General features: G+C 41.4%; 9 protein-coding genes, 2 long non-coding RNA genes, 4 other non-coding genes and 6 pseudogenes across 61 annotated transcripts; 6 read left to right on the top strand and 15 right to left on the bottom strand.

Annotated features, from left to right (window-relative positions):
• Positions 1-7,128: 7,128 nt before the first annotated feature.
• Positions 7,129-115,079, top strand: MARCHF10 (membrane associated ring-CH-type finger 10). Of its 13 annotated transcripts, XM_054458932.2 has the most exons (13): positions 7,129-7,453; positions 9,050-9,137; positions 13,825-13,931; positions 27,933-28,052; positions 55,892-56,063; positions 68,916-69,029; positions 71,362-71,514; positions 78,513-79,914; positions 90,704-90,870; positions 93,217-93,326; positions 104,466-104,579; positions 110,804-110,846; positions 114,617-115,078. In XM_054458932.2, exons 3-13 carry the CDS (start codon positions 13,842-13,844, stop codon positions 114,670-114,672), a joined length of 2,541 nt encoding a protein of 846 aa, XP_054314907.2. In that variant the 5' UTR covers positions 7,129-7,453; positions 9,050-9,137; positions 13,825-13,841; the 3' UTR covers positions 114,673-115,078. The 13 variants fall into 13 exon arrangements, with proteins under 13 accessions (XP_054314907.2, XP_054314897.2, XP_054314895.2 ...); XM_054458922.2 differs by lacking the exon at positions 68,916-69,029 and having other exon boundaries at positions 7,130-7,453; positions 9,045-9,137; positions 114,617-115,079; XM_054458920.2 differs by lacking the exon at positions 68,916-69,029 and having other exon boundaries at positions 7,173-7,453; positions 114,617-115,079.
• On the bottom strand, positions 19,031-24,283 carry LOC134738698 (basic proline-rich protein-like; the record flags this gene model as incomplete). Its single annotated transcript, XM_063656033.1, is given in 5 exon segments — positions 19,031-19,079; positions 21,567-21,635; positions 22,156-22,303; positions 22,354-22,590; positions 22,969-24,283. Coding segments are annotated over 5 exon segments (1,818 nt in total), but the record flags the coding sequence as incomplete, so codon positions are not given.
• LOC129017929 (uncharacterized) lies at positions 25,806-110,339 on the bottom strand. 4 transcript variants are annotated; one of them, XR_008495164.1, is made up of 5 exons: positions 109,917-110,199; positions 89,647-89,770; positions 89,198-89,542; positions 49,070-49,261; positions 25,806-26,002 (listed from the first exon to the last, which is right to left on the bottom strand). It is a non-coding gene; the product is annotated as an uncharacterized LOC129017929 (long non-coding RNA). The 4 variants fall into 4 exon arrangements; XR_008495166.2 differs by lacking the exons at positions 25,806-26,002; positions 49,070-49,261 and adding an exon at positions 77,927-80,455; XR_008495165.2 differs by lacking the exons at positions 25,806-26,002; positions 49,070-49,261 and adding an exon at positions 77,928-80,719.
• LOC134738777 (uncharacterized) lies at positions 111,034-112,340 on the bottom strand. The gene is made up of 2 exons (XR_010124786.1): positions 111,663-112,340; positions 111,034-111,412 (listed from the first exon to the last, which is right to left on the bottom strand). It is a non-coding gene; the product is annotated as an uncharacterized LOC134738777 (long non-coding RNA).
• Positions 115,080-122,494: 7,415 nt separating the features above from the next.
• Positions 122,495-187,151, bottom strand: MRC2 (mannose receptor C type 2). The gene is made up of 30 exons (XM_063655880.1): positions 186,644-187,151; positions 151,079-151,480; positions 149,774-149,947; positions 149,417-149,581; positions 149,166-149,279; positions 148,504-148,647; positions 144,207-144,395; positions 143,892-144,046; positions 141,929-142,036; positions 140,197-140,312; positions 139,570-139,718; positions 138,616-138,833; positions 137,458-137,600; positions 136,202-136,304; positions 135,796-135,934; positions 135,651-135,686; positions 135,144-135,304; positions 134,975-135,042; positions 134,173-134,273; positions 133,732-133,874; positions 127,697-127,811; positions 127,436-127,599; positions 127,137-127,245; positions 126,336-126,574; positions 126,033-126,201; positions 125,790-125,939; positions 125,327-125,446; positions 124,960-125,139; positions 123,959-123,985; positions 122,495-123,866 (listed from the first exon to the last, which is right to left on the bottom strand). Exons 1-30 carry the CDS (start codon positions 186,759-186,761, stop codon positions 123,646-123,648), a joined length of 4,440 nt encoding a protein of 1,479 aa, XP_063511950.1. The 5' UTR covers positions 186,762-187,151; the 3' UTR covers positions 122,495-123,645.
• Positions 132,105-132,209, bottom strand: LOC129018456 (U6 spliceosomal RNA). The gene has a single exon (XR_008495284.2). It is a non-coding gene; the product is annotated as a U6 spliceosomal RNA (small nuclear RNA).
• Positions 187,152-200,602: 13,451 nt separating the features above from the next.
• TLK2 (tousled like kinase 2) lies at positions 200,603-336,333 on the bottom strand. 6 transcript variants are annotated; one of them, XM_054458909.2, is made up of 22 exons: positions 335,829-336,333; positions 333,909-333,994; positions 293,141-293,212; positions 291,710-291,776; positions 290,811-290,854; positions 289,647-289,742; positions 277,748-277,915; positions 261,749-261,844; positions 260,377-260,469; positions 253,978-254,088; positions 248,996-249,132; positions 240,766-240,918; positions 237,326-237,392; positions 235,501-235,598; positions 233,888-233,969; positions 227,883-227,974; positions 217,637-217,726; positions 213,485-213,654; positions 212,127-212,265; positions 208,050-208,161; positions 206,116-206,223; positions 200,603-201,878 (listed from the first exon to the last, which is right to left on the bottom strand). In XM_054458909.2, exons 2-22 carry the CDS (start codon positions 333,987-333,989, stop codon positions 201,705-201,707), a joined length of 2,250 nt encoding a protein of 749 aa, XP_054314884.2. In that variant the 5' UTR covers positions 333,990-333,994; positions 335,829-336,333; the 3' UTR covers positions 200,603-201,704. The 6 variants fall into 6 exon arrangements, with proteins under 6 accessions (XP_054314884.2, XP_054314885.2, XP_054314890.2 ...); XM_054458910.2 differs by having other exon boundaries at positions 333,909-333,991; XM_054458915.2 differs by lacking the exon at positions 289,647-289,742.
• Positions 296,778-297,270, top strand: LOC129017925 (small ribosomal subunit protein eS10-like; annotated as a pseudogene).
• A 29,108-nt stretch (positions 336,334-365,441) lies between the features above and the next one.
• On the bottom strand, positions 365,442-390,742 carry METTL2A (methyltransferase 2A, tRNA N3-cytidine). The gene is made up of 9 exons (XM_054458905.2): positions 390,592-390,742; positions 390,294-390,385; positions 387,934-388,292; positions 386,753-386,802; positions 379,278-379,338; positions 373,825-373,964; positions 369,637-369,743; positions 366,883-366,948; positions 365,442-366,084 (listed from the first exon to the last, which is right to left on the bottom strand). Exons 1-9 carry the CDS (start codon positions 390,699-390,701, stop codon positions 365,930-365,932), a joined length of 1,140 nt encoding a protein of 379 aa, XP_054314880.1. The 5' UTR covers positions 390,702-390,742; the 3' UTR covers positions 365,442-365,929.
• Positions 390,743-398,260: 7,518 nt separating this feature from the next.
• Positions 398,261-933,644, bottom strand: LOC129017919 (EF-hand calcium-binding domain-containing protein 3). Of its 3 annotated transcripts, XM_054458898.1 has the most exons (121): positions 933,452-933,644; positions 931,049-931,210; positions 929,055-929,169; positions 922,084-922,244; positions 915,429-915,540; positions 911,747-911,877; positions 910,940-911,022; positions 908,085-908,228; positions 906,255-906,329; positions 896,112-896,255; positions 887,171-887,242; positions 882,728-883,222; positions 879,780-879,917; positions 878,430-878,501; positions 866,147-866,290; positions 863,523-863,597; positions 861,646-861,789; positions 857,320-857,391; positions 855,492-855,635; positions 854,875-854,946; positions 851,814-851,963; positions 849,860-849,904; positions 846,624-846,767; positions 844,600-844,671; positions 832,037-832,180; positions 815,403-815,474; positions 811,084-811,221; positions 810,745-810,813; positions 806,205-806,345; positions 786,393-786,464; positions 785,380-785,523; positions 783,696-783,767; positions 776,050-776,193; positions 771,115-771,186; positions 750,973-751,116; positions 749,943-750,014; positions 748,142-748,285; positions 747,684-747,755; positions 727,525-727,578; positions 726,662-726,766; positions 711,014-711,067; positions 705,744-705,845; positions 692,542-692,595; positions 691,533-691,637; positions 677,216-677,314; positions 675,817-675,870; positions 669,005-669,109; positions 665,956-666,009; positions 642,834-642,938; positions 642,116-642,169; positions 641,414-641,518; positions 630,684-630,788; positions 615,464-615,565; positions 614,924-614,977; positions 611,672-611,776; positions 611,016-611,069; positions 607,570-607,623; positions 605,013-605,117; positions 604,403-604,453; positions 597,211-597,315; positions 587,964-588,017; positions 586,648-586,752; positions 585,132-585,185; positions 584,401-584,505; positions 581,150-581,203; positions 571,887-571,991; positions 570,967-571,020; positions 570,478-570,582; positions 568,677-568,730; positions 567,190-567,294; positions 565,977-566,030; positions 563,022-563,126; positions 562,184-562,237; positions 555,512-555,616; positions 554,530-554,583; positions 553,884-553,988; positions 551,109-551,162; positions 550,313-550,417; positions 549,122-549,175; positions 548,465-548,569; positions 538,015-538,068; positions 536,916-537,020; positions 536,277-536,330; positions 534,630-534,734; positions 533,409-533,462; positions 532,825-532,929; positions 532,235-532,288; positions 531,639-531,743; positions 526,485-526,538; positions 525,727-525,831; positions 521,693-521,746; positions 521,124-521,228; positions 515,322-515,375; positions 509,037-509,141; positions 508,216-508,269; positions 500,461-500,565; positions 497,201-497,254; positions 488,400-488,504; positions 487,685-487,738; positions 484,378-484,482; positions 470,215-470,268; positions 469,054-469,158; positions 466,178-466,228; positions 464,688-464,792; positions 462,504-462,557; positions 461,437-461,541; positions 460,570-460,623; positions 459,476-459,580; positions 446,281-446,334; positions 445,256-445,360; positions 441,706-441,759; positions 437,557-437,607; positions 432,483-432,573; positions 428,145-428,221; positions 423,608-423,751; positions 421,939-422,010; positions 420,382-420,502; positions 408,970-409,163; positions 408,431-408,615; positions 400,850-400,972; positions 398,267-398,734 (listed from the first exon to the last, which is right to left on the bottom strand). In XM_054458898.1, exons 3-121 carry the CDS (start codon positions 929,082-929,084, stop codon positions 398,408-398,410), a joined length of 11,415 nt encoding a protein of 3,804 aa, XP_054314873.1. In that variant the 5' UTR covers positions 929,085-929,169; positions 931,049-931,210; positions 933,452-933,644; the 3' UTR covers positions 398,267-398,407. The 3 variants fall into 3 exon arrangements, with proteins under 3 accessions (XP_054314874.1, XP_054314873.1, XP_054314876.1); XM_054458899.2 differs by lacking the exons at positions 437,557-437,607; positions 441,706-441,759; positions 445,256-445,360; ... (107 more) ...; positions 931,049-931,210; positions 933,452-933,644 and adding an exon at positions 433,409-434,983 and having other exon boundaries at positions 398,261-398,734; positions 432,483-432,569; XM_054458901.1 differs by lacking the exons at positions 437,557-437,607; positions 441,706-441,759; positions 445,256-445,360; ... (107 more) ...; positions 931,049-931,210; positions 933,452-933,644 and adding an exon at positions 434,779-434,804 and having other exon boundaries at positions 398,277-398,734.
• LOC129016819 (small ribosomal subunit protein uS12-like) lies at positions 417,427-420,336 on the bottom strand (annotated as a pseudogene).
• LOC129018475 (U7 small nuclear RNA) lies at positions 432,369-432,431 on the bottom strand. Its single transcript, XR_008495297.1, has one exon. It is a non-coding gene; the product is annotated as a U7 small nuclear RNA (small nuclear RNA).
• LOC129016817 (large ribosomal subunit protein P2-like) lies at positions 433,551-434,079 on the bottom strand (annotated as a pseudogene).
• LOC129018476 (U7 small nuclear RNA) lies at positions 750,860-750,921 on the top strand. The gene has a single exon (XR_008495298.1). It is a non-coding gene; the product is annotated as a U7 small nuclear RNA (small nuclear RNA).
• Positions 835,729-837,974, bottom strand: LOC129016810 (nuclear factor erythroid 2-related factor 3-like; annotated as a pseudogene).
• LOC129017921 (UDP-N-acetylhexosamine pyrophosphorylase-like) lies at positions 888,558-890,054 on the bottom strand (annotated as a pseudogene).
• A 576-nt stretch (positions 933,645-934,220) lies between the features above and the next one.
• Positions 934,221-1,003,469, bottom strand: ITGB3 (integrin subunit beta 3). 4 transcript variants are annotated; one of them, XM_054458904.2, is made up of 15 exons: positions 1,003,343-1,003,453; positions 982,886-982,971; positions 973,833-974,028; positions 972,686-972,938; positions 970,964-971,126; positions 970,155-970,316; positions 967,618-967,713; positions 967,120-967,209; positions 966,295-966,429; positions 964,652-965,081; positions 957,685-957,907; positions 956,646-956,746; positions 954,387-954,506; positions 949,615-949,781; positions 934,221-934,848 (listed from the first exon to the last, which is right to left on the bottom strand). In XM_054458904.2, exons 1-15 carry the CDS (start codon positions 1,003,419-1,003,421, stop codon positions 934,825-934,827), a joined length of 2,325 nt encoding a protein of 774 aa, XP_054314879.1. In that variant the 5' UTR covers positions 1,003,422-1,003,453; the 3' UTR covers positions 934,221-934,824. The 4 variants fall into 4 exon arrangements, with proteins under 4 accessions (XP_054314879.1, XP_054314878.1, XP_054314877.1 ...); XM_054458903.2 differs by lacking the exon at positions 934,221-934,848 and adding an exon at positions 943,524-947,135 and having other exon boundaries at positions 1,003,343-1,003,469; XM_054458902.2 differs by lacking the exon at positions 934,221-934,848 and having other exon boundaries at positions 949,045-949,781; positions 1,003,343-1,003,469.
• LOC129018485 (U7 small nuclear RNA) lies at positions 997,895-997,957 on the top strand. The gene has a single exon (XR_008495307.1). It is a non-coding gene; the product is annotated as a U7 small nuclear RNA (small nuclear RNA).
• A 30,102-nt stretch (positions 1,003,470-1,033,571) lies between the features above and the next one.
• MYL4 (myosin light chain 4) lies at positions 1,033,572-1,067,992 on the bottom strand. 7 transcript variants are annotated; one of them, XM_054458888.2, is made up of 9 exons: positions 1,067,394-1,067,682; positions 1,049,263-1,049,333; positions 1,047,680-1,047,824; positions 1,043,305-1,043,428; positions 1,037,200-1,037,349; positions 1,035,375-1,035,548; positions 1,034,773-1,034,850; positions 1,034,195-1,034,238; positions 1,033,572-1,033,742 (listed from the first exon to the last, which is right to left on the bottom strand). In XM_054458888.2, exons 3-8 carry the CDS (start codon positions 1,047,806-1,047,808, stop codon positions 1,034,210-1,034,212), a joined length of 684 nt encoding a protein of 227 aa, XP_054314863.1. In that variant the 5' UTR covers positions 1,047,809-1,047,824; positions 1,049,263-1,049,333; positions 1,067,394-1,067,682; the 3' UTR covers positions 1,033,572-1,033,742; positions 1,034,195-1,034,209. The 7 variants fall into 7 exon arrangements, with proteins under 7 accessions (XP_054314863.1, XP_054314865.1, XP_054314864.1 ...); XM_054458890.2 differs by having other exon boundaries at positions 1,043,401-1,043,428; positions 1,067,394-1,067,673; XM_054458889.2 differs by lacking the exons at positions 1,049,263-1,049,333; positions 1,067,394-1,067,682 and adding an exon at positions 1,067,711-1,067,836.
• On the top strand, positions 1,067,880-1,139,299 carry CDC27 (cell division cycle 27). 16 transcript variants are annotated; one of them, XM_054458877.2, is made up of 19 exons: positions 1,067,880-1,068,036; positions 1,075,529-1,075,604; positions 1,085,092-1,085,239; positions 1,087,114-1,087,239; positions 1,098,793-1,098,890; positions 1,099,722-1,099,876; positions 1,099,982-1,100,193; positions 1,102,321-1,102,435; positions 1,105,182-1,105,294; positions 1,112,763-1,112,862; positions 1,114,305-1,114,512; positions 1,114,719-1,114,888; positions 1,117,863-1,118,015; positions 1,119,392-1,119,600; positions 1,124,271-1,124,388; positions 1,127,968-1,128,096; positions 1,133,507-1,133,581; positions 1,134,861-1,135,017; positions 1,136,477-1,139,299. In XM_054458877.2, exons 1-19 carry the CDS (start codon positions 1,068,010-1,068,012, stop codon positions 1,136,557-1,136,559), a joined length of 2,472 nt encoding a protein of 823 aa, XP_054314852.1. In that variant the 5' UTR covers positions 1,067,880-1,068,009; the 3' UTR covers positions 1,136,560-1,139,299. The 16 variants fall into 16 exon arrangements, with proteins under 16 accessions (XP_054314852.1, XP_054314851.1, XP_054314849.1 ...); XM_054458876.2 differs by having other exon boundaries at positions 1,114,716-1,114,888; XM_054458874.2 differs by having other exon boundaries at positions 1,067,896-1,068,036; positions 1,105,164-1,105,294; positions 1,114,716-1,114,888.
• On the top strand, positions 1,087,248-1,098,784 carry LOC129017918 (small ribosomal subunit protein uS5-like; annotated as a pseudogene).
• Positions 1,139,300-1,140,546: the final 1,247 nt, after the last annotated feature.

The following is a 1,140,546-nucleotide window of genomic DNA, read 5'->3' as shown; positions in this document are numbered from 1 at the left end:
CCACCCGCCTCGGCCTCCCAAAGCGCTGGGATTATAGGCATAAGCCACCACGCCCAGCCCTCTTTTAGTTATTTTTAAATGTACAATTAAGTTATTATTGACTATAGTCACCTTGTTGTGCTATCAGATGGTAGGTCTTATTCTTTCTATTTTTTGTACCCATTAACATGATCCTCCTTCCTTCCCCCCCCTCCCCACTATCCTTCCCAGCCTCTGGTAACCATCCTTCTACTCTTAATGTCCATGAGTTCAATTGTTTTGATTTTTAGATCCCACAAATATGTGAGAACATGCAATGTTTGTCTTTCTGTGCCTGGCTTATTTCACTTAACATGATCTCCAGTTCCATCCATGTTGCTGAAAATGACAGAACCTTATTCTTTTTTTATGGCTGAATAGCACTCCATTGTGTATATGTACCACATTTTCTTTATTTATTCATCTGTTGATAGACACTTAGATTGCTCCCAAATCTTAGCTATTGTCAGAGGCCTGGCACAGTGGCTCACACCTGTAATCCCAACACTTTGGGAGGCCGAGGCAGGTGGATCCCTAAAGGCCAGGAGTTCGAGACCAGCCTAGCCAACATGGTGAAACCCCGTGTCTACTAAAAATACAAAAATTAGCCAAGTGTGGTGGTGCGTGCCTGTAGTCCTAGGTACTCAGGAGGCTAGGGCACGAGAATTGCTTGAACCCAGGAGGCAGAGGTTGCAGTGAGCCGAGATTGTGCCACTGCACTCCAGCCTGGCTGACGGAGTAAGGCTCTCTCACAAAACAAAACGAAAAAAATCCTAGCTATTGTGAACAGTGGTGCAATAAACATGGGAGTGCACATATCTCTTCAATTTACTGATTTCCTTTCTTTTGGATATATACCCAGCAGTGGGATTGCTGGATCATATGTCCTATTTTTAGTTTTTTGAGGAATCTCCAAACTGTTCTCCACAGTGGTTATACTAATTTACATTCCCACCAAAGTGTATAGGGGTCCCCTTTTCTCTACTAAAAATACAAAATTAGGGGGGCATAGTGGGGCATGCCTGTAATCCCACCTACTTGGGAGGCTAAGGCAGAAGAATTGCTTGAACCCAGGAGGCAGAGTTTGCAGTGAGCTGAGATTGCACCATTGCACTCCAGCCTGGGCAACAGAGTGAGACTGTCTCAAAAAAAACAAACAAACAAAAACAAAAACAAAATGTCATGGAGTAGCGTCCACTTCCTGAAGGTTCAGAAGTTGCTCAGTGCTTACGTTCCTTTGCCCTCTTGATGAGATGGATTTTTTTTTTTTTTTGACTCGAGTGTTTATCTGTCCAGAAGCATATTTAATGCTCATGTGGGATTCTTGACACTGACATCGCTTTCTGAAGCCTGAGTCTTGCCCACAGCTCGATGATCAGTCCACAAATCAAACTCTTGGCCAAATATGCATAGCTCGAGTTTATCCAGAGTCCAAACAAATCAGATACTCCTTCTGGACAGAAGTCAAATTCTTCCTTTTGGTAAGAATTTTTCAGAAATGCAAAAAAGCAGTATGTTTTATGTTCTCAAAGTTCCTATAATCACATCCAATCTTGCATCAGATGCATCAACGGCCATAATGAAGGGTTTGAAAAGTCTGAAGCTTCCAAAACAGATAAATAAATCAAAGCCCATTTGAACTTTTGAGAAATATGTCAGTACTATAGGATCCAAAAACTTTAATGAGTTTTCCTCCTCTTTGTAAAACAGCACAATAGATCAGCTACAGTTACAAGTGAGGAAAACTCTAAGGGATCTCCCAGAGGACATGCTTTTTTAAAAAAATTGTATTAATTATAGGGAATTTGCCAGTCTCTAATGGAGTCTACTTTATTCTACCAAAGAATTGGATCTCAAATATCTGCCCTATGAAAGCCCAACAGACATTACTAAATTTCACACAGTTCATGGATGGCTGCAAGCCCTAAACTGGATACGCTCTCAGTTTCATGAAATTAGATGATCTCTAACAAAAATCAGAGATGAGATAATAAAATGTCACTTTCTGAAATTCAGCATAAAAAATAATCAATATAAAATTAACCACAAAGCTATCAGTAGCATTTTAAAGAAGTAACAGCTTTTATTTATTTATTATTATTATTTTTTGAGACAGAGTCTCACTCTGTCACCCAGGCTGGAGTGCAATGGCACAATCTCGGCTCACTGCCACCCCCACCTCCCGAATTCAAGCAATTCTCCCTGCCTCAGCCTCCCGAGTAGCTGAGACTATAGGCGCCCGCCACCACACCCAGCTAATTTTTGTATTTTTAGTAGAAACAGGGTTTCACCATGTTGGCCAGGCTGGCCTTGAACTCCCAAACTCAAATGATCCGCCCGCCTCAGCCTCCCAAAGTGCTGGGATTACAGGTGTGAGCCACTGTGCCCGGCCAAAGTAACAGCTTTTAGAGATGCTTTATAAATGCATGGGTGATGTACTTTAGGGTGTCTCATCTCAGCAAGGAGAATGAAATCTATGTACATGATGTAAGCAATAATGATAGCTACCATTTGTTGAGCAGCTACTGTGTCAAGCACAATGCCAGAAACTTTACATACACTATTTCATTAATCCTCATGACAATCCATTGAGAAGGCTCTGATTATTCCCATTTTTAACTACAGGGATCTCGAAATTCAAAGGGTGATGAGAATTGTTCGCTATGATACAATAAATCCCACTGCTAGGATTTTAACCCAGGTCTTCTCAACTCCAATCTATGCTGTTAATGGCATAAGAGAAATGGTCCCTTGAAGTTCAGCAAAACGGCAGTTACCTGAGAGAAAGATGTGGTAAAAGTCTCCAAAAACTTTGAGGTAAATAATCCAAATCAGTCATCCAGACTGAAATGTCCTTTGAGGGGAGGAAGGTCATTCCTTAAGGCCTCCTCAATCTGCTAGATGTATCCCTTAAGAACAGGCCGAGCGCAGTGGCTGACGCCTGTAATCCTAGCACTTTGGGAGGCGGAGGCGGGTGGATCACCTGAGGTCAGGAGTTCGAGACCAGCCTGGCCAACATGGTGAAACCCCATCTCTACTAAAAATACAAAAATTAGCCAGGCATGGTGGCAGGCACCTGTAATCCCAGCTACTCAGGAAGCTGAGGCAGGAGAATGGCTTGAACCTGGGGTTGGAGGTTGCAGTGAGCCGAGATGGCGCCATCGTACTCCAGCCTGGGCTAAAGAGCAAGAGGCTGTTTCGAAAAAAAAAAAAAAAAAAAAGGGACATTCAATTCCCTTTAATGTAATTTAATATTCACCAAACCTTTAGATCTTTAATTTGATCTCCTAGGAATGCCTTTCCACCAGGAGGAAGTACCTCAAGCACATGACCAGGGTCAGCCTGCCAGCTTTATTCTCTGAGATAAAATAATAACTTGGTCAGGTGGATAACAAATGGTCTCTTCTGAGTGGGGTTATTAAGAATCAATTTCTAAAGAGGTCAGTTCTGAATTAAATAAAGTGAGTTTTCTGATCCTACAAATCAAGGACCAAATCCTGGGTCTTCAATAACCTCCATCGGAATATGTACATATTTGTGTGTGTGTGTGTGTGTGTGTGTGTGTGTGTGTATGTGTACTAATTCTCCCAGTCTGTGAACATGGGATGTCTTTGGACATCTCACAGGACATCCCATGTTTATAGACTAGAAGAGTTAATATTGTGAAAATGATCATATTACCAAAAGTGATCTATAGAATCAATGCAATTGCTATCAAAACACCAATGACATTCTCACAGAAATAGAAAAAACAATACTAAAATTCATACGGAACTACAAAAGACCCCAATAGCCAAAGCAATCCTGTGCAAAAAGAACAAAGCTGGAGGCATCACACTACCTGACTTCAAAATATACTTCAAGGCTATAGTAACCAAAGCACATGGTACTGGCATAAAAAGAGACACATAGACCAACAGAATAGAACAGAAAACCCAGAAATAAATCTACGTATTTACAGCCAACTGATTTTCAACAAAGGTACCAAGAATATACATTGTGGAAAGGACAGTCTCTTCAATAAATGGTGCTAGAAAAACTGGTTACTTACATGCAGAAGAATGAAACTAGAGCCCTATCTCACACCATATACAAAAATAAACTCAAGATGGATTAAAGACTTAAGTCTAAGACCTGAAGCTGTGAAACTACTAGAAGAAAACATAGAGGAAACACTTGAAGCCATTGGTCTTGGCAAAGATTTTATGAATATACCTCAAAAGCACAGGCAACAAAAATAAGAATAGACAAATGGGATTATATCAAACTAAAAACGTTCTGTGCAGCAAAGGAAACAATCAGCAGGGTGAAGATACAACCTGAAGAATGAGAGAACCTGGGATGCGGCAGTTGGCAGTGAGCCAAGATCGCGCCATAACACTCCAGCCTGGGTGACAGACTCTGGCTCAAAAATAAATAAATAAATAAAAATAAATAAAAATATTTAAATATTTATGGTTAACACTCGCATGCAATAAAATCTTAAGATACGCCTTATAAAGCAAAGCTACCAATTATTGAGTGCTATGTGCCAAGCAGATGTGAAATGCTTTGCTTGTCCTCTCTCATTTAATTCGCACAGCAATCTTTTGAGATAGATAGTATTATTTTAATAGATCTTGAAGTGGAAGGAGACAAATCTGGGTACAGGAAGTACCAAGGTGCTTTTCTTAGTAGTGGGCAACATCAAGTTACTGGAGATGGAAAGCCCTGTTTTTGAGCCCTGGTTCTGGTACTTACCGTATGTTCTGGTCATGTCCCTTACCTTCAACAAGGTGAGAACCTGGGCTTCAACTTCCTCCTCTGTTATTTTTATTTGAGGTGGGTCCTCATGCCCACAGAACAAGCTCCCTACCTATCATTTCACTAACAGAGGAGGAAGTTGAACCTGGGCTTCAACTTCCTCCTCTGTTATTTTTATTTGAGGTGGGTCCTCATGCCAACAGAACAAGCTCCCTACCTATCATTTCACTATTATAGTTTCAACCCAGTGTGCGCATCCAACCTTATTTTTTTTTATTTTTATTCTTTGAGATGGAGTTTCTTGTCGCCCAGGCTGGAGTGCAACCTCCGCCTCCTGGGTTCAAGCAATTCTCCTGCCTCAGCTTCCTGAGTAGCTGGGATTACAGGTGCCCACCACCATGCCTGGCTAATTTTTATATTTTTAGTTGAGATGGGGTTTCACCATGTTGGCGAGGCTGGTCTCGAACTCCTGACCTCAGGTGATCCCCCGCCTCGGCCTCCCAAAGTGCTGGGATTACAAGCGTGAGCCACCATGCCTGGCCCAAAGCATATCCTTTTGAAAGGCAAAAACCATGAGGCAAGTTCTTAGGTTACATCCTTATCAGTTAATACTTCAATTATCAGTTAATGCTTTACTAAGGAATACTTGACAATCAGCTGAGAACAAGAACAGAATATGGATTGAGCCACTAGGGATGAAAAGATCCTAGGGGCTGCTGGAGGACCAGTGAAGCTCAGATGGGAAAGTGCCCAGTGGAAAGACTTCAGCTAAGTACATTTGTCTAGACTCTGCCCAGCTCAGGATATGTCTTTGAAGCTGGTGTGAAGGCAAGGAAAAATGTTCAGTGTGTAACACATAGTCCCATCTGGCTGAAATATGAGTGAAGAAGTGATGAAGGAGAAAAACCAAGAAAGGAAACGGTGGGGGAGGGCACAGGGAAAGTCATAGTGACGAGTTTGGACTTCATTCCACAGGCAGTGAGGAACCTTTCAGGGCTTTTTAAGCAGGGCCAGCAACATTAGACATAGGCTGCTTATAGGATGGGGGAAATGGTGGAGATTGGGTGTGGAGGACAGGGACCCAGGGTGTGGCCAGAAGGCCCTCAGAATAATCCATGGAGCCCAAAACTAGGTCATGGAGCCCAAAACTAGAGTGATGGTGATAAGAATAGAAAGAAGAAGAATGTGACGCTGCCAAGGACTTGGCACCAACTGAATGGGGGGAAGGGGAGGTGTTGAGAAGATGGTCAAACCACAGACACCTAGGGATTCCGGGCACTGATGAATGTTCCAAGAATTTCTATTCTTCCTTTACCTTACTCTCCACCCAATCAAAAATACCCTAACTTGACATCAGTTGACAAGTTGAGAGCCTAAATATGCAAAGTAAATAGGGGAGTCATCTTTGCCCATGAGAACCACAGACAGAAATCAACCTGGCAAGGCTGGGCAAGGTGGCTCACGCCTGTAATCCCAGCACTTTCGGAGGCCCAGGCGGGCGGATCACTTGAGGTCAGGAGTTCGAGACCAGCCTGGCCAACATGGAGAAACCCCGTCTCTACCAAAAAAAAAAATACAAAATCTAGCCGGGTGTGGTGGCGCATGCCTGTAATCCCAGCTACTCGGAAGGCTGAAGCACGAAAATCGCTTGAACCCGGGAGGCAGAGGTTGCAGTGAGCCAAGATCGCGCCACTGCACTGTTCCAGCCTGGGCTACAGAGCGAGACTCTGTCTAAAAAAAAAAAAGAAGAAAAGAAAAGAAAAAGAAAAAAAGAAAGAAAGAAATCAACCTGGCAGAGAGAAGGTGAGGGTAGTAGCGGTTCTGGTGCCCTTGCTCCAAAGCTGTGGGGCCTGGTCTAGGCCTCTAAGCACCTCTCTCCTTGGAAAGGGGGTGAAGACGACTGATTACGAAGAGGCCTGGGCTCTAGTCTCGGTTCTGCCACTGACTGGGTGCCTCGCTTCATCGCTTATTTCTTCTTTTTCATGTTGGACCAGAGCATTCCAGATGTCCTCTGCAGAGGTCGAACTCCAGGACTGCAGTATCTTTCCCTCTTCGCATGTACCGCTTTTCATATTCCCTGATTCCATTAAAAATATTTTCCTCTCTCATTTTCTAATTTCATTTTTTATGAAGCACAGCACCCTTTCAGGGAAGGGAGCGGAGGCCTGGATATCTGGGTCTGGGCTTGGGCATCCAGACAAAGCCAACCGCCTCCTCCTTGGGCATCTCTTCTCTGCCCACCAGCGTGGCTCTGCCTCCCCGACTGCAGCCCGCCTCGTTCCCACGGCAACCGGCGGGCGCCCACGCCTGGCTTGGGACCCTGGGGCCACAGCCCCGCCCCGCCCCGCCCCCCGCCCCCCGCCCCCCGCCCCCCGCCCCGCGCTCTCCGCAGCCGCACCTGGTCGCGCGGGGGCGGGGAGGCGCGGTTGCTAGGGAAACCGGAGGACGCTCGGTAGCCGCCCCCACCGCCTCCGCCCCAGGCAAGGCCGGCCGGCGCCGCGGAAAGCAGCCTCGGGGAAGGAGGAGAAAGAGGGGCAGGTGTAGGGAGCGAAGAAGCAAAAGGAGGAGGAGGAAGAGGAGCTCAGGGCCGTCGCCGCGCGATTAATGGGCGGCTCCTGCGCCCTGGACCTGCCCGTCCGCCCAGCCCCTCGACCCCTTTAGCCCCGGCAGGGGAGGAAGGGCAGACCCCCAGGTAACGGCCCCCTCGCCCCCGCCGCTCCGCTCCAGTTCTCCCAGGATGAGGGACAACCTTCCCTTTCGACTTCCAAGATTCTGGAGGGAAACCGGGCCTGACATCCGGTGGCCTGGCCGTCCCCTCCCCTCGGCTGACCCCAGCCCCAGCTATTTTCTGTCTCAAAGGGACAGGTTTGAGGGAGACCGTGAACCTTTGCTCACTGGCAGCCGCCCGCACCCACATTCTTTCCTGCAGACGCCCCTGGTCAGAAAAGGTATACACAGACCATGGCCCATTGGGCTTCTGAGTGCGAAATGGTGGATATTGGTTTTATTTTTGAGAAGGAGTCTCGCTCTGTCTCCCAGGTTGGAGTGCAGTGGTGCAGTCACGGCTCACTGCAGCCTCGACCTCCCAGGCTCAAGCGATCCTCCCGCCTCAGCCTCCCGGTGGTAGCTGGGACCACAGGCCAACACCATGGCTGGCTAATGTTTTAAATTATTTGTAAAGAAGGGGTCTCGTTATGTTTCCCTGGCTGGATATTGTTATTAATGATGGCACTGAATTGCTTGTCAAACCTGTGACGTTTCCTCCCCCAAAGTTTCCCAATTACACGTTGAGTTTCTCCTCTCTTCCGGGCTTGGTGGTCTAAATGTGACCACCTATCTCTCCTAGTTTCACAGTAAAATGAAGAGTCACCGCCAAAAACATAAGAAGGGGGTCCAAAAACATGGAGGGGATCTGTTCCCCACCCTCCACCCCGCCCCCAACTCTTAAGCCAAATTGGCTGGAAGAGTTGAAAGATCTCCTTACCTTTCCCAACCAATTCCCCCTTTTTCTCTGCAGTCACAGTATTCTTAAATTGGGCCCAAGTCGTAAACTTTGTTGCTTATACTCAAGACATGTTTATAAGCTAAGACTTCAAAATGCAAAGTTTTTTTTTAGAGCTAAGATTTAAACAAATCCTATAATGTTTGACGTTACAAATTAATCAATTGGGGAAAAGGTTGAATAAGGTCTCCTGAAATCCTTCCCCAATCACCTAATTGTGGAAAGGGAGTAATTTTTGAGCCTGATTGTCCGGCATTAACAATAGCCATTTAGATTTTGTTTCAAAGCAACCTTCCGTCTAAGAAGGAGGTTAAATTGTTTACATTTTCCTTTATTGCTTAAAGGAATATTAACTTTAGTGATGTCTTTCTCCTATGAGAACATGGTAAGAAACCAATAAGATTTTGATTGTTAATAAGAATAGGCTCCTTCAAATCAGTTCTTTTGACAAATGTGGTCATAAAACAGAAGGGTGGTATGTATGCATGACTTTTTAGAGCACTGAAAAACATTCTGCAATCAGATTCTGTTCCCCTCAGTCAGGAACACTTGGTTGGAATTCACTGGAAAGTTACACTACAGAAGAATGTGTATGTTACAAAATTCTTAGAATATTCCCCATTAAAATTTCACAGATATGTAGAATTTTGAGGCCAAGAAGAATTAACTTGCCCTTGCTTTCAGCAAGGCAGGACCCCCTCCTTCCTTCTCCACCTGCCTCCAACTCCCTCCTCCTTTCTCTCTCCCTACTTAATATGGCTTCTTATGTTGATTTCTAAAGCACAGATTTGGCACAAGACATTATCACCAGAAAGACTTAAAACAGAAGTGTGCGTAACCATGAGTGGATTTTAAATTAAGAAGCAGTTCAAAGGTGAGCGATAGAAGAGAATACAGAGTGCTATTTTAGAAACATGCGCCTTGCTCACATTTTATTATCACCCCCACCCCAACCCTCTGTGTTTGCTGGGGAAAAATTCTTGGCTTCAAGTGGCCATCTGGTTGAGTAGGCCCACAAAGCTGAGATCCATGAATTAAGCATTATCTCATGTACTTTTATTTCCATACTGTTATTTCTGTTTCTTGTTCATCCTGGTCAGTTTTTCAAACTGACTGAGTGTGGTATGAAGTTCAAGCAAACACAGAGAATGTTTGCTTAAACTGAGGTAACCCACCATCTTCTTGGTCTAACACTAATACCCTGTTTTCTTGGTTTCCGTAATATTTGTTTAATCTCATAAAGATTTGATGTATTTAAATAAAAAATTACATATGGCACCACGATGTTTCTAAATATTGTAAAATACAATGTAATAGAGAGTTTATGGGAAGGAAGAGAGACTTTTGTAGGCAATTTTATCTTTATTATTTTATTATTTATATTTTTTTATTTTTGAGGGGATGGAGTCTCTCTCTGTCGCCCAGGCTGGAGTGCAGTGGTGCGATCTTGGCTCACTGCAACCTCCGCCTTCCAGGTTCGAGTGATTCTCCTGTCTCAGCCTCCCAAGTAGCTGGGACTACAGGAGCGCACCACCACGCCCGGCAAATTTTTGTGTTTTTAGTAGAGATGGGGTTTGGCCATGTTGGCCAGGCCGATCTCGAACTCCTGACCTCAAGTGATCCACCCACCTCGGCCTCTGTAAGTGCTGGGATTACAGGCATTTTAAAGTCCTTTATTTGGTAGGTGATTGTGAAGTCAGAGGTAACTTAGCAAGTAATTCAAAGGGTGCTACTTCCTACCTATTTAGACAAAGTTATTTCATGCCTCTTGACTTAGAAGCCTCCTTAAATTAACTCTGCTCTAAAGCCGTGATAGATTAACCGGCTTTCTATATTAACTTTGGCAACCAAAATGTATCATCCAAGTGGACTCTGGGATGCTCCCCTTTAGTGACCATTAACATATTTTTATTATGAGTCTTTATGGACTCTGCCTGATTAAGACTCAGACAGACTTCTCTTTCCCACAGTAGCAGCAGGAGCTTATCCTTCTGCCTGTTTTAACACCATCGTTTTCTGAAAAGAGTGCAAAGGTAACTTCATTCCATGCAGGTTCACATTCAGATGAAAAGCTAAAAGTGATCTTTTAAAACATAGTCCCATAAGTAATAATTAAAATGCTCAAGACAAAATGTAGGTTTTGTGTGTAGACTGGAAATACACATTGGATTGTAGTTTCAGATTCTGACTGTCAAAAGATCAACTTTCCATGCTCCAGAGAAAATAGCCCCCAAGAGACAAGCACAAGTTTTCCCCATTGTTCAAGGCCAGATGATAAACCGTGTGAGATTTCATAACTACCAGACCAGACGCTGGGTCACCATGAGTCAGGGGCAGCCTGACTCTGCCAATATCTACACAACTGAATAAACAGGAGAAGGGAGGGAATGCTGCAGAACGTATACACCTGAAGGTAGAGATGTCGCCTGTCCCATCCTGATGTATCCCCAGAGCCTAGCAGCCCTTGTCACACAGCAGTTGTAAAAAATGTGTATATGTGTGTGTGTAGAAATAAATGAAAGAGCTTCAGTAGAAAACAAGCAGGAATAGTGTAGGGGCTTTGATGACCCCATAGATGAGGGGTCGTTATTAACAGTGCTATTTTATCCCTTTGTGAGCTTAGATATCTTGGCCATAAATTTGGGCCATGCCAGTCAAAGCCAAACTTCTTGAAAGCATGATCTCCACGCCTTTGCCTCCCATTTACGCAACCTTCTGCAGCCCTCCCAGCCCCGTCACTCCACTGAATGCTCTCACCAAGGTTATTAATAGCCTTCTTTTTGAAACCCTCTCTTCTGGGCATCTCTGAAATGGCACCCACCTGGTTTCTTCCTGCCTTTCTGGCTTTTTCTTTTTTTTTTTTTTTGCGTTTCTCTTCAGCGGCTTGTTCTCTAAATATTCGTGTTCTTCACGAGGTTTTGTCCTGTGTCCTCTTTCTCTTTTCGTTTCCATTCTTCCTTCAACTTCAGTTATCACAGAATCCCAGCAATGCCCAAATCTGTACCTCTCCGGTGAGCTGCAGAGCCCCGCGTCTGACAGCGCACTTGACATCTCCATTTGCCGCACCCCAGACACTTCCGACGCCATGCTGTCTCCTCACAAAGCAGCTCCTCCTGTGTTTTCTGAAGGGAATGCTGGCACCAACCCACTGGCTGCTCAAGCCAGTAACCTAGGCATCCCTGAGACTTCCACCCCTGGTCCATTCATATAATCGCAAGCCCTGATGACTTTCTGTCCTGAGCGTCTCTTTAATCCCTTGGTTAACAGTGTGTGCACTGGAGTGGGACTCTCTGGGTTCATATCCCAACTCTTCCACTCACTAGCTCTGTAACTTTAGGCAAGCTACTTCATCCCTTCGGCCCTCAGTTTCTTCACCTGCAAAATAGAGATCTAGTGCTGGCCTCACCGCGTTGTTGAGAAGATTGAATGAATTAATTGATGTAACTGCTTAGAACAAGGCCTATCCCTTCCAGAGGGTCGGTAAAGAGTAACTGTGGGCCCGGCGCAGTGGCTTATGCCTGTAATCCCAGCACTTTGGGAGGCCAAGGTGGGCAGATCACCTGAGGTCAGGAGCTCAAGATCAGTCTGGCCAATATGGTAAAACCCCGTCTCTACTAATAAAAAATTAGCCAGGTGTGGTGGCACGTGCCTGTAATCCCAGCTACTTGGGAGGCTGAAGCAGAATTGCTGGAACCTGGGAGGCGGAGGTTGTGGTGAGCTGAGATAGCCCCACTCCACTCCAGCCTGGGCAACAGAGCAGGACTCCATCTCAAAAAAAAAAAAAAAAGGGTAGCTATGATCCCCTCTCCCTCCCCATTGTCCTCCTCCTCCTCCTCCTTTTTCTCTTCACTGTTGCTACCCAATGCTGGTTGCCATCTTATCACATCTAGATTACTATGAAATATTCCCAATGGTCTTCCCACTTCTGTTTTTTACTCTACCACCATCACCCCCACCCCATCCATTCTCATACTGCAACTGGAGGGATCTTTTTAAAATACAATTTTTTTTTATATATATACAGACAGGGTCTTGCTCTGTTGCCCAGGTTAGAGTGCAGTGGCATGACCATGGCTCATTGCAGCTTCTAACTCCTGGGCTCAAGCAATCCTCCCACCTCAGCCTCCTGAGTAGGTAGGACTATAGGCATGCATCACAATACCTGGCTAATTTTCAATTTTTTTAAATAGAAAAGGTCTTGCTATATTGCCAAGGCCGGTCTCAAACTCCTGGGCTCAAGTGATTCACCTCGGGAGGCATGAGCCACTGTACCCAGTGAGTTACAATCAAACCACTACACTCCAGCCTGGATGGCAGAGCAAGATCCTGTCTCTAAGAAAAAGAATTAACAAATAAATAAAAACACAAATTTAATCATTTACTCCCCAGATTGGAACCTTTCAGTAGTTTCCTATGACTCTTTGAATCCTGACCTTCAAGGCCCCATGGGAGCTGGCCCCTGCCTCCCCTGCAGCCCTTCCGGGGCTGTTCCTTCCTCATCTCTGCTCCAGCTGCACTGCTCCCCTCCTGTCTGCCTCATCTGCACCTGCCCCTTCATGCCTGAAGCCTCTGCACCTGCTGTCCTCTCTGTCCCACTTCTCAGCTAGCTCACTCTCAAACCCAGTGTCATTGCCTAAGGAAAACCTTGCCTGACCCCTCCAGACCAGGTTATGCCCTCCCGTAATAACATTCTCAAAGAGCCCCATAGTTCTGCTCCAAAGGGCCTATCATAGTTAGGATTCACTTGCTCAAAGTCAGTCTCGCACCCTGGATTATAAGCAACACAGGCCAGGCGCGGTGGCTCACATCTGTAATGCCAGCACTTCGGGAGGCTGAGGTGAGTGAATCACCTGAGGTCAGGAACTCGAGACCAGCCCGGCCGACATGATGAAACCCTGTCTCTACTAAAAATACAAAAATTAGCCAGGCATGGTGGCAGGTGCCTGTAATCCCAGCTACTAGGGAGGCTGAGGCAAGAGAATCGCTTGAACCCGGGAGGCAGAGGTTGCAGTGAGCTGAGACTGGCAATTGCACTCCAGCCTGAGCAATAAACACAAAACTCCGTCTCAAAAAAAAAGAAGAAAAAAAAAAAAAAGCAAAGGTGAGGGTCGTGTCTGCTTTGCTGCTTGCTATACTCCAGTGCCCAGCACAGTGCGTGGATGGGAATAAGGGTGCAATCATTGTTGCATAAATGAATTTAAGTAACCAGGGGCCTGTAACCTTGGTCACTGCTATTTAGCTAGGCTCTCAGGTTTTCCTTTTTGTCATGCTCTAGAACCGAATCAGGTGTCTGTCAATCTAACTCCCTCTGAGTAACCAGGACAGGATCACTGAAGTGCCTGATGAAGGTGGCTGCATTATTTATGCCTGGAACAGGAGGACTGTAAGGGCATTAACAGCAACACAAGAAGTCCCTTCAGCTTGAAAGGAGCATCTGTGCCTTTCAAATAAGGGAAATTAGATGAATACACAAATAAAAGCCATTAGATGAAAATAAATCCAAATACGGCATCACGACAAAGAACTCTATCACAGCACATTTGTTTATCTTTTCTGTGCAGGTCAGGGATTAGGAATCATGTTGCGTGACGCAAAGGACAGGCAGAAGTTCTTCAGCGATGTTCAGTATCTGCGGGACATGCAGCATAAGGTGGACTCTGAGTATCAGGTAACTACAGAAAGCAAGAATGGTCTTCTGCCTTCTCTTCCAGTATTTAGAGAGAATTCAGAATGCAGCATCAACGTATGATAAGCAGTAAAAGTTTTCTAAAATCCCAAACCCACCGATTAGGTATGTAACTAGCGAAAGCCACTTCACCTCTCTGTTTCCTCGTCTGTAAAAAAAAAACGGGGATAGCTGGGCACGGTGGCTCACGCCTGTAATCCCAGCACTTTGGGAGGCCGAGGCGGGCGGATCTTGAGGTCAGGAGAGCGAGACCATCCTGGCTAACATAGTGAAACCGTGTCTCTACCAAAAATACAAAAAATTAGCCAGGCATGGTGGCACCGTAGTCCCAGCTACTCAGGAGGCTGAGGCAGGAGAATCGCTTGAACCTGGGAGGCAGAGGTTGCAGTAAGCAGAGATTGTGCCACTGCACTTTAGCCTGGGCAACACAGCGAGACTCTTCCGTCTCAAAAACAAACAAAAAAACAAGGATAATGGTCTTATCCACTTCTAGTATTATCATGAAAATGAAATGAAATAAACACTGTAAAAGTACTTCCCTCAGTGTTCGGCCTGGAGCCCTCGTCCACCAAGGGCTTAAATTTGACAAACCAACTGAGAAGGAAAGAAAACATGAAAGAGTTAACTGGGTCGCCCTACCATTCGTAAAATAACACGCCCTTCTGTTGTCATCCCCACCAGAAGAAAGGTGGTTTGCACATTTTACAATGAGCTAACTGCTGGTCCCCCTAGTTACAGTGTTTACATGCAAAACCAAAACACACAGGGAGCCTGAGGAATCCTGAGGTTGCAGTCACCCGGAGCTGGCATAGGACAAACTTGCCAGACTAGGTTGTGGGATCCTGGGAGCAGGTAGAAAGTGTCAGTCATCCCACCGGAGGTGGGACCTCAGCCCTCGCCAATCAGGAAGGCATGTCCTCAGCCTGGGCTGAGGATTGAAAAGCGCTCTTTCCCTGAGGAAAACACAGAACTGCTGTTATCAGGTTTTTCCCCTTCTTAGCAATTTCAAATATAACTAAAGCTCCCAGGTCACCAAGGAAACCAGACCTATCTCAGTAACCTGATTTCACCTGTATAATACAGCTTAGCTTTGGGGCTGGAAACAGAGTCAGCAATTTCCTCCCACAACGTGCCAACCCACGTATAAGAAGACTAGAAAATCGAGGGCATTTCTGCAAAATAAATAAGAACGTAAACATCCACACTGGTCGCCCTGGGAGTCTAACTGCTTTTCACAAAGATGCCTCTGCCACCCAGCTCCTGTTTGAAATTGTCTCCAGAACAGGCACATAGGAAAAAATCAGTCTTATAGTTTTATGGTCCGTGTTGAAGAAAATCACACAACTGTGTGGCTTTGAGCCATTGCCGTTTTATTTTCTAATCTCCATTGGGCTTTTAACACTGGCTTTTCATTCATTCATTCAGCCAATATCTATTTGGTGCCTACTATGTGCTGAACAAAGCCTCTGTTCTCCTGGAGTTCTTATTCTAGGATTAAGGGGGGAAAGGACTTACACAAGTAGAAATGTGTAAGGGAGTTTCAGTTACTGATAAATACAATGAGGAAAATAAAACAGGTTAAGGGGTTGGAGGCGGTGCTCCGTTAGAAGCAGGGGAGGTCTCTTTGAGGAAGTGACACTTGACCGTTGAGGTGAATTATGGGAAAGATCCCACCAGAGCTTCCCAATTGGAAGGAAAGCCAGTGCAAAGGCCCTGAGGCAGGAACCAGCCTGGATGAAACCAAAGGTAGCCAAAGGGACTGGAACACATGAACCCAGGGAAAGTGCCGAAGTGTCACACTGGGTCTCACAGAACATAGCTTGGCATTTAGGTTTTATTCTTTTTCTTTTCTTTTTTTTTTTTTTTTTTTGAGACAGAGTTTTGCTTTTGTTGCCCAGGCTGGAGTGCAGTGGCACGATCTCGGCTCACCGCAACCTCTGCCTCCCGGGTTCAAGCGATTCTCCTGCTTCCACATCCCAAGTAGCTGGGATTCAGGCATGTGCCAACACACCTGGCTAATTTTGTATTTTTAGTAGAGACGGGGTTTCTCCATGTTGGTCAGGCTGGTCTCAAACTCCCGACCTCAGGTGATCCGCCCGCCTCGGCCTCCCAAAGTGCTGGGATCACATGCATAAGCCACCGTGCCTGGCCCAATTTTATTCTTATCACTGTGAGAATTATTGGATGGTTTAAGTGGGGGAATAGTATGATCTGATTTATGTTGTATTAAGGGTCGCTCTGGCTGCGGTTTGGGGAAAGGACTAGAAGGGGCAAGAGAAGAAGCAGGAAAACTTGTAAGGAAACTATGATAGAAATTCGGAGAGAGATTCTGGTGACTTGGCCCGGGGTGGTAGGAGTGGAGGTGGTGAGAAGTGGCCCGGCCCAGGAAATAGAAGCAGAATAGACATCTTGCTGATAGATGGAGAGGCGGAGTGAGGGAAAGAAAAGAATGAAGGATGACTCACGTCAACACATTTACTTGTCCATCAGCTCCCTCTGTTATCATCACGATTTTAAACCTTTTCACTCTTTTCAAACCTCCAACCTCCATAGTTTCAACAAAGAACCCCCTGCCCGGTTTCACACACTCACATGAAACAAAATGAAGACCCCAAGGCCGGCAGGTGAGAACCCACTCAGCCTCCTCCCATTCGCTCCAGGCTACACACCATCTAGTCCTCACATCTTGGAGGATGAAGTGACCCTCTTCCTGCTGGTACGCAGCCTGAGATCCTGATTTGAGGCCCTCTGCTCTCCAGCCCCTGCCATCCACAGGCCTCTCATTGGTAGCTTTGACATTTCCTTTCTTGTTGGTTCAGTCCAACGAACGTGCTTAAGTCTCTCCCATCTTAAGAACAAAAGAGCAAAGCTTTCTGTAGACATCGTGTCCTTCTCTAGCTGCAGCGCTGGCTTCTTCCTGCCTCATCCCAGATGTCCCCAAACAGCCAGCTCCATTTCTGTCTCTGCTTCCTGCCCTCCCATGGATTCCCTGGCCTGCTTCAGCCCGACCATCACCTGCCCTCCCCTCCCCTCCCCTCCCCTCCCTCCCCTCCCCTCCTCTCCCCTCCCCTGAAACTCTTCTGCTAATGTCAGTAACCAAATTCACCGGGCTCCTTCTCAGTCTTTATTTTCTGCAGTCTTAACTACCTTTGACGTTATTACTCCTTTCTTCTCGAACATGACTCTTTGGCTTTCTTTCTTTTTTTTTTTTTTTTAATGTTTCCCAGGCTGGTCTCGAACTCCTGGCCTCAGGTGATCCTCCTGTCTCAGCCTCCCAAAGTGCTGGGATTATAGGCATGAGCCTCCACGCCCAGCCTCCTCTGGCTCTCTGACATCACACTGTCTTGATTTTCTTCCTGTTTCTCTCACATTTTTCTCCATTTTCTTTTCTATGTACTCTTCATCTCCCTGGATCTCGAATGTTAATTTCCCTAGGGTTCCGTTCTCAGCCCAATTTTTTTCTAGTTCACAAGGTCACTGTGACTCATCTCATCCTCTGCTATGGTTCAACCACACTTTATACTAAGACTTGTAATCCTGGGTCTCCCCAGAGCATCAGAGTCATATGTGTATTTCCCAGTTGCCTGTGTCTACCTGGATGTCACACAGACATCTGAAATCAAATGTGTCCATGGTTGTACCCCCATGTCCATCCCCCTGCTGCCCCTCCTATGGTCTAAGCCTTCCCTGTCTCTTCCTCTCCCTCCTCATCCCCATCCCACCAGTTATCAAGTCCTGCCAAGTGTACCTAAGAACTCACACACTTGTGCCTTCCTTATTACCCTGTTGCCACCCCATGGTTCCAACTTCCCTAATTTCTGTCCAAGACCATTATAATATCCTTATAACTGGCCTTCTAGCCTCCAGTCCTGCCATCTGTCAGACCGTTTCCTTGAAACCTATCTAAAATGTAAATGTGGCGATACCATTGGAATATAGGATACTCCTCTGTGCTTTCCCTCACTTAAAGGCAGGCCCAAGACTCAGAACCTAAGCAAAACCAACCTACACTTCACCACTTTGCCAACGTCTTCTTCCCCCTTCTTCACCTTGCTCCCCTGGGCAAAGGTGGTGAGGATCATAGTTTTAATTCAGAACTAAAGGGAATCTCTGTGCTCATACACATAGTAGCCGTTTTTAAAAACAACTTTACTGGCCAGGTGCGATGGCTCACGCCTGTAATCCCAGCACTTTGGGAGGCCAAGGCAGGCAGATCACAAGGTCAGGAGTTCGAGACCAGCCTGGCCAACATGGTGAAACCCCATCTCTACTAAAAATACAATTAGCTGGGCGTGGTGTCAGGTGCCTATAATCCTAGCTACTCAGGAGGCTGAGGTAGGAGAATCGCTTGAACCCGGGAGGCAGAGGTTACAGTGAGCCGAGATAGTGCCACTGCACTCCAGCCTGGGCAACAAGAGTGAAACTCGGTGTCAAAAAAAAAAAAAAATTATGTATCATAAAATTCAACCTGTTTTAAGTGTACAATTTAAAGACTTTTAGTAAATTTACCAAGTTTGCAGTCATAACTATCATAACTTTAGAATATTTCCACCACTCTAGTACTGCAGCACTCTTTTCATGCTTCCTGCACAGAGCTTATGAAACTGCATTGCAAATTGTCTTTTTTTCTCTCTCTTTTTTTTGAGACATGGTCTTGCTCTGTTGTCCAGGTGGGGGTGCAGTGGTTGCCCAGGTCGGGGTGCAGTGGTACAATCACAACTGACTGCAGCCTCAACCTCCCAGCCTCAAGTTATCCTCCCACCTCAGCCTCCTGAGTAGCTGGAACCACAAGCATGTGCTACCACACCCAGCTAAATTTTTTGTATTTTTATAGAGACACGGGGGTCTCACCATGTTGGCCAGGCTGGTATCGAACTCCTGGGCTCAAGTGATCCACCCACCTTGGCCTCTCAAAGTGCTGGGATTACAGGCGTGAGCCACCGCACCCGGCTGCACGTTGCCTTTTGTGTGACATCCTCTCAACCTGGACCACGACTTCTTAAGGGCAGGGGCTGAGTCTCCCTCTTCAATGTTGAACCAATTGCCTTGACATTCGTGAAAGCCTGTGTTGCCTAACTTGGCTACCAACTAAGCTTGTCAGACTTAGAGCCAGCTGACTTGTGACTATTCCTAAAAGTCAAATCCACTCTCATTGAGCATTTTCAAAACCACTTACCACAAGGTCTGCAAAAAATAAATTTGGTTGTCTTTAAGATGTTCTAAATATCATTGAAGTAAGTAAATGGCAACCCACAGTAACTACTTTGCAGGGAGCAGCAAATTTTTTTTGTTATATTATTAATCTACCCCTTGCCTTGTTCCAGAAAGAATTTAAAGTAGTGGTTTAAGAATCAATTGCATGATGTAGGCCGGGCGCAGTGGCTCATGCCTGTAATCCCAGCACTTTGGGAGGCAGAGGCGGGTAGATCATTTGAGGCCTGGAGTTTGAGATCAGCCTGGCTAAATGTCTCTACTAAAAATACAGAAATTAGCCGGGTGTGGTGGTGCTCACCCCTAATCCAGCTACTCGGGAGGGTGAGACAGGAGAATAGCTTGAACTCAGGAGGCGGAGGTTGCATGATGTTAGTGACCCCTCAGTAACTCAGCTCATAGACAGCCCATGTGTATTTAGATAATTTGCTATGGTTAACTTTGTGGTGGGTGGGTATTGGCACTCTGGATCATCAATGAGTTTGGCCAGTTACTTCCTATGGAAATCCCAGCTTTCACTCCAGGTCCAGTGTGACCAGGGATTCCCCATTTCAGGGCATACAAATAGTGTAAGACGTAATAACTAGACACGAATCCCAAATCATATGCATTTGGCACGTGTCCCTTCCTGTACTCGACTCACCTTTAATGAACTGGCTCCAATTGAAGGCTTTAGAAACCTCTTGCGTAAACCATTCCTGCTACAGCCTAAAATATGCTAAGTGTTGGTACGCACCAAATTCTCAGTGCCTTTCCAGGTCTGTGTGCTAGCAGCAAGAGAGGAGGGCTAACCTCACCCTGAGTTATTTTGATACTACTCCTTTCAGTGGTTGGGTGGGACCCTTTTGAGAAAACAAGAGGAAATAAACATCTATTTGGCATATTGCATGCTATTTCAGAATCTGGTAACTAGTATATAATTACATGCCATCTCAGAATTTGGCTCTATTGCTTCAAGGATTTTCATGCTGCCTAGCTTTTTTTTTTTTTTTTTTTTTTTTTTGATCAAATGTGTTTATGTAACTGGAGGCAGAATTTAGCCATTAATGTCCACTGGAAAGCTGAAGGCAAAGATTACACTTGGCATTTCAGAGTGATTTTCTATAATCTGTTAAATGTGTTCAAATTGGTTTCATTTCATGTCACTTATTCATCTTGATTCTTTCAAGTGCAAATCAACTAAATATCTCAATATACATGTGTTCAAGGACACGATAGGTGACTTTATAGCGGGTGGTGAGGGCTTGGAGTTGTCCACTCAGGGAGCCGGAATGGGGATAAATCAACTTTTCTTCCCTTAGGGACGTAGGTGAGGGATTCTCCTCCTGGCTCGCCTTTGAGGTATGTGTTGCTCTACTCTTCACAGCCAAAACAGGAAAAAAAAACTAGCTGGAGGGGAATACCATCTCAAACTGTTTTTATGCCTTTGATTTCTTGACCTCTTAAAATTAATGAACTTTAATAATGTCACCGAGGACAATTAAAACACCAAACTCTGGGGTATGCAAGTCAGATCACAAGAACAACAACAAAAAGGAAGCAACTGAAGGAAGTGGCAACTCCCACTTCTCAAAGTTCGTCCTGAGATAGAGGAACAGATGCCATTCTGGCTGGAGATGTAAAGTCGGGTCGTGGTTCTGATGGCTTTATACCGGAATTATGCGGCTGGGACGTGTTCCTGGGGCACATGGCTTCTGAAGTCACATAATGACTGGAGGGATCAGATTGATAATGAAAAAAACAAAAGGAACTTTGAGCACAACTGTGGACTCAGAGAGCTGTAATGTCGAAGAGAAGCGGCTTCATTGTGACCCTGAATGACTGAGAGCAGGAGCTGCTCAGTTGGCTGGCTGGGGTTTAGGAAACAGACCTCTACTTACAGGGCAGAAAAACAAGGATGAACCTCAGGACTAGACAGAAAGATTCTCTCTTCTTCTGCGACCAGCATCAGAGTCATATGCTTTGGCAAAGGCTGACTTTAGAAATAGTTATAGAAGCAAACCAGGAAATGGGATTGAGAACAGCAATTAAAAGGCTGTGACAGCTGCTGATGGTGATGGAAGTGGCAGTGGTGGTGGAGGTGGCAGTGGTAATGGTGGGGAGGTGAGATGGGTGGTGGGGGTTTGGTGGTGATGTGGTGGTGGTGGTGGAGGTGGTGGTGGTGGTGGTGGTTGTGGTGATGGTGGTGATGTTTGTGGTGGTGGTGATGGTGGAGGTGGTGGTGGTGGTGGTGGTGATGGTTGTGGTGATGGTGATGTTTGTGGTGGTGGTGGTGATGGAGGTGGTGGTGGTGATTGTTTTGGTGGTGGTGATGGAGGTGGTGGTGGTGGTTGATGGAGGTGGTGGTGGTGGCGATGGTTGTGGTGGTGGTGGTGGTGGAGGTGGTGGTGGTTATGGAGATGTGACGGAGGTGGTAGTGATGGTGGTGGTGGTGGCGATGATGGAGGTGGTGGTGGTGGTGATGGAGGTGGTGGTGTTGGTTGGTGGATGTAGTGGTGGTTGTGGTTGATAGAGGTGGTGGTGGTGGTGATGATGGAGGTGGTGGTTGATGGATGTGGTGGTGGTGGTTGATGGACGTGGTGGTGGTGATGGAGGTGGTTGTGGTGCTAGTGATGGAGGTGGTGGTGGTGATGGAGGTGTTGGTGGTGGTTGATGGAGGTGGTGGTGATGGTTGTGGTGGTTGTGATGGAGGTGCTGGTGGTGATGGTGGTCGTGGTTGATGGAGGTGGTGGTGGTGATGGAGGTGATGGTGGTGGTGGTAATGGTTGTGGTGGTGGTGATGGAGGTGGTGGTGGTTGATGGAGGTGATGGCGGTGGTGATGGTTGTGGTGATGGAGGTGGTGGTGGCAGTGGAGGTGGTGGTGGTGATGGTGGTGGAGGTGGTGGTGGTGCTGGTGATGGAGGTGGTGGTGGTGGTTGATGGAGGTGGTGGTGGGTGGTGGTGATGGTGGTGGTGGTGATGGAGGTGGTGGTTGATGAAGGTGGTGGTGGTGATGGTTGTGGTGGTGGTGATGGAAGTAGTGGTGGTGGTGGTGGTAATGGAGGTGGTGGTGGTGATGGAGGTAGTGGTGGTGGTGGTAATGATGGAGGTGGTGGTGGTGATGGAGGTGGTGGTGGTGGTGGTGATGGTTGTGGTGGTGGTGATGGTTGTGGTGGTAGTTCATGGAGGTGGTGGTGGTGGGTGGTGATGGTTGTGGTGGTGATGGAGGTGGTGGTGGCGGTGGAGGTGGTGGTGACAGTTGTGGTGGTGGTGATGGTTGTGGTGGTGGTGATGGAGGTGATGGAGGTGGTGTTGATGGTTGTGGTGGTGATGGAGGTGGTGGTGGTGCTGGTGGTGGTAATGGTTGTGGTGGTGATGGTTGTGGTGGTGATGGAGGTGATGGAGGTGGTGGTGATGGAGGTGGTGGTGGTGGTGGTGGAGGTGGTGGTGATGGTTGTGGTGGTGGTGATGGTTGTGGTGGTAGTTGATGGAGGTGGTGGTGGTGGGTGGTGATGGTTGTGGTGGTGATCGAGGTGGTGGTGGTGATGGAGGTGGTGGTGGTGGTGGTTGATGAAGGTGGTGGTGGTGATGGTTGTAGTGGTAGTGATGGAGGTGGTGGTGGTAGTGATGGAGGTGATGGTGGTGATGGTTGTGGTGGTAGTGATGGAGGTGATGGTGGTGGTGATGGAGGTAGTGGTGGTGATGATTGTGGTGGTGGTGGTGAGGGAGGTGGTGGTGGTGGTTGATGGTTGTGGTGGTGATGGTTGTGGTGGTGGTGATGGAGGCGGTGGTGGTTGATGGAGGCGGTGGTGGTGGGTGGTGATGGTTGTGGTGGTGATGGAGGTGGTGGTGGTGGTGGTGATGGAGGTGGTGGTGATGATGGAGGTGGTGGTGGTGGTGGAGATGGAGGTGGTGGTGGTGATGGAGGTGGTGGAGATGGAGGTGGTGGTGATGATGGAGGTGGTGGTGGTGGTGTTGGTGGAGGTGGTGGTGATGGTGATGGAGGTGGTGGTGGTGATGGAGGTGGTGGTGGTGGTGGTGATGGAGGTGGTGGTGGTGGTGGAGGTGGTGGTGATGATGGAGGTGGTGGTGGTGATGGTGATGGAGGTGGTGGTGATGATGGAGGTAGTGGTGGTGGTGGTGATGGAGGTGGTGGTGATGATGGAGGTGGTGGTGGTGGTGGTGGAGATGGAGATGGTGGTGGTGATGGTGATGGAGGTGGTGGTGATGATGGAGGTGGTGGTGGTGGTGGAGATGGAGGTGGTGGTGGTGGTGATGGAGGTGGTGGTGATGATGGTGGCGGTGGTGGTGGTGATGATGGAAATGGTAGTCGTGGTGGTGGTGGTGATGGTGATGGAGGTGGTGGTGATGGAGGTGGTGGTGGTGGTGATGGTGATGATGGTGGTGGTGATGATGGTGGTAGTGGTGGTGATGATGGAAATGGTAGTCATGGTGTTGGTGGTGATGGTGATGGAGGTGGTGGTGATGATGGTGGTGGTGGTGGAGATGGAGGTGGTGGTGGTGGTGATGGAGATGGTGATGGAAATGGTAGTCATGGAGGTGGTGGTGGTGATGATGGTGGTGGTGATGGAGATGGTGGTGGTGGTGGTGATGGAGATGGTGGTGGTGATGGTGATGGAGGTGGTGGTGATGGAGGTGGTGGTGGTGGAGATGGAGGTGGTGGTGATGATGGAGGTGGTGGAGGTGGTGGTGGAGATGGAGGTGGTGGTGGTGGTGGTGATGGAGATGGTGATGGAAATGGTAGTCGTGGTGGTGGTGGTGATGGTGATGGTGGTGGTGGTGATGGTGATGGAGGTGGTGGTGGTGATGGTGATGGAGGTGGTGGTGATGGTGGTGGTGGTGGTGGTGGTGATGATGGAAATGGTAGTCGTGCTGGTGGTGGTGATGGTGATGGAGGTGGTGGTGATGATGGTGGTGGTGATGATGGTGGTGGTGGTGATGGAGATGGAGGTGGTGGTGGTGATGGAGATGATGGTGGTGGTGGTGATGGAGATGGTGATGGAAATGGTAGTCGTGGTGGTGGTGGTGATGGTGATGGAGGTGGTGGTGATGGTGGTGGTGGTGGTGGTGGTGATGATGGAAATGGTAGTCGTGGTGGTGGTGGTGATGGTGATGGAGGTGGTGGTGATGATGGTGGTGGTGATGATGGTGGTGGTGGTGGTGGTGATGATGGAAATGGTAGTCATGGTGGTGGTGGTGATGGTGATGGTGGTGGTAGGCACCTTTGATTGAACACTCCCCAAGGGCCAGCCATTATTAACATATCACCAACTGTATGCCTCATTGATGTTAACATATCAACAATCTGCAACCTCCTCTTACAGATGAGGAAAGCAAGAATCAATGGCATTATTCAGCTCGCCCAAGGTCACTATGTTAGAAAGTGGCAGAGCTGGGGATTGTCATGTTTACCAGGATTGAGTTACAGTGAGTCACAAAACCCACGTCATCCCCACAGACATTGATGCACATTCTGCATTTTGCCCCCACAGTGGTACCTTCTGTACAGAAGGCAGCCCAACTACGTATGCTGTAGTCAGGGGGATGCACTAGGAGGGTGGGGGTCAACACCAATAGAGGAGGGAAGGAAAAAGCCCTGATCTCCCCAGAAGGAAGAAATAAAAAGTTACCCAAAGCCTTCAATTTCAAGACTGCCCTCGGCCAGTTTTGCCACATGATCAGAGACTTATTTATAGCCATCCGAATCCTGACACGTGCAATTGAAAGGGGAGAATGTTCTTAAAGTCCAGGATAAGGGAAGCCGCTGGTGGTTATGAATTACAAATCCATTCCTCTCCTGACCCATGGATTCCGTCCTCCCCTGCCCAGTCACCTTAGGCTCCCCCCGCCCACCCCGCACAAAACAACATCAACAGCTGACAAAAAATCATTTACAATTACAAATACAAAGAAAACCAGCCCTTGCAGGGAATAAGGCAAAGGTTCTTTCTGCTTCTACGACTGTAAGTCTGGATATTTGCTCTGCCCCTGTGTTCCTTCTCAGCAAAGCTATAACTTTGAGAGGATTAATGTTTGATTTACACAGAAAGATTGCTTGGCTCTGTCAAGATAAGAGTTTAAGTACCTGCCTTGCCACTGGTTTGTTCTGCTCCTCTGTAAGAAGAGGAACAAGGAACTAGAGGGAAAAAATTTTTTTTTCAACTTTGCAAACCAATCTATTCTTCCTCCCCTTTTGGTAAAGAAATATTTAAGTCGTATGCATTCTTGGAGAGAATTTTCAAAAAACACTCAGCCCACAAGAATTCTGTTCATCCCACAAAATCTGCCTTGGTCCTGGTGCATTTGCTAACACTGCCTCCTCCACTTTCAGCCCATCAGCATTTTCTTCTTTTGCCTTTAATACCAGTAGGTCAGGATGGCACAGACATCTGCCCCTTTCGGAAACAACACTCCACGCCAGTGCTCTTTCCAAACACAAGCTCCCATTTGAAGTCCTTGTAAAAGGATTGGAACAACAAAGGCACACGTTTAGCTGAACTTCGTTACACTCTCCAGCCAACTCCCTTTAGGGATTACCTGGGTTTCTCTATGATTGGGTGTTTTTTGTTTGTTTTGTTTAACTTATTTATTATGGTTACTGCCTAGTGTTCTTTGGTTTTTCTTGCTTAAATTATTAAACCAAACAGCGTCCAGTGTTTATTATGACGACTTACTATCTATGTGACATAGTTTTTGAAAAGAAGATTAACTGTGGGACAGGACGTTGTCCCTTCCCAAGCAAGTTGGAGTGAAGCTGCATCTTTCTCCCCAGAATCTAGGATTCTGCTTCCTGCAGGTGACCACTTGGCTGCTGTGATGAGCCCGGAGGCTAGGGTGTCACCTGCAATTCAGACATAAAGCACGGTGTGAATAACTGTCCCAATTCCAAGGAGTAAATGTTTTGTTAGTATCGGGTCATTTCTATTCTTAACCTTACAGCATAATGTTAGGCTTACTCATGGCGTGAAATTCTGGTAAGTCCTACTGCATCACGGAAGGAGATGCCTTTTCTAACAGAGGGCGTGAAACGTGCTGAAGAAATCTTTCCTTTCTCAACCCAGCCAGGAAGGGCAGTTGTCAGGCCTACTTTAGAAACAATATTGTTGGTCTTTACTTCAAATTCATTTTCTATGACAGTGGATAATTTGGCCCTGGCAAGGCAAAGTTGAATTGGGCTACTGGATCTGCAAGTATAGAAACATTCCAAAAAAGTTTTACTGGGCCGGGTGCGGTGGCTCATGCCTGTAATCTCAGCACTTTGGGAGGCTGAAGCAGGCCGATCACCTGAGGTCAGGAGTTCAAGACCAGCCTGGCCAACATGGCAAAACCCTGTCTCTACTGAAAATACAAAAATTGGCCGGGCATGGTGGCACGCTCCTGTAACCCCGGCTACTTGGGAGGCTGAGGCAGGAGAATCGCTTGAACCGGGGGGTGGAGGTTGCAGTGAGCCAAGATCGTGCCACTGCACTGCAGCCTGGGTGACAGAGCGAGACTCCATCTTGGGGGGAAAAAAACTGTTTTACTATTTTGAGGTATTTAAAATCAGTTGAAACTTCCCATAGTACATGACATCGTCGGGTTTGTTCAGTCCTAGTACTGCAGGAGAAATATTTTGGTACCAGATTTTATTTTAATTTTGTTAAGAAACATGGGGAATTATTTTCATTGGTAATTTTATTTTTCTTATTTTGCACTTAGGGATTGATATTTTCCTCCAAAGCAAAAATGCGATTCAACTAAAATTATTATTATTAATTTTTTGAGACAGAATCTTGCTCTGTCACCCAGGCTGGAATGCAGTGGCACTATCTTGGCTCACTGCAACCTCTGCCTCCCAGGTTTAAGCAATTCTCGTGCCTCAGCCTCCTGTGTAGCTGGGATTACAGGCATGTGCCACCACAACTAATTTTTATATTTTTAGTAGAAACAGGGTTTCACTATGTTGGCCAGGCTGGTCTTGAACTCCTGGCCTCAAGTGATCAACCCGCCTCGGCCTCCCAAAGTGCTGGGATTACAGGCATGAGCCACTGGGCACCTGGCCGGCTGCAATTCAGCTAAAATTAAATGCTGGATGCTGGGGGATTCAAAGATAAGAAGTTGTCCTTACTATCAGGGTTCTCAATGATCAGCAGGAGAAACAGGCTCAAAACCACAAACAACTACCTACAATAGGAAAAAAATATCTATAATTCAAGCTTAAATTAATATACATTGCAACTCTGACAATTAATTTGGCCTGGAGAAGAGAAGGCAGAGGAAACTAAAGAGAAGGCCACAGCAGCAGGCTCTTTAGTAGATCAGCTGGTTTTGCCAAGAGAGCTTCTAACAGAGGAGATTCCAAGTGCAGGAAACAGCACGTGCTCTGACGTTAACAATTCTCATCCCGCAACTAGAGTGTCATCTCCAGGGTCACCGTATAGTGAAGTTAGGAAGAGGGAGGGGCCGTGAAGAGAATGACCAGAAAGAGAAATTCACAAGGTGTAACAGGTGCTGCCCTCCTTGAGAAGGCAACAGTTGGGTACATTCTTGACAAAATGCCTCTCAGTATGTTTATTGTTTGAATTTATTAAAGCAATGGCTATTACATCTGACCTAGCGTTTTAAGCAAAGGGAAGAGTGATACCTGGTCTTTATACTTGGTGAGAGGTATTTGATGAACACCTGGAGATGCATATCATTTATTTCATGCTCCTCACCATTGGAGTTAAGCATAAAGTTACACAAGCTTGCCATGGTCCTAAGACAAACATTTTGTTGTTGTTGTTCTTCAGGCTTGTCTGAGACGACAGGAATATAGAAGAGACCCAAATGAGAAGAAACGCGATCAGTTTTGGGGGCAAGAGACAAGTTTTGAGAGATCCCGGTTTTCTAGCAGGTCATCTTCCAAACAGGTATGAAGAATTCTGGGAGACAGTCTCCTGGGGCTGCTGGTGGTGGTGGTGGTGGTGGTGGTGTGTGTGTGTGTGTGCACGCATGTGTGTGTGTGTGATGTAGGAAAAAGCCAACTCAAAAAGGAGATGTTGCAGATTCCCAAAGGTCAGGGCAGGGAGAGCCAGGGGTAGGAAGGAGCCCAGGGCTGGGAACTCCCTTCCTGGGGACACCATCCCTGTGGCTCCCAGCTCTGCAGTCTTCACGCCTCACTATGGTTGGGCCTCACTCTTCTTTCCTGTAGGTAAAGGTCCTGACACAGATGGTCTATGAGACACCATCCAGATAAGAAACGCTGCAACTCTATAAGAGTTGGAGGCACTGGGCCTTCTCAAGCACAGCATCATCTCTGTGGCATATGGTCTAACTTGATGCAAGGTTGGGCCTAGTTTTTATTTCTGATGAAGGAGGAGAGTAAAATATGGTAATAACTGTATCATTTAATAATTGGCAATTGTTTAAATTTTTTGCCTAGATTGATATAGCAATATGATGATAAAATATTTTTGCTTAAAAATGATATAACAATATGATGATAATAATATGATTAATAATAGTATCATGATAATAATAATTAAGCAGTTACCATTATTTCAGTGCTTGCAACATTCCAGGCACTATGCAAAGCACTTTATACATATTAGTTTATTTAATTCTCATAAATGTATATATCTATCTCCTCTCCTTGTCTATCTATCTATCTATCTATCTATCTATTTATCTATGTATCTATCCATCTTTGCCCCACTTTACAGATGAGAAAACTGGGCCTTAGAGAAGTTACAAAACTTTACCTAAGAGTTCACAGCCAGTGTGTGGTAGAGATTCCATTCTAGGCAGTCTGACCCCAGAGAAGGTGCTCTGAATTGCTGAGCTCTATGATCATATTTCATGTTTAAGATCTTATCTAATTTTACTTACCCTATGTAAGAGCTCAATACCACAAGCTGTATTCAACACTGATCGTTAGCATGGTGAATTGATTTAAGATGAGTAATATGCGTTTTATGAATTCCTATTTAATATTTTATGCCTGAAATATACTCTAGAGGAGAGACTCCTTCTTTCCTATCAATGGCATGGATCCTGAGATAGATCCTGAATACGTGATATCAATCAAGTTCTTGTTGAGATTTCTTTTTTAATCTAGGATGTTCACACTGTGGTTATTTAATGTTCAAAGGACACCTTAAAAACATCAGTGATTGATGTTTATAGATGTAGATGTATCCCTGGGAGAGAGATATGCTCTCTATTAAGGAATATAAAATCATACAATAAAATATTTCACTTAGAGTCTGAAGGTGAAAGAGACTATCTCACAATATTGGCAGCACCAAGAACACATTGCCTGGATCTTTTCCTGTTAGTCAAAGACTAAATATAATGCCTGCTGCTGATTAAACTTAAGGAGTGAGATTAATCCAAAAATTAAATCTAGTTTGACTAGAACAACATATTTTTAGCATTAAGATAAATTCTCACATTTTTACACTCAGAAATAAGATCAAGGACAGATAAGAAAATATAATTTAAGTCCAACAGTAGCATGTAGCAGTCTTCCCAGATGGAATTGCTAAACAAGTGGGCAGCTGGGTTCCTCTGCAGGGAACTTTAATGCAGAGGCTCATGTGCATAGTCACGGCCATTTTATGTGCAATACTCATGCATTTGGGATATGCAGGATTTGAAGTTTTATGTTCCTTTTCACACTTAAGCTTATGGAACAAGCTGGTGTCAGATTCCTATAGTTTTCTTCTTCCTGCTATACAAATTATGCATTCTTTAAACCATCATTGCAAAACACTCAGACCACTTCTGAAAAAGGCCATGGTTGTATACATAAAAGTAATTATGTGAAATAACTTCTATAATACAGTTTATATGGATCTTATTTCCCAATAATTTTATTATTCACCCCACCCAACACAGCATTTTTTAAAATTATACTTTAAGTTCTAGGGTACATGTGCACAACTTGCAGGTTTGTTACATAGGTATACATGTGCCACGTTGGTTTGCTGCACCCATTAACTTGTCATCTACATTAGGTATTTCTCCCGATGCTATCCCTCCCCCAGCCCCCCACCCCATGACATGCCCCAGTGTGTGATGTTCCCCACCCTGGGTCCATGTGTTCTCATTGTTCAATTCCCACCTATGAGTGAGAACATGTGGTGTTCGGTTTTCTGTCCTTGTGATAGTTTGCTGAGAATGATGGTTTCCAGCTTCATCCATGTCCCTGCAAAGGACATGAACTCATCCTTATTTATGGCTGCATAGTATTCCATGGTATATATGTGCCACATTTTCTTAATCCAGTCTATCATTGATGGACATTTGGGTTGGTTCCAAGTCTTTGCTATTGTGGATAGTGCCACAATAAACATACGTGTGTATGTGTCTTTATAGTAGCATGATTTATAATCCTTTGGGTATATACCCAGTAATGGGATCACTGGGTCAAATGGTATTTCTAGTTCTAGATCCTTGAGGAATTGCCACACTATCTTCAGTTCAACAATGGTTGAACTAATTTACACTCTCACCAACAGTGTAAAATTGTTCCTATTTCTCCACTTCCTCTCTAGCATCTGTTGTTTCCTGACATTTTAATGATTGCCATTCTAACTGGTGTGAGATGGTATCTCATTGTGGTTTTGATTTGCATTTCTCTGATGACCAGTGATGATGAGCATTTTTTCATGTGTCTGTTGGCTGCATCGATGTCTTCTTTTGAAAAGTGTCTGTTCATATCCTTTGTCCACTTTTTGATGGCGTTGTTTGTTTTTTTCTGGTAGATTTGTTTAAGTTCTTTGTAGATTCTGGATATTAGCCGTTTGTCAGATGGATAGATGCAAAAATTTTCTCCCATTCTGTAGGTTGCCTGTTCACTCTAATGGTAGTTTCTTTTGCTGTGCAGAAGCTCTTTAGTTTAATTAGATCCCATTTATCAATTTTGGCTTTAGTTGCCATTGCTTTTGGTGTTTTAGTCATGAAGTCCTCGCCCATGCCTATGTCCTGAATGGTATTGCCTAGATTTTCTTCTAGGATTTTTATGGTTTTAGGTCTAACATTTAAGTCTTTAATCCATCTTGAATTAATTTTTATATAAGGTGTAAGGAAGGGATTCAGTTTCAGCTTTCTACATATGGCTAGTCAGTTTCCCCAGCACCATTTATTAAATAGGGAATCGTTTCCCCATTTCTTGTTTTTGTCAAGTTTGTCAAAGATCAGATGGTTGTAGATGTGTGGTGTTATTTCTGAGGCCTCTTTTCTGTTCCATTGGTCTATATATCTGTTTTGGTACCAGTACCATGCTGTTTTGGTTACTGTAGCCTTGTAGTATAGTTTGAAGTCAGGTAGCGTGATGCCTCCAGCTTTGTTCTTTTTGCTTAGGATTGTCTTGGCAATGAGGGCTCCTTTTTGGTTCCATATGAACTTTAAAGGAGTTTTTTCCAATTCTGTGAAGAAAATCATTGGTAGCTTGATGGCGATGGCATTGAATCTATAAATTACCTTGGGCAGTATGGCCAATTTTCATGACATTGATTCTTCCTATCCATGAGTATGGAATGTTCTTCCATTTGTTTTTGTCCTCTTTTATTTCGTTGAGCAGTGGTTTGTAGTTCTCCTTGAAGATGTCCTTCACATCCCTTGTAAGTTGGATTCCTAGGTATTTTGTTCTCTTTGTAGCAATTGTGAATGGGAGTTCACTCATGATTTGGCTCTCTGTTTGTCTGTTATTGGTGCATAGGAATGCTTGTGATTTTTGCACATCGATTTTGTATCCTGAGACTTTGCTGAAGTTGCTTATCAGCTCAAGGAGATTTTGGGCTGAGATGATGGGGTTTTCTAAATATACAATCATGTCATCTGCAAACAGGGACAGTTTGACTTCCTCTTTTCCTAACTGAATACCCTTTATTTCTTTCTCTTCCCTGATTGCCCTGGCCAGAACTTCCAACACTATGTTCAATAAGAGTGGTGAGAGAGGGCATCCCTGTCTTGTGCCAGTTTTCAAAGGGAATGCTTCCAGTTTTTGCCCATTCAGTATGATATTGGCTGTGGGTTTGTCACAGATAGCTCTTATGATTTTGAGAGATGTTCCATCAATACCTAGTTTATTGAGAGTTTTTAGCATGAAAGGCTGTTGAATTTTGTCAAAGGCCTTTTTTGCATCTATTGAGATAATCATGTGGTTTTTGTCGTTGGTTCTGTTTATGTGATGGATTATGTTTATTGATTTGCGTATGTTGAACCAGCCTTGCATCCCAGGGATAAAGCCCACTTGATCGTGGTGGATAAGCTTTTTGATGTGCTGCTGGATTCGGTTTGCCAGTATTTTATTGAGGATTTTCACATCGATGTTCATCAGGGATACTGGTATAAAATTCTCTTTTTTTGTCGTGTCTCTGCCAGGCTTTGGTATCAGGATGATGTTGGCCTCATAAAATGAGTTAGGGAGGATTCCCTCTTTTTCTATTGATTGGAATAGTTTCAGAAGGAATGGTACCAGCTCCTCTTTGTACCTCCGGTAGAATTTGGCTGTGAATCCATCTGGTCCTGGACTTTTTTTACTTGGTAGGCTATTAATTATTGCCTCAATTTCAGAGCCTGTTGGTCTATTCAGAGATTCAACTTATTCCTGGTTTAATCTTGGGAGGGTATATGTGTCAAGGAATTTATCCATTTCTTCTGGATTTTCTAGTTTATTTGCATAGAGGTGTTTATAGTATTCTCTGATGGTAGTTTGTATTTCTGTGGGATCGGTGGTGATATCCCCTTTATCATTTTTTATTGCATCTATTTGATTCTTCTCTCTTTTCCTCTTTATTAGTCTTGTTAGCAGTCTACCAATTTTGTTGATCTTTTCTGAAAAACAGCTCCCGGATTCATTGATTTTTTGAAGGGTTTTTTGTATGTCTATCTCCTTCAGTTCTGCTCTGATTTTAGTTATTTCTTGCCTTCTGCTAGCTTTTCAATTTGTTTGCTCTTCCTTCTCTAGTTCTTTTAATTGTGATGTTAGGGTGTTGATTTTAGATCTTTCCTGCTTTCTCTTGTGGGCATTTAGTGCTATAAATTTCCCTCTACACACTGCTTTAAATGTGTCCCAGAGATTCTGGTATGGTGTGTCTTTGTTCTCATTGGTTTCAAAGAGCATCTTTATTTCTGCCTTCATTTCGTTATTTACCCAGTAGTCATTCAGGAGCAGCCAATACAACATTTTTTTAAGAAAAACATAGTAAAATGCAAAAAAAAAAAAACTGGCAATTTTTCCTCTAAAATACGAGGACAGGATATTTTATGTTTGCACTATGACACTGTCCCTCCGTGTGTCAGAGAACAAGAAACATTGCTTACGTAATCTCAGTTTTCTCCAGATAATGATATCCCAAGTGTTTGAGCCCTGATTGTACAAGTGTCATCAAGGCCTCATCTTCTCTACCAAGAAAAGTGACACAATCAAAATTTTCCACAGTGAAATTCACCTCTGCTTTGCTCTCTGCATTACAGATATTCTTTGGGGGATACTGGAGGATTTGCCCCTGGACACAAAAGCAGAGGAAGGGCGGGGTGAGAGGAAGTGTCACTGAATGCATCATTCTTAACAGCCATTCAACTTGTGCTCTCATAACATCCATCCTGCCTGGCTCAATCCTTTGGGTTTTTCTTGATATGAATGAAGCCAGAGATCTTTTATGAGACTCAAACCAGATCCAGGAAATCTTCAACCCCCAAAATCATGGATTGGTTTGGAGATTCCCCTCCCAGATTTGAACCCCTACCCCAATTTTTATTGAAATACAGTTGTTTGGCCGGGTGCGGTGGCTCACACCTGTAATCCCAGCACTTTGGGAGGCCAAGGCCGGCTATCACAAGGTCAGGAGTTTGAGACCAGCCTGGCCAATATGGTGAAACCCCATCTCTACTAAAAATACAAAAATTAACTGGGCGTGGTGGCATGCGCCTCTAGTCCCAGCTACTTGGGAGGCTAAGGCAGAAGAATAGCTTGAACCTGGGAGGCGGAGGTTGCAGTGAGCCGAGATCACACCACTGTACTCCACTCTGGGCAACAGAGCGAGACTCTGTCTCCAAAAAAAAAAAAAAAAAAATACAGTTGTTTGCAAACCTTCAGAGTATAGGCTGGCCGTCCTGAGGGAATGCAGAACTTATTCAACCTCTTCCCACAGGGTCCACAACTCCAGGGAGGTCCCGGAGCTAGTCTCTCAGGGGAAGCTGTGAATAAGAAGGCTGTCATGTCTCAAAAGAGAACCAAGGCCAAACAGATCCAGTGTCCAGAGCTCAGTGTATTGAATGTTGCATCAGGCACTAGAGTTGCAAAAGATTCTCGGTCAATCAGAAAGGGGCAGGAGAATGATATATAGCTCGGTGAGATGATGTAAACCCGAACAAAGCCTTCCTCCCTAGGTGGAAATATCCCAAGTCATTTCCTCCTAGAGACTGCAGCATCTGAAAACTCAAAATAGCGTTTGCCTCTGATTTGTAAAGGCAGGTTCCTTCTCTGATTGAGTGGCTATTATGAAAGTGAATTGCTTAATCCATGGAAATTTTTCCACCGTTCAGTCACTATGTGCTTCTTACCACTACCAAATTTTGACACTTATATTGCAATTTTCATCACTTGTTCATTCCTTAACCCAGACTCCAATTGTCACAATTCTGATGAGCCTGGAACGAACAAGGCATTTAACATCAAATAATGGCTTCAGTGTCAAGGTATCCTTCCAGACAACTGCCTTGAGATGGGCAGATCCCCAGACACACAGTTAACCTGCTGGCTGCTTCATCCTGGCATAACCTCCTCACCACAACCAGTGGTTCTAACTGCTGGTTATGCAGCAGTTGGATTTCATCTAAGTCCAAGATGAAGCAACACCTATCAAGCCTGTGCTGAGAGGTTCTTTAGAGTGGTACTTCCTAAATACATTTACGTTCGTGGCTTGGCATAGTAGAAAGCATTTATGAAGGGCCAGCTCTGCCTCTCATTACAGTGTGAATTCAGGCAAACCACTTGCAAGCACTTCAGTTTCCTATCAAGGAGATACTTATTATGCATATCTGGTGGGATCATTGTGAAAACGAGGGAGACTCCTAAGTGGCACACTGACATTACAGTACGTTATAAACTGCCTTGGTGTCCAAATATACTTGCAAGTGATGCTCCAACAGGTATTGGTGGAGGAGAAGGTTCTGAGGCTTCTAGGATCCCTCAGCCCAGTCCCAGGCCACATTTTGAAAAGCCAACCTAATACGACAACTTAATTTTAGACCCTTTTCATAGTTACATACAACCCTGTGAACTGTTTCATCAGATTGGAATTTAACAGGGAAATAAATAGTGGCTCTGCATAACCCACTAGAAAGTGGGTAATTTAGTAGACTAAAAAGCAAAGAGACTTCTGGGTATAAAGAGAAAGCAACGCCCCTCCTTCCCGGGCACCCGCGAGGCAGCTGCTGGCCCAGAGGAGCTTGCTGTGATTGACGGAGGCACGGAAAGAATTTTGTCCCCGCGAACCTTCACAGAGAGGGGACAGGAGCCCCGATTTCCCCATAGAAGATGATGAAAATGATTAATTGGCCCAGGACATGGTGAGCCGCAAGCTTCTAGAATGCAACACCTCACGGGCCCTTCTCATCTTTCCAAGATCCTGTATCCTCACTGGAAAGGACGTCGTTCCAAATGCACAAGCCTCAAGGACTGAGGACACGTTCTCACTGCATTTACTTCATTGGGAAGGAAGGCAGAGATCACTGTCAGTTTTTTAAGTGCACCATTTGCTCTGCTAATAAAAATAAAATTCTAGTCCTTTCACTGTTGGCAAACGAGCAGCTAAATATTTAGATTCCAGGTCACCAGGACTCAAGGTTACATCGGAAGGAGGCGTACGCAGTGAACCTGATACCGAGAAGCAGCTGGCGGTGCCCCAGGCCTGGCCCAGTGTGCTGTTCACATCAATGAAGTCACTTGACTGTACCAGCAAGCAAGGTGCGCCTCCAGAGGAAGGCTGTTACCCAACGTAAACACTGTAATTGTTTTGTTCATGAGAATCCACACGAATTTTAGAGATTAACATAAAAAATAAAGTCTTTTCAAGTAGCCTGCAATGGCTTAAAAAGTCAGAATGTCCAGCCATGCGTGAGAGCAGCAAAGGTCTAAAACTGTGCCTTTCAATACAGTGGCCACTAGGCACGTGTGGCAATTAAACTTTAAGTTTAAATTAATTAAAATTAAATGTACTGTGTAGATCCCTAGTGACACTAGCCACATGTTACACACTCAAGAGCACATCTGGTCAGTGGCTGCCATATTATTTTTTGTTTTTTGGTTTTTTTTTTTTTTTTAGACCGAGTCTCGCTCTGTCACCCAGGCTGGAGTGCAGTGGTGAGATCTCAGCTCACTGCCACCTCCACCTCCCAGGTTCAAACAATTCTCCTGCCTCAGCCTCCCGCATAGCTGGGATTGCAGGCACCTGCCACCACGCCCGGCTAGTTTTTGTATTTTTAGTAGAGACAGGGTCTCGCCATGTTGGCCAGGCTGGTTTTGAACTACTGACCTCAGGTGATCCACCCGCCTCGGCCTCCCAAAGTGCTGGGATTACGGGTATAAGCCGCTGCACTCGGCCACCCAGCTGCCATATTGGACCATGCAGACCTAGGACACTTCCGTCACTGCAGAAAGTTCTATGGCTCAGCACATCTCCAGATTATGGTCAAGCTCAAAAGCAAAACAAGACCCCATGAGCCAGGGAGGGGTTTTGTTTCCCAGAATCCAGCCCTGCATAATCCATAGCACAATGCTTTGCATACTGCGGCTCCTAGCAAATATTAGCTCTCGGGTGACTCAGCTGTCCGTGGAGGCTGGCTCGATTTGCATTTTTTGTTTTTCTATGACCTGGGTATATCTGCATGACTCCTTTCATTCCCTATTGATTCATCCTATCGTGTCCATGAAACCTTCAGCTTCTCCACTTTCAAACGGCTCTTGGGGAGACGTCCTCCCATTAGTCTGTCAATGTCAACCCACTGACACCCTTCACGGTGTCATGAAAGCAGCCACGGCTTAGGATGTGGCATATGCGTTCCATGAGTCATGCTTTTAATTTTCTCTAATTTCTGCTTGCCCACTGTCAGATTCCTTGTGGGTCGGGCCTCTCTTCTTTCTGGCCCCAGGCCTGTGTGCTGATGAGGCAGGTCGCGCATGCACACGCTGGTTCTAGCTGCCAGGGGGCCCCACCCTGGGAGGCTGTGAGTCACCCTTAACACCTGGCGTGGTGTTCTTCACAGCCGCCCTCTTGACTCTAGCTCAGATTCTGCGCCCTCGAGGTGCACTGGGTAAGAACGCAGCCTTGCACACAGCATCTGGAGCCTGAAATGCACGTCACGGAGAGAGAGAATGTGCAGCCCACGGTTTGACAAGTGCGGATCTGTGGGAATTTTCCTTTGAGTTTGTTTTCCATTTTAGCTGTTGCTCTGTTCACCGTGGCAGGTCCCACAAGCCCCTCAGGCTCACGGTGCTGAATACATCATCATCTCCCCTCAAATTGCTTCCTCTTCCTGAAGTTCTTATTTCTGCCTAAGCCAGAATCCTGGAAATTATCTTAGACTCTGCCTCCTCTTTCTTCTGCTCCTCCTCCTACTTCCAGCAATCAAACACTGAAGCCTGACTGTCTCCTCTCCTCTCCCTCGAATCTGTCCACTTTTACCTGCCTTTGTAGGGCCCTCTCTTTTCTTGTCTGGATTTTTTTTTTTTTTTTTTTGCGACAGAGTCCTGTTCTCTCACCCAGGCTGGAGTGCAGTGGCGTGATCCTCACCCTCACGAGTAGCTGGGACTACAGGCGTGCGCCATGATGCCCGGCTAATTTTGTATTTTTAGTAAAGACAGAGTTTCACCATATTAGCCAGGCTGGTCTTGAACTCCTGACCTCAGGTGATCCACCCGCCTCAGCCTCCCAAAGTGCTGGGATTTGTCTGGATTATTGTCATTTCCCTAATGATTTTGTCTTTACCTTTCCCCTTACAGGCAGTCTTCCAGGCTGCTATAAGAGAGAGAGATAGATCCCCTCTAGGATCAAATTGGATCATAACATTCCTTTATTAAACATTCTTCAGTGGTTTCCCATTGTCTTTGGGATCAAATTCAGACACCTTTGCAAGGTACCCAAGGCCCTTGTGTGCCTGACCCCTGCCTACCTCCCGAGTTCATCTGACCAGCCTCTGTGCACCCTCAACTCTGAGGGCACCTCCTCTGAAAAAAGTTTCTGGAGCTTCTCCTGGGGGTCAAGTGGTTTTGCTCATCCTTTCTTTGTATTCTTAGAACACCCTCTGGGCTCATGCCCACCATGGGGTACATCTTTCTGTCTGCCTCCTTCCTTAGGCTGGGAGCTAGTCAAAAGAGGAGGCACTGTTTGTGGTTATATTTCCAATGCCTAGCACATAATAAGAGCCCCATGCATATTTGATGACTGACAGTTGTGATGCAGGGCAGGTGAGCCCCAACCTTGGGACTTAGCCCAGGAGGGTTGTTGGCTTTGCCCAGGAAAGTATTCAAGGGGGAGCCGGTGGTGTTAGGCAGCAATTTTTATTGAAGTGGTGGTGCACAGCAGCAGCAGACGGACTGCTCCTTGTGGAGTAGGACTACCCTATAGGCATTGTGCCCAAAGTGGCAGCTCAGGGTCATTCTCAAGTCATATTTATACCTACTTTTTTTTTTTTTTTGAGATGGAGTCTCACTTTGTTACCCAGGCTGGAGTGCAGTGGCAGGATCTCGGCTCACTGCAAGTGATTCAGGTTTGAGTGATTCTCGTGCCTCAGCCTCCCAAATATCTGGGATTACAGGCACCCACCAACATGCCTGGCTAATTTTTTGTATTTTTAGTAGAGATGGGGTTTCACCATGTTGCTCAGGCTGGCCTCAAACTCCTGAGCTCAGGTGATCTGCCCACCTTGGCCTCCCAAAGTGCTAGGATTACAGGCATGAGCCACTTCGCCCAGGCTATACCTACTTTTAATAGCATGCGGATTATGCAGAAATTTCTAGGAAAAGGGTGGTAACTTCTGGGTCGTTAGGTCATTGCCATGTAAAGGAGTGGTAACTCCCAGGTGTTGCCATGGCAATGGTAAACTGACATGGCACATTGGTGGGCAAGTCTTATGGAAAGCTGCTTCCAGCCCATCTCCGTTTTATCTAGTCCTCAGTTTGGTCCATTGTCTGAGCTCCACCTCTTACCTTGATTGCAAGAATGTTTTAGGAGTGTGCACCTATCAAAAGTTGTAACCATATCGCCGTAATAGCCAGAATAGGGATCCTTACCCTGGGCAAGAGAAGAAAGGGGATAATGTGACTTGGAGTGGAGAATGCTCCGTGACCTGGCTGGAAATGATTGACGGGAGAATGGTTTGGTAAGGCTGCCAATCTGCAGTGGCCATTTGGGCTAGAAGATTAGTCCGTTATGATCGGACCCTCTTGAAACCCCGGAACAAGTGGTGACCAGAGTAGCCAGCTAAATAAAGCATTCTTTTCCTGGCATACCACTCTACAGAGGGACAGATGGCTTCTTTAAAACACCAGGTTCCTTTGGTCACGGGTAGGCACGGATGCAAAGGCATAAGAATGGCAGGATTGCAGCTCTGAGTAGACGGAGGAAACTCAGAACAGCCTGAAGTTGACCCAGGACTCACTTGTACATTATAAGGGAGGTCATCTTGTTGTGGTTGAAGATTCCGCCAGATAACTCACCAGACTGAACTGGCTATTTCTTTTATGATTAGGTTATAGAGTAATTGGAATACTGGTGTGCAAACCCCTCTGTAGGCAGACCAGGGTGCTGGAGATCTTCAGCAGCATTAATGGAGCAAACAAGTACTAGCTATCTTGGGCAAAGCCAGCAGCGCTTAATTTCTCCTTCGTTTCTGTGCCTCGTCTGAGTTCCTCTAGGTAATTTTAAAATAGGGCATGACATTAAAATGGGAGAACTGTCCGTTTGAATTGCGAATGCTTCCAGAAAGTTGTCCTGCCTTTTTCGACACATAAGTAAGACAGCCTCGTCCTTGCACCAGGGTGATCCTGCCATGTGGCCGGGTTGATAGAAGCACCAATTGTTATCCCAGCTCAGTGAATTGTTGGTGCAGAGGATTGGTGACCTCTGACCCAAAGGGTTCCCTGTGTTGATTGGTCTTAGCAGCTCAGACATTGTGTGAGAGGAGATTATAATAAAATGTCTTTTTTTCCTTTGTAAGTAGCGCTATGTGTTTGTTTACTACATTTTCTTTAAATTCTCTATTTTGAAAAATGTTTCCAGTTTTTAAAACCAAAGTACTTATTAAAAACCATTTAAAGGCCAGCGCAGTGACTCATGCCTATAATCCCAGCACTTTGGGAGGCTAAGTTGGGAAGATCACTTGAGCCCAGGAGTTCAAGACCAGTCTGGGCAACATAGCAAGACCTCATCACTACAAAAAATTTAAAAATTAGCCTGTAATTCCAGCTACTTGGAAGGCTGAGGTGGGAGGATCACTTGAGCCCAGGAGTTCAAGGCTGCAGTGAGCTATGATCACACCACTGCACTCAGCTATGATCACACCAGTGCACTCAGCTATGATCATACCACTGCACTCAGCTATGATCACACCACTGCACTCTAGCCTGGGAGACAGAATGAGATCCTGTCTCTAAATAAATAAATAAATAATTGAAAAGACGTTTAAAATTCAAATATCAAAATTTAAAAAATTTTAAATTGCGAGATAAAATTAGTCAGGTTCATACCTGCATTCCATATATTTTATAGCATACAGCATTTCATCCTAAAACTCTTTTATTTTGTTTTTATATTGCTTTATTCATTCAGAAATTATAATACAATTATTGTCAATTAAAAATAAAATAAAATTTTAAAAATTTAAAAATAAAAAATAAGGAAACTAAAGTCACTTGTGTACAAGACACCGTGTTGGGTAATGAATAAGCCACGCCCCCCCCTCGGATGGCTGACAGTGTTGGTAAACTAAGGCATATACAAATGTCTGTAGTTCAAAACAGTGTCTGATGAGCATAATAAAAAGGCTATGGGGGCCGGGCTTCTGCCTGTAATCCCAGGACTTTGGGAGACCCAGGTGGGCTGATCACCTGAGGTCGGGAGTTCAAGACCAGCCTGGGCAACACGGTGAAACCCCGTCTCTACTAAAAATACAAAAATAAGCTGGGCATGGTGGTGGGTGCCTGTAATCCCAGCTACTCGGGAGGCTAAAGCAGGAGAATTGCCTGAACCCAAGAGGCAGAGGTTGCAGTGAGTGGAGATCACACCATTGCACTCCAGCCTGGGCGAGAGAGCGAGACTTCATCTCAAAAAAAAAAAAGACCAGGGGGAGACCTGGGAAAGCTTCATAGAGGATGCAGTTTTTTTGTTTGTTTTTGTTTTTTCTTTTTTGTGGAGATGGGAGTCTTGCTCTGTTGCCCAGGTAGAGTGCAGTGGCAAGATCTCAGCTCACTGCAACCTCCGCCTCCCAGGTTCAAGTGATTCTCTTGCCTCAGGCTCCCGAGTAGCTGGGATTACAGGCACAAGCTACCACACCCGGCTAATTTTTGTATTTTTAGTAGAGGCAGGATTTCACCATCTTGGCCAGGCTGGTCTTGAACTCCTGACCTCGTGACCCATCCACCTCAGCCTCCCAAAGTGCTGAGATTACAGGCGTGAGCCACCACGCCCAGCCTTTGAGGATGCAGATTTTTAAGCTGGATCTTAAGTCACCGACAAGATTTGGGAATCTGGAGGTGGGGCTGGGGAGCTGTGGTAGAGAGGACGTTACAGGAGGAAGGAAGACCCTGAGTCAAGGAGGGGCAGGTCTGGGAAATGGTGAGCGGTGCATCCTCCCTTCAGCGCAGGAAATGCACCTCAGACTCCTTCTCAGAGCTCCCTCCCCTCCCTGCCGCAGTGAAGCTGGCTTTTCCTTGAGGCTGTCCTACTCCCGCTGCTGCTCCAGACCACTGCCCACCAGGCTCTGGTGGAAACACCGTCCACCGAGGCTTGTGCTGTTTCATTCTACCATCCTCTCCCCTTTGTCATTCCTGCCACTGTTAGTCCCCTGGCAGTGCAGACTTTGGCAGGCAGTTCAGTCTCTGTTCCCACAACATCTCCTGATCTCCCGCCACAATCCTTGACTCCAGCATCCTCCAGGCTAAGCCAGCCACATCCTGGCATCTCAGATCTCGAGTTCCTCAAGTGCCCTCCTCCGTCCCACTCTGCCACCCCCATCCCCAATAGCACATCCCAGGTGGCGTCATCACCCAAAATAATTTCATCTCCAAAATCGCTGGATCATCACAGGTCTCCAGACCTTCCGGCTCTGCTGTTTAACCATTTCCGCAGTGACACTTCCTCCACCTCTGGGGAACCTCTCGCCTGTGGATTCCTCTTTCTTTGCCCTGTGATTGTCCCCTCCACACTGTCGTGTCCTCCCTACACAGCCTAGGTCGTGTGCTTGATAATTCTTAATAATTCTCTTGTCCTTTTGTCTTCTTTTACACTTGTCTGGTGAAATCCCACCCATCCATCATCTTCTACCTCATATCCAGGCCACCAGCCACTGCTGGAGAAAAGTCACTCAACTTTCAAAAGTGATGCCGCTGAAAGTCCACAGCCTCTGGAATTCCTCAGTGCTGCCCCTCTTCTCTGCTCGACGCTGTCTTCCTCCTCAAACCGTCTTCCTTCTCCCTAATCTTCACACCCTCCTCTTTTCCACCTCACGCCATAGTGTCCCTCAGCTGGAAACTTCCTGAGCTTACTGTTACTCCAGCCCCTGTCTCCCACCATCACCGCCCTCTCCACCTGTGCCTGGGATCCCGTGAGCCTGGGGCTCATCCCTTTCCCATCTGGATCCCCTGCTCTGTGCCAGAGCCTTCCCATCCACATTTAATCGTGATCTGAGATCTCTCGGCAAAAAAGAACAGAACAGCCCTTCCTTATCCCACATCCCCCTCCACTTATTTCTTCCCCTTCACAGCCAAAGTTCTAAAAAGAATTATTTACACTGACTGACTCCATTTCCCCACCTCCTACTCACTCCTCAGCCCACTCCAATCTGGCTTCCATGCTCATCATTCCACAGAAATGGCTCTTCAGCAAATGACTTCCCCGTCTCTGCACGCAGCGGGTCTCTTTCTGTCCTCACTGTGCTTGACCTCACCGCGGCTGTCCATTTGCTTGGCCACCAGCCCCTCCTGGACACACTGTCCTTCTGAGCTTCTGCAAAGCCACCTGCTCCTCCTAGTTTCCCCTTGTCTCCAGGGGCGGTTTCTCATTCTCCACTTCTCATCCTCCTCCACCCAGGCTCTGAACCCTGGGATTCCTCGAGGCTGGGCTCTCTTCTCATCTCTTCCTTGATGTTCTATCTCATTTTTGTGCTGCAAACCTCTTTGGCCACATGGTGAACTCCCTAGATCTCCTTCTCAGAATAATATTTTCAAAAACATAAAATGAGATACATGGGCTTTCAAAGGAACCCACTTTTATTGAAATAGTCATCAAAATATTTTTAGAAAGTTGTGATTGAGTAATATACATGCTTCTTTATTAGCACATTAAATAACAAGCAATGGGTGTAAAGGGTATTTTGAGACATCTGTAACCAATTTAATGAGATGTGAAAATATCTGTGATTTCTAATGGTGACAAAGATCACAGGTCCTGCTAATGCTGCTGTGGCTTGTTGCCTGCATTCATAGATGAAAAATATGCTTAGATTTCATTAGAGGTTGGAGAAAATAAAGATGTAATTTTTTTCCCATGCAAGCGAATGCCCTGCCCCCAAGAAACTCTGCTTCTTGAACATTTTAGCAGCCAAAGTCAAGATGTCAACTGCCAATGACTCCCAGGCCTGCATTTCCCACCCAGACCTCACCTTGATCCCCAAATCAGAATATTCAGCTGTTTACTCACTGTCTCACTCAGGCGTTTCAAAAGACACCTCAAGCCCAACAGGCCCATGCTAGAGGTCCCAGTGTGGCCCTTCCTTCTTCTTTTTGTGCATTGTAATTAGTCCATTTTCACATTGCCAATAAAGACATACCCAAGACTGGGTAATTCATAAAGAAAAAGAGGTTTAATGGACTCACAGTTCCACATGGCTGGGGAGGCCTCACAATCATGGCAGAAGGCGAAAGGCACATCTTACATGACGACAGACAAAGAGAGAACTTGTGCAGGGAAACTCCCCTTTATAAAACCATCAGATCTCATGAGACTTATTCACTATCACAAGAACAACACAGGAAAGACCCACCCCCATGATTTAATTACCTCCCACCGGGTCCCTCCCATGACACATGGGAATTGTGGGAGCTACAATTCAAGATGAGATTTGGGTGGGGACAGAGCCAAACCATATTATGCATCAGAATCAGACATTTGCTCTCCATCTCCCCCTGCACTGAATTTGTCACCAAGTCGAATTTTCCATTTCACTTCCTCAATACCTTTGAATCCATCTGGATCATCTTGTCTGCCATCATCTCATTGAGTTACTGCAGTGGCCTCCTAACCTGTCTTCACACTCACACTCCTGCTCCCAGATCCCATTTTCTATAACACAGATAGAGAGATATTGACAAGCAGGCTGGGGGTGGTGGCTTGTGCCTGTAATCCCAGCACTTTGGGAGGCTGAGGCGGGTGGATCACGAGGTCAGGAGATCGAGACCATCCTGGCTAACACGATGAAACCTCGTCTCTACTAAAAATACAAAAAATTAGCCAGGCATGGTGGCGGGCGCCTGTAGTCCCAGCTACTAGGCAGGCTGAGGCAGGAGAATCACTTGAACCTGGGAGGCAGAGGTTGCAGTGAGCCAAGATCATGCCATTGCACTCTAGCCTGGTAGACAGAGTAAGACTCTGTCTCAAAAAAAAAAAAAAAAAAAAAAAGTCAAAATACAGACCAGGTGCAGTGGCTCACACCTGTAATCCCAGCACTTTGGGAGGCCAAGGCAGGTGGATGACCTGAGGTCAGGAGTTTGAGACCAGCCTGACCAACATAGTGAAACCCCGTCTCTACTAAAAATACAAAAATTAGCTAGGTGTGGTGGTGCACGCCTGTAATCCCAGCTACTCAGGAGGCTGAGGCATGAGAATCGTTTGAATCCAGCAGGCCAAGGTTTCAGTGAGTCGAGATCGTGCACTGCACTCCAGCCTGAGCGACAGAGCAGGACTCTGTCTCAAAAAAAAAAAAAAGTCAAAATACAATAGATGTTGGCAAGGCTATGGAGAATAGGGAACACTTACATACTGTTGCTGGGAATGTAAATTAGTTTGGCCACTGTGGAAAGCAGTTTAGAGATTTCTCTAATTACTTAAAACAAAGCTTCCATTCAACCCAACAATTCCATTACTGGGTATATACCCAGAGGAAAATAGATCATTATACCAAAAAGACACATGCATATGTATGTTTATTGCCATGCTGTTCACAATAGCAAAGACATGGAATCAATGTAGGTGCCTATCAATGGTGGATTGGATAAAGAAGATGTAGTACATATACACTATGGAATACTACACAGTCATAAAAAAGAAAGAAACCATGTTCTTTGGAGCAATATGGATGGAGCTGGAGGCCATAGTCCTAAGGGAATTAACGCAGGAACAAAAACCCAAATACTACACGTTCTCACTTATAAGTGGGAGCTAAATATTGAGCACACATGGATATAAACAAGGGAACAACAGATACTGTGGACTACTAAGTGCACTAAGGAGGGGAATGTGGATTGAAAAACTATCTATTGGGTACTATGCTCACGACCTGGTGCAATATACCCATGTAACAAACCTGCATATGTACCCCCTGTATCTAAAACAAACGTTGAAAAAATTTTTTAAAAGCCAACTTGAATGAACTGCCACTCACCATTTTTGGCACAATTTGAGGAACAAAAAAAATTGAATAAAACATATTCTTGAGAATGCAATGATAATAAAAAGAAAAAAGAGAAAGGAGAAGGGGAAGAAAATACTTCTTTAGAGAAGAATGCTAGCTAATAATTGTAAAAGGAATGTGGAATTAGGCTGGGCGCGGTGGCTGACGCCTACAATCCCAGCACTTTGGGAGGCCGAGGTGGGGAGATCACTTGAGCTCAGGAGTTCGAGACCAGCCTGCCTAACATGGTGAAACCCTGTCTCTACTAAAAATACAAAAATTAGCCAGGCATGGAGGCATGCACTTGTAGTACCTGCTACTCAGAAGATTGAGGCACAAGAATTGAACCTGCGGGGCGGAGGTTACAGTAAGCCGAAATCACACCACTGTACTTCAGCCTAGGTGACAGAGCGAGACTGTCTCAAACAAACAAACAAACAAAGAAATGTAGGATTAGAAAATCATCAATTTTGCTACCCCAACGTAATTATCAATATAGGCAAAGCACATTGAAACATGCTAAAATCACTGGGTAAAATACTACTTAGGGACAGGCTATTCAATCAGTGCCAAAGAATCATCCCACAGATTACCTGCTAGTTACAAAGGGAAAAAATGTACCTTTACATTGGAGAAATCTGGTGGTCACCACCTTATCCTATAGATCAAACACAGCATTTACCAATGTTGGGACAACCTAACAAGGCACCTGCTGATAGGATATTATAAAGAAGGACACCACACCACCTATAAAATAATCACACCCAAAACAATTGAACTGAATTTTATTATGAGGAGCAATCAAATTTAGAACGTAAGACATTCTATGAGACAGCTGGCTGGATTGCTTCAAAATGGGAAAAATCATTAAAAAGCCAAAAAGACCAGAGAATTGTTCTAGATTAAAAGACTAAAGAGACATTGTGCCTTGACTGAATCATTGATCAAATGTATACCCAAAAAGACATCTTGGGGACAATTGGGTTGGAATCTGCTCTGCGTATTAGAAAATATGATGGAATGATCAAATTTTCTTAGGTAAAATAATGGTATTGTGGCATTGCAGGAGAATGTCTGTTTTGATAGGAGGTGCCCGTTGAAGTATTTAGGGGTAAAGTATCTTGAAGTGTGGTCACTTTGAAAATGTTCAGAAAAAGACTATATATAAAAAGAGAAAGCAAATTGCCAAGGTAAAGAATAAAGGGTGTGATTTGTACTATTCTTTCAATTTCTCCGTAGATTTGAAACTTTTCAAAATAAAGTTGAAAACAGTTCTAGAAAGGTATCTATTGCTGCAATGTATTGTTAAGTAAAACAGTATACATGGTACAATTCTTTTTTTTTTTTTTTTTGAGACGGAGTTTTGCCCTGTCGCCCAGACTGGAGTGCAATGGCATGATCTTGGCTCACTGCAACCTCTGCCTCCCAGGTTCAAGCGACCTCTGCCTCCCAGGTTCAAGCGATTCTCCTGCCTCAGCCTCCCAAGTAGCTGGGACTACAGGTGCCCATGCCACCATGCTCGGCTAATTTTTGGTATCTTTAGTAAAGACAGGCTTTCACCATGTTGGCCAGGCTGGTCTCGAACTCCTGACCTCATGAGCCACCCACCTCTGCTTCCCAAAGTGCTGGGATTACAGGCATGAGCCACCGCACCTGGCCCATATGAATGGTACAATTCTAGGTTAGGGTAATGTTAGCTGCTGTAAAAAAGGGACCAAGAATGCAGTGGCTCAGTCAACAAGATAAAAGTGTATCTTTTGCACATGTGACAGTCCTGGTGAGATGTGCAGGTCAGCAGGCAGCACTTCTCAGACTTTCAGGGACTCAGGCTGATGCTGGTTCTGCCGTCTTCAACATGTGACTTTCAAAGTTGTTGCTCTCCGGCTCACAGGAAGGTGATAGGCAGAGGTGCAGGGCCAGAGATTTTCTCTGTGGAGGCTGCACACATTGCTTCTGCTCATACTCCCCTGGGTGAGACCTTTCTCCTGAGTTGCAGTGGGGCAAGTAGGTGCAGGGGCTGAACGATTCAGTTCAAGATGGGCAACCACACATCCCGACTTCAACTCTTAGCAATTTAGAAAGGATTTTGGTAGAAAGGTAGTAGTCTCCATCAGTCATTAAAAAGTGTCTAAAAGAATACAGGGCCAGGCATTACAGGTGGCTCACACCTGTAATCCCAGCACTTTGGGAGGCAGAGGCAGGCAGATCACTTGAGGTCAGGAGTTCAAGACGAGTCTGGCCAACATGGCGATACTCCATCTCTACTAAAAATACAAAAATTAGCCAGGCGTGGTGGTGCATGCCTCTAATCCCAGCTACTTGGGAGGCTGAGGCAGGAGAATCACTTGAACCTGGGAGATGGAGGTTGCAGTGAGCCGAGATCATGCCACTGCACTCCAGCCTGGGCGACAGAGCAAGACTCCATCTCAAAAAAAAAAAAAAAAAAAAAAATACAGACCAACCAATTCAAAGCTTTTATTTCAAGGTTAATTGGTTTTTGAATGTTTTAAATACCTTTATGCTTGTCTTTGTTTTTCCATTCTGAGCATGCATTTCTTTTGTAATAAAGAAAAGAATTATGCTTTACAAAAATAAACCATTGAAACCACAAAGAGATTATTTCACTGGCAAATTTGCAGGATGTTTTATTTTCTCTCTCTAAAAGAAACATATAGCTAAATCGTAAATACTACTTTAAGCATTCTTCTACTCAGAAACCTTCAGTGGGACCCCACTCTCTATCACATTTGCTTGAATCTCAGGGCTCCCCACAATCTGGCCCACACCCTCCTCCTCACCCCATGCTCAAGCCACCTGCCTGGCTGTCCTAGAATCACGCCTGCTCTTTTCACTCCATCCATCCTGCAGCTCATGTGCTGCCTCCAGCCTAGCCAGACCCCACCCATTCTTCAAGTCCCCGCACACACCACCACCTTCCCTTGACCTTTCACCTTTTCCCAGGGGTTTTCCATGACATTTAGAATGGGTGCAACACAACGTATCCCTTGATTAAACATTGTTTTCCATTTTGCTGGTAAGGCATTAATCTTACCTCTCTCATTGTCAGCTTATTTCTGTATCCTTCACAGAGCCTAGCACGGTGTTAAAGACATAATAGGTGCACATGATACATCTCAATTGACTTCCATGTTTAATGACCTGTTATTCTGAGTAGGAAGCATTTTCATCGATGATCTCCATTTGATGGCCAAGCGCCCTGGTGTTGCTCAGATGCTCCTCTCAGCTAAAAGAATATGAATTCAAATAAAGGATGAAGGGGAAACACATTGTAGCAAAACCATATCTGAAAGACACCTACATCAAGGGCAATCTCAGTGTGCTATTAAACACCGCATTTTAGCGTTCTTTTTTTCTTTTTTTTTGAGACGGAGTTTTGCTCTTGTTGCCCAGGCTGGAATGCAATGGTGCTATCTCAGCTCACTGCAACCTCCACCTCCCAGGTACAAGTGATTCTCCTGCCTCAGCCTCCGGAGTAGCTGGGATTACAGGCATGCACCACCATGCTCGGCTAATTTTGTATTTTTAGTAGAGACAGGGTTTCTCCATGTTGGTCGGGCTGGTCTTGAACTCCCGACCTCAGGTGATCTGCCTGCCTCAGTCTCCCAAAGTGCTGGGATTACAGGCGTGAGCCACTGTGCCCGGCCCCAATTATTTATTTATTTATTTATTTTGAGACAGGGTCTTGCTCTGTCCCCCAGGCTGGAGTGCAGTGGCACAATCACAGCTCACTGCAGCCTCAACCTCCCAGGCTTGGGCAATCCTCCCGCCTCAGCCTCCTGAGTAGCTGGGAATACAAGTGCACACCACCACGCCTGGCTAATTTTTTTTATTTTTTGCAGAGACAAGGTCTCACTATGTTGCCCAGGCTGGTCTCAAACTCCTGGGCTCAAGTGCCTCAGCCTCCCACCGTGCTGGGATTACAGGCATGAGCTGCCATGCCCGGCTGCATTCCAGTTTTTTAAATCTATCAATTTCCTGGCCACATACTGCTTCCTTTTCATCTTCACACCACACAGAACCCTGCTCCTGCTACAGCCAGATAATGCTATACACAGGTGTCACTAGTATTTGGAAGCGGGGGAAAATGTGTGGTCACCAACCATGTAAACTGAATGGTGATTTCTGCAGCACACAAAGGATTGCCTGGCATCATAAGAAGTACCTAGCACATCCTGCTTGCCACGTCAGTAACTTGCAGTGCGAAGTTTCACTCTGGCCATTCCATAGTGGGCTGAATAGTAATCGCAAAGCAAGTAGACCCACATGCGTCTCCTTCAGAGGGCACCCCCGTAGTGATGGAATGTTATGAAGACTTAAATCACCGAGGCCACTCTCCAGCCAGGGCCGCAGGCTGGGTCATTTCAACTTGTTGGACTGAAAATCCGAGAGAAGACTGTAGACAGGAGGGTGTTCTCTGTGGAACTCGATGGTAGACAGGTGCCTGTGATATTTAGGCAATCTGGCAGCCCAGCTGACTCCAAAAGGCATCTTTTTTTTTTTTTTTTTGAGACAGAGTCCTGCTCTGTTGCCCAGGCTGGAGTGCAGTGGCACAATCTCAGCTCACTACAACCTCCGCTTCCCAGGTTCAAGCAATTCTCGTGCCTCAGCTTCCCAAGTAGCTGGAATTACAGGCGCACGCCATTAAGCCTGGCTAATTTTTTTTGTATTTTCAGTGGAGATTGGGCTTCACCATGTTGGCCAGGCTGGTCTCGAACTCCTGGCCTCAAGTGATCCGCCTGCCTTGGCCTCCCAAAGTGCTGGGACTACAAGCGTGAACCACAGCGCCCGGCCTCCAAAAAGCATCTTCAGGCAAAATGGAGACCGAGGGCATGTAGTGCCTAGTCTTACCCAGCTCCACCTGGCAGCCACGTCTTCAGATGGGGAGACAGATGAGAGTTAGCAGCAGTTTGATTCAGGTGGGTGGTGCCTGAGTCCAGAAAGACCCAAAAGCCTACTGATCCTCATTCTTTATTGTCCGAAGCTTTATTGTCAGAAGTACAATTCTGGCACACTCAAAATTGTCCTGAACACACGGGAGGGATTTTGCTGCTGTAAGAGTTTTTTTCTAGACAAGAGAAAGTTTTGCCTGCTTTGTGCTACCACAGCACTTTGTGCAGAACATATTTTATATGTCATGACTACGTAAAGGTAACCGTCCTATCTAGAATGCTATTTATACAAGCTGCCCTCAGTTCCCTTTTGTGTTTGAGGCACAATTTGAGTGTGGGCTTTGGGGACAGTGCTCTGAAGGTGGCACACACAGTCCCTTGATCGACCTTCCCACGTTGTCACTGTTTAAAGGTTGAGGTTCACTGCCTTGATCATACTCTTTTATAATCTCACGAGACCAAGTTCATTTCAAATGTACTCAACACAGTTTGGCGCCAGCTTGACACTACTCTTTGCCTTTTCCCTCCCATCCACAGCAAGCTGTGCCCTGCACTATATCATAGATCCACTCAGCTCAGCCTCCATCACGTGACTCACAGCAAAGATGGGTTCGGTACACATCAATCAGAATTCAGTAGCACCTCTCAGGGAGGGAAGGAAGTGGCATATCAGTTAAGAACCATTTTCCCGGTTCTTGGAAAGGAGCCATCAGGCAATAGTTGGAAAATAACTTGAAGTCTTTTCTGTCCCCAACTGCCTTAGTCTCCTTCCTCTTCGGGTCATCTCTGTTCACTGTCGCCTTATCATTTCAGACACCATATTGTTAGGTCCTAGTTGTTAAGAATCGAATCATTCTCACATTTCCGAGGAGATTCATCCCCCTTCCCAACCCATGCGTTTTCACCTTCCAGGACGTCTACTTGAACCATGATGTCATTACCTCACTGCCCAATGCTACTTACCCAGTTAAGTTCCTTCTCTCCTCAGTGTGGGCCTTTCTGTGAACTTTTGAAAGCGCCTAGCCCTGGGCAGAGTGATAACTCTACTTTATTAGGCATGAGGCCAGTAGAGCAAGTTCGGGATCTTTGGAAAACCTTAAGTACAAAAATGATGATTCTCAAGAAAATACTGATTTCGTCAACTTATTTTAGTTAACACGGCTTTGTTAGAACTTTCATCAAATTCTCAGTAGAGAATGTGAAGTATACTTAAGTGTCACATAGGTTGGGTTTTGTTTTTTTTGTTTGTTTGTTTGTTTTTAATGTCGTGGGCTTTGATTTTTAAAGATAGAGCTGGCTTTCGTCCCCCAAAGGAATAGCAGTGTGCTGTTGCCTCCACCTCCAAGTGACATTTCAACTTGGGGACACATGAGGAAGGAATGAAAATTGTAATTATTTTTCAAAATTACAAGAGGAAAAGATGCAATTTAAAAATCAACTTTAAAATTAAAATTTTAATTATTATTGTTTGATTATCTCTAATGTTGTCAAATATTTGCCATTAGAGCTTTACTGTCTGAAAAACCATTGCACGATATTTTCTTAAAACTAGATAAATTTCAACTGGCCATTTATAAGATTGTCATACTATCATAGATTATATTCCCTGGAGAAGAAATCAAGAGTCCGGTGTGGAACTAACCCACGACTCCATTCATACCACCCTTTTGGAATAGGCGAAATCCAATAGGATTTTTCATTGGGGACTTTGACTTTAGTTTCAGCCACAGGTAGTAAATGTTCAGTAGTTAGCTAGTTAATTTTATAAATGGCTGAACATGAATTAATGGCTAATTATAAAAGCCAATACTTGCATGGCACTTACTGGGTTACAGGTATATGGTGCTGTTCTAAGTGCTATGCGTACATATATATATTATGTAATCCTCACAAAACCACCAAAAGGTGGATACTATTGTTCACAAATGAAATCTGAGATCCAGAGAAATGAACTAACCCAATATCACACAATTACTATGTGCAAGAGCTGGGATTCACTCCCGTGGAGCTGGGCTCCAGGGCCTTAAATACCACACTTTAGTGCCAGGATGATTTACTACAACTTCTCCCACTCAAGGACGATCCTCCCTGCGTGATACGATGGGTTTTCATGAAAGAGGATAGGCCGGGCGCGGTGGCTCACGCCTGTAATCCCAGCACTTTAGGAGGCCAAGGCGGGCGGCTTGCCTGAGCTCAGGTGTTCGAGACCAGCCTGGGCAACACGGTGAAACCCCGTCTCTACTAAAATACAAAAAAATTAGCCAGGCATGGTGGCATGCGCCTGTAGTCCCAGCTACTCAGGAGGCTGAGGCCGGAGAATTGCTTGAACCGGGGAGGTCGAGGTTGCAGTGAACCGAGATCACGCTACTGCACTCCAGCCTGGGTGACAGAGCAAGACTCTGTCTCCAAAAAAAGAAAGAAAGAAAGAGGATAGATGGAAATAGCTGAGAACATAAGAGGACAGAATGAAGACCAAAAGGTGGACGTGATTTATTTAAGATTTCTCAATGAGGCAAGCAGGAAAAAAGTCCATTAACACATTTGTAAGTATTAGACTTCTTGCCATTGTACCTTCAGTTTATAGCTGATAAAACACCAACTTCTAGCTGCAGTTTCTAGACTCTTAATGATTACTACCTAGAAATAAGGTTGATTGAACCAGAGAAGGATGTATTCACAATGTAGGCTCACAATCCCGCAGGTAACAGGATGGTTTAATTGGCCAAGCTTTCACCTCTTCAGTGCACTAAAGGCTTGAGGTTTAATGAATGGATGGAGGAAGGATAAACATGGCTTAACAGCTCAACCAATAAAGGTCTCCTCCCTATTCACCACAGCCTGGGGCAAGCCAAGAATTCCGGCCCTGGCTGGGGGTAATGGAAATGGATCTGCTAAGATGAGCTGAGCGGACACCTGCTGCTGCTGCTGACACAGGTGTTTGTCGTCCTCGCCTGGGGCATTTTTCCTGCCTTTCTGCTGGCTGGAAAGAAAGGGCTGATTTGCAGGGCCCTGTGGGAGTTGACTTAACCCACTGCAGTGAGCTGATTGTGTTGGGCAGTTTGTGGAAGAAATTCTCTCCGCTATTCATTGATGCCCTTCTTGGGACCCAATTCCAGGACTGTGACTTCCAGGACCCAATTACAGTGACATTCTTAGGTGTCATACTTAAAATGAGCCCACATTTTCTTTTCTGAGAATAGAGAACCTATCTCATGTTCAGAAATGACCTAATGTTCCAGCCAGGCACGGTGGCTCACGCCTATAATCCCAGAACTTTGGGAGGCTGAGACGGGTTGATCACCTAAGGTTAGGAGTTCGAGACCAGCCTGGCCAACATAATGAAACCCCGTCTCTACTAAAAATACAAAAATTAGCCGGGCATGATGGTGGGTGCCTGTAATCCCAGCTACTCGGGAGGCTGAGGCAGGAGAATTGCTTGAACCCGAGAGGCGGAGGTTGCAGTGAGCCAAGATGGCACCATTGCACTCCAGCCTGGGCAATAAGAGTGAAACTTTGTCTCAAAAAAAAAAAAAAAAAAAAAAAGAAAAGGAAAAAAGAAATGACCTAATGTTTCATCTTTGACATTTCAGAGTTATTTGCAAGGATTTCAATTAAATAGCAAAATGGAAAAGGAAAGGGGAGAACAGTCAGTTTGTTGTGTCTTGTGCTTTTCTGGTCCCTTTATCTGAGGGTGGTCTGTTTTCTGAAATTGTGCGGAGAAACAAGAATTATTTGTTTGAAGGCTGTATCCAAACTCTAAATTTAAAAGTGTGATTCATCATCTTGGAGCATAATGATCTGTCCACCTGTAGATTTATGTAGACTTCTTTACAGAAGACTGACAAGTAGATAACTTTTTTAGAATTTAGTTTGTCTTACATCACACCCAATAATTCAAAGCTACTCAGAGTATTTTCCTGAGTCAGGAGCCTGTGAAATGAAAATGCCACAACTGACAGGGAGAACGGTGAGCAAGATCAATACAAATCGCAACAGTTGGGGAGGTACCAGGGATGTTAATTTAGCATTCTATGTCTGCAAAAGACCACATTTTCACAGGACTTTCCAACACTGGACTAATGTGCAATGGAGGAGAGAGCTTAGTGCCCCCCCACCCCCACCCCGACGACCCCCCAGGGTCAGGGAAGGGGGAACCTAGTGATTTATTTGTCGCGGAATGGATAGCCTAGCAAGTCATACCAACACCAGGACCTAAAGCCATCAGGCTGTACTTAAATCACCTTTAAGACCAGGTTTCTGATATTTATATTGTTTTCATCCCTTCTTTCGTGTGTGTAAGTGTGGCCAAGTATAAAGCTGTTCCATGCCTGGATAATTTTTATTGCGTCTGCATGGCTGTGTTGAGATATTCTGACACAGCAGGAATCATGATTTGTCCATGCATAGATTTATACTGACTTCTTTATAGAAGAGTGACAAGGAGGGGACTTTTTAAAAGATTAGTCTGTCTCGTGTTGCACCCAGTAACGCAGAGTATTGAAACTGAGGTCTAATTTAATCTGCCGCCGTCACACTATCTACATTTCCTTTTCATTGTCAAGTATATGATTAACATAAGGAACATTTTTTCTTCTAGCCTATCTCCAAAGTAGTTCAAATAACAAACAATAAGAAGTTTAAAAGCACATGCGCTATTTATCGGTCATCAAATTACTTAAGGGTCAGAAATGCATTCTTTTCATAACATTCTACAAAACACACTCACAGAAAAATGCATTCTTTCATAATGTTCTACAAAACAGACTCATTAACTCTGCCATTATTTCTAAGTTGCTCCGCCCAGTCCATCTGAATCTCTCTGGTGAACGGGCGTGTTGACCTGGCAGAAGACTCTAGGATTATTGCTGGAGAGGGTCACTGCATTTGCCTCGTTTCTGTTTTCTCTGCCTAACAAAGTTGACCTACTTGGCCACTGATACTCGGACGTATTTCATTTTTGGTAGAGTTCTAGTGAGGAGGATGCTCTAACTGAACCAAGATCATCTACCAAGATATCTGCATTTAAGTGTGACTCCAAACTTCCAGCAATTGACCAAACATCAGTCAAGCAGAAACATAAAAGTACCATGACTGTAAGGAAAGCAGAGACAGCGGACCCCAGTGAACCCTCTCCAGGTGAGTGGCTGGCTTATTGAAATTCGTCAGATCTAAAATCCCGGTATTAAAAATAACAACAACAAGCCGAGCGCGGTGGCTCACGCCTGTATTCCCAGCACTTTGAGAGGCTGAGGCCGGTGGATCACTTGAGGTCAGGAGTTTGAGACCAGCCTGGCCAACATGGCGAAACCCTGTCTCTACTAAAAATACAAAAATTAACCAGGTGTGGTGACACACGCCTGTAATCCCAGCTATTTGGGAGGCTGAGGCAGGAGAATCGCTTGAACCCGGGAGGCGGAGGTTGCAGTGAGCCAAGATGGCACCACTGCACTCCAGCCTGGGCAACAGAGCAAGACTCCGCCTCAAAAATAAATAAATAAATAAGTATAACAACAACAATCAAATTGATGGTATTGGTTAAACCTAGTGTTTTCTGAATGGCTACTTCAGGTTTTGAAAGGCCAGTGATCCCATGCAAACAGTAACATTAATTTCAGAGTAGAATATAAGGTCAAGGAGGCATGAATTGTGCAATGTAACTTTCTCCATCGCCCGCATTTTCTGCCCAGTCATTTGTGTGGCTTCCGCCTAGAGCTGCTGCCTTTTCATCTTCTTCACCCTTCTTGGCGATAAAGGCATTTGGCTCCAGGTATCAAGTTTTATGGCTCAAGCAAGAGCATAAAGAGAAGCTTTCAAATACATCTGAATAGCATAATTTATAGCCAAGAGAGAAAGTAATAAAGTTTTCCTGTTCTGGGTTTGTCCTCTCTGAGAGAAAAGGTGCTTGACAAATCCTCCCTTTTGTGCAATTTGGAAAAATAGTCACTCTTTAGCTGCCTTAGAGCAAAGACCGGTCTTCTGCCTGGGGCAGAAGTGATTTAATAGTATCCAGAAAGGGGCTAAAATTCACTGAAAATTTAATGTCTCTCGGGGTCATCTCCATCAAAGACAACAGCTATAAGACAAACTTGATTCCTCCAGGAACTGAGGTTTAAGTTGGAGTAACTAGGCAGAAAGGTCTAAGTTGAGTGGAAAGGATCCAGGCTAACTGCTGAAGAATTCGTCAATAGTGTGCAATTCATTAAAATCCAAATCACAGCTACTTTCCAATCCTAAATAGCTTCTGCGGTGCAACCACCCATCCAGTTAAGTCTTCATGCATTTTTGGAACATGGCAGCTTTCACTCAGATTAACCACCCACATTTTATTGCTTTAACGAAGTCAAAACCAAATTGACTTCTGAAATGATGTCCTCTCAGGCAAAGCCCCAACTCTTGCTTCTTATTTAATCAGGGGAAAGTATCATCACAGTTAATTTCTCATTTTAAAGACTTTTGACAGGAATTAGGCTGTTAATTCAGCTGTTTAAGGTTGAAATAGAGCAGGTAAGGTCATTCCACCAATATTTCAAAGTACAAGTTGTAATTTATTGAATTGAGGATGTTTTTAATGGCAAAAGTTTGAATTTCAGGGTTTTTTTGTTTTTTGTTGTTGTTGTTTTTGTTTGTTTGTTTCTGTTGAGACGGAGTCTCGCTCTGTTGCCCAGGCTGGAGTGCAGTGGCACGATCTCAGCTCACTGCAACCTCCGCCTCCCCGGTTCAAGCGATTTCCGGGTAATTTTTGTATTTTTAGTAGAGACAGGGTTTCACCATGTTGGCCAGGCTGGTCTCGAACTCCTGATCTCAAGGATCCGCCTGCCTCTGCCTCCCAAAGTGCTAGGATTACAGGCGTGAGCCACCGCGCCTGGCCTGAATTTAAGTTTAAATAATGCAACTCCATTTATGCAATATAATTTTTAGCCCTCTTGCTAAAATCAGGTGGTGGTTTGTATAGTGTGCTTTGTCATCGTGGAGAAAAATCATTAAAAGGAACCATTTAGATCCACCCAATGCTTTAGTTTGTCTAATTAATACAGATGTACTTCAGACTGAGCAAACCCTGTATGGAACTTACAGCACTGACAAAAAGGAGGAATTAATTCACTTAACATTCTTTAAAACATCAAATTTGAAGAATTACCAGACAAAAACACCAGGTTTCAGTGACAGAGCCAAGTTGGCAGAAAGATATCTATTTCATCAAATGAGGGATATTACTTGTAGTAAAAGCCTCTACAAACCGCCAGCTTCATCACTGCGTTCTGGCCCTAGACCACATCCAAGACCCATGCAGCCATGACCAGGGCTGTGGCCTGGCTGTCCCCAGGCAGAGCAGTCCTGGTGATGGATGGCAGTTGCTGCAGAAGTGGGATCAGTTGTGCAGCAATCTGGCTAAAAACAAAGCATCGATGTGTTAAGATCCATCCATTTTACATGTGTAGACTCACCCTCTGGGCTCCCTAATTAGCATAGCGAAATGAGAAGTGAGACATGGCAAGGATTTTAGCTGAGTCTGTTCAGGAAAAGTTGAGCTCGGTGGCAGTCATGACAGTTTTCTGCTGTTACAGAAAAATAGGATTTGGTACCTGAATTAGCTGGACACGTTGATCCAATTCACTAGTTAAATTCACAGTTCCTTGCTTTTCTCTGTAGAGAGATATTTCTCTAAAGCATTTTGGGGGTGATACAAAGTTGGCAGTAGGTCATCAAAACTTCTTCCATGTCAGACCTGAGATTCCGTACGAAATTGAAGCATCAAACACAGTGAAATTCCTTTGCAACATCTGCCTAATAGGCTACAGAAGTAGAATCTGGTATAACTTCCTGTGTTATACCCGACTTTTACTGAAAAAAATAATATAGCTGGGGAACATGGCTCGACTCACTGCAAATCTATGTACTGATAATCCATGTCATCAAAAAAGGGTTTTTCTTTGTATGTAATCTGCCATCTAGAACCTCCAAAACAACTATTTAAAATATAAGAACTATCAATGCCCTCTACAAACAGATTTGTAACTGAGAAGGCATCAGATTGCTCTTCATCCTGTTAGAAGGAATTCACGCATTTAAATTAAGTTTGTATAGTCCATGAAACTGCTTCTGGATGAGTGACTTGTGGTGGTCCTTGCTCTCTCCATGCAGTGGCGCGTGCAGTTTATGGGCAAGTGTTTTGAAGTCAAAATGTTTGCATTTGCATCTGGGCCCCATTTATTTGCTGTCTACCTTTGGTCAAGTAAAGCATCTCTGTGCCTCAGTTTCCTCATCTGTGCAATGCGGAGAAACAGATCCTGCCTGCTGGGATTGCTGTGAGAACTCAATGATAAAACATACGTCCAGCCTTTAGGACAGTCCCCGCCGCTGTGGCCACTCAATTAATTATCGCATTATCATTCCTAGTACATGAGAGCAGCAGATAATGAGATGGGACTAGGAAACTTTGTTTTCTTTGTCTTAAGGTTGTCCTCCCAAAACATCTTTTTTTCTTTACAAAAATCAGAGTTATATTTTATTGATTGACTGATTGATTGATTATCGAGATGGGGTCTTACTGTGTTGCCTAGGCTGAAGTGTACTGGTGCAATCATAGGTCACTGCAACCTCAAACTCCTGGGCTCAAGTGATCCTCTGACCCCAGCCTCCCAAGTAGCTGTGACTACAGGCACACACCACTATGCCTGGCTAATTTTTTACTTTTTTTGTTTTTGTTTTGTTTTGTTGTTGTTGTTGTTGTTGTTGTTGTTTTGAGACAGAGTGTCGCTCTTGTTGCCCAGGCCGGAGTGCAATGGCACGACCTCGGCTCACGGCAACCTCCGCCTCCCGGGTTCAGGCAATTCTCCTGCCTCAGCCTCCCGAGTAGCTGGGACTACAGACATGCGCCACCATGCCCAGCTAATTTTGTATTTTTAGTAGAGACAGGGTTTCTCCATGTTGGTCAGGCTGGTCTTGAACTCCCGACCTCAGGTGATCCACCCGCCTTGGCCTCCCAAAGTACTGGGGTTACAGGCATGAGCCACCGCACCTGGCCATTTTTTTACTTTTTATGGAGACGAGGTCTTGCTTTGTTGCCCAGGCTGGTCTTGAACTCCTGGGCTCAAGTGATCCTCCCGCCTTGGCCTCCCAAAGTGCTAGGATTACAGACATGAGCCACAGCACCCAGCCCAGAGTTGTATTTTTTAGACTGTCTAACATAAATGCAAGTACAAATACTTTTACAACACTCTGAGTTTCAAAGCAAAATGCCAAATGGAAAAAGATGAAGAGTGAGACAGCATTCACCAAGCCAGAGATAGGCTTTATCTCCAGAAAGACGTGGAAAATTCAGACAGTGAGTCAAGACCTGGAGAAATCCCACATCATGAACGCTGGTGTAGGGTGAGGTATGAGCCTAGTGGAGTTACATGTTCTTAGTTACATGTTCAGAATTGTATATATACCCTTGAGACCCAGTACAGCTAGCAGGCCCAGCGAGTGCAGAGGTACAGGGACATTTGGGGAGCTGCAGTGGCCTCCAAGGCCTGCCTGCTCTCAAGACCTCTCCCAGCCCCACCCTGAGTTGGAGAGGAGCCGCCTCTCCTTTCCAGGACACGAAGGGGCATCCAGAGGCCACTGTGCTGTGGGATTCTGGCACCTGGAGTCCTAACGAGCTCCCTACCCTAGGGCCAGATGTGTGGGAAGCAAGCGTCCCCTCTTCTGCCCTCTGCTCTCACCTGGAGCTTGGGCATGGTCCTCTGAGTTATGTGCCAGGAAGATAGATCTGGATGGAGTCCTGTGAACCTGCTTCCAAAATCTTGCCCTTTAAAGCAAAGCCAAGTGTTCTGAAATTCTCCTCACTTATTACTGGGTGCAGTGGTAGTCATTACTGGGTTCAGATTTGCAGGAGTAACAAGACTTTTCAGCCATAGAGTGGATTATTGTGAGGACAGGTTCTTGTAAAACTAAGAAAAAGCAGTGCATTCAGATGTTAAGAGACAAACATCGAAAATAACTGTGGTCTCTTTTGGATTGGGAAATATTTATTTGAAGAGCAGCCTGAAAGAGAAATTTGAGGGCAAATCCTAAATCCTCATAATTCACCTTGCAAATAAATTCTTCTGAAGATTTTCTCTGAAAGGCCAAGATTAATGGTTTTCGCGGCAAGTCCAACTGGTGTCCAGGAACTTTCCAAGCTATCTGCCAAGTTAGAAAAAAACTAAACAATTTAAGTGGATACTCCCACTTTTTAATAGAGAATCATAATTATCAGCCCAGTTATGATACATGCTCTCAAGACGGGGGCTCAGGGTTGTCGCAGAGCCCAGAATGAAGTCTTGGCTCCAGATCCTGGTGCTATCACTTTATAACCCCATAAATGTGAGCGGGCAACTTCTCTGAACTCAGTTTCCTCATCAGTAAAGTGGAATCCTTGCCAGTCTCACCAGGTGGATAGGTGGGTGGAAACCCTGGATGTAGACCAGGCTTTAGGCAAAGGTTAATCCCCAGGCCTTCCTCTGCTTATGAACCCTGCTCCCAGCACCGCCAACTACTCCAGGGCTAGTGTCTCCATAAGAACACTGCTTGACCAAAGACACTTGTATTTGAGATGTAAGAGTGGTTAGAATTTGGCCAGGCGCAGTGGCTCATGCCTGTAATCCCAGCACTTTGGGAGGCCGAGGCAAGCGGATCACTTGAGGTTGGGAGTTTGAAACCAGCCTGGCCAACGTGGCAAAACCCCTGTCTCTATTAAAAATACAAAAATTAGCTGGGTGTGGTGGCATATGCCTGTAATCCCAGCTACTCGGGAAGCTGAGGTACGAGAATCGCTTGAACCCGGGAGGAGGAGGTTGCAGTGAGCCGAGATTGTGCCACTGCACTCCAGCCTGGGCGACAGAGTGAAACCATGTCTCGACAACAACAACAACAAAAGTGGTTATAATTTGATTATTAAAAATTTTAATGATTGGATCATCAGTGAAGTCATCCATTTATCCAGTACGTATGGGGATGTTAGCAAATACATTCAACTGTCCCCCACGTCCCAGGGTGTATGATACCAGGGCGAATTGGTGTACTCATCCATCGCTCATTCATTCAGCACTTCATTTATGCGTGTTTACCTGCCGGGTAATGGGGAACCAGAATACAAAACACACGGGGCCTGCCTTCCAGGGCTCCCAGCCTGGTGGGTGAGCAGGATTCCAACAAGGGCAGATAGTACAATGCACACCCTGAGCAAGGTAAGTTCTAAGAGCTTGTGGGCAGGGCCAGGTGGAGTGAAAATCCTGAAGAACAGGGGTTTAACCAGGTGAAGAGGGCAAGAAAGATGTGCCTGGCAGCAGCTACTGAGCGTGCAAAGGAACGGAGGAGAGGGAGCAAGGAAGACAGGGAGAGACAGACAGACATCGAGGAGCTACTAATAATCTAGGGCTTTTGCTCCAAGTGTCCCCAGGCAAGTAGCAGAAACCATCATCTGAGAGCTTCTTAGAAATGCAGAACCTCAGGCCCCAATCCAGACTGACTGGCTCAGAACCTGCATTGAAGAAGATCTCAGGGATATTCCTATGTACATTTGAGTTTCAGAAGTTCTGGTTTAGGGCCAGGCGTGGTGGCTCACGCCTGTAATCCCAGCGCTTTGGGAGGCCAAGGTGGGTGGATCACTTGAGGTCAGGAGTTCGAGACCAGCCTGGTCAACATGGTGAAACCCCATCTCTACTAAAAATACAAAAATTAGCCAGATGTGGTGGTGCGCACCTGTCATCCCATCTACTCGGGAGGCTGAGGCAGGAGAATCGCTTGAACCCAGAAGGCAGAGGTTGCAGTGAGCTGAGATCACACGACTGCACTCCACACTCCAGCCTGGGCGACAGAGCAAAACTCCATCTCAAAAAAGAGAGAGAGAGAGAGAAGCTCTGGTTTCTGGTTTAGGGTCAGGCTACAAATTAGGAAATATAAAGTTGAGGCCCCACAGGTAGGCAAGGATCAGGCCTCCAAGGGCCTTAAATGACATGCTGGAGGCGATGGGGCATCAGTCCTGGAAGGGCTCTACATAGGAAAGTGATGCAATCAGATTGGATTTTTAAAAGCTGACTCTGGCTGCAGCATGGAGAAGGGCCAGCTGAGAGTGTGACGGTGGCCAGACACAGCCAAGAGACCAGACAAGCAGCAGTTGCAGGGGACTGGGGGAGAAATGAGAAGGGCTTGAGCGGGAGCAAAAGCAGAGGGAAGAGGGCCAGATGCAGTGGTTCACACCTGTAAGGAATCCTAGCACTTTGGGAGGCTGAGATGGGAGGATTGTTTGAGGCCAGGAGTTCAAGACCAGCCTGGTCAACATAGCAAGACCCCATCTCTATTTAAAAAAAAAAAAAGAAAAAGCAGAGGGAATAGGAAGAGGGAGTGAGCTTGAGGGCCATTTAAGAAGTAAAGCTGGCAGAACTTGATGACTTGGATGTAGGGATAAGGAAGAAAGAGGAATCAAAGAGAACTCAGGAATCTGGCCCAGGAAACTAGGCCAGTGGAGGTTGCCTCTGCCAAGGCTGAGGAAGCAAGGAGACTGTGGGTCCCCTTTTGTGGTGTTGTCTTTGAGGTGCAGGCAGGGCAGCCAGGTGGCAATGCCAGGAAGCACCTGGGGACCCAGGTCTCCTGCCCAACAGGGTACTCCCCTTCCTACCAGAGCACTTGCTGGTAGGACCCAAGGGCCTGCAGTGAGTAAGAGGTGGCTGAAATGGCAAGAATGTCGCTCCTGAAAGAGTGGATGGAGTAAGAAGAGAGATGCTGGGGGAACTTTGGGAGGTAACAATGGTAAAGAGAAGAATGAGTGAAGACAGCTAGAGAGAGAAAAATTATCCCGAGAAATAGGAGCCATTCCAGAGGCCATTTAGGAAGAAAGAAGTGGATAATATTTACTCGAATCCTCTGTAGCATGGCACTAAGGACTGAGACCCCTCCACGATAGGTAATGGTTTTCTTTTCTTCTTCTTCTTTTTTTTTTTTTTTTTTTGAGATGGAGTCTTGCTCTGTCACCCAGGCTGGAGTGCAATAGCCCAATCTCAGCTCACTGCAACCTCCGCCTCCCGGGTTCAAGCGATTCTCCTGCCTCAGCCTCCCGAATAGCTGAGACTACAGGCATGTGCCACCAGGCCCAGCTAGTTTTGTATTTTTAGTAGAGATGGGGTTTCTCCCTGTTGGCCAGGCTGGTATCGAACTCCTGACCTCAAGTAATCCACCCACTTCGGTCTCCCAAAGTGCTGGGATTACAGGCGTGAGCCACCGTGCCCAGCCTTAGGTGATAGTTTTCAACTGGATGGCTACAACTGTGGATTTTAGACTTGGAACTGATTTTAGCTGCAGCATCTCCCAAGCTTTTCTGACAATAAAAATCACCAGGGAGGTTATTCATAAAAATAAAAATTCCTGCTTCCTGTCCCTGACCCACAGCATCAGAATCTCCAGTAAAGGGGCCTGCGAAACTATTTTTGAACAAGAACAACAGGTGATTCTCGTCACCAGGGTTTGGGCAGCTGTCTCGGAGCCTTGCTTTTCCAAACATTAACATTCATGAGAAACACCTGGGGCTCTTGAGCAACTACAGATTCTGATTCAGAAGGTCTGGGTGGGCTGAGATCCTGCATTGCTAAGAAGTCCCAGGTGACATCGATGTGGCTGGTCTGTGAACCACTTTTGAAGGAGCAAGGCTAGGAAAAACACCCGTCTCATTTTGCAGGTGAGGAAACAGGTTCTGGTCAGGCAAGCCGTTGATTCAAGGTGACCCAGCTGGTTAGTGGCAAAGCTGTGATTTGTCAGGCATGAGGGGGTAGCTCTGACTCATGACTCCATCGGGCACCTGTATTCTGCCTCCAGTGAGGTTAGCAGTTTGAGCGTGAGGTTAGTGAACAGACCACCAGCTTCAACGAGACATCTCTCTTGTTTACCTGCTTTTCATCCAGCTTGATTTTTCTCCCTTCCCATGATCCCGCCGGGATCGCTCTCCTTTCTTTCTCTTTTCCCAAGCTTCCCCTCCACAGCAGAAAGGCCAGATCAGGGCATGACTACAGCCTGCTAGCGGTGGCAGCTGGAGGATCGAGGGAGAGAGCCTTACCCAAGTGAGACCCTGCGGGGCGCCATCTGTTGCTACCAGCACAGCTCATTAGGCTGGCAGTGGGAGACGAGAAAGGCCCCAGAGCTTCCACAAGGCAGCCTCAGGACATTCTCCGGGATCTTACGGGGAAAAGAACTTCCCGACATCTGTCAGGGACGCTGGAGACTGTTGGCTGGAACAGGGTGTGATGCTGGTGCCACTTGCCTTGGTTAACTCCTCAGTGATGCTGAGATCTAGGCCAGGTGCCTCCTGGGCAGGAGCCAGGCCTGCTGCTTCTATGATATTGGAGAACAATTTTTGAGTTTGGATTCATTTGCAGACGTCTGTATGTCCTTCCCCCCACCACCAGTGCTGCTTCCTGACTGCTCTTTTTCTTTTGTGCAGGTGGCAGCAGCAAGCACCCCCTGTTCTGTGTTGAATACACCCCTTACTGCTCCGTCTTCGCTTTCTCCCCTGTCCTGCAGCCCGATACCAATTACTGCTGCCTCCTCCTGCCACTAGTGCCACCTGCCTCCCCAGTGGCCCAGGAACCTCCCCACTGTCCTCTCCCTCTGGTTACCGTTCCCTCCTTCACAAGCACCGCTTCCGCCTCCCCGGACCCCGTGCCCGAGTCCCCGGCCGCGCTGTGCTACTTCCCCATCTCCTGCCCCACTCCGGCTGAGACCCCTGTGCTGTGCCTTCAGGGCCCCAGAAGGCCCAGTAGGATTTACCTCTTGTGGTAAGTCACCCTTGCAAGGCACACAGCACAGCGGAGTCAGGGAGACGGGACTTCGGGCTTCCGGAAGGCAGGTGGACAGGAGAGGGGCCAGAGGCAACGTCAAGAACAATACCAGGTGGTGTGTTCGGGGGAGCAGGAAGACGAGACAGTGTGGCCACTGCACTGGGGCTCCACCTTCTAGCGCCAAAGGAGCGAGCGACCAATAAAATCCCATCCTCTCCAGAGACTCATTTGATTTCTTACCTCCTGTAGCTGGCACGCTGTGCAATGTCACCCCCAGAAACCAAACAGGCTCTCCTAATGCGTCTGATCATACCCTTGGCTATGTGAACGTGCACACGCCGAGGCCGCCCTGAGCGGTGGCACCGGGGGCAGGCCGTTCTGAAGGCACACACTGGAACCGAAACCCATTCAGAACCACTCGGAGGAGAGACAAATGAAAGGGCTCAGCCGATGTTTACATTCCCTTTCCTGCCTACTTATTAGGCATCACATTTCCTAAAATCAAAAATCCCACCCCTGAGTTCCAAAATAAAACATATTTATGGTACATAATTAAGCTTTAATTAAGATCTCCTCTGGGTATGTGAGACAACACACATTTCTCACACACTCAATAGGCAAATAGACTCGACCTATTATTTGTGACTGCACAGAAAGCTGCCTATTACCCCAAGGCAACATTGGCTCCTGCGATTAAGCTGTAATTCTTCCCAGGATCCAAAGAAAGCACTTTTTTTTTTTCAAAGAGTTGTCTCTCCAGTGGGATCTTGGCACCTCCTAGGCACCAGGGATCCCAGTCAAGGTAACGTGGGGCGGGATAAGGGTTCCGGAACTGTATTTCCCTTTTATGCTTCCTTTTCGACTTTGTCTATCAAGAACTACCTGTGGATGACAAGTGATGGGAGGAGCCAAATGTGAACAGTTGAATGGACTTGGTTCTCAGTTGTCAGGGTCTTGTACAAATATGAGATTTCTACCTTTTTTCCCCCTTTCCTGGTCAAATTAAGAACTATTCAGTCGACAATCACAGTTTCCCAGCATTGTCAAGAGAACACAGGCAGATGCCTTTCATCTAAACAGCTGTTTGGTTTCTTTAAAACTGGAGGCATCACCTTGCTCAGATCCTGGAAGTAGGGGGGTCCGTATGTTGTCCAAAGCAAACCAAAGTCTTCCCAAAATTCACTGATAAACAGGATATTGAGTTACCTGGCGGTGAAACTCCTGAACATAAACCCCTTCCTTTTCTGTAAGGCAAAGGGCTTGTTCTGCTACCTGAAAAGGAAGGTAATTTCATCGCCCAGTGTAAATAGGACTTGGTCTTCCTGCAGATTATGAATCCATGACATGGTGAAGACCCATCCTAGCCCCCAAAGATCTGAAATTTGATTCACTTTTCATGTGAGTGAAGTGATGGGAACTTGGTATACAAATTGAGGGTTTGAAACTCTTTTTCTAGACAATGTCATGCTCTTGCCCAGGCTGGAGTGCAGTGGTGCAAACACAGCTCACTGTAGTCTCGACCTCCTGGGGCTCAAATGGTCCTCTTGCCTCAGCCTCCCATGTAGCCGGGACCATAGGGATGTGCCAGCACACCCAGCTAATTTTTTTTATTTCTTTTTTTGTAGAGACAGGAGTCTCACTTTGTTGCCCAGGCTGGTCTCAAACTCCTGGGCTCAAGTGATATTCCTGCCTCGGCCTCCCAAAGTGTTGGGGTTACAGACATGAGCCACCATGCCAGGCTGAATGTTAGAATCTCTTTTTGTTTGTTTGTTTTTGAGATGGAGCCTCGCACTGTCGCGTGGCCTGGAAGCTGGAGTGCAGTGGTGTGATCTCGGCTCACTGCAACCTCAGCCTCCCAGGTACAAGCAATTGTCCTGCCTCAGCCTCCGTAGTAGCTGGGATTACAGGCGCATGCCACCATGCCCAACTAATATTTTGTATTTTTAGTAGAGACAGGGTTTCACTATTTTGTCCAGGCTGGTCTCGAACTCCTGACCTCATGATCCACCCACCTTGGCCTCCCAAAGTGCTGGGATTACAGGCATGAGCCACCGTGCCTGGACCTAGAAACTGTTAAACCCATGTACACACGAACTGTGCAATCTAGGTCACCTCATGTGTGACTGCACTTACAGAGAAGAGAAAATATTTTGGAGAGTTTTGTTTTCCATGGAACCAAAAGGGTATCACAGGGAAGAAGTCAGCAGTGCAGCCAAATTAGATTATAATAATCTTTAAGGTCATGAGGCAACATCTTGCTCATCTTTGTGAACCCTCAAATCATAGCATAGCAAAGGCACACAGGTATTTGTTGAACAAATCATAATATAAAGAGTTGCTATTTGCCTTTTGGATTTTATAAAAGAAGGATTGAGGGAGAGAATCAACAAGAACTACACCGGAATGAAGGCTACTGAATAAGTTATTCCCAGCCTGTGAAGTCTGCATAACAATGAGTTTCTGGTCAAATTCAGTTGTCTCATGGGAATGACTTCAGATTTCCCATTATTATTCTCAGTAGTAGTGGTGGTAGTCTTTATGGTAGAAGCAGCAGCTACCATTATTAGCACCTAATGTGCACCAGTTAGGCCATTTATGTACATTTTTGCTAAACTTCACAGTAACAAGATGGACCATTTTGCAGTTGCAGAAACTGAGGTTAAAGTTGCCAAAGGTCAGAGGATCCTGCCTGCACTAATAGCGGCGATTTCTTCACTGCCAGGCCTAGTAAAACAATCTCCAGTTGTTCAGCTTTATTATTTTAGTTTGCTGAGAACTTGATTAGAGGACACATGGTAATGGTTTTAGCAATCATTTAAGAGATCTGATGCTTTGAAGAAAGCAGTTTTTTTGAACAAGAAAACAAATTAAATAACCTTTTATCTTAAGCCATCTTGGGCGTTCTGCACAACAAAAAAATGTGTTCTAGTTTTGAAGTTCCCCTGTAGTTTGGGCTGAATGCATCTTCTCAAGCCTCACAAATCATACTAATATTTGTCCTGCACGACAAGGCAATTAATACTTGTCCTGCACAGCAGTATGAGGCAACGTGTAGACTGGCTGAGAGACAATCCTCATTCTTAAGGAGCGTGCAGGCTAGTTGGAGAGAAAAGACATACTCATTAAGCAATTTTAGAATATTTAAACGCTAAAGGCCTTTTTTAAAAAACCCTGAAAGTAAGGGTTTTTTCCAAAGCAGAGTCAGAGCCGACTTGGTGGAATAAACTGGAAACAGACATCGGAGGACCTTCTGGCTCGTGCAGTCTGGGGAAGAAAGGTCCCATGAGCAGAAGCATCCCTCCCTGTGAAGGTGAATGCAGTGGCGGGGCTCGGTGGCCTCTGGGCAGTGTAAAGTTCTGCTGCCTGGGGTGTGTGGGAAATTTGAATATTCTGCTGGGATTCCTGCTGGAAAGCAAAGTGAAATTCTTATCCTCAGGACCTTGGGGCCAGGTCCTGACCTTCTAGACTTGGCCTGAGCCCCACGCCTACACCTTCCCTGGCCCTTCTTCTGTTTCTTCCTCTTCTCTCCATGAGGTGGAAAACAGGAGGCAGGACTTCTGAGAACTGAGGGGGCTGAGGTCTCAGGTGATAAGGGAGAAGCCTCTGTGTTTGAGGAATGCAATTTTGGCAGTGGGAAAATGCTTCCCTCCTTCCCTCAGTGATGGATCCCTTAGTGTAAAACACCTGATCCCTCTCTCTCTCTCTTTCTGTCTCTCACTCTCTCACCTTCCTCCTCTCACCCCCTTTTTGATCAGTGAAATCATGTCTAATCACCATCCTACATCATCCCAAGACTATCTTCTCATTTTCCAGAGAACTTTCACTCTCTCCTTTCACACCTACAACTTCTCTGGGCTCCACCAACTTGCCCCAAGTTGCTCCGACACCACCAGCAGCTTCCCTCTTCTAGTAAGTTCCCTGTGGGGCATGATCCTCTCTGTCTTGGCATACAGGACCCACTGCCATGCCCTCCTGGGGCCCGTCAGAAGTAAAGTAGACCTAGTCATTGTATTAAATTAGGTTTCATGGGCTCCCAGAAAGAACTTTAATTCCCTTCCTGAATCTGGAGGAAAACTATTCACACGACTACAACTTACACTCTGGAACATGAATCCAGTTGCCTCATGTGCCAAAAAAGGCTGTGCTTTCTCACACACAAGTCGGGGGCCTTCCCTGGCTTTATCCCTATGTTACCAGCTGGCTACATCTATTTGTGAAATTTCTAAAGTGTCTAAAGAAGATGAGCCAGACAAATGATCTTGGGGAATTTCATCCAGATATTCACGATATAACTGTGCCTTGTAAACCCAAGAACTTGTAGAGATGCATGGAATATACTAGAACTTTTCCTCCACATTAACGTGCACTGACGCTAAATACATGTGAAGAGGAAACTCAAAACTGTATCAATTAGCAACCCAATTCAAAATGTGGATTAAAAAGAAAATGTTCATTGGAAACTAGGTCCACAATAGCACCCCAGCTATTGTCTTCCTGTGAATATCATCCCAACACAGTGGAGGGTAGGGGACAGGAAAGAGAAAGGCATACAGTTCTCAGATGCTTGCAACGTTTCTGTACAGGCGTGTTTGCTAATCAACCTGAGGATATAAATATGCAGGTATTATACAAAATATGTTGTGATTCAAACCTGGATGAGCACTTGGGAGGCAGGGCCATTGCGTGGCCCAACTGTAGAAGGCTCTTGACAGTGTTACCAACAGGCACATCCTGACACCTATGGATTGGAACCTAGAAACTTCTTAGCAAGGCCAGGCGCAGTGGCTCATGCCTGTAATCCCAGCACTTTGGGAGGCCGAGGTGAGTGGATCACTTGAGGTCAGGACTTTGAGACCAGCATGGCCAACATGGTGAAACCCTGTCTCTACTAAAAATATGAAAATTACCTGGGCATGGTGACAGGCACCTATAATCCCAGCTACTCAGGAGGCTGAGGCAGGAGAATCGCTTGCACCTAGGAGGCAGAGATTGCAGTGATCCAAGATCATGCCACTGCACTCCACTCTAGGCAACAAGAGCAAGACTCCACCTTAAAAAAAAAAAAAAAAAGACAAAACTTATTAGCGAAAGGAAAGATCCCACCCTTTGGCCTCTGCATCGCAGGTGTCATGGGTGCTTATGAAGGAGGCTTTTTTTTTTTTTTTTTGAGATGGAGTCTCACTCTGTTGCACAGGCTGGAGTGCAGTGGCACCATCTCGGCTCACTGCAAGCTCTGCCTCCCAGGTTCAAGCAATTCTCCTGCCTCAGCCTCTGGGACTACAGGCATGCGCCACCATGCCCAGCTAATTTTTATATTTTTGTAGAGATGGGGTTTCACCACGTTGGCCAGGCTGGTCTCAAACTCCTGACCTCAGGTGATCCTATGAAGGAGGCATTATTATTTCCATATAGCAGGTAGGGAAACTGAGGCTTGGAGAAGTGAAGTGATTTTCCCAAGCTCACATGGTTACATGAAACCAGATTTCAAATCCAGCTCTTCTATGACCTCCTGGGTCCTTTCTCTTGACTGCCCTTCCACCTAACCCCACCCCCAAACATTGCTGGGCCCTTTGAACATTCTTTATATGGAAGACATTTTCCTGTAAACAAAATAATTATTGAAAAGATTTTGCATCTTTCAGCAGACCAAGCACCAATGGTTTTATTAAGAAAGAGGAAGCCAAACCTGAGGAGATTTACAGTCAGCCCAGAATCGCACAGCCCAAGAGTGTCTGGGGACAGAAGCAGACAGAAACCGCAGTGGCCCGAAAAGGTGCCGATTCCCAGGGGAGCAGGTAAAGACCCGGGGCTCCCGCACCTTTGTCCTTGGAGAGGAGGACTGATTTTTGCTGTTACCCGGTGAATTCTTTATGGTTTTTAGATACTTGTACTTTTAAGTAAATGAGGTGCATGTACCTTAAAATGAAACAGCTTTAAAAGCAAATTGTATGGTCCTAGGGCTTTTGGGGATTTTTTTCCTCCAAGAGAGGCTGGTGGGAAAGGGAGAAGGTGGGGTGGGGGGGTATCTTTTTCTCTCCCATAACTCCATGAGTGTGACTGGTTTTGAGTGGACACCAGCTGTACAGCTGCTCCAGAGGGCATTTGGGTGGTGGATGGCAGGGGTTGGGGAAGGCAGAGAAGCGGATCTGCGGCTCTGGGGCATGTCCCACCTGGCAGTTGTTCCCACTTAGTTCCTGGGATGGGCAGGGTGTGTGTCTGTGGGTGACAGGCTACTCACCTCCCACAGAGATCTTCTCCCCTCTGACCCAGGGCACTCAACTCAGCGAGATCACAATGTGTGAGAAAAACACAATATTGGAACGAATCTATGCTTTATTCCCAAACACTGGTTTGGTGTATCACCCCCTTGGAACTCATGGAAAGCAACACCTCACAGTCAACCTGGCCATGGACCCATTCTTTCTCTTAGGAAACCACTGAGCATCACATTGTGTCATGATCAATGAACACAGTTGCCTTTGTTTTATTTTTTTATTGTGTTTATTTATTTTGAGGTAGTCTCCCTCTGTTGCCCAGGCTGGAATGCAGTGGCACCATCTCGACTCCCTGCAACCTCCACCTCCCAGATTCAAGCAATTCACATGCCTCAGCCTCCCAAGTAGCTGGGACCACAGGCGCGCACCACCATGCCTGGCTAATTTTTTGTATTTTGGTAGAGATGGGGTTTCACCATGTTGGCCAGGCTGGTCTCAGACTCCTGGCCTCAAGTGATCTGCTTGCCTTGGCCTCCCAAATTGCTGGGATTACAGGCGTGAGCCACGGCACCCGGCCTGCCTTTGTTTTTAAATGTGATATAGATGGTGGTGGACATATATAAATATTGAAGAACGTGTTAATATTTTGATGGCTTGGAATCTGCATATATGAATCTGCAGCAAGGAGATGTCCACAGGGGTCCCAGTGATCAATGCCTTCTACCAGGAAGGGCATGAGCTTTAAGGCAGCCTTCAGCTCTAATGCCAGCTCTTCCTCCTAGCAATGGCATCTTGGGTGCTAAAGTAGCCACTCTGGGCAACAGTTCCTTTATCTTAAAATAAGGATAATGAAATCTACGTCATTGCATTGTTATAATAACTAAGAAAAATAATACACTGACCAGCACCCAGCACAGAATAAGTCCACACAGTGGGCACTGAACTCTCTATAGTTTCTCTCCTGCCAACAACCCTTAATGAACTGTTGAATATTATTTGAAAGGTGAGGTTCACCAGGCAGGATGGCTCACCCCTGTAATCCCAGCACTATAGGAGGCGGAGGTGGGAGGCTCACTTGAGTCCAGGAGTTTGAGACCAGCCTGGCCAACATGGTGAAACCCCATATCTCAAAAAAAAAAAACAAAAAACAAAAAAAAACACCTCAGGACATCGAGGCTGCAGTGCACTGTGAACATGCCACTGCACTCCAACCTGGGCAATGGAGTGAGACACTTTCTCAAAAGAAAGAAAGAACAAAGAAAGAAAAAAGGAAGGAAGGAAGGAGAAAGGTGACCGTCTCCATGTGTGAAATGTTCCTGGACCCATGGATGGGACTCATACAATTCTGTCTGCACCCAGGAGTCATCGCCCATCATCCTGTGATCTGATGAGAATTCATCCTAAAGTTCCATTATACCCATGACTCCTTATCTCCCCAAATTATTTCCTCACGAGTCTCCGTTTAGCTTCTTTTCTCACATTCTAAAGTGGTTTGCACAAAATGGAGTAGGAGCCAGGTATTTGAATTGTATCAGTGAAAGAGTTGAAGCAAATGTGACAGAGATAATATGCAGAAAGCTCTCACAAATCAATAAGAAAAACACAAATACCTAATAGAAAAATAGAGAAGGAGGCTGGGCATGGTGGCTCACACCTGTAATCCCAGCACTTTGGGAGGCTGAGGTAGGCAGATCATTTGAGGTCAGGAGTTCAAGACCAGCCTGGCCAACACGGTGAAACCCTATCTCTACAGAAAATACAAAAATTAGCTGGGCGTGGTGGCGCATGCCTGTAATCCTAGCTACTCGGGAGGCTGAGGCAAGAGAATCGCTTGAACCTGGGAGGTGGAGGTTGCAGTGAGCCAAGACTGGGCCCACTGCATTCCAGCCTGAGTGACACAGTGAGACTCCATCTCAAAAAAAAAGAGAAAAAAAAAAAACAGTTTCCAGGCCGGGTGCGGTGGCTCATGCCTGTAATCCCAGCACTCTGGGAGGCCGAGGCAGGTGGATCACGAGGTCAGGAGATCGAGACCATCCTGGCTAACATGGTGAAACCCCACCTCTACTAAAAATACAAAAAAAAAAAAATTAGCCGGGCGCGGTGGCGGACGCCTGTAGTCCCAGCTACTCAGGAGGCTGAGGCAGGAGAATGGCATGAACCCAGGAGGTGGAGCTTGCAGTGAGCCGAGATAGCACCACTGTAGTCCAACCTGGGTGACAGAGTGAGACTCTGTCTCAAAAAAAAAAAAAAAAAAAATGAAATACAGGTGGCTAATAAACATTTTTTAAAATTCATCTGAAGACAGTATAGGTCATATTTTTTAAAAAGTTCAACCTCAGAAGGTAATAAATGTAAATCTACATGACGTAAATTTGGCCTACCAATTTGACTAAGGTTTTAAAAATGATACGTAATACTAGTAGTGAAACTAACAATGAACATTCCTGGGCACTGTTGTGTCTATGCTACTGACATGGATTGCCGGTGACAGTTATGAGAGAGACGCTTTCATAGCCTACCTGTTGGGTCATTTGGTAGAAACTCTCTGGAAAGGAATTTGGTAACGTGTCAAAGCCTCTTAGAAAGTTCATACCTTTTGACCTAGCAATTTCACTCCCATGGATCTAGTCTAAGAAAATATATAGTCAAAAATGTATGAGCAAGGATATTTATCACATTGTAATCACTGACAGTCAAACCTCAAAACAACCTATATACCCAACAATAGGGGAAGAGTTAACAAATTATAATATATACCTTTATACTATAATTAATATCATGTTCTTAAAGAATAACTAATGGCATGGCATAATGCTCATAATAAGATATTTAATTTCTTCACTTCAGTTTTGTTTGTTAAAAAATATCTCTTGATAAGAGAGCCCTGGGTTATAAATTCAAATGCTTTCAGGGAGCAGGTGGTTATAGCAGGACAGATGCATAATGGGTTATGGAGCCTGTGGTAAGCTACAATATACATGTTCCACCTAAAGGTAATAAATTCATTGTTAAAATACTGAGCCATGGCCAGGCACGGTGGGTCATGCCTGTAATCCCAACACTTTGGGAGGCCAAGGCAGGAGGATTGCTTGAAGTCAGAGGTTCGAGACCAGACTGGGCAACAAAGTGAGACCCCATCTCTAGAAAAAAAATTTAAAATTAGCCAGGTGTGGTGGCATGCACCTGTAGTCCCAGCTACTCAGGAGGCTGAGGCAGGAGGATTGTTTGAGCCTACAACTGTACTCCAGCCTGGGTGACAGAGCAAGACCCTGTTTCTAAAATTAAAAAAAAAAAGAAAGAAGAAAAGAAGCTGAGCCAAAGCACAACTGCAGGATGAAAACAGCCCTGGGGTCTTGAGTATGCAACCCACTCTGAATTCCAGAACAATAGCAATGATCAGCCAAGTTTTGGATTATGGGGGATTTTTATTTTATTCTTCATCCTCTTCTATAGTTTCCAAATTTTCTCCAATGATGATAAACCACTTTTATAACCAGAGGGAAAAAAGTTAAAAGTGTGTGGCTGTTGGAATGTAGGAAACTATTGGTCAAGCACACCAAGAAGTCGAGACCAAAGGCATAGTCTTAGGGCAGACAGATGCTTGTTCTGGTTTCATTCTGTTGCCCTAGAACTCCTGGAGATGGCAGGCACTTCACTCACAGCTGGAGCCCAGGGCCTCAGAGAAGCATTTGCAGCATCTGCAGGGCCTGGTCTATGAATAGCACATCCCTGGCATACCAATGTGCCTGTCTATTCCCAGCCCTAGAGCTCCTGAAATCTGCTCTCTATTTGATAGACATAAAAAAAATAGGGTTAAAATAGCATAAATCGAGAATGGCACAGTCTGCCACCTTTAGGGGAAACACACACACACACACACACACACACACACATGCTGCAGAGAAGCTCTGATTGAATTTTTAAAGAGGAAGACCATTGTGACAAGGCAGGGATGAAGATGCATGTTTCTGGAATCTGCAGGAGCCGCAACACCGCGCATACCCTGGGACTTCTCCTGTCCCCCAGGCCAGCATCACCCCGTGGCAACTCAGTGGCCTCTATGAGATGAGATAATGGCTCCCGTTGAGCTTCCAGTTTCTGTTTTTCAAAAGCGGCCCTTGCTGATTCTTTTGCCCATTGGGTGTTTCTCCTCATGGGGATGGGTCATGTGCGTCTAGGGAATGACCGGAAGGTTCCAGTTCCAGAGCTGTGAACTCACCTGAGGCCCTCCAACAAATTCAAAACAAAAAGTCATCAGCCAGCCGGGCACAGTGGCTCACACTTGTAATCCCAGCACTTTGGGAGGCTGAGGCAGGCAGATCACTTGAGGTCGGGAGTTGGAGACCAGCCTGACCAACATGAAGAAACCGTGTCTCTACTAAAAATACAAAATTAGCTGGGCGTGGTGGTGCATGCCTGTAATCCCAGCTACTCGGGAGGCTGAGGCAGGAGAATTGCTTTAACCCAGGAGGCGGAAGTTTCTGTGAGCTGAGATCGCACCATTGCACTCCAGCCTGGGCAAAAAGAGTGAAACTCTGTCTCAAAAATAAATAAATAAATAAAAAGTCATCAGCCAGAGCCTGCACTGCCAACTCCTCTAGATCCCTTTTCTATTTTATGTATTTATGTAATTTATTTTTAAGACAGAGTCTCACTCTGTTGCCCAGGCTGGAGTGCAATGGTACGATCTGGGCTCTCTGCAACCTCTGCCTCCCAGGTTCAAGCGATTCTCCTGCCTCAGTCTCCCAAATAGCTGGGATTACAGGTACACACCACAGCGCCTGGCTAATTTTTGTATTTTTAGTAGAGATGGGGTTTCACCATGTTGTCCAGGCTGGTCTTGAACTCCTGACCTTAAGTGATCTGCCCACCTCGGCCTTTCAAAGTGCTGGGATTACAGGCATGAGCCACTGCCCCCAGCTCCCTTTTCTATTTTAAAAAATTATCAGGAGAATTCAGTTGCTTACGTAGAAGCATTTGTTCCCAAAATGGGGGTCGGCCCAGTATGAAGTGGCCTCGCCACCAGCTCCAGCGCTGTAGTTCCACAGCCAGATGCTCAAAGCATCCTTGAATTGCTGCTGCATCTCTAACTGGGGTTTATAAAACCCAGGAGGGGCCTGAGAGGAGAACTTAACTGATTTCTAGAAGAGCTGATGAGTCAAGATTCATACTGCGTTGCTGAGTGTCCCATGCAGTTAACAATAACAGAAGCTGCCCGAGTGTTAGGACATTAGAGACTCACACTGGTGCCCCCCTGTGAGGAGCCTCAATTAAAGTGAGCCAGCATTGACTTGGCCCTTGGCGGTGCCCGATGCTCTGAGGATTTGCATTTCACCAGCCCGAGCTGTTATCAACACAGACCTTCCAGGGCCCGTGGAGTCCCGTCCACTCTACAGGGTGAACCGCTTTAGAAATGGAATGATAAAAAGAGCAGCATCTCATCAGATCCCACACAATAGCAGAGAAGAGAACAAAGCGGGGGGAGGCCGATGTCAGGAGGGAATAAAGGTAAGTGGCATCAGAGAAGTACTGTCAGTTTCCTTCTCACATCGAGAGGGTAAAAGACCCTCAACAGCACATACACACCACAACGAATTCAATGGATTCTCATTTTCACAAGGAAATTGGAAGGCCAGCCAGTTTCTTAAGGGCTAACACAGGGTGGTGGTTAAGAACACAAACCCTAGTATCGAGCAGGCGTGGGTTCAAATGTTCATTCTGTCACTTACTGGAAATAGGATCTTGGGCTAGTTATGTGACTGCCCTAAGCCTTGGTACCCTCAAGTTATAATGTCGTATGATTGTGTTACCTATTTCACAGGGTTGTGAGGCTTAAGTGTGTGTGTGTGTGTGTGTGTGAGAGAGAGAGAGAGTGTTAGCATGCTTCTGGCCAGTTCAGTGATTCTGTGTAGGAATTCATAGTAGGGACTCTAGGGCAGCCAGAAGTTACAGAATTGACCTGGGGCTAGTGAAAAAGAGAAAATAACGATGTCATGAGAGATTTATAATTTTTATTTTCACTAAATAGTAAACATGACCAAAATCCCTAGTGTGCCCGGGTGCCAGCTCCTATAGCTTTCCTCCTGATCTGCCAAGACATGTTGTACTTCTCTTAAGTTCTTGTAAAGCTGTGTGGGAGGCAGGGTGTCATAAATGTACGTTGAATGAATGTGGATGAGAAAGGGCTGGTGGTTTGTGTAGAAGTCATTCCCAGAGTGGTGGTTTTCCCTTTCAGTATGTATGGAACCAAAGCCAGTATTTAGTGCGAGGTTTGCCCATCATCAACCCTGACTGGCTGGGGCTGGGCCAGTCTTCCGGGAGCTTCTGCAGAAAGAATCTGTATCCTCAGGGTCACCCTGTTTCCCTAGGACCACAGGGGTACAAAGGAGAATACGGGGCAGTAAAATGAAGCCTGCTGGGCTCTGCTCCTCTTGTACCTCGAGCCATTTTGACCGTGCCTATTTTCTTCTCTAGGTCTTGTCTGTTGCATTTAAAGGGCAATTTTGCGCTTGGTGCTAGAGGCCTTTCATCCATGGGCCCTTTTACTGGAATGATAAATGTGTCTTTTCTCAATGCAGATCAAGTAGTTCAACAAGAAGGCCTAATGTGTAACACTAAGCTGAAGAGGGCAAATCGAGAGAGAAGAAACTTGGTCCCATCATCACAGCCAATGACTGAGAACCCTCCTGATAGAGCCAAAAAAGGAGACCCAAGTGCTCCTTCCCAGAGTGGGCTGCATCCAGCCCTGTCCCAGGCCTTCCAAGGAACAAATAGTCCTCAAGTATTGAGTGAGTTCTCGGGGCCACCACTCACACCCACCACCGTAGGAGGGCCAAGAAGGGCATCATTTAGGTTCCGAGATAAAGACTTCTGTTCCATTTTGTCATTGAACAGCAGAAGAGAAAGCGATGACACTGAAGAGGAAACCCAGGTTGAAGAATGTCTGTGGGTTGGTATGCACTCACCCCGTTCTCCTTCCCATCACAAAAGAAGTAGATTTGGGGGGACATCGACCCCTCAGGCCAAAAATAAAAATTTTGAAGAAAATGCTGAAAATTGTAGAGGTCATTCTTCAAGAAGAAGTGAGCCCAGTCATGGCTCATTGAGAATAAGCAATGCAATGGAGCCAGCAACAGAGCGGCCTTCTGCTGGGCAAAGGTTGTCCCAAGACCCCGGGCTGCCTGATAGGGAATCTGCTATAGAGAAGGACAGAGGTGGCAGTGAAAATGCGAAAAAGAGCCCCCTTTCGTGGGACACCAAATCCGAGCCCAGACAAGAGGATGGTGTCAATGCGGAAAATGCATGGAGTGATTGTATTTCTATGGAACATAGGCCTGGCACCCATGATTCTGAAGGATACTGGCAAGACTATTTAAGCAGTTCTCAAAATTCTCTTGACTACTTTCTTTCTGGCAGACCAACATCTCCAAGATCATCAGTGAATTCATCCTATAACCCTCCTGCATCATTCATGCATTCTCCTCTGAGCGATGATATTCCAGTAGACTTGTCAATGTCATCGACTTCAGTTCACAGCTCAGACTCAGAGGGAAACTCAAGGTTTCATGTTTGCCAACCACTGTCTCCCATTAGAAATAGGAATCCATTTGCCAGTGCCGAAAACCATAATTATTTCCCGGTAAACAGTGCACATGAATTTGCTGTCAGGGAAGCAGAAGATACTACTTTAACAAGCCAGCCTCAGGGGGCTCCATTATATACAGATCTCTTACTAAATCCACAGGGCAATTTGTCCTTAGTGGATTCTTCCAGCTCCTCTCCATCAAGAATGAACTCAGAAGGCCATTTGCATGTGTCTGGGTCTCTGCAAGAAAATATACCATTTACTTTCTTTGCAGTGTCTCATTTCCCACATCAAAATGATAATGGGAGCAGGATGGCAGCCTCTGGTTTCACAGATGAAAAGGAAACCAGTAAGATAAAGGCAGACCCTGAGAAACTCAAGAAGTTGCAAGAAAGGTGAGGACTTTTCATAATTATATATTTTTTCCACTTCCCCATGGCCGAAATTAGCATTGCTTTCATTAGAGAGCCATGGAAATTTTAAGTCATAAATGGGTCCTTCCTTGACAATTTAGTGGTTGCTTATTTTGAGAAAATTGTCTCTGTTTTGTTGCTCTTAAAACATACATATTTATAAAGAAAAGTCTGGTGTTCCTGATCCATTTCTTCTGTATTTCCCGAAGTGTTTTTTTCCTTGAATACCACACCCTCAAGGTAAGTCTGCTGGGTATAAGGATCTCTGACTGCTTCACAGGGCTTGTTCTTCTCTCCAGCAACGAAGAACCAAGATTTTTTAGGAAAAGGTTGCTATCTCCCTAGAGAATGAACCATTCCGCACTTGAAGTTCGCAGCTCTCCCTTACGGGACTTACCCCAAATCCAACCAACAGTTCTAGAATTCGAAACTTGCGAACTAAAAGACCGTTCTTAGTTACCATAGTTACCTCGGTTCTCTGAAGGGCCACGCTGGGGTAACCACTGCTTCTATTTTATGTGCTCTTTTTCATGCAAGAGAGAGAGAGAAATAAGATCTTTTCTGAATTGCCCTTTTCTTTGATCTTTCCTTTTTTGTGAGATGATTTGGGGATATTTCACAGCTATGAAATGTGATACGTTGTAAAGCCATCATTAAACACCATGTCAGGATTCTACCATTTCATTTATGAGAGGTGTTTACCATGCACTGATCTTGGCTTACTGATCTGGAAATTGATTCTTGGAATCTGAGCCCTCTTTGTGTATAGTAGCATGACTCATGTGGGCTGTGAATTAGAAATGTAAAAACGAGAGGAAAATGGAACATAGAATGCATACATGTTCCTATTAATAAATATCGTTTATCCAACTCCAGTAATGAAGTAACTTTCTAGTTACTTTTCTTTTCTTTTCCACATTAAGCTACCAGAAGACTGACCCACGGTTAAGGGGCAAGAGACCTTACACCCACCAATCCTCACCTCCCCAGAAATACAGCTTCAGACCTACTTGTCAGAAGTCTGAATTTCTACCATCCCAAAGTGATGCCCTTGAGCTAAAAATAATTTCTTTGAAAATGCATTCACTTCCAGGCACGGTCTTGCATTAAACAGCTATTATTCATGTACCTATTAATAGTTTATCCAGACACTCTCTTTTTTCTGTATATAATAAACTTTATGCTTTTCTTATTATTTCAAATTTGTTCCTTTTGGGAAATATTAAAAATACAGACTTAAAAGAAAAATCACCTGTAACCCTATCATCCAAAGATAAACAGTTAAAAACATTGTTTCTACTCTTTTATCTTTGCATATAAATGCAATTTTTAGTGAGTATCTGTTGATATTATTTTATAATATGCCTTAATTTAATATCTAATCCTATGTCTCAATCACACTTTTTAAAAATTTCACCTCAGTTATCTTAATACATATAAATTTTTAAAGCGCACACATCACACACAAACCCAGACATCCCTGTGCCCACTGTCCAGCTAACAGAACATTCCTTACACACTGGAGCCCTCCTGAGCCCCTCACCCACCCTATCTTATCATCCCACCATCAGCTCCCCACACCCACCCTGGCCACTCCTGTATTGTGTTTATCATCCTTTTGCATTTCGTTGTGTTGTGTTTTGGGGTTTTTTGCTTTGAGCTTTTGCCATATGTTTATATGTTTTTTGTTTTTTTCTCGAGACAGAGTCTTACTCTGTCTCCCAGGCTGGAGCACAGTGGCGTGATCATGACTTACTGCAACCTCCACCTCTAGGGTTCAAGCAATTCTTGTGCCTCAGCCTCCCATGTAGCTGGGATTACAGGCCCGCACCACCAGGCCCAGCGAATTTTTGTATTTTTAAGTAGAGGCAGGGTTTCGCCATGTTGGCCAGGCTGGTCTCGAACTCTTGATCTCAAGCAATCCACCTGCCTTGGCCTCCCAAAATCCTGGGTTACAGGCATGAGCCACCGACCCAGCCAGTTTTTCTAAACAATATGTTGTGTATATTTATGAACTCTGAGGAAGTGTTTGACTCTGTAGAAATAGAATCTCTATTCTTCTGTGACTTGCTTTTTCCTCTTACATCCTTAGTGAGATGCATCCTTATTGATATATTTGGCTTTAGTTTATTCTTTTCACACTACAAAGTATTCTCTCATATGGATATACCACAGTTTAGCCATTCTGTCAGTGGACATTCGGGTCCTTTATTGTTTTCTGCAAATGGCGCTGCATGAACATTCTTGTAAATGTCTCCTGGCTCATGTGGAAGAGTTTTCTGGGATCTTGTCTAGGAGTGGAAGAGCTGGGCTGGTGGGCTGGTGGGCTGGTGGGCTGGTGGGCTGGTGGTGAACACATTTTCTACTGTACTAAATAATGCCAATTTAGTGTCAAACCAATCATGTCTAATGTTATACATCCTTGACAACATTCGTATTGATTGGCTTTTTAAATTTGCCAGTTTGATGGGAATAAAATGATGTTGTAGCTTGAGTTTGCATTTTCATGACTTAATGAAGTTAGGCATTTTATATGCGCTTTTAAATATTAAATGACCATTTGTGTTTTCCATTCTGTGAAATATTGATGTCTTTATTTTTTTGTAGAGATGGGGTCTCACTACATTGCCCAGGCTGGTCTCAAACTTTTGGCCTCAAGCAGTCCTCCCACCTCAGCATCCCAAAGTGCTAGGATTACAAGCATGAGCCACTTTGCCTAGCCAAATATCTATGTCTTTTGCTCATTTTTCTTTTAGAGTATTTGTATTTTATTTTAAAATACCTTTATATCTCTGGCCTATTAATTTAATCTTTCAACAGTTGTGTGTTGGAAATATCTTTTCCCAATTTGTAGTTTGTCTAGTTTGTCTTTATGATGTCTTTTTTTTTTTTTTTTTTTGAGACTGAGTCTCACTCTATTGCCCAGGCTGAAGTGCAGTGGCGTGATCTTAGCTCACTGCAACTTCTGCCTCCCGGGTTCAAGTGATTCTCCTGCCTCATCCTCCCCAGTAGCTGGGATTACAAGTGTGCACCACCACGCCCAGCTAATTTTTGTATTTTTATTAGAGACTGGGTTTCACCAGTTTGGCCAGGCTTGTCTCGAACTCCTGACCTCAAGCGATCAGCCCGCCTCGTACCCTCAAAGTGCTGGAATTACAGGCGTGAACCACCGTGCCCGGCCCCATCTTCTTTTTTGGATTGCAATTTGTATCTTGTCTTGCTTAAGAAATTCTTCTCTTAACCTGATATCATTATGCTATTCTTCCTATTTTCTTGTAAAATCTCTAGCTTTATATTTAGGATTTAATGTGAAATGGATTTGGACTTAAATGTGAAGTGGTTCTTAATATGTGATGTGAAGTAGGCTTTATTTTTTCTCACTTATGAATATGAAATATCCGAGTGTTTGGGATAGTTCCCTGTTGATCTGCACAGCCACCTCTCCTTTGGAACATGCCTCAACAGGCCCCAGTTTCAGGGCTCTCTATTCTGTTCCACTGGTCTTTTGTTGTCCTTCCCTAATCTAATACCATTCCGTCTTAATGCCTGCAGCTTTCATAACTTTTGATATGTGATGATGTAAGCCTCCTTCCCTACTTTTTTAAAGAGTCTTTGACTGTATACTTAAGAATCCACTTGTTGGGATTTTTACTGGAATTGCATTTAATCTATAGAATATTCTGGGAGAATTGACATCTTTGCGATATTGACATTTTCTTTGATAAACATGCTATATCTCTCCTTTTGTTTGTGTCTTCTTTAATGTCTTTCAGTATAGTTTTGTGGTTTTCTTCATAAAAGTCATTTAATTTATCACTTGGTTATTTGTTGTTATTTGCTATTGAAACAATATTTTAAATTCTAATTTTAACTCTTTGTTGCTAAGATATAGAAATCCAAATGACTATATGTTTTCTCTGTATTTTTGCCAACATACAAAATAATTTCAACTGTGAAAAATATTAGTAGTTTGATTTCTTTCTTTCCAAACCCTATGCTTTTTAATCCTTTTCTGATCTTACAGTGTTACGTCAATTTTTTTGAGGGCTGCTTATATTAAATGTGTCTATTATGATTTGATCAGTCTCCTTTTTTAGCACATCCATAACTAATTACTTAGAAAAACTTCCTAAATGTGTAACTGCTGATGAAAGGAATGCAAAGTCTTAAGGTTCTTAATGTATATTGTCAAATTGTGCTTCAGGAAAGTTCTACACGTTAGCGATCTCACCACCACCTTATGAGGGTCCTCTTTCTCCACACCCTTTCCAGTTCCAGGAATTTCTATGCTTTTTAATGTTTGTCATTAGTAATTCTTGGCTGGGCACAGTGGCTCACTCCTGTAATCCCAGCACTTTGGGAGGCCAAAGTGGGTGAATCACTTGAGGTCAGGAGTTTGAGACTAGCGCCTGGCCACCGTGATGAAACCCCATCTCTACTAAAAATACAAAAATTAGCAGGGCATGGTGGTGCACACCAGTAGTCACAGCTATTTGGGAGGCTGAAGTGGGAGAATCTCTTGAACCCAGGAGGCAGAGGTTGCAGTGAGCTGAGATGGCCCTACTGGACTCCAACCTGGGCAACAGAGCATGACTCTATCTCAAAAAAAAAAAAAAAACAAAAAGTAATTCTTTGTCAAATATTTTACAGATACTTTTTTACTTTTCCCATTTTATTTACTTTACATTTTATGTATATATTTTTGATGTAGTGGAATTTTAACATTACTTACAATCAAATCTGTCAGTATTTTCCTGTGTCGCTTTCGCATTTGGTGCCATGCTTAGAAACTCCAGTGCTCACTCAAGCATCCATAATTATTTTTGTCTAGTATCATTATATTCTCCTTTCATATATCATAGTGGTTAGAAACATGGGCTTTGCTGTCTTATGGTTCTAGATTTCATTCCTGATTCTACCAACTATGACCTCTATGATTCTGGCAGGTTCCTTCACTGCTTTTTGTTGTTGTTGTTGTTGTTGTTGTTTTGAGATGGAGTCTCGCTCTGTTGCCCAGGCTGGAGTCAGTGGCACGATCCTGGCTCACTGCAAGCTCCACCTCCCAGGTTCAAGTGATTCTCCTGCCTCAGCCTCCCGAGTAGCTGGGATTACAGCTGCCCACCACCATGCACGGCTAATTTTTGTATTCTTAGTAGAAACAGGGTTTCCCCATATTGGGCAGGCTGGTCTCGAACTCCTGACCCTGTGATCTGCCTGCCTCAGCCTCCCAAAGTGCTGGGATTATAGGCATGAGTCACCACACCCAGCCAAGTTCCTTCATTTCTAAAAACCTGTTTCTCAATCCAGAAAATAGAAATAACAATATATACTCCTCAAAGAACAGTGAAAACTAAATGAGGTTTTAAACATTTGTGTGTGTCATAGACTATCTAGCATACAGTAAGCGCTTAATACATGGTAGCTATACCTAAATTCATATGGAATATATTTTGGTGTATGGTACTAGATGAGGTTTTAAGGTCTTTTTAAAAATGTTTTTTCCGTTAATGCACAATCACTCTATCCTTTCCTTACTAATTTGAAATGCTTTCTTTGGCATACACTATCCTTATCAGTCTGTTTTCGGACTTTCACTTCTGTTCTAGTAATCTGCCTGAAATGCTCCATCAATTATACACATTTATTGTTGATTTATGGTTTTGCTTTTGTTTTTTGGTATTTTTTGTTTGTTTGTTTTTGAGACGAAGTCTCACTCTGTTGCCCAGGCTGGAGTGCAGTGGTGCGATCTCGGCTCACTGCAACCTCCACCACTCAGGTTCAAGCGATTCTCCCGCCTCAGCCTCCTGGGTAGCTGGGATTACAGGCAGGCGCCATCTCACCCGGCTAATTTTTGCATTTTTAGTAGAGACGGGGTTTCACCATGTTGGTCAGGCTGGTCTCGAACCCCTGACTTCATGATCTGCCCGCCTTGGCCTCCCAAAGTGCTGGGATTACAGGCGTGAGCCACTGCACCCGGCTGATTTATGGTTTTTTAAAAATATTTGAGGGCTGAGCATGATGGCTCATGCCATTAACCCCAGTGCTTTGAGAGGCCAAGGTGGGAGGATCACCTGGGGCCAGGAGTTCAAGACCAGTCTGGACAACATGGCAATACCCTGTCTCTACAAAAAATATATATATTCTCTGGGTGTAATGACACATGTCTATAGTCCCAGCTACTCTAGAGGCTGAGGCAGGAGTATCCCTTGAGCCCAGAGGGTCGAGTCTACAGTGAGCTGTGATCACTGCACTCCAGCCTGGGTGACAAAGTGAGACCCTGTCTCTAAAAATATATATATATTTATACATTTATATTTGTATATTTATACATATATATACACACATAGATTAAATATATTTTTATTATACTTATATATAATAAATATATATCATCTATATGAAAATATATATATAATCTCTCTTTGTTACCCTCTTTTCAAAATTTTTGATTGCCCATCCTAATTTAATTACATTGTGATCTCAGAAAATATGAACAGTATTTTTTGTGCCCTAATACATATTCAATACTTATAAATATGCTATGGCATTAGAAAAGGTTGTACATTCTCTCTTCTCTCTTTGTTGGCATACATATATAAAATACATATGTTAAAATCCTTCAGGCCAGGCACAGTGGCTCACACCTATAATCCCAGCACTTTGAGAGGCCACGGTGGGCAGATTCCTTGAGCTCAGGAATTCAAGACCGGCCTGGGCAACATGGCAAAAACCCATCTCTACAAAAAAAAAAAAAAAAATAGCCGGGGGTGGTGGCATGTGCCTGTGGTCCCAGCTACTTGAGAGGCTGAGGTGGGAGGATCACTTGAGCCCAGGAGGGGGCAGAGGCTGCAGTGAGCCAAGATCTTGCCACTGCACTCCGGCCTGGACAACAAAGTGAGACCCTGTCTCAAAAACAAACAAAAAACCCTTCATACTTTATTCTTTTCCACTGAGTTTGTCAATTTCTGAAAGACATTGATTAAAATCCCTCACTATGATTTGGATTTGCCCATTCTCCTTTGCATGTATAAGAATTTTGCTTTCATTTAGTGCATTAAAGCTCATGGCTGATCGCTTCTTGGTGGATCAATCAATATCTAGCTTTAGACTTTTAGCCTGTATTATATTTTGTCTATTACTATTGTTTCACCTGGAATTTTTTATTTCGTTAATCACATTTTTTTAAAACCCCAGAAATCCTCCTTATCTCTTGTTGTTCCTTTTACATAGCAGCTGCCAATATTCTCTGAATCCTCCTGAGAATTACCTCCTCCCTTCGTTAAACAATTCATTTCCTCTAGAGTCAGCTGACTTATTTTCCTTGTCCCCTCTCATTCATGCTGGTGGTTTCCACATGTGACAGGTGGCCCCCAGTTGTTTTATGAAGGAAGGAATGGGTGGTTTAGTAGAGAGAGGTGGCCAGCACGCTGTCCCCGGCAATTGTGTGCTTTTTCTCCTCTGAGATCAAGTTTCCTGAATGGGAGGTTTTGTGTAATTGAATGTCATTCATGAACTTTTTGAAAAACTTTGACCTGTGGCCAGGCACAGTGGCTTACTCCCCACAGTCCCAGTACTTTGGGAGGCTGAGGCAGGATTGCTTGAGGCCGAAACTTTGAAACCAGTCCTGGCAACAAAGGAGACCCTGTTTCTAAGAAAAAAAGAAAATTAAAATTAGCTGGGCGTGGTGGCATGCACCTGTGGTCACAGCTACTTGGGAGGCTGGGGTGGGAGGATCAACTGAGCACAGGAGCTCGAGGTTGCAGTGAGCTATGATTGCCACTGGGCGACAGAGTGAGACCTGTCTCTAACAAGACAAAAAACTTTGACCTTTATGGAGAGTTCCCTTTCTTTGGAATACAATGACAGAATGTTCCCCTGGGAGAGGCACTATGCCACCTGCTGCCTGCATCACAGGGTATCTGAAAGCGGGCAGCAGCTGGTCGCCTCGTGCTGAAGCAGTTCTTGAGCTCGTACCCTCATAATTGCCCCATCCCCTGCACTGGTGCAGCCCAAGCCTGGAATTTCCCTGGGTCTGCCCTTCCCTTCTCGATGCTTCTGTGAGAATGCCTTGGGTTGCCATTTCCTTTCCTCTCATCAATATCATCATATCTTCATCGACTTTCCAAGAATTCCTCATTATTTCTGGCCTGCTTGTTTTCCAGCACTATTGTGGATTCATTCTATTTAATTTTCTTTTTTTGTCTTTTAAGAGATTTTTGTGGGAAAGGAGACTGATGGGGGTGCTTAGCCTGCTATCTTGAGCTAATCCTAAAAGCAGTCTCAATTCTATAAAACAGTATGTACACAAGAGTAATACCAGAGGCTAGTACACCAAGCTATATATTTTTTTCTTTTTTTTTGAGACAAGGTCTCGCTGTGTTGCCCAGGCTGGGCTTGAACTCCTGAGCTCAAGCCATCCTCCTGCCTCGGCTTCCCAAAGTGCTAGGATTACAGGTGTGAGCCACTGCACCCGGCCAGACTCAACTATTAACAAGGAGTTACGTTGGGGTAATGATTTTATGCTTGGTTCTCCTTTTTTTTTTTTCTGTGCTTTTCTATCTCTTCTTCACTTTTATTTGTTAAAAAAAAATTTTTTGCAAAGTAAGGTAGCCAGTGGATCCCCACCTATACCTTTGAGAAGATGGAGGACCTTAAGTTAAGAGTCAGATATTTATCAACCATAACAAATTCACCATAAAGCACTTCGTCCTCCTGTTGAGATCAGTGATCTTCAGACCTGCATGAGCATCTTAACGTTCAGGTTCCTGGGCCCCAGAGACTGAACCAGAACCTCTAAGGGTGGAGCCCAGGAATCTGTTTGTAAAATCTCTACCGGTGAACCCTATGGTCATTTATTTTCTACTGGAAACCACTGATTTACAGCACTTGTTTCCAAATGCAAATCCCATGTAGTTGCCTAAATTAAAAATCTTCTAGGCCAGGTGTGGTGGCTTACGCCTGTAATCCCAGAACTTTTGAGAGACCAAGGCAGGCGGATCACCTGAGGTCAAGGGTTCGAGACCAGCCTGGCCAACATGGTGAAACCCTATCTCTACTAAAAATACAAAAATTAGCCAGGTGTGGTGGTGCACGCCTATAATCCCAGCTACTCGGGAGGCTGAGGCAGGAGAATCGCTTGAATCCGGCAGAGGTTGCAGTGAGCTGAGATCGAGCCACTGCACTCCAGCCTGGGTGACAGAGCGAGACTCCATCTCAAAACAAACAACAACAACAAAAAATAATCTTCCACCACTTTTCTGCCTACCTTCTCAAACTTGCGAGATCTCCCTCTAGTTTATCTTCACCAGTTGGAGCACTCACTCCCATGTACACGTGTTCTTCCTGATTACTTACGAAAATATGGAAATTATGTTGAAAAGTATTGAAGTTTGAATGTTGAAAATGTCTTTAAGTTATTGAGAATGTCCATAATGGAAAACTGTAATTCTGCTTCTTTACACTGAGCCACCCTTTCATGGCGGAAAAAGCCTTTCAAGAAATTGAGCATATATTTCTCCATCCAGAGCAATGTCCATTTCTTCCTCTTTCGATTTTAGTCTCTAGCCAGTTTCCTTTCCTTGACCAGATGACCCCCAGTCCCGTGAGGACTCTAAAGAAAAGAAAATAGCCTTAGGCTTCTTAAAACCTCCCACCATGAACATCAACCAGCTATTCTTCACTTACCATTTATTAGACACAAATATCTTTACTTACATTTTCATTAGTTCTTATCTTCATCAGATTCCAGACGCTTACATTCTGGGATGCTGACATCATTTGTTGGCATGTGTGGTGTTATTCGGGAGCTTGTGTCCAGGTTTATTGGTTCATCATCCACCTAAACCAACATCTATTAAGTGAACTCTGTGCGCAACACCTTGCCAGACACTAGATGTACTTTACAGTTTGCAGAACAGGTTCCTCATTGTCACGCGTAGCCAGCCTGGCCACAGCCCTAGGAAGTAGGTGGCAGTGGTGTTATCACCATGACCCTCATGGTACAGATGAGGAAACAAGGTCTTGGGAAGATTAAGGAACTTATCCAAGGTCACACAACTCACAAGTTTCAGAGGCTGGCCTCAAACCCAGGCCCCCTGACCACGAATCCTATGCACTCACCAGTATGCCACCCCCTATGCCACCCCCACCAACTTCCTGGCAGGGAGAGGGGCTCCTGGCCTTGACTGCAGTTTGGAAATGATTCTGTAGCCATTTCCCTTTACCTCTTGATTTATGTTGGCAGTGCTGGTCCTCCATGGCAGCTCACACATACCGACAATTGCAAAGAAGCCTGTTACAAGAATTTGTGCCTCAGCCAGGCCCAGTGGCTCACACCTGTAATCCCAGCACTTTGGGAGGCCAAGGCATGTGGATCACTTCAGCCCAGGAGTTCAAGACCAGTCTGGGCAACATAGTGAGACTCCATCTCTACAAAATAATTTTTAAAATAGCCAGGTGTGGTGGCATGCACCTGTAATCCCAGCTACTTGGGAGGCTGAAGTGGGAGGATCACCAGAGCCTGAGGAGGTTGAGGCTGCAGTGGGCCAAGATTGTACCACTGCACTCTGGCCTGGGCAACGGAGTGAGACTCTGTTTCAAAAAAAAAGAGAATTTGTGCCTGTGTTATCAAAAATCATCTCAGTAGGGTCAGAGGGGGCAGTGGATGAGTGCCAGGAGCCCTATTCCTTCTCTGTCAATGCTCTGGGAACTGATATTTGTAGAAACTGCAAATGTGTAGCCTCCTGGTCACGAGGGCTTGTTTTCCATTTAGTCTCCTGGAGGAGGACTCTGAGGAGGAGGGAGACTTGTGTCGCATCTGTCAGATAGCTGGGGGTTCCCCAAGCAACCCCCTCCTGGAGCCTTGCGGCTGTGTGGGAAGCCTGCAGTTTGTTCATCAAGAGTGCCTGAAAAAGTGGCTGAAAGTGAAAATAACATCAGGTAGGTGGGGAAGGAAGTGCAGTGAACGTGCCACGACATGTAATTAACATGAGGCACCACGGTGTGGGCCCCGGAGCCTTGTCATCAGCTCACTCTCCTCCGCAGAACAGCGACTCAGGGACACGTTGGCTGAGCTCCGGATCCTTGCTCATAAAAGCTGTCTTTAAACTATGGGAGGGAGTTGGGGTTTTTTTGTTTGTTTTTGTTTTGGTTTGTTTTTTGTTTTTTGTTTTTTGTTTTTATCTGAGAGAAGACTCCTGGGAACAAATGCTATTGAATTCTACCTCTGCTTGAGGCCTGAGCAGAGATACTAAGATCGCCTCTCAGGAGGAAGGAAATAGAAGTGGGTCAGCGGTGGAAGCTCAGCAGACACACAGTAGCTGTGCCCAGCTAGCAGACACCCAGCAAAATACTTCAGAAGGTCCCTCATGAGAGACCCCCAGCACACACATCCTACTTCCTTTTATTTGGGGGTCACCTAAGAGACTAAACAAAGCTGCCTTTTAGCAATAGGGATAAGAGCGCTGATGTGATTGTCTAGAACCATATTAGATAAAGAAATTTCCATGTGCTGATTTTGTCAGCTCCCTAGCATCTTATAACTGGGTGTGCAGCGCCTTCTCAACTCCCTGAGCAGGTTATAACCTAAATACAACCACATCGGTAGGTCAGCTGTAGTTTTCTGGGCAGAGAACAGAAGGTTTCTTTAAAGCATGAACAGGAATGAGATCAACTTTAACAAAAAAACAAACAAAGAAACGCATGGAACATCAGTGCAAAGAGCAACTTGATCAGAAAATAGCTGCGACTTCTTTCAGACACACCTCTCTGAAAACATATCACCCCATAGCCAGATCCTATTTCTCCCCTCTTCCATATCCTTCTCCTTAGCCGTCACTATCCAGGCTGCAGGGAGACTTAGAGCTTTACCCTGTCCCCATGAGATGTTGCCACGCCCCCTCACCAAGGACAGCACACCATGGAATCAGAGAATGAACACGTGGGGTAATCATATTACTGTGTCATCCATGGAGCCCGTTTTATGCAACTTCCCTAGCATAAGAAATGTAAGTCCACTGATCAAGATGCTTAAATGCATATCCGTATAATGAGCAAAGTATTCAGTCCTTCAGAGAGGGAAGAAACAAGTGGATTTTGGTTGCTAACAACTCTGCCATGCAATCCTTTATCTTCCTAGAAATTTGGGCCCATTAAACATCTAACACAGAAAAAGTTACCCATGAAACATGTCATGAAAATGCTGCTATGCTCATAAATGTCAGTGCTTGTATGGGTGTGTTCAGTAGGATTCGATCGGAAGACTGATGGGACATTCGGTAGGCTAAAGCGTTACTGAATGATGCTAAAAAAAAAAAAAAAAAAGTCAAGCGAACAAAATGCAGATAAGGGATTACTTCCTGTTCATCCTTGCCCTTTGAAAGTCTCTATTATTTACTGTTTCTTTATATCCCCAGTGGGGAAATAGAATGGGGGTATGAAACTGCACAAGCCCTATTTTTACCGAATACATGCAGGTAACTAATAGGTCTTTTATTTTCTAATGCATAAAATAAACACCAGTACATCATTAGTCAAAAGCCGCAACTAAGGGGGAAAAACTGTCTGGCAGAATGTTTGCTTAGACATAACAGCCCAGTTCTGCATCCTCCACTTTTGCACTGGGGAATAGGATAAAAATGTTGATCTAGAATGCCTGTTTTTGTAAAAACAGCAACAAAGGAAGCCTTCTCATATTTCTTTTCCCAGATGAGTCTGAGCTCAGGCTGATGAGCTGGCCCTGGGTACTACTGTAACTAGTACCCACACCTGGCCCCTCCCTCCCTCACTGTTCTCAGGTGGGAATGTTACCTGGGCAGGAGTAAAGGCAGATTTTTAAGCCATTGGTCGAGAATAGCTTCTGCCATCTATTTTGGTCCTCACTAATTTATTTACTTGGACCTGTGTTGGGTCTACAAGAAAAAAAAGAAAAAGCTGAATATTCACTCTTTTTACAAACACCTGTGTTGCAGACTCTTAGCCTCTGTGCGGCAATTCCAAGTTTATGAACCATCGTGTTTATATTTAAATAGAAAGCAAGATCTGCTATTTAAAAGTCATGGGAATTTCACTTCTATGAAGCTTGCATAATAGATGACTACAAAGGAAATTTTTCAGCTCTCAGATTCAAGGTCATTTTCTACAGAAGATGGCTGGCTTTAAAGGAAGGTCACTGAAGCTCAGAATTCATAACACACACAGGTTCACTCCCCAAATATCACCTGTCCAAAGTGCTAACACAAACAGATCCATGGTTATACGTACATATAATTCTTTATCCAATTTAAGGAGCAGATCTTGGTGCCGTGAAGACCTGTGAGATGTGTAAGCAAGGCCTGCTGGTTGACCTGGGTGACTTTAACATGATTGAGTTCTACCAGAAGCACCAGCAATCTCAGGTAAGAAATGTGGCCACTCTGCCTCCCCAGGTTAAAGTATGTTAGAGGGGCAGGGCGAGAAGACATTCTCTTTCCCTGATCTAAGAAATGTAGAAGGTCTCTGCTGGCAGGAGTCTGACAATATCCATTTAGCTTACTTCTCTGAGAAGACCTGCCACTAAATTAGGGTGTTAGAGAGTGGAAAAGCCTCTTTTTTTTTTTTTTTTTTTTTTTTTTTTTTGAGACAGAGTCTCACTCTGTCGCCCAGGAGGGAATGCAGTGGCACAATCTCACTGCAAACTCTGCCTCCCAGGTTCAAGCAATCCTCCCCCCTCAGTCTCCTGAGTAGCTGGGATTACAGGCGTGTGCCACCACGCCCGGCTAATTTTTGTATTTTTAGTAGAGATGGGGTGTCTCCATGTTGGCCAGCCTGGTCTCGAACTCCTGACCTCAAGTAATCTGTCTGCCTCCACCTCCCAGAGTGCTACGATTACAGGCGTGAGCCACTGCACCTGGCCGAGAGTTGGAAGTCTTATTTGTCCTGGGTTGAGTTTGCCCTGCTGTTGGGGACAAAAGTAAGAAGCTTCAGTGGGCAACTGGACACAGAAAAATACCAAAAAATTCTGGCAAGCTCCACACCCACGCTTGCAGAAGTAATTTAATAACAAGAGAAAAAAAAAATCAGGGTCTTGGAGGAAATGGTCCCTAATTTAAATATCAAGTAACCCTGGGATAAGAAGAAACTGCTTTACCTACGGCTAATAAACATGAGGTAAATGCCTACTGGCTGATCTTTAACACTTAGTGAATTAACTCTCCTAGGGTATTTGGACTGCATTTCTAATATTGTAAAAAAGTTAGTTACCCTCAGGTGGGAAGTTGATTTGTGCCTGAGATAACAGTTAATCACCCAATTCTCAGGCAAACAGTCTTCCATTTAGAACTATTAGGTTGGTGCAAAAGTAATTGCAGTTTTGCCACTTTCATTGGCAATATCCACAATTACTTTTGCACCAACCTAATACTATTTTGTTCAATATAGAAGTCACAAGCCACTTGTGGCTAATGAACAGGTGGCTTGTTCTAATCAACATATCCTGTAAGTGTCACATACACACCAAATTTCAAAGACACAGCACCAAAAAAAAAAAAAAGAAAGGGTAATATATCACCTGATTTTAAACACCAAGTTTCAAAGACTTAGTACACTTTCCATTTCAGTATGTAAAGAGTTTGAAGTTGTCACTTCGTTTTAACAACAAGTAAAAAGCTTTAAAAAGTGCAAAATCAACAACCCTTCTTAGATCCATAAGAGAAGTGAAGTCACAGAGCAAATCACTGCCCCTAAAATTGGAAAGACAGGCAGATAGAATCACTAATCCCAGCACTTTGGGAGACCAAGGTGGGCGGATCACTTGAGGTCAGGAGTTTGAGACCAGCGTGGCCAACACAGCAAAACCCCATCTCTACTAAAAATACAAAAATTAGCCGGGCGTGGTGGCACATGCCTGTAATCTCAGCTACTCAGGAGGGTGAGGCTTGAGAATCGCTTGAACCTGGGAGGCGGAGGTTGCAGTGAGCCGAGATCTCACCACTGCACTCCAGCCTGGGCGACGGTGAGACTCCATCTCAAAAAAAAAAAAAAAAAAAAAGAATCACAACTTAACGGAGCAGAGACTCCTGAGCAGAAAGCTCTGTGGAAACCAGTGCTGGACAAGTAACCTTAAGCTGTAATTAATGAACTGCTGGAGGCTCAGTGTAGACAAGTCTGAGAGTCAAAAATTCCAGGGGGACCCTGTCATAAGGGTATCTATCCCCACACTTTGGTGAGTTTTCTATCCAGGAGTGCAACCAGGTGCTTACAGTGAATAGCAGAGAAAAATTCCTTCATGCTTTCAGCAGGGGGAGGGGGAAAGTAACCATTTTGGTATAAGCCAGAGCTTTCTGTTCTTCCTAACAAAGTTTGCCCTCAGGAGAAACTATTTAACCAGAGCCTAACCTTTGGAGGTTTTATCAGAGTGCCATACCTAACTGGAAGAAGGGAAATACTCAACTCCAGCCCTCTCTAGCGATGTTGTCCCACCTAAGGTGGGAGGGGGAGGATAGAGAAACTGAGAAGCACTTGTGAAGTTCACAGTCCAGAGGCACAAGCTCACTCAGACTGGGACCTAGAGTCTCAAAGGACTGTAGAATACTTCCCCTCTCCCCACACCTCACCACCACATGGCTAACAACCCATTTATAGCAGTTCCTTTTACCCAGTACAACATGTCTGGCTACCAAGAAAAAATTACAAGACATACTCAAAGGTGAAAAGCACAGTTTGAAGAGACAGAAAAAACACCAGAACTAGACTCAGATATGGCAGGGATGTTGGAATTACCAGACCAGGAATGTAAAACACTATGATTAATACGCTAAGGACTCTAACAGGTAAAGTAGACAGCACTTAAGAACAGATGGGCAGTGTACACAGAGGAATGGAAATTCTAAGAAACAAAAAGAAATGATAGAGATGAAAAACACTAACAAATGAAGAATGCCTTTGATGGGCTTATTAGTAGACTGGATACAGCTGAGGAAAGAATCTTTGAGTTGAGCATATCCCAATAGAAACTGCCCAAAATGGAAAAACAAAGAGAACAAAGATTGGAAAAAAAGAAAAGAAAACAGAGCAGGATAACCAAGAACTTGTGAGACAACTATCCAGAAGGTGTAATAGACACATCATGGGAATACCCAGAAGGAGAATAAAGAGAGAAAGGAACAGAGAAATATTTGAAGCAATAATGACTGAGAATTTCCCCCAAATTAATGTCAAACACCAAGTCACATATCCGGAAAGTTCAGAGAACACCAAACAAGATAAATGCCAAAAGCAAAACAAAACAAAACAAAACAAAACAAACAAAAAAACCCACCACCATGACACATCATATTTAAAATGGAAAAAAAAAAATCAAAGATAAAGAAAAAATCCTGTAAGAGGCCAAAGGGGAAGAACACCTTCCCTAAAGAGGAGTAAAGATAAGAATGACATCTGACTTCCCAGAAAGCATGCAAGCAAGAAGACAGAGAAACAAAATATTTAAAGTGTTAAGAGAAAAAACTGGCCAACCTAGATTTCTGCACCCTGCAAAATTATCCTTCAAGAGCAAAGGAGAAATAAAGATTTTCTCAGGCAAATATTTAATGCCAAAAAAAGTAAAATATCAAAAAAAAGTAAAAATTACATACAGAAATAATCATTTGAAAATATTAGGTTAATAAATTATATTGTTTAATGACACCAGTTTCTTTTTACTTCTTTAATGTGGCTACTAGAAATTTTAAAATTACATCTGTGATTTGTGTTTGTACCTCTGAGTGTCTTCTATCGGATGGGGCTGATCTAGAAGGTGATTTCCACTTTATAAGCAGTCAATAAATATTTACCAGACCTTTTTTTGGCCAACATTTTGACAGCTAAGTCAAAATGATTTGTGTGAGTCTAGGCAATTCTGCAGTTTCCTTGTTTAAAATTTTAAGGGTGTAGACCAAAGAACAAAATATTGACAAGAATGAAGGATATTTGAAGAGTTCAGTGAATAAGGGCATAATGCCACAGCAGCATTACAGAGGTTAGGCATCAGGAGGTTAGAGAAAGAAAAGGAAAAAAGAGAAGGGAGAGCAGGGGAGGGGAGAGGAGAAGGACTTCCTGAGAAATAGTGTTTTGAGGCCTGAAGGTCTCACATCACTGCATCATAACCACCAGGCACTAAGATCTGAGACGATAAACAAAGCGACTCACATTCCTGGACGCTGAGCATGTGGGAGGCGAAATATTGAAAGAAACCAGAACCTCTCAGTGCCTGAGGTCAGGTGCCAGCCAGGGCGCCGACAGGTTCATCTCAAGAAATAGATCATTTTGGGCAATGGAGCCTGCCAAATCTCCTAAGGAGGATGTGTTCACATGAGGACGGGTTGCCCAGAATACTATCTATCAGAGCAATCTACTCACACCACAAACACCGTGCAGCCCAGGGGAATGCCTTGTCTAGAAGAGACCCCTTTTGGCCCTAAGCCTTTCCACATGGTTCTCCCCTTGCCAAGCTGCTGCCACCATCTAATGTCCTTTATCAATGGTATTTATAGAACTGACCCAACAGCAGCACATTTTTCCATTTGTACTAAGATGTTTGCACTCATGTAGTCTGAGGCCGCATGTCCCACTGAAAAGCCTACCAGCTTTGATTAAGATCTCAATCTAAACCCTACTCTCTTCCCCAGAGTGGCCCCGTGACCTTGAGGAGACTATGGCAATTCTCTGCACCTCAGTTCTCTTATCTGTAGAAGGTGAGAGATGTTAACTCACACCTCACAGGTCTGGATGTAGGAAAAGACTCGAGTATATCACCTCATAGACAGAGTGTGTGCAGAGGAGGCTCCTGCATGAGAATTGTCAGATTACAGCCGCAGAGACGCTCAGCTAACTTGGCACTCGGGAGAGAAAGCTAAGTGCACCAATGACTGGCCTAGAGTCCATCAGTGAACTAACAAAACAAACCAGCCCCACTGGGTCACATCCATATCCTTGGCCCCACCGCACCCTCCGCGTTGAGATAACTGGCTACAAGCACCTTCTAGAAAGAACTATGACAGTAATTGTATCAGCCGGGATCTGGGTGGGAAGAGATGGTGGCACACTCAACGGGGGCAAGTGAAGAACGCAGAAGCGGGGAGGGAAATGTGGGCAGCAAAAGAAAGCAGCAAGGAACCAGGAGGCATCCTGGGACCAGCAGTGTGGCCAAGGTCATGAGCGCTGTAGCTAAGGATCAGCCACCAGCAGCCTGTGGCCTTCAGCAGAAGACAGCAACCACTGTCACACCACACCCAGCAGAGAGGGATTGGGGAAGAGACACCCAGCTTCTCCCTCCTCCGCCCTCGGGTCTCCTGCCAGGGCCTCCCATGGGCCAAACCCAACAGGAAGCCAGAGGGCAAGGGAGCCCGGCTGGGGAAAGCCATGAGGCCGGCCCCTGGGCCGCAGAGCAGGAGGGGCGTGGATCTGCAGGGGAGACAGAAAGCATCCAGCACCGTCACTGCTCCACGTGGACGCAGGAATGATTTTAAATTCATTTCAGTGAGAACTTCACAAGCCATCAGAGCCTTTTGGAAATGCCCGCATTATCATCCCAGGTGGCAACTAGGCCACCAGGCCCGCCCTGTGCGGAGAGCCGGGTCATAGCATGGGCAGCTGCTGTCTGGCGGCGGCTGAGGGCTCACACCTCACTGCAGTCCCGACTGTCCCCATGACCTGCTGGGAATTCATAGTGCCTGTCTGCTCACTGCCTTAGCGAAACCCTAGGCCCTAGGGAGCCTGACTTGGGCGAATTCTGAAGCTCGCCATAGATAAAGACTGAAGCAACTGTTGTTGAACACAAAGATATCTACGATGTCACTGAACCTCAGCTCGTCCCCGAGGCGCGGTGAGCCCACTGAGGGGACAAGCCCTGCTGAGGAGGCTGCCAGCCTGGCCGTGGAGGTGACGTGGACACCTGTGCCTTGTGGGCCTGGTCCCTTCCCCTCGCTCCCAAACCTGGCTCACCCAGGCCTCCTGGCCACCCTCCTGCTGCTTGTCCTTGGCAAATGGGTTCCTTTCTGGAGAAGTGGCACCACTTCTAGACGTGTACAAATCTACACATGTACCAAAAAAGGGGCAAAACCAAAAGAAACCTAGAACTGGCTTCAGCTCAGCCTGGTTCTCACTTGACCTCAAACTAACTGACTGGTGAACTGTTTTTCTTATATATTTTCCCACTTAGAATTTTTTTTTTTTTTTTTTTGCTTTTGTTTAATTACAAAAACCATACAAAAATTCCTTATAATTTACCACCCAAAATGATAACTTATAACATTTAGCTGCAGGTCTTCTTTTTTTCTATTAAAATGGTGATACACAGGCCCAACCCAGGTCTAACCCCAGCTCTGGGATAGGGCCAGGGTCCCTCTTGGGTTCAAGGGATCCTCCTGCCTCAGCCTCCTAAGTAGCTGGGTCCACAGGTGTGTGCCACCACACCCTGCTTTTTTTTTTTTTGAGAGATGGGGTCTGTCTCACTTTGTTGCCCAGGCTGGTCTCAAAATCTTGGGCTCAAGTGATCTTCCCACCTTGGCCTCCCAAAGTGCTAGGATTACAGGTGCGAGCCACCACACCCAGCCAGTTTAACTAACTTTTCAAATACTTATTGAGCACCTGCTGCCTGTGAGATACTGTGCTGAAAATGCTGCCGTACCCAAGACCCGCAAGGGGCTACCAACCAGCAGCGAAGACTGCAGCCAGCAATTCCTGCAGGTGGAAGTCAAAACGAGGACCGTGCAGGCCGCTGCGGGAACAGCTGCGGGACTCCGACTTGCTCTCTGAACCAGAGAAGGCCTTTCTGAAGAAGAGATGTTGAACAGCGGAAGGAAAGAGAGGAGCGGGGCCTTCTGTCCACTGGGCCTTGGGAGTAAAGTCTGTGGCATCTGGGATGGACGCCTCCCCTGGGACCTGAGCACAGATCAGGGCGTGTCCTCTACATGCCCGGTCAGCACTGTCGGTGGCCTTTGAGGGTGTGGAGGGGCTCCCGTCAGAGCACGTTTTCCTACCTTAGTTCTGTACTTCTGGTGGGAGCAGGGCAGATGCTGCTCACAGGCGCTAACAGGGCACTGAACTCGGATTATTCTAGTATGAGCCCCAAGGTCAAGGTCTGTTACCAGGCCTCAAGCAGCTAGATTAGGAACTCCTACAAGCATCTGGAGAGGGGATCATTAGACAAGAGCAGCTGTGGGGTCCCAGGGACCTGGCGGTTTCATCTTAGGTCTGTCAGGGCCTGTGGCAGTACAGCCCTCCTTTCCCCTGACTCTTTTGGTAGTGCTGTGTGTGAGGCAAGCCTACATTTGCTCCTGTCAGTGTTGGCTGTCGCCTGGAAGCAGGTTGCTGGTTGGGCACTTGGTTTTGGGGTGGAGGGCAGAACTCCTGGATAGCAGCATGCAGCGAGCCAAACAACATTCCAGCTTCCAAAATGGATGAGGTGAAAACAGGTTTAAGGAAAGCTTAGGTCACAGGTTACACACTCAAATACCACAGACGCCAGGCAGACAACAAATGATGGTAATCTTCTACGTATCCTGCCATTGGGCATGGTGGCATTTGTGGCAAAATGGAAAGTGCTCTCCCCAACTAAAGATGGTCATGCTCTTCTTTTCTGCCTTCCTTCTTGCTTCCTTCCATCCAACCGGAGCACATCCATAGGCCAGATTCAGCTTAGCAGCCACCAAGTGCTCATCCTTAGTTTAGATCAGTGGTTCTCAAAAATGGGTGGTCCCCAAACCAGTAGCGTTAGCTAGCATCATCTGGGAACTTGTTAGAAGTACACATTCTTGGGCCCACTCCAATCCAGCTGAATCAGAAATGCAGGGAGGAAAGGAGGAGCAGTGAGGCCGGGTGCGGTGGCTCACACCTGTAATTGCAACACTTTGAAAGGCCAAGGTGGGTGGATCACTTGAGGTCAGGAGTTCAAGACCAGCCTGGCCAAATGTGGTGAAACCCTGTTTCTACTAAAAATACAAAAATTAGCTGGGAGTGGTGGCACACACCTGTAATCCCAGCTACTCGGGAGGTTGAGGCAGGAGAATTGCTTACACCTGGGAGGCGGAGGTTGCAGTGAGCCGAGATCACACCATTGCACTCCAGCCTGGGCAACAGAGTGAGACTCTGTCTCAAAAAAAGAGGAGAAGGGGGAGGGGAGGGGAGGGGACTGCTTAGCAACTGTGTTTGAAAAGGCCTGCTCAGTATTTCTGATGCCTGTTAAACCTGGAGCCACTAGATTCAAAAGTTGTGACTGAATGGGTCAGTGTCTGATCCATTACAATTAATGCATTTTTTTCTCGTTGCTTCATCTGGGTATATATTTATAAAGCATGCACAGTACATCAAGCACTGGGCCAGGCACTAGGAGTCAGGAGCAAACAAGACAGATGCAGGCCTTGCCTTCACAGATCTTAACGCCCAGACAATTTATCTGGAATCCTGTCTTTAAATCTTGCCTCTTGTAGGATGCATTTGTTTTGTGAGATCCCATATATTAGCTCAGTTTACTATCACACTTTGAGGAAACAGGCAGAACAGAGGTTACTTCTCCTCCATCACAAATTGAGTCCCTTTGGCCCTGCACAGTTAAAACTCTGCCTAAAGTCACAGTGTCTGGTGGCCCTACACTGCCCACCTTAGCCGGCAGTGCTTTCCAGGTAAGGTGCACTCCAGGGGCCCCTGCTCACTGCATTGGAACACACCCCTGCCATCCTTGCTGTGCCACACAGGAGAGTCTCAGTGGGCCTCGGGCTGTCATTGCTCCGAAGCACAGGCCTGGCCTGGCTCCATCTCAGCCAAGGAGACATGTCCTCAGACACACGCAGCCACCTAATCACCCTTATACCTAGGAGCACTCTTGAATATATTTGAAGACTTGATAGAATGTTCAGCCAGGCTGTCAGCTTCTTTAAGTGGAATATATTGAGAATTTCCATCAGTAGCAGGTCTCTTGGCCTAAATGAATATTAGCAAAATGGAGAAAACAGCTGGCAGGTGGGCTGAGATCTCCGGAGCCCTTTTGCGCTGTTTCACATGCCTTCTCTTTTTTAATGTCCCCGCCCCCTCCTATTAATGCCACCCTCATTCCCTTCAGTCTGGCACACAAAGGGAACTCCATGTGGGAGTCAAAGTGTGATGTGATTGGGACAAGGAAGGAGTGGATGGGCGGTAGCTCCAGTAAGCCCTGCTCCAAAACCTCGTTCATTTGGCCCTGGCCAGCCAAGTGCGGTGGAACTCTTTGAGTTAACAAATCCCTCCCACTTGTAGCTCAGGAGTATAAAAGCTGATTTGGAGTTGACTATCACACGCCTGCTCTGATTGGTGGGCTGAGCCCCTTTGTCGAGCATCACCAGCTCTGCAAAGGGCGCACATAAAGGAACCGAGCTGGCGAGATTGATGGCGCCGTGTGACAGGTTCCCTCCCACAGACCAGAGAAGAGACACAATCTGCTAGAAGTGACTTTTCAAATTATCTGCAGAAAACATTAGTGGATATTCTCCCATCTGCATGCCTCTGGGCCTTATTGAGTCATATAAAGTAAATGATTTCCCTGAATGCTTTGACAAACCTGATAGTTCCAAGCCATTTTCTAGCTGATTGATTTGTCATTATGCATCCCGGTGTCTCGAGCATAAAAGCTGGCTGGCAAAGAGCACTGGTGAGAGAACCACTGGCAGCTTTTGCAGGAGGAAGCCGGGGACGAGGTAAACAAATAAGGGCCAAGGCTTTGTTGGTGAGGAGGAGCTAAAAGCCAGGTGAGGAAGGCTTCTCAGAAAAGGTGGTTGGCGAGACAGTCGGAGGCAGGCACAGACTCATGGGGAGGGCAGGAGGGGGCAATTAAAACAGAAAAAGTGGCTAGGCAGGGCTCATGCCTGTAATCCCAGCAATTTGGGAGGCCAAGGCAGGTGGATTACCTGAGGTCAGGAGTTCAAGACCAGCCTGGCCAACATGATGAAACCCATCTCTACTAAAAATACAAAAATTAGCTGGGCATGGTGGTGCACACCTGTAATCCCAGCTACTCGGGAGGCTGAGGCAGGAGAATTGCTTGAACCTGGGAGGCAGAGGTTGCAGTGAGCTGAGATCACGCCATTGCACTCCAGCCTGGGCAAGACTGTGTCTGTCTCAAAAATAAAATAAAATAAATAAAACAGAAATAGTGAAAACAAGCAACTTGTTCTCTACTTACTCTAGGCCAAGGTCAGCAGAGCACAAAAAACATGACCAAAGGCTAAAAATAGGAGGCTAACTGCCAAGGACAGAGGACTGGGGCCTTCGAAGATGGATCTGTAGAATGGTGGAGAGGCCTGCAGCAGTGATCTCAGGGCCAGCTGTCACCAAGATCCAGAGTTGGCCCCGATTCAGAAGGAAGAGCATATCAATCCTTGCTCAACTTCTGTGCCTTTTCTGGCAGCTGCTTGGTCCTGGGAGAGGTGGGTTCTGTGCCAACCTCCTGAGCTGCCCTGGATCTAATGAGAACGGGAAGATGTGGCACCCGCGCTGCTGCAGGAAGAAGGCAGATGAGACACTGAGTGCTCACGGTGTCATTCATGCCCACGCTTCGTTATCCTGGGCTGAAAGAGTCACAGTTGCAACCTTTCCCAAGGGTGACAGAAGGGGCTATGTCCTCTGCTGGGGACTCTAGACCCCGGGGGCTGGGTGGCTTCGTGAGCACTGCCTGGCCCATCCCAAGACCCCCACTCAAGGGAAAGATGGGGACTGAAAGGGCCTTCCCCTCCTTCCCCTATAGAGGGATAGGAGTAGTTGTTACTAATACCACTGATTTATGGAGGGTCTGTGAAAGGTCTAGAGTGAGCACAGCCACTCTTGGCAGCAAAGCCCAAGTGCTGAGGACAGAGAAGCCCAAGTGCCACGGCCAGCCAGACCATCACATCCTCCCTGTGTAGTGCCTGTTCTGAGCACCAGCGAGAAAAAAAACACAGCTCACTCCTCAAGAAAAAGCGGAAACGTTAACAAGTGCAAACGGTGGTATGCAAGATCAAGACGAATGCTTAGGGACTGGGGAGTGAAGGAATGATGGGGGCAAATGAGGCTCCTCAGGAAGCCTTTCACGAGGGGACATCTGTGACTGCTGAGAGCGTTATGGACAAGGCCTGGTGCATCTCTGTTGTAGCACTCGACACATCCAGCTTGTACTGGAGCTGTTTACGGATGAAGTTCTCTCCCCCACACCAGGTGATGGGTTCCCAGCAGGCAGTTCTGAGGCTTTTTGCCCTGTGTTCCCCACAACATCCAGCTCAAGGCTTTGCATATGTAACTGCTCAATAAATGTGGAATGGGATCGAGCCTGGAAAATGGAACTTTCTCAGAGCATCCTCCACTAGATAGTAAAAAATCCCAGCGGAGTGGCTGCCCTGGCCTCTACCCGGGACCTCCTCCTGCTCTGTCTTCTGGTCCCCAAGAGCAGGCCTTGCCTTGGAGCTTGGGCTCTTGTCCCAGTGCTTGTCACCTCTTAGCCTTGTTACTCTGCATCCCACAATTTAGACCATGACTATTTTACAGACGAGCTGAAGAGCTTTCTTTTCCATTTGTAGGCACAAAATGAGCTGATGAATTCAGGCTTGTACCTGGTGCTGCTGCTTCACCTCTATGAGCAGAGGTTTGCAGAACTCATGAGGCTCAACCACAACCGGGTGGAAAGAGACAGGGTAAGTCTGGCTGTGACCCAGAACTTTCCGGTGGCAGCCCTGAAAACCTTGCAGTGCTGTTTATTAGATGTTGCAAGCTGTTGAGGTCCTCATGGTTGCTTGGGAGGATATGAGACTGTCATTGTTAGGACTAAGATTTAGCAGCTGCTAAGTGTATACACGGTGACCCTCTGGCTGAAAAGTAAATGACGATCATATAATTGCTTATTATTAAACAGGAGTAGTAATTAAATGGTCATCAATGGTCATATAAGTGAGTGAGCCTCTAGGGATATTTGCCCCCCAAAAATAGAGGATAGCAAGGATGCAGGGGCTGGTTGTGTATTATGTGTGGGCACCCAAACATGGAGGACCTGCGAAAAAGAGGAACCTGGCTGGGTGTGATGGCTCATGCCTATAATCCCAGCGCTTTGGGAGGCCGAGGCTAGAGGATCACTTGAGGCCAGGAATTTGAGACCAGCCTGGGCAACACAGCGAGACCCCATCTCTACAAAAATGAAGATTTAAAAAAAAAAGAAAGAAAGAAAAAGAGGAAGCATATCTACCTGTTGAAAGAGACAGGCTGCCAAGAAACCAAGATGATGATGGTGGCACCATTTGTCATTAGAGAAGACAATATGTTTACCAGGAGTGATCATCTGTGGCTGCCCTTCCTTCAGCAGAAGTGGGGCTCTCTAGGAGGCCCCATGGTGTGGAGGGAGAAGCCTAGTCCTCCTCCTAACTGGAGCCTGGCCTTAACAAAGTCAACACAAATGAGGGAGTTGGACAGGTCCACCTCTGCGGTGTCTTAGTACACGTGGTCATTGTCAAATCAGCACCTTGTGCCCCTAGGGACTTCCTTCTTTGTCAAATGCCTCTCTGCGCCTGGCCAGGCAGGGACACTATGAGGACAGGTTACCGCCCTTACCCCTAAGGTCATGCCAGGGGCTGGTCTGCTGGCAGTGTTTTGGATCCCAGGATACCTCTTGAGCCTTGGCTCTTGACCTCTGGCTTGGCTCTTGACCTCTGCTTGTGTCAGAAGGTCATGACTGGAAAGTGAGCCAGTGTGGCAGTAGACAAGCCACAGATGGTGCCACGAGGCAGTTTTAATGACACTGCCACCCCATCCTGTACACCCTTCCTTCTCTTTATTTTCTTCTCTCCTCTCTTCCTCTCTCTCTCACTTTCTCCCCAGTCACTTCACATGGGCAAGAGACACCTGCCATATGTAATTCCACATGTAATTCCTTACATGGCTGCAGACCCTGTAAGACCATGGGCTGTTTCCATCCATTTAGAACCATCCCTATTTAAAATGCCAGGGCTGGGAGTGGTGGCTCACGCCTGTAATCCTAGCACTTTGGGAGGTCGAGCTGGGCGGATCACTTGAGGTCAGGAATTTGAGACCAACCTGGCCAACAGGGTGAAACCCTGTCTCTACTAAAATTACAAAAAAATTAGCTGGGTGTGGTGGCACACGCCTGTAATTCCAGCAGGAATCGGGAGGTTGAGGCAGGAGAATCGCTTGAACCCAGAAGACAGAGGTTGCAGTGAGCTGACATTGTGCCACTGCACTCCAGCCTGGGTGACAGAATGAGACTCCGTCTCAAAAAAAAGCTGGGTTCAAACTGTTAGTCATAAGAAACCTAGATTTTTTTTTTTCTGACTTACATTCTCTCCTTAGACCCTGAGCTCTCAATTAAGAAAACAGGCTGGGGCTCTGCCAAGATATCTCCTCAAGAATCTCACCCTCCTTTTGACCCAGGCCTGTCCTTCCTAAACTCTTCCATGGTTTTAATGCTGACATAAATTTCTCAGAGAAATACATTTTTAAAAAAAGAAAAGTACTAGAAGCAGGAAATGATCCTTTGTTAACATTTCTGTAACCTTATTTTCATGATTCCACATCTTTTTAATGAACTTTTTATTGCACATTGAACTTCAAAGCATCTGGGGTTGATATAGGTTACAGATGGCCCCAAGAGCAGTGAGCCAATGCAAGCAACATTAGCCACCAGGCTTGCAAAGCAAACATGACAAATGACAAACAGTACAACCCAATGGATGAAGACCAAAGCCCTAAAGCACTGCCTCTAAAGAAACTTCCAGTAAATCTGTCCTGGACTAGGAAGAAGTTGCAAGGAGCAAGCTGGGAACCAGAGCAAAAAGCAGCAGGAGGGACCAGGGACACTCTTCTCTTACCACAAGCTCACATTGAATTGGAGAAACCCTGAAATTGATCTCACCCACTTAGACCACCGAGCAATAACAGGTACAGATAACCAGTTAAGAGGCACCCAGGCCAGGTGCCATTGATGCTGCAGGGAGGCTGACACTGCAGTGAGCCATGATTGTGCCACCGCACTCCAGCCTGGGTGACAGAGTGAGACCCTGTTTAAAAAAAAAAAACAAAAAAAAGGCACCCAAATGAAAGTAGGAAACCAACTGGCTCTTGTTAAATTCACACTTCTTGATTTGCATCTCAGTAATTTCTTGTAGAAAACACTCAGAATCTGATGGTAACATTTAGCAAAAGAGAGGCACTAAGTTAGGAGAGAAGCCCTCCTTCCCTCTCCTTTATCTACCAGAACTGGAGAACTCACTCACATTGTGTTTCTTGGTTGTGTCTCATGAGGAGACCCAGTGACGGATGCCTGGTTTTTTTTGTTTTGTTTTTTTGTTTTATTTTTTTGAGACAAGAGTCTTGCTCTGTCACCCAGGCTGGAGTGCAGTGGCGCAGTCTCAGCTCACTGCAACCTCTGCCTCCCGGGTTCCAGTGATTCTCCTGCCTCAGCCTCCTGAGTAGCTGGGATTATCGATGTATTGTGCCCAGCTAATTTGTGTATTTTTAGTAGAGACGGGGTTTCGCCGTGTTGGTCAGGCTGGTCTCAAACTCCTGACCTCAGGTGATCCAAAGTGCTGGGATTACAGGTGTGAGCCCCCACGCCCAGCTGACAAATGCCTGTTAATGGTGGTGATCATTTCTTATCCATTCATGCACTGCCCTGTACCACGTGCGGAGAGAAAGGATCAGGGAAAGAAGCTACTAGACACTAGACATGACGCCCTGATGTCCCTTTCCGTAAAGAGCTTGTGAAGGAGTTGAAAGAGGAGACACATATTTATAAAACCAGGAAATAACTGGAAAGTAGCACCTGTGCAAGAGAACTAGTGGACCCAGTGAATTCCTAGAGGCTGTGAAATTGACAATATAAGCTCTTCCCTGGCTAGGGCTTCCTGGGGTTTCCTGCAATCCCATAAACAATTGGTCTCCTTAGTGAAGTTGTGAGCTATTTGAATGCAAAGCCAGGCCTTCTATGCCTGTCTCTTATGATGCTGGGCACACAGTGGGTCACATCTGACTGCTGACCATGTCCCTGGCACTATGGATGCCAGGAACACTGAGTGTTTACTGACGTCCCAAATGATTTTGCCAGATAAGGAAGTGGCCCGCATGGGTTGGGGGCACTTATTAACAACTTGGGCACAGGAACCTTTATCTCTTTTATATCTCACAGGCCTCCGGTGCCTAGAAAATGCCTAGTACCTAATAGGTGCTTAGTAACGTTCTGATGCACAGTCAACCACTGAATCAGAACCTACTTTTTCCAGGAGGCGAGTCCTGAGTTATGTTTTAGAGAAAGTTGATAGTACAAAATTTGCAGAGAGAACAATATTCTAGGTAAAGGAATACTTCCAAGTTCAACATATATTTATTTACTCAAAGATTTTCTGTCTCTTTTTCAGACAGGGTCTCACTGTTGCCCAGGCTGGAGTGCACTGGCGGGATGACAGCTCATTGCAGCCTTGAATGCCTGGGCTGGAGTGATCCTCCCGCCTCAGCCTCCTGGGGAGCTGGGATGCGTCCACCACTACGCCTGGCTAATTTTTTATTTTTTGTAGAGATGGGGTCTTGCTAGTTTACCCAGGCTGGTCTTGAATTCCTGGTCTCAGGAAATCCTCCCACCTCAGCCGCTATTCAAAGACTTTTTGCGAACCTACTACGTACTAGCCTCTAAACTAGATTCTAGGAATACAAAGATGATTAAGACACTCCTTTCCCAGAAGAGACTCAGAGTCTAAGGAGAGAACACACATGTAACCAAGAGTATCCACAAATGTGCCTGTGTTGTAACAGAAGGTTGGGTCAGACGTGGGGAACACAGAGCAGTCGGATGAAATGGGCGCTGGCATTCTCGCCCCTCCTTCCACTCCTCCTCTAGGACAGACCTCTAGCTGGGCTCTTTGCGGACACGTGCCAATGCTTCTGAGGCCTTGCTTTTCATCCAATCAGATTGTCCCTTTTGCAGTCAGTGTTCCCACTTCTTTGGGAGCCTGGTGGCAAACCGGCTTCATTATTGCTCTCACCAATGGATCCACTGTGGGGATGATGTTGACCCAGAATCCTGAAGGGTTTGGGCAAGGGTAGGTGCGATGGGAGAGAGTATTCCATGCAGAGGGAAATGGAAACGCAGAGAGGCATGGAAAGACCTGCATGTTTGGGGAAAGTCAGGGAGGTGTGTGGCCAGGGAGGGTAGAGAATGAGCCTAAGGTGCAGGCAGGGAGCGGGGCGGGAAGGGTTTGTGAGCGGCTCTGGAGGCCATGGAACGGTTTCCAGCCTGGGATTGGCAGGCCAGGAGATGTGGGTTTCGGGAGGAGAACTTGGGCAGCCACATTGGAGGGGAAAGAAACCAGCCGGGAGGCTGCTGCAATGGCACGGGGTAATAAGGGGGCCCGCGTGGGAGCATCAGACATGGGAAGGACAGGGGTGGGTCCGGGGTGAGGGACAGGCTGGCGGAAGCACTGAATGCTCGCCTCTGCAAGTGGCCTGCAGGAAGCTGGCCTTTCCGGCCGTCGGGGAGCATCTCCAGAGAAGACAGGACTCACCAGCCTCACTTTACCCCACCTTCGAGGTGAAGCTAAACGGCCTTGCCTTCCCTTTCCTTCCGCTTCAGCCCCCACACGGAGCACTCCATTTGTCAGGGCCTGGTCCCCCATCCCCCGTGTCCTGGCTTCCTCCCATCCCAGGTCTTGTCTCTATCTGATTATTACAGCGATCTCCTGGAGGGAGGACCCTCCTCTGTCTTCTGCCCCAGGTGTGCCGTTAATGGTGGAAAACTTCAGGCTAGGTGCAGGGGAAGGCAGCCCAGGGCCTGGCCAGAGGGGCAGGTAGGATCTAGAAGCCATTCTCAAATCCCCGTTGGTTCATTCACGTGTGAGACTGGATGGACTGTGGCTACCCCCGTCCCCATCCACATCATTTCTACAAAACCGAAAGCTCTTCCCTCCAAGGACCAGATCAACCCAAAATATGGTAAGCCCAGGTTTGGTTCACAGTTACAAAAACTTCCCACTCACCAAGATGCAGTTTCCTGATGGAACAAGAGTTGATGAGATAGATACGATCAGCTGGCACAAAATCTAGAGGCAGGTGGAGGTTATCTCGGGAACCCAGAGAAAACAGAGGCAGTGGCTAGCCCAGTCCTGATGCATAATTTACCAGGTAACCAGGACCTGCTACTCTAGATGAAATTCCATCCTTCCCCTGTCCTCCCTCTCCTTGGGCACAGAAACGGTCCCAGGGACTAAAGCTGCCTCCACACTGGCCAGGCAGTTGCCTCAGTAACAGTGTCCAGCACCCCTTGTTTTGTCCCCCAGTCTGTCACAAAGCCCCTCTTCTTCCTGGGGAAGAGCACCAGGCCCTCTGCACCGGAGCCCACATCCTTGCAGCCTGGCACAATGGGCTCCCACGGAGTACACAGTGTTTCTTATTGTGGCACAAAATGCCATAAAGTCAGAACAAAGAGCGAGCCCAGGGCCTTGATGGGTCTGCTGCTTCCTGCCGGGCAGAGAATACAAGCGATTGTTTCAAAGCCAGTGGTGAGGCAAGTGGCCAATTAGCACGGCCTTCACCCCCACAGCCTGTAAATGTGATTCGGACCATTAGAATGGGATTCTGCTATTCAGATCAATTGCTCAAAGGAAGCGAGTCTGTTCTCACTGCCAGATTTAGAAGCCCGAGACAGCAAAGGTGACCCAGGTTATGGCTGCAGCTCTCGTTAGGATGAGGCTGAGCCCTGCCAATGCTTAGCACTCACCCAGCCCTCAGCACCTCTGCCCATTTTCCTGCCCCTTTAAGGTGGTGTAAGGGATTCCTAGAACGTTCCTGCAACTAGGAGGTTATACATCTGTTCACAATTGTATTGGAAAAAACAATTGATTTCTCGTTGTCTTCTTTCTTGTAGTTGTTAAGAAATTACCCACAACCCAGAACAGAGGAAAATGAAAGTAGGTTTTGGGGGCCAGTCCTGCCATTTTGAGGGTGTTTGCTAAATTCCTCTTTTTCTGTAACTGTGTGGAACCTAATGCCATGGAAGGAAGGAATGACCACCACCCAGAGGCAAAAATAACCCCACAAAGCTTGGGAAAGTCAGCCGCAGCAAACAATCAGGAAGGCGAGGCCAAGTCCACTGGATGCAGAGCAGATAAGAATTTTAATTCATCCTGAACGCAAGGAAAAGCGCCAACAAAGGGAAGAGGTTATCTTCCGGCATGAGATAAGATTTGTTCCTTTTCCTTGCTGGGATTCTCCAGCGTCCAGCACTTGGAGAGTTTGGGGGTTGGTTTTTTTACTGCCAGGATTCCTCTAGGAAAACCCTCCCCAAGCCCTGGCAGGGGCTGTCTGGCCCTTACCTGAAGGGACCACATTCACTCATAAGCTAGTGGCCTTGGTGGATTTTGGGTCTGCTGAATTCAGAGGTTGAACAAAGCAAACAGGTCTCCCGAGAAAGGGCCCTCAAAGCGGGCAACACGGCTCTCTGCAAACAGGTTCGAGGAAAGTCTTCTCCCTGTTCCTTTTTCCATTTTAAAAAAAAAAAAACCGACTGGAGAAAAACGTGCTTAATAAAGCAGGCGGGCTCGAAGTCAGACTCGGGAAGAACTTCATTAGGAGGCAGAATCAACACCGCAGTGAATCCAGGGGTGTGTGACAACTGGGTCCCCACAGATTCTTCTAAGGGAAAATTTCACAACTGCCTGTCCCAAAAGCCGTTAGAACAGTGGCTCCCACATGGGCTTTGCCATCAGAATCACCCGGGAACTCACCAAAAACTCGGATTCCTGGGCCCCGCCCAGAGATTCCGCTTCAGGCGATGGGGTGGGGCCCTGGAATCGTGTTCACACGGGACCCAGGTGATCCTGACACAGCCGACCGCGGGGGTGCTTTTGAGGACCCCCAGTAGTCCTGCCTGGAAGGCGCGAACCAGCTCAAAGCTGCTCGGGGTGGGGCCCAGATTACGACCCTAGAGAAGCCAATTTATTATTCCGGGCACGCAGCCCTGCGAAGCCGAACTGACCATATTCAGAGACCCGGGGAGGGCCCTGCCTTCCGCTCACAAAAGGAGCCCGGGAGTCCCAGCCCGGGCGCAACCGCGGGATCCGGCCGATCCCAGCGCCCCCTCGCGCGGCCACCCTCGACCCCGGCCTCGCCCCCCCGGGCCTCCAGCCTCCGCAGCCGGGAAGGACGCTGCGAGGTCTTTAAAAGACCTTTGTGTCGCAGGCGCACGCCGCACCTCCGGGGAAAACGCCCTGCGTCTCGGCCCCGCGGCTGCCCGCCGCCCCCCGCCCCGCGCGTCCCAGGCTCGGCCTCGGCAAGGGCCTCCCGCTCCGGAAGGGGCGCGACGGGGAGCCCGGCCTGGTTGCTGCGGCCCCGCGCTCCGTCCAGCCGCGGCCGGGAGGACAGGGCAGCAGGGTCCCGGCGCCGCGCCCAGGCGCCCCCTCCCCAGCCCCGCCCCGGAGACGCCTCGCTCTTCCCGGTCTGGGGAAACCTGCGGCGACCGGGCGCGCCCGCGTCGCTTCCGCTGGGCAGGGGCGACCCCTAGTGCCCAGGGCGGGCCGCGCCGAGCAGGACCGAGCCTTTCCCCGCACACCCTGGAGCCTGGGCTTGGGGCACCCTGGCCTTGAGCCCAGGCCCCAGGGAAGACCGACGTCTCCGGAGGGCAGAAGAACATCCCTAGGGTGGTGCTCCAAAAAGAGTCTCCACGGGAGGCAGGGAACCTGCCGCCCTTCCCTGCTGCTCCGAGGCAAATGGTCCCACAGAGGGAGCGACCCCTACTCATTTGTCATCCTTCCTCCGGGAACTGGGACCCGCTCGAGGATCCACCCCATCACCAACCCTCCCCCGCCTCTCTCGGCCCCAAGGTGGAGACAGCCTGTTCTCCCCTGGAGGCCCAGGCCGTCTCCACCTGCCCCCAGCTCTGCACACACCCCAGACACGGGTGGGTACGGCCGAGGCCAAGAAGAACCCAGCACAGAGGGACCATCCTGGGGTGCTGACCAGTTGCAGCCTTGGCCTGGCTTCCCGCCAGAGCCATTCTCAAGACAAGAGCCAGGGTAGCCAGTGGCAGAGCCATGGGCACCCAGCCTCCCCCATAGGCCACACTCCCTTGGTCCCCTGGCATCCTGGCATGACTCGCCTCTTTGGCAGCACTTTGTTAAAATGAGTTGCCAGAGGTGAGTCACAGCTGTGACCTGCTGCCCTAGCTCGGTTCAGGTACACAGGAGGAAAAGAGGCAAAACATCAGGGCACACAAGGTAGCACAGAGAGGTGCCAGCCTCTTAGTGGCTGTGTGGTGCCCATGCCAGCCTGCTGACCAGGCCCCCCTCCCTTGCACGTGAGAACCAAAGCCTCACACAAATGCCACAAGTGAAACCGAGGTTAGGGCAGCTGGGGAGAGTCCCTGGGTGTGCGCAGGAGCCAGCACCAGGACAGCTGTTTCCCAGTGGCACAAATAACTTCCCAGTGTCACCAAGACAAGGGGTGGGGGGGTCGGTGGTGGGGGCAATACCTCCTGCAGATATGCAAACAGATGAGGACGGGGCAGGAACAGGGGCAAGAACGGGGGCGGGCATGAGTGCCCTTGGCCAAAGGCTGGGCCAGAGCACCTCCCCACACACCCAGTCAAGGCTACTGCCTTTTGGAGAAAGCGCAGGATGGACGAGGGGATGGGGGCAACTCAGGGGCTTGGGCTTCCTTGGGTAGAACTGAGAGGGTGAGAGGGTCCAGGTAGGATTGAGGGGATGTCAGTTGCTCCTGCTCCGTGCAACAGTTTCTTCCACAACAGGCAGAAACTTTCTTTTCTTTTTTCTTTTTCTTTTTTAATTTTTGTTTTTGAGATGGAGTCTTGCTCTGTCACCCAGGCTAAAGTACAGTGGCACAATCTCGGCTCACTGCAACCTCTGCCTCCCAAGTTCAAGCAATTCTCCTGCCTCAACCTCCTAAGCAGCTGGGATTACAGACACCCGCCACCACCCCTGGCTAATTTTTTGTATTTTAAGTAGAGATGGGGTTTTACTATGTTGGCCAGGCTGGTCTTGAACTCCTGACTTCAAGTGATTCGCTCGCCTCGGCCTTCCAAAGCGCTGGGATTACAGGCGTGAGCCACCACGCCTGGCTTAAACTGTTTCTAAATTGTCAGAGAGCATTCGCTCAAGCCAAGGGGGAAAGAAACATATTGAGACAAGAGTTTCCCCGAGGAATAAAGGAGACCACCCACCCCCACCAACTCCACCTCCTCCACTGGGACTGCACTGCGTCCCAGTGCCTCTTGCTCTCCCTCCCCCCTTCCTATCACTTGTCCCTCTACGTGCAGCCATTGATTTCTGAAAGACTCCTGAAACACCTGGGTCCGTTCCCCTTCCCTGCCAAATTAGGAAGCGGGGGTTCAAGTGGGGCCTTACCCTGAGAGGAAGCAATGGTCCCCGCAGCTATTCAGCCTGAAAACAAGTGCTACACCAGGCTATGTGGGGACGTGGAGATGACCAAGATGCTGTCTTTGGGGGAAGCTGGTGTGGCTGAAACCCCAATGGGTCAGTCTGTGGATTCCCTGGCCCCAGACTGCAGGTCTCTTTTCCCCACACTGTTCCAGGCACTGTGGCCATATGGGTGGCTGGGCCTCAGGGCTGGAGTGGGAGAAGATGAAGCAGCAGTGCCATGCCCCCTGTAACAGACCCACAGTCTGCTGCGGCCCTCCAGCCTGAAACATCTTCTTGCCTTCCAGATTCGGAGTTGGGAGATGGAAATGAAGGCAGCATTTCTCAAAGCCGGGTCGTCTAGCAAGGAAGCCAACCGTGGAGCTCGGTGGAGACCTCTCCCGCCAGCCTTTCTTTCTACGTCCCCAAGTGCCTCCCTCCCTCCTCCTCTTTACTGAAACTGAAACCAAAGCGTTCACAGTTAGATTTTCACCTTGTGCCACTCTCTTTTGGGATCTGGCTTGAGCATCTATGGGCAGCCACAGCGACCAGTCTAGTCCCAGACAGCACAGGTCAAGCAGCCTGGGACTGTGGAGCCCCTGGCAGCCTGGCCTGGTACTGCCCCCTTAGCCCAGAAGCCCAAGAGGACCCAGAAGCCCTGCCAGGTCCAGTGGCCTGGGGTCCCACCGCTGAGAGCGCCTGCCAAGCCTCACTCCACCTTGAATGGACTCGAGCCATGTATTCATTCAGTAAACTGACTTTATTCTCCCAGCTTCGTTCATGTTTATTTCACTTGCCTTGGTTGAGGCCGAGGGTCTCAAGCTGGAGGGAGAGGGAAGCACATCTCACAGCCCCCACCTCACCTCTACTCCCTTGCTCCCACCATCACTGTGGATGCTACATCCTGGGCCCCCATGGGCTGGGGCAGGCTGGATGGTGGCTGCCCCTGTAGGTACCCACTTAGGACCCAATTGGGGTGTGGACTCCACACTTTTTTTCCTGATTGCGTCTTAGGGCCCAAAGACCAAGTCAGGACTTGGGGTGGAAGGTCAGAGGGTTAGTGAGAAAATTGTGTGTGCATGAGTGTGTTTGAGTACGTGTGTGTGTGTGTGTGTGAGAGAGAGAGAGAGAGAGAGAAACAAAGTTAAGCCAAAAAATAATAAAAGGGCTGGACATGGTGACTCACACCTGTAATCCCAGCACTTTGGGAAGCCGAGGAGGATGGATCACTTGAGGTCAGGAATTGGAGGCCACCCTGGCCAACATGGCAAAACCCTGTTTCTACTAAAAATACCAAAAAAAAATTAGCTGGTCGTGGTGGTGAACACCTGTAGTCCCAGCTACTTGGGAGGCTGAGGCATGAGAATCGCTGTAACCCGTGCAGTGAGCTGAGATCGCGCCACTGCACTCCAGCCTGGGCAACAAAGCGAGACTCTATCTCAAAAATAAATAAATAAAAATAAAAGGGCCAGGTATGGTGGCTCATGCCTATAATCTCAGCACTTTGGAAGGCCAAGGCAGGTAGACCGCTTGAGCCCAGAAGTTTGAAATCAGCCTGGGCCATAGCGAGACCCTGTCTCTACAAAAAAATTAAAAAATTAGCCACATGTAGTGGCATACCCTCGTGGGCCCAGCTACTCGGGAGGCTGAGGTAGGAGGATCACACGAGCCTAGCGGGTCAAAGTTGCAGTGAGCCATGATCGCACCACTGCACTGCAGCCTTGTAGACAGGGCTGCAAGACCCTGTCACAAATAATAATAATAATAAAAGATGGAGGGGACAAACTATGGTACCTGCAAAAACGTTATGCTAAGTGAGAAAAGCCAGACACCAAACACTACATAGTATATGATTCATTTTATACAATTTCTAGAAAAGGCAAAACTGGAGAGACAGCAAGCAGATCAGTAGTTGCTGGGAGCTGGGAAAGGAGCAGGGATTGACTGCAAATAGGGTCCAGGGGACTTTTGGGGGTGAGTGAGGTGTTATAAAGCTGCTTTGTGGCAATATTTACACAACTGGATAAATTTGCTAAAGCTCATTGCCTCTGTAGATTTTCTAAAAAATGGAGGGAGGGACAGAAAAAGGGCGGAGAGAGGAGGACGGGAGAGAAAAATGAAATGAGGAGGCGGCACTTCTCCCCCCTGCCTTTAAGACTTCTCAGACCAGGAGAGGCCCCTGCTTCCCCAACCCACCCTCTCCTGGGGGGTCTCAAAGGATGAGATTTTGTGGCAAAGGGGTGCCCTGAGCTGAATTAAGGAGTCAATAGGGTTTTAGGAAGGCCAGGCTTGACTCACCTGAAAATCTGGTCCCACTCTTCTGATATGTTCCAGTTAAAGTGATGCAACTCTTGAAAACCAGTAGGTTCGCCGGGCACAGTGGCTCACGCCTGTAATCCCAGTACTGGGAGGCGGAGGCGGGTGGATCACCTGAGGTCGGGAGTTCAAGACCAGCCTGACCAACATGGCGAAAACCTAACTCTACTAAATACAAAAAGAATTAGCCAGGCATGGTGGCACATGCCTATAAACCTAGCTACTTGGGAGGCTGAGGCAAGAGAATTGCTTGAACCCAGGAGGCGGAGGTTGCAGTGAGCCGAGATTGCGCCACTGCACTCCAGCTTGGGCAACACAGGGAAACTCCGTCTCAAAAAAAAAAAAAAAGAAAGAAAACCAGTAGTAGGTTCAACCAGGCAGCCTAGACTCAAGATCAAAGTTAAGAGCCATTCGAGTTGAAAATATCTCCATGATCTAAATAAAATTTCTAAAACCTCAGGTTCCTCCACTCACAAACATGGCCTCAAGCTCTATGAGAAAATGAGCCTTTTGAACTGAACTTTAAGGTTGACTAAAGATTTGTCCAGGATCCAGTACTGAGGAATGTATAAGAAGGGACAGTGCACATCTAAAAATAAGTTTTGTAGAGAGCAGAATGGAATTTGAGGTGGAGTGTAAACATCCTGACAGCTCGAATCCACAGTAGGATGTGACAGTGTTTGAGGCAGCTGAGGAGACCATCACAGGTTTACATCAGAAAATCAGGTTTTTGAAAACTGTACTCTTTTTTTTTTTTTTTGAGATGGAGTCTCGCTCTGTCACCAGGCTGGAGTGCAGTGGCATGATCTCAGCTCACTACAACCTCTGTCTCCTGGGTTCAAGCAATTCTCATGCCTCAGCCACTCGAGTAGCTGGGATTACAGGCATTCGCCACCATACCCAGCTAATTTTTGTGTTTTTAGTAGAGACAGGGTTTCACCATGTTGGCCAGGATGGTCTTGATCTCCTGACCTCATGATCCGCCCGCCTCAGCCTCCCAAAGTGCTGGGATTACAGGCGTGAGCCACAGCGCCCGGCCAAAACTGTACTCTCTCTACAGAAAACTGTTTCAGGGATTTACCCAACCAGGAATGCTTCCCATGAGGTCCAGGGTGGGGTAGACATTGAGGAGCTGGTGACTACCCACACTATCAATCTGATTTCCTGGCAGGAGTCTGCCTGCCATATGGGGCTTTTCATGGCTTGAGATTCCAAGAGGACAGCCTCATTTATTAAAAGGCAGTGATGAGGCCAGGTGCGGTGGCTCACACCTATAATCCTAGCACTTTGGGAGGCCGAGGTGGGCGGATCACTTGAGGTTAGGAGTTCATGACCAGCCTGGCCAACATGGTCAAACCTGGTCTCTACTAAAATTAAAAAAATAATTAGCCAAGCCTGGTGGAGGCTGCCTGTAATCTCAGCTACTCAGGAGGCTGACGCAGGAGAATCGCTGAAGCCCGGGAGGCAGTGAGCGGAGATCGCGCCACTGCACTCCAGCCTGGGTGACAGAGCAAGACTCCGTCTCAGAAAAATAAAAAATAAAAATAAATAATGCTAAAATATAAAATAAAGCATCCCCAATAGTATAAATGTCAAATATGTCAACCGAGCCCCACTTTATTTCTATGCATTGTACCCCACAGCCCAGGAGACCCGGGTGTCCCTCCGCCACTGCTTTGGGAAGGGAGGCCATGGAGGCTCAGAAGGAAAGAGGTCATTCTTAGCCCTCAAGTCTCAAAATAGCCCTAAAACTCTCCAGAGATGAGAGGTTGGGACAAAGTTCTTTAGTCCCCAGGCCTCACTACAAGATCTCGAGGGGGCTCTGTGCAGCCCTGTTGCCCACCCCACAACACGTTTTCCAGTGCAGGGAGGAGAGGTGGCATGGCAAGTTCTTCACCTTTGTGCCTTAGATTTCTCATCTGTAAAAGGGGGACAGCAGCACCTACCTTATGTTGTATTGGGAAGATTGAGTTAATACGTCTTAAGCAGTTAGAACAGGGTGTGTACATAGTAAATAATACATATTTTGTTATTATCATTGTCACGGAGGAATAGTGGGTCAGAGGCAGTGTTCTGAGCCCCCTGCAGCCCCAGTATGAGGAAAGACACCATCCAAGGTTCCCCAAGTCCCTGAGGGAGATGCAGAAGGGCAGGACACCCCTGCATAAGCCAGCGGGGACATAAATGACCGGGAACCAGAAGTCCCTCCCCCAGCTGTGGAACCTGGACGGTCCATAGGACCTCAGAGGCACCTGGAAATATAGGCGAAAATCCCAACTGCACTAGAAAACATTAACTGACCAGGATTTCCCTGAAATGGCTATAACTAAAGCTCTGCCATCAGCCGACGCAAGGAGACAGTTAAGGTTTTGCACTCCTCACTGTGTGGCCTTGAACCTCAGCATCCCCAGCGTGTCCACCTCCAGCAGGAAAGGCCTGCCCACCGCTCCTCCTCCTCCCCTTCCTCTGGGCCCTCCCTCAAGACACAATTATTTGCCTTGTGCCTGCAATGGACTCAAGCCCTGGTGCTCGAGGCGGCTTGGCCGGGCTCAGGCGGCTCCATTCCAGGAGAGCCATGTGGTGTGGCTGGCGGCTCCTCGCCCCTGCAGCCTCCCAGGGCTGCCCACTGGGCCAGGCCAGCTCTGCCAGCACACCTTCGAGGAGGCCATCTCTGGTGCGACAAGAAGAGGTTGAGAGAATGATATTCTCTGGAGAGCGGCAGCATTCTCCCGTTCATTTACGGATCCAGGTGGCCAGAGCGGGGCGGGTTAACCCTGCAAGTGAAGGCTGGGCCTAGCCTCTGGCATACAGTGCTTATTGCCCAGGCCCTCCAGGATAGGCTTGGGGGCATCTGCCACCCAGCAAAGAGCCTGGTATGTAGAGGAGGTGCTTGATGTATTGAAATGAAATGAGCAGAAAGGAAGGAGACTGCCACCAGGGCTATCCTGAGCCAGAGGGCGAGTGGCCGGCGCCCAGAGCCTGCCTCCTGCCCCTTCAGAGAGGTACAGGAGCGTCCCTTAGTCATCTCTGGGCAGGCTTAGAACGAGGTCTAGGGGTAGCCTCCAGGCACCCGTGACGCTGTCTGAAATGCTTGCAGGTGGGTGCAGGGCCCTGGGGAGACTCGTCACCTGAGCAAGGCAGAGAGACGTGAGGACAGCAGGCACCAGCCACTGACGAAGGCAGCTCTGGCCACTTGGGTCCTCCGTCCCTCCGCTGCTCCCTCCTACCCCTCAAGCTAGTGACCCTGACCTCACCCCTTGACCTTTCTTCTCTCCCAAGGTTAGAGTCACTAGCGTCTGGTGGGGGCCTTTCCACCAATGTTTCTTGTGGTGTTGTGTCTGGAGTTGGTTCCTTCCAGTGGGTTCGTGGTCTCACTGACCTCAAGAATGAAGCCGCGGACCTTCATGGTGAGTGTTACAGCTCTTTTTGCTTTTTTTTTTTTTTGAGACGGAGTCTCGCTCTGTCGCCCAGGTGCAGTGGCGCGATCTTGGCTCACCACAAGCTCTGCCTCCTGGGTTCATGCCATTCTTCTGCCTCAGCCTCCTGAGTAGCTGGGACTACAGGTGCCTGCCACCATGCCTGGCTAATTTTTTGTATTTTTAGTAGAGACAGGGTTTCACCATGTTAGCCAGGATGGTCTTGATCTCCTAACCTCATGATCTGCCCGTCTCAGCCTCCCAAAGTGCTGGGATTACAGGCGTGAGCCACTGCGCCCGGCCTAGTGTTACAGCTCTTAAAGGTGGCACAGACCCGAAGAGTGAGGAGCAGCAGTAAGATTTATTGTGAAGAGTGAAAGAACAAAGCTTCCACAGTATGGAAGAGGACCCGAGTGGGTTGCTGCTGGGGGTGGGGTGGGTGGGGAGGACACAGCTTTTATTCCCTTATTTGTCCCCGCCCATGTCCTGCTGATTGGTCCATTTTACAGAGTGCTGATTGGTCCATTTTACAAACCTCTAGCCAGCTACAGAGTGCTGATTAGTGCATTTTTACAGAGCACTGATTGGTGCATTTTACAAACCTCTAGCTAGCTACAGAGCACCGATTGGTGCATTTTTACAGAGCACTGATTGGTGCGTTTTACAAACCTCTTGTAAGACAGAAAAGTTCTCCAAGTCCCCACTCAACCCAGGAAGTCCAGCTGGCTTCACCTCTCACTGTGGCCAGTGGCAGGGCACTTAACTCACAAAGGGAGCTGTTTGGGCTGCAGGGCCAGACAACAACTCACTCCAGGGAGAACCTCCCACGAGACTGGGACTCCCTCCCCTGAGTGATTAGGCGCCTTCCACGGGTCCTGCTGTTGCTGGGGCTGCACAGAGAGGATTGCTGGAGGGGGTCCCCCTGGGCTCCGCCGTAGTCCTGGACTCAGGCCAGCAGCTCATGGGCTCTCCCTAGGGCTCCTGTCTCAGGAAATGGCACCCCATTCACCCTGCAGTCCAGGCGGGAAGCTTGGAGTGCTTCCTGACTCCCACTGCCTTTCCCCAGGCAGATCCCATCCCCAGCAAGGGCATCCGCCATTCCTTCAATCCAATCTGGCGTTCATTTGCTTTCACAAAGAAACACTGGAAAGACAGGAAACTGACAGGGCAGGAGGGTATAGGCTGGAGGGCGACGGGCAGGGGCAGGACTTGCGCAACATCTGTCTTGGGATATCATTTAGGTTTGAACTGCGTGACTGCATTGTCTATTCACAAAAGTGGAAACTTATTTTAAATATCATGAACAGGGCAAAACACACGCGCACACACACGCACGCACACACACGCACACACGCGCGCGCACACACACACACACACACACAGAATCTGACCACTGCTGCAGTCCTGATCCCAACAAACCACCGTCTTGTTGTGCCTGAATTATTACAAGAGCTTCCGCACCAGCCTTTCTGCTTTCACTCCCCCGTTTCCCATCCATTGTCTATTTCTCATCTCCTAGCCAGAATGATCTTGTTAAAAGGTCAGCCCGATTAGCCATTCCCACTGACTTCCCCTATCCTGAAAATAATGCTACATTCTACCTCGCCTGACTGCTGGTTCCCTAAAGCACCACGGACGCCCCCCTAGCCCTGGCCCAGATATTTGCATTACTCACTCCCCCACCTCCTTCAGGCTGCAGTCGATCTCACTCCCTCTAGTGAGACCCTCCCCAGACACACAGGCCACATTAGCAGCTTCCCCCTGCCTCGCCCGATTGGCGTTGGTTAACCTTTCTTTGCTGGCATCTCCAGCTCAAATACCGGCTGAATGAACAAGCAGGTGAGTAAAGGTCCTGCCGTCCATTCTGCCTTCTGTGGTTTCAGAGCCCAGGCTCCCTAAGGACACATGTGAACTTTCAGGCTGTTAGAGGGCAGGTATGATGGCTGCCTCGGAAGGACGGTGATGTGGAGCCCCCACCCAGGGCCGGCCTGGACACATCAACAGCTCCCCTGGAGCCGCAGCCCAGAAACGGCAGTAACGCCTAGCGCTTGCAGAGCCCAGAGACACTGTTCTAAGTGCTCTGCGCAGATGAGCTCCCTTGATCCTCACATATCCTTAAAACAACCCTAGGAGGTGGGTCCGGTTCTCCCCACTGTGCATGTTGAGAGGTGTGCTAAGTTGCCCAAGCTTGCACGGCTGGCTGCTCAGCAGCAGATGGCCTGGCTCCTGACTTCTCACCCACATTCAAGCCCCCAGGAACAGAGAGAGGGAGGCGCAGGCCCAGAGGGGTGAGCTCCTAAAGAAGATCGGGGGTGAGAGTGTCCCCTAGAGGCCCAGAGACAGACGCAAAATCGCCAGCTGCAGAAAACATCTGTGGTGCAAGCTCCAAAACAACAGTTATCTCCGAAGGGACAGATGTGAAGAAGCAGGCTCACCACAGGACAAGGCAGAACCTTCTCTTTCAAGCCTCTTAAAGGTGTTTTATTTGTTTGCTTTTCTTTTTTCCTTTTTTTTAAAAAACAATAATGGCACATTTTAAAAATCAACTACAGAGAAAAGGCCATGTCTTCGAGTCCATGTTCACATTGTCCCACGCTGTCACACCAGGATGGGCCGCATACTTCGTCCTGGCTGGGACTGTGGCCTCTTAGAAGGGTACTGGGCCACTCCAGGGATCAGGTGCTGCTCCTCCTGGAGCCACTAGAGGGTGGGAACTCCGGGCCCTCCCAGACTCCTGCTCCTCTGGGGCCCCCAGGACTCTGGCAACCCCTCCCCTTGCTCCAAACCGGAGCCAGGAGCTGGAGATGTTAGGGAACTTATTTTGGTCCCCACAGGGGACTCTTCCAGGGGCAGAGCCCTCCCCCGCCCGGCAGGAGATGACACCCCAGCCCAGCCCAGCTCCCACCCTGGGAGGTTGGGGTGTCTCTCCCCAGTCTTGTCTCCAGCCCAGCAGACACCACACCTGTGCCCTGGTTTTCAGGCCCAACCCGCCTAGGCCCCTCCTGCCAGGCCCCACAGCCACCCCAGCAGCAGGCACAGGAGTGATGGATGCTCAGCCCCCTCAGCTGACCCTCACCAGGAACAAGAGGGCTCCCCAATCCCCAGGGCCCGGCTCAGAAGGAAGGGGTGGGAGAGAAGGGGCGAGAGGGAGCAGGGTGAGGGGCACAGAGCTGAGGCTGCCAGGTGGGAAAAGAGACGCAACAGATCTGCCCAAGGGGACAGGGGAGGCTCCTCAGGCTCTGCAAAGAAGGGGGTCCTGGGGCGCGGATCAACAGGCCTGGGCCGAGGGCTCTGGGGAGAAAGAGGCTCTCGTTCCCCCTCCCATCCTACCTCTGGTTACTGTGGGGGCACAGGCCCAGGTGACAAGACCTCAGGCCCCCCCAGAAAGGGAAACGCCACGCTGCACTCAGCTGGGTCTCAGCCCAGCCCTTGTGGGAGGGTGGCACCCCACCAGCCCAGGCCCTGCCCAGCTCCGGCTCCCAACAGCGACTCCCAAGGGCACCCTTCCATAGGCCAACTGGACAGGCAGCTGGTGGGGGGCCAGACTGACCCAGGGCCCCAGCTCCCCAGCTCCTCCCGCCCTGGCCCTGCCCACGCGCCTGGCTCTATTCTTGCTGCTCATTCATTTCCATGTCTGACACCAAGATGTTCTTCTCAGTGGCCTCAGTGGGGCTGGAGCTGCTGCGGCTGTAGCGGGCACCCTCAAAGGCCCCGCGCTCGATGCTCTGGCGCCTCCGGTAAAGGATGAGGGCCGCGGTCAGCAAGGCCAGGAGCAGCAGCACCGCCATCAGCACCACCACCAGGGCCGCCGGGTTCTCTGGAAGCGCTGCCAAGGCGAGTGGGTGTGAAAGGCCAAGTGGGTGTTAGGCTCAGCAGTGCTTCCTGCCTGCCCACCTGTGGGCATTGCCTTTCACTCACCTGATGGGGAGAAGCTGCTCTGCTCAGCTGTGGGCAAGAGGAGGGGGCCAGTTAATAATAGCAGCGATCATCGTAATAATCACTTAAGTAAACATACAAAGCACACAGACCTGGGCCGGGAGGTCTGGGGAGAAAGAGGCTCTAGTTCCCCCTCCCATCCTACCTCTGGTTACTGTGGGGGCACAGGCCCAAGTGACAAGACTTCAGGTTCCCCCAGAAAAGGAAAACGCCATGCTGCACTCAGCTAGGTCTCAGCCCAGCCCTCGTGGGAGGCCTGGGTGTCAGCCCCTTCCCTAACTCACCTCATCTTCACTAGCTTCACTAGCACTCTAGGAGGTCGGGACTTTTTTTTTTTTTTTGGAGACAGGGTCTTGCTCTGTTACCCAGGCTGGAATGCAGTGGTGCGATCTCGGCTCACTGCAGCCTCCACCTCCACGATTCAAGCAATTCACATGTCTCAGCCTCCCAAGTAGCTGGGACTACAGGCATGTGCTACCACGCCCTGCTAATTTTTGTACTTTTTGGTAGAGACGGGATTTCACCATGTTGGCCAGGCTGGTCTTGAACCCCTGACCTCAAGTGATCCGCCCACCTCAGCCTCCCAAAGTGCTGAGATTACAGGCATGAGCCACCACATCAGTCTGGGACTACTATTATTCCCATTTTACATATGAGGAAACTGAGGCCACAGACTCTGCCCAAGGTCACACCATTGATAAGTGACATGGCCAGGACTTGAACTCTGTCCATGCCCTTGACTACTACAAAGTGACAGGGGTTGCTGATCCCCGAGCCTTGTGGTCTAGTTTGGATGATAAGTTTCAGGTCCGGTCCATCCCACAGACTAATTTATCCCGGGGGTCCCAGCTGCCCACAGTCCGGTCTGTTCAGGCCTTCCCATCGGCTGTGCCCCCTGCAGTTGTGTAGCAGCCCCCAGCCCCAGCCCAGGACCAGTGGCACGGGATGGAAGGAGGCTGAGCGTGGGCCTGCCTGGCACTCACCACGAGGAAGCTTGCAGACGACACCCATGGTGATGTTGGTGCAAGCGCCGGGGCGCCATAGCCCGCTGTTGCTCTGAATCCAGTAGCAGCTGTTGTGGCTCAGCATGCTGGGGCCCAAGCCCGGGGGCCCCCAGTTAGAGTAGTTCACAGCTGTGTTGTCCTGCCAGACCAGGGTGCCTCCTGCGGGAAAGAAGGCGCTGAGGGGGCAGGGACAAGGTGGGGCAGGAATAGGTGGAGGAGAGCAGGCGTGTTCTAGAATCGACTCCCCGTCCCCCGACAAGCCCCAGGGCAAGGCTCAGGGCAGAGCGGAGGGCAGCCCCTTACAGCCTGAGGCCTGATCTCCCCACCCCACACACAGGGCACCCACCTTTGGGGTTGAAGTTCATGCCCAGCCAGGCGCCCCGACTCTGGCCCTCATAGCTCTGCAGGTGCTCCCAGACAAACACATTCTCCATCTCATCCAGAATAGATAGGACTGCCCCGCCCGCTGGACGCAAAGAAGGCCCACGTCAGGGCGGATGGGTCTCTGGAGGGGAAGAGCCCCCCAGAGCTGCCCCAGCCCTCTTCTCTGCAGCCTGAGTAGAGGATGGTGTGGAGTCTGTGGATTCACGTGTGTGTGTGTGTGTGTGTGCACGTGTGCAAGTGCGTGGGGGGGCAGCATATGCACATATAGTGTCATGTATGGTCTCTGCATGTCAGAACATGAGGGCATCTTGGGTAAGTGCTGCCTATGGGTAGAGAGCAGTGTGGGGATGTACTCATGGATCTGAGTGCCCACGGGAGGAGGTGCCACCTGCCCGCCATGTGTGGGCTCTGGCCTGGTCACCCACCTCTCTGGCAGCGCTGTCGCGCCTCCTTGTGGCCCAGCAGCAGCTCCATGTGGAAAGAATAGCAGTGCTCCCGGAAGGGGATCCACGCGGAGTCTGCCAGTCCCTGAGGACAGCTGCCATGGTAGCTTATTCTTCGGGGAGGAGGGGGCCCTGTGGGGGTACAGGATTAAGAAGTGGCTCAGCACCCTCCCCGGGGCCACCGACACCTTGCCTACGCCCCCGCCCTGGCAGGTGGGCACTCACCACTGCTAACCCCGCACACAGCCCCCTGCAGCTTGGTGTCACAGCTGGTGGTGCGCCAGGCCCCGTCCACATCCACGTAGGTACAGCCCCCCGGCTGCTGCGGCTCCCCGTCCTGCCAGCCCACGTAGTTCAGCGGCTCCTCTGAGACCCAGGAGTACCGCCGAGAGCCCTGGGCATGGGCGGGCATGGCGTGGGAGGAAGGGAATAGTCAGGATAGGGTGCAGATAAGGCGGGGGTCAGGGAGGGGCAGGGAGGGGAACCTGGGCAAGGCTGGGGCCCAGGGCAAAAGCGTCGGGAGCCCACCTCCTCGCCAGCCAGCCCGATCCAGAGCGGCGTGCGCAGCCCTCGGGCAGCCTGCGTGAGGAAGGCCTGGGTGTAGGGGTCGGGCACGTAGGCCAGGCTGGCATTGCGGCTCTCACACAGCAGGAGGGCATCGTGCCAGCGCAGCGGCTTCTGAAGCAGCCGGAAGGTGCCGTTGAGGTAGGAGAGCTCAGTGCCCGGGGCGGGGGGCAGCGCTGCTGGGGACGGGCTCAGGGAGGCGTCTACAGGGAAGGGGTCAGGGTTCAGGCTGGGCTCTGCTTCCCTCACCCCGTTCCCAGGCACAAGGCCAGGAGAAGGCCGGACACCAGGCAAAGACCAGGTCTCCACCAGGCTCGGCGCTTGGCCCAGACCAAGGCTTGGTAGGTGTCAGCCCTGTTGTTATTAATAATATGTGTTTGCTAACAAATGGACAGGGAGGCGAGGGCCTTGACCTCCTCCTACCCGAGGAACCTGGGGCAGAGGCCACCTACGCATGGAGCTGGAGGTGTCTTGGACCTGGAACCTCAGGGTCCTTGACACCACACGTGCCAGCACTTCATGCAGCCCAGCGTCTAGCTCTCCGCGCCGATCCAATGAGCCCTCCATACCCCCAAATCTTCCTCCTGAGACCCGTGGGTGCTACGGCTTTTCCATCTTATTGGCACCTTGCCGTTCTGCCCATCTGCTTCCCAAGCAGAGCCCCGCTCTGCCAGGGACCATGATCCCTTCCTCCTGGCATGGTCCCAGCATCCAGCCCGGTGCCAGGGCCCTGCTGGGGTTTCCCAGGTGACTGGTGACACATACCCGTGCCCTTCTGGCAGATGAAGCCATGGGTCTCCTCCGTGCAGCTCCGATCGTCCCAGCGGCCAGTGAATTGGGCTGAGGGGCTGTGCAGGACCACCGCACAGCTGGTCTGCGGGGAGGGAGCTGCTCAGGGGAGCCCCAGCAGCTGCCTCCCTGTGCTACTGTCCCCAAAAGGCTGCAATGTGAGCAAAGAGGCTGGAAGAAGGGAGACCCCGGGGCAAGGAGAGATGCTGGGGCAAAGGCAGCCCCACAGGCTTAGGGCAGCGGGGTGTGGAGGGGAACAGGGAGGGCATCCTCACCGGTTTGTTGCCACTGGGAGCAGGGCTAGGGCCAGAGGGCTCCCCAGGTGCCCAGTTGGCATACATCAGAGGCTCCTGCTCCACCCACTGGAAGTCCCTCTGTGAGGCATGGAGGCCAATCCAAAGGTCAAAGGTCACATTGGGCAGGCTGGCTGTGATGAATGCTATGGTCCCCAGAAGACAGTTGTGAGTGACTCTGCTATAGCTATTTGGGGGGACAGTGTCAGAGGATACTGGGGGCTCCCCATAGGCTGGCCCTACCTTGCTCTAAGGGGTTTGTGATGGTGACCAGCTGGGCCTCTTGCTGTTCACAGGAGAACTGTGCCTCTGACCACTTCACCCGGCTCTGGGGGTCCTGGCCCTGGACCTGAAAACACTGTGGGGCAGAGGTGGGAATGTAATGGCCAGCCCCACCTCCCCATCCACAAACCCAGAAAGGCCGCTGTGTGCCCCTCAGCAACAGGTCCTGGGGGGCCTTTGAGGGCTGGGAGAGAACAGTATCTGAGAACCAGGACAGCTGGGTCTCCTTGGCGCAGCCTCCAGCACCTCCCAGCTTGGCACTGCAGATTCACACACACCTGCCCACACTCCAGGGGATCTTTAAATGGGAGGATTTCTTTGGGCCATCAAAGGCTATGACAACAGTGCTTAGGCCAAGCACTAGGAAGATGGGGACAAGGATCTATCTTGCTTTCTGCTAAACACCCTTCCGAGTGTTGTCTGACATCCATTATCTTGCCCTTTGAACTTACATGATCATCTCTAGGACACTTTTTTTTTTTTTTTTTTTTGAGACGGAGTCTCGCTCTGTCTCCCAGGCTGGAGTGCAGTGGCGCCATCTCCGCTCACTGCAAGCTCCACCTCCTGGGTTCACACCATTCTCCTGCCTCAGCCTCCTGAGTAGCTGGGACTGCAGGCGCCCACCACCACACCTGGCTAATTTTTTGCATTTTTAGTAGAGTCGGGGTTTCATCGCGCCCAGCCCTAGGACACTTTTATCTCTATTGTTGAATGATCTATTAGCAGCAGCTTCTAACTCTGTAATTTTACATTTCTCTTTTCCCACTTTCATTAGCTCCATAAGGTTTCCAAACAAACAAACAAACAAAACCCCTGGGTAGGAAATCTCTCATCAAGTGAAGACTCTTTCATAGGAAAATGAATATCTAATGATTTTCTGCTCAGAGGCAGTGTGATGGAAAAATAAAGGGTGTTGGCCAGGCACGGTGGCTCACACCTGTAATCCCAGCACTTTGGGAGGCCAAGGCGGGGTGGATCACCTGAGGTCGGGAGTTCGAGACCAGCCTGACCAACATGGAGAAACCCCGTCTCTACTAAAAACATAAAATTAGCCAGGCATGGTGGCACATGCCTGTAATCCCAGCTACTTGGGAGGCTGAAGCAGGAGAATCACTTGAACCTAGGAGGCGGAGGTTGCAGTGAGCTGAGATCACACCATTGCACTCCAGCCTGGGCAACAAGAGCGAAACTCTGTCTCAAAAAAAAAAAAAAAAAAAAAAGAAAAGAAAAAAAAGAGAAAAGAAAGGGTGTAGGGAAGCTTTGGAGTCATAAAGACAGGGGTGGGATTCAGGTAAGGGGGAGGTGTCAGATTCCAGCTCTGACAACCTTATGGCCTCAACTTACTCTTCTGTAAAGTGGTAATACAAAGCCTGTCTTTGGTGATCATTTTAAGGATTAAAGATAACAGTATATGACACAGTAGGCACTTAACCAGTGAGAGCTGTGACTATTAATAATTAGCTCCAGCACCATCCTTACTGATGCAGATGGCAGATTTGGGGTAAAAAATTGTAAGCCCAGAAATAATGCAGATTTTTGGAGGTCTGTCACAAAGTTCAAGGATTTGGTTTCACAGAAGTAGTTTCAGAGCCATGCTGAGGCCCAACTTAAATAACGAGTAGAATTCATCATAAATTTGGAAGCAGCAAAGTCACACCAGTACCAGCAAGAAGTGACAGCTAAAGGGAGAGGGTATTCAGCTCAGTCCAGCCGACATTCAGGGCATCCCTGCCACGTGCAAGTGTATTAAGGGGTATGGCAGGTGCTAGTGGCTCTGCCCTCCAGGAGCTTAAAGCTAGTGGAAGAGGCTGTCCCACAAACCAGGGGTCCCCAGCCTCTTAGGAGGTGAGTAGCGGGGCGACGGGGCATTACAGCCCGAGCTCCACCTCCTGTCGGATCAGCAGGGGCATTAGATTCTTTTTTGTTGTTGTTGTTGTTGAGATGGAGTCTTGCTTTGTTGCCCAGGCTGGAGTGCAATGGCGCAATCTCGGCTCACTGCAACCTCCGCCTCCCAGGTTCAAGTTATTCTCCTGCCTCAGCCTCCCGAGTAGCTGGGATTACAGGTGCCCACCACCACACCTGGCTAGTTTTTGTATTTTTAGTAGAGACAGGGTTTCACCATGTTGGCCAGGCTGGTTTCAAACTCCTGACCTCAGGTAATCTGCCCAGCTAGGCCTCCCAAAGTGCTGGGATTATAGGCGTGAGCCACCGTGCCCAGCCAAGATTCTCATAGGAGTGCGAACCCTACCGTGAACTACACATGCGAGGGATCTAGGTTGCATGCTCCTTATGAGAATCTAATGCCTGATGATCTGAGGTGGAACAGTTTCATCCCAAAACCATGCCTCCCCTCCCCCAGTACGTGGAAAAGCTGTCTTCCAAGAAACCAGTCCCTGGTGCCAAAAAGGTTGGGGACAGCTGCCATAAATGCTTTACCTACATCCAAATGCTATACAGACACAAAGAAGGGCACAGAACTAGTAAAGCAAGATGTGTGAGGGCAGGCAGTGAAGGAGTGAACACCCTAGCATACTTCCAGAGCTTTCCACAGGCCAGGCACAGTGGCGCACACCTGTAATCCTTGCCCTTTGGAAGGCCAAGGCAGGAGGATCGCTTGAGCCCAGAAGTTCAAAACCAGCCTGGACAACATGGCAAAACCCCATCTCTACAAAAAAAATAGAAAAATTAGCTGGGCATGGTGGCATGAGCCTGGAGTGCCAGCTACTCAGGAGGCTGAGGCAGGAGGATCACTTAAGCCCAGGAGGTCGAGGCTGCAGTAAGTAAGCCATGATGGTACCACCATACTCCAGCAGTTTTTGAGACAGAGCAAGACCCTGTCTCAAAAACAAAAACAAACAGAACTTTCCACAGGGCAGGAGAGTAACTGGTATCTTGACAATGATGATTAAGAATGGGACCTATTACATATATAAAATATATTCTGTTTAAAAAGTGGGTGGAAAAAGAACAAGTTTTTGGAAAAACTTTATAACATGAGAGATGCTCAAAATATGATACAGAGAAAGAAGAGTTGGGTAGGAAATTATATTATTTAGTATGAGCTCAATTCCATGGAAAAAGGCAGGAAGGAGAATAACAGATATTGATAGCTGTGATCTCTGGAGAGTGTTGGATGAGTTTTGGTTTCTCTTCTGTATTTTCCAAAGTTTTAATAATATACATGCCTTAATTTTTTAAGGTAGAAGAGGTGTAATTTGTTTTTTTGTGGTTTTTGTTTTGTTTTGAGAGAGAGTCTGAATCTCTCACCCAGGCTGGAGTGCAGTGGTGCGATCTCGGCTCACTGCAACCTCTGCCTCCCAGGTTCAAGCGATTCTGCTGCCTCAGCCTCCCGAGTAGGTGAGATTACAGGCATCCACCACCATGCCCAGATAATTTTTTGTATTTTTAGTAGAGACAGGGTTTTGCGATGTTGCCCTGGTTGGTCTTGAACTCCTGACCTCAGGTGATCCACCTGCCTCGGCCTCCCCAAGTGCTGGGATTACAGGCATGAGCCACTGTGCCTGGCCGTGTAATGTTCTTTTGAATATTCTGAGGAGGGCAGGAGATCCATGACACTAAGAGGCTGGCTGCCTTCCTGTGTATGACAAGGATTTGTGGATTATATTATTCAGTGTTAACTAATCTAATCTTCACAACAGGTCTAAGTGTTCTTAAAATGTCCTTCAAAGAAGCCATGGCTTGAGATTAATACCAATGACCCTGGCACATAACAAGGAAAATGACAACCTTCTCTTTCTGGTATGAACTCTTTGTCAATCGCTAGGTAAAAACAATGAAGGACTAATCAGGTCTAATAAATCAGCCTGTGCATGGAAAAATAACGACTGTGGGGAAGAAACTCACACTATGGAGGGGGTGTTGTAAAAACGTGTTGAGAAATGCATCCGTAGTGATTAATGTCAGTGCCCCAAGCTTTCCTACCTGCACACTCAAAACACTTGGAAAAAGAATTTTCTAGAAGGGTCTTGCTACATTGCCCAGGCTGGTCTCGAACTCCTGGCTTCAAGTGATCCTCCCAGTGCTCAGCCTCCCAGCCTACTAGCCAATTTTTAAACAAAAATGTTTGTTTAATTGGTAGAAGGACTAAAAATGGGGAGCATTATTTAGAAATGACGGATGAACTTTTTTCACTTCAATCTGTCTTCGTGAGGCATATTTAATCTATAGCCACCATGAAATGCATGTTTTGAAATAACTTGGATTTTCAACATGTTAGACCTGTGAGTCATGAGTCATAAAGTGTCAGACTAAGATTTTTTAAAAACATGAAGTACATGTAATCACATTGCTCTTATTAAAATTATTTAGACAAATTTTGTTGAACAACCTTCAACTTTCATGAACTACGCAAAATATGGAACCCTTCAGGAATTTGCATAGCACCTTATGCAGGGCCACGCTAATCTTCTCTGTATTGTTTCACTTTTCGTACATGTGCTGCCGAAGTGAGCATATTAAACAATAATTATTATAGTTGATCTTTTTTTTTTTTTTTTTTTGGAGAAAGGGTCTCACTCCATTGCCCAGGCTGGTATACAGTGGCATGACCACAGCTCACTGAAGCCTCTACCTCCTGGGTTCAGGGGATCCTCCCACTTCCTACCTCCTGGGTAGCTGGGACTACAGGTGTGCACCATCACACCTGGTTAATTTTTCTATTTTTTGTAGACAAGGGGTCTCTCCATGTTGCCCAGACTGGTCTCGAACTCCTGGGCTCAAGTCATCCTCCTGCCTCAGCCTCCCAAAGTGCTGGGATTATAGGTGTGAGCCACCTCTCCCAGACAATTAATCACTTTTGAGTGAGCACAAAAAAATGTTTTCATATCACCAGTTAAAAAAAAAAAAAAAAGTTTTTTTTTGTTGTTGTTTTTTTTGTTTGTTTGTTTATTTTTTTGAGACGGAGTTTTGCTTTTGTTGCCCAGGCTGGAGTGTAATGGCACAATCTTGACTCACCGCAACTTCCGCCTCCAGGGTTCAAGCAATTCTCCTGCCTCATCCTCCCGAGTAGCTGGGATTACAGGCATGTGCCACCACACTCGGCTAATTTTGTATTTTTAGTAGAGATGGGGTTTCTCCATGTTGGCCAGGCTGGTCTCGAACTCCTGATCTCAGGTGATTCACCCACCTCAGCCTCCCAAAGTGCTGGGATTACAGGCGTGACCCACCACGCCCAGCCAAAAAAAATGTTTTAAACTTAAAAGTATTTAAAAATCTTTAGCTAATGGTTTATACACTTTTGGTTTTATACATATTTTACTATATATAATATTAGTCATATTAGTACAGAAGTAGGTTTTATTTACACACACATGTTATACATATATAAGTTAAATGTACACACGCATAGTTTGGTTATGTAAGCTCAATATTTTGTTTTACTAATAGGAGTTCATTATCAAAATCTTTGGCAATCAGGCCGGGCGCAGTGGCTCACATCTGTAATCCCAGCACTTTAGGAGGCCAAGGCAGGTGATCACCTGCATTCAGGTGTTCGAGACTAGCCTGGCCAACATGGTGAAACCCCATCTCTACTAAAAATACAAAAATTAGCCAGGCGTGGTGGCAGGTGCCTGTAATCCCAGCTACTCGGGAGGCTGAGGCAGGAGAATTGGTTGAATCCGGGAGGCAGAGGTTGCAGTGAGCCGAGATCGCGCCACTGCACTCCAGCCTGGGTGACAAGAGTGAAACTCCTTCTCAAAAAGAAAAAAAAAATCTTTGGCAATCACTGATCTAGAAAACTCACCAAATTATTTGGACAACCTTGCTTCCCGGAGGACTGGAAGGTGCTACTACACTGAGTCATTTTCCAAGGAGTCTGGCCCTGGTACTGGGGCCAGGTGAAAGAGAAGTTGGTGGGTACAGGCAAGAGGCCATGAGTTTGGTGCTGCCAAAAGGCCAGGACTCCTGAGGCTCAGCCTTTTCCTGTTCACGTCCTGTCCCCTGACTCCCTTGGGTGCCCCCTTGCCACCTCCTACCTTGTTGAGGAACTGGATCCAGCCAGAGGGGCAGCCCCCCAGGGCTGTAGTTGGCAGGTCTGGGGGCTGCGTTTCTTTGGTGATGTTGCTGCGCTTGCAGATGTAGGGCAAGGCTGTCAGGCACCTCTGGTCCCCCCAGTCCTCTGCGGAAAGGGGAGGGGAGGGCAGTCACCCTCAGGGCAGAGCAGGGCAGGACATGGCTGGCAGCACACTCAGCCTCATGCCCTGAGAGGAGGCTGGGCAGAGGCTCAGGGCCTGTGTCCAGCTCCGAACTCAAGTCTTCTGGACCATGGAGACAGGCCCACCCCTCGCTGAGTCTAGCCTTTATTGGGTTGTGGGAACAAAGAGAATGAGAAGAGACTGATGACATCTGCCCAGGCTCGCCCAACATCAACCCCTCTGCACAGCTGACTGCGCACTCTGCCCCCAGCTTGCCCTCACCTCGGCTGGCTGTCATGTACACGCACTTCTTGTCCTTGCCGACAGGCCGAGGTTTGCCTGGTGCCCAGGAGATGAAGTTTATAATGGAACCATCTGTCCATCTGCAATGGCATGGAGCAGAGGTAACTCCAGCACCAGCCTCGGGCTGGGCCTCCACTGGATGCAGCAATGAAGGCTGCAAGAATGGGGGCAGGGAAGGGCCCAGGTTCTGGGGTTTAGTGGCTGTAGGCTGAGGAGTGGGGCTACTAAGCTCAGGGCAGTCAGAGACTCAAGGACCTGGTGCCTCTAGATAAGGCCCCAGCTGTCCCTGGACACTTGCTGCTCCAGAAAAGAAGCCTGAGGACTCCAGGGCAGGAAGCCCAAGGGCAAAGACAAGCTCAAATTCTGATTCCCAGGTGCTCCTGGTCCTCCCTGCCTCAAGCCCCCCCAGTGCATGGTAAGTAGGCACCAAATACAAAGAGGCCCCCGGATCATCATATGTTCTGCCCACTTCCCAAGAGGGTCTTAGTCCTGATGAATGACACCAGACATAACAGGAGCTGCCATTATTTAGTAACTGATGGGCTGGATGCTGCGTAAGAACTTCACATATGTTATTTCTAATCTTCACAAAAATCTTACCAGGCAGGCCTCATATTCCCATTTTCAGATGAGAAAACCAAGGCCCAGAAAGGTGAAGTCGCTTGCTCAAGGCCACACAGCCAGCAAGGGGCAGGGCTGGATTTAAATGCAAGTCTGTCTCTGTGCTCCGTGTGTGGACAGCCAGCCCCCTTCCACATCTGCTGCCTGCCTGGGTTCCTACCTGAAGCGCCCATCGCTCTCAGACGTGTGCAGGCCGATCCACCAGTGCTGCTCCTGGGCCCGGGAGAACTGGAGAAGCCAGGCGGGCAGGTGTGGGTAGGCAGCCCCCTGCCCTCATCCCGGGCCTGCCCTCCCCCAGCCTGCAGCCCCCTGCTCCATCCAATGCCCACCTTCTGCAGGTTGTGGCCCAGGAAGTCTAGCTCCTCCTGGCTGTGCACGGAGGTCAGCTCGGCCTGGAACCACGTGCAGATGCGCTGCGCCTGCGCCCACGTGGAGTGGTGCTCAAAGAACTTGTACTCGGCCTCCTGGAAGCGCAGCCATTCCCGTCGGCCTGCAGGAGCAGCGCGGGCGTGGGAGCGGCGGCCAGGCCGAGGTTGCACGCCAGGCCCCGGAGGCGGGCGCGGCAGGGCCGGGGCAGAGCCAGGCGGCAGGAGGCGAGCCTGCAGGCACACCGGACCCAAGCAGGCACCGCGCCAGGCCCCAGGCCCCAGGCTTGCCTCGCCTCCCAGACGGAAGCAAACGGGGCTGCGGCTGCCTCCATCCGAGCCAACCCCGTCCCCCTTCTCTCGACCGGAACTCCTCATCCCCTCCGTTTCATTCAGGCCTCTCGGGCCTTACCGCAGAGTTGACGCCCCCTCCCACGCGATGGGTAGCGGGATGGGCTGGGGGGGCCTCACCTTGAGGGCTGTCGTCGGGCTCCCGCACATCCGTACCTAGAGGGACAAGGACAAAGACGTTGTGGGGAAAGGAGACCCTCCCTGGAATTCCTGGCCCCGCCACCCTTCGCTCCATCCCGCGTCCCCCAGCGCCACTCCAGCCAACCTCTGGGGATCTTGCAGATCCAGTCCAGCTGTGTGTCGCACTGCATGGCCACCCACTGCAGGGAGGCCAGGTCCAGCACCGCACAGCCCCGGATGTCGTCGTCGTCGTGCCGGCTCCGGTCGAAATTGTGGTAAGAGAACTGGAGGAGGCGGGTGGAGGGAAGAGAAACGTGAGGCGCAAGGTGCAGGCCGCCCCCATGCCCAGAATAGGTGAACAAGAGGCCTGGCCTGAGCTGGGAATTCTCACCCGGGGCCGGGTGACCCCTCTCGGACCTGCTTTCCGGAAGCCGGCTCCGACCAGGGACCCGGCCCCCAAGAAAACCCGCCCACCTCCAGGCCCCGCCTCAAACAGGCCCCGCCCACCAAGCTCCCCTCCTCACTGTCCCAAGTACCCCAGGCCCGCTCACCCCTACGCCGTCGCTCCAGCGCCAACTCTGACCCCCTCTGGGATCCCGACGGTTCAGGCCGATCCAGAACCAGTGCTGCTCGTGAATCTCGGGTTCTGATTCACTTCAGCACAACCCAGGAGTGGGGACGGAAGAGATGGGAAGTGAGAGGGGCAGGGACCCAAACGTGCCCCCCCGTCCCTTGCAGCTGCGACCGGGGCAGCCCCCAAGGCCTGGGGCCTCTCCATCTGGGGTTCACATTGACCCATCGATACACCGTTGAGGTCACTTCGGTAAAGTTCTCCCCCCAGACAGAGCTGGAGAGAGCTGGACTAAGCTGTCCACTCAAGGGGCAGTGGCCCCTCCCCTTCGTTTGGGTTCCTTTTGGGTGGGGGTGCCCTGACCAGCAAGTTTGTGTAGGCTTTTACTTTACGGAGTTTAGGAAGTTCAGATGAGGAGGTGGCAGGGATCTACAGCTCTGGAGTTAAATAAACCTGGATTCAAGTATCCGTTCACCCATGAACTTGGGCAAATAACCTCTCTATCAACCCACAAGGGTCAGGGGTTAACAGCTACTCCATAGGGTTGTCGGGAGGCTTGAGTGAGGACTATATGTTTAGTACAGTGCCTGGTACGTGGTGAGAAGTGATGACCATGAGCTATTGTAATTATGAGTCAAATAATGTAATCTCAATGTTTGCTGAGAGGAGAGATCCCTTCAATTAAGCTATCAGGAAGCCTGGATCCGTCTGGATTTTCCCAGTGCTAGGGGATTCCAGGTGCTGATGCTCAGAGCCCAGGACAGAGGTGGTGGTTCAGAGGGATACCCATGGGCAAATCCTCACAGCTGTGGCCTTTCTCCTCCTATCTCTCAGGAAAAACTGTTGATTGAGGAGTGTGGGTCATTGTGGGATGGTGTAAGGTGAGGGGAAACACTTGCCAGGACCAGCGTGTGGGAGATTTTGCAATGGGGTGGGGGGTACATATGTAAGTTTGTGGGTCTGTTGGAACATTGCTGGGGGGATGATGGTGAGCAATACACAGTCTCCTATGAGTGCATGGATCACACCAGCGTGTTCTTCCAAGACGCCAGGGCACCATGGCTACTTGAGTGAGGACAAGATGGTCCTGGCACCAGCAGCAGGTGCAGGCCTCCCTGGGGTCACCCACATTCTGCCATCCCCGCCCTCACCCAACAAAACCAAGGGTCTGTCGGCCATGCCTGCTCCTACATGTGTGCAGGTGCCCTCCTACCACGCCTCAGCCCAGCTCAGTACCCGAAGATCTTGTTGAGCATGTTGGCCACAAAGTGCTCCTCCTCGTAGCTGGCCAGGCTCAGCAGCTGGGCCCCCAGCTCCTGGCAGGCCCCCTGGGCCTGGACCCAGCTCTTCTTGTCCTGCAGCCGCTCTGAGCTGAACACCTGCAGGGGCAGAGTCCAGCTGTCTAAGCTGTCCCCACTGGCCTACCCCTCAGGGGGCACCTACTGCCTTTCCTACCATGGCAGAGGAGGGGGCTGGAGCCTTACTGGACAGGGGGCTCAGGCTAGCTAAGGACAATCCTGTTCATCTGCAGATGATGTCCGGGGAGGGGAGCTGGCACAGTCACCTCCTGGAGAGTGCCCCTGAGCCCCATCCCCTGACCAGCAGGGAGATCTGGGCTCTAATCCCAGCAGAGCCACAGCTTAACGTGGGTAAGTCCCTTCTTCTCCCTAGACTTCAGTTTCTGTGCATAATAAAAGACTTTGGACTCTGCCAGTGGCTCCCAAACCTAGCGTGGTTAAAAATACAGATTACCAGGCCCAATCCAGACCTAATGAATCTAAATCTCCATTGTGACAGCCTAGATTTTTATTTTTATTTATTTATTTATTTTTGAGGCAGAGTCTTGCTCTGTCACCCAGGCTGGAGTGCAGTGGCGCGATCTCGGCTCACTGCAAGCTCCGCCTCCTGGGTTCATGCCATTCTCCTGCCTCAGCCTCCTGAGTAGCTGGGACAACAGGTGCCCACCACCACGCCTGGCTAATTTTTTGTATTTTAGTAGAGACGGGGTTTCACCATGTTAGCCAGGATGGTCTCAATCTCCTGACCTCGTGATCCACCCGCCTCAGCCTCCCAAAGTGCTGGGATTACAGGTGTGAGGCACCGCGCCCGGCCAAGATTTTATTTTTATCAGGTTCCCCAAGCAACTCTGAAGAACATCTAGGCTGGCCCCAACATTTGGGAACCTCTGAAATCAATGATCTGTGGTTCCCTCAATTCCTCAAATGATTATTGAGCACCAGGCCTCCAGATTCCATGGACAAGTCTCACCAGAAATCACCCGTCTGCAGCCTGGTGTGTCTCTGGATTGTGGCTGGTCCCACTGGGACCTCCACCCAAACTGTCTCTTTGCTCCTGTCCTCCCCCTGCCCCCAACCTGCCCACAGGCTGCCCTACCTTATAGCAATACCGGAGTTTGGGGTCCGAGGCCCAGCCCTGGGGACAGGAGCCAGTGAGGCTGGGCGTGGGATCTGGCCCAGGTAGCTCCGGCGTCACTGGAGTGCCCAGGCTCTGCCGGCAGATGTAGCGGGCCCGGAACGAGGTACAGTTCTTCACCTCCCACAGCCCCATGGCACTGCCAGTGGCCAGGGCCACGCAGCCCCCACGGCTGTACCCTGAAGGAGAGGGAAGGGAGACCCAGGCTCTGAGAAGGATTCATAGTCCAGTCCTCTCTCACATCCCAGCAGGGAACCAGCATGGCCCTCACACTGGGAACCAGCTTGGCCACCTCTTCAGAGACATGCTCTCTGGGGCTGGAGCCAGGAGGAAGAAGGGAATAGAGGCAGAGCCCTGGCTCTAGGTTCACCCACTGTAAGGGCTCAGGCGAGCTGCTTAACCTCACTGAGCCTGCTTCATCATCTACCTCATCAGGTTATTGAAAGGGTTAGAAAGATAGTGAATGTGAAATGGTAATAATAGTAATAACAAGCACTTGTATTGCGCTCAGTATTCTAAACACATTTTTTAAATGAGTCCAGATAGAGAAGAGATTATTTGTTTCTTTTTTGTGAGCTCAGATAGAGAAGTCATCTAGACACTTTACACACATTAACTCTTTACACATATTAGCACTTTACACATATTTAAGACTCATGTCATCCCTGTGAGGAAAGGATCATTATTCCCATTGGACAGATGAGAAAACTGAGACTCAGAGGATGCACAGCTAATAGATGGCAGAGTCAGGATCGGAGCCAGGCAGTTTGGTTTCAGAGCTTGTGCTCATAGCCACTACACCACAGTGCACCAATGATCTGTTTATGGGGAAGCCCTGGGGCTCGGTGCCGGCAGGGCCAGTCCACCCCCGCCTCCCTCCTCGCTTCACCAAGGCAAGTCAAAGAAGGGGCTCACCAGGCTGGTCCCGGTTCCAGTGGGTGTACATGACTTCATCCCCACTGAGCCAGCGGAAGGAGCCGGTGCTGTTGAGGTCCTGCAGGGCCGTCCAGAAGTACTCGCCCTCCCAGTTGTAGATGAGGCTGCTAACGAAGGCCTGCTCGAACCTTCAGGAGACGGACTGGTCAGGGCAGGGATCTTCCCGCTTCCCAATCCCCCAGCCACAGGCCAGACGCCCTACCGCGGGAGCTCAGGTGCTGCCCCCGACCGATAACTTGCTCAAGAAAGCAGGGACCCCTGGGAGCCCTGCAGCTGATTTATGGAACCCTCAGCTGCCCCTTCTACTCTCTGCACCCCTTGCCTTGCTGAGAAGAAAGTAGAGAAAATCAGACACAACCAAGGCCTCTCTTTCTCAAGTATCCAGCCTGCACCTGTGCCTGCCCGGGCCCTGCCCTACACTGGGGTCACTTAACAAGTGAGAGTCATTCTTCTGACAAGATTTTAAAATGCCCTGGAGCCTACTGAGGTTCAAAGGACTCCAGGTCCCTCTGGGCATGATGGCAGGATGCTACCGCATTTGCTGGAGGGACCACATTAGGCCCAGACATGGGCAAGGGCTAGTCAGGGCACCCGCCCCTGCTGTACCTGTTGGTGATGGTGACCAGCTGAGAGCCATGGTCGGTGCACAGGCGCCGGGCCTCACTGTAGGTCACTTGGTCCTCTCCCAGCCAGTAGCAGGATGGGCTGTGCCATGTCCAACCCTGGCTCAAGAGTGGACAGAAGAGGGGTGTCTGTAGGGAGGATGACTCTCCACCCTCACCCATAAATCCTGCGGTGGGAGATGCCATCAGGGACATCACTGAATGTGCTCAGGACGGAGGGGACTGGTTTGAGTCCTGGGCTGTGTTCTGCACCTCGTTTCTCCACACTCCCCCTCCACCATCACCCACAGCTGTGGAAGCTGGGGTGGAGGCCCAGCCCCAGCGTGGCTGATCGGCAGGCTGCCAGCAACCGGCCAGTGACCTGGCTCAGGAAGATGAATGGCCCTTCAGGCTCCTCTCTTGGGCATTTAAACCAAGAGACACAGTGGGGAAATTACTGTTGGCTGGGAAACCACAGCTAAAAGCTGGGGAGAGCTGCCAGGACGGAGAGGGGATGGGCAGTCCTCAGGGGCCTGGCAAAGCTGGAGTTGGCGCAGGATGCTCCTGGCCCAGGGATGGCAGGAGGGGCTCAGAGACAAGACCCTGGCAGGCGAGGCTGGCAGGAGCCAAGGCAGAAGAGAAGCAGATGTGGTATGTGTGGTGGGGGCCTCATCTGCTGGCAGGGGCTGTGCTAAGACCCCTGGTGATCCTGGGCTGTTAACCATGGACCCTCAACACTCCCCACAAAAATTCCAGGCTGGCCTTGGTGCCAGAGAAGTTGGTAAATTCTCTCTACTCCTCCCTTCACCTCTTCGCAGCCATGACACAGCCCCTGGGCCAGGCACTGTCCTTGCCAGTCCACAGACTCCGCGGCTGGGCTCTGCTCTCCCCGCTGCTTCCTCCCCCATGGGGCCATGCCTGTTAGTGTTTCCTGCTCATTTTCTGGGGGAGGCTTTGGGGTCCAGGTGGGTGTGGTAGGGGCTTAATCCAAAGGAAAACAGAGTGAGGAGCCAGCCTGGCTGCAAGGGGCTGCTGGGAGGGGCCAAGGGCCAAGCAGTGTCTTTTAGAAGCAAGCTCCCTGCACCCATCACAGCATTTGCACCCCTGCTCCACTTCCTGGAGGAGGGAGAGGGTCTGTCACCTCCTCACACCCTCAGTCACTCACCCCCTACTCACTTATACAGCTTTCATTCCTTGACCCCCCCCCACCAACCTCCCTGAACATCCTCTAGAAGCCCACTGGGGCTGGGAACACGAGGGGGAAGGTGCAGCCCCACCCTGAGTGGCCTCACTCCTCCAGGGGAGACAGACCAGCACACGCCCTGTGTCAGACGGCAGAGGAGGGGGAAGGCAGGACTGGGGGTGCACAGGGGCCACACTTCACTTCGGCAGCCACTGCTCGACATGACTAGGCTGGACTCTGAGGGGGCACTCGGGGGTAGACCAGCCCCCACCTCCCTGTTCTCTGCTGTCTCGAGGAAGTGGCTTCCCCCATGGGGAGGGACTCAGGACTGGGCTGGGGGTGGGGAGCTCTGCTTCCTCCCAACAGCGCCCACCCGTCCCATCCCATCCAGTATCACTCCTTCAAGAAAGGAGCAGTTTAGAGAGGTCAGGGAAGGGGCTGCCAGCGAGAGGGCAATGCCATGCGAGGCAGCAGGAGTTCATCCACTCCTCCCTCCCCTGGTAGCCCCTCTGACTGGTGGCCCCACTCAGGGCAGCTCCAGAAACACCCTCACCTTCCGGCAGCCATGGTCCTCCTCGGCGGCCCCCTGGCTCAGCTGGCCTGCCTTCTTGCAGATGGATGGCAAGGACTGGTTACAGGGACTGTCATTCCAGCGGCCTTCCTAGGGACACAGGGTGAGGAAGAATCTCAACCCCCACCTCTCCATAAATTTCCCAAATCCTTCTTGGAATCTGGTTCCTAGAGCTGGCCCTGTCTCTGACTTGCTGTGTGATTCTGACATCTCTGTGTCCCAGCTGTGCAATGGGGAAAGCAGGATGAACCCATAAGCCTCACAGGGTGGATGAGAGCACAAATAGTTCACGTGCAAACGCCTTGAAACTTAACAAGCATTGTCTAAATGGGAAAGGCGTCCTGGCCCGGCGCAGTGGCTCACACCTGTAATCCCAGCATTTTGGGAGGCCGAGGTGGGTGGATCACTTGAGGTCAGGAGTTCAAGACCAGCCTGGCCAACATGGTGAAACCCCAACTCTACTGAAAATACAAAAAGTTAGCCAGTCGTGGTGGCGCATGCCTGTAATCCCAGCTACTTGGGAGGCTCAGGCAGGAGAATCGCTTGAACCTAGGAGGCAGAGGTTCCAGTGAGCCAAGATCGTGCCATTGCACTCCAGCCTGGGCGACAGAGTGAAACTCCGTCTCAAAGAAAAAAAAAAAAAGGAAAGGCATCCTTTTACATTATTGTAACTGATGGCAGGATAGACAGCTTGGATTCCCGAGGCATCTAGCTAGTGCCTGCAGGGCCAGAGTGAGCAGAGGCCAGTGTGCCCAGACCAGAATTTCAGCTGATGAAGCTGAGGAGCAATTTAGGCCTCGGCCCCTGCTTCTGTCTTCGCCCTCCCCAGTATCCACAGGCCCCCAGCCAGCAGTATATCTGCCTCTAAGCTCCATCCTGAGGGCAGGCATGTCTGTGTATCCTAGCACCCAGAAAAATGCCTGGCACATGGTAGATACTCAATACATAATTGTTTTAAAATTCTTAAATAGCATCCCCTAAGGCAAATGACTGCCACTACAGTCCCCAGCATTGTTTGCAGTATGTGACAGCAGAACATCCTGTCTGTCCCTAGGAAGGGTGGTCTGTGTCCCTATGGCTTTCTCCTTTTTATTTTATTTTATTTTTTTGAGACAGGGTCTTGCTCTGTCACCCAGGCTAGAGTGCAGTGGTGCAATCTCAGCTCACTGCAGCCTCCGCCTTCCAGGTTCAAGCGATTCTCTTGCCTCAGCCTCTCGAGTAGCTGGGATTACAGGCATCTGCCACCATGCCTGGCTAATTTTTGTATTTTTAGTAGAGATGGGGTTTCACCATGTTGGCCAGGCTGGTCTCGAACTCCTGACCTCAAGTGATCCGCCTGCCTCAGCCTCCCAACGTGCTGGGATTATAGGCATGAGCCACCACACTCAGCTGGCTTTGTCCCTTTTTAAAGGGTCTTTCATCTCTGCTTGAAGCCCTCCATCAATTCCTTCACTTACACCACATCTAAGCCCAAACCATGGCAAATTGTCATAAAACCCAACAATCTCTTGAGATGACAGGACCCTGGACTGGGTAGAGCACTGGAGGCGAGGACTGGCAGAGTGCAGCCCTGCTTGCAAAGTATCTGCACATAATGTGGGTTCTGATGCCACCTTCTGGCAGGGAAGGGCAGCTGGGAGGGGACCAAGAATGCACCAAGAATGCCTAAGGTTTCACGAGAATTAACTCCTCTCATCTCCCCAGTGACCCTCTAGTAACTTGCCCAAGGTGACTTGGCTAGTTGGAGGTGGAGGTGGAGGTGGAATTCAAGCCCCGGCAGTCTCTCATGTGGAAGGGAAGGCATTGGTGGGGAAGAGGGGGACTGCTGAGAGGTAAGAGGTTCCAGGCAGGTTCTGATAGTAACTAGGATGTCCTTCAGCTGGGGTGGCACCTGGAGGTTGGGGGTGTATTTTGTGGCCCTGTGATAGGGAGAGGGAGATCTCACCGGGCCCCAGATGGTGACACAGTCCTCCAGACTGTCCCGGAAGTTGTTGGGCTCAAAGGGGTGCCAGTGGGTGAAGCTCACAAGGCTCCCGTCAGACCACTCAAAATTCATCTGCAGTTTCAAATCGTTGAGGCCGATCCACAGCTCCTCCACCTCTGGGGGTGCAGCAGGAGAGGAGGGGAGAGAAAACATTGACAGGTCAGCCTCAGCCACCAGTAGGGAGGAAAGAACATTCTCTGAGGCTTCTGGACAGGATGGGTGGGGCAGTGGGAGGCCCTGCCCTCCACCCAGACACGTGGGCGGGCAGCTCCTCACCTTGCTTGATCTGCTTGGTGATGAATTCCAGCTCTGCCATGCTGTGGATGCTGACCAGGTCGCCACCGCCCCGTAGACATGCCTTCTTGGACTCCTGCCAGCTGCGCTTCTCCGCCTGCAGGCGGTAGCAGTGGCCCTGGAAGGGCTGCCAGCTCGGCTCGCACTCCACCTTCACATTGGCCCACCTGTCTGCAGAGACCCATGAGGCTGCTGCTCAGGGACTGAGCCGCCCAGTCTGGGCACCAACCCACTGGGCTGACGTCAACACAGGCGAGGCCTCCAAGTCACCTTCTCTCCAAACTCTCCCAGATCAATCCCGGTCCCCACCACAGCTCTTGGAAATGCTAAAAAAAAAATAAAACTTTACAGGGCTGCTGGAGCCCCGGGGCACAGACCTAAGTTGTGGTGGCAGATTCCACCCAGGACAGAACAGTTCCTCTGGCTGTGGCTCTCAGAATACGATGGGTGGGCCAGGCATGGTGGCTCAGGCCTGTAATCCCAGCACTTTGGAAGGCTAAGGCTGGAGGATTGCTTGAGCCCAGTAGTTCAAGAACAGACTGGGCAACAAAGGGAAGATCCCATCTCTATAAAAAATAAAAAATTAGCCAGGCATGGTGATGTGCGCCTGTGGTCCCGCTACTCAGGAGGCTGAGGTGGGAGGATCACTTGACCCGGGGAGGTCAAGGCTGCAGTGAGCCATGATTGCACCACTGCACTCCAGCCTGGGCGACACAGCAAGACCTTATCTCAATCAATGCATCAATCAATCAATCAATAAACAATGGGTAGAAAGTCAGGACAAACCAGCCCCATAAGCCTCAGTTTCTCCCTCTGTAAATGGGGTTTCCTGCTATGAGATTCAAGCTTGGCTTATGGCCACCCTGCCTAGTAAATGGAACCACTGTTATTCTCTCAAATAACATTTATGGAGCACCCACTCTGTGCAGGTCTGGGCAGCCCAGGAGTGAGAAAATTGGGAAACGGGACCTTGAGCCACTAATGGGGCCCAGGCAGGCCCACCAGGAATCCGAGGTCTTGGTGGGTGGGCAGCCGAGAACATTAGGAGGTGCTCAAAGTCACTACAGATCGGCCCCATCCCCCAGCTAGGACTCCTTCTCCCCTCCTAACCCTGAACCCCAGGGCTGAGAAATCCACCCGTCCCAGGCCCTCCCTTGCCCCGACTTCCGTGCCTTTCAGGTTCACCTTCTAGGGGTTGGGGTCCGAGGGCAGCTGAGGCAAACAAGCCCTTACTTGGTCTTGGCAAGAGAAAACAGGACTTCACCAAACCACCCACAGTGTCAGGCTCGGGCAGGATTCTGCCTAGCCGGGCAGGAAAGCGCCCTCCCACTAGAACACGGCCTCAGACTGGGATTCCAGTGGTCCAGCCACACCTGCTCCTGGAGACCCGGCAAAGCTGGGCGGGCTGAGAGCCCGATTGGGCTCGCTCTCTGGCTCAGGACCTGTCAATCATCTCTTGTTAGCCAATGAGCTAAGACCTGAAGCTGCCGCCCCAGACAAGCGGATTTTAGTGGCTGCTGAGACCCGAGGGGCCTCAAGGACCGGAAGGGAGCTTGGGAAATGTGGATGCTTTGGGGACACGACGGCACCTGCCTTCGAAATGACAGGACTTAAGTGATGAGACCGGGAAAGCAGAGCCCGCCTAGAATATGCCTCGTGCAGAGAGATATGGGCTGGGCAGAGGGGCAGAAATCCGAGGCCTTAGATCTGTCTGCAGGTCTGGGAAGACCCAGAGGACAGAGGACTTGGTGAGGGGCCACAGATAAGCTAGGCATGCCCACACCCGGGCCTCCCAGCGGGCCCCTTCCTTCAGAAAGCTGTTTCTGGGAGGGCTAGACTAGGGCCCAAGGCTCTCTCCAGCTAGAGGTGGGGGTGCCCTAGATCGGGCTGCTGACGTTTCAAGCTTCTGCTCCTGGCCCCTTAGGGAATGGGAGATAAAGCAGTGGTCAACAGTTCTGAATCAGGCCGGAGCCGTGGCTCACGCCTGTAATTCCAGAACTTTGAGAGGCCGAGGCGGGTGAATCACTTGAACACAGGAGTTCGAGACCAGCCTGGGCAACATGGTGAAACCCCATCTCTAAAAATAAAAAAAATTAGGCAGGCGTGGTGGCACACTCATGCCTATAATCCCAGCTACTCGGGAGGCTGGGGCATGAGAATCGCTTGAACCTGGGGATGAGAATTGCTTGAACCCGGGAGGCGGAGGTTGCAGTGAGCAGAGATTGTGCCACTGCACTCCAGCCTGGGCGACAGAGCGAGACTCTGTTTCAAAAAATAAATAAACAAAAATAAAAAGGCCAGGTGCGGTGGCTCACGCCTGTAATCCCAGCACTTTGGGAGGCCGAGGTGGGCAGATCACCTGAGGTCAGGAGTTCAAGACCAGCCTGGCCAACATGGTGAAACCCCATCTCTACTAAAAATACAAAAGTTAGCCGGGAAGTAGTGATGCCTGCCTGTAATCCCAGCTACTCAGGAGGCTGAGGCATGAGAATCGCTTGAGCCTAGGAGGCGGAGGTTGTGGTGAACCGAGATCGCACCACTACACTCCAGCCTGGGTGACAGAGTGAGACCCTGTCTCAAAAAAAAAAAAACAAACAAACAAACAACAACAACAAAAAACAGTCCTGAGTCGATCATTGGCAAGACTTCCATGATCAGGAGCAGAAGTTTTGCTCTGTAAGCTCTTTACTGTCTGTGGTTAGTGTTTTGTGTGTGTGTGTGTGTGTGTTGCCATGTTTTCTTTGTAAAAGTCTCCTCACCACCCCACAGCTTCCCAGGCAACTGCACAGCCCCTCTAACCTACACCATAGTAAACATCCACAGCCAACTACAGAAAAACTCCTTTGTGCCAGGCCAGATCTCCAGCCTTCCTCACAACAACCTTGCAAGGGGGGTGGTTTTATTCTCCATTTGCAATGAGGACTCTGCACCCCAGAGACTAAGCTGCTTGCCCACGGCCACACAGCAGTAAGGGGCAGAATCCCTAAAGCAGGCCCTGTCCATTGCCCCAACTCCTCCACGAGGCCCCTACAGCTGTCTCTATGATCACAAACGAGAAGCAGACACTCCCTGGCTTAAACACCTACAAAGGCTCCCCACAGCCTACCTGGCCCCACCCAAACTTGGCCCAGCAGCCAAGACCCTGCAGAGACTGGCTGCAACCTGCCTTTTCTTCACCATGCCCTTTAAGCCAGGGCTTCCCAAACTGTACCTGCACATGAATCATCTGAGGATCTTGTTAAATGCAGGTTCTGATTCAATTACTCTGGGGCGGGCCTGACTGTGCATTTCTAACAAGCCCTCCGGGGATGCTGTGCTGCTGGTTGGAGGACCATACTTGAAGTGGTTAGAATCTATACTCCACCCTAACTGCAACAGGCACCATCCATTTTTTTCTTTTTCTTTCTTTTTTCTTTTTTTTTAAATTTTATTTATTATTAATTTTTTATTTTTTTGAGGCAGGGTCTCGTCTCACTCTGTTGCCCAGGTTGGAGTGCAGTGGTGCAAGCAAGGCTCACTGCAGCCTCAACCTTGCAGGCTCAAGCAATCCTCCCACCTCGACCTCCCTAGTAGACAGGCGTGCATCACCACACTCAGCTAATTTTAAAAAAATATTTTGCAGAGACAGGGTCTCACTATGTTGCCCAGGCTGGTCTCGAACTACTGAGCTCAAGCAATCCTCCTGCCTTGGCCTCCCAAAGTGCTAGGATTATAGATGTGAGCCACGGTGCCCGGCCATCACTCACCACCCCTTAAAGCTGCAGTGTATTTCTAGGCCTCCACACCTTTGCATATGCTGTTCCCTCTGCCAGGAACGCCCTTCCCCCACACCTCTTTATATCTTTTAAACTTACACTCAATTTGAAAGGCCCAAATCAAATGTTATTTCCATAAACCCCTCCTTAACTCTCAGAAGCTGAATCAGTTTCTTCTCTATGCTCCTCTAACACTGATCCGTATTTCTATAATCACTCATGCCCTGGGATAGTCTAATTGTGCATTGAGATGTCTTTCACCTCCAGCAGACTGTGGTCTCTACGAGGGAACAGTGGGTATTGCCAGCATTTAACACAGATCTCAGCACATGTTCCCCAAATGAATTAATGACATATTCCAATTTGCTCAGACTTTAACTGAACAATGAAATAAGAGTCAGAGGATCAGAGTCCCCTTGTGCTGTGGTGGTAACCGGAGGAGAGGCTGGGCCTGCCACGGCTCTGTGGCTGTGTCCCTGGCCCTGGGAGCCCCGTCCCACCCTGCGGCACAGTCCCTGGCTCACCTGGAGGGGTGGGCTCGGCCGTGGCGTTGGGCTTCTTCTTGCACACGTAGGGCAGCGCGATGCTGCAGTCGCGGTTCTGCCAGCCGCCCGAGGACTCAGTGCGGATCACTCCACAGTTCTCCTCACTGGGGTTGTCCGGCTGGTCTGTGGGGAGGGCAGGGCGCCAGCACCCCGGGAGAGAGAAGCTCACACCGTGGCTCCCGGGGCCCTGCTCAGAACCTCCTACCTCCCTCTGCTCCCTCGGAAGCCTGAGGCAGTTCGGGAAACCTGGTGCTCAGCTCCAGCTCCGCTCCAGACCACGGGGTCCTCCGCGCTTTCTAACCTGGGTGCACATCGCCTTGAACCTTCTACCCAGTAACCAGTACCAGCCCCGCCCCGGCCTCCCCGGCTAGGCTTTTGGGTGCGCTGGTGCCCGCTGCCCACAGGGTGGCTGAAGAGGTGAGTGGAGGCTGGCACCCAGTCCATATGCACCAAGACCTGCGACCTGGGGCAGCGCCACCCTACATGGGCTAGGGGGGCGCAGTCTGGGGAGGGGGGTGGAGGTCTGTGCTTCCCCTACCCACACTGCCCCTCTGCAGGAGGACATGAGGAGAGGAGTCCATGGGAGGCCAAGAGCCCGCGGGGCCCCTAGGCTGCCCTGCGCCCCCAAACTTGTGCCTCACCACTCTCCCAGTTGAGATACTTGAGGGGCGAGTTGTCCGACCACTGCCAGCCTCCGCTCGTGTCCAAGTCATTCAAGCCGATCCACAGGGTGGAGCTGTACCCAGTGAGGAGGCCTGACAGCAAGGAGGGACACTGAACAGGGGACCCCCAGCCCCAGCCTCCCGCCCTCCCCATCGCCTTCTCCCCAACCCACAAGTTGAAAGGGCCCGGGCCCTCCAGAGGCACGAGCAGGCGTCAGGCCCCGGCTCACCGTTGATGTAGGTCTGCTCGTGGATCTCCGTGATGCTCAGCAGATCCGCACCCTGCTGCTCGCAGCTGGCCCAGGCCTCCCTCCACGACAGCGTGGACTGGAAGTTAAACTGGTAGCAGCTGTCAGTCAGCTGGTCCTTGTCCCAGAAGGTCTCGCAGTCGTTACCTGCCACCACGACAGCCCTCTCCTTCAGGCCCCCTCCGGGGTCCCTCGGGAGGGGAGTGCAGACCCTCCCCGACCAAAAGGCTGCACCAGGTAGGGGAGGGGGCAGTATCTCACCCTGGGCCCCAGGGCCCCTCAGCACCAGCCTCCCTCCAGGAACACTGCCCCCGCCCCTACAGCTCCAACCGCTCTCACTCTTGATGGGGCAGAAGCCCCAACGCTCGTCTTTGCCGTAGTCCTGGGTGGTGGCACACCACAGGTGACCGTCCTCGCGGCCCGTGCTGGTACAGCCGTGGAACCACTGGTTGTCATATTTGAAGGGGATGGTGCACGGCTTTCCGTGAGAGTTCCCCTGGATGGTGTAGACCTCTGCAGGGGGTGGACAGGGGCCAGGCGCTTGGCATCTGGACACCAGAGGCTGCCATGCCCCTCGACCCTCAGGAGAAATCCCCTAAAACCCAGGGTGCTGGGTGTTTGCAGGGATCAGCAGAAGGTGGGAGAGGCAATGGCACCCCATACTGGCTTTAAGGCTCCTTCTGCTGTTGAGTCAGCCCAGGAACCAGAGAGAGGTCTTGCTGCACACCTCATAGGGCTGGGAAGGGGCTCCCTAGTACCCCTAATCCCATCCAAACTCCAGCTGGGCGAAGGGGCCTCCAAGTCATCCACAGAGGGCTGAGCCCGATGGAATCTCTGCTCAGCTACCCAGCCCATGGGCTCTGTGTCCCCACAAAGTTCTATCTTGGAACTCCGGAGGTCTCCCAGGAAAGGCCCCCCCAGGAAGGGGCTGTCCACCACAGGAGGCCAGCCCCTCACATGGCGACTCTGGTCCCTGTTCACCACATGCAAGACAGGCATTAAGACAACATGGGGGCTACAGTGGGGTTTCACCTGGAGAGTGGGCCTGGGGGAAGGGCATTTTCATTTAATTTTATGTTATATACTTGTATACTATTTGAAGACTTTATAAGCATGTATTTTGCAATTTTTACAAAAGTAAATGCTTTGAAGTTAATTTTTCTTTTTTCTTTTTTTTTTTTTTTCTTTTTTGAGACAGAGTCTTGCTCTGTCACCCAGGCTGCAGTGCAGTGGCGCAATCTCAGCTCACTGCAACCTCTGCCTCCTGGGTTCAAGTGATTCTCCTTCCTCAGCCTCCCAAGTAGCTGGGACTATGATGGGCATGCTCCACCACACCTGGCTAATTTTTGTATTTTTAGTAGAGATGGGGTTTTTCCATGTTGGCCAGGCTGGTCTTGAACTCCTGACCTCAAGTGATCCACCCACCTTGGCCTCCCAAAGTGCTGAGATTACAGGCGTGAGCCACCACATCTGGCCGGAAGTTAATTTTCTTAATTATTAAAAAATGCTTCCTATTATAATTAAACATGTGACTGCCAAGGGTCCACAGAGGCCAAAGGCCTTGTCACCGGGAATCTGTCCCTCATGGCTCCAGTCCCCTGGACATCAGGGACCCTACCCTCCCGCCTGCAAGCCACCCCTCACCATGGTAGGGCAGAGCACATAGGTCCTCCTCGCTGCCATAGATGCGCCACTGGCCACTGCGGGTCTGGTCACCACGCTCAAGGGTGCCAGGCTTGGATATGTTGCTGGTGCGGGCTCCCAGGAGCAAGGACAGCTGGTCACCCAGTGTACGACAATGCCAGCGAAGATTCAGTGCCTCCCGGTCACACTCGTACATGCCCAGGGAGGCCGTGGTGTTGGTGCCTGGCCAGCCTGTGCCCAGGCACTGCATGGTACCCAGGTTGAAGAGCCGGTTTCGGGAGACCCACTTCCAGCGCTGGGCAGGGAGACTGGTATTGCAAGCCGGGGTGACTCTGACCTGCCCACCCTGGGCCTCCAGGCAGCCCTGCAGTCCATGACTGAAGATGAGGAAGACGTTGGGTTCTGGAAGGGAAGGCAGGACACGAAGGCATCACAGGGGCTCTCCTGGTTGGCCCTTGATGACCAGTGTGGCTGACAGGCACCTACCATGTGCCCAGTGCAGGATGGTGAGCCTTCCCTCATACGTTAAATCACTCGGTCCTCACTACCAACCCTCTGAGGTGGAAATGAGTGGCAGTGCTAAGCCCTTGTGCCCAGATGAGGCAGAGGCCTGCAGGACCACCTCTGTTCTAGCCTCTGCTCACCAGGAGGGAGGACTCAGTCCTCTGTACCACCCTCAAAAGCAAACCCAACTCCACCTGGCACGTCACCTGTATACTTTTCTGAAGATTTTATGAGGAGCAGTGGAGGCATTTACACCACACACCACGTTGCAACCTCAATCTCAATCTCTATTACATGGCATGGTTTTTCTGCCAAAATTCTTCTTTGATCCGGAGGCATTGTGTCTCACCCTTCCCCCTGCCCCTTGCACTGGTTCCATCCTTTCCTTCTTCTAGGATCTTCCCAGACCACTCATTCCACCCCTGAACTATTTCACGCCTTAATTTTTACGCAGCAATTTAATTCTTTGGTTTCCGCAACCTTTCCTCTTTCCACCTATCTCCTCGCTGAGCAGGCACCCTCTGTAGAAGTCATTGGGGAAATCCATCCTGCCCCCCCCACCACAGTACACCCACTTTACAGAGTAAGAAATGAAGCATCAATGCATAGAGACAGAAAGCAAATTAATGGTTGCCTGTGGGTGACGAGAAAGGGGAGTGGCTGCTAAAGGGCATGGTGCTTCTTTTGGGGATATGATGAAAATGTTCTAAAATTAGAGTGTCACGATAGTTGCACAACTCTGAATAAACTAAATTCCAATTAAATATATGTTTTAAATGGGTAAATTCTATATGTGAGTTATGTTTCAGTGAAGAAAAAGAAAGGAAGGAGCAAGGGAGGGTAGGAAGGAGGAAAGAGAAAGAAAGGAAGAAACTAAGGAGGAAGGAGGGAGGGAGGGATGGATGGTAGGAAGGAGGGAATGAGGGAGGGAGGGAGGGAAGGAAGGTAAGAAAAGACAGAATCTTAGAGACATGAAGTGACCTACTCCCAGTGTCACATGCCCAGTAAGCAAACTCAGATCTCTGTGACATCCATCACCTTCCTCTTGTTCCCTGACTGCCACTTATGTACACAACACACATACAGAGTGCATCCAATCTCCAAAGAACTTTTGCATCCACTAGCCACTAGCTCCCCAGGATACTTTTCATGTCTTGAAATGATAAATCCGACTGCTGGTGTTTATTTTCTTTTCTTTTTTTTCTTTCTTTTTTTTTTTTTTTTTTTTTGGAGACAGATTATTGCTCTTGTTGCCCAGGCTGGAGTGCAATGGCGCGATCTCAGCTCACTGCAACCTCTGCCTCCTGGGTTCAAGCAATTCTGCCTCAGCCTCCTGAGTAGCTGGGGTTACAGGCATGCACCACCACACCTGGCTAATTTTTTTGTATTTTTAGTAGAGACGAGATTTCTCCATGTTGGTCAGGGTGGTCTCAAACTCTCAACCTCGGGTGATCCGCCCACCTCAGTCTCCCAAAGTGCTGGGATTACAGGCATGAGCCACTGAGCCCGGCAGCTAGTGTTTCAATTCTAGCTCTGCCACTGAATATGGGACTTGGGTAAAGTGCTTCACCTCTCTATGCCGTTTCCTCATGTTAAGACTCTGGTAACGATGAAATGAGATAATACATGTAAAGCATTTGGAACAGGGTCTGGCACAGTAAGAAGACTATAAATCAGCATTATGCTACGTTATTGGTAAAGAAATTGGCTGAGGGTGGTGAAGCAATTTGATGACAAGAGTCATAAGATTGTTAAGGGAAGGAGCTGAAATGTGGACCTTGTCTCCTGGGTCCAAATCTCAAGTTCTCTCTCTTCCCCCATGCTGATCTCATCATCCTTCTACAGTCCATTCTCCAAAGACAGTCAGAATAATCTTTTTTTTTTTTTTTTTTTTTTTTTTTTTTTGAGACAGAGTCCTGCTGTGTCGCCCAGGCTAGAGTGCAGTGGCACAGTCTCGGCTCACTGCAACCTCTGCCTCCCAGGTTCAAGCAATTCTCCTGTCTCAGGTTCCCGAGCAGCTGGGACTACAGGCACACGCCACCATGCCCAGCTAATTTTTTTGTATTTTCAGTACAGACAGTGTTTCTCCATGTTGCCCAGTCTTGTCTCGAACTCCTGAGCTCAGGGAATCTGCCCTCCTCAGACTCCCAAAGTGCTAGGATTATAGGCATGAGCCACTGCACCTGGCCTAGATTAATCTTTTAAAGATATAAATCAGTCCTAGAAAAAATTTAAAAATATTATTGGAGTGTTGAAGGTCATAGACAACAGTGATGAATTCAATGGCATAAGAACTTTTTTCCCAAAAAAAGATTTTTTTCATGGCAACATATAATGCCATCAGCAAGGTCAAAATTCAAATAAATGACAAAAATATATGTACCTTATTAGAGGCAAACAGTTAAGTCCACAATATTAAAAGAGCTTCTGGCTGGTCCAAAGGTGGTGAGTTATCTCAACTGACTGTTCATAGTCAGTTACAGACCAAACTGTTTGTTCTCCTCTTTCCTCCTTTCTGACTTTACTAGGAAAGAAAGAAAGGAAGGAAGGAAGGAAGGAAAGAAAAAGAAAGAAAGAGAGAAAAGAAAAGAATCAAGAGCTTCTACCAAAAAAATAGATACATGAAATTTAAGGAAAGTATCAACAATGCAGTAGAAAATGAAGAAGAGATATGCATAGAAAGCAAAAGAAGAAAATGCAATTGCCTCTTAAATATTTGAAATGACAGCCTCACTCATAGTAAAAGGGAAAAAAAAAAAAAACAACAACAGAAGGCAGGTAAGTCTTCCTCCTGCTTGAATTGCTTCAAAGATGATTCATCATTCTTCAAATAAGATTCAGCCTCTTACTATGAGCCACAATTTAACATGATCTGGTCCTGTCTAACGGCCTGATCTCAAATCTTGTTACTCCACCTTGCTCAAGTCCCTTTGACCTCCTTGTTCTTCCTTGAACAAGCCTGGCTGTTTCCTGCCTCTGGGCCTATGCATTATTTCCTCTACCTGGCATTTCACATTTCAAACAACAAAAAAGGGTAACATCTTTAGAGAGATCCTCCTGGCCTCCCAATCTTAAAGTGACCACAGTTACTCTCTATCATATCACTTGATTATAATGCTCTTCAGGGCATTTATTATCTGATGTTTTTTACCATCTGGGTTGTCTGTGCATCTGCATCTATTGACTGTTTTTTCTTTTGATTATGGGTCATCTCCTGCTGCCTACTATCTGCTAATTTTTATTATATGCTGGACATTGTGGATAATGTCATAAGGAGTCTGGACTTTTTTGTTGTATACTGAATGTCAGGGGTGATATCTTAAAGGGAATCTGGATTTAAAAAAAATCTTCTTCTAAAGAATGCTGGATTTTGTTATGGCAGGCAGTTAAATTACCAGTGGATTACCTTCCTCCTGTGGAGGTTTGGTTTTAAGCTTTGCTAGGGTGGGGTTGTTTGAGTTTTGCCTTTAGTCTTCAGATGTGGCTCTTAACTTTGGATTTAATCATAAGGTGAGGCCCTTCTGGGATTTCAAAAGAAAACCTTAGGTGATTACTAAGCCCCTCAAACTTGGTGGAACTTAAATTTTAAACTCTGTTTCCTCAGCACCAGGTAGCAACTGAAACCTCTGCCTCCCAGCTGCTGTTTCTTGCTGGGCTGCTTAGAGCCCTACCCTGCAAATGCACAGTTTAGGAGTCACCAAGGATTTAAGGAGAATCTGTAGAAGGAATTTCTATGGCTCCTTCCTTTCCAGGATTTTCCCTCTCAATGTTAGCCTTTCTAGTGGCCCCAAGCTCTAAGCAGTAAAACTTTCTGTGTGAGCTCCTCAAACCAGGTAGTGTGCTCAGGGAAAAGCTGGTTAAATGTGCCAGGTTTACTTTTTACTTTCAAGGATTTTTTCGTCTCTACCTCTGTCTGGTTTTAATTGCTGTCCAGTGCCTTCAAATCACCATAATCACCATATTTTATATTTTTCCCTTAGTCTATAAGCATTCTTGGTCAGAGAGTTAGACTGACACAAGCTACTCTGCCACTTCCAGAACCAGAACTTGCTATCTGACACGCTCTTGTTTTCTGTCTTCTCCACCACTGTATCTCCAGCACCTACAGTTCTGCCTGACACACAGTAATGCTTAAATACTGAAGGAACAAATGAACGTATGCATGAATGAACAAATTTCATGCCTAGATAATAATCACAAACAACCAGCCTATCTTTCTGCTCCTTGTTCCAACAGCCAGATTACTTTTCCTAAAACATAGTGCCCACAGCTCCTGTCACTGATGCTCAAAACACCACCATGGGAGTGTAGGTTGGGGCAGGGACCCTGTCCCTCTGTCCTCTAACAGCACTTTGATGGGGTTCCTCTCTGGGCAGGACAAAGTGAGCTTCCTAAAGTACCCCTAGGACAACTGCCACAGCTAATCTCTGGGTCCCCTGCCTTGAACCTGCTCCTTCCCTCCTGCCAGGAACTGAATGTGTCAACCTCCAAAAATTCATGTGCTGAAATCTTTTTTTTTTTTTTTTGATACAGAGTCTCGCTCTGTTGCCCCAGCTGGAGTGCAGTGGCGCGATCTCTGCTCACTGCTGCAACCTCCGCCTCCCGGGTTCAAGCGATTCTTCTGCCTCAGCAGCCTCCCAAGTAGCTGGAACTACAGGCCTGCGTCACCATACTCAGCTAATTTTTGTATTTTTCGTACAGACGCAGTTTCACCATGTTGGCCAGGCTGGTCTCAAACTCCTGACCTCAGGTGAGCCTCCCACCTTGGCCTCCCAGAGTACTGGGATTACAAGAGTGAGCCACCACGCCCGGCCTGTGTTGAAATCTTAACCCCCCAGGGTGATGGCATTAGGATGTGAGGCCTTTGGGAGGTGCTTAGGTCATTAGGGAAGAGCCTTCATGAATAGGATGACTGTCCTAATAAAGGACACCCCAGAGAGACCCTCCCCTATTCCACCATGTGAGGGTACAGTGAGAAGATAGCTGTCCACGAGGAAGTGGCCCTCACCAGACATTGAATCGGCAGGGACCTTGATCTTAGACTTCTCAGCCCCCAAAGCCATGAGAAATACATTTCTATTGTTTACAAGCCATCTGTTTATGGTATTGTGTTATAACAGCCCAAACAGACTAGGTCATCTTTCAGCCACCCACCAGAAACCATAAACCAGCTCCAGGACTTGATCCATGCCTGCCCAAGCTTCCTTTAAGGAGTAGGTATCTGGTTCTCAGAAACTCTACTCCAGGCAGTAGTAACAGAAAATGGCCTTGGCAGGAGGTAGTCAAAGGGGCCTGGGGCCAGAAAAGGAAAAAAATTATTGCTTGTTTTGTAGATGTTTCTCAGAGATAGGACTGGAAAACGAAGCCCAAAACTTCACATGAGCCCACAACAGCCCAAGAGGACGTTATCTTCCTCTCCTCCCCAGCCAGAAAATCCACAAGTGTGCTAAATCAATGCCAGGTGGGCTGTAGCAGTTGTAGCAAACGGTGAATGAAGGGTCCGAAAGAGGTCCAGGTTAGTCGGGAGGGGCTACTCCCAGGGTCAGGCCAACCTCCCCTCACTTGACAGAGGACACTGAAGCCCAGAAAGGGGACGGGATTAGAATGTCCAACAGAAGTACCTTTCAGGCCTCAGTTTCCTCCTTTGTCACATGAGGTACAGCTTTGAGGCCCCCTCCTCCCGCTGACATCCTAGGCTCTGGGTTCAAATCCACCCAACTTTCTGCTAGGTACATGGCATGTTCCAGGCAATGCTGGGACCACGAGGAAACTCGCAGCACCGTCCCTCCCCTTGCAGGATTTGTAATCCAGTTAGAGGAGAAATGCCGGGCATAAGAGCAAACAAGCCTTTAAAATCCCAGGTGTCTGGGGGCGTTGCAAGGAGCTCTGTGCCTCCCAAGGGCCGAGCGACTCCGCTGGGCAGAGATCTGAAGACTGCAATGTGGAGGAGGCACTGAAGAACGCAGGTCACATTTTCTCATTTGGCAGCAAAAGAGGACAAAGGCAACCTCTTGCATTTTCTCATTTGGCAGCAAATGAGAAAAGGCTGAGGAATCAGAAAGCCAAGGAGAGGCGTGCAGGAGCTCTGCAAAGCAAAGGAGAGGCTGAGGGGGTATTCCTGTAGGTGGATCTGGGGGGACTCTGCCAAGCCGGGGTCAGGGGGTTCTTGAGAGCATTTTCCACCCGAAGTGGTCGGTGGGCCTGGGCCCTCACTGAAAAGAGGCTCTTTCTCCAAGGCCTAGTGGAGGGGGAGTGCACGCTCAGGCTGGGCTGGAACTGCTGGGGAAAGAGAAAAGGCATCCTGAGAGCTGGCTCTGTGTTCTTTGTACCCGTGCTTCATCAAGCACATACAAAGCGGGTAGAGGGAGCTCAGACTGCAGAGGCCTGATGCCCCCCACCCCCATCCAGAGAGCGCCCCTCCAGCTTCACCCACCCCCCCAGCCTCATCCATATGCATGGGAGCATCAGGTGTCAGTGCAGGGAGCAAAAGTGCCCCCCACAGAAGGTGCAGGGCCCCTCACAAGGATCTTGGGATTCTCCTCCCCAAGGACAAAGACCACTTTCCTGCATTTTGTAGGCAATCAACCCATGCCTAGCACAGTGCTATGCATCAAGCTGTGGCTCAATATGTTCTTATTGAGTAAATGAAGAAATGAATGAAGCTAGGCAGGGAGCTGTGCACTGAGCACTGGCTGGGTGTGATTCATTCATTTATTCATTCATTCATCCAACAATGATGTATTGAGAATTTCATAGATGCCAGCAGGGCATTAGGCACTGAGGGTATTGTGAACAATATAGACATGATCCCAGCCCTTATCACCATATGGTCTGGCAGGGCGCTGGGCTCTACAATGAAGACATGGCAACGACAACAATCTGTGACCTCACTGAGCTGCCTTTATCTGCCCAGGAAACTTCCCATCCCCTTCTTGTTCTCCTTGTATCATGTACCTCTGGCTATGTGGATGTGTGGGTGGGCACAAGGCTCACTCTTGAGCTGATGACAGTGTCTATCCCCTTGGCCACAGTGATGGGGCACATAACTCAAACAGGGCTGATCAGAGAACTCCCCTGGAACACATAAAGCTTTCTCTTTTTATTAAGATTGCTAGGCTGGGGCTGCCAATGGCCATGCTTCCTATGATGAGGGGATAATATATAAAGAAAAGCAGAGTGAAACGGGACAAAGAGATGGAAAGAGAAGAAGTGAGTCCTAGAGAGGCTGGACGTCCTGTCCCTGAATCCCTGAGGCTCTTTCCTCCATTCTGTGAAACACTCAGGATCATCTGCAGCCAGCTGGGCTCCTGCATTCCCTTTTTTAATGAGCTTGTCTGCATTGGGTTTCTGTCCCATTCTCCTTATTTCCTGGCAGGCTACTGCTCTAGGACCTCCTCTGACCTGTCAGACCAGCCTCTTGGGTCGGCTGCAGCACCAAGGTCATGTCAGAGGAGGTGCCTGGAGGCTGGACCCTCAGCCCATTCTCCTAATCATCCTTCTGGCTGCTCCCTCAGGGGCTTTCTTATCCCATACAGATGATAATCATTTATGAAGCACTGTTAGGGAAATTAAAAATGAACCAGATGCTGGGCACAGTGGCTTACGCCTGTAATCCCTGCACTTTGAAAGGCTAAGGTGGGAAGATCGTTTGAGCCCAGGAGTTCAAGAAAAGCCTAGGCAACATGGCGAGATCCCGTCTCTACAAAAAAAATTTAAAAATTAACCAGGTTGTAGGCTGGGCATGGTGGCTCACACCTGTAATCCCAGCACTTTGGGAGGCCGAGGCAGGTGAATCACGAGGTCAGGAGTTTGAGACCAGCCTGGCCAACATGGTGAAATTCCATCTCTACTAAAAGTACAAAAATTAGCGGGGCATGGTGGCGCGCACCTGTAGTCCCAACCACTCAGGAGGCTGAGGCAGGAGAATCGCTTGAACCCAGGAGGCGGGGGTTGCAGTGAGCTGAGATTGCACCACTGTACCCCAACCTGGCAACAGAGTGATGCTCCGTCTCAAAAAAAAAATTAGCCAGGTGTGGTGGCATGTGACTGTGGTCCCAGCTACTCGGGAGGCTGAGGCAGGAGGACTAACTGAGCCCGGGAGTCTGAGGCAGTAGTGAGCTATAATCACGCCACTGCATTCAGCCTAGGAATCAAAAGAAGATATGGCCTCTGCCCTCATGCGTTTATAATGAAGCTGGAGAGGCTGAACTCATGAAGCAATCCATGGAAAAGTTTAAGCCTGCACGGTTGGGGGTGAAGGTGATAGATAGAAATGAACTTTCCAGATAAATGAAGTGTGATAGAAATATTTCTTTCTTTTTTTTTCTTTTTTTTTTTTTTTTTTTAAAGAGACAGAGTTTCACTCTGTTGTCCAGGCTGGAGTGCAGTGGCATGATCATAGCTCACTGCAGCCTTGAATTCCTGGGCTCAAGTGATCCTCCCACCTAAGCCCCCAGAGTAGCTGGGACTATAAGCATGCACCCCACCATGCCCAGCTAATTGCTTTTTGTTTGTTTGTTTGTTTTGAGACGGAGTCTCGCTCTGTTGCTCGTGCTAGAGTGCAGTGGCGCAATCTCGGCTCACTGCAAGCTCCTCCTCCCAGGTTCACGCCATTCTCCTGCCTCAGCCTCTCGAGTAGCTGGGACTACAGGCGCCCGTCACCACGCCCGGCTAATTTTTTGTATTTTTAGTAGAGACGGGGTTTCACCGTGTTAGCCAGGATGGTCTCGATCTCCTGATCTCGTGATCCGCCCACCTCGGCCTCCCAAAGTGTGTGTTTGTTTTTGAGACGGAGTCTGCTCTGTCGCCCAGCCTGGAGCGCAGTGGCGCGATCTCCGCTCACTGCAGGCTCCACCCCCTGCAGGCTCCGCCCCCTGGGTTCACGCCATTCTCCTGCCTCAGCCTCTCGAGTAGCTGGGACTACAGGCGCCCGCCACCACGCCCGGCTAATTTTTTTGTATTTATAGTAGAGACGGGGTTTCACCGTGTTAGCCAGGATGGTCTCAATCTCCTGACCTTGTGATCCGCCCACCTCGGCCTCCCAAAGTGCTGGGATTACAGGCGAGAGCCACCGCACCCAGCCGCAGCTAATTGTTTTTACTTTTTGTAGAGAGGGGGTCTTGCTTTGTTGCCCAGGCTGATCTTGAACTCCTGGCCCCAACCTCCTGATCCTCCTACCTTGGCCTTCCAAAGTGCAGGGTTTCTAGGTGTGAGCCACCGTGTCTAGTTTGATAGGAATATTTCTGATGTAGTCCACACTTCTTGCTTCTCAGACATCCAGGTCATCACCTGGGAAACATGCCTGTGCTCATGGGCAACTGGGTTTTAAAGCAATTTGCCCTGCATTGAGTAACCCATTTCCTCCCTCCTTGTTGATGGTCACTGAGGCCTCGTCTCCCGTCCTGTCTGCTTCAAGGCACACAATGCTTTGGTGAAGTCGCGAGGCTGAGTGCAAAGGCTTGACAACAGTTTGTGTCTCTGGAGCAAAACCCTCAGCTGTTTCTGCAGTTTCCCCGGACTCAGCCCATCCACAGAGGCAGCCAGAGGTCTGACCTCAGATAAGACGGCTGCTCCCCACAAGACATCACAGATGAAGGAGGCAGATGAGAAGTTAATTCTAGCATGGTGCCTGGCATGCAGCGGACTCTCAACAAATATGTGTTGAATGAGAGGCATGTCACATAAAACCCTGAAAGGCACAAGCAGAGACAAGGACAAGGAAGGCATTCCAAGGACAAGGAAGGCGGTCCAAGCTGCGGAACCGCAGAAGCAAAGGCTGCAGGCAAGAACGCAGGGCCCAGCGACCACCTGGCTTAGCTCCTGGAAAGCTGGGGGCTGGAGGACAGCTGGCCAGCCCTGGAGGGGACTCAGTTCCATCCCTGAGGGCATGCCAGGGTGGCCTCCAGCCTCTGAGCCTCTCTCCCTTCACTGCCCCTCCCCAGGCCACGCAGAAGCGAGGGGTCATACCAGGGAGAGCCAGAGGCCGCCTGAAAGGGCCGCCAGCCAAGAGGAGCAGCTGTTTTCAATGAGCTGCTTAACCTCGAGGCCAGGCCTGGAAATGTCCCTGAGTCAGCAGAAGCTGCCAGCCCCACCCTGCTAAGAGGCCAACCCTGGGGACCCAGCACCCCACCCTGCACCACCCCTGGCTAGAGACTGTGTCCACGTACATGCATGCACATTAGATCCTGGGCTGGACGAGGCGGGCATCGCTTCCATGGAGGACGGGGCGTTACATGATATCGAAGCCCAATACCTTGCCCAGCTGTGCAACATCCCCACCGATATCCTGAACTATGGCGGGTTTCCCTCTACCGGCCACCTTCCCCTTTTCACATCCTCCTCCCTCCTCCCCAACAGCCCCTCCATCCCAGCCAGGCCAAACTGCTTTCCTCCCACAGCTTAAAGCGCTTGTGCCTAAAACCTACACACACAGTCCCAGTGTTGCGCTGTTGCTGTCACAGGCCACCCTTTGTAGAGCAGTGGCGGGCTTCCCCCACCAGTCATTTCCAGAGATGCTTTTCTCCCCACTTCAAATCTCTGTGTTGCAGACTGTGATATCCTGTGTTCTAGGATGACATTAAATCACACTCTGGCAGGGAATGGGTGGAGAGGTGGGACTGTCCCTCCACCTACTAAACACAGGCGGTGGTGGGGAAGGCGACTGTCACCTTTCCCGCGGTTTTGCTGATCACCCCAGACCCCGCCCCGGGGGTGGGGGCGGGGGTGGGGGTAATGCGGGCTGGGTGGAAGCTAGCCCCGCCGCTGGGGTTCTCTGGGAAGGCAAATCCTCACCCGCGCTGGCCTTCTCCTTCGCAGTGTCATGGTGTTTGATCTCATCCCCTGCTGGCTTTTGTCTTAGACCAAAGCATCACAGTATTTTCGGCCAGTCCTCCCCCAGGCCCCCCTTGCCGGAGGAACTGGAGAGCGGCCGCGCTACAGCAAGCAGCAATCGCTCTCGCCTCCAACCTCTGCTCCGGGCAGGGCCCGGCCCTTTCCTCCCACTGGCTCTTCCTCACCGGGGGTCACCAGGCCTGGATCCCCAGAGTCGGAGCATCCCTGGGGCGGGCACACCTTGACCCCTTTCTCCTCCAACCCAGTGCCCGGGATCTGGGGCTCCCAGATCCACCTGCTCTTGGAGTTCCGAGTCTTCTCTGCCTCTGCTCCCCGAGGGGCACCCCTGCCCCCGCCACCGTGTGCCCCTCCCTCCACGGAGCACCCCTCCCCCTGCCACCGTGCACCCCCCCAAGCGGCGCCACTTCTTCCGTCACCGTGCGCCCCCTCTCCACTGGGCGCCCCTCCCTCCACCGCCGTGCGCCCCTCCCTCCACCGCCGTGCGCCCCTCAATCTGTGGCGCTTCCCGCTCCTCCGCCTCCCGCCCAGCTAGACAAATGCCCTGTCTGCGTGGCCGCTGCCCCCGGCGCCGTCTGCGAGCCCGCAGCCAAAATAAACAGCCCAAGAGCCACTTCCTTCCCCCTGGGGGGAACTTTCACAACGACGGCTGGCTCCAGTCGCGGCAGGAAGTGGCTTTCTGGGCCAACGATCCAACCTCATTGACCAGGCCGCTGAGGGCAGAATTCGGGAATGAGACCCGGAGCGCGGGGCGGAGGCAGAGCCTCGCCGTGGCCACGCGATCCCTTGTGCCCTCGCGGGGACCCCATCGCCGACAGCGGCCACCACTCCATAACGCAGGTCCGGAAGGCCTCTGCCGAGCCACACCTGTTCATTTCTCCGTGCGGGGGTGTCGTGCGCCTGTCCCTTCTTAAAATCATGGACAGGTTAGGACTCCACGCCTGGTTGATTGAGGACGAACCAGTGAGTGACTGAGTGACTGTATTAGGAGACATCCACACGAATTTGGGGGAAAGCATTTTTTTAAAATGTAGTTTTGACCAAGTGTCTACAAGGTGTGTGGGGTGGGGAGTAACCGAAAGCAGAAATATTACAGGTGCCCCTCTGGTTCATTGAAGAGTCAACAGAAATGAAGAAAATCTTTGGGCCTTTCTGTAATTTACAATTTTCCATAGTGAAAATTTATGTTTTCTGACTTAAAAAAAAAAATTAGATACTCCCCCACAAACAAAAGAAATGTGTAGAGAAATGTATTCAACCAGAATGATTAGTTCATGAGAAACTGAGGTTTAAAATATTAACAGTCAGGCAGGGCACGGTGGCTCACGCCTTTAATTCCAGCATTTTGGGAGGCCTAGGCAGGTGGATCACTTAAGGCCAGGAGTTTGAGACCAGCCTGGCCAACATGGTGAAACTCCATCTCTAAGAAAAATACAAAAATTAGCCGGGTATGGTGGCGGGTGTGGTGGTGTATGCCTGAGGAGACTGAGGCAGGAGAATTGCTTGAACCCGGGAGGAGGAGGTTACAGTGAGCCCAGATCGCACCACTGCACTCTAGCCTGGAGGACAGAGTGAAACTCGTCTCCATAAAAAAGGAAAAAAAAATTAACATTCAATTCAATTTCTTGGTAATGGTCTTTCAAGTGACACTTGACAAAAAAGGTAGAGATTCCCAACAACCTGCACTGGAGGTTTTCACTGGCCAAGCGCCCACTGAGGACCCAGGCTCTGCCCTTGGCTTCTCCATGCCCTGGACCTTTGCCTGGCATGAGTCCGAGCTTGTGAAAGATGTTTGTCAGCCAGGCGCGGTGGCTCACGCCTGTAATCCCAGCACTTTGGGAGGCCGAGGTGGGCGGATCACAAGGTCAAGAGATAGAGACCATTCTGGTCAACACGGTGAAACCCTGTCTCTACTAAAAGCACAAAAATTAGCTGGGCGTGGTGGCGCTCGCCTGTAATCCCAGCTACTTGGGAGGCTGAGGCAGAAGAATTGCTTGAACCCAGGAGGCACAGGTTGCAATGAGCCGAGATCGCGCTACTGCACTCTAGCCTGGCGACAGAGCGAGGCCGTGTCTCAAAAAAAAAAAAAAAAAAAAAAAAAAGATGTTTGTCAAATGACAGAATGACTGTGAACGGAGGGATCTTAGAATTCATCTTGCCCGTCCTTTAGAATGGGAAAACTGAACACAGAAAGGTTAAGTGACTTGTCCAGGGATGTCCAAGGAACCCGGACCGTGGCCTTTGTATTAGGTCTAAACCTCATAAGAGTCCTAAACAGCACTGTGCCAGTATTTGCTTCTCTAGGCAAACCATATCATTTACGTCAATACCGACAGTGAAATGGCAAGTTAGTGATCATTACACCAGCACCACAAGCATGAACCAGGCCTGCCCCCGGCAAACTGGGACCTGTGGTCACCCTGCGCTTGTAAAAAGAGACACAAAGAATACCAGGCATTAACCATGCGCGTCCAGGCACCAGACAGTGGGTTCCAAGGCTTTTCGTTAATCCTTATGACAACCCTCAGATGTAGGTAAAATTCTGATCTGCACTCGACAGATAAGGAAACTGAGGTATTAAATAACTGAGAGATTAACATCTTGATAACACAGTTAATAAGGGGAAGAGCTGGGAAGCATGCCAGGCAGACTTATTCCAGAGCGGACTCCAGCTAGCCTCCATATTTTAGGTGATAGCCCACAGGCAAGTTGTGTTTGGCTTCAGGGTGTGTGAGAGAGATTACACATAAAAATGTGGATTTCCAGTCGAGGCAGCATGCCTGCAGGGTGCCAGCCACAAGAGCTGGTGCAGCTGCCCACCTGGGAGGGGTGTGGGCTTGCCAGTTTGCCACAGTCTCCACCCATCCCTTTTGTACCCCCACCATACACACACACTGAAGTGGAATGAGAGTGGCCATATAGTATCATGCTTGTACCCTTGTTTTTCTGAGTGGCAAAGCATTTTTCAGTATCCTGGTGTCTATTAAGAATGATGGCCAAGCATGGTGGCTCATGCCTGTGATCCCAGCATTTTGGGAGGCTGAGGCAGGCACATCACTTGAGGCCAAGAGTTCAAGGCCAGCCTGGCCAACATGGTGAGACACTGTCTCTACTAAAAATACAAAACTTAGCCGGGTGTGGTGGCGGGTGCCTGTAGTCCCAGATACTCAGGAGGCTGAGGCAGGAGAATCGCTTGAACCCCAGAGGCGGAGATTGCAGTGAGCAGAGATAGTGCCACTCCAACCTCGGCGACAGAGCGACACTCTTGTCTAAAAAAAAAAAAAAAAAAGAATGACAAGACGGCTGCATCTATTTCGGTGGGGTGGGGTCTGCTGCCCTGCAGACATGATTGATGTCAAATGACACTGTGACACGCTGCATAGTAGACATGAGACACATTTGAAACACAGCACAATATGACTGAGAAATCAAGGCACGTTTCCTAATGAGCTGTTGCTCCACACATTGGCAATTCCCTGCCCTCCTGACGTGGCAACATTCAAGGATCACTTGTTTGGTTCTAAAAGCAAGGCACGGCACTCTTTTTGAGACAGAGTCTCTCTCTGTCACCCAGGCTGGAATGCAATGATGAAATCTCGGCTCAGTGCAGCCTCCACCTCCCGGGTTCAAGGGATTCTCCTGCCTCAGCCACCCAGGTAGCTGGGATTACAGGCGCCCACCACCATGCCTGGCTAATTTTTGTATTTTTAGTAGAGACGGGGTTTCGCCATGTTGGCCAGGTTGGTCTTGAACTGCTGACCTCAGGTGATCCATCCGCCTCAGCCTCCCAAGGTGCTGGGATTATAGGCACGAGCCACCGCACCCAAATGGCACTCTTTAAAGTCAAGTGAATTTAGAATCGTTCTTGCCTGGGAACCTTCAAGATCTCCCTTTAAAATTCTAGACAAAGATTAAACACTTGCCAACTTCTGTGATGACAGATCAGCCGGGCCTTGCCCCCACCTCCAGGAGGCACTATGGTGGAGGGCTTGGGAGGGCAGCTCTAGAATGTGGACCTACCCAGGTTCACACCTCTGCTTGGACCCTTGGGCCCTGGGATTGGCTGCCTCACTTCCGTGAGCCTCGATTTGGGAAGGACATGAATAAGACCTATCTCCTGGGTTTCTGGGAGGACAAAGGGAGAGAAGTCTTCCTGTCCCTCTGTACCTGGGGAGCACGGAGTAATGGAAGACCATTACTGCTTTTGATATTTAAGCAAGAGCCTCTGCCCAGTTTTGGGCAGCGAGCTCAAGAATCTGTTTGTGTTTCACAGCGGAGGGCCTGGGAACCAGGCTTAGCAGACACTGCAATCTGGATAAGAAGAAACGATAAGAGGAAATACGGCCAAGGACTCCAGTGTGTAAGCTGCTCTTCAGAAGAATTAAAAGAAAAATAAACCCACGGTCCAGATGCAAAGTCCTCCCCCGACCCCAATTCCCATGGGTGCCCAGTCCCATGCAACCACCATTTGTTTCTGTCTTTGAACTCTGGACCCCTCCTCAGGTCTCCCAGGAGGGAGAGGCAAGGAGAAGAGGAGGATGTGTCAGGGAAAAGTAGGGGGCTCTCTGGAAGGGCCAGGGCAGGGCAGATAGGGTGTGCACTCTTTCAGCCACATTCCGGTTCTGCAGAAATAAACTCCAAGGGCAGCTGTAAAGGGAAAATGAGGTCACTCACAACGCAGCTGGAAGGGAAAGTGTGGAAAGAGGTGGGGCAGCGCCCACACCCCTTGGCCTGGCAGACACTGGGACAGGAGGAGTTGGCCTGGGACCCTCGCCGGGACCCTTGCGCAGTCACGCAACCTCCGCCTCCCGGGTTCAAGTGATTCTCCTGTCTCAGCCTCCTGAGTAGCTGGGATTATAGGCGTGTGCCATCACACTCAGCTTATTTTTGTATTTTTAGTAGAGATGGGGTTTCGCCGTGTTGGCCAGGCTGGTCTTGAACTCCTGACCTCAAGTGATCCGCCCGCCTGGGCCTCTCAAAGTGCTGGGATAGCAGGCGTGAGCCACTACGCCCGGCCTGTTCGTCCCTCTCTAATATCAATTAAAAATTAATGGGGTGGTGAAGAGAACTCAGGCTCTAGATTCAAAGCTGGGTTTGAGTCCTGGTTCCTGAGCGAGTCACTTGACCCCTCCACTCTCAGTGTCCTCCTCTGGTCAGTGGAGAAAACACTCCTCCTGTCCACTGCGTAGACCAACCCCTGAGCACTTAGCAGGTACCACTGAGCAGGTACCTTGTGCTGCCTACTGGGTAGCTGGCAGGGCTGGCTGAGATCATGGATGGGAAGGTCTCACCTCACGGCTCCTCACAAAAGGAGCTCATGGGAGTAGTAGCCCCAGTGGGGCAAACTTTTTGCTGGAAAAATTGGCAGCATCTATCAAAAACCTTCAAAAGAACGAACACTTTGACCCCAGAATTCATTTCCTAGGAATTTAACTTAAGGAAAGAATTAAGAATGTATACAAAGATTTAGCTACACAGCATTATTTACAATAGCAATGATGGGGGAACAACTAATGTCCAACAATATAGTGTTGACTAAGTAAATGGAAATATATTCATCTAATGGAATACTGTGCACACAACAGAAAAGTATAAAGGGTATTTAGGCACAGAAGTTCACATTCTATTGCTGATTTTGTTTCTAAAGCAAAAATGGTGGGGCGTGGCAGCTCACGCTTGTAATCTCAGCACTTCGGGAGGCCGAGGCGGGTGGATCACCTGAGGTCAGGAATTCGAGACCAGCCTGACCAACATAGTGAAACCCCTTCTCAACTAAAATCACAAAAAATTAACCAGGCATGGTGGCATGCCCCTGTAATCCCAGCTACTCAGGAGGCTGAGGCAGGAGAATCACTTGAACCCAGGAGGCAGAGGTTGCAGTGAGCCGACATCACGCCACTGCACTCCAGCATGGGCGAACGAGCAAGACTCTGTCTCAAAAAAAAAAAAAGCAAAAATGAATATACAGTATAACTTCATTTTTATTTTCTTTTATATCAAGAAATGTCTAGAAAGACGCTTTTGCATTCTTGTTCTTAAAGTTGGGTGTCCAAATCGCCTGGTGAGCTTATTTACAATGCCGTTGTGCGGGCCCTAGAGCAGGTCTACTGAATTAGAATCTTGGAGTGATGGAATATCTAGATTGTAAACAAGAGTCCCAAGCAATTCTGGGGTACACCAGGGTTCCAGAACAACTGTACATACCCAGGTGTTAATAGTGGTTATGACTGACTTATGAGATAGCTGTTGATTTTTATTTTCTTCTCTTTGTATTTTCTACAATTAATGTATTTGGTAATTAAAAAGAGACAGAATATATGTGTGCATCTGTCCTTTGTTTCAAACTTAACCCTGTGGGACTTGAACTCATATATGCAGAGTTCGACACTAAACCCAGCACATTTGGAGAGGGTGAGTAAACCAAACAAGATCCTCCTGGGAGAGGGTCCAGATGGATGAGACCAACCACCCAATCCTGGTGCCAAGGAGCAGACACTGCTGACAACAAAGAAGTGGGTAGGTACCTTCAGAGGCATCAAGTTGACATAGGTCAAGCCACCTTTTCACCCTGACTGGGATCCACATAAGACTTCAGGTCTGAGCAAGGAGTCCAGCGTGCTACAATGCACACAGTGACACTTCTATCAGTGACAATGAGAACTGACCTGCCCAGCATGGTGGCATCACACCTATAAACCCAGCACTTTGGGGCTGAGGTGGGAAGACTGCTTGAGCCCAGGAGTTCAAGACCAGCCTGGGCAACATAATGAGACCCTGCCTCTTAAAAAAAGAGAGAGAGGGACAGAGAAATCACCTAAATGTCCAATAGGGGATAAGTTATGGTCCACTCACACAACAGAACCCTATGTAGCCAACAGAAGTGTTGGGCAGAAATACATTGATGACATATTGCTGAATGAAAGAAGAACATTATGAAACAACATGAAAACATCTCTATAAAGTTTTATACAGGGAAAGCTGGGTGCGGTGGCTCAAGCCTATAATCCCAGCACTTTGGGAAGCTGAGGCAGGTGGATTGCTTGAGCTCAGGAGTTTGAGATCAGCCTGGGCAACATGGCAAAACCCCATCTCTACATAAAATACAGAAAAAAAAAATTAGCTGCGGTTGGTGGTGCACACCTGTGGTCCTGCTTACTCAGGAGTCTGAGATGGGAGGATTGCTTGAGCCCAGAAGATTGAGGCTGCAGTGAGCCAAGATCATGCCACTGCACTCCAGCCTGGGCAACAGAGCAAGACTCCATCTCAAAAAAAAAATGTATATAATATATATATACACACACACACACATATAATATATATATAATGTGTCTATATATATACAGACACACAATATGTATATTATATATATATAATATGTGTGTGTATATATATAACATATACATATATATATTTGAGATGAATGTATATAATGTTTCTAGAGGACCATGCAAAGGAACCAGACCTGGATCGTGTTCCTTGCTCCTGTGATCCTGTCTCTTAGCCTCTCAGGCTCAATTTCTTTATTTGTGAAATGGAGGAATGAGAAGGTTTAAAATATGGGCTATACGGAAATATCTGATGCTGACCCTGGCTTACTTTATGTAAATGTAAATTTACTTATTTTATGTAAATTTACTATTAGTAAATGATAATGGGGTCTCCCATTTCTCATTTGTTGCACAAAAAACATTATATGGAAACATTATAGTTTTTTAAAAGAAGGAAGCCTTCCAAAGGCCAATTCCCTAACTTACTGGCACCCTTCTGAGTTGCATTCGAGTCACGTACCAGGTACTGTCATTTCATGTTTATAAAATTTTGTGTCCTGTTGTTTTTCGAAAAGCAAACATGTATGACAGCGTTTGAGCCCTCCACCCCCGCCCCTTCCGTGAACACTCGGCTAAGTCACAAAGATAAAGAGGAGAAAACTCGCGGTAGCGGGCTATTAATGGAGAGAGCACCAGGTGGTTCCCTGCAGACACAGAACCAGCTCCAGCTGGTGCCCCTTGAGAGACTCTCCTGCAGAATCTCGGAAGCTGACCCTCGCCCACCAGCGGGAAGGAACCCTATGCCCTCACCTAAGTCCCAAATGAGGATCTGCCTGCTGCGCTGAAAAACACCACCTCGCAGGGAGGCTCTGACTGGCTGTGAGGAGTCACATGCTCATCCTCTGACCAATTACAGGACAGTACTGAGAACAGGACGCCAGTGGAGCTGGGGTCACGTGACTGATCACAGGCAAAGAATGCCCGTTGCCACTCCATGGCCCAAGATACCAACATGTTTATTTTTTATTTTTATTTTTTGTAAAGATGGGGTCTTGCTATGTTGCCCAAGGTGGTCTTCAACTCCTGGCCTCCCAAAGTGCTGGGATTACAGGCGTGAGCCACGGCATCCAGCATCCAGACATGTTTTTTTTATTTTTCCAGATGGAGTCTTTCTCTGTTGCCCAGGGTGGAGTGCAATGGCGTGATCTCGGCCCACTGCAACCTCCATCTTCTGGGTTCAAGCAATTCTCCTGCCTCAGCCTCTTAAGTAGCCGGGATTACAGGTGCCCATCACCACACCTGGCTAATTTTTGTATTTTTAGTAAAGACAGGGTTTCACAACGTTGGCCAGGCTGGTCTCAAACTCCTGACCTCAAGTGATCCACTTACCTCAGCCTCCCAAAGTGCTGTGATTACAGAGAGGAGTCACCACACCCAGCCTCCAGACATGTTTAAAACAGAAAAATTTCATCTACAATCACCCCTGTTAAATAATATATTATGTAGTAGATAGCATAGTACAGTCTTTTAATTTTGCTATGATTTTTCTACCAATTTTATCTATACATCCAAAATATTTCTATTCATATATATACACACACGTAATACACGTATATATACATAAATATACATGCACATATCCAAACGCAAACATTTTTGGATCTTTTTTCACTTAACATTTTGGCAAAGGGATTTTTCTGTGTCCTTAAAAATATTCGTAAAAATCATCTTAATGGCTGTATATTATTCCATGATATAATAATATCACGTTTCATTTCATCATTTCCTAGCTATTACTTTAACTTACAAATAGAATTTCCTAATTATAATATTATGTTGAATATATTATTATATCAATCTTTCCTGGCACTGTTGCGAGAGGTGAAATTGTTTTGCTAGTGATTTTAAACATTTTCCATTGGCTTATTAGACACTGGCATTTCCTCTTGTTGAACTCCGTTCAGATCTTTTATAGTCTTATCTATTTTGATCTTAGTTGCCTTAAAACTATTGCACATTCCTGCGTTTTTCTCGTGGTTTTATATGAGCTAGCTGCCATGTTTGTTACAGATCCCTTCCCTGTTTGTTGTTCTTTTTAAATTTTATTTGAAACCCTCCCTGGTTGCTAAGTACCCTTCTCCTACACTAAAGGTAACCACTCTCCTGACTGCAAACAGCACAGATGAGTTGTGTCTTTTATTTTGGTTGTTTTTTTTTTTTTTTTGACAGAGTTTCACTCTTTGTCACCCAGGCTGGAGTGCAATGGTGTAATCTCAGCTCACTGCAACCTCCACCTCCCGGTTTCAAGTGATTCTCTTGCCTCAGCTTCCTGAGTAGCTGAGATTACAGGCACCTGCCACCATGCCCAGCTAATTTTTGTATTTTTAGTAGAGACGGGGTTTCATCATGCTGGCCAGGCTGGTCTCGAACTCCTGACCTCAGGTGATCCACCTGCCTTGGCCTCCCAAAGTGCTGGGATTACAGGCGAGAGCAACCACACCCAGCTATTTTGGTGTTTTCTATACATTGGGTCACATGGTATGAAGTAGCGTCTGGCTCAGTTTGTGAACTCCATCCATGCTGTGGCATGCAACTGGAGCTTGTTCATTCTCATCACTGTCTAATATTCAATTTTGTGAAGCTGCCACAGTTCATCCATTCTATCGTTGATGGGCATTTGGGTGGTTTTCAGTTTGGCACTAGTTTTTAGTTTTTGGCTATTATGAATAATGCTACTATGAACAACTTTGCTTTTTTAAGACTATGGTTAAAATTCCTTAGGTTATCTACTAAATACAAAGGGGAGGCCAGGCATGGTGGTTCATGCATGTAATCTCAGCACTTTGGGAGGCTGAGGCATGTGGATCACTTGAGCTCAGGGGTTCACAACCAGCCTGGCCAACATGGTGAAACTCCATCTCTACTAAAAATACAAAAATTAGCCGGGCATGGTGTCAGGCACCTGTAATCCCAGCTACTTGGGAGGATGAGGCAGAATAATTGCTTGAACCTGGGAGGTGGAGGTTGCAGTGAGCCGGGATCATGCTGCTGCACTCCAGCCTGGGTGACAGAGTGAGACTTCATCTCAGAAAAAGGGAAAAGGGACCTTTTTAGTGGAGAGATCTGGTAGACACCAGCTGAAACATGGTCAAAGTTAGCGTAAGAGAAAAAATTGACACTGGTGTGACAAAATGGAAGGACACAACATCACCCATGAGTTCCCGTTCCAAAAACGTTTAATATGAATCCAGGAACGAGTAAACAATCAGACAAATTTAGACTGTGGGATGTTTTACAAAACAACTGGCCTGGGACCCTCAAAAATGCAATGCTGATAAAAGACAACAAGGCCAAGCAACTATTCTAGATTAAAGGAGATTAAAAAGACATGACACCTAATTGAATTCTGAATTTTAAAACAGCTATAAAGGACATTATTGGGACAAATGGAGAAATCCTAACATGGACTGCATATGAGAAAAAAAATTGCATCCGCTCTATTTCTTGGGTGTGATTAGATATTATGGTTACATAGTAGCATGTCTTTGTTTTTAATTGTTACATGTTGAAGTATTTAGGTGTGAAATATCATGTCTACAACTAACTTTCAAAGTTTCACCAAACAGACCCACCACACACACACACACACACAGAGATAAGCAAATGTGGCAAAATGTTAACAACTGGTGCTTCTGGGTGAAGAGTATATGGGTGCCCACTGTATTATTTTTTCAGTTTTTCCAGTGGTTTGAGAAAGAGTATTGTACCATATGCAGTCCTCTGGGATCTTTTCCCCCATTCAACATTATGTCTCTAATATTCACCCATGTTGTTGCAAATAGCTGGGGTCCATTCATTCACCTCTGTGTTACATTTCATTGTGTCTACTCTATAATTTATCCGTATCTCTTTCCAAGTACATTTTTGTTTTCGCTAATATAAACAGTGCTTCCAAGCTCTTTGCAAACCATCAATGCCCTTACAGACTTAGATCCTTCAGGAATGAGGTTAAGTTTTTATGGGGTAATACCAGAATCCCCTTTTCTTGGGGACCAATATGCCTGCAAAGCTGCTTCCTGTTGAGTCCTTCCTATTCAGCCAGGCTAGTTTGTCTGCGAGTCATTCTCTCCACTGTCAGACAGGTTCCTGTTCCTAGGTCTAAGGTTTTAGAGCAGTTGATTGCCTCCATCTTTCTTTCTTTTTTCTTTTCTTTTTTTTTTTTTTTTTTTTTTTTGAGACAGAGTTTCGGTCTGTTGCCCAGGCTGCAGTGCAATGGCGCCATCTCAGCTCACTGCAACCTCCACCTTCCGGATCCACCCACCTCGGCCTCCCAAAGTGCTGGGATTACAGGCATGAGCCATCGCACCCAGCCCATCTTTCTCTTAATGAACTTAAAAATTGCACCCACAGGCCAGGCATGGTGACTTATGCCTGTAACTTCAGCACTTTGAGAGGCTGAGGTGGATCACTTGAGGCCAGGAATTTGAGACCAGCCTGGGCAACAGAGCAAGACCTTGTTTCTATTAAAAAAAAAAAAAAAAAAAAAAAAAAAAAATTAGGCCGGGCGTGGTGGCTCACGCCTGTAATCCCAGCACTTTGGGAGGCTGAGGCTGAGGCTGAGGCGGGCAGATCACGAGGTCAGGAGATCGAGACCATCCTGGCTAACACGGTGAAACCCTGTCTCTACTAAAAAAAAAAAAAAAAAAAAAAAATTAGCCGGGCGTGGTGGCGGGCGCCTGTAGTCCCAGCTACTCGGGAGGCTGAGGCAGGAGAATGGCGTGAACCTGGGAGGTGGAGCTTGCAGTGAGCCGAGATCGTGCCACTGCACTCCAGCCTGGGCGACAGAGCGAGACTCCATCTAAAAAAAAAAAAAAAAAATTAAATATTAGCCAGTGGTGGTGGTGTGCTTGCATTCTCACCTACTGGGGAGGCTGAGGGGGAAAGATCACTTCAACCCAGGAGGTCGAGGCTGCAGTGAATCCCACCATTGCACTCCAGCTTGTGCAACAGAGCGAGACAGTGTCTGAAAAAAAAAAATATATAAAACCAAAAGTGCACCTGCAAATGAAATCAGTGTACGTTTGAGATTATTTATGGCACTCTGTATTGGGAAGGGACTGCTTTCAAAATGCAAGCCTCAGGAAAGGAGGAATCATGCCTAGCCTGCTCACCACGGTGTTGGCAGCACCAAATACCATGCGTGGAACGTTTTCAATGTTCAGGAAAGAAAACAAAAACAAAGACACCAGTTAACTGAATGAATGAACAAAGACACCAGTTAACTGAATGAATAAATGGACAGGTGAATGTCAGGTATGCATCTTGTTTCCAGTATGTGCATATTAAATGTTGTAAGATTGTCTCACGGTCCTCAGAACTTTCCTTGTAAGAATCAGCTGGCCAGGCGTGGTGGCTCACACCTATAATCCCAGCACTTTGGGAGGCCAAGGCAGGCAGATCACCTGAGGTCAGGAGTTCGAGACCAGCCTGACCAACATGAAGAAACCCCCGTCTCTACTAAAAATACAAAAAAAAAAAAAAAAAAAAATAGCTGGGCATGGTGGCAGGTGCCTGTAATCCCAGCTACTCGGGAGGCTGAGGCAGAAGAATTGCTTGAACCCAGGAGGCAGAGGTTGCAGTGAGCCAAGATCAAGCCATTGTACTCCAGCCTGGGCAACAAGTGCAAAACTCTGTCTCAAAAAAAAAGAATCATTAGCCATATATTTGTCACTTAAAGTTACGTAAATCATCCATCATGTGGTTTCCAATTTGTTTTGCTACTAAAGGCTGTGGCTCAAGCCTGTAGTCCCAACAACTCAGGAGGCTTAGGCGGGAGCATTGCTTAAGCCCAGGAGTTTGAGGCTGTAGTGAACTATGATTGTGCCACTGCACTCCAGCCCGGGTGACAGAGTGAGACCCAGTCTCTTAAAAACAATTCTAAGAACATTTTTTTATCTTTGAGATTAATATCTTATAAATTACCAAAAGTAAAATTATGACATCAAAGGATAGGAAGTCTTACATATCCAGTTTCTTACATATTGTCCGAAAGACTGAATCCTGAAAAACAGAACCAATTTACAGTCCCCCAGTCAGATATATTGGCTTCTTCACAGCTCCGCCAATACTAGCTTTTCTGTTTTTGCTAGTTTAAGTAGTTAAAGAAAGCTAATTTCCTTCATTTCCAGTGATCCTTGCACTTTGTTTGTTTATTTATTTAAGACAAAGTCTCACTCTGTTGCCTAGGCTGGAGTGCAGTGGCACAATCTCGGCTCACCACAACCTCTGCCTCCTGGGTTCAAGTGATTCTCCTGCCTCAGCCCCCTCCCCCACCCGAGTAGCTGGGATTACAGGAGTGTGCCACCATTTTTGTATTTTTAGTAGAGATGAGGTTTCACCATGTTGGCCAGGATGGTCTCAAAACTCCTGACCTCAGGTGATCCGCCCGCCTCGGCCTCCCAAAGTGCTGGGATTACAGGCGTGAGCCACTGCGCCTGGCCATCCTCATAACATTTAAAAGTAAAAATTCCTTTTCCTATTAGTGTGTTTTTTCTGGTGTGTCTCACATTAATTTCTTATAACAGTTTAAATGCACTTCTGGAATTTTTTTCTAGTACATTGGACTTTTTTCTGTTTATTTTAATTTAAAACCATATGTTTTTCATGCCTGTGGCATCATGTAAAATTCTAGAAAGGTAACTCTCATTGCCCTTCTATTTAAAAAAAAAAAAAAAAATTCTTTGGAACACTTGTCTTTTTTCATTTTCAACAAATATTTACTAAATAATACCAAATGCCAGCCTCATAGTTGCTCACGCCTGTAATCCCAACACCTTGGGAGGCTGGGGCAGGAGGAGCCCTTGAGCCCAGGAGTTCGAGACCAGCTTAGGCAACATAGGAAGACCCCCCCCCCCCACTACTAAAAATAGAAGCAACAAAATAGAGTGGTGGCGCCGCCTGTCGTCCCAGCTACTTGGGAAGCTAAGGCAGAAGAATCGCTTGAGCCCAGGAGGTCAAGGCTCCCGTGAGTGCCACTGCACTCCAGCCTGGGCGACACAGCAAGACCCTGTTTCAAACAAACAAACGAACAAAAACAAATGCCACCGTGGCCAAGGTACTGTGCTGGAACCTGTGCAGTGACAAAAAGGCCCTGCTCTGGAGGTGTTTGAGGGACGACAGCAGTAAAATGCTAGAGCAGCCATGGAGAGAAAGGCTTCTTCCAGCTGAGGGCAATCAGAAGGTCACAGGTGTGAGTTGGGACTCAGAGACAGCCCCCTGGGAAGCTGGTACTCGTGGCAGGGAAAAAAGCCTGAGCAGAGTCTGGGTTGGGCAGTACTGGGAGCTATGGGAACGGTAAGAAGCTCAGCTTGACCTGCACAAGTGCTGAGGCCGGGAATTCTTTTTCTTTTTCTTTTTCTTTTTTTTTTTTTTTGAGACAGAGTCTTGCTCTTTTACCCAGGCTGGAGTGCAATGGCATCATCTCAGCTCACTGCAACCTCCACCTCCAGGGTTCAAGTGATTCTCCTGCCTCAGCCTCCCGAGCTGCTGGGATTACAAGCATGTGCCACCACGCCCAGCTAATTTTTGTATTTTCAGGAGAGACAGGGTTTCACCATGTTGGCCAGACTAGTCTCGAACCCCTGACCTCAAGTGATCCACCCGCCTCAGCCTCCCAAAGTGCTGGGATTACAGGCATGCACTACCATACCTGGCTGATTTTTGTATTTTTAGTAGAGGCAGGGTTTCACCATTTTGTATTTTTGTATTTTTAGTAGAGACGGGGGTTTTACCTGGCCAGGCTGGTCTTGAACTCCTGACTTCAGGTGATCTGCCTGCCTTGGCCTCCCAAAGTGCTGGGATTACAGGCATGAGTCACCGCGCCTGGCGGAAATTCTAAATTCAGAAAGTTTACATTGATTCAAGCTGCCCCTTAGCAGCGCTAACCTGGCAGCAATGCCAGCTCTGGACTGAGGGTGGAGGGGAAGACCCTAACGGAGGAAATTGTGGATGTAAATTATACCACAAAGGCGGGGGGAAGAGAGTTTTCAAAAGTGTCCATCGGTCCAGGTGCAGTGGTTTGTGTCTGTAATCCCAGCACTTTGGGAGGCCAAGGCAGAAGAATCGCATGAGCCCAGAAGTTCAAGGCCAGGCGTGGGCAACATAGTGAGACTGTGTCTTTAATTAAAAAACAACAACAGGCCGGGTGCGGTGGCTCACGCCTATAATCCCAGCACTTTGGGAGGCCGAGGCGGGCAGATCATGAGGTCAGGAGGTTGGGACCATCCTGGCTAACACGGTGAAACCCCGTCTCTACTAAAAATACAAAAACAAAATTAGCCAGGCGTGGTGGCGGGCGCCTGTAATCCCAGCTACTCAGGAGGCTGAGGTAGGAGAATGGTGTGAACCCGGGAGGTGGAGTTTGCAGTGAGCCGAGATCACGCCGCTGCACTCCAGCCTGGACGACAGAGCAAGACTCCGTCTAACAAAACAAACAAACAAACAAACAAAACAACAAAAAACCCCAGAAAACAGTCCATCGTGCGGAAGCAATTTTGTTTTGTTTGAACCAAGTACATCGTAACAATGAAATATTGAGCACCGTTAATAAGAATGAGGCAGCTTTGTAGACGATTGTGGCAAGATCTCTAAGAATACATAAAATAAAAATTATTTTGCAGAAGAGTTTAAAATATGGGCCTATTTGGGTAAAAGGAGTATTTATGTGTATGCCTATGCATTAAAAAAATCAGAAGATTACCCAGTGAACTACTACTAATCTTCACTGGGGAATCTTGGTTGGGAAGATTACCCATAGAATCTACTAGTGGTAGACTGCGGACTGTGCTAGTGTGTGATCAATGGAGGGGAGTGGACTTCACATTTTTTTGCACTTACTTGTGTATGGTTTGAATGTTTTCCACTGAGCATGCATTTTTACTTTTTTTGTTTGAGACAGGGTCTCACTCTGTTGCCCAGGATGTGCAGTGGTGCAATCATAGCTCACTGCAGCCTCCAACTCCTGGGCTCAAGTAATCCTCCTGCCTCAGCCTCCTGAGTAGCTGAGACTACAGGCACGCACCACTGTGCCCAGCTAATTAAAAAAAAAAAAATTGTAGACATGGGGTCTTGTTAAGTTGCCCCAGCTGGTCTCAAACTCCTGGTCTCAAGCAGTCTCTCCTCCCGTGGCCTCCAAACGCACTGGGATAATAGGCATGAGCCACCATGCCTGGCCCATTCTTACAATTGAGGCTAATGAACAGCATGCATGCTGCAAGGTGAGGCCTAAGAAAGGTCACTTAATTTAGTAATTAGGGAGCCTCATTAGTATGACCCTTGGGAGGCAGTCCCTTAGACAGTAGGCTAAAGGCAACTAGAGGCAAAAAGGGGAGAGGTATGCCCAACCATCCCAGTGTTCCCTCGTCTATCTTGGTTTTATTCCAGAGTCCCAGGAAGCTCCTTATCCTTCCCTAAGTGAAGGTTAAATAGAGAAGTGTAAGGATGATGAGGAAGGTGATAAAGAGGATGGTGATAAATTGAGGGGCTTTAGGGGGTAGGACCATTGAGGGTGGGATTTTTTTTCTTTGGTATTTCAATTTACTTTCAGAAAAACTATGATTACTTTTTGGCACTTACAGTAGTTAGCAAAGTGTCACGAAGCAGTAATGCCTCTGATTGAGGCTATTTCTGAAAAAAAAAAAAAAAAAAGAAAAAAGAAAAATAATAGTGAAGTAACGGGTTTAGACCTGCTTCAATTAAAAAAAAACAAAACAATGGGGCTGGGCATGGTGGTGCAGTTCTGTAATCCCAGCACTTGGGAGGCCAAGGCGGGTGGATCGCCTGTGGTCAGGAGTTCAAGACCATTCTGGCCAACATGGTAAAACCCCGTCTCCACTAAAAATACAAAAATTAGCTGGGCGTGGTGGCACATGCCTGTAGTTCCAGCTACTCAGGAAGCTGAGGCAAGAGAATTGCCTGAACTTGGAAGGTGGAAGTTGTGGTGAGCCAAGATTGTGCCATTGCACTCCAGCCTGGGTGACAGAGGGAGACTCCGTCTTTTAAAAAAAAAAAAAGTGTCAGAGGGGTTCGAACCAGAGCAACTCCATCTTTAATAGGGGCTGGGTAAAACGAGGCTGGGAACTCCTGGGCTGCATTCCCAAGAGGTTAGGCATTCTAAGCCACAGGATGACATAAGAGGTCAGCACAAGACACAGGTCACAAAGACCTTGCCGAAAAAACAGCACGCAGTATAGAAGCCACCCAAATCCCACCAAAACTAAGAGGTGACAAAAGTGATCTCTGGGCCAGGCGTGGTGGCTCACGCCTGTAATCCCAGCACTTTGGGAGGCTGAGGCAGGCAGATCATGAAGTCAGGAGTTCAAGGCCAGCCTGGTCAACATGGTAAAATCCCATCTCTACTAAAAGTACAAACATTAGCCACGTTTGGTGCCACGTGCCTATAGTCCCAGCTACTTGGGAGGCTGAGGCAGGAGAATTGCTTGAACCTGGGAGGCAGAGGTTGCAGTGAGCCAAGACCACGCCATTGCACTCCAGCCTGGGCAACAGAGTGAGACTCCATCTCAAAAAAAAAAAAAGTGACTTGTGGTCATTCTCACTGCCCATTTTTTATACACTAATTATAATGCATTGGCATGCTAAAAGATACTCCTATCAGCGCCATGACCCTTTACAAATGTCATGGCAACGTCAAGAAGTTACCTTATAGGGTCTAAAAAAGGGAAGACTCCCTCAGTTCCGAGAATTGCCTACCCCTTTCCCGGAAAACTCATGAATAATCCACCCCTTGTTTAGCATATCATCAACAAGTAACAATTGTACAAGCAGCTGAGCCGTCCGTGCTACTCCTCTGCCTATGGAGTAGCCATTCTTTATTCCTTTACTTTCCTATTAAGCCTGCTTTCACTTTTCCCTATGGATTCGCCTCAAATTCTTTCTTGCGTGAGCACCCTCTCTTGGGGTCTGGATTGGACCCCCTTTCTGGTGACAGTTGTAGTTAGGATTTTTTTTGTTTGTTTTGAGACAGGGTCTCACTCTGTCACCCAAGATGGAATGCAATGATGCAATCGTGGCTCACTATAGCCTCAACCTCCTGTGCTCAAGTAATCCTCCCATCTCAGCCTCCCCAGTAGGTGGGACTACAGGCATGAGCCAGGACACCTGGCTAATTTTTTTTTTTTTTTCTGTAGTGACTGGGTTTCGTCATGTTGCCCAAGCTGGTCTTGAACTCCCGGGCTCAAGCAATCTTCCCTCCTGGGCCCCCAAAAGTGCTGGGATTACAGGCATGGGCCACTGTGTCCAGCAGGATTTTGTATATTGAAGACTGTGTTTTATATTTGGGAACCTTGATAGTCATATTTTCTCTTTTTTTTTTTTGAGACAGAGTCCCGCTCTGTTGCCCAGGCTGCAGTGCAGTGGCGTGATCTTGGCTCACTGCAACCTCCGCCTCCTGGGTTCAAGCAATTCTCCTACCTCAGCCTCCTGAGTAGCTGGGATTACAGGCGCCCCCACATCATACCTGGCTAAGTTTTTGTATTTTTAGTAGAGATGGGGTTTCACCGTGTTAGCCAGGATGGTCTCGATCTCCTGACTTCATGATCCACCCGCCTCGGCCTCCCAAAGTGCTGGGATTACAGGCGTGAGCCAACTCACCCAGCCTTTCTCTTAATAATAAAAATAGCAATAATTTAGTATTGTTTGCTAAGAAATTATTCTGTGCCCAGTAGTGTACCAGGCACATATCTCATACGTTCATGATCTCATTTGTATGTAATTCTTATAATACCTCCACAAGAGGTATTGATTTTTCCCATGTTATAAATGAAGACACTTGAGCCTGCCTGAGGTCACATAGCTGGTGAGTGGCATCAATCCTGGTCCCACCGATTCTGTCCCTATTTACATTTCCAGAGGACTGAGGTGGGGAAACACTGCCAGCCATGCCCACAATCCTGCCTCATCTACAGGAAGGAGGGGCCACTGCTCAGCCTTGCACCCAGCTGCCTTCAGGGAAGGCTGGGGAAGGCTGAGGAAGGCTGGCTATAGTGTTCCCTACATGTGCCCTCCTTAGGTGATCCCTGGGAAGGAGATAAACAGAGAGGCCACCCATCCAATCTGGGATTTGTCACTGTGGGCCATGTCTGTGTGCTTGTCTCTCGTCACCCCAGGTCAGCCCAAGAGGCAGGGACCAGGCTCCCTCAGTGTCCTCCCCAGGATCCTTGAGTCTCGAAGGAAGGGTCACTGGAAGGTGGAAGAGGGGAGGGGAGGCACACCAGGCAAAGGGATCCAGCGTGGGCACAGGCCTGGAGGTGGAGAAGGCTGGGGCAGGACAAGAGACCAGAGGCATGGGGGGCTGGGGAAACTAGGAAGAAGTTGGTCCTTCTTCTAAAACAAAAACCAGAGCTGCGGAGGGCAGAAGGCACAGTCAGAGAAAGAGAAATCAGGAGGAGGGGGAGGCTGAGGGGAGCAGAGTGCAGGTGGAAGGGTCTGCGCTGTGAGAGTGCAGAGCCAAGAGGCTGGTGCGGGGGCGGGAGCGGGGAGGGAAGGGGGGACGAGGGGCCAGGGGGAACTGCAAGAAGGGAATCAACTGGTGGAACTCCACAAGTGGCCACAGTGTGCAGCTGAGGGGTCAACCCAATCTGTTTCCTAAAGGGCTGCAGCTGGCGGACCCCAGCAGTCCCCCAGTGTCACAGGTGCCACTGGACAGCCCTCATCCAGCTGCCGTTTACTGGTACAACCCCTAGCTGAGTAGCGACGGATCTGCAGGGCCCAGAGTGAGCTCCAGGAGCGCGTCACCACCCCACTGGCCCACCCCACCCAGATTCACAGGACCCAGGCGTGGGAAAGCGGCCCCCTCCCATCTCACGTAGGCCTAAACAGGAAGACACGCTTCCTATCAGCAGTGCTCAGGCCTTCCAAGTCCAGGGACCCCCACTGGAGACATGGTGGCGAGGTCTCAAATAAAGAACAGGCCATGGCCATCTCTGCTTCGGCTCTGCAGGGACTCAGTAGACACCCACTGAAGGAATGAATGAATGAATGAATGAACAACCATGTGAATCCTTGACCTCAGGGAAGCTGGAGTGCCAGGCTGGGGCACCTTGAGTCACTCACTTATCAATGCCTTCTTGGAGGGGGTCCCTCAGAGATCCTGAGGACACTGCAGGCAGCTCGGTCCAGGCCTCCTGGACCCACAAGGAAGTGGGCGACCCAAGCGCCCAGACCGCTGAGATGTGACAGAGGGCTGCTCGCTCCACCCACCTCCTCAGGAGTCCTCCCGGTGGGACACATTGAGAGGTGTCCTAGAGGGCTTGGAGTTATGGGGGCAGGGAGAACACATAAGGCAGAATTTCCCAGGCTTTCCTAACACACACACACTGACAATGCTTCATGCGATGGAAACGCTGTATGGTACTGGAGCGTTCAGGCTCCGTAACCACTCCTGGGTTCGAATCTCACTGGTACCACCTTCTAGTGGTGTGGTGGCACAGCCTTGAGTGACTCCCTTAACATCTTTAACATTTTCACGCCAGGTGTGTGCAAGGGTGACACCTGCTCAGAGATGGGAGGTGCCGAAGAGCTACTGCCAGCACAGGACCCAGCACGGCGCCCATCACATGCACAGCACAGCTGTGGGTGCCATCGCTCCATCCCTCCGGGGGTATGGACGGTGCAACAGGACTCCTCCTCGATGCTTAAACTGATGAGGAACTCAAATCAATATCTGCCTGAGAACTGCATGGCACTTCTGAAATCATCTCATTGAGCCAAGTCACGGTGCCCTACGTGCATCAGAAAGCCAGGATTTCTCCGGTGTGAAAAATGGGGGCCAAAACCCGGGGTTCTTCCTCCCCTCCACGTACCCTCACCTTGCCCAGGTGAACCCAGAAGAGAGCCAGGATCCCAGCACTAGCCACAGCTCGGCTGGGCACCTCCTGGGCCCTGATGGCTCACGGAGAGACAGAGGGTTGGAACAAGGAAAACTGAGTTTTGCGTAGGGGAACAGTAAGAAGTTTCTGAACCCCACGACTCAGCAGAAGCTGGGCCGGAAGTGTAGGGAGCTGGTCTGGCTGACTCTGGTCAGAGCCCCAAGTACCCCATGCCTCCCTCCCTGTCCTTTAGGCAGCACCGACCTTCCCCACAGGAAGATTTCCTGAGATCTCTTCATCCCATGACCTTGAGACTTGATCCCTGGAGCTCCCAGAAGCCCCTTTCCCAGCAACTATCCCCTCATTTCTCTGCTCGGAAACCTCCAAGAGTCCCCTGGGCTTCCCCACAGCCAGCGTGCAGGTCCCTTCCCCATTCTGGCCTCCCAGGCACCTCTTTCACTCAACCTTCTCCCCGGCCCAGCCAGCAAGCTTCCACATCATCCCCAGAAGAGCCCAGCCCGGCGGCCCCTTCCTGCCTCTCTCCAGAAGCCTAGGCCACCCTTTGGCCCACATGGTCTCTCCTGCCTCCAATCTCCAGACGGGAAGCATCCACACTCCAGCCTTTCACTTACTAAGTGTGTGACCAATGCAAATGATCAGACCCCTCTTAGCCTTCATTTCCTCAACTGCAAAAATGGTCCAACAATAACCATCTCCTTGGGTTGTTATCAGAATGAAACGGGAACTTGCACATGAAGCGTTTAGCGTGGCTCTGGGCAGGCAGGCAACCCACCAACGGCATCCCGCCCCCTATGCAGTTCACTGTTCCACGTTTCATTCTCCCACAAGATTTTCTTTTTCCAGAGGATGCATCTTATACTCTTCTCTACCTTCCCTCCTCCCCAAGAACTTGGCTCAAGGCTGAGCAAACTGCATGCTCCAGAAATGCAGTAATATGGCAACCAACAAAGAGGACTCCTTCCAGTGACAGGCTCCGTGGGCCACTCCACCAAGGTGGAGAAAAGATGGATTCCACCATCACGCACCAAGAAGGCACTGCCGCCTCGCTGCCCCCGCCCCGTGCTCTGGGCACACAGGGCTCCCCCCATGGTGGTCAGGAAACTGCCCACATGCAGCCCCTGCCCTGCCTGGCATAAGCCTCGCCCCCAGCAGCACTGACCTGCCACACCCTACCTCCCACACGCATTTCCTGGGGCTATTTGGTCCCTGGTGCTGGTGAATTCCTCCCAACGACAACGTAATTCACCAGGTACTAGGGGCTGCCAGCTCTTCGGGCAAGGAATTTGGCCCAGAGGCTCTGAACAGGCTTCCCAGGGGAGAGACCAGTGGAATTTGGCAGGGCAGGGGCAAGCGCACTCTGGGCAGAGGGCACAGTTCCGAGGGAAGGAACCTGCAGCAGCTCCATCCTCCTCCTGCTCAGCTGCTGCTGGAAGACCTCACATTGCCTGCCACCCAGATCCAAGCCTCCTCAGGGTGTGGTCAACGCAGTGCCAACGGCAAGGGGACCCTCTGAGGCTACTCATCCCTGGACACAGCCCCAGGGAGGGCCAGGCACAGAGACCAAGAAGAGAAGGGACACTCCAGGTGTCCTTGTCCTCCCTGACCGGGCCTCTCACCAGGCACTTCCAGCCCCCTCTATGAAAAGCTCCAGGGGGAAAGGCCGAGTCAGCACTCTGGCCACAACTCTCTCCCAGGGCCTGGCTTTAAAGTGTGCTCTGGAGCTCTGGGAATGGCTATCCTCCCCACCCCTCCCCACTGCCTGCCTCCTGAGGCCCTGCGCAGAGAGGGCCTGTGAGGCCGCCCTGCAGTGGGTTAGGGGGTTACCCGGCCTGGTTTGTGTCTGTCCCACATTCAATGCCAGGTGGGCCCAGAATTGCCCCGGGGGGCTCTGGTTGCTGTGAATGTGGGTCACCGTGGCCCCCACCTTTCCCATCTGGCAGATACGTGTCTTGGGCCTGCGTCATGCCAGGCCAACCCAGCAAGCACGGGCCAGGCTGGAGGCCCTAGACTCTCCAGGGGGCTGTCTGGTCCTTGCACAAAACTGCAGACACTACACGGACTGTCCCCATCCCCCAATTAAACAGCCAGCAGGACCAAGCTGGGCCGGGCGATTCCCGCGTTCACTCCAGACACCCCCACCCCCACTCCCCCAGGAAGTGGATCTTTCCTTTCAACTCTCAGATTCTTGGCGAGGGATCTGTCTGTCCCCACACTTCACTGTTACCCCTGAATAAGGAGCAGGAAGAGAATGGCACAGTTTTGGGGTTTTCTGATTTTTGTTTTGTTTTCTGTTGGTTGGGTTTTAAAACCTTTAGCAGCTCTTTTGCCGCTCAAGATCTGCCCCCTCTGGAGGGCCACGAGTGTGCCCAGAGCTGCCCACGCTACGCAACATCACAGCACGGCGGCGCCCAGCCTGTCGCTGCGTCCCGGTGGCAGGAGCCTCCTCACAGGGCTGCTGAGCTCACGCGTGGCGGATGCCGCGCGCCACAAGCCTCCTTGAAGACTAAGTGTGGAAAAGAAAATATCAACGCCCACGAGATGCAGGGGGCGGGGGGAAGGTGGGGGAAACGAACCCTCGCGGATATTTGGAAAGCCGTTCTAACGCATCAGTCCTGGGGCAGAGCGAGGAGACCGGGCCCGGGAACTCCCGGACAGAGAGCCCTGGCTCCCCAGGCGCGCCCTGCAGGTCCCCTGCCGAGGACGGGCCGGCGCCGGGTGGTCCGGGAGCGCCGTGCGCGGGGGTCCTCAAGAGCCCACCCGCTTCCTCCTAGGCTGCTGGAGTCCCCCGGGCTCCCCTCCCCCGCCGCCCGCCACATCTGGTTCCACTCAGGTCCTCCCCCACCTCTAGGCGCGCTCCTCCTCCCCTCTCCTCCCCCGCTTTCAGAAAAGCGGAGACGAGTTTTAAAAACCCAGTCACACACACACGCACACACGCTTCTGGAGAAAAGAGGGGGGGAAAGGAGGGAAAAGTCGAGAGCGGCCCGCGCCCCGGCGCTCCCCCCGCCCGGGCCCTGAAGTTGGCCAAGTTGGCAGCGCCTTACCCGGGAGGGCGGCGTCCCCAGGGGCGCCGGGACGGCCGAGGTGCAGGCCCCCGAGGAGCAGGACGCAGCACAGCAGGTGACGAGGCCAGGGCGCGGGGGCCGGCCGGCCGGGCCCCATCCCCGAGCGCGGCGTTCAGTGGACGCGGGGACCGAGGGTGCACGGGCGCAACGCGCGGTGGCAGCCCCGAGGCTGGGCTGTGATGACCGCCCGCAAGGGGCTCGCGTCCTCCTCCGGGTCGGGACGAAGTGATGCCTCCCGGGGAGGAGGAGGGAGGAGGCAGCCCGGGCGGAGGGAGGGCGGAGGGAGGAGCGCAGAACCGGGGAGGAGGGTTCGAGGGGTAGAGGGGAAGGGAAGTGGGCAGCGTGGGAGGGGAAGGGGAGGAGGCGCGGGGCTGGGGCGAGAGCGTCGGGAGGGAGAGAAAGGGGTGGCGGAGAGGAGGACACGCCGGGTCCAGGAGGACCCCAGCGTGCGCCCTTTCTCTTGCTGCTCTGTTTCCCAGTCTCTCCCCGCCTTCCCTCTCTTCTGTCCCGGCCAGGAGCCCCAGACGCTGCGTCACAACTCCCCCGCTGGCGCGGGCGGGGAAGCAACTGCAAAACTTTCCGCAAACTTCACGGCGTGGTGGGACCTGGGCTACGAGGTCCGGCCAGCCCGGGGCGGGGGCGTGCGACTGACCCAGGTGGCCAGACCCGGGCCGTCAGCATCCGCCCCGCCATACCGCCTCTTTCTGCGGACGTCTCCAGCAGCCCAGCATCCCCTACCTCCATGCCGAGGAGGACCCCTCCCCCGGTCTGGTGGGGAAGGGGCGGAGCCCAGGGCCTGGCCACCACGGCGAAGATTGGGGGAGGGGGAGGCAGAGCCCTTGTTACGTGTGCGGAGCGCAACAATTCTTGCACGTCTTGTTTTAGCATTTTCGTGACCCCTGTGTCAGTGTCCCCGGTGCAGGAGTGTAGCACTTTTGCTAGTTGGGGCTGCATCCAGAAACCTGGGGAAAATCTGTCCACTGGACGTCCCAGAAGACCAGCATCCTCACTCCCACCAACTGGACTGCTGGCCGGTAGCAAAAGACCAACTGGAAATTTCATAAAAGGTTAGACAATCCACAGTTACTCAGTGTTACGCAACAGGTCTCTGCAGCACAGAGCACAAACTGGGGAGTCAGGATGCTGGAGTCCAGCCCTGCCTCTCTGCGGATTCCCTGCCTGACCTTGGGAAAGCCTCTTGGGGTCTCGGGACATAGGGCAGGACTGAGACGTTGAGACCCCAAGTGCAAAGAAGACATTTCTCCTACCACGAGTAATCAAAAACACTATGAAACTGTAATATGGGCCGGGAGCGGTGGCTCACGCCTGTAATCGCACTTTGGGAGGCCGAGGAGATTGAGCCCAGAAGTTGAAGACCAGCCTGGGCAACGTAGGCAGATCCCATCTCATTTTGTTAATATAAATTTTTTAAATAATAATAAAACTGTAATATAAATTTTATTGTTTCCTATCTTGTCCACCTTGGTATGTTTTTTGGAAATAAATTCAATTTTTTTCCTTTTTATTCCTCCTATCTTGGGTAAATGTTTCCCCAACTCTGCAATGGGGGTGTTGGGCCAGAAATGCTCACTCGTCTCTTCCCATCTCTGCCAGGCTGAGGCTCTTGGTAAACAGTCCAGTGGTAACAGAGCCTCGAAGCCAGCCCCCGCTGAAATCCCCTAGAGGCCCCCGGAAAGGGTCCCATTAGCCATCCTTTGGTTAGCAGCCAGACCAACAAAGCCCCTGCACTCCACGGCTAGCTTCAGCAGGTCCGACAGGGCCAGGTCCCTTCTGGTGGCTGTGGCTCCACTGCCCCTTGGGACATGTCTTCTTGGTGTGGCATGTTCTGGGATCTCAGTCCTCTGCACACAACAGGCCATGCTGGAGCTGCCTCTTGGCCTTCTCTCTTGCACAATCCTGTAATCTCCGAAAGATTTGAGGATTTGCCGGCTAAGCTGCTCTCTTGCTCTCAGAACACAGGATACTCTTTCTTCTGAAGCAGGGTTGGATTCCCCCTTCTCCAGCAGCTTGAGTAGGTTTCGGCGTTTCCTGCTGCCGGTCTTCCCCACCCTCCTACTATCAGTGGCAGGACAGAAGCCCACTCCTTGACATCACCACTGCAGAGCATGGGGCCAGAGGGTCCACCACTTGCCGGCACCAGGTCCCGCCATGCCCGGCACACAGGAAGTGTGCTCTCATCTCTTCACCCACCGGTTCAACAAGCACCGACTGCTAGCCCTGTGCTAGCTGCTAGGGAGAGATGGGCAAACACAGTTGCAGCCCTAGAGGAGCCTCATTTAGTGGGGAAAATAAACGTTTTGCCATATTCCAGGCAAAGAAGACGCAAGGGCTGAGGAGCACGAAAGTGTGCTGCTCTCACAGGGACAGAGGTTGGTTCAAGCCTCTAAGGCCCGGTTCTAGTCTCTGTCAAGGGTGAGACTTCCTCCTCCAGCGTGACGTGGTTCCACACCGTGTTCTGCTGACTGTCTGAGACTTCCTCCTCCAGCGCGACATGGTTCCACACTGTGTTCCACTGACTTCTGCTGATGTCTGCAGCTACCAACTGCTTTTGATCTTGACTTTGGGGCAGAAAGCAGGGACACATCTGGGAGATTCTCCCTGTGGAGAATCCAGGCCAGTTCCCTACTGCATAAAGATCCTGTGCAGGCTCAGTTGTCAACAGAACATGGTCACAGTCTGTAGGAGTGTTGGGTGTTGTGAGCAGCATGGGGCTTTCGAGGAACCCCTCATCAACACCCAGACTTTCATCTGCTTCCAAAGAAGGGCCAGCGTCCTCTGTGCCCACAGCCTCCTCACCATTCCTGTGCCACAGTTGAACAGCCGTTTATTGAGGGCCAGTATGTGCCAGGCATCAGGCTAGATGCTGGAGACTTAGTGAGGTCTCTGACTTGTCCAGGGGATTTTTCCCAAGATGGTATTCGCTATCGTGGAACTGAAACTGAGAATGGTTCTCGCCTAGACACTAACCGGCAGCCAGCAACAGGTACTGAGGGTGATATGGTTTGGATCTGTGTCCCCGCCCAAATCTCATGTCAAATTGTAATCCCCAGTGTTGGAGGTGGGCCCTGGTGGGAGGTGATTGGATTGTGGGGGTGGATTTCTCATGAATGGTTTAGCACCGTCGTCTTGATGCTGTTCTCATGACAGTGAGTGAGTTCTCACGAGAACTGGTCATTTAAAAGTGTGCAGCACCTCTCCACTCTCTGTCTCTCGCTCCTGCTCCAGCCATGTGAACTGCTGCATCCCTTCCGCCATGATTGTAAGTTTCCTGAGGCCTCCCTAGAAGCTGAACAGATGCCAGCATCATGCTTCCTGTACAACCTGTGGAACCATGAGCAAATTAAACCTCTTTTCTCTATAATTACCCAGTCTCAGATATTTCTTTTTTTTTTTTTTGAGACCAAGTCTCACTCTGTTGCCCAGGCTGGAGTGCAGTGGTGCAATCTCGGCTCACTGCAACCTCCACCTCCTAGGTCCAAGCGATTCTCCTCCCTCAGCCTCCTGAGTAGCTGGGATTATAGGCACGTGCCACCACGCCCGGCTAATTTTTTTATTTTTAGTAGAGAGGGGTTTCACCATGTTAGCCAGGCTGGTCTCGAACTCCTGACCTCAGGTGATCCACCCGCTTCAGCCTCCTAAAGTGCTGGGATTACAGGCGTGAGCCACCGTGCCCGGCCGGGTCTCAGGTATTTCTTTATAGCAATGAGAGAATGGTCTAATCCTGTATTAGCATTACCCATTAGTAGACCCCCTGTGGGTCTGCTAATTTCATCAAAACCAGTTTACACCAGGTGTGGCGGTTCAGGTCTTGTAATCCTAGCTCTTTGGGAGGCCAAGGTGGGAGGATCACTTGAGGCCAGGAGTTAACACTCAGCCTGGGCAACGTAGCAAGACCACATTTCTACAAAAATTGTTTAAATTAGCTGGGCGTGGTCATGGTGATATGCACCTGTAGTCCTAGCTACTTGGGAGGCTAAGACAGGGGAAGTACTTGAGCCCAGGGATTTGAGACTGGAGTGAGCTATAATCACCACTGGACTCCAGCCTGAGCAACAGAGCGAGATCTTGTCTTTAATCAATCAGTCAATCAAACAGTTTAGTGGAAGGAGTATAGACTTTGGAGCCAGAGAAACCTGAGTTCAAATCCTGGCTTTGCCATTTCCCAGCTTTGTGACCTGCAGCAAGTTATTAATGCTTTAACTCTGAGCTCACAATAATTCTTACTTGTAAATGGGGCAACTTGAGATGTTTCCTACCTTGGGAGTTAAACGTTAAGTGTAAAGCAATGGCATGGCCCCTGGATGAATGGGGATGTTCAGGGAATGTGGTCTCCTCCATTTCCCATCTTCCTTTGCCATTTGGACATCAGGGTCCTTACCCTTCACCCTGCCTGTCTCTCCCCTACCCTCCCACCCTACCCTCCCACCCTACCCTGCCTATGAAATCTGCACAGATCAGTTTTATCGGATTGTAACATTGAGTTTTACTTTGCCTGGGAAAACAATACAACATCCCTGCATTTTCTGAACATCTCCATATTTAATTGTGTACAAAAATGGTACCCTAAAGTGTAAAGTAATCTAATTAGAAGCATGCTCACTTTGGCTAATAAATGTGTGTCCATAAACAGCTCAGCATGGGGCAGTGGGGTGAGTCCAGGCCTGAGGAGTGGAGGTGAGTGGGAGTTCCAGCTCTGCCATTCACTAGCCACATGTCCTCGAGCAAGTCACTTCCCTTCCCTGAGTCTCAGGTGCCCTGTGAGGTGTAAGTTTTGGTGTCATTACTCACTGTGCTTAGGGATCCTCTGGCATTACTCTCCTCTTCTCTGGTTCTGTGGCTCAGCAGCTTCTCCAGCCAGAGGGTTCCCAGGGGAGCAGAGCACCCCAGCAGGCCAGGTCTACAACAGAAGCTTAGGAAAGGAGAACTCAAGACAGGGAGGGAAAATGCAACTGGATGGCTAGGTAGGGTAGGAGGCTATAAAGAAAGACTTGGGCCGGGCGCGGTGGCTCACGCCTGTCATCCCAGCACTTTGGGAGGCTGAGACGGGCGGATCACGAGGTCAGGAGTTTGAGACCAGCCTGGCCAATATGGTGGAACCCCTTCTCTACTAAAAATACAAAAATTAGCCGGGTGTGGTGGCGGGCACCTGTAGTCCCAACTACTCAGGAGGCTGAGGCAGAAGAATCACTTGAACCTGGGAGGCAGAAGTTGCAGTGAGCTGAGATTGAGCCACTGTATTCTAGCCTGGGTGACAGAGCGAGACTCCATCTCAAAAAAAAAAAAAAAAAGACTTGGCCAGTCCTTGCCTGAGGCAACTAGAAAAGAGGCAGTGACCCCAAAGGGTTCTGTATGACCTGCCCCACCCTGCACCTTCTCCAAGCCAGGGAAGAGGACTGGCCAAATGTGGGGCTGGCCCAAGTGGGTCTCACCCTCTCTTCTCCCTGGCTCCTGCATCTCAAATCCCTGGGGCTCCACTCAGGCAATCCACTCCAAGTCCATCTGGCTACACCCTCGTCTACACCATCAAGGATCCTAGAGGGGACTGGGCTAAAGAGGGAAGGAAGACGGCAGGCTCAGGATTCAGAAAGACCCACAGTTCAAGATCTAGTTCAACCTCTTCCAAGGGTAACTTAAAGGAACTATTTTTTTCCCACACCCACATGACTGGGGAACTTTATGGCTGGTCTGTCTTCTCTTGACTGGTCCACCCCAGCCCTCCTCACCATTCATCCAGCCACAGTTACAACCTGACAAATATTCTGCCCACTTTCTCTAGGTTCTTTCCCATCTCCCTTCTGTGGAGAACACCTAGAAGGGCTCCCCGATCCCAGGAAAGCCTCTGAGTTTATATCCACTCACTTCCAACCCAAGGCCTGTATTAGAAGAGGAATCCTTAGGCCAGGCACGGTGTCTCACGCCTGTAATCCCAGTACTTTGGGAGGCTGAAGCAGGTAGATCACATGAGGTCAGGAGTTTGAGACCAGCCTGGCCAACATGGTGAAACACCATCTGTACTAAAAATACAAAAAATTAGCCAGATGTGGTGGCGGATGCCTATAATCTCAGCTACTCAAGAGACTGAGGCAGGAGGATCGCTTGAACCCAGGAGGCGGAGGTTGCAGTGAGCCGAGATGGTGCCATTGCACTCCAGCCTGGGCAACAAGAGCGAAACCCTGTCTAAAAAAGAAGAGGGATCCTTTAAAGGACCCCAAATTCCAGCCTTTTCTCTACCAAGGGCTAAGAGATAGTTACCTCACAGTGTCTTCCAGGAAGCAGGAAGTACAGATTTCCTCTCCATGAGCCTAGGAATCTGGACATCGACTCTCACTTGGAGGAGCCACCGTGAAAACACTGTGAGCTGCCAGCGGGGCCCTGGAGTAAGCTCAAAGCGGGAGGGCTCAGGACTGCGAACCCCAGCTGCAGCAAGGGTCACAAAGCCAATGCCTCTCAGATCCTCGCTGGCTCCTGTCTCCACTGGGGAGGCTTGAGCGGGTCAGGAGCAAGCTGACTAAGGGGAGCTCAGAGAGGGACAGAGGTTGCCCTGAGGCACTGGAGTAAGGAAAAGAGGGCACCACAGAGCTGAGCTGAAGAACCAGTTGTGCATGAGTGAGATGGTCTCCAGAACTTTCTACTGCCCTCCCCAGCTGGGGAGGCGAGGAGGAAAGGGAGTCACTGAGATGGAGCAGGATGCCACTTAGGGCTCTGCTGGGCCTCCTAAGCATGGAAATAAAGGAAAAGTCTTGAGTCCCTTTTGAATGACATCCCAGGCACTTAGCTAGCCTTAAAAAGTCAATGAAGCCGGACACAGTGGCTCACACCTGTAATCCCAATACTTTGGAAGGCTGAGGTGGGGTGATTACTTGAGGCCAGGAGTTGGAGACCAGCCTGAGCAACCTAGTGAGACCTGGTCTCTACAAAAATAAAATAGCAATCTGATAAATGTGAAGCTAAGTAACTATCGTTTCACAAGCAAGTCACTCACAAGGTGTTTTGATTCCCCACAGAAACTAAAAGATAACATCTTAACATATCTTCTTATGATGTTTCCACAAACCTCCACCAGATGGAAAATGCCTCTATTACTATACAGACCTTAGATAAGGGGGAGCTGGGGACTGAACTCTGACCACTGTTCTTTGCCACGAGCCAGACCAGTGTATACCCTCCATGTATTTCTTGGTTTAAAATGTTGCCTGCAGCTTCTGCTATCCTGAAATGTAATCCCATCTTTAAAAACTCTTGCTTGTAAGCCACCAGGGAGTTCTGGTCTTTATTTTATTATTATTATTTTTTTGAGACAGAGTCTTGCACTGTTGCCCAGGCTGGAGTGCAATGGGGCAATCTGGGCTCACTGCAACCTCCACCTCCCAGGTTCAGGCAATTCTCCTGCCTCAGCCTCCCAAGTAGCTGGGATTACAGGCATGTGCCACCACACCCAGCTAATTTTTGTATTAGTAGAGACGGGGTTTCATCATGTTGGCCAGGCTGGTCTTGAACTCTTGACCTCAGGTGATCCACCTGCCTCAGCCTCCCAAAGTGCTGGGATTCCAGGCATGAGCCACTACGCCCGGCCTTAGGGAGTTCGGGTCTTAAGCGCTAGCTGCCTGTTCTCCTTGCTAGGCACCAAACAATAAATATGCTTTTTCCCACTGCAAATCTCAGCATCAGTGCCTGATTTTACTGCGATGGGCAAGCAGACCCCAGTTCAATTCGGTAACAGTATCACCCTGACTACTCTACAAGGGCCTCCCCTGACCTGGAACCGCAATGCCTCTGAGCCTGTCCCTGCACTGAGGACGAGGCCGAGCCAGGAGTCCAGGCCTCCTCTGAGCCACAGCTGTGGTTGGGCTGGCAGCTCTGCATCTTCACGATGTCACCCGAGATCCTCCGTGACCTTTCCCTCTGTCTCCCCAACTCAAGAAGGACAGGCAGGGGGAGGTTTCCTCTAGTCTCAGTACTTGAGCCTTCTAAGCAAGGCCCGGTCCCTGCCAACAGCCTTCTGTGGCTCTCACTGATCCTGGCCCAGCGGAAGGCCAGGCTTTGCAGATGCAGAGCCTCCCCTGATCCATCCCTTCCAGCTGAGGCCTCCGGCGGAATAGAGCCTGGACCAGAACAGGAGCCAGGAGGCTTCATCCAGCTGGCCCACCACCTCCACCCTGTCCCAGGAGGCTGGCCCCACCTCCCTCAGCGGAGCAGCAAGTAGGAGACAGGGGCACCTGGGAGGCACTGCAATGTTTTCCAGCTGTTTAGTGGGTGGTGACCAGCATTTTCAAAGTGCAGTAAAACACTAAATGTCACAGCGCATGGCACATGAGTTAAGCCCTATGCTGGGGGATATGTTCTGGTTGAGATGTTAAGATGTTAGTCTGCTCACCTGACTGAGGAACTGCATCTGACACACTGCCCGGAGCTCCTCTTGGGTCTCACACCTAAGTTCCCTCACCCCACCTGTCTGGCTCTACTTCCCCTTCAGAGGCACCGGCGTTCAGCCGGCTTCCCGGCTTCCCGAGGGGCAGCTCATGCTGCAACAACACGATACGGCGTTTGGAGCAAGGGAGAGATGCACGAGGCGCTGTAAGAGCCCAGAGGAAGGCCGGAGGTGATGCCTAAGCTGAGTTCTCCAAGATGCTCAGGCGGCCAAAGCGATGGAACGGCACTGGCAGAGGGCGGGATGTGTGAGATCATAGGGGCCCTTCAGCGACACACATTGTTTGTGAAGCTTCTAAGGACCCTTTGCTGCTATGTTCCCCTCCTCACCCTAGTGAACTCTGCTCCTCTGTCAAGGCCCAGTGCCCTCTCTCCATCCCCAGGGTCTCATCTCACTCTTACGCAACTCCCCACCTCCCAGCTCCCACTCAGCTTCTCAGCTGTAAGCTTCCTTAAGGCAGGAGCCAAGCTGAGGGGCCTTTTCATCACCCACAAATCCTGGCCCAGTGCATGAACAGAAGGGCCCAACAGGTGTCCAAGTGGATGCAGGAAGTTCATAGATGCAGCAGTTGTAGCTCAGAGTGGGAGTGCCTGGCTCAAGGCCACACAGCAAGTTGTGGAGTTGTGGTGTGAGTGCAGTCCTCACTCAGGGCTGTACTATGACCTTGTTCTACGATGCCAAAGCTGGGCACTTTTGTCCAGCTGATGTGGCAGAGAACGCCGGAGGAGGGGTATTGGTGTGAAGGTTGTGGGGAGGGTTGAGAGGGTCGCAGATGCAAAGGAGCAAGGCCTTCCTGGATGTGCTGCCCTGCTCTTAGGGCATGTGAGCCAGGCTGAAGGGCTCATGTCTGACACTATGACAAGCCAAGGCCCCCACTAGGGGGACATCTATGTCTTCTGGACATCTCTCCTGGGGCCACTGTGACATGGAAGTGGCCACCAGCCTCACCCTCTGTTTTATCCCACAACCCCTTTATGCCTTACAGCAACCTCAAGGAAGCCAAGGCAGAGGGTCCCATTCTCACTTACCCAATTAGGGCACTCCAGAGCAGGAAGATGCAGTTTCTAGGGGCAGGATAGGCTTATGGCTTCCTAATCTATGAGCGTGACAGGAGCAGAGAGGGCTTAGGGAATAGGCAGCACTGACATTCTGCGAAGCTATGCCTCCATTTTCCCATCTAAGTTCACTTCCAGCCCAGGACTGCAGAGCCAGTCTGCTGCCCACACTGGCTGGGTCTCCAAGTAGATTTCTTCTGAGGGCCATAAGCCATGAGGCAGGGGAGGGACAAAGTGAAGGGAGTCTGGGGGAGGGGAGCCGAAGTGCAGCCCTTACCCACAGCAGCCTCTGCCCAAAAGATGGCACTCATAGAATCCACCTTACCCAATGTTCAAGCCTGTAGGCCCTTCCTCCCCAGTCACTCCTGCTCCACCCACTGCTCGTACCAAACCTCTCTAGGCCTAAGTTTCCACTCGTAAAATCAGAGAGTGGCTGGGCGTAGTGCCACAATGCCTGTAATCCCAGCAATTCAGAAGGCTGAGGTGGAAGGATCACTTGAGTCCAGGAGTTCAACACCAGCCTGGGCAACATAACAAGAGCCTGCCTCCACAACAACAACAACAGAAAAAAAAAAAGGAAAAGAAGAAAAAAACCCATCAAGTTGCCCCTACCTTGCATATGCCTAGGTTGTGAAGCAACACAGCCGAGAAACTTCTTTGCAAAGCACAAGTGCTAGAGCCCCTTCTCTCTGCTATTGACCTCTGCTCCCTCTCCAAGCAGCTTTCAGGGTGAAAAGCCTTGGATAGCACATGGGGAAGCCACCACAGCTGCAGGCTGCTTGCAAGGCTGAGGATAGCACAGCTCTCTAGCTGGGCACTTCCCTCCACACCCAGGAGTCAGTCAGTCAGTCAGCCAGCTGCTCTCTGACCCCCTCACCACGGGGTCTCCTGCCCAGCGCCTCACACATGTACACACACACCCCTTTGCTGACTCCAGCCTGTCTCACACCCCTGCTGGGCTCCCCCAGCACAATAGCCCTCTTGTATTCCCTGCCCCCACCAGGTCCCAGACCTGCTCCCAGGCCTGCCTGTTTTCCCAGCCTCTGGCAGGTTCCCCCTACCCAACCACAGAACTCAACAGCAACCTGAGTCCCTAGCCACTCCCCGCCCCTTTAACCCTCCTCCTCTTCCTGCGACCTCTTCTCTCCCAGCTTTCCAAAGAGCTGCAGTCCAGCCCTGGCCCTCCTCACCCCTCCCTCATCCAGTGGGCCAGGGTGGAGTCATAAGCAGACCCAGGTCTTGGCCAGCTCCTCCTGCAGCCCTGGACCCCTCAGGTGAAAGGAAAATGTTATAAATAGTTGTTTTATATTTTAAGAGAAGGCCAAGGGTGAGAAGCTTTGCCCGAAGGAGTGAATGTATTCAGTGTATTGTTAGGTACTTGTGCAAGGGGTATGTTGTAGGGGCCCTCCAGGTGCTCCCCATAAAGGCAACTATGTATGACATCATATGCTGTCAGACAGCCGACAGTGTTGGAGTTTTTTCCCAATGTAGAAAATAATAGTCCTGTCTTCCAAGTGGGTGAGTTCAGAAGAGACCTGATAGCCACCCTCTCTAATGACCCCACCCTTATTGCAGTAGTTGGCTGGCAGGAAGGGTGGCAGGACTGGTACCCTTCAGTGTTCATCCTGCCTGGGAGTCAGGTAGCCTACAGCGGTGTTCTCAAACTGGAGCCTGCATCAGCAACACCTGGAGGATGAAACAGCCTGTTAGGCCCCTCCCCTTCTGTTTCGGACGCAGTGGGAATGGGTGGGACCTGAGAGTATGCATTTCTATAAGCTCCCGGGTGATGCTGACGCTGCTGGACACCTTTGTCCATAGAGATGCTTCTCCCAGGTTCAGCCAAAAGCAGTTTTGGAGCCAGGGGAAGAGGAGATTGCTGACCTTGTAAGATAGAGGTTGATACTGAACCTCAAGCCAAAGGGGCAGTCTCTTCAAAGGTGTGCATGTGGTGAGGAGAAGGCTCTGAACCTCACACTAGTGAACTTGGGGTTCCACTACTAGATCTTGTGATCTTTTTTTAAGCTGCATTTTTTGATTCCCCTCTTATGAGCAAGCCAGGCACTTTACATATCTTATCTCTACTCCTTACTCCCACAGTGCAAAGAGATATCCCTGAAGCTTGCAGAGGTGGGGTCTAAACCCAAACCTAATTTTAAAGGCTAGGCTCTTAACCTTTCTGTGATTCTGCCTTAAGAAATGAGGCAGATAGCTTCGGCAATGAGAATGATGGAGGCAAGGAAATAGAACCCTTTTTTAGATAGCTGACATGTTCAGGTCTGCCACAGAAGTGGGGACATACAGCTCTTCCTGGTGAGTCTCCATCTAAAGCTGCCCATCTCACACTGCACGAGCCCAGTTCCTTCCCTCCTGGGCCCTTACTCCCGGATTGCTGACTCCTGGATTGCCAGGCCTTCCCTGTCCTGTTCACTGCTGTATTCCCACCAACAAGCATCATTCCTGGCACACTTGAAGATACTAAAGGTGTTGCATGAATCAACACATTCCCATGCCTGCAATGCCCCGAGACTCAGCCTGTTGCCAGGATTCTCCCCATCTACACCCTAGGTGGTCAGGTCCCTGTGTGAAGCTGGAGAACTAGAGTCAAATCAAGAGGCTGGGAAATTTACTTCTTAAAACTTATTTTAATATCCTTCTTCCCTCCCCTACCCCATTGGGAAAAGGCTAAAACAATCTGGATGGGTTTAATTACAAATTAATACATACTGTCATTGTGTAAAGTAAATCAACATTGTGGCAACAAGGGACTATTCTTGGAAAAAGTGAAACCCATATTAACAAAATATGTCATGGAAGAACCCCACTTAGTGATTTCACTGGCTGCTTGAAAGACAGTCAATGGAAAGGTCAATGTTCTGCATGTTCTCTGGGGCTTGTCCATGCCTCGGAAGAAGGTCTTGCCCAGACTCAGCCAAGCCTAGTTAGCTCCAAACAGGCCCTAGACCAAAAAAGCAAGGGAAGAGGGCATCCTTTCAATAGGATAAGGGTAGAAAGGGCAGACTGACAGATAAAATCCTGCAGCTTCACTTAAAAGCCCACGGGGAAAAAGAAGGCAGGAAGTTACTGGGAAGGCTTAAAGAAAGACGCAGCATTTTTTCAACGTTAAAAAAAAGTTAAAAACTTAAAAAACAAACAAATCAACTGCAAGATCATTGGAGAAGAAGAAAAAAGGAATAGAACTTCATTGTTTTCAGTGAGTTTGAACACGGTCTCGGCTTCATCCATGTCTTCATTATGCAGACACCATCCTCTCAGCACTGTGCTCAACCTGTGAGACCCTTTGCTTAGCAGCTTGAAGGAAATGTTTTTTTAAAAAAGGTACTATACACACATACATAAATGCACACGTTTATATGTGCATGTGTATATACATATAAATTGCAATAAAGTAGTTTTAGAAAGCTGGGGGTACCAAGGCCTCTGGGGTTGACTTCCTTGCATTCAGAATTCCACAGGACGATACCTACCCATGAACTTCTCTCCAATTTGAAACACTCCATCTTCCCTTAAGATCGCCTGATACTGAGGAGACTGAGGCAGGTCCACAAAACAAACGAAGGTCCTAGAAAATGTGTCATCAGTGACACTGTTCACATGTGAAAGGAACACTAGAGTCATGAGTTATTTGAGAGCTCTCTACTCTTTCTGACTCCCCCTCCCTGCCCAGACAACTCGCAGGCCGGAATACTACATCTTTAAATATTTCTGGCTAAGCCCTCGCCACATATGTCAGTAACATTCCAAGCTGGCGACCACATGTTCAGGCTCTGGCTCCCTCCCTCTCTACTGAGGAGTGCTCTGCTGTTTCAAGGGCACGGTGGGGCCACCCATCTCCCATTTCAGCTCCATCTTCAGTTGATCATACATCTCAGAAACAACCAAATTAAAAAAGAAAATTGGTGCCAAAAGAATGTTCATATTTGAAACACCTATTTCTCCTTGTTTTTTTTTTTTTTTCTGAGACAGAGTCTCGTTCTGTCGCCTAGGCTGGAGTGCAGTGGTGCCATCTCGGCTCACTGCAACCTCTGCCTCCTGGGTTCCAGAAATTCTCCTGCCTCAGCCTCCCGGGTAGCTGGGACTAGAGGCACACGCCACCACGCCAGGCTAATTTTTGTATTTTTAGTAGAGATGGGGTTTCACCATGTTGACCAGACTGATCTCGAACTCCCGACCTCGTGATCCACCCACCTTGGCCTCCCAAAGTGCTGGGATTACAGGCGTGAGCCACCAGGCTCAGCCTGAAATATCTATTTCTTTTCAGATTATTTTTAAAATTCCATTTGACGAATCTTTTAAAGTGAGCTAGACAAAGTGTGTGTGTACATGCACACACAGACACACACCACCACACACCCACAAAATTCAGAGGCTTGGGGGGAAGGTTGTTTGCTGCCAAAAGATCTAACAGGAGAAAGCTTATGTGCTGATCAAGTTTTAATAACGTGGTTAACAAGAAATGTACACCATTTAGCAAGCACACAAAGACTATGGGTAGGAACTACTGATCCCTGGAGTGTCTGGCTCCCAAGCCCATTTTCTGCCTACCTTTGGCATAGCTTCATAGTTACTACATTCAGAGAATCCAAGAGGACTGCATGGACAGATGAACCTTTATTTAAAAAAATAGCACTTCAAATAAATTAAAAGGGACAACCGTCAAGTGTTCAAATTGTGAAGAAATAGTTGAAAACCTAGAGAGACTCCAAGCTGCAGTCTTCTAACCTCATTCTTTGTCCAATGGCAAAAACCCACACATCTCAGTACTCCCACTCAATTTTTTCCCTACTGAGATGAGGGAAGCAATTGCAAACAGGAGACCAGACGGAGGAGAAAGCTGCGTCTGATTGGAATGAACATTGCCACGTACTTGCTAATACGGGTTTCACTTTATGACCAAATGTATTCTTTCAAAAATAAAAAAGGGGAGAGGGAAGCTGCATGTTTTTAAAAATTGAAATTATTTAGGGATAAAACACTAACTCTAGTGCCTTTAACGGGCAATAGCAACTTTTTTCCTCCGAAGTCAAACACCATCCCCAGCTGAGCCTTTGTGCTACAAGCTTTTCAGGAGATGTTACCTAAACTTTATTAAAAGAAAAGAACAAGTTTAAATATAGACACTGGACTAGCCCAGTCTGTATTTTCAAGTCCACATTCTTCATCTGAAGCACTGCATCAGGGACCCCCCTGAGTCTGCATGTTTTCAAGTTCACAGTACATGGAACCAGTTTTTCTTTTTAATTTTTTCCTCACTTAGAGCAGCCACACACAGTGGCCGTTGACGCTGGAACCTCGGGTGGGGCCTTTTCCTACGAGGCCTGGCCGGAGCTGCCCAAGGTTTCTCCTCAATGAGAATTGATGCTGTCATGCTCTATGGATGGGAAAAAAAGCAAGAAAATAAAAGCACCTGGTACAGGTTTCATCAGATCCATTCGGATTCGCTATGTTCCAAACCCGCTGCTGAATGCCATTTGTCCACTTTGTGTGTGTTGAACAGTTTGTGGCCTTGGAGTCGGTCTCAATTAGAAGAACTGTTATTGGACGCCCCAGAGGTTGATGCAATAGCAGCTCCAGCAGGGCTACTCGTAGAGACTGACTTTCGGATGTGAGGCAACAAGTAGGGATCACAGGCCAGCTGCTGGACATCAATGCGGTCCTCCTTTCGGTAGGCCAAGCATCGTCGAATAAACGCCTGCAAAGGAGAGTTTCTTGAAGACAGAGGCAGATAGTCTTAGCACCCCCGGACGGAACCCTAAGGCTCTCTATCGGCTGCCAGGGCCCAGAGCAAATATCAACTAAAGAGAAGGGGCCTTCCCCAGAAATTACCAGGCAAACCCAAAGAACACAAGGGAAGGAGAAGCACCAACAGCAGTACCTCTCTGCTGCCACCGACCCCTTCTCAGACAGAAAAGGCCGAGCCATTACTGAAGGGAGGAAAAAGGAAGCACGACTTCTAAATACTCCTGCCCCCAAAGCGCTAAGACCAACAGAAAAAAAAAAAAAATCTCTTTTTGTCTTCGCTGGTTTGGATGGGAACGATCTAACTTCATGGTCCTCCATCTACAAACCATGGCCTCATGTGAACTTCCTGAGGAAGCGAAAATTCTGTCACCATATGAAGTGTCAGGAGACACACAACGACTAACACTATGATGTGTCACAGGTTATAAAATTATTTCCCTATGTCGTAAAGGGAAACCTGAAAAGGACTTGCATCTGCAATTAACACTGTAGACCCAAAAATGCAGTGAGTGGGGTTGCACACGAATTCCAGTTGACTACCAATATGGAGGATATGCAGTTTTAGTTTCTGTAAGTCTTAGCATAAAGGCCTTTATATAGATTATCTGTCTTTTCCTGCTTGCTTTCTTCCTATTTTTTAGCTAGTTCTGTTTAATCAGTTTCAATGTAACTATTTTAAATAAATTAATTTTAAAAAACCTAAAACGTCATTATTACAGAAACTCGGTATTTTACATGAGGGTGACAATGATGTGATGTTTCGGTACAGATAGGTTCACTGGCTCTCTCAAATGGACTGCTCTGGCGGGGGATGTCGATGCGGAGGCTGTGCATGGGTACAGCAGGCGGTATAAGGGAACTGTATTCTTTCATTTTGCTATGAGCCTAAAACTGCTCTAAAAAGCAAAGTTGATTTGAAACAAAATCTACAACATGAATCAAGCTACTGATTTTTTGGTTTTCCCCCATGTTTGATAAACAAATTAATAATACAATGCCGATCTTGGTTTTTCAAAATTAAAGACTTACAGGTACTGGCTTGGTTAAAGCATTTGGAAGATAAAAACAATTCATAGAAATGAACATAATGATCATTGGCCTTTAAAAATGAGCCTTTCTAGGTGAAAGACAAGGAGTTGGGGTTAAACAGGTTATCTTGGCTTAAATACTGGTCATACTGTTTTTTAAAACTTTTTTTAGAGACAAGATCTTGTTCTGTCACCCAGGCTGGAGTGCACAGGCATGATCATAGCTCACTGTAGCCTCAAATTCCTGGGCTCAAGTGATCCTCTACCTCAGCCTCCTAAGTAGCTAGGACCAAAGGCGTGCCCCACCACATCCAGCTACTTTTAAAATATTTTGTAGAAATGGGTCTCACTATGTTTCCCAAGCTGGTCTCAAACTTGTGGTCTCAAGCAATCCTGCCACCTCATCTTCCCATAGGATTACAGGTGTGAGCCATGGCACTCAGCCAAGTAAACTTCATTTACCTTGAATTTTCTCTGTAGCTGCCAGTGTCAGCTCTTAAAACAGCAATCAACTCACATAGTTGCCCTGATTAAAACCTGCAACTGCCTTCCCTCACACTTACCCTCACCCTCCTGCCTCTCTTACCACCTTCCCATCTGCTCTGTGGACCTGCAAAAAGCTCATTCTCACATCTGAGCTTCTCTCTGCTAAAACGCTTTCCCCCGCAGATCTACGGCTCCTGCAAATCATGGCTCCCACCTTCATACCATTCAATATACTGCTCAAACTGTCACTTCATCTTTGAGGCCTTCCCTAACCATGCCATCAAAAAAGAGGTTTCCACCTCCTCATCCCCCTACTCTGATTTACTTCTTCATAACATGTGTCACCATCTGAAATGTATCCACTTTTTGTTTTATTGTTTTTCTTGTAAGTGCAATATAAACTCCTTAAGGGTAGAGAACTGGTCTGCAGAGTTCACTGCTACATATTCGGTTCCATCTCCACTATCCGGAACAGTGTCTTAGTGTTTCATAGGCATTCAATAAATATTTGTTGTGGGAGGACAGGAAGAGAAGAGGGTAGGATTTGGAGAAACAGGGACACAGGAGATAATGCATGGAAACATTTGGAGATACTTCTGTATTCTTCATAACAAGTTCATCTAACAGACTCTAAAGTTTTGGAGACATTTGTTCACCTATTTATTGAATAAACACGAAAATTTGACAAAAGTTATATAAAGAAATAGTCTTGAAAAACCTGACAGATTAGGAGAATGAAACATCTACCAGACAACGTATTCAAGTCCCTCAGTATCGACTCTGGGTGGCAGCTGTGGCATGGTTAGTGAGAGCAGCTAGCTAGAGAATCTGCCAAGGGTTAGGTGCTACCAGTCCTCTTAAACCTCACAACCACCCTTCTCTTTTTCTTTTTTTGAGACAGGGTCTCACTGTGTTGCTGAGGCTGGAGTGCAGTGGCTATTCATAGGTATGATCATAGCACATTACAGGTGCCCAGCACTGCACCTAGCTACAAACACCTTTTAAGGAAGATGTTTTTGTCTCTGTTTTTATGGATAACGAAAAGCAGCTTAAAAGGTTTAACTTGCCTAAAGTTACACAGCTACTACTGAGTGCAGAGCTGACACCAAAATTAGGTTAACCAGGCTTCAAAGCTGAGCCTCTCTCCAGCTCTCCCAGGACAGTCAGGAAATCAGCATTTGCCTTAGGGATGTGTTATAGGACTTCTCCCTTGCAGATTTGATTTCCTGGTTATGCAGTACTTAAAACTTTTGAACAATGGGGACAGGGAGCCATCAGTCAGGAATTATAAACAACTGCTAAAGATGTTAATTCTTACCCTGTGACATGGCAGCTAAACCACTTGGAAAAGAGGCTCTCTCCTAACCTATGTCACATAAGTGCACTGTGAGGGAACAGCAGAGATCAAACACCGAAAAAAGAGATTAGACTTGTAACTGGCTGGGCACAGTGGCTCACACCTGTAATTCTAGCACTTTGGAGGCCGAGGCAGGTGGATGGCTTGAGCCTAGGAGTTCGAGATCAGCCTGGGCAACATGGCGAAACCCCTTGTCTACAAAAAATACAAAAAAATTGCCAGGAATGGTGGTGCACACCTGTAGTCCCAGATTCTTGGGAGGCAGAGGTGGGAGGATCACCTGAGCCTGGGGAGGTTGAGGCTGTGGTGAGCCGTGATAGTGCCACTGCACTCCAGACAGGGTGACAGAGTGAGACTCTGTCTCAAACCAACAACAACAAAAGACTTATAACTGCTCACTTTGACTTTAAAAATGCTAAATGACCACAGCACCCAGTGGGGCTGGCTACCACTCATCTAAGTAGAACTGGTTAATAAATAGAGATAAATAAAATAGCAAGGAAAAAGTAGGCTGGCTACTAGAATCTTGGTTTACAGATGTGGCAAGGATGAGTGATTATTTATAGCTTCCTTTTCACCACTTCCCATTCCATGTTTCCTTTGCCCCGCTGAGTTTTTTACGCCCTCACCAACTGCAACAGAATTTACTGCTTACCATTCACTTGACATTTAACCCTATAATGTTGATATGGTTTGGCTGTGTCCCCACTCAAATCTCATCTTGAATCGTAGTTCCCATAATCCCATGTCATGGGAGGGACCTGGTGGGAGGTAACTGAATCATGGGGGTGGTTACCTAAGTTTCCTAAGGTCTCCCCAGCCATGCTGAGCTGAGTCAATTAAACCTCTTTCCTTTATAAATTACCCAGTCTTGGGTATATCTTTATTAGCAGCATGAGAACAGACTAATACAAATGCCTTAGTAATCTTATATAATTTCTCCTACATGGGCATTAGCTCCCCAAATTAATCATAATCCCTGAATACAGATGAAGCTGGGTATCTTTCATGACATCCACACACCTGTTCTCCCTCAACTGGAGTCTGCTCTCCCTCCCCTTCTGACTCTAGGGAGCCTTTCCAGATTAAAACACCCACCTATCAACATTCCTTCTACTGGAACTGGGGATGGGATGGTCAGGGTGTCAGCAATGTTCTTCTGTCAAGTGTTCTTAGGAACATTAATTCATGCCTATCCTAATATTTTTATTAACTGCTGAATTTCACACTGAAGAATCCATCCACTATTACCCAAAAAAGTAATACAGAAAGCAAAGCAGTCGTTTCTGTTGGCCAATGGGTCAAACAAAACTTACCTTTGCTTCAGGTGTTACTACTGGCTTTGGCGGGAACTGCACTTCAGTAGCTTTAAGAATCGTATTCTCTTGTAGGATGTCTTGCTGAGACTGGTTATGGCCAAAAGGCTGTCACATAAAAACAAACAAATAAGGTGGGCCTCTGATGAAAATTAAAGAGAAAACAATTCAATACCACAGGGAAGGAAAAGGATAAGACATCTTCTAATTTGAATTGCTGCAAGGAACTCTGGAGACAATCCCCTCTAGTTCTCTCACTTTATAGATAAAGGGGGTGAGAGCTCAGAGTGTATGTAACTTGCTCACAGTTCAACTACCAGGTCAAAGCAGAGTGGGGACCAGAAGCAGCATCTCCTATATCCTAATGCTCTGCTAAGCTTTGATCACACCAGAGAAAAGGGAGATCTAGAGCAGGACCCAGCAACCTCACCTGCTCTGAGGGATACATGCGGCCCTAAGAAATACACACCTGTGCCTCACGCCAACTCAAGAAACAGAAAAAGAGAAGGAAAGGAAGTCAAAACCAAGAGGGGGAAGGACAGAGTGGGAAAAAGAAAGAGTTGGAGTTACTTAATGGCTTCATCTATGCCGAGCTGCCATTTCCTTTGTCTTTTTTTTTTCTTTTTTTTTGAGACGGAGTCTCGCTCTGTCGCCCAGACTAGAGTACAGTGGCACGATCTCAGCTCAGTGAAAGCTCCACCTCCCAGGTTCATGCCATTCTCCTGCCTCAGCCTCCCGAGTAGCTGGGACTACAGGCACCCGTCACCATGCCTGGCTAATTTTGTTGTTGTTGTTGTTGTTTTGGTAATTTTGGTAGAGACGGGGTTTCACCATGTTACTCAGGATGGTCTCGATCTCCTGACCTCGTGATCCACCTGCCTCGGCCTCCCAAAGTGCTGGGATTACAGGTGTGAGCCACCATGCCCGGCCACCGAGCTGCCATTTTCTAATAAACTCTTAAAAACAAGTTCAACTCAAGTCTCTCTATACTGGTTCTACTGAGATCTCTCTCAAACAGTTATTTCTAGATAATTTCTACTACTGTTACCAGCAGCAATTCAACATTGTCAGGGAATGTAAATAATAATTAAGCCTACTACCTCTGAATAGTTTCCCTGTTTTAGAGAAGTGAGATAGAAAAAAAAAAAAAAAAAAAAGAAAGAAAGACCAAGGAGAAGCTAAAGAAGAAGGTATAATCTGAATTAAGAGCCTGGTCTGGGGAATGTAATCAAAATATTAAGAATTCAAAGGAGACACAGAACTCCCATCTGGCTTATACCCACAGCCTACTGGGAAACACTGAAACATACAAACACACAAAAACAGCAACAGGAACATAAATACACAAATGGATCCTAATATATACATTTATAAGGCATGTTCACAAGGAAAAACAAATATGACAGTTCATTAGGTGTAGTTTACCACTTGTTGAAATATGTCACCTTGATCAGAGGTAACAATGAATACGTCCTGACACCATCTCCCCAGTATAGAAATATAAAGCACGCTTTCATTAATAATAGGTTCAACTACTGGGATGGCTGGCGATAAAGATTCTGGGGATATTTTGAGTTTTGGTTCTTGGGGCCCCCAGGTTCTTGGGAAGATTGTATACTTTAATAAATAAACGATTTTTGTAAATCCCTATACATACTATCAGAATAAATACATGTTCCAGATCTAATTGAGAACAGCAAAAGTGCATGTTTTTAACAGCCCAGCAGAACTCATTAGGTGCCCTAGGGTTGAGGATTTCTGCTTACGAATAAGCTTGTATTAAGTCTGTATTTTCTTTAAACCACTCCTTTCAGGATTCTATTTTGTATAACCCAACAATTAACTCCAAGAGACTAATCCATACCAAGGCACTGTGTGTGTGTGTGTGCCACCCAAGAAAGAGATTAAGCTTCTCCATCAACCTTCTAACTTACCTTCCTTCCATAAAGACACTGATAGAAGATCACACCCACTGACCACACATCAACTTTATTTGAGATCTTTGGTGGTTCTTTCCCAACCACAAAACACTCTGGTGGTAAATACCTGGGACAAAAAAGAAATATAAATTATTAGAATAATGATCATATAAGTTTAAGACATGTACAAAAAGACAAAATAAAATATCTTGTTGAAAATAGAAATATCTTTTTTTTTTTTTTTTTTTTTTTGAGACAGGGTCTTGCTCTGTCACCCAGGCTGAGTACAGTGGCGTGATCACGGCTTGCTACAGCCTCAACCTCCCGAGCTCAGGTGGTTCCCCCACCTCAGCCGCCTAAGTAGCTGGGATTAAAGGCAGGCACCACCATGCCTGGGTAGTTTTTTAAAAAAATTTGTAGCGGTGGGGTCTCACTGTGTTGCCCAGGCTGGTCTCAAACTCCTGGACTCAAGTGATCCTCCCACCTCGACCTCCTAAAGTGCTGGGATTATAGGTGTGACCCACCACACCTGGCCAAAATATATGAATTTTAACAGTCAACTTAGATCTATATGGAGAGTCAATGAAAAGACACTCTAGGCAGGGTGTGGTAATCCCAGCACTTTGGGAGGACAAGGCCAGCAGATCGCTTGAACTCAAGAATTCGAGACCAGCCTGGGCAGCATGGCGAAACCCTATCTCTACTAAAAATACAAAAATTAGCTGGGCCTGGTAGCACAGCCCTGTAGCTCCAGCTACTTGGGAAGCTGAGGTGGGAGGATCACCTGAGCCTGGGGGAGGTTGACTGCAGTGAGCCAAGATCATGTCACTGCACTCCAGCAACAGAGTGAGACCCCCATCTCAAAGTAAGAAAAGACACTCTAACTTAGGGAGGCAGTAATGTCCCTATAGGGCATCAAAATACAGTTCTCAATTTCCTAAGAGTGGTAAATATTCTCACTAGTCCCACTTCACTCATGATCTCGGCTCACTGCAACCTCTGCCTCCCAGGTTCAAGCGATTCTCCTGCCTCAGCCACCCAAGTAGCTGGGAATACAGGCATGTGCCACCACGCTGGGCTAATTTTTTGTATTTTTAGTAGAGATAGAGTTTCACCGTGTTAGCCAGGATGGTCTCGATTTCCTGACCTCGTGATCCACCCACCTCAGCCTCCCAAAGTGCTGGGATTACAGGCGTGAGCCACTGTACCCGGCCAGTTCTTGATTTTTTAATATACATAACTTAAATATGATCTTGGATAAGTATAACCTTAATTCTAAAATGACAATTTAAATGTATTTATAACTTTTTTATGGCAGTGGCAGGGAAGAATAGGAGTTGTTGAACTCATCCAAATGCAGAAAAATAAGTTAGCAAGTTTTTTTTTTTTTTGAGACAGAGTGTCGCTCCATTGCCAGGCTGGAGTGTAGTGGTGCGACCTCAGCTCACTGCAACCTCCGAATAAATGGGATTACAGGCGTGCATCACCACGCCCAGCTAATTTTTTTATTTTTAGTATACACGGGGTTTCACCATGTTGGCCAGGACGGTCTCGATCTCTTGACCTCATGATCCGCCCGCCTTGGCCTCCCAAAGTGCTGGGATTACAGGCATGAGCCACCACACCTGGCTAGCAAGATTTTTAGAATATAAAAAGCCCTGTCACTTGATTGTACATGTCTGGCAAATCCCTTTCTAGGTCTCAGTTTCTCCACCTGTAAGTGAATGAAATTAATTCTTCATCCAAATAATACTGAAAATAATAAGCATTCTAACTTACTATCAAGGATTTTGAGAGGAGAGTAAAAGACAGCTCTATGATACTAAACTGTGCTAAAAATATATATATATAGTTGCATATTCCATCACAATCAAAATCCCCATACAAAAAAACAATTATTCTCAAGGCATAGTCTATGGGTCACTTCTTTAAAATAAGTATTCAGCCAGGCGTGGTGGCTCACGCCTATATTCCCAGCACTTTGGGAGGCCGAGGCGGGTGGATCACCTGACATCAGGAGTTCAAGACTAGCCTGGCCAACATGGTGAAACCCCGTCTCTACTAAAAATACAAAAAAATTAGCTGGGCATGGTGGCGGGTGCCTGCAAACCCAGCTACTTGGGAGACTGAGGCAGAAGAATCGCTTGAACTCAGGAGGCGGAGGCTGCAGTGAGTTGAGATCACACCATTGCACTCCAGCCCGGGCAACAAGAGTGAAACTCTGTCTCAAATAAATAAATAAATAAATAAATAAATAAATAAATAAATAAAAGAAGTATTCCACGTAGAAGAATTCTGTAACCAGTAAATACTGCAAATAGTTACTTATAATTTGTTATACCCTTCAGGATTATTTTTATCTGACATACTGAGGATAGTGATTACGACAGTATTTCTACCAATTTGGAGACTCTTCAAACCTTCATAGAAACCTGTAACACTTAATCTTCTCAGAAGCCCTGTCTTAAATTATTAAAAATCTCAACTATAATCTAAAGTAGAAAGAACAGTAAAATGACCCCCTAAGTAAGCACCATCCAGCTTCAAGAATTATCAACATGTGGCCAATCTCCACCATTTCTCCCAACAGACTACTTTGAAGCAAAATCCCTAGCATCGCATAATTTTTATTTAAATTCTAATCACTGAATTTTTGTAGGTAAGCAACTACAGCAGTAACTATTTTAAATGCGAAAAAACTGTGCCTTAAAAAAAAAAAAGATCAAACACAAAGCTCAAATCCAAATTCCAATGAATTTATATAGCAGAGGTATAGACCTGTTTCCAGAATTTTCAGCAGCAGATATTTTTGTATCACTTAGTGACAGGAACACTAGCCCACAATAACCACCACAGTGAATAAACATTGTAAATGTAGCTTCTATTTTAAATCTATAATTTCAAAGTTTTAATTTAGGGACTGACTTTTTACTACAGGTACCATTTCCACAAGCAGAAGGAGCAACAGAAACCGGGGCATTGTGTCCATGGTGTTACTGGCAGGCTTCACGATGAGCACAGGGCTGATGCTGTGTTGTGAACGCCATGCCCCTCTGCTTCCTCCTCTACCTCTGATTCCCAGACAGTCAGTACTCTCTGCTAAGGCCTAGGACCCTCCAGTTCCAAAGATAAAGTGATTTGACCACCTTCCCTAGGGTACAAATAACATGTGTTGCCCCTCCGTTGGTGCTATAGAGCCTTCTCTTGCAACTCTAGAAGCAAATCCCTCATCCCATTAAGCCATGAAGAGAGACTTGTATTTCGACTAAAAAAAAAATTGGGGGCCATTCTTTATATACACCAATATGTGGCTTATGTGACCACCTCAAAACGGAAGAGGAAGCTTTATTAACACACTTTTACAACCACAGAGTTAAAGGCCTGAGTTTCAGGTATCTTTTATGGTTCTAATGGCCAAAGGTAATAGTAGGCAGAAATAGAAGCATAAAACTGGCAGGCAGAGCTAGCTTGGGTGGGGGTGGCTAGGGGAAGACAGGTGACAAGAGATGTGAAGAAATGTGCCTCAAAAACTTTTAGATCATGGCTAACAGACATGGATAAACTTCTGGTAAATTGTAGTCACTTTTTCCTGTATAGATTTCATATGCGCTATAGTTATGTTTCATCCTGATCTTCGTAACTCCCTACAGTCCAACATCCTCAGGCAACTCTTGAGACAAATCCCTTATCCCATTAACCCATGAAGAGAGACCCCATTAACCCATAAAGAGAGACCTGTATTTGGACGGAAAGATTTTGGGGCCATTCTTTATATACACCACATGAGCAACCTTGTTCTCTACTGACTTGCAAGGCCAACTCTGTACAAAAACATACATTTCAAATACCTGGACATATGTAAGCTCTCCTTCTTAAGGGTTTTCAAGAAAGGAAAGAAAAATTAAGACAAATTAATGTAAATACCAAGAGTCAAACTGCTGAAAAGACAGTAATGATTTGGGGAGAAAGTCTGCTTTGGTTTATAGCATTTTTGCCTAGCAGATAGCATACAGCAATTAATTCATTATCAACACTTCAGCATAGCAGAGCCACATCTCTATAGCCAACCTGGCAGAGCTCCTGGATACCTACCAATAAGTACCAGCACCTTGTGATGTTAGCTCCATGCCATCCACTGAATTGTAGCTATCATCATCCATGATCTTCGAAAGACCAAAATCTGTAATTTTTATCTCTCCACACGCTGTACCATTTACTAAAAGAATATTACCTAAAAAATAAAAACCTTCATGAATAAGCAGAGACTTACTGATTAAGAGAAAAACCCAAAGTAATAGCAGATAAGAAGGCGACAACTGAACTCAAACTCTTGCAAAATCAAACATCCAAATCCTGGGAATCAAGCAATCTGGACTCTGGATAGTCAGGGAGAGTCCTCAGCATCTGCTGAAACTTCTATTTTCCAAGAATCACCTGCTTAATGTGCCAAAACCACCACTATGATGAGCTCTGGAAATAAAAATAACTGGCCAAAGTAAAATATCCTTGTTCACTTGGTCAAAACTGACGGGAAACTTTCATCTGAACTTTCAGTGAGGATCTCTAAACTACCCTGTTTAGAACAGCACTTGGGGTGTGGGGGAGGAATCAAAGAAAACATGTAAGGAAACCAAAGCTAGCACCACAGCACCACCTACAGCTCCCATTGCAGGAAAGTGTTGAATTCAGTTATGGAAAATTCATTCACAAAATAGCCATCTTTTAAAAAATTTCTTCATCATAATTAATGTTTTAGTCATCTGAATTGTATTAGAACATTAGAGAATAGTCAATGAGATGCAATATGCATCTACCAGAAGAGTAAAGCAAAGTTTACAATTTTGCAACACCAGAAGGTAAATGTGGACCATCTTCCTAATGCCCAAGCTAAGCTGTTAGAGTTGTCTATAGAACTATGCAGATTTCTAAAACACAGCTGAAGATAACAATAAAAAATAGAGGTAAGGACTCTAGCTGCCCTGTACTCTTTGCTGATGAACATCAAAGCTAGATAATAACCATACAAAAAGATGAAAAATTCTGCTTGAAATTTATTGAAATGGGAGGCATATAAGTAAAAATAAGTTATTAATTTGGGGGCTCTTATCAAAGAGACCTGAAGCAGAGGGACTGTTATGTAGTAGGAGTCATGGGAAAAAAACAAAACTGAACTTGCTGGAACAGTTCTTTCTTAATGAGACTTACATCATGAACTGCCCTGGCTCCAAAGATAAAGGTATTGTTTCTCCAGAGTATTTAATCCAACACACCCTCCTAACCCAGTGCTGCTTGGCCAGGACTCTTTTTTCCCACACCTACCCAGGCAATCAAAAGTCAGATGTTATTAGCCTTTCTTGGCTGCTGTGAAATTCTCTAACTTTATCAAATTAAAAGTCACTTATAAGACCAAAGAAAACCCACTAACACTGTCTCCTAAAAGTTAGACATACCTGGTTTGAGGTCATAGTGTATGATGGGAGGTTTTATTTCATTTAAGTACTTTAAAGCATTCACAATCTGCATGATAATGGACCGGGCCTCTTTCTCCGACATTAATTTGTGCTGTTTCAGGTAGAAGTCCAGATCATTTCCCTCACAGTATTCTAATACTGTACAAAACCTAAAGACAAATAAACCAACATTTAACCATGGAATAAGAGCAAGCAGATTAAGACTACCTAAATCAGTCCCACGTGAAAACTTCACGTCATCAGCTTCTCACTCCTTTCTTCTTTGTTCCTTAAAATACTCTTCAATTGTTTATTCAGTATTAGCTGAGGGGTTTCTAGTAAGAAACTGCTTATTCTCTTGAAGAGTTTCCACACCTTCAATGTTGGAATCTGTTGTGCTCAAGTTCACCCATGGCAGACCTCTTCTTGAGTCTAGACTATAAGAATACTGATAAGAACTATAATGTATTTAAGCTAGGTATCTTCTTGGAAGGGGCTCCTTTACACACCCATGCCACACATCCACGTCTAAACAACCAGAATGTGATCAAGTACACAATTCTCTCTTCTTTTTTTTGAGACTCCGTCTCACTCTGCTGCCTAGGTTGGAGTGCAGTGGCACAATTTCAGCTAGGTACACAATTCGTACTGCAAACATTTTACATAGCCCTGAGTGCTGGCAATGAGGAAGAATCTAGAGTCTGCCCACGTCCCAAAAACTGACTGCATACTACATCTTCTGACAGCTTGGCACAATACTGCACTATAATTTCTCTTAAACACAAGGTGTAAAAGAGCTTGTAAAGTATAGTATCTATGGTTCTAACAAATGTATGTGGGTTCTCTTCCTTCCCTTATGTCAATATGTCATACAGACCCAAACATAAAACCATATGCCATTGGTGGCATCACAGGTCATGTGTCTATCTTCCAAGGCATTATACTCTGAAGTAAGGTGTCCTGAACTGTTTGAATATCCCTGAGGGATGAATACGTTTTGAAGTTTTCTAACTTGTGACAATGTGGGTGTATCAGTCAGGGTTTAGCCTGGAAAAAAAAACCACCTGAACATTTAAAACAGAGAGACTTTAATTCAGGGAAGTGATCATACAGATGATGGAAGAGCTGAGAAGACAAACTGGTCAGTGAGGCACCCTAGAGATCATCTACAGCAGGAAGCCATTAGCACCCTCAGGCAAGCAGGCCAGAAGGGAGGAGATAGTGAAACCAGAACCCAGGGTCACCAGGGGAAACTAGAATTGCGGGGAGGGAGGGGAGGTGGAGACCCCCTCCCATTTCTGCCTTCCCATTGGCTGAAACCAGCAGAACACCAATGGACACATGGGCCTGATAAACACAGCCTACAAGGGCTAACCCCCCGAAGATACAGAGCAGCAAAAGGGCGAGGAACAGAACTGAGAGCAAACAGGCTCAGGACTAGCACTATGGGCCACTGAGCAATTTGAGGCCTTCATAAAGCACTGCAATTGAATATGGACACACATGGTCCTGTGGACTCCACAAACTTGAACAATATCTTATGTATCTTACGAAACATAGCAGGGCATGCTAGCACCCTATGTGAAAACAAATGTCTGCTGTAATCCCAGCAATTTGGGAGGCAGAGATGGGTGGATCACTTGAGGCCAGGAGTTTGAGACCAGCCTGGCCAACATAGTGAAACTGTCTCTACTAAAAATACAAAAAATTGGCCAGGTATGGTGGTGCATGCCTGTAATCCCAGCTACTTGGGAGGCTGAGGCAGGAGAATTGCTTGAACCCATGAGGTGGAGGTTGCAGTGAGCCAAGATCATGCCACTGCACTACTGCCTGGGCAACAGAGCAAGACTCCATCTCAAATAAAATAAAATTAAAAAAAGAAATGTCTGAAATTTATAGATTCCTCTGATCTGAGATTCTGAAATCTGAAATATAGACTCATGCTCAATGGAATGATTCTTTGACCCAAATGCAAGTTGAAAATAAAGCTTCACTTTCAGCTGGGCGCGGTGGCTCAAGCCTGTAATGCCAGGACTTTGGGAGGCCCAGGCGGGCGGATCACAAGGTCAGGAGTTCAAGACCAGCCTGCCCAGCATGGTGAAACCCTGTCTCTACTAAAAATACAAAAATTAGCCAGGCATGGTGGCGTGCATCTGTAATCCTAGCTACGTGGGAGGTAGAAGAATCGCTTGAACCTGGGAGGTGGAGGTTGCAGTGAGCCAAGATTGCACCACTGCACTCCAGCCTGGGCAACAGAGTAAGACTCCATCTCAAAAAAAAAAAGGAAAACAACCCAAAAAAAAGAAAGAAAAGAAAAGAAAGCCTCACTTTTAATACACAAACAATTCTCAGAAGATGTTCTAAAAATCATGGTCTGACTTATTTTTGGTGAAAATTCATCATACATACAATAGGAAGAACAAAGTAATCAACTCAAGAATAGTATAGAACCAATTCAATTTCTCACATTAGTTAAAAGTGTGTATACAATTCAAAACAGCAGATAATTTGAGCCTGATATTTATCTTTGAAATAGTTGTTGAACTTAATAGTTCAGAGAGGGGGGGCTCTACCTAGTATTCAAGAAATTTACTCAAAGCAAAACAGTAATGTCATGCCCTGCCCCTTGTTTCCCAATCCTGCCCTCTAACTAGATCTTTTTAAAAAAATTCCACTCCACGTGAAACACACATGGCTAAGCTCAGTGCCAGGGCTACCCAAATGAGAAGAAGAAATCCCTGAGAGAATGGCCCAGGTCATGTTTCCAAAGGGAATTATAATCCTCTTTGGGGTTATTTCTAAATGTCAGGCAGCTGTCTGCACAGCCATCTCTGAGACTGTTGGCTAGAACAGACCAAAACTCCTAGAATTACCCTGGGAGGCTGAGGGAACCTGAAGTCTAGACCTAGGGTATATTCTGATTCAGTTCAGACTTCTACAGAGAAACATTTCCAAATGCTGAGATATATCCAGCTAAACTGCTGGATAAACCCAGAGGCACAGGAGCTTACCTATACCAAGTAACAAAATATAGCAATGCCCACAATTATTAACTATCTCAGACAAGTTATTTAAACTTCTCTGGTCCTCAAAATCCACCTATAAAATGAAAAGGCTGGACTCTGAGATCCCTTCCTATTCTAATATCCTATAAGCCTATGAGCCTGTATTTCAACATGTAGCACTGAGCCTTATCTTCATTAGTGCCACATTTCTTATCTCAGTCTAGGATAAAATCACACGGCTAGTACTTTTTAAAAAGGTCTGTCAATGTTCATAAGAGTCTCTGGGGTGAGCAGAAACTCTTGAACAGTCTACACTCACTAGTGCATGTCAGTGGCATGCTGGCACCAACTCATGCCAGTTTCCAAGAGCTGACTTAAATTTTCAAGAATTTTGTGAGCTGGTTATCAAACCGTTATAAACAAAATGTGGTATATCCACACAATGAAATATTATTTTGCCATAAAAAGGAATGAAGTACTGACACATGCTACAAGGATGAAACTTGACAACACCATGCTAAGTGAAAGAAGCCGGTAATAAAAGTCCACATACTATATGATTCCATGCATATGAGAGTCCAGAATAGGAAATCTATAGAGATAAAACAGACAGATTAGGGCTAGGGCAGAGGGATGGAATGGTGGAATAGATGAATAGTAGTAAAAGGTATGATGGGGTTTCTTTTGAGGTGGTGAAAAAATTCTAAAATTGGCTCTGGTGGTTGCATGTATCTATGAATATGCTACAAACCACTAAACTGTATATTTTACATGTGTGAATCATACAGTATGTGAATTATAATTAAGATGTTTAAAAAAAACAAAAATAAACAGGTGGTACATCAAAATTAGACACAGGAGGAATATCTACACCACAGAAACTGGCAAACACTATAAATTAGCCCTGTCTCTCTTCATACCAAGCTGGCTGTTAAACATTTATTGGCACACAAGTGCACATGTCCTTTGGCCTAGAGGTTTCTTGCTGATCCAAATCTGAATTTATGTTTGATCATTTGTCCACAAATTAATATATTTGGTTCCCTCAGAGGGTATGTCCTGGACCCAGAGTTCAGCTCTATTCCATGAACAATCAGCATTGCAAGAAAATAATATAACTGTTAAGGTAAAACGGCACAGCACTTACGAGTCAGTATCCAGTGAAAAGTAATCATACAGCTTAACTATTCTGGGATGATCCAGTTCTTTATGAATCCGGTATTCCCTACATGCATGCCTGTAAACAAAAGGGAAAATTAACAAGAAGGTATATTGGCCTGCCTTTTAGAACTCTTCAAAGATCCTCCTAAATATTCAATCATTCTCTATTGTCTCCACATGTTAATTCCATTCAGGTCCATCTGGTCCCTCATCTGACTTTTCTCTTTGCTTATCCTATTTTCTCCACTGGAATCTACCAAGCCATTGAGAAAATAATAGGTGCTCTGGTTGGGCGCAGTGGCTCACGCCTGTAATCCCAGCACTTTGGGAGGCCGCGGCGGGTGGATCACGAGGTCAAGAGATGGAGACCATCCTGGTCAACATGGAGAAACCCTGTCTCTACTAAAAATACAAAACTTAGCTGGGCGTAGTGGTGCGCCACTGTGGTCCCAGCTACTCGGGAGGCTGAGGCAGGAGTCACTTGAACCCAGGAGTTGGAGGTTGCAGTGAGCTGAGTTCACGCCACTGCACTCCAGCCTGGCAACAGAGCGAGACTCCATCTCCAAAAATAAAATAAAATAAAATAAAATAAAATAAAATAAAATAAAATAACAGGTGCTCAAATATTTGTTAAGTGAATGGATGTCAACCCTTTTCATCCCTTTCAAGTTCATTCTATGATAATCACACCTCTTTTCCACTTATACTCAAGTATCATAGATTTTAAAATAACAAGGACGGTTATTCTCCCCCCTCCTCTAAAGCTGATACATCATATCTGTAAATGTATATATGCTGGGGTAACATCAAAGGGGTCATTTTTAGCATATAAACCCCTTAGGTTAAAGGATTATCTGTTATATAAATCAATTAGCAGTACTTTGTATTTTTTGTTTTTAAATCCTTCTTCTTACAAAAACAATTTAAGTGCTATTAGCTTTACTTTATTCTAATAAAATATGAAATGTCAAATTATGGAACCCCAGTTTTCTTAGAATGGCAAATCTGATACAGTCATCCACTGCATAACAACCCTTTGGTCAATGATGCTAAGCCACACATATGACAGGGGTCCCATAAGAGTATAACAGAGCTTCCCATGAACTGAGGAAGAAAAAAAAAAAAGTACAACAGAGCTGAAAAATTCCCATCACCTGGTGACCCAGCAGTCATGATGTCACCACACAATGCATTACTCGTGCTTGTGGTGATGCTGGTGTAAACAAACCTACTGTGCTGCCAGCCATATTAAAGTCTAGCACATACAATTATCTACAGTTATAACACCTGATAATGACAACAAACGAATACATTATTGGTTTATGTGTTTACTATACAGCAGGCCCTTAAATAACATCATTTTGTTATAATACTGATTAAAAAAAAAAAAAAAGGCCAGGTACGGTAGCTCACGCCTGTAATCCCAGGACTTTGGGAGGCCAAGACGGGTGGATCACCTGAGATCGGTGGATCACCTGAGGTCAGGAGTTCGAGACCAGCTTGACCCAACATGGTGAAACCCCATCTCTACTAAAAATACAAAAATTAGCTGACCGTGGTGGTGGCCACCTGTAATCCCCACTACTCAAGAGGCTGAAGCAGGAGAATCACTTGAACCTGGAAGGCGGAGGTTGCAGTGAGGCGAGACTGCGCCATGGCACCCTAGCCTGGGTGATAAAGTTAGACTCCGTCTCAAAAAAAAAAATCAATTCCAGGTCGGCACCACTGTCCATGTGGAGTCTGTGTGTTCTTCCCCTATCTGTGTGGGTTTTCTCAGGTTATTCTGCTTTCCTCCCACATCCCAAAGGCACATGTTTTGGGTTCACTGGCATACTCACATGGTGTGTGTGTGTGTGTGTGTGTGCATACAACCGCCCTGCAATGGAATGGCATCCTGTCTAAGGTGGCTCCCACCTTGCCCCTGAGCTGCTGATACAGGCTCTGGCCAACCTCAACCCTGAGTGGGGAATGAGTGGGTAAATGTTACCTTGTTTCTATTAATCTTTCTTAAATGTATATAAAGCTCACATATATTTCAACGTTTAGTATTAGAAGTGTTTTAGTCTTTATTTAGAAGCTGGGTAATGTTTTTGTGACCAGGAATATGCCACAGGAACTTAACTCTTGTTTATGTCAATTAGCCTATGGTAAAATTGGTTTTGTTACAGCTTGTTTCCCTTAAAGTTGCAGTTTCCAAGAACCTATCACTGCTATTAAGTGAGGGCTTACTGTACTGCACTTTTTTTGTTTGTTTCTGAGATGGAGTCTCACTCTGTTGCCAAGGCTGGAGTGCAGTGGCGTGATCACTGTGGCCTTTGCCTTCCGGGTTCAAGCGATTCTCCTGCCTCAGCCTCCAAACTAGCTGGGATTACAGGCACATCCCAGCACGCCCAGCTAATTTCTGTATGTTTAGTAGAGACGGGGTTTCACCATGTGGCCAGGTTGATCTTGAACTCCTGACTTCAAGTGATCCGCCTGCCATGGCCTCCCAAAGTGCTGGGATTACAGGCATGAGCCACGACACCTGGCCTGCACTGTACTTTTTAATTATTTAAATTTTAGAGACCAGGGGCGGTGGCTAACGGCTGTAATCCCAGCACTTTGGGAGGCTGAGGCAGGCGGATCACTTGAGGTCAGGAGTTTGAGGCCAGCCTGGCCACCATGGAGAAACTGCGTCTCTACTAAATATACAAAAAGCAGCAGGGAGCGGTGGTGTGCACCCGTAATCCCAGCTACTTGGGAGGCTGGGGGCAGGAGAGACGCTTGAACCCAGGAGGCAGAGGCTGAAGTAAGCTGAGATAACACCACTGCACTCCAGCCTGAGCGACAGAGCGAGACTCCATCTCAAAAAAATAAAAAAAATTTTAGAGTGTACCACTTCCACTTATTTAAAAAAAAAAAAATTAACTATAAAACGGCCTCAGGCGGGTCCTTCAGGGGGTATCCCAGGAGAAGGCATTGTTATCATGGGGGTGAAAGCTTCATGCATGTTATTGTCCCTGAAGAGCTTCCAGTGGGACAAGATGGAGATGGAATAAAGTGATATTGATGGTCCTGACCCTGTGCAAGCCTAGGCTAATGCCTTAGTTCTTAACAAAAAATGTTTAAAAATAAAAAAAAATTTTAACAGAAAAAAGCTTATAGAATAAGGATACAAGGAAAGAAAATATTTTCATACAACTGTACAATGTGATTTTTTTAAGCTAAGTGTTATTATGAGAGTCGAAAAGTTTTTAAAAAAAGGCAGTTTCTACAGCAAAAAGGTTACAGTAAGTGAAGGTTAATTTATACTTGAAGAAAAATTTTTTAATAAACGTAGTATAGCCTCTGTGTACAGTGTTTATAAAGTCTACAGCAGTGTACAACAGTATCCTAGACTCTGACTCACCCAGAGCAACTTCCAGTTTTGCAAATTCTATTAATGGTACAGGTGTACCATTTTTATACTGTATATTTACTGTACCTTTTCTTTGCTTAGATATGCTTAGATACACAATTAGTAACACAACTGCCTATAGCAGGGGTCCCCAACACAGTACAGGTCCGTGCCTTGTTAGGAACTGGGCCACACAGCAGGAGTTGAGCAGTGGGTGAGTGAGCGAAGCTTCATCTGTGTTTACAGCTGCTCCCCATAGCTTGCACGACCGCCTGAGCTCCACGTCCTGTCAGATCAGCAGTGGCATAGATTCTCATAGGAGTGCAAACCCTACTGTGAACTACGCACACCAGGGATCTAGATTGTGTGCTCCTTACGAGAACCTAATGCCTGATGATCTATCACTGTCTCCCATGACCACCAGATGGGACCGTTCAACTGCAGGAAAGCAAGCTCAGGGCTCCCACTGATGCTACATTATGGTAAGCTGTGTAATTAATTCAGTATATACTACAATGTAATACTAATAGAAATAAAGTACACCAGAAATGTAATGTGCTTGAATCATCCTGAAACCATCTCCCCCTGACCCCGGTCCATGGAAAAACTGTCTTCCACAAAACCGGTCACTGGTGCCAAAAAGGTTGGAAACCACTGGCCTACAGTATTCAGTACAGTAACATGCTATACAGGTGTGTAGCCTAGGAGCAATGGGCTATACCATACAGCCTAGGTATGTAGTAGGCTATACCATCTAAGCTTACATTAAGTACACTCTGTGATGTTTGCACAACAACAAAATCACCTAATGATAAATTTCGCAAAATGTAGCCCCATTGTTAAGCAACATATGACTAATATGATTAGCATTTTTAAGGTACTTTTCTAGTTTAAAATCATTTCATAAGGAACAAAAGTATACTGTATAGTCTGACATATTCATATTCTGAATTTTAGAAGAACAGAATATGCTTACACAATATAATTACCAATACTATTTTAAGAATGTAGCTCTGGCCGGGCGCAGTGGCTCATGCCTGTAATCCCAGCACTTTGGGAGGCTGAGGTGGGCAGATCACCTGAAGTCGGGAGTTCAAGACCAGCCTGACCAACATGGAGAAACCCTGTCTCTACTAAAAAAAAATACAAAATTAGCCGGGGTGGTGGTGCATGCCTGTAATCCCAGCTACTCAAGAGGCTGAGGCAGAGGAATCACTTGAACCCAGGAGGCGGAGGCTATGGTGAGCTGAGATTGCGCCATTGCACTCCAGCCTGGGCAACAAGAGCGAAACTCCGTCTTGGAAAAAAAAAAAAGAAAATGTAGTTCTTATTTACAAAGACAGTAACTGATATTTTAAGTAATTCAGCACTATTTGGCTTAGGACATTTTGTTATAAGGCTAGTTGGAAAAGACACACTTTCCGTAGTACGGTAAAATGAAACTAAAAAACAGTGATGTTTCAGAAACTGGTAAACTCCAGTATACCAAACATACAAAGAAAGCACTCAACTAAAGAAAAGCTGAGGAAAAAATTAAGGGAAGTGGGGAAGGGGAGAAATAGGAATCTAAAAGTAATTACATATATTTTTCCCCAATGGAAACTATTGGGGCTTAGTTTTCAAGCTGCCACTTTTGGCCATTTTGCCTCCCCTGATACTTCATTTCATCATCTTTACGTTTTTCCAAAAAACGACTTGCCAGCACTGAGGCAGAGTGGTGTTAGAACACACACTGCCCTGGGAACACAGAGGCCTGGCTCCTTGCTGTGGCTCTGTGGCTCCACCTCTCTGAGCTTCAGTTTCGGCATCACAGGACTGGATGTTTTGAAGTGAGCTTGCTGCAGACACTCAGCAAATGTAGCTTTGGCCTCCCCAACCCTCAATTCCAAAGTAGCTCCACACTTTTTTTTTTTTTTTAATTACATATATTTAACAGTACAGTTTTACACAGAGTGCTAAGAGCACTTTTCTTCATATTTTACAGAAGGGCTAGAAACATACAGATTTTCTTTTTCTTTTCTTTTTTTAAGACAGTCTTGCTCTGTCACCCAGGCTGGGGTGCAGTGGTGCCATCTTGGCTCACTGCAACCTCCGCCTCCTGGGTTCAAGCGATTCTTCTGCCTCAGCCTCCCAAGTAGGTGGGATTACAGGTGCATGCCACCATGCCCAGCTAATTTTGTATTTTTAGTAGAGACCGGGTTTCACCATATTGGCCAGGCTGGTCTCAAACTCCTGACCTCATGATCCACCCACCTCGGCCTCCCAAAGTGCTGGGATCACAGGTATGGACCACTATGCCCTGCCCAGATTTTCTATTAGTAATCATACAATAGCACATCACCAAATCTAGCTCCTAAATAGGATGCATTACAATTTGTTTAGAATTTAAAGGCTTAAGGGCAATAAGCAGGAGAGGAAAAAGTATGTACATTTTTATTTTACAAAACTGACTAAAAAATACATTCAAGAAACAGTAAAGAGAATTTAATACCATCTTGTTGGGTGTGGTGGCTCATGCCTGTAATCCCAGCACTTTGGCGGGCTGAAGTAGGAAGACTGCTTGAGCCCAGGAGTTAAAGACCAGCCTGGGCAACACAGTGAGACCCTATCTCAAAAAGAATTTAATATGATCTCATGTGCCCTGAAGGAGGTGGCACCTGATTAAGAGGGGTAATCGCTATGTCCAAATAATCTCCTACACGGAGCTTCTGCAACTGCAGAGTCACAGAATCATCAGTCCCCTTTCTGCCAGCACACTTGCATTTTTAAATACATCAAGATTCCTTGTAATATTGCATTTGATAAAATAAGGGTGCTGCTGTTTTTGTTTTTGAGACGGAGTCTCGCTCTGTCGCCCAGGCTGGAGTACATACAGTGGTGTGATCTTGGCTCACCACAACCTCTGCCTCCTGGGTTCAAGCAATTCTCCTTCCTCGGCTTCCCGAGTAGCTGGGACTACATGTGCCTGCCACCACGCCTGGCTAACTTTTTTTGTATTTTTAGTAGAGACGGGGTTTCACCATGTTGGTCAGGCTGGTCTTGAACTCCTGACCTCAGGCAATCCACCCACCTCCGCCTCCCAAAGTGCTGGGATTACAGGCGTGAGCCACCGTGCCCAGCCGGTGCTGCTGTTTTTTGTTTTTTTGTTTTTTTTTTTAAAAAAAAAAAAAAAGGTTAAAGGCCAGGCACGGTGGCTCACGCCTGTAATCCCAGCACTTTGGGAGGCTGAGGCGGGTGGATCACGAGGTCAGGAGATAGAGACCATCCTGGCTAACACGGTGAAACCCTGTCTCTACTAAAAATACAAAAAAGTTAGCCAGGCTTGGTGGCAGGCACATGTAGTCCCAGCTACTCGGGAGGCTGAGGCAGGAGAATGGCGTGAACCCGGGAGGTGGAGCTTGCAGTGAGTGGAGATCGCGCCACTGCACTCCAGTCTGGGCGACAAAGTGAGACTCTGTCTCAAAAAATCAAAAAACAAACAAAAAAAAAGTTTAAAAATCTAAGGACTAAACAGATCACTGTTCTAAGTTATTTTTCACTCTAGCATGCTATAAATGTATAGCGCTCTACCCTTTTGTTTTAACTTCTTGATTTTGTGCATTTTACAGCAGAAACCAATTTCTCTTGTTGAGGTACAGAAAACACAGGAAACAAAAGGCGGCAAAAATTTCAGAATCAAAATGTCATTCGAAGTCCTCGCCAATTAAGGAATTTGTAGAGTGTTGCCGAACCTGTGCCCAGCTCTAAAACTGCATCTCTTACTTCATCAGCAAGGCAATGACTGAGCCATGTTCAACTTTCAACTTACAATCCAAGAGATCCAGGCACTACAGAGACTTTAATGAGAAACTGGAAGAAACTCATCTACCAAAATGTCTTTTACTCTAAGTTAATATATATTTAGATTTTTCAAAATGCTTACTTTTATCTTTAAAAAATTAGAACAGAGTATCATACAAAAGCATACTAACTCCGATACAAATTACTTCTGCAAATAATTTTATGTGAAATTTTTCCTACTGTAGAATTTTTAATATGTAATAACATATTGAGGGAGTTAAAGCAGTCAGTCGTAATACTAAATTTTTAAAATAAAATTTTTTAATAAAATTTGTTTTTATAATATAAAAGTAAAATACAATCAGTTTACTTTTTGTTTGCTTATGGTAGCAGGAGGAGAGGAATGAAGTGACAGAACAAAATTCAAAATACAACAAAACAAACACCTTTTATTTTCTTTTGAAATCTGCCTTCTTTTTTACCAGAATAAATGTCTTGATTCCAGATGGGACTGGGAAGTCATCCCCATGAAAGGAAAAGCAATTAACAGACCTTACTAGCAGGGTTATAGCACTTTCATATTTTATATGTCACAACACTGAAGTGTACTACTTTTTAGTTTAATACTGAATTTTTAAAGCACTCATCAATGTCCGTTGTGTGCTTGATGTAAGTCTCCTTTTAGTTCAAAGCAGTTAATGACATTTTGTCAATTTGCCATTTTCTATAGCCTGAAATGCATGAGTATGATTTCATATCACTTAGAAAGCCAATTCTTTCAAAAGAAAGGTGGAGGTACTTAAGAATTGTCTCCTCAGTGCTGCTTCCTGATTGGAAAACGAAACAAAACAACAAAAAAGAACTCCCCCCAGCTGTCCAAGCAAGAATGGAGGTCACAAGAACTCACACACCCTCTCCCCAAGGTGTCTGCCAAATGGGAAATGCCCCCTCCTCAGATGAGCTCAGGCACTATGATCCCCCCTCTGATGAGGAAACAGAGTAGAAAGGCACCAATGCCAGCCTGGAACTTGAATGGAAAGAACTTAGACAAATAGGACCATCCCCTTCACATGCTCTCTGATTCTGTCTGGTAGAGACATATGTGAGAAAACACCCAATCCATACCCACCATGCCTCAGAGTGCTTGCCAACTGTTTGAAGGAGGGACAAGGCCCGGCTTCCACTCCTCACTGTTTCAAAAGGCTAGATGAGCAGAACGCCCACCTGCAGTTGCTGTGGTATCCAACACTAGAGCTCTCTGCAAGGTCAGCCAGAAACCTGGATACTGAGACTAGGCAAAATACATACACGTCTCAGCACAGGAACTATGTTCTCGAGGTTAACCAAGGTTGGTCCCTACAGGGCATTTTTACAGAGAAGCATGTACTGGTCCAACACCCTTAGGCATTCTTAGGGTCTCAATACAGTAGGGGCATTGCTCATTTATAACTGGTCAGAACAACATGTGCTTTCCTTCTCTGAAGTGCTCCTGGCACTCACTACTGTGTGCCACTCATCCCTACATATCAAGTGACTGGAATGTTCTTATAATAATGTAACTGCTCCTCAGGAGCATCTGGACTGCAGCTGCCTGTCACCTAAGAAACACACGCAGGGTGCCACAGGTCATCCCTTCTCCCTCTGCTAAGCCCTGTTGCTCTTAATGTAGCAGGAACCTTCCCTTCTCCAGTGCTGAGCACCACTGCCCATCTGTCTAGAACAGGAAGAACTTCTGGGTCCCTGATGAACAAGAGGTATAGAGCAAGAGTTGCCTTGGACCAAGCTAGAAGCCAACTAAAGAGCTACTTCAAAGACCACTGTTTTTCCCCTTCCAAATTATTATTTATAAAACAAACAAACAAACAAAAAACACCAAAAAAAACCAAGACTGCTTTTATAGAAAGGAGGTGTTTGTTTTGTCAAAAAAGCCTGTCCCCTCCTTTCAAGGGCAGGACTTGTCTGATTCAATACTTGTACCAACAACAAGGAAACAAAACTAAGCCCAGTGGGGAACCTAATAGCAAATTAAGTCTGCATAGCCTCTAAAGCAAATGAGCCACGAACTCCAATGTTCAGAAGCTTGGGGGGATATAGGCAAAACTTGACATTAGTGGAACAAAGCAATTCACAGCTGTGCATATAATAACAATTCATTTTAAAGAAGCCCTCCCTCTCTACCCCACACCCCAAGTACAGATGAAGGCTGCCACTAGTACTATTCTATAGAAAAGCAAGCACAGAAAGCAGGACCCTGAAGACCAAGAACTTTGAGATGGGCAAACTGTGACAGGGAGGAGAACATAGCACAGAGAGGCTGAACAAGTCAAACAGGTGCCACCAAGACACACCAGGTGCCCCCAGTCTCTTCTAGAAGGAAATGACTGAAGTAGCAGAAACAGCCCACCAGCAGCTCCCTAGGGTCTAGCTTCTATAGACAAGCAACGATGATTTTTTTTTTTTTTTTTTTTTTTTTTTTAAGATGGAGTCTCACACTCGCACCGTCACCCAGGCTGCAGTGCAGTGACGTGATCTCGGCTCACTGCAAGATCTGCCTCCCAGGTTCATGCCATTCTGCTACCTCAGCCTCCCGAGTAGCGGGGACTACAGGTGCCTGCCACCACGCCCAACTAATTTTTTGTATTTTTAGTAGAGACAGGGTTTCACCGCGTTAGCCAGGATGGTCTTGATCTCCTGACTTCGTGATCTGCCTGCCTCAGCCTCCCAAAGTGCTGGGATTACAGGCGTGAGCCACCATGCCCGGCCAGCAACAATGATTTCTAAGGCTTTATTTACTACAGCTATTTCTAGCCACAAAGGAAGGGAAGGTTAAGAGTACCTAGGGCTTTGGATTAAGGAAAGTCTGGATTTAAATACCAGCTCAGCCACTTCCTGTTACTCCAATTCTGTAAGCATCAGTTTCCTCGTCATAACACTGAGAATGTATTTATTCTCTTAGGGCAGTTATGAAGATTACATAAAACAAAACCAACAACAATGCATGTAAAGCTTGTAGCATAATGCTCAAACTACAGGTATTATCTAATTTTAAAAAGTCAGACACTCAAGTATCACTTACTTGTGGTAATTCTCCTTTTTCTCATCTCTCCAGTTTTTATTTAACTGGTGAATTTTCACAGCTACGTATCTTTGCTCTGTTAGATCAAATGCCTATAAAGAGAATAAATTATATACTGGGTAAATGTTAAGAAAAGTTACAGGTAACTGATGTGAAGCTTTAATTTAACATATAACACAATCAAAGTCCAAAATACATTATTAAATACATCACATATTTATATCAGTGTTGCAACCATCTTCTTGAAACTTGTGATTAGATAATTTAGAAGTCTCCAGACACACTGGCACCAAGGGGTTTAGAACATAACACCAGGCCAACACCACAAACAGAAAGATAGCCCCTGCCTTCAGAATCATTTCCCAACCATTCTCTTTCTGGACACCATCTATTCCCGTCTGGGACCCGTCTCCCTTAGGTTGTCTCTTGTCCTTCAGTTGACACTGGGACTTTACAAGCTTCAAACATCCTGCCACTTCTGAAATTCCAGGGACACACACTGCCTGCCTCTTGGAGAAAATAACCCCTCACAATATACTTCTTTGGTATGATTGTTTACAAAATAACCCTGTAATTTGGCATACTGTTTATTAAAATAAAAAGAGAAACAAGAACAAAAAACAGCCCTGCCTTTAGTCCCATCTCTGTATGCTGGGTAAATAAAAAGTGGTTTTGTTGTTGTTGTTGTTGTTGTTTTTGAGACGGAGTCTTGCTCTGTCGCCCAGGCTGGAGTGCGATCTCGGCTCACTGCAACCTCTGTCTCTCGGGTTCAAGTGATTCTCCTGCCTCAGCTTCCTGAGTAGCTGGGATTACAGGCATGCACCATCACGCCCGGCTAATTTTTGTATTTTTAGTAGAGATGGGGTTTCACCATGTTGGTCAGATTGGTCTCCTGACCTCAGGTGATCCGCCCGCCTCGGTCTCCCAAAGTGCTGGGATTACAGGCGTGAACCACTGCGCCTGGCCGAAAAGCGGTTTCTAATCCCAAAAATGGCTGAAGTTAGTCACACCAAGTCACTTCTCCAGCACTGTCCAGAGGCAGGAACCGGCTTTCCCCAATGGCCACCACTGCCAGCAAGTCCTGCATCAGCTAGGTAGTCCTTGCTATAGCACAGTGAAAAAGGTAACATGGATTTTTGAGGAAGCTGGGTGTAAATCATAATTTGATAAAGTAATCTTTCAATTCAATTGAAGATTTCCCTCCACACAAAAGAATTTATTGCACAGCTCCTTTAGAATAGTTTTTCTTAGTTTGTAAAGTTTAGATTAAAAGCTTACTACTTCAGTTTCAACACTGTTATCACCCATCTGCTAATTTCCACAAACATACAAATAGATGAAGGCAACAAGTGCAGAAAACAGTCCATAAATAGGGTGATCACTACTTTACAGATCTATCTAAACCTAAGTTTCTCTGGGTAAGCACTGCATGTAGAGAGAGCTGCTTATAAAATAGAGAAACTTCCATCATTTATACCAAATTAAAACCAGTATGTTTAAAGTATAAAAACCACTCACTTCAGACGTAATATCTTATTTCACAAAAATTGCAATATTTTTTATTTTTATTTTTTTATCTAGACAGGGCCTCAATGTGTTTGCCAGGCTGTTTTTGAACTCCTGGCCTCAAGTAATCTTCCCACCTTGGCCTCTCAAAGTATTGGGTTAGAGGCAGTAGAGGCCATGCCCTGCCAAAAATGGAAACTTTTGAACTTCTTTTTTTAAAGAATCTTCAGTCCATCCACAATCATGAATACCATTATGGCTTCACAGTAGAAAACCATTTCAAATAATTTTTAAAAACATTAAATAAGCCGGGTGCGGTGGCTCGCACCTGTAATCCCAGCACTTTGGGAGGCCGAGGCAGGTGGATCATGAGGTTGGGAGATCGAGACCATCCTGACTAACATGGTGAAACCCTGTCTCTACTAAAAAATATACAAAAAATTAGCCGGGCATGGTGGCGGGCACCTGTAGTCCCAGCTACTCGGGAGGCTGAGGCAGGAGAATGGCGTAAACCCAGGAGGTGGAGGTTGCAGTGAGCCGAGATAGCGCCACTGCGCTCTCCAGCCTGGGTGACAGAGCGAGATTCCATATCAAAAAAAAAAAAAAAAAAAAGAAAAAAACATTAAATACCACCCAATTTATAAGAGCACCAATGCTATTTTCAAGCATAATTTTCTCTAACTACTACAGTGTACTTCTAAATCCAAGACACTGACTTAAGAAAGGATTTTGGAGAGTAGAGAACAGCAAAAGAAAAACTACATTAAATGCACACATCACTGTAAGAAATATTTAGATTTCAGAAATAAAATGTGTGGGGCTGAGCGTGGTGGCTCACACCTGTAATCCCAGCACTTTGGGAGGCCGAGGCGGGCAGATCACGAGGTCAGGAATTTGAGACCAGCCTGGCCAACGTAGTAAAACCCCATCTCTACTAAAAAAATACAAAAATTATCCGGGTGTGGGGGCGGGCGCCTGTAATCCCAGCTACTCGGGAGGCTGAGCCAGGAGAATCACTTGAACCTGGGAGGCAGAGGTTGCAGCAGTGAGCCGAGATCATGCCATTACACTACAGCCTGGACGACACAGTGAGACTCCGTCTCAAGAGAAAAAGAAATAAAATGTTTGAAGAAACACATTAGGAAAAAATAGGATGATCAAATTACTAAAAGTAACTGGGAGGCACCAAGAACCAATTTTGATGATTTAAAATTATATACACTTCTAGGTATATATCCAAAAGAATTGAAAGCAGAGTCTCACAGAGATAACTGGACACCCAAATTCAAAACAGCACTATAGGCTGGGTGCGGTGGCACGTGCCTATAATCCCAGCACTTTGGGAGGCAGAGGTGGGCGGATCATTTGAGGTCAGGAGTTCGAGACTAGCCTGGCCGACACAGTGAAATCCCGTCTCTACTAAAAATACAAAAAAATTAGCTGGGCGTGGTGGTGCACACCTGTAATCCTAGCTACTGGAAGAGGCTGAGGCAGGAGAATCACTTGAACTGGGGAGATGGAGGTTGCAGTGAGCCGACATTGCACCACTGCACTCCAGCCTGGGCAACGGAGTGAGACTCTATCTCAAAACAAACAAACAAACAAAACAAAAACAAAAACAACAGCACTACACACAGTAGGCGAGAGATGGAAGCAACCCAAGAGTCCATCGACAGAGGAGGATAAACAAAATGTGGTACATACAATAAAATATTAAGTGACCTTAAAAAGGAAGGCAATCCTGTCACATGCTATAGCATAGATGAACCTTGAGGACATTATGCTAAGTAAAATAAGCTGATTATAAAAAGACGTAGTATGATTCCACTTCTGTAAGAAATCTAAAAATAGTCAAATTCGGAGTAACAGAAAGTAAAATGGATCCAAGGACGAGGAAGAGGGGGAAACGAAAGTTGGTTAATGGCTACAGAGTTTCAGTTTTGGAAGATGAGAAAAAGTTTGAGATCTATTTCACAAAAGTGTGAATGTACTTTACTGAACTACACACTTAAAAATGGTTAAGATGGTAAATTTTATATCTATCTTTTTACAATAAAAAATTACAAAGAAAATAAACTAAGCATTGACTTAAGAATGAACATAAATAAAAATGAAGAAAGCAGAAAGAAGGAATGAAAGCAGACATTAATGAAATAGAAAACTAACCAAATAGTTTTGATCAACAAAAAAGTTGATTCTTAGGAAAAAAAATTAATAACAACACTGACTAATCTCTAGCCTATCAATCAAGAAACACAAAAATAAAAATTTTACAAGAACAGAGAAGTAACTAAGATGTGGAAAATATTTTTTAAAAATCTAGGCCAAGCATGGTGGCTGTAATCCTAGCACTTTGGAAGACTGAGGGGTGAAGATCACTTCAGGCTAGGAGTTTGAGACCAGCTTAGGCAGCACAGTGAAACCTTGTCTCTATTAAAAAAGAAAAAAAATCTAAATGAAATAGATTTCCTAGAAAAATTAAATTACCAAAACTGACTTAAGAAGGGAGAGAAAATCTGAATATATCAATAGTTGTAGAAGAAATTGAAAACACAGCCAAATGTTTTCCACTAACTCAACATCTCCCAGGCGATTTTTCTTTTCTTTCTTTGTAGAGGCATGGTCTTGCTATGTTGCCCAGGTTGGTTTCAAACTCCTGGGCTCAAGTGATCCTCCTGCCTCGGCTCCCAGAGTGCTGGGATTATACACATGAGCCACAGAGTCTGTCCTGCCCAAGAAATTTTTATGAGTCAACTCTAACAAACTTTCAAGGAGCCACAATTCCCAAGTGATGAAAAGGGTTCCAGAGCATGGAAAAAAAGAGACTTCACAACTCTATCTAAGGAGCTAGGATAATTATGACATCAAATTTTGACAAAGCTCCTTGCATATAAAAGGTGACTATGGGCCAATCCTATTTATAAACACAGATTAAAAAATACAAATAAGATACTAGAAGCCAGGTGCAGTGGCTCATGCCTGTAACTCCAACATTTTGGGAAGCCAAGGTGTGATTACTTGAGCCCAAGAGTTCGAGACCAGCCTGGGCAACGTGATGAAACCCTGTCACTATAAAAAAAAATACAAAAATTAGCCAGGTATGGTGGTACACACCTGTAATCCCAGCACTTTGGGAGTACACTTGAGCTCTGGAGTGGGAGGTTGCAGTGAGCCGAGACTGCACTGCTGCACTCTAGCCTGGGTGTCAGAGTGAGACAATGTCTCCAAAAAAAAAAAAAAAAAAAAAAAAAGATACTAGAATATCAAAACCAGTACAGTAGTGCACTAATCGTAATATAGTTCTGGAGATGAACAGTGATGTAGTGATGTCAGTTGCACAACACTGTGAAAGTACTTAATGCCACTGAAACATATACTTAATAAAATCACAGCTGGGTGCAGTGGCTCACACCTGTAATCTCAGCACCCGGGAGGCCAAGGCAGGAGGATTGCTTGAGCCCATAAGTTTCAGATCTGCCTGGGCAATGTAGCAAGACCCCGTCTCTACAAAAAATTTAAAAATTAGTGCACTGGGCCTGTAGTCCCAGCTACTCAAGAGGTTGAGGCAGGAGGCTTGCTTGTGCCCAGCAGTTTGAGGCTGCAATGAACTATGATGGTGCTACCTCACTCCAGCCTGGGCAATAGAGCAAGACCCTATCTCTAAAATAAATAAATAAATAAAACCACAATTTAAAAAAAATTAAAATAAGAAAACAGCAGAACTAGTTTTACCATTTTTATTTGCAATGAAAACTATTTTACTAAAAAGATTTCTCATATATAAATTCATATGAGCATAACATAAATCCTAACAGTGAAAGCTGTACTTCTGAAAAGGACAGCTTTGCAACAAAGACTACTTAATAAACAATTCTGTACTTTACAGACAGGTGCCAGAAACATGTAGAAAAATTAAACCCACGTGTAATGGATCTGTAGCTATATTTAAAACGTACTGAATCCCTCATTTGGTAAAAATCAACCTGGAAGCTCAGCAGCCTGTACTTCGCTAGCCCAACTGAAGCACTCTAAGCCAAGACACTCTTTCAGACTGCCAGTGCTAGTAAATGATTATTAGAACACTTCCAAAACAAAAAGCAGGTTTTCCAATTAAAAAAAACCTATTCTTATTGGAAATAGGTCTGACACATCTATTCTATAAAAGAAAGATAGCACATACTTTTTTCTAACAAATATGTGTGAGGCAGAAAGTACAGAACCAGAATAAAAATCATCATAATTCCACGATCCAGTATATTTCCTTCTTGCTTTTTAAATCTATAATTATTTATTTTTCAAACTTGAAAATGGCAATACTGTATTCTGCTTGGTCACTTAGGTTTACTGAAAGCTGTTTTCCCAAAGATACAGGTTTTTAAAGTTTTTGAATTTCAACCAATGGATATCAACCTACAATTATCAGTATTCTTAATGTTCTCCAAGTTGGTAAGAGCCGATAATTTAACCCCCAGTCTTTGTATCCAGTTCCTTATACTTACCTTGTAAACTTCACTGAAACCTCCTCTACCCAAAAGATGTAACAACAAATATCTGTCATTTAGCGTTGGATGATCTTTAAATCTGTGGAAACAGGGAACATGTAACACCCTGAGATCATGGACTACAGTCTTCCATGCTTGAAAAATTCCCAGAATATCTAACACATTATACATATAATTATAGCTGCTGTTGGTAGTTTAACAATCAACATCAACATGGCAAATACTGAGTATAAAGTTACATAGTTCAAAGAGGCAGCGTAATTACAATGAACAGCACTAGCTATAGAGCCACAGGACTTGGGTGCTGGTCTCAGTGTAGCTACACTAGACCTTTCTTGCTTCTCTTCCTTTTTTCTGCCCTGCTATACAACGAGGGAGGGTAGATTAGAGATTTTTAGATTGTGCTATTTGGCTCCTCCAAACTATTCAAGGGCCACATGTTCCCACCATTTCAAAACTACATACAGTAAAATTCCAAGACACTTGCTATTTCCTTAAAAACAGATTTGATTTTAAAGTGAGTCACATGTTCTATGTGCATTCATTATTCTCTCTTTAAGACAGATATAACTGTGTTCCCCATATTAGACTCTACCTTGGGTAGTTTCTTAATAATATGATAAAGAAATGACAAGTTCTGGCAAAAACAAATTTAAAAATATTTTTACCTAGTTCCTGATCTTAAACAATCTCACTATTAATTCTGAAATTACTTTACATGGATTTTAAGAAAGTAGGATGCCTATCTGGAGAGACATTACTGCATGGTGGTTTACATGAAAAAGATCCAAGTTGAACTCTTTGGTCACATTATTTATGGGTCCCTGGGCAAGTTAATTTAATTTCTCTAAGCTTGTTTTCTGATTAATGTATTAAAGATGACTGGGTTATCCTGCGGATTAAATGAGAGCACTAAGGGCACTTAGGACCAAGCCTGATACACAGAGAGCTCTCAGGAAGTGGTATCTGCTGTTGTCTGCCACTTTAACAGAAAGACAGGTCCAAAGCTCATATAAGCCAAACAAAAATATACAAGCTATGGCTTTATGAAAAAATGTTTCAGGGTCCAAAAAATATGGGGAAAAAACAGATTACTTATAAAAACCCCTTTCTACTTTCAACCTACTTTTCCCAGTTTCAATTCATCTACAATTAATGTACTGAACTTAAGAGTCTTACTTAAAATCTCAACACCTGAATAGCCCTTAAAGGTCATTCAGAAACCGAGTGTCATCTCAACCCAATACTCTCCACAACACCACACTGTGACCCATCTTCCCTTTCTTAAGGCTCTGTAGGGAAATATGAATATGCAACATATCTCAACCATTTACAATTACAAAGCCATATCGTTTTAGTAATCTTTACTCATGTAAAAATGCTATATGTATACACATATATACTTAATATATAAATTTAATACAATTGCATATTTAAACCAAGGCAAATCATAATTCTGTTCACAAAATTGTATTAGATGCTACAAAAGAGCTAAATACACTATGGAATCATTTATCTAACTTATATTAAGCAAACACATTATTCTAGACCATTCAATTCATATCATAAAATGCTTAGCAATCTCCAACCCAATATGCCAAGTAGCTTACTGTGAATTATCTTCATTATGTATCCTTTTTAGTTCCCTGATATGTAGATTTCTAACCCTTTCTAGTCTCTCCAGCTCTGCCTGGATCTCTGCTTCCTCCTAAAGCGAAAAGGAAAGAAATAGCACAAAATAGGGGGAACTTTACCTTTTCGGGATCTTATTTCAAAAACAACAGCAGACATTTATCTTATGAAAGGCTAAAGGAAGGTGCTTTGCACTGAAAGATTTCTTTTTAAGGGATAAGAATTTTAATCATAAAAATGAGCCCATAGAAAATAATAAAATTCAAACCATACAGAGGAGTTCAGTGAGAAAAGTGAAAGTTCTCTACCCTCCTCCTCCCTCCTCTCCATGCCCACTCCTGAGATGTAACCACTATTAAGTTTCTTACATAAGTTTTCAGGAATGTTTTGTGCATATACATTTAGACATGGAAACATTTTTTACAAAAATCAGGTTATCTATCTGGTTCTCATCTTTAAGTATGGATTACACTTGGTGACTTAAGTTCTACTTATTTTTATTTCTTATTTTTTGAGACGGAGTTTCACTGTTGTCACCCAGGCTGGAGTGCAATGGCACAATCTCGGTTCACTGCAACTTCTGCCTGCCAGGTCCAAGTGATTCTCCTGCCTCAGCCTCCCGAGTAGCTGGGATTACAGGTACATGCCACCACGCCCAGCTAATTTTTTATATTTTTAGTAGAGTCAGGGTTTCACCATGCTGGGCAGGCTGGTCTTGAATTCCTGACCTCAGGTGATCCACCCACCTCAGCCTCCCAAAGTGCTGGCATTACAGGTGTAAGCCACCATCCCCAGCAAGTTCTACTTATTTAACAAGCTCTGAGAACCCAGTGGGAAAACAGCATGAAAACTAATACGTGAAATAAAAAACAAAAGCACACATACCAAAAGCAGTTCAGTAAATCTTTACTGACCATTATCACCCATAAACAGCGTCGACCAATGTACGAGCAATGCATGGGCTTCTGAATTTTAAGAGCTGAGCAATCTACATCTAAGATATCTCAGTGAACATCATCAATAACAAATTCTATGTTATGTGCCTTTGTGTTTGAATAAGGTTCACGTAAGACTTTCTCTTTTTAGCTAGTTTAGGCAAGGAATAAGAGCTGCTATGTGATTTAAAATATGACAGGAGTCTTCACATCAATTTCAAAACCATCTGCTCTTGTTATATATCGAAATTTTACTCCAAGGAAAACCACTTGGGAAGCCTTGTGATGTGTACAGAATTATCTGCTGATAGATCACTAGGGGGAAAAACACTTTCATTGGGTTCCTGGAATTGACTTGAAAATGCAAAGATAGGCCAGGCATGGTGGCTCACACCTGTAAACTGTAATCCCAGCACTTTGGGAGGCCGAGGCAGGCAGATCACTTGAGGTCAGGAGTTCGAGACCAGCCTAGCCAACATGGTGAGACTCCCGTCTCTACTAAAAATACAAAAATTAGCTGGGTGTGGTGGCATATGCCTGTAATCCCAGCTAGTCAGGAGGCTGAGACACGAGAATCGCTTGAGCCCGGGAGGTGGAGGTTGCAGTGAGCCAAGATCGTGCCACTGCACTCCAGCCTGGGAGACAGAGTGAGACTCCATCTAAAAAAAAAAAAAAAAAAGAAGAAACAAAATGGAAAAATATGAGTTCTACCATTAGGCTACAAGACATGACAGTGAAAGCAGTCACTGAAGCTTTCTGCTGCTATGTGCAGCTACTATTACATTCACCCAAATGACCAAATAGCTTCAACCCCAAATTTAAACTAGGTATCACATTTTTTCCAGGGAGATTTTCTCATTATACTTACCTTTTTAAGATGACCTAATCTGAGTTTGAAGATTTCTTCTTGTTCATGGTATTCTGCTAACGTTAACCTGAAAAACAGTGGTAAAAGTTTCAGTAAACTACTAGAAATCATAGTTTGCCTATCTAAAGAGAAATGCTCAAATATACTATAAGACATATTCAGTTTCAGTCTCAGTTAAAATGACTGAAAGATGGGTTATCTTGTAGTCCTCTGACAAGAGAAAACTTCTGTGATTTACCAGATGTGATGTGAGGGAAGAACTTCAAAGCCAGAAGTCTAATTTGCAAAACATAAAAAAAAAAAAAAAGTGAGCCATATTTTTATATTATTTTTGAAATGAGTTTTGTGCCATATATTACTAAGATAAAAACTCATTCAGAGACAGCCAGAAATTCTCTAAAAATTTTTTAGAGGGCAAAACAATAAGCCAATGGATTTGATTATTCTTGTTAACACTTAAACCTTGATACTGTAATAACAAAGAGAAAGATATAGCAGCAAATTAGAGTCTAGGATTTAGAGTCTGAGGACTAGGGTTCAAAGCACTACTAAGCTACTGGCCATGTGACCTTGGGCAAGCAACTTTAACCTTTTTAACTCAGTTTCCTGAAATGCAGCAAGTGATAATACCTATCTGAGAAAGCGTGACTATTAAATGACAACGTATAAAGAATATTGAAAATGCTATTTAAATCAACTCTCAAAGGGCTGACTTGATGGGTAGTCATGTGTTTCATGTTCCAACTACTCCAACAGCATCCTTATATCTTAAGAATGAACAAGTGGCCGGGCTTGGTGGCTCACTGTAATCCCAGTACTCTGGGAAGCTGAGCAGGAAGGACTTGGAGCCAGGAGTTTGAGACCAGCCTGGGCAACAAAGCAACACTCTGTCTCTGTGAAAAAAAGAAGAAAGAAGCTGGGCATGGTGGCACATGCCTGTAGTCCCAGCTACTCAGGAGGCTGAGATGGAAGGATTGCTTGAGCCCAGGAGGTTGAGGCTATAGTGAGCTATAATCATGTCACTGCACTCCAGCCCAAGCAACAGAGCAAGGCTCTGTCTCTTAAAAAAAAGAAAGGAAGGAAGGGAGGGAGGGAGGGAGGGAGGAAAGAAAGAAAAAGAAAGAAAGAAAGAAAGAAAGAAAGAAAGAAAGAAAATAAAAGAAAAAAAGATTAACAAGTGAGAATTATTTTTTCTTCCATCTCTACCTTCTTCGCATTCTAGAAGCATATACAGATATTTAATATTTTTAGATATCACTGTTTAGATATATTCTAAATAGCAGAAGAAAGGGGAAATATCTATCCTATCAACCAGAACAGAGCCTTTGAGGTCTAACTCAAGAAAAAATAGAAAGAAGAAGAAACTCACCCACTAGGGCTATCTCTTTACAGATGCAGAAATACCTGTGTCTATTACTCCATTCCACACCAGCAAAAAACAGAAAAATAAAAAATGATGGCTAAGAATTCTCTGTCTGAAACAGGTTCAGGGCCAAGAAAGGATAATATGGCTCACTCCAAGACCCCAGAGGCCTACTTCTGGCTTCTGGTCAAAGTAAGAGCCAAGTCACAGATACTCTAATTAAAAACTGGACTGAAAGCCTTCCAGATCGGATTTTACACAGGACTCCAGATGGCAACTGCTTACACACTACTAGCCTAGATTGCATTCTAATTATTGTTCTGTGGCAAAGAAACAACCTATGCCTTCTTTATCACTCCTAAGCCAATGGTTTTGTGCATTAGCATTAAATAATTTTCAAATAATACTACAGGGAAAGTCCCTTCACAAAATAAACACAGGCGTCATGAAAGAAAACACTGGTCTGACTAATTAGCCTGGACAATCTTTCAAATTTGAGCCCCTACTTGGACTTGCTGAAAGGAAAATACTTTATATTTAAGACTCAATACTCTTCCCCTCTTCTCATTCTCATTATTGCACTTGACTAGTCTTTAAAATCAAGGGAAAAAAAGACTCTAGTTTTGTAACATTTGGGCTGGGTGCGGTAGCTCGCACGTGTAATCCCAGCACTTTGGGAGGCCGAGGAGGGTGGATCGTTTGAGGTCAGGAGTTCAAGACCAGCCTGGCCAACATGGAGAAACTCCATCTCTACTAAAAATACAAAAACTAGCTGGGCATGGTAGTGCACGCCTGTAGTCCTGGCTACTCAGGAGGCTGAGGCAGGAGAAACGCTTGAACCTGGAAGACAGGTTTCAGTGAGCTGAGATAGCACCACTGCACTCTGGCCTGGGCGACGGAGTGAGACTTCGTCTCAAAAAAAAAAAAACAAAAAAAAAATTTGGAGTTATACGAATGAAGATGTTTTCCAAGTTCATTATGCACATTTTTATCGCTATACTTAATGTAATTATTAGTTTATTCGTCTGTTCATCTCACCTAAGTAAACTGTGGGCTCCTAAGGCTGGGGCTGTATCCTTTAGCTCTGTATTCCCAGAAGAGGGCCTAGCATAAAATAAGCATTTAACATAGACTTACTAAACAAATATCAAGGAAAAGACTTCCCAAAACATCAGATATGTATGGGGTGAGGATTGGTATTAAGCCATCTTTCTCACTGGAATGAAAGAAGATGCATTTCTAGGATGCCACAGACTTTTAACAATAATGTAATACAAGTATTATTATACCTGAAGTGGATTATGTGTTGTTTTTGTGAATATGAAAACATAAAACAAATGACATATTAGTTGATAAGTTATATATCTTTTATCTGCAGCTATCTTTGGACATGAAACTTACTTTCAGTTAAACAGAAAGGAAGAAAAGAATGGAGAAGGCAGGCATTTGTGCTTAGAATTTTCTACTCCTTCTACACATGGTAGCTATGTAAATATTGTTGAATGACAGAGAAAAAGATGACTGTACTGCAGTTTAAGATACTGGTGTTTTCCTTAGATTCCCAGAACAGGAAACAATTCTGATGAGATCAAGTTGTGGCTTATTGGGACAATGTCCTTTTCTAACATAACAGCTTTCTGGGGGCCTTATCTTAAGTTTGTGACTATTAACTAAGTGCTCTTTTGACCAGTAAAGAGCATTCTTCAGTCTGAAATAACAGCCAGGTAACTCCCATAAGATGATACTAGTGTACCACAACCTGGAGCCACATGTAAGTAATAATATCATTTCAGTACAATGACGTCTTATTTGTTAACCAGGAGTGGCCAAAAGTCATGATGTCAAGTGACATTACTTTTCCTTCTCATTCAAAATGCCCTAAAGAAAGAGCAGGTTTAAGAAAATCAATTAATTTTATATGGCATTTATATGAGTTGAGCAAATCCATTAATGTAACTGAAAAGAAGGTTTAAACCTGAGTGACCTCAAGAATTTAAAACTATTGCCGGTGGCAATCAACATTTGTATTTGGGGGCAGGGTGTGGTGTCTCAGCGTTCACGTCAATAAAGAACATACGTTTCATTTTCAGCTCCATTGGTCTTGCTTTTCCGCTGTTTCTGCTCATTGGTTGCAGGAGGGGCCTGACCCATGGCAGGAGGTTTCCGCTTGGCTAACATTTTCCGTTGTCTTTCTATCTCTTCCCTCTGTGAATTTATCCTTTCCTGTTGCCTAGAGATATAAAAGACATTGTACAAAGAAAGAAAGTCAAAAGTTTTACCACAGCTATGGAACACACACAATTTGTCACTTGTGTATCCAATTTCAGAAAAAATAAGCCCCTTTAAGTCAAGTAGAGATTTGATTTTAACTTCAGATTGGAAGGGCCAAATAATTGCTGATAGATGTTTTCTGGGAATTAGTCTGTGCTTTAAGACACTAGTTATTACTATTTTCAGAGTGGACAGGAAGGAACATATCAAATTTCTATTGTGACCTTATTTTCTGACTTAGAAGGAACAATTTTCTGATTCCTTTTTAACAGCTAAGGAAACAATTCTCTGATCTGAACCCATTAAAAGTAAAAATCGTATTTTAAAAGTTGTAAAATGTTCCAAGTTCTTTTTTATTTTTCTTTGGATGAAAGCTTCTCCGTTTTATGTAAAAAGATACCAAGTTTGTAGGATGCTAAAGAAATTAAACAAGATTTTATTTTTAGACCTATCCTTTATTCTAGTCTAAGGGAGCCATTACTACTCTACACGTCAACCCCGCCCACTGATACAGTGACACCTAGATTAAGTTTTTAAAAGAAAAATACATTCAGAGAAAGCACAATGAAGTCTTCCAACTAGTAAGAACTCCTTAGGGAATAGTATACAAAATGAATTAGTATAAAATATATTTTACAACTGCAGTTAATCTAACACCATTATCATTAGAGTATTTCCTAATAAGATGTCACATTTTTCTATGATTAACTAGTTTACAAATTAGGGACCAATAAAAACTCCATTGTAAAAAAAACAAACACTTTCTCTCATGTATCCTATCACCTAACAGATATTAAAGTTTACAAACTTGGCATATAAAAACATACAAAACTGGAGATTAACCATCTAACAGGCTAGTCTTTAAGTCACCCATTATAATTGACAATCAAATGATAGCTCCCTTCTCCTTCTCCCTTTACTGTGCTTTTCCGCTCATTCTCTTTTGTGGAACCAACCTTCATTTTTGTGGAATAATAAATCTTTTTTTTTTTTTGAGACAGAGCCTCACTCTGTTGCCTAGGCTGGGATGCAGTGGCACGATCTCAGCTCACTGCAAGCTCCACCTCCCAAGTTTAAGTGATTCTTGTGCCTCGGCCTCCCTAATAGCTGGGATTACAGGTGTGCGCCACCATGACCAGTTAATTTTTGTATTGTTTTAGTAGAGACAGGGTTTCATCATGTTGGCTAGGCTGGTGTCAAACTCTTGACTTCAAGTGATCCACCCGCCTCAGCCTCCCAAAGTGCTGGGATTACAGGCATGAGCCACCGCGCCCGGCAAAATCTAATTTTTTAAAACCTACACTCAAATGGAAGCTGCTCTACCCTCTTCCCTGAACATTGCTGTCAGATCTTTTCCAGATTCAGTACAGTATCTTTCGTGGAAGAACGACAAGCAGAAAACCAAGATTACTCTAAGGTAGATACCCACAATACAGTTCATTGGAACGTATCTAGAAGGGCAATGCTGTATGCAAAATTAACCTAATCAGAGTAGTACAAAGAAACAGCCAGTCACTTGATAATACTATGCCCTTGGCTTCAAGATGAGCCAGGTCACTGATTAGACATCAATCGAACAGCAAAATGAAAATGATAATTCAAGAGTTTTCTGTTTGCCTGAAAATTCTTTTTGATTATCATTAGCTAGACCTCCTCATCCCTACTCACAGAACATATATAAGGTTGGCTTTCCATATCCATGGATTCAACCAACTGCAGATTGAAAATACACGGAAAAAAAAAGATGGCTGCATCGATACTGAATATGTACAAACTTTTTTCCTTATTATTCCATAAACAATATAGTATGACAATTATTTACATAGCATTTACATTTATTAGGTATTATAGGTAATCCAGAGGTGATTTAAAGTATATGGGAGGATATGCATAGGCTATATGCAAATACTACAGATTTTATATCAGGGACTTGAGCATCCATGGATTTTGGTATCTGAGGAAGGTCCTGGAACCAATTCCCCACAAGCGACAACTATATATATAATTCATGGCTTGAAAGAAATCTGGGTTGAGACACAGAATCCTTAAGTAAAATCACAATTTTTCTTCTGGAGAAAACATTTACCTTAACTGAACATGAATTTCCCAATTAAAAAACTATTAAACATCTTTAGCTCATTTCTACCCTTTTCAGGGGCCATGAATGTAAGACACTCTGAACTCCCTACAGATAAACATACAATATACAGTTTAAACTATAAACTACAGGAGCTTAGTGGAGTGCCACAACATTTTGTCTTTGAAGATTAACAATGTTTTGCAAAATTGAGATTTTAGCAATCATCTTTATCAAACATAAAAATAATCTATTATTTTCAAGGACAATTCATATGTTTAATCTCTTCAGATTCACCAAGAAGTGATCCCCACAGCCATCATATATATAAACCATAACACAAGGGACACAGATTCCAAAACACCTTTAGGGAAATCCTAAACTGCACATTCTGAGAACGAAAGTTTGAACATGAAAGCTGATGCACCAAAGATCAATGTTATGTATTTTAAGGATTCCCATATCGATTCTTGATGTTCTTGAAACTGTTTAGCTATTTACATCGAAGAAGAAAAGAATAAAGAGGGTCTATCAGTGGTACTTCATTTAGATTTATTTTGGGAGCACAAAGACTGGATTATGTCAAACTGTAACTTCTCACAGAACAGGAATCATGTCTTAGCAATCCGTATATCCCCCAGCATGCATTAACAGTGCCTTTCACAGAGTTGATCCTTAAATATTTCTTGTATAGCATCAATTTTAGAGAGTGCTCGCCCTTCATCACCCATAGCAAGAGGCTATTTCTTCTATATTTTACAGAAGTATTGAGGACCCAATAAATCCATCTCACTCAAATCTAAATAACTGTATTTACCAAGCCACTGCCTGCAAAAGAGAAACAAGACAATCAACCTTCTGCACCATTATGGGTTGTGTCCCCCAAAAGATATGTTAAAGTCGTTAGTACCTCAGGATATGACCTTATTTGGAAATAGGATGAATAAAGATATTACTAGTGAAGATGAGGTCATACTGGACACGATAGGACCTTAATCCAATATGACCCGTATCCTTATGAGAAGAGGAGACACAGAGACGCACAGGGAGAACACCATGTGAAGAGGAGAGAGAATGGAGTTATACTGCCGAAGCCCAACACCTGGGGCTGCCACACTGCTGAAGAGGCAAAGAAAAGATGTTCCCTAGAGGTTTGAGGAAGTATGGTCCTGCCCCACCTTGATTTCAGACTTTCAGACTCCTGAAGTGTGAGAGAATACATTTCTGTTACTTTAAACCACCCAGTTTATGGTATTTGTTACAGCATCCCAGGAACTGAATGCGGGCACCTTCAGCAGCAAAACTACATTTTACACTTCACCCATACAAGTAACTAGTAGTAAAGGTATTTTAAAAAATGTGGCCGGGCGCGGTGGCTCACACCTGTAATCCCGGCACTTTGGGAGGCCAAGGCGGGCGGATCACTTAGTTTGAGACCAGCCTGGCCAATATGGTGAAACCTCGTCTCTACTAAAAATACAAAAATTAGCCGGGAGTGGTGGTGTGTGCCTATAGTCCCAGCTACTCAGGAGGTTGAGGCAGGAGAATTGCTTGAACCCAGGAGGCAGAGGTTGCAGTGAGCCAAGATCGCGCCACTGCACTCTAGCCTGGGCAACAGAGCAATACTCCATCTCAAAAAAAAAAAAAAAAAAGGCACGTATTTCCAGTCATTATTTTAACAAAATTATTTTAAATAATCTGTTATCTATTTCACCTCTGAGAGGTCTGAAACTTCAAAACTTCAAACAACATGTCAATATCCCAGATGGGTTGTTTTTTTTTTTTTTGGAGACGAAGTCTCACTCTGTCATCCAGGCTGGAGTGCAGTGGCGTGATCTCAGCTCACTGCAACTTCCACCTCCCGGGTTCAAGCAATTCCCCTGTCTCAGTCTCCCGGGTAGCTGGGACTATGGGTGCACACCACCATGCCTGGCTAATTTTTGTATTTTTAGTAGAGAAGGGGTTTCACCATGTTGGCCAGGCTGGTCTCAAACTCCTGACCTCAGGATATGCACCCACCTCGACCTCCCATACTGCTGGGATTACAGGCATGAGCCACCACAACCAGCCCAGATGAGATTTTTAAAGATTCCCAGGATTGAATATATTCTGTATAAACTGGGAGCTGTGAAATGGTATACGATACCTAAAGAAGATCTAATGTTTATAAAATCAACAAAATGAGTGAATTTGTTATGGATCATATGACTGAGAATCAGATGGTTTGATGTAAATTGCTTTAAAACGAATACTGGTTGGGAGGACGAGGTGGGTGGATCACTTGAGGTCAGGAGTTCAAGACCAGCCTGGCCAACATGGCAAAACCCCGTCTCTACTAAAAATACAAAAATTCATCAGGCATAGTGGTGGGCACCTGTAATCCCAGCTACTGAGGAGGCTGAGGCAGGAGAATCACTTGAACTCGGGAGGCAGAGGTTGCAGTGAGCCGAGATCGTGCCATTGCACTGCAGCCTGGGCAACAGAGTGAGGCTCCATCTCAAAATAAAATAAATGAAATGGACACTGGAACTTGTTACACTTCAGAATAAATACCTGGACTAGCATTACAATGTTGTAAACTTTAATTTCTTCCTCTAGTTATATGCATCTTAAATGATCACAATTCTGTACACAGGTCAAATCCCATTACCTTTTTTTTTTTTTTTTTGAGACAGGGTCTCGCTCTGTCACCCAGCTTGGAGTGCAGTGGCACAATCTTGGCTCACTGCAACCTCTGCCTCCCATGTTCAAGCAATTCTCCTGCCTCAGCCTCCTGAGTAGCTGGGATTACAGGCATGTGTCACCATGCCCAACTAATTTTTGTATTTTTGGTAAAGACAGGGTTTCATCATTTTGGCCAGGCTGGTCTCAAACTCCTGGCCTCAAGTGATCCGCCCATCTCAGCCTCCCAAAGTGCTGGGATTACAGGTGTGAGCCACCACATCTGGCCAAATCCCATTACTTTAATTTTGTTTACTTCAACATAAACAAAGTCTTAGTAAAGAATTTTTATTGCCTTGCCATGGACTGTTTGAGACTTCTTTAAACAAAAAGTGGTATACTGAATAACATTAACATTTAGTATTTAACATTACTTTCTCAGAACTATAAAATAAGCTACTTTTTCAAAAGATTCAAACATACTGTGGAAAGCAAAAATTACTAAACTGGTCAAAAAATATTACAAATCTGATATAATTTTCCTATTAGACAATGAATCTTCTGTTTTAGGAAATTAAAGATCACTCAAAAAACGAACCAGTGAACAAAAATAACAACAACAACAAAAAAAAAACAGTGCTAAGGGTCTTATTGAGGCTATACTTGATTATCTGATTCATTTTTTAAATGCCTTTAGGTTTGTCTCTTCCCATAAAACCTAGTAATATTGTTAGTGTTCAGCTACTTCACCCACCAAATTACTTCACATGTCTTGGAGTTTCTCATGTGCAGAATTGTGACCTCTGAGGTTATTAGATATAGCCTTTTACAACTAAAGAATTTCAATTTCTAAACTGATGGAAATTAATTTATTAAAGCAAAATTTCAGGAACTAAAATACCTATAATTAATAGACATCAGCCAGAAACAGCTTCCCAAGAGGAGACATAGATTTCTGGCCATTTATATGACTTAAAACGGTAAAACAGTGCTATCTACCTACAGTGAAGAGTCCTACTTAGGGATTTCATTACATAGTCTCATTTCCTCTGATCTGATGGCTCTATAGCAAAGTCATCATTTTGTACTGTACCATACAGATTTCCAGACCCTCGTGGGCATCAAGCTGCTTTTAGAGTAAGAGATAAAATATTGCTACTATAAGCAGTAAGTTTAACCACTTCTTTTTGTTTTGTTTTGTTATGAGACAGGATCTGGCTCTGTCGCCCAGGCTGGAGGACAGTGGTACAATTCTAGGCTCACTGCATCACTCACCTCTGCCTCCTGGGCTCAAGTCATCCTCCCACCTCAATCTCCCAAGTAGCTGGGACCACAGGTGTGTGCCACCACACCCAGCTAATTTTTGTATATTTTGTAGAGACAGGGTTTCATCATGTTGCCCAGGCTGGTCTCGAACTCCTGGGCTCAACTGATCCACCCGCTTCGGCCTCCCAAAGTGCTGGGATTACAGGCAAGAGCCACTGTGCCCAGCCAAAAGCACTTCTTAAAACTAATTACATCTCTATACAAACTCACCATCTTTCCTGAATCAAAGTCTAAAAAGACTGGTATCTAAATAGTAGCCACTGACAGGGCTGCTCAGAGTGACTACCACTACTAGAAGTCAGTGTAGGCATTAGGTGGCTTTGGCCACTATGTGGACCTTAAGTTTTATCTTCTTCTGATTCCATTTTAACAAATCTGGAAACTGGATGGTATGTCACTTCCAGGACAACTTGCATGTCTTGGCCAGGATGTTATAAACAGGTATCATACCTCCATGTAACTGCTGTTTACACTGCCCTGATACCTCTGCTATCACCAGCCACCTATGCTTAAGAGCGCAGAGTGAATGCTGCTCTGAATGTCTGGTGCCAGCCTAAGAAAAGTCTGTGCTTTCCTTCAAAGGTATTCTTTGACTTGAAAGCCTCTTCACACACCAAAATATACATACATGAGGAATAATCATGAAGCAAAAACATGCTTAATCTAAGTTGGAGGTTAATGTTTCACACATAAAACAAGGACTACTAATGTCTAATTCAGAGGTTAGTTTTAACAAATATTATAAATAGCATCAATATTTGTATTTTCTTTCAGGCATAAGTTTCTTATTTGTTTCATTATTACTCAAAAGTAGTCACATGCTTTCCAATTCACACTCAACAAGCTATTTCAGCAAAAAAACACAGGAAGGAAAGGCAGTCTATAGAACCTTCCAACTCATCATGACCTAGAGATTAAAAAAAAAAAAGAAGATACACCAAAAGGTACTGCAATCTGAAGCTATCTATATACATTTAAAGATCTAAGCTATGGTAGCTAGTCACACAGTTGGAATTTGAGGATTTTAAATGTTAATTCCCTCGTTGGAATAAATACCTGAATGTTTCAAATCAAAAGTTATGACAAAGACAATAAATGTTCAAGATTCCAAGCTGCAGACAGGCACACACAGTGGGGCTGGTCACCACTGCCTTCCAGGAAGTGACTCTCTGATGACTGGACACTGTCTCCTTAAATAATCCCAGGAACATGTCCTATAAAGTTCTTCAGTGGTTTTATTCTGCTTTATACCTAAACTTATCTCAGGAAATTCTTTCTCAGGTCTTTTCACATTTCATTTTTCTGTGGATCCAGAATAAATGCTCAATAGACTCTTAATGAAAATTCATTATATAATTAGAAAGATAGAAAGTCAAACCCTAGGTTTTTCTTCCTTAGCTTCAGCAATTCTGATTCTTTTAAGTTTTAATGCAGAACTCATTCTTTTTTTTTTTTTTTGAGATGGAGTCTTGCTCTGTCACCCAGGCTGGAGTTCAGTGGTACGATCTCGGCTCACTGTAACCTCCACCTCCCGGGTTCAATCAGTTCTCTGCCTCAGCCTCCCAAGTAGCTGGGATTACAGGCGCATGCCACCACGCCTGGCTAATTTTTGTATTTCTAGTAGAGACAGGGTCTCACCATGTTGGCCAGGCTGGTCTTGAACTCCTGACCTCATGATCCACCCGCCTCAGCCTCCCAAAGTGCTGGGATTACAGGTGTGAGCCACCGCACCTGGCCTGAACTCATTCTTTATTTATTTTCTGGAACTTATTTTGTATTCCTGATTTTACTTGTGTCGTTTTTTTTCAGGACTTCACCTCATTCGATACATTTCTTTCCACATGTGGTGACTAAAAAACTAACTAAAAAGATGACTACCAATACTAGGATTATTAATGACTACAATTACAGAAAACCTAAAAAATCCAAACAAACTTTTCAATTCTCCATTTAATCGTAACAATTCACTTACTTGATAAGATTCTGAAAAGCATAACCATCTGTCCACTGTTCAGTAAATGAGGCTCCGTGTCGGACAGTAGTAAAGTGGCCCAGTCTCAAGCGGTCTTGCATGCTCTTATCTCTACATGCCATCTTCTCTTGTTTTGACTTAGGGGAAACAGACAAAAAAAGGAATTCAATACCAATTAGCATGGATAAAGACACTTCTTAGAAACTAAAACATTTAACATTATCAGGAAACATACTGTTGAAAATCATACACCTTCTCAGAACAGTCAGTAATGACTCCTTGGATGACTAACTATTCCTATTCAAACAAAGTAGACAAGATAGAATAATGAAACAACCACAGGTTCTTCATAGGTAAAGCTTTCCCAATCTGCCTATGGGTGTGTGGGGTTTTTTTGTTTGTTTGGTTGGTTTTTTGTTTGTTTGTTTTTTTAAGACAGAGTCTTGCTCTATCGCCCAGACTGGAGTGCAGAGTCATGATCTCGGCTCACTACAACCTCTTCTTCCCGGGTTCAAGCGATTCTCCTGCCTCAGTCTCCTGAATATCTGGGACTACAGGTGCGCGCCACCACGCCTGGATAATTTTTTTTTTTTTTTTTTTTGAAACGAAGTCTCACTCTGTTGCCCAAGCTGGAGTGCAGTGGTGGGATCTTGGCTCACTGCAACCTCCACCTCCCGGCTTCAAGCGATTCTCCTGCCTCAGCCTCCCAAGTAGCTGGGACTACAGGCACGTGTCACCATGCCCAGCTAATTTTTGTATTTTTAGTAGAGATGGGGTTTCACTGTGTTGACCAGGCTGGTCTTGAACTCCTGACCTCCTGATTTGCCCGCCTCGGCCTCCCAAAGTGCTAAGATTACAGGCGTGAGCCACCACACCCGGCCAATTTTTGTATTTTTTAGTAGAGACTGGTTTTGCCATGTTGGCCACACTGGTCTTGAATTCCTGGCCTCAAGTGATCAGCCCACCTCTGCCTCCCAAAGTGCTGAGATTACAGGCCTAAGCTACTGCACCCAGCCTGCCTACGTGTTTTTAATCTTAGAGTTCAGCATCTCACATTTGGGCCACATAATACCTAGCTCTTAAGCTGTTTCCCTATTTTCTGTTTCTTCTCTATCTAATATTTTCTAGAGAACTGCTGCCAATTCATCTTCTCAGAACACCACTTTGCACACTTCCAGTTTAATGTTCCAAATCTTCCATGGCTCTTTGCTACCAAACTTTGGATCCAGACAAGAAAAACTCCTCAATGCACTAGAAGATTATTATCTGCCTCCCTGCAGAATTCTTACTCCAGAATACCTTATATACTCCTGATTCTTGAGAACATCATTCATTGAACCCAAGTTTATTTAAAACCAATTATACGTCATGAACTGTAAGAATGTTCAGTATAGGACATAGAAAAAAACTGGTGTTCACAGCCTAGAGAGAGGGGGAGTTATAACCACTAAATATATTAATTGGTAATTCTAAGTACAAACTGCCGTAAAGAATTCAAAGGAAAAGAATAAAGTACTGTGAGAGATGATACCATGGGATAAATGTCCTTGAGATGTCCTGTCTATTTCAACCAACAGGCAATTTATAGCTGCAGTTTTCCATGCCCAGAACACATTTTTCCTCTTCTTTATAGCTTTCTCCAATTAGTCCCCTGCCATTGATTTATTTTAGTGAATTTCTTTTCTTTTCTTTTAAGAGACAGGGTCTCACTCTGTTGCCCAGGCTGGAGTGCAGCAGTGCAATCACAGCTTACTACAGCCTCCAACTCCTGGCTCCAGTGATCCTCCCACCTCAGCCTCCTGAGTAGCTAGGACTACAGGTGTGTGCCACCACACCCAGCTAATTCTAGTGAATTCTTAATACGTGCACTGCTTATCTGAATAGGTTTCCTTATATATGTGAATGTGTCTTATTTGCCCACCCTCATGTAGACTGTTACCCCTCTGATGGCAGGAACTGTGTCTTTTGTTTCTTAGATTCAAGCAAGCTGTTCTATTATGAGAAATTCATTCTTTTTCTATTACTGAGTAGTATTCCACTGTATGACAATATAATAATTTGCATCTACATTCACTTGTTAACAGACACCTAGGATGTTTCCACTTTTTGGCTATGAATAAAATTCCCATGAATATTCTCATACAAGTACTTTTATGGACATTTGCTTTCTTCTGTTTTTAAAAATAAAGATGGTCTCGCTGTGCTGCCCAGGCTAGTCTCAAACTTCTGGGTTCAAGTGACCCTCCTCCCTGAGCCTCTCAAAGTACTGGGATTACAGGCGTGAGTCACCATGCCCGGCCAACATTTGCTTTGGGTAAACGCCAGGAGAGGAACTGCTGGATCACAGGATTTAGTATGTATTTATCTCAAATAGAAAAACTGTCCAAAAACCTTCTGAAGTAGCCATAATATTTTACATTTCTATTGGTGTAAGAAATCAGGCTGCCCCTCATCTTCACCAACCCTTGGATCTGTCAGGTTTTTTTTATTTCTAGTCATTCTACTGGGTATGTAGTACTATCTCACAGTGGTTTTACCTTGAGTTTTCCTGATGGATAATGACATTGAACATCTTTTCATGCTTGCCATTTGCGTATTTTTATACACTTTTTTTGTAAACTATCTGTTCAAGTCTCTTGCTCATTTTTAATGAGCTGTCTTTTTATGATTAAGTTATAAGAGTTTTAAAATTTTTAAAGTATTCAAACTCTATGAAAGATAACATTGCACTCTATGATTGCATTTTCATTTGTGTGTTTTTTTGCTTGTTTTTGTTTTGAGACAGTCTCATTCTACTACCTAGGCTGGAGTGAAATGGCATGATCTCAGGCTCACTGCAATCTCCGCCTCCCGGATTCAAGTGATTCTCGTGCCTCAGCCTCCAGAGTAGCTAAGATTACAGGCGCACACCCCGACACTCAGCCAATTTTTGTATTTTTAGTAGAGATGGGGTTTCACCATGTTGGCCAGGCTGATCTCGAACTCTTGACCTCAAGTGATCCACCCTCGTTGGCCTCCCAAAGTGCTGGGATTACAGGCGTGAGCCACCACACCCAGTCCATTTATGCTTCTTTATACTGCATCACGGTGTAGCAGATACTCAATGAATACTCCCTATTTAGAAAGTCAATAAGTAGATACTATAATTTCAGTTATTTTGGAAACAAATTTAAATTTTGTTATGTACTACTCCTAGCAAATAGAAAGTTGTTTTCCTGTGAGAACTCAGAGACAGCATTATGTTTACTTTTTGTAGTATGCTATTTAGGGTTTAGTACAACTGGCTGAATCTATGCTGATTTCAGGAAGTATTCTAAACTTCAAAGAAATTATCTGGATTAGCATATATTTTATTTTTTCTCACTCTCAGAAAAAATTTTAAAAAGTGGTTTCTTTTCTATAAAGTTGATTAATGAGTCAAAGAATGAAACAAAATTTCCCCCAGTATCTTCGGCCTCAATAAAATAATCCATTTCACTTTTACTGAAAGACAGTGTTCCCTGTCTTTTTAACAACATTCCAAAGATTTCAGGAAAATAAATCCCCAGTATATCTCAAACCTCCAGTTTGTTCTTGTAATATTGTCATTAGGAAGTACTGCCTTCTTAAAACTTCTAAGAAATAGGCCGGGCACAGTGGTGAGCGCCTGTAATCCCAGCACTTTGGGAGGCCGAGACGGGTGGATCACTTGAGGTCAGAAGTTCAAGACCAGCCTGGCCAACATGGCAAAACCCCGCAATTCCTCAGGGATCTTGAACTAGAAATACCATTTGACCTAGCAATCCCATTACTGGGTATATACCCAAAGGATTATAAATCATGCTGCTATAAAGACACATGCACATGTATGTTTATTATGGCACTATTCACAATAGCAAAGACTTGGAACCAATCCAAATGTCCAACAATGATAGACTGGATTAAGAAAATGTGGCACATATATACCATGGAATACTATGCAGCCATAAAAAATGATGAGTTCATGTCCTTTGTAGGGACATGAATGAAGCTGGAAACCATCATTTTCAGCAAACTATTGCAAGGACAAAAAAACCAAACACCGCATGTTCTCACTCATAGGTGGGAATTGAACAATGAGAACACATGGACACAGGAAGGGGAACATCACCGGGGCCTGTTGTGGGGTGGGGGGAGTGGGGAGGCATAGCACCCAACGTTAAATGACGAGTTGAGCACACCAACATGGCACATGTATACATATGTAACTAACCTGCATGTTGTGCACATGTACCCTAAAACTTAAAGCATAATTAAAAAAAAAAAAAAAAAAAATTGGCTGGGCATGGTGGCGCATGCCTGTGAACCCAGCTACTCAGGAGGCTGAGGCAGGAGAATCGCTTGAATCTGGGAGGCGAAGGCTACAGTGCGCTGAGATCATGCCACTGCACTCCAGCCTGGACGAGACTCAGCCTCAAAAAAAACAAACTTCTAATAGTTACTAATACCTATTAACAGAGATAAGTGATAATTAACCAATGAATATAATAAAGAGGACATCAGCCAATTAAGTAATCATATACAGGTATATGACAACTTTAATTTTTTAATGCACAAAGCATTAATTATCACATTATTATATACATAAGTTATTCTAAATGCCATCTCTGAAACAAAAATGCAACTATTGTTAATGATTCTAATAGTAATTGGATACTCACTTCAATTGATAGAATGAATATAAGAATTTAGGAGAGCAATACCCCAAATAAACTCAACTAGGACAAGCTGTCTCTGTTCAATATCACATTCAAAGCAATGCACAGCAACAAAGCATATCCCAAATTAACACTCTGGATGCTTGGTCTGGTGTCCATGCAAGGAAAAAATTCTAATTGTCAAATCATGTTCCTAAAAAGCTCTACTTTTAAATATTTTCATCTCAAGTAAGGAATAAGAAGCCACACAATGACACACATTGAGTATCTTGGGATACAGAGTTTAGACCAACATTATTCACTGACCTTTTCTATAAGGAGTTTCTTGCTCATTGTCACACATCTATTTAATCGTTCCTTGTATTTCTCTAGCATCTTTTGCTGTTCATCAATCTGCCGTCTCAAATCACAGTTGGCCTTCAATGAGAAAAAAATTTTTAATTAGCTCCAAGGAAGAAGATTAATGGAAAAGCAGTTTCTAGGGAGAGAGAAAAAAATCATTTCTATATGTTGTTTTATCAAAAGCAAAATTAAAGTTCAAACAGGTAACAAGTAACTATGTCTTAGAAAAAGTAAATAATTCATTCCTTTATTCTCTCATAACATACCATCTATTTGTAAATGATAAATTGAATTACTAACTTGGGCATGTTTTTCTACTGATCATATCTTGCTCCTGCCAATAACCAGTTACAGCTACTCTTGTAATCACAAACACCTAAGCTATCACAAAATAATAATTTTAAAAATGTTAAAGCTGGGAATCGTGGCTCATGCATGCAATCCTAGCACTTTGGGAGGCCGAGGCGGGCAGATGACTTGAGGTCAGGAGTTCAAGACCAGCCTGGCCTGCGTGGCCAAACCCCATCTCTACTAAATATAAAAAAATTGGCCACGCGTGGTGGCGGGAGCCTGTAATTCCAGCTACTCGGGAGGCTGAGGCGGGAGAATCGCTTGAACCCAAAGGCGAGGGTTGCAATGAGCCAAGATCAAGCCACTGCACTCCAGCCTAGGTGACAGAGTGAGACTTCATCTAAAAAAAAAAATAATAAAAAATAAAAAATAAACAATGAATGTTTAAAATACAGAGTGATTAAGCACATACAAAAAAATTACTGAATTTTATGTTTGCTTTGTTATTTTTCTAGTCGTATTTAAGAAAGATAAATTTGCATAAATGTTCCTCACCAGAGAAGCCAGGCACGCCCATGCCCACAAAAGACAGAACAAACAAACAAGGTCCTGATTCAAGAATGCCAGAATGTAAACATACAGCTAATTTAGCTGTGGTCAGAAGCCTACAGTGTGGACTAAAAACTTAAAGCCTCCTGCAATAACAGAGAAGGAAAGAACCACTAACCCAAGGACGAATTTGACTTGCAAGTCCTGAATTTATTCCTTTTGTGTTAAAAAAAAAAAAAAAAAAAAAGATCTCAGCTCTTCTAGCAAATAATGTTACCTCATAAAAGCTCACTTAAATTATGAAAAAGAAAAACCTGTTATGTGTTTCTAAAATACTAAAAAGCACAAACAGAAGATATCACATGATACTCAATTTTTGAGACTTTGTAGCTTCATTAAAAATTTTTATCATTTTTTCTTTTGTATAATATAGTATCATTTTTAAAGTAACCCATGAGAAACAGCTTCTGTCTCCAAATGTTTCTCCTCTCCCCATCAGCATAATTTCTTCCTGTTAGTTTTTGTACAGAACCATATTATCAAAGGCAGAGTGTAACTACATTTGGGTAAGCGTGACTACCAAATTCATACTAAAGAATCTACGAAGCAAAGATCATTTAATGTTTATGGAAAACCCAGCCTACCCATAAGGTGAGTGTTCCCTTGAAATCTATAATCAAATGTATGAAATCAATCAACCTCTTGGCAGTTATTTAAAATTTTAAGAATTCTAAGTTTTTGTGGCTTCTGACACTAATGTCTTTGAGGAGTTCATGTTTTAAAGTAACAGCTGGTGGCTGGTGCGCGTGGCTCATGCCTATAATCCCAGCACTCTGGGAGGCCGACACAGGAGCATTGCTTGAGCCCAGGAGTTCAAGACCAGCCTTGGCAACATGGCAAAACCTTGTCTCTATAAAATTTTGAAAATTAGCCATGTGTGGCAGCATGCGCCTCTGATGCCAGCTGTTCGGGAGGCTGAAGATTGCTTGAGCCTGGGAGGTCGAGGCTGCAGTGAGCTGTGATTGCACCACAGCACTCCAGCCTGGGAGACAGAGCAAGACACTGTGTCCTTTTTTTTAAATTAAAAAAAAGGAAAAAAAAAGCAGCTGGCTAGTAGCCCCCAATGCAGCCATACCCAACATCTTACTAAAATAGCAAAATTCAATGAATGACATCTGAAAGAATATACAAGGCATGTAGTCTTTCCCTCACTGTCAATCCTCTAGATCTTCCAGAAGCACAAGTTCTAATCAACCTAAAAACAAGGCAGCTGCCCTCTGTGTCTTCCTTTTTTATTTATCTACTCCTTTAGTACTGCTCTACATACAAATAAAGACTGCAACAGTCCGAAGACGACGGAGTAGAAGGGGCAATGGTGAGTGAAGGAAACATATTGCTTCTTAGAAAACATAAGCAAACATTTTTAAAAAACTCCTAAAGCAGTACCAAGTTAGGATTCAAGTTTTTCTCATACTCTGCCATCTCAATCTTAAAGAGTCAAATGATGGAGAAAGGCACGCCCACAATTCTTTCTCAGTACAGCAGAGTTTCTCTGTACAAAACCCTGACAGATACTGGAATTTGGCAAGGAGCTTTTTACACCCACAAACCATTTCATTATAAATCTTCGATGGCAATTCAACCAGCACCCAAATGAATAAAAACAGGAATAAAAGCAACTCCATCCAAGTATACATATCCGAACAATGAAAAATACAACACAGTGCTGAGACTACATATGGGTCTCCTCATTCAAAGATGGAGAAAAGGAAATAAAAATAACAATAGTAAATAAAAACAAGAACAAAAAAAATAGGCCCAAGGAATACAGAAAATCAGCTTCAAAACAATAAATGATCACCCATAGAAATCAAAAGAACATTTTAGAATACTTCTTGTCATATTTCATAAAATGCAAAAAGACATGATATCTAGGCAATAGGAACCAAAAACCCTAGAGAATATACAGGATGGGGTAAGAAAGCATATTAGATGAGGGAAAAAAGCAGGGAAATTTAAAATGTAAATAATAGGCCTGGCACGGTGGCTCACATTTGTTATCCCAGCACTTTGGGAAGCCAAGGTAGGAGGACTGCTTGAGCCCAAGAGTTCAAGACCAGCCTGGGCAACATAGTGAGACCCTGTTCCTACAAAATATAAAAAAATTAGCCAAGCACAGTGGCACATGCCTGTAGTCCCAGCTATTCAGGAGGCTGAAGTGAGAGGACTGCTTGAGCCTGGGAGATGAAGGCTGCAGTGAGCCATGACGGTGCCACTGCACCCAGCCTGGGCGACAGCAGGACACTGTCTCAAAAAATAAAAATGTAAACAATAAAATCAAAATTCACATGAGCTGCAGTAAATGCCAGAAATATATGGAAGACAGTGTTTAATGAGATTCAGAAGAAAGGGGCAATCATATTAAAATGAGACATAACATGTTAGAAATAAAGGAGAGAAATCAGAGATTCAAGCTAAGAATCAAGAAGAAACCAATATAAAGAGGGATAAAAGCATAGTTAGACATAAGCACACATTTTCCAAATAAAAATATATAAACCCACATATAGCTACACCCTGGGGTAATATTTAACAAATTATGGTGTTTGCTGCTTTGGTCATGAACCTCTTTGAAATACTAAATGCTTGAAAAACTGAAGGAGAAACAGAGAGAGAGAATGTGTGTTATATTTGAGAGGCAGAACGAACAGAACAAGGGGTTATGACACAAAAAACCTACACACAGTGTTGTCTTTTCATGGGAGGGCAAAAGAGAGAATTCTCAGGTCTGCAAGGCAGAGAAAATTTAACACCGACAAATCCTTGCTGAAAAATCATCACTTAAAAATGTACCACCATCAACAGATAAAACAAAAACTATAAACAAAAAAAATACTGTTGATAAGCTTTGAAATCAGTTGAATAAACAAGTCTAACAATGACTACAAATTTGGTCATAAAGCTGCCTCTGCCTATACTCTATAGATAAGAACTTAGTATCATATATAGCAGTAAAAACGGTAATTTAATAATAATAATATAGGCCGAGCGCAGTGACTCACGCCTGTAATCCCAGCACTTTGGCAGACCAAGGTAGGCTGATCACTGCAGGTCAGGAGTTCGAGACCAGCATGGCCAATATGGCAAAAACCCATCTCTATTAAAAATACAAAAATTAGCCAGGCATTTTGGTGCATGCCTGTAATCCCAGCTACTTGGGAGGCAGAGGCAGGAGAATCACTTGAACCTGGGTGACAAAGTGAGACTCTTGTCTCAAAAAATTAATTAATTAATTAATTAATAATATAAACAGCCAAATGTAGTGGCACATGCCTATAGTACCAGCTACTTGGGAGACCGAGGTGGGAGGATTACATCAGGCGGGGATTGGGGAGGGCACAGCTTGCAAGACTGCGCCACCACACTCCAGCCTGGGTGACAGAGTGAGATCCTGTCTCAAAATAAATATATAAAATTAATAATAATAGCCGGGTGCGGTGGCTCACGCCTGTAATCCCAGCACTTTGGGAGGCCGAGGTGGGTGAATCACGAGGTCAGGGGTTCGAGACCAGCCTGACCAACATGGTGAAACCCCGCCTCTACTAAAAATACAAAAATTAGCTGGGCGTGGTGGCGGGCGCCTGTAATCCCAGCTACTCAGGAGGCTGAGGCAGGAGAATTGCTTGACCCTGGGAGGCGGAGGTTGCAGTGAGCCGAGATCACACCACTGCACTTCAGCCTGGGCAACAGAGCAAGACTCTGTCTCAAAAAAAAAAAAAAAATTAATAATAATATAAACACACCAGACTTTACTAATAAAGGCCAGACTTAGTTTAGCTATGTGCTGAATTCCAGGTTTTATGTCAAAAGGAGTCAAAATACACTATTTTACCCTATGTTTTTATTAAGTACAGAAATATAATACAAGTAAAAAAATTTTGGAGGTCAGATCATCATGAGTAAAGTGACTTTTATAATCTGTATTATTAAACATATATTCAAACAAAATTGTACCCAAAGCCTAATAAGAAAGACTGACAAAGGCAAGGCTGCCGATCCCCACCTTGCTGTGTCACAGTAGCCCTGGAGGTTTCAGGACCCTAAAGAGTCAGATTAACTACCACATTAGCACAAATAAGGATCAAACCTATACCTTCTAAATCACTAGAGAAGAGAAAAATGCTAGCCAATGTTATTCATAAATTAGTAACATTTATGTATATATCCATTTGTGTGTGTGTGTGTATATATATACATATATACACACACATATCTACTTCAAACAGCTCAAAATTACTGAAAAAAAAAATGAGCCAAATGTTTAATCCCAATTAATGGAATTATGAGTGACACATTTTTCTGTATTTTGTAAAGAGCATGTATAATTTTTTTTTTTTTTTTTTGAGGCAGGGTCTTGCTCTGTTGTCCAGGCTGGAGCGCAGCAGCGTGAACTTGGCTCACTGCAGCCTAGAGGTCCTGGGCTCAAGCATCTTCCCACCTCAGGCTCCCAGTAGCTGGGACCACAGACACACCACCATGCCTGGCAAATTTTGTATTCTTTTATAGAAATGGGGTCTTGCTGTGTCATGCATGCTGGTCTCGAACCCCTGATCTCAAGCAATCCTCCGGCCTCAGCCTCCCAAAGTGGCAGGTATGGGCCACCATGCCCGGTCCTTTTTACTTTCTTATTTTTTTCTTGAGATGAAGTATCACTCTGTTGCCCAGGCTGGAATGCAGTGGCACAATCTCGGCTCACTGCAACCTCCACCTCCCAGGCTCAAGCGATTCTCCTGTCTCAGCCTCCCAAGTAGCTGGGACTACAGCCGCTTGCCACCACACCAGGATAATGTTTTATATTTTTTTAGTAGAGACAGGGTTTCTTTTCACCATGTTGGCCAGGGTGGTCTCAAACTCCTGACCTCAAGTCATCCACCTGCCTTGGCCTCCCAAAGTGCTGGGATTACAGGTGTGAACCACCATGTCCGGCCCTTTTTACTCTTCAAAAATTATGAGTCAGTCATGCCAAATTGCATATTCAAAATATACTGATAAAGTATTTTCTAGTGGTATCTATTTAATTCCAGATGAAGCATTTTAAAGGTTTCCTTTGTAAGCACAAAAAAGTTTGGGTGAGTAGGTTATAAAAGGTACAAAAAGCAAAATGGGCTAAAAAGTCCTTTGAAATAGCTTATAAAATTCAACAATATTAAAATAACTTCTCTGGAATGGGAAAACAACACTTTATACTTATTCCCACAGTTCTAGATGAAATGTAACACTCCACATATCTATTTCTCCAATATAAATTCAATCACTAAAATACTACAGTATAAGATTTCCAATTTAAAGGTAGTGTTTAAGATGCAGGAACCTGGTTCCTACTCAGATTCCCTCAATTAAAGAAAAATACCCAAATGTTTATTATTTCATTGTTATTTGGCTATAGCAATTACTTCTATGATATGTACATAATATAACATATGGTGCTTGCTATAAAATCTCTTACCACATTTTAATACTTACTCTTAATAAATCATCTATTCTTCCCTCCTTCTTCTCTAAGTCAGAATTCTTACTGTTTTCTAGTGCAGATATTTTTTCTATCGTGAGGTCGGACTACAGAGACAAAGGTAAAACAAATTTAGGATTAGTCTCAACATGTTATATGTCATCACACTCTTCTCATTACCTTTCTCGGGGGAAAAAAAAAGCACTTGCTCACACAAATGGTCTAGAATCACATGGCTTAAGAAATGAAATCTGCTTGTCTCATCTAATTCTTCAAGTCCTCTGCTGGGTTCCTTATGTCCCACTACACCTACGCTTCAAACACATGTTAATTCTGGAATGAAATGTATGACTTCTCACTACTGTGCACTGAACAATGTAGAAACACGTTACCCCAGAAATGAAACTAACTTTGAATAGAAAAGGATCTCACAGGAGACTTGACACAACTCTCTAAGGAACAAATGCGCCATCTGGTGGAAACACAGAGCAATTAGAAGGGAAGAGAAGAAGCTACCTGAGTGCTCAACTATCTAACTGAACCGTACAAGAGCTGGTGATTTAGATAAAATTCAAATGTGCTCCAGGGAGTTGTATACCTCTTGAGATTTAAGAAACTCTCCTAGATTGCCAATGATCCTGTCTTGAAGGTAATATATATAGTATCAAAAGAGGCTTTAAGAAAACCCAGTATACTCAAAACTACAAAATGGAAGCTATAGCCACCATCCTTTGCAGATACAATCCTCAAATGTTCAGAAGACTCCCTAAATTAAAGAGTTTCTGAACACAATTTAAGGAGTAAACCATGCTGGTATCTCACATCTGAGAGAAGTTTAGCCAGGTATAAATAAGTAAGCACGAAAAGGAATACATTAACTACTTTCATAAATTAGGGAATTAACATTTATTGAAAGCCTACTACAAGTACACTACTAATAAACATTTTGTATACACTGTCTGAGATCATGAGAATCAACCACATTTTCACAGATGATTTGTACTAAGAAAAACTGAGGCCCAGGCCAGAATCTGAACTTAGGCCACAATGCCAGAATCTGAACTTAGAGGCCTTCAAAGTGTAGGTACTTTTCTTCTGTGGAATACTATAGGAAAAAAAAAAGAAAGTGTGCACTTTCCTTAACATCATGCTTTAGCATAAGCATTTCTGCTACAATACACCAGAAGAGTAAAGAAAAGCCTCAAAAAGTTAAAGCACCTTCCAAAGGACTTTACCCATAATGCAAGTTGTGAATATAATACACACAAATAACGAGGTGGTCAGAGAAATACAGAGAAGTCAGAGAAGAATGACAGACTACACAGATTAGCCCTTATTCCTACACAGCAGGTATGCCCCTCAATTGATTATCGATCACCAACCTACCTGGGTCTGTCTGTGCTGGATGGAGATCTGTTTTTGGGAGCTGCAGGAATGCTCTGTGTTGCCAGATCCCGTAGATGAGGGACTGTTTTGCTGAGCCTACAATAAAGGTGCATTACCAATCACAGGAAAGTTTGGCATCTTTTTCCACAAACACTTGTATTAATGCAAACAACTCCATAATTTGTATCTCCACAATACAAACCCCTTCTTATGAAAGTGAGAAGTCAGGGCCCACGTGGCCAAGAAGAAAATAAAACAATTCAAATATGAGACAAACGGCTGGACACGGTGGTTTATACCAAGTTCCTGTAAACAGGTTTAAAGTATCAAATGCTTACAAATGAATTTTCAAAATATGAAAATTAGAGAAAACGAAGTTATTCCTGTAATAACTTGCCTTTTTCACTTGTATTTTCATATGCTTTAGTCAGAAAAGGCTAGTGAAGCATCCAATGCACAGGGGATGCACGTAAAGGACTGTGAACCACTATTCAGAATAGTCTCCTAAACACACAAACATTATCCATGAACACACAGTGGTCTAAAATCCAGGTTGATTTCTAATACTGTCACTTGCTGACTGGGCATTCTAAGGCATTTTAAATTTATATGGTTTAGGTTCCATAATATAATTAACCTATTCAGGTTAATTATATTATATTCTCAATAGTACTTTTTTTTTTTTTTTTTTTTGAGACGGAGTCTCGCTCTGTCACCCAGGCTGGAATGCAGTGGCGCGATCTGGGCTCACTGCAAGCTCTGCCTCCCGGGTTCATGCTATTCTCCTGCCTCAGCCTCCCGAGTAGCTGGGACTACAGACGCCCACCACTATGCCTGGCTAATTTTTTGTATGTTTAGCGGAGACGCGGTTTCACTGTGTTAGCCAGGATGGTCTTGATCTCCTGACCTCGTGATCCGCCCACCTCGGCCTCCCAAAGTGCTGGGATTACAGGCGTGAGCCACCACGCCTAGCCTAATAGTACTTTTTAAAACAAGGTAAAACTGCAGCTAACAAAGTATGACCCATCACAGACATAAGTAGAAAATATTCAATATTCTGAGAATCATGGAATAGTAAAAATACAGTACTACTATCTCATCAGAGAATACAGCATTTCCACATGTGAATTTCTTCTGATACTTTCTACATATTCTTTTGACTACTGTTCTTACTCATTAACATATTAACAATGGTATAACCACCATCTACTGAACAAGTTACTGTAACCTAAATGTTTCACTGTCATTGTCACAGGTTAATTCTTACAAAATCCTATAAGGAGGCTGGGTCAGGTGGCTCACCTGTAATTCTAGCACTTTGGGAGGCTGAATCAGGTGGATCACTTGAGGCCAGAATTCTGCTTGAGATCAGCCTGGCCAACATGGCAAAACCCCATCTTACTAAAAATACAAAAATTAGCTAGGCATGGTGGTGCACACCTGTAATCCCAGCTACTAAGGAGGCTGAGGCAGGAGAATTGCTTGAGCCTGGGAGGCGGAGGTTGCAGTGAGACGAGATCACACCACTGCACTCCAGCCTGGGTGACAGAGCAAGACTCCGTCCTATAAGGTGGTTGTAATTATTAGTTCCATTTTACAGATAAATAAAATAAAAATCAGAGATATTAACTACCTATATGGGTTCACAGAGCTAGTAGGTGTGGTGACCAGAATAACTGCTCTCAATGACCACAGCAGACTGTTACCACCAGCCTATGAGCAAACTAGCACTTCCTACACACGATTTCATTGAAGGCTCATAGCAGCCTTATCAGATAGGCAGCATTATTAATGCCATTTTAATGTATCTATTCAATGACTACTTATTAAGTACTCCCTATGTCTAAGCACTGTGCTAGGTGCTAGGTGCACATGGCCAAGAGAAACCACAGACCCAGTCCTTACTCTGCCTTAATGAAGCTTACAATCCAAAAGAAGATTTACTAAACACTTGGTAAATATTTGTTGAAAGAAACTGTTGAATAAACAATCATATAATAAATACACAATTACAATTAGGATAAGTGCTAAAAGAGCATATAACAAGGCACATAACCTAATTTAGAGGGTCAGGGATAAATCTTTAAAAAGTTTATGATTTGAGGCTGAGCACAGTGGCTCATGCCTGTAATCCTAGCACTTTGGAAGGCCAAGGCGGGTGGATGACCTGAGGTCAGGAATTCAAGACCAGCCTGGCCAACATGGTGAAACCCCATCTCTACTGGAAATACAAAAAATTAGCCGGGCGCAGTGGTGCACGCCTGTAATCCCAGCTACTCGGGAGGCTGAGGCAGGAGAATCGCTTGAACCTGGGAGGCGGAGGTTGCAGTCAGCCAAGATTGTGCCACTTCACTCCAGCCTGGGCAACAGAGCGAGACTTCGTCTCAAAAAAAAAAAAAAAAAAAAAAGTTTATGATTTGAGGCTGGGTGTGGTGGCTCAGGCGTATAATCCCAGCACTTTGGGAGGCTGAGGCAGATGGATCAGCTAAGGTCAGAAGTTGAAGACCAGCCTGGCCAACATGGTGAAATCTCATCTCTACTAAAAAAAAAAAACAATATAAAACAAAAAAAATGAGCCGGGCATGGTGGTGGGCGCCTGTAATCCCAGCTACTCAGGAGGCTGGGGCAGGAGAATCACTTGAGCCCAGGAGGTGGAGGTTGCGATGAGCTGAGATCACACCACTGCACTCCAGCCTGGGTGACAGAGCAAGACTCCGTCTTGCGGTGGGGGTCTCGGGGGGAGCGCCAAGTCTATACAATTCCAAATAACTAAAAATGTTCTCTACTCTAGGATGCAGCAAATCTAATCTTTCCTTACTAATTAAGGGTCATCATTATGAACCTCAAGTATTATAATGCACTAGGATACAAGCATTCTTTCCTTCAGTTATCATTTGATTGCTTTTACAATCCTCTCCTTTTACAATGTGTTTCTATTTTTTTATTTTATTTTTTTACTTTTTTTTTTTTTTTGAGATGGAGTCTTGCTCAGGCTGGAGTGCAGTGGCACGATCTCAGCTCACTGCAAGCTCTGCCTCCCAGGTTCACGCCATTCTCCTGACTCAGCCTCCCGAGTAGCTGGGATTACAGGCACCCGCCACCACTCCCGGCTAATTTTTTGTATTTTTTTTTTTAGTAGAGACGGTGTTTTCACCGTGTTAGCCAGGATGGTCTTGATCTCGTGACCTCATGATCCGCCCACCTCAGCCTCCCAAAGTGCTGGGATTACAGGCGTGAGCCACTGCGCCCGGCCCTACAATGTGTTTCTATACAAATGACTGTCTGAACTATATTTATAATAAGAGCCAATAAGAATCAAATGATTAGACTGGGCGCAGTGGCTCACGCCTGTAATCCCAGCACTTTGGGAGGCCGAGGTGGGCGGATCATGAGGTCAGGAGTTCAAGACCAGCCTGGCCAACATGGTGAAACCCCGCCTCTACTAAACATACAAAAAAAAAAAATCTGGGCGTGGGGGCGGGTACCTATAATCCCAGCTACTCGGGAGGCTGAGGCAGGAGAATTGCTTTAACCCAGGAGGCGGAGGTTGCAGTGAGCCGAGATCATGCCACCGCACTCCAGCCTGGGCGACAGAGCAAGAGTCCATCTCAAAAATAAAAAATAAAAAAAATAATCAAATGATTAAAAGACACTTCTACAGATTTCTAGATATATGGTATATTGGTTTAAATATGCTTATATCTGATTCTAAGTTTTCTTCCAGCAAACTGAGGGTGTTAGAAAGTGATTTAGTGAGATATTTCTAAATTAAAGCTCACATAGGGCCGGGTGCAGTGGCTCATGCCTGTAATCCTGTCACTTTGGGAGGCCAGGGCAGGCAGATCACGAGGTCAGGAGTTCACGACCAGCCTGGCCAATATGGTGAAACCTCGTCTCTACTAAAAATATAAAAAATTAGCCAGGTGTGGTGGTGTGTGCCTGTAGTCCCAGCTACTTGGGAGGCTGAGGCAGAAGAATCGCTTGAACCTGGGAGGCAGAGGATGCAGTGAGTCGAGATCGTACCACTGCACTCCAGCCTGGGTGACAGAGTGAGACTCCAACTCAAAAAAAAATAAAAATAAAAAAGACACACATATATATATATGGCCCAATGATAAGTAAAATGCAAAAGTAAACCGAGGAAGTAGGCAGTTAGGAAGTTCAAAGTGTGTGCACTTAACTTCCGTGGAATACCATAAATAAAAAAACAGTGTGCGCACTTTCCTTAACACCATGCTGCAGTGTAAGCATTTCTGCTCCAATACACTAGAAGGGTAAAGAAAAGCCTCAAAAACTTAAAGCACGTTCCAAAGGACTTTAAATACTCATAATGCAAGTTCTGAATATAATACAAACAATGAGATACCAACAGAGAAATAGGGAAGACAAAGGGGAATCATAGACTATCTAAGGTTAGCATTTATTCCTATGCAGCAAATATGCCCCTCCACTGGTTATTGATCATCAGCCTACCCGGGTCTCTCTGTGCTGGATAGAGATCTGCTTTTGGGAGTTGTAGGAATGGCTCTGTGTTGCCAGATCCCATAGAAGAGGGATCTAAAAGGCCCTTTACAGATTTCTTGATACATGGTATATGGGTTTAAATATGCTTATTTCTGATTCTAAGTTGTCTTCCAGCAAACTAAGGGTGTTAGAAAGTGATTCGGTGTGATGTTTCCAAATTAAAGCTTTCTGTAAAAATACACATATAAATAGCTCATTGATAAGTAAAAATGCAAAAGTTAACTGAGGACGTAGGCAGTTAGGAAATTCCTCAGTTGGGAAGCAGAAAATCCTCATGAAAATGAAAACAATGCTTTCAAAAGGCAAAAGGTACTACACAATATAGGACTCTCATGTGACAATGCTCAGATCCGTTAGAGAAAAAAATGCTGTAACTGATCATTCATTCAACATTAAATGTGACCCTCTGTGCCTGGTCCTGTGTTAAAATCTAGAAATACAAAACTGGAAAACAAAGAGAATATGTTACCAAAAAGAAAAAAAAAAAAAAAAATCCATGCCAACAACCTATATTAATCACTCTAATCCCTCATTCCACTAAGCTAAATACATTTTCAAGACAACCCCAACAGCACAAAAGGAAAAATCCAAGATGAAAAAACAATACCTAATCATAAGAGTTAACAGATAATTCAATAAACAACTTTAAAAGTAAAGTATCAGTTTAGCACTTGATTTTCAATATTTTATAGTATGAAATGACAAACCGCTTTGGTTCATTTCATAAACTGAAACTCTGCATTTAGATAATTGTATTAAAGGTTCTTAAGATGAAAAAAATAAAACAGGTTCAGAGAGGATCAAAAGGATACTTACTGTAGCTACAAAAATTAAAAAAGTAAAGAACATGAATAATCAAATTGACAAAATAAGATTATCAAAGTTTAAAAATTTAATAGGTGGGTTAAATATCAAAATGGACACAGCTGAATACACAGCCAGTAACCTAAAAGACAATGTCAAGAAAATCTTCCAGAAGAGGCCGGGTGTGGTGTCTCATGCGTGTAATCCCAGCACTTTGGGAGGCCGAGGCAGGTGGATCACCTGAGGTCAGGAGTTCGAGACCAGCCTGGCCAACATGGTGAAACCCCGTCTCTACTAAAAATATTTTAAAAAATTAGCTGGGTGTGGTGGTATGTGCCTATAGTCCCAGCTACTCGGGAGGCTGAGGCAGAAGAATCGCTTGAACCTGGGTGGTAGAGGTTGCAGTGAGCCAAGATCATGCCACTGCACTCCAGCCTGGATGACAGGGCGAGACTCAGTCTCAAAAAAAAAAAAAAAAAAAGAAAACAAAAGAAAATAAGAAAATCTCCCAGAAGATAAAACAAAAGGTTAAATGGAGCACAAAAGAAAAGAAACATGAATAGCACAGAGACCCTGAAACTATCTAATGGCTTTCTAGAGAAAAGAACAGAGGAAATGAAATAATCAAAGAAACAGTAAAACAAAATTTCTCTGAAATAAAAAACCCTTTTCATTATTTAAAAAAAAAAAAAAAAAACAATCAACAAACTCAGAATAGGGAACTTTCTTAGCCGGGTGCAGTGGCTCACGCCTATAACTGCAGTACTTTGGGAGGCCAAGGCGAGCTGATAGCTTGAGCTCAGGAGTTCCAGACCAGCCTGGCCAACATGGCAAAACCCTATCTCTACAAAAGAAATCAGGGCATGGTGTGGTGGCTCATGCCTGTCATCTCAGCATTCTGGGAGGCCAAGGCGGGCAGATCACTTGAGGTCAGGAGTTCAAGACCAGCCTGGCCAACATGGTGAAACTCCGTCTCTACTAAAGATACAAAAATTAGCCAGGCACAGTGGTGTGCGCCTGTAATCCCAGCTACTCAGAAGGCTGAGGCAGGAGAATTGCTTGAATCTGGGAAGCAGAGGTTGCACTGAACAGAGATCCATGCCACTGCACTCCAGCCTCAGTGACAAAGGAAGACTTTGCTCAACAAACAAACAAAAAATCAGCCGGGCGTGGTGGCACACACCTGTAGTCCCAGCTATTTGGGGAGGCTGAGGTGGGAGGATGGCTTGAGCCCAAGCAGTTGAGACTGTAGTGAGCCACAATCAGGCCACTGCACTCCAACAGCCTGGGTGACAAAATGAGACCCTGTCTTTAAAAAACAACAACAACAACAAAAAAAGAGAGGAACTTTCTTAATCTAAAAAATGACCACCTCTGAAAACATACAGTAAACATGATACTTTTTCTCTTTTTTTTTGAGACAGTCTCTCGCTCTGTCACCCAGGCTGGAGTGCAGTGGCACAATCTCAGCTCACTGCAATCTCCGTCTCCTGGGTTCAAGCAATTCTCCTGCCTCAGCCTCCCAAATAAGTGGGATTACAGGTGCACACCACCACGCCTGGCTAATGTAATATTTATTTTTAAAGACCTCATATTTTCCCTTAAAAATCATGAACAAGAAAGACAAGGGTGTCCCAGAAAAACTGGATGATACCTTTTTAACTTTAGCTAATATGTTTACACACAGAATTTTCTTTACAATTAACGTTTTAAAACTTGCTTAAACCTTTAAAACAATCCCAGCACTTTGGGAAGCTGAGGTGAGTGAATCACAAGATCAGGAGTTCGAGACCAGCCTGGTCAACATGGTGAAACCCCATCTCTACTAAAAATACAAAAAATTAGCTGGGCGTAGTGGCAGGCACCTATAATCCCAGCTACTCGGGAGGCTGAGGCAGGAGAATCGTTTGAACCTGGGAGGCGGAGGTTGCAGTGAGCTGAGATCGCACCACTGCACTCCAGCCTAGGTGAAAGAGCAAGACTCCATTATGATAGATCAACATACAAAAATCAATTGTATTTCTATACTCTAGCAATGAGCAATCTGAAAATAAAACTAAGAAAACTATTTCATTTGCAATAGCGTAAAAAGAATAAATACTTAGGAATAATTTTAACAAAAGAAATATAGGACTATATACTGCCAGTTGCAAAACATTGTTGAAAGAAATCAAAGGGTCCTAAATAGATATTTTGTGTTTGTGGTTTGAAAGACTTAATACTGTTAAAAAGGCAATACTTCTCAAATTGATCTACGGATTCAACACAATTGCTATCAAATCCTATCTGGTTTATTTATAGAAACTGAAAGGATGATCTTAAAAATCACATGGAAATGCAACAGATCCCAAACAGCCAATACAATCTTGAAACCCAACAAAGTTGGAAGGCTCGCACTTCCCAATTTCAAGACTTATTACAAAGCTACAGTTATTCAGACAGTGTAGTCCTGGCATAAAGACAGGTGATATGGTTTTTTCTGTGTCCCCACCCAAATCTCATGTCGAATTGTACTCCTCATATGTCAGGGGAAGGGTCTGGTGGGAGCTGATTGGATCACGAGGGCATACTTCCCCCTTGCTGTTCTCATGATAGTGAGTGAGTTCTCACAAGATCTGATGGTTTAAAAGTGCATGGCACTTTCCCCTTCACTCTCTCACTCTCTTTCCTGAGAAGGTGCTTGCTTCTCCTTCACCTTCTCCCATGATTGTAAGTTTCCTGAGGCCTCCCAGTCATGCTTCCTGTTAAGCCTGCAGAACTATGAGTTAATTAAACCTCTTTCCTTCATAAATTACCCAGTCTCAGGTAGTTCTTTGTAGCAGTGTGAGAATGGGCTAATACAACAAACATATAGATGGAGCAGGATTTAGAGTCCATAAATAAACCTCTTGCTGTAAGTCAGTTCATTTTTTAAAATGGTGCCGACAGTTCAATGGTAAAAGCACAGTATTTTCAACAAATGGTGCTGGGACAATAGGATATACACATGCAAAAAAAGTGAAGTTGGAACTCCTTCCTCATACCACACACAAAAATTAACACAAGATGGAAAAAAGACCTAAATATAAGAGCTAAAAGTATAAAACACATAGAAGAAAATATAAGAGTAAATTTTCTTGACTTTAGGTTAGGTGAAGCCTTGGTTACAACACTAAAAGCATAAGCAACAAAAGAAAAAAACCAGATAAATTGAACTTTTCTCAAAATTAAAAACTTCTGTGCTTCACAGGACACTGTCAAGAAGTAAAGTGACCACCCACAGAATAGAAAACCTTCGCCAATCATATAGTTGACAAAGATCTAATATTCAGAATATATAAAGAATGCTTAGAACTTAACAATAAAGGCAACACTATTTAGAAATGGGTAAAGGATTTGAATAGTGATCTCTCCAAAGAAGATGCACAAAAGCCCAATTAGCAAATGAAAAAATGCTCAACATCACCAGTTTTTTGGGGAATGCAAATCAAAACCACAATGAGATGCCACTTTACACCCACTAGGATGGCTATAATGAAAAAGAGAGACAATAGCAAGTACTGGCAAGGACATGGAGAAATTGGAATGTACTGCTGCGGGGAATGTAAAATGGTGCAGCTGCTGTGGAAGAGTCTGGCAGTTCCTCAAAAACAGTTACCATATGACCTGGCAATTTCACTCCCCAGCATATATCCAAAAGAAACGAAAACGTATGTCTACACAAAGTCTTATACATGAATGTTCATACCAACATCATTCATAATAGCCAAGAAGTGGAAACAACCTAAATGTCCATCGACTGGTAAAAGGATAAAGCTGTGACCAACTGGCACCAAAAAAGAATGATTCTATTTACTGATGTACACCCATGAAAATCCATGAAGCCATGATAATCAAAGAAGAGAAAGCTATTTGTCACCATTTGGCACAGCTATCGAACAACTCCCTACTTTAAAAGTTAAAAAAAAATTTTAAAGCCTCATTAGTAATTAAAAGGAAAGAACTAAGCATTTAGCCTGTCTTTCTAGTAGAACTGTATGTCAGTGTAGAGCAACAGGCACACATGATGAGAAGAAAGTTCTGTTTTACAGATGCTAATAGGTATGTTATAATGCTAATTTCGCTATCTAGCAAAATGTTAACATGTTTTTTAAAAATGCCTATTTAACTATTTAGAGATAGGAGGTCAAGATTTCTGAATTGTATTTTAAAATACTTTGGCATAAAAAAAGCAAACTACCTTTTCAAAAAATCAAGTTTTGAAGAACATCTGCATAATGTTAAAAGACACAAGTTTTAAGGAAACAACAGACTTGCCATTAAGGGAAAAAAAGATCCAGTAGACCTTGACGACTAGAACTGTTTCAATCTAAACTAATTCTATGTCTCTCTTCTTTTCAGTGAGTCCAATAAAATCATTTCGTTTTGCAATGCCCAACAATGAAACAATCATAATATTGTAAATGTTCCTTGTTTTCAAGTCTTAGAATAATTTACAAAGCAGAAAAGACTCAATTGTAGTTAAAATAACAAACTAAATATCAAACACTCATAATGTAACAATAACTAAACAACTGAAAAAGAAAGAAAGACTGGATGAAAGTTATGTTAAATTTGTCTTTCATAATGAGGAGTAAATAGATCTTACTTAAAGTTGATTAAATAAGGCCAGGTACAGTGGCTCAAGACTGTAATCCCCGCACTTTGAGAGGCCAAGGCAGGAGGATGGTTCAAGACCAGCCTAGGCAACACAGTGGGACCCTGTCTCCACCAATAAATAAATAAATAAATAAATAAATAAATAAGATTAAATAAGGAACACATTATTTGACATTAAAATGGTAATCCTTAGAAAATCCAAAACACAAAGTGTTAACAGTAGTTATCTCTCTGAGAAATCCAAGGGAAGAATTTTACTCTTCTCCATCTCCTCAATTTCTTGCGGGTCATGTGCATGTTCTATTTTCATAATTTAGGAAACTATTTGCTTATGATTTTCCCTGACAACATTCTCATCAATAGAAGAGGAAATGACCTTTTTCTAATCCCTCTACATCTCCCTTCTTCCTGGATCTTTATGTATGTTGTAATGTCATAAAGTTAAAAGTGAGAGGTCAGCTCAGATATCTTATTCTCTAGCCTGATATATATAGTCTTTGTACAAACAGATAGTCTTCATACTGGGAGCTAGTGTGGTGGTATAGAACGAGCACTAGACTGTAAGTCCAAATACTAATTTTTTTTTTCTTTGAGACTGAGTCTCACTTTGTCACCCAGGCTGGAGTGCAGTGGTGCAATCTCTAGTTGCAGCTACTGTGGTGCAATCTCTAGTTGCAGCTACTCTGGAAACTGAGGCAAGAGAATTGCTTGAACCCAGAAGTTCCAAGGCTATAGTACGCTATAATGCTATGATTGCGCCTGTGAATAGCCACCGTACCCCAGCCTGGGCAACATAGCGAGACCTCTCTCTTAAAAATAAAACTTCAAATTTCCTATGTTAAAACATAGAATTATGTAATAATTTTAAACATTTAAAAGATCAAATTCTTAATATTCTGCCACCTGCTATTTTTATCAACACATATTTAGAAATCTTTCATTGGTGTATATACAGCTACCTCACTTCTTTTGTCAGCTGTATATAGCATTCCACTGTACAAATGTATTACAATTCATTTAACCAGTCCCTCTATAAAGAATGCTTTTACTAACTCATGCAACATATAATTACACTGAGTGCCTATTAGAGCAGGTCCCGTTCTGGGCACTGGAGATACACAAGTGAACAAAGCAAAGTCCTTGACCTGATGGAGCTTACATTCCAGTGGGGGGAAGTCAGACAAAAGTCCATCATAGTATATCAGCTGGTGTAGACTAAGGAGAAAAACAACGCAGGGCCTAGGAGCTCAATAACAGGTGGGGTGGGTGGGGAGAAGTTGCTATTTTATAGTGTGGCCAGGGTAGGCCTCTCTAATAGGGTAAATATAAGCAGAAACCAGAGGGAACTGAGAGAGCGGGGCATGATGATATATGGGTGAAGAATGTTAGGGCAAAGGCAACAGCCAACGCAAAGGCCCCGAGGTGAGAGCATCACTGAGAGAGAGTATTTGAGAAAACAAGGTGGCTAGCGTGCATGGAATCTGATGAGAAAGGGAGATAGTAGTAAAACATGTCAGGGTGGAGGAAAACAAACCATGCAGGGCCACTTTAAGGACTTTTCGACAGGGGAGTGGCAGGACTGGACTTATGTTTCAACACAATCACTCTTCTTTGTTAAGAACAGATTAAAAGAAAACAAAGGTCAAAGCAATGGGTCCAGTTATCTCAGTGGGAGACAATGGTTTAAGTTGGAGTGGCAGTAGTGAAGAGAATTAGAAGTGGTAAAATTCTGAACATAGGCCAGATGCAGTGGCTCATGCCTGTAATCCCAGCACTTTGGGAGGCCAAGGCGGGTGGATCACCTGAGGTTAGGAGTTCAAGACCAGCCTGGCCAACATGGTGAAACCCTATCTCTACTAAAAATACAAAAATCAGCTGGGTATGGTGGTATGCGCCTGTAATCCCAGTTACTTGGGAGGCTGAGGCAGGAGAACCTGCTTGAACCTGGGAGGTGGAAGTTGCAGTGAGCCCAGATTGCACCACTGCACTCCAGCCTGGGTAACAAAGCAAGACTCTGTCTCAAAAAAAAAAAAATCTGAACATATTTTGAAGGTAAAATCAATAAGCTTTACTGATAGATTTGGATTTGGCATATAATATAAAAAGAAGAGAAAGACAAGAATGACTCCAAGGATTTTAGCTGTAACAATTAGAAGGAGAAACGTTGACAGTTATTGAGATATAGGAGGCTGTGGAGGTCAGGCACAGTGGCCCACACCTAAAATCCCAGCACTTTGGGAGGCCAAACACACTAATACTCTGTCTCTATTAAAAAAAAAAAAAAAAAAAAAAAAGAAAGAAAGAAAGAAGAAAGGAGAAAGAAGAAAGAAGAGGAAGAGGAGGAGAAGGAGGAGGAGGAGGAGGAGAAAGGTGGCTGTAGGAGAAATGGGTTTCGGGTGGGGAACAGAAGGAAGAGTTCAGTTTTGAACATTACATTTGATATGTTTGTTAGACATAAAAAGGAAATGACTGGAGGCAACTGACACAGGCCTGAAATTCAGGGCAGAGCTCTGGGGTAGACGCATAAACTTGGAAGTCCTCTGCACACAGGAGTTAAGTTTTAGTAACAAAGGAACTAGATGAGATTAAGAAGGCTGAGTGTGGTGGCTCCCGTCTGTAATCCCATAACTTTGGGGAGGCCGAGGCGGGAGGATCACTTGACGTCAGGAGTTTGAGACCAGCCTGGCCAACATGGCAATACTCTGTCTCTACTAAAAACAAAAATCAGCCAGGCATGGTAGCAGACGCCTGTACTCCAGGCTACTTGGGAGGCTGAGGTGGGGAAATCACTTGAGCCCAGGAGATGGAGGTTGGAGTGAGCTGAGATTGCATCACTGCACTCCAGCCTGGGCAACAGAGTGAGACCCTGTCTCAATCGAAAAAAAAAAAAAGAGGGAGATTAAGAAGAAAATGAAGGTAGATAAATGAGTCTGAAGACAGAGCCCTGCAACACTCTAATGTTCACAGATAGAGGATGTGAGGAAAACTCAAGAGTGGAAGCCAAGTGAAGACCGTATGCTTAGAGAAGAAAGAAGTGATCAACAGTCACTAATGAATTACATCAGATGAGTTCTGATGCGAAGGTCATATCCTCTGAAATACTGGACGGGAAACTGCTTCCAGATTTTTTGCAACGATAAACAATACCTCAATAAATATCTCTGTGTAATTTTATGGGAATGGAATTTCTGGACCCAAGGATATGTAAACTTAACATTGAGATACATTACCAAGTTGTCCACATGACTTCAACAATTTATAGACAGAATAAAACTGAATGTATCTCTAAACTATCACCTACACCAAGAACTATCAAACTTATTAATCCTTGCCAATTTGCTAGATCAAAAATGTTATCTTGTTTTATTTTGCACTTCTCTATGGCCAAAATTGAGCGTTATTTCATGTTATTAGCCACTTGCCTTCTTTTCAAAAACAGTCTTTGCCTACTTTTCTAGGAATCTGCTTTCCTTTGCTGATTTACACTTGTATATTAATACTAACCCTTTTACTATTTTCTTTCCTTATACTGCTAAGCTTATATGCTGGCTGGTACTGCTGAGAAGCAAAGAGAAACAAAACTGTACCAGAGCATTTAGACTTTTGGTTTTCATACCGTTTCCATGTTCCTTCTTCATACATGATCATTTTGCTACTGGTCTCTGCCATCTCTTTCCACATGAGAACAGCGTGGCTACAGCATCTGCTACTCCTCTGATAATGGAGTGCGTCAGCTGATAGGACTGAGTAGGTGGTCCTTCACGTGCATCCACCACAAGCCTACATAACCATACTTTTTACAGAAGATGGAAAGGGGAACAAGTTCTTGCTGACCAAATCTTGTGTATTTAACTATGTGCTCATTACACGGTGGGCACTCAGTACGTATTTGTGGAGTAAACAAAGGGAACTCCTCTCAAGTGAAAAAGAGGTCATTTTAATGCCTTAAAAATGACCAAAAGACAAATAACTCCCTAATTATCCAAGGTTTTTCCTGGAAAAGTAAGATCCAAGATAAAGATTTAACAAAGGCCAGGCGCGGTGGCTCACGCCTGTAATCCCAGCACTTTGGGAGGCTGAGGCGGGCGGATCACGAGGTCAGGAGATCGAGACCATCCTGGCTAACATGGTGAAACTCCATCTCTAATAAAAATACAAAAAATTAGCCAGGCGTGGTGGCGGGTGCCTGTAGTCCCAGCTACTCGGGAGGCTGAGGCAGGAGAATGGCGTGAACCCAGGAGGCAGAGCTTGCAGTGAGCCGAGATCACGTCACTGCACTCCAGCCTGGGTGACAGAACCAGACTCCGTCTCAAAAAAAAAAAGAAAACAAAGATTTAACAAACGTAAGTGTATGATAAACATTAACAATCTCGAAATGTGTGAATGACACACATACATTCTTTAGAACAATACTATAGCATACTGCATTCTCAAAGGAACTATTCCATACTGCTGTCAGTCCCTCTCACAATATTATATAGGTCAATTCTCCCATTTTTAAAGTATGTATATTTCCTTTGTTACCTGGGGATAGGACTGACTATTCTGTCTTCACACAAGAAGTTTCCCCATTCCTTTGATGATTAAAGATCAAAACACTTCTAACATTAAACACTGAAATAAAAGTGAGCTCTACATACATTTAAGTAAGATTAATAAAACAAGTAAGATAATGATTTATCTGTTTATTCCAGTACAGAGTGGTGAATAGCCAGAGCCTATCCCAGGCAGCTCAGGGTGCAAGCAGAAACCAGACCTGGACAGGAAGCCATTGTGTTGCACACACACACCCACACTCACTCAGACTGGGACTCGGTAGACACACCAATGAACCTAATGCACACATCTCTGGGACACAGGAGGAAACCAGAGTGCCCTAAGAAAACCCACACAGACATGGAGAAAACATGCAAACTCCACACAGACGGTGGCGTCAGCTCACAGTATCTAATTAACACTACCAGGAAACCATGTTGAATGAAATGACGTTATTCAAGGAGCGTTGTATCTCTTTCTTAAGGTAAAGCTATCCTAACTATAAGAAAACATTCCATATCATGCACAATAGTTTCCTGTCTGGTTAACTGTTTTATTATTTCTATTTTCTTTCCTTAAGACACCCACCATTTTCAGCACCTTTTTGAATACAGTTGGTGGAGTGTGGATTGAAGACTTATAGATACCATAGGGCAAATAAACACGAAACTTAGATTATAACTGGACAAAATGAACCAGTAAGAGGGACAAAATTTGGATGAGTGGTGACTTAGTTCTGAAAGATGCGCCTGAAAGCGGAATAGGAATAGGAATAGGGCGACGGGGCTTTCTGTTACTTTGGCACCCTTGGCAACAAACAGGTGACCCAGTAGGGCCCAGAAACCGGGAAAAGTAACATTTGGTTCAAATTGTACTCATAGCGCCTTATGAAATGAGGTCAAACTTTCATAATACTCAAATTCTTGTTCTTCAAAGATAGAGAAAGAAGTAAGCTGAAAGGAGCGAACAGGTAGCCAAATATTCCTGAGAAAGGTTAAGTGTACCAACACTCTGAAGGGGGGAGAAAGCAAGTGTGTACATAGCCCAAATTTACGCAGGGTAAATGACCAGTAACTTGCTGTGAGAATGCCTGCCTACGTACCAAAACTGTACTGACTTTAGTATTAACTTACACAGATGATGGCTGGAACTTGGAGAGTCTATTTTTAATTATATCCTGGTTACTAATGGAATTTGATCTGTATTTTCTTCTTTGTCAATCTAAGATTATGCTTTCCTTCCTTCCCATTGTGGGTTCAGGCTTTGACAAAGCAGTCTCCCTCAGGAGCCTGAACCAAGGGAGACTGGGAAAAACACAATATATTTAGAAGTGAAGTAGAATTAGACATGTTTGGGAATGATGATAAGAGGAGATCACATTTTGAAAAAAAAGTATTAGAAATGTCCTTATCTCTCTATCAAAATAATTAATCCAACTTCATCAAGGAGCACTAGGGCAATAGAAAGGATCTGAATTAACTTAGGTTTTGTACTCACCGAAACAAAAGTGAAGCAGAGGCCAGCTCCCCTTTGCGCCAGCTGCTCTGTGTCAAGCCGAGGTTTTGCTAGCATCACTGACATGAGGGTTGGCAGAGCAGACTGCTCCTCCGTTGCCTCCTTTGCAGCACTGCCATCTAAACCATAGAGGGGCTGTTCTACTCGTCGCTGGAAAACAGTAAAGAAACACACAAATGACATGAGAAAGATAATCTGATACTGCCCAAACATGCAACGGGTTAAAAACAGTTATCAGATATAAGACGAATGGTTTCTTTTAAAAGGCCTCTCTAAAAATAATTATGGAGAGCACACCAACATTATCATTGTATTATAACCTATCTAAAAATGTGACTATCTTACTCAAATTCTTTGACATTATATTTTAATGGTTCTATATTTATGAGAGTCTGAATTTACATGTTACTTTGTAGAATTCTACAAATCAACTTCATAATGCCCTCAATCCTACACAGGAAATATTATTTCTATCCTGTAGGTAAATGAAAATTAAGACATTGTCCCACGACTTTTTTTTCTTTTTTCTTTTCTTTTTTTTTTTTTTGAGATGGAGTTTCATTCTTGTTGCCCAGGCTGGAGTGCAGTGGAGAGTCTCTGCTCTCACTGCATGCAACCTCTGCCTCCTGGGTTCAAGCGATTCTCCTGTCTCAGCCTCCCAAGTAGCTGGGATTACAGGTGCCTGCCACCATGCCTGGCTAATTTTTTTGTATTTTTAGTAGAGACGGGGTTTCACCATGTTGGCCAGGCTGGTCTCGAACTCCTGACCTCAGGTGATCTGCCCGCCTCAGCCTCCCAAAGTGCTGGGATTACAGGCATGAGCCACCGTGCCTGGCCTGTCACGTGACTTTTTAGGTGAAGCTTATTTCACTCTCAATTCTATTCTCACTGTACTATATTTAGATGCAAAAATCTAAAATAAATGCAAGCAAAACAAGTTCCACAGTATACTAAAAGGATAATGCACCACAGTTGCGCATAACTTACTCCAGAAACCTAAAAATGATTCAACATTAGCAAATCTACTAATGTAATTCATTACATTAAATTTAGGGAGGGATAAATTAAGATTCTTCCTGTTGGATACCAAAAAGGATACGCACACTGTTAGGCAACTCTTAAAAGACTGGAATTGGCAAGGCACGATGGCTCATGCCTGTAATCCCAGTACTTTGGGAGGCCAAGGCAGGCGGATCACTTGAGGTCAGGAGTTCAAGACCAGCCTGGCCAACGTGGTGAAACTCATCTCTACTAAAAATACAAAAATTATCCAGGCGTGGTGGTGGGCACCTGTAATCCAAGATACTCGGGAGGCTAAGGCAGGAGAATCACTTAAACCCAGGAGGCGTAAGTTGTAGTGAGCCCAGATGGCGCCACTGCACTCCAGCCTGGGTAACAGAGCGTGACTCTCTCTCAAAAAAAAAAAAAAAAAAAAAAAGACTGGAATTATCCACTTTTAATGCAATGAAGAGTATGTTTTTCAAAAATTAAAATATCATAATTAATGGCGCTAAGACTGGAGACCCTTTCATTAAAGCTAGAAAACAAGACAAAAGTAACACATTCTCATGTTAAACGTTATTATGAAAGTTTTAGCCAATGTAAAAAAGAAAAAAAGACGTAAAAATATTAGAAATTAAAGATTTTTAGTGTCATTTTTGGATGATATAACCATTCACAAAGGAAACTAAGCAAATCAATGGAAAAATTACTATAACAATTAAAAGGAGTTCAATAAGATGGCCAAATACAAAATAAATACACTAAAATTGATAGCTTCCCCAACTGATTTTAATCAGAGCATGTAACAGAAGGAAAAGCAGATTCAAATTAGCAAACAAAAATCTGTAAAATACTTGAAAGCAAACTTAAGAAACATGCAGAACACCTATGAAGAAAAACTATACAGCTTCACAGATGAATATAAAAGATGATCTAAGTTAAACTGTAATATCATGTTCCTGGGTTCAGATTCTACAAACATCAAATTTCTCTAAAACCGAAGTTTAATGTTTTTAATTTTGTGTTTGGCCTTTTTCTCTTCCAAGGGATAGTCTTATGGTGGTATAGTGGTCATCTAGGTTCTCTCTCATGCTTTCTTTGGCAGTTGTTTTTGTAGAATTTCACAATAAATTCTAAGGTTCACTTAAAAAAATAATCATAATCAGCCACATAATTTTTCAGAAAAAGTATCAGGGAAACTTGACCAGATATTGAAACACACTACAATGTTACATTAACTAAAACAGTATCATACAGATACAGAAGCAGACAGATTGACCAGTGGCACAGAATACAGAATTCAGAAACAGATCTATATAATATAGATATATAAGTTGTGATTAATGTGCATTTCATATTAGTGGGAACTTATTAAAAAGATGGTAGGACGTTTGTGCAGATATTAGAAAAAAGGGAAAAGTAGATTCCTACCTTTTATCACATATAAAAAATTCCAAGAAGAAAAAATAAACAAATGCTTTTAGAATTTTCCAGTGGTAAAGGACTTTTTAAACATGACATTAAAAATATAAACCATGGGCGGGGCACAGTGGCTCATGCCTGTAATCCCAGCACTTTGGGAGGCCGCAATGGGCAAATCACTTGAAGTCAGGAGTTTGAGACCAGCCTGGTCAATGTGGCAAAACCCTGTCTCACTAAAAATACAAAAATTAGCTGGATATGGTGGCACATGCCTGTAGTCCCAGCTACTCGGGAAGCTGAGGCATGAGAATCACTTGAACCCGGGAGGCAGAGGCTGCAGTGAGCCAAGATCACAACACTGCACTCCAGCCTGGGCTACACAGCAAGACCCTGTCTCAAAAAAAAAAAATTACACACACACACACCCCTCCATGTAGGAATACACCATATGGGAACATCTAAGAATAAGACAAATCCCATAAGTCATAAAGGAAAAACACTGATAAATTTAACTACTTCAACTTTTTTACATCTGAATGGTAAAGGTCAACAAAAAGTTGAAAGACAAGATTACGAACAAGCAAAAATATTTACAATATAACAAATTAATAATATAAATAATTTATTAAATCTTAATAAATAATGCTTTACCTATAAGTAAAACAAAAACCAAAACACACAAGTATTTCAAAAGAGACATATGCAAAGGACCTGAACAAGCATTAAAAGAGAAATCCAAAAGGCCATTAAACATATGATGTTTAATATATATAACTAATGAACAAATGCAAGTTAAAACAAGGTATTTTTCTTTATGCCAAAGGTTACAATGACAAAATTCAGTATTAGCAGGGTGTGAAAAAACTGGTACTCTCAAATTGCTAATAACCTTCTAGCAATTTATGTGATGACATTTTTAAATGACCATATTCTGACCTGGGAATTACAATTAGGGGATTTATCTGGGAAAAATGCATAAGTTAATAAGTATGTATAAGGATGTTCATTACAGCACTGTTTATAGAATACAAATGCTTACAAGATACTGGTTAAATAAACTAATACAATGGAAATAAGAAAACCTATTATATAAACATACATGTATATCTCAAAAAGTCTAGAAATATTTGCCCATCATACTCTCTAATAACAGTTCTTTTGGAGGGAACTTTCTATTTCACCATTTCTGAATTGTTGAACTTTCATAATCCACATGAATAAAGGAAATAGTTTTCCTTAATCAGGAATAGTTATTTAACGTTTTCATGTCAAAAAAATAACAGTAAAATGATCCTGACAAAGAAATTAGTTTTTGAATCTATGAGTAGAGTCCTACCCCAGCAAATGTAACAGTTTAAACCCAGGCTCCAGAACACCTGTGATACCCACTGATGACAACATTCTCACTGCAAGGGAGAATGAGCTGCAACAGTAAAATTAAACCTTCTGCCATATATTCAATAAATACCTGCCAAGGATTGAAAGATTTAAAAACATTTCTGTAAATATCCTATGTAGGCTATAGCCTTTCCTGTTTGAACCAACCTCTCCCTTGGAGGGGGGAGGAGGGGAAACTATACAGATAGGATAAAATATGGGCGAACAACAACAACAACAAAAACATTAAAAGCACTGAAGAGTTGATAAAGAATTAGGGATCTGCCAGGGCAAAATCTAAGGGAAATTAGGAACATAAGACAGGTAAAAGAAGCACCAAAGCCACATATGGCCTAAGGGCACCTGCAGATCTTGAATTTCCATTTTCAGGGCAACATGGTATCAAGCAGATAGTCACAGACCAAAGCCCACCCAAGGGAGAGGGTTCAATAGGAAACCCTTCCCACTTCAAGCTGGTACCCCAAAGAGCTACCTACATTCTCAAGGAAAGGGTAAACCAGAAGAAAAATTACCCCCACCCTCAGATGGCTGCCAGGAAGTTGCCTTGGCAGTGTAAGAGTTGGGGGTCCTCTTGAGAAATGTTGACACAATCCAAATCAATATTTCCTAATAGTTGAAATAAGCAAACAAAATAAACTAAACAAAATATAAGCCATAAATTCACTGAAGTGGTATATAAAAGAGGTAAAATCTCTAGGTACTCAGAGGAAGCAAATAAAAATTGTCCCTGGAGTAACACATCTTCATTCATCCTAGATCTTGAAGAAACCCCCCCAAAAAATTCTTCAACAACAATGAGGAGTACACAGTTACAAAAAACAAAGCATAAAAGAAAGCCATGAACAACAACTAAGAAAAACAAGAGACACCAGAAACAGATTCATAAAAGCTTCAGATGCTAGAATTATCAAACGGATTATAAAATAATTGTGTCTACCATATTTTAAAAAATAAAAGACAGGCTTGAAAATATCTGCAGGAAATGTAATTCTTTTTCTTCAAAAGGCAGTAACCAATTCAATAGGGCTAATAGCAAATTAGAAACAATAAAACAGGATCTGGGAACTGAAAGGCAAGAAGAAATTATCCATGATGGAGTATATAAAGGCAAGAAGAACAAAAATACAAAAAAAGAAGTCAAAAGCCATGGTAATAAAATTAGAAAGTATAATGTATGGTTAATTAGAATTTCATAAGAGAAGGAAAAAAAAGAACAAGTCAGAGATAATATTCAAAGAGACAATGGCTAATTATTCAGAACTGATTAAAGACACCAACCCACAAATTCCAGAAGTCCAAGAAATCACAAGCAAGAGAAATGAAATGACACATCATCATAAAACTACAGAACACCATAGCTAAAGACTTTTAAAGCAGCCAGGGGAAAAAAAGCAGATACCTTCAAAGAAACAACAGGCAAATGACATCTGATTTCTTAATAGTAACAATGGAGGGTTAGAACATGGTAATGAATTACTGCTCAATTGTGTTAAAAGAAAAAAAAAAGAAAGTGAACCTAAAAATATACACAGCCGAAAATATCTTTCAGGAATAAGAGCAAAATAAAGTTATTTCAGTAAACAAAAACCTAGAGAGTTAATCCCTAGCAGATATATTCTAGAAGAATACTAAAGGAATACTTAGGCAGAAGGAAAGTGACCCCAGGTGGAAGGTGTAGGATGCAAAAAGGAAAGAAGTACAAAGAGGTAAATATACAGATAAACCTAAACGAGTACTGATAGCACTGAACAATAATATTTTATAGACCAAAAAAAGGCAAAATAAAAACATACACCACTACCACCAAATCAGTAGCAGAGTAAACAGTGTTCTGGGGACATGATTTTATTTGGTAGAGGATGAAGATACAACTGACTTCAAATTTTGGTATGTGGTAATTTATTTTTAGTTTTTCTTTTCTGGCGGTTTTGAGACAGGGTCTCACTCTATGCTACAGGATGGAGCGCAGTGGTGTGATCATGGCTCGCTCCAGCCTCGACCTCCTAGGCTCAAGGAATCCTCTCGCCTCAGCCACCTGAGTAGCTGGGACTACAAGGTGCATGCCACCATGCCTGGCTAATTTTTAAATGTTGTTTTTTGTTTGTTTGTTTGTTTCTGAGACGGAGTCTCACACTGTCACCCAGGCTAGAGTGCAGTGGTGCGATCTCGGTTCACTGCAACCTCTGCCTCCCGGGTTCAAGAGATTCTCCTGCCTCAGCCTCCTGAGTGGCAGGGATTACAGGCACCTGCCACCAAGCCCAGCTAAGTTTTTGTATTTTTAGTAGAGACAGGGTTTCACCACGTTGGCCAGGCTGGTCTCGAACTCCTGACCTCATGATTTACCTGCCTCGTACAGACAGGGATCTCACTATATTGCTTAGGCTGGTCTCGAACTCCTGAGCTCGAGTAATCCTCCTACATGGGTCCCCAGGTCTCCCAAAGAGCTAGGATTACAGGCGTGAGCCACCACGCCCGGCCATATGTGGTACTTTCTAAGAGAAACACCAAAGACAGCCTAGCTACTAGCAGAGGAGGAAAATAGAAAATGACTTAAAAAAAAAATTCAATCTAAACGAAAGCAAGAAATTAAAGAAAAAGGAACACAGAACAGGCAGGATAAATAAAAAACACATTAAACGATGATATATCTAAACTGAATGTAGTGGTAATTATATTGAATGTAAATAGGATAATAAAAAATTGTAGACTTAAGAGAAAAAAATCTAATTATATGGTATTTGCCAAAGATAGAAAACATAATAATGCAAAGTTGACAGTATTAAGAATGGAAATAGTTATACCTCACAATGGTTTGCATATATTAAATATCAGATAAACCACTTTTAAAGCAAGGGGCTTCAGCCAGGCTCGGGAGCTCACATCTGTAATCCTAATACTTTGGGAGGCCAAGGCAGGCAGATCACTTGAGGCCAGGAGTTCCAGACCAGCCTGGCCAACATGGAGAAAACCCAACTAAAAATACAAAAAGATTATCTAGGCATGGTGATGCATGCCTGTAATCCCAGGTATTTGGGAGGCTGAGGCACAAGAATCACTTGAACCAGGAGGCGGAGGTTGTAGTGAGCCGAGATCGTGCACTGAACTCCAGCCTGGGCAACAGAGTGAGAACCTGTCTCAAAAATTAAAATTAAAATTAAAAAATTAAGAAAGAGCTTTAAAGAGACGAAGAGAGTCATAATACATAAAACAAAATTTAATATAAATATAAGAAGAAACAGACAACTTCCACAATCACAACATGAGATATGAATATACACACCGCTCTTAATAATCGATAGAACAGCCAAAAATAAAAATACCTAAGATTTAAACACTGAGTTTAGCTACTGGCAAAACTAAACTATTTTGTTTATGGATTCATACATGGATAGCTTAAACTACATGAAAACGAAAATGATTACCACAAAAACTAGCCAAGTGATCACTTCTAGGGTAGTGGGAGTTGTGATCAGGGAACAGCATGTAGGTTTCCAGCTGCTGGAAATAGTTTACCTCCCTATGTAACAATTATACAGAGTTAACTTTATAGTGATTTTCTGGGAGCTTTTTTGTGAAGGACCAGATAGAAATATTTTAGGTTTTGCAGGCCACATCAGTCTCTGTCATATATTGTTCGTTTCTAAAACCTTTTAAAAATCTAAAAATCATTCCAAGCTTGCCAGGCGTGGTGGCTCACGCCTGTAATTCCAGCACTTTGGGAGGCTGAGGCGGGTGGATTACTTGAAGTCAGGAGTTAGAGGCCAGCCTGGCCAACATGGCGAAACCTTGTCTCTACTAAAAACACAAAAATTAGCCAGGCGTGGTGGTGCACACCTGTAATCCCAGCTACTCAGGAGGCTGAGGCAGGAGAATCGCTTGAACCCGGGAGGCTGAGGTTGCAGTGAGCCAAGATTGCGCCACTGCACTCCAGCCTGGGGGATAGAGTGAGACTTTGTCTCCAAAAATAAAATAAATTAAAATGAAATAAATTTAAAAAAATAAAAATCATTCCTAGCTTGCCAGCTGTGACCTGTCTTTTGCCAACTCCTGCATGAAAACTTTCATGTTTTACATACTTTATGTTTTATATTTAACACAAGTTCAAAATAATCTTTTATAGGAAAAAAGGTGAAAATAATTTTTTATCCATCTATTCTTCCCTATCAGCACAATTTTGAACACCTATTGTGTCCCAAGCACTGTTTTGGATGCTGGAAACTGAAAATGAAATAAGACATTATTGCTTACATGTCAAGTGGGGGATATTGGTTTAAAAATTACACCTTTATGTAACAAGAGACAGCAGTAAACAAAGCAAAGCAAAATCCCCATTCTTATGAGATTAACATTCTAGGCTGGGCGCGGTGACTCATGCCTGTAATCCCAACACTTTGGGAGGCCGAGAAGGGCGGATCACGAGGTCAACAGATCGATACCATCCTGGCCAACATGGTGAAACCCCGTCTCTACTAAAAATACAAAAACTAGCTGGGCGTGGTGGCATGTGTCTGTAGTCCCAGCTACTCGGGAGGCTGAGGCAGGAGAATCGCTTGAAACTGGAAGGCAGAGGTTGCGGTGAACCAAGATCGCACCACTGCACTCCAGCCTGGGCAACAAAGGCGAAACTCTGTCTCAAAAAAAAAAAAAAAAAATCTAGTCGGAAGATGGGCAATTAACTAATTATATAGTTCAAAATTAAAATATATAAATTATTAAATGAAAATTAAACTTACACCAGTGAAAATAAACGACCTACAAAATACACAATGAAATGGATAAACCTCACAAAAGTAACGTGCAACAAAAGGAGCTAGACGTAAGAGTATACACTGAATGTCTTTTACACAAGATACAAAAAAAAATTCATCTATGTTGTTAGAGGTCAGGCTAGTGGCTATCCACAGCGGCAGGGAGGGGGTTAGTAACTGAAAGGGAACTCAGGGGGACTTCTGCAGCACTGGTAATATTTCTTGTGCTTGTAGAGTTTGTGAAAATTCATGTGAACTGTAGACTTACAATGTGTACTCTTCTGTACGTATAAATATGAATCAACAAAAAAATTTAAATATATATTAAAATGTATGTACATGGGTGTGTCAGGTGCCAATAACTTAGAATTAAAATAAAGTACAGTTAGGAACAAACTGACAAGGTATGAGGGACTGTTATTTTAGAGAAGTTGGCTAAGGGAGACCGCTTGGCTAAGGTCATTTTTGAGCAACAACCTGATGAAGAGATTGCTGATATCTGAGAAAAGAATGTTCCTGGAAGAGGGAATAACAAGCACAAAGACCCTATGGCAAAAGCGTTTTTCACAGAGCTCAAGGAGGCCAGTGTGGCTGCAGTGGCATGAAGGAGAGGGAGAGTGGCTGCAGATGTCAGAATCAGGTGGACGATGGGGAGCACAGATCACGCAGGAGCTTTTAGGTCACATAAAGACTTCAGTCTAGAAGTGTTGAGCAGAGGAGTGCCGGGATGTATCTGAACATTTTAACAATGACTCGGGCTATTACATTAAGACTAGGTGAAACAACGGCAAAAACAAGGAGACTACTTTGAAAGCTAATGCAGTAAACTGGAAAAATAGAATAGTGGTCATATTCTAACACATTTTAAAGGAAAAACAGGATTTTCTGACGGATTACATTTCGGGCATGAGGCTGTGACCTGAAAAACCAGATGGTGTAACCTCTCATTTACCAGGACAACGCAGATTACAGGAAGAGCAGTTCAATGTTATTGTTATGGTAGGGAAGGGAAAGCAAGAGTTCCTTTTTGGACATACTCAAGCAGTACAAGTGGAAATGTCAAGTAGACAGCTGGATACATAATTATTGGGGAAACCAGACCTATGTGAAGGGCTAGCAAGTTCATTCATCTCAACGGCAGATGGATGTGGGTACTGATGCAAGGAGCTTGGCAAATCTGCAGTAGGAGCATGTGGAAATGCTCTTCTGATTGTTTCTATTTTCTCAGTAACATAAAAAAGGAAGGCCATCAGTTAGCAGAAGAATTGCTGGAGGTTTGCAGGAGATGACAAAAATAGGACATATTCATGGAGGAAAGGGAACTAAGTAGAAATACAGTAGGACCGGCAGGCAGTGAGAGGTACACATGAGGCCAGTGCTCATGACCAGATCAGTCAGTCACCTTGGTGTTTGTGTTTTCCTCCAACCATGCTGAGTTGCCTAGAGGCAGGCAAGGAAAAGGTGGAGGATTAAGCTTTGGTTCCTATTTTAACACCTCATCTATACTCAGATTTGCATGATGATGAGGCTCAGCCACATTCATATAGCTGGCAAAAATGTCTACAGATCATTGAGTTCATCTCTTTGGTCTTCAGGTAAGATTCAACCTAAACTGACACATGAGAGATGGGTGGTCACACCATTAAAAACCAAATGAAAAAGGCATTTCAGGAAGAAAAGAGTGATAGACAACACCGAGAAATTCTACAAAACGTATCTGTCCCAAATAGATAATCTGCAATCTCATTTAATATCTTTTAGACTTTAATTGGTTTGAAACTTAAGAAAAACAGAGACACAGGCCTCTTCAACAGTTAACTAACAAACCTCAACCTGCCCAAATTGGATCTATCATCAAACATTTCTAACATTTTAAACTATGGCCAAGGATGGTCTGACACAATGGCTAATGCCTGTAATCTCAACACTTTGGGAGGTGGAGGCAGGCAGACCACATGATCTCAGGAGTTTGAGACCAGCCTGGGCAATATGGTGAAACCACGCCTCTACAAAAAAATACAAAAATTAGCCGGGCGTAGTGGTACATGCCTGTAGTACGAGCTACTCAGGAAGCTGATTTGGGAGAATCACTTGAGCCTAGGAGGCAGAGGTTGCAGTGAGCCATGATCGTACCACTGCACTCTAGCCTGAGTGACAGAGCGAGACTGTCTCAAAAAAAAAAAAATTTTATATATATATATATATGGCAAGGATGACACAGTAATAGCCAAAACTTCTTAGTTGTTTTCATAAATTTAACTTGTTTTCATAAGTGCTTTAATAATTACAATAATCCTAATGAAGGTTTTTATGAGACAGTAGAGGGGGAGAAAGTACATTTTAAAATACTTTAACAATACAGAAGCCTAAATCGCTTAGGAAATGAGTACTATTACACAACTCTACCAAGGCAAAGAAAAACAACTTTCCTAAAAATCAGTGATCTAAAATAAAAACTTCTGTCCCAGAGACCCTGTCTCCCAAGATCCCAGAGGGAATACCTAAGGCATTAAGGGATAGAGCACACTCTTGAGTAAGAGGTCTTACACAGTATCAACAAATAATGAGAAGACACTGGAGCAAATAAACATAATCCTACGTTAGCTTATTCAGGAATTCTCAACCTCGGCACCACTGATATTTTGGACCAGGTAATTCTTTTTTGCAGGGAGGCTGTCCTAATATTACAGAATGTTTACCAGCATCCCTGACTTCTACCCAGTAGATGCCTATAGTGTCATCCCCATACCTCCAAGCAGTAACAACCAATAATGACTCCAGTTACTGATAAATGTCCCTGAGGGGCAAAACTGTCACCAACTGAGAACCATTAACTTAGGTATAATGTTTTTAAGACCTTCAGATCTCTCTTACAGGCTGGAAACATACCTATCACAAATCTGTATAGCATTAGTTTTTCTAGTACATTACTGAGTAAGCTCTGGAGATAACTCAATTATGCCAGAAGTTGGTCAAATTTTAAAATACAAATAAACCCTAAAGGAACATACAAATTTGGCAAGGGAAAAAACCTAATGTTTCAATTGGAATCAATTCTTTGATAGACTACTGAACTGTAGGATTAGAGGTAATTTATTATATAGAGATAATAGGATTGGCTCTTCTGAAAAAAGCTAATTTACTGATAACAGATTTGAATCAAAGTAAGGGATTCATAGGTAAAACTATGAACTTTTCTCCCTAATGCTTCATTCCCTGTGGGTAATTAATGAAAGAGAAACTTTGCTTGAGTGTTTCTGGGCATCTTGTCTCCTACAACAGGTGTCAAATTTCTCCAGGTGAATGCTTACCGGTAAGGGATTGGATAAGGAATGTTGCGGTGAGGATCGTGCAACTGGTGGAACACTTCTGCCAGGGCTGGTTCCTGGCCCGCTTCCCCCAGCAAACTGGCCAACAGGGAAAAACGGATATGAATAATTCAAAACAGTACTATGCTTCAGATAAGGAGAGTAAAAGATTAATACACAAACAGATCTTAATTATATGGCCCCTTTAAGTTAATACATCTTACTCTAGAGAGAAAATGCCACACAAGTCAAATTCTGCTAATTTTTAATGAGATTTTTAAGAAGGAGCTCCAGCAGAAATATACCAAGATATAAAGAAAACATGGCTAGAAAGCTGAAGATATACATGATTTTGAAAGGACATGAGAGAAGAATGTTTTCCCTTCTTGTCTCAAAATACACAAAGCAGAAATGCAGTGGTGCAGTGAATGTTAGTGTTTTTAGTAACCACTAACGATGGGTCAGGGAACTCACTACACGTTCCACTGGACTAAAGGGAGGAGGACAAAAGAAGAGTCCAAGTCATTCCACCTCAATCTTTGTAAGACACAAAACCTCGTCTGGCCAAGAGAAAAATCACCTCATTTGTGAATTCTTATATCATCACAGACAAGACACATAATAAATTTAAATTTAGGAAGGCAGCAGCAATTTTCTCTTATTGAGAGATGGGGCAGCATTAACTGATGAAGATGGGGAGAAAGGGAAGAAGAGTACAGTAAAGGCAAAACATTACTTTCTTTCTTTCTTTTTTTTTTTTTTTTTTGGAGACAGGGTCTCACTGTCACCCAGGCTGGAGTGCAGTAGATCATGGCTCACTGCAGCCTCGACTTCTCAGGCTCAAGTGATCCTCCCACCTCAGCCTCCCAAGTAGCCAGGACTGTAAGTGTGTGCCACCACACCTGGCTAATTTTTTCTGTTTTTTGTAGAGACGGGGTTTCCCCATGTTGCCCAGGTTGGTCTCGAAATCCTGGGTTCAAGCGATCCTCCCATCTCGGCCTCCCAAAGTGCTGGGATTACAAGCATAAGCCACCTCGCCTGGCCAAAATATTACTTTCTAAAGCCTCAAATGAACACAAAGATTTAGGTTTTTTTTTAAAAAATCACTATAGAGTTTTTTTGTTTTGTTTTGTTTTTTTGTTTGTTTTTTCAAAAAATGTAACTTACCTCAAAGTAATCACTAATTTTATGTCCCCTAGGAGTGCCTTTCCCTGAAAATGAAACCAAAGTAAATACAGTTTTTCCAATACACATATAAACCATCATTCACTAAAATGTACTATACATTCAGTAACTACATACATTGCTATAAACCCAAGTGTCAGCTTTACTTGTAACAAATGAGCCAAAATACCTTAGCCTAAGAGCAGACTATTTCCTCCATAAAATAAAGGACTGAACAAGCGGTGAAAGGAAGAATTTTTCACAGCTTTAAGATTCTGTAATTTTTCTTGTCACTTTAGGAGAATTTTGCTCCCAAAGACAAAATGAATTATCTGTAGATTTTAAAAGATAAGAAGGATGCAACAAGACTGGGCTTTCTATTCCTTAGAATGGGAGAAAAAAAAGCCAAGCCATTTTTTCTTTCTTTGATTATATAAAGATATTTGGCATTATAACCACCATGTTTACAGATTTATCCCAGTGGGTTCCAATATTCAACTAAACAACTGCCATGGAAGAGCAGTAGGCAGAAAGGACAGTAATGTAAATGAAGCACTTTCAGCTGGCTGTCATTAACAAATCACTGATCTAACAAAAGACAGAGTTAAAACTCTGACATAACCTCTTTTTTGTACAATATATGCTTGGTGTAAAGAAAAACCTGTGGTTAAGATTGTTAGCTTACAACAGGGAAAACAAAGAGTCCCCGAAGAACTAACACTGTTTTGTCAGGTGTATATCAAATGGCAAGTCTGTAATAAACAGTCTGATATTCCCTTAAGATACACAAACGTCCTTTATCAGGAATCCCTGTGTACAAACTAATTATTTAGTATGAGTTAGAAAATTCTATCTAAGTACATTAGAATTGAGTACTTTTGTTGATAAGAAATTATTACTACCTTGGCTAGTTTCATATGGTTCAGCTTTTCTTTTCCGATTTCGCTGGTCATTCTTTTTCTCAGGAGTCTGTTAAATACCATATAAGTCACAATTAGCATTTTGGTAAATTTTTCACGTTAGGAAAAACAGCGAGTATACACAAAATATTGAATATATAAACAGATATAACTGGCCCAGACAAGTCCTGAATCACTGTCTTCCTCTTAAAACTGAGTATAACAAAGACTATTAGGGTCTAGAACCAAACCACCCACACAATTTTTGGCAAACTGTTTAAAATATCAGAGCTTGAGTTTATTCATCTGTAAATCAGAGGTGCTACAAAACTTTCATAAGATATTTAATAAAGCGCAAATGTAGGACAAATGTCTACCATATATTAAGTTCTCAGAAAACTGCTGTTACACTACTTCTACTTTAAATCCAATCTTTCTTCCAGAAAGGAGAGATCTGCAAAGTACAAAGTAGGTAGCTACAGACTTACACTTAGACCCATCTATAGGCAGCTAGGTTATATGCCAAATTAAAAAAAAAAAAATCTCATGCATGAGGGCTGTGAATAGTTAAGCAAATGAACAAAAAATCTTCGCCAGGCACTGCGGCTCATGTCTGTAATCCCAGCACTTTGGAGGCTGAGGTGGGAGGATGGCTTGAGTTCCAGACCAGCCTGGGCAACACAGCGAGGCCCGGCCTCTAAAAATATTTTTAAAAATTAGCCAGGCATGGTGGCACCTAGCTACTCAGGAGGCTGAGACAGGAGGACTGCTTGAGTTCAGGAGTGTCAGGTTACAACGAGCTATGATTGCACCACTGCACTCAGGCCTGCATGACAGAGCGAGGAGGCCATGTCTCGAAAAAAGTTGTAAAAATAAAATCAGTAAATCAATTTTATCTTCCATCTAAACAGGAACAATATTGCAAATTTCTATCCTTTACTGATGGCAACTATGCAAAAATTTTAAAACATGTAAGATCCATACATAATTATAATAAAAACCCGTGAGGGCCACATCATAACTGTACATATGCAAAGAGCACACAACTCAAAGGGGAGCAATTTACACAGAGTCTAACAGCACCCAGGGAGTTAATTAAGCAGTGCTATCTTTTCTGTGAGATGGGGGTCTCACTCTGTCACCCAGGATGGAGTGCAGTGGTGCCATCACAGCTCACTGCAGCCTCATTCTCCCGGGTGCAAACGATCCTCCCACCTCCAAGTAGCTGGGGCCACAGGTGTGCACCACCACGCCCTGCTAAGTTTTTCTGTAGAAACGAGTTCTCACTATGTTGCCCAGGCTGGTCTCCAACTCCCAGCCTCAAGCAATCTGCCCGCCTCAGCCTCCCAAAGTGCTGGGATTATAGCCTTGAGCCACCAAACCTGGCTCAAAAGTACAAGTATGAAAAGTCCTGCCATGAACATAGCTTCTTACCTCTACTTCTTTATCACTCAAGGATCCGACGCTGCACAAGCTCTGGTTGGAAGACTCACTATTAAGTGGTCCCTGAAAGAAAAAAAAAGCCATAAATAAATTTTAATTTAAAAGGATAGCAAAACTGAAGAAGCAGCCTGATGATTTTTTTTTTTTTTTTTAGACAGAGTTTCACTGTTGTCATCCCGGCTGGAATGCAATGGCATGATCTCGGCTCACTGCAACCTCTGCCCCCTGGGTTCAAGTGATTCTCCCACCTCAGCCTCCCGAGTAGCTGGGATTACAGGTGCCCACCACCACGCCCGGCTGATTTTTGTATTTTTAGTAGAGATGGGGTTTCACCATGTTGGCCAGGCTGGTCTCGATCTCCTGACCTCAGGTGATCCGCCTGTCTCGACCTCCCAAAGTGCTGGGATTACAGTTGTGAGCCACCGCGCCCATCCCTGAGGGCTCTCTTTATTCCTGGGAAGAATGCGACTTTAGCGTTTCTCATCCTGCCCTGACTTCTGTTGCTGAGGCTGTCTCAGGCAAGTACTCTCAGAGGCAGGGGCTCCCTTCTTCTGCTCAATCCCTGCTTGTGGAAAAGGGGCTCTTTCACAGGCATGACACACTGAGAATACTGGGAATCCAATGACCCTTTCTCCCAGCTCATCGGACAGTGGTTCCACAACAGGAGAAACAAGCCAAGAGGACCCCAGGCTGCTGACCTGACCCATACCCTCCTAGAGCTGGGGTAGCATTCACAGAAAAGCTTGCCATTTTCCCCACCTAGTCTAGCACTAGAACCCTGGCTCAGATACTTTGCCTAAGGGAAGAAGCAGGAACACAGAGTATCTCAAAGGACCTAACTTCACTTGCAAGAGTGTGACAAGTTTCAGTCTAAGGGTGTTCCCAAAAACAATAGGGGTTGTGGTACTAGGCAAGTGGAAAGAGGCTCCTGGATGTAATGAAGATACAGCCTAGACTGTAGACTGGCTAGTTTGTAGGAGAGACTCAGGGCATAAAACAGCCACAAGGAGCCTTCCTTTTATAACTAATGACTAGTTCAGCAAGGTTGTAGAACACAAGATTGATAGACAAAAATCCATTTTTTTATACTTGCAATGAACAATCTGAAAATGAAGAAAATAATTCCATACACAGTAGCATGAAGAGGAAGAAATAATTTTATATTATAAACAATAATAATTTATTATTGTTTCACCATGTTGGCCAGGCTGGTCTCGAACTCCTGACCTCAGGTGATCCACCCACCTCCGCCTCCCAAAGTGCTGGGATTAAAGATGTGAGCCACCACACCCGGCCCCAGCTGACTTCTTTGTAGAAACTGGTAGGCAAATTCTAACATGCATATGGAATTGCTAGGAACCAATCCTGAAAAAGTCAGAAGGCTCATACTTCATCACCTAAAAACAAAGCCACAGTAATCAAGACAGTATAGTACTACCATAAGGTTAGATCAATGGAATAGAATTGAGAGTCCAGGAATAAATCCATAATTGTGGTCAAATGATTTTTGACAAGGGTGCCAACACAATTCAACGAGGGAAAGAATAGTCTTTTCAGCAAATGGTGCCAGCAGTAGATAGCCACAGGCAAAACAATGAAGTTGGACCCTTCCTTCACATCAACATAAAAATTAACTCAAAACAGGCTGGGAGCAGTGGCTCACTCCTATAATCCCAGCACTCTGGGAGGCCAAGGTAGGTGGATCCCTTGAGCTCAGGAGTTAGAGACCAGCCTGGCCAACATGGTGAAACCCCATCTCTACCAAAAATACAAAAAATTAGCGAGGCATGGTGGTGTGCACCTGTGGTCCCAGCTACTTGGAGGCTGAGGTGGGCAGATCGCCTGAGCCCGAGAAGCAGAGGTTGCAGTCAGCCAAGATAGCGCCACTGCACATTGCACTCCAGCCTGGGTGACAGAGCCAAGACCTTGTCTCAAAACAAAACAGTTATGAGTAAAATAAAAACATGTTTATTACTTAATTTTAAAAGCAATTTTTCCTATTTTTATGTTACTGCTGATATACAGAAATTATTAATTTTCATGGTTTTTATTTAGCCAGTCATTTTACTGAATTGTTCTTCTTAATCATTTTCAGTCTTTTCCTTTCTTTCTTTTTTTTTTTTTTTTTTTTTTTTGGAGATAGAGTCTCGCTCTGTAGCCCAGACGTGATATCAGCTCACTGCAACCCCTGCCTCCCAGATTCAAGCAATTCTCCCGCCTCAGCCTCCCATGTAGCTGGGATTACAAGCACACACCACCACGCCTGGCTAATTTTTTTGTATTTTTAGTAGAGAAGGGGTTTCACCATGTTGGCCATGCTGGTCTGGAACTCCTGCCTTCAAGTGATCCGCCCACCTCAGCCTCCCAAAGTGCTGGGATTATAGCCATGAGCCACTGCGCCCGGCCCAGTTTGTTCCTTTCCATTTAGTTGTCTAGGTATAAAATCACAGCATTTGTAAATAACAAGGTTTTATATGGTATTTTCATGGTAATATCTCTAAAGCTTTACCATTAAAAACTATATTAACCCATTTATGCCCAAGGTTGCAAATTTTTTCTGTGAAAAATCAGACCTTGGTGATGACCTTGAGCAGCAGGATATCAATAACTCCCACAAGCTTAGCAACCCAATAATGAAACACTAAGCATAAATGGGCTAAGACCCCAAACGGACAAAACAATCTTGAAAAACAACTAAGTTGGAGGTCCCACACTTCCTGATTTCAAAACTTACTACATGCCAGGCGCAATGGCTCACGCCTGTAATCCCAGCACTTTGGAAGGTCGAGACAGGCGGATCACCTGAGGTCAGGAGTTCAAGACCAGCCTGGCCAACATGGTGAAACCCCATCTATACTAAAATTACAAAACATAGTTGGGCGAGGTGGTCCACACCAATAGTCCCAGCTAGTCGGGAGACTGAGGCAGGACAATTGCTTGAACCTGGGAGGTGAAGGTTGCAGTGAGCCGAGATTGCACCACTGCATTCCGGCCTGGGCAACAAAGTGAGACTCCGTCTCGAAAAATAATAATAATAATTAATTTTTAAAAATTACAAAGCTATAGTAATCAGAACATCGTGGTATTGGCATTAAAGACAGACATATATCAATGGAAAAGAATGGACAGCCAGAAGGAAATCCTCACATACATGGTCAAATGATTTTTGATAAGGTGCCAAGGCTATTCAATGGTGAAAGTCAATTTTTTCAAAACCTGGTGCTGGAGGCTGGCGCAGTGGCTCACGCCTGTAATCCCAGCAATTTGGGAGGATGCGGGCGGATCACTTGAGGTCAGGAGTTCGAGCCCAGTCTGGCCAATATGGTGAACCCAACCTCTACTAAAAACACAAAAATTAGCTGGGCATGGTGACACACGCCTGTAATCCCAGCTACTCGGGTGGCTGAGGCACGAGAATCACTTGAACCTGCAAGGTGGAGGTTGCAGTGAGCTGAGATTACTGCCAGTGCACTCCAGCCTGGACGACAGAGTGAGACTGTCTCAAAAAATGGTGCTGGAGAAACTGGATATGTAATGCAAATGAAATGAAAGTTCGACCATTACCACATGCAAAAATTAACTCAAAACACATCAAAGACCTAAACATAAGAACTAAAACTAGCTTTCCAGCCCCGGCCCCGGACCCTGCAGCCACAGAGATGTTGATGCCTAAGAAGAACCGGATTGCCATTTATGAACTCCTTTTTAAGGAGGGTGTCATGGTGGCCAAGAAGGATGGCCACATGCCTAAGCACCCGGAGCTGGCAGACAAGAATGTGCCCAACCTTCATGTCATGAAGGCCATGCAGTCTCTCAAGTCCCGAGGCTACGTGAAGGAACACTTTGCCTGGAGACATTTCTACTGGTACCTTACCAATGAGGGTATCCAGTATCTCCATGATTACCTTCATGTGCCCCCGGAGATTGTGCCTGCCACCCTACGCCGTAGCCGTCCAGAGACTGGCAGTCCTCAGCCTAAAGGTCTGTAGGTAAGGAGTGCTGTGCTACCTGGTGCCGACAAGAAAGCCGAGGCTGGGGCTGGGTCAGCAACCGAATTCTAGTTTAGAGGCGGATTTGGTCGTGGACGTGGTCAGCCACCTCAGTAAAACTGGAGAGGATTCTTCTGCATTGAATAAACTTACAGCCAAAAAAAAAAAAAAAAAAAAAGAACTAAAACTATAATCAACTCTTAGAAGAAAACAGGGAGAGCCGGGCGCGGTGACTCACGCCTGTAATCCCAGCACTTTGGGAGGCCGAGGTGAGCGGATCACCTGAGTTCAGGAGTTTGAGACCAGCCTGGCCAACATGATGAAACCCCATTTCTACTAAAACTATAAAAATTAGCTGGGCGTGGTGGTGGGCGCCTGTAATTCCAGCTACTCAGGAGGCTGAGGCAGAAGAATCACTTGAACCTGGGAGGAGGAGTTTGCAGTGAGCTGGAATCGTGCCACTGCACTCCAGCCTGGGCTACAGAGACTCCATCTCAAAAAAGAGAAAAAAAAAAAAAAAGAAGAAGAAGAAGAAAACAGGGAGAAAGTGTTACAGCGTTGAATTTAACAATGATTTCTCGAATGTGACACCAAAAGCAGAGATAAAAACAGTAAAAATACATAAAATAGACATCAAAATTTAAAATCTGTGCATTAAACGACACAATCAACAGAATAAAAAGGAAACCCATGGAATGGGAGAAAATACTTGCAATTTATATATATGGTAAGGCATTAATAACCCAAATATATGAATAACTGCTACAACTCAACAACAACAAACAACCCAATGAAAACATGGGCAAAGGACTTGAACAGATATTTCTCCAAAGATATAAAAATGGCCAACGACCACATGAAAAGGTGCTCAAAATCACTAATTTTAGGAAACTGCAACTCACAAAAAGACACCGCCTCACATCCATTGAGGTGACCACTACCAAGAAAACAAAAAACCAACCAACCCTACAAAATAACAAGTATTGGTGAGGATCTGGAGTAACTGGAATACTTGTACACTGTTGATGGGAATGTAAAATGGTGTAGCCACTATGGAAAACTATGGCAGTTCCTCAAAAACAGAATTATCATGATACAACAATTCCATTTCTGGGAATATACCCAAAAGAGTTGAGAGCAGGGCGTCAAAGAGATAGCTGTGCAACCATGTTCATGGCAGTATTATTCACAATAGCCAAAAGGTGGAAGCAACTCAAATATCCACCAACAAATGAATGGATAAACAAAATGTGGTGTATACATGAAATTCTACATTCTACAACATGGATAAACCCTGAGAGCATTATGCTAAGTGAATAAGCCAGTCACAAGAAGACAAATACTTTGTGATTCCACTTAGATGAGGCACCTATAATAGTCAAATTCATAGAGTCAGAAAGTAGAATGGTAGCTGCCAGGGGTTGGGGAGGAAAGTGGATATGAGGAGTTGTTGAATGGGCATTTCAGTTTTCATTTTCCTAGGTAAAAAAAGTTCTGGAGATTGGATGCAAACAATATGAATGTATTTACTACTGAACTGTACACTTAAAAATGGTTAAGATGGTGGGCCAGGCACGGTGGCTCAGGGCTGGGCGCGGTGGCTCACACCTGTAATCCCAGCACTTTGGGAGGCTGAGGCAGGTGGATCACGTGAGGCCGGGAGTTTGAGAGAAGCCTGACCAACATGGCGAAACCCCATCTCTACTAAAAATACAAAAATTAGCCGGGTGTGGTGGCAGGCGCTTGTAATCCCAGCTTCTCAGGAGGCTGAGGCAGGAGAATGGTTTGAACCCAGGAGGCAGAGGTTGCATTGAGCCAAGATTGCGCCACTGCACTCCAGCCTGGGCAACAAGAGCAAAACTCCATCTCAAAAAAAAAAAAAAAAAAAGGTTAAGATGGTAAATTTTATGTTATGTGTATTTTACCACAATTAAAAAGTTTTTGAAACTGTATTGTTTTTAAAATTACAAAGGAGGAATGACTATTGAGTTTATCCAATTTTTTTTTTTTTTTTTTAAATTATTATTGACTGGGCATGGTGGCTCATACTTGCAAGCCCAGAACTGCGGGCGGCTGAGGTGGTGGATCATTTGAGGTCAGGAGTTCCAGACCAGCCTGGCCAACATGGTGATACCCCCATATCTACTAAAAATACAAAAATTAGCCAGGCGTGGTAGCATACACCTGTAGTCCCAGCTACTTGGGAGGCTGAGAGGTGGAGGTTGCAATGAGCTGAGATCGCACCACTGCACACCAGCCTGGGCAACAGAGCGAGACTCCATCTCAAAAAAAAAAATTATTATTTATTTGCCGTGTTGTAAAGTAATAACAATAATAACTAACACTTACGTAGCACTTTTTTTAAACGCAATCCTCAAAAGCTCACATAATGTAGCACTTTACAGGCAAGACATTCTATATTAGCACATTTAATCATCACAGCTTATAAAAACAGACCCTTGGCCGGGCGCGGTAGGCTTACGCCTGTAATCCCAACACTTTGGGTGACTGAGGCGGGTGGATCACAAGGCCAGGAGTTCAAGACCAGCCTGGCCGAGATGGTGAAACTCTGTCTCTACTAAAAATACAAAAAATTAGCTGGACGTGGTGGCGGGTGCCTGTAATCCCAGCTACTCAGGAAGCTGAGGCAGAGAACTTCTTGAACCCGGGAGGCAGAGGTTGCAGTGAGCCAAGATCACACCACTGTACTCTAGCCTGGGTGACAGAGCGAGACTCCGTCCCAAAAACAAAACAAAACAAAAAAACAGACCCACATAAATATATCCAACTGATTTTTTACAAAAGTATAAAAGCAATTTAATAGGGTTCACCCCTGTGATCCCAACACTTTCAGAGCATGAGGTGGGAGGATCGCTTGAGGATCACTTGAGCCCAGGAGTTTGAGACCAGCCTGGGCAACAAAGCGAGATCCCATCTGTACAAAAAAATGAAAAAGTTAGCCAGCCATAGTGGCACTGTCTGTAGTCCTAGCTCCTAGCTAATTAGAAGGCTCGGGGGGAGCTCAGGAGTGCGAGTGCAAGGTTACAGTGAATTATGATCACACCACTGCACTCCAGCCTGGGCAACAGAGTAAAACCCTGTCTCTTTTTTTAAAAAAAAAAAAAAAAAAAAAAAAGGCAATTTAATAAATTACATAAACTGAAAAAAGAGACTTTTACATAAATGCTACTGGAACAACTAGATGCATAGGCAAAACAAACAAACAAAACAAAAAAAACACCTTGCTTACACCTTATAAAACATTAACTCGGCCGGGTGCGGTGGCTCACGCCTGTAATCCCAGCACTTTGGGAGGCCGACGCAGGTGGATCACTTGAGGTCTGGTGTTCAAGACCAGCCTAGCCAACATTGTGAAACCCCGTCTCTACTAAAAATACAAAAAGTTAGCTGGGCATGGTAGCAGGTGCCTGTAATCCCAGCTACTTGGGAGGCTGAGGCAGGAGAATTGCTTGAACCTGGGAGGCAGAGGTTGCAGTGAGCTGAGATCGCACCATTGCACTCCAGCCCAGGCAACAAGAGCGAAACTTCGTCTCAAATAATAATAATAATAATAATAATAAATAAATAAATTTTTAAAAAAGAAAAAATAGATCAAGAACTTAAATGTAAAACATGAAACTGTTAGGAAAAAAGGGGAGAAAAATCTCTACAACTTAGAACTAAGCCAACAGTTCCTAGATTTGACACCAAAAGCTCTAATCTACAAAAGGAAACATTGATAAATGGAAACTCATCAAAAGTACAGAGTAAGACCCTATAAACAGGATGAGGAAACAAATTACTGACTGGAAGAAAATATTTTCAAGTCACACATCTACCAAAGAACTTGAGATTAGACTATCTAAAGAATTCCAATTAGAAAATTGGCAAAAAAATATGAACAGACATTTTACTAAAGAGGATGTAGGCCGGGGGCGGTGGCTCACCAGCACTTTGGGAGGCTGAGGCGGGCGGATTACCTGAGGTCGGGAGTTCGAGACCAACCTGACGGGACCCAACATGGAGAAACCCTGTCTGTACTGAAAAACACAAAATTAGCCGGGCGTGGTGGTGCATGCCTGTAATCCCAGCTACTCGGGAGGCTGAGGCAGGAGAATTGCTTGAACCCAGGAGGCAGAGGTTGCAGTAAGCCGAGACCATGCCACTTGTACTCCAGCCTGGGCAATAAGAGCGAAACTCCAACTCAAAAAAAAAAAAAAAAAAAAAGGAGGGGTGATGTAAAGATGGCTAATGAGCACAAGAAAAGATGTTCAACACATTAGCCTTTAGGGAAATAAAAGTTTAAACCACAATGAGATTTCATTACACACCTTTAAGAATGGTTAAAATAAAAAATAGCAACAACACTAAACGCTGTCAAGGATATAGAGAAACTGAATCACTTACATATATTGCTGGTGAGAATGTAAAAAGGTAAAGCCTTTTTTGACGGTTTCTTTTAAAACTAAAAATGCACTTAAAACTTATCATTTGACCTAGCAATTGTACTCTTGAACATTTATTCCAGAGAAAGAAAAACATGTTGGTGTAAAAACCTCTATAAGAATGTTCAGAGTAGCTTTGTTCATAATAGCCAAAAACTGGAAACAAACCAAATGTCCTCATGCAGGCAATGGTTAAGCAAAGTGTACTATATCCACACCATGGAACACTGCACAGCAATAAAAAGGAATGGCCTATTTATATATGCAAAATCTTGGAACTTCAAGGAAATTATGCCGAGTGAAAAAAAGCCAATCTCAAAAAGCTGTAGGCTGGGTGCGGTGGCTCACACCTGTAATCCTAGCACTTTGGGAGACCAAGGCAGGAAGATTGCTTGAACCCAGGAATTCAAGACCAGCCTGGCCAATATAGTGAGACCCTGTCTCTACAAAAAATTTAAAAATTAGCTAGCATGGTGGGGTGCACCTGTAGTCCCAGCTACTCTGGAGGCTGAGATGGGAGGATCACTTGAACCCAGGAGGCAGACGCTGCAGTGAGCTAAGATCGCACCACTGCATTCCAGCCTGAGTGACAGGGTGAGACTCTGTCTCAAAACAAAAGGTTGTGTACTTTGTGACTCCATTTATATATATTACATTCTTGAAATAATGAAATTATAGAGGAAAATAGATCTGTAGTTGTCAAGAATTAAGTTTTCAAGGGAGAGTGGGTGGGTGTGGCTACAAACGCGTAGCAGGAAAGAGCTTTGTGATGAAGCAGTTCTGCATCTTGACTGTAGTGGTTACAAGCTACACATGTGATAAAATTGCCTAGACATGTAATACACACACACAAATGATTCATGTATAACTTGAAATCTGAATTAGTCCTATGGATTGTACCAATGTCAATTTTTTGGTTTTAATAATGTACTAGAATTATACATGAGGAGAGATGCACGGTGCATGAACAGAACCTTCCCATACATTTTGTGCAACTTCCTGCCAATCTCTAATTACTCTGAAATAAAAAAGATTTTTCTAAAGTTTTTGGGGTTTTATGTATTACTTATTATTGTAAAGTAATAATAATGATAACCAACACTTAGGTAGCATTTGCTAGGGCCAGGTATATCAGGGCATTTAACCCTCATAACAACCTGTTATGAGCTGAACTGTGTCCTCCCAAAATTCCTATGTTGAAGCCCTAATCTCCAGTACTTTAGTGTATTTGGAGATAGAAGCGTAAATCCAATAAAACTGGTATTCTTATGAAAGGACATCAGGACAAAGAGTGAGAGAGAGCAAGTGAGCACGCACAGACATGTATGCACACAGAGGGACTACAATATGAGGCCACGGGAAGGAGGCAGACACCTGCAAGCCAAGGAGAAAGGCCTCAGAAGAAACCAAACCTGTTGACACCTTGCTATTGCACTTCTAGTCTTCAGAACTATAAGAAAATAAATTTCTGTTGTTTAAGCCACGCAGTCTGTGGTATCTGTCATGGTTGCCCTACCTTGCGAGGCAGCTGCTCTTATTACTCACTTATAGATGAGGAAAGCATAAGAGAAGATCAATAAACTCATTCAAGGTCACACAGTCATTAGGAAGCAAAGCCAAGATCTGAACCAAGGCTATCTGGTTCAAAAAAAAGTACTTCTCACCATTAAGCCATACGTAGTCTGTAGGTGCTGTTATGACAGAATGCCTGAGACTGGGTAATTTTTTTTTGAGACAGCGTCTCACTCTGTCACCCAGGCTGGAGTGCAGTGTTCCAATCCTGGCTCACTGCAGTCTTGACCTCTGTGCTCAAGCAATCCTCCTGCCTCAGCCTCCCAAGTAGCTGGGATTACAGGCACATGCCACCACGTCTGGCTAATTTTTGTGTTTTTGTAGAGACGGGGTTTCACCACTTTGCCCAGGCTGGTCTCAAACGGCTCAAGCAGTACACTCGCCTCCACCTCCCAAAGTGCTGGGATTACAGGCATGAGCCACTGCACCCAGCAGACTGAGTAATTTATGAAAAACAGAAATTTAATTTCTGACAGTTCTGGAGGCTGGGAAGTACAATACCAAGGCACCAGCAGGTTAGGTGTCTGGTGAGGGTCCAGGCTCTGCTTCCAAGATGGTGCCTTCAACACTGTGTCCTCCAGAGGGAAGGAATCCTACATCCTCACAAAGTAGAAGGCAGAAGGGCAAGAGGGGACGGACACTGTCCTCACATGGCAAGGTGTAAAAACAGACAAGGTTACGCCATCAAGCCTTTAAAAGGATACCTAGTCCCATTCATGAGAGGAGGAGCTCTCTTTACCTAATCACCTCTTAATACACTGGCGACACCTGAATTTTGGAAGGGACACATTCAAACCACAGCACTGACTCTAGATATATTACTGAGTTTTTAAACACTGAACTTGTTTGACATTCCTAGGATAAACTACTTGAAACAAAACAAAAGAATAATCTGCTGTGGCCATTTACTAGTATTTTTATTTTATTTTAAACATCTATACATTCACTTTTACTTTTTCACGTTTGTCATTTTGCTGTCAGAGTTGTTTACTTCTATCATATTATTCAACATGAGAAGTATCTGCTTCTTAAAAGGTTAGGAGAGACCAGGAGTGGTGGCTCACACCTATAATCTCAACAATTTGGGAGGCTGAGGAGGGAAGATTACTGGACCCCAAAGGTTCCAGACCAGCTTGGGCAGCATAGCAAGATCCCATCTCTACAAAAAATTTGAAAATTACCCGGGTGTGGTGGCCCATGCCTGTGATCCCAGCTACTTGGGAGGCTGAGGTAGGGGAACTGCCTGAGCCCAGGAGGTTGAGGCTGCAGTGAGCTATGTTTGTACCATTGCACTCTAGCCTGGGTGACAGAGCAAGACCCTGTCTCGAAAAATAAATAAATAAATAAAATAAAAGGTTAGGAGAAATCACCAACACCTAGAGAGGAGGAAGCAGTTTTATAATTGCCACAATTTTTTTCTTGGTTACAGGAGTCTATTCTGGTTTTGTTGTTGTTGTTGTTGAGATGGAGTTTCACTCTATTGCCCAGGCAGGAGTGCAGTGGTGCGATCTCGGCTCACTACAACCTCCACCTCCCGGGTTCAAGCGATTCTTGTGCCTCAGCCTCCCAAGTAGCTGGGATTACAAGCGCACACCACCACGACTGGCTAATTTTTTTATTTTCAGTAAAGACAAGGTTTTACCATGTTGCCCAGTCTGTTCTCAAACTCCTGACTTCAGGTGATCCGACTGCCCTTGGCCTCCCAAAGTGCTGTGATTACAGGCGTGAATCACCGCGCCCGGCCCCTATTCTGATTTTTATGTCTTATTTCGTCAGTATTAATTCCTAGTATCTTTGAAATTATTTATTCATTGAGACTTTCATATAACTAACAACATTCACTTCCAGTATTTTCTTTTTGTAAGTCCTCAGTACCTTTTGTTATATCCGATGTACTCTCCTTCATTTTGCCTTTTGTTTCCTAATTTTCCAACTCTTGATTATTTCCCATTCTTCTGTTTTGCAATGTATTTATTTCTTCTTGCATATTTATTGTTTTTTCCTCCTCTTTTCTAGTTTTCCTAAAACCATAAATTGAATGGTAAATTCATACTCTTGTACATTAAATGCTTCTTTGTCCACATTATTTAAGTTTAACTATGTGGCATTTTATCTTATTAGTAAAATAGTCGGTTACTCGTCATTTGCTATATAATAGCTATCTGGGAGAATGCTTACTAATATCCATATCACTTGGGAGGGAAAATTATCCTTTAAAAGAGCCACCCACAGACTCAAAAAAAAAAAAAAAAACGAGGAAATTTTTTTAATTTACTAGTTTAAATTTGTTAATTTCACAAATTTAAACAAATTTAACTAGTCTGATTTGTTAAATCAAAACTAATTTTGATGAGATCTCTCCATAAAAGCTCTATTGTCTATGACAACATTTAAACTACCTCCCCTGTCTCCTGCTGATAATAATTTTCTAAGTAAAAAAATCAAATGGACAGATTAGAAGATGAACAAGAGTCAAGTTTCTTGTTTTTAAAAGAGTACAGTTTGCAAAAATAAAACATGTTTCTAATATACTTAAAATGTACTTTTTTTCCTAGGGGGATCTTAAAAAATACTTTAGTTACAAGCCTAGAGAAAATTCTGTGGATAAATTATAAATCCATGAACACTGAGGTTAAGATGCAAATGTTGACTACCAGCCCTTTAGCACCACGAAGGAGGCTCATATAAACTAAGAAAAACTTGCAGAATAGAGGCCAAAGGTTAATCTTTCACTCCTGTAAAAGTTTAAATGTCAACATTTACTGAGTTTCTAAAGTTTTCATTTCCTCCTTAGACCAAATTGGCTGCTTAAAAGGGACTGAGAACAGAAGACAAAAGTTAAGCCTGCCTAGGTATAAAGAAGCATAGCTGCCAACAAAGTCAAACTACCCCATACTCCAGTAAAGAAGATAACACCATTTAAAAAAACTAAGGGTCTCTATGCTTTTTATTTTAGTCACTAGTAGTACTACCTTTTCACACCATACCAGAGTCAAAATAGCAATCAAAATAGTTTGACTCCCAGAGACCTTACAACATTCCTAGAAGTGAAACAGATGTGAAATCTGTTAAGTTCTTACTTGATGTGTATAAACAGAAGAGTTTCTAGGTCAAGTGAAAAAAAGTTTACCTTTTTTTTTTTTTGAGACAGAGTTTTGCTCTTTTGCCCAGGCTGGAGTACAATGGCACGATCTTGGCTCACTGCAACCTCCGCCTCCTGGGTTCAAGCGATTCTCCTGCCTCAGCCTCCCTAAGTGCTAGGATTACAGATGTGACTCACCGCGCCCCGCCCAAAAAAAACCCCACTTTCAATAAGTGACAAAACACTGTAAATAAATGTGTTTACAGAATGATTATTTAAAGAACAATGACCCAAACTAGGTCTGTATGTATCAACATCTACCTGGTAGATCTCCAAAATCATCTGCTGAGTGGAAAATGAGCTATTACAGTTCTCATTATTATAAAAGTATGCAAACATTCTTTATATAACTGAAAATTAATCATTAAAGAAAAAACAAATCCTAAGAGAAAACAGTACAATTCCAATACACATAGAAGCACTAGCCATATGCAACTACTATATATTTCATTATGGGGCCTATAATCTATGTTTTTAGCTTTTTCTTTATGCTAAACAGTTCTCTTTTATTGAGAACAAATTCAATATTTAAATTACAGACAGAAACTAGAAGCTCTGTACAAAATCCTGGAGCACATTCACAGTAAAGATAACAAAGAAATAGAAAAATGAGAACAAAAATATAACAATCAACATAATCTAGATTTAAAATACCCAAGAGGTATGTAACCTTGAAGAAAATTCAGTGACCAATAAGTTTAGTTTTGTGGCTGCTTCTGTTGTGAAGAGACTATTACTTCACATATGAGGAAAAAAAAGAAAAAAAATCCCACTGCCATCTCCAGTAGAAACTGTGTAACAAAACTCCTACTGGAACTGGCGTAAGATGATGCAGGAGTCAACATTCCAGTTCTAGTTCTTGACTGTGGCACAAGCGTTAACAAGTTTACTATAAAGAACTAAGTAGACGTCACTAATATGGCCTTCCTTCAAGGCCCAGAAGTTAAAATAGCAACTTTAAGTTCATATAACCAATGACTACCTCCTACATACACACACATCCTAGCACTGGTTCCAGGTTCTACCTATCTGTCTGGAGAAGACAGTTGGGAGAGCTTTCCATCAAGCCATGGCAATCTCATCTGTGACGTGCAAATTCCAAAAATTACACTACTAACCTATAATCACACGATGGCAGTACATTTGGTATAACCCACATATGACTCTCAGCTAGATAACTGTTACTTATGACTCTAAATTACATATTTCCAAGGTACAGGCTCATGGCTCAGAGTTAAACTAACTTACAATTTAAATAGACACTGACTTGGATTAAAGTGTATTGACTGGGTGCGGAGGCTTACACCTGTAATCCCAGCACTTCGGGAGGCTGAGGAAGGAGGATCACTTGAGCCCAGGAGTTTGAGACCAGCCTGAGCAGCATGGCAAAACTCCATCTCTACAAAAAAAATAATTAGCCAGGCATGATGGCATGCACCCGTAGTCCCGGCTACTAAGGAGGCTGAGGTAGGAAGATCAATTGAGCCCAAGAGATAGAGGTTGCGGTGAGCCTTGATCGCACCACTGCGCTCCAGCCTGGAATTGGTATAATAATAAGATGCAGGAGTCAACATTCCACCCAACATTCTGGGTGACATAGCAAGAATATGTCTCAAAAAAATTTGAAAACAAAGTGTATTAAAAGCATTTTTAAAATGGTGTCTCAAAAATAAAAACAAATAGAAAAAAAGAAGAAGAAAAAAACAACTGGTGTCTTGAGCTGCATGTGGCAGCTCATGCCTGTCTGTAATCCCAACACTTTGGGAGTCTAAGGTGGGAGGACCACTCAAGGCCAGGACTTCAAGACAGCTTGAGCAATGTGGTTAAGACCCGGTCTCTACTTAAAAAAAAAAAAAAAAAGCTGGGTATGGTAGTGCATGACTGTAGTCTTCACTTCTTGGAAGGCTGAGTTGTGAGGATCACTTAAGTCCAGGAGTTTGAGGCAGCAGTGAGCTATGACTGCACTACTGCACTTTAGTCTGGGCAAGAGAGCAAGATCCTGCCTCTAAAACAAAATTTTAAAATAAGAAATAAAACTGGCATTTTGACATATCAGCTGTGAGGTGCATCACAAGAAATCCTGACAGTGTTTTTTCTTGTGAGTGACGTACTTTTAAAATAAAATCACAGCCAGGCAGAGTGGCTCACACCTGTAATTCCAACACTCTGGGAGGCTGAGTCAAGTGGATCACTTGAGGTCAGGAGCTCGAGACCTGGGCAACACAGCAACACCCTGTCTCTACTAAGACTTCCAAAATTAGCCAGGCATGGTGGCGCACGCCTGTAGTCCCAGCTATTCAGGTGGCTAAGGAAGGAGAATCACTTGAACCTGCGAGGCGGAGGCTGCAGTAAGCCAAGATCACGCCACTATACTCCAGCCTGGGCGACAGAGTGAGACTCAGTCTCAAAATAATAAATAAATAAATAATAAAATAGACTCAAAATTAGCACTCTCTCTATATATATTTTTTTAAAGATAAGGTCTCACTCTGTTGCCCAGGCTCAGTGCAGTGGTGCCATCACAGCTCACTGGCAGCCTCAACCTCCCAGGCTCAAGCAATCCTCCCACCTCAGCCTCCCAAGTAGCTGAGACTACAAGTTCATGACGCCATGTCCGGCTTTTTTTAATTTAATTTTTTGGTAGAGGTGGGGTCCTACTATGTTGCCCTAGCTGGTCTCAAACTCCTGGGCTCTACAGATCCACCCACCTTGGCCTCCCAAAGTGCAGAGATTATAGGCATAAGCCACCATGCCCTGCCTAAAAAATTAATCTCATTTACTTGCATTTCCTCCTGACTAGGAACACATGGGATGGTCCAAGGGTATGATCAACAGAGAACAGCTGGTCCTGACAGTTTAAAGTCAAATGGGTGTGGGACTAAATCTCTGAACCACTGTATGAAACTGGGCAAATCACTGAAGTGCTATTAGCTCTTCTTGAAATCTGTGGATTTCAAGAGGAAAAACCACCTACCTTATGGATGTTTCAAGGATTAAATAAAACAGTACTATATGTTGGGGATGAGGGTAATACAGTGCCTGAAATATAGCTGGTGCTCAATGAAGATTATTAGTTACTTCTTTTCCCCTATATGGGAGTCCTGCATGGACCATCCTTAACATGAAATTTTAACCAACCAACCAGTTTCAACCACCCTATGAACTACCAAGCATGTATTACAACAAAATAACTTGCCACCCATAGGGGCCAAATTATTCAACAAGTCACAATATTTAAGATATAACTGGCCGAGCGTGGTGGCTCAAGCCTGTAATCCCAGCACTTTGGGAGGTCGAGGTGGGTGGATCACCTGAGGTCGGGAGTTCCAGACCAGCCTGACCAATATGGAGAAACCCCGTCTCTACTAAAAATACAAAAAAAAAATTAGCTGGGGTGGTGGCACATGCCTGTAATCCCAGCTACTCGGGAGGCTGAGGCAGGAGAATCGCTTGAACCTGGGAGGGCGAGGCTGCAGTGAGCTGAGATCACGCCATTACACTCCAGCCTGGGCAACAAGTGGGAAACTCTGTCTCAAAAAAAAAAAAAAAAAAAAGCTATAACTAGGCCAGGTGCTGTGGCTCATGCCTGTAATCCCAGCACTTTGGGAGACTGGAGTGGGAGATCACATGAGACCAGGAGTTTAAGAGCAGCCTGGCCAACATGGCAAAACCCCATCTCTCCTAATAACACAAAAATTAGCCAGGCATGGTGGCACACGTCCATAATCCCAGCAACTAGGGTGGCTGAGGCATGAGAATCACCTGAACCCAGGAGGCAGAGGTTGCAGTGGGCTGAGATCGTGCAACAGCACTCCAGCCTAAGTGACAGAGTGAGACCCTGTCTCAAAAAACAAAAACAAAAAAATTATAACTAAAAAGTAAAAGCTTTGAACCACTCATCTAAATAAAAAATGTTAAGCCAGGCCCGGTGTGGTGGCTCACACCTGTAATCCCAGCACTTTGGGAGGCCAAGGCGGACGGATCACAAAGTCAGGAGATCAAGACTAACATGGCTAACACAGTGAAACCCCGTCTCTACTAAAAATACAAAAATTAGCCAGGCGTGGCGGCGTGTGCCTGTAGTCCCAGCTGCTGGGGAGGCTGAGGCAGGAGAATGGCGTGAACCTGGGAGGCGGAGCTTGCCGTGAGCCAAGATTGCGCCACTACACTCCAGCCTGAGCGACAGAGCGAGACTCTGTCTCAAAAAAAAAAAAAAAAAAAAAAAAAAAAATTATGCCAAAGCCAGAAACTGAGGCCCTACATTTATTTCTCCCTTCAATTTCCATTAGATTATAAATTTTATGAGGGCACGGGTCAATGTTTTTATTCACTACTATATCCCTAGCACAGTATCTACTACATAGATGTTTATAAAGACATGCTTATGAACAAATTAGTGTTCTTTAATCCTTTGCACCTGAATGCCTTCATCCATGAAACAAGAATATAAAATAATTTCTTCTGTTCTTGGGGAATGTTTTAACATTGCACATTATTTGATGCTATTATAAATGATTTGCCTTTTTTTTTTTTTTGCTTTTACTTCAACTGCCAATTGTTCATTGCTAGTATAAGAAATACAACTAAATCTTGCAAATTGATTTATATTCTAGCTAAACTTCAATTCTAGTAGCTTTTTTATAGCTTACTTAGGGCTTTCTATGTGTACAATCATGACATCTAAAGAATAAATAGTTTTACTTTGTAATCTGTAAGATTATTCCTTTTACTTGCCTTATTTCATTGGCTAGGACCTTTGGAACATGTTTAATAGAGGTTGCGAAAACAATTATCATTGACTTGTTTGGAGTATTATATAGAAAGCATTCACTCTTTTACCATAAGTATGATGTTACTTATATATTTTTCATAAATGCCTTTTATCAGATTAAAGAAGTTCCCTTCTATTCCTAGTTAGCTGAGAGCTTTTATCACAAATAGTGTTAAAAGTTTGTCAAATGCTTATTAGGTAACTATTACAAAGCCACTTAGCTTTTCTCCTTTATTCTATTAATATGGTGAATTACAATGAATTCTAATGCTAAATCCACTTTGCAACTGGGATAATCCAATTAGTTATGTTTTTATTCACTGCTAGATTCGATTTTCTAATATTTTGTTAATTATTTCTGTATATATATTGAGGGATACTGAGCTACAGTTTTCTTTTTTCCTAATGTGGTCTGGTTTGGTATCAAGGTAATGCTGGTCTCATAAATGTCTTGTGAAATTTGTTTAAAAAAAAAAAATTGGTATTTTTTTCCTTAAATGTCTGATAGAATTTAACAACAAAGTCATGTAGGTCTGGATTCTTCTTTTGAGGAAGACTTTGTTTGATTATGACAGTGATTGTGCCACTGCATTCCAGCCTCAACCTCCTGGGTTCAGGCAATCCTCTCACCTCAGTCTCTCAAGTAGCTGGGACTACAGGCGTGCACCACCACACCTGGTTAATTTTTATTTATTTATATTTTTTGTAGAGATGAGTCTCGCTATATTGCCCAGGCTGGTCTCAAACTCCTGGGCTCAAGTGATCCTCCTGCCTTAGCCTCCCAAAGTGCTGGGACTAGAGCCATGAGTCACTGTGCCTGGCCTTGTGGGAAGATTTTTAATCCAATTTCTGTAATAAATATGGGGTTATTCAGATTCTCATTCTTTCTTTTTTTTTTATTATTTGTTTTTTCTTCCAGTATTTTTGTATTTTAGTATTTTTGTATTTTGCTATATTAACCAGGCTGGTCTCAAACTCCTAGACTCAAGCAATCCGCCCACCTTGGCCAACCAGAGTGCTGGGATTACAGGAGTGAGCCACCTCACCCGGCCTTGTTTTCCACCTCATTTACTTTAGCTCTTCATTATTTCTCTTCTATTTAGATTTCTCTTTCTATTAGGGCAGAATGTTAGGTCACTGATTTTAGACCTTTCTTTTAAAGCTGAAGTTTCCTTCTAAAGCACTGTATTAGCTGTATCCCACAAATTTTGATATACTGTGTTTTCATTTTCATTTAATTACAAATATTTTCTTTTTTTTCTTTTGAGACAGCGTCTTGCTCTGTCACCCAGGCTGGAGTGCAGTGGCACGATCTTGGCTCACTGCAAGCTCCGCCTCCCAGGTTCACACCATTCTCCTGCCTCAGCCTCCCAAGTAGCTGGGACTACAGGCACCCGCCACCACGCCTGGCTAATTTTTTGTATATTTAGTAGAGATGGGGTTTCACCGTGTTAGCCAGGATGGTCTCGATCTCCTGACCTCGTGATCCGCCCACCTCAGCCTCCCAAAGTGCTGGGATTACAGGCGTGAGCCACCGTGCCCGGCCCACAAATATTTTCTAGTATCTCACAAATTTTGATATATTGTGTTTTCATTTTCATTTAGTTATGAATATTTTCTAATTTCCTTTGTGAATTCTTTGACCCAAAGGTTATTTTGAAGTATGTTATTTCACTTTCAAATATTTGGAGATTTTCCAGATATCTTTTTCATTTCTAATTTAATTCCATTGTAGTCAGAGTAGACACTACATGTCAATCCTTTTAAATTTGTTGAAATGTGTTTTGTAGCCCAGCACATGGTCTCTTTTGGTAAATGTTCCATGTGCACTTGAAAAGAATGTGGGCAGAGTGTTCTATAAATGTCAATTAAGTATAGTCCATTGAGGGTATTGTCCAAATCTTCTATAACCTTACTGATTTTTTGCCTGCTTGTTCTATCAGTTATTGAGGAAGAATGTTGCAATTTCCAAATGTAATTGTGGATTTGTCTATTTCTCCTTTCAACTGTCAGTTTTTGCTTCCACTCTGTTACTGGATGCATATACATTTAGGACCGCTGTGTCTTCTCAAAAAATTGATCCTTCTTTCGTGATGAATCATGCTTCATTACTCCTAGCAATATTTTTCTTGTTCTGAGGTCTCCTTTGTCTAATAAAAATCACTCCAGCTTTTTTATACTTAGTGTTTATACTTAGCTTTTTTATACTTAGTGATACTGTTTATACAGTATCTTTTTCCATTCTTTTAAATATAAAGACACAATTAGCCAGGTGTGGTAGTACACACTTGTAGTCTTCCCTACTTGGCAGGCTGAGGCGGGAGGATCACTTGAGCCCAGGAGTTTAAGGCTGCAGTGAACTATGATCATACCACTGCACTCCAGCTTGGGCAACATAGGGAGACCCTCATCTCTTTAAAAAATAAAATAATAATAACAAAGACCCGATCTAGAAAATTCATTGTAATAAAAGGTTTGCTAGTAAAAGCAGGATCCCATTATAGCAAATGGCATTCTAAAAAGTTCTGTAAGAATGGCCCATAATAAGAATTTTGTTCTAATCTTTTATTTTAGAAATAAATAAAACTTTGGAGAACTTGTTAAAATAAGTTTTTCACAACAAATAATTCTTTTTTTCTTTTTTTTTTTTTAGACTGAGTCTCGCTCTGTCGCCCAGGCTAGAGTGCAGTTGCACACGATCTCGGCTCAATGCAACCTCTGCCTCCCAGGTTCAAGCAATTCTCGTGCCTCAGCCTCCCAAGTAGCTGGGATTACAGGCACACGCCACCATGCCCGGCTAATTTTTTGTATTTTTAGTAGAGACAGGGTTTTACCATGTTGCCCAGGCTGGTCTCAAACTCCTGAGCTCAGGCAATCCGCCCACCTCGGCCTCCCAAAGTGCTAGGATTACAGGTGTGAGCCACCTTGCCTGGCAAAAAAATAATACTATACAACAAATGGCTCCTTGAGTTCTGGTCCAGAGTATGTAACAATTTTCTTTGTTTTCCTTACTGAGCACTATTAGTAAGTAAAAAATAGGCTGGGCACGGTGCCTAACACCTGTAATCCCAACACTCTGGGAGGCTGAGGCAGGCAAATCACTTGAACCCAGGGGTTCGAGACCAGGCTGGGCAATGTGGCAAAACACTGTCCTTTTTTTTTTTTTTTTTTTTTTTTTGTGAGACGGAGTCTTACTTTGGTCGCCCAGGCTGGAATGTAGAAGCTCAATCTCAGTGCACCTCCTGGGTTCAGGCGATTCTCCTGTCTCAGCCTCCCGATTAGCTGGGACTACAAGCGCACACCAACAAGCCCGGCTAATTTTTATGTTTTTAGTAGAGACAGGGTTTTGCCGTGGTCGCCAGGCTGGTCTCGAACTCCTGACCTCAGGTGATCCACCCGCCTCAGCCTCCCAAAGTGCTGGGATTACAGGCATGAGTCACCGCGCCTGGCCAACCTCGTCTTTACAAAAAATACAAAAATTAGCTGGGGACAGTGGCGCATGCCTGCGGTCCCAGCTACTCAGGGAGGCTGAGTTGGGAGGGTCTTGTTAGCCCTGGAGGTTGAGGCTGCAGAGAGCCATGACTGCGCCACTGCACTCCAGCCTGGGTGACAGAGAGAGACTGTGTCTCAAACAAACAAATAAACCAAAGAAATAGCTGAGCAAGAGCTGAGACCTTTTAACTTTTGCTCCAGTATCAAGCAAGACATACAGGTCTAACTCACTTTTCCCCACATAAAATATTCTAATCATCTCTAGAAAAATCCTCTTTCAAAATGAGCTACCAAATAATAATACAGTAAAAAAAGACAGGGCCTGGCTAGGCCTGGTGGCTCATGCCTGTAATCCCAGCACTTTGGGAGGCCAAGGCGGGTGGATAACCTGAGGTCAGGAGTTCGAGACCAGCCTGGCCAAAATGGTGAAACCCCACCTCTACTAAAAATACAAAAAATTAGCTGGGTGTGGTGGCGCACACCTGTAATCCCAGCTACTTGGGAGGCTGAGAAAGGAGAATCGCTTGAGCCCAGGAGGCAGAGGTTGCAGTGACCCGAGATTGTGCCACTGCGCTCCAGCCTGGGCGACAGAGCAAGACTTTGTCTCAAAAAAAAAAAAAAAAAAAAAAAGACAGGGCTTTATACGACACTATCAACTATGTTTAAGTTAACTAAATCTTTTAACTTTCTTATTCATTACATGGTGCTACTGTTTTCTCTCCAAGACCTAAAAACTAGGAATTGTAACTATTGATAATATGTATATTACAAATTAATTCCAATATCCCCAAACCTGAAAGCCCTAAGGAATCTGTCATGGTGAATGAAATTTTCCTTGCAATAGTACTTGCAGAATTTAATGTAAGCCCTCATTTAAACCTATTTTACACACACAGAATTCAAAAGAAATATGGACATTATCAGGTATAAAGGTTTGTTCTTCATATCTTCAGTAAGTCCAAGAGGTAATAATGAGGATCTCTGAATTATTTTTCACCGACACAGTCTAGTTAAAATGTCAAATTGGGCTGGGCACGGTGGCTCACACCTGTAATCCCAGCATTTTGGGAGGCCAAGGTGGGTGGATCACCTGAGGTCAGGAGTTCGAGACCAGCCTGGCCAACATGGTAAAACCCCGTATCTACTAAAAATACAAAATATTAGCTGGGCATGGTGGCACGGGACTGTAACCCCAGCTACTTAGGAGGCTGAGGTAGGAGAATCACTTGATCCTGGGAGGTGAAGGTTGCAGTAAGCCTAGATCGTGCCACTGCACTCCAGCCTGGGCAACAAGGGCAAAACTCTGTCTCAGAAGAATATGATACAATACAAATGTCAGATTGGCTTGACTTTAGCTCAACTTTTATCAACTCCTAATAGATGAAAGGATTTCAACTCCCTGTAGTAAAACTTACCACAAACTATCTAAAGCTCTCATTAATAAAATTGGAGAAATAAAGTACTGCTTAATAAATTCAGTCTAATAATGGGGGAAAAAGCCTTTTAAAACATGGTCTCAAGAGTGGGAGGAATAACAGTAAAAGGTTGGGAATTAGATTTAGTCCAGTCTCTTCCACAATGACTCTCCACACAACATCTCTAATAATTATGTACATAGCTTCTGCTCAAATACTTTCTGTAAGAGAAAAATACTGTGTAGAGAAAAACAAAGCAGTGTGCTTAATTCAGGTCAACTAACTACAAGTCAGTGGTTTCTTTAACCTATTTTGAGTCACAGAATTTTTTTTTTTTTTTTTTCTGAGACAGGGTCTCACTCTGTCACCCAGGCTGAAGTGTAGAAGTGCAAATACAACTCACTCTAGCCTTGACCTCGACCTCCAAGGCTCAGGTGATCCTCCCACTTCAGCCTCCCGGACAGATGCAGATGGGACTATAGGCACATGCCACCATGCCCGGCTAATTGTTTGTATTTTTTATAGAGATGGGGTTTCACCACTTTGCCCAGGCTGGTCTCAAACTCCTAGGCTCAATGGTCCTCTTGCCTCGGCCACCCAAAGTGCTGGGCCTCGCCACTGTGCCTGGCCAAAGAACTTTTTTTTTTTTTTTTTTTGAGATGGAGTCTCGCTCTGTTGCCCAGGCTGGAGTGCAGTGGCGCGATCTTGGCTTACTGCAAGTTCTGCCTCCCGGGTTCACACCATTCTCCTGCCTCAGCCTCCCGAGCAGCTGGGACTCCAGGCGCCTGCCACCATGCCCAGCTAATTTTTTTTGTACTTTTAGTAGAGACGGGGTTTCACCATGTTAGCCAGGATGGTCTCAATCTCCTGACCTCGTGATCCACCTGCCTCGGCCTCCCAAAGTGCTGGGATTACAGGTATGAGCCACTGTGCCCAGCCCCAAAGAACTTTTTAAGAATGTAATAAAACCATGGACTCTTTCTAAAGAAAAATATACATCCATGTATATATACACACACACAAATATTTACCTATCATTTCACAGAGTTCAAGGACCCTGATGCCTGTCCACCCCTTGCCATACTTGACTATGGGAGACAAATTCCTCCTCTCCATGGAGAAGAATGTGGCCATATCTACTAAAATCACAAATGCATATATCCTTGAAAAAAGCAATTCCACTTCTAGGGATTTATCCTGTGAACGTATCTGAATGTGTGTTAAATGACATTATGTACAAGATTATTCACTATAGCACTATTTATATCAACAAAACACTGCTGTCCATCTAAGTGTCCATCAACAGGAAACGGTTCAGCCATACAATGAAATACAAAGCAGCCTTGAAAAAAAGAACAAAGAAGCTCTATATGTATGAATGTAAAACAATTCCTGAAATATCTTAAGCACAAGAAGCAAAATGCACAATAGTTTATATAATATAGTTGCATTTTTTTTAAATGGAAGGGTTGAATATACATAAGTATTTGCAGATATGTCTCTCAAATATAAGAAACTTTGTAACAGTTGTCTCTAGGAAGGAAACCAGGTGGATAAGGGAGAAATGTAGAAGAGATGTTTCACTGTGTATCTGTGAAAGATTCTGAATTGTGTACTATATATTAACTAGTAAAAAATTTTAATTTTGGGGCCAGGCATGGTGGCTCACGCCTGTAATCATAGCACTTTTGAGAGGCAGAGGTGGGTGGATTGCCTGACCTCAGGAGTTCGAGACCAAAGCCTAGACAACACGGTGAAACCCCGTCTCTACTAAAAAACAAAAAAAAAATTAGCTGGGCATGGCGGCATGCGCCCATAATCCCAGCTACTCGGGAGGCTGAGACAGCAGACTCGCTTGAACCTGGGAGGCGGAGGTTGCAGTGAGCCGAGATCATGACATTGCACTCCAGCCTGGGTGACAGAGTAAGACTCCGTCTCCAAAAAATATATATATATATATATAATTTTTAAAATTTTTTACCACATACCTAGACTTAAAGGAAACTAATCAAGATTAATTATTTAAAAACACGCCTCGGCCAGGCGTGGTGGCTCACGCATGTAATCCCATCATTTTGGGAAGCTGAGGCGGGAGGATCACTTGAGCCTGGGAGGCGGAGGTTGCAGTGAACCAAGACTGCGCCACTGCACTCCAGCCTGGGTGACATAGTGAGACCCTATCTAAAAATAAAAATAAAAAATAAAAAATAAAAAAGGCCTCTGCCCTGGACTCTAAGCTCTTTTGCTAAGCTTCAAAACCAAGCTATCCTGTACTAATCATTCTTTAATTTATTCCTAATAATATTGTATCAAAATTGTTCTGAGTTTTTTGTTTTTTGTTTTTTGAGATGGAGTTTCCCTCCTGTTGCCCGGGCTAGACTGCAATGGTGTGATCGTGGCTCACCACCACCTCATGCCCGGCCATGAGGTTGTTTATCTACAGTAATTGTTTCCTTTTTTTTTTGGAGATAGGGTCTCGCTCTGTCACCCAGGCTGGAGCGCAGTGGTGCAATCTTGGCTCACAGCAACCTCCGCCTCCCAGGTTCAAGTGATCCTCCTGCCTCAGCCTCCCAAGTAGTTGAGGTTACAAGTGCCCACCACCATGCCCAGCTAATTTTTGTATTTTTTAGTAAAGACGGGGTTTCACCATGTTGGCCAGGCTGGTCTTAAACTCCTCACCTCCAGTGATTCACCTGCCTCAGTCTCCCAAAGTGCTAGGATGATAGGCATGAGCCACCATACCCAGCCAATCTACAGTAATCTTAATTCTGCTTTCTGAGCAATACACAATGAACAAGTTAATTATACTCCCTTATTCTGGGATCATAACACCTTCCCATCAGCATATCCATCCTCAGCTATGTGCCATAGGCATCTGAGTACCTGTTTGTCTGATTATAAATGCCTCAAGACTACACAACGTATCTGGGCCAGGCACGGTGGCTCACGCCTGTAATCTCAGCACTTTGGGAGGCCGAGGCAGGTGAATCACTTGAGACAGGTGGATAACCTGAAGTCAGGAGTTCGAGACCAGCCTGGGCAACATGGTGAAACCCCTTCTCTATCGAAAATATTGGCCAGGCACAGTGGCTCATGCCTGTAATCCCAACACTTTGAAAGGCCAAGGCAGGCAGATCCCTTGAGGTCAGGAGTTCGAGATCAGTCCAGCCAACAAGGTGAAACCCCATCTCTATTGAAAATACAAAAATCAGCCAGGTACAGTGATGCACGCCTGTAGCCCCAGCTACTCAGAAGGCTGAGGCACGAGAATCACTTGAACCTGGGAAGTGGTGGTTGCAGTGCGTCAAGATCATGCCACTGCACTCCAGCCTGGACAACAGAGCAAGACTCTGTCTCAAACAAACAAAAAAATTAGCTTGGGGTGGTAGTGCCGTGTCCCTGTAGTCCCATGTACCAGGAGGCTGAAGTGGGAGGATCACTTGAGCCTGGGAGGTCGAGACTGCAGTGAGCCATGATCGTGCCACTGCACTCCAGTCTAGGCAACAAAGACCTTGTCGCAAAAAAAAGAAAGTATACAGTACGTCTGGTTGATTTTTTAAAATTCCCCTAACAACCTAAATACAGTATAGATGTGATCAAGGTTGGCTGAACTCAACTGCTGCAAAATTTGGACACTAAGCTTTTGACACAGGCCAGGCACAGTGGCTCATGACTGTAATTCCAGTGCTTTGGGAGGCCGAGGCGGGCAGATCACCTGAGGTCAGGAGTTCAAGACCAGCCTGGCCAACATGGTGAAACCTTGTTTCTACTAAAAATACAAAAAGTAAGCCAGGCGCGGTGGCTTACGTCTACAATGTCAACACTTTGGGAGGCCAAGGCAGGCAGATCACTTGCAGTCAGAAGTTGTAGACCAGCCCAGCCAACATGGCAAAACCCTGTCTCTACTAAAATACAAAAAAATAGCCGGGCATGGTGGCGAGCATCTGTAGTCCCAGCTACTTGGGAGGCTGAGGCATGTGAATTGCTTGAACCCAGGAGGCGGAGGTTGCAATGACCTGAAATCAAGCCATTAGACTCCAGCCTGGGCGAAAGAGCGAGACTCCATCTCAAAAAAAAAAAAAAAAAAAAATCGATACAGCTATTATGTCTCTTTTCCTTCATCTTATCCAGACACAAGCAGGTCAAACGGCTTTTCAAAAGAAATTAACTGAGTATTTTGTGTTTTGTTCTAGCTGGTCAACTGTTACTATAATGGAGACTGGATAAGTTAGTTTGATGCTAGTAACTACTGCTAAATTTGAACATTAAATGTGGTTGCTCAAGTTAGTAACAGAAGACATCCTGAATTGGAGGATCCTGAGATCAGCTGTACCTTCAGATTATATTTTAATTCCACAATTAATCCTTAGTAGTCTTCTAGAGTCAGGTAGAACAGGAACTAAGTGATCAACAACTCTGGCAGCAGTTTATGTAATAAAAGTCACATATATACCTTTTGTAGAAGCAAAGTTATCAGTCATACAGATCACATCCATTACAAGGGATACCAGCACCTTGTTATCTTTATGTAGGCAACATTACCACTCTTCAAAGGACTGATTATAATACTATTTGGGGCCATACTCATTTTTGTTTTTTCTGAGATGGTCTCGTTCAGTCACCTAGGCTGGAGCGCAATGGCCATCTCGACTCACTGCTCCCTCCGTTCCACGGGCTGAAGCAATCCAGTAATAAGCATCATCTTTTATTATGAAGACAATAAAATCTTGAGGTTGTGTTCACTTAATCTGGTTGCAGTTGGTCTTCTGGGAGGGAATAAACTAGGGCCATCAATAAAATTCCCTTTGCAGAAAAAATTTTCTTAAATTAAATAAAATTCAATACTCAATTTTAAAATAAAATTCTGGCTGGGCGTGGTGGCTCATGCTTGTAATCCCAGCACCTTGGGAGGCCAAGGCGGGTGGATCACTTGAGGTCAAGAGTTCAAGACCAGTCTGGCCAGCATGGTGAAACCCCGTCTCTACTAAAAATACAAAAATTAGCCGCGCATGGTGGTGGGCACCTGTAATCCCAGCTACTTGGAAGGCTGAGGCAGAAGAATCGCTTGAACCCAGGAGGCGGAGGTTGCAGTGGGCCGAGGTTGTGCCATTGCACTCCAGCCTGGGTGACAGAACAAGACTCCATGTCAAAAAAAAAAAAAAAGGCTATCCTATGTAGCTTGCCAAATTACATGGTAGCTTAGTTCTTACTTACTGGGCCAATAATACTATTTGTAATAGTTGCAATTTGACTGTCATTACTAGTTCATCTGCATATGTTAACAGGATTTCTAAGACTTCTAAAGCTTTTGTAGAATGTGAATTAAAAGAACCACTATTTTCTAGCTGTCCCTTATTAATAAGGCCTGAGAGGAGGTCAACAAAAGAGTACAGTTTAATATGATCCAACAATTTAACTTCTGGGTCTGCAGCCACAAGAATTTAAAGCAGGGACTGCAAGACTACAGCCATTTTCATAGCAGCAGCATTTGTTTTTTCATAGCACTATTCACAATAGCCAAATGGTAAAAGTAACCCGAGGGTCCATCAACAGATGAATGAATAAACAAGATGTGGTATATGCATACAATGAAATATTACTTAGCCTTAAAAAGGAAGGAAATGAAATTTTGACATATACTACAACACAGATAAACCTTGAAGATACTATGCTAAGTGAAACAAGCCAGTCAAAAGGACAAATACTGCTATGATTTCATTCACATTAGTACCTACAGTAGTCAAATTCACAGAGATGGAAAAACAGAATGATAGTTACCAGGGGCTGGGGAGTTATTGGGAGGTTTTTTTGTTGTCGTTGTTTTGTTTTTTGAGACGGAGTCTTGCTCTGTCGACTAGACTGGAGTGCAGTGGCATGATCTCGGCTCACTGCAACCTCTGCCTCCCGGTTCAAGTGATTCTCTTGCATCAGCCTCCTAAGTAGCTGGAATTACAGGTGCCCACCAACACGCCCAGCTAATTTTTTTGTATTTTTAGTAGAGTTGGGGTTTCACTATGTTGGCCAGGCTGGTCTCGAACTCCTGATTTCGTGATCTGCCCACCTCGGCCTTCCAAAATAGTGAAATTATGGGCTTGAACCACTGCGCCTGGCCTGGGAGTTATTATTTAATGGGCATGGAGTTACGATTTGGGAAGATGAAAAAGTTCTGGGCCAGGCGCAGTGGCTCACGCCTGTAATCCCAGCATTTTGGGAGGCCAAGGTGGGTGGATCACCTGAGAGGTCAGGAGTTCAAGACCAGCCTGGCCAACATGGTGAAACCCCATCTCTACTAAAAGTACAAAAATTAGCCGGGCGAGGTGGCAGGTCCCTCTAATCCCAGCTACTCGGGAAGCTGAGGCAGGAGAATCGCTTGAACCTGGGAGGCGGAGATCGCAGTGAGCCAAGATCGTGCCACTGCACTCCAGCCTGGGCGACAGAGTAAGACTGAGTCTCAAAAAACAAAAAAAACTGTTTAATAATAAATCTCTTATCTCCCTCTTCTAGTTAGGACTAGAAAACAGACACCAGCCTTATTCTGAGAATATTTTTAGAAAAATGTTTCGCCTTTATTTTCCTCACTGCTGTCTTCAGAGTATACTTAATGGGCAAAACAAGGTACTTTTCTTGCTCCTATGGTATTTTTCTAATATCGTTATTTTATTGTATGCAACCCATGTTCCCAGAAGGCTATATATATACAAAATGAAGGAAAGAATTTTGGCAGATTTTATCCTATAGAACCTTTGTTCCTGAAGGTTTATATTTTAATACCACCACTCATTCTTTCACACTATTAATACTTAACTGGAATTTTTGGAATTTATTATCCTGTATCTCAAATCTGGCTTCCTCTTTTTGTGTAGTTCATCAAACATAAAATTCTTAAATTGGAAGTGCCCAGAGAATTGAAATGACTCCTAAGTTAACTAGAGCTAGCTAACTTCTTAGCAGATTCTAGTATCAAAGCTGTATTATTCCTACTCCAATACTTTGCAATATATGCAGTTTTTTAGAAAAAAGATATGTTAAGAGTAAGATGTGGGGGCCGGGTGTGGGGGCTCACGCCTGTAATCCCAGTGCTTTGGGAGGCCAAGACGGGTGGATCATGAGGTCAGGAGATCGAGACCATCCTGGCCAACATGGTGAAACCCCATCTCTACTAAAAATACAAAAATTAGCAGGGCATGGTGGTGGGCACCTATAGTCGCAGCTACTAGGGAGGCTGAGGCAGAATTGCTTGAACCTGGGAAGCGGAGCTTGCAGTGAGCCGAGATCACGCTACTGCACTCGTGCCTGGGGACAGAGCGAGACTCCGTCTCAAAAATAAATAAATAAATATATGAAGTACTTAGCTAACCATGGCCAACATACTAGGAAGTAGATTCCAAACTAATCCCATCACATCTAGTAGTAGCCAGGATCAAGTGAAACATACCACCAGGAGGAACCTAACCATTTAAGACCCAGACAAGGTAGAGAGGAAGAATAGAACTAAGTCAAATTAACCCTAGACCCAGGTATGAAATAAGAAACCACTGATAATATACCTTATTTGTTTTCCCTCTCATGGCCTTTCTTAAAAATAAAATTTTAAGATATCTTTCCATTTAATCTGAATTTAACTAAAAGTAAACAGAGAACAGGAAATAAATGACGTTAAAGGCCAAGAGTGATGACAACGCCAATGCCAACCACTTATAGACAGGAAGGAAGAAGGAAGCAGATGAGAAGTGAAAGTCACAAGGAGGTAAACTTTACAGTGACACAGGAGTTCACACACACTAAGTGTTAGTTTTATATTATTGACTGCAAAGCAATGAATTAAAGAATTACTTCTGTAAGAAGTCAAGAATCCAGAGACACAAGACCAGAACTCAAAAAAATCACTTCTGCTGGGTGCAATGGCACATGCCTGTTGTCTCAGCTACTTGGGAGGCTGAGGTGGGAGAATCACTTAGCCCAAGAGTTCGAGGCCAGCCTGGGGATGAAGTCCTGTCTCTAAAAGTTAAAATTTAAAAATAAAAAATGATTTCAATTTGAAGTCATTTGCAGATTAAATTCTAAAGAAAAATTTTTGAAATTAGGCCAGGCGTGGTGGATCACCTGAGGTCAGGAGTTTGAGACCAGCCCGGCCAACATGGTGAAATCCTGTCTATACTAAAAATACAAAAATTAGCTGGGTGCGGTGGCGCGTGCCTATAGTTCCAGCTACTTGGGAGGCTGAGGCAGGAGAATCGCTTGAACCCGGGAGGTGGAGGTTGCAGTGAGCCGAGATCATGCCATTGCACTCCAGCCTGGCGACAGAGCAAGACTCCATCTCAAAAAAAAAAAGAAAAAGAAAAAGAAAAATCTATGAAATTAACCTATAATTTAAGAGGCCTGGGAGTATAGGGAGAGAAGAAAGTCAAAGCCCAGGCCCTGCCCAATGAGGGGAGTGTGGGAAAGCCACCCCATACATTAGAAGACCCATGGGCTACACCCTCAGGATAAGAGTGACTCACCTCTTACAAAATTTCAACGTATAGGTTTATGTAGATTAGGCAAATCTAAAGAGAAAATTAATCAAGTGGAAGATAGGTCACAAGAAACTACCAAGTATTTAGATAAGAAAACAAAAAGACAAGCAATACAAGAGACAGGGTAAGAGGCAGAGAAAACACAATGAGAAGGTCTAGTATATGTTTAGCATGCCAGAGAAGACAGAATAAGACAGAAGCAATATATGACAAGATAACGGCTGAGAATATTCTATAACTGGCCGGGTGTGATGCCCACGCCTGTAATCCCAACACTTTTGGAGGCCAAGGCAGGTGGATCACTTGAGGTCAGGAGTTAAAGACCAGCCTGGCCAACATGGTGAAACCCATCTCTACTAAAAATACAAAAATTAGCCGGGTGTGGTGGTGGGCGCCTGTAATTCCAGCTACCCAGGAGGCTGACACAGGGAGAATTGCTTGAACCTTGAAGGCAGAGGTTGCAGTGAGATGAGATCGCGCCACCACACTCCAGCCTGGGCAAGTTGACTCCATCTCAAAAAAATAAAAATAAAAATAAATAAAGAGCCTAATGGAAGCCAGTAGACAACTGTGAACAATGGACTTTAGTTAATAACGTATCATCAATTGTAACAAAGACACTAATAATGCAAAATGTGAATAATGAGAAAGTAGGGTAAGGAAGTATATGGGAACTCTGTATTAGCTGCTCAATTTTCTATAAACCTAAAAGTGCTCTAGAAAATATACAGGCTGGGCATGGTAGCTCACACCTGTAATAATGCAAAATGTGAATAATGAGAAAGTAGGGTGAGGAAGTATATGGGAACTCTGTATTAGCTGCTCAATTTTCTATAAACCTAAAAGTGCTCTAGAAAATATACAGGCTGGGCATGGTAGCTCACACCTGTAATAATGCAAAATGTGAATAATGAGAAAGTAGGGTGAAGAAGTATATGGGAACTCTGTATTAGCTGCTCAATTTTCTATAAACCTAAAAGTGCTCTAGAAAATATACAGACTGGGCACGGTAGCTCACACCTGTAATCCCAGCACTTTGGGAGGCCAAGGCTGGCGGATCGCCTGAGGTTAGGAGTTCGAGATCAGCCTGGCCAACATGGTGAAACCCCATCTCTACTAAAAATACAAAAAAAGAAAAATTAGCCGGGCATGGTGGCATGTGCCTTTAGTCCCAGATACTCAGGAGGTTGAGGCAGGAGAATCACTTGAGCCCAGAAGGCAGAGGTTTCAGTGAGCCAAGATCGCACCACTGCACTCAAGCCTGGGTGACACAGTGAGACCATGTCTCAAAAAAAAAAAAAAAAAAATTTACATACACACACACACACACACACACACACACACACACACACGTACAATTAAATACAGAACAGCAATAGCATGTGAATTGTGAGGGGAATAAATGGAGTTAAATCTTCAAGGTCACCAGTCTGGGCAACATGGCAAAACCAAGTTTCTACAAAAAATATAAAAATTTGCAAGATGCTGATGAGAGGCATTTTTTTTTTTAATTTATAAAAAGAAAAATTACAAAAATTATTCAAGTGTGGTGGTGTGTGCCTGTAGGCCCAGCTACTCAGGAGGCTGAGGCGGGAGGAGCACCTGAGCCCAGGAGGTCAAGGCTGCAGTGAGCCATCATCATGCCACTTCACTCCAGCCTGGGTGACAGAGTGACACCCCATCTCAAAAAAAATTTTAAAATCTTCAAAAAAAAAAAATCTTCAAAAAAAAAAATCTTCAAGGCCCTTGTACTGACCAAGAGGAAGACAAAGGTATTAACATTAACCTTGATAAGTTAAAACTATGTGTTGTAATTTCTGTGGTAATAAAAGAACAGAAAGGGTGCAAGACTTCCAAACTAGAATTTCGAGTTATGAATAAAAACAGTCTGGATTAAGGCAGTAGCAATGGGGGCAGAAAAACACTTCAGAAATTTCAGAGAAAGAGGCACGTGTTGGTACTAGACTACATGTGAAATAAGGAGGGAATCAAATAAATACTAAAGTAAATTAATCCACAGTTTCTTAAAATGCATCAGTTTAAGTATAGGCCATTTCTCAGCATTCATACTTATTGAGCATTGTCAGGCATGTAATTAAATGTAAGACATACAAACATTTTTAAAAAATGAAAGTGACTTTGGTATGTGAAAAAACTGACACTAGATATTCATAACTGAAAGCTTCTAATTGCTGCAATGAACTACATGAAAAGAAAGGTATCAGTTGGTTAAATACCTTTTCATAAGTCAATTTGATTATATAATGTGATGTATCAGACTTAAAAATTTATAAAAGATAGAAAAAGAGCTCCTTGGCCCGGGCACGGTGGCTCACGCCTGTAATCCCAGCACTTTGGGAGGCCAAGGCGGGTGGATCACCTGAGGTCAGGAGTTCGAGACCAGCCTTGCCAACATGGTAAAACCTCGTCTCTATTAAAAATACAAAAATTAGCTGGGCATGGTGGCGGGCACCTCCCAGCTACTTGGGAGGCTGAGGCAGGAGAATCGCTTGAACCTGGGAGGTGGAGATTGCTGTGAGCTGAGATCATGCCACTGCACTCCAGCCTGGGCGACAAGAGTGAAACTCTGTCTCCAAAAAAAAAAAAAAAAAAAAGTGAGAACTTAAAAGATACTTGCCGCCGGGAGCAGTGGCTCACACCTGTAATCCCAGCACTTTGGGAGGCCAAGGTAGGCGGATCACTTGAGGTCGGAAGTTCAAGAACAGCCTGACCAACATGAAGAAACCCCATCTCTAACAAAAATACAAAATTAGCCGGGCATGTTGGCACATGCCTGTAATCCCAGCTACTTAGGAGGCTGGGGCAGGAGAATCACTTGAACCTGGGAGGCGGAGGTTGCGGTGAGCCGAGATCACGCCACTGCACTCCAGCCTGGGCAACAAGAGTGAAACTCCGTCTCAAAAAAAAAAAAAAAATACTTGCCAAGGATTTAAGTAAAGAATTCCTGCACATTAAAACAATATCATAAATTTTTACAGATATCTCCTTGCTGACTTACTTTTTTTTCTTTTTTTTTTTTGAGACAGAGTCTCACTCTGTTGCCCATGCTGGAGTGCAGTGGCGCAATCTCAGCTCACTGCAACCTCTGCCTCCCAGGTTCAAGCAATTCTCCTGCCTCAGCCTCCTGAGCAGCTGGGACTACAGGCGCGTGCTGACTTATCTAGTCTTTCTAGGGCGGTTAACTTAGTTCTCTTGGAAACAATTCTTTCATTTCACAATCATATTTCTTTCTTTTTTTTTTTTTTTTTTTGAGACAGAGTCTCGCTCTGTCGCCCAGGCTGGAGTGCAGTGGCACGATCTTGGCTAACTGCAACCTCCGACTCCCTGGTTCAAGTGATTCTCCTGCCTTAGCCTCCTGAGTAGCTGGGATTACAGGCACATGCCACCACGCCCAGCTTATTTTTTGTATTTTTAGTAGATACGGGTTTCGTCATGTTGGCCAGGACAGTCTCGATCTCCTGCCCTCGTGATCTGCCCGCCTCGGCCTCTCAAAGTGCTGGGATTACAGGCGTAAGCCACTGCGCCCGGCCTGCAATCATATTTCATTGCTTTATACAATTGTGTATTAAATTGAATAATTACAACACAAGTGTAAGTTATTGTAAAATGATCATTGACATGGCTATAATTCAACTGGTGGGAGCAATGTGATAAGCATCAGTCAGTATGGCTTATAAAGAGAGAATGGAGAATGCCTATTAATCCAGTGAGTTGATTACGTACAGATTTGTTAACCATTATCGCTGTTATAAAAGATCTAAATTCACTTCTTATTGCTTTTGTTGTACTGTTGGAACAGTACCTGGCACATAGTATTATAAGTATTTGCTACTGTATTAGCATTGATATTCAACTAGGTACAAGAAACAATGCATGCAAGGGTGAAATTCTGCCTACTTTACATGGTCTCCAGAACCGCTGAGACTATCTGTACTTAAACTGTCAAAAAGGAAGCAGGGTGTGAAATATAAACTGCAACAGGTTGATTGAAAACATATGAATTCAAGATATAGTCAGTTTCACATTCCTAGAAGTAGATTATCCAGTGCTTACAGGAAGAGGTCTTAAAAAAGAGGTAGGACAGGCCAGGCGCAGTGGCTCATGCCTGTCATCACAGCAATTTGGGAGGCCGAGGCAGGCGGATCACGAGGTCAAGAGAGAGAGACCATCCTGGCCAACTAACATGGGGAAACCCTGTCTCTACTAAAAATATACAAATTAGCTGAGAATAGTGACACACGCCTGTAGTGCTAGCTACTTGGGGAGGCTGAGGCAAGAGAATCGCTTGAACCTGGGAGGCAGAGGCTGCAGTGAGCCGAGATCGCGCCACTGCACACCAGCCCGGGTGACAGAGCGAGACCCCATCTCAAAAAAAAAAAAAAAAAAGAAAAAGAGGTAGGACAGCTCACGTCAGGTCAACAAGACATAAAGAACTAGCAGCCAGGTGCAGTGGCTCGTACCTGTAATCCCAGCACTTTGGGAGGCCAAGGCAGGCAGATCACGAGGTCAGGAGATCGAGACCATCCTGGCTAACACGGTGAAACCCCGTCTCTACTAAAAACACAAAAAATTAGCTGGGCGTGGTGGTGGGCACCTGTAGTCCCAGCTACTCGGGAGGCTGAGGCAGGAGAATGGTGTGAACCCGGGAGGTGGAGCTTGCAGTGAGTAGAGATTGCGCCACTGCACTCCAGCCTGGGCGACAGAGTGAGATTCCGTATCAAAAAAAAAAAACAGAAAACTACTAGGTTCACAACCCAGTTTAACCTTATCACCTCAAAACTGCTAAGACAATGGCTCCAGGTCCTCCTAAAAAGGGGCAGCTAGACTAGGGAGCCTAATATAGACTTTTGGGTGCACATTACACTACTTTCCCCTCATCAATTCATGACAGAAAACGTCAATCTTTTAAACAAAAACCAAATAGTGCATCCCAAAGCCCAAAATAAATGACTTTTGTTTTACCATTATTATGAAGTAAATATGCTGAGAAACTGAGTACCTACCTATAAACACACTATGCAAGAAAATTAAAAATTTGCACTATGCAAGAAAATTAGAAATAAAAAATTAAAAACCTAAATACAGGTAATGAGCAACTTAAATATAAGTAATAGATGTGGAGATTTGGCCACTTTGTTTTAGTCTAAGTAATGGAGTGTATATCTAATTTGCAGGTGGAAAAAACTCGAAAGTTATACAACAGAAGATTTACAACAACCAGAAAGTTCAAAGACTGTAGCTACTTGTAACACTCTTGTCCACTAGGAAAGAATCCACAGTGGCACTGACTTTCTTCCTTCTATGGACATCAAAAAGTACTGAAAAATGTTATGAATAGTTAGGAGAAATTCAAGAGACAGCACAAGAGGCTGAACCAGTCCCACTAGATGGCACCATCACAGGGAAGTCACTCTGCTCTCTCATTTGGAGCTGCAGGGGCTGAAATCTTTTTTGATCTTTGAAAAACAAAGCTGTCATCAACACAGTGATATTCTTTTTTTGTTCTGTTTTGTTTTTTGAGACAGAGCCTTGCTCTGTCGCCCAGGCTGGAGTGCAGTGGCGCGATCTCGGCTCACTGCAAGCCCTGCCTCCCGGGCTCAGCCATTCTCCTGCCTCAGCCTCCCGGGTAGCTGGGACTACAGGCACCCGCCACCAAGCCCAGCTAATTTTTTGTATTTTTTAGTAGAGATAGGGTTTCACCATGTTAGCCAGGATGGTCTCGATCTCCTGACCTCATGATCTGCCTGCCTTAGCCTCCCAAAGTGCTGGGATTACAGGCGTGAGCCACCGTGCCTGGCCCTAACACGGTGATATTCTCATTGGGAAATAATGATCCAAAATGAGAATTCAAAGCCAGGGAGAGGAGGTTTTCCAAAAGCACCCTTTTCTCCCAGTATCATCATCTCCTCCACACCCCCATTTCAAATCAATAGTCTGAGAGGTATGATGTCTTACTGGTAAAAGAAGTAATACAAAGGCTGGGCGCGATGGCTCACACCTATAATCCCAGCACTTTGGGAGGCCGAGGCGGGTGGATCACCTGAGGTCAGGATTTCGAGACCAGCCTGGCCAACATGGTGAAACTCCATCTCTACTAAAAATACAAAAACTTAGCCGGGTGTGGTGGCACGTGCCTGTAATCCCAGCTACTTGGGAGGCTGAGGCACGAGAATTGCTTGAACCCAGGAGGCGAAGGTTGCAGTGAGCTGAGGTCGTGCCATTGCACTCCAGCCTGGGCAACAAGAGTGAAACTCTGTCTCAAAAAAAAAAAAAAAAAAAAGAAGTCATACAAAATGGAGATTTTCTTTTCCCAGCTCTGCAAACTACAGAATTAATTTTTTTCTTCAAGTTTCTTTGTTATGGAAAAAAAAAATACTCTCCTGCTAGTCCTCAAATAACAAATTCATTGTAATCAATATACTTACCATGACCGGAAATAGCAAAATAACATACGACTACTTAAGCCAGGCACAGTGGCTCACGCCTATAATCCCAGCACTTTGGGAGGCCGAGGCAGGCACATCACAAGGTCGGGAGTTCAAGATCAGCCTGGCCAATATGGTGAAACCCCATCTACTAAAAATACAAAAATTAGCTGGGCATGGTAGCAGGCGCCTGTAGTCCCAGCTACTCAGGAGGCTGAGGCAGGAGAATCGCTTGAACCCGGGAGGCAGAGATTGCAGTGGGCTGAGACTGTGCTACTGCACTCCAGCCTGGTCGACAGAGCAAAACTCTGTCTCAAAAAAAAAAAAAAAAAAACACTAATGGAATAAAAACAACTGGAAATAAAGCTGGGTGCAGTGGCTCATGCCTGTAATCCTAACACTCTGGGAGGCAGAGGCAGGTGGATCATTTGAGGTCAGGAGTTCAAGACCAGCCTGGCCAACATGGTAAAACTCCATCTCTACTAAAAATACAAAAATTAACAGGGTGGTAGTGGAGCACGCCTGTAATCCCAGCTATCTATAGGCTGAGGCAGGAGAATCGCTTGAGACTGGGAGGTAGATGTTGAGGTGAGCCAAGATCATGCCACTGCACTCCAGCCTAGGCTAGAGAGTGAGACCCTCTCAAAAACAAACAAAAAAACTGGAAATACGTAAATTTCTTTTTCTGTACAGAGAACTTATTTCTATGTTAAAGGTAGAATTTCCTATTAAACAGATAGGTTACTGTATTAAAGTTTTCTGATACCTTAGTTACATGACTTTAAGTTGGGTCTAGACAGCAACATGTTGAATGTCACTCATTCTTATCACTTACGCCCTACTCCATCAAAAGTATACTTGGATACAGCCATCACGAACCTAAAAACAGAACAACAACCCTAATCCAAAGATCAGTGAGCTTAAACTATGTAAAATTTGAATATAAACTTACTGACTTATGGGAGGCGGGGGTGGGGGGACCATTTAAACAGACAGATCTGGATATTAGCCTTATGCTCAATCTTCAAGTTAAAAAGACACATCAGAGGTCATTTAGAGATCAATTTAGTATTCAAATATATTGCTCACTTCTACTTGAAGCTACTTCACCTAGATCAGAGAGTTTACATTTGTAAATGTAACTTCAATATACAACGTCCAGGAGCACAGCCACTCTAAAGTGCCACAAAAGTAAACTGTTTAAGTGGCCAAAGAAATTAAGAATATGTAACAAATCCTGTGTTCCCACAGCACCTTGTCACAGCTCTAATACAGATCTCATCACAGTATCATCTCTCTCTCCCCATACTGCAGATGTGGAGGTACTGTGCTCAAGCATCAGCCCTAACACCTTGCACAATGCCTAGCATACAGCAGGTGCTCAATATTTGTTGAATAAACAAAAACTATCAAGCTGGTTGGGCGTGGTGGCTCATGCCTGTAATCCTAGCACTTTGGAAGGCCAAGACCGGCAGATCACTTGAGGTCAGGAGTTCGAGACCCAGCCTGGCCAACATGGAGAAACCCTGTCTCCACTAAAAATAAAAAAAATTAGCCAGGCATGGTGGTGCATGCCTGTAATCCCAGCTACTCAGGATGCTGAGGCAAGAGAATCGCTTGAACCCAGGAGGCAGAGGTTGCAGTGAGCCGAGATCGTGCCACTGCACTCCAGCCTGGGCAACAGAGCAAGGCTCTATCTCAAAAAAAAAAAAAAAAAAAAAAAAAAAACCCCTATCAAGCTATCCCAGCTCACCAAAACTGTGAGACCCATCAAAGAAGCCCATTTTTCCAACTAAACCTCAACACACCTTCTCCTTGGAGAAGCTACTAACTAAAGCACGAGATCAACACCCAGGTTACCATGAGACAGGATTTCTTGAAAAGCACAGAAAGAAATGTTGTATCACACTGGTTAAAGATCAAAAGCTCGGCCAGGCACAGTGGCTCCTGCCTGTGATCCCAGCACTTTGGGAGGCCGAGGCAGGTGGATCACCTGAGGTCAGGAGTTCGAGACCAGCCTGGCCAACATGGTGAAACCCCATCTCTACTAAAAATACAAAAATTAGCTGGGCGTGGTGGCGGGCACCTGTAATCCCAGCTACTCAGGAGGCTGAGGCAGGAGAATCATCACCTGAACCCAGGAGGTGGAGGCTGCAGTGAGCCGAGATCACACCATTGCACTCCAGCCTGGGCGACAAGAGGAAAACTCTGTCTCAAAAAAAAGGATTCAATAGCTCATACGTTCACACATCTCAAGCCCAAGTAATATGATCTTGGACCAATGAAGCTTTTAAATAAAATATCGTAAATATACTTTGCGTACTGTATTAAAATCAAACATTTTACACATCGTAAAATCATCCTATGAGAGCAGAGGGGTGGACCAGTGGGTATATAAACATGCATAGGAAACTATAACATTGCTTAACTTCATACGTGCCCGTTAATGGGGGCCTAATCTAATATTATGCTCCTGCAACAAAAATAAAAACTAAGAAGGAAGAACGAGAAGAGCAACAAACCAGTCTGGGGGTGCAACCAGTAAAGAGTCTGCAGACTTCACAGAGGCCAATTTTTCAATACTCTACCATGTAACTACCTCCAAAGTCCAATGTAACAAAGCTATGTTATGCCTTGTAATTTTCTTTCTGAATGGCTGACAAGTTTTAACAAAATATGGCATAGAATCTATACACACATCCTGTTAGTTTCCTTGTAACAAGAACCATGAGAAACCTCTTCTATACCAGAAAGGAAGAAGAAACATCTATTCCCATATAGAACATTTTCTAATCTACTATGTTAAATGACTACTGGAATGACTAGTAGGATCTAAAAGTTCACTGAAATTAAGACCCAAATCTTCTCCCCTGCAAACTATCAGAAGGGCCTACCCAAATTGCTCTTAATCATTTAAAAAATGTGTTTAAATTAGAATATGTATAGTGTTCATTATCATCATCTTACTCACCTTACTAACACCTACTCCAGTAAACCTGGCCTCCAATAATTCCTGCCGTCGTGGGTCCAGGCTATGCAATTCTTCCATCATTTCTACTGAAAAAGAAAAAGTAGGCTGTGAAACCATAAACACTAAAATGTGATGAGGCAATTTTTTGTAGAACAAAACTCACAGTAATTATTTCACTGAAAGATCAAATGCAGGTAAATCTCAAGTAAATATAGCACACAAGTGGTAGACTACTATGTGCCTCATCAAACAGTAATATATTTAAAAGTTGTAAAGCAGCTCAGAAGTCCTCTTCTATGACAGCCACTTATTCTTCCCTAGTTCTGATTTGATTTTAACAGCAAAAATAAACCCCTCAAACCCTTCATATAATCTCTGTAAAAGTTGAGCACAGGGAAAAGAACAAAACAAGAACTAGCCTGCAAAAAGAAAATTCCTTCTATCAGCCTTCGAATCTAGCTAAGTATCTTCAGATATTTATTTCCCACTCAGGAAGTAGTCCTTAAACTAAAAATATGAATCATTGACAATAATTTCAAAAGAATATAGGATGAATCAGAAGCTACAAATAACTGCAAAAACACTATTATACAGCTCCTTTCTCCGAAGAGCTCACAGTAGCTCATGAGAAAAGGAATTAATTATTTTAAATTTAATAGAGTCCATGGTAAAACCATCCACCTCCAGTCACTCAGTAAATCAATATAGCTCCATAACAATCCCTTTAAAAATCTTTTTCTGACCACTCCCTGCAGTAGTTTTCTCTTGATTCTGGACATCTGCTTTTAGCCCTTCTTCCAAGCAGGGAGGGGCAGGAGGACACCATTTTTAAACTTCCATAACCAATTAATGCACAGGCTACTTTCAGCAAATATGTCCATCCTTTGCAACAGACCAACTCCTACACGACCCATTGAAAACCTCTCTTTAATATTAACAGTGGAAAAGAAACATATATCATTACATAGAACCCCTTCGAACACATTAAATAGTTGGAATGGCTGGTGTGATTTTAAAGTTACTGAAAAGATGAATCGAACATTCTCCTCTGCAATCCAACAACTCTACAATCTCCAGTAACAACCCCCTTACAAGTCCTTCAGTTTCATTTCCCTTCCTGGATTGAGAGCCTGGGGCAAAGGGGAATGAAAAGGTGACAAATTAAAGTTTCACCCACACATGCAAGTGCAGGTTAGAGAGAGAATTAGGAAATTCTCAGAAAGGTTGAAATGCATCCTTATAAAAAGAAAAAGAAGGAAAAAAAGAGACTGGGAGAATGAGTTTCCCCCGTGGCCTTCCTCGCGTCTTGCCCTGCCCTAATCGAGGTCGGAATGGCAGAGGTTGCAGTCTCTCCCAAACCCCAAGGTCTCTCTCAACACTTCCCAAACCTCCATCCCCAGGCCCGGCCCGGAAAATGACGCCCCGGCGGTTATTCCGTTTAATGTCAACTCATGTTAAGGAAATAGCCACTCCGTCTAATTCCAGCGGGGCCTTAGACTGGGATCCTCCCTGCAGCCCACAGCCGGGAAGCAGGAGCGATGGGGCCTGGTCCCGGCGCCCCTCGCCGGCTCCAAACTTTCCCCAACTCCAGGCCCACCTGTCACGGAGGAAGGGAGGGCCGGCTCTCGGGGGCACCCGGGAGGCTGCCGAGGCCTCCAGCTACCGTGGGGCCCCCGTCTCTCCTCCGGCCGCCGACCCCAATCCCAGGCCGGAGCCGCCTGGGCCTCCCCCATCTTCTGCCCAGCCCCTCAGCGACCCGCAGCCCTCAGGGAGCCCCTCCCGCCTCAGCACCCAGGAGCTGCAGTCCGGAGCCGGCCCCGAGCTGGGCCCAGGTCGCAGGCTCCTCAGGCCAAAGGGGTCCCCGGGACGGTTAATGCCCCAGGCCTGGCGCCCTCCCCCGCCCAGGGCTCAGCCTCTCACCTGCCGCCGCCGCCGCCGCCGCTCCACGCTCCTCCCGGGAGGGGCCCCGACCCGACCCGGCTGCGGGCCGCTCCGCTCTCCCCCTGGGCAGGCCCGGGGCGGAGCCGGGGCCTCTCCTGAGTGCCGCAACCCCCCGCCCGGGCAGCCGCCGCCGGCGCCGGGCTCCACGAGAGGGCGGGCGGGGGAGGGGGGGGCACGAAGGCCGCAGATCCCCGGGCTCGCGTACAGAGCCAGGCGCCCGACGCGGGCCCGGGCCCGGGCGGCCGCGGGGGGCGCGGGACCGGCCTCCTGGCGCCGGACAAAGGCCAAGGGAGGCGCAGGAGGGCCCAGGCCGGGCCAGGAGGTGGGGGGCCCGCTCGGCTGGGGGCCACTCGGGTGCTGCGCGGAGGGCGGGGGGGTCGGAACCGCTGGTGCCCAGGACCCGCCTCCGGCCCCCTAATCCGGATCGGTTCGGTCCGGATTAGTAGTGATCGGTGTAAACACACTAGTGAAACCGCGTGTTTCCTCGCGAGATTTGCACGGCTGGGAGGCAGGGGGGGGTCCTAGGGGGGTGGGGGAAGCGCCGACAGTGGGGGAGGAGGGGGAGGGGACGAGGAAGGTGGGGGGGGTCCCCGCTGCCCCGGCGCCCCGCCTCCTCCAATCAGCGGCCGCGCTGCCGGGCAGGGGTTAACCAGGGGACCCCGCGCGGGCGGAGGAGGCCGCGCCTCGCCGGACCGCTGAGGGCGGGCGACGGGCGGCGCCGGCTGACGGGCCGCGACGCGAGGGGAGATCGGGCGGCCCGGGGCGCCCTGCGACTGCCCGAGGCCAGAGGCCCGAAGGACCCGCCGCCGCCTTTGTGTCACTGGCCCCCGCCCCGCTGGACTGACTGGCCCGGGCCGGGGCGGTTGGGCCGGCGCTGAAGGGGCTTGGCCGCCCGGGTCCACCCGTTCCCGGATCCGCCTCGCCGGCCCCCGCGCCCGCCCAACCCCTGCCCAACCCCTCGGCTGCGCGAGTTTGGGTGAGAAGTGCGGCGGCTTTTCCCAGGGATGGAGTTTAGAAGACGCTAATCCTATGTGCGAGCGGCGGACCCCGCCCGGACTTCCCGGAGGCGCCCGGTTAGTGAGGCGACGGCGCCCACCCGCGTTCGCGGGCTCCCGGCCGCCACTCCCCGGAGCCGCCGGCCCGCCCTAGCCCCGCGCGTCGCCCCGGAGGGCGGGCTGCACTCCCTCCACGTACCTGGCTGGCAGAGCATCTCCAGGGACAAAAGGTGCCCTGGGATCAAAGCCGAGCCCCCGACCCCGCCGGGATGCTGCCCTCCGGCAGGAAGGGTGCTGCCCCCAAGGTACTCTCCCCGGGCACCCAGGGGGAGGTTCCATTTCAACCTCCGATGAAAAACACGGCCCTCCCGTGTACTTAGGAGGGTCTGGGGTAAGTGCCAAGATGGAGAAAACACGCCGGCCCCTCAGAGTATCTCCTGAAGAATGAGAACTATCTAGTGGGCAAGGAGGGCTTCCTGCATAGCAGAGGGCACCCCCTCTGATCCCCCAACGCCAAAGGAAAAAAATCACTCTTCACCGGCTCGCCTGAGCCAGGACAGGCTCCAGTGCAGCCACCCACCTTACAATTTTCCGCGGATGCTGCCTTGATCAGATATCTGAAGATGACTTTAAGGACTACAAGCAAATCTCAAGGGAAAAATTCAGACCTTGAACAAGAGCCTTGAACTTTTTCAGGGTTAAGACAAGTATTCCCCAGTGGAGTTTCTGCCCTTATTTCTTCGTTCTTCTCTTAATTCTTCCATATTTTAACAGAACACAGACCTGCCGAAACGACACAGGATGGCGCTTTGCTTTTTGTTAGTTCTCCAACCTTCCAAACCCTTGGGGCACATGCAAGCATTGTGGAAAAACTCCATTAAACCAAGAGTCATCTTACTCCAGATCCCAGACTGCTTGGGAAGTTGGACATGCGTATTCCCAAAGAGAAAAGTGTTGGAAGGAGACAGGAGAGCAGCTCGGGGGTTGGGCGTAGAGGGCAGGAAAAGAGGGCAAGATGGAGGACTACCACTCGAGGCCAGCCTCCACTGCCTGTTAGGGCGGTAGAACCTAAGAGCCGGTCCAAGGCAACACAAAAGATAGTGAGGCTAGGTCTTTAATTGCAGCCAACGATCAAGAAAGCAACTCCATCAAATGACACTGTCTTTTTAAAAATTTATTTTTTTTTGAGGCAGAGTCTCGCTCTGTCGCCCAGGCTGGAGTGCAGTGGTGCGATCTTGGCTCACTGCAACCTCTGCCACCCGGGTTCAAGCAGTTCTCCCTGCCTCAGCCTCCTGAGTAGCTGGGATTACAGGCACGCGCTACCAGGCCCTGCTAATTTTTTTTTTTTTTTTTGGTAGAGTCGAGGTTTTGCCGTGTTGGCCAGGTTGGTCTCGAATTCCTGACCTCAGGTGATCCGCCCACCTCAGCCTCCCAAAGTGCTGGGATTTCAAGCGTGAGCCACCGCGCCCGACCAAATGACACTGTCTTAAATGATTTAATGTCTTAAATCGGGAAAGGAGAGTAAGAGAAAGCACTCAACGGAGTCAGAGGTGTCTTGCAGCCTAGCTCTTTCCACAGACAAGCCACATGGGCCTATCATCTAACCTTTTCAAGCTTCTCCAACTGCTTCTGTGATGGAGAGATTTGGGCTAGAGGATCTTTTTATTTTATTTTATTTTATTTTATTTTGGTGACGGAGTCTCGCATTGTCACCCAGGCTGAAGTGCAGTGGCGCAATCTCAGCTCACTGCAACCTCTTTCTCCTGGGTTCACGCGATTCTCCTGCCTCAGCCTCCCAACTAGATGGGATTACAGGCGCACACCACCACACCCGGCTTATTTTTTGTGTTTTTAGTAAAGACGGGGTTTCACTATGTTGGCCAGACTGGTCTCGAACTCCTGACCTCGTGATCCGCCTACCTCGGCCTCCCAAAGTGCTGTGATTACAGGCATGAGCCACCGCGCCTGGCCTATGATCCCATTCTTTAAAGTAATTAGGCTGGGTGCGGTAGCTCACGCCTGTAATCCCAGCACTCTGGGAGGCCAAGGCGGGTGGATCACTTGAGGCCAGCAGTTCGAGACCAGCCTGGCCAACGCTGAAACCCTGTGTCTACTAAAAATACAAAAATTAGCTCGGCATAGTGGCACGTACCTGTACTTTCAGCTACTTGGGAGGTTGAGGCAGGAGAACTCGCTTGAACCCGGGAGGCGGAGGTTGCAGTGAGCCAAGATGGCACCACTGCACTCCATTCTGGGTGACAGAGTGAGACCCTGTCTCAAAAATAATAATAATAAAAGTAATTATTTAAGGCTGGGAGTGGTGGCTTACGCCTGTAATCACAGCACTTTGGGAGAGTGAGGCGGGTGGATCATGAGGTCAGGAGATGGAGACCATCCTGTCTCACGGTGAAACCCTGTCTCTACTGAAAATACAAAAAAATTTTCCAGGTGTGGTGGCGGGCGCCTGTAGTCCCAGCTAGTCGGGAGGCTGAGGCAGGAGAATCGCTTGAACCCAGGAGGCGGAGGTTGCAGTGAGCCGATATCACACCACTGCACTCCAGTCTGGGTTTCAGAGCGAGACTCCGTCTCAAAACAAATAATAATTATTATTTAAAATAATCACTGGGCCTGGCGCAGTGGCTCACACCTGTAATCCTAGCACTTTGGGAGGCCAAGGCGGGCGGATCACGAGGTCAGGAGATTGAGATCCAGCCTGGCCAACATGGTGAAACCCCATCTCTACTAAAAATATTTTTTAAATTAGCTGGGCATGGTGGCGGGCACCTGTAATCCCCAGCTCCCTGGGAGACTGAGGCAGGAGAATCGCTTGAACCTGGGAGTCGAAGGTTGCAGTGAGCCGAGGTCGTGCCACTGCAATCCACCTGGCCAACAGAGCAAGACTCTGTCTCTAAAATAATAATAATTATTATTCTTGACAGGCCAGTGTAGAACAGGTGGGGCATCTGTGGTATGACAGAACTGGGTTCCAGTTCTGTCCCTTCACCTGTCCCAGGTTCCTCATCTGAAAACTGTGACCCAGTAAACCTAATTTCATGAGCAGCTTTCATTAAAATTGAAATAATGTTGGAAAATGCCTTGTAACCATGCTTGATATAGAGTAGTTACTTAGCCAGTTATTTCCTGTCTTCTTCCCATTCCTAACAAAATGGAAAAACGTTTGGTTGCTAGGAAAGAGCCCTAAGGGGATTTTGTTGTTGTTTGAGACAAAGTTTGGCTCTATCGCCCAGGATGGAGTGCAATGGCACAATCTCTGCTCACTGCAACCTCCGCCATAGACAGGAGCCAAGCATAGTGGTGTGCACCTGTCTGTAGTTCCAGCCTCTTAGGAGGCTGAGGCAGGAGGATTGCTTGAGGCCAGGAGTTTGAGTCTAGCTTGGGCAATATATTGAAACCTTGTCTCTTAAAAAAAAAGAAAAAAAAAAAGAGGCCAGGTGTAGTGGCTCACTCCTGTAATCCCAGCACATTGGGAGGCCGAGGCGGTGCATCACTTGACCCCAGGAGTTCGAGACCAGCCTGGGCAACATGCAAACTTCCGTCTTTTAGGCCGGGCGCGGTGGCTCACACTTGTAATACCACCACTTTGGTAGGCCGAGGCGGGCAGATCATGAGGTCAGGTGATCGAGACCATCCTGGCTAAGGTGAAACCCAGTCTCTACTAAAAATAAAAAATTAGCAGGGTGTCGTGGCTGGTGCCTGTAGTCCCGGCTACTTGGGAGGCTGAGGCAGGAGAAGGGCATGAACCCAGGAGGTGAAGCTTGCAGTAAGCCGAGATCGCACCACTGCACTCCAGCCCAGGCAACAGAGCTAGACACCCTCTCAAAAAAAAAAAAAAAAAAATTACGTCTTAAAAAAAAATACAGGTCCGGGCACGGTGGCTCATGCCTGTAATCCCATCACTTTGGGAGGCCGAGGCGGGCGAATCACGAGGTCAGGAGATCAAGAGCATCCTGGCTAACACAGTGAAACCCCGTCTCTACTAAAAATACAAAAAATTAGCCAGGCGTGGCAGGGTGCGCCTGTAGTCCCAGCTGCTGGGGAGGCTGAGGCAGGAGAATGGTGTGAACCCAGGAGGCAGAGCTTGCAGTGAGCCAATATCCCGCTACTGCACTCCAGCCTGGGTGACAGAGCGAGACTCAGTCTCAAAAAATAATAATTAACAACAACAAAAAATACAAAAGTTAGTTGCGCGTGTTGCCATATGCCTGTGGTCCCAGCCACTCTGCAGGCTGAGGTTGGGAGATCACTTGAGCCCAGAAGGTGGAGGTTGCAGTGAGCTGAGAACCCACCGTTGTACTCCAGCCTGCGTGTCAGTGAGATTCTGTCTCAAAAAAAAAAAAAAGAAAAGAAAAAAAATCTAGCCTATGCTCCCTAGTATGGGAAATCTAGTCTAGTCATTTGGCAGAAACAGGCTTTGCAGGCCATATTGTCTCTGTCGTAACTACCAACTCTGCTAGTTAAAAGGGAAGTAGCCACAAACAATATCTGAATGATGGATTATGGCTGTGTTCCAATAAAACTTTATTTGCAAAAACAGGTTGCTGGTTGCAAGGTAGTTTTCCAACCTCTACGTGATTCTCAGACTTTAGATTGCATCATAATCACCTGGAGGGCTTGTTCAAACACAGATTGCTGGGCCCCACCCCCAAAATTTTTGATTCAGCAGCTCTGGGGTGGGGCTGATATTTGTATTTCTAACAACTTTCCAGGTGAGGCTGGCTGATGATGGTCTGTAAACCACTTTGAAAACCTCTGAAGCTTTTCTCAACTCCCTTCTTTGTGTACCTAAAACACTTTATCCCTACTGTAGATGTAGCATTTAGCGTGTTATATTAGTTTAGTGATTGGTGTGTGGGTCTCTGGGAGCCTTTCTGAATTACCTTCCTAGCCTAGTGCCTGACAATAGCAATTTGCTCCCCATTCATTGACTGAACTGAAACCGGAGGGTCATAGTTATCATCATTGTTCCAAGCCATAGATAGAAGATGAAGTCACCACCCCTGATCTCAGAGCTCATCAGAGTAGAGCTTGGGCTGGACCCTGCCCTTCTCTGCAGTGAGCAGTTTTCTCTGTGGAGCTCTGTGCAACCTGGAGCCAGCCCTGCCTGGGGTAAGAGGAAAAAGGACTCCTTCCCCCCAGCCCCACAGCCTGTACGCAAACACACCAGGAGACATGACCTGCTCAGAGGAGACCTGGAACCAAGGGAATAAAATGAGAGTGGGTTGGGGGCTTGGCTGTTTACGTTTGTTATTTTTTGCTTGTAAGTGGACAATTTGTGGTGTGGTGTGTGAATTTGGGGTCTTAAATCCAGATAGCTGTCTGCTGTGGACAGCCACTGTTTCTGAATTACAGGGCATTTCAAGTGACCTGTGGTCAGGATGTTTTCTCTCAGATCAGGCAAAATCAATTGGTCCTGATAACCAGGGGAGTTGTACTTTCCCTGTCTTGAGTAGAAGAAGCCACAGCTCCCGGGTCCACCTGCCTCTCCTGACTGCCCACCTCCTGGCTTTTTTTTTTCTTTTTTTTTTTTTTTGAGACGGGGTCTTGCTCCGTCGCCTAGGCTGGAGTGCAGTGGTGTGATCTCAGCTCACTGCAACCTGGGCCTCCCGGGTTCAAGAGATTCTCCTGCTTCAGCCTAGCGAGGAGCTGGGATTACAGACGCGCGCCACCTCGCCCAGCTAATTTTTTCATATTTTTAGTAGAGACAGGGTTTCACCGTGTTAGCCAGGATGCTCTGGATCTCCTGACCTCGTGATCCGCCCGCCTCGGCCTCCCAAAGTGCTGGGATTACAGGTGTGAGCCACCGCGCCCGGCCGGCCTCCTGGCTTTTATCCTGGGGGCACTGCAAGTAGAGCCAGGCGTGTGGCCCGTGCATCCTTCCCAGCCTCTTTCCTGCTGGGCGTGGAGGAGGAGGCACTGCCAGGAGCTCCCCACAGACAGGCGCTGCTTACTGATGGGTTGGCTGCAAACTGTAGGCATAACAGTTACCTTCCTCTTCACGACCCCCAGGCCTGACGAGGCTTACACAGGAATTTCTTTGATTTGTGAAGTCTTAAGACTATACCGCTGGGCACGGTGGCTCACGCCTGTAATCCCAGCACTTTGGGAGGCTGAGGCGCGCAGATCACGAGGTCAGGAGATCAAGACCATCCTGGCTAACACGGTGAAACCCCATCTCTACTAAAAACACAAAAAATTAGCCGGGCATGGTGGGGGGGCGCCTGTAGTCCCAGCTACTTGGGAGGCTGAGGCAGGAGAATGGCACGAACCCAGGAGGCAGAACTTGCAGTAAGCCAAAATCACACCACTGCACTCCAGCCTGGGCGACAGAGCGAGACTCTGTCTAAAAAAAAAAAAAAAAAAAAAAGACTATACTAGCTAATCTTCCATGCCTCGCTCTTTCCACATTAATAGACAAAACCAGGAAAAAGGACTGCTCCCCCTCCCGCTCTTGATTGGGCTCCATAAGAACCGCCAAAAGGCCAGGCAGCATTTGCTACTCTTCTGGGGTTCACTTCTGCAAGGTGCGACCCTGCAACCTAGAGCACAGGGAAGTTAGGACAGCAAAGGAGCCGGGCTGAGCCGATGCTGGCTTAGAACTCTTTCTGTTACTCCCTGTTCCCGCCAGCTCGTTAGCCCAGCCTGCCAATCAGTTTTGCATCAATAAACTTTATGTTCTGAGCTTGGCCAGATGAATGAGAGGAGAGCAGCTAAAGACTGATCTCTGACCTTGGCACGTAAACAGCCTCCAGATTGGACTTGACAGTTAATAAAGGAAAGGCCCTGCAATTCTCTGATGCCTTTTTGCCTTAATTAGATTGAGCATTCAAAGGCTATGGGGAAATCTTCCATTTGAAGGGAAAGACCTCACAAGACAGGAAGTCACTTCACTCATTCATTCATTCAGACTGTCGATCATTCGGTCTACAGTCACTGGCATTTGTCAAATGCCCTATTACCTGTGCTCAGCACTATGCTAACTGCTTTTGAGTCGAGTGGCTGCAAGAATTCCAGAAGTCCATGCCGTGCTCTTCTGGAAGACTGCACAGCCAGGCAGTCAAGAGCACAAGCTTCAGTTTAACATATCTGAGCTCAAATCCTGATTCTGCCATGTGACTTTTGGCAAGTTATTTAAACTCTCTGCCTTTAGTTTCCTCTTGGAGTAAATAATACCAACCTCCACAGGTTGTCATCAAGGCCAAGTGAGACCATCTGTGTGAAGTGGGCAGCACAGAGCCTGGTGCTTGGCAGGTGCCTGGTGGCCATGAACATGACAGTGCCTGCACTTGGCTGAACTGTCAGGCCAAGAAGCCTCCCTTCCTTCCCTCTCTCTCCTCTCCCATTCCTGGCATGCTGCCAGTCATTGGGGAGCTGATGATGACTCACAATCCCTGCCCTCAGTGATATTATAAATCTATTGTTGGCCGAGCACTGTGGCACAACGCTTGTAATCCCAGCACTTTGGGAGGCTGAGGCAGAAGGATCACTTGAGGCCAGAAGTTTGAGACCAGCCTGGGCAACATACCAAGATCCCGTCTCTACCAAAAATTTAAAAATTAGCCAGGCATGGTGGTGTGCACCTGTAGTCCTAGCTACTTGGGAGTTGGGAGGCTAAGGCAGAAGGATTGTTTGAGCCTCACAGTTCAGGGTTACGGCCTGGGTGAAAGAGGGAGACCCTGTCCCTTTAAAAATAAAAATAAAAATAAACTATTGGCCAGGCACGGTGGCTCACACCTGTAATACCAGGACTTTAGGAGGCTGAGGCAGGTGGATCACTTGAGGCCTGGAGTTCAAGACCAGCCTGGCCAACAGGGTGAAACCCTGTCTCTACTAATAATACAAAAAATTAGCCAGGCGTGGTGGCACATGCCTATAACCCCAGCTACTCAGGAGGCTGAGGCAGGAGAATTGCTTGAACCTGGGAGGCAGAGGTTGCAGTGAGCCGAGATCGCACTGCTGTACTCTAGCATGGACGACAGTGGGAGACTCCCTCTCAAACATGCGCGCGCGTGCACACCCACACACACCCACCAAAAAACAGGACAGCCGGGCACAGTGGCTCATGCCTGTAATCCCAGCACTTTGGGAGGCCGAGATGGGCGGATCATGAGGTCAGGAGTTTGAGACCAGCCTGGCCAATATGGTGAAACCCCAACTCTACTAAAAATACAAAAATTAGCTGGGCATCATGGCACGTGCCAATAGTCCTAGCTACTTGGGAGGCTGAGGCAGAAAAATCGCTTGAACCTGGGAGGTGGGAGGTTGCAGTGAGTGGAGATCGTGCCACTGAACTCCAGCCTGGGCAACAGAGTGAGACTCAGTCTCAAAAAAAAAAAAAAAAAAGAAATCCCTGAACCCTTTCACGCTGTATTTGCTCGCACATACAGGTTTCTTCAGTGTTAACCGTGTTCATCACATTGATGTGCTGTTTCACTTCATGCTGTGTGATGTGAACTTCAGCCAGAGCAAGGAGAAAACAGTATATACTCTGAAAAGGACCCTGCACCGTGTTCACCCAAACAGCACCTTGTCATGCATCTCAGAGCCCTCAGCCTCTGGGCCACCTTCTCACTCCCCCAGGGGTGCTCTGAAGCCTTAAGCAGTCTGCTTTTCTTTTTCTTTTCTTTCTTTCTTTTTTTTTTAACAGAGTCTCGCTCTTGTTGCCCAGGCTGGAGTGCAGTGGTGCGATCTTGGCTCACTGCAACTTCTGCCTCCCGGGTTCAAGCGATTCTCCTGCCCCAGCCTCCTGAGTAGCTGGGATTACAAGCATGCACCACCACACCTGGCTAATTTTGTATTTTTAGTAGAGATGGGGTTTCTCCATGTTGGTCAGGCTGGTCTCCAACTCCCGACCTCAGGTGATCCACCTGCCTCAGCCTCCCAAAGTGCTGGGATTACAGGTGTGAGCCACCACACCTGTCTCTCTTTTTTTTCTTTTTTCTTTTTCTTTTTTCTTTTTCTTTTTTTTTTTTTTTTTTTTTGAGGATTCTTGCTCTGTCACCCAGACTGGAGTGCAGTGGCGAGATCTGGGCTCACTGCAACCTCCACCTCCCGGGTTCAAGCGATTGTCCTGCCTCAGCCCTCTATGAGTAGCTGAGACTACAGGTGCCCACCACCACACCCACCTAATTTTTTGTATTTTTAGTAAAGACGGGGTTTCACCGTGTTAGCCAGGATGGTCTCACTCTCCTAACCTCATGATGTGCCCGCCTTGGCCTCCCAAAGTGCTGGGATTATAGGCGTGAGCCACCATGCCTGGCCAGTAGCCTGCCTTTCACGTGCCCCTTTGTATTTATTGGTTTTTTTGTTTTTGTTTCTTGTTTTTTTTTTTGGAGACAGAGTCTCACTCTGTCGCTCAGGATGCTGGAGTGCAGTGGCACAATCTTGGCTCACTGCAGTCTCTGCCTCCCGGGTTCAAGCAATTCTCCTGCCTCGGCCTCCTGAGTAGCTGGGACTACAGGCACATGCCACCACACCCGGCTAATTTTTGTATTTTTATTAGATACAGGGTTTCGCCATATTGATCATGCTGGTCTCGAACTCCTAACCTCAGGTGATCTGCCCACCTCAACCTCCCCAAGTGCTGGGATTACAGGCATGAGCCACCATGCCTGGCCTTCTTGTATTTATTGGTTTTAATCCTCAATTAGAAACCTCTTAGGCAATTGTCTAGTTTTTACTAGCTATCCTTAATTCTTTTAAGTGAAATCAAGTTTATTAAGTAAGTAAAGGAATAAAAGAATGGCTACTCCACCAGGTGCACTGGCTCACACCGGTAATCCCAGCACTTTGGGAGGCCGAGGTGGGTAGATCACAAGGTCAGGAGTTCAAGACCAGCCTGGCCAAGATGGTGAAACCTCGTCTCTACTAAAAATACAAAAGTTAGCCAGACGTAGTGGTGGTGCATGCCTGTAATCCCAGCTACATGGGAGGCTGAGGCAGAGAATTGCTTGAACCTGGGAGGCGGAGGTTGCAGTGAGCCGAGATCATGCTATTGTACTCCAGCCTGGGTGACAAGTGCAAAACTCTGTCTCAAAAAAAAAAAAAAAAAAAAAAAGAAAAAGGAATGGCTACTCCATAGGCAGAGCAGCCGCTATCCTTAATTCTTAAATAACCCAGGCTCGTGCTGTTCAGTATATGCTTCCCATCACTTCCTAAAGGGACCATGAGTGTACAGGAGTTCAGAGCCCTTTGAGATCTCCTAGTTCAATCTCCTCATGTTACAGATGGAGAAACTGAGTCTCAGAGGTGTGGGGACTTAATCTTTCCTCTTGCCTCCCTCCCTAAACCAATAAACAATCTTCACCCAGATCATCAACACAAATCCACAAATCCCACCAGTTTTTCCCTGCGGGAACCTCCCCATTGCCCTCCTGGCCCTTCTTAGCAGACAGCCTCATATCCTACGTAGAGGAGAGAGGGGAAGTCATCAGACAGGAACGCCCCCCACTAAGTTGCCCGTCTGACGTGTGGCCGCCCACACTGGGCAAAGGCCACCCTCCAGGCCCTCACTCTGGGCCATCTACCTGCTCCTCCAGGATTCTGCCCTGTACCTCTCACCCCTGGCTGACATCATTGCCTTCTCCTCCTCCCTTCCATGAGCATTGCTTTCAACACACACTCATGCTCCCATTCTTCAAAAAATTTATCAATTGTATGAAACTTTCTCTTGACCCTGCTAGTCACCCTTCCTTTTTGTAATTAAAATTAAAACAAATTTTTTTTGAGGCGGAGTCTCACTGTCGCCCAGGCTGGAGTGCAGTGGTGCGATCTTGGCTCACTACACGCTCTGCCTCCTGGGTTCACGCCATTCTCCTGCCTCAGCCTCCCAAGTAGCTGGGACTACAGGCGCCCGCCACCATGCCCAGCTAATTTTTTGTATTTTTAGTAGAGACAGGGTTTCACTGTGTTAGGATGGTCTCAATCTCCTGACCTCGTGATCTGCCTGCCTAGGCCTCTCAAACTGCTGGGATTACAGGTGTGAGCCAGTGCGCCTGGCCTCTTTTTTTTTTTTTTTTTTTTTTTTTTTAGACAGATTCTCGCTCTCTTGCCGAGGCTAGAGTGCAATGGTGCGATCCTGGCTCACTGCAACATCCACCTCCCGGGTTCAAGCTATTCTCCTGCCTCAGCCTCCCGAGTAGCTGGGATTACAGGCGCCTGCCACTACGCCCGGCTAATTTTTGTATTTTTATTAGAGACAGGGTTTTACCATGCTGGCCAGGCTGGTCTTAAACTCCCAACCTCAGGCGATCCGCCCGCCTCGGCCTCCCAAAGTGCTGGGATTATAGGCGTGAGCCACCGTGCCCGGCAAGCCCGGCTAATTTTTGTATTTTTAGTAGAGATGGGGTTTCACCATTTTGGCCAGGCTGGTCTTGAACTCTTGACCTCAAGTGATCTGCCGGCCTTGACCTTCCAAAGTGCTGGGATGACAGGCATGAGCCACCGCACCCAACTTAGTTTTTTTTTGGAGACAGGGTCTCACTCTATCATCTAGGCTGGAGTGCAATGACAAGATCCAGCTCACTGCAACCTCCGCCTCCTGTGTTCAAGCTACTCTCCTGCCTCAGCCTCCGGAGTAGCTGGGATTACAGGCAGGCACCCGCCACCACACCCAGCTAATTTATTTATTTATTTTATTTTTTTTTAATTTTTTGAGACGGAGTTTTGCTCTTGTTGCCCAGGCTGGAGTGCAATGGCGCAATCTCAGCTCACTGCAACCTCCGCCTCCTAGGTTTCAAGTGATTCTCCTGCCTCAGCCTCCCACGTAGATGGGATTACAGGCATCAACCACCACACCCGGCTAATTTTTTGTATTTTTAGTAGAGACGAGGTTTCACCATATCAGCCAGGCTGGTCTTGAACTCCTGACCTCAGGTGATCCACCCGCCTCAGCCTCCCAAAGCGCTGGGATTACAAGAGTGAGCCACTGCACCTGGCTGCACCCAACTTTGTAAGGAAATAATTAAGCTGAAAGAGGAGTTGAAAAAATATTAAAATATTCTTCACCTAGATTTTTCCAATTAGCATTTTGCCATCTGTGCTTTCTCTGTGTATGGGGTATGTGTTTAATTTTTTGTTATTGTTAGAGCACTGGAAAGTTTCAAGTATCTACTCTTTCTGCCCTAAACACTACAATGTGTGTCTCCTACAGAGTTTCTCCCTTACCACACACCATTATCACACACAACAAATTCAGAGCTGCTATATTATCTAATACAGGCCAGGCATGGTGGCTCATACCTGTAATCCCAGCACTTTAGGAGGCTGAGGCTGGAGAATCACTTGAGCCCAGGAAGTTGAGGCTGCAGTGAGCTCCCTGCACTCCATCCTGCATGCCAGAGTGAGACCTTGTCTCAACAAAAAAACAAAAAAAAGTATTATCTAATATGGAGTGCATTTTCCAATTTCCCCATTTGCCCCCAAAATGTCCTATATAGCTATTTTTTTTAAGTATAAATATTTTTTATTTCAGAGATGGGGTCTTGCTCTGTCACCCAGGCTGGAATGCAGTGGTGCAACTGTAGCTCACCCACAGCCTCAACGTCCTGGGCTCAAGCCATCCTCCTGCCTCGGCCTCCGAGTAGCTGAGACTATACCCGGCTCGTAGCTGTTTTTTAATCCAGAGCCCAGGCAGGGATGAGGCCAGGCACTTCCTTCCCATCCCAATTTGACTTCCAGATCCCTCCCTCCACCCAGACGGCTCTGGCCAAGGTCAGGAGCCACTTGCATTACCAGATCTAAAGGATCCTTCTCGCTGGGCACGGTGGCTCATGCCTGTAATGCCAGCATTTTGGGAGGGCGGATCACCTGAGGTCAGGAGTTAGAGACCAGCCTGGCCAACATGGCGAAACCCCATCTCTACTAAAAATGCAAAAATTAACGGGGCATGGTGGGTGCCTGTAATCCCAGCTATTCAGGAGGCTGAAGTAGGAGAATTGCTTGAATCTGGGAGGTGGTGGTTGCAGTGGACTGAGATGACACCATTGCACTCCAGCCTGGGCCAACAACAGCGAAACTCTGTCTCAAAAAAAAAAAAAAAAAAAGGATCCTTCTGTCTTGTCTTCATTCTCTGTCTTCAGCAGGGACTCAACAAGGGCCGTTTCCTCTGAGTTTCTCGGTCACAACACATTCCCATTTCCTCCCTAACTCAGAGATTTGTGGCTTCAAACACCAGTTGTGCACTGATGCCACCCACACTTCCAGCATCCAGGGGCGTCCAGCCCTGACCTGTCCCCCACTCCAGACTGATATGTTCCACTGCCTTCTCCACACTTCCATGTGGATGTGCCATGGGTACCTCAATGGGTCTGAACAGAAGTCTTCATGTCTTCCCTTGTTCCCCAGCTCAGGAGCAGAACAGCACGACCATCACCACCATTTATCCTTGATAACAGCCTTTCCTTTCCCCCTCCAGCCCCTCCACCCACAGGTCCTCTTGGACCCACCTGTCTCCATCCTCACCTACGTTGCTGAAGCCTGGTCCCCCATTCAGAGTCCGGAAGTATCCAGGGCCCTCCATGCGGCTCTCAGCTCTTGCCCCACCCCCACAGTATACTTTCCACAGTGCTGATCTCTTTAAAATGTGAATCAGATCTGGTCACTCCCTCCCTTAAAACCCTTTAATAACTGCTCATTGGAGTGAAAAAAAAATCTCAGCTCCCTCTGGCTTATAAGGCCCAGGCGGTCCAACCCTGCCTCTATCTCATCTCCAGCCTCCTCCACCATTCTTGCCGGGGACCCTCCGGGGCCTGCCTTTAGCTGCTTGAACGCGGATATTTTCCTGCCTGGGGGCTTTTATACTTGCTTTCACCCTGGCCTGCCATGCTGTCACCCTGGAATCTCCCGTGGCTGCCTCCCCTCCGCCTTCCTGACCTTCCAGAGCTCCCCAGTGCTCACTGTCCAGATCCTGCTGCCTGGAGCGGGCTGTCCTCTCCATCTGGGGTCCGGGGCAGGGGCTCTGACTGGCTCAGCTCAGGACACATGCATGGCCTTCTCCATTCACCTGGACAAGGGCGGGGGTAAGGGATCATCATTTGGTCTAGATTCATTCTCATAATATTCCTCATTATTATATGCATATTTTCTTCTGATTTTAAAATTAATTAAAACAATTTCCAGGGCCCCTAACGGTGTCATAGGCCTGATGGAGCAGCAGAACCTGCCTGAGGGTAAGGCTGAAGTTCCTGGGAAACCAGACGGCCTTACAGCCTCTTCACTGCTCTTTGAGATGGAAGAGAAGAAATGCAGATGAGTGCTTTCTGCTACAGATCTCATCTCTCCAGGCTAAAGTTGCCAAGGAACATGCCATCACTGTAACTGCTAAAAACACAACGTATAATGAAATGCATCTTCTACAAATGAATCTGTGAATACAGAATAGCCTACAGAGGTTGACAATTTGATTCTGTTCTCTGCAAGGCATTAGAATTTCACTATGGGGGCCACTAGGACTGCTGTATTAATTAATTATGTGTATTCTATTGTTTTTTGTTGTTTTTTTTTCAGATGGAGTCTCACTTTGTCGCCCAGGCTGGAGTGCAGTGGCTCTATCTCAGCTCACTGCAGCCTCCCAGGTTCAAGCGATTCTCCACCTTCAGCATCCCGAATAGTTGAGACTGTAGGCGCTCACCAGCACACCCAGCTAATTTTTGTGTGTGTGTGTTTTTTTTTTGTTTTTGATAGATGGAGTCTTGCTCTGCCGCCCAGGCTGGAGAGCAGTGGCATGATCTCGGCTCACTGCAAGCTCCGCCTCCCGGGTTCACGCCATTCTCCTGCCTCAGCCTCCCAAGTAGCTGGGACTACAGGCGCCTGCCACCATGCCTGGCTAATTTTGTGTATTTTTAGTAGAGACGGGGTTTCACCATGTTAGCCAGGATGGTCCCAATCTCCTGACCTCATGATCCACCTGCCTCAGCCTCCCAAAGTGCTGGGATTACAGACATGAGCCACCATCGCGCCCGGCCAATTTTTGTAATTTTTTAGTAGAGACGGGGTTTCACTGTATGTTGGCCAGGGTGGTCTCAAACTCCTGACCTCAGATGATCTGCCCGCCTCGGCCTCCCAAAGTGCTGGGATTACAGGTGTGAGCCACTGTGCCTGGCCTATTCTATTGTTTGTTTTGTTTGTTTTTGAGAGGGAGTCTTGCTGTGTTGCCAGGCTGGAGTGCAGTGGTACAATCTCGGCTCACTGCAACCTCCGCCTCCTGGGTTCAAGCGATTCTCCTGCCTCAGCCTCCCTAGTAGCTGGGATTACAGATGCGTACCACCATGCCCAGTTAATTTTTTGTATTTTTGGTAGAGATGGGGTTTCACCATGTTGGCCAGGCTGGTCTCGAACTCTTGACCTCAAGTGATCCACCCACCTCAGCCTCCCAAAGTGCTGGGATTGCAGGCGTGAGCCACCGTGCCTGGCCCTATTCTATTGTTTATACTCAATTTTCAGTTGAGGAAAACAGCATGAGAGAACTTTAACTTGGCCAAGATGGCAGAGAGAACAAATGGTGACTCCAGGGTTTCAACCCCAGCCCCTGCTCTTAGGGGTTGCTTTGGAGAGATTGGGTTTGAGGTGCCTGGGGCCCTGCTAGGGGAGAGATATGTCTAGGAGTTATTTAGATAAACTAGTTCAAGTCTCAAGAGAGATCCTTAGCTCGTGACATAGATTTGGGAATTATTCTTGTATTGGTAGCACTTAGAGATTCAAAGTGGATCAGCTCATTCACTCTTGCCATCTTGGGGGCCTAGAATTGTTTCCACATGTCTAAACCATCCTGATGCAGCCTCCTCCTCATGACAGGCTTGCTCCCCGGCTGGCTCTTTTGTCCTGCTCTTTCCCAGGAATGCGTGGCTTAGAAGGAACACTTAGGGAGCCCCTCCTTTCTGCAGGTTTTGAGGTCCATCTCCAGCCCTGCTGTTTCCTGCTGGATCAGGTGGCAAAACTTGTCTTTCCTCCCTTTGGTGCCTGACACTCTCAGGGACATGGCTTGTAGGTGACATTCTAAGCACTTGCCCACCCAATAAATATTTACTGAGCACCTTCATGTGCCAGGCAAATCTAGGTACTGAGGTTACAACTGTGAGCAAAATCGACCAGGTCCCCGGACCCAAGAGGCAAGCCCATAGTCTAGAGGCAGGAGGCAGAAGTGAGCAGGAACAAGGATGCTGCTAAGGAGTCATAAGAAATGCAACGCCGGGCACAGTGGCTCACGCCTGTAATCCCAGCACTTTCGGAGGCTGAGGCGGGTGGATCACCTGAGGTCAGGAGTTCAAGACCGGCCTGACCAACATGGTGAAACCCCATCTCTACTAAAAATACAAAAATTAGTCGGGCGTGGTGGCAGGCGCCTGTGATCCCGACTACTTGGGAGGCTAAGGCAGGAGAATCTTGAACCTGGGAGGCGGTTGCAGTGAGTTGAGATTGTGCCATTGCACTCCAGCCTGGGCAACAAAAGTGAAACTCCATCTTAAGGAAGAAAGGAAGGCAGGAAGGAAGGAAGGAAGGGAAGGAGGGAGGGAGGAGAGGAAGAAAGGGAAAAGAGGAAGGAAGGAAAAGAAAGAGAGAGGAGAAAGAAAAAGAAAGAAAGAGAGAGGGAGAGAGACAATCAAGACAGACAGACAAACCCTGGGACGGCGTGGGACCGAGGGGTCGTGGGAGGTCAGGGAAGGACTGTTAGATGGGCAAGGCCTGAGGGTATAGGATTGGCATGTCTAGAAGGCCTGCTTGAAGGTGCCCAGGGGTCGAGGAGAGTGGAGAGGGGCTTAGAAAGGGAGGAGGATCAGAAGGGAGGGGAATGTCCCCCCGGCATACTAAAAATGCAAACATTAGCCAAACATGGTGGCAGGTGCCTGTAATCCCAGCTACTCAGGAGGCTTAAGTAGGAGAATCGCTTGAACCCAGGAGGAGGAGGTTGCAGTGAACCAAGATTGTGCAGTGATCTCCGTCTAAAAAAAAAAAAAGTCAAGAGAGCTGGGCACAGTGGCTCACGGCTCACGCCTATAATCCCAGCACTTTGGGAGGTCGAGGCGGGAGGATCACTAGAGCCCAGGACTCTGAGACCAGCCTGAGCAACATGGTGAGACTGCAGTCTCTTGTCTCTTAAAAAAATTAGACAGGCATGGTGGCACACACCTGTAATTCCAGTTACTTGGGAGGCTTAGGTGGGGAGGATTGCTTGAGCCCAGAAGTTCAAAATTAAAATTGCAGTGACCTATGACTGTGCCACTGCACCTCCAGTCTGGGTAACAGAGCCAGACTCTGTCAAAAGAAAGAAAGAAAAGAAAAGAAAGAAGGAAAGAAGGAAGGAAGGAAGAAAAAAAAAGGCAAGAGCAGACAGCTCTTTGTGAAGGAGAGGAAAAAGGAGAAAGAAGGAGCAAGAAAGAGGCAGCAGCAGGACTGGCTGGGTTCTTTGCGAGACCCAATGTAAAATGAAAACGCTGGGCCCCTCGTTAAAAATAATTATTAATAATTCTTGGCTGGGTGTGGTGGCTCACACCTGTAATCCCAGCATTTTGGGAGGCCAAGGTGGGTGGAATCACTTGAGGTCAGGAGTTCAAGACCAGCCTGGCCAACATGGTGAAACCCCATCTCTACTAAAAATACAGAAATTAGGCTGGGTGTGGTGGCTCATGCCTGTAATCCCAGCACTTTGGGAGGCCAAGGCGGGTGGATCATGAGGTCAGGAGTCCGAGACCAGCCTGACCAACATGGTGAAACCCCATCTCTACTAAAAATACAAAACTTAGCCAGGCTTGGTGGCGGGCACCTGTAATCCCAGCTATTCTGGAGGCTGAGGCAGGAGAACAACTTGAACCCAGGAAGCAGAGGTTGCAGTGAGCCAAGATTCTGCCACTGCACTCCAGCCTGGGTGACAAAACAAGACTCTGTCTCAAAACAAAACAAAACAACAAAACAAAAATACAAAAATTAGCCAGGCGTGGTGGCAGGCACCTGTAGTCTCAGCTACTCGGGAGGCTGAGGCAGGAGAATTGCTTGAACCCAGGAGGCAGAGGTTGCAGTGAGCCCAGATCGCACTACTGCACTCCAGTCTGGGTGACAGAGCAACACTCTGTCTCAAAAAAAAAAAAAAAAAAAAAAATTTCCCAGCTCCCCCTTCACCCCAGGAGGACCTGGCCCATAGGGTAAAGATGGGGGATTTCAGTTTTCTATTTTGATGAAAATGTTGCAATTTGGACAGTGTTGCAACACAAACACAAATTATGTAGCCGATTGCATGGATTGTTGATAGTTCTTTTACTAAAATTTCTGATAGCTGCGGGGTTTTCTTCTCCTGGGGAGGTTTGGGGTGAGGGTGCCTTCTCCTCCAGCCGGCAGCAGGGTTAACATCTGAGCAGGTGTAACATTTTCCTGGACTGGCATCATTGGTTGGAGCCAAAAATGTCTAAACCCATATATTATGTCAGATATCATTTATATCAAACTACCTCTCCCTAATCTAAGGCTAATTACCTCACGATTAACACTGGTCATCTGACCTTGGTAAACCATTTACCCTTCCTGAACTTCGGATCTCCTCATGTGTAAAATGGAGATAATTACACTTATATTCACAGAGGCAATGTGAGGATTAAATATATGAAAAGCTATTTAAAGAGTCTTAAGGTCTAGACAAATGCCAGCTCGTGTTAGTGCAAACCTGCTCAGCAGTTGCTTCACTGGTGCGATGGGGCATCTCGGAACGGGACGGCTTGACAGAAACCTCCCTTGGTGCCATCCAATCTCTGGGCTCAGTTGTATTCTGAACAATCAACTTCTGATCTAAATTCAGTTTCTCAAGTAGCTGCCCTTCCTGGGGAGATCCCCTCAGCTTATCAGTTACGTTTCAGATTACAGATCAATAATCTTGCTTTAGGGGCACAATTAGTGGGGTGGGGAAAAATAAAGAAAAGCAAAATAATCTTGCTGTATAATCCAGACCCTTGTGGGCGGGGCTGACCTCATAGCTTTAACAGTTCCTAGATGAACTGAGAAGAATCCAGACCCTGCACATGAGGGTTGACTGGAAGCCGGCAATCATTCTGACTCATTTCTCAGTACCTAATGCACTTGGGTAGTACCCATTAAAATGTGCTAGGGCTGGGTGTGGTGGCTCAGGCCTGTAATCCAAGCACTTTGGGAGGCCAAGGCAGAAGGATCACTTGAGGCCAGGGGTTTGAGGCCAGCATGGCCAGCATGGCCAAACCCTGTCTCTACTAAAAGTACAAAAAAATTAGCCAAGTGTGATAGCGCATGCCTGTAATCCCAGCAACTAGGGAGGCTGAGGCACGAGAATTGCTTGAACCCAGGAGGTTGAGGCTGCAGTGAGCCGAGATTGCACCACTGCACTCCAGCCTGGGTGACAGAGTGAGACTCCGCCTGAAAAAAAAAAAAAAAATCTGCTTGAGGCAGATACATTCATTACAAGAGTGAGCAATGGTACCAAGCTTAAGATTCATGATGCAGCGTTCCCCACACTGGGTGGGTGGAGAATCCACCATGAGCCTCAGGCCTTTGCACTGGCTGTTCTTTCCACAGAGAAGATGTTCCATGAGAGATGTGACCTTCTCCAGGAGGCCTTCCTTGTCCCCACTCCCGACCTCAGAGTGTGCCTTTTCCCGGATCCCTGCCACCTCTCTATTTTCCCTAGCTTGCTTGGTTCTTCCTGGCACATGCCCACGTGTTAGAGGATTTATGGGTTTATTGTTGGAATCTCCCCATCCAAATTTGACAGCTCCAGGAAAGGTGTGACTGATGTGTTCACTCCTGTTTCCAGACCTAGTGCTCCAAGTCTTTGGCCCCAAAGGCATCCAGCTGGAACTTAAGATATTGTTTTGTTTTCATTGAATTTATCTTTAAAATACATTTTTATCTTTATTTATTTATTTTTAAATAGAGATAGGGCCTCACTATGTTGCCCAGGCTTGCTTCAAACTCGTCAAAGGGTTTAAGCCATCATGGGTTCAAGTGATCCTCACACCTCGGCCCCCCAAAGTGTTAGGATTACAGGGGTTAGCCACTGCACATGGCCCAAAAATACTTTCAATTCATGGCAACTAACACTTATTTTACCTTTATAGCAGTGATTTTTAAAAAATCCCTTAAAAATAAATTTAAGGCCGGGCGCAGTGGCTCATGCTTGTAATCCCAGCACTTTGGGAGGCTGAGGTGGGCAGATCACGAGATCAAGAGATTGAGACCATCCTGGCTAACATGGTGAAACCCCGTCTCTACTAAAAATACAAAAAATTAGCCAGGCGTGGTGGCACGCACCTGTAGTCCCAGGTACTCAAGAGGCTGAGGCAGGAGAATCACTTGAACTGGGAGGCGGAGGTTGCAGTGAGCCGAGATCGTGCTACTGCACTCCAGCCTGGGTGACAGAGCAAGACTCCATCTCAAAAAATAATAATAAAAACAAATAAATAAACACATTTAAGTAAAAATATAAATTTTTAAAAAAATTTTTTGTTTTTTGAGATAGAGTTTCACTGTCACTCAGGCTGGAGTGCAGTGGCACAATCTCACTGCAACCTCCGCCTCCTGGGTTCAAGTGATTCTCCTGCCTCAGCCTCCTGAGTAGCTGGAACTACAGGCAAGCACCACCACCCCCAGCTGATTTTTGTATTTTTTTTTTTTTTTTTTTTTTTAGTAGAGATGGGGTTTCACTATGTTGGCCAGGCTGGTCTGGCCTCAGGTGATATGCTTGCTTTGGCCTCCAAAGTGCTGGGATTACAGGTGTGAGCCACTGCACCTGGCCAAAAATATACATAATGTAAAAGGATTCAATAATGGTCTACTCGGATATCAATATTTGGGAAGATGAAATAAACTAGCTGAAGTCTAGGAAATCATGCTCTTACAGATGTCTTTTTGGGGATTCTGCCTGCCATTGTGGGAACTGCCTGCCTAGACACACACACACACGCACATGCTGCACACCCATTTTACAGAGACATCAAACCTGCGGAGCTTGGTTACAGCTGCCTCCCACAAGTGCACTAAGGAGCAGAGAAGTGGTCCTTAAAGAGGCTGCAGGAGTGAGGGTGACCACACACCTCCCAGGGTGGGGTCCAGGAGGCACCCTGTGCCCTTCTACTGTTGTTTTTTGTTTAAGCCACCTTGAGCTGTTGATATTTGCAACCTTGTATGATTTTTTTTTAAGTTAAATACAAACTGTGTATCTGGGGTGTCTGTGCAGTGGTGGGGGGCAGGGGGCAGGGCAGGAAGAAGCTATTCAGGCATTCAGTCCCCACTTACTGGGCACTGACCATGGGCCAGGGGCTTTGGTAGTCTGCTGTGTTTAGAATACAACGGTCCCCCAAGAAACTCATAATTTATGTATGTATGTATGTATGTATGTATGTATGTATTTGAGATGGAGTCTCACTCTTGTCACTCAGGCTGGAATGCAATGGCTTGATCTCGGCTCACTGTAACCTCCACCTTCCAGGTTGAAGCTATTCTCCTGCCTCAGTCTCCCGAATAGCTGGGATTACAGATGCGCACCACTATGCCCAGCTAATTTTTGTATTTTCGGTAGAGACGGGGTTTCACCGTGTTGTCCAGGCTGGTCTTGAACTCCTGACCTCAGGTGATCTGCCCACTTTGGACCCCCAAAGTACTGGGATTACAGGCGTGACCCACTGCGCCTGGCCTTTTTTATTTTTTATGTTTTGAGGCAGAGTTTTGCTCTTGTCACTCAGGCTGGAGTGCAATGGCAGGATCTCAGCTCATTGCAACCTCCACCTCCCGGGTTCAAGTGATTCTCTTGCCCCAGCTTCCCAAGTAGCTGGGATTACAGGCACTTACCACCACGCCTGGCTAATTTTCAGTAGAGACAGGGTTTCACCATGTTGGCCAGGCTGGTCTCGAATTCCTGACCTCAAGGGATCCACCTGTCTTGGCCTCCAAAGGGATTACAGGCATGAGCCACCGCACCCCATCAGAAACTCATAATTTAATGAGCTCGATTGAATGTCGGCCTTAATTGCCCACAAAATATTGAAGGGTAATGAGAAGCAAGGCTGAAGAAGGTGACGGGGGCTTGTCAGTAGCAGGGCTCTTCAGGGCCCTTGCCATTCTGCTCACCCTTGGAGGGTTTCTCAAGCGTGCCACTGCTGATAAATGTTCCTCCCTCCCTCCCTTCTTTCCTTCTTTTTTTTCTTTCCTTCTTCCCTTTCTCTCTCTTTTTTTTTTTTTTTGAAGGAGTCTCACTCTGTCACCCAGGCTGAAGTGCAGTGGCGTGATCTCGGCTCACTGAAACCTCAGCCTCCTGGGTTCAAGCGATTCTCCTGCCTCGCCTCCCCCAATAGCTGGGATTACAGGCATGGGTCACCACACCTGACTACTTTTCTTTTTCTTTCTTACCTTTCCTTCGTTCTCTCTCCCTCTCTCCTTCCTTCTTTCCTTTCTTTCTCTCTCTCTTTTCTTTTTTGAGACAGAGTCTTGCTGTGTCGCCCAGCAGTGGTGTGATCACAGCTCACTGAAGCCTTGAACTTCTGGGCTCAAGCGATCCTCTCACCTCAGCCACCTGAGTAGCTAGGACTACACGCAGGCACCACCACGCCTGGCTAACTTTTTATTTTTTTGTATGAACAGGATGCTGCTATGTTACCCAGGCTGGTCTTGAACTCCTGGGCTCAAGCGATCCTCCCATCTTGGCCTCCCAAAGTGCTGGGATTACAGGTGTGAGCCATCACACCTGGCTATAACATTAAATTTTAATGGCAAAATCCAAATTCAGAGAATGGAAGTAGAGAATGAATGAATGAAGGCAATGTGAGGCTCATCTGTGGGTAAAGATGCCAAGCTTGAGGCTGGAGTCAAGGCTACGGTGTCTCAGGGTCCCCAATGGGGTATTAAATCGGACTGTGGTGATTTGTCCTGAAACCTGATCATGGAGTGTGTTTCACTGGCTACAGAGACAATGTCTAACCTTGAGCCAAGACACTTATTTAAATAAAATGAGGCAGTCATGATGCAGTGTTTCAGTGTTTTCACCTGGGAAATTCACCATGAGCACTTCTTCTACCTCTTAACCAGGGTTCCCAAATCACAACCTGTAGACCAAATTAGGAAGCACACACAAATCTGCAACGCATCAACGCAGCCAGGCTCTGAAAATAGCAGCTGCAGCCACAAACCAAAGAACAGGCCTTTGTGAACAGACTGAAAGAAACTGCTTGTCCTGAGCTCATCTTTTAAGCCACAGAGAGAACTCCTTACTCCTACTAAAGTATGTCTTTAAGCAAAGATAGGAATCAATTACATCCAAGTAGGATGTCTTAGCACGTTAGATTCTTCCCTTTCTCACTAAGTTTCCAAGGCCTAATTTTCCAACCAGAGCCCAAGAGAATATGAACTTATATGAAAAGAGGTGGCCGACCCATTGTACATAGGTTTGATAGCATTAACAGAAGCCAGGCTCTACATGAATCCTGCAAGACCAGGAGATGAATCCCTTTCACAGTGCAAAACCCACTTTCAGGGTGATCGCTGCCTTCAGGAACATGGTTTCACTCCAATAGCTCCAGTGCATCTGTCTCAAACTGTCTCTCATTTTTCAAACAACATTGAATTTATCTCCTCACCCTAATTAACACTACTTAGGAAGGTAAATCAGTTTCAGAAACACTTCTCCGTTAGATTCACATTGAAACCACACAACTTCCTGAGCAGCTTCACACCTGGAGCCACCTTCCAGCCCCACATAGCACCTTTCTTTTTTTTTTGAGATGGAGTCTTGCTCTGTCACCCAGGCTGGTGTGCAATCTCTGCTCACTGCAACCGCTGCCTCCCGGGTTCAAGCAATTCTCCTGCCTCAGCCTCCCCAGTAGCTGGGATTACAGGCTCCCGCCACCATGCCTGGCTAAATTTTTTTTATTTTTTATTTTTTAGTAGAGATGGGTTCTGCCATGTTGGCCAGGCTGGTCTCAAACTCCTGACCTCAGGTGATCCACCCGCCACGGCCTCCCAAAGTGCTGGGATTACAAGCGTGAGCCACCATGCCTGACCCACCATTCTTGCATTAAGCATATTAAGAGATACCATTCAGAGCCAGACTGATAGTTGAGACAGTATTTATTTTTTAAGTGGCACTGAGGTCATATACTTTAATCCCTCCCAACACATGTAACAGTCCTCTGCCCATCATTGGCGATTCTGAGGATGAAACGTCATGCAAAGTCGCTTACAGGAGTCAAATTTGGCCCGAGAGATAAAAAGTCGCACTTAGCAGATGGCAGGGAATAAAAGGGAGCAGGGGCAGGAGAAGGCTCGTCTTTTTAATCTAAGCCCAAAGCCCAAACCAGGTGCCAGAAAGATAAAATAAAAACTGTGCCTATAGTTTTGAAATGCTCTAGGGATGCTGAAGGACAGTCTTTAGAGAATTATTTAAATTAATGTATCTATTCTTCATTTCAAAAGATGAATGAAATATCATCCCAGTGATTCAGTTTTTTCCAGTTTTAAGTAAATACGGTAATGGAAAAGATGGGAGCTCTCTTCCTCCCTTCATTCTTTGCTCCCACCTCTGAAAACCCATTAAGTGGGGCCAGTAGCGGTGGCTCATCCCAGCACTTTGGGAGGCCAAGGTGGGAGGATTGCTTGAGCTCAGGAGTTCAAGACCAGCCTGGGACACATGGTGAAACCCTGTCTCTACAAAAAATACAAAAATTAGGCTTGGTGGCACATGCCTGTAGTCCCATCTACTTGGGAGGCTGGGGTGGGAGAATCACCTGAGCCTGGGAGGTCGAGGCTGCAGTGAGCAGTGATCGTGCCACTGCACTCCAGCCTGGGTGAGCCTGTCTCAAAAACAACAACAAATAACCCCAAAAGAAACTCAAATACCCATGGGTCCATATTGAGACAAGTAAATCAGATATGAGAAAGCTTTTCTGTACAAAATACCAACCAATCAGTGTAGAAGGAATGGAAGGATCAGAAACCACTATTTGGCAACTATCATAGTTATTCAGCCAAAAAACAGCAATAGATACTGAAACTAGGGGGTAGAAGTTTGATGAGGAACAGGATATTTAGTCTCAAAGCACTTCCCTACAAAATACTTATTAACTTTACAGTGGCAGAACCCGACAGACAACACAGCTAAGTGACATCACCAATAATGGCGAAATTCATAATCATGTGTCGCCTGATACGATCCTACGGGAGGAACACAGCATCACCTCTGAATATTCCTGCCCAAAATGCAGAGCCTGAACCAAATCATGAAGAAACACCAACAAACCCAATTCGAGTTTACACAGTAGCCTCTTACCTTAAAATGCAAAGGTGCAAAAGCAAGCCTAAACTGCAGACTGAAGGAGACGGAGACACAACTAATAAATTCAACACAATTTTTTTTTTTTTTTTGAGATGGAGTCTCACTCTGTTGCCCAGGCTGGAGTGCAATGGCTTGATCTTGGCTCACTGCAACCCCGGCCTCCGGGGTTCAAGCAATTCTCCTGCCTCAGCCTCCCAAGTAGCTGGGACTACAGGCGCATGCCACCACGCCCGGCTAATTTTTTGTATTTTTAGTAGAGATGGGGTTTCACCGCGTTATCCAGGATGGTCTCGATCTCCTGACCTTGTGATCCACCCACCTCGGCCTCCCAAAGTGCTGGAATTACAGGCATGAGCCACCGTGCCTGGCAATTCAATACAATTATTTATTTTTTACATTGTTTTAGTTTTTTATTTTGAGCCGGAGTCTCACTGTTGCCCAGGCTGGAGTGCAATGGCACGATCTCGGCTCACTGCAACCTCCGCCTCCCAGGTTCAAATGATTCTCTAGACTCAGCCTCCCAAATAGCTGGGATTACAGGCGCCCACCACCACGCCCAGCTAATATTTGTTTTTTTTTTTTTTTTTTTTTTTTGAGACGGAGTTTCACTCTTGTTGCCCAGGCTGGAGTGCAATGGCGCCATCTCGGCTCACTGCAACCTCCGCCTCCTAGACTCAAGTGATTCTCCTGCCGCAGCCTTCCAAGTAGATGGGGTTACAGGCATGCGCCATCACACCTGGCTATTTTGTATTTTTAGTAGAAACGAGGTTTCTCCATGTTGGTCAGGCTGGTCTCGAACTCCCGACCTCAGGTGATCCACCTGCCCCGGTCTCTCAAAGTGCTGGGATTACAGGCGTGAGCCACCGTGCCTGGTCTGTATTGTTAGCAGAAATGGGGTTTCACTAAGTTGGCCAGGCTGGTCTCGAACTCCTAACCTCAAATGATCCGCCCACCTTGGCCTCCCAAAGTGCTGGGATTACAGGCGTGAGCCACCGCACCCGGCCTATTTTTAACATTTTTTAAAAAGTCAGGGTCTTGGCCAGGCGTGGTGGCTCACGCCTGTAATCCCAGCACTTTGGGAGGCCGAGGCAGGCAGATCACTTGAGGTTGGGAGTTCGAGATCAGCCTGACCAACATGGAGAAACCCTGTCTCTACTAAAAATACAAAAAATTAGCTGGGAATGGTGGTGCATGCCTGTAATTCCAGCTACTTGGGAGGCTGAGGCAGGAGAATCACTTAAACTTGGGAGGTGGAGGTTGTGGTGAGCCGAGATCGTGCCATTGTACTCCAGCCTGGGCAACAAGAGCTAAACTCTGTCTCAAAAAAAAAAAAAAAAAAAAAAAAAAAAAGTCAGGGTCTTGCTACATTACCCAGCCTGGTCTTGAGCTCCTGGCCTTAAGTCATCCTCCTGCCTTGGGCTCCCAAAATGCTAGGATTACAGGAGCCACTGTGCCCAGTCAACATAATCATGTTTTTATGTGACAAAGCTATTATTGGGACTACTGGGTAAACATGAATGGTTAGTGGCTGGCATTAATGTTTCCATGTATTCCTACTTGTGATGGATATATTTGGTAATATATTTGGTGATGTTGGGACATCAGAAAAAAATGGACTATTCTTGCAGTATTCCTATATAAATTTATTATTCCAAAATTTAGAAAAATATCAACAAGGTGAAAGCTAGGCATCTTTGTTTTTGAGATGCAGTTTCGCTCTTGTCGCCCAGGCTGGAGTGCAATGGCACCACCTCGGCTCACTGCAACCTCCACCTCCCAGGTTCAAGCAATTCTCCTACCTCAGCCTCCTGAGTAGCTGGGATTACAGGCGCCCACAACCATGCCGGGCTGATTTTTTATTTTTTAGTGGAAATAAGGTTTCACTATGTTAGCCAGGCTGGACTGGAAATCCTGACCTCAAGTGATCTGCCCACCTTGGCCTCCGAAAGTGCTGGGATTATAGGCGTGAGCTGCCACACCTTGTCGAAAAGTCCTTACTTTCTAAAATTAAGGATATATCCTATAACTGCATGGATCAAGAGAGAAATATGTAAAAATAATTGAAAAAATGCAGAACATAAAAAAAAAAGGATCTAACAATTAGCTAGGCATGATGGTGCCCACCTGCAGTCCTAGCTACTCAGGAGGCTGAGGCGGAGGGATGGCTTGAGCCAGAAGTTTGAGGTGATAATGAGCTATCACTGCACCACTGAACTCCAGCCTGGGCAACAAAGTGAGAGCCCTGTCTCCTAAAAAAAAGAAAAAAAAAAGCATCTAACACTGACAATGATCACATTCAGAAGTGAAGTGATGATGTGGTTAAAATTAAGAAGTTCTCTCAATTCCTTTTGTGTCAAACACTTAACGGTGCAGTAAAAAAAGATAATTTTGCAAAAAGTGAAAATTCTTTTCTTTTTTTTTTTTTTTTGAGATGGAGTCTTCCTCTGTTGCCCAGGCTGGAATGCAGTGACATGATCTCGGCTCACTGCAACCTCCGCCTCCCAGGTTCAAACGATTCTCCTGCCTCAGCCTCCCGAGTAGCTGGGACTACAGGTGACTACAGGCGCATGCCACCATGCCCAGCTAATTTTTTTGGTATTTTTAGTGGAGACGAGGTTTCACCGTGTTAGCCAGGATGGTCTCGATCTCCTGACCCCGTGATCCGCCTGCCTCAGCCTCCCAAAGTGTTGGGATTACAGGCACGAGCTACCACACCCGGCCAAATTCTTTTAATTCTTTAGACACAGGTTAGAGGGGGAACAGTGCTTAAAATTCCATGGAACTAAGACTTTTTTTATTTTTATTTTTTTGAGACAGAGTCTTGCTTTGTTGCCCAGGCTGGAGTGCAGTGGCACAATCTCAGCTCACTGCAACCTCTGCCTCCTGGGTTCAAGCGATTCTCCTGCCTCAGCCTCCCAAGTAGCTGGATTACAGGCACCCACCAACACACCCAGCTAATTTTTGTATCTTTAGTAGAGACGGGGTTTCACCATGTTGGCCACGCTGGTCTTGAACTCCTGACCTCAGGTGATCCGCCTGCCTAGGCCTCCCAAAGTGCTGGGATTCCAGGCGTGAGCCACCGCGCCCGGCGGAACTAAGATTAAAGCGAAGACCACGATCAATTACTTAACAAGAACACCACATTTTGATGCTCTCTGTAGGGTCATTTTTTTTGTCAGGAAAATATCTAATCTGATTCTTCCCAGCTTGCTTCCCCTACAACTTAATAAACCCTTCACTAACTTCTGTATGTATTAACTGCAATTGCCTAGCCCGGCATTTACACTCTCAAAAGATTTAACGCAATTACAGTCAAAAAACACTTGTCATATATAACACTTTTTCACATGGAAATAAATTGGTGGTTTAAGGTTTACAATTCCTTTGAATAAAATTTCAGTTATTAGTTACAAAATGCTAAAACAGATTGAGATCTCAAAGAAAGAACTTGAGAAAATTATGTTTTAAAGGACTTCACAAATATGAGGCATAATTGTTAGAATCCTGATACAAAGTAACTTTTCCTAGGTTTAAGGTTCAAGTCTGAATTCTTGAATTGTCCAACATCAACGAGACCTCATTTATATTCTTTTTATTTTTATTATTACTTTCAGATACAGGGTCTCTCACTATTTTGCCCAGGCTGGACTCCTGGGCTCAATGGATCCTCCCTGCCTCAGCCTCCTGAGTGGCTGGGATTACAGGCATGTACCACCATGCCTGGTGCTACAAATTTTTTTTTAAAAAAGCTCTGAAACACAACGGGCTTGCATCGTGTTGGCAGCAGGTGCCTCTCAGCTGGTGCTGGACAGAAGGGGCTTGCAGTATTTGCACTGAATCCAAACCCGGTACATTGTCAGTTGCTTCCCTCGGTTCACCTGCAGTCGGCGGTCCACCAGGTTCTGAACTTTTTCCAGTCCAGCAGTGGTGAAAAGCGTGTCCAGTTCCTCTAGTGTGGAAAATAAAAGATGTTTATGCATTTTCCCCTCAAGAAAAGGCATTTTTATTTACTAAGTCCTTGTTAAATGGGGCTCTGGGAAGTTGCTGTCGTGTTTTTTACATGGCCATTTGGTTATAAATGCAGTGGTGGCTTGGTAACAGCAAGTTCATGTTTAGGTAGGGGAAGCCACTGCGTATGGGCCGTGGTTTTTTCTTTTTTAAAAACCTTTGGTTTATATTTGGCCTTTAGGCTCTATGAACACCTTAAAACTTATGCAAAAATATCTACGTATGTCAAAGCAATTGTTTTAGGAAAGAGGTTTCATCATCTTAACCAAAGGCTCAAACAAGGTGACCCTAAAAAGGGCCCAGGAACGGAAGGCCCAAGTGAAGGATGAAGGCTGTGGATGGGCCAGTTGCAGAGGAGAGCAGTTCCCGGCACCCCTAGAACCCAGGGTTCACCCTGACCTGGGCACACCAAAGCACAACCCCGTGTAGAGGGTGAGACAGGCTGGACTGGAGGTGAGCCTTGCAGAGTGGGCAGGCTTACCATTTTGGACAGTGGCAGACAGGGAGAGCAGAGCAGGACTGAAGGCATGGACAAGCCAGGGCTGCCTGGGGGCCCGAGTGGCTGGCTGCCGTGGGTAGCCTAGCCCAGGGTGGAGGAGGGTGTGAGCAGCGGGGAACCGCAGGAAACGGCCTGCCTAACAGGCAGGAGGGGTCAGATAGTTTTCCTTCTGAACGTGCCTTGAAGACCATCTCATCTGGTACTGGGGACTTTTAGCGTAAAAAGATGAGTGTTTCATACCTTGTGTGAAGAAGTAAACTCTGGTTCCATCACCTCTCACGTAGAAATTTCCAGATAGACACTGACCTGCAGAGTGATGTGTTAAAAATCAGAGACACTTTAAAGTGTCTCTTTGACTTGCATTGCTAAGGAATGTTAACTGAGAGGTCAGTTTGTTGGGTGGAGAGCACTCCTGCCTCAGTGCTTCGGGAAGAGCAGCTCAACGGGAGTAAGTCACAATGTCAGAAAACATGAGGTTCCTAAGCACCCCACTCCAAAACTCTAGAATTATTTGATGAAAACAACTTGTTCACTCTCCCAACCCTATTAAATTAACAGCACAAACTTTTTATTTATTTTTTTTGAGACGGAGTTTCGCTCTTGTTTCCTAGGCTGGGTGCAATGGCGTGACCTCAGATCACTGCAACCTCTGCCTCCCAGGTTCAAGTGATTCTCCTGCCTCAGCCTCCCAAGTAGCTGGGATTACAGGTTCCCACCACCACGCCCAGCTAATTTTTTGTATTTTTAGTAGAGACAGAGTTTCACCATGTTGGCTAGGCTGGTCTCAAACTCCTGACCTCAGGTGATCCACCCACCTTGGCCTCCCAAAGTGCTGGCATTAAAGGCGTGAGCCACCGTGCCTGGCCTATTTTTTTTTTTTTAATTAAGCAATATAGCTGAGTTTAAGGAAACTTGAGACAACCATTACCATTTTGGTGGTGACTGTCCTTTGCATGTCTCTTCACGTGTCTACAGAATCATAAATACAATTCAGATACTGTTTTGATCATGAACACACTTTCCCTTCTGCTGCTAACCTCCCTGACCTTACCTCAGTTTACCAGCCTGGCACATACTTCTAGGCCTTCCCAAATGCCCAAATCATCACACGTGTATACTTATTTCCCTGCAGATACTGGTATACAGGGATGGAGTTTAAAATACTCCCTTGCACATTGCTCTCCTCTCACTAAATACAGAACAGAAATCCCTCCAAGTTCAGTGGTATGGGGTCCATCTCAGGTGACAAGCATGACATCTCCCTATCCAGAGGCATTCACTTTGTTTACAAAGTCTTGCTCCTGCATGTATTATGTGCTAGTTCTTGACTATATTCAAAAAAATGACTGGATTGAACAATAATTGGGTGCTTAAAAAAAGGCTGTAAGCCGGGAGCAGCGGCTCACACCTGTAATCCCAGGACTTTGGGAGGCCGAGGTGGGTGGATCACCTGAGGTCAGGAGTTCAAGACCAGCCTGACCAACATGGTGAAACCCTGTCTCTACTAAAAATTAGCCAGGCGTGGTGGCACATGCCTGTAGACTCGGCTACTCGGCAGGCTGAGGCAGGAGAATTGCTTGAACCCAAGAGACAGACATTGCAGTGAGCCGAGATCGTGCCATTGCACTCCAGCCTGGGAGACAGAGCGAGACTCCATCTCAAAAAAAAAAAAAAAAAAAAAAAAGGCTGTAACACTGGGCGCAGTGGCTCACACCTTAATCCCAGCATTTTGGGAGGCCAAGGCGGGTGGACCCAGGAGGCAGAGGTTGCAGTGAGCCAAGATCGCGCCATTGCACTCCAGCCTGGGCAACAAGGGCAAAACTCCATGTGAAAAAAAAAAGGCTGTAACAATTTCTTTTTCTATTTTATTTCCTTGAAGTGTTGTTTACTGGCCATTTAGATATGTTCTTCTGTGAACTGACTAAATACTCCTCGCCTGTTTTTTGGGTGGGTCACTGATCTTTTCCTTATCAGTTTCATGACAGCTCCTTGAAGAGCAAAGATATTAAGTCTTTATCTATTATATGCACTGAAAATATTCCTTCTTACTCCATCATTTGCCTTTTACATTTTTAATGGCATCTTTTGTCATGCCACATTTAAAATTATTTATGTCTTTCAAATGTCTTTTTTTTTTTTGAGACAGAGTTTCACTCTTGTTGCCCAGGCTGGAGTGCAATGGTGCGATCTCGGCTCACTGCAACCTCTGCCTCCTGGGTTCAAGAGATTCTCCTGCCTCAGCCTCCCGAGTAGCTGGGATTACAGGCATGTGCGACCATGCCCGGCTAATTTGTATTTTTAGTAGAGACAGGGTTTCTCCATGTTGGTTGGGCTGGTCTTGAACTCTTGACCTCAGGTGATCTGCCCGCCTCGGCCTCCCAAAGTGCTGGAATTACAGGCATGAGCCACTGCGCCCGGCTGTCTTTCAAATGTCTTTCTAATAAAAGCTCTTCTAAAGGTAGCTGTCTTGCTTAAAAAGACCTCAATATTTAGATTATACAAGCCTCTTCAGTTTTCTTAAAAAATATACTACTCTGTCACATATTAAATGGCTTTATATATGGAGTTCTAATTCTAGAGTTTCTATTCTGATGGCAGCACCATTTTTTGATTATAGTGGCCAAATACCTTTTTTTTTTTTAAAATTATACTTTAAGTTCTGGGGTACATGTGCAGAACATGCAGGTTTGTTACATATGTATACATGTGCCATGGAGATTCGCTGCACCTATCTACCCGTCATCTACATTAGGTATTTCTGCTAATGCTATCCCTCTCCCAGCACCCCGACCCCCAGACAGGCCCCAGTGTGTGATGCCCCCCGCCCCGTGTCCATATGTTCTCATTGTTCAACTCCCACTTATGAGTGAGAAAATGCGGTGTTTAGTTTTCTGTTCTTGTGTTAGTTTGCTGAGAATGATGATTTCCAGCTTCATCCATGTCCCCGCAAAGGACATGATCTCTAGTGGTTAGGATTCAGCACTCTCAAAATACCTTTTTTAAACCGAAGCTGAGCCATGTCATAGCGGCCGTAATCTCGCAGAAGCATCATCCCCCCAGGTTTCAGAAGCCTGCTCAGCCTGTTGATAGCCTTCTGCATCCTGTGGAGCAGCAGGGAATGACAGTCAATCAGGTCTCCTTAAAGACAGGGTTCTCTTTCCCTGTAGCATATCCCAAAAAGCCAGTGGACTTCCTTAACTGACACACCAAGTCTGAGATCTAAGTTCCTCTACTCTTCAGTTAGAACTGAAGGACGTTAGCTGCCTGCTCACAGCTGTGGCCTCGATCCACTGCCTTCAGCCTGAAGAGGCCCGAGGATAGCCCGCTTCTGCCATAAGAAAGTTCCCTGCTCCCGACCAGGTGTGGTGGCTCATGCTTGTAATACCACCACTTTGGGAGGCTGATGCAGGCAGATCACATGAGGTCAGGAGTTTGAGACCAGCCTGGCCAAAATGGTGAAACCCCATCTCTACTAAAAATACAAAAAGTAGCCAGCCATGGTGGCGTGCGCCTATAAACCCAGACACTCAGGAGGCTGAGGCAGGAGAACTTCTGGAACCTGGGAGGTGGAGGTTGCAGTGAGCCAAGATTGCACCACTGCCCTCTGGCCTGGGCGGCAGAGTAACTGAGACTCCGTCTCCAAAGAACAAACAAACAAACAGAAGTTCTCTGCTCTCCATCTGGCTCACTTCCCCACTGTCCTAGACAGCCATCTTTGCCCTGTGCTCCTGTGGCTGAGCCGAATCCTGAGCATCCAGTGGGTTCTGCTAGGTGACTTATCTGCCTGCACCATTAGACCTGAGCTCTTTCAATGTAGGGGCTGTATCTTTCTGTTTGTTAAATGAAGACTTGTCCTCAAGAACTTACAAGTTACATGGCAATACAATCAGTATGCAAATGAGTATAACAGACAGAGGGTTTTACACTTAGGTCTGCGCTTTCCATATGCAGTGTTCTTCAAAAGTCTTGGTGCAGGTTGAAGCTTTCATAACTTCAGAAGTCTAAATGCTACAAACTTCACCAAAAAAATTTCAAAGTCTATTTAAATTTTGCATAATGAATGTTTCCCACTTAAAAAAAAAACACAAAAAAACGGCTGAGGCAGGCAGATCACCTGAGATCAGGAGTTCGAGACCAGCCTGGCCAACATGGTGAAACCCTGTCTCCACTAAAAGTACAAAAAAATTAGCCAGGGATGGTGGCAGGCACCTGTAATCCCAGCTACTTGGGATGCTGAGGCAGGAGAATCGCTTGAACCCAGGAGGCGGAGATTGCAGTGAGCCAAGACCACAGCATGCACTTCAGCCTGGGCAACAAGAGCGAAACTCCGTCTCAGAAAACAAACAAACAAACAAAGAAAAAACAGCTGGGGTCCTGCTATGCTATGTTGCCCAGGCTGGACTCTTGGGCTCAAGTGATCCTCCTGCCTCAGTCTCCTAGGTAGCTGGGACTAAAAGTGTGTGCCACTGTGGCTGGCTTGAATTTTAAATTTTAATAATTTGTTTTAGTCCATGTCAATTTTTAAAAAGTCTGTAGCATTGAAACTTCTAAGGTCATAGGTTTTTTTTGAGACAGGGTCTCACTCTGTCACCCAGGCTGCAGGGCAGTGGTGTGATCATAGCTCACTTCACTGCAGCCTCAAACTCCTGGGCTTAAGCCATACTCCTGCCTCAGCCTTCTGAGTAGCTGGGACTACAGATATGCACCTGGATAATTTTTTTATTTTTATTTTTAGTAGAGATGGGGGTCTTGCTTTGTTGCCCAAGCTGGTCTTGAGCTCCTGGCTTCAAGCACTCCTCCCACCTCAGCCTCCCAAAGTGGTGGGATTATAGGCGTGAGCCACTGTGCCTGGTTAACCTCTGCAATTATTAAAGTTTAAAACCATGGTAGGCCTTTTGGGTTATCCTGCATATGCCTTTATTTCACACTCATCCTCTCAGGTTGGATGACTTCAGTACCCTTCTAGAGGAAATGTGGCCTTCTAGAGGAAGGTCAATCACTCAAAACTCCTATCCTGTGCAGCCAGCAAGGGGTCCTTGGACTCTGGGAGATAAACCAGGATCTCAATCACTGGTCCCTGCAGTCTCTAGTCATGTAATCTGGCTTCCTAACACCAGCTTACCTTGACCTTTAACACTAATTTACTTAATCATCTTTGCAGGACTCTGATGACACAGAACGAGGAGATGTTTGAAGTCTCTAATCTCATGATTTCATGGGTATAGTTTACCCTAACATGTGCCAACCCCCAGCCTGTCCAGACTCACTGCACTCTGGCAGTGACAAGGGTTTCCATGGAATTAGTCAATGGTGTCTGAATCTCTTAGCCACCATCTGACTCTGCTTCCTTGAGAAGGTAGTTTTGGTCAGGTGACCAAAACTCCTGACCTGGCTCATGCCTGTAATCCCAGCACTTTGGGATGCTGAGGTGGGTGGATAACTTGAGGTCAGGAGTTCAAGACCAGCCTGACCAACTGGTGAAACCCCGTCTCTACTAAAAATACAAAAAATATTAGCCAGGTGTGGTGGTGCTTGTCTGTAATCCCAGCTGCTCAGGAGGCCGAGGCAGGAGAACCGCTTTAACCTGGGAGGCAGAGGTTGCAGTGAGCCGAGATCTCACCACTGCACTCCAGCCTGGGCAACAGAGTGAGACTCCATCTCAGAAAAAAAAAAAAAAAAAAAAAAAAAGAAGGTAGTTTCATAGGACCACTGGTTACCTATGCATATGAAGTTTTAATGGTGTATTTTAGGATATAGCATTTGACTTTCCTTTAATCTGAATCTGATTTTATAGAATTCTGTATCACACTTTTCTAAAACACTGTAAGCATCAGAGAACACCTTAGTTAAGGTTCAATGTAAATTTCGTGTTGCTAATAAGGTTGTTTTATTTAAAGCATTTAAAAGGCCAATAGGCTGGGTGTGGTGGCTCACGCCTGTAATCCCAGCACTTTGGGAGGCCGTGGCAGGCGGATCATGAGGTCAGGAGTTCGAGACCAGCCTGGCCAACATGGTGAAACACCATCTCTACTAAAAAAAACATACAAAAATTAGCCAGGCATGGTGGCGTACACCTGTAATCCCAGCTGCTCGGGAGGCTGAGGCAGGAGAATTGGTTGAACCCGGGAGGTGGAGGTTGCAGTGAGCCAAGATCTCATCACTGCACCCCAGCCTGGGCAACAGAGCAAGACTCCGTCTTCAAAAAAAAGGCCAGCATGGTGGCTCACGCCTGTAATCTCAGCATTTTGCAAGGTTGAGGCAAGCAGATCACAAAGTCAGGAGTTTAAGACCAGCCTGGCCAACATGGTGAAACCCCGTATCTACTAAAAATACAAAAATTAGCTGGGCATGGTGGTGGGTGCCTGTAATCCCAGCTACTCGGGAGGTTGAGGCAGGAGAATTGTGTGAACTGGGGAGGCGGAGGTTGCAGTGAGCCTAGATCACGCCATTGCATTCCAGCCCGGGCAACAGGGCGAGACTCCGTCTCAAAAAAAATAAAATAAAATAAAAAGCCAATAATGAGACATTACCTAAAAGCTGTGACAGTTCACAGTTCTAAAACGGCATGTGATGAGATTATCAATAGGAATTTCCCCACATACTCATTAGAGACTGATTTCCCATTCTTTCTCAATGTTAAGCCACAACAAGGAAATGAAGAACCAACTACTGCAGAAGATTCGAGGCCAGAACAGAAGTTGGACATCAAGACAAATTTAGGAAAATGGTTGAGATGCTCACATCACTACAAATGGTGTGGCTTCTTTGTGTCTATCAGAACATAAACAAAACTCTTTTTACTTCAAGCCCAACTCTAATGTCAAGGTCCCTTGCCAGGCTGGGCGTGGTGGCTCACACCTATAATCCCAGCACTTTGGGAGGCCAAGGTGGGAGGATCGCTTGAGCCCAGGAATTCAAGACCAGTCTGGGCAACATGGCAAAACCCCATCTCTGCTAAAAACACAAAAATTAGCCAGGACTGGTGGCATGTGCCTGTGGTCCCACCTACTTGGGAAGCTGAGGAGGGAGGATCATTTAAGCCCAAGAGATTAAGGCTGCAGTAAGCCATGATCGTGCCACTGCACTCCAGCCTGGGCTGACAGAGCAAGACCCTATCTTAAAAAAAAAAGGTCCCTCACCAAAGCTTTCTGTGACACTACTAGCCAAGGGACCCAAACTTACTTGTCTGGAACAATTGCTGAAAGAACAAATATGAGAATGATAATATCAAGACTGCCCTTGGGCACTGGGTAACTCTTCTCTTCATCACACAGGTCGTGAACGAAGGCCAAACACCGAGAAGGATCATATTCTGAATTTGTCTGCAGACAGGTGGAAGAGACAAGTAAGTTAGAAAATATTAACATAGCCTAAAGAAAAGATTATCTTGTTTTAAATTTTAAATGTAACTGCTGCTACTTCACAAAGAGGGATATATTTCTTTTTTCTTTTTTTTCTTGAGGCAAAATCTCCCCATGTTGCTCAGGCTGGACTCAAACTCTTGGGTTCATGCAATAGGATCACTTGCCTCACCCTCCTGAGTAGGGAATATATTTCTAATCATTATATAGATTGATGAAAAAGTAATTGCAGTTTTTGCTATTGAAAGTAATGGCAAGGATGTGGTGGCTCATGCCTGTAATCCCAGAACTTTGGGAGGCCAAGGCGGGAGGATCACCTGAGGTCAGGAGTTCGAGACCAGCCTGACCAACATGGAGAAACCTCATCTCTACTAAAAATACAAAATTAGCTGGGTGTGGTGGCGCATGCCTATAATCCCAGCTACTCGGGAGGCTGAGGCAGGAGAATCGCTTGAACCCAGGAGGCAGAGGTTGCAGTGAGCCGAGATTGCACCATTGCACTCTAGCCTGGGCAATAAGAGTGAAACTCCGTCTAAAAAAAGAAAAAAAAAAAAAAAAGTATGGCAAAAACGACAATTACTTTTGCATCAATCTAATAGCATGTTATTTCAGGGAGGACTCAAAGAGTAAAGATCAGGAATACCTGAAGGGAGACAGTGAGGAATCTAATAGTTGCTTTTAAAATAGAACATTCCTGACTCCCCTACTTTTATTCTTTATTCTTGTGTACTTTCTGTACTTCTCATGCATGAAGTCAGATCTAAGAATTGGAAAATGATCATGAAAATGAGTGACCAACAGGGAAAAAAAAAAAAACATTTGTAAGGAGAGAGACAGCACATACTTTAAATAAGCACGCGGTGGCTCACGCCTGTAATCCCAGCACTTTGGGAGGCCGAAGCAGGCAGATCATGAGGTCAGGAGATCGAGACCATCCTGGCTAACGTGGTGAAACCCTGTCTCCACTAAAAATACAAAAAATTAGCCGGGCATTGTGGCGGGCGCCTGTAGTCCCAGCTACTCGGGAGGCTGAGGCAGGAGAATGGCGTGAACCCGGGAGGTGGAGCTTGCAGTGAGCCGAGATCACACCACTGCACTCCAGCCTGGGCAACAGAGCGAGACTCCGTCTCAAAAACAAAAACAAACAAACAAACAAACCAAAAGCACGATCTGCTAGGCACAGTGGCTCATGCCTAGAATCCCAGCACCCTGGGAGGCTGAGGCAGGAGCATCACTTGAGCCCAGGAGTTTGAGACCAGCTAGGCAACGTAGTGAGACTTCATCTCTACAAAAAATAAAAAAAATGCCGGGTGCATGCCTGTAATCCTAGCACTTTGGGAGGTCGAGGTGGGTGGATTACCTGAGGTCAGGAGTTCAAAACCAGCCTGGCCAACATGGTGAAACCCCGTCTCTACTAAAAATACAAAAAATTAGCTGGGTGCAGTGGCACCCGCATGTAATCCCAGCTACTCTGGAGGCTGAGGCAGGAGAATCGCTTGAACCTGGGAGGCGGAGGTTGCAGCGAGCCGAGATCACGCCACTGCACTCTAGCCTGGGCGACAGAGCTAGACTCCGTCTCAAAAAAAAAAAAAAAATTAGCCAGGTGTGGTGGCATGTGCCTGTAGCCCCAGTTACACAGGAGGTGGGAGAATCACTTGAGCCCAGGAGATCAAGGCTGTAGTGAGCTTGATTGTACCACTGCACTCCAGCCTGAGTGACTGACACCCTGTCTCAAAACAAACAACAAAGCACACAGTCTAAAACAACTCCCAACTAGAAAATATTATACAAACCACAGAATTCTTCAGGAAAATCTATTTCTGTAGATGTAGAAAATTTACTTTGTTATCAAAAACTGAAGTAAAGATAGGCTTCAATATTCATTTGGTCTTTAACTGCATGAATAATTCTAAAAGCATGGCACTACCAATTCCTAATCTGCCCTAACAGCATTATACATAATTGTGACAGACACCCTTTTTTTTTTTTTTAAGACAGAGTCTTGTTCTGTTGCCCAGGCTGGAGTGGCGCGATCTCGGCTCACTGCAATCTCTGCTTCCCAGGTTCAAGCAATTCTCCTGCCTCAGCCTCCCCAGTAGCTGGGATTACAGGTGCACACCACCACGTCCTGCTAGTTCTTGTATTTTTTTTTTTTGAGATGGAGTTTTGCTCTTGTAGCCCAGGCTGGAGTGCAATGGCGTGATCTTGGCTCACTGCAACCTCTGCCTCCCAGGTTAAAGTGATTCTCCTGCCTCAGCCTCCCCAGTAGCTGGGACTACAGGCACCTACCACCATGCCTGGCTAATTTTTGTATTTTTAGTAGAGATGGGGTTTCACCATATTGGCCAGGTTGGTCTGGAACTCTTGACCTCAGATGATCTGCCCGTCTTAGCCTCCCAAAGTGCTGGGATTACAGGCATGAACCACTGTACCCAGCCTAGTTTTTGTGTTTTTTAAAGTAGAGACAGGGTTTCACCATGTTGGCCAGGCTGGTCTTGAACTCCTGACCTCAAGTGATCTGCCCACCACAGCCTCCCAAAGTGCTGGCTACCACGCCTGGCCAATTGTAACAGACACGTTTTTTTTTTTTTTTTCGAGATGGAGTCTTGCTCTGTCACCCAGGCTGGAGTGCAGTGACGCGATCTCAGCTCACTGCAACCTCCGCCTCCTGGGTTCAAGCAATTCTTCTGCTTCAGCCTCCCAAGTAGCTGGGACTACAGGTGCGTGCCACCACACCCAGCTAAATTTCATATTTTTAGTAGAGACGGGGTTTCACCATATTGGTCAGGCTGGTATTGAACTCCTGACCTCGTGATCCGCTGGCCTCGGCTTCCCAAAGTGCTGGGATGACAGGTGTGAGCCACTGTGCCCAGCCATAATAGATACATTTTAAGGCATCTACCCTCAATGTCTGTCTTCTCCAAATATGTGAGTTTGTTTCTCATTGGCCAAAGCTGATTCAAACAGGGCTGCTCTATTTAACAGCTAGGTTGTGTTAACTAGACTTTCCAGGGACTTCACAACTGGGACACAATCATTTTAGTGAGGCACCATGAACCCCTCAACAGGGTGAGCTTGTAACGGACTGGGAGGAGCAAGCACGTTGGGGCCACGTGCAAAACTAGGAAATACTGACTAGAGAAAGCTGGTATGCAAACAGGGAAAAAACAAACGGGCCCCGGACAATGAGAGGTAAGATACCAGGAACTTGGGGCTGTACTTTGTGCCCTTAGGTTCTATGACATTCTACTTTATTGCTTTGAGTTTGTCTAGATGTTTCTGTTACTTGTAACTCAAAGAACCCCAATAGAATCATCTCATTGGGTTTGCCTGAGCCCAAAAGTTCAAGGCTACAGTGGGCTATGATTGTGTCACTCTACTTCAGCCTGGACAACAAAGTGAGACCCTGTCTCCAAAAAAAAAAAAAAAAAAAGAAGCCTGAAGATGTGACTGAATTGCTGCAATCTTGTTGCTGCTTCTTTTTTAGTCTTATTCTTTCTTTCTTTCAACCAGCATCCTTACCTATAAGGAGTTGCTTCTTAAGGTTGGGCAAAGAAAGTGGTTTATTGAGATCAAATCTACTCTGGTAAAGATGCTATGAACATTGTTTTGAAATGGCAAGAAAGGTTTTTTGTTTTGAAATGGCATCAAACTTAGTTGATAAAGCAGCAGCAGGGTTTGAGAGAATGGACTTCAATTTGAAAGAAGCTCTGCTGTGGGCAAAATCCTATCAGCATCACATGCTACAGAGAAATCTTTCATGAAAGGAAGAGCCAATTGATATGGTAAACTTCATTGTTACCTTATTTTAAGAAATTGCCAGTCACCTCAGCCCTTAGCAACCACCACCCCAGCCCTTGGCAATCACCACCCTGATCAGTCAGCAGCCATCAATATCAAGGCAAGACCCTCCACTAGCAAAGATTACAACTTGCTGAAGGTTTAGATGATTATTAACATGTTTTAGCAATAAACTATTTTTTTTTCTTTCTCTCTCTTTTTTTTTTTTTGAGATGGAGACTCACTCTGTTGCCCAGACTGGAGTGCAGTGGCACAATCTTGGCTCACTGCAACCTTTGCCTCCCCAGTTCAAGCGATTCTCCTGCTTCAGCCTTTTGAGTAGCTGGGACTACAGGTGCCCACCACCATGCCTGGATAATTTATTGTATTTTTCTTTAGCAGAGATGGGGTTTCATCATGTTGCCTAGGCCAGTCTTGAACTCCTGATCTCAAGTGATCTGTCTGCCTCGGCCTCCCAAAGTGTTGGGATGACAGGCGTTAAGCCATTGTGGCTGATGACCAATAACGTATTTTTATTTTTATTTTTTTGAGATGGAGTCTCGCTCTGTCTAGCTGGAGTGCAGTGGTGCGATCTCAGCTCACTGCAACCTCCGCCTCCTGAGTTCAAGTGTTTCTCTTGCCTCAGCCTTCTGAGTAGCTGAAATTACGGGTATGTGCCATTTTTTGTATTTTTAGCCCGGCTAATTTTTTTGTATTTTTAGTAGAGACGGGGTTTTACTTGGTCAGGCTGGTCTTGAACTCCTGACCTCGTGATTTGCCCGCCCCGGCCTACCAAAGTGCTGGGATTACAGGCATGAGTCACCGCACCGGCCTGCAATCGTATTTCATTAGTTTATGCAATTGTGTTTTAAATTTAATAATTACAACCCAAGTATAAGCTATCATTCGAGACCAGCCTGGGCAATGTGGTGAAACTCTTCCTTTCACTTGAACACACAGAGGACACTGCAGAGTATGAAGTGGCTTAATTGCAATATTGTGTCTTAGAGAACAAGGAGACCTGAGGAGAGGGAGAGAAATGGGGGAATGGCACGTTGGTGGAGCAGTCACAACACATGCATTTATTAAGTTGACCGTCTTACACAGATGTGATTTGTGGAACCCCAAACCAAGTACAACAGTAACATCACACACTATAACACACATAATAGTAAAAAAGTCTGAAATATTCTGAGAATCACCAAAGCATGACACACACTAAGTGAGCATATGGTGGTGGAGAAATGGCACTGGTAGGCTTGCTTGATGCAGGGTTGCCACAAACTTTCAATATATGAACAGATACGACATTTGTACAGTGTGATAAAGTGAACTGCAGTAAAACAAGGTATGCTTGTTATTAGTAAATCTTTTACTTTTAGACCATAAGAACACAGACCATATAAGAACACAGCCAGAGACCTTGATTTTTAGGAGAACCTTTTCCCTTTAATCAGTGGAAATTACCGATAGGTAATTTCCCATTGTACTCACCTGGACCAGTTCTATAGCTGTGGAAGAAAAATCACAGCAGTAAACAAAGAGTCCTGGGTCACTGAAATGGGCAGAAAAGACAGAACAATGAGACTACAAATCGAGCTATGTCTACTCTCATTCTTGTGTAGCAGAGTTAAAATATCAAATGGGAAAAACTATCATTCATTCAAATAAACTGTATCTATTAGTCACAACATATTTCATTTCAGTTAAAATCCTTTTTGAATTATATCCTTTTGGAGGCTCTGTGGACATAGCTAATATGAAGTTTATAAAACAACCAGTGAGTTTCAGATCAATGTCTTCTCTTTTTTCATCTACAGAAATCCTACTTTTCCCTCAAATGAAGCCTTGCTTGATAGCACCACAAGAATTCTTTTTTCTTCGCTGAGCTACCTTGGCACTTTCTCCACACCAGGAACACATCTGTACCTGTCTGTTGGCCCCCACCACATAGTGAGTGAGTGCTTTGACAGCGGCTATTACATCTTTCGCTTATTAGTTCACCAAACACTACTGAGAGCCCACTATGCATTGTGTATTATCTTAGATACTGAGGAGATAAAGATGAACAACACAAAATCCCTGTGCTTATTTTTCTTGGTATCCTCACTATCTAGCACAAGTCTCAGCACAAGGTAGCAACACAAAAAATGCTGATTTTAAAACCATCAAAATTGCTTCCAATTATGAAGCACATTATATATTTATTCTGAAGACATCAAAATACAAAACAATTTGTAATGCCAGAATTCTTTTTGTTACTACAGGTCTAAATAAAAATGGGAGAGGAAGAAGGCTGTATCCTTGTGTTTTAGAAACAACAGCCCAGAGCTCTTCTGCACTGTTGTGCTAATTATTTGAGTGAGACCCTGGGATTTTTGGGAGTATGCAATACCTCCAGCCTCTCAAAGGCATGGGCTCTGCTTCCTGCTGAACTATTGACCTTTGGAGCAGACAACTTCTGGGAGGTATAATCAAGACTAAAAACCTGGGGAACTGCAGCATTTGCTATGGTAATCACTAGCTACCTGTGGCTACTTAAATTAAAAATTCAGTTTCTCAATCCCATTAGATACATTTCACACGTGGCTAGTGACCACCATAAGGGAAAGTGAAGATGCAGAACATTTCCATCACTGCACAAAGTTCTATTCCCCAGCACTGCTCCGAAAGCAGGGTCCATGCCTGTCCTGTTCTCGAATCAGCCAGGCAGCTGTATCTGCCGAGTACCCATTAAGGTCATGGGCTAAGTTCTATCAGACTCAGCTTCTGCTTTCTAAAAGACTCATTGCAGTCTTCGCCTCCTGGGTTCAAGTGATCCTCCCACCTCAGCCCCCCAAGTAGCTCGGATTACAGGTGCGCACCACCATGCCCAGCTAATTTTTGTATTTTTAGTAGAGACGGGGTCTCACCATGTTGGCCAGGCTAGTCTCAAACTCCTGACCTCAGGTGATCCACCTGTCTCAGCCTCCCAAGGTGCTGGAATTTCAGGGGTGAGCCACCGCGCCTGGCAAGCGTTGTTTTCTTCTTTATGCTTTTTTTTTTTTTTTTTTTGAGACACGAGGTCTCGGCTCTGTCACCCAGGCTGGTGTACAGTGGGGCAATCTCAGCTCACTGCAGCCTCTGCCTCCCAGGTTCAAGTGATTCTCCGGCCTCAGCCTCCTGAGTAGCTGGGACTACAGGTGCCCACCACCATGCCCTGTTAATTTTTGTATTTTTAGGAGAGACGGGGTTTCACCATGTTGGCCAGGTTGGTCTTGAACTCCTGACCTTAAGTAATCTGCCCACCTTGGCTTCCCAAAGTGTTCAAATTACAGGCATGAGCCACCGTGCCTGGTCTCTTTGTGCCTTTCTTTTTTTTTTGAGACGGAGTTTTGCTTTTGTCACCCAGGCTGGAGTGCAATGGCGTGGTCTCGGCTCACTGCAACTTCCACTTCCTGGGTCCAAGCCATTCTCCTGCCTTAGCTTCCTGAGTAGCTAGGATTACAGGTGCCCGCCACCATGCCTGGCTAATTTTTGTATTTTTAGTAGAGATGGGGTTTTGCCATGTTGGCCAGGCTGGGCTCGAACTCCTGACCTCAGGTGACCCGCCCACCTTGGCCTCTCAAAGTGCTGGGATTACAAGAGTGAGCCACCACGCCTGGCCTGTGCTTTTCTTTAAGTTTTCTACAGGTCATATAGTTATCCCTTGGTATCCAGCTCAAGTCTCTTACACAATGGTGTCGGGTGTAGCATTTGCATACAACCCACACACATCCTCCTGCATACATTAAATCATCTATAATGCCTAATATAAATGCTATGTAAACAGTTATATTTTTAAAAATTGTTGTATTATTTATTGATTTTTGAGACAGGGTCTTGCTCTGTCACCTGGAGTACAGTGGTGTGATCATGGCTTACTGCAGCCCCAACCAATCCTCTGGCCTCAGCCTCCAAAGTAGCTGAGACTACAGGTGCATGCCAGCATGCTTGGCTATTTTTTTTTTTTTTTTTTGAGATGGAGTCTCGCTCTGTTGCCCAGGCTGAAGTGCAGTGGCACGATCTCCGCTCACTGCAAGCTGCCTCCTGGGTTCACGCCATTCTCTTGCCTCAGCCTCCCAAGTAGCTGGGACTACAGGCGCCTGCCACCACACCCGGCTAATTTTTTTTTTTGTATTTTGAGTGGAGACGGGGTTTCACTGTGTTAGCCAGGATGGTCTCCATCTCCTGACCTCGTGATCTGCCCGTCTCGGCCTCCCAAAGTGCTGGGATTACAGGCATGAGCCACAGCGCCTGGCGGCTAATTTTTTTGTAGAGACAGGGTCTCACTATGTTGCTTAGGCTCGTCTTGAACTCCTGGGCTCAGGTGATCCTATCTCCTTGGCCTTCCAAAGTGCTGGGATTATAGGCATGGGCCACTGCGCCTGGCCTATACTATTTATTTTCAATCCATGGTTGCTTGAATCCTCGGATGCAGAAAAGGTGAATATGAAAGGCTAAGAGTATTATTTCTAAAATCAGAGTCCTTAATTGGGCTCTGAGGATAGAACTGTATTTCAAAATAATCAGTTTTCTCTATTTTACTTCATATACTTAAAATTAGCCCAAGATAAATCTATATAGAGATTTGTGCATTTGTAGAGTAATGGTTGCTTAGGGCTAGAGATTGGGGGAAATTGGGAAATGGGGAGTGACTGCTAATGGGTATAGGGCTTCTTTTTGGGGTGATGAAAATGTCCTGAAGTTGACTGCAGTGATGGCTGCACAACTCTGTGAATTAACTTAAAACCACTGTATTACGGCCGGGTGTGGTGGCTCACACCTGTAATCCCAGCACTTTGGCAGGCCGAGGCAGGCAGATCACGAGGTCAGGAGTTCGAGACCAGCCTGGCCAACACAGTGAATCCCCGTTTCTTCTAAAAATACAAAAATTAGCTGGGCCTGGTGGTGGGCGCCTGTAATCCCAGCTACTTGGGAGGCTGAGGCAGGAGAATCGCTTGACACTGGGAGGCAGAGGTTGCAGTGAGCCAAGATCATGCCACTGCGCTCCAGCCCGGGCGACAGGGCAAGACGCCATCTCAAAAACAAAACAAAACAAAACACAACACCAACCAAACAGAAAAACCACTGTATTACACACTTTATATCTCAATAAAGCTGTTATATATAAAAAGAAAACAAATGAAAAATACAGTAGCCTGAGAAATGATCCAAAGGCTTTATCAGATACATTAAAAAAATATTAAGAACCCTGGCCTGGGCAACATGGCAAAACCCCGTTTCTACAAAAAACAAAAATTAGCAGGGGTGGTGGCACATGACTGTTGTCCCAGCTACTTGGGAGGCTGAGGTGGGAGGATCACCTGAACCCTGGAAGGTTGAAGCTACAGTGTGCTGTGATGGCACCACTGCATTCCAGCTTGGGTGACAGAAATCCTGTCTCAAAAAAAAAAAGGATCCAGGTAATAGGGTAACTCAAGAAACATAAAAAGGCTATAAAGACTGCAGAGTGGGCTGGGCATGGTGGCTCATGCCTGTAATCCCAGCACTTTGGGAGGCCGAGGTGGGTGGATCACCTGAGGTCAGGAGTTCGAGACCGGCCTGGCCAACATGGTGAAAGCTCATCTCTACTAAAAAGTACAAAAATTAGCCAGGTGCAGTGGCTCACACCTATAATCCCAGCACTTTGGGAGGCTGAGGCGGGTGGATCACCTGAAGTCGGGAGTTCGAGACCAGCCTGACCAACATGGAGAAACCCCGTCTCTACTAAAAATACAAAATTAGCTGGGTGTGGTGGTGCATGCCTGTAATCCCAACTACTTGGGAGACTGAGGCAGGAGAATCGCTTGATCCCAGGAGGCGGAGGTTGCAGTGAGCCGAGATTGCACCACTGAACTCCAGCCTGGGCAACAAGAGCAAAACTCCGTCTCAATCAACCAATCAATCAATCAATAATACAAAAATTAGCTGGGTGTGGTGGTGGGCACCTGTAATCCCAACTACTCGGGAGGCTGAGGCAGGATAATTGCTTGAACCCGGGAGGCAGAGGTTGCGGGGAGGCGGAGGTTGCGGCGAGCCGAGATCGAGTCACTGCACTCCAGCCTGGGCGACAGAGTGAGACTCTGTCTCAAAAAAGACTGCAGAGTGAGGCAGCTGGACGATAACAACTAGGGAAGTTTTCTAGATGCTTCTGATCTAGAATGTGAGGAAGGAAGGAAATAGTGTAGTAGAAACAAAGGATATTTTGGAAAGGTACGGAGTCAGGGGAAGACATGCAAGGTGTGACCAGTGCACTGAGAGATAAGAGGACTTACTTTATAGGGCACACTCTTGTAGAGGACTTTGAAAACTATGCCCGACAATTTAAACCTGATTCACAGGCAGTAGAAAACATGTCAATTCTAAGCCAATGAATTACATGAACAAGTGGGTTCTAGCAAGATATTGAACACAGCAATCTTATTTAAATGGCATAAAGAGGCTGTGGCAAAGATGTCATCTACATTCAGTTTTACATTCATTGATGATATTGATGATTAATGGCCATAACTTGAAGCTAAGTCAATCTCCCATTTGAGGTGGGTTCCTCAGACTGTAACTTCAAGAGCAGAACAATCTCTTTTCTTCAGTGTTAGCTACCAGGACTTGCCATTTTCTTAGAAATTTCTGAGAACAAATTGTAGAAATATTTAAATGTATATTAGTAATGAGGCTAATGTTTTACTCAATCCTGTTAATGAATACTGTGGGCTAAATTGGCAAAGTATATATTATATGAAACCTTTGAGAAACAGTGGATTCCAGTAATGAATACAGAACTGGAATGTCATTTCCACAAGGGGTTTAAAAACAGCTATAGGGCCGGGAGCCATGGCTCACGCCTGTAATCCCAGCACTTTGGGAGGCTGAGGTGGGTGGATCACTTGAGGTCAGGAGTTCAAGACCAGCCTAGCCGACATGGCGAAACCCCATCTCTACTAAAAATGCAAAAATTAGCTGGGCATTGTGGCGCATGCCTGTAATCCCAGGTATTTGGGAGGCTGAGGCAGGAGAATCGCTTGAACCCAGGAGGCAGAGGTTGCAGTGAGCCAAGATTATGCCACTGCACTCCAGCCTGGGCAACAGAGCAAGACTCCGTCTCAAACAAAACAAAACAGGTATGGTATAATAAATATATCTGGTGTTGGTCTTTGTGGTTCTAGGCACAGAGTTCCAAAAACCTTAAGAATTTCCTCAGCAGGCTGGGCACGGTGACTCACACGTATAATCCCAGCACTTTGGGAGGCCGAGGCAAGTGCATCACCTGAGGTCAGGAGTCTGACACCAGCCTGGCCAATGTGGTGAAACCGCGTCTCTACTAAAAATATAAAAATTAGCTGTGTGTGGTGGCATGCACCCTTAATCCCAGCTACTAGGGAGGCTGAGGCAGAATCACTTGAACTCGGAAGGTGGAGGTTGCAATAAGTCAAGATCGTGCCACTGCACTCCAGCCTGGGTGATGAAGCAAGACTCTGTATCTTTTGTTATTCATAATGAACTCCCTCAGGACCACACTGAATTTATGTTAATGAGATGACCTGGGGTGGGGCCAACACTAGTAAGGGCAAACTGATTGGAACTTTCACTTCACCCACCAATGTCCTGAATAGAAACGCAGATTATGTTGTATGAAAACTATTTTCTTCTTCTCCTTTTAAAATTAATTTTCCCATGAGTTTGTGTCCTAGCTGTATAAAAACTCTTGAGGCTGGGAATGGTGACTTATGCATGTAATTCTAGCACTTTGGGAGGCTGAGGCAAGAGGATCACTTGAGCCCAGGAGTTTGAGACCAGTCTGGGCAACAAAGTGAGACCCTGTCTCTACAAAAAATAAACAAAAATTAGCTGGGTATGGTGGCATGTGTCTGTAGTCCCAGCTACTTGGGAGGCTGAGGTGAGAAGATTGCTTGAGCCTAGGAGTTTGAGCCTGCAGTGTGCTATGGGCACACAACTGTGCTCTAGTCGGGATGACAGAACAAGAGCTTGTCTCAAAACTAAAAAAAACCCCTTGATGAGCTTCCAGGCTGGTGAACACATCTGTGCGCTAGGAGGACACTGCACTGAGCTCCTCAGGGTCAAAGCTCCTGAGCGTGAGATCCTCTGAACCCCACTCTAATTACTTCTTCAGCTGGCTGTTAATCTGTATCCTTCATAACAAACACATAAATGTAAGTAAAGTGTTTCCCTGAGTTCTGTGAGCCATTCTAGGAAATTATTGAACTGGAGATAGGGCTCCCCTGATTTACAGCCTGTAGGGCAGAAACACGGAAGGCCAGATTCACAACTGGCATCTGAAGTAGGGGGCAGTCTTCTGGGACCGAACCCTTAACTTGTGGGATCTGATACCAACTCCAAGTAGACAGTGTCAGAACTGAATTGTAGGACACCCAGCTGTTGTTGAATTGGTCAGTGTTGGCAAAAACCCCGCACATTTGGTGTCAGAAGCATTCTGTTTAAGTACACAAAACCAGTGTGTTTTCATCAGAACAGGAGACATCTTCATGTATGTTAGCTTTCTCAACTCTGCCATGGGGGTGATGACAACTCAGCCACTGACTGTTCTTCAGAGATCATAAGAATGGAAAAGTTGAACACATTTGTTCCTTAGACGAAGGCACTAAACGTTAACACTAGCAAGTTTTAAGTCTAATTTTCCAAATGACAAAGATAATCAAATTAAAACAATCCATAAATGAACAATGTAGAAATCTGAATCTGACATAATCCATATTTTCCAATAACCATTATTGATAGTTTGATGCAGCAAGTTTTGAAAAAACCTTTACTTTTTTTTCTTGCTACATTGCCCTGGTTGGTCTCACACTCCTGGCCTCAAGCAATCCTGCTTTGGCCTCCCAAAGTGCTGGGATTACTGTCGTGAAGCAATGCGCCCAGCCAACCTTCACTTTTATCTTCTTTGCTATTATAAACTTTTACAACATACTTACTTGTTCGTTTGTAAAATTGGAAAGACTGTGTTTCCCACACCACAGCCAACCTGCAGACAGAAATGAACTATTAATCACAGAACTTTCCAGAGTTAATTCCCTAAAGCTAGAAAAGCTAGAAAAATAATCATCAACAAGAATCTGGCCTAATTGTATTAGGGAAGGTGTAGTGACCAGAGCTAAACAGTACCCATGACATTTGTTGATTTTGATGTTGACTTCAGGAACCCTTAAAAGACAAGAGCATGGGTTTTTATTAGCAGAAACGAGGTGGTCTAGAAAAAAAGGCAAGGATTGCTTTTATCTTTTGAGTTCTAGCAAATGGTCCTGTAGATGAAGTATTTTCTTACTGAGCTTATATTATTATTGTGAAAATATTTGTAATAGACTGTGCTGAAAAATGTATGAAAAGGGGACCTTGACAACCTTGTCCTAAACACAGTGCTGCGTGGTAATGAAGACAGCAACTATTTATTAAGGGCTTAACTATGTGCCAGATACTGTTCTTAGCCCTTTTACATACATTATCTCCATCCTCATAACTACAAGGTGCAGAGGCAGCAGTCTCACTGCTCAGAGAGGGTAAGGGAATTGTCTAAGGTCACACCATAGGACTCAATCCCAAGGCTAACCAGTTCCAGAACCAGCTTCCAGTAACGTGCGCAGTCCCCATTTATGAATTTACATTATACCAATCTAGACATTTTTCCAGGTCTAGACTCTGCAACACCACCCAAATGCAGAGGAAGAGAATTATCCCAGGCCTAAGAAACAGGCACCATCCTAACTACCCTCTCCATTCCTGTAACTGTATTAGAAGAGAAGCAACAATTTCTTCTGATCTGGGACTTTTTTCCAGTTATAGCATGATCATGTTGAGCTCTTTCACCTGTATGATGCAGTGGCACGTGACAGGTACAGCATGATGCTATTAATACAATTTTTGGAAGTGACATGCTATTCCCGTGTGATCTTTGTCCGTCATGACCACCAGATATCTGGCCTGCATTGAGGGCATTTTATCAGTCCAAAAATGGAGGTGATTCCAGGCTAATATAAGGGTCAAGTCTAGTCAGAATCATCCAATAGAAGTTACTTTTGTTGTCAGCCTCTCTATGCTACCTCATGTGCACAAATATAATAGCTTCACATATCCCACTACCAAGACAATAAAAGGTTACCTCCAGTATTCGGTAGGTGGCTGAAGATCCAGGAAACTCATCAGCACAAATTTCCAGGTCACTAATTTTCTGAGTTACATTCTCCTCCACAGGAAATGTCTGTGTTTTATGTTCAAGGCTCTTCTTCAAAGAACACTTGTGCTGTTCTTCCATTATTAAACCAGGTCCATCCTCATTGTTTCTACATTCAGGTACTTCACTCTTGTTCTCCAAGAACCAAGCCTTCAAATGATTTTGATTTTGGCTAGGTGCCAGCTCAGGGAATTCGGTAAAAAGCCAATGTCTATCCTTGAAAAACCCATTTTCGTGGATTTTGTAGAAGTCATTCCAGTATTTGTGGGCATTGATCTCATAATCAACTGTAAATATTTAAGAAAAAATTTTAAGAACCAGCTCTCAAATATTTTATTTATATCTAATGTCAATTATCCTGCTTTACCAAATGTCACTTTAATACTAAAAGTATCCTCAGGTAGAGCCACAGTCCCAGAACTGAAGGCATTTCTGTGGTCATTTAGTCCTGCCATCTGGCATTATACCTGAATGCCCCTATCCATCATTATAGGAGAGTCTAAGTTCTGTTTGAACAATCAACCAGAGAACTTACTATCTATCAAGTGTCCTCCTACATCTTTGGATGACTTTTTTTTTTTTTTTTTTTGAGACAGAGTCTCGTTCTGTCACCCAGGCTGGAGTGCAGGGGCGCAATCTTGGATCACTGCAAGCTCCACCTCCCGGGTTCATGCCATTCTCCTGTCTCATCCTACTGAGTAGCTGGGACTACAGGCGCCCGCCACCATGCCCAGCTAATTTTTTGTATTTTTTAGTAGAGACAGGGTTTCACCGTTGTTAGCCAGGATGATCTCGATCTCCTGACCTCGTGATCCACCCGCCTCGGCCTCCCAAAGTGCTGGTATTACAGGCATAAGTCATCGCGCCCAGCCAGATGACTTTTAACTATTAAAAAATCCCAGAAGTAGCCAGGTGCAGTGGCTCATGCCTGTAATCCCAGCACTTTGGGAGGCTGAGGTGGGCGGATCACGAGGTCAGGAGATTGAGACCATCTTGGCCAGCATGGTGAAACCCCGTCTGTACTAAAATACAAAAAATTAGCCAGGCGTGGTGGTGCACACCTGTAGTCCCAGCTACCCGGGAGGCTGAGGCAGGGGAATCGCTTGAACCAGGGAGGAGGAGATTGCAGTGAGCTGAGATCGTGCCACTGCGCTCTAGCCTGGTGACAGAGTGAGACTCCGTCTCCAAAAACAAAAACAAACAAACAAAAAAAGTATGGACAGTTTAAATGAAGACTGTTTTTAAGGTGATCATGACAGTCCCAGATTTCAGTTTACTGCTCTTGCCAATTCAGGGGGCCTTGACTAGTGTAGCAGAAAGAATAAAAACCTAACAAATTGAGCAGGACAGTGAGAATGGAAGTTGGAATCCACTAAGAAGTGTGTTAACAACTCACAACTCACCTGCTAAATCAACCAAGACTCCCTAAGAAACAGGATTTTAGTTCCACTACTGCTACTACTGACTGCTTACCTCTGGGAAAAGCACTTAATGTTCTGTGGTCCAAGTGTCTTTAACTATAAAAAGAGAATATTGAACCACATGGTTTTCAAAATCCCTTTCAACTATTAACTTGCTTTGATCTAGTTGCTGTCAAACTATGCACGGTGAATGTTTTGTAACTGGAATCTTTTTGTTGTACAGAACTCTTTCAGCGGGTACTAAATTTGTAGTCCTATCTTCAATTGTCTGGAACAATCAGTCCTAGTTTTACTATCTAGGGATATTTTGCAGTGAAATCATCCACCTCTCAAGCAGGGGCCTCCTTTTCTTTGGCCAGACTTATCTCCACTCTGCTGCATCCACCTTTCCTTGACTGAAGCCCTAAATTCTCATAACCATCATACAAGTAATAGACACACAGTCACCAGTCATTAGCCCCCCTCCCAACAATATTTAGAATCTAATCACTTAAATGAAGCTTCAATGGAAACATCTCATGGAAAATGCAAATCATGTAAAAAGTACAGGTTTTAAGATGATCGCGTGACCACACAGTTGTCATTGGCTAGCCATATCAACGTGGATCTACTCAACACAATTAAAGACAAAATTACCCTCCTCCAAAGTAAAACTATATATAAAAAAACCCTCTACGACTTAAGATTTTGTTACAATGCAGCCCTTTTCCGTCCTTGCTCATCCCCTCCCTGTCCCGCTCTACTCCTGACATCGGCATCAGGCCAGGAATAAAGGATCTGGGCGGCTGCGGTTCCCTGGCCTCTCCGGGAGGGCACGTTCGGCAGTACGCTGGCTGTTGATACCAATGAGAGCCCATTTAAGCGCACCTTGTTTCTCCTGGCACACCCGCTGGATACTGTTCTCCTGGACTTTTCTCTCCGCCGCCGCGGCTTGCTCTTCCGACCACTCCACATTGTCCCTGAGAAAATCAAACGGGCAGCTTAGGGGCCTCACGTCCTGGCTGCAGGCAGGGTGAGTCGCTGGCCTAGGAGTTTCTCTCCCCTTGGAGAGTGCCTCGGGTAGGGCAGCTGGACTAGTGGCCGGCGGTCAAGGGCTTTTCGGAGTGCTCCGAGGCGGCGGGACAGAGGGCGAGCGACAGGCCGGGCGAGGGGGCAGGGTGATTACCAGGCATTGTGGTGGAAGACGCGCGCCGGATCCCTCAGGAACCGGCTTCCGAACTGCTGCCTCTTATCGGCGAGGACTGCAGGTGCACCTTCAGGGTAGGAGCCGGCCATGACACCGGAGCCGGAAACACTTTACTTTCCGTAACGCGAGAACTTCCTGCGGGCCACGCCCTCTTTCAGAAGACGCGGAGTCTGGGCGGGAAAAAGGGTGGCGGGACAGGGAGGCCATGGAGTCTGGTCCGGGTGGAGCTCGGGAGCTGTCGTTTGGGGCTGCCCCAGGGTTGGCGAAGGGCTCTTTAGGGAAGGGGACCAGGCAGGGGGAAATTCTCCCCGGAGGAGTCGTTTCTCATTGATGAGGTGCTGATGGACGTGCAGGTTAGGCAGAAAGTGGGGGACATTCCACTTGAGCCCCAGTTCAATGCTGGGATCCTCTTAACAGGTTCCCCAGCTTCCCTCAAGTTGTAAAACAGGAAAAATCTTGAATCATTATAAGAGTTGAGGCTACCTAGTTCCACTGTGGAGCCGATGTCCAGAACTGAAGAAGGTAGCAAGCAGCGGGAAGAAACAGGGCAATTTCCAGCTTCTATAGTCAGCTCTTCATAGTGTGGGTGTATATGTATACACAGTGTGTATATATATTTTGGTTGGGGTAGGGGGAGATGGAGATATGAAATTAGAGAACACGAGGCTTAGCAAATCAAATGGAATATCCAAGGACAAGTTTTTTTTTTTTTTTTTATAACCATCTAACCTTTTTGAATCATCCATATTATATTTATTATAATTATCCTTATTAGCACAATTAAGATTGTAATACACACAGTTTGTCATAGTAATACATTTCAGCCTTACATTTCTATTTCTAGATCTAATACAAATAGACTCTCAAAAGAATCTAGAAGAAAGTATGTTATAGACATAAGGTTATTTGAGAAGACTTCCAAGAGAAGCATGATGAATACCACTTGTAAAAAAAGGAAAGGGCAGAGACCAAACAAGGACCAGCCCAATACCTCTTGGACTTTATTTAATGTCATAATGTCAGAATAAAGGGAAAGATGAATTTTTTTAAAAAAGGAAAGGGTTAGTGCAGTGCTGGACATAGCACATTGGTAAATAGTACTTTTTTTTTTTTTTTTTTGAGATGGAGTCTTGCTCTGTTTCCCAGGCTGGAGTGCAGTGGCCGGATCTCAGCTCGTTATAACCTCCATGTCCTGGGCTCAGGTGATTCTCCTGCCTCAGCCTCCTGAGTAGCCAGGATTACAGGTGCGCGCTACCACACTCAGCTAATTTTTGTATTTTTAGTAGAGATGGGGTTTCACCATGTTGCCTGGGCTGGTCCTGAACTCCTGACCTGAAATGATCTGCCCGCCTTGGTCTCCCAAAGTGTTGGGATTACAGGCGTGAGCCACCACGCCCAGCCAGTAATTGTTTATTCCATTGTAAATTCTTTCTGTAGGTAAAACTATGGGGAGCAATGAATGATTCTGTACTTTTTCCTCCAAAGAAATGGGAACAAGCTCTAAGCCTCTCTAATCAGGAAAAAAAATACACAAGTTAATCAAAAAGATAGCTTCATTTGAAGACAATATGCTTTTGCCATTCTTGTGGTCTTTGGAAACATTTTGAACACAAGTTCCATACCCAGAAACAAGTACAAGGAATTTTTATCTTTTCTCAAGGCCAGCTGTTTGCAGATGTGGTGGTTGATTTACATTTATTTCTGGCATCTTGTTTTCTCATCTATGGGCTTTTATTGTCCCCTCACTAAAAGCTGTTAGTGTTCCCAATCAACAGTCCCACTGCATATTTTCTTGCAGACAGCTCATTGTCTTCACTTGAATTTACTATATTAGTTCCAATGGAGACATTTTAAATGTCAAACAGCTTTGGCCTTTTTTCTGTGAAATGTGCTAAAGTATCCTAAACTTAATTTTATTTTTTATTTTATTTATTTATTTTTGAGATGGAGTCTTGCACTGTCTCCCAGGCTGGAGTGTAGTGGCGTGATCTCGGCTCACTGCAAGCTCCCTACTTCCCAGGTTCATGCCATTCTCCTGCCTCAGCCTCTCGAGTAGCTGGGACTACAGGCGCCCACCACCACGCCTGGCTAATTTTTTGTATTTTTAGTAGAGACGGGGTTTCACCGTGTTAGCCAGGATGGTCTCGATCTCCTGACCTCATGATCCGCCCACCTCGGCCTCCCAAAGTGCTGAGATTACAGGAGTGAGCCACCGCACCCGGCCTAAACTTAATTTTATACAATTATATTTGATTGGCCTGTAAAACCTATTTTTCGAAGCACCTAAAATAATTTTTCAGAAGTTTGACATGACTTCTCTGGTGTCAGACTTTATACTGGATTGTAGCTTCAGAAACGCCACGTTTCAGAGGAACTAAGGGTCCCTCTGGTGGTAAGTAAGGGGAACTCTTCTAGCTCAGTGGGTGGCATGGGTTTAACGCTTGTAAAGGTTAAAAACTCTCATTCTGGATTATTAGGTTGTTAGCCAAGGACAAGGGTAGTTAATTGTTTTGTTTGTTTGTTTGTTTGTTTGTTTTTTGAGACGAAGTCTTGCTCTGTCGCCCAGGCTGGAGTGCAGTGGCATGATCTCAGTTCACTGCAAGCTCCACCTCCCGGGCTCAAGCCAGTCTCCTGCTTCAGCCTTCTCAGTAGCTGAGATTACAGGCCACCGCCACCACACCCGGCTAATTTTTGTATTTTAGTAGAGATGGGTTTCACAATGTTGGCCAGGCTGGTCTTGAACTCCTGACCTCAAATGATCTGCCTGCCTCAGCCTCCCAAAGTGCTGGGATTACAGGCATGAGCCACCGCACCCGGCCTTTCTTCTCCTTTTTTTCTTTGAGATAGGGCATCACTCTGTCACGCAGGCTGGAGTACAGTGGCACGATCACAGCTCATTGCAACCTCTGCCTCCCAGGCTCAAGTGATTCTCCCACATCAGCCAACAGAGAAGCTGGGACTAGAGGTTTGTGCCACCATACCCAGATAATTTTTGCATTTTTTGTGGAGACAGCGTTTTGCCATGTTGCCCAGGTTGGCCTCGAACTCCTGGTCTTGAGCAATCCGTCTGCCTCGGCCTCCCCAAGTGCTGGGATTACAGACATGAGCCACTGCACCTGGCCTGTGTTTTCTTATTGCAAAATAAATTTTTTATTATAGAACATTTAGAAGATATCGATAAAACAAAAGAAAATACTTCTTCCCACCATTAATTTGACTCATTAACGCTTTGGCTTACATCATCCCAGTCCTTTCTTTCTAATTTAGTTATATAAGTGACTTTACATTAAAATAGTTTCAGAACAAAAGGCTTTGTGCTTTTTTTTTTTTTAAACAATTACATTCATCTGGCCGGGCGCGGTGGCTCACACCTGTAATCCCAGCACTTTGGGAGACCAAGGCGGGTGGATCACGAGGTCAGGAGTTCGAGACCAGCCAGATCAAGATGGTGAAACCCCCATCTCTACTAAAAATACAAAAATTAGGCCGGGTGTGGTGGCTCACGCCTGTAATCCCAGCACTTTGGGAGGCCGAGGTGGGCGGATCACGAGGTCAGGAGATTGAGACCATCCTGGCCAACATGGTGAAACCCCATCTCTACTAAAATACAAAAAATTAGCCAGGCGTGGTGGCATGCGCCTGTAGTCCCAGCTACTTAGGAGGCTGAGGCAGGAGAATCACTTGAACCTGGATGTTGGAGGTTGTAGTGAGCCGAGATTGTGTCACTGCACTTCAGCTTGGGTGACAGAGCGAGACTACTACTCACACACAAAAAAATAAAAATAAAAAATAAATAAATAATAAATAAATAAAATTAGCTGGGCACGGTGGTGGGTGCCTGTAATCCCAGCTACTTGGGAGGCTGAGGCAGGAGAATCGCTTGAACCCAGGAGGCGGAGGTTGCAGTGGGCTGAGATCGTGCCACTGCAGGCCAGCCTGGTGACAAAGCAAGACTCCGTCTCAAACAACAACAACAAGAACAAGAAAACCCAATTACATTAATCCATTTTAAGTGTACAGTTCAATACATTTTCATAAAAATCTGTATTTGTGTAATCAGTGTCACAATCTAGTTTTAGAACAATGCCTTGAAGTTCTCCCATGCCACTTAGCAGTTGTAGTCTGCTTTTTAACTTAATAATAACTTGGGGACATTATTCTTTTGTTCGAAATATTCTTTTACAACATCACTTAATGTCCTTCTGGTATTGTTTCGTATAGCTATATCATGCTTTATTGGACATTTAGGCCACTTTAAGTTTCATACTATTAAAAATTTAACGGCTGGGTGCAGTGGCTCACACCTGTAATCCCAGCACTTTGGGAGGCCAAGGCAGGTGGATCACGACATCAGGAGTTCAAGACCATCCTGGCCAGCATAATAAACCCCGTCTCTACTAAAAATACAAAAATTAGCCAGGTATGGTGATACACACCTGTAGTCCCAGGTACTCGGGAGGGTGAGGCAGAAGAATCGCTTGAACCCTAGAGGCGGAGGTTGCAGTGAGCCGAGATCACGCCACTGCACTCCAGCCTGGGCGACAGAGTAAGACTCTGTCTCAAAAAAAAAAAAAAAAGAAAAAAATTCAACATGGTGTACATCTTTGTAATGAAATAATTTTGTACATTCATGATTATTTCTTTATGATTAATTTCTAGAAGACGAATTGCTGAGTCAATGGTTACAATTAGCTCCATCACTAAGCTCTGTGTGGTTAAGTCATTTTACTTGTTTGTCAACTGTTATATGTCCAGGTCCTAGAACTAGGTCTGGCACACAGTATGCAACTCAGTAGATAATTGATGAATGAATGGATGGGTGAGTACCCTCTTGCCATACCATATTTCAGCACAGAGATGCCAATTTACACTGTCATCAACAGTGTGTGACAATTTAATAGAAAGAATGTATTGCTGTACATTTTAGATTTTCCAGGACAGATCCTACTAAAAATATTCTGCCCTGTTATCTCACTGATGCAAGGAAATATTCCAGGAATTGTAACATTTTGGCATCCAAATTATATCTCCTAGATTCCCTGTTATACCCACAGCCATATGAAAAGTCTCTTGTCAAGTCATAAATCTTGTTTTTAGCTAGAAAATATGGCTGCTTATCTATCTATAAGGTTAGTTCTTCTCTCCAACATTGTGTCTTTATAAATAATAACAGGTATATTTAGACTCCTTTGACTATTCGTGGTAACACTCACAAAATTACCTCAAGGCCATCTCAATAAACAGTTTTGGGGGCACTATCTTCATTGCTTTTTCCTGGCATTTTATAATTTTACAGCGGGGAGCAGTGACTCATGCCTGTTATCCCAGCACTTTGGGAGGCTGAGGTTGGCAGATCACCTGAGTTCAGGAGTTTGAGACTAGCCTGGGCAACATGGCGAAACCCCATCTCTACTAAAAATACAAAAATTAGCTAGGTGTGGTGGCACGCACCTGTAATCCCAGCTACTTGGGAGGCTGAGGCAGGTGAAATGCTTGAGCCTGGGGAGGTGGAGGTTGCAGCGAGCTGAGATCACGTTGCTGCACTGCAGCCTGGGCAAGAGAGTGAGACTCTTGTCTCAATTTTTTTTTTTCTTTTTACATTATGAGGCATTGTCCCCATCAATATTGGACATATCTTTTCCTTTTTCTGGGTCAAAATTTTTCTAGAATAGTGATTTAAAAAGCATTTGTTCTACATGTTGAATGTGATGTACTGGTTTGCACCCACACACCTGCAAACCAGCTTCTCGGACAACATTTACAAATAGTTGATCTCATCCCTTACATTTTTTTTCATCCCTTACATTTTTAGATCAGAATTGGCACAAGAAATAAAACACTTTGCCATCCTGACAGTAGATCAGAAGGTTAATATAGATTTAGTCTTGGTACATCCAGATTTCCTGAGTCCAAAAGTGGTCTGTCTCTCTGTGGGCAACCCTTGAGAACCACAGAAAAATACCCCAATGGGACTGGGCACAGTAGCTCATACTTGTAATAATAACACTTTGGGAGGCTGAGGTGGGATGATCACTTCAGCCCAGGAGTTTGAGACCAGCCAGAGCAACATAGGGAGTCCGTGTCTCTACAAAAATAAAAAATAATTAGCTGGGCATGGTGGCGCGCCCCTGTAGTTCCAGCTACGTGAGAGGCTGAGGTGGGAGGATTGCTTGAGCCCAGGAGGTTAAGGCTGCAGCGAGCCATGATTGTGTCACTGCATACCAGCCTGGGTGACAGAGTGAAACCCTGTCTCTAAACAAACACACACACACACACACACACAAAACAAACCAAAACAAAAAACCCAGTAATGGATGTACACACTTAAACATGATTGAAAGGGCAAATTTTATGTAATGTATATTTTACCATAATAAAAAATTATAATCCCCCAAACTTGTAATATAGTTATATATGTGCTTCTTTATTAAACGCATTAAAGAACAGCAACAATAAATACAATGGATGTGATCAGCTATTCATTTTGTTTGTTTTGTTTTGAGACAGAATCTTCCTCTGTCACCCAGGATGGAGTGCAGTGGCATAATCGCAATTTACACTCACCATAAACCCACTGCAACCTCCACCTCCCAGGTTCAAGCGATTCTCCCGCTTCAGCCTCCAGAGTAGCTGGGATTATAGGCGTGTGCCACCATGCCCGACTAATTTTTGTATTTTTAGTAGAGACAGGGTTTCACCATGTTGACCAGGCTGGTCTTGAACTCCTGACCTCAGGTGATCCGCCCGCCTCAGCCTCCCGAAGTGCTGGGATTACAGGCATGAGCCATTGCACCTGGCCGTGTTCAGCTATTTGTAAGAGCAATCTAAGTGTGCAGATGTGTAGCTAAGGAGCCTTGAGAATACCCAAATTTAATCAAGGTTCTTTAGGGCTTGCTGATCTTATTCCCTGAAACTGAAAGGTCATCCTCATCTGCTGTCTCTAGTCTCTTTCACAAACAATTTTTTTTTTTAAGAAAAGTTTTGTATATTTAAATGATAATCTTTCTTTTTTTTTATTATACTTTAAGTTTTAGGGTACATGTGCACAATGTGCAGGTTAGTTACATATGTATACATGTGCCATGCTGGTGTGCTGCACCCATTAACTTGTCATTTAGCAATTGAAAACCTAACCCAGTTTACACTCACCATAAACTCAGAGGTTTATTGCTTGGAGGGCCCTTAGCTCAGGACAACTTTTCTCCTTCCTGATGAGGCTTAGGCAGTCTTAAGCCAGGTAGGGGCAGCAGATTGCAGCTGGTTGCTAGGGAACTAACAGCCCAGCATCTATTTACTAGTAAAGATTTAGGAAAGGGGGCCGGGCACAGTGGCTCACGCCTGTAATCCCAGCACTTTGGGAGGCCGAGGCGGGTGGATCATGAAGTCAGGAGATCGAGACCATCCTGGCCAACATGGTGATAACCCCATCTCTATTAAAAATACAAAAATTAGCTGGGTGTGGTGTGGTGGTGGGCGCCTGTAATCCCAGCTACTCGGGAGGCTGAGCCAGGAAAATGGCTTGAACCCAGGAGGTGGAGTTTACAGTAAGCCAAGATCATGCCACTGCACTCCAGCCTGGTGACAGAGGAAGACTCTGTCTCAAAAAAAAAAAAAAAAAAAAAAAGATTTAGGAAAGGGAAACCATTTTATGACTTAAACTTTTTTACTGGTCAGAATCCAAAAGATGTCAAAATTTCCAGCTTCTAAGAATGTACTTAGACAAAAGCAAGAAACAATAATTTTGACAACTGTGAAAAAGTAGTTTGTGATGAGCTGTTTAGAAAATGTAGAAATTTCATTGTTGAAATCCCTTTAAACCTTTCCGTTTTCTTTTTCTTCCTGGATCTGTGTCACATTCACTGGTATCTGATGAGGAAGAGGATCTGGAGTTATGGGAGGAATTTCTATTCACATAGGCATCATATAACCTTAAGTCCTTAGGAGAAAGTAATTCTTGGCAAACATTCCAGGACCATGTATAAGTAGAAAAGGTGTCATAAAAGGACTCATTTCCAGAGTCTATCCCAATCAAATCCCCTCGGATCTTCTGCCAGAGGTTTAGCATTTCTTTTCGGTGTTCAAGGGCAATTCCTAAATTATAGGTATCAGTAGCTCTCTTCACCTGCAGTGAGAGACCAGAAGTTTATTGTAGTTACCTTAAAGTAGCTTTGATTTGTGGACCACAATGATAGATACCCCAAGAGTTATGTCCCTGGGCTACTCGAAAGTCACTGAATCTATACATTGGGTGGTGCCTCGTGAGGACGTGAGCTAGGAGGTGATGGACAATCAAAATGTACTGCTTGGGAATAATGAGGTAATAAGAAATTTTATAAGGGTATGAAAAATACAATGGACTAAAATAGGCTGAAGTATGGTATGGAGATAGGCTATGGATATAACAGGAGTGCCAATTCAGCCACTCAGTTCAGCCTAGGATAGGGAGAACTGACTGGGAGAAGATGATGAGCTGAGTAGGTCCTCAAGGATGTGATCAAATTGAGGGAGTAAGTGGTGAGGGGAAGGTGTTCCAGGGAGAGGGGACAGCATAAACAGCATAAACAGAGACCCCAAGGCAGTAAATATCCTGGAGGTGTGGTAGGAGGGTTCAGACACTTGGTATTGCTGGAGCGTCAGCTTTAAAGTGGGAGGAATAAATAATGACAAAGGACAGGCAGGCCCTTACACACTTAATCTTATAAGTCAGTAATCTCTGTGAGGCTAGCAAAAGCCTGTTCCTCAGTGAAAATCATGCTGTAGTGACCCACTGTTTCTAATGAAAGTGAAATAAATCCCTTAAGCAGAAAATAGAGTTGAAATTGCCATCATTGAGAGGGACGTCTTCACTTTTAAGCAGGACAGTGCCATGGTTGGCTCTTCATGTTGGATCATTAGCAGCTGTGTGGAGAATGGTTGGAGGATACCAGGTTGGAGACTGCCTCATCTAAGGCAGTGGTAATGGGGATGGAGTGAAGGGGACAGATTTGAAAAATGTGGGTTTTTTTTGTTTTTTTTTTTTGAGACGGAGTCTTGCCTTGTTGCCTAACCTGGACTGCAGTAGTGCGATCTTGGCTCATCGCAACCTCTGCCTCCTAGGTTCAAGGGATTCTCCTGCCTCAGCCTCCCGAGTAGCTGGGACTACAGGCGCCCACCACCATGCCCGGCTAATTTTTATATTTTTAGTAGAGACAGGGTTTCACCATGTTGGCCAGGCTGGTCTCAAACTCCTGACCTCAGGTGATTTGCCTGCCTTAGCTTCCCAAAGTGCTAGGATTACAGGTGTGAGCCACCATGCCCAGCCCTGAAAAATCTTTCAGAGAATGACAATCGGCCAGACTTGGGGATTAGCAGATGTGAGGAATGAGGAAAAAACCCGAGTTAAGGATAGCTCCTGGCCTTCTAGCTTCAGTGACTGAGTAGATGCTATCAACTGAGACACATACAATATACTCTCATAACAAACCTGCACATGTACCCCGTGGATCTAAAATAAAAGTTGACCTTATTTAAACACACACACACACAAAACAAACAAACAAACAAACAAACAAACAAAAAACACCTGAGATACAGAATTCCCAGGGGAGAACCAGTTGGATGCACAAGATGATGAGTTTTGTTTTGGACATGTTGAGTTTGTTATGTTATGTCAGTGAGATAGGACAGAAATAGAGGAAAGAAGTTAGGTTAGTGACAACTTTAACAGTAATCAGTACATAGGTGGCAGCTGAACCAAGGAGGATAGATTGAGATAACCCAAAGAATACTTGCCCTAGCTGTTCTTTACCTAATGCCAAGATTTCCAATGTATTAACACCAAACTATTGATCTTCTCAAGCTTCTTAGCCCTGGTGCAGCTGGTGCCCCAGGGCTAGAGGCCTCATGATGTAAGATTCTTTCACCATGAATCTCTGAGTACGCTACTCACTGTGACTGTTGGTTAACTACCTTAATTAGTTTGATATTTCTGGAATAACACAAATGAATGTCCCAGAAATAACAGTGAGTATAGCTGCACAGGTGAATAGCAGGATGAATCATAACACTTAACATTTGAATCCATTTGATTATAGAGAAAGAAATGGTGTTATTACAATGGGTAAACATGAGAAACAACCTTGTCTCATTTTAAAGACATAGAGCAGATAAAAATTCTCTTGGTTTTATGGTGTAGTATTGAAGTGGACAATATTTTTGTCAGTGATTTCTGGGAAGGAACTCAACAAGGAATACTCACATGTTGTTTAATAGCAGTTGCATCGGCCACTGTACAAGTCTGCTTTTTCTTGAGCATTTGATCAATGGTGAGGATGTTATTTGAATAACCTGAGGCAGGGTCCATACATTTTATATTTGCTGCCTTTATGCATATTTAAAAAAGAAGGTTAGTAATACATTTTAATTAGACATAATAAATAAGTATATTTTATTATAGAAGGATTTGTATATAATTTATAAGGTTATTGCCAAACCATTTGTTTGTTTGTTTAGACTTTTTTCTGGGTCCCTCAGGAGTGGCATTTGGCATACGTGCAAAAATATCTGTATATCCTAGATGGTGCCCTAGGACTGGAATTGCTAGGTCAAAAGGTGTGAGGTCTGTCCTTTTGGTAATTATTGCCAAATTTCCTCTGTAGAGGGTGAACCAATTTACAAACCTATCTGTAACTTAGGAGTATACCTATGTTTTTTCATCTTGGTCAACATAATATGAAAAGATAAATATCTGAGGAGAGTTTTAACTTGGATCTTTTATGAGGAATGAGGTTGAATATTTTTTCATGTTTCTGAGAACTGTTCATACCCTTTGCCAATTTTTATATAGGTTATTTTTTTCTGATGAATTTGAAGTTCTTTGAAGTTAGCCTTTTGTGTTATGAGTGGCAACTGTGATTTTTTTTGGCCATATGGAGATGTTTGATCTTGAAGCAGTGGAATTAATATCTTTTTATTTAAAAATGCATTTGACTTTTGTATCACCGTTAGGGAGGCCTTCCCAGAGTTTATTTCAGTATGTTTAAGGTTTCTTTTCTTTTTCTTTGTCTCTGACCCTCCATTTATTCCTTTTGCATTTCATCCATTTGCAATTTGTATATGAAGTGTGAATCTCATTTTTTTCCTCAGATGCCTACTCAGTGCACTATTTGTTGAATAATTTATCATTTTCCTGTTGTGTTGAAATGCCACGTTTTCCTTAAGTTAAAATTCTCCACATAGCTCTATTTATTTTGGGACTTTCTATTTTCTTCCTTGGGTCTGTCTGTTAATATCTTAATATCATACTGTTTTAATGATTGAGACTTTTTTTTTTTTTTTTTTGAGACAGAGTCATGAAAGTGGCTCATGCCTGTGATTCCAGCACTTTGGGAGGCTGAGGTGGGTGGATTGCTTGAGCCCAGGAGTTCAAGACCAGCCAACATGGTGAAACCCCATCTCTACTAAAAATACAAAAACTAGCTGGGCATGGTGGCACGTGTCTGTAGTCCCAGCTACTAGAGAGGCTGAAGTGGGAGGATTGCTTGAGCCTGGGAGGCAGAGGTTGCAGTGAGCTGATATCACATCACTGCACTCCAGCCTGGGTGACAAAGTTGAGACCCTGTCTCAATAACAACAACAACAAAAACCCTTGGGGAAAATTTGAAAAATCACATTAAAGGTATAGACAAGCAAGAAAGAACAACACCCTTATAATGTCAAACATTCTTTTTTTTTTTTTTTTTTTTTTTGAGACAGAGTCTCGCTGGAGTGCAGTGGTGGGATCTTGGCTCACTGCAACCTTCGCCTCCTGGGTTCAAGTGATTCTCCTGCCTCAGCCTCCCTAGTAGCTGGGATTACAGACACGTGCCACCATGCCTGGCTACATTTTGTATTTTTAGTAGAGACAGGGTTTCACCATGTTGACCAGGCTGGTCTCGAACTCCTGATCTCAGGTGATCCGCCTGCCTTGGCCTCCCAAAGTGCTGAGATTACAGGTGTGAGCCACCATGCCCGGCCTTGAAAGTATTTTTATTTACTCTCCCTCTTGAATGATAGCTTAGCTGGAAATACTTTTCTCTCCTCAATCTATAGATATTATTTGATTGTCTTCTGGCCTTTATTTTTGCGTGCATGAAGTCTCCTGTTAGTCTACTTTTTGTTCCTTTGTAAGTTATTTATTTTTTCTGTCTGGTTTCCTTCCTTTCTTTCTTCCTTCCTTCCTTCCTTCCTCTCTTTCTCTTTCTCTTTCTTTCTTTCATTCGAGACAGAATGTTGCTTGGTGGCCCAGGCTGGAGTGCAGTGGTGCAGTCTCAGCTCACTGGAACCTCTGCCTTCTGGGTTCAAGAGATTCTCTTGCCTCAGCCTCCCAAGTAGCTGGGATTACAGGCATGTGCCATCATGCCCGACTAATTTTTGTATTTAGTACAGATGGGGTTTCATCATGTTGGCCAGGCTGGTCTTGAACTCCTGACCTCAGGTGATCCACTTGCCTTGGCCTCCCAAAGTGCTGGGATTACAGATGTGAGCCACTGTGCTTGGCCTCTGGTTGCTTTTGAAGTGTTTTCTTTGTCTTCATTTTCTACTGCAATGTTTCAAGTTGTATTTTCTTTTATATATGCTGCTCCAGGGTGTTTTCTTCAATTTAAGAATTCATATCTTTTATCAATTTAGAAAAATTCTCAGTCACTCCTAAAAATACTCAGTCATTACTAAACACTTTAATAATTTAAAACATGTTTTACAGTCTTTTAAAGATCTGCTATATCAAATTATGATACTCCTCTTGTTTACCTACTCACTTTTTTTGAGAGTAGATTATTTCCTTGTATGGCTTGTAATTTTTGTGAACCTATCTTTAAAAGAGATTTTAAAAGATTTTTGATATAAGCTGTGCAAACCTAGGATATGGATGTGTTTATATTTGTGTCTGGCAGACCTCCCAAGGTAATACCAATCTAAAACCAGTTTTTAGGGTAATTTTACTGCTTGGAGATTTCATCCAATGTGGAAACTATAAATTCAGATTCTGAATCCATGCATCCTACAATCTTGAGTTTCAAATTCTTCACAGAATACTTTCTTCTTATTCAGAGCTTTGAGCAGACCAAGCTTGGCTATGGACTGAGTTTCTTACCCCTCCTTTTACTGAGAGGGCAACCCTTACAGATTCTGGTTTCAATTCCAGTTGCTTACTTCCAGGGATCCACATCTCCTGACCCTGAATGGGCATCTAAACCCCAATCCCAACCCATCAGGGCCGAGATCTATAGGATCTACCTACCACTTACTAACTTGTGAACTTGTTATTCTGGCTTTAGGTGCTCTCTCTCTCTCTCTTGCTTTCTGAAACATGGGGTTTTCCTTTCTTTTGAATACATTTTTGAATGTTTGTTATTTTATTTCGTCCAGTATTCATATATATATATGACTATATATGTGACTATATATGTGACTATATATATATGACTATATATATGACTATATATGTGAATATATATGAATATATGTGAATATATATGAATATATATGTGAATATATATATGAATATATATATGAATATATGTGAATATATATATGAACATATATGAATATATATGTGAATATATATATGAACATATATGAATATATATGTGAATATATATATGAACATATATGAATATATATGTGAATATATATATGAACATATATGAATATATATGTGAATATATATATGAACATATATGAATATATATGTGAATATATATGAACATATATGAATATATATGTGAATATATATGAATATATATGTGAATATATATGTGAATATATGTGAATATATATGTGAATATATATGTGAATATATATGAATATATGTGAATATATGTGAATATATATATGAATATATGTGAATATATATGTGAATATATGTGAATATATATGAATATATATGTGAATATATATGTGAATATATGTGTATATATGAATATGTATGTGAATATATATATGAATATGTATGTGAATATATATATGAATATATATGTGAATATATATATGAATATATATGTGAATATATATGTGAATATATATGTGAATATATATGTGAATATATATGTGAATATATGTGTATATATGAATATATATGTGAATATATGTGAAAATATATGTGAATATATATGTGAATATATATGTGAATATATATGAATATATGTGACTATATATGTGAATATGTGACTATATATGTGAATATATGTGAATATATATGTGACTATATATGTGACTATATATGTGAATATATATGTGAATATATGTGAATATATATGTGAATATATGTGAATATATATGTGAATATATGTATATGTGAATATATATGTGAATATATATGTGAATATATATGTGAATATATATATGAATATATATGTGACTATATGTGAATATATGTGAATATATATATATATTTTGTAGAGACATAATTTTACCATGCTGCCCAGGCTGGTCTCGAACTCCTCGTCTCAAGGAATCCACCTTCCTTGGCCTCCTAAAGTGTTGGGGTTACAGGCATGAGCTACCATACCCAGCCCTATCCAATATTTTAACGTGGTCTAGGGAGTCTATGTGTGGGGTCAAGTAGTGTTCATGTAACTCAGTTACTTTCTGAAACTTGAAAGTACCATTTCTTTCTTTTCTTTTTTGTAGAGACGGGGTTTCACCATGTTGCCCAGGTTGTTCTCAAACTCCTGAGCTCAAGTGATCCAGCCACCTCAGCCTCCCAAAGTGCTGGGATTATAGGCATGAGGCACTGTGCCCAGCCTATTTCTTGGTTCTAGTGAACATTTATTTTATTTTATTTTGAGTTGGAGTTTTGCTCTTATTGCCCAGGCTGGAGTGCAATGGTGCGATCTTGGCTCACCACAACCTCTGCCTCCCGGGTTCAAGCGATTCTCCTGCCTCAGCCTCCTGAGTAGCTGGGATTACAGGCATGTGCCACCACGCCCAGCTAATTTTGTATTTTTATTAGTAGAGATGGAGTTTCTCCATGTTGGTCAGGCTGGTCTCGAACTCTCGACCTCAGGTGATCCACCCGCTTTGGCCTCCCAAAGTGCTGGGATTACAGGCGTGAGCCACTGCGCCCAGCCTCTAATGAACGTTTAAAAATATACAATTATATTAGATTAGATGTAATATACTACATAGTATATTAGATATACTATATATGTATATAACTATAAACATATAGTTTAATAGAAATAGCATTAAATGTAGTATATTATAATATTTGTAAATATAGTACATATACAGTAGGTATAGATGTAAATATACATATATATGCATGTAGTATAATAAATATAAATATGTAGTGTATTAGAGGTAATATAGTAGTAAATATGTAATAGATGGTAACGTGTTATGAAAAAAAATCAGGAAAGGGGGTAAGGTATTGGGGGTTGTGATTTTATTTGAATACATATATATATTTATTTGTTCAAAAATTTTTATTTTAAATTTATTTTTAATTAAAAAATTTATTTTTAGAGCTGGAGCCTCACTATGTTGCCCAGGCTAGAGTGCAGTGCATTCACAGGCATGATCATAGCACATTACATAGCCTTGAATTCCTGGGCTCAAGTGATCCTCTTCCCTCAGCCTCCTAATCAGCTGGGATTAGGGGTATGTACCATTGCACCCAGCTATTTAAATATTTATTTAAAAAATAATTTATTGGCCAAGTGTGGTGGCTCATGCCTGTAATTCCAGCACTTTGGGAGGCTGAGGTGGGCGGATCACCTGAGGTCAGGAGTTCGAGACCAGCCTGACCAACATGGTGAAACCCCGTCTTTACTAAGAATACAAAAATTAGCCGGGTGTGGTGGCGCATGCTTGTGGTCCAGCTATTTGGGAGGCTGAGGCAGGAGAATTGCTTGAAACTGGGAGGTGGAGGTTGTAGTGAGCCAAGATCACGCCACTGTATTCCAGCCTGGGCAACAGAGCAAGACTCTGACTCAAAAAAAAAAAATTATTAAAGTGAAAATTCATGTAACATAAAATGAACCATGTGAAGTGAACAATTCAGTGGCATTTAGTACAATGACAATGTGGGGATTGTTATTTTAATGGGGTTGTTAGAGAGGCCTCCTGAAGTGACATTTGAGACAAGACCTGAAAGAGGTAAGGGGAGAGCTATGATGCAGCTCTCTGAGGAACAACATTAGAGCAGAAGAAATAGCAAAGCCATAGACCATGAGGTGAGAGCACGTCTAGTCTGTAAGAGGAAGAGTAAAGAGGCCTTGAGGATGGATTGGAATGCACTGGACGGTGAGCAGTGGAAGATGAGATTGTTGGATAGGCAATGAGAGCCTAGATCAGTGATGGCCAATAATATTTTCCTCAATAATGGAAATTTTCTATATTTCTGTGTCATCCAGTATAGTAGCCATTAGCCACATATGGCTATTGAGCATTTGCAATGTGACTGGTGTGACTGAGGAACTGAATTTGTAATTTTATTTAATCTTAATTAATTGAAACTTAAACAGCTACTAGTGGCTACAATTATTGGAAGGCTCAGGTTTTGATTGTGTGGGACATTGTAAGTTATAAAAATTTTGGTTTTCATTCTGCGTGATATGAAAAGCCATTGGAGGGTTTCAATCTGATTTTAACAGAACCACTTTGGCTGCTGGGTTTAGAATCAATTGAAGGGGACAATAGTAGAAGCAAGGGGACCATTTAGGAAGCTATTGACATTATTTCTGCTGAGATTATTAGAGACAATCTAGCATATATTATGTTCTCAGGAAATAAAGTATTTGTATCACAGTATTCTTTCTTCCAAAAAATACTGAGTTACCTGTGGGCCAAATTCTATTTTAGATGATAGGGATACCTTAGTGAAAGAAATACAACCCTTGTGTACATGAATGTTATATTCTAGTTGGAGAGATTGACAATAAACAGATAAGCATCTGGGGTGGAGGAGTAGTTGAATGTTGGGACATAAGTTTAAAAGAGGATAAATGTCCTCTTATTTCCATCTTCTCAGTGATATTTGCCTGTGGGTGTTACTTCATTTGGAGAAAGACAAAGTCTGAACTTGAGGTCATTTGTGACAGTGATACCCCTCTAGGCCTCTTAAACTCTATGTGTGGAGGGGCCTTCTAGGAATTGTATAGTGATGTGAACAACACATGGACCTCTGGAACCCAGAGCTCCACAGGGTGGGCTGGCCTCCAGTTAAGTTTCCATTCTGTTTCTTAGGCCTAGAGGCCTTACCTGGGGTGAGGCCAGAGCCTCTTGAGAGTTTATCTAGAAACTTGGGCATAGTTGCTGGAGACCTTAAAACTTATGATGACAAAAGTATATCCTGGGAGGGGGGGCAAAAAGACTAGAGTCAACAGAACTTGAAGCAAGGCCAGAAGGTGCAGCTGGGACCATAAATGGGGATCTAGTCGAGGGCAGTATGGCCCCTCCATCACAGCACTGCCCCTTTGGGTTGCGGGCCTGGTCTTCTCATCTCATGGTGTTTGCCCAACCACAATCTAGAGTGGATGGAGGGTGTCCAGAGTGCAGCTTCTGGTCCCTGAGTGGTTGGGGGAGCAGTCAGAGATAGGATTGCAGAAACTTCTATTGTTATTATTCCTATATTCCCCATCCCCAACCCCAAAGCTGTATTTTTTAGTAAGTTTAACTATTTGTTGAAATTAAATGAAATGTTAATACCTGGACTTAAATTTAGGAACATGGTTATGGCATCTGGTTTGAAAATAATGACTAAAACTATTTGTTGTAAAAAGCATGTTATTAGTTCTGTTAAGTTAGTGCTTAAAAATCCAAGTATTTAACTAATGTGACATAATCTAAATCTCACCTGTGTTTTCCAGTCTCTTTTATGGAAAAAATAATCCTCAAAGAAATTCAAAGGCTCCTTTCTTCTTAGCATCTCTAATTTCTGCATGTCTTTGAATGGCTTTCCCATCACCACCCCATCCACATTAGGGAACAATGGAAAGATGGGTATTTTTGAATATGGGCTATCTGAACCGGAATTGCATCCTAAAAAGATAAAAACAAAAATGGTATCACAAACAATGTAAGAAGAAGTTCACATAAAAGACCAGCATGTGGTGCCTGTTTTGCTTTGTCTATTCTTCTCAGTGGCCATGGCCCTCATTCTTCACTCTCCTGCTCCCACCCGCCACCCATCCACAGACTCTAGGCTTCATCAGGTGTCTGAGGATTCAGTTACATCTACATTTGCTTTCAAATGACATCTATGTGACAGAGAGTGGTCACTCAGAATAGGCTGTGGTCCTGTTCTTACGGCATTTGGGCTCTAGTACTTCTTTCTGACCAGTCATATACAAATAAATCCTTTACAACAGTAGAGAGAGAACAAATGGCTCTTACTCTTGAGCTCTTCAAGAAATTTAAATAAATCCTTTTCTTTCATTATTGCAATCCGGGCAGCATTAGCAAAGGCAGCCATGCTTGAGCTCGGAGGTGTGCATATGTCTGGCTTAAGTGTCCTTTTTCCATAGCCCATAGTGTAGGGACTCCACAACATTCCTGGGCCAGTATGCTGGAATTTTCTTTGGAAATAGCTTTAAAAAAAAAAAGGTAATTCAGAAATGGATACAAAGAGATATAGGACAAAATTTTTTAAAAGTCAAGTTGCTAGTTACATATGCTGAAGAAACTTATTTTAAATCTAATTTGCATATTCATTCAATAATATTTGAGTGCCTGTTTCTGTGATATTTATAGAATATTTACTGACACCTTCCACAGGCCATTTGACTATTTATATCTGTATTCCTTGGCTTTTGGTCTCCTTTTTTTCCCCAAGGCTTCCCAGAGTTTTTGTTTTTGTTTTTTTTTAGAGAGAGATGAGGTCTTGTTATGTTGCCAGGCTGGACTGGAACTCCTGGGCTCAAATTCTCCTCCCTCCTCAGCCTCCTGAGTAGCTGGGACTATAGGTACCTGCTATCATGTCCAGCTCTGACCTCCCTGTTTGGTTTAGAAAAATACTTATGAATTATGATCCTTGACAAACACTTAAGTGGTACCTGCCTGAATGCAAACATTAATTATTATTACTTTGTGTTAGGTTTAAAAATGCAACTTTTGTTTTAAATTAAAATAACTTCTCACTGCAGAGAATTTGGAAAACATAGAAAAGTATAAAAAAGAAAAGAAAATACTACCAGTAAGCTTATGATCTGGAGTAAATCACTATTGATTGCATTTCTTTCCTTTTTTTTTTTGGAGTGTATGTGTATGAACAGACTTAGAAGATGTGTTACTGGGTGTTTTAGGTTATACATTCTTTAAGAATAAGTACAGCTGGCAGGCTGTATATGATAAAGGACTCTGATCCATAGTATAAACATCTGACTACAAACATGCATGCCTCGAATATCAGTGACTGTGGTGGTAAGTGATCAGCTTCCTCCTTGCTGCCAGAACAGTGGACTTCTCTCTGCAGCTATGCTAGGAATCTGCTTACTGCTGCTGAGGTGGAAGGACTTGCTTCTCACTGCTTTGGTAGTGGAACCTCTCACATCTCAGTGTTCTGAGAAGAAGAGCATCACTCCGTGCTGTCTCAGAGGACAAAGTGTAGGACCTTGCTTCTCACTAATACATAGGCTGATTTCTTCCTGTTACAGCAATGGGAGGCTTCACTACTCTCTGGGATGGTGACAGGCAACCTTTCCTTTCCTCTCAGGAAGAGGGAAAGGACTCATTCTAAATGTTGGGGCTGAAGCAGTGGTTGGTAGGAAATGTGCCTATGGTGCTCTGATTAGAGTCTGACTTATAATCAGATACTTTCTTCCCTAGCCTTGAGCTCAACCATCCACAATGTCATCACTTGCCTATGAAAATGGCATAATGTAATTTGATTCCCACCAGGTCCTTCAAGCCTCAGTTTTTCTTTCCCTCAGAGTATTCTCTATATACCCTATGGCTCCGAGTGTGGTCTTCAGCACCACTGGGAAAATACAAATTGTGGGAAATACAAATTCTTGGCCCTGACTACACACCTATTAACTTAGCAATCCTGTAGCCTAGCAATGTGTTTTAACAATCACTCCAGCTGATTCTGACACAGTGCAAGTTTCAGAACTTTTGCTCTAGTCTATAGTTTCCTTTCTTCCTTGAAATTCTAATCTTTGCTTAACAATTTATGTCACATTATATTTTATAACTAATTGTTTCATGTATATTACATACCAAAACTAGTGGCTTGTGCTTGTATTTGCTGTCTTTATTATTATTATTATTATTTTTTGAGACGGAATTTTGTTCTTGTTGCCCAGGCTGGAGTGCAATGGCACGATCTTGGCTCACTGCAACCTCCACCTCCCGGGTTCAAGCAATTCTCCTGCCTCAGCTTCCCGAATAGCTGGGATTAAAGGCATGCGCCACCATGCCTGGCTAATTTTGTACTTTTAGTAGAGATGGAGTTTCTCCATGTTGGTCAGGCTGGTCTTGAACTCCCAACCTCAAGTGATCCATCCGCCTCGGCCTCCCAAAGTGCGGGATTACAGGCGTGAGCCACCGTGCCCAGCCTGCTATTTATTATTATTACTATTATTTTAGAGACAGAGTCTCACAGTCTCCCAGGCTGGAGTACAGGGGTGCAAGGCTCACTACAGCCTTGAACTCCTGGCCTCAAGCAGTCCTTCTGCCTCCACCTCCTGAGTAGCTGGGACCACAGGTGCAAGCCACCCTGCCTGGCTAATTTTTAAATTTTTTGTAGAGAGTTTCCCTACATTGCCCAGGCAGGTCTTGAACTTCTGGGCTCAAGTGATCCTCCTGCTTTGGGCTCCCAAAGCTTTGGGATTACAAGTATTTAACTAATGTGACATAATCTAAATCTCACCTGATTGGCATAGTGCACTATAGCCCAGAGCCCTTGGGGCTGAAGGGATCCTCCTGCCTCAGCCTCCCAAGTAGCTGGAACTACAGGCCTGCACCACCATTCCTGGCTGTGGTAATTTTTTATGACAGCCCTAGGAAACTGACTCACAAAGGGGGAAACTGTTTTAGGCAAATACCAGGAGGTGAGAGAGCATGGAGTATTTGAGGACCCGAGTTAAATGTAATCTAGGGTGTGAGAGAGGAAGTTACAAGAGATGAGGGCTGGGCACAGCTGCTCTCGCCTATAATCCCAGCACTTTGGGAGGCTGATGGGGGTGGATAACTTGAGGTCAGGAGCTCAAGACCAGCTCGAGCAACGTGGTGACACCCTGTCTTTACAAAAAAATACAAAGATTAGACAGGCATGGTAGTGCACGCTTGTAGTCCCAGCTACTCCAGGAAGCTGAAATGAGAGGATTGCTTGAGTCTGGGAGGTAGAGGCTGCAATGAGCCTTGATCGCACCACTGCACTCCAGCACTCTAGCCTGGGAGATAAGAGAGCAAGACTCTGTGGAGAGACAGAGAGAGATATATGAGACTGGAGGTTAAGCAAAGGATATATTATAAAGGACCTTTAAAATGTCACATTAAGTTATAACTTTTTCATAGGAAACATGAGAGATCACTGTAGGCTTTTTAGAAGGTAAGTGATGTGATGATATGATTAGATTTGTGCTTGGCATTGTAGGCCACTTAAATATTTTCTAATATATTCAGTTATGATCTGGCTGCAGTGTGGAAAGTGGATGGAGATGGCAAAAATGGAAACAGAGTGACAAGGCAGGATACTACAGTTAAGTCCAAGAAGATAGTGACTTACTTACACAAGGGTAGTTTCTGTGGGGATAGAGAGAAGTTCATGGCTTTCATGTTGAGGAGGTAAGATAGACAGGGCTTAGTGATTGGTTGGATGTAGGGAATGAGAGAGCAGTGACAACTGGGGATTATGCTGCGCCTTTGGCTCAGACAGTTGGGTAAATACACTGAGATGGCAAAACCATGCACTGAGATCTGAAACTCAAGTGGAAGAACTATAGAAGTATGTGTGGACACAGATATACAAACTACCATCAGAGAATACTATAAACACCTCTATGCAAATAAACTAGAAAATCTAGAAGAAATGGATAAATTCCTGGACACATACACCCTCCCAAGATGAAACTAGGAAGAAGTTGAATCCCTGACTAGACCAATAACAGGCTCTGAAATTGAGGCAATAATTAATAGCCTACCAACCAAAAAAAGTCCAGGACCAGATGGATTCACAGCCGAATTCTACCAGAGGTACAAAGAGGAGCTGGTACCATTCCTTCTGAAACTATTCCAATCAATAGAAAAAGAGGAAATCCTCCCTAACTCATCTTATGAGGCCAGCATCATCCTGATACCAAAGCCTGGCAGAGACACAACAAAAATAGAGAATTTTAGACCAATATCCCTGATGAACATTGATGCGAAAATCCTCAATAAAATACTGGCAAACCGAATCCAGCAGCACATCAAAAAGCTTATCCACCATGATCAAGTCAGCTTCATCCCTGGGATGCAAGGCTGGTTCAACATATGCAAATCAATAAACGTAACCCATCATATAAACAGAAACAAAGACAAAAACCACATGATGATCTCAACAGATGCAGAAAAGGCCTTCAACAAAATTCAACAGCCCTTCATGCTAAAAACTCTCAGTAAATTAGGTATTGATGGGACGTATTTCAAAATAATAAGAGCTATTTATGACAAACCCACAGCCAATATCATACTGAATGGGCAAAAACTGGAAGCATTCTCTTTGAAAACTGGCACAAGACAGGGATGCCCTCTCTCACCACTCCTATTCAACACAGTGTTGTAAGTTCTGGCCAGGGCAATCAGGCAGGAGAAAGAAATAAAGGGTATTCAATTAGGAAAAGAGACAGTCAAATTGTCCCTGTTTGGAGATGACATGATTGTATATTTAGAAAACCCCATCATCTCAGCCCAAAATCTCCTTAAGCTGATAAGCAACTTCAGCAAAGTCTCAGGATACAAAATCAATATGCAAAAATCACAAGCATTCCTATACACGAATAACAGACAAACACAGAGCCAAATCATGAGTGAACTCCCATTCACAATTGCTTCAAAGAGAATAAAATACCGAGGAATACAACTTGCAAGGGATGTGAAGGACATCTTCAAGGAGAATTACAAACCACTGCTCAACGAAATAAAAGAAGCCACAAACAAATGGAAGAACATTCCATACTCATGGATAGGAGGAATCAATATCATGAAAATGGCCATATTGCCCAAAGTAATTTATAGATTCAATGCCATCCCCATCAAGCTTCCAATGACTTTCTTTACAGAATTGGAAAAAACTACTTTAAAGTTCATGTGGGACCAAAAAAGAGCCCACATTGCCAAGACAATCCTAAGTAAAAAGAAAAAAGCTAGAGGCATCACGCTACCTGACTTCAAACTATATTACAAGGCTACAGTAACCAAAACAGAGATATAGACAAATGGAACAGAACAGAGCCCTCAGAAATAATACCACACATCTACAACCATCTGATCTTTGACAAACCTGACAAAAACAAGAAATGGGGAAAGGATTCCCTATTTAATAAATGGTGCTGGGAAAACTGGATAGCCATATGTAGAAAGCTGAAACTGGATTCCTTCCTTACACCTATACAAAAATTAATTCAAGATGGATTAAAGACTTAAATGTCAGACCTAAAACCATAAAAGCCCTAGAAGAAAACCTAGGCAATACCATTCAGGACATAGGCATGGGCAAGGACTTCATGTCTAAAACACCAAAAGCAATGGCAACAAAATCCAAAATTGACAAATGGGATCTAATTAAACTGAAGAGCTTCTGCACAGCAAAAGAAACTACCACCAGAGTGAACAGGCAACCTACAGTATGGGAGAAAATTTTTGCAATCTACCCGTCTGACAAAGGGCTAATATTCAGAATCTACAAAGAACTTAAACAAATTTACAAGAAAAAAATCAAACAACCTAATCAAAAAGTGAGTGAAGGATTATGAACAGACACTTCTCAAAAGAAGACATTTATGCAGCCAACAGACACATGAAAAAATGCTCATCATCACTGGTCATCAGAGAAATGCAAATCAAAACCACAATGAGATACCATCTCACACCAGTTAGAATGGCAATCATTAAAAAGTCAGGAAACAACAGGTGCTGGAGAGGATGTGGAGAAATAGGAACACTTTTACACTGTTGGTAGGACTGTAAACTGGTTCAACCATTGTGGAAGACAGTGTGGCAATTCCTCAAGGATCTAGAACTAGAAATACCATTTGACCCAGCAATCCCATTACTGGGTATATACCCAAAGGACTATAAATTATGCTGCTATAAAGACACATGCACATGTATGTTTATTGTGGCACTATTCACAATAGCAAAGACTTGGAACCAACCCAAATGTCCATCAATGATAGACTGGATTAAGAAAATGTGGCACATATACACCATAGAATACTATGCAGCCATGAAAAAGGATGAGTTCATGTCCTTTGTAGGGACATGGATAAAGCTGGAAACCATCATTCTGAGCAAACTATCGCAAGGACAGAAAACCAAACACCGCATGTTCTCACTCATACGTAGGAATTGAACAATGAGAACACTTGGACACAGGGTGGGGAACATCACACACTGGGGCCTGTCGTAGGGTCAGTGGAGGAGGGAGGGATAGATAGCATTAGGAGATATACCTAATGTAAATGACGAGTTAATGGGTGCAGCACACCAACATGGCACATATATACATATGTAACAAACCTGCACGTTGTGCACATGTACCCTAGAACTTAAAGTATAATAAAAAAAAAGAAAAAAAAAGAAGTATGTGTGGACAAAGAGATAAATTAAGTTTTTACCTTTGGTTTGAGGTGGCTGTGGGGCTTACAAATGGAGATGCCCAGTAGGCAGATGGAAACCCTAGAAGGAAGATCTGGGCTGGAGATCCCAGTGTGATCTTCTCTGTGCCTCATTCTCCTTGCCTGTATACAAATGGAGGTAATAGGACCTACCTCACAGGTTTGATTTGGGGATTAAATGGAGGTCATTCAGCAAATAATTACTGAGCTCCTGGTGTATATCAAGCATTTTCCTATAATAGATACTGGGAAGATAGCAGTGAATAAAACACACAAAAAATAATTCCTGTTCTCATGGAACTTACATTCTAGCATGAGAATACAGATGATAAAATAAATAAGTAAATTTTATTGCATATTAAAAGGTGATGAATAGTATGAAGAAAAATAAAGCAGAGAAGTGGGGACAGGGAGTGGTAGGAGGGTTGCAGTTTTAAACAGGGTGGTTCGAGAAGGCTTTGCTGAGATGACATCTGAACAAAGACCCAAAGGTAGTGAGAGTGAGTTGAGTGAGTCATGGTCTATCCAGGGGAAAAGTATCCAGATAAAGGGAAAAGCAAGTGCAAAGGCCTTAAGGTGGGAGTGTGTTTGATGTACATGAGGAAGAGTAAGGAGGCCAGCATGGCTACAGCAGAGTAACAGAGACAAAGTCAAAGAGGTCAAAGGAGAATGCAGCACACATAGAGGACCAATATGTCATTGTAAAGGCTTTGGCTTGGTGCCAGGCAGTGGCTCACGCCTGTAATCCTAGCACTTTGGGAGGCTGAGGTGAGCAGATCTCTTGAGCCCAGGAGTTTGAGACCAGCCTGGGCAACATAGTGAATACCTATCACCACAAAAAATAGAAAAATTAGCCAGGTGTGATGGTGCACACCTGTAATCCCAGCTATTTGGGAGGCTGAGATGGGAGGATCACTTAAGCCTGGGAGGTTGAGGCTTCAGTGAACCATCATGGTGCCACTGCAAGACCCTGCCTCAAAAAAGAAAAAAAAAAGACTTTGGCTTTTACTCTGAGGGAAATGGGAGGGTTTTGAAGGTTTTGAGCAGAGGAGTGATATGATCTGCAGCATTTGGAAGACTCATTTGGTACTGTAGGAGTCAAGGAGTCAGCTAGGCACAGGGAGTGTTGTGAGTAGGCTGTTCAGCAGGCAGAGCTGGGGAGCAGCAGTCAAAGGTGCAAGCAGGAAGACCAATTATTAGCCAGGGAAAAACTAATGTATGTAAAGTGCTTGCTCAGAGCTTTGCATTTAATACATATTCAATAAATGGTATCAACTATGTGAATACCTATCAAATTCTACCATTAACCAAATCAAGACCTGCTTTCTCAGGAAATTAAATAATTATCTTTGCCACTTATTTGACATTTATTTAACATATTTTGAATTATGTTACTTCTGTATATTTATTTAAATATCCACATATTTCTGACTTTTCTCTCCATTTATATATATATATGTGTGTGTGTGTGTGTGTGTATACATATATAATTATTATTTTTTCTTTCTTTCTTTTGAGACAGGGTCTCACTTTGTTACCCACGCTGGAGTGCAGTGGGGTGAACATGGCTCACTGTAGCCTTGACCCCCAGGCTCAAGCAATCCTCCTGCTTTAGCCCTTTAAGTAGCTGAGACAACAGGCATGTGCCACCATGGTGGCTAATTTTTTGTTTTTTTTGCATATAAAAATTTATCACTACAGTTTTTTTTTCTTTTTTTTTTGAGACTAAGTCTCACTCTGTTGTCCAGGCTGGAGTGCAGTGGTGCGATCTCAGCTCACTGCAACCTCTACCTCTCAGATTCAAGCGATTCTTGTGCCTTGGCCTCTTGAGTAGCTGGGATTACAGGTGCGCAGCACCCCACCCAGTTAATTTTTAAATTTTTAGTAGAGACGGGGTTTCACCATGTTGGCCAGGCTGGTCTCGAACTCCTGGCTTCAAGGAATCCACCTGCCTTGGCCTCCCAAAGTGCTGGAATTACAGACGTGAGCCACCACGCCTGACCCATCACTACAGTGTTTTCACCATTAAAGTTTATGATCTTGGTCTTTCCTTTGTGCCTTTGTATAGGGCCAAAAGAGAGACACTGGGCACTTTGACAACCTTGAAGCAGACTCCAGGAATATCACCTTTTTTTTTGAGATGGAGTCTCGCTCTCATTGCCCAGGCTGGAGTGCAGTGGCATGATCTCGGCTCACTGCAACCTCTGCCTCCCAGGTTCAAGCGATTCTCCTGCCTCAGCCTCCTGAGTAGCTGGGATTACAGGCACCCGCCACCATGCCTCGCTAATTTTTTTAAATTTTTAGTAGAGACGGGATTTCACCATGTTGGCCAGGCTGGTCTCGAACTCCTGACCTCATGATCCACCTGCCTTGGCCTCCCAAAGTGCTGGGATTACAACCATGAGCCACTGTGCTCGGCCCAGAATGACCTTTTTAACCAAATCCAGCAACAAGAACTTTATCGTTTTTCTCAATAAAGTTCAAGCAACCACCATTGGGTACAAAGGCTGTGATTTTCTTGCTATTCTTGATCAGCTGGATGCTGGCACACTTCCTGATGGCAGAATTTGGCTGTTTGGTTTCAACCCCTCCTTTTTCCAGCACAATTCCTTTTGCATGAGAAGCACCTCTCATGCAACCCTCAAAAGGGTTGGCCTTCAGGGCTGTGCCCAAATGGGCTTTCTTGTACTGTTTTTCATGCCACTTCTGGTCTCATCAGTGAGCGTGGAGCTTCATAGCAGCACGAAGTCCATGACACTTGCCTATCCTGCTGTCACCACGGGCCTGAGTGAAAGAGGTAATTTTTGTAGAGATGGGGTTTCACCAGGTTGCCCAGGCTGGTCTCAAACTCATGGACTCAAGTGATCCATGCACCTCAGCCTCTCAAAGTGTCTCCATTTATACGTTAAATACTATGTCTTAAACATTTTTAATCTCCTTAGGTATCAGGCACTAGCAAGATGACCAGATAAATAATAACCAGATAAGATAACCAGATAAATAACAGCCACACCACAATAACAATAAAAATGCCAACATCAGCTAACATTTCCTAAGCACTTACTGGGTATGAGAGGCAGTACAGGGAGACAGATAAGAGCATGAGTTCTGGAATCAGACTGTGCTAAAATATAGGTACCATTCCCTCTTGGGCAAGTTATTTAACTGACCTGTGCTGCAGTTTTTTCATCTGTAAAGTGGGAGTGATGATAGTATATACTCATTAGGGAGGTGAGGATTAAATTAGATAATATGTATGTTCTTTTTTAAAAAAAAATATTTTTATTTTATTTTTTTAGAGGAAGGTCTTACTCTGTTGCCCAGGTTGGAGTGTAGTGGCACAATCACAACTCACTGTAACCTCAAATGCCTGGGTTCAAATGAGCTTCTTGAATAGCTTGGACTACAGGTATTCGCCACCATGCCTAGTTAACATTTTTAATTTTGTAGAGATGAGGGTCTTGCTATATTGCCCAGCTGGTATGGAGCTTCTGGCCTTAAGTCATCCTCCCATCTCAGCCCCCTGAGTAGCTGAGATTACAGGTGCGAGCCATGGTGCCTGGCTATAATTTTTTTTTAAACAAAGCTTCAATTTTATTTATTTTTATTTTTTATTTTTTTTTGAGATGAAGTCTCACCCTGTTGCCCAGGCTGGAGTGCAGTAGAGTGATCTCAGCTCACTGCAACCCTCCACATCCCAGGTTCAAGCTATTCTCCTGCCTCAGCCTCACGAGTAGCTGAGATTACAGGCACCTGCCACTACGCCCAGCTAATTTTTGTATTTTTAGTAGAGACGGGGTTTCACCATGTTGGCCAGGCTGGTCTCGAATTCCTGACCTTGTGATTCACCTGCCTCAGCCTCCCAAAGTGCTGGGATTACAGGCGTGGGCCACCGCGCCCAGCTGAAGCTTCAATTTTCAAGATAATATGTGTATGCTTAGTCTAGTTACTTCCACATGATAATAATAGCTAACATTTATTGAGCTCTTATAATGCGCCAAGCACTTCACATGTATTGTCACACATCAGCCCCACAATTGTCCTATAAGGTAGGTATTATTATTATCATTCCCTTTTTATAGATGAGGAAACTGAGATTGAGAAGTTAAACAATGTGTTGAATTTGTGTACCAACAGCAGGCTTTACTAAGTGTCTTTGAGTTGGAATGAAAAGTAGAATTTTGTGCATCCTCTATTCTACATCTGACAGAGATAGGAGAGTATAAAGAGACTACTTATTGAGGGGCAGAAGAATATTTTTACATTGTTCGTGGAATTCTATACTCTTAAGTCTCTCTAGGTGGGAGACTGGAATGCTTTGAAGGAGTATGAATTGAAAAGACTGATAATAGCAACATTTGTTTAAGATAATGATAAAAATAGATTGAGGTGATTTACTCTCAGCGCTACTTGCTGGAATAAATAATGCAGTTGGTGTGTGTTATTTATTTAAAGGATGAGAATTAAAGGTTTAAAGGATGAGAATGTTTCCTCATCCTTTATTCTCAAGTCTAATTCTGGCTCCGCTCTAGTCCAAAGGCTACTTTCGGAGGTCTGAATTTGCTGTACCTCATCTCTTGAGTCAGAGATTTTTGAGAGCCCCTGGTAGTTTTAGCATGAACAAGAGTGTCTTATATTCCAAACTGGATTTCTAAGCCCACCCAAAATTATTCCTGGAAAAGTCTTGTTCTGCTGGAATTCTTTGGCCTGAGATAGAGGAGGCTAAAATTTCTTGGTTGTCTTAGGTCCTCAGTGGGGCCCTTAGGTGGTCTGAGGTTAGCCTTGCAGTTTTAGAGCTGGGCAGGACTGTGGAGATGAGGGAATAAGGTCTCATGTTGTAGCACAAGGGCATTTGCCCAGATACCTTCTTCTCCTTAGTTTTGGACCAGACCCTGTGGAGTTGGATGTTAGTGAGAGCTGACTGCCATGTTAATATCTTCATAATGCTTCTGAGAAGGCTGTTTTTGCTCCTTTCCTTCTCACTTACCTTACTATTTCTATTATAGACTTTCTGGGTAGGGCTGAAGTCTCTACAAGCCTTGATAGGATTTCAAACAACAGGATTCCTGGGTTGCCAGCTAAATCTAAACAGGTCTCCTTTTCTGGAACTATGGAGGGAAAACAAAAGATAGATTTTTAAATACCTTCTGAAATAAGAAATTGACCACCTCTTTACTGATTATTTACAATAATAATATCAAGTCAGGAACTAGAGGTACAGTAAAACATTAAAAGTCTGTTCTATTTTGTAGAAAGGCCATTTTGGTTACTGAGCAGACAGAATAAAATGGAATGTTAAAAAATACTTTTAGTTCAATAACTTCTAAGAAAACGTAGTAATATTTTTAACACAAACATGAATTTTGTGTTAATGATTATTATCTGGTTCTAGGCAAAGATTCTACGCAAACTCCCATTACTATAATACTACTTGTAAGAAATAACTTCTCTTTATCCTAAGAACAGTTCATAGCTTATGAATGAATATATTTTCAAAACTGTATACAGTATTTGGAATTTGGAATGTTTATCCTAGAAAACATGAATAATGGTTAGCTTTTCCAAGGCAGCCTGTTAAACTTATAAACAAACCATGAGGGGATTAATGACAATATTTCAAGTACAACTACACATCATTTATAACCTTGGGGGAGAAATAATAGAAAAATTATTTTCTATTAGTTAGTGGAAGCACATGACACCTTAATGCTCTCTAACCTCCAGCAGACTCTCCAGCCCTAGCACTGAGGGTAGAGGCTTCATCAGTGTGGGGAAGGTATTTTTTCAAGAACAGTAAATTATCGACACCCTAGATTTACATGAGAGAGTGCATTTTTCTTTTTCTGAAACATAATTTTTTTTTAAATAAAAGGAATGCCTCCCAAAGTAGTGCATACACTTGGTAAAGAATTCAGACATTATAGGCTGGGCGTGGTGGCTCACGCCTGTAATCCCAGCACTTTGGGAGGCCGAGGTGGGTGGATCACGAGCTCAGGAGATCAAGACCATCCTGGCTAATACTGTGAAACCCCATCTCTACTAAAAATACAAAAAATTAGCCGGGCGTGGTGGCGGGTGCCTATAGTCCCAGCTACCGGGAGGCTGAGGCAGGAGAATGGCATGAACCTGGGGGGCGGAGCTTGCAGTGAGCTGAGATCGCGCCACTGCACTCCAGCCTGGGTGACAGAGCAAGACTCCGTCTCAAAAAAAAAAAAAAAAAAAAAAAAAAAGACAAAATAATTCAGACATTATAGAAGGCAGCCAAATTTTTCTACACCAGTCATTCTTTCAGTGTTCTCATTGGAGACCAAAGGGCAGTGTCTCTTGCAGCAGGCGTTTGGACAGTGCAAGTGCCTGCTTGATGTAGTTAACACTGTACCAACTTGTTTAGCAAATACTGTTCTGGAGAAGCAGTACAAAAGTAACTCACATCCCAGACTACACCTTCCTGACCTGTCTCCCAACTGGAAGCCTGTGAATGATGTTTGCTGTGCAGTGAGTTGTAGCTGCCCAACTGCCTTCTGTTCATAACGTCTCTACTCACCCACTGCCTTGAGGAAGAGATTCTTATCTGTTAGCACCTTGATAAAGTCTGAGAAGTTCACCTTCCCATCTCCTGCAACAAAAATCTGAGACTCAGGACAAGGATAAGATGTATTTTAATTATCAGAGTATATATTAAATATAAAAATTAAAACACTCTGGATGATTTAATATTAAAAACAGAGAATTTGAGGGCTGGAAATATGCTCAGGTGAGCCCTAGTCTTCTTGAAGTTGTCTTAGCACCATTACATGAGTCCTCCACAGCCCACAGAAGCAACGGTGGTTGTAAACATCCAGCCAGGAGCACCCAGCCATTGCAGTCTGTCCACCTGCTCCTTTCTCAGAGACTGGCCATGTTTGCAAGGAATCTGTCCCGTCTTCCCATGTTATAACCGCCCCTATTATTCCTATTATAACATCCCCAAGCTGTATTCCATTTCCTCTAAAACTGAAGGATGATGAGTATTATTAGAGGGGTATGTGTATGTTTCCATGAAATAATAGAAAATTTTGACACAGTTAGTAGAAGCAAGTGACACCTTAAGTGACATTGCATGACAGGTGGAACTGATGTTGATTGAATAGGGCACTAGCAGTTGGGTGGAGAGAGGGGAGAGGGGATAATATGCTGAATATGTTTTTCACACAGCATATCAGTTTGGCCTACTAATAATTCGGTCAGTATATTCACTAAAAACATTATCTGTGGCTGGGCGTGGTGGCTCATGCCTGTAATCCCAGCACTTTGGGAGGCCGAGGCGGGCGGATCACGAGGTCAGGAGATTGAGACCATCCTGGCTAACACGGTGAAACCCTGTCTCTACTAAAAATACAAAAAATTAGCCAGGCGTGGTGGTGGGCGCCTGTAGTCCCAGCTACTCAGGAGGCTGAGGCAGGAGAATGGCATGAACCCAGGAGGCGGAGGTTGCAGTGAGCCGAGATTGCGCCACTGAACTCCAGCCTGGGCAACAGAGCAAGACTGTCTCAAAAAAAAACAACAACAACATTATCTGTATGCTTTAAAAATACCAACAAAAGTGCTGTGGCATTTAAAATTCAATATAGGTGGGACTTGATGGAAAAAGAAAGATTTGCTCTATTTTGATTCAAATAGAAACAAAAGGCTTGAATTCTCTTGGTAACATGTCATTATTAACATGGTTACTGCTTTTGTACATCAGGACAGATAACCTGAATTTGATACTGAAATCAGACAATCACTCTTAGCTTCCACACAGCGTTTTTCAAATAGTCCATTTTCTAGGATTAATTTGATTTCACAACTTGTACACATACCTCACTGATCTCCTTAAAGGGACATACATACATACACACACAGACACACACATGTATGTGTGTGTCCCTTTAAGGCTATATATATGTGTGTGTGTGTATACATAGATATATGGATATATACATATATGTATATTTGTATATAGTATTCAAATATATAGTCTACAAACATATAATATACAAATATATATATATTTGTACTATATATATTTATATATTTAACATATACAAATATATATATATACACAAATATATATATATTTGGGGGGGCAAGTAAATAAGGTTTGTTTCTCATGTTTACACAGTCATTAAAAGAAAACTATATATTCACAAAAATCTTTTATGAGAAAAACAATGAGAAGCCAAAAGACTCACCATCAATATCAGCACATTTCAATTCATTATAGACATCATGCTTGGTTAGATTCATTCCCAGCTTAGCTACAGTGCACATCAGTCCATGGAAATCAATACAGCCAGTTTTGTCCTTGTAGAAGAAGTTGTAGGCATCTTGGAAAGCTGGGGAAATAGGATTAAGTTATTCAGGACAGTTGTTCAAGAAGAAGTACATACACTAATAGGACTAGGACAGACAATATAGTTGACTGGAGATCATGTTCTAAAAAAAGGATTGTGAAAAAAATGAGTGCTTAATAGACATTTCTTATAAAGGACAGTATCCTTCCATGGAACTTGAACTGGAATGAACTAACTGTTGCAAAACCAAGTGTTGGTAGGTAAGATGGCTTTCCAAAGATATCCCTTAACCTGTTAATATGCTATCTTACGTGGCAAAAGGGACTTTGCACATATAATTAAGATAGATTATTCTGGGCTCAATCTAATTACATGATCCCTTATATAGCTAGAAGCTGGAGAGACGTGGCAGAAATCAGAGAGGTTTAGAGCATGAGAAAGACCTGACCCACCATTGCTGATTTATCAGCCAGGAACTTCTCTGCTTGCTAAAGAGGCTGAGAAGCTCCTGGCTGATAAACAGCAAAGAAACTGGAATGTCAACCCTACAAGAGAAAAGAACAGAATTCTGCCAAAAATCTGAATGAGACTGGGAGCAGATTCTCCTCCAGGAGATCCTAGTGGATCACGAGGTCAGGAGATTGAGACCATCCTGGCTAAGGCCAGGCTGGCCAACACCTTAATTTCAGTCCTATAAGACACAGAGAAGAGAAACCAGCTGTACCCACCTGGACTTATGACTTATAGAACTGTGAGATAATAAATTTGTGTTGTTTTAAGCTGTTATGTTTGTGGCAATTTGTTACAGCAGCAATAGAAAACTAATTTGTCAAATTGGACCCAAATTACATATGTGTGTGTGTATGTTTTGTATGGATCCAAAGTTTTTCAAAGAAATAGTCAAGGCACTAACTGGAGCCAAAATTAGATATGTATTTTCTGAAATTAGTGAATGAGGAAATAAACCTGGAACAAATATATCCCAAATGACACCTGAATAAAACTTACTTCATATCACATTCAAGTCTCAGCATCTCTATGTATAAGAGTGATTAATCTCCTACAGAGATAATGATACCTGCTCTGTAAGTGTGTAATGTAAAAAGGTAACATCTTTCTCCTTGATAAAAGGTAGGCTTCTCTAGGGCTGGAACCAAACTATCTCTGACTTGTTTCTGTTTCTCCCACTATCTCTTGCATGTTAGTAGGCAGTCAACAAATATTGATTGCATGCTTTCCATGGACCAGGTATTGCTCCAAGTGCTTTGGATGTATTAGTGCACTAAATAGACAAAGATCTGTGCCTTCATATAAATGTAGTAAATAGGTAAACTAGATGCCATTTTAGAAGGTGGTATGTACCATGCAAAAAAGAAAAAGTAATTCTGGGTGGATGATTAGAAAGAAGAGAAATAGAATTCCTAGGCACTCCCACCTCCATGTCCACTTCCTGACCAGCACCTGTACCTGCATGATCGTCCTTTCTCTCTGCGCTGCAAATAAACTGTATGCTCTTACCCAGAGCCAATCCCTCCCTTGTGGATTGGAACTCATCCCCTCTCTCATATTCAAAGAATTTACTGAAGAAAGGGTCTCTTCTTAGGTAAGGGAAATACCATTTTTTCATTTTCTACTATATCAATCCTATTGTTGTATAAACTTTTGCTATTTCTCCCTTAAAAAGTACATTGTGACCCCATTTCCCCCTCCGGGTATTGCCACCTCTGCCATTTGTCTCTTCTTCCTATTGAAAATTTAGTCATTTATGGCCGGGCGTGGTGGCTCATGCCTGTAATCCCAGCACTTTGGGAGGCTGAGGTTGGTGGATCACGAGGTCAGGAGATCGAGATCATCCTGGCTAACACGGTGAAAACCTGTCTCTACTAAAAATACAAAAAATTAGCCGGGCGTGGTGGCGGGCGCCTGTAGTCCCAGCTACTCAGGAGGCTGAGGCAGGAGAATGGCGTGAACCTGGGAGGCGGAGCTTGCAGTGAGCGGAGATCGCAACACTGCACAGAAAAAAATAAAAATAAATAAAAATAAAAATAAAAAAATTAGTCATTTATTTCTATCAGTGTGGTTTCATGGATGTTTATTTTATACTTTGGGTTATAATCAATTCTATATTATTAATTTTTATTGCTCAAATAGAAAAAGTTGGTGGAAGGCAGAGTATATGGATACAGATGCTGGTAAGGAGGTAGACATGGAGGTGAGAGTCTACGGAAATTCTACTCTGATTGCTTCAGTTTTCTTCGGGAAAGTAAGGAGATCAATTGACAGTAAGGATGGGAGATGCTGGGGATCTTGAAGTATTCAATAAATATTTGTAGAATGAACAAATTAACCTCTCATAGGAAAGTTGTGAGGATTAAGCACTGTAACGAACACATTTTCTAGTTTCCACATTTGATGTTTTGATATCTGGGGCCTTGCTGGCCCTGGAGGGACTGCCCCTCTCAGGGCTGGTCAATTCCTAGAAATAGTAACTACTAGATTGTGAGTGTGTCTTTCCTCTGCAAACCATCCAATTCCATAGACCATATTCCAGAGACCATATCCTCAACCACCTGCCTTCTCCACCTCTTACAGTCAGAGCCACTACTTCCCTGCCCTAGTCATCCCAGGGCTAGGTACCAGACAACTGGGGACAGCCCTTACATGCCAGAGCCCACTGAAGTTGTTTAAACTAGCTAATCCCATACCTGCTTACCCTGCCTTGTCCATTCCTTTTTGCAGAAACCACAATAGAGTTTCTTGTCCACATGCTGCCCCTGCCCACTTCCTGACTGACCCTGGTGCTTCCTCTTGTGGCCCCACATGCTTGGCATGCTGTGCCCTGTTTCTAGGGATCTGTGAGTATGAAAAACTTCCTTTGTGGCCATCATTTCTGTGTCTGCATGTCTCACCATATCTGACTAAAATAGACCCCTTAAATTGAGCACCAAAGTATCTTAAGGCACTTTAGAAACCTTAAAGGTCTATAAAACCATAAGCTGTTATTATTAAGGCATTTAGCTCAGTTTTACAATGAAAAATGCCAATCTGATCATGACAATCCTTTGCGTTTTCCAAACCGAAATTCCCAGCAATAAAGGCTGATTGATTATAGAATGAACAAATTATCCTCTCATAGGAAAGTTGAGGATTAAGCACTGTAAAGAACACATTTTCTAGTTTCCATATTTGATGTTTTGCCATCTGGGGCCTTGCTGGCCCCTCTCAGGGCTGGTCAAGGTCGATTGATTCTTTGATTCATTTCTGTCTCCTGGGTCAATTTCTAAATTGGTTCTAAATTCAGTGGGGTAAAGCATCAGCCTCTCCAGAAACCAGACGCAACCCAAACACAGCCACACTTGACTTCTTTGAATTTTTCTAGTGCATCATGCTTTCCCTTTTCTCTGGCCTTTATAGATTCTGTTCTTTCTGCCTAGAACACTCCTCTCAGCGCTATTTGCCTGATTTACTCCTATGCGTCATTCAGCCTTTCTGAGACTCCCTTTCTTCCCTCACAAGACCATATTAGGAGGCTTTCCTTTAAGCTCCTATAACACTCCATACTTTTCCTATCATAACTTGTGTTATATCGTAATTTAAATGATTTATTCAGCAAGTTCATGGCTTTTTTTTTTTTTTTCGAGACGGAGTCTCGCTTTGTCGCCCAGGCTGGTGTGCAGTGGCGCGATTTCGGCTTACTGCAACCTCCGCTTCCCGGGTTCAAGCAATTCTCCCTGCCTCAGCCTCCCAAATAGCTGGGATTACAGGTGCCCGCCACCACGCTCAGCTAATTTTTGTATTTTTAGTAGAGACAAGCTTTCACCATATTGGCCAAGCTGGTCTCGGACTCCTGACCTCAGGTGATCGGCCCAGCCTGCCTCAGCCTCCCAAAGTGCTGAGATTACAGGCGTGAGCCACTGTGCCTGGCAAGTTCATGGTTTAACAGCCTGTCTTCCCTATTAGACTTCCTATCAGGGCAGGGACCACGTCTGACTTGTTTTGTTGTTTCCCACGCCTAGTACATTTTTGGCATTAAATAAATATTTGTTGTTTGGATGAATAAACTTTAGCCAGTGTAGCTCATTTTATATTTTTTTCTTTGAGAAATCCTAGGACTGTAGCTGTGTTTGTGTTCTTTATTACTTGATTTATATTTGTTCTTTTGTTATTTTTGTTTTTTTTGTGTTTGTTCTTTTCCATACCCACAAGTTCTTCTTTGAATACAGTTATTTGACCAGCACTGCCTAAATTCTAGGGAGATGTCCCTTTAAAAGCAATTTCCCTCCTGTCCCACAAAAATGTAAGGTTTTTTTCCTTTCTCTCAAATGATGGTGGTGTAGACAACCCTTGAAATCTCAGATCTTTCTTAGAGAAGAAAGGATCAGACATATTAAGGAGCTGTTGTTTATGCTTCAATTTTGAGGATGATTCTCATTACCTGCCATTTGTGAAGCACTTAGCTTCTTTTCTTTGTGTTGTAATTGGCATTGAAGAGATCCTGGTAAGTCTCTATCCCTGAGGAAAGATATGAAAATATTTAGATTTACTACATATGTGAAACCAGCAGATATTAGTCCTATTCATCAGTTTCTGCTTACTGGAATGACTGTAGCATCTAAATGTATCCAGTCTACTATCCTAAGGGATCTTCTATTTAGGATAGCCAATAGCTACAGGATGAACAGTGAGAAAATGTTGGCCACTGAGATCCACCTCTGCCCTAAACTTGCCCATCACCCCTCCCTTAAAAAATTATAATTTCAGGCCAGCCATGGTGGCTCATACCTGTACTCCTAGCCCTTTGGGAGGTCAAGGCAAGAGGATCGCTTGAGCCCAGGAGTTCAAGACCAGCTTGGGCAAGGTAGCAAGACCCTGTCTCCACAAAACATAAAAAAGAATTAGCCAGGTGTGGTGGCACAGGCCTGTAGTCCTAGCCACTCAGGAGGCTGAGGTGGGAGGATTGCTTGTGCCTGGGAGGTCAAGACTGCAGTGAGTCATGATTGCACCACTATGCTTCAGCTTGGGTGACAGAGTGAGAACCTATCTCAAAAAAAAACAAACCCCAAAAAACCAGTTACGATTTCCCCCATTTTACAAAATAAGAAACAGAAGCTCAGAGCAATTAAATAATTTGTCTCAGGTTATACAGATAGTAAATGGAAGACCTGAGATTCAAACCCAGATTTGTCTGACTCCAAAAATCAAGGCCATAATGCTTTACACTATTCCTGTTGTTAGAAAGAGAAGTTGTTTCAATTTTCTTTTTTGCTGGCTCCAACTCTCAGCCTTGAGTTTCAAATTTTAAAACAGTATAAACATTGTTGTGGTGAATACCCTTACAGAGAAATCTTTGCATCTATGACTATTTTACAACTTTTTTTTTTTTTACAACTTTTACAACTATTTTACAATAGTCAAATTGTATTTTTGCCAGCATATGTATGGGTATATAAGACAGAGAAATAAAGATAGAGAACACCTCTGAAAACTTGAAACCCTGGGTGACCTTTCATTTATTGAGGAAAGTAAAATCTGGAAAAGGCAGGAACGTATTAATACTTTCAAGATACTTTGTACAGATCTGAAGTAATTTATTAGTTTAAGAACACAAAAATATATCATGTAAAACTGAGTTTGCTTATAATATGATAAATAAAATTTAATTACATTTAAGTAAATGTGATTTAACTCCAAAATTTAATTATAATCAATTTTATAAATTTATTTAAAGTGCATTTAGTTTTGATACTTGTAAAACTAAAAGTTTTAAAAATATGAAATCTCATAGTTTTGTGGCTTTATAAGAAGCAGTTTAAAAAGTAAAACTAGGCCGGGCGCGGTGGCTCATGCCTGTAATCCCTGCACTTAGGGAGGCCAAGGTGGATGGATCACGAGGTCAGGAGATCGAGACCATCCTGGCTAACACGGTGAAACCCCGCCTCTACTAAAAATTAAAAAAAAAAAAAATTAGCCAGGGATGGTGGCGGGCGCCTGTAGTCCCAGCTACTTGGGAGGCTGAGGCAGAAGAATGACATGAACCCAGGAGGTGGAGCTTGCAGTGAGCAGAGATCACGTCACTGCACTCCAGTCTGGGTGACAGAGCAAGACTCTGTCTCAAAAGAAAAAAGTAAAACTAGAAGAAATAGTAAACATTGTAGTTAAACAAAAAATTATTATGGTTTATTAATTTAGTATCCCCTAAAGTACTTATTAGATTCAACTCATTTTCAAAGAGGGGCCTGGGAGAAAAGGAGGTGATAGTCTCAAAACTGTTCTTAACTTTTGAAAGTGGAATTTTATCTAACTTGTCTTATTTTCTCAGTTTTTACTAACATTGATTTCTTCTTCTGGTGCTTCCTCTTTATTATCTACTTGAATTTCTTCTCTTTCTCTTATTCTTTCAAGACAGAGTCTCCCTCTGCGGTCCAGGCTGGAGTGCAGTGGTGTGATCGTGGCTCACTGCAGCCTTGACCGCCCAGGCTCAAGGATCCTTCCACCTCAGTTTCCTGAGTAATTGGAACTATAGGTGCATGCCACCATACCCAGCTAATTTTTTATTTTTTGTAGAGACAAGATCTCCTTACGTTGCTCAGGCTGGTCTTGAACTCCTGGGCTCAAGTGTTCCTCCCCCCTCTACCTCCCAAAGTGTTGGGATTACAAGTGTGTGCCACTGTGCCCAACCTGTAATTTCTGAAGCTCAGGTTTGTCCTTATTCAGATAGGTTATTTTATATTTATTGTACAGATGTTCTTTGATTCACGATGGGGTTACACCCTTATAAACCCATCATAAGTTGAAAATATTGTAAATTGAAAATGCATTTAATTTGCCTAACCTACATAGCTTAGCCGAGCCTACCTTAAATGTGCTCAGAACAGTTACATTAGCCTACATGTGGGCAAAATCATCTAGCACAAAGCCTATTTTGTAATAAAGTGTTGAATGCCTCATGTAATTTATTGACTCCTGTACTGAAAGTGAAAAACAGAACGGTTGTATGAGTATTTGAAGTAGAGTTTCTACTAGATGCATATTGCTTTTGTACCACTATAAAGTCAAAAAATGGTAAGTTGAACCATTGTTAAGTTGGGGACCATCTGTATTTCTAAGTATAAACAAATTTCTTTTGCATGATGTAGAAGATGCAGTACATGGAGAAATACTATGTTCTCAAGAAGCAGGAGGAAAGGCAGTGTAAATATCTTTTATTTTTCTTTCGAGACAGGGTCTTGCTCTGTTGCCCAGGCTGAAGCACAGTGGTGCGATCTCAGCTCAACCTAACCTCTGCCTCCTAGGCTCGAGCAATCCTCCCACCTCAGCCCCCTGAGTAGCTGGGACTACAGGTGTGCACCACCACACCCAGCTAATTTTTGTATCTTTTTTGGTAGAGGCTGGTCTCAAATTCCTAGGCTCAAGTGATCCAGCCACCTCAGCCTCTCCAAGTGCTGGGATTACAGATGTGAGCCACCGTGCCAGGCCAGGCAATGTAAAGTTCTTATTACCTGTCTTTAAAAAGACACTCTTGGCACAATTTCAAACCTTATCTTGGATCAAACATTGGAGAAAGACTTTATTTTTCAAAGTTTCAAATGACTGAAGAACCTTACATTTGGAATGAACCCAATCCAGCCTCCCATCTAATGTAGAAATTCCCTTTACATGTAGTATTGTCTAGTCTTTGCTTAATTACTTTCAGTGACAAGGAACTCACTACCTCAAAAGATAGCTTGCATAGTCAAGGACACTAGAAAAGATACACTCAAAATAGAAAGTAAATGGATAATTGTGAAAGAGAAAAAAATGTTCTTCTTATGATCTGATAAAATATAAATCAGGCTCTCATTTTTGGTCATTAGTGGCTGTTTATTGAAATTTGTTGTTAGGTGACTGAGAAAAAGCCATTGTTAATGTCACAGGTAAATCTCTCTTCCCAATTTTAGCCCAGGGTCAGTCATGGCTAATTTACCAGCTTTCGTTTACCAGCTATATTTGAAATACAGACCTTCTTTCTACACTTTGACTTGGTTATGGGTTTAGGTCTTCTTTATGATCTTCTAAATTTTTTCTTCTTTAAACTGGCACTCAAAATACCTCCAGGTATAACTGATAACTCCTTGAGCCCCCTAGGGTATTTTGTATCCTAACATAAAAACAGCTTCTCCTTTGGGAGGACAGGAGAGAGAATTCTGCTCTTCCTATCAAAAAAGATGTATATCTTTTTCTTTTCATAAAAAATATTTCTCATCAATTCTGATGTTTTGTTTTATAACTAAACTTATATAATAAATATTTGAAGAGTATTTTAATTGTTTCATCAAAATCTTTATGAGCATTTAATATATTAATATTTTTTTTTGAGATGCAGTCTTGCTCTGTCACCAGGCTGGAGTGCAGTGGCATGATCTCAGCTCCCTGCAACCCCTGTGCCCCAAGTTCAAGCAATTCTCCTGCCTCAGCCTCTCGAGTAGCTGGGACCACAGGCGCACACCACCACGCCTGGCTAATTTTTGTATTTTTAGTAGAGACGGAGTTTCACCATGTTGGCCAGGATGGTCTCGACCTCTTGACCTCATGATCCGCCCACCTCGGCCTCCCAAAGTGCTGAGATTACAGGTGTGAGCCACTGCGTCCGGCCAATAATCTTAATAATTTTCTTTTTTTAAGGGGCTTCCCGGTAAAGACCGGAAAACCTGCTAGACAAAATTCTAAAAGAGCTGTAACACTAATAATTCTTTATCATAATACATTTATCATCCTTAATACATTCATTACCTACCTTTTACTGTGGGAGATGGGTACTTTTGTTAGAGGATTCAGCTTAAGTTTTGGTTTAATTTCTGAAACTGCCATGTGGCCAGTGACTCTGTCTGGAATTCAGAATATACAATTAAGAAATCAGTTTACAGATTAATTCTTTATATTCTTTTGCAACTTTTTCAGCTCAAAGCCTGGAGTTTGAAAAGTCTAGGGCCTCAAGGAATGGTAATAGATGCAAACTCAAGTTAGAGGTATGCATAAAGTTGGAATGCCATGTGGAAAGGCCCCTTCGTTGTTCCCAGATTTCTAAGCAAAGTTGCTTGTCACTGCTCCCCCTTCAATTAGTGTCACTCTGATCCTATGTAAACATAAATGCTAAGTGAAATAAGCCAGACACAGAAAGACCAACGCTATATGATCTAACTAATATGTATAATCTAAAATAGTTAAACTCATAGAAGCAGAGAGTAGAATGGTGGTTGAGGAAGGAGATATGGGGAGATGTTGGTGATACAAAGTTTGAAGATGAATAATTCTGAAGATCTAATGAACAGCATGGTGACTACAGGTAATACTACCGTACTGTATACCTGAAATTTGCTAAGAGATTAGATCCTAAGTGTTCTCACTACACACACACACACACACACACACACACATGCACACACAAATAGTAACTAAGTGAAGTGATGAATATATTAATTAGATTGATTGTGGTGATTATTTAACAATGTATACATATATCAAATTATCAATGTATACATATATCAAATTATCACCTTAAATAATAAAAATGGTGCCATGTGACACAGATAATGAGCTTTCTGGAAATATATGGAAAAAGTTATTTAAAGATGCTATTTTATTATGAAATCAGTAGAGCATTTCAAGTCATAATTGACAAAGAATAAAATGTATTTGCCTACTTGTTTACATCTTAGATACCTGCCTAGTAGTAAGTAGATTTTCCCAGGGTTTCTTTTTGGGAGACTCATCCCTGCCCTGTCACTTCCTGGGAACCAACTGTTGTTTGTTTGTTTTTGTTTTTAGATGTGTAAAAAGGCTTTATTTGCAGGGGAGCAGGAATTTAATAAAAGAGACCAAATCCCATGTCATCGTCTGACTCTTTGGACACCTCCTCCTCCTCCTCATCTTCTCCTCTGCTGCAGCGGGGGTGGAACCAGCAGCAGGAGCTGCACAGCCTGGGGCAGCAGAGACAGCCACAGCCCCACTGGCAGGTACACTGGCAACCTTGCCAATACCCTGGGCAACGACGTCTTCAATGCTTTTTCCATTCAGCTCACTGATAACCTTGTTGAGCCGGTTGTCGTCTGCCTCGATGCCTATGCTGTCCAGGATCCTCTTGATATCTTTGGCTCTGACGGAGGTGTTGCCCCCAAGGGCAGCCAGCAGCAGGGAGGTGACTGAGTGCCCTGGGGGCGGGTGTCTACAGAGGCGGCGGCAAAGCCTCCATGCATGCGATCTTGGTGGAGTCAGGGAGGAAAAGCTCAGGTGGTCTTGGTTAACAGTAGGAATGGGGGTGGGATACAATGCAGTTCGGCTACCCTAGACCCTGGAAGGAACTCGTGAATTACCGTCGCCTTTCCACTTGGCATAGTTTGAGAAACAGGGCTTATGGACCAGAAGCTGGGTTGGTGGGGCTTCCCCCTCTGTTGTTCTTTGAACCAAGCCAAATGTCCAACAATGATAGACTGGATTAAGAAAATGTGGCACATATACACCATGGAATACTATGCAGCCATAAAAAATGATGAGTTCATGTCCTTTGTAGGCACATGGATGAAGCTGGAAACCATCATTCTCAGCAAACTATCGCAAGGACAAAAAACCAAACACTGCATGTTCTCACTCACAGGTGGGAATTGAACAATGAGAACGCATGGACAGAGGAAGGGGAACATCACACACTGGGGCCTGTTGTGGGGTGGGGGGAGGGGGGAGGGATAGCATTAGGAGATATACCTGATGTTAAATGATGAGTTGATGGGTGCAGCACACCAACATGGCACATGTGTACATATGTAACTAACCTGCACGTTGTGCACATGTACCCTAAAACTTAAAGTATAATAATAATAAAAAAATGTAGAGTGTATTTGATAGTTCACTGACAAGAAAACTAGGTTGCTGACTTAGGAATAATGGATAATTTAATACTATTCAACCATGAGGAAAAAAAGTCTCTGAATGTTTGGTTAGAATTTGATCCATTTTCCCAGGTCTTCACCTCAGAGCCCAGAAAGCAGTTGTTTCTAAACAACTCAATTACAAGTCCTCAAAATCTGAAAACCTACCACAGAGCTGGGAACTCCGGAATGGCTCAACAATTCAGGCACTTGAAAAGTGCTGTGAAATCATCCCCATACCTCAAAATAATCATTTCTTTAAAAAAATACCTTCAATTCTCATAGATAATAGATTTTTAAAAAAGGACTTAGCATAGAATCCTACAAAATCATGATATTTACCTACTTTTAAGCCGAGCTACCTACCACTTCTGAGCTTCAATCAGATCAGGAATCCAATAAAGGGTTTGTTCCATCACACAACTGTGACCTCATTCACTGCTCAGGCTCAAGCCCAGGGAGAGAATGACCCAGGAGCTCCTTCCAACCTTACAGCAAGTGTGTTTTCAGTGTGGTTCATTCAGCACCCTTGGTGTATATGAGGGTGCGATTTATAAAATCTGAACATTTTGACACTGTTGGGACTTCAGGGAAGGGGGAGAATTTTTGTTTCAAGTTCTATATTAATATATTTTCATGTTAATGTCTTCATCAGGCTGGGCGTGGTGGCTCATGTCTGTGATCCCAGCACTTTGGGGGGCCGAGGCGGGCAGATCACCTGAGGTCAGGAGTTTGAAACCAGCCTGTCCAAATGATGAAACCCTCATCTCTATTAAAAATACAAAAATTAGCTGGGTGTGGTGGCGCACACCTGTAATCCCAGCTACTCAGGAGGCTGAGGCAGGAGAATTGCTTGAACTCGGGAGGCAGAGGTTGCAGTGAACTGAGATCACGCCCCTGCACTCCAGCCTGGGCGACAGAGCGAGACTTTTGTCTCAAAAAAAAAAAAAAGAGAAAGTCTTCATCAGTCAGTTGAAAGTTGTTCAATTAAAACATTTTACTCAGCTGCCTTCACTGAATGGTGATTAAGAATCATTTCATTAATTGTTTAAGCCTAGAAAGAGAGGCAAAAAAAAAAAAAAACTCTCATAGGCTGTGTTTAGTATTATCGGGAAAAGTGCTCTCAAAAGAACAATTACAGAAAAGATTGTTTTAAGCAGAAACCAAGGTATTCATGATCTGACATGTCTCATGGCATTGTAAATACTCTAGCGCAGGAGTTAGGAGTGTCTTTAGTCTATCATGGCTAAGTACAGATATCTCTGGCACCCAAGGCTTAGCTAGTTATATAGTTGGGCCCCTAAAAGTGCTTCAGGTTTCACTTGCAGCAGTTCTAGAGGTTTCCTATTCCTGCTCAGGGGGATTTGTTCATTATGAGCATAATTTGACTTTAACCTAATCTTTTTAAGCTTGGTACACTGCCTCCCATTCTGGACAGGAACATACAAGGAAAGAAAGGGAAGGCTTAATTTATAAATTAATTCAACAATTATTTAGTAAGAGCCTACTATATTAAAGGCTACTTACTTATACTTTTTTTTTTTTTTTTGGTGAGGTCTCACTATGTTGCCCAGGGTTGAGTGCAGTAGCAGGATCATGGTTCACTGCAGTCTCGACCTCCTGGGCTCAAGTGAGTCTTCCACTTCAGCCTCCCCAGTAGCCGGGACTACAAGGTGCAGGCCACCATGCCCAGCTAATTTTTTGTATTTTTGGTAGAGATGGGGTTTCACTATGTTGCCAAGGCTGGTCTCGAAATCCTGGCCCCCAGCAATCTCCTTGGCCTCCCAAAGTGCTGGGATTACAGGCGTGAGCTACCATGCCCAGCCTTATTGTTGTGTTACAGCATTCTTTATATATTTTGGAGACTAGATCGTTATCAATTACATAATTCACAAATACTTTTCCCTGTTCTGTGGGTTGTCTTTTTACTTTATTGATAATGTCCTTTCAGCCACAGAAGTTAGTCCTGGAATTTTAAAGCTGAAAGATAACTAATAGATCACCAACCTAATTCTGCCCCCAACCCACCACATTTTTTTTTATTATACTTTAAGTTCTGGGACACATGTGCAGAATGTGCAGATTTGTTACATAGGTATACACGTGCCATGGGGGTTTGCTGCACCCATCAACCTGTAATCTACATGAGGTATTTCTCCTAATGCTATCTCTCCCCTAGCCCCCCACCCCCCTATCCCCCAACAGGCCCCGGTGTGTGATGTTCCCCTCCCTGTGTCCATGCCCATTTCATTTTTTTAAAAAAGAGACAAGTTCCTTCTTTGTTAGCTGAGGCTGAAGTGCGGTGGTGCAGTGATGGCTCAATGCAGCCTCCAATTCCTGGGCTCAAGTGATCCTTCCACTCAGCCTCCCGAGTAGCTAGGACTACAGTAGGCAAGTGCCACTACATCTGATTAATTTCAAAATTTTTTATAGCGAGGGGGCCTCGCTGAATTTCCCAGGCTGGACTCATACTCCTGGCTTCAAGTGATCTTCCTGCCTCCGCCTCCCAAGGCTCTAGGATTACAGGTGTGAGCCAGTGCTCCAGGTCCTCACCCATTTTATTTTACTGCTAAGGACACTAAAGCCCAATGAACTGAATTAATTTCCTTAATGGCAGAGTCAGGAACACCTGCTTTGTAAATTGTACTGTGATACCAAATAGGCTACAGTGTTCTTAGAGGTTAAAAAAAATCACAAATGGAGCATTAGAAAAGAATATAAAATACCTGATAATCACATGTGATTCAGTGTGGTGTGGACTATAAATGTACAAGGAACTTAGAAAGACAGTTGGAGAGATAACGGTGTTCATTCACTTTATGGACAAGTAGATGGAGGATAGAAACTGACAAGACAATTAGGGAAAGTAACTAAGGTATTAAAAAATGTAAGTCAAAGTATTAAGCCCCATCTTTACAATGGCTTCACATCAGCTTTCACACTCACCTTTAATATCATTTGCAGTTTTCAACTTATGCAGAGTCACCATTCCTTTTGCTTAAAGACAAGATTAAGAATCAAAATTACATGAATTTCTGAAGTTATGGAAAGTAGACTAGGAGGGCATAATTTATCTTATTTTTTTCCCCAGATGAGTGAAAAAATTAAGAAAATGTCAAGGTTATATGGGATATCCATCTTCTTTCATATTGTTTCTTTTGGTGCCTTAATGTATTGCACTCCAAAAGCAAAAATTGAAAAGCACTATAGTGTCAGCATTGAAATCAAGACTATTCACTTATCATCTTTTAGGATGTAAAGAAGTGGAATGACTTTGAAAATCTGTTGATTCAGGAGGAAGACGATCTCTTACCCACTTCATTTTCACGAATGCTTTGTTTAGGAAGGTATTGACTAATTAGATACCCTTTAATGAGATAGATATTTCTTTCTAGTGAATTATCCTATCAAATATGTGGGTATAATTAACTAACTGCAAAATCTTCCTTCACCCCACCCTTTTCTATGGCCAGAACAACAATCAACCAAAACCTTAATAGTACAGATTTAACTCTTTTTCTTTTCTTTCCTCTAAAAATGTGGGGGTAGTTTTGTTTTCTAAGCATGAGGAGATTAATACTCAGGAAAAAAGTGTGGCTATAATAACTCAGTTTCCTATATTTGGTTTGGTTTGGCCTGGCCAGATAAACCAATCATGTATTATTTTAATATCAAAAAAGGTCCATGGCAGATGATGAAACATAGAAACATGGAAAATGTTTGGTGATCCCTTTAGGTTATAGAGGCTATATAAGGTAATATATAATGCAGAAAGCAATACATATAAAGAAGAAATATCTTTCCTATGGGGAAAGGATTAATTCTAATATAAAACACATAATCTATAGAATTCAGAAAAACCTACACCTATGAAGCACCTTTTCTTTCCCTGCCTCTGATCTGTCACTCTCTCTCTCTCTATTGCTTGGCTCTTCTCCCTTCCTGGATATTAGTTTGCTAGAGGCACCCTATGCCATTCTTAGATGCTGCACGTGGCAACATTCTGGTTGAGAATGTGACTTAGAAGATGACAAGAAGCAGACTTTATTTTTATATGGCGACTTTTTTTCTAAATGTATGTTAGACTTTCTCTGTGTCTCTAGTAAGTACAGTTTTAGAAATTCTCATGTGGAACCTTACAACCCCAGTGCCTCTGAAGGCCAGAGTGAAGTTCTGAATGTTCACCATCAAATAACAGAAATTTTAGCAGGTCTTGAAGTTGTTCATATATGAATGTTATTTCCACGTTGTCATGCTTAGGTAGCTGAAATTCACCTTTATTCTTTAGAAAGTAGAAGTGGTGAAATGGAAATGGGAGAAAAAGATATTTAAGTGTGAAAAATGCCATTGCCATTATGCCTATGTCTGTCATCTGAAATTTGAGTGTGAAGACTTAAATCACAGTAGTATATTTGAAGGCAAATGTGTCAATATGGCATTAAGAAATAAAATTTGTCCCTTAATACTTACATAAAGAAAACTTTCTTTAAGTTTTTTTAGGCAGAGTCTCGCTCTGTCACCCAGGCTGGAGTGCAGTGGTGCGATCTCGGCTCACTGGAACCTCTGCCTCCCAGGTTCAAGCGATTCTCCTGTCTCAGCCTCCCAAGTAGCTGGGAGTGTGCCACCAAGCCTGGCTAATTTTTGTATTTTTGTAGAGACGGGGTTTCACTACGTTGGCCAGGCTGGTCTCTAACCCCTGACCTCAAGTGATCCACATGCCTCGGCCTCCCAAAGTGCTGAGATTACAGGCGTGAGCCACCGTGCCCAGCCAAAGAAAACTTTATAAGTGAAAATGTAGTATTATTGAGTGAATCTTTGAAATAGAAACCAGTATTTGAAATTTCTAAAAATATGAAACATACTTTAAAACATCTAAATTTTCTTTAAGGCACTGTAGACTTCACAGAATAAAATATATTTCAGTGGCAGCAGGTGGATTGGGGCTTATGAAGTGAAGAAAATATGTGGGCGAGCTGGGTAGCCATGTGAAATGTATATGTTTGATAAAGAGACTGGAAGAAAAAGAAAGAATAGCACTAGAAAAACAAGGGGAAGCTGGAGCAAAAGAAAAAATATATTTTTAGAGATATGGAGAAGATAATAAAAGAGGAAAAAAGAAGAAGTGGAAGAGGAGAAAGAAGAATGATAGAAAAGTAAGCAAAGAGATCTGAAGTGTTGTGCCTTCCTGGCTTTATAAATGGTTAAGAGACAATTCTGATATGGGTGACTCGCCTATGTTACCTGGGGTTGTTAGTTTTACAGAACTGTTTGTTCTGAGTTGCCCAGATAGGAGGGATTATCTTAAGAATGACCTTGATACAGCCGCTTCGGTTAGTGAATCTTCAATTATCTGAAAGCAGGAGACTAGAACCTCTATCAGGTGTCAACAAGTATTTATTGAGCATATATTGTGTACTCAAAAACTAAGCTTTTGTGAGAGTGGGAACCTTGCTTTATCTTTTGTTCATTGCTAAACTTTCTTGAACAGTGTCTGGGTGCTCAAAAAATACTTATTGGTGAACATAGAACTTATACATGGCCATGGGAGATGGTTTCCAGTATCTCCAATTGGCAGCATGATTTTAAATGCTGGGGATAAAAACTACCAAGTGAACATTCCTGAAAGTTTTCTGGCACCAACAACAAAAGTAGCAATAGATGGGATAGATTGGACTTGTTAAAAGGTAGATTTTTTTCTTTTACAAATAAAATACAACAGGACTAACTTGGAAATATTAGGCATGGGTACCCAGAATTTAAATTTATTTTCTATTAAAATTCATTTTGTGGATACTTGCATAATATACCTTAAATTATTCTTATATCTTCCTTTTTTATTTCTTTTTACAGACAAGGTCTCACTCTATCATCGAGGCTGGAGTGCACTGGTGCAATCACAGTTCACTGCAGCTTCAACCTCCTGGGCTCAAGCAATTCTCCGACCTCAGCCTCCTGAGTAGCTGGAACTACAGGTGTATGCCACCACACATGGCTAATTTTTGTAATTTTGTGTAGAGATGGGGTTTTGTCATATTGCCCAGGCTGCTCTCCAACTCCTGGCCTCAAGCAATCTGCCTGTCTTGGCCTCCCAAATTGTTGGGATTACAGAAGTGAGCCACCATGCCCTGCAACATCCTCCTTTTTGAAACACAGTCAGGCTTGCAGAGACACAGCAAATTTCTTTTTTGTCGCACTTGTTAGGAATGCAGATGCAGAGAATAAATCAAGATTACTTAAAAATGAACTCAAGATTGAGGTTGTACGTGTGTGGGAAGAGGGCAGAGACAAGTTTTACCTTGCCTCTGTTGATCAATTTCACAGCATAATGTTCAAATCTCCCATTCATTTGGAACATGGCATTTTGGCAATAAGAAACTTATTTTAGAAATAATTAAATATAAGGTCGGCCTACAAGCAAAAAGTACTGAGATTATGTATTAAATTTCAGAGGCATCCAGAAAGGAACTTTAGATTATTAGCTATATTTATTTATTTATTTTTTGAGATGGAGTCTCTCTATGTTGCCTAGGCTGGAGTGTAATGGCACAATCTCGGCTCACTGCAACCTCCGCCTTCCAGGTTCAAGCGATTCTCCTGCCTCAGCCTCCTGAGTAGCTGGGACTACAGGCGCGCACCATGACGCCCAGTTAATTTTTGTATTTTTAGTAGAGATGAGGTTTCACCATGTTGGTCAGGCTGGTCTCAAACTCCTGACCTCAGGTGATCCACCCGCCTCGGCCTCCCAAAGTGCTGGGATTACAGGCATGAGCCACCGTGCCCAGCCTAGCTATATTTATAAAAAAGTAAGATTTTAATATGAGTAAGAAAAGGGAATGTAAATACATTGGACATGGATAAAAATGCACAGAAATTACGTACGCATAAGGAAAAAATTTGTGGTGATAAAATTATGGATTATCATTGGAGGACAGAATTAAGAATTATTAAAATTTCCTTTTTTCGTCTTTTCATTTGCTAAATATAGAAATTTTCTATAATGAACATATATTACTTTTATAACCAAGAAAACAAAGATAAAAATACACATATAGCATCAGATTACAATTTTATATTGTATAATAAATTTTCACTTACGTTTAAACTTCTTCAGGCCCTCCATTATTGAATTAACATTAATCTTTCCATTTCCTGTAAAACATTTTGGTTTAGATACAGAGGCAGTCACATAAAAATTCATAACAGTTGTGAAATTATTAAAAACAGTATAATAGGCTGAAATTCTTCCATGAGTTAGAAGAACTAGAAACATTGGTTTGCTTTGGAATTTGGATTCATTTTTCTGTCAGGTGAATATGATGGAAAAAAAAGATGAACTTTTGTTTTGGCTCTGTCTGGCTCTGTCCTTCAGGCTGGAGTGCACGGCGTGATTATGGCTCATTGCAACCTTGACCTCCCTGGCTCGAGCGATACTCTCACCTCAGCCTCCTGAGCAGCTGGGACTGCAGGTGTGTGCCACCACACCCAGCTCATTAAACAACTTTTTTTTTTTTTTTTTTGGTAGAGATGGGGGTCTCCCTATGTTGCCCAGGCTGGTCTTGAACTCCTGGCCTCAAGTGATCCTCATGCCTTGGCCTCCCAAAGTGTTGGGATTACAAGTGTGAGCCACTGTGCCTGGCAAGGATGAGTCTTTGAAAGAGATACTTATTTCTACTTTTTTTTTTTTTTTTTTTTTTGAGGCAGGTTCTCACTCTGTCACCCAGGCTGGAGTGCAGTGGCGCGATCTCAGCTCAGTGCAACCTCTGCCTCCTGGGTTCAAGTGATTCTCATGCCTCAGACTCCCAAGTAGCTGGGATCACAGGCATGTGCCATCATGCCCAGCTAATTTTTTTATTTTTAGTGAGATGGGGTTTCGCCAGGTTGGCCAGGCTGGTCTCGAACTCCTGGTCTCAAGCAATCCACCCACTTCAGCCTCCCAAAGTTCTGGGATTACAGGCTTAAGCCACTGTGCCCGGCCCTATCTCTGCTTTTTAAAAAGCAGTTCATCTTTTCTGTGCTTTAGGAAATTGTATTAATCAAAGGGACAAAAATAAGAAGGAACAAGGTATTTTGAGGGAACTGTGGGTAGTTCAGTTGGTTTGGAGCATGACATGTTGGAAGTAGTGGAGGAGAAAGCTGAGAAGTACATGGGGGCTATGTTGCAGTGGGTTTTGTTTGGACTTTTTTGGGAACATAGGAAAGAGTCATGAAGGCTTCTGACCATCGCTATGTAAAGATTGATCTGAAGGCAATCTGCCTTTTTAGAGGCAGGATAGAGAGAGATAAATGAAACTGAATATGTTGGAAAGGAATTATTAAAGGAGTAATTTTTGAAAAGAGAGTAGATGAGATCAAGAGTAGTGGATTAAGAAGGGTTGTAAAGAATCTCTTCAACTGGCTGGGTGCAGTAGCTCATGCCTGTAATTCCAGCACTTTGGGAGGCTGAGGCAGGTGTATCACTTGAACCCAGGAGTTGGAGACCAGCCTGGGCAACACGGTGGTACCCCGTCTCTACAAAAAATACAAAAATTAGCTGGGCATGGTGGTGTGTGCCTGTAGTCTCAGCTTCTTGGGAGGCTGAGGTAGGAGGACAGCTTGAACCCAGGAGATGGAGGTTGCAAGGTTGAGCCCAGGAGCTGATAACATGCCACTGCACTCCAGCCTGGGTGACAGAGCCAGACCCTGTCCCCAAAACAAAAAACAAAACCTCTTCAACTGAAGAGAGAAGAGGAAGAAAATATAGGCAAAAAGGAAGAAATGAAAAACTACAGAGAACAGAACATGGAGATATGTTTGCAATGGATTGGTTCAAATTTATTGCTATAAAACCATGATTTGAGAAACCTAATGGTTCAGTGTCTCATCTCCTACTTTCAGTTGAGCTTCATAGAGAAAGCGAAGTATGTCTCCTTTCTTCATCCTCGTATTCCTAATACCTAGTATAGGGCCTGACATATTCAGTGACCAATAAATATTTGTTGGTTGAATAAATCAATATACTCTTTTAAATTCAAGGCCAGGCCGAATAGAAACTCTCTGACAACATCACTGAAGCATTATAGTAAGAAACGCTATCCTCCGATGCACTTAGAACATCTTTTTTTGGGATATCAGAACAGAAAAGAAAGTGGTAGAAATAAAAAAGTATTTATATAGCACAAGGGCCAGTGAGTAAGCCATGTAAATAGACTCAATAAACAATAAAAAAATTTCAATAAACAAACAAACAACCCCAAATTCCCCCTCCTTCCCTTGTATCTCTTCCTAATACTTATTTTATTTTCTAGTTTCACTTGCTGTAATATTTTTCCTTATTTTTCAGGCTGGAATCATACCCTCAGGCACAACTTAGCATATTGGTTGTATTTGTGATTTAAAAAATGAAAGTCATGCACAATCTTTTTTTTTTTTTGAGACGGAGTATCACTCTGTCACCATGCTGGAGTGCAGTGGCGCAATCTTGGCTCACTGCAACCTCCCCCTCCCGGGTTCAAGTGATTCTCCTGCCTCAGCCTCCTGAGTAGCTGGGATTACAGACGTGCGCCACCAAGCCCGGCTAATTTTTTTTTATTTTTAGTAGAGACGGGGTTTCACCATGTTGGTCAGACTGGTCTCGACCTCCTGACCTCAGGTGATCCACCCGCCTCGGCCTCCCAAAGTGTTGGGATTATGGGTGTGAGCCACCGCGCCCAGCAAGTCAGGCACAATCTTAACATATCATGTCTTTTTTTCATCTTTTAGGTCTTTGATAGGCAAAAGGTGGCTCGTGCACCAGCATCATTGGCATCACCTGAGAGCTTGTTAGGAGGGCAGAATCTCAGGCTCTATCCTATTCTTGAACCAAAATCTGCTTTTTTCTTTCTTCTTATTTTAAGGAGACAGGGTCTTGCCCTGTTGCCCAGGCTGGAATGCAGCGGTGCAATCATAGCTCATTGCAATCTCGAATTCCTGGGCTCAAGTGATTGTCCTGCCTCAGCCTCCCAATTAGCTAAGGACTATAGGCATGTGCCATCACACCTGGATAATTAAAATTTTTTTTTTTTTTGTAGAGACAGGGTTTCAGTCTATTGTTCAGACTGATCTTGAGCTTTTGGCCTCAAGAGATCCTCTTGCCTCAGCCTTCCAAAGCACTGGAATTATAGGTGTGAGCCACCATGTCTGGCCCTCAAATCTGCATTTTAACAAGATGACCAAGTGATTCATATGCACATTTAAGTTTGGGAAGCTATGTTCTAGGTGTTACAAAGATAAGGATCATTTCTGAGGATGTTATGTACAGGATGACAAAAATACACTTCTTTTTTTTTTTTTTTTGAGACGGAGTTTTGCTCTTGTTGCCCAGGCTGGAGTGCAATGGCACAATCTCAGCTCAATGCAACCTCCCCGTCCTGGGTTCAAGTGATTCTCTTGCCTCAGCCTCCTGAGTAGCTGGGATTACAGGTGCCTGCCACCATGCCCAGTTAATTTTTTGTATTTTTAGTAAAGACAAGGTTCCACTGTGTTGATCAGGCTGGTCTCGAATTCCTGACCTCAGGTGATCCACCCGCCTTGGCATCTCAAAGTGCTGGGATTACAGGCGTGAGTCACCATGCCCAGCCCAAAAATACACTTCTAAGAAGGTAACATAATTATAAAACATACATCTCACCGTTAAATGTCAAATGAGGCATCAACTCCTTCATTTCTTCTTCTGTGAGCTCAATCCCTTCACTTGCTAGAAAGTTGTCTAAGTTCTGGACATCAATCACCTCTCCTTAGAAACGGTGAGAAATGAATTGCAGAAATATTACAGAATTATTTGCAAAGGACAAAGAACACTATCTGTGCTTATATACATTATCATCCAGAACAGGAGAATCAGAAACAAAAATCTTTAATTCTGATTGAAAGAACCAGAAAGTGGCTACAAAGAAGAAAGTAACCAGGGGTTAGGAATTGACTGGTGAGTTGTTGCAATCCACAGCACATTAAAATACATATAGGGACTTAGTTTTATGTAACAACATTACAGATGAATGTAACAGGGGAAAGATAGAATTCCATCACTCTAACACAGGAACCATTTTTAGTTTTTGATATTCCATTTTGGTCTTGGCAATAAGACTTTACTTTTACAATGTGGAAATCTAATATATGCACAATTCCATATTTTGCTTTTCCAACCTAAAATCATTCCTTCATAAACATGTTTCCAAGTTGCCATATAATCTTTACAGTTAGCATTTTAACATGTTATCCCATTAAACTGACATACCATGGTTTATGTAGTAATTCCTGTATGGTTAGATATTTCTAATCAGTTTCAATTTTCTCATGTTATGAGAATGAAAGTTCTTAGACAGAAAATTTTTCATTTTATTCAATAAAACTATTTTTAAAGGATAAATTTCTAAGACTGGGGTTAGTGGGGAAAAGGGCATGAATAGTTCTGTGGCTCTTGATATCTATTACTACTTTGAAGAACTGTTTTGCAGAAAATTTTGGAGACTAGTATGGGCACTAATATATAAATACAGATTATTGTTTACTCAACTTCAGCAGCATCCACAAAAATGGAACATACGTTATATGAAAAATCTGAACACTTACGAATAGAAAATATTCTTCTCCAACATTAATTGCAAATATTAAGATGTTACTTACAACATCTTTCCATTATAGCTTGCAACTCACCCTTGATGTAACTGACAGCATCCATTAAGTCATTCAGGTCAACTGCTGTCTCAACTGTAAGGCAAGGGAAGTATACCTTAGAGTCAGATGAACTGATGTTACTGAGACCCTCAACATTAATGCTGTATGAAGTTCTGAAGTTATGAAGATCATAAGAATTCAGTAATCTTTTTCTTTTTTTAATTTTTTTGAGGTGGAGTCTCACTCTGTTGCGTAGGCTAGAGTGCAGTGGTATGATCCCAGCTCACTGCAACCTCTGCCTCCCGGGTTCAAGTGATTCTCCTGCCCTAGCCTCCCGAGTAGCTGGGATTATAGGTGCACGTCAAGACGCCCAACTAATTTTTTGTATTTTTAGTAGAGATGGGGTTTCACCATGTTGGCAGGCTGGTCTTGAACTCCTGACCTCAAGTGATCCACCCACCTTGGCCTCCCAAAGTGCTGGGATTACAGGTGTGAGCCACCATGCCCAGCCAGAATTTACTAATCTTTAAATTTTTCCTTAGAATTTTATGGACTTATCCTCAGAGATAACAGTGTTATCTTAGAAACAAAGAAAGCTTTAATTGTGACAAATCTATCAAATTTTTTGTTTTTCTTTGCATTAGAGACCACCAGAGTGGTCTAAATTAAGAAGTGATTGATTACAGTTAAGCATAGGGAGAGGATAAACGACTCTGACCCTATGTACTTTTATTTAGTGAATTAATCGACAGCTATTTATGTATCACCTTCTAGGTGCCAGGCACTTGGATAGGCTTTGGGGATACAAAAGTAGGCAAGGTGACAGAGTTCTGGCTCTTAAGGAGTGTACAATGTAGTGAGAGAGACAGATAATAAACATATAAATAAAAAGGATAATTTGATGTACTGTTAAGATGCTATCAAAAATAAAATAGGGCAACATAATAAAGAGTAATAGAGGATGGGATTGATTTAGACAGGGAGGTCAGGAAAGGCCTCTCAGAGCAGGGTCTATTTGGGTTGAAGGCTGAATGATGAGAAATGAGTAGCCATGTGAAGAATTGGGGGAAGAGCATTCCTAGCAGAAGAACTGCATGTGCAATAGTCCTAAGGTGGGAATGAATTTGCCATGATCGAGAGTCAGAAGGTCAGTGTGACAGGGGCCAAATCATGCAGGGCTTGTAGGGCATGATGATAAAGTCTGAATTTTACTTTGATTGCAATGGAATGTCATTGGAGGCCTCAGAAAACTGGAGTAACTTGACCCGATTGCGGCTTTCAAAAGATCACTCTGGCTGGTGTGGATAGGATAAGGAAACTGGAGGAATGGAGACCAGACAGGAGCCTGTTTCACTGGCCCAGTAAAGAGATGACAGTGGCTCGGGCTGTGGTTGCAATAGTGGAGATGGTGACAAGTGATGGATTCAGGACGTATTTTTCAGTTTGAACCTAGATTTCTTTTTCAAAATTTTGTTTTCCCTTCTTTTCGCAGGTGTTGATGAACCTAGATTTAAATGTGGGATATGAAGGAAGGAGAAATCAGAGATGAAACCTAGTCTACCACCCCCAATCAACAGGGTGGATGGGATGCCTTTACTGACTTGGGGAGGACTTGAGATATTTTAGGAGAATTAACCAATAATTCCATTAAATTGGTGATGACTTTTAGAAATCCAAGTGGAGATACCAAATAACTAGTTTGATAATGCTATTGCTGACTTAGAAAAATTGAGCTAGAGATATAAATTTACTCTACCAGCTTAGAGAAGGTATCTGACCCAATGAGACTGAATGCAGTCTCCTAAGAGGAGAGTGTAGATAAAAAGACAGCCAAGGGTCTAACCCTGGGTCACTTCATTATTTAGAGATCTTGCAGGGGAGGAACAGTCAGAAAGAAAACCGAGAAGAAAATGTCAGTGAGGGAAGAAGAAAACCAGGTGAGTATGGGGCTTTAAAAGTCTAGAGAAAAACACATTTCTTTTTCTTTTTTTTGAGACAGGGTCTTGCTCTGTCACCCAGGCTGTAGTGAAGTGGCACACAATCACAGCTCATTGCAGCCTCCACCTCCCAGGCTCAGGTGATCCCCCTGCCTCAGCCTCCCGAGTAGCTGGGACTACAGGCACATGCCACCACAGCCGGATAGTTATTTTATTTTTTGTAGAGACAGGGTTTCACCATGTTGCTTAGGCTGGTCTCAAACTCCTGGGCTCAAGTGATCCACCTGCCTTGGCCTCCCGAAGTGCTGGGATTACAGGCATGGGCCACCGTGCCTGGCTGATAAATGTATTTTAATAAAAAGGGGGTGGCCACTTATGTCAAATGCTGCTAATATGTCAAGTAAAATAAGAACAAGGAATTGACTGTGAGCCTTGGCAAGAAGTAGATTATTGACAGTCTTGTTGAGAGCTCATTTGGTGCCATTGTGGAGATAAATACCTAATTGGAGAATGCTGAAGGGTGAATGGGAGGTGAGGATATGGAAACGATGAGTAATGACAACTTTTTGAGGCAACTCTGCTGTGCAGAGGAACCAAGAGATGATGTGGTAGCTAGGAGGGAGCAAATGTGAGAGAAAAGCATAGCTGCATGTCAAGGGAAATATAGATAGAGATACTTCAGAGAGGGAGAAATTGATGATGCAGGAAAGGGGAAATATTGCAGGAGTTAAGTTTTTGAGAAGGCAAGAGGAAATCGGATCCAGGGTGCAAGTGGAAAGGCTGGCCTATGAAAGGAGCATTCTTTCCCCTTTATAGCAAGACAAAAGGCAGGGCATGTGGGCATAGGTATATGTAGGTTCATAGAAACGGAGGTAGGAAAATGAGGTCTTTCTTCTCTAACTGCATCTATTGTCTCTATGAAGTTTGAGGTGAGATCATCAGTCGAGAGTTGAGGTGAGGAGACACTGGAAATTTGGACAGAGAAGGTGTGAAATTGTCTCTGAGAGTAAGAAAGTAAAGTTACTTGGAAAACATAGCAGGGACTTTTTTGGCAGTGTTAAGGGCTAACTTGAAGTTTCTGCTCATTATGTGAAGTGAGTTCTATTAGCATGGCTTTGTGATCTTCTCCAGCAATGTTAAGCTGTTCAGGGGTAAGCATGGAGTAAAAAGATGGCCAAGTTTTTGCCAAGGAAATTTGAAGTTCAGAGAGTTTGTGAGCTTATATGATGTTGAGGCAGTGAATCTAATTTAAGGAAGGGAGAAAATTAAGAGAGGTGGTGGTGGGGTTGTTGAATAATAAAATAATAGTAGGGTCAAAGGCATGAAGGTCTCCACATGGCTGGACTAGCTGGAGATGGAGTTCTATACTCTGTTCTGGTACAACATATGATTCAGTAGCACTGTTTCATCATATTCAATTGGTAAATGGAATAATGTCACAGTAATGTGAATGGTGTGTTGGTTCATACGTAATTTTTCCTAAATAAGAAGGGAATTCTTTTCTTCAGCAAGCAAGAAAAAAAATCTTAAGTTGGGGCTACAGCTGGAGCCCTTTCTGTTCCATATTTTAATAAAATTAAAAAATTAGTGCTTGTGATGCAGGAGGGGGAACCAGCTTCACTGGCTCAGAGCTTTACTTCCATCTACACTATTTCAGAATGGCAAGCCAGCTCTTTAACTCCTTTTTTGGTGTGTGTGTGTGTGTGTGTGTGTGTGTGTGTGTCTATACGCATTTTTGATTTTTTTTTTTTTTTTTTTGAGATGGAGTCTCACTCTGTCGCCCAGGCTGGAGTACAGTGGCGTGATCTTGGCTCATTGCAACCTCCGCCTCCTGGGTTCAAGTGATTCTCCTGCCTCAGCCTCCCGAGTAGCTAAGATTATAGGCACCCGCCACCACTAATTTGTTGTATTTTTAGTAAAGACAGGGTTTCACCATCTTGGCCAGGCTGGTCTTGAACTCCTGATCTTGTGATCCACCCACCTTGGCCTCCCAAAGTGCTGGGATTACAGGCATAAGCCACCGTGCCTGGCCCATTTTTAAATATCTTACAGCTGCTCTGTGCTATTTGCCTGGGCTGTACAAGTTTCCTTGTGCTTTTGGTACTGTTCTGGTTACAAGCTGGCATAGATTTTGAGTGTGCTTCCAGAATTTTCTCCATAAGCTCCGTTACTTTAGTGGGTAATTTTACAGAACAGGAGGTTTTTCAGGAATTCCTATGTGGTATTATGGCAAAAATGTCTGCATAGTAAATGAACTGGAAGGAAAAAGGTCAGAGAGTGAGTCTATGCAACAGAAATTTTGGAGGTGATGAAGTATTAGGGAAAGACAAATTCTAGGTCATTACTATGTGAGTGGTAATCAAGATGGAAGGGAGGAAAAAAATGACTGAAGTTAAAGATATCAAGGAACAAGAGGTCAGACTATTGGATGGGTGACCTGTATCAGGAGTTTTTAATCTGGGTCTATTGACCCTGTATTGCCAGAATTCAGGGAGGTCTTGAGCTGGAATGGGAGAAAAAGACTTTCTTTTTTCTTTTATGTTTTGAGACGGAGTCTTGCTCTGTCACCCAGGCTGGAGTGCAGTGGCGCCATCTCAGCTCACTGCAAGCTCCGCCTCCCGGGTTCACACCATTCCCCTGCCTCAGCCTCCTGAGTAGCTGGGACTACAGGCGCCCGCCACCACACCCGGCTGATTTTTTGTATATTTTTTAGTAGAGACGGGGTTTCACTGTGTTATCCAGGATGGTCTTGATCTCCTGACCTCGTGATCTGCCCACCTCAGCCTACCAAAGTGCTGGGATTACAGGCATGAGCCACCGTGCCTGGCATTTTTTTTTTTTTTAAATAGAGATAGGGTCTTGCTATGTTGCCTGGGCTGATCTTGAACTCTTGGCCTCAAGTGATCCTCCCATCTTGGCCTCCCAAAGTGTTGGGATTACAGGTGTGAGCCGCAATGCTTGGCCAAAAGTGTGTCTTTCTTTTCACTAACCATTAACTTAAATTTATTGTTTTCTTCAATTATTAATGTAAGCAATAAACCTTAGAATAGTGGCAGAAGTTGTGACTTTGTCACTAATAGAAATCACTGACATTTTCAAATCATAATATAGTTGTTCCAAATATGTTGAAATGTTGCTCATGCTCATTATTACTTTATTTTTTATTTTATTTTTTTGAGATGGAGTGCAGTGGCGCGATCTTGGCTCACTGCAACCTCTGTCTCCTGGGTTCAAACAATTCTCCTGCTTCAGCCTCCCTAGTAGCTGGGATTACAGGTATGCACCACCATGTCCAGCTAATTTTTTTTGTATTTTTGGTAGAGACAGGGTTTCACCATGTTGGCCAGGCTGGTCTCAAACTCCTGTCCTCAAATGATCTGCCCTCCTTGGCCTCCCAAAGTGCTGGGATTACAGATGTGAGCCACCGCACCTGGCCCTCATCATTACTTTAAAATTATAAAAATAATTTTAACTCACTGTAATCCCAGCACTTTGGGAGGCTGAGGCAGGTGGATCACCTGAGGTCAGGAGTTCAAGACCAGTCTGGAGTTCAAGACCAGTCTGGACAACATGGTGAAACCCCATCTCTACTAAAAATACAAAATTAGCTGGGCATGGTGGTGTGCACCTGGAATCCCAGCTACCGGGGAGGCTGAGGCAGGAGAATCATTTGAACCCAGGAGGCGGTGGTTGCACTGAGCCAAGATTGTGCCATTGCACTCCAGCCTGGGTGACAGGGCAAGACTCTGTCTCAAAAAAAAAAAAAAAATTGACCTGCTACTAGAAAGTGTTAAATGTTTTAATAAATACTAATAATTTATATTTTAATGTTTTGATAAATTATATTTTAATATAATTAGCTTCTTTGTAATCCTATTATTTTATTTTATACATTTTAAAACATTATACTCGGAAGTGGTCCATTCAGCAGATTTTCAAAGGGGTCATGGCACAAAGTCAAAAGCCCTTGATCTATATGAAAGATTTTGAAGAACAAGGACAGGAGTAGGAGAGAAGGAAGACAGTGATACCAATGCTATTTCTTATAGGATGTTTTAAATTGCATATTGTCTTATTTATTTATATAAAAGTAATAATAAATATGTATTGTTAGGAAATATTTTCATAACAGGAAAAATTGATTAATAGATTATAGAATTTCCTTTCTTTTTCATTCTGTTCTTTTTTATTATTATTATACTTTAAGTTCTAGGGTACCTGTGCACAACATGCAGGTTTGATATATAGGCATACATGTGCCATGTTGGTTTGCTGCACCCATCAACTCGTCATTTACATTAGGTATTTCTCCTAATGCTATCCCTCCCCCAGCCCTCCACCCCCCGACAGGCACTGGTGTGTGATGTTCCCCGCCCTGTGTCCAAGTGTTCTCATTGTTCAATTCCCACCTATGAGTAAGAACATGCAGTGTTTGGTTTTCTGTCCTTGTGACAGTTTGCTGAGAATGATGGTTTCCAGCTTCATCCGTGTCCCTGCAAAGGACATGAACTCATCCTTTTTTATGGCTGCATAGTATTCTATGGTGTATATGTGCCACATTTTCTTAATCCTGTCTATCATTGATGGACATTTGGGTTGGCTCCAAGTCTTTGCTATTGTGAATAGTGCCACAATAAACATACGTGTGCATGTGTCTTCATAGTAGCATGATTTATAATACTTTGGGTATATACCCAGTAATGGGATTACTGGGTCAAATGGTATTTCTAGTTCTAGATCCTTGAGGAATCGCCACACTGTCTTCCACAATGGCTGAACTAATTTACACTCCCACCAACAGTGTAAAAGCGTTCCTATTTCTCCATATCCTCTTCAGCATCTGTTGTTTCTTGACTTTTTAATGACTGCCATTCTAACTGGCGTGAGATGGCATCTCATTGTGGTTTTGATTTGCATTTCTCTGATGACCAGTGATGATGAGCATTTTTTCATGCGTCTGTCGGCTGCATAGATGTCTTCTTTTGAGAAGTGTCTGTTCATATCCTTTGTCCACTTTTTGATGGGGTTATTTTTTTCTTGTAAATTTGTTTGAATTCTTTGTAGATTCTTATTAGCCCTTTGTCAGATGGGTAGATTGCAAAAATTTTCTCCCATTCTGTAGGTTGCCTGTTCACTCTGATGGTAGTTTCTTTTGCCATACAGAAGCTCTTTAGTTTAATTAGATCCCATTTGTCAATTTTTGGCTTTTGTTGCCATTGCTTTTGGTGTTTTAGTTATGAAGTCCTTGCCCATGCCTATGTCCTGAATGGTATTGCCTAGGTTTTCTTCTAGGGTTTTTATGGTTTTAGGTCTGACATTTAAGTCTTTAATCCATCTTGAATTAATTTTTGTATAAGGTATAAGGAAGGGATCCAGTTTCAGCTTTCTACATATGGCTATCCAGTTTTCCCAGCACCATTTATTACATAGGGAATCCTTTCCCCATTTCTTTTGTCAGATTTGTCAAAGATCAGATGGTTGTAGATATGTGGTGTTATTTCTGAGGCCTCTGTTCTGTTCCATTGGTCTATATATTCTGTTTTGGTACCAGTACTATGCTGTTTTGGTTACTGTAGCCTTGTAGTATAGTTTGAAGTCAGGTAGCGTGATGCCTCCAGCTTTGTCCTTTTTGCTTAGGATTGTCTTGGCAATGCGGGCTCTTTTTTGGTTCCATGTGAACTTTAAAGTCGTTTTTTCCAGTTCTGTGAAGAAAGTCATTGGAAGCTTGATTGGGATGGCATTGAGTCTATAAATTACTTTGGGCAGTATGGCCATTTTCATGATATTGATTCTTCCTATCAATGAGCATGGAATATTCTTCCATTTGTTTGTGTCCTCTTTTATCTTGAGGAGCAGTGGTTTGTAGTTCTCCTTGAAGAGGTCCTTCACATCCCTTTTAAATTGGATTCCTAGGTATTTTATTCCCTTTGTAGCAATTGTGAATGGGAGTTCACTCATGATTTGGCTCTGTGTTTGTCTGTTATTGGTGTATAGGAATGCTTGTGATTTTTGCACATTGATTTTGTATCCTGACACTGCTGAAGTTGCTTATCAGCTTAAGGAGATTTTGGGCTGAGATGATGGGGTGTTCTAAATATACAATCATGTCATCTGCAAACAGGGACAATTTGACTGCCTTATTTCCTAACTGAATACCCTTTATTTCTTTCTGTTGCCTGATTGCCCTGGCCAGAACTTCCAACACTATGTTGAATAGGAGTGGTGAGAGAGGGCATCCTTGTCTTCTGCCAGTTTTCAAAGGAATGCTTCCAGTTTTTGCCCATTCAGTATGATATTGGCTGTGGGTTTGTCATAAATATCTCATTATTTTGAGATACATTCCATTGATACCTAGTTTATTGAGAGTTTTTAGCATGATGGGCTGTTGAATTTTGTCGAAGGCCTTTTCTTAATCTATTGAGATAATCATGTGGTTTTTGTCATTGGTTCTGTTTATGTGATGGATTACGTTTATTGATTTGTGTATGTTGAACCAGCTTTGCATCCCAGGGATGAAGCTGACTTGATCGTGTTGGATAAGCTTTTTGATGTGCTGCTGGATTCGGTTTGCCAGTATTTTATTGAGGATTTTCGCATCGATGTTCATCAGGGATATTGGTCTAAAATTCTCTTTTTTTGTTATGTGTCTGCCAGGCTTTGGTATCAAGATGATGTTGGCCTCATAAAATGAGTTAGGGAGGATTCCCTCTTTTTCTATTGATTGGAATAGTTTCAGAAGAATGGTACCAGCTCCTCTTTGTACCTCTGGTAGAATTCAGCTGTGCATCTGTCTGGTCCTGGACTTTTTTTGTTTGGTAGGCTATTAATTATTGCCTCAATTTCAGAGCCTGTTATTGGTCTATTCAGAGATTCAACTTCTTCCTGGTTTAGTCTTGGGAGGGTGTATGTGTCAAGGAATTTATCCATTTCTTCTAGATTTTCTAGTTCATTTGCATAGAGGTGTTTATAGTATTCTCTGATGGTAGTTTGTATTTCCGTGGAATTGGTGGTGATATCCCCTTTATCATTTTTTATTGCATCAATTTGATCCTTCTCTCTTTTCTTCTTTATTAGTCTTGCTAGCGGTCCATCAATTTTTTGATCAAAAAATCAGCTCCTGGATTCATTGATTTTTTGAAGGGTTTTTTTGTGTCTCTATCTCTTTCAATTCTGCTCTGATCTTAGTTATTTCTTGCCTTCTGCTAGCTTTTGAATTGTTCGCTGTTGCTTCTCTAGTTCTTTTAATTGTGATGTTAGGGTGTCAATTTTAGACCTTTCCTGCTTTCTCTTGTGGGCATTTAGTACTATAAATTTCCCTCTACACACTGCTTTAAATGTGTCCCAGAGATTCTGGTATGTTGTGTCTTTGGTTTCATTGGTTTCAAAGAACATCTTTATTTCTGCCTTCATTTCGTTATTTATCCAGTAGTCATTCAGGAGCAAGTTGTTCAGTTTCCATGTAGTTGGGTGGTTTTGAGTGAGTTTCTCAATCCTGAGTTCTAATTTGCTTGCATTATCGTGTGAGAGACAGTTTGTTGTGATTTCTGTTCTTTTACATTTGCTGAGGAGTGGTTTACTTCCAATTATGTGGTCAATTTTAGAATAAGTGCGATGAGGTGCTGAGAAGAATCTATATTCTGTTGATTTGGGGTGGAGAGTTCTGTAGATGTCTATTAGGTCTGCTTGGTGCAGAGCTGAGTTCAAGTCCTGGATATCCTTGTTAACCTTCTGTCTCATTGATCTGTCTAATGTTGACAGTGATGTGTTACAGTCTCCCATTATTATTGTGTGGGAGTCTAAGTCTCTTTGTAGGTCTCTAAGGACTTGCTTTATGAATCTGGGTGCTCCTGTATTGGGTGCATATATATTTAGGAAAGTTAGCTCTTCTTGTTGAATTGATCTCTTTACCATTATGTAATGGCCTTGTCTCTTTTGATCTTTGTTGGTTTAAAGTCTGTTTTATCAGAGACTAGGATTGCAACCCCTGATTTTTTTTTTTTTTTTGCTTTCCATTTGCTTGGTAGATCTTCCTCCATCCCTTTATTTTGAGCCTATATGTATCTCTGCACCTGAGATGGGTCTCCTGAATACAAGACACTGATGGGTCTTGACTCTTTATTCAATTTGCCAGTCTGTGTCTTTTAATTGGGGTATTTAGCCCATTTACATTTAAGGTTAGTATTGTTACATGTGAATTTGATCCTGTCATTATGATGTTAGCTGGTTATTTTGCCTGTTAATTGATGCAGTTTCTTCCTATCATCGATGGTCTTTACAATTTGGCATGTTTTTGCAGTGGCTGGTACCGGTTGTTTCTTTCCATGTTTAGTGCTTCCTTCAGGAGCTCTTGTAAGGCAGGCCTGGTGGTGACAAAATCTCTCCACATTTGCTTGTCTGTAAAGGATTTTATTTCTCCTTCACTTATGAAGCTTAGTTTGGCTGGATATGAAATTCTGGGTTGAAAATTCTTTTCTTTAAGAATGTTGAATATTGGCCCCCACTCTCTTCTGGCTTGTAGGGTTTCCGCAGAGAGATCCGCTGTTAGTGTGATGGGCTTCCCTTTGTGGGTAACTCGACCTTTCTCTCTGGCTGTCCTTAACATTTTTTCCTTGATTTCCACCTTGGTGAGTCTGACAATTATGTGTCTTAGGGTTGCTCTTCTCGAGGAGTATCTTTGTGGTGTTCTCTGTATTTCCTGAATTTGAACGTTGGCCTGCCTTGCTAGGTTGGGGAAGTTCTCTTGGATAATATTCTCAAGGGTGCTTTCCAACTTGGTTCCATTCTCCCCGTCACTTTCAGGTACACCAATCAAACGTAGATTTGGTCTATTCATATAGTCCCATATTTCTTGGAGGCTTTGTTTGTTTCTTTTTACTCTTTGTTCTCTAACCTTGTCTTCTTACTTTATTTCATTAATTTCATCTTCAATCAGTGATACCTTTTCTTCCACTTGATCGAATCGGCTATTGAAGCTTGTGCATGCATCACAAAGTTCTTGTGCCATGGTTTTCAGCTCCATCAGGTCATTTATGGTCTTCTCTACACAGTTTATTCTAGTTAGCCATTTGTCTAACCTTTTTTCAAGGCTTTTAGCTTCCTTGAGATGGGTTTGAACATGCTCCTTTAGCTTGGAGAAGTTTGTTATTACTGACCTTCTGAAGCCTACTTCTGTCAATTTGTCAAAGTCATTCTCTGTCCAGCTTTGTTCTGTTGCTGGTGAGGAGCTGCGATCCTTTGGAGGAGAAGAGGTGCTCTGGTTTTTAGAATTTTCAGCTTTTCTGCTCTGGTTTCTCCCCATCTTTGTGGTTTTATCTACCTTTGGTCTTTGATGTTGGTGACCTACAGATGGGGTTTTGGTGTAGATCACCTTTTTGTTGATGTTGATGCTATTCCTCTCTGTTTGTTAGTTTTCCTTCTATCATTCAGGTCCCTCAGCTGCAGGTCTGTTGGAGCTTGCTGGAGGTCCACTCCAGACCCTGTTTGCCAGGGTATCACCAGCAGAGGCTGCAGAACAGCAAATATTGCAGAAAGCAAATATTGCTCCCTGATCCTTCCTCTGGAATCTTCATCCCAGAGGGGCACCCGCCCATATGTGGTGTCTATTGGTCCCTACTGGGAGGTGTCTCCCAGTTAGGCTACACAGGGGTCAGGGACCCACTTGAGGAGGCAGTCTGTCCATTCTCAGAGCTCAAACACCATGCTGGGAGAGCCACTGCTCTCTTCAGAGCTGTCAGACGTAGACGTTTAAGTCTGCAGAAGTTGTCTGCTGCCTTTTGTTCAGCTATGCCCTGCCCACAGAGGTGGAGTCTAGAAGCAGTAGGCCTTGTTGACCTGTGGTGGGCTCTGCCCAGTTTGAGCTTCCTGGCCTACTCAAGCCTCAGCAATGGTGGACGCCCCTCCCCCAGCCAGGCTGCCACCTTGCAGTTCGATCTCAGACTGCTGCGCTAGCAGTGAGCAAGGCTTCGTAGGCATGGGACCTGCTGAGCCAGGCATGGGTGAGAATCTCCTTGTCTGCCAGTTGCTAAGACCTTGGGAAAAGTGCAGTATTTGGGCAGGAGTGTCCCATTTTTCCAGGTAGTCTGTCAAGGCTTCCTTTGGCTAGGAAAGGGAAATCCCCTGACCCCTTGCACTTCCCAGGTGAGGTGATGCCCTGCCCTGCTTCAGCTCACCCACTGTGGGCTGCACCCACTGTCCAACCAGTCCCAATGAGATGAACCAGGTACCTCAGGTGGAAATGCAGAAATCACCCATCTTCTGCATCGATCACACTGGGAGCTGCAGACTGGAGCTTTTCCTATTTGGCCATCTTGGAGCGCCTCTCCTTTCGTTCTGCTCTTTAACAACTTTTCTATCTTCTCCATCATCATCACCACCACACCACCATCCATCATCACTAACATTTACTGACTATCCTAGACTGCATTACATGCATTACATGTATTAATTTCAGAGCAAAAGTAATCATAGAGCATCATTTAGTTCAACTTGAAGATATTTTACATATGAGGAAACTAAGATTAAGTAGGGTTAAATTATTTGTCAGCAAGTCTGTGGCAAAACAGGGACCAGGACCCAGCACAAAGAAATAATGTATACTGCATGAGGAATGTAGGCTGGATTCACCAGGGAAAAGAGAAGACTTTTCCCCTTAGACACTGTCAGGTGACTTTTCAAAAAGTATATATAGCAGTGGCAACTCTCACCCCAAATTTATCAGTTAGTCCCTTTCCTCATATTTTCATAAGAACTAAATATTATCAATCTTGTTAAGTTTTGCCAGTCCAATGAATGAAGATAGTATTGTGTTTTATTTTGCATTTTCATGATTATTGGTGAGGTTAAACATCTTTTCATATGTTATTTGGGGATGTACATTGTATTTCCTCTTGTATGAATTACCTATTTGTATATCTGCCTATTTTTCTATTATCAGTATGTTTCTTATCAATGTACAAAGGCATTTGCTACCTTAGGGATATTAGGTCTTTGGCTTGCAACTATTCATTTCTAATTTATCATTTGACTTTCAGGTTTATTAATTTTTCTCTTAAATGTTCTCTTCAATTCATTTTTCTTTCAGCTCCTTTAGTGTGTGGCATTCCCAGGCATGACTGAGGCTTCAAGTGGCATACCTGACATATCTTTTCAAAAGCATTTTTGAAGATGGTATTTCATCAAGAGTCAGAATTAAGTTTTTACATTTACTTCATTATGATGCTAAAAAGGCTAATTTCAGCAGTTCTAATGGAAGGGCTTAATGTTTCTCTGAAGAGCATAGAGATATTTGTAATACTCACCCTCAGTTGGTAGTTGGGTCATGAGTTCCTCAAGCTCCTCATCCTTGATTTTAGTACCCATGTTTTCCAAAAAAGTCTCCACTTTTTTTATTTTGACCCTTGGCCCTTAAGAAAGAAGGGCATGGAATAAGAATATGAGTGTTATTGTTTAAGAGTGAAAAATGTTAATCATGGTCATGCATCAGAAACCCCAACTGGAGGGTAAAGTACAAGAATACAAAGAAACTATTAATATATGTGTGTGTGTGTATATATCTCCTCAGAGTATGTGTGTATCTCCTTAGATTTAGATATGTCAGTTAAAAGTTGGAAAGAATTGAGAAAGATAACTGCTGAATTGTTAACAGTATTTACCTTTATGGGGAGGGGATTTGTGGAAGATAGGAGAACTTACATTTCTCTTTTTCTTTTAAAAACAGGGTTTTGCTTTGTAGCCCAGGATGGAACTGCAGCCTTGAACTCCTGGGCTCAAGCAATCCTTCTGCCTCAGCCTCCTAAGTAGGTAGTACTATAGGTATGTGTCACCATGCCCAGCTAATTTTAAAATGTTTTGTAGAGATGGGGTCCCACTATGTTGTCCAGTCTGGTCTTAAAATCCTGGCCTCAAGCAATCTGCCTGCCTTGGTCTCCCAAAGTGCTGAGATTACAGGCATGAGCCACTGCGCCAGACTGTATCAGTTTTTTTTTTAAGTGGTTAGAGTTGCATAGTTTTCTTGTATTATTTTAGTGTTCTAAAACATCTTTTTCTAATTAACAATTGAAATAATAATTACTTACACAGAGTTAGTATGGAAAGATAGGGTATTTCTCTTAATATTGATCCAGGGGGTTCTGCTTTGGTTTTCCCTGAGAGGTCAATAGAGAGGAGCAGGCAAGTCTAATGACTTATGGTTGAAACAACAACTAATTTACTTCCTATAGTGATATGATTCTTTAACTTATATCCCAAAAGGCCAATGCATCCAAAGAAGAATGGTAAGTTATGTCCTAGCAATGAATCAGTAAATTGGCAGGAAGCGAAGTTGGAACATTTAAAAGAAAATACCAAACATAGGAATTTTTTTACTTGCTCTTCCACCATGCTTCCTACTCACCGTTGAGGGCCTTCACACCTTTGAGCAATCTATTCTTATATACCTTTCCACTAGCTGTAAGATAAGACACAATTCAGAATACGGGTTAAATGACAGGAAGACTAACAAAATCAGCACAAAGACAACACAACATCCATAATTTCAGGGAAAAAAACCCCTTCCAATTTGCTTGGAAGTTTCTTCTCTGTTACTTTTAAGAATGAAACCAAAGATAAAGAGCACTTTCCCTGTTATAAATCTATCCATTGGTTGAATAAAATACAGTATTTCCCTGTTTCTGTCTTTTTCCTTCCTTTTCTTTCTTCCCTGGTTTCCTTCTCATTGGTCATGATGAGATTAGGCAGTGCTCCCAGGGGGACAGGATAATACAGCCTGGATGGTGGGACACCCCCAGTGAAAGATGTTGCTAGCTTTCAGTATTAAAATGTAAGCAACAAAAACTTGCAACAAGACTTTTTTTTTTTTTTTTGAGAGATGGAGTCTTGCTCTGTTGCCCAGGCTGAAGTGCAGTGGCATGATCTTGGCTCACTGCGACCTCCATCTCCCAGGTTCAAGCAATTCTTCTGCCTCAGCCTCCCGTGTAGCTGGGATTACAGGCATATGCCACCATGCCCGGATAATTTTTGTATTTTTAGCAGAGACGGAGTTTCACCATGTTGGCCAGGCTGTTCTCGAACTCCTGACCTCTTGATCCGCCCACCTTGGCCTCCCAAAGGGCTGGGAGCCACCTCGTCTGGCCAAGATGTCTTTTAGTGTGATAATTGTGTTTTCTAAAGGAGGTTTACTGGGCATATACACGTATAACTTAAGAAGTTTTCACACACAAGCCCCTAAATCCAAGTTTCAAAGGATGTGGTAAATACTCACTGTGAATTGGCAGAGTTTTCAGCAGCTTCTTGTGCTCCTCATCAGTGAGTACGAGCCCCATTTTCCTCAGCTCATTCCCCAGATTACTGACATTAACTTTTTCTCCTTTGGAAAGATGGGAATTGTTAACATATAAGAATTTTAGGAAGATAATAATGATTTCAAATTATGAAAAAAATTACCGGCCAGGAGCAGTGGCTCACGCCTGTAATCCCAGCACTCTGGGAAGCCGAAGTAGGTGGATCACCTGTGGTCAGGAGTTCAAGACCAGCCTGGCCAACATGGTGAAACCCCATCTCTACTAAAAATACAAAAATTAGCCTGGTGTGGTGGCAGGCACCTGTAATCCCAGCTACTCGGGAGGCTGAGGCAGGAGAATCGCTTGAACCCGGGAGGTGGAGGTTGCAGTGAGCCAAGATCGCACCATTGCACTCTAGCCTGGGCAACAAGAGTGAGACTCTGTTTCAGAAAAAAACAAACAAAAAACAAACAAACAAACAAACAAACAAACAAAAAAAAACAAACCTCTACATAATATAAGTCTCTACAGGAAAAATCTCAAATCAAAGAGTAAGATTATGAAACAAACATTTAACCGTTACATTTGTAGGGGTATCAATTTAGCATGTTAGTAATAGTCTGAAGAGAAAACTACTATTTAAATATATTTTTTATGAGACAGGTTTTTGCTCTGTCTCCCAGGCAGGAGTGCAGTGGTAATCATAGCTCACTGCAGCCTAAAACTCCTGGGCTCAGCTGCCTCAGCCTCCCAAGTAGCTGGGACTACAGGCACATGCCACCATGTCCACCTTTTTTTTTTTTTTTTTTTTTTTTTTTTTTTTTTTTTTTGTAGAGACATGGTATTGCTTTGTTGCCCCAGGCTGGTCTTGAACTCCTGGCCTCAAGTGATCCTCCTGCCTCAGCCTCTCAAAGTGCTGGGTTTACAGCCATAAGCCCACATGCCCAGCCAAAATCTTCTGTTTAAAAACATTTAAATTTTTTTCTCCATAGAGCATTAAGGTCTTAGTTAAAAATGAATGCCCTTCTCACCATGACTTCTGACTCACCTGTAAAAACTTTTGCTTCATCCATCACCACATTCACATCAACCATTTCATTTTCTGTAAGACAAGACAAGTCAGACATAGAGACCAAATCTTAGAAAACTGACATGAAAATTTAAGTTGTAATATAAAGGTTGGAATTCAGCTATTTCTCCTAATTTTCTCTAGTAACTCTTTTAACTCAAAGTGAAGAAGAAACAGAGGATAGAAAAAGATCAAGCTGTAAGTTTAAAGTGAACACCTACTTAATTAATACCACTTTCTATAAAGTATCAAATGACTCAACATTGAGATGAAGCAAGTTTAATAGTAATCTCTTCTGTAGGCTTTTCTCTTCCTTCAGACCCATAAGGGGAGCATATTTTAATAGACATGATTGAATTTGAAACCTAGAAGTCACTTATGTACATAAACAGTGAACCTTTAAACCTTGAAGGAATGCTATCTTCTTAATCTCCAAATTTTGCTTATGTTCCCACCTCTACCCCTCAAGACTGTAATCTACTTGAGTGCAGAAATTATGCCTTAATTTTATTATACTACTGCGTTTAAATTTTCCACTCTCTAGTTCATTGTTTTGCATATAGTATGTGCTAGCTAAACAAATGAAAAAATTCAGTGGTATGGAAATAGTCACACTGTTGGATGAGAAAAAAAATTGTCATTAAGAAAATAAAGAATTCTAAAAAATACCTCATCAGTAACAATATTTTCCAGCAGGAAGCATTTTTGAGGACCCCTAGCCAAACATGTAGGGACAACATTACAATTAAAAAGTAATTTATGGTGACTTTTTTCATGATAGGAGGAAGGGCCAGACAAAATTATGGATAATTATCAATGTTGTTAAGCCCAGGGAGCGTGAGGTTTTAAACTACAAATTACGGCTGGGCAGGGTGGCTCATGCCTATAATCCCAGCACTTTGGGAGGGCAAGGCATGCAGATCACTTGAGGTCAGGAGTTTGAGACTAGCCTGGCCAACATGGGGAAACCTTGCTTCTATTAAAAATACAAAAATTAGGCCGGGTGAGGTGGCTCATGCCTATAATCCCAGCATTTTGGGAGGCCGAAGTGGGTGGATCACTTGAGGTCAGGAGTTGGAGACCAGCCTGGCCAACAAGGTGAAACAACACAATATTATATTGTATTCTAATTATTATAAACAATACAAATAATTATTTGTATTTTTAAATACAAAAAATTAGCCGTGCGTGGTGGCGGGTGCCTGTAATCCCAGCTACTTGGGAGGCTGAGGCAGAAGAATTGCTTGAAGCTGGGAGGCGGAGGTTGCAGTGAGCTGAGATTGCACCACTGCACTCCAGCCTAGGCAACAGAGGGAGACTTCATGTCAAAAACAAAAGAAAAAACAAAAAAAAAAACGAACCCACAAAAATTAGCTGGGTGTGGTAGTGCATGCCTGTAATCCCAGCTATTTGGGAAACTGAGGCATGAGACTCGCTTGAACCCGGGATGTGGAGGTTGCAGTGAGCCGAGACTACGCCACTGCACTCCAGCCTGGGTGACAGAGCAAGACTCAGTCTCAACAAAACAAAACAAAAAACTACAAATTAGGCCAAAACTGTTTTCTACGTTAGGGCCAGCTACAGGTGAAGGTAGCATGGAAGATGTCTGCTGATAGCAGTGGCCTACTTTAGTTACACCTGCCCATCGCTAGTTGAGAACAGAAACCCTGAATTAGGGGAGAAAAATTATTTATTTTGGGTTGGCGTGTGCTGGCTCTGCTGAAAGATGTGCTGTCTGGCTCTCTGATGGAAGCTTGTTTTTCAAGGGGAAGAGCCATCTAATAAGGAAATCTTAGCCAGGGGCTCATTCCTTAGCAATTTCTTCCTAATGAATTATTCTAGCTTTGCCTCCGACAGTTTTGTCTAGTTAAAACGGTCTTACTGAGTTATTAATAAAACTTTGTCTTATTATAAAAAGGTTTACTTGGGAAGGAAGTAAGGGAGGGAGGTAGGAGAATGTATGAAGCAAGTATGGCAAAATAGTAGCATTTGTTAACTCTGGCCAGTGGGCACACAATGTTTGTTATATTATTCTCTGTTTTTAGGTATGTTTGAAATATTTCATAAGCTTTTCAAAGAGGTTAAAAAATAGGTTTACTTTCAGAAGCCTTCCTACAGAAGCCCTGCATTTCTCCTAGGTACAGTGGTATCTGAAACACTTACCATCAACTGGCAGATGGTTCAGTAGGTCCTCATATTCCTCTTTCCCAACTTCGATTTCCATATTATTTAGAAGAGTTTCCAGATTACTGACATTGACTTTTTTTCCTTAGGAATTAAGAGGATGGAATAAGAAAAACAAGTAATTTGAAGAAGTGGAAGATGCCAGCTTTTTTATTATTATTATTATTACTATTTTTGAGATGGAGTTTCACTCTTGTTGCCCAGGTTGGAATGGCGTGATCTCAGCTCACTGCAACCTCTGCCTCCCAGGTTCAAGTGATTCTCCTGCCTCAGCCTCCCAAGTAGCTGGGATTACAGGTGCATGCCACCACGCTCAGCTAATTTTTGTATTTTTAGTAGAGATGGGGTTTCACCATGTTGGCCAGGCTGGTCTCAAACTCTTGATCTCAGGTGATCTGCCCGCCTCAGCCTCCCAAAGTTTTGGGATTACAGGTGTGAGCCACTGCGCCCGGCCCAGAAGATGCTAGCTTTAAATATGGATTTATATTAAGTGGAGAGTGGAATAATATATTGGCCACTCAGTGTCAGAGTTGAGAAGAGAAAATGCTCCCTCAACATTGAGCTATAATTTTCAATTGAAGTAATATGGATGAAAAAGAATTAGACAAATTTGATAAATTGTGATAAAGATAACAAACCTAAATGAAAGCAGAATTTCTTTTCTTTCTTTTTTTTTTTTTTGAGATGGAGTTTCACTCTTGTTGCCCAGGCTGGAGTGCAATGGCGCGATCTTGGCTCACCGCAACCTCTGCCTCCCGGGTTCAAATGATTCTCCTGCCTCAGCCTCCCGAGTAGCTGGGATTACAGGCATGTGCCACCACGCCCGGCTAATTTCTGTGTTTTTAGTAGAGATGGGGTTGCTCCATGTTGGTCAGGCTGGCCTTGAACTCCCGACCTCAGATGATCCGCCCACCTTGGCCTCCCAAAGTGCTGGGATTACAGGCATGAGCCATGGCACCTGGCCCAGAATTTCTTTTTCTTTTTAAGATAGGATTTTTTTCTGTTGCCCATGCTGGAGTGCAGTGGCATGATCCTGGCTCCCTGCAGCCTCGACCTCCTGGGCTCAAGTGATCCTCCCACCTCAGTCTCCCAAGTAGCTGGGGCCACAAATGCATGCCAGCAGGCCAGCTAATTTTCTTATTTTTTGAAGAGATGGGGTCTCCCTAAGTTGCCCAGGCTGCTCTTGAACTCCTGGGTTCAAGTGATCCTCCTGCCTTGACCTCTTAAAGTGCTTAGATTACAGGTGTGAGCCATCATACATGCTGAAAGCAGAATTTCAAACTTGCTACAGTGACATATTACTAACAGTCACTTGCTCAAATATAATTATACCAAAGGAAGAATGGTAGGTTATGAGGCATACATTCAGAATCAGTAAACAGTGGAATAGCGAGATTCCAATCTGTGAGAAATTCAAAAAAGCAAATGTAAAGCCCAGTATATTTTAGCTGCTGTTTTCATATTCTTACCTTTGAGAGGCTTCACACTATCCAGTAATTTTTTCTTATACACCTTTCCATCTGTAAGATATGGTAAAATTCAAGTCAAAAAGAGGATAAGAAACTCTTTTTATAAGACATGATTCACTTAGAAATTTATTCTATTTCACCCTCAAATAATAACAAAAGATAAGAACTGCTCTCAGTGTGGTCTATCTGTCCCCTAGTTGAAACACATGCCAGTAGTTGATGTGCCCTACACACACACACACACACACACACACACACGTGCTGCTTCTGCTGCTTTTTTTTTGAGACAGAGTCTTGCTCTGTCACCCAGGCTGGAGTGCAGTGGTGCTATCTCAGCTCACGGTAACCTCCATCTCCCGATTCAAGTGATTCTCCTGCCTCAGCCTCCCAAGCAGCTGGGATTACAGGCATGGACCACCATGCCTGGCTAATTTTTGTATTTTTAGTAGAGACAGAGTTTCATCATGTTGGCCAGGCTGGTCTCGAACTTTTGGCCTCAAGTGATCCACCTGCCTTGGCCTCCCAAAGTGTTGGGATTACAGGCGTGAGCCACTGCGGCCAGCTGGTGCTGCTGCTTTTTTTTTTTTTTTTTTTTTTTTTTAACTTTCTTCTTTTCTTGCACTTTGTCTTTCTCTCCTTTCCCTGACTATGCTCTAGGCCCATGAAGTGTTCCTATCTTTATCCCTAACGGAGGATCCTAAAGGGATGATATGAAAAATAGGTATCAACTTGAACAGTAATAAAAAACAATATTTAAATAAAATATTAAAAACTGTTTTTGTTTTCTGAACAAACTCCATAAACGGAGGTGAAATTCAATTAGAATAGAGAACAGAGGGCTTATGCACCACCCCACCTCAGGATCCATCCTATGGCAGGAGAATCTGTAGTACTGAAAAACCCCTCAGTGCCTAGCATTGTCTGTATAGTATACTACAGTGTCTGTAGTAGTGTAGTCCCTGATACAGTCCATCTGCATTCTCCTTCCTGCTCTCTCAGAACCAAACTCCTAAGTAGGCTGCAATTCTCATAACTGGCCCTTTGAGAGAACAATCTGGAGGAAATGCTAGACAAAATGAGTAACCACAGCTTTAAGAATATGTGGCATGGGCCAGGCATGGTGGCTCACGCCTGCAATCCCAGCACTTTGGGAGGCCGAGGCAGGTGGGTCACTTGAGGTCGGGAGTTCAAGACCAGCCTGGCCAACATGGTGAAACCCCGTCTCTACTAAAAATACAAAAATTAGCCATGTGTGGTGGTGGGCGCCTGTAATCCCAGTTACTCGGGAGGCTGAGGCAGGACAATCGCTTGAACCCGGGAGATGGAGGTTGCAGTGCGTGGAAATCGTGTCACTGCACTCCAGCCTGGGCGACAGAGTGAGATTCTGTCACACACACACACACACACACACACACACAAACACACACAAAGAATATGAGGGATGAATTCAAATGGGTACTGAGCGTTTGCTGCCCAGGGTGCTATTTCTGCCTCAAGGGCACTATCCCCCTTGGCAATGTGCAGCCTTACTCTTGCCTGGGGAAAACTGGGGCAAAGAGCCATGGTAGGAAAGGATATCTACATGGGGTCTCTAGAACCTGGCAGGAGGCACAGTTCTGAAGCGCAGGCTGACCTCTAGGGTCTTTATGGGTAGTTCTGTGCAAGTGCCCTGCAGGTGGAACTTTTGAGGGGCTGTTTGTGCTACTGACCAGGTGGGATACTGACAGTATAAGCACACAGTCCTGGAGGCCCCTGCTCTCAGGTGGTTTTCCCTTTTAATTGATGGATTGTGGGGAGATAGGAGGGCTAAAAGGGGAGGGACTGAGAATGTTGGGTGCATCAGGGGGCTACAGAAGAATTTAGCTGTGTAGCTATTACAATATTTAGCAGAGGCCTACTCACTGAATGCGAAAGAGAGAATTTTCTCATTTCCAAATTAAAACACAAGTGACAAGAATAGGGTTTCTTTCCTTTTTTTTTTTTTTTTTTGAGATGGCATCTCACTGTTGCCCAGTATCTTGGCTCACTGCAACCTCTGCCTCCCGAGTTGAAGTGATTCTCATGCCTCAGCGTCCCGAGTAGGGGACTATAGGCACCTGTCACCACACCCCGCTTATTTTTTTGTATTTTTAGTAGAGACAGGGTTTGACCATTTTGGCCAGGCTGGTCTCAAACTCCTGACCTCAGCTGATCCACTCACCTCGGCCTCCCAAAGTGTTGGGATTACAGGTGTGAGCCAACATGCCCGGCCAAGAATAGGGTTTCTTACGTCAGAATTTCATTTTTTAGGGGGTGTAATGGTTAATACTGAGTGTCAACTTGATTGGATTGAAGGATGCAAAGTATTGATCCTGGGTGTGTCTGTGGGGGTATTGACAAAGGAGATTAACATTTGAGTCAGTGGGCTGGGAAAGGCAGACCCACCCTTAATCTGGGTGGGCACAAGCTAATCAGCTGCCAGCGTGGCTAGAATATAAAACAGGCAGAAAAATATGAAAAGACAAGACTGGCCTAGCCTCCTAGCCTACGTCTTTCTCTTGTGCTGGATGCTTCCTGCCCTTGTACATTGGACTTCAAGTTCTTCAGTTTGGGGACTTGGACTGGCTTTCCTTGCTCCTCAGCTTGCACATGGCCTATTGTGGGTCCTTGTGATCGTGTGAGTTAATACTCCTTAATAAATTTATCTATCTATCTATCTATCTATCTATCTATCTATCTATCTATCTATCTATTGTTCTATCTATTTATCTCTCCCACTAGTTCTGTCCCTCTAGAGAACCCTGACTAACACAGGGGGTTTCTCACAGTTCTTGTCCAGAAGCCTATGATACCACAGCTCCATGCACAAGCACCATGATGGTATGCTAAATACTCACCACAGACTGGCAGAGTTTTTAACAGCATTGAGTGTTCTTTTTCTGTTAGTTCGATCCCCATGTTTCTCAGCACATTTTTAAGGTTATCAGCTTCAGCCTTTTCTCCTTTGAATAGATGAGAATTGTTTCAGAAGACAATATTAAGAGATTTAATTATTCCAAGTTATAAAACAATATAATCCAGTACAGTACTATTTCTAACTGCACAGTGAGGTATAAATACATGAGTTGACTTCACTTACATAAAGTTATTTTGAGGTTCAGTACCTGAAAGCATTATTTAATCCAAATAAACAGATGACACTTCTATTCTGGGTATGAGCCAGGATAGCATGGAGTGGCATAACTGCTCAGTGACTTGTGACTTATGATGTGCTATGGCTTGAATGTTTGTGTCCCTTCCAAAATTCATGTTGAAACTTAACCCACAATGCAACAGTATTAACAGGTAGGGCCTTTAGGGGTGGTTAGGTCATACGGGTTCCTCGCTTGTGAACTGGATTAAGGCCCCTATAACAGAGGTCTCATACAACAATCAGCCCTTTTTTTTTTGCCTGTCTGCTCTTCCCCATGTGAGGACACAGTGTTTAAGGCATCATCTTGAAGCATAGAGCAACCCTCACCAGACATCAAATGTGTCTTGATCTTGGACTTCTCAGCCCATAGATCTTTGAGAAAGAAATTTCTATCATTTTTGAATCACCCAGTTTGTGATATTTTGTTATAGCAGCATGAATGGACTAAGACAGATGGTATATAGAATCTACGTAATTCTACCTGCAAGTAATATTTCTGTTTCTGCTTCATGGCCTGAATTATGGGACTAATTGTTCATAGTGATCACATTTCCTTTGTGAAAACTTCACACTGAAACTCATTGTGTTCACCAATATTTTGGTTCTTTAAACACTAGTGAAATGAATACATTATTGGCCTACACATTAGACAAGTTAATACCTCTTTTTGAGAGTACCCACACTTTTCCTAAATTTTTAATATTCCAAAATGTTGTCAACAAGACAAAATTATCAATAAATGGTAAAAGAGCAGAATAAATTTATCAATGATTCCCGGAAGGGGTAAACTACTGCTTTAAAAGGTAGTTATCTACAAAGCATTAAGATCTCAATTTTATTATGTCTTATACAAATTCCCACTGACCTGTGAAAGCTTTTGCTGCATCCATCAAGACATCCAGGTCAACCTTTTCATTTACTGTAAGAAAACTCAGAATTTAGATTCAGAGTTGAAGCTACTGAAAATTAAAAAATTGTATAAAATTCTTAAATTGAAATATAGTGAACAGAATTACAGTATTTTTTAATGCATTATTCTAGAATTTTTATTATTTTTTCAATCCAAAGGAGCACATACCAGAGGAAAAAAGATTCAAGCTTTAAGTATATATTCATTCAACTTAAATGAATGCTTGTTTTTATTTTACAAACTGTTAGCTGTTAAAAATATTCAGAGCATTATGGTGAATGAAGTTTGTTTGTTTGAAGTTAGCACCATCCTATAGGTTAGCCCTCCTCCTTTCAGATCTAGTTCTCTTGCATTGAGTGCAAGGCTGAGATGTGTTAGAGCAAGTGTTCTCAGCATGTGGGCCATGGACCTCTATATTCACCCAATACCCTTTGCCATTTTCACTGTGTTGACATTTGTACTGATGGTGCAAAAGCAATGTTGGACAAAACTGCTGCATCTTTGCATGAATGAAGGCAGTGACAACTAAGAGTACTAGCAGTCACTGTGTCCTTCACTGTACATACTTGTAGTAAGTATGTACTACTTGTAAGTAGTAAGTAAGTAAGTAAGTAAGTATGTACTGTATGTCCTTGGCAAAGCAGCAAAAGTTATTAATTTTTATTAGATATTAACCCTTGAGTACATGAAACACTTTAGCTGCAATCTGAACTATGATGATTTCTTGAGGAAAAGAACTTGTATGATTGTCTGAGTTGCAAGAAAACTAGCTGCTTTTTCATGGGATACCTTTTTCACCACAGAAAATGACTAATGGACAAAATATAGTTTTTCAGAGTTGGATATCTGCCAGACACCTTCTTGAAAATGAACAAAGTAATCCCGTCATTTTAAGAAAAAAAAACCTAACAACAGATGCTTTAATGGTTGAGTTCAAGCTTTCAAAGAGCAATTTGAATTTTGGAAACCTTATTATCTGTACTGTGACTTGATAGTTTCCCAATACTTAAATATTATTTTAATAAGAATGATGGTGATATTAATAAATGTAGTTTTTCAAACAAGCCAGCATAATAACTAGCTAACACAATGACAGTATCAAATCCACACATATCAGTAATAATCTTGAATGTAAATGGGGTAAATGGCCCACTTAAAAGGCACGGAGTGGCAAGATGGACAAAAAAGCAAGATCCAATTGTATGCTGTCTTCAAGAGACCCATCTCACATGTAATGACACCCATAGGCTCAAAATAAAGGGATGGAGGAAAATCTTCCAAGCAAATGGAAATCAGGAAAAAGCAGGGGTTGCAATCCTAATTTCAGACAAAATGGACTTTAAATCAACAAAGATCAAAAAAGACAAAGAAGGGCATTACATAATGGTAAAGGGTTCAATTCAACAAGAAGACGTAACTATTCTAAATATATATGTACCCAACACAGGACTGTTCAGATTCATAAAGCAAATTCTTAGAGACCTACAAAGAGATTTAGATTCCCACACAATAATAGTGGGAGACTTCAACACTCCCCTGACAGTATTTGATCACTGAGGCAGAAAATTACCAAAGATATTCAGGACCTGAACTCAACATTGGACCAAATTGATCTGACAGACCTCTACAGAACTCTCTACCCCAAAACAACAGAATATACATTCTTCTCATTGCCACATGGCACATACTCTAAAATTGACCACATAATTGGACATAAAACAATCTTCAGGAAATAAAAAAAGAACTGAAATACCAAACACACTTTCAGACCACAGTGCAATAAAAATGGAGGTCAAGAATAAGAAAATCACTCAAGCCATGCAATTACACGGAAATTAAACAACATACTCCTGAATTACTTTTGCGTAAATAAAGAAATTAAGGCAGAAATCATAAGTTCTTTGAAACTAATGAGAACAAAGATACAACATACCAGAATCTCTACAATACAGCTAAGGCAGTATTAAGAGGGAAATTCATAGCACTAAACACCCACATCAGAAAGTTAGGATGATCTTAAATTAACAACTTAACATGACAACTGAAAGAATTAGAGAAGCAAGAGCAAATCAACCCCAAACCTAGCAGAAGACAAGAAATAACAAAAATCAGAGCTGTACTGAAGGAAATTGAGACTCTGAAAACCATTCAAAAGATCAGCAAAGCCAGAAGTTGGTTTTTTGAAAAAATTAAAAAGGCCACTAGCTAGACTAATAAAGAAGAGAAAAAAGATCCAAATAAACACAATAAGAAATGACAAAGGGGGTATTACTACTGACCCCACAGAAATAAAAATAAGCATCAGAAACTACAAACATGTCTACACACACAAACTAGAAAACCTAGAAGAGATGGATAAATTCCTGGACACATATACCTCCCAAAACTGAACCAGGAAGAAATTGATTCCCTGAACAGACAAATAATGAGCTCTGAAATTGAATCAGTAAATAGCCTACCAACCAAAAAAGCCCAGGACCAGATGAATTCACAGCTGAATTCTACCAGATGTACAAAGAAGAGCTGGTACAATTCCTACTGAAACTATTCCAAAAAATTGAGGCTGCATCTAGTCATCCATCTTGGAGGAGGAATTGATTCTGACTTTTTGATTATTTTAGGTTAATGGTCCTTAGTCCCCATTAGCCCATCTCCTAACTTCTGAGTGTCCTGGCATCCTCCCTATGGATCTCCCAATTCCTGCAGGTCACAGAAAACAGGGGCTGTGGCACAGTCACCTGGGCCTCCCTGAGTGGAGGGCATGGAGCAGTGAAGAGTGGAACTAAGCACAGTTTGTGGGTGCAAGGAGACAAAGGCCCTGCCAGATCCCTGAAGCCATATTGTTATTTTAAAATGAATTAATATATAAGTATTATTAAATGTGTTTTAGTTTCTAATATAATAAATATTAATATATACCCACATGAACAGCATGAAGAAGTTTAAAAAAAATTATTGATTGATTGATTGATTAATTTTTAACAGTGGTGTCTCTCTATGTTGCCCAGACTGGTCTCAAACTCCTGGGCTCAAGAAATCCTCCCATCTTGGCCTCCCAAAGTGGGAGGATTACAGACATGAGCCACTGTGCCCAGCCACATAAAGAATTTTTGAGACCAAAATGTTTGAGAACCCCTAGGTTAGAGAGTACATGCAATAATAGACAATACTCAGTTTGCTTGTTGTTTCCTCATCCAACTTCAGTGCATATTTATCATTTAGTCTAGAAGATCCTGATACCCTATGTTTCCTAGTTCTCTTGTATTTTCCCAAGACTGTAAGCTCCTCTGAGGGCAGACACCATATCTCTGCTGCCCCTGTAGCCCTAACCATTCTTAGTTTCTAGGAAATACATTACCCAGATATAGTATAAACATTTGCCAAGTAAATACAGCAGTATTATTACAATGCTGACATATTATTGGCATTCAATGAATATTTGTGGAATGAATCAATAAAAGAAAAAAATGTATTCAAAAATCAGGACCTTGATCCTTGAATAATGAAGTCTGCCTTAGTAAAAGATAATCTTTCTAGTCTATGGTGTTCCATGCTGTTATAAACTTGAAGCCAGCCCTTCATGCCAATCAAGATTCTTGGTGATCTGCTTCCTTACTAATGTTAGCTATCAAGCTCAGTTGAAGAAAGAATAGACTCCTCCCCTCCTTCTCCTCAGAGTCTTTTCAACTCAGCCCCAATACTATCACAGTCACGTTGTTTTTTTTTTTAAAAAAAAAGATTGGTCTAAGCTGAAAAACTGTGAGTTCCCAAAGTGTGAGAGTGGGTAAAGTCTGCCTCCGAACACATGTCCCCTCTGGGGAACCTGAAAATCCAGATCACAGGAGAAAGATTTAACCTTACCTAGAGCTGAAATGGATTTAGGGAGCCAGGCAAAATATAAAAATAGAAGAAGCCGCAGGAAGAGCCCTGTAGGCACTTCTGGTCCCCAGCTTCAGCCCAAGGAAGCCATTCCTGGCCTTATCTCATAGGGGTTCTTGGGCAAGGCAGCCCAGTGGAACTGGGGAGGGGCCACAGGGTGAAGGAAGCTCCTAATTGAACTTTGCAGTAATTTCAACTGAGCATAAATTTTCCTGAGCAGAATCCAAAGGGGAGCAAATGGGAAGTATAGATAGGAGTGCAGAAACCACAGCTGATGGTGTGGGCAGGTGGGGAATGGCAAGGTCTGAGAGCCCTGCTTGCTTTCTCAGTGGGGAGGCTTATAGCCTAGGGCAAGATCTCAGCCCTGTTGCCACTGAGATCTAAAAGTTTGGAAAACATATTTGAGGGAATAATTGAGGAAAACTTCCCTGAACTTGCTAGAGATCCAGACATTCAAATACAAGAAGCTCAAAGAACACCTGGGAAATTTATTGCAAAAAGGTCATCACCTAGGCACAGTCATCAGGTTATCCAAAGTTAGGATGAAGGAAAGAATCTTAAGAGCTGTGAGGCAAAAACACCAGGTGATCTATAAAGGAAAACCTATCAGATTAACAGCAGATTTCTCAGCAGAAACCTATGAGCTAGAAGGAATTGAGGCCCTAGCTTTAGCCTCCTTAAAATATACTATCAGCCAAGAATTTTGTATGCAATGAAATTAAGCTCCAGAAATAAAGGAAAGATACAGTCTTTTTCAGACAAACAAATGCTTTGAGAATTCATCACTACCCAGCCAGCACTACAAGAACTGCTAAAAGGAGCTCTAAATCTTGAAACAAATCCTCAAAATACACCAAAATACACACCAAAATAGAACCTCCTTAAAGCATAAATCTCACAGGACCTATAAAACAATGACACAATAAAAACAAACAAACAAACAAAACCACACCTGGTATTCAGGCAAAAAAACAGCATGATGAACAGAATAGTACCACACATCTCAATACTAATGTTGCAAGTAAATGACCTAAATGCTCCGCTTAAAAGATACAGAATGGCTAAGAATTCATCAAACAAGTATCTGCTGCCTTCAGGAGACTCACTTAATACAAAAGGACTCACATAAACTTAAGGTAAGGGGTGGAAAAAGATATTCCATGCAAATGGATGCCAAAACAGAGCAGGAGTAGGTATGCTTGTATCACACTAAACAAACTTTAAAGCAACAGCAGTTAAAAAAGGCAAAGAGGGGCATTATATAATGATAAAAGGACTTGTCCAGGAAAATATCACAATCCTAAATATATATGCACCTAACACTGGAGTTCCCAAATTTATAAAACAATTACTAATAGACCTAAGAAATGAGACAGACAGCAGCACAGTAATAATGGGGGACTTCAATACTCCACTGACAGCAGTAGACAGGTCATCAAGACAGAAAGTCAACAAAGAAACAATGGGTTTAAACTGTATCCTAGAACAAATGGACTTAACAGATATTTACAGAACATTCTACCCAACAACTGCAGAATATACATTCTATTCATCAGCATGTGGAACATTCTCCAAGTTGAACATATGATAGGGCATAAAACAAGTCTCAACAAATTTAAGGAAATTGAAATAATAGCCAAGTACTCTCTCACACCACAGTGGAATAAAATTGGAAATAAACTCTAAAAGGGGTTTGACGCAAATACATGGAAATTAAATAGCTTGTTCCTGAATGATTGTTGGGTTAACAATGAAATCAAGATGGAAATTAAAAAATTCTTTGAACTGAATGATAATAGTGATACAACCTATCAAAAGCTCTGGGATACAGAAAAGGCGGTGCTAACAGGAAAGTTCACAGCCTTAAGTGCCAACATCAAAAAGTCTGAAGGAGCGCAAATAGACAATCTAAGGACACACTTCAAGGAACTAGAGAAACAAGAACAAACCAAACCCAAACCCAGCAGAAGAAAAGAAATAACCAAGATCAGAGCAGAACTAAATGAAATTGAAACCAAAAAAATACAAAAGAATTATGAAACAAAAAGCTGGTTCTTTGAAAAGATAAATAAAATCGATAGACCATTAGTAAGATTAACCAAGAAAAGAAGAGAGAAGATCCAAATAAGCTCTATTAGAAACAAAATGGAGATATTACAACTGATACTACAGAAATACAAAAGATCATTCAAGGCTATTATGAACACCTTTACATGAATAAACTAGAAAACCTAGAGGAGATGGATAAATTTCTAGAAATACACAACCCTCTTAAATTAAGCCAGAGAGAAACAGAAACTCTAAACAGACCAATAACAAGCAGCAAGATTGAAATGATAATAAAAAATTGCCAAGAAAATAAAAGTCCAGGACCAGATGGATTCACAGCTGAATTCTATCAGAAATTCAAAGAAGAACTGGTACCAATCCTATTGACACCATTCCACAAGATAAAGAGGAATTCCTCCCTAAATCATTCTATGAAGCCAGTATCACCCTAATACAAAAACCAGGAAAAGACATAACCAAAAAAGAAAACTACAGGCCAGTATCCCTGATGAACACAGATGCAAAAATCTTTAACAAAATACTATATTAGCTAACCGAATCCAACAACATATCAAAAAGATAATCCACCATGATCAGGTGAATTTCATACCAGGGATGCAGTGATGGTTTAACATATGCAAGTCAGTAAATGTGGTACACCACATAAACAGAATTAAAAACAAAAATCACATCCTCATCTTAATAGATGCAGAAAAAGCATTTGACAAAATCCAGCATCCCTTTATGGTTAAAACTCTCAGCAAAATTGGCATACAAGGGACATACCTCAATGTAATAAAAGCCATCTATGACAAACCCACAGCCAACATAATACTAAATGGGGAAAAGTTGAAAGCATTCCCTCTGATAACTGAAACAAGATAAGGATGCCCATTTGCACCACTTCTGTTCAACATAGTACTGCAAGTCCTAGCCAGAGCAATCAGACAAGAGAAAGAAATAAAGGGCATCCAAATCAATAAGAAGGAAGTTAAACTGTTGCTGTTTGCTGATGACATGATTGTCTACCTAGAAAACCCTGAAGATTCCTCCAGAAAGCTCCTAGAACTGATAAAATAATTTAGCAGTTTCCAGATACAAAATTAATGTACATAAATCAGTAGCTCTCCTGTATACCAACAGTAACCAAGCTGAGAATCAAATCAAGAACTCAACCTCTTTTACAATAGCTGCAAAAAAAAAAAAATACTTAGGAATATACCTAACCAAGGAGGTGAAAGAACTCTACAAGGAAAACTACAAAACACTGCTGAAAGAAATTATAGACAACACAAACAAATGGAAACACATCCCATGCTCATGGATGGGTACATTCAATATTGTGAAAATGACCACATTGCCAAAAGCAATCTACAAATTCAATGCAATTCCGATCAAAATACCACCATCATTCTTCACAGAACTAGAAAAAACAATTCTAAAATTCATATGGAACAAAAAATGAGTCCACATAGCCAAAGCAAGAGTAAGCAAAAATAACAAATCTGGAGGCATCACATTACCTGATTTCAAACTATACTATAAGGCCATAGTCACCAAAACAGCATGGTACTGGTATAAAAATAGGCACGGAACAGAATAGAGAACCCAGAAAAAAGCCAAATACTTACAGCCAACAGATCTTCAATAAAACAAACAAAAACATAAAGAGGTCAGGCATGGTGGCTCACGCCTATAATCCCAGCACTTTGGGAGGCCAAGGTGGGCAGATCACTTGAGGCCAGGAGCCTGGCCAACATGGTGAAACCCCCTATCTACAAAAAAAAAATAAAACAAAAAAACAAAAAACATGAAGTGTGGAAAGGACACCCTATTCAACAAATGGTGCTGTGAAAATTGGCAAGCTACACGTGGGAGAATGAAACTGGGCCCTTATCTCTCACCTTTTCAAAAATCAACTCAAGATGAATCAAAGATTTAAATCTAAGACCCAAATCATAAAAATTCTAGAAGATGACATCAGAAAAACTCTTCTAGACATTGGCTTAGGGAAAGATGTTATGGCCAAGAACTCGAAAACAAATGCAATGAAAATAAAGATAAATAGATGTGACTTAATTAAAAAGCCTCTGCACAGCAAGAGAAATAATCAGCAGAGTAAACAGACAACTCACAGAGTGGGAGAAAATCTCTGCAAACTATGCATCCAACAAAGGACAAATATCCACAATCTACAGGGAACTCAAACAAATCAGCAAGAAAAAACAAATAATCCCATCAACAAGTGGGCAAAGGACATGCATAGACAATTTTCAAAAGAAGATATACAAGCAGCCAACAAATGTATGAAAAATGCTCAACATCACTAATGATCAGGGAAATGCAAATCAAAACCCCAATATGATACCACCTTACTCCTGCAAGAATGGCCATAATTAAAAAATCAAAAAATAATAGATGTTGGTGTGGATGTGGTAAAAAGGGAACACTTTTACACTGCTGGTGGGAATGTAAACTAGTATAACCACTATGGAAAACAGTATGGAAACTCCTTAAAGAACTAAAAGTAGATCTACCATTTGATCTAGCAATCCCACTACTGGGTATCTACTCAGAGGAAAAGAAGTCATTATATGAAAAAGACACATGAACATGCATGTTTATAGCAGCACAATTTGCAATTGCAAAAATATGGAACCAGCTTAAATGTCCATCAACCAATGAGTGGATAAAGACAATGTGGTATATATATAATTTCTATATATATACATATATATGTATATATATATATACAGTGTTCCATGGTGTGTGTATATATATATATATACCACATTGGCTTTATATATATATATATATGCACACCATGGAACATTACTCTGCCATAAAAAGGATGAAATAATGGCATTCACAGCAACTTGGATGGGGTTGGAGACCATTATTCTAAGTGAAGTAACTCAGGAATGGAAAAATGAACATTGTATGTTCTCATTTATAAGTGGGAGCTAAGCTATAAGGATGCAAAGGCATAAGAATGACATAATGGACTCTGGGGACTCAAGGGGAAGGTTAGAAGTGGGGTGAGGGCCCCAAATCAACAGAATATACATTTTTTTCAGCACCACACCGCACCTATTCCAAAATTGACCACATACTTGGAAGTAAACCTCTCCTCAGAAAATGTAAAAGAACAGAAATGATAACAAACTGTCTCTCAGACCACAGTGCAATCAAACTAGAACTCAGGATTAAGAAACTCACTCAAAACCACTCAACTACATGGAAACTGAACAACCTGCTCCTGAATGACTACTGGGTACATAACGAAATGAAGGCAGAAATAAAGACGTTCTTTGAAACCAATGAGAACAAAGACACAACATACCAGAATCTCTGGGACACATTCAAAGCAGTGTGTAGAGGGAAATTTATAGCACTAAATGCCCACAAGAGAAAGCAGGAAAGATCCAAAATTGACACTCTAACATCACAATTAAACGAACTAGAAAAGCAAGAGCAAACACATTCAAAAGCTAGCAGAAGGCAAGAAATAACTAAAATCAGAGCAGAACTGAAGGAAATACAGACACAAAAAACCCTTCAAAAAATTAATGAATCCAGGAGCTGGTTTTTTGAAAGGATCAACAAAATTGATAGATCGCTAGCAAGACTAATAAAGAAGAAAAGAGAGAAGAATCAAATAGATGCAATAAAAAATGATAAAGGGGATATCACCACCGATCCCACAGAAATACAAACCACCATCAGAGAATACTATAAACCTCTACACAAATAAACTAGAAAATCTAGAAGAAATGGATAAATTCCTTGACACATACATACACCCTCCCAAGACTAAACCAGGAAGAAGTTGAATCTCTGAATAGACCAATAACAGGCTCTAAAATTGTGGCAATAATCAATAGCTTACCAACCAAAAAGAGTCCAGGACCAGATGGATTCACAGCCGAATTCTACCAGAGGTGCAAGGAGGAGCTGGTACCATTCCTTCTGAAACTATTCCAATCAATAGAAAAAGAGGGAATCCTCCTTAACTCATTTTATGAGGCCAGCATCATCCTGATACCAAAGCCGGGCAGAGACACAACTAAAAAAGAGAATTTTAGACCAATATCCTTGATGAACATTGATGCAAAAATCCTCAATAAAATACTGGCAAACCGAATCCAGCAGCACATCAAAAAGCTTATCAAGTGGGCTTCATCTCTGGGATGCAAGGCTGGTTCAATATACACAAATGAATAAATGTAATCCAGCATATAAACAGAACCAAAGACAAAAACCACATGATTATCTCAATAGATGCAGAAAAGGCCTTTGACAAAATTCAGCAAACTTCATGCTAAAAACTCTCAATAAATTAGGTATTGATGGGACGTATCTCAAAATAATAAGAGCTATCTATGACAGACCCACAGCCAATATCATACTGAATGGGCAAAAACTGGAAGCATTCCCTTTGAAAACTGGCACAAGACAGGGATGCCCTCTCTCACCACTCCTATTCAACATAGTGTTGGAAGTTCTGGCCAGGGCAATCAGGCAGGAGAAGGAAATAAAGGGTATTCAATTAGGAAAAGAGGAAGTCAAATTGTCCCTGTTTGCAGACGACATGATTGTATATCTAGAAAACCCCATCGTCTCAGTCCAAAATCTCCTTAAGCTGATAAGCAACTTCAGCAAAGTCTCAGGATACAAAATCAATGTACAAAAATCACAAGCATTCTTATACACCAATAACAGACAAACAGAGAGCCAAATCATGAGTGAACTCCCATTCACAATTGCTTCAAAGAGAATAAAATACCTAGGAATCCAACTTACAAGGGATGTGAAGGACCTCTTCAAGGAGAACTACAAACCACTGCTCAAGGAAATAAAAGAGGATACAAATAAATGGAAGAACATTTCATGCTCATGGGTAGGAAGAATCAATATCGTGAAAATGGCCATACTGCCCAAGGTAATTTATAGATTCAATGCCATCCCCATCAAGCTACCAATGACTTTCTTCACAGAATTGGAAAAAACTACTTTAAAGTTCATGTGGAACCAAAAAAGAGCCCACATCGCCAAGTCAATCCTAAGCCAAAAGAACAAAGCTGGAGGCATCACGCTACCTGACTTCAAACTATACTACAAGGCTACAGTAACCAAAACAGCATGGTACTGGTACCAAAACAGAGATATAGATCAATGGAACAGAACAGAGCCCTCAGAAATAACGCCACATATCTACAACTATCTGATCTTTGACAAACCTGAGAAAAACAAGCAATGGGGAAAGGATTCCCTATTTAATAAATGGTGCTGGGAAAACTGGATAGCCATATGTAGAAAGCTGAAATTGGATCCCTTCCTTACACCTTATACAAAAATTAATTCAAGATGGATTAAAGACTTAAATGTTAGACCTAAAACCATAAAAACCCTAGAAGAAAACCTAGGCATTACCATCCAGGACATAGGCATGGGCAAGGACTTCATGTCTAAAACACCAAAAGCAATGGCAACAAAAGCCAAAATTTACAAATGGGATCTAATTAAACTAAAGAGCTTCTGCACAGCAAAAGAAACTACCATCAGAGTGAACAGGCAACCTACAGAATGGGAGAAAATTTTCACAACCTACTCATCTGACAAAGAGCTATTATCCAGAATCTACAATGAACTCCACCAAATTTACAAGAAAAAAACAAACAACCCCATCAAAAAGTGGGCGAAGGACATGAACAGACACTTCTCAAAAGAAGACATTTATGCAGCCAAAAAACACACGAAAAAATGCTCATCATCACTGGCCATCAGAGAAATGCAAATCAAAACCACAATGAGATACCATCTCACACCAGTTAGAATGGCAATCATTAAAAAGTCAGGAAACAACAGGTGCTGGAGAGGATGTGGAGAAATAGGAACACTTTTACACTATTGGTAGGACTGTAAACTAGTTCAACCATTGTGGAAGTCAGTGTGGCGATTCCTCAGGGATCTAGAACTAGAAATACCATTTGACCCAGCCATCCCATTACTGGGTATAAACCGAAAGGACTATAAATCATGCTGCTATAAAGACACATGCACACGTATGTTTATTGCAGCACTATTCATAATAGCAAAGACTTGGAACCAACCCAAATGTCCAACAATGATAGACTGAATTAAGAAAATGTGGCACATATACACCATGGAATACTATGCAGCCATAAAAAATGATGAGTTCATGTCCTTTGTAGGGACATGGATGAAACTGGAAATCATCATTCTCAGTAAACTATTGCAAGGACAAAAAACCAAACACTGCATGTTCTCACTCATAGGTGGGAATTGAACAATGAGAACACATGGACACAGGAACGGGAACATCACACTCTGGGGATTGTTATGGGGTGGTGCGGGGAGGATAGCATTAGGAGATATACTTAATGCTAAATGACGAGTTAATGGGTGCAGCACACCAGCATGGCACATGTATACACATGTAACTAACCTGCACATTGTGCACATGTACCCTAAAACTTAAAGTATAATAATAATAAAATAAAAAATAAATAAAAAAAGTAAAATGTTTAAGAAAATTAACAAAGACAGAAATCTGTTTTTTGAAAATATACAATTTGTAAAAATCTTAGTAAGAGTTATCAAACAAAAATAAACTAAGGATTTGAGAGAAAAAAACCCAAAAAAACAAAAAACGACTAAACCCTAGAGACCAGAGATAAACTAAAGGAGAAAAAAGAAATATAATTACATTGGACAGTAATGTTATGAAGAGTTAATTAGGATTCAATGAGTCATAACTTATTTTGAAGATGTGGCATTTTAGAAAACTACCTAGCTTCATTCATAGTACCCTCAGACATTAAAGGTGTAATTGTCATTATCATTTTAATTGGTACTGTAATTTAATGGTTATACACGTGGTTGTTGTAAGGTCTTTTAAGCTGTTGGGATTTTAATATTTGACATGTAGCTTGAAAAATAATTATGACATTTCCCAGATTTGAGGTTGGCCTTTGCAGTTAATGAAAACACTGTGTTTTCAAAATGGTTATTATTGATAGTACAAATAATACAGCCTACAGAGCTGCCTTCATCTGTACCATAGTTCTTTTTCTTGGAGATCACTGGGATTATCTAATCAGACCAACACTGCCACCATATTTATGCAGTATGTAATGTATGGTAGATATATTGCAAAATACCAAAAGAAAAGCACTTGTAGTAGTTTCTACTTGGAAAACAGTATTGTTACTAAAAGTTATGGCAGAAATAATATTTGATTAACTGTAGGCCTTGATTGTCTTGATTGTAAATGCTAGGTACTATATTATGCACACAGCTTGAAATGTATGTGGCACAATGAATAAAAGCTTACTTTCCTAAAATAAAACAAATAAAAAAAAGAAGTGGGGTGAGGGATAAGGCTACACATTGGGTGCAGTGTACATTGCTCGGGTAATGGGTGCACTAAAATCTCAGAAATTACCACTAAATAACTTATCCATGTAACCAAATACCACCTGTTCCCCCCAAACTATTGAAGTAATAAAAAAAATACAAAAATTCAAAAAAGGAGATTGGTCTATATCCTGATGGATATATCTTTTCATCTCTTCTTATCCTTTTTATTTTCTCTTACCCTCCCCTCATCTGTTATCTCTTTCTTCCTTATCCTACCCTTTTATTCCATTCTTTATCTCTCAAATATTCCTTTATTCTATCTTTCCATTCTTTTGGTGTTCTTGTCCTCATAGAGACACTCTGAGACACTGTTTTGACCTTGGTGATGATTCTCATGGTTTGATGTACCTTGTTTAAAGATGAATAACACTAATAACTAGGGAATGCATTTTCAATTGTCTGATACTGAGTGTCCTATAAGTACCTCAATTCAACTATATTTCAAAGATTTTTCTTCATTCTGCTTTCTCTGCTATCCTTCTCCCTGTTCTTAAAAATTATTTTTTGGCAGTCATAAAAACTTCTGGTGCACACTTTAGTATCTCCCTCCCTTTCACCCACCACATCAAATCAGTCTTCCCCATATATGTGTGGTTCCCAGGTAAGGCCCTTATCACCTGTACCTTATTAACAGTCTCTTAAATTGTATCTCTGTCCCCAGTTTTTCTCTCTCCAACATGTCTTTACTCTTTGCTTTCACAGTAGACTAGTCATTATCTACAGGATAAAGGTGTCTTAAATGCTCACCAGTCACTGGCAGGTGAGTCTTCAGGTCCTTGATTTCTTTTGCTTCGAGTCTGAACCCAGTGTTTTGTAGAACACTCGTTAGGTCATTGACATTAACCTGCCCTCCTTCATAGAAACAAGAAAAAGTAGATAAGGATGTCATAAAATGAAAAATGCATACTCTCAACCCCTACTCAGAAATGAAAGCAGAAAGAAGCTATTTACAGCAAGTCATGTGGGCGTCAGGAACAGAATATGCTTCCAAAATTAAACTTCTGGAAGAAGTTTATACTGGGGAGGAGAAGTAAAGAGTTTGGCATTTCTGATGAATTAGACAGAGATAACAACCAAATCATGTTATTCTGTCAAAAAGTAAGATCTGAAACTTGCTACAGTAATAATAAATTATTTCCCAAGTGTAACTGTACACAAAGGAGGACTCCAGTTAATGGGGAAAATTACTGAAAACTATTGGTGTAGTTTTGATCAAATCATTCTGAAATATAGGGATTTAAAAAGAGTTAATAAAGAGTCAATATATATTTCAGATAAGTTAAATAATTAAATGTAAAAAGTGAAATAATAGAAAAACAAAGAAAACTAAATATATGTGATTCTTCACACACTGGCTAGCTTGTAAAGGACTTAAAAGTCAATCACAGAAAAAATGACTGATAAAATTAAATACATAAACATGAAAAATGGCCATATATCAAAATACAACATAATGGATAAAAAGTAGATTTGTAGTTGCCTAGGTCTGAGAGAGTTGGGGGGTATAAGTAGTGACTGCTAATGGGTACTGAGTTTCCTTTTGCAGTGCTGAAATATTTTAAAGCTGATTGTGGTGATACTGCACAATTCTGTTAGTATACTAAATCCCATTGAATTATACACTTTAAGTAGGTTAATTGTTTGGTATATGAACTACATCCCAATAAAGCTGTTGTAAAAATACAATAAAATAAAATGCAGATAACGAATTCGGAAAATATTTATAATAGCTATGACAATGTGCTAATATTTAATCTATAAAGAGGTCATTCATATTAATGGAAACAACGTTTGGACTCCAATAGATTAAAAGATATAATGATATAAAAATATTTTCTTTTTGAAAAATTTTTTCCTTTTTCATCTATGTTTTTTAAATTTTTAAAAGTTTTTAAATTTTTTTTTTTTGAGACGAAGTCTCGCTTTGTCACCCAAGCTGGAGTGCAGTGCTATGATCTCGGCTCACTGCAACCTCCTGGGTTCAAACGATTCTCCTGCCTCAGTCTCCCAAATAGCTGGGACTACAGGTGGGCACCACCATGCCTGGCTAATTTTTGTATTTTTAGTAGAGATGGGATTTCACCTTGTTGGCCAGGCTGCTCTCAAACTCCTGAACTTGTGATCCACCCACAGTGGCCTCCCAAAGTGCTGGGATTACAGGTGTGAGCCACCATGCCCAGCTTAAATTTTTTTCTTGCCCTGTCTTATGGTGCTGATCAAAATTTTCTATGAGTGATTTTATGTATATATTTTGTTCTCTATATATTATTTGTATATATTTTGTTCTCTATATATTATTTGTATATATTATTTGTTCTCTATATATTATGTATATATTTTGTTCTCTAAGTAGATTATAAACTCTTTGAAAGTAAGAACTACCAGCCGGGCATGGTGGCTCACATCTGTAATCCCAGCACTTTGGGAGGCTGAGGCGGATGGATCACCTGAGGTCGGGAGTTCAAGACCAGCCTGACCACCATGGAGAAACCCCGTCTCTACTAAAAATACAAAATTAGCCGGGTGTGGTGGCGCATGCCTGTAATCCCAGCTACTTGGGAGGCTGAGGCAGGAGAATCGCTTGAACCCAGGAGATGGAGGTTGCAGTGAGCTGAGATTGTGCCGTTGTACTCCAGCCTGGGCAACAAGAGTGAAACTCCATCTCAAAAAAAAAAAAAAAAAAAAGAAATTAAGAACTATCTTCTGCTTTTTGTAGCCCCTCCCCCACCACACTCCCAACACTATGCCAGTCAAATGTTTGATGAATGAAAAAATCCTCAAAATAAGCTTTCTTTTCCATTAAAGAGAAAACAACCGCTATCCTTGTGAGAATTCTCTGATTTAAATATAAAACAATTGATATGGTTTGGCTGTATCCCCACTCAAATCTCATCTTGAATTCCCACGTGTTGTGGGAGGTAATGAATCATGCGGGCAGGTCTTTCTCATGCTGTTCTTGTGATAGTGAATAAGACTCACAAGATCTGATGGTTTTATAACAGGGAGTTTCCTTGCACAAGCTCTCTCTCTTTGCCTGCCACCATCCACGTAAGGTGTGACTTGCTCCTCCTTGCCTTCCACCATGATTGTGAGGCCTCCCCAGCCATATGGAACTGTAAATCCATTAAACCTCTTTCTTTTCTAAATTGCCCAGTCTCAGATATGTCTTTATCAGCAGCATGAAAATGGACTAATACAACAATATAAAGCCCATTTAAAAATTGTTTTTATTTTAATATATTTTTTGAGACAGGGTCTGGCTCTGCCATCCAGTCTCACTGCAGCCTCAAACTCCTGGGCTCAAGTGATCCCCCTGTCTCAGCCTCCTGAGTAGCTGGGACCACAACTACATGTCACCAATATAAAAACATTTTCAACTTTATTGATAACAAAAAAATCAGAACAATAATTAGATTCAATTTTTTCATCAAATTAATTCAATTTTTTCATCCATCAAATGAACAAGAATAAAAAATATAAAAATAATATACTGTATTTAGGGCATGATGGTAATACTATGTATGGAGGTGCAAATTTCTGCTGGAAGAATATATCCAAAGAAAATGACTTTAAAGTTGGATCAAGATTTATGTATGAAGATCAGAGACATATAAGAGAAAAACACTAAATAAATGTTCAACAAGAGAACAATGATTAAGTAAATTATAATACAACTAGATGATATAGTTATTAAAATGATGTTTACAAAGAAATTTTAAATAACATGGTGAATTATTACACTAAAATTTTAGGATTAAATGCAGGATGCGTAACATTTCTAGTAAGAGTTTAATTAATAATACACATATATGCACAGGAAAAAGGTCAAAGATATCTGTAATAGAAAAGGTAATATTACTTGAAATTGTGGGTAATTACATTTTTTTCTGTATGCTACTATATATATTCCAGATTATTCTCAAATACCCAGCATCTAGTAGACACTTGAATGTTTGTTGAATAAAATGCATAATTTTCTGCTTATTTGTGTAATCAGAAAAAACCAATTAGAACAATCTCAAATATTATTTTCCTTATCCTTTTTCTCACTTACCTCTGAAGGATTTCACACCATCCAATAATTCTTTCTTAAACACCTTTTTATCTGCTGTAGGATAAAACATGATTAATAATGCTTTCAGAGATTCATAAAAATTAAAATATATACTTACAGGAAGGGAAAATTTAGAAATTTATTACAATTTAATCTCAATGAAATGAAAGATATTTGGAAAACTCAGTGTAGTGAACCTATCCACTGGATAGAATACAAACTATTGTTAGTGGTGCCCTATCGTGCTGAATTACACACAGCCTTTCCTTTCTTGTTTTCTCCTCTCTAATTTACCTTCATCTTTTCTTTCTTTACCTTTTCTACCCCTTCTGCTCTTACTTTTTTTCAGTTTATACCTTAAGTCTTATCTTTTTCCTAGGGGGACAAAAGAAATTGTCTTATGATAGGACTTCTGACTGAAGAGGTTCATGTTTCCTAAACCAATATAATAATAACAGGATTTTTAGAAATGCTAGGACTGGGCCTTTTAAAAAATATTTTTAATTGACACAATTGTTTCAAACATTAGAATTTCTAATACAAAACCTTAAAACCAACCTCTTTGAAATTTTCAAGAGTGTAAGGACTTGGGGAATCAGACATGGTCCCTGCTCTCTCAGGTTTTAGATAGTGCCACGCAGACGATGATCTTCAGTAAGTGTTGAATGAATATATTTTTAGACATCAGTGAAGCAGAACACATGTAAATGCTTACCAGAAACTGGCAGAGTTTTCAGCAGCTTTTTGTGCTCCTTATTTGTGATCTCTATTCCCATGTTTTCCAGAACATTTTTCACATCCCCAGCATGAATCTGCTCTCCTTTAGAGGAAGGGAAATAGTCGTAGGTAAGAATATAAGAATTATGTCATATTTTATATTATGACATTATAATTATGTATTAGTCCATTTTCATGCTGCTGATAGACATACCTGAGACTGGGAAGAAAAAGAGGTTTAATTGGACTTAACAGTTCCACATGGCTGGGGAGGCCTCAGAATCATGGCGGGAGGCGAAAGGCACTTTTTACATGGTGGCGGCAAGAGAAAATGAGGAAGAAGCAAAAGCAGAAACCCCCTGATAAACCCATCAGATCTCATGAGACTTACTCACTATCATGAGAATAGCATGGGAAAGACTGGCCCCCATGATTCAATTACCACCCTGTAATTCCCTCCCACAACATGTGGGAATTCTGAGAGACACAATTCAGGTTGAGATTTGGGTGGGGACACAGCCAAACTATATCAAATTATATACAACATTATATGTAATTATAATTAACATATTTTATGTAATTATGATTAACATATAACATTATAACTACATGTAACATTATATATCATATATATGTACCTGTGCTTGTATATATATAATTATATATAATGTGTGTGTGTGCATATATACATATATATATATATATATATATATGTGTAATCCTGAGCTGCTGGGGGAAGAGCAAAGCACAGTAAAAGCTTGTTTAGCTATTTATTTATTTATTTATTTACTATTTTGAGACAAGGTCTCACTCTGCCATCCTGGCTGGAGTGCAGTGGCATGATCATGGCTCACTGCAGCCTTGACCTCCTGGGCTTAAGCAAACCTCCCACCCCAGACCCTCGGAGTAGCTGGGACTACAGGCATGCAACAGCACATGGGGCTAATTTTTTGTACTTTTTGTAGAGATAGGGTCTCCCTGTGTTACCCAGGCTAGTCTTGAACTCCTGGCCTCAAGTGATCCGTCTGGCTCGGCCTCCCAAAGTGCTAGGGTTACAGGCATGAGCCACTGTACCAGGCCTTGTTTAGCTATCTAGAGTCAAGGAGGGGAGTCAGAAATTTTTCTTTTAACCTAAGTAAAATAAAATCTCTTACAATGATAACACAATATCATATAATAAGTAAAACAGAAATTGTATAATTTCTCAATAATTTGGGAGCTGTTTCATGGTTAATATAAATAATACCACAAGAATACCTCTACTTTTAATTTTCTTCTTCTTCTTTCTTCTTCTTTTTGGTCCTCCCTATCCCCTTCCCTCTTGTTCTTTTGCCTTAATTATGGGGTAAGTTAAAAATGACAATAAAATCTGACTCCTTGTAATATATTTCACCTTGAGTGAATTTACATTTATATAATTACATTGTAAACTTGGGAAGTCAGGGATCATGTCTTTCTCTCAAAATCTAGCATAATACCTGGCACATAGCCAGTGATCAACTAAATGTAGAATGAGTTAATTAATTGTTTGAACATCAACAAAGCAAAATACATTACTGATTGAAACTTCAGAGAGTTCATTCACTTGATCATTACTATTTACTATGTGAAGAAAACAAAATTTTTGAAGGGGTAAAACTGACATTGAAACTGCTCAATGTATAAACCATAATTAGGCCAGGTGTGGTGGCTCACGCCTGTAATCCCAGCACTTTGGGAAGCTGAGGTGGGAAGATCAATTGAGGTCAGGAGTTCAAGACCAGCCTGGCCAACATGGTGAAACCCTGGCTCTACAAAAATAGAAAAATTAGCTAGGTGTGGTGGCATGTGCCTGTAATTCCAGCTACTCAGGAGGCTGAGGCAGGAGAGTCACTTGAACCCTGGAAGTGGAGGTTGCAGTGAGCAGAGATCAGGCCTCTGCACTCCAGCCTGCGTGATGGAGTGACACTCTGTCTCAAAAAAAAAAAAAAAATCATAATTAACAAGCAGGACTATGACTTTTTTGGCAAATATTATTGCAACATTTACTAAAATTGATCATGTTTTAAGACAAAAATTTAAATCTCAATAAATTACTCAAAGGCAAAAAGTATATTAGTCATATTCTAATTATAATTTAAAGTCAGCTAGGTGCAGTGACTCACACCTGTAATCCCAGCATTTTGGGAGGCCAAGGTGGGTGGATCACGAGGTCAAGAGATGAAGACCATCCTGGCCAACATGGTGAAACTCTGTCTGTATTAAAAATACAAAAATTAGCTGGGTGTGGTGGTGTGCTCCTGTAGTCCCAGCTACTTGGGAGGCTGAGGCAGGAGAATTGCTTGAACCTGGGAGATGGAGGTTGCAGTGAGCCGAGATTGCTCTGCAGTCCAGCCTGGTGACAGAGTGAGACTCTGTCTCAAAAAAAAAAAAAAAAACAAATAAATAAATAAATAAATAAAATAAAATAAAAATAAAAGAAGAAAAAATGTGAAATCAACCACAGAAAGAGATTTAAGAAATCCTCTCTACTTGGAAATTATAAATAAAATATTTTAAATAACTGCTGAGTTAAATAAGTTGAAACTGAGATCATAAACTACTTAGAAATTATGAACACAACTTCTGTTTCCAGCAAAACAATAGAGTAGGACATCCTACTTGCTACAAATATCTAAAATGGATTAAAAAATGACAAAATAATTGTAGATGGATGGCTGAGTTTGTCGGAAAGGAAGAAAAATTTTTGGTTTCAGGAAATAGAGAGGGTTTTAAGAGTCAAGTTGATATGTACTCAATTTTTTTTCTTTCTTTTTTTATTAACCTTTCCTATGGTGCCGAGAAAAATACTCAATTTGATGTGGAGATAACCCTAGTGGGTTATCTGACCAGATCTGGCAACAGCTTTGTTTTAATGCCCAAGCAGGAGCAGGGAGATAAGTTCTTGAGCACATGATAGGGACACAGATTTGAAACACTGCATATTTAAAGTCCATTAAAGAGACTGGGCACAGTGGCTCACATCTGTAATCCTCAGCACATTGGGAGGCTGAGGAAGGTGGATCACTTGAGGCCAGGAGTTCGAGACCAGCCTGGCCAACACTGAAACCCTGTCTCTACTAAAAATACAAAAAAAAAAAAAAATTATTTGGGTGTGGTGGCACATGCCTGTAATCCCAGCTACTTGGGTGGCTGAGACACAAGAGTCGCTTGAACTCAGGAGGTGGAGGCTGCAGTGAGCTGAGATCATGCCACTGCACTCCAGCCTGGGTGACACAATGAGACTCTGACTCAAATAAATAAATAAATTAAATTAAACCTATTAAAGAGAAAGAAAGGACATAGATAGAAGCATAAGAATAAAAAATTGAGGAAAAGAACAGGCTAGTGTGCAAAAGATGTAAAATGATATCTAGAAATAAAAAATTGTTATTGGCATTTTCAATAAACAGTGTGAGATAGAGTTGTAGAGAGAATTAGTGAACTGGAAGAGAGATTTGAGAAATTCTATAAAAAAGGAGAATGATATAAAAAGTGGAAAATATGGAAAAAAGATAGGAAAGACAGAATAAGAAAGTCCATCATATACATAATGGGAGTTTCCAAAAGTAAAAGAAAAAGAGAAGAGGCAATATTTGAAACATAAAGGCTAAGAATTTTCAAGAATTGATGAAAGGCATGAATTTTTAGTTTCAGGAATCACAAGTCTTGGGCAGAAAAAATGAAAAGAAGTGTATACTTGGAGATACTATAATGAAAACTTCAAAGATAGACATAATCTTAAAAGTTACAAGAGAAAAAGTAGCTATTAATAAATAATTAAGGCTGGGTGTGGTGGCTCACACCCGTAATCCTAGCACTTTGGGAGGTCAAGGTGGGTGGATCACTTGAGGTCAGGAGTTTGAGACCAGCCTGGCCATCATGGTGAAACTCCATCTATACTAAAAATACAAAAATTAGCCGGGCATGTGGCTCATGCCTGGACTCCCAGCTACTCAGGAGGCTGAGAAAGGAGAATTGCTTGAACCTAGGAGGCGGAGGTTGCAGTCAACTGGGATTGCGCCACTGCACTCCAGCCTGGGTGACAGAGCAAGACTCTGTCCCCCTCCAAAACAAACAAACAAACAAACAAACAAAAAACCCAATTAAGACAGCTTATTTTTTTAACAGCAGAGTCCAGAAAACAATCAATATATGAATACATATATATAGTGTGTGTATATATGTGTGTCTATGTGTATGTGTGTGTGTGTGTGTGTGTGTGCACGCATGCACATGGTATATATTTTCTTTTCCCTCTTTCCATTTTTAATTTAAATATTAGTTTTGTTATATGTTAACTTTACAATTTAGGCTTTAGGTAACAGAATATTCAGATAGCACTGTAACTAAATTTGATAAGTAATTAACACAGCTCAGAGATAGTATGACTGTCTACCGGAGATGGACTGTTGGAACTTTGTTTCTCCTCATTCTGTGGAGAGGGTGAGAAAGAATATCTTCATTTATAGGAAGAATAGTTGCATCTTATTAGGTGGAAACAGAGTTTTTTTTTTTTGATAAATAGAAGTTCAAATATATGCAGAAGGATTGTAGCTGAGTAGCCAAAAGGGTACTCTTTCAGCTATTTAGTTATTCTCTCTCAGCTCCAATCCTACCGTTCTATACTTAGCTTTATGATGCTGAGCCTGAGACTTTGTAAACTATGTTTCTGGCTCCATGTTAAATTCTGCCAACGGAGAGTGCTAGAGGGAGTCTGAAAGGCTGGAAGATGCAGTTCCTTCCTGCAGTAGTGGCTGAATCCAGTTTTCAGTTTTTCAACCTTGTGGAACCAGCTTTATTATACTCTCTTCAGGGACAGACACCAGCATTAGTTTCTAGAGTTCTAAGATAAAATGACAATCTATAAGTCTAGATTCAGCCAAACTATGATTCAAAGATGAATCATGGCCAGGCGTGGTGGCTCACACCTGTAATCCCAGCACTTTGGGAGGCCGAGGTAGGTGGATCATGAGGTCAGGAGATCAAGACCATCTTGGCTAACACGGTGAAACACCGTCTCTACTAAAAATACAAAAAAATTAGCCAGGCGTGGTGGCGGGTGCCTGTAGTCCCAGCTACTTTGGAGGTTGAGGCAGGAGAATGGCATGAACCTGGGAGTCAGAGCTTGCAGTGAGCCGAGATGGCGCCACTGCACTCCAGCCTAGGTGACAGAGTGAGACTCTGTCTCAAAAAAAAAAAAAAAAAAAAGAATCATTAGTTTCCGGAGTTCTAAGATAAAAATGACAATCTACAAGTCTAGATTCAGCCAAACTATGATTCAAAGATGATTGTAAAATAAACATACTTTTAGACAAAGACTGGCTTTTGTTGATATCACTAAGAAGGATGAACCCCCAAAGGACTAGGAAGTTAAAAGCATCAGTAAGGAAAGCTTTACCTGTATTTACATCTTGCAGAAGATTGGCTTTAAGTTGCTCTGTTCTTGCTTTTAATATACTCACTTGACAAAATCCCACTGCTGGTTAAATGCAAGTCTCTACTACTCTGTGCCTACAGCCATGTAGCTAACTAGAACTAAAGTGAACTATGCTGACTGCCCTCACTTTACATTGATGATCATGAACCTCAAGTGGGTCTTTAATGCCCTGGGGCAATCATACTATACTTTGCTGGCTCCTTAATTTTCCTACTCTTCTTTATGACTACTTCACACTTTCCTTCCTCTTTTCAAACCACTGTTTCCTCTTCTTTCATTTGATCACTATTTCTTTCCTCTCTTTAATTAAAAAAAGAAGCCGCCTCTTACCACCATTTTCACCACTTTACTTATGCCCTTATTCCACTTTGTTCTCTTTTGCAGTGAAACACCTTAGATATTCACAGTTTCTAAATCCTATTTCCCATTATTTCGGACTCATTCCACTTAGGCTTCTTCTCATCCTCACTACCTGAAGTTTCTCTTTGGATATCACCAGTGACCTCCATGTGGCTATATGCAATTGTCAATTCTCAGTTCTCATGTTAGTTGGCCTATCAGCAGCATTTGACTATTGATTTTCCCTCTTGTCTGGTAACTGTGGCAGATGCTATAGATGCCCTGCTCATATCCCCTCATATCAATGCATGCTTGTCCACTTTCAGTTACTAGTATCTCTTTATTTGAGGGATTTCTTCAGCTGCCAGAGTTCACTCTGCCTATGCTCAGATGGCTAGAAATGCCAGCAGAGTAATACTGCTTTCCCCTCCCTTAAGCAGTTTTTAACCAATGACTGATATGAGTTGGTGTGAAAATAACCTAGCTCTATTACCCCTCTCTTGAGGCCATGTCATTTACCAGATATTCCCCAGTGCGATTAAGCTCCAGTTACCTGCAATGGTAACTTGTTTGATAAACACTTTATTGGCTGCTTTTATCTATGTCTCACTTCTCTGCTCCCCTGAGCTCACTTCCCAAGCAAACTACCTGTATATGTAATCCTCGTTTCAAGGTTTGTTTTCTGGGGGCACCCAACTTAATTTAATATTCCTTATCTGGTTTTCAGGGCGCCTTATTATCTTGGTTTTCCACCTACATCACTAGCTACTCCTCACCTTCTTTGCTTTAGAACTTCTTAATATTGAAGTACTCCAGGTTTCATTCTTTAGTCCTCTTCTCTTCTTCACTTATACACACTCCTTGAGTGAATTCATTCAATCTCATGGCTTTAAATACCATCTATATGCCTATGATTTTCAATTTTATATTTTTACCCAAGATATATTTCTTGAATTTGAGTCTGTTTAGTAAGTTTGTACTTGACATCTGCATTTGGAGGTCTATTAGTTATCTCAAAATGTCCCAAATTGGATTCCTAATTTTCTTCCACCCAAACTTGTACTACTGGTAACTTTTCTCATCTCAGTTAATGGCAAGACTACCCTTTTAGTTAGTTGTTCAAGACAAAAATTTTAGAATCATTCTTGACTTCTCCTTTTATCTAGTACTTTGTATCTAATCCTCCAGAAAATTCTTTTGACTCTTTAAAATATATGTCCAGAATCCAGCCAATGCCTTCCACCCTGGTTGTGTCACCAGCATCCCTAACATTGATTACTCTAGAGGCTCTCAAAATGGTTTCCCTGTTTCCTCCCCTCCCCTCCCCTCTCCTCTTCTTTTTTTTTTTTTGAGATGGAGTCTTGCTCTGTCACCCAGGCTGGAGTGCAGTGGCACTATCTCGGCTCACTGCAAGCTCCGCCTCCCGGGTTCATGCCATTCTCCTGCCTCAGCCTCCCGAGTAGCTGGGACTACAGGCACCCACCACCACACCCAGCTAATTTTTTTGTATTTTTAGTAGAGACGGGGTTTCACCATGTTAGCCAGGATGGTCTCGATCTCCTGACCTCGTGAGCCACCCGCCTGGGCCTCCCAAAGTGCTAGGATTACAGGTGTGAGCCACTGCGCCCAGTCTCCTCTTCTTTTCTTTTGAGACAGAGTCTGCTCTGGAGTGCAGTGGTATGATCTTGGCTTACTGCAACCTCCACCTCCCAGGTTCAAGTGATTCTTGTGTAATCCCCTCTCATGTAGCTGGGATTACAGGCATGCACCACCACCCCCAGCTAACTTTTGCATTTTTAGTAGAGACAGGGTTTTACCATGTTGGCCAGGCTCGTCTTGAACTCCTGGCCTCAGGTGATCCACCCATCCCAGCCTTCCAAAGTGCTGGGATTTCAGGCATGAGCCACCGTGCCCGGCCAAATGGTTTCCCTATTTCTACTGTTGATTCCTTCCTCCCAGCCCACCCCCAGTCTATGCTCAAAACAAATCCGGAAAGATCTGATTAAAACATAGGTCAGATAATATTACACCTTGGTTTTAAACCCTACAATAGCTTTCTGTTTATCTCAGAAAATAAGCCCAAGTCCTTGCAGGGCTTTCAAAAATAAGTAATGCACCCATTACTTTTCTCTTCTCATCCCCCATTACTTTTTTTTGAGATTGGGTCTGGCTTTATCACCCAGGCTGGAGTGCAGTGGCCTGATCTCAGCTCACTGCAACCTCTGCTTCCCTGTTCAAGTGATTTTCCTGCGTCAGCCTCCTGAGTAGCTGGGACCACAGGCATGCACCACCACGCCTGGCTAATTTTTGTATTTTTAGTAGAGATGGGGTTTCACCACGTTGGCCAGGCTGGTCTCGAACTCCTGACCTCAGGTGATCTGCCCACCTTGGCCTCCCAAAATGCTGGGATTGCAGGTGTGAGCCACTGTGTCCAGTCTCCCTATTACTTTTTTACTTAGATACTCAGCTTCAGCTATACCGACCTTCTTGCTGTTCTTTGAAGATACCAGGCATGCTCCTGCCTTTGTCCTTGTCCCCTTTGCCTGCAACACTTTTTGTCTAGAAATCCCCACATGGTCAAAACCCTCACCTCTTTCAAGTGTTTGCTCAAATGTCACCTTCTCAAGAAGGCTTGATTATCTGTTTAAAAACACACCTGCCTCTTTCCCCAACACTCCCTACTCTCCCAATCTCCTTTATCTACTTTTCACTTATTTCCATAGCATAAATAACTTTCTAACATATTATATAATGTAATTATGTTTAATGTTTATTGTTTATTGCTTATTTCCCCTGCTAGAATCTAAGCTCCATGAGGCAGTGACCTTTGTACTATTTACTGATGTAGCCTATATGCCCAGAACAATGCCTGGCATGTGGTAAATACTCTATAAATAATTGTTAAATAAATGAGTGGAGGAAACATTATTGTGTTAAAAATATAGTTCCATATAAAACTTTAAGATCACACAATGTAGTATTTACCGTAACATCTCACTCACCTGTAACATTTTTAACTTCATCCATCATCACATTCAAATCAATCTTCCCATTATCTTTAAGATAAAAAAGCATCAAAAAGATTTATGGAAAAATGATATAAGGTCCTTAAATTTTGAAATAGAAACTCAAAAGTAAATTATTCAAAAACATTTCCCTAGAAGTTTATTTTTCCAAGTCCAATGCTCATGAATTTAATTAATATAGCTACCACTATTTATCCTATAAACAAACAAAATCTACATTTCACAATGCAAGAGTAAAGTTTAAAGCATTCTTCTTTCCTTCAGGACAATCAATATATTATCTAGTAAGTTAGTCTATTCAGGGGTTGGAAATTTGAGAATTAAAAAATTTTGTTTAAAAATGGTATTTCCATTTTTGTCAAAGCTGACTTTACCTTTAGGCTTAGGATGACTTTGGGACTAAGTTATCCACTAAAAGATGAGAGTGTTGGTATCCACGTCTGGTTGCTTTTAGGTTGCCAACGTAAGTATCATGTAGATATATCCAGTTAAAGTCCATTTGTGATGACAAAACTTTTATTTTGCCATGACCATTCTCAATTAAAATATATTTTCATAGACCATGTACTTAGTTTCTTTGATCAGTATTTCTCAAATTAAAGTCTGAAGTCACTGGAAGTCAGCGGATAAATTTTAAGCAGTTTGTAAGATTGCAAGTTTGAGAGACACTGGATTAGGAGGTTAAGCTAGTAGTTAAGAGATGTTATTACTCTTATAGGCAAGATTCAGTTTGGAACCTTACAGCTGCTGAAGGACACACTCATTTTCTATTTATGACTTGGTCAAGGGTGTCAATTCATCACTGCTCAAATATGTTCACACTGTTGTATTATTTGTAATATTCCTAAGACTATAAGTTTATCTGAGGACAAGATACCAAGAATCACTGCGTTCTTACTATCACCTAGGCATTAGTGTAATGGTTTGCACAAGATTGATGCTCCATAAATATTTAGTAAATTATAGTTACAGCAAAATGCAAACATATTATAAATAATGAATTAGTTTTAAAATTATTACATTCCAGATTCTTAGATACGGAATTTATCTTTGTTTGTTCTTTTAAAATACTTTTTTGATTATGACAATCTTTTTTTTTTTTTTTTTTTTTTTCGCACTGTTGCCCAGGCTGGAGTGCAATGGCATGATCTCGGCTCACTGCAACCTCTGCCTCCCAGGTTCAAGTGATTCTCCTACTTCAGCCTCCCGAGTAGCTGGGATTACAGGTGCCCGCCACCACGCCTGGCTAGTTTTTTGCATTTTTAGTAGAGACGGGGTTTCACTATGTTGGCCAGGCTGGTCTTGAACTCCTGACCTCATGATCCACCCACCTTGGCCTCCCAAAGTGCTGGGATTACAGGTGTGAGCTACTGCACCCAGCGATTATGACAATCTTTTACCGGTATTTTTTTTTCTTTTTTTTGAGACAGGGACTCATTCTGTCGCCTAGGCTGGACAATCCACCTGCCTCACTCTTCCAAGTAGCTAGGACTATAGGCACATACCACCATCCCTGGAAAATTTTTTTATTTTTGAGATAGAGTCTCGCTCTGTTGTCCAGGCTGGAGTGAAGTGGCATGATCTTGGCTCACTGCAACCTCCACTTCCTGGGTTCAAGCAATTCTCCTGCCTCAGGCTCCTGAGTAGCTGGGATTATGGGTGTGTACCACCATATCCAGTTAATTTTTGTAATTTTAGTAGAGTTGGGGTTTCACTGTGTTGCCCGGGTTGATCTCGAACTCCTGGCCTCATGAGATCCACCTGCCTCAGCCTCCCAAAGTGCTAGGATTACAGGTGTGAGCCACTGCACCTGGCTGTTCCCGGATAATTAAAAGAAATAATTTTTAAAGGTGAGGTTTTGCTATGTTGCCCAGGCTGGTTTTGAACTTCTAGTCTCAAGAAATCCTCTCGCCTCAGCCTCCCAAAGTGCTGGGATTACAGAGGTGAGCCACTGTGCCTGGACTGGTATTATTTTATAGTTTTATAATACCTTATTATTAGTAGTAATATGGTTACCATTATAACTTTTAAATAGGACAAGGAAGATCCTTTTTTTGGATAAAAGTCTGCCTGTAAATAACATGCCACCATACTCTTCCCTTTCTCTGTCTCCAATTAGCTCTGCTGAGGCCCATTAGGTTCTGAAACAATATTCTATCCTATCTCAGATGATTAAACAGAGGTACAAGGTATTCTACAAGGATTATGTTAAGGGCCTCACACTTTAAATCACTGTGCTGGTGATGTTCCAAGATACTAGGACAACAGGGCAACCACAAGTATCTATGTTTATTGCACTGGTAGATTGAAAGAGCTATAGAAGGGATTTAAAAACAAAAGAAAAAGTCATGTTTTGAAAATTGCTTACTTATTAAGGCAAAGGTACCAAGGGCCTAGAACAGTGCCTGATGCATCACAGTTTTTAAAGTTGATGGACTGGAAGAATGAAAGGTACCACTGATTTAGAAAAGCACATACAGTATTCACCGACTTGGATTAATTATATATTTTTACAATTTCCTCCAGGGAACAGTAGTCCCCCAAAATTTCCTGATGAATTTTTCTCAGTTCCACTAGCATGAGACCATCTAAAATACACCAAGTTTAATTAATTTCATCTGTAACATTACTATATCCCTTTTAAAATTCGTTAATTCTATTAGCTCATGGAAGTATAACATCATGGTTAAGAGACAGTTTCTGGAGCCAGATTGCCTAGGTTCTTTTCCTGGTTCCATCATTTACTAGCTCTCTGCCTTTGGGCAAGTGACTTGACTTTTCTGTGCCCTAGTTTCCTTATATGTAGAATGGGGATAAAAGCAGAACCTACCTTTTAGGGTTGTTTGCAAGATTAAATAAGTTGATATGTGAAAGTACTTAGAATAGTGCCTTGCATGTGTCAGGACCACACAGTGTTGGTCATTGCCATTAACGATGGATTACCAGCAGGGATTAAAAGATTAATGTCCTGTGTATTCTTGTTAATTCTTGGCATTTCCTGTGGTGTTACATAGTGAGTTGACACTTGCCATTTATGTTGGCAGTATTCTTGGTGATTCGTCCCAAGCGGTAGCCATTGGGTTCAGTTTGGTAGCTATGGTGAAGGTCTTACTCTCTCATTTATTTTATATATATCCTATCTTCAATCATTCTAGCCCCTTCAATCATTCCAGCCCCACTACTAGCCTCATGTTCAAAGGTTTACTAAGGGGTATACTGATATTCAAAACTCTCACCATCAACTGGTAGGTGGTCGTTCAGTGTCCGGATTTCTTTCTCCTTGAGATCAATTCTTATGCTTTTCAAGAAAATTTCCTTCTTATCTGAAGACACTTTTGTTCCTTAAGAAATAAGGGGATGGATACAAGAAAATTTGTAATGATATAAAGAGTGGGTAATTCTAGCTCACACCTAGGCATCAATTCTATAAGCAGAAAGGGCAAAGAACAATTAAACTAGTCAAGTAAACATGGTTTTTGGTATGCAAGTAAGGAATTTCTAAATCCTGAGCTGTGGGATTCTGTTATTGCTTTTAGGAGAACTAAGACCAAAATCAACCTTTATAAGTGTGTCTGCACAATAGGATCTGAAACTTGCTAAAATAATGGAGAAAAATAAATAACTAAATAAAGTCTGTGGGTTTACTCCATCATAATCCCCTGGAAATATTTTTAAAATTTTTATATTTTTAATCGACAAATAATAATTGTGTATTTTAAAGGGTATGATGTGATGTTTTGATACATGTAAGCATTGTGGAATAATAAAATCAGTGTAATTAGCATATCTATCACCTCAAATATTAATCATTTCTTTGTGGTGAGAACATTCAAAATCCTTTCTTGTAGCTTGAAACACACAATACACTATTATTAATTATAGCAATCTTGTTCTACAATAGAACACCAGAACCTATTCCTCCTAACTATGACTTTATATCTGTTGACCAATATCTTCTGGGACACTTTTTTTCCACTTTTTCTGTTCATTTTATTCTTTATTTTATTTTTAAATATTATTATATTATTATTATTATACTTTAAGTTTTAGGGTGCATGTGCACAACGTGCAGGTTTGTTACATATGTATACATGTGCCATGCTGGTGTGCTGCACCAGTAACTCGTCATTTAGCATTAGGTATATCTCCTAATGCTATCCCTCCCCCTTCCCCCAACCCCACAACAGTCCCCGGTGTGTGATGTTCCCCTTCCTGGGTCCATGTGTTCTCATTGTTCAATTCCCACCTATGAGTGAGAACATGTGGTGTTTGGTTTTTTGTCCTTGTGATAGTTTGCTGAGAATGATGGTTTCCAGATTCATCCATGTCCCTACAAAGGACATGAACTCATCATTTGTTACGGCTGCATAGTATTCCATGATGTATATGTGCATATTTTCTTAATCCAGTCTATCGTTGTTGGACATTTAGGTTGGTTCCAAGTCTTTGCTATTGTGAATAGTGCCACAATAAACATACGTGTGCATGTGTCTTTATAGCAGCATGATTTATAGTCCTTTGGGTATATACCCAGTAATGGGATGGCTGGGTCAAATGGTATTTCTAGTTCTAGATCCCCGAGGAATCGCCACACTGACTTCCACAATGGTTGAACTAGTTTACAGTCCTACCAACAGTGTAAAAGTGTTCCTATTTCTCCACATCCTCTCCAGCACCTGCTGTTTCCTGACTTTTTAATGATTGCCATTCTAACTGGTGTGAAATGGTATCTCATTGTGGTTTTGATTTGCATTTCTCTGATGGCCAGTGATGGTGAGCACTTTTTCATGTGTTTTTTGGCTGCATAAATGTCTTCTTTTGAGAAGTGTCTGTTCATGTCCTTCACCCACTTTTTGATGGGGTTGTTTGTTTTTTTCTTGTAAAAAAAAATTTTTTTTTCTTGTAAATTTTCTTGTAAATTTCTTGGAGTTCATTGTAGATTCTGGATATTAGCCCTTTGTCAGATGACTAGGTTGCAAAAATTTTCTCCCATTCTGTAGGTTGCCTGTTCACTCTGATGGTAGTTTCCTTTGCTGTGCAGAAGCTCTTTAGTTTAATTAGATCCCATTTGTCAATTTTGGCTTTTGTTGCCATTGCTTTTGGTGTTTTAGACATGAAGTCCTTGCCCATGCCTATGTCCTGAATGGTATTGCCTAGGTTTTCTTCTAGGGTTTTTATGGTTTTAGGTCTAACGTTTAAGTCTTTAATCCATCTTGAATTAATTTTTGTATAAGGTGTAAGGAAGGGATCCAGTTTCAGCTTTCTACATATGGCTATCCAGTTTTCCCAGCACCATTTATTAAATAGGGAATCCTTTCCCCATTGCTTGTTTTTCTCAGGTTTGTCAAAGATCAGATAGTTGTAGATATGCGGCGTTATTTCTGAGGGCTCTGTTCTGTTCCATTGATCTATATCTCTGTTTTGGTACCAGTACCATGCTGTTTTGGTTACTGTAGCCTTGTAGTATAGTGTGAAGTCAGGTAGTGTGATGCCTCCAGCTTTGTTCTTTTGGCTTAGGATTGACTTGGCGATGCGGGCTCTTTTTTGGTTCCACGTGAACTTTAAAGTAGTTTTTTCCAATTCTGTGAAGAAAGTCATTGGTAGCTTGATAGGGATGGCATTGAATCTATAAATTACCTTGGGCAGTATGGCCATTTTCATGATATTGATTCTTCCTACCCATGAGCATGGAATGTTCTTCCATTTATTTGCATCCTCTTTTATTTCCTTGAGCAGTGGTTTGTAGTTCTCCTTGAAGAGGTCCTTCACATCCCTTGTAAGTTGCATTCCTAGGTATTTTATTTTCTTTGAAGCAATTGTGAATGGGAGTTCACTCATGATTTGGCTCTCTGTTTGTCTGTTATTGGTGTATAAGAATGCCTGTGATTTTTGTACATTGATTTTGTATCCTGAGACTTTGCTGAAGTTGCTTATCAGCTTAAGGAGATTTTGGACTGAGACAATGGGGTTTTCTAGATATACAATCATGTCGTCTGCAAACAGGGACAATTTGACTTCCTCTTTTCCTAATTGAATACCCTTTATTTCCTTCTCCTGCCTGATTGCCCTGGCCAGAACTTCCAACACTATGTTGAATAGGAGTGGTGAGACAGGGCATCCCTGTCTTGTGCCCGTTTTCAAAGGAATGCTTCCAGTTTTTGCCCATTCAGTATGATATTGGCTGTGGGTTTGTCACAGATAGCTCTTATTATTTTGAGATACGTCCCATCAATACCTAATTTATTGAGAGTTTTTAGCATGAAGGTTGTTGAATTTTGTCAAAGGCCTTTTCTGCATCTATTGAGATAATCATGTGGTTTTTGTCTTTGGTTCTGTTTATATGCTGGATTACATTTATTGATTTGTGTATGTTGAACCAGCCTTGCATCCCAGGGATGAAGCCCACTTGATCATGGTGGATAAGCTTTTAGATGTGCTGCTGGATTCGGTTTGCCAGTATTTTATTAAGGATTTTTGCATCGATGTTCATCAAGGATATTGGTCTAAAATTCTCTTTTTTGGTTGTGTCTCCGCCAGGCTTTGGTATCAGGATGATGCTGGCCTCATAAAATGAGTTAGGGAGGATTCTCTCTTTTTCTATTGATTGGAATAGTTTCAGAAGGAATGGTACCAGCTCCTCTTTGTACTTCTAGTAGAATTCGGCTGTGAATCCATCTGGTCCTGGACTTTTTTTGGTTGGTAAGCTATTGATTATTGCCTCAATTTCAGATCCTGTTATGGGTCTATTCAGAGATTCAACTTCTTCCTGGTTTAGTCTTGGGAGGGTGTATGTGTCGAGGAATTTATCCATTTCTTCTAGATTTTCTAGTTTATTTGCGTAGAGGTGTTTATAGTATTCTCTGATGGTAGTTTGTATTTCTGTGGGATCGGTGGTGATATCCCCTTTATCATTTTTTTATTGCGTCTATTTGATTCTTCTCTCTTTTCTTCTTTATTAGTCTTGCTAGCGGTCTATCAATTTTGTTGATCTTTATTTTTTATTTTAAGTCCTGGGATACATGTGCAGAATGTGCAGGTTTGTTACATAGGTATACATGTGCCATGGTGGTTTGCTGCACCTGTTAACCCGTCATCTAGTTTTAAGCCCTGCATGCATTAGGTATTTGTCCTAACGCTCTCTCTCTCCTTGCCCCCAACCCCTTGACAGGCCCTGGTGTGTGATGTTCCCCTCCCTGTGTCTATGTATTCTCATTGTTCAACTCCCACTTATGAGGGAGAACATGGGGTGTTTGGTTTTCTGTTCCTCTGTTAGTTTGCTGAGCATGATGGTTTCCAGCTTCATCCATGTCCCTGCAAAGGACAAGAACTCATTTGTTTTTATGGCTGCATAGTATTCCATGGTGCCACATTTTCTTTATCCAGTCTATGACTGGTGGGTATTTGGGTAAATAATTTTGTTATTTACCCAGTAGTCATTCAGGAGCAGGCTGTTCAATTTCCATGTAGTTTTGCGGTTTTGAGTGAGTTTTTAAATCCTGAGTTCTAATTTGATTGTACTGTGGTCTGAGAGACTATTTGTTATGATTTCTGTTCATTTGCATTTGCTGAGGAGTGCTTCAGTTCCAATTATGTGGTCGATGTTAGAATAAGTGCTATGTGGCACTGAGAAGAATGTATATTCTGTTGATTTGGGGTGGAGTATTCTGTAGATGGCTATTAGGTCTGCTTGGTCTAGAGCTGAGTTCAAGTCCTGAATACCCTTGTTAATTTTCTGTCTCATTGATCTATCTAATATTGACACTGGGGTGTTAAAGTCTCCCACTATTATTGTGTGAGAGTCTAAGTCTCTTTGCACATCTCTAAGAACTTGTTTTATGAATCTGGGTGCTCCTGTATTGGGTGCATATATATTGAGGATAGTTAGCTCTTCTTGTTGCACTGATCCCTTTATCATTATGTAATGGCTTTCTTTGTCTTTTTTGATCTTTGTTGGTTTAAAGTCTGTTTTATCAGAGACTAGGATTGCAACCCCTGCTTTTTTTTTTTTTTTTGCTTTCCATTTGCTTGGTAAATATTCCTCCATCCCTTTATTTTGAGCCTATGTGTGTCTTTGCACATGAGATGGGTCTATTGAATACAGCACACTGATGGGTCTTGATGCTTTATCCAATTTGCCAATCTGTGTCTTTTCACTGGGGCATTTAGCCCATTTACATTTAAGGTTAATATTGTTATGTTTGAATTTGATCCTGTCATCATGATGCTACCTGTTCAATTTGCACATTAGTTGATGCAGTTTCTTCATAGTGTCATTGGTCTTTATATTTTGGTATGTTTTTGCAGTGGCTGATACCAGTTTTTCCCTTCCATATTTAGTGCTTTCTTCAGGAGCTCTTGTAAGACAGGCCTGGTGAGGAAGCAGAGCCCTCAGCATTTGCTTGTCTGGAAAGGATTTTATTTCTCCTTCACTTTATGAAGCTTTATGAAGCTTTGGCTGGATATGAAATTCTGGGTTGAAAATTCTTTTCTTTAAGAATGTTGAATATTGGCCCCCACTCTCTTCTGGCTTGTAGGATTTCTGCAGAGAGATCCACTGTTAGTCTGATGGGCTTCCCTTTGTAGGTAACCTGACCATTTTCTCTGGCTGTCCTTAACATTTTTTCCTTCATTTCAACCTTGGAGAATCTGATGATTATGTGTCTTGGGGTTGCTCTTCTTGAGGAGTATCTTAGTGGTGTTCTCTGTATTTCCTGAATTTGAATGTTGGCCTGTCTTGCTAGGTTGGGGAAGTTCTCCTGGATAATTTCCTGAAGTGTGTTTTCCAGTTTGTTTCCATTCTCCCCATCACTTTCAGGTACACCAATCAATCATAGGTTTGGTCTTTTCATATAGTCCCATGTTTCTTGGAGGCTGTGTTCATTCCTTTTCATTCTTTTTTTTTCTCTAATCTTGTCTTCACACCTTATTTCAGTAAGTTGATCTTCAATCTCTGATACCCTTTCTTCCACTTGATTGATTCGGCTATTGATACTTGTGTATGCTTCACGAAGTTCTTGTGCTGTGTTTTCCAGCTCCATCAGGTCATTTATGTTCCTCTCTAAACTGGTTATTCTAGTTACCAGTTCCTGTAACCTTCTTTCAAGGTTCTTTGCTTCCTTGCATTGGGTTAGAACATGCTCCTTTAGCTCAGAGGAGTTTGTTATTATCCACCTCCTGAAGCCTACTTCTGTCAATTTGTCAATATCGTTCTCCGTCCAGTTTTGTGCCCTTGCTGGAGAGCAGTTGTGATCATTTGGAGGAGAAGAGGCATTCTGGTTTTTGGAATGTTCAGCGCTTTTGTGCTGGTTTTTCCTCATCTTTGTGGATTTATCTACCTTTGATCTTTGAGGCTGATGACCTTTGGATAGGGTTTTTGTGTGCGGGTCCTTTATGCTGATGTTGATGTTGTTGCTTTCTGTTTGTTAGTTTTTCTTCTAACAGTCAGGCCCCTCTTCTGCAGGTCTGCTGAAGTTTGTTGGAGGTCCACTCCAGACCCTGTTTGCCTGGGTGTCACCAGTGAAGGCTGCAGAACAGCAAAGATTGCTCTCTGCTCCTTCCTCTGGAAGCTTCGTCCCAGAGGGGCACCGGCCTGATGCCAAATGGAGCTCTCTTGTATGAGGTGTCTGTCGACCCTTGTTGGGCGATTTCTCCCAGTCAGGAGGCACAGGGGTGAGGGACCCACTTGAGGAGGCAGTCTGTCCCTTACCAGAGTTGGTGCGCTGTGCTGGAAGAATCCCTCTTGTCGGGATCAGCTGCTCTCTTTAGAGCAAGCAGGCAGGAATGATTAAATCTGCTGAAGCTGTGGCCCACAGCTACCCCTTCCCCCAGGTGCTCTGTCCCAGGGAGATGGGAATTTTGTTTGTAGGCCCCTCACTGGGGCTGTTACCTTTCCTTCAGAGATGCCCTCCCAGTGAGGAGGTATCTAGAGAACCAGTCTGGCCACAGCTGCTTTGCCATGTCCAGCCTAGACCTCTCAGCCTTCTTAGCACTGTCAGGGAAAACCACCTACTAAAGCCTCAGTAATGGCAGATGCCCCTCCTGCTACCAAGCTCAATTGTCCCAGGTTGACTTCAGACTGCTGTGCTGGCAGTGGGAATTTCAAGCCAGTGGTTCTTAGCTTGCTGGGCTTCATGGGAGTGGGACACGCTGAGCAAGACCACTTGGCTCCCTGCCTTCACCCCCCTTTCCAGGGGAGTGAATGGTTCTGTCTCACAGGGTTCCAGGTGCTACTGGGGTACAAAAAAATACTCCTGCAGCTAGCTCAGTGTCTGCTCAAACAGTTGCCCAGTTTTGTGCTTGAAACCCAGGGCCCTGGTGGTGTAGGCACATGAGAGAATCTCCTGATCTGCAGATTGCAAAAACCGTGGGAAAAGTGTAGTAACCCAGTGGGGTAGCACGGTCCCTCACAGTTTCCCTTGGATGGGCGGAGGGAGGTCCCCAGCTCCTTGCACTTCCCAGGTGAAGCAATGCCCTACCCTGCTTCTGCTTACCCTCTGTGGGTTGGACCCACTGCCCAACCAGTTCCAATGAGATGAACTAGGTACCTCAATTGGAAATGCAGAAATCACCCACCTTCTGCGATGGTCTCGCTGGGAGCTACAGACCAGAGCTTTTCCTATTGGGCCATCTTGGCCCCTCCTCCTCAAAACTTTTTAATAACATGTTTCTAGGTACTAGCTCTAGAAATCCAAGATCAATATGACAGAAAAAGGGCCTAGTGATCTGAATGCTAAGACAGTGTTTTTTTTTTTTCCTGGTGATTCTGATGCACAACTTTATTTGGGAACCACTGTTTTTGAGTCTACTGTAGTTAAACCATTTTAGTGATTGCAGTGTGCCTAAAGCATATAAGGATAAACAATGAATTAATAAACAGTTGGGACAGCAGGATTAATAATCTGAAAATTGTGAAATAGGAAGGGTTTTTGAAAACAACAGTAAAGCTTGAGGAACTCAGTTTTACCTGCCTTTTTATCTTACTTCTCACTCACCTTCAAGACCTCTCAATTCTTTCATCAATCTGTTCACAAATACCTTTCCTTTGGCTGTAAGACAGAGAAAAATCCAAGTCTCAGGCAGCAATGTAGATATTTAAAAAATAGTACAAAACATACATAATTTCAGAATATACATTTTAAAATATTTTATTACAGAAATTTATACTTTTTCATTTTCAAGAATAAAACTCAGGAATGGAAACAGTTCTCAATATGATGAAATCATTTTGTTGGTGGGACATGGAACATTCCTTACATAGAGAGTATTAGTCACAAAAGGTCATATGCTCGGTCTTCTTCAAAGAATCCTGTGATTTTGTTGTTGTTGTTGAGACAGCGTTTTGCTCTGTCTCCCAGGCTGGAGTGCAGTGATGGGATCTCAGCTCACTATAGACTCCACCTCCTGGGCTCAAGTGATTCTCCCACATCAGCCTTCCAAGTAGCTGGGACTACAGGTATGTGGAGTCATGCCTAGCTACTTTTTAAACTTTTTTTTTATAAAGACGGGGTCTCACTATGTTGCCCAGGTTGGTCTCAAACTCTTGAACTCAAGCGATCCTCTCACCTCAGCCTCCTAAAGTGCTGAGATTACAGGTGTGAGCCACCGCACCTGGCTTTACTATGATTTTTTAAATTTAAACTTTTTGAGACAGGGTCTTGCCCTGTCATCCAGGCTGGAATGCAGTGGTGTGATTACTGCTCAAAGCAGCCTTGACCTCCTGGGCCCCAGCAATCCTCCCACCTCAGCTTCCTGAGTAGCTGGGACCATGAGCATGTGCCACCACGCCTGGTTGTGTGATATTTTTAATGCTTACCATCAACTGGAAGATTATTCAGCAGTTGCATGCCTTTATCTTCTGTGAGCTTTATCCCCATATTTTCCAGAAAATTTTCCAGGTTCCTAGTATCAACCTTCTCACCTTTAAAAAGTAAAAAGTGAAAGTGGTTTAAAGTTTGAAAGTGGTATAAATGATTCTATATTAAGAAAAATGTTCATGTAGCATCATTTGCTGATTAAACATTAATGAAATAAATCGGCAAGAATGCCAGCTATTGCTCAGACATAATCTTCGAGCTGTTTTCTAAAACAATGATGGTGAAAATTAGGCTGTAAGCCATTAGATGCAAACGTTCACCAGTAAATAGGTAGAGTGAGAGAATGTATCAAAAACGGAAGCATTGCATTTAAAATAGAATTTTGTGCAAACATTGGAATCTTGATTTTGCAAAATTTTCTTAATTGCATGTTTTGCCACCATACAGGGCCTATCTCTAGGGGCTTCTGTCTTAACCTGGTCTGGCTCTCTATCATGCCTCAGGGATTTGGTGAATCTGCTTTCCTCTTCTTGGTAGCTACAACACACAGTGCATTTCTTGTGCTTCCTTCCTTAAGGGTGGCTAGGAAGTCAGATGCAACCTCTCAAGCTCACCTTTTTTGTATGCCTCAGGAACACCAGCATGTAGAGATTTTTTATTCTTAGAACTTTAATGTAAAGTGCTAGAGGGAAACAGACAGGTGATAACCAAGCTATCATAAACATGAATAAGACACAAAGCTAAGAAGTTTCTTTGGTAACGAACTTAGTTTTACTTCCTGGTTATGAGAGTGGAAATCACCAGTTATCCTTGCCCCCTGCAACCATCTCCCAGTCTGCTCTTAGGATGACTGTGTACAATTTTCCTTCACCATGGCTCTTTTCTCTGCCTGAAGATGCAATTTCTTTCTTTATTGTTTGAGCATAACCTCAAGATTTTATTGTTTTCTTAATAAAACAAAAGATGAAGCTCAGAACTGAATCACTTGGCCCTTTTTTGTTTTAGCTCCTTCCAGTTCTCTTAACAGCCAGCATTCGCTGAGATCTGCAGTTGGACTCAATACACTCTTGTCTCAGCACAATCTTCTTTGTGGTTTTAGCCTTTTCTGGAAAATCAGCTTAGTTTGCCCATCATAGCCACTCTGCTTCCTGTCATAACACTGCTTTCCCTGGGCATACAGAGAATCCTTGCCCTTCTTGCACTGTGTCACTTTGTGGGATTGGTGCTTGCCATACTTCCTACAGAAAGTCCAGTGGGTTTTATGAATGTTCATCATGTTTACAGTAGCTCTCTTGGCAGGGAACAAAAGCTAAAGATGCAGTTAGGGCAGACAAATCAGATGTCCTAATCCTTTCCAATTCCAGCAAAAGAAAATTCTTGCTTTTAGTCCTCTGGAACAACAATGCAGTGTTTCCATTGAGAGGGGAATGTCTGGAGAGTTAGCCAGTCATCTGCACAAGTGCCTAGGAGGAAATGTGCACAAGGGTTGTTTTCCCCAAGATGCTTTGGAACTCTCTTCACCACTGGGGCTTCTAATATCCCCCTGTCACCAGCCAAAGGAATGACTCTTCAGACACAAAAGAGCAAGCTCCCAGTCTGCTAACTTGATCAGGCTTTTGACAAGACATGGGAGCTTCTGCCTCAAGGGCATTGGTCTAACCATACCTTTTATCCACATTGCTCTCATTTTTCAGAATGAAAACCCCTCCCAATTTTCTGCCCTCTCTAGTGTATTCTGTTTTATTACTTGATATTTTTCTTTCTATTGCTAGCTTCTTTTCAACCCTTCTCATAGAGTTGAAATAGAATATGAATTTCTCTGTATTTTTAGTCTCTTTACAGACTTTTAACCTTCCTTCTTAATTGAACTTTGCCTCTTCCTAATATAATTTTCTATTACTTGCTTTTATTTTTGAGATAAGACTGCTCATTTTTCTTTTTCTTTTCTTTTCTTTTTTTTTTTTTTTGAGATGGAGTCTCGCTCTGTTGCCAAGACTGCTCATTTTTCTATGTCCTAATTGTCTCAGGGCTTGGCATTCTTCTAGATTGCAACTGCTGCTTTTCAACCAAATCCAAACCTCTTCTCTTTTGAGATTTATGGAATTTGGCTTTCTTTTTATTGCCACCCACTGGCTTCTTGGTCACTTCAGGAGCTTGTCCTATGACCCACAGTCTTCTCCTGCATCCAAAACTCCTGGCATTATTATAAGGAATTCCAGCCTTTATATGGATAACTCATTCAATGACTTCGCCTCCAAATCTCTTGACCTTATCCTCAATGACTATCTCTTATTTTTATTGCCACCCACTGGCTTCTTGGTCACTTTAGGAGCTGTCCCATGACCCATAGTCTTCTTCCTCCAAAACTCCTGGCATCATTATAAGGAATTCCAGCCTTTATTCAGATAACTCATTCAATGACTGGCCTCCAAATTTCTTGACCTTCTTATCCTCAATGACTATCTCTTAAATTCGACACTAGTTAACTCTCAAGGACACATTCTGGACTTTGTCATCACCTAGAAATGCTTTACCTCTAAAACCTTAAATTCTAACATGCTGACTTTTGGCCAATACCTTGTAATTCTTCCCTTTATTTTACTTCCTTACTTATACCACACGTGTTACATCTTTATAGAGAATTTCATTCCTCGTCTCTCGCTTTTCTATAAGTTCACAACCTCACTTCTTTCTGCATCCACACTAGAACACTTAATCATTTTCTTGGACTACACGGTTAAGTCTCTGTGCTTTCACTGTTTTGGTACATGAGCCTTAGAATCTCCTAATTTGGTCCAACTGAAGAATATCATATAATCATATGAAAGGTTGCCATTATGTTTTAATGGTATTTAACTATGGTTACCTCTTGGCACTTCTCAGCAATGCCTTCATGTATTCCTTATTAACTTTAGTTCATATTTTCTATCGAAGTCATACAAAATTAAATTAGTATAGCTTTTATGGAAAACAGCATGGAGATTTCTCAGGGAACTAAAACATGGAGCTGCCATTTGATCCAGCAGTTCCACTACTGGGTATATATCCAATGGGAAAAAAATCATTATATTAAAAGTATATCTTCACTCTTATGCTTATTGCAGCACTATAGCAGAGATGTGGAATCAATCTAAGTGTCCATCAATGGAGGACTGGATAGAAAGGATGGAGTATGTATATACCAAGGAATACTACTCAGACACCAAAACAATGATATGATGTCTTTTGCAGCAACATGGATGGAACTGGAGGCCATTATCCTCAGCAAAATAACTCAGAAACAGAGGGTTAAGTACTGCACGCTCTCACTTATAACTGGGAGCTAAACAATGAGTACACATGGACATACAGAGTGGAATAATGGACATTAAAGACTACAAAAGGTGGGAGGCTGTGGGAGCAAGGGTTGAAAAATTACCTATTGGGTACAATATTCACTGTTTGAGTGACGGGTATACTAAAAGCCCAGACTTCACAACGATGCAATATATACATGTAAGAAATCTGCACTTGTATCCCCTACATATATAAAACTAAAAACAAAAACAAGAAACAAAGTTATGTAAAATCACTGATACTCTTCTTGAAATTCCCTACCCCATCATTGTGTCCTTCCTGTTAGTAGATGATCCTGTTTTCTACTTTACAAAGAAAATGGAAACTTTTAGGTAAACTCCTTTGAATTTTACTCCCACATCTTACATAGATTCTCTATATCTGTGTCCTTCCTGACTTTAAGTCCGCTTGTCTTGGAAAAAGAGGTGGCTTCAGAATCTTTTTTTTTTTTGAGACAGAGTTTTGCTGTTGTTGCCCAGGCTGGAGTGCAATGGCACGATCTCGGCTCACTGCAACCTCTGCCTCATGGGTTCAAGCGATTCTCCCACCTCAGCCTCCCTAGGAGGTGGGATTACAGGCGCCCACCACCATGCCCAGCTAATTTTTTTTTGTATTTTTAGTAGAGATGGGGTTTCACTATGTTGGCCAGGCTGGTCTTGAACTCCTGACCTCAGGCGATCCACCCACCTTGGCCTCCCAAAGTGCTGGGATTACAGGCGTGAGCCACTGCGCCCGGCCCAGATTCTTATATATTCAATTGCGTACGGTTCAATTCTCTTTAGATGTCTCACAGGAACCCCAAATTCAATATGACCCAAAATGGTAACTCTACTTCTAAATCTTTTACTGAATTTCTTATTTTGGTGACTGTCACTATCACTCACCCAACTACCCAACTCAGAAACAAAGCAGTCATCCTTTACTCTTTCTTTTCTTCCAAACTCCATACCTGATCAGGAATCAAATCCTGTAATACTGTATCTGTAATATCTCTTATATATATCCCTTCCTCTCAAGTCTCATTGATAATGATTACCTCTGTCTTTTATTGTCTTTTGCCTGGACAGTGACAATTTGCTTCCTAACTGCTCTCCCTGACTCCTCTCTTGCACACACACCTTCATCCATTGATCCATTCTCTATATTGCTGAAGCAATCTTTCTTTCTTTTCTTTTCTTTTTTTTTTGGAGACAGGGTGTTGCTTTGTCACCCAGGCTGGATTACATGGTACAATTGTAGCTCACTGCAGCCTCAGCCTCCTGGGCTCAAGTGATCCTCCCACCTCAGTCCCCCAAGTAGCTGAGACTACAGGTATGTGCCACCACACCTGGTTAACTTTTTTTTTTTTTTGTAGAGATGCAGTTTCACCATTTTGCCCAGGCTGGTCTCAAACTCTCGAGCTCAGGCAATCCACCTGCCTCTGCCTCCCAAAGTGATGGATTACAGTCATGATCCATTGCACCTGGCAAATCTTTCTCATTTGCACATCTAATAACATAGTCTGTAGCTTAGAATCCTGGAATGACTCCACACTCCACAGAATAAAATTCACACTCCTTTATTTGGTAGTCAAGGCCCTCTATGATTTGTCCCCTGTGTTAGTTCCTGTTGTTGCTGTAACACTTTACCAAAAACTTGGTAGTTTAAAACAATACAGCTTTTTTCTCTTAATGGTTCTGGAGAGTGAAAGTCTGAAATCAGTTTTACTGGGCTAAAGTCAAGGTGTCAGCAGGGCTGGTTTCTTCAGGAGGCTCTGGCAGAGAATCTGTTCCCTTGCCTTCCACTTCTAGAGGCCACTTATATTCTTTGGCTCATATCCCTTCTTCCATCCTCAAAGCCCTCATTGCAGCATCTTGCGTCCATTGTCACACTGCCTTCTACTTTTTCTGTCATCAAGTCTCCCTCGTAAGGACAGTTGTAATTACATTTAAGGTATACTTAGATAAGGATAATCTCCCCATCTCAGGGTTCCTAATCATATCTCCAAAGTCACTTTTCCCATATAAGTTAACATTCACAGGTTCTGAGGATTACGACCTGAGTATTTTTGGGAGTCTACCACATCTCCTTCCCTGCTCTTTAAGTTTATTTCTTGCCAAACTCCTGATAGCATTTTATGATCCAGCTTATGCCAAATTATTTCTAGTTCCTTAAAGTTCCATACTGTTTCGTTTCTCATCTTGGTGCTGTTTATGCATTTTTTTTATTTTTACCAGTTGAGTCAATTGTCTTACATGGTTGCTGTTCATGGTACCCCATAACAATTACAGTAGTAACATCAAATATCATTGATCACAGATTACCATAATAGATATAACAAAAAAGTTTGCAAGACATGACACATGAGACATGAAATGAGGACATGCAATTGGAAAAATGACATTGATAGGCTTGCTCAATGCAGGGTTTTGCAAACCTTCAATTTGTAAAAATCACAGTATCTGTAAAATGCAATAAAGCAGAGCATAATAACATGAGGTATGTCTGTAACTGAATTTCTTATTATAGGTGTATTTAGACTTTTTTTCTTGGTTGGGCACAGTGGCCCACACCTGCAATCCCATCATTTTGGGAGGCTGAGGTCGGTGGATCACCGAGGTCAGGAGTTTCAAACCAGCCTGGCCAACACGGTGAAAGCCCATCTCTATTGAAAATACAAAAATTATGCTTTTTTCCCTCTATCAGAAACACTGTCTCCCTGACAAACATGGTTTCATTTTTTAAGGATCAGCTCATGTGTTGCCCACTCTACAAAACTATTTCTCAATTTCTTCTCCTGAGGTGCAAGTGACCATCTTGCCCCTTCTTTACCTTGCATAGGTTCTTTGCAATCCATAAAATTTTATTGCATTTACTTGTATGTATTTTTCCTGCCTCAACTACACAAGCTCCTGGAAGGTTGGGATATGATAGATGCTCAATAATGAGTTAATAAAAATCTAACCTACCTGTAAAAAGATATCCTTCATCCATCACCACATTCACATTAACTCTCCCCTCATCTATAAGACAAGACAGAATCATAATCATAAAGACAATAATAGAATAGAAGAAAGATGTAACAGTCATACATTGGCCAGGTGCACCTGTAATTCCAGCACTATGAGAGGCCAAGGTGGACGAATCATTTGAGGTCAGGAGTTTGAGACCAGCCTGGTCAACATGGTGAAACCACATCTCTACTAAAAATACAAAAATTTTTATATTTGTATAAAATATACGGGAGGCTGAGCAGGAGAATCGCTTGAACCCAGGAGGTGGAGGCTACAGTGAGCCAAGAACATGCACTGCACTCCAGCTTGGGAGGCAGAGTAAGACTCTGTCTCAAAAAAAAAAAAAAAAGTCATACCTCCAAGGAAAACACAAAATTCAGCAAATTTGTATGATTTAGTCTAGAATTTCATCCTTTTATTTTGATATTTATTTATTTATTTTGTGTCAGGGTCTCACTCTGTTGCCCAGGCTGGAGTGCAGTGGTGTGATCTTGGCTCACTGCAACCTCTGCCTCCTGGGTTCAAGTGATTCTCTTGCCTCAGCCTCACAGGTAGCTGGGATTACAGGTGCATGCCATCACGCCCAGCTAATTTTTATATTTTTGGTAGAGATGGGGTTTCACCATGTTGGCCAGGCTGGTCTCCAGCTCCTCACCTCAAGTGATCCACCTGCCTCAGCCTCCCAAAGTGCTGGGATTACAGGTATGAGCCACTGCGCCCGGCCTAGAATTTTATCCTTTTAAAACTCCAAATGGAAAATGTGGAAAGAAAAAGCTCTGATTATAAAAACAATACTTATTTCACACTTCTAATATCACTTTTTATTTTATTAAGATAGTTAACCTCATGTAGTAGAATGCTGGGCTGACACACTGAAGAAGTAGCCCTCTCTACTTTGATATCTGGAATAACTCTATTTTATTGATTATAATACTGTCAAGCAACTTAAAAAGGGAAAATGCTCCAATAGGGAAGATTTGACTTGGAGCATTACCAGTCCATATATCTGCAAAAAATCCCTCCCCTAAACCAAAAAACAACGCATTTTGTTTGTTTTTGTTTTGAGATGGAGTCTTGCTCTGTTATCCAGGCTAGAGTGCAGTGGCGCGGTATTAGCTCACTGCAACCTCCGCCTCCTGGGTTCAAGAGATTCTCCTGCCTCAGCCTCCCGAGTAGCTAGGATTACAGGCACCTGCCACTGTGCAATTTTTGTGTTTTTAGTAGAGACAGGGTTTCAACATCTTGGCCAGGCTGGTCTCGAATTCCTGACCTCATGATACACCTGCCTCAGTCTCCCAAAGTGCTGGGATTACAGGCGTGAGCCACCGTGCCCGGCCACCAATGTCTATTTCTTTTGTTTCTATCTCTTTTTTTTTTGGAGACGGAGTCTCGCTCTGTCGCCCAGGCTGGAGTGCAGTGGTGAGATCTCAGCTCACTGCAAGCTCCGCCTCCCAGGTTCATGCCATTTTCCTGCCTCAGCCTCCCAAGTAGCTGGGACTACAGGCACCCGCCACCATGCCTGGCTAATTTTTTGTATTTTTAGTAGAGACGGGGTTTCACCGTGTTAGCCAGGATGGTCTTGATCTCCTGACCTCGTGATCCGCCCGCCTCAGCCTCCCAAAGTGCTGGGATTACAGGCATGAGCCACCACGCCCAGCCACACCAATGCCTATTTCTACACTCAATCCACACTTAGCTCAGGCTGTCTGTCCTTCTTCTACTACCCACTTCAATATCAAGAATTTTTTTATCAATCTAACTGAACTTTAACAATATCTTTTAAATTTTGTTTTTAAACTTTATTTTGTATTTTTCTTTCTAAAACTTGTATAAATTTAAGGGGTACAATATTGTTATATGGATATATTGCCTTTTAAAGTGGGTCTTTAAAGACCCTTATAGGCCAGGCCCAATGGCTCATGCCTATAATGCCAGCACTTTTGGAGGCCAAGGCGGGTGGATCACCTGAGGTCAGGAGTTTGAGACCAGCCTGGTCAACATGGCGAAACCCTGTCTTTACTAAAAATATTAAAATTAGCCAGGTGAGGTGGTGGGCGCTGGTAGTCCCAGCTACTTGGGAGGCCCAGGCAGGAGAATCGCTTGAACCTGGGAGGAAGAGGTTGTGGTGAGCCAGTATCAGGCCATTGCACTCCAGCCTGGGCAACATGAGCAAAACTCCATCTAAAAAAAAAAAAAGAGTCTTATAGATGGTCAGTGCCTTGGAGGAAGATGTCTTATCCATTCTCATGTATTTTATTTTATTTATTTATTTTTGAGACAGAATCTGGCTCTGTCACCCAGGCTGGAGTTCAGTGGCACAATCTCGGTTCACCACAACCTCCGCCTCTTGGGGTTCAAGTGATTCTCCTGCCTCAGTTTCCTTAGTGGCTGGGACTACAGGCATGCACCACCATGCCTGGCTAATTTTCCATCCTAATGTATTTTAATTATTCCCACAGAAGACTTATGAATAGCCTGAGTGCTATTTATATGAATATTTCTAATGCTATTTCCTAAGAGCTCATTGACTTGAAAAGTAGTACTCAAAGAGATAGTTGACACTTCTACAACCAAAATCATCACGGCATTCCAGTAAAGTTTCAAGATACCTGGATAATGAATAAGAAAAAGTATTCACATCATTTTATAAGTAGATAAAAAATACTGGGAAATGATATATTTCCAATAATAAAAAAAATCCAATGGAAAATTCACTTTCTTCTGACCAGAGCAGAGCATAAATAGGTGGCATTGTGTTGAGATGAATGTATACTGATTTTTATTATCGCTACTAATAAAGCTAATTTTAAATGTTTACTATGTGCTAAGGCCTATATTAAGAAATTACAACAATTATGAAAGTAGATATTATTTTCTTTTTGACAGAAGGGAACTAAGATTCAGAGTGGTTAATTTGACCAATCTTGCACAGCCAAGAGTTGTCAGAGCTGAGATTCAAATCCCTGTCTGGCTAATTCCAATTCCAACTTCATTCCACAATGCCATATAATCAGTGGAACCAGTGGGATGAATCCCAGGTTTTTGTTATTTTTTCCCTAGAGGGTTATTATTTTGGAAAATTTTCTTTTTGGATACTTGTAGGTCTCATTATGATGAGGCCATGCTAACGTATGGTAGATGTGATTCATGTTAAGGGGAATTATTACTATTCCCCATCTTAAACTTGTCATTTTTCGTAGGTCAGAATTCACTGTAGATAAATTCTTCTTTTCTGTCTTTCTCTTACTACTATTTTCCTCCTTATTTTATTTGTTTACTTTCAAACTTTCCCTATCAGACATTTTCGCCCTTTATTTATTTGTTGTATTTTCCTTTTGGTCTACTAATAATCTCATCAGTGCTCTGACACATTGCTAAAGTTTTGCTAAATTTGTGGACTGCTAACTTCCTAGTTAAAGATAAATAAGATGAATTATTAGAGTATTCATTTCCAACCATCTCTTAATTCATATTTCTAAGTCAATGTCTTACAAGTATCTCAAACTCTACCTGTCCAAAACTGAAACTACTCTCCTGACATTTTAAACTGAACCTCTTCCTGAATTGGCTTATGACTGATGACTTACTCATTAAGATATCCCTTCCTAAAATTCTTTGACTTTTTCATACCTCTTGTGTAATCAGTCACCATGCTCTATTCGCTTTAAATTTTTATTTATTAGTTTTAATAAATAAATTTAAATTTTAAAATCTTTCCCAAATCACTCTGTTATCCATCACTAAGTTCACTTCCCTTGCCTAGGCTCTCACTGTCTCTTGTTGGATCATGGAAGTATCTCTCAAGTTCCAGTCTTTACTTCCAATAATGCTGTCTACATTGCCATCAGCACTGATTTTGCAAGAGAGAAATACTCTAGATATACCACTACCTACAGTATGAAGGCTAAAATTGAAGGGAGAAATAGACAATTGAAGTATAATAGTTGGAAACTTCAGTACCCCACTCTAAGTAACGGATAGAACAACCAAACAGGAAAATAAGTAGGATAAAGAAGACTTGAAGAATATTATCAACCATGGAACATTCACCAGGCTAGACCATATGCTAGGCCATAAAACAAGTCTCATTCAGTTTAAAATAACTGAAATCATGAAAGTATGTTTTCTGACCACAAAGGAATTAATTCTAAATCAACAGCAGAAGGAAATTTGGGAAATCCATAAACATTTAGAAATCAAACAACACATTTCTAAATAACCCATGGATCTAGAATAAATTACCTGGGAAATTAGAAAGTATTTTAAACTGAATGCAAATGAAAACACAAATATGGAAAATTTCAAAATGCAGCTAAAGCAGTGCTTAGAGGAAAATTTATACCTGCAAACACCTGTATTAGAAATGAAGAAAGGGTTGGGCATGGTAGCTCATATCTGTAATCCCAGTACTTTAGGAGGCTGAGGTGGGTGGATCACCTGAGGTCAGGAGTTCGAAACCAGCCTGACCAACATGGTGAAACCCCTTCTCTACTAAAAATACAAAAATTAGCCAGGCATGGTGGTGCACGCCTGAAGTCCCAGCTACTCAGGAGGCTGAGGCATGAGAATCGCTTGTACCCAGGAGGCGGAGGTTGCAGTGAGCCAAGGTGCCATTGCACTCTAGCCTGGGCAACAAGAGCAAAACTCTGTCAAAGAAAAAAAGAAGAAAAAGAAGGAGAAAGAAGGAGGAGGAGGAGGAGGAGAGGACGAGAGGAGGAGAGGAGGAGGACGGGAAGGAGGAGGAGGAGGAGGAAGGATTTTAAGTTAAGAATTTAAGTTTTCACCATAAGAAGAACAAACTAAACCTAAGGTAAGCTGAGAGAAGAAAATAATGAGGATTAGAGCTGAAATCAATAAAATGGAAAACAGAAAATTGATAGGAAAAATTGATGTTGGCTTTTTGAAAAGATCAACAAAATTGGCAAATCTTTAGCTAGTCTGACTAAATAAAAAAGATACAGATCAAAATCATGAGAAAGGAAATCATTAAAAAGGAATATAAAGAAATACCATGAACAACTTCATGCCAACAAATAAGACAACTTAGATGAAATGGACAAATTTCTAGAAAGGCACACATTACTGAAAGGCTCAAAAGAATGATGAAAGCTAAACTACACAGCTTTCCAGTCTTGGCAATCTGCCTTTCCAGCCTTTTTTTTTTTCTTGCCGTGTCGTAACATGAAGAGTACATTCTACCCACAAGGAAATTCTTGCTGCTCTCCTAACAATTTTGTGACTTTGCATGCATTTATGCTTTTGTATGCATTATTTTCCTATCTGGAATGCCTTCATCTGGGAGAACTTCCACACATCTTCTGACAAGCCTTTCTCTGACTCCCTTCCTGGCAAACTTAGCTCTTTCCTCCTTTAGGATCTCACTGAATATATTTTTATATATTCACAACCACATAGCATTATGATGACTTGTCTGCATATAAGCTGTATTACTAGCCTATGAACTCCTAGAGGTCAGAGATCCTGTCATCTTCATTTTTGTATTCCTAATAGTTTATATATATTAGATGCTCAATAAAGTCTACTGCATGAATTGATTAATTCTTGAGGACTGGACTCTTACCTTTTTATATATTATTTATTTATGCATTTATTTATTTATTTTGGAGACAGGGTCTCACTCTGTTGCTCAGGCTGGAGTGCAGTTCTTTTTATTTTTTAATGCTTCTGCACAACTCTAAATATACTATCAGAAGTTCTCATATATGAATCCAAAGTTTTGCTTAAAGAGCAGCTCACCATCAATGGGCAGGTTGTTTTTCAGATCTTGGTATTCTTCTTCCTCAAGCTCAAAGCCCATATATTCTATGAAGGGTTCTAGCTTATCAACACTAAGCTTCACTCCTTAGAAAAAAGAGGACAGGAATGAGAAATGCAAACAATAATGATAAAGTGAAAAATACTAGGCATGTCCATGAGTTAACAGAGGGTGAACAATCAAAGAAACAATAAAGTTGTTTAGATGAAAAGAATTGCCATGTGAATCGGGAGCAGAACGTGCTCTCCCATTTTTGTCTAGAGGATCTGACTATAGCTTTCATGGGACATTTGTAAGGAAAAAACTGAAGAACTAGGGCAAGTCTGATGAAATGTGGCAAGAAACTGCCCTTATAATTCTATTTGTAAAATAGATTTTAAATGTAGTGATAGAATAAAAAATCATTTCCCCAAAGGCACTATGTTCAAAGTAGTAAATTACAAGACAAAAACACTTAGTAAACAGGTTAATTGTCAAACTTGTCATCACCCCAAATATATGTGGTTTTAAAAAAGTAAACGCAATCAGTTTTACCTGATTTCTCACTTACCTTTGAGAGACCTTATTCCATCCAGCAACTTATGCTTATACAACTTTCCAGCAGCTGTAAGATATTAAAGCACAGTACAGAAACTGATAGGGAGCCCTGATAAAATATTTTAAAAACCAGCAATTTCAGAAGAACAACTCTTATAATTTTACTTAAATCTTTTCGTGTTTGTGTTTATACCTGCAATAAGAATTAGACCAACAGGAGAAAGCTCTTAAGATAATAAATCTACCTACTTTTTCTTTTTTGACAATCAAAACAATTAGTGGTACCTTGCCATGACTTTCTTATATCTCTCTTTCTTTTCTTCTGATTTCTCCTTTTCTTCTGATTTCTCCTTTTCTACTCCGCTGCTTAAGATAATGCATATTGGTGTTCCCAAGTATAATGTTAGATATAGTTAGATTTAGCTCAGGTGATTCTTGAGCAAAAAACCTGATGATTATGACAAGATTTCTTTGAATGTTAGCATTGAGCCTTTCCATATATTTTTCACATGACATCAAATGGATGTTTTGCTTTGTGTTTTCATTGACAAGCCCATGACAATAAATTCTCCTTCAAGGTAATCAGTGAGACGTTGTCTGCTGCCGTGACAGGTTTTATATTTACATAAATTCATCTGTTCCCACATAGATGGTGAAGTAGCATGGATTTCTGGCTTCCTCTCCACAAATCAACCCTGGAGTAACTGAAGTTTGAGCAGAAATTTGGATTGTAGGAACCAAGAGAAAAGCCATAACAAAATTCTTGGGAAATGAAAAGCTGTATATGTGTGTGTGTGTGTGTGTGTGTGTGTGTGTGTGTGTGTGTGTGTGTGTGTGTGTTTACAGCCTGGGGTAGAGGGCTAGCAGTGGCAGTTGAAGCAGCAATTAGGGAAACTTTTCTTTTTAAAAGATTTTTGCCTTTGCCTTTATGTACCATGAATCTAAGATTATCATTGCCTACTCCTTCACTATAGAAAGCAGCAACAAAAGGCTAGACCAATGGTCAGGTGTCTGGAAGGTAACATCAGGGCAGCACATAAACCCTTCATAAGTGAAGGACTAATGTAAAGAAGAGAAGACTGATAAGCTGCCCTCTGGTATTTTATCTTCCTGTAACTTTTATGGTTGGTGGATTGCCTTCTTTCAGTTCTACGTTTCTCTGTGGTTAAAGGTGAAATTGACTGTCACTGTTTGCTGATAATATGATCGTTTATCTTGAAAACCCTAAAGACTCTTCTAGAAAGCTCCAGAACTGATAAAAGAATTCAGCAAAGTTTCTGGATACAAGATTAATGTACACAAATCAGTAGCTCTTCTATACACCAACAGCAACCAAGCGGAGAATCAAATCAAGAACTCAACCCCTTTCACAACAGCTGCAAAATAAATAAATAAATAAAATACTTAGGAGTATACCTAACCAAGGAGATGAAAGATCTCTACAAGGAAAATTACAAAACACTGCTGAAAGAAATCATAGATGACACAAACAAATGGAAACACATCCCATGCTCATGGATTGGTAGAATCAATATTGTGAAAATGACCATACTGCCAAAAGCAATATAAAAATTCAATGCAATTCCCATCAAGATACCACCATCATTTGTCACAGAATTAGAAAAAACAATCCTAAAATTCATATGGAACCAAAAAAGAGCCCATATAGCCAAAGCAAGACTAAGCAAAAATAACAAATCTGGAGCCATCCACACTGCCTGATTTCAAACTATACTGTAAGTCCATACTCACCAAAACAGCATGGTACTGGTATAAAAATAGGCACATAGACCAATGGAACAGAATAGAGAACCCAGAAATAAACCCAAATACTTACAGCCAACTAATCTTCCACAAAGTAAACAAAAACATAAAGTGGGGAAAAACTCCCTTTTCTTTCTTTCTTTTTTTTTAAGATTCTATCCAGTTTATTCTCTCTCAATTTTAGAAAAACAGCTTTCACACTTTCCCTCAAATATTGAGCAATATAAAATCATTGTTCAATTTAACTTTAAATTAACTTTAACAATGACAACTTAAGGTACTGTGTTAGATGCAGTAAACCAAATCGAGTCTTAAAATATAAAAATTCTTGACAATCGAGTAGGAATGACACACTTTTTTTTTTCATTTAACATTTCAACCTAACCACCGAGATGTGGCGGATTTATGTTCCTTCCCTTTTGATTTTGTGTGTGTTCTGCAATTGCTTTAATCAACAGAAAACTACAGAATTGACTCTGTACCTGTTTCTGTGCCTAGGCCTTATGAAACTGACAGCTTCCACTATCTGTCTCGTGGAACAATTGCTCTTGAAAACCAGCCACTGTGCTATGAGGAAGACGAAGCAATCCTGAGGAGAAGCCCACATAGAGAAGAACTGGAGGTCCCAGACTGAAGCCCTGCTGAGTTCCCAGACAACATTCAGTACCAACTTGCCTTTTAAGAAAGTGAGCTATCATGTAAATGACTTCTCTGGATCCAGAAAAGCCTAGTTCTTGACCTACAAAATCATGAGCAAAATAAAATTGCTCTTTTAAGACAACCCACAGAGTGGGAGAAAATCTTCACAATCTACACATCTGATAAAGGGCTAATATCCAGAATCTACAACAAACTCAAACAAATCAGTAAGAAGAAAAACAATCCCATCAAAAAGTGGGCTAAGGACATGAATAGACAATTGTCAAAAGAAGATACACAGATGGCCAACAAACATATGAAAAATGCTCAGCATCACTAATGATTAGGGAAATGCAAATCAAAACCACAATATGATGCCACTTTACTCGTGCAAGAATGGCCATAAGAAAAAAATCCAAAAACAGTAGCTGTTGGCGTGGATGTGGTAAACAGAGAACACGTCTACACTGCTGGCGGGAATGTAAACTATTACAACCACTATGGAAAATGGTGTGGAGATTCCTTAAAGAACTAAAAGTAGAACTACTATTTGATCTAGCAGTCCCACTACTGGTATCAACCCAGAGGAAAAGAAGTCATTATATGAAAAAGATACCTGCACACACGTTTATGGCAGCACAGCTCGCAATTGCAAAAAAGTGGAACCAACCCAAATGCCCATCAATCAACAAGTGGTTACAGAAACTGTGGTATATCTATATGATGGAATACTATTCAGCCATAAAAAGGAATGAATTAATGGCATTTGCAGCAACCTGGATGAGACTGGAGACTATTATCCTAAGCCAAGTACCTCAGGAATGGAAAACCAAACATCGTTATGTTCTCATTGACATGTGGGAACTAAGCTATGAGGACACAAAGCCATAAAAATGATACAATGCACTTTAAGGACTTGGGGGAAGGGTGGAAAGGGGATGAGGGATAACAGACTATAAATAGGGTGCAGTGTATACTGCCCGGGTGATGGGTGCACCAAAATCTCACAAATCACCACTAATGATCTTACGCATGTAACCAAATACCACCTGTACCCCAATAACTTATGGGGAAAAAAAGGTGAAATTGACCAGAGGAGAGTGTCAGCTCAAGAAAATGATTAAAAATTCCTGGGTCTCTCTGCCCTGGGACTCATCTTCTTCTTTGATTAAATTGAGTCAAATTAATAAATTTCTTCACATATTGTGAATATCAATGTGTACTCTATACTATCTCAACATGAAATTATACATGGTTTCTCAACCATGCCTTGGTTGAGTATGCCTCTGTGCCTTTGTTAAGTTTTTCTTTTTAGTTCTTGCCATTTCCTACTGTTAAACTGTTCAGGCTCATTTGAAATAATATTCACTCTGTGAAGCCTAGAGTTTCCAGTCCTAGCTGGTCAATCTTCCCCATTTACTTACATGGCAGTATGTATTTATTAATATTATAGCACTTACCATAGTGCATGGAATTTTTTTGGCATGTGCTGTCTATCCATATATTGAATTCTTTTAGGACCTGGACATTGTCTTTTTTATTCTTTAAGACTCAGAGCCAAATATAATGTCTAGTACCTAATGGCAGCACATTAACTTTTAGTAAATGGATAGATAAATACCTCGTCATGAATTAAATGCTTACCATCAAGTGGCAAACTTTTCATCAACACCGAGTTTTCCTTCAGTTGCAGTCTTAACCCTATGCTTTTCAGAATATTTTCCAGGTCTTCATAGTTAATTTCTTCCCCTTAAAAAAGAAAATAATCAAAAAAGATCACATTTCAATAGTAATTATAAAATCAATTATGTCTGTGTAGCATCATCCTCAAATATAGGATAAAAAGCAACAGAAACATCAGTGTTGTCTAATTACACAGAATGAGAAGGGAGACTTCAGAAATGAAACTTCTTTCTGGTAGAAGAAAGCTCTTCAATGTTGGGAACAAGAAACAAACACAGCACACAGAGTTCACTAAATGATGTGGTATGAATAATTCTGCCAGCATGTAATATTTGCTCAATTGTTTCATTTGTGTCTGAATCATGAATTTATTCTTGGTAGCCATATTACCTGTATGTGTAATTTGCATTGCTATTTTGCTATCAAAGAATGAAATTATATTATTGAAAAACTCCAAAGAATATAGGACATGTTATTTAGGCATTACATTGTGGCCTTTTAAGTAAGATGTAGATAACAACTGATTATATTATAATAATTAATAACATTTAGTTTATAAAGCATGTCTCTTTAATTGTATATAAATTGCCAATAAAAACAGACACAATGTCAGGATTAATATGTTATGGACAAGATAACATAAAATACTTTCAAAATAATTTCTTTTGTTAAACATTTAGATGATTTTTATTGTCTTATCATCATTTCTTCTGACTCACCTAAAACTTCATCTACTTCATTCAGAAGTAAATCCAGTTTAACTCTTCTCTCATCTATAAGACAAGATACAATTTTGATATGGTCCTGCTATGGACTGACTGAATTATGTCCCCCATACAATGAATGATTCATATAATGAAGCCCTAACCCCTAATGTGACTGTGTTTAGAGATAGGGTCTTTAGAAGGTAACTAAGATTAAATAAAGTTATAAGGGTGAGTCTACGATCCAATATGATGGTGGCCTTATAAGATGAGGAAGAAAGAGATCTCTTTCATCCTCTCCATCATGTAAGGACATAGCAAGAAGGCAGCCATTTATAAGCCAGAAAGGGAGCCCTCCCAGAAACCAAATTGGCCAGCCCCTTGATCTTGGACTTCCTATCTCCAGAACTGTGAGAAAATAAATTTCTGTTGCTTAAGCCACTCAGTCTATAGTATTTTGTTATAGAAGCCCAAGCATACTAATATAGGTCCCAATTACATAAAATTCTTAAACTGTGAAGTAAAGTGCTAAGGATTTGGCAGTTGCCTAGAATTTTTTCTAATTGTACATATATTTAGAAAAAAGTGTATGTGTGTATATATATAGATATAATACATAAGTATATATATACACACTTTTTATGTATAAAAAGAATATATATACATATACTTTCATACATATAAAACTACATATATACACATATATATACTCTTTGTGTGTGTGTATATATATATATATATATATATATACACACTTCCTTTTTAGAAACAAGGTCTTGCTCTCTTGTCCAGGCTGGAGTATAGTGGCATGATCATGCCTCACTGCAGCCTCAACCTTCAGGGTTCAAGTGATCTTCCCATCTCAGTCTCCTGAGTGACTTGGACTACAGGCATGTACTATCATGCCTGGCTAATGTTTTACAAGTTTTTTTTTTTTTTTTTTTTACAGATAGGGTCTCCCTATGCTGCCCAGGCTGGTTTTGAACTCCTGGGCTCGAGTGATCCTCCTGCCTTGGCCTCCCAAAGTGCTGAGGTTACAGGTACAAGTCACCCCATTTAGCTCTAATTAGTTTATTTTTACTTTATATAAGTACAAATTGAGAAAGGAAAAAGTAATCTAAATATGATAAACACATTTATTCTGTTCAGTCAATTTGTCCTGTTTTTGTTACTTCCTCACTAGTGTGAAAGAGGAAAAAAAAGAAAAATTATTTTCATTGTTAAATTCATCAAATATTTGATGGTCTAGAAAAAAAAATTCTAAAATTCACATGGAACCAAAAAGGAGTCAAAGCAATCCTAAGCAAAATAAAACAAAAAATCAAGAAACAAAGAAAAACCCAAACTGGAGGCATTGTATTACCTGACTTCATATACTACAAGGCTACAGTAACTAAAACTGCACGGTACTGGTACAAAAACAGACACATAGACCAATGGGACAGAATAGAGAATCCAGAAATAAAGCCACACACCTGCAACCATTTGATCTTCAACAAAATTGACAAAAATAAGCAATGGGAAAAAAAACTCCCTATTCAAAAAATGGTGCTGGGATAACTGGCTATCCATATGCAGAAGAATGAAACAGGACCCCCTACCTATCACCATATACAAAAGTTAACTCAAAAGATGGATGAGAGACTTAAATGTAAGACCTCAAACTATAAAAATCTTACAGGAAAACTTAGGAATACCATTTCCGATATTGGCATTGGCAGGGAATTTATGGTTAAGTTCTTAAAAGCAATTGCAACAAAAACAAAAATTGACAAGTGGGACCTCATTAAACTAAAGAGCACACAGAAGCACCGCAAGAGAAACTATCAAGAGAGTAAACAGATAACCTACAGAATGGAAGAAAATATTCACAAACTTTATATCTGACAAAGGTCTAATATCTAGAATCTATTAAGGAACTTAAAGAGCAAAAAATTATTACTCCACTTAAAAGTGGGCAAAGGACATGAACAGACACTTCTCAAAAGAAGACCTACAAGTGGCCAACAGACATGAAAAAAATGCTCATCATCACTAATCATTAGAGAACTGCTAATCAAAACCACAATAAGATACCATCTCACACCAGTCAGAATGGCTTTTCTTTTCTTTTTCTTTCTTTTTTTCTTTTTTTGAGACGGAGTCTCACTCTGTCGCCAAGGCTGGAGTGCAGTGGCGTGATCTGGGCTCACTGCGAGCTTTGCCTCCTGGGTTCACGCCATTCTCCTGCCTCAGCCTCCTGAGTAGCTGGGGACTACAGGTGCCTGCCACCATGCTCAGCTAATTTTTTGTATTTTTAGTAGAGATGGGGTTTCACTATGTTAGCCAGGATGGTCTTGATCTCCTGACCTCGTGATCTGCCCTCCTCAGCCTCCCAAAGTGCTGGGATTACAGGCATGAGCCACCGCGCCCGGCCCAGAATGGCTTTTCTTAAAAAGACAAAATATAACAGATGGTGGTGAGGCTGGGGAGAAAAGGGAACACTTACATGCTGCTGCTACTGCTGGTGAGAATGTAAATTGGTTCAGCCACTGTGGAGAGCAGTTTAGAGATTTCTCAGAGAACTGAGAGTTGAACTACCATCTGACCCAGCAATCCCACTACTGGGCATATACCCAAAGGAAAATAAGTCATTCTGCCAAAACGACACATGCAATTGTATGTTCATCGCAGCACTATTCACAACAGCAAAGACATGGAATCAACCTAGATGCCCATCAATTGTGGACTTGATAAAGAAAATATGGTACATATACACAATGGAATACTATGCAGCCATGTAAAAGAACAAAATCACATCCTTTGCAGCAACACAGATGCAGCTGGAAAGCATTATCCTAAGCAAACTAATACAGAAACAGAAAACCAAATACCATATGTTCTCACTTATAAGCGGAAGCTAAACCTTGGGTACTCATGGTCATAAAAATGGTAACAATAGACACTGAGGAATACAAGAGTGGGGAGGGTGGAAGTAGGGTAAGGATTGAAAAAAACCCTACCTATTGGGTACTATGATCACCACCTGGGGGACAGATTCATTCATACTCCAAACCTCAGTATCATACAATATACCTGTGTAATAAGCCTGCACATGTACCCTCTGATTCTAAAATGAAAGTTGGGGAAAAAAAGAGAAATCCAACAGGTAATATTTTGTAAGCACTGTAAAATGACAGTAAAAATGTCAGTGAAAGTGAAATCAACAAGGAATATCTAGCCACATACAAATTTTATTTAAAATCAATTTGAATAACAGTTCAAACTAAGAATATTTTACAAAAATCAGTGAAGTACTTAAGAGAAAGCCTTGTGATTGGAGTCAAAGGATTTGAATTTATCGAACTGCTACCAATACTAACTTAAGGTTATAGAAAAACATCAAATCTGGCCTTGTCCACTACTATTCACTAAAGTAAAAGGTTATTTCAAAAATATGTTCAAAACATAAAAATGCTTTTAAATATTAATAAAATAATTACATTCTAAAAAAAATATTTGTTGGGTGCATACTACATGCCAGGCTCTGTTTCAGTACTGGAGATACAATAGCAAACAACAGGAAGTCTCTGCTTCTGTGACAGCAATCACTAAGGTCAAAGCAACCACTGTGTTATGAACTATTTCAGATCCAGCAATAGAGCACTACATTAAAACATTGACACTTACTTGCTCCTACTTATTTCAAATATTTTAAATGGCTCTCTAGCTGTTTTTTATATCCCTTTGGTTTATTGCTGTACTTTTGTTTCTTTGGTTGTGTTTTTGAAACCCAGCCTTCATAGAACAGAGGCAAACTCTAGTAATATTTATTTCAAGACATCAGCTGGTCTCTCTGGAAATTTAGAGTGGGGCCATATCCCCATTTTAACAGGAGCTTTACACACTCTTGTTTGGCTCATGTGTTACACAGTTTTATGAAAAAAGGATTAGAGGTTGGGCAAGAAATAGAAGACCATGTTTTTGGCAAGTAGAAAGTCTTATGGTTTCAAGCATGATCAGATCATGTTAGATAAGCTTTGGTAAATCAGTACTTCTGGGATGCTTATCAAACTATTACATTATCGCAAGATGCTAAAGATGTTAAGATGCTCAAGATGCTAAGAGTTAAACAGAGTGCTTTGACGAGATCGTGTTGCTAAAGATCATGCAAAAAGGTAATAATTCCAAATAAATATATCAACATATATTTTCTTTTATTGTAAAGGCTATTTCAACAAAATTAACTGTAGTGGGATTGCTTATATAAAATGAAGATTCATGGGCTCCATCCTAGACCTACTTAATCACAATCTCAAGGGAGTGGGTGATTTCTATGCAATCTAAAGTTTAAGACCTATGAATTTATTAAATGTGATTGTTAGAAATGTTTTATACATTTTACAATAGTATACATAACTTTTAACAATTTCCACCACTTTTTTTTCTTTTTTCTGTTTATTTCTCTCTGAATTACTTCATAATTTTCTCCACCTTCTCCTCAAATATGCTTTTTCTGTTTACTTATACACTTGATCCCAACACTGGCCATGATCTTATTTTGTTTTTTTTTGGTATAGAAACTCTGGTAGCAGCAATATAAGGAAATATATATATATATACACACACACACACACACACACACACACACATACAATTGTGTGTATATATATAAATATACATATTTATATTTGAGAGAGGGTCTCACTCTGTCTCAAACAGTCATCCAGCAGGCTGGAACGCAGTGGCACCATCATGGCTCACTGCAGCCTTGACCTCCCCAGGCTCAGGTGATCCTCCCACCTCAGCTCCCCTAGTAGCTGAGACTACAGGCATCCACCACCACACCCGGCTCTTATTATTTTTTTTTTTCGTAGTATATTTTTTGGTAGAGATGGTGTTTCACCATGTTGCCCAGGCTGGTCTTGAGCTCCTGGGCTCAAGAAATCTGCCCATCTCCACCTCCCAAAGTGCTGGGATAACAGGTGTGAGGCACTGTACTGGGCCCAATTATTGATATTTTATCTCAGGTTAATAATAAGGGACACTATTTCTTCACTCTTTAGGATTGGGTCTCTATATGCTCTATATGCTTCTGGCTTTTTGCATGAAATTAATAAATATACTTGAGATGTTCTCATAGAAAAACAAAATTTTTCTCACAGGGCCCTGTATTTTTGAAATGCTCACCATCAATTGGTAAGTGTTCACACAGTTTCTCAATTTCTTCTTCCTCAAGTGGGATTCTCATGTTTTCAAGAGCATCATCTATTTTATTGACATTAACCTTTCCTCCTTAAAAAAGAGGGGGATAAGAATAAGAGAAATTTGTATTTATGCTAAAGAGAGAAAAATGCTTGCTTATTTCAGTCAATCAACACAGACAGGAAGCATCATAAAACCCTTGAAGCGAACAAAAGAATCAGTTGTGGAGTAGGAACAGAAAAATTTTCCCTCATCAGTGTTCCAGAAAACACTGTTACAGCAATTTCTAGGAGGAATTTACCCAGAAGAAAACGAGCAAGCAAGACTGATGAATTATAGCAAAGAGACAACAATCCAAAGATTTCTTAGCAGTAAGATTTGAAATTTGCTACAGTGACAAAATAGTGTAGGCTATTACCCCAAATGTGATTGTGTACAAGTAACAATGCCAGCTCATAATTTGAAGAATATATTAACATAATTAGTAATCTAATCATTGGGAAATAAGATAGGTTTTAGGAAAGTAAATGCAAAAGCTTGAAGAACTCAGTTTTATCTTTCCTAGCATGATTTTTACTCACCTCTGTAAGTCTTCACTCCATCCATCAACCTATTTTTATATACCCTTTTATAATCTGTAAAATAAGGGTCAATTTAATTCACAAGGAAGTGGAAATTCAGAAAGACATTAATGCTTAATTATTAGTAAATTTTAATAAATTTATCTTAATAATAATCCAAAGAAGGAAGTAAAGAAATTAATAAGTTTCTCAAGGTTAACTATATTCTGGTATTTGGTGTACTATTAGTGGAACTCTAACATGTTGATATAGATTTTTTTCTTTTCTTTTTTTTCGAGGTGCATCTTCCTTCCTTTCCACAATTCTTTTATCATCTTTTCCTATATTTAGCTTTAGTCTTGTTATAGCTGCTGAGTCTCACATTTAAAATTGTTTATCCCATAACAACAATACCCCAAAGAAGACATTACCTCCCAAATTAAGATATAAATGGTAAAGACGTATATTTTATACTAGAATTGGCTCTTCCTATGCTTAATTTTCTCTTAATTTTTAATAGGACTTTAAACAGTTATACTTCTAGAATTTTATGTGTACAACTCATAAATTCAAGATTCTTTGAAATTGACTGCAAGGTCTGAAATGCTTACCATCCAATGGCAGTATGTTCAGTAGATCCTGGTTTTCTTTATTTGTAAATTCAATACCTACATTTCCTAGATAAAGTTGTGTGTCACTGGCATTAATCTTACCACCTTAGAAAAAGATGGGAAACATGATAAGTGAATATTTTCACATACAATGATTCCAAATTTAGAAAATTATAATAAAACAGTAATATCTCAACTTGCAAGAGATGTAATTGCAGAAGAACAAGAACCCAGTGAGGATTATCTGACTGCAGAGCATCATAAGAAGGAGCTAAAAATAGAATATTTCCTTTAAGTCTGGTCAAAAGAATGCTTTTATTCATGCTCTAAAAACAATGGAAACAAGCTAGATACCTATAATAAAACAGACTTCTTTAAAAAAAAATGATACTCCTAAAAAAGTAGGCAATAAAAAAACTCATCAGTATTCTTAAAAAGAAGCATATCATCAATACTTTGGTGAAATAAGGCTTGTGTATCATTTATATAATACTGAGGCATTCCAAAAATAAATATATTAAAATAGTTTTACATTTAATAAGGGATCTTGATTTTATATCTTTTTGTTAGCATTTCTCACTCACCAGAAAATAAATTGGCTGCATTGATCACAGAATTCAATGAAATCTTTCCATTCTCTGAAATACAAAGCATAAATCAGGTATAAATAATTTTTTTATAGCTATTAGGAATGAGATAACTTTTTTCCTTAAAATTTTCTAAGTTATCATTGCTTTCAGAGAGAACATTTGTTGATTTTTCAGTGTTTTTCTTGTACTCAACTACCTTATAGAATTCGAAGACCATGTTTTAAATGCTAAATTGGATCTTAAATTCTTCTCCTAAATTGTCATTCTGACCTAAAAGATATCTGTCCAACTGCAGATGAATGGTCTCAAGTCAGAAATTGCTCACCCTCTATTTCAACTCCACTCTGACATTCATCTCATATTTGTTAAATAAAAACATGATCACCTCTATTTGTACATTACTTTTTTTCTGAACAATTCCAAACCTTTTTTACCTTCTCACTTGGTTTTGTCAGTCTCTGACCTTTTGTAACATCTATTTCAATATCTTACATTACTTTCTTCTGAAGTGTTTGTTTTTCTAATTAAATCTAAATCTACCAGTGTCCTTATTGGTTCTCTGAAAATATTGATATTAATAATCAGAAGTCATATTTTTATCCTTGAGGACTGTAACTCCACAAGTACTTCTTACTATTTATTTTCTTCTTCTTTTTTTAAGAGACAGACTCTTGCTGTTACCCAGTCTGGAGTGCAATGGTGCAGTCATAGCTCACTGCAACCTCGAACTTCTGGGCTCAAGCAATCCTCCTGCCTTGGCTTCCCAAAGTGTTGGGATTATAGGTGTGAGCTACTGCACCTGGCCTTCTTACTTTCTTTTATTTGAGATGGAGTCTCACTCTATCGCCCAGGCTGGAGTGCAGTGGCACAATCTGGGCTCACTGTGACCTCTGCCTTCCGGGTTGAAGTGATTCTCCTGCCTCAGCCTCCCAAGTAGCTGGGATTACAGGCCTGTGCCACTACATCTGGCTAATTTTTGTATTTTTAGTAGAGATGGGGTTTCACCATGTTGGCTAGGTTGGTCTCGAACTTCTGACCTCAGGTGATCTGCCTGCCTTGGCCTTTCAAAGTGCTGGGATCACAGGCGTGAGCCACCACGCCCAGCCCCAGCCTTCTTACTTTCTAAGTGAAATTGAATAAGCAAACTCTCAGAGGTTCTACAAGAGGATTTTAAAGATTCTTCAGAAAGAAAGTGATAAATGGTAAATGAAATACCATCAGTTTTCAAATGGTTCTGTAGATCTTTCATTTCTTCGTTTTCAAGTTTGTAGTTCATGTTTTCCAGAATGGTTTCTAGTTTATTTTCAAAGACCTTCCCTCCTTAAGAAAAAATATGTGCAATAAGAAAAATGTGAAATAATACATTAACCTTAAAAATTCTACTTAGGTATATGCCCTAAACTCCAGTGAGAGGGAGAAAAGCAAAGTCACAATGCAGATGTTCAGAGAGAACACAAAACCAAGGTGGCAGGGGATTGGGTACCGACATGAGGAAAAGAACAGCTCCTTATATGTGTTGCATGATACCCTGCTAACATTTTAAGTAGACATTTGAAACAAAGAGAACAAATATGGCTTATTATTCATTCTTCAACTATTATTCATTGTGGAGAAATATGTTAGAAACAACAGCCATAATAGCAGCCACTGAATTTGAAACCTACCATTATAACAGTAAATTGTCTGTACAAATTTAGTATTTATCTGAGCTTAAGCTATAAGTCATAAAAGGAAAGAAAAACATCAGTAAACTAACTGTTAAATATAACACAGTGAATCAACACCTCTCATCTGTGAAATGGTGATGATAAAAGTACCTACCTCATAGTATTTCTGTGAGAATTAAATAAATTAATATATGTAAAGTATTTGGAATAGTGCCTGGTACTCCACTCATTAGAAATTAGCTATTGCTATCATTAAGTAATTAAAAGGACTTTCAATTACAAATTTTTTTTCAACTTTTATTTTAGGTTCAGGGGTACATGTGCTGGTTTTTTACACAGGTAAATTGTGTGTTGCTGAGGTTTGTTGTACAAATGATCCCATCACCTAGGTATTTTTTACAGTACCTGACAGGCAGCTTTTCAACCCTTGACCCCTCCCAGCCTACCTCCTCTACCCCTCCTAATAGTCCCCAGTGCTGAGTGTCTATTATTCCCATCTTTATGTCCAGGTATAGTCAATGGTTAGCTCCTACTTATAAGCGATAACATGCAGTATTTTGTTTTCTGTCCCTGTGTTAATTTGCTTAGAACAATGGCTTCCAGCTACACCCATGTTGCTGCAAAGGGCATGGTTTTGTTCTTTTTTATGGATGCATAGTATTTTATGGTGTATATACACCATATTTTCTTTATCTAGTCCACCACTGATGAGGATTTAGGTTGATTCCATGTGTTTGGTATTGCAAATATGCTGTGATGAACATACAAGTGTATGTGTCTTTTTGGCAGAATGACTTGTTTTCCTTTGAGTATATACCCAGTAGTGGGATTGCTGGGTCAGATGGTAGTTTAACTCTCAGTTCTCTGAGAAATCTCCAAACTGCTCTCCACAGTGGCTGAACTAATTACATTTGTTCCCTTTTCTCCACAGCCTCATCAACATCTGTTTTTTTTTTTTTGGTCTTTTTAAGAAAAGCCATTCTGACTGGTGTGAGATGGTATCTTATTATGGTTTTGACTTACACTTCTCTAATGATTAGTGATGTTGAGCATTTTTTCATATGTTTGCCAGCTAAATTTATGTCTTCTTTTGAGAAGTATCTGTTTTTATCCTTTGCAAAGGGACTTTTGAAAAGGAAATACAAAGCTTAAGGATTTCAGTTTTACTTGACTTCTTATTACATGTATTACTCACCTTGGAAAGTCTTTAAGCGATCTAGTAACAGATTGCGATACACCTTTCCATCAGCTATAAGACAAGGCATAATTGATGTCATAGAGAAAGTGATACAGCAATTCATAACAAGAATACATAGACTATTATTTCATAAAGACAACAATCTTACATGATTTGCCTTATAGATTTAACCAGTTTCGCATCCTCACATCCTTCTCTTCCTTGGCTTTAAGAATAGAGTGAAGGAGTAAAGTTCTAAATTTATCCATCCTACTATGCTGAAACTATCTCTCTGCCTTGACCCTTTTTATCCTGTTATTATTACATGACTTCTCGTTTTTCTCCTTTTTCTTTATGCTTTAGGACTTCCAGACATTCCCAAGGTAATATATTAAATTAAAAATGTTTAATAAATTAAAAAATCTTTATTCATTTACAAAGTTTTCAAGCTCAGCCCCAATAAGTAAGCTCCATTACCATAATAGTCTTCATGAGAGCAAGGACTTTTGTCTTTAATCTCATTACCTAAAAAGTACTCAGTAAATATGTTGAATATAAATATAGGTGGAAAAAATGTTTAATGATTCCCACATCCCCCAACAATACTGTCACATAAACTAAGTTCCCCCAAGGCCAAACTGTATCAGAAATGCTCACAAGTAACTGGCAGAGTTTTTAGCAGCTTCCAGCGTTCTTTAGGTGTGAGTTCTATCCCTATGTTTTTCAAAATATCATCTACTTCATTAGCATTAATCTTGGTTCCTTTGAAAAGATGGAAAAGATGATGAAAAATCTGAGAGTGAGTGACAAATGATTTTAAACTATGAATGTCATCTAAGTTTAATTGCAGGCTTAAATAGTCAAAATGCTGAGTCAAAATTCTAAGGGGATGTCAGAAATAGAACTCAATCTCATAATTCTAGAGAGGAAAATACCTTTTGAATGCTTTAATAACAATGGGATAAATCAACACTCTGAAATGGGGCTTGTATAAAGGTCTATATCTATGACTACTGTATAAATGATTATGTAAATAATTATTTGAAGATAGGTAGCATCCATATTTGCCTATGTGGTAAGATGAAGTATTCCTAAAAAGAATTCTGACAATGTTTTGTTTCACCAATTATATGGTAATCTAGATTTCTGTCTGTTTAAACAATGGAAAAGTGATGTTCATTATTGAAAAAAATCCAGAAGATATAAGGTATTTTACCAAGACTTTATAATTTAGTAGTTTTGCTCAAAAAGTATATAACCAAAAACTATCCTGGGTTATTGGATAAAAGATACCATTAATATACTAAAAGGACTAACAAGTCAATGTCAGTATGATGGAAATAGAATATTTAAAAGTATAACAGAAAAAGTATTAGAATATAGCTATTTACAACAATTTTCCCTATAACTTTTTTCTTTTTTCTTTTCTTTTCTTTTTTTTTTTTTTTTTTTGAGATGGAGTCTAGCTCTGTCACCCAGGCTGGAGTGCAGTGGTGAGATCTCGGCTCACTGTAACCTCTGTCTCCCAGGTTCCAGCGATTCTCCCACCTCACCCTCCCAAGTAGCTGGCATTACAGGCACACACCACCAGTCCTAGCTAATTTTTTGTATTTTTAGTAGAGTCGGGGTTTCACCATGTTGGCCAGGCTGTTCTGGAACTCTTGAGCTCAAGTGATCCATCTGCCTCGGTCTCCCCAAGTGCTGGAATTCCAGGTGTGAGCCACTGTGCCCGGCCTACCTATAGTTTTTCACTCACCTGTAAATGACTCTACATTTTCCATGACCTTATTCAGTTTAACCTTCTTTTCATCTGTAAGATAAGGTACAAGTGAGACGCAGCTATAATGACTCAGACCCAGAAAATATGCTATAAAGATCTTGCATTGTAAAATACAACACTAACATTCAGAAGTTTACCCTGATTTGTTCTATAAATGTGTTCATTTTCATGCCCAGATGATCATGGTAGTAAAGAATGAAGTTCCAAATATGATAACTATATAGCACAGAAGAAGAAATTAAAGTATATAAAATTCTATTCACAATGGTTCTAGGAAATTTTGAAAGCATTGCTTTGACTTCCTTTCCACTTGGCCTGTCCCACTTTAGAATCCAGGAATAACCCTATGTTTGACCACTTTATTATTACAGGATTTAAAATAAATATATTCTATAATATTGGTGTATTTACCTACCTAAAAGATCACAGCTGGCTACTTCTACATGCAACTGTTACTCAGCCCTTTCTCCATGCTTCCGACTCCCTGGCCACAAAGATTTCCAATCTTTGCTGACTCTCGTTTAATTTGTGTACTTACTGGTTGATAATTCTCATCTCAAGGGCCACATCACACAACTTCCTTAAAGAATCATTCCTATCATAGTCTGTGTGGCTCTGCTTACCTCTCTTATGTGAGACAGTACGATTTGGTAGAAAGGGCAAACCTTTGAAGTTATATAGATCTGAGTTCCCATCTTTACTCTTCCATTTAGCGGCCACATGGCCTCGGGCAAATCAATTAACCTTTGTGACTGATCTTCAATTTCCACATCAGATAAATTAGGACGATAATCTACTTTGCAGAGTTATTTTAAGGACTATTAACATATGTCAGGTACCAATTATTATTTTTGGTATATAGTAGGCAGTTAATACTTGATAATTATTGTCTGTGGCTATTTCAATCGAGGTGATTAGTTTATATTACCAGGAATATGACAGCATGAGAACAAGAGAAAGAGGATTGGCCAGTTTCCTATATTACCTACATAATTAGTATACAATTCTGTGTTCTTATTAATTAAATTAATATTATTTTGTGCAAATAGTCTTGCAAAATATGTGTTCAAGTGGGTAAGACTGACCTGATTTATATTAGCAAATATTTCTAGTAAAAAGACATATTAAATAAAGCAAGACTATTCATAAAATTCTGAATCTCTGTGCTTTGGATCAGAAAGAAGAGAGATAGCTGTGATACATTTTTATAGTGCAGTAAGGATCTTAGATAATTGGCTTTTAATTCAACATATCATTCACAATCTCAGACCCACACAATACACTATAATACTAAGGAAAGTCACTGTGTTGCTATCAGAGAGAAGGATGCATTTTCTATTTCTTTTTCATAGGATTTTAAAAACTAGGCTTTTTATATGATCAAAACAACATGCTTTAAAATGTTTGCTCACATTATTATCCCTTAGCTGGGGATAAGAGTTGGGGATCCCACAATTAAAAAGGTTCTCCCTGCTACAATTGGCAAACTAGCATCTATTCCTGCTTCATTTGGTAACAGTACTTTCCCTTTTTGGAAGGGTATACTGTCTTACCCTCTGGGAGCAATCTGTGGGCAATTAAAGTCCCTCCCTTATCCTGGCCACCAAATGGTAAGGCCTAAAAAGATCCAATCAAAAGAGAAAACCAAAGGTGGCTGTTGGTATTCTGGTCACCCACCAAATGGCCAGGATAAGGTAGGGACTTTCATTGCCATGCCCACAAATTGCTCAGAGAGTAAGATGGTATAGCCTCTCTCTTGAGACTCTGAATCTTGAAAAGCATGATGCAAGGGTGATTCATTTCTGCTTCACTGCCCTGACAAAACTGTTGATTAGTTCCTGCTACCTAGGATCTTTGATGCTGCCTTGATTTTGCCCTTTCTGATCCTGGTTTTTCATCTATTTCTTTGATTCTGTGAACCACTCCATGGCCTTGCAAAAATTTTCTTTTGTGCTTAAATTGGCCAGACTTAGTTTCTTTTGCCTGCAATCACAGGACCAGAATACTAAGAACCACCTTTGGTTTTCTCTTTTGATTGGGTCTTTTTAGGCCAAGCTGGCAAAACATTATTTTTCTTAGTGTCAGGGATAGGTTGAGGCTTCATGGAATCTGCATACTGATACCAGCAGGTTACTTAACTATACCAGCTGATCACCAATCTATACAGAATAGGACTCATCAATAGGGAACTGTTTGCTCTAGATTCACTTGCAGTGGCTTGTGAATGCTGGCAATTTATCTCCTCCATTATCAGGTATGAAATGGAGAAGACTATGATTTAAAGTATTTTAAAGGGTGTGCTGGGTGCAGTGGGTCATGCGTGTAATCCCAGCACTTTAGGAGGCTGAGGCAGGCAGATCCCTTGAGCCCATGAGTTTTGAGACCAGCCTGGGCAAAATGACAGAAACCCATGTCTACAAAAAATACAAAAATTAGCTGGGCGTGGTGGTGCATGTCTGTAGCCCCAGCTACTCGGGAGGCTGAGGTGGGAGGACTGCTTGAGCCCAGGAGGTGAAGGCTGCAGTGAGCTGTGATTGTGCCACTGCACTCCAGCCTGGGCAACAGAGGCTGCCTAAATAAATAAATAAATAAAGTGTGGCTTTTTAATTGTGATGTTAGGGTGTCAATTTTAGATCTTTCCTGCTTTCTCTTGTAGGCATTTAGTGCTATAAATTTCCCTCTACACACTGCTTTAAATGTGTCCCAGAGATCCTGGTACATTGTATCCTTGTTCTCATTGGTTTCAAGGAACATCTTTATTTCTGCCTTCATTTCGTTACTTACTCAGTAGTCATTCAGGAGCAGGTTGTTCAGTTTCCATGTAGTTGTGCAGTTTTGAATGAGTTTCTTAATCCTGAGTTCTAATTTGATTGCACTGTGGTCTGAGAGACAGTTTGTTGTGATTTCTGTTCTTTTACATTTGCTGAGGAGTGCTTTACTTCAAATTATGCGGTCAATTTTAGAATAAGTGTGATGTAGTGCTGAGAAGAATGTATATTCTGTTGATTTGGGGTGGAGAGTTCTGTAGATGTCTATTAGGTCTGCTTGGTGCAGAGCTGAGTTTAAGTCCTGGATATCCTTGTTAACCTTCTGTCTCATTGATCTGTCTAATGTTGACAGTGAGGTGTTAAAGTCTCCCATTATTATTGTGTGGGAGTCTAAATCTCTTTTTAGGTCTCTCAGGACTTGCTTTATGAATCTGGGTGCTCCTGTATTGGGTGCATATATATTCAGGATAGTTAGCTCTTCTTGTTGAATTGATCCCTTTACCATTATGTAATGGCTTTCTTTGTCTCTTTTGATCTTTGTTGGTTTAAGGTCTGTTTTATCAGAGACTAAGACTGCAACCCCTGCTTTTTTTTTTGGCTTCCATTTGCTTGGTAGATCTTCCTCCATCCCTTTATTTTGAGCCTATGTGTGTCTCTGCATGTGAGATGGGTCACCTGAATACAGCACACCAGTGGGTCTTGACTCTTTATCCAATTTGCCAGTCTGTGTCTTTTAATTGGGGTATTTAGCCCATTTACATTTAAGGTTAATATTGCTATGTGTGAATTTGATCCTGTCAGTATGATGTTCGCTGGTTATTTTTCCCGTTAATTGATGCAGTTTCTTCATAGCATTGATGGTCTTTATAATTTGGCATGTTTTTGCAGTGGCTGGTACTGGTTGTTCCTCTCCATGTTTAGTGCTTCCTTCAGGAGCTCTTGTAAGGCAGGCCTGGTGGTGACAAAATCTCTCAGCATTTGCCTGTCTGTAAAGGATTTTATTTCTCCTTTGCTTATGAAGCTTAGTTTGGCTGGATATGAAATTCTGGGTTGAAAATTCTTTTAAGAATGTTGAATATTGGCCCCCACTCTCTTCTGGCTTGTAAGGTTTCTGCCAAGAGATCCGCTGTTAGTGTGATGGGGTTCCCTTTGTGGGTAACCTGACCTTTCTCTCTGGCTGCCCTTAACATTTTTTCCTTCATTTCCACCTTGGTGATCTGATAATTATGTGTCTTGGGGTTGCTCTTCTCGAGGAGTATCTTTGTGGTGTTCTCTGTATTTCCTGAATTTGAATGTTGGCCTGCCTTGCTAGGTTGGGGGAGTTCTCCTAGATAATACTCTGAAGAGTGTTTTCCAACTTGGTTCCATTCTCCTCGTCACTTTCAGGTACACCAATCAAAAACATAGATTTGGTCTTTTCACATAGTCCAATATTTCTTGGAGACTTTGTTTCTTTTCACTCTTTTTTTCTCTAAAGTTGTCTTCTCACTTTATTTCATTAATTTGATCTTCAATCACTGATCTCTGTTCTTCCACTTGATTGAATTGGCTATTGAAGCTTGTGCATGCATCACGAAGTTCTCGTGCCATGGTTTTCAGCTCCATCAGGTCATTTAAGGTCTTCTTACACTGTTTATTCTAGTTAGCGATTTGTCTAACCTTTTTTCAAAGTTTTTAGCTTCTTTGCCATGGGTTAGAACATGCTCCTTTAGCTTGGAGAAGTTTGTTATTACCGACTTTCTGAAGCCAACTTCTGTCAACTCGTCAAAGTCATTCTCCATCCTGCTTTCTTCCATTGCTGGCAAGGAGCTGCAAGCCTTTGGAGGAGAAGAGGCACTCTGGTTTTTGGAATTTTCAGCTTTTCTGCTCTGGTTTCTCCCCATCTTTGTGGTTTTATCTGCCTTTGGTCTTTGATGTTGGTGACCTACAGATGGGGTTTTGGTGAGGATGTCCTTTTTGTTGATGTTGATGCTATTCCTTTCTGTTTGTTAGTTCTCCTTCTAACAGTCAGGCCCTCAGCTGCAGGTCTGTTGGAGTTTGCTGGCGGTCCACTCCAGATCTTGTTTGCCTGGGTATCACCAGCGGAGGCTGCAGAACAGCAAATATTGCAGAACAGCAAATATTGCTGCCTGATCCTTCCTTTGGAAGCTTTATCCCAGAGGGGCACCTGCCTGTATGAGGTGTCTGTCGGGGCCCCTACTGGGAGGTGTCTCCAAGTTAGGCTACACAGGGGTCAGGGACCCTCTTGAGGAGGCAGTCTGTCTGTTCTCAGATCTCAAATGCCTTGCTAGGAGAACCACCGCTCTCTTCAGAGCTGTCAGACAGGGACATTTAGGTCTGCAGAAGTTTCTGCTGCCTTTTGTTTAGCTATGCCTTGCCCACAGAGATGGAGTCTATAGAGGCAGTAGGCTTGCTGAGCTGTGGTGGGTGGGCTCCACCCAGTTCAAGGTTCCTTGCCGCTTTGTTTACGTACTCAAGCCTCAGCAATGGTGGGTGCCCCTCCCCTGGCCAGGTTGCAGCCTCGCAGGTTGATTTCAGACTGCTGCGCTAGCAGTGAGCAAGGCTCTGTGGGCATGGGACCCGCAGAGCCAGGCATGGGAGAGAATCTCCCGGTCTGCCAGTTGCTAAGACCGTGGGAAAAAGCACAGTATTTGGGTGGGAGTATCCCATTTTTCCAGGTACAGTCTGTCACAGCTTCCCTTGGCTAGGAAAGGGCAATGCCCTGACCCCTTGGGCTTCCCAGGTGAGGCGACGCCCTGCCCTGCTTTGGCTCACCCTCTGTGGGCTGCACCCACTGTCCAGCCAGTCCAATGAGATGAACCAGATACCTCAGTTGGAAATGCAGAAATCACCCGTCTTCTGTGTCGATCACGTTGGGAGCTGCAGACCAGAGCTGTTCCTATTTGGCCATCTTGGAATGGACTCCAAGTGTGGTCTTTCCTCGGGTCTGTCTCAAGTCTATGATCCTATCCCTCAGGAAGTAGTTCAACTTTGTCTTAATTGCTTATGGCATCAGCAAATAGCTTTAAGTAGTTTAAACCAGAGAAAGGAGTGTTCTTGGCCTTTTATTAAGCAATGTCTGTCATACATATATTTAAAAACAAATCTTTATTTATTTATTTTATTATTATTATACTTTAAGTTTTAGGGTACATGTGCACAATGTGCAGGTTAGTTACATATGTATACATGTGCCATGCTGGTGCGCTGCACCCACTAACTCGTCATCTAGCATTAGGTATATCCCCCAATGCTATCCCTCCCCCCTCCCCCCACCCCACAACAGTCCCCAGAGTGTGATGTTCCCCTTCCTGTGTCCATGTGTTCTCATTGTTCAATTCCCATCTATGAGTGAGAATATGTGGTGTTTGGTTTTTTGTTCTTGCGATAGTTTACTGAGAATGATGAGTTCCAATTTCATTCATGTCCCTACAAAGGACATGAACTCATCATTTTTTATGGCTGCATAGTATTCCATGGTGTATATGTGCCACATTTTCTTAATCCAGTCTATTGTTGTTGGACATTTGGGTTGGTTCCAAGTCTTTGCTATTGTGAATAGTGCCACAATAAACATACGTGTGCATGTGTCTTTATAGCAGCATGATTTATAGTCCTTTGGGTACATAACCAGTAATGGGATGGCTGGGTCAAATGGTATTTCTAGTTCTAGATCCCCAAGGAATCGCCAAACTGACTTCCACAATGGTTGAACTAGTTTACAGTCCCACCAACAGTGTAAAAGTGTTCCTACTTCTCTACATCCTCTCCAGCACCTGTTGTTTCCTGATTTTTTAATGATTGCCATTCTAACTGGTGTGAGATGGTATCTCATTGTGGTTTTGATTTGCATTTCTCTGATGGCCAGTGATGGTGAGCATTTTTTCATGTGTCTGTTGGCTGCATAAATGTCTTCTTTTGAGAAGTGTCTGCTCATGTCCTTCGCCCACTTTTTGATGGGGTTGTTTGTTTTTTTCTTGCAAATTTGTTTGAGTTCATTGTAGATTCTGGATATTAGCCCTTTGTCAGATGACTAGGTTGTGAAAATTTTCTCCCATTTTGTAGGTTGCCTGTTCACTCTGATGGTAGTTTCTTTTGCTGTGCAGAAGCTCTTTAGTTTAATTAGATCCCATTTGTCAATTTTGGCTTTTGTTGCCATTGCTTTTGGTGTTTTAGACATGAAGTCCTTGCCCATGCCTATGTCCTGAATGGTAATGCCTAGGTTTTCTTCTAGGGTTTTTATGGTTTTAGGTCTAACATTTAAGTCTTTAATCCATCTTGAATTGATTTTTGTATAAGGTGTAAGGAAGGGATCCAGTTTCAGCTTTCTACATATGGCTATCCAGTTTTCCCAGCACCATTTATTAAATAGGGAATCCTTTTCCCATTGCTTGTTTTTCTCAGGTTTGTCAAAGATCAGATAGTTGTAGATATGCGGCATTATTTCTGAGGCCTCTGTTCTGTTCCATTGACCTACATCTCTGTTTGGTACCAGTACCATGCTGTTTTGGTTACTGTAGCCTTGTAGTATAGTTTGAAGTCAGGTAGTGTGATGCCTCCAGCTTTGTTCTTTCGGCTTAGGATTGACTTGAAAAAAAGAGAATTTTAGACCAATATCCTTGACGAACATTGATGCAAAAATCCTCAATAAAATACTGGCAAACCGAATCCAGCAGCACATCAAAAAGCTCATCCACCATGATCAAGTGGGCTTCATCCCTGGGATGCAAGGCTGGTTCAATATACACAAATCAATAAATGTAATCCAGCATATAAACAGAACCAAAGACAAAAACCACATGATTATCTCAATAGATGCAGAAAAGAAAGGCCTTTGACAAAATTCAACAACCCTTCATGCTAAAAACTCTCAATAAATTAGGTATTGATGGGACGTATCTCAAAATAATAAGAGCTATCTGTGACAAACCCACAGCCAATATCATACTGAATGGGCAAAAATTGGAAGCATTCCCTTTGAAAACTGGCACAAGACAGGGATGCCCTCCCGTACCACTCCTATTCAACATAATGTTGGAAGTTCTGGCCAGAGCAATTAGGCAGGAGAAGGAAATAAAGGGTATTTAATTAGGAAAAGAGGAAGTCAAATTGTCCCTGTTTGCAGACGACATGATTGTATATCTAGAAAACCCCATTGTCTCAGCCCAAAATCTCCTTAAGCTGATAAGCAACTTCAGCAAAGTCTCAGGATACAAAATCAATGTACAAAAATCACAAGCATTCTTATACACCAATAACAGACAAACAGAGAGCCAAATCATGAGTGAACTCCCATTCACAATTGCTTCAAAGAAAATAAAATACCTAGGAATCCAACTTACAAGGGATGTGAAGGACCTCTTCAAGGAGAACTACAAACCACTGCTCAATGAAATAAAAGAGGATACAAACAAATGGAAGAACATTCCATGCTCATGGGTAGGAAGAATCAATATCGTGAAAATGGCCAAACTGCCCAAGGTCATTTATAGATTCAATGCCATCCCCATCAAGCTACCAATGACTTTCTTCACAGAATTGGAAAAAACTACTTTAAAGTTCATATGGAACCAAAAAAGAGCCTGCATCGCCAAGTCAATCCTAAGCCAAAATCTTTATTTTTTCTCTTTAAAAATTATTTATTGCTTTAAAAGATATCAATTTAAGAGACATCCTGGTGGATGGTCAAAAGGCTAGATTCTTCTTCTTGAATTCATTCTTCTGCTCCATAGATTTAAGAATTTCCATAGTTTTAAGAATCTCTATAGATTTAATAATTCTTCCTGAATTCATTCTTCTGCTCTGAAGATTTAAGAAGTCTTGGCTGGTCAGGATGCCTCATGCCTGTAATACTAGCACTTTGGGAGGCAGAGGTGGGAGGATTGCCTGAGCTCAGGAGTTCGAGCCCAGCCTGAGCAACACGGCATAACCTCGTCTCTACTAAAGATACAAAAAATTATCCAGGCATGGTGGTGCATGCCTGTAATCCCAGCTACCTGGGAGGCTGAGGTAGGCAATTGCATGAACCAGGAGGTGGAGGTTGCAGTGAGCCAAGATCGTGCCACTGCCCTCTAGACTGGGCAACAGAACAGACTCTTGTCTCAAAAAAAAAAAAAAGAAATCCTGGTCCAGGTTTATGTTTTCCTCTCTTGTTGGCGTTTAATTCTATTCTACAAGGGGAGAATATACCAGCCATGCTGTCTGAGATTCCTAATAACACTCACTCTGTTGTTGGCTTCAGGGCTCAATTAGGAGACTACAGTAAAAGGTTAAACACCTACTTCCTGCTCTCTTTTATTTCCAGTAAGTCATATTTTCTTTCAGCCTTGCCTTGACTATATGTAGGAATAGATAGTTTTAGTTTTTACTTTTTATGTTTTTTTGAGACAGAGTTTTCACTCTTGTTGCCCAGGCTGGAGTGCAATGGCACGATCTTGGCTCACCACAACCTCAGCCTTCCAGGTTCAAGTGATTCTCCTGCCTCAGCCTCCAGAGTAGCTGAGATTACAGGCATGCACCACCATGCCTGGTTAATTTTGTATTCTTAGTAGAGGCGGGGTTTCACCATGTTAGGCTGGTCTCGAACTCCTGACCTCAGGTGATTCACCCACCTCGGCCTCCCAGAGTGCTGGGATTACAGGCATAAGCCACTGCTCCTGGCCAGAATAGATATTTTTATACTAAACTTCTAGAAAACTAGATAGGAATATGTAGCAATTATACACAGTCAGGTTTTCTTAATGTATTTAATTTATAAACTCTCTTTAGAACCTAATCTTAAAAATGAAACTCCATTAGCTCAAATAATCCTCATAACTATAAACAAATCTATTGCTTATATTGATATTGAGGCTTAATATTAGGACAGAATGGTATAAACTCTGTAGGAAAGCAGGAACACTTTTGAAATCTCTACCCAGCACTTCTTTTCTTTTCTTTTTTTTTTTTAAACTTTTATTTTAGTTTCAAGGGTACCTGTGCAGGTTGATTCTACAGTTAAGTTTTGTGTTGTGGGGGTCTGGTGTACATATTATTTTGTCATCCAGATAATAAGCATAGTACCGGATAGGCAGTTTCTTTTACCTTCACCCTCCTCCCCACCTCCACCCTCAGGTAGGCCCTAGTGTCTGTTGTTCTCTTCTTTGTGTCCACGTGCACTCAGTGTTTAGCTCCCACTTATAAATGAGAACATGTGGTGTTTGGTTTTCTGTTCCTGCATTAATTTGCTTAGGATAATGGCCTCCAGCTCCATACATGTCTGGCACTAATTTTCTGTTAGGGATTTATTAGTTATCTTAAAGCCAGGATGGTTAGGCATGTTGTCTTTTCTGTCACAATATGTTCCTTCCTTTAGTCTAGTTAGCCTTTATGGTGACTTAAGGGATTCCCTTTTTTCCTGATTGATTTGTAAATATCTTCCCTGACTTTGTCTTCCTTTGAAGTGTTCCTTTGTTTCATTCCTTTGTCTATTCTTAGGTCTGTCAATTTCCTCAATGGCATCAGAGTTTAGCCTTGAAGGCAGGACTCACTGTTTAGCAGATTACTGATATCCGATTTAAACATTCTAATCTGAGATAATAGATTTTTTTATACGAATACATTTTGAAATTTTATTAGAGGATCTCAGAGTTTCCTTGAAGGTACAATGACATGCTCACCAGTAGTTGGCAGGTGGTTCTGCAGGTATTGAATTTCCTCATCTTCCAGCTCATAACCCATGTTTTCCAGGATAGTACCAATTTTAGAGACACTGCACTTCCCACCTTAGGAAAGAAGGAAGTGATAAAAAATAGGAACTGATAGCTAAGAAAAATACTGGTTATATTCACTCACCAATAACAATCAAATAGAACAAATCCATTGCACAGTAATAATTTTTTTAAAAAACTGTTCAGGGCTACATAAAGCCTTACTATGGAAGCCAGGAATATATGTTTTGCCACTCTTGTTTCAGGGGATGCTTTCTATACTTTGCAAAAAAGGTGTATTTAGAAGAAAATTATATATTACATAATATATAATTTTATTATATACTAATTATATGTACTACTTTTATATATTATAAATTACATATGTATTTTTTTAAAATGAACTTGATGAATTATGTTAGATAAGAATTAGAGCTCTGGATAGCAAACAGAATTGAAAACTTTTTCAAAGTATAAATTATCACATTAAAAGTTGTATCTAAGACCTATAGGCTAATGTGACAATAAAATAGATAATTAATTATTATCTAATGATAAGGTCTTTTAATAGTTAAGGTAAAGCTTACAAGTCATAGTTTTACTTGCCTTATTGGGTTTTTTACTTACCAGGAAATGATTTTATATTATCAAGCAATATATTTTTATATATCTTTCCATCATCTGTAAAATAAGGCACAGTTAAGATTAAAGAAAAAATTACAGAGACAGTCAAAAAAAGAGTAGAAAGAACATAATTTTTGTTTTTGAGATGGAATCTCACTCTGTTGCCCAGGCTAGAGTGCAGTGGCGCAATCTCAGCTCACTACAACCTCTGCCTCCCAGGTTCAAGCGATTCTCCCACCTCAGCCTCCTGAGTAGCTGGGATTATAGGCATGCGTCACCATGCCCAGCTAATTTTTGTATTTTTAGTAGAGATAGGGTTTCGCCATGTTGGCCAGGCTGGTCTCGAACTCCTGACCTCAGGTGATCCGCCCACCTTGGCCTCCCAAAGTGCTGAGATTACAGGTGTGAGCCACCATACCCAGCCCCAATTTTTAAATGCAGAATTAAAAATGCTTAATTTGCATTCCTACATTTCCTACAGCCACACCTCTTCATAACTAAGTCCAAAAATAAGATGAGGATAAAATTCTTAATGTGGACAGTCCATTAATTCTTCTACACTGAAACAGATGTACCTTTTCCCCACTCTGAGTTTTCCCTTTTCCTTCTCTCTGCTATTAGCTAATTCAGCCTTCTTTTCTCTTTGGCCTCCTTAAGCTTTATTTAATCTCAGGGTAATGTTACTCTTAATGGCAGGACTCAGGTTTGAAGATATGACAGCCCCTCAAAACTAAACATTTAAATGTCAAATGCATAATATATTTACAACCAGAGGTTCATCTTTTTGTCTTTTTGTCTTTTTTTTTTTTTTGAGATGGAGTCTCACTGCATCATGCAGGCTGGAGTGCAGTGGTGCGATCTCGGCTCACTGCAACCTCCGCCTCTGTGGTTCAAGCAATTCTCCTGCCTCAGCCTCCTGAGTAGCTGGGATTACAGAAGTGCGCCACCATGCCTGGCTAATTTTTGTATTTTTTAGTAGGGATGGGGTTTCACCATGTTGGCCAGGCTGGTCTCAAACTCCCGGCCTCAGGTGATCTGCCCGCCTTGGCCTCCCAAAGTGCTGGGATTACCACCACACCCGGCATCTTTTTGTCTTTTTATAGGAAATCAGAGGGGCCCATTTTAATGATATTCTCACATTTAAGTCCATACTAGCACAGAAATATATATCATAGTAGTGCATAAAATACCTACCAGTAATTGGCAACATTTCCATCAGGTTCCAGAGTTCTCTTTTTGTGAGAACTATCCCCATGTCTCCCAGTACTTTTTGTATGTCCTTGGCTTGAATTTTTCCTCCTTGTAAAAGATGGGAATGGAGGGACGGGTGAGAATTGCCTACTGACTCAAAATGATGAAAAGTGTTTATGCTTGTATAGTATTATCTACAGCTTTCAGATGAAGAGCACTGGAAATGGAAATTATTTCTTAAAATCTAAATAAGATCCTTATTTATAATTCTCTTAATGACTTAGAGAACTTAACCCAGCTCATAGTAAGGGGATGTACAAGATGCTCAGTGATCTAAATATGTATAAGCTTTTATGTAATCTGAATCATATTACCATCAGGTGAAATCTGTGTTACATTTGCTTTGCCTGAATTATGAGATAGATGAGTCTCACTGACTACATTATTTGTATACCTGTCAAAGTTTTACCTTAACATTTACTGGGTTACAGTAGGTGCTTAGTAAGCATTTTGAATGCATGAATGAACACATGTGTTGCCTATTTAATCACAGTGAAATGCATCACAAAACCGAGGTTTCAGAGTATAAGACTGGTTATAGACGTGCAGCACCAAAAAGTTGTAGCTAAAACATAAATAATTCAGTGAAATCTTCATTATTAAACCCAAAATTTAATCATTAAAAAAGCAGAAGTTAATAAATCAATGATAGAATAAGAAAATACAATTTTAAATACATATGCGAAAGTGAAGTATTTGCATTTTGGTTTTATATCTTTTCACAAAATGTTTTGCTCACCTGTTAATTTATTTACTTCTTTTAGTAGTTTATGTAGATCAGTCATCCCAGAAGCTAAAAAACAATCCAAAAATGCAGACAGACATAATTGTGTGCTGATTCAAAAAGATTGTCAGAGCAAAGGAATCATTTTCTTTATGATTTGTTTTGAATTATAGCCTAATAACATACATAGATAAACATAAAATAGGGAAAATTACTCTACAAAAATGTTAACTATTAATTTCATCAATTATTCTCTCCTTCTCTCTTTTAAGATCTCAAACTTTATACACCGTGGAACATCTACCCCCTTGGGCATGGTCTCTTTACACTGTCTACTATCAAGTCCTAGGAACAATATGAAAACATTTCCATTTGGAACCTTAAACTATTTCCCCACTGAACACTGCCCCATACCAACATCCCCCTGTTGTACTTATTTTCTAGTAAATATGTTCATTATATACTCAAAGATATGTTCATTACATACTCAAAATAAAAATAAATAAAATAAAAGTGCTTTTAAATAAAGAGAATGTATCTACTTATTCTGTATCCCATCCAGACATCCTAACCCAGCAACTAGCATAAGACTTTACACATAGCAGTATTAAATACTTTAAATTAAATGGTGGATTGGAACATATTACAATGGCACAAGTAGTTCTCAAATCATCGTATTTTTTCAAAGTTGCAGATGCAGTATATTTTGGGGTGAGAAGAAAACTAGAAACTAGGCACATTATTGGTATTTTGGTATTTTCTTGCCATTAAAGGTTATTTTTATTTTTTATTTTTTTCCAGACAGAGTCTCACTCTGTTACGCAGGCTGGAGTGCAGTGGTGCGATCTTGGCTCACTGCAACCTCCGCCTCCCTGGCTCAAGCAATTCTTGTGCCTTAACCACCTAAGTAGCTGGGATTATAAGCTTGTACCACAACACCTGGCTAATTTTTATATTTTTAGCAGAAATGGGGTTTTGCCATGTTGGCCAGGCTGGTCTCGATCTCCTGGCCTCAGGTGATCTGCCTGCCTTGACCTCCCAAAGTGGTGGGATTACAGGCATGAGCCACTGTGCCTGGCCAAAAGGTTATGTTATTTATTATTATGCAATCCCATTCTTCTTTTGGGGTAGTTTCCATAACACATTTTCCATTCATTTAGTTAGCAGATTTGCACTTTGGGGACTCTAATTATATATAGAACAATGTATTACATAAAACTCCCATGGAGCACAGAAAGAAAACAATATGGAAAATAGTGAAGAGATGTTAAGGGCCACGGAGGACACAGCTATAAGGTTTACCTTACATTTAATCAGAGTTACAGAAGAAACAAACCCATGGAATAAAGACAATAATGGAAGAGATGATGGCTAATAATTTTTCAGATCTGATGAAAGACAACAATTGTCAGACTCAAAAAGCCCAGTGAATCCCAAGGAGGATAAATAAAAACAAATACTATCTTCCATAGTGAAACTTCAAAACCAAAGACAAATATCTTAAAAGCAGCAGCAGCAGCAGCAACAACAACAACAACAAAAAGATTACTCTCTCAGGAAAAATAAATAGATTCACAGTTGACTTTTCATCACTTCTCATCAGCAATATGAGAAAGCAGAAGATAGGGGAATGATATCTAAAATGTGCTAAAAGAAAATAACTGTCTACCTAGACTGCTAGGTCCAGAGAAAATATCTGTCAAAAACAAGAGCAAAACAAATATATTTTTAGACCAGAAAGAAAAAAGGAGTATTTGTCACTAGCAGATCCTAAATAAAGGAAATTATTTTAGGCAGAAGAAAAGTGACCCCAAAGGGAAGGCCTGAAGTACAAGAAAAAATGAAGGGCAAAAAACAGGTAAACATTTGGGTAAATCTGAATAAATGGTGACTTTATAAAACATTACTACTGATACAGGTTTGCTGAATTAAAACAAAACAAGATAGCATGAATGACATAAAGAAAACTAATATGGGGAAGGGGAAGGCGAAAAATAGAGTTAAAATGTTCTTAGGTCTTTCTATTATCTAGCAGAAAATGAATTTGGGGATGCAGTAACCTGCAAATTTATATTATTTTCTTTATCAAGGTCCACAATAGAAGTGGAGATCTGAATGACTGGGTTGATCAAAATTTGGGGGTTTTATACAGCAGGAATGACAGAGAGAGTAGTTTGACAATGAAAGAAGTTAGAAAACAGTTTGTATATTGAAAGGAGATGGAGAAACCCAGGAACTGGTATTTTTGATGAAGATGAGGTACATTTCTTGGGAATAAGAGAACTGGAAGGTTAAAAAAGAAGGTAAAATATTGCTGGTTACGATTTCTAAAGTAGAGGAGATGAGACCAAGGAAGGAATAATGTGAGCCAGTGCCAAAACACAGGAAGAAGGGATCAAGAAGTTGGTACATCACAAGGGTATAGAGAAATGTATAGCTGGATGAAAGGACCTTCAAATGCTATTATACTATGTACTCACAAAAATAAAAAATAAAAAAGTTACTAAAATTATGTAATTAATGTGAAATTAATGACCCTTCTCTGTGGTTAATAAGCTGTCTAGCTTCTCTCAACTATAGACTTATTTATAACTCACTCTAAGACATATACCATGTACCCTGAAATTAGTGAAAATACACTAAATTAAAATGTGTTCTTATGTTAGGACTGAGTTCTTCTCTAAGTTATAAAAGTCATATTAGCACCCAAACAGATCTAGCCTCAGGAATTCTCATTAAGCCTATAAATAAAATTTCCTCAAAAGGTCTAATACTGTCTGTGTTGCTCACCATCAACTGGTAGGTTTTGTGACAAATCTTTAAGTTCCTTATCTGGAAGTATGATTTTCATGTTTTCCAAAACGTTTTCCAGGTTACTAACATCAACCCTTCCACCTAAGGAAAGAATCAAGAATATGAGGGACATTTAATGACCTTTTGAACAAGAAAATTTTAATTAATCCCCATGCACTATAGCTATCAGCAAAAATATCAATGACCCAAATGTTCAAGTGCATAAAGGTGGACAAGATGGGATTAGAATTGTAACCTCTTGCCTGATCTTGAAAACCCTACAAATTACAGATTGATTCTCCGATGAATTACTATTGTGGAGACAAAGTGAAAACATCTTTCTGGTAGGAAGGGCCTAAATGCCCAGTTTAGTTCTTTTAGTTACTGAAATGCCCTGAACAACTGCCAATACTTCACTTCACATTTTCTATGTAGAACCAGATTTAAATCTGCTTTTCAGCTAAACTGGGCAAAAGCCAAACTTGGCAGCAAAATGAAAGACTATTTGGAAAATGCAGCTATATTTAAAAACAGCAGAGTAAATACAGAATTAATTATTATGAGAGATGGTAAGACCTATAAGAGAACAACCAGGCACAGTAATACAAATTTGAGGCAGGTGGATTCTCCTCATGCTTCTTACCGTTGAATGATTTCACACCATCTAGCAATCTATTTTCAGATATAGTTCCATCATCTGCAGGAAAAGGCAAAATTCACGGCACAGATAAAGTGATACAGAGACTTAGAAAACTGGTAAAAAGGTATCATTTCATAAAAATATTTCTAAATGATTTGCTTTAGGAATAATTTTGATTTTTGCTGTCCCATGAGTTTGAAACCACAGAATGGAGAAAACTCTCAGAGTGCTATGTCTGACTTAAAGTAATTATTTAATCATTTAATAGTGGCAAACAGCTTTAAAGGAATATGAACATGTCTTTTACTTTTCTACTATGACTATTCCTTCTTTCTTCTACTTTCCTATTCCTTCCATTTTCATATTTTTTCTTACATTTCTCAGCTCAACTTTTAGTTGTCAAGATGGAACCAAAAATAATAACAAAAATTTTTATATCCAATGGCAAGATTTCAAGAAAATAGAGTTGCTGACTCTCAAAGACAGAACTTAATTATATTTTCCAAAGAACAAGGTCATGCTAAAATTTCTTACACAGCCATTTTTTAAATTTATTTTTTATTTTATTATTATTATTCTTTTGAGACGGAGTCTTGCTCTGTTGCCCCGGCTGGAGTGCAGTGGCACAATCTCTGCTCACTGCAAGCTCCTCCTCTCAGGTTCATGCCATTCTCCTGCCTCAGCCTCCCGAGTAGCTGGGACTACAGGCGCGTGCCACCACGCCTGGCTAATTTTTTGTATTTTTAGTAGAGATAGGGGGTTTCACCGTGTTAGCCAGGATGGTCTCGATTTCCCGACCTTGTGATCTGCTCACCTCGGCCTCCCAAAGTGCTGGGAGTAAAGGCGTGAGCCACCGAGCCTGGCCGCCATTTTTATTTTTTAAACTAGAATATCTAATAGGTATCTTTTTTTGTTTTTGTTAGGTTGTCTTAAGTACATGGGGCTAAACTTCTTCAAAAGATCCAGTAGTATTTAAAGTGCTCACCATCAATTTGCAGATTTTGTACCAGTTCCAAGTATTCTTTAGGCGTGAATTCTATTCCAAGGCCTTCGAGAATATTTTTTAGATTTTTCACACTAAGTTTTTCTCCTTCAAAAAACAGAAATGACAAATATAGTTGACAATATTAAGAACTATCTAAGTATTCAACAATATGAAAGAAAATTGTCTTTGTTTATACATTACCATCCCTAACAGCTGATAAAAAACAAAGGCATACCAAGACCTAATGAGTGGAGTAACTGTTAAAACTCATAAATGGGCCAGGAGCGTTGGCTCATGCCTGTAATCCCAGCACTTTGGGAGGCTGAGGTGGGTGGATCACCTGAGATCGGGAGTTTGAGACCAGCTTGACCAACATGGAGAAACCCCATCTCTACTAAAAATACAAAATTAGCTGGGCATGGTGGCACATGCCTGTAATCCTGGCTACTCAGGAGGCTGAGGCAGGAGAATCGCTTGAATCTGGGAGGCAGAGGTTGCAGTGAGCTGAGATTGTGCCATTGCACTCCAGCTTGGGCAACAAGAGTGAAACTCCATCTCAAAAAACAAAACAAAGCAAAACGAACAAACAAAAAACTTCATAAATCAACCTATAAAAATTAGTAGGTGGTTGGGTGTGGTGGGTCACGCCTGTAATCCTAGCACTTTGGAAGGCTGAGGCAGGAGGATTCCCTGAGCCCAGGAGTTTGAGATCAGCCTGGGCAACACAGGGAGACTCTGTCTCTACACAAAATTTTTTTAAAAAAACCAAAAACTAGCTGAGCATGGTGGTGTGCATCTGTAGTCCCAGCTACTTGGGAGGCTGAGGTGGGAGGATCGCTTGAGGCTGGGAGGTAGGATGCAGTGAGCTGTGAATGCACCACTATTCTCCAGCCTGGGTGACAGAGTGAGACCCTGTCTCAAAAAAGAAAAAATTAGTAGTGTTTCTATACCCCAGCTTTGAACTATCTAAAAAAGAAATGAAGAAAATAATCCCATTTACAATAACAATAACATCAAAAATTTTTAAAATGGGAATAAATTTAACCAAGGATTTGAAAGATCTGTACACTGGAAGCTATAAAACATTGATGAAAGAAACTGAAGACACAAATACACGCAAAGATATCCTATGTTCATGAATTGGAAGAATCAATATTGTTAAAATGTTCATCCTATTCAAAGTGATCCATATATTCAATGCAATCCTTATAAAAATTTCAATGTCATTTTTCACAGAAATAGAAAAAACAATCCTAAATTTTACATGGAACCACAAAAAACCCCAAATAGCCAAAGCAATCTTGAACAAAAGAGAACAAGGCTAGAGGCATGACACTTGCTGATTTCAAAATACATTACAAAGCTATAGCAATGAATCTAGCATGGTACTGGCATAAAAAGACATACTGGACAGTGAAACAGGATAGAAAGTCCAGAAATAAACCCATGTATTTACAGTCAATTGATTTTCATCCAAGACACCATACAGTCTCTTCAATAAATGGTGCTGGGGAAACTGGATATCTCCGTGCAGAAGAAATAAATTAGATCCTTATCTCACCTACATACAAAAATCAACTCAAAATGGACTAAAGACTTAAACACAAGACCTGAAACTCTATAACTACTAGAAGAAAACATAGGAGAAAACTCCATGACTTTGGTCTGAGCAATGATTTTTTAGATATGATCCCAAAAGTATAGGCAACAAAAGCAAAAACAGACAAATGGGATTACATCAAATTTAAAAGCTTCTGCACAGCAAAGGCTTCCTTTGATGGGAGATTTTTTTATTACATATTCAATCTCCTTACTCTTTGTTGGTCTGTCAGATTTTCTATTTCTTCATGATTCAGTCTTAGTAGGTGTATGTTTCTAGAAATTTATCCATTTATTCTAGGTTGTCCAAATTGTTAGCATATAATTGTTCACAGTAGTATCATCCTATTATCCTTTGTATTTCTGGGTATCAGTTGTACCGTCTCCTCTTTTATTTCTGATTTTGTTTATTTGAGCCATCTCTCTTTTTTTCTTAGTCTAGCTAAAGGTTTGCCAATTTTGTTTATCTTTTCAAAAGAACAACTTTCAATTTTGTTTCTCTAGTCTCTATTTCATTTATTTCTGTTCTTATCTTTGTTATTTCCTTCCTCCCTCTGCTAAGCTTGGGCTTAATTTTCCCTCCTTCTGTAAGTAACCTATCATTCATTTACTGAATCTTGGCAATTATACATATCTTACCTCTAAATGTTTTATTTTTGAGAAATCAAGTGAAAAGCACAATAAGGCATCAAACCATACACCTGATAAGGAGCTAATATCTAAAATATATATGGAACTCAACTCAATAGCAAGAAAACAAATAACCCAATTAAAAAAATGATAAAAGGGCCTGAAAAGATATTCAAAAGAAGATATATGAATGGCCAGCAGATACATGAAAAAATACTCAACATTTCTAATAATCAGGAAAATGCAAATTAAAACCCCAGTGAGATATCTCCTTAAACCTCTTAGAATGGCTATTATCAAAAAGACAAAAGATACTGAGAATGTGAAGAATGGGGAATACTTGCACACTGTTGGTGGGAACATAGATTTAAAAAAGAAAACAGCATGGAGGTTCCTCGAAAAGATAAAAACTGAATTACCATATGATCCAGCGATCCCACTTCTGAGTATATATACAAAGGAAATGAAATAAAAATGTTGAAGAGATATCCACACTCCTATATTTATTGCAGCATTATGCATAATAACCAAGACACGGAATTAACTTAAGTGTGCATCAATGGATGAAGGGATAAAGACACTGTGGCATATATGCACGATGGAATACTGGACCACCTTTAAAAAGAAGGAAATCCTGCCATTTGCAATAACATGGATGAACCTGGAGGACATAATGTTAAGTGAAATAAGCCAGGCACAGAAAAACAAGTGCTATATGGTCTCACTTATATGTGGAATCTAAAAAAGTAGAACTCATAGAAGCAGTTACCAGAGGCTGGAGTCAGGGGTATGTTGGTCAAAAGGTACAAGTTTCATTTAGACAAGAGGAATACGTTTTAGTGAACTATTGTACAGCACAGTGAAAACAGTTAACAAAAATGTATATTTCAAAATTGCTAGGGGTAAAAGAAACTATCAACAGAGTAAACAGACAACTTACAAAATGGGAGAAAATTTTTGCAAACTATGCATCTGACAAAGGTCTAATATCCAGCATCTATCAGGAATTTAAACACATTTACAACATAAAAACAACTCCATTAAAAAGTGGGCAAAGGTCATGAACAGATACGTCTCAAAAGAAGACATACATGTGGCCAACAAGCATGTGAAAAAAAGCTCAACATCTGATCATTAGAGAAATGCAAATCAAAACCACAATGAGATACCATCTCACACCAGTCAGAATGGCTATTACTAAAAAGTCAAAAAAAATACATGCTGGTGAAGTTGTGGAGAAAAAGGAACGCTTATACACTGTTGGTGGGAAAGTAAATTAGTTCAACCATTGTGAAAGACAGTGTGGTGGTTCCTCAAGGATCTAGAACCAGAAATACCATTTGACCCAGCAACCCCATTACTGGGCATATACCCAAAGGAATATAAATCATTTTACTATAAAGATACATGCACATGTAGGTTCGTTGCAGCACTATTCACAATAGCAAAGACATAGAATCAACCTAAATGCCCATCAATGATAGACTAAATAAAGAAAATGTGGTACATATACAACATGGAATACTATGCAGCCATAAAAAAGAACAAGATCATGTCCTTTGCAGGGACATGGATGGAGCTGGAGGCCATTATCCTTAGCAAACTAATGCAGGAACAGAAAACCAAAAGCCGCATATTCTCACTTATAAGTGGGAGCTAAATGATAAGAACACATGGACACACTGAGGGGAACAACACACACTGGGGCCTGGCAGTGGAGGGAGAGGATCAAGAAAAATAACTAATGGATACTAGGCTTAATACCTGAGTGATGAAAAATTGGTACAACACATCTCTATGACACACATTTACCTATGTAACAAACCTGCACATCCTGCACATGTACCCCTGAACTTAAAGTTAAAAAAATTACTAAGGGTAGATTTTAAATATTCTCACCATAAAAAATGATAAGTAGGTGAGGTAATGACAATGTTAATTAGCTTGATAAAATAATTCCACAATGTATACATATATTAAAACATCACATTGTACCCTATAACTATATAATTATTATTTGTCATATAAAACACCAACTTAAGAAATTAGAAAAAGGACAATAGAACAAATCCAAAAGCTGTAGAAAATGAAAATAATACAAAGAAAGTAATAAATATGAAAATGAAGATACAATAGTGATAGAGAGGATTAAGAAAGTCAAAAGTAGGTTTTTAGTAAGGAGTAATAAAGCAGATAAATATTTGTCCAGGTTGAGTAAGGAAATAGAAGAGAGAAGATAGAAATAAATATTTTTATAAATGGAAAAAGGGGACTTATATCTAGCAGAAATTAAGAGAATACTATAATTTATGAATAAATTTGAAAACTTATACCAAAGTAACAAACATATAGAAGATATAACTTACCAAAACTAGCTCAAGAAAAACAAAAAATCTCCCAGAGGATCCTATTATCATTTAAGAAAAATAAATTGATAGTTAAAATCTTTCTACCTAAAAAACATAAGACCCAGATGGTTTTTCAGGTAAGTTCTATCAAACTTTTTCTTTTCTGAGACAGGGTTTTGCCCTGTCACTCAAGCTGGAATGCAGTGGTTGATCTTGGCTCACTACAACCTTGAACTGCTGGGCTCAAGTGATCCTCCTGCCTTGGCCTCCCAAGTAGCTGGGATTATAGGTCTGGGCTATGCCTGGCTAACTTTTAAATTTGTGGTAGAGTCAAGGTCTTGCCATGTTGCCTAGGCTAGTCTTGAACTCCTGGGCTCAAGTGATCCTTCCTTCTTGGTCTCCCGAAGTGCTGGGATTATAGGCATGAGCCACTGGTACCTGGCCCAAATCTTCAAGAAACAGATTATTCCAATCTATTTTTTTTTTTCGAGACAGGGTCTCACACTGTTGCCCAGACTGGAGTGCAGTGGTGCTCATTGTGGCTCACTCAAAATCCTGAGCTTAAACGATCCTCCTGCTTCAACCTCCTGAGTAGCAGGGACTACAGGTGTGGACCACCACCTCCAGCAAATTTTTAAAATATGTATATTTTTTGTAGAGATGGGGTCTCACTATATTGCCCATGCTGGTCATGGACTCCTTGAGCAATCCTCCTGCATTGGCCTCCCAAAGCACTAGAGTTACAGGTGTGAGCCACCATACCTGGCCAATTCTAATCTCATACAAACTCTTTCAGAAACTAATAAAGAGGAAATATTTCCCCAAGATGGATTATATATGGCCAATATAACCTTGATACCAAAGTACATGAAAATTATAGACCATGATAGTATACGAAAGAAAATTATAGAACTTTAGTCATGAAAATAGATTTAAAAATCTGAAACAAAACATTAGTAAGCCTAATCCAAAATTGATGCCTAAATTCAATATATCTTAGTAATGTAAGAGTGGTTTAAGTGAAAAAAATGTATGCATGCCATTTTCCACATCAAAAATTAAAGGAAAAACCATACAATCATCTCAACAAACAAATTATTTCAACAAATATTATTGATCAAGTACGCATTGTTCCAAATACTGGGGGTTACAGTAGTGAAAACAACAACAACAAAAAACAGGCAAAAACCTTGCCTTCATCTTCCAGCCAAAAGAGAACAGGAGAATTCCTTAACCTAATAAAAGGTGTCATCCAGAAACTTCAACAAACATTCTCAAAGATGAAATGTTAAGACATTTCCTTTAAAATCAGGAATGAAACAAGAATGCCTATGAACACTGTATTTAGCAGTATATATTGGAAGTCCTAGCTGTTGCAGTAAGGCAAAGAAAAACATATAAGTTAGAACAGTTGAAAAAGAAGAAATAGAAAGTCCCCATTTTTAGTAATCATTTACATAAAGAATCTATATGACATTATATAATCTATATAAATAATTTATGTATCCATATGACACATAAAAATTTATGTATCTACATATAACACACAAAATTTATGTATCTACATATGATACATAATAATTTATGTTTCTAAAAGAATCCATCAGCACCTATGGGCAGATTGTTGAAATTAATGAGAGTTTTGCAAGGAGCTAGGTTTAAGATCAGTATAGAAAAATCAGTTGCATTTCCATACTTTAACCAAAAAAAGAAAACATAATTTTAAAAAACAGCATTTTTACTAGCAGAACATTAAGATACTTAGAAATGAAGCTAATAAGATTTTTTTTTTTTGAGACAGAGTTTCGCATTATTGCCCAGAACTAGAGTGCACTAGCACAGCCATAACTCTCTGCAACCTCAAACTCCTGGACTCAAGTGATCCTTCTGACTCAGCCTCCCAAAGTGCAGGGAAATGGGGAGGGGAGTAACCACGGGTTGATGCAATGATATTGGAAATATTCTAGTTATTTTGTTGATTATTGGATGCAGGGATATTAGCATGATGCTTATAAATATATATATATTGACTGAAAAGATGAGAAAAATAATTAAAGAATTAGAATTTAAATATTTACAATACGTTTTAACTTGCCTATAACTGCTTTCACATCATCCATCACCTTTTTCAGAGGAACATTTCCATTAGCTGTAATACAAAGCATAAAAAATTTGGACAATGACACAGAACTTAGAAAAATTATAAGCTACAGCCCAATGAAAGACTGTGTATTTTAATAAATTGTATTCATCTTAAACTTATATTTCCTGGTTTGAGTGCTTGATTCTTTATTAGTAAGAAGGACCAAGGTAGAGAGCCCATGTTCCTTAAACACAGGGTTTGACTATGGCAAATGTACTAAGCCCTTGGTTCTTGGGTTTTCAGATACTTTCTAATAAGCATAGTAAAAGATATCATTCATAAAAGATTTTTGTGTGTATGTGAACCTGACATCTAACACAGATACTGAGCTTCTATCTATTCTCAATATGCTTTCCTCTAATGTTTTCAGCTTCTGTATACATCTCAAAATTGTGGTGACATGTGGTTGTTAGATACTTGATGAAATATTAATGATGTTCTGCTGCTTCCTCTTGTAGATATTTTTCTCTCAATTGTTTCTGGCTCTCTTTGTTGTTTATATATTCATTTCCCCCCTTGCTCTCATGTCTGTTTCTCCCTACTATTCTCTGGCCTGATAACAGTTGTGAATATCCTCTCAGCATTGCTCATAGTTGAGCAGGATGATAATACATATGAATAAAAATGACAAAAGACAGGATTTCTTCTTATTTTCATACCAAGTTCTTCTCCATGATTCTTAGAAATATCTTAAGTGCCTCAAATCAATCTAGTTTTAGAAATTAATGTACATGATCCCAAGGTTTTAAGCTCTCCCCTAAAGGGCAAAATAGTTATTTACAATGCTCACCATCAACAGGTTGATTTTGTATCACACTTTGAAGTTCCTTATTTTTAAGCTTGATCCCCATGTTCCCCAGAATTGTTTTCAGGTTACTGATATCAACCTTTCCTCCTTAAGAAAGAGACAGAAATGTGATTAAAAAAAAAAACCTAATAAAGACAATATGAAAAATATTTTTCATGCCGATGAATTAGTTAAATTAACATTCAACAGGCCTGACTATTGCTGAGAGTTAATTGCAATGACCTAATTGGAAAATAGGTTGGCAATAACTATCACGATCCATTAAAATATTCAAAATATGGCCAGGTGTGGTAGCTCATGTGTATAATCCCAGCACTTTTGGAGGCTGAGGCGGGAGGATTGCTTGATCCCAGGAGTTCGAGACCAGCCTGGGCAACATAGTGAGGCCCCACCTCTATTACTTAAAAAGTTCATAAATCTTAGCCCAATAATTCCACTTTTGGGAATACAGATAAAGCTTGTGCCAAAAGAGGGGACAAGTGTTCATTATAGTCTTTGTTACAATAAGTTAAACAACAAATTCAAACTCCCAGAATTTAAATATCTAACAACAGGTATTGTTAAGTAAACCAATGTATTTTCAATGCACAGAAAATTATTTAGCTATAGCCATTAAGAAAGATGTTTGCCACAGGAAAAGAAATACTTTTTGAAAATAAGGTGGAGTTACATGATTATTTAACATATTTACTAAAGTCTTTATGCCCAGTAAAATAAACATAAAACAATGTAAATAATGCCTGCGATTCTTCCTGCCATTCCACAGACAGCAAGCACATAAGTAGAGTAAACCTCACATAGACAATATCAGTTTATTACTCTATCAGATGGACTAATTTCTCCTGTGCCTGTCATACTGTGAGCATCTTAACTCAGTGTGATTCCAGTATTAGACAAATTTTTGTATATCATGGCTCTTGACCAACTGCTTCCTCTAATTGCTCAACTATAGAAATCTATTCCATCATTGGATGAAAAAGTGACTATGTTGGAACTTATCAAGGCTAGTATATTGATAACTTTTATGTGATCTTCCAATAGGATTTCAGAGTAATTTTGACTATGTGGGATTTTTAATATTTTAACTACATAGGCTTCAAAATATTAAGAGTGGTTATGATTAGATAGTAGGACTATGAGTGTTATCAAAAAAAATTAGATATGGCTGGGCGTGGTGGCTCACATCTGTAATCCCAGCACTTTGGGAGGCAGAGGCAGGTGAATGACTCAAGGTCAGGAGTTTGAGACCAGCCTGGCCAACATGGTGAAACCCTGTCTCTACTAAAATTACAAATATTAGCCAAGCATGGTGGTGGGTGCCTGTAATCTTAGCTACGCAGGAGGCTGAGGCAGGAGAGTCGCTTGAACCTGGCAGGCGGAGGTTGTGGTGAGCTGAGACCATGCCATTGCACTCCAGCTTGGGCGACAAGAGTAAAGCTTTGTCTCAAAATAAATAAATAAATAAATAAGATTATTTACTGGGCATGTGACACTTTTTATATTGAATAATATCAGGGGAAATTCAGCCAGATATCGGGTGAAATTCACTCCTGATATTTCATGTAGGTTCTTTTCTATTTTCCCTAAGTGTCGGCCGGTCTGAAAAATAAAGAGACAGAGTACAAAAGAGAGAAATGTTAAAGCTGGGCGTCCGGGGGAGACATCACATGTCGGCAGGTTCCGTGATGCCCCGAGCCTTAAAACCAGCAAGTTTTTATTAGTGATTTTCAAAAGGGGAGGGAGTGTACAAATAGGGTGTGGGTCACAGAGATCACATGCTTCACGAGGTGATAAGATATCACAATGCAAATGGAGGCAGGGCGAGATCACAGGACCACCGGACTGGGGCGAAATTAAAATTGCTAATGAAGTTTAGGGCACGCATTGTCATTGATAACATCTTATCAGGAGACAGGGTTTGAGAGCAGACAACTGGTCTGACCAAAATTTATTAGGCGGGAATTTCCTCGTCCTAATAAGCCTGGGAGCGCTACAGGAGACTGGGGCTTATTTCATCCCTACAGCTTTAACCATAAAAGATGGCCGCCCCCACTCTGAAGTGGCCATTTTAGAGGCCTACCCTCAGGGACACATTCTCTTTCTCAGTGATGTTCCTTGCTGAGAAAACGAATTCAGCGATATTTCTCCCATTTGCTTTCGAAAGAAGAGAAATATGGCTCTGGTCCACCTGGCTCACCGGCGGTCAGAGTTTAAGGTTATCTCTCGTTCTCTGAACATTGCTGTTATCCTGTTCTTTTTTCAAGGTGCCCAGATTTCATATTGTTCAAACACACATGCTCTACAAACAATCTGTGCAGTTAACGCAATCATCACGGGGTCCTGAGGCGACATACATCCTCCTCAGCTTATGAAGATGATGGGATCAAGAGAGTAAAGTAAAGACAGGCATAGGAAATCACAAGGGTATTGACTGGGGAAGTGATAAGTGTCCATGAAATCTTCACATTTATGTTCAGAGATTGCAGTAAAGACAGGCGTAAGAAATTATAAAAGTAGTAATTTGGGGAACTAATAAATGTCCATGAAATCTTCACAATCCACGTTCTTCTGCCATGGCTTCAGCCGGTCCCTCCATTTGGGGTCCCTGACTTCCCACAACAGAATAAAATAAAAGAACACTAGCAATTCACAACTGAACATTATGATGGTTATTTTCAGCACTGTGAAGGCCACAACTTTAATTAGACCTATCTAAAATTAAACAGAAAGACGAAAGTGGAGATACTTAGGACTGTTTCCCTTGAATCTGATCCGGGGATCAAGCTTACGCAGCATACACACATAAAAGACTACAAGATCAATATACAATCGATAAATAGAAGAGGTGGCAGAAGAATCATGCCCTCATAACTAGGAATAAAGACAAAGATTGAGAATCTCAATCTTATATGCTTTCTCATCACATTTATTACCCACCTTTGAAAGACTTCAAACCCGTTAGCAATCTATTCCGAAAAACTTTCTTGTCACCTGTAAAAAAGGCACAGTTCAGGACAGAGAATGGCTCACTAAGAGACTAAAAGGGGCAGACTTTTCGTTGTGAAACTGATCTTAGAAACTGACCCTCTTTCACCTTCAAATCATGATGAAGTTAAGCAACAAACAAAGCTTTCATTATGATATGGAGTGGTAATCTGGTGTAGAGGTCAAGAGCCTGCAATTAAATTCTTGCTCTGCAGACTGGCTTTGTGGCCTCAACCAAGTTACTTACTCTTTCTATGCCTCTGTTTCCACCACTGTAAGATGGAGATAATGTGTCATCATTGTGTGTGGTGAGGATAGTACATCACCACATCATTAGGACTTAATAAGTCTAGATGTTATTATTAATAAATCTACTTACTCTTTGACACTGAAGGTAACTGTTGGTTTATACATTACAGAACTGAAACTCCTCTCATCCTTTATTTCTATCACATTTTCATTCTGTTTACTTCCTCCTACACCTAAAGTTTGACATGTCAATGGCCTAATGGGTAGCAGCAGGGATTTGCTTAGTCCTTGGTGGCAAAGCTCTTGCTTGAAGGTTTTTATGACTTCCAAACTGGTATGACATATGGAAAATTTTAATTTTCCAGCAGCTGGTTTAAGAATTGTTTGCAGGGATACATAAGCAAAAGCTTATGTTGGGAAGATGTGGGGCCTTTGTGTTTAAGGGAAGAAAGAAACAACACTCCTAATAGAGAGGAGAGATAAATTTGGTATCCTCCCAGAAATTGGTAACAGAGGAAAGAATTTTTAGGGGTTTAGCTCTGTGAGAGATAAGGGTCGGGAAAAGGGAATCTCCATTGGCAATAGTTAGAAAAGTGATTCTGCGAAAGAACAGGAATTCTCATGAGGACTTTGGCAATGTTTACTGAGAGACAGCAGATATAAATCCTTTTCCTCCTTGCAAAATCATCAGTAACATCTTTCCTCCTCAACAATGGTTTTGTGGAAAAGGATTCTTTTGGGGGTTGAATTCTGTACCTGAGTTAGCACATAGTAACAGAAAGACTGTTCATATGGAAACAGCCGCAGGATGTGTGCAGGTAACATATGAACATGCATCACTTTCACATATAAATTTCAAGAGTAGAACCATAAAACTAAACTGCCTGGAGTTCACAGTAACATACAGTCAGCTCACCATCAACTGGTAGTAATTTTAGCAGTTCCACACATTCCTTATCATTTACTTCTATCCCCATGTCTCCAAGAACATTTTTCAGATCTCTGGCATCAACCTTTTCTCCTTTGAAAAGATGGTGTGTTAATAGGTGAAAAGTTTACAAATTAATAACTTTAAAAATAATTTTAAGTTCATACTAACCTATTTGAGTGATTTTTAAAATACTTATAATATTTTATATAGCATCGCTCTTAATTTCGAGTTAAAGAGCAAAGGCAAAATGGAACATGCAGATACAGTGTGACAACAGAAGTCAAGGTAAACCTGTTCCTATAATCTCAATATAATGAAGGCTCTCTTAATGTTGAGGATAATATACAAAATTAAATCTAGTTAACAAATTGGATTATCAATTGCCAACAGAATTCTGGCAAGAGATATTATATTGAATGATATAGCTGATCATTCATGAAACTACATGTATCTTGAGCTTTGCAAACTTTATCCTATTTATTATTGTGCTTGCCTGAAATTTAGCTATATACATTGAGCGAAAAACATATATAGGTGAAAAAATCTCTCCTCAGAACATTGGACTTTTTATCAAGACGATGTTATGTGGTTTATTTTTAAAAGTTTATCCAAGATCAGATTGATTTTATCAGGCAGAAATATTTTACAATAACTGGGTAAAATGACAAAATTAATATAACGACAGACTATTGGGGAAATAGCATCTAAAATATTAGGGTTTCAGTGTTATGGAAACTCACCTGCAGCAGCCCCCGACCCTCCTGATGGAACAGGAGTCAAGAGGCAAAGCCACTCTGGCTAATATTCTAGGGTTGTAGAATGTTATCCTGCCTTTCATAATCCATTTAACAAAGTAGAGGAAGGGGGGTTGGGGGAAGGAAGGGAGGAAAAGATGAATAAGTGAAACACAGGGGATGTTAAGGGCAGTGAAACTATTCTGTATGAAGCTGTAATGGTAGATACATATCTATATGCATTTGTCAAACCCCACAGAACTATGCAACACAAAGAGTGAAACTTAATGTAAACTATAGATTATAGTTAATAGTAATGTATGAATGTTGGTTTATTAATGGTAACATATGTACCACACTAATGCAAGATGTTAATAGCAGGGAGACTGTGTGTTTGGAATAAAGGGGAGTGGAAGGATGGGTATATGGAATTCTGTATACAATATGCTCAATTCTGTAAATCTAAAAGTGTGCTAAAATACAGTCTATTATCATAAAATATGATAATAATAATAATGCCACCCACTGAGAACCTGCCCTTCTTTAGTGCCTTGGAGTGCATTTTGCTGTCTCCCATTGGAGATACAGGATGCATTGTGACTGGGTCTACTTAGCTGATATGTGCATGCCAAATATTGGGGAAGACCCCATGCTAAAGAGTTCTGCTACAGCTGAGTGTCACAAAATACTAAGACCTCAATGGAAGAGAGAGTAAACCTCCTGGAAAAAAAAACTTACCTGTAAAATCTTTTATTCTCAGCATCACATTATTCAGATCAACCTTTTCATCAACTGTAAGACATGGAGAAGTCACAGAGCAACAGTAAGGCTATTCTTTCGGCTTTTGCCACCCATGACACCTGCCCCCAACTAGAATGTTGATATCATCTTGAGTTTTAGTTCCAGACTATGATATTACATTTTTGCATATGCAATACTTACTTAGATTTCAGAATAAGTTCTTTCCTTCACTACTTCCCCTGTATTCATTTTATTTTTATTAGAATACATCTTTTAGTAATTTGTTTAGAGAAAGTCCATGGCTAGTAAACTTCTGTGTTCTTGTTTGCCTGAAAATGTCTATTTTACTATAATCCTTGAATATTTGGTGTTCAAAGTTATTTTTCTCCATCACTTTGAAGATATTTTTCTATTTCTTTCCGAATCCAATGTTGGTAATATAAGATTCTTTATCATTTTGTGTGTAGTTTGTTTTTTCTCCTGTTAATGATTTATAAATTTCTCTTTGCCCCTGATATTGTGAAATTTTAGAGTATCTTTAGGAGTAGGTGGAAAAAAATTTTATCCTGCTCAACATTCAGTATTCCCTTTGATCTAGAATAAAAGGAAAGGATGAGGAGATGAATGATTTATATTGTTCATTTCCCCTTCTTTACTAATTTATCCCTAACAGTTGTTTCTACTTTCCTAGTAAGTTGAGAAGGAAAAAAGTTATTTATTCAATTTGCTTTACCCCAGGTCTGGGCACTTTAGTGTGAATTCTCTGGATTTTGCAGCTTACCAGTTTAGTTTCTGAAGAATGAGAAAGGTTTTGAGGAGGCTGCTCTGCTGTACTATTGTTTCCAGTGTAGAGTCTTTATTTCCTTGTCTGTCTCCATTTAACATTTATGGCATTAAATTGGTTCCCTTTTATTATTTGATTCATGTTGAATTTCCTTTGCTTATTTTTTTACTTTTAAAAATTCTGTTGTTCATTTTGTTAGGTATTAGAGGAAAAGAAAACTAGCCAGATTTTGCTTTTTTCATCAACTCAAGCTGGAGTCCTCTGGACCAGTTTACATAACATTAAAATGAAAATTCTCTGAAAATTTGATAGAACTTACTTTGAAAACCATTCGAGGCTATCACCTTTTGTTGGAGGGATGGGTAGTAGTGGATGAGTTTACAGGTAAAATTATTTGATAGTATTTTTCAACTATTATTGGTCTATCCATATTTTCATATCTTCTTGAACCAATATTGGCACTTTTTTTCCTCTGAAAAAATTTTCATTTTACTAACATATTTAAAATCTAACCTCATATTACATGTAGTATCCTATTATAATAGTAATATTAGGCTGACTATTCATAGTTACATCTCTTAACATTTCTAATGTCATTCCTATTCCAGATCTCTCTATTTCATGTTAATCTTTCTATTTCATAACAGCTGAATCATACATACTGGAAATCACCATTAATCAATATTAATCATGCCTCATCACAGACAGTTTTCCTTTTCTCTCACATATTATGTAATGTTTCTTTTAAATCTTTCACATTCTATTTTTCTTCTTTTCTTCATTCTTTGACCTGAGAGTGGTCTGTTAGTATCCTCACCAATTTTCATTATCCATAATGGAATACATTTGCTGGACTTGAATTAAAGAGAGGAGATATGTTTTCATCTGACCTGAATTCTGCTCTAAGCTTTTAAAAATGCCCTATTGATGTCAATTAACCATTCTCATTGGTCTATGTATGCTCTCAAACCCAAGCTGTCTTAAATGTAATACATTTTTATCTATAATGCTTACCATCAACTGGTAGGTCTTTTGAAAAATCTTCAAGTTCTTTTTCTGAGAGCTCAATCCCCATATTTTCCAGAAATTTATCCAGGTTATTTATATCAACCTTTCCTCCTTAGAAGAGACAAAATATCATTAAAAAGAATACTAAGATATGAAAAAAAATCCTTCTTAATTCACATGTGTTATGGTTATCACTTTAATCATCAAGACATAAAGTTTAATCAGATCTAGTTAAGGGTACAAATAGGGTCACCACTAAAACTAGATGTAGAATCTCATCCTCTGACTATATCTTTTATTTATATTAACATAGTGCAAGTTTTATAGGATGCTGGATAATTTTCCAAAGAACTATGGCATAATATATCTAACACAGCCACAAATACTGGGAGGATGCATATATGGGATTTTAAATTTCATACAAATAAATTTGTATAAATTAAAACAGGAGAATATCTCAGATTTATCTGCTTTCTCACCATACTTTGCACTTACTTTTAATAGTCTTTATACCATCTAGCAACCTTTTTTGATACACCTTTCCTTCAGCTGCAAGAAAAGACACAATTCAGGTCAGAGAACAATAAAGGGAGACTTGCTAAACAATAAAAATGTGACAATTCTTTCCCTAATCCCATAATTTCAGAAAGAGGGAGTTTTAAATATTTTTCTCTGAAATTTACCTACTTTTCTCTCAATTAGTAATGAAGATTATTTGGAGACACTTTAATGAGGTAGATCTATTCACACTTACACAAAAGCAATAATTATTGGCTTAAACATTTTGAAACTTATATCCCATTTGATTTACCTTTATCTCTAACTTCTTTCCTTATACCTCTCTTACTTTTCCATTTTACATTCTCCCCCGTACTATCAGACTCATTAATGCAATCAGTGACAATAATACACGTCTTATTGGCATGAAGGAGTACAATAGCTACTGTTTATCATAATAAAAAGCAAATGAACCAGATTTATTTTCTGGCAAAAATCTAGTAATTCTAAAAGCTTTTAAAACTAGAAGTAGAATCTCAACCTCTGACTATATCTTTTGTTTGTATCAACATAGTGTGAGTTTAATAGGATGCTGGGTAATTTTTCAAAGAACTATGGCATAATATATCTAACATATTTATCATAACATATCTAACAATATTTATCATAACATAATATATCTAACATATTTATCATAACATAAATAGTGGGAAGATACATATATGGAATTTTAAACTGAATACAAATAAATTTGTGTAAATGAAAAATAGGAGAATATCTCAGATTTATCTGCTTTGTTACCATACTTTGAACTTAGAAAAAACTGGTAACAATTCTGTATCATTTTAGAAGAAAATCTCACAATCTCACAAGCACTCTGAAGCCCTTTGAAGGATACATACGTTTTAAATTCTTACCATCAAGCGGCAAAGTTTTTACTAAAGGCAAGTAGTCCTCATATGTGACCTCTATTTCCATGTCTTTTAGCGCATCTTCTAGGTCACTGACATCTACCTGTTCTCCTAGAAAACAGACAGAAATTGTGACAAAAACAAATTTGAGAAGAACACAAATACTGTTAACTAACAATATTTTCACTCATATACCATTATAATAATTTCAAAGGTACTTAAAGTCATGTATTGCACAACAAGCAAAAAGTTCAAATTTATAATCATCTTAATTATGTAAATAGGTAAAAATAAAACAAATAATAATTTGGTTCTTTTCTTACAGTATAGAAGTTTAACTATTTCTCTTGATATTTTAAAAATAATCATTATGTTAGAAGCAATAAAATGTGAGGCACATATATTTCATATTGAAAAGTACATAGATTACATAAATTATATTAATTATTAAGTAGTACAATGTCCATAAAATGCACATAATAAATGCTTGGTAGAGAATATATTGCAAAAATGGGGCCTCAGCCAGCATTACCTTTATAGCAAAGCCAGCCCAGGGCACTAGAGGAAAAGAAAATTATAGGCCAATATCTCTGATGAACATACATGTAAAAATCATAAACAAAATAGTAGTAAACCTAATTCAACATCACATTAAAAGGACCATTCACTATGATCAAGTGGGATTTATCCCTGGAGGCAAGGATGGTTCAACATATACAAATCAATAAATGTGATACACCACATTAACAGAATGAAGGAAAAAAAACATGTGATCATCTCAATAGATGCAGAAAAGGATTCAACAATATTCAACATCCTTTTATGATAAAAACTCAACAAATTGTATATAGAATAAATGTTCTTCAACACAATAAACTCCATATATGACAAACTCACAATTAACATCATGCTCAATGGTGAAAAAGTGAAACTTTCCCTCTAGGATCAGGAACAAGACCAGGAAGCCCACTTTTTTTTTTTAATTTTACTTTAAGTTCTGGGAAACGTGCAGAACATGCAGGTTTGTTACATAGGTATATATGTGCCATGGTGGTTTGCTGCACCTATCAACCCATCATCTAGGTTTTAAGCCCCAGATGCATTAGTTATTTGTCCTAATGCTCTCCCTCCCCTTGTCCCTCACCCCCTGACAGGCCCTGGTGTGTGATGTTCTCCTCCCTATGTCTATGTGTTCTCATTGGTCAACTCCCACTTATGACTGAGAACATGTGGTGTTTGGTTTTCTGTTCCTATGTTAGTTTGCTGAGAATTATGGTTTCCAGGGAAGCCCACTTTTAAGAGAAAGAAATAGAAGGCATTCACGTTGACAATAAAAAGTTGATTGTTTGAAGATGACATGATCTTATGTAATGAAAACCCTAAAGACTCCAACAAAACACTTAGAACCAATAAACCAATTCAGTATGGCTGTAGGATACAATATCAACATAGAAAAATCAGTGGTGTTTCGCCCCACTGTCAACATTAGACAGATCAACAAGACAGAAAGTTAACAAGGATACCCAGGAATTGAACTCAGCTCTGCACCAAGCAGACCTGATAGACATCTACAGAACTCTCCACCCCAAATCAACAGAATATACATTTTTTTCAGCACCACACCACACCTATTCCAAAATTGACCACATACTTGGAAGTAAAGCTCTCCTTAGCAAGTGTAAAAGAACAGAAATGATACCAAACTGTCTCTCAGACCACAGTGCAATCACACTAGAACTCAGGATTAAGAAACTCACTCAAAACCGCTCAACTACATGGAAACTGAACAACCTGCTCCTGAATGACTACTGGGTACATAACGAAATGAAGGCAGAAATAAAGATGTTCTTTGAAACCAACGAGAACAAAGACACAACATACCAGAATCTCTGGGACACATTCAAAGCAGTGTGTAGAGGGAAATTTATAGCACTAAACGCCCACAAGAGAAAGCAGGAAAGATCCAAAACTGACACTCTAACATCACAATTAAACAAACTAGAAAAGCAAGAGCAAACACATTCAAAAGCTAGCAGAAGGCAAGAAATAACTAAAATCAGAGCAGAACTGAAGGAAATAGAGACACAAAAAACCCTTCAAAAAATTAATGAATCCAGGAGCTGGTTTTTTGAAAGGATCAACAAAATTGATCGACCGCTAGCAAGACTAATAAAGAAGAAAAGAGAGAAGAATCAAATAGACGCAATAAAAAATGATAAAGGGGATATCACCACCGATCCCACAGAAATACAAACCACCATCAGAGAATATTATAAACCTCTACACAAATAAACTAGAAAATCTAGAAGAAATGGATAAATTCCTTGACACATACACCCTCCCAAGACTAAACCAGGAAGAAGTTGAATCTCTGAATAGACCAATAACAGGCTCTGAAATTGTGGCAATAATCAATAGCTTACCAACCAAAAAGAGTCCAGGACCAGATGGATTCACAGCCGAATTCTACCAGAGGTGCAAGGAGGAACTGGTACCATTCCTTCTGAAACTATTCCAATCAATAGAAAAAGAGGGAATCCTCCCTAACTCACTTTATGAGGCCAGCATCATCCTGATACCAAAGCCTGGCAGAGACACAACCAAAAAAGAGAATTTTAGACCAATATCCTTGATGAACATTGATGCAAAAATCCTCAATAAAATACTGGCAAACCGAATCCAGCAGCACATCAAAAAGCTTATCAAGTGGGCTTCATCCCTGGGATGCAAGGCTGGTTCAATATACACAAATGAATAAATGTAATCCAGCATATAAACAGAACCAAAGACAAAAACCACATGATTATCTCAATAGATGCAGAAAAGGCCTTTGACAAAATTCAACAACCTTCATGCTAAAAACTCTCAATAAATTAGGTATTGATGGGACGTATCTCAAAATAATAAGAGCTATCTACGACAAACCCACAGCCAATATCATACTGAATGGGCAAAAACTGGAAGCATTCCCTTTGAAAACTGGCACAAGACAGGGATGCCCTCCCGCACCACTCTATTCAACATAGTGTTGGAAGTTCTGGCCAGGGCAATCAGGCAGGAGAAGGAAATAAAGGGTATTCAATTAGGAAAAGAGGAAGTCAAATTGTCCCTGTTTGTAGATGACATGATTGTATATCTAGAAAACCCCATTGTCTCAGCCCGAAATCTCCTTAAGCTGATAAGCAACTTCAGCAAAGTCTCAGGATACAAAATCAATGTACAAAAATCACAAGCATTCTTATACACCAATAACAGACACACAGAGAGCCAAATCATGAGTGAACTCCCATTCACAATTGCTTCAAAGAGAATAAAATACCTAGGAATCCAACTTACAAGGGATGTGAAGGACCTCTTCAAGGAGGACTACAAACCACTGCTCAAGAAAATCAAAGAGGATACAAACAAATGGAAGAACATTCCATGCTCATGGGTAGGAAGAATCAATATCGTGAAAATGGCCATACTGCCCAAGGTAATTTACAGATTCAATGCCATCCCCATCAAGCTACCAATGACTTTCTTCACAGAATTGGAAAAAACTACTTTAAAGTTCATATGGAACCAAAAAAGAGCCCACATCGCCAAGTCAATGCTAAGCCAAAAGAACAAAGCTGGAGGCATCACGCTACCTGACTTCACACTATACTACAAGGCTACAGTAACCAAAACAGCATGGTACTGGTACCAAAACAGAGATATAGATCAATGGAACAGAACAGAGGCCTCAGAAATAATGCCGCATATCTACAACTATCTGATCTTTGACAAACCTGAGAAAAACAAGTAATGGGGAAAGGATTCCCTATTTAATAAATGATGCTGGGAAAACTGGATAGCCATATGAAACTGGATCCCTTCATTACACCTTATATAAAAATTAATTCAAGATGGATTAAAGACTTAAACGTTAGACCTAAAACCATAAAAACCCTAGAAGAAAACCTAGGCATTACCATTCAGGACATAGGCATGGGCAAGGACTTCATGTCTAAAACACCAAAAGCAATGGCAACAAAAGCCAAAATTGACAAATGGGAGCTAATTAAACTCAAGAGCTTCTGCACAGCAAAAGAAACTACCATCAGCATGAACAGGCAACCTACAAAATAGGAGAAAATTTTCACAACCTACTCATCTGACAAAGGGCTAATATCCAGAATCTACAATGAACTCTAACAAATTTACAAGAAAAAAACAAACAACCCCATCAAAAAGTGGGCAAAGGATATGAACAGACACTTCTCAAAAGAAGACATTTATGCAGCCAAAAGACACAGGAAAAAATGTCATCATCACTGGTCATCAGAGAAATGCAGATCAAAACCACAATGAGATACCATCTCACACCACTTAGAATGGCGATCATTAAAAAGTCAGGAAACAACAGGTGCTGGAGAGGATGTGGAGAAATAGGAACACTTTTACACTGTTGGTGGGTCTGTAAACTAGTTCAACCATTGTGGAAGTCAGTGTGGCGATTCCTCAGGGATCTAGAACTAGAAATACCATTTGACCCAGCCATCCCATTACTGGATATATACCCAAAGGACTATAAATCATGCTGCTATAAAGACACATGCACACGTATGTTTATTGTGGCACTATTCACAATGGCAAAGACTTGGAACCAACCCAAATGTCCAACAACCATAGACTGGATTAAGAAAATGTGGCACATATACGCCATGGAATACTATGCAGCCATAAAAAATGATGAGTTCATGTCCTTTGTAGGGACATGGATGAAATTGGAAATCATCATTCTCAGCAAACTATCACAAGGACAAAAAATCAAACACCGCATGTTCTCACTCATGGATGGGGATTGAACAATGAGAACACATGGACACCGGAAGGGGAACATCACACTCTGGGGACTGTTGTGGGGTGGGGGGAGGGGGGAGGGATAGCATTAGGAGATATAACTAATGCTAAATGACGAGTTAATGGGTGCAGCACACCAGCATGGCACATGTATACATATGTAACTAACCTGCACATTGTGCACATGTACCCTAAAACTTAAAGTATAATAATAATAAAAAATAAAAAAAATAAAATAAAAAAAGACATAATGCTATTGCACACTTAGAAAAAAAAAGAAAAATCAGTGGTGTTTCTAATACAGTAACAATGAACTATCTGAAAAAGAAATCAAGAAAACAATCACATTTACAATTGCTACAAAAAAGCTTAGGAATAAATTTAATTAAAGAGGTGAAATATCTGTATCCTGAAAACTATAAAACATTGATGAAACAAATAAATGGAAAGATATCTTGTGTCCACAGATTAGAAGAATTAATATTGCTAATATGTTCATACTACTCAAAGTGATCTATAAATTCACAGGAAAAATAACTGATGAGTACTAGGCTTAATACCTGGGTGATGAAATAATCTGTACAACAAACTCCCATGACACAAGTTTACCTGCGTAACAAACTTGCACTTGTACCCCTGAACTTAAAAAAAGAAAAGTTTTAAAATGAGAATACATGCAATATCCAAAATAAATTAATTTTGACCATCAAAAAAAGTGATCTATAAATTCAATGCAATCCCTACCAAAATTCCAATGACATTTTTCACAAAAATAGAAAAAACAATTCTAAAATTAATATGGAAACACAAAAGATCCCAACTAGCCAAAGCAATCTTGAGCAAAAAGAACAAAGCCGAAGGCATCATACTACTGAATTTGGAAACCTACTACAAATCTATAGTAATCAAAACAGCATAGTACTGGCATAAAAACAGACACATCAAACAATGGAACAGAATAGAGGTCCAGAAATACATCCACACATTTATGGTCAATTTTGATGTTTAGACAAAGGTACTAAGAACACACAATGGGTAAAGGACAGTCTCTTCAATAAATGGTGTTAGGAAGACTGGATATCCACATGAAGAAGAATGACATTAGACCCTTATCTCACTCATTTATAAAAATCAACTCAAAATGGATGAAAGTTACAGTTTCAGAGAAAGAAATAGAAGGCATTCAAATTGGAAAGAAAAAGTTAAGTTGTCTGTTTGCAAATGACATGATCTTATATAAAGAAAACCCTAAAGACTCCAACAAAACACTATTAGAACCAATAAACCAATTCAGTATGGTTGCAGGATACAATATCAACATTAAAAAATCAGTGGTGTAAAACTACTAGAAACTGCAAAACTACTAGAAGAAGACATAGGGGAAACTCTCCATGACTTTGGTCTGGACAATGATATTCTTGGATAGGATCACAAAATCATAGGTAACCAAACCAAAAACAGATGAGTGGTATTGCATCAAACTAAAAAGCTTCTACACAGCAAAGGACACAATTAATAGAGTGAAGAGACAACCAACAGATTGGGAGAAAATATTTGCAAACCACACATCTGATAAAAGTTTAATATCCAAAATATATAAGGTACTCAAAGAACTTAATAGTAAGAAAAAACAACCTGATCAAAAAATGGGCAAGGGACCTGAATTGTTACTACTGGGTCTTCTTTTTCTGCTTTGTTAATGAATTGGATAGGGGACCTTCTTCCATCATATCCACAGAACCAGATCATAGGACAGCCTAAATAGAGTGGAGGGCAACGGCGCCCTAGCCTATGGAGGAGGCATGGCAGAGGAACTTGATATAACTTTAGTTGTGGATATTGTGATGACTTTCATCCTGTGCACTCAGATCCAGCTGTGTACGTATCAGGAGAAACAGTGGGTTCATTTCTCCTCCATTGTCTACTATGAGAATCTGTATAGCTACTGAAAATTAAAAAGTACTCGTATTTTTGTATTCCAAAAATAAAAGACTAATTGTTCCACAGTAATGGCAACAAGGAACCACCAGACTGGTTTTAAATCTGTTTAATCACTCAGTGACAAATTACCAAAAATAACACACTTCTGCAAGCCAACTGATCAGTCACAGCTTCTTGCTTCTGAAAGTCAGCCACATGGGAGCAGTCATACTTCAATGAACACTTTTGTGAATACCAACCAATCAGTAACAGTTTTACCAGAGAAATCATGTTTCTACAGATGATGTCAACCTACCCATGCCTCTGAGTTTGCCCACCACTCAAATCTATACTTTCCCCAGATCTTATATAAGCATTCTGTTCTGCACAGTTGTGACTGTGTCTGACCAGCTTTGCTTTTTATTTCAGATAATAAAATAAATTAGTTGTGTCGGCCTTTAAAAATCCTGAAGGGTCCACTTATTTTGAAGATCTCCATCTGGCAGCATTCCATGGGGCTTGTTGGACCAACTGGGGTACTCACCAGGACTCTTATGTATAATTTCTATTTGTCCTTCACATTTGCTGTCATGTAAGTCAACAATTTGAGCTCTTACTGTGTTGTATTCAGTTCTTGTGGGCAAATTAATTTCGTTATCCCAGGATTTGTCTTTGTCCTTAGTGCTAGTTCTTTGTGTAATATAATTAGGCTTTTTGATTTGTAGTATATTTGGTAAATATTTTTGCTGTTAATCTGCCTATTCTTCCACTACTTGCTTTGCTTTTACTTTTGCTTCTCTACTGCAATAAAGTCATGCCTCAATTATTTTTGTTTTGTTCTTGTTGTCTTATTCCGTTGAGTGTGTAAGTGAAAATTTCACAATGGATGAAAATCACAGGCCCAATCCAAACTAGTCTTAAGGACTAATGGTTGTAGGTTTGTGGGACTAGCCATAAATTTTTGCAAAGGCAACTAGTCAAACTTAAACAAAAATTGAGAAAGCACCCACTATCTTTTTATCTGTGAAAGAAAATCAGTTGTAAAATTTTGTATTCCAGGGTTGAAGATTTTCAGGTTACTGATATACAGCTCTTCATAACATTTGCTTGGCTGATGAACTCAGTTGCCATGTATAAGCATACATATACTTTTGTGACTCTTTTGTGAATTTTCTTTTGGTAAACAGGGGGAGAATTGCCACATTGCTAATTCTTTATATTGTACTTGCATTCACACTTCCTCTTCTTCTCTCTCTCTTTTTTTTTTTTTTTTGAGATAGGGTCTTGCTCTGTCACCCAGGCTGGAGTGCGGTGGTGCTATCTCAGCTCACTGCAACCTCCGCCTTCCTGGCTGAAGAGATCCTCCCACCTCAGTGCCCTGCCCCGTGCCAGTAGCTGGGACCATAGGCATGTGCCACCATGCCCAGCTAATTTTTGTATATTTTGTAGAGGCGGTGTTTTGCCATGTTGCCCAGGATTCACACTTAGACATTTATATCTAAGCTAAAAGAAAACTTGAGTTTTAAAGGTAGACTTAAAGGATTGGTTAGACTAGTTTTCATTCATGCCTGACAAATGTTTGGCCATGATTCCAGAGTAACTTCCAGTCCCTTCTTATAATATTTTCAGTTTTGTTTGCCTCACAGCTGTTTGAGTTCTGCTTTTCAGAGTCTCAAATGCTTCTGTGCAGCCACTGTATCAACAGATAATTTAACAAATGATTCAGAGACAAAAACAGGATGAAATCATCCTGATTTGATACTGAGATGTCAGCTCATCTCAAGCAGAATCAGCAATAGTGGAGAAGGTCTGGACAATTCCTGATGGTTTCCCCTGTGGCTCTCATTGAGGGAGGACCAAAAGGTGGAATTAGGACTAAAAACATTCTCACATTATTAAGAAAAGTCTGCTATCATGGTTACATAGCAATATCAAATACTATTGATGCAGCTGCTTCCTCCCCTTCTTCTTTCTTTTCTCTCTCTCTCTCTTTTTTTTTTTTTTTTTTTCATAGGGTCTTGCTCTGTCACCAAGCCATCCTCCCACCTTGGCCTCCCAAAGTACTGGGATTACAGGCGTGAGTCACCGTGCCTGGATGGCAGCAGCATCTTCTATTGCTAGATGAACAACAAAGACATGAGCACACTTGCTGTATTATGCAGAGTAAATGCCAGACTCAGAAATATAACTTATTTCTCTTATTTATAATAAAAGTCATTTCATCATAATGTAGGAGAAAATTACTACACATAATATGATGGTAATATAATTTCCCTGAAAATTATTATATTGATGATCCATATAAATGATTTTGTTTGCAGAAATGTCTCAGTTATTACCTCAATTCTGAAGTATCCTATATCTTGTGCCATGATCTAGTACCTCTATTGGTTGTAAAAGTGTAAGTGATCCAAAGCAGGTAAATAAAAACATTTAATTAATGAAAGGTTAAAATGCTGAAATTAATAAGAGAATGAAGGGATGGTAGGAAAGATCATGTAAAAAATTAATTTCTCACTTACCTAAAACAGCACTCAATTCTTTAATCAATTTATTTAGTTTGACTTTCTTTTCAGCTGTAAGACAAGGCAACATTTAGACACTGATAAAGCCAATCTCGGAAGAAAAGCCTAAAGCATTAAGTATTTAAATTATGAAGTAAAACCTAGATGAAGGCTATTCACCATATGTTGTCACTTTAACATTTATAATTCTTGGGCTTTAATAAATAGCTCTATTATCTGCAATAAGAACTAAGATTTCTTGGACCATAAAGTCTACCTTAGGTAAAATGTTTTCTCTAGTCTTTTGAATGCATTCTGGTTTTAATTCCCTATTTCTCTTGGAATGGATGATAACACATACTGGTATATATTGAAGGCCATTGTTTATGACATTACGTTATTTTCTATTACTGGACGACAATGAAAGAATCCCAGGAAAAGGAGCAATGAACAGCACAGTGTGTGGTGAACTAATGCTTTTAAATCTTGCTCAAGGGAAAAATGCCCCATAAGGAGGGAAAAGATGAGTCAAAAGAGGTTGAATGGAGTCAGAGTAACAGTTAACAGTTGGTTTCTGAGTTTAGACTGTCTGGATCTGGGAATAAGCAGTGAAAAAAGATAATCCTAGCTCTACGAAGTTTACATAAATGTGTTTTGTTCATGGCTGTATCCCTAAGACTGAAACAGGCTGAGACATGGGTGTTCAACAGATATCATGAATAAATAAATTAATTAAATGAGCCAATTGATAAAATGCTTAGCACTGTGCCTGGCATACTGTAAGACTCAATGTATATAAGCTATGAAGGATCATTGAAGAGTTTTAATTTGAGGAATAACAATGTCAGATTTTCACCTTAGCAAAATCATCCTGGCTAGTTTATACAGAGCAACTTGAAGGCAACAATATGATTATTAGACCAGTCAGGAGGCTTTTCTAGTAGTTTAAGCCAGAGATCATGAAGATCTGAATTAAGGTGAGAGTAGTCAAGATAGCCAAGAGATTTTTAAGAGGAAAAAAATGAGAGAGCATGAGATGCCAAAGATAAGTTGTGGATTATTGCATGGTAACTGTGGGTAAATAATGGTAACAGAATTTTTAAAAATTATGAGTTAGAGAGGTAATTCATGATTTTTGTTTTACCTTTTATTTGCTGAGTTAGGATTATCAGTGAAAAAGCTATGTCTGAATAGGGACGTGTTACTATAGGAGAATATTTCTTAATTTACCTCAATTTAACCAACCTGATGGTCTAAACTTGATTTTCCCTTTCTACTATGAATTCTCACATTCAGACTGATGCTGATGGCATGCCAAATTTTCACAGCTAGTAAGCTTCCATTTTAGTAATCCAGTGCATCTGTGTTATGGGTTAAGTTGTTGAGTTTGTTTCTAGACTTGTTTATAAATAGTTCTACTTTTTATTAAATTGATGATAATTCAATCATTATATAAACTGATGAACTATAAATGGAAAAGGGAGTTTTTCTCATAGAAAACACATTTGAATAATTTGGAATATTCTGGTGAAGGCAAATTGCTAAAAAAGTTCTGCTGAATTTGGTGTGAGTAAGATAACTGTAAAAAGATTGGAGAAATAACTAAAACCTAGATAGAGTCTGACTGAAATTTCTGGTCAACTTTTTTATTTTATTTTATTATTATTATTATTTTTTTAGACATGGTCTTGTTCTGTCACCTGAGCTGGAGTGGTGCAGTGCACAATCATGGCTCGCTGCAGCCTTGACTTACCAGGCTCAAGCGATTCTCCCTCCTGAGCCTCCTGAGTAGCTGGGACTACAGGTGCACGCCACCACGCTTGGCTAACTTTTGTATTTTTTTGTAGAGATGGGGTTTTGTCATGTTTCCCAGGCTGGCCTAGAACTACTGGGTTCAAGTGATCCACCCGCCTTGGCCTCCCTCTCAATGGTGGAGTTACAGGCGTAAGGCATGGCACCCTGCCTTCTGGTCAACTTAAAAGAAAAATACTTTATTGTTAAAAGAAACAGAAATTAGGAGTGTAGACAAATAAATACGTTTATGTAAGAAAATCCCCAAAGAGAATGCCTACATTAAATAAAAATGGCCTTGGGCCTATTTTTTTCTTTCAAGTAAAATGTTTAAGGTATGTATATATCATTTTATGATCCTTTATTTTAACTAGATTTTAAGATGATCTGACCAACTGCTTGTCTCAGTCATTCGAGATAAAAGGATTTTACTATCTTAGACTGAATCACATGGGATAAGTCTAGGTTTGAGATCAAAGATTTGAAATCTTAAACATACACAGGTAAGCGAAATCATCTAGAAGTGTGGTTGTGGAAAGAACAACAGACTGAGAATAGAACTGTTATATCACTATCATTTAAGCCAGTATTTTTCAAAAATTTTTATCCTAAGCTTCACTAAGAACTCTGAACACCCACCATGTCTCTTTCTCTCTCTCTCTCTCACACACACACACACACACACGTCATAAAATTTCATGAAATAATATGTAGCCTGTGTGACATATGCTCTGATATTTTCTTTTCTCTTCTATACTATATCATTAAAAAATGCTCACTTAACCCACTAATTTGAGGGGAGGAATAGAAGGCCATAAACAATGAGCCTTAGGAAAGGCAGAGAAGAAAATTATGGAGAGCATGAATTAATAGCAGCAGAGAATGTAGAGAGTTGTAATAAAAGAAAAAAGTTTAATATTATTAAAGGCATCAGAGAACTCAAGTTAGAAAAAGGTGAGTGGTGCACATTGGATTTGCCTACTAGGATGTTGCAGTCAGCTAAGTAAGAGTATTTTTTAATAGAATGGTGAATGTGGGAACCAGATACTTTGAGAGAAGAAAATATGAGGTGATCTCCTTTCCTTCTATTAATAAACCCTTCCCTTCCATTTTGAATGCTACCTCCTGATCATTTTCTGGCTTAAAAAAATCTTGGCTTCATTTTATGCAATGCTTAGTATCCATAGGGGGAAAACTGGATTTTAGATTAATTGAAGTGATTAAGAGAATCATTAGATTCTCTTAGATTAATTGAATTAATTTAGATAATTATTTCTCTTAGATTAATTAATTTAGATTACTTGAAATTATGAAGAGATTAAGAGAAATGATTTTTTTCCCTGACTTTAAGACTGAGCTCTTCTCTAAGCTTTTGAAAAGTCTTTGATATTTTGATGATCTGCTTTGAGAAATTCTCATTTTCAAGTTTAAAAGAATAAGTACCCCTTAAAAAGTACAGGGGTGATTACAGTGCTCACAGTCATCTGGTAGTCTTTCTGTTAGATCCATGAATTCCTCTTCCGTGATCTTTATCCCCATGCTTTCTAAAAGAGTGTCCAGCTTATTGACATCAACATTGCCTTCTAAGTAAGGAATAGAAAAGGAATATGGTAAAGCAGAATGATTCTAAAATTGGACTATGTATTCATGCTGCTGTATTATTTTTCTTCTTTATTGAGCATGTGTTTTATCACAATGAAAAAATATCATTTATTTCCTAGTATTATTGTTAAGATTTTAAGATAAACACCAAAAACTTGTTTTTTACAGCTAATGGAAGGATAAAAATTAGAACTGAATTCTTCAAATCTTATTGTGGGAACAAGCCTACAAAGCAAAAACATTCTTAAAGAAAGTTGAAAAGCTAGAGCTAATGATGACCATAATATTCCACAGAACAGGAGTTATTTTTGTTGCCTGTATTTGCAAACTATATGTCCTGCTTTTGACTGAAATCCTTATCTGACAGCCTTTACTCTTCACCTTTTGCTGTGTATTAAAAAATTTTTTCCTTTGGGGCTGAGTGAGGAAAAATCCAAGAAAGTTTGACACTTTCTGCCAGATCATAGTAAAATAAACACTTGGTAACTTGCAGATCTACTGAAGGAACCATAAATAATGACTCAGTTATATAGGAAAGGAAAATTTATATTTTAACAGTACAAATAAGGGTTTAAGACTAAGCCTTTTTATTGTGCTGCTTACTCACGCTCAAGAGACTTTATGCCTTTCATCAACCTTTTCTGATACACTTTTCCATCACCTATAAAAAACGGGACATTTTGGAAATAGAGTTACAAGATAGCACACATCTCTTAATTTCAGAAAGAACTTAAAATCTTTGCCCAAGGAACATTTCAAATGCAAGTAGATAATACACAGGAACAAAATGTTCACTCTCAGTAGTACCTGAGTAAAATGCAAATCATAACAATTATATGTACCTGCCCACTTTTCTGTATTGGGAATGTAGGGAAAATAACATTCCCTACTGCTGTTTGTGGGAATTCAAATTACGATAACTTTTCCAGAAAGAAATTTGACAGAATAAAATATCTTCCATTTTGCAACTTTACTTAAAGAAATCTAATCTTGACAAATTTTAGGATGTTTGCAAAGTTTTCTCCACAAGGCTGCCAAAGAAAATAAGGACATATATTCATAGACAGGAAACTGGAAATATACATCTCCAATTTTTTATATTTATTTATTTAATTTTGAGATGGAGTCTCACTCTGTCGCCCAGACTGCAATGCAGTGACACGATCTTGGCTCACTGCAACCTCCTCCTCCTGGGTTCAAGCAATTCTCCTGCCTCAGCCTCCTGAGTAGCTGGGACTACAGGCGCATGCCACCATGCCCGGCTAATTTTTTGTATTTTTAGTAGAGACAGGGTTTCACCATGTAAGCCAGGATGGTCTCAATCTCCTGATCTCGTGATCTGCCCACCTCGGCCTCCCAAAGTGCTGGGATTACAAGCGTGAGCCACCACACCAGGCCACACATCTCAAATTTTTGAGAGTAGTTATTATTTTGAGGTAGGAAATAGAAATGTTTTGATATTTTCTTATCTGCATTACCAAGGTTTTCTATGATGAATCACATTAATAGTTTGAAGACATAAGAATGATAAATTAATATATACATAAATTTTATCTATCTATTTATCTTTATCATCTATTCATCATCTAAAAAGTGCTGAAGGAAAATGCTCTAAAATATTAACTTTGATTATCTTTGGGTTATGAAATTAAAAACATTTTTTATTTTTCTGAATTTTTTGGTTTTATTTCACCTAATAATAAGTTAAGAAATGTAGCCTTTTCTCAATGTACAAAATTATCCACTTGTTGGTAAACTACATATTCTATTTTTCAGAAACACATGCAGCTACTTTATTTAGTTTCTTTCTATTGTCTCTCTACTCCTGTTTCTTTCCCCTCCTCTCTCTCTATTTTCTTGTCCCTTTTATTTTTCTTTTAATCTGTTTCTACAAATCTAGCTAATCAATAACCTGAAGATGTGAATAATGAATTTGAACTTTGATAGCAACTTACAGCTGAAAGGTTTGATGATTTTCAATTAAAATCTAAGTGATGAAATTTTTCTTTGTATTAGCATTAGCTTTTAACAATTTTTAAGGATTTTTAGTTTATTTTGGAATGTTTTTATATATCCACAAAACCAGGCTACCTAAAAAACCCAGTGGCATCCATAAGACTTACCATTAACTGGCAATGTTTTCAGCAAGTTCAAGTGTTCATTGGGCATGAGCTCAATCCCCAAGTTTCCTAAAACACTTTTAAGTTTATTTGTATCAACTTTGTCTCCTTTGAAAGAAAAAAAAGTTGTTCACACATGGCAATTTTAGGATATTATAATTACCAGGAATAATGAAAAAGCTGGACCATATAATGACATCTTTACTTATGCATTCTCACATATTCCTTTTTTTTAAAAATTTTACTTTAAGTTTCGGGATACAAGTGCAGAACACGTAAGTTTGTTACATAGGTATACGTGTGCCATGGTGGTTTGCTGCACCTATCAACCCATCATCTAGCCATTAAACCCTGCACGCATTAGCTATTTGTCCTAATGCTATCCCTCCCCTTGCCCCCCACCTCCTGACTGGCCCTGGTGTGTGTTGTTCCCCTCCCTGTGTTCCTGTGTTCTCATTGTTCAACTCCCACTTATAAGTGAGAACATAGGGTGTTTGGTTTTCTGGTCCTGTGTTAGTTTGCGGAGGATGATGGCTCCCAGCTTCATCCATGTCCCTGCAAAGGACATGGTCTCATTCATTTTTATGGCTGCATAGTATTCCATATTCTCACGTATTCTAATAGCGTTTAAGGATGAGTGAGATAGAACTTCCTTGATTCTTCATGAGAAGAGACAGCAGTCTCCTAAGCCTAATGTAAAGACATGCTAGCACTGAAGAAAATCCGATTGTACAGTCAGCCTATAATTTAGGGATATCTAGTCTTTTTTTGTTTTTAATGCTGAATCATGTGATTATTATTTAAAACAACCCAATCTACTGAATCCTTTAAAAATATTTATGTACTTATTTTCTGTGCCTATCTAGATGTTGACTGCTTAAACCGGAAGTTATTAACTCAAAAGCTCACAAGGGTCTGGAGGTAAAGGAAAGGAGTGAAATTGGCTTTGGTGAAGCAAAGAGCACATGCTTTATCCAAAGAGAAAAAACATCAGCAATTTTGTGAGTAAATGCAGATTCAGTGTTTCCAGACCTTACGAAAGTGGATAGCAGTTTGGATTCAACCATGGGTGGCCAATTTGTGACTGCTGATTAAAATACTGGTTCAGATCAGCATATTATTGTTAGAAATCACAGAAAATACAATTTATTACTCAAATATACCATTCATTTTCATGTCCAAGTCCTAAATAACCAAAGGGAGAACAGTTCTATATAAATATGTAAAATATCAGCACAAATACATTTAATATTGGGAAAGCACCATGCAAAATACAAATGAGTTAGAATTCAAGTAAAAATATTTTAGTAATGTCTTACCCGTAAAATATTTCATTTCATTCATCAACTTTTCCAGATCAACCTTACCATTAACTGTAAGACAAGGAATAAATTGCTCAGAAACATGACAATGAGATTATGAAAATGATGTTGCACAGAGGAGAATTTAGTATTTGTTTGCTTTAGAACATGTAACTTTTGCTACACCCTTCATAAGAAAGCTCAAATGATAATAAACACAATTATTTCCTAAATACAATTAATATTTCAGCAGCACTGAAGTTTTATGTTTTGGGGGAGAAAAGTGACTAATTCCTAGTTTCTGAAAAAAAGTAGTTTTTCTTCTAGCAGCAAAGTAATACTTACTTCATGTTGATGAAAAAAATCCAGCTATAACCCAGGAATCACAGAAGATTAAAAATGTAGTTATTTCATGAATTCAATAAACTTTTAACACAAAATACCAGTAGAGTGGCCAGAAAAGTATATCAATTTTTAATAGTCTTGCTAAGTCTATGGTGAGAAGAATTTTTTGATCCTTAATCTACATCTATTCAAGTATTCCTGGACACAAATAATTTCTGTGTCAACACCAGCTACATGTCAGGACAGCATGAAAATGTGTTTTTGTTCAACTGGACTATTATAGGTAATCAAGCCCATCACGGAAAAAGATAAGATCTTTGAAGGGGATTATTGCTCTTTCGGCTTTGTGTATGGTTTGCTATGGTGGGGAGTCAACTAAATCCTTTTGTCTTTTGATTGCCCAACTGGTTTTTAATGAAAAATTAAAAAAATTAATGGAAGGGCTCTCTGCCATAGGCTATTTAATTGGGGGATTTCCATTGAGAACTAGGCCCTCAAGGAGTTTTATTTCATTAAAATATTCTAAATGTATCTCAAATCATAAGGAATCTATTAGCAGGAGTAAAAACATTCTGTGTATCAAGGAAAATTACATTTACCTGTAATTTTTTTTAACTTTTTTTAAAGTTCAGGGATACAGGTGCAGGTTTGTTATGTAGGTAAACGTGTCATGGGGGTTTGTTGTACAGATTATTTCATCACCCACGTATTAAGCCGAGGACCTGATAGTTATTTTTTCTGCTCCTCTCCCTCCTTCCAACTTCTACCCTCAGGTAGATCCCAGTGTCTGTTGTTCCCCTGTATATGCCCATGTGCTCTCATCATTTAGCTCCTACTTATAAATGAGAAGGTGCGGTATTTAGTTTTCTGTTCCCGTGTTAGTTTGCCAAGGATAGTGGCCTCCTGCTCCATCCATGTCCCTGCAAAGGACGTGATCACTTTTTTTTTAAATGGCTGCATCGTATTTCATGGTGTAGATGTACTACACGTAATATTCTTCTTTTGTGTTTACCGTAACCAACCGTAATCAAAGTTCTGAAAGGGATCTGCAAATATGGAGACCTGAATAGGAATCATTGTCTCTTTTACTACCACCTCCAAGCTGTTTGCCTTTTGGGAATCAAATGCTACTGTCTCTAGAGGCTGCTAGGCATATATCAAGCCTTAGGCTCTGATAGTGTCCTGGAAGAAAGAATGGGCATGGGACTCTTTCCCCCATGGACTAGGAAAGCATCAGGAAAGTGTCAGAGCATGGGAATAGAACTAAGAAGCAGTAGACTTGGGGAAACACTTGGCACATAAAATCCTAAAGACCCTGATGAAGGCCAATAAAGGCCAGCATGAGGTGTTCCCGGTTCCTATGACTCCTAAAAAGCCAAGGAGTAAAATAGGTGGGCAGAAACGTTCATTCTCCTGAGGTGGTGAAAGTACAAAGATGTCAGAACAGAAGCTTCTTTCCACTCTTTAAGTTCAAAAATAGTCTGCCATGAAACGTGTAATATGAAATTTTACTTAAAGACTCTTGAAATATAAGAGAGATGATATAGGCCGGGGGCCATGGCTCACGCCTGTAATCCCAGCACTTTGAGAGACCGAGGCAGACAGATCACGAGGTCAGGAGATCAAGACCATCCTGGCTAACACGGTGAAACCCCGTCTCTACTAAAAATACAAAAAATGAGCCAGGCATGGTGGTGGGCGCCTGTACTCCCAGCTACTTGGGAGGCTGAGGCAGGAGAATGCCATGAACCTGGGGGGCGGAGCTTGCAGTGAGCCAAGATCGTGCCACTGCACTCCAGCCTGGGCGACAAAAAAAAAAAAAAAAAAAAAAAAAAAGAGATGATATAAGATAAATTCTAATAAAAGTAGTAAATTACCTCAGTAAAACTTGGGAGCTGATTGTTTGTTGGAGTTGGGAATGTATAGTTGGGGAAGTGAAGACATTCTAAAGCTCTCATGGTTGGAGGTAGAGGAAGTGGTAGGAGGAGTAAGAGTATTCTAGATATTAGTCTATTGAGATTGTGTGTGTGTGTGTATGTGGTGGGGTATGAGACAGAGAAAAAGTAAAATATCTGATGGGAAAGAGTATCTTGATGGAGAATAAAGCAGTATTTTTTTTGCCAGTATAGTAAAGTTACATGTAAGTATGACAGTGAATGAGAGGAAAGGGAATGTAAGAATTAAAGAAATGAGAACCTCTTCTGGAACTTTAAAAATTATGAAGAAAACAAATATAATTAATGACAACTTGAATAAAGCAGTAATAATAAGCAGAAGAAAGAAAGAAAACAACAGTGGAAAATAAATAGTAAACATAAATTAAGTTGAAAGAAATAAAATTAAATATAGTCAGTATTATACCATGTCTGAACAAACAGGAATTTCTCCTTAAAAGGAAAAAATTGTCAGTTGGGTTTTTAATAACTCAGCTTTTTGAAGTCTCCAGGAAATACACTCCAACCAAATAATAAAGAAGATTGAAAACAAAAGCGTAGGCAAAAATATTCAAGGCAAATTCAAGCGAAAGGAAACCACTCTGGGCAATAGTAATGTCAAATGAAGTGGAATTTAAAGCATCAAATGAATGTAGATAAGAGGGACATCAAAGGTTAAAATTTATTAAGAATGATATAACAGTCACGAACCTGTAAATATCAAGTAAACATAAAGCAAAGAAAATTAGTAATGCAAGAAGAATTTTATAAAAACACAATTAAAGTAGGAGACCTCACCTCTCTTAAAATGGGAAGATTCAGTAGATAAAATATAAGTAAGGACATAAAGGAACTGAATAATACAATCAATATCCTTTATTTAATAATACATATATATGTATATATATATATATATATATAAAACTCTGAGTACATCCTCTAGAGGCTATATATTCTTTCTCATATGCCTACAGATTTATAAAAATTGATAAAGTACATGGTCATAATAAAAACGGTAAAAAACTAGAGATGTTTTTTAATACCTTATTGGATATGTTACCTGATCATAACTTCACAATTTATATGTAAAAAAATGAAAAAAAAGGAAATTAAGAAACATATTGCTAGATAATGTTTGCACTGATTACAAGCTACCTAGTAAAAAGTAATGACTAAGGTAACTCTTCATAATGAAACCAAAAGGACTGAGTGAAGCTGCATTCAGAAGAAAATGTATGGTTTAAACTTCATTATTAAAGCAGAAAGACAAAAAGGAACTAAGCATGCCACCCAAGGTAGGGGGTGGCAACCATAGAGGAAGAAACAAAAACCTATGAGATTGGAATTAATACAGGTAAAAATATAAATTAATAAAATAAAAAACAGTGAAAGACAGTGAAAATACAAATGAATACAAAAGCTAGTTATTTGAAAAACCAATAAAATATATTTTGTTCTGATGGGCTGATTAAGAGAAAAAGGAATCAAAGACATTTAAGAATAGGAAAAGAAAGAGAGCCATATCATTCAGGCTCTGGCAGGTAAATATATCTTTGAACGGAGCACTCAAGAATGAACTTATTTACAAAGGTATGGCCTGGATAAAGGGGAACCAAGAGATGATGAAAATCCAGATGGGGTTGGGGTACTGGGACAGAGGGAAGCCATTAGCCTTGTTCCTGGGTTTAAAAGTGAAAAGATTTAATGTGGCACATATACACCATGGAATACTATGCAGCCATAAAAAAGGATGAGTTCATGTCCTTTGCAGGGACATGGATGCAGCTGGAAACCATCATTCTCAGCAAACTAACACAAGAACAGAAAACCAAACACTGCATGCTCTCACTCATAAGTGGGAGTTGAACGATGAGAACACAGGGAGGGGAACATCACATATCAGGGCCTGTCTGGGGATAGGGGGCTGGAGGAGGGACAGCATTAGGAGAAATACCTAATGTAGGTGATGGGTTGATGGGTGCAGCAAATCACCATGTCACATATATACCTATGTAACAAAACTGCACATTCTGCACATGTACCCCAGAACTTAAAGTATGAAAAAAAAAGTGAAAAGATTTAGAAGGGAGAAGTAAAACTTTCTCTATTTACAGATGACATGATAGTTTATGTAAAAAATCCTAAGGAGTTTACAAAACAACTATTAGAATTAATAATTTAGCAAGATCACAGAATATAAAGTTAATATACCAAAATCAGCTATTCTTTTTTTATATACTACCTGCCGGGTGAGGTATCAGAGCCCTGGTAATGAAAAGTGATTGGCTTGTGGGTAGTAAGAATAATTTATGGACCACAGTATAGCTTTGAAAAGGCAAGCGCTGCAGAAAAGTGCAGTGGGGCACGTCGGCAAGAGAGGAATGAGTGTGTCACGGTGGATTTTCCTTAGGGGTATTTATGGACCTTAAAGCGGGAGCTTAAGGGTAATTTGGATCATCTTAGCCACATACGTCATGATAAATAATTACATTTGTAGACATTTTGGTGCCTTGATGCCAGCAAGGTTTGCACAATGAGTTTCGACATGCACGCATTCCGGAGATGTATAGAAATTCTAGTTTCTTATACATTTTTGGAAAAAAAACCTGTTACCAGATGGTGGCTTTAGATAATAGGGAAGTCTAACTACTTCTAAATTCCTCTGATAAGGACTTTTGCCCCTGGAGGTCTGCTTGATGGCTATCAGGTGATCTCTGCTCTCCTCACTACCAAGAAATAATTTGAAAACAAAATTTCAAAAACTCCACTTCCAATAGCATTGGAAAACATTACATATTAGAAATAAATTTAACCAAAGATGTAAAAAGACTTTTACACTGAAAACTATAAAACATTGCTAAGAGAAATTAAATACCTAAATAAAGATAGCCCATTATTTATCAATTGGAAGACTCAATATCATCAAGATGTCAGTTCTTGCAAAATCAATCTATAGATTCACTGCAATCCCAGTATGCTTTTTTTTTGTGTGTAGAAATTGACAAATTGATTCTAAAATTATATGGAAAAAAAGAACGTAGAATATCTAAAGCAATCATGGGAAAAAGACAAGACTGGGCATATTCAGGGTGGCATGGCTGGAAAAAAAGAAGAGAAAGAAGAAAGAACAATGTTGGAGGATAAGAAGAATATTGAACTTACAAAGTCATTTGATTTTTCAAGGGAGATACCAAAACATTTTGATGGGGAAAGGAAATTCTTTTCAACAAATGATGTTGGAATAACTAGAAATCCATATAGAAAAGAGTGAACCTCAACTCATACATCACACCACACACAAATATTAAAGATAGATCAACTGACTTAATTGTAAAAGTTAAAAACTTAAAGCTTTTAGATGAAAACGTAGGAGAATATCTTTGTAACTTGGATTTCCTAGATAAGATACGGAAAGCAATAATTATAAAGAAAGAGAAACATCTAAGTAAGGTTTCATCAAAATTAACAACTTTTGCTTACCAAATAACACCATTAAGATAACGAAAAGGCAAACCATAGACTGAGAGAAAACATATCTGAGAAATGGCTAGTATCCAAGATAAATAAAGAATTCCTAGAACTCAATAAACAACCCTAAGTGGGCAAAAAAATTTGAACAGAAACATTACAAAGGAAGGTATATAACTTGCTATCAAACAGTTGAAAAAGTATCCAATATCATTAGTCATCAGGGAAATGTAAATTAACGCAATATTGAAATACCACCACACACTGACCTGAAGGACTAAAATCAAAAATATTGATAACACCAAATGTTGGTAAAGAGTGAAGCGAATAGAACTCTTAGACATTGTTGGTGGTAGTATAAAATGGTGCATCCACTTTGGAAAAATCTCTGGCAATTTCTTATAAAGCTAAAAATGCATCTACTTTATGATGCAGCATTTCCATACCTAGATATTTACCCAATAGAAAGAAAACACAAGTCCACATATAACTTGTGTAAGAATGTTCATAGCAGCTTTATTCATTATAGTAAAATACTAGTAAAAACATGCATCCAACAATAGAAGAGATAAACATGTTATAATATATTTGTACAATAGATTACTGCTCAGCAGTGAAAACAAATGAATTACTGATACAAGCAACAACATGGATGAATCTAAAAACAGTTATGCTTAGTAAAAGAAGTTTTGGCAGACCATATTTTCAAAAAATGGCTGAGATAGCCCATTCCACATCCTCTTCTTAAAACGCGACTGATGCGGCAGGGCACGGTGGCTCATACCTGTGCACTGTGGGAGGCTGAGGCCTGTGGATCTCTAGCGGTCAGGAGTTCGAGACTAGCCTGGCCAACATGGCGAAAACCCATCTCTACTAAAAATACAGAAAAGACTAGCTGGGTGTGGTGGTGTGTGCCTGTAGTCCCAGCTACTTGGGATGCTGAGGCATGAGAATTGCTGGAACCCGGGAGGAGGAGGCTGCAGTGAGCCAAGATCGCACACTGCACTCCAGCCTGGGTGACACAGCGAGACTGTCTAAAAAAAAAAAAAAAAGAAAAAGAAAAAGAAAACATTAACTGATACATCTCCCACCAAGAGCTTAGACTGAGTCGAGGCAGGGTTTTGCCATGGCTTTGACAATAACATTGGTGAAAATGATGCTATGTGACTTTTGAGGCTATATCACACAAAGGATCGTTTTCATCTGGCATTCTCTCTCTCTCTCTGTCAGAATGTTTCAATTTGGTACCCAACAACTGTGCTATACAGGGGCCCAAAATAGCTCATGCAGTGAGACCATATGGAGAACACACTTGGAGAGAAGCAGAGACTGCCTCCAGCCCCAATCCAATAACTATCATCAACTGCCAGACTTGGGTGAATGAGCTCATAGATGATTCCAAACCCTAACTTCTGAGTTTTCTAGCTGAGGTCCCAGACATCACTAATCAGAGATAACCCATTCTCACTATGTCCTGTCTGAATTCCTGACCTACAGAATCTGTAAGCATAACAAGTAGTTGCTTTATGCCACCAACTTTTGGAGTAATTATGTTGCAGCATTAGAAAACTGGAATACAGGCTTTATACAAAAGAGTACTTACTATATGAGCCATTTATATGTTTTGGGGTAGGTAAAATTAATTTACGGTAGAAAAAATTGGCGTATTGGTTGCTTCTAGGGTGGGGTGAGAACTGGGATGGAGCATGAAGGAAATTTCCGGAGTGACAGGAATGTTCTATATCTTGATGTTTGGGTTACACAGGTATACTCATATGTCAAAACTCAGCAATCATGCACTGTAGATGTATATCAGTAATTACATTAACTGTACTAAAAACTAACCAAAAGAGAAAAAAGAGAAAGATTGTCAGACTCAAAAAACGGAATCTAATTATATGCTGTGTACAAGACATACCCTTTAACAATGTGGGCACAGATAGACTGAAAATCAAAGGAGGGAAAAGATATACTATGAAAACAGAAAAAAGCTAGTAACACTGGTAATATGGACAAAGTAGTATTTAAGGCAAGAAGAATTACAAGAAGTAAAAAGGGACATTTTATAATGACAAATGCACCAACTTGAAAAAGAAAATATAATACTAAAATAGCTCAACCACACCTAAAGTAAAAGTACATGTGTACATTTAACTCATTATCTTTACAAAGTTCCCTATTTCATTTTTAACTTTTATTTGGAATGGCTGAATGATAACAATCACTACCTTTCTCAGATAATTGTTGGGGGTATTCCAGTTATAATCCATCACTGGCATTTCTCTTTTTTTCTCTCCCATTTATTTGTCTTTCTCTGTTAACTTTCTTTCATTATATTCTAGCACCGTCCACCAAATCCACAATTTTGCCAACTTAATTTTCCTCTTTCTGTGTATTTTCTGGCCTATTGGTGGCCCTGTTAACACTTTCATTTATTTTTAGTAATAGTTCAACAAATTCCTTACTTAAGGTTATAAAATAACATTACAAACCCAGGGCAGGATTAGGAATTAATAATAAGGTGGAGATTTTATTTTGGCCGGGGGTTTCAGAAATTCTGAAATTCTGCCTATAATAAATTACTACTTACCTGTAGGTCCCCAAGATAAATACAGTCCCAGGAAATGACTGATAATTTTTAGAGTCCAAATCTCTTGAGGTACATCTTCGCATAATATGAGCCAGTAGTGCTTTAAAAGATTCAGGCAGATGTGGACTATGGGTATAGTCTATTTCATTACTCTCAAACCTAAAACTGGGTCTCAAATTTTACCACTGTTACTTGGAAAAAGGTTAATACAACGTATACATGCCAGCATCAGGGGAAATGGAAACGGAGAGGAGCTGGTTTAAATTGTCCACCATAAACCTTTCTCCATAGGACCCATATGAAAGTGAGAGACAGATAGACAAACACTGATTCAGATGGGTGTCATGTACAGCAGGTCTACCTAGCCACAGTAAAAGGGAAAAAACCATAAAAGATTAAGTGCCCTTAAAAAAATAAATACTGATGTCACCTATTAGCAAATGTGGCCAAACGTGTGGATTGGAATTTGAGCAATACCTATCAATTCTCCCTACCTTACAGGGAATACAAAGAAAAGCTGAATATAAAAACAGAGAGAGAGAATGAATAATGATCATGAAATCTTTCTCCAAATACACATGCAACCAGCAAGAGATAGCATGTGTTCTTCCTTTGGACCCGAGTTTTTCCTCTAAGGTTTTCAGAATGCCTTCTTGATGCCAAATAAACACTTTTTTTTTTTTAAAGAGACAGAGTCTTGCTATGTTGCCCAGGCTGAAGTGCAGTGGCTATTCACAGGCACAAGCATAGCGCACTGCAGCCTTGAACTCCTGGCCTCAAGTGATCCTCCTGCCTCAGCCTCCAGTGTAGCTGGGACTACAGGTAAGCACCACTGAATCCAGGTCCAAATAACATTTTTAATGATTGTTATAAATAGGCTTATAAGACTAGTTCTTCTGTAGGGTTCAGTAATATCTAAAATTCTCACCATCAACTGGTAGGTTTTGTGTTAGATCTTCAAGTTCTTTTTCAGTGAGGTTTATGCCCATGTTTCCCAAAACCATGTCCACTTTGCTGGAGTCAATCTTCCTTCCTTATTAAAAGAGAGAGATATAAGCAAAAGTTAATGTCTCTAAAATGTGGGGAAAACTATCAATTTCTGAGGATTATGGTTAATATTTTCATACAAAAGACCAAATACTAATAAGACATTTACAGGTGTACAGAGTCAGTAACAGACTTAGAATTAGAGCTTGTTGTTTTAATAGCCATGATAAGCATACCCAGTATAAAGTTTTAAAGGTGACTGAATTACTTCTCGTAGAATTTCAGCAAGGTGACAATCCAATGTTTCTAATTCATTTTCTCTGGTTTTCATTGTATTTATTTTTACAATTAACTTCTAGTTATGTTAAGGGATGCTGGATTTTCCATTCCCATTTTCTTTTTTTCTAAAAAAATTTTAAAAATTTATTCTAAAAAAAAAAAAACAGGATACATATGCAGAAAGTGCAGGTTTGTTACATAGGTATACATGTGCCATGTTGCTTTGCTGCACCTATTGACCCATCCTCTAAGTTCCCTCCCCTGACCCCCATCCCCAATAAGCCCTGGTGTGTGTTGTTCCTCTCTCTGTGTCTATGTGTTCGCATGTTCAACTCCCACTTATAAGTGAGAACATGTGGTGTTTGGTTCTCTGTTCCTGTGTTAGTTTGCTGAGGATGATGGCTTCCAGCTTCATCTATGTCCCTGCAAAGGACATGATCTCATTCCTTTTTATGGCTGCATAGTATTCCATGGTGTATAAGTACTCCATTTTCTTTATCCAGTCTATCATTGATGGGCATTTAAGTTGGTTCCATGTCTTTGCTATTGCAAATAGTGCTGCAGTAAACATACGTGTGCATGTGTCTTTATGGTAGAATAACATATTCTTTTGGGTATATACTCAGTAATAGGGTTGCTGGGTCAAATGGTATTTCTGGTTCTAGATCCTTGAGGAATCGCCACACTGTCTTCCACAATGGTTGAACTAATGTACATTCCCACCAACAGTGTAAAAGCATTCCTATTTCTCCACAGCCTTGCCAGCATCTATTGTTTCCTGACTTTTTAATAATTGCCATTCTGACTGGCATGAGATGGTATCTCATTGTGGTTTTGATTTGCATTTCTCTGATGATCAGTGATGTTGAGCTTTTTTCATATGTTTGTTGGCTGCATAAATGTCTTCTTTTGAGAAGTGTCTGTTCACATACTTTGTCCACTTTTTGATGGGGTTGTTTTGTTCTTGTAAATTTGTTTAAGTTCCTTGTAAATTCTGGATATTAGACCTTTGTCAGAGGGTAGATTGCAAAAATTTTCTCCCATACTCTAGGTTGCCTGTTCACTTTGATGATAGTTTATTTTGCTGTGCAGAAGCTCTTTAGTTTAATTAGATCCCATTTGTCAATTTTGGCTTTTGTTCCAATTGCTTCTAATGTTTTTGTCATGAAGTCTTTGCCCATGCCTATGTCCTGATGGTATTGCCTAGGTTTTCTTCTAGGGTTTTTATGGTTTTGGGTTTTACATTTAAATCTTTAATCTATCTTGAGTTAATTTTTGTATACGGTGTAAGGAAGGGGTCCAGTTTCAGTTTTCTGCATATGGCTAGCCAGTTTCCCCAGCACCATTTATTGAATAGGGAATCCTTTCCCCATTGCTTTCTTTTGTCAGGTTTGTCGAAGATCATTTGGTTGTAGATGTGTGGTGTTATTTCTGAGGTCTCTGTTCTACTCCATTGGTCTATATGTCTGTTTTGGTACCAGTACCATGCTGTTTTGGTTACTGTAGCCTTGTAGCATAGTTTGAAGTCAGGTAGCGTGATGCCTCCGGCTTTGTTCTTTTTGCTTATGATTATCTTGGCTATACAGATTCTTCTTTTATCTAAATGAAGTTTAAAATAGTTTTTTCTAATTCTGTGAAGAATGTCAATGGTAGTTTGATGGGAATAGCATTGAATCTGTAAACTACTTTGGGCAGTATGGCCATTTTCACAATATTGATTCTTCCTATCCATGAGGATGGAATGTTTTTCCATTTGTTTGTGTCCTCTCTTATTTTCTTGAGCAGTGGTTTGTAGTTCTCCTTGAAGAGGTCCTTCACGTCCCTTGTAAGTTGTATTCCTAGGTATTTTATTCTCTTTGTAGCGATTGTGAATGAGAGTCCATTCAAGATTTAGCTCTCTGCTTGTATATTGTTAGTGTAAAGGAATGCTTGTGATTTTTGCACATCGATTTTTATCCTGAAACTTTGCTGTAGTTGCTTATCAGTTCAAAAAGTTTTTGGGTTGGGCTGATGGGGTTTTCTAAATATAAAATCATGTCATCTCCAAACAGAGACAGGTTGACTTCCTCTCTTCCTATTTGACTACTCTTTATTTTTTCCTCTTGCTTGACTGCCCTGGCCAGAACTTCCAATACTATGTTGACTAGGAGTGGTGAGAGAGGGCATCCTTGTGTTGTGCTGGTTTTCAAAGGGAATGCTTCCAGCTTTTGCCCATTCAATATGATATTGGCTGTGGGTTTGTCATAAATAGCTCTTATTATTTTGAGATATGTTCCATCAATACATAGTTTATTGAGAATTTTTAACATGAAGGGATGATGAATTTTTTTTTTTTTTTTTTTGAGACGGAGTCTCACTCTGTTGCCCAGGCTGGAGTGCAGTGGTGCGATCTCAGCTCACTGCAAGCCCCACCTCCTGGGTTCACGCCATTCTCCTGCCTCAGCCTCTCGAGTAGCTGGGACTACAGGCACCCACCACCACGCCTGGCTAATTTTTTGTATTTTTAGTAGAGACGAGGTTTCACCATGTTAGCCAGGATGGTCTCGATCTCCTGACCTCGTGATCCACCCGCCTCGGCCTCCCAAAGTGCTGGTAATACAGGCGTGAGCCACTGCGCCCAGCCGCAGGGATGTTGAATTTTATCAAAGGCCTTTTCTGCATCTATTGAGATAATCATGTGGTTTTTGTCTTTGGTTCTGTTTATGTGATGGATTATGTCAATTGATTTCTGTATGTTGAACTAGCCTTGCATCCCAGGGATGAAGCTGACTTGATCATGGTGCATAAGTTTTTTGATGTGCTGTGCTGCTGGATTTGGTTTGCCAGTTTTTTATTGAGGATTTTCGCATTGATGTTCATCAGGGATATTGGCCTGAAGTTTTCTTTTTTTGTTCTGTCTCTTCCCAGTTTTGGTATCTGGATGTTGCTGGCTTCATAAAATGAGTTAGGGAGGAGTTCCTCCTTTTCAATTGTTTGGAATAGTTTCAGAGGGAATGGTACCACCTCCTCTTTGTATTTCTGATAGAATTCAGCTGTGAATCCGTCTAGTCCTTGTTTTGGTTGGTAGGCTATTAATTACTTCCTCAATTTCAGAGCTTGTTATTGGTCTATGCAGAGATTCAACTTCTTCCTGGTTTAGTCTTGGGAGGGTGTATGCATCTAGGAATTTATCCATTTCTTCTATATTTTCTAGTTTATTTGTATAGAGGTGTTTATAGTATTCTCTGATGGCAGTTTGCATTTCTGTGGGGTCAGTGGTGATATTCTCTGCTAGCTAGCAGTCTATTTTGTTAATTTTTTCAAAAAACCAGCTCCTGGATTCGTTGATTTTTGGATGGTTTTTTGTGTGTCTATCTCCTTCAGTTCTTCTCTGGTCTTAGTTATTTCTTGTCTTCTGCTAGCTTTTGGATTACTTTGCTCTTGTCTCTCTAGCTCTTTTAATTGTTCTAGCTTTCTGATGTGGGCATTTAGTGCTATAAATTTCCCTCTTAACACTGCTTTAGCTGTGTCCTAGAGATTCTGGTACATTGTCTCTTTGTTCTCATTAGTTTCAAAGAACATCTTGATTTCTGCCTTAATTTAATTATTTACTCAGGAGTCATTCAGGAGTAGGTTGTTCAATTTCCAGGAAATTGTGTGGTTTTGAGTGAGTTTCTTAATTCTAAGTTCTAATTTGATTGCACTGTTGTCTGAGAGACTGTTATGATTTCCGTTCTTCTGCATTTGGTGAGGAGTGTTTTACCTGAAATTATGTGATCGATTTTAGAATAATTGCCATGTGGCACTGAGAAGAATGTATATTCTGTTGATTTGTGGTGGAGAGTTCTGTAGATGTCTATTAAGTCTGTTTGGTGCAGAGCTGAGTTCAAGTCCTGGATATCCTTGTTAATTTTCTGCCTCATTGATCTGTCTAATATTGACAGTGGGGTGTTAAATTCTCTCACTATTATTGTGTGGAAGTCTAAGTCTCTTTGTAGGTCTCTAAGAACTTGTTTAATGAATCTGGGTGCTCCTGTATTGGGTGCATATATATTTAGGAGAGTTAGCTCTTCTTTTTGCATTGATCCCTTTACCCTTATGTAATGCCCTTCTTTGTCTTTTTTATTTCTCCTTTGTCTTCTTTGTCTTTTTTATTTCTCCTCCACTTATGAAGGAGAAATTTTATATACAGAATTTTTATATACAGAATTTTATATACAGAATTTTTATATAGAGCTTAGTTTGGCTGTATATAAAATTCTGGGTTGAAAATTCTTTAAGAATTTTGAATATTGGCCCCCACTCTCTTCTGGCTTGTAGGGTTTCTGCACAGAGATCTGCTGTGAGTCTGATGGGCTTCCCTTTGTAGGTAACCTGACCTTTTTGTCTGGCTGCCCTTAACATTTTTTCCTCTGTTTTAACCTTGGAGAATCTGATGATTATGCATCTTGTGGTTGCTTTTCTCGAGGAATATGTTAGGGGTGTTCTTTGTATTTCCTGAATTTGAATGTTGGCCTGTCTTGCTAGGTTGGGGAAGTTCTCCTGGATAATATCCTGAAGTGTGTTTTCCAGCTTGTTTCCATTGTCCCTGTCTCCTTCTGGTATTCCAATCAATTGTAGGTTCAGTCTTTTTATGAAGTCCCCTATTACTTGGAGGCTTGGTTCATTCCTTTTCATTACTTTTTCTCTATTCTTTTCTGCATGTCTATTTCAGTGAGGTGGTCTTCAAACTCTGATATCCTTTCTTCTGCTTGGTTGATTCAGCTGTTGGTATTTGTGTATGCTTCAGGAAGTTCTTGTGCTGTGTTTTTCAGCTCCATCAGGTTGTTTATGTTCCTCTCTGAACTGATTATTCTAGTTAGCAATTCCTCTAACCATTTATCAAGGTTCTTAGCTTCTTTGCATTGGGTTAGAACATGCTCCTGTAACTCATTGTAGTTGTATTACCCATCTTCCAAAACTTACATCTGTCAGTTCATCCATCTGATCCTCCATCCAGTTCTGCACCCTTGATGGAGAGACACTGCAATCATTTGGAGGAGCAGAGGCACTCTGGCTTTTTGGGTTTTCAGCATTTTTTTTTGTTGATTCCTTCTCATCTTTGTTAGTTTTTCTTGTTTCAGTCTTTAAGATTGCTGATCCCTGGATGAGGTTTTTGTGAGAGCCTTTTTTGTTGTTGTTGATGCTGTTGTTGTCACTTTCTGCTTGATTTTCTTTCAGTAGTCACGTCCCTCTTCTGTAGGGCTGCTGGAGTTTGCTGGGGGTTCACTTCAGGCTCTATTAATCTGATTTACTCCTGTGCCTGGAGATATAACTCAAAGAGGCTGGAGAACAGCAAAGATGAGTGCCTGCTCCTTCTTCTGGGACTTCTGATCTTAAGGGGCACCAACCTGATGCCAGTAGGATCGCTCCTGTATAGAGTGTCTGACAACTCCTGTTGGAGGGTCTCACCCAGTTGGGTAGCAAAGGCTGCAGGACTCATTTAATGAAGCACTTTGTCCTTTGGTGGAGAGGATGTGCTTCACTGGGGGGAAATCCACTCGTTTGTGCTGCCTGGATTCCTCAGAATTGCCAGGAGGACAGGCTAAGTCTGCTGGCCTGCAGAGACTGCGACTACCTCTCCCCCTAGGAGCTCAGGCCCAGGGAGATCCGAGTTCTGTCCCTGAGCCTCTCGCTGGAGTTATTGTAGATCCTGCAGGGAAGCCCCGCCCAATGAGGAAGGATGGGTCAGGATTTGGCCTGAAAAGGCACTCTGGCCACAGGCTGCCACAGCCGGTGTGTTGGGCTGTTGGGACAAGTCTTAGGACCAAGCCTTCCAGCCTCCCTGGTGCCAGAAGGGGAAAAGTACAGCCTGGAGCTATAGAAATGGGTGCCACCCTTCCCCCGCCCAGGGAGCTTAGCATGCTAGGCAGTTGCAAGTCCTTTGCTGCCCCTCCCACAAGGAATTCAAATGACTTAGACAATAGGCAGCCTCAGCTAATGCTGGTCATCCTCCCCACTGGGATTTCAGTAGGCGTAAGCAGATTCCAGTTGAGAGGCTGTAAGAAACTGTGCGTCCCAGGGGTTGGGACGCTAGGCCCCGGTGGCATGGGTTCACGAGTGGGATCTTCCAATCTGTGGGTTGCACAGTTCCGTGGAAACAGCAGAGTTCCATGGAAAAAGCTGGGTAGCAAGCTCACTCACTGCCTCCCTTGGCTGGGGGCAGGAGGTTCTCCTTCCCCATGTGGCTTGCAGGTGGACCACTGCACCACACTGTTCTTCCTTCTCTCCATTAGTCAAACTAGCCTTCTAGCCATTTTGATGAGAATCTGGATACCTTGGTTGCCGGTGAAGGATTTATATGTTTATTATGTTTTCTTTGGATGGGAGCCTCTGAACGCCGCTGCTTCTAATTGGCCATCTTGGCCCCGCCCCATAAATTTTTTTAATTTTAATTTTTGTGAGTACTTAGTAGGTGTGTATATTTATAGGGTACATGAGATGTTTTGATGCAGGCATGCAATGTATAATAATCACATTACGTAAAATGGGATATCCATCCCCTCAAACATTTATTCTTTGTCTTATAAGCAATCCAATTAACATTTTATTTAAGTTAAAAAAGTAATTTCCCTTTACTTTTTGCTGTGCAACCTTGGCTGTAATGATTTCTTCTGTCAAAATTTGGAAAATCCCAAGACAGCATGGGAATTCTGTCCGAGTTACATTATAAGAAGTGATCCCTTAAAGTAGAGGCTAATGTATAAAAGAAACAAAAGTATGTAATAATATACATGTTATGTGGTAGGATTCACAATTTAATCACAAGGAAATTATGTAAATGCCAAACATTATAATCTCAGATTAATCGGCATTTTATTAAGCATCTCCCTCACCTCTAAGAAACTTTATACCATCCAGCAATCTTTTCTGATAGACCTTTCCATCTGTAAGAAGAAGCACTGCTCAGATCATACAAGAGAAATGTGGGGCTTTACAGAAAATACAAAAACAATAATTTCAGAAGACATACTTTATGAACTGCCTTAGAAATTTTCTGACTTACTGAAAAACAATGAAATTACATAGGGTGTGGAGAACGTTATAACTTTATTAATATAGGCAGTTAATACTGACACTCTACCATGTTGAAACATATCCTTTCTTCTTATTATTTTGTGATATTTCCATTTTCCCCTATTAAATCACTCCCTTCTCTTTCTTTTTCTCATTTATTCTGGCTTAAATTTTAGATCTTTCAGTAGAATCAAAAGTAATAAAAGATATAACTGAACCCTGATGACAGAAAACATGATGACACAATTGTTGATTCTCAAACTAAAAGTTGAATGGCACAAATAATCTTTTAAAATATAATGGGGTCATTTAAAATTATGTAACATGGGTCATAGATTATTTTTAAAGTAAAGTTAGATAATTTTAGAAGTTTTCACAGTTTAACAGTAAGCCTCCCTGGAAGATTACATTTTTATTTGAAATACTCACCATCAACTGACAGATTATTTACCAGTTCTGTGAGTTCTTTATCCGTAAGCTCTATCCCCATGTTTCCTAGAATTGTTTTCATGTCATCAACATCAACTTCCTCTCCTTCAAACAGATAGAAATGGTAACACATGAGATTTTAAAGAACTACCTAATTATTCTAAATAATAATTACATTTTCTATTAATGCTAAATAAACATCTTTGATTAATCTGGAAAAAGTGAGATTACAGGCTTATTAATGAAATGTGGCATCATGTTTTGTTGCTGAAACATTGATAAGCCATAGTTAAGGTCTAGGAAACTGGACACAATCATTTCACTAAAAAATAGCTTAATTAATTAAAAAAAAAGCAAAACTGGAGGCATCACATTACCTGACTTCAAACTATGCTATAAGACTACAGTAACCAAAACAGCATGGTACACATAGGAGAACAGACACATAGACCAATGGAACAGAATAGAGAACCCAGAAATAAAGCCACAGATCAACAGCCATCTGATCTTCAACAAAGCTGACAAAAACAAGCAATGGGGAAAGAAGGCCCTAGTCAATAAATGGTGCTTGGATAATTGGCTAGCCATTTATCAGAATGGTAGTTCTCAGAACAGGCTAGCCACATGCAGAAGAATGAAACTGCACCTTTACCTTTCACCATATATAAAAAGCAATTAGAAATGAATGAAATATTTAAATGTAAGACATCAGACTATAAGAATCCTACTTTGGGAGGCCAAGGCAGGAGGATCCTTTGAGCTCAGGAGGTCAAGACCATCCTGGGCAACATAGTGAAACCCTGTGGTGGTGTATGTTTGTAGTCTCAGCTCCTTGGGAGGCTAAAGGGGAGGACTGCTTGAGCCCAGAAGATTGAGGCTGTGGTGGGCTGTGACAGTGCCACTGCACTCCAGCTGCACTACAGCCTGGGCAACAGAGTAAGACTGTTTCAAGAAAAAAATCCCAAGCAGCAACAAAAAAAACCCTGTAAGCATTCTGGAAGAAGATCTAGGAAATGCCATTCCAGACATTGGTCTTGGAATATAATTTATGTCTCAAAAAGCAATTGTGACAAAAACAAAAATTGACAAATGGGACCTTATTAAACTAAAGAGCTTTTGCACTGTGAGAAAAACCATCAACAGAGTAAACAGCCTATAGAATGGGAGAAAATATTCACAAACTATGCATATGGCAAAGGTCTAATATCCAGAATCTATAAGTAACTTAAATCAACAGGCAAAAACAAATAATTCTATTCAAAAGTGGGCAAAAGACATTAACAGACACTTTTCAAAACAAGACATACATGCAGCCAACAAGCATATGAAAAAAATGCTCAGCATCACTAGTCATCAGAGAAATGCAAATCAAAGCCACAATGAGATATCATCTCACACCAGTCAGAATGGCCTTTATTAAAAAGTCAAAAACAACAGATGCTGGCGAGGTTGAGGAGAAAGGGGAATACTTATACACTTTTGGTCAGAATGTAAATTAGTTTGGCCACTGTGGAAAGCAGTTTGGAGATTTCTCAAAGAACTTAAAACAGAATTACCATGCAACCCAGCAATCCCATTACTGGGTATATATCCAGAAGAAAATAAATTGTTCTACCAAAAAGATACAGACACTCTTAGGTTCACCACAGAAAATACATGGAATCAACCTAGGTGCCCATCAGTGGTGGACTGATAAAGAAAATGTGTTACATACACACCACAGAATACTACGCAGCCATAAAAAGAATAAGATTGTGTCCTTTGCAGAAACATAGATAGAGTCAGAGGCCATTATCCTAAGCAAATTAATACAGGAACAGAAAACCAAATACTGTGTGTTCTCACTTATAAGTGAGGTAAACACTGGGTACACATGGACATAAAAATGTCAAAAATAGAACTAGGGACTACTAGAGGGGGTAATGGGGAGGGGGACATGGGTTGAAAAACTACCTATTGGGTACTATGCTCACCACAGGTGATGGGATCATTTGTGCCCCAAACCTCAGCATCTCACAATATGCCCATGTAACAAACCTGCACATACACCCCTTGAATCTAAAATAAAAGTTGAAATTATTTTAAAAAACAACTTAATTTTAAAAGACATTAAAATTAACAGGAACATATATCAAATATGTGTAAAGTATTGGAATCATATACATTTAGTATTTATATTTATTTTATAAATAACATTTATTTTTTATGTGATCAGCTAACAGTTGGTTAAATGTATGAAAAATATACTCTCAAGTGTTAGGGTTTCTATTGCTAATTTTCTGAGTATTCATGTCTGAAGATAATCATAAGGATGAATAAGAATGGACTTGGACCTCTAGTTTAATCAAAAGGCCTAACAAAACAAGTTAAAGGAACTGTCTGATATTCTTAGCCATAAATATATAATTCTTTTTTGTCCTTAAATGAAGTGTGTTTTCATTTGCTTTGAGCAGCCTTTTAAAACTAAGTATCACTCTTTTAAAATGTTTAATTTAAGAAAAGTAAAATCAGTTGACTGAAAAAAATCAGAATAATATATATTTGGTCACTTTCTCACTTGTAACAGCTTCTACTTTATTCATCAGTTTTTTCAGATCAACTTTCTTGTAGGCTGTAAGACAAAGTTTAATCAGAGAGAAGCAATAACATGAACTCTGAAAAAAAGACATATAGTACAGGAGGTTCTTTTCATTGACAATTTATTGTTGAATAGATAACCAATGAAAATAAATCCAGTTAAAATGAAGACCAAGATTTAATAGTAAATAATAAATAAAAATGATCTAAAAGGTTTGATTGGAGAATAAAAATGGAAATGATCAAAATAAGTTTATATGATCTTATATTTAAGGAAATTCAAATCATATTTATAACTATTCCATAATTTTTAGGATAAGCAATGAATAAATGCTAACTTCTAAAAGTGTGTTGTGGTACGATTTTCTGGCAAAATTATATCACTACCTACTACAACATCTTTGTTTTTTTTGAGACAGAGGCTGAGCTTGCAGGAGTAATTATGACTGTTTCAAAATTTTAAATGAGTTGCTGCCCAAGAGACATTTGAATAGCTGTCAGAGTCTTGCTCTGTTGCCCTCTGTTGCCCAGGCTGGAGTGCAGTGGCGTAATCTTGGCTCACTGCAACCTCTGCCTCCCCGGTTGAAGCAATTCTCCTGCCTCAGCCTCCTGAGCAGCTGGGATTACAGGCACGTGCCACCATACCAGGCTAATTTTTGTATTTTTAGTAGAGACGGGGTTTCTCCATGTTGGCCAAGCTGGTCTGGAACTCCTGACTCAAGTGATCCACCTGCCTCGGCCTCCTGAAGTGCTGGGATTACAGGCATGAGCCACCATGCCTGGCCAGCATCATTTTAAACTTTGAAACAAAACATATAGAAAGTAATTTTTGCAAAAGTGATTGACTTTTTTTTCTTGAGGATTCTTCTAACTCCTTTGAAGTCCAAATCATGCTACTTTAAATGGCCTTTCAAATCACTATTCATGTGGAATTTTCCTTCAATTATTAAATGGTCTAATTCTGTCAGGTCCATACTTTTAGTGGCCTTTGTGTCTGATTTGAGCAGTCTTCCAACTTTACTTTCACTTACTTAATGAAATTATGCATATTTTTCAATACATGTAAAGATTATTATCTTGTATTGTCATATGTTGATGCAACAGGCAGTGAATAGTGTTAAACAGTAAGGAATGTTTGATAGGGACTAATTATTTATGTGGTCAGTTTAGTAATCTCCTGAACCAAATGGTGGCTAAGAGCTCAGCTAAAATCCAATAGTTTTACATCATTGGTATCAATCTTAAATTAAGAAAACAAAATAAATCAAGATTAAAAAATTATAATATAAGATATACTTTGTATAATAAATTAAAAAATACAAAAGCATGCAGGGAAAAAGTAAATAATTCCTCTTTTTACCTCTTCTCATTTTTATTGCCACATTCCACCATTACTAATGGTTTGGCATATATCCTTCCAGACTTTTCTTATGCTTATAAACGTTTTATATATATATATATATACACACACACACACACACACACACACAAACACACACATATGAATATATATAAATATATGTAATACTTTATATATAATACTAATATAACATAAATGGTTATATATAAACATATATAGTATACGCTCACCCTGTCTCCCAGGCTGGAGTGCAGTGGTGTGATCACAGCTTACTGCAGCCTCAACCACCCTGGGCTCAGATGATTCTCCCACCTCAGCCTCCCAAGTAGCAGGAGTTATAGGTGTGCACCCACCATGCCTGGCAATTTTTAAAATATTTTCTGTAGAGATGGGCTTTCATTATGTTGCCCAGGCAGGTCTCAAACTCCTAGGCTCAAGCGACCCACCTGCCTTGGCTTCCCAAATTGCTGGGACTACAGGTGTGAGTCACCATTCCTGGCCAAAAAGTATATATATTTTTAAAAATCAATAATATAGTATATACTTCTCTGTATCTTGTTTATTACAGTAACAAAAAGTAAAAAGAAAGCACCTCAATATCTATTAGTAGAGGAATGAGTTCTGGCTGAACAAATTGGGTTATACCCTGGATTGGCATCATCAATATTATATGGATCAGCGACTAAAAACAGGTTGTAGATCCTACTTTTATAAAACAATAATTCCTCCCCTCCTTACTAGCAACTGTCCCCTATGATGCATAAAGCAAGTGATTACAGGTTTTAAAGGAATAAAAATGAAGAGCTTTGTTTGTTTTTTTGTGAGTTCTTCTGACAGCTATTCAAATGTCTCTCGGGTAGCAACTCATTTAAAATTTTGAAACAGTCATAATTAATCCTGCAAGCTCAGGTTTAAAATCACAGCATTTTCCAGGCTGGGGGTGGTGGCTCACCCCTGTAATCCCAGCACTTTGGGAGGCTGAGGTGGGTGGATCGTTTGAGGTTAGGAGTTCAAGACCAGCCTGGCCAATATGGTAAAACCCCATCTCTACAAAAACACAAAAATTAGCCGGGTGGTAGTGGCGCGTGCCTGTAATCTCAGCTCCTCGGGGGGCTGAGGAAGGAGAATCTCTTGATCCTGGGAGGCAGAGGTTGCAGTGAGCGGAGATCATGCCACTGCTCTCCAGTCTGGGTGACACAGTGAGACCTCATCTCAAAAAAATCAATCAATAAAAATAAATAAATAAATAAAAATAAAATCACAGTGTTTCCCATAATGCCCACCATTACTCAGGAGATCCTTTATCATATCAAGTTCCTTTTCTCTAAGCTTGACCTACATGACTTCCAAAACAGCATCCAGATTACTTACATTAACCTTCCCTTGTTGTGAACGTAAAAGAAAAGGGAGAAAAATGGAGTAACTCTAAAATATTAAGTATTTTTCTAAAATATTAAAAATACATTAATACATGTATGTTATTACCTTCAACCAACAGGTGTTACTTTTAAATGACTATTGCTAATATTTTCATGAAAAGAACAAAAGTGTAGTAGATTTGTTGATTTGCTCTGCTCTCCAGAGGTTAAAAGCAGAGTTAAAATTAGAACTTGTTTCCTCAAACCTTAAACATACCTACCCATAGAAAGGTTATATGGTGCAGGGGTTAAGCAACCATAACTGGAGAACATTAATCTATCATTTCCACAAATAAGAGATTGTATATGTTTCCTAAACTCTCACTCTCAGATTTTCACCATTTCTGGTCAAATTTTGGAATAAATGCCAAACATTTTCCCTCATTCCCTTCTTCCCTCCCTTCCTATCTTCCTGGTTTTCCTTCTTTCTGTCTGTCTGCATGTCTTTCTTTTATTTATGTTTATAGGAATGTTTTTTCAAAGAAAGTTTGAAAATCATAAAGCAGTAGAGAATTTACTTCTAAGATGAAGTAAAGGCTATTACCAGGACAAATACAGATGTGTTACAATGAGCAAAATAAATATTATATTCTATTAATATAAATTTAACACTTGATTTTCATATACGTTCTCGTTGAGCTTACTCACTTTTATTATGCTTCACATCTTTCAGCAACGTGTTTAGAGACACCTTTCCATTAGCTGTAAGAAAAGGTGCAATTCAGATCTCTAGGAAATTAATAAGGGAGACTGACTAAAACATTACAAATTATAGGACTGCAGAAAGATACATTTTAATGATTTGGTTTTAAAATTAATCTATTTTATGGTCACACAATATTGACATTTAAGAATGGAAATATTCACCACAGTGACAAACCTATTCATTCTTTGGTATTAGAGACATTTATTAATCTATCTCTATTAGAGATATTTATTAATCTATCTATATATATCTAGATCTATTAATCTATCCAACATGGAACACTAAAACATGTATCAAAATACTTCTTTCTTCTTTTCTACTTTTGTTCTATTCCTCTCTTTTTCATTGCTCATATTGTAAACCTAATACTAATCTGAGGGAGTAATATTTGTCACCTAGACAACTATATGGCAACATAGAGATGACTCAAATTGTATTAGAAGAGGTAATGACAGAACTTCTTTTCAAGTCAAAAGTGCCTTTCTATTAACTTATGGCATTTTTTAGGTGAAATTATCCTATTAAAAGATTGGGAACTGCTTATACAGGCCCATTAAATCAAGTTCCCTGGAAGGCATGTGGCATTTACATGGCTTACCATCAATGGGCAATGTTTTTAGCAGTTGATTGTGCTCCTTATCTGTAAGCTCAATCCCCATGTTTTTTAGAATATTCTGTAGATCACCAGTATCAATCTTTTCTCCTTTTAAAAAGAGGAAACATTCATAAGTAAAATATTAAGGAACAATCTAATTATTTCAAGTTATCTAAAAGTATACTTGTGCTGCTATAGTCTTTAATACAAGAATGAAGAGGAGTGAGAATGTGAGATTTCTTGATAAAAATAGAGAAATGGTAAACTGAAAATAGAATTTTTCCCTTAATATTAGTAAAAGGGATATATTCTTAATACTAGGAATGACACCAGATAGCACAGAAGAAAATTTGGTCATATAATTATTAAGATTAGGATGATTGGTATAATAAGGTACACAAGAAAAGTATGAGTGGGGTCTGTTCCAAGATGGCCAAATAGGAACGGCTCCAGTCTGCAGCTCCCAGTGTGATCGATGCAGAAGATGGGTGATTTATGCATTTCCAACCTAGGTACCTGGTTCATCTCATTGGGACAGATTGGACACTGGGTGCAGCCCATGGAGGGTGAGCCAAAGCAGAGCTGGGCATCGCCTCACCTGGGAAGCACAAGGGGTTGAGGGATTTCCCTTTCCTAGCCAACGGAAGCCGTGACAGACTGTATCGGGAAAATTGGGACACTGCCACCTAAACACTGCGCTTTTCCAATGGTCTTAGCAAACGGCATGATAGGAGATTATATCCCATGCCTGGCTCAGTGGGACCCATGCCCAAGGAGCCTTGTTCATTGCTAGTCCGAGATTGAACTGCAAGGCAGCAAGCCTGGCTTGGGGAGGGGCGTTCGCCATTGCTGAGGCTTGAGTGGGTAAACAAAGCAGCCGGGAAGCTCAAACTAGGTGGAGCCCACTGAGGCTCAACTAGGCCCACCTACCTCTGTAGACTCCACCTCTGGGGGCAGGGCATGGCTGAACAAAAGGCAGCAGAAACTTCCAGACTTAAATGTCCCTGTCTGACAGCTCTGAAGAGAGCAGTTGTTCTCCCAGCACAATGTTTGAGCTCTGAGAATAGACAGACTGCCTCCTCAAGTGGGTCCCTGTCCCTCGTGTAGCCTAACTGGGAGACACCTCCCAGTAGGGACCAACAGACACCTCATACAGCTGGGTGCCCCTCTGAGACGAAGCTTCCAGAGGAAGGATCAAGCAGCAATATTTGGACACAAACAAATGGAAGAACATTCCATGCTCATGGACAGGAAGAATCAATGTCGTGAAAATGGCCATGCTGCCCAAGGTAATTTATAGATTCAATGCCACCCCATCAAGCTACCAAAGACTTTCTTCACGGAATTGGAAAAACCTACTTTAAAGTTCACAAGGAACCAAAAAAGAGCCTGCATTGCCAAGAAAATCCTAAGCAAAAGGAACAAAGCTGGAGGCATCATGCTACCTGACTTCAAGCTATACTACAAGGCCACAGTAACCAAGACAGCATGGTACTGGTACCAAAACAGAGACACAGACCAATGGAACAGAACAGAGGCCTCAGAAATAACACCACACCTCTACAACCATCTGATCTTTGACAAACCTGACAAAAGCAAGAAATGGGGAAAGGATTCCCTATTTAATAAATGGTGCTGGGAAAACTGGCTAGCCATATGTAGAAAGCTGAAACTGGATCCCTTCCTTACACCTTATGCAAAAATTAATTCGAGATGGATTAAAGACTTAAATGTTAGACCTAAAACCATAAAAACCCTAGAAGAAAAGCTAGGCAATACCATTCAGGACATAGGCATGGGCAAGGACTTCATGACTAAAACACCAAAAGCAATGGCAACAAAAGCCAAAATAGACAAATGGGGTCTAATTCAACTAAAGAGTTTCTGCACAGCAAAAGAAACCACCGTCAGAGTGAACGGGCAACCTACAGAATGGGAGAAAATTTTTGCAATCTACCCATCTGACAAAGGGCTAATATCTAGAACCTCCAAAGAGCTTAAACAAATTTACAAGGAAAAATCAACCCCATCAAAAAGTGGGCAAAGGATATGAACAGACGCTTTTCAAAAGAAGACATTTATGCAGCCAACAGACATGTGAAAAAAATGCTCATCATCACTGGTCATCACAGAAATGCAAATCAAAACCACAATGAGATAACATCTCACACCAGTTAGAATGGCGATCATTAAAAAGTCAGGAAACAACAGGTGCTGGAGAGGATATGGAGAAATAAGAACGCTTTTACACTGTTGGTGGGAGTGTAAACTAGTTCCACCATTGTGGAAGACAGTGTGGAGATTCCTCAAGGATCTAGAACTAGAAATACCATTTGACCCAGCAATCCCATTACTGGGTATGTACCCAAAGGATTATATATCATGCCACTATAAAGACACACGCACACGTGTTTATGTTCATTGCAGCACTATTCACAATAGCAAGGACTTGGAACCAACCCAAATGTCCATCAGTGATAGACTGGATTAAGAAAATGTGGCACATGCACACCATGGAGTACTATCCAGCCATAAAAAAAGATGAGTTCGTGTCCTTTGTAGCGACACAGATGAAGCTGGAAACCGTCATTCTAAGCAAACTATCGCAAGGACAGAAAACCAAACACCGCATGTTCTCACTCATAGGTGGGAAATGAACAATGAGAACACTTGGACACAGGGCGGGGAACATCACACCCCGGAGCCTGTCGTGATGCGGGGGGATGGGGGAGGGACAGCTTTAGGAGAAATACCTAATGTAAATGACGAGTTAATGGGTGCAGCAAACCAACACGGCACATGTATACATATGTAACAAATCTGCACGTTGTGCACATGTACCCTAGAACTTAAAGTATAATTTAAAAAAAGTCAAAAAAAAGAAAAGTATGACATATTTTATTTTTGTAAAACTATGTGGTTAGATGCTTGCAATGAACTGATTACTTTGATCCTTTTAATGCTTCACCCTGTTTTTACTGTGTCCATCTAGTTTTTTGGGTCTATAATTACTGGTGAAATCATTTGATTGGAAAAAAGTACTAAAGAATATAAGATGTTATCAAGAAATAGTTCTTTTCTTTTTACTGATAAAACACAGATAATGTTAATCTGTTAGTCAGTAAGTGCTGATATTTTATCAACATATTGAAAATATGTGAATTTATAAGCCACAAATAGGATATTAGAAAAATACTGTTAAAAATTTTAGTGTAAATCATTATTTATTGCAAATCATTTATAACAAATTCTTACCAGTTAAAGCTTTCACTTCATCCTCCAATGCTTTCAGAGTCACTTTATTATCAGCTATAACACAAATGCATAATTTGAAGCTCATAACACGTTATATCACAAGAACACTCTTCTGCCTCCTATGATTATAACACCTAGTAGCAGCACTTATGAAGTATACTGGGCATTGTGTTAAGCACTTTAGTCATTTGATAAATATTTACTCAGAATATGTTATGAAGATGAAGAAACAATTATAAATACTGAAAATAAACTTCTTTAGAAAATGTAAATTTGACTTTCTAACCCATAAAATAGCAAATCTTATACTTGATAATGGAAAGATGGAATTCAAAAGTGGCTTTTTCCTAGGGGTCAGCTTTCTTGTCCTCAGAATTTGGAAGGCTCTTGTATTGACCATGCCACTAGTACTCAGAATACTACATTCCCTACTTTGTTACTCCATTTGCATTATGAAAAGTTCTTTTTTTCCCTTTCCTTCTAATGCTAAAGGTACATAAAACACAAAACTCAAAAATCAGTGGTATCTAGCATGCTCACCACCGACTGGCAGGCTTTGTGTCAGATCTTCAAGTTCTTTATCTGTGAGCTTGATTCCTATGTTGTCTAGAATGGTTTTCAGGTTTTTTATATCAACCTTCCCTAATCAGAAAGACACAGGCTGTGAGGAAAATGTAGAGACTCTAAAAAAAATAATTTCTAAGTTTTTCTTTTTTTGAGACACATACTCACTGAGAATCTGAGAAAAGCTATGGATCTTATATTTCCACAAAGTACACATTTGCATTTTTATAAACTGGCCATTAGGATTTAGGGGGATGTGCTAAAGCCCGTCCATGGACCTCATAAGTGTTCATGAAACCTAGCTTTAAAATATCTGTTCCACACTGAAGAAAGTTAATTCCTATGAATCATGAATCATGATTTTTTCAACACAAAGAGAAAAAATTCATTGAATCAATACACAGATGAAATTGACAATGGAATTAAAATTAGGATCCTTTTCTTTAAACCAATTAACTGATCAGTGGATGTAAACTTGGGGACAGTAATTAACATATTTTGACCAATACATAGGATTAAAAAGTAATCTCTCAATACTACTCCCAATAACGATGATGATAGCTAATATTTATTGGGAGCTTTTATTTTGGCACCAGGCATCATACCAAACATTTCATTTATATTTTGTCATTAATCTCAGACAGATATCAGATAACAGTTAACTAAATTCCTTATATAAACAGCTCATCTTTTCCCTGACTTTTCTGGCATGTAATTACATCTTCCTCACTAAGTTTACAAACTCTAAGAGAGTACGGGATACATTTCTAAACAATATGGTTGATTATCTGGTTAAAGAAAGATAAATCTGTTTTTAAAAAATCAAATGGAATCTATGTATTAGAGGGGTTGCAGGATTCACAATGAAATTATTAGTGAATGATGTAAAGGCCAAATGAGTACCTTATATTCATCTATCTTCTTATTACTTTCACTCACATTTAAGGTATTTCATACCACTCAGCACTATGTTTTTTTCCCAACATTTTATAATGAAAAGTGCCAAACATTCCGAAACATTGAAAGAATAGTACAACGAACCATCGCCACTTACATGAAATAACAGTTAACATTTTGCCATAGTTTACTTTTTCTCTCTCATACTGTCTTTCCATATGTACGTGTGAGTGTATACATAAATACGTTTTTCTTCCCTCAACCATTTGACTGTAAATGGTGGACATCGTAATTTATTATCCCTGAACACTGCAGCACACAATCACTCTTCTAAGAATAAGGATATTCTCTTATGCGACACTGTTGATAAATACATAGCATGGTCACACCTAAGAGAATTAACGATAATCCCTTAGTATCATCTTACATCTAGTTCATATTTTAAAATATTTTTCTTAATTGTCCCCCAAACATCTATGACAGCTGTTTCTGTCAAAGGTTCACATTGCATTTAGTTATTCTCTTTATCTCTTCAAATCTAAAAGTTGGCTGGGCGCAGTGGCTCACTCCTGTAATTCCAGCAGTTTGGTAGGCCGATGTGGGCGGATCACTTGAGGTCAGGAGTTCGAGACCAGCCTGGCCAACATAGTGGAACCCCCTCTCTACTAAAAATACAAAAATTAGCTAGTCATGGTGGTGCACACCTGTAATCTCAGCTACTTGGGAGGCTGAGGCAGAACAATCACTTGAACCCGGGAGGCAGAGGTTGCAGTGAGCCGAGATAGCACCACTGCACTGTAGCCTGGGCAATAGAGCGAGACTGTGTCGAAAAAAAAAAAAAAAGTCTCCCCACTTTTCTTTTTTTTTATTTTAACATTGAACACCAACTTTTTTAAAAGACTAGGCCAGTTTTCTTGTAGAATGCCTCACATTCGGCATTTGTGTGATTTGTTTCTTTGTGGTATTATTTAACCTGCTTTTTATTCCTTATATTTCAAATAAACTAGAATCATTATGGAATTTTTTCCAATGATTGATAGTAAATTGGAGGAATTTATTTCTCTCTCTCTCCCTCCCTCCTTTCTTCTTTTCTTTTTTTTTTTTTTTTTTTCTGAGACGGAGTCTCATTCTGTCACCCAGGCTGGAGTGCAGTGGTGTGAACCTGTGCCTCCTGGGTTCAAATGATTCTCCTGCCTCAGCCTCCCAAGTAGGTGGGACTACAGGCACCCACCACCGTGCCCGGCTAAATGTTTTCTTGTATTTTTAGTAGAGACGGGGTTTCACCGTGTTAGCCAGGATGGTCTTGATCTCCTGACCTCGTGATCTGCCCGCCTCGGCCTCCCAAAGTGCTGGGATTACAGGCGTGAGCCACCACGCCCGGCCTGAAATATTATAGTTTTTAAAAAGAAGGAAGCCTTCCAAAGGCCAGTTCCCTAACTTACTGGCACCCTTCTGAGTTGCATTCGGGTCACGTACCAGGTACCGTCATTTCGTGTTTATAGAATTTCGTATCCTGCTGTTTTTTGGAAAGCAAACGTGTATGACAGCGTTTGAGCCCTCCACCCCCGCCCCTTCTGTGAACCCTCAGCTAAGTCACAAAGAGAAAGAGGAGAAAACTCGCGGTAGGGGGCTATTAATGGAGAGAGCACCAGATGGTTGGTTCCCTGCAGACACAGAACCAGCTCCAGCTGGTGACCCTTGAGAGTCTCTCCCGCAGAATCTGCGAGGCTGACCCTCGCCCGCAAGCGGGGAGGAGTCCTATGCCCTCGCTTAAGTCCGAAACGAGGATCTGCGGGCTGTGCTGAAAAACTCCACTAGAGGGCCCCCTTACCCTCCCAGGGAGGCTCTGACTGGCTGTGAGGAGTCAAATGCTCATCCTGGGACCAATTACAGGACGGTACTGGGAACAGGACACAAGTGCTGCTGGGATCACGTGACTGATCACAGGCAAAAGATGCCCGCTGCCACTCCATGGCCCAAGATGTTTACTTTTTACTTTTATGTTTTGTAAAGATGGGGTCTTGTTATGTTGCCCAAAGTGGTCTTCAACTCCTGGCCTCCCAAAGTGCTGGAATTACAGGCGTGAGCCACGGCATCCAGCCTCCAGACATGCTTTTTTATTCCAGTCGGAGTCTGGCTCTGTTGCCTAGGGTGGCAACAGATCACGGAGTGCAGTGGCGTGATCTCAGCCCACTGCAACCTCCATCTTCTGGGTTCAAGCAATTCTCCTGCCTCAGCCTCTCGAGTAGCTGGGATTACAGGTGCCCATCACCACGCCTGGCTAATTTTTGTATTTTTAGTAGAGACGGGGTTTCACCATGTTGGCCAGGCTGGTCTCAAACTCCTGACCTCAAGTGATCCACTTACCTCGGTCTCCCAAAGTGCTGGGATTATAGACAGGAGTCACCACACCCAGCCTCCAGACATGTTTAAAACAGAAAAATTTCATCTACAGTCACCCCTGTTAAATAATATATTATGTAGTATATATAGTAGTATATGTAGACAGAAGGTTAACAAGGACTTCCAGGACTTGAACTCAGCTCTGCACCAAGCAGACCTAATAGACATCTACAGAACTCTCCACCCCTAATCAACAGAACTAACATTCTTCTCAGCACCACATTGCACTTATTCCAAAACTGACCACATTGTTGGAAGTAAAGCAGTCCTCAGAAAATGTAAAAGAACAGAAATCACAACAAACTGTCTCTCAGACCACAGTGCAATCAAATTAGAACTCGAGACTAAGAAACTCACTCAAAACCGCACAACTACATGGAAACTGAACAACCTGCTCCTGAATGACTACTGGGTAAATAACGAAATGAAGGCAGAAATAAAGATGTTCTTTGAAACCAATGAGAACAAAGACACAAAGTACCAGAATCTCTGGGACACGTTTAAAGCAGTGTGTAGAGGGAAATTTATAGCACTAAATGCCCACAGGAGAAAGCAGGAAAGATCTAAAATCGACACCCTAACATCACAGTGAAAAGAACTAGAGAAGCAAGGGCAAACACGTTCAAAAGCTAGCAGAAGGCAAGAAATAACTAAGATGAGAGCAGAACTGAAGGAGACAGAGACACAAAAAAACCCTTCAAGAAATCAATGCATCCAGGAGCTGGTTTTTTGAAAAGATCAACAAAGTTAATAGATCGCTAGCAAGACTAATAAAGAAGAAAAGAGAGAAGAATCAAATAGACGCAATAAAAGATGATAAAGGGGATATCACCACCGATCCCACAGAAATACAAACTACCATCAGAGAACACTATAAACACCTCTACGCAAATAAACTAGAAAATCTAGGAGAAATGGATAAATTCCTGGACACATACACCCTCCCAAGACTAAATCAGGAAGAAGTTGAATCACTGCATAGACCAATAACAGGCTCTGAAATTGAGGCAATAATTAATAGCCTACCAACCAAAAAAAGTCCAGGACCAGACGGATTCACAGCCGAATTCTGCCAGAGGTACGAAGAGGAGCTGGTACCATTCCTTCTGAAACTCTTCCAATCAATAGAAAAAGAGGGAATCCTCCCTAACTCATTTTATGCGGCCAGCATCATCCTGATAGCAAAGCCTGGCGGAGACACAACAAAAAAGAGAATTTTAGACTAATATCCCTGATGAACACCGATGCGAAAATCCTCAATAAAATACTGGCAAACCGAATCCAGCAGCACATCAAAAAGCTTATCCACCAAGATCAAGTTGGCTTCATCCCTGGGAGGCAAGCCTGGTTCAACATACGCAAATCAATAAATGTAATCCATTACATAAACAGAACCAAAGGCAAAAACCACATGATTATCTAAATAGAGGGAGAAAAGGCCTTCAACAAAATTCGACAGCCCTTTGTGCTAAAAACTCTCAATAAACTAGGTATTGATAGAACGTATCTCAAAATAATACGAGCTATTTATGACAAACCCACAGCCGGTATCATATTGAATGGGCAAAAACTGGAAACATTCCCTTTGAAAAACTGGCACAAGACAGGGATGCCCTCTCTCACCACTCCTATTCAACGTAGTGTTGGAAGTTCTGGCCAGGACACTCAGGCAAGAGAAAGAAATAAAGGGTATTCGATTAGGAAAAGAGGCAGTCAAACTGTCCCTGTTTGCAGATGACATGACTGTATATTTAGAAAATCCCATCGTCTCAGCCCCAAATCTCCTTAAGCTGATAAGCAACTTTGGCCAAGTCTTAGGATACAAAATCAAAGTGCAAAAATCACAAGCATTCTTATACACCAATAACAGACAAACAGAGAGCCAAATCATGAGTGAACTCCCATTCACAATTGCTTCAAAGAGAATAAAATATCTGGGAATCCAACTTACAAGGGATGTGAAGGACATCTTCAAGGAGAACTACAAACCACTGCTCAACAAAATAAAAGAGGACACAAACAAATGGAAGAACATTCCATGCTCATGGATAGGAAGAATCAATGTCATGAAAATGGCCATGCTGCCCAAGGTAATTTATAGATTCAATGCCATCCCATCAAGTTACCAATGACTTTCTTCACGGAATTAGAAAAAACTACTTTAATGTTCATATGGAACCAAAAAAGAGCCCGCATTGCCAGGACAATGAAGCAAAAGGAACAAAGCTGGAGGCATCATGCTACCTGACTTCAAGCTATACTACAAGGCTACAGTAACCGAAACAGCATGGTACTGGTACCAAAACAGAGACATAGACCAATGGAACAGAACAGAGGCCTCAGAAATAACACCACACCTCTACAACCATCTGATCTTTGACAAACCTGACAAAAGCAAGAAATGGGGAAAGGATTCCCTATTTAATAAATGGTGCCGGGAAAACTGGCTAGCCATATGTAGAAAGCTGAAACTGGATCCCTTCCTTACACCTTATACAAAAACTAATTCAAGATGGATTAAAGACTTAAATGTTAGACCTAAAACCATAAAAACCCTAGAAGAAAACCTAGGCAATATCATTCAGGACACAGTCATGGGTAAGGACTTCATGACTAAAACACCAAAAGCAATGGCAAGAAAAGCCAAAATAGACAAATGGGGTCTAATTCAACTAATGAGTTTCTCCACAGCAAAAGAAACCACCGTCAGAGTGAACGGGCAACCTACAGAATGGGAGAAAATTTTTGCAATCTACCCATCTGACAAAGGGCTAATATCTAGAACCCAGAAAGAGCTTAAACAAATTTACAAGGAAAAATCAAACAACCCCGTGAAAAAGTGGGCAAAGGATATGAACAGACACTTTTAAAAAGAAGACACTTATGCAGCCAACAGACACATGAAAAAATGCTTGTCATCACTGGTCATCAGAGAAATTCAATCAAAACCACAATGAGATACCATCTCACACCAGTTAGAATGGGGATCATTAAAAAGTCAGGAAACAACAGGTGCTGGAGAGGATATGGAGAAATAGGAATGCTTTTACACTGTTGGTGGGAGTGTAAACTAGTTCCACCATTGTGGAAGACAGTGTGGAGATTCCTCAAGGATCTAGAACTAGAAATACCATTTGACCCAGCAATCTCATTACTGAGTATCTACCCAAAGGATTATATATCATGCTACTATAAAGACACATGCACATGTGTTTATTGTGGCACTATTCACAATAGCAAAGACTTGGAACCAACCCAAATGTCCATCAGTGATAGACTGGATTAAGAAAATGTGGCACATGTACACCATGGAATACTATCTAGCCATAAAATAAAGATGTGTTCACATCCTTTGTAGCGACATGGATGAAGCTGGAAACTGTCATTCTGAGCAAACTATTGCAAGGACAGAAAATCAAACACCGCATGTTCTCACTCATAGGTGGGAATTGAACAATGAGAACACTTCGATACAGGGCAGGGAACATCACATCCTGGAGCCTGTCATGATCTTGGGGGATGGGGGAGGGATAGCATTAGGAGAAATATGTAATGTAAATGAGGAGCTGATTTATTTTTATTTGATTAGATTTAGTTCTAGCCACTTAAGCTTTCTAGAGGTGTACTGATTGGCTTGAAATCCCAGGGCATGCCTTTTTATGAGGCAATTGCTAATGTTCTATAACTTGCAATCAGAAACAGTTACTTAATTTATCTTTCACATCGTTGGGACAGTCTCTCTATTCATTCACTCATCAGATATTTAAGACTTGTAAAATAAGAGAAAGGTACTCTGCTAGACAACAGGAGTACAATGTTAAAAATAATCAGTATGGTCTCTGCTACCAAGAAATCTTAAACTTGTAATGGGGAGTAATATAAATGCTCATATGTATAATTCAATATGGTAAGTACAATGATGCAGACATATTTAGTATAGAACAAAAGATGAGGGAAGAAAGGATAGAATAGGCTTTCTGAAGAAAGTCAACTCTGAGTTGAAGCTGAGTTTTTAAAAAATAATATGAATTTTCAAATTACATGTGTGTAACTATGTTTGTGGCAATGTATCAGCTGAGGTGAGAGAAGATACACAATAAGATGCTATGCCATATGTGTTAGGTAACAAAGAATATTTATTCATTTGTGAAAGAAACTTTTAGAAGACTCTGCTAAATATCAGGCATCATACTAGATATTAAGAAGATATACAATGGATGCTAAAAATGGCATAGTCTGACATTAACTCTCATGGAAGGACAGACACGGCATAGATATTTGTTATGAAAGAAATGAAGGGAGAAATTTTTCTACCAGTTGAGTAAGGTGACATTCCTGCTACCAGTCTAGAGTGCTATTCATAACCAACATGGGGGTTCAGATGTTTCAGTGTGACTGCAGAGCAATGTGAGAGACAGGAGGTAATAAGAAAGGCTGGAAGTCAAGACCAAATGTAAGAGAGGCTTCTAGATTCCATGGTTGGACTAGAGAACTTGGATTTTTTTGATAGTCAATAGCAAATCACCAAAGGGATTCAAGCAGGAATATAAAGCATTTATATTTTAGATAAAGCATTCTGATAGCTCTAGAAAACACAGACTTAAAAGGAAATAACCTGTAGTTAGAGATGACTTCATTTGGCAATTCATGGAATACGGGCAGGGACGGGGTGTGAGGAGTAAAGGCTAATACAAAACATTCTAGCTTATGTGAATGGAAAACGATGGTTTAACCTACTAAGAGAGAAACCAGTATATGGCAGAAAATTATAAAATTAAATTTTAAAATATGGTGAAAGTAAGAAAGTATAATAGGATTTTTAAATGAATGTGTTTACATATACTTTTCATAAGAGAAGCCTAGAAAACTAACTATAGTAATACTCTGCATTTTAACTCCCAGTATTCCTTGTCAGCTGGAAAACCTAGGCAAATTTGGCACAGGGGCTGAACATGGGGTACTTTTTTTCTTTTTTGGAGACAGAGTCACTCTGTTGCCCAGGCTGGAGTGCAGTGGCGTGATCTGGGCTCACTGCAACCTCCGCCTCCCGGTTTCAAGCAATTCTCCTGCCTCAGCCTCCTGAGTAGCTGGGATTACAGGCGCCCGCCACACCACTCGGCTGATTTTTGTATTTTTAGTAGAGACGGGGCTTCGCCATGTTGGCCAGGCTGGTCTCCTGACCTTGTGATCCACCCGCCTCGCCTCCCAAAGTGCTGGGATTACAGGCATGAGCCACCATGCCCGGCCTGAAAATGGGGTACTTTAAAAATAGATGAATAGTGGCTGCCTGAGTAGTTGACGAGAGGGTCTTCTGGATACCTTTTCCAATACTCTCCTGCCCTCAGGAAGCTCCAGCTCAGTATGTTCTTAGTTCTGGTAAAATAGTAGCAGTGTCAGAATATCAAATTAACATTAGGCACATCTCATCACAGTGACTCCCATATATTGAGGCTATGCCAAAGCCTCATGTTCAAGACCTTTGGAAACCATCTGTAATTTGACTCTGCAAATACAAAGTAGCTAAATTGATCTTGCCACCCGGCTAGCCCTTTTGGCCTAGAGAATGCGCTGATCTGTTCATAGTGGTCCTTTTGAAAAGGCAGAACATGAGCAGTGAGAGAGGTAAGAGGATTCATGTTGACCTTAGAAACTTCACCCAGAAGGTGAAGCTCATTTAAACTGGTATATTTTCCAGCAAAAGAAAGGAGAACAAGTAATTACATGGTTTCATTAAGCTACTTAATTTAGGCCCAATCAGATCTGCAGTTCTCTGGTCTGGGGTTAAGACTAGCAGCGTTGGATTATTTGTCTTTCCTGGCTAAGAAACAGTGTGCTTTCCCCCTGCCCCCAAGTTCTTGATATGCACCTTTTCTTTGACCAAAAAGACAGCTATCAGGTATTTACCCCACCCTCTAACACACCTTCAAATGAAGGTTCCTGATTGAGTCAATTTGCTGTGGAGGAAGTTAGCTGTTTAATATGAAAGCAGTCTAACTTCTAGTAGCCTAGAAAATTCTTGGAACTCAACGTGGAACTTTAAACATTTTGCAAAATTACATTTAGAGAAACCCAATTTTTCAAACTTTAAGAAATATACAAAGTATGACAAAATTATCTTCATAAGAACATGCTGCGTACTTGGCTAAGAAGCAAAACAATACAGGGAATAGTCAAAAGGGCTTCTCCAACTGTAGAGGTAACACAGTTTGTCTTAACCTGTTCTTTTCTGTACAGACTTAAAATTTCTAGTGGCTTTTATTTTTGTTTGTATTTTAATTTTCCTACAAAGTCCTTTCTGGAAGTTGCAGAATTATTAGCTTTGATGAGAACAACTTTTGTCATGGATTTGATTTATTAAACCAAAATTATACATATTAAAATTATATCACAAATTAAAAAAAAGAAAGTATAATAGGAGTTTTGTATAGATTGATCTTATACTAAGGGGAGAAACAAGCTGGGAATCTGGAAGTCTTCAGCATAGACATAATATTGAAAATATTTCCCTTGGAAAATGTATAAAAATGAAATGAGTAATGGTAATTTAATACAACTGGCTGAGGAATGACTATTTAGTGAAGGTATCGCCTATTTTAAAATTTTCATTCTGCTCCACGTACATTTCCTAATTGTAGATTGGTCTTGACTATTTTCTAAGCAATGCAAAGAACACAGAAGGAAAGAAGCTAATGACTATGGATTTCTGAATCAAAGAGACATGCCCTATTCTTATTATGCTTTATTCTTTCATTTTTGAAAATGTAGATAGTTTCTATGGCAAATAAGCAGCTAGCTATCCACCAATATTCCTACTTCCTCCCACAATGTGGAACTGTAGATGGAAGAGAACATCCAGCCAGATACTACATTCTAACACTCTGCTGCTAAAGTGGAGCTCTCTGAACCTTTTCCAGGTCTGAGTGATGCCTGACTCATGAATCCTTTAATGCTCAAATGAATTCTGTTAACATCATTTTGTCTAAAGATTTTTTTCTTTTAACACCTTAAAAAATACATGCTTTGTCCATTAGGACAGGCTTCTAACTTATCTTAGCAAAATGCATGTTTTTGTATATGAAATATCACTAGTTCATATGTATTCCCTTATACAAGCCCACAGTGTCAATTCCTTTCTAAGCTCCATTGCTCTCTACAATTCTTACCACTAAGTGAAACATTTTCTGTCAGATCTTTAAGTTCCTTTTCTTTGAGTACAATCCCCAGGTTTCCCAGAATAGTGTCTAGGTTATTGACTTTAACCCTTCCTGCTTAGAAAAGAAACAAAGACTCATGATGACAAAAATTAATGATTTCAAAATATTGATATATTCAGGCATTGATTTTTACCTGATATGCCCTTTATTATAATAAAAATAAAGATAGATGTACTACTTATTTGTATTAGTGAATAGGCATGTGAGATAAGCTCAGCAAATCACCTATCATCATATTAAGAACAACTTAACAAAAATAATTCTGAAGTTGAAGCATTATTTGGGGAACTGTGACTATGTATTTAAAGTTTTTATCTGCATTATTAAGTAATAATTATCTACAAAAAGAGGGCCCAAAAGAATACCAATGGTACAGTTGTCCCCATGGGGCTTCTGGGGATAATACTAGGCAGGTCTGTCTCCTGAGTAAAATCAAAACAATAGCTGAAAGTGATCATTTGAATTTCCGACTATCAAGGTTATACTTTATTGCCACATCTAAAAAGTAGATTTAAAATGGTAACAAATTGCTCTGTGAGAGTATTATGGACAACACATTCACCACAAATGTTAACTGCCATTATTCTATGGGTCTGGAAGGAGGCCAAATGCCACCAGCAAGAGATTTCTCTCACCATGTACTAAAAAGCAGAACTTGTAACCATCCCTTTTTCCTCTTCTACTCCCTTCTCTTATTCTAAGGACTGATAGGTGAAAGAAGCAGCAAAAAAGCAGCTTGGCTACAATTCTACGTTTTTTCTACTTTTTAAACTTGTTAACTTGCATTTGGGAAAGTACATATTATAGAACATAACTGGAAGAATCTTTATTCATGGAATAAAATTATAATAAAGAGCACTCTAAAATCCTTCATATAATAGGTCGCTATTGGGCAAATTTCCAGAAAACTGCCCTATCTTCTCTACACTATATTCTGTATGTAATTAGATTTCAAATGATTCTTTGAGGGTGCCATTTAGAAATATTCAAAAGAGAACAGACTCCTTGCAATAATATAACATGGGTAATTATATCAAAGTACCATGTAATGAATGTAATAAAATGACAGATCTAAATATAGACACATACACACCATTAAAACCTAGTGGTATAGACACATGTGTTGTTTTTTAGAAGACATTTATGTGAATCATGCTTCTTAGATACCTTTCATAGACTTCACACCATCCAACAATCTGTTCTGACATACCTTTCCAGCAGCTATAAGAAAAGGCACAATTTGCCTCACAAGGAAAAGAAAGTGGGTGGTCACACAGTTATTGTGCAAATGGATAATTCAAAGAGTTTAATGCTTGACCATTTTGGGGACCATCTAATAATTCCAAATAATAAAAAAATCATCATCTGTGCTGTACCATCTTCAATTTGAGGTAGTGAACAGATAGGAAGAGACCCATACAACTACACTGAATTATGGGAGAAATGCAAACAGAACATACTTCCATAATTTCATAAATAAGAAAATCCTCTCTTAGTGATGAATTTGTGGGCATCTCATGCAGCAGAGCAGTAATCTTGCTATTAAGATTGGCCACCAAATTAGAATGGAAATCATAGAAATTTATAATTGTGGCAGGAGAAATTGATATTGTGGGGTATATTTTCAATTACATGTTTTTTCTCTTCACAATGTCACTAATATTTTGTTCCCTATTAAAGCTTCAGCTTGCTATTTGTTATGCCAGTCAAGATATGGGTTATCCGAATATTGGTAAAATAAATCATATTATTGATTTATTAAAAATATTTCCTCTATATTGCTTACTAAAATACAGAATTTTAATTGTATTGTTAAATTTAGATAGGGTAAAGTCCAACAGAATACTATAAGAAGCTGTATTTAATGAAAAAGTAATACAAGACAAAATATGACAATTTGAGTAAATCGGGAAAGCATCTAAAACATTAACACAGTTTTATAGTAACTTGTCACTCATCAGTGAAAGCTTTTAAAGCATCCATTAACTTTTTCATTTCAACCTTCTGATTAACTGTTAAGAAAACATGCAAATCATATGGACATGCCACTGACACTCATTAAAATACAAAATAAAAAGAAATCATATACTCTATAATTTTATCCTATTTATCCCTTTCATGAGTTAGAAGTTCCAGATTATGATTTCTAGGGTGTTGACTCATTGTCTTAAAGGAAATAAAATCTCTAACAGTCAAGGATGTTATATAATAAAGTCACTTTTTTTCATGGGGTCTGCTTTATGACTCCTATGCCTTGGAAAACTTTCTACTGTTTACATCAAACACAAAGAATAGGACTTACAACTTGTGTGTATTGCATACTAATGTTTCAGTTTGGATTTTAGAAATAATCTCCTTATGTAATGAGTTGATATTCAGTAGTTTCTAACTTTTCCCTGAGGCAGAGTTTCTTACTCCGTTGTTACATCAGTAAAATAATAATCACTCCAGTGATTAATACGAGATATTTTGTAAAGTGAAAGCTTAATATTTATTTATAAAACCAAATTTTAAAAAACATTAAAATGAGGCTGGGTGCAGTGGCTCATGCCTGTAATCTCAGCACTCTGGGAGGCCGAGGCGGGTGGCTCACTTGAGGTGAGGAGTTTGAGACCAGCCTGGCCAACATGATGAAATCCTGACTATGCTAAAAAAATACAAAAATTAGCTGGGTGTGGTGGTGCATGCCTGTAGTCCCAGCTACTTGGGAGGCTGAGGCAGGAGAATTGCTTGAATCTGGGAGGCGGAGGTTGCAGTGAGCCGAGATTGCGCCACTGCACTCCAGCCTGGTCAACAGAGTGAAACTCCATCTCAAAATAAAAACAAAAATAAAAATAAAAATACATTAAAATGAAAGTATGTTACGCAGATAAAATTAACTCAGAAATTGAGGTTGTGTTAGAATCTCAGATACATTTTCTTTTATTGGATGAAAAACAACTAAGAAATGTTCTCTCTGTTCTTCATTTGCAAAACATATTCTTGATTGTTTGCCTAATTGTAAATGACAAATATTTAAACAGAAGTTCCATGTAATTGAGAAACTCTGTTAGTAAGACTATAATTGAAAAACATTTCCAATAACTGAAGTTTGTATTGATTATCTTATAAGTTACAGAAAGTGGCCAGAAGCAAGCATCAATTGGCCATGTTATAAAATCTAGGCTGAGAGGAATTTTTGTTCCTCATTTTCTTTTTTATTTAAAAAAATCAAGTAGGCCATTATTCATTTTTTTAGATTTGCTGAACTGTTGTGAATACACAGCAGCCTCCTCTTATGTGTGCTTTCACATTTTGTAGTTTCAGTTACCTGCGGTCAGTAGTGGTCTGAAAATATTAAATGAAAAATTCCAGAAATAAACAATTCATAAGTTTTAAATTGTACACCATTCTGAGTAGCACGGATGAAATCTTGCACCACCCTGCTCTGTCCTGCCTGGGATGTGAATAATCTCTTTGCTGAACATATTCAATGCTGTATATACTACCCACCCATCAGTCACTTAGTAATCACCTTGATTATCAGATCAACTGTCTCAGTATTACAGTGCTTGTATTCAAGTAACCCTTATTTTACTTAATGGCTCCAAAGTGCAAGATTAGTGATCTTGGGTATTTGGATATGCCAAAGTGAAGCTGTAAAATGTTTCCTTTAAGTGAAAAGGTAAAGTTCCAAACTTAATAAGGAAAGACAAAAATTTGTATGCTGAGGTTGCTCAGATCTGTAATACTGATGCATCTTCTATCTGTGAAATTGTAAAGGAAGAAAAAGAAATTTATGCTAGTTTTGTTGTCACACACCAAACTACAGAAGTATACATATGATTCTGTACTATCCATAGTTTGAGGCATCCACTGGGGTTTTTGGAACATATGTTGCATCATGGATAAGGGGAAACTACAGTAATTCACAAACCACATAATCTACCATTTTTTTCCCCCAGACAACCTCGCTCTGTCGCTCTGTCATTTAGGCTGGAGTGCAGTGGTGAAATCACAGCTCACTGCAGCCTCAACCTCTCAGGCTCAAGCAATCTTCCTTCCTCAGCTTCCAGAGTAGCTGGGACGACAGATGCATGCCACCATGCCTAGATAAGTTTTAAAAAAATTTTTAGTACAGATAATTTTTTTAATGTTTAGTAGAGGTCTCACTATGTTGCCCAGGCTGGTCTCAAATTCTTCTCCAGCCTCAGCCTCCCAAAATGTTGGGATTACAAGCAAGAGCCACTGTGCTTGGACACCCATTTAAAGTGTACAATTGCATGTGGTGGTGTTTTTTTAAGCATATGCATAGAGCTAGGCGACTATCACCACAATCTAATTTAAGAACATTTCTATTACCTCAAACTTCATCTCCATTAGCCTATAGTAACCAGCCCCTAGTAGGGAATCTAATCCACTCTCTGTCTCAATTGATTTACCAATCCTGGATATTTCATATAAGCTGAATTGTACAATATGTGGTCAGTCCTGTCCACGTGTTCAGCTTTCCTTTGAATCCAAATTTAAAGGAGTTGCTGACATATGTTCATAAAATCACAAGAATATCACCTTATTTTCTTTCTGAGTTCATTTCTAAGTTTTTATAAATGTCTTCTTAATAGCAAACTTTTTCAGAGGTGATTATACAGATGTTGATATTCTCAGGTTATCTTCATCAGTTGAAAAATTTAAATGCTCACCATCAACAGGTAAGTTCTCTATCAAAGCTTTACTTTCCATTCCTATGAGTTTCATCCCCATGTTTTTCAAGACAGTGTCCGGTTTAGTGACATCAATAATCCCTCCTGGGGAAAAAAGAGAGGAATATAAGCAAATTTGAATAACTATAAAATGTGACAAAGGCTATGAATTACTATGTATTATGGATATAAGTTTCACCAAGAAGACTAAGGTCCAATGAGGTATGTTCAGTTGTACAAAGACTGTCAGTAATAAAAGTAGAATTAAAATGTCTACTCTTGAGCTTTTTAGGGAAGAGGAGAATAAGTTTATATAATTCACTTTCAAAGGTTGCGGCATACCTACTAGACCATTTATATAAATGGCGAAGAAAAAAGTCACATACTGCCAAGAGTAGGGAAGTATTATTCTCGTTTCCTGAACTAAACAGTTTTCTCTTCTCTGAATAAATTTATCAAATAATTTTGAATAATTCCTCTCATTTTTTGTTAAATTACAAACTATTACAGGGATGAAACATTTTATGAAGATACCACTGACACCTTTGTATTCCATCCAGCTTCAGGAATAAACACTACTGATGTAGCAAAAATGTCCTGTGAAATCCTCTTCATCCTCAGCCCTATTATTCTCTCACATTTTTCTCATGTGAACCACTGTCTTAAATACAGTGTTTATAATTCCCATGCACATTGTACATGTATATGTGAAGTAGTTTTGCGTAACTTTAAAATTTATATATGTCATATAATAATGTGAATTTCCTTTGCCACTGGCATTTTTAATTCAATTTTCTTTGCTTTTTAAAAAAGATTTGCCCATGTTGAAACGTGAAGGTCTTCTTCATTCATTTGAACTACTGTTTATTATTCTACTATAATGTTATTCCAACATGAATTGATCCATTCTCCTGTAGATGAATATTTAGGTTGTTTCTGATTTTTTGCTATTACAAGAAAAGAAAAGGATGTTAATGAGCAATAAGAAATCATCTGAAGGTAGAAAACTCACTGGTAACAGTAAGTACACAGAAAAAGAGACTATTATAACAGTGTGACTGTGGTGTGTAAACTGCTCTTTTCTTAAGTAGAAAAACTAAACAATGACGAATCAAAAATGATAACTACAACTTTTCAAGACATAGTACAAAAAGATATAAATAGAAACAACAAAAGTTTAAAAGCAGGGGGATGAAGTTAAGGTGTAGAGTCTTTATTTGTTTTATTTTTGCTTGTTTGCTTATGTAAAAGTGTTAAGTAGTTATCAGGTTAAAATAATGGCTTATAAGATAGTATTTGCAAGCCTCATGGTAACCTCAAACAAAAAAAATCATACAATGAATACACAAAAAATAAAAAAACAAACTAAATCATATGACCACAAAAAATCACCTTTACTAAAAGGAAGATAAAAAGGAAAAAAAGAACAAAGAGAAGACCACAATACAGCCAGAAAACAACAAAATGGCAGGAGTAAGTCTTTACTTATCAATAATAACATTGAATATAAATGAACTAAACTCTCCAATCAAAACACCTACTGTCACTGAATGGACCCCCCTGCCGCCAAAAAAAGACTAATTGATTCTGTTGTCTACAAGAAATACACTTCACCTATAAAGACACACACAGACTGAAAATAAGGGATAGAAAAAGATATTCCATGCCAATAAGAAACCAAAATGAGCAGGAATGGCTATACTTATATCAGATAAAATAGATTTTAAGACTAAACTATAAGAAGAGACAAAGAAGGTCACTATATGATGATAAAGGGGTCAATTCAGCAGGAGGATATAATAATTTTAAATATATATGCACCCAACACTGGAGCACCCAGATGTACAAAGCAAATATTATTAGAGCTAAACAGAGGGATGGACTCCAATACAACAGTCGCTGGAGACTTCAACATCCCACTTTTAGCATTGGACAGATCTTTTAGACAGAAAATCAACAAAGAAACATCGGATTTAGTCTACATTATAAACCAAATGGATCTAATAGATATTTACAGAAAATTTCATCCAATAGCTGCAGAATATATTCTTTCCTCAGCACATGGATTATTCTCAAGGATAGACCATATGTTAGGTCACAAAAGAAGCCTTACAACATTCAAAAAATGGAAATAATAGCAAAGATCTGACAACAATGGAATAAAATTAGAAATTCGTAACAAGAAGAATTTTGGAAAATGTACAAATACATTGAAATTGAACAATATCCTTCTGAGTGACCATGGGTCAATGAAGAGATTAAGAAGAAAATTAAAAAATTTCCTGGCTGGGCGTGGTGGCTCATGCCTGTAATCCCAGCACTCTGGGAGGCCAAGGTGGGCAGATCAGCTGAGGTCGGGAGTTCGAGACCACCCTGACCAATGTGGAGAAACTCCATCTCTACTAAAATTACAAAAATCAGCTGGGCGTGATGGTGCATGTCTGTAATCCCAGCTACTTGGGAGGCTGAGGCAGGAGAATCCCTTGAGCCCAGGAGGCAGAGGTTGCGGTGAGCAGGGATCACGCCATTGCATTCCAGCCTGGGCAATGAGAAAAACTCCGTCTCAAAAAAAAAAAAAAATCTTGAAAAAAAATGATAATGGAAACACAACATACCACAACCTATGGGGTATAGCAAAAGCAGTACTAAGAGTGAAGCTTATCACTATAAGTGCCACACCAAAAAAAGAAAAACTTCAAATAAATAACCTAACAACGCATCTTAAAGAGTTAGAAAAGCAAGAGCAAATCAAACCCAAAATTGGTAGAAAAAAAGAAAAAATAAATATTAGGGCAGAAATAAATGAAATTGAAATGAAGAAAATACAAAAGATCAATGAAACAAAAAGTTGGTTTTTTGAAAAGTTAAACATAATCAACAAACCTTTAGCAAGAGTAACTAAGAATAAAAGAGAAGAGAGCCAAATAAATAAAATCAGAGATGAAAAAGAAGACATGACAACTGATACCAAAGAGATCCAAAGGATCATTAGTGGCTACTATGAGCAACAATATCGTAATACATTGGAAAATCTAGAAGGAATAGACAAACTTCTAGACACATACAACCTACCAAGGTTGAACCACGAAGAAATCCAAAACCTGAACACATCAATAACAAGAAATGAGATCAAGCCATAATAAAAATTCTCCCAGCAAGGAAAATCCCAGGATCTGATGTCTTCACTGCTAAATTCTACCAAACATTTAAAGAACTAATACCAACCCTACTCAAACTATTCTGAAAAATAGAGAAGAAAATACATCCAAATTCATTCTACAAGGCCATCCAAATTCATTTTCCCTTCCTTCTCTCTTCCCTTCCTTCTTTCTTTCCCTTGTTCCCTCTCTCCTTCCTTTCCTCCTCCAAATTCATTCTACAAGGCCAGTATTACCCTGATATCAAAATCAGACAAAGACACATAAAAAAAGAAAACTACAGGCCAATATGGCTGATTAATACTGATGCAAAAATCCTCAACAACAACAAATATATATAACAAAATATTAGCAAACTGAATTCAACAATACACTAAAAAGATCATTTATCATGACCATGTGGGACTTTTCCCTGGGATGCAAGGATGGTTCAACATATGCAAATCAATTAATGTGATACATCCTAACAGCAGACTAAAGGACAAAAACCATAAGATCATTTCAGCTGATGCTGAAAAAACATTTGATAAAGTTCAAATCCCTTCATGATGAAAACCCTCAAAAAACTTGAGATAGAAGAAACATATCTTAACATAATAAAAGCCATATATGACAGATCCATAGCTAGTATAATGCTGAATGAGGAAAAACTGAAAGCCTTTCCTCTAAGATTCAGCCATGACGACATACACGCCCACTTTCACCACTGTTATTCAGCACAGTACTAAAAGTCCTAGCTAGAGCAATTAGACAAGACAAATAAATAAAGGACATCCAAACTGGAAAGGAGAAAGTCAAATTATCTTGCTTGTGGATAATATGATCTTAGATTTGCAAAAACCTAAAGACTCCACCCAAAACTACTAGAAGTGATAAATTCAATAAAGCTGCAGGATACAAAATCAGTGTACAAAAGTCTGTAACATTTCTATATGCCAGCAATGAACAAGCTGAAAAAGAAATCCAAAAAGTAATCCCATTTACATCAGCCACACATAAAATTAAACACCTAGGAATTAATCAAATAAGTGAAAGATCTCTATAATGAAAACTATGAGACAATGATGAAGGGAATTGAACAGGACAACAACAACAACAACAAAATGGAAAATTATTCCATGTTCATGAATTGAAAGAATCAATAACAGTTAAAATGTCCATACTCCCCAAAGCCATCCACAGATTCAATTCAACAGAATTCCTGTTCAAATACCAATGATATTCTTCACAGAAATAGAAAAAACAATCCTAAAATTTATATGGAACCACAAAAGACCCAGAATAGCCAAAGCTATCCTAAGCAAAAAGAACAAAACGAGGAATCACATTACATGACTTCAAATTATACAGTAAGCAAAATGGCATGGTACCAGCATAGAAACAGACACAGAGACACATGGACTTTTTTTTTTTATTATTACTGATTCAATCTCCACATATCATAGGCCTGTTGATATTTCTTCTTGAGTGATTTTAGGTAATTCGTGTTTCTAGGAATTTCATCTAGGTTATTATACTGTCACCATACAATTGACATAATATACTCTCATAAACCTTTTTATTTTTGTAAGCTTGGTGGTAATGACCCCACTTGCATTTCTGATTTTAGTTATTTGTATCTTTTCTCTTTTTTTCTTTGTCAGTCTGGTTAAAGGTTTGTCAATTTTGTTGATCTTTTCGAAGAATTCAGTTTTGGTTTCATTAATCTTGCTATTGTTTTTCTACAAAATGTCTAAGTGTTATCTATCTTCGCTTTAATCTTTATTTCCTTCCTTGTACCAGCATTGCTTTTAGTTTGGTATTCCTTTTCTAGTTTCTCAAAGTGCAATATTAGGTTATTGATTTGAGTTCTTTCGTCTTTTTTAATGTAGGCATTTACATCTATAAATTTCCCTCCGAGCACTGCCTTCACTGCATCCCACAGTTTAGTATGTTGTGTTTTCATTTTCATTCATCTCTAAGTATTTTTTAATTTTTTGTGCCTTGGTGGCAGTATATGGGGCCAACTCTGCAGGTGTGCAAAATGCAAGAACTGTGGGGGTGTGGCTACCTCCACCTAGATTTAAAGGATGTTCTGCAGAGCCTTGGGGAACAAGCAGAAAACTTCCATGGGGTGAAGCCACTGCAGAGAGCCCCCACTAAGGAAATGAATGCCCAGTGGAGCCATGGGGGCAGGACTGCCCTCCAAGACCACAGACCAGTGGAGCCACCAGTGTGTAACTCCAGCCTGGGAGAGGCACAAGTATGTGACTCCAACATGGGAGAGATGCTGTGTGGGCTGCGCCCAGCAAAGCCACGAACACAGGGCCACCTGGAAACTTTGGGGTCAAACCTCTGCCGCAGTATGTCTGGAAGGTGAGACACTGAATCAAATAAGATCATTCTCAAGCCTTAAGACTTAATGTTCTTTGACCTGTTGGGTTTTGAATTTACTTGGGACTAATTTCCCTCCTTCTCTACTTCCCTCTTTTCCATCTTTCTTTCCCTCCCTCCCTTCCTTCTCCCTTCCCTTCCTTCTTTCTTTCCCTCATTCCCTCTCTCCTTCCTTTCCTCCTTCCCTTCCTCTTTACCTCCTTCCTTTCCTCCTTCCCTTCCTCTTTCCCTCCTTCCCTCCCTCCTTCCCTCCTTCCCTCCCTCCTTCTCTCCCTCCCTTCTTCCTTCTTTACCTCCCTCCATCCCTCCCTCGCTCGCTCCTTCCTTCCTTCCTTCCTTCCTTCCTTATTTCTCCTCTTTAGAAGGGGAATATATATCCTATGCCTATTATATTTTGGAAGCACATAATTTGTTTGATTTCATAGGTTCATAGCCAGAGGAAAATTTTCCTAAGGATAAACTATACCTTGAGTCTCACCCATACCACCATACTTAGATGATATTTAGATGTGACTCTGTACTTTAGAGTTGGTGCTGGAACAAGTTAAGACTTTGGGGGCTATTGGGATGGGATGAATGTATTTTTGGGAGATCAGGAGTAGAATGCTATTGTCTGAATATTGGTGTCCCCTCAAAATTCATATGTTGAAACTTAACTCCGAAAGGGATGTTATTAAGATGTAGAATCTCTGGCAGGTGATTACATCATGAGGGCTCTGTCCCCCATGGGACAGGGATTAGTGCCCTTATGAAACATCTTGAAGGAGCAAGTTTGCCTCTTCTGCCCCTTCCACCATGCAAGGATACAGCCAGAATGTTCTATCTTTGAAGCAGAGAGCGAGCCCTCTCCAAACACCAAACCTGTCAACGCCTTGATCTTGGATTTCCTAGCCTCTGAAACTGTGAGAAATGAATTTCTATTGTTTATAAATCAGCCAGTTTTAGGTATTTTTGTTATAGCAACATGAATGGATTAACACACATACAGAGCATCGATCCCAATCTGAAGAAGGTCAAGGCAAAAGTTGTTCATGCCCCATCCATGATGATAACTTCTTACAAGTACCTGTAATTCTCTAGTTGTTTTCTCTAGCTATATAAGTATGCTTAGCCAGTTTGGGGCATATTAGAGGTGCCAGGGATTAAATTTACTCAGGAGCATCACTCAACCATTGATTAGTGGGAAGTGGTCCTCCTTTATTTTTCTTTAAGTCCTTGGTCATAATTGTAATAGCTGCTTGAAAATCTTTGCGAAGTCCGACATCTGAGCTATATCTAACTATGTATCTGTTGATTCTTCTTTTTTCTTTATTTGACTATAATACTTTTCTGTTTCATATCTATCTAGTAATATTTATTGTATTTTGGATGTTGTGATTAATATCTCATAAGACTCTGGATTCTGTTCCATTCCTCTAAGGCATCTTGAATTTTATTCCAACAGGCAGTTCCATACAGGTAACCCTGAACTAGTGTAGGTTTGATTTTGCACATTGTAATAATTGATCTAAAGCAGTGCTGTCAAATAGACCTTTCTGTGATGATGGAAATGTCTACCTCTGCACTAATACAATAGGACTAGTCAGGTATGACTATTAAGCACTTGAAATACGGCTAGTGTGACTACAGAACTAATTTTCTAGTATTATTTAATTTAAATTCATTTAAATTTAAATGACTGCATATTGCTAATGGCTACCATATTGGACAGTGCAGATCTAGAATAATCCTTACTCCAGGATGTGGTATTTACTTCGGAGGTGTAGCCTTTCTGGTTTCTCAGCTACTTGTCCAAGGTGTTAATAAGGTTTCTTCACTCTAGCTGGACTGATGCGTCAACTAGCATTGCTTTACCTCTAGTGTCTTTGTTCCGCTCTCAGTCCTGTAGCAGCTACTTTCTAGTGTAGCATCACTTTGAGCATGTGCAGTCTAAACCTTGGCTCAGAAGTCAGAGCATCCCCCGCCTGACCCCATAGACTTCTGCCTCACTTCCTACACAGCCTTCTTCTCACTGGCACTATGCCCATCAGATTCCAGCCATTTCAACAGCCCTGAACTCTAATCTATAACTGCCTCGGCTCAGTGTGACCACTGTGTTCTGCTTGGGCTTTAGCTTCCTAAACTATAACTGGAAAATTGTCCTTAGGCTTACTTCATAATTTTTTCTTCTCTCACGGATCAGAGTCTCGCACTTTCTGTTGTGTCCAATCCTTGAAAACAGTAGCCTTGTATGTATTGTCCAGTTTAATAATTGTTTATGGCAGGAGAGCTAGTTATTTCATAATGATCCACAGGGAAGATCCTGGTAATGTTTTTTTTCAAAAGTTTTAATTTTGCTGAAACACACATCAATGCTCTATATATGTAAATTAAGTCTGTTAATTATATTCAATATTCAAATATTCTTGATAAATTTTGATTGCTTATTCTAGCAATTTCTGAAGGATATATGTTGTAATCTCTATGGTGAGGATTTATTTCTCCATTAAGTTTTGTCATTCTGTGCTTTATATATTTTGAAATTATATTATTACGAACATAAAAATTTAGAACTGGATTATCTTCCTCATGAATTAACTCCTTTATCATGCTGCAATATGCTGGCTTATCTTGCTATAATCTCTACCTAGCTTGGTATTAATTTAATTATACCAGCTTTATTTTCATTTGTGTTTGTATTATGTATCCATCCTTTTGCTTGCAACTTTTCTCTGTATTTATATTTAAGATGTGTCTCATGTAAGTAGCATATATTATTTTAAATCTAGACTCACAATCTTTTTGTTTTAATTTGAATATTTATCCCATTTACATTTAATATAATTAATATTATATTTTAGTTAAATCAATATTTATTATTACTTTATTTGCCAACTTGTTATGCTTTCATTCTCTCTTTTTTAATTTACTTCTTCCTTTCTCTTGACTTATTTTTATTTTTCCATTATTCCCTCTATTACAGGGAAAATGGTGGCTCACGCCTGTAATCCCAGCACTTTGAGAGGCTAAGGTGGGCAGATTGCTGGAACCCAGGAGTTCAAGACCAGCCTGGGCAACATGGTGAAACTCTGTCTTTACAAAAAAATACAAAAATATTAGCCAAGTGTGGTGGTGTGCACTTGTAGTCCCAGCTACTTCAGAGGCTGAGGTGGGAGGATTGCTTTGAGTCCAGGAGGGCTCTTGGTTGCAGTGAGCTGAGCTCACACCACTGAACTCCAGCCTGGGCAACAGTAAAGAAAAAGACTCTATACTTTTACTTCCTCCCCATTACATTTTAGATTATTGATATTATGGTTTATACATTTTTGTATTGTGTGCCCATTAACAAATTATTATAGTTATAGTAATTTTTAATATGCTTATCTTTTAACTTTTATACTACTGTTGAAAGTGATTTATCTACCACCATTAGAATATTAGAAAATTCCAGATTTGTCTAAATATATTTACCTTTATTAGTGAGTTTTATACATTCATATGTTTTTATGTTGTTAATTAGCATTCTTACATTTTAGCTCGAAGAACTCCCTTAAGTATTTCTTGTAGGGAAATAAACTAGTAATAATAAGCTCCCTCAGCTTTTGTTTATACGGGAATGTGTTTCTGTCTCCTTCATTCCTGAAGGACAGCTTTGCCAGATACAGTATTCTTGGTTAGCATATTTTTTTCTCTCCATATTTTGAATATATAATCCCATTATTTTCTTGCCTACAAGATTTCTGCTGAGAAATCCATTGTCAGTCTTATAGAGGGTCCCTTGTATGTGATAATTCACTTTTCCTTTGATGCTTTCAAAATTCTTTTTCTTTGGCTTTTGACAATTTAATTATAATGTCTTGATGTAGGCCTCTTCAAATTCAACCTATTTGCTGACCATTAGGCTTCAGGAAGCCACTGGCTGGGCTCTCCGGTTGGGCATGGCCACCAGCAGAATGCAGTGCCATCACCAAGGTCAGCACACTGGTTACTGTGAACCATGTCCCCCTTTTTCTGTTCCTATGTGATCCCAGGTTGTCTAGCCCTGCCAATTCCCCCACTGTTCCCCATGAGGAAAGACAAAAATAGGCCCAACTAAAATTGCCCAGAACACTGGGGAAGCTTGATGTTCTCCTTAGGTCTCTTTTCTCACTAGAGAAACCACTGGCTTGGGGATCCCTTTTGGTGTGGTGCTGTACTACAACAAAATGAAACCTCTCCTCTCACCCTTCTGATATAGCTTTCCTCCATTTTTTATGTGCCAAGGGGGTGCTTTTTAGCCTCAGTCTCAGGTTCTGAGATTTTAACAAGGCATTCTTATCTGTGGATAGTTGATAATCAGTGTTTCTGTGAGGTGAACTAGAGCAGGGACCTCCTATTCTGCCATCTTGCTGATGTCACTCTCCCATATATTTAACATCTAACTACACGTTAGATGTTAATTGGTACATCAATAATACTGAAAAATGAAGCAATGATTTGATAAAGATATATTTTGGGGAATGAGCTTACCATAGGGCAATGGTGAAACAGTATGCAACCCATGGCAAAGTTATAACTAAATGGCATGCAAGTCATATGAACAAACATTTTTATACATAAGAGACAGTGTTCAGTAAAATGTTCCTATGGAATGCTGTTTTGTCTTATTGGACTGTGTCTAGCTTAATATATTCTATTTTAGTTCCTTTAAATTAGAGATTACTTTGTGATTTACCACACTTCAATTCTAATTCAATTTTTTCTTTAAGACAGGCAATTCTGTCCTCGATTCCAGAAATCTGATTCAAGAATTTGAAAATCTATGCATATAAATAAGTAGGGAAAATGTACATATCGGCTGAAACTCTGGTAGCTCTAGTTCCTCTGAAAACTGTTGATTTGACTAAGGCCCTAGCAACTTTCTCAGCTACTCTTGGTACACTAAGAATTGTTTACATTCGGCCCCATAAAGCCAAAGACTATGTCTATTTTTGCTTACCACTGTATCTCTGGCACTTAGCATAGCACCTGATATACAGTGCTTAGTAAAAAATTGTTAAATGAATGAGTGAATGAATGAAAAATTTAAAAGTACCAACTTTAGATTAATATATTAAGAGAAAAAAAATCATTCCCATAAAATAAGTACTACCAAAAATATCAGCCAAAATTCTCTTGAGGGTGGCAAAGCTATTAAGAATCCAAATTCTCCTGAGGATGCAAAGCTGTTAAGTTTCTCACCATTCACTGGTAGATTTGGGGTTAGATCATTAAGTTCCTCAGCTGTGAGTTTGAATGCCATGTTTCCGAGTATACTGTCAATGTCATGAACATTGACTTGCAACTCTATAAAAGAGGAAGACATGAAGAAATTGAAACAAAAGTCAAAATGTAATAAATACCAATTCTTATGTATCATGATTATCAATTTCATTACAAAGAAGAGCCCAGGGACAGTTAAGTATTTAAAGAGGGCCATTAATGAACTAAAATTAATCTATTCATTTACATCCAATATCCAAAATGAGCCCACATAAGTAGCATGTTGAAAGTTGATAAACCACTCAGGTTATTTATAGCAGAAGAATAGCAAAATTTTAAACAGTTTTTAACAAAGTATCCATACAAATAAGGTTCCGTTTGCTCACTGTCTTATTGGACTGCACTCTGTATCTCAAGATATATTAGCTTCTCTAAAATTTTGAGACCTAGGACTAAATTTTATTATTTCCGCAGGCAAAATTGAGCAAAATCTAAGATAGGTAGAATAACTTTAAAAATAAAACACAGGAAATTATTAAATCAATGTGAACGTGTGTATGTATTAAAATTAATTATGGAGATATATATGAGATTGATAGCAAAATGTCGTGGTGAGGATAAAACAAAAGCATAACACAAGTACCTCAATTAATCTGCTTTCTCAATTTGCATATCACTTACCTTTTATACCTTTCACACAATTCAGCAACCTATTCTTATATATTTTTCCATTAGCTGTAAGAAAATATGTAATTTATGTCATATGGAAAACAACTATATATGCAAAAGTAATACAAAAATCTCTAAGTTCAGAAATATAGACCATAAAATAATTTGCTCTTAAAATTTACTTAATATCTTCTAAAATAATAAAATTAAAATGTAGACAAAATTCTTAATATGGTAAATCTGTCAATTCTTTAGCATCTGAGAAAATTATTAATATCAACTAGGATAAAGCAAAAAAAAGTACACCTTTTCTGACTTTACTCTTTTTTTCTCCACAGCTCCTATACATCTATACATTTCTCCTCCTCCTCCTCCTCTCCCATATCCTCCTCCTATTTCCTATGGGTCTTAACTCAACACATCTCAATAGAATGAAAGATAACCATCAATATTAATTCCTTAGCCCTGATGACAAGATTTATGGTTATGTATATTTTATTAGACAATTTTTATATTCCTAAATATTAAAAATAGTTACCTATGAAATTATGAATGTTTTAAAATCCCTAATTTATAAACAATGTACAACAAACATAGGTTGTTGGATAATATAAATTTTGAGGATATATTCCTAACTATTTCAAGACTCTATTTATATGTGTAATGTGGGATAACTCCCTTGATGACTACACTAACTCGCCTGAAGACTACTACTATTTGAAATGCCCACCATCAATTGGAAGTAATTTCTCTAGCTCCAAGTGTTCTCTAGATGTGAGCTCTATCCCCATATTTTGCAGGACATTTTCCAGGTCATTGAAGTCAACTTCTCCTCCTTCAAAACAAAAAACATAGAGAAAAATAAAATTTAAAAAAATATTGTAATTCAGAATTATGAAAGCAGAATTAAGGCAAATAATGGTATTTGTTAAACAATAAGCAGTCAATTGCAGATACAGAGAATGAATAGCATTCCTTTGACCCTAGTAAAAGAAGTGTTCCCACAGTGATGGCTATAAAATAATATTGCACACAGTTATATAAAGCTTATACCATTTAAAATTAGCATAATGGCAAAGACAATTGGTACAAATAAATGTGTTATCTAGGGTAGGCAATTAAACTAGAAATCAATAGTGAAGGATTACTAAGAAAACTCCCATATATTTGGAAATCAATAAGTGCATTTTTAAATAATTCATGTGTCAAAAAACAAATCAAAGTTAAAATATATCTTGACAATGATAATATTACATATTAACAATATGTAATATGTTAATATGGTAAAGATGTGCTGACAGGGGTATTTAGTCTTAAATGCATATGCTAAAAAAGATAAAAAGACCAATAATCTAAGATTCTATCTCAAAAAGTTAGAGAAAAAGGCCGGGTGTGGTAGCTCAACGCCTGTAATCCCAGCACTTTGGGAGGCTGAGGCGGGCGGATCACGAGGTCAGGAGATTGAGACCATCCTGGCTAACACGGTGAAACCCCGTCTCTACTAAAAATACAAAAAAAATTAGCCAGGCGTAGTGACAGGCGCCTATAGTCCTAGCTACTCAGGAGGCTGAGGCAGGAGAATGGCGTGAACCCAGGAGGCAGAGCTTGCAGGGAGCCGAGATCGCGCCAGTGCACTCCAGCCTGGGTGACAGAGTGAGACTCCCTCTCAAAAAAAAAAAAAAAAAAAAAAAAAAGTTAGAGAAAAATAGCAAATTAAACCTCCCAAAAGTAGAAGAAAATAAATAACAAAGACAAAAGCAGGAATTACGGAAACAAAAAACAAACCTTACATAGAGAGAATGAACACAGAAAAAAGTTGTGTTTTAGAAAGACTAACAAAGTTGATAGATACCTGTACTAAGATTGACAAAAGAAAAAAATGGAGAAAACATAACCAATGACAAATGAGACCACTACAGTTCCTACAGATACCTAAAGGATAATAGGAGGATATTATAAACATTATGTAATTAGTTTGAATATTTAAAAAAGGTATAAAGTCCTAGAAAAACATAACTCAGCAATAATGCCATATATATAGATATAGATATATACCATTCACGATTACATACAAAATAAAAAAGACTTAGGAGTAAATCTAACAAAAAAGAAAAATCGAGTTGACCAAAATAAACTTAGTGATGAACGATTTTTAATGATGTGCCACCAACTTGAATTGGCTCATGACAACTGATTGTTAAATATTCAGGAGTTTTGTGAACTTGATTTTAAATTGTTTACTACCAGAAGTCAGCCATGGTGAGATAATTTACATCATGGAAGTTGAAAAATGCTACAAATCAAATGGTGGTGTTTTATAGCATACCATTTTACCAGCATACCATTTACTGAAAAACTCAAGATTATAAATATATCCATTCTCTATAAATTGATCTAGATTCATAGGCTGCGGCAAGATGGCTGAATAGGAAAAGCTCCAGCCTGCAGCTCCCAGCAAGACCAATGTAGAAGGCAGGTGATTTCTGCATTTCCAACTGAGGTACCTGGTTTATCTCACTGAGACTGGCTACACAGTGAGTGCAGCCTACGGAGGGCGAGCAGAAGCAGGGTGGGGCATCGAATCACCTGGGAAGTGCAAGGAGCTGGGGAACTCCCTCCCCTAGCCAAGGGACTGTGCCATGAGGGACTGTGCTACCCAGCCCAGATACTACACTTTTCCCATGGTTTTTGCAATCCATAGACCAGGAGGTTCCCTTGTGTGCCTACACCACCAGGGCCCTGGGTTTCAAGCACAGAACTGGGCGGCTGTTCAGGCAGACACTGAGCTAGCTGCAGGGGTTTTTTTCGTACTCCAGTGGTGCCTGGAACCCCAGCGAGACAGAACCATTCACCCCCCTGGAACAGGGGCTGAAGCCAGGGAGCCAAGTGGTCTTGTTCAGTGGGTACCACTCCCATGGAGCCCAGCAAGCTAAGAACCACTGGCTTGAAATTCTCACTGCCAGCACAGCAGTTTGAAGTCAGCCTGGGATGATCAAGCTTCGTGGGGGAAGGGGCGTCTGCCATTACTGAGGCTTGAGTAGGCAGTTTTCCCCTAACAGTGTTAACTCTGACTGTGCAGAACTCACTTTAGCACAGCAAAGCCCCTGGGGCCAGACTGCCTCTCTAGATTCCTCCTCACTTGGCAGGGCATATCTGAAAGAAAGGGAGCAGCCCTAGTTAGGGGCTTATAGATAAAACTCCCATCTCCCTGGGACAGAGCACCTGGGGGAAGGGGCAACTGTGGGCACAGCTTCAGCAGACTTAAATGTGCCTGCCTGTCGGCTCTAAAAAGAGCAGTGGATCTCCCAGGACAGCACTCGAGCTTGGCTAAGGGACAGACTGCCTTCTCAAATGGGCCCCTGACTCCTATGCCTCCTGACCGCGAGACACCTCCCAGCAGGGGTCGACAGACATCTCATACAGGAGAGCTCTGGCCAGCATCAGGCTGGCCCAGCCTCTCTGGGACGAAGCTTCCAGAGGAAGTAGCAGGCAGCAATGTCTGCACTGGTGATACCTAGCCAAACAGGGTCTGGAGTGGACCTCCAGCAAACTCCAGTAGACATGCAGAAGAGGAGCCTGACTCTTGGAAGCAAAACTAACAAACAGAAAGCAATGACATAAACATCAACAAAAAGGACACCCACAGGAAAACCCCATCCAAAAATCATCAGCATCAAAAATCAAAGGTAAATAAATCCACAAAGATGAGGAAAAACTAGCACAAAAATGCTGAAAATTCCAAAAACCAGAATGCCTCTTCTCCTCCAAATGATTGCAACTACTCTCAAGCAAGGGCACAAAACTGGACGGAGAATGAACTTGACGAATTGACAGAAGTAGGCTTCAGGAGGTAGGTAATAACAAACTCCTCCAAGCTAAAGGAGCATGTTCTAACCCAATGCAAGGAAACTAAGAACCTTGATAAAAGGTTACAGGAACTGCTGACTAGAATAACCAGTTTAGAGAAGAACATAAATAAACTGATGGAGCTGAAAAACACAGCATGAGAACTTCATGACGCATACACAAGTATCAATAGCCAAATCGATCAAACAGAAGAAACGATACTAGAGATTGAAGATCAACTTAATGAACTAAAGCAGAAGACAATACTAGAGAAAAAAGAATGAAAAGGGATGAACAAAGCCTCCAAGAAATATGGGACTATGTGAAAAGACCAAACCCACAATTGATTGGTGTACCTGAAAGTGAGTGATGGGAGAATGGAACCAAGTTGGAAAACACACTTCAGGATATTATCCAGGAAAACTTCCCCAACCTAGCAAGACAGGCCAAAATTCAAATTCAGGAAATACAAAGAACACCACTAAGATACTCTTTGAGAAGAGCAACCACAAGTCACATAATCGTCAGATTCTCCAAGGTTGAAATGAAGGAAAAAACGCTAAGGGCAGCCAGAGAGAAAGATCAGGTTACCTACAAAGGGAAGCCCATCAGACTAACAGTGGATCTCTCTGCAGAAACCCTACAAGCCAGAGGAGAGTGGGAACCAATATTCAACATTCTTAAAGAAAAGAATTTTCAACCCAGAATTTCATATCCAGTCAAACTAAGCTTCATAAGTGAAGGAGAAATAAAATCCTTTACAGACATGCAAATGCAGAAGGAATTTGTCATCACCAGGCCTGCCTTACAAGAGCTCCTGAAGGAAGCACTAAATATGGAAAAAAACCAGTACTGATGGGAGGTTCCAAGATGGCCAAATACGAAGAGCTCCAGTCTGCAGCTCCCAGCGTGCGTGGCGCAAAAGACGGGTGATTTCTGCATTTCCAACCTAGGTACCAGGTTCATCTCACTGGGGCTTGTCAGACAGTGGGTGCAGCCCATGGAGCAGGGCGGGGCATCGCCTCACCCAGGAAGTGCAAGGGGTCGGAGAATTCCCTTTCCTAGCAAAGAGATGCCATGACAGATGGTACGTGGAAAATTGGGGCACTCCCACCCTAATACTGCGCTTTTCCAATGGCCTTAGCAAACGGCACACAAGAAGATTATATCCCGCGCCTGGCTGGGAGGGTCCCCCGCCCACAGAGCCTTGCGCACTGCTAGCACAGCAGTCTGAGATCAAACTGCAAGGTAGCAGCAAGGCTCGGGGAGGGGCGTCCACCATTGCTGAGGCTTGAGTAGATAAACAAAGCAGCTGGGAAGCTCGAACTGGGTGAATCCCACCGCAGCTCAAGGAGGCCTGCCTGCCTCTGTAGACTCCACCTCTGGGGGCAGGGCATAGCTGAACAAAAGGCAGCAGAAACTTCTGCAGACTTAAACATACCTGTCTGACAGCTCTGAAGAGAGTAGTGGTTCTCCCAGCATGGAGTTTGAGATCTGAGAATGGACAGACTGCCTCCTCAAGTGGGTCCCTGACCCTCGAGTAGCCTAACTGGGAGACACCTCCCAGTAGGGGCCGACTGACACCTCATACAGTCTGGTGCCCCTCTGAGATGAAGCTTCCAGAGGAAGGATCAGGCAGCAACATCTGCTGTTCTGCAATATTTGCTGTTCTGCGGCCTCTGCTGGTGATACCCAGGCAAACAGGGTCTGGAGTGGACCTCCAGCAAACACCAACAGACCTGCAGCTGAGGGTCCTTACTGTCAGAAGGAAAACTAACAAACAGAAAGGACATCCACACCAAAGCCCCATCTGTACGTCACCATCATTAAAGAGCAAAGGCAGATAAAACCACAAAGATGGGGAGAAACCAGAGCAGAAAAGCTGAAAATTCTAAAATTCAGAGCACCTCTTCTCCTCCAAAGGAACGCAGCTCCTCGCCAGCAATGGAACAAAGCTGGACAGAGAATGACTTTGACAAGTTGAGAGAAGAAGGCTTCAGACGATTGGTAATAACAAACTTCTCTGAGCTAAAGGAGGATATTCGAACCCATCGCAAAGAAGCTAAAAACCTTGAAAAAAGAGTAGATGAATGGCTAACTAGAATAAACAGTGCAGAGAAGTCCTTAAATGACCTGATGGAGCTGAAAACCATAGCACAAGAACTACGTGACACATGCACAAGCTTCAGTAGCCGATTTGATCAAGTGGAAGAAAGAGTATCAGTGATTGAAGATCAAATGAATGAAAAGAAGCGAGAACAGAAGTTTAGAGAAAAAAGAGTAAAAAATGAAAAAAGCCTCCAAGAAATATGGGACTATGTGAAAAGACCAAATCTACATCTGATTAGTGTACCTGAAAGTGATGGGGACAATGGAACCAAGCTGGAAAACACTCTTCAGGATATTATCCAGGAGAACTTCCCCAACCTAGCCAGGCAGGCCAACATTCAAATTCAGGAAATACAGAGAATACCACAAAGATACTCCTCGAGAAGAGCAATCCCAATACACATAATTATCAGATTCACCAAAACTGAAATGAAGGAAAGAATGTTAAGGGCAGCCAGAGAGAAAGGTCGGGTTACCCACAAAGGGAAACCCATCAGACTAACAGCGGATCTCTTGGCAGAAACTCTACAAGCCAGAAGAGAGTGGGGGCCAATATTCAACATTGTTAAAGAATTTTCAACCCACAATTTCATATCCAGCCAAACTAAGCTTCATAAGTGAAAGAGAAATAAAATTCTCTACAAGCAAACAAATGCTGAGAGATTTTGTCACCATAGGGCCTGCCTTACAAGAGCTCCTGAAGGAAGCTCTAAACATGGAAAGGAACAACTGGTACCAGCCACTGCAAAAACATGCCAAATTGTAAAGACCATCAATGCTAGGAAGAAACTGCATCAACTAATGAGCAAAATAACCAGCTAACATCATAATGACAGGATCAAATGCACACATAACAATATTAACCTTAAATGTAAATGGGCTAAATGCTCCAATTAAAAGACAGAGACTGGCAAATTGGATAAAGAGTCAAGACTCAACAGTGTGCTCTATTCAGGAGACACATCTCATGTGCAGAGACACACATAGGCTCAAAATAAAGGGATGGAGGAAGATCTACCAAGCAAATCGAAAACAAAAAAAAGCAGGGGTTACAATCCTACTCTCTGCTAAAACAGACTTCAAATCAACAAAGATCAAAAGAGACAAATAAGGCCATTACACAGGGTAAAGGGATCAATACAACAAGAAGAGCTAACTATTCTAAATATATATGCACCCAATACAGGAGCACACAGATTCATAAAGCAAGTCCTGAGGGACTTAAAAAGAGACTTAGACTCCCACATAATAACAATGGGAGACTTTAACACCCCACTGTCAACCTTAGACAGATCAATAAGACAGAAAGTTAACAAGGATATCCAGGAATTGAACTCAGCTCTGCACCAACTGGACCTAATAGACATCTACAGAAGTCTCCACACCAAATCAACAGAATATACATTCTTCTCAGGACAACATCACAATTATTCCAAAATTGATCACATAGTTGGAAGTAAAGCACTCCTCAGAAAATGTAAAAGAACAGAAATCACAACAAACTGTCTCTCAGACCACAGTGCAATCAAACTAGAACTCAGGATTAAGAAACTCACTCAAAACTGCTCAACTATATGGAAACTGAACAGCCTGCTCCTGAATGACTACTGGGTATAAAACGAAGTGAAGGCAGAAATAAAGATGTTCTTTGAAACCAATGAGAACAAAGACACAACATACCAGAATCTCTGGGACACATTTAAAGCAGTGTGTAGAGGGAAATTTATAGCGCTAAAACCCACAAGAGAAAGCAGGAAAGATCTAAAATTGACACCCTAACATCGCAATTAAAAGAACTAGAGAAGCAAGAGCAAACACATTCAAAAGCTAGCAGAAGGGAAGAAATAACTAAGATCAGAGCAGAACTGAAGGAGATAAAAATCCCTTCAAAAAATCAATGAATCCAGCAGCTGGTTTTTTGAAAAGATCAACAAAACTGATAGACCAGTAATAAAGAAGAAAAGAGAGAAGAATCTAATAGATGCAATAAAAAATGATAAAGGCGATATCACCAATGACCCCACAGAAATACAAACTACGATCAGAGAATACTATAAACACCTCTACGCAAATAAACTAGAAAATCTAGAAGAAATGGATAAATTCCTCAACACATACACCCTTCCAAGACTAAACTAGGAAGAAGTTGAATTGCTGAATAGACCAATAACAGGTTCTGAAACTGAGGCAATAATTAAAAGCCTACCAACCAAAAAAAGTCCAGGACCAGAAGGATTCACAGCCTAATTCTACCAGAGGTACAAAGAGGAGCTGGTACCATTCCTTCTGAAATTCTTTCAATCAATAGAAAAAGAGGGAATTCTCCCTAATTCATTTTATGAGGCCAACATCATCCTGATACCAAAGCCTGGCAGAGACACAACAAATAAAGAGAATTTTAGACCAATATCCCTAACGAACATCAATGAGAAAATCCTCAATAAAATACTGGCAAACCGAATCCAGCAGCACGTCAAAAAGCTTATCCACCATGATCAAGTCAGCTTCATCCCTGGGATGCAAGGCTGGTTCAACATATGCAAATCAATCAACATAATCCATCATATAAACAGAACCAAAGACAAAAACCACATGATTATCTCAACAGATGCAGAAAAGGCCTTTGACCAAATTCAACAGCCCTTCAGGCTAAAAACTCTCAATAAATTAGGTATTGATGGAACATATCTCAAAATAATAAGAGCTATTCATCACAAACCCACAGCCAATATCATACTGAATGGGCAAAAACTGGAAGCACTCCCTTTGAAAACTGGCACAAGACAGGGATGCCCTCTCTCACCACTCCTATTCAACATAGTGTTGGAAGTTCTGGCCAGGGCAATCAGGCAAGAGAAAGAAATAAAGGGTGTTCAATTAGGAAATGACGAAGTCAAACTGTCCCTCTTTGCAGATGACATGATTGTATATTTAGAAAACCCCATCGTCTCAGCCCCAAATCTCCTTAAGCTGATAAGCAACTTTGGCCAAGTCTCAGGATACAAAATCAAAGTGCAAAAATCACAAGCATTCTTTATACACCAATAACAGACAAACAGAGAGCCAAATCATGAGTGAACTCCCATTCACAATTGCTTCAAAGAGAATAAAATACCTAGGAATACAACCTACAAGGGACGTGAAGGACCTCTTCAAGGAGAACTACAAACCACTGCTCAACAAAATAAAAGAGGACACAAACAAATGGAAGAAAATTCCATGCTCATGGATAGGAAGAATCAATATCGTGAAAATGGCCATACTGCCCAAGGTAATTTACAGATTCAATGCCATCCCCATCAAACCACCAATGACTTTCTTCACAGAATTGGAAAAAACTACTTTAAAGTTCATATGGAACAAAAAAAGAGCCCGCATTGCCAAGACAATTCTAAGCCAAAAGAACAAAGCTGGAGGCATCCTGCTATGTGACTTCGAACTATACTACAAGGCTACAGTAACCAAAACAGCATGGTCCTGGTACCAAAACAGAGATATAGACCAATGGAACAGAATAGAGCCCTCGGAAATAATACCACACATCTACAACCATCTGATCTTTGACCAACCTGACAAAAACAAGAAATGAGGAAAGGATTCCCTATTTAATAAATGGTGCTGGGAAAACTGGCTAGCCATATGTAGAAAGCTGAACTGGATCTCTTCCTTACACCTTATACAAAAATTAATTCAAGATGGATTAAAGACTTAAATATTAGACCTAAAACCATAAAAATCCTATAAGAAAACCTAGGCAATAACTTTCAGGACATAGGCATGGGCAAGGACTTCATGACTGAAACACCAAAACCAACGGCAACAAAAGCCAAAATAGACAAATGGGATCTAATTAAACTAAAGAGCTTCTGCACAGCAAAAGAAACCACCACTAGAGTGAACAGGCAACCTACAGAAAGGGAGAAAATTTTTACAATCTACCCATCTGACAAATGGCTAATATCCAGAATCTACAAGGAACTTAAACAAATTTACAAGAAAAAATCAAACAACACCATCAAAAAGTGGGCAAAGAATATGAACAGACGCTTTTCAAAAGAAGACATTTATGCAGCCAACAGACACGTGAAAAAATGCTCATCATCACTGGTCATCAGAGAAATGCAAATCAAAACCACAATGAGATACCATCTCACACCAGCTAGAATGGCAATCATTAAAAAGTCAGGAAACAACAGGTGCTGGAGAGGATATGGAGAAATAGGAATGCTTTTACACTGTTGGTGGGAGTGTAAACTAGTTCCACCATTGTGGAAGACAGTGTGGCGATTCCTCAAGGATCTAGAACTAGAAATACATTTGACCCAGCAATCCCATTACTGGGTATATACCCAAAGGATTATATATCATGCTAGTATGAAGACACATGCACACATATGTGTATTGCGGCACTATTCACAATAGCAAAGACTTGGAACCAACCCAAATGTCCAACAATCATAGACTGGATTAAGAAAATGTGGCACATATACACCATGGAATACTATGCAGCCATAAAAAAAGATGAGTTCATGTCCTTTGTAGCAACATGGATGAAGCTGGAAACCATCATTCTGAGCAAACTATCTCAAGGACAGAAAACCAAACGCCACTATGTTCTCACTCATGGGTGAGAATTGAACAATGAGAACACTTGGACACGGGGCGGGGAAGATCACACACCAGGGCCTGTCATGGGGTAGGGAGAGGGGAGATGGATAGCATTAGGAGATACATCTAATGTAAATGATGAGTTAATGGGTGCAGCACACCAACATGGCACATGTATACATACATAACAAACCTGCACATTGTGCACATGTACCCTAGAACTTAAAGTATAATAATAATAATAATAATAATAATAATAATAATAATAAAAGAAAAACCAGTACCGCCTACTGCAAAAACATACCAAAATATAAAGACCCATGACACGATAAAGAAACTGTATCAACTAATCTGCAAATTGAACAGCTAGCATCATGATGACAGTATCAAATCCACCCATAACAATATTAACCTTAAATGTAAGTGGGCTAAATACCCCAATTAAAAGACACAGACTGGCATTTTAGATAAAAAGTCAAGACCCGTCAGTGTGCCATATTCAGGGGACTCATCTCACATGCAAAGACACACATAAGCTCAACATAAAGGGATGGAGGAGTTTACCAAGCAAATGGAAACATACTTTATACCAACAAAGTATAAACATACTTTATACCAACAAAGATCAAAAAACCACAAAGAAGGGCATTATATAATGGGAAAGGGATCAATGCAACAAGAAGAGCTAACTATCCTAAATATATATGCACCCAATACAGGAGCACCCAGATTCATAAAGCAAGTTCTTTGAGACCTACAAAGAGACTTAGACTCCCACACAATAACAGTAGGAGACTTTAACACCCCACTGTAGATATTAGACAGATCAAAAAGACAGAAAATTAAGAAGGATATATAGGACTTCAACTCATCTCTGGACCAAGTGGACCTAAAAGACATCTACAGAACTCTCCACCCCAAATAAACAGAATATGCATTCTTCTCAGCACCACATCACACTTATTCTAAAATTGATCATATAATTGGAAGTAAAACACTCCTCAGCAAATGCAAAAGAATGGAAATCATAACAAACAAGTCTCTCAGACCACAGTGCAATCAAATTATAACTCAAGATTAAGAAACTCACTCAAAATCAAACAACTACATGGAAACTGAACAACCTGCTCCTAAATGACTACTGAGTGAATAACAAAATGAAGGCAGAAATAAATAAGTTCACTGAAACCAATGAGAACAAAGACACAAAGTACCAGAATCTCTGGGACACAGCTAAAGCAGTGTGTAGAGGGAAATTTATAGCACTAAATGCCCACAACAGAAATTGGGAAAGATCTAAAATTGACACCCTAACATCACAATTAAAAGAATTAGAGAACCAAGAGCAAACAAATTCAAAAGCTAGCAGAAGATAAGAAATAACTAAGATCAGAGCAGAACTGAAGGAGATAGAGACATGAAAACCCCTTCAAAAAAATCAATGAATCCAGGAGCTGGTTTTTTGAAAAGATTAACAAAATAGATAGACCACTAGCCAGACTAATAAAGAAGAAAAGAGAGAAGAATCAAATAGACACAATAAAAAATGATAAAGGGGATATCACCAATGACCCCACAGAAATACAAACTACCATCAGAGAATACTATAAACACTGCTATGCAAATAAACTAGAAAGGAATGGCAATCATTAAAAAGTCAGGAAACAACAGGTGCTGGAGAGGATGTGGAGAAATAGGAACACTTTTACACTGTTGGCGGGAGTGTAAACTAGTTCCACCATTGTGGAAGACAGTGTGGAGATTCCTCAGGGATCTAGAACTAGAAATACCATTTGACCCAGCCATCCCATTACTGGGTATATACCCAAAAGACTATAAATCATGCTGCTATAAAGACACATGCACACGTATGTTTATTGTGGCACTATTCACAATAGCAAAGACTTGGAACCAACCCGAATGTCCAACAATGATAGACTGGATTAAGAAAATGTGGCACATATACACCATGGAATACTATGCAGCCATAAAAAATGATGAGTTCATGTCCTTTGTAGGGACATGGATGAAATTGGAAATCATCATTCTCAGGAAACTATCGCAAGGACAAAAAACCAAATACTGCATATTCTCACTCATGGGTGGGAATTGAACAATGAGAACACATGGACACAGGAAGGGGAACATCACACTCTGGGGACTGTTGTGGGGTGGGGGGAGTGGGGAGGGATAGCATTAGGAGATATACCTAATGCTAAATGGTGAGTTAATGGGTGCAGCACAGCAGCATGGCACATGAATACATATGTAACTAACCTGCACATGGTGCACACGTACCCTAAAACTTAAAGTATAATAATAATAAAAAAATAAAAATAAAACAAAGAAAATGTAGAAGAAATGGATAAATTCCTGGACACATACACCCTCCCAAGACTAAATCAAGAAGAAGTCAAATCCCTGAATAGACCAATAACAAGTTCTGAAATTGAGGCAGTAATTAATAGCCTACCAACAAAAAAAAGCCCAGGACCAGATAAATTTGCAACCAAATTCTACCAGAGGTATGAAGAGGAGCTGGTACCATTCCTACTGAAACTATTCCAAACAATTGAAAAACACGGATTCCTCCCTAACTCACTTTATGAGGCCAGCATCATCCTGATACCAAAACCTGGCAGAGATACAACAAAAAAGGGAAATTTCAGGCCAATCTATGCGAAAATCCTCAATAAAATACTGGCAAACCGAATTCATCAGAACATCAAAAAGCTTATCCACCATGATCAAGTCAGCTTCATTCCTGGGATTCAAAGCTGGTTTAACATACACAAATCGATAAACGTAATCCATCACATAAACAGAACCAATGACAAAAAAAACACGTGATTATCTCAACAGATTCAGAAAAGGCCTTTGATAAAATTCAACACACCTTCTTGCTAAAAACACTCAATAAGCTAGGTATTGATGGAACATATCTCAAAATAATAAGAGCTATTTATGACAAACTCATAGCCAGTATCATAGTGAATGGGCAGACGCTGGAAGCATTCCCTTTTAAAACCGGCACAAGACAAGAATGCCCTCTCACCACTCCTATTCAACATAGTATTGGAAGTTCTGGCCAGGGCAATCAGGCAAGAGAAAGAAATAAAGGGTATTCAAATACCAAGAGAGGAAGTCAAATTGTCTCTGTTTGCTGATGACATGACTGTATATTTAGAAAACCCCATCGTCTCAGCCCCAAAACTCATTAAGCTGATAAGTAAATTTAGCAAAGTCTCAGGATTCAAAATCAATGTGCAAAAATCATAAGCATTCTTTTTTTTTTCGCTTATTTGCAGATTTTAATATCCTAACTACCAAAAAAAATGAAATGACAGGATTTTTAAAGAACCCAAATTAAGCATCTGTGCAATAAACTTAAAAATGTCACAAGTCCTCCACCAATGTATGTTGCATTTAAGCTGTAACCAAGCAGCCCAGTTAGAAACATTTTTATTGTCATAGGGAAAATGTGAATTGTGTTTTTATTTATTTATTTATTTATTTATTTATGATTATTATACTTTAGGTTTTAGGGTACATGTGCACAATGTGCAGGTCAGTTACATCTGTATACATTTGCCATGCTGCTGTGCTACACCCACTAACTCGTCATCTAGCATTAGGTATATCTCCCAATGCTATTCCTCCCCCCTCCCCCCACCCCACAACAGTCCCCAGAGTGTGATGTTCCCCTTCCTGTGTCCATGTGTTCTCATTGTTCAATTCCCACCTATGAGTGAGAATATGGGGTGTTTGGGTTTTTTGTTCTTGTGATAGTTTACTGAGAATGATGATTTCCAATTTCATCCATGTCCCTACAAAGGACATGAACTCATCATTTTTTATGGCTGCATAGTATTCCATGGTGTATATGTGCCACATTTTCTTAATCCAGTCTACCATTGTTGGACATTTGGGTTGGTTCCAAGTCTTTGCTATTGTGAATAGTGCCACAATAAACATACCTGTGCATGTGTCTTCATAGCAGCATGATTTATAGTCCTTTGGGTATATACCCAGTAATGGGATGGCTGGGTCAAATGGAATTTCTAGTTCTAGATCCCTGAGGAATCGCCACACTGACTTCCACAAGGGTTGAACTAGTTTACAGTCCCACCAACAGTGTAAAAGTGTTCCTATTTCTCCACATCCTCTCCAGCACCTGTTGTTTCCTGACTTCTTAATGATCGCCATTCTAACTGGTGTGAGATGGTATCTCATTGTGGTTTTGATTTGCATTTCTCTGATGGCCAGTGATGGTGAGCATTTTTTCCTGTGTTTTTTGGCTGCATAAATGTCTTCTTTTGAGAAGTGTCTGCTCATGTCCTTCGCCCACTTTTTGATGGGGTTGTTTGTTTTTTTCTTGTAAATTTGTTGGAGTTCATTGTAGATTCTGGATATTAGCCCTTTGTCAGATGAGTAGGTTGCGAAAATTTTCTCCCATTTTGTAGGTTGCCTGTTCACTCTGATGGTAGTTTCTTTTGCTGTGCAGAAGCTCTTGAGTTTAATTAGATCCCATTTGTCAATTTTGGCTTTTGTGGCCATTGCTTTTGGTGTTTTAGACATGAAGTCCTTGCCCATGCCTATGTCCTGAATGGTAATGCCTAGGTTTTCTTCTAGGGTTTTTATGGTTTTAGGTCTAACGTTTAAGTCTTTAATCCATCTTGAATTGATTTTTGCATAAGGTGTAAGGAAGGGATCCAGTTTCAGCTTTCTACATATGGCTAGCCAGTTTTCCCAGCACCATTTATTAAATAGGGAATCCTTTCCCCATTGCTTGTTTTTCTCAGGTTGGTCAAAGATCAGATAGTTGTAGATATGTGGCGTTATTTCTGAGGCCTCTGTTCTGTTCCATTGATCTATATCTCTGTTTTGGTACCAGTACCATGCTGTTTTGGTTACTGTAGCCTTGTAGTATAATTTGAAGTCAGGTAGTGTGATGCCTCCAGCTTTGTTCTTTTGGCTTAGGATTGACTTGGTGATGCGGGCTCTTTTTTTGTTCCATATGAACTTTAAAGTAGTTTTTTCCAATTCTGTGAAGAAAGTCATTGGTAGCTTGATGGGGATGGCATTGAATCTGTAAATTACCTTGGGCAGTATGGCCATTTTCATGATATTGATTCTTCCTACCCATGAGCATGGAATGTTCTTCCATTTGTTTGTATCCTCTTTTATTTCCTTGAGCAGTGGTTTGTAGTTCTCCTTGAAGAGGTCCTTCACATCCCTTGTAAGTTGGATTCCTAGGTATTTTATTCTCTTTGAAGCAATTGTGAATGGGAGTTCACTCATGATTTGGCTCTCTGTTTGTCTGTTATTGGTGTATAAGAATACTTGTCATTTTTGTACATTGATTTTGTATCCTGAGACTTTGCTGAAGTTGCTTATCAGGTTAAGGAGATTTTGGGCTGAGACAATGGGGTTTTCTAGATATACAATCATGTCGTCTGCAAACAGGGACAATTTGACTTCCTCTTTTCCTAATTCAATACCCTTTATTTCCTTCTCCTGTCTAATTGCCCTGGCCAGAACTTCCAACACTATGTTGAATAGGAGTGGTGAGAGAGGGCATCCCTGTCTTGTGCCAGTTTTCAAAGGGAATGCTTCCAGTTTTTGCCCATTCAGTATGATATTGGCTGTGGGTTTGTCATAGATAGCTCTTATTATTTTGAGATACGTCCCATCAATACCTAATTTATTGAGAGTTTTTAGCATGAAGGTTGCTGAATTTTGTCAAAGGCCTTTTCTGCATCTATTGAGATAATCATGTGGTTTTTGTCTTTGTTTCTGTTTATATGCTGGATTACATTTATTGATTTGCGTATACTGAACCAGCCTTGCATCCCAGGGATGAAGCCCACTTGATCATGGTGGATAAGCTTTTTGATGTGCTGCTGGATTCAGTTTGCCAGTATTTTATTGAGGTTTTGTGCATCAATGTTCATCAAGGATATTGGTCTAAAATTCTCTTTTTTGGTTGTGTCTCTGCCAGGCTTTGGTATCAGGATGATGCTGGCCTCATAAAATGAGTTAGGTAGAATTCCCTCTTTTTCTATTGATTGGAATAGTTTCAGAAGGAATGGTACCAGTTCCTCCTTGTACCTCTGGTAGAATTAGGCTGTGAATCCATCTGGTCCTGGACTTTTTTTGGTTGGTAAACTATTGATTATTGCCACAATTTCAGCTCCTGTTATTGATCTATTCAGAGATTCAACTTCTTCCTGGTTTAGTCTTGGGAAAGTGTATGTGTCGAGGAATTTATCCATTTCTTCTAGATTTTCTAGTTTATTTGCATAGAGGTGTTTGTAGTATTCTCTGATGGTAGTTTGTATTTCTGTGGGATCAGTGGTGATATCCTCTTTATCATTTTTTATTGCATCTATTTGATTCTTCTCTCTTTTTTTCTTTATTCATCTTGCTAGCGGTCTGTAAATTTTGTTGATCCTTTCATAAAACCAGCTCCTGGATTCATTAATTTTTTGAAGGGTTTTTTGTATCTCTATTTCCTTCAGTTCTGCTCTGATTTTAGTTATTTCTTGCCTTCTGCTAGCTTTTGTATGTGTTTGCTCTCGCTTTTCTAGTTCTTTTAATTGTTATGTTAGGGTGTCAATTTTGGATCTTTCCTGCTTTCTCTTGTGGGCATTTAGTGCTATAAATTTCCCTCTACACACTGCTTTGAATCCATCTCAGAGATTCTGGTATGTTGTGTCTTTGTTCTCGTTGGTTTCAAAGAACATCTTTATTTCTGCCTTCATTTTGTTATGTACCCAGTAGTCATGCAGGAGCAGGTTGTTCAGTTGCCATGTAGTTGAGCGGTTTTGAGTGAGATTCTTAATCCTGAGTTCTAGTTTGATTGCACTGTGATCTGAGAGATAGTTTGTTATAATTTCTGTTCTTTTACATTTTCTGAGGAGAGGTTTACTTCCAAGTATGTGGTCAATTTTGGAATAGGTGTGGCGTGGTGCTGAAAAAAATGTATATTCTGTTGATTTGGGGTGAAGAGTTCTGTAGATGTCTATTAGGTCCACTTGGTGCAGAGCTGAGTTCAATTCCTGGGTATCCTTGTTGACTCTGTCTTGTTGATCTGTCTAATGTTGACAGTGGGGTGTGAAAGTCTCCCATTATTAATGTGTGGGAGTCGAAGTCTCTTTGTAGGTCACTCAGGACTTGCTTCATGAATCTGGGTGCTCCTGTATTGGGTGCATATATATGTAGGATAGTTAGCTCTTCTTGTTGAATTGATCCCTTTACCATTATGTAATGTCCTTGTCTCTTTTGATCTTTGTTGGTTTAAAGTCTGTTTTATCAGAGACTAGGATTGCAACCCCTGCCTTTTTTTGTTTTCCATTTGCTTGGTAGATCTTCCTCCATCCTTTTATTTTGAGCCTATGTGTGTCTCTGCATGTGAGATGGGTTTCCTGAATACAGCACACTGATGGGTCTTGAGTCTTTATCCAATTTGCCAGTCTGCGTCTTTTAATTGGAGCATTTAGTCCATTTACATTTAAAGTTAATATTGTTATGTGTGAATTTGATCCTGTCATTATGATGTTAGCTGGCTATTTTGTTCGTTAGTTGATGCAGTCTCTTCCTAGTCTCGATGGTCTTTACATTTTGGCATGATTTTGCAGCGGCTGGTACTGGTTGTGCCTTTCCATGTTTAGCGCTTCCTTCAGGAGCTCTTTTAGGGCAGGCCTGGTAGTGACAAAATCTCTCAGCATTTGCTTGTCTGTAAAGTATTTTATTTCTCCTTCACTTATGAAGCTTAGTTTGGCTGGATATGAAATTCTGGGTTGAAAATTCTTTTCTTTAAGAATGTTGAATATTGGCCCCCACTCTCTTCTGGCTTGTAGGGTTTCTGCCGAGAGATCCGCTGTTAGTCTGGTGGGCTTCCCTTTGAGGGTAACCCGACCTTTCTCTCTGGCTGCCTTTAACATTTTTTCCTTCATTTCAACTTTGGTGAATCTGACAATTATGTGTCTTGGAGGTGCTCTTCTCGAGGAGTATCTTTGTGGCGTTCTCTGTATTTCCTGAATCTGAATGTTGGCCTGCCTTGCTAGATTGGGGAAGTTCTCCTGGATAATATCCTGCAGAGTGTTTTCCAACTTGGTTCCATTCTCCCCGTCACTTTCAGGTACACCAATCAGACGTAGATTTGGTCTTTTCACATAGTCCCACATTTCTTGGAGGCTTTGCTCATTTCTTTTTATTCTTTTTTCTCTAAACTTCCCTTCTTGCTTCATTTCATTCATTTCATCTTCCATTGCTGATACCCTTTCTTCCATTTGATTGCATTGGCTTCTGAGGCTTCTGCATTCTTCACATAGTTCTCGAGCCTTGGTTTTCAGCTCCATCAGCTCCTTTAAGCACTTCTCTGTATTGGTTATTCTAGTTATACATTCTTCTAAATTTTCTTCAAAGTTTTCAACTTCTTTGCCTTTGGTTTGAATATCCTCCCGTAGCTCAGAGTAATTTGATCGTCTGAAGCCTTCTTCTCTCAGCTCGTCAAAGTCATTCTCCATCCAGCTTTGTTCCGTTGCAGGTGAGGAACTGCGTTCCTTTGGAGAAGGAGAGGTGCTCTGCTTTTTAGAGTTTCCAGTTTTTCTGCTCTGTTTTTTCCCCATCTTTGTGGTTTTATCTACTTTTGGTCTTTGATGATGGTGATGTACAGATGGGTTTTTGGTGTGGATGTCCTTTCTGTTAGTTTTCCTTCTAACAGACAGGACCCTCAGCTGCAGGTCTGTTCGAGTATGCTGCCGGCCGTGTGAGGTGTCAGTCTGCCCCTGCTGGGGGGTGCCTCCCAGTTAGGCTGCTCGGGGGTCAGGGGTCAGGGACGCACTTGAGGAGGCAGTCTGCCCGTTCTCAGATCTCCAGCTGCGTGCTGAGAGAACCACTGCTCTCTTCAAAGCTGTCAGACAGGGACATTTAAGTCTGCAGAGGTTACTGCTGTCTTTTTGTCTGTGCCCTGCCCCCAGAGGTGGAGCCTACAGAGGCAGGCAGGCCTCCTTGAGCTGTGGTGGGCTCCACCCAGTTCGAGCTTCCTGGCTGCTTTGTTTACCTAAGCACGCCTGGGCAATGGCAGGCGCCCCTCCCCCAGCCTCGCTGCCACCTTGCAGTTTGATCTCAGACTGCTGTGCTAGCAATCAGCGAGACTCCGTGGGCGTAGGACCCTTTGAGCCAGGTGCAGGATATTAATCTCCTGGTGTGTCATTTTTTAAGCCCGTCGGAAAAGCGCAGTATTTGGGTGGGAGTGACCCGATTTTCCAGGTGCCGTCTGTCACCCCTTTCTTTGACTAGGAAAGGGAACTGCCTGACCCCTTGCGCTTCCCGAGTGAGGCAATGCCTCACCTTTCTTTGGCTCGCGCACGGTGTGCGCACCCACTGACCTGCGCCCACTGTCTGGCACTCCCTAGTGAGATGAACCTGGTACCTCAGATGGAAATGCAGAAATCACCCGTCTTCTGCGTCGCTCACGCTGGGAGCTGTAGACCGGAGCTGTTCCTATTCGGCCATCTTGGCTCCTCCCCCCATAAGCATTCTTATACACCAATAATGGAGAGCCAAATCATGAGTGAACCCCCATTCACAATTGCTACAAAGAAAATAAAATACCTAGGAATACAACTTACAAGGGACGTGAAGGACCTTTTCAAGGAGAACTACCAATCACTGCTCAAGGAAATAAGAATGGACATAAATAAATGGAAAAACATTCCATGCTCATGGATAGGAAGAACCAATATTGTGAAAATGACCATATTGCCCAAAGTAATTTATAGATTCAATGCTATTCCCAACAAGCTACTGTTGCTTTTCTTCACAGAACTACAGAAAACTATTTTAAATTTCATATGGAACTGAAAAAGAGCCCATATAGCCAAGACAATCCTAAGCAAAAAGAACAAAGCTAAAGGCATCATGCTACCTGACTTCAAACTATACTACAAGCCTACAGTAACCAAAACAGCATGGTACTTGTACCGAAACAGATATATAGACCAATGGAACAGAACAGAGGCCTCAGAAATAACACCACACATCTACAACCAAATGATCTTTGACAAACCTGATGAAAACAAGCAATAGGAAAAGGATTCCCTGTTTAATAAGTTGTGCTGTGAAAACTGGCTAGTCATGTGGAGAAAACTGAAACTGGACCCCTTCCTTACACTTTATAGAAAAATTAACTCAAGATGGATTAAAGAATTAAATGTAAATCCAAAAACCATAAAACCCTTGAAGAAAACATAGGCAATACCACTCAGGACATAGGCATGGGCAAAGACCTCATGACTAAAACACAAAAAGCAATTGCAACAAAAGCCAAAATTGACAAATGGGATCTAATTAAACTAAAGAGCTTCTGTACAGCTAAAGAAACTATCATCAGAGTGAACAGGCAACCTACAGAATGGGAGAAAATTTTTGCAATCTATCCATCTGACAAAAGTCTAATATACAGAATCTACAAGGAACTTAAACAAATTTACAATAAAAAAAATAAACAACTCCATCAAAATTTGGGCAAGGGTAGCCGGGTGCACTGGCAGGCACCTGTAATCTCAGCTACCTGGGAGGCTGAGGCAGGAGAATCACTCGAACCCGAGAGACGGAGGTTGCAGTGAGCCGAGATTGCGCCACTGCACTCTAGCCTGGTTGACAGAGCAAGACCCCATCTCAAAAAAAAAAGAAAAAATTTGACAAAGGACATGAACAAATACTTCTCAAAAGAAGACATTTATGCAGCCAACAAACATGAAAAAAAAGCTCATCATCACTGATCATTAGAGAAATGCAAATCAAAATCCCAGTGAGATACCATCTCATGCCAGCTAGAATGGTGATCATTCAAAAGTCAGCAAACAACAGATTCTGGAGAGGATGTAGAGAAACAGGAATGCTTTTACACTGTTGGTTGGAGTGTAAATTAGTTCAGCTATTGTGGAAGACAGGGTGGTGTTTCCTCAACAATCTAGAACCAGAAATACCATTTGACCCAGCAATCCCATTACTGGGTATATACCCAGAGGATTATAAATCATTCTACTATGAAGACACGTCCACATGTATGTTTATTACAGTGCCATTCACAATAGCAAAGACTTGGAACCAACCCATACGCCCATCAATGATAGACTCGATCAAGAAAATGTGGCACATATACACTATGGAATACTATGCAGCTATAAAAAAGAATGAGTTCATGTCCTTTGCAGGGACACGGATGAAGCTGGAAACCAGCATTCTCAGCAAACTAACACAGAAACAAAGGCCAAACACCGCATGTTCTCACTCCTAAGTGGGAGTTGAACAGTGAGAACACATGGACACAGGGAGGGGAACATCATACACTGGGGCCTGTTGTGGGGTGGGGGTAAGGGGAAAGAGAGCATTAGGACAAATACCTAATGCATGCGGGGCTTAAAACCTAGATGATGGGTTGATGGGCGCAGGGCACATGTATACCTAAGTAACAAACCTGCACATGTATCCCAGAACTTAAAGTTTAATAAATTGAAAAAAAAAAATGACCTAGATTCAACAAAAACCCCAGCCGTAGGGGTGGATTAAAGTTTGATTGAAATGTATATGAAAATACAAAAGGCCAAGAATAGCCAGGGCAATCATAAAAAAGTAAAACAAATGTGAAGGATTTGCACTTCAGATATAAGATACATTGAATATATTAAGAGAGTGGTAGACTGGTGCAAAGACACACAAACAACAACAATAAAGTAACAGATTAAATAGTCCAGATATACAAACACATTTATGGTCTTTGATTTATGAATAAGATAGCCTTACACTGCAGTGAGAAAACTATATTCTTTTCAATAAATGGTGCTGAATATCCACTTAGAAAAAAACCAAATTGTCACCCTTATCCTACATCACGGATTGTAGATCTAAATGTGAAAGTAAAATAACAAAGGTCCTAAAAAGTGAAATAAGAAAATATTTCCATGGGCTTGGTGTATGCAAGGATTTCTCTTCTTTTATTTTAAGTTCAGGGGTACATGTGCCAGTTTGTTACTCAGGCAAACATGTGCCATGGTGGTTTGCTGCACAGATTATCCCTTCCCGAATATTCTACCATAAAAGAGAAGACTGATTAGACTACATGTAAAAATAGGAACTTTTTTTCTGTAAAAAGTATAATTCAAGTGAAAAATCTAATACATATAGTGAGATATTTGCAATTTATAACCTACAATGGACTTGTATCTAGAATATATTAAAAAAATAAGTAAAAGACAGTAAGTTTAAAAAATCAAAAGTAAAAGACAGACATCCAAACAGACAAATAGGTAACAGACATTAAGAGGAACTTTACAAAAGAGATTATCCAAATAACTAAGATATGTAAAAAAGGTGCTCAACATCATTCATCATTAGGGAAATGCAAATTATAAACACAGTGGGATAGTAATACATGCTAACATGGAAAAGACAGTATCAAGTATCAGGCAAGGATATAAAGCAAAACTCTCATACACTGTTGGTTGAATTGTAAAATGGTACTACTACTTTGGAAAATTGAATGACAATATCTAATAAAGTATACATAATTCTATAACAAAGCAATCCAATTTCTATGTATGGCCACATAATCATGCACATATGTTCACCAAAAGGCATGTATAAAAATATCATTTGTAATTGGCCAAACTGGAAATGTCCTTCAGTAATAGAATTGACAAATATATTATAGTATACTTACACAATGGAATATTACACAGCAATGTATTCAAGCACAACAAACTAATTAAAATCATTCCCCATACCAAAATAGGTTCCCTACAGATTTCTACTTGATTACAGTTTATTAGTCTTTGTACTATATAGCAGTGAAAATGAGCAAACTACTGCTGCATGCAACAATATGAATCTGAGAATAGCATGTGACATAATGTTGAGTGAAAGAAATTAGACATAGAAGAATACAGATTGTATAGTTTCATTTATGTAAAGTTCAAAAACAGACAAAACTAGTAAATCTGTGGTCCTAGAATTCAGGATAGTAATTGCCTCCAAAAAGTAAGGAGGAAAAGTCTATGTAGTGGTATCAGGAGTCTTCTGGGTTATGGGTAATCTTTTATTTCACAATCCAGGTTATAGTTAAATGGGTATGTGTAGATGTTCATTTTGTGATAATTCTGAAGTTGGACACATATGATTATATAATATAATTATATATGTCAAACTTTAGTAAAATAATTATCATAGAAAATATGGCTTAAAATATTAGGATCTTAAATTCATAGTAACTTCTTACTAACCTGTAATAACTTGCACTGTATCCATCAATGATTTCAAATCAGTCTCCCCTTTAGCTGTAAGATAAAGTGAATTCAGGAAAAAATTATTTCTAAATAATAATCCAGAAACCAGCTAAAGTTTGTTATTATACATCATTACTTAGCTTCACTTTAATTGAATAACTCTTTTTTGTCATTTTTTTAACTTTTTAAATTCTGAGAAACAAAATAGTATGGTGCAGCACAATAGACAACCCCATATGTTCTCAAAGAAAAAAGTGAATAATAGATTTACATGTAGCAAGACAAGAACTTCCATTCCAAGAAGGCTAAAACATAATTGCTAATTGTATTATACTGTTTAAGCACAGTATTTAAAACTATTTCCCCACAATTTCATATATGCTCTTTTCCTATCCAATTTAAACACATAAATCAAAGTTGAAATTAACTCTTTCTACATGCCTATTTCAGATGTATAATTATATTTGAGGACTATGCTTATTACTAATATCGGCATTTAAGCTTCCATTTCCTCTTTATTTTTATATAGTAAAAGCAAAATTTAAGTATGTATGCATGCAGATGTATATGCACAATCATATATTAAAATAATAAGAGAAATATTGCTGTCCAGAAAAAGATGGCAACTACCAAATTGAAATGCCAGCTGCCAGACCATGTTACCATACAGTCATTTCAGCCAAGGTCCCAAGTTTGAATTCACAATACAAAGGACAATTTGAGGATGTTAATGTATGAATGTATAGGTTGTATGAGAGATAAACATATAAAAATTGATGACTATAATAAACTGCTATGGTTGAAGCCAAGGTCGAGGAACTAGAGCCCACCCTACGTGTCACTACTTGTTTATCTTCTTCCTGCATAGCAACACTTGAAACAATTCAATAAAACATAGTCTTCAAGAGTTAATTCCATATTAGTAAGCTGGCCCTTGACCACTGGACCATAAAGTCTGGCTCGGTAAAGAATATGTTCTTACTGGGCTATTATGCTTTCTTATAAACGTGGTGAAAAATACCATCCATGCAAGTTAATTCTCTGAAGACCCTCAATTCTGATAATGCCACAGGTCTCTGGTGACAAAGACCATATGTTCATCTCTGGTCTATTCCTAACAGACTTTGATACAGCATGTCACTCAGAATTGCTGCAAATGATTACATTATACCAGGTGTAAATATTAGTGTCCTGACCAAAAGCAGTTCTTCATTTTCTTTAGGAATTATCTTGTCAATATCTATTCATTCACTTATTAATTATGTCATTCTCTCATTTACTCAGTAATTTGTCCATCTCTAATTTAACATTTGTGGAGTGCCTACTTATATGCCAAGTACTCTTCTAGGTATTGGAAGATAAATAATATACCCATCCCTACTTTAAGGCTCACATTAAACTGACAAGATAGGCAAATAAACATAAATACACAATTACAGTACAATGTGGCAAATATAATGAAAAATGTATGCACAGTTATTGTGGAAATACAGAAAAGAGGTATCTAATATAGTCTGGGTAGTTAAGAGACAACTTTCTGAAAAAAACAAAACAAAACGTGGCTTTCAATTCTGATAAGCAATGAGAAAGAGTTAGTCATATGAAGGGAAAGGAGAGGCCCTCTGAGTAATGGAGACATCATAAACAAAGCAAGGAAATGATAAAAAGCATGACGTAAAATACAAGTGATATAAAGTTATTTTATTCTATGATATAAAATGGAATAAAAGTGCAATATTATTGGAGGGTAAAATACTAGATTAGGTAAACAGGATCCAAATCATGAAGGAACTTGTTTTCCATATCAATGGACTTAAGACATTTTTTAGCACATGATTGTAAGCCACTAAACACTTTTAAATTGAGTCATGATGTGGTCAGATTTGCATCTCATATAGATCACTATGATGGCTATTTTGTAGAAGCCACTGTAATAGCTGAAACCAGGAAGGAAAGAACCTGAAATATGACAATGATAGAAGGAACAAAGAGATGTTAACAGATTTATATATGGAATTTTTTCAATGTTTTATTATGTAAATTTGCAAACATACAGCAAAGTTGAAAAAACTGTACAATGAACAGGCCTATCATCTAGATTCTACTATTAACATTTTAGTATACTTGCTTTGTCATATATCCAATCATCTATGTATGGTAGTTTGAGGTAAAACTGGCATGATAAAGTGATAGTCCAGATAGGAGGTGATAGGAAACAAGTGGTTATAAAAAATGAATCCCATGTATCTAGCTTATGTGACTAAATAGACAGTGATAGAACAAATGGGGCAGAGAATATAGGACTAGAAGGTAGCTTGGACAGGGAACAAATGAATTCAGTTTCAAATAGGTTAAAGGATGTCTCCTACGGAATATCTGAGTAGAAATGTCTAGCAGGCATTTAGATATACCAGTCTGCAGTGCAGGGGAGAGGTCTGTGTAAAAATACAGATTTGAAAGTCATCAGCATGTAGGTGATATGTAAAACCGTAGATATGAGTGAGATTTTCCAAAGAGAGGATGTAAAATGAAAATCAGAATGAGAAAATCCAGATTGTGGTAACGACACAGAAACTAGGGGAACAAAATTTCAAGGTCAGATTTATCATCAATATCAAAGACAGCAGAGAGCTCCAATAAGAAACAGAATGAATAATGTCTAATGCAATCGACAAATGGCAACTTATGGTGTCCTTAGAGAAGTTTCAGCAATGTTAGGGAGCTGAGTCAGAATACAAAAATGAATGGGAAATATGGAAAGAATACACATTAACCTTCTTTCAGTCCTTTCTTTTTCCACTCTTTTCTTTGGCTTTCTGAACATTCCCAGATGTGAAAAACAATCTTAGAATCAATCTAGTCAAATGCTTTGTATTCTATGTGGATTTAGAAAATGAAGACAGGCTTTGTTCTTGCTCTGAAACTGAATCTTTCTGAGATGTTGCAAGATTTTTTATGATCACAAAATTAAACTGGTTTTAGAAATACTCATATATAAACCCTCGACCCACTTCTGAAGAATTTTTTTATATCTAAAATGAGTCACCATCAACTGGAAGGTTTCTTGTCAGCTCTCCAAGTTCTTCTTTGGTAAGTTCAATCCCCATGTTTCCTAGTACGTTGTCCAAGTCTCTGATATCTACTGTCTCTCCTTAGTAAAGAGAAAGAAATATGAAAATTCCCACTAATGCTGAAATGTTCCACCTTATATTTGCTTATGCATTAAAGATTTTGTTTTGCAGGTAGACTTAAGATCACTGGAACCTGTTTAAGTTTACACAGAGATTCAATATGGTTAGAATTAAGCTCAGTTCCCTTAAATCTTTTTAGAAGAATAAACATACTCACCATAAATTTTCAAAGGGAACAAAATTAGCTTCCAGTGTATTATTCTTATAATGAAAATAAGAATTTCTAGTGAAATGAGAAAATTACTATGGTTGGAATAAGAATACATGGGTTTGAATACTGTTTTCTACTATTTATTATCTACAGGAACTTATTCAAATAACCTAACTTCTTTGGTTTCCAGTTTTCTGTTGTATGAAATGAAGATGTTCCTACCTGTTTCACAGAGTTTCTGTGGGGATAAAGTTACATGTGAAAAAACCTAGAACTCTGTCAGCATAGAAAGTGCTTGATACACTTTAATAACTACTTCTGAGCCAAAGGTAGGCTCATTTACCTTTTTAACCCAAACTAGATTCATTGTCCACGCTAACCACAATCACTGAATGGCAATTCTCTTGCATTTTACAATTAACCTTTAAAAATAAACTCAGTCTCTTCTCTAGGAAAGTGTATCAAAATGTGTATAAATATGATCAATATAAATAAAACAAAAATAGACATTCTGCCAAGATAAGAAATAGTGTAAATTATGTTGGATCCATATGTTGGAGAGTAGCAGGATTCCTTATCAAGTGATTAGGAACTACGACAACAAAGAGGTAAATTGAGAGTGATTTGTTAACTCATCATCCATCTTACCATTGAAAGCTTTCAAACCAGATAAGATTTCATTCTGATACACCTTCTCAGACTTAGTTTATGTCTCTACTGTGAAATATACCTGATACACCTTCTCAGACTTAGTTTATGTCTCTACTGTGAAATATATCTGATCATCTACTTATGGTCATTACTGAGAAAAAACTTATTGTAAAAGACTAATATTTAGCTCAGAAGACAAATATTTCGCAAAGCAATATAACCGAATATATGTCCATCATTGTGATGATTCATGTCTTTCTTTTTTTTTAATTTTATTATTATTATACTTTAAGTTTTAGGGTACATGTGCACAACGTGCAGGTTTGTTACATATGTCTGTGTGTGCCATGTTGGTGTGCTGCACCCATTAACTCATCATTTAGCATTATGTATATCTCCTAATGCTATCCCTCCCCCATCCCCCCGCCCCACAACAGTCCCCGGTGTGTGATGTTCCCCTTCCTGTGTCCATGTGTTCTCATTGTTCAGTTCCCATCTATGAGTGAGAACATGCAGTGTTTGGTTTTTTGTCCTTGCGACAGTTTGCTGAGAATGATGGTTTCCAGTTTCATCCATGCCCCTGCAAAGGACATGAACTCATCATTTTTTATGGCTGCATAGTATTCCATGGTGTATATGTAAACTAGTTCAACCATTGTGGAAGTCAGTGTGGCAATTCCTCAGGGATCTAGAACTAGAAATACCATTTGACCCAGCCATCCCATTACTGGGTATATACCCAAAGGATTATAAATCAGGCTGCTATAAAGACATATGCACATGTATGTTTATTGCAGCACTATTCACAATAGCAAAGACTTGGAACCAACCCAAATGTCCAACAACGACAGACTGATTCATGTCTTTCTTTGGGATGGAGGGTAATGCTCAAACAGTGTGCATCGCAAAAGACATTCTTCAATTTCCTACAATGGTAATAGTTCTTCACTAATAATGAGTAATGTCATTCATAGTAGTAACAATAGATTTCAGACCATGCTCTCCTATGCTACAGCTAAGTCAATACAAATGTTTCATAGCCTTTCCCCAAAGTTTGAAATTGACCAGTAATTCACACCTTTGACACTGAACTTATTTCCATAATGCTAGAGTTTTGCCTTTTTTTGACTTTTTTTTTTTCTCACGCACCTGTTCCAGGAATCCAATCTAATGGGTGTGGATCTGTGAGCAGGTGCATACATACACACTCTTAAACTGATAATTCCCAAACCCTAATTGTTTGCAACCACTATGAGCCCACAAATAATGGAGATGGAAGTTTTGGGAAGGTAGAGGAGTGATAGAATGATCAATCTTTCCCTTTTCCCATCTCTTCTCAATTCAAGTCTGCTTGATTTGTTCTGGCATGTTATAATTACTTAATAACCTTGATTCCTGGCTTCTCCTGAATAAAAAAAAAATTTAAGGATCTAGAAGTAGTTTGAAACTTCAGAATAAAGGCTGAAGCTCCCTCTTCTTATTTCTCAAAGGTCCGCACTAGGGAAAATAGGAGACAAGTGTAGAGTTGGTCAGTAACAGTCCACCACATTCCAGTAAGAAGACCCAACAGAAGGATAAACCACCACATCAGGCTTTTCTCCTGGAGTCAGTCACCAACACAAGCAACAGCACCAGAGAGACTGCATAACACCTGATCTGTGAAGTCTGTTGTAAGCTATCTATGATAGTGGCAAGACATCTTAAAAGAAAACAATTGCAGAAACCAGGCAGGCAGGGTACACTCAGTATATGCAGAAATAGAAACAGAGGATAAAGGTATCACATCTTTCAGGACAGATAATATTTACAAAGACAGAAGAGGGAAGAGGGCATCCCAGGTGGCACATATAGACTTTAAATCCTATACTTAATATGAAGATGAAGCTATTTGATGACAGTGATGGTGGGAGGAGAAAATCAATCCAATGTGGTGACAGGCTGTCATGTTATCAGCATATCAGGCCTTGGCAGGGTCCCAGGGGACAATTCTTTTATCCAGAGATTGCACACATGTGGACTCCACAAGTAGCATCTCCCCTTATTAGCCTTCAAACTGGAAGCAGATGGGCAACAGGTATACCAGCCCTGCTGGAATTCATAATAAAAACTGGCAATCACAGAACCACAAAAGGCCAGAGCAACACCTACAGGCTGGCTGGGGCTCAGCTGGAAGAACTGGAATGGAACACTTGGGGGACTATCGAGCTTAAACACCAGGAAGGCTTGAGAGGAGGAGTACACAGGGACATCTGGAAGCAGGAAGTAAATATTTGACTTTAGAACTATTTCCCTATAGACTGGGATACCAAAAAAAGGGAACCAAGGTACAAATTCAGACCATAAGAAGCCTGGAAGAAGAAACAAGACAGGGACCAGTCAGTAGCAGCTGGGCATAAGCAAGAGGTACATCACATGGTAAGAAGTAAGAAACAGCTGCTGGTCCTGTGGTTGGGTGGGCAGCCAGGATGACAGGATAGAGAAGCACTCTCAGTTATGAATATCAGAAGGATGGTGAAGACAAGATATCATTACAATCTGGAATCTTAAACCATTATTTCCACCAACCAAAACAATGTGGTTATGGCACAATGTCTCCTTAACCTGTGAGTTCTGCACCAGCTTCATGGAATCCAAGAAACAGGTAAAATGCACCTAAGATGGTTTCATAAATTTTCATACTCTATTTTTCCATTTCTATAACATTCTTAGAGATGAAACTATAGTGGAGAACAGATCACTGGTTGACAGCCTAAATAGAAAAGTTTTAAATTAAAAAAAATAAGGCAAAATACAACTCACAGAGAAGAGAAATAAAATCCATAAAATAGTTTAAGTTTCATAAAGGAGCACTTTTCTGATTTGCCTTAAAAATTAGGAATATCTTATGAGGACGATGAAGAAAAAAAAAGAAAAAAATAGGAATATCTTCACTGGCTGGCCGTGGTGGCTCACATCTGTAATCCCAGCACTTTGGGAGGCCAAGGCAGGATGATAGCTTGGGCCCAGCAGTTCAAGACCTGCATGGGCAACATAGTAAGACCTTGTGTCTAAACAAAAAAACAAAAAACAAAAAACAAAACAAAACAAAACAAAAAAAAGAGAAAACAAAAAAGAAAAAAAAGAAAGAAAGAAAAGAAATATCTTCACTAAAATATGGAAGCTAGGCCAAAATCTTGTCACTCTTGAAGCAGTTGTTAGTGACACCCTGCTTGCTGAATATATGTACAGGTATAACATTTTAAATTATATCAATGTACTTTTCGTTCTCACATTTCCTTTCTTCCATGCAACCTTTCCCAAATCAGCCATAGAATTTACACCACTTCAAAAGAAAAAACTTGTTTTTAATGTTTAAAGGCTACTTTTACAAAGCAAAACTCCAAGGTCTGACACTTAGTGTTACTGTAAACTAGAGGACTGAGAGGCCAAAAATTACATAAGGGAAACTCCTTTCCTCCTTCTTTCTACCCCCTACTTGATAAGAAGAGAAAAGAAAAAGTCCACTTTACGGTTTAAGAAAGTGCAACTGGGAAGAGCAATGGTTACAGTAATATAGTTTTATCTAGTTATCATCTATCTATCTACCTACCTACTTATCACCTTTCATCTATTTCTCTTTTATCTATTTATCTCCATTTACTGAGAGGTTTAAGTGTTCTTGCAGCCTACTGCCCACCTTCCATCTCCACCCGAACTCCCCTCTCCAAGAGAAGGTAAGATAGAAGAAAAACTCCAGATATGCCAGTGGGATGAGGGTGGGGTATGAAAAAAGCAACAAGGACTTGTGTCATACTTCCTATTTGGAACTTTGTGAAGTTACCACCTCACTAAGTGTGCAGGCACTAGCATTCCATTGTCATGAAGGATAGATATTGTGGCATGGTATATGTAGGCAGACAAAGGGCTGAAAATATGCCACCCCTTAGTCTCCTTTGGTTTTTGTGTGATACGTGAGAAATTCAGATACTTCCATGTACTTCCAGTGAGGAATGTGAAAGGTATTTCAGAGATGAAAGCCAGTGGGTTTGCCATGGGATATCAAGTCAAAGGGCAAGATGATTCCTAACACAAGCTATTGGGGTCGACGGTCCAGTCTGGGTGCAGACAGAATACTTAACTGGGACTCAAAGGCCCCTATCACCAGTGAGTGCTGAGCCAAGTTAGTGAAGGAAGGATCACAGAATCTTGGCTTTGCTGGGAAAACAGATCGTGAATTTTTCAAGCAGTAGAATTCTGCAGGAGAGGTCAACAGGATCTATGGAATCCCATGAAATATGGGACATTGCTAAAGAGAGTATCAAGAACCCAGACAATAAGACAAGGTCTGGCTGCCCTCTTCTACCACCAGGAAGACATTCAAGCTTTCCCTTATACTGGGGTGCCTTTCTGAGGGGAAGTAAGGGAAATACTTGAAAACTGATAATTTCCCAAAATGAGCTGGGTCAGCCAAAAGAGACTAATTTTTTGCTTAAACCAGAAGAAACTGGATTACTGGTCAATTTGAATCCTACCTTCTCACCTTTCAACATCCCACCCACAGCCAGAATAGGATGGGGGACTGAGAGAGAAATGAGGTTAGAAAAAATAAAGAACACACCACATTTATTGTGTATCTCAGTTTGTTGTATGTCAAATTTGAATTTGCTACACACACATACCCATTCCTTTAATATTTTTTTTCTTTATGACTACTTCCCTATTTTCTTCCTCTGTACCTCTCAGACTTGTTTCCCTCTTTGTTTATACTTAGACTTTAGGCCTATAGGTAATTCTGGTATACCATTCGAAATTGTTTAATACTGATGGAAGAACCTGTAAGTGAATGGTTTGCTGCTATAAATATACTAAAAATTCAATCACAAAAGTTTTATTTTTCATTATAGTTATATTGAGCTAATGTTTTCCTCAACATATTTTATAAAATGTTAGTATGATGATATAGATATTTTATAAAATGTTAGTATGATGATATAGATCTGGAAATTTTCACACACAAGCCTCAAAACAAAGCTCCCTTGAAGGGAAATTCATCAGCTGAACATTTCCTTATCTGTGAGTTTAACAGACATACTCCCAGGAATATTTTGAAAGTCACTGGGATCAATTTTCTTTCCTGTGAAAGATTAGAAAAAGAGCCCAGAAAAACATTTAAGAATTATTTAATAATTGCAAAGATAAGCAAAATACCTAGCATGCTTGTATCACTCTAATTCAGTTATAGATGAAAATAGAGATATGAGCTATTTCCAATTAATTGCTATTAAAATAGTCATATTTTGGTAATCCTCTTATAATTCCAGGTCAGAAATATTATATATCAACAACCTAAAATTATTTACTAACAGGGAGTATCATTATTATTTTCTCTTGTATTATGAAGCTGGTTGTCTATATATAGATACAATCTGAAGAAAAATTACATACATTTTATCCTGATATTTACCCTCTAAGCCTCTCGTCCTTCATTTATAAAATGAAGAATATAACAGTACCTATCTAACAGATATAACAGTAACAAATGAATTAATGCATGCAAAGCACTTGACACAGTGCCTGGTATATAGAAAGTGTCCACAACATAGTAGTCATTATTATTTTTATTATGCTGATTTAGGTTTCATATTTCTAAAGTATAACAAGCAAAGCATGCTATTGGTAATACCTCTAGAGAATGGAGGACTTCTGTCAAGAAACAGCACTATAATTTGATTTTGAGACACTGAAATTCAAAGTAGTTCATTAGAAAACATTTGTATAAGTTAATAAAGTGGCAGAAGTTACAAAGAAATGGTTACATATTCAAAATACCGTTGCAAAAAAAATTTTGTAAAGCATTAGTATCTCAGTTTTACATCAACTTCTTACCTGTAACAGGTATAGCTGCATGCACTAGTTTAATACGTTTCACTTTCCCATCGGCTATAAAACAAAACAAATCACAGAGGCCACAGTGAGATTCAAAAACACAATGTGAAATTTTTTTTTTTTTTTTTTAGACGGAGTCTGGCCCTGTCTCCCAGGCTGGAGAGCAATGGTGTGATCTTGGCTCACTGCAACCTCTGGCTTCTGGGTTCAAGTGATTCTCCTGCCTCAGCCTCCCAAGTAGCTGGGACTATAGGCACGCGCCACCACGCCCAGCTAAGTTTTGTATTTTTAGTAGAGACGGGGTTTCATCATTTTGGCCAGGATGGTTTTGATCTCTTAACCTCGTGATCCGCCTGCCTCGGCCTTCCAAAGTGCTGGGATTACAGGCGTGAGCCACCGTGCCCGGCCTGTGAAATTCTTAACCGTGAGACAGAGCATAAGAAATCAACAATTTCCCACTATTTTCAGTATAACTGTATTTTTACGATCCCTCCCCACACCATAAGAACATGGAAAAAAATGAGCATTTGAAAAATGATACACATGCTTTTTTTTCGTTAAAGTACTTTAGTGTTAAACTCTATTTATAGCATTAGAGCAAAAATTTTAAAATATTTTCCTCCATATCAAGCAGGTTCATTTGATCTCCTAACCTCTCTAATTTGTTCTCTTTCACTCAAGGAAGGAAAGAAAATGAAATCTAATGCATGTCTACCAAGCCACATATTGTGATAGATGCTTTCATACAATGCATCTATCTCATACTTCTATGAAGTTACTATGACTCCTTTTTTAAAAAACATACAAAGAAGTTGAGTCTCAGAAAAGTTAAGAACCTTGCCTAAATCACAAAGTTAGTAAGAGATTGAAAACTGTATCTGTCAGATTCCTAAATCAACATTTGTTCCATTCCAAGTCAAGTAGGCTGCTGGGGCAGGATTTAAAAGGAGCACAATCACTTGCACCAACATTCTTAAAACTGACCATGGTCACACTTAGTCCTCAGTGAGCGCCTTTGATAAGCTGATATTTCTAACCCCTAAATTACTTTCACTTATACTTTTTTGCCTATATATTTCTCTTCTCCCTTAATCTAATGCACCTTTAGAAACAAACACTAAGTTTTACATTTTTATAAATCTCATCTCCAGAGCCTAGCATGGGGTTTTGCTTCTTTGAATTTACTTCAAGCAACATAGAATATTCTAAAATATCATGAAGCACTGTAGTGCTCAGTTCAGCAAAATGAAATGCTTACTTTTGGACTGAGTTCCCTTAACATGTGTCAGTGGTATTTGAAGAACTAAAAAAATAGAATTTTAAAAATGTGAAATCATAAGCCCACAATCCCAAATTATCCTTTAAGGGGGATAAGGGTGTCTATAATACTCATAATTACCTGGCCAATTGTATGACAGTTCTTCAAATTCCTTATCAGAGAAATTCATTTCCATTTTCTCTAGAATGGTGTCAAGGTTATCAATATCAACCTTTCCCTCTTGGAAAAGAGAAAGAACTATGAAAAAGGTATCATGACTCTACAACACCAAAACAATGTCCATATATTATCAATACTATGTCCAAAATCTATCCAAGTGGCAATGAGGTTTAATATCAGAATTAGAAATAAAATGTATTTCATTAGGCTTATGTTAAAGAAAATCCTATTCAGCAAGATTTCTAAAAGGAAGCTGACTCCAAACGTCAGCTCAAGTGTTACCCTCCTCTATCAGGCAGTCCCTAACTATCCCATCTAAAGTAACCCCGCCATCTTCCACTCTTGATCATGTTACTTTCTTTTTCTTTCATAGCACTAATAATTGCTTTATAAAATAATTATCTCATTTTTATTTATTAATTTCTCCCTCACTTTAGTGGGAATATGAGTTTCACGAAGGCAGGAACATTGCCTGATTCACCACTGTATTTCCTACACCTATAATACTAGAGAAGTACCTAGAATATAAGAGCACAGTAAATGTTAATTAACTGAATGAATTATAGCATCGAAGGCAAGGAATCTAATATTAAAACATTAGACAAATAAATGTTGCCCAGACTATCTAAAAAGGTAGTCTCCATTGCTGATAAAATCCTGAAGTCTCTATTTCACATTTTTGTTGCATAGACACAGAGGTTGTTTTTTTCCTTGCCTATCAAGATTGGAACTTCTTTCCAAAATACGAAACAGATTATCATGTGATATTAACTGATAAATATGTAAAATAATAACAAACCAATTAATATATGGTGGCAAGACTGACACTCTAATGACTAGGAAATGGTATAAGAATCAAAGCAAAAGGATCACAGTTACTGCCTTTTCATCTTACTTTTTTTTTTTTTTCCCCCAGAGACGGAGTCTTGCTCCGTCACCCAGGCTGGAGTGCAGTAGGCGCGATCTTGGCTCATTGCAACCTCCGCCTCTCAGGTTCAAGCAAGTCTCTTACCTCGGCCTTCCAAATAGCTGGGATTACAGGTGCCTGCCACCAAGCCTGGCTAATTTTTGTATTTTAGTAGAGACGGGGTTTCACCATGTTGGCCAGGCTGGTTTCAAACTCCTGACCTCAAGTGATCCACCTGCCTAGGCCTCCCAAAGTGCTTGGATTACAGGTGTGAGCCACCGCGCCCGGCCTCTTCTTACTTTTAAGAGCCTCCATTACATCTATTTGCTTCATCTAACTTATTATTATTATATTTTTCTGCTGCAATAAAAGGCAAATATATAATGATTTATAAACACTGTGAAAGACTCCAACATTTCGTAAATAAATTTAGAAAGTTAAAATTTCTTTTAGAATTCTGCATGACAGTCTTTCCAAATGAAATGAAAGTAGGACATTTAGAATACTTTCCATTTGGTAATATGACAATTAATAACTCATATCCATTCTTAATCTTTCTCTACTCCTACCTACTCCTGCCATCCTATCCTAATTATTTAGGAGAAAATCATAGACATCATATCAAATCATCTGTAAATATTTCAATATGTATGAATAAAATATAAGAGCACTGTAAAAATATTACTAAATCATTATCATGCTAAAATTGTTAACAAGTATTCCTTAAATTATCAAGTATCTAGTTTGTGTTCATATTTCTCTGTCTTAATTTTATATGAGTTTGTTCAAATAATGATCCTAATAAAGTCTGTTATCTGTAATTGCAAATGCTATTACATCTTTTAGGTCTCTCTAAAAATTTTTTTTTAGCTTTTACACTGATATAAAGATGTTTGTTCAATTCATACAAATAATTTTTCAGATCTATACAGTAAGCCTGAGCTGAGGGGAAAAAGAAATCCTTACACTGATAGCAAAATACCTTTGCTATCATAAGTCATCTGCAATCACTTACTAGGGAAAAAATTCCATAATCACATATCATGCAAACACTTTTTTATGCTATTGGTATTCACTTTTCTAAACTGAGCAAAACAATGAAACCTTTTACTTTTTTATGGATTTCAATTTTCACATATATTAATTTTTCTTCCAACCTGGATCCAGCTCATTACCTACAGGAATGACATAAGGAGTGAGAAAAAGATCCTTGAATTTTCTCATTTTCCTCCTTTTTCCTTGAAGTAAACCAAGAATTCATTAAAAATTTTTATGCTGCATTTTCTTTTTCTTTATTTTTAAATTTTATTCCAACTTTTATTTCAGATACGGGGGTACATGTGCAGATTTGTTACATGGGAATATTGTATGATGCTGAGGTTTGGGGTATGGATCCCATCATTTAAATTTTTATAAATCAGAACCATAACAAAAGACTCAATGGAGTAAATAAACAAATAGGTATTCAAATGTCAGTAATTTAATAGGCCCTAATACAGCTTTAAGATAATTTCACTTTAACATGGAAGTGTTAGAACAGAAAAGAAGTTTCCCAAGAGGCACTCATTTTTAAAATAAATTGTGGCTTAAATTATTACTGTATAGGGGGAGGAGCCAAGATGGCCGAATAGGAACAGCTCCGGTCTACAGCTCCCAGCACGAGCGACGCAGAAGACGGGTGATTTCTGCATTTCCATCTGAGCTTTGAGGAGAGCAGTGGTTCTCCCAGCACGCAACTGGAGATCTGAGAACGGGCTGACTGCCTCCTCAAGTGGGTCCCTGACCCCTGACCCCCGAGCAGCCTAACTGGGAGGCACCCCCCAGCAGGGGCAGACTGATACCTCACACGGCCGGCCAGGTACTCCAACAGACCTGCAGCTGAGGGTCCTGTCTGTTAGAAGGAAAACTAACAGAAAGGACATCCACACCAAAAGCCCATCTGTACATCACCATCATCAAAGACCAAAAGTAGATAAAACCACAAAGATGGGGAAAAAACAGAGCAGAAAAACTGGAAACTCTAAAAAGCAGAGTACCTCTCCTTCTCCAAAGGAACACAGTTCCTCACCAGCAATGGAACAAAGCTGGATGGAGAATGACTTTGACGAGCTGAGAGAAGAAGGCTTCAGACGATCAAATTACTCCGAGCTACGGGAGGATATTCAAACCAAAGGCAAAGAAGTTGAAAACTTTGAAAAAAATTTAGAAGAATGAATAACCAATACAGAGAAGTGCTTAAAGGAGCTGATGGAGCTGAAAACCAAGGCTCGAGAACTACATGAAGAATGCAGAAGCCTCAGGAGCCGATGCGATCAAATGGAAGAAAGGGTATCAGCCCTGGAAGATGAAATGAATGAAATGAAGTGAGAAGGGAAGTTTAGAGAAAAAAGAATAAAAAGAAATGAGCAAAGCCTCCAAGAAATGTGGGACTATGTGAAAAGACCAAATCTACGTCTGATTGGTGTACCTGAAAGTGACGGGGAGAATGGAAACAAGTTGGAAAACACTCTGCAGGATATTATCCAGGAGAACTTCCCCAATCTAGCAAGGCAGGCCAACATTCAGATTCAGGAAATACAGAGAACACCACAAAGATACTCCTCGAGAAGAGCAACTCCAAGACACATAAATTGTCAGATTCACCAAAGTTGAAATGAAGGAAAAAATGTTAAGGGCAGCCAGAGAGAAAGGTCGGGTTACCATCAAAGGGAAGCCCACCAGACTAACAGCGGATCTCTCAGCAGAAACCCTACCAGCCAGAAGAGAGTGGGGGCCAATATTCAACATTCTTAAAGAAAAGAATTTTCAACCCAGAATTTCATATCCTGCCAAACTAAGCTTCATAAGTGAAGGAGAAATAAAATACTTTACAGACAAGCAAATGCTGAGAGATTTTGTCACCACCAGGCCTACCCTAAAAGATCTCCTGAAGGAAGTGCTAAACATGGAAAGGCACAACCGGTACCAGCCACTGCAAAATCATACCGAAATGTAAAGACCATCGAGACTAGGAAGAGACTGCATCAACTAATGAGCAAAATAACCAGCTAACATCATAATGACAGGATCAGATTCACACATAACAATATTAACTTTAAATGTAAATGGACTAAATGCTCCAATTAAAAGACACAGACTGGCAAACTGGATAAAGACTCAAGACCCATCAGTGTGCTGTATTCAGGAAACCCATCTCACGGGCAGAGACACACATAGGCTCAAAATAAAAGGATGGAGGAAGATCTACCAAGCAAATGGAAAACAAAAAAAGGCAGGGGTTGCAATCCTAGTCTCTGATAAAACAGACTTTAAACCAACAAAGATCAAAAGAGACAAAGAAGGCCATTACATAATGGTAAAGGGATTAATTCAACAAGAAGAGCTAACTATCCTAAATATATATGCACCCAATACAGGAGCACCCAGATTCATAAAGCAAGTCCTGATTGACCTACAAAGAGACTTAGACTCCCACACATTAATAATGGGAGACTTTAACACCCCACTGTCAACATTAGACAGATCAACGAAACAGAAAATCAACAAGGATACCCAGGAATTGAACTCAGCTCTGCACCAAGCAGACCTAATAGACATCTACAGAACTCTCCACCCCAAATCAACAGAATATACATTTTTTTCAGCACCACACCACACCTATTCCAAAATTGACCATATACTTGGAAGTAAAGCTCTCCTTAATAAATGTAAAAGAACAGAAATTATAACAAACTGTCTCTCAGATCACAGTGCAATCAAGCTAGAACTCAGGATTAAGAATCTCACTCAAAACCGCTCAACTACATGGAAACTGAACAACCTGCTCCTGAATGACTACTGGGTACATAACGAAATGAAGGCAGAAATAAAGATGTTCTTTGAAACCAACGAGAACCAAGACACAACATACCAGAATCTCTAGGATGCATTCAAAGCAGTGTGTAGAGGGAAATTTATAGCACTAAATGCCCACAAGAGAAAGCAGGAAAGATCCAAAATTGACACCCTAACATCACAATTAAAAGAACTAGAAAAGCAAGAGCAAACACATTCAAAAGCTAGCAGAAGGCAAGAAATAACTAAAATCAGAGCAGAACTGAAGGAAATAGAGACACAAAAAACCCTTCAAAAAATAAATGAATCCAGGAGCTGGTTTTTTGAAAGGAGCAGCAAAATTGATAGACTGCTAGCAAGATTAATAAAGAAAAAAAGAGAGAAGAATCAAATAGATGCAATAAAAAATGATAAAGGGGATATCACCACCGATCCCACAGAAATACAAACCACCATCAGAGAATATTACAAACACCTCTACGCAAATAAACTAGAAAATCTAGAAGAAATGGATAAATTCCTCAACACATACACCCTCCCAAGACTAAACCAGGAAGAAGTTGAATCTCTGAATAGACCAATAACAGGAGCTGAAATTGTGGCAATAATCAATAGCTTACCAACCAAAAAAAGTCCAGGACCAGATGGGTTCACAGCCGAATTCTACCAGAGGTACAAGGAGGAGCTGGTACCATTCCTTCTGAAACTATTCCAATCAATAGAAAAAGAGGGAATCCTCCCTAACTCATTTTATGAGGCCAGCATCATCCTGATACCAAAGCCTGGCAGAGACACAACAAAAAAAGAGAATTTTAGACCAATATCCTTGATGAACATTGATGCAAAAATCCTCAATAAAATACTGGCAAACAGAATCCAGCAGCACATCAAAAAGCTTATCCACCATGATCAAGTGGGCTTCATCCCTGGGATGCAAGGCTGGTTTCAATATATGCAAATCAATAAATGTAATCCAGCATATAAACAGAACCAAAGTCAAAAACCACATGATTATCTCAATAGATGCAGAAAAGGCCTTTGACAAAATTCAACAACCCTTCATGCTAAAAACTCTCAATAAATTAGGTATTGATGGGTCGTATCTCAAAATAATAAGAGGTATTTATGACAAACCCACAGCCAATATCATACTGAATGGGCAAAAACTGGAAGCATTCCCTTTGAAAACTGGCACAAGACAGGGATGCCCTCTCTCACCACTCCTATTCAACATAGTGTTGGAAGTTCTGGCCAGGGCAATTAGGCAAGAGAAGGAAATAAAGGGTATTCAATTAGGAAAAGAGGAAGTCAAATTGTCCCTGTTTGCAGATGACATGATAGTATATCTAGAAAACCCCATTGTCTCAGCCCAAAATCTCCTTAAGCTGATAAGCAACTTCAGCAAAGTCTCAGGATACAAAATCAATGTACAAAAATCACAAGCATTCTTATACACCAATAACAGACAAACAGAGAGCCAAATCATGAGTGAACTCCCATTCACAATTGCTTCAAAGAGAATAAAATACCTAGGAATCCAACTTACAAGGGATGTGAAGGACCTCTTCAAGGAGAACTACAAACCACTGCTCAAGGAAATAAAAGAGGATACAAACAAATGGAAGAACATTCCATGCTCATGGGTAGGAAGAATCAATATCATGAAAATGGCCATCCTTCCCAAGGTAATTTACAGATTCAATGCCATCCCCATCAAGTTACCAATGACTTTCTTCACAGAATTGGAAAAAACTACTTTAAAGTTCATATGGAACCAAAAAAGAGCCCGCATCGCCAAGTCAATCCTAAGCCAAAAGAACAAAGCTGGAGGCATCACGCTACCTGACTTCAAACTATACTACAAGGCTACAGTAACCAAAACAGCATGGTACTGGTACCAAAACAGAGATATAGATCAATGGAACAGAACAGAGCCGTCAGAAATAATGCCACATATCTACAACTACCTGATCTTTGACAAACCTGAGAAAAACAAGAAATGGGGAAAGGATTCCCTATTTAATAAATGGTGCTGGGAAAACTGGCTAGCCATATGTAGAAAGCTGAAACTGGATCCCTTCCTTACACCTTATACAAAAATCAATTCAAGATGGATTAAAGACTTAAATGTTAGACCTAAAACGATAAAAACCCTAGAAGAAAACCTAGGCAATACCATTCAGAACATAGGCATGGGCAAGGACTTCATGTCTAAAACACCAAAAGCAACGGCAACAAAAGCCAAAATTGACAAATGGGATCTAATTAAACTCAAGAGCTTCTGCACAGCAAAGGAAACTACCATCAGAGTGAACAGGCAGCCTACAAAATGGGAGAAAATTTTCGCAACCTACTCATCTGACAAAGGGCTAATATCCAGAATCTACAATGAACTCCAACAAATTTACAAGAAAAAAACAAACAACCCCGTGAAAAAGTGGGCGAAGGACATGAACAGACACTTCTCAAAAGAAGACATTTATGCAGCCAAAAAACACAGGAAAAAATGCTCACCATCACTGGCCATCAGAGAAATGCAAATCAAAACCACAATGACATACCATCTCACACCAGTTAGAATGGCAATCATTAAAAAGTCAGGAAACAACAGGTGCTGGAGAGGATGTGGAGAAATAGGAACACTTTTACACTGTTGGTGGGACTGTAAACTAGTTCAACCCTTGTGGAAGTCAGTGTGGCGATTCCTCGGGGATCTAGAACTAGAAATTCCATTTGACCCAGCCATCCCATTACTGGGTATATACCCAAAGGACTATAAATCATGCTGCTATAAAGACACATGCACACGTATGTTTATTGCGGCATTATTCACAATAGCAAAGACTTGGAACCAACCCAAATGTCCAACAATGATAGACTGGATTAAGAAAATGTGGCAGATATACACCATGGAATACTATGCAGCCATAAAAAATGATGAGTTCACATCCTTTGTAGGGACATGGATGAAATTGGAACTCATCATTCTCAGTAAACTATCGCAAGAACAAAAAACCAAACACCGCATATTCTCACTCATAGGTGGGAATTGAACAATGAGAACACATGGACACAGGAAGGGGAACATCACACTTCGGGGACTGTTGTGGGGTGGGGGGAGGGGGGAGAAAAAATAAACAAACAAATAAATAAATAAATAAATAAATTATTACTGTATAGATTATATCAGGCAAAGGCAGAAAGAATTTTTCCTCCTTTCATGAAGCACTGCAAATCATCTACCATCTTGATCAACTGTGTTTATTGAAAGTTTTCTTAACATTAGACATTTTTATGGGAGTAAAATAATTAGCAAATAATCATTTAATTTCTTCTCTCCTCCTAGTCTAGCCACATAAACCAGCCGTAAAGGATGATACAGATTTCAGCTCTAATTTGTAAAATATTCCAAGAGCTGCCACACTCCCCAAAACTAGAGAAAACTGCCACCCACAAATAAACTATCAAGGTAAATGTAAATACAGTGTGGCTCTAATTTTCTTTCATACAATCCCAGACAACCCCAAATAACTATAAATGCCTTATTTTAAAAAAAAGTAATTTTAAAACCTTCAAAAGTACTTAAAATATTTAAATGTAGAGCTCTCAAATTTCCTTCAATCAGGCCAGAAATCATCACAAAAATGATGATCACAGTTATAAATGGAATGAGTGAAATGTTCAAGTTTAGGACAACCAAAAAGCCCTATGTAACTTTTTAAATATAATCATTTACTCAAATATACTGTAAATGGGAATGGTGATAACACAGGGAGCATAGCTTGCAGGTGAAGTTTCTAGAAATTCATGAAAACAATGCCATTCCATATTACAGATACAAAAGGAAAAACAGTTCTAATAGAGTTAAGAGTACTCTGGTCATCTTTGTTCATTTAGTCATGCAAAGTGTTAACTATTTTCATTTCCCATGACACAAGATAGTCCATAGGAGGAGCTAGTGGATATTGTCCATTATGAAGGGATGATGGAAACTGGACCAAGGCTTAACAGCAGAAAGACCACGTGGAGCTTCCAGAACCGTGTGGCTACTTGAGATGCCACTCAGGTCCCTTTTAATTTATAGGTCCTGACTCTATCTCATTTTTCTCTGCACTTTTTTTTTGTTGAAAACACTATGTTGTTAGCTCCTTAGAGTTTCCCATAACCTGGATTTTGATTATTACACCCCCATGGTGTGGTTTAACATATTCCTCTGTGCTCTATTTTTTTCTGTGAATCGATGGGAAGATATAGAGGCTTGACCAGATACAGGGTTGATTGTCTGGAAAAAAATACCTCATAGCTGGTATTTTGTATTTTCATCAGAAAACAATGTCTAGTTTTCTTTATTTTTGGGTGATAGTAGTGATCACTGATAATTATAGACTAGACCCATTAAATTATTAGGTGTTGCAAAATCCCCATATTCAATTTCAATCATTCCTTTTTTTGTTAAGCTGCAATACATTTATAAGATAAACTTCCTCTTCGGTTATTTGGTTACTATACATTACAGTTTGTATAGAAAGTGCTCATTTCCCTCTATTCACCAGTCTCAAAATAATTTGTTTCCTAGAATCTTCCAGTGATGATTTGTGATGATTTTGTTAGTTGTGTGTTTTGTTGTTTCACTTGAGTATCATTAAAAAACTCATGGATTTAAAGATTTGTTTCAAATTACCACAATTATTCTTACTGATTATCAAATTGTGCTATCTTTGGCCAGAGGGAACCCATTCAAGTCAGAGTTTGAGTCCTTTTAGTAGTACTGGATAGGTTCATTGCTTTCTGGCATTATAAAATATTCCAGGCTCTTCTTGTACATTTTCTTTGGCATACCTGGGATCAGCCATTTCTCCAAAAAGCCATTCTTACAGAAGGTAGCTAGTCAGACATGAGCAGAGCAGGAGACACTCTGGCTCTGCCCACCCCTATACACCAGGAATGTCAGATGACCATCAGGTGCTGGTCAGGTGGTTGTTAACTCTCTCTCTGAAAATATAATCTGTCACAGCCAGCACCAGGAAAAGGTAGTCTCTCAATAAACAGAAACACCTAAAACTGGTGATCAGAAGCTTCCCAATAAGATCTCAGGAGTTGGGTGAGTGGGCTCAAGCATGTGCATTAAGAAGCAAAATGACAGAGTTTAACTGGTATATGACCTTCTAGGGACATTCAGCTGGTAAGGGAAGAACACCTCAAGTGAACAAGGCATACAACTCCAGTAAACACACTGTGCATGCTCTCCTTGCAAGCGCTAGTAGGCCATTGTGCATGTGGACAGCCCACCCCCAGGGAAAAATCAGGGTAGAAGGGATGCAAGACTCTGGAATTATGTCAACATATAAAACCCCATGTCAAAAGGTCAAACTGTGCACTTGTCTTTCAAGTCGCCCGCTTTGCCCTCTTCCAAGTGTACGTTCCTTTCTTTTGTTCCTGTGGTAAAGCTTTTTAATAAACTTTCACTCCTACTCTAAAACTTGCCTCAGTCTCTCTTTCTGCCTTATGCCCCTCAGTCAAATTCTTTCTTCTGAGGAGGCAAGAACTGAGGTTGCTGCAGGCCTGTACTGATTCACTGTTGCTAACATACTTTGATGCCACGTCTTGGATACGTTCTGCCGATAACACCATGCTTCCTTTTAAAGAAGGGACATTTGGGTTGGTTCCAAGTCATCATAGATGGGAACTGAACGATGAAAACACATGGACACAGGAAGGGGAACATCACACTCTGGGGACTGTTGTGGGGTGGGGGGAGGGGGGAGGGATAGCATTAGGAGATACACCTAATGCTAAATGATGAGTTAATGGGTGCAGCACACCAGCATGGCACATGTATACATATGTAACTAACCTGCACATTGTGCACATGTACCCTAAAACTTAAAGTATGATAAAAAATAAAAAATAAAAAAATTAAAAAATTAAAAAATTAAAAAATAAAGAAGGGAGATACAGAATTTGGAGACTGCAATCTGGGTTTTAGGGGCTGTGTTGTAATAAAAATGTATTTTGTCTTGGTCCTCAGTTCCTGTCACAGAGTGATGAGAGTGTCTTTGTTATTTATAAGGAACCCCTTTAGATCATACTTGAGTTATGCTAATGAAGTAACTCATGGCATGGATCCCTGGATAGCTTGGGCAAGAGGAGGTTGGTTACAAGAAAACCAACCATGTGATTAGAGAGTTTAAATTTTCAGCCCCACCCCCATGCCCTGACCTCTGGAGAAGAGAAAGGGACTAGAGATTGAGTTCAATCATATGACCAATGATTTAATGAGTCATGCCTATATAATGAAACCCGAGATAAAAACTCTGAAACAAGAAGGCTTGGAGAACTGCTGGGTTGGTAAATAATATTAATGTGCTAGGAGGATGGCATGCTTAAAGAAGGCACAGAAGCTCTGTCCACACCCACCTTGCCACTCTATGTATCTCTTCATCTAGCTGTTCATGTGTATCCTTTATAATAAACCAGTAATCTTAAGTATAGTGTTTTCCTGAGTTCTGTGACTTGTTCTAGTAAATTTGTGAACCCAAGCAGGGGTTGGATGTAGGAATCCCTGAATTTTTAAACTGGTTGGTCAGCAGTGTGGATGGCCCACTGACTTATGGCTGGCATCTAAAGTAAAAGTAGTCTCGTGGTATTAAGCATTTTAAACTGTGGGGCCCATGCTAACTCTAGGTAGTCAGTGTCAGAACTCAATTGAATTGTAGGACACTCAGTGTCAGAGAGTTGGTCATTGGAATGACACAGGGGTGCTCTTCAATAAAAGGCTAGTTAGTAATTGGTTCCAGGCCTTTTCCATGGACATAATTAGGAAATATGCATTTTTAAGATAAATTACATCATGAATTCATAGTAATATATTCACAATCCAGGGTGTTTTAAAGGAAATCTCATTTCTCTAAATTAATATTTCCTTTCTCCTATGCCAAAAGTCACCATTCTCAACAATACCAACATAATGACTCATTTGCTTTATCCCACAGAATACACACAAGAGTCTCAGAATAATGCCACAAAAGCTAACAATAATAAGCTCATTGTTGAAAATATTTTCAGGGTTATTGTCATCATTCTTTGCAGATATTTTTGTCCTTTGATATTCTATTCAGGGGTGCACAGTCAAATTCGTATTTTTTATAAAATTGTTTGAAGTAGTTCCTTTCTATGTTTTAAGCTACCAAATCAATATAAAGTTAGGTTCATCTGATTTTGCTTTCAATTTTTAGAAACTGCTTTTTAAAAAATTGCTAAATAATTATGTAAAATATTTACAAAAATCCAAAGTTAAATATTTATTCAAAATAGGAGGCTGGGCACGGTGGCTCACGCCTGTAACCCCAACACTTTGGGAGGCCAAGGCGAGCAGATCACTTGAGGTCAGGAGTTCGTGGACAGCATGGGCAACATGGTGAGACCCCGTCCTCGCTAAAAATACAAAAATTAGCTGGACATGGTGGCAGGCGCCTGTAATCCCAGCTACTCAGGAGGCTGAGGCAGGGGAATTGCTTGAACCCAGGAGGTGGAGGTTGCAGTGAGCCAAGATTGTGCCACTGCATTCCAGCCTGGGCGACAAGAGGGAGACTCTGTCTCAAAAAAAAAAAAAAAAAAAAAAAAAAAAGATACATTTTTTAAGTGTATCCTCTTTTCCAGTTTTATTCACCTTGTTCACCTTGTTCCTTCCCATCCCTGAGAGTAACTATTTAAAAACTGTATATCTGATACTTCCATTTCTCTTTTTAAATAAACTTTGTTGAGGCATAATTTACATACGATAAACCACAATTTTAAGTGTTCGGTGTGGTAAGTTTTGACAAATACATAAACTCATGTAAACAACACTAAAATTATGATATAAAACATTTCCATCACCCCCCAAAAGTTCCCTTTCTATGCTGTCGGTCCCTCTAAAACATAAATCTAAACAATCACTGATGTATTTTCTGGTATTATGTTTGCTTGTCCTTGAATTTCATAAAAAGTATCATGTAGTCAGTATTATTTTGTGTCTGTCTTCTTTTACTCAGCATAATGTTTTTGAAATTCATCCAGAATGTTGCCTGTTATCAGTAAATCATTCATTTATATTGCTGAGTAATATTCTGTTGTATGAATACTATACTTTGTTGATCCCTTTGCAGGTAGATGGACATTAGGATTATTTCTAATTTTTAACTCTTACGAATAAAGCTATGAGCATTCATGGACAAATATTTTTGAGAACATTTATATTTCTTTCTTTTGGAAAAATATATAGGAGTGAGAATGCTGAGTTTTACGGTAAGTTTATGTTCGGTTTCTTAAGAAATTACCATGCTAATCTCCACAGTGATTAGAAGACCCTCTAGCAATTATATGAGTTTCAATTGCTCCACATCACTACCAACACTGGGTACTGTTGATCTTTTTACTTTTAGCTTTTCTAGTGGATGAATAGTGATATCTATTTATGTTTTAAATTGCATTTCCCTGAGAGAAATAGGAATGCTTTTCTACTGTTGGTGAGAATGTAAATTAGTTCAACCATTGTGAAAATGGTGTGGTGATTCCTCAAAGATCTAGAACCAGAAATACCATTTGACCCAGCAATCTGGTTACTGGGTATGTACCCAAAGGAATAGAAATAATTCTGTTACAAAGACACATGCATGAGTATGTCCATTGCAGCACTATTCACAATAGCAAAGACATGGAATCAACCCAAATGCCCATCAATGATAGAGTGGATAAAGAAGATGTGGTACATATACACCATAGAATATTATGCAGCCATAAAAAGGAATTAGATCATGTCCTTTTCAGGGACATGGATGGAGCTGGAAGCCATTATCCTTAGCAAACTAATGCAGGAACAGAAAATCAAACACCGCATGTTCTCACTTATAAGTGGTAGCTGAACGATGAGACACATGGACACATTGGGGGAACAACATACACTGGGACCTGCCACTGGGGGTAAGGGGAAGAGCATCAGGAAGAATAGCTAATGGATGCTGGCCTTAATACCTAGGTGATATGTTGAGCTGTGCAGCAAACCACCATGGCACACGTTACTTATGTAACAAACCTGCACATCCTGCACGTGAACCCCGCAATTTAAAATAAAAGTTGAAGAAAAAAAAAGAATCAGAACACACCTATGAGTGATCTTCAGCCTGCCCCATTTCTGGTCCAAGAACTGTTGAAACTCTGATTGCCTAACCTCCTCCTGGCCTTCTTCTCCATTTCTTAGTATCTTACTTTCAGGCCTTCTCTTTCCTTCTATGTCTACTCATTTACCTTCTTATTTTCCTTTATCTGTTTTTCTTTTCCTAAGTTAAGTCACTTATAGTAGAGTCACTCTCAGATATTGTGTAAGCCTGCCAATAACACCAAAGAATTGTAAGAGAAGACAATATTTTAACATATTTAAGAGTTAACCTTTCTGAATACATTTCAAAGCTGCAATATGGCAAAATGGGTATTGTTTAACTAATTCTCATAGATAAGATATGCTCCTCTAAAAATATCAGCAATGCCAGAAATGTTTACCATCAACTGGTAAGTGTTCTTGTAGATTCCAACATTCCTTATTTGTGAGCTCCACTCCCAACGTCTCCTGAATATTGTTAGGCTTTTTAGCATTAACCTTGTCTCCTTAAGAAAGATGAGACAAATTAGAGGGAAAAAAATCTGTTTATCTATGTGCACACATATACATAACATAATATCTGAGATAAAAGTACTCTGTGCATGTTGTGCTTTTAAGCAAACTTGCATGATTAAGTTTGTTTTAAAATACATATAAATAAATAGCAAAATTAGCAACAGAACCTGATACCATTAGTCCTTGTTCAAGGATCAAAATTATACCTCTGACAACCAGTGTAAGCCAAATTTTTTTAATGTGAAGTTGGTAATTGTCTACCACTAAATTTCACCAGTAGATAACAATTCAATTATTTTGGCCACTACTTACTATCTACACCAGAAGTAGTATTTGTTCCTTTCTACTTCCTCCAATCCTTCTAGATTTCTACTTATGTATTTAGTTACTAAAGTAACTTAAATACTGCCAATTTATAACAGCAATACTTCCGTGCAGGTCAAAAACATGACCACTTTAAGAAAGCCAGAGTAAATTACATTATTTAGAAAAAATATATAAAGAGATCATAGAAGTTGTTCAGCGTTACAGTAGTACAGTGATTCTTTGTTCATGAAACAAACTCAGTATCAGTGGATACAAATTATCAATCAATAAAATGATTACCATTTTTTTACTCATTAAATAATATAAACCCTAAAAATCAAAACCAAGAATTTCAGTGCAAAATATAAAAAAGAATGAAAAGAAAGGTACCAAAATATAGATGTTGGTAATCTTTGTCTTTCGTTGTAAACTAGGGGCGATTTTTTGCCTTCTTTATGCTTCCTTTGTTTTCTACAAGCTTTGTGTATTATGAACATGTATTCTCGTAATCAAGGACAAACATTTAATAGCTTTATTAAAATACTATTGTGAAGGCTAAAGATTTTAATTTTATGTCTTATTACTCACCTTTAAGAGTCTTTATAATATCCATCAATTTAAGTTGAGTTATCTTCCCATCAGCTATGAGAACAGATACAAGGTTTTAAACAAAAGCAATAATAATATGGGAAGTCAAAAAGCACTATAACTCAAAATTATGAAAATTAGTATAAATAGCAAATCTTTTAAAATTTATTTTTTAGTCGACAAAAATTATATATATTTATGGTGTGTAACATGTTTGATATAAGCATACATTGTGGAATGGCTAAATCAAACTATTTAACTTATGCATTGCCTCACATACTTATCATTTTTTTGGAGTGTGAACACAAAGTCTACTCTTTTAGTAGTTTTCAAGCATATAATACATGGTTATTAACTACAGTCACCATGATGAACAATAGATGTCTTGAACTTATTCCTCATGTCTAACTGAAATCTCGCATCTTTGGACCAATAACCTTCTATTTCCTGCACCCACCAGCCTCTGATAATCACTGTTTTACTCTGTTTCTATGAGTCTGACTTTTTAAAATTCCACATATAAGTGCAATCAAGTGGTATCTGTCTTCCTGTGACTAGCTTATTTCACTAATATAATGTCCTCCAGGATCATCTACATTATAGCAAATAACAGAATTTCCTTCTTTTAAAAGTCTGAATAGCATTCCACTGTGCATATATATCACTGATTTCTATATATATATATATATCCAGGAGTGGAATTTTTTGATCATATGATAGTTCTATTTTTAGTGTTTTGGGCAATCTCCACACTGATTGCCTTAATGCCTATATTATTTTACATTCCCACCAACAGTGTGCAAGAGTTCCCCTTTATCCACATCCTTGCCAATACTTACCTTTTGCCTTTCTAGTAATAGCCATTCTAACAGGTGTGAGGTGACATCGCATTGTGATTTTAATTTTAATTTCCCTGATGATTAGTGATGTTGAGCATTTTTTCATATATCTGTTCCCCATTTGTATGTCTTCTTTTGAGAAATCTATCCATCAGGTCCTTAGCTCCTTTGCCCATTTTTAATTTTTTTTGTATTCTTATTATTGTGTTGTTTGAGTTCCTTTTTATTTTGGATATTAACCCCTTATCAGATGTATGGTTTATAAGTATACTTGTCAATTCCAAAGTTTGTCTCTTCACTCTGTTCCTTATTTTCTTTGCTGTGTAGAAGCTTTTCACTTTGATGTAATATTATTTATCTATTTTCACTTTTGTTGCCTGTACTTTTGGGTTCATATATGAAAAATCATTGCCCAAATAAATATCATGGAGCTGTTCTCTGTGTTTCTTCTGGTAGTTCTACAGTTTCAGGCCTTATGTTTAAGTCTTTAACCCATTTTGTATTGACTTTTTTATGTTGTGTCAATTAGGGCTGCTATAGTTTGAATGTCCTCTCCGAAACTCATGCTGAAATGTAAGTACCAATTTCACAGTATTGGGAGGTGGAGCCTTTAAGCAGTTATTAGGTTATGAGGGCTCTAACTTCCTGAACAGATTAATGCCCTTATTAAGGGAGTGGATAATTATCATAGGAGAGGGCTCCTGATAAAAAGATGAGTTCGGCCCAATTTCCTCTCTCTGTCTTGAGTGCTCACTTCTGCTTTCTGCCTTCCAACATGGGATGACCCTCTCCAGATGCCAGTGCCATGCTCTTGAACCTTCCAGCCACCATACCATGAAACAAATAAATATCTTCTCTTTATAAACTACCCAGTCTGTGGTATTCTGTTATAGCAGCAGAAAACAGACTACATTAAAGGTCTAATTTCATTTCAGCTTTTCCAACACCATTTATTGAAGAAACTGTCTTTTCCCTATTATATGTTCTTAGCCTCTGTCTAAAATTAAATAACCATAAATCCATGAATTTATTTCTTGTCTCTCTATTCTGTTCCATTAGTCTATGTGTCTGTTTTGGGGTCAATACCATGCTGTTTTGATTATTATAGCTTTGTAGTAGATTTTCAAATTTGGTACTGTGATGCCTCCAGCTTTGTTCTTTTTGTTCAGGATTGCATGACTATTCAGTCTTATAGTTCCATATAAAATTTAGGATTGTTTTTTCCATTTATGTAAAAAGGTAACTGGAATTTGAATAGTAACTCCATTGAACACATTGCTTAGAACACATTGATTAGAATACATTGCATAGAACACATTGCTTTGAGTAGAATGGGCATTTTATCATTTTGTCATTATCAATTCTTCTAATCCATGAACAAGGAATATCCATGAATGTGATATCACTCCACTTATTTGTGTCTTTAGTTTCTTTCATCAATGTTTTATACTTTTCAGTACACGGATCTTATACTTCCTTGGCTAAATCGATTCCTAAATATTTTCTTGACTGTTTTTTTGCAGATAATTCATTGTTAGTGTATATGTTGAGTGTGACTTTACTGAATTCATTTTTTATTTCTAACAGTTTTTTTGGTAGAAAGTTTGGAATTTTCTATATGTAAGATCATGCCATCTGCAAACAGACTATTTAACTTCTTTCTTTCCAATTTGGATGCTTTTTCTGTCTTTCTCTTGCCTGACTGATTTGGCTAGGACTTCCAGTACTATGCTGACTAGAAGTGGCAAGAGTCAGCATTCTTCTCTGGTTGCTGCTGTTAAGAGGAAAAGCTTTCAACTTTTCAGGTAAATATGTTGTTAGCTATGGGTTTGTCATATATGGTCTTTATTGTGTTGATGTACAATCCTTTTGTACCTAATTTGTTGAGAGTTTTATCATAAAAGAATGTTGAATTTTGTTGAATGCCTTTCCTGCTGCTATTGCGATTATAATATGGTTTCTGTCCTTCATTCTGTTAATGTGATATATCACATTTATGGATTTGCATATTTGGAACCATCCTTGAATCCCTGAGATAAACCCTAATTGATCATGGTGAATGATCCCTTTAATGTTCTGTTGAATTCAGTTCACTAACATTTTGTTGAGGACTTTTGTATCTGTACTTATCAGGGATATTGAACTGTAATTTTCTTTTCTTATAAAGTTCTAACCGGATTTGGTATCAAGGTAATCCTGGCCTCATTAAATATGTTTGGAAGTATTCCCTTCACCGTAATTTTTTGGAAGAGTTCGAAAAGGACCTGTGTTAATTCTTTCTTAATTGTCTGGCAGAATTCAGGAGTGAAATCATCAGATCCTGGGCTTTCCCTTGATGGAGGCTTTTCTTTACTGATTGAACCTTCTTACCCATTATTGATCCTTTCAGATTTTCTGTATCTTTGTGATTCAGTCCTTATAGGCTCTATCTGTCTATAGCTTTATCCATTTCTTCTACATCATCCAATTTGTTGATGTATAAATGTTTGTAGCAGTCTCATGATCCTTTGTATTTCTGTGCTGTCAGTTGTGATGTCTCCTTTTTCATTTCTGATTTTATTTATTGGGTCTTCTCTTTTTTCTTAGTTTAGCTAAAGAGGTTTTCAATTTTGTCTATGTTTTTACAAATCAAATTATTAGATTCTTTGACTCTTTTTACTGTTTTCTAGTCCTATTTCATTTATTTCTACTCTTATCTTTATTATTTTCTTCCTTCTACAGGATGCCTCATTTTATTGTGCTCATCTTACTGCACTTTGCAGATACTGTGTTTTTTACAAATTGAAGGTTTGTAGCAACCCTGTGTCAGGCAAGTCTACCAGTGCCACTTTTCCAAAGCCATGCTCTCATTTCACATTTCTGTGTCACCATTTTGATAATTCTCACAATATTTCAAACATTTTCATTATTATTATATTTGTTGTAATTTGTGATCAGTGATCTTTGATATTACTAGTGTAATTGTTTTGGGGTGCCATCGAGCATGCACATACAAGATGCAGAATTTAATCAATATATGTTTTTGTGGCTTCTGACTGCTCCACGTACAGGCCATTCCCCCATCTCTCTCCCTCTCCTTGGGACACTCTGTTCTCTGATATGCAACAATATTGATGATACCCCTATAAATGGCCTCTAAATGTTCAAGTGAAAGGAAGAGTTTCACATTTCTTACTTTAAATCAAAAGCTAGAAATGATTAAGCTTAATGAAGAAAGCATATCAAAAGCCAAAATAAACTGACAGCTATGACCCGTGTGCTAAACAGCCAATTTGTAAATGCAAAGGAAAAATTCTTCAAGGAATTAAAAAGTGCTACTCTAGTGAACACACAAAGAAAGAGAAACAGCCTTATTACTGATATGGAGAAAGTTTTAGTGGTCTGGATAGAAGATCAAAGCAACACAACATGTCCTGAACCCAAAACCTGAAGCCATCTCCATAACATAAAAGTGCAAGGTGAAGCAGCAAGTGTGCTAAAGAAGCTGTAGCAAGTTATCTAGAAAATCTGGCTGAGATAATTGATGAAAGTGGCTCCACTAAACAACAGATTTTCAATGGAGATGAAACAGCCTATTGAAAGAAGGTGCCATCTAGGACTTTCATAGCTAGAGAGGTGAAGTTAATGCCTGGGATCAAATCGTCAAAAACAAGCTGACTCTCTTGTTAGGGGCTAATGCAACTAGTAACTTTAAGTTGAAGTCATTCATTAATTTAATTAAACATTCTGAAAATCCTAGGGCCCTTAAGATACTACTAGCACAGGATAAATCTACTCTGCCTGTGCTCAATAAATGGAACAACAAAGCCTGGATGACAACATACTGTTTGCAGCATGATTTACTAAAAATTTTAAGCCCACTATTGTGACCTACTGCTCAAAAAAAAATACTTTTTGCAAAATATTACTGATCACTGACAATGCAGATAGTAACCCAAGAACTCTGAAGGAGAAGTACAAGGAGATGAATCTTGTTTCCATGCCTGCTAACACAATATCCATTCTGCAGCCCATGGACCAAGGAATAATTTTGACTTTCAAGTCTTATTATTTAACAAATACATTTTGTAAGGCTGTAGCTGCCATAGATGGATCCTCTGATGGATCTGGACAATGTAAATTGAAAGCCTTCTGGAAAGGATTCACCACTCCAGATGCCATTACGAACATTTGTGACTCATGGGTAGAGGTCAAAATGTCAACATTCACAGGAATTTGGAAAATGTTGACTCCAACCTTCATGATAACTTTAAGAAATCATTTGGAGGAAGTACCTGTGGATATGGTAGAAATAGCAAGAGAACTAGAATTAGAAGTGGAGCCTGAAAATGTGACTGAATTGCTGCAATTTCATGATATAACTTCAATGGATGAGAAATTGCTTCTTATGGGTGTGCAAAGAAAGTGGTTTCCTGAGATGGAATCTACTCATGATGAAGACACTGTGATGCTTATTTGGTTTTTACTCCCAATGTCTTGTCACAGATGACAACCTCAGTAGATGTCTGTCTGTGTAAATGAATATTTATCTTATAAGAATAAAGGGAGGATTCAGGGGATCATGGTAGATGGGAAGCAGTTTTAGATTGCAGCTCCGGACAGAGCAGCATGCAGAGACTTGCACTATGAATTTTAGTTCCAGATCAACTGCAAGAACAAACCAGCAATCCCAAGAGAAAGTGGACTCCTCCTGCAGGACGCAGGAGACACCCCTAATACTGTGAGTGCCCCAACCGCGGAAGTGGGAAAGGGAGACCCTCTTCTCCCAAACACACTCCCCCACCGGAGAAACTGAAGGTCTGTTTGTGGGAGAAGTTTCTGACTTTACCTGGAGCTAAGTCAAGCTGGAGAGCTGAGTGAAATACGGGGGTAGAGGAAGCAGCAGAAAGGCCCTGGGAGCTTGGTGGGTCCCCAAGCAGCCCATTCCTGCCTGACATCACAGGGATCCATTGGAAAGGTGGCCAGAGGACCACGGGGTAAAACTACACGGAGAGAAGGAATTATCTAGCTGAATTTTGTAACAATTTGAGGGGGCAAGAAGCCTCCTGGCCAGAACTCGGGAGAAGGCACGAATCAGGTGTGCAGACTTCACAGGTAGGGGAAGAACTAAAACCCTTTTCTCTTGCAGCTGGGAGGCAGATAGCCTTGGGCAAATTTTCAAACCTGTCTCGCCCTCCACTTGGAGACAGGCAGGGCTATTGTGCGGGAGGGTGGGCACAGTGGGAGTGAGATCAGCCCTTTAGTTTGCATGGGAGCTGGGTGAGGCCTGCGACTGCCAGCTTTCTCCCACTTCCCTGACAACCTGCATGACTCAGCAGAGGCAGCCATAATCCCCCTAGGTACACAACCCCAGGGACCTGGGAATCTCCACCCACATCTCCTACAGCAGCCGCAGCAAGACCTGCCCAAGGAGAGTCTGAGCTCAGACATGCCTAGCCCCATCCCTACTAATGGCCCCTCCCTATCCACCCTAGCAGTGGAAGACAAAGGGCATATAATCTTGGGATTTCGAGGGCCCCCGCCCACCGCCGGTACCTCTCCACACTATGACAGCTTATGCTCTCTTGAAAGCACCACTTCCTGGCAGGAGGGCAACCAGCACAAAAATAGAACATTAAATGACCAAAGCTAAGGACCCTCATGGAGTCCACTGCACCCTCCACTACATCTACTGGAACAGGCACTGGTATCCATAGCTGAGAGACCCATAGACAGTTCACATCACAAGACTCTGTGCAGACAACCCCCATTACCAGCCTGGAGCTGGGTAGACTGGCTGGGTGGCTAGACCCAGAAGAGAGACAACAATCACTGCAGCTCAGCTCACAGGAAGCCACATCCATAGTAAGGGAGGAGACCACCCCTCATATTGTCTTATGTCCAATTTCTGCCTCCAAAGAAAGAAGAAGTAAAAACTAAAAGGCAGAAATGAAATCCACAGGCAGACAGCCCAGCGCCACACCTTGGGCCTGGTAGTTAAAGATCAACCCCTGACCTAACCGGTTATGTTATCTATTGATTCCAGACATTGTATGGAAAAGCACTGTAAAAATCCCTGTCCTGTTCTGTTCTGTTCTGATTACCAGTTCATGCAGCCCCCAGTCACATACCCCCTGCTTGCTCAATTGATCATGACCCTCTCACGCGGACCCCCTTAGAGTTGTGAGCCCTTAAAAAGGACAGGAATTGCTCACTCGGGGAGCTCGGCTCTTGAGACAGGAGTCTTACTGATGCTCCCGGCAGAATAAACCCCTTCCTTCTTTAACTCAGTGTCTAAGGGGTTTTGTCTGTGGCTCTTCCTGCTACGTTTCTTGGTTCCCTGACTGGGAAGTGAGGTGATTGGCAGATGGTTGAGGCAGCTCCTTAGGTGGCTTAAGCCTGCCCTGTGGAACATCCCTGTGGGGGACTTCAACCAGCCCGAGCAACGCAGATCCTGAGAGCGCTCCCGGGTAGGCAGTTGCCCCGGTGGGATGCCTCATCAGAGCAGTGTGTGGCAGGCCCCCGTGGAGGATCAACGCAGTGGCTGAACATTGGGAAGGAAGTGGCACTTGGAGTCTGGGCATCTAAAACTTGGTAAGACTGGTCTTTGGAACTTGCTCACTCCGTCTGAGTGGACGCGTGTCCTGATTACCCACGGCATGCCTTTATCAGCACTTTGGTTTTGGTTTTGGTTTTGACTTGGTTTGAATTGCTTGACAGGACCGGTGTTGGGAACTTGCCCACTGCATTTGAGTGGAAGCGTGGCCTGATCACCCATGGCATGCCTTTATCGGCACTTTGGTTTTGGTTTTGTTTTTGACTTGGTTTGAATTGCTTGACAGGCACATGTGCCTGCACAAGTGTGGCATGGATTTGACCCCGAGGCCATGTTTGAAAATGGTTCCCAGTGCTGGGAGGATTTAAAATTCTTATAATAAAAATTAGAGTAATAACAGGAACCTGCTTACTGATCCCTTATTTACTACCTGTACTCATTCAAATGGTAAAAGGTTTCATCGATACTCTAGTTCACCAGAATGCCTCAGCACCAGTGTACTACATGAATCACTATCGATCTGTCATGCAGGAAGGCATAGGTAGTAAGGATGAAGGTGAGAATTCCCACTAATAAAATGAGTGAGAGCCTCAAAGGTGGGGAATAAGGGAGGAGACCACCCCTCATATTGTCTTATGTCCAATTTCTGCCTCCAAAGAAAGAAGAAGTAAAAACTAAAAGGCAGAAATGAAATCCACAGGCAGACAGCCCGGTGCCAGGCCCTGGGCCTGGTAGTTAAGGATCAACCCCTGACCTAACTGGTTATGTTATCTATAGATTACAGACATTGTATGGAAAAGCATTGTAAAAATCCCTGTCCTGTTCTGTTCTGTTCTGATTACCAGTGCATGCAGCCCCCAGTCACAGACCCACTGCTTGGCAGCCAATCACAACCCTCTCACACGGACCCCCTTAGAGTTGTGAGCCCTTAAAAAGGACAGGAATTGCTCACTCGGGGAGCTTAGCTCTTGAGACAGGAGTCTTGCCAATGCTCCTGGACGAATAAACCCCTTTCTTCTTTAACTCGGTGTCTGAGGGGTTTTGTCGGTGGCTCTTCCTGCTACAATAGAAAAACGGGGAGAGTACTACATCAAGGGAACACCTCATGGGACAAAAGAATCTGAACAACAGCCTTGAGCCCTAGACCTTCCCTCTGACAGAGCCTACCCAAATGAGAAGGAACCAGAACAACAACCCTGGTAATATGACAAAAGAAGGCTCTTCAACACCCCTAAAAAAATCACACTAGTTCACCAGCAATGGATCCAAACCAAGAAGAAATCCCTGATTTACCTGAAAAATAATTCAAGAGGTTAGTTATTAAGCTAATCAGGGAGGGACCAGAGAAAGGTGAAGCCCAATGCAAGGAAATCCAAAATATGATACAAGAAATGAAGGGAGAAATATTCAAGGAAATAGATAGCTTAAAGAAAAAAACAGTAAAAAATTCAGGAAATTTTGGACATGCTTTTAGAAATGCAAAATGCTCTGGAAAGTCTCAGCAAGTCTCAGCAATAGAATTGAACAAGTAGAAGAAAGAAATTCAGAGCTCGAAGATGAGGTCTTCGAATTAACCCAATCCAACAAAGACAAAGAAAAAAGAATAAGAAAATATGAACAAAGCCTCCAAGAAGTCTGAGATTATGTTAAACAACCAAATGTAAGAATAATCAGTGTATCTGAGGAAGAAGAGAATTCTAAAAGCCTGGAAAACATATTTGGGGGAATAATCGAGGAAAACTTCCCCAGCCTTGCAAGAGACCTAGACAGCCAAATATAAGAAGCATAAAGAACACCTGGGAAAATCATCACAAAAAGATCTTTGCCTAGGCACATTGTCATCAGGTTATCCAAAGTTAAGACAAAGGATAGATTCTTAAGAGCTATGAGACAAAAGCACCAGGTAACCTATAAAGGAAAATTTATCAGATTAACAGCAGATTTCTCAGCAGAAACCCTACAAACTAGAAGGGATTGGGGACCCATCTTCAGCCTCCTCAAACAAAACAATTATCAGCCAAGAATTCTGTATCCAGTGAAACTAAGCATCATATATGAAGGAAAGATACAATCATTTTCAGACAAACAAATGCTGAGAGAATTCGCCATTACCAAACCACCACTACAAGAACTGCTAAAAGGAGCTGTAAATCTTAAAACAAATCTTGAAAAAAGCATCATCAAAACAGAACCTCTTTAAAGCACAAATCACACAGGACCTATAACACAAAAATACAAGTTAAAAAGCAAAAACAAAAAACAAAAAACACAAAGTACACAAGCAACAAGGAGCATGATGAAAGCAATGGTACCTCATATTTCAATATTAACATTGAATGTAAATGGCCTAAATGCTCCACTTAAAAGATACAGAACCACAGAATGGATAAGAACTCACCAACCAAATATCTGCTGCCTTCAGAAGACTCACTAACACGTAATGACTCACATAAAAGCAAAGGGGTGGAAAAAGACATTTCATGCAAATGGACACCAAAAGCGAGCAGGGGTAGCTATTTTTATATCAGACAAAACAAACTTGAAAGCAACAGTGGTTAAAAGAGATAAAGAGGGACAGTATACAATGGTAAAAGGTCTTGTCCAACAAGAAAATATCACAATCCTAAACATATATGCACCTAACACTGGAGCTCCCAAATTTATAAAACAATTACTAATAGACCTAAGAAATGAGATAGACAGCAACACAATAATAGTGGAGGACTTCAGTACTCCACTGACAGCACTAGAGAAGTCATCAAGATAGAAAATCAATAAAGAAACAATAAATTGACACTATATCTTGGAAAAAATGGACTTAACAGATATATAAAGAACACTTCATAAAGAACAACCGTGGAATACACATTCTATTCAACAGTGCATGGAACTTTCTCCAAGATGGATCATATAATAGGCCATAACATGAGCCTCAATAAATTTAAGAAAATTGAAATTATATCAAGCACTCTCTCAGACCACAGTGGAATAAAACTGGAAATCAACTCCAAAAGGGACCTTCAAAATCATGAAAATACATGGAAATTAAATAACCTGCTCCTAAATGACCACTGGGTCAAAAACAAAATTGAGATGAAAATTTAAAAATTCTTAGAACTGAATGACAGTAATGACCCAAGCTATCAAAACCTCTGGGATACAGCAAAGGTGGTGCTAAGAGGAAAGCTCACAGCCCTAAACGCCTACATCAAAAGACTGAAAGAGCACAAACTGGCACTCTAAGGTCACACCTCAAGGAACTAGAGAAGCAAGAACAAACCAAACCCAAACCCAGCAGAAGAAAGGAAATAACCAAAATCAGACCAGAACTAAATGAAATTGAAACAAAAAAAAATAAAAGATAAATGAAACACAAGGCCGGTTCTTTGAAAAGATAAATAAAATTGACAGACCATTGGCAAGATTAACCAAGAAAAGGAGAGAGAAAATCCAAATAACCTCACTAAGAAATGAAACAGGAGATATTAAAATTGACACCACTGAAATACAAAAGATCATTCAAGGCTACTATGAACACCTTTATGCACATAAACTAGAAAACCTAGAAGAGGCAATGGATAAATTCCTGGAAAAATACAACCCTCCTAGCTTAAATCAGGAAGAATTAAATACCCTGAACACACCAATAACAAGCTGCAAGATTGAAACGGTAATTTAAAAATTAACAACAAAAAAAAGTCCAGGACCAGACGATTCACAGCAGAATTCTACCAACATTGAAAGAATTGGTACCAATACTTTTGACACTATTCCACAAGATAAAGAAAGAAGGAAACCTCACTAATTCATTCTACAAAGCCAGCATCACCCTAATACCAAAACCAGGAAAGAATATAACCAAAAAAGAAAACTACAGACCGATATCCTCGATCAACATAGATGCTAAAATCCTTAACAAAATACTAGCTAAGTGAATCCAACAACATATCAAAAGATAATCCACCATGATCAGGTGAGTTTCATACCGGGGATGCAGGGATAGCTTAACATATGCAAGTCAATAAATGTGATACACCACATAAACAAAATTTAAAACAAAAATCACACGATCATCTCAAGTGCACGTGTGTGTGTGTGTGTGTGTGTGTGTGTGTGTTTCTACGTTTAAATTTTTTTTTAACAAGCTGCCCAGTTCATTTTGATCACTGACTTGGAAGTGTATGGTAGGAGAGAGAGAGAAATGAGGTGGACATACAGTTAAGAGAAGATCGATAAGAGTCTTCCTTGTTCCTTTTCTGAGCAAAAGTGTATGAAATTTACCCTGAAGACTTTTTAAAGTCTAAAGGACAAAAGATGATGTCACTCTCAAACAAGAAAATCTTCAATGGCTCCCTCAACACTATTATTTGTAGGATAGAATTCCTGTATAATACTGCCTTGCCCACTTTTGTAGAAGCAGCTCTTTTTTTTTAAACCACCTCATCAGATTTAACCACTTACAGTTACCTGAGAGTAACCATTATTTCCTTCCTTCTACTTTCCCCCCTTCCATCATTCCTCAAATATTTATTGTTTATTTACTCTCAATAATTGTGGCACTTTTAACACTTTACTTTCCAATTGTCTTTATATATTTCCCCCTCACCACAAATGAACTATACAATTCCTTGATGGCAGGAACAGGTTTGATTCATCAGGTCCTCGATAAGTATTTGTTAAATGAATAAATGAGCAAATGAGCAAGAATTAGACCTATTTCTTTCTCATTAAAAACTGATATAGCTGAGATATGTGGCCCCACTCAAATCTCATGTCGAATTGTAATCCCCAGTGTTGGAGGTGGGGCCTGGTGGGAAGTGATTGGATCATGGGGTTCGATTTTCATGCATGGCTTACCACCATCCCCTTCATGCTCTTCTTGTGATAGTGAGTTCGTTTTCGGCAGATCTGGTTGTTTAAAAGTGCGTAGCACCTCCCCAACCCCTTGCTCCTGCTTCAGCCATGTGACATGCCTGCTTCCCCTTCACCTTCTGCCATAATTATAAGTTTCCTGAGACCTCCCCAGACATTGAGCAGGTTATGCTTTCTGTACGTCCTATGGAACTGTAAACCAATTAAACCTCTTTTATTTATAAATCACCCACTCTCAGGTATTTCTTTATAACAATGCAAGAACGGACTAATACAAAGACTAGTGCATAGCTATAATCTTCCACCACTCTATTGAAGCAATAACTCATCAACTTTTTTTACGTCTATATTCTGACACTGATAATTCAATATATAGGAAGAAAAATAATATTTATTTTAGACATTATATATACTATTTCATGTATTCTTGGAATAATATTGTGAAGTAAACATAGTCTCTACTAGATAGTAAGCATTGTGTCAATGAAAGCTACCTTTATTACTATGACAGTTTAACCTAAGTAAATTAGAATTTCATGACACTGCTTTAGGTTGTTCTTAAAAACTTGTAAAATGGAACTTAAACTTATTGTTTCTCTTTTCATTCCTCATCTTCGCCTCCCTCACCTCCATTCCCCAAATTTCTTCTTTTGCCTGCCTATGTTTCGGCCTTCCAATGACCTTAATGATGTTTCTGAGACTATATAGTTTAGTCAGTGTCATTTAGGGTCCCAATACTTTCTGTATGACAATCTTAATATTCATTTAAAATCTGAATGTCCATTTCAAAAAAAATCATAACAGTAATAATAAACATACATACACAAACATATCCCCTTCTTTAGTACTGGATATTTCTGTTTACTTTTATAGTAATTCAAAGTGCAGTATCAGTATTTCTTATAATTAAACCCAAAGCCCTCTTTGAAAGGCACCAAAATAATTGAAATACTCACCACTGGTTGGGAGATGATTTACTAGCTCTGTATATTCCTCATATGTAACCTCAATCCCCATATCTTTCAGGAAATTGTCCAGGTTACAGATCTCAATTTTTTCTTTGAAGATACAGAAAATTACATAACAAGAAATTACGATTTTTCTAATGATTTTGAAGTATGAAAACATGGTGCTTTACTATCATTAAGAACAACAAACAGTGAGAATTGTTTATTAGAATAAGAAGAATTAGAAATCATTCCCTTCATTATGCTTCAGTATGTGAGGATAAATGAATGGCTGAAGACACAGTAAAAATTGTTGGGCATTATATGATAACATAGACAATCGATCCATACAAATTTTACTTGAAAGCAGTGGCTTAATTTGAGACTAACTTCATATATTAGTTACCGTTGTTGACTATATTCACCTGATCACAATAACTATTTCACATGTTGATTTTTCCATAGATATTTAGGTTGTAACCAAGTTTGCATTAGCAATATAAAAAAATTTTCATTGTCAGTATCTTCAAATTCTATCGTCTTAGCAAAAACAAACAAACAAAAAAGATTTCTGCCAAAACACAGATGAACACATAAAAGAACAGGAGTTTTTCTTCCCATGAAAAATGTTCTCATAAGTAACCCTAAAGGCTGGCAATGAAGACACGTTTTTCTCCTTTTCTTGCCAAGACCCCTTTAAAACAATTGAAATGATTAAAATAAGGGGAAAAGGTAATAAACTCATAATAAATTCAAAGAGAATAAATATGGAAGGGGAGATGTGAGCATAAGTAGAAGAGAAGTTTGTATTTATGAAAGCACAGTATGTTCATTTATTTATTCATTCATTAAACATTTGATTGTTTAATGTCTTCTGTGTACCAGGCACTATCCTACGTGCTATGGATAGGGCAGTGAACAAAACAGAAATTCTCTGTCTCAAGTAGTTTATATAATACTTTGGGGAGACATATAACAAAGAAGTAAACAAGTAGATACAAATTGATAAAACAGAGTGGAGGAAACCACAGTCTAGACTATTCCAAGGAGGAGGATCTAGGTAGATAGAAGTAAAGATGGGAAGAAAGCCAATTTGCCCAGAAAAAAAAAAAAAGAAAAGCTCAATGCTCAGTTTTGGCAGGTACTAAGTTTAAAATTAAGAAGGCAGGAAGAAGGGAAAATTTGAAAATAAAGAGATTAAATGAAAGTCTGCCTATGGAACATTTGTACCAGCCAGTCTCAACCTCCCCTTCTCCAAAATCCCTGAGTCACAGAAGAACAGGCAGTTTAGCATTTACTCCTTGACCAAACTACTGGAGAACTCTCCAGCAACAGAATGAAAACCACTGCCGTTAAGGTGGATTTTTGTGACTGAGAATAAAGCCCAACTAATCCTGCCATTTAAAGGGCCTCTGAGCTAATTGTTGCCTCTTTACCTGCTCTCTCTGAAGCAAAGCTTGCCAGACAACACATTTCATTCATACACAGGGCTTTTACTCATGCTGGAGACCTAAGAGCTCAACCAATTCACAAATACAAAAAGAAGACAAACTCTTATTGGCCACCAGGTACGATCTATTCAGTCTCTCATTCTTAACTATATAAATAGATGATTAAGGAAAGGAAAGATAATTTAAACCAACAAAGATCTCTAATATGCTAAAAGAGATTCTGGAATATAGTATACTCATAATGCATGAATGTGAGACTATGTGAAGTGAATAAAAAGGAGGCACCCTTACAAGTTAAAAACTATTAGTAAGAACTTCAAGATTCTGGAAAAAAATTAAAAGATTGCCAAACTTAAAAAAAAACAGGTCTTCAGAGAGACACAAGCACCTTCAAGTTTAGAAAGCCCACAGAGTTCTAAGCAAAATCTATGAAAAAGATCTACAACTGAACTCATCATTGTAAAATTTCAGATTTCCAAGATAAGGAGAAAAGTCTTGCCTCAAAGAGAAAAGAAATAACAATCAGGCCAGGCGTGGCAGCTCACGCCTGTAATCCCAGCACTTTGGGAGGCCGAGGTGGGCAGATTACCTGAGGTCAGTAGTTCGAGACCAGCCTGGCCAACATGGTGAAACCCCATCTCTATTAAAAATACAAAAATTAGCCTGGCGTGGTGGCAGGTACCTGTAATCCCAGCTACTTGGGAGGCCGAGGCAGGAGAATCGCTTGACCCTGTGAGGCAGATGTTGCAGTGAGCCGAGATCCCGCCACTGCACTCCAGCATGGGCAACAAGAGCGAAACTCCGTTTCAAAAAAAAAAAAAAAAGAAAAAGAAAATGAACAGATCTTAGGTTGTTATTAAACTTCTCATCAGCTACAAGGGATTCTTATAAATAATGATTCACGTTTTTTAAAATTCTGAAGGAAAATAATTTTGAACCTAGAATTATATTAATTATATTCCCAAATAAACTATCATTATAGACAATATAATGGAATAGAATCCATTATACGGAATGAGTAAGAAGCTGGAAGATGTTACTAATGTGGCCAAGAGCTCATTGGTTCCATCATTTGACAAGAAAAAAAGAAAAAGAAACCCCAGTAGAAATTCCAGGAAAAAAATTTATAGTCTACATATGAACAAAACTTAAACTAAAATATGACATAACACTGAGGTATTGATACTGATAAAAAGGAAGAACCCAGGACATCAGGACATTCTCCTTTGGGTAGCACAGATTTCATAACCCTAAAAGAAGTGACTACATTACTAGCCCACTAATAAACTTGAAAACTTTAAGAGTATACATATACACACATCTTAGATATATACATATAATTACATATACATATATATATATATCTGTAGATATATACATATAATTACATATACATACACACATTATCTGTAGATATAGACATAATTTTATGTATACATATACTTTAAAATTATACATATACATTTAAAAATTATATATGTTTTACATATCTGTAGATATATACATATAATTATATAACCTTAACAATGAAAGAGTAAAACCAACAGGTTTATGGAAATTGAAGTTAAAGAGGATTAAAGGTATTAATATCCTTTGATTCTATAGTAGAGAGTCAAGAGATACTGTCAAAAGGATATGGAAGAAGAAAGAGAGGCTAGTGTTTATTATTTAAAGTTACAAATTCAATGAACAGAAGAAGTGAAACTAATCTTTTAAGTATAACAACTTGAGAAAGGGAAGGGATGTGGAAGCTATGTCAGGAGTGAAATCATCATCATCAGTAGCAGGGAGTCAATAGCTAACATCTAGAGCTGCAGATCTTAGAGTGTTGTCTGCAGACCCTCAGGAATCACCAAGATCCTTTCAGGGGACCCACAAAGTCAAAGCTATTTTCATAATAGTAATTAGACATTATTTGCCTTTTCCATTGTGTTGACATTTGTACTGACAATACAAAAGCAAAAGTGTATAAAACTGATGGCATCTGATAACAAATCAAGGCAGAAGCACCAAAGCAGTACTGGTAGTCATTATATTCTTCACTGCCATTCATTTGTGGTAAAATAATAAATAATAAAAACCAATTTTACTTAAGAATACCTTGATAATTATATGTCTTTTGAGTATTTTGTATGATAAAATAAAGAGAGTACTTCTACATACAGAACAAAAAGAGCGTTCTTGGGCAAAAGCATGCTGTGATTAAGTTGTGAGCTGAACTAGCTGCTTTCTTCATGGACAACATTTTTACCTGAAAGAATGACAGGGAAACTATACTTATTCAGACATTGATATGTCTTGAAAATGAGTAAAGGAAGTAATGGAAGACATCTTGAAAATGAGTAAAGCAAACCCATCAGACTTCAAGGAAAACAACTGAAAATGTTTGTTGTCGATGACAAAATTCAAGTTTTTAAATGAAAATAATTTTGGAGAACTCACATTTGCCATCATGAGCCTGAGAACTTCTCAAAGGTTAAAGACCTTTCTTAAAAGACTAGTGGTTATACAGATGAATGTGATCTCCTTAAATACATAGTGAAATGTGTGAGCATTTGGAAGCTCTATAAAACTCAATGATCCAGTATAATTATGCACCACACGATGATGTCTGGATCAATGATGAACTGCATATTCTATAGTAGTCCCATACAATTATAATACTGTATTTTTACTATACCTTTTTTATGTTTAGATACACAAATACCCATGTGTGTTACAATCGCCTATAGTATTCAGTACAGTGGCAAGCTGTACGGGTTTGTAGCCTGTGAGCAGATAGTCTCCAAGTAAAAGGTTACATCATACTAGATTTATCTGTGTAAGTAAATTCGTGATGTTCTCATGATGACAAAATTGCACAATAACAAAATTACATAACAGTGAATTTTTCAGAATGTAGCCCCATCATTAAGCGATTCATGACTATATTTCCAAATAAAATAATTATAAAAAATAATTCTACAAGTATTTTTAAAAATCTGGTTAATGAGCAAAATAGCCAAGTCGATTTTAACATAAAGTATAAAAAGTTCACTAATAGGTTTTTGGAGTCTACATTGCAATTAACCTTTAAGAAATTGCCACTAGTTGAGTTTCGGTGTAATCTCAAAGAAGAATATTCACCATTATCTGAAAAGGCAATTCTCTCTTTTTCAACTATATACTTGTGTGAGGCCAGATTTTCATGATATACTAACCAAAACAACCTATCACAACAGCTTAAACAGAAGCAGATGTGAGACTCCAATTAGACATTAAAGTGATTGACAAAAATGCAAAATAATGCTCCTTTTCTCACTAAATTTTTTGAAAAAATTATTTTTAATGAAAGTATGAAATTTATGTAAACATGTAATTGGTTTACTCATATTATTTTAAACAAACTATTAAATAAATGTTTTAAAATTTTCTGAGTTCTAATATGGTAAATATCAACAGATATTACTCACATAAACTAAAGCTCTTTGGGATCCTCAATAATTTTTAAGAATGAAAGAGTCTGAACACCAAAAGGTCTGAAAGTCACTACTGTAAATAAATCAATATATAATACTATAAGCATATTATTTAAATCTATAGAAGTGAGTAAAAGAACCAAAACCAGAAGCATTCAGAAGTGGTTTTATCAAGGGAAGTGTGACTGGAGGTGGGAAAAGATAGAATAAGGATTTGTTTCATTTTATTTTTAGCCTTTCTGTTTTAATCATTTTTAGTAAATGGTAAAAATAACCTATTAATAAAATACAATGATAAACAAAAATGGAGAAAAATATAGAAAGGTGCATACTGCTTTTATCAATCTTCACGTGGCAATTTTTTGCTCACCTTTAAGCGTCTTCACAACCCCTGTCAACGTATTCATATCCATATCTTCATCAGCTATAAGGTAAAATAAATTCACATATATAAGCATTGATACTAAAAAAAAACTCATATTTGGTAATTTTTACCATTTCCTCTAGAATTTCCTCACCTGTTGTTTTTACTTCCTCATCTCTATAACAGAGAAAATAACACTACCTACCTCACAGGCTTTGAGTAAGCATTAAAAGAGACAGAAGAAGTACTTAGACTTATGCCTGGCACATTGTATATGCAAAAAAAATAGCCATTAGTGTTTTTATTTTTAAAAGTAATACAAGCAGAGTCTATATCTATTCTTCTGATATAAAAAAGAGTCATATCATATATCTTTTTTCATTTGAATATAACACTGATATATTTATAACATCTTTTTAAAATATAAAATCTATTTTATTAAATTTCCTATCTAATCTCTACATGTAATATATAACCTGGGGGCTTGTTACAGTGGCCTGGAGAAAAGTTTTTCATGGAGAGTAGCCAAACAAATATTCCTAAATATATGGAGAGAAGAAACTCTATAATCAATGTTTCTGCTTTCACATTTGGTAAGGTCCATAAAAAGAAGTTAGGGGAGATATGATTTTAATTAGCAAACAGTTACAAGTAATGGCAGCATGACCTGATGCAACCCTCTGGCCCCCATATGTATGTCAGATAATTATCTGTGTGGAAGAAAACAATAAATACCAATTGTACAGTAAAAGAATATGCAAATACAATTTACATGCACATACATATAATCTTTGAAACTATAATTATTCTCATAAGACCAAGAGAGTAAGAATCAATGATAAGATTCTTTGGCAACATGCTGTCAAACAGACTCTACCTTAGGTAATGTGACTGCTGCAAATAAGTCATGCAATTTCTGATTATTTGCTAGAAGACTAGGAGGTTTTTTTGAAGTTTCTTAGCCGACTGTGATTTAATTCAAGATGGATTAAAGACTTAAATGTTACACCTAAAACCATAAAAACCCTAGAAGAAAACCTAGGCATTACCATTCAGGACATAGGCATGGGCAAGGACTTCATGTCTAAAACACCAAAAGCAATGGCAACAAAAGCCAAAATTGACAAATGGGAGCTAATTAAACTAAAGAGCTTCTGCACAGCAAAAGAAACTACCATCAGAGTGAACAGGCAACCTACAGGTTGGGAGAAAATTTTTGCAATCTACTTATCTGACAAAGGGCTAATATCCAGAATCTACAATGAACTCCAACTAATTTACAAGAAAAAAACAAAAAACCCCATCAAAAAGTGGATGGATATGAACAGACACTTCTCAAAAGAAGACATTTATGCAGCCAACAGACACATGAAAAAATGCTTATCATCACTGGTCATCAGAGAAATGCAAATCAAAACTACAATGAGATACCATCTCACACCAGTTAGAATGGCGATCATTAAAAAGTCAGGAAACAACAGGTGCTGGAGAGGATGTGGAGAAATAGGAACACTTTTAAACTGTTGGTGGGACTGTAAACTAGTTCAACCATTGTGGAAGACAGTGTGGTGATTCCTCAAGGATCTAGAACTAGAAATACCATTTGACCCAGCCATCCCATTACTGGGATATACCCAGAGGATTATAAATCATGCTGCTATAAAGACACATTCACATGTATGTTTATTGCGGCACTATTCACAATAGCAAAGACTTGGAACCAACCCAAATGTCCATCAATGATAGACTGGATTAAGAAAATGTGGCATATATACATCATGGAATACTATGAAGCCATAAAAAAGGATGAGTTCATATCCTTTGTGGGGACATGGATGAAGCTGGAAACCATCATTCTCAGCAAACCATCACAAGGACAAAAAACCAAACACCGCATGTTCTCACTCATAGGTGGGAATTGATCATTGAGAACACTTGGTCACAGGAAGGCGAACATCACACACCGGGGCCTGTCATGGGGTGGGAGGATGGGGGAGGGATAGCATTAGGAGAGATACCTAATGTAAATGAAGAGTTAATGGGTGCAGCACACCAACATGGCACATGTATACATATGTAACAAGCCTGCACGTTGTGCACATGTACCCTAGAACTTGAAGTATAATAATAAAATAAGTAAATAAATAAAAGAATAGAAAAAAAATTTTTGTTCTGTGAATTAAGGAAAGTTAATAATTTTTAAAACTTTTTATTTAAATTTTTGTGGGTAAATAGTAGGTATATATGAGTTACATGATACATTTTGATACAGGTATGCAATGTATAACAATCATATCATGTAAAATGGGGTATCCATCCCCTCAAACTTTTATCTTTTGTGTTACAAACAATCCAATCATACTCTTTTAATTATTTTAAAATGTACAATTAAATTATTGTTGACTGTAGTCACCCTGTTGTACTATCAAATACAAGGTCTTATTCATTCTTTCTAACTACTTTTTTTTAAACCATTAACCATTCCCATCTCCTGAACACCCTCCCATTACCCTTTCCAGCCTCTGGTAACCATCCTTCTACCCTCTATCTCCATGAGTTCAATTATTTTGATTTTTAGATCCCACAAATAAGTGAGAACATGCAACGTTTGTCTTCCTCTGCCTGGCCTATTTCACTTAGCATAATGACCTCCAGTTCCATTCATATTGTTGTAAATGACAGGATCTCATACTTTTTTATGACTGAACAGTACTCCATTGTGTATAAGTACCACATTTCCGTTACCCATTCACCTGCTGATGAGCACTTAGGTTGCTTTAAGGAAAGTTAATACTTTTTTAATATAAAATAATACCTACCCATAATACTTGATTATCTTTAAAGCATGTACACATATCACACATAGTTGGGTTTAGAATGATAATCCCCAAACCAATTGGCAGTACTTTTCCAGACTGGTCATAGATTGACAATTTCTGTTGAGACCACAACAAAGGGGATGCTGACTACTAAGCTAAAGACTTAAATATAAGCAGTGGATATATAATAAGAGAATTGTGGTTATAAGAGAAGTGTCTTTGTTTAGGAACACCTTTCTTTAGTATTTAGCACAACCAATTTGCAAGTGATCAGTGAAAATAAACCAAAACATAAAACAAAAGTAAAAATATTTCTGTAACAATTTCTACTGGAATTCTGTACATCAGGAATTACAGGGCTCACTGGAGATGGCCTGTCTCTACTCTGTAGGGTTGGCTGGACTTGCTCAGATGGATGTAATTGGGTTTGAGGGCTTTATCTTTTTTTTCTTTTTATTATGATTATGATTATGATTATGATTATTATACTTTAGGCTCTATGGTACATGTGCGCAACGTGCAGGTAAGTTACATATGTATACATGTGCCATGCTGGTGCGCTGCACCCACCAACTTGTCATCTAGCATTAGGTATATCTCCCAATGCTATCCCTCCCCCCTCCCTCCACCCCACAACAGTCCCTGAAGTGTGATGTTCCCCTTCCTGTGTCCATGTGTTCTCATTGTTCAATTCCCACCTATGAGTGAGAATATGCAGTGTTCGGTTTTTTGTTCTTGTGATAGTTTACTGAGAATGATGATTTCCAATTTCATCCATGTCCCTACAAAGGACATGAACTCATCATTTTTTATGGCTGCATAGTATTCCATGGTGTATATGTGCCACATTTTCTTCATCCAGTCTATCATTGCTGGACATTTGGGTTGGTTCCAAGTCTTTGCTATTGTGAATAATGCCGCAATAAACATACGTGTGCATGTGTCTTTATAGCAGCATGATTTATAGTCCTTTGGGTATATATCCAGTAATGGGATGGCTGGGTCCAATGGAATTTCTAGTTCTAGATCCCTGAGGAATCGCCACACTGACTTCCACAAGGGTTGAACTAGTTTACAGTCCCACCAACAGTGTAAAACTGTTCCTATTTCTCCACATCCTCTCCAGCACCTGTTGTTTCCTGACTTTTTAATGATTGCCATTCTAACTGGTGTGAGATGGTATCTCATTGTGGTTTTGATTTGCATTTCTCTGATGGCCAGTGATGGTGAGCATTTTTTCATGTGTTTTTTGGCTGCATAAATGTCTTCTTTTGAGAAGTGTCTGTTCATGTCCTTCGCCCACTTTTTGATGGGGTTGTTTTTTCTTGTAAATTTGTTGGAGTTCATTGTAGATTCTGGATATTAGCCCTTTGTCAGATGAGTAGGTTGCGAAAATTTTCTCCCATTTTGTAGGTTGCCTGTTCACTCTGATGGTAGTTTCCTTTGCTGTGCAGAAGCTCTTTAGTTTAATTAGATCTCATTTGTCAATTTTGGCTTTTGTTGCCATTGCTTTTGGTGTTTCAGACATGAAGTCCTTGCCCATGCCTATGTCCTGAATGGTAATGCCTAGGTTTTCTTCTAGGGTTTTTATGGTTTTAGGTCTAACATTTAAGGCTTTAATCCATCTTGAATTGATTTTTGTATAAGGTGTAAGGAAGGGATCCAGTTTCAGCTTTCTACATATGGCTAGCCAGTTTTCCCAGCACCATTTATTAAATAGGGAATCCTTTCCCCATTTCTTGTTTTTCTCAGGTTTGTCAAAGATCAGATAGTTGTAGATACGTGGCATTATTTCTGACGGCTCTGTTCTGTTCCATTGATCTATATCTCTGTTTTGGTACCAGTACCATGCTGTTTTGGTTACTGTAGCCTTGTAGTATAGTTTGAAGTCAGGTAGTGTGATGCCTCCAGCTTTGTTCTTTTGGCTTAGGATTGACTTGGCGATGCGGGCTCTTTTTTGGTTCCATATGAACTTTAAAGTAGTTTTTTCCAATTCTGTGAAGAAAGTCATTGGTAACTTGATGGGGATGGCATTGAATCTGTAAATTACCTTGGGAAGGATGGCCATTTTCATGATATTGATTCTTCCTACACATGAGCATGGAATGTTCTTCCATTTGTTTGTATCCTCTTTTATTTCCTTGAGCAGTGGTTTGTAGTTCTCCTTGAAGAGGTCCTTCACATCCCTTGTAAGTTGGATTCCTAGGTATTTTATTCTCTTTGAAGCAATTGTGAATGGGAGTTCACTCATGATTTGGCTCTCTGTGTGTCTGTTATTGATGTATAAGAATGCTTGTGATTTTTGTACATTGATTTTGTATCCTGAGACTTTGCTGAAGTTGCTTATCAGCTTAAGGAGATTTTGGGCTGAGACAATGGGGTTTTCTAGATATACTATCATGTCATCTGCAAAGAGGGACAATTTGACTTCCTCTTTTCCTAATTGAATACCCTTGATTTCCTTCTCTTGCCTAATTGCCCTGGCCAGAACTTCCAACACTATGTTGAATAGAAGTGGTGAGAGAGGGCATCCCTGTCTTGTGCCAGTTTTCAAAGGGAATGCTTCCAGTTTTTGCCCATTCAGTATGATATTGGCTGTGGGTTTGTCATAAATAGCTCTTATTATTTTGAGATACATCCCATCAATACCTAATTTATTGAGAGTTTTTAGCATGAAGGGTTGTTGAATTTTGTCAAAGGCCTTTTCTGCATCTATTGAGATAGTCATGTGGTTTTTGTCTTTGGTTCTGTTTATATGCTGGATTACATTTATTGATTTGCGTATATTGAACCAGCCTTGCATCCCAGGGATGAAGCCCACTTGATCATGGTGGATAAGCTTTTTGATGTGCTGCTGGATTCTGTTTGCCAGTATTTTATTGAGGATTTTTGCATCAATGTTCATCAAGGATATTGGTCTAAAATTCTCTTTTTTTGTTGTGTCTCTGCCAGGCTTTGGTATCAGGATGATGCTGGCCGCATAAAATGAGTTAGGGAGGATTCCCTCTTTTTCTATTGATTGGAATAGTTTCAGAAGGAATGGTACCAGCTCCTCCTTGTACCTCTGGTAGAATTCGGCTGTGAACCCATCTGGTCCTGGACTTTTTTTGGTTGGTAAGCTATTGATTATTGCCACAATTTCAGCTCCTGTTATTGGTCTATTCAGAGATTCAACTTCTTCTTGGTTTAGTCTTGGGAAGGTGTATGTGTTGAGGAATTTATCCATTTCTTCTAGATTTTCTAGTTTATTTGCATAGAGGTGTTTGTAATATTCTCTGATGGTAGTTTGTATTTCTGTGGGATCAGTGGTGATATCCGCTTTATTATTTTTTATTGCATCTATTTGATTCTTCTCTCTTTTTTTCTTTATTAATCTTGCTAGCAGTCTATCAATTTTGTTGATCCTTTCAAAAAACCAGCTCCTGGATTCATTTATTTTTTGAAGGGTTTTTTGTGTCTCTATTTCCTTCAGTTCTGCTCTGATTTTAGTTATTTCTTGCCTTCTGCTAGCTTTTGAATGTGTTTGCTCTTGCTTTTCTAGTTCTTTTAATTGTGATGTTAGGGTGTCAATTTTGGATCTTTCCTGCTTTCTCTTGTGGGCATTTAGTGCTATAAATTTCCCTCTACACACTGCTTTGAATGCATCCCAGAGATTCTGGTATGTTGTGTCTTGGTTCTCGTTGGTTTCAAAGAACATCTTTATTTCTGCCTTCATTTTGTTATGTACCCAGTAGTCATTCAGGAGCAGGTTGTTCAGTTTCCACGTAGTTGAGCGGTTTTGAGTGATATTCTTAATCCTGAGTTCTAGCTTGATTGCACTGTGATCTGAGAGATAGTTTGTTATAATTTGTGTTCTTTTACATTTATTGAGGAGAGCTTTACTTCCAAGTACATGGTCAATTTTGGAATAGGTGTGGTGTTGGTGCTGAAAAAAATGTATATTCTGTTGATTTGGGGTGGAGAGTTCTGTAGATGTCTATTAGGTCCACTTGGTGCAGAGCTGAGTTCAATTCCTGGGTATCCTTGTTGACTTTCTGTCTCGTTGATCTGTCTAATGTTGACAGTGGGGTGTTAAAGTCTCCCATTATTAATGTGTGGGAGTCTAAGTCGCTTTGTAGGTCACTCAGGACTTGCTTTATGAATCTGGGTGCTCCTGTATTGGGTGCATATATATTTAGGATAGTTAGCTCTTCTTGTTGAATTAATCCCTTTACCATTACGTAATGGCCTTCTTTGTCTCTTTTGATCTTTGTTGGTTTAAAGCCTGTTTTATCAGAGACTAGGATTGCAACCCCTGCCTTTTTTTGTTTTCCATTTGCTTGGTAGATCTTCCTCCATCCTTTTATTTTGAGCCTATGTGTGTCTCTGCATGTGAGATGGGTTTCCTGAATACAGCACACTGATGTGTCTTGAGTCTTTATCCAATTTGCCAGTCTGTGTCTTTTAATTGGAGCATTTAGTCCACTTACATTTAAAGTTAATATTGTTATGTGTGAATCTGATCCTGTCATTATGATGTTAGCTGGTTATTTTGCTCGTTAGTTGATGCAGTCTCTTCCTAGTCTCAATGGTCTTTACATTTCGGTATGATTTTGCAGTGGCTGGTACCGATTGTGCCTTTCTATGTTTAGCGCTTCCTTCAGGAGCTCTTTTAGGGTAGGCCTGGTGGTGACAAAATCTCTCAGCATTTGCTTGTCTGTAAAGTATTTTATTTCTCCTTCACTTATGAAGCTTAGTTTGGCAGGATATGAAATTCTGGGTTGAAAATTCTTTTCTTTAAGAATGTTGAATATTGGCCCCCACTCTCTTCTGGCTTGTAGGGTTTCTGCCGAGAGATCCGCTGTTAGTCTGATGGGCTTCCCTTTGATGGTAAACCGACCTTTCTCTCTGGCTGCCCTTAACATTTTTTTCCTTCATTTCAACTTTGGTGAATCTGACAATTATGTGTCTTGGAGTTGCTCTTCTCGAGGAGTATCTTTGTGGCATTCTCTGTATTTCCTGAATCTGAATGTTGGCCTGCCTTGCTAGATTGGGGAAGTTCTCTTGGATAATATCCTGCAGAGTGTTTTCCAAGTTGGTTCCATTCTCCCCGTCACTTTCAGGTACACCAATCAGACGTAGATTTGGTCTTTTCACATAGTCCCACATTTCTTGGAGGCTTTGCTCGTTTCTTTTTATTCTTTTTTCTCTAAACTTCCCTTCTCGCTTCATTTCATTCACTTCATCTTCCAGGGCTGATACCCTTTCTTCCATTTGATCGCATCGGCTCCTGAGGCTTCTGCATTCTTCACGTAGTTCTCGAGCCTTGGTTTTCAGCTCCATCAGCTCCTTTAAGCACTTCTCTGTATTGGTTATTCTAGTTATACATTCTTCTAAATTTTTTTCAAAGTTTTCAGCTTCTTCGCCTTTGGTTTGAATATCCTCCCATAGCTCGGAGTAATTTGATCGTCTGCAGCCTTCTTCTCTCAGCTCGTCAAAGTCATTCTCCATCCAGCTTTGTTCCATTGCTGGTGAGGAACTGCGTTCCTTTGGAGGAGGAGAGGTACTCTGCTTTTTAGAGTTTCCAGTTTTTCTGCTCTGTTTTTTCCCCATCTTTGTGGTTTTATCTACTTTTGGTCTTTGATTATGGTGATGTACAGATGGGTTTTTGGTGTGGATGTCCTTTCTGTTAGTTTTCCTTCTAACAGACAGGACCCTCAGCTGCAGGTCTGTTGGAGTACCTGGCCGGCCGTGTGAGGTATCAGTCTGCCCCTGCTGGGGGGTGCCTCCCAGTTAGGCTGCTCGGGGGTCAGGGGTCAGGGACCCACTTGAGGAGGCAGTCAGCCCGTTCTCAGATCTCCAGCTGCGTGCTGGGGGAACCACTGCTCTCCTCACAGCTGTCAGACAGGGACATTTAAGTCTGCAGAGGTTACTGCTGTCTTTTTGTTTGTCTTTGCCCTGCCCCCAGAGGTGGAGCCTACAGTGGCAGGCAGGCCTCCTTGAGCTGTGGTGGGCTCCACCCAGTTCAAGCTTCCAGGCTGCTTTGTTTACCTAAGCGAGCCTGGGCAATGGAGGGCGCCCCTCCCCCAGCCTCGCTGCTGACTTGCTGTTTGATCTCAGACTGCTGTGCTAGCAATCAGTGAGACTCCGTGGGCGTAGGACCCTCTGAGCCAGGTGCGGGCTATACTCTCCTGGGGCACCGTTTCCTAAGCCCGTCGGAAAAGCACAGAATTCAGGTGGGAGTGGCCCGATTTTCCAGGTGCCGTCTGTCGCCCCTGGAAAGGGAACTCCCTGACCCCTTGCGCTTCCCGAGTGAGGCAATGCCTCGCCCCTGCTTCGGCTGGCGCTCGGTGCACTCACCCACTGACCTGCGCCCAGTGTCTGGCACTCCCTAGTGAGATGAACACGGTACCTCAGATGGAAATGCAGAAATCACTCGTCTTCTGCGTCGCTCGCGCTGGGAGCTGTAGATCGGAGCTGTTCCTATTCGGCCATTTTGGCTCCTCCCCTCTTTGAGGGCTTTAATTCACCCTCCCTCACACATCTAGCTTTTCATCTAGGATAACCAGAATACTGGGGCCTCTATTCTTGTGATCTTTTATCCTTTAAGGCTTCTGTCCCCTTGTGGTTGTAAAATCCTACAAGGTTTCTCCTTCTCCATGTGGCCTTTCTATCACAATAGTTGGAATTATTTAATGCAGCTCAGGAATCCAATAATGAAAGCAGAAGTTTACAGGCCTGTTAAGGTCTAGACTTAGAAGACCTAGGATGTGTATAAGTACCACATTTCCATTACCCATTCACCTGTTGATGAGCACTTAGGTTGCTTTAAGGAAAGTTGATACTTTTTTAATGTAAAAACCCAGATTCAAAGGATAGGGAGATATTCTACCTCTTAATGAGTAGAATGGTAAAATAAAATTATAAAGAATTGGGAAGAATCATTATAGTCAGTCATGAAAATAATCTATCATGTATAGATATATAGACAGCAAAAAAGAAAATGTGGCCAAATTGGGAAAAATTATTATAGTCAGTCTTGAAAATAATCTATCACGTACAGATATATAGACAGCAATAAAGAAAATGTGGCCAAATACTAACATTTGTGAATATGGATGTTGGGTAAACAGACGTTTATTGTATTATTTCCGCAAATTTTCTGCAGGTTTAAAATATTTGAAAATAAAATCTGAGAGGACACTGCAGATTTTTCTCCATGCATCACCTCCAGGTTCTCATGACAGAAAGATTGGGGCATGGCACAGGATCAGAAAGTGCCTTCCGCAGTGAAGCCAGACTGGAGGAGAGGAGTAACTGCCATCATGTGAAAGACACAAGGCCTGCATGGGCCCTTCTTTCATAAGGCTCAAAAACTGTATGCTGCTGGGGAGGCGCAACAAATTCTGTCACTCTCAGGGCACAAATCACTAAACAAACTGGGGGTTGGTTGGGGGGAAATAGTTAATTTAAAAACTTTCCCCCTGAGAGGGAAGTAGGATACCATCTTGGGATAGGATCCTACACCAATACCAAGTAAAGATTTCCAACTGGGACAAGAAGCTGCCTCCCACACAAGGCCCACTACAATGCAATGCAGGGTTTGGCTGCCACAGAGAGGAGGCATACAATAAAAAGAAACATTAAAGGCAGCTAAAGAAAAAGAACATATTACATATAGAGGAAAAATATTGCAGCACACTTCTCAATAAAGGCTGTGCAAGATAGAATATTTTGAAGTTATATCTTTAAAATATTAGAATACTAGGAAAATGGAGATGTTGTTGACCCAGAATTCTATACGAAGTGAAAACACCTTCCAAAATGAAGGAAAAATATCTTTTAACCCTATGGAGAGACCCACATGGCAAGGATCCCCAGGGGGACTTAAGTTGCTAATAGCAACAAGTATGTAAGTGAGTAATCTTGGAAGTGAATCCTCCAACCTCAGTGAAACCTTCAGATGACTGCAACCCTAGCCTACACCTTAACTGCAGCCTCATTAGAGATCCTAAGCCAGAACCACCCCTTATTGCCACTCCCATATTCTTGATCCACTGAAGCTGTGGGCAAATAAGTGGTTCTCATTTTAAGCCATTAAGTTTTGGGGGTGATTTGTTATACATAAATAAGTAATTAATACTTATTAAATAGGTAACATAGGCCATAAAATAAACTTCAACAAATTCAAAAGAATACAAATTATACAGAGTATGATCTCTGACCAGAACAAAATTAAATCAGAAATCAATAACAGAAAAATATCTCAAAACTACACAAATGTTTGGAAATTCAATAACACACTAAATAACCCATAAGTCAAAGTGGAAATCATAAGAATAATTAGAAAATATTTTGAATTGAATGATAACAAAAATACAATAAAATTGTAGGACACATTTAAGTAGTGCTGAAAGAAAAAGCGGGTGGTATTTATGGTTATACTAGAAAGAAAGATATCAAGACAGTGACCTAATCTACTTGACAAAACTAGAAAAAGAACAATATTAACCTAAAGCAAGAACAAAGAAGGAAATAAAGAACAGAAGTTGGTAAAATTGAAAATACAAGACTGACAGAATAAATCAAGGAAACTAAAAGCTGGTTTTAAAAAATAAATAAAATTGGTAACATGATCAAAAAATAACAGAGAACACATAAATAACCAATAATCAGGAATAAAAGAGGGGAAAATAACTACGGATTCTGCAGGCAATAAATAGGTAATAAGCAAGTATTATGAGCAACTTTATATCCATAAAGGTCCTACCTAAAAAAAAAAACAAATTTCTTGAAACACAAATTATCAAGGATCTCTAAAAAAGAAATGGGCCAAATATTCATGTATCTATTAAAGCAATTCAATGAATACTTAAAACCTTCCAATCAAGAAAATTCCAGGAGAGGAAGGCTTCAATGACAAATTCAATCAAACATTTAAGGAAAAAATAACACCAACCCTACACAAGCTCTTCCAGAAAACAGGAAAGGAAGGGACATTTTCCAATTCTTTCTATAAGAGCAATATTACCCTAACACTATAACCACACAAAGATAGTATAAGAAAAAAAGGTACAATCTGACCAAATTCAACGGCTTATGCCTGTAGTCCCAGCTACTCATGAGGCTGAGGCAGGAAGATAACTTGAGTCTAGGAGGTTGAGCCTGCAGTGAGTCACGATTATGCCACTGCACTCCAGCCTCGGCAACTGTCTCAAAAACAGAAAACAAACAAGCAAACAAAAACAAAATAAAAACCCTATAATCTAAAATTCTTCATGAACTTAGGTATAAATATCCTCAAAAATATTTGCAAATTGAATCAAGCAATATATTTAAGAGATAATACATTATGACCAAATGAGAGTTATCCTAGGAGTGCAAAATAGGTTTAATATTAGAAAGTCAATTAATGTAATTTACTATATTAACTAAATAAGGAAAAAAAACTGATGGATGCAGATAAAGCATTTCACAGAATTGAGTATCCATACATGATAACTCTCAGGAAACTAGGAATTAAATAAAATTCTTTCAACCTTCAATAAAGGGCATTGACAAACACATAACATCATACTGAATGGTGAAAAACTGATTTCTTTCCCCCTAAAAGTGGGAACAAGGGAAGGATATCCAGTTTCATCACTCCTATTCAACACTGTGCTGGAGGTCCTAGACAGTACAATAAGGCAAGGAAAACAAAGGGCATGTGGATGTGGATTAGGGAAAAAAAAGAAATAAACCAGTCTCTATTCATAGAGACATACATATTTTCAAAGAAAATTCTAAAAATTCTTCCAAAAAAGGTAAAACTAACAGGTGAATTTACAGGCCAATCTATAAAAATCTATGATGTTTTTATATACTAGCAATAAATAATTTGAAATTGAAAGATTTTTGAATTGTCATTTACAATAGTACCAACAATCAGGAAATACTTAAGTATAAATCAAGCAAAACATGTATGAGATCTGTGTGCTATCAGCACCATAGGAAATGTAAGAAAACCATACACATACATAAAAATCTGTGTGCTAAAGCCGGGCACAATGGCTCATGCCTGTAATCCCAGCACTTTGGGAGGCCAAGGCGGGTGGATCACGAGGTCAGGAGTTCAAGACCATCCTGGCCAATCTGATGAAGCCCTGTCTCTACTAAAAATACAAAAATTAGCAGGGAGTGGTGGCGCATGCCTGAGGTCCCAGCTATTCAGGAGGCTGAGGCAGAAGAATCGCTTGAACCTGTGAGGTGGATGTTGCAGTGAGCCGAGATCAGGCCACTGCACTCCAGCCTGGTGACAGAGTGAGACACCGTCTCAAAAAAATAAAAAAAAATAAAATAAAATCTGTGTGCTAAATACTATAAAACACTGATGAGATAAATCAAAGATAAATAAATGAAGACATATACCTTGTCACAGATTAGAAGATTCAATATTGTTAAACTGTCAATTTTCCCAAATTGATTGATTACACGCAATGCTAATAAAAATCTTAGCAGAAATTTCTGGTAGAAATTGACAAGCTGATTCTAAAATTTATATGGAAAAGCAAAAAAATAAAAAATACAATAGTCAAAACAATTTTGCAAAAAAAAGAACAAAGTTGGTAGACTGGCAGTACATAACTTCAAGACTCATGATAAAAATACATTAAAGGAACACACAAAAATCAATGGAACTGAATAGATCATCCAGAAATAAAGCCACATACATATAAGTCAACTGGTTTTCTACAGAAGGGCAAAGGCAATTCAATGGTAAAGAATAATCCATTCGACAAATGGTGCTGGTTCAATTGAATATCCATTATGTTTTATAAAAAGAACTTCAACCCATGTATTATAACATATGTAAAAACTAGGTCAAAATGATCACAGATCTAAATGTAAAATTTTAAACTATAAAACTTCTAGAACTGTGCTGCCCTATAGGGTAACTGCTAGCTACATGCAGCTGTTGAACATTTGAAATGTGTATTGTCTGAAGTGAGGTGTGTCATAACAGTAAAATATCCAACAGACTTCAAAAACTTAGTATGAAAAAAGGAAAGTAAGATATTTCATTAATAAGTTTTTATACTGATTGCAAGTTTAAATGATAATCTTTAGGATATTTTTATTTAAAATCTATTTTTAAATAACTTTTTACCTCTTTCAAGTTTTATTAATGTAGCTATTAGAAAACCTAAAATTACATATGAGGATTGCATTATATATCTATTGGACAGCACTGGTCTAGAAGAAAACATAGTAGAAAATTTTTGCAACTTTGGGTTAGGTAAAGATTTCTTAGATACAGCACAAAAGCACTATCTACAAAAAAAAGTTTCCAAAAACACTGGTAAGAAAACGAAAAGATAAGTAACAGACTGAGAAGAAATGTTTACAAAGTGCCTATCAAATAAAAAACTTGTATTTACAATACATAAAGTGTTCTCAAGAGTCAATAATCAGAAAACAATAAAAAAGTAGGCAAAATATTTGAGTTGACGCTTCAGAAAACACAATATGCTTATGGCAATTAAGAACCTGTTGTTCAACATTACTTTCCCATAGGGAAATACAAGTTAAAGCCACAATGAAATACCAATACATACATACAATGATAGTTAAAAAAAAAAAAAAATAGCTGACACTACCTAGTGCTAGAAAGTCTGCACAGCAACTGAAACGCTTATATTGGAGATGGTACAGCCACTTTGAAATAAAACAATGGCAGTTTTTTCTAGTCACTACAAACATTCAAACTATAAGTTATAGTTTGAATGTATGAATGTTTGTAGGGACTATAATCACCAAAAACTCGAGCAATCTAAATGTTTAATATCAGGAGAAAGGATAAACAAATGTTGATAAACTCATACAATGGAATACTATTTAGCAAAAAGGGCAGGGAACTGATACATTCAACGCCACTGATGAATCTCAAACCTTATTGAGTAAAGGAGCCATACACAAAAGATTACATATGTAAGATTATACTGTATAATTCCATTTACAGAAAGTTCTATAACAGGCAAAACTAATCAATGGTGATAAGAATGTGGTAGAAATGTGTGGTTTGTCTCAGGGGAGGAATAAGTAACTAATTGGCAAGGAGCATAAGGGAATTCTCTGGGAAGGGGTGTGTGTGTGTGTGTGTGTATATATATGTATCCCAATTGCAGTGTGGGTTTTTGATGATTGTCAAAACTCATCACTCGTATCTATGAATATTGTTTTCCTTTGTTCTGTAGCTGTGATTTACTTTCAAATGATAGAAAAGCAAAGAAACTTGGAGACTCCATTCCTGACTAGATATATTATTCAATTCTGTTATTTACTCTTATTCACAACACTTCTCCACAATCCCCTTGGAAAATAAAGACTGGTTAATTTCAAAGTGTCTCAGGGGTGTGTTATGCTGTATTTAGAATTATCTTTCTCCCAGTTGTTGCAAATAATATTCCTTAAATATTTATTGAATGAAAAAAAAGCTCATCATATTATAACCATAATCTGTGGTTTTATTGCATGTACCTCAATTTTAAAAATTGAAAACAGTTGGGGCAAAAATATAGGTGTCTATAGTCATTAAAGGTTTTTGAACAGCAGGGTAGCACATTAAAAGCTGTGCTTTAGGGAGAATAATCTGGCAGCAGGGTGAATCAGGTACTAATGCCTAAGAAGTTTACTATTGCTTAGCCTGTCAAATAATAAGTAGCAGGACTTTTGTAATGGTATAAAAATAATTTTTAAAAATATTTAGCCTAGACAATTCAAATAAGTATAGAATCAGAAACTTCCACAGAAAAGTCTCCAAAATCATAAGCTTAATAGTATCTGACACCCATAATGAGCTATTTTAAAGACTCACCAGTAGCTGACAGGTGGTCTAGTAGATATTGTTGTTCTTCTTCTGTAAGTTTTATATCCATGTTTTTCAAAATAGCATCCACATTACTGACATCAATCTTCCCTCCTTTAGGAAACAAGTGTATTGATGGGAATAAGGAAAATATCAAATCTACAATAGCATGAAGTTTACATGTTATAAGTCCTACTTACTGTTTGAAATAATGAAAGAAAATTATCCCTTGGTCTTCATTGTACTTTAGAACACAAATCCTTAACTTTATAAAAATGAATAAAACATCACCATCAAGTAATTAATTAATATGGCAATGCAGAAACCAAACTGAGTAATTATAATCAATAAAGGCCTTGAAAAGTTGAGTTGGAAGGCTTGATTTTACTTGAATTACCAACTTTAAAATCTCTATTTATTAAATTAAAACAATTATTCAAGGTATGACTTTTCATGAATACCTAAAATTTTGTGATTTTTATACTTGTCAAGATTATTACAAAATCTAAAAATAATAAAATGGCATGTTGTCTCAAAAGCATAGTATTACTAAATATTTTTTCAGATGTAGATGTAGCCAGAAGAAATCTCAGGTAATAAGAAATAGGCATATAATAACAACATAACATGGAAGGGAAACTATTAAACTAGTTGTCTAAGAAATAAAATGGATATTTTAAAATAAATGTATTGTCTCTATGTTTACCGAATGAACTATATTTTAAAAAATATACAAAAAGAATGTTGCCACAGATAGTACTATAAGTATTAGAAGTTCATTTTACTTATTCATATGTTTAGCTCATAGTGTCTAGCACTGCCTAGTTATTCAGTAAATATTTGTTTAATTAATTAACAAACTTTTAACTCACCTATGGGTATGCTATCTTTTATTCCTTTCTTCTTCTTCTTCACTTTATTATCAGCTGCAAAATAAAGAACTAATTATATCAAAATTATAGTAAGTTTTATCAAACCATTAATGTTAAACATAGCAATTCTGGGATGTTGTATATAACAACCTATAACCTCATTTAATTAAAAATAAGTATAAGGCATAGGAAAAAAGAAGGCTTTCAAGAATCATTAATGAAGATTCTTGTTTCTGAGATTTAATGAATCAATCACAAAATAAGGCACCTTTGAAATATGTAACAGACCAAAAAACAGTATTCAAGTTTCGTAATGTCTTTCAGAACTCAACATGAGTTCCTTTTTAGATGATGGAGGGAAAACACTTCATCTCATCTATTCATTCTGCTAATGTAAGGAGATAGGGATATGGTACTTTTTCCTCTTATTATCTAACAAAAATAAACTTTTGAGTAATCCATTTTAGTGAGCTTTCTCTTCTAATTTGTGTGTACCAACCAAGAAAAATGTGCTTTTAGTCCATTAGGAACCCTAGAAGTCAGCAAGACTCATAGACTTTTTTGAGAAACCATAGCAAGGAGAAAGTAGAGGAGAAATGCAAGCACTGATATCTAAGAAGAAAGGTCTCTGACAGCCACCAAATTTTCCACAGCCCCAGCATGGCATGCAAGAATAGCAAAATATTTTCCATGACACAGTGAAGGGAACAGAGGCTGTTGAGAGTCAAAAGCCCCAAAGCAGCCTGGCAGTCAAGCTAAGAGTGCAAAGTAACCAGTGCAAGTGCATGAAAGATATAATGCCAGATTAAAATTCAGGTTATTCAGTTAATGCCAATATGAAAGGATAATGATAAATGAGGATCAGAACAGATGTATTATCATAAAAATATCTGAACAGTGGGCACCTCCTTTTCCCCATGCACCTCCATGTAAGTCTCCCAAAACATAAATGCAAACCTCTGGAGAAGGGAAAAATGAGAACTTCTTAATTTAACTTATAAAAATGCTGATTAGAACATAATTTATACCAGTAGTTAAGATCACTCAAAACACAAACTCACATGTGCAAAAACTTTAATATTCTTAATTCAACCAAGATAAGATAGAAAAATAAAAAGTCAAGATTTTGTACTCATGAGTTTATGAACTAAGAAAATTGCATGCTGTAAAATTTATATAATTGTTATACCCACTATACTGTAGGATCTATTACATCAGGAACTGTCTTATTTATCTTTGTATTCCCAATGCCTAGTACAGTGACCGCCCACAATAAACACACAGTAAATTTTTATTGATTGACTGAAAGAACGAATAAACTGATTAATTTACATAGCACATATTTAATAAATATGTATTCATAAGCATTATCAATTCCCTGATCACTATATAGAGAATACATTTTCATAAACAACATTAAATACAGTGTAAATGCCAACTCAAATGTTTACATCAGTGGTTCTTAACTGGGCAATTTTGCCTCCTAGGAAACATTTGGCAATTTCTGGAGACATTTTTGGTTGTCACAATTATGGAGCGCTACTGGAATCTAATGGATAGAGGACAGAGATGCTGCTAAACATGCTGCAATGCACAGTACAGCTCCCCACAACAAAGAATTATCTAATCCAAAATATCAATGGTGCCAAGGTTGAGAAACCTTGATCTAAATTTCTTTTGTCTTTGTATAATCTAACAAGTCAGGCACATAGTGTTTTTGTTTCATAGCTAGGCACAAAATACAACAGTGCTTCTGATGAACTACCACAACTATAAATTGAGTAAAAAAAATCCTCTTGAATTGCCTGGAGATATCTCATTTAATCCATGGCTTAACTAAATTCCAGCTCTACCACTTAGCAGCTAATAAATCAATACTCATATAGCTACAAATCATCTAACTGTATGATTACTGATTTATTTATTGGTAAATGGACATAACAAAATCTAGTTCAAATGATTATTGTGAGAAATGGATAAGACAGTATATGTAAAATGCTTTGCACAGTGATTGGAAGTAGTAAACATTCTATATGATGGCTACCATCATAATGTTAAATATTTGTAAATCTAAATCTCAGGTCAGACAACTCTTCTAAGCTACAGATCTATCTATCCAATGAACTACTGGACATTGTTTGAAGGGAAACATCATTGCCTTATCTTCAAATCCCCACAGAGGGAAATAATTTTAATTGAATAATAATAGCAAGATTCCGTTCCAAGATGGCTGAATAGGAACAGCTCCGGTCTGCAGCTCCCAGCATGATTGATGCAGAAGACGGGTGATTTCTACATTTCCAACCGAGGTACCTGGTTCATCTCACTGGGACTGGTTGGACAGTGGGTGCAGCCCACAGAGGGTGAGCCAGAGCAGGGCGGGGCATCGCCTCACCCGGGAAGTGCAAGGCGTCGGGGGATTTCCCTTTCCTAGCCAAAGGAAGCCATCACAGATGGTACCTGGAAAAACGGGACACTCCTACCCAAATACTGCGCTTTTCCAACGGTCTTAGATTATATCCTGTGTCTGGCTCAGCAGCTCCCACACCCACCAAGCCTTGCTTACTGCTAGTGCAGCAGCCTGGCAGGGGGAGGGGCATCCACCATTGCTAAGGCTTGAGTAGGTAAACAAAGCAGCTGGGGAAGCTGGAACTGGGCAGAGCCCACTGCAGCTCAGCAAGGCTGGCTGCCTCTGTAGTCTCCACCTCTCGGGGCAGGGCATAGCTGAACAAAACGCAGCAGAAACTTCTGCAGACTTAAAAGTCCCTGTCTGACAGCTCTGAAGACAGTGGTGGTTCTCCCAGCCCAGTGTTTGAGCTCGGAGAATGGACAGACTGCCTCCTCAAGTGGGTCCCTGACCCCTGTGTAGCCTAATTGGGAGACACCTCCCAGTAGGGGCCGACTGACACCCCAAACAGCCTGGTGTCCCTCTGAGACAAAGCTTTCAGAGGAAGGATCAGGCAGCAATATTTGTTGTTCTGCAATATTTGCTGTTCTGCAGCCTCCGCTGGTGATACCGAAGCAAACAGGGTCTGGAGTAGACCTCCGGCAAACTCCAACAAACCCTGCAGCTGAGGGACCTGACTATTAGAAGGAAAACTAACAAACAGAAAGGAATAGAATCAACATCAACAAAAAGATATCCACACCAAAACCCCATCTGTAGGTCATCAACATCAAAGACCAAAGGTAGACAAAACCACAAAGATGGGGAGAAACCAGAGCAGAAAAGCTGAAAATTCTAAAAACCAGAGCACCTCTTCTCCTCCAAAGGATTGCAGCTCCTCACCAGCAATGGAACAAAGCTGGATGGAGAATGACTTTGATGACCTGACACAAGTAGGCTTCAGAAGATCAGTAATAACAACCTTCTCTGAGTTAAAGGAGGATGTTCAAACCCATTGCAAGAAAGCTACAAACCTTGAAAAAGATTAGACGAATGGCTAACCAGAATAAACAGTGTAGAGAAGACCTTAAATGACCTGATGGAGCTGAAAACCATGGCACGAGAACTACGTGACACATGCAAAAGCTTCAATAGCCAATTCGATCAAGTGGAAGAAAAGGCATCAGTGATTGAAGAACAAGTTAATGAAATAAAGCAAGAAGAGAAGTTTAGAGAAAAAAGTAAAAAAAAAAAAAAAAAAAAAAAACCAAAACGAATAGAGCCTCCAAGAAATATGGGACTATGTGAAAAGACCAAATCTACGTTTGATTGGTGTACCTGTAAGTGATGGGGAGAATGGAACCAAGTTGCAAAACACCCTTCAGGATATTATCTAGGAGAACTTCCCCAACCTAGCAAGGCAGGCCAACATTCAAATTCAGGAAACACAGAGAACACCACAAAGATACTCCTTGATAAGAGCAACCCCAAGACACATAATTATCAGATTCACCAAGGTTAAAATGAAGGAAAAAATGTTAAGGGCAGCCAGGGAGAAAGGTCAGGTTACCCACAAAGGGAAGTCCTTCAGAATAACAGCGGATCTCTCGACAGAAATTCTACAAGCCAGAAGAGAGTGGGGGCCAATATTCAACATTCTTAAAGAAAAGAATTTTCAACCCAGAATTTCATATCCAGCCACACAAAGCTTCATAAGTGAAGGAGAAATAAAATACTTTACAGACAAGCAAATGCTGAGAGATTCTGTCACCACCAGGCCTGCCTTACAAGAGCTCCTGAAGGAAACACTAAACATGGAAAGGAACAACCAGTACCAGCCACTGAAAAAACATGCCAAATTGTAAAGACCATTGATGCTAGGAAGAAACTGCATCAACTAATGGGCAAATTAACCAGCTAACATCATAAGGACAGGATCAAATTCACACATAACAATATTAACCTTAAATGTAAATGGGTTAAATGCCCCAATTAAAAGACACAGACTGGCAAATTGGATAAGAGTCAAGACCCATCAGTGTGCTATATTCAGAAGACCCATCTCATGTGCAGAGACACATATAGGCTTAAAATAAAGGGATCGAGGAAGATCTACCAAGCAAATGGAAAGAAAAAAAAAGGAGGGGTTGCAATCCTAATCTCTGATAAAACAGACTTTAAACCAACAAAGATCAAAAGAGACAAAGAAGGTCATTACATAATGGTAAAGGGATCAATTCAGCAAGAAGAGCTAACTATCCTAAATATATATGCAACCAATACAGGAGCACACAGATTCATAGAGCAAGTCCTGAGAGACCTACCAAAAGACTTAGACCCCACACCATAATAATGGGAGACTTTAACACCCCACTGTCAACATTAGGCAGATCAATGAGACACAAAGTTAACAAAGATATCCAGGATTTGAACTCAGCTCTGCACCAAGAGACCTAATAGACATCTACAGAACTCTCCACCCCAAATCAACAGAATATACATTCTTCTAAGCACCAAATCACACTTACTCCAAAATTGACCACATAGTTGGAAGTAAAGCACTCCTCAGCAAATGTAAAAGAACGGAAATCACAAAAAACTGTCTCTCAGACCACAGTGCAATCACATTAGAACTCAGAATTAAGAAACTCACTCAAAACTGCACAACTACATGGAAACTCAACAACCTGCTCCTAAATGACTACTGAGTAAATAACGAAATGAAGGCAGAAATAAAGATGTTCTTTGAAACCAATGAGAACAAAGACACAACGTACCAGAATCTCTGGGACACATTTAAAGCAGTGTGTAGAGGGAAATTTCTAGCACTAAATGCCCACATGAGAAAGCAGGAAAGATCTAAAATCGACACCCTGATATAACAATTAAAAGAACTAGAGAAGCAAGAGCAAACACATTCAAAAGCTAGAAGAAGGCAAGAAACAACTAAGATCAGAGCAGAACTGAAGGAGATAGAGACACAAAAAAAAACCCCTTCAAAAAATCAATGAATCCAGGAGCTGGTTTTTTGAAAAGATCAACAAAATTGATAGACCACTAGGAAGACTAATAAAGAAGAAGAGAGAGAAGAACAAATAGATGCAATAAAAAATGATAAAGGGGATATCACCACTGATCACACAGAAATACAAGCTACAATCAGAGAATACTGTAAACACCGCTACACAAATAAACTAGAAAATCTAGAAGAAATGGATAAATTCCTGGACACATACACCCTCCCAAGACTAAACCAGGAAGAAGTTGAACCCCTGAATAGACCAATAACAGGCTCTGAAATTGAGGCAATAATTGATAGCCTACCAACAAAAAAAGACCAGGACCAGACGGATTCACAGCCGAATTCTACCAGAGGTACAAAGAGAAGCTGTTACCATCCCTTCTGAAACTATTTCAATCAATAGAAAAAGAGGGAATCCTCCCTAACTCATTTTATGAGGCCAACATCATCCTGATACCAAAGCCTGGCGGAGACAGAACAAATAAAGAGAATTTTAGACCAATATCCCTGATGAACATCGATGCAAAAATCCTCAATAAAATATTGGCAAACCGAATCCAGCAGCACATCAAAAAGCTTATCCACCACGATCAAGTTGGCTTCATCCCTGGGATGCAAGGCTGGTTCAACATAGGCAAATCAATAAACGTAATCCATCACATAAACAGAACCAAAGGCAAAAACCACATGATTATCTCAATAGATGCAGAAAAGGCCTTTGACAAAATTCAACAGCTCTTCATGCTAAAAACTCTCAATAAACTAGGTATTGATGGAACATAGCTCAAAATAATAAGTGCTATTTACGACAAACCCACAGCTAATATCATACTCAATGGGTGAAAACTGGAAGTATTCCCTTTGAAAACTGGCACAAGACAGGGATGCCCTCTCTCACCACTCCTATTCAACATAGTGTTGGAAGTTCTGGCCAGGGCAATCAGGCCAGAGAAAGAAATAAAGGGTATTCAATTAGGAAAAGAAGAAGTCAAATTATCCCTGTTTGCAGATGACATGGTTGTATACTTAGAAAACTCCATCGTCTCAGCCCAAAATCTCCTTAAGCTGATAAGCAACTTCAGCAAAGTCTCAGGATGCAAAATCAATGTGCAAAAATCACAAGCACTCCTAAACACTAATAACAGACAGACAGAGAGCCAAATCATGAGTGAACTCCCATTCACAATTACTACAAAGAGAATAAAATACCTAGGAATACAACTTACAAGGGATGAGAAGGACCTCTTCAAGGAGAACTACAAACCACTGCTCAACAAAATAAAAGAGGACACAAACAAATGGAAGAACATTCCATGCTCATGGATAGGAAGGATCAATGTCATGAAAATGGCCATACTGCCCAAGGTAATTTATAGATTCAATGCCATCTCCATCAAGCTACCAATGACTTTCTTCACAGAATTGGAAAAAACTACTTTAAAGTCCATATGGAACCAAAAAAAAGCCCACATTGCCAAGACAATCATAAGCAAAAAGAACAAAGCTGGAGGCATCACACTACCTGACTTCAAACTATACTATAAGGCTGCAGTAACCAAAACAGCATGGCACTCATACTAAAACATATATGTAGAACAATGGAACAGAAGAGAGGGCTCAGAAATAACGCCACACATCTACAACCATCTGATCTTTGACAAACCTGACAAAAACAAGAAATGGGGAAAGGATTCCCTGTTTAACAAATGGTGCTGGGAAAACTGGCTAGCCATATGTAGAAAGCTGAAACTCGATCCCTTCCTTACACCTTATACAAAAATTAATTCAAGATGGACTAAAGACTTAAATGTTAGATGTAAAACCATAAAAACCCTAGAAGAAAACCTAGGCAATACCATTCAGGACATTGGCATGGGCAAGGACTTCATGACTAAAACACCAAAAGCAATGGCAACAAAAGCCAAAATTTGCAAATGGGATCTAATTAAACTAAAGAGCTTCTGCACAGCAAAAGAAACTACCATCAGAGTGAACAGGCAACCTAAAGAATGGGAGAAAATTTTTGCAATCTACCCATCTGACAAAGAGCTAATATCCAGAATCTAGAAAGAACTTGAACAAAATTACAAGAAAAAAATCAAACAACCCCATCAAAAATTGGGCAAAGGATATGAACAGACACTTTTCAAAAGAAGACATTTATGCAGCCAACAGACACATGAAAAAATGCTCATCACTGGTCACCAGAGAAATGCAAATCAAAACCGTAATGAGATACCATCTCACACCAGTTAGAATGGCGATCATTAAAAAGTCAGGAAACAACAGGTGCTGGAGGTTATGTGGAAAAATAGGAATGCTTTTACACTGTTGGTGGGAGTGTAAACTCATTCAACCATGGAAGACAGTGTGGCGATTCCTCAAGGATCTAGAACTAGAAATACTATTTGACCCAGTGATCCCATTACTGGGTATACACCCAAAGGATTATAAATCATGCTACTATAAAGACACATTCACATGTATATTTATTGTGGCACTATTCACAATAGCAAAGACTTGGAACCAACCCAAATGTCCATCAACGATAGACTGGATTAAGAAAATGTGGCACATATACACCATGGAATACTATGAAGCCATAAAAAAGGATGAGTTCACGTCCTTTGCAGGGACATGGATGCAGCTAGAAACCATCATTGTGAGCAAACTATCACAAGGACAGAAAACCAAACACTGCATGTTCTCACTCATAGGTGAGAATTGAACAATGAGAACACTTGGACACAGGGTGGGGAACATCACACCCCAGGGCCTGTCATGCGGTGGGGGGCAGGGGGTGGGATAGCATTAGGAGAAATACCTAATGTAAATGACAAGTTAATGGGTGCAGCAAACCAACATGGCACATGTATACCTATGTAACAAACCTGCACGTTTTGCATATGTACCCTAGAACTTAAAGTATAATAAAAAAATGTTTTAATTATTTTACCCAGTGGTAAAGAAAAGGGGACTACTTCTTCTAATCTCTGTCCTCACCTCCCCAACCCTCACTCAACACTGTCTTTGGTCTAATTTTTTCCAATTCATTTCCCACATGGCTACCAGAGTGAGTGATTACACTAAAGCACAAATTTGATTACCTCGGGATCCTTAAAAATTATTCAGTAATCTTTGTATACTGACATGGAAGCATGTTCATGATATAATGATGAATATAAAAAGCATTTTATATTAAAATTAGAGAACAAAGCACTTAAGCATGAAAATAAACAATGAGAGTAATGAATTATAGCTCACTGAATTCAATCCATGAGTCTATACTGATGTAAACAAATGCATAAATGAGGAACAGAAAGTCTTTCCTTGCATTATACTGATATAGGTGAGAAGGAAAAAGCTTTCTCTTAAAGTAGAATGTCAATTAATAACTATAAAAGAAATAATGGAGTTAGAAAATCAGCCTTTCAATAAAACACCTAGGAATACAGCTAACCAGCGACATGAAAGATCTTTATGAAGAGAACTACAAAACACTGCTCAAAGAAATCAGAGATAACACAAACAAATGAAAAAAACATTCCATGCTCATAAATGGGAAGAATCAATAGTGTTAAAATGGCCAAACTGCCCAAAGCAATTTACAGATTCAATGCTATTCCTATCAAACTACCAATGACATTCTTCACAGAATTAGAAAAAAAATTCTAAAATTCGTATGGAGCCAAAAATGGCCTGAGTAGTCAATGCAATACTAAGCAAAAAAAGAACGAAGCAGGAGGCATCATACTACCTGACTTCAAACTAAACTACAGAGCTAAAGTAACCAAAACAGGATGATATGGGTTCAAAAACAGACACATAGACCAACAGAATGGTATAGAGAGCTCAGAAATAAGGCCCCAAACCTACAACCATCTGATCTTTGACAAAGCTCACAAAAACAAGCAATGGAAAATGACTCCCTATTCAATAAATGGTGCTCGGATAACTGGCTAGCCATATGCAAAAGATTGAAACTGGACCCCTTCCTTATACCATTTACAAAAATCAACTCAAAATGGATTAAAAACTTACATTAAATTTAAAACCCAAAACTATAAGCAACCCTGGAAGACAATCTCGGAAACCATTCTGGACATAGGAATGGGCAAAGATTTAATGATGAAGACTCCAAAAGCAATTGCAACAAAAGTAAACATTGACAAATGGGATCTAATTAAACTAAACAGCTTCTGAACAGCAAAAGAAACTGTAAACAGAGTAAACAGGCAACCTAAAGAATGGAAAAAAAATTTTGCAAACCATGCATCTGAAAAAGTTCCAATATCCAGCATCTATAAGGAACTTAAGCAAATTGACAAGGGAAAAAACCCATTAAAAAGTGGGCAAAGGACATGAACAGCCATATTTAAAAAGAAGATACATATGGTCAGCAATAATATTAATAAAATCTCAATATTACTGATATGGTTTTGCTATGTCCCCACCCATCATCTTGAATTTCCACATGTTGAGGGAGGGACCCAGTGGGAGGTAACTGAACCATGGAGGCAGGTCTTTCCCATGCTGTTCTTATGATAGTAAGTCTCATACGATCTGATAGTTTTATAAGGGAGAGTTTCCCTGCACAAGCTCTTTGCCTGCCGCCATTCACGTAAGATGTGACTTGCTCCTCCTTGCCTTCCGCCATGATTGTGAGGCCTCTCCAGCCATGTGGAACTGTAAGTCCATTAAACCGGTTTCTTTTGTAAATTGCTCAGTCTTGGGTATGTCTTTTATTTATTTTTGTTTTCTATTTTTTTTTTTTTTGAGACAGAGTCTTGCTCTGTCACCCAGGCTGGAGTGCAGTGGCACAATCTCAGCTCACTGCAACCTCTACCTCCTGAGTTCAAGCGATTGTTCTGCCTCAGCTTCCTGAGTAGCTGGGACTATAGATGCACGCCACCACGTCTGGTTAATTTTTGTATTTTCAATAAAGACAGTGTTTCACTATATTGGCCCGGCTGGTCTCAAACTCCTGACCTTGTGATCTTCCCACCTCGCCCTCCCAAAGTGCTAGGATTACAGGTGTGAGCCACCACGCCTGGCCAGTCTTGAGTATGTCTTTGTCAACAGCATGAAATCAAACTAATACAGTAAATTGGTACCAGTAGAGTGGGGCACTGCTGAAAAGATGCCTGAAAATGTGGAAGGCACTTTGGAACTGGGTAACAGGCAGAGGTTGGAACAGTTTGGAGGGCTCAGAAGACTGTAAAATGTGGGAAAGTTTGGAACTTCCTAGAGACTTGTTGAATGGCTTTGACCAAAATGGTGATAATGATATGGACAATGAAATCCAGGCTGAGGTGGTCTCAGATGGAAATGAGGAACTTGTTGAGAACTGGAGTAAAGGTGACTCTTGCTACGTTTTAGCAAAGAGATTGGTGGCATTTTGCCCCTACCTTAGAGATTTGTGGAACTTTGAACTTGAGGGAGATGATTTAGGGTATCCAGCATAAGAAATTTCTAAGCAGCAAAGCATTCAAGAGGTAACTTGGGTGCTGTTAAAAGCATTCAGTTTTAAAAGGAAAGCAGAGCATAAAAGTTTGGAAAATTTGCAGCTTGACAATGTGATAGAAAAGAAAATCCACTTTCTGGGGAGAAATTCAAGCTGGCTGCAGAAATCTGCATATGTAACAAGGAGATGAATGTCAAACCCCAAGACAATGGGGAATATGTCTCCAGGGCATGTCATAGGTCTTCATGGCAAGCCACTCCCATCACGGGGCCAAGAGGCATAGGAGAAAAAAATGATTTCATAGGCCAGGCCCAGAGCCCCCCTGCTGTGTGCAGCCTAGGACTTGGTGCCCTGCATCCCAGCCACTCAGGATAGAAAATCAATGTACAAAAGCCAGTAGCATTCCTACACACCAACAACATCCAAGCTGAGAGCCAAATCAAGAATGCAATCCAATTTACAATAGGCACAAAAAAAATAAAATACCTAGGACTACAGCTAACAAAGGAGGTGAAAGACCTCCACAATGAGAACTACAAAACACTGCTCAAATAACAATTTAGTTAAATTAGAGCAATTTGCAAATAGCCTAATTCTAAGTGCTGGTTCAGTCATTTTTTAACTATTATTATTTTTACCTTCATAAGATCCTTTAGTGAAAGAAAATTGCAATCAAGATTCTAGGGCTCACATACTCTAAAATTAACCACACAATTAGGCATAAAACAACCCTGAGCAAATACAAAAAAAAGAAATCATAACAACCACACTCTCAGACCACAGTGCAATACAAATAGAAATCAACACTAAGAAAATCACTCACAACCATAAAATAAATGGAAATTAAACAACCTTCTTTTGAATGATTTGTGGGTAAATAATGAAATTAAGGCAGAAATCAAGAAATTCTTTGAAATTAATAAAAAACATACAACATACCAGAATCTCTGGGACAAGGGCACAGCAGTGTTAAAAGGGAAGCTGACAGCACTAAACGCCCAAATCAAAAAGTTAGAAAGATCTCAAATTAATAAACTGACATCACATCCAAAGGAACTAGAGAAACAAGAGCAAACAAATCCCAAAACTAGAAGAAAAGAAATAACCAAAATCAGAGCTGAACTGAAGAAAATTGAGATGTGACAAACCATACAAAATATCAATAAATGCAGGAGATGATTCTTTGAAATAATTAATAAGATAGATAGAACACTAGCTGGACTAATAAAGAAAAAGAGAAGATTCAAATAAACACAATCAGAAATGACAAAGGGGATGTTACCATTAATGCCGTGGAAATACAAAGAACCCTCAGAGACTATTATAAACACCTAGAAAACCTAGAATAAATGGATAAATACCTGGAAACATACAACCTCCAAAGATTGAACCAGGAAGAGACTGAGTCCCTGAACACACAAATAATGAGTTCCTAGATTGAATTAGTAATTAAAAAAAACCCTACCAGTTAGAAAAAGTCCAGGACCAGATAGGTTCACAGTAGAATTTTATCAGATACATAAGGAAGAGCTGGTACTAATCCTACTGAAACTACTCCAAAAAATTGAGGAGGACAAACTACTTCCTAACTTATTCTATGGAGCAAGCAACATCCTGATACCAAAACCTGGCAGAGACAACAACAACAACAACAAAAGCTCAAGCCAATATCCTTGCTATTCCTATCAAACTACCAACGACGTTCCTCACAGAAGTAGAAAACACTGTTTTAAAAGTCATATGGAACCAAAATAGAGCTCGAATAGTCAAGACAATCCTAAGTAAAAAGAACAAAGCTGGAAGCATCACATTACCTGGCTTCAAACTATACAGAACAAAGAGAGAGACTCTGTTTGTTTGGGAGAAAGTAAGAGAACAGAATAAGAGTCTATCTGGTAAACCAAAGAATTGTCCCAAATCTTATCTAAGACCATCAGGGCTCTACAAGTCTGCAAGAATCACAACATTACTGGGCTTGTGATGCTCCCTAAAGCAGATACAGCTTAAATCACAACAATCAAGTCCTTTTAAATATCCGGAAGGCCTTCCCAAGAAGGACAGGTACAAACAAGCCCAGACAGTGAATACTACAGTAAATACCTAACTCTTCAATGCCCAGACACTGGACAACATCTACTAGCATCAACAACATTCAGAATAACATGACCTCACCAAATGAATAAGCCACCAAGGACCAATGCTGGAGAAACAGAGATATGTGACATTTCAGACACAGAATTCAAAATAGCTGTGTTGAGGAAACTAAAAGAAATTTAATATAATGCAGAGAAGGAATTCTGAATTCTAATAGATAAATTTAACAAAGACACTGAAATAGTTAAAAACAATTGGGCAGAAATTCTGCAGCTGAAAAATGCAATTGGCATACAGAAGAATACATCAGTCTTTTTCATAGCTGAATCAATCAAGCAGAAAAAGAATTAGTGAGCTTGAAGATGGTCTATTTGAAAGCATACAGTCAGAGGAGACAAAAGAAAAAAGAATAAAAAACAATGAAACATGCCTACAAGATCTAGATAATAGCTTCAAAAGGACAAATCTATGAGTAATTGGCCTTAAAGAGACAATAGAGAAAAAGATAGGGGTAGAAAGTCTATTCAAAGGGATAATAACAGAGAACTTTCCAAACATAAAGAAAGATATCAATATCCAAGTACAAGAATGTTCTAGAACACCAAGCAGATTTAACCCTTGTGGCTATTACTTCACTACTTCAAGTCATTTAATCAAACTTCCAAAGGTCAAGGATAAAGAAAGAATCCTTAAAGCCACAAGAAAAAAAGAAACAACATGCAATGGAGCCCCAATATGTTTGGCAGTAGACTTTTCAGTAGAAACCTTACAGGCCAGGAGAGAGTGGCATGACATATTTACAGTGCTAAAAGAAAAAAAGTTTTACCCTAGAATAGTATATCAAGTAAAAATATTCTTCAAACACAAAGAAAAAATAAAGACCTTCCTAGACAAACAAAGCTGAGAGATTTTGTCAATACCAGACCTGTCCTACATGAAAAGCTAAAGGGAGTACTTCAATCAGAAAGAAAAGGACATTACTGAGCAATAAGTAATCACACGAAGGTACAAAACCTCACTGGTAATAGTAAATACACAGAGAAACACAGAATATTATAACATTGCAACTGTGGTGTGTAAACTACCCTTACCCTAAGGAGAAAGACAAAACAATGATTCAATCAAAAATAATAACAGCAGTAACTTTTCAAGACATAAACAGCACAATAAGATATAAATAGAAAAAAACAACACATTAAAAAGGGGGATGAAGTGAAGGCATACTTTCTAAAATTAGTTTTCTTTTTCTTTATTTGTTTATTTAGGCAAACAGTGTTGTTATCAGTTTAAAACACTGTGCTATAAGATAGTATTTGCAAGCCTCATGGTAACCTCAAACCAAAAAACAAACAATGCATACACAAAAAATTAAAAGCAAGAAACTAAATCATATCACCAGAGAAAACCACCTTCACTAAAAGAAGACAGGAAGAAAAGAAAGAAGATAAAAAACACAAAACAACCAGGAAACAAGTAACAAAATGGCAGGAGTAAGTCCTTACTTATCAATAATAACATTGAATGTAAATAGACTAAACTCTTCAATCAAGACACAGAATGGCTGAATTGATGAAGAAACAAGACCTACTGATCTGCTACCTACAAGAAACACATTTCACCTATAAAGATACACATAGACTAAAAATAAAGGGGTGGAAAAAAGATATTCCATGTCAATGGAAACCCAAAAAGAGCAGGACTTGCCAGACTTACACCAGAATAAGTAGATTTCAAGACAAAAGCTATAAGAACAGGCAAAGTAGGTCACTATATAATTATAAATGGGTCAAGTCAGTAAGAAGATATAACAATTTTAAATACATATGCACCCAGCACTGGAGCACCCAGATGTATAAAGCAAATGTTATTAGAGCTAAACAGAGAAATGGACTCCAATACGATAGTAGTTGGAGACTTCAACACCCTACTTTCAGCACTGGACAAATCTTTCAGACAGAAAATTAACAAAGAAGCATCAGACTTAATCTGCACTATAGACCAAAAGAATCTAATAGATATTTACAGAACATTTCACCCAATGGCTGCAGAATACACATTCTTTTCCTCAGCATATGGATCATTCTCAAGGTTAGACCATACGGTAGGTCACAAAATAAGTCTTAAAACACTAAAAAAAAAATTGAAAGCTGAGTGCAGTGGCTCACACCTGTAATCCCATCACTTTGGGAGGCCGAGGCAGGTGGATCACTTGAGGTCAGGAGCTCAAGACCAGCCTGACCAACATGGCGAAATCCCATCTCTACTAAAAATACAAAAAATTAGCTGGGCACAGTGGCGGGTGCCTGTAATCCCAGCTACTTGGGATGCTGAGGCAGGAGAATCACTGGAACCTGGGAGACGGAGGTTGCAGTGAGCTGAGATCACACCATTGCATTCCAGCCTGGGAGACAGAGTGAAACTCCGGCTCAAAAAAAAAATTTGAAAAATATCCAATGACTTCTCTGATAGCAATGGAATAAAACTAGAAATTAATAACAACAGAAATTCTGGAAAAAATATAAATACATGGAAATTAAACAGTATGCTCCTACATGACTAGTGGGTCAATGAAGGCATTAAGAAGAAAATTTAAAAATTTCTTGAAACCAATGATAAAGGAAACACAACATACCACAACCTATGGGATATAGCAAAAGCAGCCCTAAGATGGAAGTTAATAGCCTTAAGTACCTACATGAGAAAAGACAAAAAGACTTCAAATAAACAATCTAACAAAGTATCTTAAAGAACTAGAGAAGCCAGAGAAAAACAGACCTCAAAATAGTAGAAGAAAAGAAATAATAAAGATCAGAGCAGAAGCAAATGAAATTAAAATAAAGAAAAAATACAAAAGATCAATGAAAAAAAAGTTGGTATTTTGAAAAGTTAAACAAAACTGACAACCTTTATCCAGACTAAGAAAAAAACAGAAGACACAAACAAAATCAGAAAAGAAAGAGGAGACATTACAATTTATGCTGCAGAAATTCAAAGGATCATTAGAGGCTACTATGACCAACTATATGTCAATAAATTGGAAAGCTGAGAAGAAATGAATAAATTTCTAGGCACATAATATCTACCAAAATTGAACCAGGAAGAACTCAAAAATCTGAGGAGATCATTAACATGTAACAAGACTGAAGACCTAACAAAAAGTCTCCCAGCAAAGAAAAGCCCAGAATCTGATGGCTTCACTGCTGAATTCTACCAAACATTTACAGAAGAAATAATGCCAATCCTACTCAAACTATTCTGAAAAATAGAGGATGAGGGAATACTTCCAAACTCATTCTACAAGGCCAGAATTACCCTGATACCAAAACCAGACAAAAACACATAAAAAAAAAAAAGAAAACTATAAGCCAGTATCTCTGATGATTGTTGATGCAAAAATCCTCAACAAAATACTAGCAAACTGAATTCAACAATACATTAGAAAGATCATTCATCATGACCAAGTGGGATTGATTCCTGGGATGCAAGAATGGTCCAACATATGCAACTCAATTAATGTGATTCATCATAACAGAATGAAGGATAAAAACCATCTGATCATTTCAATTGATGCTGAAAAAGCATTTGATAAAATTCAACATTCCTTCACGATAAAAATCCTAAAAAACCTTGATATAGAAGGAACATATTTCAACACAATACCAGCCATATACAAGAGACCCACAGTTAGTATCATACTGAATGGAGAAAAACTGAAAGCTTTTCCTTTAAGATCTAGTACATGACAAAGATGCCTATTGTCATCACTATATTCAGCATAGTACTGGAAGTCTTAGCTACAGCAATCAGATGAAAGAAATAAACGGCATCCAAACTGGGAAGAAGTCAAATTATCCTTGTTTGCAGATAATATGATCTTATATTTGGAAAAACCTAAAGACTCCACCAAAAAACTATTAGAATTGATAAATTCAGTAAAGTCACAGGATACAAAACTAACATACAAAATACGGCAGCATTTCTATATATCAACAGTGAATGACGTGAAAAAGAAATAAAAAATGTAATCCCATTTACAATAGCCACACATAAAATTTAATACCTAGGAATTAGCCAAAGATGTGATAAATCTCTATAATAAAAACTATAAAACATTGATGAAAAAAATTACAGAGGACACCAAAAACTGAAAAGATACTTCATCTTCATGAATTAGAAGAATCAATATTGTTAAAATGTCTATACTACCCAAAGGAATCTACAGATTCAATGCAATCTCTATCAAAATGCCAATGATATTCATCACAGAAATAGAAAAAAAAATTCTAAAATTTATATGGAACCACAAATACCCAGAATAGCCAAAGAGCTAATCTAAGCAAAAAGAACAAACCTGGAAGAAACACAATACCTGATTTCAAATTATACTACAGAGCTATAGTAACCAAAACAGAATGGTATTGGCATGAAAATGAACACATAGACCAATGGAGCAGAAAAGAGAACCCAGAAACAAACCTTCACAGCTACCGTGAACTCACTTTTGACAAAGGTGCCAAGAACATACACTGAGGTAAAGACAGTCTCTTCAATAAATGGTGCTGAGAAAATTGGATATCTATACGCAGAAGAATAAAACTAGGCCCCTATCTCTTGCCATATACAAAAATCAAATCAAAATGGATTGAAGACTTAAATCTAAGACTTCAAACTATCAAGCTACTACAAGAAAACAGTGGGAAAAATCTCCAGGACATTCATATGGGCAAAATGTTCTTGAGCAAATCCCACAAGCACAGGAAATCAAAGTAAAAATGGACAAATGGGATCACATCAAGTTTAAAAGCTTCTGCATAGAAATGAAACAATCAACAAAGTGAAAAGACAATCCATAGAACAGGAGAAAATATTTGCAAACTATCCCTCTGACAAGAGATTAATAACCAGAATATATAAGGAGTTTCCTAACAACTCTATAGGAAAAAATCAAATAATCCAATCAAAAAATGGGCAAAAGATTCAAATAGACATTTCTCAAAGAAGATATACAAACAGCAAACAGGCATATGAAAAAGTGCTCAACATCATTGATCATCACAGAAATGCAAATCAAAACTACAATGAGTTATCATCTTACCCCAACTAAAATGGCTTATATTTAAAAGACAAGAAATAACAAAGGCTGGCAAAAAGGGAACCCTTGTACACTGTTGGTGGGAATGTAAATTAGTACAACCACTAGAAGAACAGTTGGGAGATTCCTTAAAAAACTAAAAATTGAGCTACCATACGATCTAGCAATCCCACTAATGGGTATATACCCAAAAGAAAGGAAATCAGTATATTGAAGAGATATCTGCACTCCCATGTTTGTTGCAGCACTGTCCACAATATCTAACATTTGGAAGCAACCTAAGTGTCCATCAACAGATGAATAGATAAAGAAAATGTGGTACTTACACACATGGAGTATTATTCAGCTGTTAAAAAGAATGAGGTCCTGTCATTTGCAATAACATAGATGGAGCTGGAGGTCATTATGTTAAGTGAAATAAGCCAGGCACATAAAGACAAACATCACATGTTCTTGTTTATTTGTGGGATCTAAAATTATAACAATTGAACTCATGGACATAGAAAGTAGAAAGATGGTTACCAGAGGCTGGGTGGGGTAGTGGGAGGGTTGAAGGTAAGGATGGCTAATGGCTACCAAAAAATTGAATGAATAAGACCTACTACTTGATAGCAAAACAGGGTGACTAAAGTCAATAATAACTTAATTGTATACATTTTAAAATATTGTTTGTAACACAAAGATAAATGCTTGAGGATACCCCATTTTCCATGATGTGATTATTTCACATTGCCTGCCTGTATTGAAACATCTCATGTACCCCATAAACATATACACCTACTATGTACCAACAAAAAATAAATATTAAAAAATTAAAAATAAATAAAAAGTGGGAAAATGACATGAACAGATACTTTTCAAAAGAAGACATTTATGCAGCCAACAAGCATATGAAAAAATGCTCAACATCACTAATCATTAGAGAAATGCAAATCAAAGCCACAGTGAGATACTATCTCATACCAGTCAGAATGACTATTATTAAGAAGTAAAAAAATAACAGATGCTGGCAAGGTTGTGTAGAAAAGGGAACGCTTACACACTGCCAATGGGAATGTAAACTAGTTTAATCACTGTGGGAAGCAGTTTGGTGATTTCTCAAAGAACCTAAAACAGAATTAACATTTGACCCAGCAATCTCATGATTGGGTAGATACCCAAAGAAATATAATTGTTCTACCATAAGGACATATGCATGTGTGTGTTCATCGCAGCACTATTCACAATAGCAAAGACACGGAATCAACCTAAATGCCCCTCAGTGGTAGACTGGGGCATATATTCTTACTTATAAGTGGAAGATAAACATTGAGTACATATGGATGCAAAGAAAGAAATGACAGTTACCAGGGCCTACTTGGGGGTGGAGGATTGGAGGAGGTTGAGGATTGAAAACTATCTATCAGGTACTATGCTTATTACATGGGAGATGAAATAATTTGTACACCAACCCCTATGACACATAATTTACCTACATAGCAAAACTGCACATGTACCCCTGAACCTAAAAGTTAAGAAAAGATGGTGAATACCAAAATACATAAATAAATAAATAAATAAAATTTTAAAAAAAGACTCTGTTACTTAGACTAGGCAGAAGAGATAACTATTTTTCCCTAAAGATTATAGTCTTGTCTTTTCCTTTTCTTCTTCTTCTTTTTTTTTTTTTTGAGACAGGCTCTCACTGTCACCCAGGCTAGAGTGCAGTGGCACGATTTCAGCTCACTGCAACCTCCACCTCCCAGTTTCAAGTGATTCTCGTGCCTCAGCCTCCAGAGTAACTGGGACTACAGGCACACACCACCATGCCTGGCTAATTTTTGTATTTTTTTTTTTAGTACAGACAGGGTTCCACCATGTTGGCCAGGCTGGTCTCAAATGACTCGGCCTCCCAAAGTGCTGGGATTACAGGTGTGAGCCACTGCGCCCAGCCTAGATTATAGTCTTTTCTAGTTGTGCTACCCATTAGACATGTAAAGGCATTAGAAAATGATGCTAGTGTTAAATAAGTTTAAAACCACCTCAAAAGCCTATCTGGGGTTTTTCCAAGAGATCTACAGCACATGTCATTATATATCTCTATTCAACTGAAAATTCTTACTTTCAGGAAGAGATGAAAATCCTGAATTGACCAAATTGTTCATGAACTCTTGTAAATTCACTGTCCCATCCTCTGAAAGAAAAATGCAAGCCAGAGGACATGGAAAAAGTAAATAATCACATATAAGAAACAGGCAACTATAATATAATTGCTATATTGAGAAATAATTTACAAATATGGCTTTGAAACTGAGATATATATTCAGTCAAAAAGACAGGTGCATACGTATCATTCAGACACACATACATATACTCATCCTCTATAGATTTTCCACTGCATGCTGCTACCGAAGATTACTAGACCACAGATGGCAATAACTAGAACCCAGATGAACAGTAGGTACAAGAAAGCCTTGGATAATCTATGAAGCAGAAAAGCCTCTTAAGAATTCTTGAAACATTCAAACAGATTCATGTTAGCTAAGATAAAGGATACCTAGAAATACATTAAATACTCACCCCTGGGAGCCACATTATTCAGTGCTCTTTGAATCACATCTTGGGGTAATGGAACTCCTACATTTTTCAACATGAAGTCTAGGTCATCAGGGTTTGCCACATTTTTCTTAATGGAGGCCAGAACTTTCAAGGAGCCTTCTGTTTCTATTTGGAAAAAAAAAACACAATACAAAAATTTTTTTAAACACTCAAATATTATTAGTAGATCCTGAATAATAGTAATAACCACTGCTACTACTGCCTATTGAGTACTGTCTTGAGCTTGCTAGACACAAGCAAGCTCATCTCAGAGATTATATGTATCATCTCATTTAATCCCACAAAAGCTCTGTGAAGTCAGTACCCATATTTCCCTTAAGAGATAAGAAAAGCTAGCCTTAGACAGGCTATTCTGTCCAAGAACCCATAGATGCTAAATGTGAAATCAAGTCTGAAGTCCAGGGTATCTGATGTTATAGCCAGAATGTTTAACCATGATGTTAACCAAGTCATTGCAGATATTTAAATCTGAGATTTAAGAATGATTACATAAAAAGAAAACTCAGAATATCCGCTTAGTCTCTTCTCTATCATATCAGAGGCTGAGAATTTGATTAAAAATACGACAACTAACCATAAATTAATTTTTTGCCTAAAATTGGATAAATGGTCATCATTTAATATGACTGTCATCAATGAATTTTTTTCATTTAGCAGATCACTTGCATGCATCAACACATACACACAAAAATGTTCCCCAAATAATGGAAAGCTTGGCACTAATATATAACTATCAAAAAAAGTAATATTTAATTTGGAAAGTACCATGGATAAATTATTCTTCCAAGTAAAAAAAATGTTAAGCATTATATTATGATGAACATCATTATATCAAAAACATTTACCCTGTATGAATTTAAACTTATGAACCACATATCTAGGAGAGTCTTATAGGTCTCAATTACAAAACCAAGGATTAAAGAAAAACTATTTCATCTATTGAAAACACTTACCATTTTGCCATCCTAAACAACTTCATTTTGTAGCTCCCTAAATTGGGTCTTTTGAATTCAGTTTGGTTTCAATTTAGAAAACATTTAGAACGAGTTTAGAAAACACTAAGCATTTAAACTCTTCTCAAAAATACTGGCTGCTCCAAGGAGACTCAGGGAATCCAAAATAGTTGTGAATTTACTAATTAAATTAGCCTAAACTTTGAAGAGACCCAGAAGTTCCACAGATTTTTTTTTTATGTTGAGGATGCCAGTTAATTAAATATATTAAAAACAGATTACATACAATCCCTTATGGCTTGGTAGTGGAGTAGTGGAAGAATACCATAAAGAAAGTGTATATGTTTCAACATGTTCCTATATGTTTCTAAATGTTTCAACAGTGAATTGTCTCATGATACAATCTCATTTTAACAAAGAGATAATAGGATAGAGAAAAAGAAGGAACACTGATCTTATTCCCACAGAATTTTGGTAAAATAGCAGATATTTCCAACTGATAGCAGTCATCTTGGATCACAAACTTGGACACTAGGATGAATCATCTAGATAAATTTTGTCTACTCTTTTTGAGTGATGAACAAATATACTATAATTCTAGAAAACATCAGTTGAGAAAACATCAGGACTAGAATCCCCTGTTGATTCTTTAGCCAATGTACATTTATTTATGTCTGTGTGCATATTTACACATTTAGGCATACACACACACATGTCTTTCTTTACAGCATTAGAAAACTGCATAAATGAATATAATTAACACCAAACAATTCCATTCAAACTTTTTATTGTTAAAAATTGTCACTCACTTGAACCTTCAGTAAAATATGGCGTTTGCATCAACTGACTCAGGCAATCTTTTAAGTTCACTTTCCCCTCTTCTGAAAATGGAACATAAAGGGATGAATAACATTTCATCAAAAGATACCAAGCAATGGTGTTAGAAGATATCCATGCCTACTTAATCTTTAAGACTAAAATGTTTTCTAACTCTGATTCTGCTATACAAATCTCAGAATAACTATGAAAAGGAATATGAATTATGATGACTTTTGTGGTCATTTTTGTTGTAGTGTCAATGAGCATTTTTTTGATTTTACACACACCTTAACCAATTGGGACAACTGTTTTGGTATGTTTCCTCTCCCATTTTGTATTATCTTCATTTTTCAGTATCACAAGTACTATAAGTGCCTATATTTTCATGGAAGACAATTTATCCACCAGAAAATAAGTCTTATAAACCAAATTCAACCATAATATCTAAAGAAGACTATGCTTATGAGCAAAGATATATTAGTAAAGGAAGTGTGCAATCTTTGGCTTTCTATCAGGCATATGCTTGGGACTTAAGAAGAAAAAGAACATCCCAAGGCTCTGCATGTAAACTAAACATTCCATTGGCAGGATTCTAAAAACTCCAGCATAGCCCTTTGAGAATTCTAGGGAAACCCAACTGGTTGTGTGCATCAGCACACTAAGGATTAGGTCTTTGTTTCATGGGCTTGAGACAGCTTCACAGCTTCTGACAAATAGTATAGAGAGAAGAAGATTATATTTTCCTAGGATACTCAATATGAAGATAATCCAGAACAAATTGTCATTCAGCCCTAAAAGGGAAAATTTAGTGTTGCTGAACTCATTACATTTGATTCCTAATCACTTAAGCTCTTTGGATTATGAATGAAAATAAACACAAGCTTTTTGTGTTTAATAAACGACTCAGAAGTGTTACAGCTCTTTTAGAATATGTCTAGCAGGCTTTCTGGTTTTTGCCAGAAAGTCCTTTAAAAAAATTTTTTTTAAATAAAGAAATGACTCAGAAGAGAAAATACATACTATCAACAGAAACGGATCCAAGCACCTCCTGTAATTCTTCCTCTGGAAAATAAATCCCCAGGCCTTTCAGTATAGAATTTACATCGTCAGCATCAAGTTTTTCATTGGTGACTTTGTCTAAGGCCTGTGCAAGTTTGTTAACCTCTATCGAGAGAAAATAGAAAATATTTTCAGTTTAGCTACAGTCATGTTGTAAATAATAAACTTAAACTACAGCTCAAAAAATTAGTATAGATACCTGACATCGTGAATTAAAAGATGATATAGCACAGTGCAATTCACCTTAAATACTCAGGAGAGGAATCATTCAAAACTTCATCATCCAAAAAAAAATCCTTGATAACATTTTTGGTATGTGCCCTTACAGCATTTTTATATTTTAGTGGTATTTAATTAAAACTCTTAATGGCAAGTTTTGTTTTACTTAGCAAGGTATCCTGACCATTTTCCCTTTCAACATACTATTCTACCAGCACCATTTTAAATGACTGCATAGTATTCCACTGCATGAATATATCCTTTCTAAATCAAAATTTAATTGTTATCATAAGTGGAATCCTGATGATAAATTTTCTTAAACAGGCATCTCTTCACTAATGGTTTTTTCTTAACATAAATTTCCAAAGTTAAATGGGGTGCACAGTTTCTAGGCCTTTGAGATGCATTGCCAAATAATGAAATAAAGTAGTCATTTTACCACATCCTTTCTAACTTCAACTTTTTCTTTCTTCCTATTTTTCTGAAAGAGCTTCTAAATGATAATGCCAATCCTCTCCTCCAATACCTCCCCCTCAAAAAACACACTCCTTTTGGAATTGAATTACATGTATAAATTAATTTTGAGAAGTGACTTTAGAAAAATATGTGAAATCCATCAATAAAATATTTCTCCATTTATTCATATCATCTTTTTCAGCTATCAGCTCTATGACAATGACTTTCAAATGTTTCTATCACTGAGCTCATCCAAATTTTAGTTCACATTTCTAATTGTTCCCTCTACCTACCTAAATGTTAACTCTTCCTTCAAAGCCTTCCTCCATTTTTTCCTAAAACTCTCACCTTCACCTGAACTCCTAAAATAATAAATGTGTAACCACTCATTTGATCTTTTGGTATATTAGTTATATTTTTATGTGAATGGCTTATTTTTCCAGCTGGACTTTAATATCCTCGTGGTCTACTTCTATACCATGCATATTTGCATTAAATATATGTATACTAATTATAATTATATTAACGTGATTATGGTATAAGACCAATTTTTCAACTAAACTAGTAAGCTAAAATATAGTAAAATAATAATAATAATAATAATCCCTGAACTTGGGGTCTGACATTTTTTGTGGGATCCTGGGTAAGGTACAGTCTCTTTGTTTTTTTTTGTTGTTGTTTTTTAAGACAGTCTTGCTCTGTCACCCAGGCTGGAGTACAGTGGCGCAATCTCTGCTCACTGCAATCTCCGCCTCCCAGGTTCAAGCGATTCTTCTGCCTCAGCCTCCCAAGTAGCAGGGACTACAGGCACATGCCACCACACCTGGATAATATTTTGTATTTTTAGTAGAGAAGGGGTTTCACCATGTTAGCCAGGATGGTCTCAATCTCCTGACCTCGTGATCCACCTGCCTCAGCCTCCCTAAGCTTCACTTTTCTCATTCTTGATTATAAGAAACCTACTTAACACTGTAGTTAAAAGAATAAACTGTGTGAAACAAATTATATGAAAGTGTTTGGTAAAACACCAAACACTATACAAATGTATTATTATTTGCCAACAAAATAATATATTATTTGAAACCAAACAAAATAAAACACATCTTTAGGAGATTATAATGTAATACTATAGACATTTTTGCCCTGAAATGCTTTTTAGACTAAAATAAGAGTTGGAGAAGAGTTTTGGTAATTCTATAAATCATTAGGCTATTAACTTATTGTTAAGTGAATTAGAGATTTTCAAAAGTATACTCAAAAGTTAGGGAGATATTTCACAGAGGGCAGCCATCACATGATGCCATGAAACGTTTCTTGTTGCCACAGTCAAGAAGACAACAGCAACTGGGATGAATCACTGATCCCAGTAAGTTAACGTACATATTTCCATATGAAAAATTCATGGGGCAGCTGCCAAGATGGCTGAATAGAAACAGCTCTGCTCTGTGGCTCCCACCAAGAAAGATGAAAATGGAGAATGAATTCTGCATCTTCAATGGAAGTACCAAGGTTCTGTCATTGGTACTGAATAGGTGGTCGGTGCAACCCATGGGGAGTGAGGAAAAGTAGGTGGAAGGAGGGCCCACGTGGGAGCTTCACAGGGCAAAAGGAGTTCCCTTCCCCAGCCAAGGAAGTGAGGGATTGTGCTATCCCTCCCTGAAAACCATGCTTTTCCCACAGATCCTTGCAACCGCAAATCAGGAGATCCCCTCATGAACTCATGCCACAAGGGACTTCAGTCCCAAGCACAGAGCTGTGCAGACTCACAGTGGCTGCTCAGGCAGCAGGCACTGAGACACAAGAGTTTTTGCATACTCCAGCTCTGGGAACTCTGGTGAGGCAGGAGATCTGTCCACTTCCATGGGAAGGGGGCTGAAGCTGGAGAGCCAAATGGCCTCACTTAGTGGGCTCCACTCCCATGGAACCCCACAAGCTAAACCCCACTGGCTTGGAATCCCCACCAGCCAGTACAGCAGGCTGGAGACCACCTAAGAACATTAAGTTCTGGGGTGGGAGAGGAGCGACCACCATCACTGCAGTGCCAGTTGGCCATTTTTCCCTGCCACTGGTGCCAGCGAGACTGGGCAGTTTGGATGGGAGCAATTCCCCACCACGTAGCACAGGAGCTGGATCAATTCGTGGCCAGACTGCTTCTTTATGTGGGACCCCAATCCACTCCTCCTCACCAGGCGGGGCCTCCCTATAGGAATTTCAGCATCCCCAGCCAGGGGATGAGAGGAGCCCCCAGGAGGAGGGGAAGCTGCAGTATTATGCATCAATGGTCTTAGTATTTTCTGCCTACTGGCTCTAGAGAGTCAGGGCAGCCTGAACAAGGGAGATTCCCCCCAGTGCAGCACACCTACTCCACCAAGGGGTAGCCAGACTGCTTATTTAAGCAGGTGCCTGATCCTGTTCCCCCTGGATGGGTGAGACCTCCCAACAGGAGTCTCCAGACACCTCATACAGGAGAGTTTCAGCTGGAATTGGTTTGGTGCCCCTCTGGGACAGAGCTCCCAAAGGAAGAAGCAGGCTGCCATCATTGCTGTTCTGCAGCCTCCACTGGTGATACCTCCAGGGGCAGGAGGGACCCAGGCAAACAGGGTCTGGAGTGGACTCCCAGCAAACCACAGCAGCCCTATGGAAGAGGGGCCTGACTGCTAAAAGAAAAACAAACAGAAAGTAACAACAACAACAACAACATCAATGAAAAAGACCCCACAAAAACCCCAACCAAAGGTCAGCAACCTCAAAGACCAAAGGTAGATAAACCCATGAAGATGAGAAAGAATCAATGCAAAAAGGCTGAAAACTCAAATAGCCAGAGTGCTTCTTCTCCTCCAAATGACCACAACACATCTCAAATGAGGGCACAGAACTGGGCTGAGGCTGAGATGGATGAATTGACAGAAGTGGGCTTCAGAAGATGGGTAATAACAAACTTTGCTGAGATAAAGGAGTATGTTCTAACTCAATGCAAAGAAGCTAAGAACCATGATAAAACACTACAGGAGCCGTTAACCAGAATAACCAGTTGAGAGAGAAACATAAATGACCTGATCAAGCTGAAAAACACAACGTGAGAACTTCACAATGCAAACACAAATATAGACCAGGTGGAAGAAAGATAGCAGAGCTTGAAGACTATCTTGCTGAAATAGGGTGGGCAGACAAGATTAGAGAAAAAAGAAAGGAGTGAACAAAACCTCCGAGAACTATGGGATTATGTTGAAAGACTGAAGCTATGACTGATTGAAGTACCTGAAAGAGACGGGGAGAACAGAACCAACTTGGAAAACACACTTCAGCATATCATCCAGGAGAATATCCCCAACCTAGCAAGGCAGGCCAATATTCAAGTTTATGAAATCCAGAGAACCCCAGTAAGATACTCCATGAGAAGATCAACCCCAACACACATAATCATCAGATTCTCCGAGGTTAAAATGAAGGAAAAAATGTTAAGGGCAGTCAGAGGGAAAGGCTAGGTCATCTATAAAGGGAAGCCCATCAAACAAACAGAAGACCTTTCACTGGAAACCCTATAAGCCAGAAGAGATTGGGGGACAATATTCAACATTCTTAAAGAAAGGAATTTCCAGCATAGAATTTCACATCTGACTAAACTAAGCTTCATAAGCGAAGGAAAAATAAAATCTCTTTCAGACAAGCAAATGCTGAGGAAGGCCTGCCTTGCAAAAGCTCCTGAAGCACACACTAAATATGGAAAGGAGAAAACTGTTACCAGCCACTACAAAAACACACTGAAGTACACAGACGAGCGACACTACAAAGCAATTACATAAAAAAGTCTGTAAAATAACCAGCTAGTATAATGATGACAGAATCAAATTAACCTTAACAATATTAACCTGAAATGTAAATGGGCTAAATGACCCAATTAAAAGACACAGAATGGGAAGCTGGATAGAGTCAAGATCCATCAGTGTGCTGTATTCAAGAGACCCATCTCACATGCAAAGACACAAATAGACTCAGAATAAAAGGGTAGAGGAAAAATTACCAAGCAAAAGGAAAAAAGAAAAAAGCAAGGGTTGCAATCTAAGTTTCTGACAAAACAGACTTTAAGCCAACAAAGATAAAAAAAGACAAAGAAGGGTAGTACATAATGGTAAAGGGTTCAATTCAACAAGAAGAGCTAACTATCCTAAATATATATGTACCAAATAAAGGAACACCCAGATTCATAAAAGAAGATCTTTTTTCTTTTTCTTTCTTTTTTATTTTATTTTATTTTATTATTATTATACTTTAAATTTTAGGGTACATGTGCACAATGTGCAGGTTAGTTACATATGTATACACGTGCCACGCTGGTGTGCTGCACCCATTAACTCGTCACTTAGCATTAGGTATACCTCCTAATGCTATCCCTTCCCCAACCTCCCACCCCACAACAGTCCTCAGAGTGTGATGTTCCCCTTCCTGTGTCCATGTGTTCTCATTGTTCAATTCCCACCTATGAGTGAGAATATGCGGTATTTGCTTTTTTGTTCTTGCGATAGTTTACTGAGAATGATGAGTTCCAATTTCATCCATGTCCCTACAAAGGACATGAACTCATCATTTTTTATGGCTGCATAGTATTCCATGGTGTATATGTGCCACGTTTTCTTAATCCAGTCTATCATTGTTGGACATTTGGGTTGGTTCCAAGTCTTTGCTATTGTGAATAGTGCCGCAATAAACATACGTGTGCATGTGTCTTTATAGAAGCATGATTTATAGTCTTTTGGGTATATACCCAGTAATGGGATGGCTGGGTCAAATGGTATTTCTAGTTCTAACTCCCCGAGGAATTGCCACACTGACTTCCACAATGGTTGAACTAGCTTACAGTCCCACCAACAGTGTAAAAGTGTTCCTATTTCTCCACATCCTCTCCAGCACCTGTTGTTTCCTGACTTTTTAATGATTGCCATTTTAACTGGTATGAGATGGTATCTCATTGTGGTTTTGATTTGCATTTCTCTGATGGCCAGTGATGGTGAGCATTTTTTCACGTGTCTTTTGGCTGCATAAATGTCTTCTTTTGAGAAGTGTCTGCTCATGTCCTTTGCCCACTTTTTGATGGGGTTGTTTGTTTTTTTCTTGTAAATTTGTTGGAGTTCATTGTAGATTCTGGATATTAGCCCTTTGTCAGATGACTAGGTTGTGAAAATTTTCTCCCAGTTTGTAGGTTGCCTGTTCACTCTGATGGTAGTTTCTTTTGCTGTGCAGAAGCTCTTTAGTTTAATTAGCTCCCATTTGTCAATTTTGGCTTTTGTTGCCATTGCTTTTGGTGTTTTAGGCATGAAGTCCTTGCCCATGCCTATGTCCTGAATGGTAATGCCTAGGTTTTCTTCTAGGGTTTTTATGGTTTTAGGTCTAACATTTAAGTCTTTAATCCATGTTGAATTAATTTTTGTATAAGGTGTAAGGAAGGGATCCAGTTTCAGCTTTCTACGTATGGCTAGACAGTTTTCCCAGCACCATTCATTAAATAGGGAATCCTTTCCCCATTGCTTCTTTTTCTCAGGTTTGTCAAAGATCAGATAGTTGTAGATATGTGGCGTTATTTCTGAGGGCTCTGTTCTGTTCCATTGATCTATATCTCTGTTTTGGTACCAGTACCATGCTGTTTTGGTTACTGTAGCCTTGTAATATAGTTTGAAGTCAGGTAGCATGATGCCTCCAGCTTTGTTCTTTTGGCTTAGGATTGACTTGGCGATGTGGGCTCTTTTTTGGTTCCATATGAACTTTAAAGTAGTTTTTTCTAATTCTGTGAAGAAAGTCATTGGTAGCTTGATGAGGATGGCATTGAATCTGTAAATTACCTTGGGCAGTATGGCCATTTTCACGATATTGATTCTTCCTACCTATGAGCATGGAATGTTCTTCCATTTCTTTGTGTCCTCTTTTATTTCCTTGAGCAGTGGTTTGTAGTTCTCCTTGAAGGGGTCCTTCACATCCCTTGTAAGTTGTATTCCTAGGTATTTTATTCTCTTTGAAGCAATTGGGAATGAGAGTTCACTCATGATTTGGCTGTTTCTCTGTTATTGGTGTATAAGAATGCTTGTGATTTTTGCACTTTGATTTTGTATCCTGAGACTTGGCCAAAGTTGCTTATCAGCTTAAGGAGATTTGGGGCTGAGATGATGGGATTTTCTAAATATACAATCATGTCATCTGCAAAGAGGGACAGTTTGAGTTCGTCATTTCCTAATTGAACACCTTTTATTTCTTTCTCTTGCCTGATTGCCCTGGCCAGAACTTCCAACACTACGTTGAATAGGAGTGGTGAGACAGGGCATCCCTGTCTTGTGCCAGTTTTCAAAGGGAATGCTTCCAGTTTTTTCCCGTTCAGTATGATATCGGCTGTGGGTTTGTCATAAATAGCTATTATTTTGAGATACGTCCCATCAATACCTAATTTATTGAGAGTTTTTAGCACGAAGCGTTGTTGAATTTTGTCAAAGGCCTTTTCTGCATCTATTGAGATAATCATGTGGTTTTTGTCTTCGGTTCTGTTTATATGCTGGATTACATTTATTCATTTGCATATATTGAACCAGCCTTGCATCCCAGGGAGGAAGCCCACTTGATCATGGTGGATATGCTTTTTGATGTGCTGCTGGATTTGGTTTGCCAGTATTTTATTGAGGATTTTTGCATCAATGTTCATCAAGGATATTGGTCTAAAATTCTCTTTTTTGGTTGTGTCTCTGCCCGGCTTTGGTATCAGGATGATGCTGGCCTCATAAAATGAGTTAGGGAGGATTCCCTCTTTTTCTATTGATTGGAATAGTTTCAGAAGGAATGATACCAGTTCCTCCTTGTACCTCTGGTAGAATTCGGCTGTGAATCCATCTGGTACTGGACTCTTTTAGGTTGGTAAGCTATTGATTAGTGCCACAATTTCAGAGCCTGTTATTGGTCTATTCAGAGATTCAACTTCATCCTGGTTTAGTCTTGGGAGGGTGTATGTGTCAAGCAATTTATCCATTTCTTCTACATTTTCTAGTTTATTTGCGGAGAGGTGTTTGTTGTATTCTCTGATGGTAGTTTGTATTTCTGTGGGATCGGTGGTGACATCCCCTCTATCATTTTTTATTGCGTCTATTTGATTCTTCTCTCTTTTCTTCTTTATTAGTCTTGCTAGCAGTCTATCAATTTTGTTGATCCTTTCAAAAAACCAGCTCCTGGATTCATTAATTTTTTGAAGAGTTTTTTTGTATCTCTATTTCCTTCAGTTCTGCTCTGATTTTAGTTATTTCTTGCCTTCTGCTAGCTTTTGAATATGTTTGCTCTCGCTTTTCTAGTTCTTTTAATTGTGATGTTAGGGTGTCAATTTTGGATCTTTCCTGCTTTCTCTTTTTTTTTTTTCTTTTATTATTATTATTATTATTATTATTATACTTTAGGTTTTATGGTACATGTGCCCAATGTACAGGTAAGTTACATATGTATACATGTGCCATGCTGGTGCGCTGCACCCACCAACTCGTCATCTAGCATTAGGTATATCTCCCAATGCTATCCCTCCCCCCTCCCCCCAACCCACAACAGTCCCCGAAGTGTGATGTTCCCCTTCCTGTGTCCATGTGTTCTCATTGTTCAATTCCCACCTATGAGTGAGAATATGCAGTGTTTGGTTTTTTGTTCTTGCGATAGTTTACTGAGAATGATGATTTCCAATTTCATCCATGTCCCTACAAAGGACATGAACTCATCATTTTTTATGGCTTCATAGTATTCCATGGTGTATATGTGCCACATTTTCTTAATCCAGTCTATCATTGTTGGACATTTGGGTTGGTTCCAAGTCTTTGCTATTGTGAATAATGCGGCAATAAACATACGCGTGCATGTGTCTTTATAGCAGCATGATTTATAGTCCTTTGGGTATATACCCAGTAATGGGATGGCTGGGTCGAATGGAATTTCTAGTTCTAGATCCCTGAGGAATCGCCACACTGACTTCCACAAGGGTTGAACTAGTTTACAGTCACACCAACAGTGTAAAAGTGTTCCTATTTCTCCACATCCTCTCCAGCACCTGTTGTTTCCTGACTTTTGAATGATTGCCATTCTAACTGGTGTGAGATGGTATCTCATTGTGGTTTTGATTTGCATTTCTCTGATGGCCAGTGATGGTGAGCATTTTTTCATGTGTCTTTTGGCTGCATAAATGTCTTCTTTTGAGAAGTGTCTGCTCATGTCCTTCGCCCACTTTTTGATGGGGTTGTTTGTTTTTTTCTTGTAAATTTGTTGGAGTTCATTGTAGATTCTGGATATTAGCCCTTTGTCAGATGAGTAGGTTGCGAAAATTTTCTCCCATTTTGTAGGTTGCCTGTTCACTCTGATGGTAGTTTCTTTTGCTGTGCAGAAGCTCTTGAGTTTAATTAGATCCCATTTGTCAATTTTGGTGTTTTAGACATGAAGTCCTTGCCCATGCCTATGTCCTGAATGGTATTGCCTAGGTTTTCTTCTAGGGTTTTTATGGTTTTAGGTCTAACATTTAAGTCTTTAATCCATCTTGAATTGATTTTTGTATAAGGTGTAAGGAAGGGATCCAGTTTCAGCTTTCTACATACGGCTAGCCAGTTTTCCCAGCACCATTTATTAAATAGGGAATCCTTTCCCCATTTCTTGTTTTTCTCAGGTTTGTCAAAGATCAGATGGTTGTAGATATGTGGCATTATTTCTGACGGCTCTGTTCTGTTCCATTGATCTATATCTCTGTTTTGGTACCAGTACCATGCTGTTTTGGTTACTGTAGCCTTGTAGTATAGCTTGAAGTCAGGTAGCGTGATGCCTCCAGCTTTGTTCTTTTGGCTTAGGATTGACTTGGCGATGCGGGCTCTTTTTTGGTTCCATATGAACTTTAAAGTAGTTTTTTCCAATTCTGTGAAGAAAGTTATTGGTAGCTTGATGGGGATGGCATTGAATCTGTAAATTACCTTGGGAAGGATGGCCATTTTCATGATATTGATTCTTCCTACCCATGAGCATGGAATGTTCTTCCATTTGTTTGTATCCTCTTTTATTTCCTTGAGCAGTGGTTTGTAGTTCTCCTTGAAGAGGTCCTTCACATCCCTTGTAAGTTGGATTCCTAGGTATTTTATTCTCTTTGAAGCAATTGTGAATGGGAGTTCACTCATGATTTGGCTCTCTGTTTGTCTGTTATTGACGTAGAAGAATGCTTGTGATTTTTGCACATTGATTTTGTATCCTGAGACTTTGCTGAAGTTGCTTATCAGCTTAAGGAGATTTTGGGCTGAGACAATGGGGTTTTCTAGATATACTATCATGTCATCTGCAAACAGGGACAATTTGACTTCCTCTTTTCCTAATTGAATACCCTTGATTTCCTTCTCCTGCCTAATTGCCCTGGCCAGAACTTCCAACACTATGTTGAATAGAAGTGGCGAGAGAGGGCATCCCTGTCTTGTGCCAGTTTTCAAAGGGAATGCTTCCAGTTTTTGCCCATTCAGTATGATATTGGCTGTGGGTTTGTCATAAATAGCTCTTATTATTTTGAGATACGTCCCATCAATACCTAATTTATTGAGAGTTTTTAGCATGAAGGTTGCTGAATTTTGTCAAAGGCCTTTTCAAAAGATAATCATGTGGTTTTTGTCTTTGGTTCTGTTTATATGCTGGATTACATTTATTGATTTGCGTATACTGAACCAGCCTTGCATCCCAGGGATGAAGCCGACTTGATCATGGTGGATAAGCTTTTTGATGTGCTGCTGGATTCAGTTTGCCAGTATTTTATTGAGGATTTTTGCATCAATGTTCATCAAGGATATTGGTCTAAAATTCTCTTTTTTGGTTGTGTCTCTGCCCGGCTTTGGTATCAGGATGATGCTGGCCTCATAAAATGAGTTAGGGAGGATTCCCTCTTTTTCTATTGATTGGAATAGTTTCAGAAGGAATGGTATCAGCTCCTCCTTGTACCTCTGGTAGAATTCGGCTGTGAACTCATCTGGTCCTGGACTTTTTTTGGTTGGTAAGCTATTGATTATTGCCACAATTTCAGCTCCTGTTATTGGTCTATTCAGAGATTCAACTTCTTCTTGGTTTAGTCTTGGGAGGGTGTATGTGTTGAGGAATTTATCCATTTCTTCTAGATTTTCTAGTTTATTTGCATAGAGGTGTTTGTAATAGTCTCTGATGGTAGTTTGTATTTCTGTGGGATCGGTGGTGATATCCCCTTTATCATTTTTTATTGCATCTATTTGATTCTTCTCTCTTTTTTTCTTTATTAATCTTGCTAGCGGTCTATCAATTTTGTTGATCCTTTCAAAAAACCAGCTCCTGGATTCATTTATTTTTTGAAGGGTTTTTTGTGTCTCTATTTCCTTCAGTTCTGCTCTGATTTTAGTTATTTCTTGCCTTCTGGTAGCTTTTGAATGTGTTTGCTCTTGCTTTTCTAGTTCTTTTAATTGTGATGTTAGGGTGTCAATTTTGAATCTTTCCTGCTTTCTCTTGTGGGCATTTAGTGCTATAAATTTCCCTCTACACACTGCTTTGAATGCATCCCAGAGATTCTGGTATGTAGTGTCTTGGTTCTCGTTGGTTTCAAAGAACATCTTTATTTCTGCCTTCATTTCGTTATGTACCCAGTAGTCATTCAGGAGCAGGTTGTTCAGTTTCCATGTAGTTGAGCGGTTTTGAGTGAGATTCTTAATCCTGAGTTCTAGCTTGATTGCACTGTGATCTGAGAGACAGTTTGTTACAATTTCTGTTCTTTTACATTTATTGAGGAGAGCTTTACTTCCACGTATATGGTCAATTTTGGAATAGGTGTGGTGTGGTGCTGAAAAAAATGTATATTCTGTTGATTTGGGGTGGAGAGTTCTGTAGATGTCTATTAGGTCCACTTGGTGCAGAGCTGAGTTCACTTCTTGGGTATCCTTGTTGACTTTCTGTCTCTTTGATATGTCTAATGTTGACAGTGGGGTGTTAAAGTCTCCCATTATTAATGTGTGGGAGTCTAAGTCTCTTTGTAGGTCACTCAGGACTTGCTTTATAAATCTGGGTGCTCCTGTATTGGGTGCATATATATTTAGGATAGTTAGCTCTTCTTGTTGAATTAATCCCTTTACCATTATGTAATGGCCTTCTTTGTCTCTTTTGATCTTTGTTGGTTTAAAGTCTGTTTTATCAGAGACTAGGATTGCAACCCCTGCCTTTTTTTGTTTTCCATTTGCTTGGTAGATCTTCCTCCATCCTTTTATTTTGAGCCTATGTGTGTCTCTGCACATGAGATGGGTTTCCTGAATACAGCACACTGATGGGTCTTGAGTCTTTATCCAATTTGCCAGTCTGTGTCTTTTAATTGGAGCATTTAGTCCATTTACATTTAAAGTTAATATTGTTATGTGTGAATCTGATCCTGTCATTATGATGTTAGCTAGATATTTTGCTCGTTAGTTGATGCAGTCTCTTCCTAGTCTCAATGGTCTTTACATTTCGGTATGATTTTGCAGTGGCTGGTACCGGTTGTGCCTTTCCATGTTTAGCGCTTCCTTCAAGAGCTCTTTTAGGGCAGGCCTGGTGGTGACAAAATCTCTCAGCATTTGTTTGTCTGTAAAGTATTTTATTTCTCCTTCACTTATGAAGCTTAGTTTGGCAGGATATGAAATTCTGGGTTGAAAATTCTTTTCTTTAAGAATGTTGAATATTGGCCCCCACTCTCTTCTGGCTTGTAGGGTTTCTGCCGAGAGATCCGCTGTTAGTCTGATGGGCTTCCCTTTGATGGTAACCCATCCTTTCTCTCTGGCTGCCCTTAACATTTTTTCCTTCATTTCAACTTTGGTGAATCTGACAATTATGTGTCTTGGAGTTGGTCTTCTCGAGGAGTATCTTTGTGGCGTTCTCTGTATTTCCTGAATCTGAATGTTGGCCTGCCTTGCTAGATTGGGGAAGTTCTCCTGGATAATATCCTGCAGAGTATTTTCCAACTTGTTTCCATTCTCCCCATCACTTTCAGGTACACCAATCAGACGTAGATTTGGTCTTTTCACATAGTCCCACATTTCTTGGAGGCTTTGCTCGTTTCTTTTTATTCTTTTTTCTCTAAACTTCCCTTCTCGCTTCATTTCATTCATTTCATCTTCCAGGGCTGATACCCTTTCTTCCATTTGATCGCATCGGCTCCTGAGGCTTCTGCATTCTTCACGTAGTTCTCGAGCCTTCGTTTTCAGCTCCATCAGCTCCTTTAAGCACTTCTCTGTATTGGTTATTCTAGTTATACATTCTTCTAAATTGTTTTCAAAGTTTTCAACTTCTTTGCCTTTGGTTTGAATATCCTCCCGTAGCTTGGAGTAATTTGATCGTCTGAAGCCTTCTTCTCTCAGCTTGTCAAAGTCATTCTCCGTCCAGCTTTGTTCCGTTGCTGGTGAGGAACTGCGTTCCTTTGGAGGAGGAGAGGTACTCTGCTTTTTAGAGTTTCCAGTTTTTCTGCTCTGTTTTTTCCCCATCTTTGTGGTTTTATCTACTTTGGTCTTTGATGATGGTGATGTACAGATGGGTTTTTGGTGTGGATGTCCTTTCTGTTAGTTTTCCTTCTAATAGACAGAACCCTCAGCTGCAGGTCTGTTGGAGTACCTGGCCGGCCGTGTGAGGTGTCAGTCTGCCCCTGCTGGGGGGTGCCTCCCAGTTAGGCTGCTCGGGGGTCAGGGGTCAGGGACCCACTTGAGGAGGCAGTCAGCCCGTTCTCAGATCTCCAGCTGCGTGCTGGGAGAACCACTGCTCTCCTCACAGCTGTCAGACAGGGACATTTAAGTCTGCAGAGGTTACTGCTGTCTTTTTGTTTGTCTGTGCCCTGCCCCCAGAGGTGGAGCCTACAGAGGCAGGCAGGCCTCCTTGAGCTGTGGTGGGCTCCACCCAGTTCAAGCTTCCAGGCTGCTTTGTTTACCTAAGCGAGCCTGGGCAATGGCGGGCGCCCCTCCCCCAGCCTCGCTGCCGACTTGCTGTTTGATCTCAGACTGCTGTGCTAGCAATCAGCGAGACTCCGTGGGCGTAGGACCCTCTGAGCCAGGTGCGGGCTATACTCTCCTGGGGCACCGTTTCCTAAGCCCGTCGGAAAAGCACAGTATTCGGGTGGGAGTGGCCCGATTTTCCAGGTGCCGTCTGTCACCCCTGGAAGGGGAACTCCCTGACCCCTTGCGCTTCCCGAGTGAGGCAATGCCTCGCCCCTGCTTCGGCTGGCGCACGGTGAGCTCACCCACTGACCTGCGCCCACTGTCTGGCACTCCCTAGTGAGATGAACACGGTACCTCAGATGGAAATGCAGAAATCACCCGTCTTCTGCGTGGCTCGCGCTGGGAGCTGTAGACCGGTGCTGTTCCTATTCGGCCATCTTGGCTCCTCCCCCTCCTGCTTTCTCTTGTGGGCATTTAGTGCTATAAATTTCCCTCTACACACTGCTTTGAATGTGTCCCAGAGATTCTGGTATGTTGTGTCTTGGTTCTCGTTGGTTTCAAAGAACATCTTTATTTCTGCCTTCATTTCGTTATGTACCCAGTAGTCATTCAGGAGCAGGTTGTTCAGTTTCCATGTAGTTGAGTGGTTTTGAGTGAGTTTCTTAATCCTGAGTTCTAGTTTGATTGCACTGTGGTCTGAGAGACAGTTTGTTATCATTTCTGTTCTTTTACATTTGCTGAGGAGAGCTTTACTTCCAACTATGTGGTCAATTTTGGAATAGGTGTGGTGAGGTGGTGAAAAAAATGTATATTCTGTTGATTTGGGGTGGAGAGTTCTGTAGATGTCTATTAGGTCTATTTGGTGCAGAGCTGAGTTCAATTCCTGGGTATCCTTATTAACTGTCTGTCTTGTTGATCTGTCTAATGTTGACAGTGGGGTGTTAAAGTCTCCCATTATTATTGTGTGGGAGTCTAAGTCTCTTTGTAGGTCACTCAGGACTTGCTTAATGAAACCGGGTGCTCCTGTATTGGGTGCATATATATTTAGGATAGTTAGCTCTTCTTGTTGAATTGATCCCTTTACCATTATGTAATGGCCTTGTTTGTCTCCTTTGATCTTTGTTGGTTTAAAGTCTGTTTTATCAGAGACTAGGATTGCAACCCCTGCCTTTTTTTTGTTTTCCATTTGCTTGGTAGATCTTCCTCCATCCTTTCATTTTGAGCCTATGTGTGTCTCTGCACATGAGATGGGTTTCCTGAATACAGCACACTGGTGGGTCTTGACTCTTTTTCCCATTTGCCAGTCTGTGTCTTTTAATTGGAGCATTTAGTCCATTTACATTCAAAGTTAATATTGTTATGTGTGAATTTGGTCCTGTCATTTTGATGTTAGCTAGTTATTTTGCTCGTTAGTTGATGCAGTTTCTTCCTAGCCTCGATGGTCTTTACAATTTGGCATGATTTTGCAGTGGCTGGTACTGGTTGTTCCTTTCCATGTTTAGTGCTTCGTTGAGGAGCTCTTTTAGGGCAGGCCTGGTGGTGACAAAATCTCTCAGCATTTGCTTGTCTGTAAAGTATTTTATTTCTCCTTCACTTATGAAGCTTAGTTTGGCTGGATATGAAATTCTGGGTTGAAAATTCTTTTCTTTAAGAATGTTGAATATTGGCCCCCACTCTCTTCTGGCTTGTAGAGTTTCTGCCGAGAGATCCGCTGTTAGTCTGATGGGCTTCCCTTTGTGGGTAACCTGACCTTTCTCTCTGGCTGCCCTTAACATTTTTTTTTCTTCTTTGAGGATATTTTATTTTATTTTATTTTATTTTTATTTCATTTATTATTATGATTATTATTATTATACTTTAGGTTTTATGGTACATGTGCGCAATGTGCAAGTAAGTTACATATGTATACATGTGCCATGCTGGTGCGCTGCACCCACTAACTCGTCATCTAGCATTAGGTATATCTCCCAATGCTATCCCTCCCCCCTCCCCACACCCAACAACAGTCCCCGAAGTGTGATGTTCCCCTTCCTGTGTCCATGTGTTCTCATTGTTCAATTGCCACCTATGAGTGAGAATATGCGGTGTTTGGTTTTTTGTTCTTGCGATAGTTTACTGAGAATGATGATTTCCAATTTCATCCATGTCCCTATAAAGGACATGAACTCATCATTTTTTATGGCTGCATAGTATTCCATGGTGTATATGTGCCACATTTTCTTAATCCAGTCTATCATTGTTGGACATTTGGGTTGGTTCCAAGTCTTTGCTATTGTGAATAATGCCGCAATAAACATACGTGTGCATGTGTCTTTATAGCAGCATGATTTATAGTCCTTTGGGTATATACCCAGTAATGGGATGGCTGGGTTGAATGGAATTTCTAGTTCTAGATCCCTGAGGAATCGCCACACTGACTTCCACAAGGGTTGAACTAGTTTACAGCTGGGAAAACTGGCTAGCCATATGCAGAAAGCTGAAACTGGATCCCTTCCTTACACCTTATACAAAAATCAATTCAAGATGGATTAAAGACTTAAATGTTAGACCTAAAACCATAAAAACCCTAGAAGAAAACCTAGGTATTACCATTCAGGACATAGGCATGGGCAAGGACTTCATGTCTAAAACACCAAAAGCAATGGCCACAAAAGCCAAAATTGACAAATGGGATCTAATTAAACTCAAGAGCTTCTGCACAGCAAAAGAAACTACCATCAGAGTGAACAGGCAACCTACAAAATGGGAGAAAATTTTCACAACCTACTCATCTGACAGAGGGCTAATATCCAGAATCTACAATGAACTCCAACAAATTTACAAGAAAAAAACAAAAAACCCCATCAAAAAGTGGGCGAAGGACATGAACAGACACTTCTCAAAAGAAGACATTTATGCAGCCAAAAAACACAGGAAAAAATGTTCACCATCACTGGCCATCAGAGAAATGCAAATCAAAACCACAATGAGATACCATCTCACACCAGTTAGAATGGCAATCATTAAAAAGTCAGGAAACAACAGGTGCTGGAGAGGATGTGGAGAAATAGGAACACTTTTACACTGTTGGTGGGACTGCCCTTAACATTTTTTCCTTCATTTCAACTTTGGTGAATCTGACAATTATGTGTCTTGGAGTTGCTCTTCTCGAGGAGTATCTCTGTGGCGTTCTCTGTATTTCCTGACTCTGAATGCTGGCCTGCCTTGCTAGATTGGGGAAGTTCTACTGGATAATATCCTGCAGAGTGTTTTCCAACTTGGTTCCATTCTCCCCGTCACTTTCAGGTACACCAATCAGACGTAGATTTGGTCTTTTCACGTAGTCCCATATGTCTTGGAGGCTTTGTTCATTTCTTTTTATTCTTTTTTCTCTAAGCTTCCCTTCTCGCTTCATTTCATTCATTTCATCTTCCATTAGAGACTTACAAAGAGACTTAGACTCCCACACAATAACAATGGGAGACTTTAACACCCTACTGTCAATATTAGATCATTGAGATAGAAAATTAACAAAGATATTCAGGATGTGAATTCAGCTTTGGATCAAGTGGACCTGATAGATAGCTACAGAACTCTCCACACAAAAACGACAGAATATACATTCTTCTCAGCACCACATGCTACTTACTCTAAAATTGATCACATAATTGGAAGTAAATCATTCCTCAGCAAATGTAAAAGAACTGAAATCATAATATACAGTCTCTCAGACCACAGCACAATCAAATTAGAACTCAAGATTAAGAAACTCACTCAAAACCACACCACTACATGGAAATTGAACAACCTGCTCCTGAATGACTCCTGGGTAAATAATGAAATTAAGGCAGAAATCAAGAAGTTCTTTGAAACCAATGAGAACAAAGAGACAATGTGCCAGAATCTGTGGGATGCAGCTAATGCACTGTTAGGAGGGAAATTTATAGCACTAAATGCCCACATCAAAAAGCTAGAAAGATCTCAAATCAACACCCTAACATCACAATCAAAAGTACTAGAGAACCAAGAGCAAACAAACTCCAAAGTTAGCAGAAGACAAGAAAAAAACCAAGCTCAGAGTGGAACTGAAGGAGATAGAGACATGAAAAACCCTTTAAAAAAATCAATGAATCCAGGTGCTGGTGTTTTGAAAAATAAAATAAAATAAATAGACCTCTAGCTAGACTAATAAAGAAGAAAAGAGAGCAGAATCAAATAGATACAATAAAAAATGATAAAGGGAATATCACCAATGACCCCACAGAAATACAAACAACCATCAGGGAATACTATAAACACTCCTATGCAAATAAACTAGAAAGTCTATAAGAAATTGATAAATTCCCAGGAATTTATCCACATACACCCTTCCAAGACTGAACCAAGAAGAAGTTGAATCCCTGAATAGATCAATAACAAATTCAAATCAAAACCACATTGAGATATCATCTCACACCAGTCAGAATGATAATTATTAAAATGTAAAGAGAAAACAGATGCTGGCAAGGTTGTGGAGAAATACGAATGCTTTTACACTGATGGTAGGAATGTAAATTAGTTCGACCATTGTGGAAGATGGTGTGGTGATTCCTCAAAGATCTAGAACCAGAAATACCATTTGACCCAGCAATCCTGTTACTGGGTGTATACCCAAAGGAATATAAATAATTCTATTACAAAGATACATGCATACATATGTTCACTGCAGCACTATTCACAAAAGCAAAGACACGGAATCAACCCAAATGCCCATCAATGGCACACTGGATAAAGAAAATGTGGTACATATACACCATGGAATACTATGCAGCCATAAAAAGGAACAAGATCATGTCCTTTGCAAGGACATGGATGCAGCTGGAGGCCATTATCATCATCAAACCAACACAAGAACAGAAATCCACCGCACATTCCCACTTTTAAGTGGTAGCTGAATGATGAGAACATGTGGACACAGGGAGAACACCACCACAAACTGGGGCCTGTCTATGGGTGAAGTGCGGGGGAGGAAGAGCATTAGGAAAAATAGCTAATGCATGCTGGGCTTAACACCTAGGTGACAGGTTGATAGGTGCAGCAAACTACCATGGCACAGGTTTACCTATGTAACAAACCTGCACATCCTGCATGTGTACCGTGGAAATTAAAATACAAATTTTTTTTTTTTTTGAAAGACAGAATCTTGCTCTGTCGCCCAGGCTGGAGTGCAGTGGTGCAATCTCAGCTCACTGAAACCTCCACCTCCCGGGTTCAAGCAATTCTCCTGCCTCAGCCTCCTGAGTAGCTGCGATTACAGGTGCCCACCACCACACCCAGCTAATTTTTGTATTTTTAGTAGAGGCGGGGTTTCACCATGTTGGCCAGGCTGGTCTCAAACTCCTGACCTAAAACGACTCACTCATCTTAGCCTCCCAAAGTGCTGGGATTACAGGCGTGAGCCACCATGCCCAGCTCACAAATAAATATTTTTTGGAAAAAGAACATATGATTATCCAGACCTAAAAACTAAAAAAAAAAAAAATTTGCATATTCTCTATGCAACTATTAAAAAACTAAGAAACCCCTTTGTGCCCTGATATAAACAAATATCCAAAATATATTGTTAAATGAAAAATATCAAGGACACAGACATATGTATATACATTATACTTGTATTTGTGTAAAATTAATATGGAGGAAAAAATGCATATTCATATTTACTTCAATGTTAATAAAAATCTCCAAATGCAGCTGGGTGCAGTGGCTCACACCTGTAATCCCAGCAATTTGGGAGGCTAAGGCTGGCAGATTGTTTGAGCCCAGGAGTTTGAGACCAGCCTGGGCAACATGGCAAAACCCCATCTCTACAAAAAATAAAAACATTAGCTGGGCATGGTGCTGCATACTTGTAGTTACAATTACTCAGGAGGCTGAGGCAGGAGGATCACTTGAGGGCAGGAGATTGACACTGCAGTGAGCTATGATCACACCACTGCACTCCAGCCTGGAAGACAGAGAAAGACCATTCCCCCCACCCACCCCCCAAAAAAATCTCCAAATGCTCCCTACATAACAAATGGTTATGAACTAACTACATTGGTTAGTTATTGGGAGAACTAACTACAACAGTTAGTTATTGGGAGAAAGAGGTAGGAATTGGATAGTTAGACACCAGATCAGAGGGAGATTTTAACTGTAGATCTTTACATACTTCCTAATTTATGATCTGTGTAAATGTATTATCAAATCAGATATTTTTAACTTATTAAAACATTTTAAAGGCAGATATTTTGGCATCCTTTTTAGAAAACATATTGTTTTCAATTATGAACTAATAACTAATGTTAAAAACTAGACTTAAATGAACATAGGACTCTCACCTTCATGTGAACTCTTAAAATACCAAATGTGTACCACTCATCTGATCTTATAGCATATTAGTTACATTTTTATGGAAGTGGCCCATCACTTTCAACAATTATGGTAAACATTTTCTATATTCTCAAGGTGTATAAAACTTCCTAATTATTCTCACCTCTAAAATCTTGTAAACGCCTATTGCTTTTCAATGCTAAAAGGGCACTCTTTAGGGAAGTGTCTCCCTTTTCTGTAAAGAGAAAAAACAGAACAAAGATATATTAATAGATTCAAGAAACATAAAAGACTTACATAGTGAGCTAACTTGGTTCACTTTTTATCCCCTTAAAGAATCTTAATGATTTTCTACCCTGTACACTTTTGCCCAAAGTGCTGTCTACTCTCCACCTATCCAAATCCTATTCATAACAAAACTAGCTCATAAGTAAAAGACTTCCCTTGATCCTGTATTTCTTTCTAACTATTGCTCTACCCCTTTCCTTTCCTTCACAACCTAATTTCTGGGAAAAAAAATGTTTCTATTCATCATATCCTCACTCACTATCTCAAACTACTGCTATTCTGGCTTTCACCTCCACTGAGATCATTCTCACAAGTTCACCAGTTAACTATTTATTGCCTAATAATAAGCCCTTTTAACTTTTTCTCTTATTTAACTCTTCAAATTCTTTTCCTTTGTTTTGTTGCTACAGCTTTCTCTTGGTTTCCTTCCTACCATTCTGGTTATTTCTTCTTCTTCTTCTTCTTCTTTTTTTTTTTTTTTTGAGATGGAGTCTCGCTCTGTTGCCCAGGCTGGAGTGCAGTCATGTGTTCTCGGCTCACTGCAACCTCCACCTCCGGGGTTCAAGCCATTCTCCTGCCTCAGCGTCCTGAGTAGCTGGGATTACAGGCGTGCGCCACCACGCCCAGCTAATTTTTGTATTTTTGGTAGAGATGGGGTTTCACCATGTTGGCCAGGCTGGTCTCAAACTCCTGACCTCAAATGATCCACCCACCTTGGCCTCCCAAAGTGCTGGGATTACAGACGTGAGCCACCATGCCTGGCCTCTTTCTTCTTAATGTCCTTTATAAACTACTGTTTCTCTATCATTGCTTAAATATCAGCATGCCTCATTTCTCTCTCCTTGGCCCTCTTCTCAATATACTCTATAAATTTTTCCTAAACTCTCCTGTAACTATGAACTGTATGTTAATGATTCCCAAGATTATGTAATCTTCTAAATCCTTTGTTGTCATTTCAACAATGTTCCCAGTATCTTCACCAGGTGTAGATTCCATCTCAGGAAACCACTTTCTTTGCACATCAGTAAGAAGCAACTCCTTATCCTTTAAAGTTTTATCATGAGATTGCAGCAATTCAGTCGCGTCTTCGGGATCCACTTCTAGTTTTAGTTCTCTTGCTATTTCCACCACATATGCAGGCACTTCCTCCAATGAATTCTTAAAGTTATCATGAAGGTTAGAGACAACATCTTCCAAATTCCTGTTAATGTTGACATTTTGACTTCCTCCCATGAATCACAAATGTTCTTAATGGCTCTAGAATGAAGGGTCCCTTCTAGAAAGTTTTTATTTTACTTTGCCCAGATCCATCAGAGGAATCATTATCTATGGCAGTTACAGCCTTATAAAATGAATTTCTTAAATAATAAGACTTGAAAGTCAAAATTGCTTCTTGGTCCATGGGCTGCAGAATAGATGTTGTGTTAGCAGGCATGAAAACAACATTCATCTCCTTGTACATCTCCATCAGAGCTCTTGGGTGACTAGCTGCACTGTTAATAAGCAGCAATATTTTGAAAGCAGTATTTTTCCTGGCAGTAAGTCACAACAGTGGACTTAAATTTTTCAGTAAATCATGCTGCAAATAATGTGCTGTCATCCAGGCTTTGTAATTCCATTTATAGAGCAGAAGCAGAGTAGATTTCGCCTGTGCTAGTAGTATCTTAAGAGCCCTAGGATTTTCATAATGGTTAATGAAGTTAATGAATAACTTCAACTTAAAGTCACTAGATATTAGCCCCTAACAAGACAGTCAGCCTGCCTTTGAAGCTCTGACCCCTTCTCAGCTCTATTTATGAAAGTCCTAGATGGCACCTTCTTTCAATAGAAAGCTGTTTCATCTCCATTGAAAATCCGTTGTTTAGTGGAGCCACCTTCGTCAATTATCTCAGCTAGATCTTCTAGATAACTTGCTGCAGCTTCTTTAGCAGCACTTGCTGCTTCATCTTGCAGTTTTATGTTATACAGATGGCTTTTTTCCCTAAACCTCATGAACAAATCTCTGCTAGTTTCAAACTTTTAGCCTGCAGCTTCCTCACCTCTCTCAACCTTCATGAAATTCAAGAGGGTTAGGGCCTTGTTCTTGGTAAGGTTTTGGTTTCAAGAAATGTTGTGGCTGGTTTGATCTTCTATCCAAACCACTAAAACTTTTTCAATATCAGCAATAAGGCTGTTTCTCTTTCTTGTCATTTTTAGCTCTTTTGATTTACTTCATAAACTTTTTCTTTGCCTTCAAAAGTTGGCTAACTATTCAGTACAGGAGGCCTAATTTTCAGCCTAGCTCAGCTTTCGACATGCCTTCCTCACTAAGCTTAATCATTTCTAACTTAATCATTGCTCGCTTTTATACGTGAGTAATGTGCAACTCTTCCTTTCATGTGAATATTTAGAGGCCATTGTAGAGTTATTAATTGGCTGGATTTCAATATTGTTGTGTCTCAAGGAATGGGGGGCCCAAGGAGAGGGATAGAGAATAGGGGAATGGCTGTCCAGTGTAACAGTCAGAATACACAGTTTATCAACTAAGTTTGCCATCTTATATGGGTGCAGCTCATGGTACCCCCCAAAATTACAACAGTAATATCAAAGATCATTGATCACAAGTCATCATAATATATAAATAATTAAAAATTGTCAGAATTACCAAAATGTGACAGAAACATGAAGTGATCACATAGTGTTAGAAAAATGGTGCCAACAGACTTGGTTTTTTTTTTAAAAATAATTTGTTTTATTAATAACAGAATTATTTACAAAGACAAAAATTAAAGATTTTAAGATCTCTAGTTCTCACCCTAAACCAGTGAGGCAGATTCTCACACATTAACATGGTGGGATTTTCTTTTTTTTTTTTTTTAATTATTATTATTATACTTTAGGTTTTATGGTACATGTGTGCAATGCGCAGGTTAGTTACATATGTATACATGTGCCATGCTGGTGCGCTGCACCCACTAACTCGTCATCTAGCATTAGGTATATCTCCCAATGCTATCCCTCCCCCCTCCCCCCACCCCACAACAGATACAGGGTTGCTATAAACCTTCAATTTGTAAAAAACATAATATCTGCAAAGTACAATAAAGCAAAGTGCAATAAAATGAGGTATGCTTGTATTTCAAAACTCAATTCCAACATAATTTTCTCCAGGAAGCCTCTTCTTATTACCTTATCCAGTTAGGTTCATGCATATTGTATATGTTTCCATAACACTCTATGTTTATCTCTATCATAGTATTTAACTATTGGTATCCTCATTGTTTGTATCTCAGTAGTCCGTAAACTCTTGAGAAATTCTTTACATATTTAATTTCTAGCAAGCAATAGGTGCTAAGTAAACTCTGAATGAATGAAACAGCTCTTCTCTGAACTCTTATTCAACTCAGTATCATCACTGTTTCTCTAGCAAGTATTCAAGAACTTCCACATAACACCGTACAATTCGCTAAACTTTTATCTCATATATATTATATACCTTTTTGTTGTATTTTTATTCATATTTTATATTTATACTTTGTCTCACTAACTAGACTAAAAGTTTTCTAAATGTGAATATTTATATTTCTTTGAATACATTATGTATTACATAACTCCTGACAAATAACAGGCACTCACGATCAGGTCTGTCACATATAACCATGTAGGCTGGGTTGTGCAACACTAAGGGGTATTGTTCATGCAGACATAATGTGCTCCTGAAGTTATGGCCTGCAGTGACCCCAGTCAATATAACTGATTAAGCAATTCCAAATCCATTTAATAACATAAAAAAGAAAATACTTTTCAGAAGTGACTTTAAATTAATTTTTAAAAGTGCACACAATAACTGCCAAATTTGAAAACTATATATTCTTTTCTCTGAAATCTCTGAGGATTTATACTCAACTTCATGTCATAACTGCCTCAGGTAGAGGGGGGAAAGTCCTTCTTTAGTCTCTTCCTGTCTAATAGCAGTTTCACATTAGCACAACCTCAGAGAATTACAATAGTCCCCACTTATCTGCAGTTTTACTTTCCTCTGTTTCAGTTACCCACAGTCAAGCACAGTCTGAAATATTAAATGGAAAATTTCAGAAATAAACAATTTATAATTTTTAAATTGCACACTCTTCTGAGTAGTGTGATAAAATCCCACACCATTCCACCATACCAATCTGTCCAGCCCTGGAACTGAATCATTTGTCTAATGTATCCACGTTGTATACACTACCTGCCTGTTAGTCACTTAGTAGTCATCCTGGTTATCAGATCAACTGTTGCAGTGCTGAAGTGCTTACATTCAAGTAACCCTTATTTTACTTAATAATGGTTCCAAAGTACAAGAGTAGTGATGCTAGCATATTGTTATATTGTTCTCCTTTATTGTTAATCTCTTACTGTGCTTAATCTATAAATTAAACTTTATCATAGGTATGTGCATATAGGAAAAAATATGGTATATAGAGGATTTGGTGCTATCCATGGTCTCAGGCATCCAGTGGAGGTCTTAAAGCATATCCCATGTAGATAAGGGAGGGCTACTGTACGTACTGCACTGCACCTTTTCTGATTTCTATAGTAAGTGCTAAAAACAAACATACTCTGATGGAATCAACACAGGATACTTGATGGGGCTATAAAGTAACGGCTTTAAAAACATCTTATTAACCTTATTCAAATATTTTCTATCAAGATAAATTACAGAATGTCTTTTCCATTAAAAGAATAAAGAAAAAAATTTTTAAGGAGTAATGAATGGAAAATAAGAAAGGGGAATTTTAAAATTACTGTCACTTTCTTAGAAAAATCAACTTATAGTGATTATATATACCATCAGTGTCAAGTGTTTTCACTAACATCTGATGTTCTTCAGGCTTTAAAGAAATATTGAGGTCCTCAAATGCATTTTTCAAGTCACTAACTTGAACTCTGTCACAGTTCATCAAGTTGACAGTACTGAGGGCAGTGTCTATATCTGAAAGCAAATGGAGATTCTGTAAGTTATTTAATACTGTTTGGAAATAATGTTTCTACTTTCTAAAGTTCTGAACAATGTACTTACAATTTTAGACTACTTTCCAAACATATATCTCAATTAATATTATCTCTATGATTCCAAAATTAATAAATACTAGCCCCAAATTCCTTTATTCCAAATATTTCCCGGAAATGATCAGTTTTTTTGTCTCAATATCAAAAACTTCAGTTCACTGAGTTTTTAAAAATTTAACTGAATAAAATTATCAATTTTTTTAAAAAATAAAAATACCACCATTATTGTATCTCTGAGGGATATGTTTAATTTTATATCAATGAGAGAGACTTTAGGGCTCATCTCTGCCTGTATGGAACTGCCCAAATTTCAGGGGGTAAAAATCTTAGTCCTAAATTTTCTTCTACTTACATACTTTGATGTCCCATTCATTTTTTTGCTTCTTCCTCACAACTTTTACTCTCCTATTAAAAGTCCTCCCAAAAGTGTGGGTGTATTAAGGTTTTAGGAATATATTGTGCCTAAATCTTTACCCTAAATGTTAAAACCAGTCTTTAGTTTTTAACCTAAAAGATAGCTATTTACAAGACTCAAATGCCATAAAATCTATAGAAAAAGTGTGATCTAAAGAGTTTCAAGGTTACAGGAAATAGATGTAAGGGTTCTTCTGCGAAGACAATAAAAATGCTAGAAGTGTTTTCAAGCTCAAGCACTCTGGATTCCTCCTTGGTCTTATCTAAGACACTATGAGTTTTCTTCTCTTTTTTAGGAGTATAGCCATGCCTCAAGTACTTTAAAAAGGAGTTATACACAAACTTACTCCCAAATAACTCCTGGATGAACAGCGAAATTAAGGCAGAAATCAAAAACTTCTTGGAAAATAATGAAAATGGGGACACAACTTAACAAAATCTCTGGGATGGAGCCAAAGCAGTGTTAAAAGCAAGTTTATAGCTCTAAATACCTTCATCAAGAAGTTAGAAAGATCTCAAATTAATAACCCAACTTTGCACCTAAAGGAACTAGAAAAATAATCCTAAAGCTAGCAGAAAGAAACAAAAGAACTTAATGAAATAGAGATGTAAAAATCCATACAAAATATCAATGAAACCAAGAGTTGGTTCTTCAAAAAAAAATAAGATTGATAGACTGCTAGCTAGATTAACAAAGAAAAAGAGAAGATCCAAATGAGCACAATCAGAAACGATAAAGGTGATATTACAACTGATCCCACAGAAATACAAAAGATCCTCAGAGACTACTGTGAACAATTCTATGTCCACAAATGGAAAACTTAGAAGAAATGGATAGATTCCTGGAAGCACACAATCTCCCAAGATTGAATTAGAAAGGGATTAGAAACTTGAATAGATTAATATCAACTTTTGAAATTGAGTCAGTAATAAAGAACCTACCAACAACGACAACAAAAAAGCTCTGGACCAGATGGATTCACAGCCAAATACTACCAGACATATAAAGAAAACTTCAGGCCAATATCCCTGATGAACACAGAAACAAAATTCCTTAATAAAATATCAGTAAACCAAATCTAGCAGTATATCAAAAAGTTAATACACCATGATCAAGTAGGTTTTATTCTTGGGATGCAAGGCTGGTTCACAATAAAAAATTGTGATTCACCACATAAACAGAACTAAAAGCCAAAAGCCATATGATCAACTCAATATATACAGAAAAAGCTTTTGATAAAATCGTACATCCCTTCATGATAAAAAAAAAAAAAAAAAAAAAAGGAAAACCCTCAGTGGACTAGGCATCCAAGGAATATACCTTTAAGTAATAAGAGCTGTCTATGACAACCCTCAGCCAAGATCATATTGAATGTACAAAAGCTCAGACCATTCCCCCTGTGAACTGGAACAAGGTAGAGATGCCCATTCTCATTGCTCCTATTCAACAAAGTACTGGAAGTCCTAGACAGAGCAATTAGGCAAGAGAAAGAAACAAATGTCATCCAAATAAGAAACGAAGAAGTCAAACTATCTCTCTGTTGACAATATGCTTCTATCTCTAGAATATCCAAAGACTCCCAAAAAGATCCTAGAACTGATAAATGACTTTACTAAAGTTTCAGAATACAAAATCAATGTACAAACATCAGTAGCATTTCTATGCACCAACAACATCCATACTGAGATTAAAATCAATAACACAATTCCATTTAAAACAGCCAGAAAGAAAGTAAAATACTAGGAAATACAGCTAACCAAGGAAGTGAAAGATCTCCACAAGAGAACTATAAAACACTGCTGATAAGAGAGTACACAAACATATGGAAAAACATTCCATGCTTGTGGATTGGAAGAATCAATGTTGTAAAAATGGCCATACTGCTCAAAGAAATTTACAGATTCAGCATTATTCCTGTCAAACTACCAATATTGTTCTTCAGAGAATTAGAAATAAACTATGCTAAAATTCATATGGAACCAAAAAAGAGCCCAAATAGCCAAAGCAATACTAAGCAAGAAGGACAAAGCTGGTGGCATCACATTGCTTGACTTCAAACTATACTATAAAGCCACAGTAACCAAGACATCTTGGTACCGGTAATAGACAGATACATAGACCATTGGAACAGAATAGAAAACTCAGAAATAAAGTTGAACACCTGTAACCATCTGGTCTTCGACAAGGCTAACAAAAACAAACAATGGGAAAAGGACTCCCTATTCAATAAATGGTGCTGGGATAATAGCAAGCCATATGCAGAAGATTGAATCTGGACTCCTACCTTTAACAATATACAAAAATTAAAACAGATCAAATATTTAAATGTAAGACCTCACACTATAAAAATCCTGGAAGATAATCTGGGTAACACCATTCTCAACATAGGCCTTGGCAAAGAATTTTTGGTTGAGACTTCAAAAACAATTGCAACAAAGACAAAAATAGACAAGTGGGACCTAATTAAACTAAACAGCTGCTGCACAGCAAAGGAAACTATTGAGAGCAAACAGATAACCCACAGAATGGAAGAAGATAGTCACAAATTATGCATCCAACAAAGGCCTAATATCCCAAATCTATAACGAACTTAAACCAACAAGAAAAAAAAAAGCTCATTAAAAAATAGGCAGAGAATATGAACAGACACTTCTCAAAAGGAGACATACAAGTGTTCAACAAACATATGAAAAACTGCTCAACATCACTTATCATCAGATAAATGCAAATCAAAACCACAATGAGATACCATCTCACACCGGTCAGAATGGCTATTATTAAAAAGTCAAAAAAACAACAGATGCTAGCGAGTCTGCAGAGAAAAGGAAATGTTTATACAGTGTTGGTGGGAATGTAAATTAGTCCAGCCACTGTGGAATGCAGTCTGAAGATTGTTTCTCAAAGAACTTAAAACAGAGCTACTGGCCAGGCATGGTGGCTCAAGCCTGTTATGCCACCACTTTGGGAGGCCGAGGCAGGTGGATCACCTGAGGTCAGGAGTTTGAAACCAGCCTGGCCAACATGGTGAAACCCTGTCTCTACTAAAAATACAAAAATTAGCCAGGCGTGGTGGTGCATGCCTGTAATCCCAGCTACTCAGGAGGCTGAGGCAGGAGAATCGCTTGAACCCAGGAGGCGGAGGTTGCAGTGAGCTGAGATCGCGCCATTGCACTACAGCCTGGGTGACAAGAGGGAAACTCCACCTCAAAAATAAACAAACAAACAAAATCCCCCCAAAAACAGAGCTACCATTCCACCCAGCAATCCCATTACTGGGTATATACCCAAAGAAAAATAAAGTATACCAAAAGACACATGCACTCCTATGGTCATCACTGACCTATTCACAATAGCAAAGACATGGAATCAACCTAGGTGCCCATCCATGCTGAAGTGATTAAGAAAACATGGTACATATACACCATAGAACACTATGCAGCCATAAAAAGCAATGAAATCACATCCTTTGCAGCAACATGGATGGAACTGGAGGCCATAATCCTAAGCAAATTGACACAGGAATAGAAAACCAAATACCACACATTCTCACATATAAGTGGGACCTAAACATTCAGCACACATGGATATAAATATGGGAACAATAGACACTGCAGACTACTAGAATGTGGGGGTGGATGGGTTAAAAACTACCTATCTGGTACTCTGTTCACTATATGGGTGACAGGATCCATACCCCAAACCTCAGCATCATACAATATTCCCATGTAACAAACCTGCACATGTACTGCCTATATCTAAAATAAATGTTGAAATTTAAAAAATTTAAAAATATATTAGTTATACAAATCATTATACACTCAAGATCACTGCTCATAACATAAATCTCTAATTTATAAAACTTTGTTAAATTTAAAAGAGGCAGAGTATAAGTGCACAAAAAGTTACAGAATTAACTTATTAGATAAGTATTATTTTCCAGCAAGCCAGATAGTTCTCTCCATCTCCACATGTAGTTCTGCAGTAAACCTAGCCCTTTTAGAATGTTTTAGACTCATGCCACAAATTCAGGTTAAGACTACTCTAGTCCTCCCAATTATCCCAAAGAGTTCTGACATACAAGATCACTTTCTCGTTCCTAACTGAAATAAAGAGAGAAAAGGAAAGGAAAAATCCTTCAGCAACAGCTAAAATGTATATGGAGATAATATTCTTTGTTAACAAGAATAACAATTCTTTGTTAGCAACACTCGTTAATCCTTTAGAATAGCAAAGGTTAAAAATGGTTTGAAATGAATTTAAACTGCTTTCATTTATAGTTATACTGTTTTCTTGAAACTATCTGTGAATTTAACTTAAGGATTATAAATTAATCCTTAATTTAAGGATTATAAATTAATCCTTAATTTAAGGATTATAACTACTTAATAAAACTAGAATATTTTCCCTAAAAGCATATACACAGTTAAACTATGATATTAATTCAAAAGGCAGTGTACAATTCAGAAAGAAAAAGGTAAAATTAAAAAGCACAGTATTTAGCAACCATGGCCTTTACTAAATTGTTGCAGTGAAGTATTACTAAAAATTTCTGAAGACTACACACTTTCTAAAGTGGAACACTGGATTACTTGTGAAACTCAAACAACAATATTCCAAAATGTCTATTAAAAATACATTTGTGCTTTATAAAAATAAACATAGTTGACTATTTTATTAACCTCAGAATATAACAATGAACTGAAAAATACTTGCCAGCTCAAACCAAAATTAATTTGATGACTCATATCTCTAGGATAAGGCTGGTTTAATGTAATGAATTTTTATGACCTACACAAACCTTTTAAATAATTTGCACCAATCTCCACAACCAAAGTCTTTAAAAGAAAACATATATGGTAGAATTTTTTAACTTTTTATTTATGAATAATAAATTATACCCTGCCTACTTCTAAGTAATGAATAAATTTAACAGGATCAATGCAAAGGACTAAGCTGTCAAGTTTTTAAAAAAATCCTAATTCATGAGCCTACTGATTTTTCCAATAAACCCCAGCAGGCTTGTAGAAATTTACAAATTGAATATAAAATTTATATGACACTGTAAAAGACCTAAAATAGCCAAAAACAACTTTTTTTTTGAGGCGGAGTCTCGCTCTGTCACCAGGCTGGAATGCAGTGGCACCATCTCGGCTCACTGCAACCTCTGACACCCTGGTCCAAGCTATTCTCCTGCTTCAGCCTCCCAAGTAGCTGGAATTACAGGCACGCACCACCATGTCCAGCTAATTTTTGTACTTGTAGTAGAGACGGGGTTTCAACATGTTGGCCAGGATGATCTCCATCTCCTGACCTCATGATCTGCCGGCCTCAGCCTCCCAAAGTGCTGGGATTACAGGCATGAGCCACCATGCCCAGGCCCAAAGCAACTTTTAAAAGGTAGAACAAAGTTGAAGGGCTAACATTATCTGATTGATTTTAATATTTGTTATGAAACTACAATCATCAAGACAATGTAATATTAGTGTAAAGATAGACAAAAAAACAATGGAACAGAATAGAGAATCCATAAATATACATTTATGAAACATTCTATATATATAAACATTCCACTTATATATAATATTCTATACACATAGTATTCTGTAAAAGTACAAAGGCAATTCAGTGGAGAAAGTATAGTCTTCTCAACAACAGAACAATTACATAACCATATGTTAAAAAAACTCCATACTTTACCCCACATACAAAAATTAACTTGAATTATACATCAAAAATGTAAACCAAAAACTATAACTTTAGAATAAAACATATGATTTAAAAAAACTTGCAAACTTGGGTAAGAACAAGCTTTCTTACACAGGACACCAAAAGCATGGTCCATAAAAGAAAAAAATTGGCTAATTAGATTTCATCAAAATTAAAATTAACCCTCTTTTAAAGACACTTAAGAAAATGAAGAGACAAAAGATTGGAAGAAAATATTTGCTAAGCATGTATCTGGTAAAAGACTTGTATCCAGAATACATAAAGGAATATGAAAACAGGCAACAGAGACTGACCCCATCTCTAAAAAATATATGTGTGTATATATATTTACATGTATATATATATATATATGAAAACAAACAAGCCAACTTAAAAAGATGAACGAAGTTATAACAGACACCTCACCAAAGAATATACACATGACAAATAAGTATATGAGAAAATGCTCAACATAATTAGTCATTAAGAAAATGCAAAGTAGAACCACAATGAGATACTACTATATACTTCTTAGAATGGTTAAAATTTGAAAGACTGAATATACCAAGTATTGGCAAGATCTTGGAGGAACTGAAACTCTCATACACTGCTCTTGGGAATGTAAAATGGTAAAACCAGTTTAGAAAATAGCTCGGCATACTCTTAAAAAGTAAAACATGCATCTACTACATGATTCTGTGAGCATACCCCTTGGTAATCGCCCAAAGAAATGAAAGCATATGTTCATACAACAACTGGTATGTGAGTGTTTACAGAAGCTGTGTTTGTAATAGGTAAAATCTGGAAAAAACCTAATTTACCTGTATCACCAGGAAAATAAACTGTGGCATATCTATAAAGTGGAATACTATTTTGCAAAAAAATAATGAACTACTGATGCACACTATAACATGGATGCATTTCAAAATAATTATGCTGAGTGAAAGAAGCCAGCAAAAAAGAGCACATCCATTTACATAAAATTACCGGAAATGCAAAAACAAATTTCTAGTGAAAGAAAGCATATCAGTGGTTACCTCAGAATGTGGGAAATGTGGAGAACAGCAAGATAGATTATAAAGGGTATAAGAGGGTTTTAGGTGTAAGGGATATATTTATTATCTTGATTGTGATGATGGTTGCATAGGTGCATGCATATGTCTACACTTAATCAAAATATGTCCTTTAAAATATAAAATTATACAGTTTTACATCAATTATACCTCATAATGCTGTTTTAAAAACAATAACAAGAGGCAATGAAAACTATCTAAATATCTAAAATAAAATATTGATTGACCCACCTTCAAATACAGAAGTTGGCTTACTTGTGTTCAAATTCTCCAAAATTTTCTTGAGACTTACATTACTATTTTCTAAAAAGTAAGGTACAAGGATTATGAAATGGCAAAGTGTCAATGCTAATAATCATTAAATAACCATGACAAAGGATAGGGATGGGAAATTTCTGTAATTTCTAGAAATTAGCAGGATAAAAATCAATTAATTTAAAATAGTTTTACCCACAATCGATTTTCTCAAAATAAGAAATTCTAACTAAAGGAATTTACTTGGCTTAAATAATTAAATTTTGATGCATATATTTTATAGTTTTGATGCTAAATAGAGGATGGCTCTTAAAAATATTTCCAGTAGAAAAATCTATGAATTTTAATTAGCTCTCAATGTGCCTATGTTCTCATTATATTTCTAAGACCCAGTTTACCTCTCACATGTAAGAATGGCTTTTACCAAAAAGACAAAAGATAACAAGTGTAGGCAAGGAAGTGGTGAAAAGGGAACTCTTGTACAGTTATGGTGGGAATGTAAATTAGTACCACCATTATGAAAAACAGTATGGAAGTTCCTTAAAAAACTAAAAACAGAACCCCCATGTGATCCAGAAATTTCACTTCCAAGTATATATCCAAAGGAAATGAAATCAGCATGTCAAAGAGATATCTGCACTCCCATGTTCACTGCAGCACTACTCACAATAGCCAAGACAAAGAGTCAACCTAAGTGCCCATTCAACTACAAATGAATAGATTTTTAAAAATGTGATGTCTATCTATATGTTATAAATATATATGCACAATAGAATACTATTCAGCCTTTTAAAAACGAAGGAAATCCTGTCATTTGCAACAACATGGATGAACCTGGAGGACACTATGCTTGGTGAAACAAACCAGGCACAGAAAGACAAATACTGCATGATTTCACCTATATGTGGAATCTAAAAAAGTTGAAGTAATGGAAGTAGAGAAGACGATGGTGATTACTGGCGATTGCAAATCTGAGAGGAGAAATTTGTTAAGAGAAACAAAATTTCAGTTAGACAAGAGGAATAAGTTCTGGAGATCTATTTTAGTGCAAGGTGACTATGGTTCATAATGTATTGTATACTTAAAAACAGATAAAAGCCTACATTTTAAATGCTATCACAAAATATTATAAGGATTTAAGGTGATGGATATGTTAATTCGCTTGATTTAATCATCCACAGTGTATATAGATTTTGAAACATCACATTGTACTCCATAAATATATATTTTTCACTTGCCAATTAAAAACTAAACATTTTTGGACTGAGCGTGGTGGCTCACACCTGCAATCCCATCACTTTGGGAGGCTAAGGTGGGTGGATAGCTTGAGTTCAGGAGTTTGAGACCAGCCTGGGCAACATGGCGAAACTCTGTCTCTGCAAAAAATACACATTAGCCAGGTGTGGCGGCTACTTGGTGGGCTGAGGCAGGAGGATGGCTTGAGCCCAGGAAACCAAGGCTGCAGTGAGCCGTTATCACGCCACTGCACTCTAGCCTGGGAGACAGAGAGACACTATCTCAAAATAAATAAAAGTAAAAAATAAACACTTTTGCTGATCAAAAAATAAAATATACATATACACAACAGCTATCCCAAGTACATAGGAAAACTAGGACTTCATTAAGCTCAAAATAGATTGCTCTTTCAAAAAGGATTCACCATCAACAGATGCTTGTCTCAAGATCTTTTGGAACGTCTTGTTGCTTACTGGAATTCCGGCACTCAAGAGTTTGGAGCTCAGTTCATTTACAGGCATTGTATCATTTCTGATACTATCAAGAGTTCTAATCTCTTCAAATAAATCTGTAAATACAGGAAGAATAGAAAACAGATAATGACGTTGGGGCAAAACCCCTTTTAAGATATAACATCCACAGCCTGCTGTAGAAGACATTCTCAGTTAAAGAGCTTTTAAAACATACCTATGGGCTTTGTTGTTAGAAGTCAGTTAAATAATAAAAAATGTTCAACATACCCCTAGCCAGGTAAAAGTTGAGTTTCTGCAAATTTTTTTGTAAAGTCCACTTTTTTCAGTAACTATTATCCCTGAAAGTGTTTCTGCTACATGCTCTGGTCTTTCACAGACTGCAAAGCTTTTCAAGAACAGGTAGGTAGGTGGTAGCTCTTAGAATGAGGCCGAGAAGCACAAATAGAAGCCAAATAGTTGGGGAAAGGAAAACACTAAAAAATATAGGTTTGCTACAGACTGAAAAACAGTCATACACTACCTTAACATTAGAGAGTGTTTATCTCTTACCAGTCTACCAACTAATTTTAAGAACACTAGATCTTTCTTGTACTTTCCTTAATTAACTTGCTTCACTATAGGTGAGGAAAATAAGCATGTGGCTATTAATAAAGGTGAGAGAAAATTGTACTAGATTAATGAGAAGGATGCATACTTTTACAATAAAGCATAATACTGAGACAAATTATTTGCTTTAAGGTAGCATATTCTAGGTATGTAATTCTAAATAATTCATTATACTCAAAGCATAAATTGAATATGATAAGGAATAAGAAAGCAGATTACAACATTTCAAATAAAGCAAAGAAAACTTAGGAAAGTGTTGAAAATACAGAGTGAAACAAACTATATTTTAGAAAAGATAGGATACCATAAAATGACCTAAGAAACTGCTTTCTAATTTTTATTCTTTTACTATACTTACTGTTGAATGGTGTGGATGGTTTAGGTGAATTAGTGAAAACATCAATTACATCTTTTAAGATCACTTTTCCTTCTGAAAGGTTAAGAAATAAAGTAGGATTTAAATAAAGCAGATTTTAAATTCATTAAGGTGGGGATCTGGTATTATTTTAATATTTCATCCAGCTTTCAAACCCTAGTGATCATAATGCATAGTAAGAAATACTTCTATATTGTGAGCACAGACACAAACAAAAATACAAGTTTTATAAAGCAATACTCACCCTTATTGTAGGTGATACACTCTAATATCTTCTAACAAATTTCAAGTTATTCCATTTCATTTTTTAAATACTATTCAAGACCTATTATATTTATTTCACAACTGACCCACAGTTTTAAAAATGATAAACAGGTTATATAGCACAAATATATATACACAGTAATTTTCATTAAAGCATATAAATACTTATAAAGAGTGTAAGAGAATGTGTAAGACTACCCCCTGAAGAGATGTTTTACCCAGCAAAAACAGCAAAGGAAGAGACCAGAAAAAGAAAGAGAAGACATACTTTTCCTTTGCCAAAAAAAAAAAAAAAAAAAAAAAAAAATCTGGTGACAAAGAGGAAAAATCCAATTTTTTCTTACTATCATTACTCCTAATTGACATTGAAACAACCAACAAACAAAAAACTATATGCAAAAGTAAATATATAAAATGAAGACTCCCTTTTCCAAGCAAGTAAAAATCCTTAGGAAACCTAATAGTCAAGTGTCAATTTCTTCTGAATTATCCATAACATTACACATAAATATTTCTTGTTCTTTCGAATAACAGGGTTCAGGACACGCTATCCCAAAATATAACACTGTGACAGAATTGGATATTTAAGCTGAAGGAATCTGAGAAATATCGGGTGCAAGAAGAACCCTGTGATCTCCCTTGTCTCCCCTGAAGCAGGTCATGATATCCTCATATGAGAGGTGCTCTTCCTATAAAAAAAAAATGAGTATCCTTATCTCCGAAGATGGAGGGATGCTGAGAGGAATCAAAACAAACAGGCCATGCTACCCTTAGCTACACTTAGCTCATAGCCACTCTTGTCTTCTATTACATTTTCTATGACTTTCCACTCTTCATCAAACCTAGCGTAAAAACATCCAGATTTAATCACTTCTTCAGGTTTTCATTTTCTAATGAGGGTTCCATGTCACATAAAACTTACACCAAATAAACTTGTATGCTTTTATCTTATTAATCTGTCTTTTGTTACAGAGCCTAAGCCAAAAACCTGAAGGACAGAAGGAAAATATTTCTTCTCTATGCTTAACTGGAGACTGCTTCAAAGATTATAAACTATTAGCCCACAGATTGAATACAGTATGAGACTTAGTGATTTTCATTGGCCTAGAGAGTGTCATAGTAGTTATTTTTAAATTTGAATTTCATTATCTTTACATGGGATATATACTCTCGAGTTACTCCACAATTCTCATCACTTCATCTTATGCTAACCTATTTTATTAATTTGTATTTCATGCCTGACTGCTAGACATTTGAGTTAAATGCCCTTGGCCTGGTTCAAATATTATCCTTCTCTGGAAGCCTACTGTAATTTATTTAAAATGTCACTATTAGAACTATAACACTGTACCTCTTGGATTGGCAGGCTAATTTGACCCATCTTTCCCCTCTCTCCTATTCTAAGCAATTAGCTTGACCTTAAGTAGTATTTTCTCACTCCTCTGATTTTTGTAAACTTAATGTTTTTGTAGAGACTGCTTTTGCAAAAGCCTAAACCCCTTGAAGAAAATATAGCAAATGCCTAAAGAGAGAGATTTTGAAAACTGAAAGGAAGGATTTCTTCTGAAAAGAGAGAGACAGAGAGAGATCTGATGAGAAATAATGAGAATTTCTCTATGAGAGCATCCATTCCCCAACTCTACCCACCCTCAAGGTGCAGGACTGCCATTGCCTTTATCAACTGAATGTCAGTAGAAACACAATGAAAGGGAGTTTAAAAGCTCTTCCTCCTTGCCCCATTGCCCTTTCCCAAATTATAGTGCAACACTGGATTGGGAGGGAGTCCCAGTAAATAACCTGCCAGCCCTCAGGGTCAGAGTTAATTCAACTAAAAGAAAATAAAGTGACTGCAATTTCTGGTACCATAGCAGCTAGACATCTGGATTAACCCTCCTACTGAAGATGACAAAAATTCTAAATAAAATATTATTTATAAAAAATCTTAACTGCTTCAATTTGCTGCCAAGAAAGTAAGAAATTCCCAGGCCAAAAAAATTGATGAAGAGCTCTAACCCAAAGCACTGTATCTACTTTTTCAGGCAAAGAGTGTTTGCCAAAGACAAAGCAAAAACAAATGGAATGAATTTTAGTTTGTATTTTCAAAGGCTCTGACAAAACCTAGGTTCCTCCCAAACTGCATATTTATACTCCTTTAACTTATAAAACTGCTTACCTAGAATTCAATACCCATAAAAAATAATAATAAAGAAAGGTTCCTCCTTTAGAGGTAATTTGACTCTTCTCTCTGGCTACCTTTAAGGTTCTGTTTCTTTTGGGGTATGGGGCAGGTTCATCCTGATATATCTTTGCATGGATTTCCTTTTATTCTATGTGGAATTCACTGGACTTCTTGAATTGGTAGGTTAGGGTCTCTCTCAATTCTGGAAAATTCTAAGCTACTGCCCCTCAAATATTTTCTCTGCTACCACTCTATCCTCTCTTCTCCCCTGTATTGATGTATATTTTTTATACCTCTTCATTCTATCTTCTATGCCTCTTAACCTATTTCCTATATAATTTGTCTGGCTGCATTGTGTATAACTTCTTCAAACTATCTTGCAGTTCATATTTCTCTCTATGCCTATGTTTAATCTGTTAATATTCTTGTCCACTAATTAATTTTGATTATATTTTAAATTTCTAGAAGTTGTCCCTTTTTTCATATCTGTGCATTCTTTATAGGCTTTAGGTTCCCTTAGATATTTTCAAGCTTCTCTTTTATTTCTTTGGAAGAATACAGAAGAATATGACTATAGAAAGAATGAAATTTTAAAAATGGAAGATACGTACACCAGAAAAATATTACCTTAGGCTAGATTGGCATCAGACAAAATATACTTTAAGGCAAAAGCCTTACTGACGATGAAAATTCAACTTACAACAGGGGAAAAAACAGTTTTAATCTCTTTAGGAATCTATAACAAGTTTAAATTTAAATACATCTAGTAACAAAGACAAAATATATAGAGCAAAAAATTGACAGAACTACAAGGAGAAATAAACAAATAAACTATCATTACTGAAGATTTTTAATAAACCTTTCAATAAATGACAGGACAAATAGACAAAAAATCAGTAAGGACATAGAAGATTTGAAAACATGATTAATAAATGACCAAATATAAAGGACTGACTCAACAACTGTAGAATTTCTTTTGAAACTCATAACATTTTCCAAAAAATGATCATGTTGTGATCCATAAAGCAAGTCTAAATATATTTTAAATAACTAAAATCATATAAAATATGCATTTTAAATAACTGAAATTACAGAAAATATGTTCACTTACTGCAATATAATTAATCAAGAAATTTAAAACAAAAAACACTCCCAAATTTGGAAATGAAGAAACCTTCTAGAAGAAATAATTATAAAAGTAAGAAAAATAATTTTAACTAATCAATAATTTAAAAACTACATATCAATACCTGGGGCCACGTAGCTAAAAAAGCATATATAGAAGAAAATATATATGCTTAAAATCTTACATTAGGGAAGAAAAAGGGACTAAAATTTCATGAGCTAAGCATCCATCTCAAGAAGTTAGAAAAAGAGTAACAAAATAAACATAAAAATTATAGAGAAGAAAATGATAAAGATAAAAACATAAGTGAAATGAATAATAAACATATAGTAAAGAGGATCCAAAAGTTGACTTAATTATTGAAATGTACAAACCATGAGCATAAATTATCTTAAAAACAGAAAAAAGATAAAAATGAGCAAGACAAGGAATGAGATGGGAATATTACTGCAAATGCCACAAATATTACAAAAATGTCAAGATCTTATTATTAAAAACCATAGAGTGACTAGCCTAGCCAACATGGCAAAACCCTGTCTCTACTAAAAATTAAAAAATTAGCCGAGCATGGTGGCACATGCCTGTAATCCCAGCTACTCGGGAGGCTAAGGCACGAGAATCACTTGAGCCTGGGAGGCAGAGGTTGCAATGGGTCAAGATCATGCCACTGCACTCCAGCCTAGGCAACAGAGCAAAACTCTGTCTCAAAAACAAACAAAAAGTATCGTATTAGAGGGATAAATTTTTCAGATGAAGAAGTCAAAGTCTTAGGAAAAAACCAACTTACCCAAATTGACTCACGAATAAACAGAAAACCTAAATAATCCTACAATATGAAAGATGATGAATCAGTAATCAAAAACCTACCCAAAAGAAAATGTCAAGGCTCAAATGGCTTGTTCTGTGAATTCCACTAGACCCAAAGGTAATATGCAATCTCAATGCTATAGAAACTATTCAGAGATTGGGGGTGGCTGGCAAGATGGCCACTGAAATTATTTCAAACAATAGAAAAAGAAGGACTCCTCCCTAACTCATTTTATGAGGCCAGCATCATCCTGATACCAAAACCTGGCAGAGACATAACAAAAAAAGAAAATTTCAGGCCAATATCCCTGATGAACATCAACGCAAAACTCCTCAATAAAATACTGGCAAACTGAATCCAGTAGTATATCAAAAAGCTTATCCACCATGATCAAGTCAGCTTCATCCCTGGGATGCCAGGTTGGTTCAACATACACAAATCAATAAATGTAATCCATCACATAAACAGAAACAATAACAAAAACCACGATTGTCTCAATAAATGCAGAAAAGGCCTTTGACAAAATTCAACACCCCTTCATGCTAAAAACACTCATTAAACTAGGTATTGAGGGAACATATCTCAAAATAATAACAGCTATTTATGACAAACCCACAGCCAGTATCATACTGAATGGGAAAAAATTGGAAGCATTCCCTTTGAATACTGGCACAAGAAAAGGACGCCCTCTCTCACCACTCTTATTCAACATAGTATTGGAAGTTCTGGCCACAGCAATCAGGCAAGAGAAAGAAATAAATGGTATGCAAATAGGAAGAGAGGAAGTCCAAATGTCTCTGTTTGCAGATGACATGATTGTATATTTAGAAAACCCCATTGTCTCAGCCCCAAATCATCTTAAGCTGATAAACAACTTCAGCAAAGTCTCAGGATACAAAATCAATGTGCAAAAATCACAAGCATTCCTCTATACACCAATAATACACAAACAGAGAGCCAAATCATGAGTGAACTCCCATTCACAATTGCTACAAAGAGAATAAAATACCTAGGAATCCAACTTACAAGGGATGTGAAGGACCTCTTCAAGGAGAACTACAAACCACTGCTCAAGGAAATAGGAGAGGACACAAACAAATGGAAAGACATTCCATGCTCATGAAGAATCAATATCGTGAAAATGGCCATACTGCCCAAAGTAATTTATAGATTCAATGCTATCTCCATCAAGCTGCCAATGACTTTCTTCAAAGAATTAGAAAAAACTACTTTACATTTCATATGGAACCGAAAAAGAGCCCATATAGCCAAGAAAATCCTAAGCAAAATGAACAAAGCTAGAGGCATCACACTACCTGACTTCAAACTATACTACAAGGCTATGGTAACCAAAACAGCATGGTACTGGTACCAAAACAGATATATAGACCAATGGAACAGAACAGAGGTCTCAGAAAAAACACCACACATCTACAACCATCTAATCTTTGACAAACCTGACAAAAACAAGAAATGGGGAAAGGATTCCCTATTTAATAAATGGTGTTGGGAAAACTGGCTAGCCGTATGTAGAAAGCTGAAACTGGATCCCTTCCTTAACACCTTATACAAAAACTAACTCAAGATGGATTAAAGACTTAAATGTAAGACCTAAAACCATAAAAACCCTAGAAGAAATCTTAGGCACTACCATTCAGGACATAGACATGGGCAAAGACTTCATGACTAAAATACCAAGAGCAATGGCAACAAAGTCCAAAATAGACAAATGGGACCTAATTAAACTAAAGAGCTTCTGCACAGCAAAAGAAACTATCATCAGAGTGAACAGGCAACCTACAGAATGTGAGAAAAATTTTGCAATCTATCTGTCTGACAAACAGCTAATATCCAGAGTCTGCAAGGAACTTAAACAAATTTACAAGGAAAAAACAAACAACCCCATCAAAAAGTGGGTGAAGGATATGAACAGACACTTCTCAAAAGACCACATTTATGCAGCCAACAAACATGAAAAAAAGCTCATCATCACTGGTCATTAGAGAAATGCAAATCAAAACCACAATGAGATACCATCTCATGCCAGTTAGAATGGCGATCATTAAAAAGTCAGGAAAGAACAGATGTTGGAGAGGATGTGGAGAAATAGGAATACTTTTACACTGTTGGTGGGAATATAAATTAGTTCCACCATTGTGGAAGACAGTGTGGTGATTCCTCAAGGATCTAAAACCAGAAATACCATTTGACCCAGCAATCCCATTACTGGGTATATACCCAGAGGATTATAAATCATTTACTACAAAAACACATGCACACGTATGTTTATTGCAGCACTATTCACAATAGCAAAGACTTGGAACTAACCCAAATGCCCATCAATGATAGACTGGATAAAGAAAATGTGGCACATATACACCATGGAATACTACGCAGCCATAACAAAGAAAGAGTTCCTGTCCTTTGCAGGGACATGGATGAAGCTGGAAACTATCATCCTCAGCACAGGAACAGAAAACCAACACCACATGTTCTCACTCATAAGTGGGAGTTGAACAATGAGAGCACATGGACACAGAGAGGGGAACATCACACACTGGGGCCTGTTGGGGGAAGGGGGGCTAGGGGAAGGATAGCACTAGGAGAAATACCTAATGTAGATGACAGGTTGATGGGTGCAGCAAACCACCATGGCACGTGTATACCTATGTAACAAAGCTGCACGTTCCGCATGTGTATCCCAAAACTTAAAGTATAATTTAAAAATAAACTATTCAAAGATTTAGGCAAAGAAAAAATACTTTACAAATTGTGAAGATAATGTGACATCAAAGCCTGACAATGCTAATGAAAACAAAGAACATTATAAGTTAACCTCACAGATAAATAAAGATGTATAAATCCTTAACAAAATATTAGAAAAATGAACCCACCAATATGTAAAAAGGATAATACATCATGACTAAAATGAGTTTATTCCAAAAATTCAGGTTGCATTTAATATAAAAAATCACTAATGCACCACATTAACCAATTAAAAGAGAAAACTCATATGACCTATCTTAATAGATGCATAAAAATTGTTGAAAAATTTTGTAATAAAACAAACAAATATAAATGTAATCATTTTTAAAACAGGATTAAAAGGCAATTTCCTTAGCCTGGTGAATGGTATTTATGGAAAACCCACAGGAAACACTTGGTTTCGTACTTACTGAAATGCTTAAAGTATTCCTTTGAGATCAGAAATAAAAGAAAGATGCCCATTGTTGCTATTTTTAGCTAAGATTATTTTGGAGGTCCTAGTCCCAGTACAGAAAGATAAAGAAAAACAAAAACATAAAAGAAGTGCACATTTTGAAAATTAACTTTAAGAAATATCATATGGCCATGAAATAGAAAACACAGTACTATAAACATATATGTTCTCAGCAGAAACCTTATACGCCAGAAGAGATTGGAGTCCTATCTTTAGCCTCCTTAAATAGAATAACAGTCATCCATGAATTTTGTATCCAGCAAAACTGTTTCATAACTGAAGCAGAAATAAAGTATTTTTCAGACAAACAAATGCTGAGGGAATTTGTCACTATCAGACCAGGCTTACAGGAAATGCTAAAAGGAGTTCTAAATCTTGAAATAAAAGGTTGATATGCACCAGAATAGAACTTCTTTAAAGCACAGAACTTACCAGGCCTGTAAAACAATAATCCAATGAAATAAACAAATTATCTAGGTAACAATCAACAGGATGACTGGAACAGTACCTCACATCTCAATATTAACATTGAACATAAATGCCCTAAATGCTCCACTTAAAAGACAGATTGGTAGAATGGATAAAAAAATCACAAACCAAATATCTGCTGTCTTCAAGAGACTCAGCCAACATGTAAGGATTCATATAAACTCAAGGTAAAGATGTGGAAAAGATATTCCACAAAAAGGGAAACTAAACATGAGCAAAAGTAGCTCTTCTTATATCAGATAAAACAGATTTTAAAGCAACAACAGTAAAAAAAAAAAAAAAAAAAAAAGACAATGTCATTATATAATGATAAAAGGATCAATCCAACAAGAAGATATTACAACCCTAAATATACATCCACCTAACTCTGGAGCTCCCAGATTCATAAAATGATTAATACTAGACCTAAGAAATGAGATAAACAGCAACAGAATATGGGACTTCAACACTCCACTGACAGCACTAGACAGATCATCAAGGTAGAAAGTCAACAAGAAACACCGGACCTAAACTGCACTTTAGAGCAGATGGACTTCACAGATATTTACAGAACATTCTACCCAAGAACTACAGAATATACATTCTTCTCATCAGCACATGGAACATTCTCCAAGACACACCATATGATAGGCTACAAAACAAATCTCAATAAATTTTTTTAAATAAAAATAATATCAGTATCTTCTCAGGCCACAGTGGAATAAAACTAGAAATCAATTCCAAAAGGAACCCTCAAAACTATGCAAACACATGGAAATTAAACAATGTCCTCTTGAATGATTTGGCGGTTAGCAATGAAATCAAGATGGAAATTAAATAATTCTTTGAAATTAATGATATTAGTAACACAAGTTATCAAAGCCTCTGGGATATAGCAAAAGCAGTGCTAACAGGAAAGTTTATAGCACCAAATGACTACATCAAAAAGTCTGAAAAAAATCACAAATTCAACCACCTAACATCACACCTCACAGCATTAGAGAAACAAGAACAAACCAAACCCAAAGCTAGCAGCCAAAAAGAAATAATAAAGATCAGAGTAGAACTAAATGACATTGAAACGAAAAAAATACAAAAAAGATCAATGAAACAAAAGTTGGTTCTTTGGAAAGATAAACAAAATTGATAGACTATTAGCTAGATTAACCAAGAAGACAGATTCAACCAAGCTCAATTAGAAATGAAAATGGAGACATTACAACCAACACCACAGACATACAAAAGATCATTCGAGACTACTATGAACACTTCCATGCACACAAACTAGAAAATCCAAAGGAAATGCATAAATTTCTGGAAACATACAACACTCCTACATTAAATCAGAAAGAAATAGAAATCCTGGACAGACCAATAACATGCAGTGAGATTGAACTGGTAATTAAAAAATTGCCAACAAAAAAAGTCCAGGGATTCACAGCTGAATGCTACCAGACATTCAAAGAATTGGTACCAATCTTACTGAAACTATTCCATAAAATTAAGAGAGAGAATCCTTCCAAACTCATTCTGTGAATACAGTATCACCCTAATATCAAAACCAGGAAAGGACATAACAAAAAAAAAAACTACAGACCAATATCCCTGATAAGCATAGATGCAAAAATCCTCAACAAAATACTAGCAAACCAAGTCCAACAGCACATCAAAAAGATAATATACACAATCAAGTTGATTTAAGCCCAGGGATGCAGGGATGGTTTAACATACAGAAGTCAATAAATATGATACATCACATAAACAGCATTAAAAACAAAAATCATATGGTTATCTCAATAGGTGCAGAAAAAGCATTTGATAAAATCCAGCATCCTGGCTGGGCATGGTGGCTCATGCCTGTAATCCCAGCACTTTGGGAGGCCTAGGTGGGTGGATCAGGAGGTCAGGAGATAGAGACCATCTTGGTTAACAAGGTGAAACCCCATCTCTACTAAAAATAAGCCGGGCGTGGTGGCACGTGCCTGTAGTCCCAGCTACTCAGGAGGCTGAGGCAGGAGAATCGCTTGAACCTGGGAGGTGGAAGTTTCAGTAAGCCGAGATTGCGCCACTGAACTCCAGCCTGGGTGACAGAGCGAGACTCTGCCAAAAAAAAAAAAAAAAAAAAATCTAGCATCCTTTCCTGATAGAAATGCTATCATAAACTAGCATACATTCAATCCAAAAAAACTAGGCATCAAAGGGACATACCTCAAAATAATAAAAGCCATGTATGGCAAACCCACAGCCAACATCATATTGAATGAGGAAAAGTTGAAAGCATTCCTCCTGAGAACTGGAGCAAGATAAGGATGCCTACTTTCACCACTTCTATTTAACATAGTATTGGAAGTCCTAGCCAGAGCAATCAGGCAAGAGAAAGGAATAAAGGGCATCCATATTAGAAAAGAGGAAGTCAAACTATCACTGTCCACCAATGATATGATCATATACCTCAAAAACCATAAAGACTCCTCAAAAAGACTCCTAGTTTGATAAATAAATTTAGTAAAGTCACAGGTGACATAATCAGTGTACATAAATCAGTAGCACTGCTGTAAACTAACAGCAATCAACTGAAAATCAAATCAAGAACACGATCCCATTTCTAATAGCTGCAAAATAAAATAAAATACTAGGAATATACCTACACAACAAAGTGAAAGTTGTCTATAAGGAGAACTCCAAAACCTTGCTGAAAGAAATACAGACAACACAAACAAATGGAAAAACATCCCATGCTTATGGATTTGGAGAATCAATATTGTGAAATGACCATACTGCCCAAAACAATCTACAGATTCCATGCAATTGCTATCAAAATACCAACATTATTTTTCACCTAATTAGAAAAATAAATTCTAAAATTCATATGGAACCTAAAAAGAGCCTGAATAGCCAAAGCAATCCTAAACAAAAAGAATAAATCTGGAGGCATCACATTACCTGACTTCAAATTATACTCCAAGGTTATAGTTACTAAAACAGAATGGTACTGATTTTTTTTTAAAAAAAAGTAGATATATACACAAATGGAACAGAATAAAGAACTCAGAAATAAAGCCAAATACTTACAATCATCTGATCTTTGACAAAGCATACAAAAACATAAATTAGGGAAAGGGCAGCCTATTTATTTATTTATTTATTTACTTATTTTTATTTTTTTATTATTATTATTGTACTTTAGGTTTTATGGTACGTGTGCGCAAAGTGCAGGTAAGTTACATATGTATACATGTGCCATGCTGGTGCACTGCACCCACTAACTCGTCATCTAGCATTAGGTATATCTCCCAATGCTATCCCTCCCCCCTCCCTCCACCCCACAACAGTCCCCGAAGTATGATGTTCCCCTTCCTGTGTCCATGTGTTCTCATTGTTCAATTCCCACCTATGAGTGAGAATATGCAGTGTTTGGTTTTTTGTTCTTGCAATAGTTTACTAAGAATGATGATTTCCAATTTCATCCATGTCCCTACAAAGGACATGAACTCATCACTTTTTATGGCTGCATAGTATTCCATGGTGTATATGTGCCACATTTTCTTAATCCAGTCTATCATTGCTGGACATTTGGGTTGGTTCCAAGTCTTTGCTATTGTGAATAATGCTGCAATAAACATACGTGTGCATGTGTCTTTATAGCAGCATGATTTATAGTCTTTTGGGTATATACCCAGTAATGGGATGGCTGGGTCGAATGGAATTTCTAGTTCTAGATCCCTGAGGAATCGCCACACTGACTTCCACAAGGGTTGAACTAGTTTACAGTCCCACCAACAGTGTAAAAGTGTTCCTATTTCTCCACATCCTCTCCAGCACCTGTTGTTTCCTGACTTTTGAATGATTGCCATTCTAACTGGTGTGAGATGGTATCTCATTGTGGTTTTGATTTTCATTTCTCTGATGGCCAGTGATGGTGAGCATTTTTTCATGTGTTTTTTGGCTGCATAAATGTCTTCTTTTGAGAAGTGTCTGTTCATGTCCTTCGCCCACTTTTTGACGGGGTTGTTTGTTTTTTTCTTGTAAATTTGTTGGAGTTCATTGTAGATTCTGGATATTAGCCCTTTGTCAGATGAGTAGGTTGCGAAAATTTTCTCCCATTTTGTAGGTTGCCTGTTCACTCTGATGGTAGTTTCTTTTGCTGTGCAGAAGCTCTTGAGTTTAATTAGATCCCATTTGTCAATTTTGGCTTTTGTTGCCATTGCTTTTGGTGTTTTAGACATGAAGTCCTTGCCCATGCCTATGTCCTGAATGGTAATGCCTAGGTTTTCTTCTAGGGTTTTTATGGTTTTAGGTCTAACATTTAAGTCTTTAATCCATCTTGAATTGATTTTTGTATAAGGTGTAAGGAAGGGATCCAGTTTCAGCTTTCTACATACGGCTAGCCAGTTTTCCAAGCACCATTTATTAAATAGGGAATCCTTTCCCCATTTCTTGTTTTTCTCAGGTTTGTCAAAGATCAGATAGTTGTAGATATGTGGCATTATTTCTGACAGCTCTGTTCTGTTCCATTGATCTATATCTCTGTTTTGGTACCAGTACCATGCTGTTTTGGTTACTGTAGCCTTGTAGTATAGTTTGAAGTCAGGTAGTGTGATGCCTCCAGCTTTGTTCTTTTGGCTTAGGATTGACTTGGCGATGCAGACTCTTTTTTGGTTCCATATGAACTTTAAAGTAGTTTTTTCCAATTCTGTGAAGAAAGTCATTGGTAGCTTGATGGGGATGGCATTGAATCTGTAAATTACCTTGGGCAGTATGGCCATTTTCACGATATTGATTCTTCCTACCCATGAGCATGGAATGTTCTTCCATTTGTTTGTATCCTCTTTTATTTCCTTGAGCAGTGGTTTGTAGTTCTCCTTGAAGAGGTCCTTCACATCCCTTGTAAGTTGGATTCCTAGGTATTTTATTCTCTTTGAAGCAATTGTGAATGGGAGTTCACCATGATTTGGCTCTCTCTTTGTCTGTTATTGGTGTATAAGAATGCTTGTGATTTTTGTACATTGATTTTGCATCCTGAGACTTTGCTGAAGTTGCTTATCAGCTTAAGGAGATTTTGGGCTGAGACAATGGGGTTTTCTAGATATACAATCATGTCATCTGCAAACAGGGACAATTTGACTTCCTCTTTTCCTAATTGAATACTCTTGATTCCCTTCTCCTGCCTAATTGCCCTGGCCAGAACTTCCAACACTATGTTGAATAGAAGTGGTGAGAGAGGGCATCCCTGTCTTGTGCCAGTTTTCAAAGGGAATGCTTCCAGTTTTTGCCCATTCAGTATGATATTGGCTGTGGGTTTGTCATAGATAGCTCTTATTATTTTGAGATACGTCCCATCAATACCTAATTTATTGAGAGTTTTTAGCAGGAAGGGTTGTTGAATTTTGTCAAAGGCCTTTTCTGCATCTATTGAGATAATCATGTGGTTTTTGTCTTTGGTTCTGTTTATATGCTGGATTACATTTATTCATTTGCATATATTGAACCAGCCTTGCATCCCAGGGATGAAGCCCACTTGATCATGGTGGATAAGCTTTTTGATGTGCTGCTGGATTCTGTTTGCCAGTATTTTATTGAGGATTTTTGCATCAATGTTCATCAAGGATATTGGTCTAAAATTCTCTTTTTTGGTTGTGTCTCTGCCCGGCTTTGGTATCAGGATGATGCTGGCTGCATAAAATGAGTTAGGGAGGATTCCCTCTTTTTCTATTGATTGGAATAGTTTCAGAAGGAATGGTACCAGCTCCTCCTTGTACCTCTGGTAGAATTCGGCTGTGAACCCATCTGGTCCTGGACTTTTTTTGGTTGGTAAGCTATTGATTACTGCCACAATTTCAGCTCCTGTTATTGGTCTATTCAGAGATTCAACTTCTTCCTGGTATAGTCTTGGGAAGGTGTATGTGTTGAGGAATTTATCCATTTCTTCTAGATTTTCTAGTTTATTTGCGTAGAGGTGTTTGTAATATTCTCTGATGGTAGTTTGTATTTCTGTGGGATCGGTGGTGATATCCCCTTTGTCATTTTTTATTGCATCTATTTGATTCTTCTCTCTTTTTTTCTTCATTAATCTTGCTAGCGGTCTATCAATTTTGTTGATCCTTTCAAAAAACCAGCTCCTGGATTCATTTATTTTTTGAAGGGTTTTTTGTGTCTCTATTTCCTTCAGTTCTGCTCTGATTTTAGTTATTTCTTGCCTTCTGCTAGCTTTTGAATGTGTTTGCTCTTGCTTTTCTAGTTCTTTTAATTGTGATGTTAGGGTGTCAATTTTGAATCTTTCCTGCCTTCTCTTGTGGGCATTTAGTGCTATAAATTTCCCTCTACACACTGCTTTGAATGTGTCCCAGAGATTCTGGTATGTTGTGTCTTGGTTCTCGTTGGTTTCAAAGAACATCTTTATTTCTGCCTTCATTTCGTTATGTACCCAGTAGTCATTCAGGAGCAGGTTGTTCAGTTTCCATGTAGTTGAGCGGTTTTGAGTGAGATTCTTAATCCTGAATTCTAGTGTGATTGCACTGTGATCTGAGAGATAGTTTGTTATAATTTCTGTTCTTTTACATTTATTGAGGAGAGCTTTACTTCCAAGTATATGGTCAATTTTGGAATAGGTGTGGTGTGGTGCTGAAAAAAATGTATATTCTGTTGATTTGGGGTGGAGAGTTCTGTAGATGTCTATTAGGTCTGCTTGGTGCAGAGCTGAGTTCAATTCCTGGGTATCCTTGTTGACTTTCTGTCTCGTTGATCTGTCTAATGTTGACAGTGGGGTGTTAAAGTCTCCCATTATTAATGTGTGGGAGTCTAAGTCGCTTGTAGGTCACTCAGGACTTGCTTTATGAATCTGGGTGCTCCTGTATTGGGTGCATATATATTTAGGATAGTTAGCTCTTCTTGTTGAATTAATCCCTTTACCATTATGTAATGGCCTTCTTTGTCTCTTTTGATCTTTGTTGGTTTAAAGTCTGTTTTATCAGAGACTAGGATTGCAACCCCTGCCTTTTTTTGTTTTCCATTTGCTTGGTAGATCTTCCTCCATCCTTTTATTTTGAGCCTATGTGTGTCTCTGCACATGAGATGGGTTTCCTGAATACAGCACACTGATGGGTCTTGAGTCTTTATCCAATTTGCCAGTCTGTGTCTTTTAATTGGAGCATTTAGTCCATTTACATTCAAAGTTAATATTGTTATGTGTGAATTTGATCCTGTCATTATGATGTTAGCTGGTTATTTTGCTCGTTAGTTGATGCAGTCTCTTCCTAGTCTCGATGGTCTTTACATTTTGGCCTGATTTTGCAGTGGCTGGTACCGGTTGTGCCTTTCCATGTTTAGCGCTTCGTTCAGGAGCTCTTTTAGGGCAGGCCTGGTGGTGACAAAATCTCTCAGCATTTGCTTGTCTGTAAAGTATTTTATTTCTCCTTCACTTATGAAGCTTAGTTTGGCTGGATATGAAATTCTGGGTTGAAAATTCTTTTCTTTAAGAATGTTGAATATTGGCCCCCACTCTCTTCTGGCTTGTAGGGTTTCTGCCGAGAGATCCGCTGTTAGTCTGATGGGCTTCCCTTTGATGGTAACCCGACCTTTCTCTCTGGCTGCCCTTAACATTTTTTCCTTCATTTCAACTTTGGTGAATCTGACAATTATGTGTCTTGGAGTTGGTCTTCTCGAGGAGTATCTTTGTGGCGTTCTCTGTATTTCCTGAATCTGAATGTTGGCCTGCCTTGCTAGATTGGGGAATTTCTCCTGGATAATATCCTGCAGAGTGTTTTCCAACTTGTTTCCATTCTCCCCGTCACTTTCAGGTACACCAATCAGACGTAGATTTGGTCTTTTCACATAGTTCCACACTTCTTGGAGGCTTTGCTCGTTTCTTTTTATTCTTTTTTCTCTAAACTTCCCTTCTCGCTTCATTTCATCATTTCATCTTCCAGGGTTGATACCCTTTCTTCCATTTGATCGCATCGGCTCCTGAGGCTTCTGCATTCTTCACGTAGTTCTCGAGCCTTGGTTTTCGGCTCCATCAGCTCCTTTAAGCACTTCTCTGTATTGGTTATTCTAGTTATACATTCTTCTAAATTGTTTTCAAAGTTTTCAACTTCTTTGCCTTTGGTTTGAATATCCTCCCGTAGCTCGGAGTAATTTGATCATCTGAAGCCTTCTTCTCTCAGCTCGTCAAAGTCATTCTCCGTCCAGCTTTGTTCCGTTGCTGGTGAGGAACTGCGTTCCTTTGGAGGAGGAGAGGTACTCTGCTTTTTAGAGTTTCCAGTTTTTCTGCTCTGTTTTTTCCCCATCTTTGTGGTTTTATCTACTTTTGGTCTTTGATGATGGTGATGTACAGATGGGTTTTTGGTGTGGATGTCCTTTCTGTTAGTTTTCCTTCTAACAGACAGGACCCTCAGCTGCAGGTCTGTTGGAGTACCTGGCCGGCCGTGTGAGGTGTCAGTCTGCCCCTGCTGGGGGGTGCCTCCCAGTTAGGCTGCTCGGGGGTCAGGGGTCAGGGACCCACTTGAGGAGGCAGTCTGCCCGTTCTCAGATCTCCAGCTGCGTGCTGGGAGAACCACTGCTCTCCTCAAAGCTGTCAGACAGGGACATTTAGGGCAGCCTATTTAATAAATGGTAGTAGGAAAACTGGATAGCCACATCTCTCTCCTTATTTCTCACCTTATACAAAAATCACCTTATATAAAAATATCTCACCTTATAGAAAAATCAATTCAAGATGGATCAAAGACTTAAATCTAAGATCTGAAACCATCACGATTCTAGAAGAAAACCTAGGAAAAACCCTTCTGGACATTGGCCTTGGCAAAGAATTTATGACTATGACCCCAATAACAAATGCAACAAAAACAAGAATAAATGAGTGGGACCTAATTAAACTAAAAACCTTCTGCACAGCAAAAGAAATAATCAATACAGTAAATAGACAACCAATAATACAGAAGGAACTATTTGCAAACTATACATCTGACAAAGGACTAATATCCAGAATCTACAAGGAACTCAAACAAGTCAGCAAGAAAAAAACTACATAATACAATTAGAAAGTGGGCAAATGACATGAGCAGATATTTCTTAAAAGAATATATATGAATAACCAACAAACATATGAAAAAATGCTCAACATTACTAATGACCAAGGAAATGCAAATTAAAACCATGATGAGATACCATGTTACCTCTGCCAGAATAGTCATTATTAAAAAGTCCAAAAACAATAGATGTTGGCATGGATATGGTGAAAAGGGAAGGTTTATACACCGTTGGTGGGAATATACATTAGTACAACCTTTATGGAAAACAATATAAAGATTTCTTAAAGAACTAAAAGTAGATTTACCATTTGATCCAGCAATCTCACTACTGAGTACCCAAAGGAAAAAAAGTAATTATATCTAAAAGACACCTTCACATGTATGTTTACTGCAGCACAATGCATAATGGCAAAGATATGGAACCAACCTAAGTGCCCATCAACCAATGAGTGAATAAAGAAAATGTACTACATATATACAATGGAATACTACTCAGCCATAAAAAGGAATAAAATAATGTCTTTTACAACACCTACGACAGAGTTGGAGGCCATTATTCTAAGTGAAGTAACTCAGGAATGGAAAACCAAATACAGCATGTTTGCACTTACAAGTGGCAGCTAAGCTATGGGTATGCAAAGACATACAGAGTGGTATAATGGACTTTGGAGACTCAAAAAGGGGAGGTGTGAGAAGGGTGAGGAATAGAAAATTACATATTGGGTACAATGTACACTACTCAGGTGACAGTTACACTAAAATCTCAGACTTCACCACTACACAATTCATCCATATAACCAAAAATCACTTGTACCCTGAAAACTATTAAAATAAAAAAGTTTTTAATTAACTAGAAATATACAAGTTCTCCCAAATTGAACTATATATTCAAAACTCCCAAAGGATTTTGACAATCTGTTCCCAAAATTTATATAGACAAGGAAAGGTTAAAGAACAGCCAACACATACTTGAAGAACAACAAAACGGGAGCATTGGGGGCCTCACCTACCATATAAAAGGTTGATTTTAAAACTATAGTAAATATGTGGTACTGATAGAAGGACAGAAAAATAGGCCAATGTAAGGAACTATCCATATATAGATACTTGATAAAGACAGAAGTGATATTATTGGTCAATAAGGAGAGTTTTCTCAATAAATGATATAGAAATAATAAAATTGGGCCCCTATTTATCATCATAATAAAAATTACATCTGGATAGATCAAAGACACAAAAATGAAATGCAAAACTATAACACTTTTAGAAGATAACAGAAGAATCTCTTCATGGTCTCAGGATAGGGACAGGATTTCTCAAATATGACAAAGTTTACTACCCGTAAGGTAAATACTGATACATTTGAGTACATGCATATTAAGAAATAATGTACACCAAAAGATACCATAAAAAGTTAAAAAACAAACCACAGAGTGAGAGACAATATTGGCAAAGCACAGTGCTAAAGACCAGTATCCAGAATATATAAAGAACCTCTATAAATCAAAATTTTAAAAATGAAATCCCTCTCACCAAAAAAATGAGCAGAAGTAATGGGGCATTTATTAGATAGTAAATTGAAATAGATGAAAACATCTGAAAGGTGCTCGATCTTATTAGTAATCAAAGAATTTTAAGTAAAAACCAAAATTATGTATTTTTACTTTCCCACCAGAAAAAGAGTTAAAAAAAAATCTAACAATACCAAGTGTTGGTTAATATATGGAACCACAGGAATTCTTTCCCATTATTGGTAGGGGTATAAACCTTATACCTACTTTGTAAATGTTTGGCATTACTTTGTAAAGTAAAACATGAAAATACTCTAAGACCCAGTAGTTCTCCTAGAAATATACTCAAAGAAGCTCTTGGACATGCATATCAAGAGATAAATATGATATTCTTCTTCGTAACAGCATAGCAAAAACTGAAATCTAGCCTAAGTTCATCAACAATAGGGCAGATTTGTCTTAAAATTGTGGTTTGCTCATGAAATGGAAAACTATACAACAGTAAAAAGGAATGAACCACAGCTACAATGCACCCGTCTGGATAAATTTCACAATACTGAGCTAAAAGCAAACCATAAAAAATATATACAGTATTATTCCATTTATGTAAAGTACAAAAAGCAAAACTCCACTATGTATTTTTTAGGGATATGAACATAGTAAACTATTAAAAAAAAGCAAGGAAATGGTTAGAACCATGCAATGGATGCCTTCTAGACATTCCAGAAGTCATTTGCTGAATCTCACTGCTGTGTTTACACTCCATCTAGTCTAAAAATTATGCTAATCCAACAATAGTAGGGTGACTAAGGTTATGTTCTTAACCTAACCACAGAACCCAAAAGTCTGTGGAACTCTGTATATAAGAAGTATCTTCTCTCTAGAGTACCGGGTTGGGGAAAAGGAAGAGTAGGGCTCTACCATATGTATTATTTGGCCTTTATACTCCAATATATGAACATCTGGTTTTAAAACATGAATAACAAGATTATGTCTGTCTTATCCAAATAAAGAACATCCATACACTTTCCAAAAGGGTTGTAACAATTCACAATGAGCAATATGTGAACATACTAGTTCCATAATAACCTTTTTAAGTATACAGTATTACTATCACTTTTTAAAAATTTAGCCTGTGCGAACATGTGTACTCTAAACAGGAGAGCTGAGAAGTAATGGAAGTACTCACCATCTGTTGCACAGTTTGATAAGACCTTAAATTCTTCTTCATTTAAAGGTTTCTCCAGGCTCTTCAAAGTGGATAAAAGGTCTTCAATTTCAACTTTCCCATCACAGACACTATTAATAATGTTCCATGCATCTTCTATTTCTATGTGTGTATATATACGTATTAATGAGAAAGTGTCACAGTACTTACTCTAACCATATAAGCACATAACAACCCGATTTGTGTGAAATATATTCACTTTGTAGGATATCCAATCCTTTTTGCCTCTGAAATATCTTCTAAATGGAAAGCTCTACAAAATGTATAGGTTAAATGTTTATATGAGAAAACAAGAAACAAATATTTTTAAAGTGTTCAACTCAAAAAACTAAACAACAACAAAACAGAAAAATGATCGCAATTAAAACGGTGCCATAAATTATTTTTTAATTTAAAAAGTAGCCCTTGCTCTTCTTATCTACATGTTTGGAAAGAATGACAGTGCTATTGATGAGATGTCCATAAACTGATGTTTTATTAACTTAATTTTAAGTGTTATTCAAATACTTTTAAATCTCTGTATCCATACTTTTCACTATCTTCTTATTTATGCCATTATCTATTTATTTTCCTTCATCATAATTCCTAAAGAGTTCTTTATTTTATTAGTCTTTTTCAAGACCCAACTTTTGGTTAAATGAATAATTTGTTTTTGTGTGTATGTTCTATTTCAGTTACTCCTACTTTCAACTTGATTAGTTTCTAACCACTGCTTTTTGTGGGGACTGTTTTGCTGTTTTAGTTTATGCTGCTGTTTAGCTTCATGAGTTTAAAAATTAAGATAATTTTCAGCATTTCTCATTTTCTAATAAAAGCATTTAAAGGTATAACATTTCCTGTAAGACTGTTTTGGTCATACTTTACATGTTTTGACATGTAGTGCTCTCATTCTCATCCATTTCTAAACAGTGTTTAATTTCAGACTTTATTCTTTAACCAAATAATTATTTAGTGGAGCATCTGCTTTTTTTGCTTTTTTAAAATCTGCTTTTAATCTTCAGATCAAAATGTTTTCCACATTCCTTCATAAATAATTTTAATATATTACTACATGGTGGTCAGAATACGTGATCTGAACAACTTCTGATTTTCAGAATTCATTGACATTTTTCTTGTGACTTAAATATATCATATATTTGTGTGAATATTTCATAGGAATTTGAAAATGTGTATTCAATGTTTTTGGAATATGAAATGCTATATGTTTCTTAAATCAGGCTTATTGTCATTTAAATCTCAAATTCTTTCTATCTTTATCTCTGTGTATAAATATATACACTCTGTTTAATCTTATCTAACTTATCAATTTAATTTTTTCATATTAGTGAAGAGTTCTAGTATACATAATTGAGTTGATCATACTCTTGGATTCATGGTGTTTTGTCATCACTTATCTTCAAAGGGCCTCTGCTTGTTTTATTATTTTTCTCCTTTAACTACTATCTCCAGTTTTATTCCTTCATAAGTAGCAACTCCAGTGTATTTAATATATTTCTATTCAATCTATCTCATCTAGTTACTTAAATTTATGTGTTTACCTGGAAAAATATACTGTTGTCTAATGTGTACTCGTATAAATCAGTTCACATAAAGCATTTTGAACTATAAGTTTATTCTATTCCTTCCCTTTCTTCACTGAACCACATATTACTGAAATATATCTATGGTACAACTAGTTTATTGTTTCTGATTTACTGTATGTAGAGGCCACATTTTATTGAACCATTCCCTTAGTAATGGACAACTAAGTTACATTCATCTCTTTTCTCTCTCAAATAATGTTGCAATGAGCATCCTTACACATGTCTGTAACAAGAAACTTTCTCTGGGCTAATTACTTAAGAACTGAATTGTCAGTCTGCCCTTGCGGGGGGGTGCCTCCCAGTTAGGCTGCTCGGGGGTCAGGGGTCAGGGACCCACTTGAGGAGGCAGTCTGCCCGTTCTCAGATCTCCAGCTGCGTGCTGGGTGATGGGAACGCATATATTTAATTTCGCTAAGTGCTGCTAGACTACTGTTCTGAGTGGCAATACTGTTTTACCTACCCGCCAGCTATTCATCAGTATTCCTAATGGTGTCTTCATATACATATGAGCCAGTTGTGTTTCTCCTTTTGTATACTGCCTTCTTATATCCTTAACTCATTTTTCCAATGGGTTTTTATTTATCTATTGCTTATTTGTAGAATTTCTTTATATATATTTGAAGTATTAATCTTTTGTTAGCTCTAAAAGTTGCAATTGTCTTCTTTCACTCTGTTACATATCTGGTCATTTCTTTAGAGTCCTTCATTGAAAAGAAATCTTTAATTTTAATATAATCAAATCTTTTTCTACCCTATGATTGTGATTTTAGAAGTCTCATTTAAGAAATCCTTTGCAACCACAAAGCACAATATTTTCTCCAATAATTTCCTCCACCAGCTTTGTAGTTTTACTTTCAGATTCACATTAACATCTATTTAATTTATTTGAAGATTATTTTTGTGTATGGCATAAAGTATGAATTCAATTTTATTTTCCTCCACAAAGTGTGGCAATTTCCCAAACAAGGTATTAAATAACACATCTTTTCCCCCATTGATTGACGATATCTCTATCATATGCCAAGTTCTCATATACATGAGTCTCTGCAGGTACTATATTGTGATGCATTCGTCTATTTGTAACACTGTTACTATAGCATTTTAATATGTCCTTCTATTTGGTATGGTAAGGCAACTTCCCCATCATTATTGCTTTTCAAAGAGTCTGTCTTTCAAATAAATACCATAATTATTTTCTCAAAGTTCCCACCAAAATTTTCCTGGAATATTGATTGAAATTGCATTCAAATTAAAGACTAATTTAGAGATAATACACTTAAGACCCATTCAAAACCCCAGTCTTAAGATTCCAATTTGCAATTTCAGTATTTGTGTTCCAAGGTTGTTTTAATGTCTCATTGTGCTGAAACTTCAAAATAGACTTTAAAAAGCTGAGTTAAGCACTTAGCTAAAGTTTTTGACAAAGAGCAAGGGAGTAAGCCCAAATATATAAGAAGAAATAAAGAAGAAAGATAAGAAAAGAGCAAATGACACTAGAGGTGTTTAAAGAAACCAAAACCAGATTACTTTAATAATAAGATAGGCAAACCTTGGACAAAACTGATAAAGAAAAAATGCACCCATTAACTCGTCATTTAGCATTAGGTGTATCTCCTAATGCTATCCCTCCCCCCTCCCCCCATCCCACAACAGTCTCCAGAGTGTGATGTTCTCCTTCCTGTGTCCATGTGTTCTCATTGTTCAATTCCCATCTATGAGTGAGAACATGCGGTGTTTGGTTTTTTGTCCTTGCGATAGTTTCCTGAGAATGATGATTTCCAATTTCATCCATGTCCCTACAAAGGACATGAACTCATCATTTTTTATGGCTGCCTAGTATTCCATGGTATATATATGCCACATTTTCTTAATCTAGTCTATCATTGCAGCACACCAGCATGGCACATGTATACATATGTAACTAACCTGCACATTGTGCACATGTACCCTAAAACTTAAAGTATAATAATAATAATAATAACAATAAAGAACACAAGCGAGTGACAGCGCACAAGCTATTAAGTGGCCACAAAAATGGAGAAAATATTAAAAATATGTGAATCTAAAAAAAATGTAAAAATGTTTATGATCTATGGTGAATGGGAGAAAGCAGAGTATAAAATTGTATGTAAAGTATAATACAAATTATATAATAAGAGAAACACAATATATGTATTTAAAAGCCAGGAAGTTATACATCAAAATGTTGACATTGTTGTCTCTGGATTACTATTTTCTCCTTTGTAAGTTTCTCAGTTTTCTACATTTCTCTGCAATAAACAGCTATTTTGTAATACAAAACAATTAGCATATAAAAAAGTAAAAGAAAAAATGCAACTTAACAGAATCTATGAAAAGTGAGAAACACAGATAACAATTTTTTAAGTAATTAATGATATTATGAAAAATATGTATCCACAAATTTGAAAACCTAGGGTTTTAAATATATATACTTCTATATTGTTTAAATGACAAAATGAAAAAGGGGCCTTGGCAGAGTTTTTTTAAAAGTTAAATACATGGCCAAGCATGGTGGCTCATGCCTGTAATCCCAGCACTTTGGGAGGCAGAGGCAGGCAGACCATTTGAGGCCAGGAGTTTGAGACCAGCCTGGCCAACGTGGTGAAATCCCATCTCTACTAAAAAATATGAAAAGCTAGCCAGGTACACACCTGTAATCCTGGCTACTCGGGAGGCTGAGGCAGGAGAACTGCCTGAACCCAGGAGGTGTAGGTTGCAGTGAGCCAAGATCATGCCACTGCACTCCAGCCTGGGTGAGACTCTGTCTCAAAAAAAAAAAAAAGTTAAACACGCACACACACACACACATACACACACACATGAATACACACACAACTACACATACCAATCTAGAGACATGAAGTTTCTGTTCACATTCCATCAAACTTCATACTTACTTTGGCATTCAGTAAATTCATCAGTGTTGGCCAATTCTCTGATAAAATCCTTAAAATGCACCACTTCATCTTAAAAAAAAAGGAAGTAACAATTTAGATATTGTTGTTAAAATGATCATTTTCATGTTTTATAAAACATGAAAATAAAGTGGAGGAATAAATTATCTTGTGTTGTATCCAATATGCACATCAGATCCAAAATAAAAGCGGCCAGACATATAACTTTGAAAATAAGTTCCTTCAATACAAATTCATCAATTAAAAGATAGATAATTTCCTTGGGCATTTAAAGTTTCTTCTGACATACTGTAACTTTGTTAAAGTGAAATAATTACTCACCATTAGGATTAGTATTATCCAAAGTTTTCTGTATTTTATCATCTGTCAGATAGATTCCCATGGCATTTAAATTTTTCTGGAGACCAGAAATGGCTGTAACATCATTTTTGTGAATGATGTTGTTGTAAAATTTATCTTCTGGGAAGAGATAATCACTTTCAGTTAGAAAGAAATTTTCATGTTTCTCCTTTATATTTTAAAGATAGGTGGTTAAAATTTCCCAACATATGAAATTACACTTAAGAAAAATGACAGTATTATTTATTTGTATTTATTTATGTCCTTCTCTGTTGCCAAAATAAGTTAACTGACAAGAAACAGACGCCAAAAAAATACAAATGTAAGTGAAAAAATTTGGGGAAAGCAAGAGAGCAATAAAAATAAGATAAAAAAGAGCAATAGACAAAATATATTTCATAAGGTCATAGACACAAATTTTCCAACAATACCACATTTGTATACATTGAACAAAGCCTTCAAAGTAAATAAAGCAAAAACTGACATAATTAAAGGGAGGAATAAATGATTCTACAGTGAGAACTGGGGATTTTAACACCTTGCTATCAGTAACTAATAGAACAAGTAGAATAAAAAACAGTAAGAATTAGAAGACCAGACCAAATTAGCAAACATTGTAACCTAACTGATATTTACAGAATGCTACCCAACAAGTGCAGAATGCACATTGTTTCAGGTACACATGGAACATTCACTTACATAGACCATAACCAGGGCTATAAATAAATCTTAATTAATTTAAGAATTTAAATCATGCAAAATATATTCTCTGGCCAAATGTATTAAATTAGAAATCAGGCTTAGCACAGTGGCTCACAACTACAATCCCAACACTTCGGGAGGCCAAGGCAGGAGAAATGCTTGAGCCCAGGAGCTCAAGACCAGCCTGGAACACAAAATGAGACCCCATCTCTACAGAAAAAATGTTTAAAATTAGCCAGGCATAATGGTGTGTGCCTGTAGTCCCAGTTACTTGCAAGGCTAAGGCAAGAGGTTGCTTGAGCACAAGAGTTGGAGGCTGCAGTGAGCCATGATCATGCCATCTGCACTCCAGCCTGAGCAACAAGCAAGACCCTCTCCCTAAAACAAATAAATTAATTAGAAATCAATAATAATTAAGATATCTAGAAAATGTCCCAATATTTGGAAATTAAAGACTACATTTCTAAATAACCTATACTTCAAAGAAAAAAATCATTAGGTAAATTAGAAAATATTTTAGTAAATGATAAAGCACAACATAACAACGTTTGTGAGATGCAATGAAAGACATATTAGGGGAAAATTTGCAGTTTTAAATGTTAGAAAAGAATAAAAATCAGTTATCTAAGCTTCTATCTTAACAAGCTAGCAAAGAAGGGTAAATGAAGCCCAAAGTAAACAAAGACCAAATGATAGTAAAAATAAAAATATAAACCAATGAAAAAGAAAAACAAAAGAGAAAAGTTAACAAAAATTAACAAAATCACCATTTGTGTAAAATTATTAATAAATTTAATAACCCCCTAGCAAGACTGGTTACAAACAAAAAAGAGAAAACAGAAATTACAAACATCAGGAATGAAAAATAAGACATCACACTATAGACATTAAAAGGATAATAAGGGGATATTATGAACAATTTCATGACAATAAACCTGACAAATTACATAAAATAAACAAATTTTGACAAGACACAGTTCCACTTATAGAAAGTATATTTCTTCTTTATGATACTTACAGAAAGATATAGTGACAACTACAGAAAGATTTAGAAGAAGGAGGCTCTGAACAGCTATATATACATTGAATAAATAGAGCTCATTTTAAACCTTCAGGAATAGATGGTGAATTCTACCAAACATTTAATGAAAACAATAATCCTAATCATAATCATAAACTGATATGGTTTGGCTGTGTCCCCACCCAAATCTCACCTTGAATTGTAATAATCCTCAAGTGTCAAGGGCGGGGCCGGTGGAGGTAATCGAATCATGGGGGCAGTGTCCCCATAAGTGAATAAGTCTCACGAGATCTAATGGTTTTATAAATGGGAGTTCCCCTGCACAAGCCCTCTTGCCTGCCGCCATGTAAGAGGTGACTTTCCTCCTCATTTGCCTTCCACCATGATTGTGAGGCTTCCCCAGCCATATGGAACTGTGAGTCAGTTAAACCTCTTTCTTTTATAAGTTACCCAGTCTCAGGTATTTCTTTATTAGCAGCATTAGAACCGACTAATGCACAAACTCAACCAGAAATAAAAGAGGGAGGGAAGACTTCCCAACTCATTTTATGCAGCATAACCCTAACAAAAAAATCTGGAAAAGACACTAAAAGAAAACTATAGACCAATATCCCTCATAAACATACACTCAAAAATCTTTAATAAAATATTAGAAAATCAATAAGGTTAAGAGCTCTGTTGTATAACATGGTGACTACAGTTAATAACAATGTATAATATTTTTGAAAATTGCTAAGAGAAAAGATTTTGTGTTCTCATCACAAAAATAGGTATGTGAGGTAAAACATGTTAATTAATTCAATTTAGCCATTCCACAATGTATGTACATATTTTGAATCATTCAATACACAGTACATACAATTTGTATTTGTCTATTTAAAAATTAAAGGGTGACTATAGTTAATAATGTATTGAATGTTCTCACTACAAAGAAATGATAAATGTTTGAGCTGATGGTGCGAAAGGAAAATAAATCTCGGTATCCCAAAATCACTAAGCCAAAGGGAAAAGTCAAGCTGGGAACTGTGTCAGGAAAACCTACCTCCCATTCTATTCCTAAAGGAGATAGAAACAGAGATAAAAAATAAAATAAAATAAAATAAAATAAGAAGCTACATACCTCCCTCACAATTTGCCCGTAAGGAAATTCCCCGCTTCAAATTGTCTTCCCCCCGCCCTTCTGGCCAATGTACATCTTACATGTATTGATTGATATTTCATGTCTCCCTAAAATGTGTAAAACCGAGCTGTGCCCCAACCACCTTGGGCACATGTGTCAGGACCTCCTAAGTCTGTGTCATGGGCACACCCTTAACCTTGGCAAAAATAAACTTTCTAAATTAATTGAATCCTGTTTCTGATATTTGGGGTTCACAATGGGTTGCTAATTACACTGATTTGATTATTATACAATGTATAAATGAAAGTACAATTATGTATCAATTTAAAAATTTTTTAAAACACTTCTAATGTGTAGATTAACTTCTTGATTTATATTTAAATATGAATCTTCAGCAAAATAGCAAAAGTAACCATCTTGATTTAATGTCCTAGTATTTTCTTCCCAAAAATGAATTGTATAACCTTAGGTGAGGACAATAAAATCAGTTAAACTGTAAGTTTAGGACAGATCTGAGGGATAATTTTGCACAGCAGCTTTACTAATGGTACATTGTTGATTCAACAAAATGTTGGTTACACATATACACACACACACACACACACACACCACTTAGTGGGAAACAAACAGCCAAAGGGATCAGTACCTCAACTTTGGGGGTCCTCAAATAAAGCTTTATTTGGAATTTGTAATACTGCAACCAGAACCAATCAGAATCCATTTTTTCTAGGGAGGGTTGGTAGTATAAATGAGAGTATAAACAGAGTAAATTCAAGGTATATGCATGCAATGACTGCCAAACTCAAACCACTTCATATTTAATCATTTACATGATATTCCACAAAAGGGAAAACTATAGGGACAAAGAATGAATCAGTAGTTGCCAGGGGTTCAGGGTAGAGGAAGAAATGGATTACCAAAAGGGCATAAGAGATTTCTGCGGGATAATATAGTCTATATGTTGTGTATAGTTAAGGGTTACATTACATTATTTTTAAGAATCCAAAGAACTGTATACCTAAAAAGAGTGAATTTTGCTATATGTACATTATACCTCAAAAAGCATGAATGTTTAAAAAATGTGATCAAGAGAGTCACTGAAGATACATGAGAACATAACAGATAGTGATAAAAATTCTACTGGATTTATCAAAAGTTTTAAAAATTATTTTCTAATAATTTCAGAAGTCAAATATGCATACTGAATAATATATAATCTAGTAATTTTCTAGCACTACCAAGTAAGACTACCTAAAATTTTGAGTTTGGGTTAAGCTTAGCAATATTTGCCTTAGAATTCAAACAGAAGTTATGTAATCTTGTGTTGTTTTATATTCATATTGTATTGCTTCTTACTTACCTGTGCTTTAACTATCGAATACTGTATTGTTTTTAACATGTAAACCACTGCTTGCCTTTCTAGATCTGGGCAATAAGTACATATTAAATAAAACTTACCTGTAGCTTTAGGAATTGTCAATATATCAGATAATTTAGTCATAAATTCTTGAATGGTAACCTTACCACTTTCTGTAAGGCAAAGCATAATTTAATTAAAAGAAAGAATTACTGTTTCGGAATTAAATAATATAGCTGAAGCTAATAGTCAAATTATAACAGAAGTTAAAAGCTTGAGAGTAAGGCTGGGCTATTTCTTCTCCCTTACCTCTTGCATGCATATGATTATCAATTTCTGCTCATTCTATTTCCAAATACTTCTTGAATTTACTGCTGCATTAACTAATACCTTTATTATTACAATAGCATCTTTAAACACCTGTGCCACCAGTCTCATCTTCTATTTATTTTCCACAGTATGTCAAGGGATGTATTCCTCTTTAAAAAAATTGATTATTCCCATGCATAAAACCCTTCAGTAGCTCCTAATTGCCTACAAAACTACAGAATAAATATAATACTGAGGAGGTGAGGGAGGGAAATTATAGACCAATATTACTCATACATGTGTTAAAGTATAAGTAAAATACTACTCATAGGATTCGGCAGTACAACAATGAAAAAAAAAATTCAAGATACTTTCAGAACACACATTCTCGTTGAGAGTGATACTGCTCTCAAGGGGTAAAACTGGTTCTTAGGAGAAAAAAAATCTCAGATATTACAATAGTTTGTGGCCATAGTACTTAAACAGATATATGGTTTATCTGTGGTATTAAATTTTCATGGGGGTGGGGGATAATTAGGAACTAAAATGTCTATAAAGGCTTCTTATGTGAGCGAGAGAAAAAAGGTTAGAAACACTGCTTTAGTATGACAGTAGACATGTAAATTTAATCTCTCCACATGGTCTCCAAAAATCCATAAAAATTAACAAGTAAGGCAAGTAAAATAACCTATAGTCCACGCCTACAGTGTAACTAAGAGGCAGAATATTAAACATTTGTATTTGCATATAAGTCAGGAAATAAAAATCTAGGACCAGCGCAGTCAGCTTCAGAGCCTACACCAAAGAGGAAACTCAGGCCAGACATGGTGGCTCATGTCTGTAATCTCAGCACTTTGGGAGGCTGAGATGCGCAGATCACTTTAAGGTCAGGAGTTCCAAACCAGCCAGGCCAACATGGTGAAACCCCGTCTCTACTGAAAATACAAAAATTAGCCAGGTGTGGTGGCAGGAGCCTGTAATCCCAGCTACTCAGGAGGCTGAGGCAGAAGAATTGCTTGCACCTTCAAGGCAGAGTTTGCAGTGAGCCAAGAATGTGCCACTGCACTCCAGCCTGAGCGACAGAGCAAGAATCTGTCTTAAAAAAAAAACAAAAACAAAAACAAAAAAAACAAAGAGGAAACTCAAGTGGCAATTTCATACAAGAATAAGGAAATATCTTTATAATACAGAACATGGATAATATCAATGAGAGTTCACTCATAAGAAGAGAGTCCCCTTGCTGTGTAGGGAAATCCTAAGAACAAGTCAGAGAGCTGATGGATGAACGCCTTAACCTCTGGGGAGATAAAAGAAAGAAGCTTGGAAATACAGGAGGCCAAAGACAGCAGTCTTGAGATGGTATATGAGGGAAGCAGAAAATTAATATTAGAACCTGGGTACAGGACAGATTCTGAAAGTGAATAGTATTACATAAAGCTTGGTAGGAAAACCGCACTAGTTCACCAGTAATGGATCCAAACCAAGAAGATATCCCTGATTTACCTGAAAAAGAGTTCAGGAAGTTAGTTATTAAGCTAATCAGGGAGGGACCAGAGAAAGGCAAAGCCCAGTGCAAGGAAATCCAAAATATGATACAAGAAGTGAAGGGAGAAATAGTCAAGGGAATAGCTTAAAGAAAAAACCATCAAAAATTCAGGAAATTTTGGACATCCTATTATAAATGCAAAATGCTCCGGAAAGTCTCAGTAACAGAGCTGAACAAGTAGAAGAAAGAAATTCAGAGCTCGAAGATAAGGTCTTCTAATTAACTCAATCCAACAAAGACAAAAAAAAAAGAATAAGAATATATGAAGAAAGCCTCCAAGAATTCTGTGATTATGTTAAACAACCAAATCTAAGAATAGTCGGTGTACCTGAGGAAGAAGAGAATTCTAAAAGCCTGGAAAACACATTTGGGGGAATAATCAAGGAAAATTTCCCTGGCCTTGCTAGAGATCTAGATATCCAAATACAAGAAGCACAAAGAACACCTGGGAAATTCATAGCAAAACAATCTTTGCCTAGGCACATTGTCATCAGGTTATCCAAAGTTAAGATGAAGGAAAGACTCGTAAGAGCTGTGAGACAGAAGCACCAGGTAACCTGTAAAAGAAAACCTATCTGATTAACAGCAGATTTCTCAGCAGAAACCCTACAAGGTAGAAGGGATTAGGGCCCTATCTTCAGCCTCCTCAAACAAAACAATTATCAGCCAAGACTTTTATATCCAGTGAAACTAAGCATCATATATGAAGGAAAGATACAGTCTTTTTCAGACAAATGAATGCTAAGAGAATTCGTCATTACCAAACCACCACTACAAAAACTGCTAAAAGGAGCTGTAAATCTTGAAACAAATCCTGGAAACACATCAAAACAGAACATTTTTAAGCACAAATTACACAGGACCTATAAAACAAAAATACAAGTTAAAAAGCAAAAACAAAAAACAAAAAACCAAAGTACACAGACAACAAAGAACACAATGAATGTAACCATACCTCACATTTCAATACTAACATTGAATGTCAAAGGCCTAAATGCTCCACTTAAAAGATACAGAACTGCAGAATGGGTAAGAACTCACCAACCAACCATCTGCTGCCTTCAGAAGACTCACCTAACACATAAGGACTCAAATAAACTTAAAGTAAAGGGGTGGAAAAAGGCATTTCATGCAAATGGACACCAAAAGTGAGCAGGGGTAGCTATTCTTATATCAGACAAGCAAACTTTAAAGCAACAGCAGTTAAAAGAGACAAAGAAGGACATTATACAATGGTAAAGGCCTTGTCCAACAGGAAAATATCACAATTCTAAACATATATGTGCCTAACACTGGAGCTCCCAAATTTACAAAACAATTACTAACAGACCTAAGAAATGAGGTGGAGAGCAACACAATAATAGTGGGGGACTTCAATACTCCACTGACAGCACTAGACAGTTCATCAAGATAGAAAGTCAACAAAGAAACAATGGACTTAAACTATACCTTGGAACAAATGGACTTAACAGATGTATGCAGAACATTTCATTCAACAACTGCAGAAGACACATTCTATTCACAGCTCATGGAATTTTCTCCAAGATAGACCATATGATAGGCCATAAAGTGAGCCTCAATAAATTTAAGAAAATTGAAATTATATCAAGCACTCTCTCTGGCCACAATGGAATAAAACTGGAAATCAACTCCAAAAGTGAACTTCAAAACCATGCAAATACATGAAAATTTAAATAACCTGCTCCTGAATGAGCATTGGGTCAAAAATGAAATCAAGATGGAAATTTTAAAATTCTTTGAACTGAATGACCATAATGACACAACCTATCAAAACCTGTGGGATACAGCAAAGGCAGTGCTAAGAGGAAAGTTCATAGCCTTAAACGCCTACATCAAAAAGACTGAAAGAGCACAAACTGACACTCTAAGGTCACACCTCAAGGAACTAGAGAAGCAAGAACAAACCAAACCCAAACCCAGCAGAAGAAAGGAAATAACCAAGATCAGACCAGAACTAAATGAAATTGAAACAAACAAAAAAAAATACAAAAGATAAATGAAACAAAAAGCTGGTTCTTTAAAAAGATAAATAAAATTGATAGACCACTGGTGAGATTAACTAAGAAGAGAGAAAATCCAAATAACCCCACCAAGAAACAAAACAGGAGATATTACAACTGACACCACTGAAATACAAAAGATCATTCAGGGCTACTATGAACACTCTTGCGCACATAAATCAGAAAACCTAGAAGGCATGGATAAATTCCTGGAAAAATACAACTCTCTTAGCTTAAATCAGGAAGAATTAGGTATTGTGAACAGACCAATAACAAGCAGCAAGATTGAAATGGTAATTAAAAATTACCAACAAAAAAAGTCCAGGACCAGATGATTCACAGCAGAATTCTACTAGACATTCAAAGAAGAATTGGTACCAATCCTTCTGACACTATTCCACAAGACAGAGAAAGAAGGAACCCTCCCTAATTCATTCTATGAAGCCAGCATCACTCTAATACCAAAACCAAGAAAGGACATAACCGAAAAAGAAAACTATGGACTGATACCCTTGATCAATGTAGACGCTAAAATCCTTAACAAAATACTAGCTAACCGAATCCAACGACATATCAAAAAGATAATCCACCATGATCAAGTGGGTTTCATACCAGGGACGCAGGGATAGTTTAACATATGCAAGTCAATAAATGTGATACACCACATAAAGAGAATTAAAAACAAAAATAACATGACCATGCAGAAAAAGCATTTGACAAATCCAGCATCTTTTTATGATTAAAACCCTCAGCAAAATAGGCATACAAGGGACATACCTTAATGTAATAAACGCCATCTATGACAAACCCACAGCCGACATAATACTGAATGGCAAAAAGTTGAAAGCATTCCCTCTGAGAACTGGAACAAGACAAGGATGCCCACTCTCACCACTCCTCTTCAACATAGTACTGGAAGTCCTAGCCAGGGTAATATGGCAAGAGAAAGAAAGGCATCCAAACTGGTAAAGAGGAAGTCGAACGGTCACTATTTGCAGATGATATGATTGTTTACCTCAAAAACCCTAAGGACTCCTCTTGAAGGTTCCTAGAACTGATAAAAGAATCAGCAAAGCTTCCAGATACAAGATTACTGTACACAAATCAGTAGTTCTTCTATACACCAACAGTGACCAAGTGGAGAACCAAATCAAGAACTCAACCCCTTTTACAATAGCTGCAAAACAAAAACAAAAACAAAAACAAAAAAAACTTAGGAATATACTGAACCAAGAAGTCAAAAGACCTACTTTTAGTTTTTTAAGGAATCTCCATGTTGTTTTCCATAGTGGTTTTATTAGTTTACACTCCCACCAGCAGCGTAAAAGTGTTCCCTTTTCACCACATCCATGCTGACATCTATTTAATTATGGCCATTCTTGTAGGAGTAAGGTGGTATCTCATTGTAGTTTTAATTTGCATTTCCCTGACAAATAGTGATGTTGTGCATTTTTTTCATATGTTTGTTGGCCATTTGTATATCTTCTTTTGAGAACTCTCTATTCATATCCTTTGCCCACTTTTTGATGGTTTTGTTTTTTTCTTCCTGACTTGAGTTCTTTGTAGATTCTTGATATTAGCCCTTTGTCAGATTTAGAGTTTGTAAATATTTTCTCTCATTCTGTGGGTTGTCTGTTTGCTGATTATTTCTTTTGCTTTGCAGAAACTTTTTAGTTTAATTAAGTCCCATCTATTTATTTCTGTTTTGGTTGCATTTGCTTTTGGGTTCTTGGTCATGAACTCTTTGCCTAAGCCAATGTCTAGAAGAGTTTTCCTAATGTTATATTCTATAATTTTTATGGTTTCAAATCTTCGATTTAAGTCTTTGATCCATCTTGAGTTGATTTTGTATAAGGTGAGTGATGAGGATACAGTTTCGTGTTTCTACATGTGATTTGCCAATTATCCCCACATCATTTGTTGAATAAGATGTCCTTTCTCTACTTCATGCTTTTGTTTGTTTTGTCAAAGATCAGTTGGCTGTATCTGGCTTTAATTCTGGGTTCTCTATTCTGTCCCATTGGTCTACATGCCTATTTTTATACCAGTACCATGCTGTTTTGATAACTATTGCCTTGCAGTATAGTTTGAAGTCAGGTAATGTGATGCTCCAGATTTGTTCTTTTTGCTTAGCCTTGCTTTGGCTATGCAGGCTCTTTTTTAGTTTCATATGAATTTTAGGACTTTTTTCTAGTTCTGTGAAGAATGATCATGGTACTTTGATGGGAATTGCAGTGAATCTGTAGATTGCTTTTGGCAGTACGGTAATTTTCACAGCATTGATTCCACACATCCATGACCATTTGTTTGTGTCACTGATGATCTCTTTCAGCAGTGTTTTGTAGTTTTTCCTTGTAGAGATCTTTCACCTCCTTGGTTCAGTATACTCCTAAGTATTTATTTATTTATTTTTTGTAGCTGTTGTGAAGGGGATTGAGTTCTTGTTTTGAGTTTTGTAGCTGTTGTGAAGGGGATTGAGTTCAATTCTCAGCTTGGTCATTGTTGGTGTATAGCAGTGCTACTAATTTGTGTACACTGATTTTGTATCCTGAAACTCTACTGAATTCATTTATCAGATCTAGGATCTTTTTGGATGAATCTTGAGGGTTTTCTGGGTATACAATCATATCATCGATGAAAAGTGACAGTTTTCCTTTCTCTTTACTGATTTGGATGCCCTTTATTTTTTTCTCTTGTCTGATTGCTCTGGATCACAACAGACAGCAATTTTTAAACTGTGATATTTGACAAAGTTTTGACATTTGTAAACACAAATAAACAATAATCACAATAAAATAATGAACATACTTATCACACCCAAAAGGATTTTATATCATTTTGTCATATTTGTTTTGCTATCGTCTAAGAAATTGAGTAATTTTTAAAGTAAAAACTCCAAGAGAAAAGGAAATATGGAACAGGTGGCTGAAATAGAAAGTACTAGTAAAATGGTAGATTTAAACCCAAATACTTTAGTAATCTCATAAGTGTAAGTTAACTACATGGTTTAATTAAAAGACATATTACTAATTAATTAATGGGAGTGAAGGAATAAATCATCCCTGCTGAAGAATTTCAAATAATTTTAAAATGTAGGAGGAATGAGGGAAGTAGAAAATCAACATTAGAACAACACAGTAATAATTGCTACAGGCTAGCAATTCATCTGCCAATGAATGCTAAAATTAGTGGGAGAAACTTAGAGGAGAAACAGAATACTTGCACAGTCTCAAAGTATCTCCTCCAAAATATTTATTAATTACTGTGGTTATTTTAACACACATCCACAAATTCTTTGATACTCCTCCCTCCAGAAGAATAGCTTAATTTTCTTCTTCTTGAGCATGGGGCTAAACTTTAAGACTTGCATCTAACAAAAACTGTGAAAAAAGGAAAAACAGTCACTTTACGATGAAAAAATATGGCAGACACCACTTCAAGTGATCAAGGTTAATATCACCAGTAACAAATCATGTTAATATAATGCATTATATGTTGCAATAAAAAGGGCACTTTACCTTTGGGGTATTCGTCCCAAAAGCCCATAACCCCAGGCTAATCATGAGATAAACCCAAACTAAGGGTTTATACAAAATATCTGACCAATACTCTTCCAAAGTGTCATGCTCACTAAATAGAAGGAAAGACTGAGAAACTGTCATAGACTAGATAGAGAAGGCTAATAAGACATGACAGCTAAATGCAACATGGTATCCCAGACTAGATCCTGGGACATTAAAGCACATTAGTGAAAACGAGTGAAATCCAAATATATTCTGTAGTTTAATGAATGGTACTGTCCCCATATTTATATCTTTGTTTTAATAAATGTTACATGGTTACGTATGATGCTAACATTAGGGGAAGCTGGGTAGGGTACACAGGAACTCTGTACTATCTTTAAAACTCTTCTGTAAATGTAAACATTTCAAATAAAACATTTTTTAAGACACTAACAGGCTGGCAAAGCCATGTACTATTCATGAGATACATCTAAAATATAAGGATACAGAAAGAAGGAAAGTAAAATGACAAAAAAGATATGTTATCCCTAAAAAAAAAAGATAGCCAATGTTGCTATACTAATATCAAGGTAGATGTTAAGAAAAAAGCATTATTAAAAACAAATATGAATACTTTATAATGAAATGTTCTATTAATTTGGATGATATATCTGTTTTTTTGAGACAGGGTCTCACTTTGTCACCCAGGCTGGAATGAAGTGGTACAAACACAGCTCACTGCAGCCTCAACCTCCTAGGCTCAAGCAATTCTTGCCTCAACCCCCCAAGTACTTGAGACTACAGGCTCATGCTATCACACCGAGCTAATTTATTTATTTATTTTTTATTTTTGAGATGGAGTCTCGCTCAGTCGCCCATACTGGAGTGCAGTGGTGCGATCTCAGCTCACTGCAAGCTCCACCTCCTGGGTTCATACCATTCTCCTGCCTCAGCCTCCCAAGTAGCTGGGTCTACAGGTGCCCGCCACCATGCCTGGCTAATTTTTTGTATTTTTAGTAGAGATGGGGTTTAACTGTGTTAGCCAGGATGGTCTTGATCTCCTAACCTCGTGATCCACCTGCCTCGGCCTCCCAGAGTGCTGGGATTACAGGCATGAGCCACCGCACCTGGCCCACACTGAGCTAATTTTTGTAGTTTTTGTAGAGACACGGTTTCACCATCATGCCCAGGCTGGTCTCAAACTCTTGAGCTCAAGTGATCCGCCTGCCTCAGCCTTCCAAAGTGCCGAGATTACCGGCATGAAACACAATGCCCAGCCTTAATTCTAAGTCAGTATGTTAACAACATGGGCTAAAACTATAGACAGCAAACACTGACAGAATTAAAAAGAGAAGTAGACAAACACATAATCATTGTATAAAATTGTAGAAGATTTTAGAACAACTGTTTCAGTAACTATTGAACAAAGAAATAAAACATCAGTAAGAATACAAAAAAATTTGAATTTGACAATAAATCTGATCTAATATGTAGAACACTCTCACCCAACCCAACTGCAGACTATATATTCTTCTCAATCACATAAAATATTTACTAAAATTATCATAGTCAATAAATCAAGCCTCAACAAACTTCAAAAGACTAACATCAGAGTATGTTCATTGACCGCAATGCAATTAAACTAGAAATTAATAATGTAATGACTACAAAACCTCAAATTTTTGGAAATTAAGAAACATACCTCTAAAACCATGAGTTTAAGAAGAAACAACAACAGAAATCAGAAAAATTTTGACCTGAACAATAATTAAAATACTATATATCAAAACTTGTAGGATGTAGTTAAATGAGTATTTTGAGGAAAATTTGCTGTGAGATATGTATTACAAACAAAAAAAATCCTTAAAACTATTGAGCTAAATATTCATCACTAGAAATTGGGATATATTCACCCTAGGGAAGATGACTGAAAAAAGGAAAAAAAAGTTAAAAAAAAAAAACAAAGAAATAATAAATGTTAGGATATAGGCGGAAGGAGATTAAAAAAGGGGTTGGTTAATGGGTACAAAATACAGTTAGAAGGAATAAGATCTGGTGTTCAGTAGCACAATACAGTGACTATAGTTAATAATTTATTTTATATTTCAAAATAACAAAGAGTGAAATTGGAATGTTTCTAACACAAAGAACTCATAATGCTTGAGGTGACAGATAACCCAACTATCCTGATTTGATCATTATATATTGTATACTTGTATCAAAATATCACACATACCCCATAAATGTGTATAACAATTATTTATCCATAAAAGTTAAAAATAAAAGAATTGTAATAAGTTAGCATATAGTAATCACTTATCAGCCTTTTGGCTAAGATCAAGTGTAGACATTACAGTAAAGATAAAAGCAAAAATAATAAAGAGGAAATAAATTTTTAAAAGGGTCAATCAAGATAAAGGTTGAATTTTTTAAAAGATTAATAAAATTGAAAACTGTGGAGTTCAATCGAGGGCAAAAAAAAAGTTACAATCCACTAATTTTGAGAATTAAAATGAGGATAGCATTACAGCTATGTCAGATGTCAAAAAGAGAACAACTTTATTCAATACATTTGAAAAGGCAGATCTAATGAACAAATTCCTCTAAACACATAGCTTGCCAAAACTAACAAGAAAATAGAGGAAGATGGCCGAATAGGAACAGCTCCGGTCTACAGCTCCCAGCGTGAGCAACACAGAAGACGGGTGATTTCTGCATTTCCATCTGAGCTTTGAAGAGAGCAGTGGTTTTCCCAGCACACAGCTGGAGATCTGAGAATGGGCAGACTGCCTCCTCAAGTGGGTCCCTGACCCCTGACCACAGAGCAGCCTAACTGGGAGGCATCCCCCAGTACGGGCAGACTGACACCTCACACGGCCGGGTACTCCTCTGAGAGAAAAATTCCAGAGGAACGATCAGACAGCAGCATTTGTGGTTCTCAAAAATCCGCTGTTCTGCAGCCACCGCTGCTGATACCCAGGCAACAGGATCTGGAGTGGACCTCTAGCAAACTCCAACAGACCTGCAGCTGAGGGTCCTGTCTGTTAGAAGGAAAAGTAACAAACAGAAAGGACATCCACACCAAAAACCCATCTGTACATCACCATCATCAAAGACGAAAAGTAGATAAAACCACAAAGATGGGGAAAAAACAGAGCAGAAAAACTGGAAACTCTAAAAAGCAGAGCGCCTCTCCTCCTCCAAAGGAATGCAGTTCCTCACCAGCAACGGAACAAAGCTGGACGGAGAACGACTTTGACAAGTTGAGAGAAGAAGGCTTCAGACGATCAAACTACTCTGAGCTACAGGACGAAATTCAAACCAAAGGCAAAGAAGTTAAAAACTTTGAAAAAAATTTAGACAAATGTATAACTAGAATAACCAATACAGAGAAGTGCTTAAAGGAGCTGATGGAGCTAAAAGCCAAGGCTTGAGAACTACGTGAAGAATGCAGAAGCCTCAGGAGCTGATGCGATCAACTGGAAGAAACGGTATCAGTGATGGAAGATGAAATGAATGAAATGAAGCGAGAAGGGAAGTTTAGAGAAAAAAGAATAAAAAGAAATGAACAAAGCCTCCAAGAAATATGGGACTATGTGAAACGACCAAATCTACATCTGATTGGTGTACCTGAAAGTGACAGGGAGAATGGAACCAAGTTGGAAAACACTCTGCAGGATATTATCCAGGAGAACTTCCCCAATCTAGCAAGGCAGGCCAACATTCAGATTCAGGAAATACAGAGAACGCCACAGAGAAGACCAACTCCAAGACACATAATTGTCAGATTCACCAAAGTTGAAATGAAGGAAAAAATGTTAAGGGCAGCCAGAGAGAAAGGTCGGGTTACCCACAAAGGGAAGCCCATCAGACTAACAGTGGATCTCTCGGCAGAAACTCTACAAGCCAGAAGACAGTGGGGGCCAATATTCAACATTCTTAAAGAAAAGAATTTTCTTTTCCAGCCAAACTAAGCTTCATAAGTGAAGGAGAAATAAAATACTTTACAAACAAGCAAATGCTGAGAGATTTTGTCACCACCAGGCCTGCCCTAAAAGAGCTCCTGAACGAAGCACTAAACATGGAAAGGAACAACCAGTACCAGCCACTGCAAAATCATGCCAAATTGTAAAGACCATCGAGGCTAGGAAGAAACTGCATCAACTAACGAGCAAAATAACTAGCTAACATCAAAATGACAGGACCAAATTCACACATAACAATATTAACTTTGAATGTAAATGGACTAAATGCTCCAATTAAAAGACACAGACTGGCAAATGGGAAAAAGAGTCAAGACCCACCAGTGCGCTGTATTCAGGAAACCCATCGCACGTGCAGAGACACACATAGGCTCAAAATAAAAGGATGGAGGAAGATCTACCAAGCAAATGGAAAACAAAAAAAGGCAGGGGTTGCAATCCTAGTCTCTGATAAAACAGACTTTAAACCAACAAAGATCAAAAGAGACAAAGGCCATTACATAATGGTAAAGGGATCAATTCAACAAGAAGAGCTAACTTTCCTAAATATATATGCACCCAATACAGGAGCACCCAGATTCATAAAGCAAGACCTGAGTGACCTACGAAGAGACTTAGACTCCCACACAATAATAATGGGAGACTTTAACACCCCACTGTTAACATTAGACAGATCAATGAGACAGAAAGTTAACAAGGATACCCAGGAATTGAACTCAGCTCTGCACCAAGCGGACCTAATAGACATCTACAGAACTCTCCACCCCAAATCAACAGAATATACATTTTTTTCAGCACCACACCACATCTATTCCAAAATTGACCACATACTTGGAAGTAAAGCTCTCCTCAGAAAATGTAAAAGAACAGAAATTATAACAAACTGTCTCTCAGACCACAGTGCAATCACACTAGAACTCAGGATTAAGAAACTCACTCAAAACCGCTCAACTACATGGAAACTGAACAACCTGCTCCTGAATGACTACTGGGTACATAACGAAATGAAGGCAGAAATAAAGATGTTCTTTGAAACCAACGAGAACCAAGACACAACATACCAGAATCTCTGGGACACATTCAAAGCAGTGTGTAGAGGGAAATTTATAGCACTAAATGCCCACAAGAGAAAGCAGGAAAGATCCAAAATTGACACCTTAACATCACAATTAAAAGAACTAGAAAAGGAAGAGCAAACATATTCAAAAGCCAGCAGAACGCAAGAAATAACTAAAATCAGAGCAGAATTGAAGGAAATAGAGACACAAAAAACCCTTCAAAAAATTAATAAACCCTGGAGCTGGTTTTTTGAAAGGATCAACAAAACTGATAGACCGCTAGCGAGACTAATAAAGAAGAAAAGAGAGAAGAATCAAATAGACGCAATAAAAAATGATAAAGGGGATGTCACCACCGATCCCACAGAAATACAAACTACCATCAGAGAATACTACAAACACCTCTACGCAAATAAACTAGAAAATCTAGAAGAAATGGATAAATTCCTCGACACATACACCCTCCCAAGACTAAACCAGGAAGAAGTTGAATCTCTGAAAAGACCAATAACAGGCTCTGAAATTGTGGCACTAATCAATAGTTTACCAACCAAAAAGAGTCCAGGACCAGATGGATTCACAGCCGAATTCTACCAGAGGTACAAGGAGGAACTGGTACCATTCCTTCTGAAACTATTCCAATCAATAGAAAAAGAGGGAATCCTCCCTAACTCATTTTATGCGGCCAGCATCATCCTGATACCAAAGCCGGGCAGAGACACAACTAAAAAAGAGAATTTTAGACCAATATCCCTGATGAACATTGATGCAAAAATCCTCAATAAAATACTGGCAAACCAAATCCAGCAGCACATCAAAAAGCTTATCCACCATGATCAAGTGGGCTTCATCCCTGGGATGCAACGCTGGTTCAATATACGCAAATCAATAAATGTAATCCAGCATATAAACAGAACCAAAGACAAAAACCACATGATTATCTCAATAGATGCAGAAAAGGCCTTTGACAAAATTCAACAATGCTTCCTGCTAAAAACTCTCAATAAATTAGGTATTGATGGGACGTATCTCAAAATAATAAGAGCTATCTATGACAAACCCACAGCCAATATCATACTGAATGGGAAAAACTGGAAGCATTCCCTTTGAAAACTGGCACAAGACAGGGATGCCCTCTCTCAACACTCCTATTCAACATAGTGTTGGAAGTTCTGGCCAGGGCAATTAGGCAGGAGAAGGAAATCAAGGGTATTCAATTAGGAAAAGAGGAAGTCAAATTGTCCCTGTTTGCAGATGACATGATTGTATATCTAGAAAACCCCATTGTCTCAGCCCAAAATCTCCTTAAGCTGATAAGCAACTTCAGCAAAGTCTCAGGATGCAAAATCAATGTGCAAAAATCACAAGCATTCTTATACACCAATAACAGAGAAACAGAGAGCCAAATCATGAGTGAACTCCCATTCCCAATTGTTTCAAAGAGAATAAAATACCTAGGAATCCAACTTACAAGGGATGTGAAGGACCTCTTCAAGGAGAACTACAAACCACTGCTCAAGGAAATAAAAGAGGATACAAACAAATGGAAGAACATTCCATGCTCATGGGTAGGAAGAATCAATATCGTGAAAATGGCCATACTGCCCAAGGTAATTTATAGATTCAATGCCATCCCCATCAAGCTACCAATGACTTTCTTCACAGAATTGGAAAAAACTACTTTAAAGTTCATATGGAACCAAAAAAGAGCCCGCATCGCCAAGTCAATCCTAAGCCAAAAGAACAAAGCTGGAGGCATCACACTACCTGACTTCAAATTATACTACAAGGCTACAGTAACCAAAACAGCATGGTACTGGTACCAAAACAGAGATATAGATCAATGGAACAGAACAGAGCCCCCTGAAATAATGCCACATACCTACAACTACCTGATCTTTGACAAACCTGAGAAAAAGAAGCAATGGGGAAAGGATTCCCTATTTAATAAATGGTGCTGAGAAAACTGGATAGCCATATGTAGAAAGCTGAAATTGGATCCCTTCCTTACACCTTATACAAAAATTAATTCAACATGGATTAAAGACTTAAATGTTAGTCCTAAAACCATAAAAACCCTAGAAGAAAACCTAGGCATTACCATTCAGGACATAGGCATGGGCAAGGACTTCATAACTAAAACACCAAAAGCAATGGCAACAAAAGCCAAAATTGACAAATGGGATCTAATTAAACTCAAGAGCTTCTGCACAGCAAAAGAAACTACCATCAGAGTGAACAGGCAACCTATAAAATGGGAGAAAATTTTCACAACCTACTCATCTGACAAAGGGCTAATATCCAAAATCTACAATGAACTCCAACAAATTTACAAGAAAAAAACAAACAACCCCATCAAAAAGTGGGCGAAGGACATGAGCAGACACTTCTCAAAAGAAGACACTTATGCAGCCAAAAAACAAAGGAAAAAATGCTCACCATCACTGGCCATCAGAGAAATGCAAATCAAAACCACAATGAGATACCATCTCACACCAGTTAGAATGGCAATCATTAAGAAGTCAGGAAACAACAGGTGCTGGAGAGGATGTGGAGAAATAGGAACAGTTTTACACTGTTGGTGGGACTGTAAACTAGTTCAACCATTGTGGAAGTCAGTGTGGCGATTCCTCGGGGAGCTCAAACTAGAAATACCATTTGACCCAGCCATCCCATTACTGGGTATATACCCAAAAGACTATAAATCATGCTCCTATAAAGACACATGCACAGGTATGTTTATTGCGGCACTATTCACAATAGCAAAGACTTGGAACCAACCCAAATGTCCAACAATGATAGACTGGATAAAGAAAATGTGGCACATATACACCATGGAATACTATGCAGCCATAAAAAATGATGAGTTCATGTCCTTTGTAGGGACATGGATGAAATTGGAAATCATCATTCTCAGTAAACTATCACAAGGACAAAAAACCAAATACCACATGTTCTCACTCATAGGTGGGAATTGAACAATGAGAACACATGGACACAGGAAGGGGAACATCACACTCTGGGGACTCTTGTGGGGTGGGGGGAGGGGGGAGGGATAGCATTAGGAGATATACCTAATGCTAGATGACGAGTAAATGGGTGCAGCACACCAGCATGACACATGTATACATATGTAACTAACCTGCACATTGTGCACATGTACCCTAAAACTTAAAGTATAATAATAAAAAAAAGAAGTATTTCCTAATTAGCACATATAAATCTACCTCATTTTAAGAAAAATTGCTTAGCATTTCATCTAAGTAATGCATCTCAGTATGTTTTACCAACTTCTCACTGATGGTCATTAATTTCTTCCTGTACTTATGCCTCTAATACATAGATAGAAAGATAGAAATAAAGCAAGATAGACAGACATAGATAGATATAGATATAGATATATAAATATGTAAATATACATCTAAATATGTATATATATATACACACACACACACACACACACACGGTTGTCTGAAGGAAGGGTGACTTCTAATGAGTAGAATTTTTACTGGGTCAAAGATTTTTATTTTTAATTTTGATGTATATTACCAAATCTTCCAAAGTGATTGTCATAATTTTTGCTTATAATAACAGTGCCTCAAGGTGTCTACTTTTCTTTAATTACATTCACAAAATAAACCTTTGCTAAGATTAAAAAAAAAAAAAGAAAATAGAATACCTTGTTAATCCTATTCATTTACAGACATTAAATAAATAATCCAAAGCCTTTCACAAAAAGAACTCTTGGCCCACATGGCTTCACCTATGAATTCTACTCAACATTCAAGGAAGAAAAAAGCCTCTTTTAAAAAACAAAAAAAAAATTCTCCCCAACTCATTTTAAGAACCATAATGGATAATATTCAGCTATACCTGTCATTAAAATAGTAAAATTATTTTTTATATTTATAAATATCTGCTGCCCTGAGCCACCACTATGTGCAACACCCCCTGGTATCCCTGGATATCACCATAATTTACCTTCCAAAAACCAAAAGGGCCTCCAGGACCCTGTTTTACTCTATGGATGGCATTCTGATTGACCACTGCCCATGTCAGTCAGTTCACAAAATAATCTCACCTCCTAGGTACCATCAGTGGACTCACACAGGGATAAGATGAGCTCTGACTTCCCCATTTGTTTGGCCCCATGAAGCTCAGGGTTGGCACACCTGTAGGGGCAGTACCAGTGTCCAGGAGTCATCCCACCTCAGCTTCCACAGGATACCCTCCATCCCTGCGTGTCCTATCCACAGACCTTCCACCACTCTGGTAGAGGATGGTCCTTATAAGATAGACGCATTGAACTACTAACCATGTTCAGGTACATGTCTTAACATTACAGTAAGCATAGCATTAGCTGTATGAAGGTCCTTGTCCATCAATAATGTCTTGAGGTCAGAGACATCAACTAGATCATTCTGGAGAATTTGGGTAGTAGCTAAGAGTATCTGTGTAGCTGCAAAAGGAGAGCAAAAGCAAATGTTTCAACAGCAGAAATAGAGCATATGTTTTTAGTTATCACTTAATAGCCTCAGGTTGCATAAGATATGAAGATCTGATTCTAGAATTTTACATGGAACTATTTGTATAGTTTTAAAAACCAGAGTGTATTATAATAGCTAACAGTCACAGGGCACTTGCTAAGTGCTAGACACTGTTTTAAGCAATCTCACTTTACCAAATTACAAATGTCCTTATAATAATCCCAAAACAGGCATTTTCATCCCTGATTTTTAGATGAAAACATTGAGGTTAGCAAGATTAAGTGATTTACTAAATAATACATTGGCAGCAAGTGGTAGGGACAGGATTTAAGTACAGACCCTATAGTTCCAAAGCCCATCCTCTTAACCACTGTGCCTTTCAAGTAGAAACATATAGGTAGTCAACCTTTATCCCTTGAGCCACATATTACTTCACATGTGGCCCTGAAATCATTGTGAAGCATTACTAATAAGCTTTAAATCAAAATTATCTTTCATTATTTAACTTAAAGTTATGTTACCTTAAAATGATTAAACTGATGAATAACCTATACATATAATTTTTTTCTAAGAAATTCACTGGATATTAATATTGTGAAAAATAATTACTTCAGCCCTTTGTTGACATGGGTAGCTTCTTCTTCCAGTTCTTAGTCAAACTGGCCCCAGTTGAGAATGTTGTATAAATAAAATAATTTATAGGTGAAACAGAAGGTATAGCTTGCTGGATGTAAGAGGACAAACCACGCTCCAATGTGATCCAACAATAATACTATCTTCCATTTATAAGGCAACTACCTTATATCTATCTATTTTGTTTCTAAACAAAATTTTTTTATCTGAAATATCTGAATGTAAATAGCCAACAAAATGTCCCCTCACCATTAACTATATTATTGTGCTTTTTCTCCAATGAGAACATTCTCTTACATAATAACAATATAATCATAAAAATTAGGAAATTATTACATTGATATAATGTAATAATGTCATCTAATTCTCACACCCACTCACATTCTGCTATTTGTCCTGGTAATACCATTTTTAGCAAAATGATACATATTTTGTGAATGCTATAAAGAAGGCACCAAGATTAACTTTTTAATAAATGAATATTCAATTGAAATAACGTCATTTATTTAAAAGGCCATCCTTTCCTTGCTCCATTGAAGTGGTACCTTTGTTGTAAAGGAGATGGGCATATTATGTGTAGATCTCTTTCTGGACTCTGTATTCTACTCTATTGGTTTTTGTATCAATACCACACTGTCTTAATTACGGTAACTTTGTTATGATAACATGATAAGCACTATGTTAGAGACTTAACATTTAATACCTGGCCAAATAATCAAAGACGATAAAGGTAAAATATGGATATTGGGAAGCATTCAAAGACTCAAAAATTATATCTCCCATGCTGTTTTACTTTGGAACCTAATGCAAAATGTGCTTCAGTAAAATAAACGAGTAAATCATGACAGGGATTCAGGAAACATGTGAGCCATAGAACACTACTAAAGAGAAATCCTGGGATGACAGCTGTTTAGCGGGTGTAGGGGAGAAACAATCCAAATCAGAGCATCTAAAGTACATAAAACTGTGTTTGAGTATTTTGAAAATGTTAATATTCAAACATGTTTTATTATGATTTCAAAAATCATACTCAATGTTTGACTAACATTTCAAACATGGCTGTGTCAGAAATGTTAAAAGTCCGAGAAGTGAAATTACCTATGCAACATCATACAACCGATCGTAGGAAAAAAAAAATCCAGGTACCTAAAATATGACTACAATGTTGTTTTTCATATACACACACCACCAATTTGCAACCCTTTTTTAAAGCTTTTAAACATTTTTTTTATTTCTAAACAATCTCAAATTCTCAGAAAAGTTGCGAGTACCATACAAAAATTTTTTGTCTGAAACACGGGAAAAAGTAATAGGTCTATTGGAAAACATGTAAGTTTTTTTAAAAGATAATTGTTAATTCCAGAAGAAAGGAGAGGGGAGAGATTGCACATGCAAAGAGACATGGAGGTAATGGGATGACTACTGACTCATCAATGAGCTAATTTGGATAGTCATAATACTACTAATTAAACACTGACTACTGATTTAACCAAAACCTGTGATATAATTACATTTTCACACACTTGAGTCTATAACTTTGTAATCTACCTAATATAGAGGCATGGTCTCAATTCTTACAACTTCTATAGAAGCATTATTAGCCTTATATCCTTTGGAGCATTAAGGTTCTCTTCTTTAAAAAAAGGAATTAACACTATGAAGATTGGATCCTAAAGAAGCTAGCACACAAAATGGACCCAACTATGCCATTTGAATGAAAAGGATTCCAATGCCTGGATATAAAAGCAAAATGTGTTTCAAATTCCACTGATATTCTAAAGAAGAAAAGGATAATAAAAAAAACTTACATTATTTTTCCAGTATCACCCAGACAGTAATTACTATGGTAACCTATGCCATATAACAAAGTTATTTGCCAATTGTGTTCTAATTCTGAGCCTACTCAATTTTTCAACATGTAATATATAGGAGGCATAAAATTCAATTTACAGCACTGTATTTTGGAAAAGGAAGTCTATCAATTTAATAAAAACGTGATATATTTACATTTTGCATCTCTTGACTTTGTAACTTTTTAATCAGTAGCTACTACAGGGAAATGCTCTTACTTAATTCTTACAACTATCATATGATATAGGCATTACTATCCTTATTTTGAAGAAAAGAAAACTGAGAATAAGAGAATATATCTAATTTTCCAGGGCCAGTAATTTCTATAGTAATCCACATTATATAATAAGGTTATTTATCCATTAAGTTCTTATGATAGTAAACTATACAACTTTTTAAAATGTGAAATATTTAAGGCAAAAAATTCAATTTGCATCACTGAACTCAGAGACTTTTGAGACCAAACCACTCATGTGGAAAACGAATCTAAAATCCAAAGAAGTGAAATTACCTAACAAAATCCAGGTACCTAAAATTTAACTACAATGTTATTTTCCACATATGCATCGCCAATTGGCAACCCTTTTAAAAAAATTCTTTAACTTTTTTTTATTTTTTTCTGTATAAAAGAGAAAAGTTTATTTTTAATACAAATACAAAATTTATTTCCATAGAAAGCAAAATTTACAAGTTAAATATAAAGATTAAAATAGTGTTTGAAAAGCTCACTATAGTGCTAACAAACTAAATGAAAATAAGGCTATTTTGCATTTGAAACTGAAATACCTCTTAAAATAATTTGATCCCCAGTGTTTGCTCTTTTTGAAGTTAACTGACTTACTCTTAAAAAGGATGGCTGCCAAGATGGAAAGTCTTACTGGGTTTTCACGTTCACCTATTCTTTGGACATAACTATGAATTTTGTATACAATGCATTTCATGAAAAGTTATGGCTCCCCCAGATTTCCCACAAGTGTGATCTTGAAGCCCTAAACATTTATCCATGTGAGCTTCAAAACAGAGCCTTAACAGTTATTCAAGTAGCAGTACTTAAAGATATAATTCTTGAAGCAGTTTCAATGGTTTCTGATCCAAATAATCAGTTTCTGAACATTACTACTTCACGTAATAGAGTCCATCTTCAGTTTCTTCTCACTTTCTCTTTCCCTTTTGGGTTTCCTTTTTGTGGCCTGAGGCCACCAGTTCTTTGGGTACTATCAACATACTTCCATCATGAGTACACTGAAGAGCATAGTGGTTTGGATTGACTGGCCTACCTTGGTCATCTCTTAATCTACTAAAAATATCATGATAAAGGTCATGCAGTTTCTGTTTCATTATGTTAATAGCTTTGATACATTGTGCTCGCTCTAAGAGTTTCCTTCTTTGCTTGCAAGTTACATACATCATCTTCTAGATTCAAAATTATGTCCAATTTGCGTTTACGATAGTTCTGCACAGCAACTTTATTTTTCCCTCTTCGTCTGATATCACGGATAAGTGAGACTTGTAGGTCTGTCAGATAGTACCTACTTAACATGCTATTGAAAGAATCAACAGGCATAACGACAATTTCATCTACAGAAAAAAGGGATATGCAAAGCTTTAGCACGCCGTTCATCACGGCTCAAGTTTCTGTGTCTTCAAGGTACCTACTCCTGATCTTCTGTGACTTCCCAGGCCACGAAAAAGGTTCAGAAGTAGATTCTGGTGCACTTGCTGCAAGTGGTAAGTGTGGTTATGAAATATGTGTTGAAATGTAAGATGCCCATGGAAACCAGAATCATTCTGATCCAAGTGACAAAGCTTACTGGGTTCTGGGTAGTAGCCACCTACAGCACCTTCTAAGTCATGATGGGAACTTAGATTCATGGTCAGTACAATAACCTATAGCACCTTCATCACACACAGAGTGAGAGGAATTAGACTTGATGACAGAGGTACTATTGTGACTTGAATCTAAAGAAAGGTCAGAATCAGAATCTGGTTATCAAAAAGCTGAGAAACATCGATTGGATCAAAGTCGTCTTCTGTGGCCAATGACATTAAGTTTATCTCATCAAATATATTTACGTCAAGGTCATACAGTAGGTCTTGGCTTGTTGGATTCCGCATAAGATTGTCAACCGGTGAAAGAAATCCTGTCAAATTAGTTCCAGGAAGGGTTTGCTCAGGATTGGTGGTATGAGAATTTAACTGCAGAAATGGTTCTTGTGACTGTGAAGTCCTTGCTATTGGATCTCTTCTAAATGTATAGTTGGGACAAAGCAAGATGGCCTCATGAAGATTCACATCCTGACTTATAGCCTGGCTGAAGTTTACGTGATAATGTGCTGAAGAATTCATGCCATCACTGATACTGCCTGGAAGAGGAATATCTCTCAATGAGATGCCCTCCGTGAATTTTCAGGCTGTGATGAAAGCAACAGGAATAAGTCTTCCAGAGAGAAATAAGTATCTGTCCCATTCAGATGTCTCTCATTTCTAGATTCAGTGGTCTTTTCTGCCTCCCAATCAGGTTCCTCTGCTATTTTGTTTTCATCATCATTATTCTGCTGAAGTGAGTTCTCCTTCTGGGCTGACACCCTTTCTTCATTTTCCTCACGCTGGGAACTATGATCCACAGCTTCGTGCTCTTTTCTTAGTACCTCGTTCTCCTCGCTCGCACATCCGCCAGCGTCCGGCACCTGAGCCGTCGGTTCCGCGGGTGCCTTCTCCTCTTCCCTGGCGTCCAAGGGGCCACTCTGAGCCGCTCGGGAGTCACCGCAGCCCCCCTGCACAGCCTGGCTGCCGCCGTCCACGCTGGCGCCGGCTCCTGCGGTGGACGAGGCGGCGGCGGCGCCGAGCAGCCCGTGGGCCTAGTCCGCGCTCCTGGCAGCCACGCTGTGCACCAGCCACGCATCCACCCGGGTGAGAGGGATGAAGGGGACCCCGAGCGCGCACCTCCCGGAGCAGCGGGCCCTCGGGCGGCGCGGCAGAGTCCAGCTCCCGGCCCTTGGGGTGCAACTGGCCCGCGCGCCCCCTCCCTCCCGAGGCCGAGAAGGGGCTGAGCGCGTAGACGGAGCTGGCCGGGCTGCCCAGGAACAGCAGCTCGTCCCGGAGCAGGGTGGGCGGCGGCAGTAGCAGGTAAAGGTCTAGGTCTACCCGGAACCCAGCCAAGCTCAGCAGGAGGGTGAGGTGCAGGAGGGTGAGGTGCAGGAGGCCGCCGCCGGCCGACCACCACCGTTTCAGGTACTTCACCGCCGCCACGCGCCCGGGAACGCCCCTGGCGGCGCCCGCGGGTCCCGGCGCCCCAGCCGCCGGGGTGACACTTCGTGCGGACCCCGCGCGCCGCCCGCACCTACCTGGAACCCAGAGAAGCGAAACAATGGACCGGGGCGCGCGGCGGCCGTCGCGGTTTCCCAGGACCGGGCACAAAGGCGTTCCCTCGGCAGCCGGCACCGTGCCTGGCACGGCCGGGGATCGGGAGACGCGAAAAATGAGCCCCCTGCGCGCCAAGCCCGTTCGCCCGGCCGCCCGCAGCCCGGCGCGGTGGCCAAGCTCCGCCCCGGGCCGCGGGCGCAGCCGACGGGAACACGCCCCCTCAACTTTTTTATTTTTAAACAATCTCAAACCCTCAGAAAAATTGCAAGTACAGTACAAAATTTTTTTATCTGAAATATCTTACTGTAAATAGCCAACAAAATGCCCCTTCACCATTAACTATATTATTGTGTATTTTCTCCAATGAGAACGTTCTCTTACATAATAACAATACAATCATAAAAATTAGGAAATTATTACATTGATACAATGTAATAATGTCATCTAATTCTCAAACCCATTCACATTCTGCTATTTGTCCTGGTAATATCATTTTAAGCAAAATGATACATATTTTGTGAATGCTATAAAGAAGGCACCAAGATTAACTTTTTAATAAATGAATATTCAATTGAAATAACATCATTTATTTAAAAGGCCATCCTTTCCTTGCTCCATTGCAGTGGTACCTTTATTGTAACTTTATAACTTTGTTACAAATCTTGATGTAAAGTAACGTGAGTTTTACAACTTTGTCTTCTTCAACTTTGCCCAGGCTATTTTGGCCCTTTGCATTTATTCTCATATTTAAAATCAGATTGTCAGTTTGTATAAAATTATGCTAGACTTTTGATTGGGATTGCATATAGCTCAAATTGGTGAGAACTAAAAGCATATTGAAACTACAAAACATAATATATCTCTCCATTTATTTAGGTTTTTCTTTAAATTTTGTCAAAATTGTTTTGTAGTTTTCTGTTTAAAAATTATAAACTTGTTTCACTAGTTACTCCTAAATATTTGCTTTTTTGTACCATTGCAAATCATATCTTTATTTTCATTTTATAATTGTTTGTGGCAAAATACAGAAATACAATTTTTGAACATAGAATTGTAATTTTAAATTGATCATGTGTCAAGCAGCTCTGATAAATTTGCTCATTAACTGAAATACAATAATATAATAACCAGTGTATAGATTCATATTTTTTCTACCTATTAATTATATTGTCAATGAGTAATGGAAATTCTATTTCTTCCCTTTTAATCCTTATCTTTCTTATTCTGTTTTGCCTGTGATACTGGCTAGGACTTCCAGTACACTGTTGAACAGAAGTGATGATAGTAGACATTCTTGTCTCATTCCTAATCTCTGTGAGCAAGAATTTAAAATTTTCCTTTAAACATGATTGTTGTAGGTTTCTGTAAGTACCCCTTAACATGAAAGGGTGTTGAATTTGATCAAATATGTTTTCTACATCTATTAAGATGATTTTTCTTCCTCCTTTATTTTGTAATATGAAGAATTACATTTTTATTTTTGTTAATACTAATATTGCACTCCTAAAACTAATTCAACTTGTGATATATCTTTCCTTTTTATATATCACTAGATTTCATTTGATCCTATTTTATTAAAGCTTTTCCCGTTTGTGGTCATGATGGGGACTGAATTATAATTTGGTGCCCATGTAAGGTTTTTACATGAAGATTACATAGGCCTCATAAAATAGGTTGGAAATGTTCTTCCTGCTTCTAAACTCTGAGTTTATATAAGAGTGATACTATATCCTTCTTAAATTTTAAAATAACTTACCAATGAAGCCATCTGAACCTGGAGTTACTCTTCAGATTTTCTAATTATTCTTCAGCTACTTTTGTTAAGTTGAGTTTTTCAAGGAATTCATTCTTTTCATTAAAATTTTCAAATGCATTGGTATAAAAGTATAAGATCCTCTTAGTATCTTTTTTATGTCTGTGTACTCTGTAGTGATGTCCCTTTTTTCATTCCTGATATTGGTAACGTTTCTTATATGTAGATCTCTTGGTAGTGAACTTTCTGTTTTTTCTTAAAATATTATTTCATTTTTAAAAGATACTTTAATATAGAATACAATGTTCACAGCCTTTTAAAAAAGTTTAGTATTCAATGTTATTCCATTGTCTCTGGCATTCATCAGAGATGGACCACAGCATTCTGAAAGACAGGTGCATTTCACCAGCAGTGTAACTCCTGAACAGTAATAACCAATAAACTATTGACTCATGAACTAAGCTAGGCTCCTTCAATGATAATTTTGTAAACATTTTTTGTAAAGAAAGCTACAAATATTTATTATTATTATTATTATCATCATCATTATTTAGAGATGGGATCTCGCTCTGTTACACAGGCTGGAGTGCGGCCCCGTGATCACAGCTCACTGTGGCCTTGAACTCCTGGGCTCAAGCAATCCTCCTGTCTTCCTGAGTAGCTGGGACTACAGTCATGTGCCATCACACCTGGCTTATTTTTAAAATTTTTGTAGGGACAGGGTCTTGCCATGTTGCCCAGGCTGGTCTCAAATTCCTGGCCTCAAACGATCCTCCCCCCATGGCCTCCCAAAGTGCTTATAGGCATAAGTCACCACACCCAGCCATCAGTATTTTTTTGCTCCTTAGAAAATAATGTATAACTTTTCACTGGTGGCTTTTAAGATTTTCTTTTTGTAGTTGGTTTTCAGCCATTTTACTCTCATGTTCTTAAATGTGGTTTTCTTTGTGTTTATCCTATGGCCCCACAAATGCTGACAGGCTTGGTTACTGCCCGTTGCCGTTAAACAGTTGTGGTGATTGCTTATGTTGCTTAACTTTTACTAGATTTTATAGTTATTCTATAAAATACAAGCTACTTCATCATATACAGATAGAACCAGGTGAACCAGCTTTACGGGTAATTCTAGTTACCCTGCTCTGGTTAAAAATTACTGTTTAGGTTATTACTTTAAACAAAGTTATAGCAATCAAAAGTATGTGATATTGATATAAGGATAGAATAAATATAAAAGGAATAGAATTGAGAGTCCAGAAATAAACCCATACATCTATGATCAATTGATTTTCTCTAAGGGTACCAAAATCATTCAGTGGAGAAAGAACAATGTTTTCAAAAACTGATGTTAGGACAACTGAATATCTGGACCAAAAAAGATAAAAATGGACTGTCATCTCACACCACATACAAAAATTAACTCTAATTATTAAGGATTCAAATAAAAGAGCTAAAACTAGAAGAAAACTTTGGTGTAAACCTTCAGGAGTTCGGATTATCTTTATGACATCAAAAGAAGCAACAAAATAAAATATAAATTGAACTTTACCAAATTCAAAATCATTTATGCTTCAAAGGACATCAGAAAAGAAAAAAGACAACTAACAAAATGTGAAAAAATATTTGCAATTATCTACCTGATAAAGGTCTAATGTCCAGAATATATGAATAACTCTTACAACTCAACAATAAAAAGCCTGATTTTAAAATGGGCAAAGCATTTGAATATACATGTCTCCAGAAAATCATTGAGGAGAAAGTATGTATCCCAGAACAAGTTTTTAATGCAGACAAAAGTGCCCTATTCTGGAAAATAATGCCAAAAAGGACATTTATTAGTAGGGAAGAGAAGCAAGCACCAGGATTTAAGAAGGGTAAGCTAGCTCTAATCTTTTGTGCAAATGCAGTTAGGTTTAAAATCAGGACTGCCCTTATCCATAAAGCTGCTAACCCTCAAGCCTTGAAGGGAAAAGATAAACTCCTGCTGCCATCTTTAGATTGTATAACAAGAAGGTTTGGAAAACCAGAATTCTTTTTCTAGATTGGTTCCATCAATGCTTTGTCCCTGAAGCAAGGAAGAGACTGCCTTTTAAAGTTCTTTTGAGATTGGACAATGCCTCTGGCCACCCAAACTCTATGAATTCAATACCAAAGGCATTGAAGTGGTCTACTTGGCTCCAAATATGATATCAGCCTTTACATTAGGGGGTCATAAGAACCTTTAAAGGCTCATTACACATGGTACTCTATGGAAAGAATTGTCAACACTGTGGAAGAAAACCTTGACAGAGAGAACATGAAAGGCTTCAGTAGGATGCCACATCAAGCCCCAAACAATAAACTCCTGCTGGAGAAAGCTGTGTCCAGATGTTGTGCATGACTGCACAGGACTTATAACAGAGCTAAACAAGGAGATCATGAAAGAGATTGTGGAAATGGCGAGAAAAAAAATGGTGAAGGGTGAAAAGTTTCAAGATATGACTATTGGGAGAAATTCAAGAGTTAATATACATCACACCAGAGGAATTAACTGAAGATGACCTGATAGGGATGAATGCTTCCAAACCAGTGCCAGATGATAAGGAAGAAGACATAGAAGAAGCAATGCAAGGAAACAAATTGACATTAGACAATCTGGTAGAAGAGTTCCAATTATTCATGACTGCTTTGACTTATTTTATGACATGGACCCTTCTATGATATGGACACTGAAACTAAAGCAAACAGTGAAAGACTGGTATCATAGAGAAACATTCTTAGAGAAATGAAAAGCCAATAATGTCAGATAAGAAATTATGATGTATTTCCATAAAGTTAAACCAAGTGTCCTTGCCTCTTCTGCCTCCTCTTCCACCGCCTCCACCTCTTCCATCTCTCCCACTCCTGAGATAGCAAACCAACTCCTCTTCCTACTCAACTTGAAGATGATGAGGATGAGATGATGATCCACTTACACTTAATGAAGAATCAACATATTCTGTCTTCCTTATGATTTTATTAACAATATTTTCTTTTCTCTAGCCGTGTTATTGTAAGAAACAGTATTATATAAATATGCCGTAAAGATATGTGTTAATCAATCATTTATGTTATTGATAAGGCTTCCACTCAACAGTAGTCTATTAGTAATTAAGTTTCGGGGGAGTCTGAAATTATACATGAATTTTTGACAGTGTAGCCACTTGTTTTCCAGCCAGTCTCTTGAAGCAAAAGTATCCACTTACCCTTGGACTTTTGGAAATGTGGACTTTCTTTCATTTCATTAAGCAATCTTTTAAATCCAACTCCATATTATCTAGAAGGTGCCCCTAACTCCCACATTGTTCAAGAGTCAATTGTACTAATTCATGCTATAATATAAATGAACTTTGAAAACACATGCTATCAGCATGGATGTAGCTGGGGGCCATTATCCTAAGTGCATTAACACAGAAACAGAAAACCAAATACTGCATGCTCTCACTTGTAAGTGTGAGCTAAACATTGGGTACTCATGAACAGAAAGATGGCAACAATTGAAAGTGGGGACTACCAGAGGAGGGGAGGGGGAGAAGGGGAAAGGGTTGTAAAACTAACTATTGCATACTATCCTCAGTACCTGGGTGATGGGATCATTCATATCCCAAACTTTAGCATCACACAATATACCCAGGTAACAAGCCTGCACATGTACCCCCTGAATCTAAAATAAAAGTTGAAAAAAAGAGGAAGAAAGCATATGCTGTATAAAAGAAGACACAAAAAAATACAATATGATTACATTTATATGAAATGTTCAAAATAGGCAAATTCATACAGACAGAAAGTAGATTCATGGTTGTCAGTAGTTGGAGAGAGGTGGGAATGGAGAATAACTGCTAACAGGTACAGAGTTTCTTTCAGCGTCATGAAAATGTTTTGGAATTAGAAAGTGGTGATGCTTGCACAACTTTCTGAATATACTAAAAATCACTGAATGGTACACTTTAAAAGGGTGAAATTTATGGTATATGAATTATGTCTCAATTTTAAAAGCTACATCTGATTAAAAATACTATAAGGCATCCAATTTTAGAGATATTAAAATGTAAAAAATGTGATACAAAGACATTTGTTTCACCAAAGCATTTAGAAATACGCCATTGATAAGGGTATCTGCATCCATGAAGAGTTCTTTGGTAGGTGTTCTCTGCAGACTTGGGAGATAGGAAAATACGTTGGTGTTGAAATGGTCTCCCTAATTTCAAAAAGAATAAGACGAACCTCTGGGACAGAGGCCAAGCAAGTCTTTAAATAGCTGGGACAAAATGATGTGGTTAGGCAACATAGACAGTGTGGTATTAAGAATAATACAGGGATTGATACTGTGGGGATTTAGAAGGACTGATTAACTGAAGTTAGGATTTCTATAACTGAAATAGATGGGCAGTCCAGTTGTGTACATCTGAAAACTCCAGAGGCATGACTTAAGATGTCACAAAAACTGGTGGTCCCTCATCCAATTCCACACATGATTTAATTCATAGATCCAGAAGTCATTGAAGAAAAACCTAACTACCTTTGAGAAAGGACCTTGCACATATTAATCTTTTTAACCTTACCTTTTTTTCCCCCTCATTATATCTTTGCCCAATTTTCTTCACTTATTTTTATATTATTATATTATTTATACTATACATCATAAGTGGCTTGAAATCCTTTTTAAAATTAGAGAGACTAAAAATTAAAAACTTGAAATCCAGATAGTCATTTTTAAATGTCATTTTTAAATATTTATTTTCTAGCCATTCTCTTGAACAAGAAGTATTCACTTACCCTTGGACTTTTGGAAATGTGGACTTTCTTTCATTTTCATTAAGAAATCTTTTAAATCCACCTCCATATTATCTGGAAGGTCAAAGTAAAAAATGCTGACATTAAAAACCTGATACTGAATTGGCACATGAAATAAAGACCAATTTACAATAGTTAGCTAAAATTTCACTCTAGCTCACTTTTCTGTCTCAAATGATTGAAACTATTTCAACAGAACTTTTAACACTTTTTAAAACCACCCAGTGAATAGTTAATAATATTACTAGCAAACAATAGCTAACATTTTTGAGTTCCTTATATATATACTAGGCACCCTTTTATGGTGTTTTACATATATTAAATCATGTAATCTTCATAATAATTCTATAATTCATAATAATACTCTTCGCATGCCTATTTTTTTTTTTTTTTTTTGAGATGAAGTCTCGCTCTGTTGCCCAGGCTGGAGTGCAGTGGCGCGATCTCTGCTCACTGCAAGCTCCGCCTCCCAGGTTCTGCATGCCTATTTTTGAAAGATGAAAGCAAATGGAAATTAAATAACTTGTCCAGGTCACAAAGTCAGGAAATGTTAGAGGTTGTATTTGAATTGATGCAGTCTAAGGCCAGAGGAGACAATGTTATTAGAATACACACATACATGCACATGTACGTGTACACACACACACACGCACACGCACACACACACACATACACAGTCACAAGTGAAGTAAGGTGCAATAATGTGACACAGCAGACAATCTAGGGCTATAATTATATTAAGGAGACTTTGAGTTTAAACAAAATGGCAGACTTGGGTAGCACAGAAACCATCCCACTACAAACCCCTAGAGATGCTCTATGACATATACCATTCCATGGATGTGTGACTGAGTCATATGAAGGAAATAACAAAAAGTTAACTGGGAACTGAGATCCAGAATGTTAAGCATTGAGTGCTAACACCAAAACTATCTTTAGGATAGAGACGAGACCCAGAAATGGCTAGGTGCTTGATTTAAATGCTCATACAGAGTCATAAAAAAAGATTTGAGCCCATAAAAATAAGAGTAGGAACTTAGATATCAAATAAAACTGAAATGCTTAAAGAGTTTCAATCCTGGTTTTTTAAAAAAGAAATTAAAATATTATATTTATTGACTCAAATAAACAAGGAGGCCTAAATCTTCCCAATTCTGAGACACAGTGGAAAAAAAAAAAAATCTCTTGTGAGAAATTGAAGGCCCAGCATGCATCTCATGTGGGTGTGAAGTCTAAATTTATACCACTCTGATGATGTGAGAAAACTGAGGTCAAAACATAAAAATTGATCTAGGTGAATAACAATCTGGGGAACCTGGCAAAATCAATAACTAAACTGTACTGGAGAGGTATTCTTAAACCTAGGACTCACAGGATTCCCAGACACAAATTGGTTAAAATAAGCCCAAAATAAAAGTTCACCAAAAACCAACAGAACTCAGCAGCTTCTAGAAGTATTCCCAAATGATTTGACTTCCTAAAAGTAAATGTGTATAGGAAAGGAGATCAAGTACATATTACATGAAGTCAAAGACAGAAAACAAAGGTAAATATGGACTACTTGAAAACAATCACTAAAACTAAATAACTTATTTTTAAATGTAGTGAGCCCACCCATATTTTATTTGGTTAAAAATCAAAATGGAGCAAGTACTGTAAAAAAAAAAAAAAAATGAAAGTGGATCTCCTCTGAAAAAGATTGCATATCAAAATATGCTGCTGTTGTCATGTTTTTATTTTATTATACAATTTATGGTATTTTTCCACCCATGCTTATAAGTAATGAATGGTAATTAAATAAGCACATATAGTATCCATATAAGTATGAATAGATATATTCAATAAATATTTAAATTAGTAGAGTGGTTTGGCTCTAATTTGTATCAACCTAAGCCTCCAACAGAAAAATGACTCCCATTAGCATCTTATCCTTATAGGTACACTCTAAGACTATTTTTCATAAGTAGAAAAAAAATGAAAAAATCTCAGGCCAAAAAAATGCTCACCACTGACATTACAACAGTTAAGGGCTTCTTTGAAGTCCTCCTCAGTTAAATTAACATTCAAACATTTCAAGGCATGCTCCAAATCAGGTATACCAATCTTGCCATTATCAACATGTGACAAGATGTTAGCAGCTTCTTTAATCTCTACAAAGATAAATGTACACAAGATATTATGGTGTAAAAAACATTCAAAATAATTTGTCCAAAATCTACCATAGGTAAACCTCAAATTAAATATTTATCTGAATCAAAATATCTCCAAAGGAAACACAATATTTTCTATTTGTAACTGATGGCCCACTTCCCTCAAGCAGCACTTGAAACGAAAAAACATTATGGCAAAGAGAATAATATGATGGGCTACTGACATGTATTATAATAAGATTTTGTCTTCATTCATTCAACCATTAAAAACTGAATGAGCTACATGCCTCCCTGTACATGTAGATCTAAAGATTTCTACCACCTGATGATGTAAACAAAGGCTAAAATTTGAGATTGAAGCTCTTGATCCCTAGGGCCTCAGATAGTTCATACTGTGCTTTTGTGTGAATTGGGAAAAGGCACCTCCTCTCTATGCATTAGTTACAAAAAAGGGTACCTTTCACTAGGCAACTGCAATCCAGCACAGAGGTTCAAGGCTTGGAGTATGAACTGCATTTCAGCCTCCACTTATGCTCTCTCAACAGGCACCTTTGTGCAAAGCACAACTCATATAACCAAATGAGGCAGTCCTGTTGATCTCACACCAATTTAAAATATAAAACATAACCATTATGTGCTTTTTAATTTTTCTGGTTTTTGTCTGTTTGTTTTTGTTTTTGTTTTTGAGATGGAGTCTCACTCTGTCACCCAGGCTGGAGTGCAGTGCTGCCAACTCAGCTCACTGCAAACTCTGCTTCCTGGTTCATGCCATTCTCCTGCCTCAGCCTCCCAAGTAGCTGGGATTACAGGCATGTGCCACCATACATGGCGAATTTTTTCTATATTTTTAGTAGAGACAGGGTTTCGCCATGTTGGCCAGACTGGTCTTGAACTCCTGAGCTCAAGTGATCCACCGGCCTCAGCCTCCCAAAGTGCTGAGATTACAGGCGTGAGACACCAAACCCAACCTAATTTTTCATCTGTACCATTTCTCAATCAGTTTCTCCCTCAACCCCCAAATGAAGTTGTCTATGTTTCCATATGCTGAAAATTGTTGCATTACACCAGGAGATCTAAGCCTTCATGGAGATCACTTGGAAAGAACACCATAATATCATCTTAGACCTACATTCATTCTACTAACAGTTATTTTACAGCTTCTAAGATCAACAATAAAATATTCAGTCCCTCGTATCAAAGAGTTTCAAGTAAATTCCTTGATAAGGGAGACTAAGTCTGTCATATCTATAAACAAAATTATAATATATCATATAGTAAGTGATATGAGAAAAATACACACACAAAATTATGGAAGCACTGAGAAGGTTCACCTAACCTAGATTTAAAAAGTGATGAACTCTGGGAAGGAAGTCTTATGGCGTGAGAAATGACATTTGAACTGAGTTTGGGGGGGAAATGTCAGTTTGTCTGTCAGGGAATGTATCCAAAGGAAACAGTATACGCAAATAAATGCAAAAGCAAATAGAGCCAATTTAAATTGTGCTAAGTAGTATGACTACAGAATAAATACAAATGCAGAAATGATAAAGGGTGAGTCTGAAGAAATAAGAAGACAGATCTATTCAGTCATTCATTCAATAAATATTCACGATTATGAGTTAACAACAAAAGATTTGGAACAATAGCATAGTAAATATTACATAAGTATCAGATGTTAATATTAGTTAACCTTAAGAGTGTAATTAAAGAGCCAGGACTCTGCTAGGTCCTGGAGATATGATGGTAAGCAAAGTGGAGACATATTCCTTGGCCCAATGATACCAGGCAAGTGGGAGGAAGAGATATTAATCAAATAATCGAAAACAGAAATGGATATTTATAATATGAAATAAGTGCTATGAAATGGACAGAATTTAATAAGAGCATATAACAAAGGAAACAAAAAATTCTGACCTATACTAGCCGCTGATGATAGGCTTTTCTATAATTGACTCATGGAGTCAAAAGAGATTACTCTCCAGCTTTCAGACTTAATGTTTTCTCTTTTTGGTTTCGGACTTACTTGGGACCAGTTATCCCTTTCTTCTCACTCATTTCTCCCTCTTGGAATGGATATGTCTATCCTATGCCTGTGTGTTTTGGAAGCATGTAACTTGCTAACTTCACAGGCTTACTGCTGGAGGAGAATTTGCCTCAAGAAGAATTGTGCCTTGAGTCTCACCCATCTGATTAAGACGAGACTGGAATTTGGACTTTTGAGTTGACACGGGAACAAGTTAAGAGTTTTGGGGCTACCAAGATGGAATGAGTGTATTTTGCACATGAAAAGGGCATGAATTTTGAGGGCCAGGGATGGAATGCTGTGGTTTGATTGTGTCCCCCAAAGTTTATGTGCTGAAAACTTAATCCCCAATGCAACAGTGTTGACAGGTCAGGCCTAATAAGAGGTGACTAAGTCACAAAGGCTCTGCCCTCATGAATAGATTAATGTCAGTGATTTAGTTATTGCAAGAGTGGGCTTATTATGAAAGTAAGTTCAGTCTCCTCTTGCTCTCTTGCTCTCTCAAACTTTCTTGCCCTTCTGCCTTCTGCCATAGTATGACACAGCAATAAGGCCCTCACTAGATGTGGGCCTCTTGACCTTGGATTTCCCAGCCTCTAGAACCGTAAGAAATGAATCTCTCTCCTCGTTTTTTTTTTTAATATACAAATTATCCAGTCTGTGGTATTCTGTTACAGCAACACAAAACGGATTACAACAGTAGGCAAAGAGGATCAGGGAAGAATATTCCAGGGAATAGAATATGCAAAAGTCTTGTAGTGGGAGGAAAGGGGAGTATCTAAGGAACTAAAGTAAAGCCAATTTAGTTGAAGTACAGAAAGCAAGGATAACGGTACAAAATAACGCTAGAAAGATAGGGCATGGAGGATTTTAATTTTTATCCTAATAACAGGAAATGTTTGAAGAGTTATAAATAGGGGGAGGTAACATGATCAGATTACTATTGTGGAAAAATAGTAATCTGGCTGAAGCGGGCAGGAAAGATGAGAAATACATCGGTATTTGGCAATTATTCTAAAAAATATCTCTTATTATTGAAAATTTTCTCATATACAAAGTTCTTACTCACCGTTTACCTTTGGTAATTTTAGATTTGAAGACTCTTTCCTAAAATCTGCAAATTTAGAGAGAGACATTACACAATGAGGAATGGCATCCTGATCTTACCCTGTTTGAAAGGAAACCAATGGATAGATTGAATACTTCTTTTCCCACTAACATTTATCATTGATAACCATTCCCTTCTTCTCAAAAGTTGTTCCCTGGCTCCCAAAATATCCATTTTCTCCTCATTCTTTGCTTACTTCTTGGGCTCCTTCATGGTTATCTTCCACCAACTCCTTAAATGTGGCAGTTTCTAATGTCACAGATGCTTCCTTTCTCCCTAAGGGGAGAAGTTAATCCCCAGCCGGTCTATTCAATAAAATCCTTAATTATTAGTCTAAATTGTCCTTTTGATCTCTTACCTACCTATCTACTATCTAGTCCTAGAATTTTTCCTAAGAACAAGTTACAGTTATACCCATTCACTCCACATACTTCCTACAGAGATGCAAGTTGGTGCAGAGATCTGAGGAACAAACCATAGAAATAAAATCTGTCCATTTGCATAGATGGACTCTATTGTAGAGTTTAGAATAACTCACAGCTAGCCCAGGTATTACCTTGAAACAAACAGAGGTTAGAATACACATAAATTATATTTGCCTTAATTTGTATTTTTGTTTTAAGCAGGATAAACAAAACAAATAACCTATAAAAAGTACTTTTAAAATAATAGGTTTGGGCAATTTTATATGATAACTCTAAACAAGATTGCTGAACCTAGGCACTATTAATATTTTTGGCCAGATAATTATTGGGGGGGCAAGGGTATTATCCTGTAAACTGTAGGATGTTTAGCAGCAACCCTTGCCTCTATTCACTAGATGCCAGTAGTCCTCTCCCATCAGTTGTGATAACCAACACTGTCTCTAGATATTGCCAAATATTCCCTGGTGTGAGGTGGGGGACAATGGGGGATTTGATTATACTTTTTATTTTGTATTTATTTATTTATTTGAGATGGAGTCTTGCTCTGTTGCCCAGACTAGAGTGCAATGACACGATCTTGGCTCACTGTAACCTCCGCCTCCTGGGTTCAAGCATTCTCGTGCCTCAGCCTCCCAAGTAGCTGCAACTACAGGCACGGGCCACCATGCCAAGCTAATTTTTGTATTTTTTTAGTAGAGACAGGATTTTACCATGTTGGTCAGATTGCTCTCAAACTCCTGACCTCAGGTGATCTGCCCGCCTTGGCCTCCCAAAGTGCTAGGAGTATAGGTATGAGCCACTGCCCCCAGCCTGATTACATTTTTTAGCTGAAGCTAAATTTAAAGGCAGGAAATGGCTTTCTAAATATGGGGTAAACTCCATCTCAGTACATCCAAGCTGAGGGTATATAGATGGATCAGGTAAATTCTTTGTAAATAAAGTAAACAACAACTCAACACTTACAATTGGCTACAGAAATAAACATTAATTTTTCAACAATACCTTGTACTTCTCAAAGGGCCTTTCATCCAAAAACAGAAAGCTACAAAACCATTAAGACCTCTCTAAAACACATAAAAGGAAAAGGATTAACTTCAAAATAAAATTATTCTTCAAAGCCATGCAACAAATATATAAATACTCTGAGACCAATTTTACAATCCAGGTCATCAGATCACCCAGGAATTTGATACTGTAATGACTAAATCTCTGTGGGCACATATAACATATAGACCTGAATATGGTCTACAGTAAAGTGTCCAACAAGTTTATGGTGTGATTTAGGGGCCAAGTATTAAGACTTAAATAATACTTGGTAAAATCCTTGGATAAAAATTTAGAAGAACAGTAATATCAAACATTTGGACCAGAAAGCCCACGGCTGACCTCCCTAAATTAAAAAACAAAAAACAAACAAAAAACAAAAAACTAAATAAAATTCAGAAGAAATGTTTTATACAAGCTGCCGGTTGTCTGTCAAATCAACTCACCCTCAACAAAGGAGTCATCCATTACTTCTTGAAGTATGTCATCAGTAAAAGAAAGCCTATCAGTTTTTTCAAGTACATCTGGATTTTTGTCTTTGTCAAACTGACAATTTTCTTTCATGGAGTCCAATGTATTGATAGTCTCATTCAATGCTACAAACAGAGAATACACATACAACATGTAATTCAGTCCATGGATCTAAGTTGTTTGAGCATAACAATAAAATTGATGGCCTCTTTGAGATCTACACTGTCGAATAAGGCAGTCACCAGTTACATGTGGCCATTTAAATATTTAGAGTGGTCCATTCTCCACTCCGATAATTTTCTATAACCCTACTTCAATAGTTTTCTCCACTCCAATAGCTTTCTATTTGTAGCTCTAATAGTTACAAATAACCCTTTTCTTTATTCTTAAAATTGATTTGTTAAATATCTGGGTTTGAGGTGAGCTATTCTGCTACAGACAAAAAAAAGTATGCTAAAGTTTCCCTAGTTATTCTGTTAATAAGCGCACCATTTCAGTACAGTCCCCTTCATTCCTCATAACTCTTCCTAAATGCCAATTTTTCTCTTTCCTTCCCTGCATCCCTTGTTCCTGTCAGCTAACTTCACCCATTTTAGAGAATCATCATAGCCTCTTATGTTTAGCACAGTAACAAACATTTGGACTAAGAAGACCATGACTGACCTCCCTTGATTTAAAAAAATGTTAAAAGCTCACATTTCCAAAGTATATTTCTAAAAAGGCATCTCTCAGGATTTTGTTCTATGATATAGTCATTTGTCATTGGTAAGAAGTTTCAAAAACAGGTCAGTGAAGAAGAGTTGAAGGGATATTTGAGTCTAGAGAGAAGATTCATTTAGTGGGAAGGAAAGAGAACATGTGAGTTATCTTGACATTTCTGGAAGGCTATTAATGGGAGGAAGAGTCCAAATGTTAAATATGGTTCCAGGAAATTTCCACCAAATATGTGGAATAATGTTCTAGTTCTATAGCTGTCGAAAATTATAGAATGAGCTACTTCAAAAAGTCATAAGGACTTCCAAGACAAAGAGTGAAATGAGTGAATGTACCTTACCTAGCCTATCCCTGCAACCAACTAATTTTGATTTTGATTGTTAAATAGTAAATATAAAAGTTGAGGGAATTCTGTCTCTAATGAACTAGGGAACTATCAAACCGTCTATTACAGACCTCATTCTCTGACCACAATAAATACAACTAGACATAAACAACAAACTTAAAGCAACAATGACATTTAAATTGCTTTGAAATTTGGCCGGGCGCGGTGGTTCATGCCTGTAATCCTAGCACTTTGGGAGGCCGAGGCGGGCGGATCACAAGGTCAGGAGTTCAAGACCAGCATGACCAACATGGTGAAACACCATCTCTACTAAAAATACAAAAATTAGCCAGGCATGGTGGTGTGCGCCTGTAATCCCAGCTACTCAGGAGGCTGAGGCAGGAGAATTGCTTGAAACCAGGAGGCGGAGGTTGCAGTGAGCCAAGATTGCTCCACTGCACTCCAGCCGAGGCGACAGAATGAGACTCCGTCTCAATAAATAAATTAAATAAATGCATAAATAAATAAATTGCTTTGAAATTTAAAGTTTCCTCCTAAATAACTCTCAGATCAAGGAGAAAATCAAAATACAACTGGAAATATTTATAAAATAACCATAATACTAGCCTAACAAGTCAAAGACTGTTAGATACACCAAAGTTTCACTAAAATGAAAATTGACTGCCTCAAACATGTTTATTACCCAGTAAGAAAAAAAATAAAGTAAATAATTTAAACAAGAAATTAGAAAAACTATTAAATGAGCATAAGGGAACAATATAAAGGACTTACTAAAGATAAAATCAGAAATTAATTTTTAAACTATAAATAGAAACACTAAAGATAAACCCAAGAGCTAGTACTTTAAAAACAGAGATAATAGAACATTCAGTAGCAAAGAAAAAAGTTATATATATACATATATATATAAATTTAAGAATGAGAAAATAACCATATATACAAAAAAATAAAAAGAATTAGAAGTGCATAGGGCTGTCCTAATAGTCTAAGTCATTTTAACCTCAATACAATTTAAAATTTCCTAGAAGAATCAAATTACCAAACTGACAAAATGAAACAAAAGATGGCAAAAAACAATCCACCAAAGACAAAGTCAAAAAATCAAAAATAAACTAGAAAAAAACCTGAAATGGGTAAGACAAAGTATTAATGCTCCTATCAGAATTTTTAATAAATAATACCCCCTGTTGATAAAAGTGTGAATTTCCACAAACCTTTAGGAGGGTAATTAGGCAGTAGCTTGTTAACATTTTACATCTAAAAATACTTTGGCCCAGCAAGTCCACTTCTAAGGAATTTGCCCTACAGAAAAACTGTGTGCAATGTGCACAAAGATATATGTACAAGGATACTCACCAAATATTTGTAATAGTAAAGGCAAAAACCTAAATGTTTATTAAAAGTATTGTGGACAAAATTACAGTTCATTCCTCTAGTATAACATTATGCAGTCTTTTAAAAGAATGAGGTAGGTTTACATAATATAGTGGAACACAGAATTATATCTAAGATATACTGTCATATATTGCACTCAAGTTGTGCAATATTATGGACAGATGTAAAGAAGAAAGCCTAAAAGGATATTTACCAAACCTTCATAGGGATATTTCTGAAGGGTAACATTAATGTTATAAGAGACTTGCACTTTATACTTCTTACATTCCTGGTCATTTAAGTTTTTTACAGCATTAAAAAGAACTATTCATTCATATAATAAAGGTGTCTTATTTTAACTATTGGAAAAGATCATAATCTTGTTATTTTTCCAATCTCCAATCACAAATGTACAATTCTTAAATTTCAAAATAAAATGTAGGAAGTTCCCCGTAACTGAAAGTGTTCAAGTACACATGAAGCAAATATTTGGCACAGATACTATAAAGAAGATTTAAACACCAAATTTAGGGTTTTACTAGGTGAACTTTGAATAAGTTCTGTATCATTGCCTTCTAACAGTTTTACCATAAAGCTCTTACCAATATAATTGGAAAATTTCTGAGTGTCCCTCAAAGCCCTCATACAGTCTTTAATGTTCACCATGTTATCTTCTGCAAGGAAAAGAGAGAGATGACAAACAAGAACCCCTAGACAAAGTAATACTTGAAGGCTAGTATCAAAATCAGCATATGACTTACATATTTCTTGAACATTTTATTTACAAGGTACTTTTAGATTCATTTTCATCCATTAAGCCTCGCAATAACCCTACAATGTTGTAGGTATACTAGTTCTGATTCTACCTATAATGGGAACTGAAGTACAAAGAAAGCCCCAGTAACTCTGACCAGTAATTTGGTCAAAGGTGGCAAAGCTAGGATTTCTATTCACAGAACTTGAATTCCTAAGATGTTCTTCATTCGCTAAATCAAGATAGCAATGAGGACAGAGTATTCTAACAAGCCCACTTCCACAAAATCTAGACCCACTTGTATAGAAGTATTCTCATAACTGCAAAAGAGGAAATTAAGAGGAAAGGCTCCGTTTCAAAGATTACATTTATAGTAACATAAGCAAATACCTATAGACCTTGCACATCTTCTTTACTTATACAAAAAAAAAAAAAAAACCTGAGAGTAATATTTAAAATGCTTACCAGAAACAAAATCTGATTGAAGAATTTTCTCTACCTCTTCTTTAGGTGACTTAATCCCAATATTTCTTAGAAAGTCTTCCAAGTTCTTCCCAGCTATCATGTCACCTTCAAGCAAATCAGCAGCTAAGACAACTTCCTGTAACTCTATAAATAGAAAAAAAGTTAATTGATAAAAAGCAGTAGCCATCACTCAAGACATTTGTTAGTGGAAATCCATAGTTTATCATTGTATCCTGAACTGAGGAATAAGAAATCTCAGAGAGAAATTCTCCCCTCATAGAATTCTATGGCCAGCAGCACAATGTGCAAAGAGTTCTCTTGATCTATCACATTTCTCTGGTGTGTTTATAAAATTTGCACAACCAAAATCACTCATATAGCTGAATTTTTCACTGCAATTATACAAAGTAATTATTTTGCTGTGGACCTCTAATGGTATCAAATAAAATTAACTCATCAGATATAGGTGAAATAACTTTCAGAATTATGAAAAATGTAAAATATGCGACAAGATTTACAAGAGCTCATTCAGTTTTCCTTTTCAATTCCACCAGGACCCAATTGTACCCTAGTGTCTGGAATCTTGCTTTATTTCCAGCACTGGTTAAGTCAAACCAACATTCAAAGTCTGGCTCCAGGATTTGTAACCTGGAACTGTGCAACTGTGAGCAAATTATTACTACTTAACGTCTCTTTCGTCTAAAATGGGATAATACTATTATCTACCTCACAAGGTTGATGTGGAGAGTAAATATAATAATGTATAAAAAGTACTTAAGATAGCATTAGACATATAATAATGCCTCAATAAATGTCATATTTATAGAATAAAATTAGTTTTATTATTATTATTAAAGTCAACAGAAACTAGCTGCAAATAGTAATCACAGTTTAAGCCTTATGTCCTGCCTCACTTTCTATTCCTCTAACATCACTGGGATGCAACTACAGATGGCAATCTGAGCTTTGCTGACACCCAGAAAACCTGTATCAGCTCTGCTTTCTTGCCTTAGCACTTGATTTCCTTTAAAAACAGTTTCTTTGCACAACCACCTTGAGTAGAGTCTGCTCATCCTCCCATGCTCCACATACTATAAGACCAGGAAGCAGAATAGTATTGTCCTGTCTTTCTGCTGCTGCTATCAGGCCATTTTAGTTCCACCTTCAATCAAACCTTATCCCTCTCCCTTGAGGCTCAGGCCTGTTATTCAACTATGCCACTCTCCTGACAACAGTATTGATTACTGTCTGATCACTCCTTCACATTCTCTGAGGATTTTGGCACTTTGATCATAATCCTCCTTCTACCTCTCATCCCAATATCATCCAATGACAATAAGGATGAGCCTGGCCTCAGAGCACTTTGACCCCTTAACTTCAAAAGGCCTTTATTTCCTTTCCAAAATCATCCACACCAATGGCTACCCTTAATCCTTATCATTACCTAGAATTGTCTATTCCACCTCTAAAATCTTAAATTGCAAGGTCAGACACTGACCATATTCCCTTAAAATTACATGTGTAGATACTGAAAGAAGACATAGAACTTCATACTATGCCTATTCTCTTGGCTCCTCCAAGTTCTTTAACAAATAGTCTAGACAGAGTAAACCAGCTTTATCAGTTAGTAATGAAGGATACATTCTGAAAGCCAAGTTCCTATATGCCAGCCAATGTTTAATCAAAACCAAGTTTCATCTGCGTATAAACATATCAATGCCAACATGTTAACCAGAAATTAGGTGAACACACAGCATTAAAAACAAAAACAAAAACAAGTCCTTTCAATAGAAGTAAATCTAACCATTATAAATAATTCAGTACTTACCTTCTAACCTGGCGGCATCACGCATATTCCTTACTACTTTTGCAAATTCTTCAAATTGTACTTTGTCACCTTCTGTGAGAAAATACACTTTTAATAGACCAACCTCATTAAGCAAAAGTCAGATCCAATAAAGCAACCTATAAACATGTAAACCATTTGATGCACTCATAAGAATCATATTTCCTTTTCATATTTTTGAATAACCAAAGGATTAATTTTATGGGATTAATAAATATTAAGACTATAGAAGTCAGGCTGATGGCTGGGCATGGTGGCTCACGCCTGTAATCCCAGCACTTTGGGAGGCTGAGGTGGGTGGACCATGAGGTCAGGAGTTCAAGACCATCCTGACCAATATGGTGAAACCCCATCTCTACTAAAAAATACAAAAATTAGCCGGGTGTGGTGGCATGCGCCTGTAGTCCCAGCTACTTGGGAGGCTGAGGCAGCAGAATTGTTTGAACTGGGGAGGTGGAGGTTGCTGTGAGCCAAGATCTCACCACTGCACTCCAGCCTGGGCGACAGAGCAAGACGCCATCTCAAAAAAAAAAAAAAAAAAAAAAAGTCAGGCTGAGTTCTTAATTTCAATCAATCAATGGAAACAATATAATCCATATTCCCAAAATATAAAACCAAGACATATTCCTAGACAAAATTAAGAGACATACCTCAGTCTTAGTTTTGTCTTTCAATTGTTTGAAGATAAAAATTCTACACCAGAAAACTTTAAAGACTTCTTTCAGTGCCTGATAGGCCTATGACTACAATTTCTGATATGTGTTTACACCCATTTCTTACACAGTACACAAGTACTAGATTACAAAGTTAAAGTGATGAACACAGGAAACAGAAGCAGCTTTGTTTTCCCAGCCAGGAATAAGGAAGCTTAGGATTTAGAAATATTATAGTTTATTATCATAGACTAGAACAAAGCACAACAAGCAAAATGTGTCACCAGCAGATAAAAGCCTGAACAGGGCTTAAGTATATAGCTACAATTAACAATGTCTCACCTTCTATCTACTTTAGCTTTAAATTAACACTTGAACTTTTAGGAACTATTCTCTAGAGTAAAAATGCATGTCTTTATTGCAGTATTTTTGCTGCTTCTGTCATTTAGTAGAGTCCTATATATCACTAACTGTAAAGGCTCTGTCCCTGAATCTGTGTTCTTTCTCTGATGGGAGAGACGGTAGAGAAGGATAGAAGTGTTCGTACATTCCATTCCTCATGCTTCTTTTATACTTTTATAACACTCAGGATGGCCTTCCACTAGCTTCACATCAATCAACAAGGTTACATAATCAAATATTCTAAGACCAAGTTATATAAAGACGTTCTTAATTAAGTGTCTTCAATTTACAGTAGCTTAAAGATCAGCTTAAAGTAGGCAACAGGTACTGTAACTCAGTCACCTAAATGGAGTCCCCTCTGAATCTAGTTCTTGGTATGTATAATCAAGTAGAACTAAATCACAGCTACTTAGAATTCTGGGAGGAAGGGAAGGGAAGGAGAGGGGAGGGGAGGAGAAGGGAGGGAAGTGAAGGAGGGAGGGAGAGCGGGAAGGGAAGGGAAGGGAGGGAGAGAGGCAAGGAGGCAAAGGAAGAAAGGAAGCAGGGAGCCATCTGAGGTCAATAGGTACTGATAACACTAACAAAATTTACAGCTAGCTTTGGACCTGTTTACCAAGGGACCCAAACCTGTAAGCATGACCTGTGATCTCATTTGATCCTTAGGTTCATATAACTTGCTGAAATAGAATAGCAACTACCAATATTAGGAAAGATTTCCTGGATATCTTTAAATAAATCCTGTGAAAAGACATGTGGATGGACAGAGCTGCTGTCAAGAATTTGTAGCTCAATTATTCTTTGCTAAACCACCAAAACAGGGTTAATCACAGCTGATGCCAGGTTGCAAAGTTAGAGCCTGAAACAAAGATTCAGATCTGGCTTCAGTGGATATTGCATAAAAAATCATGAAGATAAGTTCAGAGTCTTGCTGCCAAGCCGAAAAGAAAACAAAGTTATTAAGCTAATTTCAAACACATCAGATATCAGAGTCAGGAGAAACAGAGAATATCAGTTTAAGTTTAAAAAGCTAAAACAAATAAAGCTAGAGAAACCACCAGCAGAGAAAAGAGATTGTCCCAGGCCTTAAATGCCTAACAACACCTATTAATGATTTCCTCTAATTCTTAGCCTATGGATTCAATGTCTCACATTCACCTTGACCATTTTCCATACCATCTTACATATTTTTGCTCAACACCAACTTTCTTCGCTCAGGTCTTTCAGAAGAAACAAGAGAGCTCATAAGCTACATAACTAGATATTTGGGAAGCATTTCTGAATATGCCAAATGATAAATTACCTTTTCTATTTTTCAATGCTTTTTTGTAATCATCATAAAATTATTTTTAAATTTTAAATATATTTTAAAATATTAAGGAGTCAATATGGAATAACACCAATAACCAAGAACTCACTCTTCAATTTCACTAGAGAGAATCTGAATCAGTTGTTTTTCAGGTTTTTTTTCTTTTTAACATAACCTGGTCAAAATAATACCTAGATCAATAATTTTAAGTTCTTTCTTATATTTCTAAGGTCTTATGGAACAGTTTCAGCAGTTCACTTGGTCATTTCTCCCACTTTGGTCAGAGAAGCTCAACTTTAATATTTTATATATTAGGATACTGTATAAGATTTAATTTGGAAAAAAAGCATTCTGCTTTAACAATATCAAATATAAACAAAAATAACAAATCTCAAAATTTTGCAAACCACTGCATTAAAATAAGAACTAAGTACCTTTGTACTAAGTGCACAATGTTAAAAGAAGAAATGATATGACAAATGGCGTATAGTTTTCAATATCATGTGTATATTTAGGCTTAAATTGTAAAATCTACATTTTATATACTGTCTTTTGCTTCATAAGTACAGAATAATAAACACAGGCCTGGTGCGGTAGCTCATGCCTGTAATCCCAGCACTTAGGGAGGCCAAGGCCAGCAGATCACCTGAACTCAGGAGTTTAAGACCAGCCTGGACAACATGACAAAACCCCGTCTCTACAAAAAATTAGCCAGGCACAGTGCTGTGCACCTGTAGTCCCAGCTACTTGGGAGGCTGAGGCAGCAGAATCGCTTGAACCGCGAGGCAGAGGTTGCAGTGAGCCGAGATTGTGCCACTGCACTCCAGGCTGGGTGACAAAGCAAGACCCTGTCCCCTCCAAAGAAAGAATAATAAACACAATATATGAGTTTTTATTACCATAAAAAAATACTTTTCTAGTTATTTTCATATCTCATAAAATAATACTTTGTTGGTCTGGTTCAAATTAATGCTATCCATTACTTTCTGTGGTACATGTTGCCTATAAATTCCATTAACTTTAACAAAAGAACCTGAAGCACTGCCACAGAGAAAAAGGGAAGAAAATCTATATTATTGGGTAGAAATTAGCCTTCTTTTTTTCATCAACCCTTTTCACCTCAAATCTTCCAACAAACAAAATAATCAATACATTTAAAGCCCAAAACTGCTAGCCTCAACTAAACGGAAGCTTAATGGATGAAAAGGATAATAAATGATTACAGAAAAAGACAGTTATTTGACAAAGACCCCTGACAGCATGCTCATGTTACTAACTAGTTCTGTATAAACATTCCACATAAAAGAATATAAACGTACTAGGCACGTTTTTAACTTCTAGGCACGAAGACTATGACAGAGTAGAAATGTCTACCTGTAACCTGTGTACTCTCCTTCCTGCATGTAGAATATCAGCAGTAAATGATGGAGACTTACTTTACATTTTTTGGTCTACAGTCTTTGTTATACAATACTTTTTTGAACTTTGTTTTTGTTTGCTTTTTTTTTTAACTTGCTAAATAGAGGTGGTAGCTATCAGCAGGTGTGTTTTTCTACCAAATTAAATAAAAGCCTATTTCAACAAAACAGTATGAATATTCCAAGTACTGTTATTACAAAATTTGAATAGATCTCTTAACATTTCCTAATCATGCCCTCTGTGTTCATTGGGATATGCCATTTTCCAGTAACACACCACACAACTTGAAGGTACTCAATGCATATTTGATTAATTTAGAGCAATAATAAATTACACAATAATATTTTTATATTGAATAGACAAACAATCTGAACTTTCTTTATACAGTATTTCCTAAATGCATATGTTGGCATTTCAATCATATTGGAACACTCCATCTCGCCAAGTACAAGATACAACGACAAGAGTTGACAGAAAATAAAGTAATATCTTGGTATACTTTTTAATTTTAGTATTTGTAACACTCACCATCAACTGTCACTAGTTTCAATGCAGCTAGAAATTCATCCTTTTTTAAATTACTGTTCAAACTAGACAGAGTATTCCACAGGTCAGAAACACTCATCGTCTCCTTTCTGAGATTGTCGAGTGTTTCAATAGCATCAGGCAATACTAAAGGGTAGAAAAAACACAAGTTTTACGAATGCTTATGCAAGAAGTTAATACAGTAAACTGTCATCTGGAATAGACAAAAATTAAGGTTTTTATGGTTTAAAAGAATAATAAATGTAGCATAAATGAATTGCCAACTTTCAAATACGAAAACATAATAAAATATTTAGCCTCAAATATAATGTATTTTTGAGGATCTTGAAATATTTTAAGAACTTACAGTGCCCCAACCCTGAATAAACATTATAAATAATAATTTTTATTGAATTTAGATTTTTAAAAGTGTGAATTCAGAAACATTTTCAATTGATAATACAATTAAGTAGCTTTTGTTCTATATCTCTCCCTAAAATTCTCCCCTGGTTCCTACTTCCTCTTCAATCTACCACTGTAGACAACAAAAAGAAAGACTATTTCAATGCAAAATCACTGGAGCATCTTAAACAAAGGAGTGCAATTATCTTACTACAAATTTGTAAAAAGTCACTGTGCTGCTATATACAGAATGGATTCTCAGGAAGATTAGACAGTTAGGAAGAGCCAGCAGATATTAGTGACCAAGATTTTGTTTATAACCTGTACAATCTTCTCAGATATGTGATTTTCTCCAGAAATGCTGTCAGACACAAGAAGGAAGGTAATTGGCCTCATTCAGAGTTGAGAGTTTTGCCAGATAGGTGCAACAAAAGTACAGGGAGGCAAGACAGTCTAGGGTATTAGGTATATATAGATAAGATAATTTAAACTAAATAAGGAAGAAAAGTGAAAACAGGAGGAGACTGATGGATTAGGAGAAAGCGGAGGGGTAAAGGGATATAAGGTTCCAATGAGGTATATGGAACCAATAAAGAAGACATGCTCTGAGCAGTCTAATGAAGAAAAAAGAAAAAGAAGTAAACATAAACATGCAATATTAACAATGAGATATAAAATACAATGAAAGAGATAGATTAGGTAATATACTATATAACTCTGTGCTAATAAAATTTTAATCTCCATAAAACTGAATTTCCTAGGAAAAATGAAGTAACTGACAATCTCTTTCTCTGTATGATGTACCCCTGTATAGGAGACAAATTAAATCTTATATTGTAAGGTAAAAAGAGCTGCTACTTAAAATCTACTGTTACCTAACATGTAAGAACAAAATGATACAATGTTACTTTCAGCCCCAATTTTTAGAATGCATACTAACTTCACTCCATTAAAAATATACATATGTGACCTTACACTTCTTTATGGTGAACTTCTGAGTGGCAAGACTATCTTTTCCATATTACCACACTTACAGCTTAACATAAAGCCTAGTACATATTAATGGTTCATAAATGTTACTGAATACATCGGAAGATAGAAAGAAATGGGGACAGATGTAACCAGAAATTCTCATATTAGTAGGCACTAGATGGCATCATTTTTCCTAAGTTGAAAGACATTTTAAATCTTTTACCCCAAAACGAATGCTATACATGGTTCTAGCCCTCTATAAGTGCGCTAATGAAAAATAAAATTATGATAGCTTTTAATTCACTTGCATATAGAAGACATTCTAGAATTAGGGGTCATTAGAGGAGATTAAAGCCAAATATAGCAGCAGGAAGTCAGGCATTTATTTGTCGGATGACCTGCAGGATAACCAGCTCTATAAGAGACTAAAAGAGTGTTTACGTTCTTCTAAAATCTGTCGAACCATTTGGTCCACAAAAAGCAGAAGACATGATATTCTTACGTACATAATTTTTCAGAGAAGCATTCTGTGTTGCTCATCATAGTATCAATGAATTCTTTAAAATTCACTTTTTTTGTTTCTACAGGAAAAAGAAACACATTTTTTCGGTATCTTTAAGTATTAAATTATTATGAAAAATACTGAATTATATAAAATAAGTTATATATTCAGAAATATATAATTATATCCATCAGGTAATACTAACCAATAAAAATATATGGGTATAAACGGGAAAAGCAAATCAATTTACAGTAGAGAAGTAAACACTGAAAAACACCAAGAAAACGGGTCAAAATTCTTCCAGTTCCTCTCAAGCATACATAATATTTTTAACTTTTATTTTTATTTTTATTTATTTATTTATTTATTTTTGAGACAGAGTCTCACTCTGTCGCCCACGCTAGAGTGCAGTGGTGCAATCTCAGCTCACTGCAAGCTCCACCTCCCAGGTTCAAGTGATTCTCCCACATCAGCCTCCCAAGCAGCTGGGATTACAAGCACATCACCATGCCCAGTTAATTTTCGTATTTTTAGTAGAGACGGGGTTTCCATTATATGAATACACAATGGTGTATACCACAATTTATGTATACATTCTGTGGATGAATATCATGCTGCTTTCTTTCTCCTTTTTTTGCCATTAAGATCAGTGCTGCCATGTACATTCTTGAACATGCTTCCTGGTACTTAAGTCCAAGAGATTTTCCAGGATTTATAGCTAAGAATAGTATTTCTAAACCATGGGGTATGCAAACTTTACAAGATACTACATATTATTTTCCAAAGTGGTTTTACCACTTTCACCATATTTACCAATACTTAGAATAACATATTTCTTAATTTTTCCCAATTTTAGTGGATATAAAAATGTATGTCATGAGCCAGGCATGGTGGCTTGTGCCTGTAGTCCCAGCTACTCAGGAAGATGAGGTGGGAGGATTGCTTGAGCCCAGGAGTTTGAGGCCAAAAGATCCCTCTTTTTTTTTTTTTAAGTATCTCATTATGACCTAAACTTTGCACTTCCCTAATTACTAAGGATGTTGAGAACCTTTTCATGTGATTATTAGCAACTTGTGTCTTCATGTGGAAAACTTTTATAATTTCTGTTGAGTTGTTAGTTTGTAAAAGTTGCCTATATATTCTCTACGATAATCATCACTGTTGTAAGTGTTGCAAATAACCAATGTGTGGCTTGTATTTCATTCTCTTTATTGTATCTTTTAACAAAGAGAAGTTCTTAATGTATTCAAATTTATCAATCTTTTCTAGTTTCTTATTTCATATCTTAATAACCAATGTGTGGCTTGTATTTCATTCTCTTTATTGTATCTTTTAACAAAGAGAAGTTCTTAATGTATTCAAATTTATCAATCTTTTCTAGTTTCTTATTTCATATCTTAAAAAATCCTACGTCAGAAAATTTTTCTACTATTTGTTTTCTAAAACTTAGTTTTCACACCTGGAAATTATTGAATATGGAGTGAGACAGGCATCTAACTCCATTCTTTCCATTTGAATAAGTAATTATTTCAGTACCATTTATTAAATGGTCCTTCTTTCCCCAGTTATCCACCACTTTATCATATATGTTGCCAAGTATGTTTGTGGGTATGTTTGGAAGTTCCTTATCTTGTCCTATTGGTAAGTTTCTCTATCCCTGTGCTATTTTCACACTCTTTTAGTCACTATGGCTTTATAAGGAGTGTTGATATCCAGGAGAGCAAGTTCCTCCCAACCCCCACCTCCCAACACACACACACACATCTCCACAAATGTTCTTCTTAAAGAGTGCTTTAGCTATTCTTAGCCTTTGGTCATTCATATAAATATTAGAATTAGCTTACAAAAAAGTCAGGGTTTTATTAGAATTGCTTTGAATAAATAAGTTAATTAGAGAATTGACAGTCTTGGGTCTCTGAATCTACAGACATGGGATACATTCTTATTTATCTAGATTTTAATGTCTTCACAAAGTCTTATTTTCTCTATACAGGTGTCATACAACTTAGACATATTCCTTTTTTTATTTTTTATTATGGAAAACGTTAAATATACACAAAATAGAATAGTGTAATATGTTCATATACTATCTCTAGCGTCAACAATTATCAACTCATAGACAATATTATTTCACCTATAACCCCAGTCTCCTGTCGAGCCACTCTCACTCTTTCCCTTTAGAAGAGCTGCTGCTAGGTTATATGGGCACACATACTCAAAAATGGTATACCTTTATTGTGAATTGTAGGTTTTGACATAATAATGAATCCCTATTTGCCCCAATTTAATGCCTTTTGTCCTGACTTCTACCTTGTCAGACAGCAATACCACAAATTCTGCTTTCTTTTTGTTTGCATTTTTGCCTAGGAAAAAAATCTTAAAAAGACTACTTAAAAAATAAATAAATACAGTTTTTTTTAAATTAAAAAGACTATTAATACTGGTTATTCCTAAATAACAGGCTTTTGAGTGTTTTCTTGTACTTTTGAGTATTTCCATACTTTTTGTATTAGTTTAATTTTAACTTTTTATAATAAAAAAATTAGTCATTTTTCTAAGGAAAAAAATAACAAATTGACCCTCCTTCCAGATGTGTCAATGCAGTTTGCCTGAAAATATATCACTCACCACCAGCTTCAGTCAATTCTGTGATCTTCTTAAATTCTGGCTTAGAAAGGTAAATACCAAAATTTTGAAGACAAGTATTTAGATCCTCATAATCCACATTTTTATCTTTAATTTTATCAATGGCTTTAATGACACCAGGCAACACTAAAAATAAAGGAGTATGCTAATAAGTATTAAATATAAGTCAAAAATAAAACACCATTAAGATGAATTTTAGTTCTAACACTAAATTAACAAAAATATAAATCACTTCAGCAGTGTTATATACTAAAAGCATATCTAGAATCTTTAATTAAAAAAAGTAAGTATCAAAATCAAAGTCAAAAATATATTATTCTAGGCCACACACAGTAGCTCACACCTGTAATTCAAACACTTTGAGAGGCCAATGTGGAAGAATCACTTGAGGCCAGGGATTTGAAAGCAGCTTGGGCAACAAAGCAAGACCCCTGTCTCCACAAAAAAATAAAAAATTAGCTGGGCATAGTGGTGTGCACCTGTATTCCTAGCTACTGGGGAGGCTGAGGTGGGAGAATTGCTTGAGCCCAGAAGATGAAACCTGAGGTGAGCTATGATAGTACCACTGTGCTTCAACCTGGGCAACAGAGCAAGACCATCTCAAAAAATATATGACAGATAGATAGATAGATAGATAGATAGATAGATAGACAGACATACACATATATATTATTCTACTATACTATAGTCTCTGAACCTAAGGAAGCACCAATTTAATTGCACTGATAGTACCACAACTAAAATACATAGGAACAAAACATTATATAATTTCTCCATTTAATTCAACAATTTAAAATTCTTTGTACTCGCTTCCCAGTAGCAGAAATACAAGCAGAAAATTTTCAATCCAAAATGATAAACTTGGATAATTTTGTGGCAATACATGGCTCAGTCTTTGGTAAATTCACCTTAGTTTATCTTTCTAAATATACATATTATTACTTAGGAATAACTATTCTACATCTCTTCTTATAGTAACTTGGAATTTACACTTCATAAATTTGGTCAGTATTTTCTCCACAAAATTTAAACTGATAAATTTTTACTGCAATTAAAGCATTCTTAAAGGAAATTACTTACAAATATACTGAACTCTTAAGAAGGTTGGCTAACTGGAATTCATCTGGTTTAATCAGAAAATGTCAAAGTAGAGGTGGCACCTTAAATCACTTGAAGAAAAAGATGAAAAAACACAGAGAGAGAGAGAGAAAGTGTGTGTGTGTGTGTGTGTGTGTGTGTGTGTGTATGAAAAAAACAGAGGTTGTGTGTGTATATGTGTATATTGTGTGTGAATATTGTTTGTGTATATTGTGTTTGTATATTCTACCCCTCTCTCAATAAGTTTTATAATATACAAACACACACAATATACACACATACACACATATACACACACAAACTCTAGAACAGATTAAACTCAAATAGGTTTTCTCTAATTGATTAGGATAGGTAAAGTAAGAAGCTGGGCAGCAGAGGGCATTAAAGCCATTACCAGGTATAAACTTTAAGTAGTCACTGGAAATCATTATGGCTTTCTAAACAAACAAGTGATGATCAAACTGATGTCTGAACTTGATGATTCTTAAAATGATTATTTTAAAGATGATTCTTTTAAAGAAGATGTGTAAATAGTACAGCAAGATACATGTCCCTATCTTGTGAAAGAAATTTTTAAGTGAACAAAATTCCCATTTAAAATTAAAAGCTCTTTTTTAATTTTACAGGTAGAAACAGCAAGTCACCTTAAGCAAATCTGAGATAAAATCATTTGCAGCCACCGTAGGGGGAGAATAACAGAAACATTTTTCTTTCATCAGCTTCTATACATCCAACACCACATGGAAATCTGGGGAAAGGGTGGACCATTTATACAAAAAGCCCAGGTAAAAGAAGAGAATGGGTTTACAACTACTATTCTTGAGATTCAAAGTTAGCATAATCTGTCAGAGAGGGATAGGGTAAAAAAAAAAAAAAAAAAAAAAGATGAAATGAGGGGCCTGGTCACTGTATTGAGTCGGCAAGGGGAAAGATGGTTCTAAATTCATGAGGTGGCTGATAAGAACTCTACTCTCACCTAACCCTCTAAGACTTGGGGTTGTGTCCTGTAAAGTGGCTGCTGAGTGAATATAAAGAGCTGTACCTTTGAGAATCTTGTTTAGTTTGTCATGGGGCTTTCTTGCTTGAACTCAGACAATGCTTCCTTGATGCAGGTCCATATAAAGAGCTATACGCTTGGGAGTACAGTGGCTCACACCTGCCATCTCAGCATTTTCAGAGCCCAAGGCGGGGAATTGCTTGATACCAGGAGTTCAAGACCAGCCTGAGCAACACAGGCAGACCACATCTCTACAAAAGATTATTTTTAAAAATTAGCTGGGCTGAGTGGCATGTGCCTGTGGTCCCAGCTACTTGGGAAGCTGAGGTGGAAGGATTATTTGAGCCCAAGAGGTCTAGGCTGCAGTGCGCAGTGATTCAGCCATTGCACTCCAGCCTAGGTGACAGAGCAAGACCCAGTCTCAAAAAAAAGATTATGAATGGCTAGTAAGCATGTGAAAATATGCTTGACATCATTACTCATTAAGGAAATGCAAAACTAAAACCACAGTGAAATACCATTTCACACCTATTATAATAGTTATAATAAAAAAAAATCAAGTGTTGACAAGACGTGAAGAAACTAGAATCCTCATACATTGTTGGTGAAAAATGAAAATATTATAAACACTTTGGAAAACAGTTTTGACAGTTTAAGAGTTAAACATAAATTCACCATATAGACTAAAATTCTTCTCTTAGGAATCTCCCCAAGAGAAATAAAAGTGTATGTCCAGAGGAAGACATGTATACAAATGTTAATTTCAGTATTATTCATAACAGCCCCAAACTGGAAATAATCAAATGTCCATGAGCCAATGGGCCACCAACAAAGTAAAGAATATCCATACAATATAATATAGATTTATTTAGCCTTAAAAGGGGAGGAACTACCGATACATACTACATAAATTAACCTTAGAAACCAGAAGTGTGATGTCACCAAAATGGCAGAGCAGAAGCAATCTGGCTTCATTCTCCCCTACTGAAAACCGAAAACAAATATCCAGTGCCAAGATTAACACCAGTAATATCCCAGAATTCACATCTGAAGCTGAAATGACTCCTGGGGGCACAGAGAAGTGAAAATCTCCAAGCAGATGGTAAGAGAAAAGGACTTCTATATCCACAACACCCCTCCCCCAACCTGCCAGATACCATGAGGAAAAGTCCCCCTGAAATCTTCATTTCTACAGTGGAAAAAGTGAGACCATGTTAGTCAGCCAGCTTCCCCACCATCTTGGGTTCCTTTACAGGAAAACCATTCCTGAATCAACCCAAAGGAAGTATTATGAGTGCCTATAGGCAATAAACCCCCTGAGGGCAGCTAGAAACTAAAACGGAGGTGGGACCAGCAACCCCAGGCCACAAAATTCTGCTCTTTATCTCAGCCAAAGGAGACACCAAATCAGAGTGGCTGTTCAGCAGTACCACACTGTAGGAAGGCACATGCCATGGCTCCACTCAGCATGAACCTATAGACAGCCTTCCCACACAGCTAGAGTATCCCTTTTGAGATCTCCCCATTTGAGACATGCAGGACTCTGAACAGTTGTGAAGCCAAGGCAAATCTGGGTTTAAAATACAATCTAGTGCCAAAAAGATGCAGTGATCTAGGGTTAAGGGGACTCAACAGGCAAAGTGCAAAAATCCTCTAAGCATATATACCCTGGGAAGACCAAAACAAACTAGACAGCAAAGACTGGAATAAATAACTAATGGTTCAATGACAAGATATAGACACATGTCCACAAGGAAGAACAGCAAACTAGGAACCATGACCTCCTCAGATGGACAGAGTAAAGAACTAGTAACTGACCTTAATAAGACAGCAATGTGTGAGCTCTCAGATCAAGAATCCAAAATAGTGGTTTTAAGGAAATCTCATCAAAGACTGTAGAAAGAGACAAAGAAGGTCACCAAGTAATAATGAAGGGGCTGATCCAGTAAGAGGATATAACAATTATAAATATATACGTACACAACAACAGAGGACCCAAATATATAAAGCAAACGTTAATAGACCTAAAGGGAGAGAGAGACTGCAACGCAATCCTAGTAGAGGACTTCAACACACCATTCTCAGTAATGGACAGATGATCCAGAAAGAAAATCAGCAAAGAAACATCAAAGTTAAACTACACTCTAGACCAAATGAACCTGACATTTGCAGAACATTTCATCCAACTGCTGCAAATACACATTATTCTCATCAGCACATTGAACATTCTCCAGGATAGGCCACATGTCAGGCCATAAAAGAAGTCTCAACAAATTTTAAAAAGTCAAAATCATATGAAGTACTTTTCTGATCCCGATATAATAAAACTAAAAATCAATAACTAAGGAATTTTAGAAACTATGCAAACACTGAGACTGCTGGCAAGATGGCCGAATAGGAACAGCTCTGGTCTGCAGCTCCCAGCAAGACCAACACAGAAGGCCGGTGATTTCTGCATTTCCAACTGACGTACCCTGCTCATCTCATTGGGACTGGTTAGGCAGTGGGTGCAGCCCATGGAGGGCGAGCAGAAGCAGGGTTGGGCATTGCCTCACCCAGGAAGTGCAAGGAGCAGGCGGCGGCGGGGAGGGGGTGAGGGAGTGGGGGGGGCTCCCTCCCCTAGCCAAGGGAAGCCTTGACAGACTGTGCTATCTGGGCCAGATACTATGCTTTCCCCACGGTTTTTGCAATCCACAGACCAGGAGATTCCTTCGTGTGCCTATACCACCAGGGCCCTGGGTTTCAAGCATAAAACTGGGCAGCTGTTTGGGCTGACACCGAGCTAGCTGCAGGAGTTTTTTTTTTTTTTTTTGTACCCCAGAGGCACCTGGAATCCCAGTGAGACAGAACTGTTCACTCCCCTGGAAAGGGGCTGAAGCCGGGGAGCCAAGTGGTCTCGCTCAGCAGGACCCACTCCCATGGAGCCCAGCAAGCTAAGAACCACTGGGTTAAAATTCTCGCTGCCAGCACAGCAGTCTGAAGTCGAACTAGGATGATCAAGCTTGGTGTGGGGAAGGGCGTCTGCCATTACTGAGGCTTGTTTTCCCCTGACAGCGCTAAAAAAGCCTGGAAGTTCAGACTGGGTGGAGCTCAACACAGTGTGGCAAAGCGGCTGCAGCCAGACTGCCTCTCTAGATTCCTCTTCACTGGGAAGGGCATCTCTGAAAGAAAGGCACCAGCCCCAGTCAAGGGGTTATAGATAAAACTCCCATCTCACTGGAACAGAGTACCTGGGGGAAGGGCCGGCTGTGGGCACAACTTCAGCGGACTTAAACGTTCCTGCCTGCTGGCTCTGAAGAGAGCAGCGGATCCTGACAAGGAGGGCTCTCCCAGCACGGCGCTTGAGCTCTGCTAAGGGACAGACTGCCTCCTCAACTGGGTCCCTGACCTCCATACCTCCTGACGGGGACAGACCTCCCAACAGGGGTTGTCAGACACCTCATGCAGGAGAGCTCCAGCTGGCATCAGCCCGGTGCCCCTCTGGGACAAAGCTTCCAGAAGAAGGAGCAACAGCAATCTTTGCTGTTATGCAGCCTACACTAGTAATACCCAGGCAAATAAGGTCTGGAATGGACCTCCAGCAAACTGCAGCAGACCTGCAGAAGACGGGCATGACTGTTAGAAGAAAAAGTAACAGAAAGCAGTAACATCATCAACAAAAGGAACCCCCCTACACAAACCCCATCCAAAGACCAAAGGTAGATAAATCCATAAAGATGAGGAAAAACCAGCACAAAAACGCTGAAAATTCCAAAAACCGCAATGCCTCTTCTCCTCCAAATGATTGCAACTCCTCTCCAGCAAGGGCACAAAACTAGACAGAGAATGAGTTTGATGATTTGACAGACGTAGGCTTCAGAAGGTGGGTAATAACAGACTCCTCTGAGCTAAAGGAGCATGTTCTAACCCAATGCAAAGAAGCTAAGAACCCCGACAAAAGGTTACAGGAACTGCTAACAGAACAACCAATTTAGAGAAGAACATAAATGACCTGATGGGGCTGAAAAACACAGCACAAGAACTTCATGAAGCACACACAAGTATCAATAGCTGAATCAATCAAGCTGAAGAAAGGATATCAGAGATTGAAGATCAACTTACTGAAATAAGACGTTAAGACAAGATTAGAGAAAAAAGATTGAAAAGGAATGAATGAAGCCTCCAAGAAATATGGGACTATGTGAAAAGACCAAACCTACGATTGATTAGGGTCCCTGAAAGTGACAGGGAAGAATGGAACCAAATTGGAAAACACACTTCAGGATATTATCTGGGAGAACTTCCCCAACCTAGCAAGACAGAGCAACATTCAAATTCAGGAAATACAGAGAATACCACTAAGATACTCCTTGAGAAGAGCAACCCTAAGGCACAAAATCATCAGACTCTCCACGGTTGAAATGGAGGAATAAAAGTTGGCCAGGCATGGTGGCTCACGCCTGTAATCCTAGCACTTTGGGAGGCCGAGGCGGGCAGATCACGAGGTCAAGAGATCGAGACCATCCTGGCTAACACAGTGAAACCCCATCTCTACTAAAAAAATACAAAAAATTGGCTGGGCGTGGTGGTGGGTGCCTGTAGTCCCAGCTATGTGGGAGGCTGAGGCAGGAGAATGGTGTGAACCCGGGAGGCGGAGCTTGCGGTGAGCGGAGATGTGCCACTGCACTCCAGCCTGGGTGACAGAGCAAGACTCCGTCTCAATAATAAAAAAAAAAAGTTAAGGGCAGCCAGAGAGAGAGGTCAGGTTACCTACAAAGGGAAGCCCATCAGACTAACAGCAGATCTCTCTGCAGAAAACCTACAAGCCAGAAGAGAGTGGGGGCCAATATTCAACATTCTTAAAGAAAAGAATTTTCTAACCGGAATTTCATATCCAGCCAAACTAAGTTTTATAAGTGAAGGAGAAATAAAATCCTTACATACAAGCAAATGCTGAGGGATTTTGTCAACACCAGGCCTGCCTTGAAAGAGGTCCTGAAGGAAGCACTAAATATCAAGAAAGGAAAAACTTTCTTAATATAAGAAAAACTTTCTTAATACCAGCCACTGCAAAAAAAAAAAAAAAAACACTCGTATATAAAGACCAATCACACTATGAAGAAACTGCATCAACTAATGTTCAAAATAACCAGCTAGCATCATGATGACAGGATGAAATTAACATAGAACAATATTAACCTTAAATGTAAATGGGCTAAATGCCCCAATTAAAAGACACAGACTGGCAAATTAAATGTATTCAGGAGACCCATCTCACATGCAAAGACACACATAGGCTCAAAATAAAGGGATGGGGAACTATTTACCAAGCAGATGGAAAGCAAAAAAAAAAAAAAAAAAAAAAAAAAAACACAGGGGTTGCAATCCTAGTCTGTGATAAAACAGCCTTTAAACCAACAAAGATCAAAAAAGACAAAGAAGGGATCAATGCAACAAGAAGAGCTAACTATCCTAAATATACATGCACCCAATGCAGGAGCACCCGGATTCATAAAACAAGTTCTTTGAGACGTACAAAGATACTTAGACTCCCACACAATGAAAGTGAGAGACTTTAACACCCCACTATCAATAGTAGACAGCTCAAGGAGACAAAAAATTAATAAGGATATTCAGGACTTGAACTCAGCTCTAGATCAAGCAGACCTAATAGACACCTACAGAACTCTCCACCCCCAATCAACAGAATATACATTCTTCTCAGCACTACATCACACTTATTCTAAAATTGACCACATAATTGGAAGCAAAATACTCCTCAGCAAATGCAAAAGAATGGAAATCATAACAGTCTCTCAGGCCACAGTGCAATCAAATTAGAACTCAGGATTAAGAAACTCACTCAAAACCAAACAGCTACATGGAAACTGAACAACCTGCTCCTGAATGACTACTGGGTAAATAATGAAATGAAGGCAGAAATAAATAAGTTACTTGAAACCAATGAGAACAAAGACACAATGTACCAGAATCTCTGGGACGCAGCTAAAGCAGTGTTTAGAGGGAAATTTATAGCACTAAATGCCCACAGGAGAAGGCAGGAAAGATCTAAAATCGACACCCTAACATCACAATTAAAAGAACTAGAGAAGCAAGAGCAAACAAATTCAAATGCTATCAGAAGACAAGAAATAACTAAGATCAGAGAAAAATGGAAAGAGATAGAGACATGAAGAGTACTTCAAAAAATCAATGAATCTAGAAGCTGGTTTTTTGAAATTATTAACAAAATAGACTGCTAGCAAGACTAATAAAGAAGAAAAGAATCAAATAGACACAATAAAAAATGATAAAGGGGATACCAGCACTGACCCCATAGAAATACAAACTACCATCAGAGAATACTATAAGCACCTCTACACAAATAAACTAGAAAATCTAGAAGAAATGGATAAATTCCTGGACACATACACCCTCCCAAGACTAAACCAGGAAGAACTCGAATCTCTGAATAGATCAATAACAAGTTCTGAAATCGAGGCAGTAATTAATAACCTACCAACCAAAAAAAGCCCAGGACCAGATGGATTCAGAGTTAAATTCTACCAGAGGTACAAGGAGGGGCTGGTAGCATTCCTGCTGAAACTATTCCAAACAATAGAAAAAGGGGGACTCTGCTGTAACTCATTTTATGAGGCCACCATCACCCTGATACCAAAACCAGTCAGAGACAAAACAAAAAAAGAAAATTTGAGGCTAATATTTCTTATGAACATCGATGTGAAAATCCTCAATAAAATACTGGCAAACTGAATCCAGCCACACATCAAAAAGCTTATCATCACATAAACAAAACCAATGACAAAAACATGATTATCTCAACAGATGCAGAAAAGGCCTTCAATAAAATTAAGCACCTCTTCATGCTAAAAACTCTCAATAAACTAGGTATTGATGGAACACATATCAAAATAATAAGAGCTATTTATGACAAACCCATAGCCAATATCATACTGAATGGGCAAAAGCTGGAAGCATTCCCTTTGACAACCAGCACAAGACAAGGATGCCCTCTCTCACCACTCCTATTCAACATAGTATTGGAAATTCTCCCCACAGCAATCAGGCAAGAGAAAGAAATAAAGTGTATTCACATAGGAAGAGAGGAAGTCCAATTGTCTCTGTTTGCAGATGACATGATTGTATATTTAGAAAACCCCATCGTCTCAGCCCAAAATCTCCTTAAGCTGATAAACAACTTCAGCAAGGTCTCAGGATACAAAATCAATGTGCAAAAATCACAAGCATTCCTATACATCGAAAACAGGCAAGCAGAGAGCCAAATCATGAGTGAACTCCCATTTACAACTGCTACAAAGAGAATAAAATACCTAGGAATACAACTTACAAGGGATGTGAAGGACCTCTTCAAGGAGAACTGCAAACCACTGCTCAAGAAAATAAGAGAGGACACAAACAAATGGAAAAAAATCCATGCTCATGGATAGGAATGATCAATATCATGAAAATGGCCATCTTGCCCAAAGTAATTTATAGATTCAATGCCATCCCATCAAGCCACCAATGACTTTCTTCACAAAATTGGAAAAAACTACTTTAAATTTCATATGGAACCAAAAAAGAGCCTGTATAGCCAAGACAATCCCAAGCAAAAAGAAGAAAGCTAGAGGTATCATGCTACCTGACTTCAAACTATACTAAAAGGCTACAGTAATCAAAACAGTAAACAGCATGGTACTGGTACCAGAACAGATATATAGACCAATGGAACAGAACAGAGGTCTCAAATAGCACCACACAGCTACAACCATCTGATCTCTGGCAAACCTGACAGAAACAAGCAATGGGGAAATGATTCCCTATTTAATAAATGGTGTTGGGAAAACTGGCTACCCATATGCAGAAAACTGAAATTGGAACCCTTCCTTACACCTAATAGAAAATATAACTCAAGATGGATTAAACACTTAAATGTAAGATCTAAAACCATAAAAACCCTAGAAGAAAACCTAGGCAATACCATTCAGGACATAGGCATGGGCAAAGACTTTATGACTAAAACACCAAAAGCGATGGCAACAAAAGCCAAAATTGACAAATGGGATCTAATTAAACTAAAGAACTTCTGCACGCAAAAGACACTATCATCAGAGTGAACAGGAAACCTACAAAATGGGAGAAAATTTTTGCAACCTATCCATCTGACAAAGGGCTGATATCTAGAATCTACAAAGCACTTAAACAAATTTACAAGAAAAAAAAACCCCATCAAAAACTGGGTGAAGGATATGAACAGACGCTTCTCAAAAGAAGACATTTAACTTTGGGAGGCTGATGTGGGTGGGTCACAAGGTCAGGAGATCAAGACTATCCTGGCAAATATGGTGAAAACCTGTCTCTACTAAAAATACAAAAAATTAGCCGGGCATGGTGGCACGCACCTGTAGTCCCAGCTACTCAGGAGGCTGAGGCAGGAAAATCACTTGAACCCAGGAGGCAAAGGTTGCAGTGAGCCAAGACCGCGCCACTGCACTCCAGCCTGGGTGACAGAGCGAGACTTTGTCTCCAAAAAAAAAAAAAAAAAAGAAGAAGAAATTTATGCGGCCAACAAACATGAAAAAGAAAGCTCATCATCACTGGTCATTAGAGAAATGCAAATCAAAACCACAATGAGATACCATCTCATGCCAGTTAGAATGGCGATCATTAAAAAGTCAGGAAACAACAGATGCTGGAGAGGATGTAGAGAAATAGGAACGCTTTTACACTGTTGGTGGGAATGTAAATTAATTCAACCATTGTGGAAGAAGTGTGGTGATTCCTCAAGGATTTAGAACCAGAAATACCATTTGACCCAACAATCCCATTACTGGGTATATACCCAAAGGATTATAAATCATTCTGCTATAAAGACACATGCACACGTATGTTTATTGCAGTGCTGTTTACAATAGCAAAGACTTGGAACCAACCCAAATGCCCATCAATGATAGACTGGATAAAGAAAATGTGGCACATATACACCATGGAATACTATGCAGCCATAACAAAGAATGAGTTCCTGTCCTTTGCAGGGACATGGATGAAGCTGGAAACCATCATCCTCAGCAATAACGCAAGAACAGAAAACCAAACACCACATGTTCTCACTCATAAGTGGGAGTTGAACAATGAGAACACATGGACACAGGGAGGGGAACATCACACACTGGGACCTGTCGGGGGTGGGGGGCTAGTGGGGGGATAGCATTAGGAGAAATACCTAATGTAGATGATGGGTTGAAGGGTTCAGCAAACCACCATAGCATGTGTATACCTATGTAACAAACCTGCACGTTCTGCACATGTATCCCAGAACTTAAAGTATAATAAAATAGTCTACTTCCTTACAAACTGATCATAAAGGAACACTTTTTAAAAGAAATTGACTTGCTAATATTGTCTTCAATAAATCCAGACACTTCACCACTTACATCCATCAGAAATGACAAATGATAATGTAGCTTTTAACATAAGTCTCTTCATATAAGTATAAAAGGCAATCTCTTGCTTTGGACTAATTTTTCCTTATCTGGGGAATTTTTTTGGAAACAGACAAAAAGCTTATTTTTCTTTTTTAGCATATGTATAAACAGAACAAAATAAAAACAGCAAGCCTTAATATCTTTCATTTCTCATTTTAATCTTCCTAAAAAATATTTAATCATTTGTATAAAAATATTGCAAGCAAAAAAAGGGTATTGTGGTAATAGTTCTACAACTCAATAAATTTAATAAAAATCAGTGGATGAGTGAATTTTATGTACATAAATTATACCTTGATAAAGCTGTTTTTAAAAGTTCTAAATCAAAGGTGAACCAAACCAGTATTTCATTCAAACAAGTCCATGGAAAAAAAAAAAACCATATCATCCATCAATTCCTAACCAATGTTGCTAATTACCTATTTGATCTCCACATTATCATTATTACCACACATTTATGGCTCACTTTTCAGTTTGCAAAATTCACGTGACAACTCTGTGAGGTAAACAAGTTAGCTGTTATTACTCTGATATAGCAAGTTTTTAAAAACTGGCAACTGACTTGCCTAAGAGTCACAGGACTATTAAGTATCCACCCAAAAGCAAGCCCAGTTCTGTTGAACCTAATTCTTCTCAACACACTGCTCTTCCCTCTAAATCATTTTAAAACAAATTTCCTACCTACCATTGCATTCAGGAAAACTTCGCTCCTTGGCGAGAGCACTTATAAAGTCATCTAACTCCAGCATTCCATTCTCTGTTTTTAAAAAGAATTTAGATTATACATTCTGGTGTATTTTTGCATAAAGGTAAATTTACATTTTAACACAACTATTTTTAAACTTTACTTGATCCTTCATTTCATCATCTTATTTCTCCTTCATATCATGTCTCATAATTCTTTCTAGATTAAGTCAGTTCATTTGAACAATTATTGAGAGCATATTAGTGCCAAGAACCATGCTAGGCACTGAGAATACAAAAATAAGAAAGACACAGTCCCTGCTTTCTCAATATCTATTACATGCAAAGGACTGAGTGAGATACTAATTTCTTAAGAGATCTAGGAAAAAAGAAAGATGTCCATATAGATAGACCATGAGAGAGTTAAGGAGTCTATTTCATACCATCTTGAAAACCCACTCAATATACTATCCATTAAGACACCTTAACAATACTAACCAGCCCTGATAAAACCAAGTATCCCCATCTCTATCTCCCTAGTATCCATGTGGTCCAATGTTTTACCTATTTTTAGATATAAACCCTCACAGTGATCATGTCAATCCTGATAGGCAGCAAAAAGGGCTCAATAATTTTAGTGCCGCCCACTCTTTATATAATTTTTAATTGAATCTTCTTTCAGCTTTGCCTTAGCTAAAAAATTGTGCCCAGATTCTGAGGATTCACTTCTAATGTTATTCTCAAATCAGTCTTTCCCCAAAATGTCACCTCTTTCCTCTCCTCAACTGAACTTCTGTTGTGGAAAATTCTTAGTTACCGATAAAAATAACTTCCCTAGTATAAAAACCCTTCCTAGAAACTTAAACTCTGCCTTTAACTTAGGCTAGTGACTGGGATATGCCACTCAACATCTAAATGTTAACTGCTAAGCATACCTGGCTCTAAATTCCCCCATATTTTGTAATCTCCAATTATTAATCTTTGGATCCTTGGGCTATTTGTGCAGATATTTCTATACCCCTTAGATATTGTGGTCTTACCGTCTGAACCTCGCTACAACTGGATCAGTCTCCCCAGCACCACTCTACTATTAACAGGCACAGCTAGGGATAGTGATGAAGAGCTTTACTGAAATGATCTGGAAATATGAAAGGCTCCAAACCAATCCATTTGGTCAGAACTTAAAGGAATTTTTTTTTACTATTTTCCATTTTTATATCTAAATTTTCTTTAGAATGACCCATTCTGTCCCATTCCTAATTTCTGATTGAGAGGAATTCCTCCAATATTTAATACTATCCCATAAAAATATCTAACTTTCTCAGAAACTTCAGTGTTATCAGTCTCTCACCATTTCTACTAGTGTCTGTCACAATCTTCTGGAATTCTTCATCTAATAAATTAATTCCTGTTGAAGGCAAAATAGACTGAAGTTCTTCTGCTGCAATGTAATTTTCTTGAAGTTTACTGATAGCTTCACAGAAGTTTTCTAAATACACAAAATGTAGAGAACTATTAGGCAACAGAATTTATGTCAAAAGCAATAATTAATACTCAAAATCTTTAGAAATTAGAGAACAAGTTTTATCTATTTTATATTACCTTATAGATTTTATAGGACTGCTTTTCTCTCCATATCTCTGTTCTATATTATATTATATTTAATCTTTCTCTTATAGCTCAAACACAGAACTGTCCTAACATTCTATAAACATTTATAATCTACTTGTTTGGGGGAACAGCCTGTTCCAGTGGCCCAGCCAATGCTGCTTGCTTCTGATTAAAATAAAATTAATGGGGCCAGGTATGGTGGCTCCTGCCTGTAATCACAGCACTTCAGGAGGCCAAGACAGGTAGGTCATTGGAGGTCAAGAGTTTGAGACCTGCCTGGCCAACATGGTGAAACTCTGTCTCTACTAAAAATACAAAAATTAGCTGGGTGTGATGGCGCATGTGTGTAGTCCCAGCTACTCAAGAGGCTGAGGTGGAAGGATCACTTGAACCCAGGAGGCAGAGGTTGCAGTGCACTGAGATCGCACCACTGCACTCCAGCCTGAGTGTGTATGTGTGTGTTTGTATGTGTGTGTGTAAAATTAATGAGTCCAAGAAATAAAAACACCGAAGTGTTTTGTTTAAATTGAAGAATTCCAAGCAAAAATGTAGAGTTCTTCACCCTCCCATTAATTTACTCCACCATGTTTTCAGTTCATAACCTTCAAAAAATAAAATCTTAGAAGCAAATACACGTAGACGTCATGTGCTTCTTATTGATGCACTGAGATGGGTACAATATCACTTCTGAGGTAATCTGACCAAAAATGCATAACCTGAATTTATTTGTGAAGGAATAAAAGAAAAATCCAAAATGAAGAGTATTATACAAGACAACTAGTCAATACTCTTCAAAAGTGTCAAGGTCATGAAAAATTGAGGAAGCATCCCAGACTGAAGGAGACTAAGGAAAAGTGACAGCTAAATGTAATGGGTGATTCTGGATTCGATCCTGGAATTGAAAAAGAACATTCACGGAACAACTGACAAAATTTGAATAAGGTCTGTAGATCAGTAACAGCATTGCATCAGTGTTAATTTCCTGGTTTAGATCATGTCCTAATGGAAATGTTTGTACTATTTTTGTGACTCTTAAGAATGTGAAATTATTTAAAAATGAAAAGTTATAATTTTTTCATGTAAATCACACAGGCAGTCATATTCCATAAAAGTCCAATTACCATCAATTTGTTTCAGGAAGTTATGCCAGATAAACTATTTCATACTTCTCTATATTCAGAACATTAAGTATGGCTGTGGTAGGTGACATCATTTTATTTTAGTGACACGAGAAAGGTAGATATCACTTTCTTCTGACAGCCTCTTCTACCCATGTCTGTCTGCTGTTTCATTATTCCTTTAACCCAAAGTTTTAATTCTTTTGAAATAAAAATAACTCTCAGAAATTCAAATGAGGCACAAAGTAGCAGCAGTGCATTGGTAAAGGAATCAGAATCAGGATGATAATCACTGTGCCTCCTTAATAGATCACATTCCTTTTTTCCATTGAGCTATTTGAATTATGCACTAATGTATGAATCACAAAATTTTCACTAAACAATCATTTTATCTATTACATTAAATACTAAATATGATATGAAAGTCAGTAAGTTTTTAAAAGAGAATAAATATGACTTAAGTAACTTCAGCAGAGGACTACAGGAAGAAATCTTTAATTGGGTTCCACACACACTACTTCTATGATGAAAGTAATACAAAGAGAGAAAACATATTGGTTGGGAAACCATTGCTCATCTTTGAGAAAAATCATAAAGACTTGGAGACCTAGATATATAGTATTATTTTTTCCTGATATTCTCCTTCCGTAAGAGATAATACCTGAAGTACTATGAATATTATATATTTAAATTACAGCACTCTAAGCAAAAATTTCACATAGATTTCCTACTTGTTTAAATGTTTAATAAATTACAAAATAAACATTTCCAAAAGAAGCCAGGCCTTCTACTTTCTAGGAAATATTAATGACTGCAATTAATCACTGAATAAGTTTCTCAGGAAAAGTTAAGCTCCTCCCTAAAGAGGGCATCTGGAAAGGAATTATCATCAAAATCACAATATTATATCCATTAGTCTATGTGTCAGAAGTGGCAGGCCGGACATGGTGGCTCATGCCTGTAATCGCAGATCCTTGGGAGGCCAAGACGGGAGCACTACTTGGGGCCAGGAGTTCAAGACCAGCCTTGGGAACATTATGGGACCCCGTCTCTATGAAAAAAAAAAAAGTTAGCTGGGTGTGGTGGCATGTGCCTATGCTCCCAGCTACATGAGAGGCTGAGGAGGTGGGAGGATCACTTGAACACAAAAGGTCGAGGCTGCAGTGAGCTAGGATCACACCACTACAATCCAGCCTGGTTGACAGAGTAAGATTCTGACTCAAAAAATAAATAATAAATAAACATACAATTCAGTGGCATTAATCACATTTACAAAGTTGTACCACCATCACTACTGTAAGTTTCCAGAATTTTTGCATAGGCATGGTGGTTCAAGCATGTAATCCCAGCACTTTGGGAGGCCAATGCAGGAGGATTGCTTGAGGCCAGGGGTTTGAGACCAGCCTGGGCAATTATTTATCTCTATAAATAATTTAAAAATTAAAAAAAAAAAGAAGTGGTGGTTACCCAGGGTGTTAACAATTGAAATGCTTACAACTATCTAATAATTGATTCATTCTGTTCATTTCTGTGATGACTGAAGAACTCAAGAACCTAGATTTTTACTTACTCAGAGTATTAATTGCAGTTTTTTCCGTAGACGAAACCTGTTTTAGGAGACTGGAATGCTTTCTTACAGCTGGCTTCTGAAGTTTTGGGATACTAGAAATATCACTTTTATCCAGAGACTTACTGAGGCTTGTACTACTCTTCAAGCTTTGTGGTTTAGACTTTGAGTCATGAATTTCACCCTTCTCTGAATGTTTTTTAAAGTTTATGCCATTCTTTGAATATGGTTCTTGGACTCCTACATTACTGCTGCCGACTCCACCCAGAAATTTTCTTATTTGCCAAGTATTTTTTGGTCTTTTAGATTCAAGGTCATCATTCTCCATAATTTTGCTATAATATTTGTTGCTTTTTTTATTTAACTTTTTGGATATTGAAGGTTCAGGGAGTTTGGAAGACAAACTGTTTTTCTTCTTATATTTTAGATAGCATCCTGCTATACTTGATAACTTTCTGTCTGAAGTAATTTCATCCAAAGGTGATCCTTCTGTAATTGCTAAATAAGAGAAATATACAATTATTTCATTTACCTATATAATTTGCAATACATTTCAAAAATAACTAAGTCCCCATGAAAACTATTCAAGAAATTATCAGTTGCTTAAACATATAAAACAAACCAAAAAAATTAAAGAACTGACAGTCAAAAGATTGGACTATTAACTAGGTCAAATATAATGTGCTGCCTTAATATATTTACATATTCCCATCCAAAGCTATTTAAAGTTACACTAAAACTAAAATGATAGCCTAATGAAGTATATGGTTCTCATTCCCCACTCCTTCCCAATTGACAAAGATAATAGATTAATAAGCTAATACAGATAGAAATTCCTTACTTATAAAAGTGCAGAACTATGAGGAAAGGGGAGATTTTATTTATAAAATTAGAACTTAAGTAATTACTCTCCTAAATATTCTTGGTATTTGTGGAGGAAAAAATAACTTCATATATAAAACAACATGTTTAGAAAAATATTAACACAATGCCCCAAACTGGGACTTCATTTACAAAATTTATCTGATGTTTCAGAATCTTATCTTACATTTTAATAACACATTTTAAAGTATTTCAAATGTTATAATATTTGATCCTCAAAACAACTCTATGAGACTGTCAAGCAGCAGCAGTATAATCTCAACTATGAATAAATTTTGCCTAGAGGAAATAAAAAAGTTTCTTATCTTAGACTCTATGAGAATAAACAATTGAAAATAATTAAATGAAAATATTTTAATATTAAAATCTGAAAATACTTAAAGATGGTGCTATATATGTATCTCTAAGTGCACTATGTATCAGATAAATAGGTTAGTGAGCAGGTAAAAATATAATCTTTGACACTTCTGATTTAGGCTTTTGGACCACACCAAACAGCCTGCCCAGAATCTCTGATTCTGACTGATTAAGGGCTTTCCCAGTCCTTCAAATGCAGAGACATCAACATAAGACAACAAGAAACATGAAAAATCAAGGAGATATAATACTACCAAAAGAGCACAATAATCTCCTGATAGCTGACCCCAAAGAAATGAAGATACAGAAACTTCCTGACAGAATTCAAACTAATTGTCTAGAGAAAGTTCAGGGAATAAAATTAATGACATACAGAGAAAAAAATTCAATGAAATCAGGAAAATAATAAATGACCAAAAATAGAATTTTACAGACACTGAAATTACACAAAAGAAAATAAACAAAAATCAAGAGCTGAAAAGTGTAATGAAAGAAATGGAAAATACAATAGAGAACATCAACAACATAACTGATCAAGCACAAGAATGAATCTGTGAACATGACAAGTTATTTGAAAATATATAGTCTGCAGTGAATAAAATAAAAAGAATGAAAAATAATGGGGAAAGCTTACAGGATTTATAGGACAGCATCCAAAGAGAAAACAGTCAAGTTATAAGAGTTTATGAAGGAGAAGAGAAAGACAAGAGTAGAAAACTCACATAAAGAAGAACAGAAAACAATCCAAATTTGGGCAAATATATAAATATCCAGGTATAGGAAGGCCAAATGCCTCCAATGAGATGAATTCAAACAAGACTACACCAAGACATATTATAATCAAACTGTCAAATATCAAGAACAAGAGGGAGATTCTGAAAATAGCAAAAGTAAATAACATATACGTTCCAATAAGGAGAGCAAATTTCTCAGCAGACACCTTATAGGTCCATAGAGAATGGACTATATATTCAGAGTACTGAAGGAAATAAACTGCCAACCAATAATACTGTACCTAGAAAACCTGTCCTTCAAAAATGAAGATAAAGACTTTCCCAGACAAAAGCTGAAAGAGTTCATCCCCTATATTTGTCTTACATGAAATGTCAAAAAGAGTTCTTCAAGCCAAAAGAAAAGGATGCTGTTTAGTAACACAAAAAATAAATGTGTAAAACTCACTGGTAAAATAAGTACACATTCAAAGTCAGAATACACTAATACTATAATGGTGGTGTGCACTTCACTTACATAGTATGAAGGTTAAAAATAATAAAAGCTACAATGATTTGTTAAGGGAAACAATATAAAAATCTGTAAATTGTGACATCAAAAATTATAAATGCAGAAGGAGAGATGAGGTAAAAGCATAGTTTGTTTATGCAAGCAAAGCTAACTTGCTATCAGCTTAAAATTGCCTGTCATAACTACAAGATACTTTGTAAGCTTCAGAGTAGCCACAAATCAAAAACCTACAGTAAATACACAAAAGATAAAAAGTAAAAAAATAAATAGAGAAAAATCAGTCACAAAAGAAGAGAAAAATAAGGAAACAAAGGATCTATGAAACAAGCAGAAAACAATTAACAAAATGGCAGTAGTAAAATCCTCCCATATCAATAAATACCTTGAATGTAAATGAATTAAAATCTCCAAAGAAAAGACATAAAGTGCCATGTGGAACTGTGAATCAATTAAATGTCTTTCCTTTATAAATTACCCAGTCTCGGGTATGTCTTTATTAGCAGCATGAGAAAAGACTAATACAGCAACCAAAACAATATGTATAAAAATAGACACAGAGGCCGTGCACAGTGGCTCACACCTGTAATCCCAGCACTTTGGGAGGCTGAGGCAGGTGGATCACCTGAGGTCAGAAGTTCAAGACCAGCCTGACCAATATGTTGAAACCCCATCTCTACTAAAAATATAAAAATTAGCCGGGCATGGTCATGCATGCCTGTAATCCCAGCTACTCAAGAGGCTGAGGCAGGAGAATCGCTTGAACCCAGGATGCAGAGGTTGCAGTGAGCTGAGATCACGCCACTGCACTCCAGCCTGGGTGACAGAGCATGACTCCGTCTCAAAAAAAATGGACACAGAGACCAATGGAACAGAATAAAGAACCCAGAAATAAAGTCACATATTTACACCCAACTGATCAACTGTTGGTTTACACCCAACAAAGCAACAAAGCCAACAAAGCAGTCAAGAATATACACTGAGGAGAGGATACCCTCTTCAATAAATGGTGATGGGAAAAGTGGATAACCATACGCAGAAGAATGAAACTAAACCCCTATTGCTCATCATATACAAAAAACAACTCAAGCTGGATTAAAGACTTAAACATAAGACCTGAAACTAAAAAACTGTTTGATGATAACATAGGGAGAAGTCTACATGACATTGGTCTAGGCAAAGATTTTATGACTAAGATCTCAAAAGCACCAGCAACAAAAACAAAAATAGACAAATGAGACTATATTAAACTAAAAAGCTTCTGCACAGCCAAAGAAATAACAGATTGAAGAGACAACATCTTGAATGGGAGAAAATATTTGCAAACTATTCATCTGAAAAGGGATTAATATCCAGAATTTATAAGGAATTCAAACAACAGTAAAAAAAAAAAAAAACCATTAAAAACTGGGCAAAGAGTCAGATGCAGTGGCTCACGCCTGTAATCTCAGCACTTTGGGAGGCTGAGGCAGGTGGATCACCTGAGGTCAGGAATTCAAGACCAGCCTGACCAACATGGTGAAACGCTCTCTCTACTAAAAATACAAAACTAGCTGGGCGTGGTGGCATATGCCTGTAATCCCAGCTACTTGGGAGGCTGAGGCAGGAGAATCACTTGAGCCCAGGAGCAGAGGTTGCAGTGAGCCAAGATCGCGCCACTGCACTCCAGCCTGGGCAACAAGAGCAAAACTCTGCCTCAAAAAAAAAACAAACAACAACAACAAAAAAAAACTGGGCAAAGAATATGCATAAACATTTCTAAAAAGAGGACATGTAAATAGCATTTTGAGTATTATATTTTATCTCCCTGATTTAACAGGGTAAATTATTCAGAGAAGGTTTTCAAAACCCTTTATAAAATAAAACTTATAAAAAAAAATAAAAAATAAATAAAACTTATAAATTAAGATTTAATGTAAAGACTTTAATTATAAACAAAACTTGTCATAGCAACAAGAGCTCACTTACAAACATCCTCATACCGTTCCTGTAGCTCATTCAAAGTAAATACAATATCCCCAATATCCACCATGTGGTTACCTGTAATAGAATAAGTTCAAATACTGTATTTACTTTTGAACATAGATATATCTGCCATCCTATTCTAATATGAAAACAACACACAATGTGTGGCAAGTAGGAACAAAGAGCCAACTATTACGAGTTTTGAATAAAATCTGAAATCATGAATTAATAACTCAGTACGCACCCAACGTAAGAGTAAGACCATGGTCTTTTCTCCGTAATAAAAGAGTTTTTCATCAAAAGAAATAGTCATGTTTTAAGCTCTTATGCTAATCAGGATATTTTTTCATTTTACATGTTTTTTAGAGTTTATTACAGGTATTTATTTACTCTTTTGACTTCATTTCTAGATTGTGAACTCCTCAAGAACAGAGGATGTGTTTTTCCTTTGTTTCCCCAATGCCTCGCAAAGTACCTACTTCTTATCACTAAAAATTATTTTTGGCTGAACAAAATATACAGAAGGTGATAAAAAACAATGCAATGTCTACATAGTGAATAGCAAACAACGATTTACTTTGTACCTTCTCTGTGTCCAACACTCTTATAACTTCCTACTATTCCTGACCCTGCCTAAGACCATTTTACTTCTTGGATAATGCATGACTGAGGATGTGTTCAGATGCAGTCACCTTGAATAATGTCATTTCAATTGTGCACAGAGGTAGAAAATGCTTTGCCCAATAGTTCTTGCCCCCACATATTTGATTTTGCTTGCCATCCAAGATGAAAAAGACCGAAAATTTACTTATCTATAATAGTGATGGTTTTTTCTTCAGTCTATTCATAAGAAATCAACTGTTCAATAATATGCATAAGTGAAAACTCTGAGAGGAAGAAGCAAATTTTTATTGTTTTCCAGAAACAGGAAGATAACTTTTATTTTACTGTCCAATTATTTCATTTAAAAAGTTGAATGTTTGATAAAATAAACTTTTGGTACCATAGAAACCTTTCAGCATCTACAATGACATATTATTACTATGCACAACTTCAAATGCCTCCAGCTCCAAGTAAAGTGATGTTGAACATCCTGACTATAGTTCAGCTGTAGGAAATTTCTTGCATTGCCAATGGTTTCCTTGCCTTGGAAAAAAATACACAATTGAAAAATATAAATAAGACCTTCAATGAGTTAGGAATCATAAAAATGCTATCTGAAGTTCAGTCATCTAGATCTTGGGAAGTTTGCAGTAGCTCTAAGAGTTCAACAAGCAAAATAAAACCCTGTGAATATTTAAACTTCAGCCATCCAGGAGGTCCTGTAGGTTCACAGTTGGTCTATTAAAAACAAAAGCTATTCCTATTGTGGTAGAACTTGGTATCAGGTTCATATACCATTTTTCACCAGCTCATGAACTCCATTCTCATCGATGATTAAAGGTGCATGGAATTCTATATCTGCCACATAACTTTCTATTCCTTCCTCAGCATTAGAGATAAGAGGAGAGATTTCACACTGGATTGGTACATCATTGGCATCCTTTAAGTGGGAAATTACTGGAAGATGATAGCCATTTTCATCTATAAAGTGACCCCTGCATTGAGAACCCAGCAATAATGAAAGTGTGCCTTGCAGTAGTAGAGTTGTCTTTCCCATTCTGACTGTCAGCATTCTTTAGTGTGGAAAAGTCATCTTCCCATAATACTTCATAAACCACAAACTTCTTTGTGAACTAGAAGATGTCAAAGACAAATTTTTCCATACTTATTCCACTGGGTTTATCTGGCTTAATTAAGTGCTGTTGGGTATCCACATAAGGAATCTTCTTTTGAGCCACATGGTGCTGCAACTGAGGTTCATAAACATTGACAACATCTCTCAGAAATGGTACAGTGAATAAATGGTTGGCAGTATTCCCCACACTGAACAGCAGTCATCCATCTGAGCTTCATTTCTGAGCTGTTGCCAGGGAAATATCACTATATTCTACCACCTGGTAAAGTCCATCCACTCGGCAAACCACTCCAACCAGTTCGGTAGGGTTTGTTTTCTCTACCACCTTTGCTCCACAGTCTGCTCCTTTCTGAATGCAAAATCCAATGAACTGTGAGTCTGCCACTTTTACTAATACGCTGTCGACACAACAGACATGAATGCTCCAAATGCCTCTTTGCTCCATATCCTCCACAATATGCCAGGCTGCAAGAGCCTGATAAAGACCACCATTCTCATCTGGAGCCATAGACACTTTGTTCTTCTCTTCCAAACTAATTTGCCCATCAAAACTCATGGCAGGGAGCATTCCTTACTGAAAAAAAGATTATATTTTCTATTTTTTTTAAACCAAAGTACTTGTGCTTGGTGAAGAACTCCTTTGTAGATTCTGCTGTTCTGCCACTGATCATTATATGGAATAATGCATTTGTTGCCATAATATTTTTCAGCTAACTGTTGTAGCTTCAGGATATGCTCTGCTTGAATCTGAAAAAGTGTCTTATGGGATGGCAAACCAACATCATACATCCCCTTTGGATATGCAACGAGTCTAGTCCCCTGCCCACCAGCTAGAAGAACTGTGACTTTGTTCTGAGAAATCTGGAAAACTTTGCTTTCCCAGGCCTGGAGCTGATCTAGCTTCCCTGCAGCACTGCCCAGTACCTCTCAAGGGACAGGTTCCATTCACGCATCCACCTTTTCTTGATGAGAGGACTGGTTAAATCCTTCAATGGCCTTTTGGTAAAAGAAGTTCAGTTCCTGAAAGTTGATGGCCTGGAGCTCTGCATAAAGTTCTACCTGTCGGGCTTCTTCAAGCTCATTCCAGAAACGTAGTGGGTGTTCTTGCTCAGCTTTGGACAACCTGAGTTTGAGGTCATTATTGTTCATAATGCTCTGATAGCCAAGCTTTGTGAAAATAGGGGTGCAATGCATGTATCTACAAAGCTTCCTCGGTGGGACCACAGCTTCACCTGGCTCCTTCTGTGCCGGCGTCCTACATCCCCTCCAAATATATACCCTCATCCTGGGCCATGGCGGCGGGGCGGGGCAAGCCGGGACCAGGGCCAAGGGGAGTGGCCCAGCCACCCTGCCCCTCTTGCCGCCACGAGAAGCAAATATGTAAATCAAAGAATAGTATCATTTTGGTGTTGGGTCCACCTGATTCACTCTGATTCTCTGAAAATTGGTAAACTATGTATTTCAGGTGCAGGCCTTTAAATCACTGCAAAGCAAGTACTATGTGTTTGAATCAATCAAAGAAATACTAGACAAAATTGGTGCTAAATTGCCTTCTGATTAGAGATTGCTTCCTACATTCTGGTTTCTTATTTCCTTGGTATTTATCCTCATTCTGGTTCTGATTATAGTTCTAACACTTCCCATAACCTCCCCAGTAACTGGCACTTATGGTAGATTGATTCCATGTCCCATGTTCTTAGATCATGGCTTAAGTCCTAAGACAACTCAAAGCTTCAACCCTCAAGCTCTTGAATCTGATCACTGAAAAGTATTCTGTTAGACCATACATGTATTAATCCAGTGGAAAAGGCCATCTTGCTTTTACCTGCTCTTCATTTAGAAAACTCCTTTCTCTGAACAGAAGTCCAATGTCAACTAATAAGACTATGGTAGTCAACCATGTTCACAGATTCATTAGCTCTTGCTCAGATTTATTCCTTGCATCTATGCAATATAAACACCTATTACGAAACTCCCAAACAAATATTACCTACTTAAATAGTCCCTAGTGGCCAAAGACGCATTCCAGAATCTGAAATGACTATTTTGGTCCCTATCTAACTTAGCAAAACCTTAAAGAATGATTCCTGGTTGAAACTAAGGCAATCAATATGGTCATAGGTATCATTTATTTCCTAAGGGGAGCTCAAAACAGCCTCCTACTCTAAGGTATACAATTCTGGAGGAAATTCATCCTGGAAAACGCAACTACCTACTGTGAGAGGAAAAAAATGATCCTAATTATTAAGGTCATATATGCAAGGCAACATTACTCTGAAGGTGCTAAGTGACCATTAACAGTACATTTCTGTAATCTTCAGGTAGCTCCACAATATCGAAAGCCTTCTCTAGCAAAAACTGCACTAGTCACAACTTCCCACCCAGTTCAATTTCCAGATCTCTAACCTCCATGAGAGAAAAAAAAAAAAACTGCTATACCAATACACTATTTCAGAAACCAAAATACCTGACCCTCTAAGAACTGCCATCAGCTGATTTTCCATATGGCACTTCTTGCCATATCTTAATAAAGCAAATCCTCCTTGGACTTTCTTGAAAATTTCAGGGGGCTAATTCCTTCTCTCTCATTGCAAACATCTATAAAGATGAACATATTATCTACCTATCATCTCCAACAATACACCAAATGCAAAAATAAGATGCTGGAACAGTACCTGCAGTGCTATGTCTTCTTTTAGCAGGACTGTGTTATATTATTCCTTACTGCAAAATTCTGCTACAGAAAAATTAACATCTCCTACCTGGGTGACCCAAAATTTTTGGCATCCTGGGGTTAATGTTTCCTTTAATATTAAAATAGCTCAGACCCCAGAGCATATACTAACATAAATCAATACCTTGACCAAAATTTGAGGATTCCTGAGTCACTTGTGCTCTTTTTATTTTTGCTTTGTTTCTCTATTCCCATGGACTCTTGATCTCACTCACATTACTACAGGTGCAATCCTCTTTCTGCCCCAAGCAGATCAAACATAGAACCTATAGGTCTTTATCCTTGAAATCTCCCCACCAACGATACTAATACAAGTCTATTGTATATTACCAACTTTTACTGGTAATTTGCAATTGATGGGAGTAAGGGAGTTCTTAAGAAGCACAGCAAGCAACTACATACTATAGTCCTAAAGTTCTATGGTTACTCTACCCTCACTCACTCTTAGGTTCTATCCATCTTCTTCCTTCACTACTGAGCCACTACTATATTTCAAATTCCTGTTGCTTTCTTATGTACAGTACTTTATCTTATCTTTTTGCTCAATCTAGGTGTTTCCCAGTATGTTTTAACTCTCATAATCTAACATATCTATTAAGATTATTTTCCTGGTCAAAAGATAAGGACCTTCCTTATGAGGAATTTTGTCTCAAACTGCAGCCAGCTTATTCATATGATAAAATGAAGAACATTTTGTTCTTTCTGATTGGAAGATGTAGCATGAGGAATCAGAATTATTCATTCATTCAACAAGTATTTGTTGAGCGGTTAATAAGTGCCATAAGCACCATGCTAGGTACTGAAGATACAATATTAAGCTAAAGCAGACATGATATCTGCTCACCTGATGCTCAGTCTTATTTGAAATATCAATGTCAATCAAACAAAAATACAAATTTCAATTATGAATAGTGTTATGAGAGTGTATAATATGAGAATCTGACCTACTCAGAGAGGTCTGGGAAAACATCCCTGAGGAAAAAACAGTTGAGTTTGGATCTAAAGTATAAGTAGGAATTACCTAAGGGGAGTAAAAGGTTCAAGGAAGAGAAATGAACACATGCAACAGCTATTTGGCAAGAAGGGGTATGGTATATAGTTGAAACTCTAAAAAGGCACAGAGAGCAAGGAAGAATACGGTCTCAGATAAAGCTGAAGATCTGGGTAAAAGCCAGAACACACAAGGCCCTGTAAACCACACTAAAAGAGTTATTTATCCCAAGAAGTATTATTAGATTTTATGTGAGGAGAATAACATGATCAGACCTGTATTTGAACGAAGATCATTATGGCTGCAGTATAAAGGAACATAAGAGTGGACAGGGGTATACTTGTTAGGATGAACTGCAATGGTCCTGAGGAAAGGTTATGTGAACTTGGACTAAGATAGGGAGATAAAGAGAAATAGATCACGTCTGTAATCCCAGCACTTTGGGAGGCCAAGGCAGGTGGATCACGAGGTCAGGAGATCGAGACCATCCTGGCCAACATGGTGAAACCCTGTCTCTACTAAAAATACAAAAATTAGCTGGCACGTGCCTGTAATCCCAGCTACTCGGAGGCTGAGGCAGGAGAACCGCTTGAACCAGGGAGTCGGAGGTTGCAGTGAGCCGAGATCACACCACTGCACTACAGTCTGGCGACAGAGCGGAGTAAAAAAAAGAGAGAGAGATAGAAAGACTTAACAGATATCTATCTTATATATAGAAAAAAGGAGAAAAGTTTTTAAAAAGATGTATCTAAGACTTTAACTAAGGGAACTATTGCATGAGGAATACAGAAGTAGAGTTGCCAAGGATGACTCTCAGGTTTCTGCCTCACCCTTCTTCTGTCTGTTCTAGGTGCCAAGCACTGTGATAAATGTTTATATTTAATTCCTATAACAATTCTATAAAATTAGTATCATTTGTCCAATACACCTCCCCAAATAAAGCAGGAGACCTAGAGACCCAGGCCAGAACTCTATAAGCCAAAAAGCAAGGTACTGCAGCTGTTTCAGATATGATTTCTGTTGTTCCTGGTAGGGCATGCCCTAAAGGCTTAAGATTAGTCTTTAAAATCCCCATTTTACATTTTCATACCCCATCATATCCTTCCACTCATGCCTCACCCCAGAGCCCACCATACCTGACTTCCTAAGAGAACTCCATGTGGCCTGATTCTATCTCCAGACCACATATCAGCAACCAAAAGCCCACTACAAAACCACTATTAATAAATGACAAAAACTAGTGGAAGCCCACTCAAAAAGATGTCATGTCTGATTATTTTTCTGCCATATTTACACAAACTGTTCCTTTGGCTTAAGATGTTTTTCTCACTCTTTGCTACCACCTTCAACTACTTAATTCATACTGATCCTTCAAGATTTAGCTCAGACATCAGCCCCTCTGATAATCTTTCCCTAAGGCTTCCAGTATGTATTAGTAGCCTATGTACACTCTATTATAGTATTTGCCATGGAGCATTTTAATTTTCCGTTTACTTGACTCTTCCCACACTTGAACATGAGCTCCCTCAAAAAAAAAAAAAAAAAAAAAGAAGTGTGTTTTATTCATCTTTGCATCACCTAGCACAGTTCCAGGCATAGTAGATATTAAATGACTATCTGATTCATTAAGTGAATGAATCAGGCTGGGCCCAGTGGCTCATGCCTGTAATTCCAGCTACTCAGCAGGCTGAGGCAGGAGGATCACTTGCGGCCAGAAGTTTGAGACCAGCCTAGGAAACATAGCAAGACCTCATCTCTACAAAATAAAAATTAGCCTGGCATGATGGTGCACACCTATAGTCCTAGCTATTCAGGAAGATGAGGTGGGAGGATTATTGAGCCTAGGAGGTCAAGATTACAGCAAGCTATGATCACAACACTGCACTACAGCCTGGGCAACAGAGTGAGACACTGTCTCTAAAAATAATAAAATAATTGTAGGGTCCAGCCCCACAGGGTCGGTGGGTTTTCTCCCCGTGTGTGGAGACGAGAGAGTGTAGAAATAGAGACACAAGACAAAGAGATAAAAGAAAAGACAGCTGGGCCCGGGGTACCACTACCACCAAGATGCGGAGACCGGTAGTGGCCCCGAATGCCAGGCTGCGCTGATATTTATTGGATACAAAACAAAGGGGCAGGGTAAGGAGTGTGAGCCATCTCCATTGATAGGTAAGGTCACGTGGGTCACATGTCCACTGGACAGGGGACCCTTCCCTGCCTGGCAGCTGAGGCAGAGAGAGACAGAGACAGACAGACAGCTTACGCCATTATTTCTGCTTTTAGTACTTTCACTAATTTGCTACTGCTATCTAAAAGGCAGAGCCAGGTGTACAGGATGGAACATGAAGGCGGGCTAGGAGCATGACCACTGAAGCACAACATCACAGGGAGACAGTTAGGCCTCCAGATAACTGTGGGCAGGCCTGACATCAGTCAGGCCCTCCGTCAGGCCCTCCACAAGAGGTGGAGGAGTAGAGTCTTCTCTAAACTCTCCCAGGGAAAGGGAGACTGCCTTTCCCAGTCTGTTAAGTAGCGGGTGTTTTTCCTTGACACTGACGCTACCGCTAGACCACGATCCGCTTGGCAACGGGCATCTTCCCAGATACTGGCATTGCCGCTAGACCAAGGATCCCTCTGGTGGCCCTGTCCAGGCATAACAGAAGGCTCACACTCCTGTCTTCTGGTCACTTCTCACTATGTCCCCTCAGCTCCTATCTCTGTATGGCCTGGTTTTTCCTAGGTTATGATTGTAGAGCGAGGATTATTATAATATTGAAATAAAGAGTAATTGCTACAAACTAATGATTAATGATATTCATATATAATCATATCTAAGATCTATATCTAGTCTAACTATACTTATTTTATATATTTTATTATACTAGAACAGCTCGTGCCCTCAGTATCTTGCCTCGGCACCTGGGTGGCTTGCCGCCCACAATAATAAAACAAATGAATCAATCAATCACTAATTATGATAGGACATCCTCTGGTTACAAGTAAACATGTAATACAAAACACCTGCTAAATATTTTTATCATGTTTAAAGCAATCCACATTGTGCAGAGAGTAACTGAAGGGCATAGCAAAGTTGTTTAATCAAAGCTACATAATAAAATTGAGAATTCAGGAAATTTAGGTCTTCTAACTTATGGAGTCCATGCTCTTGATACTACAAGAAACTACTTCTCCACAAAGACCAGAAATGACTTGGAAAAGAGATATAAGGCTGAATTTTTTAAAATTCATTTTATTCTTTAACCAAACATACCAAACTATAACAATTTTAGAAACCTCTCATTTAATTTTTCTAGACTATTTCTTACTATAGACACCAGTAAACAGTGTCAATGGCAAAAGGTAAGAATCAAGAGAAAAAAGGAGAAGCAAAGGACAGATCACAAAACTGATATCTGGAAAAAATGTATAAACATATGCACATATATATATTGACATATATATCTCAATGCAAATAACTCACTGTCAATATAGGTATGTTTTATCACTTCTTCTAAAATTTCAGGGTTTATAGGGATACCCATGCTATCCAAAACAGCAAACACTTCATCAGTTGAAACTCGACCACCTTTTATCCTACAGAAAGTCTTCAAGGCATCCTGGAATGCTGCAAAAAACAAATTATTATACCATGAGAATCAACAGCTTTTCTTGGAAAAGGAGCTGATTTTGTGTCAATAGCCTAACTAAGGGAAAATAACCTTGTATAAGCACAGGGTTTTATAAATATTTATCTACAAGTAAACCACTGTTATAAAATAACTTTATAATAGTGGTTAAAACATTGGTCTTTTATTTCTCCATAGGAATTTCATATTCTTATGTCAACAATTTTAGCATATAAAATGAATTGAAAAGAACCTAGTCAGAAGGAAATATTCAGCATGGCCCTGACTAGCAAACGAAATCTGGGGGTCCCCAAGACATCTACTTCTGAATGTTAGATTCTATAATTTTAAAACAATTTAACTAAAATAAATTAAACACCAAATCACTTTATCATTTTCTAAAATTTTTAGAGTCACATCAGAGAGCTCAGTATATTTTTAAAAAGAAAATATTCAGATAAATTATAATTTTCCACAAAAAAACTTCCTTAAAAATTAAACAGATTGAAAGCCATGTCCAACTGCTAAATTTATATTCTTCCTGACCACTACACCCCTTAATTAGCATTGACAAAAAAAACACACAATTCCCATTATCAATTTCAGATGGAAAATCATTTATAGTCAGACTAGATTTTCTTGAAATCATCATATAATAAACTAATGATTACTAAGTTCTTTGATAAGCACAGTCAAGGAGGAAAAACTGGGCATTATTTGTTCATTCGATTAGTCTTTTTTTTAATTAATTAATTTTCTTTTTTAAAGACAGGGTATCTCTCTGTAGCCCAGGCTGGAATGCAATTACACGATCTCGGCTTACTGCAACCTCTGCCTCCCCAGCTCAAGTGATTCTCCCACCTCAGCCTGTTGAGTAGCTGGGACTACAGACACGTACCACTATGCCCCGCTAATTTCTTTGTATTTTTGTAGAGATGGATTTTTGCCATGTTGCCCAGGCTGGTCTCGAACTCCTGGGCTTAAGTGATCCACCCGCCCTGGCCTCCCAAAGTGCTGGGACTACAGGCATGAGCCACCATGCCTGGTCTCAACTAGTCATTATTGATCAAGTGAACAAAAATAGCAGAGGAAGGGACCTCCAGAAACCCTCTCCTCCATAAAAGCAATGAGAACTCTGGCAAAAATTATCAGAACCAACTTGTTTCAAAACTCTGAAAATAAGCCAACGGCTTGCAGCTATCCGAGGAATTTCTTCAAGAAAAATGACTGAGTCTCAATAAGAACAGTGAGCTTTGTGGCATTTAAACTTGCCCTATTCCCACCTACCCATCTCCAGGTTCCCTGGAGCATTGAAAACCAGTACTCCACAATCATGATGAATATGTATGTGTGTACTATTGAGGTGAGAAAGGCCTCTTTAAGCACAACTCAAAACCAGAAGACATAAAGAAAAAACAATAAATTTTGTGATAAAATGTAACAGTCCCATTCCAAAAATCAAAGACACCATTTCAAAATTAAAAGAGAAACAATGGACTAGAAGAAAACATTTGTAACATACATAATAAAGGATCAATAGCCAGAATATGAAAACTCCTACAAATCAATGAGATGAACAACCCAGTTTTTTAAATGAAAAGTATATGTGAAAAGGCAATTCATAGAAAAAATATACAAATGACCAGTAATTATATTAAAAGATTACTAATTTCATAATTGAGAAATATAATTAAACAAGATAGATCCTGCAAAACAAGGTGGCAAAATTTCTTTTTCTCTTAAGAAAAAGATATTTGCATTTTTCCCTTTTATTTTTCTCTAGGGAGTCTCTTGATTTCTAACTGTATGCTCGATCTTTTTACTAGTTTCTATGAGACCTAGGTCCTTTGCTTCCACTCTGCCTAGTAATTGATAACTCACTTTGCCTTGACAAAACATAAATTATATGTATGTATGTGCATATAAAAAGAATTCTCAGGTCAGTATTAACCTGTAGCAATCTTGGGTTAAAGAAGGTCTTTCACATCTTTATACACATATATTGCTTGGATATTTTATTAAAACAATATATTCAAGAATTATATGTGTTCTTTTAAAAGGAACAAAAGAAACCTGAGAGTTCTTGATTAGTCTCAGAACACTGTCCACAAACAGAAAATAAGGTCAAAATAGGAAACCAGGACTTGAAAAATCAAGGAATATAGGGAAGTAAATAAGCTAGTCTAAGTTGTGATTCAAAAAGTGGTCTCTACATGCTGCTCTGTCTGTCCGAGTGAAAGTTGCAAGTTAGTCCTGCCTCCTATCCATCATTTTTCCCTATTGTCTGGAACTCAACTTACATTTTTTTCTGACTTCAGATTTTTATGTGTGTTTGGACTCCTATGTACTGACCACAGATACATACATATAATTTATGTTTTCTAGCAGGGCACAGTGGCTCACGCCTGTAATCCCAGCACTTTGGGAGGCCACGGCAGGTGGATCACCTGAGGTTAGGAGTTCGAGACCAGCCTGGCCAACATGGTGAAATCCCACTTCTATGAAAAATACAAAAATTAGCCGGGCGTGGTGGTGTGCGCTTGTAATCCCAGCTACTCAGGAGGCTGAGGCAGGAGAATTGCTTGAACCAGGGAGGCAGAGGTTGCAGTGAGCGAGATCGCACCATTGCACTCCAGCCTGGGCAACAAGAGTGAAATTACATCCCAAAAAAATGGTAATTTATGCTTTGTCAAGGCAAAATGAATTATCAAAACATCAAAATAGGAAACCAAGACTTGAAAAATCAAGAAATATAGGAAAGTAAATAAGCTATTCTAAGTTATGATTTAAAAAGTAGTCAGTTAGTAGACACTCGCATTGTGAACTTTTGCTCCAAGAACTACTGCAGGAACATATCAGAAAAGCCAAGAGAATCCACAGACCCCTTGAAGGAGGTGGATGCCCTTGCAGGCTCTGTGGGGTGGGCAAGTAACTGTGAGTCGGCTTGCTTTCTCAGTGGGGAGGCTTGTAGCCTGGGGCAAGTTCTCATCCCTGCTCACGCCTGCATGGAAATAAACTCGGTGCTACAGGTGAAGTGCAGTGGGAGTGAAACCAGTCTTTCAGACTGTGGGCTGCGTGGAAGCTGAGTGAGGCCTATCGCTGCTGGCTTTCCCCCACTTCCCTGGCGACCTGTCAGGCAGCAGAGGCAGCCATAATCCTCCCAGGAACATAACTCCATTGGCCTGAGAACCACACCTTCACCCTGACAGCAGCTGCAGCAAGGCCCACCCAAACAGAGTTTGAGCTCAGACATGCCTAACCTGTCCCACCTGATGATCTTTCTCTACCAATCCTGGTAGTAGAAGACAAAGAACATAATCTCTTGAGAGCTCTATGGCCCTGCCCACCACCTGACCCTAGGGCAAGCTTGTAATCTCCCTATACTACTGCAGCTGATGTGCTCTTGAAAGTGCCACCTCCTGGCTGGAGGCCAACCAACACAAAACCAGCACACTAAACAAAAATACAACCAAGGGCCCCAATACAGTCCACTTCACTCCCCTGCTACCTCCATTGGTGCAGGTGCTGGTATTCACGGCTGAGAGACCTGAAGATGGAACACATCACAGGACTCTCTGCAGACACTCTCCAGCACCAGCCTGGAGCCTGGTAGCTCCACTGGGTGGCTAGATCCAAAAGAGAAATAACAATCACTGCAGTTTGGCTCTCAGGAAGCCACTTGTCCAGGAAGCCCTATGTCTCAGGAAGCCCCTAGGGGAAGGAGAAAAGCACCAAATCAAGGGAGCACCCTGAGGAACAAAAGAATCTGAATAGCAGCCCTTGAGTCCCAGAGCTTCCCTCTGACATAGTCTACCCAAATGAGAAGGAACCAGAAAAACAATTCTGGTAATATGACAAAACAACGTTCTTTTACATCTCCAGAAGATCACACTCAAAAGCTTAGCAGCAATGGATCCAAATCAAGATGAAATCTCTGAATTGCCAGAAAAATAATTCAGAAGGTCAATTATTAGGCTAATCAAGGAGGCACCAGAGAAAGGTGAAGTCTAACTTAAAGAAATCAAAAAAAAAAAAAAAAAGATACAGGATATGTATGGGAAAATCTCCAGTGAAATAACATAAATAAAAAACAATCATAACTTCTGGAAATGAAGGACACACTTAGAGAAACACAAAATGTGCTGGAAAGTCTCAGTAATAGAATCAAATAAGTAGAAGAAAAAACTTCAGAGCATGAAGACAAGGCTTTCTAATTAACCCAAGACAACAAAAACAAAGAAGAAAGAATTTTTTAAAATGAACAGGCCGGGTGCAGTGGCTCACACCTGTAATCCCAGCACTTTGGGAGGCTGAGGCAGGCGGATCATGAGGTCACGTGATCGAGGCCATCCTGGCCAACTTGGTGAAACCCAGTCTCTACTAAAAATACAAAAATTAGCTGGGTTTGGTGGTGCGCAACTGTAGTCCCAGCTACTTGGGAGGCTGAGGTAGGAGAATCACTTGAACCTGGGAGGCAGAGGTTGCAGTAAGCCGAGATCGCGTCACTGCACTCCAGCCTGGTGACAGAGCGAGACTCTGCCTCAAAAAAAAAAAAAAAAATGAACAAAGCCTCCAGGAAGTTTGGGATTACGTTAAATGACCAAGCCTAAGAATAATTGGTGTTTCCAAAGCAGAAGAGAAATCTAAAAGTCTGTTAAAACATATTTGAGGGAATAATCGAGAGAAACTTCCCCAGCCTTGTGAGAGATCTAGACATCCAAATACAAAAAGCTCAAAGAACACCTGAGAAATTCATTGCAAAAAGATCATTGCCTTGGCACATAGTCATCAGGTTATCTAAAGTCAAGATGAAGGAAAGAATCTTAAGAGCTGTGTGGCAAAAGCATCAGGTAACCTATAAAGGAAAACCTATCAGATTAACAGCAGATTTCTCAGCAGAAACCCTACAAGCTAGAAAGGATTGGGTCCTATCTTTAGCCTCCTTAAACAAAACAATTACCAGCCAAGAATTTTGTATCCAGTGAAACTGAGCTTCATAAATGAAGGAAAAATACAGTCTTTTTTCAAACAAATGCTGAGAGAATTTGCCATTACCAAACCGGCACTACTGACTGCTAAAAGAACTGCTAAAAGGAGCTCTAAATCTTGAAACAAATCCTCAAAATACACCAAAATAGAATCTCCTTAAAGCATAAATTTCACAGGACCTATAAAACAATAACACAAGAAAAAAACCCAAGATATTCTGTCAACAAATAGCACAATGAATAGAATGGTACCTCACATCTCAATACTAACATTGAATGTAAATGATCTAAATGCTCCACTTAAAAGACAGAGAATGGCAGAATGGATAAGAATTCACCAACCAAGTATCTGCTCTCTTCAAGAGACTCACTTGACACTTAAGGACTCACTCACATAAACCTAAGGTAAAGGGGTGGAAAAAGATACAACATGCAAATGGACACCAAAAGCAAGCAGGAGTAGCTATTCTTATATCAGACAAAACAAACTTAAAGCAACAGCAGTTTAAAAAGGCAAAGAGGGAAATTATATAATAATAGGACTAGTCCAACAGGAAAATATCATAATCCTAAATATATATGCACCTAACACTGGAGCTCCCAAATTTATAAAACAGTTACTACTAGACCTAAGAAATGAGATAGACAGCAACAGTAGTAGGGGGCTTCAATACTCAACTGACTGCATTAGACAGGTCATCAAGACAGAAAGTCAACAAAAAAACAATGGACTTAAACTATACTCTAAAAAAAATTGATCTAACAGAAATTTACAGAACATTCTACCCAATAAATGCAGACTATGAATTCTATTCATCAGCACATGGAACATCCTCCAAGATAGACCATATGGCAGGCCACAAAACAAGCCTCAACAAATTTAAGAAAATTAAAATTACAGCAAGTACTCTTGCTACAGTGAAATAAACTGGAAATCAACTCCAAAAGGAACCCTCAAAACCATGCAAATACAGGGAAATTAAATAATCTGCTCCTGAATAATCACTGGGTCAACAATGAAATCAAGATGGAAATTTAAAAATTCTTTGAACTGAACAATAATAGTGACACAATCTATCAAAACCTCTGGGATACAGCAAAAGCAGTATTAAAAGGAAAGTTAATAGCATAAAATGTCTACATCAAAAAGTCTGAAAGAGCACAAATTGGCAATCTAAGGTCACACCTCAAGGTACTAGAGAACAAGAACAAACCAAACCCAAACCCAGCAGAAGAAAAGAAATAACCAAGATCAGAGAAGAATTACATGCAACTGAAACAAGAAAAAAAATATAAGTCAAAAACCAAGCAGATAAAAGAGAACCAGGAAAATCCTAATGCCATGGAGTCTATCAAAATGCCAAAAAGAAAAAGCAAGCCAAGCATCATATCTATATTGTTCACTGCTGCATATATAGGCATATTAATGTTTATTACATAAATGAGTAAGTAAGTATTGAAGAGTTTTTATTGCCTTTTACTTGCTAATCCAGTTCTATAAAGACTATCACATTCACATATCCTTGATTCTAACAAAATAAAATCTGGGCCAGGTGCAGTGGCTCATGCCTGTAATTCCAACACTTCGGGAGACCAAGGCAGGCGGATCACTTGAGGTCAGGAGTTCGAAATCAGCCTGGCCAACATGGTAAAACCCCATCTCTACTAAAAATATAAAAATTTAGCCAGGCATGGTGGTGCACGCCTGTAGTCCCAGTTACTTGGGAGGCTGAGGCAGGAGAATCCCTTGAACCTGGGAGGCAGAGGTTGCAGTGAGCCAAGACTGTGCCACTGCACTCCAGCCTGCATGACAGAGCAAGACTCCATCTCAAAAAATAAATAAATAATAAATAAGTAAATATACAATCTGATTCACTATAAAAGGAACATACCTCAAAATAATAAAGGCCATATATGACAAACCCACAGCCAACATCCTGCTGAATGGGGAAATGTTTAAAGCATTCCCCCTAAGAACCGAAACAAAACAAGGATGCCTACTTTCACCACTCCTATTGAATATATTACTGGAAGCCTTAGCCAGAGCAATAAGGCAAGAGAAAAAAAGTAAGAGGCATCCAAGTTGGAAAAGAGGAAGTCAAATTATGTCTGTTTGCTGATGATATAATCTTATACTGAGAAAACCCTAACGACTCCTCCCAAAAAACTCTTAGATTTGATAAACAAATTTGTTAATGTTTAAGTAGATAAAATCAACATACAAAAATTGGTGGCATTTCTATACACTAGTATCAAGCTGAGAACCAATCAAAAAGGCAATGCCATTTAGCTTAGCTACAAAAAACAAAGTACCTAGGAATACATTTAACCAAAGAGGTGAAAGATCTCTACAAGGAAAACTACAAAACAGTGATGAAATAAACTATAGAGAACACAAACAAATGGAAAAACATCCCATGCTCATGGATCAAAAACTTAATATCATTAAAATGACCATACTGCCCAAAGCAATCTACAGATTCAGTGCAATCTCTATCAAAATACCAATGTCTTTTTTCACAGAAGTAGAAAAAATAATCTTAAAATTTACACGGAACTAAAGGAGCCCAAACAGCCAAAGTAATCCTAAACAAAAGAACAAAGCCGGAGACATCACATTACCTGACATCAAATTATACTATAACAGTAACCAAAACAGCATGGTAGTGCTATAAAAGTAGAAACATAAATCAGTGGAACAGAAAACAGAACTCAGAAATGAAGCTTCATATCTATAGCCACCTGATCTTTGACAAAGTTGACAAAAACATACACTGGTGAAAGGACGCTCTTTTCAATAAATGGTAAAGGGAAAATTGGATTGCCATTCGCAGAAGAATGAAACTGGACCCCTGTCTCCCACGATATACAAAATCAACTCAAGATGGATCTAAATTTAAATGTAATACTTGAAGCTTTAAGAATACTAGACGAGGCCAGGTGCGGTGGCTCACGCCTGTAATCCTAGCACTTTGGGAGGCCAAGGTGGGGGGATCATGAGGTCAGGAGATCGAGACCATCCTGGCTAACACGGTGAAACCCCGTCTCCACTAAAAATACAAAAAAATTAGCCAGACGTGGTGGCAGGCACCTGTAGTCCCAGCTACTTGGGAGGCTGAGGCAGGATAATGGTGTGAATCCAGGAGGCAGAGCTTGCAGTGAGCCAAGATCGCGCCACTGCACTCCAGCCTGGGCAACAGAGCGAGACTCCATCTAAAAAAAAAAAAAAGAATACTACATGAAAACCCAAGGAAAACTCTTACTGATATTGGTCTAGGCAAAGAATTAATGACTAAGAACTCGAAAGCACAAGCAACAACAACAAAAAAAGACAAATGAGACAACTAAACTAAAAAGCTTCTGCACAGCAAAAGAAATAATCAACAGAATGAACAGACAACTTGAAGAATAGGAGAAAATATTTGCAAACTATGCATCCAACAAGGACTGATATCCAGAATGTACAAAGAACTCAAACAGATCAAAGACAACAAAAGCAATAAATAATCCTGCTAAAAAGTGGGCAAACGATATGAATAGACATTTTTCAAAAGAAGACATACAAATGGCCAAACGAGCATTATGAAAAAATGGAAAGCAGTGTGGAGATTTCTCAAAGAACTAAAAACAGAACTACTGTATGATCCAACAATTCCACTACTAGGTATATATACCCAAAGGAAAAGAAACCATTATCTCAAAAAGATACCTGCACTCATATGTTTATCACAGCACAATCCACAATAGCAAAGATGTAAAATCAACCTAAGTGTCCATCAATGGATGACTGGATAAGGAAAATGTGGTATACACACACACACACACACACACACAGTGGAATACTAGTCAGCCACAGAAAAGAATGAAATAACATATTTTACAGCAACATGGATGAAACTATTATCTATCTGACTTTGTGTTTCTGACTTGTTTCACTTAAGATAATGAAAGCCATTTATAGGTAGGAGCCAAATTTATAGGTGGGAGCCAAATGTGTACACATGGACATAGAGCATGAAATAATAGTTACTGGAGACTTGGAAGTGTGGGAAGGGGGTGAAGGATGAAAAATTACTTAATAAGTACAATATATAACTATTCAAATAATGGTTACACTAAAAGCCAGACTTTACCAGGATGCAATATATCTATGTAACAAAACTGCATTTGCACCCCTTAAATTTCTACAAATAAAAAATAAAAATATATAATTCCAAGGACCGAGCATAAGAACTCGATATCGCCTAATGGAGGAATAGAAGAATTGCTAACATCAGGTCATGAACACCACAGATTTCATGTTTTTGGAGGTACTGTTTCTACCATTAATACGAATACCCTTTCCAACCACTTTATTTATAATGTATAGGTAATGTAAACTAAAGGTTACTAGGAGACCCATAAGTATCTGAAATTTTTAGGAAGAGATACAAACAAGACTCCTGGCAAAAGGAAGAAAGTACTGTTAAGGATGAAGAACAAAACAGATGTGAGATTTCAACAGAAAAAAAACACACACACACACAAACAAAGGCGTGGGAGTAAGAATTATATTGGCATGTATGGAGATTTATGACTAACTGGAGTATGCGGTTCTTGCCTGGGAAAGGTTCTGTGATAAAGGGAAGAGTGGTGAACAAAATTATGAAGGGGTGAGGAGGCTAAGCATGAGAGTTTGGCCTCTATAGACTCATTTGATAATAGGAAGAGCATCTAAATTCTTGAGCAGGAAAATGACATGGTGAAAATAGTATTTTAAGAGAATTAGTCTAGCAGTTAATGTGCAGGAAAAACTAGAGATTAGAGATAGAATGTTTGAATACTGGGGGCAGTATGAGCCAGGTTTTGTAATGCCTTTTATGACAAAATTCACTCCTCATTTTTCTCAGCCTACATTAGTGGGAGATTTGTAAAATATAAATTAATTCATATATTAAATATCACCCCTCCCAACCCCAAAATCAGTTACAAAAGTATTATCTTCTATACTTTTGAAGAAGTCTTTTTTACCTGGATTCTGAGAGACCAAATAAGAAACATCAGCCACAGCTTTAAGGAAATTTGAAAAATCCAGCATTCCATTAACTATAAAAATGGTTCCAAAACAGAAGGGAAAAAAACTCCATCAGCAAACATTATTAGCAAACTCACTAAGAACATAAGATAAAAGTGGCAACTAAAAATGTAAATAGAATTAACTAATGACATTAGAATACTATTATCTATACACAGAGCAGTCGACATTATATATAGAATGTAAAAAGAATATTTACCAGAAAAAAATTTACATATTGTAATTAGGTAGTAAATAGTGTTCCAGCAGTAATAAGAATGCTATGGGACTAGTACTGTAGATACTGCAGTGCTCTTTGCTCAAGACTAATTTTTATATTTGTAGTTCTTCAAGATTCTTCAAGTTAAATAACTATGAATTCATCTTCTCCTGTCATTAAATAAATGAGCCCAACTTAGACAGGGTTTATTTACATCAGTGATGTTATCTATGTCACAAAGAAAACAAGTATAAATCTATATTTCAATTTAATGTCTGAGCAGAAATATCCTATAGAGGAATACTTCAGTGCCTCCAATTGTCTGTAGAGGAAGACAAGGCTTGGTTGTTCTCACTTCCATACCACAGAAGCACTTTCTTCAATACTGAAAAGTCTGTCAAGTTGTCTGTCTCCACTTGTTCAATGTAACAACTTGAGAGTGGGTTCTCCTTTCTTTCAAAAACAGTGAAACATCTGTCCAAATTTTAATGAACTACTTTGACTTGTTTTCTGATATTGTTGTGACTTTGGGTTGGCAAAGATCTTTTAGATAAGATATCAAAAGCAATTCATGAAAGAAAAAATTGCAGACTGGACTTCATCAAAAGTATGAACTTTTCCTTTTCTAAAAACATTCTTAAGAGAATAAAAAGACAAGCAACAGAATGGAATAAAATATCTACAAATCACATATCCAATAAAGGACTTATATTCAGAATATAAAAAGAATCTCAAAATACAATAATAAGAACACAATTTTTCAATGGGCAAAAAATATACAAATGGCAAACAAGCACATGAAAAGATATTCAACATTATTTAATCATTCAGGAAATGCAAATTAAAACCACAATCAGACAATAACCGTATATCTATTAGAACAACCATAATTTTTAAAGGCTGATCAATTCAAGGGTGGCAAGAGCAAACAAAAAAAAGCAGTATACAACAATATGAATAAATCTTAGTCATATAATATTAAGTGAAAAAAACAAAAGATTATATACATCATGAAAAACTGTTTACTAAAGTTTTTTAAACAACTAAAATTTTTGAACTATTTTACAAAAATACCTATCCATAACAATAATACTATTTAAACAGAAAAATAAGAGAATAATGAATATAGGATTCAAGATAATTCTTACCTCAGGTTGGGGAAAACAGAATAATAGGTTGCTTAGGAAAGTTTACAGTTAGATGTAAATTATTGACAAGGTCCTACTTTTTATTTTGGGTGGTTGGGTCAAGTATTTATTACATTATTTAAATTACATAACTAAATAAGATTAAACCATGCATGGAACAATAATGAGAATATGCCATAATCCAGCCTAGTAATTAATCAATCCAATTACATAAACCTGAGGCCAACTTTCAGTATCATTATTGTAAGTAATGTTCTTGTAACATGTAAAAATGTTTCGTAACATATAATATGACCAAAAATGATGTTTTTATAATATATTTTAAGGTTTAGCTTTCCTATCATTTGTAATTAATCTGACAAACATAACATATTTATGATTGCAGACCCCTAAACTAATACTGAAAAGATAAAACTTACCATCAATATCAACAGTCTTTAGTGCCTGTCGCATTTCTAAATCACTTATAGAAATTCTCAAGATGCAAAGGATCACTGGAAGATCATTCACATAAATCTTACCACTTCGAATTTTACTAAAAATTTTACAGGCTTTATGAAGTGCTGCACACACATAACAAAACATTTAGTTAATTAATCAAAAAGAATAATTATCCTTATTCCCCCCACTATCTCGCAAAAAAATAATAATCACTAAAAGAAAGGGGAGCCAATCTGTGTTTTCAGCCTTTCAAACTTCTTTCTTTTTTACCCCACCCTCTTCAATCTTTTAATATTCAAATCTTTCAACCTGTTTCCTAAAGAACTTCCAGAAACTGTCAGAAAAATCACACAAGGGCACATAGGCAAAGGCTTCCACAACTTGCCCTGGGAATGGTAAATTTTTCCTCTGTGTTCCCATAGCACTTACTATGTATCTCAGTGAAAGCCCTTGGTATTATGATTGCTTGCATGTCAATATCCCTCACTAAACTGTCAGCTTCTACGGAGCAAGATAATTCATTCTTCTGTTTCCGGTGCCTAATTAAGAAACCCTCAAAAAAATGTCTATTGAACTGAATTTTTTGGTTCAGTGGATACTACACTTTATTTTCAGAAAAGAGGCAATTGATGATAGTGCTGTTTTTGTTTATCTTTTTAGAGCCAGAGTTTCTCTGTTGCCCAGGCTGGAATGCAGTAGTGCGATCATGGCTCACTGCAGTCTCAAACTCCTGTCTCGAAATCCTAGGCTTAAACAATCCTCTTACTTCAGCCTCTCCAGCAGCTAGGACTACAGCTGTGTGCCAACATGCCCAACTAATTTTTTGTTTTTATTATTTTTTGTAGAGATGGGATCTCACTATATTGCCCAGGCTGGTCTTGAACTCCTGGTCTCAAATGATCCTCCCACATTGGCCTTCCGAAGTGCTGGGAATACAGGCATGAGCCACCTCACCTAGCCGTAACAGTGATAAATACAAAATAATGACTAAACAGTTGATAATAATGGCTTTAATAAAATTTGTTTTAGTAGAATTTTGGAGGTGGAAGCCAGATTTCCATGAAATGGGAAGTGAGAAAATTCAGCAACTAATGAAAACAACTCCTTCAAAAGGCTTCTCTGAAACATATTGAGTGTAAAATTAGCAAAGCATAGACCTTGAGAAAGCAGAAGAAAATCAAGAAATGAAAGGATTAGTCTGGTGAAAGGGCACCTTTTCCAATGAGACAAGTTGAAAGGATATGAATGTTGTTTGTAGGTAAGAATATCAGGGAGTTTAGGAAGCTTCCCAACAGCCCTTACTAACTCTCTATGAAAAAGCAAAGCCACATGATCCAGTAATCCCACTTCTGGGTATTTATCCAAAAGAATTAAAATCAGGATTTTGAAGGGACAGTAGCACTCCCCTGTTCACTGCAGTACTATTCACAATAGCCAACCTATGGAAAACAATCTAAATATCTGTGGAAACAACCTAAATGTCAGATAAATGGGGTGGAAAAGTACCTTATATACATATGATAGAATATCATTCAGCCTTTAAAAAGAAGAAAATCCTGTAATATGTAATAACATGAATGAATCTGAAGGACATTATGCTAAGTGAAATAAGCCAGTTACAGAAGGACAAATACTACAGAATTCCAATTACCTAAAGCATCTAAAATAGTCTAACTTACAGAACAAAGAATAGAATTGTAGTTGCCAGGAGCAGGGGGTATAAGGAAATAGTGAGTTGCTAATCGGTGAGTATAAAATTTCAGTTACACAAGATGAATAAGTTCTATAGAAATACTGTACAATATTGTGCCTATAGATAAGAATAACTTACATTTTTAAAATCTGTTAAGAGGGTAGATCTCATGTTAAATATTCTTACCGCAATAAAATTTGTTTCAAAAGAAATAGGGGAGAAAAGATTCAGTTTCACAGATTTCAGACTAGCAAGTTTTAATTTTATTTTAATTAAGGAAAACATTTTTAAATGTTTAAAGTTGGATAGGTGACATAATTGAGTATTTGAGGAGAGTAGTGAAGGTTTGGAATAGATACCAAAGGAAACAGGAGAGATCACACCAAAACTTAAAGGGAATACCAACCGGTGCTAAGGGCAGCTGAGGTTGGAAATCATACAATCATAGTGGCACCAAATGGAGAGGTCAAGGAAATAAAATTCTAAATAAAAAGAGCTGGAAGTATAAGAGATTGTGAGTGAAGAATAAGACATTAAAATCTGAGATTTTCACATAATGACAATGTGTAATTTGTGGCCATCAGTGTTGGTCAGGGGAATCAAGGCAAAATAATTGGTTTTGAAAGTGTGAAGCTCCAGAAGTATGAGTCACCCATTTGGACACTAAGATACACAATATGACAACCAGAGTTAAGGTAAAAGGAAAACTATGCGAAATTATTCCATAAGTATAAAGGAGAAGCCCAAGATACGGGAGAGGTCAATGTCATGAAGGAGTGAAGGGTAGTATAAGCCTTAATATTAAGATACCAAAGACTAAATTCCAGTGATATCAGTGATTCCAGCACTTACTAATTTATCCATGGGATGTAATATGCAGACATTTTTCCAAAAAATACATTTGAACTAGTATAAGCTACATATTATATTTTCCCTATCTTACCAATACAACCAAAGATATTTATGGATTAAACTATCTACTTTTGCTTCCTCACAGCCCTCAGCATTTGCCATATCATGTATTATCAGTTGATACCATAAGCCATTAGGAGTAGATGAAGAGGCACTAACTGCTGAAACAACTCCTAAAAAGCACATAATCAGGAAATGTATTCAAGAAATTTTAGAACCTCTTATTACCACTTAATTCTTTTGGGTGTAAATATCCATGGGTTACTTCATCATATAATGTCATGTAGAGGTTAGACAGCATTTCCTTTTCCCTGTCAAAGAAACAGCCATATTAGAAAGTGGCAATGAAAATATGCAAATTCCATTTTAAAATATTAGCAAACTTACCAATAGTCTGAGATTCATAAGAACCTTTCTTGGAGAACTGTCCAAGTTATGGAAAATTCCATATTCTTCACCTCAGAAGTCCCACCTTATTTCTTTTTGAGATATTTTTCTATAAAGCAGAATTTACCCTAGTCTGCAAATAGTGCCCATGACCCACTATCCTTCGACTGTGGTCCAATTTTTCCTATTCTTAATCCAAGTCACAGCAAATTTTTAAGAAAGTTATTATAATAAAGCAAACAAGAACATCTTTAAACAGCCAAAGAATCTCAGATTCCATCACCTATCAGGAAAAATGTCTGGAAAAGATGATTTATCTAATACTATAACATGTAAATAACTGAAATCATATAATGTTAGTGTTGGAAGACATCTTAAGAGTCCATTTAGTACAAGATCCTTATACAGATGTGGAAAGTGATGCCCAGAGATGTAAATTTTACAAAAGTCTAAGCATGTGAGGTCAATCAGGACTCAAATCTAAGTCTTCCAACTCCATATACAGCGCTCTTATCTCTACACAATCCTAACAGCATAGTTAGCATAAACTACTTGATATTCTTTATGTGGAAGGGATAAATGATTCTGGAGAGAAACACCCAAGTCTGAATCCAACATTTAAAAAATAGAGTACAAGGATTTAAATACCGAGTAATTGCAGAAGATGTACAAAGAGGTGATGAAGTCTTGTGAACGCTGTACTGATTCGACAACTTGCATAAAGAGTTTTCTTTCCTTGTCACCTTCTCCTTTGACAGCTTCAGAAAAGGAGGGATAATCTAGAGCCAAATGCAAGTATGTTGGTACCTGAGGTGACACTGGTAATTCAGCATTCTTGGATGATAAAACTCTTATAAGATAATTAATCGTACCTTGACTCCTCATTAATTATGCTTCTGGTGTAAAATTGCCTTTTGTAATTAAATTACATTTAATATAAAATAAAATTTTAATAAACTATGCAATGTTTTTTTGCAAAGCCATGGTTTTCTTAAGTATGCAGTTAATCATGTCATTAATATTTGGTAAATATATAGTAATGGATTTTACAAAGCAGGGAAAACCTATGGTATAGAGAGAACAAAAAGACTCAGCCACCAGACTCTAGGCTGCATATAAAGGCTTTGACTTAAGTGCAATGTGGAGAATCAACACAGTTATTCAAATGATACAGGTAATTTTGTTTTTGATTATCCCTATCATTGAGTAAATTATCCACTTAAGATTGCATGTATAAACATGATTCCAAAAAGGCAAGCATTAGGTGGATAGGAAAGTAGCACTTTAGAAAAATGAGAATTCTAATTACAGGTGTCTTCAATTTTACGTGGAACCCTGAGCGTTGAGTTTTAATGACCAGGCAGGATGTGGAAAAAAGACTCTCACGTTACACAAGATTGACAGGAATTGGTACTGAGATGCCACACAGAACCAAAATCTTCAAAAGAAAATGTTTTCAGCAAGAGTGGGGAAGGAAAAAACTTTATCCCCCAATGAAAAAGTATGATTAAAACATGTCTCTATCCCAGCTCCAGGTTAGAAAAAAAGAAAGACTATTCCTCCTGATTAGTCATAATCATAACTCTACATACATGAGTTTGGAACTCAAATCTACACTAAATATATGCGCCAGGGAAACAGAAACCAAAAAATTCATTTAAAATGACCTCAGATTTGTAACACTTCTGAAGTGCATGGCAAAGACAAAAGCAAATTTTCTTTTTAAAAATTCTCTTGAAGAAGGGCAAACTGAAGATTCCCACAGATTTAGATCAACTATATATGAAAGAATGTACAAAATATATATAACACCCAAAGAACAAGTTAACATGAGTGAGAATCAGACAAAACAACAAACACAACATTTAGATCCCCCAAGAATTTCATATAGTGAATTGATCAGATACCAATCTTGAAATAACTATAGAATATGAGCAAAAAACATGACACAGGGTATATTTTAAGAACCATCAAATAAAATTTCTGGAGGTAAAAAACAGAATCACTGAAATTAAAATCTCAGAGGAAAGGTTAAACTGTAGATTAGATTCAGCTAGATAAAGAATAAGTGAACTAGAAAGTAGATGGGGAGAAATTACCAAGAACAAAATAGAGAGACAGAATAGACAAAAAATATGAAGCAATGTTAAAGAATATAGAAAATAGGATGACAAAATCTAATACACATCTAATAGAAGATACAAAGGGACAGTAAAGAGATTGAAAGGGAAAATATTCTAAAAGATAATATACTAGAATTTTCCAGAATTGAAGAAAGGCATGCATTCTCAGATTTAAGAAGCACAGCAAATACTAAGACAGAGGGGAAAAAAGGAAATATACCTTTAAGTGAGAGGTGACAGCGTGCTGGCAGTCCTCACAGCCCTTGCTCGCTCTCGGCGCCTCCTCTGCCTGGGCTCCCACTTTGGCGGCACTTGAGGAGCGCTTCAGCCCACTGTGCACTGTGGGAGCCCGTTTCTGGGCTGGCCAAGGCCAGAGCCAGCTCCCTCAGCTTGCAGGGAGGTGTGGAGGGAGAGGCGCAAGTGGGAAACGGGGCTGCGCCCGGCGCTTGCAGGCCAGCTGGAGTTGCGGGTGGGCATGGGCTTGGTGGGCCCTGCACTCAGAGCAGCCGGCTGGCCCTGCCAGCCCTGGGCAATGAGGGGCTTAGCACCCGGGCCAGTGGCTGCGGAGGGTGTACTGGGTCCCCCAGCAGTGCCGGCCCACCGGCGCTGCACTCGATTTCTCACCAGGCCTTAGCTGCCTTCCTGTGGGGCAGGGTTCGGGACCTGCAGCCCACCATGCCTGAGCCTCCCACCCCCTCCTTGGGCTCCTGTGCAGCCCGAGCCTCCTCGACGAGCGCCACCCCCTGCTCCATGGCGCCCAGTCCCATCGACCACCCAAGGGCTGAGGAGTACAGGTGCACAGCGCAGGACTGGCAGGCAGCTCCACCTGCAGCCCCAGTGTGGGATCCACTGGGGGAAGCCAATTGGGCTCCTGAGTCTGGTGAGGCCTTGGAGAACCTTTATATCTAGCTCGGGGATTGTAAATACACCAATCGGCACTCTGTATCTAGCTCAAGGTTTGTAAACACACCAATCAGCACCCTGTGTCTAGCTCAGGGTTTGTGAATGCACCAATCGACACTCTGTATCTAGCTACTCTGGCGGGGCCTTAGAGAACCTTTGTGTCAACACTCTGTATCTAGCTAATCTGGTGGGGAGGTGGAGAACCTTTGTATCTAGCTTAGGGATTGTAAACGCACCAATCAGCGCCCTGTCAAAACAGACCACTTGGCTCTACCAATCAGCAGGATGTGGGTGGGGCCAGATAAGAGAATAAAAGCAGGCTGCACGAGCCAGCAGTGGCAACCAGCTCGGGTCCCCTTCCACCCTGTGGAAGCTTTGTTCTTTCGCTCTTTGCAATAAATCTTGCTACTGCTCACTCTTTGGGTCCACACTGCTTTTATGAGCTGTAACACTCACTGCTGAGGTCTGCAGCTTCACTCCTGAAGCCAGCAAGACCACGAGCCCACCGGGAGGAACGAACAACTCCAGACGCACCACCTTAAGAGCTGCAACACTCACCGCGAAGGTCTGCAGCTTCACTCCTGAGCCAGCGAGACCACGAACCCACCAGAAGGAAGAAACTCTGAACACATCCAAACATCAGAAGGAACTCCAGACGCACCACCTTAACAGCTGTAACACTCACTGCGAGGGTCCACGGCTTCATTCTTGAAGTCAGTGAGACCAAGAACCCACCAATTCCGGACACATAAGTATATCATAGTGACTGACTACACAAAAAGATATTCCATGTTCTAATATCTGAAACCTGTGAATGTCACCTTATTTGGAGAAAATGTCTTTGCAGATGTAATCAAGATCTTGAAATGAAATATACAATGACAGACGTGCTTGTAAGAGAAAGGAAGAAGGAGATGAGATACAGACACAGGAAAAAAGGCCATGTGAAGACTCATGGGAAGATGGAGGCAGAGATTGGAGTTATGCTGCCACAAACCAAAGAACACCTAGGGTTCCTGTTAAAAAAGCAAAAATGTTAGCAGAGAGCACAGCAAAAAAGACAAAAAATAAGTTTAATAGGGAAAAACCACAAATTTTTCATAAATTCCTGAAAAGATTCCTTGTTCTATTTTTTTTTAAGGAGAAGGAAAAGGAGAATTAAGAACAGAAGAGGAGGAGCAAGAGCAGGTAGTAATATTTAAGACTGTGACATTTCAACACTTGGACTAAAAAATATAAGGGAATGTTTGAGGGCTAAGGAAAACGCTTGAAGGTAAAAGAAAAATTTCCAAATCTTTATTTACCTCAGTTCTTTTACTGTGCTGTTGTACTTGTAAACTCTTTCTCCCAACTTTTTTTTCTCCTGAAAAATCAGAGGACTTTTCTTCTCCACAAAGGATTATTGATGTTTCAAATCTAAATGACACAGAAATTGGAATCATTCTTGAATTTCTCTTTGCTTATTCTTTTCAACTTTTAATTATGGAAATTTTCAAACATATACAAAAGTATACAGAATCCCATCAACCAGTTTCAACAGTGGTCAATCCTATTCCATCTGTATCCCATCCCTGTTCCCATCCCTTATTATTTTTGAAATAAATCACAGTATATTATTTCCATCTGTAAAGATTTTAATAGAAATCTCTACAAGGTGTCTTTTTTTGTAGAGATTGGGCTGGGTGCGGAGGTGCACACCTGTAATCCCAGAACTTTGAGAGGCCAAGGTGGGCAGATTGCTTGAGGTCAGAAGTTCAAGACTAGCCTGGCAAACATGGTGAAACCCCATCTCTACTAAAAATACCAAAAAAATAGACAGACGTGGTGACACATGCCTGTAGTCCCAGCTACTCAGGAGGCTGAGGCACAAGAATCGCTTGAACCTGGGAAGTGAACTGAGATTGAGCCACTGCACTCCAGCCTGGGTGACACAGCAAGACTCCATCTCAAAAACAAAACAAAACAAAACAAAAAACACTAAAAATTAACAATTTCTTAATATCATCAAATATACAGGCACCATTCACATTTCCAGTTGTCTCGTAAATGTCATAAAATTTTTTAACATTTTGCATCAGGACTCAATAAAATCCTAGCATCATAATTGACTGAAATGTCTTTTTAACTTCTTTTCATCTATAAGTTCTCCTTCTATACCTTTTATTATCATTATAATTATTATTACTAGGTCATTTGTCCTATAGATTTTCCACAGTCAGGATTTTGCTGATTATATCACCATGGTTGTAGGATTCTAGAAGCTTGAACATATTAACATTCAATAGTTGAGGGAGATGCAAAACCACTCTCTAGGTGGTGACATTATTCCATCAGGAAGCGCATAATGTCCAATTGGCTATTTGTGGTATTAGCAGCTACTTATACATAATAACTAGATCCAGTAAATCATGAGGGACTGGCTGGGCATGGTAGCTCATGCCTGTAATTACAGCACTTTGGGAAGCCAAGGTGGGCAAATCACCTGAGGTTGGGAGTTCAAGACTAGCCTGGACAATATGATGAAACCCTGTCTCTACTAAAAAAAAAAAAAAAAAAAAAATTAGCCTGGTGTGGTGGTGCACGCCTGTAGTTCCAGCTACTCAGGAGTCTGAGGCAGGAGAACTGCTTGAACTTGGGAGGCAGAGGTTGCGAGCCAAGATCGCACCATTGCACTCCAGCCTGGGTGACAGGGCAAGACTCTGTCTCAAAAATAAATAAATAAAAATAAAAATAATAAATCATGAGAGACTGAAAAGTGGTTATATTATAAATCTATCATTCCTTCAATCATTAGCTAGAATATTTCTTTTTTGTATGTGTAGAGATGGGATCTTGCTAAGTTGCCCAGACTGGAGTACAGTGACTATTCACAGGTGTGATTATAATACACACTACAGTTTCAGACTCCCAGGCTCAAGTGATTGTCCCACCTCAGCCTCCTGAGTACTGAATTATAGGCACACACCACCATGCCTGGCTGCTAGAATATTTCTACAAATAGAAACTTTCTCTCATGTACTACTGGGTTGCCTAGTGGTATAGTTCATATAGAAAGGCAAGATATAGACAGATTGAACTGATTTTTAAAAAAAAAAGAACAAGAAAGAAAGAAAGGTAAGATAATTACTCTATTGTTTTCCTCTATTTACCACTTTTCATAACAAAGACTTGGCTCACTTGTAACCTCTAAAAATGACAAAATAATTTTATACCATTTTGAACGCACAGACTTAAATATATTTGATGCAGTTTAATTCCCTGAAATTATTATACTTATTGATGCTCTAATTTTCTCATCTTTTATAGGAAAAGGTGGGAGCCTCTTCGAGTGGGCTCTTGAGTCCTTTTGATGAATCCCTGATAGCAGTCTTTTTTATTAATAGTTTCCTTATCTCCGGAAGACAAGAAGTTCCAGGCTTACTGTACATTTCCTCTCACAGACATGCAATCAGCATTTCTCTAAAAAGCCTTTTAATAAGAAATGGTATTTCAAGATTAAAGTTTGGGCACTAGAAGCTGAACTTCTTTTTAATCAACATTCTTCTTTCTTATTGTTTGGTTTTCTCTTATTTCTCCTTTTTCCTCTTCTTATTGGACTGTCAAAAACCTTTTTTTTTTTTTGAGATGGAGTCTCACTCTGTTTCCCAGGCTAAAAGCACAGTGGTACGATCTCAAGACCTTTCATAACACAAACATTCCATAAACCAGGGGTCCCCAAACTCTGGCCCGTGACCCAAAACTGGTCCGCACAGTAGGAGGTAAGTGGCTGGAGAGTAAGCCTTACCACCTGAGCTCCACCTCCTGTCAGATCAGCGGCAGCATTAGATTCTCACAGGGGCACAAACCCTACTGTGAACTGTGCATGCGAGAGATCTAGGATTTGCCTCCTTATGAGAAACTAATGCCTGATGATCTTCTGAGGTGGAACAGTTTCATCCAGAAACCACCCCTGCCTCCTCCCCATCCCCTCGTCCGTGGAAAAATTATCTCCCATTAAATTGGTCCCTAGTGCCAAAAAGTCTGGAGACCACTGCCATAAACTACACAACAATAAGATAAAATGTAATTATGAATTACATTTGAATTAAATTTTAGAAGAGAAGACACATACTCTTAGAAAGTGCTTCAAGTAATCCAGGGTAGACTTAAATTTCAACAACAACCCATCAGGACAGTGACCAACTAGACTATATCTACAACAGCTTCAGGTGAACTCAGCCCTAAGCAAAACTGTGACATAAAAAAAATATTATAATTCATGCCACTCCCTTTCTTTAGCAAGTACCTTGGCCTTTTTTTCCAATTTTATTTATTTATTTTATTTTAAATTGATAGACAAAATTATATGTATTTATTGTTTCTTAAATTTATTTTTAATTGACAAATAAAATTGTATGTATTTATGGTGTACCCTGCTCTTTTTTTCTGACTTATTTCTCCAAGAAAAAGTATCTTGCTTTTTTGACACACTATCCCTTTAAATCCAATCTCCCAAATTCATACCCTGTGAACCCCATACTTTGCTCTTCACTTCCCTGAAGCTGCCATATGATTAGATCCCTCTGCAGTCCTTCAGTCTCAAAGCAAGGACTTTCAACTATTTTGCCTATGACCCACAGTCAAAAGTACATTTTCTATTGAGGTACAATATACATATACAGAGAGAAGAGGTGCAATAGAAAGCAAGGGAGAGAGAGGAGGAGGAAAAAGCACTCTAATGTTTTCAATTCTATTCTAACTTATTTATTAAAAAAAAAAAAACTAGTAGTAAACCAGCTGCAGTGGCTCTCACCTGTAATCCCAGCACTTTGGGAGGCCAAAGTGGGAGGACTGCTCCAGGCCAGGAGTTCAAGACCAGCCTGGGCAATATAGTGAGACCTCACCTCTCCAAAAAATTTAAAAATTAGCCAGGCGTGGTGGTGCACACCTGTAATCCTAGCTAATCAGGAGTCTGGAGCAGGAGAATCCCTTAAGCCCAGGAGTTCCAGGCTGCGATGAGCTACGATCATGCCACTGCACTCCAGCCAGGGTGGCAGAGTAAACTCCTGCCTCAAGAAAGAAAGAAAGAAAAAAAAAAACTAGTAGTGACCTCCTAAACTGATTTCATGACCCATTAATGAGTCACAACCTGTAGTTTACTGGTGCTTTATATCCCCCATATATCCTTATTGAAGTTGAGCCTTCTTATTTCTAGTATAATCATGACTTCCACTCCATTACATGACTTTTGATCTTTCATCTTTTTTCAAAAAATGATAAAGAAAATAAATTTTTAATCTGATGAATGCAAGGCCTCTTTAAATTATCAGGCCCAAAGAGGCATTAAAATGAGATAGCAGTCACTGTCTCACATGCCCTTGAGCTAAGCAATTATTTCAAAGTTGCCTATTATGTGGACTCTAGACTGTCACCAAGTAGCCACAAATTAACCTAACAATGCCATACACTGGATACTATAACTCATAACGCTACAGTTCAGCCATATATAGCCAATCACTAATCAATGTTATTTCTGTAAGCCAGTAAGAATTCCTGAAAAACAACTTTTGTAATCAACCCATCTCCTGATTGGTTCCTTTTTTCTTTAAAATATTGAACCTCTCCTTTGTTCTCTAGAGTACCTCCCAGTGTTTCCCAGGCTGCAGTCCTCAACCTGGGCCTAAACAAACTCTCTACTTATATTAATTTTGCCTCAGTTTCCTTATTTAGGTAAACAAAAGTATAAGTGTATTTTTTAATTATGAGCTACTTCACACATTTCATAGAATAAGGATGATTTGGTATAAATAATGAATAAGTAAAAACATTTGTCCTGTACCCCATTTTTAAATTTTTTTTGTTTTTATATATTTAGAGGGTACAAGTGCAGATTTCTTTCCTACATGCACATAGGCATTGTGGTGAGTTTAGGCTTTCAGTGTACCCATCACCAAATTCAACCCTCACCCCTCCTCCTACCTTTTGTAGTCCCAATGTCTATTATTCTACTCTGTATGTCCATGTGTAGCCATTGTTTAGCTCCCACTTACAAGGGAAAACATGCACTGTACCCCATTCTTTTGAGGCATGTGCTTCCCACAGTGCTAACCTATCTTGAAGAAAGCTAATGGAAGAAGGTAAAAGGATGCTCCCACGACCTTCCTTTTCTTCCTAGGTAACAAGCTTTATTGTAGTCTTCTAGAAATAATTGCTTCATCTTTTGCCATCTAACAAACAGGAGTAGTGGTGAAAATGTTAAATTAAATAAAAGTGAAATACAGATTTCTGGAAGGTAGAGGAGATTTTTATTTAGGTACCTCTCCAATCACAATGTGTAGGTAATTTCCAGTTTCACCAACAGGTAAGATGAGCATTTAGTTAAAGATAAAGTGACATAAGCTCTGAATATTTTCCCAGAGGCTTTTAGATTTTTTTTTTATTTTTTAGTCATTTTATAAATAATAAATACAGATTGAGTATTTCTCCTACATGCATTTAAAATGCTAGAACTTCTATGACTAACAAAAGGCAACCAGGCAATGCAGTATACAAGGAAGAACTGCTAAAAGATTCAAATAGCTTGGCCGGGCGCAGTGGCTCACGCCTGTAATCCCAGCACTTTGGGAGGCTCAGGCGGGCAGATCATGAGGTCAGGAGTTCAAGACCAGCCTAGCCAATATGGTGAAATCTCGTCTCTACTAAAAATACAAAAAAAAAAAAAAAAAAAACTGGCCAGGTGCGGTGGCTCACGCCTGTAATCCCCACACTTTGGGAGGCAGAAGCGGGCAGATCATGAGGTCAGGAGATCGAGACCATCATGGCTAACATGGTGAAACCCCGTCTCTACTAAAAGTACAAAAAATTAGCCAGGCATGGTGGTGGTGGCCTATAATCCCAGCTACTCGGGAGGCTGAGGCAGGAGAATGGCTTGAACCCGGGAGGCGGAGCTTGCAGTGAGCCAAGATCGTGCCACTGCACTCCAGCCTGGGCAACACAGCGAGACTCCGTTTCAGAAAAAAAAAAAATAGCCGAGTGTGATGATGGCGCACGCCTGTAGTCCCAGCTACTTGGGAGGCTGAAGCAGAAGAATCACTTGAACCCAGGAGGTGGAGGTTGCAGTGAGCCATGGCTGCGCCACTCACTGCACTCCAGCCTGGGTGACAGAGTGAGACTCCATCTCAAAAAAAAAAAAAGAAAAACTATTCAAATATCTTAATTTCATGGAAGGCACAAAGCCAAGCCTAGAGGAAAGAACCTTCTGTTTCCTTCTTAAATTCTCTTTAAGACAAACTTAACAGACATATGGATAATTGTTCTCCTCTAACTAGAATCCTATGATTCCAGTTAGCTTATAGCTTCCTTATAGGCTTCCACATGTGATATAGTTTGACTTTGTGTCCCTACCTAAATCTCATGTTGAATTGTAATCCCCAGTATTGGGGGAGAGACCTGGTAGGAAGTGATTGGATCATGGGGGCAGATTTCCCACTTGTTGTTCTCATGATACTGAGTGAGTTCTCATGAGATCTGTTTGTTTAAAAGTATGTGGCACTTCCCTCTTCACTCTCTCTCCTGCTGGCCTTGTGAAGATATGCTTGCTCCCCATTCCCCTTCCACCAGGATTCTAAGTTTCCTGAGGCTTCCCCAGCCTCACTTCCTGCAAAGTCTGCAGAACCATGAGCAATTAAACCTCTTTTCTTTATAAATTACGTAGTCTCAAGTAGTTCTTTATAACAATGTGAGAACCGACTTAGACAACATGGAAGCCTATAGACTTCCACATGGCTGTGAGAGAAGTCAGAAAAAATGTAAGAACAGCTATTTAGGAGTTAAGATTATGCTACTGAAAGAATGACCACAAATATGCATGATCCTATACACATGGTACATTATGAGAACACATAAGCCACAGCTACATTTTGGCACTGTTAACTTGCAAAAGTATAATTCAATAAAGTAAGTTCAGAGTTTTTAACTTACATTTTTTTATATTCTGGGCTCAAACTCCTAATTTCTGGTGAAATTTTCTTCTCTATTGTTTTAGAAAACTTGATGTATTTCTTGTGGTTAATATTTCCTGATGGCAAGTCAGTTGCAAAAGAATTAGAGCCATCATCTAATAAGTCAATATTTTCCTCTGCCTGGGGAATATAAGAGCCACAATCAAGCATGTCCTCTTTGCACATACATATTAAATATGACATTCTGGGTCAATCATTCATTTTAGACCGATATTCTTTCTCAAATAGTGCTACCAAAGAGAATTTTGTTGAAAAAGGTTTTACTCACTAATGTATTATTTTTCCAGATTCAGTACATACTCTATTAAACTCCAATTATCCTTAGTGCATTATACAGCTATAAAATGAACATTATTTATGAACATGTCTAACAGTTATTACATCTAGCACTTTTTCTTTTTTTGAGACAGGGTCTCTTTTGGTTGCCTAGGGTGGAGTCCGGTGGTGCAATCATGGCTCACTGCAGCCTTGACCTCCCAGGCTCAAGCAATTCTCCCACCTCAGCCTCCTGAGAAGCAGAGACCACAGACATGCACTATCACACCTGGCTAATTTTTTATTATTTGTAGAGATGAGGTCTCTCTACATTGCCAAGGCTGGTCTCGAACTTCTGAGCTCAAGCAGTCCTCCCACCTCAGCCTCCCAAAGTGCTAGGATTATAGGCATGAGCTACCTCTCCCAGCCTGGATCTAGCTCTTAAGGCATCAAGGTACAAAAGTTTATCATACTCTTTGCCAAGCAAGGTACAAAAGTTTATCATACTCTTTGCACAGCAGTATTTTTATTATAAAAATTAACTCGATTTTAGATACAAACCAAAGCCATGATCCATGAAAGAAATAATCGATAAGTTAAACTTCATTTAAATTAAAAGCTTCTGCTCTGTGAAAGACACCATATCAAGACAATGAAAGGACAAGTCACAGACTGGGAGAAAATGTTTTCAAAAGACATATCTCATAAAGAACTGTTATCCAAAATATACAAAGAACTCTTAAAACATAATAAAAAAGAAATCAATTTTAAAATGAGCTAAAGACTTGAACAGACACCTCACCAAAGAAGATATACAGAAACATGGTAAATAATGATACGAAAAGAGGCTCAACATTATACTGGGATTAGGGAACTGCAAATTAAAAGGAAATACCATTACATACCTGTTAGAATGATGAAATTTTAACCAAAAAAAATATAAAACTTTGATAAAAGAAACTGAAGAAGACATAAATAAATGAGAAAATAGCCCAAATTCATGGATTCAAAAAATTAATATTGTTTAAATGTCCATACTTTCCAATGTTATCTACAGATTCAATGTAATTCCTCTCAAAATCCTGATGTCATTTTTCACAGAAATAAAAAAATCCTAACATTCATATGGAAACAGAAAACACCCCATATAGCCAAAGCAATCTTAAGCAAAAAGAGCAAAGTTGGAGGCATCACACTTCCTAATTTCAAAACAGATGATAAAGCTATAGTAATCAAAACAGAACGTTACTGGCATAAAAACAGACACACAAATCAACAGGACAGGATAGAAAGCCTAGAAATTTTCCAAATATTTACAGTCAGCTGATTTTCAACAAAGGTGCCAAGTACGCACAATGGGGAAAGAACAGTCTCTTCAATAAACGGCATTGGGAAAACTGGATATCCTTTTGCAGAAAAATGAAATTGGGACATTATCTCACACCATATACAAAAATCAATTTAAAATGCATTAAAGATTTAAACACAAGACCTAAACTTTTAAAGTTACAAGAAGATAGGGGAAAAGCTCTACCACATCGGTCTGGGGAATGATTTGTTGGATAAGACTCTATAAGCACAGGCAACAAAAGCAAAAATGGAAAATGGGATTATATGAAACTAAAAAGCTTCTGTACAGCAAGGGAAACAATCAACAGGGGAGAAACAACCCACAGAAGGGGAGAAAATATTTGCAAACCTTACATCTGTTAAGGCGATAAAGGATTTATACCCAAATTACATAAGGAACTCAACTCAAGCAAGAAAACAAACTATCCAATTAAAAAATGTGTGAAGGATCTGAACAGACATTCTCAAAAGAAGACATACGAATGGCCTATAGGTTTGTGAAAAAATGCTCAATATCACTAATTATTAGGGAAATGCAAAATAAAACTGCAATGAGATATCATCTCACACTATTCTGATATTCTGTTAGCTATTCTGTTAGAATAGCTATTATCAAAAAGACAAAGGATAACAAGTGTTGGCAAGGATGTGGAGAAAAGGGAACATCTGCACACTGTTGGTATGAATGTTAGTACAGCCATTCTAGAAAACAGTATGGAGGTTCCTCAAAAACTAAAAACAGAATTACCATGTGATCCAGCAATCCCACTTCTGGGTATATATCCAAAGGAATTGAAATTAATATGTTGAAGAGATATCTGCACTCCCATATTCATTTCAGCATTATTCACAATAGCCAAGATATAAAAGTAATCTAAGTGTCCATCAACAAATGAATACATAAAGAAAATGTGGTGAACATATACAAATGAATACTATACAGCCTTTAAAAAGAAGGAAACTCTGTCATTCACCATAACATGGATAGAACTGGAAGACATTATGCTAAGTAAAATAAGCCAGGCACAGAAAGACAAACACTGTATGATCTCACTTACATGTGAAATCTAAAAATGTTGTTCTCATAGAAACAGGGAGTAGAAAGATGGTTATCAGAGGCTGGGGGGTGGAGAGGTTTGGGGGAGGAAGAGGGATGGGGAATGGGAAGACATTGATCAAAGGGTACAGAGTTTCAGTTAGACTGGAGGAACAAGTTTTAGTGATCTAATGCATTGGTGAACATTGTTAGTAAATAATATATACTTCAAAATCACTAAAATATTTTTTATGTTCTTACCACAAAAAAATAAGTTGGTAATGATTATGTTAATAGCTAGATTAAATATTTCTATAATGTACACATAGATCAAAATACTGCATTATGCCCCAAAAATACACACAATTATTATTTGTCAATCTAAAATAATAATAAAAAACTCAATTAAGAAAAAAGAATGGCAATAATCCAAAACCCTGACAACAACAAATGCTGGCAAGGATGTGAAGCAAGAACTCTCATCATTGCTGATGGGAATGCAAAATGGTACAACCACTTTGGAAGACAGTTTGGCAGTTTCTTACAAAATTAAACATACTTTTACCATACAATCCAACTATTGCACTTGTTGGTATTTACTCAAACAAGTTGAAACTTTATTTCCACATAAAAACCTACAATTGGATGTTTATAGCAGCTGTACTCATAATTGCCAAAACTTGAAAGCAATCAAGATGTCCTTCAGTAATTAATAAATAAACTGTGTTAAATGTAGAGAATGGGATATTATTTAGTGCTACAAAGAAGTGAGCTATCCAGCCTTGAAAATACATTTAAAAACTTTAAATGCACATTAAGTGAAAAAAGCCCGACCTGAATGGATCCATATTGTATAACTCCAACTATATAACATTCTGGAAAAGGCAAAACTATGGAGACAGTAAAAAATCAGTGTTTGCCAGGGGATGGGGGAAGGAGAAGTAAATAGCTAGAGCACAGAGGATTTTAGGGCAATGTGATTATGCTGTATGATACTATAATGATGACTATATGTCATAATACATTGGTTCAAACTCATAGAATGGACAACAAACGTGAACTCTAATGTAAACTATGGACTTTGAGTGATAATGATGTGCCAATGTTGGTTCACCAATTACAACAAATGTACCACTCTGGTACAGGATGTTGATAGCAGGGTAAGCTGTGCATGTATAGGGGCAGTAGGTATACGGTAACTCTGTATTTTCTGCTCATTTTTTTTATGAACCTAAAACTGCTCTAAAAAAAAAGTCTACATATTTAAGACCTGAAACCATAAAAATTCTAGAAGACTACCTAGGAAAAACTCTTTTGGACACTGGCTTAGGCGAAGAATTTATGACTATGACCCCAAAAGCAAATGCAACAAAAACAAAAATAAATAAATGAGACCTAATTAAATTCAGAAGCTCTTGCACAGCAAAAATAATAATCAACACAGTAAACAGACAACCAACAGAATGGGAGAAAATATTTGCAAACTATACATCCAACAAAGGACTAATAACCAGAATTTACAAGGAATTCAAACAAATCAGCAGCCAAAAAAAAAAGTACTCCCATTAAAAAGTGGGAAAATAACATGAACAGATATTTCTCAAAAGAAGATATACAAATGGTCAACAAATATATGAAAAATGCTCAACATCACCTATCACCAGGGAAATGCAAATTAAAACCACAATAAGATATCACCTTACCCCAGCCAGAATGACCATTATTAAAAAGTCAAAAAACAATAAATGTTGGTGCAGATGGGATGATGTAAATTAGTATAATTTCCACAGAAAACAGTATGGAGATTTCTCAAAGAAATAAAGGTAGATCTATCACTCAATCCTGCAATCCCACTACTGGGTATCTACCCAAAGGGAAAAAAAAGTTATTATATCAAAAAAAAAAACCTACACATATATGTTTATCTCAACACAATTCACAATACCAAAGGTATGGAACCAACCTAAGTGCCCATCAACTGATGAGAGGTTAAAGAAAATGTGGTATATATACTACGGAATACTACTCATCCATAAAAAAGAACAAAATAATGTCTTTTGCAGCAACTTGGATGAAACTGGAGGCCATTATCCTAAGTGAAGTAACTCAGGAACAAAAAAACCAAATACCGCATATTCTCATTTACAAATGGGAGCTAAGCTATGGATCCAAAAAGGCATATAGAGTGCTAGAGATTCAGAAGTGGAGACGGGGCAGGGAAGTGAAGGATGAAAAACTACCTGTTGGGTACAATGTACACTATTCAGGTAACAGGTACACTGAAAGCCCAGACTTCACCACTGTATAATTCAGCCATGTAACCAAAAACCACTTGTACCCCTGAAGCTATTGAAATAAAAAATATTAAATAAATAAATATCTTTCTCTACAAAAAATAAAATAACAAAAAACAAAGCCTATATTTTAAAAAAAAAGAAGCTATATTGCTTCTAAGTAGACACCTCTCCCCACGCCCCCCCAAAAAGAAACAGAGTTTAGTGACAATAAACATGTTTAGAAAAAGAAGAATGCAGTTGGAAATATTCTATCCTGAAATTTGGCTGTTTGCTTAAGACAACTGGCGGCATCCAGTCGATCAAAGGTGCATTAGTCCTGAGTCTTTGAACCCAAAGGTGACCCTGAAGATTACACAGACAATTTATAAAGATTACCAAGGAAGTTTAGAGAGAATCTCTATTTCCACAGGATGGAAATTAACAGAACGATTTCAGTGACTTTTAGAATCTGCATCATTTGTCTTATAACAAAGGCATACCTTTAAATTGTTTCAAAAAGGCAATTCGATTTGCTGCCTTGATGAGATGTGTATTACAAATGATGAAAGGATTCCTAAAGAGATTGAAAAAAATGACTCAAAATAGAAAGCTGAGGGGGAAAGGGGGTAGGAAATCTAAAAAGACAGAAAAATCTGTTACCAAAGGCCAAGTGAATGAAAACAAAGAGTAGAAGCTTTTGACACAGAAGAAGAAAAGAATCTCAGAAACACTGTAGGAAAAGGTGAGCCATCTGGGAAGTATAAATTATACAGTCTAAGGAAAACAAACTGGTATGATACTTTAATATTAATTTTTAAGAATTCATCTTCAAAATCAGTTTATAAGGGCAAAATCAACAAAGTAGTAGGTATAAAAAGGTAAACTTTAAATATATATGATATAAAGTACATATCTCAGCACTTTTCAAGAGTCTCTGAGATTATCTTTCAGACTATAGTATAGGTACATGTTTTACACAGTAGCGTCAGATCTGTTAAAAGGATAAATTTAAAAGATTAGGACTCTCAATTGACAATGCTGAATTTCACTTGAGCCTTAAACTCCCAGAAAACAGCGAGGGTTAAAGGAATCCCCCCACCCTTTTGTGTTCTGGAAAATGGCTTACTACAAACCACCCCTCCCCATATGACTTAGGTAAGACTCTGGAATGCCCCCCTTGTTTACTTATGACAATGCCAGACACACCCCCTCAAAATTCCCTTTCTTTTTGTCATAAATTATTAGCTGAATTGTTTTATCCCCAGTGATAATCAGAATAAAATAGACTCACTTCATGATGAAATACTCTCCAGTCTATTTATCTAATCGTTCTACTATTTCATCCCATTTCCCCACACCTGGTTCTTTCCAGCGTCTCTCTATAAAAGAAAACTTCTGCCCAACCCTTGAGACACCTGCAGATCTTACGGTCACAGCATTCTTTCCATTGCAATAGTCCTCCTCCTCTTCCAATTTCAGTAGTCCCTTTTTTCCCTTGCAATAATTATTTTGAATAAAGTCTCTGCTTACTAAGTCCAGATTTGTTTTTATTTGAAAAAATTTGTCTTATTTGACACAATACTAGCAAAAAAAGGCGGAGGCATCTAAAAAGACAGAAGGCCATAAAACTCTGAAGTACAGATAAGAGGGCTAAAGAAATTTGATGTCCTCTACATTATTTTTTGGTTATACTCTCACATCATTAATTACATTATCTACAACCTCTCATGTAAGTTTAACCCTTTTGATCTCCACAAAAATTATCCAGGTCTGTATCCCACCAAAATACTCTCATCATACACCACAGAAGATCTCTCAGTATTATATGGGTTGTTGGGATAGGAGTTCAATACATGTTCACTAAAATGACTCAAAAGTCATCTCAGTTACTCAGCCAGGTTCCTTATAACTATTACTCTATGAATTTGCTTACTGATTATGAATATGAGGTAATGTAAACTAATTTTAAAAAGAAGAAAGAAGAAATCTTTAGAAACTGTTTTAAATAAATACCTGGCAGAATAAATGTACTTTAGTTTCCATCTTTCTGTTTAGAGGTAAATTCTGTCCTTAAGGACTCCAGGCTTTGATGAACAAGTATGAATGAGCAATAATACAAAAGGATTTCCTGCCAAAAAAAGAGAAAGAAAAAATCATATGCTTGTTTAGGACACTTAAGCAATTATATTTACCTACCTGAAGTTATCTCTTCAATGTAACACTGACTTGGGGTATGATACACAACATTTCACCAACACAGATATGTGGGCAAACACTTGAAAAAGCAATTAGTAGACTATAAATCACAGATCATCCAATTCCTTAACTTTACCTTTTGTGGTATGAGAAATCCAGTTTCAAATGGCATACAAAGCTGAGAAATCCAATTACATCTGTTTATTTAAATAAACCCTGAGAAGCAGAACTGCTAAGACTGTAGTAATCACTCATGTTACTGAACGCTTACTGTGTGCTAAATATTATGATAAAGACTTGAAGGAATCAAGTTTCCCAAGATCACACAGCCAGCAAATAGTAGAGACAGAATTTGAATTCAGACAATTTAACTCCAAGCCTGTGGTCTTCAGTCCCATAGAACATTGCCTCTCAAAACAATGCTACTGCAAATAAAAGATGGTGTAGGCTGGGCGCAGTGGTTCACGTCTGTAATCCCAGCACTATGGGAGGCCAAGGTGGGCAGATCACGAGGTCAAGAGATTGAGACCATCCTGGCCAATATGGTGAAACCCCGTCTCTAATAAAAATACAAATCAATTAGTTGGACGTGGTGGCATGTGCCTATAATCCCAGATACTCAGGAGGCTGAGGCAGAATCGCTTGAATCTGGGAGGTGGAGATTGCAGTCAGCCAAGATTGCACCACTGCACTCCAGCCTGGGATATAAAGCGAGACTGTCTCAAAAAAAAAAAAAAAAAAAAAATGTCAGGTATGATGACTCACACCTGTAATCCCAGCACTTTAAGAGGCCAAGGCACGTGGATCACGAGGTCGGGAGTTCAAGACGAGCCTGGCAAAGATGATGAAACCCCGTCTCTACTAAAAATACAAAAATTAGCCGAGTGTGGTGGCACGCGTCTATAATCCCAGCTACTCAGGAGGCTGAGGCAAAGAACTGCTTGAACCCAGGAGGCAGAGGTTGCAGTGGGCCAAGATCGCGCCACTGCACTCCAACCTGGGTGCAAGACTGTATCAAAAAAAAAAAAAGAAAAGAAAAGAAAAGAAAGAAAGAAAAGATGGTGTAGCCTCACTTCAAACCAAAGACTTTCACATTATGCAAATGTGATAACCAACACTTAGAAATTCCTCAAATTTTCACATTTTCAACTCACATCTGAGTTACATTTGATGAGCTATTTATCACAGTGCTAGTAGCTATATTACATTACATTGCTAGTTATAATCATCAGTCTTTTTCTTGTAAAGTTTAACTGCAAGTATTAATATTCTAATGAAGACAGAGTACTTAAAATCATTTTTATTTATTTCTGAAATATGTTAATAGTCATTATTTTTCAAAGTGATATGTCCAACATTCCTGGAAATCAAAATATGTTAAAATAAAATAGAACCACATTGAAAATACCCATCTCAGAAAATATTAGAAATCTATGCAGGTCTCCCCAGTAACCCATCCTATGTAATCTCTTCTAGATCTTCTCCAACCAGTTCAATATTTACCTCTAAACTACTGTGCATAGCACTTACTGCCTTCACTATTCTTGTCTTCACTATTTAACTGACATTAATCATTTGCCTTGTATTTGTATTTTTCATATGTATAGCTCCTATACCAACTATAGCCTAAATTTATAAAGAACTGGGACTGGTAACTTATCATTCTTAAAATTATTTCTCACAGTATCAAATACAATGGTATATATATAATGAAGGAAAGAGTAGAGGAAAGGAGGAATGGTATGCAGGGAGGGGAAAAGAGAGGGAGAGAGAGATGAATGAACAAATTCCCTTCCTACTAAGCTACTCACCAAGAGTTCTTAAATCATCAAAGTGCTTAATTAAGCAGAGTTGACACGTTTTGAACAAAGCTTGAAAGGAACAATCGTTCTGTAATTTATTGACCAGATTATCAAAAAGTTGGCAGGTCTTAATTTGCTGGATGAGTCAGGTACCGCATAAGCCTCTCCAAACTTAAAAGAAAAAATTAACTTAGAAAGTCTATTCCCTGTAACTCTGACAATATAATTGTTTCTCAACTATTTCAATCCTATCTTCTATCGGTGAACTTGCAGGAACAAATCAAGAGAAATGGAGGGAGTCGTATCCCTTTTCTCCAGTCATCTATCCATTCACCTTTCTATCCATGAATTCAACGTATATGTCTGCATGCTTAGTATGCACTAGGTTCTCTCCCAGGCTCTAGGGATATACCAATGATATATATAAAATCTGCCCTCATAAAGCTTACATTCTAGTCAGGGAGTGAAATGATAAAATAGAAAAATAAAACATATCATATGTTACCTGCAATAAGTACAAAAAAAAAGTAAAGCAGGGAGGGGAATATGAAATGTAGTATTAGGGGAAGAGATGCAGGGAACAGAATGGGTGGCCAAGGAAGACCTTACTGAGAGGGGACTTTTGAGTACAGACCTGCAGGAACTGAAGTAGGGAGCTGATTAATATCTTAGGGAAGAGCATTTCAGCCAGAAAGAAAAGTAAGTACAAAAGCCCCGAGGCAAGAAGAATGTTCAAGGAATAGTGGGAAGGCCCCAGGAGGCTGAAGCAGGAGAGATCAGAGAGGCTAAGTGAAAGTGGCAGATCATGGAGGATCCCTAGATGACAGTAAGAACTGTGGCTTGTACTCTGAAGGAGTGACAAGCATTGGAAGAGTTCTGAGGAGAAGGATTACATAATCTGAAGTTCTTTCTGAAAGGATCACTCTGGTTACTGTGAGGAGGGAAATCAGGTAGGTCTGGGTTCCTGAATGCCAAGTGAAGAAAGTACTTCAAGAGTGAGCAATCAGGCTGTGCATGGTGGCTTATGCAGGTAATCCCAACACTTTGATGTGGGGGTGGGGTGGGGTTCTAAGCACGAGGGCCGCTTAAGGCCAGGAGTTCGAGACCAGCCTGGGCAACAGTGAAACTCCCACCTCTACAGAATTTTTTTTTTAATTAGCTGGACATGGCAACCTTAGTCCCAGCTACTCCCAAGACTGAGCCAGGAGGATCTTTTGAGCCCAGGAGTTTGAAGCTGCAGTGGGCTATGATTGCACCACTGCACTCCAGCCTGGGCGACAGAGTGAGACCTTGTCTCAAAAAAAAAATTTAAAAAAAAAAGTCGGGGGGTAGGGGGCTAAGATCAGTACTGAATAGTTCGCTAGGTTTCACAACACGGAGGACACTGACAACCTTGAAAGGAGCCATCTGGGTGGGGTGGTAAGGAGACAATGTCCTCAGAGTGAGTACAAGAGAGAACGGGGTAAAGAAATTGAACCCAGCCAGTTGGGTAGGCTCTTTCAAGGAGTTATGTTGTTAAGAGAAATAAGGTAGTCGCTGAGAGGAAAATGGGGCTGTGAGGGTTTAAGATGAGAAAAACAAAGGCGTCTTCACTGAAGCATGACTCTGTAAGACATCCTTTCACAAAATACCTTCCTCTTTCCTCTCATGCCACATTTCCCTCACAAGCCGCCCGACTCGCTCGCTTTTCTCTCGCCAGAGAGACGAAAACGTCATTAATACCAACTGCATACACAACTCCATTGCAGCTACTGCCATTCATGAACGTTCAAACTTTCGTCACCCTGTTTTCATATTTGCGTAACAAACGTGGCGTGAACGAACCTCCACCTCTTCCAAGAACCCACGCTGAGGAGGCTTCCCATAGACCCTGCTCTTATGAAGCCAATGACTTCTACAGGAAGAAAGAGGACCTGTGAGCTAGCAAGTGAACGACCCGCAGGATGGAAATGAGTGCCCTAATAGAGGTCTCCGCCTCCCGCTGAAGGAGCAGGGAAGTGACCCCACCCCCGCGACAGCCAGCCTTCTACAACAACCACCATTTCTGAGGAACCACCTGATCAGTCCCAGTCACCCTTCACTCTGCCCCTTTGTCCCACTCGGTCCCCTCATTGTTCCTTTCTGGAACCTTCCTTCACCCAGCCCCACCACTGTTCTTCCTCCCTCGCACCCTACTGCATTCTCCACCCTCCACCTCGAAGGCTCCCCTCCCAATTCCTCAGCGTGTCTCAACTCCCTTCCCCACCTCTGTCCCCCAAGGGTCCCACTACCGGCCCGAGCCGCCCTCCCTTCCTCTTGGCTCGAGGCCCCTGCGCTCTCTGCGGTCAGCCCCTGCGGCCCCTCGGGCGGCGCTGCTCTAGCTCTGCAGCCTTCCCAGGCTCCCGCGCAGCGCGGCCCCGCCCCCGCGGTCACCTGACCGAGCCCAACGCTCCGCCCACCGAGCGCCCCGAGCGGAGCGGGCCCAGGGCCCTCTCCGCCGTCGAGCTGGTGCTGCCACGGCCACCGCCACCGCCCAGGGGCTCAGGAGCCGTGGGGAGCGGCTGAACTCAACACCGCCTCCGCGCTGACTGGAAGGCGCTGCGGCCGCGCCGGCCTGCCCCACCTCATAAGGGGCTGTGACCTCACGAGGCAAGCCGCCGGGCGCTGCTTTCGAGCGGCGGGGGCTCCTGTCCGTGCGCTTTCCTCCCGCAACCCCGGCCTGGATTCCGCCCTCCGTCCTTGCCACCCGCTCGCCACTCTTCCCTAATCGCTGTTCATCCTCCGGTGCGCTGTCCCGCCATGGTCTGACCCCACTTCAATCTTATCTTCGGTCCATCCTTTGAACACCCCGACCCCCGACCCCTTTCTTCCAAAACATTCCATCCTTCTTGGCTTCTGCTACTCAATAATGGACGGCAGCTCGAAGGCCATATGTCCCACGGCTTTGCTGAAATTTGTCTCGGGTTGCCTTTCAGGAGACTGTGGTTTCCTTTTGAAAGAGATACTTTGATTGGTTTGGTTTTCTTCTGTGTGTTTGTTTTTCCTATGTATTTATTGTATGCAGTTGGGCAAAATACTTACGCTCTCTGAGTCTCGATTTTCTCATTCTTCCAGGGTTGTGGGAATTCAAAAATATATACGTAGTGCTCAATAAATGTTACAATATTTAATCCCTTCCGTGATACTACTGTGTTCATTTACATCTTAAACCTTGCTTTGTAGACATTCTTTAATATTTTATTTTGATTTTTATTATTAAATATATATACAAATCATAATTGTAAATATTTAATGGGGTACAATGTGATATTTTAATATATGTATACAATGTGGAACGACTAAGTCAAGCTTAACATATCTATCACCTCATTTAACGTTTTTTATGGTGAGACATTTGAAATTTACTCTTGGCAGTTTTGAGATATACGATATATTATTATTAGCTATAGTCACCACACTATGCAATAGATCTCAGAAACTTGTTGCTTTTGTCTGACTGAACCTTGTACCCTTTGAACAGCATCTCCCCATCCTGCATCTCCTACCCGCCCCGTCCCTTCCCAGCCTCTAGCCACTATTCTACTATCTACTTCTATGAGTTTGACTTTTTAAGATTCCACATATAAGTGAGATCATGTGGTATGTGTCTTTCTGTGCCTGGCTTTTTTCACTTAGTATGTCCTCCAAGTTCATTCATGTTGTCACAAATGACAGAAATTCTTTTTTAAGGCTGAACAGTATCCATTGTATATGTTTACTACATTTTCTTTATCCATTCATCCATCGATGGACACAGGTTGATTCCATTATCTCAGCGATTGTGCATAATGCTGAAATGAACATGGAAGTGCAAATAAGTCTTTGATATACTGATTTCAGTTACTCAGTATATGCCCAGAAATAGCATCGCTGGATCATATGGTAGTTCTATTTTTAATTTTTTGGGAAACCTCCATATAGTTTTCCATAATGGCTGTAATAACACCAACAGTGTAAAAGTTTTCTCCACATCCTCACCAACACATTTTTTCATCATTTTGATAATAGTCATTCTTTTTTTTTTTTTTTTGAGATGGAATCACTCTGTTGCCCAGGCTGGAGTGCAGTGGTGCAATCTCAAATCACTGCAACCTCCATTCCTGGGTTCAAGCGATCTTCCTGCCTCAGCCTCCCAAGTAGCTGGGATTACAAGCATGTGCCTCCACACTTTGCTAATTTCTGTATTTTTAGTAGAGATGGCGTTTCACCATGTTGGCCAGGCTGGTCTCAAACTGCTGACCCTCAAGTCAATGCCCACCTCAGCCTCCCAAAGTACTGAGATTACAGGTGGGAGTCACCACACCCAGCTTAATAGCCATGCTAACAGGTATGAGGTGATATTGTAATTTTATTTTGCATTTCCCTAATAATAGTGATTTTTTTTTCACAAACCTGTTGGCCATTTGTATGTCTTTTACGAATGGCTGTGTCAGGCAGGGCATGGTGGCTCACACCCATAATCTCAGCACTTTGGGAGGCCAAGATGGGAGGACCACTTGAGCCCAAGAGTCTGAGACCAGCCTGGGCAACATAGTGAGGCCTCATCTCTACAAAAAAAATTTAAAAAAGAAGTGTTCAGATTATTTGCCTATTTTTAAAATCAGGTTATTTGCTTTCTTGCTACTGAGTTTCTTGTATATCTTGGATTTTAACCCCTTGTCAGATGTATAATTAGTAAATATTTTCTCCCATTCAGTGGGTTGTCTCTTCACTCTGTTAACTGTTTCCTTTGATGTCTAGAAGTTTTTAGTTTCATGTAATCCCATGTGTTTATTTTTTGTTTTCTCGCCTGTGTTTTTGAGGTCATGTCCAAAACAGTGCCCAGACCAATGTAGTGGAGCTTTCCCCCTGTTTTCTTCTATTTTTTCTTCTAGTAGCTTTCCCCCTATGTTTTCTTCTAGTAGTTCCAGTCTTACATGTAAGTCTTTAATCCATTTTGACTTTTGTGTACAGTGTGAGATAAGTGTCCAATTTCATTTTTCCACACATGGATATGCGGTTTCCCAACAGTTTTTATCAAAGAGATTCCTTTCCCCATTGAGTGTTCTTGGCTCCTTATCAAAATTCAATTGTCTGTAAATTCTGGACTCTCTGGTATGTACTATTGGACAATGTATCTGTTTTTATGGAATACCATGCTGTTTTGATTACTGTAACTTTGTCGTTTATTTTAAAGTCAGGTACTGTGATGCCTTCAGCTTTGTTTTTTTTTATTTTTGAGGTGGAGTCTGGCTCTGTCTCTCAGGCTGGAGTGGAGTGGCACAATCTCGGCTCACTGCAACCTCCGCCTCTTGGGTTCAAGTGATTTTCCTGCCTCAGCCTCCCGAGTAGCTGGGACTAGGGGCGTGCACCACCACGCCTGGCTAATTTTTTTGTATTATTAGTAGAGACGGGGTTTTTTTACCATGTTGGCCAGGCTGGTCTTGAATTCCTGACCTCATGATCTGCCCGCCTCGGCCTCCCAAAGTACTGGGATTACAGGCATGAGCCACCGCACCTGGCCCAGCTTTGTTCTTTTTGCTCAAGATTGCTTTGGTTATTTGGGATCTTTTACGGTTCCATATGAATTTTAGGATTTTTTTATTTCCATGAAAAATAACTCTGGAATTTTGATAGGAATTGCATTGAATCTATAGATCACTTTGAGTAGCATGGGCATTTTAATTATATTAATTATTGCAATCCAAGAACACGGGATGTCTTTTCGTTTATTTGTGTTTTTTCCAATTCTTTCCTCAGTGTTTTTTAGTTTTTAGTATAAAGATCTTTCATTTTCTTGGTTAAATTTACATGTTTTTGTTTCAGTTTTGGTTTTAGCTAATGTAAGTAGAATTATTTTCTTAATTTCTTTTTTGGATTTGTTGTTGGCATCTAGAAATGCTGCTGATTTTTGTGTGTTGACTGTGTACAGCAATTTTACTGACTTTATTAGTTCTAACAGTTTTTTTGGTGGAATCTTTTGAGTTTTCTATATATAAGATCATATTATCAACAAAGAGAAAATTCCAATGCTTCCTTTCCTATTAAGATGCCTTTTATTTCTCTTGCTTAATTATTCTGACTAGAACTTCCAGTGCTATGTTGAAAAAAAAAAAAAAAAGCAGTAAGAGTGGGCATCCTTTTCTTGTTCCTGATCTTAAAGGGAATGCCTTCAACTTTTCACTGTTGAGAATGTTAGCTGTAGGCTTGTCATATATGACCTTTATTGTGTTGAGGTACGTTCCTTCTATACCTAATTTGTTGAGAATTTTCATCATGAAAGGATGTTCAATTTCGTCAAATGCTTTTTATGTATCTATTGAAATTATCATATGATTTTTGTTTATGTGGTGTATCACATTTATAGATTCCCATATGTTGAACCATACTTGCATCCCAGGGATAAATCCCACTAGATCATGGTGAATTATTCTTTGAATGTATTGTTGAAGTCAGTATGCTAGTATTTTGTTGAGGATTTTTGTATCTATACTCATTAGGGATATGACCTGTAATTCTTTAGTGCTTTTTAAATGTATATAGTTTATCTCCCCAAAGATTCTGAAATATCTGAGTGCTGAGACCATGTCTTTTATTTTTGTAAATACCCCTCAATCCACCCTCCATCCCCCGCTTTCCCACTCCCCACGCCTGTTGTGTTTAAGGATGGTACCTCAGAGTACTGTTCAATCAGGCAAAAGACTCTAAAGATTTTAAGAGTGGCTGGGTGCAGTGGCTCACGCCTGTAATCCCAACACTTTGAGAGGCCGAGGCGGGTGGATCACCTGAGGTCAGGAGTTGGAGACCAGCCTGGCCAACATGGTGAAATCTCATCTCTACAAAAATACAAAAAAATTAGCCGAGCGTGGTAGCAGGTGCCTGTAATATTCCAGCTACTCGGGAGGCTGAGGCTGGAGAATTGCTTGAACCCGGGAGGCGGAGATTGCGGTGACCCAAGATCTCGCCACTGCACTCCAGCCTGGGTGACAGAGTAAGACTCTGTCTCAGAAAAAAGATTTTAAGAGTATGGCTCACAGGTCCTCTCATTCAAACAATAGGACTTCTAAGAAACTTAAGGTCTTTGTCCTTCAGCAGAAGCCCAAGGTAGAAAAAGACATATCTCAAAGGTATTTGCTGCCATGGCTTTTGTCTCCTGGACTAAAACCCAGTAAGATTCACAGTAGATTCAAAAATTGTTTTAAGAGAATTGTATTGTCAGAAATACTGTCAGCTTGAGCTGAAAAAGGGTACAAAAAGGAAAGGGGCCTTTGGACCCTTTCTACAAACACATTTCTACAAACAGGAAGCAGGCTAAGAAAACTATTTAGGTCCAAACACATCTCCCTTTCACACAAAAAAGGATGACTTAGAGGATAAAACCAAGAGCCCAGAGGGTGGAACCGAAAGCCATAGGGAGTTATTCCCAGGCTTTGAATGTAGAACTGCAAACCTGTACTCAAATGGATTTCAGAATTACTATGAACCAGTGACTTCCGTGCACCTTGTTTTCCACGTGTTGGAACAGGAGTGTCTATAGCAGTTATCTCCCTGCCCCTGCTGTTTTAAATTGGTTGCTGTGGGGAAAGGAGCATATGACCTTTTTCTTTTTGTTCGCAGAACTTCAGATTGAAAGGCATGTACTTGAGTAGCTGCATTTAAGGAATTACACCCAAGAAGTCTCATCTTCCCTGGACTTAAGTAGAGGATAAAATTCTGAACTTTGAACTGATGCTATAATGGGATAAGACTCTGGGGCCTTAGAAGGGGTAAGTTTATTTTGCATGTGGGAGAACTATAAATAATTTGTGACCAGAGGGTGGCCTGAGGTAGTCTTAAAATATGTCCACAAACACTTTGATATTTGTATTCATTTCCTATGCTGTGGTAACAAATTACCACAAACTTAGTGGCTTAAATAGCACAAATTTATTATCCCAAATTTCTGGAGGCCAGAAGTACAAAATGAGCCCTACAGTGTTAAAATCAAAGGCTGCATTTCTTATTGAGGCTGTGGAGGAGAATCCATTCTTTGCCTTTTCCAACTTCTATGGGCTGTATACATTCCTTGACTTATGGCCATATCAGTCTGACCCACTTCCATTCACTCTCACTCTGGCCCTCCTAACTCCCTCTCCTTTTTTTTTTTTTTTTTTTGAGACAGAGTATTACTCTGTCATTCAGGCTGGAGTTCTGTGGCACAATCTCGGCTCACTGTAACCTTTGCCTCCTGGGTTCAAGCGATTCTCATGCCTTGGCCTCACAAGTAGTTGGGATTACAGGTGGGTGCCACCACGCCCAACTAATTTTTTTGTATTTTTAGTAGAGACAGGGTTTCGCCATGTTGGCCAGGCTGGTCTCAAACTCATGGCCTTAAGTGATCCAACTACCTCAGCCTCCCAAAGTCCTGGGATTACAGGCATGAGCCACTAAGCCCAGCCCTGACCCCCTCTTGTAAGGACACTTGCGATTACATTGAGCCTCCCCAGATAACCCAGGATGATTGCCTCATCTAAAGATCATTAATTATGTCAACAAAGTTGTCTGTTCCACGTAAGGTAACATATTCACAGGTTCTGGAGATGGGGATGTGGCTGTCTTTGGGGGGCAATGATTCTGTACACAATGCTCCTCCCTTCAAGAGGTGGCATCTATTTCCCTCCTCTTGAATGTTGGCTGGATTTAGTGAGCTACTTCTAATGAATAGTGTATGGCAGAAATTATGGTGTGACACTTACAAAACTAAGTCATAAAAAAACTTGTGGCTTCCTCCCTGTTCTCTCTTGGATTACTCCCTCTGGGAAAAACTAGCTGACATGTCATGCAGACACTCAAGCAGTCCTATAGAGATGTCCAAGTGGTGAGGAACTAAGGCCTATTGCCAATAGCCAGCATGGAATTGATGCCTCCTGCCAACAGCCATGTGAGTAAGCCATCTTAGAAAAGGATTCTCCAGCCCTTTTTAGCCTTCAACCGACTACAGCCCTGGCCAACAGTTTGACTCCAACCTCATGAGAGTCTCTGAGCCAGAACCACCCAGCTAAGCCATTCCTAAATTCCTGACCACAGAAACAGCAAGATAATGTTTGTTGTTTTAAGCTACTAAACTGTGGAGTAATTTCTTATGCAGCAACAGATAACTAATACAATCCCCACTCGGTGCGGTGGCATGCACCTGTAGTCCCAGCTACTTGGGGAGGTTGAGGTGGGAGGATTGCTTCAACCCAGCAGTTCGAGTCCAACTTGGGCAACATAGCAAGACCTTACCTCCTTAAAAAAAATTCAAAAATAAATAAAATAATACAATCCCTAAGGTCACATATTGAGCTATGAGGACTACTTAACTTCTAGGTATTAACTCTGCATTCCCACCTGCAAGATGAAGGAAATGGAGAAAAGTATGTTCCTTCCCTTAAACAGCATTTACTGGAAGTTGCATACACCTCTTTCATTTACATCTCATTGTCTATGAGATGGACATGGCACATGTAGCTACAAGATTTTTGCATGCTCTTTGTATCTAGCAACTTTACTAAATTTGCTTATTAGTAATAAAAGAATAATATTTATTCTGGGCAACCATGTGCCCAACTAAACAGCAGAAGTTCTAATATTATGTGAGAAGGAGAACACATACTGGGCACAATCAGCAATCTCTGTCACAATGGTGAGTGTAAGGGTCAGGAAAGGCAAAGTCCAGCACACACCCATCAACATTTTTTTCCAATTTCTTAACGAAGTATTTCCATTGGCCACCAAAGTGATATTTACACATCATCACTGTGATCTCTCCAAAGAATCAAGCCAATTCTGTATGAGTCACTGGAAAATCCAATTACTATACTAAAATGAAATCAATTGTAAAACTTTTTCCTTACAAGTTCTTATTGGGGACACTGCTAAAGAATAATTTAAAATGGACATTTTGTTTAAAGCCTCCTACATTTTCTAAATGGTGCTTTCTGTGAGCGATCTTTGATGTGTCAGAAAATACATAGCCGATGAAAGCGTTTCCTTTATGCAAGGAGTTGGAGGGGCTTCATTATAACATTAGCAGCCTCAAGGAAGGCAGTCATGTTCCTGACCTCTTCATTTTCTTTTCACATACAAACCATTCTTAGGTAGCCACATTAAGTAGATTTTTAAATTTTTATGTAATGATATACTTAACCCTAATCACAAGCTTCTAAGACTGCCTCCTTGCATGTTTTAATCAAACTAAAACAAATTAGGAATATATACTTCCATAAATATATTGTATTATAAAACCAATTAGAAATGATTTTTAAATGGCTTATTTGCAGAGCATACGTTATGGTTCCATTATATCATTGTGAAAATTGAGTAATTCCCAGGCAATCTGCTTGTAATTGGTCCCAGTGGTCATTAGATGGCTCTGTTACTGTAGAATTTGGACTACCGAAGCCAAGAGTTAAAGGATTACAAGTGTGGCTTGACATATAGCTTTTCATCTCATTTTACTTAAGATCCTCTATTTTCATCCAGACATTTAGTCAGCAGTTACCAAGACGTAAATAAAACATAGTGAATCTCCCAAGATTTCACCATAAAAGTTCTCAGTCTATGTTCACGTAATCTCTTAATGATGTCATGTATTGTATTATGCTCAAAAAATGTACATTATGATAGGAATTTAAGACTCAGGCCAGGCACTGTAGCTCACACTTGTAATTCCAGTACTTTGGGAGGTAAAGGTGGAAGGATTGCTTGAGCCCAGGAGTTTGAGACCAGCCTGGGCAATATAGTGAGACCTCATCTCTACAAAAAAATATGTTTTTAATTAGCCAAGTATGGTGGCATGTGCCTGTAGTCCCAACGCTTTGGAAGGCCAAGGCAGGAGAATCCCTTGAGCTTGGGAGGTCAAGGCTGCAGTGGCCATGATGATGCCACTGCACTCTGGCAACAAAATGAGACCCTGTCTGCAAAAAAAAAAAAAAAAAAAGGACTTAAAGACAAATATTATGTTATCAGTGTTCTGTAAGGTACTTCAGTCCCACACTGTTGGTGCTCAATAAATTTTAAACAGCCAAAAGTAAAGTAAAAAATTCTAAGTATTATTCTAGCATCCCATAGGATGATGTTAATAATTAAGATTTTGATCCCATCTCCTGTGAATAAATTCTGTAAGAATATTTCCTTACTTGTGTCTTGGTACACATAAAAAGTATCCTGTTAGTTTTTCCCCAGGATTCTATTCTTTCAGTTTTTCATGGGAATTTGTGGTCATGAGTGAAACCAAAACACCCAAGATCATTTAACCTGGAAAACAGGTCAAAGTAGATTTTCATTTTGTGTGGGTGGATATTTCAGCTTCTGAGTATGTCAGGCAAGGTTTGCTATTAACTGTATATAGTAACTGAGCTGCCTTACTATAAAGTTCTTTCTAGGCGAGAAAGCTAAATATGTGACTCCTTAAATCAGTTGTTCTTAACCTTGAGCATGAATTAGAATCAGCAGGGAGCCTTCTTAAAACAGATCATGGGTCCCCACTCCCAGATTTTCTGATTCAGCAGCTGTGGGGTGGGGCCTGTCAATTTTCATTTCTAACGAGTTTCCAGCTGATATTGATGTTGCTGGTCTTGGGACCATACTTTGACACCCACTGCCTTAAATAAAATTTAGGCATTTAAATGGTCCTGTAAATAATTTGCCATTAAGCTGTTATTTTATCCATTTATGCTTCCTACAAACAAAATCTAGGCTACACTTGCAGTCTGATCTTTTGAGGTTGCACAAGTTCCTAAATAATACCCAATTAAAAAAAAAACTCAAACTCTTAGAACAGTAATAACCTACTCATTTAAAAAATATTAAATCTGCAGAGGGCCAGGCCTGGTGGCTCACACCTATAATTCCAGCACTTTGGGAAGCTGAGGCCAGTGGATCAGTTGAGGTCAGGTGTTCGTGACCAGCCTGGCCAACATAGTGAAACCCTGTCTCTACTAAAAATACAAAAATTAGCCGGATGTGGTGATGCACACCTGTAATCCCAGCTACTTGGGAGGCTGAGGCAGGAGAATCGCTTGAGCCCCGGAGGCAGATGTTGCAGTGAGCAGGGATCACACCACTGCACTCCAGCCTGGGCAACAGAGCGAGACTCCATCTCAAAAATAAATACATAAAAATACAAAAATTTGCCAGGCATGGTGGTGGGCGCCTGTAATCCCAGCCACTCGGGAGGCTGAGGCAGGAGAATCTCTTGAGCCCAGGAGGCAGAAGATGCAGTGAGCCGAGATCACGCTCACTGCATTCCAGCCTGGGCAACAGAGCAAGACTCCATCTCAAAAAAAAAAAAAAAAAATCTAAAGAGAAGCTCTGGATTCTGAAGCTAGCTTCAGTACCCATAGTAGTCATCATTCTGTTACATTTGGAAACATGCTTGTTCTAAAATAATCATTTCTGAGTCAATTACACCTATTCTTTTCATCCAAAGGAAACAGAAATAACAACACAGGAAGCACTGGGCAGCTTTAGGCCAATTCTTTTTGGAAAGTACATTTAATTTACTGTTGCACGAACCCAAACAAAGAAGGTGGTTAGGAAGCCAGGAAGGCACTTAAGAAACTTCAACCACAGCCGGGCGCGGTGCCTCACGCCTGTAATCCCAGCACTTTGGGAGGCCGAGGCGGACAGATCACGAGATCAGGAGATCGAGACCATCCTGGTTAACACCGTGAAACCCCGTCTCTACTAAAAATACAGAAAGAAATTAGCCGGGCATGGTGGCAGGCGCTTGTAGTCCCAGCTACACGGGAGGCTGAGGCAGGAGAATGGCATGAACCCGGGAGGCGGAGCTTGCAGTGAGCCGAGATCGCGCCACTGCACTCCAGCCTGGGCGATAGAGCAAGACTCTGTCTCAAAAAAAAAAAAGAAAAGAAAAGAAATTTCAACCAGGAAAACTTAACAACAAAAAGAGGCCTTTGGACCCCCACGTTAAAATCACGGATGACTGGCCGGGCATGGTGGCTCACGCCTGTAATCCCAGCACTTTGGGAGGCGGCGGAGGGCGGATCACCTGAGGTCAGGAGTTTGAGACCAGCCTGGCCAACATGGTGAAACCCCGTCTCTACTAAAAATACAAAAATTAGCCCGGTGTGGTGTCAGGTGCCTGTAATCCCAGCTACTGGGGAGGCTGAGGCAGGAGAATGGCTTGAACCCGAAAGGCAGAGGTTGCAGTGAGCTGAGATCTTGCCATTGCATTCCAGCCTGGGCGACAAGAGTGAGGCTTCATCTCAAATTAAAAATAATAACAATAATAATAATGATAATAATGGATGACCTGGGAATATCAGAGAAGTAAAGAACTGACTCCTAATATGGCAACTTGTCAGGAATATTCAGTTTCCCATTATTGTCCACAGACCTTGAGACTGGACATAAATTTTCTCCAAAAGAGCTAGACACAATCCCTTTGTGCCGTGTTATCTGATGCCAGAACACTGTTTAGCTGTTCACCCCACAGGCCAAAACTGCTATTTGCTACCTCATGAATGCAGCTACAGGTTATCCCCACATATTGACAAATAGTATTGGTCTTCAAGACCTGTGAACTTCATTCCAGTAGCTCAGACAAGATTCCTGATTTGATTCACCCGTTAAATACATTTTCTTCCCCCTTTGATACAGTTTCTTCATATAAAACATCTTATCTAAAGAAAATATCCCATTAACACTCTCATGGACTCTGTCTTAGTAACTGAAGATTATAATTACAGGCATGAGCCACCACACCTGTCTTAGTAGCTGAAGGTTATAATTATAGGCGTGAGCCGCCACACCTGTTCCCTGCCACTATTTCTAAGGACTTCTTGGATCCATGACTATCCCTCCCCGTCCCCTATTTATCCCTCTACCATATTCCCATTCCCTACAGTAAGGAGTAATCCATGGGTGAGACAGGGCTCAGTCATTGCCCCATATCTAATTCCAAGGCTTATTCTCAATGTTAACACAATAATACAGAATAGATATTTCAGCTACTTATGGATTCCTCTTCCCTAATATGTGGATGCAAATGTGTGCAAAGTGAAGAAAGAAATAATAACTAAATGAAGCTTAAGTGCTACATCGGGAGAGATGTAACTACTAACAAATGTTGGAAAAGGGGTTTGGAGAGAGGATAGAATGAGACTTTCATTGAGAAAGGTGATATGGAATGACATCTGCTCTTGCCAAAGCCAGGTCTCTCAGATCTCCCAACTAAAAACACAAACAGTATCAATATCCCACAGAATCTTAACCGCACATTTGATGCCACAGTAAGTCCCAGAATCTTAGAATGTTGATACTGAAAGAGACCTTCAAGACTGGCTGCTAAAAACCCATCATTTCTCAAACTAGAAAACAGCCTTAAGAAGAAGAAAGTGACTTGCCTTAATTAGAGTCAAAGATTATTTAGCTGTAACACTGAGGCCAGAACTCCAGTTTTCTGTTCATGGAACAACTGTTGATAAGTCTTTCTTTTTTTCTTGGGCATTTGGTGGTGGCTTTTAATGTTGGATATATGTTAATACCAATGGAGCCACTGCTTTTCTGGGACAAAAGAATAGTCCCTCTTCCTCAGGAAAGGTCCAATGTGTCCATACATCTATCCCCATAGCTTTCTATCATGAGAGCCCCTCACAGATCCAGCCACTGGCCAGTGACTTGCTGTGAATGATGCCAAGTGGGAGTGTCTGTACCCTGCCCAAGTCTGAGTGGTTTCCTATGCTCTCCTTCTTTGCCATCATATAAATTTACAAATATAACGCAAGCATGTTTATATACATGTTCTTTTAAGTTAAGAAAACCTCATCATGAGAAAAATAAAATAAAATTGCACTGTGGTCTCTCAGACTAAAGACTCAGTTAAAATGAGGTTGTCCAACCCATAGAAGAACAGGCCACACATGCTGATACAACTGACCCATCATTCCATCCTGGCACTTATTCCCAGCCAACTCATGGGAATAATTCCTTCACAAGGCAGCCAAGAGGTAGAAGGTGAATACAATCAGCCCCATGGATGGATACAGCACACCAAGGCACAGGGCCAGGTATGTGGAGGTGCTATGGATGAGGGACAGGAGGCCGGAAGTGTAGGGTCAGACCTCTGGCTCTACAATAGCACTCTCTCCCTTTGAGGAAAAGCATTTGGTCATGAGAGACATCCCCAGCTCATAGCAAATGTCTACAGCAGTGAGGGTGTGGAATTAGGAGGTGAAGAGATGGTGCTGGCCTAAGGGTGACACACTTCTTCTAAACAAACCTCCAGAGTAGAGCTGCCAATAAGGCAAATCTGAAGGGTTGTGATTATGAACTGGGAGATGCTGGTACATCCCCCAGGCCATGAATGACCCGAGTGGCCCAGACATCCTCACTCCCAACAGGTCAAAGAATTAGCTTGCAAGGACTTCCCTTGCGAGAGAACCATAGCTGAGTTGAGGGGATGGCAAAAGGCACAGGCAGCTCTGATAGTTCAGCTCTCCCTGACTCCTCCTTCGGCCTGAGGGAGGGGAAAGGAGGCAGAGGTACAGATGATCCGGGCTGCCAAGCCCAGCAGTTCCTACCATAGCTGCTGAGAGTCAGGCCTGAGAACCATAAACTTATGAACTCAGGGTAGAGCCAAGGCTTGGCATCCCTTCCTCTGGAATGAGGGCCTCAGCCCTGCCCTTCTCTTCAGGGACAATGGCCTGATGAGGAAAGCTGGCTTCTCACTGAGGTAATGAAGAACACCTGCTCAGCTCCATAGTCACCCTAAAGCTAAGCAGGAAGAATCCCTGCAGGAGGCATTCTGGGACAAAGGCTAAGGAGCTCAGCTTATCAGGACACATCACAATTTTAAATTACACACTCCCACACACATACACACACAGACCCACACACACACACACAGACCCACACTTCCACATACTGACATTCTCCCAACCCATCCCACAAATCCCTCCCCACAAATACTGTCCTCTGTAAACATGATGGCAGAGATTCCTGCAATCGTGGCACAGGCTGATAATGATCTGAGGATGACTGCTTATCATTAAGTGCCCCGGTACGTGATATTGGTGAAGGTAGATGTGGCCTCTTTATACAGTGGGTTGTTGGCCTGTGGAGGAAACAGAAAAGCATCTTACAGTGACTTCCTCAGTCCTTCCCTACCCTTAATGTTTCAAATTCATCTCAGAAGTTTTCCCAAGGCACCGTTCTCTGGAATACACCATCAATGAAACAGAATAACGTTCATTTTGCTCACACTTTAGTTCTTGGCATGGGAATTGATAGGAAATAACAGGAGGAGATGAGGTAGAATGCCATCCTGCCACCATTTCTTTTTTTTTTTTTTTTCAGACAGGGTCTTATTTTGTTGCCCAGGCTGGAGTGCAGTGGCACAATCTCGGCTAACTGAAGCCTCCACCTCCCCTGACTCAAGACATCCTCCCACCTCAGCCTCCCAAGTAGCTGGGACTACAGGCACACACCACCATGTCTGGCTAATTTTTGCATTTTTTTGTAGAGATGGGGTTTCATCATGTTGCCCAGGCTGGTCTCAAACTCCTGAGCTCAAGTGATCCCCCTGCCTCAGCCTTCCAAAGTGCTGGAATTACAGGCATGAGCCACCACACCTGTTCCCTGCCACTATTTCTAAGGAGCTAAATTCAGCCTATCACTCTTCAGTGATCCCACAGCATTCAGGGATAGAACCTCTCCTATTTCACCCCTGTGTCCCCCTCTCTTTTGCCCTTCTCCTATTTTCCATTCCCTGTGACAGTGATAGGAGATGTGGACAAGGGACAGAAATGTATCAGGTGGAATTCAGAACACAGAGGAAAGCTTTTGCTCAAATAATTATTAATTTGTTTTCATCTAATCTGGCCAAGCACTAACCATGGCCAGCCATGGTCGTTTATGCCTATAATCCCAGCACTTTTAGGGGCCAAGGAAGGAAGATCACTTGAGCCCAGGAGTTCTAGACTAGCCTGGGTAACAGAGTGAGACCTTGGGAAAAAAATACAAAAATTAGCTGGCTCGGTGATGTGTGCCTGTAGTCCTGGCTACTTGGGAGGGTGAGGTGGGAGGATCACTTGAGCCCAGGAGATCGAGGCTGCATTGAGCCATGATGGCACCACTGCCCTCCAGCATGGGTGACAGAGCGAGACCCTGTCTCAAAAAAAGAAGGAAGGAGGGAAGGGAAGGGAAAGAAAAGGACAGGAGGGGAGGAAGGGAAGGGGAGGGGAGGAAAGGTAAAAGGAAGGGGAGGGGACGAGAGGGGAGGGAAGGGGAGAGGAGGGGAGAGAAAGAGAAAGCACTATCCACAAACTGTCATGTTATCAGGAAAAAGTAAGACCCTCACTAGGTTTCCCAAACTATTTTCCAACAGAAAGTAACAAATCCTATAAGGTCTAGTAGTCCTTAATGGTAGCTTCAAGAAACACATTCTTGGCCAGGTGCAGTGGCTCATGCCTGGAATCCTAGCACTTTGGGAGGCCGAGGTGGGTGATCACGAGGTCAGGCGTTCAAGACCAGCCTGGCCAACATGGTGAAACCCCGTCTCTACTAAAAATACAAAAAAATAGCTGGGCGCAGTGGCTGGCGCCTGTAATCCCAGTTACTTGGGAGGCTGAGGCAGGAGAATTGCTTGAACCCGGGAGGCCGAGGTTGCAATGACCCAAGATCCCTGCACTCAAGCCTGGGTGACACAGCAAGACTCTGTCTCCAAAAAAAAAAGAGAAACATTCCTGTGGGCCTCATAGGTACAGGATGTTCCACACTGTTCTAACGGAAACATCTCAGTTTCTTGGGACCCTTGAGTATAAAGCTCTGGGGTCAACATCAAATGGGAACAAACTTGCAGCCTAACTCTGGACATTTGGGGAGTCAAATAGCCATTTGGAGGGTCCAGGAAAAAAGTTGAAATGTGAAAGAAGAGCCAAAAGAGAATAGAGTAAGATTAAGTATACAGAAAGTTCTCAGTAAATGCTTATTTAATTGGAATAAATCAGGATAAAAGAGTGGAGTCTGATTTGGAAGTAACCTTTTATTTTATTTATTTATTTTTTTTTTTTTTTGAGACCGAGTCCTGCTCTGTCACCCAGAGCAGGGTGCAATCTCAGCTCACTACAACCTCTACCTACTGGGTTCAAGCAATCCTCCTGCTTCAGCCTCCCGAATAGCTGGGATTACAGGCATGCACCACCACACCTGGCTAATTTTTATATTATTAATAGAGACGGGGTTTCACCATGTTGCCCAGGCTGGTCTCGAACTCCTGAGCTCAAGTGATCTGCCCACCTTGGCCTCTCAAAGTGCTGGGATTACAGGCACGAGCCACCAGGCCCGGCCTGGAAGTAACCTTTTATTTGAGAAAGAAGAGAATGAGGTGGAATGACATCCTGCCACTATTTCTAAGCACCTGAAGGAAGCTGAAGGACAAGGGGCTAGTGAGACCATCTCTCCCAGTTTCCAGAACAGAGGATAACGGAAAGACGATGGTACTGGCTGAACATGACCACCCAAAGCATCTGCTGCTTCCACTTAAGGGTCTCAGACCAATGACTTTTTAGAAAATGCCCAGCCATGTCTCTTACTGTGTCCCATTTTGCTCTGGCGCGTTCTTCCTCAAATTTAGCGAACTCTTTTCGGTCGTGGATGGTGATGAGGAGCTTCCAGATGAGCAGAGCGGCAAGGCCGATGAGCAGAATGGCCCCCATCACTGAGAGCAGGACCACCAGGATGTCAGGGCCCTTGGGACACTCTGTGAGGAAGAAGCACAGAGCAGGGTGGTTGTGAATGAAGCAGGAGTCACTTGAACTGGCTATGAATAAGGTGTTCTTGACAAAGTAAATAAGATCCTTGAAGGAAATAGGACAGTTTTCAAAAATTAATTTTTTTAAGGAGACAATCATTAGGACAGCAATAATCTGTGCTGAGTGGCTCAAATCAGAAGTCTAGACTTGGTAACCCCTAGACAGAACCCAGCCACACCTTTGTGTGGGGGTTCACCCAAGTGTTTATTTTAAAAATTAAACACAAAGAAGAGAACAACAGACACTGGGACCTACTTGAGGGTGGACGCGGGGAGGAGGTGGGGATCGAAAAACTACCTATGAGTCACTATGCTTATTACCTGGGTGATGAAATAATAGGTACACCAGACCCCCATGACTCACAATTTATCTACAGAACAAACCCACACATGTACCCCTAAAGCAAAAATAAAAGTTTTTTAAAAATTTAAAAATAAAAAGCCAGGTGTGGTGGCTCACACCTGTAATCCCAGCACTTTGGGAGGCCAAGGTGGGCAGAGCACCTGAGGTCAGGAGTTTGAGACCAGCCTGGCCAACATGGTGAAACCCCATCTCTACTAAAACTACAAAAATTAGCCTAGCATGGTGGCGAGCACCTGTAATCCCAGCTACTTGGGAGGCTGAAGCACAGAATCACTTGAACCTGGGAGGTAGAGGTTGCAGTGAACCGAGATCACACCATTGCACTCCAGCCTGGGTAACAGAGCAAAACTCCATTCCAAAAAAAAAATAAGAAATAAAAAATTGATTTTATTGGCAATATTGAATAATCAGGAGATTCTCCCCCTAAAATTTCATATTAGTCTCTTTAAAAAGAAAATCCAGGCCAGGCACAGTGGCTCATGCCTATAATGCCAGCACTTGGGAGGCCGAGGCAGGAGGATAGCTTGAGTCCAGAAGTTCAAGACCAGCCTGGGCAACATAGTGAGGCCCTACCTCTACAAAATAGTTTTTTTTAGTTAGCCAGGCATTGTGGCATATGCCTGTAGTCCCAGCTACTCAGGAGGCTGAGGTGGGAGGATCGTTTGAGCCTGGGAGGTCAAGGTCATAGTAAGCCATGATCGTGCCACTGCTCTCCAGCCTGGATGACAGAGGGAGAGACTATCTCAAAAGAAAGAAAGAGAGAAATACAGAAAGAGAGAGATTCCTATATTCCTGCAGGGCAGCAGCTAGCTAGAGCTGAGGAGGAGCTGCTCCTTTTAGTTGGAACGCATGTTTTCTAGTTTACCAGAATCCCCACCACTCTCCCTTGTCTCTCCTAGAGGAAGGCAGTGTGACTTGTTGGTGTGTCTGTGCTCCTGTGGACATTAGAGCCAGACTCCCTGGGTTTGAATCCTGACTTATCACTTAACTTTTATACATGATCTTTGGAAAATTACTTAACCTTTCTGAATGTCTGTTTCCTGTTTCTCCATCTTTAAAATGAAGATAGTAATAGCACTGACTTTAAAAGAAACTTGTTATGAGGAATAATTAAATTAAATATATCTTAAAAACTCAGAACAATGCCTGGCACACAGTAAGTGCTCAGTAAATATCAGCTACCGTTGTAACTGATCTTCTTACACCCAGCTGTTTTCACTAACTTATTTGCTTCCTTAGCCACTGTAAGTATTTGTGTCTGTTACCCTGGTTCAGATGTTTACATTCCTGAGGGCTGTGAACCTAATGACATTTTTTGCACTCTTAGAGACCAGGACCTGCCAGCCAAGACAATATTTTGGGTTCTTTCCCAAAATACTTAGTCATCTAAAATCATAACCCTATTGAAAGCTGACTTCCTGTTCAACCCCAGTCAACAACTAAAACAGAGGCATGTCACCCCTCTGGGGGTCAGGCTGAGTATACTCTGCAGAGCTCTGCTTCCCACAAATGTCAGGTATCTAATAGGTGATCTTATTCCAGTAACCTCAAGTGTTATGAAACCAGGTGTTTATATATGAGGGTGCTAATGAGCCTGGAGAGGAAGTCACACCCACTTTCCACACTGTCTCCCACCTTCTTCTCCAAACATATACCCAATGCTCACCACACACACCACAAAAACAACCACCACCATAACTCAAGCTGGCTATCTCCCAACCCGCCAAATTACAACCTGTCTATAATTAAATGAGTGCCTGGAGAGAGGCTGTGAGGTTCCAGTGTTCAAGTTCCCAAGAGTGAAGGGCCCCAGTTCTGGGAAAAACAATTATGGATTCTCTGGAAGATTTGGGTAGGGCTGACCCTCAATTATCAAAGTAAAATCTCTTTAATTCTGCACATTAGTAAGGGCAGGGCAGGTGGGGTGCCAGGAGGTCTTTAGGGGAAAACAATCTGTTAACCATGTGTCCTGAAAGGAGTTTGGGGTGGGTTTCCTGGAAGCAGAAGGCAAGATCAGGCGACCTCTGGAGAGCCCTTCCGGCCACAGCGGTGGACCAATGGCAAATGACCCAAGGTCAGAGAAGTCTGGGTAGGGTTGGCAGATTCAGCAAACAAGAACACAGGATGCTTGGCCAGGTGCAGTGGCTCACACCTGGAATCCCAGCACTTCAGGAGGCCAAGGCAGCCAGATCATTTGAAGTCAGGAGTTCAAGACCAGCCTGGCCAACATGGTGAAACACTGTCTCTACTAAAAATACAAAAGTTAGTCAGGTGTGGTGGTGGGCGCCTGTAATCCCAGCTACTCGGGAGGCTGAGGTAGGAGAATTGCTTGAACCCGGGAGGCAGAGATTGCAGGGAGCCAAGATCACGCCGGTGTACTCCGCCCTGGGCAACAGAGCAAGACTCTGTCTCAAAACAAAAACAAAAACAAAAACGAAACAAACAAAAAAAGCAGGAAGCCAAGACAAATTTGAATTTCAGATAAATGATTATTTTTTACTATCATTGTGTACCAAATACTGCATGGGACCTAGTGTATTTTATTTGGTGACCCCATCTGGGAGTGATAAGAGCCCAGCTCAAGAGCCCATTCCATGTGGTTAAATTCCATTTGGCCAATGCCAAAACTTTTGGCAGTATTGTCTTTACTGCCCTATAGTGGCTTAGGCCTTCAAAGAGAGCATCTGCAAGAGCATGAGTTGGGGAAGAGAAAGAGAATGATCTCCCCCATTGTCTGAGGCCCCAGCTGCAACATTCTACTCAAAGCCAGGAAATGATTGGAGTTGGAAGATGAGCAGGGAGGCAGAGCCTAGAATTCCAGAGCAACAACATAGGAAATGTTGGCCCTGTGTGTTGGCTCACACCTGTAATCCCAACACTTTGAGGGGCTGAGGCAGGGGGATCACTTGAGTCCCGGAGTTTGAGACTAGCCAGGGCAACATAGTGAGACTTCATCTCTATAAAAAAATTAAAATTAAAAAGTAGCCAGGTGTGGTAGTGTACATCTGTAGTCCCAGGGAGGCTGGGATGGGAGGATTGTGTGAGCTGAAGAGGTTGAGACTGCAGTGAGCCAAGGTCGCATCACTGCACTCCAACCTGGGCAACAAAATGAGACCCTATCTCAAAAAAAAAAAGATAGGAAACTTGGGTCTATGGATCTGGGGTCTGTTCTCCTAATGTGGAGGAAGTGAATACTACTGGCTGTGAATACTCAAAAATGTTTTCTAATAATTCATCTTAATCTGTTGTTTAAGGAGAACAAAGGCCATAAAGGTGTTAAAGGGAAGCAAGCAATCGACAGCATTGGATGGTGACAAACCTGTGGCTGGTCTGTGTATGATGGGATGGATTCCTCCTGCTCCCAGAAGGCACTGTCCTTTCAGTGTTCAGGGCAGCCTTGCCTTAGTGCCTCAAACCCATCCCTACATCTTGCGGTAAACTTGGAAAGGTAACACCTCTAACCATCAGGCCTTCCTCTGAAACACAGTCAAGTTGCTCTTGGCAACCATCTCAATTTTAATAGTGCAGATGCCATGTGCTGTAAAGTCCTAAAATTTAAATTCTTTATTTCTTGACATTGCCTCAAAAAAATGCGTGATATATTTTGTCCATTAATGAGATCCATATCTATCTTCTTCTCCTTACCTGCTTTCTGATTTTCCTGTCTCCTCAATTAACAAGTCACTTTCTTGATAATATTTGTGTTTATAAATGCCCTTCACCCAGATGACAGTCCCTAACTTATCGTTTTTTTTTTTGTTGTTGTTGTTTGTTTGTTTTTTTGAGACAGAGTCTCACGCTGTTGCCCAAGCTGGAGTGCAGTGGCGCGATCTCAGCTCACTGCAACCTCCGCCTCCCAGGTTCAAGTGAGTCTCCTGCCTCAGCCTCCCAAGGAGCTGGAATTACAGGAATGCACCATCATGCCCGGCTAATGTTTTTGTATTTTTAGTAGAGACAGAGTTTCACCATGTTGGCAAGGCCGGTATTGAACTCCTGACCTCAGACGATCCACCCACTTCGGGCTTCCAAACTGCTGGGATTACAGGTGTGAGCCACCACACCTGGCCCCTAACTTATCACTTGCAGGCTTAACCTGTTTTGCTTAACAGCTTCAATGAGTAGATTCCTGCCTAACATGGTTCTCCCTCTCCCTCCTGGGGCAGGGCCGGGAGCCCTCAGGGTTCACTCACCTGGCTCTTCTACCACATACAGGATGGACTTTCCACTAGAATCTTCATAGTACTGGAATCTGACGACACAGTCATCCTCATTCTTATAGGTACAATTCACTGCATCCTTGCCAGTGTCCTCTGGGAGTAGGGAAAATGGAGGAATAAAAAGTGAGACAACTACTGGAAGATGGGGCCACTCCAAACCCCTATCACAGGACTTCTGGGAAGGTATGTGACAGGAAACCCTGTGCCTCATGTGCACGATGCCTAGATTCAAGGTGGCTGTTGTGTCTGGCAGTTGCCACTCACTGACCCTCACTGATGTATTTGGTACTGCACAGGCCCTTTTTGGTTCCTAATCCTTCCTCTGAAAGGGACATGATATAACAGTATTACACAATTTAATTCAAATCCTGGCTTCACTACCTACCCGTTGTGTGATCTTGGGTAAGTTACCTGACCTCATCAAGTCTTTCTTCATCTATAAAAAGAAAATGATACCCCCACCTCACAAGGTCGGTAAACTAAACAGCATAAAGTGAACAGTGCCTAACATATAGTAGGTGTACTCTTCCCTCTCTTTCCTTTCTCTGCTTGCTTAGTGATTCTTAATAGTTTGCTTATGCAGCTGTTCTATTTCTTCCATTTCTGTTTCTGATCCAGTATACCTCCCCAGAGCTATCCTCTCTTCTCTGACTCCCACCATGTTTTGTAGACTTCATCTCTTTTAATTCTAAAGTCTGTTATTCTGCCGAAGATACTAGGGGTTACCCTCCACTAGCTGCACTATGCCCCATACTGATGAAACCAGATGAGTAAAACTGACACATGATGAAATTAAGCAAATGTACCCAGGTCACACAGCAAATGAGTGATGAAGCAGAACAAGAACAGGAGTCTCAAAGCACATCCTGCAGACTTGAACTCAACAACCCTTCAGAAAACCAGTGGTATTATAATACAGGGAAAAGAGTATGGATTTCAGGATCTAGTTCTTATCTTAATTTGCCATTCCCTTGCTTGGGCCAGTTACTTAACTTTCCTGAGACTCAAAATGAAGATAATAATAGTACTGTAGTTCTACTTCACTAGGCTATTGACAGAAAAATAAGATAATGTATATAAAAGATACTTTATAACTTTTACAAGCTATAAAATTCCCTACAAATAAGCATTTATTTTAATATGCTTATTTCCATACTCTTTTCCCTGTACTATAATACCACAGGTAGAGGGGAGGTGGAGGTACAGAACTACTTATCAATTAACTTGTAATACCCATCTAGTGTAGATGGTAAAAATAACTCAACATCTCAGCAGCCTCTCCTCTCTGAACTAATCATAGCAAGCCTAATCTCCTCCAGAGGAAAAACTGTTTCTTCAAACTCAATCCCCAAATCGCTAACCTCACCCAAGCCCTACTTCTGATATTAGCCAAAAGGCCCAGAGAACTGACTCTTTTCCATAACATGCCCACCAGGAAGCTGACTGGCTGGCTGTGTCTTACTGTGGCTCTCTCTGAAATGTGTTTCTGCCTTCATGGGAGATTGCTATCTATGGAGAGATTGCCATCTCTCTAGTACTACCCAATGCCTCGCTGGCCCACATAACTATATCAGATGTGACAACAGCAGCAAAGATCATCTCCTTTTAAGTTAAGATGAAGTACAGAGAATACTTCAAGAATAATTGCAGGCAAGATTTTTTTTCTCCTCATTGTTTGTATTTCTGTCTGTCTTATTTCAAAAGGGGCTCCAGAGAGGCAGAAGGACTTCAGATAAAGCTTTTGGTTGCCTATCCATAAGGTTGAAGGTTTCCCTCCAAACCGCAAAGCTTTAAGCAAAATCTTGGGCACTGCATAACACTTTTAGTTAAGTGAACTTGGTAAATGCTTACTAGCCTACTGAGCTAAGATGATGACTATCACAGGCAACCACTTCCCAGCTCTGTGCCTCAGTTTTTTCATCTGTAAAATGGGATACATTCTCTTCCCTTCCTTAGGGAGGCACTTGCTCCCTTTGCTTTGCAGGCTCTTGCTGAGTCTGTGGGCTCTGGGAAGCAGAAGTGGTGGATGGCTGCACACACTAGTAAGAGAGGAGGACGACTCTCAGAGACACCAGCTCACATCAAGTGTCTGTTGTTCCTCAAGCCTGCACAACATTCCCTGAGGTAGGAGTGACGCTTCCATTTTACAGATGGGAGTTGGATAGGTTCTGGGATTGAATTAGAAACATTTAGAACCTGGGTGTGTGCAACTCTAAGATGTGCTGAACTTACTAAGCTCTTTCACTGACTCAATCTCATCACGGCAGTAACGGTTGCAGGTATTTTCGTCATGTAGGGCTCCCCGATCAAACTTCTTACACTCCACACATTCTCTGAAGGAGAGAGGACACGGTGATTAAGGCAAAGAAGGAGCAAGCCTAAGTGTATCCCAGTCCAGCTCTGATCTCCATGCATTCAGAAAGCTGCTCCACCTCCATTAAAACACACACACACACACACACACGCCTGTAAGACAATCCTGGGGACCTGAATGGCAAGTGTGGAGTTCAGGGGTGGGAGTGTCCCCCTCACCTGTAGGCAGCACCTGGCAGCCAGAAGCCTCCCAGGTCCTTCATTAAACTTCCCGTCCCATCCAGGGCTGTGCCAGGATGGTGAACCCTATGCCATTTCTGAGAACTATAAAGTCAGAACCAGTCCTGTCATTTGGGGGCCCAGTGCAAAATGAAAATGTCAGCTCCCTTGTTCAAAGATTACTAAGAATGTCAAGACAGTGATGACAGAGCATTAAAACAAGCATGAGGCCCTTGTAGGCACAGGGCCCTATACAGCTGCATAGTTTGCACACTCTTAAATCTGGCCCTGCTTAAAGTGGTACGCAGAATGGCAGTGCCATGGACTTGGGCTGATGGGGCTTCCTCTGTCCCCTAAAGTGGGAAGTTTGTAGTAGTTTCACAGAGTGTCCTCCATAATTCCAGCCCTCACATCTCCCACTGAGTCAGAACATTAGCACTGGATCGTTCCTCAGACTGGTTTAGCCTTCCTCCCAGCTCAGAGGGACTCAGGATGTCACCCTAGGAGAGGACATTCTCCAATTGAAGTCCACCTCGTTCAACTTTGGCTCCTTCACAGTCAGCTCTATTCCAACTTGCCCAAAGCCTTTGGCAAAAGGAGAGATAGCCATCTGGCTGGAGTGGACTCCTCTCCCTAAGGCTCTGGTGAGCAAGAAACACACCTGGAGAGCTGGGGATTCTAGTCAGGGGATCCTCTCCTACCTCCCAGCCTCCCGGCTCTCTCCAGACTCCACACTCACTTCTTAAAGGTGCAGGCATCTGGGCAGGTGGGGCACTTCTCACAGGTGTCCCCATAGGAGCCTGGCTGGATACAGACACAGCTGCCACATTCACACTTGCCGCGGCCGCTGCACAGCAGCCCATTGCTGGACATGCAGGTGTCAGTACGTGTGGTACAGTTGCAGTAGTAGCCGGTCCAGTCAGAGTCACACAGGCAGTCCCCACAGCTGCACTGGCCATGGCCTGAAAACACACAGCCCAGGAAGGTGGACCAGCTGGCAAGAGCTCCACTCCCATGGCAGCAGGCTACACACAACCATCCTGCTCTCCCAACCACACAGATAATGATCCTCCAGGTTGGCAGGGAATTGGCTCACCACCCAGGGAAGTCCTACCCAGCAGGGACAAACAGTTTTCTAGGGGTCCCAAGGTATGGCAGGACTTGCTCGGAGCCACCGTACAGCAAAAGATTCTGAGGAACTAAGTCTCCTGGGCCTCTTGCCCTCTCTCTTGCCCTTTTCTGAATACCTCTCCCTTCTGAGAAAGGCAAGAGAAAGGGTAGGAGGCTTAGGAGACTTAGTTCCTTCTAGTGTAAGAACTAGAAGCAAGCTCTTTAGCCCTGAGGGCTGACACAGCACAAAGCCACAGCCCTGAACCTACACAGGGCACTCAGTAGCCTTGACGGTGTGACTTGATGATGGCAAAAGGCCTCACAGGCCCCAAAACTCTCTCCCTTTGACCTGACACAGGGCTGCTCACCTCTCCTACCTGATCTGAGAAGCCTACTACCATTGTCGTCATTGTGGCCACCCAGTTGGGTTAGACAACAACATAGGGTCCAGTTTGGCAGAGCTGGTCCCGTCCCACTAACAAAGCAGCCACCACTTCCATCTCTCAAATCGGCTAGGTGTTACCTTGCAGAATGAGAAGCAGGGTTCTGAGGGCACATACACAAGACAGGAAAATTGTAGCATGGGGAAAGAAGGAAAGGAGAGATCCAGGGCATGGGGTTATTCCAAATGCAGAGAGGGAAAGTGCACACAGAGCACCCTGAATGTACGGGTGGATGGGGCGGGGCATCCAAGGGGCAGAGGGACGGCACTGAGAGCCCATGGAGTTGGCCAACGGAGCCAAGTAAGCAGAGAGAACAAATATCCCCTACCTCCCAGACTGCCGAGGGCCGGTGCAGTTAAACAAATCCCATGAATGCCACAGAGAAAAGAAGTCAGAAAATAAGAGAAATTAAATGAAAAAAAGAGAGATTTTCCTAAGGTGAACAGCAGTAGAGACAATCACTAGTAATGACCTCACGTAGCCCGATGGCTTCCCCCATGCCCCTGTTGACTCATCCTGGTTCCTGCCTCTGCACTCAACAGTTGGAGAAATGTTTGCCACAATTAAACATTTTTAATTAATTAATTATTTAAAGTTACAGGCACAGTTCAAGTTCACCAACACAACCTGTCTTTCTTGACCTGGTTCCCTTCTCAATCTGACCTCATCATATCATATCTGGGAGTGCAGTGGAACAGACTTGGAAAGCATTTAGAGAAGAGAACGTGTATCTATTTTCCAAACCAACCAAGGAGGCATTTAATGTGTGTCAAGCACTGTGCCAAGTTCTTTTTCTTTTTATTTATTTGCTTTTTTTTTTTTTTTTGAGACAGGGTCCCGCCCTATCACCCAGGCTACAGTGCAGTGGTGCAATCATTGCTCACTGTAACTTCAAACTCCTGGGCTCAAGTGATCTTCCCACCTTAGCCTCCTGAGTAGCTGGGACTACAGGCATGTGCCACCGCAGCTGGCTAATTATTTTTGTTTTTGTACAGACGGGAGTCTTGTTATATTGCCTAGGCTTGTGGGCTTGTGCCAAGTTCTTTTTTTTTTTTTTTTTTTTTTTTTTTGAGAGTCTCACTGTCACCCAGGCTGGAGTGCAGTGGCGCCATCTTGACTCACTGTAACCTCCACCTCCCATGTTCAAGTGATTCTCCTGCCTTAGCCTCCCAAGTAGCTAGGACTACAGGCATGCACCACCATGCCCGGCTAATGTTTGTATTTTTAGTAGAGATGGGGTCTCACCATGTTGGCCAGCCTGGCCTTGAACTCCTGACCTCAGGTGATCCATGTGCCTTGCCCTCCAAAAGAGCTGTGATTACAGGCCCGGCCAGCTGGTCCACCACGCCCAGCCGCAAGTTCTTTAGTATGTTATCGTTTTCATTTCTTATAACAACCCTTTGAGGTCAGAGAGGTTAAGTGACTTTCCCAAGGCCATATGCCTTATAAATGGCAGGGTCAGGACTCAAACTGAAGTCACTGTGACTTCAGATCCCAAGTGCTTAGCCTCTATGCAGTGTCGTAAGCAATGCTTTTCCCTATTTATACTAATATGGTCTTTCCAGAAGATGTCTCTAACTTACAGAGAAAATGGCCTTAACCAGTAGAAGATGGAGCCAATTTTAATGGAATATTCTTCAAATTGACCAGTGGAGGAAGAAAAGAGACCAAAGTAGTAAGAAAGAAGTTATGGAAAGTCCAGTAACTAGGCTTGATCTCAATGAGAAATTTCAAGGAGGGAACATTTTAGGAGTCAAATGTTCTAAACTATTTAAGCGAAGGGTGGATGGGCCTCACTGTAGACATTTCCATGCCCTGTCCTCAGCCTGGTCCTGTCTCCAGATAATTAAGTCATCTGCCCTTCTCCAGGTGATTGTCAGTTCCTCTGTGGCCAGGATTCTCTTTGTAAAATGTGATTTCTCAACCTTGGTACTTTTCAATATTTGGGGCCAGATAATTTTTTGTTGTGGAGGACTGTCCTGTACCTTAGGATGTTTAGCAGCATCCTTGAGCTCTACCCTCTAGACATCAGTAGCACCTTTCCAGTTGTAACAATCAAAAATATCACCAGACATTGCCAAATGTGCCCTGGGAGACAAAATAGCTCCTTCCTCCCAGTTCAGAACCACTGTTTTAAAGTATCAGTCAACTTGATCATGCCACTCACCTGCTTAAAAACCTTCAAAGGCTAAGCGTGGTGGCTCATGGCTGTAATCTCAACACTCTGGGAGGCCGAGGCAGGTTGATCACTTGAGCCCAGGAGTTCAAGACTAGCCTGGGCAACATAGCGAGATCCCATCTGTATACATTTTTAAAAAATTATCCGGGCATGATGGCAAGAGCCTGTAGTCCTAGCTACTTGGGAGACTAAGGCAGAAGGATCACTTGAGCCCAGGAGTTCAAGGCTGCAGTGAGCCATGATCATGCCACTGCACTATGGGCTGGGCATGGAAAGAAATGTCTGCTTCCCAGGAAGGATGGGGAACATAACCCAAGCTGCCCCAGCTGCCAAGTATATCTGGAAAGTAGAGATGTTGGGCTGCCAGAAGGGTGGGGAAAGCAGAAAGGCTGTGTCCCGAGGCTAGGTTCCCTAGAAGTACAGCTTGGATGAGAACTTATTTAAGGGACTCACTGAGGAAGTAGAGAGGAGGGAGGGAAACAGGACATGGCAAGAGGCAGAGCTGGCAGGAATGTGGTCTCAGCCAGATGCCCTCCAGCCTGATCCTACATGAATGGCACCACAAAGCCAGGCCCACCCTGAGGCGAAGAGTCTAGCCTTGAGTAACCCCATCTCCATCAGTCATTGGCCAACATCTATGGGCAAGACAGCTCCTGTCAGCCAAGGGCAGTTCTCCACAGAAGGGGCAGCTGTGAGCTGCTATTGGCCAACCTCACAGCAGCTGGGGGAGGAGTGCACCAGCCAGCAGTGCTGCCCCCCCGCCCGCCCCCCAGCCTTTCCCTACACCCTGCATTTGGCCACGGCTCCTGGATGGGAAAGACCGACACCACAGGGGCCTGGCAGCACTCAGAGGCCTCCGCCTCCTCAGAAACTCTTGTCCCATAGTGTTTCCTTTGTGAGGCTAAACAAAGTGATCTTTGACAAGATGGGCCAGCCAGGGAGTGAGGTTGGGAGTGGAAGTGACAGGTCAGAGCCAGCAGGCTGATCCCAAGCCTTGGTAGGGTTAGCCCTTAAAAGGAAGCCACAGTGTGGTAATGTCACAGGACTGGTGCCCTTCCAGCAAAAGGGAGGCTGAGCCTGGGTTCATCGGAAAGTCAGAGGAGTAAAGTAAGAAATGAAGAGTGGAAGAGGAGAAAGGGAGGCAAGCCAGAAAAGGGAGGGAGGAACAGGTGCTTAAGGTCATTGGGAACATGAGCCCCACAGCTAGACCTTCTGGGCTGATGCTCGCTCCACTCATCTCCGTCCTGAGCCTGCCCTTCCTCTGAAATCCATCAGACATCCCACCTCCTCCAAGAAACCACCCAGGCCTCCCCTGTCCCCAGTCAGTCTCACTCCAATGGACTCTATAACATTCGCTGAGCACCCCACACTTCCTGGATCTGTCAGATTCAACCTCATGTTGGGAATTATCCTTGGTTAACTGTCTTATTCACGCCTCTCTATCCTACTCCACGACAGCACAGAATCTGGCTCACGAGGGTGCCTGACTGATCTGTGGCTGTGGCAAGTGGAAAACTCCCTTGAGGATGATGCACTTCTTGATGTTTGAGGCAGGAATGTTGATCATGAGCAACCATGAAGACCAGGCCCAAAGTAGGGAGGGGACAACGGGGATGGCCAGGGAACCAGCCGCCATGCTTACAGGCCATGGGCTAGGGAAATGGCCGAGTCACAGCACACCTGCCTCCTGAGCCCCTGCTTGTGGCAAAGAATGGAGCATAGAGCCAGCAGCTCTGGCAAGGGGCAATGGTGAGTGGGGCTTTAAGCTTGGAGAGATCAGGGATCACGCATGACCTCTTGTTCACTCATATGGACCAAATGATGGCACAGAGCAAGTGCTCAATGATGTGCGCCCCTGAGCATCTGTCACTGGAGGATGTGATGATGGCACCACGGGGTCTAGACCTGAGGCTGGGTGGGCATCTGACACCCTAGCAAGGCGTGGTAGAGGGAGGCGGCAATGGCTGCCCTGGTTCCCTCATGGATTAGACTGGAATGCACTGAGAAGTAGCTGTTCTTGCACTGGTGAGAGGCAGGAACCGGGGCTTCTGACCCAGTCAGCTTTGTTTTGTGGCTTTAGTGGGGCAGCAGCCAAAAGAAACATGCTCTGGCTGGGATCCTGCCGCAGTGCCTCACACCAGACCAGGAACCATCAGGCCATGGAGGAGGACTGGGGGTGCCCCCATGGTCCAGCCATATTCCTCTCCTGGGACCACCCTCTCTCCCTCAGTCCCCAACCTTCTTCCCAGGGGTCTCCCACTTCAAACTTACCCATTTCCTTTGGTACTTTGAATTAGATGTAAATACTTTAAATAGTAAAATGAAGTGAAACTCCTGCCTCACCCCCTAATTCAAATGGTTGTTGTTTGTGTGCTTTCATCTGTGTGTATCTGATCTCTTGCTCTCCCCTAATCGTTCTGATGACACTTCCTTCCAAACTCTCTCTAAAATTTTGACAGCTTGAGTAAAGGAAACAATGTTGTAGATAATTAAAAAAGCAGTCATTTTTATGTTACTGGCATGCTTTAGAATGACACAGATCGACCTTTCTAAGTGAGCTTTTTTAAAGGCTGATATCAGTATCAAAGTGAGTATCTGCATGGATTAGCTCAACTGATTAGAGCCCCAATGCTGGCCGGGCGCAGTGGCTCACGCCTATAATCCCAGCACTTTGGGAGGCCAAGGCGGGAGGATCACGAGGTCAAGAGATCGAGACCATCTTGGCCAATGTGGTGAAACTGCATCTCTACTAAAAATACAAAAATTAGCTGGGCATGGTGGCACATGCCTACAGTCCCAACTACTTGGGAGGCTGAGGCAGGAGAATTGCTTGAACTGGGAGGCAGAAGTTGCAGTGAGCCAATATCGCGCCACTGCACTCCAGCCTGGCGATCGAGCAAGACTCCGTCTCAAAAAAAAAGAACCCCAATGCCAATGAAGCCAATCTGAGTCAAGGGTCATCCCCAGAAAACAATTATAATCTCTCTGTTTGGCCACACAATACACCCATAACCCAGTCCCAACCAACTTGTAAGTGTCTGTCGCAAGAGGGATTAAGCCACAGTGATTATGGCCCAGTAAAAACCCATCCTCAGTGCCCCAGGAACAACTCAGACTATTTGCCCTCTGAGAGTGTTGTCAATATGTCTGCGGATAAAGACTACATTAACATTAGTTCAACTTCTAGCTGGGGAAGTACCCCAGGAGTGGTTCTTGGGGCAAGGAGAAACTAGTTTGAGATTATCAGTGGGCCTCAAGGTTTTACTGAATTTTGCAATGAGAAGGACAACTCAGCACCGTGCTGAGTAGAAGGACTTAAAATCATAATCCCCAATCTGTCAGCAGGGACTCTCTGTGGCAGTGCTATCCCAGAGAACTTTCTGTCACATTGAAATGTTCTAGATCTGTGCTGTCCAATATAGCAGCCACTAGCTACATGTGGCCACTGATTAGCTGAACAACTGAATTTTTAGTTTTTCAATTTTGGTTAATTTAAATAGCCACATGTGGCTAAAGGCTACCATATTGGATAGCAAAGATCTAGAATCCAAAAAATAACAGTAGTACCAATAGTAGTAACAGTGATTAACAAAATAGTGCTAACATTAACAAGAGCATTACACCATTTTCCAGACATTGTTCAAGCACACTCCAATGTCTTGCATATATACTACTATTTTCCAGGTCCCTTGTGATACAAAGATAAACTCATGTAAAATTATTACTAACCTTACTACATATTCTGACATGTGTTTTCTAAGTTTATAAATACTAAAAATTTAATTGCCATCTATCAGTAACTTTTTTTTTAACCTGAAAAGGGGATTGGTCCTTATACTCAAAAAGATTAGGAACCACTGATTTACACCTCTGCCTGCAAAGACCCATCTCAGGCCTTCACCTATGTTTCCAGCGGTTGCAGGTATATGAGGGGGTTTGGGTTCCAGGACAGGGGACCCTGCAGTTCTCCTCACCTGAGCACATCTCCCCCTTGTAGCGGACACAGGAGAAGTCATCACACTCGCAGTACTTGCCCGTGATCTTGCCAAAGTCACTGCTGTGGCAGACACACTGACCACAGAGGCACTCGCCCCGCTGGCTGCAGACGGGCTGACCCTCCCGGGGGCTGCACTCGTCCTGCTGGGAAGGGCGATAGTCCTCCTCTGAGCACTCACACTGGGATCCCAGCCAGCCAGGCCCACAACGGCATACCCCACACTCAAAGGTCCCATTGCCATTGTTGCAGCGATGGCTATTAGGTTCAGCTTGGGCCTGGCAGGCACAGTCACAATCAAAGGTGACCTGGACGATCAGGCTGTCCTTGAAGCCCACGGGCTTGATGGTAAAGGACTTCTCCTTCTCCTGGGGACAGCCTCGCACTTTGGCCTCAATGCTGAAGCTCACCTGGATGGAAAGCAAGATTGTATTTAGACACAGTTGGGCCCAGTTAACACTCCAGCTCTGGAGGAAAAAAGAAGTTGTTCCCTGCCCTGCCAAGGAATATCCAAATTGGGTGTCTTATGCTTTTGCAATCTGGAGTTCCTCAGCCTTCCCTCTATGAAGGTCTGCAAAGCAAAAACACAAGCACTAGAATAGTATCGTTGTGACATATCTAGCTGGATGCAGAGACATGGTTTACAGTTAATAAATAATAAAAGGCTGTTTTTTCACTCCACATATGAAATAGACCAGCTCAAACTGAACAGAACCTGTGATCATATAAACACCCTGCTCTGGCCTGATTACAATTATCAGCAAGCTGGACTGATTATAATTATCAGCAAGATGCACAAAGCACTATTTTGCACCACACAATCCCACATGGTGGTCAATCATAAGCTCAGGATCTACTTCAGTTTCCACACATTTCATAGCTTATGCAATAAAGCATGTTTCAGGACAATATTTCTAACATGGGATGTTTGCACGAGTGCCTGAGAGATAGATAGATCAATAGAAAGGATCAGTGTATCCAAAGATCTATTTTCTTCCCCTCCTTCCTCCCCTCCCACCAACCCCTCTCCCCTTAGGCAGAAGCGGAGGAGAAACGACCAATAAGGAAAGTCGTGGAGAGACTGGAGTGATGAAATGAACATCTGGTTTCAAAAATTTTTTTTTGAAAACAGGTATTTTTTGCCTGTTCCATTTGCTGCTAAATCCTCAGCAGCTAGAACAATGCCTGATACATTGTCAGTGCTCAATAAATATTTATAGATGATGTTGTCATTTTACATTTTAGATTTTACTTTCTTGTGTCATTTTACAAAAGAAAGGTATTAATTACCTTGGGAAGGCTGGAGACTGGTGAGGGACTGAAGGTAAAGAAATATTTTCCTTTGCAATCAACTGTGCGTACACAAAGGTAACCAAATTGTAAGTTTTTTAAATTCCTGAGAGTGAAGTTCACGTAACAGAAATGGCTTATGCAACAGAAGCCTCAAAGGAAAAGATTGGTGGATCCATTACATCTAACTTGGAATGACTTTCAGGAAACGTATTTTTCTTGCCCATATTTTTTTCTGGTGGAAGAGGGCCATTTTTAGTCACTACAAAAGGAAGAAAGGGGTTTGGGTGCCCACAGGGCTCCAGGACAAAGGCCCTGCCCAGCCCACCTCACCGTGTCTCCAATCTTGAGTCCCATACAAGACTTGAGGCCAGGGATGACCTCATTGTTGAGGCAGGTGGCATTGAAGGATAGAGACAACTCTTCAGGGAGGTCACGCACTTCCAGCTCGACTTTAGAGCGGATTTTCTGAGCAGAAAGGGGCACAAGAAGACAAGAAATTGAACTGAAAGGAAACGGGAAATGGCAAGAGCCAGTTCCATCCCAAGCCAAATCTGCCAAGTAGTTCTGGACTCACCCCAGCAGTGCCAGAGGCCAAGGTTTGACCTGGAAGCTGCCAGAGCACCCCTAGGACTCTGTTTCCTGCTCTGTTTCCTGCGCAGGAACCTGCTCCCTCTTTCCATCTCCACTTGCGTCTAGGTGAGTCTGGGTAAAATGTACCAGCTACACACTCCTGCAGGCCTCACAGATGTTGCAAAAGGGGAGTGCCAATACTGGTCACCTTGGAAAGTGGCATTTTCTACCTAATGTTTCATCAACCTCACCTTCCCCATGTCTCAGCTCTCTCTTTTCCCTGTTATTGGAGCCCAGTTTTCCCTCACTCTGCCCCCACAATTCCAGGGCTCTGCTCCTTCTCCATCTAATCACCATCCCCATCCCCATCCCCTTTCTTTCTTTCTTTCTTTCTTTCTGGGCTACTTCCTTCTCAGAAGGCTGCATCCCTTCTAGAGGGGCCATTGCCTGGGCTCTGGGAGCACACAGAGAAGGCAGTAAGACCGTGTGGTAGACTGGCAACTGGGACTCACAAATCTGAACCCTGCTGTGTAAGCCAAATGAGGTGGACTCTCCGCGGGACTATTCCCAGCACAAGACACTTACCCCATAAGCATCGACAATGAGCTGGAGGACATTGCTGGAATCCATGGACAGAACCCCGACTGTGGTCCCTGGGATGAGCTCACTATAGTTCTAGAAAGGAAAACAAAGATGTCCAGAGCTTACCGAAGGAAGGTGGTGGTCTCCAAAAGCCCTCCCCAAATCCCACTGAGAGTCCTGAGATGAAGATTGGAGGAAGGTACGGGATATTTCAATTGTCACTGCCAGGAATATATCTAGCAGTTTTTCAGCCCTGAGCAAAAGTAGAGGAAACCTCTCACACCCCTCACCACCTCCTCTCCACCACCACAAACACCAACACATACCTAGTAAGTTCAAGATTGCAGGAAAAAGGCCTAGAGTGCAATCTTTAGCTCCTGGCGAGTGGATTAGGGGAGAGTCTTTCCTGATTGGGGACTATGGCCAATGCTAGCACAGGCTGGCTACCTGGGGCTCCCACCATCACAGGGCCCACTCCAGGAAGCCCGAAGGCACAGTCACCTGATAGAGATTGACTACATTTTCAGTCACTGCAAAGATCAAATTGATGTTTTTCTGGGATAGCTTCTCAGTCATCAGCCCCAAAGAGGGATAATCCTAGGAAAATGAAGGATGTAGAGGTTAATGAAGTCTCTTGTACATCCCTAGGGTCTAAACCTTAGACCTTATCTTGCTTGGGCTGTGGCTTAGAGTACGGTGGTGCTTAAACCGTTTCACTTCATGCTGAAAGTGAGACAAGAGCCTGGGCAACATAGCAAGACCCCATTTCTACAAAAAAAATTTTTTTAATTTGCCAGATGTGGTGGTAAGTGCCTATAGTCCTAGCTACTGGGGAGGCTAAGGCAGGAGGATTGCTTCAGCCCAGGAGTTGGAGGTTACAGTGAGCTATGATTGCACCACTGCACTCCAGCCTGGGCAGCAGAGCAAGACTCTGCCTCTTAAAAAAAAAAAAAAAAAAAGGGGGTGACAGTGAGACAAGAAGGGTAAGTAGCACAGAAGTCTACTTGTGAACTCCAGGGATAGATGAAGAGGTACAGGCCAGTGGTGTCAAAACTGAGCACCTCTTTCTTCCTGCTTGAATTTAATGCACTAATACTATGGAGCTGCTTCCGTGCACAAGGCACTGGGTTAGGCGTCTGTTTTGGAACTACTGACAAATGCCTTGGTCTGGCCCTCATGATCCTCCACCGTGTGGTCTCAGTCTTTCTTTCCAAACATTGCTCATCTCTCTCCCTCTTCCACTCAGCAGTGATCTGGCCCACTGTCTCCCACCTGGAGTGGCCTTCTTGTTGGTAATCCTCCTCCTTTCTTAGGGCCTAGCTTAGCCCCCACCTTCTTCAGGAGACTTCCTTGGCCATCCCAGCTCATGATGAGCTTTCCTCCCTTGGATACGTATAGCCACATTGGCTGTGCCACACCAATTTAGCACTAATCATGCATCTTGTGTTACTGTAAATATATATATATCCTTTCTCCTCAACTAGACCAAAAACTCCCTAAGGATAGAACCATACATAGTCTTGTTACCTCCCTCAGCCCCTGGCCCAGTGCCTTGCATAGATTAGGTGTCACAGGTTGCTGACTCATTTTCTGGTAGTGCTTGACTTGGATATGGCTGACACCAATGAACTCAAGGACACTGTGGGAGTGGGGTGGTGAATCGTGAACATGTCCATGGGATCCTAGACCTTGCAGGGAGCTCATTAGAGCCTCAGCTCAGTCTCCTGCCTTTACACAGGTATACCTTTAAGTCACCTAGATGAGGAAGTTGCTATATTGTCCTTAGGAGACGAAGAGTTCACACCTGCCTCAGATACTGAGAGCATTACTGCACATTTCTCTTATGGCTTATAGTAATTTCTCCTGATTCAATTTAAATATTTTCCCCTTGTTTAACCTTCTATGGCCATATAAAACAACTTATAAGAAGTTTTCTTATGTATAAGCTAAATCATCCTTTAGCCTTCTTTCTTTCAAGCTAAATGACTCTGGCCCTTTAATCTTTCCTCGTAGGACCTGTTCACTATGCCTTTTATGTTCTTTCCCCTCTTTCTCTCTCTCTCTCTCTCTTTCTAAGAGAAGGGGTCTCCACTAGGAGCAATGCCTCACGCCTGTCATCCCAGCACTTTGGGAGGCTTAAGAGGGCAGATTGCTTAAGCCAAGGAGTTCGAGACCAGCCTGAGCAACATAGCAAGACCCTGTTTTCAAAAATTAGCTGGGCACGGTAGTGCATGCCTGTGGTCCCAGCTATTCAGGAGACTGAGGTGGTGAAGGCTTGTGAGCCAAGACTGCACTACTGCACTCCAGCTGGGCAACACAGCAAGACTCTGTATCAAAAAAAAAAAAAAAAAAAAAGCAGGGGTGGTTCTTTCTCTGTCACTCAGGCTGGAGTGTAGTGGCAAGATCACAGCTCACTGCAGCCTCAGACTACTGGGCTCAAGAGATCTTTCTGCCTCAGCCCCACAAGTAGCTGGGACCACAGGCACAAGCCACCACACTCAATGAATTTTTGCATTTTTTTGTAGAGGCAGGGTCTCACTATATTTCCCAAGCTGGTTTCAAACTCCTGGACTCAAGTGATCCTCCCACCTCAGCTTCCCAAAGTGCTGAGATTACAGGCATGAGCCATCATATGCCTGGCCAATCTTTCTCTCTTTTTTTTTCCTCTGTCTTCTTCCAATAACCACAAGTTAGTATGGTATTCCAAGAAAGGGCTAATTAGAGTGGAGAGGAAGACCTGCTTTCCAGCTGGGTTGTAAAAATCCTTTGGGTCCATTCTGGATCCCATGATGCTGCTGCTATGCTGGTGACAGTGAAGGCAGTGATAACACCACAATCAGGGACATCTCTAATGGTTATATAGGTTGTATGCTGGATGACGGTGTCCAGTTGGTAAGGAATAGGGGCAAGCTGAAACCGAGCCCTGCACCCTGCCCAGAAGGAGGGGCTGCCATTTTCATATTCACACAGACTCTGCCTGGGTTAGGGCAACCCTCACCATCATGAATAGAAACCATAGGTGGTGCCAGAGATCTCACCATGGTAGTGGAGGCAGAGTAATGATTGTCACTACCAACATGACACTGCCCATCATTGGGCTGGACAATGCCTGCCAGCCTTCCGTCCAGTGCTATATGAGTCTTGGCATCAGTGGTAAACACCAGCAAGTGGGATGCATCATTCCTCCAGCCAATCTTTTCCTGTTAAAAGAAAACAAAAAACAAAGGCAGAGGAGACAAAACAAATTCAGCCATGTCACTGGTAGAGAACAGAGACCCAAGGTGCTCCCTGGCTAAAGGGCTGGACAGCTTGTTTTTCTTCAAAACAAGGGTCTCAGTCCCAGTCCTTGGAACCGAAGCTGAAGCTTTCCAGTTCAGGGGTTTCATTCTCTTCAGAGAACAGTCTCATAGCTGATTAGTTCAAGCAGCTGAATGAGATCTTCTTAAACTCCAAACTTAACTCTTCTAATGACAGTCAACTTGCTCATCTAGAAACTGACGTGCATCCACAGAGCTGATCTGGGCTAGAAGAAATCTCATCTGAACATCTGCCTACTTTGCTGAGGTTAAGTTAACTCAGCCTTAACTCTGAAGTAACTCTGAAGGTGGGAAGATGCTCTCCCCTGCGAACATCTGAGACCACTGAGGTTCAAAGAAATGTCAGCTCAGGCCAGGGAGTGGATCTAAGCCGAGGCTGAATATCAGGAGCAACTTACTACTCATAACTGCAGGAAGCCCTGCTTAGTTCTCATCTCATTTTACACCAGAAATCCCCAGAGTTCAGCCACTTCCTTCCCCATTTTGATCTATGCCAACCACACCTGGCACTCCAAGTCCTCCAAACTCACATCACAGACTGTAGCCTGCATGATAGCATCAAAGCCACCCTCTGGGGCATCTCGGTTCCGTGACACACTCTGCTTCTTCACTTCCTCATTGAAGCGGGTCACCTGGTCAGTTAGCGTCAGCACGTGTTTGTAGCCAAACATGGGCAAGCAGGTGGTCTTCATACTGGGGAGGGATGGGAGATAATTTAAGCAGACACCTTGATGGAAAAGGCAGCATGGGAATTGGGAGGAAAGAGAGGGGACAAATATAGATAGTGGTATGCCCAGGCCGGTTCCATACAACCACAGTTACCCAGACAGTTCAGACTCCAAAATCCTCAAATTACCTGAGGCTCCCCATCAACCTTACCCCCATCCAGCTAACCTAGAGGATAAGAGATTGAGCTGGAAACAAGACTCCCTGAGCTTAGATCCCAGCTGCCCTCTTTGCTAGTCATGGGACCTTTGGCAAGCCTCTCAATCCAACCTATGAAAGTGGGGCCAGGATAGCACATATCCCAGAAGAGTTGTGAGACTTAAGTAAGTTCATACACACAAAGCACTTAGACCAGAGCGAGGCTCGAGTTGCTGTTACTATCACCTTATACTTAACACTTTCCTAAAGTAACAATAAAGCAAAATCCATCAGTAAGTTAAGGTCCCTGAACCATCAATAAATTGACAGATCATGCAAGACAGGAGCATTTCTGCCCCCAGCCAAAATAGTGTGTTTAATTAATAGCTGATGTCTTGCCTGGGAACCTTACAATCCAGATAGAAGGTTGAATGCCACATCATATAACTTCAAAACTTTTTTTTTTTAAGAGACAGTTGTGCTCTATTGCCCAGGTTGGAGTGCAGTGGCACAATCATGGCTCACCGCAGCCTCAACCTCCCAGGCTCAATCAATCCTCCCACCTCAGCCTCCCTGTAGTCCTGGGGACTTCAGGCATGCGCCATCACACACAGCTAATTTTTTTGTAATTTTTGTAGAAATGGGGGTCTCACTATGTTGCCTAGGCTGAACTCAAACTCCTAGGCTCAAGTGATCCTCCCACCTTGGCCTCCCAAAGTGCTGGGATTACAGAAGTGAGCCACCCCACCAGGCCATAACTTTGAAAACTAAAAAGTAAATTCACACCTTTTCAGGCTCAGCAACCAGCATTGTAAGTTATTCTAATACATGGATTTGCACAGTCTCCACTGATTAAATAAATAAGCCATTCAGTTTTAAGCCAAAGTGTCAAACAGAGGCACAAGTTATCCATTTACAGACTATGAAAGTGTTCAACAAATGTCATTTCCACTCTTTTATATTCCTTAGCACTTCATTTCTTCTGTTTTCACCCTGAAGGATGCATAGCCTTGATGAAGACAATAACGCCAACAATGGAATCGATCCTTCTGTAATCATAATTTCTCGGTTTACTTATCCATAAATTTCTTTCTACTTTTGACCTCATTTCCCTCCCGTTCTCTCTTGCCTCCTATTTATTTGTTACCAAGACTAAGAAACTGATGAATTTTCTTTCTAGGTTCTCCAAACAGCCTTAGGCTCCATTGACACAACACTCCAGATCCACAAGCTAGCCCATTTGCCAGACAGGGAGACCAAGGTAGAGAGGAGCTATAGTCTGGCCAGAAGACAGCCAACAAAGTGACCCTAGAGCTAGAAATAGGAACCAGTACTTGGACCTTCCTGGGGCAAAGGATGCTGTCCTGGCATCTGGAGGAGGGACTTACTCATAGCAGGGGTTTTCGAGGGCCTCTGGTGGGGAGATATACATGTATGGTGACACAGGCTTGTCCACAAATGCCCCGAAGCCAATCCGCAGGTTACTGGTGAGCTTTCGCATCTGGGTGGCCAGCTTGGTACCCAGGTTCTGGATGCTCCACAGATCATCCTTCATGGAGTAAGACAGGTCCATCAAGTAGTAGATGTCCACAGGGTAATCCTCCACCTGCCGCACTTGGATGGAGAAATTCTTCGAATCATCTGGAAGGCAGAAAGATGTTAGTTTTTATCTTCTTCTCCCACCAAGATTGAATAAGCAGATTTGGATAAAGTTGGGACTAAGAAATTACATGATCAAAGCAAACCAGAAAGCCCTGGTCCCTTTTCCTCTTCCTTTGCAATTCTATTACTCTTCTAATCTCTTGACCCTCCTATTTTTAACCTCTCCTTTTCCATTCTAAAATTGTCCACTTTCTCTAAATCCCAGGGGATTTCTAACACTGTGAGTTCCACGGGTCTATCACTGTGAGTCACAGAGATTTTGATAGTTACTACACTTCAGACTCTGTAAAAGACAGAAATTGCACTCTACCCTTCTCTGAATCCCATTGCATCCAACACATGCCTTGATAGTAGGTAAATCCTTCTTGACTTAGTTGGAAAGTCAAAATCAATGCTTCAAAACTTCTGTCTTTATTCTAACCCTTCCTCCCTCTAAAGGTCTTGTGTACCTATTGTGTCTGCCCCCATTCCCCTGTCCCAATCCCCCATGAAAGGGGGGCTTACAAGTTGCTTTCTTGTTCTATATCTCATTTGCACCTCAACACAAAAGCTCTAAGCTAGGTAAAACAGGCACTTGGGTAAAGAAGAAACAAATGTTTTTTGAGCACCTACTATGTCAGAAGGGTTGAGTAACTTGTCCAAGGTCAAATAGCTAATATATGATACAGTCAAGATTCAACTCAGATCTTCTGACTCAAGTCCTAATGTCTCGTATTTTCTTCCATTCTCTTGCCCACACCTCCCCCCTCATCCTTGTCTTCCCACACCATTTCCATTCTGAGCTACTTCCCCAAGACTTCCTCCTCAGACCTCCACCTTGTGCTCTATGCCCACCTGCTTCAGGTCTCTCTCCGAAAAGGGTCCCATCCCTACCTGGCCGGAGCCGGAGTGCAATCCTCTGGGGACTGACTTGAGTGACCTGGGAGCTGTCTCCAGAGCCCTTGTTGCTGAGGGGCCTGTCCTCTAGTACTCGGGCCTCACTCACTGGGAACTCGATGGATTCCAGGGCACAGTTATCCTTCAGCAGATTCTCCTTCAGGTCACAGCGAGGTGAGCCCAGAGGCAGGGCCTGTAAGACAGGAGCCCAAAGAGAAGTCCAGCAATCAGAGCTATGGTGACTCTCTGCCTCCTGCAGGCCCTAACACTTCCCAATAGCTAAGAGTTTACCCTGTACATTGGAGCATAAACAAATTGTTGTGGTCTTTCCTGGGATAATCCCTTAGGACCATTGTACAGAAAGGGGAAATTGATACTTTGGGAGGCCAAGGCAGGAGGATTGCTTGAGGCCAAGAGTTCAAGACCAGCCTAGGCAACGTAGCTAGACCCCGTCTCTACCAAAAAAAAAAGGAAAAAGAAAAGAGAAATTGATATATCAAGAAGGCCTATTCATGGAGTTGTAGCTAGAAGGAGAGCCTGTACAGTAAGATGCCTGGTAGACCAGCATTTTTTAACTGTGGAATACCACACACTTGTGGGTCCCAAAATCAATTCAGCAGGTGTCAACCATCATTTTGTTAAATAAAATACAATAGAATAGAATAGAAAATATGAAAGTGTACAAATAGTCAAAGTGTTGTTTTGTGAAACTCTTATATTGTTGGAGGAGAGTGGGGAATAACACGTATAATAAATAACTATACCCAGTACAATGTGTTTCTTTCTGTAGGTCAGAGTCAAAACAGTTTGGAAGCTACTGTGTTTAACACGGGCTAGACTGTGAGATCCATGAAGTCAGGGACTGTGTGTGTCTTGGCCCCTCTCATTTCCCAGCATCCGACCTAGGACTTACCACAAACGTGATAGGGAAAGGCAGTGTAAGGAGGCAGGAGAGAGTCAGGGCTAAGAGCACAGGAGTAAATCTCAGCATTGCACTTACGACTGCTTACTAAGGCAAGTCACCTAATTCCTCCAAGCCTAGTTTCCTCAGCTGTAACACGAACATAATAACAGTCCCTCCTTCAGTACTTAAGAGCAATCAAAATCATAGAATCAAAAAGTAGAATAGTAGTTTCCAGGGACTGGGAGGAATAGAGAATTACTGTTTGATGGGTACAGAGTTTTAGTTTTACAAGATGAAAAGAGTTAAGGAGATAGATGGTTGTGATGGGTTTCATGACATTATGAATATACTTCATGCCACTGAACTGTATGCTTAAAAATGGTTAAGATGGGCCAGGCACAGTTGCTTACACCTGTAATCCTAGCACTTTTGGAGGCCGAGGTGGGCAGATCACCTGAGGTCAGGAGTTCAAGACCAGCCTGCCCAACCTAGTGAAACCCCATCTCTACTGAAAATACAAAAATTAGCCAGGTGTCGTGGTGTGCACCTGTAGTCCCAGCTACTTGGGAGACTGAGGCAGGAGAATCGCTTAAACCTGGGAGGTGGAGGTTGCAGCAAGCCGAGATCGTGCCACTCCACTCCAGCCTGGGTGACAGAGCAAGACTTGATCTCACAAAACAAAACAAAATGGTTAAGATGGTAAATTCTATGTTATGTGTATTTTCCCACAATAAAAGTTACTTAAAATAATAGTAATTATGGTACCTCCCTCACAGGGATGTCACACAGGCTAAATAAGACAATCCACATAAAATGCATTGGACAGTGCCTGGCACAGAGGAAGTCCTCAGCAAATGTAAGCTATTACTATGAGATGCTTGACAAGTACTTCCTGGATAAGCTAATTATGAATAAACTCCACAAACTTGGGAACATGGGAAAATACCATGATGCCAGGCACCTAACCAGAGCCCATCCTATCACTTCAGCTTCCTCCTTCACCCTGGACAAAGAACAAATTGAGTACCCTTCCAAAAACCCACGGCCCCCTGGGGCTCTGTGTACTTAAACCTGAGTATTGAATGGGGACCACGCCACCCTGGAAAGAACACTGAAAATTAGGAAAGAGGATCAATCCTAGGCCCGCCACTGAGTAGTCATGTGACCTCAGATATATCATTTTGTGTCCTCACCTGTTCAACAAGGCCGTTAGATGACACAGTGTTTTCAGTCCCTTTCAGCTCTGATATTCAGCCAATTTAGCCAACACTGTGTGGGTGCATGTCTATGAGGGCTCCTTGCCAGGTTGAGGGGACCAGCCAGGAAGCTGGAAAACCCCTCCTGGGACCTATTTCACAATGTCTAGGACTTCGGGCTCTCCCCAACCCCACCCCTACCCACATCCCCAACAAGCACTTCCAAATGTCTACTGGATAATCCACACCAATATCCCAGAACAACTAGTATTGACATTTATTGAGCACTTACTGTATGTCAGGCACTGTGGTGAGCACTTTACATGGATTATTGCAATCTGCCTGACAGTTCCATAATGCTGGAACTATTATTATGTTACAAGGGAGAAACCTAAGGTTTGGAGGCTTCACAAATGAGGAACCCCATCTTACAGGTAAGGAATCTGAGGCTTGGATAAGTTAAGGAATTTGCTCAAAGTTGCAGAGCTAGGAAGTGGTAGAACTGAGAGGCCAGCTAGATTGTCTGACTGTAATTATCCTCATAAAATAAGCTTTACTACATTCCGTATAGAGTGAGAGTCAAGGCAGGGAAAAGGAAGAGTGTGGAAGGAACAGTCCTAGGAGGAGCCACAACAGAGAGTGCCCCAGGTAGAGAACAGGATGCAAGGTGGGCATGTGCGAGGGATGGAGAAGGATGGATGACACCTGCCTCCTCAGCCCCCTCAAGCAACCTGGCAGCCATAATGCCAGAAGAGGGACTGGGCCACAAGGAGCTATTCATACTCAAAAGCCCTGTAACCCGCCGGGTGCGATGACTCATGCCTGTAATCCCAGCACTGTGGGAGGCCGACACGGGTGGATAACTTGAGCTCAGGAGTTCCAGACCACCCTGGGACACAGGGCGAAACCCCGTCTCTACTAAAAATACAAAAATTATCTGGGCATGGTAGTGCACACCTGGAATCTCAGCTACTTGGGAGGCTGAAGTGGGAGGATCACTTGAGCCAGGGAGGCGGAGGTTACAGTGAGCCAAGATCACACCACTGCACTCCGGTCTGGGTGACAGAGTGAGACCCCATCTCAAAACAAAAACAAAAACAGAAAACCCTGTAACCCAAAACCTTTCCCAATGCTTAAAGTCTCTCTCCCTCTCCAGTCCGATCCCCCTTTCATGGGCTGAAGCCTTCCCCACATGGATGGGGACACGAGCAACATCAACAGCATGAGAACTACCATGGCCCAGGCAAGAAGTAAGTAGTTTCTGGAAGCCAGCAGCTTCTTTTTTTCTCTCTCAGCTTCACAGGTATGCAGGCAGGGAACCGGCCTCAGCGATGGAAATCAATGAATAAGACTTAACCTTCCTAGTGGCAAATACTCCAACAGGGCCATCATCGACCTTCCACAACTCTGAGGAAGATGAAAGTCTTCCCTGCACCCAGCTCTGGCTGAGGACGGAATGACCTGGGGAGAACTTGGGCACTTCAGGTTTTGTGCCCAGACTCCTCCTGTTGTCCCTGCCCACCTCTCCCACCCCTTCCTCCCCTGGAAGCAGTCTTTTTCTTGCCCAAAAAAGCCCCAATCCTATCTCTGATTCCAGCTGCCCACAAAGCCCCAGGGAGAAAACCTTCCCAAAAAGGCAGTGGATACATCAGAATGCAGTGAGGAGTGGATCCTTTCCAGGACCAAGACAGATGCTGAAGAAGACAGCAGGGACCGGAGCCCAGCAAACTGGATGAGAGCAGCAAGGCCATCATGCATCTTCAGGCTCCATCAGCAGAGGGAGAGAATGCATTAGACGGGCGTTTCCTGACTCCTATTTTCTAATGTGGTAGTCCTAATGAGAAGAGGGTTTGAAGCGCTAAGATGTGCTGACAGTCCTAATGGTTTGTTATGAGTTTCCTTAGAAAAATTAAACACTGAAAAACAAAACTGCCTCCCTCCCTCCGTTTGTGGTTGCTGACATCAGAGGTCAGGAATATAACAGGACTGCTCGTGAGCCAAGCTCTCCACGAGAGCCCTCTGTTCCAGAAGAGCACCAAGGCAGTGACCTCAACATACTTGGGCAACATTCCCTTTCTTGGTAACCCAGGCTGAGAAGGTAGAAGGAATGTCTCCAGGTTATGCAGGAAGAAAGCTAGAAGGCAGAGGGGTGGATATTAAAGTTCCAGTTCCCAGGGAAACCGGATGTTACACAAAAAGGGCAAAAATAGCCAAGACCCAGGGGAAGGGCCTTGAGCACGGAGGTGGGAGGTTCCAGGCGGCGCCCTGCGAGCTGGCTGAATTACCTCCCTCTCCTGGGAGGGTGACACACGCTCTTGGTACCATTCTCCATTAATCCCATTTTGGAAATTGGGAAAGTACAACATGAATAGTTGTCATTATCCTGCCTATTTCACAGGGTTGGTCAGGAAGTAAAAGAAGACTGTGAATGTGAAATGCTTTCAAAATATAAAAATCTCAACATAAGTTAACTATACTGAAATCCATTAGGGCAGAGGTCCCCAACCTTTTAGGCACCAGGGACTGGTTTCATGGAAGACAATTTTTCCATGGACAGGGAGGTGGGGATGGTTTCAGAATGAAACTGTTCCACCCCAGATCATCAGGCATTAGTTTGATCCTCATAAGGAGTGAACAACCTAGATCCCTCCCATGCCCAGTTCACAGTAGGGTTTGAGCTCCTGTGAGAATCTAATGCCACCACAGATCTGACAGAAGGTGGAGCTCAGGCAGTAATGGTCACTCACCCGCTGCTGACCTCCTGCTGTGCAGCCCAGTTCCTAACAGGCCATGGACTAGGAATTTGAGCCCCTGCTTTAGGACATAGTATAAACGAATAAATGCAAATATAAAGTGACTTTTTTTTTTTTTAGATGGAGTTTCGCTCTTGTTGCCCAGGCTGGAGTAGTGCAATGGCACGATCTTGGCTCACTGCAACCTCCACCTCCCGGGTTCAAGCAATTCTCCTGCCTCAGCCTCCCTAGTAGCTGGGGTTACAGGCCTCCACCACCACGCCCAGCTAATTTTGTATTTTTAGTAGAGACGGGGTTTCGCCATGTTGGTCAGGCTGGTTTCAAACTCCTGACCTCAAGTGATCTGCCCACCTTGGCCCTGCTGGGATTACAGGAGTGAGCCACCACACCCGGCAGGTGACTCTTTTTTACAGTTACCACAATAACTACTATTATTTCATACTCTTTTCTTGGAGAGTGAGAGTCAATATGCCCCAGTACTTTTTTTACCCCAGAGCACCACCAAAACATCTCCCATCCATTGCTGTCTTGATTAACTCATCTGGTGAGGACAAGAAATCACTTGAACATGCAAAGAGAAAAGAATGAAGAGGGCAGAAAGGAGGAGGGGAGGAACATGAAACATTTTTGTTTATAGTTGTTGGTATTCACATTTCATTGTTTACAAGAAGAGGAGCACTCTTAATATTATACTTCCTTTTACAACAATAAGTTGGAGCAAAACTCTCAAGATGAACATTTGTCCTCCAGATTAAAAATAAATACAAAGAAGACAAGTCAGAATAAAATTATGTTTGTGATTATAAAGAAATGTAAATCATGGCCTATATCTTGCTCCTGCAGTTGCAGAGAAGAAAATGAGAAGGAAATCCTATTAGAGTCTTCCTCTACTTTGCTAGACTCAAACTCCCTCTTCCTCTGTCACCCTTGGTTGTCAGGTTAAGTGGGAAGCTGGCCCACCTTCCAGGGTGTACTCAGGCTTATATAAGAATTCCTAGTATTTCCCTCCACTGTAGGGTTGCCAAATTTAGCAAATATTTGGGACAAACTTATACTAAAAATTATTTTTAATTCAAATTTAAGTGGATGTTCTGTAGTCTAGATTTATTTTTTAGAGACAGGATCTCCCTGTGTTACCCAGGCTGGAGTGCAGTGGCTATTAGCAGACATGATCATGGTGCACTATTGCCTCAAACTCCTGGGCTCAGAGGATTCCCCCACTCCAGCCTCCTGAGTAGCTGGGACTACAGGCACCAGGCTGGATGTTCTGTATTTATCTGGCAACCTTAACTCCACCTCCATCCACCTTGACCCCAACCCCAGTGGCCCTTCAATCAGCAATGTTTGCCAAACTTGTTATCATAAAAACCCATTCTGATGTAACAGACCCAGGGTCCATCCTGGGAAGCTTTATTTTTAACAAGCACCCCAGGCAATTCTCAACACCAAATGAGTTTGGGAGGTTCTAGACTCCAGCATGTCACCGCTGAGACTAAGACTACGAGTTAAGTCTCTGTATAAAGCCGGCCTCTTTGCTAGATTTACAGACCAGAGAGAGCACATCACCCCAACCCGTGTCAGTATCCAACCCTCCAAGAACACACCCTATGCAGATGGGCCCAAAACTCCGTGCTCATCCACGTTGGCTATGTTTTCCTCTCACCCAGCCAAACTCTCACTATACACACCCAAGAACTCCGGTCCTCTAGGACCAAGAGGAAAGCCCAGCCCAACCAGTTGTTTTTCCAGGCACTGCCAGCTTGCCTGGAACAGCCAACTCAGGGGAGGAAGAAGAACAGAGGGCTCTCCGGGGTTTGATTATTCAACAAATTACGTAAAAAATGGACCAGACAGTTCACCTTTGGTTTTTTGAAGTCAATGTCCAAGGCATTTTCAGCAGTTAAACTTGGCCTATCCAGGGGAAGCCCTGCTCCTCTCAAGAACAAAATAGCATTTATGTTTAGGTTACAGTCCAGGATTCCCACCTCCCATCCCTCCCCGGTCACCACATTCTGTCCCATACTGGGCTCCTCCACCCTTCCTTCTCTCCCTCCTCCCTCTTGCTGAGGGATAGTTGTAGTCCTTCACTAACCTCGGCCCCGCCTCCTTTCATGTTTATATGCCATTCTCCCAGGGAATATCTTACTGGGCTTTCTACCTCCCTCCATTTGTTTCCTTCGGTCCTAGCTGTGCCCATTTCCTCACTGACTGCACCCCTCATTCCTAGGCTGGTCCTACGTCATGCTCTGATCTACCCTGCACCTTTTCCTCTGCCCTCCCCAGGCCTGCCCCAGGGGACAAGGAGCGCAACTGTCACCCATAAATATTCAACATTTGTATCTTTGAAATCTGGTTACGTGACCTAAGGGCTTTGTCTGGTCAGGCCCCAGCCCACCTCAGCTGCATGGCTAGTCCCTATACAGATCAAGAGGGATGAAAAATGGGGGATAGGGAGCAGGACAGACCCTCCAAGAAGGTTTTCTTTTTCCCCAGATTCTCTGGGCCAGAGATACCTGCATTTTCTCTTGCTTTGGATTGGAAAGGAGAGAAGGAGGAAAAGGGGGAAGCACCCTTTGAGTGACACTAGGGCTTCTGTCCTGACCTTCCTCTGCTCCTGAAGGCTTTCGGCTACCCAAGGCCCCCTCCCCATTCAGCTGTCCCTTCTTCCAGCATTCAGTTGCAGAATTACAACTTCCTGGTAAAAGAAGCTTTAGTAATATCACCATGGGAGGAAGGAGGACATAGTGAATAAGGAGGGAGGAGGCTACATCACACTGAGTAGCCCGCTCAGCCCAGAGGGGAGGAGAACCTGCGGGGGTGGAGGAGAAGTTCTCATCCATGCCTCCCTTACACCCCTTCCCTAGCCCCAGGGAATGTTTCATTTGCTAAATGAAGTCAATGTGGCCCAGATGTTGGGCAGCTGCCTCTGGAAGCAGTTCCCGTGCTGATAGGCAAAGAGGCCAAAGCAACGTGCGGAGCTGGCCTCTGCTGCTCTGGCAGCCCTCCTGGCCGGTGATAAACACAGCCTCCCAGCTCCCGCCCCTCCCCCCCAGCCAGCCAGGGAGGTTGCCTTTTTAGGAAACTCAGCAGATCTGGAAAAGAAGCAGACAGAGAGACTGAGGGCTGGATTGGAGCGGTCATAAAACTGGAGAGGGCTGGGACTTGCTGTGGGACAGAGAGGAAGCCTCAGGTAGCTGAGCCGCAGCCAGGCCAGGAACTCAGGTAACCACCTGCTGGCCAGGCCAGTGACTCAGCCTCAGACTCTATAATCACCGAATCTCTTCAACCACATTCATCTCCCACCCCCACCTCATCAGCTCTTGCCAGCTCCAAATTTCCAACCCAGCCACAAACATAGCCATTCCCTCAGACACACTCATTCCCTAGGGCCCCAGACACAACAAACCCTCTGCCTAGACACAACTAACCCTTTCCTGTCCCCCTTCCGTCCTCACCAAGTAGGCCCAGCTCCTTTCCTCAACACCTGTGAGAAGGAAGGAAAGAAGAAGAGAAAGAAAAATGTAAAGCCATGGGGCCCAATCGTCAAAGAGAAGGGAAGAGAAAAGATCTTCTGACTAAACATCCCCACACACAAGCACAAGATTCCTCTTCTATTTGCCTTTTTAACCTCTAGGAAAAAGAAGTAAGCCTGCACCCCCTCCCAACCCCATCCGTACCTATACCCCTTGCTGCCTCTCCCTTTGAGACCTGACGCCCTGCTTCCCTGGGATATTCCACCCCAAGAAATGCAAGCAAAGGGCTGGGCATGGTGGCTCACACATGAAATCCCAGCACACTGGGAGGCCAAGGTGGGAGGATCTCTGGAGTCTAGTTTGAGACCAGCCTGGGCAACATAGAGAGACCCTGTCTCTACTAAAAAATTTAAAATAAACTATTTTTCTTAGGAAAAAAAGCAAGCAAAGTGTGAGAAAGGGCAGCAGTGGTTACAGAGAGGACAGGAGGTCGAGCCAAACTGGCAAGGGCCAGGGGCTATATGGTAGACTCGGGTTAGTATTCCTAGCAACATCCCCATGACAGCTCCTCACCATGCATCAATGGGAAAAATTCATCAAAGTTTTGCTTAGAAGGGACAAGGGGCATGTGTATTCAAGAGGGAGGTGATAACTTCATGGGTCTGTTTCTGCACAAAAGCAGCTTAGTCTAGAGAAGAAACAAGGTCTGGTATCTGCTCCTTACCTCATCAGAGCACCAGGCACACATGGGGCTCACAGCCAGGCACTGATGGCAGGAGCTCACACCTCGCGTGGTACAGATGTTGGGCCCTGCAACAGACAGACAAAGGCATTAGCACCAGATTTGGCTCAGTGAAGGTACTTGCCTGCCTCATCCTTCCCAACTTGCCCAATGTGCAGGTTTACAGCCCTCAGGTGCACACAAACACAACCTAATCATACCACAGACGTCTACCAAATACAGGTTATTGGTAAGGAAGAAGGAGGAGGAGGTAAATGAGGAGAAACTCATCACCGCTCTCAACTGATGAGGCCACAGTGGTAACAAGTGATAGGGCAAGGCTGAGCCATGGACCCAAGTCTCAGATCATAACTGATGGAAAGGCTTTCATTAACAACTGGTTTGACACCTACCTTGTGCAAATGAAAAGATCTCTGGAGCCCAGAAAAATGGCAATGTATCCCCTCTTCAGTCATTCTAGTGATATGCACAGCCACTACACAGGGGATCCAAGGCCCAGATGCACTAACATTAACACACAGCCTAAATACAGTGGGGGCGTGGAGGGTGAGGTGACTTTGGTGGCAGTGTCCCACTGGCTGGCAAAAGAAAAGCAAATCTGAAATCTTCTCAAGCTTCTCCATGCATATATCTTGGAATCCAACCATAAAATGCTCTAGGAGGAAGTGCAGAAGTGTTAGAAAAGGCTGACTGATACACACAGAAAGAACATGGAATTTTAGAGTTGGAAGGTTTGTGCTTGAATTCTGAATGTTCTTCCTGCTAACTACTTCATCACCTTGGGCAACTCAACTGGCCTCTATGGGATGACAGTATCTGTCTCTCAGGATTTGTACAAGAATTCAGTGAGGTAAGGGGAAGCATTTGGTACACTATAAGGTGCTATTCAAATGTGAACAGTCCTCATACTGTCCAAGGACAGAGCAAAGACTAGGAGGAGGAGCAGGAACAACCAGGAGAACCAAAATCACCTTGAGAAGCTCAGCCAGGAAGCCAAACCCAGGCATCTGCTTAGACAGAAGCCACTGTCCTGTCTAATTGCCTAGCTCAGCATTCCTGCTCCAGCCAGGTGAACCCTTCTTCCTGCAGTGCCTTAAGGAGGTTTTTTCCAATATAAGGAGCAGAATGTGAGGGATCTGTTCCTCCCCATGACCCAGTTACCCTGACAGCTCCTTCATGCAGTTTTCCAAAGGGACCTCTTTGCCCCCAGCTGGTAAGACCAGCGAACCTATTTTGGAGAAATCAGCCTGACCATTGCGATGTTTTCCCAGTGTCCCCAAAACTTCTCATTTAGCTGTCTCCATTCATTTTATTACAGTGTGACTGAATTCCCTACTTCCCAACACCTGGACAAAAACACACTCAGAAAATGAGTGTATACACACAAAACAATATTGTAAAGAAAAATTATGGCCGGGCATGGTGGCTCATGCCTGTAACCCCCTACTTTGGGAGGACAAGGCAGGCGGATCACTTGAGTTCAGGAGTTTGAGACCAGCCTGGCCAACATGGTGAAACTCTGTCTCTGCTAAAAAATACAAAAATTAGCCGGGCATGGTGGTGTACGCCTGTAATCCCAGCTACTCAGGAGGTTGAGGCAGGAGAATCACTTGAACCAGGGAGGCAGAGGTTGCAGTTAGCTGAGATCATGCCACTGCACTCCAGCCTGGGTGACAGAGTGAGACTCCATCTCAGAAAAGAAAAGAAAAGAAAGAAAGGAAGGAAGGAAGGAAGGAAGGAAGGAAGGAAGATTATATAAAATTTGGAAACAGGCAAAGAAAATACAAATGTCCTTTCAATGTAATGCAGAGTGTTGCCTAGCTGACCCACCATGCTTAGGGATTATCTGATTTTCTAAGAGTATTTACCTATTATTTGGCTTCTATTAATAAGGATATTTTACAATACTGTAAGAGTAGATGTTGACCTATCGAAAACCATAAAAATGGAAATGATCACCATTGCACTCCAACCCCGGGCAACAGTGCGAGACTCTGTCTCAAAAAAAAAAAAAAAAAAAGGAAATGATTCTTGATGAGAACAATGTATATTATTCTTTAAAAAAAAAAAAACATGGCCAAGCGCAGTGGCTCACACCTGTAATCCCAGCACTTTGGGAGGCCGAGGCGGGCGGATCACACGGTCAGGAGATCAAGACTGTCCTGGCTAACACAGTGAAACCCCATCTCTACTAAAATACAAAAAATGAGCCGGGCATGGTGATGCGTGCCTGTAGTCCCAGCTACTCGGGAGGCTGAGGCAGGAGAACGGCATGAACTCAGGAGGCGGAGCTTGCAGTGAGCCAAGATAGTGTCACTGCACTCCAGCCTGGGCAAGAGCAAGACTACATTTCAAAAAAAAAAAAAAAATAGCCCAGGTGAGGTGGCTCATGCCTGTAATCCCAGCACTTTGGGAGGCCGAGGCAGGTAGATCACCTGAGGTCAGGAGTTCAAGACCAGCCTGACCAACATGGTGAAACCCCGTCTCTATTAAAAATACAAAAAATTAGCTGGGCATTGGGGTGGGCACCTGTGATCCCAGCTACTTGGGAGGCTACTCAGGAAGGGCAGGAGAATCACTTGAATCCAGGAGGCAGAAGTTGCAGTGAGCCGATAGCACGCCACTGCACTTCGCCTGGGCGACAAGAGTGAGACTCTGTCTCAAAATAAATAAATAAATAAGGGTTTGCTGTTTAAGCCACCCAGTTTATGGCATTTTGTTATAGCTGCTAGAACTGGCTAAGACAACATTTTAATCTAATCATGATCATATTGTGGTGTACAAGGTAAATTATTTAGATGAGAGAACAATGTATATTATTCTTATCCAACAATACCAATGATTTCTGTCTGGTAGAAAAGGTTACCCCCCACAGGTTAAGGTTTATTGCCTTGTAGAATATTAACCAATTTTGAATCTATTCACTAATTCATTTCAGCATTCCTTTGACTGATCAACTATAAATCTTCCTTCTTTGAAATTCCTTTTGAACTACTCCTAATGTCTTACTGGTTCTTTAATTACTAAAGTTGAATAAAATCTTTTACACATATGTCCTTCATATTTGTGTAGAAATCATACTTTTAACTCTGTGAAAATTATATATACTTTAACAGTACCCATTTCAGGACCTTACTTGGGGGCCAGGAGGTCTAACAGAGTGGGTACACACAATGAGTAGACTGTCATCCTAATCGAGTCACCCACTAATAGTGTGGCCATGGGTGAATCATTTAACTCCTCTCAGCCTCCATTTCTTCAATTCTAATATTCCTACCACATCATCATAATTTATGTGTCTGCCTTAACAACACTGCCACCCAACAGATTTAAGTCCCTTGAGACCTGCTCTGCCCCCTGCCCAGCTCAGCTCCAGTTCTTACTCAGTGGAGATGCTCAGTAAATATGCATTGGGGCAAAATGAAAGGTAGGGGAACAGATGAAGTTTTGCTTTGCTTTTTTAAGCAACTGAGCTCATTTCTCAAAATTATGCAAAGAATTCCAATATAAAACATGTAAATTGGCTACAACAGTTCCTCATGCAATTTAAACTTTCACTGTTCTCCCAAAAACCCTAGATTATATGTGGAATCCTTGAAGCACCTCCTGGAAGCCCCAGGTTTCCTCAGAGCCTTGAGTCCATCTAACTTCAAAGGCCTTGCCCAGCTTTAAAATTCTACAAGTGGGATGCCATTATGAGCCCATGAGTAACCTCTGGGGCTCCACTCTCCGACCTGACTACAACTTCAGAATGTAAGTGTGAGGCCCGTGAGTGGGAATGATGACACTGGTTCCAAGCTTGGCCTTAAAGCATCAAGGTCACCTCTGAGATGGCGCAGCCCTGAGCGATGCAATGTCTTTAATGAAAGAAAAGTAGCTGCTAGTTTCAGGATTCCTGAATGTTCACGATGAACAATGCAACCCAAGACTTCTCCTTGCATGAGCTGCCTGGACATCTCTTAGCCTATAATTGCTCTCTTCCCAGGCAAATGTGGACATAGCCTCTCTTTTTACCCTATCAGAAGACTTCTGAGAGGAGCACAGCCTGAACTATTTTAAGTATCTCCCTCCCTTTCTGGAGTTTCCATGGGAATTGGCATGCAAAGGGGTAATTCTGGACATAAATGTCATTGATATTCACAAGAGAGAGAAGCCCAAGGAGACATCAAGAAGGGTTAGAAGAGGGAAGAGGACCATGGGAGGTATGGGCACTCCTATGGTTTAGCTGTGTCTCCACCCAAATCTCATCTTGAATTGTAGTACCCATAATCCCCACAGGTCATGAGAGGGACCCAGTGGGAGGTAATAGAATCATGGGGATGATTACCCTCATGTTGCTGTTCTCCTAATAGTAAGTTCTCACAAGATCTGATGGTTTAATAAAAGGCTTTTCTCCGTTTTGCTCAGCACTTCTCCATCCTGCCTCCACGTGAAGAAGGATGTGTTTGCTTCCCCTTCCACCACGATTGTAAGTTTCCTGAGGCCTTCTCAGCCATGCTAAACTGTGAGTCAGCTAAACCTCTTTCTTTTATAAATTACCTGGTCTTGGGTATGTCTTTATTAGCAGTGTGAGAACAGATTATTACAGTAAATTGGCAATGGTAGAGTGGAGTGCTGCTATAAGGATTCCAAAAATGTGGAAGTGACTTTGGAACTGAGTAACAGGCAGAAATTGAAACAGTTTGGAGGGCTCAGAAGAAGACAGGAAAATATGGGAAAGTTTGGAGCTTCCTAGAAGCTTGGAGGGCTCAGAATATAGGAAGATGTGGTAAAGTTTGGACTTCCTAGAGACTTGTTGAATGACTTTGACCAAAATGCTGACAGTGATATGGACAATGAAGTCCAGGCTGAGGTGGTCTCAGAAGGAGATGAGGAACTTATTGGGAACTGGAGTGAAGGTCATGCTTCCTAGGCTTTAGCAAAGAGACTGGCAGCATTTTGCCCCTGCCCTGGAACTCTGTGGAATATTGAACATGAGAGAGATGATTTATGGTACCTGTCAGAAGAAATTTCTAAGCAGCAAAGCATTCAAGAGGAAGCAGAGCATAAAGGTTTGGAAAATTTGCAGCCTGATGATGTGATAGAAAAGAAAAACCCATTTTCTGTGGAGAAATTCAAGCCAGCTGCAGAAATAAGTAACGAGGAGCTGAATGTTAATTACCAAGACAATGGGAAAAATGTCTCCAGGGCATGTCAGAGATCTTCATGGTAGCCCCTCTCATCACAGGCACGGAGGCCTAGGAGGAAAAAATGGTTTTCTTGGCAAGGCCCAGGGCCTCCCTGCTATGTGCAGCCTAGGAACTTGGTGACCTGCATCCCAGCCACTCTAGCCATGGCTAAAAGTGACCAACGTAGAGCTTGGGCCATGGTTTCAGAGGATGCAAGCCCCAAGCCTTGGCAGCTTCCATGTGGTGTTGAGCCTACAGGTGCACAGAAGTCAAGAAATGAAGTTTGGGAACCACTGCCTAGATTTCAGAGGATGTATGGAAACACCTGGATGTCCAGGCAGAAGTTTGCTACAGGGCGGGGCCCTCATGGAGAGCCTCTGCTAGGGGAATGCACAAGGGAAATATGGGTTGAGGCCCCCACATAGAGCCCCCGACTTGGGCACTGCCTAGTGGAGCTGTGAGAAGAGGGCCAACATCCTCCAGACCCCAGAATGGTAGATAAATTGACAGCCTGCACCATGTGCCTGGAAAAGCCGCAGACATTCAACGCCAGCCCGTGAAAGTGGCTGGGAGAGAGGCTGTACCCTGCAAAGCCACAAGGGTGGAGCTGCCCAAGGCCATGGGAGCCCACCTCTTGCATCAATATGACCTGGGTGTGAGACATGGAGTCAAAGGACATCATTTTGGAGCTTTAAGATTTGACTGTCCTGCTGGATTTCAGACTTGTGTGGGGCCAGTAGCCTCTTTGTTTTGGCCAATTTCTCCCATTTGGAATGGCTGTATTTACCCAATGCCTGTACTCCCATTGTATCTAGGAAGTAACTAATTTCCTTTCAATTTTACAGTCTCATAGGCAGAAGGGACTTGCCTTGTCTCAGATGAGACTTTGGACTTGGACTTTCGGGTTAATCCTGGAATAAGTTAAGATTTGAAGGAACTGTTGGGAAGTCATGATTTTGTTTTGAAATGTGAGGACATGAGATTTGGGAGGGGCTAGGGGTGAAATGATATGGTTTGGCAGTGTGCCCCATCCCCCAAATCTCCTCTTGAATTGTAGTTCCCATAATCCCCATGTGTTGTGGGAGGGACCTGATGGGAGGTAATTGAATCATGGGGGCAGTTACCTCCATGCAGCTGTTCTCATGATAGTAAGTGAGTTCTCATGAGATCTGATGGTTTTATAAGGGGCTTTTCTCCATTTTGCTCACTTATCCTTCCTGCCACCATGTGAAGAAGGACGTGTTTGCTTCCCCTTCCACAATGATTGTAAGTTTCCTGAGGCCTCCCCAGCCATGTTGAACTGTGAGTCAATTAAACCTCTTTCGTTTATAAACTACCAAATCTTGGGTATGTTTTTATAAGCAGCATGAAAATGAACTAATACAGACACTGTCAGATTACTTTTTAGGACTTTTCCCAGTCTATTCATTTAACCATCCATTCATTCTCAAATTAGCATTTCCCTATGAGTCCTTGACTTGTAGCCACAATAGAAAGCTTTGCAAGATACAAAATAAATAACAGCAGGTCCCTCCCAGTGAACTAATGGTCCCTGACCCTAGAGGATAAAATGAAGTGCTGGGATTTGTTCTTTAGGAAATCATGCCTGCAGAGTCATGGTTACCCTGTCCCTTTATCCACTCTTTTTAATGAATCACAGGTTGATTTTATGAGAACCAGTGAACCCCCCATGATACCCCCAACCAAGTCCTGCTACCCAGGCAGGTTCCCTGGAATGCAGTGGTTAAAAGTGACTGACTCATCAGAAGTCTCTGCACTGAGCCCATGCTGATTCAATGAGTTGTTGTTCGGAGCCCACCCCTCCCTCCTGAACATGTGGAAGGAGTTTGGGCCTCTGTTTCCAGTCATTCATAAAGTCTATGTTCCTGCTCATTCTCTGGGGCCCAGACTCATTCCTGCTAAAGTGGGAATCTTCACCATAATGTCACTTAAAGAACAAACAACTCCTACCTCCTACCACCCCTTTCCTCTGACAGGTTAGCCAGAGCCAGGGACAAGGTGGATTGGCCCCAGTCTTCACAGGGTGGTTGTAAGGATGAAATAAACCAAACCTTGTAAAACTCTAAGCACAACAGCTGGAACACAGAAAGTACTCAATAAATGCTGCTGCTGCTGCTGTAATTTATATTGGTTTTGTTGTTGTTTTTATCCTGAGTCTCAAATTGTTTAGGGCAGGTGAATACCTTTTTTTTCCTTGATGACATCATTCTAGGGGACACTAGACATGACGTTAAGTATGCCCTGAGCAGAAGGAGTCGTGGGAGTGCAGAGCCAGAAAGTATCACACCAGGGTAAAATGTTTACTTGTCAGATCTGGCTTCTAAATGGGGTTAGGAATATTAGTCTTCGAAAATTCAGGCTCATGCCTGTAATCCCAGCATTCCGGGAGGCCAAGGCAGGAAGACTGCTTGAGCCCAGTAGTTGGCGACTAGTCTGGGCAACATAGTGAGACCCCCATCTCTATGAAAATTTTTTTAAAAATTGGCTGGGCATGGTAGCATGCACCAGTAGTCCCAGCTACTCAGGAGGCTGAGGCAGCAAAATCAGCTGGACCGGGGAGGTTGAGGCTGCAGTGAGCTGCGATCGTGCCACTGCACTCCAGCCTGGGCAACAAAGTGAGACCCTGCCTCAAAAAAGTTTTTTGAAAATAAAAATTTTAATCCAATCAAGACCAGCCAAGAAGTTTGCCTGGAAAGTAGAAATAGAAGGCTGTGGCTTGGCACATCAGCTTGAATCACAGAAGCAGAAGAGAGACAAAGGGTGGGAAAAATGGAGGAACAAAGGAAACAAGGGAGGGAATTGGATCCAGTGCAAGTCATAATGCGTCAATGGGGGCTATTTTGAGGACATGTTGTCCAATAAGACAGGATGCTGGACTGTAGGAACAGGCCACCCTAATGAGGACAGGGACTACAGGAGAGGGCTAAGTCACAGTGAGAGGTGTTTTATCGAGAAGGGAGGATGTTCCACTAACACTATGGACATCTATCACTCTGCCAGAAAGGAGTTCTAATCTGGGTCCCCAGCCCTGCCACTGACCTTTTACTGGTCACTTCCCAATTAGATCCATGGGGACAGTGGGTGACTCACATGGTGCCTCATTGTAGTCACCTGGCCGTGTGACTCATGAAAAAACAAAACATCTCATGCTTACTGTCCTACATAGGCACAAGTGGTTTCCCTAGAGCAAGCTGCCAAGAAAGTTTATTTTAATTTTGGTCCTTCCTTAAATATAGCATCAGCTAAGTAACCCAAGGAAGGAGAAGGAGACAGGGAGATGGAGTTTAAGGTAACACACACCTCTGTGCTCTGAGCAAAAAGCTCCAGTAAGCATCACCCAAAGCTGTAGAGAACCTAGGCAACCATATTTCGTCAAATCTAACACTATGGATATAGTATATATCCTGATTTCAGAGATTTAAAACTGTTTTTAAGTATATCAGAGCCAGTTAAATATGGTATTTAACATTGGAAAACATTTGTGTATAACTTGCCTCCACCAATATTAAAATGTGTTATAAGTTGACTTATGTCCCCAAAAAAGATATGTTGAAGTCCTTACCCCAGTGCCCATGACCATGACCTTACAGAGAAATCAGGTCTTTGCAGATGTAATCAATTGATGTCATTAGGGTGAGCCCTAATCCAACATGACTGATGTCCTTATGAGAAGAGGAAAACACCACACGAAGAGAGAGACATATAGAGAGAATGCCACATGAGGCAGAGATTGGAGTGATACAGCCAGAAACTAAGGAACACCAAGGATTGCCAGCCAACACCAGAAGCAAGGAAGAAGGAAAGATTCTACCCAGAGTCTCAGAGGGACCATGGGCCTGCTGACACCTTAATTTCAGATTTCTAGCTTCCAACAAGAATAAATTTCTGTTGTTTTATGCCACCCAGTTTGTGGTGCTTTGTTACAACAGCCCTAAGAAACTAATACAAAATGGATTTGCATCTCCATCATGTATATGGCATGATTTTGAAGAACATTGCCATGAAATACTTTGCATGATTGAAAAAAAGCCAGCATGAAATGATATTTTTGTTGCATTTAATCCACGTATGGATAAGGTTTGAAAAATGGTTACTTTAGCTGTACCTTTTTCTACCTATATATATCAATGGTGTCAGCATTCATTGATTCATTCATTCATTTACTCAACAAATATTCATTGAGCATCTACCTGTGCCAGGCACTCTCCTAGGCACTGGAGACACACTGATAAACTAAACAAAGCCCCTGCTCTTGTGAAGCTTACATTTTAGTGAGGAAGACGGTAACAAAAAATATACAACAAAAATGCACAATTTCAAACAGTGGCAAATGCTGTAGGAAGATAAAGCAGGATAAAGGAATAACAAGCAATAAGGGGAAGGACTCTCCTTTAGAGCATGTGATCAGAAAAGGTCTCTCTGTGGAGCTGACATTTCAAAATGACGTTAAAGAGTGAATCATGGGAAGATCTAAGGCACAGACATTCCAGAAAGAACCCAAGACAAGATCTGGATGGACATCAGCCTGTTAAAGAAATAGCAGGTGGAGAGAAAGGAGAAGAGAGAAGCACAGAGGAAGTTAGAGGAGCAGTTAGGGACCAGAACACTGAGAAGCTATAGGCCATAGTAGAGAGTGTGGCTTTTTTCTCCACATAGCGGGAAGCCACTGGAGGAATCTGAGCAGAGGTGAGCAAAAAAAGATCATCCTGGCTGCTGAGTGCAAGACAGAAAGAAGGGAAGCAAAAAGGAAAGAGACTTATTATTCAATTAGAAATGTACTAAAATAATCCAGGCAACAGATGGCAGTGGATTTGGACAGTAGCGGAGCCAATGATGTGGTCAGACTCTAGATACGTTCCATCTAAAGACTTGCTGATGGATGGCTCATAGGCCATGAGGGTGTGAACAAATGTGAACCTGAAAGAGCCAATCCTTCAAGATAGATCCGGAGTGGCTAAGTGGGCCTAAATTTTAAATAGAGCAAAGCTGCCATTTGCTGACTAGAGGTCACAACCCACTTTGAGTTCCCTGAAAATCAACACCTCTGTTCAACTTTGGGACCTCCAGAGCTAACCTAAAATAACCAGTCAGGGCTCTGCTGCCTTGACCAATCAGGCCTCAGTTGTTTCAACCAAACAGAACTAAGCAAGTTGGAATTGTTCATTTGCATAAGTGGACCTCATCAGGATCCTAGGCAGGAACTTTCATTATAAATCCCCAATTCTGACACCAACAGCTAAGTTTCCCCAGTTTCCAAACTGTTCATTGGAATAAAGTCTTTCCTCCCAATTCCTTTTCAGAGAACTTTTGTTCACAAGGGAAAAACAGGAAGGATTTTTGTCTGAGCAAGTGGATTCCCTGTAGACAAAGTTCAAATGTCTTGACCACTGGCCATATCCTTTCATTGACCCTTCACGCTGTAAGAAAATAAAGCAGGATAGGCCAGGCATGGTGGCTCACACTGTAATCTCAGCACTTTGGGAGGCCACGGCAGGTAGATCACCTGAGGTCAGGAGTTCAAGACCAGCCTGGCCAACATAGCGAAATCCAGTCTTTACTAAAACTACAAAAATTAGCTGGGCATGGTGGCGCGCACCTGTAATCCCAGCTACTTGGGAGGCTGAGGCAGGAGAATTGCTTGAACACGGGAGGCGGAGTTTGCAGTGAGCCAAGATCATGCCACTGCACTCCAACCTGTGTGATAGAGTGAGACTCTGTCTCAAAGGGAAAAAAAGGGTGGTGGGGGGCGGGGAATAGCAAGCAATGAGGGAAGGAGTCTCCTTTAGAGCATGTGGCCAGGAAAGGTCTCTCTGTGGAGCTGACACTTCAAGATGATGTTAATGGGAAGATCTAGGGCAGGTCCTGTCCTTGTAAATGAAGCCAAATTATGTCTGGTTATCATAATTAACCAACGAGGTTAATTAGGTCGCCATGTGCTAAAGACTGCATAAAGCCCATCCCGGGACAGAGTCCTGTCTTCTCCAAGGTTGTGGTCTAAAATTAACACCCAGCTCCTGAGAAATGTGGTAAGGCAGGAGCAGTAAAACAACAGATACGGTGGATACGGCAGAAAAAGCATGCAAAGGCAGCAGGAAACCTCACGTCTAAAGCCATCTTTGCCCTTCCTCTAGCCGTATGACCTCAAGCACATCCCTTCATGCCTCTTTGAGTCTATGTCACATTCATAGTCAAGAAGTTATAACTGCTCTGTAGTATTTAACGGGTCTAACCAGCCACATCGGCCAAGCACCGGAGACTCCAAACAGCTGCTTCCTTTCCCCAGTGCTCCCGAGTTGTTAGGATTAAATGACATAACACATATGAAAGAAACCTCTATAGCGGATGCTCAATAAATGTTCATTTCCTTCCCCCTTACTTTCACTCTGGTCACTTCCTACACCAGGAATCCCCATCCCCTCGCCTCCACCTCAGGGTCAGACATGAAAGGGCCCTTTGTCTCTGACAGGATATAGTGAAGAAATCACTCTGGGCAGGAGACAAGAGCCCCCAGGGAGAGACCCAACCAATGCCACTGAGCCCGTTGTATGATCTTGGACACGTCACTTCACTTCTCAGGAACTCCCTTTTTGCTTTTTTGTAAAACAAACAGGTGTCAAATTAGATGATCTTCAAGGTGCTGCCAGTCCTGGAAGTATCCACTCTTCCAGCCAGAAAGCATCAATAGGGGGACTCATACCCTAGAAAGCTTAGCAACCCAAGGCATGAGAACCCTCAACCAATGCACAAGTGGCCATTTCTTCCTGATGGCCTGATATTTGACTCAAATGCTGCATCTCAAGTGTTCTCGAAAATTTTATTAGCATCGACCCCACCTCTAATCTGACTCATTCAGTATACAGAAGAAGCAGGTCTGTACCAAGCTGTCCGAGGCTCAGCCCAGGGGTGCCCTATTGGTGACCTCCTTGGCATCCTGCTGTCCAGTTCTGCAGCCTTCCTCCCCCAGCTCATGTGTTATGGGTGTGGACAGCAGGCCGCGGTGCTATCACCAGTCCTTACTGCCAGCCTGTCTTGGTAGGAAAGCAAACTGGTTCAACCGTTTTGGAGGACAAATTGACAACACCTACTAAAATTTAAATTTAAAATATGCATGCCCTTTGACCCACCAACTTTCATTCAAGAAATTAAGTCTGTAGAAACACTTGAACAAAGGTGCATAATAAATGAATAAGGATATCCCCTGCAGCTTTATTTGTAGTAGCAAATAATTGGGAACGATCCCAATGTCTGCCAACAGAATTGGTTAAGTAAATTCTGATATATCCATATAACGAACAGTATGCCTTATGGCTAGAATTATAGCTCTTGGGATAAATAATGGAAAGCCATAAACTGACATAAAAAGAGCCTAGAGTATATTATTAAGAGACAATGGGCCAGGTGCAGTGGCTTATGCGTGTAATCCCAGCACTTTGGGAGGCCGAGGCGGGTGGATCACCTGAGGTCAGGAGTTCAAGACCAGCCTGGCCAACATGGCCAAACCCTGTCTCTACCAAAAACACAAAAATTAGCTGGGTGTGGTGGCAAATGCCTGTGATCCCAGCTACTCCAGAACCTGAGGCAGGAGAATTGCTTGAACCCAGGAGGTAGAGGTTGCAGTGAGCCGGGATCGCGCAACTGCACACCGGCCTGGGCGACAGAGTGAGACTCCGTCTCAAAAAAAAAAAAGACAATGATCCTATTATTGATTATCCTATTTGAGAAGTAACAATAATGATAAATAATTATATATGTTGACAAATACATAGAAAAAACTCTGCAGTAACTATCAACAGTGGTTATCTTTAAGGACAAGACTACAAGGAACTGGTACATGTACTTTCTGCATTATATTTCTGAGCTGCCTTTTTTTTAAATAATAAGCTTAATTACTTTTATAAGCTAAAAGAAAATTAAAGCTAATTTGAAATGTCCTCTGTTCTGCCTCCCTGTCGACAATTGCATTTATTTAAATGTAGGCTCCCCAGAGTCTGCTGGGCTTTCTACAAACTGCACCTTCAGCATCAAAACCTCTTGGAACAGCAAACTCAGCAGGAACACAAGAATGAGCTTTGGGGTATGGTTTGCATGAGGAGATGCTGGTCAAGGGATATAAATTTTCAGTTAGGCAAGAGGAGTAAGTTCAAGAGATCCACTGTACAACATGGTGACTATAGTTAATAACCATATGTCATCTACCTGAAAATTGCTGAGAGGAGATTTTTAAGTGTTCTCACCACAAATAAATGATAAGTATGTATGTGAGGTAATGCATATGTTATTTAACTTCATTTAACCATTCCACAATGCGTACATATTTCAAGACATCATGTTGTACATCATAAATATATATAATTTTTATTTGTCGATTTTAAACAATATTAATAATAAAAGAGAATGAAAAAAGAAAAGGAATAAACTTTGTCAGGCCCCCTCTCACAACCTTCAAGAACTCCCCAGGGCAGCATGGTCTGTTCTCAACTTGTGGAAGTTCCCGAAAGGAAACCCCACCCTCCCCTCCACTGGGGATTGGTCAAACATGCTCCTTGCAGGCGGCTCCAGCAAAGCCTCAATCTGGAGTTCGACACGTGCGATGGCTAAAGTTGGGGTTTGGAGCCATCAGTGGATCTCATAGACCCAGGTTTCTCTATCCAAAAATTCCATTAGCAAAGAGATGTAGGGTTGACTACAGGGACTTTTTAAGTGGCTACCGAATATGTCTTTTGCCAAACTTCTGGAGCTCTCTTCTAGTGCAAAGTTTTTTCAAGCTTGATTTTAACAGCAGGATCTTCTTTTTTTCCCAAAGAAATCCTTACATGAAATCCAAATTGTTAATTAGTTAGAGGAGTTCCAGTTGAAGGTGGTGGGGAGGGGCAGGAGTAAATTGAAGTATCTCCCTTCATCTTCTCTGTCCCACTTTGCAGCCCCTGGGACACCAAGAGACTGAGGCCTAAAGGTAAAGTGACTTGTTCAAAGTCACCCAGCAAGCTGATGAAAAAGCCTACAGAACTGTGAATTGAATGTAGTTTTCTTAATTCCAGATACATTGTTCTTTCCACACTGAGCTTTTTTCTATGTGAAAGGAAGTACTATATATCATGATTTTAAGTAAAGGAATACACACACACACAAACACACACACACACACACAAATAATCATAAATGCAAGGGGAAATGTCTCAACAGAACACACCACCTGATTAATATGAACATTATAGGGGAATAGAATTAGAAGGGAACCAGCAATTTTAACGACTGACAATGATCCTATGTGGATGAACCTATTTGAGAAATAACAATATTTGTTTTGTTTTGTTCTGTTTTTTGAGACAGTTTCGCTCTTGTTGCTCAGGCTGGAGTGCAATGGCGCGATCTCAGCTCACTGCAACCTCTGCCTCCTGGGTCCAAGCGATTCTCCTGCCTCAGCCTCCCGAGTAGCTGGGATTACAGGTGCACGCCACCACGCCCAGCTAATTTTGTATTTTTAGTAGAGACGGGGTTTCTCCATGTTGGTCAGGCTGGTCTCAAACTCCAGACCTCAGGTGATCTGCCCACCTCGGCCTCCCAAAGTGCTGGGATTACAGGCATGAGCCACCGCGCCCAGCCGAGAAATAACAATATTTGTTATTTTGACTTTTTTAAAATGAGTATCACCTCGTTCTTTCTCTCTTTCTCTCCTTGAATATTTAAACATCTTCACTAACTGAACTATGAAATTGAACTAACTCAACTATAAAACCGAGAGAGGGGGGTGAGTAAATAGTCTTTTCATGGGAACATGACAGAAAAACAGAAATAAGACATCTAGTGTTAGATCTAGTGTTAGAATTTGTCTAGCAAGCTTTCTGGTTTTGACCAAAAAGCCACCCACCCACCCACCCCCCAAAAAAAAGGAAAAAAAAAAAGTCGAGTGGGTTGTTTTTTCAGAGATGCTACCAAAAATGTAAAAAGGTGGAATAGCCCCCAGGTTTACCTAACAACTTCTGACTCCAAGCATCATGACATACAATATTTGGCCACAAAATATCTGTTACTCCTATGAGCAAGAATAATAAGTGTTGGTTGCTACAAAATCCTCTCTAATATCCCGAAGTCTTTAACTACTTAGCACATGGAAAATCTAATGGCTTATATATAGCCAAATACATCTATCCAATTAGAAAATTTAGAAGCTGAAATCTGGGTAGCACCTCCAAGGTTTAATGGATCCAGTCCCACTGCTTTCAGGGTAACTGTTCCAACACGGAGGATGATGGAGTTGAGGATGGCCTCAGACAACGTCTTAGAGTTACTGATAGATGCAGCATCATAGATGAACCCCAAATGTATTGTGCTAAGTGAAAGAAGCCAGACTGAAAGTCTACACACTGCATGATTTCATTTATATGACATTTTGTAAAACATAGAACTGCAGGGACAGGAAACGGATCAGTGGTTGCAACGGACAAGGGTTGAGGGTAGGGTATCGATTACAAAAGAGCTGGGGGGCACCTGGCACAGTAGCTCATGCCTGTAATCCCAACACTTTGGGAGGCTGAGGTGGGCAGATTGCCTGAGCGCAGAAGTTCGAGACCAGCCTGGGCAATATGGTGAGACCCTGCCTCTGTAAAGAAAAAGAAGAAAAAAAAAGAGCTTGGGGGAACTTTGGGGGATGATGGAAATATTCTGTATCTTGATGATGGCAATGGTTACTTGACTGTATGCATTTGTCAAAATTCATAGAACTGCATGCACTAAAAAGGGTGAATTTTACTGTACATAAATTATACCTGAATTATCTAACCAAAAAAAAAAAGAGTGTTTTTGGTGAGACTGTGTGCATGGACAGAAAGGCAGATGCTATCACTTTTTTGCTGGAGAGTCTCACGTTTCAATAAATGCCAGCAGTTCCCACACGGGGAATAGGCAGTTCCCGTAAACAGAGTCATTTCCCTGCTCCCAGCTTCATTTCCACTAGTGGCCTGAGCTCCATCAGGCACAATGAAGGTCCCACTCAGGAAGGGCCAAGGTTCAGGAAGAAGGAGAAGAGGCGAGGGGGTGGAGCAGCAGGCCCACTCTGTAGGCAGCAGAGAGGGCTGGGTAAAACGAAGCGGTTCATCCCTGAACTTGCTCAGTCACTCCCTCGGTTAATTATCTGCCTGCTGATTCATGAGTTGTGGTTCCTGTGGGCATGCTTCCTGGAGATTTCTGCCAACAAGGGAAGAAGGGTTCTTGGGACTGGGAGGGGATGATAACCAGAGATCCCAAGTAGGGTGGGGAGCTTTAGAGGAGAAATTTTGATCAGGAAATTCTAAAGTCATAGCCAGACTCCCCCTCCTCACTGTGGTGTGCTTGCCCCATCTTATGGTCTTCCCAGGAGACCTCTGTCACTCCTCACCTTTGCCCTCACACCCACACGTCCAAGGGGGAGAAAGGAGAATGTTGCCCTTCTAATGGCTCCTCCCAGGAGGGAAAAAAAGGCAGACACTTTACAGAGGATCCATTGAGTTTTTCACACTCTCAGATCACAGGTCTAAATGGTGCAACACTGCAGCAGCCCAAATGCCCAAAGAATTCATGATCTTGGCTATGTTTTAATACCCTCCAGATTATCCAAACGGAGCACTTGAGGATCTTACATGAATGAGTGCAAATATTCAAATATTGTGTTTCTTAAAGGGAGGCACATCATCTACAGATGCCTTTTCATAGCATTCCATAGATATTTATTTTGCTGCCTATGTGCCAGGCAGTGGGCATACAGTATTGAACAAAATAGACATGACCCTCTCCTCATGGAACTTGAAATCTTATAGATCCTTTTATCTTCCTCTTTTTTCAGATACAGGGCTTGAAGTTTTCTCATGGGTAAAGCAAATGTATAAGCCTTTTTCCTTCTTGGCTTCTTCTGTGGATTCTTGCCGGGTTAGAGTAGCTAAGATATGCCAAGCTAGCAATGAGGAACGAGTTAAAATAAGAGGGACCCCCCCTCACATATGTGCGGGGAAAGAGACCCCATCAGTTTCATTCTGGAAGCCTACATAGCGCATATGCATGAAGCAGTAACAGCGTTTGCCTCCAATACATGGTAGATAGCATGGATAGGAAGAATAATGACAATAGTAGTTGTCATTTATTAAACACTTATTTTGTGCCTCTGTTTCATTTAATCAGCATAATCATAGGCATTGTTTCCTCTGCCTTACAAATGAGGAAACTGAGGACTCAAGAGATTAGGTAACTTATTTAAGGCCACACAACCTACAGGAGACAAAGTCAAGAATCAAACCCACATCTTACTGGCTTTAAACCATAGCTCTCCCTTTCCGAAGCCAACAAGCCTTCCTGCTGTGTTTCTCCAGGACCTTAGGATTCCTGCAGAGGGCTTCGATTGGAGAGCTTCTAGGATATAAACTCCAGAAGAGAAATAAGCACCTCAGCTTAGACCTAAATAGGTCAGAACAAAAACCTAAACACGAGGAAGACACAAAACCCATACTTGCTGGGTGAAGCTAAAAAGATCATCTTTGTACATAAAATAAAAAACTTGATGCTATCCTCAATCAACCTCTCTTCTCCCCAAAGCAGACTCCACTACTCTGGGCAACCTCTCTGTGCCACTCAGCTCTTTCTGTGCCCCTTCAACCCTTGGAGTCCCAACACAACTCTCCTACTCTCATCCCACCATCTGCTTCCCCAGGGATCTGATGACCCTGCCACCAACACTGGGATGGCAGATATAAATATAGTAGAAATTGCTTTGTGGGGTTGGGGGTGGGGTATTACTCTGGAAGTCTGACTTTAGAGCCCCTGCCCTTAAACACTACTGTACGCTGCTTCTCAGACAGAGTGTGGGGCTAGCTAAGCACAACCCATCACCATTTCTGGAATCACCCCGTCACAAGATTAATCTGTGAACAGATTGCCTAAGGATTTTTTTTAATTTTTAGTAGAGATTAGGTCTCACTATGTTGCCCAAGCTGGTCTCAAACTCCTGTGCTCAAGCAATCCTTCTACCTCCACTTCCCAAAGTGCTGGGATTACAGGCATGAGCCACCGTGCCTGACCAGATATCTTAAAGGATCTTTTAATGCAAACTTAGGTATGTCAATGCAGTGGAATCCAATACACTCCAAAGTGAATTTAGAAGACTGTGAATGTGAAAATTTTTTAATGACAGCAAAAATTGTTGTAAGTGCATGGAAGCAAGCATCTCATCCTGGACATGGCAAGGATACCCTTTTTTTTTTTTTTTTTTTTTGACTGAGTTGACCTGGTGGATTTCTCCATTCCCGGCATCAATAGCCAGCAGCATCTGACCCAAGGCTCCACATGTCCCAGGGCAGAATGCTGGAGATTCCTATTTCTGTGTCATAGTCATCAGACTGCTCACTGCACGCTAACACTATCAGCTGATCTGTTTTAGTCCCTGTCACATAGGAAATGCAGCAATAACCACTGCAATATTCCTCTATATATCAACTGTAATCCCTCCTTCAAGATATCCTTGGCCGGGTGCGGTGGCTCACGCCTGTAATCCCAGCACTTTGGGAGGCCAAGGCAGTCTGATCACGGGGTCAAGAGATCGAGATCATCCTGGCCAACATGGGGAAATCCCGTCTCTACTAAAAATACAAAAATTAGTAGGGTGTGGTGGCGCGTGCCTGTAATCCCAGCTACTCAGGAGGCTGAGGCAGGAGAATCGCTTGGACCCAGGAGGCAGAGGTTGCAGTGAGCCGAGATCGCGCCACTGCACTCCAGCCTGGCGACAGCGAGAGTCCATCTCAAAAAAAAAAAAAAAAAAAAAGATATCCTTGCCCTGTCCAGGATGAGTTATACGTCTATACATACACAGAAGAGTCTTGAAGGGAATCACTAAAGTATTTTCGAATAGTTTATCTTTCAAGTGAACTTATCAACAAATCTTCCCTTTTAAAAATAAATCCTGGTCAGGTGCGGTGGCTCACGCCTGTATTCCCAGCACTTTGAGAGGCTGAGGTGGGCGGATCACTTTAAGCCAGGAGCTCGAGACCAGCCTGGCCAACATGGTGAAACCCCGTCTCTACTAAAAATACAAAAATTAGCCGGCCGTAGTGGCAGGCGCCTGTAATCCCAGCTACTCGGGAGACTGAGCCAGAAGAATCGCTTAAACCCAGGAGGCAGAAGTTGCAGTGAGCCGAGAACCCACCACTGCACTCCAGCCTGGGCGACAGAGCGAGACTCCGTCTCAAATAAATAAATAAATAAATAAATAATAAAATAAAATAACAAATCCCTTCTGCAGTGTGTAGGTTGTTTTACGAGTACTACAGTTTTTATTAAAAATACTTACATGCACTCTTGTGTCATCCTCTGAGGCAGAGGCGGCTCCAGCAGACCAGGAGCCAGGGTTTCTCTCCACCCCAGGCAAAATCACCAAGGACTCAGAGAGGACCACGGGCAGCAACCCCGGGCTGTGCCCGCTGCATCCCTCCACCTGTGTTCCCAGCACCAAAGAGGCCGAATGCCAATTGCCCTGACGGCTGACGGTGTGCGCAGCAGCCAGAGACAAAGCCAAGGATCCCACCGGCCCAAGGGAGCCTTTTCATGGCTCCCCGAATACACTACAGATTTTTCGGGTACAGGGTCTGCCCTGGGAGCAGAGGCACCGCTGCCACCTGGGGACACTGGAGGAGGCAAAGCAATCCTGCTCCAAAACAATCCCGCAGGAAGCCAAGTTGAAGGAAAAAAAAAAGAAAGAAAGAAGGAAAAGAAAAAACCGTCTGGAGAAAGCGTAACAGGAGAAAATGGAAATGTGGGGAAAGTGGCAAACCCGCGCGCGCGCACGCTCTCACCCAGGAAGCCAAAGCGGCATCCCTCTGCCAAAGCGCGGGAACAACCCCCGGAAGCCCCACCTCGCCTTGGCTCCTGGGCCAGTCGTCCTTGGCCCGACCAGGACCACCCGCGACGCGCTCAGCCCGGGCTGATCCGCGGGGCTCAGAGATGCGCCCACCTCACCGTGCGCGCCGCGGCGGCCGAGAAGGCGCTCAGGCTGGCTGATGGCTTCGGCGTCCCGGAGGACCCGCTCCCAGGCACCAGGCATCTCTCAGCCCCGCCACCGCCGGGCCAGGAAGGTCCCCAGCTCCCGGCTCCGAACGCGCCAGCCAGGACCCGCGCATTCCCAGTGCACACGCGCGGGACCAGCCCTCAGGGTTTCCCGGCTCCAAGTCCGCAACTTAACCGCGGCGCAGATCCTGGGGCAGCTGCGACGCTGCCGAGCCGGAGCCTCACTCACCTCCGACGCCAACGCCCGCCAGCGCCCCCAGCGCCAGCACAGTCGCCCAGAGCGGCCGGGGCCGCGGCCGCGCTCGCATCTCGTCCGCCTCCCGCGGCGCTCCGCCCGCCCCACAGTGGGCGCCGCCGCCCGCGGCCGCTTTTCCCGCAGCGGGAGGGGAGGGGACGCGGTGGGTGGGACGCAACGGGGCGGGCCGCGGACTCGCGCTTCCTCTCCTCGGGCTTCTCTAGACACTGCGACTGAGAGGGAGCGCTGGGAAACTGCTGCTCCTCTCCCGCCGCCTCCCTCGTCTCGCCCACGAGGACCCGCCTGCCAGCCCGGTCGTCAGCGCATTCTGGTCCCGGGGGTCCGCGACTGGGCACTTGGTGTGCTCAGAAAGGCCAGGAGCCTGTGGCCCCTCTCCTGGACCCTTCCAGTCCCGCCTCCTGGGAGACCTTGTTTCGCTGGATTCTTGGGACACATTCACCCACTATCTCGAGTTTCATTCATTCACACTTTAATTCATTTGATTGGCAAACATCTGTTGAATGCCTTCTCTGAACCGGTTCAGTCCTTTATTATTCACTAATTTTTTTCTTGCCTTGGTTTGGTTTTCCGGTAGACTACCTACCTGTTGAGGGCAAGACCACATCCCAAGCTTGTGTAAGCAGTGATAGGTCCATGAAGAGCCTTGCCCTACAAACACTGGCTTGCACCTAGCCGGTGTCTGAAAACGTTTCAGAACACAGTCAGCATATTGCCTCCAAATTCACACTCACAGGCTTTGGGACTTTATCTATTTTCCTCAAAGGCCTCCTGCCTAACTCCCCCAACCTGTGGCCCCTTAACTCCCACCCCAATCTTTCTTTGAGGCCCTGGATCTTCCCCAGACTTAAAATCTCTGGAAGCTCAGAGGCAAAATACTATGGCTGTGAGCAAAAGGCCACCAGGAAGTAGCTGGGGTAGTGCAGCCTGCCTCAATGGGTAGTCCTCATGGTGATAAAAACAAGGCCTGAGGCATCAGTTCCCCTTTAGGGCTTTCAGAGTGGCCCTGGGCTTCCCTACGCAGCGTGCCCACCCTCTTCTGAGACTCACAAGATGCCAGACAACTGGCCCTGACCCATCTCTCCAGCCCATCTCCCACCCTAGTCCAAGAAGATACTTGTCATTCCCAAATGCTCCATGCCTTCCTATCTGACTGATTTTCCTTCCTTTTTCCACTTGGAAAATTCCACTTATCTTTCAAAACATCTCAGATGCCATCTTTTTCCATGTAATTTTTTTCTGACAATCCTCCACCTCCTGCCCCACCCTCCCAAACACTAGGACCTTAATAGTAACACACATCAGCAGAAGCGTCACCAGCAATTTGCAAGGGGAAGAGCCAGCTCTGCAGAGGGTAGTTGGGCCCTCTGACCTGGGCTTTCAGGCTGAAGCTCCATCTACCTCCCCTGGCTGCAGAGGGCCTCTAGGCCAGAAACATTTTAACAGCAGTGTCGATGCCCTGGAGCAAAGTTCAGGTCACATGGCCTGGTTACATCTCTGCCTAAATATTTGCTTATCTGCTCCATTCCCATATATATAAAACCAATCTCCAGCCACTTAGGTGTCTCCTCAGCCTATCCCTGCTGGCAGCAACCACTTGGGGTGGGCACTGGCCTCAGCAAATATGCTAAGTCCACAACCCTAGCCCAAGCCCTAGCAAACATGACATAATTGTGCAAGTGAGTCCATCCTGCACTCCCAGCCCCAGGGAAGGCAAAGGAGCTAGTCCATTTACATTTAGTATAGTAATTGATGGTTGTGTTTACATTTACTATCTTGTTATTCATTCTATCTTTTTGGCTGGTTTCTCTGTTTCTCTTTTTCTGCTTTCTTTTGGGGTAATTTTTTTTTCTCTACTGGCTTCCTAGCTACACCTCGTTTGTGTGTGTGTGTGTGTGTGTATGTGCGTGTGTTTGTTCTAGGTATTACAATATTCCTCCTTAACTTACCATACAGTAGCCTATGTTGAATTAATATTGAACAATTCTATGTAAATTGTAAGAACCTGTAAACTAAAAATAAAATTCTAAGCCCCCCCACAACTGTCTGAACTAACCCTTCCTCTCAGCCAAGGGCATTTCAAAGTTAATCTGAAAAACTAGTTCACACCATGATGTGAAGCGGGTCTGGGGAAGGTGGGGGGTTGAATATGCCTCACGGCTGACCAGCATTAGCATCAACACAAAGACCTTAAGGCTGATAAAATAGACTCTATAAGTCTGATAAGAAACATTAACAATCTATTCTGTCTGAAGCCTTTGGCTTCATCTGCGTGATAAAACTTTGGTCTCCACAACCCTTTATCCTAACTCATTCCTTTCTGTTGATTCTAGGTCTTTAGATAATAACTCTTACAACAAATTGCCAATCAAAAACTCTTTGAATCTGTCTCTGACCTGGAAGTCCCTGTGTCAGATGTCCCGCCTTTCTGGACTGAACCAATGTTCAATGTACATGTATTGATTGATGTCTTTTGTCTCACTAAAATGTATAAAACCGAGCTGTAGCCCAACCACCTTGGGCACGTGTCTTCAGGACCTCCTGAGTCTGTGTCATGGGCATGTGCTTAACCTTGGCCAAATAAACTTCTAAATTGATTGAGACTTGTCTCTTTAAGTACATTAAAGATGGTCTGCTGTTTGCTGTCTCCATCATCTCTGGTGAGAAGTCTGCCATCCTTTATATTCCTGTTTCTCTTTCTTCTCCTCCTGGATTTTTTTCCCTAACTTTTTATTTTGAAATCATTAATACTTACAGAAGAGTTACAAAATACTAAAGAGAGTTTTCTTATGTCCTTCACCCAGCTTCCCCTAATGTTCACATCTTACATTTCTACATCATAATTATCAAACACAGGAAATTAACATCGTTATAATACTATCAATTAATCTAGCTACAGAATTTGAATTTTACCATTTTTTTCCCACTAATGTTCTTTTTCTGGTCCAGGATCTAATCCATTGTATTTAGTCATCATATCTCCTTAGTTGGCCTCAATCTGTGACATTTTCTCAGTCTTTCTCATTCATCACTTTGACACTTTTGAAAAGTCTAGGCCAGCCGGGTGTGGTAGCTAATGCCTATAATGCCAGCACTTTGGGAGTCCAAGGCAGGTGGATCACTTGAGATCAGGAGTTCAAGACCAGCCTGGCCAAGATGGCAAAACGCTATCCCTACTAAAAATACAAAAAAAGGTCCAGGCATGGTAGCTCACACCTGTAATCCCAGCACTTTGGGAGGCCAAGATGGGCAGATCACCCGAGGTCAGGAGTTTGAGGTCAGCCTGGCCAACATGGTGAAACCCTATCTCTACCAAAAATACAAAAAATTAGCCAGGAATCATGGCAGGCACTTGTAATCCCAGCTACTTGGGAGGCTGAGACAGGAGAATTGCTTGAACCTGGGAGGCACAGTTGCAGTGAGCCAAGATCACACCACTGCACTCCAGCCTCGGTGACACAGCAAGACTCCGTCATACACACACACGGACACAAATTAGCTGGGCATGGTGGTACGTGCCTGTAATCCCAGCTACTCGGGAGGCTGAGGCAGGAGAATCACTTGAACCTGGGAGGCAGAGGTTGCTGTGAGCCGAGATTGCACCTCTGCACTCCAGCCTGGGTGACAGAGGAAGACTCCATCTCAAAAAGAAAAAAAAAAGAAAAGAAAAGAAAAGTCTAGGCCAGTTTTTTGTAGTATTATGTTTATTTGGGGCTTGTCTGTTGTTTTCTCATTTTGGACAATAATACCACAAAAATGATGCTGTGCCTTCTCAGTACATCATATCAAGGAGTATATGATATTGATATGGCTTATTACTTTGATCACATTGTTAAGGTGGTGTCTGCCAGGTTTATTCACTATAAAGCTACCATTTCTGTGAATGACAGGGCCTTAGCAGATGGATAATAAAAAGTAAAAAAAATACAAAAAAAAAAGCTACCATTTTTCTCTTTGTAATCAATACATATTTAATGGGAGGATACTTTAATTTTATGCAAATATCATAATGGTTTCATAATTTCATCCACCAATTTTATCATCCATTGATGATTCTTAACTGCAACAATTATTACTGTGGCATTTGATTCATAGTGATTTTCTATTTTCTTTTTTCTTATACAGTTATTAATTAACATTCAACAGTAAAGAAGAGCTGTCCCTTCTCTTCCGCTTTAAAATTTGTTTATTTATGTCAGTATAAACTCACGAATATTTATTTTATTGCAGGACTGATAATCCAGTACTATCATTATTATGCTGCTCAAATTGTCCCAGGTTTTTCTCTAGCTACTCTATTCAACATCATCTAGATATCATCCATCTATTTGGAGACAATTTCCAAATCCTTTCTAAGATTTATGTTCTCTAGGTGATATGACCCCAATTTTTCTAACTTTATTTTATTTTATTTCATTTCATTTCATTTTTGACACAGGATCTTGCTCTGTTGCCCAGGCTAGAGTGCAGTGACATGATCATAGCTGATTGTAGCCTTGAACTGCTGGGCTCAAGCAATCCTCCCACTCCAACCTCCTGAGTATCTAGGACTACAGGCACACACCACCATATCCAGATAATTTTTAAATTCTTTGTAGAGACAGTCTTCCTATGTTGCCCAGGCTTATCTCAAACTCCTGGCCTCAAGTCATCCTCCTGCCTTGGCCTCCTAAAGTCCTGGGATTACAGGCATGAGACACTATGCCTAGCCTTCTCTAGTTACTTTTAAGTTCTTTATCTTTTTTTTTTTTTTTTTTTTTTTTTGAGATGGAGTCTCGCTCTGTCACCCAGGCTGGAGTACAGTGGTGCAATTTCTGCTCACTGCAACCTCTGCCTCCCAGGTTCAAGCAATTCTCCTGCCTCAGCCTCCCAAGTAGCTGGGATTACAGGCACCTGCTGCCACGCCCAGCTAATTTTTGTATTTTCAGTAGAGACGGGGTTTCGCCGTGTTGGCCAGGCTGGTCTCAAACTCCTGACCTCAGGTGACCCACCCACCTTGGCCTCCCAAAGTGCTGGGATTACAGGCATGTACCACCATGCCCAGCTCTTTCTTTATCTTTGGTTTTTCAGCAGCTTAACTAAAAGGTGATTAGGTGCTGTTTTCTTTTATTTATCTAGCTTACAGTTTGGTGTGATTTATGGATATATAAGTGGTCTACTTTTCCTCACATGTAGGTTATTTTTAGCCATTATTTCCCAAAATACTATTTTCTACACATTTTCTCTCTCCTTACCTGCTGAAACTCCAATTACACATATTTTAGACTACCTGATTTTATTCCACAAACCACTGAGGTTTAGGTCTTTTTTTAATTACTTTTTCTGTCTTTCAGATTAAATAGTCTATTGACATCTCTTAAGTTTCTCAATCCTTTCTTTTGCAGTCTCTAATATTCTGTGATGCCTATCCAGGAGAATTTTCATTTCAGACATTACACTTGTAAGTTCTAGAATTTCCATTAGTTCTCTTCTATACTGGCAATTTATCTGTTGATATTCCCCCATCTCTTCAACCATTATGCCTATATTTTTCTTTAAGTCCTTAAACATATTTACAGCAGTTGTTTTAAAATTCTAGTTTGCTAATTCCAGTTCATCTCAAGGTTTGTTTCTATTGATTTCCTTTTTCAGGAAAAATTATAGGTCCCTATGCACCTATAATCCCAGTTACTCAGGAGGCTGAAGTGGGAGGATCACTTGAGGCCAGGAGTTTGAGACCAGCCTGAACAACATAGCAAGACCCCATCTCTTAAACAGCCTGAACAACATAGCAAGATGCCATTTCTTTTAAAAAAAAGTAACAAAAAAAATTATGCGTCCCATTTTCCTTCTTCTTGACATGCCTAGTAATATTAGGTTTTATAGTGAAACATTGTGGACTACTGATTTTGAGTTTATGTTGTCTTTTCTTGAAGAGTATTGAGTTTTGTCCTATTAAGCAGTTAGGCCAAGTATGGTGGCTTCTGCCTGCAATCCTAGCAGTTTTGGAGGCCAAGGAAGAAGAATCATTTAAGCCCAGGAGGTTGAGGTTGCAATGAGCTATGATCATGCCACTGAACTCCGGCCTAAGTGACAGAGAGGGACCCTGTCTCTAAAAATAAATGAATAAATAAATAATCTGTTAAATTAGTACCAGATTGTCTTGATCTAGTTGGGCTTAGTTTTATTCTTCATCAGAAATGGCCTTTTTAAATTTTATCCTTGGTCTTAAAGTGTGGTTTCTTGTTATTGTTATTGTTGTTGTTGTTGTTGTTCATTGTTTCTAACTTATAATTTTAGCCAAAAGAATATTCTTACATAGAAAATATGTGGATCCAGAATCTATTTCTTTCATCAAATGTCATTTCAAGTTAACTCTAACTTTTAATATAATTTATTTTTTTTAGAGCAGCTTTAGATTCACAGCGAAATTTAGTGGAAAGCACAGAGTTCCCATATACCCCCCTGCCCCACACATGGAGAGCAACCCCCATCATCCATCCCCCACCAGAGTGGTACATTTGCTACAACTGATGAAGCTACATTGACACATCATTATCAACCAACATTCACAGTTTACATGAAGTTCACTCTTGATGTTATACATTTTATGGGTTTGGACAATTTTTTTTTTTTTTTTTTTGAGACAGAATCTCGCTGTGTCGCCCAGGCTGGAGTGCAGTGGCACCATCTCGGCTCACTGCAACCTCTGCTTCCCGGGCTCAAGCAATTCTCCTGCCTCAGCCTCCCAAGTGTCTGGGATTACAGGCACCCGCTGCCATGCCCAGCTAATTTTTGTATTTTTAGTGGAGACGGGGTTGCACCACGTTGGCCAGGATGGTTTCAAACTCCTGACCTCAGCTGATCTGCCCGCCTTGGCCTCCCAAAATGCTGAGATTACAGACGTGAGCCACCGTACCCGGCCGGACAAATTTATGAGTACGTGTGTCTACCATTATAGTATTATAGTCCCCTAGAATCGTTTCACTGCCCTAAAACTTCTCTGTGCTCTAAATATTTATCCCTCCTTCCCTCCAATCCCTGGAAACGACTGATCTTTCTACCATCTGCAAGGTTTTTCTTTCTCCAGATTCTCGTAGAGTTGGAGTCATATAGTGTATAGTCCTTTCAGGCTGGCTTCTTTCACTTAGTAACATGTACTTAAGGTTCCTCCCTGTCTTTTTATGGCTCGATAGCTCAATTCTGTTTAGCACTGAATAATACCCCATTGTCTGGAGGTACTACAGTTTATTTATCCGTTCACCTACTAAAGGATATCTTGCTTCCAAGTTTTGGCAATTATGAATAAAGCTGCTATAAACACTATGTGCAGATTTTTGTGTGGACACCAGTGTTCCGGATTTTGACCATTCTAACAGGCGTGTAGTAGTATTTTATTATTGTTTTACTTCGTATTTCTCTGATGATATATGATGTAGAGCATTTTTCATAGGCTTATTTGCTTCTTGTATACCTTCAAGGTGTGTTTTTTTACTATTGAACGTGGTCCTTCCTCCTAAGACATGGATTTTCTGGAGTATAATCTGAGGACCCAAGTTGCTCAATGAGATTTATTCACTCTGGCTAAGCCAAAACTCCAACATCCGCAAGCCATGTACAGCCTCTAGTGCCCTGTTCAGCTCTCAGCTGCTCTCTGAAAAACCTTAGGGAGTCTCACCCTGTGTATATCAGCCCATCCCTCATCCAAAGACCATGCAGAACACCCATGCAAACTTCTGGGAGCACCTCTGTGTTCAGTTCCTTCCTCTCTAAAAGCCTTCCTTGCAAATTACATCTTCCTCAGCAGCCCTGAATTCTAATCTACATCTCTTCTGCCCAATGAGACCAACATGTACTTCTTGGGCTTCTGGATTGCAGTGCAATCCAGAAAATGTCCCAGTGCAGAAAGCTGGGCAGATATAGGGTTCACCTCATGTGTTTTCTCTTCCTTCAAGGATTACAATTCTGCTCTGCCTATTGCTCTGTTTCTAAAAGGAGTTCTTTAAATATTTTTTCAAAATGTTTTGTTGTTTCCTGTGGGAGAGCAAGTCCCATACTAGTCACTTTGCCATAGCCAAAAGCAAAGGTTCTGTAATTACTTATTTACTTACCTCCACCTCTTCTACCAATACTGGACAGCAAGATGTTTTGAGTGCCGGGACTTATTTATATTTCCTAGCAAGCTCTCAACAAATAAAAGAGTATCTTCCTATTTGTTTACCGTTTTAATTTTAACAGACTACCTATCCAGCACATATGTTGGGAGACCTGAGTGTCCACTCTTTGGTTTGCCCAAGTGCCATGCTCCCTAGCAGATAGGACCAGGGAGGGGTATCTAATGCATGGCAGGTGGAAGATCTTTCCCAAGATCCGTTTACAAGGCAAGAGTCACATTATCTGGTCCCTTGCCCCACTGTGCCAGGCTGACACCAAAATAGGTATGCTTTTCCTGTGTTCTCACTAATAGTCTGCCCCAACCCGGGGCAGCTCCTGCTCCTATTCAGTTCGTTATTGTCATCACTATAAGTTTTGTGGCCAGGTTTGTGGCCGTTTCTAGAACCTCTTACCTTCATGGTCATGTTTAATTCCCCTTTGTACAAAGAGCCAAAAGGTCAAGATTCACATCCTTGCCTCACCTTTTACTAGTTAGATGACCTTGAAAAAGTCTCCAAATCCTCTTTACATTCATCTTCTTTATCTGTAAAAAATAAACTGCCTGTTTCCTGCCTTTTTCCCACCCCCAGTTTTAGCCTTCCCCCTCCCAACACACATACATGGATATGAGGTTCCATTAGACCATGGATATACAAAAGCCCTTTGGAATCTGGAAAGCACAGAGGCATGTGTTATTATTATTGTTATTTGTAGAGAGACTGCAGAGAAGACTAATAGTGGCTCAGAATCTTCTCCTCCTACACATTTGGCAGAGACTCTTCTGTCCGTTGAGAAAGGGATGACCCAGCTGTTCTTTTGGCTTACAGGAGAATGGGCTTTTCAGAGTCCACACTGACTAAAAATGGCGTACCTGGACTTTCTGGTCTCCGGGGAGCTACTTGAAAACTATCCCCAGTTTTTTATCAAGGAAGTTGTGGAGGGATGAGCTCAGCCTTGGCATTCAACATTCATTCATAAGCATGTACTAAGCATATGCAGTATGCCAGGTGCTTCTCTGGATGCTGAGGCCTTAATAGTAAAGAACAACAGGCCCGGCCCTCCTGGCACTTGAGCCTGGTTGGGCCTGGTGCTCTGTCTTGGAGTGCAACTCCTTCCTTATCCTCATGTGAGCCAGCCCTTCCTCTGCTGAGAAGAAAATGTGAGAAGCTCAGGGCCATACCAAACACATCCTGTGCCCACTGATGGCAGCCGTGACCTACATGGAGAAACAGGACTTCCGCATGTACCTCCTGAGCCACAAGGAGCTGAGCAGCCAGCCCGGCTATGCTCACACCACGATGGATGAGTTGCTGAGCTCGTGCTAGGCCATCAACTGCCTCCTCATCTGCCCCCTCCTCTGGCCTGGTGCCCTCCTTACTCTCACCTACATCTGGGGTCTACACTGGCTGGCTCCCACAGTACTGTGTCTGTAATGTGCCCAGCCCTGGGGGGCTGTGCAGAGCTACATCCTCCCTGCAGGCGGCAGTTGCTATGTAATTAATCTTGTACATGTTTGGGTGTGGGTTCTGTACCTCTTCCCCTTCCCTCTCAACCACACCATATGAATTATACAAAATATTTCTGTTGAACTAGGACTGTCCTTTCCTTGGCTTTTATACACATTAAACAGATGTGAATCTAGAAAGAAGAAAGGAAGGAAGGAAGGAAGGAAGGAAGGAGAGAGAGACAGAGAAAGAAAGAAGGAAAGAAAGGAAAGAAAGAAGAAAGGAGGGAGGGAGGGAAGGAAGGAAGTATGGAAGGAAGGAAGGGAAAGAGAGAGAAAGAAAGAAGAAAGAGAGAGAGAGAAAGAAAGAGAAAAAAGAGAGAAAGAAAGAATGAGAGAAAGAAAAAGAGAGAAAAGAGAGAAAAAAGAGGAAGGAAGGAAGAAAGAAAGAAAAGAAAAGAAGTGAAGTGAAGCCAAGGACTTTCCATCCCAGCTCAGCAAACAAGGTACTGCCTGGCCAAGCCTAGATGCAAGCTCTGTGCCCACAAAGGGCATCACTGCCCATGCTCCATCTCAGACCAATCCATGCCTCTTCCCCATCCAACCCCAGAATAATGGAGCTACTGCTTGGCTTCTGGCCCCAAGCTCCTGTTCTAGTATCTCTCTAAATCCCCAGTCGCCCTCCTTGGGACCCTGCTCCAGTGAATTCAAACTTGCAGCTGGCTCCAGACACTTCTCTCAGCCCTCTCTCACATTCCCTATTTGTATTTTTTTTTTTTTTTGAGTTGGAGTTTTGCTCTTGTCACCCAGGCTGGAGTGCAATGGTGCAATCTTGGCTCACTGCAACCTCTGCCTCCAGGATTCAAGCGATTCTCCTGCCTCAGCCTCCTGAGTAGCTGGAATTACAGGCACCCACCACCACACCCAGCTAATTTGTTTGTATTTTTAGTAGAGACAGGGTTTCACCATGTTGGCCAGGGTGGTCTCAAACTCCTGACCTTAAGTGATCCACCCGCCTTTGCCTCCCAAAGTGCTGGGATTATAGGTGTGAGCCCAGCCTCCTTATTTGTATTCTTAAAAGACAGGTTTGAATCCTAGAGCCTCCATTACCTAGCTGAGGGACCCTGGAAAGTTACTTGACTGCCCTAAGCCTCCATTTCCTCATCTATGAAATAGAGTTAGAAGGGACATGATGGCTCACACCTGTAATCCCAGTGCTTGGGGAGGTTGAGGCAGGAGGATCACTTGAGCCCAGGAGTTCAAGACCAGCCTGAGAATCAAAGCAAGACTTCGTCTCTACAGAAATGTTTAAAAATTAGCTGAGTGCACTGGCACACACCTGTAGTACTAGCTACTTGGGAGGCTGAGGTGGGAGGACTGCTTCAGCCACTTAGCACAGTAATTAGCGTGTAGTAAGTATTCAATAAATGGTGGGCACGGTGACTCACACCCATAATCCCTGTGTGGGAGATTTTAGGTGTGAGCATTGTGGGAGGCCAAGGACCTCTCCTTGAGCCCACGAGTTTAAAACCAGCCTGGACAACATGGTGAAACCCCATCTCTAAAAGTAAGTGAGTAAGTAAGTAAGTAAATAAATAAATAAATAAATAAATAAAAATAATTTTTCCTCTTAGGATCAACTCATCTATGCTGGTTTAATCTACCCCCACATTCTGCCTACGAGTCAGGATACCCACTGATTTTCATTGTTGCTGCTCATCACTAGCCCCCTGGCCAATGTTGGCTGAATGGAGGCAGGAGGATGTTGCATACTGTCTGGGTAGTGTCTTTACCAGTCAAACTGAGCATCCTCTGACAGCTCCTGGATCAGGTCCTGTGCCCTGTGCCAACCCACAGGTGGATCTAGTGTCTAGTCCTTGGGCTTAATTAGTGCTGCTGGGACAAGTCCACCAGGTTTCTTCACCTGAAGTCCCTTGATGAGTTCCTGGGGAATCTGTGAGGCCCCTCTAATATGCAAACATTTGTGTGATATACATTTTTCTATAGAAATGGTCCTTAGTTTTCACTAGCTTCTCAAACGGGTCTGTGACCTCTAGGGTTAACAACAATTGTTCCACCTTCTTAAAGAACTAAAAGTAGATCTACCACTCCATCCAGCAATCTCACTACTGGGTATCTACCCAAAGGAAAAGAAGTCATTGCATCAAAAAGACACCTGCATGCGTAGGTTTATCACAGCACAATTCACAACTGCAAAGATATGGAACCAACCTAAGTACCTATCAACTGATGAGTGGATAAAGAAAATGTGGTAGCTGGGCATGGTGGCTCATGCCTGTAATCCCAGCACTTTGGGAGGCTGAGGTGGGTGGATCACCTGAGATCGGGGGTTCGAGACCAGCCCGGCCAACATGGTGAAACCCTGTCTCTACTGAAGATACAAAAGTTAGCTGGGGATGGAGGTGCACACCTGTAACCACAACTACTCGGGAGGCTGAGGCAGAAGAACCGCTTGAACCTGGGAGGCAGAGGTTGCAGTGAGCCGAGATTGCACCATTGCACTCCAGCCTGGATGACAGAGTGAGACTCGGTCTCAAAAATAAAAAAGAAAATGTGGTATATAGACACCATGGAATACTACTCAGCCATAAAAAGGAAGGACATAATGTCTTTTGCAGTAACTTGGATGGAGCTAGAGGCCATCATTCTAAGTGAAGTAACTCAGGAGTGGAAAACCAAATACTGTATGTTCTCACTTATAAGTGGGAGCTAAGCTATGGGTATGCAAAGGCATACAGAGTGGTATAATGGACTTTGGAGACTCAGAAGGGGGAAAGTTGAGGGGGAGGTCAGGGATAAAAAAACACACATATTGGGTACAATATATACTACTCAGGTGATGGGTGCAGTAAAATATCAGACTTTACCATTATAAAATTCATCCATATAACCAAAAACCGCTTGTACTCCAAAAGCTATTGAAATTTTTAAAAACATATCTATAATAAGAAAAAAAAAGAACAATTGCTCCAGGGGAATCCTAGGATCTAGAACACCATGAGGCTAGTTTGGGCCACTGAGGACTCAGGAAGGCCCTTGCTATAGCCAATACCCACACTATCAGCTATCTCCTGTCACTACTCCAGCCTGCCACTCACCAGCTTCTCTGGAGTAGCAGGACCTAGTCAGTTTTCCCAAATCTGCCTGAATTCAGTGGCAGTCCATTGTCCAGTCCCCGACATTTCTACTCAACCAGAGGGGGTTAACTCCACAGGTCTACTCCAGCCAGAGACTGACCTCCCTTCCCTCAACCCCACTTCCCCTCAGCACATGAGCTGCTGACCCAGGTCCTCTTCCCCAGCGTTTGGCTTTCCTCCATGGGAAGGAACTAGAATTTGAGAACACCTACCATATACCATCTTCTATACAAATATTGATTATTTCCCTCAATCCTCATTTTACAGAGGCGCAAACTGAAGCTTGGTAGGCAAAGGGACAGTGATGATGATGATGATGATTTTACTAGGTGCCATTTATTTTGAGGTTATTGTGTTCAAGATACTATGCTAAGCATTCTTTCATACTTTTTTTTTTAGTCTGCGGTAAGATACGTGGGGAAATCCTGATTTTACAAGTGAAAAAAATGGAGGCACAGAGAGATGAGGTAATTAGCTCAAGAGCACCAGGGAATTAGTGGCAAAGATGGGGTTCAGAAAAGTTCAGCCTGACTTCAGTGCTTACCCTACAACCTACTGTCTCCTTTACTGTAAGCGTGGGTATAGACTGTCAGGCACTCTCAAATGTTTCAAGTCAGCATTGCTATGATAATGGGAGAAATTCCTGTTTGTCATAAAACACTACTAGATTTCCCATTGTCTGAGATAAAATTGGGAAATCCATAAAGACACTATCTCTAGCATCGCTGCAGCCCAGGCCAAGTCCAGGAATTCTGTGCCACTAGCCTGAGGAGGCACCCAGAGCTGGGTCAGTCCTACCCACCCCCAAGGGCTGCTCTATTTCCAGGTCCTGACCACTTCCTGTCTTGACTATTACAAGAAGTTACCAACCATGTCTGGCTGAATCCTGAGATATGATAGTGGCACCGGAAAAACCTGGGCATTGGGCCAAGGTCTGAGCTAAACAGAGGGCCCTTGGGATACAGCTTTTCCTTGAAAGGATGACAAACAGAGAGATGACTGTGAGCTGGAAGTATGATTAGCAGCATGTCTCACTTCCCCCATGGCCCTATCTGTTTCTAACCCAGTAAGACCTGCCTGGAAGCCATGAGGCCTGAGGAAGCGGCCATGAGGCCACACCTCCTTCACTGCACAGGACCCCTGGCAGGAGCACTCCTCTGCCTCTCTGGTCCTCCCTCCTCCTTCTCCTCTCCACCCCTCTGGCTCCATTCTCCTCGCTTCAGGGACTCAGATACCTGTGCCTACCCCAAGGGCTGTGTTCCCCATCCCCGGGCAGTTACTCTCAACCGCCATCTTCTGTCTGCCTCACCCTGATTCTTTGGTCCTTCCCTAGGAACTCTTTGTCTACACACCGATCCCTTAAATGCTCAGAGGACTCTGTACATGGTAAAACTTTCAGCCTAAGACTATTCTAGTTAATGAATGCCCTGTTTCCTAATGCTTTCCTTTGCTCAGGTCATAAAATGGACTCGTTCTGCCTCAGAATTCTCCTAGTCAATGTACTGAATAAGATTTAAGCTAAGAGGACAAGAATCTTGATAACTTTACATCTGACATTTATTGAGGGCTCATTTTGGGCCAGGTGTTATTCTAATAAATGCCTCATACATATTACCTTGCAACATCCTCACAACATCCCTTAATGAGGTGGGTGTTGTTTTTATCCCCATTTTACAGAGAAGGACGCCAAGGTGCAGAAAGGAAGAGGAGTCCAGTTCTAAACTCTGGCATTCTGGCTTCAGAGGCCAAACACTCAATAATCAAGCCATGCCCAGAAGCCTTCGATGCCTACGCCCCCAAAAAGTAATTAATAATGGATATTTGGGGCACTGTGGCAGGTGACCATGGAGGCCCTTCAAGGTAGGGGCATAGAACTCTCAAAGTCCCTCAAAATCTAATTGTAATATGGCAGAGGATGGGAAGGAAGCACATGAAGATTTGGCTGTGATATTAATTACATAGGTTATAAGATATAAGCCCCAGCTCTGTTTATCTGTGCCAACTTTTTAAGTTGTATTTTTTCATCAAGACAGACGGGGGAAAAAGTGCATTAAAAATATGAGCTAGCCAGGCACAGTGGCATGTGCTACTCAGGAGGCTAAGATGGCAGGATGGCATGAACCCAGAAGTTCGAATCCTCACCTCTAAAAATAAAAATTAAAAAAAAACATAAAAATATGAGTGATTTTGTAGCAAGACTATTCTTACTGATGGCAGCAGCAGGCCATCCGAAGCGGCGGCTACCATCACACCAGCTGCAGCAGGGAGGAGCCAGCAGTGGCGGCAGGAGCAGCTGTGGGAGCAGCAGTGGCGGCGGTGGGACCCCTGCGCCCCACGTCCCATGTGCCCCGCATCCTGAGGCAGCCGACTGCACCGCCCTCATCATCGCACGGCTGGGTGGGACCGACCGCCAGGCCTGGAGCCTCCATCGCTTTTGACCCTGGCCCCACGTCGCCACTCTCGCCCACCGCGGCTGCGGGGAGGGCGTGGGGAGGAGGCGCACAGTCCCCAGAGCCCAGCCCAGGGAGCTGCCCCGGAGCCCGCCACCCTGGGGGCCACTGCAATGGGGCCAGGCCCAGTCACCAGCCTGCAGGGGAACAAGGAAGTTGGGCACAGAGAGGTGGGCAGAGAGGGGCCTGGGGCGCAGAGCTGGGGCCGCGCTTCGGGGACCGGGGGTGGAAAGTGGGAGCAGCGCCTGCTTAGAGACCCAGCCAGCAGTACGGCCACGTGCCCAACCCACTGAGAGCACGGGTTCCTGTGCCTCAAGAGGAGGCTCTGCGCAGGGTTGCCGGGGCTGCATCCCCAGGATCTGCCCTGCATCAGAGTGACCACCGAGCCTGACACTCCTGATGGCCGGACTCACGACCTACAATCCATTCCCGAAGTCACTCCCGGAGGTGCCCCTGGGCAGGGCCTGACGGGGGGGAGCCCTGGGCCACCCCTGAGCACTGGGGCCATGGTAACTCATGACAATGACACCCCTACACCAGATGCCAGCCCAGGCCCAGTGAGAACTTGAAGACCTCACTCCAGGCTGTGAGGAGGCACCGCCAGGGCCGCTCGCTCCACAGAGCCAGCAGGACCCAGGGACAAGCAGAAGCCCCACCCCTTCCAAGTTGGCAGGTGGGAACTCCCCAGGTGCTGCTGCAGCCACCCTGCCCTGTGGAATCAGGCATCTCTGCACTCTTGGGAGCCCAGGAAGGTCCCTCTGCCCTCTGCAAGCTCGGGGGTGCCTACTCCTGCTGCCTGGCTTCTCCTCACTCTTGGCGCCCACTCTGATCTCAGAGCAAGGCCAGGGCCTAGCCTGGGCACTGTCACAGCCTTGCCTACACACTTGGGATGCACACACTTGGGGCAGTGCTGACACACCAGGCCCCTGCTGCCTTGGTCCCCTCTGGACTGTGGGTGCCAACAAGCACACGAAGGAGGCTGAGGGGGGTGCTGAGGACAGCCTGGAGCTGGCCTGCAGACTGAACAGCCTGGGCACCATGAAGTGGGCAGGCGGCAGACGGGCTCCTGGGTGGAAGAGGGAGGGTCCCCAGTGAAGCTCCACTTTCAAGGGAGTGGCGGAGTGGGGGGTAGCTGCCAGTCCAAGACCAGAGAGGGGACCTGAAGTGCTTTTCTCTGAGCCCCGCCCATAGCCACCTATGGACCAATCAGCATGCACTTTCTCCCTTATGAAGCACTTAAAAACCCTGGACTCAACCAGACTGAGCAGAGGTGGGAAAGCATGACAGCCAGGGAGGTGATGACCAGCTGCAGAGAGGAGCTGCCCATCCCAGGGTCTCCTCTCTGCTGGGAGCTGAGGAGATGACCAGCTGCAGAGAGGAGCTACCCTCTCTGCTGAGAGCTGAACACTCATTGGGACACCCCGGCTATGGAGAGGAGCTGCTCACTACAGGTCTTCTCTGAGCTGTTCTGTTGCTCCATAAAGCTCCTCTTCATCTTGCTCACCCTCCACTTGTCTATGTACTCATTCTTCCTGGTTGCAGGGCAATAACTTGGGACCCGCCAAATGGCAAGGCTAAAAGAGCTGTAACACAAACAGTGCTGAAACATGCCCCTTTGCTTGCCCCATTGGGGGCAAAGAGGAGAGAAAATCTGTGGCCCTTCAGGAATCTCAGACCTGGGAGCTCCCCAAGCCAGGGCTGTGACTCCCTCTTTGGGGCCCTGCAGTTCCTGGCATCTCCAAGCTTCTGGGTGCCACTGCATTCCCCAGTGCCAGCCGGGGAAGCTGTTTGTGCACCCAGTCCAGCAGCAGCCTCACAGAGAGCTGGCACCCATGCTACCACCTGGAGCTGCCCACTCTGCGGCAGCAGCTGGCATGTCTAACTGTGCACAGTGGCTAGACCCCATGCTCACTCATGCACCCCTTACCACTCCATGCCTGACTTGCAGTCTCCCTCGGAGGCATGGGATTCAGGTCGATAATGTGAGCGGAGCATGGCCTGCCAGGTCTAGTGGGCGGAACAAGCCCAGCAGGCCTGAGCAAAACTTGGGCAAAGGCACTACCACCCACAGAGGTTTCCAGCCAGATAAGCAACACCCCAAAGATCCAATAACACTACCAAGTCCAAATAATCTGAGTCCCATCCACGGAAAAAAGAAATTTAGTAATAGGTATACCTGAGTTACAAATCACATGACACAAGTGACTTGCTATCTCTCCTGCTACTCCCTACCCACTCCATCTCTTCTCCCACAACCCACACGACTCATTGCAACCAGATGCCACAAAGAAAGGGCCAGAGGGACAGGGTCACCAGGACACATCCCCTCATTCCACCTTCCCAACTGGAGCCCCAAGCAGCATTCCTCATTTCCTTTAAGGTCTCTTCGGCTCTTATTCCCTGGGAAGTGTCCCTAACTCACCTCTAGTCTCTGATCATTTCTGTACTCTAAATCATTTCAGTATTTCTGCCCTAATTTTGTTAAATGTTGGTTGGATTTATTTAGTTATTTATTTATTTATTTTTTACCTGCTAGCAGGTTTGTACCAAGGGGCCTGAATGATTTGCTCTACGCTTCTTTGAGTATTCCTAGTGTCGTGTTATTTGGTGGCCAGAATGGTACGTGATGGCCAAGTAACCAAAGCTGGAGAAGAGGGGAGAAAAAGAGCTGGAAGGGACCCCAGGGGACCTTTGTCTCCTATACTGCAAAAGGAAACTGAAGCCCAGAAGGAGAAAGTGACTTGACAAGGTGACAAGTTTGACTGGTGGTAAGGGAGAACCAGGCAGTTTTTGTTTCCTGCTTCACGGCATTGGGTAGAGAGAATTGGGGTGGGGCCAAGGAAAGCAAAGGGCAATAAGGCATGGTGCTAAGAACACAGGCAGCGAGCTGATGTGGGCCTGATTCCTGAAGCTTCCACCCACTCACTGAGTGCCCTGGTGAGAGTTACTTAACCTCCAGAAGCCTCAGTTTTCTCATCTGTAGAATGGGGATAATCACACCTACCTCATGAGGAATCTCTGGGAAGGGTAAATGAACAATGTAAATGTACACAAAGCACTTGAAACAGCATTAGCACAGGGGAAGTATGCAGAAGAGGGAGGTGCTCTTATTATTATGAGCAGTATTTCTCTCTCCATTTGTCTTCTAGGCATTTTTTATTCTTCTTTGTTTCTTTTTTTCTTTCTTTTTTCTTTTTTTTTTTTTTTGGTCGGGGGCAGGGTCTCACTCTGTTGCCCAGGCTGGAGTGCAGAGGCACGATCAAGGCTCGCTGCACCATTGACCTCCCAGGCTCAAGTGATCCTCCCACCTCAGCCATCGGAGTAGCAGGGAGCAGAGACACACACCATCACACTGGCTTTTTTTTTTTTTTTTTTTTTCACTTTTTGTAGAGATAGGGTCTCACTGTGTTGCCCAGGTTGGTCTTGAAGTCCTGGGCTCATGTGATCCTCCCACCCCAATCTCCCAAAGTGCTGGGATATCAGATGTGAGCCACCACACCCAGCCATTTCTATTATTTTTGAGTTTTCTAAAAGAATAATGGTTCTTTCATTTTCCTTCTTTTGCTAAGGCTATTCCCATTGCTTAGGATACCCTCTGCCCCTACAGAGCTAATGTTTATTGAGTCCTTACTATATTGCAGACACTGTTTTAAGTGCTTTACACATTTTAAATTATTTGATCTTCTTAATAACCAAATTGGGTCGGTATGGCTATTATCCCCAGTTTATAGATTAGGAAATTAGCCAGGCGTGGTGGCTCACTCCTGTAATCCAAGCACCTTGGGAGGCTGAGGAAAGAGGATTGCTTGAGGCCAGGAGTTTGAGACCAGCCTGGGCAAGATAGTAAGACCCCATCTCTACAAAAAGCAAAACAATAAAATAAAATAGCCAGGCATGGTGGCACCCACCTGTAGTCCCAGCTACTTGGGGAGCTGAGGCAGAAGGATGGCTTGAGCCCAGGAGTTTGAGGTTGAAATGAACTATGCACAGCAAGACTCTGTCTCAAAGAAAAAAAAAAAAAAAAAAAAAGTAAGTTCTAATTCAAACAAAACCAGCAATACAATGCATTAAGGACATGATTATGAAACTAACTATACAGAGTTCTCTCCACATTCCAACTGGTAACCAAGCTTTTAATGCTAGATCTTTGACTTCTAGCTTTTGTTTGTTTGTTTGTTTGCTTGTTTGTTTTGAGACAGAGTCTCACTCTGTTGCCCAGGCTGTAGTGCAGTGGCATGATCTCGGCTTACTGCAACCTCCACCTCCCAGGTCCAAGCAATTCTCCTGCCTCAGCCTTCCAGGTAGCTGGGATTACAGACATGCGCTACCATGCCCAGCTAATATTTGTGTTTTTAGTAGAGACGGGGTTTCACCACGTTAGCCAGGCTGGTCTCGAACTCCTGACCTCAAGTGACCCATCACCTGGGCTTCCAAAAGTGCTAGGATTACAGGTGTGAGCCACTACACCCAGCAAACTTCTAGCTTTTTTCACTAGCCTATAGAGCACAGACAGACTGAGCTGATTACTGAAGAGTGTAGGTGGAAATGGAAAGGGAGAAGGTAGGGCCAAGGGGGCCATTATTGAATCTCCTTTGAAGCTCCAGGTCCAGGAAGTTGAGACCAGCTCAGCCAGATGTGCAGTTTCAAATTCTCAGACGCCAAGACCAAAGTCTCACACATCACAAAGAAAACTGAGACATGGATGCCCCAATTCCCTGTGCCTACATCGACCGCAGCCGTCAGTTACAAAATGACACTTCTGTCCCTAATAACTAATACCATATAAGATTTATGTAAATGCAAAATGACTGAGATTTTTAGGAACTGCACATACTCTCTTGAGTATGACCAAAAATTTGTGAGAGGAGAATCACTTCCATTGACAATGAACTTTATTCTAAAGAAAAATTAGGCCGAGAGCAGTGGCTCACAATTGTAATCCCAGCACTTTGGGAGGCCCAGGCAGGTGGATTATCTGAGGTCAAGAGTTTGAGACCAGCCTGGCCAATATGGTGAAACCCCATCTCTACTAAAAACATAAAAATTAGCTGGGTGTGGTGGCAGGTGCCTGTAATCCCAGCTACTCAGGAGGCTGAGGCACTAGAATCACTTGAACCCGAGAGGCAGAGGTTGCAGTGAGCTGAGATCATACCACTGCACTCCAGCCTGGGCAACAGAGCAAGACTCTGTCTCAAAAATAAAATAAAATAAAGAAAGGAAGAAAGGAGGGAATTAAACTGATAGGAATGGAGGCATATGAGTAAGTGCTGATCATCAGGAAGATTCAGATCTACTGGGGACCTGCCCATCTGAGGGAGGACACCCAGTGGAGGCCATCAGAACCTGATAAAGGAAGAGAGGAAAAGAGGTGGCCTCAGTGGTGTGCAAGCCTGTGCGCCCTCAGTTCCTACTAGGGGATATGTGCCCCATGCAGATCCAGCAGGGTTTGGAACAAGATTGAGAGGAGCTTGGTGTTTATGCAGATCTAAGTGGCCCCACAGAAGAAGTAAAAGTTATAAGTGGAACTGTCTCTTTAAACCCAAGAGTGACCCAAAGAATGGTGGGGGGCAGAGCTGGAAGTGAAGAGAGTCCTGGGAGAAAGAGATGAGCTATCTTGGAGTTCATGGTAGCCTGAGAGGAAGACTGGCTACACCAGATGCAATGTCAAAACATTCAGGAAAAAGATAAACAGAATCCCACAAAGGCCCTGAAACAGCAGTTCTTAACCTTTTTTTTTTAGGCCTCTGACCCCTTTGAAAATATAACAAAAAGGACAAATCCTCCCCTTGGAAAAACAGCAGAAATATGCCTACAATGGTTTTCTATGGTTAAGAACCTCAGTTTCTATTGTAAAAAGAATGAATGGTACTCAAAATTGAAATTCTAGGCCGGGCATCGTGGCTCATGCCTATAATCCCAGCACTTTAGGAGGCCGAGGCAGGAGAATCACCTGAGGCCAGGAGTTCAAGCCCAGCCTGGGCAACATAGCAAGACCCTATCTCTACCAAAAAAAAAAAATGTTTAACTAGCAAAGCATGGTGGCATATGCCTATAGTCCTTGCTACTCAGGAGGCTGAGGCAGGAAGATGGCTTGAGCCCAGGAGTTCAAGGGTGCAGTGAACTATGGTCATGCCACTGTACTGCAGCCTGGGAGCAGGGTTCCAGAGAGGAGGCACAGGGTACCTTCCTCTTTGCCAGCATAACCACAGTTTCTACCTTTTAGGATTTGGGTAAAAAGTAAAGAAGAATAAAAGAAGAGTGAGAAAGAGAACTGGAGAATGGGATGGAGGCAAGGAAAAGGGAAGAAAGACAGGGTGGAGCGAGGAGCACCAATTCACTCTGGAGTGATGTGTACCCATTCAGAGGTAGAGAAGCAAAGTGAAACAATCTGAAGATAGGTCAGGTGTGGTGGCTCATGCCTGTAATCTCAGCACTTTTGGAGGCTGAGCAGGGCCAATCCCTTGAGCCAAGGAGGTTGAGACCAGCCTGGGCAATGTGGCAAAACCCCATCTCTACAAAAAATAGAAAAATTAGCCAGGCATGCCTGTAGTCCCAGCTACGTGGGAGACTGAGGTGGGAAGATCACCTCTTCCCCCCGGGCAAGGCTGAGGCTACAGTGAGCCGTGATTGTGCCACACTGTGCTCCAGCCTGGGCAATGAAGTGAAACCCAGTCTCAAAAAAAAAAAAAAAAAATCTGAAGGTGAGCTGGGAAAGCACTCATTCTTTTCTCCCCTAATCTTGTAGAACCACAGAATCATAGGTTTCAGGGTTGGAAGAGATCTTTAGTTCAAACTCTTCCATAAAAGCCCCATGAAATATTTGCTAGTGTTCACTTGGATAGCTACCATGACATGGGACTCAATACTTCACAAGGTAGACTCTTCCATTTGAGAAAACCTCTAATTGACATTAAATTTTTCCTAGTAGGGATCTGACATCTCCATCCCTGAGGTTTTCATTCACTGATCCTGGATTTGCCCCCAAATTGACCCAGAAAAAATGTAGGACAATTTCCCATTATAGAAGTTGCTGTTTCCCCATTTCTCCGCCAAGTACTTTCCAGCAGGGGCTCGCTCTAGGTGAATATTCTTGAATCCGTATTATGTGGCCATTTGCTCTAAAACCTGTTTTATCTTGGGTCTCAGTTCCCTCTAAGCTACGTATTTTCATATTTTAGAGTCAGAAGACTAATCTCCTTGACAGAAAAGATGGAACTGAGGTCAAAATAGAAGTTGAGTTCTACTAATGTCACACTGCTGGCACAAAGAGCGGTGCCCTTCCTGCTCTTCTTGCTCTGAACATAAGTAAAAGCATATATTTGTTGGTTTTAACATATAAACATTTTCATTTCATTTTAGACTTATGCCTTCTTGGCTTTGTTTTCACAGCTCTATGCCACTACTTTATGTCCATCAGCGGCTCTCAGCTCACCTTCAGATTTTTTTTTTTTTTTTTTTTTTTAAGACAGGGTTACACTTCATTGCCCAGGGCTGGAGCACAGTGTGGTGCAATCACAGCTCACTGCAGCCTCAACCTTCCCAGGGGGGAACAGGTGATCTTCTCACCTCAGTCTCCCACGTAGTTGGGACTACAGGCATGCCTGACTAATTTTTCTATTTTTTGTAGAGACGGGGTTTCGCCACATTGCCCAGGCTGGTCTTGACCTCCTGGGCTCAAGGGATCAGCCCTGTTCAGCCTCCAAAAGTGCTGGGATTAGGCATGAGCCACCTCGCCTGAGCTACCTTCAGATTGTTTCACTTTGCTTCTCTACCTCTGAATGGGTACATGTCCCTCCAGAGTGAATTGGTGCTCCCCACTCCACCTTGTCTTTTTTCCCTTTTCCTTGCCTCACATCCCATATTCCAGTTCTTTTTCTCACTCTTCTTTTATTCTTCTTTACTTCTTTTTGCCCAAATTCTAAAAGGCAGGAACTGTGGTTATGTTGGCAAAGAGGAAGGCACCCTGTGCCTCCTTACTGGAACCCCGCTCCCTGAGTTCTTGTCTATTGATATTCCATCACAGTTTGCCGCCTCTCTTCCTCGAAGCCCTCCCTGAACACCCCTCCTCCTCTGAGCTCCTAGTGTCCTGGTCCCACACCTCTCCCTGGCACCTTAGACATATACTGCCTAGTGTCATTTCGATTATTTTGTCTTTGAATATAGTTCAGCTCCACTTACATATTTTTTCCCTCAAGTAGAGTATAAACTCATAGATGGAGAGACCACAGATGACTTTGTTTTTATATCCTGAAGTACCTACAACTGTGTACTCAATAATTTATTTTGAATGAATGCTTCCCACCGCTGAAGGTTGTAAACACACATATACAATAAGGATCAAAATAAAACAAATGGACTAAGGCTGACTGTAGGGAGAGGGAGTTGTTGAATGTTAAGTGATTAGTATCAGAGAGCTGGAAGGGACATGAACCATGATCTAATCGACTCCCTCATTTTGCAACCTGTGGACTGAGGCTGAGTGGGGACGTGACTTGACCAGGTCCCCACATGTCCGCAAGTGTCCTCTCTATGACCCCTCATTGCAAAACCTTTGTGGGGGTACTGAAGCGAGCGAACGAATTGCTGTGAGTCTTTAAAAGTAAACAAAAACTCCATTTGTCTGAAGGCAAAGAGACAGACTAAGTGACTTCTCAAGTTTCCTTTCAGCCCAGGCTGGCAATTGGTTTTCTTCAGCGTCTCAGGAACATGTCAAATGTGGGTGTCCTGTTGGAAGCACGCTGTTGCAAGTTTGTCATCTAGTGGTGGAAGGTAGATACTGCACCACCAGCCATCTCCACCAACACAGTTTTCCCTAAAAGCCCTGGTAACGGAGTTTGTGTAGGATGCCAAACACGTGATGACACTCTGCTAACTGCGGCCCTCAGGTGATTACACTCTGCTAACCGTGGCCCTCAGGTGATTACACTCTACTAGAAGTCTGCAGGGTCTCCTGTAGCTCTACAGTTCCAATCGGGCGACTGTGTTAGGGAGACTAAATTGTGACCATCACTAATTAATACAGACGGGAAAATCTCTAGGGAAGAGGTGAGCCTGACTTGCGTCTTGAAGGGTGGGAATAACGTGGATGAGCAGAATGGGGCACATATCAGGAGACAGGAACAAGATGAATCAAGAGGTCGTGGGGTGAGGAGAGAACGGGGAGAGGGAAGCAGCACTGGGGAGCTAACAGAAAGAAAGATCAGCTGGCTTCAGCCAGTGGTGCCTCTAGCAGATTTGGGGCAAATAAAGAAAGGTCTTAGAAGTTAGATAGAAAGGTTTGGAAATGACCCAGTAGGGGATAGGAGCTCTTTTAAGTCCTAATTGGGGAAGAAATTTGATTAAAACAGTGTTTTAGAAATATTAATATGCCATGCTACCATCTTTTTTTCTTTTTTCTTTTTCTCACCACCCCATGACCAGGCCCACCCCCAAGACGGAGTCTTGCTCTGTCACACAGGCTGGAGTGTAGTGGCGTGATCTCAACTCACCGCTACCTCCGCCTCCCAGGTTTAAGCAATTCTCCTGCCTCAGCCTGCCAAGTAGCTGGGATTACAGGCACCCGCCTCCGCGCCTGGCTAATCTCACCACGTTTGCCAGGCTGGTCTCAAACTCCTGAACTTGTAATCCGCCTGCCTCGGCCTCCCAAAGTGCTGGAATTACAAGCGTACGCCACCGCGCCCGGCCTTCTTTTTTTTTTAAGATGAATTCTCACTCTGTTGTCCAGGCTGGAGTACAGTGGTGCGATCTCGGCTCACTGCAACCTCCACCTCCCGGGTTCAAGTGATTCTCCTGCCCCAGCCTCCCTAGTAGCTGGGATTACAGGCATCCAACACCACGCTCAGCTAATTTTTGTATTTTTAGTAGAAACAGGATTTCACCATGTTGGCCAAGCTGGTCTTGAACTCCTGACCTCAGGTGATCTGCCCATGTCGACTTCCCAAAGTGCTGGGATTTCAGGCGTGAGCCACTGTGCCCGGCCCATGCTACCATCTTTAACTGGAGAGGGGAAACTAGAAAAATTATGAGTCGAGTTTGTTATTATTCTTCCTATATAGTTTTAAATTAATAAATTTAAATAAATATTTTTGATTAATAAATACATAAACTCCTAAACTGCTATGAGAGAATGATAGAAGTGCTTAGCATAGTGCCAGCACATAATAGGTGCTCAGTAAGTTGATGATGCTGTTTATTATCATCTCTCTGAAATTCACCTTTGACATCAGGGGACCTCATATGATGATCATCTTAGCTCTAGTGGCTGCTTTGCTCATTTTCTCTCCACGGGGTAGTAGAAGCTCTAGTCTCTGTCAGGGGCCTGTGGCGGTGGACAGGGAGGAGACTTACAGAAGGCCCCTGAAGACCCTCTCCCCCTCTGCTCCTTTCCCCCCTCCCTCCTGAAGGTCACTGGCTGTTCGTTCCTCTGACAGTGGGAAGTTTCCTTGAAGATACCCATCCTCTCTGACAACTTTCTGGGCAACTTTCTCCCCAGCATCTGTCCACGGGGAGCAGAGAGCCTGGCCTTTGGGGAACACACAGTCATACTCTCTTTCCACAGAAGCAGCTTCCGTGTGTCTCTCATGTGTCATCATCCCCTCAGGGTGGTGCCATTGCTGGCTCCAGGCCAGACCCCCCCCCTTAAATCTTCCCCAGAGCTGGGACACCCTCCCCCTCCTCCTTCTGGCCCACTTACTCACACTTATCCTGCCTAAGATGCCGCCTTCTCAGGCCTTCATTCAGGAACCCCTCAGGGTGGTGGAAGGGCCCCCAGTGGGCTCAGTCCTATTTCCATGAATTACGATTGACCCATGAACAACGTGGAGGTTGGAGGCACCAACCCACATGCAATGAAAATGTGCATATAACTTTGATTCCCAAAAAACTTAACTACTAATGGCCTACTGTTGACTGGAAGCCTTACCAAAAACATAAACAATTAACATGTATTTTTCATCTATATATTATAGACTGTATTCTTATAATAAAGTTGGAGAAAAGAAAATATTAAGAAAATCATAAGGAAAAGAAAATATATTTACTACTAAGTGGAAGTGGATAATCTTCAAGGCCTTCATCTTCCTCATCTTCAGGTTGAGTAGGCTGAGGAGCAGGAAGAGTTGGTCTTGCAGTCCCAGGGTGGCAGAGGTGGAAGAGGAGGTGGAGGTGAAAGGAGAGGCAGGAGGCACAGGCACATTCAGTGTAAGTTTTATTGAAAAATATCTGTCTATAAATGGATCCACACAGTTCAAGCCCATGCTGTTCAAGGGTCAACTGTACATGTTCTGGATCTGGGTTCAAAATAGTGGAAGTCAGTCTAGTTGAAGAAAATCGTGAACTTTATTTAGTCACTTTTTATGCATACCTCTTCCCAGGAGGGGCAAGTGCCAAAACTTAGTTATGGGCCGGGCAAAGTACAGGGTTGGGGAAGGGATGACTAGGAGGACAAGAGTCTCTTCTGTCTTCAGATAAACAAGCCCAACACCACGGAGGCAGCGAATAAGTTGCACTGGTTCCCAAGGAGGTTTGTGAAGTAGAAAATGCTCCCCGGCTGGGCGCGGTGGCTCATACCTGTAATCCCAGCACTTTGGGAGGCCAAGGTGGGTGGATCACCTGAGGTCAGGAGTTTGAGACCAGCCTGGCCAATATGGTGAAACCCCATCTCTACTAAAAATACAAAAAATTAGCCGGGTGTGGTGGCGTGCACCTGTAATCTCAGCTATTCGGGAGGCTGAGGCAGGAGAATCACTTGAACCTGGGAGGCGGAGGTTGCAGTGAGCCGAGATCGTGCCACTGCACTCCAGCCTGGGTCACAGAGTGAGACTCCATTTCAAAAAAAAAAAAAGAGAGAGAGAGAAAAGAAAATGCTTCCTGAACTATTCTCTCAGTGGAAGTGATGGCTGAGTGGGAGCAGCATCTTAGACCATGTGTAGAGGTCACACACTGAGACATCATACGATAAAAGAACTTGGGTCTCTGAGGACTGTGGAGCATGCCGGCTGTGCCAGCCAGGGACTGCCAATCTCTGAATTGTAATGGGAGGAAGAAACGCACTTCCATGTCTCTTAAGCCACTGTGTTTTTGTGTCCATACGAACAGCCAAATATAATCTTAATTAATACTGTGTTCAATAAATGTTGGCTGATGTTGTCACATGATTATAACTAATGTCTGTCTTCCCACTAGACTGAAAGCTCCATGAGGACAGGGGCCATGTCTGTGTGGTTCAGTATATCCCCAAGGCTCATGCCAGTGCCATGTGCACAGCAGATACCCAATGGGCATCTGTTGAATTAGTAAGTGAGCTATGACCTCCGTTCATGCTCTTCTTCTCCCTGGGCCTAAGCACCAACCTTGGGGCACCTTTTCCTTTAAGGTCTCACTGAAAGCCCTTCTCCCAGAGAAAATACTTGTAATGCCTCACTTCTTTCTGGTTCCTCCTCGTATTGGTTCCTTAAAACTTACACTGTGTGTTACATAGATGGAGTTATCCCTATGCTATTTGGGGATCATTCTCTATTTATCCCTGGATACTCATGTGCTTGCTTAAGTGGACAGTAAGCTACTTTGGGCAAGGAAAACACTTTCAGTTTTCAAATCACTGGGAACCTTAACTCCAGTTTCTCACAAGTGAATACAGTGAGCAATAAATACTTGCTGAAGAAAGAAAGAAGAGAGGGAGGAGGGTGAGGATCAAAAAACTACCTATCAGGTACTATGTGTATTACCTGGGTGGTGAAATAATCTGTACACCAAACCCCTGAGACATGCAATTTACCTGTGTAACAAACCTGCACATGTGCCCCTGAACCTAAAATAAATGTTAAAAAAGAAAAAAAAAAAAAAAAAAAAGAAGAAGGGAAGGAGGAAAACCTGACGAGGCCCCAGTGCTAAGGAGAATGTTGACATTTCAAGTTGGGGGTGTGATTTAAAGAAAAGGGGCAGAAAGTGAGGCCAAAAAGAGCAGTCTGCGAGGTAGGGACAAGGAAAAGAGTCGAAAGAGCCAAGCTTGGAAAACATTTCAAAGGCAGGTTGAAAATGGTGTGTTGAAAATTGAAAAAATGTAGAATTCAGGGGACCTTGTCAACATTAGCTGTGACCTTGATTAAGTCACTTCCCCTTTAAGGATCTGTTTTCCTGATTTTGACACTTAGGAAGTCTGACTAATCGGTGAACTGGCTCTGCTCCAAGGAGCCTAGTTAGAGGCTCCAAGAAGCCTGAACCCAGCCCTCTCCTCCTCAGCCAGAGAAACTCTGTTCTCTTCAGTTTCATGCACTTACTTCCCCGTAAAATTTAGTTCAAACAAAAGGCTATGGGGGCTAAACCAAAGTTTGAGAACCACTGGATTCAATGAACCCCTCCTCAACTGTATAAAGATCCCTGGTTTTGAGATTCAACCAGTCGCTCCCAAAGCTGAAACCCTTCCTCAAAGAAAATCTGGGAAACAAAGAGCATGTACATAGACCTTGGCCTTGTCTCCCCCGCCAGACTGTAAATTCTAAGAAAAGCAAACTTGGGCTCATGGTTCTCAGCTTCCCATGACAGGCAGGCAGCCTTGGCTGAATTCATAGATATTCCACAGAGTTCTGTGGCTGGATGATTGACAGGCAATAGAAAGGCCATGGGAAGGATTTACTTCACCTTGGGGAGTCCTCAGGGATGTAAGGACTCCCTTTCTGGGATGACTGGACCCCTGTGCTCCCATATAAATATTTCTACTCATATACATATGTGTTTAACTTCCTCACATCATCTTGCTCCTTCTTCCCAATTGCTGGTTTTCAGGCGTCTCTTTTCCACGTGCCTCTCCCCACTCTCCTCCTCTCTCAGCCTGAGGTTCCTGACCTCTGACCCTGACTCTTTCCAGGGCACTGAGCTAGAATCCTGGGTCTGGAGTCAATGAGATGTCCAGAACAGGCAGGACTGAACTAGGTACCAGGAGCTTTGCACTCAGAGGAAGAGGCACCTAAAAAAGTGAGGACCAAACCAAACCGTGGTCGACCTATACAATGGGATATGATTCTGCCTTATAAAAGGAACATGAGGACATTGTGCTAAGTGAAAGAAGCCAGCCACAAAAGACAAACACTGTCTGATTTCACTTATCTAGGGTGGTCAAATTCATAGAAATGGAAAGTAGAATGCTGATTGCCAGGGGCTGGGGGAAGGAGGGAATGGGGAGTTGTTTAATGAGTACAGAGTTTCTGCTGTTGGAAATGAAAAGGTTCTGAAGATTCATTACTGATATGGTTTGGCTGTGTCCCCACTCAAATCTCATCTTGAATTCCCACATGTTGTGGGAGGGACCCAATAGGAGGTAACTTTCTCATGTTGTTCTCATGATAGCGAATAAGTCTCACAAGATCTGATGGTTTTTAAAAGGGGAATTTCCCTGCACAAGCTCTCTTTGCCTGCCGCCATCCATGTAAGATGTGCCTTTGCTCCTCCTTGTCTTCTGCCATGATTGTGAGGCTTCCCCAGCCAGGTGGAACTGTAAATCCATTAAACCTCTTTTTCTTCCCAGTTTCAGGTATGTCTTTATCGTAGCATGAAAAGAGACTAATACAGTTACACAACAATGTGAATATACCTCACTCTACTGACTTGTATGCTTAAAAATGGTTAAGATGGTAAATTTTATGTTATGTGTGTTTTACAACAATTTTTGTTTAAAAGCAGCAACAGCAAGGACCAAAGGAGGAGTCCCTGCCTCAGCCTGGCCCCTCTCTGCCTGCCATCTGGAGGTGTGATTAGGTAGAGGGTGAGCCCAAAGGGAATAAAACTCCTCCAGGTGACAATTCCTCAAGCTGCTGGCCTTCCAGAGCTTGCTCTCCTGGGTCTGACCCCAATATCTCTAGATCCACAGGCTTTTGTCCCTGTCTCCTAGCTCCCAGATACTATTCATTTCTCTGAGCACACATGAGGCCTCAGGTGACTTTATCTCATACACACACACACACACACAACACAAACCAACACAATTTGTTAATTAGTTTTTAAAAAACAAACAAAACAGAGTCTGGTCAGAATTCCAGAGCCTAGCCTGGCCATATTAGAGCTGTTTATTAACAGGGAGGGCCTGTAAGCTCCTTGGGGCAGTGGTGTGGTGATAAGTCGAGGACTCCATCTCAGCTCACCCATCCAGGGCCTCTCTCTAACTCACCCTGGTATGGCTAAGGCCAAGGGCCAGGCACCTGAAAGAAAGTGCTAGGTGGAAAGGGCATTTCACCCTCCTACACCCAGCCCCTTACCACACCCAGGGGGATCCCAGGGAAAACCTAAGGAAAGAAGTGAGGAAGAACAGGGTCAAGAGCACAGGCCAGGGACCTTCTCTTCCACTTGGGATCTGGCTTTCTCACTCCCAGGAGCCTGTACAGGAGGCCCCAGGCCTGAGGGAAGGGTGTTGCCTTGAGAGATCCTGGGAGAGGTAAGAGGATGTGACTGATAGGGTCAAGACAGGGTGAACAGGCAAGGGCAGGCAGGAGACAGGAGATGGTGAGTGAGCAGGGCTGTCCTCACGTCCTGATCCCAAGAGGTTTCCTCTTAAGGGGTCAGAGCTGGGGCAGTTGCCTTCTAGGGCACGTGGTGTTATTCTTAAGGCCCTATGTGACCCCGGAAGGGACCAGGAGGGAGAGGCTGCACTCACCTGGAAGACTCTGCTTCACCCTGACATGATGTGCTTGACAAAGGCTAGGAAAAAAGTGAAAATCAGCCACCATGTGGCTCAGCGCCTCTAGGCCCATAAACCACTTGTCCCTTGTCCACACTGCCTGACTTCTAACCCTCCTGCTCCCCTTTCTCCAGATTGTGTAGTTCCTGCTCTTATTTGGGGGTTGGTGGGGAGAAGGTGGATGGAGAGCAGATACCTAAACTCTGCTCTGTGCCCACTCTCTGTGCTGATTCTCAACACAAATGGAATGAACTATATTATCTCTATGAATCCCCACAGCCTTGAAAAAGGTGCCAGCATCACCCCCATCCCTCAGATGAGAAAACTGAGGCTCAGAGAAAATAAGTGACTTAATCAAGCCCACCAGCTAATATATCACAGAGCTATCTCCAAAATCCATGCTCCCGCCATTACACTAGGAGGTTCACTCACAAGATGGAAAAGAACACCCAATGCAGGGGTCTACCAAAGCCCATCTCAGACACACACCCCACCCAAGCTGTTCCCACCCTACCATCCCTGGCTGCCCTGGGAAGCAAGGCGCAGCTTAATACCTTCGTAATTGATGCAGCCATTGGCGTCCTCTTGCCCAGCTAACAGCTGCTCCACTTCAGCCTCAGTCATCTTCTCTCCTGTGGTGGGTTTGGGAGGTGGTGCGCTCTTAACTACAGATGGCAAAGGAGGAACTGGCAATACCCAAGTCCCCCCTTAAGTGTGAAGGTCCAAGACTGCCTGGATCTGGGAGGTGGTTCAAACCAAGCCTCCTCCAGAGGTTTTGAAGGGTGGGGCCAAGGGTCTAAAGGTCTTGCCTAGTCTCCGAAGCCTCCCCCTCTGCCTTACAGCTTCCAGGGCTTCAGTGTTTCAGGCAAAGACAAGGACAGAAGCCCTGAGTCCCATCTCTCAGGCCTCAGTAGTAACCCCTGCTCTGCCAACCTGCTCTCCCCTCCTCTCCCAAACCCTGGTACCTGCTGAGCAAACCCAACTGGGAATGGTTGTTCTTGCAGAGCCCAGGGAGGCAGGGCCTGGATCAGGTCATTATCCTCAGGATGCAAAGACCCTTGTATACCACCCCCCACCCAACCAGCATATGTCACCTTGGCACCTCCCACCCCTCCATTCCTCCCACTTGGTCTTCATCTCTGCCCAGCTGGCATACCCAGGGTGGCAAGGACGTGCCGAAGCTCAGCACCCATGACCGTGCCATTGCTCTCCTTGTCAAAGACACGCAGGCCCTCCACGAAGTCCTCATAGGTGCCCTGCTCCTTGTTGCGGGAAATGTGTTGCAGGATAGGCAAGAACGTCTCAAAGTCCAGCATCTTGACATTCATCTCTTTAGGCAGGCAGGGTAAAGAAAGAGAAAACAATGTGAGCAGGTGCTCAAGGGAGCAGAGGGTCAAGAGGGGGCCTCACCCCAAGTCTGGCAGCACCCAGGGCTTGGGCTGCAGCCACTTCTGGGTGGTACACCCATTAGTGCTCCTAGAGGACACAGTGCTGCCCATCCAAGCAAGGTAGGGGACTGGGGACTGGGGAGGTGGTCTCAGGGGCCCTCTTTTCTCAGTGAAAGCAGTAGGGTGGAAGGAAAAAGGAGCCCTCCACCCAGACTTCTAAGCACCAGGTGGCCAGCCAAGCAGAGGAGCTGAGGGTGGCAGCAGCAGGATGTGAGGGGCCCGAAGTGCCATGCGGCCCAGGCCTCACACTCTGTTTCAACCCTTGACATGTGACAGACCTATAATCACAGGGGCAAACCAACAGGATTGAAAAAAGAAATGTTTGCATCACTCTGCATAGGGTCCCATCACTAGACCACACTGCTTGAAGCTACTCTGAATCAATAATTCTTATAAATTCACAGTTCTCTTGTGAATAGCACACTTCTCCCACATGGTAGTGTATTTAAAAGGCTTTAATTTAATAGAGGCAAACTATTTTTAAATATCACAAATGCGGGCATTTCTTTCTTTTATAAGCACCCAGGACTTGCTTCTGACTTCTGAGATGCAAGCTCCTAGCCCTCTGGTCCTTTCCTGCCCACATCCTTCACCCCCGCGGTTATCTTCAGCCCGAGGAGAAGGGGGACGGGCCAGAACCAAGGGATGGGGAGGGAACCACTATGGGGCCCAGGAAGCCTCCAGAGACAGCCCACCCTTGCTGAGAGGTTCACCCCACCCCAAACCCCATGCGAACACCACTGAGGAGAAGCACGTGTGTGTGTTTTAGAGCAGCTGTTAACTTGACTGGCACACGTGACAGACGACATTCACAAACAGAACACAATCCCTCACACCTCTTTTCATCTGCCGTAATGACGACTGACAGAGGCACAGCTCACATGAGTATGAACACTCAACGATCACACTTAGGAGCCACAAAAGCATCGTTTGCACCACTTTCTAAACACTCACTCACCGTTCTAAACACTCACTCACCAAAACCTATTGAAATGCAAATGAATGAAAGAGGCAGCACGTAGAGCTAAGAATATTGAAGCTGCTCTAATTTATACCAAACAATTTGCAAACATCAGTACTCTAACCATTATTAGAAACAAATTGTTTGTAATACAGCTCATGATGGCTACCACAGGATACCTCGGTGCTGTGACAGATGCCCCTCCTGAGAGCTCCTGGGCTGGGGAGTGGGAACTATCAGTTATCAGATTTCCAGATTCCCACTCAGCCTTCCTTAGACACTGAGGCAACAGAATGTTGCCGCATTCTATTGGGGGGCTCCTGCCCCCCAGGAGCTCCCAACCTCGTGAGGGAAACAAGCCCAGTCTACATTCCTCAAGGGTCACTTAAGTACAGGGACGTCTAGATAAATCCTCAAAATGGGACCAGGGTAAGCTGGGTAGCTGAGGCTGGTCCTGAGGGGCTAAAGCAGGAGAAGAGAGAGCGCAGATGGCAGAGAAAATCTGGACAAGGAGGGAGCCAAGGGGCTGCAAGGCTGACCCTGGGAGAGGTTTGCCATGCGGCCGCACTGACCTTCGGGCTTGGGCTTGCCCAGCACGCGCAGCACCTCGGCATTGGTAGGGTTCTGGCCCAGGGCCCGCAGTACATCCCCGCACTGGCCGTAGGTGATCTTCATCTCTCCAGTCGGGGTCCGGTCAAACAATGAAAAGGCCTCTTTGAACTCTGTGGAGAGAAGACCCAGCTATACCCCCTGATCCCCAGTGAAGGTGGTGGCTGGTGGCCAATCAGCCTCCACCCAAGCTGAATAGCAGGTGAGTGTGGTTGTTAAAATATTCCAATATTTCGCTTTGTCCATTATCCCAGGCCCTGCCTCGAACCTGTCCCCATCCCATCTTCTGTCAACCTAAGAAGCAGCCTGGTGCCTCCACGACCCATTCCAGGGCTGGGCCTGGGATCTCTTGTATTGCTTCGTTGTTATAAAATTCAAATGTTGGGAGGCTGCAGCCTGAGAATCGCTTGAGCTCGGGAGGCAGAGGTTGCAGTAAGCCGAGATCGCACCACTGCACTCCAGCCTGGGTGACAGAGTGAAACTCCATCTTGAAAAACAAAAAACCATTCAGATGTCTCCCTGGCCTCCACCCCTCCCGCCCACACATCCTGCTCTGGTGTAGGTGAGGCTCCTGACTCCTGAAATGACAGACAATGAAAACAGCACTGGCCCAGAACTGAGGATTCCTGAATTCTCATCTTGGCTCTGCCTCAGAGTGCAGGATAAGCTGGGCTGGGTCTCAGCTTCATGTGCACACAAAGGGAGTGACAACTACACCCCACTCCCTGGGCCTGTCACTGTGAGAGCAAAGGGAGGTCGCAGTGTGTGGAAGCACTTTACAAAGTGATAAGACCGCTGGAAAGTCAGCTGTTATCAGTACTGCCTGTTCCAGGTTGAAAGGCGGCTCCCAGGCCAGATGAGGCAATGGTCAGACCACCCCAGCTGTGCCATGGACTCGCATACAGCCTTGGGCAAACTATTAACCCCTGTGGGCCCTCGTTTTCTTAGCTCTAAGTGGAGATACAATGATCACTTGAGTGGGTTGCAGGTGGGATCACAAAGCACGCCAAGCAATGTCCAGTATATGGTAAGGGAATCGACAAATGGTGGTTACAACTGTTTCCTAGTTCTGTTTCCTACTTACCAGCTCAGAACCACAGGGACTGGACTCCTTGAAGGCAGCAGGGCAAGTATCCCCGCAGCAAGACCAAAGGAAGGCACTCCAGGTCCCTTTTTCAAAGAACCTTAACTCTTCATTGATTTGTTTTGTTTTTGTTTTTGTTTGAGACAGAGTCTCGCTCTGTCACCCAGGCTGGAGTGCAGTGGTGTGATCTCAGTTCACTGCAACCTCCGCCTCCCAGATTCAAGCAATTCCTGTGCCTCAGCCTCCCGAGTAGCTGGGACTACAGGCGCCCACCACCACCACACCTGGCTAATTTTTGTATTTTAGCAGAGACAGGGTTTCACCATGTTGGCCAGGCTGGTCTCAAATTCCTGGCCTCAAGTGATCCATCTGGCTTGGCCTCCCTAGTGCTGGGATGACAGGCATGAGCCATCATACCCGGGCCCAATTCTTCATTGATTGGGATTCAACCAATTCATTAGTGGAGATAATTTGGCCTGGGAGGGGCATTTAAGTTACCTTATGCTACCCACAAAGAAGTCGTTTACTAAGCAGATTAACAGTATAAGCCAAAAAAGAATTCATGAACTACTTAGGAAAAAAAGCCAGGTTTAATCCTTTCCAAGTACTTCTTTCCTTAAAGGCTGCATATGGATTATTTACAAATCATCCCACATATCACAGAAGATTCCCCAGACCTTTACTTTCAACTCTTTCTTCGGCTTTATATGAATTTAAAAGACATAAAACCACGTTTCTTTCACATTACTGAATAATCGAGTTCAAATTCATTCCCATTGCTTACTTGACTTTGGACAAATAAATATTTACCCTCGAAAAACCTCTTCTATAAATGGTACCTACATCATAGATTTCTTTTTAGTTAGTTTTTTGTTTTTGAGATGGAGTTTCACTCTTGTTGCCCAGGCTGGAGTGCAATGTCGCGATTTTGGCTCACTGCAACCTCCGCCTCCCGGGTTCAAGCAATTCTCCTGCCTCAGCCTCCCGAGTAGCTGGGATTACAGGCATGCACCACCACGCCAGGCTAGTTTTGTATTTTTAGTAGAGACGGGGTTTCTCCATGTTGGTCAGGCTGGTCTCGAACTCCCAACCTCAGGTGATCAGCCCATGTCGGCCTCCCAAAGTGCTGGGATTACAGGTGTGAGTCACTGCACCCGGCTATCATAGGTTTCTTAAATTACATTCAAATTAATATAATAATGTATGTAAATATACTATGTATATAAATACAATAATGTATGTAAAAATTTTTAACACAATGTCCAGCACATAGTAAATGCATAAACAATGCTGCTAGTATTATCTTACTGAGTTTAATCCTAATTTGGATCACTTAACCATGTGATCTTGGCCAAATCATTTAACTTTGCTGAACCTTGGTTTCCTGCTTTGTAGGAAATAACACCTACCTCATAGCCTTGTTATAAGGATGTAATCTTTTTTTTTTTTGGAGACAAAGTCTTGCTCTGTCACCTGGGCTGGAGTGCAGTGGCACAATCTCAGCTCACTGCAACCTCCTCCCAGGTTCAAGCAATTCTGCCTCAGCCTCCCGAGTAGCTGGGATTACAGGTGCATGCCACCACCCCCAACTAATTTTTTATACTCTTGGTAGAGGCGGGGTTTCACCATGTTGGCCAGGCTGGTCTCAAACTAATGACCTCAAGTGATCCACCTGCCTCAGCCTCCCAAAGTGCTGAGATTACACTTTGGTATGAGCCACCGCACCCCGCCAGGATTTAATCTTTTTTACCTTTAAAACAATTAGCATGGTGTCTGGCACAAATTCAGTGCTCAATAAATGCATATTTGTTAGTTGAATCTGAAGTAAGACTTTTTGATCTCCTAGTTCATTCAGAAGAGTGAGGTCAAGTTTAACAAAAGAGGAAGTCTCCTCAAAAGAAGACGTAATGATGTGCCAGGCGCAGTGGCTCACGCCTGTAATCCCAGTACTTTTGGAGGCTGAGGCGGGCGGATCACCTGAGGTTGGGAGTTCGAGACCAGCTGGACCAACATGGAGAAACCCCATCTATACTAAAAATACAAAATTAGCTGAGCGTGGTGATGCATGCCTGCAATCCCAGCTACTCAGGAGGCTGAGGCAGGAGAATTGCTTGAACCCGGGAGGCAGAGGTTGTGGTGAGCAGAGATCACACCTTTGCACTCCAGCCTGGGCAACAAGAGCAAAACTTTGTCTCAAAAAAAAAAAAAAGAAAAAGAAAAAAAAAAGACGTCATGATGCTTAATAAGAGGGTGAAACCTGAAGAGGAAGGTAATAAGAACAATGACCTATAATTTGAGCACTTACCATGAACCAGGCTCTGAGCAAATAATTTTGCATAGAACACTTTATTAAACTTTATGAAATAAACATATGCTATAGGTATTATTATCCTCATGTAAAAGCCAATGTAGATATGACTTATGATCAACTATTAAGGAAACCAAGGAAATGATGGGGAGGAAGGAGGAAGAGAAGGAGTCCTGCTTGTTATAACTGCTAATGCTCCAACCAATCACCTGGCCTGCTGGGAAGCCTGGTATGCACATAAAAAAATCAAACACTGAAGTTTAGGACTACAACTAGAAAAAAAAAAAAAAAAGCCAGTGTGATCTTCAAGTATTAGAGGTGATGTTCAAGGGTCCAGAAGAGGACACCTTTCCTCAATACTCTGCAGTAGTGTAGTCACCTGCTTACTAGAGCAATGAGTCCAGTGGTAGTAACCCCTCTCTAAAAGAATACAGAAATCTGGAGAGGGATGAGAAGGAAGCCAAGGATTAGAAGCTAATTCCTATGAGAAAAAAAAAAAAAAAAAGCACAAAAGAAATTGGGAGGCCAGGCACAGTGACTTAATGCCTATAATCCCAGCACTGTGGGAGGCCAAGGCGGGAAGGATTGCTTTAGGCCAGGAGTTGGAGTCCAGTCTGGGCAACATAGCGAGACCCCCATCTCTACAAAACATAAAAACAATGGTACATGCCTGTAGTACAAGCTACTCAGGAGACTGAGGTGAAGGAATTGCTTAAAACCAGGAATTCAAGGTTACAGTGAGCGATGATACCACCATGGCACTCTAGCCTAGGTGAGAGAGCAAGACCTTGTCGCAAAATAAAATAAAATGATAACATAAAATAAAATAAATTGAGGTATATCACCTAGAGAACATAAATCTTAGGAGGGATTTGAAAACTATCTCCAAATAGATGGAGGATATCTAGAGGATGCTGAATGGACTAGAATTTCTGAATTGAAACCCAAATACCCTCACTTTGTAGATAAGAAAATTAAGATTTAAAGAAGTGACTTGTCCGAAGTCTCATGGCCAATAATGGAAGAATTAGGGCTAATACGAAAGTCTCCTAATTCCAAATTATGTTCTTTCCACCATAACCAAGATGATAATGAGAAAACCATTATCATCTTTACCAAAAAACAAATGAAAAGATCGCTGGGGTAAAATTAAAGGAAAAACAATTCTGATTCAACAGAAGGAAAAATGTCTTCAAGGTCGGAGGGATAAAAGATCAGAATGAGTTGTCCCCTCCCTATCAGCCCTGAAAGTCTTCAGGAGAGAAGAGATAACCATCTGTTCCAGTTGGCCATTTGGGAAATTAAAATTTTAAATCACTAGTTGATTTTCCAGTCCCCACTAGTGTCATTGTGTTTCTACATCCACGTAAGTATATATTTAACTAAAACGCATTGAAATTAATGCTGCAAGTGAGTATCCACCGAGTATTATGAAAACAGAGTCAGGCTCAATTCACTAGTTTCGAAATGCATACGCCAGCTCTCATGCTGCATTTGTGGGTAAACTGGTGTCACTTTTTTGGAGAGCAACCTGGCAATAACCATTATAATTTAAAATGCACCATCCTTTAAACCACTGCTAGGAAGGCCACAGGCGAAAGAAAGCTGATATCCTCCAACGGGAAACAATCTGAAAGCCTATCAATATAGTCCTGATTAAATTAAAAGGGTACATCTGTGTGTGAGAGTCTATATAATTGTTTAAAAGAATGAGGTAGAACTGTTTGTGTTAATTTTGAAAAGATATCCAAATACTGTATATTATTAAATCCAAGTACATATTTAATAAAAGGTGGACAGTGTGTATCACATGGCTTGATTTGTATAAACTGTATACACTCATACATACACACAAACTTGTGTATCGTTATATATTTTTCTGAAAGGGTACATAAACACCTGTTCACAGTGGTTGTCTTTGGGAGAGGAATCAGCATGGAAAAAAAGGATTTTTATTTTTTATTATTTACTTTTAAGTAATATGTGTGTGCTTTTTTGCTTTTTTGTTTTACCATGTGCAAATATTCATTTAAGTTTTAAAAGAGAGTATGTGCTTAAAATGTGGCAGTTGGATTAGGTGATTTTTCAAGGTCCCTTCCAATTCCTATAATTTTATGTCCTAGAGGCATTTGGTGGAGGAAACAGAGGGATATGCTGCAATGACATTGAGTCCTGCTTTACAGCGGGGGACACAGAGCATCACATGATAAAACATTTCATTGGCCCTGCCACCATTAGTGGGTTAGCATCTTGGCAGACTTCATGGTGGGAGGAGGGGAAACTAAGGAGGGCTTTCCAATAATTGGAACAGAAATGAGGGCTTCCAAATATCTTAGATAGATCTTTGGGGCCAAGAAAAAAGGCACTAACTTTTGTTAAGCATCTACTATGCTCCAAGCAGTCTGGCAGAGTAGTTGAGGAAACAGATCTGGAATCAGATTGCCTGAGTTTGAATCTTAGCTCTACTGCTGACTGCCATGTGAGACTGGGCAAGTCACCCAATCTCTATGTGTCTCTGTTTATCACTTGTAAAACGGGGGAGGTAACAATTGCTACCTCATGGTGTTGTTATGAGAATTAAAGGAGTTAATCCATATAAAGTGCCTAGGACTGTGCCTGACACATGGTAGATGCTCAATATAGGTTTGCTATGATGATGATAGTGATTACTATTACCATGAGAACAACTACTCCTCCTCTTCTTCCTCCTCCTCCTCCTCCTCCTCCAGGAAAGTGCAAAATAGACGGAGAGGTGGGGTTGTCCATACTCACCTTCAATCTGGTCGGCAGTGAAGTCTATCTGTAGGGAGGGAAATAGGAGTGAGGGCTTGGATTGCTAAAAGCAATTGTAAAGGCCCCCAAAGGGAAGTAGAAGCAGAAGTGGCTTCCAATACAGTCTGGCCACCTCCAGCAGGCCACTGATAAGCAGGGAAGGAGACTTGTGCTAAGGGTAAAACACAAGTCTCCTGATGAATGAGCCACAACTGACAGGCTATAAAATACAGTCGGCCCTCCTCCCCAGGTTCAACCAACTCTGGATTGAAAATATTCGGAAAACAATAAATAACCACACGACAATAAAATATAATATAAAAAATATATAACGTAACAACTATCACATGGTATTCACATTGTACTAGGTATTATAAGTAACCTAGAGATGATTTAAATTATACAGGAGGTTGTGTGTAGATTATATGCAAATATGCAAACTTTATATAGGAGACATGAGCATCCTCAGATTTTGGTATCCGTGGGGGTCCTGGAACTAATCCCCTACAGATAACGAGGGACAACTGTAATGCAGACTCCAAAGCTCTCTCAATACCGCTTATTAAGCGATGGCTCCAGGTAAGAGGGAAAGGGAAAGAAAAATTCCCTGGATAATTCTAGAACCTATGCGGACTGCCTGTTGCAATGCCTTTGGGTCTGAGGTAAATTCTTCATCCTAGCCACCCACAAAGTGCCCTCACTGTTGCCCCTTCAATCTCTTCCTAGTCCATAGTCCTCTGACAAGCTGCACTTCTGCCCTCTTTGGGCACCACCACTCCCCACCCTCGGACTGCTCTTTCTGTTTGATTCTGATTTTAAATCCACTCCCTTCAATGAAGGCTTCTCACACCGCATCCCACTCCAACCCCTCCTTCAGCACATATCCCTTGTTAAGTACAATTTATAAGAGGCCATTGGTTTGTACTGAGCTCCTACACTAGGCCCAACAGACCAAACCAAAATAGATTCACTCATGCTGAAGTTCCATGTCACCAAGCTGAAACTAAGTTGTTCATCTGATTTTCCAAGAAATCAGGAAAGTAAGAGATAATAGCCAAATCCTCAAACACGACAGTTTCAGCCAGCTTGATAAGAAAGTGCCATCTGCTTTAACCTTTACAAGAAAAGTAACTTTGCAATGAACAATTTGCATTTTGCTCTTCGTTTCTGCTTACCTCAGCCTTTCTTTGTCTATAATACCACCTCCTCTGCTCGGCTCATTGTTGCCAGATTCTAGACTCAAACATAAAAGCCAATTCAGATGTTTAAACTAAAATGCCTTCTAATTTTGTCTTCTGACACACTCTTAGGCACTCTGGGACAGCAAGAGCAATTGGCATGGGCCCTCCACGCTTCCTAATTGCTTCCAGTCATGCCTTTACGTGCACTCTGTCTCCTTGAAGCCACTGCTCCCTCAGGCAAGGATTCTTGTTATTGTTCACTGAAATGCTCAGTACATAGTGGACACTGAAAAAAATTTGTTGAATGAAGTAATACATTTTAGATTTCCCCCTCATAATGCATAATAATTTAATGCTGAGTACAGAAGAGGAGAGTGAATGACAATGGCCAAGTATAAGTCATCATTTTATTTTATTTTTTATTCTTATTTTTTGAGATGGAGTTTCACACTTGTCACCCAGGCTGGAGTGCAATGGTGTGATCTTGGCTTACTGCGACCTCTGCCTCCCAGGTTCAAGCGATTCTCCTGCCTCAGTAGCTGAGATTACAGGCACCTGCCATAATGCCCAGCTAATTTGTTTGTATTTTTAGTAGAGACAGGGTTTCACCATGTTTGCCAGGCTGGCCTCGAACTCCTGACCTCAGGTAATCCACCCGCCTCGACCTCCCAAAGCTGAGATTACAGGCGTGAGCCACCACACCCAGCCCAAGTCATCATTTTGATTTAAGATCTTGTATGTTACCTCGTGGTCCTTATGCACCCCACCCCACCCCATCCCATCCCATCCCCTCTCCACTGGTGGTGGTTCCAATCCTGGAGCCTCTTCTTCAAGTGCCATCATTCCTAGTCCTAATTCTGCTGCTGCCTGTGCTGTGCCCATCCCGTCTCATCTCCGAGAACTGACCTCCATTCATGAGGACCCAGAGGTGGCAGCCATGAGCTGGAGATAGGTTGGGGCAGCGGAGAGTTAACTGGGTTGGAAAGAAAACTAGTTGTGGCTAGGAATAGACTGCCAAAAGTAGGGGGTGGTCAGAAAGTTAAAGGAACCCCCTAGATGGGGTGAAGGATGCTCTGCATTCACTCTGAGGAAAAGGCACAGTTTGCCTTACTTTGCAATGCTTTAAGTACGAGGAATAAACATGTAAGAGCAATTAATGTAAAAACTTAAAATCTCAATAGACGTGGTCATAACTACACACACTGGGCTTAAGTTTGCTTCTGTTCTATCTTCGAATCTTTTTTATAATTTATTTATTTATTTGTAGAGACAAGGATCTTGCCATGTTGCCCAGGCTGGACTCAAATGCCTGGCCTCAAATTACCCTCCCACCTCAGCTTCCCAAAGGGCTGGGATTATAAACATGAGTCACCTCATCTGACTTCTGCTCTGTCTTGGAGTAAAGAACCTTCTAATCAAAGGAACTGGGTAAGTATAACACAATAATAGGGAAAATGGCTCTCATAAAAGATATCTATTTTTTTTCTACTTCAAAGCAACTTCAACAACCCCCATGAAACTGCAGATATGGAAAAGAGGATTGCAACCAGGGGTGCAATTTCTCATGGGTGAGAAATTGAGAGAGGAGAGTGAATGAAAGAAGTGACAGGCCAAGGGAAGGACACCAGTTTGATGCCACTAGGCAGCTGTTGCCCAGACACCAGGGACCAGGCCTGGCAACCCACCCAAAGGCACAGTGCTTTATTGGAACAAATCAGAAATAAAGGCGAGGAGGGATCCTGAAGGGGCAAATAGTCAGCTTTTCCTGCCAGGCTCAGCTTGTAAATGGAGTGATGTATGACCTAGAAAACCTGCAGGTGTTTTCAGGGTCCTACAGTAGCCTCAGTTTCCCCAGAGTGAGCCATAACCAAGCTCAGAAATGGGGCAATTGCCTCCAACTCTTGGCTAAGCAGTTCCACCTTAACTCCTGTCCCTTGCGGGGACTGGGTCTTTGGCATAATAATTGTAGGGTTATCCTGGCTGTGGGTATGAGAGGAATTCTCAGAGGGCAGGGAGGTCATACAATTAGAGCTCTGGGTTTTAATTTCCCTGCTTGTCACAGAACCTGGTCCTGTGCTCTTATTTTGACCTGATCCCTCACCACTCCCGGCCCTGTCCTAAGGCTGAGATCCCTGGGGGCTCAGCACTCCCAACCTGTTATTAATAGCTCTTCATACCAGTAGCCACTTGACCTTTTCCACTCTGGTGCCAAGGCTTAAAACTGCTCCTCTCCAGAGGTCTCTGGCCCCCTCCCTCTTCAGCCCACCCCTCTCCCACCAGTTCCATTCCTTCAACAGCTGGGCCAGAGAGCTGGGAGGTCTAAAATGACTGAGTCAGCAGGCAGGGCCCACACCAGCTCCAGGGAGAGGAATGTTTTGTGTGAGGAGAGCAGGGTAGGGCAAAGGAACCAGGTCCAGCTTCCTGACCCGGTTGGAGAGAGGGTCTCGGCCCAGGGTGGGCCAGTCCTCTGCATGCTACAGATAGGAACCCAGGCTAAGGCCACAGAAGGAAAGGCCCATCTGGGTAAGGAAAGAAAGAGAGGAATCCAGGCTCCTCTTACCTTAACCACAACCTCCTTCCCACCCTGCCCTCACCTGCCGTAAGAGTGTTTGTGAGTGAAGCCTTTCCCAAACTGCTGTGCACAGGGAGGATATTCCCTGACTGTTTATATCACTTACTCCAAGTTACACTGGCAGCTGCCATGATGTGTCTGTTCTCCATAAAGATATCCCACTATCTGCTAGGAAAATGCTAGTCTCTTTTACTTTGCTATGGTGGTCCTCATAATGCCTTATAAAAGGGTGGATGGATGGTTGGTTGTACCTCCCCCCATTCCCAACTTAGCTGCACAAATCTAGGGTAGCAGGACAAGGCTCCCTCAAAGCAGCACCTCATTCTTGACGGAAAAGGTTTATGACCCAATCTCCCCCTCATCAGCCCCAACACCCGCTCCACTGCCCCATGGGACTGCGGTCTGGGGCATGGACACCCTAGTCCTCATCCCAGTCCGGCCCACATAAAGTAGATCGCTAAGCTCTAGAGCAAAAGGACTCTGAATGTCATCCCCACCTCTATCCTAATGGCTGAGCCTCACTTACCTTTACACTCTTGGGGTCAAAGGCAGGTTCCTTGGGAGCCTCAGGAGCTAGGGCAGGGGCTGGTGCAGGGGCTGGAGCTGGAGCTGGCTTGGCCGCCTCCTTCTTAGGCTCAGGCTTCTTGGGAGCCATGTTGTCTTGTTGGGATCTTTGGCAGAGGAGTGATTTAAGAAGAAACCAAGAGACTTGGCGTCTGGGAGATGAGATAGGAGCCTGGGCCGCCTCCCTTCCCTTTTATCCTGGGCAGGAGCCCCCACAGAGGGGCTGGGTGAAAGCGAGAGCAACTGCTGCTGACTATAAAAGGAAGAAACGCCAGCAGGGTACAGCTGACAACTGTGTATTGTCACCAGGTTTGGGGCCACCAGCCCCCTCCCCTTTACGCCACACCTCTCTCTTCACCTCTAGGACAGGCTGATCCCTTCCTGCCAATTGGTGGAAACCCAGAAGGACCAGGGAAACAGACCTTCTCAAATATGCCAGAGCAGCCGGAGAGATGAGCTGACTTGAGCAGTTGATAAGCCTCACACAAAGCCCAGGGGAGGGTGAGGCTTTTTTTAGCCCCTCCTGAGCAGAGGCAGCCCACTGCACATTCCTTCTAAGCCAAGATCCTTTAAGCTGAGAGCCACTCTGGGCCCTCAGCTCTGCCTAGAGGCCCAACTCTCCAGGCATGGAGCTAGGAAGCAACAGCTGGTCCAGCCAACCCACACTGCCCCACACCCTCCCAACCCATAGGATGAAAGCCTCCATTTTCCAGAGCAGGCATCCCAGGAACTCCACAGACCTCAGATCCCTAGATCTACCCTCTTACACACAACCCCAGTCATTCATTCAACAAATAGTGAGCACTGAACCCATGCCTAGGCACCTAGGAGAGAAGCAGAGAGATGTGGTAGAAAGTCGAGGAGACTGAGGGTCAGAAAACTTGGGGTTTAGTTTTCCCTTTACCTCTAACTCATTCTGTGCTCTGTGTGTGTGTGTGTGTGTGTGTTAGTGCTTACTACTATCAGTACCAGGAACTGTTAAGTGCTATTCATATAAAACTCATTAAATCGTCACCATGATCCTATAAGGTAGATACTATTTTGTTTGTTTGTTTTAACAGAAACAAGGTATCACTCTGTTGCTCAGGTTGGAGTGCAGTGGTGCAATCACAGCTCACTGCAGCCTCATCTTTCCTGGCTCAAGCGATTCTCCCACCTCAGCCTTCCGAGTAGCTGGGACTACAGGTGCACACCACCACACTTGGCTAATTTTGGGGGAGTTTTTTGTTTTTTGTTTTTCAGTAGAGATGAGGTCTTGCTAAATTGCCCAGGTTGGTCTTGAACTCTTGAGCTCAAGGGATCCACTAGCCTCGGCCTTCCAAAGGGCTGGGATTATAGGCGTAAGCCACCAGGCCAGGCCAGGTAGATACTATTATTATTTTCATTTTACACATGGGGAGATTGAGACTAAAACTGGATGAACAACTTGGCCAAGGTCACTCAAATAATTAGCTATAAGCTGGGATTAGACTCTAGATATGTCTGATTCTAAAGTCTATGCTTGAATAATGTATATGATAACCCAGTTGTGGGGGAGAGACATACAAGTTTCTGCATTCACTGGAGGAGTCAGGATGGATACACGCTGAACTGTTAACAGAGACACCTCTGGGGACCTAGGGGGTAAGGGCGGGAGGATAATGGCAATTTGCAGTTTTTTACTTTTTTCACTTCCTGTATTAATAGAAATTTTTATAACGAGCATTTACTACTTATGTAAAAAAAACTTTGAAAGTCAACAAAATAACTCAGAAAAAATAACAACAAAAAAGCTTATGTATCCACTACACAAAACTGCTTTGTGCTGAATCTTTAGACTCTACAGTTCAGAGGAAAAGAGGAATAAAGCCGAGAGAAGCAAAAAATCACTTTGCCTTTCTAGGCCGTTTCCTCACCTGTAAAGCAAGATTGCTAGACTACAGAATGTTGGTTGCTGTTAGCTCCTAAGCCTGCAATTCTGGGTGCCCTGGAGCCCACATCTGCCCATTCCCCAGCTCTCTAACTACAGGTTCCATGCCCCAGATCATTGCTTTCAGAGCCAAAAGGACCCTTAGAGATCATCTGGCCCCATCCTGTTTTACAGGCAAGGAATCTAAGGTCCAGGGAAATGTTTAAGTTGCCTCAAGACATTCAGCTACTTATAGGCAGAGCCGGGCCAACTAATTCTGTTTCCCGGGGTGCAGTGCTCTCTGTAGCACACTGCTCTTCACTGCTCCTCCTGTAGCCTATACACGCTCACTGGTGGTGACAGAGAAGCCCTCAAAGGAAACAGGCAGGAAAAAGGGCCAGGACTTGCTCAAGGGAATACTAGAATGAGACCAGGGCCCAGATTCTAGCCCAGCCCTGGTCCTGAGCTAGGATGGCGGCTCCTTTGCTCTGTGTACCTCACCTCCTCCCCTCATCTTCTGCCTCACCTCTCTTCCTTGTTGGCTACCATACTTGATCCCTTGTACCTTTGCTCGCACTCTTCTATAATCCCTGTCAGTCCTCTCCCTGACCTACCCCATTCCCCACAGGGTTTGGGAGTTCAGGTTGCTGGTGATGAGGAAAGAGAAAAAGTGGAAGCCCAGGCCCTCCTCCTTCTCCACCTCCACCTGCATCCCCTCCTGGACTGCATCCTGCGGAGTTTGTGCAAAAATATACAAACTAGGATTTCTGTAAAGAGCTGCAGGATAGAAGCTGGGAGACCCAGGCACTAGTCCTGACTCTGCCAGCCACTTCCCCTCTCTGGGCCTCAGCTTGCTTATTTTAAAAGAAAAAACAGTCAGGAGACTTTCAAACCATGTTCAACAGAATCCTGAGACTAGCAATCTTGCTATCTTGCTTTATAGGTGACATGCTTCTGGCTGCAGGGGACACAGAAAAGCCAGGCCTTGGAGCTCCTTCCACCACCATCACTTCAGTCACCACCACTCCTGTGTTTTACATACTGGAGCTCCCAGTATGTAAAACAGTATCATTTTCTAATGGTTCCATGGCTTAAAATTTTTTTAAATAATCACTCAATGACACATGCCCCCTTCCAGTTAAAACACACACGCACACACAACAAGTTATTATTATGTTATTGTTGTAGTTATTCTACAAAGACGTATGATCCTCAGAAGAAAAAGCTGGAAGGTTGTTCTTTTCTTTTCTTCTTTTCCTTTTTTCCCCCACCCCACTCCCCTTTCTTTTCTAAATTCTAAGAAGCAAAATATCAAGTCTGCATGGGAACAGAGCTATGCGGTTAGAAAGCTGGGAAAGGCGAATGGGGCTCCGGAGACATCCAAAATCACGCAAAGACTGTGGACTCTGGAAGTAGACAGTGATGGGTCTGAAGCCTGGTTTTGCCACTTTCTAATCTAGGCCTGAGTAGCCTCAGGACCTTCGAGGGTAAACATTTCCTTTTCAAATTGTCATGAGATTTGTATGAAATAATGTAAGTAAGGCACTGCAAACAACCTCTGCCATGTAGGAAACATTCAAAGATGTTCATTTCACTTTCCTTTGCCAAGCAGGTTGAAGCTAGAGGTGCATTCAGGCTTCCCAGATTTGGAACTTCCAGAGAGAGGTCCACATGAGAAAGGGACAATGTAAGGTGACAGTGGCTAAAGGGATTTTAAGGTGTGGGATTAGGAATGAGGAAGAGGTGGAGAGGAATGGAAACAGGGGGAAGGGCAGCAGCTGGGAACTCATGGTGTAAAATATTTGTGGCTCAGAAAGCATGTGGCAGGTCTCTAGGGCCAGGCAGCCTGTCTGACGGAGAACACTCGGAGAAGGCGCGCCCAACCACCTGAAACCTTAGGCACAGGTGCCCCAGCAGGGAAGGAGATGCTCCTCAAATCAGATTCGTTTTCAGCAGCCCCAGTGAAAAAAGTGCCTGGCACTTCAGAAACAACTGGAGGAGAGCTGTGGTTTCAGGGAAAGAGCCATGCATGAAGAAGCAACATATCACCCCCTGGCCTTGTTTTTACTAAAATTCATGACTCCACGCTTCATTAGAGCCTGTAACTGGAGTCCAAGCTTCCATCCTCTTATGGAGTCCAAACTTGCATCTCATTCCGTTTCATGGCCAGTGACCTTCACCTTCAAATCTTACCAATTGAGAGTACCCTTCCCAGGGCCTGTGACACAGACTTGCCCTACAGTATGTGTTGGCCCATCAGAGCCAAGGAAAGAAGGAGACGTAGTAGTGTGAAGAGGCAAGTATGGCAGTGGGTACTGGCAGCCAAACAACTTTCTCTGGGAAGCATCTGGTGGTTTCTGAGCCAGAGTTGCTGAGGCTCACGCAAATGCTCCCATGAGGGACTTCCAATTCAGCAGACTGAAAACACAAGACAGAATTTAACACCAACCGGTTTACATCAGATGTCAAATTCAGACACAAATGCACAAAGGAGAAGTGACATCAGCCCTCATTTGGGCTGAGCTCGCAAACACTCACCCCTCCTCCTCCCTTCATCTCTAACCACACAGAGCCTGTCTGTGTCCTGCTCAGAGAGAGGTCCATTAGAGTCTCTTGCCTGGGATCAAATGCTGCTGACAGCTAGCCTGGCTGTTAATGCCTTGTTCCTCTCTCTCTCTCTCCTCTGACCAATGTCTCATAAGCCTGGACATCACAGGACAATGCCCTGGCCAAGACTTTGTCAATTGTCCCCATAGAGACTACTGGGTAATTTGGGTTTCACTGCAAGGCAGAGGTTAAGAAGGCTGACTCATGAATCAGACTGCCTGGTTTAGAGTCCTGGCTTAGTTAGTTAACTTTTTTTTTTTTTTTTCGAGACAGGGTCTCACTTTGTGACTCAGGCTGGAGTGCAGTGGTGAAACATAGTTCATTGCAGCCTCCATTTCCCTGGTTCAAGTGATTCTCCCGCCTCAGTCTCCCAAGTAGCTGGGACTACAGGTGCACCCTACCACACCTGGTTACTTTTTAACTTCTTTATGCCTCAGTTTTCTCATCTGTAAAATGTGGCTGTTATAACTACAAGGTAGTTGTGAAGATTAAATGAGTTAATACAGGTGGCACACGTAGAACAAAGTGTCTAGCACAAAGCAACTGCAACTGCTCAAGATCTTTAAGCTTGGATCCTGATGGAACTACTGTGACCGTGGCTCCCTATCCCAAGATCACCCACAGAAGAGTTACAAAGAGAAAATACCAAGAAATGAAGAAAACCTCAAGAAACCCCTTGGGTGAAGGAGAGGACCTTGTTTTGAATTGGTGTGTGTGGCAGAAGGATGGCTCTGATTAGAGGCAGGAAGTGGCCAGGCACAGCTGTGGAATGATTAAAAAAAGAAAAGGAGCTCTCAGGGTTCTGATCTCTCTTTTCCTCCACCACTGTCTTATGACAAACAGTGCTACTCCCTCACTCTCCATGACTCAAACTGCGGTCCGGGTGTTGGTAAGAGTAACAGCAAAGCACTGGAGATCCACTGTGCTTGTGATCAAAACAGGTAAGGGGTCAACCCAACTTTAGACAGATGTTCCCCCTCCTTAGCCCTCTAAATTTCCAGAGCATGTGAACTACACTCTAAGAAGTGTTTTGGCCACAGACACGGTGGCTCACGCCTGTACTCCTAAGGCTGCTTTTCCCTGATGGGAGGGCAAAGGGTGAAGCCCTGACATGGAGAGATATTTTATGAGTCTGAGCATGATGGACTTGGGAGTTTGGGAGCCAAGAGTTCTCAGTTTTAGGGCTCATTCACCCCCAGCCTTCAACTTCTAAGCTCAATGGCACTAGTATGCATTGTTGGACAGAACAACCTGTATGACCAAGGACAAAATAACAAGACACCTGAATAGCACAACTCATCCGAAAGGATACAACTTACTTGATTACACAGTGTAACGTAAGTGGAAATATGACAACAGATGGACCAAGATTTTAAAAGTAGCCCAAAAATCATGCTAAAAGAGATAAAAGAAAATATTACTAATATGACACCAGGACAAGAAAATGTAAAGAACAAACAGAATATCAACTATAAAAAGTATAATCGATGAAATAAGAAAAAATAGTTTTAAAAAACAGGCAGATATCTTATGTATGAAGAAGTAATCACCAAAATAGAGCACATGATAGATTTGAAAAGTGGCAGAATAGATATAGCTGGGAAACAAATTAGGGAATTGAAAAACAAAAGAGAGACTATCTCCCAGAAGAAAAAAAGAGGGCAAAGAAATAGAAAACATAAAAGAAAAGCTAAGAGATATGGAGGATAGTATGTTTATATTTAATTGACAATTTAAAAAAAGGGACATGAAAGATAGAAGTCGAAATGTTTTAGCCCAGTATTCCCAGCACTTTGGGAGGCTGAGGCAGGCAGATCACTTGAGGTCAGGAGTTCAAGACCAGCCTGGCCAACATGGTGAAACCCTGTCTCTACTAAAAATACAAAAATTAGCTGTGCATGGCGGTGCATGCCTGTAATTCCAGATACTCAGGAGGCTGAGACAAGAGAATTGCTTGAACTAGGGAGGCAGGGCTGCAGTGAGCCAAGATTGTACCACTGCACTCCAGCCTGGGCAACAGAATGAGACTCTGTCTATAAGTAAATAAATAAATAAATAAATAAATTTAAGCTTCAAGGAAAGAAAACATCTCTGACTTATCTAGATAGGTGAAAGAATTTATGCTCAAATTGAAACCTTTCACAATACAAATCAATATACATTATTTCAATGTAAGTATGCAGAAGATTCTAATTGTAATAAACAGTATTATGTAAATTGGCTACAAAAACAAGAAAAGCTTAAAGAATGCTTTGTTGATATTAATAAATTTAGAGTTGCTTTTGTTGATATTAATAAATTTAGAGTTGCTTTTTCAATTTATACAATACCTCTTTGAATTTCATGTTAATAATACTGAGTTGACACGAGAGTTAGTGAATTTACTTAACTTGGACAGATGTAGTTTTAAAACTGATATGTTTTTGCTTCAAAGTCAAGTCAATTCTGCTAAAATAAATATGACTAATATGAAGTAGTTTTGTCAGTTTGCATGTAAACATTAAAGGAAAATACTTTTTTGATATTTGATTATTAGAAAACTTTTAAGTATGCTTGGGACAACTTAGGTATATGAATCTACTTTTTCGACTGTGCATTTTATGAAATCTAAATACAGGTTAAGTGTTTATAATGAAATTTACCATCCAAATTGAGATATGCTGTAACAGTAAAATACATACTGGATTTTGAAGTAGAAAAAAAGAATGTGGGCCGGGCACAGTGGCTCATGCCTGTAATCCCAGCACTTTGGGAGGCCAAGGCAGGTGGATCACTTCAGGTCAGGAGTTTGAGACTAGCCTGGCCAACATGGTGAAACCCCTTCTCTACTAAAAATACAAAAATTAGTTGGGTGTGGTGGCACGTGCCTGTAATCCCAGCTACTCGGGAGGCTGAGGCAGGAGAATCACTTGAACGCTGGAGGCGGAGATTGCAGTAAGCCGAGATGGAGCCACTGCACTCTAGCCTGGGCGACAGAATGAGACTCCGTCTCAAAAAAGAAGACAAAGAAGAATATAACATATCTCATATTGATTACATGTTGAAATGATAACATTTTGGGTGTATTGGCTAAATATTATTAAAATTTTTAATAATACACACATACTAAAAGCATTCTCCATTATCCAAGAACACATAAAAACAAAAAAATACAGTTTAAAAGTATTCAATAATTGCCTAGAGTGGGTGTGGTTTGGATGGATGGGGCAACGAGATAAAAGAAAATAAATAAGTAATCCGACCAGGCGTGGTGGCTCACGCCTGTAATCCCGGCACTTTGGGAGGCCGAGGCGGGTGGATCACCTGAGGTCGGGAGTTTGAGACCAGCCTGACCAACATGGAGAAACCTCGTCTCTGCTAAAAATACAAAATTAGCTGGGTGTGGTGGCGCATGCCTGTAATCTCAGCTACTTGGGAGACTGAGGCATGAGAATTGCTTGAACTTGGGAGAGGCGGAGGTTGCTGTGAGCAGAGATCGTGCCATTGCACTGCAGCCTGGGCAACAAGAGCAAAACTCCGTCTCAAAAAAGAAAAAAAAAAAAGAAAAGAAATAAGTAATTAAACAAGAAAGGCCTTGCATGGACCACTGAAGAAAGAAGGCCATAAATCAGGAGAATGATTAACCCAATACTCTGTATATAAGAATCCCTCCCATCAAGGAGGGAGGAAAAAAAAAGCAATGAATCACCTGAAGGCTCAATAATTCATAAGGCCCAGAACACCAAAAATGAAAGCATAAAAGGAGGGGAAAGGTGTCTAAAATCAAAGTTCAAGGACCACAGTAAAACTAGCTATCACAATACTTTATTTTTTCTTATTTATTTTTTGAGACGGAGTCTCAATCTATCACCCAGGCTGGAGTGCAGTGGTTCGATCTCGGCTTACTGCAACCTCCGCCTCCCTAGTTCAAGCGATTCTTCTGCCTCAGCCTCCTGAGTAGCTGGGATTACAGGTGCCTGCTACCATGCCAAGCTAATTTTTATATTTTTAGTAGAGACAGGGTTTCACCATGTTGGCCAGGATGGTCTCAAACTCCTGACCTCAAGTGATCCACCTGCCTTGGCCTCCCAAAGTGCTGGGATTACAGGAATGAGCCATAGCGCCCGGCCAACACTTTAAATCATCCTGTCAAACTTCATTTCCTTGACTGCTTTAGCATAGGTGGAGAATGCTATATGTTCAGCCTCATCACTCAATTGTTTAAATGGTTGAAGCTCATTTCTGTACTGCAATCAAGGCAGTGCTGTCTAGTGACGTATGTGTGAACTGAATCCTGTGAGAAGGACACTGGGAGGGAGCCTGCCTAAGGTGGGTTAGAGTCTACCTAGGGATCTAAAGCAGAGGGCAGGCTAGCTGGTGTTTGGCAGAGATTTATAGTTGCAAAGCAGCAGACAGCAAGTTGGAATCCTCACCAGTCATCCAAACTGCATCATCCCAGATATGCTAACAGCTACAAGGAACTTCAGAGGTCCAGAGAGAAGGGGGTGACTTGCCCAACGCCACACTGAGTTATGACGGACCTGAGACCAGAATGCAGGATGCTAAGACAACCATGGGAGCTGGCAGAACTGACAAAGGGGTTCTCTGAGGGAGAAGCCTAGCCCCCAAGGGGGCAAGGAAGCAAGGAGACATCAGTGGAAGAGATGACCCTGGAACCCACAGCATGGGTAGCTCTCAGTAAGCAAAAAGAGCCCAAATCCTTTCTCAGCAATTGGGGATATATTTTTAATGCTAAAGATTATTCTCTCTTTTCAGTTTCCCTTTCCACCGACTTCCTCTCTTACTTCTTGAATTCTGACTTCCTCTCTAGCACACCACCAGTGACTTCCCTGTGACTAGATCTAGTGTGCTTGTCTTGGGCCTTCTCTGCTATGCTTGTAACACCAAAGTTCTGCCACCAACTCTCCTCTCCCTCATTCAGATTACTCTCATTCATTCATTCAACTAACACTTATTGAGGCCAGGTGTGGTGGCTCACACCTATAATTCCAGCACTTTGGGAGGCCAAAGTAGGTGGATCGCTTGAGCCCAGGAATTCAAGACCTGCCTGGGTAACATGGCAAAACCCTGTCTCTACAAAAAAAAAAAACACAAAAATTAGCCAGGTATGGTGGCACATGCCTGTAGTCCCAGCTACTCCAGAGGCTGAAGTGGGAGGATCGCTTGAACTCAGGAAGTAGAGGTTGCAGTGAGCTGAGATGGCGCCACTGCTTTACAGCGTGGGTGACAGAGACCCTGTCTCAAAAAAAAAAAAAAAAAAAAGACTTTACTACAACTAACATGTATTGAGCACCTACAGTATGCAGGTACTTTTTTTTTGAGACAGGGTCTCCAAGAAGCTGGGAATATAGGTACACATTTGTTAATGTAATGCCTTGTAAAATCTTTGTGAAACTATTTATCATTATATTAAAACTACGTATTTGTATGTCTGCATCCTCTACACCAGACAGTGAGCTCCTTGGGGCCAGGAATGGTCTCTTATTCATCTTAGTAAAAGTACCTGCAGGCTGGGGACAGTAGCTCATGACTATAATCCCAGTACTTTGGGAGGCCAAGGCGGGAGGATCGTACAACTGAAAGAAGGTGCACAACTAAAAGATGCTTTTAGTTCTGCCTGAAAACTCTCTCTCTCCAGTCCCAAATTCTTTCCCTGTTTGTTTGTTTTTGTGGGTTTTTTTTTTTTTTTTTTTTTTTTGAGACAAAGTCTTGCTCTATCTCTCCAGCTGGAATACAGTAGTATAATTTTTTTTTTTTTTTTTTTTTGAGACAGAGTCTGGCTCTGTTGCCCAGGCTGGAGTGCAGTGGCACAATCTCGGCTCATTGCAAGCTCCACCTCCGGGGGTCACACCATTCTCCTGCCTCAGCCTCCCAAGTAGCTGGGACTACAGGCGCCCACCACCATGCCCGGCTAAATTTGTAATTTTTTTTTTAGTAGAGACAGGGTTTCACCTTGTTAGCCAGGATGGTGTTGATCTCCCGACCTCGTGATCCGCCTGCCTCAGCCTCCCAAAGTGATGGGATTACAGGTGTGAACCACCACACCTGGCCATACAGTGCTATAATTTTAACTCACTGCAACTTCGAACTCCTAGGCTCAAGAGATCCTCCCACCTCAGCCTCCCAAGTAGCTAAGACTAGAGGCATACACAACCATGCCCGGCTAATGTTTTTTATTTTTTTGTAGAAATGAGGGTCTCTCTTTGTTGCCCAGGCTGTTCTCAAACTCCTGGCCTCGAGTGATCCTCCTGAACTTCCAAAGTGCTGGGATCACAGGCGTGAGCTACTGCGCCTGGCCAAGCTTCACATTTTCAATTAACCTTTGGATATTTCTCATCTGAGGCTCTCCCAACTCAGTCTGGTTTAAACCTAAATCAGCCTCTATCGCCCAAATCACATATCTGTAACAAAAACAAAGTCTATTCAAGACAGCTACGGTGTATACTGAATACTAAAATATAATCAATCTGTGTTTAATCCATTGCTCTGCAATTTACCCAGAGAAAAAATGAGGCTGCTTAGAGCCTAGTTAGAAAAGAGAGAAGCAAATAATCTATTATTTGGTGGGCATCCACTCCAGATGCTATAGATATTTTTTATCTAGTAGTCAGGTATATACGTCACTTCTGAGAAAAAAAAGAGACGATAGCCACTAAGATCATTAAATTTACTCTTTTTGTTCTAAGTCTGTACTCAGTAAGCAGTCTTCTGCTTAGAATCTGAATGCCTTCAGGACAAGGAATTGGATAAGAATATTTCTCATTTTAAATTAGTAACTTGAAACTGTTTAAATTTTCTATCTTTTTTCAGATTCAACCATCTAAGATCCTAGAATAGTGAATATTCAGAGTTGCCCAGACTCCCTGGCAGCCTCTCTGCTGCATTCCTAGCCCCTAGTCTTTCTCTCCTCCAATGCACATAATCCTCAGCTGTTAGCATAATCTTTTTCAAATTCTGGTCTCATGAGGTCACTCTCCAGCTTAATCATTATCAACAGCTCCTTTGGTCTATTTTATCAAAACTAAAGTCATCAGCCAGGAACCCAAAGGTTTTTATCAGCTGTCCCCAACACCACCATTTCAACCAAGCTTATACAGCCTCCAGTCCAGACAAGCTAATTTGCTTATAGTCTTCTGCCTTTATTACAGATGCTCCCCACCATCAGTTGACAATATCAAGTCAAAAATGCATTTAATACACCTAACCTACTGAACATCATAGTTTAGCAAAGCCTACCTTAAACATGCTTCGAACACTCACCTTAGCCTACAGTTGGGCAAAGCCATCTAACAGAAATCCTATTTTATAATGAAGTGCTGAATATCTCATGTATTGAATACTGTACTGAAAGTGAGACACAGAATGGTTGTATAGGTATCTGAAGTATAGTTTCTACTGAATGCACATTGCTTCTACACCATCATAAAGTCAAAAAATCATAACTTGGGGACTGTCTGTAGTTTATTTCCCTGTGCTTTTGAGTCAGCCCTAGGCGCCCTAGTCATAGGCCATTTAGCACATCTCAGAGCTCATCTCAATCAAGATGCATTTTCTGAATAGTCTCAATACTTCAGATACTGCCTTGACTTTAAATCCCTTAAGGATCTGGCCGGGTGCGGTGGCTCATGCCTGTAATCTCAGCACTTTGGGAGGCCAAGGCGGGCAGATCACGAGGTCAGGAGATCGAGACCATCCTGGCTAACACAGTGAAACCCCGTCTCTACTCGAAATACAAAAAATTAGCCAGGCCTGGTGGCGGGTGCCTATAGTCCCAGCTACTCAGGAGGCTGAAGCAGGAGAATGGCATGAACCCGGGAGGTGGAGCTTGCAGTGAGCCGAGATCGCACCACTGCACTCCAGCCTGGGCGACAGTGCGAGACTCTGTCTCAAAAAAAAAAAAAAAAAAATTCCCTTAAGGATTTATGTGCAAGACCAGCATGTTCTCTGGGCCCAGAAAGGGGGAGTCAAAAAAAAGCATCATGTTTAGATCAGTGAGATGAAATTAAGTGATCAAGTCATTCAATCATCAGATATTTCAAAAATATTTATATATTTACAATATTTTAACGAAACAACAAGAGCAAAATATTATAATATTTTAGCAAAACAACAAGAGCAAAAAATATTTATATATTTTATAATATTTGTGCAGGGCACTGAACTAGGTGATGGGGACATAATGTTCAAACCAAGGTCCCTGCCTTCAATGCAGCTTATATTAAAAAAATACGATTAAAATTACCATACATACTATGAAAGAAAAGAACCAAAATGGCATGAGAGAGAATAACAGGCTGGAGTTAAGAATTTAAATTAGGTAGGTCTAGGAATATTCTGAGGATGTGATACTGAAGCTGAGGCTTGAAGGATAAATAGAATTTCACTGTTCAAAGAGTAAGGGAAATGTATTTCAGGAAGAAAGAATAATATGTAGAAAGACTTCCACTTTAATCACTCAGTCAATATTTCTTAAGAATTTTCTATATATGTGGTGTTTTTCAAAGAACAATATAGAGAAATATAAGACTTGGCCCTTGCATTAGGGAGACAAGACATAAACAGAATAATCAATTATACAAGTCTACCTGGGCTTGCTATAACAACATACCACACACTGGGTGGCTTGAACATCAGAGATTTATTTTCTCACAGTTCTGGAGGCTAGAGGTCCATGATCAAAGTGCTGGCAAAACAGATTCTCGTGAGGGCTCTCTTCCTAAGTGTTGGCCTTCTCCCTGTGTCCTCCTATGACCCTTCTTTGGTGAATGCCCACAGAGAGATCAAACTTTCCTGTGCATCTTTTTATAAGGACACTAATTCTGTTGGATCAGGGCCCCATCTTTATGATATCATTTAACTTTAATCACTTCCTTAGAGACCCCATGTCGAAATATAGCCATACTAGGGGTTAGCTTCAACATATGAATTTTGAGGAGATGCAACCAGTCTATAACATCAATCAACAAACAAAAATAATACTAGGAACACAGTGAGTTTATTCTATTCATTCATTAAACAAATAATACTAAGTTCCCATTAGATGCCAGATACTGTATTAAGTGTCAAGAATACACAGGGAACAAGGCAGACAGGGCTTCTGCCCTCATGGAGCTTATAGGCTAGACCAGAAGTAGACAGTTAAACAGATAATTACAGCAAAGAGTGATGGGAGTAATGACAAGTCTGGTAACACTAGAGTAACAGCAGGGAGAGCCAAGCTATCCCAGAGGAGCAGAAAAGGCCTGGAAGAAGTATATTTGGAGGATAAGCAGAGCTAGCCAGATGAAGAATAGAATTAAGATGAAGAGTGGAATTAAGAGGGTTCTGGGGAGAGTGCAGTACATGCAAAGCCTGTGAGGCAAGAGAGTGGGTGACTTTGGGAGGCCATGGCAGGCGGATCACCTGAGATCAGGAGTTGGAAACCAGCCTGGCCAACATGGTAAAACCCCGTCTCTACTAAAAATACTTGGCTGGGCACGGTGGCTCACACTTGTAATTCCAACACTTTGGGAGGCCAAGGCGGGCAGATCACCTGAGGTTGGGAGTTCAAGACCAGCCTGACCAACATGGAGAAACCCTGTCTCTACTAAAAATACAAAATTAGCCGGGCATGGTGGTCTATGCCTGTAATCCCAGCTACTTGGGAGGCTGAGGCAGGAGAATTGCTTGAATCCGGGAGGCAGAGGTTGCGGTAAGCCAAGATCATGCCATTGCACTCCAGCCTGGGCAACAAGAGCAAAACCCCGTCTCAAAAAAAAAAAAAAAATTAGCCCAGTGTGGTGGCGTGCACCTGTAATCCCAGCTACTTACTTAGGAGCCTGAGGCAGGAGAATTGCTTGAACCCGGGAGGCAGAGTTTGCAGTGAGCCAAGATTGCACCATTGCACTCCAGCCTGGGTGACAAGAGTGAGACTGTCTCAAAAAAAAAAGTTCCATGAAGTGGCTGGGCACGGTGGCTCACGCCTGTAATCCCAGCACTTTGGGAGGCTGAGACGGGTGGACCACTTGAGCTCAGGAGTTCGAGAAGAGCCTGAGCAACATGGCAAAACCCCGTCTCTACAAAAGATACAAAAAATAGCCAGGTGTGGTGGCATGCACCTGTAGTCCCAGCTACTTGAGAAGCTAAGGTGAGAGGATCACTTGAGCCTGGGAGGTTAAGGCTACAGTAAGCTTCCAACCTGTGTGGAACAGGGAGACCCTGTCTCAAAAAAAAAAAAAATTCTATGTAGTTGGAAGGTGGACTATAAAGGAGAGATGAGTGAGATAAGGCTGAATAAAGAGGCAGGTACTAGACCTGAAGGTAAGTCCTGAATTTGGGGGCTGGGGGAAGACAGGGAGAGGAGTCCTAACATGATCAGACTTATTTTTGGAGGTAGGTAAGATACAGGAAGGAAGAAACATGAAGATATATTTAGGAGGTAAAATTGGCAGGTCGTTGCGACTAGATATTGGAGTTGTAGAGTCAAAATATGCCACATTGATATATGCCACTTTGGCATAAGGATTATTTTGAGAATAATATACACTTGAAAAACAGCATATGCAAGAAGAGCACTCTGGCCTTCCTTTTTCTTACTGAAATCAGGAGATAAAACTCCCATGTGAAAGATGCCCTCCTTGTACCAGGAGAAAGCCATTCTTATCACCAGAGACAGAGCTGAGGCTGGAAGAAATCTGTACAAACCTTGTTAAACTAACTCTTATCTAATCTTTTGGGCAATGGAAAAGATGGTGATATCTTAAGCTGGGATAGGAAATATTTTAAGAGAATGAGGGGTTCCATTCCGAACAAAGTACCTATGAGACATCCAGTTAAAGATGTCCTCTTGGCAGTTAGTCATTTGGGCCTGGAGCTCTAAAAAGTAGTCTGGCTGGAGATACAAATTTTTCAGACCATTTGTAGATGAGAAACTGGGGCCACAAGAATGGATAGGGGCGGTGTATGGTGGCTTACGCCTGTAATCCCAGCACTTTGGGAAGCCAAGGTGGGTGGATCACCTAAGGTCAGGAGACCAGCCTGGCCAACATGGCGAAACCCCATCTCTACTAAAAATGCAAAAATTAGCCTGGCATGGTGGCATGTGCCTGTGGTCCCAGCTACTCGGGAGGCTGAGGCAGGAGAATTGCTTGAACCCGGGAGGTGGAGGTTGCAGCGGGCTGAGATCACGCCACTGCACTCCAGCCTGGGTGACAGAGTGAGACTCCATCTCAAAAGAAAGGAAAGAGAAAGAAAGAAAGGAAGGAAGGAAGGAAGGATGGAAGGAAGGAAGGATGGTTTTGCCTAAGAAGAATGTGTAGGGTGGGTGAGAAGAAGGCCTGGAACAGGTCCCTGAAGCACGCTTAATATTAAAGGGGCTGGCAGAGGAGCTGCAAAGGAAACCGATTAAAAAACAGAGCAGTAGGCCAGGCGCGGTGGCTCATGCCTGTAATTTCAGCATTTTGGAAGGCCGAGGCAGGCAGATCACTTGAGGTCAAGAGTTCGAGACCAGCCCAGCCAACATGGCAAAACTCCATCTCTACTGAAAATACAAAAATTAGCTGGGTGTGGTGGCACACACCTGTAAATTCAGCTACTCAGGGGGCTGAGGCGGGAGAATCGCTTGAACCCAGGAGACGGAGGCTGCAGTGAGCCGAGATAGCGCCATTGCACTCCAGCCTGGGTGACAGAGAGAGACTCTCTCAAACAAACAAACAAACAAAAACAGAGCAGTAGGAGGAAAGCTAGGAGATGGTGTCATTAGAAAAGCCAAAAGAAGAGGATGATTTGACCAAAGAGTAAACATGGTGAGGGTGGGGTGGGGGTGGTGGGGTGCAAGGTCAGGTAAGGAGGCCATAAAACCGCATGCAACAGGGACAAAATGAAGGGTACAGACAAGGAGGACTGAAAGACTTCAGGAGAGTACACTTACTCTGGGCTATGTTTCAGTGGGACCTACATTTTGCTACTGATATCACGTCTAGCTTTTTGAATAGTTCCCTAAATGCCAGCCTCCAAATCTGACAATATGAAATAGACCAAGAAGCAGGCTTAGGAGAAAAAATAATTTTCCAATTCCATTTTTGGAATAATGCTGTTGTAACCCAACTCCACTCACTAGCCAAACATATTGGATAACGGATGACAGTAGGATGCCCAAGTGGTTGATGAATAGTGAGTTTAAGTAGGTCAATTAGGAGCAGAAAAGGAAGTAAAAACACTCCAAAATACCCCATCAAAGTACTTCAGACAATGTGGCTTTGCTGTGGATGAGTAGAAACCATAACAGATGTATTAGCCTGGTCAACAACAAACAGAAAGGAGACACTTTTTTTTTTTTGAGACACAGTCTTGCACTGTCACCCAGGCTGGAGTGCAGTGGCCCGATCTCGGCTCACTGCAAGCTCCGCCTCCCGGATTCATGCCATTCTCCTGCCTTAGCCTCCCTAGCAGCTGGGGACTACAGATGCCCGCCACCACGCCCGGCTAATTTTTTGTATTTTTAGTAAAGATGGGGTTTCACCGTGTTAGCCAGGATGGTCTTGATCTCCTGATCTTGTGATCCACCCACCTTGGCCTCCTAAACTGCTGGGATTACAGGCGTGAGCCACTGCACCCAGCCTTTTTTTTTTTGAGATGGAGTCTTGCTCTTGTTGCCCAGGCTGGAGTGCCATGGCGCAATCTCAGCTCACCGCAACCTCCACCTCCCAGGTTCAAGCGATTCTCCTGCCTCAGCCTCCCGAGTAGCTGGGATTACAGGCATGTGCCACCACGCCCGGCTAATTTTGTATTTTTAGTAGAGACAGGGTTTCTCCATGTTGGTCAGGCTGGTCTGGAACGCCTGACCTCAGGTGATCCGTCCGCCTTGGCCTCCCAAAGTTTTGGGATTACAGGCGTGAGCCATCTCACCCAGCCAGGAAATGCTCTTTTTTAGGTTAAAAAAAGAAAAAAGCCTTTAGGCAAATTCTAAGCCTATAAGCCAGAGGGCCAAGCATCAGAGGCTCTTTAAATGCTGACTCTAGATCCATATTTTCACAAAGTATCATCTTTATGTATCCTCTGTGGTAAGGTCCTATATTTAGGTTTACAAAACTCTGCTGCACACATACAAGACTTGGGTTGGCAGCATGTTGTGTGAAAAAGAGCTGAGTCCGTAAATGACCACACAAGTTTAGCATGAGCAAACAGTGTCATGTGACTGCTAAAAAATGTAAATACAGGCTGGGCACAGTGGCTCACGCCTGTAATCCCAGCACTTTGGGAGGCTGAGATGGGCGGATCATGAGATCAGGAGTTTGAGACCAGCCTGGCCAACATGGTGAAACCCCATCTCTACTAAAAGTACAAAAATTAACCGGGCGTGGTGGTGCGCACCTGCAGTCCCAGTTACTTGGGACGCTGAGACAGGAGAATTGCTTGAACCCCGGAGGTGGAGGTTGCAGTCAGCTGAGATTGCGCCATTACACTCCAGCTCTGGGCAACAGAGCAAGACTCAGTCTCGGAAAAAAAAAAAAGTAAATACAACTGTAGTCCACTTTAATAGACGTGTCCAGATAATAATAGTCCAACTGCATTCTGAATTAATCAGAATAAATCTGGAGTACTGTGTTCAGTTGAAAGGGTCACATTTTAAGAGTGATAGCTCTTACTTATCCCTTTCTTTCCATTCCCAATCTTAGATAACTCTCATCTCATACCTAGCGTGGTAGATTGTTTCCAAAGATGACCCAAAAACTCCTCCCATGGCACATGCCTTTTGTGGTGTTACTTTGCCACTCTTCCCATTAAGAAGTAGACTCCATTTCTCCTGGTGAATCCAGGGTGGCTCTGAGTCCTCCTCTGACCAACAAGAAGTGATGCTCACAGGCCTAGGCCTAAGGGACCTCACAGCTTCTATTTTTGCGCACTTTGTTGTCAACCGCCAAGTCAAGAAGCTGGAGCTAAACTACTGACTGATAAGAGGCCAGTGTGAAAAGAGAGGTCATGCAGAGGAGAAATGAAGGACCCAGCCAATAGCTACCACTGACACCCTAGACATGTGAGTGAAGCCACCTTGAATCTTTCAGCCCTAGCCAAGCCAATGCTGGTGATGTTCTTCTATATCTGTGTGACTGTCCAATATGGCAGTCACTAGCCACATACAGGGCTACTGAATCCTTGGAATGTGGCTACGGCACCTGAAGAACTTCATTTTTAATTTCATTTTAACTTAGACTTTAAATAGCTAATGGCTACTTTCTAGGCCAGCGTAAAAGTCTGTTACCACTCAAGTCATCCAGCATAATCCCGCTAAAGCAACTGGGCACAGGGCAGCCAAAAATCACCTTAGCACCTGCCCTTTAGGGGCTACAAGTACATATACAGTGACGAGAGAAGGCAGTGGAGAAGGATGCAGTGTAGCTCTGTCAGCCTTGTTTTTAAAAATGAAAGAAAAAATATCTCCCTCCAACATCACCCAAAGGGAAATTTCCAAGCAATGGAATATATCATGAGTCTCACATCTAGCCTAGAGAGCTCCTGACTAGAAAAGTAACTTTCAAAAACTGTTTCCTCATCTGCTGAAAAACAAAATTTAAACAGTTCCCTGGTTCACTCTTTTTGGGGGGAGAGGGGGAGCAGAAAGGAAATATGAGAGAGTTTACATTGCGTGCTAGACATGGCCACATTTGTAATAATACATCGAATTCTCTTAATCCTTTTTTTTCAAACTAAGCGAACATAAGTTCAGAGAGGTAATTTGCCAAGGACCTATGACTAGTTAGTGCTAAAGATAAAATTCAAAACCAGGCCTCTGAATTTCCGACCCCCTACTCTTCCTACCACAGCGGAATGCCTCACCTATCAAAAATAAAAATTTCTAATGGCCTATTGAGCTTTTCCATGATCGCTTCACCTAAGTAACTATTTCCAATTAATGCCTTCTTAACAGACTGATTCCATTTTTCCTCTCTTCACTTTCCTATACTTCTTTTTCCTCTAATTTTACCCATCCTTCAAACTCCATTTTAAACTTTTTTTCCTTCCATAAAACTTTCCTCATCTTAACACAATTTCCCTCTCTGAATTTTTATATTACTTATAATAGGCACCATATAATATAGCGTTCTCTGTTACACTGCTTTTCCCTTAAATAGACCTTAATCTCTTTGAGGACAGAAGCTATCCTATGTCTTTGGGGAGTGGCAATCTTTCCAAATTTCTTTACCTTTCCCCCAGAGCCGTGAGTAGATACTTCTGGAATGGACGAATGATCTAAACTCAATAGGCAAATACTTGTTGATTCATTAAAGTCAGCCCGAAACTCTGCTGTTTTACCCTTTGCTTCATAATCTACAGCACACCAATTAATCCAGAAGGGCTGAGGGGCGAATCCACACTGCAGCCCCGCCACGTAACGCTACCCGCCAGCTCTGTCACGCCACGCCCAGCCTGCTGGTTGCCGATTTGGCGTGGCCCAATCCTGGGACGGCCGATTGGGCGTGGTGTGCGTGGCTGAAGGCGTGGCTGAGAAGAGAAACCTACGCTTTGGGTCAGACTCGGTAGTTTCCGGTAATCTTCGACAATTTCCGGCAACGGTTTTCTCTCTCGTCGACCAACCTCGGGTATTTCCGACCCCCTTCGGGCCTTTCCGTCTGGTTCCCGCTCGGCTTTCTCCACTTCGGGTATTCCCGTGTCCCGCTCGGAAGCACTCGGCAATCGCTCGGCCTCCCCTATCCCCCGGTAACGGTCGCTGGTGAGTTTAAATGAGCCGGGGCTGGCCGGGCCGGAGCCGCTACAGGGGGGGCCTGAGGCACTGCAGAAAGTGGGCCTGAGCCTCGAGGATGACGGTGCTGCAGGAACCCGTCCAGGTAATGATAACCTTCTTCTCTGAGGCTTGGCTCGCAGCCTCGGTCGGGAAGCAGCGTAGGGCCACTCCGCGGCCTGGTGCGGCCTAGGCCCGGCTGCTTCTCCCGCCTCTCCTGCTGCCGTGTCCTGCCTATCTTTCGTCAGTTCGGAGGCCTTGCCCTCAGCCTAAGCCGTGTTACCTCTGGCCCTACATTACTTCACCTTTAGTGTGAGCGGCTTCGGCGAGAATAACCGCCTTTCCCGTCCGAGCCAACGTCCGGCCAGCCCTTCCTGTCAGTCCAGGGGCCTGGCTTGACTGGGGGTGGGAGATGAGGGGCCGAAAATGCACCCCAGGCGCTCTCTTGCCTAAAAGATGATCGAGAAGCACGTTTGATCGGAGCTTGTATGATCTTCGTGACGGTAGGGCAAGTTTACGGAGGTTTTTTTATTTTGTCTTATGTGAGAGGGTGGAGGGAGAGTAGGATCGGTCTTTTTAATACTAATTTCTATTTTGGTAACAGACTTCCTATCCCACGTTTCCTTTCTCGGTGAATTTCCCACTGGACAATGATGGTTTGAGAAGACAACTCCAAGCCTCAGTGCTGAGGTGCAAGCACCAATACCAGGGGAGGAGGTGGAAAGGGCACATTTGGGTTGTTTTCATCCTCTCTGATGGGGATCAGGAGCATTTTGTTGTGCATGTTTATAAGGCATTCAGGAAATGAAACGCAAATAGTGGTGTTTCTGTCCATTTCACTGCCTTTACACCAGGGTATGCTTTGACGCACAGTGCTGTGTTGCATTAAAGGAACCCTATTGGATTTTAAGTGTGTGATGCGGTGCCAAGTCATTTTCCCCCCTGACATCTGGAGAAACTGAATCTTTTGTGCCTTGGTAATGGACCAGGTCTGAGAGACTTCATCCCACTATATGATCTTTAACTTGATCAGAATTGACCTCTATCAACTGCTGTCATTGAGTCATGGACTTTATTTTGAAGTTAATAAAGCAAACCGATTTTTAGAAATTCCTTCATATTGCCCTTAAAAGGCTTGAGGTATCAAACAGTAAATATTTTAATATATCACTACTTTCATATTTATTTCATTTTTCTAAACAGCATGAAATACTCATTTCTTCTAGTTTGGCTTTTTCTCCAGCTGTTTACATATAGCAGCTATTAGTGTTTGAATTAATAAAACGTAAGATTTTATCTTATGAAATTTACCTGTCTGTAAGTTCTATCAGTTTTTCTAGAGCTATTTCCATCCAAAATCTTTTTACCAGTATAGTTTCTTTTAAGATTTTTTTTTATTCTGGCTGTAGATGAGGTAATTATATATATATAATTTTTTAAGGCCTAACATGAACTTAAATAGATGAGCAGATTACTCAAGTTATTTAATTTCTGTTGCATATTCTTGGAATTTTGTTTTAATAGTTAATGATTTTTTTTTTTTTTTTTTGCCTTCTCTGGCCCCAGAAGTCTTCTAAAGTGATAAACTAGTTGCATTGATAGACTATAACCACCATTTAATAATAATTTCAGACTTTATAAAAGCATGGAAGTCCGGGCGTGGTGGCTTACACCTGTAATCCCAGCACTTTGGGAGGCGGAGGTGGGTGGATCACCTGAGGTCAGGAGTTCGAGACCTGCCTGGCCAACACAGTGAAACCCCGTCTCTACTAAAAATATAAAAAATTAGCCGGGCGTGGTGGTGGGCGCCTGTAATCCCAGCTACTTGGGAGGCTGAGGCAGGAGAATTGCCTGAACCCAGGAGATGGAGGTTGCAGTGAGCCGACATGTTCCCGCTGCACTCCAGCCTGGGCGACAGAGTGAGACTCCGTCTCAAAATAAATAAATAAATAAAAAATAAAAGCATGGAAAAGAAAAGGAATATGTAGCCTGTTTCTAGATAGTACCCATCAGGTTTCCTGTTTGTCCTTAAAGTACTCTGAGCAGTAATACACTTTGATATTTTTAAGGCTTAAAGGTCAAATTTGCTTCTTTTTCATACTAGCATTGTCCATTAGATTTTTGAGATAGTGATAGAAAGTTTTAGGATATGACTAGGTGAAAATTTTGGTTGTATAGTATAAGAAGCCATTCAAGAAGGGATTTGGAGCAGTGAGAAGAACAAGCAACTTTGGCTACAATGATAAAGATCAATGGTCAGGGATAGTGCTGCAAATGGGAAAGAATTAGTAAGAAAATAAAAATAAGACAGATATATAAGATACTGTCTTTATTTAAAAAAAACTATGATGACAGATTGAATGTATTTGGAAAGCAATGAGAGTAAGTTGGAAAATTGTTCTTTCTTGGAATGCCTCAGAGTTGATGGTATTACTAGGCGTAGGAAAAAGTTCACAGAAAAGATGAACAACTGTTTTCTGCATTTTTTTCTTTAAAGTTTTAACGTTGAATGGCCAGTCTGATATACCATATATGCCTAAATTAAAACTCCGTCTCAAATTACTACTTCTCAGAAGAGTACTACTTTCTATTTGAGTCCTTACAAAAGTCTCACATATGAGGCAGAAGTTCTGTCAGTTCTTTTATTTTTAATAGTAACTATTTGGAAAGACACACTAGCCTAAGTGACTTCAGTGAGAGCTTTTTGGATATTTATAAAAGTCACCTGGTGAAATTGGTTTTTAAAAAAGAAGCAAAGAGATTTTATATAGATTTAGCAACTATTCCTAGGGGTAAGACTTCACAGAAGTGTTGGATGAAGTTGTAAATAAGCCTTTCGAAAATTAATTTAATAAGCAGTATAGCAATTGGGTACTATATACATGATATTGTTTTAGAGATCATTAGATGGTGAAGGAGTACTCTTGGCTGGGGATAAAATGTTCAGGGACAGCATCTAACATGGATTCAAAGAGTAACGTATTTTGGCTACTCAATGAGAAATTTAGATTTAGTGTACATTGGTAATGAATAACCATTATATGAGCAGAAGAGTTTTTGAGCAGAGGAATTATATAATAAAAGCACCACTTTGGGAATATTTATCTGGTGCTGTTGGAAAGGGAGGAAGAGACAAGAGTTAGACACACAGACTAGTAGAATAATCCAACTGCATGATCACGTAGACCAGGGCTGCTTAATCTGGGCACTATTGACATTTGGGGCAAGCTAATACTTTGTTGGAAGCTGTGCATTGTAGAATGTTTTGTAGCATCCCTGGCTTCTAACCACTGGATGACCCCTCCATTTGTGACAACCAAAAATACCCTCTAGACATTGCTAAATGTTGGGGCATTAGTTGGGAGTAAGAAGGCAAAATTGCCCAGAGTAAGAACCGCTGATGTGCATCTAAACTAAATCAGTATCCTAGAAATTCAATTATAATGTATAATATGAAATTTCAACAGTGATTTTTTTTTTCTTTATATCTTCTTACATTGTCTGAAGCCTTTATTATCCATTTCTTTTATGGTTTTTTAAAAAGGGCAGCTGACTGGGCACAGTGGCTCACGCTTGTAATCCCAGCACTTTCAGAGGCTGAAGCAGACAGATCATTTGAGCCAAGGAGTTCAAGACCAACAAATAAAATAAAGACAGCTTTTTTGACAAAAACAAGAACACAAAATGTATACAAAATTTAACAAAAACAAGCATACAAATTTTTTATAATAAGCTTTCTCTAACAAAAAATTTGTAGTGATTACAGGCTGGGTGCGGTGCCTCACGCCTGTAATCCCAGCACTTTGGGAGGCTGAGGCGGGCGGATCACGAGGTCAGGAGATCGAGACCATCCTGGCCAACATGGTGAAACCCCTTCTCTACTAAAAATACAAAAAAAAATTAGCCGGGTGTGGTGGCAGGCACCTGTAGTCCCAGCTACTCGGGAGGCTGAGGCAGGAGAATGGTGTGAACCCAGGAGGTGGAGCTTGCAGTGAGCCGAGATCGCACCACTGCACTCCAGCCTGGGTGACAGAGTGAGACTCTGTCTCAAAAAAAAAAAGAGAAAAATTTGTAGTGATTACATTTAAGTCTGAGTACAACTTATAGAGGTTTGTTTGTATTTTAAATAATATTTTGTATTTAAGAATAGCTAGCTGGTAAGGAATTTTGCAACTTTAAGCTGTTGGTTTATCTTTTAAATTAGTGCACCCGGGGACTAACCCATTAATCAGTCAGATTTCTCTTAAACATTTTTTAGGGGAGAGGGTGAGGAGCGTTGTTCTTTTTGGCTTCGTAACTTTCTTTTAGCAGCATTTCGTCCATCTGGCTTTAATTTGTAGAACTCTAGCGGTAATGCACTGCGTGTTGTTCTTTTAAGGGAAGGCCCACACCATCAGTTGGGCAGAGGTGCTGATTTTAGCCCTGTTCATCATCAGCTACTAATCTGTAGTGCCTTAGAGAATAATCTGTTCTCCCCCCAATCCAGGCACAAGAGACACTGTTAGTCAGGAACTTAGAATTGATTGAGCAAAGCGGGATGGAAGCAGTATGTGAGATTCTCAAGATGGCAAGTTTTTTCTGATGCTCTTAAGAATTGGTGATAAGGGAATGATGTTCTGAGCAAAGCTTGATTTTAAGTCAGAAATGGATACAACTCTTGAATATGATACCTTTTTTCCTTCTTTTTTTCCCCCCCGCCCTTGCCTCTTATTTCTTTAATTTTAAAAGGACAGAAAAAATTTCAAAGTTCTAGGACTTTTTGACTTTAGTATATGTGTGTGAAATTTTCCTAGTGGTCCGCAGTAGTAAAATAGCTGGTAAATCATTTGAGTCTTTTGTGGCTTATATATTGCAAAATAAGCAGTTGTAGCAGGTATGCTGGAGAGATGTTATGCAACAGAAACTACATATTTATTGAATTTCTTCCTATTAAGAGATTGGCAAGGAAAAGGTTTTCCAAGTGCTTAATGTATGACAGTATACTAGGAGCATTATAAATGGATCATTTCATTTAATCCACAAAACAACTCCAAGAAATAAACTCCATTTATCAGATGAAGAGATTGAGGCTGAGAAAACTTGAGTATTTCCCACAAAGTCCCACTACTGGAAGTGCTGGCACACAAATTTGAGCACGTCTCCAAACATCAAATCTTTGGTATCTTCGTTCTACTCACCATTTTCTTTCACTTACAGCAAAATTAAACACGTAGTCTTAGGAAATCTCAGATTTCATAAAGGAGTAATTTGGTGGTAATTATTTGCATAATAAAATAATTCTTCTATTTATCACAGAGTTTCTTTCAATAGAGACTCCCAGAGATTCTTTATTATTAGATATACATCTAGGAATACAAAGAAACTTAATGCTAAGACTAACGTACAAGAGTGTCAACAGTGGAAGACTGCTAGAAGTTAAAGATCATTTGCTTATTCATTCAACATATAAGCACCTGCTTTAAAAGCACATAATGGATGCTGGGAGTATAATAATGAGCAAAAACAGACGTAGCCCCTACCTTGTGGAGTTTATAATATGGTGAGGAAAGCATCACTCAAATACTCTCCTAAATTAATACAGAATTATAGCAGTGGGAAGTATTACAAAGGAAAGGTACTTGGTGCAATTAGAGTGTATAATAATGGTGCCTAATCTCATCTTTTTCCTTGTATCTAGATAGGAATGGTAAAATTAGACATCTCTGAGACTTTATAAAATTTAAGCTATATAAACAAAGGTTAAACAAGAGGCTCTGGAGATCCCAAACTAAGTTCATTACTGTTCTTTCTTGAGGAAATAGAAAGGGCTAAGTCATTTACTACTTTTATTTTTAAAATTATAATTAATATACTCATTGCAGAATTATTAAACATTTACTTGTTCAACAAAATTTATTGAGCCTTTATCTAAGGCATATTAATCACTTAATATAATTTAGATGTACTGGTACAATGTTAGCTAGTGATCAGTAACCAGATTTTACTGGTTTCCGTTGTAACCTTATTAAATCATTCAACAAATTATAAGCTGGTGTATGTGCTAAAAATAAAAAATAATGCTTGAATCGTGATCAGGTATGAGATATCTCAAAAGTAGTTTATTACTAAAAATGATTTGACATTACCTAGTAAAGATGAACATATGCATATTCAACAACCCAGTAATTTTATTCCTAAATATATATCCTAATTTGGAGAGATTCTTTTTTGTGTTTTTTTGATGGGAGTCTTGCTCCTATTGCACTCCAGCAGCTATTCACAGGTATGATCATAGACTTGAACTCCTGGACTCAAGCAGTCATCCCAGCTCAGCCTTCTGAGTTGCTGGGACTAAAGGCTCATACCACCGTGATAGGCTGGAGAGATTCTTAAACATATACCCCAGGAGATGAATCTAAGACTGTTGCAGCATTGTTATAATTGGAAAAACAAAACAAAACAATACAAAAAAACAACCCTAGAAATAACCCAGATGTCCACATGCTGTAAAATAGATAAAATACATTTTGGATTTTGATATGTTTATACAATGGAAATATTATTTATTCAGCAATGAAAACAAATTAGCTACACACATCAAGAATGAATTTTCGAAACATTGGATTTCAAAAGCAAATCGTAGCACAATGTATACAATATGATTGTATTTATTTAAAGTTCAAAAACAGGAAAAAGTAAATGTTATACTGCTTAGAGATGATATGTATAAATGTATAAAATTGTGAAGAAAACCAAGAGAAAGGTCAAGAAAATTCAGTGTGGTGGTTTCCTCTTTAGGGCAGGGAGAGGTTTTGTTATCAACAAGGAGCACACAGGGAGTTTCAGAGATATTTTATTTCTTAAGCTGGGTGGTGAGTACATGGGCCTAAATGCCTTTGGTTATTGTTACTTAAAATGTCCTTCTATCTCATATATACTTTAGGTTATATGTTTTGTAATTCTAAAAGAGAAAACATATATTCAAAAAATTAAAAGTTATTCCTATGATAACTTTACTCATTTGCATTCCAATATGCTTCCTGGAGTGGATGAGAATTGAGTGGCATTAAAGGTAATAGATAGGGAGTTTTTGTGGGAGGATGACATACATTTTGGTATCTCTGTCGTGTATATCACATAAAGTGGTTGAGAACCACTGCTGCTAACAGTCTGCAGTTTAGTAGGGTTGGCAGGCCTGTTAACAAATAACTATGTTATGAGTGCTCTACTAGAAGAGGTATCTTAAAAAAGAAATGGCTTGACATCAGCCAGGAAAGCTTTATGGGGCAGATGTTATTTAAGCTGGATCTTTAGGGACGAGCAGTTTATAAGGGGAGATTGGTGAGGGGAGCCCACATTGCCCAATGGAGGAAAAGGATGTACAAAGGCACAGAAGCCTAAAAGTCCATAGAGAATTGAATGAGGAAATTCAGATATGTTAGGAGCCATACTGTGAAGAGCCTTACCCAGCACACTCTGGAGTTTGCTCTGTGGGCATTGGGGTTTTATCACTTAAATTAGGGATATTAATTTCAGTATTTGATGTATGGCTCTGTGCTAGTAGTTACCTTGAAAGTCTGTATGTATGTATATTTATGTTCTTTTTCCTCCATTTGCAGGCTGCTATATGGCAAGCACTAAACCACTATGCTTACCGAGATGCGGTTTTCCTCGCAGAACGCCTTTATGCAGAAGGTTTGAAATCTATTCATTGCTGTAGAATGATAAATGAATAACATATATGAAATTCCATAACTTTTTATCACTGTAACAAGATTCTAGCTATCATCATCTTGTTTTTTTTTTCTGATTGACACTAGTTCATAAAATCTTTACTTTTTTTTCTGTGTAGTTCCCTTACATACTACTTTTAATAACTATGTAGAATTGATTCAGGTTTATATGCTATGATTTACTTAATCATTTTTCAATCTTGAGGTTTTTTTTTTCCAGGGTTTTTGTTGCTTTGGGTTTTTTTTTTTTTTTTTTTTTTTGAAACAGGGTCTCACTCTGTCACCCATGTTGGAGTACAGTGGGACCATCTCAGCTCACTGCAACCTCTACCTCCCAGGCTCAAGCGATCCTCCTACATCAGCCTCCCAAGTAGCTGGGACCACAGGCACGGACCACCACGCCTGGCTAATTTTTGGTAGATAGGGTTTTGCTATGTTGCCCAGGCTGGTCTCAAACTCCTGAGCTTAGGCGATCCACCTGCCTTGGCCTCCCAAAGTGCTGGGATTATACTCATGAGCCACCATGCCACATTTTTTTTTTTTTTTTTAAGAAAAGAGTCTGTATTCTATGGTGAAGAACATGGATTTAGACTCTGTAGCCTTGGAACAAATCCTAACCTGTCACTTAAATGTACAGTTTTATAACCTTGGATGAGTTACTTTAATATCTGAAAATTCAGATATTTCATCTATAAAATAATCATTGCCTCTTAGAATTAAAAATTCAATGAGATGGTTTATTTAAAGCCCTTAGCACAGCCATCTGGCTTGGTAATAAATGCTTAACACCACTGATAATGTATGTTTTGTTTCCGTCATTATTATAATTCCCTTTCTAAGATGCTGATATAGATCATTGTGTACAGCTTTTTTTTTTGAGTCATTTCCTTGGGTTATATACTTTTAAATGGAATTTACAAGTCAAACAGTATGGGTGTAGTAGCTGAGAGTTGTGAGAACAAGGCCTAAACCTCAGGGGCAGGAAATTTCACAGAAGGACAAAGAGCAATGCTTGGAAGTAGTTTTGAGAAGTTAAGTGGAAACCAGCCTTACCTTGACTCTGAGATAGTGGGATGTAAGGTGATTACTGTCCATGTGAGAGAGCTGTCAGGTCCTGGGTGGAGAATGGGAATTCAGTGAGAAAAGTGAGGAAGATCTGGGCAGCAGGAGTTTAAGGTCCCAATGAAAAGATTAGAAAGGTGAGAAGGAATGGAAGGCTTAGAAAGAAGATTATATAATAGATTATCTACTCCATTCACTTATGCAAAAGTGATATTTATTGTGAATAATCTATTTTAAAATATTTTCATTGATACCTAGGCAGGCCCCATATTTTGCTATATTTTTAAAAATTTTTGTTGAGTCAGAATCTCACTCTGTCGCCCAGGCTAGAGTACAGTGGCACAATCGTAGCTCACTGCAGCCTTGAACTCCTGGACTGAAGTGATCCTCCTGCCTCAGCCTCCCAAAGAGCTGGAGTTACAGATGTGAGCCACTGTACTTGGCCCCTGTCTTCTATTTCTAGTATTTCCTTTTTGTATTTGTTTATTATCAAAGAATAGGCAGTTTCTAGTTTATTATAGTTAGGCTCTTAAAAATTGTAAATTCATGGTTTAGAATTCAATTAGATTTTCCCATGGAATTGGTGGCAAGATTCCCAGATTAGTCCACATAAAGCTGTTTAATCCACATTATTTATGTGCCTGATACAATGCTTGGCACTTGGAAAGTTGCTCAGTAAATGTTAGTTTCTTTCAATATAGAACCTAACCATTCGGTTTAACCATATTGATATAAGGAAAGATTTTAGAATTAAGTGTAGTAAGAGCAGATACTATCCTGGCTCAGTAATAATAACAATAATTCTGTCACTTACTGATTTCTTACTATATACTAGGTACTGTAAGTATTTAATATTAGTTACTAATTTAATCTTCAATAATCCTGTCAAATAGACATTGCTATTGCCATTTTCTGGGTGAAGAACTGAGACTAATGTCCACAGGCAGTAACTAGTAATCTGTCTGATTCCGCTTTCCCAAGGGTAGCAATTACCACTTCTCTGATTTGCAACCATAGTAGGCATCACTAATCCATTATAGTACTCATTCCTACTGAACCAACCTCAGAATTCTTGGCAACACAGTTTTCTTGGCTGGACAATATCAGTTGATATGCTAGATGTAACCTGTTTGCTCAGGGGCCTCCTACGTCACTAGTAGCAGTTTCTATATTTGGAGAAAGACATCCAACAAGGCATGAGGCTAAAGCAGTTGATCAGTAGGATCTTCTGTAAGTCAAATTCTTGAAATAATTTCTCAGTTTCACTAGTTCTTTGTCGCCCATTTGTCTTTCTCTTGAGATTTATAGTCGGCCTGAGACTGTGGGATCAGAAAGAAGGAACAGCAGAATGATATAAAAGAGAATCTGGGAGGCCGAGGTGGGCAGATCACCTGAGGTCGGGTATTTGAGACCAGCCTGACCAACATGAAGAAACCCCATCTCTACTAAAAAATATAAAATTAGCCGGCATAGTGGCACATGCCTGTAATCCCAGCCACCCAGGAGGCTGAGGCAGAAGAATTGCTTGAACCCAGGAGGTGGAGGTTGCGGTGAGCCAAGATTGCACCACTGCACTCCAGCCTGGGCAACAGAGCGAGACTCCGTCTCAAAAAAAAAAGGAAAAAGGAAAGAGAATCTGAATTCAGATACTCATTTGCCATTTGATCTTAAGCCAAAAGTCATTCTGAGCCTTATTTCCCTTATCTTTAAAATAGAAGAGAAATATCTGTTTAACGAGATAATTTTAAGGACTAAATACGGTAAAATATGTAAAGAGTCTGCTGTAGTTTCTGGCACATAGAAAGTCCTTTACAGGTTCCCTCTTTCCCCTAACATATCCTAATACAGTGACTTTTCAGGTTTTTTTTTTTCTTATTTTTATTTTTATTTATTTATTTATTTTTGAGATAGCCTGTCACCCAAGTTGGAGTGCAGTGATGTGATCTTTTCTCACTTCAGCCTTGACCTCCCAGGCTCAAACAATCCTCCCACCTCAGCTTCCCTAGTAGCTGAGACTACAGGCACATGTCACCATGCCCAGCTAATTTTTGTATTTTTGAGGACACGAGATCTCACGATGTTGCCCAGGCCAGTCTTAAACTCCTGGTCTCAAGCAATCCTCCCACCTCCGCCTCCCAAAGTGCTGGGATTATAGACATGAGCCACTGTGCCTGGCCAGATTTTTTTTACCCTTGTTAGATATGATACACTCTAATATTTTCCATTGAGTGGTTTTGTTGTTGTTTTAACGTAGGCTGATAACCACTAAATTGACATCACAGTCCACTAGTGAGTTGAGATTTGCTGTTTCGGAAAAACTGTCCTAATTTTACCATCTCCCTCCAATAAATTCCCTTCCCCCCTTGTAAGCATGTATTTTTCCTTCCCACCACCAATACCTGATCCCCTTGACCAAGGTTTTTCTCCTTTGTTAATTAACTGTTAAGAATAAATAGAAATAAGTGCTATACAACAAATAGAAATAGTGTTAGACTATGAGGAAAAAAATACATTAATGCAACTACTATGATAGCTCTTTGGAGATGTGTGTGTGTGTATACACACACACACACACACACACACATATAAAATATGAGTTATGTTCAGAAAATCAACCAGACATAAGTTTTGTGTGCATTTTTTTCATAAGTAATTGCTACCTATGGAACTCTATGAGACTAAGAGGATTGTAACTAGTGAAAGGAAAAGAAAGAGAAACAGCTGAAAACCTTGTGTCAACATGTATTCCTAGGTTATTTTGAGGGTCCTAGCCCAAAGTTCAAAATTGCTTAAGGTCTACTGTTTTATCTTAAATTAATGTGGGTTTTACATCCCACACTGCAAAATGTTTCTGTTTGTTTGTTTCAGATAGGGTCTCCCTCTGTCACCCAGGCTGCAGTGCAGTGGCCCAATCTCGGCTGACTGCCTGCCAGGTTCAGGCAATTCTCCTGCATCAGCCTCCTGAGTAGCTGGGATTATAAGCGCCTAAGGCCACGCCCAGCTAATTTTTGTATTTTTAGTAGAGACGGAGTTTCACCATGTTGGCCAGGCTGGTCTCGAACTCCTCAAGTGATCTGCCCACCTCGGCCTCCCAAAGTGCTGGGGATACAGGCGGGAGCCACCGTGTCCGGCCTTTATTTTTTAATATTAGCACTTTTTAAACATTTTTTTTTAAGTCAAGATCTCCCTATGTTGCCCATGCTGGCCTCAAACACTTGGGCTCAAGCGATCCTCCCAAGTAGCTAAGAATACAGGCACATGCTGCTGTGCCCTACTTGAATGCATTTTAAATGACCGTAAAATCGTTCACCAATTTTCTACCTGTCTTAGTGATTAGTGGGTAAGATGTATAGATTGCATTGGGTGTATCAATTTTAGTAAATTAGGCTCAGTGGGAGAGAACTGAACCAGAGTAAAATGTTCAGCATCTGTTTCTTTTCTATTAACCAGGATACTGAGAGCCCAAACTCACAGAAATATATGCGTACAAATGGCAACATATTAAAAAAAACTATTTACCAGATTGTGTTAAGATCAGTATTAAAGAATATCCAGAATTCTACTAAAGATGTGGAATAATGTATCATTTTGAGGCCTTTATTGATCAAAGACTCACCCATTTTCATTGAATTAACTTGGATGTTTCACAGATACATCAAACTCAATATATTCAAATCTAACCTAAGATACCACTAACTGAATTTTCCTTATCTTCCCTTCCCTGCCTGTTCCTTTTCCCCTCCCAAATTTATGTTCCTTCTTAAAACCCTTCAGAGGTATCTAATTGTTGTAAGGATCTGTTCCTAAATCTTTACACAGATTACAAAGCCCTGCACAATTTGGCCATCTTTTTTCTCCTCATATATTGCCATTTTCTGCCTCAAACACTAAGGAGCCTTTTAAAACTTCTTCCAGCCCTCTTTTATTTGTGGTCTTTTTACTCTAAGCATGGTTTTAAAACACTTAAGAGCCCTATTAACCCCATCATTAACAACAGGTATAAAATCAGTTAGTATTGAAATGCAGGATGTAAATAAATGTAGAAAAGATAAACACTGAGAATAGTAGTAATATGCTAAAGTTGCATATGTAGATGAAATGTTCAACAGTAGAAATGACTCTGAACAACAGAGTGAATAATGCAATATAAGAAAAGTATAGCCTCCAATACAATTGAAAACAGCAAAAAAAAAAAAAAAAAAAAAGTTGATGAAATAGAATTACTTGAGCATGTGGCTCAGGGACACTTATGTACCCCCTGCATTAATATCAAATATCTATTCAGGTATTGTAAATTTAAGAGAAGGCCAATAATTAAAATAATAGCACATACAGCCTTCACTGTGTGTCAGATACTATCCTAATTGCTGTACATGTATTAAGTCATTGAATCCTAACAGCAACCTTTAAAGGTAGGTATCATAGTCCTTATTTTACGGATGAAAAAAAAATGAGGGTCAGAGAAGTTAAGTAACTCTGCCCTAAGTCATAGCTAGTAGGTTGAAGTGCCGGAATCTGAACCCAAGCAGTCTAGCTTCAGAGTCGGTACTTTAATCCACATGCCATACTACTTATAGTTGATTTAAAAACTTAACAGATAATCAATTTGTTTTATTTTTTTTCTTTTGAGACAGAGTCTTGCTCTGTTGCCCAGGCTGGAGTGCAGTGGTGTGATCTCAGCTCACTGCAACCTCTGCCTCCCAGGTTCAAGCGATTCTTGTACCTCTACCTCCCAAGAAGCTGGAATTACAGACATGCACCACCATGCCTGGCTAATTTTTGTATTTTTAGTAGAGACGGGGTTTCGCCATGTTGGCCAGGCTGGTCTCCAACTCGTGGACTCAAGTGATCTGCCCACCTTGGCCTCCCAGCGTGCTGAGATTACAGGCATGAGCCACTGTGCCTGGCCCTGATAATCAATTTGAAACATGTGTCACAAATCATAAAAAGTTCCATAGATTCTATGCCCTTAAATTCACACAACATCAGAGTTCATGACAGGGTAGCCACAGAGTACTCTAACCTCTGAGGGCTTCTCTGATATTTGTATAGTTTATCAAGGCTAGGTAAAGAACAGTCATCTCAACAAATTTTAAATTTGTCAAAATTGGTCCATTTTAGAAAGGCTGCTTATTTAGATTATAAATCAGTGTGAAGAAGAGGTGTCTATCTGGTTTAAAAGCTTTGAAAGACTAATTTACCTTTCTGTTTGATGTAAATGTATCTGGAGGATGCAAGGTTAAACCCCTCTTAATTATTTTGGACTTATACTCAAAAAACCTTTCCAGTTTTGAAGCCAAACCTGTTTGTAAGAAGAGTAACTTCAGTAGTGTCGCTACAACTTCCTTCCTTCCTTCCTTGCTTCCTTCCTTTCCTTCCTTCCTTCCTTCCTTCTTTCTTTCTCTCTCTCTTTCTTTCTTTCTCTCTCTCCTCTCCTTTCCTTTCCTGTCCTGTCCTGTCCTGTCCTGTCCTGTTTCGACGGAGTTTCGCTGTTGCCCAGGCTGGAGTGCAGTGGCATGATCTCGGCTCACTGCAACCACTGCCTCCCGGGTTCAAGTGATTATTCTGCCTCAGCCTCCCGAGTAGCTGGGATCACAGGTGCACGCCACCACACCCGGCTGATTTTTGTATTTTTAGTAGAGATGGGGTTTCACCATGTTGGCCAGGCTGACCTTGAATTCTTGACCTCAGGTGATTCACCTGCCTCGGCCTCCCAAAGTGCTGGGATTACAGGCTTAATTTGTTTGTTTTTTCACTTTAGCAGTACATTCTGGAAATCTTTCTATGTCTGTATTTTTTCTTCACATGGACATAGCATAATTTAACTAGTACATGATTGATTCTCAATATTACTTTAAGAGTGACTTAATGAAGTCAATGCTAACTTCATTCATGATTATGAAATATATTATGGACCTTATAATTCTAATCCCATATTTTAATTAAGTCTGTAAGTAAAGGGTGGTAAATAAGTGACATGCAAACATCTGTAACTGTTTCTGGATCCTGTTATTTTGATCACTACTCTTGGTAGCTAGGCCATGATCAGCCTCAAGAAGTTTTCTGAACGTGGCATTTCAGACAGCCATTATTCGTAAGTTGGAGTTACTGTTCCGGATGAAATCTTTGTTGATCCTATCCAGTAAACATATTCTGTGCTTTTTAGATTTATGGCTGCTTACCACTGCTTCATTAGTTGTGTTTGGGGTACTGTTATCTTTTTCTGTTGCCAAGTTACTTGTGAGGAGCCTAAGAAACCACCCAGGTCACAACACTTCAGATTGCTCTGGATTTGCTTCCCTACCTGACAGTTTCATTATTTTTATTTATTTATTTATTTAAACAGAGTCTCACTCTGTCACCCAGGCTGGAGTGCAGTGGCACGATCTGGGCTCACTGCAGTCTCTGCCTTCTGGGTCCAGGCGATTCTCCTGCCTCAGCCTCTGGAGTAGCTGGGATTACAGGCTTGCGCCACCGCGCCTGGCTAATTTTTGTATTTTTAGTAGAAGACGGGGTTTCACCATGTTGGCCAGGCTGGTCTTGAATTCCTGACCTCAGGTGATCTGCCTGCCTCAGCCTCCCAAAGTGCTAGGATTACAGGCATGAGCCACCACACCTGGCCAGTTTCATTATTTTTAAGTTTTGCCTAAATCACCAATCCATATTCCCATTTGAACATATAATTTTTAAGTTATTATGCTTCAAAAAGCTAATTGCAGTATTACACTAAAATTACATACGCACCCATACACACAAAAAGAATAGTTGGTGTCTTTATTAGGGAATTTTATTGCAGTGAAAGTGGACCTACACATAATCAAATATTTGTAAACAATTGAGACAGCATTACTGTGACTGGGAGTTAAATTAGTTTGTGGGAGCCGTTGTTTATTGGTATAATCAATAGTTTTTAAAAACTTATAAGGTGAAAAGAAACCAGACCATTGTAAAATCTAGAGGAAATCAAACTTTCTAACTTACGTAAATTAGAAGTTGTAGCTCAGTAAAATTAATAGTTTATTCCCACTGCAGTGAGCGCCCCATTCTTTTTTTTTTGTACCTGCAGCACTACTACTACTGTACATCTCATTAAAACACATCTGCCAAAATTTCTTATCATTTACCATTTATTATTTTTTACACTGTGGTTTCACAAAAAACCATAAGATGGACCAGAGAAGAAGGGTTCTGTTGGTTTTTGCTTGCACATATCTGTGACAAAAAACTTAGAAATAAAATTTCAAATTACTTTTTTATCCAAACTCTTAGAATGATGTTAACTATTTAAAAAGATGTGGCAAGTTTGTCTTGTACTTTACAACAGTGGTTCTCAAACTTGAGAATGCCACAGAATCACTTGAAGAGTTTGTTAACCGCGTAGATTACTGGTTCCTACTCCCAGAATTACTAATTTAGTGGGTATGAGATGGGACACAAAAATTTTCATTTCTAGCAAGTTTCCAAGTTATGCTGATACTGGTACAAGGACCACACTTTGAGAACCACTGGCTTAGAAGATCCTTCAGCTCACTGGTATTATTACATAACCCATTTTTAGAAGCACACTTTTGTGGTTTTCCCTCTCTTTCCATCCTCTTTGTTGTTGCCTCTGTAGACCCTCATCTGGATTGTGGGGATAGAAGTGAAGTGATGGTCAGTTTAGTAGAGACATAGACTAAATAAGGGTGAAAAATGCCACATTGCATTAAGAAGGCAGGGGGCATTTCCTAATGTAAAAAGGAGGGACAGATTGATAGATAACTCAGCTCTTGCTATTGTAATGTAATTTAATTATTATTACTATAGTCTGTCAACTGAATGTTAAAATGGTGTGAGCATTCACAATTTATAATTTATCTTAAATATCTTAAATATAATTTAGTGTATATTTGATGTTAAAGCAAAACAAGTGGTTTTTTTTCAATCTGGTCTTTTTAAAATATAGAAATTATTTCATATTGGTAGTTAGATTTATTTACACTCAGGTTTCTCCTGCTAATGAAATTTGACTACTATCCTCCCAAAAGATTTATTAGAAAAATATTACCTAAAAACAAGATCCTTTACTGGCAGTCTGTTTAAAGGCAGGGGTGTTTGTGTGTGTGTTTGCTTTTCTTAAATATTTACAGAGAATACCATGATTGTCTTCATTGTATTATTTCCTTGGTTTCTTATAGAGAAAAGTAATCAAGAGCTAAGGAACTAACTTTGCTATAAGCAAACCGTTTCTCCATAATTCAAATTTGAATTAATAAGTGATTCTTTTGTGTTAAAATAGCAAGCCTAATTTTTTTTTTTTTTTTTTGCTAAACTTGTTTATTGCATGATAAACTGATTGTAATTCAATATACTGAACAATAGCCTTTTTAAAAAATGTCTGTTTTTAGTACACTCAGAAGAAGCCTTGTTTTTACTGGCAACCTGTTATTACCGCTCAGGAAAGGCATATAAAGCATATAGACTCTTGAAAGGACACAGTTGTACTACACCGCAATGCAAATACCTGCTTGCAAAATGTTGTGTTGATCTCAGCAAGTAAGTTTTAAAATATTTTCTAGCTATTTTGTTTTACTTACACTGCTGAATTGTGGATAAAATTCCTTTCAGATTAAACTCTGATTCCCTTTCTTCCCTCTTTTCCATCTATTTCAGTAACATTCGAAATGTTTACACTGTTGCCTATGGCATTATTTATGTTATGGAGATTTCATTGTTATGGTAATAAATAATAGAGTTTAACTCTGGAGAAACTTAAGTTATAACCGATTCTTACTGGTTTCTTAAATGATCACAAATATTTCGTTTTCTTTGCTTTCAGTGTTAGACCAATTTGAATAAGCCTGAAAACCCACCAGTTCACTTGAGATTAAGGCTCCCTTGTGTTTAGGTGATTGTATAGTTTCCTTTCAAGATCATTTTATTGAGTACTTCTTTTGCACATTACAATTAAACCAAGTCAGCTGTCCCTATACCAAATTTGGAGGCATTTAGAGATACAGATAGTTAGGTTCTATTCAATTCTTTTCTGTACTGTAAGAGATGGAATAATGGTAAAAGGGACTAAACAGTCACGTGTGTAAACGGTGTTAGATATTTGTAAAAGCATGTATGTATAATTGGCTTGTAGGTTTACAAGGGGAAGATACAAGTAAGTCTCACCATAGACTGATCAATAACTATATTATCTGTCCAGTGACTCATTGATGACTTTTTAATTAAAGCTAGCTAAAATATCTGAAATTTCTGAAACATTTGTTATTGAATTACTTTTAAATTTCAAAGATCCTAATGTGGAATTCTTAAAAATCTTTCTTACGTAATTTGCCAGTTCCTTTTTTTTTTTTTCCTTTTTTTAGAGAAAGGGTCCTGCTGTGTTGCTCAGGCTGGAGTGCAGTGGGGTGATGATGGCTCACTACAGTCCCCATCTGGGCCTAAGCGATCCTCCCATCTCAGCCTCCCACGTAGCTGGAGCTGCAGACACGTGTCACTACACCTGGCTAATTTTCTTATTTTTTGTATTGATGGGGTCTCACTGTGTTGCTCAGGCTGGTTTTGAACTCTTGGGTTCAAGCCGTCCTCCCACCTTGGCCTCCCACAGTGCTGGGGTTATAGACTTGAGCCACTGTGCCAGGCATAAGTATGCAATTTTTAATTAAACTATGTTAGTCTTGTTTAATTTGCATATACATTTCTATTTTAAGGAAGTAAAAAGGACCACCATGTTTGTTAATGAAGAACCATTTATGTTTTCTCCCCCAGTATAATAATCATCTTCTGTTCCTTCTGACATGAGTAATGAATATGTTGCTCAGACTGGATTTGTACATACAGAGACTAAATGTAATTGATTCTGTTTTTAAAGATAAAAGTGAAATTTTAAGATCATAAATTTTCAGCCTCTCAAATGATTCTACATAAGTGTTTGCCACTATTGTAATTAAAAAAATTTTTTTACAAAAAACAAATTGGCCAGGTGCAGTGTCTCATGCTTGTGATCCCATGAGATGAGAGGATTGCGTGAGCCCAGGAGTTTGAAACCAGCCTGGTCAACATAGTGAGACCCTGTCTCTACAAAAAAATTAAAAATTAGCTGGGTGTGGTGGTGTGCACCTGTAGTCCCAGCTACTCACAAGGCTGATGCAAGAGGATCACCTGAGTCAAGGAATTTGAGGCCATAGTGAACTATGATTGTACGACCGCACTCTAGCCTGGGTAACAAAGCAAGACCCTGTCTCTTTAAAGAAAGGAAGAGAGAGAGAGGGAGGGATGAAGGAAGGAAGGAAAAGGAAAGAGAGAGAGAGAGAAAATTTGTGTCTCCATAGTTAGATGCACTTTGGTAATGAAGAATATGTTTACATGAACTGCTTTTTGTATTGGTTTTTAAAAATCTTTAAATTTGTATTTTAAAGGCTTGCAGAAGGGGAACAAATCTTATCTGGTGGAGTGTTTAATAAGCAGAAAAGCCATGATGATATTGTTACTGAGTTTGGTGATTCAGCTTGCTTTACTCTTTCATTGTTGGGACATGTATATTGGTAAGTAAGAATGATTCAAACTGTCAGAAAAGAATTTCCATACAAGTATGTTTTATAGTTTAAAAAACCTATGTTGATCAGTGTTTATCAAATATTACTTGGCTGAGTAGTACATAGTCTGATTCTATGACCTTATTAAAATAGCAGAGATGTTAATCTAATTTTGGACTCTCCACTTATCCTTACTGATAATAGCTACATCAGCCCTGCCTAACAATTGATCATACATGTTAGGTTTTTTCGTTTGTTTCTATTTTTTTATTTTATTTATTTTTTTTTTTTTTGAGATGGAGTTTCACTCTTGTCACCCAGGCTGGAGTGCAATGGTGTGATCTCAGTTCACTGCAACCTCCATCTCCCAGGTTCAAGTGATTCTCCTGCCTCAGCCTCCCGAGTAGCTGGGATTACAGGTGCCCGACACCACGCCCAGCTAATTTTTGTATTTTTGGTAGACAGGGTTTTACCATGTTGGCCAGGCTGGTCTCAAACTCCTGACCTCAGGTGATCCACCTGCCTCAGCCTCCCAAAGTGCTAGGATTACAGGTGTGAGCCACTGTACCCGGCCCCATGTTAGTTTTTTTGCCTTGGGTGAAAAGAGTATCTTTATGTGATCCACTGAGGAGATAGAAGAAAAGATAGCCAGGTGCATTGTCTCACGCCTGTAATCTCAACACTTTGGGAGGTGGAGGTGGGAGGATCACTTGAGGCCAGGAATTCAAGACTAGCCTGGGCAGCATACCAAGACCCCATCTCTACAAAAAAATAAAAAATTAGCTGGGTGTGGTGGCACATGCCTGTAGTCCCAGCTACTCAGGAGACTGAGGTGGAGGATCTCTTGAGCCCAGGAGGTTGGAGCTGCGGTGAGCTGTGATTGTGCCACTGCACTCCAGCCTGGGTAACAGAGCGAGACCTTGTTTCCAAAAAAAAAAAAAAAGAAGAAAAAGAACAAGTAACTCTGCCCATGGGAATGCTTCACATGTGTAAATGTTATCTGTTGTCACTTCTCCCCTGTGGGAGAAGTGACTGGGGACTGCTTGTCTAAAGAACTAGGATAGCATCTGTTTTAAGATAAATTGAGGCTAGTTTGAATATTGGTTATTTTTCAAAACCTTGAAAATGTATTTCTGAACAGAATACATTATTTGACTAAGTTTGGGGGCCCATTTTCAGGTGTAACAGTGGTATGTTTAGCCATTAACACCACTCTTGCGAACAGGAGTAAGCAAAGACATAATATCAATATATTCATTTACCTTAAGGACTGAGAATAATGAGTTTAGTTCATGAAACTATGATTCTTCCTGTCATTTAGTCAAGAAACTTTGAGATTCATTCCCATTATAGCTAAACACACTTGGCTTGAATATAAAGATAAATAACTCACTGTCACACTTGGCTTGAATATAAAGATAAATAACTCACAGTCCCCACCCTCAAAGGTTTATAATAGAGTAGGAGAAGAGAAACAGTAAACAAAAGTTTGTAAGTGTGATATAGTGAAATATATATATTTGGTCTTTGACCTCATTTCCTTGTATACACTTAGAAACTCCAAGGTGATATCTTTTTGTATGCAAACAAATTGACTGGTAGCCAGCATTCTCTAGGTAGCTTCAGGATGGGGGCTGGCAGCAAAAGACCAAGGCAGGATTAGAGGATTGAGACTTTTCATCCCCACCCCCCAACCTCCCAGGAGGTGAGAGGAGCTGAAGATTAAGTTTCACCAGTAAATTGGTGATAAGATTATCACCAACAGCCAATGGTTTAATCAGTAATGCCTATATAGTGAAGTCTCCATAAAAACTCAAAAGGACAGGGTTCAGAAAGCTTCCAGAAAACTGAACACATGGAGGTTCCTGGCAGGTGGCTTTCCTGGAGAGGCCATGGAAGCTCCACACCTCTCTTTCCCCATGCCTCGCCCTATGCACTCTTCATCTGTATCCTTTGTGATATCCTTTATAAGTCAAGTGCTCTAGCAAATTCATCACACCTGAGTAGAGCATTGTGGGAATCCCAATTTATAGCTAGTTGATCAGAAGTTCCTTAGGCCCAGACTTGTGACTGGTTTCTGAAGGTGGGGCAGGGCAGTCTTGAAGACTGAGCCCTTAACCTGTGGGACCTGAGGCTGTCTACAGGTAGATGGTATCAGAATTGAATTAGCGGACATTCAGCTGCTGTTTGATGCTTGGTGTGTTTGGGGGGAAAAAGAAAACCCAGACATTTGGTCACAGAAGTCTTCTGTATTGATGATTGTTATTGTTGAGAGAGAATAGGAAAAAACAAAATGTTGCTTTTTCCACACTCAGAGTTAGTTATTATCACATTAAAAGTTCTGTCATAAAATTTGAGCATTATATTGTTCAAATGAGAGAATAATTAGTCCTGCCTGGTTAAGAAGAGGGGCTGTGATAACTAGGAAAGACTTGATAGAAAAAGTAAAATTTGACAACATCTCATATCTATAGAGTGACTTCCAGAGGAAAATAGATGTTTGAAGACTACAAATTATTTGAGAGGAGTGATGTACAAAAACTGGAGGGTAGACAATTTATGAAAGAAGTTGGCAAAATTTTAATAAGGAATGTTGAAGAAATAATCCTAAAGAGCATCATATTCTTTTATTTTTAGAAAATTAACTAAAATGAAGTATTATAAATATTACTCTGTTTAAAAAAGTTGCATTAGATGATAAAAAGTCACACATGGATAAGAAAATCTCAAAACATTTGGAAATGAAACCACATACTTCTAAATAATTAATGGGTCTGGGCACAGTGGCTCATGCCTGTAATCCCAGCCCTTTGGGAGGCCAAGGCGGGTGGATCACCTGAGGTGGGGAATTTGAGACCAGCCAGGCCAACATGGTGAAACCTCGTCTCTACTAAAAATACAAAAATTAGCCAGGCATGGTGGTGCACGTCTGTAATCTCAGCTACTTGGGAGTCTGAGGCACGAGAATTGCTTGAACCTGGGAGGCAGAGGTTACAGTGAGTCGAGATCACACCATTGCACTCCAACCTGGGTGACAGAGTGAGACTCCATCTCAAAAAAATTAAATAAATAAATAATTCATGGGTTGAAGAGGAAGTCTCACGGGAGATTTTAAAAATATATTGAACTGAATGAAAGGGATAATAAATATGACATATTAAAAACTGTGATATTGCTAAAGTCTTAGAGTGAAATTTATAGCACTAAATGTTTGTTATAAAAGAACAGTTTCAACTCTGCTATCTAAGCTTTCACTATAAGAAACTAGGAATCAGGAATGAAAGAAGGAATATCACTACCTACCCTAAGGACAATGAAAGGATGTGTATGCTGAAAACTTAAAACAACTCTATGCACATGAATTTAACAACTTAGATGAAATGGGCCAATTTCTTAATAAGCCACACTACCAAACTCACCTAAGAAATAGAAATCTGAACAAGTTAATCTGAATAATCCTAAAATTATGAAAGAAACTTTAATTTGTAGTTAAAATTCTTCCCTAATGCTACACAATCTCTTCCAGAAAACAGAACAAGAAGAAATACTCCTCTACTCATGAGGCCACATTTCCTTGATTCCAAAATGAAATACTGTTCTAAAAAGGAAAACTATAGGCCGCTATTCCTTAAGAATACATGTATACACAAAAATCTTCAAAAAAAATTAGAAAATCAGATGTATCAGTGATATATAAAAATAATACTATTTCTCAGAAAATTAAAACTAGAATTACTATTTGAGCCAGTAATTCCACTTCTGGGAACATACACAAAATAATTAAAAACAGGATCTTGAATGGTCAGTTGACTTTTAAAGAAGGTGAAAAACAATTTAATGGAGGAATGATATCCTTTTTAGCAAATAATGGTGCCAGTGCAATTGGATATCCATAGGCAGAGAAATGAGCGTTGACTTAAACCTCATACCTTATTAAAAATTTAACTCAAATGAATCATGGATCTAAATGTAAAACATAAAACTATTAAACTTTTAGAAAAAAATCTTTATGAGCTAGGGTTAGGCAAAGACTTCTTAAACATAACACCCAAATGACAGTACATAAAAGAAAAAGTTGATAAATTTTATCAAAATTAAAACTCTTTGCTTGGCAAAAGACATTAATGAAAATACATGCAAGTCACAGCCTGGGAGAAAATATTTGCAAATCACATAAACAACACAGATTGTATCTAGACTATATAAAGAACTCTCTCAGTAATAAAAAAAAAATCAGTTCAATTAGAAAATAAGTAAAACAATTGAATGGACATTTCATCAAAGAGGGTATATGGATGGTAAATAAGCAGGTGAAAAGATGTTCTAAATCTTTAGCCATTAAGGAAAGCGATTAAAAACCACCGTTAGATACCACTACACACCTATTAGAATGGCTAAAAATAAAAACTGCTGACAATACCAAGTGCTGGTGAGAGGATGCAGTGCAGCAGGATTCCTTGTACACTGCTGGTGGGAATGTAAGGTGATATTTTACATAGGAGTTCATAGCAACTTTATTCATAAAAGCCCAAAACTGGAAACAACCCAAAATTCAGTAAGTAAATAGATAAACTAGTCCATATGATGGACTACTTAGCAATAAAGAGAAACAAACTGATATGTATAGTAACTTAGATGGATTACAAGGGTATTATGGCAAGTGAAAAAAGCCAATTTCAGAAGTTTATATAATTCCATTTATATAACATTAATCTGACAGAATTATAGTGAAGGAGAACAGATCAGTGGTTCTCAGGTTGGGTTAGGGTGAGAATGTAACTATTTAGGGGTTTCTTTGGGACATTAAAACAGTTTTATATCCTGACTGTAGTACTGGTTATACAAATTCGTAAATGTGATAATATTCTCTATATACATGTGTAAAAACTGCTAAAATTCAAATAAGCTCTGTGGTTTAGTTTACAGTTGTTGTTGTTGTTGTTGTTGTTGTTGTTTGAGACGGAATTTCGCTCTGTCACCCAGGCTGGAGTACAGTTGCACAATCTCAGCTCACTGCAGCCTCCACCTCCTGGGTTCAAGCAGTTCTCGTGTCTCAGCCTCCGGAGTAACTGAGATTACATGTGAGCGCCACCATGCCCGTCTAATTTTTGTATTTTTAGTAGAGACGGGGTTTCACCATATTGGCCAGGCTGGTCTCAAACTCCCAACCTCACATGATCCACCTGCCTTGGCCTCCCAAAGTGCTGGGATTACAGGCATGAGCCACCGTGTCCAGCGTAGTTTACAGTTTTATACTAATGTCAATTTCCTAGTTTTGATAACTGTACTATGGTTATGTCAGATATTATTGGGGGAAGCCGGGTGTAGGGTACATGGGAACTGTGTACTATTTTTGCAAGTTCTATGTAAGTCTAAAATTATTCCAAAGTAAAGTTTAAAAAAATTAAGTTAAAATCACAAATATGCTATACAGTCATGTGTCACTTTATGATGGGGATATGTTCTGAAAAATGTGTCCTTAGGTGATTTTGTCATTTGTGAACATCATAAAGTGCATATGCACAAACCTAGATGGTGTAGCCTACTACACACCTAGGCTATATGGTATAACCTATTGCTCCTGGGCTACAAACCTGTATAGCATGTTACCTTACTGAATACTGTAGGCAGTTATAACACTATGGTAAATATTTGTGTATCTAAACAAAGAAAAGATACAGTAGAAATATGGTATTATAATCTCATGGGGACCAGGCAGGGTGGCGCACGCCTATAATCCCAGCATTTTGGGAGGCCGAGGCGGGCAGATCACCTGAGGTCAAGAGTTCGAGACTAGCCTGGCCAACATGGTGAAACCCCACCTCAACTAAAAATACAAAAATCAGCTGGGCGTGGTGGCACAAGCCTATAATCCAGCTACTGGGGAGGCTGAAACAGGAGAATCACTTGAACCCGGGAGGCAGAGGTTGCAGTGAGCTGAGATTGTGCCATTGTACTCCAGCCTGGGCAACAAGAGTGAAACTCCATCTCAAAAAAAAAACAAAAGAAACAAATAATCTTATGGGACTATTGTCATACATGTGATCTGTTGTAACAGAATGTCATGTGGCACTGAACTATTCAGATAAAATCATTAAAGTTTTTTTAAAGATGCAGTTAAATCAGTTCCTCAGAAAGGTATGTGTGTGTATGTATACATATATGTAAAGAAGGAAGTTCTTTTTTCTCCTTCTTCAGAGGAATATGGATGGGTTCTTTTATATTTTTTTGGTTTTAGTAGATATGGGGTCTCCCTGTGTTGCCCAGGCTGGTCTTAAGCTCCTGGGCTCAAGCAGTCCTGGCACCTCAGCCTCCCAAAGTGCTGGGATTACAGGCATGAGCCACAGCACCCAGCCAAGTGTTATTTTTATTCATCATCAAGATTAAAAGATTGAGTATCGAAAGTGGAACAACCCTACCCCAATCCTGGCTTTTTATTTTAGCCATTATATACCAGAATTGCACCTAGTAATCTAGATACATGTGGTTTTGTAGCTAAGGTGTGTTGGGTTTTCTTTTCTATCTCCAGTATAGACATTTTTTAGTCTTTTTGTCTATTACAGCACATGAAACTTCTATGTTTAGGACACAACTGATATTAAGTCTGATTCCTAAATTAACCTATTTCTTCCCAATACCACTTAAATAATATTTTTTATGCCAGTTCTTTAGGAAACTTCTGGCTGGGTTTTGTGTGTATCACTCAATTTTAATAAAAACTTCGATCTAAATTTAGAGTACCCCAGCACTTTACTTTTCTTAAATCTTTGTCCCCTTTTATCTCTCTATTGAATAATTAGAGATTTTATCTTCCAGGCTAGATTATTATAATTCCACACCTGACTTCTTCCCTAGTTAGCTCTTACGTGATTTATACATATATCTATCCATATGTGTATCTAATCTCTTAACAGACACGAATTTTGATTTAAATTTCTTCTGTTTTGTGGTCTATTCATGAAATAATTACTCATAAAAATCAGCCTTGCCAACTTAACCAAGTTTGATTTTTTCTTTTCCTAATATAAAAATAATACAATTTTAATTTAAGTAATATTGGAAATGAGACTTTTCATCACAAAGGATCGCCCCTCTTACTTTTCCAGAATATTTTTCCCTTAACAGATTATTTTGTCTTTGCTTAATCAATGTTTGTCTACTTCCTTTCTGGCCATGTAAATAATTCATACAGTTCACTAATGCAACTTTTAAAATTATTAATAAAAATGTCTGTTTTATATTACATTCTGCTGGCAAAGCAAGGGGACAGGGCTACTTGAAAACAGGAAACAGGTAGTATAAAAATGGCAAAGACTAATTCTCCATTCTCAGAGAGCTTATAATCACTTGCAAGAGAGAATGCATGAAAAGATAAATAGGCAGACTATGGTTAGTATTATGAGACAGAAGGGGCCTAGATAGATGAATTGAAGGGATGAAGAGGCAAGACATTAATTAGGAATCTATTGATGGTTTAGATGAGAAGCAATAAGGATCCTAACAGTGAAAATAAAGAGGGAACTTAAGCCAGAAATAAAATGAAAGTACATGAATTATGGCTTCGTTGCTGATTGGCTGTGAAGGTCAGAGGAGAAGAAGGAGGAGTCAGTGCTATCTCTAAGTAGGATTTTTTAGTCTGTAAACTTGTAAAAATAGTGGTGTCCTTAAAACACACACAGAAAGAAAGAGAAAGAACAGATTTGGGGGAGAAAAGATGAACTTGACTTTGAATTTACTAAGCTTTAGATAAGGAAGTAAACCTAGATGAAATTGCCCATCAGGCAGAGGAAAGGTAAGGTTGAAGTTAGAAAAGTAGATTTAGTTGTCATCTCTGTAGAAGGGATTCTTACCAGACAGAGATTTTCTAAAGAAGGGACTGAGGCCTGAGGGAATGGCTTTACTTAGGAACTACAAGAAGAAAAAAAAAAAAATGAAGAAATGGTCATTGACCTATTTGAAGCTTAGGATAATCCTCAAACAATGAGATTTCACTGTATTTTGTTTTTCTTTTTATTTATTTATTTATTTGAAGCAGAGTCTTGCTCTGTCACCCAGGCTGGAGTGCAATGGCATGATCTCGACTCACTGTAACCTCCACCTCCCGGATTCAAGCAGTTCTCCTTCCTCAGCCTCCCAGGTAGCTGGGATTACAGGTGCCCACCACCACACCTGGCTAATTTTATGTTTTTAATAGAGACGAGTTTTCACCGTGTTGGCCAGGCTGGTCTCGAACCCCTGACCTCAAGTGATCCAACTGCCTTGGCCTCCCAAAGTGCTGAGATTACAGGCATGAGCCACCGTGCCCGGCTGTGTATTTTCTTTTGCTTAGCCTTATGTTAAAAGCTCCCAAGCATTGATTTGCCACTTTCCACCCTATTACTTTCAGCAAATGTTTTTTTGTATGCCCTTTCTTCATTTCCTATTTCTAAATTACCACTCTATCCCTGGTAGGTGATTACGTCAGTCTTATGACAATTATATTTAAGAAATTTCAGGCCAGTTGTGGCTCACACCTGTAATCCCAGAAGTTTGAGACCAGCCTGGGCAACATAGCAAAACACCGCTAACTTTTTTTTTTTTTTTTTTTAAATTAGCCAGCCATGGTAGCATGCACTTGTAGTCCCAGCTACTTGGGAGGCTGAGGCAGGAGAATCACTTAAGGCCAGGAGTGCAGCCTGGGCAACATAGCAGGATCCTATCCCTTAAAAAAAAAAAAAGAAAGAAAATAAATTTTTGATCTAAATGATCTTAGATACAGACTTTGATAAAACTTATTTATGTTTTCCAAAAGTCTGCATCGTACTTCTGCTTCCTGCTTTGTCCATTTGTTTATTGGCTTAAATTACACAAGTGTGGGAAGCTAGATATCCTTCAACTGGTAGTATTTTCTTGGTCATATCACTTATTCTAGTTTTTACTCACTTGAAAATTTGGCAGTGAGGCAAACTAATATCTGGTTCCCCAAGTGTATCTTCTTCACAGTTCTCTGAGGTTATACTGACATTCCGCACGTAAACAGATGATGTATACATTTTACCTGATAGTTTCAGTTGAGGATCTCGGTTAGATTTCTTCTGGTCCTTTATATATAAAACCTTAGAATTTTGGAAGAATTGCTGTTCTGAATTTTTTTCCATTTGATATTGAAGCATTTGAACTTCAGACCAGGTAAGTTGTATTTTTTACCTGAATGCTTTAATTGGTCTCACTAGCCACTAACCCCTTCCATCCTGCTAGTTAAAAGCTAAGGAGGAGGCGACCAGGTGCTGTGGCTCACGCCTGTAATCCCAACACTTTGGGAGGCTGAAGTGGGCGGATCGCTTGAGTCCAGGAGTTCGAGAACAGCCTGGCCAACCTGGTGAAACCCTGTCTCTACTAAAATATAAAAATTAGCCGGCATGGTGGTGTGCACCTGTAATCCCAGCTACTCGGGAGACTGAGGCATGAGAATCACTTGAATCCAGAAGGTGGAGGTTGCAGTGAGCTGAGATCATGCCACTGCACTCCAGCCTGGGCAATAGACTCTCAAAAAAAAAAAAAAAAAAGCTAGAGAGGCAGCAATGCTGTTCTGATAATCCCCAGATTTTTCCAAGTATATATGTTCCCAGGGATATTGTCCAGATTCCATATGTAAGTGTTTATACACTTGATTTAGAAAGAAACAAATTTTCCTTTTCATTAAGGAAGCAGATCCTCCACAAACAGATCTTGATGGGGGAGGGGAGGAAAAAGACCTACCACCTCTACTTTGTTTGAAAAAAAAAAAAAAAAAGAAACTCTTACCTGAGAACACACCAAATGGCGGATGACACCGGTGCAGCCGGAGGTTGGGGGGCCCTCCGGGACCCTGGGATGGAGAACCACGGTGGCTTCCGCGGAGGTTTCAGCAGTGGCATCCTGGGCCGGGGTCGCAGCCGTGGATGGGGCCGGGACCGAGGCCACGGAGCTCGCTGAGGCAAGGCCAAGGATAAGGAGTAGATTCCCGTCACCAAGCTGGGCCTACTGGTCAAGGACATGAAGATCAAGTCCCTGGAAGAGATCTATCTCTTCTCCCTGCCCATCAGGGAATCTGAGATCATTGACTTTTTCCTGGGGGCCTCTCTCAAGCACGAGGTTTTGAAGATTATGCCAGTGCAGAAGCAGACCCGTGCCAGCCAGAGCACCAGGTTCGAGGCGTTTGTTGCCATCGAGGACTACAGTGGCCACATCGGTCTGGGTGTTAAATGCTCCAAGGAGGTGGCCACTGCCATCTGCGAGGCCATCATCATCCTGGCCAAACTCTCCATTGTCCCCGTGCGCAGAGGCTACTGGGGGAACAAGATTGGCAAGCCCCACACTGTCCCTTGCAAGGTGACAGGCCACTGCGCCTCTGTGCTGGTGCACCTCGTCGCGCCCCCAGGAGCACGGGCATCATCTCGGCACGTGTGCCCAAGAGGCTGCTCATGATGACTGGTATCGATGACTGCTACACCTCAGCCAGGGGCTGCACTGCCACTCTGGGCAACTTCACCAAGGCCACCTTTGATGCCATCTCTAAGACCTACAACTACCTGACCCTGGACTTCTGGAAGGAGACTGTATTCACCAAGTCTTCCTATCGGAAATTCACTGACCACCTCGTCAAGACCCGCACCAGAGTCTCCGTACAGAGGACCCAGGCTCCAGCTGTGGCTACAACATAGAGTTTTTACACAAGAAAAATAAAGTGAATTAAGCCTAGAAAAAAAAAAAAAAAAAACCTGGTCATTTATGCTATATTTAAAGCATTTAAATCACTTTCAGAATTACCACTGGGAATGTTATATTAAAAATTAAGGCCAAGCGTGGTGGGTCACGCCTGTAATTCCAGCATTTTGGGAGGCTGTGGTGGGCAGATCACTTGAGCTCATGAGTTTGAGACCTGCCTGGGCAACATGGCAAAACCCCATCTCGACGAAAATACAAGAAGGCCAGGTGCGGTGGCTCACACCTGTAATCCCAGCATTTTGGAAGGCCAAGACAGGTAAATCACCAGAGCTCATGAGTTCAAGACCCGCCTGGGCATCATGGTGAAACCTGGTCTCTAAAAAATATGCAAAAATTAGCCGGATATGGTGGTGCACACCTATAGTCCCAGCTATTCAGGAGGCTGAGGTAGGAGGATGGCATTAGCCTAGGAAGTAGGGGTTGCAGTGAGCCAAGATCATGCCACTGCACTTCAGCCTGTACGATAGAGCCAGACCTTGTCCAAAAAAAAAAAAAAAAATTAAGAATAATACTGAAGGATTTGGATGTTTTTCACATCTCCCTCAGTAACTCTAGTATCTGACAGGAAGTTTAATAGTAATATTCAAGAAGGCAACGATAGTTTATTTTGTAAGCATTTCTTTTGATTCATGTTCTGTGCGCTTTCACTTGACTTGATTTGGAGATTAGCGGATAGGAGAAATTGGTAATTTAGAGAAGCATCACAAAGAGTGCTCTCCGAACTTCTGTAACTTTTACCTAATTTTTTATACTAAAAGTTTATGATATAAGTTTTGGGGTTTGTAGCTTATTTAATCTACTTGTTTCTCTCCACAGCAAGACAGATCGGCTTGCCAAAGGATCAGAATGTTACCAAAAGAGCCTTAGTTTAAATCCTTTCCTCTGGTCTCCCTTTGAATCATTATGTGAAATAGGTAGGTGGGTGGGGTTGACAGGTGGGTGGGTTCCCGTCTCCTCTTCTTTTTTTCCTGCTACTTAATTTTTGGAGAGCAATACAGATCATCTAACCCCAAGAAAAATAATTTTCAAAGTTAAAATTGAGAATAAAAAATAAGTTAGAATCTTAGGTATGTTTCAAGAATCATATAACTGAAAATTACACAAAAATTAAATCCAGTAGATTCTTCTGTTTAGCCAATCTATTTTCAAGTATCTGGTGTCCTCTAGAATGGGTTATATTGTGTGTTTAACACTAGCAAAATTGCTTTCTGAATAAGAAAATTAAAATAGAATTTCTAATGCAATTGATAGAAGGCTTGGAGCAGAAACTTACAAGACCTGAACAGTACAGGGAGAGAATTTCTCAGTATATTTGGCCTAGGATACATAAAGGACCATTTTTGAGCATTGTTGTATCTATGTATATATAGAAGGGCTTCAACGTTTACTGTAAAATATGATGGGTTTTAACTCTTCAACCTCATCTCCTACTTTGAGAAAAATGAGATCTAGTTATTTTCAGCTTTAAAACAAACACAGAAATCTGCATTTTTCTGTGATTTGTTATGTTTAAAATTAGTGTTCTTGTAGTTTATTTTCTAAATTTACAGCTTTATCTTACTGGTAAACTTTTATGATATATTGATAGATGGGCTTTTTGGGGGTAAATTTGATTAGCAGAAGTGGACAGGAGATTTTAAAAGTTTGTATAAGGCCTATTTCCTGTTTCCACTGATTTATGCATACTTGAAAAACATGTATTCCTCACTTCCTCAGAGACAAACTTTTTTTTTTTGTTTTCACAGGTGAAAAGCCAGATCCTGACCAAACATTTAAATTCACATCTTTACAGAACTTTAGCAACTGTCTGCCCAACTCTTGCACAACACAAGTACCTAATCATAGTTTATCTCACAGACAGCCTGAGACAGTTCTTACGGAAACACCCCAGGACACAATTGTAAGTGTCTTATATTCTAGTGTTCAAAATATTATGAAAACTACAAAGAATGATCTGAACTAAATAATATATTGTGAATGACTTGGTAGAAATTTTCTGTTTCAGGAATTAAACAGATTGAATTTAGAATCTTCCAATTCAAAGTACTCCTTGAATACAGATTCCTCAGTGTCTTATATTGATTCAGCTGTAATTTCACCTGATACTGTCCCACTGGGAACAGGAACTTCCATATTATCTAAACAGGTTCAAAATAAACCAAAAACTGGTCGAAGTTTATTAGGAGGACCAGCAGCTCTTAGTCCATTAACCCCAAGGTAAGTCAAACAAGATAATTTCAAATGTGCTATAATACCAAATGATGTTATAATAACTCATATTGTTAGTAATGCAGATTATTACAACAGCAACTTCTAAATCACTATGGAAACAGGGGCATTCTGTTTTCAGAAAATGAAGTAAAAAACAGCACATAATGATGTTGCCAGGTGCGGTGGCTCACGCCTGTAATCCCAGCACTTTGGGAGGCCAAGGCAGGCAGATCACCTGAGGTCAGGAGTTCGAGAACAGCCTGGCCAACATGGTGAAACCCTGTCTCTACTAAAAATACAAAAATAAGCTGGGCATGGCGGCGGGCGCCTGTAATCCCAGCTACTCGGGAGGCTGAGACAGGAGAATTGCTTGAACCCGGGAGGCGGAGGTTGTAGTGAGCTGAGATGGAGCCACTACACTCCAGCCTGGGCGACAGAGCAAGACTCCAACTCAAAAAAAATTGATATTGAATATTGGACTGGCCGGGCGCAGTGGCTCACACCTGTAATCCCAGCACTTTGGGAGACCAAGGTGGGTGGATCACGAGGTCAGGAGATCGAGACCATCTTGGCCAACGTGGCGAAACCCCGTCTCTACTTAAAATACAAAAAATTAGCCGGGTGTGGTGGCACACGCCTGTAGATCCAGCTACTCGGGAGGCTGAGGCAAGAGAATCGCTTGAACCCAGGAGGCAGAGGTTGCAGTGAGCCGAGATGGCGTCACTGCACTCCAGCCTGGGAGACAGGGCAAGACTCTGTCTCAAAAAAAAAAAATTGGAGAAAAATTTAAAACTCTGAAATATTCCTTAATTAGGTAGTAAACACGTTAAAAAATACTGTCTTTATGCTCTGCATTAATGGATAGCGGTGAGCCTCATGAAATGTTATAATCAGGGCACCATTGGTTACTGTTAAAGTGCCTTTTTCCAAAACATGGAGGAAATTTGACACCTACCTTTTTTTGTTTGAGACAGGATCTCACTCTGTCACCCAGGTTAGAGTGCAGTGGCACAATCATAGCTCACTGCTGCCTCAAATTCCTGGGCTCAAGCGATCCTCCCACCTCAGACTCCTGAGTAGCTGGGACTGGAGGTACATGCCACCACACCTGGCTAATTTTTTAAGTTTTTTTGTAGAGATGGGGTCTTGCTGTGTTGCCCAAGCTGATCTGGAACTCCTGGCCTCTAGTGATCCTCCTGCTGTGGCCTCCCAAAGTGCTAGAATTACCGTGAGCCACTGAACCTAGCTGTCACACCTATTAATATAAAATATTTTATCAAAATTATTAGAAGTATATGTATGAATAAATACAGGAACTCAGCCCAGAGGATACATATCCAAAAGTATCAAAATGAAAAATTATGTGCTAGAATGGGTTGGGCATGGGGGCTCATGCCTGTAATCCCAGCACTTTGGGAGGCTGAGGTGGGCAGATCACTTGAGACCAGGAGCTCAAGACCAGTCTGGCCAACATGGTGAAACCCGATCTCTACTAAAATTACAAAAATTAGCCCGGCATGGTGACACATACATGTAATCCCAGGTACTTGGGAGGTTGAGGCACAAGAATCGTTTGAACCCAGCAGGTGGAGGTTGCAGTTAGCTGAGATCATGCCATTGCACTCCAGCCTGGGCAACAGAGCGAGACTCTGTCTCAAAAAAATATATATATATATGCTAGAAGAAATTCTATGAATCAGGTCCTGAGGCCGGGGAACTACTAAAATAGCATGACCATGAGATTACAACTCTGGAGAGTTATAGTTATCTAATGGTCTCTAGAGACATTTTCTCTGTAGTTGTGTCTAAATCCCATAAATTCCAAGAATTTGAAGTAATCTGATCATTTGGATCTTAGATTTATAAAGCTACTCTTCTTTATTTCTAATAAATCTCCTGAGATCAGTAATTGTTGCTCAGTTTAGTTCCTTGTTTGATAGCTTTTTTAAATTTTAGTTATGGTGGGTGGAATAGTCTACATTCACAGCTTATTTTTAATCTGCCCCTCAGATCCTCACTGTCCCTAAGACTGATTTGCCATTCTCTTCCTTTTAGACCTTCTAATTTAAGTATACTGCTGCTTTATATATGCCTTGATGACTTTTTGACACCTTGATTTCAACCTCTTCTCAGTTTTGGGATTTTGCCATTAGAAACCCCAAGTCCTGGAGATGGATCCTATTTACAAAACTACACTAATACGCCTTCTGTAATTGACGTGCCATCCACCGGAGCCCCTTCAAAAAAGGTATTTTCCATGTAAAACGCAGTTTGGGTATTGATTAAAGCAACTTGTTTATTTCAATCTTTTAAAGGTAATCTCAGGGAAAATCTTACTTTATATAATTGCTTTTGCCTTATATTTGAACCCAGCAGGTAGAGGGTGATCTAAATATAAAAGAATGTCATTATTGTTGTAGCCTCTTGGTTATAGTAGGAGACAGACTTCTTACTCTTTTGGCCAAGTAAGATTGTATCTCACAAATTTAGTTTATTTCAGCATATAGTTAAATAAACAATCATATTTTTACTTTTCAATTTCCTTTTTAAAAAACAATTAATATTGTTTATATTACTTGAATATAAATAACAGAAATTATGTCTGCCATAGTTTTTACTTGTCCCCACCACTGTGTATATATGTTTTTTTAATAGCACTAATAATTATATGAAAAAAAATTTGCTCAGGTAAAGCCAGATATTTCTGATAATAAGATTTTTGGTAGATCATGGATGTATAGTTTTAACATGAAAATGAAAAATATTTGGTAGTATACTTATAGTAAATATTGCAGCAAGTTTCATGAGGCTTTTTTTTTTTGAGACAGGGTTTCGCTCTTCTGCCCAGGCTGGAGTGCAGTGGTGCGACCATGACTCAACTGTAGCCTCTACCTCCCAGGCTCAAGTGATCCTTACACCTTAGCCTCCCAAGTACCTAGGACTATAGGTGTACACCACCACACCTATCTAATTTTTTTAACTTTTATTTTTGTAGAGACAGGATCTCACTGTGTTGCCAGGGATGGTCTCAAATTCCTGGGCTCAAGCAATCCTCCTGCCTTGGCCTCTCAAAGTTCTAGGATTATAAACATGAGTCACTGCCCAGCTGAGGCTCTTGTTTTATAATGTTCCCTTATATAGGTATATGGAAATAGAGGCCAAAATACCATTTTTAAAAAGCATATCTGTGGCACAAGGTAACTTCTGTGAGAATTAAATTAGACTCTATATATAAAATACCTATTACCATGCTTCATAAATATTCAAGAAATGGAAGCTAAACAAGTCATACTGATATGTGAATAACAGTTATACTCTCTTTACCTTAATAGAAACATGTTTCTTCTTATAGTTGTTTTTTACTATTTTACTCCTGAACATTCTTAGAATCTGCAAAAGATTTTTCTGTAATAACTCCTTAGTGAGTGATAATAGGAACTCCAAGAATACTTAAAAGGGACTGCAAAATAGTTTGTGTATGGATTGTTTTAAACATTACAGTTATGAAGAAGGCAAAGCAAAATGTAGATAGCATGCCAGGTGAAGTAGGCCAAAACTAGAAGAGCCATAATAACCATAATAACCAAAGCAAGTTAAGGCAGTGGGCAGGCACATGATTTTAGTGCCCAGATAAGATTGCTCTCTCATCCTCTTCTGCCTCTGTTCTCCTCTTACCTTATTACAAGACATTCTCAGAAAAGTCACGCATGTAGGTCTGCATGCAGTGTCAACTGAAAATATCAAACTAGGTAGTGAGTGCAGTGTACATAGTTCTTTGATAAATAAGGAAGGGCCAGAATTGACTTAAGTTTTGTCCCTTGGATGAATGTAGTGATCCCAGTTAGGAAAAGGCGGAGAAAGGCTTATGAAGTTTTATTTTGAAGTGGTGGTACATTAGATGAAAATATTCAGTAGAAAGTTAGTCATAGAGGAAAAAATGTGACCTGCTGATAGAAATAATAATTGAAGCTATTAAAATGACCAGGCTCTCCTAGCGAAAGAAAGAGTAGCTAAGGAGAACAGAGTAAACCTAATTTAAAAATAGTAGAAGGATAAAGGGCCAGCAAATGAAGTGGCAGGACAAATAATGTAATGTTTTGGAAGTAACACAAAGTTTCAAAAAGTAGGGCATGACCAGTGATGTTGAATGCAGGAAAGGCTAAAGTCAGGTTTTCATATCTGATGAGACAGTGATTATTAGTGATTATTTATAATATGCAGTTTGAGGATTGTGTACAGGCATCAGGGTAACAGTAAGTTTTGAAGAAAATTCTCTGGTAGCCAAAGGGGAAAAACAGTGCACTGATACAATAGTCATAGATCGTTTAAAGACGCTAGACGGTGGAAATGAATAGAAATAAGGGAATAAATTAGAGAACACTGAAGAACCAAGCAAAGATTTTTTTTCTCCAAGGGAACAGAAACCAATTAATGAAGATTAGAAAAACTAAGCAATATTAACTCTAAAGAACAATATCCTTAGATTCTGGAAAGTAATCAGATGGGTGTTTTTTTAAAATCTACTCCTCTGAACTCCTTTAGAACTGTTACCAAGTGCCAAAGGAGTATAAAATCTTATGGTATTATTATTTTTTTCTGTGTATAATGAGATAAATCATAAATCTTGAGAATTTAGCTGTCTTAAAATTTTTTAGTACTTAACTCCAAATAGAGAAGGCATGTAATAGATGGAGGATGGTCACAATGAGATGAAAAGAATAGCTTCTAGGGATTTTTAGCCTTTGAAACAAAAAGCGAAAGATGAAAAGACATTATAGAGGTAAAAATACTGTGAGATTAAAACAAGGAAATAGACTAATGTTCATACTAATATAACAATAATTAACAATAATGATATAAATAGTTTATCTTTAAGGTGACAGTATATTATGGCTGCTTGTATTGAGAACATGTAGATGCGAGCGTTGTGTTGTCTTTTATCATTTACAGTGCAGCCCATAATTCACAAACCTTAGACTTTTCATGTTTTACAGTCTGTTGCCAGAATCGGCCAAAGTGGAACAAAGTCTGTCTTCTCACAGAGTGGAAATAGCCGAGAGGTAACTCCAATTCTTGCACAAACACAAAGTTCTGGTCCACAAACAAGGTATTTATCATTGTAATTATTCAACTTTTCTTGCCATAAAACTTGATTCTTTATATTTCTTCAATTTAGGCAGATAGTGACTCTCATGGATTCTAGAATAACTACTGTAAATTTTGAAGATGTAAAATTTGTAACCTCTAACTTACAACACTAGTGTAATTTTGAGTTGAGTTTTGTAATGCACAGAAGACAATAGTTAACTAAAGCAGTGTTTTAGTTTACTCTGATTGCCTCGTGGATTTGTAATTTTCTTCTTATGCACATGACCCTTTCTATAGTTTAGGTACAGATAGGTTTCATACTCCCCTTCCCACATTATGCATGTCTATAAACAGATTATAAAAATAACAGACAAATAAACTTCAAATAATGAATCTATTTCCACACAGAAATGGTGTTAGATAGGATTTTCTTTTCCTCTTCAAGGACACCATAGATTATAGCTAACATTTTAAAAGAAAGACACAATTTTCTTTCTCCTTTCTAAAACTGTGAACATGTACCTAAATTTTAAAACAGACACAGGTGTGCATATACCTCCTTGACTATCTAAAAGACCTCTATGTTCCTGTAATGCTCCCAGAATGGTAAGTCTAATCCTCTTGAGTGCCAGCTTGCAGTGATTGCCTGAGGCTCTGTTGTGAGAAGGAACTTGAGACCTCCTGCAAAGCAACATTATATGTAAAAATAATTTCTGATTTGTACATTTCACTTTAGAGTCAAACAAATAGACTAACACTAATAAACATCAGCTCCTTTTTTTTGGAGACAGAGTTTCACTCTTGTTGCCCAAGCTGGAGTGCAATGGTGTGATCTCGGCCCACCACAACCTCCGCCTCCCGGGTTCAAGCGATTCTCCTGCCTCAGCCTCCTCAGTAGCTGGGATTATAGGCATGCGTCACCACACCCAGCTAATTTTGTATTTTTAGTAAAGACAGGGTTTCTCCATGTTGGTCAGGCTGGTCTCGAACTCCCAACCTCAGGTGATCCGCCCGCCTCTGCCTCCCAAAGTGCTGGGATTACAGGCATGAGCCACCGTGCCTGGCCAACATTCACTCTTAATAATTTTGTGTTCTTTGTATTGTTGATTCCATTTTATCTCCTTAATTGCCTATATTAGTTTTCTAGGGCTGCCATAACAAAGTACCACAACTTAGTGTCTTAAAATAACAGATACTTATTCTCTTACAGTTGTAAAGCCATAAGTCCAAAATCAAGGTGTTGGCAGGGTTGTACCCCTTCCAAAATCTCTAGAGGAGGATTTTTCTTTGCCTTCTCCAGCTTCTGATAACCTCAGGTGTTCTTTAGCATGTGACAGTATAACTCAGTATCTACCTCTCTCTTCACATGGTCATCTTCCATGTGCATTTCTATATCTAAATTTCCCTCTTCTTGTAAAGACAACAGTTATATTGGATTAGGGTCAACCCAGATATCCTCAGCTTAACTCAGTGACATCTGCAAAAACCAAATTTCCAAATAAAATCACATTGACATGTACTGGAGCTTAGGGCTTCAACATATCTTTTGGGGAGATGCAATTCAATATTGCCTTATTAGCAATTGCTCATTATTTTGTCTTTTTAGAGGTTGTTTGGAGTTTGTAGTAAACATTTTAACTTATCAAGGTTTGCCTTCAAGTAATAGACCATTTCATGTATAGCACAGAACCTTACAATAGTATACTTTCATGCTCCTCTCTTAGTCTTTATGGGAGGGATGGCTGTAATGTATTTAATTTCTATATATGTTATAAACCCCACAGTGCATTATTGTGGTTGTGGTTTCTGCCTTAAACAGTCAGTTATCTTTTTATAGAGTTTTTTTTTTTTTTTTTTAGACGGTGTTTTGCTCTGTTACCCAGGCTGTAGTGCAATGGTGCAATCTCGGCTCACTGCAACCTCCACCTCCCCAGTTCAAGCAATGCTACTGCCTCAGCCTCCCATGTAGCTGGGATTACAGGCATGCGCCACCATGCCCGGCTAATTTTTGTATTTTTAGTAGAGACAGGGTTTCACGATGTTGGCCAGGCTAGCGTCAAACTCCTGACCTCAAGTGATCCACCCGCCTCGGCCTCCCAAAGTGCTGGGATTACAGGTGTGAGCCACCAAGCCCAGCTGAAATTTTTTTAAATGAGAAAAAGAAGTCTATTTTATATTTACACACATAACTACAATTTCTGGTGCCCTTTCCTTCTATAGATCCAGATTGCGATCTGATATCATTTTCCTTCACCTTGAAGGACTTCTTTTTAATATTTCTTTTTTTTTTTTTTTAAAGACAGAGTCTCACTCTGTTGCCAGGCTGGAGTGCAGTGGCTCACTGCAACTTCTGCCACCCGGGTTAAAGCAATTCTCCTGCCTCAGCCTCCCAAGTAGCTGAGACTACAGGTGTGCGCCACCACGCCCAGCTAATTTTTGTATTTTTAGTAGAGACGGGGTTTCACCATGTTGGCCAGGATGCTCCCGATCTCTTGACCTTGTGATCCTCCCGCCTTGGCCTCCCGAAGTGCTGGGATTACAGTCATGAGCCACCGCACCTGGCCTTTTTATCATTTCTTACAGTACGAGTCAGCTGGTAATGAATTTTTTCAGCTTTTGTGGATCAGAAAAAAAGTTCTTATTTCCTCTTTATTTTTGAACAGTATTTTTACTAGGCAAGAATTTCTTTTTTTTTCTTTTTTTTTTTTTTTTTTTGAGACAGAGTCTTGCTTGTTGCCTGGGCTGGAGTGCAATGGCGCAATCTTGGCTCCCTGCAACCTCTGCTTCCTGAGTTCAAGCGATTCTCCTGCCACGGCCTCCCGAGTAGCTGGGATTACAGGCATGTGCTATCATGCTCAGCTAATTTTCGCATTTTTAGTAGAGATCGGCTTTCACCATGTTGGCCAGGCTAGTCTTGAATTCCTGACCTCAGGTGATCCGCCCATCTTGGCCTCCCAAAGTGCTGAGATTACAGGCGTGAGCCACCACTCCTGGCCAAGAATTTCTAATTGACAATTTTTTTAGGGATGTTGCTTTACTGGTTTTTTGGCTTATATTGTTTCTGACAAGAAATCTGCTGTCAATCTCATTTTTGTTCCTCTATATGTAGTAATATGTCTTTTCTCTGTTTCAAGGTTTTGTTTTTAATTGCTGATTTTAAGCAATTTGATTATGATGTGCTCTAGTGTAGCTTTCTTGTTTCTCGGCCTTTGGATTCATTGAGCTTCTTAGATCTATGGGTTTATAGTTTTCATAATAGTTGGCTAAATTGGGGGCATTATTTCTTCAAATATTATGTCCATATCTTATCCTGTCCCTCTGGGACTCCAAGTACTTGTATATTAGATTGCTTGAAGTTGCCCCACAGCTCACTAATTCTTCATTTTTGTTTCCAATCTTTCTCCTCTCCGTGTTTCATTTTGGATAGTGTTTATTGCTATGTCATCAAATTAATGTTTCTTCAGCAGTGTCATACCTGTTATTAACCACACCCAGTGTTGTTGGGTTTTTTTGTTTTGTTTTGTTTTGTTTTATTGCAGACATTCTTCTTTCATCTCTAGATTGATTTGGTTTTCTTTCTTTCTTTTTTTATTTTTTGAGATGGGAGTCTCGCTCTGTTGCCCAGGCTGGAGTGCAGTGGCACAATCTGGCTCACTGCACCCTCTGCCCCACCTGGGTTCAAGCGATTCTCCTGCCTCAGCCTCCTGAGTAGCTGGGATTACAGGCATGCACCACTGCGCCCTGCTAATTTTTGTATTTTTAGTAGAGACGGGGTTTCATGTTGGTCAGGCTGATCTCAAACTCCTGACTCGTGATCTGCCCACCTTGGCCTCCCAAAGTGCTGGGATTACAGGTGTGAGCCACCGCGCCCAGCCTTTTTTTTTTTTTTTTTTTTTTTTTTTTTTGAGACAGAGTCTCACTGTCACCCAGGCTGGAGTGCAGTGATGCTACTATGGCTTACTGTAGCCTCAAACTCCTTGGCTCAAGCGATTCTCTTGCGTTAGCCTCCTGAGTAGCTGGGACTACAGGTACATGCCACCACATGTGGCTAATTATTATTATTATTTTTTTTGTAGAGACAAGGACAAGGTCTCTATGAGACAAGGTCTTGCTATGTTGTCTGGGCAGATCTTGACCTCCTGGCCTGAAGCAGTCCTGGCTTGGCCTCCCAAAGTGCTGGGCTGACAGGCATGAGCCACCTCATCCAGTCTATGTTTTTGAATGTATAGGATATATTTGTATTTTTTTAATGTTTTTGTCTACTAAGTCTGTTACTTTGTTGTTTCTAAGTGTTTCTTATATGACTTTTCCTTTTCATTATAGATTATATTTTCCTGCTATTTTCTATGCCTAGTATTTTTTAATTGGATGTCAGTTATTATAAATTTTACTTTTTTTCTTTGAGACAGGGTCTTTTACTCTGATGCCCAGGCTAGAGTACAGTGGTGTGATTATAGCTCAGTGCAGCCTCAAACTCCTGGGCTCAAGAAGTCCTCCCACTTCAGCCTCCCAGGTAGCTGGAACTATAGGCACGTGCCACATATGGCTAATTTTTTTTTAGTTTTGCAGAGATGGGGTCTTGCTGTGTTGCTCAGGCTGTTCTCAAACTCCTGGCCTCAAGCAATCCTCCCACCTCACCCCCCCGAGTTGTTGGGATTACAGGTGTGAGCCACCGTGCCTGGCTATAAATTTTACATTGTTGATTACTGGATATTTTTGCATTCCTTTAGGTATTTTAAAGTTTTATTCTGAGATGCAGTAAAGTTGCTTGGAAACAGCTTGATCCCTTCAGGTCTTACCTTTTAAATTTTGTCCAGACAAAAGTAACCTTAGTCTGGACTAATCTTGTCCCACCATTGAGGAAGTACGCTTTGAGTACTCTCCTCAAAAACCTGTTTAGTATGAGGTTTCTTCACTCTGCTTATTGAAAGTATGAGCTATTCCCAGCTTGGAGTGAGATCCAGTAATTATTCTGTCTACTTCTTTTCAGTAATACTTTCCCCAGCTTTGGGTAGTTTCTTCACTATAGCACTATAATGTAATTCTGATGCTAACTACCCAAACTTAGCACAGACACCACAGGTTAAGATCACAGTCCCCAACAAGAACTGTCTGAACTGCCCAGTTGCAGGTTCTGGGTTCCCCAGGCCACCCACATTTCTGACCAACTGGCTACAAATTTAAGAATTCTTACTACCCTCTTACATTCAGTAATTTGCTAGAGCACCTCACAGAGTCCAGGAAAGTGCTATACCTAATGATTACAGTTTTATTGTAGATGACATAATTAGGAGATCCATAGGATTAGATATGGGAGGGTCCTGATACAGAGCTTTCATGTCTTCTTTGTGGACACCCTCCCAATGCATCAGTAGGTTTACAAACCAGGAATTTTAGCCAAGTTTTGGTGTTCAAAATTTTTATTAGGGTTTTTAAATTATGTAGGCATGATTGATGAAATCATTGGCCACATGATTGAACTCAATTTCCTTCCCAGAGGAGCTCAGGCTGGTGTTGCTGGCTCAAAGCCCCAGCCCTCTAATCACATGGTTGACTTTTTTTTTTTTGAGACAGAGTTTCACTCTTGTCACCCAGGCTGCAATGCAATGGCACGATCTTGGCTCACTGCAACCTCCACCTCCCGGGTTCAAGTGATTACACTTGAACCCGCGAGTGGCTGGGATTACAGGCACCCGCCATCATGCCCAGCTAATTTTTGTATTTTTAGTAGAGACGGGGTTTCACCATGTTGATCAGGATGATCTCGATCTCTTGACCTCGTGATCTGCCTGCCTTGGCCTGCCAAAGTGCTGGGATTACATGCATGAGCCACCATGCCCGGCCACATGGTTGACCTTTACAGCACGGCCAGCCCCCATCCAGAAAGTATCTAGGAGTTACTTCATTAGCATAGATTCAGGCATGGTCCCAGGAGCTCATAATGAATGACGAAGACATCCCTGTCACTTGAGGAATTCCAAGGACTTAGTAGATCTCAGGAGTCTGGGATGTGGACCAGACAAATTCTTTATTATATAACACTCAGACACCTACACTGATCAGTTTTCAACTGAAGACTCTAGGGAAGCCCTCTGCAGATCTTTGTAAGTCTCCTATTTGTGGCTCTCTCTTCTCTGGCGCTCTGCCTTGCAAATTCTGGCTGCTTTGGCTTTCTCAAATTCTCACCATTTTCTTTTCAACACAGTGGGACCACTGAGCTCTATTTTGCATTCTTTTTTCCTGCAAGGTGGCCCTAGAACTGTCCTCAGAAATGTTTTGCCTATTGTCCAGTGTCTGAAAACCATTGTTCCATATATTTGGTTCAGTTTGTAGTTATCTGAAATGGGAGAATAAATTTATTACATTTTACTCTGTCATGACTAGCAGAAGTCTGTTCTTTCTATTTAGAAAGTTTTTTTAGAGATGATTAGAATGGCATAGTACTTTTAGCTAAATCTTCCAAGAAAGGTTGTGTGTCATTTGCTCCATATGAAGTGAAGTCTGATTCTGAACTTTGGAAGCCTTTCATTATCAAACTCCTAGTTTATCAGATGCAGATTAAAAGGATTCGTGTGTGTGTGTGTGTATGTGTGTGTGACATACACACACATGCATATACAGAGGTATCTATACATATTATATATGTACATATCGTAAAAGATGAAAATATATATCTTTTTATTTTCTGAAATTCTTTGACCCAGACTCAGGTAGCTAGTAGGATTTCCCGTAAATTATAAAGTTTAGTTTAGTCCATAAGTTTACCCACTGTCAATTCTAGATTGTTTCAGATTTTAAGTTTGCTTGCTCCTAAGATTGGAATTCTCATATCTCAGAGTTTACCTTTAAAGTAAAAATGTACAGAGGCTCTTTTTGCTCTAAACGGAATAAACCTTTGATGTAGCTGTTTGAATTTACAGGGAGATAACTTCTCAAATATCAGTTGTTCTGGTGGTATTTACTTGTTGACAAATACCCCACATTTAGGCTATCTTTGCCCAACTGTCTTTTCTTTTTTCTCTAACTTGTTGTAGCTGCAAATGAAGGGTAAAAATAATTGATTATAGATGTGCTTATCATTTGTTGATCCAGAGTTTTATGAGGATTATTTTTAGTTCAAATTAAGAATTTCAGAGAGAGTGAAGATCTATGCTATAATCTTTACTATTTTGTAGTAACGAGTAATTTTATTTTTATTTATTTTTTATATGAAAGAAAATTTATTAAGAATTATTGACTTATGATCACAAGGTGAAGTCCCACAAGAGGCCGTCTGCAAGCTGAGAAGCAGGAAAGCCAGTCCGAGTCCCTCATTTTTAAATACTGTGTTTTCATAGAGAAACCACGAAAAGAACTGATCAAATTCATCAACTTTAGAGTACTTATATAATTAATGTATATTTTTAAAATATACCCAAATTGAAACAATGGTTAATGGTCATAAATCAAGTAAAATATTAATGTCTTCCTTTATAATTTTTTTTTAGTACAACACCTCAGGTATTGAGCCCCACTATTACATCTCCCACAAACGCACTGCCTCGAAGAAGTTCACGACTCTTTACTAGTGACAGCTCCACAACCAAGGTAATTTAAAGATTTCTGTATGTCACATTTACTTAATGCTTCCCCTGCTAAAATTTCTGTTCATTGATGACTCCATTCCTAATAAGTTAATAAAGAGACTATTTCAAATTTTAAAATGTTTTAATTTAGAGGGCCATCTATAATTTTTGTGAAGTTAATTAGTCCTTTGGTAAATATTATATAATATTTTTTAATTAAAAATTTTTTTTCTCAAGTTAAAAATGACATAGGAATAATCTTGAAATGGCAAAATTATAGTAATGGACAACAGATCAGTGATTATTAGGAGTTAGGCCTCTAGAGAGGATGTTACTATTAAATCATGGCACAAAAGAATTTCATTGTGGTGGTACAACAGTCCTGTATCCTGATTGTGGTGGTTGATTACACAGATCCATTCACGTGATAAAATTTTATAGAACTATGCACACACATACACACACACGGGTTTATATAAAAACTGATGAAATCCATATAAGGTCTTTAGTTGATAATATTGTACTAATTTCAGTTTCTTGGGTATGATGATATACTATGGTTATGTCACATGTTATCATTTGCAGAAGAGTGAGTCTAAAATTATTTGAAAATAAAAGTTAAAAAAAACTGGAGACCCGGCGGACGCAGTGGCTCACGCCTGTAATCCTAGCACTTTGGGAGGCCAAGGTGGGCCGATCACTTGAGCTTAGGAGTTTGAGACCAGCCTGGTCAACATAGCAAGACCCCATCTCTGAAAAACAAATTAGCTGGGATGGTGGTACTTTTTGATCCCAGCTGCTTGGGAGGCTGTGGTGGGAGAATTGCTTGAGCCTGGGGAGGTCAAGGCTGTGGTGAGCTCTGATTACATCATTACACTCCAGCACGGGCAACAGAATAAGACCCTGTCTCAGAAAACAAAACAAAGGCCGGGCACGGTGGCTCATGCCTGTAATCCCAGCACTTTGGGAGGCCAAGGCAGGCGGATCACCTAAGGTCAGGAGTTCGAGACCAGCCTGACCAACGTGGAGAAACCCAGTCTCTTCCAAAATAAAAATTAACCGGGCGTGATGGCTCATGCCTGTAATCCCAGTTACGCGGGAGGCTGAAGCAGGAGAATCGCTTGAACCCGGGAGACAGAGGTTGGGTTGCGGTGAGCTGAGAATTACATCTACTTATTTTCTTACTTTTAAATAATAAATGAGAGTTTGATATACTTTCACAAGAGGGCTACACTTAATGCTGACACACCTTAGTCACTATTAGTTAATGTAATTTATGTTCAGAATTACTGTGTTTAAAATTAAATGACTTTGAAGAACTTTGTTTTTATAAACTGTCTTCTGAAAAAAATATAGAATTCATCAAGATTGTACATTTATTTTATATCTAATACTGGAGAAAGGGCTGAGGAGAAGTCTAAAATACATGAGTATAACAGGTGTGAAATTTCTCCCCTTTTACAGGAGAATAGCAAAAAATTAAAAATGAAGTTTCCACCTAAAATCCCAAACAGAAAAACAAAAAGTAAAACTAATAAAGGAGGAATAACTCAACCTAACATAAATGATAGCCTGGAAATTACAAAATTGGACTCTTCCATCATTTCAGAAGGGAAAATATCCACAATCACACCTCAGATTCAGGCCTTTAATCTACAAAAAGCAGCAGCAGGTCTGTTTTAAATGCTTAATATTATCTTTGTATTTTATTATGTACTTATTTTAAGTAAATTTCTTTATGTTCATTACAGTACCTTCATTGTTTTCTATATAGATATTGGAATTTTTAATAGATTAATTTGTAATTACCTTTTCTAGAGAAGCAAACTATTTTATTGCGTTTTTTCCTTTGTTTACTATGTTGTTTTCTCCTAGAAGGTTTGATGAGCCTTCTTCGTGAAATGGGGAAAGGTTATTTAGCTCTGTGTTCATACAACTGCAAAGAAGCTATAAATATTTTGAGCCATCTACCTTCTCACCACTACAATACTGGTTGGGTACTGTGCCAAATTGGAAGGGCCTATTTTGAACTTTCAGAGTACATGCAAGTAAGTATAGAAAATGGTTATATATGCCTTTCTAGAGATAATCTCAATTTCATTAAAATAAATGCCCATGCTTAAGAAGGCTAGATCTAAAAGATCAGTATTTATTATGTAATGTCTATATATTTATTTTGTCAGTATTTATAATTTATAGATATAGTTCTTTCTTGTGTTAAGGAGTAATTTAAATTCTTTGCAACTTCTCGGAATAGGTTTATAGAGACCCAAGTCATCCAGACATTCTTACGTAGAATGTATCCTATTCAGTTGTGTCTGAAAATACATATTTACATTTACCATGTAATAGGATTTATATTTTTTTCTGTAATATGCAGAGTTAATTACTGGGGTGAATTTTTGACATTGAATATGTTTTATAAACTTGAAGAATGCTATAAAGAAAATTGTGTTTAATTGAGGACACAATGTCCTTATTACAAGGCTTTTTACTCTTTGGATTTTAATTAAATTTGTTGCTTAAGTTATCTGTCTGTACCAGAAAAGGAGAGAATGATTAACCTAAAGCCAAAGAAAATTCTACTTCCCAATTTATATTACCCCTCAGTTCTTCCCAAAGCATTTTCTCCACCCCCAACTTAAAAAAAGAAACCTTTTAGAAACCTATATATTAATAAAATATCTCTAATATGGATTAAAGTTGATATGATTTGTTTTTTGCTTAATTTGCTTTCAGTTCATTTATTCAATATATATCTCTGTGCATATGATATCCTGGACTCTCTTCTAGACTCTGTATTACAGCTAGTCAGACAATTTCTTGCCTCTGTGGAGCTTACATTCTAGCAACAGACAGATTGTAAGCCAATAAATGTATAAGAACAGGTAGCAATAAGTCATGAAGAAAAATGAAGCATGGTGAGGAAACTGGGAGACAATGAAGTATGGTGTTTTTGTTTTGCTTTGTTTTTGTTTTTATGCACTCAGAGGGAAGGTTACTCTTCCCTTCATGATCCCATGCAAAGATCTAGGGGAAAGGTGTTCTTTCCCACAGGGAATACATACAGAGGATACCTATTCATATAATTTAATTTTGAATAGTACAGAAAAGACAGCTGAAGACAGAAAGTCTTATTCATTGCTACAAAACCCATGTTTCGATTATGGTCCTTTATTGGTATTAGCATATACACAGGCAAGAGCTGTGTTCGGAAAAGCCATTTAAAAAATTATTTCTAATTTATTGTTTCACAGCTACTTTAACATAAATGAATTTTATTGTTTCCCCTAGTTATAGTGGTGACCCAAATATTTAATGAAAGAAAGCCTCTGTTTCAACTTAATTTCTGAGTTTTTTCCCCATTTTTCTTTTTGTCTATTCCATAATCTTTTTTCAAAGGAAGCAACAGATTCTGAAAACTTTGAAACCAAAAGGTACCTACCTATATTTGGCTGATAGGTCTTTTATCTTGTTACCATGCCTGTATGAAAAACTTGGCCAGGTGTGGTGGCTCATGCCTATAATACCAGCACTTTGGGAGGCCAAGGAAGGGGGATCACTTGAGCTCAGGGGTTGGAGACCAGCCTGGCCAGTGTGGTGAGACCCTGTCTCTACAAAAAATGAAAAAATTAGCTGGGTGTGGTGGCACTCACCTGTGGTCCCAGCTACTTGGGAGGCTGAAGTGGGAGGATCACTTGAGCCCTGCAGGTCAAGGCTGCACACTTACCTTTACAACTTTTAAGAGATTGCAAGGAAGTGAGAAATTGTTAAGCTATTCCTAGATATCACATGACCACTTCTTGGAATTAAGCACTCAGTTTTAAAATGCTCTTATTTTCTGTCATACTCATTAAGACAGTCTAGATATTCCTTATTCTAAACTAAACTGTGAGAATTTCTTTTCCTTTCTTTTTTTTTTTTTATTACCTAGACCTTTTCTGGCAGCTGAGAATTTTGAACTTGGTAAATTGATAAACTAGGAAACTGATTTTATATGACCTAAATCCTCAAACTTTAGAGAGAGAGAAACACAGTTCTGGGAGCTGTGAATGTGATGAGGAAAAAATTGATCAGGCAGCTGAGGAGAGACCCTGAAGTCAAGAGAGTGCTGCAAAGGAAAGGATAATTAATAGGTAGGGCCTATAATTCCTAGCAGACACAATTTTGGTGTGTATATTCAGGGCTCAATAGGATTGATAACCATAGGATTGATAGCCAGCTTAACCTATTTCTTCCCTCTAAATTTTCTGCACAACCTCTCAGTAAAAATCGTTCAAAAATAGATTTTATGTTACAGAAATCATTCTTCCATCATCTTTCCTAAAAGAGTTATTCTGGCCGGATGCGGTGGCTCACGCCTGTAATCCCAGCACTTTGGGAGGCCAAGGGGGGTGGATCACAAGGTCAGGAGATCGAGACCATCCTGGCTAACACAGTGAAACCCTGTCTCTACTAAAAAATACAAAAAATTAGCCAGGCGTGGTGGCAGGCACCTGTAGTCCCAGCTACTTGGGAGGCTGAGGCAGGAGAATGGCGTGAACTCGGGAGGCGGAGCTTACAGTGAGCCGAGATCGCGCCACTGCACTCCAGCCGGCGACAGAGCGAGACTCCATCTCAAAAAAAAAAAAAAAAAAAAAAAAAAAAGAGTTATTCTGTAACGCCATTATTAAAAGTTGGAAATGTGGTTTTTGAGAAGGAAATATTGACTTTTCTTTTGAATTGTAGCTTTGTATAGATTTCTCTTCATTCTTTTTGGTAGAAACTCAAATTTCCTTCTCAGGGTTCATGTTCTTACCATGGCTTGTATATAAATACTAGGTTGACTGTCAATATGGTTACATCACTATTTGACCTGCCATAGTAGCTAGCTCAATTTGTCCTTGTGTTAATACTCATTCACATAAAAACCATAATACAAGGCAGCATTTAGATCCTGAGAAGATAATGACCAGGGCTTTCCCTGTGTATATATATAAATTGTATCAACTTGTTTTCTCTTACTAGTTTTTTTTATTTCAGGCTGAAAGAATATTCTCAGAGGTTAGAAGGATTGAGAATTATAGAGTTGAAGGCATGGAGATCTACTCTACAACACTTTGGCATCTTCAAAAAGATGTTGCTCTTTCAGTTCTGTCGAAAGACTTAACAGACATGGATAAAAATTCGCCAGAGGTATGTTAACCAAAATACTTTGCTTATAGTTACCTTTTTGATCACCCTCAACAGATAGAGATGAACCAAGCAATTCAAACACTATTTAGTATCATCCATACTTATTTATTTTTTTTCTCTCTCTCTAGTCAGGGACTCAGAGAGGAAGAGAAAGTCCTAGAATGTGTGGTGCAGATTCACAAATAGAAAAATCACAAAGCAGATATTTCATTCAGGATTTATCGAGATTTGGTTACATTAAATTTGCTGTTGTCACCAAGATTAGAGTTCGTTGAGCAGAAGTTACATAGATTGAAAAAATTAATAATTTTAAATTAAAATAAATTAGTATTGTCGTTGTAAGACAGGTGCAATTAATTTACATGCTCTAATCTTGTAAGATTGTATTTCATTGCATCTCAAAAATATTTAATGATACTTTTGTAACATATCTAAGCTTAGAATTAAATACAGTCAACTCCCATTATTTGCGGTAATTCTGTAGTCAACATGAACACTGAATTAGTGCTACTGAACCAATGTTCCTAGGAGTGATGGAGAGTTTGAAACAGAGATAGATTGTGGATTATAATCTTGAATCCTAAAAATAACTCATCCTGGTAGATCCTATTTTCTTTGCAAAAGAGAGAATGCTGCTGGGCGTGGTGGCTCACACCTATAATCCCAGCACTTCGGGAGGCTGAGGCGGGTGGATTCCTTGAGCTCAGGAGTTCCAAGACCAGCCTCGGCAACATGGCAAATCCCTTCTCCACAAAAAATACAAAAATTAGCCAGGTATGGTGGCTGGCACCTGTGGTCCCAGCTGCTCGGGAGACTGAGACAGGAGGATCACTTGAGCCTAGGTGGCGGAGGTTGCATTGAGCCAAGATCACGCCACTGCCCGAGGCCTGGGCAACAGAACAAGACCAGATCTCAAAAAAAAAAAAAAAGAGAGAGAGAATGAGGTTCAGAGGTGACTTGCCTGAAGCCACCCTACTTAACAGTGCCAGCAGTGGGATTCAAATTCTGTCCAACTGTCCCCAGAGCCAAACCTTCTTGCACTACACTAAACTATCCCACAGAGTTTCTGTCCCTGGTCGTCTCTGCATGAGAGCTAAAACAAGAAGGTAGAGTCACATTATTCAACCTCAAATGAGAACATACCTTTTGATGACCATGAAAGCACTGCAAGTATTGATTTTGGTTTTACAAATAAATTTTAGCAATCAGACAAATTCACAAATATGGAATCTGTGAATGATTAGAATTGACTATCTACTGAAGCTCCTCCATTTTTGTCTTTCTGTTCTAAGTTGAGGCTTGATTTTAGTCATAGATTTGGTTTTAGAAAAAATAAAATTTTAATTCTGTTGGGTTTTTGTTCCCATTTTTTTAAGGCCTGGTGTGCTGCAGGGAACTGTTTCAGTCTGCAACGGGAACATGATATTGCAATTAAATTCTTCCAGAGAGCTATCCAAGTTGATCCAAATTATGCTTATGCCTATACTCTATTAGGGCATGAGTTTGTCTTAACTGAAGAATTGGACAAAGCATTAGCTTGTTTTCGAAATGCTATCAGAGTCAATCCTAGACATTATAATGCATGGTAAGTGGTAATGAAGTGCAAAGACAAAGTCTTATTGATGGTGCTGGTACTTACTAATTTTTCTTGTTAGCTCTTTATTGTCATGAATTTGGTTACTTATACTTAGGGATGGTACATACTGGTCAATAACTTCTAACTAAAATGTTTTCTTATGAAATGTACGTCTTTAACAAACTCTTAAATTAACTAATGATAATAGAATACCAGATCCTTATACTCAACAGTTTCAGCCTTCTACCAAACTTTTGCAGGTACTGTGGTTGTTTTTTGTTTGTTTGTTGGTTTAGTTTTGTTACTTTGTTACTTTTTCTTGGAACACCGAAATGGTGATTGGAACAAAAAGTGCTTGGGAAATTGGAAAGGAATAGTATAATTCACTTATTGGATAATAGGAAAAAAAATTGAAAAAATTCACTAGTTGCTGCTTTTTGACAGTGTTCTGGTTTATTGAGTTACTATTAAGAACTTAGTGTACCCTTTTATTTAGCAGTATCTCTATTTTACTTTTTTGTACTTGTGTATAAGTAGACACATAGGAAATTAACTACCTAGGTCATATTGTTATCAACTGAATAAGATATGAAAAAGTTTGGTCCTATTTCTGCCTCAACACCATACTTACTGTTGACATTTATTGTATTTTTCTGGACTGACTTAATAGTTTAAATATCAAGAGAAGGTATAATTCTGAAGCCATAACTCTGTGGTAGTTTTTTTGTCAGATACGGTTATCTTTGGGGTTATTATAGCAGTTGAGTTTTATCGTTCTATTTGCTTCTAAAACTGAAGCATTATATTACTAAAACATTTTTTGATTTGTGAATATGTTGTTAATGGATTATATCTCATTTTGCAGTAGTAGTTACATTGCCTGAAAGATGGCCAAAAAAATAGTGCTAGCTTTTGCTGACCAATGTAACAATCAACTTGCCAATGCTGCTGTCTCTTCCGATAGCTATGTTCTCTGTAATATTTTAAGAACTCAGTTGTTGGTTTTTTTGGGTTTTTTTGTTTTTGAGGCAGAGTCTCGCTCTGTCACCCAGGTTGGAGTGCAGTGGCGCCATCTCTTCTCACTGTATGCTCCGCCTCCTAGGTTCTCGCCATTCTCCTGCCTCAACCTCCCGAGTAGCTGGGACTACAGGCGCCTGCCACCATGCCCAGCTAATTTTTTTTGTATTTTTAGTAGAGATGGGGTTTCACCATGTTAGCCAGGATGGTCTCAATCTCCTGACCTCGTGATCCACCCACCTTGGCCTCCCAGTGCTGGGATTACAGGCATGAGCCACCATACCCGGCCAAGAACTCAGTTCTTAATAAGACTTGTGTTGTTTTTGATTTTTTCCCAAGTCTGGTTGATCCTTGTGTTGTTTTTTTTTTTAATGTATATTGTCTGTTCAGCTATTTTGCAGGAGCTGCATTCTTAAAAAACTTAACCATATAAAAAATTGTGTTTAAAGGAGTATTATTCAGATTGGCAAGCTTTTACTAGGAGGAGTTTAAATGCTGACGTATTTAGGTAACTCTAAATACTGAGCAACTTTATTGTAACTACAAAATAGATAGCCTTTCTTTTGTTTTCACTTTCACTGTCATTAGCATAGTGTTTAATACCTTTTCTTCATCTATAACACAATTATGATACATAAAGCCACTCAAATAAAGCAGATATGTTGTGCTTTTTTCTTATTCATTTGATGCTTATTCCCCATCATCATCATCATCATCATCATCATCATCATCTAGTTATGGCCGTGAGAAGTCTCCGTAATATAAACCATCCACACTATATTCATTTGACATTTTGAAAATTCAGGAGAAATACCTGCATATTAACCTAATACACTATTACATAGCCTTTAAAAATTGTAATTTCGAGGTCTATAAGTATAGGAGCATGCTTTTGATAACAGTAAGTGGGGGAGAAGGAAGCCAAACATGACACTATGTATGCTATAATTATAATAATATAAAACAGAATGTGGAAATAGCATTGTTAGTTCAGCCTTTAGAATCATTAAGGAAGAACCTGGTTAGAATCTTTATTAGCTGTATAACTTTAAGCAAGTTATTTAACTTCTCTAAGTTTCAGTTTCCTTATTCGAAATAAGGATGATAATGGTACCTATGATTCCTCCAGGGATTAAATGAGATAATTTAGCAATGGTCTTGGCACACATGTAATAACTACTCAGTAAAAATTAGCTGTTAAATCTAGAATATGACAGGTATGGTGGCTCATACCTATAAGCCCAGCACTTTAGGAAGCTGAAGCGGGAAGATTACTTGAGACCAGCAGTTTGAGACCAGCCTGGTCAACATAGCAAGACCCCTTCCCTAACAAAAAAAAAAAAAAAGAAAGAAAACAATTAAGGCCGGGCGCGGTGGCTCACGCCTGTAATCCCAGTACTTTGGGAGGCCGAGACAGGCAAATCATGAGGTCGAGAGATCAAGACCATCCTGGCCAACATGGTGAAACCCCGCCTCTACTAAAAATACAAAAATAAGCTGGGTGTGGTGATGCGTGCCTGTAGTCCCAGCTGCTTGGGAGACTGAGGCAGGAAAACCGCTTGAACCTGGGAGGTGGAGGCTGTGCCACTGCACTCCAGCATGGCAACAGAGTGAGACTCCATCTCAAAAAAAAAAAAAACAAAAAAAAACCAATCAGGCATGGTGGTGTATACCTGTAGTCCTAACTACTCAGGAGGCTGAGGTGGGAGGATTGCGTGAGCCTAAGAGTTCAAGGTTACCTGCAGTGAGCTATGATCATGCCATTGCACTCCAGCCTGGGCGATAGAGCAAAACGCTGAATTAAAAAAAAAAAAAAAAAAAAAAAGCTCTATATGGGTTTAGAGGTGTGGTTTCTTTTTTCCTTATTATCATAGTTTGATTTGATTTGATTTGATTGTTTTTGCTTGTAAAAGTGACTCTTTAAAATGTTTTAATGGTCTGGGCATGGTGGCTCATGCCTGTAATCCTAGCATTTGGGAGGCCAAGGTGGGAGGATTGTTTGAGGCTAAGAGTTTGAAACCAGCTTGGTCAACATAGTGAGACCTCGTGTGCACAAAAAATTAAAAATATATTAATATAAGAAGGCTGGGGGCGGTAGCTCACACCTGTAATCCCAGCACTTTGGTAGGCTGGGACAAGCAGATCACTTAAGGCCAGGAGTTCAAGACCAGCTTGGCCAACATGGCAAAACCTGGTCTCTACTAAAAATACAAGAAAATTAGCTGGGCATGGTGACACATGCCTGTAATCCCAGCTACTTGGGAGGCTGAGGCATGAAAATCGCTTGAACCCAGGAGGCAGAGGTTGCAGTGAGCTGAGATCGCACCACTGCACTCCAACCTGGGTGACAAAGCAAGACTGTCTCAAAAAAGAAAAAAATATATATAGGCCAGGCGTGGTGGCTTACACCTGTAATCCCAACACTTTGGGAGGCCGAGGCCGAGGCAGGCGGATCACCTGAGGTCGGGAGTTCGAGACCAGCCTGACCAACATGGAGAAACCCTGTCTTTACTAAAAATACAAAATTAGCTGGGTGTGGTGGTGCATGCCTGTAATCCCAGCTACTCGGAAGGCTGAGGCAGGAGAAACGCTTGAACCTGGGAGGCGGAGGTTGTGGTGAGCTGCGATCATGCCATTGCACTCCAGCCTGGGCAACAAGAGCGAAACTCCGTCTCAAAAAAAAAAAAAAGAAAAGAACAGCTTGGCACCGTGACTCACACCTGTAGTCCCAGCACTTTGGGAGGTCAAGGCGGGCAGATCACCTGAGGTCAGGAGTTCAAGACCAGCCTGACCAACATGGAGAAACCCCGTCTCTGCTAAAAATACAAAATTAGCAGGGCGTGATGGTACATGCCTGTAATCCCCAGCTACTCGGGAGGCTGAGGCAGGAGAATTGCTTGAACCTGTGGGTGGAGGTTGTGGTGAGCCGAGATTGCACCATTGCACTCCAGCCTGGGCAACAAGAGCAAAACTCTGTCTCAAAAAATATACATATAAAATATATATATGTGTGTGTGTGTGTGTGTATGTGTATATATATATATATATATATATATATCTGCGCCTGGGCAACATGGCAAAACCCCATCTCTACAAAAAATACAAAAATTAGCCATGCCTGGTGGCGTGCACCTGTAGTTCCAGCTACTCAGGATGCTGAGGTGGGAAGATTGATCACTTGAGCCTGGGAGGTTAAGGCTGCAGTGAGCCGTGATTGAGCCACTGCACTCCAGCCTAGGCAACAGAGTGAGGCGCTATCTTTAAAATATAATCGTAATAATAATAATAATAAACTGCTTTAATGGCTAGGCATTGTGGTTCATGCCTGTAGTCTCAGCTACTCTGGAGGCTGAGGCTGGAGGATTCTTTGAACCCGGAAGTTCAAGGATGCACTGAGCTATGATTGGCCCACTGCACTCCAGCCTGGGTGACAGAGTGAGACCCTAATTAAAAAAAAAAAAATGTTTTTAATTAAAAATAAGTAAATAAAATGCTTTAATGATTTTTATCATAACTGATATTTTTTGCCTCCCTTCTAAGACCACCAGTATTCCACTGGATTATTAAAATGCCAGATTCTATACTTGTTCTTTTACTAATTGAACTAAATTAGCAACGTAAACTTTATATTTTTAAAATTATACTTTGTTTTATACTTTCAGGTATGGTTTAGGAATGATTTATTACAAGCAAGAAAAATTCAGCCTTGCAGAAATGCATTTCCAAAAAGCACTTGATATCAACCCTCAAAGTTCAGTTTTACTTTGCCACATTGGAGTAGTAAGTAGCTTTCTAAACATTAATACTCTATTAATCTCCCTTTTGAAATATGTTTGTTATTGATTTAATTGCTGTGATAAAAATTGGTCCTTTTTTGTTTCCTTTTTTGTGTTGAAACAGTATTCTGGAGCCTATTACAACCAAAAATAGTACCCATTTGGCTTAGCATAAAAAAAAATCACAGAATTGCCCTTATCCCTTACACAAGTCACTTCATTGCTCTGAGCTTCTATTTTATGAATGTCATGTACTACTTGCTTACCTCATAGGGTTGTTCTGTGACTCAAGTAAGATATCTCCTGGCCGGTTGCATTGGCTCATGCCTGTAATACCAGCGCTTTAGGAGGCTGAGGCAGGTGGATCACCTGAGGTCAGGAGTTGGAGACCAGCCTGGCAAACATGGTGAAACCCCATCTTTACTAAAAATACAAAAATTAGCTAGGCGTGGTGGTACACGCCTGTAGTCCCAGCTACTCGGGAAGCTGAGGCAGGAGAATTGCTTGAACCCAGAAGGAGGAGGTTGCTGTGAGCCGAGATCACACCACTGCACTATAGCCTGGGCGACAGAGCAAGACTCTGTCTGAAAAAAAAAAAAAAAAAAAAAAGATACTTCCTATTTTTGAAAGCATTTTCCATGGGTTAATATTTAGCTCCTAAGTTAAGTAGGTTTTTTGTTTGTTTGTTTGTTTGTTTGTTTTGAGACCTGTCACCCAGGCTGGAGTGCAGTGGCCCGATCTTAGCTCACTGCAAGTTCTGCCTCCTGGGTTCACGCCATTCTCCTGCCTCAGCGTCCCAAGTAGCTGGGACTACAGGTGCTCACCACCATGCCTGGCTGATTTTTTGTATTTTTAATAGAGACTATGTTTCACCGTGTTAGCCAGGATGGTCTGGATCTCCTGACCTCATGATCCGCCTGCCTCGGCCTCCCAAAGTGCTGGGATTACAGGCATGAGCCACCTTGCCCGGCCTTAAGTAGGTAGTATTTTAAGGCAAATGGTTCCCTGTGTTTAAGCCTCTGAGTAACATAGGTATGTCATAATGAATTAAAATTCTTATAAGGCAATATGCACAATCATTTTTATATTTATATATTTTAAATGTATCTGGTAACAAATTGTACTTTGGCCAGGTACAGTGGCTCATACTTGTAATCCCAACACTTTGGGATGCCAAGGCAGGAGGATTGCTTGAGGCCAGGAGTGCAAGACCAGCCTGGGCAACATAGCGAAACCCAATCTCTACAAAAAAAATTTAAAAATTAGCCTGGCATGGTGGTGCGCACCTGTGGTCCTGGCTACTTGGGAGGCTGAAGCACAGGATCACTTGAGCCCAGGAGTTCAAGGCTGCTGTGAGCTAAGAAGGTGATACTGCACTCCAGCCTGGGCAACAGAATGAGACTCCATCTCTTAAAAGAAAATAAATAAATTGTACTTTAATAGGAGAAAAGATACGTACATTATGTTTGTTTGCTTTTTAAAATCTCATTTATTAGTTTCTGTGTAAGTATGGTACCTTAAGTTCTTGTTCTCATCCTCTCATCCCTTTCCCCTTCTCCCTCCCCTCAGCTTCTCTCTTTTTTTCCCCCTAGCAAGTTTAGCTTTTGTGGGAATGGTCATACAATGTGAGGAAATTATGTTAGTTTGAAATGTCACTATCTTGGGGAGAGTAGAATTCTAATTCTCTATTGACTATAATGAAATTGACCATGATAATTTTCTTAAAAATGGACATAGTCCAACACCATAAGACAGGGCAAGAGAAAAAAGTTGACAGTAACTTCTTTTATAGTTAGCTACTACGGAAAAAATGGACAGATAATGTGTCTACTTAAAATTATTTTTTGTTGTCATCACCTTATTTATTCAATTCAAAATTAAATATCTCTTGACACCTTTTGGTGAAGTTGAACACTTTTTTAAAAATAGGAATTCTTCTAAACTTATTGTAGAACAGGTTGTTTTAAATTTTTGAGTAGTTTATTTGAAGAAATTGTCAGGTAAGAGAGTAAGCTTTTCTCTTTTAGGGAACTAGTATTTAGGGTCTCAATCCTGTGGGCAGAATATTTGGCCACCATTAGATCATTGCGTAGATGAGTTTAGCAAGCAGACGTTGGCACTACCTATTCTCACATTCTTATGACCATGATATTTGTTAAAGTTCTGCAGCCACATTCATACATTCATTCACCCCCCTTTTTTAATTTAATTTTTTTTTTTTTTTTTTTGAGATGGAGTTTTGCTCTTGTTGCCCAGGCTGGAGTGCAGTGGCACAATCTCAGCTTACCGCAACCTCCACCTCCCAGGTTCAAGTGATTCTCCTCCCTCAGCCTCCTGAGTAGCTGGGATTACAGGTGCCCGACACCACGCCTGGCTAATTTTTTGTATTTTTAGTAGAGACGGGGGTTTCATCATGTTGGCCAGGCTGGTCTCGAACTCCTGACCTCAGATGATCCACCCACCTTGGCATCCCAAAGTGCTGGGATTACAGGCGTGAGCCACTGGGCCCAGCCCACCCCACTTTATAACATATAATTTGTCCAAGGAGGAACATAGCAGAATATTAGTATATACGTATGAATGAATAGTGAGGTTTGGTACTTTTTAAAATCTTTTAAATTTTAAGTTATTTAAAATATCTTAAGTTATTTGCTTCCCAGTATTAGAGATCAGTGATTTTCAATTAGTAAAACAGTAAAATCATTTTTCTTTTATTTATTTTTATTTTTTTTATTTTTTATTTTTTTTGAGACGGAGTCTCGCTCTGTCGCCCAGGCTGGAGTGCAGTGGCGCGATCATGGCTCACTGCAACCTCTGCCTCCGGGTTCGAGCAATTCTCTTGCCTCAGCCTCCCAAGTAGCTCGGACTACAGGCATGTGACACCACGCCCGGCTAATTTTTTGTATTTTTAGTAGAGACAGGGTTTCACTGTGTTAGCCAGGATGGTCTCGATCTCCTGACCTCATGATCCACCTGCCTTGGCCTCCCAAAGTGCTCGGATTACAGGCGTGAGCAACTGCACCTGGCCAGTAAAATCATTTTTCAAATAAATTCCTAAAATATTGAAAATATAATTGTTCTGAGTGAAACAAGGTTTGTAAACAGGAGTTTTTTTAACACAGTTTTGAGAAGTCTAATATTTGAAAAACCGCATAAACCTGATGAAATGTGAATATTATCTGGCTAAATAGTACAGATCTTTTTTATGAATAGAACACCAAGGTTTTGCTTGCCTTTTAGACTTAAAGGTAACAAAATATCTGCTCTAAAGATAGACTGTTGATTATCATCATAGGTATGTACCAGAGGACCTAGATTTTTATCGCAGAGCAAATTATTTAAGATCTCTAGACTTCAGTATTCTCATCTTTAGTGAAGCAGTTGAACTAGAAGTGATTTTAGAGATAATCTATTAATCATTTGGTAATTAATTACTAAATCCACTTAATGCAGTGGACAATCCAGTTAGACTCTACAACCTTATCTCTACTAATTTGATTATGTTGGTTTTGACTCACGTTGGTTCTCACCTTTCTTCATAAATATCAAGAGGGAGTATTAACGTGATCTTTATTTCTTACAGGTTCAACATGCACTGAAAAAATCAGAGAAGGCTTTGGATACCCTAAACAAAGCCATTGTCATTGATCCCAAGAACCCTCTATGCAAATTTCACAGAGCCTCAGTTTTATTTGCAAATGAAAAATATAAGGTAAGATAAATATCTTAAGGGTCTTCAGTGTTGTATTGCTTAAAAACAATGTTATCCCTTGTTTTCAATAAACTGAAAGTTATTCATTTAATTTTGATCTGAGACATTTTTCCAAGCTGTTGATTTCATTTTTTGTGATTTTTATTTCTTCATGAAATACTCATAGGAAGGATAGGTGTGTGGATATTTAGGAATATATAGTTATCCCTTGTAAAGATGCCTTATATAGAAAGGCAGTTTTTTCATCAGGTAGTTATCCTAAAGTTATCTTAAACCATCCTCTTAGGACCAAAATAAGTGAACAGGTGAAAATGAATGTATGGGCCAGGCGCAGTGGCTTACGCCTGTAATCCCAGCACTTTGGGAGACCAAGGCGGGCGGATCACCTGAGTCAGGAGTTCAAGACCAGCCGGGCCACATGGTGAAACCCCATCTCTACTAAAAATACAAAAAAATAGCTGGGCATGGTGCCTGTAAGTCTCAGCTACTGGGGAGGCTGAGGCAGGAGAATCATGTGAACCCAGGAGGCAGAGGTTTCAGTGAGCCAAGATCACGCCACTGCACTCCAGCCTGGGCGACAGAGTGAGACTTCATCTCAAAAAAAAAAAAAATTAAAAATTAAAAAACAGAAAAAACGAATGTGTATGCATTATTCAGCTTTTATTGATTACGCAGTATGTGTCAGGCACCAGGAATATAGTGGCAAGTAAAGCAATCATCTTTCCTGCTTTTGAGGGCCTACTATCTAGTACTCCTCTAGGAAAACAGACATTAACCAAATAATCACAAAATATAATAAATGTTTAATACATAAAGGGAAAGTGTGTTAAGTTATGAGAGCTTATAACATGGAGACTAGTTCTAGTTGAATGTGTCTTTCTCTTTACTTCTCACTCTTTTTCGAATTGTGTATGCTTAGCCTGAAACAAGTATTGAAAAAAGAAGATAAGGAAACTGAGAAAGAGAAAAGAGGCGAAAAGACACGAGATTTTTGTTATCATTTATTCAATCAGAAACCATGAAGCAAAATCTTTTAAAATAAATTCAGGGCTGGGCGCAGTGGCTCACACCTGTAATCCCAGCTCTTCGGGAGGCCAAAGTGGGCAAATCACTTGAGGTCAGAAGTTCGAGACCAGCCTGGCCAACGTGGTGAAACCCCATCTCTACCAAAAATACAAAAATTAGCCAGGCATGGTGGTGTGCACCTGTAGTCCCAGCTACTTGGGAGGCTGAGGCACGAGAATCACTTGAACCCAGGAGGCAGAGGTTGCAGTGAGCCAAGATTACGCCACTGCACTCCAGCCTGGGCAACAGGAACACTCTGTCTCACAAAAGAAAAATAGAAAGAAATATACCAAACCAGTGATAACTTTTTTTTAATACTAATAAAAATCCCTATAATCCCATCACTTTGGAGGAAGAGGCAGGCAGATCACATGAGCCCACAGAACTTGAGACCAGCCTGGGCAACATGGCAAAACCCCATCTCTACCAAAAAAAGAATACAAAAATTAGCCAGGTGTGCTGACGTGTGCCTGTACTCTCAGCTACTCAGAAAGCTGAAATGAGAGGATGGCTTGAGCTCAGGAGGCAGAGGTTGCAGTGAGCTGTGTTCGCGCCACTGCACTTCAGCCTGGGCCACAAAGCTAGACCCTGTCTTTAAAAACAAAAAAAAAATAGGGCCAGGCACAGTGGCTCACGCCTGTAATCCCAGCACTTTGGAGGGCTGGGTCGGGCAGATCACGAGGTCAAGAGTTCGAGGCCAGCCTGGCCAACTTGCTGAAACCCCGTCTCTACTAAACTTGGTGAAACCCCGTCTCTACTAAAAATAGAAAAATTAGCCGGGCATGGTGGCGGGCACCTGTAATCCCAGCTACCTGGGAGGCTGAGGCAGGAGAATCGCAGAGGTTGCAGTGAATTGAGATCACACCACTGCGCTCCAGCCTGGGCAACAAGAGTGAAACTCTATCTCAAAAAAAAAATTTAAAAATAGGCTAATAAAGATATACAAAGGGATTAAATATATAATTTATCCAGTAATTCCTTTAGTTTTATTCTATCTTCTTTATGAAGACATGGGTTTCTATTTTTACTGGTTTTGTCCTTTTAAAAAGCTTGTCTTTCTTCAGTTTTTGTTTTTCTTGCTGTGTTGCCCAAGCTGGAGTGCAGTGGTGCAATCATAGCTCACTGAAGCCTCAAATTCCTAGGCTGAATCCCGAGTACCCAGGACTACAGGCATAAGCCACCATGCCCAGCTAATTTTTTTATCGAACTGGAGTCTTTAAAAAGCTTCTTTTAGGGCCAGGTGCTGTGGCTCGTGCTTGTAATCCCAGCACTTTAACAGGCCAAGGCAGCCAGATCACTTGAGGCCAGGAGTTCAAGACCAGCCTGGCCAACATGGTGAAACCCTGTCTCTACTGAAAATACAAAAATTAGCTGGGCCTGGTGGCGCACTCCTGTAATCCCAGCTACTCAAGTGGCTGAGGCATGAGAATCGCTTGAACCCATGAGGTGGAGGTTGCTGTGAGCCCAGATCACACCTCTGCATTCCAGCTTGGACAACAGAGGGAGACTGTGTCTCAAAAAAAAATTTTTTTTCATAAAGCTTATTTTAAATTTAATAAACCCTTTTCAACTTTTAACTACTCTTTGAAGTACTATAATTGCAAATCAGTATTTGTTTTTATGTATTTGCTTTAGGTGCCTCTTTAGATATGAAGGACTTTATTCATTGTTCTTAAAGCCATTTTAATACCAACATACCTACCAGATAGGCCACATAAATCAGCGTTTACTTGCTTCAAGAAACCCAAGTTCTAATTTCATCAGTTGTCTGGACTGTGATATATATAGTGATAGCCATTTTTGTGAGGTTTTCTTTATTTGTTTGTTTAATTAGGCAGCCTTCCAATCCAAAGTAGGACCAGAGAGACTCCCTCTTTTGTTGTTCGTATTATTATTATTATCATTATCATTATTATATCAGGCAGCCCACTGAGCCACAGTAGACTCAGAAAAACTCCCAGTTATAGCCATTTTTGGGTATGAGCTTGGGGCTTCGCTGAATTATGAGGCCTAATTTGCTGCATGGATTAGATATAAATACGTGACTGTATGAAAAGGACATAAGGAAAAGTTAAAAGGTATATGTTTTCAGGATCTCCTGGGGCTGTGTCATTCATTGGTCACTTGAAAAAAAGAAAGAAAAGTTAATGATTGCTTCTGAGATTTTCTGGCTCCAAAATGAAAATCAAGGGGGCCATTTCAACATCTCTGAAACATTGCTAGCCATCACCTTATTTAATGTGCTGTACTGATATTTAAATCTGAAGTCTTTAGGGTAAAAGTAAGAACTCTGTTGCTACGTTAGACACTATTTCTCAATGAGTCCTTGTAATTAGATCATTGCGGGTGGGGATAGGCATGCTGGTTGCATGAAATGTTGATAACAATTATAATATGCAGTCATAGAAAGAAAACATATCAATTCTGAATTGTGTGTGTTGTAGCAGTGAAGGAGGATTGGAGTGTGTCATCTTAAAGATTAAGATTTCTTTAAAGGCCAGGCGCAGCAGCTCACGCCTGTAATCCCAGTGGGAGGCCGAGGCAGGTGGATCACGAGGTCAGGAGTTCAAGACCAGCCTGGCCAACATGGTGAAACCCCATCTCTACTAAAAATACAAAAATTAGCCAGGCATGGTGGCGGGCACCTGTAATCACAGCTACTTGGGAGGCTGAAGCAGGAGAATCGCTTCAGCCTGGGAGGCGGGAGTTGCAGTGAGCCACTGTACTTCAGGCTAGACGACAGAGCAAAACTCTATCTTGGGGGAAAAAAAAAAAGATTTCTTTAAAGGCTAGGCATGATGGCTCACGCCTGTAATCCCAGCAATTTGGGAGGCCAAATTGAGAGGATCACTTGAGGTCAGAAGTTCAAGACCAGCTGGCCAATATGGTGAAACCACGTGTCTACTAAAAATACAAAAATTAGCCGGGCGTGGTGGCACACGCCTGTAATTCCAGCTGCTCAGGAGGCTGAGGCAGGAGAATCACTTGAAACCGGGAGGGAGAGGTTGCAGTGAGCCAAGATCACGACACCGCACTCTAGCCTGGGTGACAGAGTGAAACTCCATCTCAAAAAAAAAAAAAAAAGAAGATTTCTTTAAAGTAAGGCCAGTGCAGTGGCTCACGCCTGTAATCCTAGCACTTTGGGAGGCCAAGCAGGTGGATCACCTGAGGTCAGGAGTTCAAGACCAGCCTGGGCAACTTTAGTGAAACCCCATCTCTACTAAAAATACAAAACAAAATTAGGCATTACAGGTAAGCCCCTGTAATCCCAGCTACTCGGGAGGCTGAGGCAGGAGAATCACTTGAACCCAGGAGGCAGAGGTTGCAGTGAGCAGAGATCGCACCACTGCACTCCAGCCTGGGCGACACAGTGAGACTCCATCTCAAAAAATAAAAAAAGGTGTCTTTAAAGTAATAATTCTCAAAGTGGTCTGGGAATTTCTGGGGGTCCCTAAAATCCTTGCAAGGAGTCCTAGAGATCAAAGCTATTTTTACAATAATATCTTGACATTATTTACCTTTTTCACTCTTATTCTGTCCCAAATGGACAGTAGAATTTTCCAAAAGCTACATAATATGTGATATCAAAACAGATTAAGTGGAGAAGCAGATAGATATGAGAATCTAGCTGTCGTCTACTAACAGAGACTTGCAAAAATGTTAATGCCACTCTTCTCAATGACTTTTTGTTGTTCTGAAAAATTATATAGTTATTTTTCGTTAAAAAATAAATCACTGGGCCGGGCACGGTGGCTCACACCTGTAATCCCAGCACTTTGGTAGGCTGAGGCGGGCAGATTACTTGAGGTCAGGAGTTCAAGACCAGCCTGGCTGACATGGTGAAACCCCATCTCTACTAAAAATACAAAAATTAGCTGGGTGTGGTGGCGCATGCCTGTAATCCCAGTTACACGGGAGGCTGAGGCAGGAGAATTGCTTGCATCTGAGAAGCAGAGATTGCAGAGAGCAGAGATTGCGCCACTGCACTCCAGCCTGGGCGACAGAGCGAGACTCCACCTCAATAAATAAAAATGAATAGATAGATATATAGATAGATAGATGACCAAAAACAAGGATTGTCACCACCTGCATATTTCACAAAGAGGGGCGTGTGTGTGTGTGTGTGTTTTCAGTGTACTAGAGTGCCTGCCATTTCTTAGTACCTATTGTCATATAAGTATGCATTTTATTCTCACAACAATAAGAACTAATACAATAAGGAAGTATATTGATTAAGATTTAGTTAGCTTTTGTGAGGATGATTTGAGAAATCGAATAAGTAAAAACGCTTGGTCAAAACTTTAAAAATTTTTGCTACTTTAAGGTTTTTCTTTGCCTTTTTCAGTCTGCTTTACAAGAACTTGAAGAATTGAAACAAATTGTTCCCAAAGAATCCCTCGTTTACTTCTTAATAGGAAAGGTAAAGACTGGGGTCATGGTCCCAAACAGTGACTTTCATAGCAAATATTGACATTTTATAAGAATAAACGTAATACTTCCTGTACAATATCTGTTAAGCAAATTCAACTAAAGCTCCGAACTGAGTGCTCTGGGAATAACAGATTTAGTTCTAACACTTAAGAAAATGATATCCTAGCTGGGCACGGTGCCTCACGCCTGTAATCCCAGCACTTTGGGAGGCCTAGGCAGGTGGATTACCTGAGGTCAGGAGTTTAAGACCAGCCTGACCAACATGGTGAAACCTGACCTGTACTAAAAATACAAAAAATTAGCTGGGCGTGGTGACACATGCCTGTAATCCCAGCTACTCCGGAGGCTGAGGCATGAGAATCACTTGAACCCGGGAGGCAGAGGTTGCCATGAGCCAAGATCACCCCACTGCACTCCACCACCAGCCTGGGCAAGAGAACGAGATTCTGTCTCAGAAAGAAAAAAAAAAGAAGAAGAAGAAGAACATGAATGGCACTGTGTTGTCTTGATTAAGAGAAATGGCTTCTGAGAGTCCCAAGGCCAGACTAGTCAGTTTTTTACAGACTAGACCTCCATATGCCAATTAGTTAAGGTGACTGTAGACAGTTGTAAAGAGTTGATATAACTCAATTTAAAATCACTGTAAATGAAAGTTAATTAAGCAGTTTATAATCCATTTAATCCCATTATCATTGTTCCAGTCAGAGTGATATTTATTGGAAACTTAACTACCTGAAAGATAGAAGCAAGGAATTCTGAAAATAATGTCTGATTATATTAAAAGGAACTCAAAAGCTGGTATGAGTTCATCTGTAGGAAGAAAATATCCTATCCTTAGAATGAGTTTAGAGCACATAAATCAGGAGCCTAATTTAAATTATAAATATTTAGAATTGTAGAGGCTGGGCGCGGTGGCTCACGCCTGTAATCCCAGCACTTTGGGAGGCAGGTGGATCACCTGAGTCAGGAGTTTGAGACTAGCCTAGCTAACATGGCAAAACCCTGTCTCTGCTAAAAATACAAAAATTAGCCGGGGGCGGTGGTGGGCACCTGTAGTCCCAGCTACTCAGGAGACTGAAGCAGGAGAATCGCTTGAACCTGGGAGGCAGAGGTTGCAGTGAGCCAAGATCGCGCCATTGCACTCTAGCCTGGGCAATAGAGTGAGACTCCATCTCAAAAATAAATAAATAAGTATATAAAAATATTTAGAATTTTATAGTTGAAACTCACAACTTAATGAAAAATGTAGTGCTGCTGTTTATTTTTAGGTTTACAAGAAGTTAGGTCAAACGCACCTCGCCCTGATGAATTTCTCTTGGGCTATGGATTTAGATCCTAAAGGAGCCAATAACCAGATTAAAGAGGCAATTGATAAGCGTTATCTTCCAGATGATGAGGAGCCAATAACCCAAGAAGAACAGATCAGTAAGTATCATAACGTATGATTTTGAGTATTTAGAAAGTTACTTTTTGCGTAAGGATTTGTAGGCTACTCTTTTATTTTATTTTTCTAACTGTGGTGTTTTCATTATACCAAATGGACTTTTAGGGAAATTGAACAGGGTGATGTAATAACAAAATGCATATAAAGTCAGATAATGAGTCTCTGTTCTGGATCTAGTTTGCTGTGTGACTTTGACAAATTCATTGCTAAGTTTTACCTGGACCTCAATTTATGTTTGAATATGTAACCAGTACTGTTTTATCTGCTTCATAAAAATGTAGTTTTTTAAATAAGAGAATGGAGAAATTTCTGACAAGATAAATTCTGATTAGATGCCTTTGTTCCAGAAAACTTGGTGAAAGGCTTTAATTAAAATTATAAGCCACGGGGCCAGGCGCAGTGACTCAGGCCTGTAATTCCAACACTTTGGGAGGTGGAGGTGGGTGGATCACCTGAGGTCAGGAGATGACACTAGCTGACCAACATGGTGAAACCCCGTCTCTACTAAAAATACAAAAATTAGCTGGGTGTGGTTGCGGGTGCCTGTAATCCCAGCTACTTGGGAGGCTGAGACAGGAGAATTGCTTGAACCCAGGAGGCTGAAGTTGTAGTGAGCCGAAATCACGCCATTGCACTCCAACCTGGCTGACAAGAATGAAACTCTGTCTCAAAAAAAAAAAAAAAAAAAAAAAAAAAAAAGTGTATATATATATATATATATGCCAGGCATGATGGCTTGTGTATGTAATTCCAGCTACTCAGGAGGCTGAGGTGGGAGGATTGCTTGAGCCTAGGATTTCACGACTAGCCAGTGAGACCCTGTCCCTAAACAAATTTTTAAAAGTACCTGGCTGTGGTGGTACGCGTCTATAGTCCCAGCTACTTGGGAGGCTGAGGCAGGAGAATCATACCACTTGAGCCCAGGAGTTTGAGGCTGCAGTGAGCTATGATTGTACCGCTGACTCCAGCCTAGGTGACAGAGCAAGATAGATGATTGATTAATTGATTGACTGATTGATAGACCGACCCCGTAAACCTTTTGAAACTGAAGGTTATAGTCTATGTTTCTGTGGACTAGCAGGGAGTATTCTTAAAGTGGAGTCAGTGATTGGAGGTTGGGGGAAATGTCAATTTTTTTTTTTTTTAATGTCTCAGAGAACTAGCTAGTTGTAATTCCTAGGGCAGGAATAAGGAACTCATTAGGAAGAGGAAGTTTTGGTAGTTAAAACTTAAAGGTAAAATGCAGTAAGCTAATATCAGACCTATTATAAAGTTAGGAAATTTGAGTTGCATTTTATTAAAGGATATGAGGATTTTTAAGGGCCTTTATTTAGGGTTTTATCTCTCTGCATATAATACAATTTTTCTTACTTGTTTTCATGAACCAACAGGATATAGTTGTCAGAAACCTTACTGTGGACTTTTGTTTTATTTTTAAAGTGGGAACAGATGAATCCCAGGAGAGCAGCATGACAGATGCAGATGACACACAACTTCATGCAGCTGAAAGTGATGAATTTTAACTTCTGGAAATCAGACTTTTACAACTGGATGTGTGACTAGTGCTGACATGTTTCTTGTCCCTCCATATACTGAGTCTTTACTCTTGAGCTGGCGGTGTCATCGTCCGTCACTTATACCATGAGTGTGCCACTTTCATTGGACCCTGACTGTATACAGAATGAAAGGCAGTGCAATATTTAGCTGCTAACAAGACTGGCTCTTTTACCAGTATGAATGACAATTTATGGGGGGTAGGGTGGGGAACTTTCTTTTCTGTTTTTCTTTAATCTCCCTTTGTTGGAAAGTATCATGAAAGGAAGAGTTATGTTTTATCTTGAAGGAACCATTAGATATGGAAAATAGTGATGAACCAGAATTTCTTGGTTGCTTTTTCAATAATTTGTTTTTATTTGGTTCTGTTCCTGATAAACAGAGTAACTGACCTTCATTTCTAGGTTCTTCAAGAATGGTGTTTGCAAGTGCCAGATGGAACAATAAAAGACGTTGCCTATAACAGTGACTTTATTGCCAAGGAATGTAAATTACCTTAAACTTGCAGTGTCTCCCATAAACAAATGTAATGGGCATATTGGGACTCGTATGTAGGAATCAAATATCCCTCCATACAGTGTACACTTATTCTTGGCAAGAATGCTTTAATGTCTAACCAAGAATTTTAATTTATTCATCTTGCTTCAAAGTGTTGATCATTGTTGTCTTGGTATTGCAAACTTTAAAATTGTTTCTTACCATATTGCCTCTTCTCTTTGAGCTCTGTGGGATCACCTTTAACATTCAGAGATGATAGAGTGGTTCCCCACTGAGAAGCTAAAACAAGGCCCTTACTAACCCCTTAAGTTCACCATATCAATCAGAAGGAGAACACTAAAGTGGAGAGACTTTTAAGAGATCATGATAGTGAAAGCCTTAATATAATCAGAATTGTACCATAACCTTGAATCTATATTTGTTCAAAACATTATCCCTTTGACTTTTCTAAGTGTTTGCTTAAGCAGAGTGTAAGAATGTGCGGTTACCTTTGGTTGAGATCCTTTCCATTCTTTTTGACTCTCTGCTTCAGATTTTTTCAGTAGTGTGAGTCACCAAAACATTTACTAAGAGTAATTGGGTTTAGGATGTTGGAAATTTTTAGCTTGGGGGAAAAAACATTCTTATGAAGGAGATAGGTTCTCTTCTGAGTTTGTCATAATATAGATTGGTGTCTTTGGAAAATGACCACAATTTTAAGAATTTAATTATGCATATAAAATGATAATTATTGGAATTCCACAGTAACATTCAAACAGTCTTAAATTGTTTATCTCCTTTATTGTAATGTATTGGAATTTTTGGAGAAACTTTAGTTGTTAACATTTTATTAAGTGCCAATGTCAGAATATAACAAATTATAGTTTCTTATGAATGACAGGCCTACAGTTATTATTTTGGATTATTTGATGAAGGACAAACTTACCTGTATTTGTTAGTCAAGCTGTGAAAATAAGGTGGATTACAAAAGATGTGAAAAAAATTTTAGCCTGTAGACTCAGTAATTTTCTATAATTTACTGTTAATCTCATTTGAACATGGATTAGGTACAATTTATAAATTAATTCAAGACAGGGTCTTTAGGTATCAGGTGCCAGAGAGACATTTAACAGATTTCCCTACCTAAGTTTATGTATATGTACTGTCTAAAAAAATACTTTTAAAAAAAAAGGAACAGTTGGGAGAAAATAAATGTAATGAAAAATTCCCAGAGGCTAGCACTTGGATTCTAACACGTATGCTATTGTATTATCCATTAGTTCTGTAATATTTAATTTTAGATTCTTTTTTTTTTTAATTGGCAAAGCACAAGGTGCTGTATAACAGTGTCATTTAGAGTTTTATAGAAAGCTTCAACCTGAGTTCTGCGTTATAAAGCCTGGAGAATGCTAAGCTTAGAACATAATTTGCTGAAGTATAATTATCTTTTTGTAGCAGGAATTTATGTCCTGTGCCAGAGGTGAGAGTCTTTCTGGTACTGATTTTTTGAGACCAAGGATAAAAGGATCGTTTTGTAAGACACGCCATAGCAATGGCTGGTTGGGGGACAGTTTCTGCCCAAGCTTGGCCTATTTTATTTTTCCTTATACCTACTTTCAAAGTCATTTAGGTATTTGAAGCCTTATTTCCCACCTAGTAACACTTTCTGGCTTTTGCAGTTTCTTTTTTTGTTTGGTTTTGTTTTTTGCATGGACTGGGAATCAAACAACCCGAAGAAGAACACATTTTGATCAAGCAAAATGTTTGCTTCAAACATCAGAAGTTTATTTTACAGAAATTAAATTAAGTAGTTTGACATCCTTTTCTCTGTTTCACACATATATTAGGTTGGTGCATAAGTAATTGTGGTTTTTGCCATGACTTTTATGGCAAAACCTGCAATTACTTTTGCACCAACCTAATACATCTATATACATATATATATGCGTACACACTTGTTCAGAAGTTATGTTGTGGCCTTGGATTTGTTTTTCTGTTTGGAAATGGTTCTTAACTCTGGGATTTTAGAAGGTTAGAATATTTTTTCAAGAGAACGGTGGTACTCAAAAGAATGAAAGGTGGTCCCTACATTTTCTGTATTCATCACTTAAAATTTTTAATTTTTCTGAGAACTACAAGTAACATTTGAACCATGCTGCTGTTGTACCTTAAACAAAAACTCAGTGATAACCAGTATTTAGTCTATTAAAAATGCTCTTTTTGAAGAAAAAAGTTTGGAAGTCTCTGATTAGCCAGAGTATAGTATGAGTCTTCACTGAGAAATATGGTGACCCATTTTCTTTGTGAAAACCTGGGAAAATGCAAGTGTGGGTATGAAGTGTGTGTTCTGTTTGCATTGAAACAATGTAATTTTGTGTCTTCTTTTTGCTTTAACTGACTTATTTCAGAAATTGTACAGTGTTGAGGGGGAAAGTCTTTTCTGTTAATATATTTGCAATTCATTAAAGGATATGGAAAATCCAAATAAGTTACTTTTGAAAACAGTTTATAATCAAGTTGTTAAAGCTATATGAAAGCTGTGCCATCTGTATTTTAATAAGAAGGCACAGAAAAACAGAGATACAGTTTTATGTTTCACAAAAAACTAGAGCAATGTTTATCTAATTTTTTAAAACTTACACTCTCTTTTAATATATTTATATTTTTAAACGGTCATACTCTTTTTTAGTATTATTTGGAATATCAAAATAAATACTATGACAAAAACAATGGTAATTTTTAGAATACCTTTTTTCAAACTACAGAAGCCCCTTACCAACCAGCAGCTGCGAATTTGCAAGTCAACTGCTTATTCTTTGATCACGTGATTTCTGAAATTTCTTCAAAAGGGACACAAAGGTTTTTTTGTTCCAATTAGAATCTATTTAAAAAGGTCAGGATCTGAAAGAAGTAAGATGTAGAAACTAAATTTTACTCTAATTTGAAAATCTCTTTTTTTTGGTGCCTTGGAGAAAGTACAAAGAGCTGAAGGGTTTTATTCAGACTTGAAGAAAAGGCAGTAACAGGGTAAAACATATGAAGGTGGGGTGAGCTGGGCAGTTCCAAGGGGAACAATGCAGACCTCATAACCTTCCCTAGGACCTGCCATTTAATGTCAGCTGAACAAGGATAAACAGCAGCTTAGACATGGAACTATTCTTTGGCTTGTTTAGCTGACAACTTATGGTTCATGAAGGTTCAGTATAGGTTTTATTTTTCTTTGTAAGTGCAAACTTTGTTAAAAAGCTATGTTTGCTGAGAGATCCTGCTCTATGGATTGTGTTACTTGCTTTGTGGATGGTATTTTCAATTCTCAGCACTAGAAGGTAGGTATTACTTCATTTTACAAAAGAGGAAACAGGCTCAGCTATTAAATGATAAAACTGGGCACTTTTGGCATTAGTGTATGTTCAGAATCTTATATTTTAGTTTTGGACTTCCTCTGGAGGTTTCAAGTCATATTTAATGGTAACTGTAAG

This window comes from Pongo pygmaeus, chromosome 19 (genome assembly GCF_028885625.2).
Source record: "Pongo pygmaeus isolate AG05252 chromosome 19, NHGRI_mPonPyg2-v2.0_pri, whole genome shotgun sequence".
NCBI lineage: Eukaryota > Metazoa > Chordata > Mammalia > Primates > Hominidae > Pongo > Pongo pygmaeus.
This window is presented reverse-complemented; position numbering and strand designations above follow the sequence as displayed.

What these genes read in the sequence shown, in the direction of transcription:
- MARCHF10 (XM_054458932.2), top strand. Translation starts at nt 13,842, where the DNA reads ATGTTGCGTGACGCAAAGGACAGGCAGAAGTTCTTCAGCGATGTTCAG. An exon ending in AAGCATCCCTCCCTGTGAAG is followed by an intron (nt 69,030 to 71,361) that starts GTGAATGCAGTG and finishes TGCATCTTTCAG; the next exon opens with CAGACCAAGCACCAATGGTT. An exon ending in GAAAGTGAAAATAACATCAG is followed by an intron (nt 90,871 to 93,216) that starts GTAGGTGGGGAA and finishes ATCCAATTTAAG; the next exon opens with GAGCAGATCTTGGTGCCGTG.
- MRC2 (XM_063655880.1), bottom strand. Translation starts at nt 186,761, where the DNA reads ATGGGGCCCGGCCGGCCGGCCCCCGCGCCCTGGCCTCGTCACCTGCTG. An exon ending in GAGAGCGATGGGCGCTTCAG is followed by an intron (nt 134,274 to 134,974) that starts GTAGGAACCCAG and finishes ATGCCATTGCAG; the next exon opens with ATGGACAGATGGTTCCATTA. An exon ending in GGATCCAGTTCCTCAACAAG is followed by an intron (nt 127,812 to 133,731) that starts GTAGGAGGTGGC and finishes TCTGCCCCACAG; the next exon opens with TGTTTTCAGGTCCAGGGCCA.
- TLK2 (XM_054458909.2), bottom strand. Translation starts at nt 333,989, where the DNA reads ATGATGGAAGAATTGCATAGCCTGGACCCACGACGGCAGGAATTATTG. An exon ending in AAATTAGTGATTACTTTGAG is followed by an intron (nt 289,743 to 290,810) that starts GTAAGTTACATT and finishes CCTGTTGGCCAG; the next exon opens with TTTGCTGGGGGAAGCGGGCC. An exon ending in AATGGAGCTGAAAATGAAAC is followed by an intron (nt 237,393 to 240,765) that starts GTATGTTCTTTA and finishes ACTGTTTTTCAG; the next exon opens with GTTAACGTTAGCAGAATACC.
- METTL2A (XM_054458905.2), bottom strand. Translation starts at nt 390,701, where the DNA reads ATGGCCGGCTCCTACCCTGAAGGTGCACCTGCAGTCCTCGCCGATAAG. An exon ending in GTCTTCCACCACAATGCCTG is followed by an intron (nt 390,386 to 390,591) that starts GTAATCACCCTG and finishes TGATTTTCTCAG; the next exon opens with GGACAATGTGGAGTGGTCGG. An exon ending in AGTTTACTTCTTCACACAAG is followed by an intron (nt 366,085 to 366,882) that starts GTATGAAACACT and finishes TTTCCACACTAG; the next exon opens with AGGAACTGGACACGCTTTTC.
- LOC129017919 (XM_054458898.1), bottom strand. Translation starts at nt 929,084, where the DNA reads ATGGAAACTAAAGTACATTTATTCTGCCAG. An exon ending in AGCACAGTAAAAGAACTGAG is followed by an intron (nt 911,878 to 915,428) that starts GTAAATAAAGAT and finishes ATTTGGCTCTAG; the next exon opens with ATTATCCCTCCTTTTCTGAA. An exon ending in TGAACACTTACCAATTGATG is followed by an intron (nt 526,539 to 531,638) that starts GTGAGCATTTCA and finishes CTTGTCTTATAG; the next exon opens with ATGAGAGAAGAGTTAAACTG.
- ITGB3 (XM_054458902.2), bottom strand. Translation starts at nt 1,003,421, where the DNA reads ATGCGAGCGCGGCCGCGGCCCCGGCCGCTCTGGGCGACTGTGCTGGCG. An exon ending in TGCACTCCGGCTCCGGCCAG is followed by an intron (nt 972,939 to 973,832) that starts GTAGGGATGGGA and finishes TCTGCCTTCCAG; the next exon opens with ATGATTCGAAGAATTTCTCC. An exon ending in CTCGAAAACCCCTGCTATGA is followed by an intron (nt 971,127 to 972,685) that starts GTAAGTCCCTCC and finishes ATCCCTCCCCAG; the next exon opens with TATGAAGACCACCTGCTTGC.
- MYL4 (XM_054458889.2), bottom strand. Translation starts at nt 1,047,808, where the DNA reads ATGGCTCCCAAGAAGCCTGAGCCTAAGAAGGAGGCGGCCAAGCCAGCT. An exon ending in TTGACCCCAAGAGTGTAAAG is followed by an intron (nt 1,043,429 to 1,047,679) that starts GTAAGTGAGGCT and finishes CCCTCCCTACAG; the next exon opens with ATAGACTTCACTGCCGACCA. An exon ending in GAGGAGTAGTTGTTCTCATG is followed by an intron (nt 1,037,350 to 1,043,304) that starts GTAATAGTAATC and finishes TTCTCTCCACAG; the next exon opens with AGTTCAAAGAGGCCTTTTCA.
- CDC27 (XM_054458874.2), top strand. Translation starts at nt 1,068,010, where the DNA reads ATGACGGTGCTGCAGGAACCCGTCCAG. An exon ending in CTTAGTCCATTAACCCCAAG is followed by an intron (nt 1,100,194 to 1,102,320) that starts GTAAGTCAAACA and finishes ACCTCTTCTCAG; the next exon opens with TTTTGGGATTTTGCCATTAG. An exon ending in AACTTTCAGAGTACATGCAA is followed by an intron (nt 1,114,889 to 1,117,862) that starts GTAAGTATAGAA and finishes TTTTTATTTCAG; the next exon opens with GCTGAAAGAATATTCTCAGA.